The 1,153,433-nt window shown below is 38.3% G+C and overlaps 8 protein-coding genes and 4 pseudogenes across 12 annotated transcripts; 6 read left to right on the top strand and 6 right to left on the bottom strand.

The window, feature by feature from the left end:
* Positions 1-59,975: 59,975 nt before the first annotated feature.
* On the bottom strand, positions 59,976-61,463 carry LDOC1 (LDOC1 regulator of NFKB signaling). 2 transcript variants are annotated; one of them, XM_063721065.1, is made up of 2 exons: positions 61,120-61,418; positions 59,976-61,038 (listed from the first exon to the last, which is right to left on the bottom strand). In XM_063721065.1, exons 1-2 carry the CDS (start codon positions 61,246-61,248, stop codon positions 60,811-60,813), a joined length of 357 nt encoding a protein of 118 aa, XP_063577135.1. In that variant the 5' UTR covers positions 61,249-61,418; the 3' UTR covers positions 59,976-60,810. The 2 variants fall into 2 exon arrangements, with proteins under 2 accessions (XP_063577135.1, XP_003780677.2); XM_003780629.4 differs by having other exon boundaries at positions 59,976-61,463.
* A 68-nt stretch (positions 61,464-61,531) lies between these two features.
* On the top strand, positions 61,532-705,989 carry LOC112130972 (melanoma-associated antigen C3-like; annotated as a pseudogene).
* Positions 126,005-126,920, bottom strand: LOC100454059 (RNA-binding motif protein, X-linked 2-like; annotated as a pseudogene).
* On the top strand, positions 219,231-241,625 carry LOC134760885 (NADH dehydrogenase [ubiquinone] 1 beta subcomplex subunit 3-like; annotated as a pseudogene).
* On the bottom strand, positions 342,584-344,968 carry LOC134760884 (proline-rich protein 2-like). 2 transcript variants are annotated; one of them, XM_063721064.1, is made up of 2 exons: positions 344,559-344,968; positions 342,584-342,815 (listed from the first exon to the last, which is right to left on the bottom strand). In XM_063721064.1, the coding sequence occupies exons 1-2, from the start codon at positions 344,772-344,774 to the stop codon at positions 342,726-342,728; spliced, it is 306 nt and encodes a 101-aa protein (XP_063577134.1). In that variant the 5' UTR covers positions 344,775-344,968; the 3' UTR covers positions 342,584-342,725. The 2 variants fall into 2 exon arrangements, with proteins under 2 accessions (XP_063577134.1, XP_063577133.1); XM_063721063.1 differs by having other exon boundaries at positions 342,584-343,909.
* On the top strand, positions 433,414-435,771 carry LOC129053086 (calcium-binding protein P-like). 2 transcript variants are annotated; one of them, XM_054545154.2, is made up of 2 exons: positions 433,414-434,360; positions 435,009-435,771. In XM_054545154.2, exons 1-2 carry the CDS (start codon positions 434,290-434,292, stop codon positions 435,496-435,498), a joined length of 561 nt encoding a protein of 186 aa, XP_054401129.1. In that variant the 5' UTR covers positions 433,414-434,289; the 3' UTR covers positions 435,499-435,771. The 2 variants fall into 2 exon arrangements, with proteins under 2 accessions (XP_054401129.1, XP_054401130.1); XM_054545155.2 differs by having other exon boundaries at positions 433,454-434,360; positions 435,546-435,765.
* A 6,911-nt stretch (positions 705,990-712,900) lies between the features above and the next one.
* On the top strand, positions 712,901-715,556 carry LOC100936035 (melanoma-associated antigen C1). Its single transcript, XM_024240444.3, has 2 exons — positions 712,901-714,065; positions 714,108-715,556. The coding sequence occupies exons 1-2, from the start codon at positions 712,992-712,994 to the stop codon at positions 715,011-715,013; spliced, it is 1,980 nt and encodes a 659-aa protein (XP_024096212.2). The 5' UTR covers positions 712,901-712,991; the 3' UTR covers positions 715,014-715,556.
* A 17,994-nt stretch (positions 715,557-733,550) lies between these two features.
* LOC100455154 (melanoma-associated antigen C2-like) lies at positions 733,551-734,675 on the top strand. The gene has a single exon (XM_003780267.2). The coding sequence runs from the start codon at positions 733,551-733,553 to the stop codon at positions 734,673-734,675; it is 1,125 nt and encodes a 374-aa protein (XP_003780315.2).
* A 17,821-nt stretch (positions 734,676-752,496) lies between these two features.
* On the top strand, positions 752,497-758,426 carry LOC100451620 (melanoma-associated antigen C1-like). Its single transcript, XM_054544245.2, has 4 exons — positions 752,497-752,581; positions 753,324-753,421; positions 753,577-753,683; positions 754,017-758,426. The coding sequence occupies exons 3-4, from the start codon at positions 753,680-753,682 to the stop codon at positions 757,877-757,879; spliced, it is 3,867 nt and encodes a 1,288-aa protein (XP_054400220.1). The 5' UTR covers positions 752,497-752,581; positions 753,324-753,421; positions 753,577-753,679; the 3' UTR covers positions 757,880-758,426.
* Positions 758,427-1,023,758: 265,332 nt separating this feature from the next.
* On the bottom strand, positions 1,023,759-1,029,683 carry LOC100442935 (melanoma-associated antigen C1-like). Its single transcript, XM_054544246.2, has 4 exons — positions 1,029,599-1,029,683; positions 1,028,764-1,028,861; positions 1,028,502-1,028,608; positions 1,023,759-1,028,168 (listed from the first exon to the last, which is right to left on the bottom strand). The coding sequence occupies exons 3-4, from the start codon at positions 1,028,503-1,028,505 to the stop codon at positions 1,024,303-1,024,305; spliced, it is 3,870 nt and encodes a 1,289-aa protein (XP_054400221.1). The 5' UTR covers positions 1,028,506-1,028,608; positions 1,028,764-1,028,861; positions 1,029,599-1,029,683; the 3' UTR covers positions 1,023,759-1,024,302.
* A 12,279-nt stretch (positions 1,029,684-1,041,962) lies between these two features.
* On the bottom strand, positions 1,041,963-1,043,422 carry LOC103889119 (melanoma-associated antigen C2-like; annotated as a pseudogene).
* Positions 1,043,423-1,049,740: 6,318 nt separating this feature from the next.
* Positions 1,049,741-1,052,719, bottom strand: LOC100455887 (melanoma-associated antigen C2). 2 transcript variants are annotated; one of them, XM_003779745.4, is made up of 3 exons: positions 1,052,532-1,052,719; positions 1,051,784-1,051,877; positions 1,049,741-1,051,475 (listed from the first exon to the last, which is right to left on the bottom strand). In XM_003779745.4, the coding sequence occupies exon 3, from the start codon at positions 1,051,407-1,051,409 to the stop codon at positions 1,050,273-1,050,275; it is 1,137 nt and encodes a 378-aa protein (XP_003779793.1). In that variant the 5' UTR covers positions 1,051,410-1,051,475; positions 1,051,784-1,051,877; positions 1,052,532-1,052,719; the 3' UTR covers positions 1,049,741-1,050,272. The 2 variants fall into 2 exon arrangements, with proteins under 2 accessions (XP_003779793.1, XP_054400222.1); XM_054544247.1 differs by having other exon boundaries at positions 1,049,744-1,051,475; positions 1,052,614-1,052,711.
* Between the last annotated feature and the right edge of the window lie 100,714 nt (positions 1,052,720-1,153,433).

A 1,153,433-nucleotide genomic window follows, 5' to 3' on the forward strand; every position in this document is an offset into this window, starting at 1 on the left:
GTGCACAAAAACATATAATTCAAAAATGTTCATTGTAACATTTGTTAAACAGAAAAATTGGTGAAAAACATTTCTACATCAATAGAAAAATACTAAATTTAAAAATGATGTATCCATACTATGAAGTTATATGCAGGCAATTAAAATATTCACATAGATATGCATGGCAAATATAGAGGAAAAACAAAGATACAGAATTAGACAAGAAAATTAATTTACAAAAGTGCTTAATATCTCATTTATGTCAAAATATTTATGTAGGCCAAATGCAGCAGCTCATGCCTGCAATCCCAACACTTTGGGAGGCTGAGGCAGGAAGATTGCCTGAGTCCAGGAATTCGAGACCAGCCAGGGCAATATAGTGAGACCTTTTCTCTCCAAAAAAAAAAAAAAAAAAGAGCCAGGTGTGGTGACTCATGCCTGTAGTCCCAGCTACTCAGGAGGCTGAGGTGGGAGAATTGCTTGAGCCTGGGAGGTTGAGGCTGCAGAGAGCTGAGAGCATGCCACTGCACTCCAGCCTGGGCGACAGAGCAAGACCCTGTTTAAAAAATATATAATTATGTATTTTTAATATTTGCATATATGTATATGACTATATTATGAATCTTTGTGTATATATTTAAATGAATATAAAATTATCTGTAAGTGAGCATACCAATTGCAAGCTGTTTCCTTTGAGGACCAGTAATTCAGTTGAATTTTGGGAGAATAGAAGGTGGAGAGAATGGTAGAAATGCAAGTTTTTCTGTATATACATCTGCACTGCTTGAAATTTTTATAAGAAAATATTATTTTCATAATAAAAAGTTATATAATAATATATTCTATTTTTTTCTTGAGACAGAGTTTTGCTCTTGTTGCCCAGGCTGGAGCGCAATGGCGTGATCTCGGCTCACCGCAACCTCCACCTCCCAGGTTCAAGTGATTCTCCTCCCTCAGCCTCCTGAGTAACTGGGATTACAGGCATGTGCCACCATGCCCAGCTAATTTTGTATTTTTAGTAGAGACGGGGTTTCTCCATGTTGGTCAGGCTGGTCTCAAACTCCTGACCTCAGGTGTTCCACCTGCCTTGGCCTCCCAAAGTGCTGGGATTACAGGCATGAGCCACCACGCCCGGCCAATAATGTATTCTCTTAGGAACTGTCTAGCTGAGATAGGGTAACTTGTAATGGAGTTATCTTCCTGAAGGCAGAAACAACTGAAAACACTGGACTATACACACACACACACATATATATATATATAAATGTTTTTTAAGCGTTAGAAATTAGGTAGTGTGAGAAAATAATTCCTTACAGAGGGAAAACAAAGTGAACCCTTATGATTGTCCTGGCTTACTGTCTGAAAGGAACCTTCAGGCTACATCATAGAAAGGGAGAACTCAGGCCGGCCGCGGTGGCTCACACCTGTAATCCCATAGCACTTTGGGAGGCCGAGGTGGGGGGATCACAAGGTCAGGAGATTGAGACAATCCTGGCTAACATGGTGAAACCCCGTCTCCCCTAAAAATACAAAAATTAGCCAGGTGTGGTGGCACTCGCCTGTAGTCCCAGCTACTCAGAAGGCTGAGGCAGGAGAATTGCTGAACCCGGGAGACGGAGGTTGCAGTGAGCTGAGATCTCGCCACTGCACTCCAGCCCGGGTGACAGAGCAAGACTCCGTCTCAAAATAAATAAATAAGTAAATAAATAAAATAAAAAGAAAGGGAGAACCTAAATGGAATCCAGTGGCCTCCCTAAGTTGAGAAGACAGAGCTAGGAGTCCAAAAAGGGATATACAGCTACAATTTTCAGGGAAGAATACAAGAGAAAAGAAAGTTGCACAAAAAATAAGACAACTGCAGAGATTTGTTGAAGGTCCTTCTCAGCTTTAGTTGAGCATGAATCAGTGCATGAACATGAGGAAACTAACTGAAGCTGGAGAAACAACTACCTATAAACAGCAGAAAAAAACAATTCTTAGAGCTCAAACATTTCTTGTTCCCATAAGTCAGAGTGAAAAGCCTTGTATTTCACATGATATTAGGTAGGTTCCTCAGAGGGTATCGCCACAGTAGTGGAAGAAAAATAGTCCTAGATTAATAGCTAGTCTGGTTCTGTCTAATGAAGTTTACAAACAAGCTTTGAAAGAATCAATGCTTTTTTTTTTTTCCAAGTAAATTTAAAGCATCTCAGATTTAAGTGTGAAAGTAATATTAGGAGAAGAAAAACACCATCAAAAAGGTAAAATCCACATTGTCTGACATCAAATAAAAAGTTACCAATCATGCATGAAGGAAAGAAAATAAGAGCAGAAAAGCCATTCAATAGAAAGGGAACAGAAAATGGCACCTATAGAATGAGTAGACAAGAACATTAAAATGGCTACAGATGGCCGGGTGCAGTGGCTCATGCCTGTAATCCCAGCACTTTGGGAGGCCGAGGCGGGCAGATCACAAGATCAGGAGATCGAGACCATCCTGGCTAACACGGTGAAACCCCGTCTCTACTAAAAATACAAAACATTAGCCGGGTGTGGTGGCAGGTGCCTGTAGTCCCAGCTACTCGGGAGGCTGAGGCAGGAGAATCGCTTGAACCCGGGAGGGGGTTGCAGTGAGCCGAGATCGTGCCACTGCACTCCAGCCTGGGCAGCAAAGTGAGAGTCCATCTCAAAAAAAAAAAAAAAAAAAGCTACAGGTGTTCTAACTATATTATATATGTTCAATAAATAAGAGGAAAGGTTGAATATGTTAAGTAAACATATGAAAGATATAAAACATACCAAAATCAAACTTCTATGGATGTAAATTACAGGTCTGAAATGAAAAATAAGCTGGATGGGATATACAGCAGATTAGACACTGAGAAGAAAATACCGACACTACAGGTTGAATTTTGTTCCCCCAAATTAATATGTTGAAGTTTCAACCCCCAGTGCTGCAGAATGTCACATTATTTTAATACAAGGTTCTTGTAGATGTAATGAGCTAAGATGAAGTAATTAGGGCAAGACTTCATCCAATACTACTGGCCTTTTAATAAAAAGGGGAAATTTGGACATAGACCCACTGAGAATGTCACATAAAAACAAAGGCAGAGATTGGAATGATGCTTCTGAAAGCCAAGAAATGCCAGTGTCTGCCAGAAAATCACTGATCTATCTAGGCAAGAGACATGGTAGATTCTGAGAGGCCTCAGAAGAAACCGACCCTGTCAACACCTTGATAATAAACTTACAGCCTCCAGAGCTGTGAGCAAATACATGATGTATAAGCCACCTAGTTTGTGGTATTTTATTATGGCCACCTTAGCAAATTAAAGCTACCAGTAACATTGAAAACATTAGAAGAGTAATTTCCACATTAAATGCAAAGAGGAAACATTATTTGAAAACAAAGCTAGAATGCCTATATAATATGCTCCAGTAGATTTCAGAGGCAAGAATATCACACGCAAAACGAGGGACGTTGTAAACTGATAAAGGGAGAATTAACCAAGGAAATATAAGAATTTAAATATTTAATATTTAGGCATCCAAAATAACGGTGCTTCAAAATCAACATTGAAAAAAATAGTAAAACTTAAAGGAGAAATGGGCAAATTCACAATTATAGACAAATATGCCAACATTCTTCTTTTAATACATGATAAAAGATGCAGACAAAAAATCAGTAAAATATACAGACTGGAAAAACAATATCAAACGACTTAACTGACTTCGGTAGAACACGTGACACAATAACAGTAGAATACATAGTGTTTTCAAGTGCACACAGAACATTTACGAAGATAAACCAGATAGAGGATCATTAAACAAGCTGAATAAATGTAAAATGATTGAAGCCATACAAAGTACATTCTCTGACCACAATGGAATTGAACTAGGAATTAATATCAGAAAAAAATGTCTAGGAAGTTCCCAAGTAATTTAATACTAAACAGTATAGTTCTAGAGAGGATACGGATCAAGGAAAGAATAAGATACAATTAGAAAATATTTTGAACTAAATGAGAATGAAAAGACAAAGTACCAAAATTTGTGGGACTCAGATTTAAAAACATTTGGAGGTAAATTCATAGGACTAAAATTTCTACATCATAAAAGTTTAGTCTCGGCCGGGTATAGTGGCTCACACCTGTAATCCCATCACTTTGGGAGGCCGAGGCGGGTGGATCACTTGAGGTCGGCATTTCGAGACCAGCCTGGCCAACATGGTGAAACCCTGTCTCTACTAAAAATACAAAAACTAGCCGGGCATGGTGGTGCACGACTGTAATCCCAGCTACTCGGGAGGCTGGGGCAAGAGAATCGCTTGAACCTTGGAGGCAGAGGTTGCAGTGAGCGGAGATCGTGCCACTGCACTCCAGCCTGGGCAACAGAGTGAGACAAAAAAGACTGGTCTCATAACAATGGCCTTAGCTTCTATATTTAGAAAATAAGACAAAAGAGCAAATTAAATCCAAAATAAACAGAATAAAGAAAATAATAAAATTGAAGCAAAAATGAAAGAAATAGAAAACAAAAATATACTAAGGAAAATCAATGTAATGAAAAGGTAGTTCATTGAAATGATTAATACAACTGATAAACCTCTAGCCAGATCAATCTGGAAAAAACATACACATTAGGAATGATAGAGGTGCCATCACTAAAGTTCTACATCTATTAAGTGGATAACAATTGAATGTCATAAAAACCTTTATGCAAATAAATGCAACAACTGAAATGAATGACAAATACCTTGAAAAGACAAGCTACCAATGCTAACACAAAAATAAATAGATAACCCGAATACTATATCTAAAAACAGAAATTAAATTTTTAAATAAAACTTTCACACAAAGAAAATGTCTGGCCAGATGACCTTGCATAAGAATTCTAATGAATATCAAAAGAAGAAGTAATGCCAAATCTACACAAAATCTTCTAGAAAAGTAAAAGGAGAAAATGCTTTCTAATTCATTATACAAGCCCAACATTACCTTGATGCCAAAGCTAGACAAAGAAATTACAAGAAAATCACAAACTAATGTCCCCCATGAACAAATTCAAAAATTTCTAACCAATTTTTACTAAAATGAATAGTTTACAGAATAGATAACATATCCATAGCCAAGTGAGTTTTATGTAATGTTGTATTAACTTTAGAATAATAGTCAGTATCATTAACAATTAACAGACTATAAAAGAAAACATGATCATCTTAATAGACACAGAAAAAGCACTTGACAAAATCCAACATCCGTTCTTGATAAAACCTCTCTCTTAGCAAATTAGCATTAGAAAGGTAATTCTCCCATCTGATAAAAGGCATCTATAATAAACCTTCAACAGCAGACTTAATGATAAAAGGTTGAATGCTTTCCCAAGATAGGGAAAAAAACAAAGATATTAGTGCTGACTACTTGTCTTCAATGTTGTATTAGAGGTTCTAGCCAATGTAATAATGGAAGAAAAAGACATAAAATCTTTCCAGAATGAAAAAAGTAACACTGCTTATTAATAGACAACAATATCATCTAAATTTTAAAAAATGTTACAATCTACAAAAAATCTTCTAGAACTAATAAGTGAATTTATCAAGGTTGTGGAATCTAAGATCAGTATAAAAAATGATCTCTATCTGCTAGCAGTAAAAATTAGAAATTAAAATTTTAAAACAATGCCACTAACAAACAAAAATATAAAATATTTATTAATAAATTTGACAAAAACATGCAAGAACTGTAGAGCAGAAACAACAAAGTATTGTAAAGAGAAATTAAAGAAAACCTAAATAAATTGAAGCATATTACCATATATAATATGATAGGGGAAATATCATATATTCATATAGCATATGAATAGTGGAAAGGGGTAATAGGTCCATTTTGGGTTCAAAAGGGGCTTATTGAGGGTTTGATGGCTGTATATTGTTATAATTTCAAATCTTCTTCCAAGTTATTAATAGAATCCATGTAATCTCGATCAGAAATCTAGCAGGCTTAAGAAAAAAGACAAGCCTACTATAAAATGTACGTGGAAATACAAAGGAATGGGAATATCCATTAAAAATTTAAAAGTAAAAACAGAAATGAAGAACTAACATTACTAACATTAGCTGATTTATAGACTTGTTTTTAAAAAATGGTTATCAAGACAGACAGATATATCAATGGAATAGAATACTGAGTCCAGAAATTGACCCACACAAAAATGGTCTGTTGATTTTTGACAAAGGCCTATGTAACATTTGGTGGAAAAGGATAGTCATTTCAACAAATTGTGCTAGAAAAATTAGATATTCATATGTAAAATAATAATTATAATAAACTTCAATCCATACCTTACACCATATATAAAAATTTACTCAAGATGGAACTTAGATTTAGATGTAACATCTAAAACTATAACATTTCTAGAAGAAAATGTCAGACAACATCTTCATGAATCTGGATTTGGCATAGATTTCTTAAATACAACATAAAAGTTCCAAAATATGAAAGAAAAAGTCAGTAACTATCTTAGTCTATTTGTGCTGCTATACAAAATAATTTAGACTGAGTAGTTTATAAAGAAAATAAATTAACCTTTTATAACTCCAGAGGCTGGGAAGTCCAAGATCAAGATACCAGCAGGCTTTGTGTGTAGTGAGGGTTGCACACTTCGTCTAAGATATTACCTTGTTGCTGCATCTTCAAAGGGGAGAAATGTTGTATTCACATGTGGAAGAAAAGCAAAAAGGGCTTAAGTTAGTTCCTTCCTGCCCTTTTATAATGATCTGCCCTCATGACTCAATCACTTCCCAAAAGGCCTCACCTTTTAATACCACCACCATGGGGATGAAGTTTCAACATCTGAATTTTGGAAGGGACACATTCAAACCATAGCGTTCCACCACTGATGCCCCAAAATTCATGTTCTCCTCACATACAAATATATTAATTCCATCCTGAAAGTGTTAACTCATTCCAGCATCACCTTTAAAGTTTATATCCAAAGTCTCATCTAGAACATGCAAATATTATCTAAATCAGATATGGGTGATACTCAAGGTATGATTCATCCGGAGTCAAATTTGCCTCCAACTGTGAGCCTGTGAAATCAAACCAGTTATATGCCTCCAAAACACCATGGCGAGACAGTCATGGGATAGGCATTCCCATTCCAAGAGATAAAACTAGGCAAGAGGAAAGGGGTAATAGGTTGCTTTTGGGTTCAAGACAAAACAGGACAAACAACATTAAATCTTAAGGCCTGAGAATAATATTATTTGACTCCATGTCCCACTTTCCAGACACTCATGAGTGAAGGTTGATTCCCCAAGTCTCCAAAAAACTTTGCCCCTTTGGATTTGTTGGGTGCAGCCCATGCCACAGCTCTTAGGGTTTGATTTCATGTACCTGGAACTCTCCCAGGCTGGCATTGCAGGCTGGTGGCTGTGCAGGTCTGGGATCTTGGAGGTGGCCTTCCCCCAATAGCCCCAGTAAACACTGCCCTAGTTGGGGCTGTCTGCAGTATCCATGACCTCTCAGCTCCACTGGGCATTTCCCCAGTGGAGATCCGCTGTGGTAGCCCTGACCGCATGGCTCAACTGGGCATTGCCCTAGTCGGGGCACTGATGTGGTCAGGCTTCGTGTCCCCACCTAAATCTCATCTTGAATTGTAATCCCCATAATCCCCACACCCTGGTCAAGGGTGGGACCAGGTGGAAGTAATTGAATCACGGGGGCATTTGATAATGAGTGAGTTATCACGAGATCTGATGGTTTTATAAGGGGCTTGATGTGGTTTGGTTGTGTCCCCACCCAAATCTCATATTTAATTGTAGTTCCCATTATCTTCATGTGTCATAGGAGGGACCCAGTGAGCAGTAATTTAATCATGGGAGCGATTACCTCCATATTGTTCTTGTGATAGTGAGTGAGTTCCCACGAGATCTCTCGGTTTTATAAGGGGCTTTTCAAAACTCCTTTGCTTAGGACTTCTCCTTCCTGCTGCCATGTGAAAAAGGACGTGTTTGCTTCCGCTTCCATCATGATTGTAAGTTTCCTGATGCCTCCCCAGTCCTGTAGAACTGTGAATCAATTAAAACTCTTTCCTTTATAAATTACCCAGTCTCAGGTATGTCTTTATTAGCAGTGTGAGAATGGACTAATACAGGGCTCTTACCCCTTCACTCAGCACTTCTTCCTGCTGCTTTGTGAGAAAGTGCCTTGCTTCCTCTTTGCCTTCCTCCATGATTGTAAGATTCCTGAGACCTCCCCATCCATGCTGAACTGTGAGTCAATTAAACCTATTTCCTTTATAAATTACCCAATCTCAGGCGGTTCTTTATAGCAATATGAAAACAGACTAATGCAGACATTCTGCAGTGGCCCTGATCCTGCAGTAGTTCTCTGATTGGACCCCAAGTTTCTGAGGCATTCATTGAAATTTAGGAGGTCTCCATGCCTCCACAGCTCATTCGCTCTGCGTGACTGCAAAATTAGCACCACGTGAATGCTGTCAAGGTTTATAGCCTGTACCTTCCAGAGAAGCTGCCCTTGCTGCAACTAGGCCCACTTGAGCCACAGCTGAGACTGCTGCCGAGCACTGCATCGGAATAGGGGAAGCAGAGACTTGAGGTGGCCTTAGGCAGCAAACCCTGAGGATCTTCAGGCTTCCGGGAACCCTCCCTTGAAACCATTCTGCCCTCAAGCACCTAGCTCTCTCTGGCTGTCATGAGAGTGGTAACCTGGAAGATCTCTGAATTGCCTTCAGGGTCATTCCTCCATTGTTTTGATATAAGGAATCAGGCTTCTTCCTATCTATACTAATCTCCTCATCAAATGGTCACTTGGCCACACCCTTGGTTTTCTCTCCTAAACACAGGTTTTTATTCTTTACTAGGCGAGGTTGACAATTTTCCAAATCTTCACATTCTTCTTCCTTTTTGATTATAAATTCTATCTTTAATGTGTTTCTCTTTTGCATTTTACTATAAGCAGCTGGGCCACACCATAGAGCACCCTGAACAATTTGCTTAGATATTTCTTTCACCAAATATTCTAGTTCATCACTCTTAAATCCCGCCTTCCACAAAGCAGAACGTGGATACAATTCAGCCAAGTACTTTGCCACTTTGTAACAAGGATGGCTTCTTCTCTGTTTTCAGTAAGATATTCTTCATTTCCATCTGAGACCTCATCAGGATGGCCTTTACTGTCCATATTTTTATGAACATTCTGTTCATGACCACTTAGGTAATCTCTAAGACTGAGCCTTTCTCTACAGCTCTCCTCTTCTAAGCTCTCACCAGAATTGCCCTTAACATTCTGTCCATGGCAATCCAAGCTTTTTCTAGCCTTCACCTTAAAACTCTTCCAACCTCTACCCAGTTCCAAAGCCACATTCACATTTTTAGGTATTTGTTAGAGCAGCACACTCACTTGTCAATACCAATTTCTGTCTTAGTTTGTGCTGCTATGGAGTACCTTAGACTGAGTAATTTACAGTTCGGGAGGCCAGGAAGTTCAATATCAACACACAAGCAGGTTAGGTATCTGGTGAGTGCTGCTCTCTATTTCTAAGATGGCACCCTGTAACTGCTCTGCCAGAGGGGAAGAATGCTGTGTCCTCACCTGGCAGAAGAGCAGAACACTGGTCTTCTATGGCTTTTCCTTGAACATTTCAAGCTGCTTCATACAGCAAGGCTGTTGAACTTGGCTATCTCCTCTGCCCAGAACACTCTTCCTCCAGATATTTACTTAACGAATTCCTTATGTCATTCAAATGTCATCTCTGTGTGGAAGCACTGTTCACACCCATTCCTTATGCCAACTCTCTATTCTCTTTTCTTTTATTCACAGAACAAATTGAAATTGTATATTTGTTTGCTTCTGATTTGGAAGCTATGTGAAGGCAGAAACATTTGGTTAGTTTTATTCACTGCTAAATCACCCAGTGCCTAGAAGAGTACTTCACAAACGGGAATCTCTCATGAAACACTTGTTGAGTGACTGTGTGACTGCTTGTGGACTAACTTATACTAAAAGTGAAAATAAATAAAATATTAGCTCTTAAGGCAAAAAGATCTTCAGGCAAGGAGTGCCGAGTGAATCTGAGCACGGAGCTATTGCAGCCAACTAGAGAAAAGGAGAAACTTGGAAGCTTGGAAGTCATAGATAAGGAAATACCAAAGAAGAGTTTGAAGATTACAGATTAATCCAGTATCTTATGACTAGAAGAGAATGTGAATATTTGTCTTAAGAAGAGATGGTGAGTGGGAAAGTGATGTAATTAGATATGTTCCATGCATATCATAATTATTGTATGTAATTATTGGTATTAGTGCCTTGATTTACTCTTTGATAGGCCTAGGTTCTACCCTTTCCCCATCAGTTTTCTTCTGAGTTCCCAATTTACTGGGTAGTTGAACAGATAAAATCTGTTTATTTAACTTCATATTAATCTATTCCTATGTAATGTGTATATATATCGTGTGTATATATACATAATCTATATGTATACATTTCTACTAAGTTTATGTTCAATGTTAGCAGTATTTTCTTTTTCTCCAGTTCTTAATAAAGTAATTAATATTCTGAGGAAAATAGAGTTAAGATACTTATGTTAGGCTGGGCACGGTGGCTCACGCCTGTAACCCCAGCGCTTTGGGAGGCTGAGGTGAGCGGATCACGAGGTCAGGAGTTTGAGGCCAACCTGGCCAACATAGTGAAACCCCATCTCTACTAAAAAATACAAAAAAATTAGCTGGATGTGGTGGCGGGCACCTGTAATCCTAGCTACTCGTGAGGCTGAGGCAGAAGAATCGCTTCAACCCAGGAGGCGGAGGTTGCAGTGATCTGACATTGTGCCATTGCACTCCAGCCCAGGCGACAGTGCGAGACTCCTCAAAAAAAAAAAAAAAAAAAAAAAAAAACTTAGATTAACACGTTAAGTATTGTTAAGTTTTATCATTTCATTATCTCCTTAAAAAGTTTTTTTCCAGAAATCATGGGGACAAATAAATACAAATTATTTCACTTCTGCCATGGTGTATATTGCTGGCATTGATTGTATTCTTTTTTTTTTTTTTAAGATAGGGTCTCACTGTCACCCAGGCTGGAGTGCAGTGGCATGATCTGGGCTCACTGCTGCCTCCACCTTCCAGGCTCAAGCGATCCTCCCACCTCAGCCTCCTGTGTAGCTGGAACTACATACAGGTGCGCACCAAAATGCCCAGCAAATTTTTGTATTTTTGATAGAGATGGGCTGTTACCATGTTGCCCAGGCTGGCCTTGAACCCCTGAGCTCAAGCAATCTGCCTGCTTTGGCCTCTAAAAGTGCTGGGATTACAGGCATGAGCTACTGTGCCCGGCCAGTTATATTCTTTTACAAACAAATTATTGAGGAAAATTAAAAAAAAAACAAAAACAAAACAAAAATCCATATATATATTTTAAAGTTCTCCAATTTTTTTATTTTGAAGTTATTATATTTTAAATGATAAATGTACCCACAGACTTAGTGCAAAGAAAAAAAACATTAAATTTTCCCCTCAGTATAACATATTGAAAATATAAATAAACAATAAAGCACAAGGCGAAAACAAGCAGGAAAATAGCATTTAAAAATGCATATAAATAAATGTTATCTTTGCTGATATCTTCATTTATACCCATAAGCTACTACAAAATTATTTTTAAATCTACGTTGCCTTTAAAAAAGGAAACAATTCAGCCTATCTTTTAAAAATCTCCACAAATATATTTGCAAATAAGTTTGAAGATATTTCCCAGATGTTTTTCATGTGATGTTTTTTTCTTTCAGACACAGAAAGCAAATGAGCATTTTCACAGAAAACTTGTTTTTTAATAAATTGGTGGCTGATTGTGCAGGTGTGTGAATGAATTTTGAGAGGCTCCCAGCATTCCTGGGGGCTCATCCTTCAGAGGATAGATTATGGGGTAGAAGCATAGAGTTGGGGGTCTCTGACTCCCGTTTAAATGCCAAAAATGTGAAAGTACCTCTCTGTTTGCCTAGAGCCATCCATATAAGAACTTAGGCTATAAAAAAATCTAAAGGCCGGGTGTGGTGGCTCACGCTTGTAATCCCAACACTTACGGAGACTGAGGCGGGTGGATCACAAGGTCAGGAGTTTGAGATCAGTCTGGCCAACATGGTGAAACCCCGTCTCTACTAAAGATACAAAAAATTAGCTGGGTGTGGTGGCATGTGCCTATAATCCCAGCTTCTCAAGAGGCTGAGGCAGGAGAATTGCTTGAACCTGGGAGGTGGAGGTTGCAGTGAGCCTAGATCGTGCCATTGCACTCCAGCCTGGGTGATAGGGTGAGACTCCACCCCCCCAAAAAAAAAAAAGTCGAAAATGAGCCAAATGTTATTGCTATTTTTATATGACCCCAGCACTAAGTAATGCTCAGAATGTTTTGTCCTCTAAGTTTTAATAGGCAATGTTTCTTCTAGACAAATATCCAGAAATATTTTTTAAATAAAACTTGGGGAAAGGTTTACAAAGCACCCATACAAAGCCATTTTAATATTTTGGAAGAGAACAAGTTATATAATATTTATATTGAATTCAAGGTAATTTTTAAGTAATGAAGTGTCTTACCTCATTTTATTCCAGTCCCCTCATTTTACGGATTTTACAGAGAAGAGAAAAAACTTCTGGCAATTCATACTGCCAGATAATGAGAAAACTAATAGTGGAAACCGGGTCTCCTGCCCATGAACTCACCAAGCCCCATCCTTTGATCTTTTCACTATACCACTCAGTTTACTTTCGGATTCAAAGTAGAAAAATATAGTGGAAATATGTATAAGATAGTTTCTTGATTTTTTTAAACTAATTATTCCATTTAAGCCTAGGAAGAGAAGAAGCAGCATTTTATTTTATAGTCAATAAACTAAAACATACATTTTTCTTAACTAGAAAGGCAGAAACTAAGTTGACAAGTCCTGTGCACAGTATCATTTTCAAGCATATCTCTGATGAAAAAAAAAATTGAAAGGAACACAAACAACTGTTACATGAAGCGTATAACAAATTGGTAAATGCTTTTGATCCTTCGAGCAGGAAGGGACAATTGAGTAGATAACCACCACACAACTGTGGGAAAATACTCACTGCTCTTTATTCTGGGAAGCTACTTTCTGCACGCAAACACAAAAGGAAAGTAAAATAAATTAAGCAACTCATCCACTTATAGCTAAGCTGAAAACATGTAGCACATAGTTTGTAGATGACAGTGTGAAGTGTGAAGTCAAGCACTACCAGAAGAGAGCCAGCTAACTATATCAGGGGAGAGAAATGCGATGAGCAAGATGTCTTGCTGTGGGCTACAACTATACAACTGTGGGCTACAAACTATAATAGATTCAGTGAGGTCAAGTGCAGTTTTCCAGGTCCTGGAGTTGGCTTCAGAACTCAAATGTACAAGATGGGAAGTGGTGGCTTACCAGTAATACATTCAAATAAGACTTGGGGGTTTGAGTTGGCAGTTAATATAAATCAATTAGGGTTAAAAATCATATAATCTTAGGGACATATACACTGAAATATGATAACCGTAATAGGAGAAATTCTAGTTCCACTCCACTCAGTGCAGTCACAGGTAAATTACTTAATTTCCATGTGCCTCAATTTCCTTATTGTCCAAATGGGGATTCAGATGCCTCGCTCCTAGTCATGTTGTAAGGATTAAATTAATTAATACAGGTAAAGTGCTTGGCACACTACTTGATACTCAATAAAGGCTAGCTTCCATTATTATTATTATTATTATTATTATTGTTCAGCTTACTGTAAGACACTGAACTCAGTAATGCATTTTTTAAAAAGGGATAAACTAGTAAGTATTCAACAGAATGTGATCACAAAGTGACTGAAAAGCCCCTCAGAATCTCATCATATAAGGATAACTTATGGGAACCAGCATGTTTAACATGAAGAAAAGATGACTTCGATTATTATAGAAACTGTCACTACATATCAGAAAGGCTGTTTTGTGGACGAGGAGGCAGATTTGTTCTCTGAGGCTCAAGACAGAGGGTAGAAGCTACAAGGAAACAAGATCTGGTTTAATACAAGTAAGACTGTTATGATCAACAGAATTATCCACAGATGGAGTGGGCTGTCTCAGGAGGCTGACAGTTGAAGCATTAGTTGAATGTTTGGCTAAGATTTTGAAGATAGGGTTTACACATCAGATGGTTGGGTAGGACTAAATGACAGCTAAAATTCTGTTCTTTCCAGACATGAGTTCCTATAATTCTATAACCGTTCTCCAAGCACAGTTTGGTGGTCAAGCCAGTCTAGTAACATTGACCCTAAAATTTGTCTGGGGGAAGAAGCTTGCCATTATCACACAACTATTATCAGTTTACAGTATAACACTGTGACAATGGATAACCAGATTAACCACAGAGCCAAATACTTAAGACTGCAGAATATGGCAATCCACAGGGGAAGAAAAAGATCCCAAATGTAGGCAAAGCTGCCCAACCTCCTCCAAGGATCAGAGAAATGCACATTGTATTTTGGCTGGGAGCAGTGGCTCACACCTGTAATACCAGCACTTTGGGAGGCTGAGGTGGGCAGATCACCTGAGGTCAGGAGTTCGAGACCAGCCTGACCAACATGGAGAAACCCCGTCACTACTAAAAATACAAAATTAGTCGGGTGTGGTGGTGCATGCCTGTAATCCCAGCTACTCGGGGGGCTGAGGCAGGAGAATCACTTGAACCTGGGAGGTGGTGGTTGTGGTGAGTCAAGATGGCACCATTGCACTCCAGCCTGGGCAACAAGAGCGAGACTCCATCTCAAAAATAAATAAATAAATAAAATAAAATAATATTTTAATTGCTAATGTTTTCAAAGTTAGATGATATTAATGGCTGAAGAAGAGACTGTGCGTGGTGGCTCACTCCTGTACTCCCAGCACTTTGGGAGGCCGAGGTGGGTGGATCACCTGAGGTCAGGAGTTCAAGACCAGCCTGGCCAACATATTGAAATCCCGTCTCTACTAAAAATACAAAAATTAGCCGAGCGTGGTGTTGGATGCCTGTAATTCCAGCTACTCGGGAGGCTGACGCAGGAGAATCACTTGAACCCGGGAGGCAGAGGTTGCAGTGAGCCAAGGTCGTGCCATTGCACTCTAGCCTGGGTGACAGAGCAAGACGCCAGTCTCCAAAAAAAAAAAAAAAAAAAGGCTGAAGAAGATATGAAGAAAGAGAAACCGTCATGAATTGAATGTGGAAATATAAATTGGTATTCCTTGGTTTCTGTCTTGGAAGACTCACACAAAGCAATTATGGACAGGGCTTCCCATACTAACCTTGTTATAACGAACAACCTCAAACTATCCAGATATCTATCAATAAGTAAACAAAATGTAGTGGACTAATACCATAGACTAGCTCAGTTTTGCACCAACTTAATATTTGCACTGACTTGGAAGATCTGCAAGACTTATAGTTAAATGATAAAAGTAAGCTGCACAACAATGTGTGCATTATGTGACAATTTCGGTTAAAAATACAAGTAAAGACAGTGCAAACTAAATATTTCTATAGAAATATCTGTATTTATGTAAATGCATAGAAAAACTCCTAAAGGATACACACAACACTGTTGGGTATGGAAGAGGGTTTCCTCAGCAGTCAAAAGTACTTTAGTTTAATATGTAATGCTTGGAATTTTTAAAACAAGAACTTTCCACGTTTTACTTGTTTAATTAAAAATAAATATTTAAAGCAGACCGGACGTGGTGTCTCACGCCTGTAATTCCAGCACTTTGGGAGGCCAAGGCCGGCTGATCACAAGGTCAGGAGTTCAAGACCAGCCTGGCCAAGAGACCAGCCTGGCCAATATGGTGAAACCCTGTCTCTACTACAAATACAAAAATTTGCTGGGCGTGGTGGCAGGAGCCTGTAATCCCAGCTACTCCAGAGGTTGAGGCAGGAGAATTGCTTGAACCTGAGAGGCAGAGGTTGCAGTGAGCCAAAGATCACGCCATTGCACTCCAGCCTGGAGGACAGAAAGAGACTCTGAATCAAAAAATACATACATAAAATAAAATAAATACTTGAATTGAAAATGAGAGAAGGCTGGGCATGGTGGCTCACGCCTGTAATCCCAGCACTTTGGGAGGCCGAGGCAGGTGGATCATGAGGTCAAGAGTTCAAGAGCAGCCTGGCCAAGATGGTGAAACCCCATCTCTACTAAAAACACAAAAATTAGCCAGGCGTGGTGGCGGGCGCCTGTAATCCCAGCTACTCGGGAGGCTGAGGCAGAGAACTGCCTGAACCTGGGAGGTGGAGGTTGCGGTGAGCTGAGATCACACCACTGCAGTGCAGCCTGGGCGAGGCGACAGAGCAAGACTCCTCTCAAAAAAAAAAAAAAAAAAAGAGAGAAAACTAGAGCTGGTGATGACACTAGAGAGCATTAATCCAGCGACCTCATTTTACAAATGAAGAAAACAGAGGCTTAGCATTGCATTCAATTTGTTCAAAGTTCTACAGTTATTTAATGGTAGAGCTAGAACTAAAGAACAGTTGTGTAAGAAGAAAACATAGGCTTTGGATAAAGAAGCCTGGATCTGGGCCTTAACCATGCATTAGGTATATGGTTTTAAGAAGCACACAATCTCTGATTCTGTTTCCTCTTCTGTATAACTGAGGGTTGTTTATTCATGAATCATTTAGTTGCAAGGAACAGAAACCCAATTTAAACTAACCGCGGCAAAAGGGAAATATGTCACCTTAAAAAAGAAAAGTGGAAGAGACCTCAGGCACAACTACATCCAGGGAGGCAAATAATGTCTTCAAGATCACTTATATTCTGTCTAAATATCGCTATTCATGTGTTCATTTACGCTGTTCCATTGAAAAAACATGTGGTTCTTGTTAAACATTCTATCACAATACCTTGCACTCCCTTATGACTGGGGAGAAGATATATCCCCGCCAAAAAGGATTCTCATAGCAAAAGAATAGAGAAATAAATTGGATGGGTATAAACAAAACAATTCACTGCCTTAATCACCTCTTAGGACAAACAGAAGGAGCAAACAAGGAAACTTAAGAGATGGTAGTGCAATGGCCGGGCGCGGTGGCTCATGCCTGTAATCTCAGCACTTTTGGAGGCCGAGGCGGGCGGATCACAAGGTCAGGAGATCGAGACCATCCTGGCTAACACGGTGAAACTCCGTCTCTACTAAAAATACAAAAAAATTAGCCAGGCGTGGAGGCGGGCGCCTGTAGTCCCAGCTACTAGGGAGGCTGAGGAAGGGGAATGGCGTGAACCCGGGAGACAGAACTTGCAGTGAGCCGAGATTGCGCCACTGCACTCCAGCCTGGGCAACAGAGTGAGACTCCGTCTCAGAAAAAAAAAAAAAAAAAAAAAAAAAGAGATGGTAGTGCAAACACTATGTAACACAGTACCAACAAGATGATGTACTAAAGCAAGCTTCTAAACTCCTGTCGACACCAGTCACCTGTAATTTCCACTCTTCCATGTTGTAACTTTGTTGTCAAACTTTGGTGTAATAAATTATCATTACTGATGTGCTCTCTCTGATCCTCTTTCCCTCACAATCTTTGTGCATTATTTTCCCTACTTTGTCAATGCACCATGATGGCCATTGCATTTCTGTTAAAACAGTTAGGAAATGTTCACTACAAAATGTTCCTACTTCAAATATTTTAAATTTTTAGTGCCAGTTGCTATTAGTGTAACATATTGAAAATATTTTTAAAAATTAAAGGGAGCTCAAAAGACTGTAACTAGAGTGATAGGAAGTCCAAAGCCAACATGATAACTTTAATTCCTTAGCCTTATTTTCTATTTTCTGCAACTGCCCTCCCTTCCGAGTTGAAAATAACTTTCTAGTGCTTATCCAGTCTGTTAAAAATGACAATAACAGGAATAGTAGAAATGTGCAGAATCTGAAACCTTAAAAATCACTTATGCTTCATCAGCGCATTGATCTTCATAGCAAGATTCCATGAGTTAGTGAGGGAGGGTTTATTTTTCCTATTTCAAGAAGCGGAAATTGAGGTTCATATAGCTGAGTGACTTGGGTAAAGTAACGGGCGTAGTAAATGCAAGAGCCAGATCTTAGCTCCCAACCTAGATTTTTTTTCTATGACATCATCATATTGTTCAACAAACGTTTGAATGTCCATTATGCACAGAAAATTGAGAGACATAAATGGTATTGAATATATATGGATTTGCCATATATTCCTCGGAACCTAAGGAGCACAGTTTAAATGGCAGAATGTCCTGAAAAATTAACAGTAAAAGTTAAAAGCAGTTTATCCTGTTCACTAGAGCGTGCCTAGTGCCTAAAATACACCTAACACACAGTAGGTACTCAATGAATATATATATAAAGTATTTAAATAATTAATAAATGAGAAGCCATATAAAGATCAAAGTAACAATAAATATAAAATGTCATGGTGCCAAGTCTATAAGTGCTTGGGAGACTATCATTCCTCAAATTATTCCTTAAAAGAAACTATGCATACAACACTTAAACAGTACAGACTTAGGGTCCAACAGAATGCCATTTAAGATCTGTGGGACCTTGGGAAAGTTTTTTAATCTCTTGAATGTTGATTCATTCCTTTATTCAACAGACACTGTAACACACTGTCAGGGAATAATAATGATAATAGGCTCAATGTGTTGTTAGATGATAAAATGGAAGAAGATGTATAAAGTGATTAAGACATAGTAAGCACTCAATATGCAGTAGCTTTTATTTGTATTATTATATCTTCCAATATTCACTTTCCTGAGACACCCCAGACAAACAACTAAGGTGACAGAATGAGCTCACTATTATGTTCTCTCAATTCCAGAGCAATTAAAGAAAAACACACAATCAGAAACCAAGTGAAGGTTTGAAATTGGATCAAACAAACCAGTTTTACTGGTGTAGGATAGGGGATTTCTTGACCTGGCACCAGCCACTGTTACTAGAGGAGACAGAGTCGTCACAACAGAATGTCGTACGTAAAAGGAAGAAAACTTTTTTTCTGTTTTTGAAACGGAGTTTCGCTCTTTGTTGCCCAGGTTGGAGTGCAGTGGCAACCATCTCGGCTTGCTGCAACCTCTGCCTCCTGGGTTCAAGCAATTCTTTTGTCTCAGCCTCCCAAGTAGCTGGGATTACAGGCGCCCACCACCACGCTCAGCTAATTTTTGTATTTTTAGTAGAGATGGGGTTTCACCATGTTGGCCAGGCTGGTCTCGAACTCTCCTGACCTCAGGTGATCCACCCACCTCGGCCTCCCAAAGTGCTGGGATTACAGGCGTGAGCCACCACGCCCGGCTGGAAGAAAACACTTTTACAAGGAAAAGTTTGGCAGGAGATGGGAAAATTTAGCTTGAGGAAGAGGAGACTGGAGGGCAGGAGTGAGGAGAAATTGGCGAGGATGGAACAGATAATATGTGAGTTGTTTTCAAGGGCTGTTTAACAGGGAGAGAACCTAGAATTATTCGTGATTACCCCCAAGGAGGGCATTTCTGAGTGACAGACTCGTGAAGGAAAAGTTAGAAAAGAAATTATAAAAACCCAATAAATGGAATTCAAAAATTATAGTCTATATTGTCTTAATTTGGGGCAGCAGGTGAAGTGGAGGGAGGGGTGGTAATTCCTTTGAAAGCAACTTGAATAAGAAATAGCATAATGATGATATTTATGATGGCACTTCATAGCTTTCTTCATATTCACATATATCTTACCATTCAGCCTACAAAAAATGGTTACATTGTAAATATTATTTTACATTAAATGTAGTTGCTACACAAATATGTTTTTCTTAAGCAACCCATAACAAAAATTCAGTTACTTTCTTTCACGGCATCATTAACCCTTCACTTTCCCACCAGTAGAGCAGACAGGTAAAAGCTTTTTCTGTGCATTGCCAAATCTTATCTGAGCATCTCTGTCCCTAGCATTAAAGCACCTGTAGAAAATTAACAGCTTTGGAAAACTGTAGAGGAAACCAAATCTGAAGGATAAGTAAGATAAAGTCTTCTAACACTGGGGAACATGTCATAAACAAGCCACATCAATACTCCTCATTAATCAGTGAGAAAAGACAAATGCTACTTTAACATGCAGCAGCAGAGGTTGCTTTAAACATGGCTTTCAAATGTCTTTTATTTCCTAAAGATGTTTATGATATCAAAAAACATAAGCTATGTATCACATCCAATGAAAAGCTAAGAACAATTTATTACAAAAGGATTTTGGTGGTAAGAAAAATATGGGATTATTCACACTCTTGAGGTATTTTTGATAAAATTATTCTATTGGTATATAAAGTATATTAACCTTGATGATAGCAAATTTTGATGTGAAACCCAAGTAAGAGATCTGTAACTGTTCAGGACTCCAACTTGGAATCTTACATTAGACATCACTGTTTCAGATGTATTTCTCTATCTTGGGTATATTATTTAAAGGCAAACATTAGGTAGAATATTAAAACTTTCTGATAACAATGAAATGTCTTGAGATTATGACCTGAAATATTCTCAAGGCCATTTTATAGCTTCGTTCATCTCAAGGCATATTTGTTGAACTCAAAGGAAGTACTCAGGAAGTGCTTAGTACTAAATACCACATAGAAGTGAAGAATTTCGGTCGGGTGCAGTGGCTGACACCTGTAATCCCAGCAGTCTGGGAGGCCGAGGTGGGCCAATCACTTGAGGTCGGGAGTTCGAGACCAGCCTGACTGACATGGAAAAACCCCGCTCCACTAAAAATACAAAAATTAGCCGAGTGTGGTGGCGCATGCCTGTAATCCCAGCTACTCGGCAGGCTGAGGTAGGAGAATCACTTGAACCTGAGAGGCAGATGTTGTGGTGAACAGAGATCATGTCATTGCACTCCAGTCTGGGCAATAAGAGTGAAACTCTATCTCAAAAACAAAACAAAAAGAAGAAGTGAAGAATTTATGTGTCTAGATCCTGAGGAGTGCTAATATAATCTGAAATAAGCACAACATAGATAGGTTTGAGAACTATTGTACTATGATGAATTTCATAACAGAGGTACAACAAATTAAGTTCTGTCAAATGTTATATGAAGCTAAATTCAAATCACAAACCAATAATTGTGAAGAAAAGTTGTTGAAGATGCTGAGAATAAATATTTTGCTAAGAAATATATAATATCCAGTTAGAAAAGAAAACTCATATGCAGAGGTTTAATGGATGCATGAACACTTAAATTTTAACATTGACATCCAACTTACTTTGCAAAACAAAATGACTGATTTTCTTAAAATTACATCAACTATACAATTATTAGTTTTAGTATTTAAAAATACAAATTTCACACACTAACTGGAGTCTCTGCTGCATACATTTCAAGATATAAAATAGAGTCATTTTGCTTTCAGTCCTGGATCATTTGTCTAATGAGGATCATCATGAGACATAAGTGGTTGTCACATTACATGCACTACTGGGAAAATCGTTGGATAGTCCAGTCCAAAGACAGATATTCTATAACAGAGACCTAAGTTATTGTTATTGATAATTACCGGGAAAGAATATCATCATTTAAGCCTTATTTGATTTTCCTAGATATCACTCTATCACTCTAAGTTATCTCTCAATAACTTGTTATGCTCATTTCTGTTGAACCATGAGAAGCAGTTGAGCATAGCGTTTATGAGAATTGACTTTGGAATCAAACATCCCTAGGTTCCAACTCATACTCTGATATCTATCAGTTGTGTGACCTTTGTAAAAGTTACTTCCTTCTTAGAACCCGTATTTCCTCCCCAGCAAAATATGAACAAGGATAGCACCTGCCAAAAGAAGATTTTGAAAGGATTAAATGAGATAATAAAGGTAAAATGCTTAATGCAGTGTCTGATTCATGGAAACATTTAACAAATAGAAACTATATTTATAATTAATAACAAGTGATTTTGTATACTCTCTAAGCGAGAGAAGCTGAAACACTGAAAGATACAGCTTGCTCAAGTCTAGTTCCTATAGCTTATAAAGACATGGAATCACTAATTCCTATATGAACTTAGAGTTCCATTAGCATCACTTCAACCTAGAGGAAATCATGTAATGAGGGTGTTATTACATATTGGCCATTTTGTTCATTTCTCTGGGTATATAAGGAGAAAGAAGCCTAGGGTTATTACGTAGCAGGTAATGTCTATAGTTTACTACCAATCTCTCTTTCTCTTTCAATATACCTCTCTCCCTATGTGTGTGTGTATATATATATATATATATACATACACATACATATATTCTTAATTGATTATTATAAGTAAAACCTATCAAATGAAAATAAAAAATCTCTTAAACATACAGTTTAACATCAAATTTTATTCAGTAGGTTTAGATGCTATTATTTATAAAAGAAAAGTTCTTCACCCTGGCTTTAAGAAGAAATTAAAGGTCATAGAATTATACTTCTGTATACAAAATTCACAAACACACAACTAATAGCTACCCTATATACCAGGAACTATGCTAAGTGTTTTATACGCATTATCTTATTTAATTTTCACAGCTCAACTTGGTATATACCATGGACACATTTTGAAGAAGGAAATTGAAGCTCACAGAAGTGAAGGGACTTGCAAAAGATCCTATTGCTGTGAAGTGCTGGGGCCACAACTTGAAGAGAAGCTGTCTAGTTTTAAGGCCCAACTTTTAAAATTCTATATGAATAATGTTTCTCAAAGAATAAGATAATGAAAGATCAAGAACATCAAAATATATGCTGAGGAGTGAGAATGAGGTGGCAAGGAAACTTTTTTGTAAGGAAGTTTGGGACAAAATCCATGTGACCTTAGGTAAGGTGAAGAGTTTCTATATTTTTAAATTTATTTTTATTTTATTTTGAGACAGAGTCTCATTCACTCTGTCACCCAGGCTGGAGAGTAATGGCACAATCTTGGTTCACTGCAACCTCTGCCTCCTGGGTTCAAGCCATTCTCCTGCCTCAGCCTCCCAAGTAGCTGGGATTACAGGCACATGCCACCACGTCCAGATAATTTTTTGTATTTTTAGTAGAAATGGGGTTTCACCATGTTGGCCAGGCTGTTCTCGAACTCCTGATCTTAAGTGATCCTCCCGCCTTGGCCTCCCAAAGTGCTGGAATTACAGGCGTGAGCCACCTTGCCCGGCCTAAGGTGAAGAGTTTCTATATGCAATATCAAAAGCATGATCCATGAAAAATATTGATGTTAGATTTTATTAAAATTAAAAACTTTTGTTCACAAAAGATACTGCTAAGAAGGTGAAAGACATGCCACAGAGTGGAATAAAATATTTACAAAATACATATCTGATAAAAAACTTGTATCCAAGGAGATAAAGAATTTTGAAAACTCAACAATCACAAAGAAATCAACCTCCTTCAAACAATGGTCTAAATATCACAACAGCCAACCAAACAAAGAAGATTTACAGATAGAAAAGGACCACATGAGAAGAGGCTCAATATAATTTTTCACTTGGGAAATGCAAATTATAATGTGATACCACTACACAGCTAACTACTAGAATGCATAAAATCTGAAACACAATAGCAATTGCTGGTGAGGATGAGGCACAACAGGAACTTGCATTTATTGCCAGTGTGGATGCAAAATGGTAGAGTCACTTTGAAAGATAGTTTGGTAATCTCTTACAAAGCTAAACAAGATTCATCAGTTGTGCTCCTAAGTATTTACTCAATTAACTTGAAAATCTGTGTTCCCACAAAAGCATATATGTGAAGGTTTATTCATACTCACACAAAACTGGAAGTAACCAAGATGCCCTTTAATAGAGAAATGGATAAACAATACAATATTGTATAAATATTGTAACATTTATTACAATAAAATATTATTTGGTAATAAAAAGAAATGAGCTGTTTCCTTTCTGTGCCGATACCATTCACGCAAACATGGTGAATGTTCCTAAAACCCGCCGGACTTTCTGTAAGAAGTGTGGCAAACGCCAACCCCACAAAGTGACACAGTACAAGAAGTGCACCCGGCGGGGTGGCTCACGCCTGTAATCCCAGTACTTTGGAAGGCCGAGGCAGGTGGATCACGAGGTCAGGAGATTGAGACCATCCTGGCTAATAAAGTGAAACCCCATCTCTGCTAAAATACAAAAAAATTAGCCGGGCGTGGTGGTGGGCGCCTGTAGTCCCAGCTACTCGGGAGGCTGAGGCAGGAGAATGGCATGCACCCGGGAGACGGGGCTTGCAGTGAGCCGAGATCGCGCCACTGCACTCCAGCCTGGGTGACAGAGCAAGACTCCGCCTCAAAAAAAAAAAAAAATTAAATAAAAAAAAAAAAAAAAAAAGAAGGGCAAGTATTCTCTGCATGCCCAGGGAAAGCGATATTATGACAGGAAGCAGAATGGCTATGGTGCATGCCCAGGGAAAGCGGTGTTATGACAGGAAGCAGAGTGGCTATGGTGGGCAGACTAAGCCGATTTTCCGGAAAAAGGCTAAAACTACAAAGAAGATTGTGCTAAGGCTTGAGTGTGTGTTGAGCCCAACTGCAGATCTAAGAGAACACTGGCTATTAAAAGATGCAAGCAGTTTGAACTGGGAGGAGATAAGAGAAAGGGCCAACTGATCCAGTTCTAAGTGTCATCTTTTGTTCTATTATGAAGACAACAAAATCTGGAGTTTATGTTAAAAAATAAAATAAAATAAAATAAAATAAAATAAAATAAAATAAAAAGAAATGAGCTACCAAGCCATGAAGAGACACAGAGGAATCTGGAAAACTTAATACCTAGGTGATGGGTTGATCTGTGCAGCAAACCACCATGGCACACATTTACCTATGTAACAAACCTACACATCCTGCACATGTACCCCTGAACTTAAAATAAAAGTTGAAGAAAAAATAAAGTAATTAATTAAAAGATTGGGAAAAAAGGAAAGAAACTAGTCAGAAAGGCTACATACTATATGATTTAAATTATATGACATATTGGGAAAGGAAAAACTACAGGGGCAGTAAAAAGATCAATGGTTGCCAGTGGCTCAGTGGTGGGGAGGAAAAGGTTTAATGGCTAAAGCACAGGAGATTTTTTAGGGAGGTGAAACTATTGTGTATGATATTGTATTCATGAATAAGTGACGCTATGCATTTGTCATAAGCCACATAACTTTACAGCACAGAGAGTATAACTTAATGTATGCAAATTTTAAAAATAATTTATAAAGTTGGGGGATCCAAGAATGAAATTAAGACTGTGATGAAATCATCTTAACTGTATAACAAATGTATGAAACAATCTCACTTAAGGAGGTGGAGGGAAAAGGTGAGGACATAAGTAACTGTGGAAATGAGTGCATACTGTAAGACTAAAAGCAAAAGGAACTGTACATCAAAGTGCTTTACTTTAGTTGGTAAAGTTGTTTCCCATGGGGGTGTGGGTTAACAATTCTAAAACCACCAAGCATGTATACTGTAATTGAACAATTAGGTAAACAGATGGATGGTTGGGAGAGCAAAGTGTCTCATTCTTGAAGTGGGAGATTATGACAAGCAAGGGGAGAAGGCTAGAATGATCTACATAGTAATAGAGTTGAAGACATCAGTACAAAATCTTGTTTATCATACTAGATATAGACAGATGTATAAGCAGAGCTGGTGATGATAGATGATGGAGATAGATGATAGGGAGGGAGATAGATAGATAGATAGATAGATAGATAGATAGGAGATACATACACACATAAATCTGAGCATTCATGCATGTATCTCTGTGCTCTGTCAGCTGATAAATTTAGTGTTTCTATTTATTTGCTTGGTCCTTATAGACATGATGATCCTCAACTTGCCATAAAGTTAATTTAAACAATTATGAGATTCTGGAGCTTGCTTTGAACTTTCAGAGGTAGACAGTGGATACTACAGGTGCTGGTGGGAATGTAATTCTGCAAACCCTTTAAAAAGCAATTTGACAGTATACATCAAGAGGCTGAAAAGAAGAGTTTTCTCTGCTGGGAATCTATCCTAAAGGCTGAGTACATTTATTACAAAATAATTGGCTACTGTTTTTAAAAAGACATATAAAAGAAAAGAAAGAACTTCACGTAACAAGAAAGTGTTTAAATCCATTTAATGAAAACATATGCAGTTGTTAAAATGTTTATAAAGCATGTACAATGAATGTTAATTTAAAAAGCCCCACAAAATTGTATATAATACATCATTATAACTATGTAGGAAATACACATAACAAGAGGACTGGAAAGATATACAACAAGAATGTTTACAACAATTATCTTTATTTAACTGTACTTTCCAAAATAGTCTAGATTCAGTATGTTATGACTGATAGTGCTGGGCGCGGTGGCTCACGCCTGTAATCCCAGCACTTCGGGAGGCCGAGTCGGGCAGATCACCTGAGGTCAGGAGTTTGAGACCAGCCTGACCAACATGGAGAAACCCCGTTTCTACTAAAGATACAAAATTAGCTGGGTGTGGTGGTGCATGCCTGTAATCCCAGCTACTCGGGAGGCTGAGGCAGGAGAATTGCTTGAACCCGGGAGGTGGAGGTTGTGGTGAGCTGAGATCGTGCCATTGCACTCCAGCCTGGGCAACAAGAGCAAAACTCTCAAAAAAATAAAAAAATAGAAAAAAAAAAGACTGACATCTCAATAGACTGTCTAATTAACTGCCTTCCCCATGGGCCCCCGCCACAATAATGGCGAGCTCAAAAGCTTACCAGAAAATATTACCAAGGAAGAACCCAGTTATATTGCTGACTGCATAAAATTTTGATGGACAAACCACCACTGAGCTCCTTTTGGATCATAGGAATAATGTTGAGAACAACATTGGTTTGTTTGTTTAGTTGCCATTTACCCTTATTGTTCCTGAATCTCAACTGCTTTAACATTTTGTCAAGCAGGCTGACGGATTCTTTTGGTAAAGACACAATTGGCCCAGATAGATCCATACAGTTTATTACTTATACAGAGAGCAAAAGCAAGATCAGCATGGTGTCAGCTCCATGCATCACTTGACTTCCAGGACAACAAAAAAATCAAAGGGGCCAGATGAAAGACAACATGGGCAGTGGTTACTTTGTCACCGAGGTGTCTTCTCTAGATCAGCTAAGCCATTTTGTAGTTCACAGCTGTACCCTAAGGAGGAGGTAGTGAAGTAGAATGTCCCATGCCTCATTGGTATCAGGGAGGCAGATGAGAAGGATAAGAATCTGCCTTGTGGTAGCCTCCTGCAAGATAAGGAGGCAAATAACAAATGCGGAAGACAGCTCTTCCTAAGGCTGCCAATCCTGTCATGTGCTTGGGAGGATCACAGGGTATTTCACCAAGACACACAAACCTGCATTTGAGCCTTGCCTATACAGTTTATGTGGAGACGTGCAAGGTTGCCAGAGTACCAGCATGGAACTCCTACCCCTTTTCACTCTTAAAAGTGTCCTGCTTTAGACATGAAATTATATGGTCACCCTGTTTTAGCACCAACATCTAAAAAGGATAATCATCTACCTCCTTTCCACAATACACAGAACACAAAACCCTGCATACATAGGCCAACTTGTTTATAGGTGGGGAGTGAGAATAAATGAAGGAGTGCAAGCCCACCTCTAATATTTGTTAATGTGTTTTTTAGAACTTAAAAATGATGCTTAGCTTTACATAGAACAATAACTGGAAAAGATTGTGTAAGCAAACAATAAAAGACATATATTAATATACATTATAAAGCCACAATAAACAATGTGATATTGACAAAGAATTAAGTAGACAAATAACTGAAACAGAATGGAGAAATCAAGAAACAGCTATGGTTCTATTTGCACACAGGAATACATGATAAAATTTTCACAACAAATAGGTGGCAGAATGATGAATTACTAAATAAATGGTGTTGAAACCATTGGCAAAGTGTTTAGAAATAGAACGATTAGGTTTCCTGCCTCACACCAAATACAAAAATACATTCTAAGAAGATTAAAGAGATAAGCATATAAGGTAAAATGATGACAGAACTAGAAAATACAGCTCAGGTAAATACTTACTTATCTGATTATGCATGGTCTTGAAATGTACAAAACAAAAACAACATCATAAAGAAAAAATTATGTCAAAATGATAATAATGCCTACTTCGTAGCAGTTCTCTCAGCTGAGAGGACCGAGACTCAGAAAGGTTAACTTCCTTCGACCCTAGCACCATGGTACCACTTTGAGGTCTAGAAATGTGTCTCGAAGTGGACAGCATGTCCTAATTTTCCCATGAGAACAGAGATCACATCTTCTCCAGGAATCCCTAAGTATCAAAATCCATGCTTCTCCTACAACTCTGTAAGTGAGCTTAGTTAATGACTATAGGTGATAGAGGTCTTAATTAAAATTTGAGGAAGGTTTGATACATGCAAGATATATCCCATAGAGAATCTGTAGGAAAAATAAGCAATAAACTTATGTAATTTCTGTTGCTGTCTTGAAGATGTGTCATAACCTAAACTCAAAGCAGAAGGATTATTGCTAGTCTTGATCTCATGTTGTTTATCTCACTCATGTAGGTTACTTCTGCTAATGCCATTACTAATCACAGGGAGACAATTTGGCAGCAAATCTATTACCCAGGACATTCTAGGAGGAAAAGTTACTTTCATCAGGTTTAAATGTGTAATTTGATATCACTCTTTTGCAAAGAAAAACAACTGAATCTCAAGACAAAAACCGCTGGCCTTGAAGAAGTGACTAAACTAATTCAAGATGTTAAAACATTTTCTTCTAAGCACTTTAGGATAAATACGTAGAATATTATAATATTGCTTAACAAAAAGGCAGATTTATAAGTGCAGATGTCTCAAAACTACAATGTCAAACAGCTTTATAAGAAATGGGTACAAATATATGGTTTGATAGAAGAAATAAGACGTAGTGTTAGATCAGTAGGGTGACTATAGTTTACAATAATCTACTGTATATTTAAAAATTAGCTAGAATTGTACTGGTTCTAGTGTGAAGAAAAGACAAATATTTAAGGCAATGGATATCCTAAGTATAATGATTTGATCTTTACAAATTGTATAAAAGTATTAAATTATCACATGTATCCCCTAAAAGAACTCTTAGGTGTCCAGGTCCCTCTCACCAATATGGTTCTGCCTTCAAGACACTTGGAAATATGAAGTACAAGCAAGAAAGACCTTTAAAAACCAGCTGATATAACCTCTTTGTTTTGCATATAAGGAGACTAACTTTAAGGTTTTGAAACCAATAACAAGATAAACACAACATGACATCACTGGGCAAAGAACATGAAAAGAAAATTCCCCTCAAAATAAATAACAGTGGAAAATAAACATACAGATCTACAAAAAAACTAGTATCCAAGAAAATCTAATAAAACAATAGACAATAATTAGCCTGTATTGAACGTTTTCCTGTCTGCTAGGCACTAATTGCCAATTTAACCCTCACACTAACCTATGAAATAGGTACCATCGATGTCCACATTTTACATGAGCCTTGAGCCTTGCCTATATAGCCTATGAGGAGTCATGCGAGGTTGTCAGGGTGCCAGTACGGAACTGCTCCCTCACACATCTGTCTGAGATCATTTTACTCTCCTGGTTTGTACATTGAAGTTTACGGTCACACTAATATTAGCTTCAATGCCCTGACAGAATAATCAGCTACCTCTTTCCACAACCTATACAACATTATACACACAGGCAGACTTGGTTATAGGTGGTGAGTGAGAATGAATGGAAGAGAGCAAACTAAGGAGACAAAGACAAAGAGAGGTTAAGGAATTGCTTAGGGCCACAGGCCCAGTAAATAGGAAAAGCCAGGATTTGAGCCCAGGCAGCCTGACTTCAGAGCCAACTCTTTATCCACTAAGTTGAGCATGTTTCCATAATAATTTATCTTTCTAACACATTTAAAAATAGCTTAAAGATTTATAATAACCAGTATTGATAAAAGTGTGAGGAAATAGGTATCCTCATATACTGTTGGTGGGAATGTAACTGAGTAATGGTCATTTGGGAAATTTGAATCAAAATTTAAAATGCTTATATCCATGAACCTATAATTCAACTTTTAGGACTTTAAGTAGTAGAAATAAAGGTGAATGTGCAAATACATATGCAGAAGGATAATTAATACAGTATTGTTTTTAAAAGCAAATACGGATGCTTTAGCAGTGTTGCAAATGAAGTTTTTGGTGTCGCAAAAAAAGAATTAACGAGCGGAACAAATGATCTCTCAGCAAGGCGAGCTTTACTTTCTGCAGAAAGGGTGCTACTCAATAGCTGTCCAGCCATGAGAGCACACCAAACAAAGGAGACAGAGTTATTTATAACCTGACGTGTCTACCCTACTGCTGTGTTCAGTTTCCATTGGCTGGAATAGGACCTCACATTTTATACTTTACCCGATTGGCTATTCATTTAAAACCTTTTTAATTGGGAAAGGGGAACAGAACAAAGAAAGAAAAGGAAGTTGCCCAGGGATAGTTAAGGAAGCATCTCCAAATAAGGAATGGCATGCACTACGGGCTAGGGCTTTTCTAGTTCTGTCCAGGCATGCCACAGCAAGCTAGGATAACTGATTTAAAATATATATATATATATACACACTAATAGTGGATAACAATCTTATAGTAAGAAATTGTGACTTTTATAATCTTTGAAGCAGAACGTTCCCATTTCTCATAGTGGTAAGACAAATACCCAATAAGCTTCAAAATTAAGTTTTATTTTCTCATAAAATAATTGCATATATTGTGGAGGCAGGAGAGCCAAAGGTTGCTAAAATGGATCAAAGAGGAGTCAGGGGCTTTCTATTTTGCTCTATAAACTCAGAGTTGGCCAGGCACAGTGGCTCACGCTTGTAATCCCAGCACTTTGGGAGGCCAAGGTGGGCGGATCACGAGGTCAGGAGTTCAAGACCAACCTGGCTAACACAGTGAAACCCTGTCTCTACTAAAAACACAAAAATTAGCCAGGTGTGGTGGCGGGTGCCTGTAATCCCAGCTACTTGGGAGGCTGAGGCAGAAGAATCACTTGAACACGGGAGGTTGCAGTGAACTGAGATCACACCACTGCACTCCAGCTTGGGCAACAGAGCTAGACTTCATCTCAAAAAAAAACAAAAAACAAAAAAGCCACTCAGAGTTGACTTTAGTCTTCAGGTTATTGTCTCATGGACACAAGGGGGCTGACATAGTTTTAGACATCACATCCTTATAGAACTGCACCCAAAGGCACAGCAATAGTCAGCAGCCAGAGGAGTGAGAAATAGCTCCTTGTGAGCTTCTATCTACTAATTAAGGAGGGAACTTTTCCCTAGAAGCCACGCAGAAAACATTTCCTTACACATCTCTAGCTATAAGTGATACAACTGGCCACATGTCAAAAGAGGCTAGGGAGGACAAATATATTGGCTTTGCAACATCAATTATGAATTTGAAGGGTGTAGATGCACTCTGCCTCAAGAAAGATGGACAAGGAGAAATGTCTGTTTATTAGACAATTAACAATAGATGACACAGAAAAACGTAGAAAGTGATCTATATGTATATCACTAAATCACCAGGGAATTGGTTAAATTAATTACCATACTATAATTTACTATGCAGTCATTAAATCCATATGTAGATTTCTATTTATGGGGTTGGCATATTACTGAGTAGAAGGAATCTTAAAAATACATGTATAGTATTATTGTCACATTTACCTTAATGTACGTGTATAAAGAAAGAAATCTTGATAGATGGAATAGTAACAGCTAGAATTGTACTGGTTCTACATGAAGAAAAGACAAATATTTAACCCAATGATGAAATTATGGGCTGGGTGCTGTGGCTCATGCCTGTAATCCCAGCACTTTGGGAGGCGGAGGCCAGTGGATCATTTGAGGTCAGGCATTCGAGACCAGCTTGGCCAACATGGTGAAAACCCATCTCCATTAAAAATACAAAAATTATCCAGCACTTTGGGAGGCCAAGGTGGGCGGATCACAAGGTCAGGAGATCGAGACCATCCTGGCTAACATGGTGAAACCCCGTCTCTTCTAAAAATACAAAAAAATTAGCTGGGTGTGGTGGTGGGCACCTGTAGTCCCAGCTACTTGGGAGGCTGAGGCAGGAGAATGGCGTTGACCCGGGAGGCAGAGCTTGCAGTGAGCCAAGATTGTGCCACTGCACTCCAGCCTGGGCGACAGAGTGAGACTCTGTCTCAAAAAAAATAAATAAATAAATAAAAATAAAAATACAAAAATTAGCCAGGTGAGGTTGCGGGCACCTGTAATCCCAGCTACTCAGGAGGCTGAGGCAGGAGAATCGTTTGAACCTGGGAGGCAGAGGTTTTGCCCATTTGCATTCAAGGTTAATATTGATATATGTGTATTTGATCCTGACATCGTGTTATTAGCTGGTTGATTATGTGGTTGCTTTATAGTGTCAATGGTCTATGTACTTATATGTGTTTTTGTGAAGGCTAGTAATGGTATTTTCCTATTTGGCACTCTCTTAAGGACCTCTCTTAAAGCAGTTCTGTTGGTAATGAATTCCCTTAGCATTTGCTTGTCTAAAAAGGATCTTATTTTTCCTTTGCCTATAAAGCTTAGTTTGGCTGGATATGTAATTCTTGGTTGGAATTTATTTTCTTTAAGAATGCTGTATATAGGTCCTTAATCTCTTCTGGCTTGTAGGGTTTCTGCTGACAGGTCTGCTGTTGTCCTTATGGGGTTCCCTTTGTAGGTGACCTGCCCCTTCTCTCTAGCTGGCTTTAACATTTTTTTTCTTTCATTTCAGCCTTGGAGAATCTAATGACTATATGTCTTGGGGATGGTCATCTTGTATAGTATCTTGCAGGGGTTTTCTGTATTTCCTGAGTTTGAATGCTGGCCTCTCTAGCGCGGTTGGGGAAATTTTCATGGACAATATCCTGAAATAGATGTTCCAAGTTGCTTGCTCACTCTCCCTCTCTTTCAGAGATACCAAGAAGTCATAAACTTGGTCTCTTTACATAATCCCATATTTCTTGGAGGTTTTGTTCATTCTTTTTTCTTCATTTTTGTCTGGCTGACTTAATTTGGAGAATGTGTCTTTGAGTTCCGAGATTCTTTTCTCAGCTTGGTCTATTCTGCTGTTAATACTTGAAATTGTAATATCAAATTCTTGTAGTCAGTTTTTCAGCTCTATCAGGCCAGTTTGTTTTTTCTTAAAATGGCCACTTTGTCTTTCAGCTCCTGTATCATTTTTATTATATTCCTTAGATTCCTTGGATTGGGTTTTGACTTTCTCCTGAATGTCAGTGATATTCATTCCTCTCCATATTCTGAATTCCGTGTCTGTTATTTCAGCCATTTCAGCCTGGTTAAGAACCATTGCTGGCTGGGCATGGTGGCTCATGCCTGTAATCCCAGCACTTTTGGAGGCTGAGGTAGGCAGATTGCTTGAGCTCAGGGGTTCAAGACCAGCCTGGGCAACATGGTATAATCCTGTCTCTACAAAAAGTACAAAAATCATTTAGCCAGGCATGGTGGTGCATGCCTGTGTTCCCAGCTACTTGGAAGGCTGAGGTGGGAGGATCATTTGGGCCTGGGAGGTCGAGGCTGCAGTGAGCCATGATCGCACCACTGTGCTCCATACTAAGACGGGCGGATCACAAGGTCAGGAGATCGAGACCATCCTGGCTAACGCGGTGAAACCCCGTCTCTACTAAAAATACAAAAAAAAAAAAATCAGCTGGGCGTGGTGGCGGGCGCCTGTAGTCCCAGCTACTCGGGAGGCTGAGGCAGGAGAATGGCGTGAACCCAGGAGGCAGAGCTTGCAGTGAGCTGAGACCGCGCCACTGCACTCCAGCCTGGGCGACAGAGCGGGACTCCGTTTCAAAAAAAAAAAGAATCATTGCTGGGAAACTAGTGTGATCTTTTGGAAGTAAAAGGGTACTCTGGCTTTGTGAGTTGGCAGAGTTCTTGCACTGGTTCTTTTTCATCTGTGTGGGCTGATGCTCCTTTAGTCTTTGAAGCTGTTGTTCATTGGATGGGTTTTGTTGTTGTTGTTGTTGTTGTTGTTGTTTTTGCTTTTATCTTCTTTGATGCCCTTGGGGGTTTATTTGTGGCTTAAAGTGAGGTTAGTTGACTGACTTCATTTCTGGAAGATTTTAAGGGAGCTAAGGCTCAGCTCAGTACCCTGGGATGCGTGCTCTAACTCTGGGGAGAAGCTAGTACCATTCTCCCAGCTTTGTTTGCTGGCCCCTCAATGATAGCAACCTTCTGTGCTAGAGGGACCAAGGCATTCCCAGACTGCTGGCCACAACACTCTGATGGCAGGTTCTGGCCAAAGTGCTTTGTTGGGGCAGTGGCAGCAGGATCTGGGCTCGCTCTCACGTGCCAGCAGCTGCAGCAGCTTTCACTCTGTTTTGCATAGCTCCTGGGAATAACCATCTCAGTGATCTCTAAAATGTCCGTAACTTTGGAGTCTTCCATCATTATCTGGTCTATCATATCAGCACTTTGTATATTTATGAATTTGACTAATTCCTCAATGTTTTCTTCCTTTCCAATCTCTAAACTCTCTGCTTTTCTTTCTCCCTCTCAGCTGGCTCTTTCCCACAAGACTGTAAGCATGCTGAAGTAGCTCTCTCATTAAATCCACCAACCAACCAATCAAACGTAGGTGTTGGCCAACACCTACTGACCCAACACCCCTATCCAATTACTGTTGCATTTCTTCATTTCCATTCACACTGATATTCCTTGTCAAAAGAGTTGTCCTTTCTCTCTGTTGCAACTTTTTTGCCTTGCAGTCACTCTTCCTCCCACTCCAGCTCTGCTTCCAGCTTCACCACCATTGAATCAAATTATCTGACTTCTCTATGCCTACATGCAAGCAGTTAAACATTGCTGCAGAAATCTAATGACCAGTTCTACTAAATTCAATTTGAATTTCTAATGACAAATTGTAAGAAAAAACATGTCGAGGCAGCAATCCTACTATACTTCTCTTACTGACCTTTGTCCACTTTGTGGAACGACTGAATCATACCATCGACTTCTCTTTCAAACTTCTAAGAAAATAGAAGCCATCAGAGAATTTACACACCATTCTGACACCAAATTTGTATTTCTGTCTGCATTTTCAGCCATGTTGTCTATGTCTGCTGAGTCCAACTCCTTACCTTCTGCTTATATTTCCATATCCCCCAAATCTGCTTTTGATACTCACCACCTATAATGAAACTGCTTTTGTTAAGATCACAGAGAATTCCCTATTGTAAAATCAAATTAATTTTTTTTTCTTAACTTGTTAGATCTATCAGAAGTATTTGAAACACTTGCTGACTCTCCCTCTCTTGAAATACATTCCTCTGACTTCTGGATACCAGAAGAGACCTTTCCTGACTGCCGATTTGAAAGTAAGTTATCCTATTATTGTTTATTAAAGCAGCATGTCGATTCACTTCATGGCATTAACCATATGCTGTATTTATGTATATGTTTAATTATTGTCTGTTCACTGTTCCTCACTGGATGGTGCGCTCCTTCGCAAGATATAGAGTAGCTCAGTTGTCTATTGTAGCACATATCACAGTGTGACAAACAGTAGCAGCTTAAAATAACTTTTCTCAAATTTCAGTGATTCCATGCTGTTTAGTAAATGGTGAACAGACTATAAGAGTCAGCATTTAAAAAAAAAAAATAAGCATCCTGGTGATACTGATGCAGGTGTTTCACAGATTGCCCTTTGAGAAACTCAGGCAAAGGGGACTGAATTTTAAAAATTGAATACTTTTATAGTCATTCAAAATTTATTGTGGTTCTACAATATGCCAACCACTATGCTAGGTACTAAGCCAAAGAATCATTTGACAAGTCCTCATAAAAATTGAAAAAGGAAAGAAACCTCACTGATACAACAGGAAGGAAATATCCTAAATCTCACAAAGCACATAAGACAAAGGGATGAAGCAAACAATCTAGAAAGACAAAGAAATTGTTTCTAAGACTTTGGTTTTACTGGTAACATAATGCCTAGACAAAAAGAAAGAAGCTTTCATATTTATATTTTTTAACAGGTTTCATGGACTTTCCTTAGTAACAATTATGCTTTGGAAGGCTTTATTTGGACACTGGGCAATTATAATGGCATGTGTACTTCAAAACAAATGCTTTTAAGGATACAGAAAAATCATGTTAGTAATAAGCAGCTGGCAAAATATCCTGTTTCAGTGGGCAATATTTTAATGTCTCAACCTCCAGCAGCCCCCTCTTTCCTCACACATTTCACAGTACAGTTTTCACACATACAATATTCACTATCCTTTTTAGCTGGAAAAAACTCAAGAAACTCCAAAATTTTCACCAAAGTGGAAACTGTTCAAACCAGTGTGCTTTTAATATAAAAACTAAGACACATTCAGAAATATGATCACAGTCAGAAATAAGCAATTATAGGACTTGACTTCTATCTGTGGTTTCCAACATCCTCTTCCTTTGAATCCCAAATGTTTTTGAAAGTTTTTTTTTTTTTTATTTCTCAATAACTTACTCTTTCATCAAGTGCTATTGAAAGAAAAATCATGAAATTTTGAGCTCATACTATAATTTGGTGATTCATTCAACAAATACTATCATTAGCCCCAAATTTCTGTCAGGCCCTGTCTTAGGAGCTAGGCACACAATAGTGAACAAAACAGACAAAAATTCATGTCTTCATGAAGCTTGTATTCAGTGTGTGTGGTAAGTAGGTACAGTAAGTAAAGCACGATTTATGCTAGATGATGTTAAATGCTATAGGGGAAAGCAGGGAACTAGAGTCATGAGTGCTGCTAGGGGCATTCAGATTTTAAACAGGATAGCCAGGGAAGACCTAACTGTGCAGGTGATATTTGAGCACGATCCTGAAAGAGGTTAGGGAGAGAGACATGCAAATGTCTGGGCAAAGTTTACTCCAGGCAAAATGAAGCAAATGTAAGTATCTTCTGTTGGAAGCATGTGTGGTATGGTCAAGGAAAAGCAAAGAGGCCAATGGAGCTGAGTAGAATGAAGGGAAAGGAGAGTTGTGGCATAAGTTAAAGAGGTAGGTAGGAGCAAGATCACAAGGACCTTGTGAGATAGCTTTTATCCTGATAGAGAGAGGAATCACTGGAAAGCTTTGAGTAGAAACTTAACACAATCCTTTAAAAAGATTACTGTGGCTGCTATGTGGCTAATAGAGTGTAAACTGGCAAGTGTGGAGGCAGGGAATCAATTTAGGAAAATATTGCTATTATCCAGGCAAAGAATGGTGTCTCAGAGCAGAGTGGCATTAATGGAAATGATGAATAATGTATTGAAGGTCCAAAGGCTGATCCCTGGAGTAGTCCAAAGTTTAGAATTGCGGAAGTGAAGGAGGAAGTCATCAAAGGACGCTGAGGAGGAAAAACCAGTGAGGTATGAAGAAAACGAAGAAATTATAGTGCCTTAAAGCAAAATGAAGATATATCAAGGGAGAGGAAGCAATTAACTATATTAAATACTACTGATATGTCAAGTTACATGAAGACTGAGACTGGGCCTTAGGGTTAGCAACATGGAGGTCACCGGTAAGTATATTAGTTTTTAGGGCTGCCATAACACTATACCACAGACTGGGTGGCTTAAAAAAAATAAATTTGTTTGCTCACGCTTCTGGATGCTGAGAGTGTGAGGTCAAGATGTTGACAGGTTTGGGTCCTTCTGGGGCCTCTCTCCTTGGCTGGCAGACAAGCTGTTTTCTTACTGAGTCCACACATGTCCTTTCCCCTATGACTCTGCACCCTTGTGTCTCTGTGTGCCCAGCTTCTTACCTTATAAGGACACCAATCATATTGGATTAGAGCCCACCTTAATAGCCTCATTTTAACCTAACACTCCTCTAAAAAGCCTGTCTCCAAATACAGTCACTCTGAGGTACAAGGGATTAGGACTTCAACACAGGAAATTGGGGGGACACAATTCAACCCATAACAGTAACCTTTATAAAAGGTGGTAGGAAAAGTGGTAAGATTTAAAGCCTTTAATAAAAAAGGTGGAGAAAACTCAAAATCAACAAATGTAGACTATATTTTCGAGGACTTTTGCTGTAAAGAGGAGAGAGAAATGGGACAGCAGCCAGAGAAGAAAGTGAAATCAAGAGAGCTATTTGATTTGGTTCATTTTTTTTTTCAGATGGGAGAAATATCAGCAGGTTATGTTTATGAGAAAGACCCACTAGAAAAGGAAAATTTAATAATATGGGATAGGAAGAAGAAAATTATAGGAAGGCTATCTTGGTGCTGGTGAGTAGGGATGAGGTTAAGTTCAACTGCTTTAGCTAGAAGTATGTGTAGTTCACCGTTATTAACAGGAAAAATGCTGAATATATGGGCATAGAAACTGGTTGGTGAAAAGATATGGGGATAGTGGATGGAGGAAAATCTCTTTTGATTGTTTTTATTTTCTCATGTAAACAGGAAGCAAGGTGGAGTTAGTGGATATTTGAAAAGGGAGAAGGCATGGAATAGTTACTGAGAATGTTAATGGAATTGGCAAATATAGCACAATTGACAGGCAGCATTAAGGACTCACTTGAGGCTAGTGATATTGAGTTTAAAGTGAGACCAGTTAGAAGGACTGTATGATTTTCTTTGATCATGTTCAACTTAATTAGACTTAGGATTTTGTCAAATGGGTATAATTACCAAGAGAGAGAGCCAAGGGAGTTGAAGATAATACGAGAGAGTAATTTTAATGATGGACCATGGACTCTAAGCCCAGTGTGGAGGAAAGTGAGGATATATTTGGGTTGTGAAGGGGAAGAGACGTGAAAGAGAAAAGTTAGAAGAGTTATCAGATTGGAGGTCTCCACTGGGTAAAATAATTATCAGAGTACCAAAGGGAGTGAGTTAGTGGTCAAGTGGGATGTTTGAAATTGACGTTATGGAGGGATTGCAGTTATTGATAATGACAAGATAAGTTATGGCCATAGGAACAAGTGGTAAAGTTGATGAGGAAAATAACACTGAAGATGGGGTAAAGGAAATGAGAGCCCAGGGTGTTGAAAGGATCATCATACACTTGGATATTGATATCAACAATAATTGAAACATAAATGATATTTGTAAGAGCAATATTATGCCACAAAGTAAAACATCCTCAATAATTGAGAGGGAATAAAATGAAAGTCAGTAGATTACTGTAACAAGGAGTTTTATTAGTCAGGGTTCCCTGGAGAAACAGAGCAAATAGGGTGTGTGTGTGTGTGTGTGTGTGGAGAGAGAGCAATATATATAGAGAAAGAGATTATACAAAATTGACTCAAATGATTCTGGAAGCTAACAGGATCCAAAATCTGTAGGCAGCAAGCTGAAGACCCAGGAGAGTTGATGGTGTAGTTCCAGTCTGAGTCCGAAGGCCTGAGAACCACTTAGAGCCAATGGTGTAGTTCCCATCCAAAGGCCAGCACGCTTGAGATCCAGGAAGAGCTGATGTCTCAGTAGAAATTTGAAGGCAGGAAAAAGCCAACGTCCCAGTTTGAAGGCAGTCAGGCAGGAGGAATTCCCTCTTATTCAGGAGTCAGCCTTTTTCTTCTAGTCAGGTCTTCAGCTGATTGGATGAAGTTCACCCACATTAGAGAAGACAATCTGCTTTACTCAATCTACTGATTCAACTGTTAATCTCATACAAAAACACCCTCACAGAAACACACAGAACAGTGTTTGATCAATTATCTGGGCAACCCCTGGCCCAGTCAAGGTTACACATAAATTTTACCATCACAAGAGCTAATGGGAAGTATAATCTAAGGACCTAAGTTTCCAAGCTGAAAGGAGGAGGATAGGAGAATAGTCCTCCACTAGCAAGGAGGAACAAGGAGAACACTATGTTAACTCCAGGATCAATAGTAATTGCAGTGTGTCAGAGAAAGAAAAATCACCATTTAAAAAGCCTTTAGGCCAGATGCGGTGGCTCACGCCTACAGTCCCAGCACTTTGGGATGCCGAGGCGGGTGGATCACCTGAGGTCAGGAGTTCGAGGTCAGCCTGGCCAACATGGTGAAACTCTGTCTCTACTAAAAATACAACAACAACAAAAAAATAGCCAGGCATGGTGGCACGTGCCTGTAATCCCAGCTACTTGGGAAGCTGAGGCAGGAGAATCGCTTGAACCCGGAAGGCAGAGGTTGCAGTGATCCAAAATTGTGCCATTGCACTCCAGCCTGGGCAATAAGAGCAAAACTCCATCTGAAAAAAAACAAAAACAAAAACAAAAAAAACACAACCTTTAGTGGGAGCCACAGATTAGGGTAGAACCAGATTTAAGTTAAAATAAGGAGACAAAGGAAACATTAAGACAAGTTGTTGAAGATAAAGTAGGATTTTCTCGAATACCAACTCTGATTTCCAGAGGACAAAATATAAGGTTTACAAGAGTTGAGAGACAGGATTAAAACAAAGATATACAAGGCAAATATAAAGATGAGGAGACCTGGGATATTTGAGGATTAATCCTAATGGCCCTAAGTCAAAATAGTGATGGTATGACTCTAATCATCATTGTTCAGAAAGGAAGGGTAGTAGTTTTGTCTGAGAGCAGGTTTGTTTGGGTGTTACTCTGCTCTGCAAACTTTGTGTTTTTCCCCTTAATATGGGGGTTTCTTCTCTTAACATTTATTTTTTGCTATAGATCTTTTTTTACAATGAGATAAGAAAAACAGGCTCTGATTGACTGTTTAGGATACACTCATGTTTTATTCAATTAACTGTCATGCCACTGTTAGATATGAGTTCTAAATTTCTCTTCAAAGAATCAGTGTCAGTATGTTCAATTCTTTGCCTTCTACTTTTAAACTTAACTTCCTCATAAAGCAACCTTTTTTGATTACCTGCTCCACCCTGACTCATTCCAATCACCTGCTCCACCCTGACTCATTCTGATTACCTGCTCCACCCTGACTCATTCTGATTACCTGCTACACCCTGACTCATTCTGATTTCCTGCTCTGTCATAACCATTTTTCTGGCCAAACCACTCACCCCGTCACTCTCTTTAAATTAGCCAACTGGAATTAGTTTAGCCTGTGCAGTCTAACCTTAGCCAATAGGGGAATGACATGGCAGCAGGGGCCACGTGCATCAGGAATAAGAACCCCTTCCCATCCCTTGTGTGCTCTCACCAGGTGTGCTCTCACCATTGCTCCATCTATGTGGGTGCACCCTTCTTTTTTTTTTTGAGATGGAGTGTCATTCTGTTGCCCAGGCTGGAGTGCAGTGGCGTGATCTCAGCTCACTGCAAGCTCCACCTCCCGGGTTCATGCCATTCTCCTGCCTCAGCCTCCCAAGTAACTGAGACTACAGGCACCCGCCACCATGCTTGGCTAATTTTTTGTATTTTTAGTAGACAGGGTTTCACCATGTTAGCCAGGATGGTCTTGATCTCCTGACCTTGTGATCTGCCCGCCTTGGACTCCAAAAGTGCTGGGATTACAGGTGTGAGCCACCACACCCAGCTGAGGGCACACCCTTCTATAGAAGTAAATTGCCTTGCTGAGAAGAAAAAAAGAAAATTTTATATTTGAGTGCTATTTCTTTTGCAGCACCGAAACTTTATTTATAACACCACTTAGAATGCAAGTTCCTTGAAGACAGGGTCTACACTGTGAATATTCACTCTAAAACTAATTTATCCCATAGAATGTTTAAACTTTCTATTAAGGATTTCACGTTGGCTGGTTTGAGCCCACAGGAATAAGCCTGCTACGTTGCTCTGTGTACTCTTTGTCTGTTCAACTTTTCCTCAGACTTAACCATCTCCTCAGGCCTTTGAGAGAACTCCAACACTTCCATCTCCTCCAGGAAGCCATCACTGGGAGAAGGGGGCAAAGACCCTAGTCCAACTCAGTCTGACTATAGAAATGTGATGGTTAATATTAAGTGTCAACTTGACTGGATTGAAGGATGCAAAGTATTGTTCCTAGGTATGTCTGTGAAGGTGTTACCAGAGGACATTAACATTTGAGTCAGTGAACTGGGAGAGGTAGACCCACCCTCAATCTGGGTGGGCCCATCTAATCAGTTGCCAACACAGATAGGAAAAGAAGCAGGCAGAGGAATGTGGAAAGACTAGACTGGCTAAGTCTTCTGGCCTCCATCTTTCTCCTGTGCTGGATGCTTCCTGTCCTCGAACACTGGACTCCAAGTTCTTCAGCTTTTTGACTCTTGGACCTACACCAGTGGTTTGCCAGGGGCTTTTGGGCCTTTGACCACAGCCTGAAGGCTGCACTGTCGGCTTCCCTACTTTTGAGATTTTGGGACTTGAACTGGCTTCCTTGCTCCTCAGCTTGCAGACAACCTTTTGTGGGACTTCACCTTATGATCATGTGCGTCGATACTCCTTAATACACTCCCTGTCATATATACATCTATACTATTAGTCCTGTCCCTCTAGAGAACTCTGACTAATACAAATTCATTACGTACTGTAGTGGGCTGAATGGTAGCGACGCCAAAATGCATGTCTACATCATAACCTCCAGAACCTATGAATGTTGCTTTATTTGGAAAATAGGTATCTGCAGATGTAATTAAGTTAAGGATGTTGAGATGCGGAGATCATCTTGGATTATCCAGATGAACCCTAAATCCTATGACAAGTGTCCTTATAGGAGCGAGGCTGACATAAAAAAAGATGAGTTCATGTCCTTCGCAGGGACATGGACGAAGCTGGAAACCATCATTCTCAGCAAACTAACACAGGAACAGAAAACCAAACACCGCATGTTCTCACACATTAAGTGGGAACACAGTGAGAACACATGGACACAGGGAGGGTAACATCACACACTGGGGCCTGTCAGGGGGTGGAGGGTTAGGGGAGGGATAGCATTAGGAGAAATACCTAATGTAGATGACGGGTTGATTGGTGCAGCAAACCACCATGGCATGTGTATACCTATGTAACAAATCTGCATGTTCTGCACATGTATCCCAGAACTTAAAGTATAATTTAAAAAAAAAAGTGTGAGTTATCTCCTTTCGTTTTTCAGAGCGTAAGCTCTCACAAGGAAAAAGATTATTAAATCATATTCCTCTGTGGCAGAAAACCATAGAGAATTTGCCCTAAATAAATAATTTATGAGAATAAAAACCAGTTATTTTTATAGTAGCATTATTTTTAAGAGTGAAAAACTGGAAGCAATGTAAAACACTGACAGGGTGTGGTGGCTCACACCTGTATTCCCAGCACTTTGGAAGGCTGAGGTGGGAGGATAGCTTGAATCCAGGAGTTCAAGACCAGCCTGGGCAACATAGCAAGCCCCCACTGTACAAAACAAAATTTAAAAATTAGCTGGACCTGGTGATACACACTTGTAGTCCCAGCTACTCAGGAGGCTGAGGTGGGAGGATTGCTTGAGCCCAGGAGTTTGAGCCTGCAGTGAGCTATGATCACACCACTGCACTCCAGCCTGGGTGGCAGAGTAAGACCCTGCCTGTAAATAAATAAATAGAAAGAAATCAAACATAAGCAGTTAGAGACTGACTATTCAAATTAAGACATGAATTTGAGAAAATCATGTAGCTCTATTAAAACAACAAATAAAAAAAAGAGTGAGGCTGAGAGAGATTTGACAGGCAGAAGAGGAGGAGGCAACGTGATCACTGATGTAGAAATTGTAGTGATGCCGCCACAAGCCACTGGAATCTGGAAAAGGAAAAGAACAGACTCTCTCCTAGAACATCCAGAGGAGGGCAACTCTGCAGACTCGATTTTGGATTTCTGGACTCTAAAACTGTGAGAGAAAAAAATTTCTGCTGGTTAGAGTCACGCAGTTTGTGGTAATGTGTTACAGTAGCCACAGGAAACTAATAACGCATCCTTCAATTGTCACTCCTGTCTCATATATACTCATTCCTCTATTATATGATATAGTTATTTGATGTATATGATTATTCACATGAAAACATTTTGTTGGTGTCTTTGGAATCACATAGACTTGGGTTTGAATCCTGGCTTAGGCACTCATTAGTCATAAAATTTGGGCAGGTATTTATATCTCACTGAGCCTCAGTTTCCTGTTGAATAAGGATAATAATATTTTGAAAGGTTGTGATAAGGTTAGAGATAATGTGTATGGTGTACACAGCACGGAGCTTGGCATAAATGGGCATTCAGAAATGTCATTATGTTCTCCATGGAGAATATGTTATCATGTGCTCCATGGGACCACATTCGTGATAGCTAACATTAAAATGTCCAAATATTTAATCGATCACCATATCTACTTAAGTAAGTCCACCCCAGTCCTAGCACACAACTGTCCTTCCTGAAAACTGCTCCCATCTACACTTCCCTTTAGCAATATTTCTGAACAAAAGCAAGAACCAAGGGGTTCTAAATTCTAATCTTAACACTTAACACTAAGGGTGATCCTTGAGAGGGTGATCCTGCGTACTTCCAACCGTCTTTATTTATCTAAATTTCAGCCTCTACCAAAAGGCTTAATATGCCTCCTGAGATACGCAAACATCTATAAACAAATAGGAAAGTACAAATATTTCCATCCCTGATGTGAACTGTGTCATCATTCAGCCATCAAAGCAGTGGCACTAGACCTCTATTCAAATGATTACTTTTTGCAAAACTGAATAATTTACCCCAGGGATTTAAAATCTACTTCGGCATCGGCCAAACATTGTGCCAGCAAATCCAAAGCCAGATATTGTATATCTGCTTTTCAGAGACATCTCTACAAGAGAATCTCTCCTGTAGTGTATAGCCAGAGGTTCTTAGTGTCCCAAGAGATTGTACCAAAATGGATTTTGGAATATCGTTGGCCTCTTCAAGTGCCTCTGTAGGTATTTTTAAAGTATTGAATATAAATTATAATTAATAATGGCCTATCATTCAACAATTTTGAGGAGTTTATTTACATTCTATAGGCATTTTTCGTTTTTTTTTCTTTTTTATTCTTTTGAGATGGAGTCTCACTCTGTCACCCAGACTGGAGTGCAGTGGTGCTATCATGGCTCTCTGCAACCTCCACCTCCCGGGTTCAAGCGATTCTCCTGCCTCAGCCTCCCGAGTAGTTGGGATTACAGGTGCCCACCACCACGCCCGGCTAATTTTTGTATTTTTAGTCGAGATGGGGTTTCACCATGTTTGCCAGGCTGGTCTTGAACTCCTGACCTCAAGTGATCTGCTCGCCTTGGCCTCCCAAAGTGCTGGGATTACAGGCGTGAGCCACTGCGCCCGGCCTCTATAGGCATTTTTCAAGTTTCACTTAGTAATATCTCTACATAAGAGGATGTTGAGATATTATTCACTGAGATAACTACCATGAAGGGCAGGAGATTGTTCAGCATTATGTTAGCTTCAGGAACACATGTCCATGCAACTGTATCTCTCAGGGACAGGGCTCTGCTATTGATGTTATTAGAGAAAGGGCAAAGCAAGGCTCATAAAATATACACTCTCTTTCCTCATCTCTCTAACTCCTAAAAATATGTCCGCTGCCGTGCAAGTGATCAAAACATTTCCCTCAAGTCTTCTGAAATAATCCAGTTTAAATGCTAAAATAATATAAGGAAAGGGAAAGATAGAGTCTCATGTATGTACATGTGTCTTCAGGGCAAGGAGGCTGAGACATGGGAAGGCTTCACTGAGAAAGTAAACATTTGAGCAAGACCACCAGCATGCATAGAGTAGCATGTCACGCAAATGCTAGATTTCAATTTTCAATTGAAAATTTAGAAATTACCATCAACTATGTTTATATTTGCCATGTGCAGTTCTGAGAGCAGGAGTTTTGGAAATAACCAAAAAGTATTGAATATGAAATGCTTAAAAGACAAAAATACTCAAAATATTCTCTCAAGTTCCTTTGTCTCATTCATATGTATGACGGTAGCTACCATCCCAGAGGCAGTTACAACAAGCTCGCCACAGAGTGGAATGTTGCATTCGGAACTCTTTTCATTGCACCTTTAGAAATTTTAGACCTGAAAATATAGTCTGAGTGAATTTACAGAAACTACTTTAATTGTTCCATTGTTGGCTGATCAGTCAAGGGAAGAGTGAAATGCAGACAAAAAAGAAAAGGGTATGGAAATAAAAAGGTACAAAAGAAGAAAAATAACTTCAAAATAGTCAAACTACTGTGCTCATATAGACATGTCCTTGTGTTGACATTTTTTTTAAAACCCATTATCTTTCTCCAAAAGTACCTTTTAACCTCAAACTGAAATCAGTGATATTTCCTAATTTCCTTGGGCAGGAAGCATGGGTCCACCGTTTTCAATGATAATGATTTTTTTTTTTTCAAACATACTAAAATCTCCAGCACAGCCTAAAAATTTAATGTTATCATTGACAATAAAGTGATATGGAGAGCAGAAGCTGTGTACATTATTTAGTAAACTTAAGAAAAATTTCCATTCCCAGCTGTTCTTATTCACTACTTTTCTTTGATTAATTAAAAAAGGAAAAGATAGGGCTGGGAGCAGTGGCTCATGCCTGTAATCTCAGCAAGTTGGGAGGTCAAGGCAGGCGGATCACGAGGTCAGGAGTTGGAGCCCAGCCTGGCTAACGTGGTGAAACCCTGTCTCTACTAAAAATACAAAAATTAGCCAGGTGTGGTGGCGGATGCCTGTAATCCCAGCTACTTGAGAGGCTGAGGCAGAATTGCTTGAACCCGGGAGGAGGAGGTTGCAGTGAGCTGAGACTGCGCCACTGCACTCCATCCTGGGTAACAGGGCAAGACTCCGTCTGGGGGCGGGGGTGGGAAGGAAATGACAATACCTCATAAAGTACTTGAAACCCTACAAAAAGAGCTCTGCATTGTCTTTCTTTCACAGAAATGCCTACTTTCCTTCTTAGGGCATGTTTATGCCAGTTTCCTTCCTATCCATTAAGGTAATGATGCCTGAATTTTCTGATATCCTTCAGACTCTGAGTATCTCATGCAGCAACCTCTTCCACAATGTTTGTTTAAAACATTCATTTATTCATCTATACAACAAATATTTACTAGTGCCTACTAGGTGCTCAGCATTATTCTAGGTATTAGGCATATAATGGAGAATGAGGAAAGCAAGGACTCTGACCTTACGGAGCTTGGATTCTAATAGGACATCCCCCCCTGAAAAAAAGCTAATTAAATAAATGATTATTTAATACAAGCTCCAACGAATAAGTATAGCCTGTTGAGAGTTTATAACAGGTATCCTTTGGGAGCAGAGGTAGGGGGTAAGGGGGTGGGGCATTGGCCAGATAAGGCCACCATGGGAAAATTATATTTAAGATAAGATTAGAAGAATGTTGCAGTTAGCTAGGTAAAAAGAGGTGGGGCAAATTTTCCCAGGCAGAGAAAGAGAATGTGGAAGTCCTTATGGAAGGAAAAATTCTGGCAGTTCTGAAATTAATGAAAGCCAGTTAAATTACTATATTGCTGCTCATTAAGTGTGTGGCTTGGGAAGCCACTTTATTCTTCTGACCTCTGGTTTTCTTGTCCATAAAATGGGTACAATGATAGGTTTATGAGATTGAAGAGGAGGTCAAATTATATAATATCAAATTATTTATTGAATATTTTGTTAACTTATTAACTATTATCAAATATTAAGCACGGTTAACTATTACCAAACTTTTAGTAAAACATTTATGAAACTATTTATTAGTCTGAAATAGCACGTATTATTTTTCACTAGAGAATTCTGATGTACCAATTTTGTAAAGAGTATTTATTTCATAGGTTTTGTTTTGTTTTGTTTTTGTCGCTGCATTGCCCAGGCTGGAGTGCAGTGGTGCAATCTCAGCTCACTGCAACCTCTGTCTCCCGGGTTCAAGCAATTCTCCTGTCTCAGCTTCCCAAGCAGCTAGGACTACAGGCGTCTGCCACCATGCCTGGCTAATTTTTGTATTTTTAGTACAGATGGGGTTTCACCTTGTTGGTCAGGCTGGTCTCGAACTCCTAACCTCAGGTGATCCACCCGCCTCGGCCTCCCAAAGTGCTGGGATTACAGGCGTGAGCCACTGCCCCTGGCCTTCATAGAGATTTTAAATTGAAACTGGATATGGCTTAATCTCACTGCCACTCAAATTGTTCCAGAGCCTAATAAAAGAAAAACTTTCATTCTGCTAATGAAGGAAGGATAATATTGATCACAAACCTAATAAAATTATACAAACAAAAAACTACAGACCAATCTCATAAATATCGAAGAAAATTTTCAAATCATACTACGAAGCAGACTCCAATTGAACATTAAAAGTAAAAAGAAAGAAAGCCATTATTGCAAAATGAGATTTATTCTGGAATTACAGGGATGATATAATATTAGAAAATCTATTATTTGCCACTTAAATAAATCTAAAAAAAAAATCACAAGCTTTTTTACACAGATGCTGAAAACATGTTGTACAAAATTTAATGCCATAATGTAACATTATATATCACACACAAAATACACAAATATAAATGTATGTGTTTATAGATAAGTTGTTTGGGATTCTTTATGAACATTGTCAATAAGGAGACAAACAATGGAAATATTCCATCTATGTCCATTATAACTTCATAGTGAGAGAAAACAATTGGAGGCATAAGAATTAGTTTTTGCATATAATATATTTGGAAAACCAAAGACAATACATATCAAAATTAAATAACATTTAAAAATTAAGTTTTTGGCATGATTTAAAATTTTCACACAAAAATAATATTATACAGACATATACACACACACATAAATCAGTCAAAAGCTACTTAGGAATACAGTATCTAAAACCTATATAAGAAAACATTAAAACATTCCTGAGAGGCTCAAAAGTAAATTTGAACAATTAAAAGGGCATTTATTGTTCTTGGATAGCATATGTTAACTTCATAATAATGTCAATACTCCCCAAATTAATATACAAATTTAGGGCTATTTCAACAAATATAAGTTATTTTTTCTAATGTTAAACATGTGAATTATAACATTCATATAGAAAACAAAACATGTAAGAACCCGAGAAAGAATAACAATAAAAGGAAGACTAATGCTACCAGATATTAAAACATACTCTAAAGCTTCTATAGATTGTGAGGTAATGACATAAATAAGGTCTACAGAACATTTAACTGAATAGAAAGTACACAAATAAATACAAGGACTTATGGTAATTTATTATATATGATAATCATATCACATGGAAGATGTGATGAGTGTTTAACAAATGGCTTGGGACACCTCAATAGCCCTTTGGAAAAAAATTAATTGAATACTTGCTTCACACCATACCCCAGAATAAACTTCAAATAGAAGAGAGATATAAATGTTAAAAAACTGAGACCATAGAAGTACTGAAAGAAAACATTGGGGGCATTCCTTTATAACCTAGATGTGGAGAAAGTCTTCTAACTATAACTCAAAATCTAGAAGCAATAAAAGAGCACTGATAAATCTATCTGCATGAAAACAAAAAAAAACTTTTGCATTGCAACATATACATGTCATAAAGAGGATGAAACACAAATGGCAAACTGGGAGAAAATCTATGTGAGTTGTATCATAGACAAAAGACTAATTTTCCTGGTAAACAAAAGCTTTTAAATAATAATAAATAATATAAAAAACAAGATAAATGATCAAAAGACATTAACAGGTAATTCATGGAAAAAGAAACACAAATGGCCCTGAACATATGAAAAATACTTCACTCATAATAAGAGAAATGCAAAGTAATATTACACTGAGATATTTCAAAAAATCTATCAGATATACAGAAAATCAAAATAGCCCTTATCTTCGAAATTGCATAAGAAAACAGGCAGCCTTATCCATTTTTAGTGGATGTATAAAATGGTAAAACCACTATGGGAGGTATTTTTTAGCAATATCTGACAAATTACATATGTGTTTAGCCTTTGATCAAGGAAACATTCTTCTAAAAACTTATTGTAAATGTATACTTCCACAAATATAAAACAAAGTATGTCCAAATTTATTCATGGTGAAACTTATTCGTAATAACAAAATAATTTCCCATACACAGGAAAATTTTTAATAACTATGACAAATCCATGGAATTAACTATGCAGCTGCACAGAAATGTAGAAAACATCTATGAACTGACACAGTTACTTCTGAATTTACAGTTAAGTGACCAAAGCAGGTGCAAATTAATATGTGTGGAAAAGTTCCCAACTCATTCTAGGAGGGCAGTATTGCCCTCATACCAAAACCAGACAAAGACATCATAAAAAATATACATATAATTACTCCTTATGAATAGAGACAAAAATCCTCAATAAAAATACTAGCAAAAGAAATTTAGCAACATATAAAATGTATTATACAACATGAACAGGCATGATTTATTCTAGGAAGTCAAGATTGATTCAACATTTGAAAACCAGTCAATGTAATAACCCCATATTAGTAGAATATAAAACAGAAACCATATTATTATCTCGATAGACGCAGAAACAGCATTGGACAAAATCCAACAACCTTTCATGATTAAAAAAAAAGTACCCCATAAACTAGGAGTAGAGGGAATTTCCTCAACCAATAAAGAGCATCTATGAAAACTGCACAGCTAACCTCATACTTAATGATGGAAGAGTCCAAGTTTTAAAAATAGGCATTTCTCCAACAAAAGATACACAAATGTCCCATAAGCACATGACAAAATGCTCACCATCATTAAACATTAGTGAAATGTGAGTAAAAATCATGATATAACACTTCGCACCAACTAGGATGACTATAATAAAAACAGACAATAAAAGGTATTGCTGAGAAAGTGGAAACAGTGGAAAATCCATACACTACTGGTAAGAATGCAAATGGCACAGCTACTTTGGAAAACAATCTGGCAGTTCCTCAAAAAATTAAATAAAAAATTACATATGACTGAGCAATTCCATTCCTATAGATATACCCACTATAATTGAAAACAGGTGTTGAGACAAAAATTTATACAAGGATTGTCATGGCAGCAGTATTCATAATAGCCAAAAATTGGAAACAAACCAAATGTCCATCAAATGATGAACAGGTAATGAAGAGTTTATCCATACAATGGAAAATAATTCAGCCATGAAAAGGATTGAAGTTCTGATATATGCTGCAACATCAGTGAAGCTTGAAAACATGTTAAGGTGAAAGAAGTAAGTAACAAAAGAGCATGTATTGTATGATTCTATTTGTATAAAATGTCCAGAATAGGCAAACCCACAGAAACAGAAATTAGGTTAGTAGTTTCCAAGGACTAGAGAGAGTTATAGGGGCAGGGAGGGAGACGGAACAATGAGGAGTAACTAATGGGTAGTTTCTTTTTTGTATGATGACAAGTTCTGGAATCGGATAGTGGTGATGGTAGCACAACTTTGTGAACATACTAAAAATACTGAATTATACACATAAAAAGGTAAATTGTATGGTATGGGAATTATATCTAAATTTTTTTTTAAAAAAAGAGTAATCCAAGTATTTTTCCTCAAATCTCATACTGGTTCTTGACAGTACACCAGTGATGGTGAAAAATGAGGATGGAATCAGAGAATCACAGAGTTGGAAGGACAGCGCCAGGTACTCATTCTAAAGGCCTTAACGTTGTTAAAGGCAAGAAAGACCTGCAATGGTCTGCTAATGAAAATACTTCACATTACAAATGAGGAAATGAAGCCCCAAAGGAGATAAGTAATTTGCACAAGGCATTTTCAAAGGCAACATAAAATTGTAAACTGAGAACTGGACTCTTGGTAGGAATTCCTGGTCCAGTTTCTGTCATTTTCTATCACGAACAAGCCCCTGAGCATTGCTGAGTCTAAATATTGCAATGTGTAAAATATGAATACAATATTTCCTCACCAACTTGTTGTATCAAGTAAGAAAATGAATATGAAAATAAGTTACAAATGTCAAATGCTCTTCATGTTCATTAATATTTAATATCTATTTTTGTGAATGTCCCTCTGTATATTTTAATCTGTTGACCACCTTTTCTCCTATGACATTCCAAGTCCCCCAATATTAGTGTCTTTCTATCAGGACACTCAAGTCTATCATAAAAGTCAATCTTACATCCTTATTTTGCTAAGTAATATCTACTAAGGAAAAGAAGGATAGGGCTAACACTTACTATCAAACAAGATATTAGTTAGATTTTTTTCTTACATTATTCCTGAGATATAATCACTCCCATGATATAGGTGCAGAAGTTTAGAATCAGATAAATCAACTCAGTTGTCTCTGGTTTCCAGAGTGAGCCTATGGCAACACCAGGACAGGGATCAAAGTCCTTCTGATCGCCAAACCTGTTCTAATTGAACTCAGACTTTGTGCAAAGAACAATCCATTCTCAGCTCACAACGAACCAATCTTTCCATATATGCTTGTCTATCTCTTCTAAGGTCCATTTTCTGATGCTAATTTCAGCCCCCTCCACTTTTTATTCCAATGAATCACAAATTTATGTATCCCATATACATATTGATCAAGTCTACATATGTGGCTCGCCTTCTCCACGGATGACTAAAATCCTTCCACTTGTCCTCTTGCTACACAGGGCAATAAAAAGTTATTCCGAAAATTAATAGTAAAATTATTATCTTGTTTTTGAAAAATACACATACACACACACACACACACACACACAGAGCAGTGAAAAAGTACTCTAAGCCATTAATATTTTGTTATTTAGCTTTCAGTTTCTCCTATCCCCAAAGCTGAGTCTTATTCAGTCCCAATCATAAGTTAGCTTGACACTTTCCTGGAACATAGACTATCTCAGGTTATTCAGACATCAAAACTACTGAGCAGCAGGGGCTAGAACAGTAAGTACAGACTGTTGCCTCCGAAAATAATGTTAGAAATCTTCTAGGTACATCCAGGTATAATGAAAACAGGAGAGTACTATTGAAATGACCGTGATTTGTTAAAAAAGGAGGGAGAGTGTTCTCAGACCTAGCTCATCCCTGGCAAACAAGAAGTATGTCATGTAGAAGCCACCAGCATTGAGTTATTTCTGCCAGAAAAATTCTGTTGAGACAGGACTAAAAGAGGCTGCCTTATAATTATCCTTACTGCAGAAGAGTGACATTACTAGGAAGTAGATAAGATCCCAAAAGGTTTCCAGGAACAATGCCATAGAGGGAGAAGGACAGAAAAAAACAGCAAATAGCACTCCCTGGAAAAATATTGCCAAGAAACAGATGTGACCTATCATATGACCATCATATCATATCATATCACCATCAATTTTTTTTTTTTTTGAGACGGAGTCTTGCTCTGTTGCCCAAGCTGGAGAGTAGTGGCATGATCTCGGCTCACTGCAATCTCCACCTCCTGGGTGCAAGCAATTCTCCTGCCTCAGCCTCCCAAGTAGCTGGGATTACAGGCACCTGCCACCACGCCCGGCTAATTTTTTTGTATTTTTAATAGAGACGGGGTTGCACCATGTTGGCCAGGCTTGTCTTGAACCAATTTTTTAATATGAAGGAATCACAGCTAAACAACAAGACAACAAATCAGAGTTATGAGATTCAGGAATACGTAGAAGTCAGTAGAAGCTAAACATGACGCGGAAGCACTTGTCAAAGAAGTGGAAGAAAAACAAATAAAATTATCACAGAAATGAAAGCCAAATTGAAAGCAATGCAAAGATTGACAATGCTGAAAACATTGTAAAGGACATAGAGAACAAGATGGAGAAAAGTAAGCAGAATGAAATGGAAATGAAGAAAACATGTAAAAGTCTGGGAAATTTTAAAATGAGGACAGGTAAAGGAGAGTAAACATAAGTATATGTTAGCATATATTATATATACTCAAAAAATAAGGAAAGCTTTGCATAAATGAAATAAGCTTTGATTCTACATAACAAACAGTGACACTGGGTTTCAGAAAAAATGACAAAGAGTGAATAACATTGGGATATATTCTATTCAAATATAAAGAAAAATTCTCTGAGAACTAAGTAGAACTCTGAACAATATGAGTGGAAAATATTAGAGTGGCCTCAGACTTCTACAAAATAGCATTCAATGCTAACAAATAGCAGAGAAATAAGAAAGGGGGACCCACAAACTACACATAATGAAACTGTCATTCACCCTCAGAAACTCAGGGTATATAATCCCCAGTTTTTTTTTTTATTCCTAAGAAACAACTAAAAAGAACAGCAAAAAAATTACTAACATAAAGAGGTAAATTGAAAATATGGACAGAATAGTAATTATTTAACCCATTTATGTGCTATGTTAAAACAAATGGGAAGATTATGGTCACAGGAAAAATATGTAAATGTTATGATAACATAATGATGTCACTTATAAAGTTGATAAAGAGTATTAGTGTATTGAATTCCTCATCTTTCATGGCTAAATCAAAATTTATAATTCATATCTGAAAAATAATAGCAGTGTCTGGACTATTTAAAGGCATAAACACTAACAGAAATGATGCAAGCACTTAAACTGGGGAGCGCAGAGATGGGAGGAGAGTGGAAAAAAAGGAAAATATACTAAATATTTTCTCAACAGCCTGAACTATCATAAAGTAAATAGGCAAATGACAAACTGGGCATAAATATTTGCGACATATATCACAGGTCCCTAATAAATAAAGAGCTTCTAAAAAATTGAGAGAGTAACATTAACAACCCAAGAGAAAATTGGGCAAAGATATGAAAAGAATAAACCAAATCCAGAATATAGGAAATTTTATAGACAAATAACCAGGTTTCCTCGAAGAATACATTGCAGAGGAAAAAAAAAAGAGTGGGAGGAGCTGTTATTAATTAAAAGAAGGTTAAGAGATAGATAGACCAAATGTGTTGACATTTTAAGGAAAGTAATTCAAGCAAACAATTAAAAAGACATTTTTAAGACACTGGAGATATCAGACTCTGAATTGAATATTAAATATTAAGGAGACTGTTAATTTTAGTAGGTCTGTTAATGATATGGTGGATTATGTTTTTTAAGGCCTTATCTGTTAGAGAAACATACTGAAGTATTAAAGGGTGAATTGAAGTGATATCTGGGATTTGTTTCACAGTATGCCATAAAAATTGCAAGAAATTTAAGGGATAAATAAAGCAAAAATGTCGATAATTTTTTAATCCAGGAGATGAGTCTGTGGGGGTTCATCATAGTATTCTTTCTAACTTTGTATATGTTAAAATTTTTATTGTGTACATTCAAATAAGCAGTTTCTAAAAATCCTATATGGCAGTGTAATTATCTGTGTCTAGAGAACATATAAATCTGAAACATCACAATTACTTTTGTTACCATTGAAATATAAATCCCTTTACTTTCTTTTTACTGATGTTATTTGTTTTAAATCTGAAGCTTTAAAGTGGGGCATATAAAAACAGCCCCGGCAACAGTTTTATATCTTTAATTGACTGATTCTGAACTGACTGGTCCGTTCAATTACACCGACTGTATAGGAACTTTGGCTAAAACGTAAAAATTACATTATTGCAATTTTGCTGAGGAAATCCTTGGTCATTTAGAGAGGGGAGTGGAGGCGTGTAAATTTTGTGGCTAGAATAATAAGAAATATAATGTATTACTGACCATATGTCAGATACCAGCCTCTGAGGGGAAAAAGGGAGGTACAACAATGTTGCTATATCTACCTATTCTGAAACACCCTTTTCAGCACTTCTCCATTTTATATGGTTTGGTTCCGTGTCCCGACCCAAATCTCATGTTGAATTGTAACTCCAATGCTGGAGATGAGGCCTGGTGGGAGATGATTGGATCATGGGGGCAGTTTCTCATGAATGGCTTCATATCATCCCCCTTGGTACTGCATAATGAGTAAATTCTCAGGAGAGTTGGTTATTTAATAAGTGTGTAGCACCTACTCCCTCATTCTGTCTTCCTCCTGCTCCACCATGTAAGACATGCTGCTTCTCCTTAGCCTTCCTCCATGACTGGAAGTTTCCTGAGGCCTCCCCAGAAGTCATCATGCTTCCTGTACAGCCTGGGGAACCATGAGGCAATTAAACCTCTTTTCTCTGTAAATTACCCAGTCTCAAGTATTTCTTTGGAGATGGGATTAATACACCACTCCTCCTCCCAACTCATCCATGGGACAGTTTTTGCTCTATGAACAAACCTGGTATGGTGTTCATAATTTCTTCAAGCAAGCCATTCCTTCAATCTATCCCAGGGTTAAAAAAAAAAAAAAAAAAAAGACACTAGGCCGGGCGTGGTGGCTCACATCTGTAATCCCAGCACTTTGGGAGGCTGAGGTGGATGAATCATGAGGTCAGGAGTTCGAGACCAGCCTGGCCAACGTGGTGAAACCCCGTCTCTACCAAAAATACAAAAAATTAGCTGGGCGTAGTGGCGGTGCCTGTAATCCCAGCTACTTGGGAGGCTGAGGCAGGAGAATCGCTTGAATCCGGGAGGCAGAGGTTGCAGTGAGCCGAAATTGTGCCACTGCACTCCAGCCCGGGTGACAGAGTGAGACTCCCTCTCAAAAACAAAACAAAACAAAACAAAATAAAAAAAATAGAACATTCTGTGTACAATAGAACATTCGAAGACAAAGGAATACATTCTAACAGGCATTTTAGGCAAGAGAAAAAAATGCAAGGTAGATGATCAGATGTTCATGAAGGGAGATAGGGGGTTACCAGCACTGTCAAAGGACACCATTGTACCTGCCTTTAGAACTACGTGGGCTAAGACTGTAGGGAATATACTTGAGCTATTCAGTAATGCAAACTGCTGCCAGACACTAAACCCTGACTTAGCAAAATCCATATTTCAAAGCAAATAATAAATATTATTCATACGATTATCCCACCTTTACCATTAAGGAAAACATTCTCAGGACCTTTAATTAATACAGCTTTATTAGCTTTGCTTTACTCACTTTAAGAACCAAGAGGCCGGGTGTGGTGGCTCACACCTGTAATCCCAGCACTTTGGGAGGCCGAGGCGGGTGAATCACAAGGTCAGGAGCTCGAGGTCAGCCTGGTCAACATGGCAAAACCCCATCTCTACTAAAAATACAAAAATTAGCCAGACACTGTGGCGGGCATTTGTCATCCCAGCTACTCGGGAGGCTGAGGCAGGAGAATCGCTTGAACCCAGGAGACAGAGGTTGCAGTGAGCCGAGATTGTGCTACTGCACTCCAGCCTGGGTGACAGAGCGAGACTCCGTTTCAAAACAACAACAACAAAAACACAACAACAAAAAACAAAACAAAACAAACAAAAAAACAAGAAAAAAATTTAAGCGCATTTTTTATGCAAATATCCCACTAATTTCAACAAGACTTCTCCCTCTAATCTGCCTACTTGCAAATTACTGAGGTTTTAGCCATGCTTTAATAGCAGAAAATAATCAAATATACATGTGCATAAAGTACCTCTAGCTTTATATACCATTCTGCAGGATACAGCAACACGGACTTAATAGATGGCAGTGCTTATCTATTCAAATGAATAGAAGAGTCCAAAGATATACTGGTATATTTAATATGATTAAATGATTACGACCTTTAATATGACTAATTTCATTTCATTGATAGTATAATTTCAGCGTCCATTTCAAGTCTATTATGCCCAAAATGAGAATTCAGGGTCTGAAGTTCATATTTATTCAGCATTCCTACCTATTTTTAATAGTTTTGATCAAAGTGGCACTTTTATCCTTAGACATACTTCTACTTCTTCCTTCTTTTTTTGCCATGCTTTATGCCATTATCACGAATTCCTCCCTGGGTGGTGGAGCCCTTGCCAATATCTGCGCTTTTATTGCAGAATCTGCCCCCAAAGTAACCAGAATCCCTTTTCTGCATCTCACAGCATAACCTGTTTGTCCATGATGTAAGAAGGACATCACCTAACACACACACACACACACACACACACACAGAGCACACACATACAGGGTCACAGCAAGCTCATGTGCACATGCACACATACTCAGGAAATGTACACTTCAGATCACAGAAGCTCCCTGGCCTAGTTCTCCCAGATGCCATTCAGATGCTGCCTTGGCATGGCATCCTTACTGAACCTCCCTTCCTCCACAGAACACCTACTCATATGTCCTCAACTTCCACCCCAGAAAGGTCATTCCCAGATCTAATCACAGCCCAGATTCTCTTCCTGGCCCTTTCCTGTAACTAATCATCAAAGTTCTGACCCAGGGCACAGTAAAAGCAGCAGACTGGACTCGCTATGAAGGCAGAGATCACATTTTATTCAAAGATGTTTCTATAACTCCACTCAGCATAACTGGGCCATAATCAGTTTGGAATAAATGGTTTTTGGTCTCACTGGATCCTTTACCTTTTAGATCTTGCTCACTTTTCCACATTTATCCCCAATTCAAGGCCTTTCTAGTTAGGAAGAAAGTGTAATTATCTGGCCTCACACATATTATGTCTCAAACATAATCTCTCTCTTCCAAGAGTTTTTGTATATTTTCCAAGGAGACTGGGAGAAGTGATCAATGAATTCTAAATAACCAGGTGTCTCCTTGATTCAGATTTGGAGGCAGCAGTTCCCCGAAGAGCCCCAGATCTCATTTCCACCCAAGCCTTGGCCTCTTTGATTAAGTCATACCTAACCCTGTCCCCACCCTCCAGAAACAGCTATCCTAGGGGTGAGATATAACTCCTACCCTGAACTTTGCCTGTTCACCACGTAAAACAGCTTTGTTTCTTGCTTCATATAAGACTCCAAAAAGTAAATGGGGTCTTATGCTCTCATTTCCATTCTCCCTGAACCTGCTCTGCTCCTCTTCACGCTGACATTTTCCTACTAAAGCTAGGCTCAGAGTCAGAGACTTGCTTTCTGAGACTTCTGTTCCCAGGCCCAGGAGTAACAGCCCATGGTTTCCTGAGTGCTCACCATGTAGCAGGGAAAGTTCTAAATGCTTCATGGGTATGATCTCATTTAATCCACACCTATGAGGTGATTAATATGAAGACCCATATCTCATTTAATCAACACTGAGGTTTACCAGTACAAATACAATATCTTGCCTCAAAAGGCCTTAAACAGTACGGAAATGTGTTATCTAAATTAATTAAAGGTTATAAAGTCAAGTTGGCTGCAGACATGGTACAATGAGGACATCTGGACAGATATAAAAGAGAACTCTGAACTCCTCACATCCTCCTAAACCTTTCTAAGAGGTAGTCCTCTCAAATCCCCAACCAAGCTGCTCTGCATTAAACATTTCAATGACTTAACCTGGGGCAATGGCCTCACACAGGTATGCAGCTTCTTCTCAGCAGCCACCCCCTTCACTGCTCTGAACCCTCCAGGCCCAGAGATCTCAGCATAGCCCCCAGGTAGCAGTACAAGGTCTGATTTAAGAGATAACCAAGCATCTTGCTAATTTCCACAGGGAGGAATCGGGGACACATCTATGAGTGGGAATTCTAAGGATGTCTGTCCAAGGAGAATGAAATGTTTGTTGAGATCAGGCTATATCTTTATGGGTGCATTTGCCCAGGATCCGGGACTTCATGTTAGCTGGAGCCTGAAAGTGACATGTTGGCTATTTGGAGTTTGAAAGTGACAATGTACTATGTTGGCTATCTGGAGTCTGAACTCAACAGCTGCACATAGGCAATAAGGATTAAGGGGCAGAACTTCCCTGGCACAGGGTTAAGGAATCCAAAAGCTCAGAGAATTAGGAGCATTACATATATATGTCCAGGTTTACGCCTGTTGTTATGGTCTAATTATTAATACTGCTCTCTTTGCCGTCTGCTCAGCCAACCCTTAACCATGCCACCCTGGAGGACCCAGAGAACACACCCTTTGCCAGGGCTTTAAGAAATGCGTTGGTGAAGGGAGCATCAGAACCCTGACAAAGCCCTGAGGTAGCTGTCCCCAGCAGCCTGGAGATGACAGCGGGGAATACTAGGATTGCTTGTATTCCCTGATTTCCATGGGAATAATGGTAGTCAGAGTGACAGTGGTAGAGGCCAGTGATAGCACTTAACCATTAAAAGACAATCATTTCTTTTTTTAGTGCTTGATATTTATTGAAAATAATGCCAATGTTTTTTCCAGGTAGTATTGAGGAGCTAGGCTGAGTGCTTGTTTGTTTTGTTTTTAAGTACTATTTGTCCAAATGCACACATCTGTGGGACTGCTGCAATTTTGAAAGAAAAATGACAGCTGTGTAAAACCAGTGCATAGGAAAAAAGAAGTGTTAACAATTTGGCTGCCAGGCACACCGCGCCCCTGAAGCAATCTGGTGGGGCAGGGGAGGACACTTGGAGTAGGTAGAAAACTAACCAGGCTGAATGGCCCCTGCAGGGGTTGGTGTGCTGTCCAAATCAATGTCTGAAAAGGCATAGCCAACTCTGGCATTTTCCAGGTTGGTCCTGATCTCGAAAGGCGGTAGTCTGTAGGTGGGATGTGGTGAGTGGATGTGAAGTGGCAGCATAGTTCTCTGGGAAGATGTAAGCCTGGCAGCAGGGCAGGTGGCAGCAGCAGGGCTATGGGTGGTCTGCGCAGTTTGTAACAGGGGCCTGGCCAATAGCTGGGGTTCAGGACACAGTTCAGATTAGCAGGGGAGGGATCCCGGGGATGGCCAGGGTAGATGACACTTCCAAGCACTTCCGAGTGAGTGAGGCTCCAGCCCCGACCCCAGCAGCAGGTAACTGGAGCGCTATTCCTGGAACAAAGACAAGCACTACGGAGAAATGGAGAGAGAGAGCAGACGGGCGCGGGAAGGTAAGGGGACCGGAGGGCAAGGGGGAGAGCAGTGGCTCCTGGCGGGGTGAGGGCTGCGGGGAGGGGGTGGCGGCGTGCAGGGCCCTCCCCCCGAGGCCTGAGGGTCGAGGGCCTAATAATCCTCTTCTTCTTCGTCGTCGTCGTCTTCGTCGTCATCCCAGCCAAAGCACTGTTTCATCTCATCGAGGAAGGCCCGGTAATCACCTAGGATGGGGCTATCCATCTCGATGTAGGGCACCACCCACTCCTCGGCTTCCCCGGTGAGGAGGCTGATTAGGAATGCCACCTTCATGGCGTCGTTGCTGAATCGATTCTCGTTCACGAGCATGTAAGACGCCGTCTGCACGATAAACTCGGGGAGCCGGGAGCTCTCGCCATTAAACGTTTCGGGGAAGGGCACCGGGCAGCTCGGCGGACGTACCTGGCGCAGCAGGCTGGCCCTCTCGCACACCAGCAGCCGCAGCTGTTCCATGAGCTGGCTGTTCTCGATGCTCAGGGCGCGGTGCCGCATCAGGAGCGCGTGCAGCAGCAGCACCAACTCATCCACCATTGCGAACGGCCTGGAAGGACAGGACTCGGCTCGGTTCGGCTCGGCCAAGGTGCGCACGGAGGCCTCGCAGGAAGTGCGTGTCCACGGAGGCGCTCGGTGGCCAGGGGCGGGGGGCGGCAGGCGGTGCGCGCCGGGGTCCGGGAGGCTACGCAAGCTCCGCCCACGAGGCCATTCGGACGGACGGTGCGCCGGCGCGACGGGGGAGGGGCGTGGCCAGGCTGGGGGCCGCGGCGGCGTGGGGGCGTGGCCGGGATGGGAAGGGTGTAGACAAAGAGGGCGTGGCCAGGAAAGGGATGCGCTGGGTCGCTGAACCACCGGCTTGTGGTAGGTCTCTCGGCGGGCAGTTAAAGGCCGGGATAGGCTCCCCTAGCTCCCGGTTGTGGGGCCTGCGTTAGCAGAGGACCTGGCGAGCGCTGAGTCCGGTCTCAGAGAAGGTAAATTTGTTCAAACTGAAAGGATTAGCCACTCTTCTACCTAGGCAGCTTGCACAACTCAGTATTCCTTCGTGGGTCTGTGGCCACTAGATTCTCTTGGCGTGATGTTTTATTAACACATTTTCTTTCTTATTTAAATCTCACTCAGAGAAGTATTGACACTGCTGGCTGCCCTGTGGGAGTCGCACTTCCTTTTAGGATCATGAAGACCCTCAGGGGGTCCTGCCTTTCATGAAAAAGGTAGTATTTAAACAGTGACTTCTTTAGTAGGGAAATAATATGGTATACACACACACACACACACACACACAAAACCTAAGTAGCAAGATATAAAAAAGTTCTGCAAAATCAGCATCCAATAATTAATTGCAGGCATCCCACATATCTTTGATTCTCTATTTCTTGTCTTGCTATTAGTGCCGTTGGCCACTGGGTATTATTCTGTACTTAAAAATGAACTGTTAAGATGTTTGCGTTTTTAAATAATTTTGTTTTTCTACTTTGAATGGATCCCTGATTCTAGAGCCAACATGAATTGTTGGCTCTGCTTTCAAATATATTGCCAATTCAATCACATCTTGTCATTTCTACCACTGCCACCCTGATCCCTAGCCTTGCTTTCTCACCCAGACTGCTGCAACTAATCACTTAGCTTTTACTCTTTTCTTCCTATAGTATATTCTCCATAGAGTAGCCATGGGAATCCTTTAAAACGAAAATTAGGGCCGGGCGCCGTGGCTCACGCCTGTAATCCCAGCACTTTGGGAGGCCGAGGCGGGCAGATCACGAGGTCAGGAGATCGAGACCATCCTGGCTAACAGGGTGAAACCCTGTCTCTAATAAAAATACAAAAAATTAGCGGGACTTGGTGACATGTGCCTGTAGTCCCAGCTACCCAGGAGGCTGAGGCAGGGGAATCGCTTGAACCCGGGAGGCGGAGGTTGCAGTGAGCCGAGATAGCGCCACTGCACTCCAGCCTGGGCTACAGAGCGAAACTCCATCTCAAAAGAAAAAAAAAAAAGATCCCTTCACTCTCCTGCTGAAAATCCTCCAGTAGTTTCACCTGAGAATAAAGAGCAAAGTTGCAGCCAAGGCCTACAAGGCCCCTCCTTCTATCCTGTGCCTCTTCCCATTTTCTGCCGTGCTCTAATCACTGTCCTCCTTGCTGATTCTCACACCCATCAGGCAGTTCTGGCTACATAGCCTTTGCACCTTCTATTCCTTCTGCCTTGCAAGGCTGTCATGCCAGTTGGCTGCCTGACTCCTCCTACTGCTTTCAGAGAGAACTTTTCTGACCACCGGACCTATCAGAGCACCCTGTTCTCTGCCACCAATCTGTAACCCTTTACTCTGCTTCATTGATCTACATAACATTTATTGTGCTACCAGCCACCATGTCGTACGTATATATAGTACTTTGCTCATCATCTGCTTCTATTTTAGAATATATAAGTCAAAGAAACACTGCTTTTGCTATCTGGTCTATCCCTAATGCCTAGAAAAGTTCTGGCCCAGAGTACAGGCTTCATTAATGTTTGGCGAGTAAAATAATCTCAGAGTGAAGATGCTGAGATGAAAATTAGAAGTTGTGGCTGCAGAGTCAAAAAATACTCTTCAAATTGTTAAGTGTAAGGTTGGGCGTGGTGGCTTATGCCTGTAATCCCAGCACTTTGGGAAGCTGAGGGGGGCAGATCACCTGAGGTCAGGAGTTAAGACCAGGCTGACCAACATGGAGAAACCCTGTCTTTCCAAAAAATACAAAATTAGCCAGGTGTGGTGGTGGGCGCCTGTAATCCCAGTTACTTGGGAGGCTGAGGCAGGAGAATCACTTGAACCTGGGAGGCAGAGGTTGCGTGAGCTGAGATCATGCCATTGCGTTCCAGCCTGGGCAACAAGAGCAAAACACCGTCTCAAAAAGAAAAAAAAAGAAACAGAAAAAAAATTGTTCAGTGTATTTTATCTCTGACCATGAATCAGTCTCGATTGTGCAACAATGACTGATGTAATAAAACTGGCTGAATAGATTTTTAAAGAAATTCGATTCGGTCCTTTAGGATAGAATTGAATGATCATCCATGGAAGTAGGAGGCTGGGAAAGAGCAGAGAAACAGGGCCAGGCCCCAAGCAGGGACACGGGGAAGATCATGGAGAAAGGATGGGCAGTGAAAAAAGATAGGAGGAATGTGAGCTTTTGGCCTCTCCTGTGCTATGAGCTCCACCACCCGAGAAGTTGGCAGGCAGGGATCCACTCTCATTCTTAATTTTATCTTCAGCACCTGGCAGTGTTTACTAGCTGCTCCATAAATGTTCAGTGTAAGGATTGAGGGGAGGGATGGGAAATGTGGAAAGTAGGTCTCTGGCCATCATGCCCATTTACAGTTCAGAGTACAGGATGGGCCTGACTGGAACAGAGGTAGTGTCCAGCTTCACCTTTCATATCCAGGCCCTAATACAGGAAGAGTACTCAGGGTTCCACTCCTAGGAGCACACTTTCTTTCTTTTTCTTTTTTTTAGACAGAGTTTTGCTCTTGTTGCCCAGGCTGGAGTGCAATGGCACGATCTCGATTCACTGCAACCTCCGCCTCCCGGGTTCAAGCAATTCTCCTGCTTCAGCCTCCCGAGTGGCTGGGATTACAGGCATGCGCCACCACGCCCAGCTAATTTTATATTTTTAGTGGGGACGGGGTTTTTCCATGTTGGTCAGGCTGGTCTCAAACTCCCGACCTCAGGTGATCGCCCGCCTCGGCCTCCCAAAGTGCTGGGATTACAGGCGTGAGCCACCGCGCCCAGCCTAGAGCACACTTTCTGTAGCAGACACTGGGCCAGGTGATTGGCAGGGCTGTCACAATGACTCATACACAAGGACCAGACATGGGAATGGGCATTTTCGAGCCAGAGACCCAGGAGGTAAATACCTAAACCTAATAAAGCAATAGGTTGATGGTGCTATACCATCATGCCAACCTCTCTAACTCTAAAGCCCATGCCCTTGCTCTGAACGATTAATATGTACTGGACCCTTGTGACTTCAGTGGGCCCAGGCAGGTCTAGTGGGGAACCAGAGATGATTAGGCAGATGATGCCCTAATTTTCTTCCTACAACCCCACAGCATAGGGATTCAGGGAGGAAACCAGATGAGGCAACCACTAGTGTTCCCTCTGAGTGTGCTCTGAGACCCTGGAAGACAGGAAATGTCCTGCCCAAAACTGTGCCCAGAACTGAGCAGTGACTTTGGGAGGTGCTTCCCTGGTTGGAGAAAGGGAATGGAGACAAGCAGCTTAGCACTGACTCACAAGGGAAGCAATCAGGAGGAGGTATGTAGTGTCAGTTGATAGAACATGTAGAATCTTAATGCTCATTTTAACCAGCTTCCAGGTGCCTGTGAGGCTCTCCCACCAGTGCTAATGCATATCAGCACTACCTTCTCCATTCACCCTGCTCACAGCTGCATGTCGCCTTCCTTATTTTCTTTCCCCCTCTCGAGTGGCCCTTAAATGTTCCTTTACACTTACGTGAATATGCTGGGGGCAGACACAAGTACTCCCTGTGACAAGTACTCATAGGTACTTGGTAAAATTTATCAGGACAGCTCTGGCTTGGAACGCCCTAAGGGTGGCTTAGACTCCACTGTTTGGCAAGAGCACAAGCCCAAGGCACTCACTACCACCATCTTTCAGGCTCCAAAACCTGCCCTGGTACACACATCAAGCATCCAGACTGTAAAATTCTCTTGAAATGAACATGAAAATTTCCCGTGATTCTTGAGCCACCAGATGAGTGTGCACACATCGACTGGGTAAACTAACTCAGCACTCAAATATACAGCCAGGAACAGAAACAGCTTTGGAAAGAATATTTGTGAGAGGACTGGATGAATGCTGCCAAGAGCCAGATCTCTTTCCACATAGACTTCCCCATCCCCCTTCTTAGCCAGGTGCACCTGGGACTGCTTTTTACAGAAACCGCATTTGGAGGGCAATAGAGACCTCTGGCCCAGAGAGAGGAATGAAGAGGCACAACTTCCTCCCTCCTGTCTTTGCCCTCTCCAGCTTACTAAAGTGCTGGAAACATTTTTTACATGTTTATTAATGTACTAAATTAATGTATTCTTATAGTTGAAATACCTTAAATAATATTGATGTCTTAAAATAAAAAAGGAACATTCTTAAGACCTCTCCTCCTCACAAAATATCACTTAATAAGATTGTTGAAAATTCAAATTTTGCCCTCTGTTGTTCTCTCTCTCTAAGGAGACTCAACTCTTCAGTTTCTTTATTTTATTTTATTTTATTTTATTTATTTATTATTATTATACTTTAGGTTTTAGGGTACGTGTGCGCAATGTGCAGGTTAGTTACATATGTATACATGTGCCATGCTGGTGCACTGCACCCACTAACTCGTCATCTAGCATTAGGTATATCTCCCAGTGCTATCCCTCCCTCCTCCCCCCACCTCACAACAGTCCCCAGAGTGTGATGATCCCCTTCCTGTGTCCATGTGTTCTCATTGTTCAGTTCCCACCTATGAGTGAGAATATGCGGTGTTTGGTTTTTTGTTCTTGCGATAGTTTACTGAGAATGATGCTTTCCAGTTTCATCCATGTCCCTACAAAGGACATGAACTCATCATTTTTTATGGCTGCATAGTATTCCATGGTGTATATGTGCCACATTTTCTTAATCCAGTCTATCATTGTTGGACATTTGGGTTCCAAGTCTTTGCTATTGTGAATAATGCCGCAATAAACATACGTGTGCATGTGTCTTTATAGCAGCATGATTTATAGTCCTTTGGGTATATACCTAGTAATGGGATGGCTGGGTCAAATGGAATTTCTAGTTCTAGATCCCTGAGGAATCGCCACACTGACTTCCACAATGGTTGAACTAGTTTACAGTCCCACCAACAGTATAAAAGTGTTCCTATTTCTCCACATCCTCTCCAGCACCTGTTGTTTCCTGACTTTTTAATGATTGCCATTCTAACTGGTGTGAGATGGTATCTCATTGTGGTTTTGATTTGCATTTCTCTGATGGCCAGTGATGGTGAGCATTTTTTCATGTGTTTTTTGGCTGCATAAATGTCTTCTTTTGAGAAGTGTCTGTTCATGTCCTTTGCCCACTTTTTGATGGGGTTATTTTTTTCTTGTAAATTTGTTTGAGTTCATTTTAGATTCTGGATATTAGCCCTTTGTCAGATGAGTAGGTTGCAAAAATTTTCTCCCATTTTGTAGGTTGCCTGTTCACTCTGATGGTAGTTTCTTTTGCTGTGCAGAAGCTCTTTAGTTTAATTAGATCCCATTAGTCAATTTTGGCTTTTGTTGCCATTGCTTTTGGTGTTTTAGACATGAAGTCCTTGCCCATGCCTGTGTCCTGAATGGTGATGCCCAGGTTTTCTTCTAGGGTTTTTTTGGTTTTAGGTCTAACGTTTAAGTCTTTAATCCATCTTGAATTGATTTTTGTATAAGGTGTAAGGAAGGGATCCAGTTTCAGCTTTCTCCATATGGCTAGCCAGTTTTCCCAGCACCATTTATTAAATAGGGAATCCTTTCCCCATTTCTTGTTTTTCTCAGGTTTGTCAAAGATCAGATAGTTGTAGATATGCGGCGTTATTTCTGAGTACTCTGTTCTGTTCCATTGATCTATATCTGTGTTTTGGTACCAGTACCATGCTGTTTTGGTTACTGTAGCCTTGTAGTATAGTTTGAAGTCAGGTAGTGTGATGCCTCCAGCTTTGTTCTTTTGGCTTAGGATTGACTTGGCAATGCGGGCTCTTTTTTGGTTCCATATGAACTTTGAAGTAGTTTTTTCCAATTCTGTGAAGAAAGTCTTTGGTAGCTTGATGGGGATGGCATTGAATCTGTAAGTTACCTTGGGCAGTATGGCCATTTTCACGATATTGATTCTTCCTACCCATGAGCATGAAATGTTCTTCCATTTGTTTGTATCCTCTTTTATTTCCTTGAGCAGTGGTTTGTAGTTCTCCTTGAAGAGGTCCTTCACATCCCTTGTAAGTTGGATTCCTAGGTATTTTATTCTCTTTGAAGCAATTGTGAATGGGAGTTCACTCATGATTTGGCTCTCTGTTTGTCTGTTGTTGGTGTATAAGAATGCTTGTGATTTTTGTACATTGATTTTGTATCCTGAGACTTTGCTGAAGTTGCTTATCAGCATAAGGAGATTTTGGGCTGAGACGATGGGGTTTTCCAGATATACAATCATGTCAACTCTTCAGTTTCTTAGATGATATAGAAAAAGCGTGGTGCAAATAAACTCATAGTTCCAGATATAGAACTGGAAAATCAGCTTTCTATAACTGAAAGATTTTTATGAATTAATGTTTCATATTAAGTATTTTGTATTCTTCATGTATAGGCTTTTGTATTGCCATAATATAGAATTAATTGCCTGCAGTGTGCTGCAGTAGATGTTAGTTTTTCTCTTGCCTAGTTATTTTAATATAATTGGTCACATTGATTATATGAGTTTATACACGTGTTTTGTTTCTGCCATTTTTGTACATTTTAGAAAATATCTAGCATCATGTTGAATTTGTTCTTATCGATCTCCAGAAAGTGATCTGTTATCATCTGTGTTTGCCTGTTATGTTTTAACTGTTTAATAGCCTCTCTTTTAGATTGGCTAGTTACTTTGATCTACACTCAGTTTTTCATGAGGCAGAATGCATGTGGTGAATTGAAGGTAACCACAAATTATTTGCCATTCAGCAGAGAGGTAGAAACAATTTTCCCTGCCTCATTAATCTGGGGTGGCCCTGTGACTTGATTTGACAAGCACAATGTGATGCAGTGCCTTAACATTTATGAGACAAGGCCTTAAATAACTGAAGATTCTGCCTTTGCCACTTGGTACACTTCCTATTAAGAGCCACCCACCATATGTAAGAAGTCTAACTACCATGGGATCATTATAGTGTGAAGAAGCTGAATCTAGCCACGTAGAGAAAGACAGATCATGTGGAGGAGCAGCAAGACAGTAAACAAACATGAGACTGAAGCTCCTTTCTTGGACTTTCCAGCCTAGCAGAGCCACCACCTGAATGCAGCTGAGTGATTAACTCCAACTGACCATATATAAAGCAAAAAAACAAAACAAAACAAACAAACAAACAAAAAACCATCCAGCTGAGCCCTAACTGAATTTATGATCCACAGAACCAGGCATAAATAGAATGCCAGTTGCTGTAAGCCACAAAGTTTTGAGATAGTTTGTTACCAGGCAGTAGAGGACTTAAACATGGAGAAACTTAGGGTATGCTGCAGATAAAAGCAGGAGCCCCATATTAAAAAAACACAATTTCTGAATCTACTGCCCTGTTCCATGTTCTTAGATTTATATTTGTCTATTTGGCATCTGTTAATCACAAGGCCAAACTAATGGCCAAAGTTCTTTGCATCCTCCTTGCCATCCAGAGCCCATACTCTTAAACTACTTCCGTTATCTAGTTCTCAGGTATCAAGCCAATATTTTCCCTGCTCTAAATTAACCTGAAGCCGGGTATCAGACAACTAGGGATCGGCCCCATCCCCCTAAACCAGCTGGAATTATTCGAACTACCCCATTCTAAACCGTTTGGCCTGCCCTGCCTTGCTTTTCCCACAGATAGCCAGTGAAGACTATGGCTTCCACTCACTCCTTTCTGCCTCCTGGTGTTTACCCACGTGTCCCTGCATGATGTGGTGAGCCTCCTCCGACTTACACTGGGAAATGTAAGTAACAAAAATCTTTCAATTACATTGGCCTATCTATGTCATCACTCAGTCATCTCCATAAATTAAAATCCTGCAGGTACAATTGGGACACATGAAAAGTAATCCTCTCCTGTGAGGAACTCTGAAGCGTGTGCTTGTGCATGAGTGCCTGAGTGCCTCTCTGTCCTTGTGTGAGTGTCTGTAGTCAAGCAGACATAAGCATATTGCTGCCCTGTAACATCAAGGATGCTGCATGTAGGGAAAACTGGCAGTGTCATGGTATGACAAAGATAGAATCAAAAGCAGCCGTGTTTACTCCAGGGAATCTGTATGCCTATGTAAAAGCAGTGAAGCACATTCCAGGGAAACACTATGGAAAAAAAATAATTTTTGGAAAGAGGAGTTCTGTCTTCATACTGTTGCTTGCAACCTGTGTGGCTTGAGTAAGTCATTTATTCTTTTTTCTGAGCTTCTGTTTCCTTATCAATAAAGTGCATCCTACTAATATCTATATCATAAGGCTGCAGTGAATATCAAATCATAAAATAAAAAAGTATCTGGCAAACTACAAAAAACTTTTGTGCACAGATTACATGTTATTGTTCACTGGACAATTGAGATTTAGTAGCGTTGCAGTGACTCATGTTAACTGCATGTTAAGTTTAATAGGTAGGTAGTTCACGTCTCTTATGTGAACCGAGTATCCATGAGTTTACCCATGAAGTTTAAAAGTATAAAGTATACCTTTGAATAACTAGCTGGAAGAATAAAATAAGGTTATATCAGGATCTTGCTTTTTGTCAGTTCAAAGCATTCTGCTCTTATAAGTTTTTTAGGGAAAAAAAGGCATTTATTATTATAGTTCAAAGACCTACATGTTACATTTTCTTTTCTTTTTTCTTTTTTTTTGGCAGTTCACAGTACATTTACTGGGTAATTTCTAGTTAACAGTAGCAATGATGATCACCTTGAAAATCTTGTATTTTGTGGTGGTATTCTCTTACATAAGCCTCTTGCTTTGTTGAAAGCATAGATTCTTTTTTTTCTCTTTTTTTATATATATATTTTTTATTATACTTTAAGTTCTAGTGTACATGTGTACAACGTGCAGGTTTGTTACATATGTATACATGTGCCATGTTGGTGTGCTGTACCCATTAACTCGTCATTTACATTTTCTATTTTGTCCTATCAATCTGGAAAAAATCCATACTGCATCTGGGATATGGATACACAATCTCCTCTCAGAGTAAAGAGGCAATTATATCTCCAGAAACTTTGCATCACTGTAGACCATGGTGGTCTTCCTTGGAGAGGACAGCGGTTCCAGGGACATATGAAAAAGAGAAAACAGGGTTTCTCTCGGCCTTAGAAGTTTCTCTGGCCTGCCTTCACCTGAGCCAGCATCCTCTCCTCTCAGGTTCTCTGGGCTTTCCTGCTAGCCTCCTTCATGTCCCTTGGCATCTCCTAAACACTCAGTGATTATTTTTGTTTTTAATTTTTAATTTTTGTGGGTACATAGTAGATGTATTTTTTGTGGGGTACATGAGATATTTTGATACAGGCATACAATACGTAATAAACACATCAGGGCAAATGGGATACCTGTCGCCTCAAGAATTTATCATTTCTTTGTGTTACAAACATTCTAATTTTACTCTTTTAGTTGTTTTTAAATGTACAATAAATTATTATTGACTATAGTCACCGTGTGTGCTACCAAATACTATGTCTTATTTATTCTTTTTTTTTTGAAACGGAGTCTCAGTCTGTTGCTCAGGCTGGAGTGCAGTGGCAGGATCTCGGCTCACTGCAACCTCTGCCTCCCAGGTTCAAGCAATTCTCCTGCTTCAGCCACCTGAGTAGCTGGGATTACAGGCACCCACGACCACTCCCAGCTAATTTTTGTATTTTTAGTAGAGACGGAGTTTCCCATGTTGGCCAGGCTGGTCTCGAACTCCTGATCTCAAATGATCCGCCTGCTTCAGCCTCCCAAAGTGCTGAGATTACAGGCGTGAGCCACTGCGCCCAGCCTTGCTTATTCTTTCTATTTTCTAACTATATTTTTGGACTCATTAACCACCCCCACTTCCCCCCAGGCCCCCACTACCCTTCCCAGCCTCTGGTAACTATTACTCTACTCTCTATCTCCATGTGTTCAATTGTATTAATTTTTATTTCCCACAAACGAATCAAAACATGCAAAGTTTGTCTTTCTAGGACTGGCTTGTTTCGCTGAACATAATGTCCTCCAGTTCCGTGTATGTGTTTGCAAATGACAGGATCTCATTATTTTCTGTGGCTGAATAGTATTGCATTGTGTCCATGTACCACATTTTCTGTGTCCATTCATCTGTTGATGGACACTTACATTGCTTCCAAATCTTGGCTATTGTGAACAGTGATGCAACAAACACGAGATTGCAGATACCCATCAGTATGAGGAAATCAATACCCTGATTTGCTTTCTTTTGGTTATATTCCCAGCAGTGGGATTACTGGATCATATGGTGTCTCAACTTTTATTTTCTTGAGGAACCACTAAACTGTTCTCCTTAGTGGCTGACTAATTTACATTCCCACCAGCAGTGTAGAAGGGTTCCCTTTTCTCCACATCCTTGCCAGCATTTGGTATTTCCTGACTTTCAGATATAAGCCATTTAAACTGGTGTGAGATGATATCTCATTGTAGTTCATAATTGCATTTCTCTGATCAGTGATGTTGAGCACCTTTTCATATGCTTGTTTGCCATTTGTATGTATTCTTCTGAGAAATGTCTATTCAGATCTTATGCCCAATTTTTCGAAGGACTATTAGATTTTTTCCTATAGAGTTGTTTAAGCTCCTTACATATTGTGGTTATTAATCCCTTGTCAGATGGATTGTTTGCTAATATTCTTTCCCTTTCTGTTGGTTGTCTCTCCACTTTGTTGATTCATTTCTTTGTTGTACAGAACCTTTTTAACTTGATGTGATTCCATTTGTCCATGATTACCTTGGTTGCTTGTGTTTGTGGGATACTGCTCAAGGAATTTTTGCCCAGACCAATGTCCTAGAGATTTTCCCCAATGTTTCTTCTTTTTTTTTGAGGTGGAGTCTCACTCTGTTACCCAGGCTGGAGTGCAATGGCATGATCTCGGCTCACTGCAACCTCCACCTCCCAGATTCAAGTGATTCTCCTGCCTCAGCCTCCAGAGTAGCTGGGATTACAGGCACATGTTACCATGTCTGGCTAAGTTTTGTATTTTTAGTAGAGACGGAGGTTTCACCATATTGGCCAGGCTGGTCTTGAACTCCTGACCTCAGGCGATCCACCCACCTCGGCCTCCCAAAGTGCTGGGATTACAGGCATGAGCCACTGCGCCCGGGCTTCCTGAATGTTTTCTTTTAGTAACTTTATGGTTTGAGATCTTAGATTTAAGTCTTTAATCCATTTCGATTTGATTTTTGTATATGGCAAGAGATAGGGGTCTAGTTTCATTCTTTTGCATATGGATGGATATATAATTTTCCTGGCCCTATATATTGAACAGCGTGTCCTTTTTCCAGGATATGTACTTGGCATCTGTGTTGAAAATCAGTTGGGTGTAAATAAGTACATTTGTTTCTGTGTTCTTTATTCTGTTTCATTGGTCTTTGTATCTGCTTTTATACTAATACCATGTTTGTTTGGTTGCTATAACTCTGTAGTATAATTTGAAGTCATGTTCATGTGATTCCTGCAGTTTTCTTCTTTTGCTCACAGTGGCTTTGGATGTTCTGGGTCTTTTATGATTCCATATAAATTTTAGGATTATTTTTCCTATTTCTGTAAAGAATGTCATTGGTATTTTGATAGAGATTGCATTGAATCTATAGATTGCCTTGAGTAGTATGGACATTTCAACAGTATTGATTTTTCCAATCTCTGATCATAAAATATCTTTCCATTTTTTTGTGTCTTCATTTTCTTGTATTAATGTTTTATAGTTTTCATTGCAGAGATTGTTCACTTTGGTTAATTCCCAGGTATTTTGTTTTATATTTGGCTATTGTAAATGGGATTACTTTCTTGATTTCTTTTTCAGATTATTTGCTGTTGGCATATAGAAATGTTACTGATTTTTGTACATTGATTTTGTACCCTGCAACTTTACTGAGTTTGTTCAATTCTAATAGTTTTTTATGGAGTCTTTAGTTTTTTCCAAATATATAATCATCATTTGCAAGCAAGTATAATATGAATTCTTCCTTTCGAATTTGGATGCCCTTTATTTCTTTCTCTTGTCTAATTTCTCTAGCCAGGATTTCCAGTGCTATATTGAATAACAATGATGAAAGCGGGCATCCTTGTTGTATTCCAGATCTTAGACAAAAGGCTTTCAATATTTCCTTGTTCAGTATGACACTAGTTGTGAGTATGTTGCATATGACTTTTGTTCCTTCTATACCCAGTTTTTTTTAGGGTTTTTATCTTACAGGGATGTTGAATTTTATCACATGCTATTTCCACATCAGTGAAATGGTTGTAATTTTTGTCTTTCATACAGTTGATATTGTGTCCAGAATTGGTGGGATCTTGGTCTCACTGACTTCAAGAATGAAGCTGCGGACCCTCGCGGTGAGTGTTACAGCTCTTAAGGTGGCGCGTCTGGAGTTTGTTCCTTCTGATGTTCGGATGTGTTTGGAGTTTCTTCCTTCTGGTGGGTTCGTGGTCTCGCTGGCTCAGGTAGGAGTGAAGCTGCAGACCTTTGCGGTGAGTGTTACAGCTCATAAAGGCAGTGTGGACCCAAAGAGTGAGCAGCAGCAGGATTTATTGCAAACAGCGAAAGAACAAAGCTTCCACAGTGTAGAAGGGGACCCGAGTGGGTTGCCACTGCTGGCTGGGGCAGCCTGCTTTTATTCTCTTATCTGGCTCCACCCACATCCTGCTGATTGGTAGAGCCGAGTGGTCTGTTTTGACAGGATGCTGATTGGTGCGTTCACAATCCCTGAGCTAGACACAAAGGTTCTCCACGTCCCCACCAGATTAGCTAGATACAGAGTATCCGCACGGAGGTTCTCCAAGTCCCCACCAGAGTAGCTAGATACAGAGTGTTGACTGGTGCATTGGCAAACCCTGAGCTAGACACAGGGTGCTGATGGGTGTGTTTACAAACCTTGAGCTAGATACAGAGTGCCGATTGGTGTGTTTACAATCCTTTAGCTAGACATAAAGGTTCTCCAAGTTCCCACTAGACTCAGGAGCCCAGCTGGCTTCACCCAGTGGATCTGGCACTGGGGCTGCAGGTGGAACTGCCTGCCAGTCCCACGCCGTGCGCCCACACTCCTCAGCCCTTGGGTGGTCGATGGGACTGGGCGCTGTGGAGCAGGGGGCGGCGCTCGTTGGGGAGGCTCGGGCTGCACAGGAGCCCACGGAGGCAGGGGGAGGCTCAGGCATGGCGGGCTGCAGGTCCTGAGCCCTGCCCTGCGGGAAGGCAGCTAAGGCCTGGCGAAAAATTGAGCCCAGCGCCGGTGGGCCGGCACTGCTGGGGGACCCAGCAGCCCCTCCGCAGCCGCTGGCCCGGGGCTGCTCCGAGTGTGGGGTCCGCCGAGCCCACGCCCACCCGGAACTCGCGTTGGCCTGCAAGCACTGCGCGGAGCCCCAGTTCCTGCCTGCGCCTCTCCCTCCACACCTCCCCGCAAGCTGAGGGAGCTGGCTTTGGCCTTGGCCAGCCCAGAAAGGGGCTCCCGCAGTGCAGTGGCAGGCTGAGGGGCTCCTCAAGTGCCGCCAAAGTGTGAACCCAGGCAGAGGAGGTGCCGAGAGTGAGCAAGGGCTGTGAGGACTGCCAGCATGCTGTCACCTCTCAATATGATGTATCACAATAATTGACTTCTGTATATTGAACCATCCTTGCATCCAAGGGGTAAATCCCATATGGTAATGATGAATGATTTGTTTATTGTATTGTTGAATTTGGATTACTAGTATTTTGTTGAGAATTTTTGCATCAATGTTCATCAGGGTTGTGGGCCTGTAGTAGTCTTTTTTTGATCTGTGTTTGTCTGGTTTTGGTATCAGGGTTAGAGTTGCCTCATAGAATGAGTTAACAAGTATTCCCTTCTCCTCTGTCATTTGGAGTAGTTTGAGTGAGATTGATATGAGTTTTTCTTTAAACATTTGGTAAAATTCAGCAGTGAAGCCGTCGGGTCACAGGATTTTCTTTGCTGCGAGACTTTTACTTATGGTTTCAACTTCATTACTTGTTATTGGTCTATTCAGGTTTTGAATTTCTTCATGGTTCAATCTAAGTAGGTTGCATGTGTCTAGGAATTTATCCCTTTCTCCTAGGTTTTCCAATTTATTGGCATATAGTTGCTCAATGTAGTCTCTAATGATCCTGTGAATCTCTGTGGTATCAGTTGCAATGTCTCCTTTTTTTATCTCTGATTATTTTTTGGGTCTTCTCTCATTTTTTCTTGGTGTGACTAAAAGTTTGTCAATTTTATGTTTTCGAAAAATCGACTTTTCATTTTGTTTATCTTTTCTATTTTTGATTTTAAATTTTGTTTATTTCTGCTGTGATTTTCATTATTTCTTTTCTTCTACCAGCCTTGGGTTTGAGTTCCTCTTGCTTTTCTAGTTCTTTAAGATGCATTCTTAAGTTGCATATTTTGAAGTTTTTCTTTTTTGATGTAGGCACTTATAGTTCAAACTTCCTTCTTAGTACTGCTTTTGCTGTACCCCATAGGTTTTGATATGTTGTGTTTTCATTTTCATTTGTATCATGAAATATTTTAATTTTCTTTTAAATTTCCTTACTGTTTCACTTCTCATTTAGGAAAATATTGTTTAATTTCCATGTATTTGTGTAGATTCCAAATTTTCTCTTGTTACTGATTTCTAGTTTTATTCCATTGTGATCAAATAAGATACTTGATATTATTTCAATTTTTGAATGTTTTAAGACTAATTTGTGACCTAACCTACAGGCTATCCTTGAGGATAATCCATGAGCTGAGGAAAAGAGTGTGTTTTCTGCAACCATTGGATGAAATGTTCTGTAAATATCTGTTAGATCCATTTGGTCTGTAGTGCAGATTAGGTCTGATGTTTGTTTATTGATTTTCTGTCTGGATAATCTGTTCAATCCTGAAAAGGAGGTGTTGAAGTCCCCAGCTGTTATTGTATTGGGGTCTATCTCTCTCTTTAGCTCTAAGAATATTTGCTTTATATATTGAGGTGCTCCAGTGTTGCATGCATATACTTTTAAAATTATTATATCCTCTTTCTGAATTGACCGCTTTTTAATTAGATAACAAACTTCTTTATAGCCATAGTTTCTGTGTTAAAATCTATTTTTTCTGAGATAAGTATAGCTATTCCCACTCTTTTTTGGTTTCTGTTCACGTGGAATATCTTTTTCCACCTCTTTGTTTTGCATCTATGTATGTCTACGTGAAATGTCTTTTTTGTAGGCATTAGAGCTAATTTTTGTACTATTATTATTATTGTTTTTTTTTTTTAGTAGAGATGGGGTTTCACCATATTGACCAGGCTGGTCTTGAACTCCTGACCTTGTGATCTGCCCGCCTCGGCCTCCCAAAGTGCTGGGTGTGAGCCACCGCACCTGGCCGAGTTTTAAGTCTCCCAGAACCTTGTCTGCTTTAGTATTCCTGCTGTGTATTTTTAGTAGAGACAGGGTTTCTCCTTGTTGGTCAGGCTGGTCTCGAACTCCTGACCTCAGGTGATCCACCCATCTCAGCCTCCCAAAGTGCTGGGATTACAGATGTGAGCCACTGTGCCCGACCAATTTTGTCTTTTTAAAAATCCATTCTGTCACTCTGTTTCTTTGGTTTGTGGAGTTTATTTCATTTACATGCAATGTTATTATTGATAAGTAAGGACTTACTCCTGCCATTTTAAAATTTGTTTATCTAGTTGTTTTGTGGTCTTCTCTTCCTTCCTTCTTTTTTTTCCTCTCTTCCCTTTTGTGAAAGTAATTTTTTTTTCTGGCGGTATGTTTTAATTTCTTACTTTTAATTTTTTTGTGTGTGTATCTGATGTAGTTTGATTTGAGACTACCATGTGGTTTGCAATTAACATCTTTTAATCCATTATTTTAAACTGATAATAACTCTAATTGCAAAAACAAACAAACAATACTCAGTGATAATTTATCTCAATTCAGGAAATGGATTATTTGAAGAAAAATTCTCACTAAGTGGAGGTGTGAGCTGTATAAGGATAATTCCCAGCCTCTTTCTCAGATTTCATGCTGGTTCCTGCCAGTACATCACTGTTTGGAAAAAATGAGAATGGAATCACAGAAGTTTATTGTTGTGGGGGACAGTTTCAGTCATTTACTGTAAGAATTTCGTGTTTCTAAATGAGAAAAGGACCTGCAGAATGGCCCACCAATGAAAATAGATTAAATGAAAAAGCAAAGGTCCAGAGATGAACAACTTGTACAAGGCAAACATTAAGACATCATCTTCAAAGACAGCATGAAACTATAAAAAGAACACTGGACTTGGAGGTGATAAAACCTGGTGCAGATTCTACATATGACATTTTATATCATGGACAAAATTCCAGATTCTCTAAATCTCAATTTCCTTATTTTTCTTCATTTATAAAAAGTGAGTAAAAAATGCTTTCTCACAGAATTGATGTTTAATGTGTTTCAAATTAAAAAAAAATAGTATGACAGTAAGTTTTAAAGTGTAAATTGTTTTTGACACATTAAGTCTTATCCATTCTTTCTAAAGTTGTCTTGAAATCATTTCAAATTTATAAAATATCTCGTAAGAATTTTATGAATTCCTAGATATTCTAACCCCCAGGTGAGCCAATTGGTATCTGCTTTTTTTTTTTTTTTTGAGGTGGAGTCTCACTCTGTCACCCAGGCTGGAGTGCAGTGGTGCGATCTTGGCTCACTGCAAGCTCTGCCTCCTGGGTTCACGCCATTCTCCTGCCTCAGCCTCCAGAGTAGCTGGGACTACAGGTGCCTGCCACCATGCCCAGCTAAGTTTTTGTAGACGGGGTTTCATCGTGTTAGCCAGGATGGTGTTGATCTCCTGACCTCGTGATCTGCCTGCCTTGACCTCCCAAAGTGCTGGGATTACAGGCATGAGCCACCGTACCCAGCCGCAAATTGCTATCTTTTTACCAAGTTTGGCTTACTCTTGTTCTCTATGTCAGTATTTGTGTGTATATATGTGTATGTGCTTACATTATCCTTTTTCTGAACCATTTGAGAGTTGCAAACAGAAAGGCTCATTACCACTTGTTATTTCAGTGAGCATTTTCGAAAAACAAGTACACTATCCTACAAAACCACAGTCTATCAAAATCAAGGAGCTTAAAATTAATATAATGCTTCCACTTACCCCACTTTCCTTCAATTGTTCCCAAAATGAAATTTTTAGATCCAAGTACCAAGCCTGGAGCATGTATTATATTTAGTTATTGATATGGTTTGACTGTGTCCCCACCAAAATTTCATCTTGAGTTGTAGGTCACATAATCCCCACGTGTTATGGGAGGGACCTGGTGGGAGGTGATTGAAACAATGGGGTGGGTTTTTCCAATCCTGTTCTCATGATAGTGAATAAGTCTCATGAGATCTGATGGTTTTATAAAGGGCAGTTCCCCTGCAGATGCTCTCTGGCCTGCTGTCATGTAAGATGTGCCTTTGCTCCTCCTCCGCCTTCTGGCATGATTGTGAGGCCTCCCCAGCCATGTGGAACTGTGAGTCCATTAAACCTATTTTCCTTTACAAATTTCCTAGTCTCAGATATTTCTTCATAGCAGTATGAAAATGGACTAATACAGTAATTTGGTATGGATAGACTGGGGTACTGCTATTAAGATACCCAATAATGTGGAAGCAACTTTGGAAGTGGATAACAGGCAGAAGTTGGAACAGTTTAGAGGGCTCAGAAGACAGGAAAATGTAGGAAAGTTTGGAACTTCCTAGACACTTGAAGGGCTCAGAAGACAGGAAGATGTGGGAGTTTGGAACTTCCTAGAGACTTGTTGAATGGCTTTGACTAAAATGCTGCTAGTGCTGTGGACAATAAAGTCCAGGCTGAGGTGGTCTCAGATGGACATGAGGAACTTTTTGGTAACTGGAGCAAAGGTCACTGTTGCCATACAAAGAGACTGGTGGCATTTTGCCCCTGCTGTAGAGATCAGTAGAACTTTGAACTTGAGAGAGATGATTTAGGGTATCTGGCAGAAGAAATTTCTAAGCAGCAAAGCACTCAAGAGGAAGCAGAGTATAAAAGTTTGGAAAATTTGCAGCCCAACGATGCAATAGAAAAGAAAACCCCTTTTTCTGGGGAGAAATTAAAGCCAGCTGCAGAAATTTGCATAAGTAAGGAGGAGCCAAATGCTAATAGCCAAGACAATGGGGAAAATATCTCCAGGACATGTCAGAGACACAGCCCCTCCCATCACAGGCCCAGAGGCCTAGGAGTGAAAAATGGTTTCCTGGGCTAAATCTAGGGCCCCCCTGCTGTGTGCAGCCTAAGGACTTGGTGTCCTGTGCTCCAGCAACTCCAGCCGAGGGTAAAGGGGCCAAGGTACACCTCAGGCTGTGGCTTCAGAGAGTGCAAGCCCCAAGCCTTGGCAGCCTCCACATGGTGTTGAGCCTGCAGGTGCACAGAAGCCAAGAACTGAGGTTTGGGAACCTCCGCCAAGATTTCAGATGATGTATGGAAATGCCTGGATGTTCAGGCAAAAGTTTGCTCCAGGGGCAGGGCCCTTATGGAGGACCTCTGTTAGAGCAGTACAGAAGGGAAATCTGGGGTCGGAGCTCCCACTTAGAGTCCCCACTGGGGCACTCCCTAGTGAAGATGTGAGAAGAGAGCCACCATCCTTCAGACCCCAGAATGGTAGACCCACTTACAGCTTGCACTGTGTTTCTGGAAAAGCCAGAGACACTCAATGCCAGCCATGACAGCAGCCACTGGGGGGGGGGGGGCTGTACCCTGCAAAACCACAGAAGCAGAGCTCCCCAAGGGAGCCCACCTCTTGCATCAGTGTCACCTGGATGTGAGACATGATCAAAGGAGATGGAGATCGAGTCAAAGGAGATCATTTTGATTGATGGCCCCACTGGATTTTGGGCTTGTATGGAATCTGTAGTCCCTTTGGCCAATTTCTCTCATTCATAATGGGTGTATTTACTTGATGCCTATATCCCCATTGTATCTAGGAGGTAACTAACTTGCTTTTGATTTTACAGGCTCATAGGCGGAAGGGACTTGCCTTATCTCAGATGAGACTTTAGACTTGGGCTTTTGAGTTAATGCTGAAACGAGTTAAGACTTTGGGGGACTGTTGGGAAGGCATGATTGGTTTTGAAATATGAGGACATGAGATTTGGGAGGGGTCAGGGATGGAATGAAATTGTTTGGCTGTGTCCCCACCCAAATCTCGTCTTGAATTGTAGTTCCCATAATCCCTGTGTCATGGGAGGTAATTGTGTCATGGAGGCACGTTTTTTCTTGTGCTTTTCTTGTGATAGTGATTAAGTCTCATGAGATCTGATTATTTTATAAAGAGCAGTTCCCCTGCGCATGCAGTCTTGCCTGCTGCCATGTAAGACATGCCTTTTGCTCCTCCTTCACCTTCTGCCATGATTGTGAGGCCTCCCTAGCCATGTGGAACTGTAAGTTCATTAAACCTCTTTTTCTCTATAAATTACCCAATCTCAGGTATTTTTTCATAGCAATATGAAAATGGACTAATACAGTTATCATGTCTCTTCAGTCTCTACAGTCTGGATCCATTCTTCGGTCTTTTCCTTGCCGTGTCCTTGACAGTTTTGAAAAGTGCAGGCTAGTAACTAATAATTTCCTTCAATTCCTGGTATTTATTCATTATTAGATAAATATTATGCATTTTCTTTAGAAGTGTAGTGTTTTTCCAGCGAAACCCCGTCTCTACTAAAAATACAAAAAATAAGCCGGGTGTGGTGGCGGGCGCCTGTAATCCCAGCTACTTGGGAGGCTGAGGCAGGAGAATGGTGTGAACCTGGGAGGCAGAGGTTGCAGTGAGCCGAGATCGTGCCACTGCACTCTCCAGCCTGGGTGACAGAGCAAGTGTCTCAAAAAAAAAAAAAAAAAAAAAAGTGTAGTGTTTTTCTGAGTGCCTCATATCAGAAAGCACATGATTTCAATTTTTTCCATCACTGTTGGTGGTAACTTTTATCGCTTGTTTAAGGTGGTTTCTGCCAGATTTCTCCCCAAAGGTAAAATAATTATTTTGCACGTTTTAGGAAGTATTTAATAGTAATTACATTCTACTCTATAGGAATGTTTTCCATTCTCTTTTACATATCTATATATATATGTAAAATATATATACATATATATACATTTACATACAAAATATATATTAGTATGGACCTCTGGATTCCTATTTAATGCACTGGATTATAATCCATTACTATCATTATTCATGTCAAAACTTACATTTTCCAGATTTGCCCAGTTGAGACCCCTTTAAGCTAGATTATGTGTCTTATTGTCATGCTTATCTCATTCTTTGAGCACTTCTTTCTTTCCTTTACAATATGATATTCCTGGTTCATCTTGTACTCTTCTCGCCCCAGCCCTGGAATCAGCTATTTCTCCAAGGGATACTTATTAACTTCAGTAGCGATTGGTTTTCAGAAATAAACATCTCAAGGGTAGGAGTGCAAATTGTTATTGATACTGATTTCTCACTTTTGGAACAACCATTCAGCCATTTGGAAAAGAAAGTCAACCTCAAACCTTACCTTATTCCATGTACAAACATTAATCATAGACTTAACATAAAAGTCACAACTACAAAGTTTCTATCTTTTTTATATAAAAGAAAATAATTACAAATTGGATTTCATACAAAGAAAATTATTTTGCTCATCAAAAGACACTGGTAAAGGCCAGGTGCGGTTGCTCATGCCTGTAATCCCAGCACTTTGGGAGGCTGAGGTGGGTGGATCACCTGAGGTCAGGAGTTTGAGACCAGCCTGACCAATATGATGAAACCCTGTCTCTACTAAAAATACAAAAATTAGCCGAGTGTGGTGGCATGTGCCTGTAATCCCAGCTACTCAGGAGGCTGAGACAGGAGAATCGCTTGAACCCAGGAGGCAAAGGTTGCAGCGAGCCAAGATTGTGCCACTGCAATCCAGTCTGGCGACAGAGCAAAAAAATAAATAACAACAACAACAAAAACAAAAAAGCACTAGTGATCAGCAGAATAATATTACATGATTCTGTGTGTTTGCCCAGTTATTAATGTAGGATCAGGCTTTCCCTGTAGGGACTTTCCTAAGCCTTTTTCGCTCTGATACCCCATTTTCTGTAACATTTTAAATCCTGGATTCTCAATAGTTTCATTTGTAGGTCTCATATCCCATACTGTAAGTCTCAACCCCATAGGTTAACAGCTACAGTTGCAACATAAGGTTGAAAAGTACATGACTGTCCATCTAGTCTGAGACAGGGTAAAATCTCAGCACTCTGTTGAACACTTTGAGCTGTTCCCACTCTGACTAAGGATGTAGAAGTTAATTGCAAGGACCAGGATGGGGGCCCATTGTCTTTAGATGTTACTGACACATCAGCTCCTGTATCCATAAGCCCATAAAATGTCTTTCCTGTAATTTGCACTGTACAGGTAGGTCGATTAGAAGCTATGAGTTGGGATAGGTAAATTTCCCTCCTAGTTTTACTCCCAAATCCTTGATTCCGTTGTTTCTCCTTACATGGAGAAGGGTGTAACTTGCAAGGAATAAGCAATAGCTGAGCAGTATATTCTCCCGGTTCAAAAACCCAAAGATCTTGTGACATTACCACTACTTGAATTTCTCCTTCATAATCAGAATCAGTAACTCTTGGGACTATAGTAATGCCCTGTAAGTTAAGACAGCTTTTTGCCAAAATTAATCCCATATATCCTGTTGGCAAATGTCCCCAAATACCAGTTGGAATCTTGGTGGGTTTGTCCCCTCCAACTAACATAACCCGTTCTCTGACTGGGAGATCTAATCCTGAGCTTCCGGGTGTTCCTGGGGAGAGGGAATCAATGTGCCTCCGGGAACCCATCCCTGAGACAGGGCTGTGGCCTGGATTGGGAATGCCCTCATTGTTTGTGGGGCCTGGGTTCAGGCCCCCTTCTCGTTTCCCGACATGGGGGTGCCATTCTGATGAAATTTGGAATGGCATTGACTAGCCCAATGATTTCCTTTATTGCAATGAAGCCAAAGTCCTGGCGTTTTTTTCTGTTGGGGGTGGGGAACTGCATTATAAGATCCCTTCTGCCCAGAGGTCTGACGGCATTCTTTTTTGAAATGTCCAATTTTTCAACAATTACAACATTTTCTCATTTTAAGATTCACCCCTTGGCCCTTTTTAGATTTGTCCATTACTAAATCAGCCATTGCTTGAGTCATCATTGTAGAGTCATGAAGCTCAGTTCCCACATCTGGACAAGCTTTAAGAAAATTTCCCAAGTTTTTTGTACATCTCACAGGTGCCAGTGCACGTTTACAATCCGCGTTTGCATTCTCAAAAGCTAGAGTTAAGGTTAGTATTTCTGCAGCAGTGGTATGAGGAATCTGATGCTTCACTGCCTCTTGTAGTCTTGCAAGAAAATGTGCATAGGGCTCCTGCAATTCTTGCGTGATACGTAAAGATGATTTTACTGGGACCCCTTCCTCTGGAATTGTGGCCCAGGTGCGTTTAGCAGCCAAGGCACACTGCTTATAAGCAGCATCTGGGAGTGCCATTTGATGTTGCGGGTCTGAATAAGGGTGATTACCTAATAGCATATCCTCTGTAATGTCTCCGTGTCCAGCAGCACGATTCTGTCTAGCCTGGTCTGCGCACAGTTCTTGCCAATTTAAATTCCATGTCAGGTACACACTAGCAGGCAAACAAGTGTGAGCCAAATGCTTTACATCAAATGGTGGAAGACGCACGGTGCCAAATATAGATTCTAACAATCCTAAAGTGAATGGGCTTTGGACTCCATTATTCACTATACTAGCTTTCAATTCTTTCAGCAACTTAAACTCTAGTGTGGTGTGTTCAGGAATAAACTGCTGTGGATTATTTGGATCGGGCCTTATGGAAATGGGAAAAGTGCAAGGTCCTAAGGGCTCTCCAGCTATAGCAGCAGAGTGTAAAATTCTTTGTATTGGGGTCTCTATTTCTGCTACTGAAGGAGGCGGTACAGATGTTTCTGCTACGGGAGGGTGCGACACAGGCCAATGTTCATCCTCCCTCCCCTGTTTATTATTTTTAATTGGTACTGTGGGTGGGACAAAAGATTATTTTAAATTTTTAGACTCAGAACATGACTCCTGCTGTCTAGCAGAATAAGAAGGAGATAATGGCAGAAGAACAGTATGAACTAAACTCCAAGCAGAAAAAACACAAGGATCAACTTTAAGACATTTTTGATGAGCTCGTTTTAATCCTTCTCCTGCTTTGTCCCAATTTTCCACATCAAGAGTGCCTATCTGTGGAAACCATGGGTTATGCATGATAACCTCTTGCGGCATCTTAGTGTTTGAGAACTAACCTGAGCACCAGATTGTTTAAGTAAAACTTTAAGCAACTGCACATAATGTTGCTCCTCAATAGACAAATTCTGCCCCATGTTACCCTGATTAAGAAAACGTCCTGTTCCCAGTACCTCTTTAAGGCACTGACCTTATATCTGCTGCTGCCACACTCCTCCCTGGGTTTCTTGTTTGTCTTGTCAGTTTCACTTTCTCTCTTCCAGCAGACCTTCTTTGCTCACTGTCTGTGTTCAAGGCGCCACTTGTCGCTGACTGTTTCTATGGGAGTGAACGAAGGGGGACGAACGCAGAAATAGAGACAAAGACAAGAGGATCTGTTTTAAAAGAAGGGGTCAGGGGGCTCCTTGCTTCTAGTGAGCAAAGGCAGCCCTGAGCTTCTACAGCCCTTCATATTTATTAGGTAGAAAGAGCAGAGAGGATGAGGTAATGGTTGGTCAGCTGCTTGATTTATCACAGGTACACGTAATTGCTTTCTTTGTACAGCAGGCTTCAGATGTTCCTATAGATAATCACAAGGAACACTGTGCTTGAGGTGTGACTGTCCTCAGCACCCCTTCTGGCGGCAGATGCAGTTGTTAGTTTTCCAACATCCTGCTTTCATGAGAGCGGTTTGCTGTTTGCTCATATAGCCTCCAGTGGTATACTGAGTTGGTCATGACCCCCATTTTCTTGCCCTGTAACACAAAAGCAAAACTCTGTCTCAAAAAAAAAAAAAAAGATACCGCTAAGAAAATGAATGTACAAACCACTGAATATATAAACATATATACCCTCAAAGGAATACTACCTAGAACATATAAAAATTTTAGAATATATAAATATAAATGTTTATTAAGAATATATAAACATATAAATTACTCCTAAAATCAACAATTAAAGAAAAACATCTTTAGAAAATAATTGGACAGTTTCATACACAGGCTTAACATACTCTTACTATTTAGCAATTGCATTCCTTAGTATTTAATGAAGTGACTTGAAAACATATCCACATAAAAACCTGCACATGAATGGTTTTAGCAGCTTTATTTATAGTTGCCAAAACTTGAAAGCAACCAAGACATCCTTCAACAATGAATAAACTGTAGTACATCAAATGGAATATTATTCAGAAATAAAAGAAGTTAGCTGTCAAACCTTGAAAAAACAAGGTATATGTATTAATCCATTCTTGCATTGCTATAAAACAATACTTGAGGCTGGGTAATTTATAAAGAAAAGAGGATTAATTAGCTCATGGTTCTGCTGGCTATACAGGAAGTGTGGTGCCAGCATCTGCTTCTGGTGCAGCCTCAGGAAGCTTACAATCATGGTGGAAGGTGAAGGGGAGCCAGCATGTTTCATGGCAAGAGAGAGAGAGGTGGTCCCAGAAACTTTAACAATCAGGTCTCAGGTTAATTAAGAGTGACTATTCCTTTATAATCAAGTGGATGATATTAAACCCTTTATGAAGGATCTGCCTCATGATTGAGTCACCTCTCACTAGGTCCCAGCTCCAACACTGGGAATTACCTAACAACATGAGATTTGAAGGAGACAAAGTGACGTGGTTTGGATTTGTATCCCCACTGAAATCTCATGTCGAATTGTAATCCCTAGTGTTGGAGGAGTGGCCTGGTTGGAGGTGATTGAATCATGGGAATGGATTTTCCCCTTGTTGTTCTCATGATAGTGAGTGAATTCTCAGGAGATCTGGTTGCTTAAAAGTGTGTAGCATCTCCCCCTTCTCTCTCTCCTGCTCAGGCCACGTGAAGATGTGCCTGCTTCCCCTTCCCCTTGTGCCATGATTGAAAGTTTCCTGTGGCTGGCCGGGCACGGTGTCTCACGCCTGTAATCCCAGCACTTTGGGAGGCCGAGGCAGGTGGATCACGAGGTCAGGAGATCGAGACCATCCTGGCTAACACGGTGAAATCCCATCTCTACTAAAAATACAAATAATTAGCCGGGCATGGTGGCGGGCACCTGTAGTCCCAGCTACTCGGGAGGCTGAGGCAGGAGAATGGCATGAATCCAGGAGGCGGAGCTTGCAGTGAGCTGAGACTGTGCCACTGCACTCCAGCTTGGGTGACAGAGCGAGACTCCGTCTCAAAAAAAAAAAAAAAGTTTCCTGTGGCCTCCACAGCCATGCAAAACTGTGAGCCAATTATATCCCTTTTATTTATAAATTACCCTGTCTTAGGTATTTCTTTATAGCAGTGCAAGAATGGACTAAAACAGAAAAATGGTACCAGGAATTGGGGCATCGCTATAAAGATACTGAAAATGTGGAAGTAGGTTTGGAACTGGGTAATGAGCAGAGGTTGGAATAGATTGGAGGGTTCAGAAGAAGACAGGAAGATGAGGGAAAGTTTGGAACTTCCTGGAGACTTGTTCAATGGTTGTGACCAAAATGCTAATAGTGATATGAACAGTAAAGTCCAGTCTGAAGAGGCCTCAGGTAGAGATGAGGAACTTATTGGGAACGGAGTAAAGCTCACTGTTGCTATGCTTTAGCAAAGAGACTGGTAGCATTGTGCCCCTGCTATAGGGATCTGTGGAACTTTAAATTTGAGAGAGATGATTTAGGGTATCTGGGAGAAGAAATGTCTAAGTTGCAAAGCATTCAAGATGTAGTCTGGCTGCTTCCAAAAGCATATTCCCGTATGCATGAGCACACAGATGTTATGAAGTTGGAACTTATATTTAAAAGAGAAGCAGAGCATAAAAGTTTGGAAAATTTGCAGTCTAACCATGTGGTAGTCAAGAAAAACCCATTTCCTGAGGAGGTTTGCATAAGTAAAGAAGAGCTAAATGTTAATAGCCAAGACAATGGGAAAATGCCTCAAAGGCATTTCAGAGACCTTTGAGGCAGCCCCTCCCATCACATGCCTTGAGGCCTAGGGGAGAAAAATGGTTTTGTGGATCAGGCCTAGGGCCCTGCTGCCCTGTACAATGTTGGGACCCTTCTCCCTGTGTCCCAGCCACTTCAGCTCCAGCTGTGGATAAAAGGGCCGAGATACATCTCAGGCCACTGCTCCAGAGGGTGCAAGCCACAAGCCTTGGTGGCTTCCATGTGGTGTTAAGGCTGCAGGTACGCAGAGAGCAAGAGTTGAGTTTGGGAGCCTCTGCTTAGATTTCAGAGGATGTATGGAAATGCCTGGATGTCTAGGCAAAAGTCTGCTGCAGGGGTGGATCCCTCATGGGGAACCTCTACTAGGGCATGTGGAAGGGAAATGTGGGATTGGAGCACCCACAAATGTTCCCACCAGGGCACTGTCTAGTGGAGCTGTGAGAAGAGGGCCACCGTCCTCCAGACCCCAGAATGGCATCTCCAAAAATAGTTTTGCACTGTGCACCTGGAAAAGCCACAGGCACTCAGTGGCAGCCCAGGAAAGCAGCTGTTGGGGAAAAGCCCTGCAGAGCCACAGGGGTGGAGCTGCTGAAGGCTTGGGAGCCCACCCCTTATATCAGTGTGACCTGAATTTGGGACATGGAGTCAAAAAAGATTATTTTGGAACTTTAATGTTTAATGACTGCCCTGCTGGGTTTCAGACTTATGTGGGGGTTGTAGCCCCTGTCTTTTGGCCTGTTTCTCCCTTTTGGAAAAGGAGTATTTACCAAATGCCTGTATCGATGTTGTATCTTGGAAGTAACTAACTTGGTTTTGATTTTATGGGCTTGTAGGCAGAAGAGATTTGCCTTGTCTTAGATGAGACCGAACTGTGGACTTTTTGAGTTAATGCTGGAATGAGTTAAGATGTGGGGGACTATTGAGATGGATGATTGTATTTTGCAGTGTCAGAAGGACATGACATTTGGGAGGGGTCGGGGCGGAATGATATAGTTTGAATTTGTGTCACTGCCCAAATCTCAGGTTGAATTGTAATCCCCAGTGTTGGAGGAGGGACCTGGTGGGAGGTTATTGAATCATGGGGGTGGATTTCTCCCTTGCCGTTCTCATGATAGTGAGTTCTCATGTGATTTGGTTGTTTTAAATATACACCATCTCTCCCTTTGCTCTGTTCCTCCTGCTCTGGCCATGTAAGGTGAGCCTGTTTCCCTGTCACCTTCCACCATGATTGAAAGTTTCCTAATGTGTCCCTCATCTTTCTACCTATACAGTCTTTGGAAGCACGAGCCAATTAAACCTCTTTTCTTTATGAATTACCCAGTCTCTGGTATTTCGTTTTTTCTTTATCTTTTTTTTTTTTTTTTTTTGAGACAGAGTCTGGCTTTGTCTCCCAGGCTGGAGTACAGTGGTGTGATCTCAGCTCACTGCAGCCTCTGCCTCCCGGGATCAAGCAATTCTCCTGCCTCAGCCTCCTGAGTAGCTGGGACTACAGGTGCGTGCCACCACGCCCAGCTAATTTTTGTATTTTTAGTAGAGACGGGGTTTCACCATGTTGGTCAGGCTGGTCTTGAACTCCTGACCTCATGATCCACCCACTTCAGCCTCCCAAAGTGCTGGGATTACAGGTGTGAGCCACTGTGCCCAGCCTCTGGTATTTCTTTATAGCAGTGTGAGAATGGACTAATACTAAAAATATCCAAATCATATCATTCTGCCCCTGGTCCCCCAAATTTTGTGTTTGTCTCACATTGCAAAATACAATCATGCCTTTGCAATAGTCTCCCAAAGTCTTAACTTGTTCCAGTATTATTAACTCATAAGTTCCAAGTCCCAAGTCCATAGTCTCATGTGGAGAAGAGTTCCTTCCACCTGTGAGCCTATGAGATAAAAAGCATGTTACTTATTCCCAAGATATAATGGTGGTACAGACATTGGGTATACATTTTCATTTCAAACAGGAGAACTTAGCCAAAATACATGGGCTACAGGCCCCACACAAGTCTGAAACCAGCAGGGCAGTCATTAAACCTTAAAGCTTCAAAATAATCCCTGATTCCATGTCCCACATCCAGGGCACACCAGTGCAAGGAGTGGGCTCCCAAGACCTTGGGCAGCTCTGCCCTTGTCATTTTGCGGGGTGAAGCCTCTGTGGCTGCTGTCACAAGTTGGAGTTGAACACCTGTGGCTTTTCCAGATTCAGTTTGCCAGCTGCCCATGGCTCTATCATTCTAGAGTCCAGAGGGTGGCGGCCCCCTTCCCACAGCTCAACTGGACAATGCCTCATTGGAGACTCTGTGTTGGGGCTTCAACCCCACATTTCCCCTCAGTACTGACCTAGTAGAATTTCTCTGTGGGGCTATGCCCCTGTGGCAGGTTTCTGTCTGGGTACCCACTTTCCGATACATCCTCTGAACTATTGGTTGAAGCTGCCAAGCCTCCTTCATTTTTGCATCCTGTGCACCTGCAGGCTTAGTGTCGTGTGGAGGCCACCATGGCTTATGGTTTGTGCCCTCCAAAGCATCCCAAGCTGTACCTGGGACCTTTTGATCTGAGGCTGGAACTGGGGTTGCCTGTATGCAGGAAGCAGTGTCTTGAGGCTTCTTTGGGGCAGCAGGGTCCTGGGCCTGGCCCGTGAAACTATTCTTTCCTCCCAGAGCTCTGGGCCTGTGAGGGGAGAAACTGTCTTCAAAATTTTTGAAATGCCTTTGAGGCCTTTTTCCCCTTGTCTTGGCTATAAGTAGCTGGCTGGCTTTTAGTCATGCTAGTCTCCCTAGCACGTGGTTGCTCCACAGCCCTCTTGAATTCCTCTTTTGAAAATGCTCTTTCCTTTACCAAAATTGGCCAGGCTGCCCATTTCCAAATTTTTATACCCTGCTTCCCTTTTAAATCTAAGTTCCAAATTTATTTCTTTTCTCTCATATCTGATCACAGAGTGTTAAAAGCATCCAGGCCAAATCTTAGATGTTTTGCTGCTTAGAAATTTCTTCTGCCAGATACCATAAGTCATTACTCTTAAGTTCAAACTTTTAGAGATCCCTAGGACGTAAACACAATGCAGCAAAGCACTTTGCTAGAGTATAATATGGGTGACCTTTATTCCAGTTTCCAATAACTTCCTCATTTCCATCGGAGACCTCATTAGTCTGGACTTCACTGTTTGTATTCTTATCAGCATTTTTGTATGCAATCATTTAGTCTCTAAGAACTTCCAAACTTAACCTCATTTTCCTGTCTTCTAAGTCCTCCAAACTCTTCCAACCTCTGCCCATTAACCAGCTCCAAAGCTGTTTCCACATTTTTAGGTATTGTTATAACAATAGCCCATTCTTTGGTACCAATTTTTGGTATTAGTCCATTCTTACATTGCTATATAGAAATGCCTGAGACTGAGTAATCTATAAAGAAAAAAGGTTTAATTGGCTCATGGTTCTGCAGGCTGTAAAGAAGCATGACAGCATCTGCTTCTGGTGAGGGTTTCAGGAAGCTTACAATCACAGAAGAAGGCAAAGGGGAGCCAGTGTGTCACATAGTGAAAACAGCAGTAAGATAGAAGTAGGAAGTCTCATACTTTTTTAACAACCAGATATCATGTGAACTAACTGAGTGAGAATTCACTTATCACCAAGTGGATGGTGCTAAAGGATTAATGAGGAATCCACCCCTATTATCCAATACCTCTCACCAGGCCCCACCTCCAACACTGGGAATCACATTTCAAGATGAAATTTTGAGGGTGCAAACATCCAAACCATATTAACAGACATGTGCGCATATAGCTGAGTGAAAAGACACACATAGTGCTAAGTGAAAGAAGCTAATATGAGAAGACTACATACTGTATGATTCCAACTATATGACATTCTGGAAACAGTAAAAAGATCAGTGGTTTCCAGGTTTGGGGAGAGAGTGAAATGAATATGTGGTGGACAGACGATTTTTAGGTCAATTAAGCTATTCTTATTTTATTTATTTATTTTTTTTGAGACGGAGTTTCACTGTTGTTGCCCAGGCTGGAGTGCAATCATATGACCTTGGCTCACTGCAACCTCCGCGTCCCAGGTTCAAGTGATTCTCCTGTCTGAGCTTCCCAAGTAGCTGGGATTACAGGCACATGCCACCACGCCCGTCTAATTTTTGTATTTTTAGTAGAGATGAGGGTTAATCATATTGATCAGGCCAGTCTTGAACTCCTGACCTCAGGTGATCCACCCGCCTCCACCTCCCAAAGTGCTGAGATTACAGGTGTAAGCCACCACGCCCAGCTGAAACTATTTTTTACGATACTATAATGGTGGACATATGTTATTATATATTTTTCAGTAGCCACAGAATGTACAACAGAGAAAGTGAACCCTAATGTAAACTATAGATTTTAGTTAATAACAATGTATTGACATTGGCTCATCACTTGTAACAAATGTATTACACTAATGCAAGATGTTATTAATAGGAGAAACTGTGTGTGGGAGGGTATTGGGGTAAATGGGAAAAATCTACTTTTTGCCCAATTTTTCTGTAAACTTAAAACTTCTCTAAAAATGGTTTATTAATTATAAACAAAAGGCAAACAACCCAGGTTTTTCTAATGGGCAAAAGTCTTAAATAAACTAATTCACAAAAAAAGATATGAGAATGGCAAATAGATATATGAAAAGGTTCTTAACATCATTATTGTAAAGGAAATACAATAAATACCATTTTATACTAAAATTTGAATGGTTAAAAATTTTTAAATGCATAATTCCCTTAATGATATTGAAAATGCAAAATCACCGGAATTCTCACACACTGCTGGTAGGAATATAAAATGGTGCATCCACTTTGTAGAACTGTTTGGTAGTTTCTTTTTTTTTTTTCTGAGACAGAGTCTTACTCTGTCTCCCAGGCTGGAGTGCAGTGGCGTGATCTCGGCTCAGAGCAACCTCTGTCTCCCGGGTCCAAGCAATTCTCCTGCCTCAGCCTCCCGAGTAGCTGGGACTACAGGCATGTGCCACCACACTCGGCTAATTTTTGTGTTTTTAGTAGAGATGGGGTTTCACCATGTTGGTCAGGCTGGTCTCAAACTCCTGATTTCAAATGATCCGCCCACCTGGGCCTTCCAAAGTGCTGGGATTACAGGTAGTTTCTTAAACAGTTAAAGATACACCTACACCATGGCCCACTATCGGTTTCTAGAATAAAAACATGTTCACAAAAATTTTCTACTAGAATGTACATAAATCACTGGAAACAACTCAAATGTCCATCGACAGAAGAATGTTTAAAACGCATTGTAGCACATTCCTATAATCAATACCACTTAGAAAACTACTAATACACACAAGACAAAGATTAATCTCAAAAGCATTATTTTGAATGAAATACAGACACATAAGGGTAGCATACCTGTATGGTTCAATTTATATACAATCCAAGAACAGGGGAAACTGCTTCTTGGTTATAGAAATGAGAAGGGATATTGGCTGGGGCTGGGTGTACAAGGGAGACTGACTGCAAAGAGACACAGAAATTTGGGGGGTGATGATGTGTCCGGAATTGGTGGGTTCTTGGTCTCACTGACTTCAAGAATGAAGCCGCGGACCCTCGCGGTGAGTGTTATAGCTCTTAAGGTGGCGCGTCTGCAGTTTGTTCCTTCTGATGTTCGGATGTGTTTGGAGTTTCTTCCTTCTGGTGGGTTCATAGTCTCGCTGGCTCAGGAGTGAAGCTGCAGACCTTTGCAGTGAGTGTTACAGCTCTTAAGGCAGTGCGTCTAGAGTTGTTCGTTCCTCTCCGTGGGCTCGTCGTCTCTCTGGGTTCAGGAGTGAAGCTGCAGATCTTCCCACTGAGTGTTACAGCTCATAAAAGCAGCGTGGACCCAAAGAGTGAGCAGTAGCAAGATTTATTGCAAACAGCAAAAGAACAAAGCTTCCACAGTGTGGAAGGGGACTGGAGCGGGTTGCCACTGCTGGCTGGGGCAGCCTGCTTTTATTCTCTTATCTGGCCCCACCCACATCCTGCTGATTGGTAGAGCCGAGTGGCCTGTTTTGACAGGATGCTGATTGGTGCGTTCACAATCCCTGAGCTAGATACAAAGTTCTCCATGTCCCCATCAGATTAGTTAGATACAGAGTTTTGACACACAAGTTCTCCAAGGCCCCACCAGAGCAGCTAGATACAGAGTATGGATTGGTGCACTCACAAACCTTGAGCTAAACACAGGGTGCTGATTGGTGTGTTTACAAACCTTGAGCTAGATACAGAGTGCCGATTGGTGTATTTACAATCCCTGAGCTAGACATAAAGGTTCTCCAAGGCCCCACCAGAGCAGCTAGCTACAGAATGTCGATTGGTGCACTCACAAACCCTGAGCTAGACACAGGGTGCTGATTGGTGTGTTTACAGTCCCTGAGCTAGACATAAAGGTTCTCCAAGGCCCCACCAGAGCAGCTAGGTACAGAGTGTGGATTGGTGCACTCACAAACCTTGAGCTAGACACAGGGTGCTGATTGGTGTGTTTACAAACCTTGAGCTAGATATAGAGTGCCGATTGGTGTATTTACAATCCCTGAGCTAGACATAAAGGTTCGCCACTGCCCCACCAGAGCAGCTAGATACAGAGTGTCGATTGGTGCACTCACAAACCTTGAGCTAAACACAAGGTGCTGATTGGTGTGTTTACAAACCTTGAGCTAGATACAGAGTGCCGATTGGTGTGTTTACAATCCCTGAGCTCGATATAAAGACTCTCCACGTCCTCACCAGACTCAGGAGCCCGGCTGGCTTTACCTAGTGGATCCCGCACCGGGGCTGCAGGTGGCGCTGCCTGCCAGTCCCGCGCCGTGCGCTCGTACTCCTCAGCCCTCGGGTGGTCGATGGGACTGGGCGCCATGGAGCAGGGGGTGGCGCTCATCGGGGAGGCTCGGGCTGCACAGGAACCGACGGAGGTGGGGGAAGGCTCAGGCATGGTGGGCTGCAGTCCCGATGCCTGCCCTGCGGGAAGGCACCTAAGGCCCGGCGAGAAATCGAGCACAGGGCCGGTGGGCTGGCACTGCTGGGGGACCCAGTACACCCTCCGCAGCCGCTGGCCCGGGTGCTAAGTCTCTCATTGCCCCGGCCGGCAGGGCCGGCCGGCTGCTCCGAGTGCGGGGCCTGCCAAGCCCACGCCCACCCGGAGCTCCAGCTGGCCGGCAAGCGCCGCCCGCAACCCTGGTTCCCGCTCGCGCTTCTCCCTCCACACCTCCCTGTAAGCTGAGGGAGTGGGCTCCGGCCTTGGCCAGCCCAGAAAGGGACTCCCGCGGTGCAGCGGTGGGCTGAAGGGCTCCGCAAGTGCTGCCAAAGTGGTAGCCCAGGCAGAGGAGGCGCCCAGAGCGAGCGAGGGCTGTGAGGACTGCCAGCACGCTGTCACCTCTCAATGACAATGCTCTATATTTAACTATGGTGGTGGTTATATGGCTCTATACAATTGTTAAAACTAGTCAAACTGAACACATACTGTTTATGCTTCTAATTTATATAAATATACCGAAATTTAAAAAAAAAGACTGGAATATTAATTTAAAAGACCTCAAGAAAAGGAAAACTGATACAAAAATTCTAAACATAACAAAACTGTCATTCAAGTATGAAGACACAGAACGCTTTTTTACCAAGAGAGAGTAGCTTCCATTTACCTGAATGTGCCCTAGGAGAGATATAGCTAAATGTGAACTTTAGTAGCATCTTCAAAAATGACACGTGGGAAATATATTCTATTCGATTTTCCAAACTGCCAAAAGCATTGTATGTCTTTATACCAATATTTCAGTTTTCTGTCTTGAAATTGCTATTTGGAAGTCCGGTTCCCCAGTACCTCAGAATGTGACCTTATTTGGGGATAGAGTCTTTGCAGAGATAATTTGGTTAAAATGAATTCATTAGGGTACGATCTATTCTGACTGGTGTCCCTGTAAAAAGAGGAAATTTGGGTGCACACACCCAAAGGGAAAACAATGTGAAAATACAGGGAAAAGACTGCCATCTACAAGCTAAGGAGAGGGGCCTAGAACAGATCCTTCCCTAACAACCCCCAGAAGGAAGCAACCCTGCGAACACCTCGATCTTTTACTTCTAACCTCCAGAGCTGTTAAAAAAAATAAATTTCTGTTGTTTAAGCCACCCAGTCTGTGCTTCTTTGTTATAGCAGCCCTAAAAAACAAGCACATAATGGTTTAGTTAACTAATACCACTCCCACAAAACGTAGTTCAGATGTCAGGTACCAGTGTATACCCACTGGATATTCCATAAAGTACGTATTTTGCTGCTAACTCTTCAGTCCACATTTCACTATATAAATAACAGACATGCATCATAAATGGCCAATCACATCACTTTCTACAAAGACTGTCAGTAATTGGTCACTGCACATCTAATATTTAATGCATACGTAGCAAAGCATGTTAATTGTGTTGCCTCCTTTCCTTTCAGTGATAAAGCTATGTGACATTTTAGATAAATGGACAATAGAAAGATGGAATTGGACAAAGAATGAAAATGCAGGGAAGAAATAAATCAGCAAACAAAACACTGAACGTGAAATTGGAAAGTGGTTGTAATGGGAAGGATGAAGATGTCCCAAAGGAAGTAACACCGGCAAAAACTTTCACATTAAAGGAACTTTTGGGGAAATTTTACAAATTTAAATACAAAGGATAAAACACTGGAAGCAATCCATACTTAGAAAGGAATATGACAATTCACTAAAGCAAAGAAAGATGCTTACTTCATATCACAAATTACATGATTTATGTGCTAAGAAGCTGTTGTGATTTTCAAGAATCTCGAGGAAGCTCCCAATAGCTATCTCGTTCTGCCACAACAAAGCAGATATCTCTTAAGTGCTTACTAAGAAGCCCATGTGACTTTCACATCTGCCTGTGCACCTGTCTGCAACTACCCCAGAGTATAATAGACTGTTCTCTTCCACCTTCTAAATCTCATTCATGCAAGTGCCTCTTACTGGAAAACTGTAATCCAGAATCATTTCGGGGAGAGGATTCTGGGAAACTGTTCACTGACTTCTCTTCTGTGATACAAAAAGAGGATCTTAAAGCAGCTTGGTAGTTGTGATAGGCAGAAAAATTGCCTTCCAAAGATGTTCGATCCCTGCAACCTGTGAATATATTACTTTATATGCGAAAATAAACTTCACAGATGGTATTAAGTTTACTTTAAAAATAGAGAAAATATCCTGGATTATTCACATGATCCTAGTGTGATCACATGGGTCCTTACTGAAACTGGAAGAGGGAGACAGAAGACTGAGTCAGAGAGATGCAAGAAAATTCAAAGTGTGAGAGGGACTCCTACCCACCATTGCTGGTGTGAAAGATGGAGAAAAGGGGCCAGAAGCCAAGGCATGGAGGCAGCATCTACAAGCTAGATATCACCTTCATCTGACAGCCGAAAAGGAAACAGGAATGCTAGTCCTACAATTGCAACAACCTGAATGTACAATAAAACAATTCTCGACCAGGCACAGTGGCTCATGCTTGTAATCCCGGCACTTTGGGAGGTCGAAGCAGGCGGATCACCTGAGGTCGGGAGTTCGAGACCAGCCTGACCAACATGGAGAAACCCATCTCTACTAAAAATACAAAATTAGCTGGGTGTGGTGGTGCACGCCTGTAATCCCAGCTACTCAGGAGTCTGAGGCAGGAGAATTGCTCGAACCCGGGAGGCAGAGATTGTGGTGAGCCAAAATCTTGCCATTGCACTCCAGCCTGGGCAACAAGAGCAAAACTTCATCTCAAAACAAAACAAAACAAAACAAAAAAACCAATTCTCACTTAGAGCCTTTAGAAAGGAACAAAGCTCTACTGACTCCTTGATTTCTGCTTGGTGAGGAATTCATCTGACTTTTGCCCTAGAGAACTGAAGGATAATAAATTTATGTTGTTCAAGCCACTGAGTTTGTAGTAATTTGCTACTGCAGCAATGGGAAACTAATACGCTGGTCATGCTGAGTTCATAACAGGCCTCCAGAAATAACGAGGACATAAGTGGAAACTCAGTCAAAAAGTCTAGCAGTAAGGATTGAACCCATTGAAATGTAGGGCTACAATTAAAATAAATGTAGAGATTATGAGTATAAATTTTAAAAATATAAATTCTGTAAATTCTGATAATATAGAAATTAAGTAATTAAGGAAGAGAAGGACTAGAGGAAAATGGCTAGCTTTTTTATGGTATAAGTTCATCTTTCATAAATGAGATCAAACCATCGTTCTAACTAGATAAAATAATATAAAAACTCAGATACTTTTAACGATAAAGATAAGCATTGGAGAAATAAAATAATTAACCAAAATTTGGGTAGTAGAGAAGTAGAAGGGAAAGGTGGAGAAAGTGGAAATATACTAATTCCACCATTGTTCATTATAAGCAAAGAATACTATCTAAACGAAGAGAGGATTAAATGTGTTGTTTATAATTAAAGCAAAACTAGCAGATTAAAAATATAAACCTTCCCAAGCTTCAGAAGAAATACACAAAAAAGTAAAGAAAATATATTAAAGACATTTAAAACAGAAAACATAACATGAACTAACTTGACACACTAAGCCCATAAGTGCCTACCATTTAAATAAAATCAGCTAAAATCACTTTTTAAAGGATATGTTTTCAGATCTCATTACATAGCAAAACCCTTGTACTTAAAAATGACTCAGAAACCCTAACATTAAATGATGGAGAGAGTTAAACCATGCAAATGCAAACAAAAATAAATCAGGGTTCATAATTTTAAAATTGGACATGTTGAATTTATTGCAAAAAGCATTATAATAGAAAAAATAGTGAAACACTTTGTTGGTTTTTTTTTCTTCAACTTTTATTTTAAGTTCCCGGGGTACATGTGCAGGATATGCAGGTTTGTGACATAGGTAAATGTGTGCCATGGTGGTTTGCTGCGCAGATCAAACCGTCACCTAGGTGTTAAGCTCTGCATGCATTAGCTGTCCTTCCTGATGCTCTCCCTCTCTGTACCCTCCTGACAGCCCTCAGTGTGTGTTGTTCCCCAGCCATGTGTCCATGTGTTATCATTTAGCTCCCACTTTCCCACTTATAAGTGAGAACATGTGGTGTTTGGTTTTCTGTTCCTTCATTAGTTTGCTGAGGATAATAGCTTCCAGCTCCATCTGTGTCCCTGCAAAGGACATGAACTCATTCCTTTTTATGGCTGCATAGTATTCCATGGTGTATATGTACCATATTTTCTTTATCCATTCTATCATTGATGGGCATTTGGGTTGATTTCATGTCTTTGCTATTATGAATAGTGCTGCAATGAACATACACATGCATATATCTTTATAATAGAATGATTAATATTCCTTTGGTTATATGCCCAGTAATGGGATTGCTGGGTCAAATGGTATTTCTGCTTCTAGATCTTTAGGGAGTCTCCACACTGTCTTCCACGGTAGTTGAACTAATTTACATCCCCACCAACAGTGTAAAAGCCTTCTGTTTTCCTTGCAACCTTGCCAGCATCTGTTGTTTCTTGACTTTTTAATAATTGCCATTCTGACTGGCGTGAGATGATATCTCATTGTGGTTTTGATATGCATTTCTCTAATGATCATTGATGTTTTCTTTTGAGAAGTTTCTGTTCATGTCCTTTGCCCACTTTTTAATGTTTTTTTTTCTTGTAAATTTGTTTAAGCTTAGTGGAACACTTTGTAATGATAAAGGTTGCAATTCCCATCAGAGATCCAACAATTATGAAAATCCATGTGCTAAATAATATAGCATTAATTTTCATAAGGCAAGCATTTCAAGAGTAAAAAGAGAAGAATAAAATCATATTAGTAGTGAAGGGTCTTAATACATCTCTCTCAGTCCATAATAGATCCCAGAGGACAAAAAATCCCCACATAGATCTCAATATCCTAAATAGTAAAGTATATATAATTGACAGATATTGAACCAACCATATTAATGTCAGGAAAAGGACTAAATTTAAGGTTCTCGGATTCCCAGTATGCTGTTTTCTTGCTCCTGAAACTATGATTTTCATCTATATTAAATTATCTGCAAAAGAATGATGTCGGACTTATACCTCAGGCCATACACGAATAACTTGAAATAAAACAAAGGCCCTACAGCAATAGCTAAAACTATAAAACTCTTAAGAGAAAACATAGGTTTTAGTCTTCATGACTTTGGATTTGGTAATGGCTTCTTAGATGCGACACCAAACACACAAGTGACAAAAAAAATAGAAACACCGGACCTCATAAAACTTAAAAGCTTTAGTGCCTCAAAAGACACTATTAATAAATTAAATGGACATCCCAGAGAATGAGATAAACTGTTTTCAAACTGTATATCACATAAGTGACTAAAATGTAAAATATGTAAAGAACTCCTCTAGCTCATCATGAAAAAGAGAAAACACCCAAATAAAAAGTATGCAAAGGTCTTGAATAGACATTTTTCCAAAGCAGGTATACAGTTGATCAATAAGCACATGAAAAAAATGTTCCACATCGTCAATCATCAGGGAAATGCAAATCAAAACCACAATGAGGTACTACTGCATACCAATTGGTATGGCTATAATACTAATTTTTAAAAACAATAAAAAGTGTTGCTGAGAATGTGGAGAAATTGGAACCCTCAATCATTGCTGGTGGGAATGTAAAATGGTGCAGCTGCTAAAAAAAAGCCTGGCATTTTTCTCAAATGGTTAACCATAGAGTTACCATTTCATCCAGCAATTCTATTTCTGGGTATATACTTGTGAGAAATGAAGACATATGTCCACCCAGAAACATGAACATGATTATTTATAGTATCATGATTTATAACAGCAAAATTGAATCAACTCAAATGTCCATCCACTGATTCAATACATAAAATGAGATGCATCCGTGCAAATAAATATGATTCTGCAATGCAAAAGAATGAAGTATTGATACATACTACAATATGGATGAACCTTAAACAAAATGCTAAGTGCAAGAAGCCAGTCGCAAGGGAACACACGATTCCATTTACGTTAAATCTCTGGAATAAGCAAATTCACGGATGCAAAAATAGAGTAGAAATTGCTTAGCACTGGGGAATGGAGGAAATGGGCATGACTGCTAAAGGGCTAAAGGGAATGGAGTGCCTTTTTGGGTGAAAATGTTCTAAAATTGGTTGTGGCAATAGTTTTACAACCTTGTGAATATACTAAAAGTGTGCTAGATTATACACTTTTAAATGGCAAATTGTATGGCATGTAAGTAATCAAAATCAATATCATAAACACACACGTACACATATGTTTACACTGAGAAACAGCACCCATGTTTACACAGAGAAGATTAGTGTAGGGTTTTGCAGTGTGACAGTCCATGCACGTTGTCACTGATCTTCTGCCTCACCTTTTGATGTAGGTATTAGAGACAGACTTGTAACTCCTTCAGCTCCTGCGGTATCTTCAGCTTCATCTTCTCTGACTGTTGGGCCAGGTATGTGTTTAGCTTCCTGATGAAGGACATTGACTTCTCTTGCACTTCATCTGCATCATCAAAGTTGAAGGTTTAGAGGTCATGGGAAACTGATGTGGATTTCTGCTCATCTTTGGGAATTCTGGTTATCCCTTTTCTCCACCATTTTGCAGGCATCTTTCCTTCCTTACTGCCTGTCCTGCTATCTTCAGAGTAAACACAAGACTCAGAAGTAATGGGAAAATATAGATTTCTTTACCACTTCCTACAATAGCATATAATCAAATAATACCTATAATAAATGCTTTATTCTATATTACTTGTGGTAGTTCTGTTGCAATTGTGATACATGTCTGGTTCATAATGTTTCCAGATAGTCTCTTACATCTTATCAGCCTGAACAATATTATTGCCTGCATAGATTCCCCACATGGCAAATCTACATGCAGTTGTCCCAGACAATAAAAGCTGTCCCAGACAGCCTTTCCAACTTTTGTCTTCTGACAATATTGTCTCAAAACAACAGATTACACCTTAGCTACTCCCTTAAATCACATTTTGCCCCTCCCATCTTCTTCACATCAGTGTTATGCTTTATTGTGCTCCGTGATATAATTTGGAATTTGTAGCTATAGACAACATTTCTGTCTTTGCCAAGCAGTTAATTAAGGTGTTACTATAACCTCACTGCAAATGTAATCTAAAGGATTAAAGTATGACTCAAACTTACCTATCTCAAGATAGTCAGATAAGCTATATTTTGGGAAACTAACATTGAATGAGCTTCTACACTGTGCTTATCACATCCTCTCATTTACTACTAAAAACCTTGCATGATTAATATAGTTTTGTCTATTTTGCAAATGAAAAAACTGAGGCACAGAGATGTTACTGTGAAAACAGTGACGCTAATGTACGTAACTGTGAGTGGACTTGATTTGGTTTCTTCCTGTAGAAAGCATGTCAATGGGCTCTCCCATATGCTTTTTCGATTTCTCTCCCCTGCTCATCACACATTTTAACTCTGTCCCTGACTATACACTGGCCTTATTCTCATCAGCCGCAGATGTGGTTTTCCCACAAGACTGTAGAGTTTCTAGCAACAACTAGGCTTCATATGTTCCCAGCTGAACAACTCCAATAGAAAAATAACTTTCTTCTGAAAGGCTTCCAGGAGAGGACTCTGACAGGACATGCTTTAATTTTGTCTCCCTTGGACCAATCACTGTGACAAAAAGGATGTTGTATTTTGAATCACTCAGCCTAAATCAGGTCCATTCCCCTGTGGCAGAGGGCAGGAGGTGGGTAATTGGGAGGAGACACCATTTTAGGTGCCACCGTCATGACCACACGAAGTGGGCTTTCTCCAGCGGAGCAAAAATAAGGGAGGTGGGAGGGTACGCTGAGAACTTGTCTAGCTATAGTTAACAGAGTCACCTGCACCAGTTGACTCTTTTTTAGAGGTAAAATTTTAGATACAATTTGGGTAACATTCTCAAAATGATAAAGCTGTTCTACAATCGTTTGATCCCAGGATAGCAATATGAAAACACTATTATTTTATTGATTAAAAATATGTGCATTATCCAGAATCATTTTTGTACTCCGTTTGTCTTCTGCTCAGTCTTGTAAGATCTCTCACCTAGTAACTTTCTGTTTGAAAGGATAATTTTTTATATAAATTGCTTTTCATTAAAAAACACTAGACTGTGTCCTGCGGCAGAGTAAGGATGGGAGAATATCAATGTCCATACTTACAGATTCTCACACCAGTGAAAATCTGGCAATTTCTCTGCTACTTTTGGAAAGATTTATTTTGTCAGTCTTGTAGTGACTCTTAGAAATGATCAATGCAATCCTTAGATGTAGGAGAAAATGGAGAGATTACACTGGGGTTTAAGCTAATCTCCTTTGAGATGTGGTTTCTTCTTTCATTTAAGAGCTGTTATTTTGCTTGGTTTCAAAGTTGATAAGAAGTCATACTTTAGAGGAAGAAACAGTCAAAATAAAGCCAAAAGCACTCAGTTTCTCTGTTTTTGAGAGCCTAGTCTTTTTATGCTTTCAAAGACAATGTCCAATAAACTCTTGAGTTAGTTGACCCTATTTTGTGAGCAAAGTGAAACAAAATTTCAATGTTAAAAATTTAGCAGTAATTGTTCATATAACAAATTAAACTAGATATGTACATTATTTTCATAAAAAAAACTGCTTCAGTGCTTTTTAAAAAATAATATCATCCTGGCCTGGCACGGTGGCTCATGCCTGTAATCCCAGCACTTTGGGAGGCCGAGGCAGGTGGCTCACCTAAGGTCAGGAGTTCGAGACCAACGTGGCCAACATGGTGACTCCCTGTCTCTACTAAAATTACAAAAAGTTAGCCGGTTGTGGTGGCGAGCACCTGTAATCCCAGCTACTCAGGAGACTGAGGCAGGAGAATCGCTTAAACCCAGGAGGCAGAGGTTGCAGTGAGCCGAGATCATGCCATTGCACTCCAGCCTGGGCAACAAGAGTGAAACTCCATCTCGAAAAAAAAAAAAAAATCTTTATTTTAGATTCAGAGGGTACATGTGCAGGTTTATTATATGGGCATATTGCGTGATGCTAAGGTTTGGGATATGACTGATCCTGTCACCCAAGTGGTAAGCATAGTACTCATTGGATTGAAAAACAACCCCCCCGATTAGTCCCCAGTGTCTATCGTTGCCATCCTGTGTCCATAAATACCCAATGTCTAGCCTCTGCTTATAAGTGAGAACTTGTGGTATCTGATTTTCTGTTCCTGTGTTAATTCACTTAGGACAATGGCCTCCGGCTGCATCCATGTTGCTGCACATATAAGTACGTGTTTAGACAATAAATTCATTATAAAGAAAGAGAAAAAATATGACAGTTGTAGAAACTGATACTGATTTTTAAAATAACCGTAACTCTTGTCAGACTTTTGGAAGAAAGCACTGCAGAAAATGCATAAATTATCACATTCCAATAGCAAATTCCTAGGTTTGCAGAGAAAATAGAATGGATACTTAAAGGTAAAATTAAAGTCTGGATTACTGTTAACTTTTATTTAATCAACTAAGCTGCCTACCTCTGAAAATACAGTAGCACTCTATGGAAGCCCATTTTTGATAGACCTTTCAAGACAAAACCTGTGTGTTGCTACTGTTGTGATAAGACCTGCTATCTCATTTGAACACCTCAATGGCAAAAGGACCTTTATGATTTGACTAGAACATTAGTAAGAACTGAAAACAAAGTCACTGAAGTTAGCACTGAGTTTTGCCGGAGTTCTGATGAAGTGCTCTCAGATTATTGAAATGATTTGGAAACATCTTACCTCATTATCTCATGGATGCCTCTAGTTTCCTGGAAGGGACCTTGGAGGCCACTACTTCTAAGGCCTGGAGGTTGTAGACTTGTTCCATTGACAAAAGTAAAAGGTGAAAGCGTTGACAAAGAGTAAGGTGTTGTAGGCACTTGTGAGGAGATAACCACAGGACAAAGGGAAGGTGGTTGGAGGATGGTTTTGAGTTTTAGTGCTTTATGATCTTGCTACTAAGAACCAGGAAAAGTGTAGGTTTGCTTGATGCACTTGGAGCTGGGCCATCAACACTATGATCACCCTTGATCGAATTCAGCTGATTCAAGTTCTGTGTGAAAAGACCTTCTGAATGAAATGGGGATCTTTTCTGGGCAGGGTTCTTATTATGCATGGGGACCTTCTTACCATATCTTTATCTCTTCAGGTTAGAAAACTGCAGTTGAGAGATGACTATTTTTCTGATCCTCCCTTTCTTTTAGTTTGTTTTCATTTTGCTTTCCCTCTAGCCTAATTTTTCACAACTTGGCCAAAATTAACAAGAAGTTAGTTTTTTTCTCGTTGTTTGTTCTTTAGCCAGGAAGAAACTGGGGATAGCCTTTTCTTGAGATTAAGTATAAGAAACACAGAAGGGGCCGGGCATGGTGGCTCACACCTGTAATCCCAGCACATTGGGAGGCCGAGGTGGGCAGATCATCTGAGGTGGGGAGTTCGAGACCATCTGGGCCAACATGGCGAAACCCCGTCTCTACTAAAAATGCAAAAATTAGCTAGGCGTGGTGGCATGTGCCTGTAATCCCAGTTACCTCAGAGGCCGAGGCAGGAGAATTGCTTGAACCCGGGAGGCAGAGGTTTCAGTGAGCCGAGATTGCACCACTGCACTCCAGCCTGGGCGACAGAGTGAGACTCCGTCTCAAAAGAAAAAAAAAAAAAGAAAGTAGGAAATACTTCTATTTCATTTTCTATGTTGTGAAAACCTAATGTTGAGCTGGTCAAGTGGGAAATTTGTTTTCTGCTCCTTCACTCCTGAAAAATTTGATTTCAATTTCAAAACTGCTCCAAAGTGAAATGGCGCTCAGTAACCACATATTACTTCCTATCATGGGCTCATCAAAAACACAACTTTCTACTACTGATAACCATTCCCAAAAGAGAAAAGGTATGAAAAGTGTAAGATTTGCAGGTCAGTATGAGAAAAATGTCCAAGTGAGATTTTCATGAGATCTTCCTGTGCCAATGAAAATATCACCTGCAATTCAAGGAACATAACTGGCTCCGTGAGCTGAATCACTTTACCTGACTAAGTCTCACCTTTCTCAGCTACAAAATGAAGGAGTAGGTCCAGATCAGTGGTTCTCATCCTTGGCTACTGCGCATCATAACTTTCCAAGATGCTTTACGGTCACATTGAAGCTGGGCCCCAAGAACACTTTGTATGATATAGGGATCTCTCTTCCTTAAAGGTTTGACAGAACTTGACTAGAAAATTTCCTGGATATGTGCATATATGTTTATGTGTGTGTGTGTTTGCATATTTTCACAGGCAGATTTTTATCTACTGATTTAATATATTTACTGGTTATAGGTTTATTCAGGTTTTCAGTGTTTTTGTGACACACTTCTGAGAAGTTTTGCTAGGAAATTGTCCATCTTATACATGTTTAAGTGTATACTGGCAGAAAGTTGTTCATAATATTACTTTATACTTTTACAATTTTATAAGTGTATTTGCAGTTACGTTCATACTTTCACTTATAATATTGTTTATTTGGCTCTTTTGTTTACCCTTTTAATCTTTATTTCTAGAGTTTTTATCTATTTGACTTTTTTTAAAAAAACATACGTTTTGTATTATTGCTCCTATTATTTCTTTGTTTTTTCTTTACTTCGGTTTTTATATTTACATGCTCCTTTTCTACTTTATTTGCTTTTGTGCTACTATTCTTTGTTTTAGGTTTTTGTGTAGCACATTTGGCTCCCTCGTTTTAAGCTTTTCATCTCTTCTGATGTATGCAGTTGGGTCTAAACCTTTCCCTGTCATAACTGCTTTGGCTGTGTATCACAACTATTGATATGAAATGTTTTCATTGTCATTCATTTCAAAATATGATTTAATTTCTATTATGGCTTTCTCTTTGTTCCATAAGTTATTATAAATATATTTTAATCTTTCTAAGTAGTGAGGAATTCATTTTCTTTTAGCCTTTTATTTCTGTTATTTCATTTCATCTCAAACCATATGGATAGTCCATATGATATTGATTGGTATTTGTTAAGATTTTCTTTGTGGATTAAAATTTTTTTTTTAATTATACTTTAAGTTCTGGGATACATGTGCAGAACGTGCAGGTTGGTTACATAGGTATACAAGTGCCATGGTGGTTTGCTGCACCCATCAACCCGTCATCTACATTAGGTATTTCTCCTAATGCTATCCCTCCCCTAGCCCCCCCAGCTCTGGACAGGCCCCGGTGTGTGATGTTCCCCTTCCTGTGTCCATGTGTTCTCATTGTTCAGCTCCCACTTATGAGTGAGAACATGCGGTGTTTGGTTTTCTGTTCTTGTGTTTGCTGAGAATGATGGTTTCCAGCTTCATCCATGTCCTTGCAAAGGACATGAACTCATCCTTTTTTATGGCTGCATAGTATTCCATGGTGCTTATGTGCCACAAAAAATGTGGTTAATTTTTTAATAAAGCCCCATCGGTGCTTTGAAAAAAAGTTTATTATCTAATTGCTAGGTGTGAGATTCTATATGTCCATTAAATAAAGCTTGCTAATTTTGATACACAAATATTTTATAGTCTTTATATATATTACTGATTGATTCATTAGTTTCTGAGCAAGAGATATTAAAATCTCCCACCATGATCGTATATTTATGATTTTTCTCTTTATAATTCTAATATTTTTGGTGTCACATGTTTTGATGTTATGTGTTAGGTGCTTATAAATTCCCACATACATTTTAGCATTATCATATAACTAAAAATGCTCTTTTGTCTACATTCTGTTTTGCTTAATATTGATATTAATATACCCATGGCATATTAATCCTGATTTGTTTTCTTCCATTCCTTTGTCTTAAACTTCTCAAGGTCTTTGCATTTTAATCATCTCTCTTATAAACAACATATGGCTACATGTTTTATGTGCAATATAAGACCATTGATTTTAACTGACAATTAAGGACATTTACATTTATTGTGATGACAGATGTCTTTCAATATATTTCTACCATTTTCTTTTTGCATTTCTTTCTTTCTAGATTCTCTCTGCTTCCGTTTACCTCCCTCCTTTCTTGCATTCTATTTACTAATCTGCTCATCTTTGTTACATTTTCCTCCATTAGCATATAAAGAATACACTTCATTCATTTCTGTTTTCCTTTTTTTCACATTTTATCTCTAATGTTTTAGTCATCAACTTTGAGATTTTAAAGAAGTGACTTAAACTCTAAACTTTACCAGTGCCTCTACTCCCCTTTTGCACAATAAAGTTCTTAGATCACTTTTTACAGAGATCATCCTCTTCCATTCTTAGATGTCTAGTATTTTAATTCCATTTCATTTTATGCCCATCTAAAGTTAGGCTACAGTTATTGTTTTATGTAGCTCATGCTTAAATTACCCACGTATTTATCAGCTTCTTTTTCACCATTGCTTGTTACATCTCAGTCCTTCCTCTGAGTGTAATTTTTATTTTTATATAGTAGTTCCATTAACATTATAGCAAAATCTATAATCTGGTGACCTCTCAGTCTTTCTTTGTCTGAATGTATGTTCATTTTTACATTATAATCAGTCAGTTACAGATTGCTAGGTTTGCAGTTACTTTCTTCCATTGCCTGAAGTAATGATTTCATTGTCTTTTGGCTTCTTTTACTGCTTTTGAGAAACTTACACCCATGTAATGGTCTATCACTTCTTTGTAGGTAAACTTCTCCCTCCCTTGGTAGCTCTTAGGATTGTTCCCCAAATGGAGATATACCTAATGTTAAATGACGAGTTACTGGGTGCAGCACACCAACATGGCACATGTATACATATGTAACTAACCTGCACATTGTGCACATGTACCCTAAAACTTAAAGTATAATAATAAAAAAAAAGAAAGGATTGTTCCCCTGTTGTTGGTCTGCGGTTTCACTATTATATGTCTATGAGTAGTTTCAAGAAGCTGTGAATCATCTAGACTGGAGGCAGATTCTTTCAGGATGATTTCATGTTTGCCAATGTCCAGGGATAAAGGCAGTTTATTTCCAATTTTATGCCAATTTCTTGGCTTGAGGTTTCCTGCATCACACAGGTGGAGTGTAGTTTCATATCCACATGTGGTACAGACCTAGAGCTTTGAATTTTTAGAAGAGATATTTTGACGTTTTTTTCCTACCCAGAGACATGAAAACACAACATTTCTCACTTGTCACATCCCTGGATTGTTAGGAATCTTAATTTGTCATTTCTTTTATTCCCCCGTACCTCATCATTTAGCCAAAGATGCAGACCTTCAAGATTCCTGTCTTTAAGCCAGGATTTTACTTCAAATTATTTTCCTCCATAAGGCAAAGGCCTAATCTGTTCTCAGATGGATGTCAAAAGCTCCAATTCTTATATTTATTACTGATACCCACAACCCCTTATCATTCTTATCCCTATAATAGTTACAGCATTAATATTAACTCATATACTTCTTACTTAGCAGTTTTTTCTTAATTTCGGATGCCAGAAATTACGATCTCAACTATGTACATGAGAGAATTTTTTTTTACATCTAGTTCAGCATTAACTAGGTGTTCATTGCAAGGGTATTTTCAGTTCTCTTTATCTGCCATTTTGCTGCAGAAGACTAATTGTCTATTTTGGGTATCTGTCTTTCGAAGTAGACTCATGCTTCTCCAGGCTAAAACTGGAGTTAAGACTTCATGGAGTGTGGTAGTAGCAGCATTCTAGGCAATAAAAGAGAATGTTCAAAAGCATGGAATTAAACACCCTATGCTGTTTTCTGGGAACAGTCCAGTGTAGTTTATCTTTTGGTTATGTGAGGGTACGTAAAGGAAGCTATGACAAGTGCCAATGGTGATGGTCATTTCATGTCATCATAAAGAATTTAGTTTTATTTTCCAACAAAATTGAAGCCGTTGGAGAGTTTAAACAGTGGAATGTCATAATCAGATTTGTGTTCCAGGCCAATGGCTCCAATTGCTCAGGCTGATATGAGTATAAGTAAAAGTGGATGTGGGAAACCAATGAGACAACCACAAGAGTTCAGGAAAGAGTGCATTTTAATCAGGCTATTTTCAGGAACACAATTTCATCTCTAGGTTTCTGGAGACCAGAGAAGACACTTTATAGACGCATACACATATTTGTACACACATACCCCACCACCATCCCCAAACTTTAAATAAACTTGGTATGTTTCTGCAGTCAATAAGTGATTAATTATTGCTTAATTGACTCAGCAAGCCAGCTACTATTACATAGCCTCACCTGAGCTACAACATCAAGCTCTATGAATCATATTTATCTTCCAAATGTCATGAAAATAAAATGAAGTTTAAAATAAATAAAAGATAATGAAATTCGTGACCCTACCTAAGCCAGAAAAGCAACTGTGTGCTTATCTGTGGGAATGGTGATTGTTTCATTCTGGAGATGTCAGCTCAGCTGTGTAGCTTTTCTGGCACATTATATCACTAAACCAATTGCTTGTATGGTCAGTTAGCCCCTTCTATCAGTGACTTAACAAGGGTTCCAGCATTCTCCCTCCCATCAGTTTACTACAAGAACTAAAACAAAACAAAACAAAACAAAACAAAAAAAACCAAAGCAAAAACATCCTTCTTTACATAAAAACTCATTGTCTTCCCAAAGTTACCCACAATGAATGATTTCTGTAGGAGAGAGGCTCACTGTCAAGATCAGTCTGTTTTCTGAAACTCACTCCCATCTATCCTCTAGTGAATACCTTTCAGCGTACACTCAGGCTTACCTGTCTCAACCAATACCCTAGGTTGTCTGATGGCACAGAGATCTAGTGGTGTCTCACTCTTTTAAATTCTTCAAACAGCCACTGAAGACAAGTGGAGTCTACACTGTTTGGTTCACAAATCAAGAAAAAACATATATAAATATAGCCAGGTGGACACAACCTGTCATTTTCTTTCAAATATTCTGCACTTGTGGCCTGCCAAACATTTCAAGAGTATTTCTCTCCCTTATTTGGACAAGGTTCTTCTGCATAAATGAGCTGTGCTAAGAAGCCAATCCATAGAAATAAGAGATTGATAAGGGATTAAGAATGAGTAAGCAGGCTACTCATGACACTATCCATATGCTGTTTATTTAACTAAGAATAGTCTGATTTTTAAAAATTTTTAATTCTGTTGAGAAGAAAGATACTCTTTCCTTTTATCATCCTTATTTATCCCACTCATGATTTCTAAGGTTCATAAATAATTCATCTTTTTTTGATTTAGAATGATGACCTTATTGCTTTTAGATACGGATACTGTGTTAGGAACAGGAAGGTCTTCTTAAGAATACTGCACCAGTCCTGCTGAGCTGTGATTTTCCTGGAAGAAAGAACATGGCACACTCAGCTGGTAATGGCGACTGTGGAGAAAAGTCCAGTACCTGTGGATCAATCTGCGGCAGTCTCTGTTTTCAGTGGGAGCTGTGGCAATTGAAGTTGCAAATAAGATTGTGTTAAATTTTATTGAATAAGACATTGTTAATGCAATATTTAAATTAACTAATAAACCATAGATTTTATATACCACATTAAAATGGTGTAATACAGTGCATTTGATAAATTTTCATTATTGCAAAAAAATATGACAACATATTTACATTTCATAATTTATTTCTCCATGACATATGGGAATTCACAAACACTTAAAGTAATATATAGTACAGTCATTTAAAGATGGTATCATGCTTCTGACATGTTATGTAGACATTTAAAGAAATTTACATTTAATTTAACAAGTATGAATTGCTTATTTTTTATTTTTATTTTTTAGTTATGCTTTAAGTTCTGGGATACATGTGCAGAACATGCAGGTTTGTTACATACGTATACACCTGCCATGGTGGTTTGCTGCACCCATCAACCCGTCATCTACATTAGGTATTTCTCCTAATGCTATCTCCTAATGCTAGCTCCCAACCCCCAACAGGCCCTGGTGTGTGATGTTCCCCTCCCTTGTCCATGTGTTCTCATTGTTCAACTCCCATTGATGAGTGAGAACATGCAGTGTTTGGTTTTGTTCCTGTGTTAGTTTGCTGCAAATGATGGTTTCCAGCTTCATCCATGTCCCTGCAAAGGACATGAATTCATCCTTTTTTATGGCTGCATAGTATTCCATGGTGTATATGTGCCACATTTTCTTTCTCCAGCCTATCATTGATGGGAGTTTGGGTTCGTTCCAAGTCTTTGCTATTGTGAATAGTGCTGCAATAAACATACGTGTGCATGTGTCTTTATAGTAGAATGATTTATAGTCCTTTGGGTATATACCCAGTAATGGGATTGCTGAGTCAAATTATATTTCTGGTTCTAGATCCTTGAGGAATAGCCACACTGTCTTCCACAATGGTTAAACTAATTTACACTCCCACCAATAGTGTAAAAGTGTTCCTGTTTCTCCACATCCTCTCCAGCATCTGTTGTTTCCTGACTTTTTAACGATCGCCATTCTAACTGGCGTGAGAGGTTATCTCATTGTGGTTTTGATTTCCAATTCTCTAATGACCAGTGATGATGAGCTTTTTTTCATGTTTGTTGGCCGCGTAAATGTCTTCTTTTGAGAAGTGTCTGTTCATATCCTTTGCCCACTTTTTGATGGGGTTGTTTTTTTTTCTTGTAAATTTGTTTAAGTTCCTTGTAGATTCTGGATATTAGCCCTTTGTCAGTTGGATAGATTGCAAAAATTTTCATCCATTTTGTAGGTTGCCTGTTCACTCTGATGACAGTTTCTTTTGCTATGCAGAAGCTCCTTAGTTTAATTAGATCCCATTTGTCAATTTTGGCTTTTGTTCCCATTGCTTTTGGTGTTTTAGTCTTGAAGTTTTTGCCCATGCCTATGTCCTGAATGGTAATGCCTAGGTTTTCTTCTAGGGTTTTTATGATTTTAGGTCTTCCGTTTAAGTCTTTAATCCATCTTGAGTTAATTTTTGTATAAGGTGTAAGGAAGGGACCCAGTTTCAGTTTTCTGCATATGGCTAGCCAGTATTCCCAACACCATTTATTAAATAGGGAATCCTTTCCTCATTGCTTGTTTTTGTCAGGTTTGTCAAAGGTTGGATGGTTGTAGATGTGTGGCATTATTTCTGAGGCCTCTGTTCTGTTCCATTGGTCTACATATCTGTTTTGGTACCAGTACTATGCTATTTTGGTTACGGTAGTCTTGTAGTATAGTTTGAAGTCAGGTAGCATGATGCCTTCAGCTTTGTTCTTTTTGCTTAGGATTGTCTTGGCTATACGGGCTCTTTTTTGGTGCATATGAAATTCAAAGTAGTTTTTTCTAATTCTGTAAAGAAAGTCAATGGTAGCTTGATGGGGATAGCATTGCATCTATAAATTACTTTGGGCAGTATGGCCATTTTCTCAATATTGATTCTTCCTATCCATAAGCATGGAATGTTTTTCCATTTATTTATGTCCTCTTTATTTCCTTGAGCAGTGGTTTGTAGTTCTCCTTGAAGAGGTCCTTCACATCCCTTGTAAGTTGGATTCCTAGGTGTTTTATTCTCTTTGTAGCAATCGTGAATGGGAGTGCACTCATGATTTGGCTCTCTGTTTGTCTATTATTGGTGTATAGGAATGCTTGTGATTTTTGCACATTGATTTTGCATCCTGAGACTTTGCTGAAGTTGCCTATCAGCTTAAGGAGATTTTGGGCTGAGACGATGGGGTTTTCTAAATATACAATCATGTCATCTACAAATAGAGACAATTTGATTTCCTCTCTTCCTATTTGAATATGCTTTATTTCTTTCTCTTGCCTGATTGCCTTGGCCAGAACTTGCAATACTATGTTGAATAGGAGTGGAGAGAGAGGGCTTCCTTGTCTTGTGACAGTTTTCAAAGGGAATGCTTCCAGCTTTTGCCCATTTGGTATGTTATTGGCTTTAGATTTATCATAAATAGCTCTTATTATTTTGAGATACGTTCCATCAATACCTAGTTTATTGAGAGTTTTTATATCGAAGGGGTGTTGAATTTTATCAAGGGCCTTTTCTATATCTATTGTAGTAATCATTTGGTTTTTGTCATTGTTTCTGTTTATGTGGTGGATTACGTTTATTGATTTGCATATGTTGAACCAGCCTTGCATCCCAGAGATGAAGCCAACTTGCTCGTGATGGATAAGCTTTTTGATGTGCTGGTGGATTCAGTTTGCCAGTATTTCATTGAGGATTTTTGCATCAGTGTTCATCAGGAATGTTGGCCTAAAATTTTCTTTTTTTGCTGTGTCTCTACCAGGTTTTGGTATCAGGATGATGCTGCCCTTATAAAATGAGTTAGGGAGGATCCCCTCTTTTTCTGTTGTTTGGAATAGTTTCAGAAGGAATGGTACCAGCTCCTCTTTGTACCTCTGGTCGAATTCGGCTGTGAGTCCATCTGGTCCGTGGCTTTTTTTGCGTGGTAGACTATTAATTACTGCCTCAGTTTCAGAACTTTTTATTGGTTTATTCAGGATTTCGACTTCTTCCTTGTTTAGTTTTGGGAGGGTGTATGTGTCCAGGAATTTATCCATTTCTTCTAGATTTTCTAGTTTATTTTTGTAGAGATGTTTATAGTATTCTCTGATGGTAGTTTGTATTTCTGTGGGAACAGTGGTGATATCCCCTTTATCAGTTTTTTTTTTTTGTGTGTGTGTGTAACGGAGTCTTGCTCTGTCATCCAGGCTGGAGTGCAGTGGCGTAATCTTGGCTCACTGTAACCTCCACCTCCCAGGTTCAAGTGATTCTCCTGCCTCAGCCTCCCAAGTATCTGGGATTACAGGCACCTGCCAAGACGCCTGGCTAATTTTTGTGTTTTTAGTAGAGATGGGGTTTCACCATTTTGGCCAGGTTGGTCTCGAACTCCTGACCTCTGGTGTTCTGCCCACCTCGGCCTCCCAAAATGCTGGGATTACAGACATGAGCCACCGTGCCCAGCCCCCTTTATCATTTTTTTTTTTTATTGTGTCTATTTGATTCTTCTCTCTTTTCTTCTTTATTAGTCTGGCCAGCGGTCTATCTATTAATCTTTTCAAAAAACCAGATCCTGGATTCATTGATTTTTTTGAAGGGTTTTCATGTCTCTATCTCCTTCAGTTCTGCTCTGATCTTAGTTATTTCTTGTCTTCTGCTAGCTTTTGAATTCGTTTGCTCTTGCTTTTCTAGTTCTTTTAATTGTGATGTTAGGTGTCGATTTTAGATCTTTCCCGCTTTCTTCTGTGGGCATTTAGTGCTGTAAATTTCCCTCTAAACACCACTTTAGCTGTGTCCCAGAGATTCTGGTACGTTGTGTCTTTGTTCTCATTGGTTTCAAAGAACTTATTTATTTCTGCCTTAATTTCGTTACTTACCCAGTAGTCACTCAGGAGCAGGTTGTTCAGTTTCCATGTAGTTGTGTGGTTTTGAGTGAGTTTCTTAATCCTGAGTTCTAATTTGATTGCACTGTGGTCTGAGAGACTGTTTGTTATGATTTCCGTTCTTTTGCATTTGCTGAGGAGTGTTTTACTTCCAATTATGTGGTCAATTTTAGAATAAGTTCGATGTGGTGCTGAGAAGAATGTATATTCTGTTTATTTGGGTTGGAGAGTTCTGTAGATATCTCTTGGGTCCGCTTGGTCCAGAGCTGAGTTCAAGTCCTGAATATCCTTGTTAATTCTCTTCTCGTCGATCTGTCTAGTATTGACAATGGGGTCTTACAGTCTCCCACAGTTATTATGCGGGAGTCTAAGTCTCTTTGTAGGTCTCTAAGAACTTGCTTTATGAATCTGGGTGCTCCTGTATTGGGTGCATATATAGTTAGCTCTTCTTGTTGAATTGATCCCTTTACCATTATGTAATGCCCTTCTTTGTCTTTTTTGATCTTTGTTGGTTTAAAGTCTGTTTTATCAGAGACTAGGATTGTAACCCCTGCTTTTTTGTTGTTTGTTTTTTTGAGACGAAGCCTCACTCTGTCACCCAGGCTGCAGTGCGGTGGCACAATCTCGGCTCACTGCAACCTCTGCCTCCTGGGTTCAAGAGATTCTCCTGCCTCAGCCTCCCAAGTAGCTGGGATTATAGGCACCTGCTACCACCCTGGGCTAATTTTTGTATTTTTAGTACAGATGGGGTTTCACCATGTTGGCCAGGCTGGTTTCAAACTGCTGTCCTTAGGTGATTCCCACGCCTTGGCCTCCCAAAGTGCTGGGGTTACAGGTGTGAGCAACCTCGCCCGGCCAATCTTAAATTGTGTGTGTGTGTGTGTGTGTGTGTGTGTGCGCGCTCCACTGTGTGTGCGAATGGCCCTTTACTGCCATTAAGCCATTTCTTTTATTAATAATAATTTATTAATTAGTTCGGTTCTTAGACAGCAGCTTCCTTGGGCCGGAGTGCTATCCACATGGACTGAGAATGGAATATTGTCCCTACTTCTGAGCAGCTCTCAAGACATCAAAATAGAATGAATAGAAAAATGATTATAGTTGAGTATAATTAGAATCCTGAATTCGGCATGAAAATAAGTTAACATTTTGTTTAACTGGTCGATGATTGCTCAGTTTCTCTTCAATAACTGCATATTTTTATTTTCTGCCTCATAAAAATGCAAAAAGTAAAAATATAAATTACATTTAGCATCTAGATACCAACTATCACTAGGCTCCTTCCAGTTTACTGTCCTACAGAATTCCAGGCTTGAGAATCAGAGTATTTAATATAATTCCTACTTCATGACAGCAAGTTGCTTAGTGGAAGGAAGATTGGATTTGGAATGGGGCAATCCGGCCTAGCTTCCTGACCATTTATTGAGTCTCTATTTTTTTTTTTCTTTGAATGGATTGCCACTATCTTAGGTCTGAGTGTGAGCTCAGACTTAATTCACAAAGCATTTATTGAGTGCTTACTATTTACATGGATTTTTAATAGAAAATGATATCAAGAATGATGTTTCACCTGACACTCTGCTGCGGGATTATTTTATAAATGTAAAATGTGCTTTTCACAACGAAATGACCAGAATTTCCTCAAGAAAATGTTTAAATGCTGACTACCATGTAATCTGTGCCAAAAGGTCCACTGATAACACTAATATCAGTTACCAGTTAGCTGATAATTAAGGTGCTAACTGATTATTAGGGGGTTGGTTGATAATAGGTCAAGTTTTGAGTACTCCTAACACATTGGCATTGTGGAAGGGTGGAAAGTAGATGAAACAACATGCTACTGTCTACAACATACCACTCCACTACATTCTACTCTTGCATTCCCGGACCCATCTGTTCATTGTTTAGAAATGGAGAATGTGTGATTTTTCAGGGTTGAGGAATGATTGGACATAAGCCTTTTCCCTATTGGTTTCACACTGCAGCTGCCTTGGCATATTTCCTTTAAGGTCTATCAAAAAGGAAAAGGAAAAAAAACAAAGAAAGAAGAGATGCTAAACCTTTTCTTAGAAGAAACAGGACTGGCTGGAAAACAAAAACAAACAAACAACAAAATCACCCTGACAATTTATATTTTTTCATAGCTTTAATTCAAATCCATAAAGCATCACATTCCCCAGTACCAGTTACTGAGACAATTTAGTCAACGGGTTGACAGGGACATCTGTAAGGATGCCATCACAGCCAGCAAAGGAAGGTATTTTTGAAGCCAGCCGAATAACGAAATTAATTTTACACTGCTTCATCTAATGGTAAAACCAACATTTTAGCCATGCCTGAGCCATGTCTAACACAGTGTACTTTGGAGGGAGAGAGTAGACTAAGAGAGAGGAGCAGTGGGTCTCTTTCAACAATGATGGGAAATATCTGCTGTTTCAGAGCTCAAATTGTATTTACCTGAGAAAAGCCATCAAATATAAGCAGAGATAGCTTGTACTTCTTGTCTGTTTTTCCAAAGGGCAAGATAATACCTCAGAGTGAGGGGTGTCTTTATGTGTGCTGAGACTGAAGATACAATTTTTTACACTCAACAGTTGTTTATTTTCTGATGCTTCAGTCATTCTGGGACAGAAATCTTGGGAGCTTTAAATCTCACCCAGTCTTTCTAGGGGAATAAGAAAGCCATCACTCACTGTGGCTTTGTCAGCTTTGTTTAGCCCACCTCTTTGGAGTAAGCCAATAAAGGTTTCTGGTGAGGAATCTGAACTAGAAAAGGAAAAGGACTTATACTAAATACATAGCTGAGAAAGACTTCTAATTCTTCCAAGAAGAAGACAATGTCAACATTGACAATGTGTGGGTAAGGCAGTCTCCAGGACTCACAAGAACCCCTATTTACGGAGTTACCCATATATTCAGCAAACTGTACTAAATACTTATTTTTGGATGGTTCTGTGCTCAATCAATTCAAAGCATAAGTAAACATTAAACCATCCATGCCACATAGGAGCCCACAGTCAATAATTTAAAATACTAACAAATAAACAGATGGTTATAATAGTACAAAAAGGGTTCTGATAGAGTATTCACAGCTTGCTGTGAAAATACATTGAAGGGGCAATTAACAAAGACTCAGCTAGCTTGTGACGGGATATAGGGAAGGTTTTTGATATGGTCTGACTGTGTGTCCCCAGCCAAATCTCATCTCAAATTGTAATCCCCATGTGTCAAGGAAGGGACCTTGTGGGAAGTGATTGGATCATGGGGACATTTTCCCCCATGCTGTTCTCATGATAGTGAGTGAGTTCTCATGGAAGTTGGTGGCTTTAAAGTGTGGCGCTTCCACATTTGCTCTCTCTTTCTCTCTCCTGCCGCCATGTAAAACGAGTCTTGCTTCCCCTTTGCCTTCTACCATGATTCTAAGTTTCCTGAGGCCTCCCCAGCCAGGTGGATCTGTGAGTCATTAAACTTATATTATTTATAAATTACCTAGTCTCAGATAGTATCTTTATAGCAGTGTGAAAATGGATTAATACAGATTCCTAATATTTATGCCTTTTTATTTGTATTCAGGTGACTCCTTCTTGTTCTAGTATTAAGGCACGTCAATGACTTAACTAATTCATTTAGCAAATACTTATTTTTTATATTCGAGTCATGCAGAAGAAAGAAAAAAATGTATAGTCTCATGAGCAGAATCAGGCAATAAACAATATATATACGTAAAACAAATAGTATTTTAGAAGAGTCAAAGTGTTACAGAGAAAAAAAAAGCAGGGCAGGGCAATAGGGAGAATTAAATGGGCAGTGTCAGATGGAAAGAAAAGGTGGCATTTTTTTTGTTTGAGACAGAGTCTCACTCTGTCACCCAGGCCGGAGTGCAATGGCGTGGTCTTGGTTCACTGCAACCTCTGCCTCCTGGGTTCAAGCAATTCTCCTGCCTCAGCCTCCGTAGTAGCTGGGACTACGCCACCATGCCCAGCTATTTGTTTTTGTTTTGTTTTGTTTTGTTTTTTTGTATTTTCAGTAGAGATGGTGTTTCACCATGTTGGCCAGGCTGGTCTCAAACCCCTGACCTCAAGTGATCCACCCACCTCGGCATCCCAAAGTGCTGGGATTACAGGCATGAGCCACTGCGCCCTGCCAGGTGGCAAGTTTTAAATGCTATCACTCTGAGTGAGATCTCAAGCCAAAAATTACGTTTTAGCAGAGGAATGCCAAGATCTGATTTCTGTTTCAACAAGATCACCCTGGTTGATGTGTCAAGAACAGACCTATGAGGCCAAGTTTGTAAACAGGGAAACTCTTAGCACCCTGGTTGATATGTCAAGAACAGACTTCTGAGACCAGGTTTGTAAACAGGGAAACTCTTAAAATAATCAAGACGGGAGAATATGTGTCTTGGATCGAGTTTGTAGCAATGGGAGTGGGTGAGAAGTGGAGAGATTCTGTATATATGTTAAAGATATTACTCAGAGCATTTCTGGATGGTTTTAAGATTGAGAGGAGGGAGAAATCAAGGGTGACTCCAGAAATTTTGACTTGAGCAACTAGAAGGATGGAATTAACATTAACTCAGAACTTGAACAGAAAATTATGAGAAGAAGAAAAAATTGGGAATTCAGTTGGGTACTAATAGTATTGCGATACTTAGCCAAATGGAGATCTTGATTTGGCAATTAAATATGAGTCTGAAGTAGAGAGGATAGCTTAGAACGAGCGCAAAAATTGGGAAATCATCAGCTAATAGATTGTGAAGGCCTAAGGCTGCATGGCATCACCTAGAAAGTGAGTGTAGATTTTTAAAAGAGTTCGAAGACTAAGCCCTGTAGCATGACAACATTATGAGTCTGGGCAGATGAGAATGAACTAGGAAGGAAAACTGAGAAGGAGTGGTCAGTGGGGTAGAAGGAAAATTGGAAGTATAATGTCAGCAGCCAAATGAAGGAAGTTTTTGGGAAAAAGGGAGTCATCAACTATTTCAAATGCTGCTATATGTTAAATAAGATGAGGATGGAGGATTTGACACTGGATTTAACAGTGAGAAGATGATTCCTGGCATACATAAAAGTAGTTGTGGTGGAATGGTAGAGTCAAAAGCCTAATTGGAATGAGATCAAGAACAAATGGAAGGGGAAGAATAGAAGACAGTAAGTAGACAACTTTTGCAAACCAGTACTAGTATCCTCTGATAGACAAAGGCCTTCTTAAGCAAGCACCCATTCTTTCTTTGTACTTGCAAACAAAAGGAAATGGAGTCTTGACTTAGGAACTTTTTTTTTTTTTTTTTTGAGATGGAGTTTTGCTCTTGTTGCCCAGGCTGGAGTGCAATGGCGCGATCTCAGCTCACCACAACCTCCTCCTCTAGGTTAAAGCGATTCTCCTGTCTCAGCCCTCGAGTAGCTGGGATTACAAATATGCGCCACCACACCTGGCTAATTTTGTACTTTTAGTAGAGAGGGGGTTTTTCCATGTTGGTCAGGCTGCTCTCGACCTCCCAACCTCAGGCGATCCGCCCGCCTCGGCTTCCCAAAGTGCTGGGATTACAGGTGACTTGGGAACTTTTTTTTATAGGAGAGACAGAAGCAGGGAGAAGAAATTTGGAATGGAATTCAGCAGGAGGTTCTCAAATTCAGATGAGACACTGTGTTATTGGGATCTTTCAGTGTGCGAGGAACAGAGTTGTGTTCAGGTTGACTGAATTCAAGTTCAAAAGTGTTAATTGGAAAGATGCACAGACAAGTGGAGGACAGGAGAGAGTCTCCAAGAAGAAACCCAGTTTTACTCCTATCCCCTCACCAATATATGTTAATTGCTCCCTATTCTAGCAACTCTTACCACATTCCTGACTCAGCATTTCTATCTGTTTATCTGCTTCTTCTGTTCCATTTTGATTATTGCCCACTGACTTCTTTATAGTCTCCTCTCATGTCACAGCTTCTGAATAATCCTGGATTCTACTGCCTCATTCTCCTACTTCTTGTTTTGTCTCATTCTGTTTCTGCTCTTTTCTATATCTCCAAATTAAAATTCCCCAAGAGAGATGATTAGATTGCTTTAGTTCTTGTTCTCTATATAGCTGGCCCTAATCCCTGGTTAGTTGTGGTCAGCATATTGGACTCATGCGGTTCCTATTTACAAAGAGAAAATTGTGGGAATGGTGTCATGGGTATTGATAGACATTCAGAACTTTACAAACTCCTCCTGAATACATTTCTTGAGAGTAGAATAAGTTGAAAAGTATCATAAATACAAGCAAAAGATGGATAAAAATTACTTCAAATGTAGTTTTTTAAAACTTTTTTTTGAGAAGAAAAACATCTATAATACATCTTTGAATTATATACAGACAAGCATGAATGCTGAGGTAGATCATGTTCATGTATACTCTATACATAGGAATTTACCTCACCAGTATAAATGGATATAGGTGCATTTCACTACTTAGCCTCTCTGAGATACTAATCATACCTAATTCATGGGGAAGAAAGTGCCTAATTCAAAGACATAAATCCCCAGTGATGACATTTCAGTTATCAATGTAGGGCTTTTTTGTTACCATCTTCAAATGACATCTACTTACTCTATGCATGCAGATTCCAGAGATCTCAGAAAAGATTTAATTTGTCTTCTTAGTGACATTAGACCTTTAAAAATAGTGAGCAATTTTTGCTGGCAGTTCTATCACATGAATCCTTACTTTTCAGCACTTACAACCTCTATCAATTCACCCTGGATGTCTTGCTTATAAATGTTTCTAAGTTGTAGAGTACGGCTCCCAGCTGAATCATAAATTCTTCTAGGGCAAGTTCCACATCTTTAACTTCTTTTGTGTTTGCTTCTAGCATTTAGTAGTATTTAGTGGAGTTCTCTTCACACACACCATGAATGTTTTGTTTTGACTTCGTATGTCCACAATGACTTTCAGGCACACCTGCAAAAGGGAGTCTTTTATTGTAATGGAGAGTGGAGTTGCCGACAAATTCTTTATAGAAAATGAATTTTCCTTTAATTTAGGAATGTATATACAAAATCCAAGGAGACTTGGCTTAATTGGTTATCCACCATAACCATTAAGTCTATATTTTTCTGGATTGCTTTTTTTATATATAATTCTTACTCTACAGAAAACTAAAGTATGAGTTATCCTCCAACATGTAGAAAAACAAACAAAAAATCAGCCCAAATATGTGTTAAATGTCATTGAGTTGATTTGTTTTTCCCAGCTGCATGAGGATATTAGGGATGACATCACTGTGTATGCAATATATTTCAAATCCCTATTTGGAATGCAATGACAGTTCTATTGTTATAAAAGTATTATACTACTAAATAATTAACTAGGAAATTATGAAAAAACATAATGGAGAATAAAAGACAATTGCGTAAGCATTTATTCACAACAAAATAGTCTTTTATAGTTGATTATGTTTCTTTTTCTATGACTGAAGAACAAAATATCAATTATGGGCAGATGGCCATTAGCATAATCCATAATGCCAGAAGACAAAACAATGCTTTGTATCTATCACCTTTGATTGGTAGCATAATGTTTTATTAGAGTCTGTATAAATAACAATGAGTAACAGAATATGGGCTTTGACAAAGCAACAGTTTGCTCTTAAATAGCGGCATTTCTGTTTGGAAATAAAAGAAAGGAAGAAAATATTGTACAAATCCAAATTGTATCAAGATGATGGATTTCCTGATTTCCTCAAACTAAGGGCACACACTCGGTATACAGCAGTCCATTAAAATAAATAATTAACAATTCCATGAAAATCTTCTTTAACCAATAAAGCAGTTCAAATGTTTTAACATAAAATCAAATGGCCTAAGGGGTATATCCACAGCCTAAGTGTTTAAAGGAAAGTATAGTGTCAGACTTGTCTTAGATTTCACCTAATGGGCCTTTGACAGCCTTGACCGTGATTTCCTTAACCTCCGTCACCCCCTACTCTATTTCCACCAGGAGAAAAAGAAAACAAAAGTTACAGACAACAAAGCATTAGGGACCTCCATTCTCAATATTTAAGATGTTTCTGTGGCTTAGATTGGCTGACTCATAACTAAAAGTAAATTCAGGTGAACATCTTCCCTAAATAAAATCTCTGTAGGAAGAATAGACAAAGGGTATTAAAGATGACATTGAAAGTTCTTTAATTCCACTGGAGTACAAAAGTTACAATTACTTTTTTTTTTTTTTCAAACAAAAAAGTTGTAATGAAAAAGAAAAGACATTAACAATTTTTTTAAACAGGAGGGTTTGGGCGTGGAGCTGGTTGATCTTAAAAATCCTACTCCATTCATTCACATCAAGCTGTCCAAACCTAGTAACTGGAAAGGTCCCACGATGCTGGGCTCTAAACATCGAAAACAAAGACTAGAATTATAGAATTATCTGGTATTTTCCCTTTCCTGAAAATTCCATCTTCAACTGGGGTCTATGGACTCAAGAGCCATATTTATGAACCAAAATTCAGGACACATATTCTGGTACAGGACAATGGATGGTGTGAAAAATATCCAGGATATCTAGCTGTTGAAACTGCAGCCCTCCCAATGACTCTAATACTCAAGGGATTAAAAGCACAGCCCCAGAAGTTTTAGATACAAAAATAGTAACAACCCAACTAAATTTGACTGCATTAAAAAAAATAATTATTTCCAAATCTGCTGAGCAGCTGAACAGTCTTCAGTGATGCCTACTGTCACTGGGATTCGAAGACTCCCACTCCTGGGAGCGCCGGGCCCTTTTATGCCTATGGGATTTATCTCGGCTCCTACGTCTTCTTTAAAAAAAAAAAAAATCATTATACTTTAAGTTCTGAGGTACATGTGCAGAACGTGCGGGTTTGTTACATAGGTATACATGTGCCATGGTGGTTTGCTGCACCCATCAACCCGTCATCTACATTAGGTATTTCTCCTAATGCTATCCCTCCCTAGCCCCCTACTCCCTGACAGGCCCCAGTGTGTGATGTTCCCCTCCCTGTGTCCATGTGTTCTCATTGTTCAACTCCCACTTATGAGTGAGAACATGTGGTGCTTGGTTTTCTGTTCTTGTGTTAGTTTGCTGAGAATGATGGTTTCCAGCTTCATCCATGTCCTTGCAAAGGACATGAACTCATCCTTTTTTATGGCTGCATAGTATTCCATGGTGTATATGTGCCACATTTTCTTTATCCAATCTATCATTGATGGCCATTTGGGTTGGTTCCCCATCTTTGCTATTGTGAACAGTGCTGCAATAAACATATGTGTGCATGTGTCTTTATAGTAGAATGATTTATAGTCCTTTGGGTATATACCCAGTAATGGGATTGCTCGGTCAAATGGTATTTCTGGTTCTAGATCCTTGAGGAATTGCCACACTGTCTGCCACAATGGTTGAACTAATTTACACTCCCACCGACAGTGTAAAAGCATTCCTATTTCTCCACGTCATCTCCAGCATCTGTTGTTTCCTGACTTTTTAATGATCACCATTCAAACTGGCATGAGATGATATCTCATTGTGGTTTTGATTTGCATTTGTCTAATGACCAGTGATGATGAGCTTTTTTTCATATGTTTGTTGACTGCATAAATGTCTTCTTTTTAGAAGTGTCTGTTCATATCCTTCCCCCCACGTTTTGATGGGGTTTTTTTCTTGTAAATTTGCTTACTGAGTGGGCAAAAACTGGAAGCATTCCCTTTGAAAACCAGCACAAGACAAGGATGCCCTCTCTCACCACTCCTATTCAACATTGTATTGGAAGTTCTGGCCAGCGCAATCAGGCAAGAGAAAGAAATAAAGGTATTCAGATAGGAAGAGAGGAAGTCAAAGTGTCTCTGTTTGCAGATGACATGATTGTATATTTAGAAAACCCCATCGTCTCAGCCCAAAATCTCCTTAAGCTGATAAGCAACTTCAGCAAAGTCTCAGGATACAAAATCAATGTGCAAAAATCACAGGCATTCCTATACACCGATAATAGTCAAACAGAGAGCCAAACTATGAGTGAATTCCCATTAGCAATTGCTACAAAGAGAATAAAATACCTAGGAATACAAATTACAAGGGATGTGAAGGACCTTCTCAAGGAGAACTACAAACCACTGCTCAAGGAAATAAGAGAGGGTACAAACAAATGGAAAAATATTCCATGCTCATGGATAGGAAGAGTCAATATCGTGAAAATGGCCATACTGCCCAAAGTAATTTATAGATTCATTGCTATCCCCATAAAGCCACCATTGACTTCCTTTACAGAATTAGAAAAACTACTTTAAATTTCACATGGAACCAAAAAAGTGCCCGTATAGCCAAGACGATCCTAAGCAAAAAGAACAAAGCTGGAGGCATCATGCTACCTGACTTCAAACTATACTACAAGGCTACAGTAACCAAAATAGCATGGTACTGGTACCAAAACAGATATGTAGACCAATGGAACAGAACAGAGGCCTCAGAAATAATGCCACACACCTACAACCATCTGATCTTTGACAAACCTGATGAAAAAGAGCAATGGGGAAAAGATTCCCTATTTAATAAATGGTGTTGGGAAAACTGGCTAGCCATATGCAGAAAACTGAAACTGGATCCCTTCCTTACACCTTATACAAAAATTAACTCAAGATGGATTAAAGACTTAAACGTAAGACCTAAAATCATAAAGACCCTTGAAGAAAACCTAGGCAATACCATTCAGGACATAGGCCTCGGCAAAGACTTCTTGACTAAATCAGCAAAAGCAATGGGAACAAAAGCCAAAATTGACAAATGGGATCTAATTAAACTAAAGAGCTTCTGCACAGCAAAGGAAACTATCATCAGAGTGAACAGGCACCCTACAGAATGGGAGAAAATTTTTGCAGTCTATCCATCTGACAAAAGGCTAATATCCAGAATCTACGAAGAACTTACAGAAACTTGGCTCCTACTTTTACTTCTATGACTACGCCCTTCAGAACGCCCATTGTACTGGCTAGAATGTGTGTCTGAGCTCCGCCCTCTGTCCCTATTCCTGGTCTTTTCTTCTCTTGCCTCCCTCCTGCTTGAGGACTTGTGCTCATGCTTGGGTTTCTGTTTCTTCAGGTCCCTTTCTAGGTCCTCTGCTCCACCAGAGTAGGCAGTCCTGGCCTTGTGGAGCTTCGGCCCCTCCCTGGGCTCTGACTTCTGAGCTCTCTCTGAGTTCTTGCTGCTGTGCTTCTCAGGGCCAGGGTCATCCTTTTCTTTCACTGTCTTGCTTCTGGGTTACTAAAGAGGATGGTTGCTTTGCCTGTACCTCATGGTCAGTTTTCTCTTTTTCATTCTTTTTTTTTTTCCTTTTTGTCATTTTTGTGCTTTTTTGTTGGTTTTTCATTTTCAGAGCTCTCAGACAAACTTGGTGAGGGGGTACGAACCCCACAGCCCTTCTCCTGAAGCTCTTTGGTCATGTTATCCATTTTTTCTGAGTCCTTAGGAGTCCGATAGTTAGACACATGATCCACTCGGATAGTTCTTCCTTTGATCTTGATCCCATTAAAATTGTCAATGGCCAGAATTGTGCTCCTCTGGCCTTCATAGCAGAGGAAACAGAATCCTTTGGATTTCCCAGTCTTCTTGTCCCGCATGAGATTGATGTTAACAATCTCCCATATTGTGAGAACACACAGATGATGTCCCCTTCGGTCAGTTCATAAGGAAGCCCTCCCAGGAAGATCCAGGCACTGTCCTTGTACTCGGAAGGCCAGGACACCTTATCGGCCACCCCAAGCTGGACCTCTCGCTCGCTTAGCTAGTTGATCAGCTTCATCTTAAAGGGTTCATCTCTGCGGGCTCACACTCAACGTTCAGGTATCAGAACAATCACTTTTATAACCTGTATGAAATAGAGTAAAGCACCAGCAAACCTGCAAGGGGACAAGTTTTAACTGTAACTGTGTCAGTTAAGGAGATAACTGGTGGTTGGGAAAACCGAAAAGTATCTATGGGGTGAGGGGGCATAGGGACTCTAAGTAACAGGGGAGAGTCTTTTGGACAGAACTCAGCAGAAATTGTTCCTTTCTCCTACTTATATCCAACAGGGTAGCCATATTGCAAATATATTTTCCAGCAAATGTATTTTGCAGACAGCATTACCAGAGCCAGCTTGCACTGAAGAGAGTTGCAGTGCCAGCATTCCACAAATCTGTGAAGATAGCAACTAGAGTCATAGAAATATAAAGACAGGAGGTTGAGCAACTGCCATTATATGAAAAAACTCTTTGCAGTTAATATTTTGGAACTTAATAGGTAGACACTATAGACCAACTAAGGAGATCCCTCTCACTGTCTGGCAGCACTTCCCCTACAAATCTCTATATATTGCAATAAAAGCATTTATTCTGATCATAAGAATTATATGTGCTTATTACGGAAATTTGAAAAATACCTCAAAATATTAAAAAGGGGAACATTCTATCATCCAGTGATAATAGCTTGTGTACTGACATGTATTCACCCAGCCTTTTCTTCCACTGAGAATGATGTATATGGCTGTGTGTGTGTGTGTGTGTGTTTTAAAATCGATATCCCGTATTTCAAAAACAAATCTCTTTTTTCACTTAATACATGAGGAACATTTCCCATGTCATTAAATATTCTTCAAAATTTCATTGTTAATGACTGCATAGTGTTCAGGTTTTCTGTATAACTGTTAAGCATTAGTATATGAAATATTTTTCTCTCTCTGTAATTATTACTTGCAATAACTAATGCAATGAGATAGGAAAATTAAATATGTGGTATACATTATTATTTTTTTTTGAAAGGAAGTCTCGCTGTGTTGCCCAGGCTGGAGTGCAGTGGCACAATCTCAGCTCACTGGAACCTCTGCCTCCCAGGTTCAAGCGATTCTCCTGCCTCAGCCTCCCGAGTAGCTGGGATTACAGGCACCTGCCACCACACCCGGCTAATTTTTGTATTTTTTAGTAGAGACGGGGTTTCACCATGTTGGCCAGGCTGGTCTCAAACTCCTGTAATCCCAGCACTTTGGGAGGCCGAGGCAGGCAGTATGCATTTTTGAATGTGGGACAAAATTAATATTATTTGAGAATATTATTATTTTATACCTAGAAAAACACAAAGTAACCCAGTAAATTAGCTATCAGGGTGAAAAAATTTAGTAAGTTGGCTAGAAAAAAGATTAGTTTTGTTTTATATTGACAATATACAATTAGAATTTGAAATGGAAAGAAAAAGAAATCACACTTCCAATTTCCATAAAAACGATAAAATAAATATAAATAGTTTTTTTGTTTGTTTGTTTGTTTGTTTGTTTGTTTGTTTTGAGACAGTCTCGCTCTGTCGCCCAGGCTGGAGTGTAGTGGCACGATCTTGGCTCACTGCAACCTCCGCCTCCTGGGTTCAAGTGATTCTCCTGCCTCAGCCTCCCGAGTAGCTGGGACTACAGGTGTGTGCCACCATGCTCAGCTAATTTTTGTATTTTTAGTAGAGACGGGGTTTCACCATGTTGGCCAGGCTGATCTCAAACTCCTGACCTCAAGTGATCTGCCTGCCTCGGCCTCCCAAAGTGCTGGGATTACAGGCGTGAGCCACCACGCCTGGCCAAGAAATAAATTTTATAATGAAAAATTATAAAAGAACATATTGAAGCCATACCTGAATAAATGAACAGACATAGCATTGTCCTTGGAAGGAAGAAAATACTATAAAGATGTAATGTATTCCAAAATATAAATTAACTTTCTGTTGTTTGGATTGAATTTTCAAATATATAATATGTTTAATATGACATGAGATAAAATGAGACTATGTGGTTTTTATGAAAATCATATTTGAGGGCTCTGGGAGTCACCTCTAGGCATAAGGCAAGTGCCCTCCAGAACAGTTGACACTGAAGCACAAGACATCCATGTGAATGCCGATCTTTAATGAAATGTTGAAGGCCATAGATAGAAAAAGCACATGAGCAGCAAATCACAGAATTAGACATAATGAATTGCATATTTTGAATTGCAGTCAAGATGGTTTACCACTTGAATAGCAATCTAAGGTTAAAAAGCTATGATTTATTTATTTACTGATAGTTGACAATGCCAATTCTCAGCTATAGAATTAGTTAATATATTAATGTTTCAATCAAAATCCAAGTGGATTTTTTTGCAATATAACAAATAAATTTAAAGTTAGATGACAGAAGAAATGTACAAGAAGCGCCCAGATATTTTTTAAAAAGAATACTTTGAAGGGAATTGACCTATCAGATACCAAAGTACATTTTAAAGCCACTGTAATCAAAGGAGCATGCTATTGACAAAAGAATAGACAAATGAATTAGTGGAATAGAAAAGAGTCAAGAAATACTTCCAGGTATACAGAGGGATGAACTATATTGAAATGAATATATCAAAGAGGGAGGGAATGAAGGATTATTCAATGTAATTGGGTCCATTGAATACACACTTGGAAAAAATAAATTTAGGTTCTTATTTGTAAATATTTTGAATGATTATCTGAACTTAATATAAATGGAATCACATAGTTTAAAAAATGAAATGAGGTGAAATGGATATCATACAAGGAAATATAGGACAATATTTTGTAAATTCAGTCTGAGTATACATATCCTATCAGGATAAAAAGTCAAGAAGGGATAAAATATAAACTTAATCAATTTAATCATGTAAATCTTAAAATCTCTTAAACATCAAAAGGTTCTACAAATACACTAAAATGACAAAACCCAGGAGAATACATTCTTAAAATGTAAGACAGATAAAACGTTTACAGCTCTAATACACAACAAAATCCTTCAAATTGGTAATTAGTAATTGATGATACAAAATATGATTAATAAAATTTAAAATGGGCAAAGAATGTAAACACACTATTCACATAATTAAAATAATAATAATAATATGAGAATATGTGCAACCTCAATAATTGTCAAGGAAATAAAAATTGAATTATCAAAAGGATATAATATTTTGAAAATTATATGCAAAATTTAGAAGGTTAAGAAAGTGTGAGAATATCTACTTCTAGAAGAGAAACGAGACAACAGCAATATTGCACAGATATTTGGCAGGAATATAGATTTGCTGTAACCATTTGGGAAAGTAATTTGGCAATGAGTATGAACATTTTAAGAATGCATAAACTTTGATGCAGCTATTGCACTTGTAGGAATTTACCTCATTAGGTTAAATGGATATATGTGCATGGAGGCTCATTATAGCACCCCTCAGTGTCCTCGACATTGCAAAGCTCTTCATTGTCCGAAAACAATTGAAATCAGTTGTCTTTCTGAGCCAAGATAATTGACATTTAAATTTTTATCCAAAAAGCAGGCATCCAAATAATGCTATGAGACTTGCACATGAGAAAACCACTTTGACCAACACAGTTAATCCTTTTGTGAAATTTCTTAAAATACATGGAACTTCATAGAAACATTTTCTTAAAATCCCAACAGTTGACATGAGCATTAAGGGTAGACAAAAATATTGTTCAGTCTGTAGCATTGTTACTGCATACACTGCATGGTATAGTATGATCCTGATCTTCCACCAGCTTTCTTACTGCCCAGCTGACAAAGATATAAGATGAACTCAACTATGTTTAGTAATGCTTTCAGTAAGTTAATTTGGATAATTGGTCATATTACAGTGTCACTTGTACAAATTAAGTCTTCAATAAATATAATATATTTGAACAAATAAGCTAATATTCTTGATTGAGGGGAGTAATTTGAACATGGGAAGGGGAAAGATGTAAACCAGTCACCCAGGTATCTGTGGCATGTCTTAATTTCTAATTTTTTTCTCCAAATATTTTCAGTTCACACTTTGTGTCAGGCACCATTCATGTATTCAACAAATCTTTACTGAGCACCTACGATAAGCCAGGCACTATTTCAAGAACATAGGACACACAACAATGAATAATAGAGATGATGAAGTTTACACAGCATTGGGAATTCCCTAGCCTAGACCTTCTACTAAGAACATCTACTTAAAGGTTTTTTTCAGCCTATTTCAGAAAAACTAAAACCTCCCCATAGGGACTTCTTCAAAAGCTGCAACTTGTTTTCGATTTCTTCATTCAAGCCACACGTTTACTGAAATGCCTACTATTATGAGCCAGGCACTGCTCTAGGCATTGGAGAAACATCAGCAAACAAAAAAGACAAAGTCTTTGCCCTCAAGAAGATCGTGTTCTAGAAACAAACAAAATACAAAATAATTTTAGATATTGGTAAGTGTCATGAATAAAATACAGAGGGCTGTATGATAAAAGTAATTGGGAGGAAAAGGCTTTAAAAGCTAGGGTGATCTGGAAGGCCACTCTGTGGAAGTGACATATAAAACAAAACCGGAATGACCAGAGGGAGTCAGCCATGGAAAGATCAATATGTAGAGCTTTCCAGACAGAAAGAACAGCTCTTCCAGAAGAATAAACTTGAGATGTTCTAAGAACAGAGAAGAGCAAAGTGATCAAGGGTGGAAGTGATTGATAAGAGATGAGTTCAGAGAAGTGGCAGGAGACCAGAGAATTTTTGACCTTGTAGGCTAGGCTAAAGAGCGTAATTTTTATTCTGTATACAGTGGACAGTCACTAGAAGGTGTCGAATAGAGTAGTGATAAAAGAAGATTTACTTTCTTTTTGAAAACCCAATATTTATTTCTTCCAGCTTTATTGAGGTATAATTGGCAAATAAAAATTGTATAAATGTAAAGTATGAAACATGTTTTTATAAATGTATATATTGTGAAATGATTACCATAGTCAAGTTAATTAGCATGTCCACCACCTCACATAGTTAACTTTTTTTGTGGTGAGAAGATTTAAGATGTATTTTCTTAGCTAATTTTAAGTATACAATATAGTATTATTGATTTTAGTCACCATGATCTACATTAGATTTCCAGAACTGACTCATTCTGCATAACTGAAACTCTGTACCTTTTGACTAATATCTCCCTATTTCCCCCATATCCCAGCCCCTGGTAACCAGCATTGTCCTCTTTGCTTCTTTGAGTTCACCTTTTTAATAGAATCCACATATAAGTGAGATGATGCACTGTCTTTCTGTACCTTGCTTATTTCACTTAGCATAATGTCCTCCAGGTTCATTCATGTTGACTCTAATGATAAGATTTACTTATTTTTTAGGGCTAAATGGAGTGGAATATATATGGAGTGGAATATTATTCACTTATGTTTCTCCAGTGGCTACTGTGGGGCATATATCTATCTATATCTAGCATTGTGCTCTTTGCTTTTGCTTTTTTGCCTGTTTGCTTCTTTGGGTTTATATATATATATATACGTATATGTATATATATATAAAATGTATTGTATAAATGTAAGGTATGAAACATATATATATATATATATATATATATGCCACATTTTCTTTATCCATTCTTCCATGGATGGACATCTAGGTTGATTCTGTATCTTGGCTATTTTTAATAGTGATGCAATGTACATGAGTGTGCAGATATCTTTTTGACTTACTTATTTCAATTTCTTTGGACATATACCTAGAGTTAGGATTGCTGGATCACATGGTAGTTTTATTTTTAGCTTTTTGAGAAATTTTCATACTGTTTTCCATAATGGCTATACAAATCATTTCTACCAATAGTGTTCAAGGGTTCCCTCTTCTCCACATTCTCACTAACACTTGTTATCTTTTGTCTCTTTGATAGTAGCCATTCTAGTTTGTCTCTGCAGATGACATGACCTTATATAAGAAAACCCTAAAGACTCCACGTAAAAACTTTTAAAACTCATAAACAAATCTACTAATGTTGCAAGATACAAAATCAACATGCAAAATTCAGCTGCATTTCTATATACTAACAGCAAACTATTTGAAAAATAAATTAAGAAATCAATCTCACTTATAATAGCACCAAAAAATAAAATGCACAGGAATAAATTTAACCAGGAGGTGAACAATCTGTACATTGAAAACTATAAAACATTGATGAAAGAAATTGAAGAAGACACAAACAAATGGCTTGGAAGTGTGAATCCAGAAAATCTTAGACAGGTCTCAGTTAATTTAGAAAGTTTATTTTGCCAAGGTTGAGGACGAGCCCGTGACACAGCCTCAGGAAGTCCTGAGGACATGTGCCCAAAGTGGTCAGGGCACAGGTTGGTTTTATACATTTTAAGGAGACATGAGACATCAATCAATATATTAAGAAATACATTGGTTCAGTCTGGAAAGGTGGGACAACTTGAAGCAAAGGCAGGAAGACTCGAAGCCGGGGAGGGAGCTTCCAGGCCACAGATATAAGGGATACACAAATGGTTACATTCTTTTGAGTTTCTGTTTAGCCTCTCCAAGGGAGGCAATCAATTATGCATCTATATCAGTGAGCTGAGGGGTGACTTTGAGTAGAATAGGAGGCAGGTTGACCCTAAGCAGTTTCCAGCCTGAGTTTTCCTTAGTGATTTTGGGGGCCCAAGATATTTTCCTTTCACCGAAGAATTAATATTGTTGAAATATTCGTACTGTCCAAAGGGATCTACAGATTCAGCACAATCCCTATCCACATTCCAATGTCATTTTTCACAGATATAAAAGAGACAATACTAAGATTTATATTTTTATCACTTTGTCAGCTATTTAGAAAACTGACTATAGGGTAGTACTGGTAAAATCATAATTACATTATCCCAGATGCGAGATTATGATTGTTTGGACCAGAGTGGGAGCTGCAAAGAAGGTTTGAAGTGGCTAAGTCCTGGGTATATTTTGAAGGTAGAGTGTTTCAGTGGCCTTAAGACCACCTTCAAATTTGCAGATTTGCTACAAGGACTCACCTGACTCAATAGCAGATTATTTTAATGACTAAGATTTATTACAGCAAAGGATAAAGTGCAAAAGCAACAGGAACATATATGCATTGGGCATAGTACAGAGAGGCTGGACACAGTTTTCCAAGTCCTTCCCCATCTGGGGCCACACAGAGCATGCTTTATTTCTAGCAGCCAACTATAAGAGCTGTTGTGGGATAGATTGGACCAGGGAAGCCCATTTGAATCTTTGGGTCCAAGGCTTTTATTGAGAGTTGATTAGGAAGGCATACCATCCATAGCAACAGAAACATGAGAGTCCAACAATGGAACCAGGTGCACATGATCAATCTTGGTGTTTGTGCAAAGCAACCTGAGAAACTGATATGGAACAGTCCGTAGCTCCAGGTGAACACAATGAAACCCTTAATCACTGACATCAATTATATTCTAAGGGTCACATTTCCAAGGGCTGACCAAGGGGTCGATCATGATTCCAGATGTCCTTGGACATGCAAGGAGTAAGCAACCAGCTAAGAGGTCAAGTCATTGAGGATAAAAAATTGACTCTGGTTTTTGTAAGTTTTAGGTCACAGTAATCTTAAGAGTATCTCAGTTGAGTGGTGAGCATAACAGTCTGATATAAAATGTTGATGAGACAATGGAAGGTCAGGAATTAAAGTGAGTATACACAACTCTTTTAATGTATTTTCCTGTGAAGGGGAACCAAGAAATGAGGAGGTTTCTAGAGTATTTCAGATGTCAAGGAATTCTGTGGTCAGTTTTAAGATTAAAAATATCACAGCATATTTATATGCCTACCTAGTAATGATTCAAGAAAGAAGGAAATACATGGTAGGTACTTGTATTAGTCTGTTCTTGCACTGTCATAAAGAAATACCTAAGACTGGGTAATTTATAAAGAAAAGAGGTTTAATTGTGTCACAGTCCCACAGGCTGTACAGGAAACATCACTGTGGAGGCCTCAGGAAACTTACAATCATGGTGGAAGGCGACAGGGAGGCAGGAACATCTTACATGGCAGGAGCAGGGTTGGGGGTGCTGCCGCACACTTTTCAACAACCAGATCTCATGAGAACTCTAATCTAATCACAAGAACAGCAGCAAAAGGGGAAGTCCACCCCTATGGTCCAGTCACCTCCCACCAGGCCCCACCTCAAACACTGGGGATTACAATTCAACATGAGATTTGGGCAGGGAAAAAAATCTAAATCACTATCAGCCCTTGAAAGGAGAGAGGTAGGCCGGGCGCAGTGGCTCACGCCTGTAATCCCAGCACTCTGGGAGGCTGAGGCAGGCAGATCATGAGGTCAGGAGATCGAGACAATCCTGGCTAACATGGTGAAACCCCGTCTCTACTAAAAATCCAAAAATTAGCTGGACGTAGTGGCACGTGCCTGTAATCCCAGCTACTCGGGAGGCTGAGGCAGGAGAATCCCTTGAACCAGGGAGTCGGAGGTTGCTGTGAGCCGAGATCGCGCCATTGCACTCCAGCCTGGAGACAGAGTAAGACTCTGTCTCAAAAAAAAAAAAGGAGAGGTAAAGAGATACAGAACTCAAGCAGAGTTCCAGGCTTTTAATGGGAGGGGCTGTTGTGAAGGTCTCTGACATGCCCTGGAGACATTTTCCTCATCATCTTGGTGATTAGCATTTGGCTCCTTGTTACTTATGCAAATTTCTGCAGCTGGTATGAATTTCTCCCCAGAAAATGGGATTTTATTTTCTATCACATCGTCAGGCTGCAAATTTTCCAAATGTTTATGCACTGTCACCTCTTGAACGCTTTGGTGCTTAGAAATTTCTTCCACCAGATACTTTAAATCATCTCTCTTAAGTTCAGAGTTTCACAGATCTGCAGGGCAAGGGCGGAATGCCCCCAGTCTCTTCGATAAAGCATAGCATGAGTGATCTCTGCTCCGATTCCCAACAAGTTCATCATCTCCATCTGAGACCACCTCAGCCTGGACTTCATCTTCTATATCACTATCAGTATTTTGGTCAAAGCCATTCAACAAGTCTCTAGGAAGTTCCACCCTTTCCCACATATTCCTGTCTTCTGAGCTGTCCAAACTGTTCCAACCTCTGCCTGTTACCCAGTTCTAAAGTTGCATCCACATTTTCAGGTATCCTTATAGCAGCACCCTATTACCTTGGTGCCAATTTACTGTATTAGTCTATTCTCACACTGCTATGAAAAGCTGCCCGAGACTGGGTAATTTATAAAGAAAGGAAGTTTAATTTGTTCGCAGTTCTACGTGGCTGGGTAGGCATCAGGAAACTTACAATCATGGTGGAAGGCACCTCTTCACAGGGCAGCAGGAGAGAGAATGAGTGCAAGCAGGAGACATCCCAGATGCTTATAAAACCATCAGATCTCACGAGAACTTACTCTCATGAGGACAGCATGGGGGAAATTGCCATCATGATCCAATCACTTCCCACTGTGTCCCTTCCATGACACATGGGGATTATGGGAATGTACAGTTCAAGATGTCGTTCAGGTGGGGACACAGCCAAACTATATCACTTGTAAACATTCATATACATTTGTAAATACCTTCACACACTTATAAACACACACAGGATCACACTCTCATATCTCTTACACATGCTGAAAAACACATAGTAACACACACTCACACATTCAATCACACACATTTTCACAAGTCTCACACACTCATACATACACATTCCTATGCTCAAATACACTCACAAATTGTCTTACATGCTCTCTAACACTAAAACTCTTACACACTTTCACATTCACACAGTCACATTCTCACACATACATACTTTCAAACACACACTCCTACATATACTCATATAATCACATATACTCACACTTACACATAATCTCACACTGAAACAGCCACACATTCACACAGACACGAACTCACAGACATGAAAGACATATCAGTTGTCATTGTTGCCATGGCTATTCTAGCAGTGAGAATATTTAAATGAAAATACAAAAATCCTTTGGAGTTTATATTCTACTGGATAATGATAGCTAACTAAACAAATGATATAATATCAAGCAGTGATTCATGTTATGATGACAAGTTGACTAGGATAAAAGAATAAAGTGTGGGGGTGATATATTAAGTACAGCAGTCTGGGAGGTTTTCAGGACATTTGAGCAGAGACAGGCTGTGGTCATATTTGTGTTTGAAAAAGTAAATACGTACTATGGAAAAATAATTAGGTGATAATGGTGAAAACAATTTTCTGTTCAGGAGATGATGGTATCATGGAATAGAAATGATGCTGAGTTAGAATAGGTGGATAGCAGTGGAAGCGCTAAGAAAGAGTGGTATTCTAGATATATTTTGAACATAGAGGGAACAGAATTTGCTAACGAATTGGAAATGAGTCATGAGAGAAAGAGAGCACTTAAGGATGATTTCAAAGTTGTTGATTGGAGCAACTTGAAACATAGAGCTGCCATTTACTATAATAGAATGAAGGATACAAAGAATAGCCTGTTTGTCACTGGGGAAATGGGAATGCCGTGGAAATGGAGAGTTCGCGTTTGGACATTAGGTTAAGGTAGCTATTGGTCATTCAAGCAGAAAGATTAGAAACGAAGATTAGAATATGATAAGCATTAGTCTGGAGTTTAGGGCCAATGTTATTTATTAAGTATTCATTAATTCACTCAACCAATAATTACTGAGCACCTCTGCTCTTATAGGCTCTGGAGATTCAGAAATTTACAAGACCAAGTCCCTTTCCTCAGAGCTCACATTCTGGTAGGGGAAGACAGCCCATATACAAAGAAGTATATTGTAAAATATAAAGGTAGTGATCAGTGTTATGACAGGGAAAATGAAAATGTGCTTGACACAGTTATGTGGATTTAAATCCCGTAATGAATGCAAGGAGATACTGGTATTATTCCCAATTTACAGTTGGAGAAAGCAAGCCTCTCACGTGCCAACTAGTAAGTCAAGGCTTAATGAATAAATGAATCCATATTTTAACGTATCGAACTGCATAGGACTACCAAGGCTTCACTCCAAGGATGCTGGCATGGATCATTCTATTTTGTCCCCAAGCCACCATACCAAGTTACCCATCTGTTTTGATCCTGAAAAGTAGTCACTAAACAGTAAATGGGCAACAAAATACTGTGAACCCCCGAGGTCCCTAAACCTACATGAGGTTTGAAATACAGCAAAGGAAACCATGAACGGGAACATTGTAATAGCCCTTTAAATTTGAAAAGACTTTCAGTTTACAAAGCTTTTGCACTTATATACAAATTTTCCTGAATTACATAGACCAGAGTATAAAACATGGGTGTATTCACCATTCCATTGGTCTTTATAGTAGCAGCCTCTACAAATTGCCAACTAAGGATGGCCTCTTCTCCTGATCTGGAAGCCCTGCAAAGAATACCACTTTGCTCACTATACATGCCCACCTCTGGTGGCTCCACGTACATTTTCACAAGGGCTGCCATTTCCCTCAAAAATTATTGCTGAGATAAATGAACTGGAGCCCTCAAGGTGCAAATCTGCAGAGTTCTGTGACAAAATGGGGGTGATCATCTCTTTATCTTTTGGTATCATAATCAAAGCCCCAGAGCAAATCATCTTGGGTCTCAACATATTACAGGTTATTTAGTGAAATAGCTATGTCAGATATTTTGCTCACAATTCTCTATTTTCTTTGGACCCAGGCATAAGTCTGTTGGCAGTGGTGGGGGTAGAGCAACATCCTTTCCCTTGACATCATGTTCCTAAACAGAAGAACCTATGCTAGAGCAATACACACAGCCTTTCTCCACAGGAGGAGGCAAGTCTTCATTTAGTTCAATACATGCTACTTCTCTTTTTAGGATGAGCCTACAGTGAGGAAGCACATAGTCTTAGTTCCGCACACCACGAGTTTCTCAGGTGCAGGTCTTCATTGGAGGAGATGTACCACATTTGTTCAGTGGTGCTTATGACTAGGTAAGTCTAGCTAATTGTGGGATGTAGAATTAGGAGGGTCGCTTTTTCCTGCACAGCTGAAACATATTCTCCAAACCCAGCTGTTTTTAGTAATAAAGATGCTAGTGTTGATCTCCATCTGTCTGACTCGGTTAATTGCAAACTCAGGTGAAAAGAACAGTGCCATGTATTGGGCCCACCGAATCCCACGAAGTCTGTGGGGACTAGGCTAAAGAGAGTTTTCACTGACAGACTGTCCTCAAAACCATTCCCTAGATGCCACTGTATTTCTTTCACTTGCCTAAGGTTAGCAGTCTAGATCTCTTCCTTAGGGGAATTAAATTATAATGATATTTGCAACTTTGTGTTCAGTTCTTCATTTCTTCCCTCCTCCTTTCCTTCAACAAGTTTTTAGTGACGGCTTTTCTTTTCCAGGCACTGTCCTGACCTCTGACAATACAACAGTGAGCAAGACAGAAATAGCACCTCTTCTCATAAAGCTTACAGTCTAGTAGCCCAACAAACGTAATTGAAATGGTCACCTGAGTGTTATAGTGTATAATATAAACAAGTGCTATGAGGGTCTTGGACTCTGATACAGTCTGAGGGATCAAGGAAGGCTCTCTTGTGAAAATGATGCTTGAGCTGAGATCTAAAGAATGAGTTGAAATTAACTAGACAGAAAGATGGGGTGTGAGAAACAGTGTATTTTAAACAAGGGCAAAGGAATAAGCAAAGGCCCGATGGTAGTAAGGAGGGAGTATCAAAAGTTTGTATCCACCCATCACTTTCGTCCTCTCAACCATCCTTTCTACAATTTAGCTAGGATTCTCATTTTACAGATGAATATATTGAGGCACAAATGGTTACTAGCTGCATGACCTTGGATAAGTAGTAGAACTAAAATGTAAAGCCAACATTCAGTGCTTCTAAGGTAGTACTTCTCAATTGGAGGCTATCCCTCACACTCTACCCTCCCTAGGCACGTTTGGCAATATCTGGAGACATTTTTAGTTGGCACAAGTGGAGGGATGAACTATTGCCATCTAGTGGGTAGAGGCCAGGCCTGCTGTTAAGCTTTCCGCAGTGCACAGGACAGGGCTCCACATGAAATGATTATCTGGCCCGAAATATCTTTTTCTTCAGCTTTTGGGAATTTGTTTTCAATTTATTTCTTAATTTTTTATTCCAGCCACATATATGTTTATGTATGTGTATATGTATATTTGATATAATCATTTCAAAAATTTAAATAGTGCCAAAGTTGAGAAACCCCACACCAAGCTCCTAATCTTCCCACAATTCTGCCTCATTACCTGGAGGCCTCTCAGTCCGTAATGCAAATGGACTTCTGGCCCATCAGCTCCAATTAGCCATTTTTACTCAGTAGTGGAAATGGATTAGATTTAAGCAGGGACCTCTGCTACTTTGCAATTATCTCAATGATCTTCACCAGCTTTGTATTATCCCTTCGCCTCATAGATGAGGAAATAGAGGTTAAGTTACATGCCTTGGGTTTCAGAATCCAAAGTAACAGAGTAATTGAGTCCAGCTCTTCTAAAATTGATATTGTTTTCTCTTCATATCGTGGCCCTTTTGAGGATACATGCTTGCTCTCAGCCTTCTCAAGTACAACTGGCAAAGGCTGGAGATGCAGGTCTGGATCGGAGCTGCAGGAGTGCTATGAAGAGTTTGTCAAACTTAATGGCTGCATTATTTTTTTAGGAGCTTGAAAATCAGCCCAGTGTTATTCAGCTTGAATTCTTCTCTTGCTAGGCTCAAGGCACATCAGACACACAATCTGCTGTTTGTGTAGAAAATATGTCAGGAGAGAAAAAGATAGCACCCACATGCGAGCATCTGCTGGAAAAATTCATTTTACCATTAACCATACAATTGAGTGAGAAAAACATCTGTGCCTGCTATTGCAGATGTAATCATAAAACCCAAATGTAGCAATGAAACAAAGTGGAAGAGGGGCAGAGGATGAAGAAGTAGAGAAACACATGACTTTAGTGTCAGGAAGGGATGGCTCTGTGGCTCTGTTGCTGTACTGAATACTCTCACCTTCACCTTTCAAATATGACACCATCCTTAGGGAACAACAAAATTGTAAGCAGGCAAATTATGCATGAGACATAGCATCTTAAACTCAAACCAGCAAGGCAGCTCCGAGAGAGCTATAAACAAGGCAGAGGAATCCCAGAGACTGCAAATTAACAGCAAAAAAAAACATCTAAATATATGTTGGCAGCATTTCAGTATTAAGGCTGACTTAGAATTGTGGAACTGGAGAATACAGAAAATGTCAAAGCCCTCAGAGATCAACTAGTTTAATCCCCAGTTTTACTCATAAGGAAACCAAAGCCCAGAGAGGGATGTGACTGCCCAAGGTCACACAGCTAGTTAGTGGCAGATGATTCTAGACAGTTCCTGGGGAACACAGTTTGTCTTTCAGACTGATAAGAGGAAGAACTTTCACAAAAATTTTCAAGTAGCTGGGAGCATCAACCTGAGAGCATAATTGTATTACAGTGATATAAAGGTAGACTTTGATTCTGGAAGCCAAAAGCCAATGGTGATTACCCAGCTTTGTTCAACCTGCTGAGGTATAATTCTGTTGCTCAAGGTGGAATAGAAACACCTATGAGATCTCAGCAAATGACACTGTACATCTGCTTTGAAAACAAATCTCAAATGTAAATGTGGTTCTGCTTCAGTTGTGTTTCCAGTTTCAAAGTAGCATACAACTGTGATCTGAAAGTGGGAAGAAAGAAATCCGACTAGGTCCAAGGCACCCCATTTCACACTCTCATCGGTCAGTTTGCGTGGTCCAGTGAAGAAGCCTGCATCCACGGAACCAGGAAGACTAGCATTGGCTTCTGGTTCTGCCTAGGACTAGCTGTATGACTTTGGGACAACGGCCACTGGGCTTGAGCCCTCCATAGCCTTTTCATCATGGAAAAATGGAATAAGGAGAAGCAAAAGTAAAGGATAAAATGGAGAAATGTATGGTAAGAGATGGGGGTAAGAAACAGGGCTACCCTCTCTCCCTGCTCATGCCCTCAACTGACAGCATAACTAGCAGCATGTTATGGAGCCCAGACAATGTCACTTTTCAATTCAGTTGTGGTCACATCATTCCTTTTATTCTTTCGTGAAGTCTTGGTTCAAATCTTTTGTCAATTTGTACTGGTCATTTACTTGTTAATGAATTGTAAGCAGGATTTATAGGTTGAGGATACAAGTACTTTGATATAAGTGCTGTAAATAGTTTCTGCAGTCTAAGACTTCCTTTCCCATTTTCTTGACCGTATCTTTCAAATGGCAAACATTTTTAATTTTGACATCAAATGTATCTTTTCTGATGTTTGTGTTTATTGTGTTCTGTATACAAAACTTTTGCTTATCCTAAAGTCACAAATTTCTTTATTTTTTATTTTCTATTTTTTTTATTTTTGAGACGGAGGCTCTCTCTGTTGCCCAGGTTGGAGTGCAATGGTGTGATCTTCTTGACTCACTGCAACCTCCACCTCCCGGGTTCAAGCGATTCTCCTGCCTCAGCCTCCCAAGTAGCTGGGATTACAGGCACCCACCACCGCGCTTGGCTAATGTTTTGTATTTTTTAGTAGAGACTGGGTTTCGCCACGTGGGCCAGGCTGATTTCAAACTCCTGACCTCAGGTGATCCACCCACCTCGGCCTCCCAAAGTGCTGGGATTACAGGCATGAGGCACCGTGCCCAGCCACAAATATTTTCTTTTACACTTTCTTCTAGATGTTTCAGAGTTTGAGGTTTAACATTTAGGTCCATTTAGAAGCTATGCACATTTATTATCTATTTTGAGCTGATTTTTGTATATGACATAAGTTAAAAGTTAGTGTTGGCTTTTTTCCCGTGTGGGTATACAGTTGGTACAGCAGTATTGGTTGAAAAGGTCATTTTCCCCATTTAATTACTTTGGTACCTTTGATAAATTGATCATATATGTGTAACACTTTTGGCTTGTGGGCAGACCTAGACCTACACTTCAAAGACAATGCAAAGGAAGACACAAGTTTACAAACACATTTGCACTAATTCCAGGTCAGTGAAGCTCAACTCATGAGGTCTGACTGTCTAGGACATCACAGTTGTTCCCAGGGAAGAAGGAGGGTGAAATAACAAGAGACTACTTAGGATAGTTAATTATAACAGGCACACAAGATTGGGGCAATCCTCGTCTCTACTTTATAAGCATCACATTACTAATCCTTCTAAACAACCCTGTGAAATCGCAATTAATATGATCCCCATGCTTTAAAGTGAAGCATTGAGAGGTAACTTACTTATCTAAGGTCACATAGAGCTGGAGGACCTGGAGTCCGAAACTAGACTCTATGATGCCAGAGCTATGCTTTGAATCACTGTTTCTATTTATCTTTGTAGCTCCATTACTGTTATCTGCACAGTGCTCTGTAATGGTTCTCATCTAAAACAACCTACTACTATTCTCTTCCCTCCCAGCTGTTGAGGGCTAACTAATAAAAATATTTAATATTTGTTGAGCACTAAAGCTCATAGGCTTTTTACATACATTAGTTCATTCAGTTCTCACAACAGCTCCAAATAAGTTTTGTACTGTTATCATCTCCATTTTATTGATGCAGAAACTCGGTCTCAGATCCTTTAAGTAACTCGCTCTAGATCACACAGCTATTAAATGGCAGAGCCAGGATCTAAATCCAAAATTGCCTGCCACCAAATTCCCTGCTCTTAACTACTACAACATGCCACCTTTGAGACTTTTTTTTTTTTTAGATAGGAGTCTTATTCTGTCACCCAGGATGGAGTGCAGTGGCGCGATCTCGGCTCACTGCGACCTCCACCTCCCAAGTTCAAGCGATTCTCCTGTCTCAGCCTCCCAGGTAGCTGGGATTACAGGCGCTTGGCCACCACGCCTGGCTAATTTTTGTATTTTTGGTAGAGATGGGGTTTCGCCATGTTCCCAGTCTGGTCTCGAACTCCTGACCTGAGGTGATCCACCCACCCCAGCCTCCCAAAGTGCTGGGATTACAGGCGTGAGCCACCGCGCCTGGCTTCACCTTCTAGACTTTAAGGTAGATTATCCCTGCATGATTGCAGGGGGTGAGGTAAAGACACTGGTAAGTCACTAATGTGCCTTCACACCCCAGAACATTCCCTGGATCTATGTCTATGTTTATCACTTAAAGCTAGGGGTTGGGAAAATGAACAATTCAGAAGTTCCGACAGCTGACTTAGAATTTCCATGGAATTGCCTGTCTTCAGAAGATCAAAGGCTTCCGTATTATAAAGTTACACCACTTGCTCTCTTCTGCTTGGAACTTCAGGAAGAACAGTATATGCAAAATGATTCATTTTGATAAGCTGTTATGGATTAACCTAACAGCAAATAAATTATTCAATTATTCAGAATTATCCTAATAATACTTTTACGTTTAATCTTTGTGATCTTCAATATGGTTTCACCAGTGCTCTCTCATTTGGTTTTCACAACCTTGTACAATAAGCAGAGAAGATGCTATTATCCCCATCTGACTGATAAACTGAAAATTAAATGGAGGTAAGTGACTTGTCAGGTTTACAGAGCTAGTATGCAGTGGAGCTGAGATTGAGCCCCAGGTCTTTTGATGGCTCGCTAATAATTTTCAAATCAAAAGCCACTAATGTTACGATCATTGTGTCTTAATAGTTTGGGTTATTCAGATGCAGACTGTAACAACACCAAGATCTCAAAATATTTTCTTTAATAATTATTTTCCTAAATTATGAGCATCCTAGTATCACTGTCTGGACCACTGGGATAGAAACGGCTGCACCTATGACCTTTCAAGTGAAATCACTTTAGCAGGCTTTTAAGGCAGACTGGGCCAAAGGAAAAGATTACTGAAAGGAAGGAAGGAACATGTTACCTTGAAGAGTAATCAATTATGCGAATGGTTTCACTGCCTGTTATACCATGGATTATGCTTTCATTTTTCATATTAATGTTCTTTATGTTTTTCAATTAGTCACAGCAAATTACCTGTCCTTCGCCTTGGCAAGGGCAGCTCAGTGGGCCTCCGTGGAGTATTTTCCAAGTTTTGTCCGGTGAATTCTTGCTTTAATTCTCCTTAGGCATTAACATGCAATTTTTTTTCAAATGCACGGATGCGTTCCATTTGACACTATCTCACTCATGTAGGAAATTACCTATTAAATAAGGAGTTTGAGGAATCTGCCTTTTTTTATTTTGCAATGGTGCTTTATAAAAATAATTTTAACTTAAATATAAAAAAGAATTGAAACATTAAAGAAAATTAAGATTTATTCAATACTTCTTAGTCATTCTAACAGAGAGAGTTTATGGCATGAATCATATCAAAGAGCAAATTCTCCAAAATCCATTTCCCTCTGCCCAGCCCTGGCAAAGTGCCTGCCCCCCCCCATCCCCCGCACTCCATCCCATGGCCCCCATATTTCTCATTCCACGGTCCCCATGTTTCTCATCCCACAACACCTAACCAGCTGCATTTTAATGCTCTGTTTATAGTCAGTCCTTGCCCCCTTCCCCTAATAACACAGGAACAGTGTTCATCAGAAGTGAATCCTTAGATCTTGGCACACTACATGGCACAGAAGTAGGTGCTTAGGAAGTGATAGATGAATGAAGCCATTTGCCTTTGGAAAACACTAGTGCATCCATGTTAGCTATGGTCATATCTCACAAATTAGGACTTTTCTCAGGCTGTAATTTAAGCATTATGTTGCTTTCCCATAATCCTCTCTGGTAAGGGAAACCAAATAACTTCTCCGCCCTTGAGGACCCCACAGTCTAACAGAGCTCTGTCAAATGTTAACGTTTCTGAAGGCCTCGTGGTAGACTCCATTCCGAGTGCTTTGTCAGCAGTTGCCATATTCCCTTTTACTTTCATGTGTGGCATTGTCCTTAAGATTAGAAAGCTCTCTCAAACACTACAAGGATGGCGTCTCAGAGGACAAATACGTTGGTCCATGGGCTACTAATGTCTTTTTTTTATTATACTTTAAGTTTTAGGGTACATGTGTACAACGTGCAGGTTTGTTACATTATGTATACATGTGCCATGTTGGTGTGCTGCACCCATTAACTCTTCATTTAACACTAGGTATATCTCCTAATGCTATCCTTCCCCCCTCTCCCCACTCCACAACAGGCCCCAGTGTGTGATGTTCCCCTTCCTGTGTCCATGTGTTCTCATTGTTCAATTCCCACCTATGAGTGAGAACATGTGGTATTTGTTTTTTTGTCCTTGTGATAGTTTGCTGAGAATGATGGTTTCCAGCTTCCTCCATGTCCCTACAAACGACATGAACTCATCATTTTTTATGGCTGCATAGTATTCCGTGGTGTATATGTGCCACATTTTCTTAATCCAGTCGATCATTGTTGGACATTTGGGTTGGTTCCAAGTCTTTGCTATTGTGAATAGTGCCGCAATAAACATATGTGTGCATGTGTCTTTATAGCAGCATGTTTTATAATCCTTTGGGTATATACCCAGTAATGGGATGGCTGGGTCAAATGGTATTTCTAGTTCTAGATCCCTGAGGAATAGCCACAGTGACTTCCACAATAGTTGAACTAGTTTACAGTCCCACCAACGGTGTAAAAGTTTTCCTATTTCTCCACATCCTCTCCAGCAAATGTTGTTTCCTGACTTTTGAATGATTGCCATGCTAACTGGTGTGAGATGGTATCTCATTGTGGTTTTGATTTGCATTTCTCTGATGGCCAGTGATGATGAGCATTTTTTCATGTGTCTGTTGGCTGCATAAATGTCTTCTTTTGGGAAGTATCTGTTCATATACTTCATCCACTTTTTGATGGGGTTGTTTGTTTTTTTCTTGTAAATTTGTTTGAGTTCATTGTAGATTCTGGATATTAGCCCTTTGTCAGATGGGTAGATTGCAAAAATTTTCTCCCATTTTGTAGGTTGCCTGTTCACTCTGATGGTAGTTTCTTTTGCTGTGCAGAAGCTCTTTAGTTTAATTAGATCCCATTTGTCAATTTTGGCTTTTGTTGCCATTGCTTTTGGTGTTTTAGACATGAAGTCCTTGCCCATGCCTATGTCCTGAATGGTATTGCCTAGGTTTTCTTCTAGGGTTTTTATGGTTTTAGGTCTAACATTTAAGTCTTTAATCCATCTTGAATTAATTTTTGTGTAAGGTGTAAGGAAGGGATCCAATTTCAGCTTTCTACATATGGCTAGCCAGTTTTCCCAGCACCATTTATTAAATAGGGAATCCTTTCCCCATTTCTTGTTTTTGTCAGGTTTGTCAAAGATCAGATAGTTGTAGATATGTGGCATTATTTCTGAGGGCTCTGTTCTGTTCCATTGGTCTATATCTGTGTTTTGGTACCAGTACCATGCTGTTTTGGTTACTGTAGCCTTGTAGGATAGTTTGAAGTCAGGTAGCATGATGCCTCCAGCTTTGTTCTTTTGGCTTAGGATTGACTTGGCAATGTGGGCTCTTTTTTGGTTCCATATGAACTTTAAAGTAGTTTTTTCCAATTCTGTGAAGAAAGTCTTTGGTAGCTTCATGGGGATGGCATTGAATCTATAAATTACCTTGGGCAGTATGACCATTTTCACGATATTGATTCTTCCTACCCATGAGCATGGAATGTTCTTCCATTTGTTTGTATCCTCTTTTATTTCCTTGAGCAGTGGTTTGTAGTTCTCCTTGAAGAGGTCCTTCACATCCCTTGTAAGTTGGATTCCTAGGTATTTTATTCTCTTTGAAGCAATTGTGAATGGGAGTTCACTCATGATTTGGCTCTCTGTTTGTCTGTTATTGGTGTATAAGAATGCTTGTGATTTTTGCGCATTGATTTTGTATCCTGAGACTTTGCTGAAGTTGCCTATCAGCTTAAGGAGATTTTGGGCTGAGACCATGGGGTTTTCTAGATATACAATCATGTCATCTGCAAACAGGGACAATTTGACTTCCTCTTTTCCTAATTGAATACCCTTTATTTCCTTCTCCTGCCTGATTGCCCTGGCCAGAACTTCCAACACTACGTTGAATAGGAGTGGTGAGAGAGGGCATCCCTGTCTTGTGCCAGTTTTCAAAGGGAATGCTTCTAGTTTTTGCTCATTCAGTAGGATATTGGCTGTGGGTTTGTCATAGATAGCTCTTATTATTTTGAGATATGTTCCATCAATACCTAATTTATTGAGAGTTTTTAGCATGAAGGGTTGTTGAATTTTGTCAAAGGCCTTTTCTGCATCTATTGAGATAATCATGTGGTTTTTGTCTTTGGTTCTGTTTCTATGCTGGATTACATTTATTGATTTGCATATGTTGAGCCAGCCTTGCATCCCAGGGATGAAGCCCACTTGATCATGGTGGATAAGCTTTTTGATGTGCTGCTGGATTCGGTTTGCCAGTATTTTATTGAGGATTTTTGCATCAAGGTTCATCAGGGATATTGGTCTAAAATTCTCTTTTTTGTTGTTGTTGTGTCTCTGCCAGGCTTTGGTATCAGGATAATGCTGGCCTCATAAAATGAGCTGGGGAGGATTCCCTCTTTTTCCATTGATTGAGATAGTTTCAGAAGGAATGGTACCAGCTTATCCTTGTACCTCTGGTAGAATTCGGCTGTGAATCCGTCTGGTCCTGGACTTTTTTTGGTTGGTAGGCTATTAATTATTGCCTCAATTTCAGAGCCTGTTATTGGTCTATTCAGAGATTCAACTTCTTCCTGGTTTAGTCTTGGGAGGGTGTATGTGTCAAGGAATTTGTCCATTTCTTCTAGATTTTCTAGTTTATTTGCATAGAGGTGTTTATAGTATTCCCTGATGGTAGTTTATGTTTCTGTGGGATCAGTGGTGATATCCCCTTTATCATTTTTTATCGCGTCTATTTGATTCTTCTCTCTTTTCTTCTTTATTAATCTTGCTAACGGTCTATCAATTTTGTTGATCTTTTCAAAAAACCAGCTACTGGATTCATTGATTTTTTGAAGGGTTTTTTGTGTCTCTGTCTCCTTCAGTTCTGCTCTGATCTTAGTTATTTCTTGCCTTCTGCTAGCTTTTGAATGTGTTTGCTCTTGCTTCTCTAGTTCTTTCAATTGTGGTGTTAGGGTGTCCATTTTAGATCTTTCCTGTTTTCTCTTGTAGGCATTTAGTGCTATAAATTTCCCTCTACACACTGCTTTGAATGTGTCCTAGAGATTCTGGTATGTTTGTTTCTTTGTTTTCGTTGGTTTCAAAGAACATCTTTATTTCTGCCTTCATTTCGTTATGTACCCAGTAGTCATTCAGGAGCAGGTTGTTCAGTTTCCGTGTAGTTGAGTGGTTTTGAGTGAGTTTCTTAATCCTGAGTTCTAGTTTGATTGCACTGTGATCTGAGAGATAGTTTGTTATAATTTCTGTTCTTTTACATTTGCTGAGGAGTGCTTTATTTCCTCCTATGTGGTCAATTTTGGAATAGGTGTGGTGTGATGCTGAAAAGAATGTATATTCTGTTGATTTGGGGTGGAGAGTTCTGTAGATGTCTATTAGGTCCGCTTGGTGCAGAGCTGAGTTCAGTTCCTGGATATCCTTGTTAACTTTCTGTCTTGTTAATCTGTCTAATGTTTTCAGTGGGGTGTTAAAGTCTCCCATTATTATTGTGTGGGAGTCTAAGTCTCTTTGTTGGTCTCTAAGGACTTGCTTTATGAATCTGGGTGCTCCTGTATTGGGTGCATATATATTTAGGATAGTTAGCTCTTCTTGTTGAATTGATCGCTTTACCATTATGTAATGGCCTTCTTTGTCTCTTTTAATCTTTGTTGGCTTAAAGTCTGTTTTATCAGAGACTAGGATTGCAACCCTTGCCTTGTTTTGTTTTCCATTTGCTTGGTAGATCTTCCTCCATCCCTTTATTTTGAGCCTATGTGTGTCTCTGCACGTGAGATGGGTTTCCTGAATACAGCACACTGATGGGTCTTGACTCTTTATCCAATTTACCAGTCTGTGTCTTTTAATTGGAGCATTTAGCCCATTTACATTTAAGGTTAATATTGTTATGTGTGAATTTGATCCTGTCATTATGATGTTAGCTGGTTATTTTGCTCATTAGTTGATGTAGTTTCTTCCTAGCCTCGATGGTCTTTATAATTTGGCATGTTTTTGCAGTGGCTGGTACCGGTTGTTCCTGTCCATGTCTTTTGAAAAACATCTGAATATGGGAGAGAGTAGGCCTCTTTTTCCTCAAATATCTTAGTTTTATTTTATTATTGTTACTTTGTTGTTGTTGTTTGGAGGAGGAGCACTATGAAAACTTCAACTCACATTTATATTTCTGCTTTTCACCAAAGGACAATTTAAATGCTTTTACATTCAAATTCTTTTCCTAGTGTCATTTAATGACTTTGGGGAGGCAGAGAGAGAGAGCCTCTGAGGACTATCTGAGTCTCTGTAAAGAACTACAAGTTATTATTAAACCACTATCTGCAATGTGGTAATTCTTTTTTTCTAGTAATAATTATTTCAGTAAGTAGGGTGAGAGTTGTAAAAAGGTGTTATTATTACTTCAAACTTTAGGTTAACTTAGCCCTACAAATGACATAAAATATATTTGAAAACATCTCTAATTTTTGTACATCATGCAAATAAATGAATACAAAAAAATTTCATTGAGTCAATGTTTTCTTGATTGGGACACAGCTAAACTACAAAAGATCTGAAAAGCAGAGTATGAGATCTCTTTCCAGAGAAGGCTTTGTGTGATACTCACTATTGGTGGGGTAGCATCTAGAAGCCGTCAGAGGAATAGTAGATTGAAGACCTGTAAGAAGCTTGAGAGATTGCCTGATTTTCTTGGCTTTGGTACAATATATAATCCAGCAAGGATTAGTGGTTATTTGCCTTTTTCTGGAGCTTTCCAAGAAACTGATATGCCGCATAACCTTCAGTTACCATTCTGGCAATTTATTACAACAACAAGCATAAAGTTCCTTCCTATAACTGAACGCCTTTCTTGCTTTGATGTAAGTACAGTTCCTTGTATTGTGTATTTGCTACAAAGAGAATAACTAATCTCTATTCTCTTTTTAGAAATTTTTCATGCCTTTCAAAACCATGAATAAGATGACTCCGATCCTCATAATCTTCAGACTAAACAAAATCTAATTTATTTTATGCTCAGTCTCTTATTTTTCTTTCTTTAATTTTCTTTAAGGACTCAAACAGGAACAGCCCTAGAATCTACTTTCTCTGTTCCTAGTCCTCAGAACTACTGAAGACTGATACAAACTGAATCTTTCACCAGAAAGTCATTATGTCATATCCACAATTGCCTAGTAAAGTAAACAAAACAAAACAAAACAAAAACCAAAAAACGGGTATACAAAGAATCCTAAAGAGAGAAGGTGTGTGTGTGTGTGTGTGTGTGTGTGTGTGTGTTTCATTAAGGGTTAGAATTAAGTAGACATGCAAAGTTTGTGGCATTAACTCTAAAGTGAACAATTGAAAAATGGATGGTAAATTAAGGGCAACTAATTTAGAGATAACATTGATAATAAAAAAATTGGGTTTTCAAATTCCTAGAGAAAGGCAAATGACTATCAGTAAGAATTCCTACCAGCCAGAAGGTTCAATAGTATAAGGCAGATGTGAAAGAGTGGAGAAAAGGGAACAAGGTTCGTATTTTGTTAGATGTTGGCTAAGTCTCTTAACCTGTATTATCCTATGATAAACACCTCTTAGAGTGGCACCCCAACTTAAAATTCTTCTTTCTCTGAGAATGGCCTCAATATGCATAGGTGAATAGGCAACAAGTGGTCGTGTTTATAGTATGGGATCTTGGTCTCTTGGCCATGTTTGTTGATCCAGGGTTGGGCACAGGACCCAAACCAGGTAAATGAGATTCTCTGTCTCATGAATTTAAAATCTAGAACAAAAAGGCACAGTGCATTGTATGTGGTACAGTGTCAAGTCCCTATTTCATTCTGCCTTGCTCATCTAATGTGAGCTGTTTACATGTCTCTCATTAGATATTAATTTCCTTGAAGGCAGGATCTTTGTCATATATCTCTCTATAGGATAACAGAGAAAGTTTTTGACATTGATGTAAGTGTTCATTATCTTAATTACAGTGATGATCTCTTATGTGTATACATATGTCAAAAATCATCACCTTTTGTAATTTAAGCGTGTACGTAAGTTAAATCTCAATAAACTTGTACAAAGTTCTATGGAATCCCAGAAAAAATAGTAACAAATTATCCCAGCTGATATGAATATGAGTGAGATTTGTTTCAGATAAGAAAATTTTATGGTTTTGCAGTTAGCTTTGTGCTAACACATTATTGGGCTGTTTTTTAAGAAAGAAATACCATTGATTGTATCAATAGTGGAACACCTAACTCAGGGATGGTTAATCTCATTGAATAACAAGCTAGACCAATCAAATTCTTTCCAGCTAGAAACTGAATAAATAATAAGAAAATCTTCTTGTTGGTAGCTGTTTTAGTCTTCCTGGGTTGTTATTACAAAAAATACCATCAACTGTGTGTCTTATAAATAACAGAAATTTATTCCTCACAGTTTTGGAGGCTGGGAAGTCAAAGACCAACATGCTGGCAGATTTGGTGTCTGGTAAGGGCTCATTTCTCATTGAATGCACCTTCTCACTGCATCTTCACATGGTGGAAGGGGCAAACATGCTCTCTCAGTCCTCCTTTGTAAGGTCACTAATTCAATTCAGGAGGACTCTACTCTCGTGACTCAGTCACCTCCCAAAGGCCCCACCTCTCTCTTTTTTTTTTTGAGATGGAGTCTCGCTCTGTCTCCCAGGCTGGAGTGCAGTGGCGCAATCTTGGCTCACTGCAGCCTCCGCCTCCCGGGTTCACCCGATTCTCCTGCCTCAGCCTCCCAAGTAGCTGGGACTACAGGCATGTGCCACCATGCCCAGCTAATTTTTGTATTTTTAGTAGAGATGGGGTTTCACCATGTTGGCCAGGATGGTCTCGATCTCCTAACCTTGTGACTTGCCCACCTTGGCCTCCCAAGGCCCCACCTCTTAACGCCATCACCTTGGGATGCAGGTTTCAACATATGAATTCTGGAGGGACACAAGCATTCAGATTCTAGCAGTAGCAGAAGGAAATATTGGAAAGTGAAGAGAGAGAAGCCAAGATACTGTGAGAGAAAGTGCAGCATCACTAGTAACACCTTGGTATCCCAGAGAAACAGCACCAGAGCAGAGTTACTATGGCAAATTACAACAACTCCATGATTTAGGGTAACTTGAGTGAAACTGTCACTTTCTAATTAAAATTATTCCAACTTGGCTTATACTATTAAGATATCTGCATGGGTCCTGATGGATTCTGATTAGATTTCTCCATCTTGCCTTTCCCACTTCTTGCCAAATCTGAACATTTATTTAGCAACAGCAAACATACTGGAGGCTTGCAGAACCAAGGGAATCTGCCCTAAGAGACGCTGCACATCACTAGTTTCGAACAAGTTGTTTTAGATGATTTTTCAAATAGATGTTTTAAACTTACCTATTTGGATATGAAATGGTTTTGTTCCTATTTGGTGTGACGGAGGGAGGTTAAAGAGGATGTGTCAGATATTCTCTGTTTGCCCATCTAGATACATCCTCTACCTTTCTCTAGCTTGTTTTAATCTCTGGAAGACTGACTTATTGGGCAGCTGATCCAGGCCCTTATCCTCTGGCTCTTATTTGGGTTTCGTTATGGGGACCTCTGGCAAAATACTGGAGAGTCAGCAGTGGCTATTGTTGGGCAGTGGCTATATTTCTCTACCTAAAGCCACTAAGCCTGTGTGAAGGCCTGTCTTATTCAGCTCTCACTTCATTCCAGTAATGGTTGCCTCCCATTTTCCCTTTAGACCTAGGGGTGATAATGGTTTTCAAGGCTTCCACCATGGATAATTCTATCCTTATTGGTTACCTTGCCTTTATATAGTTCTTTTCCTAACCTCTCTTAATAAATACTCTTTTCAAATGTGCCATATATTTCTAGTGGGATCCTGACACAAGGGCTTAATCAATTTTAACTTCACTGTGTCACTGTTGGATACCTATAAACTTCTCTTTTTCCTTAACATTTCTTTTTCTTTTCTTTTTTTTTTTTTGAGACGGAGTCTTGCTCTGTCGCCCAGGCTGGAGTGCAGTGGCACGATCTCGGCTCACTGCAAGCTCGGCCTCCCAGTTTCACACCATTCTTCTGCCTCAGCCTCCCGAGTAGCTGGGACTACAGGCGCCTGCCACCACGCCCAGCTAATTTTTTGTATTTTTAGTAGAGACGGGGTTTCACCGTGTTAGCCAGGATTGTCTCGATCTCCTGACCTCGTGATCCACCCGGCTTGGCTCCCCAGAGTGCTGGGATTACAGGCGTGAGCCACCACGCCCGGCCTTTCCTTAAAATTTCTAAGTGACTGTAAGAGCCAACATGCACCTCCTATTCTAGACACAAGGATCCTACTTGCCTTTGTATCTTTCACTCCTAACATAGTGCCTGGCACAGAAATGGGGCTTAACAAAAGTGTGCTGAAATAATTTTGTAAATGAATAAATTAGTTTGAATTAATTTGCCCTCTGAAATTAATGCTTGCATAAAGGGTTTCTGATATTTTATATGAACCATTAGAATTTGTGACAAAAACCAACTGTGTATAACCTCAGTAGTAATTTAAAGAATGCAAATTAAGACAGCAATAATATATAACATTTTACACATATTAAATTAGCAAATTTAAACCAAAACAACAAATGCATACTTACATACTGCTGGTAGCAGTATAAATTGTCATAGCCCATTTGAAAAACAATATGGCAAAATATATCAAGAGTCATAAAAATGACCCAATAATTTCACTCTTGGGGATTTATCTTAAGGAAATAATTGAGAAGAAACAAAATGCCATGTGCACAAAGATGCTCAATGAAGCATTATTTGCAACAGCAACACTGGAAATAACCAAAAATGCCCAATAATGGAGAACTGGTTAAGCACATTTCTGTACATCAAACAGATGGAACCCTCTGCCTCTCATCCAAACATGCTTTCTGTAATCCCAGCACTTTGGGAGGCCGAGGCAGGCAGATCATGAGGTCAGGAGATCGAGACCATCCTGGCTAACATGGTGAAACCCCTTCTCTACTAAAAATGCAAAAAAATTAGCCCGGCGTGGTGGCGGGCACCTGTAGTCCCTGCTACTAGGGAGGCTGAGGCAGGAGAATGGTGTGAACCTGAGAGGCGGAGCTTGCAGTGAGCCGAGATCGCGCCACTGCACTCCAGCCTGGGTGACTGAGCAAGACTCCGTCTCAAAAAACAATAAATAAATAAAAATAAAAAAATAAAAAATAAAATAAAACATGCTTTGTCCAGTGGTGACCGCAAAAAAATCTTTCAGATATTAAAATAAATGGTGAAGAGCAAAAATCGAAAGAGGCTGTTACGGACTGAAATGTGCCCGTAACCCAAAATGCATGTGTTGAAATTCTAACCTCGAGTACCTTTTTAAAGACCTAATCTCTTAGGTCCTAAGAGTCTTTAAAAGGAGATTAGGTCTTTAAAAAGGTAATAAGGTAAAATGAGGTCTTAAGGGTGAGCCCTAATCCTATATGACTGGTGTCCTTCTAAGAAGAGGAGATGTAGGCACAGAGCGACACAAGACACACATACACTCAGAGGAATGAACATGTTAAGACACAGCAAGAAGGCAACCAGCTACAAGCCAAGGAGAAAACAACCCAAACCTGCCAACACCTTGCTCTCAGACTTGCAGCCTCTAGAACTGTGAGAACATAAATCTCTGTAGTGTTTTGTTATGGCAGCCCTAGCAAACCAATATAGAGGCAAATATCAAGATGGTGAATGCATTCTAACTATTTGTGTATGTGTATATATCCATGTATATATGCACACACACACAGCAATAAAGACAAAAAGTGAATATGCAAAACCAAAATGTGCTATTTAATTATGGTAGAGGGATATGGGTCATTCCTTTACCTTGTGAAGTATTTTGATAGCTATATTTCTCCAATTAAAAAAAAAGCCACAGGAGGGTGGAGCAAGATGGCTGAATAGAAAGTTCTACTGATCCCCCACTCCCCAGTAAGGACACCAAATTAAGAACCATCTACATAGAAAAAGACACCTTCACAAGAACGAAAAATCAAGTGATCACTCATAGTACCTTGTTTTAACTTAATATTGCTGGAAGAGGCACTGGAGAGATTGAATAAAGATTCCTGAATTGACATCGCCACCCCGCCTCCACCCACCCCCTAGCAGCAGCCACATGGTGCAGAGAACATCTCTGGGTACAGAGGAAGGGAGAACACAGCAATTGTGAGACATTAAACTCAGTGCTGTCCTGGTAGAGCAGAAATGAAAACCAGCTGACCCCCATACACAGAGGGAACATTAAATCCCCTGGCCAGAGGGGAATCATGGATCCCAGCGGTGAGAACTGAAGTCCTCACAAACCTCACTGCCACGGGCTACAGCACTGTGTTTCTCCAAGGAAACTTGAAAGGCAGTCTAGGCCAGGGGGTCAGTAACTCTTAGGCATGGCCCAGTGCTGAACAAGGCCCAGAGACAGTGGACTCGGGGAGGCACACAACATACTGAGACATCAGCTGGGGCAGCCACGGGAGTGCTAGCATCACCCCACCCCTAAAACACACTTCAAAAGAGACCCCATCCTTCCACTTGAGGAGAGCAAAGAGTGGGGAGGAATTTATCTTGCATCTTGGATACCAGCTCAGCCACAGCAAGATAGGGCACTGGTCAGAGTCGTGAGACCACTGTTCCGGGCCACAGCTTTTGGATCACATTTCTAGACACACCCTGGACCACAAGGGAACCCACTGCCTTGAACAAAAAGACCTAGTGTGGGCAGCATTCATCACCTGTTAACTGAAGAGACCTTGAGCCCTGAATAACCAGCAGCGATACCCAGGTACTATGTAGAGAGCCTTGAGTGAGACCCATGATTCATTTACCTCCACCTGGTCTCTCCCTTAACACATGGGGATCATGGGGATTATGGGGATTACAATTCAAGATGAGATTTGGGTGGGGACACAAAGCCTAACCACATCATTCTGCCCCTGGCACCTCCTACATCTAATGTCCCTTTCACATTTCAAAACCAATCATGCCTTTCCAACAGTCACTCAAAGTCTTAATTTATTCCAGCATTAACCCAAAAGTCCAAGTCCAAAGTCTCATCTGAGACAAGACAAGTCCCTTCCACATATGAGCCTGTAAAATTAAAAGCCAGGTAATTACTTCCTAGATACAGTGGGGGTACAGGCATTGGATAAATATACCTATTCCAAATTGAAGAAATTGGCCAAATTGAAGGTGCTAAAGGCCCCATGAAAGTAAGAACTCCAGAGAGGCAGTAAAATCTTAAAGCTCCAAAAGGATCTCCTTTGACTCCATGTCTCACATCCAGGTCACGCAGATACAAAAGGTAGGCTCACGTGGCCTCGGGCAGCTCTGGCCCTGTGGCTTTGCAGGGTACAGCCCCCGCTCCCACCTGCTTTGACTGGTTGGTGTTGAGTGTCTGTGGCTTTTCTGGGTGTATAGTGCAAGCTGTCTGTGGATCTACCACTCTGGGTTGTGAAGGATGGTGGCCCTCTTCTCACAGCTCCACTAGGCAGTGCCCCAGTGAGGACTCTGTGTGGGTGCTCTGACCCCACATTTCCCTTCCTCACTTCCCTAGCAGAGGTTCTCCATGAGGGCTCTGCTCCTGCAGCAAACTTCTGCCTGGCAGAATCCATGTTCTTAGATTAGAAGAATCAATATTGTTGAAATGTCACTACTACCCAAAGCAATCTACAGATAAAATGCAATCCCTATCAGAATACCAATGGCATTCTTCACAGAAATAGAAAAAAACAATCCTAAAATTTGTATGGAACCACAATAGACATAGAATAGCCAAAGCTATCCTGAGAAAAAAGAGTAAAACTGGAGGAATGACATTACCTGACTTCAAATTATACTACAGAGCTATAGTAATGAAAACAGCATGGTACTGGCATAAAAACAGACACATAGATCAATGGAACAGAATAAAGAACCCGGAAACAAATCCATACAACTGCAGTGAACTAATCTTCAACAAAGGTGCCAAGAACATACACTGGGGATAGGACAGTCTCTTCAATAAATGATGCTGGGAGAACTGGATATGAATATGCAAAAGAATGCAACTAGACCCCTGTCTCTTACTGTATACAAAAGTCAAATCACAATGGATTAAAGACTTAAATCTAAGACCTCAAACTATGAAACTACTGCAAGAAAACATTGGGGAAAAAATCTCCAGGACATTGGTCTGGGCAAACATTTCTTGAGCAGTACCCTACAAACACAGGCAACCAAAGCAAAAATGGACAAATGACATTACATTAAGTTAAAAACCTTCTACACTGCAAAGGATGCAACCAACAAAGTAAAGAAACAACCCACAGAATGGGAGAAAATATTTGCCAACTACTCATCTAACAAGGGATTAATAACCAGAATATATCAGGTGCTCAAACAACTCCATAGGAAAAAGTCTAATAATCTGATCAAAAAATGGGCAAAATATTTTAATAGACATTTCTCAAAAGAAGACGTTACAATAGCAAACAGGCATGTGAAAAGGTGTCAACTTCATTGATCATCAGAGAAATACAAACAAAAACTACAGTGAGATATCATCTCATCCTACATAGAATGGCTTATCCAAAAGACAGGCAATAATAAATGCTGGTGAGAATGTGGAGAAAAGGAAACCCTTCTGCACTGTTGGTAAGAATAGAAATTAGTACAACCAATAGGGAGAACAGTTTGGAGGTTCCTCAAAGAAACTAAAAATTGAACTACCATATGATCCAGTAATCCCAATTCTGCATATATACTCCAAAGAAAGAAAATCAGTGATACTGAAAAGATATCTTCACTCCTATGTGTGTTGCAACACTGTTCACAAGAGCCAAGATTTGGAAGCAATGTAAATGTGCATCAATAGATGAATGGTAAATAAAATGTGGTACATACACACAATGGAGTACTGTTCGACCATAAAAAAGAAAGATCCAGTCATTTGCTTCAACATGTATGGAACTTGAGATCATTATTTTAAGTGAAATAAGCCAGGCACAGAAAGACAAACATCACAAGTTCTCACTTATTGGTGGTATCTAAAAATCAAAACAGTTGAACTCATGGACACAGAGAGTAGGATGGTTACCAGAGGCTGGGAAGGGTAGTGGGGTTGGGGTGGAGGTGGAGATGGTTAATGGATACAAAAAATAGAAAGAATGAATAAGACCTAGTATTCAATAGCACAATAGGTTAGTACACTCCATAATAAATTAATTGTACATTTTTAAATAACTTAAAGGTTATAATTGGGTTATTTGTAACTCAAAGGATAGATGCTTGAGGGGATGGATACCCCATTCTCTGTGATGTGTTTCTTTCACCTTGCATGCCTGTATCCAAACATCTCATGTACCCCGTAAATATATGCACCTACTATATATCCACAGAAGTTTTAAAAATAAAAACAATTAAAAGCCACAGTGACAGTGTTTTAATGAAACACTGGTTCTATTAAGCCATTAATATTACTAAAATATTTCTCTAATTTGGAGAGAAAAAAACATGTTTTTAAGGTTGTATTGCAGCAGCATCTATGAGAAACAGACTTTGTGGCAGCAGACTACGTATGAACCTGTGAATAAATGCGTCCTAAATTCCCTCTCCCCTCTTCCACACTAGTTCAATAGACCTGTGTGCTGTACCTGGCATCTTTGTTGTCATGAGTGGTATAGTCAATTGTGAGTGTTGATGTAGTGAGTGACTAAAACAGTGAATTACCTTGGTGCGTTGTGGTTCTAATTTGATCTCCTGAGGAATGAATCTTTCGTGGCTGGAAACAGTTGAAAATTTCATGGTGTTAAACCACAGCTGTACAACAGGGCCTCTATCCCTGCTTAGCAACCCTGTTATCATCCATCCCTAGAGAACCCTGCCTGGCTTCCAGCTTCTTCCGACCTCTTCTCCCCACACCTGGGGCCACCAGCTCCTCTACCTACAAACGCAGCCTTTTAAACCAAATCTGACCTCAAGTAAGGGAAGGTAAACATTTCAGCCATGTACCTCATTGTGAGTACACCCATAACTTTTTGCCACAGCTGTCTCTCTTAAATGGATCTTTGTTTTCTTTGTGCCTGGAGCTATGTATTAATAATGTATGAAGTACTCCAACCCTCTCAGAGGTCCCTGTCTTGTTCTATCCAACACCTGGAAGCAGAGTCCGAACTCTGATCCTCAATCTAGAGTTTGTGATTCTGTTATCTGAAGCAATAGCATCCTATCTGCTGTCCCTGACTCTGGAATTTCCCCCACCCTAATCACTACCACCAAGTCCATCTGAGGACCACTTGAATCTGAAAAAAATTATGTGTTCTAAAAGTGCACATGCATGAGCTCCTTACCCTCTTCTCTGGAGGTAAGAGCCAAGAATCTGCATCTTACAAGCTTCCCATGTTTTTCTGAGAAACACTTAAGTTCAAAAACCATTGTTCTGGACAGCAGCTGGGCTCTTCCTAAAATTCCAATCTGACCACCTCACTTGCCTGCTTTAAAACTTCCAATTGCTCGTTACGTTTTGGTTTAATAAGTCCAAACTACTTAAAGCAGCTTGCATGGTCTTCCAGGACCTGGCTCCTATCTGCTTGTCCACCTTCATCTTTTACTGTTCCCTGTTGATCCAGTAATACCCAATTGCTGGTAGTTTTCTATACCTACTATACTGTCACAAGATTCCATGTTTCTGCCTGTTCCCTGTTTCCCTGGTGAATGCCTGTTCTTCAAAACTCTGCCCAAATGTCCTGTACCAACCCCGTAAAGCCTTTACGTACACAAATACACTCACACTAACACACACACACACACAAGCAACCACACAGTCCCCAGAGTTAATTGCTCTCTATGCTTGTTGTGTACCTAATTTTGTTATTGCATTTACCTCAGAAACACTGTATTTCTCTTATTTATTTATACATCTCCTCTACCCATCTCCATTCACTACTCCACCCTCTCATAGGCTGCAAGTTTTTCAAAGGCAGGGACCCTTAATAGTAATGACTTAATATCATTAACCTTGATAATTCCAGTTAATAATCTCCATACTCAGAGTGTCTCACATATAATAGGTGCTCTACAAATATTGACCAGAGCTCAGTTGCACTCCTTAAACCACCCAGATTCCAACCAAACTCTTCTGTGCACTGATCCATGGCAATCCTTCCCTATCCTACCTCCTGACTTCTATGCATGGTGCTTCATCTCCATAAAGTTCACTTACTCCACATGGCAAAATTAGATACATCTTCGAAGTCTTTCTCCCAGTGCACAACTTGTCTGTGTGTACCCCATCCCGACTGTTGTGATTAATATGCTGTGAGTTTAACTTCATAGTTAATTGAGGGCCAATAGTTACTCAACATCACATATTCTGGTCTTTACCTGAAACAGTGACTGCCACATAGTACGTGCTCAACATTTAGTTAATGTATTAATAACTGGCCATAGACATGATGTTCTTTTGCAAAGGCCATGAAATCTTATTTGATCAGCAACCTAAAAATGGTTTGTTTTATTCGGCAAAGGCTGCGAACAACATGTGACAGATTTCACCATATATGGCTTCCCACTGTCAGTTCTTGATCACATGGTTGAATGAAATCCATCATTTATTTTAGTATTTGATAATTCTGAAAAGAGTAATTCGCTTCAAGTCTTCATGATTCACAGGCCACCATTTAGGAAGCATAAATACTGTTTCAGATTTGAAAATTGATGACTTTAGATGTTTTCTTGTGAATATTAAACTTTAACTTGTTTCACACTGAAAAGTGTTTTGGAATAAAAGGAAAAGGGTGGGAAAGAAGTCAATTAACGTTTTCTTGATCTCCTTCAACATCCTGATTGTAACCCAACAATATAGGTATTTCTGTCCCAGTAGATGTGAAGACAATGCAGCTATGATATCTATTTCCACTTTAGAAATTTTTACAATGAGAACAAAAGGATATTAAGGATATTTCTCACTACCACTCAATAGTGGAAGAGCGAAGATTGAAATCCAAGTCTGACAGCCACCAAGACTATACATTTTCTACTAAACCAACTGCATCATGCGCCTTGGAGCTGATAATTTTTTTACTAGTGATAAGAACAATAATAAAAATCCATCGTGAGACAAAACTTTTGAATCAAAGAGATTGATATCTGAGCTTATATGTGTGTGAATTCAAGGTGGTACTTCTATGGTAAGATCCGGAGGATGACAGAGCTGACTAGGCAAAGGAGGATAGAGAGTGCATTATAGACAGTGAGAAAAGCATGCGAAAGTCCTTGCAGGCAGGAGAGAACATAGAATTTTAGTGGAACTAAAAGGGGAAACAAAAGGCAGACAAAGGTAGGAACTGGACAAATATTTGCATTCTTTGTCTTTGTCCTCTACCTCTGCATTGCTAAGCTACTCCAAGTTAGCACTGGGTCCAGCCACCTAAGGTGAAGAATATGCCTACACTCAGTTGCAAAGAAAACTGAGATAGCTGGTAAGATGAGCAAGAAAGTGGGTACATGCCACAGTTCATTTACCGTGGAAACTAACCCAACATGACAAAGAATTCCAGGCCCTTCATCTGTGAATCATCAAAACCATTCTGTGATTCCAGGGAACATCAAGGCTCTATCCCAGTATTTTCTAATAAAAGCTGCCCAGCTTCCTTCTTATCATGTCTATTTTTCTTTTTTTCTTTTGAGACAGAATCTTGCTCTGTTGCCCAGGCTGGTGTTCAATGGCGTGACCTTGGCTCACCGTAACCTCTGCCTCTGGGTTCAAGCAATTCTCCTGCCTCAGCCTCCTGAGTAGCTGAGACTACAGGCACATGCCACCACACCTGGCTGATTTTTGTATTTTTAGTAGAGATGGGATTTCACCATGTTGGCCAGGATGGTCTTGATCTCCTGACCTCATGATCCACCCACCTCGGTCGTCTATTTTTCAATCTACTCTGAGTATCCATCACCTGAACTAAACCTAGAAGGGTCAGCCCACTCAGTTCCTAGGTTAATAAACTCTTCTCTGTACATTCTGTATTTGGTCATGAATGGTGAAATGCAATCTCACAGGGCCACATTTAATATCAAATAGGCATAAATCACTGAATAATTATTGTTTTCTGGGCTCTGTGCCTTCAACAATAGGGGAGTCAACACAGTGCTGACCTGTGAGGATTACAGTATAAACTGAAATTGATCAAATTCTCAGGAGAATCATCAAGAAAGAATACATTTAGATATGTCAAAGTTGTAACTCAAGGCCCGACAACAGAATAAGCTTTGTAGCCTTTCAGGCCCATCAATTTTCAATTCTTATTCTTAAATAAATACTGTAAAATGATGATGTTAAATTTAACAATGATATGTGTAATCATTTTTCTTACAATTCAAAAGGAAAATTAATTTAAATATTGCTCCACTTGAAGTGCACAATTAGCAAAGTTTTGGAATGGTCCCAAGTGACAGTTTCAGTCTTAGCTCTTCAAATAAAAGCAGACATATTTTTAGACAGTAGAACTCACTGAGATGTAAGTGGTTTGCAGTTAAAGTAATTGCATATCTGGTAGTGGTAAGTGAATTACAGGAGTGACAAATGCTGGTACTTAAATAATTTGAGGCAAACAACGTCTCCCTTCTGCACAGAGTAGATTCAAATGAGAAGAAGTCAGTAAAACATCTGCCTCATTTATTCCGCTCTTGTCTACATGGCTGAGGCCTGGTTCCTGGTTTGAGCTGAAGCACGCAATATAGGCAACAATGCCCTCCAAAAACAATCAGTAAAACAGAAGTATGTCAAGACTGATTTCTAGCAGCAGCCAGCTTTGTTTTCTTAAAAGTCAAAAATATATATAATGAAAGTAGTGCTAAACATACAATATTTAACCTTGACAAAAAGAGTTTTTTCCTCATTTCAATGAAAAAGGATTCCAATGTTCAAGGAATGTAAAGAATGCTGCTATAAAATTCTCCCGTCTGCCCAGAATGCTTTTTATTTCCAACTTTCTATGTCAGCATCCTTTCTAGCCTTCAAGGTCAGCTCAAATTTCACCTTTTTCTTCAACTCCTGTCACAGTGAATTTTCCCTCCCCTTGCTTTCTATAACCCTGGGTTATTGTCTAGTGATTATCATCCTACATTCTATTAGCTACTCAAGGATTCATCTGTCTTCCCTAGTAAATTAGAAGGTCCTGAAAGACAGGGACCAGGATCCTTATCCCACCTCCAATATCTAAAATAGTTTCTGACACATAGCAGTATTTAATAGAGGCTTATTGAATTAGATGCCAGAATTTAAAATCTTCTTTAAGCCAATCATTCTGACATTTTTGCGGTAATAGTTTGAGACTTATTGTGTCAGCATGTGTATTGAAGAAACTATTTTTTAACAATTCGACTGACCCTATTAGTCAGAAACCAATCAGCCATGGTGCGACCATGCAGCAGTATAAACCTAGGGGTCTACCTTCCTGAGTCTCTGTCAATCATATTCTTCCAGAAGGTCCCCAGCTGTTATGTTTGACAGCTTCATAGTTGAAAAGGTTTGGGGATTGTTCTCCTGCCCATCTGGTAAACAGGACTTCTGTGTTAAAAGAAGGCAATCCATAACTTCCAAAGACTTTTCTAGGGGGAGGAGGGGAGTAAACAAGAAAAATTGCAAAAGAAAAATTCTGGTATTTTTCTGTTTTTTAAGTTTATAAATATCTATTTCTTATTTTTCTGTTTTTAAGCTTATAAATATCTATTTCTTTTTTCTTTTTTTTCTTTTTTTTGAGACGGAGTCTCGCTCTGTCGCCAGGCTGGAATGCAATGGCGCGATCTCGCCTTATTGCAACCTCCGCCTCCTGGGTTCAAGCGATTCTCCTGCCTCAGCCTCCCGAGTAGCTGGGACTACAAGTGTGCGCCACCACGGCCAGCTAATTTTTGTATTTTTAGTAGATACGGGTTTCACCACGTTGGCCAGGATGGGAAAATAATAGCCTAAATAGCATTAACCTGCCCTTGAGAATAAATTATGAACATAAATTTGTTTGATGTGTATTTTTAAATGATTACAGTCATTGCACTGGTTCCATTAAAATATGCATCCTGATTATTGATTAAATGCTTGTTTATGCATTTGGCTAAGCAAATAAATTATGTAGCTTCATCAGCAACATTGCAGCTGGATCTCTGAAATATGAAATTGGATCAGCGTAATATAACTTTTTGCTAATAAAATATGCAGAAAAGGTAACAAACTTTATACCCTGAGTATTAAACTTGGAGGCTCAATCAGCATAAAATCTGATCATGTAAGTACAGGGCAGGATCAGTGTAGGGTACCATGCAAGCCACAGATTGTGCAGCATGATCCTCAAATGACAACCCTTGTTACTCAATTTATCTGACACACTACAAAACTGAATCAAAAAGTAGAAATAGATACCTGTCCATATGACACTTATGGGTCTTTCAGAAGAGGAAGTTCTTTAAATCTTATTTCTCTCTTCCTGAGATTTTGCTTGGAAAAATACCTACACTTAGTGAAACTGGAAGAGTTGTATCTAAATACGTGTACAATTTAGCTAAAATTAGGCATCACTCAAAAAAAATTGCCTTACACCCTTTTTAAACTTTCTTTTGGATCAAGGGAGGTAGAAGCTTTTTACCTCTCCATCTACATAAATAATTGTTTGAAGGTCAGACAATCAAGAGGCTTTAGTCAAACAAAATATTATTAAATACGGTCATGTGTCACTTATCAACAGGGATATATTCTGAGAAATGCTTCATTAGGCAGTTTTGTCATTGTGTGAACATCATAGAGTGTATTTACACAAACCTACGTGGTGTAACCTACTACATAACTAGACTCTGTGGTACAGCCTATTGCTCCAGGCTACAAACCTGTACAGCATGTGACTGTACTGAACGCTGAAGGCAATTAGAACATAATGGTATGTATCTAAATAGAAAAGATACAGTAAAAATACAATATAGATGATTAAAAATGGTACCATTGTATAGGGAGGGTACTCATTATGAATGGTGCTCACAGGACTGGCAGTTGCTCTGGGTGAGTCAGTGAGTGAGGAGTGAATGAGTGTGAAGACCTAGGACATCACTGTACACTACTGTAGATTTTATGAACACTGTACACTTAGGCTACACTACATTTATTTAAAACCTTTTTTCTTCAATAATAAATTAGCTTACTGTAACTTTTTAACTTTATAAACTTAAATTTTTGACTGTTTTGTAATAAAACGTAGATTAAAACACGTGGTACAGCTGTACAAAAATATCTTTCTTCTGTCCTCATTTTATAGGTTTTATCTATTTTTAAAATTTTAATACATTTCTTTGCTTTTCACACCTTTTTCTTAAAATCTAAGACACAAAGACACATTAGCCTAGGTCTACATAGGGTCAGAATTATCAACATATCACTTGGTGACAGGAAGTTTTCAGCTCCATTATAATCTTATGGGACTACCATGGTAGATGTGGTCCATTGTTGACCAAAACATCATTATGCAGAGCATGACTGTACTTAATAATTTGATTATTTAATTTAAAGTTATGTGATGTAGTGAGGCCACTGTACCTTAATCCAGGTATTGGTCTTATTTATTCTCGAAGCATACTTCAGGATAAAGAAAGAAGACTTCTTTCTTTCTTCCATCAAAGATCCTACTTTGCCATCATCACTCTCTCCTTTACCTCTACCTTGTACATTACTGAGATATACAGTTGGATGAAAAGCTAAACCTTACCCCAGCCTGGGGAAATTTAGAAGTACAAATAAAATCCAAATATCTAACTCTTTCTTGAGGCTAGAAAATATTACAACATTTCTATCCTAAGATTTACATATTCCTTTTAAAGGTAACTCTCAAATATCCACATTTAAAAAATATTTTAAAAATCGCATCCTCTTTTAATATTAACAACTTCTTTTATCTTTACCCTTTCTATTTGTAAGTTAGGTTTGCTCCCAAATTCATAATAATCATTATGTATAGATGGGGTATTCAACTCTCACAAAATCAATGCCGAACACAAAGAGATAAAGCAATACTATTCATTCAGTGTCTTGTGATATGGTTTGTAAGGAATGCATATGTGATCATTTGCTTATAGCTTGTTAGTTTTAGGAATCTGTACCTATAATAGCAATATTGTTTTAACATCTTGGGGCAGAACCCCAATACATTTTATTTTGGATTCTTGTATTTAGTCATTTATCTATGTATGCTATGCTTTAGTCTTTTTCAGTTATTTTTTTCTTCCAAAATTGGATTTGCATGCATACATTTCAGCTGTTACTTGAATAATCCAGTCTCACAGAAATCAGTTGAAAGATGTAAGTGTAGATTTACTGTGCTACTCTCTACTCCTCTGCCTGGTTGGCCTGCCTCAGGGTGATGGTAGGCATGGAGAGCAATCCAAACGGCAGGCTGTCTAAATCATTGTGAACTGCATACAATGTATCGGGCCAGTGAGCATCTCTTTTTCCAATCCAGGCTTCCTAATGATAAGGGAGGGGGACAGGAAGTGCTGAGTAGAGTAGGGCAGGGTCTCTGGCGAGGGCTCCACCCTTGGGCCTGTGCCCACAGACCTAAATGAGAACAGTCACTCTTGTTTACATGCCCAAATGCTGCATTTTCCAAGACCACTCTGGTCTGTCATGCCTCCCATCCTGTGCCCATGAAAACCCAACACCCTAGCAGGCACAGACACGAGTGGCTGGACGTTGAGAGGAACAGAATAACACACCAACAGACACCAGCACACATCGCAGGCCATCAATGGTGGGATGACGTGGAACTTGGCTGGGGGAGGTTGGAGTAGAGTCTGGCTTCTGAGCGGCCCGACTCCAGGGGAAGACCACCTTCCCATGCTATCTCCTTTCTGGCTCCCCATACACCTCACTGAGAGCTACCTCCACCACTCAGAAAATCCTTGCACCCATCCTCCAAGCCCAGGTGTGACACTAGGGCAAGAACCCGGGATACAGAAAGCCCTCTGTCCTTGTAATAAGGCAGAGGGTCTAATTGAGCTGATTAATACAAGCCACCCAATTGAGCTGATTAACACAAGCCACCCGCAGACAGCAAAGCTAAAAGAGCACACTATAACACATGCTCACTGGTGCTTTGGGAGCTGTGAACACTTAACCTTTAGCACTGCTATGGGGTTGGAGCCCCAGAATGCTCCCCACAACCTGCTCATCTGCATGCTCCCCCTAGGGATTTGAGCAGTGGGGCACTGAAGAGGCGAACCACACCCCTGTTGCACGCCCTGCAAGTGGGATAAGGGAACTTCTTCCATTTCACTAGTCTCTGGGGTTTCTTTCCAAGTACTGTTGCCAGAGTAAACCAGGGACAGACACAACAGGGATTTCTAACTCCATTACTTTTAGCTAACACTGATTCCACCAAAATCAGAGAGAGGCGCAACAATGCAGTAAGTACCTGGAAGTCCTCTCAGGAATATAGGCTCAAGTTGACTCTTTTATACTTAAATTCCCTTTCATGACACTTTTTTTTCTTCAGCATGTACCTCTCCCAAACTCCTTTCCTCAAAGAGGAACTCAATAGAACATGTGTCACTCCAGCCCCAACTATTGTTTATTTTGTTTACATGTAGTTTTCTTATTTTGATGTTATTAACATAAAAAGGAAGATCTAGTGCTAAAACAACTGAGAATGAAATATGGGCTGTGCAGCTTTGACCAAGACCTACAACCTCATGTATTCAGATTCTTATTCTCCTCTTGACCATCAGCATTCTTGTCATTAGAAGAATGCAAGCCGTTCCTCAGCTCTGTTTACTCTGTATGTTTGTCTTTTTCCCCCGGAGGTCTCTGTGTTGCCTCAAGTTCCAGCTGACCTAAATAATTAGTCCTCAATTTACTAATTTCACTCCTTCTATTTCTATTAACTAATCCAAATGCTTTTCTTTCCTCCTAGTCCATACTTTTCCTTTCTGATCTATACTTTCCATCTAATATTAAGTCCGTGTACTGACTGAATGGAAAGAGCTCTGAATTAAGTCTTGTACATGTAATTTTAGTTTTTAATAAATGCAATTATAAAATAACAAAAGCAAACAAATATGATGATAATCTAAGACTAAAAAATATTTTGAAAGACAAAAATAAGATTGCTAATTTTTAAGTGGCGGTAATTAATAAAAACATACCTCAGAGACATTGTGAGTTCAGTTCCAGAAACTTTAATAAAATGAATGTGACAATAAAACAAGGCACACACATTTTTTGGTTTCCCAATGCATATTCGTTAATTTTCATACTGCTATGAAGAAATACCCAAGACTGGGTAATTTGTAAAGAAAAAAAGGTTTAATGGACTCACAGTTCCACATAACTGAGGAGGCCTCACAATCATGGAGGACGTGAAGGAGGAGCAAAGGCCCGTCTTACGTGGCAGCAGGCAAGAGAGTGTGTGCAGGGAAACTCTGGTTTTTAAAACCATCAGATCTTGTGAGACTTGTTCACTATCATGAGAGCAGCATAGAGAAAACCCGCCCACATGATTCAGTTACCTCCCACTGGTTCCCTCCCACTACACATGGGAATTATGGGAGCGACAATTCAAGATGAGATTTGAGTGGGGACACAACCAAACCATATCAACATAAAAGTTAGGTTTACACTATACTGTAGTCTATTAAATATGCAGTGGAATTTTATCTAAAACAAAACAATGTACATACGTTAATTTTAAAAATACTTTATTGATAAAAAATGCTAGCAATCATCTTAGTCTTCAGCCAGTCATAATTTTTTCCTGGTAAAAGATCTTGCCTTGATGTGGATGGCTACTGACTGATAAGAGTGATAGTTGCTGAAGGTTGGAACGGATGTGGCAATTTCTTAAAACAAGACAGCAACGAAGTTTGCCTCATCGATTGACTCTTCCTTTCACTAAAGATTTTCCTTTAGCATGTGATGCTGATTGATAGCGTGTTACCCACTGTAGAACTACTTTCAGATTTGGAGTCAAAAATCTCAAACCTTGTCACTGCTTTATCGATTAAGTTTATGAAATATTCTAAGTCCTCGATGGTCATTTCAACAATGTTTACCCAGCACCTTCACCAAAAGCAGATTTCATCATTTCATCTAAAGAAACCACTTTCTTTGCTCATCCACAAAAAGCAACTCTTCATCCATTAAAGTTTTATTGTAGCAATTCAGTCACATCTTCAGACTCTACTTCTAATTCTAGTTTTTTTTTTTTCTTTTTTTTTCCCACCACATCTGCAGTTACTTCCTACCCTGAAATCTTGAACTCTTCAAAGTCATTCATGAGGGCTGGAATCAACTTCTTCAAAACTCCTATTAATGTTTATATTTTGAACTTCTCCCATGAATCACAAATGCTCTTTTTTTTTTTTTTTTTTTTTGAGACAGAGTCTCGCACTGTCGCCTGGGCTGGAGTGCAATGGCGTGATCTCGGCTCACTGCAACCTCTGCCTCCCAGGTACAAGCGATTCTCCTGCCTCAACCTCCCGAGTAGCTGGGATTATAGGCATCCGCCATCATGCCTAGCTAATTTTTTTTATTTTTAGTAGAGACGCGGCTTCACTATGTTGGCCAGGCTGGTCTCAAACTCCTGACCTCGTGATCTGCCTGCCTCACTCTCCCAAAGTGCTGGGATTACAGGTGTGAGCCACCATGCCCAGCTTCACAAATGTTCTTAATGCCATGTAGAATGATGAAACCTAGTCAGAAGGTTTTCAACTTACTTTGTTTAGACCCATTTATCAGAGGAATCATTCTTTTAGCCTTATAAAATATATTTTTTAAATAATAAGACTCAAACTTCAAAATTATTCCATTATTCATGGGCTGCAGAATGAATGTTGTATTAGCAGGCATGAAAACAACATGAATCATATTGTAGATCTCCATCAGATCTTCTAGGTAACTAGGTGCATTGTCAATCAGCTGTAGTATTTTCAAAGGAATCTCTTTTTTTGAGCAGTAGGTCTCAACAGTGAGCTTAGAATATTTAGTAAACCATAGAATATTTAGTAAACCATGCTGTAAATAGATGGGCTATCTTTCAGGCTCTGTTGATCCACTTATAGAGTACTAGCAGAATAGATGTAGCATAATTCTTTAGGGACCTAGGATTTTTGAAATGGTAAATGAGCATTGCCTTTAACTTAGTCACCAGCTGTATTAGCCTCTAACAAGGGAGTCAGCCTATTCTTTGAGGCTTTGAAGCCAGGGATTGACTTCTCCTCTCTAGCTATGAAAGTCTTAGATGATACCTTCTTCTAACCGAATTAGATGTTTCATCTACATTGAAAATCTGTTTTGTAGTGTAGCCATCTTCATCAATGATCTTAGCTAGATCATCTGGATCACTTACTGGATCTTCTACATAGCCACTGGCCACTTTATTTTGTACTTTTATGTTATGGAGATGGCTTCTTTTCTTCAGTCTCAAAAACCAATTTATTCTAGTTTCAAACTTTTCTTCTGCAGCTTCTTCACCTCTATCAGCCTTTGTAGAAGTAAAGAGAGTTAGGGTCTTGCTCTGGATTAGGCTTTAGTCTGAAGGAATGTTGTAGCTGATTTCATTTTTTATTCAGATCATTAAAACTTTCTTCATATCAGCAATAACGCTACCCTTCTTTCTTTCTGGAGAAGCACTTTAAATTTCCTTCAATAACTTTTCCTCTGCATTCACCACTTGGCTGTTTAGTGCAAGAGCGCTAGCTTTTGGCCAATATCAGCTTTTGACATGCCTTCTTCCCTAAGCTTAATCATTTCTAGCTTTGATTTAAGTGAGAGATACACAACTCTTTCTCTCACTTGAACACTTAGAAACCATTGTAGGGTTATTAACTGGCTTAGGTTCAATACTGTTCTGTCTCAGGAAATAGGAAGGCCTAAGGAGAGGAACATAAATTCAGGGGACGGCTGAGCAGTGGAGCAGTCAGAGAACTCACATTTATTAACTTTGCCATCTTATTTGGGTACAGTTCTTGGTGCTCCAAAACAATTACAATAGTAACATTAAAGATCACTGACCACAAGTCACCATAGTAGATATAATAATAATGAAAAAATTGGAAATATTTTGAGAATTAACAACGTGTGTCACAGAGAAACAAAGCGAAGACATGCTGTTGGAAAAATGGTGCCAATAGACTTGCTTGATGCAAAGTTGCCACAAACCTTTAATTTGTAAGAAATGCAATATATGCAAAGCACAGTAAAGCAAAATGCAATAAAATGAGGTACGTCTGTACTTCTTGGAGATGCCCAAAAGACAATCAAATGATTTAAAGATTAACAAAAGACAAACAGGAACCTTTTCATATTTACCCTGAAATGTTTTTTCCAAATCTATTAAATATTTTCAAATATTAAATATACGTAGATCAGGCCAGGCACAGTGGCTCACACCTGTCATCCCAGCACTTTGGGAAGCTGAGCCAGTCAGATCACTTGAGCCCAGAAGTTTTAGACCAGCCTAGACAACATGGCGAAACTCTGTCTGTACAAAAAATATAAAAAAAATTAGCCAGGCATGGTGGTGCATGCCTATAGTCCACCTACTTGGGAGGCTGATGTGAGAGGGTCATATGAACCCAGGGAGGTTGAGGCGGCAGTGAGCCATGACCACGTCACTGCACTCCAGATTGGGCAGCAAAGTGAGACCTTGTCTCAAAAAAAAAAATATATATATATATATAATTTATATAAATAAATATGTATATTTATATTTATTATATATGAATATATATGGTCAAAGTAGTAATATTACAAACCAAATACCTAAATTACATGAAATAAAATGAGAAGCTAAATTTTAAAAAATAAAGCACAAAATCTCTTGAAAAATGTTATAAGGCCCTTCTAAAATAACTCTTGAAGAAAGAAAATCAAAATGCGAAATACATGCTATTTGGTACATAATGATAAAATGACTGCGTGCTAACTCATTTGAGCTGCCATCGAAGATATATTTAAAGAAAAATTTACAGCTTTAAATAATTTTATTATAAATACCAATTTTTTTTTCTTAAAACTTTCACTCATTATTCTACTCACAAAGCTAAAAATAAAATCAATACTAAAGAATCTAGAAATAGGCCGGGTGGCTCACGCGGTAGCTCATGCCTGTAATCCTAGCACTTTGGGAGGCCGAGGCAGGTGGATCGCGAGGTCAGGAGTTCAAGACCAGCCTGGCCAAGATGGTGAAACTGCGTCTCTACTAAAAATACAAAAAAAAAAAAAAAAAAAAAAAAGGTAGCCAGGCGTGGTGATGGGCACCTGTAATCCCAGCTACTCGGGAGGCTGAGACAGAGAATTCCTTGAACCTGGGGAGGTGGAGGTTGCAGTGAGCCGAGATTGCACCAGTGCACTCCAGCCTGGGGGACAGAGCGAGACTCCATCTCAAAAAAAAAAAAAAAAAAAAAAAAGACTTTAGAAATAAAAATTACACAGTTTAACACAAAAACAAAATCAAAGGCAGGAGGAAGGAGCCAATAATGATTAAAGTGAAGAACAGCAATTGGGATACAGAGATGAGCAGCAGAAAGTACGAAATCCAAGAACTGGTTATTTCAAAATACTAATAAAATGGACAAATATCTGCCAAGTTTAATCCATTCAGGATCAGCAATAACGTGGTTGGGGGACAGGCTATAGCCACCGTACCACATTATTTTGTAAAAATAGTAGTTATAATGTAATGTTAAATGGTACAAATTTCTCAAGGAAATAGATAAAATTTATTTAAAAATTATTAAAACTGGCTCAAAAAGTAGAAAATTTGCAATAAATGTGGAAAAATTGAAAAAATTATCAAAACCATCTCAATAAAAGCACCAGATCCCTGTTGTTTTACAATTTGTTTAAATCTTTAATAAATGTGTAATTTCCACAAACTTGGTGGCTTAAAACCACGGAAGTGGCCGGGCGCGGTACCTCATGCCTGTAATCCCAGTACTTTGGGAGGCCGAGGCAGGTGGTTCACCTGAGGTCAGGAGTTCGAGAGCAGTCTGGCCAACATGGTGAAACCCCATCTTTACTAAAAATACAAAAATTAGCTGGGTGTGGTGGCAGGTACCTGTAATCCCAGCTACTCAGGAGGCTGAGGCATGAGAATCGCTTGAACCCAGGAGGCAGAGGTTGCAGTGAGCCGAGATTGCACCACTGCACTCTAGCCTGGGTGACAAGAGTGAAACTCTGTCTCAAAAATAAATAAATAAATAAATAATTTCTATGCTGTTAAATTTTTCTAAAGCATATGAATAGATGTATGTTTTCTCTTCAAATTTGAGTAATTTATATTGTATAATGAATTAAAAGTCCTGGCTCTTGCATCAGGCATGGTTTTCAATAACCACTCCATAATTTATCAGTTGTGACCGCTTTCTTGTTTGTCTTTAACATTTTCCCTATATTGGCTCTTTACCTTTAATATATAAATACGCTCCCATCTCTGCTATCTGAAAATCCTTTCCTACGTTGATCCTAAATTTCCCTCAAGTCACTGTATGTACATTCTTGCTTCCTTTCACTCCCACCCCAATTTTTATCTGCCTAGATCACCACTGTCCAATAGAATTATAATGTGAGCCACTGTGTGAGCCACACAGGTACTTTAAAAATTTCTAGTAGCCACATTTTAAAAGTATGAAAAGAACAGATACAATTAAGGTTAAGATTAATAACATATTTTAGTACAGTGTAGCAAAAATATTATAATTTGAATAAGTTATCAATATAAAAATTTCAAGGAAAATATTACATATTATTTTTTACTAAGTTTTCAGAACGCACCGTGTCTTTTACAGCTCAATTAATATACAATTGCCACATTTTAAGTAGTCAGTAGCCACGTATGTCTAGTCACTATCATACTCAATAGCATAGTCCAAGGACATTACATAGTAACTATTTGGGATGGAAAACATTGATCATTTACATGCTAAATTCAATGAGTATTTTTAACTCTTACTAACTTGAACTTTCTAGAACAGTTAACTCAATTGATTGCTTCTATCTTAGAACTTTGTGTTCTAAAATACCATTCTTTTTTGGTTTCCCTCCTATCTTTCTACTGCTTCTTACTGTCTTTTCCCTTTTCCCAAACTTTACATTTTAGTTTTCCTTGGGGCTGTCTTTATCCAGAGGTCTAACACTGGTGGACCTCAGGCTGAAACCTGCTGAGGACTTCTCAAATCTACCTCTGTGCTTTAACACATTGCTATTCCAAGTGGGTGCCCAAGACAGAGAGCATCAGCATCACCTGAGAACTTTGTTAGAAATCCACAATCACAGGCTCCACACCACACCCACTGACTCAAAATCAGTTTTTTGACAAGATCTCCAGGCTACTTATATGCACTAAGAAGCACAGGGCATGGTGGTTCATGCCTGTAATCCTAGCACTTTGGGAGGCTGAGGCGGGCAGATCACCTGAGGTCAGAGGTTCGAGACCAGCCTGACCAATGTGGAGAAACCTCATCTCTACTAAAAATCCAAAATTAGCTGGGCTTGGTGGCGCATGCCTGTAATCCCAGCTACTCGGGAGGCTGAGGCAGGGGAATCGCTTGAACCCGGGAGGCAGAGGTTGCGGTGAGCCGAGATCACGCCATTGCACTCCAACCTGGGCAACAAGAGCGAAACTCCGTCTCAAAAAAAAAAAAAAAAAAAAAAAAAAGCACAGATCTCTAGAGCTATTCCATCTATCATACCATTTCCTATTATGTTTTCCTAACAATCACCTTGTTACTCTATAAAAGTTAGCTAAGGTTTTATTTCTTTTGTGAAACCTTTTTAAAGAGCTCCCCCTCAATTTTTCCAAAACATAGAGCTAAATATCCTCACTTCTCTTTACTCCCTTCACATTATGTATTTATTTTAGCATCTATTGCACTGCAGCTATTTTTCTACTTGTGTGTCTTTTGTAGTAGAAGATAATTGCCTTGAGAACAAGCATTTAGCTTAGTCATTTTAGGATTATTCATGTTCATATCTTCATATCACAGTTTCTTGCATATATTATGGGCTCAAAAATGCTTATTTAATAAAAAATGGAACTTAAGCAAATAACTTGCCCTCTCTGAGCTCCAGTACCTTTAATTGTAAAATAAATATATTAGTAACAGTTTCTTTAACCACAAGAGGTTGTTGTGAATAATAAATCAGACTAAATCCTAGCTCCTTGTTTCCCAAGGAAAACTATCTTAACAACATTAAGTAAACAAATCAAATCAATGTCAATAAAGATGTCAAAATACTTTCGTATTATTTAGTTTCCATAAGTATGCGCACATTCCAAGTCCCCTCAGTGACACCTGGTTATTACATCAAAATGCAACTCTGTTTAAATTCTGGAGTTACTTATTTCCACCCCTACATCAACCACCCACAAATCTTAAATTTCTGGACTGGAAATAAGTGTTTTGACTCATTAAATTCTTTCATCATTAAAGTGCCTGGTGATGAAAAGCAATCATGACCAGTAACCTTGGGTTGAGTTCCTTTCCCTAGCTGTTCTGCTACATCCTTTTCCGACTTAAAAAAGCCATCTTCAGTCTCAACGTTTTCAGAAATTTCAGAAAGAATTGTGTCCTATTTTTATCATCAGCTCTCCCTTGAACATTCAGAAAATGAGTAGTAAAAATTTCTCTCTGATTTTCTAGCACCTCAATTGTACTTTGAAATGCTCAGTTATCTCTTACAAATCTGTTTTGCACATTAATGACTTGCTTTATATTCTCCTTCTGAATCTAGAAATTGGCATCATTTTTCCTGAAGTTGTAACTTTACTTCATCCATATTTTGCAGTGGAATAATATCTATTTCATTTATCTATTCATCTTCCCTTGATGAGTTTGTATTGTATAGCTTCCCAGCTAGGAAGAAAGATAATGATCAGATAATGATCAGACTGAGCAGACTTTTTTTCCAACTTTTAAGTTCAGGAATACATGTGCAGGATGTGCAGGTTTGTTACATAGGTAAACGTGTGCCAATGTGGTTTACTGTACAAATTATCCCACCACGCAGGTATTAAGCCCAGCATCCATTAGCTGTTCTTCCTGATACTCTCCCTCCTGCCAACCCACACCTTCCGACCCACCACATGTGTTACTCCCTCATGTGTGCACGTGTTCTGATCATTCAGCTTCCACTTATAAGTGAGAACACACAGTATTTGGTTTTCTGCTCCTGTGTTAGTTTGCTAGGGATAATGGTCTCTAGCTCCATCCATGTCCCTGTAAAAAACATGGTCTTGTTCCTTTTTATGGCTGCATAGTATTCCATATGTACCACATTTTCTTTATCCAGTCTATCATTGATGAGCATTTGGGTTGATTCCATGCCTTTGCTATTGTAAATAGTGCTACAATGAACATACACATGTATCTTTATAACAGAATAATTTATATTCCTTTGGGTATATACCCAGAAATGGGATTGCTGGGTTGAATAGTATTTCTGCCTTTAAGTCTTTGAGGAATTGCCACACCATCTTCCACAATGGTTGAACTAATTTACACTCCCACCAACAGTGTATAAGTATTCCTTTTTCTCCACCACCTCGGCAGCATCTGTTGTCTCTTGACTCTTGACTTTTTAATAATAGCCATTCTGACTGGTGGGAGATGGTATCTCATTGTGGTTTTGATTTGCATTTTTCTAATGATCAGTTATGTTGAGATTGTTTACATATGCTTGTTGGCCGCATGTATGTCTTCTCTTGAGAAATGTCTGTTCATGTCCTTTGCCCACATTTAATGGGGTTTGGGTTTTTTTTTTTTTTTTTTTGTAAATTTGTTTACAGAAAAAATGGCCATACTGCCCAAAGCAATTTATAGATTCAATGCTATTCCCATTAAACTACTATTGACATTCTTCACACAATTTGAAGAAAAAAAACTATTTTAAAATTCACATGGAACCAAAAAAAGAGCCAAATAGCCAAGGAAATCCTAGCAAAAAGAACAAAGCTGGAGGCATCACATTTAATGGGGTTTGGGTTTTTTGTTTTTTTTTTTGTAAATTTGTTTAAGTTCCTTATAGATGTTGGATATTAGACCTTTGTCAGATGCATAGATTGCAAACATTTTCTCCCATTCTGTAGGTTGTCTGTTTACTCTGTTGATAGTTTCCTTTGCTGTGCAGAAGCTCTTTGGTTTAATTAGATCTCATTTTTCAATTTTTGCTTTTGTCAAAATTACTTTTGCTGTCTTTGTAATGAAATCTTTGCCCATTCCTATGTCCTGAATGGTACTGCTGAGGCTTTCTTCTAGGGATTTTATAGTTTGGGATTTTACATTTAAGTCTTTAATCCATCTTGAGTTAATTTTTGTATATGGTGTAAGGAAGCAGTCCAGCTTCAATTTTCTGCGTATGGATAACCAATTCCCCCAGCACCATTTATTAAATGGAAAATCCTTTCCCCATTGCTTGTTTTTGTCAGGTTTGTAGAAGATCAGGTGGTTGTAGGTGTGTGGTCTTACTTCCGGGTTCTCTATTCTGTTCCATTGGTCTATGTGTCTGTTCTTGTACCAGTACCATGCAGTTTTGATTACTGTAGCCCTATAGTACTATAATTTGAAATTAAGTAGCGTGATGCCTCCAGCTTTGTTCTTTTTGCTAGGATTTCCTTGGCTATTTGGGCTCTTTTTTTGGTTCCATGTGAATTTTAAAATAGTTTTTTTTCTTCAAATTGTGTGAAGAATGTCAATAGTAGTTTAATGGGAATAGCATTGAATCTATAAATTGCTTTGGGCAGTATGGCCATTTTTATATATTGATTCTTTCTATTCGTGAACATGGAATGTTTTTCCTTTTTTGTCATCTCTGATTTCTTTGGGCAGTGGTTTGTAGTTCTCCTTGAAGAGGTCTTTCACTTCCCTTGTAAGCTGTATTCCTAGGTATTTTATTCTTTTTGTGGTAATTGTGAATGGGAGTTCATTCGTGATTTGGCTGTCAGCTTGCCTGTTGTTGGTATATAGAAATGCTAGTGACTTTTGCACATTGATTTTGTATCCTGAGATTTTGCTGAAGTTGTTTGTCAGCTTAAGAAGCTTTTGGGCTGAGACGATGGGGTTTTCTAGATATGGGATCATGTCATCTTGGGCAGATATCTTGATCTCTAGAAGGGGTCACTCATGCTCGTCACCAGCATTACTAAAGCTTACCTGACACGTCTTTTGTCCAATGGCAATCTTGATATACATTCACATTTTTTTTTTCCTTTTTGAAGCGAGACTGTTAAGTACACAGAAAAAGCTCCTTTTCTTAAAATCTCTAATTCTTGTTTGATAACAGTAGCAAAAATATGCCATACTTCACTGACACAGCAACCGGGCTGACTGGCAATCTAGGAGAAGAATGAGCAGATGAAAAGATAGAAAAAATAGTCAGAAATAAAGTCATGTGATAGGATGTGACCTATTCTTTGGTTTTTACAGTCTAGACTTCAGTTATCTAGTCAGAGAGAAAAAGGCAAAGGCTTATTTTCATTTTTCATTAAAAATAATCTGGAAGTTTGTAAAAATTTTACAAATATTCAACACATTCACTTCAGTGAGAAAGAAAAGAAACAAAACTTAGAAGTTGAATCTTTATCCCCAAGTTCTGAGTAGTACTTGGTAAGGTTGGTTCTAAACTTTTTTTCTTTTACAATTATGCAAAGTCATGGTCAATTTTCAGCTCTGTAATTTATTAGCTATATGGGCATGGCCAGTTACTTCACTCCATGAACCTCAGTTTCCCCTTATGTGAAATAGAGAAAGCAAGCCTACCTTTAAAATTGTTTTGAGGATAAAATGGATGTCATTATACTTTCTAACCTGGGGAGCTATAAAGGTTTTATTAGTAATAGCAGGTCCTCATAAACAAGGTGGCCATTGAATAAGAAACTGACAGATGGGCCAAGTGGGCAAGGGGCAAGGTGAGGGGAAAACATCCAGGGACCATTCACACAATGCCAACTATTTGCCAGGCACCCTGCCATGCACTTTCCCATGTTACTTTCTCAAAGATGATGAGTGAAGGACTAGAGGTAGGAATTTACAAAGTGTCACTGAGTGAAGAAGATTAAAAGAATGAGGCAAGGAAGATAGGTTGGAGCCAACCAGCTGTGTTCACAAATACCAAGCTCAGCTTTTTGTGAGAATTGCTGTTGATGAAGGTAAATTTTCTTGCCAAGTGATGGGAAGAGGCAAAGGAAACAGTAGTATATATAGAATGCTCTTGCATTAGCACGGGGTTAAAGGAACCTGGAAATTCTTTAAAAAAAAAAAAAAAGACAGAACCTTGAATGTAAGATGAAATTAGTTTTAATTAGAAATAAAACCGTGTGTGTGTGTGTGTGTGTGTGTGTGTGTGTGTGTGTGTGTCGCATGGATTGCTTCTTAAAATTCATGTGGAAAAGTCATCATGTGTAGTTTACTTAGACTAGCACAGTTGGGCCTGACTACAAACTTTGCATCTATGCCAAGAGGATCCAGGCTGCACACCTAACCCAGCATTTTCCATTGCTCCTCATCTCTTTATGTCTGGTCCCCTAGTCTTGTTACATCAGTGATGAAAAAAATGGTTGTTCCTAAAAGGGACAGTCTCTGAATAGCATTTAGGGAAGGAATTGAGGTCTCTAAGTCTTCATAGCCAATATTTATTCATTTTTCAATGCTCCCACATAAAGCTGTGTTTATGGAGTTAAGAGTCATCACCTTTGCAGGTAGGCCATATTTGAAAAGCTCATCTGGAAATCCAAAGTCTTTGTACAGTCCTCAAATGAGCTTCTTGACAGGCTATGGGGACACAACAGAGCAAGGAGTCATACCTCAGTGGCAGACTTGGCCTAGCATGATTGAGAGTCTTTTAGATACAGTCAAGTAGCAGAAGCACAGCATTCCAATCAGCAAGATGATCAGCTGTCACATAGCTGCTTCCTCACACTGCCTCCAAAAATGTACCTAATAGATGGCTGGTTACACTATAGAGACTGGCACACCTGCCTCCATGAGCCGCATATAGAAACACATGCCACTGAATATGCAGAACCTCTAAGAGCCAGCTCCAGAGCCTAGTAGTTGTTTGTTTCATGTTAACTTGAAAGGGAGTTTCCAAGAATGAAATCCTGCATCCCATTAGTGCAAAGATGCTCCCTGGTGCTTCTCTTTATTAGCTTTGCATCCCAGTCCCCCAGCCAGATGTAGAGATGTTGGCACCAATAGTAGATAAATGTTCATGTACAAAGCAATGTACTATTGGCAGCCCAGATACCTCTCTGGAACCTGCTTTGCCTTGACCTTGGCAAAGTGAAATTGATTACTTGGCTTTTACATTATGAAGCTTTTATACATGTTTGCCACAGTTTTTCAAAAAGGTGGCAGTTGGTCTTTGCTTTACTGAAAGAACTGGAAAGTCTTTGCGTGGGAAACATCAGCCTTTATATTTTGGTACCTTGAAACTGGGAAATTGTTTCCCCAAAATTCTCTGTCCTGCCATTCAAGACATTGGCAAGGGTAGGCCTGAGGCAGAGAAGGAATATGGGAAAAACTCCTCCAAATAGCCCCTGCAACGATGAATGTAGGCCTTCACTTTGAAGGTTTAACATTGCCAGCTAAAGTCCTAGCCCAAGGAAATAAAAGTTCATGTTGATTTTTCAGATCATAAAACCAGCTAGAAAACCAAATTTAACAAAACATGCAGCATTGTCTATAGAAGAATACAAGTAACCATAGTGTCATGCTTTTTTTCCCCTTATTAAGGGAAATAAGAGAGCTATTTAGATGCTTAAATGAAGTGATGAAATGGATGAGTGAAGAAAAACATAATACACATTCTAAAAATACACAATCTTCTCAAATCAATTTTAAGGTACTACATATAACTGCTTTCCTCTCTGCATCACCCACTAATGATAATACATGAAAATCAGGCCTCTCATACCTCTATATCACTGGATGTGCCCCTCGAAGGTAAACATGAAATATCTTCCTAGAATATTACATTAACTTGAAGGTTTGAAGTGGAAAGACATTTTATATGGAATAAAAATGAATATATTGTGGGGTAAATTTTTTAAATCATGTATTTTTTAAGATAATGAGAAGTCTTCAAAAATTTCAGGGCTTGCATCTGCTGCTTCATGCCGTACCTAACTCCATCAGGAGTATACATTCACATTCCTCTGCCATTGGAAATTTTACCTGGAAGAATTTTCAAATCACTGTGATGAATCTAATTCCCTAGCTCCAAGAATTTTTCTGGGTTTTGAAGCCATAAAATTTTACAGTGTTTCAACTTATATCAGAATACTTTTGTAAAAAAGCCTTCTCTAAAATGTGATTCAAAACACTAAAGAATTTGGAGGCTAGAAGCAAAACCCACTGTAGGCAGGGAGGGCAGTTATTTAGTCATTATCTTAATTTTACAGATGATAAAGCAGGCTCAGAGATAGAAAATGGCTTGCCCAAGAGCACAGAGCTGGGACGCATAAGAACTATGACTCAAACCTGGATTATTTCAGGAAAAGTTTTGCCCCACAGCATGCTAATTTTCAGGAAATGGCACATGCGAAATGTGCTGTCTCATGGCAAGATCACAGCTAGTTAGGAACCTTTCAAATACCTCACTTTCATCTTCAAATGATACGTCATGATACTGTTTATGAGAATACACTGACCTGACAGTCACAGAGTATGTCTCTGAGCGAAAAATTTCCTCAAGGTTTCACGTTTTTGTTGGATAGTCAATAGAAAGGTAGGATAAGCCATGGAATACTATGCAGCCATAAAAAGGGATGAGTTCATGTCCTTTGCAGGGAAATGGATGAAGCTAGAAACCATCATTCTCAGCAAACTAACGCAAGAACAGAAAACCAAACACTGCATGTTCTCACTCATAAGTGGGAGCTGAACAATGAGAACACATGGACACAGGGAGGGGAACATCACACACCGGGGCCTGTCGGGGGGTGGGGGCAAGGGGAGGGATAGTATTAGGAGAAATACCTAATGTAGATGATGGGTTGATGGGTGCAGCAAACCACCATGGCACGTGTATACCTATGTAACAAACCTGCACATTCTGCACATGTATCCCAGAACTTTAATTAAAAAAAGAAAAAAAGAAAGATAGGGTAGCAAAGCAAATTCCTTAGCTCCAGTAGTTACAGTTTAACCTTCAGTTTACTCAGCTTTTGCCTCTAGTTTCTCATTAGAGAATAATAATTAAACAAGTCTCCAAAATAATCACAATTCATACCATAAATGGATAAATAATAATAATACTTGCCTTTAATTCTTAATGTAAAACAGGTTTTGTGCTAAGTGCTGACTAAGCCTGAGAAATTCAGAAAGGGCTTCCTGGAGAAGGTGACATTAGACTTATGTCTAAAAAGAAGTAAAAGGATTTTGACATATAAAAATGGAAAGAACATTCTAGGCCAAAGAAGTAACATATGCAAAGGAATGGAAGAATAAACAAGCATGGTGTACTGGGAGAAATTCAGTGTTGGAAAGGTAACCTGGGCCAGATTTTAAAAGGTTCTGCTTACTTGATAAGGCTTTTGGACTTCATCCTGAAGAAAACAGAGAATAATGGACGAATTTTATTCAGGATAGTGTCGTGTTCAGCTTTCTAATTCAGAAAAGCATTCCACAGGTGAGGTGGAAGGTGAAATGGAAGGGTAAGAGCATTTCGGAATAGGGGAGCAACTGGAGGCAGGAAACCAGGTTGAAGGTTACCACAAGAAAATTACTCACAATCAGTAATGATTATACAAATACTTACTATTTATTGAAGCCTAGTTATGTACCACATTCTGTTCTATGGAAATAGCAGTGAATAAACCATACCTACCTGAATCAAATCTCAGGATTGGGTTCCTGATAACAGATTTTTGAAAGCTTCCTGGGTAATTTTTGATACACAACTGGGTTTAGGAAGAGCTGGGCCAGTATAGTGCCTCCTAAATTTTACCAGTGAGCAGCAAATATTTCCTCATTTATCAAATCATTATTGAGCATCTATTATATAGCATTTAACAGAAAACAAGAAAAAAATGTAAGAAAAACAGACAATGTTCTTACATTCGTGGGAAGGGTTTCCTTAAAAGAAGAGAATATCTCATGGCATGGGACTGGCTAACGGGAGAAGCAGAGGGAGTTACTCTAGATCAGGTGGCTTATAATGGCTTTCAAGAGAAGGTAATGACTAAGAAGCAAGGGAAGGAAGGAATGATCAAATGGTGGTCATATATACAGTCATGCACTGCTTAATGGTGAGGATATGCTCTGAGAAATACATCACTGTGCGGTTTTTGTCATGGTGTGAATTTTTTTTTTTTTTTCTTTGAGACAGAGTTTTGCTCTGTCGCCCAGGCTGGAGTGCAATGACGCGACCTTGGCTCACTGCAACCTCTGCCTCCCGGGTTCTAGCGATTCTCCTGCCTCAGCCTCCCGAGTAGCCGGGACTACAGGCGCGTGCCACCACGCCCGGCTAATATTTTGTATTTTTAGTAGAGACTGGGTTTCCCCTTGTTAGCCAGGATGATCTCGATCTCCTGACCTTGTGATCTGCCCACCTCGGCCTCCCAAAGTGCTGGGATTACAGGCGTGAGCCACCGCACCCGGCCATGATGTGAATATTATAGTGTACTTACACAAACCTATAGCCTAGTACACACCTAGGCTATATGATATAGCCTATTGCTTCTAAGCTACAAGCCTGTACGGCATGTTGCTGTACTGAATACTGTAAGCAACTGTCACATGATGGTATTTGTGTATCTAAACATATCTAAATGTGTCCGTGGTGTGTTCTTGGTCTCACTAACTTCAAGAATGAAGCCGCGGACCCTCGCGGTGAGTGTTACAGCTCTTAAGGTGGCGCGTCTGCAGTTTGTTCCTTCTGATGTTCGGATGTGTTCGGAGTTTCTTCCTTCTGGTGGGTTCATAGTCTCGCTGGCTCAGGAGTGAAGCTGCAGACCTTTGTGGTGAGTGTTACAGCTCTTAAGGCAGTGCGTCTGGAGTTGTTCGTTCCTCGCGGTGGGCTCGTGGTCTCGCTGGGTTCAGGAGTGAAGCTGCAGATCTTCGCAGTGAGTGTTACAGCTCATAAAAGAAACGTGGACCCAAAGAGTGAGCAGGAGCAAGATTTATTGCAAAGAATGAAAGAACAAAGCTTCCACAGTGTGGAAGGGGACCTGAGTGGGTTGCCACTGCCGGCTCCGGTAGCCTGCTTTTATTCTCTTATCTGGCCCCACCCACATCCTGCTGATTGGTAGAGCCAAGCGGCCTGATTTGACAGGGCACTGATTGGTGCATTTACAATCCCTGAGCTAGATACAAAGTTTCTCTACGTCCCCATCAGATTAGTTAGATACAGAGTTTCCACACACAGGTTCTCCAAGGCCCCACCAGAGCAGCTAGATACAGAGTGTCGATTGGTGCATTCACAAACCTTGAGCTAAACACAGGGTGCTGATGGGTGTGTTTACAAATCTTGAGCTAGATACAGAGTGCCGATTGGTGTGTTTACAATCCTTGAGCTAGATACAGAGTGCCGATTGGTGTGTTTACAATCCCTGAGCTAGACATAAAGGTTCTCCAAGGCCCCACCAGAGCTGCTAGATACAGAGTGTGGATTGGTGCACTCACAAACCTTGAGCTAAATACAGAGTGCCGATTGGTGTGTTTACAATCCCTGAGCTAGATATAAAGACTCTCCACGTGCTCACCAGACTCAGGAGCCCAGCTGGCTTCACCTAGTGTATCCCGCACCAGGGCTGCAGGTGGAGCTGCCTGCCAGTCCCGCGCCCTGCGCTCGTACTCCTCAGCCCTTGGGTGGTCGATGGGACTGGGCGCCATGGAGCAGGGGGTGGTGCTCGTCAGGGAGGCTCCGGCTGCACAGGAACCCACGGAGGCGGGGGAAGGCTCAGGCATGGCGGGCTGCATTCCCGAGGCCTGCCCCGCGGGAAGGCAGCTAAGGCCTGGCGAGAAATCGAGGGCAGCGCCGGTGGGCTGGCACTGCTGGGAGACCCAGTACACCCTCCGCAGCCACTGGCCCGGGTGCTAAGTCCCTTATTGCCTGGGGCCGGCAGGGCCGGCCGGCTGCTCCGAGTGTGGGGCCCGCCAAGCTCACGACCACCCCGAACTCCAGCTGGCCCGCAAGCGCCGCTCGCAACCCCGGTTCCCGCTGGCGCCTCTCCCTCCACACCTCCCTGCAGGCTGAGGGAGTGGGCTCCGGCCTTGGCCAGCCCAGAAAGGGGCTCCCACGGTGCAGCGGTGGGCTGAAGGGCTCCTCAAGTGCTGCCAAAGTGGTAGCCCAGGCAGAGGAAGCGCCGAGAGCGAGCGAGGGCTGTGAGGACTGCCAGCACGCTGTCACCTCTCATAAACATAGAAGTGGTATAGTGAGAATGCACTATTAAGGATAAAACATGGTAAACCTGTATAAGGCACTTAAAATGAATAAAGCTTGCAGAACTGAAAGTTTCTCTGGGTGAGTCAGTGAGTGAGTGGTGAGTGAACGTGAAGGCCTAAGACGTTGCTATACATTCCTGTAGACTTTACAAACACTGTACACTTAGGCTACATTAAATATATTAAAAATATTTTTCTTCCTTCGATAATAAATTAACCTTAGCTTCCTGTAACATTTTACTTTTAAATTTTCTTTAACTTTTGATTCCTTTGTAATAACACTTAGCTTAAAACACAAACACATTGTACAGCTGTACAAAAATAGTATTCTTTTTTATAGCCTTTTACTTTAAGCTTTTCATTCTATTTTTATTTTTTCTTTTTAAACATTTTGTTAAAAAATAAAACGCAAACATACACATTAGCCTAAGCCTACAGAGGGTCAGGATCATCAGCATCACTGTCTTCTACCTCCACATCTTGTTCACTGGAACGTCTTCAGGGGAAATAACATACACGGAGCTGTCATCTCCTATGATAACAATTCCTTCTTCTGGACTACCTCCTGAAGGATCTGCCTGAGGCTGTTTTACAGTTAACTTTTCTTTTTTCTTTTCTTTTTTTTCTGAGACAGAGTTCTACTCTTGTTACCCAGGCTGGAGTGCAATGGTGCAATCTCGGCTCACCGCAACCTCCACCCCCTGGTTCAAGTGATTCTCCTGCCGCAGCCTCCTGAGTAGCTGGGATTACAGGCATGCACCACATGCCCGGCTAATTTTGTATTTTTAGTAGAGATGGGGTATCTCCATGTTGGTCAGGCTGGTCTTGAACTCCCGACCTCAGGTGATCCACCCACCTCAGCCTCCAAAGTTCTGGGATTATAGGCGTGAGCCGCCGCACCTGGCCCAGTTAACTTTTCTTTATGAGTGGAAGTATACTCTAAAATAACAATAAAATTATAGTATATTAGATACATAAACCAGTAACATATTCATTTATCATCATCACCAGATATTATGTACTCTACATAATGGCATGTGATGTACTTTTATAGGACTGGCAGCTCAGTAGGTTTGCTTACACCAGTGTCACAACAAAATGTGACTAATGTTTTGCACTACAATATTATGACAACTACGGCATTACTAACTGATAGGAATTTTCAGTTCTGTTTATTACCTTATAGAATCACCATTGTATTTATGGTCTGTCATTGACTAAAATGTCATTATGCAGTGCATAACTATATTAGTTGCTTGTAAGCATGTCTTCATGAGCTGGGAATATGTTATGTTTTATATGCATGCTTATTTATTTGCAAAAGGATGCTGCTTCTAAACTCAAACTTAATGTGTGACTTTACATTCAGACATTCAGGAGCACATAAACACACAAATGCACAAGTGCACATACACGTGTGTGCACACACACACTCATCTCATAGCATCTATTTAAGGCAGCCAAAATTGGACTGTTGTGGACATTATGAAATTTCCATTATAAGACAGTTTTAAGAATTAAAGCCAAGATTTCTGAAGAATATTCTTCTTTCAAATACCTAAAAAACTAATGCTGATTTTAGAACAGACTACTACTAATAAATTTCAGGAGGCCTATAGCCATGTCACAAAGTATGATAGAAGAGTCAGGTAATCATATTGTTATCAGTGGATGAAACACCTAAAATAATTTGCTATGCAAAAACTGTAATGATTTCTCAATTTAAGAATGAACAGCTAGTTTGTAGCTTCTTAAAGAAATATATATATACATATATATATTTTAAGTTGTTACATCATCCTGATTAATTGAGCCCTTTCTCATTAAATAATAACCTACTTTGTCTCTTTTAATTGTTTTTGATTTGAAGTATATCTAAGTCTAGCCACTCTTGCTTTCTTTTAGTTACCATTTGCATGGACTATCCTCTTCTATCCTTTTACTTTCAGTCTACCTGTTTCCTTCAGGCTAAAATGAATATATTATAGGAAGCATATAGATATTAAATATATATATTACATTAAATATATGTATATTTAAGTCGTTACATCCTCCTGATTAATTGTATATATATTTAATATGTATATATATGAAGTTGTTACATAAATATATATATATGCAGTCATCGTAGCACCTAAATATACAAAGCAAATACGAACGGACAAATGGAGGAATAAATAGCAACATGATAATAGTAGAGGACTTCAATATTCCACTATCAACAATGGACAGATCATCCAGACACAAAATTAATAAGGAAATACTTGAATTGAATTGTACTTTAGACCAAATGAACCTAAAAGATATATACAGAACTTTCCTTCTAACAACAGCAAAACATTCTTCTCTACTACACATGGAACTTTATTTAGGACAGACCATACGAGAGGCCACAAAACAACTCTTTTCAAATTTAGGAAGATTAAAATCATACGAAGTATTGTTTCCAACAAAAGTGATATGAAACTAGAAATCAATAACGAGAAATGTTTGAAAATTCACAAATAGGTGGAAATTAAATGACATGCTCCTGAATAGCCAGTGTCTCAAAGAAGAAATTAAAAGGGAAATTAAAAAATAACTTGAGACAAATGAAAATGAAAACACAACATGCCTAAACCTATGGGATGCAGCAAAAGCAGTTCTAAGAGGTAAGTTTATAGCAAAAAAATGCCTAGATTAAAAAAGAAGAAAGATCCCAAATGGTCTAATATTATACCTCAAGAAACTAGAAATAGAAGAACTAAACCCAAACCTAGCAGAGGGAAAAAAATAAAGATCAGAGTAGAAATAAATAAAATAAAGAATAATCATTTAAAAAGTCAAAACTAAGTTATTTTATGAAAAAAGATTATATATCATGGTCAAATAGGATTTATTCTTGGTATGCAAATTTGTTAAACATATGTAAATAAATCAATGTGATGCATTACATTAACAAACTGGGAGACAATCATATGATCATATTGATTAATGCAAAAGAAGCATTTGACAAAGTTCAACATAGTTTCTTAATAAAATCTCCTAGCACTCTATGTATAGAAGGAAAGTTCCTCAACATAATCAAGGACATTTATGGAAAACACACAGCTAACATTATAATCAATGAGGAGAAACTGGAAGTTTTCCATCTGAGATCTCCTACAGTGCAAGGATGTTCATTTTCACCACTTCTATTCAACATAGTACTGGAAGTTCTAGCCAGAGCAATTAGGCAAGAAAAAGAAATAAAAGTCTACAAATCAGAAACAAAGAGGTAAAACTATCTGTTTTTGCAGATTACATAATCCTTTATATAGATAATCCTAAAGATTCTGCCAAAAAACTGTTATGTATAATAAATGTATTCAGTACAGCTGCAGAATATAAAATCAATATACACAAATCTGTGGCATTTCTATACACAAACAACAATCCAGACGATCAGTTATCTCTAACATTGGACAATGGTGGGTAGCTTTCCAGATTGTTGTTAATTTAGAAAATAAGCAAAACATGTCTTGATAATACAAAACCTTGCCAGGAAGGTTTATGAGGGCAAGATAGCTGACTAAGCACAGCCAGGTGAAAAGGCTCTCACCGAGGCACTAAGACAATAGGTGTGCTTTTAACAGATCTTTAGAGGGAAGGCACCAAGAGTAGATGGAGGGAAGACACAGAAGCTGGACTGAAGGCAGAGAAAGCTGGGAACCCTGCATGGGGCTACTGAGCACTGGAACTCATTTTGAGGTCACAACAGCTCCGAGGAAATGAGTGAGTTAAACTGTCAGGGAGCAACCTGTTCTTGCCACGAGCCTCTGGAACCCTGGCAGGAGGAGTCCACTCGACCACCACGGACACTCCAGTTGGTAGGGAATGCTGCTCAGAGAAGTGGTAGGGGCAGTAAGCCAGGTGATGTGGATCCCCGAGAGTTTGATGTGGGAGCATCGGTAGTAGAGCACAGCCATGGACGGCCATCCCCCTAGGCTCAACTTGCTCCCATAGGAGACAAGTCCTATGGAAACTGTTGGAACTGATTATCTTGCCCATCATATGGGGCTGAACTGACCTTAGCACCCCTTGGTTGGCTGGCCTCTTCCAGAGCTCCAACCTGGCCAAACTTGCTTACAGGACAGTCTTGGGCACCCTGGAAGCCTGCACCTTAGCTTCTGCACTGGCAGACCATGCCTGACCAGTGGACAGCTCCAGTGAGGTGGCCCTATGGCCATGCACCAGCCCACCTGCTCCCTCCCCATACTGCAGCTTCCCAATATATGCAGAAGAGGATTTCAATAAAATTCAACACCCTTTCATGTTAGACTCTCAATAAACTAGGTATTGAAGGAACATACCTCAAAATACTAAGAGCTATCTAAGACAAACCCATAGCCAGCATCATAATGAATGGGCAAAAGCTGAGAGTATTTCCCTTGAAAATCGGCATAAGACAAGGATGCCCTCTCTCACCATTCCTATTCAACATAGTATTGGAAGTCCTGGCCAAGGCAATCAAGCAAGAGAAAGAAACAAAGGAAATCCAAATAAGAAGAGGAAGTCAAACTATTACTGTTTACAGACAACATGATCCTATATCTATAAAACTCCATAATCTCAGCCCAAAAGCTGCTGAAGCTGATAAGCAACTTCAGCAAAATATCAGGATACAAAATCAATGTGCAAAAATCACTAACATTTCTATACACCAAAAGCAGTCAAGTCAAGAGCCAAATCAGGAATGCAATACCATTCACAATTACCACAAAAGAATAAAATACCTAGGAATACAATTAACCAGGGAGGTGAAAGATATCTACAATGAGAACTACAAAGCACTGCCAAAGAAATCAGAGATGATACAAGCAAATGAAAAATCATTCTGTGTTTATGGTTAAAAAGAATCAATGTCATAAAAATGTCCATACTGCCTAAAGCAATCTATAAATTAATGCTATTTCTAATAACTATCACTGAAATTCTTCACAGAGCTAGATAAAACTATTTTGAAATTCATGTAGAATCAGAAAAGAGTCCAAATAGCCAAAGCAATCCTAACCAAAAAAGAACAAAGCTGGAGGCATCACACCTACCTGACTTTAAATTATACTGCAGAGCTGCAGTCACCAAAATAGCATGGTACTGGTACAAAAACAAACATGTAGACCAATGGAACAGAACAGAGAACTGAGAAAGAAGACCACACACCTACCACTATCTGATCTTTGACAAACCTGACAAAAACAAGCAATGGGGAAAGTATTCCCTGCTCAATAAATGATGCTGGGGATAACTGGCTAGCCATATGCAGAAGATTGAAACTGGACCCCTTCCTTATACCATATACAAAAATTAACCGAAGATGGATTAAAGACTTAAATGTAAAACTCAAAACTATACAAACCCTGAAAGACAACCCAGACAATACCATTCAGGACATAGAAATGGGTAAAGATTTCATGACAAAGACACCAAAAGCAATTGCAACAAAAGCAAAAATTGACAAATGGGATCTAATTAAACTAAAGAGCTTCTGCCCAGCAAAAAGGAACTATCAACACAGTAAACAGGCAACCTACAGAGTGGAATAAATTTTTTCCAAACTATGCATCTGACAAAGGTCTTATACCCAGCATCTATAAGGAACTTTATACAATTTACAGAAAAAAGCAAACAACCCCATTAAAAAGTGAACAAAGGACATGAACAGACACTTTGCAAAAGAAGACATACATGCAGCCAACAAGCATATGAAAAAAAGCTCAACATCACTGATCATTAGAGAAATGCAAATCAAAACCACAATGACATACCATCTCACACCAGTCAGAATGGCTACTATTAAAACTTTTAAAAATAAGAAGTGCTGGTGAGGTTGCAGAGAGAAAAGAAATGCTTATACACTGTTGGTGGGAGGGTAAATTAGTTCAAACCATTGTGAAAGGCAGTGTCGTGATTCCTCAAAGACCTAGAGGCAGAAATACCATTTGTCTCAGCAATCTCATTACTGAGTATATACCCAAAGGAATATAAATAATTCTGTTATAAAGATACATGCACGTGTATGTTCACTGCAGCACTATTCACAATAGCAAAGACATGGAATCAACCCAAATGCCCATCAATAAGAGACTGGATAAAGAAAATGTGGCACATATACACCATGGAATACTATGCAGCCATAAAAAGAACAAGATTAGGACTTTTGTGGGACTTTCATTCTTAGCAAATTAACACAGGAACAGAAAACCAAATATGACTTGTTCTCACTTATAAGTAGAAGCTAAATTATGAGAACACATGGACACATAGAGAGGAACAACACACACTGGACCTATTGGAGGGTGGAAGGTGGGAGGAGGGAGAAGGTCAGAAAAAAATAACTAATGGGTACTATGCTTAATATGTGGGTGATGAAATAATCTGTACTACAAACCCTCATAACACAATTTACCTATGTAACAAACTTGCACCTTTCCCTAAACTTAAAATAAAGGTAAAAAAAATTAAAATAAAATCTACCTGAAAAAAACTTTTACGAAAATCCCATTTACAATAGCATCATGAAAATAAAATATTTAAAAATAAATTTAACTAGGAAGGTAAAAGATCTGTATAGTTAAAACTATGAAACAATGATGAAAGAAATTGAAAGAGATACAAATAAATGGAAAAATATTCCTTGTTGATGAATCAAAATTAGCATTATTAAATGTGAATACTACTCAAAGCAATTTACAGATCCAATTTATTCCCTGCCAAAATTCCAATGTCATTTTTACAGAACTAGAAAAACAATTCCAAAATTCATATGGACCTATAAAAGAACCTGAATAGCCAAGATAATCTTGAGCAAAAAGAAGAAAGCCACAGTCATCACACTACTTGGCTTAAAACTAAATTACAAGGCTATAGTAATCAAAACAGCATAATACTGGCTTAAAACTGGACATGTTGTCCAATCAAACAGAAAAGAGCCCATAAATGAATCCTCACATTTATGGCCAATGGGATTTTTGACAAAGTTGACAAGAAAATACATTGGTAAAAGGACAATCTCTTCAAATAAGGGTGTTGGGAAAACTGGATATCCAAGTGCAGGAGACAAAAATTGGACCTTAACCCACAGCATGTTAAAAAAAAGTCAATTCAAAATGGATTAAAAACTTAAATGTAAGACAAGAAACTGTAAAACTCCTAGCAGAAACATAGGAAAAAAGCTACATGTCATTGGTCTGGGCAACTATTTATTTTATTTGACTCCTAAAATACAGGCAACTAATATAAAAACAGACAAATAGGATTGTATGAAGCTAAAAAGCTTCTGCGCAGTAAAGGAAAGAATCAACAGAATGAAAGAGACAATTGGGACAATTTCTCCCAATTAATAGAATTAGGAGGAAATATTTGCTAACCATATATCTGATAAGGGGTTAATATTCAAAATATACAAGGAACTCAAACATCTCATTAGCAAGGAAAGAAATAACCCAGTTAACAATGGGCAAAGCACCTAAATGGACATATCTCAAAAAAATACATTCAAATGGCCAACAGATATATTTTAAAATGCTCAATATCACTAATTATCAGGGGAATGCAAATTAAAACCACAATGAGTTGCCACCTCACACCTGTTAGAATAGCTATTATGAAAAAGATGAAAGGAAAAGTGTTGGTGAAGATGTGGAGAAAAGGGAATATTTGTATGTTGGTGGTGGGAATATAAAGTAGTATAGCCATCGTGGAAAACTTTGAAGGATCCTCAAAAAACTGAAAATACAGCTACCATATAATCCAGCAATTCCACTTCTGCACATATATCCAAATAATTTGAAATCAGTGTATCAAAGAAATATCTGCATTTTCATGTTCATTGCAGCATTATTCACAATAGCCAAGATATGGAACCAACTAAGTGCTCATTGACAGATGACTGAATAAAGAAACTGTAGTATATATACATAATGAAATACTATTCAGCCTTCAAAAAGAAGGAAATTTTGTCATTTGTGACAAAATGTATGAACCTGGAGGACACTATGCCAAGCTAAATAAACCGGACAAAGAAAGACAAATACCACATGATCTCATTTATGTATGGAATCTAAAACAATTTAAATCATAAAACTGGAGAGTAGAATGGTGGTTACCAGAGCCAAGGGGCTGGGATGAGTGGAAAGATGTTGATCAAAGGGTACAAAGTTTCACTTAGATAGGGGAATAAATTTTTTGAGATCTATTGAACAGCTGTGGTAACTGCAGTTAATAGTGAGTTGTATATTTCAAAATTGCTAAGAAAGTACATTTCAAATGTTCTCACTACAAAAAATATTTCAATAATTGCTACAAAAATAGGCTTTAAAGATGCTACAGGATGCAAAAGTATTTTATATTTATTCTCGAAGGATAATAAATATAAATACTCTGGTGCCCAAATGCAGTTAATTACATTGTATCTAGACATCTCAGTTTTATAAAGTACTTTCTCTTTTTGTGTTTGCTCCATTTGTTAATCACCAGGAAAAAGCACATGAATGTTGCCTAGGTGATAAAGTTTTTTTCAAATATGATAATTAATTATCACAAACATTCAGATTAATGATTGAACTTAATATTTGCATTGAAACAAAACTGATACATTGTAAGGCTTAGTTTTATTATGATAGAATAAGAACAACCACTTGAGCCTCTAAGAGTATTATTAATAATAGTCATTATGATAATAGCTAAAATTTATGGAGTGCCTGTTATAGTAAAAGACACTATACTAAATGCTTCATATGCATGATCATATTTTTTCTTCACTCTAAGCCTATGAGGCAGGTATCATTACCTATCTCCATTTTTCCAAAGGAAGAACTTAAGTTAAATATTTTATGCAAGATCATCCATCTACCAAGTGGGATTTGACTGCATGCTGTCTGATCCAAGCATTAAATGCTTACCTAGCATACGGTACCGCCTCCTCTACAGAGAAAACTGAGGTGACACCTTATGTCTCTCCAAGAACTCTGAATTTGGTAGGTTTTGAGAAATTCTGACATCAGTATTTCTGGCTCAAAGCAGAATGCAGTAATTTCCAGGAATTATTCCCTTTTCTACGCCTAACTGTTCTCCTGGAACAACAATGGAGATTCACACACACACACACACACACACACACACACACAGTGTAACACATTATTTCTGACTGGATAATACAGGAAGACTTATGGAGGAAGTGATATTTGGAGCTAGATTTTCAAGAATGGAAAGGACACCTACAGAAAAATATGAGGGAGAAAGTTACAGAAAGAGGGAACAAGAAATAAGACACGGAAATGAGACTATAGAAAAAAAAATTTCAGCTGGGCGCAGTGGCTCACGCCTGTAATCCCAGCACTTTGGGAGGCTGAGGCGGGCGGATCACGAGGTCAGGAGATCGAGACTATCCTGGCTAACGCGGTGAAACCCCGTCTCTACTAAAAATACAAAAAAATTAGCCGGGTGTGGTGGCGGGTGCCTGTAGTGCCAGCTACTTGGGAGGCTGAGGCAGGAGAATGGCGTGAACCTGGGAGGCGGAGCTTGCAGTGAGCCGAGATCGCACCACTGCACTCCAGCCTGGGCCATAGAACGAGACTCTGTCTCCAAAAAAAAAAAAAAAAAAAAAAATTAAGGAAATTTATTAACTCATTCAACAGATACCTATACTGAGAACTATACTGAGAATGTACCATATATTAGACATTCTTCTATGCCCGGAGGACAGAGCTGCAAACAAAATCTCCAAAGATCTGACATAATCTGACATGGAACTTGTACATTTAAATCAGAGGAAATATTCACCAAAAAGTAAAAAAAAAAAGGAAAACAGCAATCATAAATAATATGCAGATAATTAAAATAATAATCTGAGATAATTGAGATAGAGATGGAGAGGGTGCTACTTAGATTAGGCGAGAACAGAAAGCTCTCTGAAGACACTTACCAAGTTAGGGTAAAAAGTTCTCTCCTCTTGCACCCGGTATTTTTGTTTAATGAGGTCAAGTCTCATGCCCTCCAAAGCAGAAGTAAAGTGGTAAATGTGTGGAAGTTGGTGATAAATTTCTTGTCTTACACCCAGTGAGCTCCTGTTTTAGGTAATTGGTCCTGGGATGCATTAACCATATAGTAGATGAGATGGATTGATGTCCTTGGGGGTCTTCTAAACCAGGTGTGTTGGGGTTTTTTTGGGAGCAGTGCTGGCGGAGCCCATACAGTACCTTTAAGGAGCTCCCTTTATTATTCTGGCCATGTGATCCAAGTGCATCAGAACACAATCATACCACATGGTTGTACCAGTGCTGTAGACTAGGTTTTCTCTGAACCAGGAGTCACACTGCCTACTCAGTTCTCTCTTTGTCCTTCCTTCTAATCTTCAACTTGTTCTTGTCTTAGTGTCTTTGCCTTACGATTTCAACTTTACACCCTTTTTGTTTCACATGTGATCTAAGCGTTCCTTGTGATAGTACTCTGCTCTCCACTGTAGTTGAATAAAGTATCTGGGCTGTGACCCTCTAGACTTGAGCCATCCTCAAGTGTCCTCTTTCCCCTATATGCTGACTTCATGGGGATAGCTTTTCACCTGGCCTGTTTCAGCCTTGACACTTTGATGATAACGGTAGCAATGTAGCTATAACATTTGTTTACTGCGCACCTACTATGTGCCAGTCTTCTCAACAGCCCTGTGAGAGAAGTATTATTATTCCAATTTCATAGCTGAGGAAATCAGGCACAGACATTTGAATAACTGCTCAAAGATCACAGGACTTATTATAATTGAGGGAACGTGGCTTCAGATGGAAGTGGGCCTGAAGCCAAAGCCTGTGCTCCTAACCAATATTCAACATGAAAACCACTTGTTTTGGGGAAGAATAAATGTGAACAACCAAGGCTAACAATCCCCTGGGTGCTGGTTCTCTTAAATACTCAGCACTTTACCAAAAGAATTTCTAGTTACTTTTAAGAAATGCAATTCAAATACCAAATCAACAACAAAATCACATATGCATACACATTACACACACACAGGTATGTACTGAATGTTTTTAGTCCCCTCCCCCCAAAAAAAATGTTGACATTCTAATGCCCAATGTGACAGTATTAGAAGATGAGGGACTTGAGAGGTGATTAGGTTATGAGAGCAGAGCCTTCAGGAATTGCACTAGTGCCCTTATAAAAGAGGCCCCAGAGAGCTCTCTTGCCCTTTTCTACCATGTGAGGACAAAATGAGAAGATGGTTACTTATGAACAAGTAAAACGGCCCTCACTAAACACTGAATCTGTCTGCACCTTGATCTTGGGCTTCCCCACCTCCAGAACTTTAAGAAATAAATTTCTCTTGTTTATAAGCCACCTGGATTATGGTATTGTGTTATAGCTGCTGGAATGGACTAAGACACACACATACACACACAAACACACATACACACACATACACCCTTTCCTCTATTGTGAACAGGTAGTCTATCATTTTGGTGCTTTAAAAAAAAAGACTTATGCTGGAATTAGAGAGAAACATCATACTACCTCCTTTTGGAGGTAGTATGGCCTGGCCTTTAGAGACTATATATTACTTGTAATAGTCTTCATTAATAGCCCATCTGGCAGATAAGTAATCAAAGGTTATGAGGTCAACCCGATCATCATTGATAAGATTAAGAAAAACATGAAAAACTTTCAAAATACACACGTATTTTTAAAATATACGTTTCCTTTTTCTATTTAAAAAATGCTCTCATAGACCTGATATTCTAATTACAGAGTGATATATTGCACCCACACACTGTGTATTCAGTATCGTTTCAGTGCACTTTATAAGAATGTAAAATTATATCAGATGCTAAATGCCTGAAGCATGAGGTTCCTTGGGTTTCTATTATTAATTTTTGTGCTGAATTTCATATTTGGGTCTGGATTTCATATGAATAAATTATTCTCCAAATATGTAATTAAAAAAATTAATATTCAGTCTTTAATACCGACTAGAATCTAAGCCAAATTCATCTGTGAACAAGAATGTTTAGTAGTGATGCTATTTAAAACCCCAGAAGCTTCTAGTCAGCAAACATGTAAGTTATTCTGCTATAGCGTTATTTAGGATCAATGCCCCCAAAGCCAATTACTGCATTCTTTGCTGATGTCTTTCTTGGTATTATAGACAATGATAATACCTTCTGATTTAACTTTTTTCTTTACCCTTTGTTTCATGGAACTAATGTTCACAAAATACCTTTAGTCCCTGACAATCATATCCCTTAGTCATTTCCTATTGAGACTACTACACGTTTTACAGAATGGTATTCTACGTCTCTGCCCTGTTCAATTATTTTCATGATTGTAGCCTTTCTCTACCTGCTAGTCCATCCTCAATTCCATTTTTTTGTTTACATTGGATTATAATCGCCTCAAGAGTAGGGAACACTTTTTAAAAGTAATTGTATAGCATTTAGGAAAATAATTGTTTCCCAATAAATGCTGAATCAGTAGGTAAGGGATCTATTTTCTAGTCAAGCGAAGTCCATCTAATTTGGATAGAGAATAAGTGGTGAAAGATTAAGGCCATTTAGGGTCACACTGAAGAAGGTGTTACATACCAACTCAATAGGCAATATTGGAGTCAAAGTATTTTCTTGTTGTTTTTTTAAAGTCATAGGTGACTTGATCAATGTGGAGTTTCAAGATTAATCTCTCAGGATTGTAAGAAGAGACAAAAGATGGAATTACATTTTTTTTCTGCAGGTTATGCAAATAAACAGAATAAAAATTCCAAAGCACAGATTTAAAACAGTATCAGTGTATGTTTAGATAGTTTACTGTCTCACTATTTATAAAGGAGTCACTTTAACATGACACAACAATCTTAAATGCGTATGCGCTTAATAACAAAGCTTCAAATTGCATGAGGAAACAATTGCTAGAATTGAACAGAGACATCAATGAATTAACATTTTTCACTCATAGACCCCCACATTCCTCTCTCACTAATCAAATAAACAGAAAATAAGTAAGGTTATATAGAACATCAGAACAATGCTATCAACCAGCTTGACACAATGAGATTTATAGAACACCCCCAAACAACAGCAGAAGAATATACCTCTTTTTCACTGCACTGCATATAAAAATAATCCAATAAAAGAGACTATAATATGCACTATATACCAAACTATAACAATTTCAAAAAGAGATAGTAGGAAGCAGATTCTTGGAATATAATAGAATTAAACTAGAAATCGGTAAAAAAAAAAATCAGGAAAATATCCAAATATTTTGAAATTAAAAACATGCTCCACAATGCATAGATCAAAGAAGAAATCATGGGGGAAATTGAAAAATATTCGGAACAGAAAATAATGAAAATACAACATATCAAAATTTGTGGGATGTCTTTAAAGTAGTACTTAGAAGTTTATAGTATACTATTAAATGTTTACATTAGAGAAGAAGAAAGTGCTCAAATCAATGATAGAAGCTTCTACCTTAAGAAAAATGGGGAAAAAAGAGAAATTAAACCCAAATCATATATAATAAAGGATATTATAAAGGTAAGAGTGAAAATCAATGAAATTGAGAGCAGAAAATCAATACAGGAGATCAATGAAACCAAATCTGATTATTGGATGAAAATTAAATATTTATAAAGCTTTAAATATACTTACCAAGAAAGAGGTGACACAAATTTTACATATTGGGAATGAACAACCAGATATCACTACACAGCCTACAAATATTAAATAATAAAAAAGCTTTTGACAAAATTCAAACACAACTAATTTTCACTTTCAGCTTTATTAAGGTATAATTCAAAAATAAAAAGTTGTATATATTCAAGGTAAACAACATGATGTTTTGATATGCATATACATTGTGAAATGATTACCACAATTAAGGTTATGAATGTGTCCATCTCCTCACATAATTATTTTTGTGTAGAGTGTGGTAATAATACTTAAGCTCTACTCTCTTAGCAGATTTCAAGTCTACGTTAAGTGTAGTCACCATGCTGTACATTAGTCTCCAGAACTTAGCTTATAACTCACAAGTTCGTACCATTTGACCAGCATCTCTCCATTTTTCCCATATCCTAACCTATGATAATTACCCTCTACTCTCTGTTTCTATATATTTGACATTTTTAGATTATATATGTAAGTGAGATTATGCAGTGTTTGTCTTTCTGTCTCTGGATTATTTCACTTAGCATAATGTCCTCCAGGTTTGGTGTAAATGACAAAATTCTCTTCTTTTAAAAGGCTGAATAGTATTCCATTGTGTATATGTACCAAATTTTCTTCATCTGTTAATCCATTGATGGACTTTTAGGTTGATCCCATATTTTTGCTATTGTGAATAGTACTGCAATAAACATGAAAGTGCAGGTATCCCTTAGATGTATTGATTTCTTTTCTTTTGGGTGAATACCCAGGAGTAGGATTGTTGGATCAAATGGTAATTCTTTCAATATTTTAAAAAACCTCCATACTGTTTGCCAAAATGACCGCACCAATTACATTTCCACCAATAGTGTATAAGAGTTCCCTTTCTCCACATCTTCACCAATATCTGTTGTTTTTTTGTCTTTTTGGTAATAGCCATTCTAACTGGAGTAAGATGATATCTCATTGTGGTTTTCATTTGCATTTCCCTGGTGCTTAGTGATGTTGAGCATTTTTTCATATATTTGTTTGCCATTTGTATAAAAGAAAATCTGTTCAGATCCCTTGCCCATTTTTGAATCAGGTTATTTGTTTACTGTTAGTGAGTTGTAGAAGCATCTTATACATTTTGAATTTATACATTTTGAATATTAATATCTTATCAGATATATGGTTTGTAAGTGTTGTCTCTCATTCTGTGTTTTGTTTTATAGTTTTTTTTTTTTTGCTGTGCAGAAATTTTAGGTCTCCAGAATTTATTCATCTTATAACTGCAAGTTTGTACATTAGGTGTGCATAACTTATTTATTTTATAACTACATTTATTTGGATTTTCTCTCTTCTTTTCTTGGTTAATCTTGCCAATGGTCCATCGATTTTACTTATCTTTTTAAAGAACCAGCTTTTTGTTTCATTTATTTTTTTGTATTTTTTATGTGTTTCAATTTAATTTAGTTTTGCTCTGATCTTAGTTATTTCCTTTCTTCTGCTGGGTCTGGGTTTGGTTTGTTCTTGTTTCTCTAGTTCCTTGAGGTGTGACCTTAGAGTGTCAGTTTGTGCTCTTTCAGTCTTTTGATGTAGGCATCTAGGGCTATGAACTTTCCTCTTAGCACCACCTTTGCTCTATCCCAGCGGTTTTGATAGGTTGTGTCATTATTGTCATTCAGTTTGAAGAATTATTTTAATTTCCATCTTGATTTCGTTTTTGACCCAATGCTTATTCATGAGCAGGTTATTTAATTTCCATGTATTTGCATGGATTTGAAGGTGTCTTTTGGAGTTCATTCCAGTTTTACTCCACTGTGGTCTGAGAGAGTGCTTGATATAATTTCAGTTTTCTTAAATTTATTGAGGCTCATACAATGGCCTATGATATGGTCTATCTTGGAGAAAGTTCCATGGGCTGTTGAATAGAATGTGTATTCTGTGGTTGTTGGATTAAGTGTTCTTTATATATCTGTTAAGTCCATTTGTTCCAAGGTATAGTTTAAGTCCATTGTTTCTTTGTTGACTTTGTGTCTTGATGACCTGTCTAGTGCTGTCAGTGGTGTATTGAAGTCCCCCACTAATTTTTAATGGGCAAAAAATTTGGGCAAATACTTTAACAAATATTATATATGAACGGCAGTTAAACACAAGAAAAGATGCCAAACATCATTAGTCATTAGGGAAAAAAATTAAAACTACAATGAGATATCACTACACTCATGTGAGAATAATTACAAAATAAGAAAAAACATGAAGACACTAAGTGCTTACAAAGATATGCAGCATCTGGAACGCCTACACTTCTGGTGGGGATGTGAAACCCTCCCTAATGAAGCCAACATCACCCTAATACCAAAACCAAGGAAGGATATAACTAAGAAAGAAAACTACAGACCAATATCCTTGATGGACATGGATGCTAAAATCCTTAACAAAATACTGGCTAAGCAAAATCAACAACATATCCAAAAGATAATCCAACATAATCAAGTGGGTTTCATACCAGGGAAATAGTATCAAACACTTTTTTAAAAGCACTTTGTCAGTTTCTTAAATAGTTAGACCTGCACTTACCATATGACTTAAGAACCCCACTCCAAGGTATTTATCCGAATAAAATGAAAACCTATAGTCACACAAAGCCTGCATGCACAATTTTATATTGGCTTTATTCCTAACCACCAAAAACTAAAAAGAAACCAAATGTCCTTCATCTGATGAATGGGTAAACAGATGTGGTACACCCCTTACGATTGAATATTACTTGGTAATAAAAAGGAAGGAACTAAGGATATATCAAAAAATAACAATGAGTCTCAAAATAATTACTCTAAGTGAGGAAAGCCAGAAAAGAAGCATACACAGTGTATTGTTTGCTTTCTTGGCATTCTAGAAAAGGCAAATTATAAGAGATGATATCAGATCAGTATGTTACCTGAAGCTAGGGTTGATGATTGGGAATACAGAAAAAAGGCATGAAGAATCCTTATGGAATAATGGAAATGCTTTAAAATAGAATTTTGGTGATTGCTGTACAACTCTGGAATTTACTGAAAAATATTGTGTACTTACCATGGGTTAATTTTATGGCACACAAATAAATCTCAATACATTTGATTTTAAAAATAAAACATAAAAGGAGATATTTGTGTGCTCTCTCTCATATGTGTGTGATATATATCACACATAAATGTATGAATGCAAACAACCTCATAGCCACAGTCTTCCTATAAATCACTAAAAAATGACAAAATCCAATAGAAAACGGTCAAAAATGTTGAAAAGATAGCTCAAAAAAAGAAGATATCTGTATGGTCAATGAAAGACATGAACAAATGAAAAAATAAGCACATGAACAAATGCTGAACATGATTAGTCATGAGAGAAATAGAAACAAAATCACAATGAAATACCACTATACATATACCAGAATGGCTCAAGTTAAAACAAATGACTGTACAATGTGTTGAGAATGATGTAGAGCAACTGAAACCCTCATGCACTGCTAGTATGAATGCAAATTGATGCGACCATATTGGAAAACTCTTTGGCAGTATCTACCATATTAAATGTACTCATAGCCTATGCTGCAGCAATTTCACTCCAACATATATACTCAACATACATGTATACATATGTTTACTTCTGAGAAATGTTGATATTAGTGCTATTTGTAGTGGCATAAATGAGAAACAATCCAAACATTCATGAATAATAAAATGGCTGAATAAATTGTGGCATATTGATAAACAGCAAACTACACAACAGTGAAAATTAATGAACTACTGTTACAGGCAACAACATGGATGAATCTTCCAAACGTAAATTTAATGAAAAGAAATCAAATACTAAAAAGAACATACTGTATAACTCCATTTATGTCAAATTCAAAACCATTTAAAACTAATCAAAAAGAGAAGATAACTTCAGGATAGAAGGCGATAGTGCCTGGGATGGGGCAGCAGCAGGGGAACGTCTCAGGGTATAGTTAGTATTTTTTTTTTAATCTGAGTAGTAGTTGTAGAATAATTTTACTGTGGGATAAGCCGTCAAGCTGCACAATTATGATAAGTGTTCTTTTTTGTATGCATATCATTTTTTCGGTTAACCAATTTTACTTAAAACGAACATTAATTTAACAATTAAAACTATTATTTCCATCATTTCTCTTCCCAAGTAGCCCAATTTAATCATAAATATTTTTAGTAATTAGCCACAAGTGTTCTAAGCATTTTTCGAATGCTTAAGGCAATAATTTACGTGGACTTTTGTAACGTCAAAACACAAGATTTTCACAAGTTATTCCAACCCATTTTACTCACGTAAATTCAGCTTTTCCATTTTAAGAGAAACTTTATTTCAGCAAAGCAAGCTTCTAAGTCATCAATAGCCTGACTGATTCTTCCACTTGACGTTTTATAATAGCAACATTAAGTACTGTGACTAATCATGAAGAAATTCTTAGAATTGGCAGCAATAGTGCTTGGGCTGGAGTGCAGTTTACAATCTTGGAATCCTTTCTCGGATGTCTTCCAATTCCCTTCTGCTATCTCTGGCACAAATTTCCTCTGATAAATGGAACCAAGAAGCTCAAACAATAGCATGCTTTACTCTCAGATCAAAATGAAAGTCTGTTTGATTTCCCAACCATGGTCACTCAGAAAACTGGCCTCTGGCTGACCTTTGCATGCATATCTCGCTGGATGCAGAGGTGACATTCTGCTTTTCTATCTCCTCCCTTTATCCACCTAACTGGAAACAGCCATAAAGGTAATCTATCTTACATGGACTCAGCAAGGTAGAAACATATGGGAGCTCCTGGGGGATTTCTTTTTGTGCTTTTGCTGACATCTGTCCTCACCTTCCCTCTTCCCAAAGAAAGGTACAAGCCCATAAAAATAAATATACACATATTTTTGGTCATATCTGCACAATTTTTGTTTGTTTAATTAGGATACACTGTGTTTAGGATTTCAGCATGATACAGCAGAAAATGCTTGAGAACTTCACTTTGATTTTTAAAACATTGTTGAGTAAATATGTGACTGAATAAAAGTAGCTCTAGTCAACTGTAATACATAAAATGTCCCAAAGTCTTTCCTCAGAGTTCAACATTTGAAAATGGGAAATTTAAGTGATTTGTTGGGATTATAGAAGTTGTATGGTTAATGACAATGGCAGTTTGGGGAGCATGACTCATAAGTTATAAAATGCTTTGTTTATTATTAACTTTTTTTTTAAATTTCTGATGTTATGTGATCTTCCTTTAAGTGTTCATCTAATGCTTATAGGTGCTGAGGCATGGTTCTATGTGCTGGAAACACAGCAATAAATGATACAGACAATAATCTCTGACAGTATGGAGATTATCTTCTGCTGCATGTATAGACAACCAAATGCAGGCAATAAGAAATGAGTAAATAGTAAACATTAAAAGATTAGTATGTCAGATGAGAGATAAGTACTATGAAGAGAAAATAGGGCAAGAGTGTTAGGGAATGCCAAGGGGCCTATTTCAAATAATGGGGTCATGAAAATCATTACTGAAAAAGTGACTTCTGCACAAGACTTGATGGAAGCGAAAGAGGAAGCCATGGAGCTCTCTCAGTAGGAAGCTATCTAGTGGGAGAGCTTTGAGTCCAAGTGAGAAGTGAGCACAGAAGTCCTTAAGTGGAGCTCATGTGGCCTATTTGAGGAAAATCAAGGAAGCCAGTGAGGTTAGAAGAAAGGTGAATTCATTTCTAGGGCTGCTATAACAAAGTACCCCAAACTGGGTGGCTTGAAGCAACAAAAGTTTACCCTTTCACAGGTCTGAAGTCCAGAAATCCCAAATCAATTTGTTGGCAGGGCCATGCTCCCTGCAGAGGCTTTAGGGGAGAATCTGTACTTTGCCTCTTCTAGCTTTTGGTAACTGGCAGCTTTCCTTGCCTTGTCTTCTGCTTTCATCTTCACACCCCCACCTTTCCTTCATATGTCTCTCTCTAATCACAGGAAGTCTGTGATTATATGGGGCCCACATGAATAATCCAGAAGTGCCTCATCTCAAGATCCTTAACTTAATCAAATCCTTTGCCATATGAGGTGCCATTCACAGGTGTTAGGAATTTCACATGGATATCTTCCAGGGGGTCATTTTTTGCCCCACCACAAAAGGGAAAAAGTAGGCTGGGCATGGTGGCTCAAGCCTGTAATCCCAGCACTTTGGGAGGCTGAGGCGGGCGGATCACGAGGTCAGGAGATCGAGACCATCCTGGCTAATACAGTGAAACCCCGTCTCTACTAAAAATACAAAAAAAGCTGGGCATGGTGGCGGGCACCTGTAGTCCCAGCTACTCAGGAGGCTGAGGCAGGAGAATGGCGTGAACCTGGGAGGTGGAGCTTGCAGTGAGCCGAGATCATGCCACTGCACTCCAGCCTGGGCGACAGAACAAGATTCCATCTCAAAAAAAAAAAAAAAAAAAAAAAAAAGGGGAAAAAGTAAAAGAGGAGAGGTCAGAGATTCAGTCAGCTGGCAGTTCATGTATGGACCATAGGCTACCACATGGCCCTAGGTTATTTTTCTGAATAAAATGGGAAGTTTGGTGACACTCTCCAACTTACTCTACATTTCATACTGCTTAAGTAAACCCATTCAGTGGAATATCTGTAGAGTTGTGATCAAGGAAATTTTGATTCTTTCTTGGTTTTTTAAAGGCTCTCACTGATGCATTTTTTTCTATTTTATTTTATTTTAAGTTCTGGAATACATGTGCTGAACGTGCAGGTTTGTTACATAGGTATACATGTGCCATGGTGATTTGCTGCACCCATCAACCCATCAACTAGGTTTTAAGCCCTGCATGCATTAGGTATTTGTCCTAATGCTCTCCCTCCCCTTACCCCCCGCCCCCAACAGGCCCCAAAGTGTGTTCATCCTTCACACTGCAGCCTTAGTGATGTTTTAAAAATGAGAGACAACCCTGGCTATGGCTACTGAGCATGCCCAGCTCTTAAAAGTTTCCAAGGAAAACTCAGGGACACAGCAATTGTTATCAGGAAGGATAAGAGAGCCTGAAAAGAGCTCAAAAATAAAATGAAAATGAGGAAAAACTGGCAGTGTGGAGAGTGCCCATAATGTAGATAAAATCTGTTATGTCCATTTGGCCCCCACTCTACCACCACACCTCTGTCCACATTAATGTATCCTGAGCTAGGATTTATGCCTGATCAAAAAAATTCTTGTCAGCCAGGTTAAGAAGCTTAGGTTTTGCCCTAAGGGCAATGGGAAACCATGAAAGGATTTATAAATAAGAGTTAACGTGGCCTTGTTTTTGTTTCAGAGACATCATAAAGGCTGTAGTGTAGGGGTGCGTTGGAGAGAAGAGAGAATGTAAAGAAGGGTAAACAGTTTTGCAGTATTCCAAACAAGGGATCCGGAGAGCCTGCACTACACAGTGGCAGGTACTGCTGTGGGGCAAGGTGCAGAGGATGAAAGAAATCTTAATACTTATCACTGTCATAGCCAACAGCGTTGTAGGAAACAATACATAATAAAATACTGTTATATTACTTCATATATATTAAAGAAAATGGGTCATGTGGGTCAACCCATGTTTTTACATGTAAAATAATTATTCCTGACAAATAAGAACATTGATACATAGGGGGGCCCATATGTATGTCTCTAGGAAGAAAATTGTGCCATATGTACCAGCATGGACTAAGGCAGAAAAAGCTGTGTATCAGTAGGTAGATACATTTCAGGCTATGCTCACAATCTATCTCTCCTTAAGTGGCTGCTGCTGTTTTTGCTCTGACAATCAAGTCCAGATTCAAGGAAACATTTTTAATTGACTACAGTACATCATTGTTATCTCTGAACAAACCTAGAGGGGGAAAAATGACCATTGAAGTGAATGATAGGCTTGAGATAAGCAGGAAAAGTAGTATTCTCCCTAATTCATGGCTGAGAAGACTACATTAACATGTATTAAGTGCCTATTATGTTCCGGGTACTATGTGAAGTGCTTTCACACATTATAGCATTTCATTCTTACAATAACTCCAAAAGATATGTTTAATCATTCTCATTTCATAAACAAGGACACTGAGGGGCAGATAAGTTAGGAGACAAACACATCCAATAAGTGGCGGAGCTGGGACTTGAACCCTGGCTGGCATGTTGTCTTCATAACACCATTGGAATCTCCATTCAGGTAAAACAATACATCTGCTTCCCCAGGAGACATTTGGGCGCGTAATTCACTAGGTGGTTTTTGGTCAGACTCTTGGCTACCATTTCATCTCTGGACCTCGGGGAGTCAATATAAAAAGCTATGGAGGCTGCTGAGTAGAAGAGACAAGAAGCCAAGCTTGCTATCTCTCAGGCCAGAATTAAACCTTGGGCAGGGAGGCCTCAGTAATCACCCTGAAGGAATTTCACTTTTCTTCCTTTGAGACCTGGACACTGCATTGTCTCAGAGCCTTGCAGTAACTTCAAATAATCACTTCTGCAAATGCAATTTTCAGCATCAAAGAGTCTTAACACGCTTTAGAGACAAAGTGTCAAATTAGTTCTATGTAATGTCTCTAACGTTTATCAGATGAATGAATCCCGAGGAGTCTGTCATAATGAATACTATTTATTCCATGTTATAATGTTGCCAAGCACTTCCGTACTAGATGCAGTTTGGAATATAAGTATAAAGCTCTGTAGTGGCTTCAAAAAAGTAGTATATAAACAGTGGGGAACATAGACAAGATACAGACCTTGTAATAAACAGAAGTGATTTTGCAGGATCAGAAGGAATATTCTGTGTGTCAACAAGAACGAAGAAATTGATTCCACTGACGGCAGAGACTATGCTAAGGCTGGTGGCTTTCATATATATAGTATACATCAGACCTCCCACTGTTATATACACATTTTTCTCACACATAATAGAGACACATTGTTTTTCTGAGAGTTCCTGAGATTAAATAGTCAGGATTAAATTGAAAGTAATGTGGCCTTATCTCAGGAGTGAAAGCATCAGTATTTTTGTTGTGTTCACACATATCTGAGACAGGATGCAACTGCAAACCAGTTCAGGGAGCCCAGTCATTACTTTTCTCATGTCTTCTAATGTCACCAAAACAAAAAAAGAGTTGTACCTTTCCATTGTCTCCGTTCCCTTCTCAAGTGAAAAGAAGGTAGAGATAAAAGCACAGCTTCCTTCCCATTAGTACCAGCAACTGCACTTCTCTCTTTACAAATTTCCTTCTTAGAAATTCTAGTTATAAGTGCTTGAGCACCAAGTATTCTCACTGAAGGAAAAGCTGCAATTTTTACCAGAAGTGCAACCTTCCAGCTGACTTTAGTATAGTTGAGAGGCAACAGAAAAAAACAATATGCAAGATTACTCTATGCAGATCATCGCTGTTGGGAAATAATTACGTGTGATATGTCTTCTGTTTATGGGGAAGCTTTTTATATATGAACAATTTGAAAATTGGGAGAATCTACTTCTTGCCAGATAGGGAATATGAATATGGCAAGCTGAATAGGACCAGAGGTTTTAAAGGTTCCTACTTAGGGTTGCATTCCTAGTTCCTGAAAAACGGACTTTAAACCAATAAATATCAAAAAAGACAAAGAAGAACATTACATAGTGGTAAAGGGTTCAATTCAACAAAAAGATTTAACCATTTTAAATGTCTGTGCACCCACTACAGAAGCACACAGATTCATAAAGCAAATTCTTAGAGACCTTCAAAGAGACTTAGACTCACACACAATAATAGTGGGAGACTTTAACACCGCACTGTCAATATTAGACAGACCATCGAGACAGAAACTAACAAAGACATTCAGGACCTGAACTCAGCGCTGGATCAAGTGGACCTGATAGATATCTACAGGACTCTCCACCCAAACACAACAGAATATATATTTTTCTCATCACCACATGGCACTTTTTCTAAAACTGATCACATTATTGAAAGTTAAATACTCCTCAGCAAATGCAAAAGAATTGAAATCATAACAGTCTCTCGGATCACAGTGCAATCAAATTAGAACACAAGGTTAAGAAATTCATTCAAATCCACACAACTACATGGAAATTGAACAACCTGCTCCTGAATAACTTCTGGGTAAATAATAAAGGCAGAAATCAAGAAGTTCTTTGGAATTAGCGAGAACAAAGACACAATGTACCACAATCTTTGGGACACATAGCTGAAACAGTGTGAAAGAGGGAAATTTATATCATTAAATACCCTCATCAAAAAGCTAGAAAGATCTCAAGTTAAAAATTTAATGTCACAACTAAAAGAACTAGAGAACCAAGAGCGAACAAACCCAAGGCTAGCAGAATAAAAGAAATAACCAAGATCAGAGCTGAACTGAAGGAGATAGAGACACAAAAAGACACTTCAAAAAAATCATCAAATCCAAGAGCTGGTTTTTTGGGAAAAAAAAAAAAGAATTAATAAAATATATAGACCACTATCTAAGCTAATAAAGAAGAAAATAAGAGAAGATTCAAATAAACACAATCAGAAATGTTAAAGGAGATATCGCCACTGACCCCAAAGAAATACAAACAACCATCAGAGAATACTATAAACACTTCTATGTGCATAAACTGGAAAATCTAGAAAAAACGAATAAATTCCTAGACACATACACCCACCCAAGACTGAACCAGAAAGAAATTGAATCTCTGAATAGACCAATAATTTATTCTAAAATTGAGACATTAATAAATAGCCTACCAAATGAAAAAAAATCCCAGGACCAGACAGGTTCACAGCTGAATTCTACCAGAGATACAAAAAAGAGCTGGCACCATTCCTACTGAAACTATTCCAAAAAATCGAACAGAAGGAACTCCTCTCTAACTCATTTTATGGGGCCAGCAGAATCCTGATACCAAAACCTGGCAAAGATACAGCAAAAAAAAGAGAAAACTTCAGGCCAATATCCTTAATGAACATTGAAGCAAAACGAATCCAACAGAATATCAAAAGACCTATCCACCACAATCAAATAGGCTTCATCCCAGGGATGGAAATCAGATTCAACATATACAAATTAATAAATGTAATTCATCACATAAAAAGAACTAAAGACAAAAACCACATGGTTATCTCAATAGATGCAGAAGAAGAGGCCTTCGATAAAATTCAACACCCCTCCATGTTAAAAACTCTCAATAAATTAGGTATTGAAGGAACATACCTCAAATTAATAAGCCATATATGACAACCCACAGCCAATATCACACTGAATGGGCAAAACCTGGAAGCATTCCCTTTGAAAACCAGCACAAGACAAGTTTGTCCTCTCTCACCACTCCTATTCAACATAGTATTATAAGTTCTGGCCAGGAAAATCAGGAAAGAGAAAGAGATAAAGGATATTCAAATAGGAAGAAAGGAAGTCAAACTATCTTTGTTTGCAGATGACATGATCCTATATCTAGATAACCCCATTGTCTCAGCCCAAAAGCTTCTTAAGCTGATAGGCAATTTCAGGAAAGTCTCAGGATACAAAATCAATGTGCAAAAATTGCTAGCATTCCTATACACCAACAACAGGTAAGCCAAGAGCCAAATCACGAATGAACTCCTGTTCACAATTGGCAAAAATGAATAAAATACCTAGGAACACAGCTAACAAGGGAAGTGAAGGACCTCTTCAAGGAGAACTACAAGCCACTGCTCAAGAAAATCAGAGACGACACAAATGGAAAAACATTCCTTGTTCATGAATAGGAAGAATCAATATAATAAAAATGGCCATACTGCCCAAAGTAATTTATATATTCAATGCTATTCCCATTGAAGTACCATTGACATTCTTCACAGAATTAGAAAAAAAAACTATTTAAAAATTTTTATGAAACCAAAAAAAAGCCTGAATAGACAAGGTGATCCTAAGCAAAAACAACAAAGCTGGAGGCATCAGGCTACCCAACTTCAAACTATATTACAAGGCTACAGTAACCAAAACAGCATGGTATTGGTACAAGAACAGACACATAGACCAATGGAACAGAATAGAGAACCCAGAAATAAGACTGCACATGTACAACCATCTGATCTTTGACAAACCTGACAAAAACAAGGAATGGGGAAAAGACTCCTTGTTCAATAAATGGTGCTGGGAGAACTGGCTAGCCATATGCAAAAAATTGAAGCCAGACCCCTTCCTTACACCATATATAAAAATTACTCAAGATGGATTAAAGACTTAAACATAAAACCCAAAACTATAAAAACCCTAGAAGAAAACCTAGGCAATACCATTCAGGACATAGGCACAGGTAAAGATTTCATGATGAAGATACCAAAAGCAATTTCGACAAAAGCAAAAATTGACAAATGGGATCTAATTAAATTGAAGAGCTTTGGCACAGCAAAGGAAACTATCAACAGCATAAATAGACAACCTACACAATGGGAGAAAATGCTTGCAATCTCTCTGACAAAGGTCTAATATCCATCATCTATAAGGAACTTAAATTTACAAGAAAAAAATGAACAGCCCATCAAAGAGTGGGCCAAGGACATGAACAAACACTTCTCAATAGAAGACATGCATGTGGCCAACAGACATATGAAAAAAAGCTCAACATCACTGATCATTAGAGAAATGCAAGTGAAAACCACAGTGAGATATCATCTCACACCAGTCAGAATGGCTACTATTAAAAGTCAAAAAACAGCAGATGCTGGTGAGGTTGTGGATAAAACAGGAACACTTTTACACTGTTGGTGGGAGTGTAAATTAGTTCAACCATTGTGGAAGACAGTGTGTTGATTCCTCAAAGACCTAGAGGCAGAAAGACCATTTAACTCAGTAATCTCATTACTGGATATATACCCAAAGGAATATAAACTGTTCTACTATAAAGATACATGCACGTGTATGTTCATTGCAGCACTATTCACGATAGCAAAGACATGGAATCAACCTAGGTGCCTATCAACAGTGGACTGGATAAAAAAAAATGTGGTACTTATACATGATGAAATACTATGCAGCCATAAAAAGGCATGAGAAATTTTTAAAATTTAAAAAACTCATGTGAGAGGTACTAGGGGTTAACATGAAAAAAATCGGAGTGAATATAGGGCTTCAAATATGTAGATGCCAACATATCACACAAAAATAATAAACAGGATGAACCTGAGTCTATACAAATAATGTGATGAAAATGGCCTCATATGTAGCATCAACTTTTAGTAGAATGAGAAGCTACAGTAGAATTCATGATAAAAGATATTCTCTATACACTTGATATTTTTGTGGCACTCACCAGGAGAGCATTCGTGAAATGGTGAAATGAGAGAAGTGGTATCAATATGTACAGTTTCTAAGGGTGTGAAAAAATTCCTAATAATCAAATGCAAAAAAGATTTTAATAATGTGTAGATAATTCTTGTCTCCTCAAGCAAATCCAGCAGCACAATCCAGGATTGTGTCCTTGATCAGGGCCAGGAAGCTGGCCGTGTTTACCACTTGGGGCAGGGGCATTCATAGCCCTTGGTTTCGGAGCAGGAAAGGAGAAAGGAATGAAGAAACAGTTGAGCAGAGAGAGCTAAAAGTGCAGATGAATAAGTTGGTGGTGGCACACAGTTCTTCCAAGATGGAAAAAATTGTTTCCATTGCCTGTTCCTGGGATCTGAGGAGCCCCAGCTTTCAGTTGACTTAAATGCAGTTAAGGAGAAATTTGGCTTGAGGAACAATTAGGGAAAGCTCTTTACCTATACTTGGTATGTTTTTTTTTAAATAAGCTTAAAAAGGGGGAGAGAATAAAGAAAAGTACTGAATAACTATAATTTGTATGAATAATAGATAATGGGAAGATGGTTAAGTATAATTGATGTGATTTTTTCAAATATGGTAGATTTTTCTTCCACTTGCCTTTCTGAGTATAAGACTTTTTTCTTAAGTGGCCTGAAGCATCCATTTTCCTGGAAGGAGGTAAAGATTTGTTGTAGAAGGAACGAACCAAGAATATATCACATTGCTTTCGGCGCAGTGAGCCAGTATCTTTATAAACCAAACTGATAGTTTAAAATGGGAACTTTTAAGTTTCTTACTCTCCTTTTTTAACCTTTAGGACTCAGTTAACATTTTTGCAGTGTAGAAAATATTTCCTCATGAGTTGGAGTCTGGAAAATGTATATGACATAGGGGAAATAAGAGATAAAGAAGAGGTGTAAAGGACAAGGGCACAGCAGTCAGACTTGTGTCCCAACTAGGAAGAGGAACACTGAGCATAAAGAGGGTCTCTTGCCCTCACTTCCTTTTGCAGGGACATGAATAGAGCTGGAGGCCATTATCTTTAGCAAACTAACCCAGGAACAGAGAATCAAATACCATGTGTTCTCACTTATAAGTGGGAGCTGAATGATGAGAACACATGGACACATGAAGTGGAACAACACACACTGATGCCTGTCAGAGGGTGGGGGTTGGGAAGAGGGAGAGCATCAAGAAGAATGGCTAGTGGATGCTGCTGGGCTTAATACCTAGGTGATAGGATGATCAGTGCAGTAAACCACCATGGCACACATTTGTCTATATAACAAAACTTGCACATATTGCACATATAACCCTGAACTTAAAATAAAATTTGGAAATAATAAATAAATATAAATAAATAAATAAATAAAGGTCCCTACTTTGAATGACAGTGAGAATTGAATTTTCTTTTTAATACTAATAAAGCTCTTGTAGAGGGTACCAAGCTGGACACACTTGGTCAGCTCTATGGTGCTGAAAAGGAGGGAAAATTACTAGAGGCTCCCATTTTCTAACATCTTCTTGAATATGGCCTTACTGTCATAGCATCAAAGTAGCCTTATTTTCTTCCTCTGGAAACTGAACCCAACTCCTGACTTGCAGGACTCTTGAAGATTAGGTAAAATCATGATGCAACGTGCCTAGTGCTCTATAAATAGTGGCTGCTGTTATTATTATTGTTATTATTGTCATTATTATTAAGAGAAGAGGGTAAAAGTCACAGTACAACCAGAAACACTATTTGCCTCAGGGATGTTTCCATCGTAGCAAAACAGAAATGATACAATGTCAGAACTACTAAAAGAAGCCGGAAGATTAAAGACCAATTCTCAACATATTGATTGAGCAGCTGTGGGACTCTGACCTGCTGAAAACAGCATCCTCAGGCACCGCTGCACTGTGACAATGCAGGCTCACAAATGTTCCTCTATCATTTGAAAATCATCATATTATAAATGTAAGTTGATGGGCATGTTCATATCAGCATTTCTTTTATTTTCTGCATTATACATTAGCAGGTTTCTACCCAATTATTCTTTCTGTAATGGGGAACTTCACCTTCTTTCATGATGCTTTTGTTTTGCTACTTGACACATAAAGGCTTTTAGTGAAAGCAAAGTACAGTTTACAACATAGAACATTTCTAAATTACAGGTTGTGTGCAACTCAGGTCACTGTTTCAGAAAGACAAATTTCAGAACCAAAGAGAAAGAACAGAAAATAATAGCAGTTGGTGACACAGATGCCAAACAAACTGGAGGTGACATTTGGATCTCCGTTTTAATTCTGTATTCCTGAATAAATGATCTTTCTCACTAAATCTTTGTAACTTGGTACTCAGCTTTTATGCTGTGAGCTGTCTAGCATTCCTCAGATCACACCTCTATAGATTAGAACCTTGACAGACCTGCCTCCTTGCAGGAAAATGTGTCATTATCCCAGGGCACATATCAAAGATGGAAGGCACAGACTATTTTATCAAACACACTGTCCAATATTCTCTTCTGCTTATTTGCATGGCATCCTATGATTATCAGCAAACACCAAGGATACATCAGGCTTAGATAAGAAACTAAAGGTCTTGGTGTATTAGTTCGTTCTCACTCTGCTATGAAGAAATACTCAAGACTGGGTAATTTATAAAGGAAAGAGGTTTAATTGACTCACATTTCTGCCGGGCTGGGGAGGCCTCAAGAAACTTACAGTCATTGTGGAAGGGGAAGCAAGCACATCCTTCTTCACATGGTAGCAGCAAGGAGAAGTGTAGAGTGAAGCAGGGCAAAAGCCCCTTATAAAACCATCAGATCTCATCAGAACTCGGTCACTATCACAAGAACAGCATGGAGGTAACCACCCCCATGATTCAATTATCTCCCACTGGGTCTCTCCTACCACACGTGGGGATTATGGGAACTACAATTCAAGATGAGATTTCAGTGGGGACACAGCCAAACCATATTACTTGGTAACACAAGTTGTGTTTTTTTCTCTCTTTTCTGTTGCCCCTTGAGACCTGAAAAGAGAGGTGGCTTTGGTTGGTGAAAGGCTTCCAGGAAAGTCAAACTTCCTAAAACCTAAATCAGATTACATCAATGCCCCCCCATTTCCTGTCTACAGCTATCCATTGGCTTCTTATGGACCTAGAATAAAATCCACAGTCCTTGCAATGACTGCCACAGCCCCATTATAAACTGGCTGCTATTGATCTCTTAAAACTTATCTTTCTTCCTCCTGTTTCCGACTTTGCTCTTGCTCTACTGACCTTTTTTATATTTATTAAATAAGTTCAATCTCATTCCCACATTAAGACATTTGCAGTAGCTGAGCACTCTCTCTAGAAAGCTCCTCTCTGAGATCTTCACGTGGCTGGCTCCTTACATTCAGATCCAGCTCCAGCACCACTTTATCAGAGATTCCTTTCCTGACAAGAAATAAGATGCCCCTGTCAGGTACAACATTATCCCCTTCCCTTATTTTACTATCTGCCTAACATTAATTACTCTGTGATATTTATTTGTTTGTATGTTGGTCTCCTGCTTTCAGAATGTAAGCTTTGTGAGATCAACGGCTTCACCTGCCCTTTTTAGCACTGTATCTCTAGGGCCCAGAAGAGTGCCTGGCAAGCCCAGTGGATACTCAGTAGTGCTTGCCAGTTGGGAAAAAAGGTATGAGTTTTGGAACTATAACTTTAGATACCAGACGAGTGGGTTCTTTGTTAGAGCTAGAATACATCACAAAGGTATCAGAATAAATATACTTGTGTGGATTGAATGTGAGAAAAGAGGAAAAAAATATGACCGGATAAACACATGAAACCAGTTACTAAAGGGATAAAAGAACATTTCCAAAACATAAATAAATAAATAAGTAAAATAAAATTTAAAAAATTCATGTGAGAGGTACTAAGGGTTAACATGAAAAAAATCTGAGTGAATATAGGGCTTCAAATATGTAGATGCCAACATATTATACAAAGATAATAAACAGGATGAACCTGAGTCTATACAAATAATGTGATGAAAATGGCCTCATATGTAGCATCAACTTTTAGTAGAATGAGAAGCTACAGTAGAATTCATGATAAAAGGTATTCTCTATACACTTGATATTTTTGTGGCACTCACCAGGAGAGCATTCGTGAAATGGTGAAATGAGAGAAGTGGTATCAATATGTACAGTTTCCAAGGGTGTGAAAAAATTCCTAATAATCAAATGCAAAAAAGATTTTAATAATGTGTAGATAATTCTTCTCTCCCCAAACAAATCCAGCAGCACAATCCAGGAGTAATTGGTCCTTGATCAGGGCCAGGAAGCTGGCCGTGTTTACCACTTGGGGCAGGGGCATTCATAGCCCTTGGTTTCGGAGCAGGAAAGGAGAAAGGAATGAAGAAACAGTTGAGCAGAGAGAGCTAAAAGTGCAGATGAATAAGTTGGTGGTGGCACACAGTTCTTCCAAGATGGAAAAAATTGTTTCCATTGCCTGTTCCTGGGATCTGAGGAGCCCCAGCTTTCAGTTGACTTAAATGCAGTTAAGGAGAAATTTGGCTTGAGGAACAATTAGGGAAAGCTCTTTACCTATACTTGATATGTTTTTTTTTTAAATAAGCTTAAAAAGGGGGAGAGAATAAAGAAAAGTACTGAATAACTATAATTTGTATGAATAATAGATAATGGGAAGATGGTTAAGTATAATTGAGGTGATTTTTTAAAAATATGGTAGATTTTTCTTCCACTTGCCTTTCTGAGTATAAGACTTTTTTCTTAAGTGGCCTGAAGCATCCATTTTCCTGGAAGGAGGTAAAGATTTGTTTAGAAGGAATGAACGAAGAATATATCACATTGCTTTCGGCGCAGTGAGCCAGTATCTTTATAAACCAAACTGATAGTTTAAAATGGGAACTTTTAAGTTCCTTACTCTCCTTTTTTAACCTTTAGGACTCAGTTAACATTTTTGCAGTATAGAAAATATTTCCTGGATTAGCTGGAGTCTGGAAAATGTATATGACATAGGGGAAATAAGAGATAAAGAAGAGGTGTAAAGGACAAGGGCACAGCAGTCAGACTTGTGTCCCAACTAGGAAGAGGAACACTGAGCACAAAGAGGGTCTCTTGCCCTCACTTCCAGTGTGACACTCTAGTATGCATTCAATTAGGGGCTACCTGCATCAAAACACACCTGGCCATGCAGTGCGGTCAGGCAAATGGAGGCTCTGCGGTGTCTCCAAGCTTTCCTTGATTTGTATGTGGCATGCACACTGAAGGGGCCTGCCGTGGGAACCATTACGGTAGAACAAGTTAACCCCACCACGACGGAGGCAATAGAGGCACAAAGAGGACATGACAGAGACCTCAACACTATGCACCCAGGGAAAGCTGAGTAATATTTAGCCAACTGAACGTGCCAGGGAGGATTCTCAGGCTTTGAACAAGCCAAGAGAGATCAAGGTACAGGCTATAGGTAGCCTTCAACATAAATGCCAGCAGAGCAAGCAGCTGCCAGAGTTATCACCAAGGTGGACCAGAGATATCACCATGTGACAAGAGCAGAGGATTCTAATATTCTGCTCCTTGTATGAGGCACATGAAATCACAGTGTGCGTGCACACACACACACACACACACACGCACACACCATCTTACCCAGATAACATATATTTTTTTTTTTTGAGCCAGAGTCTAGCTCTGTCGCCCAGGCTGGAGTGCAGTGGCGTGATCTCAACTCACTGCAAGCTCCGCCTCCCAGGTTCACGCCATTCTCCTGCCTCAGCCTCCCGAGTAGCTGGGACTACAGGCGCCCACCACCACACCCAGCTAATTTTTTTGTGTGTGTTTTTAGTAGAGACGGGGTTTCACCGTGTTAGCCAGGATGGTCTCGATCTCCTGACCTCGTGATCCGCCCGCCTCGGCCTCCCAAAGTGCTGGGATTACAGGCATGAGCCACTGCGCCCGGCCCAGATATCATTTTTAAAATAAGCTGAAGTGGAGATGTGAAAGAATGAGAAATCTGAGATGATGAGATTTTTTTTTTCTTAAAGGGACTGGGCATTAGTTGAAAATAACTCTTTAAATTATTATATTTCAATGAGATTTAAGCAGAGAAGACTAAAACTTCTTTTCCCTACCAGAAAGTGGGGAGAGAGCTTTAGAGAAAGGCCAAGCTAGATACAGAGAAAATAAAAGAGTTGCATTTTCTCTGCACATGATTTGTTCTGTGAAATATTTTCATGATTCTGCTACATGAATTGATAGCTGGAGTTTAGGAAACACTGCAATAAGGTTTAGCACAGACCAGCTGGCAGATGCAGATGATGCCTTCCTGGCCCAGATTCCAAAGCTTACCCAGAAATTAAATATATTTCAGATAAAACCTTTCACTTTTCTGGAAAACAATTGGAAGTACAATTCAGCAAAGATCAGAATATCTGACAAGGTTTTGACTTGCTGTGCTAAGAAATTCGCCTCCAAAACAGATCTAGGTGCAGCTAGGGGACTTGCTACTATTCTGGACCTAATTCTGAACAAAATAGAGGGCTTGGGGAAATCCACAAACCATCAGAGAAAAACTCCATGTTCTCTCTGTCTCATTCAAGTCAAGAATAGAACACTAATACTAATAATTAATACATCCATGACCAGCGTTTCCCAAAGACAGTTTTATGAAATATAAGCCCTAAGAGATGCTCTTTGCGAAAAGAGTTCTGCAATCAAATATGAAAGTGAGGCCGGGTGCAGTGGCTCACACCTGTAATCCCAGCACTTTGGGAGCCCTAGGTGGGTGGATCACCTGAGGTCAGGAGTTTGAGACCAACGTAACCAACATGGTGAAACCCCATCTCTACTAAAAATACAAAATTAGCCAGGCGTGGTGGCACACACCTGTAATCCCAGCTACTTGGGAGGCTGAGGCAGAAGAATTGCTTGAACTCGGGAGGTGGAGGTTGTGGTGAGCTGAGATCACACCACTTCACTCCAGCCTGGGCAACAGAGTGAGACTCTGTCTCAACAACAACAACAAACCACACACACACACACACACACACACACACACACACACACACACACACACACAAAATATGAGAGTGAGACTCCTCATACTGTTTTCTCCTCTTGAAGATTCAAAATACACATGATGTACTTATGTGTACTGAAGACTCCAAGAACCTTACCTTCGTTTTTTTTCCTTACCTTCATTTAACCTGATGTTTCCTAACTTATTTAGCCTCAGAATATTTTTAAAGTATATAAATAGCCATTGACATACAATGGAATGAAGTGTATTAATGATACACTTTGGGAAGTGCCGTATTGTTTTGATTCATTTTATTTCTGACAGAAAAAAGATATGCGTATAATTTCATGGTTTTAGAATCAGGAAAAAAAGTGACTCAAGAAGTTTGATAAAGCAGTGGCATCACTAAGCGATGAATGATAAATAGGTTTTACCTCTGCCCTTCTCTATCAGCCACTTCCCAAACCACCCTAAACACATCTGCAGTCTTGGTAAAAGCACTGAGATTGAAAATGCCCTAGCAGTCCTCGACTTAAGCCCATGTTATAGCAATTCTGAAGCTACTATTGAACACGCCAATACTGTAATTATAAATAATCATAATAGCAGGGGTAAAGCAGAGGTATTAAAGAAAGCTGGTGTAGTTACAAAATTATCTCTCTGATGTTCTAAAATTAGAAGAGAGTATATTGAGCAAATGGCAGCCCTTATAAATATCAGGGCAGGCATTTTGTAACACAGTGCCTAGCATAAAGGACATCTCCAGTAAATATTAAATAAATGAATGACGGTGTAACGGCAAATACATTTGTTGTGGTATTTGCATAATAATGACACATATTAATGACACATAAGCATAATGACACATACTTTCAAAGGTCTAGGTCCCATTGAGAGCAAATAATCTGGATCATCCTGGATGGAAACTGGGTAAGTCTTTCTTTTTCTTTCTTTAGAGGTAGCAGAGAGACATGGCTTAACAGGAGACTGAGAGGGAAAGGTGAATCTTTGTTTTGTTTTGTTTTTGAGACAGAATTTTACTCTTGTTGCCCAGGCTGGAGTACAATGGCACCATCTCGGCTCACTGCAACCTCCGCCTCCCGGGTTCAAGCAGTTCTCCTGCCTCAGCCTCCCGAATAGCTGGGATTACAGGCATGCACCACCACGCCCGGCTAATTTTGTAGTTTTAGTAGAGACAGGGTTTCTCCATGTTGGTCAGGCTGGTCTTGAACTCCCAATCTCTGGTGATCCGCCCGCCTTGGCCTCCCAAAGTTCTGGGATTACAGGCATGAGCCACCACGCCCGGCCTGAAAGGTGAATCTTTTAGGAGTGGAAAGGAGAAAGGTGAGTTGGCAAAGTGGTTGAGACTTGTGCCCAAATCCCATGAAGCATCCTAGAGGTACTGGTGTATTGCAATGAGTATACCTGCCTGGATGACACCAAAGACCATGTTAAATGCTAAGGGTCCTTCAGATCATTCTGACTTAGAGGAACTATAGCACCAGTAGCACCACATACCTTTAAGAGCATTTAAGTTTTGGCATTTAAGTTTAGGCAACATCCTCAGCAGTGACTATGGAATGATGAACACAAAGGCCTCTAATCTACTGCCCTATGCTATTCAATCCTGGTACAACCAAATGAGGAGAAAGACATGAATAAAAATAGAGATTCAATAAACTATTCACCATATTTGACAAGTGGAGGTCTTGGAGCCACATTTGATTTGAGTTCAAAAAACAAAGAAACACAACAATTCCTGTACATTAGGTATTGTGGGAACAATTTACATTTGATCCTGAGCATTTATTCATAACTAATTTCAGATAAAGCATATTATTTGCTGTCTGGTGTATATACTTTAAGACCTCACATTGTATACTGGCAGCTTTAAAATCTTCACCAAATTTATATAAAACCCCACTGTTAAACTTGCCTCTTGAAGTGTTGATCTGGTTTATGTAGTCACCTATGACAGTATAAATATTGCCATTGTCATCCCATTCGGTTTGATAACTTTCTTTGAAAATTACACTAAATGTGACCTTGCTCTTCAAGTCTTAAAATTAATTTCAATTGAATGTAATCTGACTTGAAAAATTTGAGAGATGTTTGTATCTTGCTCAGAATCTTTCAGGCAAGGGATGAGGGTAGGGAGCAGAAATTTACTACCCATATTTAGTGGATAGTATCTGTACCCATATTTAGGAACCACTGATACAAGTTATCTGAAGAAACAACAGTTTTCTCTTTTAAGGGAGCATAATGCCTTCATGCAATTTGATATATATTATTGAATAATTCTATTCTACTTCTTAATTGTGCAGAAATACAGAGGTGACAGAGGATATACTTCTTTTACAATCTATTATTGCATCACAGGCCCTTCTCACAGCCTGAGTAGGGATTCTGGGTGAGGGCTCCAACTCTACATTTGTCTTCTGCACTACCCTAGCAGAGGTTCTCTATGAGGACCCCGCCCCTGCAGCAAACTTGTCCTGGGGCATCCAGATGTTTCCATATATCCCCTGAAATCTTGGTAGAAGTTTCCAAACCTCAATTCTTGACTTCTGTGCACCTGCAGGCTCAACACCACATGGAAGCTGTCAAGGTTTGGGACTTCCACTCCCTGAAGAAACAGCCTGAGCTGTACCTTGGCTCCTTTTAGTCTCAGCTAGAGCAGCTGGGACACAGGCCACCAAATCCCTAGACTGCACAAGGGAGAGAGACCCTGGGCCAGGCCCACAAAATGACTTCTTCCTCCTATACCTCTGGCCCTGTGATGGGAGAAGTTATGGCAAAGGTCCTGACATGCCCTGGAGACATTTTCCCCATTGTTTTGGGGATTACCGTTTGCCTCCTTGTTACTTATGCAAATTTCTGTAGCCTGTTCGAATTTCTCCTTAGGAAATGGGATTTTCTTTTCTATTGCATTGTCAGGCTGCAAATTTTCCTAAGTTTTATGCTCTGTTTCCCTTTTAAAACTGAATGCCTTTAACAGCACCCAAGTCACCTCTTGAATGCTTTGCTGCTTGGAAGTTTCATCTGCCAGATACCCTGAATTTTCTCTGTCAAGTTCAAAGTTCCAGAAATCACTAGGGCAGGGGCAAAATACCACCAGTCTTTTTGCTAAAACATAACAAGAGTCACCTTTGCTCCAGTTCCCAACAAGTTCCTCATCTCCATCTGAGACCACCTCAGCCTGGATTTCATTGTCCATATCATTATCAACATTTTGGTTAAAGCCATTCAACAAGTCTCCAGGGAGTTGCAAACTTTGCCACATTTTCCTGTCTTCTGAGCCCTACAAACTGTTCCAGCCTCTGCCTGTTACCTGGCTCCAAAGTCACTTCCATGTTTTCAGGTATCTTTTCAGCAATGTCCCACTCTTTTGGTACCAATTTACTGTATTCATCCATTTTCATACTGCTGATAAATACATACCCGAGACTGGGCAATTTATAAGAGATTTAATGGACATACAGTTCCACATAGCTGGGGAGGCCTCACAATCATGGTGGAAGGCAAGGAGGAGGAACTCACATCTTATGTGGATGGTGGCAAGCAAAAAGAGAGCTTGTGCAGGGAAACTCCTGTTTTTAAAACTATCAGATTTTGTGAGACTCATTCACTATCATGAGAACAGCGCAGGAAAGACCCATCCCCATAATTTAATCATCTCTCACCAAGTTCCTCTCATGACATGTGGGAATTCTGGGAGTTACAATTCAAGATGAGAATTGGGTGGGGACACAGCCAAATCGTATCACAGGTACTTTCAGACTGTGGCACAGAATGGAAGACAGGAAGCAAAACATAACAATCTTTGTCAGTTGGAAATACAGATGTTAAAGTTTGAAGAAGCAGATGCTTATGGAATTTATGGGAAATGGTTCAGGAGACAAGATTGTTGAGCTACAGAGAGAATGAATTTGAGAAATCTTCACAGAAGTTTTGCTGAGAATGTTGCTTAATACTAAAATGTGCATGTGTAAGCTGAAGCGTCATGATGCTGGATAAAGCAGTTATGGAGAGCTGTAAACTGAACTATTCCTATAGCATACAACAGGGCTGGAAGTCATTCAAATTCTAACCAGTCAAAGTGGAGATACTTTGTTGAAAAACTGGAGCATTCAGGCAACTTCTGGAAAATCACATTTTAGTAGAGGTGAAACTAGACTTAAAGTAAAGGATACTTTAGATCCACCCTAACAAGATTGATGTGAAAGTTATTTAACTCTCTGAAAAACTAAGTGCAACGTTTCTTAAAGATACACGGTGGGATTCTGATATTTAACAATATAAAATGTTCAGTATTCAATCAAATATTCTTAGCCATGCAAAGCAGTAAAAGAAGAAATACATAACCAGGAGAGGAATCAGCCAATGGAAATGTTCAGAAATGACAAAAATTACTGTATTAAAAACAGTGAATTTTAAATAATTATTATATATATGTTCAAATATTTGAAGGAACTCATGCACACCATGAAGAGATAAATGGGAGGTTTAAATTGGAAACAAAAAGAAGTTGTAGAGATGAAGAATACAGTATCTGAAACAAAATATTTACCAGATGGGCTTAAAAGCAGTTCAGTTACTGCAGAATAAAAGACGAAGATGCAACAATAGATAACTCTCCAAACTGCACTTGAGAAAGAAAAAGGACTTAGAAAATCAGAATCTTAGAAATCTGCAGGACAATATAAAGCAGGTTTAACATATGTGTAATCATATTAAATGCACTTAGAGAAGACAGAAAATATATTTGAAGTTGATTTACTTTTCTTAATTTCATGAAAACTATAAAACCATAGACCTACAAAGTTTAACAAACATAAAAGACTATAAACAATAACAGCAACAACAAAACACATCAAGATACGTTGTAACAAAATAGTTGAAAACCAATGATAGAGAAAAATTATAAAGCAGCCAAAGGGGGGAAAATAATAGCTTTCATACAAAGGAAAGATGGTAAAAATAAACATTCACTTCTCATCAGAAACTATGCAAGCCAGTAGATGATGTGACATCTATAAATTACTGATACAAAAGTGCAACCTAGAATTCATTATACAGAAAGAAAATCCTTTTAACAGCAAGACAAATAAGATATTTCAGACAGACAAAACTGAATTTATCCAGCAAATCTGTAATACTAAATATGTGAAAGAAAGTTCTTCAAGTGAGAACACAAGGATACCACAGAAAACCCTGGATCAACATAAAAAGATTAGAGCAACAGAAATAATAAGTATGTGCAAAGATATTCAGAATTCTTTCCTCATTGAAAAAAGTTAAAGTTAAATTTATTTTAAAAATAATTGACTATAGCAAGTAAAAATAATAATATATCTTGGGATTTAACATATGTAGATTTAAAATGCATGACAAAGAGAAGGGATTTGAGGAGATAACTGGAAGTACGCCATTGTGAGGATCTTACATAACACTATATCTATATATGGCATACATATATATATGCTATAGTGCTATATGACTTTAAGATAGATGGGCATAAGTTAAATGGGGTATGTTTTAAACTCTACAGCAACCACTGAAAACACTGAACAAAAAGTATACCTAAAAAGTTAATATTGGACATAAAATACAAGAAAAAGGCAAGAATAAAGGAAAGGATGAACAAAGAATAGTTGAAACAAGTAGAAAACACATACTAAGATGGTAGAATTAAACTTAACCCTATCAAAAATTACATTGAAAGTGAATTGTCTAAACACAAGTAAAAGGAAAACACTATTAGACTGCATATAAAAGCAAGACCCTACTGTGAGCTATCTACAAAAATCCTACTGTGATGTCCTTAAAAACCTGCCTCTTAAATCTCTGAGTGCAGTAAACATAATTGAACAAACTCCCCAGCTGCCATGTTGTAAAATTCATCATATTCATGCCACACTTTCCATGTGCTGTTCGCAGCCTATGACTGAATGCAGCAAAAATACTAAGTTAGGCCCAGTATTGTTAGACACATAAATCCTCTGATAGGCAATGTTGACTCGGGAACTGTCCATTGGCTTTGCAGAAATGGCCAATATCTGAATAAATATTAAAGAAATTGCCAATATGTGGAAAAATATAATATTTTTCTTCTCTTAAATTTTTAAAAAATATTTATCACTGTTGAAAGCAAAAAATAGTATGTAGTGGAGTTTTCAATGTATATAGATGCAGTAAATATGATGACTATAACTTAAAAGGGGGAAGGTAAATAAAAATATGTGGTTGAGGAAGGCCTGTGTTTCACTGGAGGCTGGTAAATGTTAAGTTGACTGTGAATGGTTAAGTATGTATATTCTAATCCCTTGAGCAAATACTAAAAATTAACAATAATATGAAGAGAGATAGCCAAGAGGTCAATAGATAAATTAAAATAGATATATATACATATACAAAAGGCCAAAGTGCCTCTTCTCCTGCAAATTATCACAACATCTCTACAGCAAGGGTACAGAACTGGATGTAGGATGAGATAAACCAATTGATAGAAGTAGCCTTCAAAAGATGGGTAATAAAAAACTATGCTGAGCTAAAGGAGTATGTTCTAACCTAATGCAAAGAATATAAGAACCTTGATAAAAGGTTAGAGGAGCTGGGCGTGGTGGCTCAAGCCTGTAATCCCAGCACTTTGGGAGGCCGACGGGGGCGGATCATGAGGTCAGGAGTTCAAGACCAGCCTGACCAACATGGCGAAACCCTGTCTCTACTAAAAATGCAAAAATTAGCCAGGCATGGTGGCACGCACCTGTAATCCCAGCTACTCAGGAGGCTGAGACAGGAGAATCGCTTGAACCTGGGAGGTGGAGGTTGCAGTGAGCCAAGATCGTGCCACTGCACTCCAGCCTGGGTGACACAGCAAGACTCTGTGTCAAAAAAAAAAAAAAAAAGTTTAGAGGATACCCTAACTAGAATAACCAGTTTAGAGAGGAACATAAATGACCTGATAGAGCTGAAAAACACAGCACAACAACTTCGTGAAGCATACACAAGTATAGATAGCCAAATCGACCAAGCAGAAGAAAGGGTATCAGAGGTTGAAGACCACCTTGCTGAAATAAGGCATAGAGACAAGACTAGAGTAAAAAAGAATGAAAAGGAATGAACAAAGCCTCCAGGAAATATGGGACTTTGTAAAAAGCCTGAACCTGCAATTGATTGGGGTACCTGAAGGAGATGAGGAGAAGAGAAACAAGCTGGAAAACACACTTCAGGATATTATCCAGGAGAACTTCCCCAGTCTAGCAAGACAGGCCAACATGCAAATTCAGGAAATACAGAGAACACCACTAAGGTACTCCATGAGAAGATCAACCCAAAGATATATAATCATCAGATTTTCCAAGGTTGAAATGAAGGAAAAAATGTTAATGGCAGCCAAAGAGAAAGGCCAGGTCACCTACAAAGGGAAGCCCATCAGACTAACAGCAGACCTCTCAGAAGAAACTCTACAAGCCAGAAGAGATCAGTGGCCAATATTCAACATTCTTAAAGAAAAAAAAATTTCAACCCAGAATTTCACATCCAGCCAAACTAAGCTTCATAAGCAAGAGGGAAATAAAATCCTTTCCAGACAAACAAATGCTGAGGGATTTCATTACCAGCAGGACTGCCTTGCAAGAGCTCCTGAAAGAAGCACTAAATATGGAAAGAAAATGCTGGTACCAGTTAGTGCAAAAACACACCAAAATGTGAAGACCAATGACACTATGAAGAAACTGCATCAACTAGTGTGCAAAATATCCAGATAACATCATGATGACAGGATCAAATTCACACATAATAATAATAACTTTAAATGTAAATGGGCTAAATGCCCTAATTAAAAGACATAGAATGGCAAGCTGGATAAAGAGTCAAGACCCATTGGTGTGCTGTATTCAGAAGACCCATCTCACGTGCAAAGACACACATAAGCTCAAAGTAAAGGGATGGAGGAAAATTTACAAAGCAAATGGAAAGCAAAAAAAAAAAAAAAAAAGGATTTGCAATCCTAGTCTCTGACAAAACAGACTTTAAACCAACAAAGATCAAAAAAGACAAAGAAAAGCGTTATATAATGGTAAAGGGAACAATTCAACAGGAAGAGCTAACCATTCTAAGTATATATGCACCCAATACAGGAACACCCAGATTCATAAAAAAAAGTTCCTAAAGACCTACAAAGAGGTTTAGACTCCCACACAATAATAGTGGGATACTTCAACACCCCACTGTAAATATTAGACAGATCAACGAGACAAAATTAACAAGGATATTCAGGACTTAAAGTCAGCTCTGCATCAAGTGGACCTAATAGAAATCCTCAGAACTCTCTACCCCAAATCAACAGAATATACATTCTTCTCAGTGCCACATGACACTTATTCTAAAATCAACCATATAATTGGAAGCCAAACATTCCTCAGCAAATGCAACAGAACTGAAATCATAGCAAACAGTCTCTCACACCGCAGTGCGATCAAATTAGAACTCAGGATTAGGAAACTCACTCAAAACCACAAAATTACATGGAAATTGAACAACCTGCTCCTGAATGACTACTGGATAAACAATGAAATTAAGGCAGAAATCAAGAAGTTCTTTGAAACCAATGAGAACAAAGAGACAATGTACCAGAATCTCTGGGACACACCTAAAGCAGTATTGAGAGGGAAATTTATAGCACTAAATGCCCTTATCAGAAATCTAGAAAGACCTCAAATTGACACCCTAACATCACAATTAAAAGAGCAGGAGAGGCAAGAGCAAACTAATCCAAATGCTAGCATAAGACAAGAAATTACTAAGATCACAGCAGAATTGAAGGAGATAGAGACACAAAAATCCCTCCAAAAAAATCAATCCAGGAGCTGTTTTTTTTTAAATGAACAAAATTGACAGCTAGTTAGACTAATAAAGAAGAAAAGAGATAAGAATCAAATAGACACAATAAGAGATGATAAAGGGGATATCACCACTGACCCCACAGAAATAGAAACTACCATCAGGGAATACTATAAACACCTCTATACCAACAAACTTGAAAATCTAGAAAAAATGGATCAATTACTGGATAAATACACCCTCCCAAGACTAAACCAAGAAGAAGTTGAATCCCTGAATAGACCAATAACGAGTGCTGAAATTGAGGCATTAATTTATAGCCTACCAATCAAAAAAAGCCCAGGACCAGATGGATTCACAGCCAAATTCTACCAGAAATACAAAGAGGAGCTGGTGCTATTCCTTCTGAAACTATTCCAAACAGTTGAAAAGGAGGGACTCCTCCCTAACTCATTTTATAAAGCCAGCATCATCCTGATACCAAAACCTGTCAGAGACACACAAAAAAAGTAAACTTCAGGCCAATATCCCTGATGAGCACTGATGCAAAAATCCTTACTAACGTACTGGCAAACCGAATCCAGCTGCACATCAAAAAATTTATCTACCACGATCAAGTCGGCATCATCCCTGGGATGCAAGGCTGGTTCAACATGTGCAAATCAATAAACATAATCCATCACATAAACAGAACCAAAGACAGAAACCACACTACTATCTCCATAGATACAGAAAAGGCATTTGATGAAATTCAACATCCCTTCATATTAAAAACTCTGAATAAACTAGGCATTGATGGAACATATCTCAAAATAAGAAGAGTTATTTATGATAAACCCACAGCCAATATCATATTGAATGGGCAAAAGCTGGAAGCATTCCCTTTGAAAACCTGTACAAGACAAGGATGCCCCCTCTCACCACTCCTATTCAACATAGTATTGGACATTCTGGCCAGGGCAAACAGGCAGGAGAAAGAAAGAAACGGTATTCAAATAGGAAGAGAGGAAATCAAATTGTCTCTGTTTAGAAAACCCCATCATCTCAGCCCCAAAACTCCTTAAGCTGATAGGTAACTTTAGCAAAGTCTCAGGATACAAAATCAATGTTCAAAAATCATTCCTTTACACCAACAATAGACAAGCAGAGAGCCGAATCATGAATGAATTCCCATTCACAACTGGTACGAAGACAATAAAATACCTAGGAATACAGCTAACAAGGAATGTAAAGGACCTCTTCAAGAAGCACTACAAGCCACTGCTCAAGGAAGTAAGAGAGGACTCAAACAAATTGAAAAACATTCCATCCTCATGGATAGGAAGAGTCAATATCGTGAAAATGGCCATACTGCCCAAAGTAATTTATAGATTCAGTACTATTCCCATCAAACTACCATTGACATTCTTCACAGAATGATAAAAGACTACTTTGCATTTCATATGGAATCAAAGAAGACCCTATATAGCCAAGACAATCCTAAGCAAAAAGAACAAAGCTGGAGGCATCACGCTACCTGACTTCAAACTGTACTACAAGGCTACAGTCACCAAAACAGCATAGTACTGGTAACAAAAGAGACATACAGACCAATGGAACAAACAGAGCCCTCAGAAATAATGCCACACATCTACAACCATCTGATCTTTGATAAACCTGACAAAAACAAGCAATAGGGAAAGGATATCCTATTCAATAAATGGTGCTAGGAAAACTGGTTAGCCATATGTGGAAAACTGAAACTGGACCCCCTTTTTATACCTTATACAAAAGTTAACTCAAGATGGATTAAAGGCTTAAATGTAAAACCCAAAACCATAAAAACCCTAGAAGAAAACCTAGGCAATAGACATTCAGGACATAGGCATGAGCAATGACTTCATGATGAAAATGCCAAAAGCAATTGCAACAAAATCCAAAACTGATGAGTGGGATCTAATTAAATGAAAGAGATTCTGCACAACAAAAGGAACTATCATCAGAGTAAACAGGCAAACTACAGAATGGGAGAAAATTTTTGCAGTCTACCCATCTGACAAAGACCTAATATTCAGGATTTACAAGGAACTTAGACATATTTACAAGAATAAAACAAACAACCCCATCAAAAAGTAGGCACAGGATATGTACAGACACTTCTCAAAAGAACACATTTACTCAGCCTACAAACATATGAAAAACAGCTCAACGTCACTGATCATTAGAAAAATGCAAATCAAAACCACAATGAGATAACATCTCACACCAGTCAAAATGGTGATTATTAAAAAGCCAAGAAACAATAGATGCTGGCAAGGCTGTGGAGAAATAAGAACACTTTAACACTGTTGGTGGGAATGTCATATTAGTTCAACCTTTGTGGAAGACAGTATGGTGATTCCTCAAGGATCTGGAACCAGAAACACCGTTTGACCCAGCAATGCCATTTCTGGGTATATACCCAAAGGAATATAAATCATTCTACTATGAAGACACATGCACACACGTATGTTTATTGCAGCACTGTTTACAATAGCAAAGTCATAGAGCCAACCCAAATGCCCATCAATGATAGACTGGATAAAGAAAATGTGGTACATATACATAATGGAATACTATGCAACCAGAAAAAGGAATGAGATCATGTCCTTTTCAGGAACATGGATGAAGCTGGAAGCCATCATTCTCAGCAAACTGACACGGGAACAGAAAACCAAATATCGCATGTTCTCACTCATCAGTGGGAGTTGAGCAATGAGAACACATGGCCACGGAGGGGGACCAACAAACACCAGGGTCTCTTAGAGGGTATGGGGCAAGGGGAGGGAACTTAGAGGATGAGTCAATGGGTGCAGCAAAGCACAATGGCACATATATCTGTATCTAACAAACCTACACGTTCTGCACATGTATCCTGGAACTTAAAGTAAAATTTTAAAAAGCCATTTTAATAAGTGTGCAGTAGTATCTTATTATAAGAGAACTAAACATTGCAACAAAGTATATTTTAAATAACTGAAATTCTGTTATTTTCAAAATATTTTTAAAAGACAGCTGTACTGACAAGAATATGTTCCTTATTCCCATAACACTCTTTGAGTTGGATACACCATGATATGGTTTCAGCTTTTCTTTAAGCTCACACTCTATTTGACTTATTTTCATTCCGTTCTTACTCTCTCAAGACCAGCATCGCTTCATAAATTCTTGCTGCAAGAGTTGCTTGCGGAAAAAATCTATGTAACTTCTTGAGAGTTTGTGTTCCTTTTACTCCAACATCAACTTCCCAGTACTGGAACACACTGTTAGCAGGATCTAAACCTACCAAGCCTATACCTTGATGATAATCAGTAGAAAAGGCCTGTTTTTCAGAATACCCACACCAACCCCAAAAGCCAGAAACATTTCAAACAATATGTCTTAGGGTGCACATTTGCCTTCATCCACATAAAAATATATGTTTTAGAAAAGTTTCTTTGTAATAACAATTTTCATTATGACAAAAGTAGGTGGGTAACAGATAATATGTCTTAGTATGTGAAGAACATTTAAAAGGACAGGAGATGTATAAATACTCTTGGAAATTTTCCTTCATTCAGAAAAGAAAATTATATTTAGACTACTCAAATAAACTGATTTTAAAACTGATGATTTTTTCCTAAGCAAAAATCAATAATGTATGGCTCATATGTTAATGAATCAATTTTCATTGCAGATCCTAAGTATAGTCCTGCAAATTCTCCTGGCTAAATCTCATCATAAGATAGTTGACTGATTGCATATTGCAGCAGCATAATGCTAGAGGAACTAATCTTGACTGATATTGTAGCTTTCTTAAAGGACGCTTTAAAAACAACTGGTCTCGAGATTATAAGTTCTTTCTAAAATTCAATTCAGGTCATTGTTCAGGGTAAAAGAATTAAGAAAGGTCACTGGATGCATTGATTGTGGTGGTCCCAATTTAGTTACACAGACAGGCTCATTCTTTGCCTAATTGTGTCATCCCAAATGAATAGCTAGATTTAATCAATTCTGATAACAAAGAAAAAAGTTATTCTCGGTAAATGGATTTTGCAAAGCAATAAAATCAGGTTTTATGTCTATCAATCCTAACCCAGAAATATTCAACAAAAAGCTTTATAAAATGAAAATTTCTAAAAATTATAGAAATATTTTACTTCCTTGTAGTATTTACTTTTTTCATCTTCTCTTTTTAATTTAAGGAAATCAAGGATTGCACAAAAGGTCAATTATATTACGGTATTTCTACTGAAGAAAAACCAATCTAAGTGTCATAATGGCAGGAAAATTATTTTTATAAATATTATGATTTTACCATATTTTTAATTACAGTACAAAATTCTTTTCTAAAGTAATTATATGATAGAGAACTAAGAGTAACATATAATTCAACAAGCTTCTCTTTATAAAAGAATATTAGGGGATTATTTTTGAGTGAATTGGCAGTTTAATATATTTGATTTTCTTTCCAAGTCTCACTGTGTGCATCTTTTGTACTGCAGCTGCAAAGTCTGTAGATTGATCTCATCAAATCTCACATGCAAATTACAGTTCTACCTCCACACACTTTGGGTTTAATAATGATAAAAATAGATGACAAATATGAAAGGGAACTAGTGCAAAATTCTTAGTATAGCAACAAGCTTAGCATGTTTCAGGAAAAATATGATGTAGCCCAAGGACAGTAGACAAGGAGTGGAAGATGAGATAAAAGTGGTGACCAGATGTCCAGATCCTACAGTGTATTGAAGGACATGGTAAGGAGTCTAGATTTTATTCTAAGGGTAATGAAAACACAAAGAAGTGTTTTGTGCAGGAGAATTACATGATCTGACTAACCTCTGAAAGGATCATCCTGTCTGCTTTGTGGCAAATCGGCCAAAAAAGGGCAAGGGAAGAAGCAGGTAGATCAATTCAGAAGCTATTGCAAGGGTTCAGGAGAGAGATGATTGTGATTGAAACTAGGTTTGTAGTACAGAACACAGTAAGAGGTTGAATTCAGGAAATATTTTGGAGGCAGAGCCTCTTGGATTTACTGATAGATTGGATGTGGGGATTGGGGGAGTTAGAAGAGATGAGGATACAACTAGGTATTTGAACTGAGAAGATGGGTGGATGACATTGTAAAGAAAAAGTCTGTGGAGGACCAGGTTGCCTATGGGGTAGGCATGGATTAAGAGTCCTGTTTACAAATTTTAGGATTGAGATGCTGATAGGTTTGGCTCTGTGTCCCCACCCAAATCTCATTTTGAATTATACTCCCATAATTCCCACATATTGTGGGAGGGACCCAGTGGGAGCTCATTTGAATTATGGGGGCAGTTTCCCCCATACTGTTCTTGTGTTAGTGAATAAGTCTCATGAGATCTGATAATTTTATCAGGGGTTTCTGCTTTTGCATCCCCCTCATTTTCCCTTGCCGTTGCCATGTAAGAAGTGCCTTTTGCCTCCTGTGATCATTCTGAGACCTCCTAGCCATGTGGAACTGTAAGTCCATTTAAACTTCTTTTTCTTCCCAGCTTCTGGTATGTCTTTATCAGCAGCATGAGAACGGACTAATACAGATGCCTACTGAACATTCAAGTAGAGATATTGATTAGGCAGTTTCATATATGTCTAAAACTGAAGAGAGCGATCTGCACTTGGGGCATGTGTAGAGCTATTGGAATACATTGAGATTGGTTAGGCAAGAATGTAGGTTGGTAGAGGGCCAGGGGTAGATTGCAGATACTCTAGTATTTAGAGATCTTGCAGAGAAGAAGCAAGCAGACAATGAAAGAAGCCTGAAACCATGTGCCCAGTAATATAAGAAATAAACAGATGAAAGTGGCATCTTGGAAGCCATTATAAATTAAAAATGTTTTAAGAAGAATGGAGTGGGCCTTCTAAAGGGGAGTTGAAAGATTTTAGATGAAAAGGCATCTTTGGAAAGTATTGCTTTTTTGTAAAAGGCAACTGAGAAATTTGGCTGTAGCTTGAGGGTGATATAAAGTAAAATACATTTTTTATTTTTGCTTCTAATAATAGAAAAGATACTTAGTTTTTTAAAAAGTGTTTGTCCTTCTATTTTTATTTCTGATGGAAATGACATAGTGGAAAGGGAAGAATGTTTGATACACAAGACAGAAGGAAACATTTATTGCAGGAGTGATTTCTTCAAAAGGGTGAGAGGATATGAAATCCAAAACGCAGTTGAGGGGTTGGTCTTAGATAGTTATAAAGTGCTACTTTCACAGTAGCAGGAAGAATTTAAAGGAGTTTTAATACAGATGCAGGGAGGTTGAGAGTTAATTTAAAGGAGTTTTGATACAGATGCAGAGAGGTTGAGAGTTTGGGATTTGGAAAGACGTCAAAATTTCTGATTTAGCTATGCAAGGGAAAAGAATTCAGGGGCATAAAAGATTATCGTAATCAGTTCTACAAATTCAAACATCCAGCTTAGACCTTGACTCAGACTTCCTAGTTATAAGTCATTGCTGCATATACTCTTGCACAAGTTATTATAACATTCAAAATATGTGTTCATGAAGCATGTGTTAGAGAAATTAAGTCAGTAAGTACTTGTTTTCATTTCACAATCTAATTTGCTGAAAGCAATTCCAAATTCTCTGGAAATTATTTTTATTGCAGTGGCTACAGAATGGTTTGTTTTAGAGAAAAAGGTCCCATAATCTTTGATAAAATTGAAGGTAGAATCAATGATATTTGATTCTGATTAATCTAGAGCTTAGTGGACTGTAAAACTCCCCAGCCATTTTCCTAAGCAACCTGGAAGGTCTTTATCTCCTTTAATCACATCCTAGGAAACCTGCCAACTGCATGTTTTAGAAATAAAAAGTTTATTCAGAGTTTTTCAGCTCACAATACAGTCAATTATTTTCAGTGTGCAGATACTATATGCTGACACAGTAGAAAGTTATTTTGGGAAGCAGCGTCTCCAATCTGTATTTTCAAGCATTGATTAGAGACTCTAAGAATAGAAACATGATGCAATGTGCTAGAAAACAAGAGAGCTAATTTATTCCAATCGGTCAATCACTAGCTCAAGTCCTACTATCCTCTATCCCCACACACAAAAAATAATTCTCTGTGTTGCAAGTTAAGATGACGTTTTCAGAATCCAGCACATCAGACCTCTTAGACATTATCTAGTTTAGCACCTTCTATGTATAAATAGGTAAACTGAGACTTCCATGAGGCTAGGGACTTACCAAAGTTTACCCAGCATATGCATGGTATAATCCAGACTTCCTGACTCCTTATGCTTCACTCTCTTCACCATACTTTTCAGCTTCTCTTTCTTATCTCTTTACTATAGCAAAGAATATTCTCCGAGCAGGGAAAGTGGTCAGGTTGACTCCTAGTATGACAGGTACTACAAGCTTCTAGAGCAGCTGCCCCAAAAACCATAACAAAACCCACTTTAAGGATAAAGAGCAATAACCAGAAACTCATAAGGAAGAAGAAGCAGGAAAGTAATATAAGGAGGGAAATAATGGGATAAAACGTCCTAAACTAAGGGTAGGAAAAAATCTAGCATGGGGAAAAATTAAGAAGAAAAACTCTGGCATGAGAAAAATGGAAGAGGGATCTGCAAATTGTTTGAGATAGAGGGGCAGAGAGGAAGATGAATTGTGCAGTGCTCTCTATCAGACTGATGAGGACAACCCAACCTAGCTGCCCTGACTCTTCCAAAGGCCACTGTATTTCATGCTTTTGATTTATCTTACCACTGACAGAGATAAACTTTCTACCTACCAACTCTTTTTCCTGTTCCCTACTTTTGCTGTAATCTTTTTGTTTGGGAACTCATGGCCTTAAAACTAAAGATTTCATTACAAGTATAAAGAAATCAGAGTTTATAAAGCGCTTACACATATATTATTACCTTTGGGTCTCACAATACATTTATGAGGTAGATACTATCTATGACTCTCCATTAAGGTATGTGGGTAGACAGAGAGAAGCTAGAAATTAGGAAGGGTCATTGAACTAAGTATTCTATGGAAACACACCAAATCAAGGAGGACTTTCCAAATGGGGCTAGGAGAAACTCAAGGCCACAAGCAGGAACAAACTAAATTAGATATCCAAGGGCCATGAACACAGTAGGAAGATAAGGAGGTGTAGACCAAGGAAATTGAGGTGCTGGGTCAAAGAATAAGGGTGAAAAGTGGATGAATCTAATTGATTCAGACATGTTGGTATCTGCAAACCTTCACAATGTTATAGAATGCCCCTTTAATGTAAACTCAGACTGCCACAATGTGGGGTAACATTTCAAGAGAGCCCCATGCTAGGGAATGACATCAGCAAGATGGCAGAATAGAAAAATCTTTGTCTCCATTGCTGCCACAGAAAGTTCAACTAGCAACTACCCACAGACCAGAACATCTTTTGAAAACTCCTCTACGTGAAAAGAATCCTAAGACATAGGTGTGGTTCAAAAACTGAATGAAATCCAAATTGGAGGGTAAAAAGGATGCCCTTATTCCAACCATGTCACCCCTCCCACTCCCTCAAGTTGACACACCACAAAGAGGATTTCCCTGGTCCCAAGGTTTCTACAGAAGGGAAAGGGAAGAAGAGACACTTGCAAGGATCACTCTGTTCTTACTGGATGGGGAATACTAGGGGAAACATTATGGTTAGACCACTGCATGTTAGATAGAAACAAAGAAAGGAAGCAGAGGTCATAGTGAACAGCATGCAGTTATTGGTGGTACCTCTGTGCTTCTGTCAGCTGTGGTGCCAGATCAGAAATACTAGCCAACATAGCACATATTTAAAGATGAGCTGGTTGCATCAAAAACATGGTGGAAAGTTCAATCTGGCTTGAATTTCTAGATAGCTAGTCTCCATGCCCAGCTTCAGATCCCACCTCAATGACCCTGCACAAGCGAGGAGAATCCCACCTTCACACATTTCAGAGAAGCAAAGTGATTAGACGGCTTGACCCAGGAAGTCAGGCAGTGGCTTCACTTAGCCAAAAGCTCATTCAGCGTCCCTGCCCAGGCAGGGAGACTCTCACTTCTGTGCATTTCATAGAAGTATAGGGAATATAACTGCTTGACCAGGAACGTCTAACAACTGTTTAACTCAACCAAAAGCCCACCCCACTGCTTCACCCTGAAGGGAGGCAATCTGAAACTGTGCATTTCTAAGGAGTATAGATTCCCATGCTGCCTATCCTGAGCAGCAACTCTACCCTAACCTCAAAGCCTAGCCAGAATTCCTGCCCAACCGCAGAGCCCAAGTAGTAAAATTACCCAGCCAAAGTATACGTGTTGTGACCAGCTTCAACAGAAGTCATCACTATACCCAGCCAGCAGCTCTGTCTGATAGTAGAGCCCAGCCAGTGTTCTCACCGATAGCACAGCCCAACAAGCAGCCCCACTCAAAATCAGAACAGCGGCAGCAGCTTAGCCAACTTTGGAACTTACAAGAAACTCTGCCTGTCCAAGGTTGTCAGCATCTGGTCATAACAGAAGCACAGGCTAGACTAAATAATGAAGGACTATCCCTTCAAAGAACACCTATAAAGTCCAGAAAAGATGTTGTCCCCTCGGATGTGCAGACAACAATGTAAGGACACAAAGATTACTAAAAAAAAAAAAATAGAGAAACATGACTCCTCCAAAAGAAAATTATAAAGTTTCGATAGAAAGCTTCAACAGCAGACTCTCTCAAGCAGTAGAAAGGACCACTGAACTAGAAGAGAGAACATTTGAAAGTATCCAGTCAAAGGAACACAAAGGCAAAAGAATAAAATATAATAAGGAAAGCCTACAGGAATTATGGAATATCATCAAGAGACCAAACATCACATAAGAGGAGCTGCAGAAGGAGAAGAAACACAAAAAGCAGAAGGAAGGAAATAAAGATCAGAGCAGAATTAAATGAAACAAAGTCTGGAAAAACAATATGAAAGATCAACAAAAGAAAAAGTTATTTTTTGAAAAGATAAACAAAAATGATAAACTTTTATCCTGATTACCTAAGAAAAAAGAGATGTCTCAAATAAAATCAGAAATGAAAGAGATGTTATAACTGATACCACAGAAATACAAAAGATTGTAACAGATTACTATGAACAGTTATATGCCAACAAATTTGAGAACCTAGAAGAAATAGATAAACTTATAGACATATACAACCTACCGAAACTGAATTATAAAAAAGTAGAAAATTTGAATAGGCCAATAACAAGTAAAGGTATTAAATCAGTAATAAAAGGTTTTCCATCAAAGTAAAGCTCAAGACCTGATGGCTTCACTGCTGAGTTATATCAGACATCTAAAAAAGAAATAATACCAATCCTTCTCAAACCTCTTCTAAAAATTTAAAGAGGAGGAAATATTTACAAACTCTTTTTGTCAAGGTCAGCATTACCCTGATACCAAAGCCAAACAAGGACATTATAAGAAAAAAAACTACAGGTCAATAACCTTGATGAATATAAATGCAAAAATTCTCAACAAAATACTATTATAGCAAACCAAATTCAACAACACACTAAAAGGGTCATCCACCATTATCAAGTGGGATTTAACCCTGGCATGCAAAGTTGTTTCAACATTTGCAGATCAGTACATGTGATCCATCACATTAACAGAACGAAGGACAAATTCATATGATCATCTCATTTGATGCAGAAAGAGCATTTGACTAAACTCAACATATTTTCATCATTACAAATGCTCACCAAATTAGGTGTAGAAGAAATGTACCTAAACAAAGGAAGACCACATAGAAGCCCACAGCTAATATTATGCTCAATGGTGAAAAATTGAAAGCCTTTCTTTTAAGATCTGAAACAAGACAAGAATGCTCACTCTGGCCACTTCATTCATCATAGTATTGGAAGTCCTTTCCAGGGCAATTTGGCAAAAGAAAGAAATAAAAGGCATTTAAAAAAGAAAGAAAGAAGTGAAATTGTCACTGCTTGCTGCTGATATAATTTTATATATAGAAAACTTTACAGACTCTACCAAAAAAACTGTTAGAACTAATAAACAAATACAATAATCCTGCAGAATACAAAATGAACACACAGAAATGAGTGGCATTTCTGTATGCTTAACAATAAACTATCCAGAAAAAGCAATGAATTGAACCCAGGTGGTGAAGGGCTTGTACACTGAAAACTACAACACACTGATGGAAGAAATTGAGTAAGATATGAATAAATGGAAAGATATCCCATGTTTATTGAGTGGAAAAAGAAATATTGTTAAAATGTTTATACTACCCCATCTACAGATGCAGTACAATCCGTATGAAAATTGCAATGTGATAAACAGAATTTAAAAAATTGTGTGATTTTCTAAATAGATGCAGAGAAAGTATTTGATAAAATCCAGCATCCCTCATGTTAAAAACCCTCAACAAAATTGGCATAGAAGAGACATACTTTGCCGGGCGTGGTGGCTCACGCCTGTAATCCTGGCACTTTGGGAGGCCGAGGTGAGTGGATCACCTGAGGTCAGGAGTTTGAGAACAGCCTGGACAACATGGCAAAACCCTGTCTCTACTAAAAATCCAAAAAAAATTAGCCGGGTGCGGTGGCCCGTGCCCGTAGTCCAGCTACTCGGGAGGCTGAGGCACCAGAATCACTTGAACCCAGGAGGCAGAGGTTGCAGTAAGCCGAGATCGCACCACTGCACTCCAGCCTGGGGTGACAGAGTGAGACTCCATCTCAAAAAAAAAAAAAAAAAATACTTCAAAGTAATAAAAGCCATCTATGATAAACTCACAGCTGACATCACTCTGAATGGGGAAACGTTGAAAGCATTCCCCCTGAGAACTGGAGCAACACAGGAATGCCCACGTTCACCACTTCTGTTCAACATAGTACTAGAAGTCTTAGCCAGAGCAATCAGAAAAGAGATAAAGGTAAAGGAAATCTAAATTGGAAAAGCGGAAGTCAAACTGTCACTGTTTGCCAATGATATGAACGTATATCTAGAAAATCCTGAGTTGAGTGTCCTGAGAGGTCAGATTGTTGTCAGACATGGACCGTGGACATGGACATGAACATGAAGAAAGTAAAATGGAACTTCCAGATTATAAACAATGGAAAATAGAAGGGACACCATTAGAAACTGTCCAGATGCTGGCTGCATAAGGGCTAAGGTATCCATGGGTCTGCAATGAAGCTTGGAGATACATGGGTGGCTTTGCAAACAATGTTTCCTTTGTTGGTGTCTTATTAAAAGCATTCACATGAGGATTTGCTGCATTTGTGGTAGCTGTAGGGGCTGAGTATTACCTGGAGTCCCAGAATTAAAATAAGAAGCATCACTGAAGATAATATATAGAAGTATGTTAGTTGGTTTTTAACTCTCCAAAATAAGAGTTATTTACTGTAGCCTACTCATTTGAGTTTGTCCCTTAAAACATGCTAGTAAGATTTCATAAAGTAAAAAAAAAGTAAAAAAAAGAAAATCCTAAAGATTCATCCAAAAAGCTCCTATATCCGATAAACAAATACAGTAAAGTCTCAGGTTACAAAATCAATGTACACAGATTGGTAGCACTGTTATATACCAACAACCAAGTTGAGAATCAAATCAAGAACTCAATCTCTTTTACAACAGCTGCAAAAAAATAATAAAATACTTAGAAATATACTTAACTAAGGAAGTGAAATATCTTACAAGGAAAACTAAAAAAACACTGCTGAAAGAAATCGTAGATCACACAAAATGGAAACACATCCCATGTTCGTGGATGGTTAGAATCAATATTGCAAAAATGACCATATTGCCCAAAGCAATCTACAGATTCAATGTAATGCCCATCAAAATACCATCAACATTTTTTACAGAACTAGAAAAAAATTCTAAAATTCATAGGGAACCAATAAAGAGCCTGCATAGCCAAAGCAAGACTAAGCAAGAAGAACAAATCTGGAGGCATCACATTACCTGACTTCAAACTATGCTACAAATCTATAGTTACCAAAGCAGCATGGTTCTGGTATAAAAACAGGCACATAGACCAGTGAAATAGAATAGGGAACCCAGAAATAAAGCCAAATCTAATACTTACAGCCAACTGATCTTCAACAAAGCAAACAAAAACATAAAGTGGGGAAAGGACACTGTATTCAATAAATGGTACTGGGAAAACTGGCAAGCCACATGTAGAAGATTGAAACTGGATCCTCATTTCTCATCTTATACAAAATTAACTCAAGATGGATTAAAGATTTAAATCTAGACCTGAATCCATAAAAATGCGAGAAGATAACATCAGAAAAACCCTTCTAGGCATTAGCTTAGGCAAAGATTTCATGACCAAGAACCCAAAAGCAAATGCAACAAAAATAAAAATAAATAAATGGGACCTAATTAAACTAAAAAGCCTTTGAACAGCAAAATAATAATAAATCAACAGAGTACAACAGACAACCCACAGAGTGGGAGAAAATCTTCACAATCTTTACATTTGACAAAGGACCAATATTCAGAATATACAAGGAACTCAAACAAATTAGCTAGAAATGAACCAATAATCCCATAAAAAATTGGGCAAAAGATGTGAATAGAACATTCTCAATAGAAGATACACAAACATATGAAAACAAACATAAGAAAAAATGCTCAACAACACTAATTATCAGGGAAATGCAAATTAAAACCACAATTAGATACTACCTTACTCCTGCAAGAATGGCCATAATTAAAAAGTCAAAAAATAATAGATATTGTAATGGATGTAGTGAAAAGGGAACACTTTTACACTGCTGGTGAGAATGTAAACTAATGCAACCACTATGGAAAGTAGTATGGAGATTTCTTAAAGAACCAATGTAGAACTACCATTTGATCCAGCAATCTCACCACTGGGTATCTACCCAAAGGTAAAGAAGTCATCATATGAAAAAGACACATGCACATTCATGTTTATAGCAGCCCAATTCCCAGATGCAAAAATATGGAGCCAACCTAAATGACCATCAACCAATGAGTGGATAAAGAAAATGTGGTACATATACACAATGAAATACTACTCAGCCATAAAAGGAATGAAATTATGGCCTTTGCACCAACTTGGATGGAGCTGGAGGCCATTATTCTAAGTGAAATAACTCAGGAATAGACAACCAAATATCATATGTTCTCACTTATAAGTGAGAGCTAAGCTAAGAGAATGCAAAGACATAAGAACAATTAATATAATGGACTTTGGGGACTTGGGGGGAAGGGTGGGAGGGGGTAAGGGATAAAAGACTACATATTGGATATAGTGTACACTGCTCGGGTGATGAGTGCACCAAACTGTTAGAAACCACCACTGAAGAACTTATCCATGTAACCAAAACCACTTGTACTGCTAAAACTATTGAAATAAAGACAAAAATACAATGTGATTTTTCACAGAAAAACAATCCTAAAATTTATATGGAACACAAAAATCAAATATCCAAAGCATCCATAAGCAAAAGAAAAAAGCTGAAGGTATCACATTACCTGATTTCAAACTACACTAAAAAGCTATGGTAATAAAAACAACAAGGTACTGGCAAAAGAAAAAAAAAACAGGCACATCAACCAATGTAACAGAAATGAACCCATGCATGTACATTCAACTGATTTTCAATAAAGGTGCCAAGAATACGCAATGCAAAAAGAACAGTCTGTTCCATAAGTGACATTGGGAAAATGAGATATTCATATGCAGAAGAATGAAATTAGATTTTTATTCAACACCATATACAAAAATCAACTCAAAATGGATTTAGGACTTAAACATAACACCAGAAACTATAAAACTACTTGAAAAATGTATAGGGGGAACAATACGTATTTGTCTAGGCAAAGGTTTTTTTGATTTGACCCCAAGAGTAAAGGCAAGAAAAGCAAAAATAGACAATAGGGATTACATCAAACCTAAAAGAAGCAAATAACAGTGTGCAGAGACAACATACTTACAGGTAGGGAGGAAATATATGCAAGCTATATACCTGGTAAAGAGTTAATATTCAAAATATACAAGGAATTCAAACAGCTCAATAGCAAGTAAACAAAATACCCAATTTAAAAATGGGCAAGGGACCTGAATAGACGTTTCTCTAAAGGAGACATACAAATGGCCAACAGATATGAGCAAAATGCTCAATATTGTTAATCATTTAAAAATCACATTAAAACCACAATGAGCCTTCACCTCATGTCTACCAGAATGGATATTATCAAAAAGTTGAAAGATAAAAAGTGTTGGTGAGAATGTAGAGAAAAGAAACCCTTGTACACTTTTGATGGGGGATATAAATTTGGACAGCTTTTCTGGAAAAATTCATGGAGATTCCTCAAAAAAGTAAAAATAGAAGTACCATATAATCCAGCAATCTCACTTTTGAGTATTGAATATTTGCCCAAAAGGTTTGAAAACATTTTGTTGGGGTGATATCTACACAACCATGTTCATTTCGGCACTATTCACAGTAATCAAATTATGGAATCAACCTAAGTGCCCATCAACAGGCTAATGGATAGAGATTATGTGGAATATATAGACAATTGAATATTATTTAGCCTTTAAAATAAGAAAAATCTGTCATTTGTGACAACATGAATAAACCTGGAGAACATTATGCTAAGTGAAATAAGCCAGGCACAAAAAGACAAATACTACCTGTTCTCACTTAATTGTAAAATCTAAAATAATTGAACTTATAGTAGCAGAGAGTAGAATAGTTGTTATAGAGGCTGGAGGGTGAGGGGAAAGGGAAGATAATGGCCAGAGGGTACAAAATCTCAGGCAGGAGAAATAGGTTTTTGGGATCTATTGCACAGGATGGTAAATATAGTTAATAATAGAGGATTGTACATTTTTAAAGTGATAAAAGAGTAAATTTCTAATGTTCCCACTACATAAATATGTTAACTATTTGAGGTGATGGATATGTTAACTAGTTAATTTAATTATTTCGCATTCTATTTATAAAGCAAAACATCACTTTGTACCCCATAAATAGATGCAATTATAAATTGTCATTTACAATAAGAAATTTAAAAGAAGACCATGCTAGACAGGATTTTTAATGTTAGTCCCATTTTAGACATGACAAAATGAGGTAACACACAGTAGCTAGATGGCAGATAAGAAGCCTAAAGCACATCTACATGTTTTCAGGGTTTTCAAAGTTTATCTCCTCTGAGAAGCAGTTCCCAATCCCCATAGCCACCCAATATAATACCAAACAGAGCACATTTGTGCACAACTCTCTTAGCTTACTTCTGGTTTATTCTTAGGGTTTCTATTTAGATTCAGAGTATATACATGCAGGTTTCTTTCCTGAGCATATTAGGTGATGGTGAGGTTTGGTATGCAGATTTTTCTGTCACCCAAGTACTGAGCATAGTAACCAACAGTTTTTCAATCCTTGCCCCTGTCCTCCCTCCTACCTCTAATAGTCCCCAGTGTCTATTGTTCCCATCTTCATGTCCATGAGTACCCAATGTTTAGCTCCCACTTGTAAGTGAGAGCATGAAGTATTCGGTTTTCTGTTTTTGTGTTAATTCACTTGTGATAATGGCCTCCAGCTGCATCATTGTTGCTGCAAAGGACATGATTTTATTATTTTTTATGGCTGCATAGTAATCCATGGTGTATTTGTGCCACATTTTCTTTATGCAATCCACCATTTTTGGGCACCTAAGTTGATTCCATGTCTTTGCAATGGTGAATAGTGCTACAATGAACATGTGAGTGCATGTGTCTTTTTGGTAGAATGATCTGTTTTCTTTTGGATATATACTCAGTAGTAAGATTCCTGGGTCAAGTGATAGTTCTAAGTTCTTTGAGAAATCTCTAAATTATTTTCTATAGTGGCTGAATTAATTTACATTCCCACAAATATTGTATAAGCATTCCCTTTCTCCACAGCCTCCACAGCATCTATTATTGTTTGACTTTTAAATAATAGCCATTCTGACTAGTGTAAGGTGATATCTTATTGACATTTTGATTTGCATTTCTCTGGTGATTGGTGGTGTGGAACATTTTTTCATATGTTTATTGGGTGCTTGTATGTCTTTTTCGAGGAGTGTCTGTTCATGTCCTTTGCTGGTTTTTTAATGGGGCTCTTTGTTTCTTGTTTGTTGAGTTGTTCCTCATAGATTCTGGGTATTAGGCCTTTGTTAGATGCATAGTTTGTGAATATTTTCTCCCATTCTGTAGGGTGTCAGCTTACTCTGTCGCTAGCTTCTTTTGCTGTACGGAAGCCCTTTACTTTAATTAGTTTCCACTTGTCAATTTATTATTTTGTTGCGATTGCCTTTGAGGACTTAGTCATAAATTCTTTCCCAAAGCCAATGTCCAGAATGGTGTTTCCTAGGTTTTCTTCTAGGGTTCTTATAGTTTGAGTTCGTACATTTAAATCTTTAATCCACCTTGAGTTAATTTTTTTATATGGTGACTGGTAGGGGTTCAGTTTTATTCTTCCGAATATGGCTAGCCAACTTTCCCAGCACCGTTTATTAAAAAAACTGTCCTTTCCCTATCCTTATTTTTGTTGACTTTGTTGAAGATAAAATGTCTAATGGCAGCTTGATTTCTGGTTTCTCTATTCTGTTCCATTGGTCTATTTTTGTCTGTTCTTCTTTGTTTTTATACCAGTAGTATGTTGTTTTGGTTATAGTAGGCTTACAGTATAGTTTGAAGTCGGGTAGTGAGTTGCCTCAGGCTTTGTCCTATTTGCTTAGGATTACCTTAGCTGTTCAGGCTGTTTTTCTGTCCCATATGAATTTTGAAACAGTTTTTCTAGTTCTGCAAATAATGACGTTGGTAGTTTGATAGGAATAGCATTGAATTGGTAGCTTTCTTTGGGCAGCATGGCCATTTTAACTATATTGATTCTTCCAGTCCATGAGCATGGAATTTTTTTTATTTGTTTGTGTAATTTATGATTTCTTTGAGCAGTGTTTGTAGTTCTTGTAGAGATCATTCTCCTCCTTGGTTAGATGTATTCATGTGTAATTTTTGTGGCTATTGTAAATGGGATTGCATTTTTGATGTGGCCCTTAGCTTAAACATTATAGATGTATAGAAATGCTACTGATTTTTACACATTGATTTCGTATCCTGAAACTTTACTGAAGTGGTTTATCAGCTCCGGGAGCCTTTTGCTGGAGTATTTAGGGTTTCCTAGGTATAGAATCTATATATTTCTATAGTATTTATTCACTCTCCATTGCCCCAAACTTGAGAATCAGTTTCTCTTTTGTCCACTTCTTAGTTTGTCAGTCATTCAGTGGAATCATTCATTAGTGGTAGGCATTGAGAATGCAAAAATAAATAAGATATGGGACATGCCCTATGTTATCTTCCTATCAGCTCCCTCCAGCCCTACTGACTTTTTGCTATATCTCCAACAGACAAAATGCCCATGTTCTTTAAAGTGTTTAAATTTTCTAATCCCTCTGTTTTGAATGCTGTATCACCTCACACCCATATCTACATTGCTTACTTTTTCATGTTTGCATAGAGTAAGTATGTCTTCAGATGAAATGCTGCAATGTCACCTTACTACTGAGGCCTTCCTCTACCTTCCTGTAGAAGCAGCACATGCCCTTCCTCTTCTTTATATTACATATAAAATTATATCTCCTTAGATATAGATACAAACATAGATGATATATCTACACACACATACTCCTTTGTATTAGTCTGTCTAACTTATAATGTGGTCATGAGGGCAGAAATTTTTGTGTCTTTTATTCGCTGTCTTTCCATCCCCAGGAACAGTATCTGAAAAGAGAACTCAATAAATATTTGCTGAGCAAAGTAATAATTACATTTCCCTGTCTATCTGTGCAGGTAGACTGTGAATTTCTCAAAACAGAAAGAGCATATCTGTCTTCACTATTATATCTACAGTGCTTTGGAGGGGACCTAAGACATTCTTGGTGCTCAGTTGAGATTGGTAGAGCAGAACTGGGCAATCTTTCATATTCCTCTATATCAAGCTGCAGTATAACCCTGAATTGTTTCTTCTGACAACCTCAAATTTACCCCTCCTCCTTCAACTCCCCACTGAGCCTCATTATTCTTATGGTGTTCATTATCCTTACCTAATAACTTTTCCAACACTAATCCAGAATGAATATAGTTTTATTCTCTGAGGACTTAGTTTACTGAGGGTCTTTTGTATCTGCCAAGTACTCTGCACTTCATGAGATATTTGTTGATTAAGTGACAAGAGAGGAGCAATAGCTTCATATATGTGAACATCAGCACACTAGTGTCTTGAAATGCTATTTGGAGCAATACAGTTTTAAACTAGAAAGACATAAAAAATACCTTCTAAATATAAAGCTAGCTAAATGAATTCCCAAATCAAGATTTTGCAAGTAATTACAGAATTGGATACATTCTGTATTTGAGTTAATAGACTTCCTTTTTTAGGGCATAACATCCTTAATATCCACATCATGCTTTCTGTGTGTTCTTTATGCACCCTAACACAGTTTGAATGCTCAATAAATAACAATCAAATTAAAGCCATGGCAACCCTAAAATTAGTAAGTCCAATAAAGTGGTGCTTGGCTCTTTCTCTTTCACAGGCAGGTGCCTGCCAAAAAGCTTGCGTAACAAATGCAATATAACCCGAGTCATTGGTATTTGGTCCATTTTCTTACAAGAAAAACATTTACAATCTCTAAATAGTGGAAGGAAGGATACACAGAAAAACAATAACAAAATTATTGGAGTTTTGCTTAAAATGACAAAATAATATATCAGAATTACAACAAGCCACTGACCTTTACATATTCTTGAAAACAGATTGCAGGAAACACCCTGGCTTAGGAGAGGACAAGAAGGACCATCAAATGGCTCCTTTTTACTGGTGACTTTCTCTTTCCTCATCGTCCTGTCTGCCACAGTAGCTGCCAGTATAATGGAACAATAAGATTTGGATAAGGACAAGCACCACTCTACCCATACCCTCCTTTGCTAATGAGTAGGTATTGTTGGCTAACAACAAAAGGGCATCATAGTTATGCCTTTGTGTTCTTGTGGTTTGCTATAAACCAATTTATAATTGCATACACACTCTAACATACACAGATAAACTTACTAATGTTTCATAATCTATTTCAAAGGTTGGATTTCACACTTCTCAACTGAGACTTCTGTGGTCCTTGTGAAGTCCTGAGAAGAGAGTGCACTTTAATAAAAATATGTTCCACATCACATGTTTTAAGTAATATTTTAATCCTCACAATGCCTCTCTGAGGTAAATGGATAATGATATCCTCATTGAAAATGACAAAATTAAGAATCAGATTGTCACATACACTGTGTTACCTAATCATCCGTTATTCAAGTAATGATTCAAAATCCAATAGATCTGACTTCAAAACCTGTAATCTTTCCAGAATAGCATGGTAACTTCAAGTACTATAAAACAGTATCTGAACTGAAGGTCCATTAAATGGTTGCAGTCATTGTCCTGATGTTCTATTTGAATAGAATAAAAGGACTACATCTGTTTGGGTATGAGACCCTTTATGTTTTCATACACATTATTCCATATAATTTCCCTGTCTGCTTAGTCACAAATGATGGGCCTAAGGAAATAAATGTGTTTACTGCCACTATCATCTCAGAATCAAGAGGATCACTTTATGAGAATGGAGTGGAAAGTCCTGTTCATGGACCTATATTTCCTCAATATTTTCCCACTCAGCCAGCTTCCCCAAACATCTGTTGCCTATTCTTTGAACAATTCACTAAATATCAGTAATAACAATATCACTGTGCATTATTACTGCTATATTAAGGATAAAACAACCAGACACTTGATAGAGTTAAGTAACTTATTCATGGTTACACAAGAGGAAGAGCCAAATATTAAATTTTAGTCTTCCAGCTCTGAGATCTGTGCTTTGCCATGACATATCTTTGTTTTGCTATTGATCTTCATGTAGGTGTATACATGTGCACACAGGCACACCTGCTTTGTTTCCTTAATTAGACTGTAAGCTATTAAAATATAGGGATTGTTTTTTATATTTATTTGTATGTTATATTATACCTTGTTAAATTGTACCTTGTACACGATAATCAAGAAATGGGAATATATCTTTACTGGTAGTACAGAAATGATTTAATGGAAATGTCAAATAAAAACTGATTTCAACTAATATATGGAAAAATGACAGAAGCTACTCAAAATAATACAAATATTTTCAACATACTCTGGTATTTAACGTAGTGATCAATACAAAACACCACCAAAAACATTTATTTTTGAGAAATCGGTGTGATAACATCAAAAATAAACTTATATAGAACTCTAACCATTTAGTCTTAAGCTATAGCTCAATATAACTAAAGCATGTTATATGTGAAAGAAGTATGTAGCCAAATAAACTGATGGCAGGGCCTTGGTTTGTGCAATACCTACATAAGATATCAAAAGAATATGTGCAAAATGACCTATTTTATTTTTCTATCCTATGCAATTGCTCCTTATTACTGCAAGGCAGAAGAATTTTTCATGATCTATCAATAATTTATTCTAATACATTTATATCATCATTTATTTTTTGAAATTTTATGCAAATCTATGTGTAATACTATAAAATTAATCCTAAGTAGGAAATAAGGAAATTGTTTAAGTATATGCCTAGGGAGGCAGGCTGAATGAGAAAATATTGAGATAATATAAGTCCCTGAGAGGACACGTTGAGTGATTCTCTATATTCTGTGATGATAGAGGCAGAAAACACATTTCCTTAGGTACGTCATTCATGAATGAACAGAATGAAATAAAATACTAGTAATTTAATTCTATCAGAAAATTTTTGCCCTTTAGGCAGTCTCAACATTACCATTTTTTTCTTAATCCTAACTAAAACATAAACCCAACTTTCATTGAGTAGGGAGCACAATACCAATTGCAATTCCTAAGACAGCTGCCATCATATGTTAATTTTCACTTTTACTTTAGGTTCAGGGATATATGTGCAGGGGTGTTACACAGGTAAATGGCATGTTGTAGGGGTTTGGTGTGTAGATTATTTCATCATCCAGGTAATCAGCATAGTACCCCATAGGTAGTTTTTTACCTTACCCTCTTCCCACCTTCCACTCCAAATTAGGTCTCAGTATCTGTTGTTGCCTTCTTTGTGTCCACATGTACTCAATGTTTGGCTCCCACTTCTTAGTGAAAACATGCAGTATTTGGTCGTCTTCTCCTGTGTTTATTTGCTTAAGATAAGGCCTCCAGCTCCATCCACGTTGCTGCAAAGGACATAATCTCATTATTTTCTCTGGCTGCATAGTATTCCATAGTGTATATGTACCACATTTTTTTTTTATCCAATCCACTGTTGATGGGCACCTAGGTTGATTCCATGTGCTTGCTATTGTGAATAGTGCTGCAAAGAACATTTATGTACATGTGCCTTTATAATAAAATGATTTATATTCCTTTGGGTATATACCCAGTAATGAGATTGCTGGGTCGAATGGTATTTCTGTCTTGAGGTCTTTGAGCAATAACCACACTGCTTTCCACAGTGGGTGGACTAATTTACATTTCCACTAACAGTGTATAAGTGTTACCTTTTCTCCTGAACCTCACCAGCACCTGTTATTTATTGGTTTTTTAATAATACCCATTATGGCTGGCGTGAGATGATATCTCATTGTGGTTTTGATTTGCATTTCTGTAATGATCACTGATGTTGAGTTTTATTTCATATGCTTGTTGGATGCATGAATGTCTTCTTTTGGAAAGTATCTGTTCATATCCTTTGCCCACTTTTTAATGGGGTTGCTTGTTTTTTGCTTGTAAATTGACTTAACATTCTGGATATTAGACTTTTGTCAGACACATAGTTTGCAAATGTTTTTCCCATACTGTAGTTGTCTGTTTACTCTGCTGATAGTTTTTTTATTCTGTGCAGAAGGTCTTTAGTTTAATTAGGTTCCATTTGTCAATTTTTGTTTTTGTTTCAATTGGCTTTGGCATCTTCGTTGTGAAATATTTGCCATGTCCAGAATGTTATTTCCAGGGTATTTTAGTTTTAGATTTTGCATATAAGTCTTTAATCCATCTTGAGTTGATTTTTATATATAGTGTAAGGAATAGGTTTAGTTTCAATCTTCTGCATATGGTTAGCCAGTTATCCCAGCATCATTTATTGAATAGGGTGTCCTTTCTGCACTGCCTGTTTTGGGTGACTTTATGGAAGATCAGCTGTGTATAGGTTAGGCGTGCAGAATTATTTCTGGGTTCTCTATTCTCTATTCTTGAGCACCTGGCTTTGTTATTTGACCTCTCAAGGTTATGAACCTTCTGCATCAAAGGGACCAAAGTGTTTTCGGACTGCTGGTTACAACACTCTGATGGGTGGCACCTGCTAAAGCACTTTTTCAGGCTGTGGTGGTGGTATCCATGCTCATTCACATGTGCCAGCAGTAGTGGCAGCACAGTGAGGTGCACATTTATTGAATGAGTTGGGGTGCTGGTGGGCACAGGGGTACCAGTCTCCTTGCAGATGTTTGCAGTGGTAGTGGTGGTAGCGGCGTAGCACAGGTTGTCCTATTACAGACACCAGCTTTCAGTTATTGAAGGAAATCAGCATGGGAGACGAGAATATTAATTTATTATTGTCAGTCATTAGATTTGTCAGACACAATTTTAGTATCAATGTGTTGCACTCTTGATCCCATGATTATTAAAAAGCCACTGAAATCCCAGCATTTTCCCTCTCTTTGCATCCACATCCCTGTGTTCTATGCCTCTCTCAGTCAAAATTAAAGCATTACTAAGTCACATAAATGTGACAGTCTCTTTAACCTCTAGTCCTTTGTACACACTGTTTCTGTGAAGAAATTCTTTCTGCCCAAATTTGTTCAAATTAATAAATTGACTTATTTTTGATACTTAGTTCTATGAATTTTAACACATGTATAGATACATGTAAAAATTACCACAATCAGGAGAGAAAACAGTTCCATCACTCCCAATACTTCTTAGCACCATCACTTTAGAGTCACACCTTCGCCACCCCTCTAACACCTAGAAAAACCACTGATGTAGTCTCTGTCACGTAGTCTTGCCTTTCCAAGAACGTTACAGAAATGGAATCAGACAATATCATATATTTTGAGACTGGCTTCTTCCACTTGGCATAATGGTTTGATATTAATGCCAACTAGCCAACTATTGTGGAATCAGTAGTTTAATTTCTTTTATTACTGTGTAGTATTTAATTGTATGAATATACCACAGTTTATTTATTGTTATCCATTGAAGGGCATTTGGATTGTTTCCACTTTGGTATATTGTGAATAAAACTGCTATGAACTTTCATATTCAAGAGTTTGTGTGAACATGAATGTGGCAGGCTGAATAACAGTCCCCAAAGGTATCTATGTTTTAATCCCCAGAACCACTAAATATGTTACCTCATATGGCAAAACATACTTTGCAGATGTGATTAAGTTCAAGACCTCGAGATGGGAAGATTATCCTGAATTATCCTGGTAGGCCCTAAGTCTAATCACAAGCATCCTTATAAGAGGGAAGCAGAGTAAAAATTGCCCCAGAAAGAAGAGGAGTAGGTAGTATGACCATGGAGGCGGATAGTGGAGTGATATTGCTAAAAACCAAGTAATGCCAGCAACCACCAAAAGCTGGAAGAATCGAAGAACAGATTCTCCAATGGAGCTTCTGGTGAAAGTAAAGCTCTACCAACACTTTGATTTCAACCTAGTGAAATTGATTTTACATTCCTATTATCCTCTGCAGAACTGTGAGAGAATATATTTCTGTTGTTTTAAGCCACTGAGTTTGTGTTAATTTGTTATAGCAGCCAAAAGAAACTAATTTAATAGGACTTCATTATTCCAGGTTAAATTGCACTCCTGGGAGTACAATTGCCAGGATGTGCAGTAAGTATGTGTTCAACTTTAAAAGAAACTGCAAAACTCTTTTCCAAATAACTGTAAAATTTTGCATTTCCATCAATAATGTATGAGAGGTCCAGTTCCTCAGCTTACTTTTAAGCGCTTGATGTTATAGGTATTTTTTATTTTATCCATTTTAATTAGCATGTAATGCTGTTTAATTGTGGCTTTAATTTGCATTTCACTAATGGCAAACAATTTTAAACATTTTTTCATGTGTCTATTTGCCATTCACATATCCTCTTTGGTGAAGTGTAAATTCTATTCTTTTGCCCATTTTCTAATTAGATTGCCTATTTTTTAACCGCTGAGTTTTGAGAGTTCTTTATGTACTCTAGATACCAGTCCTTTTTTGGGTATATGGTATGCCTGTCTTTACATTCTCTTAACAGGGTTTTTCACAGATTGAAGCTTTTTAAATTTTGATGAGGGACATATTAACACTTTTCTTTTATGGATCTTGTTTTCAATGTCATTTCTAAGCTTTTCATGAAACCCTCAGATACTAACAAAAATCTTACATTTTTCTTTTAAAGATTTTATCATTTGTCATTTTACATTTAGATCCATGATTCATCTATTTTAGGTTCATTTTTGAGTAAGATGTGAGATTTAAGTCAATGTTCGTTGTATGTCTATGATTGTCCAATTGTTGCAATATATTTGTTGAAAAGAGTATCCTACCTCCTTCAAATTGCCTTTGCAAGTTTGTCAGCTCTCAGTCAGTAGTACTTCGTAGGTGTATTGATGAACTCTGTTTTCTATTCCGTTGACCTACATGCCTATCCCTCCACCAATTCCACAGTCTTAATACTGATAACTGTAGCTATATAGAAAGTTTTAAAATTAGGTAGTGTGGTTCCTCCAACATTATTTTCCATATTTAAAATTGTTTTAGTTAATCTAGTTTATCTGCCTTTTCTTATACATTTTAAAATAAGCTTGTATTATATATATAAACAATTAATCCTGTTGTGTTTTTGTAGAAATTGCATTAATCATACAGATAAAGTTTGAAAAAGATTGACTGTTTTTATTATGTTGAGTCTTCCAATCCAAAGCCACATGATTTATTTCAATTTTCCTCGATATGTCCCAGCTGCATTTGGTGGTTTTCAGCATAAAGATCCTGTTTATGCCTCAGTAACAAAACCAGACAAAGATATTACAAGAAAGGTCAACTACAACATCTCCCATAAACATAGTTGCAGAAATCTTCAACAAAATACTACCAAATAAAACTCAACAATGTATAAAAAGAATTATATTACAACTGAGATTTATTTCAGCTATGCAAGGCTGGTTTAAGTTTCAAAAATCAATTAATGCAATCCATCACATCAACAGGCTGAACAAGAATATCATATGATCATATAAATGCAGAAAATGTACTTGACAAAATCCAACAAATATCCATGATAAGAAAAATCTCTCAGCAAACTAGGAATAGAGGGAAACTTCCTCAAATTTGATAAACGATATTTATAAACAATGTAGAACTAACACCATACTTCATAGTGAGAAACTGGATGCTTTCCCCATATAACCAGGGTCAAGGCAAGATCACTAACATGGATGTTTCATCTCATGTCTTCTATTCAACATCATACTGGAAGTCCTAGCTAATGCAAAAAGACAATAGAAAGAAATAAAAGATGTATGGTTTGGGAAGAAAAATATAAAGCCGCTTTTATTCTCAGATGACATGATTGTTTAAGAATAAAATCCAAAAGAATCAACAACAACAACAACAGCAAAAACTCCTGGAACTAATAACTGGCTATGAGAAGGTTGCAGAATACAAAGTTACTATTCGAAAGTCAATTACTGTCTTAATACTATCAATGAACATTGGGAATTTGAAATTAAATCACGATGGTCTTTACATTAGCACAAAAAATAAAATTTTAACAAATATACGTACAAAATTCTAACAAATATATAAATCTAACAAAATATTTATAAGATCTATACATAAGAAAAACAAAAATTCCTCCAACTGTTGAAGAAAAAAATCAAAGAAGTTCTAAATAAATGGAGAAATAGTCCATGTTGGCAGATAAAAAGACTCAATATCATTAAGACGTCAGATGTACCAAACGTGATATACAGATTCAATGCAATCCTAGTCAAAATCCCAGCAAGTTATTTTGTATGTCAACATACAAATTTTAAAGTTTATGTAGAATTCAAAAGACCTAGAATAGCCAAGGAGATATTAAAAGAGAATAACAAACTGGGAGGACTGAATTACCAGACTCTAATACATTATGAAGCTACAGAAATTATGACAGTGTGGTACTGGCAAACAAATAGACAAACAAATCAATGGAACAGAGAGTCGAGAAATGAACCCTCACAAAAATAATCAACTGATCTTTGACAAAAAAGCAAACATGATTCGATGGAAAAAGGATAGTATTTTCAAGAAATGGTACAGGAAGAAGTAGAAATTCATGTTCAAAAGGAAAATGAATGTTGACATAGACATCATACCTCTCACAAAAATTAACTCAAAATAAATCACACCCAAATGTAGAATGCAAAATATAAAACTGCTGGAAAATTACATGGGAGGAAGTCTAGATGACTTTGGGTTCACATATGACTTTTTAGATACAACTCCAAAAGCACAATTTGTGAAAGAAAACATTGATAAATTAACTTTATTAAAATAAAAATAATTGCTATTCTGCAAAAGACATTTAAAAAGAAGGAAAATACAAGCCAAACACTGGAAGAAAATCTTTGCAAAAGCACATATCTGTTAAAGAACTGGTATCCAAAACATACAAAAAACTCTTAAAGTTCAACAGTAAGAAAACAAACCACCTCATTAAGAAATGGGCAAAAGACCTGAACAGAAACCTTACCAAAGAAGATATATAAATAGAAAATAAGCACATGGAAAGATGTTCCACATCATATGTTATTAAGGAATTAAAAATTAAAACAGCAGTGCATATTACACTATAACTAATAGAATGGCCAAAATCCAAAGCATGGGAAGCACCAAATTCTGCCGAAGATGCACAGCAATGTGAATTTTCATTCTTTTCTGGTGGGAAGGCAAAATGGTCCAGCCAATTTGAAAGGCAGTCTGGCAATTTCTTACAAAGCTAAATATAGTCTTACCATATATTCCAGCAATTTTTCTTCTAGGTTTTTACCTAAATTTGTTAAAAACAAATTATGTTCACACAAAACCTTGCACACAGAGGTTTATAACAGCTTTATTCATATTGCCAAACATGGAAGCAGCCAAGATATCCTTCTGTATATGATAAATATTATAAAATATAGACGAACTGTGGTACATGTACACAATGAAAAATTATTCAGCAATAAAAAATTTCATGTACTCCATAAATATATAAACCTACTGTGTACTCATAAAAATTAAATATAAAAAATAAAGATAAATTTAGGGCAAAGTAAAAAATAAATATGCATGTATCAAAACATCACACTGTTTACCATTAATATGTACAAATATTATGTGTCAGTTAAAAGCAAAAAAACTTATAAAAAAGAAATTAGCTACATAGCTACAAAAAAAAAATGTAAGAATCTTACATGCATAATACTAAATGAAAGAAGCCAATCCGTAAAGGCTGCATATTATGTAATTCCAACTCTATGACATTCTGGAAAAAATGTATAACTATAGAGATTTTGTTCTATAGAACTACAAATAAGAACTATAATTCTTATAGAACTATAACGTTAGTAGTTTCCAGAGGCTTATACTTGAGGGAGGAAAGGATGAATATATGGGGCACAGGGGATTTTTAGGACAGGAAAATTATTTGGCATGATGCTATAATGGTGGATATGTAATATTATGTATTTGTCAAAACCCATAGAATGGGCAACACAAAGAATGAACTGTAATGTTAACTGTGAACGTTAATTAATAATCTTTTTGTATTCTTTCATCAATTGAAACAAATGTACAGTGGTAATGAAAGAGGAAAATGGGGGCATAAGGGGGAAATGTGTCAATTGCTATACATTTTGCTTACTCACTTTTCTGTAAACCTGAAACTTCACTAAAAAAGTCAATAACATTTTAAAAATATCTCATTTCTATATTATTAGATTTATCAATAAATATGTAATGTGGCTGAGTGATTATAAATTGAATTTTGTTTTAAATTGTAGTTTCCAATTATTTATTACCAGTATGTGGAATTATGATTGATTTTTGTGTGTTGATCTTATACTGCAAAACCTTAATTCATTTACTTTCTCTGCAAGGTTTTATATATACATATTTCTTGGGATTTTTCTATATAGACAGTTTGTGAGTAGAGACATTTATTTGTTCCTTTCCAATCTGTGTGCACATGCACACAGACACACTCTCACACACACATACACAATCAGTTCCAGCAGACCTTGAAGGAATGTTTCTATTTCATTAAGTAACAAAGATGAGAATGTTTGAAAGTTATCTGCATAATGAAGTTTTGTTACTGTGAATTCCTTTCATAGAGTATATTTTTAAATGACAATTATTGGCTACATGTAGAAAACAAAGTCATCTTTGGTGTATGTCTACAAAAAACCAAATACTTAAAACACATCCATCAAAGCACTTTGGAACTGTTAGATAAAAATAATTACTTTTTCACATATTCTGTAGATTTTCAGTGAGAGACTATTGAAACAATGAAAGCACAGCACTTGGTTAATGCATCTGAGGAAGAATTTTACTCAATAATTTTGAAATGCAATTAAAACATCATAATTGAGATTTTTTTTCATTTAATTGACAAGTAAAAATTAAATAAATGTATGTTAGCCATGATGCTTTTGAGGTATGTATATATTGTGGAATGACAAAATCAATCTATTTAGCATATGTAGCTGATTTATTTGTTAAAAAACATATTTGTACCTGTTTCCATCATTTACACCAAGGGAAGATTCAATAACTCATCACCTAATAATTCTCAAGATACTAACTGCACTACAAATTCTGCATCTGATTAGAGTTCCTGATAGACTTCAACTGAGAGAACGATCATGAGGAAAAAGAACCAAATAATCAGTATTTTTACGAGTAAAGCTACACTACCCAGTAACCTCTGATAGATTATTGATACAGTTTGGCTGTGTTCCCACCCAAATGTCATCTTGAATTTTAGCTCCCATAATCCCCATATGTCATGGGAGGGACCTGGTGGGAGGTAATTGAATCATGGGGCAGTTGTTCCATGCTGTTTTTGTGATAGTGAATAAGCCTCATGAGAGTTGATGATTTTATAAAAGCCAGTTCTCCGCATATACACTCTTGCTTGCCACCATGTAAGACGTGCCTTTGCTCCTCCTTTGCCTTCCATCATGATTTGAGGCCTCTCAGCCACGTGGAACTGTGAGTCCACTAAACCTCTTCTTCTTTACAAATTACCCAGTCTCAGATATGTCTTTATTAGCAGTGTGAGAATGGACTAATACAGTAAATTGGTACCAAGAGTGGGGTGCTGCTAAAAGAGTATCAGAAAATGTGGAAGTGACTTTGGAACTGGGCAACAGGCAGAGGTTAGAACAGGCTGGTGGGCTCAGAAGAAGACAGGAAAATGTGGGAAAGTTTGAAACTTCCTAGAGACTTGTCAAATTGCTTTGACCAAAATGCTGATAGTGATATGGATAATAAAGTCCAGGCTGAGGTGGTCTCAGATGGAGGTGAGGAACTTGTTGGGAACTGGACCAAAGGTGGCTCTTGTTATGCTTTAGCAAAGAAACTGGCAGCATTTTGCCCCTCCCCTAGAGATCTATGGAACTTTGAACTTGAGAGAGATTATTTAAGGTATCTGGTGGAAGAAATTTCTAAGCAGCAAAGCATTCAAGAGGAATCAGAGCATAAAAGTTTGGAAAATTTGCGGCCTGATGATGCAATAGAAAAGAAAAACCTATTTTCTGGGCAGAAATTCAAGCCTGCTGTAGAAATTTGCATAAGTAACAAGGAGCCAAATGTTAATCCCCAAGACAATGGGGAAAATATCTCCAGGGCATATCAGAGACCTTCAAGGCAGCCCCTCCCATCATTGGCCTGGAGGCCTAGGAGGGAAAAATGGTTTTGTGTGCTGGGCATAGGGCCCTCCTGCTCCATGCAGCCTCAGGATATGGTGCCCTGCATCCCAGCTGCTTCAGCTCCAGCAGTGGCTAAAAGGGGCCAAGGTATAGCTCAAGTTGTTGCTTCAGAGGGTGCAAGACCCAAGCCTTGGCAGCTTACACATGGCGTTGGGTCTGTGGATGCAAAGAAGTCAAGAATTGAGGTTTGGGGACCTCCACCTAGATTTCAGAGGATAAATGGAAATGCCTGGATGTTCAGGCAGAAGTTTGCTGCAGGAGTGGAGCCCTCATGGAGAACCTCTGCTAGGGCAGTGCAGAAGGGAAATGTGGGGTTGAAGCCCCCCACACAGAGTCCCCACTGAGGCACTGCCTAGTGAACCTGTGAGGAGAGGAACACCATCCTCCAGACTCCAGAATGGTAGATCCACTGACAGCTTGCACCGTGTGCCTGGAAAAGCCACAGACACTCAATGTCAGCCATGAAAGCCATTGGGAGGGGGGCTGTACCCTGCAAAGCCACAGGGGCAGAGTTACCCAAGGCTGTGTGAGCTCACTTCTTGTATCAGTGTGACCTGGATGTGAGACATGGAGTCAGTGGATATCATTTTGGAACTTTAGGGTTTAATGACTGCCCTATTGGACTTCAGACTTCCATAGGGCCTGTAATTTCTCCCATTTGGAATGGGAGCATTTATCCAATGCCTATACCCCCATTGTATCTAGAAAGTAACTCACTTGCTTTTGATTTTACAGGCTCATAGGTGGAAGAGACTTGCCTTGTCTCAGATGTCACTTTGGACTTGGACTTCTGGGTTAATGCTGGAATGAATTAAGACTTTGGGGGACTGTTGGGAAGACATGATTGTGTTTGAAATGTGAGGATATGATATTTGGGAGGGGCCAGGGGTGGAATGGTATGGTTTGGTTGTGTTCCCACTCAAATCTCACCTTGAATTGTAGCTCCCATAATCCCCACCTGTTATGGGAGGGACTTGGTGGGAGGTAATTTAATCATGGGAGCAAGTTTTCCCATGCTGTTCTCGTGGTAGTGAATAAGCCTCATGAGATGTGATGATTTTATAAAGGGCAGTTCCCCTGCTCGCTTGCCTGCTACCATGTAAGACGTGTGCTTGCTCCTCCTTGCTTTCTGCCATGATTGTGAGGCCTCTCCAGCCATGTGGAACTGTGAGTCCATTAAATCTTTTTTTTTCATAAATTACCCAGTCTTGAGTATGTCTTTATTAGCAACGTGAGAACAGACTGATACAATTGTCAATATGTAGAATTTTATCATTGTTTTGAAATAATTTTATGGAGTTATATTAGCATATTATATATTTCTCCTTTTTCAAGTTTACAATATATATTTTTTTTGGTAAATTTACCAAGTTTGGTAAAATTATCAAAGCCATCTCCATGAATCAGTATTAGAACATTTTCATCATTCAGTGTAAACCCTCATGCACATTTACTACTAATCTCTATTACCCACCACCATCACACCAGGTGTATTAGTCCATTTTCATGCTGCCAATAAAGACATACTTGAGACTGGGCAATTTACAAAAGAAAGAGGTTTAATGGATTTACAGTTCCAAGTGTCGGGAGAAGTCTCACAATCATGGCAGAAGACAAGGAGGAGCAAGTCACATCTTATATGGAGGGCAGCAAGCAAAGAGAGAGTGCTTGTGCAAGGAAACTCCCATTTTAAAAACCATCAGATCTCATGAGACTTATTCCCTATCACAAGAACCACACAGAAAAGACCCAACCCCATGATTCAGTTATCTCTGACCGGGTCCTTCCCATAACACATTGGAATTATGGGAGTCATGAGATGAAATTTGGGTGGGGACACAGAGCCAAACCATATCACCAGGCAACCTTTACCTACTTTCTATCTTTAAAGTTTTAGTTTGTTGGATATTTTATATAAATGGAATAATAAAATATATGGTCTCCAGTTTGGCTTTTTTCACTAAGCATAATGTTTTTATTTTATTTATTTATTTTTGACAAAGAATCTTGTTCTGCAACCTAGGCTTGAGTGCATTGGTGAGATCTTGGCTCACTGCAACCTCTGCTTCCCAGGATCAAGCAATCCTCCTGCCTCAGCCTCCCAGGTATCTGTGGCTACAGACATGGGCCATGACACCCAGCTAACTTTTTTGGTATTTTGGTAGAGATGGGGTTTTGCCATTTTGTTCAGGCTGGTCTCAAACTCTTGAACTCAAGGGATCCTTGTGCCTTAGCTTCTTAAAGTGCTGGGATTATACAGTGAGCCACTGCACCCCACCACGATAATGTTTTTGAGATGTGATAGCATGTCTTTCTTTTTATGGCTGAATATTCCATTGTAAATATGAACCATATTTTGTTTATTCATTCACAAATTGATGGGCTTTTGGATGGTTTCCATCTTTTGGTTATTACGAGTAATGCTACTTTGAACATTTGTGTATAAGTTTTTCTGTGGACATATATTTTCAATTTTCTTGGGTATATACTTAGGAGTGAAATTGCTGGATCATGTGGCAATTCTGTGTTTAACTTTTGAGAAACTAACAATCTGTATTCCAAAGCAACTGTACCATTTTACATTTCGACCAGGATTTTATTTATGTTCCAATTTCTCAACACACATTAATGTCTGTCATTTGATTAAAGCATTCTAATGGATGTGAAGGAGTATCTTATTGTGGTTTATTTTTGCATTCTGCTAATGACTACTGATGTTGAGGGTCCTTTTGTGTGCTTAGTAGTTATTTGAATATTTTCTTTGGTGAAGCATTTTTTTTTTTTTTGTGAGCAACATGGCTGTTTATTTCACCTGGGTGCAGGCGGATTGAGTCTGAAAAAGGAGTCAGCAAAGGGTGGTGGATCATCATTGGTTCTTATAGGTTTTGGGATAGGAAGTAGAGTTAAGAGCAATGTTTTGGGGGCAGGGGGTGGATCTCACAAACTACATTCCCAAGGGTGGGGAGAATTACAAAGAAACTTCTTAAGGGTGGGGGAGATTATAAAGAAACTTCTTAAGGGTGGGGGAGATTATAAAGTACATTGATCAGTTAGGGTGGGGCAGAAACAAATCACAATGGTGGAATGTCATCAGTTAAGGCTATTTTCACTTCTGTGGATCTTCAGTTGCTCCAGGCCATCTGGATGTATATGTGCAGATCACGGGGGATATGATGGCTTAGCTTGGGCTCAGAGGCCTGACATTCCTGTCTTCTTATATTAATAAGAAAAATAAAACAAAATAGTGGTGAAGTGTTGGGGTGGTGAAAATTTTGGGGGGTGGTATAGAGAGATAATGGGCGATGTTTCTTAGGGCTGCTTTGAGTGGGATTAGGGGCAGCGTGGGAACCTACAGTGGAAGAAATTCAACTGAAGAAAGATTTTGGGGTAAGGGGTGATATTGTGGGGTTGTTAGAAGGAGCATTTGTCATATAGAATTATTGGTGATGGCCTGGATGTGGTTTTGTGTGAATTGAGAAACTAAATGAAAGACACAAGGTCCAAATAAAAGAAGGAGAAAAATAGGTATTAAAGGACTAAGAATTGGGAGTACCCAGGACATCCAATTACAGAGTGTCCAAGGGGGTTCAGTGTAATTATTTGCTTGGTTGGCGAGTTTTTGGGCTGTATCCTTGAGTTTTTTTATGTTGTCATATACCAGGCCAGATTGATTTAGGTAAAAACAACACTCTTCATTTAAAAATATAGAGTTCCCCCCCCTTTATTTTTTTAGCAGTGAGTAAGTCAGGGCCTCTGCGATTTTGGAGGAAGGAGAAATGCAAAGCCAGCAACTGCTTGTTAAAGAAGGATTAGATACGGCTAGGAGAGAGTGAAATTGATAGTGTGGGGCAGATAGTTGGGGAGAGGTAGAGGGTGGCATAAGATGGTGAAGCATTTTAAAAAATATTTTGCCTATGTTTTGATTGGATTGTTTATTTGCAATTGAGGTGTAAGAGGTTTTTGTACATTCTAGATACAAATACCTTATCAGATACATGTTTATACATATTTTCCTTTCTATTTCTTGTCTTTTTTAATTAAATTTTTTATTTTGAGATAATTGTAGATTTACATGCAATTGTAAGAAATAATGCAGAGAGGTCCCATATACTCCAGTTTTCAAAATGGTAATATCGTGCAGAATTGTAATACAATATCACAACCGGGATATTGACATTGATATAGTCATATAAGAAAACACTTTCATCACCACAAAAATCCTTCATATAGTCCTTTTATAGCCACACCCATTTTTGTCCTGCCCCATCCCTCCTTAAGCCTTGGCAAACAATAACTTGTTAAGCTGTTGAATATTCCATATTTTCTTTCTCTAGTGGCACGTCCTAGTATTAAAAAGAAAAAGCAAACAAAAAAATTTTTGAATTAAAATTATTTCCAAGAAATCTGGAGCAAGAGAGTTCCCCTTTCAATATTACTATTGTGGCAAAAGTTTCTGAAACTCCCATCCAAATTTATTTTAAAATATGTTTATGAACTTAGGGTTTTTTTGTTTTGATTTTTTGTTGTTTTTCACAAACCAGATGCCACCATATGGCTTCAATGTGTTCTACTTCGGTATCAGAGACAAAGTGAAATGGCTGCCAGATTCCCCTAGAATCCTCATATTATAAAGGAAATGACTTGTGAAGCCGGGAGACTCAGTATTATGATAAGCCCTCCAAAATGCTTTAGATCTGAAATTCAGCATACCCAACAAAAACAAAAAAGAACATTAGATGGTGCCTGCACAACAAGGTGGCCATCCCACCCAAATGCCTCAAAGGGATGCAAGCTGATGGTGTTAAAAGCTATTTTTCTTCAGTGGTTTGATTCAATCTGAGTTCAATTTTAGAATCTCTTTTTCCTGAGTTGCTACAGGTATACCCTTCCATTAGTCAAAGAAGTTTCATTTGTAAATCTGACACCATGTATTTATATGAGACTGAATGCTAAACTTGGTTGAATTTCATCACTATAATTATCAAGTATAAAGATTCAGGCAATTGCAGCCTTAAATTCATTTACCTTGGCCTATTACCTATGCTCTTTTTCTTATATGCTCTTAACATCATCTTTTAAGAAAACGAAAGTGGCTATATTTATCACTCAGGATATGCTAGGTTATGCTGTAGGAATAGACAATCTTAAAATCTCAGTGACTTAATAAAGCAAAGGTTCATGTCTCATTCATGGAATGTCTGCTGCTAAATATGATATTGAAAAAAAGGTAAGCAAGCATATACCAGATTTCAAGATAATGCAAAATTTGATGGTATAATATTGCACAAGTCATATACATAGGATAAAACGTCTGAAAATATAATTTAGGATAATGGCTCCATTTAAGATGGATAGTGAGTACCTAGGGATTTACTACCTTTTATTCTTTATATGTTACATATACTTTTGTGCATGTATGAACTATTTCATGAAAACAGTTGTTCAAAATGGCACATTTTCAGTGATAAATTTGAATTTTTAAAACATTGTAGAAGTCCTATTTGAGAGTATTAAGTAATGACAGCTACAGCTAGTTTATAGGGCTTAATCAAAATAATAGTTTAACCCTGGCTATCCTGATTATATTTGTTTTCATAAATTCTATAGACAAAATTTACACTTTTGAATGACACAGAACAGGAAATATATGACTGTAATCAACAGCATGGACTGGAGGCAAAATGTCCTGGATTTGATTCAGGTTACATCAACTATAGATACCAATAATATAAATAAAACTGTAAAGATGCTTTAAGACTGAGAGGTGTGAGTTCTTGGTCCATTCTAAATTTGAACTGAAATATTATTCTATGATCATCGTTGGAAGAAATAATATAGCTCATTTGAGATGTGGTTCTATGTGGAACTGTTTAACCAACGATAATTACATAGGATTCCAGAGTCTGGAATCAACTCTGGCTTTTGTTTTTAATTCCCATGATAGTCTAGAATAGATGCTAAGTCATTATATGCATCCAAGGAGATTTAGTTTTATAGAGGAAGTTTAAAATCTCAGCTTAACGGTTGTTTGTGTATAGGAATGCTAGTGACTTTTGTACATTGATTTTGTATTCTAAGGCATCACTGAAGTTGTTTATTAGATCAAGGAGCTTTTGGGCCAAGACCGTGGGGTTTACTAGACACAGAATCATGTCATCTGCAAACAGATAGTTTGACTTCATCTATTCCTATTCAGATGCCCTTTATTTCTTTTTCTTGACTGATTGTTCTGGCGAGGACTTCCAATATTACATTGAATAGGAGTGGTAAGAGAGGGCATCCTTGTTTGTCTTGTTCTGGTTCTCAAGGGGAACGCTTCCAGCTTTTGCCATTCAGTATGATGTTGGCTGTGGATTTGCCATAGATGGCTCTTACTACTTTTGGGTATGTTCCTTCAACATTTCCTTTATTGAGACTTTTTAACATGAAGGGGTGTTGAATTTTATTAAAAGCCTTTTCTGCATCTATTGAGATGATTATTTGGTTTTTGCTTTTAGTTCTGTTTATGTGATGAATCACATCTATTGATTTGCATATGTTGAACTAACCTTGCATCCTAGATATAAAACTGGTTTGATTGTGATGGGTTAGCTTTTTGATGTGCTGCTGGATATTGTTTGCCAGTATTTTGCTGAGGATTTGTGCATTCATATCCATCAAGGATATGGCCTGAATTTTAGTTTTTTTATTGTGTCTCTGCCAGGTTTTCATATCAGAATGATGCTGACCTCACAGAATGAGTTAGGGAGGAGTCTCTCCTCCATTTTTTTTGGAATAATTTCAGTAGAAATGACACCAGGTCTTCTTTGTATATCTAGTAGAATCTGGCTGTGTCTCTCTCTAGTCCTGGGGTTTTTTCACTTGGTAGGCTATTTATTACTAACTCAATTTTCAAGCTTGTTTTTAGTCAGTTCAGGGATTCAATTTCTTCCTGGCTTAGTCTTTGGAGGGTGTATTTGTCCAGGGATTTATCTAGTTCTTTTAGATTTTTTAGTTTCTGTGCATGGAGGTTTTCATAATATTCTATAGTGGTTATTTGTATTTTTATGGGGTCAGTGTTAGTATTCCCTTTGTTATTTGTAATTTTATTTATTTGGATCTTCTTTGTCTTCTTCTTTATTATTCTAGCTAGCAGTCTATTTTATTAATTTTTTCAAAAAACCAACTGCTAAATTTGTTGATCTTTTGAATGGTTCTTCATGTCTCAATCTCCTTCAGTTCAGCTCTGATTTTGGTTATTTCTTGTCTTCTGCTAGGTTTAGGGTTGGTTTTCTATTGCTTCTCTTTTCCCTCTAGTTGTGATGTTAGGTTTCTAATTTGAGGTATTTCTAACTTTTTGATTTTGGCAAATAGTGTTATAATTTTTCCTCTTAACACTGTATTAGCTGTGTTCTAGGGATTCTGAAATATTGTATCTTTGTCCTCTTTAGCTTCAAAGAACTTTTTTATTTCTCCCTTAATTTCATTACTTACCCAGAAGTCATTCAGGAGCAGGTTATTCAATTTCCCGGGAATTGTATAATTTTGAGTGAATTTCTTAGTATTGATTTCTTATTTGATTGCACTGTGGTCTGAGAGAGTGGTTGTTATGTTTTCAGTTCTTTTGCATTTGCTGAGGACTGTTTTATATCTGAATATGTGGTCAATTTTAGAGTATGTGCCCTGTGCAGATGAGAAGAATGTATATTCTGTTGTTTTGGGGTGGAGAGTTCTGTAGATGTCTGTCCACTCCATTTGAGCTAGTGTTGAGTTCAGGTCCTGAATGTCTCTGTTAATTTTTTGCCTTGATGATCTGTCTAATATTGTCAGTAGAGTGTTTAAGTCTCCACTGTTTTATTAGGTGGGAGTCTAAGTCTCTTTGAAGGTCTCTAAGAGCTTATTTTATGAATCTGTATGCTCCTCTTTTGGGTGCCTATATATTGAGGATAGTTAGGTCTTGTTGAATTGAAGCCTTTATTATTATGTAATGCCTTTCTTTCTTTTTTTGATCTTTGATGGTTAAATGTCTATTTTGTCTGAAATTAGGTTTCCAACCTCTGCTTTTTTTTTTCCATTTGCTTGGCATATTTTTGTCCATCCCTTTATTTTGAGCATATGGGTGTTATTACACGTGAGATGGGTCTCTTGAAGACAGCATACCAATGGGGTTGTTTTTTTGTTTGTTTGTTTGTTTGATTCTTTTTAACCTATATTGCCACTCTGTGCCTTTTACTTGGAACATTTAGCTTGTTTACATTCAAGATTAGTATTGATATCTGTGGATTTGATCCTGTCAGCATGATATTAGCTGATTATTTTGCAGACTTGTTTGTGTGGTTGCTTTATGGTGTCACTCTGTGTACTTAAGTATATTTTTGGAATGGCTGGTAACAGTCCTTCCTTTCCATATTTAGTGCTCCCTTCAGGAGCTCTAGTGACAGATCTAGTGGGAACAAATTCACTCAGCGTTTGCTGGTCCAAAAAGGATCTTATTTCTTCTTTGCTTATGAAGCCTAGTTTGGCCAGATACAAAATTCTGGATTGGAGTTTCTTTTCTTTTAGAATGTTGAATATTGGCCCCAACCTTTTCTGATTTGTAGGCTTTCTGCTGCGAGGTCCACTGTTAGTTTCATGGGTTTCCCTTTGCTGGTGACCTGGCCTTTCTCTCTAGCTGCCTTTAACGTGTTTTGTTTCATTTTGACCTTGGAGAATCTGTGCAAGAACTCTGACAGTCTTCCTGGTCCCTGAGTGGCAGCTGTACCACTTGGCTGTGTCCAGGCAGCTACCTTTGAATCCTCAACTGAGTGTTCTTATTTTGTCGACAAAACTTGTATAGGTCTCAGGCCTATAGACTAATGCAGAGATTCTTGACTCCCTTATGATAATGGTTAAAAAAATAGAGAATGATTATGTACCTTGGGATAGTCTTCTTGTGAATATTTTTGTGGGGCTTCTCTGCATTTCCTGAATTTGAATGTTAGCCCCTCTAGCTAGAATGGGAAAATTCTCCTGGATGATATCCCAAAATATGTTTTCTAAATTGCTTTTATTCTCCCCATCTCTTTCAGGGACAGTAATGAGTCATAGATTTTGACTCTCTAAGTAATTCCATATTTCTCAGAGGTTTCATTCTTTCCTTTTCATTCTTTTTCCCTATTCTTCTTTCACAGTCTTTTTTTCAGAAATCCAGTATTTGAGCTCTGGGATTCTTTTTTCACTTGGTCTATTCTGCTATTAATACTTGCAATTGCATTATAAAATTCTTGTAGTCTGTTTTTCAGCTCTATCAGGTCAGTTACATTCTTTTCTATACTGGTTATTTTGTCTGTCAGTTCCTATATCATTTGTTGTGATTCGTGGCATCCTTGGATTGGGTTTCAATGTACTCCTGCATCTCAGTGATCTTTGTTCCTATCCATATTCTTAATTCTATTTCTGTCATTTCAACCATCTCAGTCCAGTTCAGAACACTTGCTGAAAAGGTAGCCCAATCGTTTGGAGGAAAGAAGGCACTCTGGGTTTTTGAGTTGTCGGAGGTCTGGCACTGGTTGTTTCTCATCTTTGTGGGCTGGTGTTCCTTCAGTCTTTGAAGTTACCGTCCTTTGGGAGGGCTTTGTTTTTTTTTCTTTTATCTTATTTGATGACCTTGAGGGTTTGATGGTGGTATAAGGTGATTTATTAGTCAGGGTTCTCTAGAGGGACAGAACTAATGGTATATATATATATAAAGGGGAGTTTATTAAATATTAACTCACACAATGAAGGTCCCGTAATAGGCCATTTGTAGTCTGAGGAGCAAGAAGAGCCAGTCTGAGTTCCAAAACTGAAGAACTTGGAGTCTGATGTTCGAGGGTAAGAAGCATCCACACCAGAGAAAGATGTAGGCTGGGAAGCTAAGCCATTCTCTCTTTTCACATTTTTCTGCCTGCTTATATTCTAGCCACACTGACAGCTGATTAGATTGTGCCCTCCCAGATTAAGGGTGGATCTACCTTTCCCAGCCCATTAACTCAAATGTTAATCTCCTTTGGCAACACCCTCACAGACACACCCAGGATCAATATTTTGTATCCTTCAATCCAATCAAGTTGACACTCGGTTTTAACTATCACAGGTGGGTTCAGTTAACTATCTTCATTTTGGGAAAATTTTAGGGGCCAAGTCTCAGTTCTCAACTTTTGTACTGCATGCTCCAACTCTGAGGGACTTGTTTCAGACCCCAGTGTTATTCTCTGGCTCCTTGAGGTTATCAACCCACTGCACTAGGGAACCAAAATGCTTTTGGACCAGTGGTCACTACACTCTGATGGTTGATGCCAGCCAAAGCGTTTCTTAGGGCAATGGTGGCGGGATCTTTTCTCATTTGCACATCCCAGCAGCAGTGGCAGTGACAGTATGAAGGGGTGCACGCAAGCAACAACATGGATGGGTGCATGCTAGCTGGCTCCAGCAGGGTGTTAGTGGGTGCCAGGGTGCCTATCTTCTTGTGGGCATTCACAGCAGTGGCAGAGGCAGCACAGCTGGTATAGGGGGAGTAGGAGGGGGGCCTGCTGGTGGTTGTGCATGCTGTCACACTTGTGGTGTTAGCACAGGGGCAGAGCGTTGGTGGGCACAGGTCTGTGTGCACCCTCTGGCTGCTCAGGGTTGCGGAGGGCTCGCTGTTCTGCATGCCTAGTTTCACTCCAGCAGCAGTGTTGGCACAGGGGCAGGGCACTGATGGGGGCAGGGCTAGCAGAATCTGTGCCTGCCAAAACTCTGAATGAAATGGTGATAAGGCAAGGGAGTGGGGGCAGAGTGCACTCCCACCAGCAGTAGAAGCAGGGCAGGGTGTGCACACAAAGGTTCACTGGCAGGGCAGGTGAGGCAAAATCCACTTACAGACACACGTGCTGACAGATGTGAAGGGCAGCCATAGGCCTGGGGGAAGCTACAGTGGCGGGAGGGAGTAGGCAGGATGGTGCATGGCCACGGGGGCTGCCCCACTGAAGCTCTCATCCATCAGACACAGTCCACTAGTGCAGGAGCTATGATGCGGTGTCTTGGGGCACCCAACGCTGCATTGCAAGCAAGTACAACCAGGATGGGGTCCTGAGAGAGGCCAGCAGACCAAGGAGTGCTCAGGTCGGACCAGCCCTATTGGATGGGCAAGATTGCCCTGCAGAGTTCAGGTCCGACAGCTCCCCTAAGGCTAAAGTCTCCTATGGGAGCAAGTGGAGGCTGAAAGAATGGGCATCCCTGGCTGTGCTCCACTACAGACACTCCCAAACCAAACCCTCTGGGCTCCGCATAAGCTGGTGTGCTCACCTTAGCACTTCTGTAAGAAGCTCTCCCCTGCCAACTCAAGTGTCCATGGTGGTCTAGGGATTTCCTCTGCCAGGATTCCAGAGGCCCAGGTTGCTCCTTGCCAGTTCAGCTCACTCATTTGTGCCATTCGGGACCGGGAATGGGTCCCAGGGTACAGTAGCCCCGTGCAGGGTTCCCAGCTTCCTCTCTCTTCAGCCCATTTTCTGTGCCTTCCCTCCATCCACCTCAGTGCCTTCCTTCTGAAGATCTGTTAGGAGTGCACCAGTCATCTTGATCCCTCAGTGGCAGCTATACCATCTGGCTGCATGTAGTCAGCTATCTTCGAATCTTCAACTGAGTCTTCTTATTTTGTTGATAAAACTTGTATAGGTCTCAGGCCTATGAATTGATGCAGATTTTCTTGACTCCTATGTAATAATGGTAAAAAATTAGACAATTAAAATTTTTTCCTCCCTCTTTTAATTATAGTGTTCTATTCAGTTATCACTGTTTTCTAACACTGTAATCCAGTAGTATGCTTAAACTAAAATTCTTAGTTATGTTTATATGTCCATTCAAAAATACTTTATGATCACCTGTTGGGTGGCTGGCACAAATACTTGTAGGATATATGAGTAAACAAAACAGATAAAATTCCTGCTTTCGTAAGGTTCAGTTTTGTTAGATCCCTACATGCTAACCATCCTGAACAATATAAGAAGGACATAATTATAAAGCCCTTTTCTATAATTTGAATGTATGTGTCTATCTAAATAACTTATGTGGCTATAATGGAATACCTGATACTGGGTAGTTTATAAAGAACATAAATGCATTTCTTACAGTTCTGGAGGCTGGTAAGTCCAAGATCAAGGCACAATTATCTAGCGTCCAGTAAGTGTTCAGTCCCTGCTTCCAAGACGTCACCTTGATAGTGTGTCCTCAGGAGGGGAAAAACTGTGTGTCCTCACACGGCAGAAGGCAGAAAGGCAAAAAAAGACAAACTCCCCTCGATCAAGCCCTTTTGCAACAGTATTTAATCCATTCATCGGAGCAGAGTTATCAAGACCTAAATACGTCCCCAAAGGCCCCACCTACCAAAACTGTTGCACTGGGGATTTAATTTCCAACATATAAATTTGGATGGGTACATTTAGACCATAGCAGTGTCCTTCCAAAATTTATATGTTGGAACTTTATACCCACTGTGATAATATTAAGAGGTGGAGCCATTGGGAAAGTGATTAAGTCATGAGTGTTCATGAATAGGATAAGTGATCTTATAAAATACGTGGAAAGGGGCACCCTAGTCCTTTTTTTCCCTTTTGTCCCTTCCACCATGTGAGGACACAGTGTTTATTCCCTCCAGAGGATTCAGCAACAAAGCACCATCCTGGAAACAGAGAGTGAGCCCTTACCAGACAATAAATCTGCTAATGCTTTGATCTTAGATTTCTCAATCTCTGTAACTGTGAGATATAAGTTTCTATTATTTATAAATTGCTTGGACTAAGTTATTTTGTTATAGCGCAGGAATGGACTGAGACATGTTTCAATAAAATTATTACAGTGAGAAAAAACATGGAAATTATTTATGATAAATTAACCTAAAGAAGCAGAATGGAAAATAACTTTATGTACTTAATAATGTAATGCATGTAATAATCAGATCTACCATTAGTGGAGCACACATAAATAAATAATAGCTATAATTTATTGAGGTCTCTAATAGCACCATGTACTTTATCTGATCGAATTCCTGTATCAAACATGTAATGTAATTACAATTATTACTGAAGCTCACTGGTTAAGGCAAGGATGAGAAGAGAAGAAGAGGGGAACTCTCTCTCCCAAAGGCACAGAGATAGTAAATGGCAAAGCCAGGACTCCAAACCTGATGCTTATCTTACCTCACTAAAACAATGTCAATCAAATACAAGGATGAATAATACATCAAAAGCATTTTCCACCTCCAGGAGCTCATGAGTCACCCAAAGTTGCAGACAACTAAAAACAATAACATTTACTATGCACTTACTGTCACCTCAATGCTGTGCTAAACCATTTAAAAATACTTTATTTCACTTAATCTTTACAATGAGACTATAAAATAAGTACTGTTAGTATCTCTGTTTTAAAGATGAGGAAACCAAGGGAAACTTGCCTAAGGTCACACAGCTAATAAGGAAGCTGCGACAAGGATTGAGACATACGAAAAACAACATTTTTTTGTACATTAAGGTAAACGGATTATTGTGAGATTCCTTTGGAAAACTGTATTTAATAACTTGCTTTCATCCTTTTTCCAGTAGAAAACACAGCAGATTATATTTTCATGAGTCATTTTCTACTTATGCTACTGAGAGATTTATTTGTTCCATAAACATTAGCTACCAGCCTCAATCCAGTGGTATGCAATATTGTGTAAATGCAGCTCTCCCACACCTGCAGAGGAGTGACCTCAGGGAGCAAACAGAGGTTGCCTCAGCAGTCTCTCTCTCTCTCTTTCTCTCTCTCTCTCTCTATTTCATAGACCTATGATCCTGTTCTCAGCCACACTTAGAGTAGCTCTTCTCCTGTGCTTTAATGAAAGCTTGCTCTGACACTGCTATTGATAAGGGGTATTTGATGTCACTTTGGAACAAGTGGACATGTGTATAATTATATATTTACTGGAAATTAATCCATCCTCTGGTCATGGAAGTTGGAAGAACATAAAAGCATGTAAGCAGCCTGAGATGGTTGACTCACAAGGAAATGACTAAGAGTCACCAAAATGCTATGACTTGGACACTTAAACTATCTAGCATGAGGATATACGCTCTTAGAGACTATAAAACTCCACTATGTATTTTATGAGCAGGATTGTGGAAGCTTCTAAATATGGCTACATTAGAAATATTTTAGGGAATGTAAAAAGTTGTCCTTTTAAATCATGATTATATAACAATTATTTAGAATGATTAAATTCTGATTTTCCTTGAAAAAATATAAAAGCTAAAATGTACACATCTTTGATGAGCTGTTACGTGGAGCAAATAGAAAAGGATAAAATAGAGCAGTTCAAAAGGACTTAGAAATAAAGAAACTAAACCAGAAAGAGTAAAATGGAATTTACTGAAACAGTGGCACAGTTAAAACTGGATGCCCTTTTTACTATAATGTATGTAGAAATACATTGTACAATGCCCCTCCCCAAATTCCAAACCAGAATCATAACTTGAAAGTCACTCTCAACAATAATTAAGACTCTATGGTTTAAACAATTAATTTGGGCAATGGTAGTTGAAATGGAAACATAATTCATCTGTTTGCTAAGTGTTATGCGTTTCCCTGAAAACTGAACCAAATTCTAGCTATCTACATTATAAAATGTAGAATGTTAGAGCTTAGAGAGCGTCATCTGAAATTTTCAGACTTTACATGAGGAAGCAGAGTTTTCACATAGGGGTTCACTGATTAGTCCTATGGCACACGATAAGTAAGCACAACTGGAGCTAGGACCCAGAACTCCAAGTCCAGCACTCTTCCTTTTATTAGCTATAATTTAGGTTTCTTTAGATTTTGTAAAATGGGATCAGAAAAGTATGTTCCTTGAAAACATTTTGAAGGAGGCTCAGTTTGGTCTTGGCTTCCCACAGCGTTTTCATTTTGTTCGCAAGCTCAGAAGTGCTGCACTCCACACAGTCCAATCCTTCTGGGCAATGTTGCATATTCCAGACCTTTGTCATTCCACTCCTTAAGGTTGCCACAGATTTTAATGAAAAAAAAAAAAATCTTCAATAGTGGAATTTCAGGCCTTAGAAAAGAGCTTGGAAAGGAAGTGAATGTATGTCCTCGAATCACAAATGGTTTCATGTACTAATCTTGTACTCCTGTGACATACCCATCTCTGACTACAATTTTTTTTCACAATTTTATCTTAGTGTTTTCCATAGAGAGTAATGCAAGCCCTCAATACAGAGTCCCAGATTAGCTCGCCAATGAACATTTGCAACAAGGCTATTTTGGACAACTTAATGACCCAATGGCTCAGTAATCAAATCAATTGCTCAGCACCTGAGCTTTAACTAGATAAAAATCTATAACTCTGACAAATCACTCATCTCACAGTCTTCTTTACAAAATAATAAGAAAAAAAGACCAGAGCATGAGCCACTATGAGATACCAGAAGAAACTCCCTTATAATTTAATATAATATGGAATCACTTTTTCTCTCTCATAAATGGATCAGTACACCTACGGATTCAGTTCTAGTCAAGCAACTACAACTGCACAAAGAAGCCTAAGACTTCTGTCTTTTCACATAAAATATAGCTTACTGAAAAAGCATTGCAGAATATGGATTAATCACACTGTTTGCTCCAGTAATAGTGTATGCCTATATTACGACTTTACAGAACAATAATTTTCTTTATCCCAAAAACCTAAAGAGAGAAAAATAGCTCATGTCACTAAAACATATTGCCATGAAGTATTTTTTTATCACATAAGTGAGTAGAACTCTTTCTGGTTTTTACAAGGCTGCCATTTAATGGTGTTTTTAAAAAATAATAATAATAAGTCATAGCCATGCAGGTATTCAATATTCAGTGTATTTTTTTCTACTGTGCATGATAATGGCCTTTCCTTAAAGCTCTTTGACAGGATTGGTCAATATAGGCCCTGAAACCAATAGAAACAGCTCACAGACAACGTTCTAATTAGCAAAGGAGTCTACGTGACCCTCAAAGTGTCCCTGTTTCTCTTGGCACAGCCTAAAAATCAATATGCATTTTCCTACAGAGACAGACAAATGCCATTAAAAAAAAAAACTCTTTTCTGTCTTTCTCTGAAAGTAACCTGAGCTTTGAGAATTGTTATTCTTACACTGAAAACTATCACCATTGTTTGCTTAGAGGTTCTGTGATACAGTGAACATATATAGGCCTGGAATCACACAGATCTAAGTAGAAATACTAGGTCCTCTACTGGCTAGCTGCATAATTTGGAGGCACGTCATTTTACCTCTGTAAGCTTCAGTTTTCTCTTCCCAACATAAAGTAGGTATGTGTAAATCAGTACAACTGATTTACTGAAGGGAGAACTCTTCTTCAGTTCCCATTCATGTTCTATATTTGGAGAGAGAAAATGAAATAATTCATCTTATATCAATTCTGAATGAGGCCCAAGTTTTTTATTTATTAATTAGCATTTGAGATGTCAACAGATGTGCTCTATATATGAGTGAAAAATAGCTCTCATAGTTTATCTTTTTGATGCTCTCCAACTGCCAGGCACAGTAGTCTCTAGAATATTGAACAAGTTAATGGAGATGCCGCAGTGATGCACTGTTGTAGTTAGGAGCAGAACATTAGACTCAGAGTTCTTTAAGTATTTAGTTGTAGGCATATATCCTCAATCCTAATGAAAAAGAATAAAATTTCTCAGTATCTCATTGCAACAGTTAATAGCATTAAATACCCCAAACCAACACTGTAAAGTTGAGGGAACAATGCGTCACATAAAAACAAGGGAATGTAATAATATTTTATTATCTGTAGCCCAACCAATATGCCTCTTTCCACTGTAATTAAACTTTTGGTTTGAATGAGTTTTTTTCTTTTGTAATAATTTAGTACATTTGCATGTGCATAATAAGTATAAAATTACAATTATTATCATGTAATGCATTTAATGTTCAGTCAGTCGTATTATCTTCTGGTCTAAAATCTTAATATCTATTGAATTGAGAGTCCTGAACACAGAGTCCCAGATTAGCTCACCAATGAACAGAAAAAAAACAGAGAAAAGGGGAGAAAGAGGATAAAGAGAAAGAGAAACCAAATGAAAGAGAGCAAAAAGGAGAGAGCAAGAGAGCACGAGAGCAAGAGTTGCTGTTCAGGACCATAACTGAAAGCTAACAGGATTTTTCATTACTATCCAGATGCGATCCAATTCCACCTATAATTTTATACTGAGAGAAAAAAGGATGCTTTACGTTCAATTAATTCTGAAGAATTTTTTATTGTTTATAATACTTTTATAATTTACTCTGTAAAGGTATTAAGTTGTGTCATTTTCCATTTGGTTTCTACACTCTATCTAATCAGCTTGCGATAACAAGAAGCATTATGAAGTGGCAATGCAATCTTGAATACATGGAAACAGACAGCACCACAAATCTTCTTGCCTATTACTTTCAGTGAAGTTAATAATCAAAAGTGCCTCTTATAAAAAGTACTGCATATTATAGCTTCAGAGACTTCAGAGAGCATCTCAGAAAATTGCTATGCATGACTGTTCATGAAGGTCAAAATAATTAATATAGCACAAAATATGTCTGTTCAGGGAAAGGGAAGTATTTTTGGTCTTGCAGAGGCCCATGAGTCCATAACCCAACATTATTTTAGGGTGATGAAACAAACACAATGAAAGATAGCTCAACAAAGGAAGGAACTGATCAATGCAATTATAAGAATGAATTAACATGGATCAGTTATTTCATATACATTATTTCAATGGTTTTCAACTGTACTAATTAGAATTTTCTTCAGCTGTTATTAAAAAATATAGTATAATAGTGGCTTAAAATTGATTTCTTTCACATAACGGTCCAGTTTGGTGGATCAGACTAGTATGGATATTCCACAATAAGGGGTCCAGGATCATAGTGTCTTATCAGCTCTCCCTTTCACGACATGGCTTTTCCATTCACGATCCAAAACGGCTGCTCCAGATTCCACACAACTTCTGCATTCCAGTCAGTAGCCAAAGGGACAAAAGATATAGAGTCCAGCTGGGTGCCGTGGCTCACACCTGTAATCCCAGCACTTTGGGAGGCCAAGGCCGGTAGATCACTTGAGGTCAGGAGTTCGAGAACAGCCTAGCCAACACGGTGAAACCCTGTCTCTACTAAAAATATACAAATTAGCCGGGCGTGGTGGTGGGTGCCTGTAATCCCAGCTACCGTGGAGGCTGAGGCAGGAGAATAGCTTGAACCCAGGAGGCGGAGTTTGTTGCAGTGATCTCAGATTGTGCCACTGAACTCCAGCCTGGGCAACAGAGCAAGGCTTCATCTCAAGAAAAAAAAGAAAAAAAATGTTTTAGAAAGCTTTTTCTTAATAAGCATTCCCAGATATTGCACATTTCACTTATGTTTACATTCCATTTGTCATAGTTTAGACACATGACCACTCATAGTGGTATGGGACGTAGGTAGGCTTTGGAATCACACAGACCTAAGTAGGAATCCTAAGTCCTCCATTAGCTAGCTGTATAATTTGGGGACAGGCCACAGAGTGAAATCATTAGGCAGCTCTGTGGCCAACTAAAAGTTATTTGATCACATAAGAAGATGAGAATGGGTATTGAAATCCAATCAGCGGGCTCTGTCACAACAAGTGGTCTGTGGAGCTCAAGTGATCAGACAGTTATAGAAAACAGACCACAAATTCACGTGTATACCAAATATTAACTAGAGATTGAACAAACAATTTATCTCCTAGATATACATACTGTTATATAATAAAATGTAAATGTATTTAGAAGTATTATTTAATTCTGGACAGCATTTTCATCATTGGATATTTTCCCAATCATTAGATAGTAACACATACCTACTTTATGTTGGGAAGAGAAAACTGAAGCTTAGAGAGATAAAAATGACCTGCCTCCAAATTATGCAGCTAGCTAGTAGAGGACCTAGTATTCCTACTTAGATCTGTGTGATTCCAAGCCTGTATATGTTCACTATATCACAGAATCTCTAAGCAAACAATGGTGGTAGTTTCTTGTGAAGCTTTCTACACAGATAGGGAAAAGCAAATAGCACTAAGCAAACTCACTTGTACACCATCCTCAATACTAAGCTAAGTAAAAAGATTTTGGGGTAAGATTTGTCACACTTTATCTAAGGAAATGGACAGAAAAAGGCAAGATAAATCAAGACGGGGAATATAGTTAGAGCAAGAACTCTTACTTTGACTATCAAGAGCTCTTAGCCAGAGGGTAAGACAAAGATTCACAGATATGGGCAAGGACTAATCTAGCAAGCAGCACTAGAGGACACTAATATAAAGACTATGGATGTTGATTCCCCACTTTAAGGCCCAATTTTATATTCCCTGCTCAAACTGAAGATCAAAATATCAGCATAATATACTGGAGAGAATTATGCTTTTCATTCAGACACACACAGTTTGGAATAGTCACTCTACTAGCTGTCTGACTCAAAGCCAGTACTGTTTACAATGTGTTCTATCCAATGTTACACATATGATACAACTAACACTTCCTAAGCAAAAACTATGTGCCAGCCACTGTGCTAACCTCTTTACAAGCATTGTCTTTTAAGCCTCAATTTGCTGAGAGCAAAATACTATTTTTAACCCCCTTTTAAAAGATGATGAAAATAAGTTTTGGAGATGTTGAGTGATTTTCCCAAGATCATGCAACTACTAAGTGGCAGAGAAAAAAAATAAATTTAAGGGCATTGTACTTCATAGCATTAAGTTTACTGCTCACCACAGAACACTTGATAAGGGGTGTGATGGATTCTCAGCTGTGTTTTAAGAAAAGCACATTTTTGGCAGCATGATTCCTTGATTAGAGATTGGGAGTCCAATTATAAGGCTGTTGCAATAGAATTATGGCAGTGGCAGTGGAGAAGAAGGGAAATGTACTGTAGTTGTTGCTGAAATTGCTGCTATAGAACCAGAGAGCTAATGCGACTCAGAAGGGCAAGGTAAAGAAAGGGATTTCTGGATTTGAAGAACTGGGAAATGGTGGTCATTAAGAACTGAAGTAACACCAAAAGGAGGATGATTGACCATCTTTGGTGTATGTGAAATGGATGGCAAGCAGAAGATGGGGAGGGAAGGGGGAAAGTATATTCCGTTTTAGACATGCTGAATTTGAGTTGTTGGTGTTGGGCATATATGTTTATTACATGCGCAGCTATTTTGCAGTTAATATAATAGGAAGATAAAAGATTATTTAAAAAAATTCAACTGTGAAAGTAAAACACCATGTAAAATTGAATTTATAATAGTAAATATAATTAAAGGTGGTTGAAAATTATAGCCTAGCCTATCTCAGAGAGTGATTGTAAAGATTTAAGTAGATAGATATGAAAATGTGCTGTAAACTACAACATGGTATGCAAATAGGAATAATTGGTATATGTTTATGAATGTTTAATAGACAAGTGGACACTGGGGGCAAGCTGCTAAAAGAACAAAATCAGTTTGAATGATAAAGATCTGAGAGTTGTTAGTATACAGGGACTCCAAGTGGTGAAATATATTTTATCTTTTAACCACCTTATTTGTATAACTTGAAAAGAGATCAAATCAGAACCAAGAACTATGAATTGGAGTATATTTGTATTACAAACTTCAAAGTGTAGCCACCCTTCTAAAGTCACACAGGGTAAGAAGCATCCCATTTACTGGGTCTGTTAGGAAGAAATTTATTTTTTGTCCTCCCACTACCTAGTGCCTCACATCACAGGAGTTACCTCATTTATGATGCTCTTTCTTTTGAAACCCTGGAAACGAGAACGAGCTAGATATATCCCATAAAATGGCTTTTGCAGATTTAAAAATAAAGATAGCATTTTGGCTAATTAATAAATCATTGTGAAAGAATTTCCAATGAAAAAAGTATATTTAAAACAGCTATGTGGGAAGAGTAATATATAGAAATGTTACTGTTCTGTAAGTACATATAATATAGTGCAGGAATATTACAGAGAAAATTATTACATGAGCAGAAGGAGTTAATATGCAATTGAAAGCATATCTAGTTACATAATTAAATGGGAAAAGTCATCATTATTTAAAAGCACATGGCATAGGCAAAATGAGTAGGGTCATTTTCATAATGTCTTTGTGGGTTATGAGCCAAACCTTCCCTAAGAATATGAAACAATGAAAATGAAAAATTACTCAGTCTCCTGAAGCTTCTCTCATATGTAACTGCCCAATTAGCCAGGGGTAATATCCAATTGTATCTAAACTACCTGTATCTTTGCACACTAAAATGAAGCATTTCAGAGAAGCATCTGCTTGCAGCATTGCAAAGACATTTCCTTTAGAGATTATGTATTTCAAACCTTACTTTACAGATAAGAAAACTGAGGATCAGAGAGAGGTGGCAACTTGTTCACGGTCACAGGAGAGGAGCAGATCTGAATCTGAAGTGCAGTGTTATTTTCAGTGTACCACACAGTCATATTTGTATTTTTTTAATCTTATATATTAGCTTTTCCTACCAAAACCTCTGAAATCTGAAATGGTGGTTCCCGAAACGTGTTCTGCAACAAAAGCCAATAAAGCTCAAATTTGTATGTCTTTCTGCTTTACCCTCCACCTATCCAGTAAGACGAAAGAGTAAAATTGAATTGAATTAAAATAATTAAAAGTTTAAAATTACAAGCAACTATGCCAGTTGAGGCAGCTCTATCATCTTTTGGTGCTTTGTTCTTGGTGCAATAGGGTACAAGAAACAGACTGTCACTCCAAGTAACCCAATGAATCCATAACTGGAATGTACAAAATTTAAATTTTTAGAGAGTATGGATGTTACATACCTCAATGGTATCTTATTTTTCAGGATTATTTCTCCTTTTGAAAACTTGTCTGACTGAGAATAGTGTTCAAAATTAGACTATTTTCCTAATTTTTAAAATATCTGAAAGAACATAGATGGGGAAAAAAATCTTTGATGTTTTTAAAGCCAGAGGATGACCTGATTATAATGGTCTACTAAAAAAATTTAAAAATGTGATAATTACAATTTTTTTTTTGAGATGGAGTTTCGCTCTTGTTGCCCAAGCTGGAGTGCAATGGTGCAATCTCGGCTCACCGCAACCTCCACCTCCCAGGTTCAAGCGATTCTCCTGCCTCAGCCTCCTGAGTAACTGAGATTACAGGCATGCACCACCACGCCTAGATAATTTTTTTTGTATTTTCAGTAGAGACGGGGTTTCCCCATGGTGGTCAGGCTGGTCTCGAATTCCTAACCTTGTGATCCGCCTGCCTCGGCTTCCCAAAGTGCTGGAATTACAGGCATGAGCCACCACGCCCAGACGATAATTACAATTCTTAAAAATACTGTTCTGTAATATGTACTTGAGAAAAATTGTTTGTGAAGTTCAACAGTCATATAAATCTTGAACACATTAAAAACTGATAGAAATACCTAGAACACAATTAATCAACTTGAGATCTTTGTTTTACAATGCCAATCATTTTGGATGCTTTTTACACAAAAATGACCAGTCACTTTAACTCTAAGTAGACATGGTGTTTAATATTTACCTCAGTAAAGAATCTGCTTGTTTACCTGTTTTCACAACCTAAAATGCAGATGTGTTTCAAAGAAATATCCATTAGAAAAAAAAGGATTTATGCTACAGAGTTTTCAGGGGTATGTACATGCTATAATTTGTTAAAAATGCAGACCAAAAGTGACTCATTTGCAGCCAAAATGAACCAACAGGAACCCAATTTACCTAACTCCTCAACACAGCTAATAAAGAAGAGAACAAAGTCTATTAAAGAAAGGCTTTCTGGCACTGGATATCTGGCAATGCAGGGCAGTGATGGAGAAAGAGAAAGAAAAATTGAAGTGAGTCCTACAATTACCCTAGCTTACTGCCTGAAGAGATTTTCTAATTTATGGCTCTGAGAGGGGGAACTTGGGCAGAGACCAACAATATCCCTGAGGTAAGGAGAAAGAGCTGGAAACCCAAGAAGTATAAGAAAACTAGAGTTCATAGGATAGAGTAGAAGAAGTTAAATTCCTGGTGAGTACAGTATAGAGCTTAAGTAACTAATCCCTTCCTTCACTCAATCTTTATTCGAAGGGCAGAGATAAAGAATACCTGCGCCGCAGTGACTCTCACTGCACCTTTCTCTTAGGGCGTGGATTCCATGCTTGGAGACACAAGCTGAAACAACGAGTAGCTACTACCCCACATAGTGCTAAATGTGGTCAGAGTTTTTCCAGGGGTAGCAGCAGTCCTCATAAAAAGAAAGCTCTGAGTAAGTCACAAAGAAGATAATTTTATTTGACACAGTGTGTATTCAAGGTTAAGAGCACTCTCAAAAACAACAACAACAAAAAAACATTATAATTAAAAGCAGCAAGTTTAAACTGTAGACAAGCTAATTCACCAGAGAGAACCAGGAAAAGAGACATCTACATAGAGCCCTACTGAGATGAAAATAAACCTCAAAAATTATCCCTGCCTAGGTATAATTGGATCAGACAGTGGAGCAATTTATGCCCCAGAGCACTGTCAAAACAATAAACAAGTAAAACAGTAAAAAAAAAAAAAATTAAAAAAGAAATAAGAATAATTAGCAGAGCCTAAAAGTGGGGTAGAATAGAATTGAAGCAGACAGGTTAAAAAAGAGATCAGAAACAGAAACCTTCTAAAACCACTGTCATTCCTGGTGACTATGTGCATGCCCAAGGTTGCACCTTCTGAGGAACAACACAAAAGGCTTCACACTGCAGGAGAAATTGACTTCACAAAAATTCACAAAAATACCATACTCAAGCAACAAAACAAATAAGCAAATGAAAACATAAATAAGTTCTAGTGTTGAAGAAGTGGAATCAGTGTACAGAATTCCCAAAAGAAATTATCTCTAATGTTCACTTTTCAGAAAAATGTTATGATATGTTGCAAAGAAACTGGAATAAGTCGCTCACACAGAAGAAAAGAAAAGTAGGCAACAGAAAATAACTAAGAGAAAGACAAAATGTTACAATTAACACTTCAAAGTAGCCATTATAAACGTGTTCCAAGAACTAATAGAAGCCATGTTTAAAGAGTTAAAAGAAGCTATGAGAAAAAAATCTCTTCAAAGAGAGAGAGATAGAAATTATTTTAAAAGAAGTAAATGAAAATTATGGAGTTAAAAATTACAATAATCAAAATAAAAAATATGTAATAGAGGGTTCAACAGTACCTTTGAACTGAAAGTAGAGAGAATCAGAAACTTGACTATAAATAGAGATTATACAATCTAAAGGACAAAGATAAAATAGAATGAAGAAAATAAATAGACCTAAAGTGAAATGTGGCACATTTTTAAGCACACCAACAGATATGTAGTGAGAGTACCAGAAGAAGAGGAAAAAGAAGGGAGAAGAAAATAAAAAGAATGGCTGAAAACTTCCTGAAGTTTTTGGGAAACATCAATCTTCACATCCAAGAAGCTCAACAAATTTTGAACAATAAGCTGAAAGAGATGCACACAGACCCATAGTAAAAATGTTCAATATATAAGACAGAAAAAAAATATTAAAATTGGCGAGAGAAAAGTGACTCATCATATACAAGGAAACTTCCATATAATTGACAGTTAACTTCTTATCAGAAACAATGAAAGTTAGAAGGCAGTGAGATAACATATTTAAAGTGATCAAAGAAAATAAAAATTTCAAGAATATCAAAGAAATCAACCAAGAATTCTATAGTCATCAGAAGTATTTTGGTTGGGCATAGTGGTCTGTAATTTCAACACTTTGGGAGTCCAAGGCAAGAGAATTATTTGAGGCTGGGAGTTCAAGACCAGCCTGGGCAACATAGCAAGAACCCACCTCTACGAGATTTGCTTGTTTAAAAGTATGTAGCACCTCTCTCTTTACTCTGTGTCTCTCCTGCCACCATGTGAAGAAGGTACTTTCTTCCCCTTCACCCTCCTGCCATGACCGTTAAGTTTCCTGAGGCATCCTCAGCCATGCTTTCTGTACAGCCTGCAGAACTGTGAGTCAATTAAACCTACTTTCTTCATATATTACCCAGTCTCAGGTAGTTCTTTATAAGAGTGTGAGAATGAAATACAGTGTGAACGTAAAAAATGGGGCAGCTGCTATAGGAAACAGTATGGAGTTTCCTTAAAACATTAAAAATAGAACTACTATATAATCCAACGATCCCACTTTTGAGTGCTTAACCAAAAGAATAGAAATCAGGATCTTGAGGAGACATTTGAACTTCCATGCTCATTTCAGCATTATTCACAATAACCAAGATCTGGAAACAAGCTAAATGTCCTTGGATCGATGAACAGATAAAGAAAATGTGGTATCTGTTTATCTATTTATCTATCTACACACACTATGGAATATTATTAAGCCTATAAAAGGAAGGAATTACTTCCATATGTGACAACATGGATGAACCTGGAGGACATTACCCTAAGTGAAATAAACCAACCAAAGAAGGACAAATACTTTATGATTCTGCTTGTATGAGGTATGTAAATAGTCAAACTCATGGAAGCAGAGAATACAATGGTTGTTATCAAGGGCTGGGGAGAGAGGTAAATGATGAATTGCTATTCAACACGTATAAAATTTTAGATATGCAAATGAATATGTTCTAGAGATCTATATACATCATTGTTCTTATACTTAACAATGCTTTACTATACATTTAGAAATTTGTTAAGAAGATAGGTCTCATGTATTTTTTATCACTGTAATTTTACAAGGATGTATGTGGTAAACCCCAGAGTAACTACTAAAAAAAAAAAAAAACCCAAATATAGTAAAAATATAATTAAATAAATTAAAATACTACAGTACAATATATTCACTTGATTCGAAAGACAGAGGAAAAGAATTAGAAGAACCAGAAAAACATAAGAAATATAGAAAATTAAAAGTAGGCTGGGCGCCTGTAATCCCTGCACTTTGGGAGGCCAAGGTGGGTGGATCACCTGAGGTCAGGAGTTCAAGACCAACCTGACCAACATAGTGAAACCCCGTCTCTACTAAAAATATAAAAAATTAGCCGGGTGTGGTGGCACATGCCTGTAGTCCCAGCTACTTGGTAGGTTGAGGCAGGAGAATTGCTTGAACCTGGGAGGCAGAGGTTGCAGTGAGCCGAAATTGCGCCATTACACCTGGGCCTGGGCAACAAGAGTAAAACTCCATCTCAAAAAGAAAAAAAAAAAAAAAGAAAGAAAGAAAGAAAGAAAAAAGAAAAAGAAAAAGTAAAATGATATCCACCATAAATTCAACTATATCAACAATAACATTGGATGTAGATTAACTTTATAATCTAATCCAATAGGCAAAGATGGTCAGACTGGATAAAAGAAATATAGAATATAAAACAATAAAGAGAATCAATTAAACCAAAAGTTGACTCTTTAAAAAAAAAAAAAATCTCACAAACCTACATCTAGACTAACCAAGAAAAAAGAGAAATAAAGACTGACAGGACTGAAATCAGAAGTATAACTTAGGACAAACCTTACAGAAATAAACAGATAAAAGAATACTATGAAAAATTGCACCCCAACACACTAGATAACCTAGAAGAAATGAGCAAATTGTCAGGAGAATAAAACTGCCAAAACTGACACAAGAAAAAATAGAAAATCTAAGTACACTTTTACAAAGTAAAGATATTGAATCTATAATCAAAAATCTAAGGAAAAGTCCAGAACCACAGTGCTTCACAACCAAACGTTTAAGGAAGTATTAACACTAATTCTTCTCAAAATTTTCTAAAAATAGAAGAGAAGACACTTCCTAACTCATTCTATAAGAACAATATTACCTGTATACCAAAACCAGATAAAGACATCATAGGAAAACAAAACTATAGGCCAGGCATGGTGGCTCATACCTGTAATCCCAGCACTTTGGGAGGCCGAGGTGGGTGGATCACCTGAGGTCAAAAGTTCAAGACCAGTCTGACCAACATGGTGAAACTCCGTCTCTACTAAAAATACAAAATTAGCTGGATGTGCTGGTCCATGCCTGTAATTCCAGCTATTTGGGACGCTTAGGTAGGAGAATTGCTTGAACCTGGGAGGTGAAGGTTTCACTGAGCCAAGATCATGCCGTTGCACTCCAGCCTGGGCAACAAGAGCAAAACTCTGTCTCAAAAAAAAAAAGGAAAATAAAATAAACAAAAAAACTATAGACCAATATCTGCTATGGATGTAGATGCAAAAATCTTCAACAAAATACTAGCAAATATTTCAGTAGCACATTTAGAAGATTATATATCATGGCCAAGAGGGATTTGTTTTAGGAATACTAAGGTGGGTCAACATGCAAAGATCAAGCTTTATAATATGCTACTTTAACACAAGGAAAAAAGCTCATGATTATCCCAATTGATGTACACAAAAATGTAACAAAATTCAACACTGCTTCATGATAAAAACAATTAACTAGGAATAAAATGGAAATGTTTCAACATGATAAATTACAGTTATGAAGAAAAGCCCCACATTAATATTATACTCAGTTGTGAAAGGCTGAATACTTTCCTCCTAACATCAGAAATAAGAAAAGCATGTCTACTTCTATTCAACCTTATATTGAAATTTCTAACCAGAATGATGAGGCAAGAAAAAGAAAGAAAATGCTTCTATCAGAATGGGAGAAATATAATTATTAATATCTCTATTCAGAAATGAGGTGATCTGATATAGAAAAAATCCTAAAGACTCTTTCAGTTGCCAGATGCAGTGGCTCAGGCCCATATTCCCATCATTTTGGGAGGCCAAGGCAGCAGGATGGCTTGAGGCCAGGAGTTTGAGGCTGTAGTGACCTATGATTATGCCACTGCACTCCAGCTTGGGTGGTGCAATGAGGGTCTGTCTCTAAAAAGAAAAAGAAATGAAATGAAGAAAGAAAAAGACTCTCTCAAGAAAATATTAGAGATAATAAAGCAATTCAGCAAAATTACAGGATACAAGATGAACATATAAAAATTAGTGCATTTTTATACACAAGAAACAGACAATCTGAAATGGAAATTTTAAAAAAACAAAAACAATAAATTATAAGAAAGTAACCAAAAATGTATAAGACTTGCATACTAAAAATTAAAAAACATGTCTGAGAGAAATTAAAGAAGACACAAATAAATGGAAACACATTCTTCATCGACAGACTGGAAGATTTAAGATTGTTAAAATGGTGATACTACCCAGGCATCTACAGAGCCAATGCGATCTCTATGAAAATTCCAACGGCCTTTGTTGCAGAAATGGAAAATCTGATCCTCAAAATTGTGTGCAATTTCAATGGTCTCTGAATAACCAAAACAATTTTTAAAAAGGAAATCAAAGTTGGATGATTCAACTTTCAAAGTTTACTACAAAGGAACATTAATCAAGATGAGGTGGGACTGGCATATGAAAAGACATATAAATCAATGGAATAGAACAGATGGTCCAGAATAAGCCCTCATATTTATTATTAATTTATCTTCAACAAGGGTTCCAAAATATTTCAATGCGAAACATATGATCTTTTGTACAAATCGTGCTAGGACAGTTGAGTTTTTATGTGACTAAAATAAAGTGGTTTACCTACCTCACACCGTATACAAACATTAACTCATAATCAAAAACCTAAATGTAACGCTAAAATTTTAAAATACTTAGAATAAAACAGGTGTCAAGATTTGTGACCTTAAATTGGGCAATATTTACTTAGATATGACACAAAAAAACACAAGCAACATAAATAAAATATAAATAAATTGGACTAATCTAAAGTTAAAACTTTTTAATCCAAAGGATATTATCAAGAGATTGAAAAAACAACCTACAAAATCAGAGTGCCTATTTCCAAATCATGTATCAGATGAAGGTCCAGTATTTATAATATACAAAGAACACTTAAAACTCTACAACAAAAAGAATAAAAGTAAATAAAAATAGGCAAGGAATTTGAATAGATAAGTCTCCAAAGAAGAAAAACAAATGGCCAGTAAGTACAAGAAAAGGTGCTCGACATTATTAGTTATTAGGGAAATGCAAATCAAAACCGTAATAAGATATCACTTCACATCCACTAGGATGTCTACATTATCAAAGATGTGGAGAAATTTGAACCCTTGCGCTTTGCTGGTATGAATATAAAGTAATGCAGCTGCTAGGAAAACAGTCTGATGGTTCCTTAAAATGTTAAACATAAAATGGTCATTCTATGTTTAGTTCCCTAGCAACCGTACTCCTAAGTGTGTATTTAAATGAATTGCTAGCAGATACTGAAACAAATAATTGTACATGAATGTTCATAGCAGCACTATTCACAATGGCCAAAAAGTGAAAAACTGCCCAAATGTTTTTCAGTGGATAAACTGATAAACGACATGTCATATATCCATACAATGGAACATCATTCAGCTATAAAAACGAAAAAAGTATTGTTACATTTTACAACATGGATGACACTCAACAACATGCCAAGTGAGAGAAGCCAGACACAAAACGTCACATATTATCTGATTTCATTATATGAAATATCCAGAAATGGCTAAGTCCAAAGAGACAGAAAGCATGTTAGTGGTTTCCAGGGCCTGTGGGAATTAATAATGAGAGTAACTTCGTAATGGGTACAAGATTTCCCTTTGGGGTAATGAAAATATTTTAGAAATAGAGGTGATGGTGGCACAGCATTGTGAATGTACTAACTGCTACTGAATTGTATATGTTAAAATGGTAAATTTTGTGTTATATGAATTTTACCTCCATAAAAATAAGTTACAGTAGGAAAACAAAACCGCATCTTTTGTACACTGGCATATGCAGCAGAAGTCTTTCTGTACAGTAGATACTTCTCCCTTTCTCCATGCCCCATGACCAATTCATTTCTAAACTCTGTCCATTTTTCCTTTGAAAACACTCTTGGTTCTTGTTTTCTCTGATTTACCACTTTACCATAGCCCTAGGTGAGGCCTCCATCATGTCACACCAAACAAGCACAGTGTCTTCTTCCCTGGTCCACTGCCACCCAGTCTGTCACCCCTCCAAGGCATCCTGTATCCTGCATGAGGTATCCTTGCTAAATAACTTATTCAATTCCTTTAGTCCATACTCCTCTGTCAAGAGCCTTCTATTGAACCCTGTTGCCTAGAATTACCTCACTTGTAAAACACAGCAATAATAATAATGAACCTCATAAGGTTGTTATGTGAATTAAATTAAATTATATACCTAGCCTATCTTCTGACACAGTTTGGCAATCAGTGAATGGTAGCTTTTTCTTCCTGAGGAAGAAGTCTAGTTAGAGGGTCTAAATGAGATGCTGAGTATTTTTCTGGAATCAATGTGAAGCTATTTAGAATTTATTTAGCTATTTAGAATTTATATCAGAATAGATTCAAGAAGGCAGACTTCCTGTATATTTTAGAATTTTGTCATAAAATCAGACCAAAATGGTGTACCTGAACAGAAGACTTAAGAAATAGCACCACAGGCCCGGGGCGGTAGCTCGTGCCTGTAATCCCAGCACTTTGGGAGGCCGAAGCAGGTGGATCACAAGGGCAGGAGTTCGAGACAAGCCTGACCAACATGGTGAAACCTCGTCTCTACTAAAAATACAAAAATTAGCCAGGTGTGGTGGCGCACGCCTGTAATCTCAGCTACTCAGGAGGCTAAGGCAGGAGAATCGCTTGAACCCGGAAGAGGGAGGTTGCAGTCAGTTGAGATCACGCCACTGCACTCCAGCCTGGGTGACAACTCAGCCTCCCAAGTAGCTGGGACTAAAGATGCTTGTCACTGTGCTCGACTAATTTTGGTTTTTAATTTTTTGTACAGACAGGGTCTCACTATGTTTCCCAGGCTGGTCTCAAACTACTGGGCTCAAGTAATCCTCCCACTTTGGCTTTCCAAAGTGCTGGGATTACAGGCATGAACCACTGCACCCAGCCTTACAATTGCCTCTTTAATAACATGGGCACCTGAATGTCTAAAATAGCCTCTCTGGGCTTCTTGTGATTAGTAGCACCAAAATGCCTTTAGACAAAAGTTCAAGAGTAGCACAACAGGCAATAGCATAGGGCATGTCAATACATCTGTTCTGGTCTTATAATGCCATCCTTAATTAGATGTTTCCCTTTCACTCTCTTTTCATATTTTTTTTTCGTCCTCTGCAACCCAGGTCCAGACCTGGTCACAGTCCACCTGCTCGCTTTATGTAACAGCAGCCCCTGCACCTCCACTCTCAGATTCTTATGCTTCACCAGGAAGCCCTCCAAAGGCTTGGTATTTTCTCATGGCCCGTTATGCATTTCCCTTCACCTAGAGATTCTTCACCCCACCCCCACTCACACACTCCCCTGCAACATCTCTGTTAATTACAGTCTTTCAAAGTCAAGTTCAAATCTCATCTCCTTAAAATCTTTTTTTAAATCCCATATTCTCTTTAAGAATGATGAGCTATCAGTAGCTGGCTTCTGTGTACACATAATCTACCTCGTTTCGTGATACAATCTTCATGTAAAAAATGGTGATCTCTGTCATACTATATCCTGAAAACTAAACTTTTATTTTGGCACTTACCACCTTCAGCCGTGTCTGTAAGGACAGGACCTAGCACAATTCCTTGAATATGGCAGGAGATTGATGTATGTTTTTTTGAAGAGTAATATTAAAGGTATAATTAAGATTATTCTTGAAAATATATTGTTCCTTTTAATAAATTCTTCTAGCCACGAGATAAAATTTCCACAAACATACAAAGGTGTCCGAATTCACTTCCTGAAAAGTCAAACAGTATCTGGGATCAGACAAGTTCACCTGCATCATGGTTTTTGCTTGATTAAACAAGATGGTGACAAAGTGGATAACATTTCCATCCACAGATTCCTTAAACTCAACTAAAATGAATGCAAAATTTTTGTAAAAATAATGCTGACATCTTATGCAATCAACTTTATCGGAGCAAAAGTTGTTCAGCAGAGATTTGAAATCAAGTAAGTACCACTCTAAGCCACTTTGAAAAAGCATTGACCATAATCAAGATGATCTTATCTGGAAAGAGTCATTCAAAAATAGCTTGTTGAATGAGGCATGGGCAAGATGTGGTGATGACCATCTTCTAATAAAAACAATTCCATTTCCACAGAAAAAGAAGAGCATTGCTTGTGAACAGAAAGGGCCTACTGGTCTTTGTGACTAGCTTTAGCACTTTAGGCCACTCCATAGATTATGCTTATTTTACTGCATATAGTAAGATGAGTATAGAAAGGTAATCACATTATACACAGCACACTCTAAAATCATTTATTTGAAAACATGGCTACACAATATTCCTAGAACTTCTACCAAACTACATATTAATCAAGATAATGTAAGTCAGTGACTCTCATTTTTTATGACCTTTTATAACCGTAAAAGTTACTGAGGACCCAAAAGACATTTTTTACTGGATTCTATCTACTGAACCTTACCACTTTTTAAAATAAAACTGAAACTTTTAAAAATATTACTTTACTGTAATCCCAGCACTTTGGGAGGCCGAGGCGGGTGGATCACAAGGTCAGGAGATCGAGACCATCCTGGCTAACATGGTGAAACCCTGCCTCTACTAAAAAATACAAAAAATTAGCTGGGCGTGGTGACGGGCACCTGTAGTCCCAGCTACTCGGGAGGCTGAGGCAGGAGAATGGCGTGAACCTGGGAGGCGGAGCTTGCAGTGAGCCGAGATCGCGCCACTGCACTCCAGCCTGGTCAACAGAGCGAGACTCCGCCTCAAAAAAAAAAAAAAAAATTACTTGTAAGTTCATTTTTAAAAGTGAAAAACTCATTACATGCTAACAATTTATTTTTATGAAAAGATGACATGTTTTCCAAAACAACAAATGAGTTAAAGGCTCACATTATTTTCATTTTTACAAATCTTTTAATATCTGACCTGATAAAACCCTGGCAAAGTGCCTAATTTGCTTCTGTGTTCAATCTGTTTTAACATGTTGTTTTGGTTGAAGTATATGGAGAAAATTTGGCCTCACATGTATATGTAATTAGAAAAGTGAGGAGCAGTTTAATAGCCTTTAAAAATAATTGCGTATGTTCATGGACACTGTACCAAAACTCGTCAGGGAGTGGTTTCTTAAAAGTTAGTTTGAATGTGGAATTTGAAAATATATCAGTAAAATATTAGTTTACAGTAAAATTCTTTGGTCTACTTTGCATCTTGAATGAATCTTTTACCCATGCATGATTTTGTAACATCATTCGACAGTCACTTTGAAACCATTAGTGCACAAGTTAAGCAGATCTTTATTACACAATATCAAAAACATCACATTTGTTCATATCACCATCAATCTTATCAGAAAAGTCTAAGTATTGGGTAGCTATTAAATTCAAGGCAAGGGATACAAGTTTTTCGAAATTTTAATATTTACTTGAAATTTCAAATTTTACAATGAGTAACAGATATCATCCGTTGTTTTCCTTGAAGTAACCAGCTCACTTTAACTTCAGAAAAAATGTTCTGCCAAATACCCAAGTCAAAAAAACCATAAATCCCAATAGTTTCTCTTTCAAGTAAAACGATCTCACAACTCAAACAATTGCAAAAGCACTTTTCCTTGAGACAACCATTGTCTTATGCCATGCAGAAAAAAGTGCTTTATGCATACTTCCCATTTCTTCACACAGAATATTAATCTCATAAAATTAATACTATTATAGTTTTACAAAGGATATTCTCAGGTGAAACTGGTAATTTTTTCTTTTCATTCTGAGTGTATGGTGTTAAAAAAAAAAGGACCAATAGTACAAGCAGGAAACATTGCCTTGATTTGTACCAAGCCACCAGCAGTTTTACCCACAACTGCTCTAGTACCGTCAGTGCAACCGTAAACACACTTGTTTCAGGATACAACCTGAGAGTCAAAAATATTATTCTATTTTAATATTTATCACCATTGTGTTTATTGCCCAGCATTCAAATGAAAGAAGATATACTTTGCTGAGTAGTCCATGCTCATACCAGATGAACATAAGCAAAACAGGAAGCCCAGTTACATCTGTAGATTTGTTCATTTGCAAGGCAAAAGTACACTTCTGAAGATAAGATGTTAACTCAGTCTTAATGTTTGCAGCTAAGTATTTAAGACAATGAGTTACTATGTGTTTGGAAAGTGGCAGCACCATTATTGTTTTTACTGACTTTTCATTGAGCAGGTATTAGGCAAAGTAAAATGTAAAAAATTGTGTGTACTTCTCCAGACAATAAAACACAATGAACTTCCCTATAAAATCCTTTAGTGGCTTTTCCATTTATGTTTTAAAAGTCTGTAATAAGCAATTTTTGACTTTTAAATAGTTTATCATGTCTATGTTAAAATATACAAAGCCTTATTTATTTTTAATTTTATGTTTATTGTATATATTTAAGGTGTACAATATAATGTTTTGATATACATATACATGGTGAAAAGATGACTACAGTCAAGCCAATTAGCATATCTGTCTTCTCACATAGTGTAACCTTTGTCTGAGAGTGCGTGTATGTAGCTGTGGTAAGAGCACCTAAAATGTAATCTCTTTTCAGATTTCCTAGACACAGTACAAAATTATTAACTATAGCCCTGGTGATATAAATTAGACCTTATCCATCATAAATGACTACAACATACTTCTTTATAAAAAGTTTAAATTATTGGTTTCAAAATCATGCCCCAACTTAGCAGACTCCATAATACTATTCAAAATGTTTTGCATATGAAAAACTAAGATAATTTATTGCCACATATAAGACTGAAGAAAATAAATTTTCATCATATATTTTGTCTTATTAGTTTTTCACAGTTTCTTTGGAGTAGATTATTCTCTTCCCTAAAACAGGCAATTATCTAGAATGTCAGCTTAATATTTTTTTCAGCATCTTTATGTGTACATATTACATTGTAAGCTGAGAAAGGAATTCTAGTCTTTCTTTTTAAGGCAAGAGTGTATCTTTAAATATAAGAAATTATAAATATATTTTGTTTTAGTAAAACATATGGTTTAAGTTATAAAGTAATAACTTTAGACAAAATTTAAAAAGTAACTTAAAAAATTGTTTAATATATTGCAAAAAAAACCCCAATAATATATATTCATTTCCGGTTGTGTTTCTCCTTAGGCCCAAGAGAAATGAAAATTTTTTAAAATTTAATTTAATGCACGATTCTGAAATTACAGAGATTAGAGCACGTATAACCCAAAGATATATAGTAATAGAAAAGAAGCATCAAGAACAAATGGAATTTATCTCTGAAGTGCATATTTACATCTTAAACATACTACATTCTAAAGTTCTAGAAAACAGAATACACAAGCACACATTCCAATAGCCTTAAGGGCAGTGATGTTATTACAGGTCCTGTAGCCTCTGGAGCATTCTCTGTAAACTCATGACAAAATTAATAGAAAAAGCAAAGACTATATTAGAATTTTGATGAAAATAATTGTTGTTTTGTGGGTCTTGTTAAAGGATCTTGGGGACCCCATACCAATGTTCTTTGGACACACTTTGTGATCTTCTGGCATAGGCAGTGAGTGTTTTAACAAAATGAAACTTTATTCATCATTAACATACAGTTCAAATTAAGTCAAGTCATCTTCTTCTGAAAATTTAAAGGGCCAGTCCTAAAATAGGCTTATGTCAATTCCATACACATTCCATTGGCCAGAGCCCAGTCATGTAACTGTAACCTAACTTAAAGGGAATCTAGAAAATGCAATGTTTCCCATGAATTTCTGGTGAACAATAAAAATACATGCAATAGAACATTCAACCATAAACTCCTTACGTACCAACTTTTCACAAGGAGCTGCCCAATAACCCACACTGGATTTTAAAGACCTTGAATTCTAAAACTATGTTTTATTCAATACTATACCTAGGATCCTTGGTACATAGTACAATGTGGGGTACAGATGGCTGAATAAAACATAGCAGGTAATGTGACTAAACAAAATCTCTACATCAAGAATACCATCATCTAAAAAAGAGAAACTGAAAGTTCTCATTTTCTATTTCTCGTTGATCACTATTGACAGTAATAGCTTATATTTATTAGGGAACAATACAATGTAAAATTTCCTGAAGTGTTTATGTAAAGTTATCATGACTATCATGTCATCAATATGTAACATCTCCTGAAATCTGTAATAGTCGACTATTATTGGGGCACAATATAGTAGCATCATTGGTGATTAGCTTCAAATTCAGCTCTTGACAGGTCAAGTTTTACAAAAAAGAAAAAAACAATATTTCACAGGCTTGATTAGTTGCCACTCCAGATTAAAAAAAATGACTTAAGTTCTTTATTTACAAGACACTTCTGCACAGAGTTGTACCCCAACTTTGATGTTTACTACTGTGTTCTGCCAAAACAGAATCCTGTGTTTCTAACTCCGTGAGGTCAAAAAATACATAATTATGAGAACTCCTACAATTCTGCTTTATCCTAAATAACGATGATTGATGATTAATGGGAAATATTGAATTCACATGCCCCACCAACTCCATAAGATGATAGTCCTTCTCTAGAATATTTCCAACCTGAATAAGGAGTTAGTCCCTCTTGGATAATAGGAACTATAATATGTGAAATTTGGGGTCTGAGATCCCAAATTTGAGATACTATGCTCTCCACTATATAAAGCAAGCCAGTATAAGGTAGAAAACGATAACCAGATGTAGAGAGAAAATCAAATGTCAGTCAGAACAAAACTTCTGCTGCCAGTTGTTCTGAAGCCTTGTTGCTACCATGGTTTAATTAATATGTACTTTTATTAGCTCTGAGAAATTCCCCTATTTTCTTTCAATGTAGTACATTTACAGCCTAAACTAATTCAAGTTGCTTCTTTGCCATCTATAAATCAAAAAGTTTTAATTAATATATCGGTTTTTTAAGTACAATTTTCAGTAATGGACTCAATAGAATCTATTCACTAAAGCAAATTGAACATTTATTAACTCAGATAAAAAAGGTCACATGAATACATTTGAAAGGCTTATAGGAGGTAAATCAGAATGAAGTGCTACCATTTGATATTTCTCTTATATTTTCTTATATTTAAGAAGAAGTTCTTAATTCTTCTTTAAAAATTATCTAAAGCTTAAATTTTAATGCATCTATTTCTCTCAAACTCCCTTGGAGAAATAGAGTGTGTTATTTGAGAGTAAAAACATAGGAGAACTTGAGGAGAACATTTAACAGCCTATTTCTCACATTTTGTTCAAAATGTTACCCATTTATATACCTTGTCAACTTTAAATAATCAAAAAGATCAGAATCCAGTTCTAAAGAGTTTATTCAATTGAAAACCTAGAAATGACCATTTGGTACACACAGACCCCAGAGAAAAGGGATCAGTTCTCCAAAATTAAAAGTTGAGTTCTTCCTTATATTGACAGAAAACAAAGAAATTTAATAAGACTGAAACACTTTCTGTAAAAGGCTGGTTTAAGAATTACAAAAAGTAACAGTTTGCTTTCTTCCCATAAGGCTTGTTTTCTTTTCATTACGGCTGGTTTTCATTTCCTTTCCAATTTAAAACAGTGTATTTAACATTTAATCCGAAGACAATGTGATAGTCATGAAGCCTTGTGTGAGAAAGATAAGAGGGAAGTTAATCTATAATGAAAATTAACTGAAGAGGGAAAGGGTCTTTCCTGGCATTCTTAAGTCATTTACAACATTTTACAAAACAATGCAGGTAAGGAAGAAGGTTTAATCTATAATCACAGAAAGAAAGGTGACAACTGTCTAGGTTATAGCTGCTTGTCACATGACTCAGGCCCCATAATCACATACCTTTAAGACTCAAAATAATTTAGAGTTGCAACACCTTAGGTTTTGAATTACTTGTTTTCAGAATCTTTTGAAAGTGTCTCTGTCAAATTCCCACTAAAATACTAAGGGAGACACAGAAGAGAAACTAAAAATAAACAATCATAAGAAACTGCACGCAATTATTTATTTATTTATTTAGAGACAGGGCCTCACTCTGTCTGTCGCCTAGGCTGGAGTGCAGTGGCACAATCATGGCTCACTACAGCCTCCACCTCCTGGGCTCAAGCAATCCTCCCACCTCAGCCTCCCAAGTAGCTTGGGACCACAGGTGTACACCACCATGCCAGGCTATTTTTAAAGTTACTTTGTAGAGATATGGTCTCACTATGTTGCTCAGGTTGGTTTTGAACTCCTGGGCTCAAGTGTTTCTCCCACCTCAGCCTCCCAAAGTGCTGGGATTGTAGGCATGAGCCACAATGCTTGCAACTCTTTTTTTAAAAAACTTTTTATTTCCATAGGTTTTTGGGGAACAAGAGGTATTTGGTTACATGAGTAAGTTCTTTAGTGGTGATTTGTGAGATTTTGGTGCACCCATCACCCGAGCCGTATGCACTGAACCCAATTTGTGGTCTTTTATCCCTCAGCCTCCTCCCCATACTTTCCCTAGTCCCCAAAGTCCATTGTATTATTCTTATGCCTTTGCATCCTCATAGCTTAGCTCCTACTTGTGAGTGTGAACATACGATGTTTACTTTTCCATTCCTGAGTTACTTCACTTAGAATAATAGCCTGCTATCCCATCCAGGTTGCTGTGAATGCCATTAATTCTTTCCTTTTTATGGCCGAGTAGTATTCTATCACATATATATACAGAACAGTTTCTTTTCCACTCGTTGATTGATGGGCTTTTGGGTTGGTTCCACATTTTTGCAATTGTGAATTGTGCTGCTATAAACATGCATGTGCAAATATCTTTTTTGTATAATGACTTCTTTTCCTCTGGGTAGATACACAGTAGTGGGATTGCTGGATCAAATGGTAGTTCTACTTTTAGTTCTTTAAGGAACCTCCACACTGTTTTTCATAGTGGTTGTACTAGTTTACATTTCTGCCAGCAGTGTAGAAGTGTTCCCTGTTCACCACATTCATGCCAACATCTAACTTTTAAAAAAAATTTTTCGATTATGGCCATTCTTGTGAGCATAAGATGGTGTCACATTGTGGTTTTGATTTGCATTTCCCTGATCATTAGTGATGTTGAGCATTTTTTCATATGTTCGTTGACCATTTGTATACCTTTTTTTGAGAATTGTCTATTCATGTCCTTAGCCCATTTTTTTGATTGGATTGTTTTTTTCTTGCAAATTTGTTTGAGTTTATTGTAGATTCTGGATGTTGGTCCTTTGTCTGATGTATAGATTGTGAAGATTTTCTCTCACTCTGTGGGCTATTTGCTCTGCTGACTGTTCCTTTTGCAATAGCTCTTTAGTTTAAGTCCCACCTATTTATCCTTGTTTTTGTTGCATTTGCTTTTGAGTTCTTGATCATAAAATCTTTGCCTAAGCCAATGTCTAGAAGGGTTTTTCTGATGTAATCTTCTAAAATTTTTATAGTTTCAGGTCTTAGATTAAAATCCTTGATCCATCTTGAGTTGATTTTTGTGTAAGGTGAGAGATGAGGATCCAGTTTCATTCTCCTATATGTGGCTAGCCAATTATCCCAGCACTATTTGTTGAATAGGGTGCCCTTTCCCCATTTTATGTTTTGATTTGTTTTGTCAAAGATCAGTTGACTGTAAGTATTTGGGTTTATTTCTGGGTTCTCTATTCTGTTCTGTTGGTGTACATGCCTATTGTTATAACAGTACCATGCTGTTTTGGTGGCTGTGGCCTTATAGTATAGTTTGAAATCAGGTAGTGTGATGCCTCCAGATTTGTTCTTTTTGCTTAGTCTTGCTTTGGCTATGTGGGCTCTTATTTTTGGTTCCATATGAATTTTGGGATTGTTTTTTCTAGTTCTGTGAAGAATGATTGTGGTGTTCTGATGGGAATTGCATTGCAATTCATAATAAGTTAATGCCAAATTACATAACCTTGATCTTGATGGATGCCCAATTCCTATCAAAAGCCTATTTTTCCCCTTTAAAAAAGTATTTATTTATCATAATTGGCAAATAAAAATTGTATGTTTATAGCGTAAAAAAAAAAATAAATAAGTACAAGGTCATTGCTTTTCAAAGAAAAAGCCCAGTTAGTGACTTATAGATGCTTTCCTCCTGAAATAAGACAACTCAGATGGTTGATGGCAAGAGAAAGTTGCTTCTGGCCTGTGTTTGGTAAACACTAGTTCTGAAGGGATTACTTCTTATTCCAAGGGAAACAAAATAGAGACTTATGAAAAACCATTGAAGAAAAGAAAAGAAATAATACTAATGACTCAGAGGAATATGCTACTGAATATTTTCTACTACAGGATCCAAAGAAAGTTTTAGATAATTATTTGGTAACTTTCATAAATGACAGGACAATATGTCCCCTGTGAAACACAAGAGAAGAAAATGCATTGAAAAATTTATATATGTGTGTGTATATGTGTGTGTGTATATATATATATATATGTATATCAGCAAAAATCAATTTGGAAGTTAATGAAAAATATAATTGGTTTGCAATAATAATAAAACTATAAAATGCTTACAGATACACAAGAAATGTGTAGGATATATATGAGGTGAACTACAAAACTTTATGGAAGAAAACAAAAGACATTCTGCAAAATTAGTGATATGCATCATGCTCCTGGATGGAAAGATTCAATATTGTAAATCTGTTTAATCCCTTTCACATTAATTTGTAAGTTTAAAGAAGTAGAACTTTTTGAAGTTTATTAGGCAGAACAAATGCCCAACATTTATATATAATTTTTAAAGTGATGTAACAGAGTTTAAGGAATTCAACTGGACATTAAAAATTTATTTTAATAGACATTTAAACAGTGTGACACTGCTGCAAGTTGAAGACACATATCAACAGTAGTGAACGTAGTATATATTTTTGCAGTTTGTAAAATTAGCATGCATTATTTCTGTGTGAGTAACAAAAAAATGGACATTATTAGTTTTAAATAATTGTTCATTCTCTCTCATCAAGAGATTCTTTTTCTTGGGCTCCATTCCATTACTATGGGGAGATACACACACACACACACACACACACACACACACACACACACACATATGAGGATGGATTTGTGTGTGTGTGTGTGTGTGTGTGTGCGTATAGGTATATATATATTCCCGTATAATTCATGGTTAGTCCTCCTTTATACCCATTTTCCTGGTATCATTATTAATAATGCCCCATTGGCCAGGTGCAGTGGCTCACGGCTGTAATCCCAACAGCTTTGGGAGGCTGAGGTGGGTGGATCATGAGGTCAAGAGATCGAGACCATCCTGGCCAACATGGTGAAACCTCATCTATACTAAAAATACAAAAATTAACTGGGCGTGGTGGTGCATGCCTGTAGTCCCAGCTACTTGGGAGTCTGAGACAGGAGAATCATTTGAACCCAGGAGGCGGAGGTTGCAGTGAGTCGAGATTACGCCACTGCGCTCTAGCCTGGCGGGAGAGCGAGATTCCATCTAAAAAAGCCCCATTATACTCCCCTATGCTTCCCAGCTTGCACAATGAAGTATATGGTTGATCACTCTATTTATAAAAGCACCGTCATCCATACTTCACATTTAGGCATCAGCATATTTTAAGGATGGTATTTCTCCAATATGGCTCCCTATTAGACAAACAATTAGCATATAAAGACCGCATTAACATTCAAATTAAGATTTATCTGCTACAAAATATATGATGTACCACTTCTGCAAACAATTGTAAAGCTATTTCTTTATTATTTTCTTTCATTTTTGTGGGTACTTTGCAGGCATATACATTTATGAGGTACATGAGTTGTTTTGATACAGACATGAAATGTGAAATAATCACATCTTGGTGAATGGGGTTTCCATCCCCTCAAGCATTTATCCTTTGAGTTACAAACAACCCGATTATACTCTTTTAGTTATTTTAAAATATACAATTAAGTTATTATTGGCTACAGTCACCATGTTGTGCTATCAAATACCTTTTAAACGCTGACAGGAGTAAAATTTCAATAGAAGACTGTGATACTGTGATAGTGTTTAAGAGGAGGACAAGTATAGGAGAAACATTTTAGATTTTCAAAGCTAGAGAGAAGGATAACTGAATCCAGGATAAAACAAGGTCTAACATATATAAAAGTAAATGCAATCTCATGATTATAAATGCTTTTCTGAGGCCTTGTGGGCCATGTTACGCTGCCTCATAGTTCCCTAAGGTGAACAGAAGTGATAAAGATCTCTTTGCAAGTTACTAATTGTTCCCATTCCAGAGTGGTAACCACAAATAAATCTATTTTTCAGTTGTATGCAATTATTTTCACCTTCACAGTAACCTTGATGCACTGCTGCCTCTGTTATATTTTAAATGCAGCAAACTATTATTTTAGCTGATTTCAGCTTTCACTGACACTTCAAAAGCTTGTGTGCCATTGCTATCGTTGGGAGTTTTACTAATGGAAAAGGTGATTAGGAAGAATAAAAGCATAATGATAAAATTACTCTTTTTCCCAAATCTCTTTCTTTAGTGTCCCTTTGCTACCCAACATTGGTTACCCTGATGCTAATTTAAAAACAACGAAAAGAAGGCTCTTATATAAAACTAAATTACAGAACATCTTTCAAAATCAGTACCTGTGATGAGTCAGACATCAGGTTAATAAAACTAATTTTTCCTAAGGGCTTTATAAAATTGAGGGTTATTATTTTCTTCCATCATTTTCATTTACCTGGCTAGAAACAACTCAAAATGCTCAAGGTCGGTAGCTAGTGGACTGCACTGTGTGAATGACTATGAAGTAATTATGAGAGCACCCTAGAGTATCCTATTATTTAACAAACAAAAGTAGAACATGCAACACTCCACATAAATACTGGTCCCTCTTCACTAAAGGGCTTTAGTTTGAGTCCCGTTGCTTCCTGTCAGTTCAGGATTATGGTCTGTGAAATAGAAAATCAGTTACTGAATTTCAACGTGCTAGCTACCTGCTGCTCTTGCCTGAGTGTTGGTTGCTACAGGAAGAAGGAAAGTGTGTTTGGTAATTCCTTTGTGTTTCTCCTTGAAGTTTTTCCATAGACTCTGGGGAGAGGAATACATATCAATACAGATTCTATTCAAACATATCTATTTTTACAAGTGACTTTTTGTGTAGTACTTTAAGTTAATCATACAGGTATATTTAAAGAATATAACAATAGCTTGCCATTCTACGGTTACTCTTCATCACCTTATAAATTTAGCACAACCCCCCACCAGCCTGATATTTAATAAACGTTCACATAAAAAATTGGCCAGGCACCGTGGCTCATGCCTGTAATCCTAGCACTTTGGGAGGCCGAGGCGGGTGGATCACAAGGTCAGGCGTTCGAAACCAGCCTGGCCAACACAGTGAAACCCCGTCTCTACTAAAAATACAAAAAATTAGCCAGGCATGGTGGCAAGCGCCTGTAATCCCAGCTACTTGGGAGGCTGAGGCAGGAGAATTGCTTGAACCCAGGAGGCGGAGGTTGCAGTGAGCCGAGATTGCGCCATTACACTCCAGCCTGGGCAACAAGAGCGAGACTCCGAATCAAAAAAAAATTAAAAAATTAACTATATACTCCCAGTTTATTACAACTGTCTACTCAAACTGAACACTTCATCCAAATAAAACTATCTGGAGGATTTCTGTAATGACACACTAAGACCCTACCAGATGGAAGTCACTTGCAGAAAATAATTATAAAATGTAAACCTAATATAAAAGCCAAATGCTTGGAGGTACTGGATTGTCAATGGAAGCAAAAGACTCTGGTAGGAGTACATACTCAGAAGAGGGAAGGTAGGTAGTTCCATGAAGAAGTTTCTGCATTGGTGGATTGTATCCTAGGATCGATTGCAGTTGATTGTGTGGTACGTAAAGTAGTGTGAATATAAAGAATATGATTAATGATAAGTGCCATAGTACATGCAAATGGCTATTCTTTTGGCTTCCTTTCCACTTTATTTTTTAGCAATATGTGTGACTATTTAAAGGTAAATGTATAATATTGCTTTGTAGTGTTATAATGTAAGTACATTTAATAGATATAACAACAACTGTAGAATAATAGAAGAAATGGGGCATATGATCCTAGACTGTTGCAAGGTTTGTACATTTTATGTGAAGTAATGTGATATTAACTGAAAATTAACTGTAAAAGTAAAGGATGTAGATTAGAATCTCTAGAGGAGAATTTTTAAAACTGCAAAGTATAGCTAAAAACTCAATAGGAAAAATAAAATACAATTCTGAAAATAAAGTAAAAAATCTTATTAAAAGGCAGGAAAAAAGTAACAGGGACAGTAAAACAAAATAAATAAATAAATAAAAGCAAATAGTTAAAAGGTAGACTGAAACCTACTGTTTTAATTTGCTAGGGCTGCCATAACAAAGTACCATGAACAAGATACCTTAAACAACAAAAATTTATTTTCTCACAATTCCAGAGTCTAAAAGTCTGAGATCAAAGAGTCAGCAGGATTGGTTTCTTCTGAGGTCTCTTTCCTTGGCTGGACGATGGTGGTCTCCTTCCTATGTCTTCGCATGGTCTTTCTTCTGTGTCTGTATCCTAATTTTCTCCTTTTTTTTTTTTTTTTTTTTGTAGACAGTCTTGCTCTGTCGCCCAGACTGGAGTGCAGTGGCACGATCTCGGCTCACTGCAACCTCCATCTCCGTGGTTCAAGCAGTTCTCCTGCCTTGGCCCCCCGAGTAGCTGGGATTACAGGCCTGTGCCACCACACCTGGCTTATTTTTGTATTTTTAGTGGAGACAGGGTTTTGTCACGTTAGCCAGGCTGGTCTCAAACTCCTGACCTCAGGTGATCCGCCCACCTCAGCCTCCCACAGTGCTGGGATTACAGGTGTGAGCCATCATGCCTGGCCTAATTTCCTCTTCTTAAAAGGACATCAGACATACTGCATTAGGACCCATCCTAATGAATTCATTTTATTTTAATTACCTTTTAAAGACCCTATCTGAAAATACATTCACATTCTGAGGTACTGTGGTTCAACATAGAAATTCTGAATAACACTATCAACCACAACAGCTCAATTGATATTTACAGAACACTGCACCTAACAATGGTAGAACAGCACATTCTTTTCAGTGGCATATGTTATATTAAGATCATATGTTCAGTGATAAAACAAGTCTAAATAATTTTAGAAAGATTTAAATAACACAGTCTTTTCTCTTACCACAAATAAATCACACTAGAAATCAATAATATAACCAGACAAACACTAAATACTGGTTAAATTGATAATGAGCAAAAGCAATACAAGAGACAAGAAATACCAAGGTGATTTAGGCACTATTTTGAAAGGAATAACCACAAAAAAAAATTGTTGGTATATATCTAAAGCAATACTTACAGGGAAATTATAGATTTGAATTATTATGTTAAGAATAGGAAAGATCTAATATAAGTGATTTGAATTTTCATCACAAAAGAATAAGCAAAAAATGAGTAAATCAAAGCCAAAGAAAAAAGTGGAAGGAGATAATAGAGGTAATAACAAAATAAATGAAGTATTAATCGGAAAAATAATAGAGAAAAAAATTGATGTCACTGTAGTCTGTTTCTTTGAAAATAATAATTTCGGTAAGTCTCTAACTAGATTGAAAAAGATAAAAAAAGGAAACATAAATTACCATTATCAGGTCCAAAAGAGTGTCCTATATTATTAAAAAGCTAATAAAAAATGCTGTGAATAATTTTATGCCAATGAAATTGAAAAATTAGATGAAATTGACAAATTTCTTAGAAAGCACTAATTATTAAAAATGATGCTAGACAGGCTGGGTGCAGTGGCTCACGCCTGTAATCCCAGCACTTTGGGAGGCTGAGGTGGGTGGATCACAAGGTCAGGAGTTCAAGACCAGCCTGGTCAAGATGGTGAAACTCCGTCTCTACTAAAAATATAAAAATTAGCTGGGTGTGGTGACGTGCGCCTGTAATCTCAGCTACCCAGGAGGCTAAGGCAGGAGAATGGCTTGAACCCAGGAGGTGGAGGTTGCAGTGAGTCGAGATCGCGCCACTGCACTCCAGCCTGGGCGACAGAGTGAGACTCTGTCTCAAAAAAAAAAAACAAAAAACAAAAGACCCTAGACAAAACAGTAAACTTGGCAAATCCTAAATCAATTAGAGAAATTAAATTCATATCTTTTAATGCTAAATAACTTTATTAGAAAGTTGATTAATTAGACAGAGAGAAATGGACAGTATTTTTACCAGTAAACAGAAGATACACATTGTATTACAATACTAGGGGGGATACATTAATAGCAAGGTGTAGGGCCCAACAAAGTCATTAATTTCATGAGAGCAGAAATTCAACAAATTATATATATATAAATTTTAAACTTTTATTTCCTTTCAGGGGTACATGTGCAGATTTGTTATGTAGGTAAATTGCATGTCACTGGGGTTTGATTATTTCATCACGCAGGTGATAAGCATAGTACCAATAGGTAGTTTTTCGATCCTCACCCTCCTTCCATCCTCTACCCTCAAGTAGGCCCCAGTATGTGTTGTTCCTCTCTATGTGTCCATGTGTACTCAATACTTAACTCTCACTTATAAGTGAACACATGCAGTATTTGGTCTTCTATTCCTGTGTTCATTTGCTTTGGATAATGACCTCCAGCTCCATCCATGTTGCTGAGAAGGACAGAATCTTGTTCTTTGTTATGGCTGCATAGTATTCCATGATATGTACCATATTTTCTTTATCCAGTCTACCGTTGATGGGCATTTAGGTGGATTCCATGTCTATGCTATTGTGACTATTACTGCGATGAACATACACATGCATGTCTCTTTGTGGTGGAAGAATTTATATTCTTTGGGTATTTACCCAATAATGACATTTTTGGGTTGAATGGTAGTTCTCTAAAGTTCTTTGAGAAACTGCCAAATCACCATCCACCGTGGCTGAAGTAATTTACATTCTCACCAGTAGTGTATAAGCGTACCCCTTTCTTTGGAAACTCACAAGCATCTGTTGTTTTGAACTTTTTAATAATAACCATTCTGACTGGTGTGAGATAGTTTTGATTTCCATTTATCCAATGATGAGTGAGGTTGAATTTTTTTTTTTATTTTTTTTCATTTGCTTGTTGGCTGCGTGTATGTTTTCTTTTGAGAAGTGTCTGTTCATGTCTTTTGCCTCCTTTTCAATGGGGTTGTTTTATTTTTTGCTTAAATATTTAAGTTCATTATAGATTCTGGAAATTAGACATTTGGCAGATGCAAAGGTTGCAAATAGTTTCTCCCATTCTGTAGGTTGTCTGTTCACTCGTTTGATAGTTTCTTTTGCTGTGCAGGAACTCTTTAGTTTAATTAGATTCCACTTGTCAATTTTTGCTTTTGTTGCAATTGCTTTTGGCATCTTTGTCATGAAACATTTTCCAAGGCCTATGTGTAGAATGGTATTTCCTAGATTTTCTAAAAGTGTTTTTATAGTTTTAGGTTTTACATTTGTTAAGGCAAACCAAATATGTCCTGAGAAGGATTCTGTACTTCTATATTTGAGTCCTTGTGGATGAACTTTAACCTTGTGGACAGTCAGACAAAATAGAAAACCTAACTTAATAGTATACACCTGTAACAATAGCTGAGTGTTGGCCAATCCCAGAGGCTATACTTCAACTACTTATAGGCTGATGAATGTTCAAACTGCGTTCAAATAAGGCAAAGGCCAAGCTGTAACCAATTTCGCTGTTTCTGTACCTCATTTCCGATTCCTGTACGTCACTTTACCTTTTTTGTCTATGTATTTGTTCTGACCACAAGGCACTCCTGGAGTCTCTGTGAATCTACTGTGATTTTGGGGGCTGCACGATTCGCGAATCCATCACTGCTCAATTAAATTCATTTAAATTTAATTTCGCTGAAGTTTTTATTTTAACACATTTAAACCTTTCATCCATGTTCAGTTGATTTTTGTATATGGCCTAAGGAAGGGATCCAGTTTCAATCTTCTGCATATGGCTAGCCAGCTCCCCTAACATCATTTATTGAATAGGGAGTCTTTTCCCCATTGCTTGTTTTTGTCAGTTTTGTCAAAGATCAGATGATTGTAGGTATGCGGCCTTATTTCTAGGCTGTCTATTCTGTTCTATATGTCTATGTGTCTGATTTTGTCCAAGTACCATGCTGTTTTGTTTACTGTATCCTGGTAATATAGTTTGCAGTCAGGTAATGTGATGCCTCTAGCTTTATTCTTTTTGTTTAGGGTTGCTTTGACTATTTGGGTTCTTTTTTGTTCCATAAAAAATTTTGAATAGGTTTTCCTAATTCTGTGAAGAATGTCATTGGTAGTTAGACAGGAATAACATTGAATCTTTAAACTGCTTTGTGCAGTGTGGCCATTTCCTTTACATGAACATGGAATGTTTTTCCATTTGTTTATGTTATCCATGATTTATTTTAGCAGTGTTTTATATTTCTCATAGAGATCTTCCACTTCCCTGGTTACCTGTATTCCTAGGTATTATATTCCTTTTGTGATTATTGTGAATGGAATTGCATTATTGATTGGCACTAAGCTTGGACATTGCTGATATATAGAAATAGTATTGGTTTTTATTCCAAGATGGAACCGCTCCAGTCTACAGCTCCCAGTGTGAGCGACGTGGAAGACGGGTGATTTCTGCATTTCCAGCTGAGCTTTGAAGAGAGCAGTGGTTCTCCCAGCATGGAGTTTGAGATCTCAGAACAGACAGACTGCCTCCTCAAGTGGGTCCCTGACCCCCGAGTAGCCTAACCGGGAGACACCTCCCAGTAGGAGCTGACTGACACCTTATACAGCCGGGTGCCCCTCTGAGGTGAAGCTTCCAGAGGAAGGATCGGGCAGCAACATTTGCTGTTCTGCAATATTTGTTGTTCTGCAGCCTCCGCCGGTGATACCCAGGCAAACATGGTCTGGAGTGGACCTCCAGCAAACTCCAACAGACCTGCAGCTGAGGGTCCTGACTGCTAGAAGGAAAACTAACAAATGGAAAGGAATAGCATCAACATCAACAAAAAGGACATCCACACCAAAACCCCATGTGTAGGTCACCATCATCAAAGACCAAAGTTAGATAAAACCACAAAGATGGGGAGAAACCAGAGCAGAAAAGCTGAAAATTCTAAAAACCAGAGCACCTCTTCTCCTCCAAAGGATCGCAACTCATCACCAGTAATGCAACAAAGCTGGATGGAGAATGACTTTGAAGAGTTGACAGAAGTAGGCTTCAGAAGATCAGTAATAACAAACTTCTCTGAGCTATAGGAGGATATTTGAACCCATCACAAGGAAGCTAAAAACCTTGAAAAAAGATTAGAAGAATGGCTAACTAGAATAGACAGCATAGAGAAGACCTTAAATGACCTGATGGAGCTGAAAACCATGGCACGAGAACTACATGACTCATGCACAAGCTTCAGTAGCTGATTCAATCAACTGGAAGAAAGGATATCAATGATTGAAGATCAAATGAATGAAATGAAGTGAGAAGAGAAGTTGAGAGAAAAAAAGAGTAAAAATAAATGAACAAAGCCTCCAAGAAATATGGGACTATGTGAAAAGACCAAATCTGCACTTGATTGGTGTACCTGAAAGTGACAGGGAGAATGAAACCAAGTTGGAGAACACTCTTCAGGATATTATCCAGGAGAACTTCCACACCCTAGCAAGGCAGACCAAAAATCAAATTCAGGAAATACAGAGAACACCACAAAGATACTCCTAGAGAAGAGCAACCCCAAGATACATAATTGTCAGATTCACCAAGGTTGAAATGAAGGAAAAGATGTTAAGGGCAGCAAGAGAGAAAGGTCAAGTTACCCACAAAGGGAAGCCCATCAGACTAACAGCATAAACAGCGGATCTCTTGGCAGAAACTCTACAAGCCAGAAGAGAGTGGGGGCTAATATTCCACATCCTTAAAGAAAAGAATTTTCAACCCAGAATTTCATATCCAGCCAAACAAAGCTTCATAAGTGAAGGAGAAATAAAATCCTTTACAGACAAGCAAATGCTGAGAGATTTTGTTACCACCAGGCCTGCCTTACAAGAGCTCCTGAAGGAAGCACTAAACTTGGAAAGGAACAACCAGTATCAGCCACTACAAAAACATGCCAAATTGTAAAGACCATCGGTGCTAGGAAGAAACTGCATCAACTAAAGAGCAAAATAACTAGCTAACATCATAATGATGGACCAAATTCACACATAACAATATTAACCTTAAATGTAAATGGGCTAAATGCTGCAATTCAAAGACACAGACTGGCAAATTGGATAAAGAGTCACGACCCGTCAGTGTGCTGTATTCAGGAGACCCATCCCACATGCAGAGACACACATAGGCTCAAAATAAAGGGATGGAGGAAGATCTACCAAGCAAATGGAAAACAAAAAAAAGTGGGGGTTGCAATCCTAGTTTCTGATAAAACAGACTTTAAACCAAGAAAGATCAAAAGAGACAAAGAAGGCCATTACATAATGGTAAAGGGATCAATTCAGCAAGAAGAGCTAACTATCCTAAATGTATATGCACCCAATACAGGAGCACCCAGATTCATAAAGCAAGTCCTTAGAGACCTACAAAGAGACTTAGACTCCCACACAATAATAATGGGTGACTTTAACACCCCACTGTCAACATTAGACAGATTAACGAGACAGAAAGTTAACAAGGATATCCAGGACTTGAACTCAGCTCTGCACCAAGCAGACCTAATAGACATCTACAGAACTCTCCACCCCAAATCAACAGAATATACGTTCTTCTCAGCACCACACCACACTTATTCCAAAATTGACCACATAGTTGGAAGTAAAGCGCTCAGTAAATGTAAAAGAAGAGAAATCATAACAAACTGTCTCTCAGACCACACTGCAATCAAATTAGAACTCAGGATTAAGAAACTCACTCAAAACCACTCAACTACATGGAAACTGAACAACCTACTCCTGAATGACTACTGGGTAAATAACAAAATGAAGGCAGAAATAAAGATGTTCTTTGAAACCAATGAGAACAAAGATACAGCATACCAGAATCTCTGGGACACATTTAAAGCAGTGTGTAGAGGGAAATTTAGAGCGCTAAATGCCCACAAAAGAGAGCAGGAAAGATCTAAAATTGGCACCCTAACATCACAATTAAAAGAACTAGAGAAGCAAGAACAAACACATTCAAAAGCTAGCAGAAGGCAAGAAATAACTAAGATCAGAGCAGAACTGAAGGAGACAGAAACACAAAAAACCCTTCAAAAAATCAGTGAATCCAGGAGCTGGTTTTTTGAAAGATCAACACAATTGATAGACTGCTAGCAAGACTAATAAAGAAGAAAAGAGAGAAGAATCAAATAGATGCAATAAAAAATGATAAAGGTGATATCACCACCGATCCCACAGAGATACAAACTACCATCAGATAATACTATAAACACCTCTATGCAAATAAATTAGAAAATCTAGAAGAAATGGATAAATTCCTCGACACATACACCCTACCAAGACTAAACCAGGAAGAAGCTGAATCCCTGAATAGACCAATAACAGGCTCTGAAATTGAGGCAATAATTAATAGCCTACCAACCAAAAAAAGTCCAGGACCAGATGGATTCACAACTGAATTCTACCAGAGGTACAAAGAGGAGCTGGTACCATTCCTTCTGAAACTATTTCAATCAATAGAAAAAGAGGGAATCCTCCCTAACTCATTTTATGAGGCCAGCATCATCCTGATACCAAAGCCTGGCAGAGACACAACAACAACAAAAAAAAGAATTTTAGACCAATATTCCTGAGGAACATAGATGCAAAAATCCTCAATAAAATACTGGCAAACAGAATCCAGCAGCACATCAAAAAGCTTATCCACTAAGATCAAGTGGGCTTCATCCCTGGGATGCAAGGCTGGTTAAACATATGCAAACCAATAATCATAATCCAGCATATAAACAGAACCAAAGACAAAAACCACATGATTATCTCAATAGACGCAGAAAAGGCCTTTGACAAAATTCAACAGCCCTTCAGGGTAAAAACTCTCAATAAACTAGGTATTGATGGGACGTATCTCAAAATAATAAGAGCTATTTATGACAAACCCACAGCCAATATCATACTAAATGGGCAAAAACTGGAAGCATTCCCTTTGAAAACTGGCACAAGATAGGGATGCCCTCTCTCACCATTCCTGTTCAACATAGTGCTGGAAGCTCTGGCCAGGGCAATCAGGCAGGAGAAGGAAATAAAGGGTATTCAATTAGGAAAAGAGGAAGTCAAATTGTTCCTGTTTGCAGATGACATGATTGTATATTTACAAAACCCCATCATCTCAGCCCAAAATCTCCTTAAGCTGATAAGCAACTTCAGCAAAGTCTCAGGATACAAAATCAATGTGCAAAAATCACAAGCATTCCTATACACCAATAACAGACAAACAGAGAGCCAAATCATGAGTGAACTCCCATTCACAATTGCTTCAAAGAGAATAAAACACCTAGGAATCCAACTTACAAGGGACGTGAAGGACCTCTTCAAGGAGAACTACAAACCACTGCTCAATGAAGTAAAAGAGGACACAAACAAATGGAAGAACATTTCATGCTCATGGATAGGAAGAATCAATATCGTGAAAATGGCCATACTGCTCCAAGGTAATTTATAGACTCAATGCCATCCCCATCAATCTACCAATGACTTTCTTCACAGAATTGGAAAAACCTACTTTAAAGTTCATATGGAACCAAAAAAGAGCCCGCATTGCTAAGACAATCCTAAGCAAAAGAACAAAGCTGGAGGCACCACGCTACCTGACTTCAAACTATACTACAGGGCTACAGTAACCAAAACAGCATGGTACTGGTACCAAAACAGAGATATAGACCAATGGAACAGAACAGAGCCCTCAGAAATAATACCACACATCTACAACCATCTGATATTTGACAAACCTGACAAAAACAAGAAATGGGGAAAGGATTCCCTATTTAATAAATGGTGCTGGGAAAACTGGCTAGCCATATGGAGAAAGCTGAAACTGGATCCCTTCCTTACACCTTATAGAAAAATTAATTCAAGATGGATTAAAGACTTAAATGTTAGACCTAAAACCATAAAAACCCTAGAAGAAAACCTAGGCAATACCATTCAGGACATAGGCATGGGCAAGGACTTCATGACTAAAACACCAAAAGCAATGGCAACAGAAGCCAAAATTGACAAATGGGATCTAATTAAACTAAAGAGCTTCTGCACAGCAAAAGAAACTACCATCAGAGTGAACAGGCAACCTACAGAATGGGTGAAAATTTTTGCAATCTACCGGTCTGACAAAGGGCTAATATCCAGAATCTACAAAGAACTGAAACAAATTTACAAGAAAAAAATCAAACAACCCCATCAAAAAGTGGGCCAAGGATGTGAAGACACTTCTCAAAAGAAGATATTTATGCATCCAACAGACACATGAAAAAAATGCTCATCATCACTGGCCATCAGAGAAATGCAAATCAAAACACAATGAGATACCATCTCACACCAGTTAGAATGGCAGTCATTAAAAAGTCAGGAAACAACAGGTGCTGGAGAGGATGTGGAGAAACAGGAACACTTTTACACTGTTGATGGGAGTGTAAACTAGTTCAACCATTGTGGAAGAGAGTTTGGCAATTCCTCAAGTATCTAGAACTAGAAATACCATTTGACCCAGCCGTCCCATTACTGGGTATATACCCAAAGGATTATAAATCATGCTGCTATAAAGACACATGCACACATATGTTTATTGCAGCACTATTCACAATAGCAAAGACTTGGAACCAACCCAAATGTCCATCAATGATAGACTGGATTAAGAAAATGTGGCGCATATACACTATGGAATACTATGCAGCCGTAAAAAAGGATGAGTTCATGTCCTTTGTAGGGACATGGATGAAATTGGAAACCATCATTCTCAGCAAACTATTGCAAGGACAGAAAACCAAACACAACGTGTTCTCACTCATATGTGGGAATTGAACAATGGGAACACTTGGACACAGGAAGGGGAACATCACACTCTGGGGCCTGTTGTGTGGTGGGGGGGAGCGGGGAGGGATAGCATTAGGAGAAATACCTAATGTAAATGACTAATTAATGGGTGCAGCACACCAACATGGCACATGGATACCTATGTAACAAACCTGCACGTTGTGCACATGTACCCTAGAACTTAAAGTATAATTTAAAAATAAATAAATAAATAAAAATAGGCAAAAGACATGAGCAGACATTTTTGAAAAGAAGACATACAAATGACCAACAAACATATAAAAAATGCTTAACATCAGTAATCACCAGAGAAATGCAAATTAAAACCACCATAAGACACCATCTCACACCAGTCAGAATGGCGATTATTAAAAAATGAAAAAACAACAGATGCTGGTGGGGATGGAGAGAAAATGGAACACATGTACACTGTTGGTGGGAATGTAAATTAATACAACTCCTATGGAAAACAGTGTGGAGATTTCATAAAGAACTAAAAGTAGAACCACTATTCAACCCTGCAATCCCACTCACTACCCCGCCACCCAAAAAAAAAAATCATTCTCCAAAAAGACGCATGCACCCCTGTGTTTATTTCAGCACTGTTCATACTATCAAAGTCATGGTATCAACCTAGGTGCCTGTCTACAGATAGCTGCATAAAAAATGTGGCACTTTGGGAGGCCGAGGCGGGCAGATCAGGAGGTCAGGAGATCGGGACCATGCTGGCTAACATGGTGAAACCCCGTCTCCACTAAGAATACAGAAAATTAGCCGGGCGTGGTGGCGGGGGCCTGTAATCCCAGCTACTCCGGAAGCTGAGGCAGGAGAATGGCGTGAACCCGGGAGGCGGAGCTTGCAGTGAGGCGAGATCGCGCCACTGCACTCCAGCCTGGGCAACAGAGCGAGATTCTCAAAAAAAAAAATAAATAAAATAAATAAAAAATAAAGTGGTACATGTACACCATGGAATACAATGTAGCCATAAAAATGAATAAAAGCATGTCTTTCACAGCAACATGGTTGGAGCTGGAGGCCACTATCATAAGTGAAATAACTCAGAGGCAGAAAATCAAATTCTGCATATTCCCAGTTACAAGTGGAATCTAAACAGTGTGTACGTGTGAACGTAAAGATAGAAGTAGTAGACACATGGAGACTCCAAAGGGAGCGAGGGAAAAGGATGGAGATTGAAAATTACCTAGTGGGTACAATGTTTCCTATTCAGGTGATAGGTACACTAGAAGCCCAAATCTCAACATTACACAATATATCCATGTAAGAAGCCTGCACATGTACCCCCTTAATCTATAAAAATAAAAAATTGCAGTGTACAAAATCAATACTCAAAAATCAGATGGGGAAATGGGGTATGACTGATTAATGGGTATACGGTTTCCTTTTGGGGTGATGAATATATTCTAGAACTAGACAGTGGTGATGGTTGCACAATATTGTGATATACTAAATATCACTAAATTTCACTTTTTAAGTTGGTTAAAAAGGTAAATTTTATGTTATGTGCATGCTACCAGGGTAAATAAAACCTATTCTTTCTGATCTTTATTGATAGATTTAAATACCAACTTGGACACTTGTTAACTGCGAGATCATAGGCAAGTTACTAGCCACTCTATGTCTCACTGTCCAAGACTACAAAATGGAGATTATACCAACCATGTAGGAATTTTCTAATGATTCCAAATAGTATATACGGATACAGTACTGACCTGAGCATTAACAGATACTCAGTACGTGGCAGTGCTGGTGGGGTATTGGTAATACTGATGGTTGTAATGGCATTTTATGACGTAATGTAATGGCATGGTACATCATGGTCTTTACTGGCAATTCTAAAGTCTAAAATTTAGCTTGGTCAACTAAAACAAAAACTAGTTAAGTAGCATCATACCTTTCTCGATTTCCTGTGCAGAAAGTTTTGCTTTTCTCAGTTTAACATGAGAGAAAGTTAAAATTCTGTGTATTCCCAAAAGACTGCATGAAAATGTGATTATGCATACATTATACGGTTTGTTATAGATGTCTGCTTTTTTAATTGAGAGAAATGTACTTCACAAACAGCAAAATCAGTGAATAAATTGGATATATGCCTTATAGGACTTTTACAAATTACAATTTTCAAGCTCTGAAAAATTATAAAATCAGACATCATGATCCATGATGGTCATGATCATTCCATGTGAGGCTGTTCACAATTAACTCTGGAGCTTTTTAAAAAAAAAACTTGAAGGCTTCACATGGACATCATTTGAGTATACATTTTTAGGTGTTTCAGTTTCTTGGAAGCATTGTTGAAATATCTGAGTGCCAACAATATGCCAGGCACTACAATATGCAACATATTGAAGATGTATCACTGGTCAAAAATAAACGTAATTCCCTATCCAAATGGAATGTACAATCCACTACACAAGACAGACATTAATAAAATTGCATCTAAACATGTATTACTACAGCACTGATAGATAATATGAAGAGGCAGTACTTCTTCCAGACAGGATTTTTATTAACAAGGGAGATCTAAAAGGCTTTCTTGGTAAAACAATTACTAAGATCAGTAATCAAAGAAGAGTAACCAATTCCAATAAGAGTACAAAATAATTGAAACTAAAGCTTAAGTTGTAACATCAGATTATATAGGTAATCCTATGCCTTTGAGAGTAGTAGAGACAAAACTAGAAATGAGAACCAAATGGAACTTCCAGAAGTGAAAGTGCAATATATGTAATAAAAGATACACTGGATGGCATTAATAATTGATTAGAAACTACAGGAAAAAAGATCAGTAAACTAGAAGGGATAGAAATAGAAACTATCGAAACCAAAACACAGAGGGGAAAAAAAAGACTGAAAAAATGAAATCATAATGAGTTGGGGGCATTATCAAGTCTTATAATACATGTATCTTTGGAGTCCAAGGGAAAAAGAAGAGATGGGAATACACACAAAAAAATATGTAAAGCAGGTGAAGAAACTTGGTTACATAATTTTACTCTCTGCTTCCTGCTAAAAATGTTAACAGTTTTGAAGTAATAAAACTGGTTTACTTGTGCAGAGAATGACTTGAAATGAATTTTCAAAGAGCAGCTAAAGATACCATTTGAATGTTGTATATATCACTAGAAAGTGAGTTGACTGCCGAAAGACCTAGTTTGATGTGGATAACATGCTTTTAACTATATAAGATCACATTTATTTGTTTAAATATCAGGAATATTGCTTATCTGTGAGGAAAGGAAGGCCTGGTTGAAGACGGGAGCTTTAAGGGGGTTAGTATTTACGGAATACCTATATTTTACAGAAAGTATCAAATTTAACCATCAGAACATCTCCATAAGTTAAGTCAGACCATTTTTATATTATAAATGGGGAACTGTGATCAAAGATTTAGCCCAAACGACTTAGAGTAAGTAGCAATGTTGAGATTCAAATCCATGTGTATCTGGCTAACATGTAAAAATAATGAGAAATTTACTGACCTAAAATTATGCTGGCATCAAGTCTATGTAATTGAGTATTTTTTCTTGTTACTCTTCACTTTGAGGGTATATCTCCAGGTTATGCCAACTGAAGCATTGTAAATCTGAAATTAATACTTCATCAGTGATTTTTTAACAAAAGGAAGGAACCCAAGAATATATTTTGCCTAATACTACATCTAGAATCTCTTTTATGTAGACTTTTTTCTTAAATAAAGACTCTCTTTTCAACCTCTGCCAACAAGAAAAGGCCAAGGATGGAACAAAAGAAGAGTCTTTCATAAAAACTTAATGGAAAAATAGCATACAGAACCAAGAGTGGCATTAATTCTTTTAAATATTTAACCGAGGAGACCTTTTCTCCTGACTTCTAAGAAAACAGTATAAGCAGTCTGCTAGACATAATCTCAGCATGCTTTATAAATGAAACGGGCTCAATTATTTTTTTCATTTGAGAAAATGAAGATAATATTATTTGCTGCCATTTCAAATTTTAGATCAGTAGTCGAAATTAGCAGCATGTCTCTCATGAATTTTATCCGCTAGTCATTATTATTTTTTCATGTAACCTATTTTTTTCTAACATCACCTTTGTTCAAGGTTGTTTAATTTCATTATTATATATTCAAAATTCATGTTGTTGTCCTAAACATTATCATTTTTCAAATTAATTCAAATTTAGACTAGATTTATAAACAAATTTACTTTCTGATTTCAATTTGTTTCAGAATTTATTTAGTCAACAAGATATTTTATTGTAATCTACCAACAGTAATAGGCATATGAATTGGCTAATTAAAATAACAATTTGGGAGCCACTGAAGGAAACTCAACTCCATCTGAACATGATAGCAGAAGTCACTTGGGCTACCAGTGCAATGTACCTTGCATTTCCAAACAGAAGAAAAGACTGTTAAATAATCACTGTTTATGATAGTAATGCCATAACAAGGTACAGACCCATCCTGAGAATGGGAGCAGGCCAGGGTGAAGGCTGATCTCAGAGCAGCCCCAACCCCATCCACAAACACCTCCATTAACCAATTATATAGTCCTGAAATTCTGCTATTGGAGGATGTCTTTAATTTAAGGCTTTGGAGCCTATTAAAACATTAACTCTGAGTGAAGTCATACTCTAAGCTTAATCTGCTGATGGTGTTCATCATATCCTATCCTGAGAGTAGGACTAGAGAAAGAGAAGTGGAAAAACTGTGAGTACAGTGAGATCCAGGCAAAAAGTAAGTGGAAGGCCAGAGATTCCAGAAACAAGCCTAATTTTCACTTTGAAAACAAACTAAAACAAAACCCTTTTAGAAAGTAAGCTAAGGCTTCGTAAGTATCAACATATGGAAGACAGGTCAGATTTAAAAGTCACAAAGGGAAGGTTGGTGGTTCAAAGACACTTTTGGCAAACAAGGATCAGTTATTTTTATAAAATACATTAAGAAACCTTCAATCTTTGAACATTTGCTGGGCCCTGTCAATAGGCCAGATACCTTGCAAGGTACTGGGCATATACAGAGATTGCTGGTTACCTCTCAATATTTCTTTTCTTCCTCCGTGGTCACAGAGCCCTAGTTGCAAGCTAGGTACATTACCACCCAAAGTTAAAACTACTGGCTGGCTTCTCAATTATTTTTTCATTTGAGAAAATGAAGATGACAATGTTATTTGCTGCCATTTCCCAGTCTGCCTTGCAGCAGGTGTGATTGAGTTCTACACAGAGAGATGCAAAGGAGCACACCGTATAAAATATCCTTGATGTTTGTTTGAAGGGGGTTGATTCAACTGTTTCTTGATTGGCCGCAACAAAACAGAGATGTTTCTGCAGCATCTTGGGTGACCTTGAAGATGAAAACCATGATGGCTTTGAAACATAGGAATATTGTTTTGAATATTGAATATAATTAATTTATAAGAATTATAATTAATGGATTATAATTCGATAATTAGTATTTCTATTAATTAATTAATGGCAATACTAATTGTATATGAACAAAAAGAAACATGGAAGGATCTTGAGAATAAATCCTTACATGTTAAGGCTCAAAGAAAAACCTTAAAAGAAGAATCAACTCATTGAGTCATCAGATGAGTTTCATTTTGTACCAAACCCACTTCTATGGGTTTGCCTTAAGGATGAGAGAGAAGGGGAGAGTAAACTGACACTGAGCACCTAAGCTTGGTGTATTAAGTATTGTGGTAGGCTCTTGATTTTTTAAAAAAGTGTTACCCCTAAAGGGCAAAGGAAAAAAGGCCAACTAGGAAGCTACTGAAATGATTCCTGCCCCAAACAACCAAGCAAAACAATAAAGCAACAAATGACAGTGGTAGTGAAGGATCTGTTTCAATTCAGTCTAACTTGGTGGTTAGTTGGATGTGTAAAGATGAAAAAAGGGGAAGCAAGGATAAGTGTAAGGTTTTACTTGGAAGATTGGCTGAGAATAGCTGGCAATATTAATTCTATATGAACTAAAAGAATTTGTGTGTATTGTGTAGGAGTTAGTGGATTTATAATTGAGCCAGTTGGGTTTATATCTGTGTGGTATCTGTTTGGAGGTATCTGGAGGTCAAGAGAGTTATCTTAAATTAAGATAAAGGCAGCCCAGGCACCGTGGCTCACGCCTGTAATCCCAGCACTTTGGGAAGCAGAGGCAGGCAGATCATGAGGTCAGGAGTTCAAGACCAGGCTGGTTAACATAGTGAAAACCCATCTCTACTAAAAATACAAAAATTAGCCGGACATGGTGGCGCACACCTATAGTCCAAGCTACTTGGGAGGCTGAGGCAGGAGAATCGCTTGAACCCGGAAGGGAGAGGTTGTGGTGAGCCGAGATTGCGCCATTGCACTCTAGCCTGGGCAACAGAATGAGACTCCATCTCAAAAAAACAAAATAAAAAATAAAAAATAAAAATAAGAAGAAAGAAAGAAAAGAAAAGAAGAGATAAAGGCTTTGGAGGCATTTACACATAATTAAAACCAAGGGAAAAGCTTAGATAATTTGTAGAAAATGTAATGAATAAGATGAAGACCCCAGGAAACAACATTTCAAAAATCAAACATGGGAAAGAATTCAGTGAAAGAAATTGAGGAACAACATACAATGATGTAAGAAGAGCACAGGAAAAGTGTAAAATCATGTAAAGCACAATAAGGGCATTTCAGGAAAGGGATGATCTATGGTGATATTTTAGAGAACACTATCAGCAAATTGAGGGGAGCAGAAGCCAGATTTAAATGTATTGAGGAATAAATGAAATTTAGGAAAATGGCATAACTAGAATCTTGACTGAGGAAAGAAAGAGAGGTGTAGGGGAGTTGCTAAAGGCAAGGTGTTGGGTCAAATAAACTTTTTGGTTTGTTTTTAAATATATTTTGTTTAAGCGGAGGGGGCGGGAACTACAGTATTTCAAAAGATGAGGACAACAGAGAAGTATAAGTTGAGTATATGGGAGGCAGTGAAGATAACTGATAATTTCCAGAGCAGCAAGAAAGGAATACAATTCAAAAGACAGGTTGAATGGCATATCCGGGACTGAAAGAAAAGAGAAAATCGTTGGTAAATGTGGATACAGAAAGCTTTTAAGTAGGAAGTCAGGAAATTCAAGAATTCTATTCCTGGTAAAATAGAATAGTAAGCCTGAGAACAATAAAGGAAACTACTTAGAAACTTAGTAGTAGTAGTAGTTTCTAAGAGGGATTGACTTGTCAACCTCAATTCTTCACCCTCCCCTGCAACTACACTTTGGCCACGCCATTGATGAGCAGAAAATGTACATTGTCTCCCTTAACTTGGGGCTTGGCCTTGTGAATTGCATTGGTCAATAGAATAGGGCATAAATAACAGTATGCCAGTTCTGATTCAATAACTTAAGAGGATTCACATGTTTCTGTTTGCCCTCCTATGCCTCTAACAATGACCATGAGAAGAAAATCCCTGCAATAGCTGTTCACTTTTCAATCTGAGCCCAAGAAAAACAGATCTGGAGATAAATATCCCCAGCTGCTGTACCACTGAAGCAGAGACATCAGCCAATTAACAGATTGATGAAAATAATAGACAACTATAAGCCGTAGAATTTGGAGGATTGTTACACATAATTATTGTGGCAATATTTAACTCACACAAGAGAACTGACCAAAGATAAGAAGATGCCTCTTATGTATCCCACATGAGATTGGGAAGAAGGAAGTTAGAAAAGAGAATTATAAGGAGGGGATTGAAGCTCAGAGAGCCCAAGAAACTTGCCCAAAGTTGTGGACAAGGAAATTATGAAACAATGACTGGAATTCAGGACTGTCTGATTCCAACTCCATGTTCTTTTTGCTGTGTCAATCTGTATGGTCTCAGAGGAGTCAAGCTGACATTTCTGAAGAGTTCTGAATGGAGATGAGCTCTGAGAAGTACAGAAGTCTCCAGGCACCAGGGACCAGAACTCATATTCTATGGCTGATCATGTATGAAGAAGTGCAATTTATATCACCCACTGGCTTTCTAGGGGAACTCTGTATTTCTCTTTGGGGCACATATTTTTTTTTAAATGTAGATAGTATGGGAACATCAGAGTTTGGAAATCAGACAGGTTTGGATTTGAATCCCAGATACGCAATTTACTTACTATGCATATTTCAGCAATTGACTTAAACCTGGATGCACTTCAGTTTTATCATCTATGAAATGGACAAAATTTACCTTGCTGGTTTGTTCGGGGGATGGCTAAGCTTAGGCATCTTTCCCATAGTAGGTGCTCAGTGTTAGCTCCTCCCTACTTCTTATCACAAGGGCACTGCTATCTACAAAATGAACCTTCATGCACAAAAATTAGAGAACAACAACAACAATAACAATAACAAAAGCTTCCTCTAGGTGTGAGTTTTGTTTCCCTTAAGAGTAACAAAATACTGTCTTTATTATAAACAAATATATATTGCACCCCTCTTTTTTTTCATCTTTCTTACTTCAAATTTATCTTTACCCTCTGTATTAGTTAGTTCTTGCACTGCTATAACAACATACCTGAGACAGGGTAGTGTATAATGAAAAGGGGTTTAATTGATGCACAGTTCTACAAGCGGTACACGAGGCATAGCTGGGGAGGCCTTAGGAAACTTACAATCATGGCAGAAGGTGAAGAGGAAGGAGGCATGTCTTCACATGGCCGGCAGGAAAATAAGAGGCAGGGGGAGGTGCTATACACTTTTACAACAACCAGATCTTGTGAGAACTCACTCACTATCACAAGGACAGCAAAAAGGAAGTCGGCTCCCGTGATTAAATCACCTTCTGCCTGGCCCCTCCTCCAACTCTGTGGATTACAGTTTGTCATGGGATTTGGGTGGCAACACAGAGCCAAACTATATCACCTTTCTAATTTCCTCTTGAATTCATGTGGCACCTCAACTACTACTCTGCAATATTTCTGCCAAGACTGGACAAAGGGCAACATGAGTGAGGTACTAGGGAAGAATCCCATTTCCTCTGCATCCTAAATCTTGCCATAATGTTAGCCTAAAGGTTGAATTCCAACAGCAGGGAAAGAAGGTGGAAAAGAATAATTTTTATTGTTCTCTTCCCTCCGCAATTTTCTTCCTTCAGTTCGGTAGCTGTCATGTCAAGGGTAGCGGTGGAAAAATAAATGGCTTCTCTCTGTGATCCGTGTTTTATAACATCTCTGTACTCCTCTTTCTTCCTCCCTTTTTACTAGATTTACAGAAGAAAAGCAAAGGTGACAGATTAGTACAGTGATTTGTGTGGCAAACATAAAAAAAATAATGGTTCCGTGTAGACTATAATAATAATAGTAATAGTAACAATAATGGCCAGCATTTTTCAGGCTTTTAGAATGTGTCAGGTATTATTCTAAGGCCCTTACACCCATTAACTCATTGAATCTTCACACACATTCTATTGAGTAGGCACTAGTGTTATTCCTATTTTATAGAAAAGAAAAAACGTCTCTGGCTATAACATTGGATTTATCTGTTTCTCCTTGTAACTCTATCAGTTTTGTTGAATCATGCATTTTGATGCTCTGTTTGTAGGTGCATACACATTAAGGATTGTGTCTTAGTCCATTCAGGCTGCTATAACAAAAGCATACATTGGATGGTTTATAAGCAGGCATTAATTTCATACTTCTGGAGACTGGGAAGTCCAAGATCAAGGTGCTGATAAAATTCAGTGTCCGGAGAGGGCCGTTTCCTGGTTTGTTGGCCCCTGACTTTCAGCTGTGTCCTCAAGTGGTGGAAGGGGAAAGGAATCTCACTGGGTCTTCTTATAAGGCTGCTAATCCCATTTATGAAGCCTCAGTCCTCCTGACCTAATCACCCATCAAAGGCCACACTTCCTAATACCCTCTTTTTGGGGATCAGGATTACAACATTTAAATTGTGTGTTGGGGGGAGGGTGGGGTAGGGACACAAACATTCAGACCATAGCAGATTGTTATGTCTTCTTGGATGACTGACTCTGTTATCATTATGTAATTATTTAATTTATCCATGATACCTTACCTTGCCCGGTGGTCTGCTCTGTCTGAAATTAATAGAGATAGTCCCACTTTCTTTTGATTAGTGGTAGCATGGCGTATCTTTATTTTTAGTTTTATTTTATTATTATTTTTATTTTTTGAGATGTAGTTTCACTCTTGTCGCCCAGGCTGGAGTGCAATGGTGCATTCTCTGCTCACTGCAACCTCTGCCTCCTGGGTTCAAGTGATTCTCCTGCCTCAGCCTCCCGAGTAGATGGGATTACAGGTGCCCACCACCATGCCCGGCTAATTTTTTTTTGTATTTTTAGTAGAGACAGGGTTTCACCATGTTGGCCAGACTGGTCTCGAACTCCTGACCTCAGATGATCTGCCTGCCTTGGCCTCCCAAAGTGCTGGGATTACAGGCATGAGCCACCGCACCTGGCTGGCATATCTTTCTATATCTGTTTATTTTTAACCTACAAGTGTCTTTATATTTAATGTGAGTTTCTTGTAAAAAGCATATGGCTGGGTTTTGTTTTTTGATACACTATGACAATATCTGTCTTTTAATTTCGATATTTAGACCATTGATGTTTAAGTGATTATTGATACAGGTGGGTAACATTGAACACATTTGCAACTGTTTTCTATTTGTTGCCCATGTTCTGTTTCTATTTTTGTCTCCCACACGTTTTCTGCCTTTTGTAGTTACAACTAAATATTAATGTGATTTCATTTTCTCTCCTTTATTAATATATCAGTCATATTCCTTCTTAATCTTTTCTTAGTGGTTTCCCTAAAGTTGCAATATATGTTTAAAACCAATCCAGGTCCACTTTCAGATAACACTATACCACTTCATGGGTAATGAGAGTAACTTAAAATAACAAAATAATCCGAATTCCTCCATCCTGTCCTTTGCAATATTGCTATCATTTATTTTACTTATACATAAGCATATAAATACAGAAGTATATATATTGAATACATTGTTGCTATTATTTTTTAAACAAACCATTATATGTTATATCAATTATAAATAAGAAAAATAAAAGCTTTTATTTTACTTTTACTTATTCATTCTCTAATTTCTTTATGTAGATCCAAGTGTCTAATCTATATTATTTTCCTTCTCTCTGAATAACTTTTAACATTTCTTTCAAAGCAAGTCTTCTGGCAATAAATTCTCTCAATTTTTGTTTGTTCAAGAAAGTCTTTATTTCTCCTTCACTTGTGAAGGATAATTTTATAGGATTCAAAATTCTAGGTTGGTGAAGTTGTTTTTCTACCAAAACTTTAAATATTTCACTCCACTCTTTTCTTGCTTGCCTGGTTTCTGAGAAGTCAAGTGTAATTCTTGTCTTTGATCCTATATAGATGTTTTTTGTTTCTTATGGCTTGTTTCAAGACTCTTTTCTTATCTTTGATTTTCTGCAGTTTGAAAATGGTATGCCTGGCTGGGCGTGGTGGCCGACGCCTATAATCCCAGCACTTTGGGAGGTCAAGGCAGGTGGATCACCTGAGGTCAAGAGTTTGAGACCAGCCTGGCCAACATGGTGAAACCTCATCTCTAGTAAAAATACAAAAATTAGCTGGGCATGGAGCGGGCACCTGTAATCCCAGCTACTCGGGAGGCTGAGGCAGGAGAATCGCTTGAACCCGAGAGGCAGAGTTTGCAGTGAGCTGAGATCGTGCCACTGCACTCCAGCCTGGGTGATAGACTGAGATTCTGTCTCAAAAAAAAAAAAAAAAAAAATGGTATGCCTATGTGTATCTTTGTTTTTTGGTTTTTTTTTTTGGCTTTTATCCTGCTTGGTTCTCGAAGCTTACTGGATATGTGGTTTGGTGTCTGACATTAATCTGGGGAAATTCTCAGTTATTATTCTGTCACACATTTCTTCTGTTCCTGTCTCTCTTTCTTTTCCTTCTGATATCCTCATTATGTGTATGTTATACCTCTCATAGTTGCCCCACAGTTCCTGGATATTCTGTTCTGGGGGTTTTCAGTATTTTTTTTTCTTTTTTCTTTTTAGTTTTGGAAGTGTCTATTCCATACCCTCAAGCTCAGAGATTCTTTCCTTAGCTGCATCCAGTCTACTAATGTGCCCATCACAGGCATTCTTCATTTCTGTTGCAGTGTCTTTGATGTCTAGCATTTCTTTTAAATGCTTTCTCGGAATTTCCATCTCTCTGCTTACATTATCTATCTGTTCTTGCATATTGTCTACTTTTTCCATTAAAGCTCTTAGTACAATAATACGTATTTTCAAAAAAATTCCTCGTCTGATAATGCCACCATTCCTGCTATATTTGAATTTTGTTCTGATGTTTGTTCAATCTCTTCAAACTGTATGTTTTGCCAGTAATGTCCTTGTAATATTTTATTGAAGGATGAACATAGTATACTGGGTGAGGGAAACTGCAATAAAGAGGCCCTGAATAATGTAGTGGTATGTGTTTGAAGGTGGCATGTGAAGTGTTCTATAGCTTTATGATTAGCTTTGTCTTTTTTTTTTTTTTTTTTGAGACGGAGTCTCACTCTGTCACCAGGCTGGAGTGCAATGGGGCAATCTCGGCTCACTGCAACCTCCGCCTCCTGGGTTCAAATGATTTTCCTGCCTCAGCCTCCCAAGTAGCTAGGAGTACAGGTGCACGCCACCATGCCTGGCTAATTTTTTGGTATTTTTGGTAGAGACAGGGTTTCACCACGTTAGCCAGGATGGTCTCGATCTCCTGACCTTGTGATCCACCCGCCTCGGCCTCCCAAAGTGCTGGGATTATAGGTGTGAGCCACCGCGCCGGGCGATTAGCTTTGTCTTTTGGTGAACCTGTGCTCCTAAACTGTGAACTTAGCCAGTACTTGTCAGCTTCTTCCCCCTTGGATAGGACGGAATGTTTCTAGTGGTGAGAGTTGAGCATCTCCCTTTCCTCACATGAAAGGCTAGAGGGAGCTGGAATTGGGTATTTTCCTTCCCACAAGTAGGTTCTGAAATAGTCCCAGCAGGTTAGACTCTTGTAAAATACTGTAGTTTCTCCCAAGGGCATGCCTTGTGAAGAAGAACAAAATGCTTTGGTGTATTTCAGAATGTTTATTTTTCTAAAGCATGAGGGGACTTTTCTGATGCTCATTATGAAGACCCAATAGAGCTCCAAAAGGTAAAAACTCACAAAGTGTAAGTGCAGCCATATAACTGAAGTTTTTAACTTTCAGAGTTGTCCACTCTGAGCCTCCAGCATTTCATCAATTACAGTTTACGTTTTCTTACTATGGCGTTGGTTCTTGTGGGGGTTTCTGCTCTAGGAAGCTGCGATTCCCTTTGTCTGCCTGTTTCTGTCTCCAATTTTGGGGGCAGCAATTTACTCTGTGACCTCACTTCTTTGATGAATCTAAAGCCTAAGAATAGTTGTTGATTTTCCCTTTTGTTCAGCTCTTTACATGTTGATAGGAAGGAGTAGCAACTTCCAAGCTTCTTACATGTTGGACCAGACACCAGAAGTGGTAGAAATTAAAATGAACAGAATAATATTAAGGACATATCCAAGGTTATACACCTAGGAAGTAATGAATCCAGACTCAAAACTAATGTCAGAGCCCACTGTCAACCACTGCCCTAAGCTGATCTCAGACCACTCTGCTATACTTAAGAAGCGTATATTGGTTATATGTGGGCTCTAGAGCTAGATTCTTTAGGTATGAATCCAGTTCCATCACTTTTATTAGTTGTATGACTTTTTGCCTAAGTCTGTTGTAGGGTTTAAGTGAGTTGGTTTCTGAAATGCACTTACAACAGTGGCTAGAAGTGAGAAAGCGCTTACTAAATGGTGGCAGCTTTTGGTACTGCATGGAAGAGCCAGCATTCTTATCCCTCCAATACATGAAAAATGCACAGGTGTGGTATGGTGAATTTGTAGCATCTCTTCTGGAAATTCGGGTGGAAGAGATTTCCAAAGCATCCGTTTTCTTGAAATGCTGCACCTTATATAGTTTCTTGCTCTTCAAAGTCTGGTACATTAAACCAACAACATTGGCGTCTCCTGGGAGCTAGTAAAAAAATGAAAATTCTCAAGTCCCATCCCAGACCATTTTAATCAGAATCTGCATTTTAACAAGATTCCCAGGTGATTAATTGGTGCATTTTAGTTTAAGACTCTGATATAGCATAGTGGTTAAGAGCACAGGCTTTGAATTCAGACTCATTTGCATCAGAAGCTAAGTTCTGTCAATTATAAGCTCTGTAATCTTTGAGCAGTTTTCTTAACTATCTGTGCCTAATTTCCTCAGCTATAAAATAGGAATAATAATAATACCTCTCTCACAGGGCTGTTGAGAAGATAGACACACAGTAGGTGCTCAGAAAACAAATGTTATAGCTACATTGCTACCGTTATCATCAAAGTGTCAAGGCTGAAACAGGCCAGGTGAAAAGCTATCCCCATGAAGTCAGCATATAGGGGAAAGAGGACACTTGAGGATGGCTCAAGTCTGGAGGGTCACAGCCCAGATACTTTATTCAACTACAGTGGAGAGCAGAGTATTATCACAAGGAACGCTTAGATCACATGTGAAACAAAAAGGGTGTAAAGTTGAAATCGTAAGGCAAAGACACTAGGACAAGAACAAGTTGAAGATTAGAAGGAAGGACAAAGAGAGAACTGAGTAGGAAGAGTGACTGCTGGTTCAGAGAGAAAACCTAGTCTACAGCACTGCTACAACCATGTGGTATGATTGTGTTCTGATGCACTTGGATCACATGGCCAGAATAATAAAGGGAGCTCCTTAAAGGTACTGTATGGGCTCCACCAGCACCGCTCCCCACCCCCCAAAAAAACACACACCTGGTTTAGAAGACCCCCAAGGACATCGATCCATCTCATCTACTGTATCCTTAATGCATCCCAGGAACAATTACCTGAAGCAGGGTTTCACTGGGTGCAAGAGGAGGAATTCATTCCCTATTTCCATACATTTACTCTTTCGTTGCTGCTTTGGAGTGCATGAGACTTGACCATCATTAAACAGAAACGCTTTTTTGAGTATGCAATCCAAGGAGCTATTTTTCCCCAACCTAGTGGGCTGAAAAATATTTATTCTTCCTGAAGGATGGAATGGTAGCCTCCATGGTTTAGCTTCTTGCAATAACACTCCCTAAGGGTTAATGTGCTATTAATATGGCAAAAAAGGAAGAAACCCATTTAAATAGCAGCTTATGCTTCTTTTGATTTCTCTCCTGCAAAAGCTGATTTACTGTGTGTTTCTTCCATCTGGCAGGAAGCTAATCTGAATATGAATCAATCCTTGCAAAAATAACTGCAGGAAATTTTAGACATTCATAACTTTCCAAAGTTTTTTTTTTCTTTAACAATAGCATTTTTGTCATTCTTGCAGTTGTGCAAAGTTTTTCAATTGAAATGAAGTATGACTATTTAAGGAATTCTGCCACCTCATCCTGAATGCCTCCTTTACTGTTATAGATTCACATTGCTCATCTTCTAGATATTTGCACATAAATGAGTAATTGCTGTTATCCCAAAAAGTTTTAATCATGAGAGGAAAACAGATTAATGTGATGTTCCCAACTAGATAAGCAAAATAACAAAAAAAGATAATTCTCAGATATCTAATTCTTCTTTCCTTCTAGTATATTTTGTAATAATGATGTTTTCTTCTAACACTGGTTGTACCAATTACTATTTCTGGGGCTGCTAAACAAAATGGGACAAGAAAAAGCTATCTTATAAATCTAGACTGGAGTCTTTAACAAGTAACTTGGCATTTTCAAAATCATTGCTTCTCAACCTTTGCCGCATTGTAGCATACCTTAAAAATAATGTTTGTACAGCATACTGAGGTAAATAGATGAGGCTGCTTGGGCGGGAAATGACTGGCCCAGGGACTCCAGCTGCCTCAGGTCCCATCAAACCACTCCAACGCTTGGGGAATAAATATTTCATTACACCCACAGCCATTTTCACCAAGCACACAAGCTCTGCTCATGATAACCCTGTTCCTCTGAACTTAGAATTGGTGAAGGAACGGGCCAGGTGTAGTGGCTCACACCTGTAATCCCAGCATTTTGGGAGGCGGGCAGATCACGAGGTCAGGATTTTGAGACCAGCCTGACCAACATGGTGAAACCCTGTTTCTACTAAAAATACAAAAATTAGCTGGGCGTGGTGGCACGTGCCTGTAATCTCAGCTACTCAGGAGGCTGAGGCAGGAGAATTGCTTGAACCCAGGAGGTGGAGGTTGTAGTGAGCCGAGATCGTGCCACTGTACTCCAGCCTGGGCAACAGAGTGAGACTCCGTCTCAAAAAAAAAAAAAAAAAAAAAGAATTGGTCAAGGAAAATGTTTATCATTAGAAAATTGAAGTCACATCATCCAGACTAATGGATGAGTGTCTTTGGCATAATTTCCAGACAAAGGCTATATGGCCAAGTCACTCCACTTTATACTGACTTGTCAAGTATGACTGGCTAGCCCAGCATTTTCCAAACTGTGTTTCGTAGAATGCTAGTATTCCATGAGACATTATTAGACACTAAAGAAATTTCCCTTCTGTAGTCAAATAATTTTGAGATTTGGTGGGTTAAACGTATTTCATTACTATAAGAGTTTCTGAACTCTTTCACATCCTAATGTGATCTGTGAATTTCCAAAAAAAATAAGATAGAGCTGATTGGCAACATATGGTTGTGCAAGTTGTGCACTGCACAACTCTAGAGGTAAATATTCACATTGTAGCCTATTATATGACACTCATTTATGTAGTGTACAACCTCTACATGGCAGGACTAGAATATAGCATGCAATATTTTCCATATATTTGACCATGGGACGTTGTCCAGAATACTTGTTAATGTCTACTAGAGCACATTTGGTTCTACGTGAACTCCACCGATGATCTGGTTCATTTTGCTACCTTTCCAGCATTCTATGTTCTAAGTAACTCGACTCCTTTTTCCCAAACAGATTGTGCTTTCTCTCACCCCTGTGAGGAAAGAACACGGTCTTTGATGTGACCCCAGCCTGAGTTCAATACCAGATCTGCCGCTTATTTACCAGCTCTGGGCCTTGGTGCTATCTGCAAAATAGAGATAGTATCATGCACATTACAGGGTGCTTGTGTGGATTAAATGAGCAAGCAAATGTAAAGTCCCAGTACAGACCCAGACACAGAGTAATACATGTTGATTATCCCTTATTTTAAATGCTTGGGACCAGAAGTGTTTCAATTTGTTGATTTTTTTGGATTTTGGAATATTTCCGTTATATTTACCAGTCAAGCATACCTAATGCAAATATCTGAAATCCAAAAAGCATTTTCTTTGAGCACCATGCTGATACTCAAAAAGTTTCAGATTTTGGAGTGTTACAGAGTTGGTGTGTTCAACCTGTATACAACAAATGTTCCTCTTCACCGTCAGTGCTTTTGCTAAAATTCCCACTGCCTGCAATGCCTTTCTGTGCTCAGTCTGTCCTTGAAGGAATATCTCATTTACAAAGCCTTCCTGATGCAGCTACTCCCTTCTTCAAACCTCTGTAGCACTTTGTAGTTCATTCAAAGGCATATTCTCTCACATTATTTCTGATAGAATAATTTTGACCAATTTCTCATCTCCCTTGCTTGAGTATGAAATCTTGAGGGCAGCAGCATTGTCTTGTTCACCTTTGATCCTCAACGGAACCTGGGATATCTTAGGTACTCAGTAGATGTTTGTATAATCTAGTGAAATAAAAATCATAAAGTAGCTGGCAGGTAGCCACAATATTTTTCACTGAAGAGGTGATGATAATAGCTCTTCTGGGCTGACTGGATGGACATTATAGTCTGGGCAAAAATTTGTCTACTGGTTTGCATAGACAGACACAGCAAATCATAAAGATACATTTTGCATAGCACAAAGAAGACACAGAGGTTTAAATTGCACGAATGTGCTGTATAATTAACATCTTCTATAGAATAAAGGCCTTGAAGCATAGAGTTGATGATTAATCTCATAACTGATTAAAAATTCAAAAATAAGGCAAATACTTTAGAACAGAGTCCCAGACTCAAAGATCGATATACATAAAATCCCTCTTCCTTAAGTTATCTTCAACTGCTAACCTATACTAAACACTAAGCTAAGCCTCTTTAGAAATTTCTATTAAGATGATGCATTTGCTTACATTACAATATGTACTGTTCTGAGTATATGTAGACAGCCCATTTTTACATCAATAAAATATGAATTATCTATACCCAGCATTATATTTTATTCAGGTTCTCATGCTAAAATATTTTTAAATGAGATATGTATGTCCAAAATAAGTTGCACATTAGCTTTTCAAGTAACAATTTTGTTATGAAGATTTAAGGTAAATGCAAACAATCTTGTAAAATGGGGCTACATTCATCAACAGGAATTAGATACTTTAGGAAGAAAATTTAAGATCAAGAACATCTTTTTAAATAATGTCAAAGGGACTTTTTACAAAAATTACCTAGTTAAGACAAACAGTTCTGTTTCTTAACAAGTGTTTTGGCCCTTGACACTTTATTTGAAGAGGAATTTATCAGAAAAGTACAAAATTATGATTGTTGAAGGTGTTGATAACTTCCATAACTGATTAATTTCTATAACAACATGATATCAAAATGCCCCCATACAATGTGTCAATAATAATAATGTATAAGCGTATAAATTGTTTTAATTTATAAATCCAGAGAGTTGCAGGCTTTATTCAATAATTTAACACTTACATTTGAAAATATATATACTGTGTGGACATAACCCTTAAAGCAAGCAAACAACTGATTATTAAGGTAGTGGTTTCAGGACAAATAAAGAAAGATGCTATGGTAATTGTTGCTGGTTTATTTATTTTATTTTATTTTTTTATTTTGAAATGGAGTTTCACTCTTGTTGCCCAGCCTGGAGTGCAACGGCATGATCTCAGCTCACTGCAACCTCTGCCTCCTGGGTTTAAGTGATTCTCTGGCTCAGCCTCCTGAGTAGCTGGGATTACAGGCGTGTGCCACCACGCCTGGCTAATTTTTATATTTTTAGGAGAGACGGGGTTTCACCATTTTGGCCAAGCTGGTCTTGAACTCCTGACCTCGTGATCCACCCGCCTTGGCCTCCAAAGTGCTGGGATTACAGGCGTGAGCCACCGCGCCCAGCCAGGACGGCCGTTATGAAAACCACCATTGACAAGGAAATTTTGGTTACTTCTGTAGCATACAACAATTTAACATAAAATGTATAATTAATAACATGCATGAGTTATTTCAGAATTATAAGAGTTTCCCATAATTTTGGAGCACATATCAATAACATTTCTATGAATACAGCCCAAAGAAAGTCAAACACCATTTTATATGTGATGATGCTTCTTGTATGATTTTTATACCAAATAAGACAAATATGTCTCTTTTGGACTTCAGAGGACTAATATCAAAAAATTAATGAGGAATCAAGTTAGAATTTGACTTTGGAAAGTTCGTCAAAGATAAAAAGTTTAAAATGCTTGATATCACGAAATAGGGTCATGGGTCATTGTAAAATAAGTCATTCATTTAACCAAAGCAGTAACTCAAAGATTTCAAAAAAAAAAAAAAGGTGAAAATCTTTATTCTTTGAGAGAGGAGGCTTAATATCCCAAACAATAAGCCCTAATAAAAACAGTATGCGGCAAATTAAATTTGTTTTTTGAAATTTTATAATAAAAGTTTAATCATCTTGACTATAAAATATAATTTCTATAAACCTTGTAAGCTTTATAATTTTGCATTAAGAAGTGAGTTAATGCTCCAGGAAAACCTTGTTAAACTGACACAGCAACCTAGATACTGGTTTTGCTTTAGTGTGCCTTTGATATTAATGGTTAATTCCTAGAGAAACTGAACTACTTTTCTCTTAATATCAGCCCTTACCATCTCATATGCCCACCTCTTCCACGATAGTCTTTGGGCCTTGAGGAGTTGAATAGTTTTCATTTCTGGCCCTGCATCTCAGGAACGCAGTTTACTTTGATTAGCATCTTCTACTGGGCCTGAACATAAGGCTATAATTGCTGTCATTGTTTAAGATATAGCAGAACTTGGTGTCCTTTTGAGACCCAGAAGTCAAAGCCCTGCAACTCAATGGCACAAGGACTTTAAAAGCACATACAGAAAGTTCCACAGATGTAATAACCTTAAGTAAAAAAATTTTTATGTTTTTTTTCTAAGCAATCCAGAAGTTTATAATAATGACATAGGAATTATTTCAATAAAATGTAAAATCTCTTAGGCCAGTTACCAATAAGCAAAGTAAAAGACCATCTGCAAGTGTACGGAATATTATCTTGGAAGAAAACACTTTTTTAGACCTTTAAGAAAAAATTTTTGGCCTGTCATAGTGGCTCATGCCTGTGATCGTAGCACTTTGGGAGGCTGAAGCAGGTGGATCACTTGAGGTCAGAAGTTCGAGACCAGCCTGGCCAACACGGTGAAACCCTGTCTCTACTACAAATACAAAAATTAGCTGGGCGTAGTGGCAGGAGAACTGCTTGAACCTGGAAGGGGGAGGTTGCAGTGAGTCAAGATTGTGCCACTGCACTCCAGCCTGGGTGACAGAGTGAGACCCCACCTCAAAAAAAAAAAAAAAAAAAGAAAGAAAAAAAAAACATTTTTAGCATCAGGCCACAACAAACAGAACACGAAAGAAAAAAAAAACTTATATGAGCTGAAAATGAGTTGAAAGAGAGAGTTATTATTTTGCCCCTTTTAAAAGGGGAGAGTAAACTGAAAATGGTGAGATGTGATGAAAGTTAAACTTTGAGTTTAAAAAATTAAAATCTTTTAATTTATTAAGAGTAAATCAATCCCTTAAGAAAATTTTATTGTTCCGATGAATTTTTTAGTGTTTTTTTATATCAGAACCTAAATCTGGAAAGACTATTATAAATAATTTCCCTTTAATTATAGACAACTTTATACAAATCATTTATGACAGCTTGGACTTTCTGTTTTATCCCTTCCTGTTTCTTTATTCCTCTGAGATATAGTTTTGCTCTGTCGCCCAGGCTAGAGTCGTGCAGTGGCGCCATCTCGGCTCCCTGCAACCTCCGCCTCCCACGTACAAGCAATTCTCCTGCCTCAGCCTCCGGAGTAGCTGGGACTAGAGGCACGTGCCACCACACCTGGCTAACTTTTGTATTTTAGTAGAGACACGGATTTGCCACGTTGGGTTAGCAATATTTTAAGCAAAACGTTAAACAGATTAGTTTCCTATTAGTTTGGTTTATGCAGTTAATTCCTGTCCTGCTTTTTATCAGAAACCTGCATTCAGAGCTTTATAGCTGATTATAAAACCACCCTTTGAAGAGGACTAAAACAAGACAACCATTGTTTATGGATGACAAAAAGTTTTAGGGTAGCCATAGTTAAAGACACAGTTGACGAAGATATCTGTTACCTCTGTGGCACACAATAATTTTAACAAAACAATTATAATGATTACTGATAATGTACACTAAGATATATTAGAATTATAGGAATCTATCATAACTTTGGAACACATACCAATAGCATATTTATACGACTATAGCCCAAAGAAAGCCAAATACCATTTTATATTTGACAATGCTTCCTGTATGATTTTATATCAGATAAGCCAAATTTTACCATTGTATTAGTGTGCTATTAATGTTAAACTCCCTTTTTAATAAAACCTTGTAGACGCATTTACCCAATTTTCATGTTTGACCATAAGGTAAGATTTTTATAGACCCTTTTTAACCGTTTATAATTTTTGTTAAAGAGCAGGTTAGTGCTTTAACAGAAACCCATTGTGCTTTTATTTTAATGCTCAATTTACAGAAAAACTGAATGATACCCCTTTAACTTTAGCCAGTATGTATACACACGAAATTTTCTTTACAATTAACCTTCCCAAACTTGCTTAAACCTTTAAAACAATTTTTTAACCTTTTAATGTAGGCAAAAATCCACATTCTTAAGCCTCCTTATAATCTTTTTACCAAAAGTATATTTTACTTTCCTTACACACCTTGCTCATAAACTATTTCTTCAGTAGTTTTAAATACATGTTACACTGCTAACTTTTAGCAACATTTACTTTTGATGAAAACCTTGGTAAGTTTGGGAATTTAATTACGTACTAGGTGTAGGGCCTAGGACCTAGACAGAAGTGCGGATAAGGTCTGGCTTATTCCAGCATTTAACTCCATGTGTCCTAGGTTTTATTTAGCTGCAAAGCAGGCAAGTTGTACAGCTAAGAGTTAGAGTGAAATTTTATACAGCATTCAGGAGGCCTAATTACTTTTAAATTGTACGACATTTCTTGCACAAATTCCCTTTTATAAAATTTTTCACGACTTTCACAGACAATTTCTGACATGCCTTAACTTTCTGACTTGTTGTAAAGTCATCCCTTTTTTTAAACAACAGTTAATTTACTTTAGGACAAAAATTTACCATATAAGATTCTTTCTTATACAAATTATCTTTTCCTTAATGTTAAAGATGATAACAGTTCTTTCCCAAAACAAATTTCCTTCATGTCTGTGGACTAGACTGCCTAAGGCCACAAGGTTAGAAGTTAGGATATTTTACTAAATAGTTTAAGATATAGCTATCTTCATTAAACCAATATGAGTGCTTTATTTCTTTAAAAAATTACACAGCAAAACTTGCTGTACCAGTAAGTTTTAAAGATTAAAGTTGTGAGAATTGAAAGGTCCCACAGCTTTTACTTTTTCCTTCAAAATATTTGATTTAACTGCTTTTTTTTGGCCAATTAATTAGAGTTCTTTTAACAGACATTGCACACATAAAACATATATAGCCACACAGACAATCAGAAGAAGATTTAGTAGTTATAAGATTTTTTTTCTGCTAATTTTCCAATTGGATTTTTGGCCTTTGGGTGAGGCCTTTTAAGAACAGGGCTAAGAAAACAGTTTCTAGGGCCTATTAAACTTAAGTACAGTTGGAAGACAAAGATAGATTTTTGAGAGGTACTTATTTATCTTGAAGTCTAGGGGTTTCATAAGGAAAACAGAGATTTTTCCCAAAACGGGATTTGTGGCACCTTTTTTGTTTTCCCAAGGAGTCCCAGGCCACCAGGAGTCATTTTAGGGTCTTTCATACATGCACCAAGAGTGGCAAGACAGAGTGGAGAAAAGTAACTCAGTTGACCAGGAAAAAACCTTTTCCAGGAAAACAAAATTTATGAAGAGAAAAACATAAACGCGGCTGGGCATGGTGGCTCACGCCTGTAATCCCAGCACTTTTGGAGGCCGAGGCGGGCGGATCTAGAGGTCAGGAGTTCCGAGACCAGCTGGGCCAACATAGTGAAACCCCGTCTCTACTGAAAATACAAAAATTAGCCGGGTGTGGAGGCACGTGCCTGTAGTCCCAGCTACTTGGCAGGCTGAGACAGGAGAATCGCTTGAACCCAGGAGACGGAGGTTGCAGTGAGCTGAGACCACGCCATTGCACTCCAGCCTGGGTTACAGAGTGAGACACCATGTCAAAAAACAAAACCAAACCAGACAATGAAACCCATAAAGCCTTTTTGAGTATACTTATAGCTTTGATTTGTGACAAATGAGACATAGAGAAAGGGACATGAACACGAGCAAGGCCTTCAGCCCCAGCCACTTCCTGGAGAGGGAGAATGGGTTAAACGGAGTAAAAACAATGGGTTAAAAGTTTCAGAGAAGGGAGAGACCTGAGGAGGGAGAGTTTTTATTAGGAAGAAAGATTTTATGAGAGGTGCAAGCGTGACACAGAGAGGGTGGGGATTGATGGTAGAAGTAGAAGAAAGCCTGAATATGGAGAACCTCATGCCATTGCCATTCCTGGTTATGAAGTTGTTAAGGTTCTTGAAAATGTTCAAGTTAAAGGTGCCATTTTCGGGCCATCGGCTGTCATTATCTAATGTGTATCGGGGCCAGGCCGTGTTACCATAAAAGACTAAACGCTTAAGCCAAGTTTGACGAGGTTGTGAAGGAGACAGTACAGTGGAGAGGGTGTAGAAATGTGGGATTGTTTGGCTTGCAAGTGGACTGGCGAGAAGAAGCCAAGGGTGTGTCTGTTTTTGTTCTAGGCATCCCCAGACAAAAGACAGAGACCCAGAGTCCTCTTTCTAAAGAGGACAGTCAAGCTGAGAAGAAACTGGACGTCCCCAAGATTTCCTCTAGCTTAGTCCCACCGGTCCTCTGAGGACTGGGATGGCAGACCTGAATTTTCCCGGGTCCTGCGAGAAAGCCAGGGGAGGGCAGATCTTACCAGTCAGCTGGACTAGTATCCAATGTTGGATGTTCCAGTTGGAATCGCCAAAGGGGCTCTTGGACTGCAGCCGCACGAGGAAGAGAGAGAGAGAGAAAGAGAGAGAGAGAGAAAAGGGAGGATGAGGGAAAAGTGAAGTGAGAGAAAAAGATGGGGTGGGTGGCCAGAGACCCATAGGATTCAGGAATTAACTCCGGATGAGCTGTCGTTGCCCACTGCTTCCTGGGTTGCAAGAGAGCCTCTGCCCCCAGCACCTGTCCCGGGTTTCAGCACCAAATGTAAGAGTTAAAGAAAGAAGAGAGAAACATGAAACACAGCTTTACAGTTAAAGACAGGTTTATTTTAGAAAAAACATGAGAGGGGATTCTGGTAGATTTTTGGTGAGGAGCTCTTTTTTTTTTTTTTTTTTTTTTACAGACTAAGAGTCTATATTGGTTTTAGGGTGAGGGGGCTTATCACAAGCTTGGAATGTTTCTGTGTGGGGAAGAAGTTTACGGTGGGGTTGGATAGTCTCTGGGTGGAGGGGAGGTTATCTTGGGGCTGGCATCTTCCTGGCCAGGGTGGGGTTATCTTGGGGCTAGCTTGTCTCTGGTCGGGGAGGAGTCTGGAATGTTTCTGGTTGGAGATGTTATTTGTGGTTTATGGTCATGCTGACCTTAGCCATTAGGCTGATGCCCTTTGGATCTTGGCAGTTTTTGATTAAGGTGAATTTTAAAATGACAGAGCTTGTTCAAGATGGCAATACTCCTGCTTTGTCAGTGATGTCCTAAGCCTCTAGCCCCTGATGCCTTGGTATCGTCACTGATTGCAAAAGCTATGCCATGCCTAATGTGCATTTTCAGGAAGGAACAATTAGCATGTTTCTGAGTTTGGAGACCTGGATTCTTGCAAGAGACTATGGGTTCCTATGATCCTATGGTCTCTTCCAGCTTTAATATTCTATGATAAACTGATGTCCAATGCTTTCTCTATTGCAAAAATCTGGCCAGACGTGGTGGCTCACACTGTAATCCCAGCACGTTGGGAGGGCGAGGCAGGTGGATCACACGGTCAGGAGATCAAGACTGTCCTGGCTAACATGGTGAAACCCCATCTCTACTAAAAATACACAAAATTACCCGGGCATGGTGGCACGCGCCTGTAGTCCCAGCTGCTCAGGAGGCTGAGACAGAAGAATTGCTTGAACCCGGGAGACAGAGGCTGCAGTGAGCCGAGATCACACCACTGTACTCCAGCCTGGATGTCAGAGCTAGACTCTGTTGCAACAACAACAAAAAAATGTGTGTGTGTGTGTCTGTGTGTGTGTGTATATATACATATGTCTGTGTGTGTGTGTGTGTTTATATATATAAAACTCGGTTCTGGTTGTTTGATGTCATGAATTTTCACATCCTATTATACTCACTAGTAATAGTTTGTAATTACCGAACACACATTATGTACTAGGCTCTGTGCTAAAAGCTTAAATATATTAATTAATTTGTTTTTCACAACAATCCTGAGAAGTAGGTGCTAGCATTTTTTCCATTTTTCATACGAAGAATCTAAGACTCAGAGGAGTTAAGAAACTTGACCTAGATCACCCAACTAGGAAGTAGCAGAATTCAGATTTGATCACCAAACTGCTTTCTACAATGGCTGAACTAAGTTACATTCCCATAAACAGTGTATAGGCGTTCTCTTGTCATTTCTTTCAAGGCAGCAGGTTTCTTTCTGGCCTAGGGTGTGTCTAGAAATGTTATCTAGGAGCTAGTGTCTGGAACAGGGGCTTCACAACCCCGACCAGTGCCCTGTCCCGCTGTAGTTGAGCTGGTATTCAAGATGCAAGAAAAAAAACGCTCCTCACTATTCCATCTCCTCAAGTGGAAGGAGGGGGTCTTTTATGGAGCCGCTAGCTGGGCAGTCTGGGGCTAGGGCAGGGGTGACACCAGCACTCACTTGGCTGCCCCAGCTGGTATCTCAGTAGGTCATGTGCACCCCTCCACATACCCGCCACAATCCACTGCCTCTGGGCCCAATTCTATGCTAGAACTCACCTACAAGTTACAGATCTTATGGCCTAGACTGCCTTTAAGGTTTTCTGCGAAACCTGGAACAGTTTAGCCTTTAGTGGCAAGGTTTGCAGAAACTCAAGTTCTGATTCCTGGGATGGATAATTGCCCTCTGGCTAGAGGTGGTTTAAATGCTCCCTTCCCAGATGGGAGTCAGCTAAGTTTGGTCTGGTTTTCCTTTCTCCTGTAAGAGACAGCACTGAGTTCAGTGACCCACAACTGCTCTGCTCTTGCTCTTCCAGCTTCCAGAGATGCTCTTTACACCACACGGCCACTGCCTAGGGTAGGGAAGGGGTGGGGTCAGCGATTCAAGACTGTTTATTCTAACTCTTCAGTGCCTCTTTTAGTGATACAACCAGGTACTATGAGAGTTTCCCTGATTTGGGGTTCTTATGGAGGTGTTTTCTACTATGTGGATAGTTGTTAAATTTGTGTCCTTGCGAGGGGGGCTGATCTGTGCAGCCTTCTATTCTGTTTTTCTTGCTCCGCCTCTCTCAGCTTAGTTTTGGTTTTTGTTTGTTTGTTTGTTTTTCCTCTGCAATGCCTAAGGCTAGAGAATGTGATCCCATATTACTATCCTAAATATGAAAAATTCTTTAATGTCACGTGCTGGATGGAAATATTAGTTTGCAATGAGAAATACCTTCAATTGTACATATCAAAGAGTAAGAAAAAAAGCATTGGGATTTTTTGGTTTTACCTTGTGGTCCGACAACTTGAAAGAATATTCTTTTATTCCAAAGATGGTATGTGGGGGATTTTGTTCTGGAAATCAGTGCTAGGTATTTAGGTATTTGGTTGGAGAAAAGAAAACTGATTTTTGTCTATTGATATTTAGTATATTTTACTTTTTCATGTTATCAATGACAATGTTATGACTTAGCAAACAACAGTTACAAATAACTAAAATTGTAATTGCTCCTGCATTTTTATTTAACTCCCTCGTGTATCCTGAGAAGACCTTCTTGTTTTACCTAATTATCTCTCCAACATCCCCTGAAATCTCAACAGGTAGACACTATGTGAAGGTCAATTCAAAGACAGAAACTAAAACCCCATCCACGGGTGACTCCATGCTGAATCCCTGTGGTGTCTTTTCCCGCTAACCGATGTGTATCTATCAAGCAGTTTTCTTGTTCACTATAAATATTATACTGTTTGACATTTTAAGAAACATTGTCATCAAAATCTATAGCCTTAATTAAATGATGAATTTCAGGAAATTATCATGCAAAATGGAAGGGTTATGAAGCCGATAATAGACACACTCTCCTAAAAATGATCTTACCACATCACGCCTAACCCTTCTCACCACCTTACAGTTCACATTCCATGGAAAGAGTGCCTCATACTTAAGAGTGTTTTACTTTCCTTTTCCCAAGTCATGGCGATTTTGATATTCACACTTTGCGGACATCAACACATTTCTAAAGCATCCTTATCTTGATTAAAGACTGTCGAGGTCATGAAAACAGTCACATAAATATTTCAGATGCATTGAAAATTTTGTTTTAGAATTGGCTTTTCAATCATTTCATTACAAGCAGTGCTTTCCTGCCGTTTACTTACTCCTACATCTACTATCTTCTTTTGTATTGTGCTTTGTGTTTTACAGAACATTTACTCTTTATAAAGCATATATTTCTAACCTAGGAAAATATCAAATGGAAAGGGGATGGGAATACCTTTGATATGTACATTCAGCAGAACTATGTGCTGCCGGGTACAGTTGCGTGAACATATACACATCTCCACTTCCTGTGAGATAAAATTTTAAGAAGAAAATTTTCTTTAGGAATCAGTCCTCCCCCAGGCCTTATTTACAATGTCTGGCTTACTGTCAACCTGTGGGTCTGTCCACCAACCCTACAGGACCTCAAATCCCTCCCTTCTCAAATGCCTACCTCTTCCCTTCCCTTCCCGCCCACCGTCAGAAAACAGGCAGAGATAGACACAGCCATCAGCTTCTCAAACTTCATTTTATTATTATCATAGCCGTTGGGGGTGAGGATTTGTCCAATTTCTCCATGTTTCACCACCGCTCCCCAGCTGCTCACGATCCTTCAGATTGTTATGGATCTTCTGCCTGCACTGATGGGTCTTCTTACTCCTTGGCAGGTGTTTCCACATCCACCTCCATCATCTCTTCGTATGTCTGCACTGGATTGATTGCGTTCTCTCGGTGGTTCTCCAGCTGAGTTGAATATATTTTCTTAACGTTCCTGTAGCGAACCTTTACTCTTATTTTTTTAAGAACCGGTTGGGGGGCTGAGTCCCTCTCTGGTTGGGGGGGCTGAGTCCCTCTCTGGTTGGGGGGGCTGAGTCCCTCTCTGGTTGGGGGGGCTGAGTCCCTCTGTGGTTGGGGGGGCTGAGTCCCTCTCTGGTTGGGGGGGCTGAGTCCCTCTGTGGTTGGGGGGGCTGAGTCCCTCTGTGGTTGGGGGGGCTGAGTCCCTCTGTGGTTGGGGGGCTGAGTCCCTCTGTGGTTGGGGGGCTGAGTCCCTCTGTGTTTGGGGGGGCTGAGTCCCTCTCTGGTTGGGGGGCTGAGTCCCTCTCTGGTTGGGGGGCTGAGTCCCCCTGTGGTTGGGGGGCTGAGTCCCTCTCTGGTTGGGGGGCTGAGTCCCCCTGTGGTTGGGGGGCTGAGTCCCTCTCTGTTTGGGGGGCTGAGTCCCTCTCTGGTTGGGGGGCTGAGTTCCCCTGTGGTTGGGGGGCTGAGTCCCTCTCTGGTTGGGGGGCTGAGTCCCTCTCTGGTTGGGGGGCTGAGTCCCTCTCTGGTTGGGGGGCTGAGTTCCCCTGTGGTTGGGGGGCTGAGTCCCTCTCTGGTTGGGGGGCTGAGTCCCTCTCTGGTTGGGGGGCTGAGGTCCCCTGTGGTTGGGGGGCTGAGTCCCTCTCTGGTTGGGGGGCTGAGTCCCCCTGTGGTTGGGGGGCTGAGTCCCTCTCTGGTTGGGGGGCTGAGTCCCTCTCTGGTTGGGGGGCTGAGTTCCCCTGTGGTTGGGGGGCTGAGTCCCTCTCTGGTTAGGGGGCTGAGTCCCTCTCTGGTTGGGGGGCTGAGTTCCCCTGTGGTTGGGGGGCTGAGTCCCTCTCTGGTTGGGGGGCTGAGTCCCTCTCTGGTTGGGGGGCTGAGTTCCCCTGTGGTTGGGGGGCTGAGTCCCTCTCTGGTTGGGGGGCTGAGGTCCCCTGTGGTTGGGGGGCTGAGGCCCTCTCTGGTTGGGGGGCTGAGTCCCTCTCTGGTTGGGGGGCTGAGTCCCTCTCTGGTTGGGGGGCTGAGTTCCCCTGTGGTGTCTCCTGCGTCTGCAAAGAAAACAGGGAGATGCCAGGAGGACATTATTTTGGGTGAACAGGATAGAGACTGGACAGCAAGGGGGGCTTCCTGAGAAGTAGGAATGCAGGTTGAGGAAGGGGTTTGATCCAGAGAAGAACAAGGTTGAATCACAGAGTAGGGATCTATGGGGAAGAAGAAGAGGAGCTATGGGTAGGGTCATCTGTTAGTCCAAACTGCACCATTTTGTAAGTTCTTTGCTATTTTGCAGACCTTGGTCAAAGTGAAACATCCCACGGGTGTTCAGGCCATTAGAAACATCCTGCCTAACCACCTGTCCACAAGGCGGACAAAGGCCCAAATAAAGAAACATCCCTATCATATCTTGCTTGGCAAAGTTCTAAGGAACACCACAATGATATTCCACCAGAAAAAGGGCCAAACCACCTGATCATAAGAACATCTTATCAATATCCTGCCGGGCAGCAAGCCATACTGCCCAGGCCCCTCCCACCCATACCTATAAGCACCCCAGCCTGTAAGCGGCGGTGGGCTCTGGCATTAAGCGGGTCCCCCACTTCCACAATTGTCTGCAATATTCCTGTGCTGCTGTTTGAGCCGCCCCCGCTGTGTGTGTCTGTCTTTCACCCTCGCCTTCGCTTCAAAACCTAACAATCTTACCTCCTCATTTTGGTAGTTCGTGTCACAGGGGCTCTTCCTCTTCTCCCCACTGGTGCTGGGATGTTCGTCATCCATAGTATGTACTATCTTTTTGTCTACAGTAGGCTTTTGTAGCTTTTGAATCTTCCCAGTGAGATGGCCCAAAGCCCTTGCACTTCCTATATATACCCTCCTGGTGACAAGGCAAAGCCACACCCTTGAGCTTTGTTTGGTCATACAGGCAGTGTCCCAGTCAATGGCAGCCCTAGGGTGGCTTGGACATCACAAAGCCCCACTGGTGACCACTCCCTGGGCTTGCGGGTGAGGGGTGACGGGGTGTAGAGCAAACCAAATGCTGTTGTTGTTTCAGCATCCCCTGAAGATGCATCCCAAAGCGATCTGCTGCCGCTCCTCATTTCTCCATGTTTAATGTTCACGGTTCACATGGAAGTCAGAGGATGATTCCTTCAAGCCCTTCCCCACAGCCATTCCTATTAAGTGATTCATTCTTTTGTCTTCCAGCCCTCACCACGACTTAGTATTTTCGATGTCTCACCTCAAATCCCCCAAGCTAGTGTGGCTACATTTATTTATTGGCAGAGATGTGAATTATCCCATTTCCCTCCTACAGTTCCTTTACATGCACCTTGAAGACCATTTACTTTTGGGCTACTGCCAGGCAAATTTCAACCCATGTTCTTTTTCCCAATGTCCATGTAGTTCTTTTAAGTTTCCTATTTCCAATCTGAAATAATGGCCTTCAGTCTGTCAAAACTTTAGTGAATAAACATTCTTTCCCGTGTATCCTAGTCTTGTTTCAAATCAGGGACGTATGTTCATAGTAAATGTAGTATCCCAACATGAATTCTACCAGTATGTGGGGTGGGGGAAGGAGTAAATATTCAAGTGCTGGAAGTTGTTCTGAGTATGTACCTGCAGGATACTACAATCTAAGACTAACATGAGGGTACAAGCTTCAAGTCTTGGTGGCTTCCACGTGGTATTAAGCCTGGAGATGCACCGAGGGTAAGAGTTGAGGCTTGGGAGGCTCTGCCTAGATTTCAGAAGATGTATGGAAATGCCTGGATGTTCAGGCAAAAGTATGCTGCAGGGTTGGATCCCTCATGAAGGACCTCTACTAGGGCAATGTAAAGGGGAAATCTGGGGTTGGAGCCCTGACACAGAATCTCCACTGGGTCACTGCCTAGTGGAGCTGTGAGAAAAGAGCCACTGTCCTCCAGCCTCCGGAATACTAGATCCACTGACGGCGTGCACTGTGAACCTGGAAAAGCCACAGGAACACAATGCCAGCCTGTGAAAGCAGTCATGGGGCTGTACCCGGCAAAGTCACAGGGGTGGAGCTGCCCAAAGCCTTGGGAGCCCACCTTTTGCATCAGTGTGTCCTAGATGTGAGACATGGAGTCAAATGAGATTATTTCAAAGGTTTAAGATTTAATGACTGCCCTTCTGGGTTTTGGACTTGCATGGGGCCTATAGCCCCTTTGTTTTGACAAATTTCTTCTTTTTGGAATGGGAGCATGTACCCAATGCCTTTATCCCCATCATATCTTGAAGGTAATTAACTTGCTTTTGATTTTACAGGCTCATAGGTGGAAGAGACTTGCCTTCTCTCAGATGAGACTTTGGACTTGGACTGTAGTCTTAATGCTGGAATGAGTTAAGACTTTGGGGGACTGTTGAGATGGGATGATTGTATTTTTCAATGTGAGAAAGACATGAGATTTGGGAGGGGCCAGGGGCAAAACAAGATGGTTTGATTCTGTCTCCCCATCCAAATCTCATGTCAAATTGTAATTTCTAGTGTTGGAGGAGGGGCCTGGTTGGAGGTGAGTGGATCATGGGGGTTGTATCTAATGGTTTAGCATCATCCCCCTAGTGCTGTCACATAGTAGAGTTCTCACAACTCTACTACGGTTGTTTGATCTGGTGTAGCACTTCCCCTTTGCTCTCTCTCTCTCTCTCTCTCTCTCTCCTGCTCCACCATGGTAAGATGTGCTTGCTTCCCCTTCACCTTCTACCGTGATTATAAGTTTCCTAAGGCCTCTCCAGCCATGCTTCCTGTATAGCCTGCTAAATTCTGAGTCAATTCAGCCTCTTTTCTTCATAAATTACCCAGTCTCAGGTATGTCTCTATAGCAAGAGAACAAACTAATACAATAACTTTATCAAAAAGAAAAAAACGTGTTTTCTCTGAGAAATCTACCATTAAAAAACTGAATGAAAAGCAACGAGCTGAAAGAAAATATTTGCCAATCTGACAGAAAACTTTTATCTGGCATATACATATAAAGACTTTTTAGAAATCAATTAAAACATTCAAACAGCAAATATGTGAACAGACATGAACAAAGAAGATATGTGGATGGCAAATGAACATATAAAAAGATGTCATTAAGAAAATGCAAATGAAATCCACGAAGTGATACCCCAACACTTCTGTTAAGATGGAAAAAGAACAGCAATAACAACAACCAGGAAACACCAGGTGCTGGCAAGGAGGCAGAACAACTGGGTTCCGCATGCATTGCTCGTGGGGATGCAAAATGGTACACCCTCTTGATAACAGTTTGGCAGTTTCTAGAAGTGAAGTTTACACTCACTCTATAGACCAGCAATCCTACCTCTATTATATTTACCCTTGGAATTTACCTAAGTGAATTATATTCACAAAATAACTGTTCATGAATGTTTAGTATTATCTTTATTCAAAATCACCATAAACTGTAAACAACATAAATGCCTTCAATTGGAGAACTGATAACCAGAATGTAGTACAGCTATATAATGGAATAATACCTAGCATTGAATAGTTTAAAAACTAGTAATACAAGCAAGTTGAATGATTGTCTAGAGAAATATGATGACTGAAAAAAAGACAATCTCAAAAGAACATGTATTGTAGGATTCCATTTCTATAACATTCTTAAAAAGTGAAAACTATAAGAAGGAGAACACATCCATGACTGCCAGGGGCTCGGGGTGTGCAGAGAGTTTAACAGTAAAGAGTTTCTCAAGACAACATGAGACAATGTGAGGGGGGTGATGGAACTGTTGTGTATCCAGATTGTGTTGTGGTTACATAAATCTAAACATGGGTTATAATTCATAAAACTGTACATGCATAAAAGTTAATTGTACAGTGTGTTAATTATAGATAATCACACAGGTAAGACTCAAGTTGAGGATCGCTCAGTATGTGAAAGAATGTGATGCTTCTTGAGGAAAGTCTACACAATATCTCACAGTCTAAGCTCCATGAGGGAAGGGACCATAGCTTAAAGCCATGTACCACTAGTAATGACTGTCATCCCTGGAGCAAAGTTGGTGTTTACTACATGTTTGTAGACTGAATAAATAAGTACTGAAGTCTGTTGTGGCCACTTTATTCCTTCTTTGCCTATTCTGAGACTTTTTAGGTAATATTATTTAATCTATCTCAAATATAGGGGCCAGAAACCAAATTGGAACAGATATAAATCACTTTAACATCTGAGGCAACAAAGTTTTCTATACATTTTTCCATTCCTAGCAAAAATATAAGTCCCTCTTAAAAGAAAAAATAAGTGAATAGATAGATCACTGTTTGGTAGATTGAGGCTAAGGAATCTATTAGACAACGCAAGAACAGGTGTTGAAGCGGCAGTTGAATCTCTAGAAGAGAGAGCTGATCTGTAGATTCAGATGTGTGGGTTTGGTGGCAATGGAGGTCAGCAAATAAATTAGAGGAACTGGTCAAATCTGAACAGTAACAATGACAAGTGGATCCAGGGCAAATGACTAGGAAACATAAACTTTTAAAATGATAGCAGAGACAGTAGAATCTCAGAGTTTGAAATAGAATTGACCTCAGAGAGAAACAGAAAACCAGGAGACAATGGTGTCACATAAACAAGGACAAAGTCGTGTCAAGAACACGGTAGTCACAGTGGCAATGACTGCAAAAATGTCTGTAGACGGAGAGAATGAGGACAAAAGAAGGTGTGATGTTCCCGGGGCCTGTCGGGGGGTGGGAGGCTAGGAGAGGGATAACATTAGGAGAAATACCTAATGTAGATGACAGGTTGATGGGTGCAGCAAACCACCATGGCACGTGTGTACCTATGTAACATAACTGCACGTTCTGCACATGTACCCCAGAACTTAAAGTATAATTAAAAAAAAAAGAAGGTGTGATGTTCACTGATTATCAGAAAAAGTTCCAACTATTAATTTTCTATTGTGTGCCTATTTTATTCAGGAAAGGTAATGTTCTTTAAATTAGAAAGAATAGAACAGACAGTTTAAGAAGGGAATTCCCAACCCAGATCAACAAAAAGGTAGCAGGAGATTATCTGACTATTTACTAAAAATGTAAGCCTTTGGGTCCAGCCTAATGAAATCCCCAGTGTGAAAAGACCTTACAGGTATGATTTCAGTCACTGTCAGTAATTTTTGACGTGGCTTGTAAAACTGGAGAGAGATGCTCACAGAATGAGGAGAGACGAAGGTTGCTTAGAATTTCAAGAAAAAGAAACAATTGAAGATGTATACAATAACACTGTTTGGCCCTGAATCCTGACAAGGTGTTTGGTAGCAGGAGAAGTCAGAGATCACTCCAGGTTTTAGGACCAGGTCACTTCTTGATGATGAGAATATTTTTTAAAATACAGAATCTAGACAACAATTTGGAAGGAAAGGTGAAGGGTGTCATTTTGGCATCTCAGGGTTGAGCTGAAGCTTGGCTGTGCAAATGTAAACGCTGGAGGCAAGAACTGCCACTCAGCTGGAGTTTCATACCGTGGGTGGTTGGCGGGGGGGTCCTGGGAGGGATGATATTTTATGTAATGGCATTTTTTAAATTTTTCAAAAGTAGTAAAAGGAGAATATCACTGGGCCAGGAACTGAACTTTGCACAGTGCTTAGCATGAGTAGTGGGAGAGAAAATGATGCTCAGGAGAGGCGATGGAGAACCAGAAACATGAAGTGTCAGGGCAAAGGTCAGAGCAGGAAGGAGTCCCGCGAGCATACCATCCTCTCGTACTCACCCACCCCTGACATTACACAAGTTATCTCCTCTGCCTGGGATACCCTTCTCCCACACTGCATCCCAATCACCAGGTTAACGTCTGTTCCTCCATACATCTGCAGCGTAGGTGTCATTATTTCCAGACAATCCTCCCTGGACCTCCTCCCTACCACTTCCTCACAAATTCATAATAATAGCCACTCCCGTGCTATTCATCTATTGTGTTTGTACAAGTGCACACAAGACCATAAATTGGCTTTGAGATAAGGATGTATATCAGGTCTCTCCGTGGCTTGGAAATGTCTGTCTTCTCACCTTGTGTCTTCACATCATCTTCCTTCTATGCATTTCTCTCTGGCCAAATTTAATTTTTTTTATTTTTATATATTTTTTTGAGACAGAGTCTCACTCTGTCACCCAGGCTGGAGTGCAGTGGCATGATCTCGGCTCACTGCAACCTCCGCCTCCCAGGTTCAAGAAATTCTCCTGCCTCAGCCTCCCGAGTAGCTGGGATTATAGGTGCCTGCCACCACACCCAGCTAATTTTTGTATTTTTAGTAGACACAGGGTTTCATCATGTTGGCCAGGCTGATCTCGAACTCCTGACCTCAGGTGATCTGCGCACCTCAGCCTCCCAAAGTGCAGTGATTACAGGCGTGAGACACTGTGCCCGGCCCCAGATTTCCATTTTCTATAAGGACACCCATCACATTGAATCTCATTTAACATGATTAACTCTGTAAAGCAGAGGTTTCCAACCTCCAGGCCATGGACCAGACCGGTTCGTGGCCGGTTAGAAACTAGGCCGCACAGCAGGAGGTGAGTGTTTGGTGAGCGAGCATTACCAGCGGCATTAGATTCTCACAGGAGCATGAAATCTATTGTGAACTGCACATGTGAGGAATCTAGACTGTGCTCTCTTTATGAGACTCCAAGTAACGCTTGATGATCTGAGGTGGAACAGTTTCCTCCTGAAACCATTTTCCCACCTGTCCGTGAAAATGTTGTCTCTCACGAAACCGGTCCCTGGTGTCAAAAAGGTTGGGAATCACTGCTGTAAAGAATGTATGTCTAAATAAAGACATATTTTGAGTTACCGGGAGTTAAAACTTCAACATAAGAATTTCAGCAGACACAGTTCAACTCCTAACACCGTCTAAACCAGGGCTGTGCAATCTTTCGGCTTCCCTCAACCACATTGGAAGAGGAATCGGCTTGGGCCACACAGAAAATACACTAACACTAATGACAGCTGAGGAGCTTTAAAACAATAATCAAAAGAAAACCTCATAATGTTTTAAGAAAGTTTACAAATTTGTGTTGGGCCACATTCAAAGCCGTCCTGGGCCACACGTGGCCCATGGGCTGCGGGTTGGACAAGGTTGGTCTAAACCTACCTTTATTGCCTACAAACATAGCAACAACAAGATATGCATGATGATGGTCTACACCCAGACCTGAAATCCTCTGCATTTTATGTGAAATAAAGATAGAGAACACTGGCATAGCCTCATCCATACACAGTGAGCAAACACAAAACCAAAGGAATCTTGGCACTGCAGCCTCTTCTGTAAATGCACGCATGCAATAGACTCATTCCTGACTTCATCCATTACTCAATTCACAGAGTTAGTCATTTACCAGTAGTGGAGAACCAGAAGAAATTCAGGGCAAGTGAAGACCTCAACTACTGCCTAATAGATAAGCTCACAGGAAGCCACAGCCAGGCATAAAAAGAGTAGAGTCAGCCGGGCGCAGTGGCTCATGCCTGTAATCCCAGCACTTTGGGAGGCCGAGGTGGGTGGATCACGAGCTCAGGAGTGTGAGACCAGCCTGACCAACCTGGTGAAACCCCGTCTCTATTAAAAATATAAAAATTAGCCGGGCGTGGTTGTGCGCACCTGTAATCCCAGCTACTCAGGAGGCTGAGGCAGGAGAATCACTTGAACCCGGGAGATGGAACTTGCAGTGAGCCGAGATCGCACCACTGCACTCCAGCCTGGGCGACAGAGTGAGACTCCGTCTCAAAAAAAAAAAAAAGAAAAAAAAGAAAGAGTAGAGTCAGGCTGATCTTGCGCAAGTCACTTCATGTCTTTAGCCCCAGTTTCTCATGAGTAAAACGGAGATGAGAATAACTACACTACCACGCTGAGCTGTTCTGAGGATTGAATAAGATGCGAAACAAAACTTTGCATCACGGTGCCTGAAATATGGTAAGCAGTCAATAAATGTTAAAAGTATGTAATCCATGGCCAGGTGGGAGGTAAACTTTCATCCTACAAGGTTCACTGAATTTACAAATGGTAACCAGATGGTCACCATTTACTTTATTTAGCATTCTCTGAAGACCAAAATGTTAGTCCACTTCCATTACAGATTTCTAATGTGTTAAAATAGTTTCGCACTGATGATTCCGAGTTTCGTAGGAGGCTTTCTTTGAGATCAGAAATAGAGAAGAGGTTATTCTAAACATACGTAGATGGTACAGACAAGGGTAATTGTTTCCATAGAAACAGGGGCCACGTGAAAATGCTCGGCAAACTTCCACTCCATCGCAGTAGCCTCGCCTCCTCCCACTCTTCTCCTCAGCCCAAGTTTTTTGCTTCACGGTTTTCAGAGACTGAAAAACCCAACAACGTATTTTGAATATGTACCACAAAAAACATATTTTAAAAGACAGGTGCTGCCATCCTAAGGTTTTAAATTGGTATCAATCATTTCTTCAGATTAATGGAGTTGTCAAAGTGTGAAATGTATGTGTGTGGTGGGAGGCAACATTAATGGGTTGTAATTCCAAATATCTGTTAAAAGAATCCTTGATTTCATTGAGGATAAGAAATAATAATCTCAGCACTTTGGGAGGCTGAGGCGGGCGGATCACGAGGTCAGGAGATCGAGACCATCCTGGCCAAAATGGTGAAACCCCATCTCTACTAAAAATACAAAAATTAGCTGGGCATGGTGGCACGCACCTGTAGCCCCAGCTACTCAGGATGCTGAGGCAGGAGAATTGCTTGAACCCGGGAGGTAGAGGTTGCAGTGCGCCGAGGTCGCGCCATTGCACTCCAGCCTGGCGACAGCGCGAGACTCTGCCTAAAAAAAAAAAAAAAAAAGAAAAGAAAAGAAACTCTCGTTTTAAGGTGAGAAAGTCTGGTAAGATAAACTGTAGAGCATTTTATTAAACTATAGAGTTCCATTGATTAGAGGAAGTACACTATCAAAACATTTACCTTGAGCCTTCCAGTACTAGAAATGTCTTTGCGAAAACAAACTTCCCCGTCGTCTGCTGCCACAACACAGGGATGCCCAGCAAATGGTGGATAAACTGAATAAAACTGAATTTGGTGAATCTCTTTACCAAAACTGAAACCTCAGAATCTTCGATCTCCTCCTCTCTCTGAAAAATGTAATGAGAGTCAGCCAATTCTGCCATTAAACTATCTTTGGAATCTTGCCAATCATTTTTGTTTTCATTGCTGCAGCCAGTGTTTCAGGCTCTTACAACTCACATTTGTCCTTGCAGTCATTTGGTACTACAGATAAAATGAAATCTGAACTTTCTGGCATGGCATTCCAAGGCTCTCTACATTTGGAGATTCAAGCTGTCTACCACTAGCCCCCTATGCCCTTGGCGGGGTGAAACTCCTGGAGCACAAGTTTATCTATAAGACAAAATGGCACATGTACCCCTGAACTTAATATAAAAGTGAAATAAATAAAACAGAGTTAACTACCCTAAAATCTACGCTTTAAAGTTTACACTTGACTGGTTTTGAGTTTGTTTACAGGGTGGTGCAATCATTACCACTATCTCACTTCAGGACATTTAGTCACCCCTAAAAGAAACCCTGTACCATTAGCAGTCACTCTCTGTCTCCTCTCCCCAGAACCTAGCAACCACTATTCTACTTTGTATCTCTATGTGTTTGTTTATAATGGACACTTTTATATAAAATAAATGATGCTATATATACATGCTCTTTTTGTGTCTGTCTTCTTTCAGTTACCATAATATTTTCAAATTTTGTTGATGTATCATGTGTCAATATTTCATTCCTTCTAATCACTGAATACTATTTCCTTGTATGAATATGCCATATTTTGTTTTTTCACTCGTATGTTCATGGTCGTGTAAATGATTCCCACTTTTTGGCTATTATGAGTAGTGCTCCCATATATACTCATGCACAAGTTTTTGTTTGCTCATATATTTTTTCTTCTTTTGGGTATATATCTAGGTAGAATTGCTGGTCATATGGTAACTCCATGTGTAACATTTTTAAGAACTATGAGACTTTGTTTATAAGTGGCTGTAATATTTTACATTCCCACCAGCAACATTTCCTTCATGTCTTCTCAAAGAATTACTATTGTCTGGTATTTGTTTGTTGGTTTGTTTGAATTTTTTAGCCATTCTCTCGGGTGTGAAATGATAATTCATGGTGGTTTGCATTCTAACACCTGTTATGGTGAGCATCATTTCATGTACTTATTGCCTATTTGGAGAAATGGCTATTCAAGTACTTTTCTTATTTTTTTTAAATGAGTTGTTTTCTCTACTGTCAAGTTGCAAAAGCTCTTTATATAATCTAGATAATAGGTCCTTATCAGATAAATTATTTGCAATTTTTTTCTTTTTCTATGGGCTGTCTTTTCACTTTTGTATAGTGTCCTTTGAACCACAAAATATCTTAATTTTGATGAAGTCCAATTTATCTACTTATTTCTTTGGTTGCTTATGCTTTATGTGTCATAATAAGTAAGCTTTGGTACAGTAGGTTACTCTCTCCTCCTGTTAACACTTTATTCAGTTGGCCTCTGTGTTAGTCCATTCTCACACTACTAGAAAGAAACAACCTAACCTTGGCTAATTTATAAAGAAAAGAGGTTTAATTGGCTCATAGTTCTGCAGGCTGTACAGGAAGCATGGCAGCATCTGCTTCCGGCAAGGCCTCAGGGAACTTTAACTCGTGGCAGGAGGCAAAGCAGGAGAAGTCATCTTACATGTCAGGAGCAGGACCAAGACAAAGCAAAAAGGGAGGTGCTGCACACTTTTTAACAACCAGATATCATGAGAACTCACTCACTATCACAAGAACAGCACTAAGGGAATGGTGCTAAACCTTCATGAGAATTCCACCCCCATGATCCAACCACCTCCCACCAGGTCCCACCTCCAACACTGGGGACTACAATTCACCTTGAGATTTGGGTGGGGATGCAGATCCAAACCATATCGGCCACCTAGGCACAATTTTCTGAGTTTTCTGCTTAAGTCACTGGTTCCCACGCAGTCTCTTTAGCTGGTTCTTCTCTTCCTTGTGTCTAGGTTCCTCTTTGCTTTATGTACATGCAGATACTCCCTGAATGAGTATTTCCAGTCTAATGGTGTTATGTACAATCTGTATACTAATAACATCTAAGTTTATATTTCCGGTTTAGACCTCGTTTCTGACCTCCAGAGAACATAATTGCCTACTCAGCATCTCCATTTGTATGTCTAACAATAATACCAAGTTTAACTGATCTCCTAACCAATACCACATTTTTCTTGAAATGGAAATCTCCTCATTTCAATAAGTGGACATCTCATTCATCAGGAAATCCTATAGGCATGCTTTCTAAAAATGTATTCAAAATAACCATTTTAACTGGTAAGTCAGAAAATGACATACACTGTGGTGCCAAACCTCAGTAGCTCCCCTATTGATCTTGGATTAAAAGCCAGTCACTGTAGTAACTTCCAAAGCCCTGCATTAACCAGTGTTCTTTTATCTCTCTGATTTCATCCCTAAAGTCTCTTCCTGGGTCACAGCGCTGTCGCCACACTGGCCTCCCTGATGTTCCTAGAACTGACCAGCCACTCTTCTATATTACGGCATTTTCACAGGATGTTCCTTAGGCCTGTTCTTCTGTGTTAGTTTCTATGATGCCTTTCTCACATCCTTCATATATTCTAGCAGATTCTTCAGAAAACACCTTCTCATTGAAGACCTTCTTGACCACTTTAGTTTTGCAACCAGTCCCCACACCAGAACTCCAGAACCCCTTTAACCTGGATGTGTATTTTTGCCCTCAGCCTTTATATTTTATCACTTCCCAACAGTACTTACATCTCTGCCCTCTCCCTGTACTTAGAATGCAAGTTCCATGATGATGAGTATTATTATTATTTCTTGCTTAATGATGACAGACTATTGACACCAATAAATATTTATTGAATGAGTACCAAGTGGCACTGTATAGCTAAATAATTAAAGCAATTGAACATCTGGTTTAAGAAGTGACCTGAGGATCACTGTAACAAAACTGAAAACTCAAGTGTTGCCAGGACAAATTTCATATTACCAAAAAAAGGAAAGTTAAAAACCTCACCTCTCTAGCATTTACCAAAATAAATTCCATATGGGTTAGAGAGTTGATGTATAAAATGCAAACCATAAAATCTCCCCCACTGATCTGGGGAGAAACCTATATTATCTTTTTTAAGCAAGAAAAACAAATTGCAGACCAGGTGCAGTGGCTCATGCCTGTAATCCCAGCACTTTGGGAGGCCAAGGTGGACAGAGTGCATGAGCCAAGGAATTTAAGACCAGCCTGGAAAACATGGCAAAACCACATCTCTACTACAAATACCAAAAAGTTAGTTAGGCGTGATGATATATGCACCTCTAGTCCCAGATACTCGGAGGCCTAGGTGGGAGGATCACTTGAGCCCAGGAAGTTAAGGCTGCAGTGAGTTATGGTCATGCCACTGCACTCCAGCCTGGATTATGGGAATCAGACCCTATCTCAAAAAAAAAAAAAATGCAGAAAACTGCTTTTGTATAATGAGCTCATATTTGCACAAACAAATACGGGGAAAAAAGCCTTCCATGTGCATATGGGAGTTAGTAGATGATTGTGTGAGCAAGGACAACAGTGTGGAGGGACGAGTTGGGGGTTTTTGTAATGGTTGAGTCAGGGTACGGGGATGGACTACAAACTTTCCTCTTTATATAGTTGAGCATTGTCTCAAATATTAGAATAAGCAAGTCGTATCTTTCAATAAACTTTTCATACAATTTTTTAAATTAAAGTGAACTTACCTCCTACCACTGACATGTCCTGTGACATTTCACAGTGTCTGCAAGTTTCAAGCTTGCTAAGCTGTAAATAAGGGAAAATTCATGCCATGATGACTGGTAATGACAATCATGACAATGACAATTACTAACATTTCCTGAGTTTTCACTGACATTTCAGGCAGCACACGAAGAGCTTTTATTTAATTCTACTCATTTAATCTGCCTAATGAACTAATGACAGGTCATATTATTACTTTTACCTCAAAAATCCATCAACACGATTAAATGAACAACACACGGAAGTACTCCTGTAAACTGAACAAAACTTAGAAATAGAAGCAATTACATTATTTTAATGCGCTGTCACACATCTAACAAAACAAATTATTTAATTAAAGTTAGTTTAGTTCTTGAGATCTTACATACCTGGCTCTCAGAATATGAACATTATGAACAACCCAATACATTAGCTAGACTTAACCACTACCGTAATATCACCATGTTGTCCAGTATGATAGCTATTAGTCACATATATCTATCAGCCCTTAAAATGTGCTTTGCCCAAATGAAGATGTGCTTCAGGTGTGAAATACACACCACCACTTGCTGGGCATTTGGTATGAAAAAATAAAGGGAAATATCTCATTAACATGTTTGTTACATTGATTACATGTTGAGATTATGCCATTTTCATGCATCTAACTAAATAAAACATATTACTAATATTTCCACATCTTTTTTATTTTTAAAATATGGCTACTAGAAAATTTAAAATTACATATGTCGCTAACATTGTGTTTCTTTTGGCTAGTGATGCTTTACAACTTGTTTCTAGTGAGCTTTCGTGTGGGTACTAGGGCATCACTAATGAGTTTGCATTCAAGGCCTGGCAAAATATTACCTGAGGGCCCACTTATCAGAATAAGGTTGAAAAAAACTTGGAGTAAAAGGATTGGTTGAAATGGTGGCATTGAACATAGGCTGTAAACTCAAAAGCAAGGAAACTGAAAAACTTTTCAGTTTCATGATCCATAGAGAGCTTTAATGAATGTGATGATCCAGTATTTCTTGGCTATGATATTGGAATACATCTAACACACATGTAACATTACCAATATAGAACATTCAATAACATCCATAGAAAATCTGTGAGTACTACTGGCAAGACATTTCTGAAAGTTTGGCAGAAAAATGAGCAATTTACATTTAGATCTATAGTTTTCTTGTATTCCAGCAGTTATCAACTATAATATATAAATATACAAATATAAAAACACCACTCAGAATAAATTTTTCATTAATATTTAAGAAACATATCGAGAAAAATGCCAAGGTTTACAAAAAAGATGTATTGAATACATAAGTGAGCATTTTCAATACCAGATACTAGATTCTGGTCAATATACTATAGAAGATATTGACTCAAGACTTCCAGAGATCGCCACACTGACTTCCACAATGATTGAACTAGTTTACAGTCCCACCAACAGTGTAAAAGTGTTCCTATTTCTCCACATCCTCTCCAGCACCTGTTGTTTCCTGACTTTTTAATGATCGCCATTCTAACTGGTGTGAGATGGTATCTCATTGTGGTTTTGATTTGCATTTCTCTGATGGCCAGTGATGATGAGCATTTTTTCACGTGTTTTTTGGCTGCATAAATGTCTTCTTTTGAGAAGTGTCTGTTCATATCCTTCGCCCACTTTCTGATGGGGTTGCGGCACATATACACCATGGAATACTATGCAGCCATAAAAAATGATGAGTTCATGTCCTTTGTAGGGACGTGGATGAAACTGGAAACCATCATTCTCAGCAAACTATCGCAAGGACAAAAAACCAAACACCGCATGTTCTCACTCATAGGTGAGAACTGAACAATGAGAACACATGGACACAGGAAGGGGAACATCACACACCAGGGACTGTTGTCGGGTGGGGGGAGGGGGGAGGGATAGCATTAGGAGATATACCTAATGTAAATGACGAGTTAATGGGTGCAGCACACCAACAGGGCACATGTATACATATGTAACAAACCTGCACGTTGTACACATGTACCCTAAAACTTAAAGTATAATAATAATACAATTAAAAAAAAAAAAGACTTCCAGAGATCATCGGAACAGAACTGCCATGACTCCAGTGCTCCTGTTACCAGTTACTCTTAAATTAAATGCTAGGTTTGGAGTCAGTATGTTTAAAACAATTATTGGATCAAACAATGTTAAAGGTCATCTGCAACCAATAAATTGGTGAGAAAATTTGTGAAATTAACCACAAAAGATAAGTAATGAGGGATACTTGCCAGACAAATTGTTGTAAAATGACGACAGTATTAAAAATGCCATCAGGCAGACTTCGGTATTGACGCAGATCAAAAGATGAGAACCAAGAGCTCTTATGACAAACTGCACCTTTGTAGATGAGTCTTGGGAAAAGCAGTTAATTCTTGCATCTCACCAAAATTCTCCTCCCCCAAAAAATCCAAAAACTTTCCTGGAAATAAAAATCCAAACAAATCCTGTGCCAGATTATGATTTGGGCATTAAAACAGGAAACATAAAAACCTCTCCCTAAAGGGATATCCTCTACCTCCTAAGCGATCAGAGTATGAAGTGCGTGTGGACCAAGGAAGAAATCGAGCCCCTGCCCATCTGTCTTCTGAGCTGCGGGGCAGGGGTCAGGAGTGAGGGAGGCTACCCAAGATCAGGTAGGCCTTAAAACTGGTTTTTCAGTGGGGCAGCCTTGGAGGGCTGGTCCAGGGAATGCCACTCGATTTCTGCTTATACATCTTTGCAGCATTTCACCGGTTAAGATGAACAAGTGATACTTTTGTAAGTAAAATATCAATACAAAACTGATCAAAAGAAATATTAACTCATGTGTGTGCTCTTACGAAGTCCCTCAATTTCTCTGTCTCAAAAGTTCCCATCTGTAACAATCAGATAATTCCTGTTCTTTGAATACAATAATGATTTACTGAGTGCTGTGTAGAGCCCTTATAAATAAATCTATAAAACGATAATGAGGAATATAACAAAACCTTGCACCAAAGGATATACCCACATATCTATCTGCATGGCAAGATACTGTACTGCAAAATGTTGGTTTTTATCTCGTTGGTGGTTTTTGGAAACTGCATTAGAAACCCCAAAGCCGTGACACTCTGGGGCACTGCTGTCCAAGAGAGATTTCTGCAATGACGGAAATGCTTTACATGCATATTGCCCATGTGACAGACACTGGCCACTTGTGGCTACTAAACACTTGAGATGGGACTAGATTGTATTTAATTTAAAACAAATCCAAATTTAAATGGTCACATGTGGTCAGTTCAGCTTTAGGCAATTCATTCATGAAATAAAGAGTAATGAGATATTTCTCATACTAGATACTGAAAGGGAATTATAAAACTACCAAATTAAAACTGTATGGTTTTTTTTTTTTTTTCTCAAGAATGAACAGAGTTGAAACAGGTACTGTACTAAGGTCAAATGCTGCTGGGAAAATTAGATATTTGTGAAAAAATTAAACTGTTAAATCAGCACTTCAAAATATACACTCAATAAAGCTTACACGAGTTATGAGTTGGAATTTTAAAATGTAATACAAGATAAATCTATGGATCTGGAAAACCCTGGAAAGACATATTTGGCATATTTTAAGTGAGAAAACATTAGAAAAATTAAAATGCATAGCATGCTGGCTGTTTTCAAAAAGGAAATAATTTCGAAAGGTTACCTGTATATTGACAGAGGGAACTCTGCCTGAGCTGAACGTGCAGAAGTGCAGGTAAACATGCCCTGCCCTCCAGAGTATAGTTGGAGCAGCGCAGTTGGCGGGGTGGCAGAATTAGGGGATGTGGGTGTGCATACGGACATATTTAAGTGGCTTTGTATCTATTTATCTTATCAGGGCTGCCAACAATGGATGCCTTAAGGGTAAGTGGGGGTGGGGGCGGGGGTGGAGAACGGGTTCCAGAGATCCTCTTTGTCTCTTGAAATATCTTTGCTTTCCTTCCTCCAGTCACTTGATCATGCATAACTCCTCTAATCAATACATTTTATTTCTAAAACTTCAAGGAAATGCTCATCTTTCATTTGGTCTACTACCCTTAACTTCGATTTTTCACATATTCAGGAAGAAAATGATATCTTCTAGTGAGAACAGTTGCAATAGTGAGGATTTATTGAGCATTTTGTCCAGGCCAGGTACTGAACTGTGGCCACGTGAAGATTCTCTCCTCAAATCTTCACAGCAGCCCATGTGGCAGATGTAATAATTGCTCCATCTCCCTTGCCAAGTAGTCACATAGGTCAAGCGTGAATCCACTGGAAAATACTCTGATAAACTGCAAATTAACCCTGCATGCTAAGAGGTTATGTTACAAAACATGATTCCAACTCTACAGCCCACATCTCCTGGTAGCACGTCGCTTTGCTATCTAATGTCCACATACTTTCCACTATGTGAGTGAGTGCAGGGAACTTCTCTAATTGCTATGATTTTAGCCCCTTGCAAGCACTATGGGTATTTGCTATAACCAAAATATCTCAGAGCATTTGGGGTTTCATTTAGGCAATTACCCCACCCCCCGGCCACGCACCACCAAAAAAAAAAAAAAAAAAAAAAAAAAAAAATGCTCTCTGACTCATGCTATATGGCCATGTGTATGAAGCGTATATGAGGATGTGGTGAGTGCTTTTTACAAAATCTTTTTTTAAATTGTTAAATGTATGGTATTCACTTGATTTATATCCTTAGAAATCCAAAGTTAATAAATTTAAAACTATGAAAACCACTAAAACAGTTTATTCTGGTGAGTATAAATAAATAAATAATCTATATCTATACCTATGTATACATGTCCTAAAGACAAGCAGTGATTTTAGAAAATGTGGTCAAGTCATTCTTGAAAAAGAACAAAAAAGCACAGGAATAAACAAACATATCAAGAATCATTCCACATGTATAGGGAGAAATCACAAATATTTCCTTAAGTCATAGGAAAAGAAAGTTGAATGAATATATATAAATACTCATATTACTGAAAGGGAACATTTGGTATTTGTAATGAGTTTTTGTTCCCCAAATTCAATGTATGTTTTATGGTAATTGCATTTAAAAAGTCCTTGCTAAGTTTCTTTATTACATGAATTTACAAAGTGATGTTAAATTCATCCAGGAGTACACCCAGGTACATATTATAATAAAATGTAAAAAAGTGAGACTAATGAAGGATACCAGGCACTAATTGGCATTTTATGGTCAGAATAATTAGCCCAGTGTGGTCCGGGCTCACACACTGACAGTCAGGTCCACCGAACTACGTTAATGAAGGAAATGCTGAGGAGGTGTCACAGCACAGTGTCAGTTTACACACCATGCAACCAGATGATACTGTAGAATAACTTAAACAATTTCATTTAGAAATTTATGAAACCACTAACACTTCGACATGTATTTCTACAAAGCAGCTTTAAGTTAGGGAAGAATGTTTCTCTTCAGTGTTCAAAGTACAAAAGCATTTAAGCAAGAGTTGCAGCCAAGGCCGGGCTCGGTGGCTCACGCCTGTAATCCCAGCACTTTGGGAGGCCCAGGAGGGCGGATCACGAGGTCAGGAGATCGCGACCATCCTGGCTAACACAGTGAAACCCCGTCTCTACTAAAAAAATACAAAAAAAATTAGCTGGGCATGGTGGCGGGCGCCTGTAGTCCCAGCTACTCAGGAGGCTGAGGCAGGAGAATGGCGTGAACCCAGGAGGTGGAGCTTGCAGTGAGCAGAGATCGAGCCACTGCACTCCAGCCTGGGCGACTGAGCGAGACTCTAACAAAAAAAAAAAAAAGAGTTGCAGCCAAGCCCTATGAGATGCAGATCTGTGTACAGTTATCTCTGCCCCCCGGGAGGATGGCACAGCACTAGGTGATTGATTATGCAGGGGCTTCCTCATCTCATCTTCCCAGCAAGCCTTTGATGCTGATGTAATTATTACAACTAGTTCACTGAGGTGCAGCACAGATCCGATGAGGAAACCAGGAAACCGTAAAGTCAGCACACACAGTTAAGGATAGTCGTCACGTTAACTCCATGTCTCGAAAAATGCATTTGCTGATGAGCACTAGACTTCCTATTTGGAATCTCCAGAACTATCAGGATGGGGGCTGTGAGTCAACCTGCTAACTAGCTGAGTTTAACCCTTGTGGTTATATTGCCAAGCAGTCTACCAAAACTATCCTAAGAGTGTGGCTTCCATGTGGCTGCCAGCACAAACCTGGGCAGCAAAATCATACGTAACTGGTTACCTGAAGGTCCAGATGACATCACAGAGCTAATGAGGTCACTGTCCAGGGAGGAAAGGTCCCCAAAGCAAGAGGCCTCCTTCTTCTAGATGAAAATGTCTAGCACTTAAAGAATACGATGTGCTTTTAAGGTTATACTGCATCAAATATACAGACGGCATTACCTGTTTGAGACCCTCAGGATACCACAGTAAATAAATAGAAAACGTTTTAATATAATGTTTACTAAAATATATAACATGTCTGACAAGAAGTAAATGTTATATGTTTGTTAAGTGCAATAAATATATAAGCTGTATAAAAAAATTAGTACTTGTAGACCAGCAAAAATCCATCAGAAAATAAAATGGAAAAAAACAAAGCAATTTGTGACAGTGATAAAATCAAAATGCCTAGAATGAACTATTCAGTGACATTTGTTAATGAATTATATATAAGAAAAAATTAAAATTTACTCTAGAATCTAAAAGAAGACTTGAGTAAATGGATATTTATTCCAGGAATTTTCCTAAAAGGAAAACCTAAAACTAGAAAGATGTTGACTTTTTAAAAATGTGTTTTTGAGTTGTAAAAGAATGTTTGTGTAGTCCCAGTGGAACTCTTTTGAGGGGAATCTGACAAGGAAATTTTAGGCCATCCACAAGACAAGTAAGAATAGCTGGGGAGGGGCAAGGAAGAAACACACCTCAATGAATCCACTGGAATTCCATGGCAATAACAATGAACCCCTTGCAGTCTTTGCCTAGGACTCAACACATGATGGAGCAGGAATAACTAAGGTAATTAATTTGGATATGTGAGGAACAATAATTTGTTAGAGCGTGTCTTTACCCAGACCCAAAAAGACTTTCAAAATGGATTACAGAATTAGATTTTTAAGACATGAAACCACAATCATCTACGGACACAAAATATTCTCTACGACTTACTATTCAATTAGACCAGCAAGTTGAAGAGGAATCCACATGAACTAGCCCCATTTCTGTAAATCCAATGACGACCAAGCCTTCTTCCAGGACGTTTGGGCCTTCATTTATGTTTCAGTATTCTCCTTGAAGAAGATGATTAGGGAAAGCCTTGTGTCAAGTATTAAAACTGTTCACCTCAGTAGAGTAGAAATGAAGCTCAGGTGGGTGAGGAGATTACAAATTTTTTCTTCATGCATCTTTGCTGCAAGATCTTTTTGTTTATGCATCTTTGATTCTATCCGCTGCAATTCAAATGTACTATTTTTCTAACTAACACATTTCAGTAGATACTTTTTGAATGATTGATAATATGGCAACTGAAGGCATGAGCTTCTCTAAGCCTCAAGTTCTAGGTTCTGCACAACAAAGATCCGACCTGCTCTTAGGAGTAACAGCAAAACATGCGTTCTCACTAAACATATCCCAACTCCATGTGCATAAGGCAGATAGAGCCCCCGCTGCTGTTTTGTCATTACTGTGACAGCAGTCCTGTGAAAACACAGTGTCATTATTTCAAGAAATGACACTTCAGAGAGGGCATTGAGCAAAATAGTGCAGCATAGACTTTGAAGCCAGAAGCCAGAATCCAGGACTAAATCCACTCCTTGCCCCCACTCATTTGCTCAGTGATATTAGGCAAGATGGCTGAATTCTCTGTAACTCAGTTTCTTCGTGTGTAAAATAAGTACAATAATATACCAACACCTCAGAGCACTGTTGTAGAAGCCTGGGTTGATGTATGTATGTATGGGATGAGGTATGTAAACCACTGAGAACAGTGTTAGGTGTGTGATTCACGTCATGAAGGGTGTGTTAATATCGTACTACCACATGGATTTGCTGGCAGGAGCAAATGAGGTAACATATTTGAAAAATTCTTATAAACTGTAAATCTACACATACTATTGCTGATATTGTCTGCTGAAGAAGGTATAAGGTGTGGTTTGTTTTTAATTACTTACTGTATCAAAAAAAAAATTAAGTCAAAACTTACTAACAGATTTCTATTCAACAACTTCTCATAATTCAGACCCTATTATCTGAATTTTTTTTCTTTTATTAATATTTATTTTTGAAGGAAGAACAACACTGGGATGAATATGAATTATAAACACTTTATTAAAAAACTGTGTACCTCTCTGTTATAACCTTTATATAGGAAATCCACTTGAATAGCCTGAACAAAGAGAACCTACAATTTTAGTCTGATACTTCTTTTTAGGCTTTTCAGTCACCAAATGGAGAAGTGATTGGACTAGGTCAAACAGAGCTTTAGTAAAGCTCTGCTACTCTACAAAATAGCTATATGTGTATCTTTGTATGTGTCAGTGTAGTTGTGTGTCTGGCAGTGTCACTTACTGGATTATTTCTTGCTCTGTCACCTGCACCCTTCGTCTGTTTTTTATACATTTATTTGACTACTAAACATTTTAACTGGAGGACTGTTAGCATCTGGTGGGACACAAGTATTTGAGGCACCGCAATTTAGAAAAGTCTCAGTCAATGTTTTAGTTTTTGTGTTTTTTTAACACAAAACTCAATATTCATCTCAATTAATAAGTCCATAATACAAAGATATTTTTAAAAACTAAATTCTTCCTTTTGATTCCACTTCCTTGAGTTAGTCAACGCTAAGAGTTTGATGTATGTCCTTCCACATTTTATTATATAAATACGTAAAATATGTTTTTAAAAACTTTAAATACATTAAATTTAACAGAGCTTAACTGAATAATAAAGAAGAAGAAAAACAATCTGGGAATGGGGCTGCCCCCAGAATCGGAACAGATTCAGAGAGACTCTGAGGTCGCCACATGTTTGGATAACAATTATGAACAGAAAAAGGGAAGTGACATACAGAAAAGAGAAATGAGGTACAGAAAAGAGAAATGAGGTACAGAAACAGTTGGATTGGTTACAGCCCAGGGTTTTGCCTCATTTGAGCAATGTTTGAATAGTTGACCACCTGTGAGTGCCTGCTGTATGGCTGCTGTTATTGGTTGAGACTCAGCAATTCTTACAGAAGCATTCGCCTAAGTTAGGTATTCAGTTTGTTTACATCGTAAGTTAGATTGAGGTTCATATGTAAGAACTCAAGTATGCAAGTACGTAGGCTTTTTCCGGCCAAATTTAGTTTTATTTAACACTTAAATATATACATATATATATATATGTATATAGGTTCCCATTGCCTTTTTAAAAAAAACATTGCTCTGCAACTTAAAACAAAAATCTGCTTTTTGTAAAATAAAACACAGAATCAGCAAACCACACAGAACAAAAGTATGACTTAGTACAGTGGTTGACAAATGTGCATCTGAATCACCTGGAGAGCTCGCTAAAAGGCCCATTGTTGGACACCATCTTGAGTTCTGATTCAGAAGCCTGGGATGGGGTCTGAAAATGTACATTTCTAACAATTTCTCAGGGAATGCAGATATTGTTTACCTGATACCACACTTAGAGAATCTCTAGCTTATTGGATTGATGTAAGATACACATCGTTTTAACCTTAATGCAGGAAAATAACTAGAACTTTCCAGCTATCCTGGAAGACCCTCCAAATGGCCCATTTCAATTAGAGCCCCTCCTTCTTTCCCAAAAAACCAGTATTCTGACTTCTATAATCATCACTTGCTATTTTTTTATTTTTATCTCGCAAGTGTGAATTCCTAGACACTTTGGATTAATCATGTCTACTTCTTCTTCAATTTAATATGTCTTTTAAATTCTTAAAAAGTGTTTATTAAAGAATTCTGGCCATTTGATCTCAGCTCACTACAACAACTGCCGCCTCCTGGGTTCAAGTGATTCTCCTGCCTCAGCCTCTCGCCTCCTGAGTAGCTGGGATTACAGGTGCCCACCAACACGCCCAGATAATTTTTGTATTTTTAGTAGAAACAGGGTTTCACCATGTTGGCCAGGCTGGTCTCGAACTCCTGACCTCAAGTGATCCTCCCACCTCGGCCTCCCAAAGTGCTGAGATTACAGGCGTGAGCCACCGAGCTGGCCCCAAGCCTTTCTTAGTACTAAGGTTACCTATGTGACACACTCCTGGAAATAAAATGAAGTCTTCCCCGGAGCTCTAAGAAAGAGTTGGCATCTTTGACAAAAGAGGTGACACTGCCACTGCCACCCACCCATACTTTTGAATGAAGCTATAAGTTATGGAGCTATGAATGTCATCTTATGACCATCAGGGAAAAGAGGCCTCTTGACACCCTAACATCGATACACTTCCCTACGTCCAGGCTTTCTATTTTGTGAGAAAAACTAACTGCTATTTGTTTAAGCAACTGTAAATAGTCTGTACTAACTGCAGCCTTAAAGAATTCATTACTTATAGACCCACATCTTCCACCATTGGCTTGTGTTCCCATCTCTCATTGAGGTTATGTCCTCAAGATTCCCAGTAATATTATTTGGTCCCCCAGATTTATCCCTAGTAAAGCCAATGTTACTAGATAAAGGAAAAATAGGTACTCATGGAGAATACACTAGGGTGCCAGAGAAAGAATACAGCTAATAATACCCTGTAAGAAGGAATACAAGTAAAACATAAGGGATGCAAAATAATCAACCGACATCAGCTCAATAATTGCCTTAAGTATAAGCTATACTCATGAACTTGCTAACAAATCTGCCTCTGAAACATGGTATGTGTGTGTCTCCCCCAGAATTCATATGTTGATACCTAATCCCCAGTGTGATGGTATTAAGAGTTGGACCCTTCGGGAGGTGATTAGGTCATGAGGACAAAGCCTTCATAAATGGGATTAGTGCTCTTATAAAAGAGGATCCAGTGAGATCCCTTTTCCCTTCTACCATATGAGGGCGCAGCAAGAGGGTGCTATCTATGAAATGGGCTCTCACAAGACACTGAATCTGCTGATGCCTTGAGCTTCCCAGTCTCCAGGACTGTGAGAAATAAATTGATGTTGTTTATAAGTCACTCAGTTTATGGTATTTTGTTACAGTGGCCTGAGCAAAGTAAAACACAACACTTTCTGCAAAAGCTGGCATGAGAGGGATATACTTCAGAATCGAGGTGCCAAAAACTCTCTGAATTGGGTAAACTGATCACAGAATGTATTTGCCTATTAGAATAAGGCTATTGACTGAGGTGGGAGGGTGTAGGTGTATGAAGGGTATGAGCAAAGGTCTAATTCTTGTGTTCCATAAGTGGGGTCATTGGTCACTGTGAATACTTTAAACATACTCATTTAACAATTCAGTTCTATTAATTCTATAGCCTAAGAGGAAAATCAGTTAAGCCAGAAAAACTAATCTCACTGTAATGAAGTACTGCATTTTCATTATCTTAACTGCTATATTTCACCAAAATGCTTAAAAGTGGAATAACAAGCATGTCTTGTGTTTTTTACTGTTCAATGGAATGTAAAAAAAAAAGATAATCAAGGTTATATTCAATGCCAACATCCTAGATGAAATAGTATCAATAAATTTTGAATGATTGACTGCATTTTCTTCGTTCCATTAATTACACTCTTCAGTGCAATTTTGGGCTCTTGGAAAAAAATGTATGCTTAGCAATACCAAAGAGACAAATGAAAATTTTTTGAAAGGATTATCAGTTTAGGGGTTTTTACCACAAAAACTAGTGAATTTTAGTGCCTACTTTTTCCAAATCATGGTATTAATAGTCAATTATTGAAGCATTGAAATAGCACACTTCTTAAAGATAGATTGTCTATTCCTATTCTACATAACAATATAACTATTTTGCTAAAATGACAATAATAGTATCATCTCTCAGCCTCACTTTTTCTAGCTTTTCAATGAATAGTATTTTTGCTACAATACGTGTATGAAGATTAATGATTAGGTTATGTTATAGTAGAAAACCACAGGTTTTAAAAGAGGAGAGACCTTAGTTCGAATATTGGCTCTCCTTACACAAGTCATTAAATCTCTCTGATTCTGATCTCTCACTTTTAAAATAGAGACACATTTTTTCTCTTGGATTAGCTTATGCATAAAATAAAATAATTAGATTAAGTATTAGCCATCATATTGCAAAATAGGGATGTACTATGGTTTGAACGTGTCCTCTAAAAACGTATGTTGGAAACTTAATCCCCATTGCATCAGTGTTGGGAGGTGAGGCCTAGTACAAGGCTATTAGGCCATGAGGGTTTTACCCCTCACGAATAGATTAATGCTGTTATCACAGAAGTGGGTTTGTTTTAAAAGGGCAAATTCAGTCCCCTTTTCTCTTCATTTCTGTCACCTTCTTTGCCCTTCAGCCATGAAATGATATAGCAAGAAGGCCCTCGAGAGATGCCAGCCCCTCAGTCATAGACTTCCCAGCCTCCAGAACCACATGACAATAAGTTTCTGTTAATTATAAATTACCCAGTCTTAGGTATTCTGTTATAGCAGCACAAAATTAAGTAAGACAGGATAGAGAGGGACATCTGGCTTCCGAGCAGGAACCCTCATAGCCCCAGCGACAAAAGAATTAAACATGGGTGATGTTGAGAAAGGCAAGAAGGTTTTTGTTCAGAAGTCTGCCCAGTGTCACACCATGGAAAAGGGAGGCAAAAGCGCAAGACTGGGCTAATCTGGGTGGTCTCTTCGGGCGGAAGACAGGTCAGGCCGTTGGATTGTCTTACACAGATGCCAATAAGAACAAAGCATCACCTGGGGAAAAGGATACACTGATGGAGTATTTGGAGAATCTCCAAAAGTACATTCCTGGAACAAAAATTATCTTTTCCAGCATTAAGAAGAAGACAGAAAGGGCAGAGTTGATAGCTTATCTCAAAAAAAGCTACTAATGAGTAATAATTGGTCACCTCCTTATTTATTACAAAACAGAAATGTCTCATGACTTTTCTATGTGCACCATAATTTAATAGATCTCACACACCAGAATTCATATCATCAATGACTGACAGAATATTTTTGCTGGGCAGTCCTGATTTAACTAAGACTGGGTTGTGGTTAAATGAATATGTTCAATGTTTTGAATTTTAATAGTAATTACAATTCACTAAATGCTATCGCTGTTTACTCCTTCTAAAGATATGACTGGACTTCATTAGTAATGTTCAACTTTTCACAAATATGGTGAATGCCATCTTAAAACTTATTGGAGATTGGTTTTATATTTAGAGTTATATAACTGGTTATATTAATATATTTAAATACTGGAGAAATTCCTTCATTGTCTCAAAACCACCTGTGCTTTGTGTTCATTTGCCTCTAAAAGGTACGGGCTAAAGATAAAGTAGCAACATCTACTTTATATTTTTGGCCTCAACTATACCAATCTAATTAGAATTCTCTGTAACTAAAATGGTTCATTTTACTTACTGAAAAGCATTTTAGTGAGGTTTATGTGTAATATCAAATAAAGATTATTTAACACTTCTCACATTTTATAGATGATCTATAACAGCAGATGCTTTTAAAATAGTAGCAAGTTAAACTTCATTCTTGAATTATTTACTATCTAAGTCAGACCAAGTTATAATTTAGGATTGTCTTTAAACAGCCATTCAGAAACATAAAGCTGTAGAACTGCTGTGTATTTGTGATTGAGAATGGTGCTTTTGCCAACTTAAAAGAGTTAAAGTAGAGGAGATACACACAAATTTAAGAATAATATGTGATCATAAGACTTAAAATAATTAAAAACAAAATCACAGACCAAAAAAAAAATGAAGTAAGACAGGGTGCACAGAATTTGGTGATATCTAAGGAAAAAAAAAAGAGACAAAACCTGGGAACTCTTGACATGAACATCAGATCATCTGGACATGATGTTTAGGAACACTCAGGGTTAGGATTAGCTAAGGATCACAGTAGGCAAAGGAACTCCAGGGTATAGAAAAAGAGAGAATAACCCACTTCTTCTCCACATCAACAGGTTGTATGAACCTGATACAATCTACTACCTGGAAGCAGGGCAGTTGAAATGAAAGGAGCCCAAATTTGGACTTAGAAATCATGCACCCCATATTAAGCATCATTGTTATGCCTTTAGCAATTTTGGTAACTTACTCCTTTTAATAGATATTAACAATTTCTAAATTGGCAAGAAGTGGCTTTTTCCTATCCCTGTAATTTCCTAAATCAAAACACCATCAAATTCTCTTTGGTTTCAAAAATGCTCCTAATTTTGCAGATGTATCTTTTGTTTAGTTAAAGTATTTCCCATTTTTCTAGTTAAGGTGACTGAGGAGCCTGAGAGTGAGCATTTTAAATGGTTATAGTGACTTGAAAAGAAGTTAGCAGATGTTTTCTGAACAAAAGCCTGAAAGGTCTAGAAAGGTGATCTCTGGATCTATGAGACTTTATCTAGGGGGTGAAGATAATAAGGAATGTTCCAAAAGAAAATTATTCCCTCAGTGCCCCTAGTGGTGATATTAGAGATTCTCTAAAAATATATCTTGAGCATTATGCTTTAGATTATCGTTGAAAAGGCTGTACCCTTCACATATTTTAGAGTCTATCTTTCTTCTCCTAACAAGTTAAAACTGGTTTATAAAAGACGTTCACACATTTTCATATTTAAGCATGATATTATTTAAATTTGTAATATTATACTATTGATAATATGATTTAGAAGCATAATTTAGTAAACATTGAATACTGAAGTCTAATGCAATGAAAAGTAAACAAGACTAAATTCATTTTAAATTCAATAGTTTCTCATAGATACAAATTCTGATTTGTAAAGACTAAAAATATGTTTCAAGTATTGTCTTCATACCCCTTCTTTCATTCCACCTTCCTGTCTCCAATCATTTTGGTCATTACTAAAGCTCTTGAGATATCATTAAAAAATAATCAAAGGATATTTAAATATTAGATATTACTCTTTCCCTTTCTGCAATAAGCAGTATTTGTGTTGAAAATATTCTTTAAATGTATTTAATTCAGAAAATCACACATACAAATCCTGGTAAGAGCCTGAAGAGTATTCAGCCCAAACAAATAATGCAATTATGTGCTCGACTGGTTACTCAAATTTTAAGACCTTGTTCATATGTAAAGAATTCGAATACTGGCAGTAATAATACAGACATGTTGTCACTTTATAAGCATATGACTTTGGTGTGTGTGTGAATGTACAATTTAGCCGTAGCAAAGATAGAATTTTGTTCAGGTATAAACTAGATGGCCTTTCAACAGGCTGTGTGGTACGCTTTAGGTTTCTTCACAATATTATAACTTGTTCTGGGCATAGGTTGATTGTACTTCTCTAACCACTTGAAGTTAGTTGTGACTTGCTTTGGCCTGTGCAATGTGAACAAAAGTGAAACACTTCATTTCTGGGCACCAATGGAAGTTTTGAGAGCCTTTACACTCAGTGTTTCTCTGTGCCACAGCATTCAGTAACATTCTAGAGGATGGCAATTTGAGCAGCCTGGGTTTTAGAGGGAGGATAACATTGGAGGAGAGCCCAGAGCAAATGCAAGCAACTGTGTTGGTTTAAGTCACTAAGATTTGGAGGTCATATGTTCCTGCAGCACACCCTAGTTCACCTGAATACCACAGGTTGTTTCTTGAGACTCTATAACTCCACATTATTTGGAGCTTTGTATTCAGAGTCTGAAATACAGTAAAAAAAAAAAAAAAAAATTACTGCTCAAAAAAAATTTGTCACTACCAGATAGCTGGGAAAACTATGTCAATCAATGCCTGTTAAATGAGCAAATCTCTGAATCCTATCTTTTAAGTCCTTGAAAATATCTAAGTCAGTTATCAATTTGTGTACCTTTCTCAACCTGACAGTATCCAGTGAGAGACTGGAAATAATTGTAGTTCAAGATTTTCTTTTTCAATTCTGTCTTTTGACTGAGATGATAGAAAACATAAATTTCTTTTATTCCACCACTGTTCAAGCCTTGAAATCAAAGGATTTCAAGTGTCTGGATTAAACTGTCAGCTTGTACAAGTTTGAGCTAAGAAAAGGAAAAGTGTTGTTCAGTGTCTAAAACATTGTAGTACTCTAAATATAGAGTCATGGTGATACTTGAAACTTGTGAGGGAGTGTGAAGAAAAGAAAATATAAACATAAATCACAAAATCTACTAGCAACATGAATGGACGAGTAATATTTGACAGAGGAGTAATCAAGATGGTGATAACCAGCCCTCATCAAATCAATAGTAGATGCATGAGAAGAATGTGAAATGCCTACATAATCATTTTCAGCAGTTTAGGGGTGCTAAATGATGGTAAGCAATGTGACAAGGCACTTTAAGTATTTGATATGGTTTGGCTGTGTCCCAACCCAAATCTCAACTTGAATTCTATCTCCCAGAATTCCCACGTGTTGTGGGAGGGACCCAGCGGGGAGGTAATTGAATCATGAGGGCCGGTATTTCCTGTGCTATTCTCGTGATAGTGAATAAGTCTCACTGTATCTGATGGGTTTATCAGGGGTTTCTGCTCTCACTTTTTTCTCATTTTTCTCTTGCTGCCATGTAAGAAGTGCCTTTCACCTCCCACCATGATCCTGAGGCCTCCCCAGCTATGTGAAATTGTAGGTCCAGTTAAACCTCTTTTTCTTCCCAGTCTGGGGTATGTCTTTATTAGCAGTGTGAAAACAAACTACTACAGTATTTAATAAAGACATAGAACAAGATCATGGTAATATATCTACCAGAGGGCAATATTGATACTTTCATATTAAAAATGACTACAGCAGCATTTCCCCCAAATAATTCTGCAAAATTCTTCTTTTGGAAGTTATTAATGGGTGCACCACAAAATTTATTCTATGTAATGTATTCTTACATTAAAGATTCATGGCACATATTTAATATGGTAAAGATTCCATGAAGGCCTGACATAATAAAACCTATTTAATTTAGTGTAATCTGGCATTTCCCAAACTTTTTTGAGAATGAAATACTATTTTGAGAGAAGGGAAGCAGCACTGTCTTTATTTTAGTGTGGGGACTTTTTTGTATCTTTTTTTTAATTGAGTCTTACATTTTTCCCTGTTGTCATTTTCTGATGCCCACCACACCCCATGTAACCTGTGTTAACAACCTTATATGTAGATATGTATATCACTCCATATTTGGTTGAAGGCTCATACAGTTCCACACATACGACATATAGATACAAGAGAGGTTTTATCCCCTGTTACTTGTTCCACAACATGAGATCATGTTTTACGTACCTTACTTTAATATGTTATTCACACAACAATACTCATAGAAATCCCCTCCAATTCAGGTGATATAAGTCTAATTGATACTTTTTAAATAACTGCGTAATATTCCATCCTGTGAATAAAACTGTGATTGTTTAAGCCACTCCCATATTTCCCATGGCAAGAAGCAGTATGTCCTCTGCCAAGATGCTCCATGTCTTCCCTAATTACCCCTTTTTCAATTATATGATTACTTTAGAATATTTGTCCATTCTTCACATTTTCTAGTATTCCTACCACCACAACCACAAGTGATCTTTGGAAGACATTTATTTCCTCCTTTCCCCATCCCCAGATTCTAGGTTTTGTGAAGATAGCTTAGTACTTATTCAAATTTTCTCTATATTAAGTTTATTCTGAGAGCCCTTATTTTCACTTTAACCCTTAAGGCATATGTTGTAAACTTTCTAACCTATTACATTAAGATAATGATAGAGATAGTGATAAAGATAGAGATAGAGATATACAGATAGAGATAGAGATAGAGACAGAGGTAGAGATGAATATAGATATCTATAAAATTTTGCTCACCACAGTTTTTCTCATCTTCCTTCCTTTTATCCCAAAGTTTCTCTTTTGGTTCCTTTAGTGTTTGGTTATTTTATTTTTTTCTCTCAAGTGTATTACTCATATGAGGTTCATGGATAATATAGTCTCTAAATTCCCAAACATTTCCAAATATCTGCTGTATCTTGACATATCACTGATATCTTGGCTGGAGGATAATCCCTGGGTTATGGTCAGGCTTACATCTAACATTTGAGGGCCCCAGAACAATGACAAAACTAGAGTTCAACACATCATATGCCTAAATATCTAAAAATTACACATACATATATCAGAATGTCAAATTGTATGCTGTCAACTAAAAAATAAACTAAAAGTTATAAACCAAGTTAATAAATCATTAAACATGTTATAGTATCCTACCTTGATAAGCATGCCTTTATAACAACTGACAATCTAGGTTCTAATCAATTATTTGGCTACAGTTCTGCATCAGAAAGTGGTAGTACCGAAAGGGCCAATTTCTGGCTCGTGACCATCGGCTCCAGGTGAGCACAGCCCCGTGACTCACTAAATTCATTGCTCTATGAGGAGGGGAATAGCCAGAAAACGGTCAGAGTGTTTCACTCTAGTAATCACGGGTTGGGGCAAGAAGCCCTTTTTCTTTGTTGTAAGAGTGATATTTGTTGTGGTGCTTTTTGTCAGTGGTCTGTAGATTCTATTCAAGAGCTTACAGCTTCAGTGTTGCAAATGAGAAATAAAATTCAAATTTGATATTTGTTTCCTTTCTAGGTAATTTATTATTTCTGCATTAATGTTTCTAGGAGTTTCTATTTATCCTTGGAAAGTTTAGCAAACAGCCCACATAACCTATTTTTGCATGGCCTAGAAGAAGGTGTATGATAAGTGGAATCATTGGCTTTGTGGTTTGTAAAGAGCTTCTAGTAAGAAATTACTTCCTTCCTGATGGGAGAGTAGATGGAGTACTTTCTGCCATTAACACAGGCTAAGTGAGGCCAAAGGGTAGCTTCAAAAGAATAATTCAGAGAGATCATGGTGCTTGCAAGAAAATGAGATGTCTCTCACTTCCCATGTGAGGCTGCAATTTCTCCCTGGTAATGCCATGAGACAGGAGGATATTGAGAGCTCTTGACGGCCCTTAAGACATTTGAGGCATAAAATAGCACAGAAATATATATCCTCTTGTGGTCTAGTTAGTTCTAAAGGTAGGAGTTCTGCTGAAATTGTCTATACCAGCAAGGCCAAAAGAGATTATAGAGAGCTATGCCTTGGAAGAATATGGGTAAAACCCTCTCAGTCTTAGTTTTATGGACTTGGAGGACTTATAAGAGAGCCTAAGCACAAAGGGTGGAAGGTGTAGGACTACACAGAGAGATGCTGTGCAAATAAGGTGCCTCCCTACCTGGAGAGACTAAAGGAAGACACAACTGCTCCTTCCTGTGATAGTCTTCAGTATTAGAAGGGGCCAAGATGAAGCAAAACAGTGCCTCAAGAAAGCCACACACTTCATATATGGGAAAACCACGCAGCAGAAGATGCTACCAAGTTGGACAAAATGGGATCACCAGCCACAGTAGGTGACCAATAAATGATGTAAGATGAACTCTGTGTACTATTTCCCTCTCCCTTCCCCAGCACAAAAGGAACTCCTTTAAGAAAAGAAAGAAAGTAAAATAATCTCAGAACAGTTGACTTTGACTCTTCCCCACCCTCTACCACTCATACTGGCCTCCAAACAGCCAGGTAAGAGCTCTAGTCTGCACTAGATCAGAAGATAGTATACATTTTTGAATTTTTTTACGCTCAATTTAACTAAATTTGATAGCTGAAAATAGCCAGAAAGTAATGAAATCTGCTAAAGATGTTGCTAAGGGACAGGATGGAAGATTGAGAGAGCATGGTTAAAAGTAGGAGATTTCTTAAAGAACTACAAGTAGAACTACCATTTGATTCAGCAATCCCTCTACTGGGTATCTATCCAAAAGAAAAGCCATTATATAAAAGAGACACCTGCACACGCATGTTTATAGCAGCACAATTCTTAATTGCAAAGATATGGAACCTAAGTGCCCATCGACCAACGAGTGAATAAAGAAAATGTGGTATATATGCACTATGTATATATATAAAACAGAAAAGTTATATATGTATATATATATATATATATATATATATATATATATATATATTGCAGCAACTTGGATGCAGCTGGAAGTCATTATTCCAAAGTGAAGTAACTCAGGAACACAAAACCAAATATCATATGTTCTCATTTATAAGTTGGAGTTAAACTATGAGGATGCAAAAGCATAAGAATGATATAGTGGACTTTGAGGACTCAAAGGAGAAGAATGGGTGGGGCAGTGATGGATAAAAGACAACATATTGGGTACAGTGTATACTTCTCCAGTTATGGGTGCACCAAAATCCCAGAAATCACCACTAAAGAACTTCCATGTAACCAAAAACCACTCGTACCCCAAAACTATTGAAATATAAAATCAAATAAAGAAGTGCTTGGAAAAATAAACGTTGCATCACGTTTATATTTCTTAGAGCATCTCCTACCATTGGCAAATACAGTGATGGTTCTACCTTGAAGCCTTTTTTGATGCAAGTAAAACATTGTGTCTTGAATTATCATTATTTAAGTATTCCTCTTATCCTTTATGAATGGAAGCCCTCTGCTGTCAACATGTATATTTGATTATATTTGTGTTTTCCATTGTGATTAACAGAGCATTAAAATAACAGCTATTCTCATATAAGGATATGGTGGAATGTGCAGATTTTTGAATCAGAAAGACCTGGGTTCAAATCCTGTTTTGCCATTTACTAGTTGTGCAGACTTGCCCAATTTATAAAATATAGCCTACATGTAATAAAAGTCTCATCGTTTTGTGAGGATTTAATAAGATACTATACTTTAAATGTTTAGTATGATGCTGGTCACACAGTGGGTACTTAGAAAACATTAACATCCTTTTGTCCCTTCCCTTCCCTGTGCTATTTACCTAGCTAAATTATTTGTTCTGGCATTCAGAGATAGGTTCACAATGAAGTACATGAAGCTTATCCCTCAGGGCCCCTCACTTTTCTGGGTCAGTTGAAATAATATTTTTAACCCTTATTTCTCATTTGGATGCCCAAATTGTATGAACTTTAGGCCCACTAAACCTGGATCAGCCTACTATGGCATTTAAAGTTTTTTCTTTGGTCAAAGCTTGATAACTCAGGAAAACTGGAAGAAGCTTCAGTAGAATATTAAGAGGAATAATATGCAAATTAAAAAGAAAATAACTGTCCATTAAACCAGTAATTTTTATTATTAATTAAAGCCTAAGTACTAGTGTAATTTAAAGTATTATAAATGCAAAGCAAACATACAAAGCACATCAGGTTTAAGTTGTAGTCCAATTAGACAGTGAAGCGATATCAGAACTGGAAGAACCCAAGAGATCATCTAGGCCAGGAAAATGAACTCTTCTGACTTTCTGCAAGAAGAGAAGAGAATTAGCTTCTAGACATATTAGGTTTATACAAGATTTGGAAATACATAACCTTGAAAAACCCCCTTTGCCTTCTCAGAGTCTCAGTTTTTCTATCAATAAAATGAGAAGATTGGACTAGATGATTATAAAGGGCTTTACAGTTCTGACATTATAAGTATAATTAACAAACAATATTATATGATTGTATGAATTAATCAACACCAATATACTTCATTATTTCATCCTATGACTTAAGCCAGTTTAGGAACTGATTATACTTCCTCCTCTCTACTCAAAAGTACGAGTGTCAGTAAACAGTGAAACAGACTAATTAAATAAAATAAAGGAGTAAAAGAAACAATGGGCATCAATGTCTACCAAGAGAAGAAGAATTAAATCAACCGTGGTTATTTTTCTAACAGATTTATTAATTACAAAGCTTAGTTTTCCCATTGTTTCTCAGTTAGACTAAACATCCTCAATTAAATGCTAGAATTCATTTTAACACAGTCACTTAATCTCCCACAATGATATTGTCTGTCACTGTGACTGAGCAACAGCTTCAAAACACAATTTTAATTTTTGGCTTCTGTGAATTGTAAAAGTTCAACGTACAGTGGTTTAACACACCATGAGATTCCACTCTAAATCTCTGGATGCCAAAATAAGCAGCCACCTGCTTCTTCTCTGATACACAGAAATTTAAGAACTTGGAAAATATTCACTATCTGAAGTCTCTCCTTTGAGTAGGCTGTATAAAACTATTTGAAAAGTTTTAAAAATTCATTTATGTAGACAGAAGGAGGGATACATAAATAGATATGTGATAAGTCAAGTATAATAACATTTTAATGTTAGAACCTAGGTGGTGGAAATATAGGTGTTGACTGTAAAATTTTTTCAACTTTGTTATATGTTTAAAATTTTTATAGTATAAAAATTTTGTATATCTCTTTGTATGCATATCTCTTCATACAAAGTTTGTAAACTTCAAATAACTTGAAAATCACTAAAAATCAAATCATCTGACAAGTAGTTACTCTGCACCTAATTTAGCCAGACATTGTTCTAGGTCCTGGAGATACAGTGATGAACAAGATAGACAAGGCTCCTTTTTCTGGGAGCTTAGTGGACTCTGATAGTGAATTTTAAAATGTATACAAATAAATAAGATCATTTCAGAGATAAATGTAGGAAGATTTTTTGTAAAAAACAACATAATATAATAGAATAACAGATAAGGGGGATGCAACTTTACAAAGTACTAAAGCTAAGACAAGGAGAGAGAAAAGCAAGGCTACTAAGATTTTTAGGGAACATAATTCCTAGAAAATCATATAGGAGGTGCAAATACCTAAGGTAGAAAGTAGCTTGGTATGTTGGAGAAACAGAAGGAAGGCCAGCATGGAAGAAAAAATACATATACATACACCTTTACATATACATATATGTGTATATATATATACACGCACATATACATATATATGCATGAAGAGAAAGGAGAAAGTGTGTGCGCCAGTGAGCATGAGAGAAAGGGTGCCCCCTACAGAATTTGCTCTGGATTTTACATAGGGGGTGAGGATGATACCCTATATTTTTGTTTAAGGAGATGGATGAATGTAATGCTAATTGTTGAAATGGGTAAAAATAGGAGAGGAGTTGTTATGAGGTGAGGCTGAAAGGGCAGGGATTCAATTCTCTTTCTGCCATGTTAAGTTTAAGAAAGCTCTCCAAATGGCATGTAGGTAGCTGAAAATATGTCTGGAACTTGAGAAGAATTCAAGCTAAAATATGAATTCACAGAATTGTAAAGATACAGATAGAATGTAGTCAAGGGACTGAAGAATGTGAGTACAGTTAGAGGTGGAAACCGGGCCAAGAATGAAGCCCTGAGCACTCCAACACTTAAAAATTGGGAAGAAGAGGCCAGGCGCAGTGGCTCACGCCTGTAATTCCAGCATTTTGAGAGGCCAAGGCGGGCAGATCACGAGGTCAGGAGATCGAGACCATCCTGACCAACATGATGAAACCCCATCTCTACTAAAAATACGAAAATTAGCCAGGCATGGTGGCATGAACCTGTAGTCCCAGCTATTCGGGAGGCTGAGGCAGGAGAATCTCTTGAACCCGGGAGGCGGAGGTCGCAGTAAGCTGAGATTGCGCCATTGCACTCCAGCCTGGTGACAGAGCAACACTCCGTCTCAAAAAAAAAAAAAAAAAAAAAAATTAGGAAGAAGAGGAAAGGCATATGCAGGATACTGACAAACAGTAGCCAATGAAGCAGGGGTGTGAGCTGGATAGGCTGGTGACACTAAAGCCCAGAAGAGAAGAGTGTTTCAGAGGGCTTAGCTCGCTTTGTTAACTATGCTTAGAGGTTGAATGAGTTGAGAATGGAGCATTAACCACTGGATTTAGCACCATGGAGGTTGTCAGTAACTTTGACCAGAGCAGTTTCTGTGGAATGGAGGGGACACAAGCCTAAATGAGCATGAATTTGAGATAACAGTTAATATGGAAGCAAATACAAACATGTTGAGTTTTCACGTGTAGGAAAGAGAGGATTTAGAAGCAAGGGATTAAGGAAAATTAATTTAAGAATCAGAGCTATTGAGACTTTTTTGCTGCTGAGAATAATTCTGCAGAGAATGAGACACTGATAATGCAGGAGAGAAAGGAGTTGGTTGAGAAACTGCAGTTCTGAAACAAGCAAGAAAGGATGGGATACAAGGTAAACATGCAGAAGAGAACCTTTAACAGGGATGATGGTGTTTCTTTCTTCTATTTTACTTGGACAGAAGATGGAGAATGGGTGTAGAGACAAGTTGTCTGTGCGATTAAGTGATGAGAAGATGCAGGAGTTCCTATCTGGATGTTTTTATTTACTCATATAATATTTAAAATAAATTTAATAGTTATGAAAGATCAAACTCCTAATGCTTATTAGGCACATGAGAAATGAAATGGTTATAGGGGTAAATTTCAGATATGCTAGATCCAGACTACATGAAATTTTATTTATGGAAAGTACTGTAGTGTCTATGCCTCTTTCCACTGGATGCTATTTTTGTAGATCAGATTCCAATCTAGATGTTATGTGCCCCACAAAAAAGAAGAGGAATATAACCTCCCTGCCACTCTCCCACCAACCGCTTCAGCAAGGAGAAATCACTAGCAGAGGGAGCATTCAAGAAGCAGAAATTTGCAGACCTATGCAAACAGAAAGATGAGCCATTTTCTGGAAAACAAGAAGGCATCTTGCTAATCCAATGTAGAGGAAAAAGAAATCTTAGAATCAATCGAGGAAGAGTTGTTATTTACAAATCTGTACTTTAAATAATTCCAGGCCTGGCACGTTGGCTTATGACTGTAATCCCAGCACTTTGGGAGGCCGAGGCGGGTGGATCACCTGAGATCAGGAGTTCCAGACCAGTCTGGCCAACATGGTGAAACCCCGTCTCTATGAAAAATACCAAAAAAAAAAAAAAAAATTAGCCAGGTGTCGTGGCAGGCACCTGTAATCCCAGCTACTCGGGAGGGTATAATATGTATACATATTATAAAACCATAGCTAGCACATCAAACTTGTGAATATACTGGTATTACTACCTAGAACAAAGCAAAAGTAAGTGGAAATGTTAGCAATGAGTTGATTCAAATGAAAACGTAAAGTAAATGATAACACACGTAGTTCAACAGGTATGGGAAAAGCCACGAAGATGATAAACAAATGCCAAATCTTTGGGGAAACCTTGGTTAAGAAAGTATGTCTTCAGGTAGTCTCTTTTGTAAGCTCTCTAATTTTTGAAGATATGAGCATGATACATAGAATAAGGCTATTCCATATCAATTTTGTCAAACCAAATCCTAGAAGATCATGGAACAGGACGCAAACTGGCAGACTGGTGGAAGGGAGAAGGCAGGAGAGAGAAGGGCAAGGAAGCGCAGAATCATGGGACTCTACTCAAGGTTTGGAATAAAGGTTGAGTGTACCTGGGAGACAAAAAAGGGGACCATGAGAAGTGATAGAGACTCCAGAAGACAGCTGTCTAGTCCCAGTGGAAAGGATAAAGCTGAGTACAGTGTACTTTCTATTACGCGCATAGTACACTTACCCAGGGTCCCTGAAACAACTGGTGTAGCTGAAATATGTCTTGCCCTGGGATGAATTCCTTCCAGGAAGACTTCACAGTCACTCATGATAAATGGATCCCCAGAGGTCCTACCTGACAGACCTTTCACATATGCTCATCTGTGTCTGAATCCTAGGCTAAACACAACATACACTGCCAAATGGAAGTGCTATAAAGAATCCACAAGTAATACAATTTAATGTAGCAAAACTATGCATACTTATTCTAAGAAAAGGAATTAATGGAGTGCCAAGGGCTTGAAGAGACTTAAGTGAAATAAACACCACATTGCACTGCTTTTTATTTATGTGCAAACTCTTTCTCTTAGGAGTTTATCTAAGGAAGATTTACGGAAACCAACGGACGAAAAATGAAAAATGGTAAAATGACAATAGTACAGTAAATACTGATGGAGATTATGAAAGCACGAATACACATTTGCAGGGTTATTTTAAAGATCGGTGAATTGCACTGAAATTGTAATTGAAACAAAAATGAAAACAAAAATATTAAATCCCATTTCCAACGCAGGTGTCACAGGATACTTTGATAAGTTTATTGAGTATTTTTAGTATTATATAGTGCTGTATGTTTGAACAGGTAATCATAATTCCATCAGTTACCTACTTTCTACCTGCAAACTTTTTTGCATCCAAACCATTCTTCCCCTGCTCCCTTCTAAGCACAATGCCTGTTTACCTTCCTGTGCTCTTAATCCCACCCGCTGTGAACTCTTCACAGTCTGTTCTTCATTAATTTCTCAATATCCTTAAGTCACTTGAATATCTCTAATTTTACTGATGCCTTTCTAACAACACTTAAACATGTTCAATTAAAAATAAACAATATTATTTGATCCTACATCACCCTACATCTACCACTCTGTCTTATGCCTACACTTCACAGAAAAAGTTATTTCAAACAAGTTTATAGAAACAAGGAGCAGAATGGTGGTTACCAAGGACTGGAGGAGAGGGGCGAGGTTCTGGGGAGACTTTGGTCAAAAGATACCAAATTTCAGTTAGACGTGGGAAGTAAGTTCCCAGAGATCCATTGCACAACATGGTGATTATAGTTAATAACAATGTACTGTATAATTGAAATTGCTAAGAGAATAGATTTCAAGTGCTCTCATCACAAAAAGTGATACGTATGTGAGGTAATGCATATGTTATTTGCTTGATTTAGATATTCCACAATGCGCATATATATATATATATATATATATATAAACATCATTTGTGCACCTTATCTTTTTTATTTGTCATTTAAAATAAATAAATAGGAAAAAATTCAAGAATTGTCTATATTTGCATTTTCCACTGTGAAAAACTTTGCAACTCCCTAGAATTAACAGATGACCTGTTTTTTTTTGGATAGACCTATTTATGTTTCCTGTCCCAGTGTTATTATTAATAGTGCCTTCTTTCACTCTCTAAAATGAAATGAGTTGGATAATAAAATTATATGGTCACCCTATATCTGTAACAACATGTTAAAAATATTTTTTGAAAAAGAAAATGTACAATTCTCATAGCAGCAAATAGCAGCATAAATACACACATACATACAGTACCTAGGAATAAGCAGTGTTAACCAGTTTTAGAGCCATTTTCAATATTCTACCAAGAAACATAAAGATGGCAAAAGCTACACTGTGACCAAGAATTAGACTATCTAAATATAGTGAGGAAGAAATTATTTGAATGAAATTGTAATGACAGTCCAAGTGGGATTTTTCAGAAAACTTTACATCATGATGCACATTCTTTTACAGAAGCAAATGCCAAATAAGTATTTGAAGAAAGAATAATCCTCAGAGGAAAAGTAGTGATAAGAAAAACTAAACTAAGTTATAAAGTTAAAATAATGGAAATCATATGATAAGTAGCGTGTGGCATGGAAAAAAATAAATTTACCAGGGGTGAAATAAAAAACATAAAAAAGTCTATTTTGACTTGACATTAAGGTATATATTAATATTATTGCCAACATATGAATTGACAGTAATACATATATATACAATAACACTTATAGTGTAATATACTGATAGTGAATGCACAAATATTTTGTATTGGTGGACATGTGTGATCAACAAAGATTGAAGACCTCTCTACTAGATAATTCAGAAAAAGATCTTGTCATATATAAAATATAATATATAATAAAGAAAATCGTAAAGTCCCGGAGAAGAAATAAATGAATGACACTGGTATAATTTCTTAGCAACTGAGGAAATTATGTATTCATCTTATTTCACGCAGCAAAATAAATTGCAGTTAGATGACAAAAAAATTAAAATCAATTAATCAGTAAAACCCTAGAAGATAAGAGAAATAAACTTTTTCAAGTATAAATGTGTGACACATTCTCAATTTCAAAGCAGAAAGAAATTTCCATTGTATTTTTTACTAATTCTATTCTTCAGAATTTCCAGATTTTTAAAATATTTTCTCTTTGTTGAAATTCTGGTTTTGTTCGTGTGTTATTTTCTGATTCCATTGAGTTGTTTGTGTTCCTCTGTAGCCTATTGAGCTTCCGTATAATAGTTATTTGAAATCTTTGCCAAGTAATTCATAGTTCGCAATTTCTTTTAGTCAGTTGTGGAAAATTATTGCGTTCATTTGACGGTTTCATATTTCCTTGATTTTTAGTATTCCTTGAAGTCTCAAGTTTTGGGGTTTTTGTTTGTTTGTTTGTTTTGTCACATTTGAAGAAATAATCATCTCATCCTTCAGTCTTCACTGACTGGTTTGGAAAGAAAAAGGCTTTCACCACTCAGCCAGATTAGGGGTTCTGGGGGTCTCAGGCCTTTTCCATGGGTGGACCCACTCTATTCTTCTTGTTCTCTCTTGGGAGCAGGGAAAGTTTTAGAATTGTATGCGCTCTCTCAATCCCAAAAAGCCAGACTGGATGCCGATAGCCTCCATTTCTTTTCCCTAGGGAAGTCCCCTAATGTGTTCAAAGTTAATACCGTCTCCCAATCCAGCCATATTGAATTGCCTGTTAAGAGCTCATGCACGATGAGAAACTAGAAATGAATCCATGTATTTATGCTCAACTGATCTTTCACAAAGATGCAAAGCCTTACAATGGGGAAAAGGTTATATTTTCAATAAATGTTGAAGTGAAAACTGGACATTCACATAAAAAAAAAAGAACCCTTATTTAACACTATTGTAAAAAATCAACACAAAATGGATTAAAGACTTAAACATAAGACCCCAAACTGTCAAACTATTAGAATAAAACCTAGAGAAAAAGCTTCTTGACTTTGGTCTGGGCAATAATTTTTTTAAATATGATCTCCAAATCATAGGCAACAAGAGTAAAAATAGACAAGTAGAACTACATCAAACTTTAAAACTTCTGTGTATCAAAGGAAACATTCAACAGAGTAAAGAGACAACCTGTGGAAGGGTACAAAGTTTCAGTTATACAGGATAAATACTTTCTGGAGGTCTAATGTATAGCATGGTGACTATAGTTAATAGTACAATATTGTACACTTGAAATTTGGTAAGATAGCATATCTTACATTTTCTCAGCACCAAAATAAACGGTAACTATGTGAAGTTGTGGATATGTTAGTTAGCTTGGTAATGGTAATTATTTCACTATAAATATATATATATATATATGTTTTTACAGTATTGGTATATATACATATATGAATACATCATGTTGTACACCATAAATGCATATAATATTTGCTTGTCAATTTACTTCATTAATGCTGAAAAAAAATAGAGAAGTATGGTATTCTCTTTAACAATGAAATTTCAGGCAGTGATTAAAAAGATGATTCACGGCCAGGTGCGAGGGCCCAGGCCTGTAATCCCAGCACTTTGGGAGACCAAGGTGGGTGGATCACTTGAGGCCAGGAGTTCGAGACCAGCCTGGCCAACACAGTGAAACCCCATCTCTACTAAAAATATAAAAAACATTAGCCTGGCGTGATGGTGGGCACCTGTAATCCCAGCTACTTGGGAGGCTGAGGAAGGAGAATCACTTGAACCCAGGAGGCGGAGGTTGCAGTGAGTCGAGATTGTGCCATTGCACTCCAGCCTGGGCAACAAGAGCAAAACTGCATCTCAAGAAAAAGATGATTCACAATGATTTTATAATCGCATGAGGAAATACTAATTTTAAACTGTTAAAAATAATCAAGGGTATAAAATTATGTATTCTCTGTGAACTCAACTACATAAATAGTTTTCCTCATAGGCACAATTCTCGACTAAGAAAATGCCATGCTGTGCTAAAAAGCTCATATTTCTATCTTTGCTGAGCAAATAACAAGTTTGGATAATTTTTTTTTCAGAACTTACTACTATATTTTGTATCAAGAACATTAAACATCAATATCCATTAGGAAAATGAAGCAGAACATAGAGTGTAGTATGAAGATACTTGTAGACAATATCCTACTTTAAATGATTTTGTTGGTAGTTTAAGCATGTAGCTTTGATATTTGTCTCAAATATTTATCTACATGTTCTAGTTGTATGATAGATATTAGTTTGGTATAGAGCTTAGTAGAAAGCCTTACCCTTAGTAAACGTTCAAAAAAAATCTGTTAATGGAGATTAAGGCACTAGAACTGTAAGTAGTAAAAGTCTTAAAACCAACACCAATATCTCAGATGCCACAGGAAAAAAAAAGTTATACTTTGAAACAATTTTGAAATTATTAACAATTTTAAATTATTTAAAATATGTTTTGAAAATGAGAACGCTGTTTTATAAAAGCCAAAAGCCAGACAAATGGTAGTCAAATTTATGGACCATTAAAGGGAAAAATATTACGTGATGGGTAAAAGATCCTCCTGAAATATGCCTTATTATTTATGTACTGCAGTGGACAGGAAGTTGCAGGCGAAGGGTAGCAACAAACATACAAAGCGCATTAGTTTATGTCCCTAAGTTTAAGGAGGGCAGTGGTCATGTGGCCAAATGCCATTAGAATTTGGCACAAAAGCCAGATAAGTAAATGAAATTCATCTGGCAGAGACAAAAATGGCACAGAATTTTTAGTGGAGAAAGGTTTTCTTGTTTACTATGCATTTTAGAAGAAACATAAATAAGTAGACCGAAAGAAATTGATAGCCTCAGACAAAATTTTATCAGCAGTGTTTATGAGGGTGAGTTATAGGAGATAAAGACTTAGTAGTCAGCATTTGGACCACAGAGCATAATACTAGTAAACAGAATCCTGCAAAGAACAGTGAGTGTGGTCTTCTATTTATAAATCACAGACTTCACTTCTCATTCCTTTTAAAATTTATGTTATCTTTGTTTTCTTTTGTACCTGCTTGATCTCAACCCATTGAAGATTACGAGGAGCAAAAGATATTACAGATGTTTATTCCATCTTCAATCATTGTTTGCATGTGTTATTATCAAAATAAATCTTTTTCTACTTTAATAACAAATTTAGACTCATCAATATCTGCAAATTACAGAAAGTAGTTTATTTTTACTTCCTTACATGCTAACTCACAGTGTGGTGAAAGCATATGAAACAACATGACTGTAAGATTTACAGAAGACCCTATATTTGAGTCAGCAAGCTGTGTAACACTGTATGACTTGATTAAAATCCTGAATCTCAGTTTCCTAGTTTGTAAAATGTCACATAAGAATTCTGAGACTAGTTGGTGGGAAGGATAAGATAAAATGTGGATGACACATTTTGTTAATGGTAAAGTACTATACAAAACATTTGCTGTTGTTGTGTGTAGGTCTCTTGTGATAAACAAGTGAAGCACTCTCTTATTGAAAAAAAGTATTTTTAATGGGCATTATGCTGATGGCAGCAAAATGGTGCCATCTTCATATGTCTTAAGAAACACATGGCCATCAGTTATAATCTGCATTTCCTTTGCCTTAGAATATTTTATAGTTTCCTGTTTAATAGATAATTATTCGTATTGTATATTTATCTAATCCATGGTTCTGCAAACATTTTCTGTAAAGCAAATACTTTAGGTTTTGTGGGACATACAGTTTGTCACAACCACTCAACTGGCAGCGACAGGCAATAAGCAAATTAATGGGTGTAGCTATGATACACAGTATCTTTATTCACAGAAATAGGTCACTAGCCAGATTTGGCCTATAGGCCTTAGCTAATTAACCATCACCTAATCTACTGATGTTAAGTCTTTAAAGAGATATGAAGATTACCATTGCCATGAAGATGTTGAGAGTATGGTTCCATTTGAAAATGCTTTGTTGCTCAACAACATATCCTATCCCATTATGCCAAGACTCCAGGAGAAGTTATAGTTACTTGGAAAGATTGATGACACTAAACGAACGCACAATGATGGCATATGTCTTCCTAGCAGGATACATTAATATTTTTTATAATTGTCTCAGGGTGCTTCAAGGACATCTCAAAAGGACATCAACAGACATAAACTGGAGCAACATGACAGAATAAAGAGCTCCACCAATTATCTCCCCCTCAAGGACACTAATTTAACAACTATCAACATACAAAAAAAGCACATTCATAAGAATGAAAAATCAGGTGAGCATTTACAGTATTTGGCTTTAACTTTGCATCACTCAAAGAGGCATAGAAGAGGTAGAAAAAAAGGTCTTGAATCACCAATGCCACCCTTTCCTCACTGCCCTGGCAGTGGCAGTGTGAGGCAGAGATGGTTTCTGTGTGCCAGGCAGAAAGAGCACAGAAATTGTGAGGCATTGGATTCAGTGCTGTCCTTCTAGAGAAGAAAGAAAAGAACTGGACCAAACTCAGCTGACTCCAACCCAGAGAGAGAGAATTTGAACCAGCCCTAGCCAGAGGAGAATGACAAATCCCAGCATTTGCAACTTGAGTTCCTACAGACTGTGCCACTGACGGCTGCAAAGGCTCTAAATAAACTTGAAAGGCAGACTAGGACATAAAGACTGCAACTCCTAGGAGAGTCCTAGTGCTGAACTGGACCCACAGACAGTGAGCTGGGGAGGCAAGTGACCTACTGAGACACCATTTGGGGTGGCTAAGGCAGTGCTGGCATCACCCCTCCTCCAATCCTGGGCTTCACAGCTCATGGCTTCAAAAGAGACCCCTTCTTTCCACTTGAAGAGAGCAGAGGGAAGAGTGGGGAGGACTTTGTCTTGCGTCTTGGATTTTAACTCAGCCACAGCAGGATAGGGCACTAGTCAGAGTTGTGAGGCCCCATTCCAGGCCCTAGCTACCAGATAACATTTCTAGACACACCCTGGGCCAGAAGGGAACCTGCTGCCTTGAAGGAAAGGGCCCAGCCCTGGCAGCATTCATTGCCTGCTAACTGAAGAGCCTTTGAGCCCTGAATAACCAGCAGAAATACCCAGGTACTACACCAAGGGTCCTGAGTGAGCCTCTGAGACTTGATGTCTTCAGCTGAGATTCAGCACAGCTGTGGTGCAAAACACCTTCTGCTAGAGAAAAGTATAAGGAAAAGTAAAGGGGACCTGGTGTTGCACCTTAGGTGCCAGAATGGCCATGTGGGAGCAGAGCACCAACCGGGTTCTTGGGGTTCTCAGTTCCAGGACTTGACTCTTCAATGGCCTTTCTGGACCTACCCTGGACCAGAGGGGATACCATTGCCCTGAATGGTGAGTTCCAGCCAGGCAGCATTCACCACAAGCTGACTAAAGAGCACATGGGCCTTATGGAAACATCAGTGATAGTCTGGCAGTATACCTCATGGCATGTGGTAGTGGTGGCTATAGGTTGAAGCTCCTCTGATGATCTGTTGCCTACAAGAAAGACAGTTTACTTATAAAGACACATAGATAGAAAATAAAGGAATGGAAAATAGATATTTCATGCCATTGGAAACCAAGAAAGAGGAGGAGTAGCTATACTTACATCAGACAACACAGGTTTCAAGAAAAAAACGATTAAAAGAGACAAGGTCATTATATAATGATAAAGGGGTCAAGTAAGGAGGAGGACATAAAAATTTTAAATATAAATGCACTCAACACTGAGCACCCAGATATATAAGGCAAATACCATTAGAGCTAAAGAGAGAGACACCCCGATACAACAATACCTGGAGACTTCAACATCCTACTTTTAGCATTGGGCAGGTCTTCCAGATAGAAAATCAAAAACAACAAAAGAGAAACAATGGACTTAATCTGCATTACAGACCAAATGGATTTAATAGATATTTACAGAACATTTTATCCAACTGCTGCAGACTACAGATTCTTTGCCCGAGCACATGGATCATTCTCAAGGATAGACCATATGGTAGGTCACAAAACAAGTCTTAAAACATTCAAAAATTGAAATAATATCCAGCATCTTCACTAACCACAATGGAATAAAACTAAAAATCAATAACAAGATAAGTTTTTGAACTATACAAATTTATTGAAATTAAACCATATGCTTATCAACAGTGGGCCAATGAAGAAACTCAGAAGAAATTTGAAAAAATTTCTTGAAATAAATGACAATGGAAACACAACATACCAAAACCTATGAGATACAGCTAAAGCAGTACTGAGGGAAGTTTATAGCTGTTAATGTATACATCAAAAACAATGGGAAACCTCAAATAAACAATCCAATGATGCATTTTAATGAACTAGTAAAGCAGAAGCAAACCAAATCCAAGATCTGCAGAAGAAAATAAACAATAAAGATCAGAGCAGAAATAAGTGAGATTGAAATGAAGAAAAGACTACAAAATTACGATGAAACAAAAAGTTGTGCATTTTTTTGAAAAGTTAAACACAATTGACAAACGTTTAGCCTAGCTAAGAAAAAAGAGGGAAAATACAAATAAATAAAATTAGAAATGAAAAAGCAGACATTGCAAATGATACTGCAGAAATTCAAAGGATATATGAATATGTTTGGAAATCTAGAAGAAATGGACAAATTCCCAGACACATGCAACCCACCAAGACTGAACCATAAGAAAATCCAAAATCTGACCAGACTGATAACAAATAACAAAGTTGAAGCTGAAATAAAAATTCTCCCAATAAAGAAAAGCCTGGGAAACCGTGGCTTCATTGTTGTACCAAACATTACAAAAAAAATTACTGCTACACCTAGTCAAACTATTCTGAAAAATAGAGGAAGTGGGAACAGTTCTATACTCATTCTATGAAGCCAGTATTACCCTGATACCAAAACCAAAGACACAACAATAAAAAAAAAAAACCTACAGGCCGATATCTCTGAAGAATATTGATGTAAGAATCCTCAACAAAACACTAGCAAATTGAATTCAACAATATATTAGAAAGATCATTTATCATGACCAAATGGCATGTATCCATTGCATGCAAGAGTAGTTCAACATACAAAAATCAATCAATGTGATTCATCATATCAACAGAATGTTCAAAAACCATATGATCATTTCAACTGATGCTGAAAAAGCATTTGATAACCTTGACCATCCCTTCATGATAAAACCCTAAAATAACTGGGGATAGAAGAAACATATCTCAATGTAATGAAAGCCATATATGACAGAACCATGGCTAGTATCATACTGAATGGGGATAAACTGAAAGCCTTTTTTTCTAAGAGCTGGAACATGACAAGAATTCCCACTTTCACCACTTTATTCAACATAGTTTATTCAACATAATACTGGAAGTCCTAGCTAGTGCATTCAGAAAAGCAAACAAATATAGGGCATCTAAATTATAATGGAAGAAGTAAAATTACCCTTGTTTGCAGAGGATATGATTTTGTATTTGGTAAAACCTAAAGATGCCTATAACTATTTCAACTGCTAAACAAATTTAGTAAAGTTGCAAGATACAAAATCAATATACAAATTTAGTAAAATTTCTATATGCCAACAGTGAACAATCTGAAAAAGAAATTTTTACAAATCCCATTTACAATAGCCACAAATAAAATCCAATACCTAGGAATTAACCAAATAAGTGAAAGATCTTTATAATAAAAAAGTATGAAACACTGGTGAAAGAAATTGAAGAGGACACCAAAAAAATTGAAAGGGATTCCATGTTCATAGATTGGAAGAAATAATATTGTTAAAATGTTCCTATTCCCCAAAGCAATCTACACATTCAATGCAATCCCTATCAAAATACCAATGACAATCTTCACAGAAAGAGAAAAAAGATCTTAAAACTTATATGGAACCACAAAGGACCCAGAATAGCCAAAGCTATCCTAAGCATAAAGAACAAAACTAGAGGAATCACATTACCTGACTTCAAATTATACTACAGAGCTATAGTAACCAAAACAGCATGGTACTGACAAAAATAGAAATAGTCCAATGGAACAGAATAGAAAACCCAGAAACAAATCCAAATGCCTACAGTTAACTCATTTTCAACAAAGGTGCCGAGAATGTACACCAGGAAAAAGACAGTCTCTTCAATAAATGTTGCTGGGAAAACTGAATATCCATAAGCAGAAGAATGAAACTAGACCTCTATCTCTTGTCAAATACAAAAAACAAATAAAAAATGGATTGAAAACTTAAATCTAAGACCTCAAACTATAAAATTACTACAAGAAGCCTGGGCATGGTGGCTCACACCTGTAATCCGAGCACTTTGGAAAGCCGAGGCAGGCAGATCACTTGAGGTAAGGAGTTTGAGACCAGTCTGACCAACATGGTGAAACCCTGTCTCTACCAAAAAATACAAAAGTTGGCAGGGTGTAGTGGCATGCTCTTGTAATCCCAGCTACTTGGGGGATTGAAGTGGGAGAATCACTTGAATCTGGGAGGCAGAGGTTGCAGTGAGCCGAGATCATGCCACTGCACTCCAACCTGGGCAGCAGAGTGAGACTCTGTCTCAAAAACAAAATTACTACATGAAAACTTGGAGGAAACTCTCCAGGACGTTGGAATAGACAAAAATATATTGAGCAATACTGCACAAGCACAGGCAACCAAAGCAAAAATGGACAAATGGGATCAAAACTTAAAAAGCTTCTGCACAGAAATGAAAACAATAAAAAATGTGAAGAGACAACCATAGGATGGGAGAAAATATTTGCAAACCACTGATCTAAGAAGGGATTAATAGGCAGATTATATAAGGAGCTCAAACAACTCTATAGGAAAATAAACAATCTGATCTAAAATGGGAAAAAGACATAAACTCACGTTTCTCAAAAGAAGACATATAAATGGCTAACAGGCTTATGAAAAGGTACCCAAAATCATGAGAGAAATGCAATTCAAAACTACAATGAGATATGATCTGACCCCAGTTAAAGTGGCTTATATTCAAAAGTCAGGAAATAAAAATACAGGAGAGGATGTGGAGAAAAGGGAACCCTCATACACTTTTGGTACACACTTTTTTCCCACACTTTTGGTGGGACTGGAAATTAGTACAACCACTATAGAGAACAGTTTGTAGCTTCTTCAACTCTAAAAATAGAGCTACCGTATGATCCAGCAATCCCACTGCTGGGTATATACCCAAAAGAATGGAAATCAGTACATCAAAAGATGTTTGCACTCCAATGTCTGTTGCAGCACTGTTCACAATAGCCAAGAATTGGAAGCAACCTAACTGTTTATCCATAGATGAATGGATAAAGAAAATACAGTAAATGTACATATACATAATGAAGTACTATCCAGCCATTAAAAAAAAAAAACTTGTCATTTGCAACCACATGGATGGAACTAGAGATCATTGTGTTAAGTGAAATAAGCCAGGCACAGAAAGACAAATATCACATGTTCTCACTTATTTGTGGGGTCTAAAAATCAAGACAATTGAATTGACAGACATAGAGAGTAGAAAGGTTGGTTACCAGAGGCAAGGGTATTGTGGGGCACTGAGAGGTAGGCAGAAATGGTTAACGGGTACAAACAAATGGTTAGAAAGAATGAATAAGACCTGCTATTTGAAAGCACAGAGTGACTATAGTCAATAATAATTTAATTGTATATTTAAAAATAAGTAAAAGAGTGTAATTGAATTATTTGTAACATAAAGGATAAATGCTTAAGAGGATGGAGTCTTCATTCTCCACGATGTGATTATTTCACATTGCATGCCTGTATCAAAACATCTCATGTACCCGCCTAAATATATACACCTGCTATGTACCCACAAAAGTTAAAAATAAATATAGGAAAGGAAAAATTTTTTAAAAGACAATATTCCTGAAATCTTCTTCTTTTTTTGTGTTTTTTTGCTATTCCTCTTCAACAGAGCTCTAAGTTCCTTCGAGTGGGAGCAAATTTCATACTCTTCTTTTATCTTTCTCTATGTTTAGCAAAATGTACCATAGGCACTTTATCTTGCTGATTAACTTATCTGTTAGAGACTATCTTTTATTCTAATGAAATGAGTCAACAGAAAGAAATCTCTGAAATCCTGGGCCTTACACCTCATCTCACACGTCATCTCAAATATCTTGAATTCCACATGAACAGGCAATCTGTCATTTTTCTCTGCATTTTGGAGAAGGTCAAAAGAGTATTGATAGAGTTATAACCATGTTAATTTGTCATTTTAGAATTTCACAAATAATTTCTTTTTTCAATGATGTTTTATTTACAATGTCTCACCCATATTATCATACGTTTTAAAAGAGTTGGGGTTGAGGAAACAATCTTAAAAGTTTCTCGAGGCTCATTTGTTATTTTCTTAGTAACCAAGATTGACCAGATGCAGATTCCAAGTTCCTTTTGTAGCTTCATATTTCACACCAGTTTAGAAAGAGCACAGAAAATACCAGCTATTTTAAAAAATGCTAATCAGGTTGTAAAACTTTTTTTATTATTATTTTTTTGAGACAGAGGCTGGGTCTGTCACCCAGGCTGGAGTGCAGTGGTGATATCTCAGCTCACTGCAACCTCCGCCTCTGGGGTTCATGCGATCTCCTGCCTCAGCCTACCAAGTAGTTGAGACTACAGGCATCACCACAATGCCCGACTAATTTTTGTATTTTGTTTTTTTTTTTTTAGCAGAGACGGGGTTTCGCCATGTTGGCCAGGCTGGTCTTGAACTCATGACCTCAGGTGATCCACCCATTTCGGCGTCCCAAAGTGCTAGGATTACAGGCATGAGCCACTGCGCCCAGCCTCAGGTTGTACAACTTTTGAACAATTAGCTTAAGCAACTTGATATTTACTGAGAAAAAAAAATATGTATTTTAAGAAACCGATTTTGGAAATATACTGTGGTAACATTTTACCCAAAGAAGACAATAATTTTTTCCCTGAAACATGTTCAATTTAATGACTTCTTGTTGCTAAAGAATGCTTCATCTTCACCTTGTAAAGACAAGGGAAAGAAAAGAAAAATCAAGAACGCTTTATCTGAAGTTTCTAGTATGAGTCATACTATTTAAGAGTGATTACAGAAAATCAGACCATAAACAATGCAAGTGATTATTAAATTGTTGATGGTGACACAAAGCTTGAAAGTAATTACCAATAAAAATATGTATGTTTGCTTCTAAAAAAATTGAAATTTGCGTAGGCCAAAAACAGAATAGAGAGGCAAATCACAACACTTATCTATGTATGTTGTGTATATATGTGTGTACATATGTCACACGTAGTACATGTATAGTATGTATGTACCTGTTATGTGTATGTACGCATGTATGTATAAACACATATATGGATGAATATAATGATAGAAATTTGAGTGAGATAAATTTCAACTCTTTAATTTAGTAAAACATAGTAATATTCAATTTTAGTGAAGATTTAGTGATATAGATAATTTTATATACTACTATTAGGGATAGAAAATGGTACAAACCTTCTGGAAAGTGTTTTGTACAGATGTACCATGAAATATGAGATGCAATTAACAGGAAATTTATTTAAATAAATATTTTAAGAGATTAAAATATTACACAGCACATTTAGTTTAAAAAGCAAATATTTATATGTATATATTCTTATATATCCTGCAGTTGTTTACTAATTGCTTTTTGTGCACAACAATAGTTAATATACTTAGAAAAATAATTTGAAATAACATACTTGCAAGTGTCAGTAGTGGTTATTGGATATATTGGTGATTTTTCTTCTTTGTATCTTTCTACATTTTCAAAATGTTATCTAATGAACATCTAGTTTAGGATGAAAATATATTGATTTTTTATTTCCTCAAAATTATGATAGTAAATCGTTTTCATATTACTTATTCTTAAATTATACACAGTCTAAGTAAACCATAGCAGGGTTTGGGACTACAAACATTTAAAATTTTATAGTAGTAAAATGTGTTTCACACAGGATCATTCAGAAAATAAATTTTTAGAATCCCTGAAGATTCCTCAGTAGAAGTTGCTCAGAAAATAATGTTTGCTTTGAATGGAGTAATACAATTACAAATTATCAAAAAAATTTTCTGCATACATATCAAAGCTCTATATAAACTCTATAAGAGCTTAAAGCTCTTATAGAGTAAACCTCTAAACTTCTTCAGGACTTAGTGAATCTGTTTTGCAAGGGTAAGCCACAAGGGGGCAGAAGAACAATATGGTTTACAATATCCCATCCTAGAACATGTTATACAGTTTAATTTTACCAATAACATAATTATTAACTATCAATACTCAAACTCTAACATCACAATGTATTCCTATGACCTTTTCAGATGTAATTAAAATGTTTTTCCTACACTATTGGTAAAAATGCGAAAACAATAAATGACACAATAGTGGAATAGACCATGTTGTATGCTTTTTCTAAGACTTTTGAGAGACACAGTTTCAATACGCCTGTATTTTTCTTGTAGTTTTGTTTTATTTTAATTATTTTTTCATTTAATAGACTTGGGGGATGGGTCCTTCACCAATGTACCTCAGATAGGTACCATGAAAGTAGATGAAATCATCTGGAATCATAGAAGCTCAGTATGTCTGACCTATGAGGCGGCTTTAGAGATCACCTGGTCTGAATTTCTCATGTTATCTATGGAGAAACTGAGGACCTGAAAATAACATGCACAAAAGCATATGACATATTAAGGCAGAGGCAGGAGTATAAGGCATATCTCTGGACAACTAGATCAATCAATGTGGTGATAATCAGAAAATGTTCACAGTTCGAAGAATCACATAGAAGGAGTAACAATTTTGGTCTCTCTCTGGGCCAGATCTCAGAGATTCAAATTTGTGATTCCGGTACTAGTGTCATATGAGGTCTAAGATGGAGAAAGGTAACATGCCAGCTCTGACAAAAATGTTTTTTTGATGCTTCAGAATCCCAATTTTCCAGGTGACCTACAGAAATCCATTTTGATCCTTCCAGAACCCATCTGAGAAGCAACATCTCTTTTAAGCTGATGTTGGGGCTTCTGCACTCTCATAATTCGGCAAGTGGGAGGGAGTGTTACAGCTCTTTTACTCCTGTGGTTTGGCAAGTTCCAAGTCCAAGTCCTTGTCTCAGGACCAAGAGTAATGAGATACACGGACACCAGACAGTGAGTAATGCAGAGTAGAATTTTATTGAGGGGCAGAAAGAAAGCTCTCAGAGTGAGAGGGGACCTAAAAGCGGGTTGCCAGCTGTGAGGCTGCAAGGCTGAGTCCAGGGTTTTTATGGGTTTAGAATGGGGAAATACATGCTGATTGGTTTATGGGTAGGCTTGGAAAAGGTACTATTCAGAAAGGTATGATAGTGTAAAGAACCAGCCAGGGGCTGAAGTGAAGGCTTGGCCTGGGACCAATCAGAGGCTAAGTGCACTGAACGTGAATGGAAGTTCTCACTCTGGTCCACGGGCTCTATCGAGAACTGGTAGTTTGGTGTTCAGACTGTCATTGGCTTGAAGGTCAAGTGTCACTGGGGACCCGACCATATCTGCCTAGGAATTTGTCTGCCTCCTATCACTATCACTAGGCTTGGGAAAAGAGTGACAATTTCCAATTAATTAATAACTGAGTCATGGAGGCCCACAGTGGTAAAGGACCTTAGGAATATTCCAGATCAAGATTTCATTAACCCCAGTTATAAAAGACTCAATAGGCTGTTAGCCAATTTGTTTTGAGAGAAGTATTGGATTTAGGGCAACAAGCTTAGCATGAATGCTAGCATTCAGTAACAATATCCATTCTGTCAACATTCTTTCACTCCTCAACTAAAAATAATTTTTTGCTGAGAATGTTTGTTGTGGACATGTAATGTGATTTTAAAGGGGTTTTCAATCATAAAGCATTTTGAAGAAAAACACTTAAATAGTCATTTAATACTCAACCTTTCATCTGCTGCTCCACCTTAACCCCAGTATATACTTTTCTAACTTGCAAATACAATTCATTGACTTTTGTTTGAGGCACAGGTTTCATGACAAACAAGAAAAGTGAGTTCATAATTAAAATATTGTTTTCTTAAGTCTTAAAATATTCTTAGCATCAGCTTGGAATGCTTCCTCTTCCTATACTCCCCTTTCCTATGCTAATCACTTGTCCACACGTCTACTATGGTCTGAATGTTTGTGTCCCCTCAAAATTCCTATGTTGAAATGCTAATCACCAAGGTGATAGTATTAGGAGGTGGGGCTTTGGGAGGTCATTAGGTCATGGAGATAGAGCCAGCATGAATGGAATTAGTGGCCTTATAAAAGGGGCCCCAGACAGATCCCTCACCCCTTCTACCATATGGATACAGCAAAAAGATGCCATCTTTGAACCAGAAAGTGGGCCCTCACCAGACATCAAACCTACTGGTGCCTTGATGTTGGACTTCTCAATCTTCAGAAATGTGAGAAATAAATTTCTGTTTATAAGCCACCCATTTACTGCATTTTGCCATAGCAGCCAGAATGGACTAAGACAACATCCAACTCCTGTTTTTTTTTTTTTTTTTTAAAATATGCAGGCCACCAATTCTCCTTACTCTCTTAGGAGTGCAAGAATAAAATCACCCCTTTCTGTCACATCCTAGTGATGATGCTGATGCCTGGCTGTGGATGTTATAGGTTCCATTTCTGTTCTTTTAGTGGTTGCACTAAATTTTTTTTCTTCCTTTTTGGTTATTTGTCCTAACTAATAAATAGGTGAAAGCTGGGCACAGTGGCTCACACCTGTAATCCCAGCACTTTGGGAGGCCCAGGCAGTGGGTCCCTTGAGCCCCAGAAGTTCGAGACCAGCCTGAGCAACATAGTGAGAGTTGTTTCCAGGTTTTGCAATTAGAAACAGTGAAACCTTGAGAATCCTTATACACATCTCCTTGTTCAAGAGATTGGGGTAATAATTAGAAAATGGCTTTGCTGGTTTGTAAGAGATAAGCACTTTTAATTTTTGAGATAATGGCAAACTGTTTTTCAAAGCGTTTGAACAAATTTAGTGTCCTATGTGCAGTAATAATGAGTTCAGGTTGCTCCATATCCAAAAGCTTATGGGTGCATAAAATGATGTTGTGCTTTCTATGTCTTGTTTAAGAGATAGTTTCTTACCCCAAAGACCTAATGTTATTACATTTATTTCTAACAGTTTAAAATGTTTTCAGTTCATATTTAAATATTTAATTTACCTGAATTTGATTTTTGTTTGTTTTTAGGAAGATATCTAATTTCGCTTATTAAATATGAATAAACATTTGTCCCATCAGTATTTATTGATGAGTCTTCCTTTCCCAGATTATTTGCATAGCCACCTCTGCCATAATTCAAGTTTCCAAATATGTGTGATTCTATCTGTCTTCTCCACAACAGTGGTCTATTTGACTCTTTCTGTACCAATACCCCACAGTATTTTCATTGCCATAGCTTCATGTAAATTTGTGAAACCTGGTAAGGCAATCCCTTCCTATACATTAGTGTCTACTTCAGTATCGTATTGGTTATTCTAGGACTTTTGATTTTCCATATACATTTTAGATTTAGCTTCTCAAGTTCCACAACATAATGTGGGGATTTTGACTGGAATTTCATTGTCTTTATAAATCAATTTGGGGAAGCTTTATTTCTTTATAATGCAGAGCCTTCTAATCCATGAATGTCGTATATCTCTCCAGTTCTTTAGGTTTCTCTAATATCTTTTAGTAAAATTATACCATTTTCTCTTTAAAGACCCTTTTGGGGTAAGATTTATTCTTGGATAATTTATAATTGTTGATGCTTTTATAACTGTATCATCTTTATTATGTTTTCTAATTCTGCAATGTTCGTGGGTAGAAGTATATTTTTTGTGTGTTGATTATGCATCCCACCACTTCGCAAAATTATCTTAAGCCTAGTAATTTATATGCATATATTTTGGATTTTGCGCATAAGTGATCATCTTATGGGAATAATGAGAGGCATCTTTCTATTCCTTATATATTTTTATTTTGCCTTAATGCACTGACTCAGATATTAAGTACTGTGTTGAAGAGAAGTAGTGGCAGTGAGAAACCTTTTGCCATTCCAGATTTCAAATGGAATGCCTTTATTATTTCATGATTAAGTATGCTACTTGCTGTGAATTTTTGTAGGTACCATTTTTCAGGCTAGTAAAGGTACCTTCTATTTCTACTTTGCTAAAGATGTTTTTCTCTTTTAAATAAAGTAGATGTGGAATTTTATCAAATTTTTTTTCTGCACCTATTGATGGTTATAATTTTTTTCAATAAGTAAACATGATAAGCTAATTGATTTTCTTGTGTAAAACCATCTTTAACATTCCTGAGGTAAACACTACTGGATTTTTTTGCTAATATTTTGCTAATGGTCATTGCATCTATGTTCAAGAGAATTTTGTCCTATAATGTTAATTATTATACTGTCCTTGCTAACTTTTGGTTTTAAAATGTTGTTAGTTTTATTAAATGAGTTGAGGATTTTATTCTACAATGACTTAGGGGTTTGTGAGATATTCAAACTTATTCCTTGGATCTTTGGGAGAAGTATTGATAAAACCAAGGCTTCTACACATGTGCAAGAGTTTATTTGTGATATTTGTCTAGGAGGCTTGTTGAGAATTAACTGCAATGAAAATATTTTTTATTTCTGGAAGTTCTGTTGATTTTTTTCCTATGTATGATCCATTTTTAGTAACATTTTGCTCTCTTCTTATATTTTAGGTTCATATATTTAGATCCTTATTTATTTTAAACATACCTATTTTGGAATTTTCATTTTATTTTCTGTTTTGGAAATATAAACTTGCTATCTCTCATGTCAGTGGACTCTCATGTTAAATTGTTTCATTGTGATTTTGGAAATTTGGATTGCGAGTTTATCCTCAGTTTTATCTTGTAAATGTTCAAGTTGATAGAATTTACCTCCAAAGATATCTTGTATTTGTTTTTACAAATAGAAGCTGGTAATCGTTTTTATATTACTTTCTCAGCTCAGGGTATCTATGTTTTGCAGATAGTCTCAGTTTAATCTGAAAGGCATTGAGGGTAGGCTTCAGGTTACACAAAGGAAGAAAGTCCCCACTCCCCTGCAAAGCTCACAGAGACTAACAAGCTTCTTTTTTCAGCTCTCCATGCCTTTGCCAGGCTCCTCTTTAGCTTCCTCTTTGTCTTTGGCTTCTAGGAGTGTCCCTTACTTTTTTCTAAGGTTAACCGTACCTTTAAAAATATTCTTGCTCAATTTATGTATGTTTTTAGCAGAAAGCTTATCAGGTCCCCTAATGTATATCTTTAGAAGACAATCAGTAAGACCTTCCTCAAAGTTATTCCTCAGGATTGACAAATTTGATAAGATAAATTCATGCTATATATCAGGAAAGACAAACATAAAAAGAAAAAAGAACACTCCTACCTGTTATTAATTTATGCCTTCCTCCCGCAAAAAACATACAGTATCTATTATTAATGCTAAGAATTCAAGAAAATGAGTCTAAGAGATGTTCAAAATTTCCAAAAGATAATTGTTATGTATAACTGTCCACATAAACACAAAGAAAGTAGGATGGTTCTACCTTCTTTTTAATCCTATTGGGACAAGCTCTTACTTCTCCAAACGTCTTCTGTTGCAATCGTTTGCATTTCATACACATCAAGTTGGAGATAGTTGGGGGAATCATAACATGAGACAGAAAAGATAATAAGAGGAGGTAGACATGTTTCTAAAAATAAGATTTAAAATTCTATAACAAGAAGCACAACAAATATTTCTAACACATCTTCTTTGCTGTTTCTAAAAGATCAGTGCCGAGTACTAATGGGTTCAGGACACACTACACTCTAAAATGTCACCTTGGCATTTGAGAAAACTGCAAAAGCAGAAAGCTCTCTGTCACCTTCTCCTCACCCTTCTCCCCTGAAGCAGGTTATAAAATGCTCAGGGACATAGATGAAGCTGGAAACCATCATTCTCAGCAAACTATCCCAAGGACAAAAAACCAAACAACGCATGTTCTCACTCATAGGTGGGAATTGAACAATGAGAACACATGGACACAGGAAGGGGAACATCACACACCGGGGACTGCTGTCGGGTGGGGGGAGGGGGGAGGGATAGCATTAGGAGATATACCTAATGCTAAATGACGAGTTAATGGGTGCAGCACACCAACATGGCACATGTATACATATGTAACTAACCTGCACATTGTGCACATGTACCCTAAAACTTAAAGTACAATAATAATAAAATTTAAAAAAATAAATAAAAAATAAAAAAATAAAATGCTCCTTTGAGAGGTGCTCTCCCTATAACTAGAAGAAAGGATCATCGTTATCTCTGAAGACATTGGATACAGAGACGAATCTTAAACAGCCCTTGCAAAGTTCCCCCCAGTTTATTACCTTTAGATCATACCCCGTTTACCCAATCATACGTCTCCACGCTGTCCACGCTTCCCTAAATGTAAGTATAAAAATATACGGGCTCCTCTGTTTCTTTAGGTTTTCATTTCTGAAGGCTCCTATGTCACATAAACTTTATATTAAATTATTTTTTATGCTTTTCTTCTGTTAATCTGTCTTTTGACATAAGATCTTCAGGCATAAACCTAGCATAGGTGAGGGAAATATTTATTTCCCCCCTACAATACTTACCATTGTCTTATAGTGTTCCTTAATTACTTCTTCTAGGTATCTACTCAATAGAGATTCACAGATCCTTTTCTTGTTCAGAAACAGTCCTTTTTTTTTTTTTTGCCTCAAGCAATACATAGTATTTTTCAGATACTTAGCAAACATGTTAGGTAATTCAAGTTAATGTTAGAATTCATTCTGGGACAATAGTTCCTAAAATATGGTGGTTGAGGCTGGAGAGCAGTTGTATTTTATTTCCCACTGGCATATACTTGAAATTTAAAATGACATTTTACAAACAATGACAACGTTTCCCCAGACATTGTATTTGTTTTATTGCTTTTTGGCAAAATTTAGTTTTCTGTAATTGTCACTGAGTCAATGAATACTGCACCCTCTTAAGATGATAAGTTCAGCATCTGTACTGTGAAAAGCCGGGGTGTGTAAAGCAAGACGGAAGCAAAGGCCATGTGAGGCATGTTGCGAATGGAACGGAAGTTGTATGACTGTGCCACAAGGCCAGGAATTGTGCTGTATGCTTTTACATATGTTTTATCTGTTGATTTCCAGAGAAAATGTATGAATCAAAAATTACTCGTTTCTAGATGATAAAAACAAGGCCAAAGTAATGTAAGTGACTTACCTCTCTTCATATTTTCACAAGCAGTGTGTTTTTTTCTGTCTCTGACTCAGAATACAGTTTTTTTTTTTCCTGTGACACTATAGTTATCCTCCATTCTAACAAACACAGGTCTCACAGTCATCCTCCATTCTAACAAGACATACAGTACTTTGTACCAAATATATGAAATTCAGCAATCAGGTATAATATGTGGGAAGGGATCGCGGTGGTTGGTGATGCTTATAGCACAAAATCCATATTTGAAGTCAGAGCCTAGTCCTGGCCCTCAGATAATTCAAGAAGATCCGTTAAGGTGGGTATTCCAGGATATTTTCTATCCACTGAACAAGGTATATTTACCACAATAAGTAGACCTCCTACATGTATTAATTTCCTAAAGTTGCTGTATTAAATTATCACAACTGGGCACTTAAAACAATAGAAATTTATTATTTCAAGTCCTGTAGGCTAGAAGTCTGAAATAAGGATTTAGGCAGGGCCACATTCCCTCTGAAGGCTCTAGAAACGACTCCTTTCTTGCCTCTTCCAGCTTCTGGTGGTTTCCAACAATTCTTGACATTCTTCGTCTTGGAGTCAAATCACTCTCTGCCTCCATCTTTGCATGACCTTCTTCTTTGTGTCTCTGCCAAAATTTCCATCTCCTTTCTCTTATAAAGATGCCAGTCATTAAATGTAGGGCCCACTTTAAATCCAGGATGATTTTAACACAAGATCCTTAACTAATTAGATTTTTACCTCAAGATTCTTTATTAATTACATTTCCAAAGACCCTATTTCCAAATAGGATTAAATTCTGAGGTTCTAGGTAGTAATGAATTTTGGGTGAACACTATTTAACCCACTACAATTATCAATAGAAGAACTGTAATATTATGTTAACCATATAAGTTCAACAGACTGTTATTTTTTACTATTATTACTGCCCCAAATATATCACCTTTATTTTGTATAGATGCATGTCTTTTTATTTTAGAGTACACACAGGAATTTTTATGCACATTGTACTCACTGAATTTTCATAACAACTCTATAAATATATAACATATAAATATAAATATGCATTATTGTTTCACATTGTGTCAATAAAGATCCAGAAACGTAGACAAGTAAAGACTTGCTAAAATATGCATATGTGGTAAATACAGGGAAAGAGACTTTGATTCAAGCAGGACACGAGAAAAGCAGGATTATTATGAATGGGAATGTATTGTATATGAGTGAGTTGTCTTCTCTCTTAGATTGCAAGCTGGTTGAGAGTGTGGGCATATTCTTAAAACTTTTATCTTCCACAATATTTAACCTACTTGTCATTTATTCATTAATCATATATTTATTGTTCTTGGCCATTAACAAACACTCGATTTACACGCTTGTTAATTAATTCTATATAAGCGTCTATAAACCTCATGTGTGTACCGTATAGCACAGAGTAGAACGTGCATTATTCAGTCATTCCATTTATATACTTATTTGTTTATTTATTTATTTTGGTGGGGTGGAATGAAATTTAATATTTTTCCTACTCTTTGCAAGTTTTCTCTTCACTTGATGGTCATTAAGATGATTTCCTGTAAGAACTGCCTCTGAAAATGAAAAATGACTCTATAGTTGATGGATGGAAACCGCAATATGGAACTAAAATGATAATACAGATATGCAAACTAAAACATTACATAGCCTGCAGTAGATTTTGACTGCTTATTTATGAAACCCTGCAAAGTGGGGTCTATAATGAAATTGCGGCTAGACCCTTAGCTGTAACATCTATCATGGAGGGCGATGGTATACGACTAAATGATAAGTTGTTAAGGTCAAGGTACAATCAGTATGTATACACTCGATATACAAATGTGTGACTTATGCACAGAAAAAGCAATAGATAAAAATATGATGGATTCAATCTTTTTTTTTCTCCCAATGGAGACCATCTTTAAGATAAATGGTATGGATAACTTTATAATAAGGTCACCCCTGATTTTATTTATTTAGTCTCAAAGGTAGCAGAAACAAATTACTTTTTTTAAAAGAAAACATTTGATTTTTTTTGTTTCAGCCATCACACATATGTCAATTTAGCATGTGGGGAAGTTTGATAACTCATGATTACCCACAATTACATTATAAATTATTCTTTTCACAATGTTTCTATGCATTCTTTCCCTTTTTACTGCACTCTCTTAGACCGTCATCAGTTCTTTTAAGATTAGTATTCTAAATTATCTTCTCTATATTTAATCCCCCTTGATCCACATTGCACTCCTAAATGCACACCTTGTGTGTATCATTCCTTTTTTTCCAATGTGGTAGCTTGCCTGTCTGATGGTAGAGCTTGGATAATGTGTTGTCCCAGGTAACACTCAAGCATTTAAATTGAAGTGTTCTATAGATAATGCATCCTCATTTGTTTTGTAACAAGACAGACATTGTAGGAATTTCAGAAAAGGCAGAAGAGATGTCCAGTGTTATGGGCGCTATTGAAAGGGAACTTAGGGAAAGTAAGTTTGTGTGCATGTAGACAGTGGCCTACATTACCAGATTTTTCTGTAGTCTAGAATATGTCAGCATGGTCCTTAGCCTCAGAGACATCCCATTTATATCTCAGTTCTGTCATTTATTTTCTGGGAGAATAAACAAGTTTCTTAATCTCTCTAAGCCTCAATTCCTTTGTATAAGATGGACACAATAATCCCAGCCTAACGGAGTTGTTGTGCGGTGTAAATAGGTAACTGAAACAACTCAAATGTCCATTGACAGATGAATGGATAAAGATAATGTGATATATATACACAATGGAATACTCTTCAGCCTAAGTCCCGTCATTTGTGACAACATGGATGAACCTGGAGGACATTATGCTAAGTGAAATAAGCCAAGTATGGAAGGACAAATATTTTATGATTCCATTTATATGCAGTATCTATAAGAGTGAAACTCATGGAAGCAGAGAGTATATTAGTAGTGGCCAGGGGATGTGGGGGTGGCAAATGGGGAGGGGGCTGTCAAAAGAGGGAAAACTCACTGTTTTCTCCACTCACATCACTCTTCTAAAATCACCTATAGGGGATTTTACTGACACCAACTAATTCTTCAATTCACAGCAAACATTGACTCAGTATCCTACAATTTAACTCAATTCTGATGCTAACTATTCAGAGTCAGTGCAGACCCCACCAGTTAAGGGCTCAGTTCCAAAAACTAACCCCATTTCAGATGCCAATGGCAAGTTAGATCATCTCATAATTCTCACTGAACAGCTATAAATCAGGTGCTCCCACTAATCTCTCCTCAGTTTCCAGAATTTGCTAGACTAGCTCACAAAACTCAGGAAAACATTTTCTTACATTTACTGGTTTATCATAAAGGATACAACTCTGGAACAGCCTAATTGAAGAGATGAATAGGGCAAGGTAGCGGGGTTGGATGTGGGAACACCGCCCTCCCATTACCTACATTCACCAACCCAGAAACTCTCCAAACCTCATATTTTAGGGATTTTTATGCAGGCTTCACAACATAGGCATAATTGATTTTTAACTCAATCTTCTGTACTCTCCCCTCCCTGGAGGATGGCGAATGGGCTGAAAATTCCATGTTCTAATCATGCCTTGATTTACCTGGAAGACAGCCTCTATCCAGGAGGCTACCAAGAATTGTCTCAGTAGAACAAAATATGCTTCTTTCATCAGGAAATCCAAGGGATTAGAAGCTCTATATCAGGAACCAGAGTCAAAGATCAAATATCAGAACAAAGATACTCCTAGCACCCCTATTACTCTACATAGACATTACATGGATTTTAGGAGTTCTGTGTCGGGAACCAAGGGCAGAGATAGAAATATATTTTTATTATGTCACATTGTTCAATTCGTATACCATTTCAGTTATTTTAGATGAATAGTTTCCAGAGATCTGCTGTAAAACATAGTGCCTATAGTTAACAATATGGTATTGTACCCTTCACATTTTGTTGAGAGTTTAAATCTCACTTTAAGTGTTCTTGCCTACCAAAAATAAAAACAAACACCAAAAAGGATACAGGAATCTTTGGGAGGTGTTAGATACAGCTATTACCTTGATCGTGGTGGCGGTTTCATGGGTATTTGCATATGCACAAACTCATCAGTACGTATTAAATATGTATAGCTCTTTATACATCAATTATACCTTACTAAAGCTGGTAAAAATAAAATGTAAAGTAAAATAGACAATCGGTTTACAAGCCACTTAAACTTGGGCATGAAAATGTCTCTGAACGTAAGTGGATTGATCTGGAAATTTCTGTTATCAATATCTACATTAATATATTATTATAAGTGATTAGATTTGTGTCCCTTCAGGTGGTAAAAATGCTTAAATATGATACTTACACAATTCAGAAAATACTTTCTGAGTACCCACCACAGGTTCATATAAAGCATTTAACAGAGGACCTTGCCCAAGGTCAGTGCTCAGGGGATGTTAGCTCTATGACCATGATTATTTTAAGGATACACAGCAGCTCTGCTTCCTTAAACACTGACATGTGGTTAAAATACCAAAGAGTCACTTTTTATTAGCAGGCCTCATGGAGCTCTCCTGTTTAACAGCTTCCTATGGGAATTAATGTGCTTCTGAGAAGTTGCTTACAAAAGAGAAGGACTTAATTTTAGAAGTTATTTTGTGGGAAGGTAGTTAATAGGACATCGAGGGAATACTATTTTCACTTTATGTAATCTATTATAAGTTTACACAGGTTATTGAGTCTTCAGAAATTTTTTGTTTGCACCAAATCCATGCCAAAGAGAAGCTGATGTTTTCTTAGTGATTTGAATGTTAATATATGACATATATCCATTACGTGTATCTCTTACTTTTCCAAGATTGGCACCTATTTTTAATAAGCCTTTAGACTAAAAGACATGAAGCTTTTAAAATGAACCTTCCCATATGGCCACGTGTTTCTAAACTGAAATTTAGAGAGAAAGACAGATAGAATGTTCTCCTTTTTTGTTTAAAACACCAATCTTCCTAAAAAGCACTGGAGCCTTCATCAAACCCTGTCTGTCAGAATAATGCATTTATTACATGCCAGAGAAATACTTGCTTGCTGTGGGTTTGGTGTCTTAGGTGTATGGTTTTGCCATTACCACCACTTAACAAAAGCATTTTGAAACTTTTAATTTTTTGAAATCCAGCAGTGCAATCCCCACTGCTCTTCATCTTGGTTTACAAGTACTAGCTTTCACTGTTAAAGTTCGTGGATTAGAGAATCAGCTGATTCCCTCTGCTACTGAGTCACCACCTAGGCGGCTTCTCTCTACCATCCCTGTGTGCTACACAGTTCAAACATGTAAATATGAGCTGAAGAACAATACAATCAGAAAAGGGAAACCATCTAACCAAAACCAAAAGGTATTTAATGTATTCCAAAATCATAATTAAGTAATTTCTGGATGAACTGCTCTTTAGGAATACTCATAGCAAACTTTTCAGGACAGTCTATCTGTCTGTCAATCTATATATCCACTTATTATCTATCTATTCATTGTCACTTAAATGCTCTAAAAAATAGGAACAGAGAAGAGTACAAGATTGTTGAAACTCAATTAAACTTAATTAGTAGGATGTCACTTTCCTTTAGCAAACTTAAGTGTTTAGATTATTCATTTTAGATGCCGGTGGAAAATCTGGGTCTCCCATACTTATGAGCAGCTATCAATTGGGAATTCCCGTGAACTCCTCCTTGGGTTTAATAATTTCCTAGAATGACTCAAAAAACTCAAGAAAACATTTGCTTACATTTACTGATTTATTATAGAGGATGCAACTCAGGAGCAGCCTCATGGAAAACATGGATAGGGCAAGGAACGGGCACGTAGTCAGAGAGCTTCCATGTCCTCTCCAGGCACATCACCATCCAAGTACCTTCATGTGTTCACCAATCCAGATGCTCTCCTAATCCCATATTTTAGAGAGTTTATGCTGCTTTCATGATGTAGGAACGATCAGTTTACATATATATGAACAATCAGTGTGTATATATATGTATATATATATGGAGAGAGAGAGAGAGACAGACAGAATCTGGCTCTGTCTCCCAGGCTGGAGTGAAACGGTGCCATTGTGTCATTGTGTCATACTGCAACCTCCGCTTCCCAGGCTCAAGTGATCCTCCTGAGTAGCTGAGTAGCTGGGACTACAGGAGTGAGCCATCACGCCTGGCTAATTTTTGTACTTTTTATAGAGATGAGGTTTCGCCATGTTGGCCAGATTGGTCTCAAACGCCTATGCTCAAGCGATCCGCCCGTCTCAGCCTCTGAAAGTGTTGGGATTACAGGCGTGAGCCACTGCAGTCAATTTTCAATTCCATCTCCTCTAACTCTCCCCTCCCTGGAGGATGTAGGAACAAGAGGTAGATGGAAGGAATGCTAAAACAGAAGCAAGGCAAAAGACTGCATACAAGATATCAACTAACCACATAAAATTTATTGAGTGCTTGGACTGTCTGAGAGATGGTCTCCCTTAGAATATCATTTCCTGATGTATTTTGGCTTATGACTTTCATAATAATATACAATCTTATGCACTCTCTTAGAAACTTTTTACATTTTTTCCCCCATGTTTTTGCGTAGTGTATGTTTAAAAGTTATTTTAAGCCAATATATTTATTGTACATCAACATGTTATTAAAATTATATAAAACCACTAATTTAATCACATATATACTATTCATAATATATATACATGAATGTAGATTGTATTTTACACTCTACAGGTATTATTTGTCTAAAAAATCATTAAAATTAGATTTTATATCGTATTTGATTTTGGTGCCAAATGTATGCCAAAATTCCTAGAACGGAAGCCAGTAGTTTCTTCTAATTCTGAAGTGTAATATGTAACTTTTCCCATTGATTGTGTCAAAATAGATTCAACAATATTAGATATCAGGTCAAACTATCCTATATATTTTTTTGCGTCTATTGAGATTATCCTCTGGTCTCCTATAGTCCATTAGCATAGCGAATTCCATCTATTACTGATTTCCTGTCCTTGAACATTCTTTGTATTTCTGTCATAAACTGTATTAGATAATGTTGTATTACTGTTCAATACTCTGTTGGATGTAGTTAAGCTAATGTTTTACTTAGGTTTCCATCATATCTTATACCGTCCTTGGACAATTCAAGGTTATCCTAGTCCCATAAATGAGTCAGAATTTATCTCATTTTCCGTTGTCTCTAAAACCTTGTACAAAAATAAATGATCTGTTTCTTAAAATTTAGTGGAACTTACGTGTAACCTCTATAGGCCTTGGACTTCGGCTTAAGACAATGGTTCCCAACAGAGAAGGTGGACAGTTTTGCCTCCCAAGGGACATTTGGCAGTGTCTGGTTGTCACAACTGGTGAGTGGGGTTGCTAGCAGGTGTGACCAGGAATGCTGTTCAACATCTACAAAGTATAGGATAGCCCCACCCCCACAAGGAAGTATCTAGCCCAAAATGTCAAATGGATAATGTTAGAGAAATCTTAGGTTAAAGGAAGAAGGAATACATTTGTTATTGTAATTTCAGTTTACTTATGGTTTTTGTCTACCTAAGATTTTTACTTCTTTTTTTGCCAATTTACTACTTACAATATTTTAATAATTTCATTATTTTTTCCAGTGTTTGACAGGTACTTGTTCTAAATATTCTCTAAGTATTTTTAATCTCACATATTTGTAGACAATTTACCATTTTCATTACAAATTGTATTTACATCTTACAACTTTTTTCTTCAATCAGTCTTGTAAGAGCTGTGTTTATCGATTTTGTACTTTCAAAAGATCAGGTTATAGCTTTGTTAATCATCTCTATTGTTTCAGGGTTTTACCTTTTTTTTTTTTTCTAGTGATTTCTACCATTATCTTATTTCCCTCCTTTCTTCTATTTAGGTTCATTGTATTCTCATTTTCCTATCCTCTTACGCAAATGTTTTTTCCTGTATGAATCCATTTGTTTGAAATTCTAGAAAGGTCAAAACTACAGTGATAGCAATTAGTGATTTTCAGGAGACAATGAATGGACAGAAGGTTTAGACTGCAAAAAGACATAAGGGAACTTTTTGTAGTGATGGAAATACTCCATATCATCTATGTGGTTACAGTTTTTGACTCTTCCGTTTTTATTGAAATTCATTAAGTTTTGCATTTAAACGTGGTGAACTTTATTATATGTAAATTATACTTCAAGAAAGCTGATTTAAAAATAGAGCAAAAGCCAGACTTTATGTGCCTCCTGCTGAAGAAACTCAAAACCATCCATACTCTTGCTAAACTGCTGTATATGAATATGATCCAGTCTCTGTATACAGCTATAAATTTGAAGGAAATATAGAGAGCAAGGGAGTATGCTAAACTATACCAAGAGCATGAAATAAGCAAGATACAGATTATGAGAAACTCTACAGGTCAAATGGCCAGAATTCTTTAATAAACACTTTTTAAGAATTTAAAAGACATATTAAATTGAAGAAGAAGTAGACATGATTAATCCAAAGTGTCTAGGAATTCACACTTGCGAGATAAAAATAAAAAAAATAGCAAGTGATGATTATAGAAGTCAGAATACTGGTTTTTTGGGAAAGAAGGAGGGGCTCTAATTGAAATGGGCCATTTGGAGGGTCTTCCAGGATAGCTGGAAAGTTCTAGTTATTTTCCTGCATTAAGGTTAAAACGATGTGTATCTTATATCAATCCAATAAGCTAGAGATTCTCAGAGTGTGGTATCAGGTAAACAACATCTGCATTCCCTGAGAAATTGTTAGAAATGTACGTTTTCAGACCCCATCCCAGGCTTCTGAATCAGAACTCAAGATGGTGTCCAACAATGGGCCTTTTAGCGAGCTCTCCAGGTGATTCAGATGCACATTTGTCAACCACTGTACTAAGTCATACTTTTGTTCTGTGTGGTTTGCTGATTCTGTTTTATTTTACAAAAAGCAGATTTTTGTTTTAAGTTGCAGAGCAATGTTTTTTTTAAAAAGGCAATGGGAACCTATATATATATATATATGTATATATTTAAGTGTTAAATAAAACTAAATTTGGCCGGAAAAAGCCTACGTACTTGCATACTTGAGTTCTTACATATGAACCTCAATCTAACTTACGATGTAAACAAACTGAATACCTAACTTAGGCGAATGCTTCTGTAAGAATTGCTGAGTCTCAACCAATAACAGCAGCCATACAGCAGGCACTCACAGGTGGTCAACTATTCAAACATTGCTCAAATGAGGCAAAACCCTGGGCTGTAACCAATCCAACTGTTTCTGTACCTCATTTCTCTTTTCTGTACCTCATTTCTCTTTTCTGTATGTCACTTCCCTTTTTCTGTTCATAATTGTTATCCAAACATGTGGCGACCTCAGAGTCTCTCTGAATCTGTTCCGATTCTGGGGGCAGCCCCATTCCCAGATTGTTTTTCTTCTTCTTTATTATTCAGTTAAGCTCTGTTAAATTTAATGTATTTAAAGTTTTTAAAAACATATTTTACGTATTTATATAATAAAATGTGGAAGGACATACATCAAACTCTTAGCGTTGACTAACTCAAGGAAGTGGAATCAAAAGGAAGAATTTAGTTTTTAAAAATATCTTTGTATTATGGACTTATTAATTGAGATGAATATTGAGTTTTGTGTTAAAAAACACAAAAACTAAAACATTGACTGAGACTTTTCTAAATTGCGGTGCCTCAAATACTTGTGTCCCACCAGATGCTAACAGTCCTCCAGTTAAAATGTTTAGTAGTCAAATAAATGTATAAAAAACAGACGAAGGGTGCAGGTGACAGAGCAAGAAATAATCCAGTAAGTGACACTGCCAGACACACAACTACACTGACACATACAAAGATACACATATAGCTATTTTGTAGAGTAGCAGAGCTTTACTAAAGCTCTGTTTGACCTAGTCCAATCACTTCTCCATTTGGTGACTGAAAAGCCTAAAAAGAAGTATCAGACTAAAATTGTAGGTTCTCTTTGTTCAGGCTATTCAAGTGGATTTCCTATATAAAGGTTATAACAGAGAGGTACACAGTTTTTTAATAAAGTGTTTATAATTCATATTCATCCCAGTGTTGTTCTTCCTTCAAAAATAAATATTAATAAAAGAAAAAAAATTCAGATAATAGGGTCTGAATTATGAGAAGTTGTTGAATAGAAATCTGTCAGTAAGTTTTGACTTAATTTTTGTTTTTTTGATACAGTAAGTAATTAAAAACAAACCACACCTTATACCTTCTTCAGCAGACAATATCAGCAATAGTATGTGTAGATTTACAGTTTATAAGAATTTTTCAAATATGTTACCTCATTTGCTCCTGCCAGCAAATCCGTGTGGTAGTACGATATTAACACACCCTTCATGACGTGAATCACACACCTAACACTGTTCTCAGGGGTTTACATACCTCATCCCATACATACATACATCAACCCATGCTTCTACAACAGTGCTCTGAGGTGTTGGTATATTATTGTACTTATTTTACACACGAAGAAACTGAGTTACAGAGAATTCAGCCATCTTGCCTAATATCACTGAGCAAATGAGTGGGGGCAAGGAGTGGACTTAGTCCTGGATTCTGGCTTCTGGCTTCAAAGTCTATGCTGCGCTATTTTGCTCAATGCCCTCTCTGAAGTGTCATTTCTTGAAATAATGACACTGTGTTTTCACAGGACTGCTGTCACAGTAATGACAAAACAGCAGCGGGGGCTCTATCTGCCTTATGCACATGGAGTTGGGATATGTTTAGTGAGAACGCATGTTTTGCTGTTACTCCTAAGAGCAGGTCGGATCTTTGTTGTGCAGAACCTAGAACTTGAGGCTTAGAGAAGCTCATGCCTTGAGTTGCCATATTATCAATCATTCAAAAAGTATCTACTGAAATGTGTTAGTTAGAAAAATAGTACATTTGAATTGCAGCGGATAGAATCAAAGATGCATAAACAAAAAGATCTTGCAGCAAAGATGCATAAAGAAAAAATTTGTAATCTCCTCACCCACCTGAGCTTCATTTCTACTCTACTGAGGTGAACAGTTTTAATACTTGACACAAGGCTTTCCCTAATCATCTTCTTCAAGGAGAATACTGAAACATAAATGAAGGCCCAAACGTCCTGGAAGAAGGCTTGGTCGTCATTGGATTTACAGAAATGGGGCTAGTTCATGTGGATTCCTCTTCAACTTGCTGGTCTAATTGAATAGTAAGTCGTGGAGAATATTTTGTGTCCGTAGATGATTGTGGTTTCATGTCTTAAAAATCTAATTCTGTAATCCATTTTGAAAGTCTTTTTGGGTCTGGGTAAAGACACGCTCTAACAAATTATTGTTCCTCACATATCCAAATTAATTACCTTAGTCATTCCTGCTCCATCATGTGTTGAGTCCTAGGCAAAGACTGCAAGGGGTTCATTGTTATTGCCATGGAATTCCAGTGGATTCATTAAGGTGTGTTTCTTCCTTGCCCCTCCCCAGCTATTCTTACTTGTCTTGTGGATGGCCTAAAATTTCCTTGTCAGATTCCCCTCAAAAGAGTTCCACTGGGACTACACAAACATTCTTTTACAACTCAAAAACACATTTTTAAAAAGTCAACATCTTTCTAGTTTTAGGTTTTCCTTTTAGGAAAATTCCTGGAATAAATATCCATTTACTCAAGTCTTCTTTTAGATTCTAGAGTAAATTTTAATTTTTTTCTTATATATAATTCATTAACAAATGTCACTGAATAGTTCATTCTAGGCATTTTGATTTTATCACTGTCACAAATTGCTTTGTTTTTTTCCATTTTATTTTCTGATGGATTTTTGCTGGTCTACAAGTACTAATTTTTTTATACAGCTTATGTATTTATTGCACTTAACAAACATATAACATTTACTTCTTGTCAGACATGTTATATATTTTAGTAAACATTATATTAAAACGTTTTCTATTTATTTACTGTGGTATCCTGAGGGTCTCAAACAGGTAATGCCGTCTGTATATTTGATGCAGTATAACTTTAAAAGCACATCGTATTCTTTAAGTGCTAGACATTTTCATCTAGAAGAAGGAGGCCTCTTGCTTTGGGGACCTTTCCTCCCTGGACAGTGACCTCATTAGCTCTGTGATGTCATCAGGACCTTCAGGTAACCAGTTACGTATGATTTTGCTGCCCAGGTTTGTGCTGGCAGCCACATGGAAGCCACACTCTTAGGATAGTTTTGGTAGACTGCTTGGCAATATAACCACAAGGGTTAAACTCAGCTAGTTAGCAGGTTGACTCACAGCCCCCATCCTGATAGTTCTGGAGATTCCAAATAGGAAGTCTAGTGCTCATCAGCAAATGCATTTTTCGAGACATGGAGTTAACGTGACAACTATCCTTAACTGTGTGTGCTGACTTTACGGTTTCCTGGTTTCCTCATTGGATCTGTGCTGCACCTCAGTGAATTAGTTGTAATAATTACATCAGCATCAAAGGCTTGCTGGGAAGATGAGATGAGGAAGCCCCTGCATAATCAATCACCTAGTGCTGTGCCATCCTCCAGGGGGGCAGAGATAACTGTACACAGATCTGCCTCTCATAGGGCTTGGCTGCAACTCTTTTTTTTTTTTTTTTTTTTTATTAGAGTCTCGCTCAGTCGCCCAGGCTGGAGTGCAGTGGCTCGATCTCTGCTCACTGCAAGCTCCACCTCCTGGGTTCACGCCATTCTCCTGCCTCAGCCTCCTGAGTAGCTGGGACTACAGGCGCCCGCCACCATGCCCAGCTAATTTTTTTTTGTATTTTTTTAGTAGAGACGGGGTTTCACTGTGTTAGCCAGGATGGTCGCGATCTCCTGACCTCGTGATCCGCCCTCCTGGGCCTCCCAAAGTGCTGGGATTACAGGCGTGAGCCACCGAGCCCGGCCTTGGCTGCAACTCTTGCTTAAATGCTTTTGTACTTTGAACACTGAAGAGAAACATTCTTCCCTAACTTAAAGCTGCTTTGTAGAAATACATGTCGAAGTGTTAGTGGTTTCATAAATTTCTAAATGAAATTGTTTAAGTTATTCTACAGTATCATCTGGTTGCATGGTGTGTAAACTGACACTGTGCTGTGACACCTCCTCAGCATTTCCTTCATTAACGTAGTTCGGCGGACCTGACTGTCAGTGTGTGAGCCCGGACCACACTGGGCTAATTATTCTGACCATAAAATGCCAATTAGTGCCTGGTATCCTTCATTAGTCTCACTTTTTTACATTTGATTATAATATGTACCTGGGTGTACTCCTGGATGAATTTAACATCACTTTGTAAATTCATGTAATAAAAAAACTTAGCAAGGACTTTTTAAATGCAATTACCATAAAACATACATTGAATTTGGGGAACAAAAACTCATTACAAATACCAACTGTTCCCTTTCAGTAATATGAGTATTTATATATATTCATTCAACTTTCTTTTCCTAGGACTTAAGGAAATATTTGTGATTTCTCCCTATACATGTGGAATGATTCTTGATATGTTTGTTTATTCCTGTGCATTTTTGTTCTTTTTCAAGAATGACTTGACCACATTTTCTAAAATCACTGCTTGTCTTTAGGACATGTATACATAGGTATAGATATAGATTATTTATTTATTTATACTCACCAGAATAAACTGTTTTAGTGGTTTTCATAGTTTTAATTTTATTAACTTTGGATTTCTAAGGATATAAATCAAGTGAATACCATACATTTAACAATTTAAAAAAAGATTTTGTAAAAAGCACTCACCACATCCTCATATACGCTTCATACACATGGCCATATAGCATGAGTCAGAGAGCATTTTTTTTTTTTTTTGGTGGTGCGGGGCCGGGGTGTGGGGTAATTGCCTAAATGAAACCCCAAATGCTCTGAGATATTTTGGTTATAGCAAATGCCCATAGTGCTTGCAAGGGGCTAAAATCATAGCAATTAGAGAAGTTCCCTGCACTCACTCACATAGTGGAAAGTATGTGGACATTAGATAGCAAAGCAACGTGCTACCAGGAGATGTGGGCTGTAGAGTTGGAATCATGTTTTGTAACATAACCTCTTAGCATGCAGGGTTAATTTGCAGTTTATCAGAGTATTTTCCAGTGGATTCACGCTTGACCTATGTGACTACTTGGCAAGGGAGATGGAGCAATTATTACATCTGCCACATGGGCTGCTGTGAAGATTTGAGGAGAGAATCTTCATGTGGCCACAGTTCAGTACCTGGCCTGGACAAAATGCTCAATAAATCCTCACTATTGCAACTGTTCTCACTAGAAGATATCATTTTCTTCCTGAATTCATGTGAAAAATCGAAGTTAAGGGTAGTAGACCAAATGAAAGATGAGCATTTCCTTGAAGTTTTAGAAATAAAATGTATTGATTAGAGGAGTTATGCATGATCAAGTGACTGGAGGAAGGAAAGCAAAGATATTTCAAGAGACAAAGAGGATCTCTGGAACCCGTTCTCCACCCCCGCCCCCACCCCCACTTACCCTTAAGGCATCCATTGTTGGCAGCCCTGATAAGATAAATAGATACAAAGCCACTTAAATATGTCCGTATGCACACCCACATCCCCTAATTCTGCCACCCCGCCAACTGCGCTGCTCCAACTGTACTCTGGAGGGCAGGGCATGTTTACCTGCACTTCTGCACGTTCAGCTCAGGCAGAGAGTTCCCTCTGTCAATATACAGGTAACCTTTCGAAATTATTTCCTTTTTGAAAACAGCCAGCATGCTATGCATTTTAATTTTTCTAATGTTTTCTCACTTAAAATATGCCAAATATGTCTTTCCAGGGTTTTCCAGATCCATAGATTTATCTTGTATTACATTTTAAAATTCCAACTCATAACTCGTGTAAGCTTTGAGTGTATATTTTGAAGTGCTGATTTAACAGTTTAATTTTTTCACAAATATCTAATTTTCCCAGCAGCATTTGACCTTAGTACAGTACCTGTTTCAACTCTGTTCATTCTTGAGAAAAAAAAAAAAAAAACCATACAGTTTTAATTTGGTAGTTTTATAATTCCCTTTCAGTATCTAGTATGAGAAATATCTCATTACTCTTTATTTCATGAATGAATTGCCTAAAGCTGAACTGACCACATGTGACCATTTAAATTTGGATTTGTTTTAAATTAAATACAATCTAGTCCCATCTCAAGTGTTTAGTAGCCACAAGTGGCCAGTGTCTGTCACATGGGCAATATGCATGTAAAGCATTTCCGTCATTGCAGAAATCTCTCTTGGACAGCAGTGCCCCAGAGTGTCACGGCTTTGGGGTTTTTAATGCAGTTTCCAAAAACCACCAACGAGATAAAAACCAACATTTTGCAGTACAGTATCTTGCCATGCAGATAGATATGTGGGTATATCCTTTGGTGCAAGGTTTTGTTATATTCCTCATTATCGTTTTATAGATTTATTTATAAGGGCTCTACACAGCACTCAGTAAATCATTATTGTATTCAAAGAACAGGAATTATCTGACTGTTACAGATGGGAACTTTTGAGACAGAGAAATTGAGGGACTTCGTAAGAGCACACACATGAGTTAATATTTCTTTTGATCAGTTTTGTATTGATATTTTACTTACAAAAGTATCACTTGTTCATCTTAACCGGTGAAATGCTGCAAAGATGTATAAGCAGAAATCGAGTGGCGTTCCCTGGACCAGCCCTCCAAGGCTGCCCCACTGAAAAACCAGTTTTAAGGCCTACCTGATCTTGGGTAGCCTCCCTCACTCCTGACCCCTGCCCCACAGCTCAGAAGACAGATGGGCAGGGGCTCGATTTCTTCCTTGGTCCACACGCACTTCATACTCTGATCGCTTAGGAGGTAGAGGATATCCCTTTAGGGAGAGGTTTTTATGTTTCCTGTTTTAATGCCCAAATCATAATCTGGCACAGGATTTGTTTGGATTTTTATTTCCAGGAAAGTTTTTGGATTTTTTGGGGGAGGAGAATTTTGGTGAGATGCAAGAATTAACTGCTTTTCCCAAGACTCATCTACAAAGGTGCAGTTTGTCATAAGAGCTCTTGGTTCTCATCTTTTGATCTGCGTCAATACCGAAGTCTGCCTGATGGCATTTTTAATACTGTCGTCATTTTACAACAATTTGTCTGGCAAGTATCCCTCATTACTTATCTTTTGCGGTTAATTTCACGAATTTTCTCACCAATTTATTGGTTGCAGATGACCTTTAACATTGTTTGATCCAATAATTGTTTTAAACATACTGACTCCAAACCTAGCATTTAATTTAAGAGTAACTGGTAACAGGAGCACTGGAGTCATGGCAGTTCTGTTCCGATGATCTCTGGAAGTCTTTTTTTTTTTTAATTGTATTATTATTATACTTTAAGTTTTAGGGTACATGTGTACAACGTGCAGGTTTGTTACATATGTATACATGTACCATGTTGGTGTGCTGCACCCATTAACTCGTCATTTAGCATTAGGTATATCTCCTCATGCCATCCCTCCCCCCTCCCCCCACCCCACAACAGTCCCTGGTGTGTGAAGTTCCCCTTCCTGTGTCCATGTGTTCTCATTGTTCAGTTCCCACCTATGAGTGAGAACATGTGGTGTTTGGTTTTTTGTCCTTGCGATAGTTTGCTGAGAATGATGGTTTCCAGTTTCATCCATGTCCCTACAAAGGACATGAACTCATCATTTTTTATGGCTGCATAGTATTCCATGGTGTATATGTGCCGCAACCCCATCAGAAAGTGGGCGAAGGATATGAACAGACACTTCTCAAAAGAAGACATTTATGCAGCCAAAAAACACGTGAAAAAATGCTCATCATCACTGGCCATCAGAGAAATGCAAATCAAAACCACAATGAGATACCATCTCACACCAGTTAGAATGGCGATCATTAAAAAGTCAGGAAAGAACAGGTGCTGGAGAGGATGTGGAGAAATAGGAACACTTTTACACTGTTGGTGGGACTGTAAACTAGTTCAATCATTGTGGAAGTCAGTGTGGCGATCTCTGGAAGTCTTGAGTCAATATCTTCTATAGTATATTGACCAGAATCTAGTATCTGGTATTGAAAATGCTCACTTATGTATTCAATACATCTTTTTTGTAAACCTTGGCATTTTTCTCGATATGTTTCTTGAAATATTAATGAAAAATTTATTCTGAGTGGTGTTTTTATATTTGTATATTTGTATATTATAGTTGATAACTGCTGGAATACAAGAAAACTATAGATCTAAATGTAAATTGCTCATTTTTCTGCCAAACTTTCAGAAATGTCTTGCCAGTAGTACTCACAGATTTTCTATGAATGTTATTGAATGTTCTATATTGGTAATGTTACATGTGTGTTAGATGTATTCCAATATCATAGCCAAGAAATACTGGATCATCACATTCATTAAAGCTCTCTATGGATCATGAAACTGAAAAGTTTTTCAGTTTCCTTGCTTTTGAGTTTACAGCCTATGTTCAATGCCACCATTTCAACCAATCCTTTTACTCCAAGTTTTTTTCAACCTTATTCTGATAAGTGGGCCCTCAGGTAATATTTTGCCAGGCCTTGAATGCAAACTCATTAGTGATGCCCTAGTACCCACACGAAAGCTCACTAGAAACAAGTTGTAAAGCATCACTAGCCAAAAGAAACACAATGTTAGCGACATATGTAATTTTAAATTTTCTAGTAGCCATATTTTAAAAATAAAAAAGATGTGGAAATATTAGTAATATGTTTTATTTAGTTAGATGCATGAAAATGGTATAATCTCAACATGTAATCAATGTAACAAACATGTTAATGAGATATTTCCCTTTATTTATTCATACCAAATGCCCAGCAAGTGGTGGTGTGTATTTCACACCTGAAGCACATCTTCATTTGGGCAAAGCACATTTTAAGGGCTGATAGATATATGTGACTAATAGCTATCATACTGGACAACATGGTGATATTACGGTAGTGGTTAAGTCTAGCTAATGTATTGGGTTGTTCATAATGTTCATATTCTGAGAGCCAGGTATGTAAGATCTCAAGAACTAAACTAACTTTAATTAAATAATTTGTTTTGTTAGATGTGTGACAGCGCATTAAAATAATGTAATTGCTTCTATTTCTAAGTTTTGTTCAGTTTACAGGAGTACTTCCGTGTGTTGTTCATTTAATCGTGTTGATGGATTTTTGAGGTAAAAGTAATAATATGACCTGTCATTAGTTCATTAGGCAGATTAAATGAGTAGAATTAAATAAAAGCTCTTCGTGTGCTGCCTGAAATGTCAGTGAAAACTCAGGAAATGTTAGTAATTGTCATTGTCATGATTGTCATTACCAGCCATCATGGCATGAATTTTCCCTTATTTACAGCTTAGGAAGCTTGAAACTTGCAGACATTGTGAAATGTCACAGGACATGTCAGTGGTAGGAGGTAAGTTCACTTTAATTTTAAAAAATTGTATGAAAAGTTTATTGAAAGATACGACTTGCTTATTCTAATATTTGAGACAATGCTCAACTATATAAAGAGGAAAGTTTGTAGTCCATCCCCGTACCCTGACTCAACCATTACAAAAACCCCCAACTCGTCCCTCCACACTGTTGTCCTTGCTCACACAATCATCTACTAACTCCCATATGCACATGGAAGGCTTTTTTCCCCGTATTTGTCTGTGCAAATATGAGCTCATTATACAAAAGCAGTTTTCTGCATTTTTTTTTTTTTTTTTGAGGTAGGGTCTGATTCCCATCATCCAGGCTGGAGTGCAGTGGCATGACCATAACTCACTGCAGCCTTAACTTCCTGGGCTCAAGTGATCCTCCCACCTAGGCCTCCGAGTATCTGGGACTAGAGGTGCATATATCATCACGCCTAACTAACTTTTTGGTATTTGTAGTAGAGATGTGGTTTTGCCATGTTTTCCAGGCTGGTCTTAAATTCCTTGGCTCATGCACTCTGTCCACCTTGGCCTCCCAAAGTGCTGGGATTACAGGCATGAGCCACTGCACCTGGTCTGCAATTTGTTTTTCTTGCTTAAAAAAGATAATATAGGTTTCTCCCCAGATCAGTGGGGGAGATTTTATGGTTTGCATTTTATACATCAACTCTCTAACCCATATGGAATTTATTTTGGTAAATGCTAGAGAGGTGAGGTTTTTAACTTTCCTTTTTTTGGTAATATGAAATTTGTCCTGGCAACACTTGAGTTTTCAGTTTTGTTACAGTGATCCTCAGGTCACTTCTTAAACCAGATGTTCAATTGCTTTAATTATTTAGCTATACAGTGCCACTTGGTACTCATTCAATAAATATTTATTGGTGTCAATAGTCTGTCATCATTAAGCAAGAAATAATAATAATACTCATCATCATGGAACTTGCATTCTAAGTACAGGGAGAGGGCAGAGATGTAAGTACTGTTGGGAAGTGATAAAATATAAAGGTTGAGGGCAAAAATACACATCCAGGTTAAAGGGGTTCTGGAGTTCTGGTGTGGGGACTGGTTGCAAAACTAAAGTGGTCAAGAAGGTCTTCAATGAGAAGGTGTTTTCTGAAGAAACTGCTAGAATATATGAAGGATGTGAGAAAGGCATCATAGAAACTAACACAGAAGAACAGGCCTAAGGAACATCCTGTGAGAATGCCGTAATATAGAAGAGTGGCTGGTCAGTTCTAGGAACATCAGGGAGGCCAGTGTGGCGACAGCGCTGTGACCCAGGAAGAGTCTTTAGGGATGAAATCAGAGAGATAAAAGAACACTGCTTAATGTAGGGCTTTGGAAGTTACTACAGTGACTGGCTTTTAATCCAAGATCAATAGGGGAGCTACTGAGGTTTGGCACCACAGTGTATGTCATTTTCTGACTTACCAGTTAAAATGGTTATTTTGAATACATTTTTAGAAAGCATGCCTATAGGATTTCCTGATGAATGAGATGTCCACTTATTGAAATGAGGAGATTTCCATTTCAAGAAAAATGTGGTATTGGTTAGGAGATCAGTTAAACTTGGTATTATTGTTAGACATACAAATGGAGATGCTGAGTAGGCAATTATGTTCTCTGGAGGTCAGAAAGGAGGTCTAAACCAGAAATATAAACTTAGATGTTATTAGTATACAGATTGTACATAACACCATTAGACTGGAAATACTCATTCAGGGAGTATCTGCATGTACATAAAGCAAAGAGGAACCTAGACACAAGGAAGAGAAGAACCAGCTAAAGAGACTGCATGGGAACCAGTGACTTAAGCAGAAAACTCAGAAAATTGTGCCTAGGTGGCCAATATGGTTTGGATCTGCATCCCCACCCAAATCTCAAGGTGAATTGTAGTCCCCAGTGTTGGAGGTGGGACCTGGTGGGAGGTGGTTGGATCATGGGGGTGGAATTCTCATGAAGGTTTAGCACCATTCCCTTAGTGCTGTTCTTGTGATAGTGAGTGAGTTCTCATGATATCTGGTTGTTAAAAAGTGTGCAGCACCTCCCTTTTTGCTTTGTCTTGGTCCTGCTCCTGACATGTAAGATGACTTCTCCTGCTTTGCCTCCTGCCACGAGTTAAAGTTCCCTGAGGCCTTGCCGGAAGCAGATGCTGCCATGCTTCCTGTACAGCCTGCAGAACTATGAGCCAATTAAACCTCTTTTCTTTATAAATTAGCCAAGGTTAGGTTGTTTCTTTCTAGTAGTGTGAGAATGGACTAATACAGAGGCCAACTGAATAAAGTGTTAACAGGAGGAGAGAGTAACCTACTGTACCAAAGCTTACTTATTATGACACATAAAGCATAAGCAACCAAAGAAATAAGTAGATAAATTGGACTTCATCAAAATTAAGATGTTTTGTGGTTCAAAGGACACTATACAAAAGTGAAAAGACAGCCCATAGAAAAAGAAAAAAAATTGCAAATAATTTATCTGATAAGGACCTATTATCTAGATTATATAAAGAGCTTTTGCAACTTGACAGTAGAGAAAACAACTCATTTAAAAAAAAATAAGAAAAGTACTTGAATAGCCATTTCTCCAAATAGGCAATAAGTACATGAAATGATGCTCACCATAACAGGTGTTAGAATGCAAACCACCATGAATTATCATTTCACACCCGAGAGAATGGCTAAAAAATGCAAACAAACCAACAAACAAATACCAGACAATAGTAATTCTTTGAGAAGACATGAAGGAAATGTTGCTGGTGGGAATGTAAAATATTACAGCCACTTATAAACAAAGTCTCATAGTTCTTAAAAATGTTACACATGGAGTTACCATATGACCAGCAATTCTACCTAGATATATACCCAAAAGAAGAAAAAATATATGAGCAAACAAAAACTTGTGCATGAGTATATATGGGAGCACTACTCATAATAGCCAAAAAGTGGGCATCATTTACACGACCATGAACATACGAGTGAAAAAACAAAATATGGCATATTCATACAAGGAAATAGTATTCAGTGATTAGAAGGAATGAAATATTGACACATGATACATCAACAAAATTTGAAAATATTATGGTAACTGAAAGAAGACAGACACAAAAAGCGCATGTATATATAGCATCATTTATTTTATATAAAAGTGTCCATTATAAACAAACACATAGAGATACAAAGGAGAATAGTGGTTGCTAGGTTCTAGGGGAGAGGAGACAGAGAGTGACTGCTAATGGTACAGGGTTTCTTTTAGGGGTGACTAAATGTCCTGAAGTGAGATAGTGGTAATGATTGCACCACCCTGTAAACAAACTCAAAACCAGTCAAGTGTAAACTTTAAAGCGTAGATTTTAGGGTAGTTAACTCTGTTTTATTTATTTCACTTTTATATTAAGTTCAGGGGTACATGTGCCATTTTGTCTTATAGATAAACTTGTGCTCCAGGAGTTTCACCCCGCCAAGGGCATAGGGGGCTAGTGGTAGACAGCTTGAATCTCCAAATGTAGAGAGCCTTGGAATGCCATGCCAGAAAGTTCAGATTTCATTTTATCTGTAGTACCAAATGACTGCAAGGACAAATGTGAGTTGTAAGAGCCTGAAACACTGGCTGCAGCAATGAAAACAAAAATGATTGGCAAGATTCCAAAGACAGTTTAATGGCAGAATTGGCTGACTCTCATTACATTTTTCAGAGAGAGGAAGAGATCGAAGATTCTGAGGTTTCAGTTTTGGTAAAGAGATTCACCAAATTCAGTTTTATTCAGTTTATCCACCATTTGCTGGGCATCCCTGTGTTGTGGCAGCAGACGACGGGGAAGTTTGTTTTCACAAAGACATTTCTAGTACTGGAAGGCTCAAGGTAAATGTTTTGATAGTGTACTTCCTCTAATCAATGTAACTCTATAGTTTAATAAAATGCTCTACAGTTTATCTTACCAGACTTTCTCACCTTAAAACGAGAGTTTCTTTTCTTTTCTTTTCTTTTTTTTTTTTTTTTTTTTAGACAGAGTCTCACGCTGTCGCCAGGCTGGAGTGCAATGGCGCGATCTCGGCGCACTGCAACCTCTACCTCCCGGGTTCAAGCAATTCTCCTGCCTCAGCATCCTGAGTAGCTGGGGCTACAGGTGCGTGCCACCATGCCCAGCTAATTTTTGTATTTTTAGTAGAGATGGGGTTTCACCATTTTGGCCAGGATGGTCTCGATCTCCTGACCTCGTGATCCGCCCGCCTCAGCCTCCCAAAGTGCTGAGATTATTATTTCTTATCCTCAATGAAATCAAGGATTCTTTTAACAGATATTTGGAATTACAACCCATTAATGTTGCCTCCCACCACACACATACATTTCACACTTTGACAACTCCATTAATCTGAAGAAATGATTGATACCAATTTAAAACCTTAGGATGGCAGTACCTGTCTTTTAAAATATGTTTTTTGTGGTACATATTCAAAATACGTTGTTGGGTTTTTCAGTCTCTGAAAACCGTGAAGCAAAAAACTTGGGCTGAGGAGAAGAGTGGGAGGAGGCGAGGCTACTGCGATGGAGTGGAAGTTTGCCGAGCATTTTCACGTGGCCCTTGTTTCTATGGAAACAATTACCCTTGTCTGTACCATCTACGTATGTTTAGAATAACCTCTTCTCTATTTCTGATCTCAAAGAAAGCCTCCTATGAAACTCGGAATCATCAGTGGGAAAGTATTTTAACACATTAGAAATCTGTAATGGAAGTGGACTAACATTTTGGTCTTCAGAGAATGCTAAATAAAGTAAATGGTGACCATCTGGTTACCATTTGTAAATTCAGTGAACCTTGTAGGATGAAAGTTTACCTCACACCTGGCCATGGATTACATACTTTTAACATTTATTGACTGCTTACCATATTTCAGGCACCGTGATGCAAAGTTTTGTTTCACATCTTATTCAATCCTCAGAACAGCTCAGCGTGGTAGTATAGTTATTCTCATCTCCGTTTTACTCATGAGAAACTGGGGCTAAAGACATGAAGTGACTTGCGCAAGATCAGCCTGACTCTACTCTTTCTTTTTTTTCTTTTTTTTTTTTTGAGACGGAGTCTCACTCTGTCGCCCAGGCTGGAGTGCAGTGGTGCGATCTCGGCTCACTGCAAGTTCCATCTCCCGGGTTCAAGTGATTCTCCTGCCTCGGCCTCCTGAGTAGCTGGGATTACAGGTGCGCACAACCACGCCCGGCTAATTTTTATATTTTTAATAGAGACGGGGTTTCACCATGTTGGTCAGGCTGGTCTCACACTCCTGAGCTCGTGATCCACCCACCTCGGCCTCCCAAAGTGCTGGGATTACAGGCATGAGCCACTGCGCCCAGCTGACTCTACTCTTTTTATGCCTGGCTGTGGCTTCCTGTGAGCTCATCTATTAGGCAGTAGTTGAGGTCTTCACTTACCCTGAATTTCTTCTGGTTCTCCACTACTGGTAAATGACTAACTCTGTGAATTGAGTAATGGATGAAGTCAGGAATGAGTCTATTGCATGCGTGCATTTACAGAAGAGGCTGCAGTGCCAAGATTCCTTTGGTTCTGTGTTTGCTCACTGTGTATGGATGAGGCTATGCCAGTGTTCTCTATCTTTATTTCACATAAAATGCAGAGGATTTCAGGTCTGGGTGTAGACCATCATCATGCATATCTTGTTGTTGCTATGTTTGTAGGCAATAAAGGTAGGTTTAGACCAACCTTGTCCAACCCGCAGCCCATGGGCCACGTGTGGCCCAGGACGGCTTTGAATGTGGCCCAACACAAATTTGTAAACGTTCTTAAAACATTATGAGGTTTTCTTTTGATTATTGTTTTAAAGCTCCTCAGCTGTCATTAGTGTTAGTGTATTTTCTGTGTGGCCCAAGCCGATTCCTCTTCCAATGTGGTTGAGGGAAGCCGAAAGATTGCACAGCCCTGGTTTAGACGGTGTTAGGAGTTGAACTGTGTCTGCTGAAATTCTTATGTTGAAGTTTTAACTCCCGGTAACTCAAAATATGTCTTTATTTAGACATACATTCCTTACAGCAGCGATTCCCAACCTTTTTGACACCAGGGACCGGTTTCGTGAGAGACAACATTTTCACGGACAGGTGGGAAAATGGTTTCAGGATGAAACTGTTCCACCTCAGATCATCAAGCGTTACTTGGAGTCTCATAAAGAGAGCACAGTCTAGATTCCTCACATGTGCAGTTCACAATAGATTTCATGCTCCTGTGAGAATCTAATGCCGCTGGTAATGCTCGCTCACCAAACACTCACCTCCTGCTGTACGGCCTAGTTTCTAACCGGCCACGAACCGGTCTGGTCCATGGCCTGGAGGTTGGAAACCTCTGCTTTACAGAGTTAATCATGTTAAATGAGATTCAATGTGATGGGTGTCCTTATAGAAAATGGAAATTTGGGGCCGGGCACAGTGTCTCGCGCCTGTAATCCCTGCACTTTGGGAGGCTGAGGTGCGCAGATCACCTGAGGTCAGGAGTTCGAGATCAGCCTGGCCAACATGATGAAACCCTGTGTCTACTAAAAATACAAAAATTAGCTGGGTGTGGTGGCAGGCACCTATAATCCCAGCTACTCGGGAGGCTGAGGCAGGAGAATTTCTTGAACCTGGGAGGCGGAGGTTGCAGTGAGCCGAGATCATGCCACTGCACTCCAGCCTGGGTGACAGAGTGAGACTCTGTCTCAAAAAAATATATAAAAATAAAAAAAATTAAATTTGGCCAGAGAGAAATGCATAGAAGGAAGATGATGTGGAGACACAAGGTGAGAAGACAGACATTTCCAAGCCACGGAGAGACCTGATATACATCCTTATCTCAAAGCCAATTTATAGTCTTGTGTGCACTTGTACAAACACAATAGATGAATAGCATGGGCGTGGCTATTATTATGAATTTGTGAGGAAGTGGTAGGGAGGAGGTCCAGGGAGGATTGTCTGGAAATAATGACACCTACGCTGCAGATGTATGGAGGAACAGACGTTAACCTGGTGACTGGGATGCAGTGTGGGAGAAGGGTATCCCAGGCAGAGGAGATAACTTGTGTAATGTCAGGGGTGGGTGAGTAAGAGAGGATAGTATGCTCGCGGGACTCCTTCCTGCTCTGACCTTTGCCCTGACACTTCATGTTTCTGGTTCTCCATCGCCTCTCCTGAGCATCATTTTCTCTCCCACTACTCATGCTAAGCACTGTGCAAAGTTCAGTTCCTGGCCCAGTGATATTCTCCTTTTACTACTTTTGAAAAATTTAAAAAATGCCATTACATAAAATATCATCCCTCCCAGGACCCCCCCCTACCCACCGTATGAAACTCCAGCTGAGTGGCAGTTCTTGCCTCCAGCGTTTACATTTGCACAGCCAAGCTTCAGCTCAACCCTGAGATGCCAAAATGACACCCTTCACCTTTCCTTCCAAATTGTTGTCTAGATTCTGTATTTTAAAAAATATTCTCATCATCAAGAAGTGACCTGGTCCTAAAACCTGGAGTGATCTCTGACTTCTCCTGCTACCAAACACCTTGTCAGGATTCAGGGCCAAACAGTGTTATTGTATACATCTTCAATTGTTTCTTTTTCTTGAAATTCTAAGCAACCTTCGTCTCTCCTCATTCTGTGAGCATCTCTCTCCAGTTTTACAAGCCACGTCAAAAATTACTGACAGTGACTGAAATTATACCTGTAAGGTCTTTTCACACTGGGGATTTCATTAGGCTGGACCCAAAGGCTTACATTTTTAGTAAATAGTCAGATAATCTCCTGCTACCTTTTTGTTGATCTGGGTTGGGAATTCCCTTCTTAAACTGTCTGTTCTATTCTTTCTAATTTAAAGAACATTACCTTTCCTGAATAAAATAGGCACACAGTAGAAAATTAATAGTTGGAACTTTTTCTGATAATCAGTGAACATCACACCTTCTTTTTTTTTAATTATACTTTAAGTTCTGGGGTACATGTGCAGAATGTGCAGTTATGTTACATAGGTACACACGTGCCATAGTGGTTTGCTGCACCCATCAACCTGTCATCTACATTAGGTATTTCTCCTAATGTTATCCCTCTCCTAGCCTCCCACCCCCCGACAGGCCCCGGGAACATCACACCTTCTTTTGTCCTCATTCTCTCCGTCTACAGACATTTTTGCAGTCATTGCCACTGTGACTACCGTGTTCTTGACACGACTTTGTTCTTGTTTATGTGACACCATTGTCTCCTGGTTTTCTGTTTCTCTCTGAGGTCAATTCTATTTCAAACTCTGAGATTCTACTGTCTCTGCTATCATTTTAAAAGTTTATGTTTCCTAGTCATTTGCCCTGGATCCACTTGTCATTGTTACTGTTCAGATTTGACCAGTTCCTCTAATTTATTTGCTGACCTCCATTGCCACCAAACCCACACATCTGAATCTACAGATCAGCTCTCTCTTCTAGAGATTCAACTGCCGCTTCAACACCTGTTCTTGGGTTGTCTAATAGATTCTTTAGCCTCAATCTACCAAACAGTGATCTATCTATTCACTTATTTTTTCTTTTAAGAGGGACTTATATTTTTGCTAGGAATGGAAAAATGTATAGAAAACTTTGTTGCCTGAGATGTTAAAGTGATTTATATCTGTTCCAATTTGGTTTCTGGCCCCTATATTTGAGATAGATTAAATAATATTACCTAAAAAGTCTCAGAATAGGCAAAGAAGGAATAAAGTGGCCACAACAGACTTCAGTACTTATTTATTCAGTCTACAAACATGTAGTAAACACCAACTTTGCTCCAGGGATGACAGTCATTACTAGTGGTACGTGGCTTTAAGCTATGGTCCCTTCCCTCATGGAGCTTAGACTGTGAGATATTGTGTAGACTTTCCTCAAGAAGCATCACATTCTTTCACATACTGAGCGATCCTCAACTTGAGTCTTACCTGTGTGATTATCTATAATTAACACACTGTACAATTAACTTTTATGCATGTACAGTTTTATGAATTATAACCCATGTTTAGGTTTATATAACCACAACACAATCTGAATACACAACAGTTCCATCACCCCCCTCACATTGTCTCATGTTGTCTTGAGAAACTCTTTACTGTTAAACTCTCTGCACACCCCGAGCCCCTGGCAGTCATGGATGTGTTCTCCTTCTTATAGTTTTCACTTTTTAAGAATGTTATAGAAATGGAATCCTACAATACATGTTCTTTTGAGATTGTCTTTTTTTCAGTCATCATATTTCTCTAGACAATCATTCAACTTGCTTGTATTAGTAGTTTTTAAACTATTCAATGCTAGGTATTATTCCATTATATAGCTGTACTACATTCTGGTTATCAGTTCTCCAATTGAAGGCATTTATGTTGTTTACAGTTTATGGTGATTTTGAATAAAGATAGTACTAAACATTCATGAACAGTTATTTTGTGAATATAATTCACTTAGGTAAATTCCAAGGGTAAATATAATAGAGGTAGGATTGCTGGTCTATAGAGTGAGTGTAAACTTCACTTCTAGAAACTGCCAAACTGTTATCAAGAGGGTATACCATTTTGCATCCCCACGAGCAATGCATGCGGAACCCAGTTGTTCTGCCTCCTTGCCAGCACCTGGTGTTTCCTGGTTGTTGTTATTGCTGTTCTTTTTCCATCTTAACAGAAGTGTTGGGGTATCACTTCATGGATTTCATTTGCATTTTCTTAATGACATCTTTTTATATGTTCATTTGCCATCCACATATCTTCTTTGTTCATGTCTGTTCACATATTTGCTGTTTGAATGTTTTAATTGATTTCTAAAAAGTCTTTATATGTATATGCCAGAAAAAAGTTTTCTGTCAGATTGGCAAATATTTTCTTTCAGCTCGTTGCTTTTCATTCAGTTTTTTAAGGGTAGATTTCTCAGAGAAAACACGTTTTTTTCTTTTTGATAAAGTTATTGTATTAGTTTGTTCTCTTGCTATAGAGACATACCTGAGACTGGGTAATTTATGAAGAAAAGAGGCTGAATTGACTCAGAATTTAGCAGGCTATACAGGAAGCATGGCTGGAGAGGCCTTAGGAAACTTATAATCACGGTAGAAGGTGAAGGGGAAGCAAGCACATCTTACCATGGTGGAGCAGGAGAGAGAGAGAGAGAGAGAGAGAGAGAGAGAGAGAGAGCAAAGGGGAAGTGCTACACCAGATCAAACAACCGTAGTAGAGTTGTGAGAACTCTACTATGTGACAGCACTAGGGGGATGATGCTAAACCATTAGATACAACCCCCATGATCCACTCACCTCCAACCAGGCCCCTCCTCCAACACTAGAAATTACAATTTGACATGAGATTTGGATGGGGAGACAGAATCAAACCATCTTGTTTTGCCCCCGGCCCCTCCCAAATCTCATGTCTTTCTCACATTGAAAAATACAATCATCCCATCTCAACAGTCCCCCAAAGTCTTAACTCATTCCAGCATTAAGACTAAAGTCCAAGTCCAAAGTCTCATCTGAGAGAAGGCAAGTCTCTTCCACCTATGAGCCTGTAAAATCAAAAGCAAGTTAATTACCTTCAAGATATGATGGGGATAAAGGCATTGGGTACATGCTCCCATTCCAAAAAGAAGAAATTTGTCAAAACAAAGGGGCTATAGGCCCCATGCAAGTCCAAAACCCAGAAGGGCAGTCATTAAATCTTAAACCTTTGAAATAATCTCATTTGACTCCATGTCTCACATCTAGGACACACTGATGCAAAAGGTGGGCTCCCAAGGCTTTGGGCAGCTCCACCCCTGTGACTTTGCCGGGTACAGCCCCATGACTGCTTTCACAGGCTGGCATTGTGTTCCTCTGGCTTTTCCAGGTTCACAGTGCACGCCGTCAGTGGATCTAGTATTCTGGAGGCTGGAGGACAGTGGCTCTTTTCTCACAGCTCCACTAGGCAGTGACCCAGTGGAGATTCTGTGTCAGGGCTCCAACCCCAGATTTCCCCTTCACATTGCCCTAGTAGAGGTCCTTCATGAGGGATCCAACCCTGCAGCATACTTCTGCCTGAACATCCAGGCATTTCCATACATCTTCTGAAATCTAGGCAGAGCCTCCCAAGCCTCAACTCTTACCCTCGGTGCATCTCCAGGCTTAATACCACGTGGAAGCCACCAAGGCTTGAAGCTTGTACCCTCATGTTAGTCTTAGATTGTAGTATCCTGCAGGTACATACTCAGAACAACTTCCAGCACTTGAATATTTACTCCTTCCCCCACCCCACATACTGGTAGAATTCATGTTGGGATACTACATTTACTATGAACATACGTCCCTGATTTGAAACAAGACTAGGATACACGGGAAAGAATGTTTATTCACTAAAGTTTTGACAGACTGAAGGCCATTATTTCAGACTGGAAATAGGAAACTTAAAAGAACTACATGGACATTGGGTAAAAGAACATGGGTTGAAATTTGCCTGGCAGTAGCCCAAAAGTAAATGGTCTTCAAGGTGCATGTAAAGGAACTGTAGGAGGGAAATGGGATAATTCACATCTCCGCCAATAAATAAATGTAGCCACACTAGCTTGGGGGATTTGAGGTGAGACATCGAAAATACTAAGTCGTGGTGAGGGCTGGAAGACAAAAGAATGAATCACTTAATAGGAATGAATGGCTGTGGGGAAGGGCTTGAAGGAATCATCCTCTGACTTCCATGTGAACCATGAACATTAAACATGGAGAAATGAGGAGCGGCAGCAGATCGCTTTGGGATGCATCTTCAGGGGATGCTGAAACAACAACAGCATTTGGTTTGCTCTACACCCCATCACCCCTCACCCGCAAGCCCAGGGAGTGGTCACCAGTGGGGCTTTGTGATGTCCAAGCCACCCTAGGGCTGCCATTGACTGGGACACTGCCTGTATGACCAAACAAAGCTCAAGGGTGTGGCTTTGCCTTGTCACCAGGAAAGTATATATAGGAAGTGCAAGGGCTTTGGGCCATCTCACTGGGAAGATTCAAAAGCTACAAAAGCCTACTGTAGACAAAAAGATAGTACATACTATGGATGACGAACATCCCAGCACCAGTGGGGAGAAGAGGAAGAGCCCTTGTGACACGAACTACCAAAATGAGGAGGTAAGATTGTTAGGTTTTGAAGCGAAGGCGAGGGTGAAAGACAGACACACACAGCGGGGGCGGCTCAAACAGCAGCACAGGAATATTGCAGACAATTGTGGCAGTGGGGGGCCCGCTTAATGCCAGAGCCCACCGCCGCTTACAGGCTGGGGTGCTTATAGGTATGGGTGGGAGGGGCCTGGGCAGTATGGCTTGCTGCCCGGCAGGATATTGATAAGATGTTCTTATGATCAGGTGGTTTGGCCCTTTTTCTGGTGGATATCCTTGTGGTGTTCCTTAGAACTTTGCCAAGCAAGATATGATAGGGATGTTTCTTTATTTGGGCCTTTGTCCGCCTTGTGGACAGGTGGTTAGGCAGGATGTTTCTAATGGCCTGAACACCCGTGGGATGTTTCACTTTGACCAAGGTCTGCAAAATAGCAAAGAACTTACAAAATGGTGCAGTTTGGACTAACAGATGACCCTACCCATGGCTCCTCTTCTTCTTCCCCATAGATCCCTACTCTGTGATTCAACCTTGTTCTTCTCTGGATCAAACCCCTTCCTCAACCTGCATTCCTACTTCTCATGAAGCCCCCCTTGCTGTCCAGTCTCTATCCTGTTCACCCAAAATAATGTCCTCCTGGCATCTCCCTGTTTTCTTTGCAGACACAGGAGACACCACAGGGGAACTCAGCCCCCCAACCAGAGAGGGACTCAGCCCCCCAACCACAGGGGAACTCAGCCCCCCAACCAGAGAGGGACTCAGCCCCCCAACCAGAGAGGGACTCAGCCCCCCAACCAGAGAGGGACTCAGCCCCCCAACCACAGGGGAACTCAGCCCCCCAACCAGAGAGGGACTCAGCCCCCCAACCAGAGAGGGACTCAGCCCCCCAACCAGAGAGTGACTCAGCCCCCCAACCACAGGGGAACTCAGCCCCCCAACCAGAGAGGGACTCAGCCCCCCAACCAGAGAGGGACTCAGCCCCCCAACCAGAGAGGGACTCAGCCCCCTAACCACAGGGGAACTCAGCCCCCCAACCAGAGAGGGACTCAGCCCCCCCCAACCAGAGAGGGACTCAGCCCCCCCAACCAGAGAGGGACTCAGCCCCCCAACCAGAGAGGGACTCAGCCCCCCAACCGGTTCTTAAAAAAATAAGAGTAAAGGTTCGCTACAGGAACGTTAAGAAAATATATTCAACTCAGCTGGAGAACCACCGAGAGAACGCAATCAATCCAGTGCAGCTATACGAAGAGATGATGGAGGTGGATGTGGAAACACCTGCCAAGGAGTAAGAAGACCCATCAGTGCAGGCAGAAGATCCATAACAATCTGAAGGATCGTGAGCAGCTGGGGAGCGGTGGTGAAACATGGAGAAATTGGACAAATCCTCACCCCCAACGGCTATGAAATAATAAAATGAAGTTTGAGAAGCTGATGGCTGTGTCTATCTCTGCCTGTTTTCTGACGGTGGGCGGGAAGGGAAGGGAAGAGGTAGGCATTTGAGAAGGGAGGGATATGAGGTCCTGTAGGGTTGGTGGACAGACCCACAGGTTGACAGTAAGCCAGACATTGTAAATAAGGCCTGGGGGAGGACTGATTCCTAAAGAAAATTTTCTTCTTAAAATTTTATCTCACAGGAAGTGGAGATGTGTATATGTTCACGCAACGGTACCCGGCAGCACATAGTTCTGCTGAATGTACATATCAAAGGTATTCCCATCCCCTTTCCATTTGATATTTTCCTAGGTTAGAAATATATGCTTTATAAAGAGTAAATGTTCTGTAAAACACAAAGCACAATACAAAAGAAGATAGTAGATGTAGGAGTAAGTAAACGGCAGGAAAGCATTGCTTGTAATGAAATGATTGAAAAGCCAATTCTAAAACAAAATTTTCAATGCATCTGAAATATTTATGTGACTGTTTTCATGACCTCGACAGTCTTTAATCAAGATAAGGATGCTATAGAAATGTGTTGATGTCCGCAAAGTGTGAATATCAAAATCGCCATGACTTGGGAAAAGGAAAGTAAAACACTCTTAAGTATGAGGCACTCTTTCCATGGAATGTGAACTGTAAGGTGGTGAGAAGGGTTAGGCGTGATGTGGTGAGATCATTTTTAGGAGAGTGTGTCTATTATCGGCTTCATAACCCTTCCATTTTGCATGATAATTTCCTGAAATTCATCATTTAATTAAGGCTATAGATTTTGATGACAATGTTTCTTAAAATGTCAAACAGTATAATATTTATAGTGAACAAGAAAACTGCTTGATAGATACACATCGGTTAGCGGGAAAAGACACCACAGGGATTCAGCATGGAGTCACCCGTGGATGGGGTTTTAGTTTCTGTCTTTGAATTGACCTTCACATAGTGTCTACCTGTTGAGATTTCAGGGGATGTTGGAGAGATAATTAGGTAAAACAAGAAGGTCTTCTCAGGATACACGAGGGAGTTAAATAAAAATGCAGGAGCAATTACAATTTTAGTTATTTGTAACTGTTGTTTGCTAAGTCATAACATTGTCATTGATAACATGAAAAAGTAAAATATACTAAATATCAATAGACAAAAATCAGTTTTCTTTTCTCCAACCAAATACCTAAATACCTAGCACTGATTTCCAGAACAAAATCCCCCACATACCATCTTTGGAATAAAAGAATATTCTTTCAAGTTGTCGGACCACAAGGTAAAACCAAAAAATCCCAATGCTTTTTTTCTTACTCTTTGATATGTACAATTGAAGGTATTTCTCATTGCAAACTAATATTTCCATCCAGCACGTGACATTAAAGAATTTTTCATATTTAGGATAGTAATATGGGATCACATTCTCTAGCCTTAGGCATTGCAGAGGAAAAACAAACAAACAAACAAAAACCAAAACTAAGCTGAGAGAGGCGGAGCAAGAAAAACAGAATAGAAGGCTGCACAGATCAGCCCCCTCACAAGGACACAAATTTAACAACTATCCACGCAGTAGAAAACACCTCCATAAGAACCCCAAATCAGGGAAACTCTCATAGTACCTGGTTGTATCACTAAAAGAGGCACTGAAGAGTTAGAATAAACAGTCTTGAATCGCTGACCCCACCCCTTCCCTACCCTAGGCAGTGGCCATGTGGTGTAAAGAGCATCTCTGGAAGCTGGAAGAGCAAGAGCAGAGCAGTTGTGGGTCACTGAACTCAGTGCTGTCTCTTACAGGAGAAAGGAAAACCAGACCAAACTTAGCTGACTCCCATCTGGGAAGGGAGCATTTAAACCACCTCTAGCCAGAGGGCAATTACCCATCCCAGGAATCGGAACTTGAGTTTCTGCAAACCTTGCCACTAAAGGCTAAACTGTTCCAGGTTTCGCAGAAAACCTTAAAGGCAGTCTAGGCCATAAGATCTGTAACTTGTAGGTGAGTTCTAGCATAGAATTGGGCCCAGAGGCAGTGGATTGTGGCGGGTATGTGGAGGGGTGCACATGACCTACTGAGATACCAGCTGGGGCAGCCAAGTGAGTGCTGGTGTCACCCCTGCCCTAGCCCCAGACTGCCCAGCTAGCGGCTCCATAAAAGACCCCCTCCTTCCACTTGAGGAGATGGAATAGTGAGGAGCGTTTTTTTTCTTGCATCTTGAATACCAGCTCAACTACAGCGGGACAGGGCACTGGTCGGGGTTGTGAAGCCCCGTTCCAGACACTAGCTCCTAGATGACATTTCTAGACACACCCTAGGCCAGAAAGTAACCTGCTGCCTTGAAAGAAATGACAAGAGAACACCTATACACTGTGTATGGGAATGTAACTTAGTTCAGCCATTGTAGAAAGCAGTTTGGTGATCAAATCTGAATTCTGCTACTTCCTAGTTGGGTGATCTAGGTCAAGTTTCTTAACTCTTCTGAGTCTTAGATTCTTCGTATGAAAAATGGAAAAAATGCTAGCACCTACTTCTCAGGATTGTTGTGAAAAACAAATTAATTAATATATTTAAGCTTTTAGCACAGAGCCTAGTACATAATGTGTGTTCGGTAATTACAAACTATTACTAGTGAGTATAATAGGATGTGAAAATTCATGACATCAAACAACCAGAACCGAGTTTTATATATATAAACACACACACACACAGACATATGTATATATACACACACACACAGACACACACACACACATTTTTTTGTTGTTGTTGCAACAGAGTCTAGCTCTGACACCCAGGCTGGAGTACAGTGGCGTGATCTCGGCTCACTGCAGCCTCTGTCTCCCGGGTTCAAGCAATTCTTCTGTCTCAGCCTCCTGAGCAGCTGGGACTACAGGCACGTGCCACCATGCCCGGGTAATTTTGTGTATTTTTAGTAGAGATGGGGTTTCACCATGTTAGCCAGGACAGTCTTGATCTCCTGACCGTGTGATCCACCTGCCTCGCCCTCCCAACGTGCTGGGATTACAGTGTGAGACACCACGTCCGGCCAGATTTTTGCAATAGAGAAAGCATTGGACATCATTTTATCATAGAATATTAAAGCTGGAAGAGACCATAGGATCATAGGAACCCATAGTCTCTTGCAAGAATCCAGGTCTCCAAACTCAGAAACATGCTAATTGTTCCTTCCTGAAAATGCACATTAGGCATGGCATAGCTTTTGCAATCAGTGACGATGCCAAGGCATCAGGGGCTAGAGGCTTAGGACATCACTGACAAAGCAGGAGTATTGCCATCTTGAACAAGCTCTGTCATTTTAAAATTCACCTTAATCAAAAACTGCCAAGATCCAAAGGGCATCAGCCTAATGGCTAAGGTCAGCATGACCATAAACCACAAATAACATCTCCAACCAGAAACATTCCAGACTCCTCCCCGACCAGAGACAAGCTAGCCCCAAGATAACCCCACCCTGGCCAGGAAGATGCCAGCCCCAAGATAACCTCCCCTCCACCCAGAGACATTCCAACCCCACCGTAAACTTCTTCCCCACACAGAAACATTCCAAGCTTGTGATAAGCCCCCTCACCCTAAAACCAATATAGACTCTTAGTCTGTAAAAAAAAAAAAAAAAAAAAAACAAGAGCTCCTCACCAAAATCTACCAGAATCCCCTCTCATGTTTTTTCTAAAATAAACCTGTCTTTAACTGTAAAGCTGTGTTTCATGTTTCTCTCCTCTTTCTTTAACTCTTACATTTGGTGCTGAAACCTGGGACAGGTGCTGGGGGCAGAGGCTCTCTTGCAACCCAGGAAGCAGTGGGCAACGACAGCTCATCTGGAGTTAATTCCTGAATCCTATGGGTCTCTGGCCACCCACCCCATCTTTTTCTCTCACTTCACTTTTCCCTCATCCTCCCTTTTCTCTCTCTCTCTCTTTCTCTCTCTCTCTCTTCCTCGTGTGGCTGCAGTCCAAGAGCCCCTTTGGCGATTCCAACTGGAACATCCAACATCGGACACTAGTCCAGCTGACTGGTAAGTTCTGCCCTCCCCTGGCTTTCTCGCAGTACCCGGGAAAAGTCAGGTCTGCCATCCCAGTCCTCAGAGGACCGGTGGGACTAAGCTAGAGGAAATCTTGGGGACGTCCAGTTTCTTCTCAGCTTGACTGTCCTCTTTAGAAAGAGGACTCTGGGTCTCTGTCTTTTGTCTGGGGATGCCTAGAACAAAAACAGACACACTCTTGGCTTCTTCTCGCCAGTCCACTTGCAAGCCAAACAATCCCACATTTCTACACCCTCTCCACTGTACTGTCTCCTTCACAACCTCGTCAAACTTGGCTTAAGCGTTTAGTCTTTTATGGTAACACGGCCTGGCCCCGATACACATTAGATAATGACAGCCGATGGCCCGAAAATGGCACCTTTAACTTGAACATTTTCAAGAACCTTAACAACTTCGTAACCAGGAATGGCAGTGGCAAGAGGTTCTCTATATTCAGGCTTTCTTCTACTTCTACCATCAATCCCCATCCTCTCTGTGTCACGCTTGCACCTCTCATAAAATCTTTCTTCCTAATAAAAACTCTCCCTCCTCAGGTCTCTCCCGCCTCTGAAACTTTTAACCCATTGTTTTTACTCCGTTTAACCCATTCTCCCTCTCCAGGAAGTGGCTGGGGCTGAAGGCCTTGCTCGTGTTCATGTCCCTTTCTCTATGTCTCATTTGTCACAAATCAAAGCTATAAGTATACTCAAAAAGGCTTTATGGGTTTTATTGTCTGGTTTGGTTTTGTTTTTTGACATGGTGTCTCACTCTGTAACCCAGGCTGGAGTGCAATGGCGTGGTCTCAGCTCACTGCAACCTCCGCCTCCTGGGTTCAAGCGATTCTCCTGTCTCAGCCTGCCAAGTAGCTGGGACTACAGGCGCGTGCCTCCACACCCGGCTAATTTTTGTATTTTCAGTAGAGATGAGGTTTCACTATGTTGGCCCAGCTGGTCTCGGAACTCCTGACCCCTAGATCTGCCCGCCTCGGCCTCCAAAAGTGCTGGGATTACAGGCGTGAGCCACCATGCCCAGCCGCGTTTATGTTTTTCTCTTCATAAATTTTGTTTTCCTGGAAAAGGTTTTTTTTCCTGGTCAACTGAATTACTTTTCTCCACTCTGTCTTGCCACTCTTGGTGCATGTATGAAAGACCCTAAAATGACTCCTGGTGGCCTGGGACTCCTTGGGAAAACAAAAAAGGTGCCACAAATCCCATTTTGGGAAAAATCTCTGTTTTCCTTATGAAACCCCTAGACTTCAAGATAAATAAGTACCTCTCAAAAATCTATCTTTGTCTTCCAACTGTACTTAAGTTTAATAGGCCCTAGAAACTGTTTTCTTAGCCCTGTTCTTAAAAGGCATCACCCAAAGGCCAAAAATCCAATTGGAAAATTAGCAGAAAAAAAATCTTATAACTACTAAATCTTCTTCTGATTGTTTGTGTGGCTATATATGTTTTATGTGTGCAATGTCTGTTAAAAGAACTCTAATTAATTGGCCAAAAAAAAAGCAGTTAAATCAAATATTTTGAAGGAAAAAGTAAAAGCTGTGGGACCTTTCAATTCTCACAACTTTAATCTTTAAAACTTACTGGTACAGCAAGTTTTGCTGTGTAATTTTTTAAAGAAATAAAGCATTCATATTGGTTTAATGAAGATAGCTGTATCTTAAACTATTTAGTAAAATATCCTAACTTCTAACCTTGTGGCCTTAGGCAGTCTAGTCCACAGACATGAAGGAAATTTGTTTTGGGAAAGAACTGTTATCATCTTTAACATTAAGGAAAAGATAATTTGTATAAGAAAGAATCTTATATGGTAAATTTTTGTCCTAAAGTAAATTAACTTTTTTTTAAAAAAAAGGGATGACTTTACAACAAGTCAGAAAGTTAAGGCATGTCAGAAATTGTCTGTGAAAGTCGTGAAAAATTTTATAAAAGGGAATTTGTGCAAGAAATATCGTACAATTTAAAAGTAATTAGGCCTCCTGAATGCTGTATAAAATTTCACTCTAACTCTTAGCTGTATAACTTGCCTGCTTTGCAGCTAAATAAAACCTAGGACACATGGAGTTAAATGCTGGAATAAGCCAGACCTTATCCGCACTTCTGTCTAGGTCCTAGGCCCTACACCTAGTACGTAATTAAATTCCCAAACTTACCAAGGTTTTCATCAAAAGTAAATGTCGCTAAAAGTTAGCAGTGTAACATGTATTTAAAACTACTGAAGAAATAGTTTATGAGCAAGGTGTGTAAGGAATGTAAAATATACTTTTGGTAAAAAGATTATAAGGAGGCTTAAGAATGTGGATTTTTGCCTACATTAAAAGGTTAAAAAATTGTTTTAAAGGTTTAAGCAAGTTTGGGAAGGTTAATTGTAAAGAAAATTTCGTGTGTATACATACTGGCTAACGTTAAAGGGGTATCATTCAGTTTTTCTGTAAATTGAGCATTAAAATAAAAGCACAATGGGTTTCTGTTAAAGCACTAACCTGCTCTTTAACAAAAATTATAAACGGTTAAAAAGGGTCTATAAAAATCTTACCTTATGGTCAAACATGAAAATTGGGTAAATGCGTCTGCAAGGTTTTATTAAAAATGGAGTTTAACATTAATAGCACACTAATACAATGGTAAAATTTGGCTTATCTGATATAAAATCATACAGGAAGCATTGTCAAATATAAAATGGTATTTGGGTTTCTTTGGGCTATAGTCGTATAAATATGCTATTGGTGTGTGTTCCAAAGTTATGACAGATTCCTATAATTCTAATATATCTTAGTGTACATTATCAGTAATCCTTATAATTGTTTTGTTAAAATTATTGTGTGCCACAGAGGTAACAGATATCTTCGTCAACTGTGTCTTTAACTATGGCTACCCTAAAACTTTTTGTCATCCATAAACAATGGTTGTCTTGTTTTAGTCCTCTTCAAAGGGTGGTTTTATAATCAGCTGTAAAGCTCTGAATGGAGGTTTCTGATAAAATGCAGGACAGGAATTAACTGCATAAACCAAACTAATAGGAAACTAATCTGTTTAACGTTTTGCTTAAAATATTGCTAACCCTTTGTTTTGCCTTTCAAAGTCAAAGAAACTTTTTTTAAGCGATTAACAGCTTTTAACTGTTAACTGTTAACTGCTAACTCCCATACGTATGGGAGTTAACTGTTAACTGCTAACTCCCATACGTATGGGAGTTAACTGTTCACTTTTAACTGTTTAACTTTTAACTTTTAACTGTTAACTCCCATAAACAAAATTTGGAGGATACTTGTTTCTCTCTCTACCTGATTTTCTCCAAAATTTGGAAACGATCTATGAGTATTCTTAAGTAATGGCAATATAGTTATTTGCATAAATGCAACAAGAATCTGTTTTCTTTTGTAACAGGACACAATTGGAAAAACTGGTTATTCTTACCAAGCCTTTAACTGGAATGGTGTGCTTTTCCTTCAAGGAATCAAGCTTTAACTTATAAAGCCAATAAAGCCCTTGAAAAACTGGCCTCATATTTTGTGTACACAGTCCCCGTACAGGGTTTGTAATCTGTGGTAAACAAAACATGTCACTTTCTAACAGGCCAGGAACCCTAAGTTATCTTGAAACATCAAGAGGAGAGGAGTTCACCCAACTCATAGGTATTTAATGGTACAAATCCATGGCTGGGCTTGGCTCTAAAAAGTATTATCTCACATTACTTCTACAAAACCAAATTCCATCAAAGCCAATTTAAAAGGCCTATGTAACAAATAATTATTCTTGCAGCACCGTATGCAGATAATTAAGCCAAGTAGAATAAAGCAAACCTACCATAATTTGTCTTTTAATAAAAATGGGAAAGTGGAGAGAGAAAATTATGTTTCCAAAACTATGACACACCTCTTGTTAAATTCTAGAGTTGCCTGATGTTTTTCAGTTATTATTTTCTACTGTTTCAATTAAATTCTAATTTTTCTGACTACAAGTCTTCAAAATAAGCTGTGCTTTCTTAAAGCCCTATCAACCGAAAACTAGATGTTTCAGTAGGCACTGCCTCTGAACCCCCTAACCCTCACAGGAGCAAATAAAGAAATAGGAAATCTTAAGCTAAAAATCATAACAAATAAATAAGCGAGAAAGAATTACTCGTCTTACTCAGTCTCACCCCTACGTCACCAAACACTTTTGTCATTCCTACCTCCCCTTTCAAGCTAAATATTACAACTTTTTAATGGAAATTATTTACTATGCCACCCTTGTGGAAATTGCTTTACTCACTCTACTGTTTGCAGTAAAACTATATACTGTAGCACCCTCAGGGTAAAATGTCAGACAAAAAAAATCTCAATTACTGTAGCATTTTGCTTAGTTATGATCCTCTTAGCAGGAATAACGGTTACTAACAGAAACTAACACATGGGCCTTTCCAAACATGTGCTTCTACCTCTCATTGGGTAAGGAATATTGTTTCTTTATCAACCACTCAGGCCTAGTAAAAAACGCTGCTAAAAAATCTTCAAGAAAAGGCTAAAAATCTAAGGGAGTACCAAAACCAGCAAATAAATTCTTGGTTTGGGAACAAAATCATAGCATGGGTCATCCTATTTCTGGGCCCTCTCTTAATAATATGCCTGAGACTAATTTTCTTAGCCTGCCTAATTAAGCTTTTTCAGAAAATTTTAACTAACAGGATCACGACCATTTCACAGACAACTACCCAAAAACATCTACAGACGGCATTGCTCCTACCGTCAACCCAAAGCCAAAAAACTCTCCGTCCCCTCGTCAGCAGGAAGTAGCCAAAAAGAACATGCTGCCCCTTGTCCCTTTTATAACTATAGGGTCTGGATTGACAAAGCAGGAGTATTGCCATCTTGAACAAGCACTGTCATTTTAAAATTCACCTTAATCAACAACTGCCTAAATCCAAAGGGCGTCAGCCTAATGGCTAAGGTCAGCATGACCATAAACCACAAATAATATCTCCAATCATAAATATTCCAAACTCCTCCACGACCAGAGACATGCTAGCCCCAAGATTTAAATGTGCTGTCTGGCCTTTGGAGCAAAAAGCAGACACTTTTTTTTTCATAGTTTAAGTTCTAGGGTACATGTGTACAACGTGCAGGTTTGTTACATATGTATACATGTGACATGTTGGTATGCTGCAGCCATTAACTCGTCATTTACATTAGGTATATCTCCTAATGCTGTCCCTCCCCCTGCCCCCAACCCCATGACAGGTCCCGGTGTGTGATGTTCCCCACCCTGTGTCCAAGTGTTCTCATTGTTCAATTCCCACCTATGAATGAGAACTTATGGTGTTTGGTTTTCTGTCCTTGTGATAGTTTGCTGAGAATGATGGTTTCCAGCTTCATCCATGTCCCTACAAAGGACGTGAACTCATCCTTTTTCATGGCTGCATAGTATTCCACGATGTATATGTGTCACATTTTCTTAATCCAGTCTATCATTGATGGACATTCGTGTTGGTTCCAAGTCGTTGCTATTGTGAATAGTGCCGCAATAAACATACGTGTGCACGTGTCTTTATAGCAGCATGATTTATAATCCTTTGGGTATATACCCAGTAATGGGATCACTGAGTCAAATGAAATATAACTGCGAGAAACTAGTTATATTTCTAGTTCTAGATCCTTGAGGAATCGCCACACTGTCTTCCACAATGGTTGAACTAGTTTACAGTCCCACCAACAGTGTAAAAGTGTTCCTATTTCTCCACATCCTTTCCAGCACCTGTTGTTTCCTGACTTTTGAATGATCGCCATTCTAACTGGTGTGAGATGGTATCTCATTGTGGTTTTGGTTTGCATTTCTCTGATGGCCAGTGATGAGCATTTTTTCATGTGTCAAAAAGCAGACACTTTTATAGGGTAAGGGAGAAATGAGCAACGGGAGGGGTCCTCCCTGCTACTGGGCAGTTATCTACTGGGTAGTTGTCCAAGTGGACATGCTTTTGGCATATCCTCTTGAGGTGAACCCCTGGAGGTGGGAGTTCCATGGGGACATGCTTTGATCTGCAAATAGGCTGTCAACTCTGGAGGAGAGATCCAGAGCACACAGATGAACTTGCCCTGCAGAGAATATCTGATGAAGGAGAGGTGAGAGTGTATTTTGCATTTCAAAAAGCACTAAGTAGGAAGTAAAGGGAAAGCGGAAAAGAGAAAAGAAAACCATTAAATTATCTCTTAGAAAAATGGGGGCACTTGGTTACAAAAAGAGTCAGAAAAAGTTCTTATTTCTTGTTTTTCTTATTGTCGACACTTTTATTTTACACGCAGAGCATCCACCATTTTCCCATAATTATTATTTTTTTGCTTATGAATGTTGTGCCCTGTATGAATTTTATATCGTACCTTGCAATTTAATTTGGTTTGGCTCTCTTTTGGCCCAAACCTAGACTATAATCATTCAGCACTAGTAGTATCCATACCTTCATCCTATAATCCTGATCTAACCTTCATGTTTTCCATTATTTAAGAATAAGAACAAGAACAAGATACAATATGTGCAATTAAATAAAGAAAACTATTTTCTTTGTTGTTGTTGTTCTAGCCAAAGGAGCCTGGGATTTTTAAATGATAGCAATTCAGATGACTTGTAGCTGCAAAGACTGACTCCAAACTTTTAACGTAAAAAAGTCTTTGAGGATATTTTTCTATCAAAACATCAGTGGATAAATTTCTGTGTATGAGTCCATAATACCACCTAACTCTTTGATATCATTTGAACAGACACTTGTACCATTCTCTCATAGGCAGACATTTGAAATGAGAATAAAACTTTAACTCAGTGGAGAAATTTCATTATTCAAATTCAAGGTGATTTGATGATGAGATCGAGATGTACAGCATATTAATTTGGTTTCATCACAAAGTTATATGAAAATCCAATGTTTCAACATTTTTCCATAAAAAAAAGTGTCACCAAGTATAATATTGATGTTACTGTTCCTTTTTAATCATAGAGGCGATTAATTAAAATACCAAATCTGAGTTTTCTTTTTGGGTTACAAATGAGTTTCTAAAAATGTCCCCTATGTTTATGAGAACATTTAAAAAACCATACATATTTGAGTATAAACTTCTTCAACAATATGTATTGAGTGTAAACTATGTGGTACTCATTATGCTAGACGATATTTATACAATGTTGAACAAAAACAGACATGGTTCTCATACTTCTTATAATTGTTAAAATAGATAGTAATTAGTCAATTACATAAGTATTTTATTATAATCTAAAATAAGTTTTATTAAGGCCAAGAACATGATTACATGGAACATATTATAAAGGACCCTAACCTAGACTAGGGAGAAAGGCTGTCCAGGGGAAATTTTCTGCAGGATCGTTACTTGAGCTGAGACCGAGAATATCAGTAGGCTTTAATTAGGCAAAGGGCATAGATGTATGAGAACATGCCAGAAGAAAGCAGTATGTATAATAACTGTATAGCAGGAGAGACTGATACTTTAAAGGCACTAAACTCAGGCTAGAGGGACTGGAGTGTAGAGGGTGAGGATGAGAATGCTGCTAGACATCGCTGGAAAAGTATGGGGAGGTCATACCATACAGAGCCTCGTAGGTCATGTCAAGAATTTTAATCCAGCACTGGGACTCAAGGATGGAAATTAGAGAGATATAGGTTTGAGCTTAAGAAGAAAAATGGTTTTCTAATGATCAGAGCTGTCTGAAACAGAAGCTTTATGGAAACACTGTACTCACTAATCACTACAAATACTCATGATAATCACCACTTTGGTGTTTAGATGCCTCCCCATTAAAAGGGGGTGGGAAGTTGAGCTAACTGACCTTTAAGGCTGTTTACAAATTGATTTATTAATGATATTGATAATCAGATATATCAGATTTATTATCATGTATTTTATAAACCTTATCTCTAGCAGCAAAAAAAAAAAAAAGAATTTTAGTTATTTGTTTATGAGAAATGAGACACTGATGACTTTTAAGCATGCAGTTTGGCATGCTCAATTTTGTGTTTTGAAACACTCTGGTTGCAGGAGGGTAAGTAGATTGAAGTATCCAGAGTAGAAGCAAGGAGATCAGTTAAGAGGTTATTTCAGGTGACTAAGGGAAAAATAATGGTAGCTTAGGTTAGACTTGTAACAATGGAGACGAAGGGAAAGACAGGTTAAAAAAATATCAAGGAGGGAACCTTGACAGACTTGATAATGGATTGGAAATGTGTGGCAAGAAAAAGTGTCAAGAATGACTGTGAGGTTTTTGAGTAGCACTACTTAATGGGAATGATACGGAGACATTAAAGACTTCTGGATAGGACACTTCTATTTTAAAAAAAGGACCAGAATTCATTTGGAAACAGAGGTTATAGTATAAGGAAACCAAGACCATTCCAAAGTTCTACAAATAATTTATAGTCCACATATCTGCTGTACGAAAGGACTAAAATGTTGCTATCTTGTAAATGTCATGCATTGCCAAGTGAATTCTTGTCTTGTAGGTTAAAATGGTTAATGATTATTAACCTATTTATTCATAAGTCACGTTGATTGCACTGTACAAAAAAACTTTTTTTTGAGATGGAGTTTCGCTTTTTTTGCCCAGGCTGGAGTGCAGTGGCGCGATATGGCTCACCACAAGCTCCGCCTCCCAGGTTCAAGTGATTCTTCTGCCTCAGCCTCCCGAGTAGCTGGGATTACAGGCATGTGCCACCACGCCCGGCAAATTTTGTGGTTTTAGTAGAGAAGGGGTTTCTCCATGTCGGTCAGGCTGGTCTTGAACTCCCGACCTCAGGTGATCTGCCCGCCTCGGCCTCCCAAAGTACTGGGATTACAGGCGTGAGCCACCGTGCCTGACCAAAAAACTTTTATATTTATCTCCTTTCCTCCATCTTCTTTCTTCTTTTGTTACATCTGTATCTTCCTTCATTTTCTTTCCTTTCTTCCTTCCTTCCATTTTTACTTCATTTTATCCTTCCTTCTTTCCTCTCTCTCTCTCTCCACATATTTATGGAACATTTATTAGGAATCATGCATTATGCCAGGCACTAGAGAAAATATGGCAAATCAAATGTATTTGTTGTCTTCATGAAGTTTAAAATCGATCAGGGTAGACATTTTAAAACAGACAGTAAGAAAGAATGAAGATTTGATTATATCTGTGATAAGTAGCATATGGAACCTTGTAGGTCTAATAAATAAGTAAAATAGATAGGATGCAATGAGAGCTATAACCAGCATGTTTGGTCACTTGGGTACAAAGAGAAGTTGGCTACCTATGTATTGAAATAGCCCATTTGCCTTTTGAACTGTGTTTCCTGAAGAAATAACAAAATGGATCATCATCTCCACAACAGGCCTTAACATGGGAAAAATATTTTGTACTATCATGTCAGCTCCTGTATTTTCTCTTTTCTGGAATGAGTAATTACAATTCTAGACAAAAGCTAGGATGCCTAAACTGTGCTCTGGAATTTACTGAGATGTATAATGTTTCATTGTCATAATCCCTAAATAATCACCTGCTGGAAATGGTCCTGTTTTAGAAAAAATATCTTAGTGTAATAGCATTGGGAGACTAGAATTGTCTCTTTGTTTTTGGTTATATTTTAAACCTTATAAGTTTATTATATTATGCATGTAAGCACTTAAAACTGTGATCTGTTATATTAAGTAAAGCCTTTTAGATCTTATTGCATCCATACCTGTGTATACAGTTGTTTTGCTTGAAAGAGGATAGCATAATTTGCCAGCTGACATGAACTTTATGTAGGAATGTTACCTTCTGATGTAAGTGGACAAATCTTAATTGAGAAACATGGAGTGATCAGAGAGGGCCACTCAACATGTCTCTGCATTTTGCGTTTACCATCATCTGCCCTTTTAAGTCCCATCTGTGTTCTGTGGGGCCCAAGCACTCGAGAAGGCCGAGGCATTGGCTTAGCCTCCTTCACCTGAATTGCATTCATTGCTAAGTTCTCTGTGCACACTGCTTCCAGATTGTGCACTCACATCTGGACACAGAGGAGATCTGGCGCCCTGAGTGGAGAGGACAAAAGACCCACTACTCCACGACAAGCTCTCCCATCACATTCCTGGTGACCTCACCTAGACTCAGGCTTAGGCACCAAGGGATTGGAGAGGTGGAGTCAGGCCTGTTTAGGACCTGTGGGCCACAGAAGCACAGGTAGTTGGGATTGTTGGGCTGAGGTTAGAAGGCAGGGACAGAATAAAAATATGACTGTCTGAAGAAGAGCCAAGTGGAAGCACTTCTAATATGTTTGTTCCAGGAAGGAAGAAGCTGTCTAAAATCTGCATAAATAGAGTGACCCAGTGCAGTCAATTAGAGGCCCCAATTGCAATCTCATCCCCAGCTCCACCCTGCTCCAGGTACCTTCTCTGGCCTTGACTGCATTTTTCATCCTGGCTCTGTGGGCCCCAGTGTAACCTGCTGCCCCCTCAGCCCCGGCCAAAAACTCAGCCCCAATTACTTCCTTAGCTTTAGCTCCCTCCTGGCTTTAACCTCCTCTTGTCCCTTATCTTTCAGCTCTGTTTCCCACTCTGCCTCATTGACCCCAACTACCTTCTCAGGCCTGGCCCATTAGTGTCCAGTGGCCCCAGGCCCACAGGTCCTGTAGGCCTCAGCCACCCCAAGTGGAGGGAAGGACCCAATAAGCATTTTTGAAGTCAAGGAGAGAAGACAAAAAAGAATTTCAATTTTTAACTTTTTTTGATTAACATACAATTTGTTTCTTTGAATGCAGTCTTCTGTGCAACTGGACCTTGAGGCCTGAAGCTGACCTTTATATGGGTTATATAGTTTTATGCCCCAAGGTGAGATGAAATCAGTTTCTTAGGGAAATACATTTTGTTCACTTTATGCTGTATACCTGCCTCATAGCCCAGAAACATTTCTCCCTTTCGTTAACACCGTTCTTGTAGCAATTTGAAGGGAATAAAATGGTGCCAGGAAAGTCTCTTTAATTAGATGTAGGGTAAGAAAAAAAAGTTTTAACTGGAAGAGCACTACTCCTGTGTTCCTCATCAGCCATGTTTTACTTGCAGCTCTTCATAAGTTGTGCAAGCGTAACTTAGTGAATTCCTGCTGTACGTTATGAATTGCGTTAAAGATTTTTTTAAAGCCTTGTTGAACTTTACATTTATGCATATAAAATCTTTCAAATGACAAGCCTCTGTTCTTTTTCCATAAACAGAAATAATTTTTTTGAAACTATCGAGTTTCTGAGAGATTAAAAACCCCATTAACTTTTCAGCAAATATACTCAGCTCTTCAAATTGCACTGAAATATTTGGCTGTGCAAATACAGATGCCACAGACAAAGCCAATTGAGATGGGAGCAAGGGTGCAAATAGCAATCATACTTCCCTAGGTATCCTGATGAGATTCTTGATTCAATACAGTCCGTGTTGTGCTGGGAACAGCTTGCATGTGGAATTCAAAGGTCCCAATATTGCACATTTTCATTCCCATTCTTTTCAAGAGGTGAAAGATTTCATGATTTTGCATTGCTTTATATGCTTTGTGTTCCTGTATTTGCATGGTGATGTTTAAGACAACATGGTATCTCCTGGAAGCTCCCAGTGGTCCTGCTGGCCAACACTGCAACGTATCCTGTGACAAGGCTGTTTTTCTAGGGACAGTTTCTCAGTCCACTTTCTCTGACTATCTGACCTATAAGGCCTGCAAGCCACATTTTCAAACCTCTTCCCCAGCTCAGTCAGTTAACAGACACTATTATTTGCCTTTTTAAATTCAGCCCTATATAGAATTACTACCAGTGATTTTATATTCCACCAAGTAACATTTTTATGTTACCAACCTAATCAGAAAATCCCAGTTCAATCAGACTTTCTCAGAGCAGAGCTACAAAATGTCCTCCTATTCTAGTTTTTAATCTCCACCTTGAGAGAAATATGCAGAAAGGGTCTATAGGCAGCAGTTAATCTGACAGTGATTTCTTTACATCAAAAAATAGTTTCTAAAATTATTTCTAAATTTAAAAGATTGACCTCAGGAAGAAAGCATGCAGCAGTCTTTGTAGATAGAATTTTGCATAAGGGACGGTGCCTCAGATCATGTTTTCCCTTTAGAAGGAAGGAAGGAAAGAAGGAAAGAAACTGACATGTATCAAACACTTACTACATATCAAATCATGTACTGGACGTTTTCACTGATCTTAATAAACTCAGCTCATTTGACTTTCATCACAACCCCTTGAGGTAGTTATTATGCCTCATTTTTACATGTAAAGACCCAGATTCGGAGAAGTTCAGTGACTTCCCTAAGTTCACACAGGTTTCAAGTTCTTTTTTGAATCGAGGCCTGCGTGATTACAAATCCTGTGCTCTTTCCACTACATAACACTGCCTCCTTATTTGGGGGCAGTTGCTTTCTTCCTTCTAGTTAACTTTATAGTTTAACTAAATGTCAGCCTTCCAGACTTATTTTGTTTCTTTCTCAGGTCATCATTATGCTTACTGTTCAACTGCTATCAACTTTCAGTAGAACAACAAGGACAGATTAAGGTCAAGTGCACCAGCATAAATCACCTGTCCTATTATTCTCTGTAGCTTGTCTTTTTTTTTGTCAGCACAAGAAACAACTCTCTAAATCAGGTTTATTATACTGCAAAAACTTTGTCTCCTCCTCAATTTCATGAAAACTTGTAAAGGAACTCTCAGAAGTGAGTCAATGAAACTGCAGGAGAAGATTCCCTCTTATCAAGTCATTTTTAAATAGCTGGGGCAGAATCATTAAATTGGAAAAACACAGAAACTTAAGTTCTTGGAACTGAAAGCCATTTTAGAGATCATTTCCAAGAAAGATGAAAAAGTTTCACCTTGACATGTTAACTCTGATAGTCTGGTAGCAGCTGCCTGGATTGTTGGGTTTAGGATTGTGAAGCTATCTGGATTCAGGGAAAAGGGTGCAGTGAACCATTGCGAGTATCTGCCTTAGTTGGAAGAGAAGCTAGTGGAAGCGTGTAACTTTTTTCAATGTATTTTAATCGCTATCAATGTTAAGATATACAAATTGGGACCCTAAGAGTGCATGCTTGAGGCCACTTGACCAACTTCTGAGATCTTATCAGGAAGCTGCTGATCACCAGTTTCAGGTATTTTCTATCTATCAGGAGACTGCCTTTCTCTGGCACTGGCTGTAACCAATTATTATTTTAGAGAGACAGTTAACAACTGCCTGACTATCATCTGATGATCGCTTGACGTTCCTGGTGTGTGGCCGGCGGGAGGAAGGTGGAGCCCTCTCCTGCCCTGTTCATGCCTGACTAGCTACCTACTATAACAACTGTATTAGTGTCTTGTGGCTGCTTTAACAAAGGATTATGAACTTTACAGCTTAAAACAACATAAATTTATTATCTTACCATTGTGGCTATCAGACGTTGAAAATGGATATCAACTGGCTAAATTCTGCAGAGAGTCTGCGGGGCTGTGTTCTTTTCTTGAGGCTCTAGGGGAAAATCTGTTCTGTTGCCCCTTTCCAGCTTCTAGAGGTTCCCACATTCCTTGACCGTAGCTCCCTTTCATATTTAAAGCAAGCAATGGCCAGTGTAGTCTTTCTTATGATGCCATCTCTCTAGTTCTGACTCATCTGTCTTTCTCCCCCTCATTTAAGGAAGGACCTTTGCAATTACATTGATCCCACCTGGATAAGCGGGGATAAACCCTTCATCTCAAGATCTTTAATCATATTTACAAAGTTCCTTTTACCATGTAAGGTAATATATTTGCAATTTCTGATAATTAAAGTTTAGAAATGTTTGGGCAGTCATTATTCTCTCTACATAGTCACTAAAAAGGGATTAATATAACATACTTATAAAGTCTCATATCTATTTTTTCAACATTGAAAAAAATGTGGCCAAGCACAGCTGGTTCAGAATAGATGTAAGATTTTAAGTAACTTACTATATGCATATGGAAACAAAATTAACTACACATTTAATTATTTTTAGTAAAAGATATTCCTTCAACAAAAACGCATGTATCATCTGTCTTAGCATTGCCATTAAGTATGATCATTCAGAGCTGGGAAAAAACACATTCCAACGACACTGGCAAAATCAGTTTCCACCTACTTACTTTAGGCATGTCATTGCACCAATGAACACATTAAATGTGATTAATTTCTTTGGACATGGAAGTTGAAATTGCTTTTCAGTAAGGCCTGAATAAACAGGAAAAAATTTGAATAAGACATTACCCTATTAATTTATCCTATCAAAGAAATAAATTGCATTTAACTTTATGTGTAAATGCTATAAAATTTAAGTTTATTTTGGCGAACTAATTGTATATTTTGGTTTACCTAATGTGTTATGATAAAGAAAAATGCTCAGTTTATATTATAATTTACTTTATTATACTGAATGTTCCTATTATATGGAAAATGCCTACCTCCTTATTATTATTTTTTGTCTCCTCTATATAACCAAAGGAACTTGGGCTCAGTAATGACTCCAGAGATAATAGAGCTTTCCCATGATGGCAGGACCAAAGCAAATATTAAGTCTGTGATTACTGATTGCCTGATTCACTGATTGATTCATTTTTTCAAGTTTTGTATTGGTTATTAACTAACTACTTAGCACTAGGTAAGAAAGGCAAAATGAAAGAGAGAAAAGACATAATCATATAATCCCGGTTTGCTTCTTTGTGAGGCTTGCAGTCCTCCAAGAAGAAAAATAATCAAAAATCACATTGAGTATAGTTGGGCTAATTTTAACAAGTGTAGTCATACCATCAAATACGGCGAGCCAACTATCATGACAAACATCACATCTATTTGACCATGAAAGCTGTTGCCTTCGCTTTTAACCGAAGGTAAATAATTTCACTAAAATATGCTAATGAATTGGTGGACCAAACAAATGGCACTACAGAAAAAAATCAGTCATTATGTGTTTCTAAACAATACAATGGAAAAGGATAAAGTGTTGATAGTTATATAAATATGACTCCAGAGCTCTCATAGTGTGCCCGCCTTATACCTTAGGGGCTGCTTTCAGAAACAAAAATGCCCTATGACTCTGGAGGGGCTAACTGAAACTGTGATTTCATTCAGAAAAGTTATTAGGCTTTCTGTTGCCACAGAAAGCTTACATGCCTTTGCTCAGTCCCTATTTCTGAAAAAAATCAGTGTAGTTCTGAATGGGTCTGTTCATGCCCCTTGTCAGTTTTACTCTATTTCAGTCTACTAAGCTAGCATGCTTTGGAGTTTTACCTTGTGGCCAATGTGATTTCAAAATAATTAGTTGGTTAAAAGGCAGAAAATTCCGTTGATGGGTATTAATTTACCAGTTTCACTGATTATTTTGTAGAGGTGGGGGCTTGCTATGTTGCCTAGGCTCAAACAATCTACCCAAAGTGCTGAGATTACAGGCATGAGCCACCATGCCTGGCCATAATTATAATTTTTTAAATGGAATTAAAAGGTATATCAATTGCAATGCATGGTCCTTATTTGGATTTTAATTCAAACAAACTGTAAAAATGAAAATTTATAACTTTGTGAGATAATCAGATATTTGAACTATGGCTGAATATTAGATGACATTCAAGAATTACTATTAATTTTTTAGGTGTGATAATGGTATTTTGGCTACATTTAAAAAAAAACTCTACCTATTAGAGATTTATACTAAAATTTTAATGGTTAAAATTATATAAAGTCTAGCATTTGCTTCAGAATAACTGAGTAGCAGGGTAAAACTAGAATGAGATATAAATGAAACAAAATTGGCCATAAACTGACAATTGTTAAAGCTGGATGGTCAGTATATTGTGTTTCATTAAGTCATTCTGTCAACTTTTGTGTATGTTTGAAATTCTCTATTAGAAATTAGTTTGAATACTAGTTTGGATAGTTTCCGTAGGGCATTTTCAATTTTATTTTTATACATCTTTTCTAGAAACACAGCCGCCACGTAAAGCAAAGTATACACATACCAAGTTCCATTGATTCTACCTCCTAAATCTTTTTTCTTAGCTCCATGTTTTCACTTAAAAAAAAATCAAGGTATTATTTATATATAATAATATTCATTCATTTTAAGGGTAGCATTTGATGAATTTGGTGATTGTATACAGTATGTAACCACAATCAAGATATAAAAGAGTTCCTTCATCCTAAAATCTTCCTCCTGCCCTTTGAAGGTGAGTTCCCCAGCCCCTACCCCCACCAACCACTGATATGCTTTCTGTCATTATAGTTTTGCGTTTTCTACAATTTTATATAAATAGAATCATACAGAACCAAAAAATTCATTTAAATTCATTGATAGATTGACCTGTTTTAGACTCAGGTGGATATACTGCTGCAATGGTATTGTTGCTATTCACATTTAGTAAAATCATGTGTTAGGGATAACTAAACAATGTATATTAAGTTATTATACTTTCTTTTCTTTTTTTTTTTTTTTTTTTTTGAGATGGAGTCTTTCTCTGTCACCCAGGCTGGAGTGCACGATCTCGGCTCACTGCAACCTCCGCCTCTGGGGTTCAAGTGATTCTCTTGCCTCAGCCTCCCGAGTAGCTGGGATTACAGACATGCGCCACCACGCCTGGCTAATTTTTGTATTTTTAGTACAGACAGGGTTTCACTATGTTGGCCAGGCTGGTATCGAACTCCTGACCTCAAGCGATCCACCTGCCTAGGCCTCCCAAAGTGCTGGGATTATAGGCGTGAGCCACTGCACCCAGCCAAATTATTATACTTTCTAAAGTGAAGTCAGGTATGTTTGAAAGGTCACCGACTATTTTAGTCTCACAAATACTGTATTCACCCTTTTTGAAGCCTTATGATAAGACACATACAATGTATTGCTAGATAATACTCTCTTATCTTGTGGGGGAGTTTTATCTACTTGTTCTACATTTCTTAAGTATCTTAGGTTAAGAGAAACGCTGGGTTCATAGTCATAGTACCACTAGTTCTTACTGGTAACTTACATTCATCAGTTCTGTGCCTTTCTGCTTGAAATTGCTTTCCTCTCATCCCTCTGCAGAATCCTAATTGAGAAAGAGAACAATCTCAGGGTTGTGTGCAGTAGTGTCCTGGTAAATGTTTAACAACTGGATCTCTGCAAAAGTAAAGCCCTGGTGTTAAGGGGTGAGCTGTGTACCATGCAAAATGTATATGTTGAAGTCCCAACCTCAGTACCTCAGAATTTGGAAATAAAGTCATGGCAGATGTAATTATTAAGTTAAAATGAGGTCATAAGGGGGTAGGGTGAGCCCTTAATCCAATATAACTGGTGTCCCTATAAAAAGAATGCCATATGAAAAGAAACAGACACATGTAGAGGAAAGATGATATGAAGAGACATACACAAACAACTCTCTGAGGCTGGTTCGAATCAGCAGATCACACCTAATCTGGGATGCCTATAAAAGCAGTCAACAGGTAGGTGGTCCTAGGGTAAAAAAAAAATGCCTATTACTGAAATAATGTTTATGCTTTTGTTCATGTTTCATTCTCTAAGCTGAAGCTGATGTAATTACATAAAGAAAAAATACAAGTAAATTAAAAAAACTGGAAGTTGACAATTTATGGCCTGTGATCTGCTTTTGCATGGCCATTGAGCTAACAACATTTATTTATTTATTTATTTTTAAATTTTGAATATTTCATTTTATTTTATTTTATTTTTTTTCTTTTATTATTATTATTATTATCATTATTATACTTTAGGTTTTATGGTACATGTGCGCAATGTGCAGGTAAGTTACATATGTATACATGTGCCATGCTGGTGCGCTGCACCCACCAACTCGTCATCTAGCATTAGGTATATCTCCCATTGCTATCCCTCCCTCCTCCCCCCACACCACAACAGTCCCCGAAGTATGATGTTCCCCTTCCTGTGTCCATGTGTTCTCACTGTTCAACTCCCACCTATGAGTGAGAATATGCGGTGTTTGGTTTTTTGTTCTTGCGATAGTTTACTGAGAATGATGATTTCCAGTTTCATCCATGTCCCTACAAAGGACGTGAACTCATCATTTTTTATGGCTGCATAGTATTCCATGGTGTATATGTGCCACATTTTCTTAATCCAGTCTATCACTGTTGGACATTTGGGTTGGTTCCAAGTCTTTGCTATTGTGAATAATGCTGCAATAAACATACGTGTGCATGTGTCTTTATAGCAGCATGATTTATAGTCCTTTGGGTATATACCCAGTAATGGGATGGCTGGGTCGAATGGAATTTGTAGTTCTAGATCCCTGAGGAATCACCACACTGACTTCCACAAGGGTTGAACTAGTTTACAGTCCCACCAACAGTGTAAAAGTGTTCCTATTTCTCCACATCCTCTCCAGCACCTGTTGTTTCCTGACTTTTTAATGATTGCCATTCTAACTGGTGTGAGATGGTATCTCATTGTGGTTTTGATTTGCATTTCTCTGATGGCCAGTGATGGTGAGCATTTTTTCATGTGTTTTTTGGCTGCATAAATGTCTTCTTTTGAGAAGTGTCTGCTCATGTCCTTTGCCCACTTTTTGATGGGGTTGTTTGTTTTTTTCTTGTAAATTTGTTGGAGTTCATTGTAGATTCTGGATATTAGCCCTTTGTCAGATGAGTAGGTTGCGAAAATTTTCTCCCATTTTGTAGGTTGCCTGTTCACTCTGATGGTAGTTTCCTTTGCTGTGCAGAAGCTCTTTAGTTTAATTAGATCCCATTTGTCAATTTTGGCTTTTGTTGCCATTGCTTTTGGTGTTTTAGACATGAAGTCCTTGCCCATGCCTATGTCCTGAATGGTAATGCCTAGGTTTTCTTCTAGGGTTTTTATGGTTTTAGGTCTAACATTTAAGTCTTTAATCCATCTTGAATTGATTTTTGTATAAGGTGTAAGGAAGGGATCCAGTTTCAGCTTTCTACATATGGCTAGCCAGTTTTCCCAGCACCATTTATTAAATAGGGAATCCTTTCCCCATTTCTTGTTTTTGTCAGGTTTGTCAAAGATCAGATACTTGTAGATATGTGGCATTATTTCTGAGGGCTCTGTTCTGTTCCATTGATCTATATCTCTGTTTTGGTACCAGTACCATGCTGTTTTGGTTACTGTAGCCTTGTAGTATAGTTTGAAGTCAGGACAGGGATGCCCTCTCTCGCCACTTCTATTCAACATAGTGTTGGAAGTTCTGGCCAGGGCAATTAGGCAGGAGAAGGAAATCAAGGGTATTCAATTAGGAAAAGAGGAAGTCAAATTGTCCTTGTTTGCAGATGACATGATAGTATATCTAGAAAACCCCATTGTCTCAGCCCAAAATCTCCTTAAGCTGATAAGCAACTTCAGCAAAGTCTCAGGATACAAAATCAATGTGCAAAAATCACAAGCATTCTTATACATCAATAACAGACAAACAGAGAGCCAAATCATGAGTGAACTCCCATTCACAATTGCTTCAAAGAGAATAAAATACCTAGGAATCCAACTTACAAGGGATGTGAAAGACCTCTTCAAGGAGAACTACAAACCACTGCTCAAGGAAATAAAAGAGGATACAAACAAATGGAAGAACATTCCATGCTCATGGGTAGGAAGAATCAATATCATGAAAATGGCCATTCTTCCCAAGGTAATTTACAGATTCAATGCCATCCCCATCAAGCTACCAATGACTTTCTTCACAGAATTGGAAAAAACTACTTTAAAGTTCATATGGAACCAAAAAAGAGCCCGCATCGCCAAGTCAATCCTAAGCCAAAAGAACAAAGCTGGAGGCATAACAACATTTATTAAACATAGTTTTAATGTGTGGTGAAGAAGAAAAAGACCAAAAAAGGGAGGAAGAATAGAAGGAGTAACAGAAACCCTATGGCTCACAAAGGCTAAACTACTGTCTGGTCCTTTGCAGAAAAAGTTTGCTGGCTCTCAAAGAGTAATTTGAAGTAGAGAATCTCCTGGTCAAGTTAATTCCGCTTTAGGGAAAGATATTTGGAAAAAATTTGGTAGGATGTGTGTCATTGACATGGAGACCACAACTGAAAGATCTAGTAAGTGTGCATTTTTAAGTAAAAGCTCTTAATTGTTGGACACTAATGTTTTTATATATATATATAAAAAGAACCATGTGAGGGATTTCAAAAGTGCGTCTTCATTTGTCTTGTAGAACTTAAATTTGACTTGTAGCTCTGCATTTGATTCATAGGGCCAAAGTTTGCAATCTTTAGTCTAGGCCCAAGAAAGAATGAAGATTAATCTGATCAACCCTTACAGAGGAGATTTGAAGGCTACATGGTTTGAAGAGCTCAAGAAGAAAGTAGTACCATCAAGAAAGGTTGGCACTCTCAGACTAGGAGAAAAGACAAGGAATAGTAAGTTCTGATGTCAGACATTTATATTGGCTTTACAAGCTGTGCCTCAAGGTGGCAGGGCTTTGTATGCCAATGACTGGAGGAGGTGGGACTGCTGTGGTTTGGAGAACATTGGTGGGGGAGCCACACCGCTGAGATCCTGAGAGTCATTATTGGGAAGGAGATCTCTACAGTCAACAGAAGCAACAGTTCCTAGAAATTATGGAGAATTATAATCTAACGGTGCTGCTGGACAGCAAAAAAAGCCATGATATTTATCAAGATCAGTTTCATTATCCAATAACCTCTCCTTTGTTGTCCCAAATTCTAATTTCTAAGGTTCCAGGTTCGATATTATTTAAAAATAACAAAGCAAAGAAAACATGAACAATATATCATGCCCTATGTATTTTGGGGCATTCTGTATCTGCTGTAGTAGAAATCAAGGAATGTAAATCAAGATATTATAGTTTTCATCTAAAATTTAGCAAAAGACAAAAAATGTATGAGATAGTAGTGTATAACATTTTGAGTCACCAGTTTTGGCTACAAATACCAATTCTGCTGCCTCCTACTTTTGTGTCCTTCAGCAAGCAATGTAACCTCTCTGAGCCTCAGTTTCCTTATTGGTAAAGTAAAACTAATAATCAAACCTACTTCATAGGGTTGTTAGGAGGATCAGTCAAAGCAATGCATGTAAAGTGCTTCGAACAGGGTCTGGGACATGGTAACAGCTTGTTGAATGCTAGCTCTAATGACATGATTACTAATTAATGTGAAGAAATTGTTCAGGATAGTGGCACGGTGGTAGGGCAAGATGAGGTGGCTCTGAGGAATCTGATAGACAAGCTGGCAGCATGGGAGTGACATTGGTATGGCCCAGCAATAGTATGGACAAAAGGCATTTCAGAGGAGACAAAGCCAAAAAGATAGTAAAGTGCATCTGATTCCATAAGCACAAGTGAGCCCAATGAATTAACACAGTAGGTGCAAGGAGTGAACAGAAATAATGCTACCAGACCACAGTGAATCTATAAAGAGATTTTCCTCTCAGGGACAATCTTTGTGACCTTCAGGCCATCCTGTTCTCAGAAGCAGCATCGTGCCATTTCTTCCGAGGATTAAAATTTTCACATTGGCCTGTCACTTGCTTACATCTTGACAAGACAATACACTTGACATATGCCATTCTCTGTGTAGAGACTTGCTGCTGGGCACAGCTTTCCCCCAGACAGCCTGTAATGTATGTTTTGCTTTTGCTAATGTTTCTGTTAAGTTGGTTTAAAACATCTAAAATTTCATAGCTAAAGCATAATGTTGGAGCTATATATGAAGACTGAGACTTTTATAGACAATTCTTTGCTACATTTCTGAATAAAGTTATAAGGTATAAAAACGTGTTTTATTCCACTAGAAAAATTTAAGCTTGATTACAAAAGTACATATGGTTATTTTTAAATTCAGTGAATGCATTTCTACTTTATAGAATGAAATGTGGAAGGCTTCATAGATTTTGTAAAAAGTCACACATCTGGGCCGGGCGCGGTGGCTCACGCCTGTAATCCCAGCACTTTGGGAGGCTGAGGGGGGCAGATCACGAGGTCAGGAGTTTGAGACCAGCCTGACCAACATGGTGAAAACCCGTCTCTACTAAAAATACAAAAATTAGCCGGGCGTGGTGGCGGGTGCCTGTAGTTACAGCTACTTGGGGGCTCAGGCAGGAGAATCTCTTGAACCCGGGAGGCAGAGTTTGCGGTGAGCTGACATCGCGCCATTGCACTCCAGCCTGGGCGATGGAGTGAAACTCTGTCTCAAAAAAAAAAAAAAAAAAAAAAAAAAGTAAAAGACTTCACAATAGTACAATCTTGAATCAGCTCGTAAGAGTTTTCACTTCTGATGTTAGCAACCATATTCATTAAATCACGTTTATTTCATTGACTTTTCAATGAACGATTTTCTTATAGGTAGCCAAAGAGTGCAGCAAAGGAACACTAGTGGCTTATTAAACCAAAGAAATAAAATCTAGTATTTGGTAGCCCAAAAGCATGGCTACAATAAATAATAATTTATTGTACAATTTAAAATGACCAAAAGAGTACAGTCAGAATGTTCGTAACACAAAAAAATGACAAGTGCTTGAGATGATGTCTACCCCATTGACCCTGATGTAATTATTACACATTGTATGCCTGTATCAAAATATCTCATGTATCCTGTAAATATATACACCTGCTATATACCCACAAAATTAAAAAGAAAAAAAAAGTGTATCTTCTAACTCAATGAGCATCAGTGACTTTTTTCTATCTACTAGTTACCTATAGAGAACAATGAGTTTAAAAATGCAGCCTTGGCCGGGCACCGTGGCTCACGCCTGTCATCTCAGCACTTTGGGAGGCCAAGGTGGGCGGATCACAAGGTCAGGAGTTCAAGACCAGCCTAACCAATATGGTGAAACCCCGTCTCTACTAAAAATACAAAAAAATTAGCCAGCCTGTAATCCCAGCACTTCGGGAGGCCAAGGTGGGCAGATCACAAGATCAGGAATTCAAGGCCAGCCTGACCAATATGGTGAAACTTCGTCTCTACTAAAAGTACAAAAAAATTAGCCAGGCATGGTGATGGGCGCCTGTAGTCCCAGCTACTCAGGAGGCTGAGGCAGGAGAATCGCTTGAACCCGGGAAGGGGAGGTTGCAGTGAGCTGATATCGCGCCACTGCACTCCAGCCTGGGTGACAGCGAGACTCCGTCTCAAAAAAACAAACAAACAAAAATGCAGCCTTTTGGTATACTTTACATTTCGGCAGCTGACAATATTTAAGCAGCAAAACATTGTTATTAGAAGCAATTTCCAGGAAAAGTTTTACATTTTAAATAAAATATTAACATATAAAGATTGGAAAGATCTTTTGTGGGCATTTGAAGATGTCGGATGTTGGCTCCAAACAGGGGAAAGTAATTTTTGATGAGTGCCAGTCACTGTATTGCTCTCAGCACATATTTTATTTACTTCTAATAATAATTATATGGGGCAGGCACCATTAATATCTCCATCTTATAGATGAGGAAAATGGGAACTTAATATGCCCATATGTTACCGATGGTAGATCCATAATTGTCTGGTTCCAAAGATCATTTTCTCAATAATTATCATCTATGGGTCACATTTAATTTCTTACTACTAACTTAGTCATTTGCTATGGATTGATTTTGAGACAGACAAACTGAATTGGTCTGAGGAATATAGTAAATGATGGTAGAATAATAATGGGTGATACTTAATTAGCATTTGCTGTGTTCTGGGTTACTGTGCTACACACTTTTTCTTTCTTGAGTCACTGAAATTCTGCTCCGCTATCCCCTGCTAGCACACAGGCTTTTCAAAGCAGCTTTATTGAGATATAATTAACATACCATAGGATGTATCCATTTGAAATGTATAATTAAATGTTGGTTAGTATTTCAGAGGTATGTGCAATCATCAAAACGGTCAATTTTAGAACATTTTTGTCACTTTATAAAGAAACCCTGTGCCCTTTAGCTATCACTCCCCATGCCACCAACTCCCATCCCCAGCCCTAAGCAATTCTTATAGTACTTTCTGTCTATTGATTTTCTGTTCTGGTTGTTTGATATAAATGAAATCATATAGTATGTGGTCTGTTGTGACTGGCTTATTTCACTTAAGATAATGTTTTCAAGGCTCATGCATGTTGTAGTATGTACCAGTACTTCATCCCTTTTGATGGTTAAGTAATATTCTGTTACATAGATTGTCAATTTTTTTATGCATTCATCAGTTGATGAGCATTTGGGTTGTTTTCACATTTTGGGTATCGTAAATATTGTTTCTATGACAATTTATGTAAAAGTTTTTTTGTGAAAATATTTTCAGTTTCTTGGATATATACCTAGGAGAGGAATCTCTGGACTATATGCTAATTTCATGTTTAACTTTTTTAGGAACTTCTGAACTATTTTCCAAAGCAGCTGCACCATTTTACGCTCCCACTATCCCTGTACGAGGGCTATTATTTCTCTACATCCTCATCAACACTTGTGAATATCTGACTTTTGGATTCTAGTCATCCTCCTGAGTGTGAGGTAATATCTTTGTGGTTTTGATTTGCAGTTCCGTGATGACTGATGATGTCAAGGATTTTCTAATGTGTTTGTTAGTCATTTGCATATCTTCCTTGGGAGAAATGCCTGTTTATATCCTTTGCCCATTTTAAACTGGGTTACTTATCTTTTCTTCATTGATTTGTATATGTACGTTATATATTTTGGATACAAATCCCTTAACAGGTATATAATTTAAAATTATCTTCTCTCATCTGTGGATTGTGGTGCTACGCTCTTTTTATGGATCCCTTAATCTTTACAATAGCCTCATAAGGAATTATCCACTCATCTCCAGCTTTTTAAATTTTTTTAGAAATGCAAAAGTAGACTGAGTGGGTAAGCACTTAACTCAAAATGTGACTAAGGGATTCCTGGGTTTGAGCTCATATCTCTGTTGGGGATTCAATGAATGCTTCCCGTCTCCTGCCATGATGCTCACATATGTTGTAAGCATTTGACCAAAAACAATTAAATCTTAGGAATGCATTCCCCTGACTGTGCGTAACTCCTAGACATTCCAGTGTATACACATTGAAAAACACACAAAAACAACACTTTGGCAATACTCCCCAAATTTATTCTCTGTGGACTGTGCTGATTTCTAGCAGGAAGGTGTAACCACAAAGCACATGAGGCAGGTTGAATTCGTATTCTGAGTCAGGATTTATAAGCATGGGGAACTGTTCTCTTAAAAGACAATAACAAAGATAAACCTTTTAATGGGAGCCAGATGCAGTCATGATTTTCATTAAATGTTTGCTAGTAACTACACTTATGTGAGAACATCTGCCCACTGATGAGCTCCCTGGAGTTATAGCAGGTGAATTTATGTAGGAAATACAACTTTAAGTACTGCTTCCTGAGGAGAGAAGTTAAATAAAAAACCTTACTTACCTTTCTTTCATTTTTTTTCCCATCTGCCATTTAGAAAGCCCAAGTAAATACATTCCTACATTGAGCTAATACGCTTCCCTTCAGCCTCTCTGCATCCCCAGCTTCAGCTTTGCAGGTGCCCAGTAAGTGTTGGTGTCTATATCTGGGCCCCGGACATACAGGCATGTTGGGTTGTTCAAGAATAATGCAGAGCTTCATATGCCTATAATAGCAACCCATGGCTGGTCTTTGTTATTCACACCCACATTCCTAAACATACACACTCCTCTCTTTTCAAATCTTCCCTCTCAAATGTTCTCAATAATTTATCTTTGGAAGGCTGGATCAGAAAGCAGAATACATGGTATTTAGAGAAAGGTTTTTTTATTGATGTTTTTGGATTCCTCCGAGCTCTAGGTCACTCTTAATTAAGCAGTCAACAGGCAGGTCTTTACTCACTTCCCAGACTGCCATACAAGGTACAGAAAAGAATAGTCTTAAGTATATCTCATATTCCGGATAAATACTCTGGACTGTAGCTTATCTGATTAGTGACCTTCTTCTGAGACCATCAGGATTAATTCCATCTTGTCTCATCACTTTTAAGTCACCTACCTGCAGATTATTCATTGCCTGGTCACTTATCCACATATTGTTATATATATGACAAAATTAAACCCAGCTCTCTCTCCATCACCATTAGCCCTTCTTTTCTGCCCTCTGTAGCTCATAGTCTGCCATTAAGAAACTCCCCAGTAGCTTCAAACTCTTCCCTTCCTCTAGTTATAACTGGAATGTAGCTGTCCTTTCATGTGAACACCAGTTTCCCTCACCTACGCCAGAGACTAGAGGTGGAGTAAGTGGCCACTTTGCTCCACTTACAAATCATTTCTGTTTCTTCTTCAAAATCCAGAGCTCATTTGAAGTATAGAAATTTTCAAGAGTAGACTGACTGATGTCACCTGAAATTCTTGACCGCATATCTCAAATGAGCAATCTTTCCATGTTATGTGTCCTTTTCTACTATTAAAATCGACTATTCAACACTTTATTCTCTTCTCAGTTCTTCAGAAACCCAGCCTCTCATGCCTGTCATTTTATGACCTTTCCTCTTCCTTCACTGAGAGAATAGAAGAATCAACAGAGATTTATTCCCTTATATCTTTACCACCAAATTCACCATCTTACCTGCATTTGTAACCGTGTCATAATCCTTTCCTTTTCTTCTGTACAATGTATAAAATAACCTGTTCTCGCATAAGGCCAGATCTTCTACTTTTAGTATAGGTCCCATCTACTAGTGCTCTGATACTCCTCTTGCATTATCAATATTTTTTTTTCTTCTGCAGTTATCCTCTTGCTCTTTACAATCATTGATTTCACTTAATCATTCACATCAGCATACAGGTATGCTCTAAATCGACCCTCTTAAAAATACACTCTCGGCTGGGCATGGTGGCTCATGCCTGTAATCCCAGCACTTTGGGAGGCTGAGGCAAGCGATCATGAGGTCAGGAGTTCGAGACCAGGCTGACCAACATGGTGAAACCCTGTCTCTACTAAAAATACAAAAATTAGCTGGGCGTTGGTGGTGCATGCCTGTAATCTCAGCTACTCAGGAGGCTGAGGCAGGAGAAACACTTGAACCTGGGAGGCGGAGGTTGCAGTGAGCTGAGATCATGCCGCTGTACTCCAGCCTGGCGACAGAGTGAGACTCTGTCTCAAACAAACAAACAAACAACCACACAAACCAAAAAAACCACTCTCGGGACACCAAATCAACGTCCAACTCCATGCTTTTTCCTTTTCTTAGCATCAAACCTCTCACTTCCTCACCTCATATTGTGTTCTTAATATACATCATTCAGGTTTACACTAAATATTTTCCATTCTTTTATTCTCCTTTTTTTTCAAGGTTACCAATAACTTCCATACTATCAAGTTCAATGGTCACTTGTGTTGCCCCATATTACCTGTGAGAAGTATTTCATGAAGCTGACTATTTTTTGTTCTTAAAACATCATTTGCCTTTGGCTGTTGTAATGCTCCACTCAACTGTTTTTTTCTGTTTTCAATTATTTTGGTTATATACCTAGGAGTATTATGTTGGGTCATATGGTAAGTTTATGTTTAACTTCTTGAGGAATTGCCAAACTGTTTTACATGGAGACTGCACCATTATACATTTCCTCCAGAAGTGTATGAGGGTTCCAGTTTATCCACATCCTCACCGATGCTTCTGATTTTCCATCTAAAAAATTATTTATATAGGCCAGGCGCAGTGGCTCACGCCTGTAATCCCAGCACTTTGGGAGGCCAAGGCGAGCGGATCACCTGAGGTCAGGAGTGCGGGACCAGCCTGGCCAACATGGTGAAACCCCATCTGTACTAAAAATAGAAAAAAAAATTAGCTGGGCGTGGTGGCATGCACCTGTAGTGCCAGCTACTTGCGAGGCCGAGGCAGGAGAATCACTTGAACCTGGGAGGTGGAGGTTGCAGTGAGCCGAGCTTGGGCTACTGCACTCCAGCCTGGGTGACAAAGCAAGACTCCGTCTCAAAAAAAAAAATAATAATAATTAATATAATTATCTTAGTAGGTGTGAAGTGGTTTCTTGTTGTGGTTTTGATTTGCATTTTCCCTAATGACTGATGATATTAAGCAGCTTTTCATGTATTTGTTGGTTATTTATACATCTTCCTTTGATAAATGTCAGCTTAAGTTCTTTACCTAACTTTTAATTGGGTGTTTTAGTTCTTTGTTTTTGAGTTGTAAGAATATTCTGCCTACTAGATCTTTGCCAAATACGTGATTTGCAAATATATTTCTCCTTTTCTTCAGGTTGCCTTTTCATTTTTTTGTATATTTTTTGCAGCAGATTTTTAAATTTGATATAGTCCAGTTTAATTTTGTTTGTTGCTTGTGCATTTGGTGGCAGATCTAAAAAATTACCTAACCAAGTTCTATGTGTTTCTGACCTAGTTCTATATGTTTCTATATGTAACTCTGACCAAATATTCAAACTCATTCACTCAACAGATATATTTGTGACCACTTACTACATACCAGTCCCTACTCTATGCGCTAGGAATAAAGTGATGATGGGACAGTTGTAGCAGATTGCTAGCTGATCACCAACACTCAAATAATCCTCTTCTTGGTAGATTCCATTTATCCATCTCTCTTGCAGTTAAATGTGGCTATGTGAGCTCTTGCCAATGAAATGTTAGTGGGAGTGATACATGTCCCTTTCAACCTGGCCTATAAATATTCCCATGCGCTTTCCTCAATGATCTTTTCTGCTTCCACAATTGGAATGGAGGTGGCAAAAAGTGTTATTTTGCAAATTACCCCAATAGGGTTGTGACAAGCATTGAATATGGATGTGGTTATAGCTATGGTTTAAATGTGTCTCCTCCAAAATTCAGATTTTGCCAATGTGATAGTATTAAGAGGCAGGGTCATTAAGAGGTGATTAGGGCATGAGGGCTCCTTGCTCATGAATAGGATCAGGGCCATTAAAAAGAGTCTTCATACAACTTTAGACTGGCTGTTCCTTCTACCACCTTCCATGTGAAGACACAGCGTTCCTCCCCACCAGAGGATGCAGTAAAAAGGTACCATCTTGGAAGCAGAGAGCAAGCCCTTACCAGACAACCAAACCTGCTGGCACCTTGATCTTGGACTTCTCAGCATCTGGAATTGTGAGAAATAAATTTCTGATTTTTCTAACTTATCCAGTCTCAGGTATGACAATTATTTAGCTTAATTTCAGCATATATTTAGTGGTCAACAAATGTTGGCTTCTGTAGTTATGATTACAGTCTTTAATGATCTGAGATAGGAAGAAGGTAAAAAGCCTCACATAATTCAGCAGATAGTGAAATTAGGTCTGCACTCCTGTAGACAGAGTAGCAGACTTGCTGATGGTAACAGCTTTGTCTTTCTGCACAGTTTCTCTGTTGATGAACCAAGATAATCCTAAGCTTTCTTAAAGAATATTTAAAGGACCATAATTTTGGTTATGCTAATGTAATGAAATGCAGCTTAAACCAAAAACAATATGAGAAGCTTGGTTACAGTGGTTTTGAAAATTCTAAATTTTGCTAGAACATTTTGCATTTACACAACACTTCTGTAAAATAGCTCTGTAATAGAATCTGACTCCATGTTTTACATTTGACGGCTAACAATTTTCAAGACCCACCACTTCCTCTTCCTCTTCTTACCTAGATCTGATAAGAAAGCCCAGGTGATTCCTTCTTTAGGGCTAGTGTGAAGGTCAAACCATGCAAGCCCTAGTCTGTGTGTGGGACACTCATACCAGCTTTACCCCCTAACCATCATAAAAGCCAAGCCAGTTTTTTTTTTTTTCCTCTCTGTTCTCTCAAGCATTCTTTTACCTGCTTGGAAATCTGTCCTGATCTCCTCAGAAAGCCTCATTATGTGAGTAATAAAATTTTCCATTCCCTTTTGGTGCATGTATCATCAGTTTTGACATCCAAACCAAATTTTTGGTGTGGAATCCATCCTGTCACATTGAATCTGTGAACAGGACTACCACCAGGGGTCTTTTTTCTCTTGCTTTAGCTTCCTAACTGGCACTGCTACCTGCTGGTGACATGCAGTTTGAGCTACTGCCTGCGGCCTGGCTTGTACTTTAAACTGTACTGCTTTGTGCAGCATTGGTAGAGTTCTACCAAGCCTGTGCTAAAGATTTCAACAACGTAAGTCAGCAGTTTAACTGATTGACATTTATTGACAGGAATATTGGATTGGAGCCCTTCTTAATGCAGCCCTGAATCTTGTGTTTCAGCCTGGATCTGTGAATTCAGATTGAATCATGTGTCTCAATTCCAATATAAGATATGGCTGAAACTAGGCTCAAGGATAAACTCTTTCGTTTTTACCATCAGTTGTTTCTAAACCAGGTGTTAGTATTCTTTCTATAGACAGTTCAGGAGAAAGACTGAGAGTCTCTTCAATATATAGGCCCATTGGGTGGTCACTCATATGGAGGGAGAGCAGTTACTATTTGAAATGCTGAGAACACACTCCAAAAAGCAGATAACTCACTAGGAGATTTAAAAATGCTTCTTGCGATACTGCTTAGGTCAGTGTCACAAAAAAGATTTTGATCATCAGAGTTTTAGGGAGAAACATCCATGACACCCTCGTGGAAAAAAACAAGGGATTCATTCAACCATTTTCATGGAGGAGTCACATAATCCTGATGATATTGACTTGATATGAGGTTCTCTGAAAGAAGAAACTTATATGAATAAGGTAGAGAGGAATGTCCATGAATTGTATGCAGTAATGACACACACACACACACACACACACACACACACACACACCCTGGGAAAGTTGCCTGGTAGAGGCAAGTGTTGGAGAAAAGTGAGATAACTCACATCTGTATTTAGACTTAAATATGGGCACATTGGCTCAGGATTTTCGATAAGACATACAAAATATCCAGTATTGGTGAAGGCTGGGAGACAACAGAATGAATGACTGATTGGGGTAGCCATGGGGAATGGCTTGGGGAAAACACCCTTCTAAGCCATGTGACACACCACAATTAAACTAGGAGAGATGAAGAAGGGTGGGAGGTCACTTTAGAATGACCCTTATTGGTGTTGAGGAAGCTCTCCTTTTTCTCTAACCAGACTGTTTAGACTCCCCTGTACCCTGTCCCTCCCCACATGGAATTGTCAGGAGTGGTGCTTTGTGATGTGTAAGCCATGAAATTGTCAGGAGTGGTGCTTTGTGATGTCTAAGCCACCCCAGGGCTACCATTGGCAGAGTAATTTCTTGCTGGCCAATCAGGCTGAAGAATGTGGAATCTCATTGTCCTGAGGAGTATATATAGAGAGAGATCAGGAGGCCTGGAGTAGGCTACTGTTGCTCTAGGGTGGCAGAGGTTAGGGAAAAATCAGGAGAGGCTGTAGGCTACTGTTCATCTAGGATGGCAGAGTTTAGTGAAGAAGAGGAAGACACTGTACGCTTCTGTTGTTCTAAGATAGAAGATGTTCCTGAAGAAATAAAAGAGGCTATAGCCTACTTTTGCTCTAAGATGGCGGAGATTAACAAGGAGCCAGAAGGGACTATAGGCCACCATTGCTACACTATCCCAAAGGATACCGAAGAAGTAGGAGAAGGTAGTTCAGACATGCCTGAACCATCCGCAAGCACAAGCCAAGAAAATCCCAGAATGAAAAGGAGAAAGAAAACTACTCGTGAAGCTAAAGAAGGTGAAACTGATGAGGTCAGATATCCCTAATTATGTGACTCTTCCTCCCCATTGATACCTAACCCAAGATTCCTACCTTGTCCTTATCTGGCACAAAATCTTTCCTCAACCTGTACTCATCATCACAAAATCTCCCTTTCCACACATTCCCTATCCACTTCTCCAAATTAATGTCTCTTTTGGCTCACTCTGTTTTTCTTCCAGTTGTTGAAGGCAGCAAAGAAGATAAGATCATTTGTTCAGCAGAATTCAGAAAGACGTAAAGCGGGGAAAAAGTCAACAGTATTAATTTTGTATTCCCACACTAATAAAAAAAGGGATGAAAATCAGCCAAATGAGGATGAAGACAGCCACAAGGAATCTCCCACCTAAAGTGATTGTGAGAGCTCATCAGAAGACCAAGACCTATCTCATCTCTAGGTTAACCTCTAGAAATGGTCTCCTGTGCAGAGAAACTACATATTGCACCAAGATTCTTGGATGTTGATGATTAAAATTCAACCAAAAGATTCTGAAAAGGTCTGTGTATCTCTGTGGTGTTTTCTAATAATGGAGAGGGAGGGAAAGAAGGGGAAGAGCATGTGTATGAGGAGGGAGGGAGTTGAGAACCTTCCAGGTTGTGAGACAGGCTGGCAGCCACAGTTAGCCAGACATTGGGATTAAGGACTAGATGGGGAACGAGCACTGAAGACAAATTTCCTGCTTAATAATTTATTCCACAGTAAAAGAGGAAAAGGAATTGGTGTTTCTGTGTGTGTGGGAGGGTGGCGGTGAGGGTGTAGATAGGGAGAGTTGTGATGTGTGTGGGGTGGTCGTATGCAATAATGAGTTTGATTCCGTTTTTGATGTTTGTCTGCCGCCAGATTTTAAGCTTCATCTCATTCCCTTCTCCTACCCCACATCTGATCAAGCTGATAAAAAAACAGCTGGAGAGTTACTGAATTTAAAATGGAAATGAACAGATACGCCCAGCCTCAACTATTTTAATTATTCCCTTGCCTAAAATCCCCATATCCATGGCATCAATTCTTTCCAAATATCCCCTACTGATCATGGACAATCTGACCTAATGAGTAATAAACTAAAATTAAGTCTTTGGTACTTGTAATCAGCTTGAAAAATGGGACCCTATGGCCTGCCTCACCCAGTTAAAATAAGTTAATAATTAACATCTTCCTCCGTTTTTTAAAAAAGCCCAATCTAAATTAAAATAGAATCTTCAATAATTGAAACCCATTATATAAGACCTATTTAGAGAATTAGACCTGTATAGATGATTACCCTCACTGCTTATGCATTTAACAGCCAAATTTGGATTGTTCTTAAGTCTGGAAAATATAAATGGTGCCTCAGTGTATATTACTGTAAGCTTAATGCCATGGTCCCGCTCATCAGGTCTTCATACCTAATATTATTCAAATTACTGACTCCATCCAATATGTAACTGGTAAATAATTTGCAGTAATAGCAAAGTATTTTGCTAAATGTCCTGTTCACTTCCTGTTTCAACAGCCTCTCACCTGCAGTGTACTTACCTTCACCTTCAAAGGGACACAATAGAACTCTACCAGGGTACTTGGTGGGGTAACTTTCCACTTCCGTCATCTCATATAATCTTCACAGGCAGAATATTAACTATATCTAGATTTTCCTAGATGCTCAGGTATGACATTACACTGATGACAACCTCTTCTGAGGAGTTTCCTATGAGCCACTTCTTCAGGACATAAAAATGTTAGCAAAAAAGATCACAGAAAGGAAATCAGCCATTGCCCTCACACATAGTACATAGCCACACTACATCAGTTAAATTTCTGAAAATTATTTGGTAATCTGAGGGCTGCTCCAATTCAACAGTGTCAAGAAAAAGCTTTTAGTCTCAGTACCCACATTTTTAAAACAAGTCTAATATCATTTAGACATTTTTGGATCCTGGAGGTAATAGATTCCCTACATACAAATTTATTTAAGTGTATTTGTTCTGTCACTTGTAAATTGGTCCATCTTGAATGAAGCCACCTGCAACAAAAGGCTCTGGAATTTGTCTAAATTGCTATGCAACAGGCACTTGTGTTAGGTCTCCCCAGAGACTTATTCACTGTAGAGATTTTAGCAACCTCATTTCATACTTACTGAAGTCACCAGACCAGCGATGATAGCCTTTAGTTGCCCATGGGCTTCTGATACAAGGAACTGCTCTGTTTGGCTTTATGCTATATGCCATTAGCGTGGCAACTGGTGGCAACCTACTGGGTTTTGACCAGAAATATAAGTTCTCTCAGGCCCTGTACCTGTGACCCTCAACATCTAGGTGTTCATCATGCCTGGGTCATGGAAGTAGCAACCAGTTAGCTCATAATGGCTAGTGAGACTTCCTCTCTACAGGATGGAGCCACACCTGATTTTTCTGTATATTCCCACCTACAGGAGATGGTAACTCCTCTGTCCTCAGTCCCTCACTAGATTCCACAGTTCTGTAAGACGACATTGCTCTTTCAGACTCCTTGGATAACCAGGGAGTCCCTTAGAATCAAGAGTGACTACCAAAGGATTATCATTCCCTATTATCAATGGCATTACCACCCTCACCCCTAATAGAGGTTGCTTGGGAACTGCTGCTTTTCATATCTTAACCAAGATTTCCCTGATAAAGCACAAAACCCAAGATTCAGTCGGCCAAACTTTAAACAATCATCTTAACACTGGATGTCCTGGCCATTAATTGACCTAATCTGAACATTTTTAGAGACGTTTGAGCTATTGTCAATGGTCTGACTATTTGGTCTGGTGTTGTGGGAAGTCAGGGACCCCAAATGGAGGGACCGGCTGAAGCCCTGGCAGAAGAACGTGAATTGTGAAGATTTCATGGACATTTATTAGTTCCCCAAATTAATACTTTTGTAATTTCTTATGCCTGTCTTTACTGCAGTCTCTAAACATAACTTGTAAAGATTTCATGGACACTTATCACTTCCCCAATCAATACCCTTGTGATTTCCTATGCCGTCTTTACTTTAATCTCTTAATCCTGTCAGCTGAGAAGGATGTATATCACCTCAGGACCCTGTAATAATTGCATTAACTGTGCAAATTGTACAGCATGTGTGTTTGAGCAATATGAAATGTGGGCACCTTGAACAAAGAACAGGATAACAGCAATTGTTCAGGGAATAAGAGAGATAACCTTAAAGTCTGACCGCTGGTGAGCTGGTTGAAACAGAGCCATATTTCTCTTCTTTCAAAAGCAAATGGGAGAAGTATCGCTGAATTCTTTTTCTTAGCATGGAACATCCCTGAGAGAGAGAATGCGTACCTGGGGGTGGGTCTCTGAACTGCCCCCCTGGGCGTGGTCATCTCTTTTGGTTGAGACTGCAGAGGTGAAATAGAGTCCAGTCTCCCGTAGTGCTCCCAGGCTTATTAGGAAGAGGAAATTCCCACCTAATAAATTTTGGTCCGACCGGTTGATCTCAAAACCCTGTCTCCTGATAAGATGTTATCAATGACAGTGGTGCCCGAAACTTCATTAGCAATTTTAATTTTGCCTCGGTCCTGTGGTCCTATCATCTCACTCTGCCTCCACTTGCCTTGTGATATTCTATTACCTTGTAAATTACTTGATGTCTGTGTCCCACACCTATTTGCACACTCCCTCCCCTTTTGAAACTCCCTAATAAAAACTTGCTGGTTTTTGCAGCTTGTTGGGCATCACGGAACCTACAGACAAGTGATGTCTCCCCCGGATGCCCAGCTTTAAAATTTCTCTCTTTTGTACTCTGTCCCTTTATTTCTCAAGCTGGCTGACGCTTAAGGAAACTAGAAAAGAACCTACGTGAATATCGGGGCAGATTACCCAGTAGTCTGGCCATTGAGAAAACAATTCTTTATCCAAGGTTGCCCCATTTGGGTTAAAGAACTCTTGAGTTATTTTGACTCATAGATGCCTCAAATGTAAATTAAGATTATGCATTTCTCTGTACATATGAAAACCTCAATACCATGTTCTTACCAAGGCACTCCTTTGTGTTTGGTGTTGTAGATTTTTGAGCTCCAGACATCATTGATAGTGACCAAGATACTCATTTCACTTCTTAAAATAAACAACATTCAGCTCTTGAATAAGGCAATAGAACTTTTACCTTCCTTGTTGATTTTAGGCAGGAGGCCTCATAGAATGTTATTTAAACTAGTTGAAAATAAATACAACATGGCAAATTTCAGTTGTCAGTCAAGCATCAGGGCTGAAGTTTCATACAGTCTTACTCTATTTTTGTTGTTTGACTCGTGTAAATAATAATCCTTATTGTACCCTCTTGGTGCATGTGTGGCACCATTAGTCTTGACTTTAAAACCAAATTTTGAGCGTTGGGTATAAATTCCACTTCTTCAGGATGACTACAAGAAGCTCATATACTGCACACACACTATATCTATATCTATATCTATATATATATATATACATATATATTTATGCATATTATGCATTCGTCTAATATATGTATTAACGGTCATATGAATATGACACTTTGTTGTACCAGTGTCTCAGGAAACAAATATTTTATGGAGTGCCTGATATGTGTCAGACCTGTTCTAGGTCCTGGGCTTACAGTTAAGAATGTATAGTCTATAGTTCTGCAGTTGTTTAATTTATATTTACGTGGGCAAAGGGAAGGTTGAGAATGGTGGTAGTGGGACAGAGGCCAACATTTTACTTAGGAGATGTGGGAAAATCTTCTCTGAGGAGTTGACTTTTGAATTCAGAACTAAACAATGAGATAGAATCTGCTGTGTGAAGACTTTCTAAACAACATCTTAGATATAAAGAAGATCAAGTAGCAATGTCATGAAGTAAGAATAAGAACAATGTGTTGAGGAGCAGCAAATAGGCAAGTATGCCTGGAGTAGAGTGAGAGGAGGAAGAATGGAAATAGACAACTGAGACTAGAGAGCTTGGCAAAGATAAAGACACATAGAGACTCGTAGTGTTAAGAACTGGGGTTTTATTTTACATGTAGTGGAAAGCCATTTTGGCTTTGATGCATGACAGTGATGTAGATTGATTTAATTTTTAGAAAGATCACTGGATGTTGCGGATTCGATAAGACCACAGATGTGACAGATTGTAGCAACAATGCATGTATAAGATAATATTGGGTAAGACTAGGCTTGTAGCAGGAAGAATATAACTTAGTATCTAACATAGCAGTTTAGAGGATAGGCTTTGAAGTTTTACCTCATTTTAAAGCATCACCACCTAAAGGCTATTTGTCCCTGAGCAAGTTCCTTAACCTCTGTAAGGATTAATTCCCTGATGTATAAAATGAGATGATAATGGTACGCCTCTGTGTCTTAGGGTCTCTCTGGAATTGAATGAAGTAATTTATGTAAAAAACCTGGTAATATATTAGACGCGTAATAGGCATTTGATAAAATGGCTACTGTTATTAACAATCATAATATAAATAAATACATAAATAAAAGCCAGCTAGTTCTTGCTTTTCTTTGCCAACTCTCCAAGTGCTAGCATGTCATGTATAAGCTGCTGTTAACTCATGATTACTGAGCCCTTATTTGTTTTTATTGAAGACACAATTATCTTTGGTCACCTGTGCTCAATAGCTAGGCATTCTGGTGCCCTTATGTATTAGTTCATTCTCACGCTGCTATGAAGAAATACCCAAGACTGGGTAATTTGTAAAGAAAAAAGTGTTAATTGACTCACAGCTCCACATGGCTGGGAAAGTCTCAGGAAATTTTCAATCATGGTGGAAGGGAAAGCAAACACATCCTTCTTCACAAGGCAACAAGAGAGAGGTACTCAGCAAAAGGGAAAAAAGTCCCTTATAAAACCATCAGATCTCCTGAGAACTCACTATCATGAGAACAGCATGAGGATAACTGACCCCATGATTCAATTACTTCCAAGCAAGTCCCTCCCACAACACGTGGGGATTATGGGAACTACAATTTAAAAAGAGATTTGGGTGGGGACACAGCCAATCCATATCACCTTAGATACTTCATAATAAGTGGTCATATATGGGTTATGATTAATTTATAAAATGAAGTTGTGGTAGTGGCTGATCTGTGACATTTTCTCTTTGTACCTGATGAATCATCATTTGAACATCTCTCCTCTCCAACCTCCTTCCACAGGCGTAAATGAGCAGCAACCCATATTTCTAACCTAACTGCAAACAAGTTGCTTAACTTGGCCAGATTTCTTTGGTGATTTTTTTTTCCGTTAAATGCATATTTGAGTGTTTCTTCATCCAGAAAACAATGTTTGCATTTTTCGAAGCCGGTTCTCATTTTATTACTTTCAAACCAGAACTTTCTCTAAATATCTTTGTCCCTTGGTGCTTTTAGTTGTTTCCCCCATGCTTTTATCCTGGACATCTGATACCTCATGAGATATGATGGTTTTATAAATGGGAGTTCCCCTGCATAAGATTTCTTGCCTGCCTCCACGTAAGATGTGATTTTGCTCCTCATTTGCCTTCTGCCACGATTGTGAGGCATCTCCAGCGATGTGGAACTGTGAGTCAATTAAACTCTTTCCTTTATAAATTACCCAGTCTTGGGTTTGTCTTTATTAGCAGCAAACTAATACAGCAATAGACTAATACAGCAAATTGGTACCGCAGAGAGTGGAGCACTGCTGTAAAGATATCCAAACATGTGGAAGCATCTTTGGAACTGGGTAACAGGCATAGGTTGGAACAGAGGTTTGGAGGTCTCAGGAGAGGACAGGAAAATATAGAGAACTTTGGAACTTCCTAGAGACTTGTTGAATGGCTTTGACCAAAAGGCAGATAGTGAGATAGACAATAAAGTCCAGGCTGAGGTGGTCTCAGATGGAGATGAGGAACTTGGGAACTGGAGTAAAGGTCATTCTTGCCATAGAAAGAGACTTATGGCATTTTGCCTCTGCCCTAGAGATCTGTGGAACTTTGAACTTGAGAGAGATAATTTAGGGTATCTGGCAGAAGAAATTTCTAAGCAGCAAAGTGTTCAAGAGGAAACAGAGCATAAAACTTTGAAAAGTTTGCAGCCTGATAATGCAATAGAAAAGAAAAACCTATTTTCTGGGGAGAACTTCAAGCCAGCTCCAAAAATTTGCATAAGTAAGGAGGAACCAAATACTAATTGTCAAGACAATGGGGAAAATGACTCCAGGGCATGTCAGAGACCTTCATTGCAGCCCCTTCCATCACAGGCCTGGAGGCCTAGAAGAGAAAAATGGTTTCTTGGGCCAGATCCAGGGACCCTCTGCTGTGTGTAGCCTCTTGACTTGGTGCCTGCTTCCTAGGCACTTCAGTCCAAGGTTAAAAGCGGCCAAGGTGCATCTCAGGCCATTGCTTCAGAGGATTCAAGTCCTAAGCCTTGGTAGCTTCCACATGATGTTGGTCCCGTGGGTATGTGGAAGACAAAAATTAAGATTTGGGAACCTCTTACTACTAGATTTCAGAGGATACATAGAAACACATGGCTGTCCAGGCAGAGGTGTGCTGCAGGGGTGGACCCCTCATGGAGAACCTCTGCTTGGCCTGTGTGGAAGGGAAATGTGGGGTCAGAGCCCCCACACAGAGTCCCCACTGGGGCACTGCCTAGTGGAGCTGTGGGAAGAGGGCCACTGTCCTCCAGATCCCAGAATGGTAGATCCACTGACAGCTTGCACCGTGCACCTAAAAAAGCTGCAGACACTCAATGCCAGCCTGTGAAAACAGCTGGGAGAGGGGCTGTACCCTGCAAAGCCACAGGGGCAGAGCTGCCCAAGGCCATGGGCATCCACTACTTGCATCAGCATGAACTGGATGTGATACATGGAGTCAAAGGAGATCATGTTAGAACTTTAAGGTTTAATGACTGCCCTGTTGGATTTTGGGCTTGCATGGGGCCTGTAGCCCCTTTGTTTTGGCCAATTTCTCCCATGTGGAATGGGCGTCTTTACCCAGTGCCTGTACCTGCATTGTGTCTCGGAAGTCACTAACTTGCTTTTGATTTTACAGGCTCATAGGCAGAAGGGTCTTACATTGTCTCAGATGAGACCTTGGCCTGTGGACTTTTGAGTTAATGCTGAAATGATTTAAGCCTTTGGGGGACTGTTGGGAAGGCGTGATTGGTTTTGAAATGTGAGGACATGAGATTTGGGAGGGGCTGGGGGCAGAATGATATGGTTGGCTGTGTCCCCACCCAAATCTCACCTTGAATTGTAATAATTCCCATGTCAAGGGTTGGGCCAGGTGGAGATAATTGAATCATGGTGGTGACTTCCGCCCTACTGTTCCCATGGTAGTGAATACATCTCAGGAGATCTGATGGTTTTATAAATGGGAGTTAACCTGCACAAGCTCTCTTGCCTGCTGCCACGTAAGATGTGACTTTGCTTCTCATTTGCCTTCTGTGATGATTGTGAGGCCTCCCCAGTCATGTGGAATTGTGAGTCCATTAAACCTCTTTCCTTTATAAATTACCCGGTCTCAGTTATGTCTTTATTAGTAGTATAAGAACAGACTAATACACTCTCTTTCCACATTATTGTCATTTAGAACTATAATTAACAAGCTGTAGGCCGGGCACGGTGGCTCACGCCTTTTATCCCAGCACTTTGGAAGGTGTGGTGGGCAGATCACAAGGTCAGGAGTTCGAGACCAGCCTGGCCAATATGGTGACACCCCATCTCTAATAAAAATACGAAAATTAGCTGGGCGTGGTGGCATGCACCTGTAGTTCCAGCTATTCGGGAGGCTGAGGCAGAAGAACTCTCTTGAATCCAGGAGGCGGAGGTTGCAGTGAGCCGAGACCATGCCACTGCACTCCAGCCTGGGCGACAGAGTGAGAGTCCATCTCAAACACACATACACACACACAAACAAACAAACAATAAACCAAGCTGTTTACTGCTCCTTACATGTCACTGATGAGCAAGTAAAATAGTGCTACGTGTTTTTCCTTCCTCTTTGAAGTAATTGCTTTCTCTTCCCCACCTACGTCTGATGAGTGATGAAAGCTTAATCATTCTTCAAGGCTAAGATCAAATGTTGCTCCCACTCTGATGTCTCCCCACCACCAACCCCAGCGGAGTTAGTGGCTCCTGTTGTCCTACTACTACTTGTATTAGAGCACTTACCATGTTGTGTTAAAATCATTGATTTACAACTTTGTCTCCCCCATTATAAAATATACACCAGAAAGAAGCATATTTCATTCATTTTTGTAATTGCATCCACCTTAATACACTTATCAGAACATCATGGTGGCTGCTCAATGTATGTTTGATGAATAAATGGAAGACAAAACAATCATCAATTTTATACATGTTAGGTTATTTTCTGAATCTGCTGTATAATGTTTTATTTAGAAATGTTGCTATGGTTTGAATGTGTCCCCAAAATTGCATGTATTGAAAATATAATCCTCAGATTCATATGTCAATAGGAGGTGAGGTATTTGGGAAGTAATTTGGATTAGATAAGTTCATCAGGATGGAGTCCCTATGATATGGGAATAGTAGCTTTATAGGAAGAGGTAGAGATAACCTGGGCTGACTCCAATGCTGTTGCCCTCTCACCATGTGATGCCATCTCTCATCTTATGACGTAGGAAGAAGGCCCTCACCAGATGCTAACACCATGCTCTTGGACTTCCCAGTTCCAGAAAAATGAGCTAAATAAACTTTTTTTTTTTTTTTTTTTTTTTGAGATGGATTCTTGCTCTGTCACCCAGGCTGTAGTGCAGTGGTGTGATTTTGGCTCATTGCAACCTCCGCCTGGGGTTCAAGCAATTTTTCTGCCTCAGTCTCCTGAGTAGCTGGGACTACAGGCTTCTGCCACAATGCCCAGCAATTTTTTTTTTTGTATTTTTGGTAGAGATGGGGTTTCACCATGTTAGCCAGGATGGTCTCAATCTCCTGACCTTGTGATCTGCCCACCTTGGTCTCCCAAAGTGTTGGGATTACAGGCGTGAGCCACCACGCCCAGCCATAAACTCCTATTGTTTTTAATTTAGCCGGTATGTAGTATTACATTTTAGTAAGATTAAATAGATTAAGACAAAGGTTAAAGCTTAAAATCATTTAAAAATTTTATTTAAAAAAAATTCAGGGTGGGGAGCAGTGGCTCACACCTGTAATCCCAGCATTGTGGCAGGCCGAGGCGAATGGATCACGAGATCAGGAGTTCAAGACCAACCTGACCAATATGGTGAAACCCCATCTCTACTAAAAATACAAAAATTACCTGGATGTGGTGGTGCATGCTTGTAGTCCCAACTACTTGGGAGGCTGAGGCAGGAGAATCGCTTGAACTCGGGAGGTGGAGGTTGCAGTGAACTGAGATCGCACCACTGCACTCCAGCCTGGGTGACAGAGCAAGCCTCTATCTCAAAAAAAAAAAAAAAAAAAAATTCAAGTTATAAGAAAGAAAGTTTACAAATACATAAAACACTGAAAACCAAAAATATCCAGCAATATGCACAATATTGGCAACTGTCATTTCATATATACATAGCTCTATACGTATAAACGCTCATGTGAATTTACGTAAGAGTTATGTATACACGTATATACATATATGTATATATTTAATGTTTAGAAAGACCATCTCTATAAAATTTTGCATTTCTTTACTCTCTCCTCCAATTGGATAACCAATGTTAAAAGGTGATTGTCCATTTTTCCATATCTTTGCCTATTTCATATAGTAATATAGCATATATACATATATATACACCTGTATAGAAGCACTATTTTACTCTTTAATGCATCTTGGTTATATAACTTAGAAACACTTCATAAAAATCTATCCACATTTTCTGGTATAGAATTATCATACTTTTAAGTGTAGTCATGTGAATGGGGATGGCTTAAATGCAACTTACTAAGCCATTTCTCTATTGCAGCATTCAGGTTGATTCCAGTTTTTGGCCTCTGCACTGTATTGGTCTTTTCTGGCTGCTGTAACACAATACCACAGAATGGGTTGTTCAAACAACAGAAATTTATTTCTCATTGTCTGGAGACCAGAAATCTGAGATTAGGGTGCCAGTATGATGAGTTCTGGTGATGATTTTTTTCCTAGTTATAGACAGTGGCCTTCTCATTGTGTCCTCACATGGAAGGGAGAGCAAGCTCTCTAGTGTCTGTTATAAGGGCACTAATTCTATCAGATAAAGCCCCCACCCTTATGAACTCATCTAATCTTAATTACTTCCTTAGAGGCCCCATCTCCAAATACAACCATGGAGGGTGTATTAGTTTTCATACTGCTATAAAGATACCACCTGAGACTACATAATTCATAAACTAAGGAGATTTAAGTGACTCACATTTCCTCATGGCTGTGGAGGCTTTAGGAAAATTACAATCATGGCAGAAGTGGAAACAGGCACATCTTACGTGGCGGCAGGCGAGAGAGCCAGAGAGCGAAGAAGGAACTTGCCAATAACTTACAAAACCATCAGATCTCATGAGAACTCACTCACAATCATGAGAACAGCATGGGTGAAACCGCCCCCATGATTTAATCATCTCTCACCAGCTTCCTCCCTCAACACCTGGGGATTACAATATGAGATGAGATTTGGGTGGAGACATAGAGACAAACCATTTCATTCTGCCACTGGCCCCTCCCAAATCTCATGTCTTGTCACATTTCAAAACAAATTATGCCTTTCCAACAGCCCCCCAAAGTCTTAACCCATTTCAACAGTAACTCAAAAGTCCACAGTCCAAACTCACATCTGAGACAAGGCAACTCCCTTCTACCTATGAGCCTGCAAAATCAAAAACAAGCTAGTTACTTTCAAGACACAAAGAGGGTAAAGCCATTGGATAAATGTTCTAATTGCAAATTGGAGAAATTGGCCAAAACAAAGTGGCTACAGTCCCCATGCAAGTCCAGAATCCAACAGGGCAGTCATTATATTTTAAAGCTCCGAAATGATCTCCTTTGACTCCATGTTTCACATCCAGGTCACTCTGGCACAAGAGGTGGTTTCCCATGATCTTGGGCAGCTCTGCCCCTGTGGCTTTGCAGGGTAGAGCCCCATTCTCAGCTGCTTTCACAGGCTAGCACTGAGTATCTGTGGCTTTTCCAGGTGCACAGTGTAAGCTGTCTGTGGATCTATCATTTTTGGATCTGGAGGATGGTAGCCACCTTCTTACATTCTAGTAGACAGTGCCTCAGTGAGGACTCTGTGTGGGGGCTCCAACCCCACATTTCCCTTCTGCACTGCCCTAGCAGAGCTTCTCCATGTGGGCTCCACCGCTGCAGCAAATTTCTGCCTGGACAATCAGGTATTTCCATAAATCCTCTGTAATCTAGGCAGAGGTCCCCAAACCTCAATTTTTGAGTTCTGTGCTCCCACAGACCCAACACCAACCACATGGAAGCCACCAAAGCTTGGGTCTTGCACCCTCTGAAACAACGGCCCAAGCTGTACCTTGACCCCTTTTAGCCAAGGCTGGAGCTGGAGCAGCTGGGACACAGGGCATCAAATCTTGATGCTGCACACAGCAGAGGGCCATGGGCCCGGCCCAGTGAAACAGTTTTTTCTTCTTGCCCTCTGGGCCTGTGATGGGAGGGGCTGCCAGGAAGATCTCTGAAATGCCATGGAGACATTTTCCCCATCGTCTTGGTGATTAACAATAGGCTTTTCATTACTTATGCAAATTTCTGCAACTGGCTTAAATTTCTCCCAGGAAAATGGGTTTTTCTTTTCTATTGCATTGTCAGGTTGCAAATAATCTAAACTTCTATGCTCTGCTTCCTCTTGAACACTTTGCCACTTAGAAATTTCTTCTGGCAGATACCATAAATCATCTCTGTCAAGTTAAAAGTTCCACAGATCTCCAGGGCAGGGGCAAAATGCTACCAGTCCCTTTGCTAAACATAGCAAGAGTGATTTTTACTCTAGTTCCCAATAAGTTTCTCATCTCCACCCGAGACCACCTCAGCCTGGACTTCACTGTTCACATCACTATCCACATTTTGGTCAAAACCATACAGAGTCTCTAGAAAGCTCCGAACTTTCTCACATCTTCCTGCCTTCTTCTGAGCCCTCCAAACTGTTCCAACCTCTGCCCATTACCCAGTTCCAAAGTCACTTTCACATTTTCAAGTATCTTTATAGCAGCGCCCCACTCTGTGCTATCAATTTACTGAATTAGTCCATTTTCACACTGCTATAAAGATATTCTCAAGACTGGGTAATTCATGAACAAAGGAATTTTAATCAACTCACAGTTCTGCATGTCTCGGGACACCTCGGGAAACTTACAATCATGGTGGAAGGGAAAGCAGGCACATCTTACATGGTGGCAGGTGAGAGAGCTAGCAAGCGAATGAGAAACTTGCCAAACACTTACAATACCATCGGATCTCGTGAGAATTCACTCAGTATCATGATAATAGCATGAGAGAAACCACCCCCATTATCCAAATCATCCCCCACCAGATTCCCCTCTCAACACCTGTGGATTACAATTCGAGATGGTATTTGGTTGGGGATACAGAGCCAAACCATATCAGGGGGATTAGGGCTTCCACATATGGATTTTGGGAAGACATAAATATATAGTCTGTACCTCTCATGTGCTGCATACTGAGTCATGTGCTGCATACCAATATTTCAGTCAATGATGCACTGCATATACTATGGTGTTTTCCTAAGATTATAATAGAGCTGAAAAGTTCCTTTTGCCTAGTAACATTGTAGCAAAATGCAATACTCATATGTTTGTGGTAATTCTGATATAAACAAACCTACTCTACTACCAGTAATATAAATGTGTAGCTCATACAATTATGTGTAGTAAATAATATTTGGTGATGACAACAAACAAATATGTTGCTGGTTGTATATTGTGAAAGGAAAATAAATCTTGGGACCCCAAAACCACTAAGCTAAAGAAAAAAGTTAAGCTGGGAACTGCTTAGGGCAAAACTGCCTCCCATTCGATTCAAAGTCATTTTTCTGCTCACTGAGATAAATGTGTATCTGATTGCCTCCTTTGGAAAGGCTAATCAGAAACTCAAAAGAATGCAACCATTTGTCTCATCTACCTGTGACCTGGAAGCCCCTTCCTTTGCTTTGAGTTGTCCCGCCTTTCTGGACTGAACCAATGTTCATCTTACATATATTGATGGATGTCTTGTGTTTCCCTAAAATGTATAAAACCAACTGTACCCCGACCACCTCGGGCACATGTCATCAGGACCTCCTGAGGCTGTGTCATGGGTGTGCATCCTTAACTTTGGCAAAATAAACTTCCTAATTGTCTGAGACCTGTTTCATATATTTGGGGTTCACAGTATTCACTATGCTATCCGTAATTTTCATCACTATTTTAGAATGTACTTCTTCTGGAATAATGTTAACTATAAAACAGTCTGAGGTCAGTCCTTCAGAAGGTATTCCAGAATAAGGCATTGTTATCATAAAAGATGACACCTCCATGCTTGTTATTGCCACTGAAAAACTTACAGTGGAACAAGTTGTGGAGGTGGACAACAGTGATATTGACAATCCTGACCCTGTGTAGCCCTAGGCAAATGTGTGTTTATGTCTTTAACGAAAAAGTTTAAAAAGTGCAATACATTTAAAAATAGAGGAAAGCTTATAGAATAAGGATATAAATAATTAAGATATGTTTGTACAGCTGTGTAATGTGTTTGTTTTTTAAGCTAAATGTGATTATGAAGGATTTAAAAAGTTGAAAGTGTATAAAGTAAAAAAGTTACAGCAAGATAAGGTTAATTTATTATTGAAGGAAGAAAACTGTTTTAATATATTTAGTGTAGTCTAAGTGTTCAATTTTTATAAAGTCTATAGTAGTTCACAGTAAGGCTTTCACATCCATTCACCACTCACTCACAGACTCACCCAGACTAATTTCCAGTCCTGTAAGCTCCATTCATGGTAAGTGCCCTATACAGGTGTGCCATATTTATCTTTTATACCATACATTTACTTTAAGTTTTCTATGTTTAGGTACACAAATACTTTCCATTGTCTTACAATTGCCTAAGTATTCAGTACAGTAAAAGGCTGTACACGTCGTAGCCTGGGAGAAATAGGCTGTACCATATGGCTTAGGTGTATAGTATGCTATACCATCTAGGTTTGTGTATGTACACTCTATGTTGTTTACACAATGATGAAAGCTGCCTAACAACACATTTCTCAAAACATATTCCCATAGTTAAGTGATGCATCATTGTATATGTACAGATTCCTACAAATCGAGATGAAAACAGAAACAGAAACTAGCTAATAAAAAATCATGCAAGTGTTTAATAACTTTAATAAGAAATGATTCAGAGGATAAGAATACAAATAACTAGTAAACACATAGAAAGGTTAATTGCATTTGTATCCTTGAAAATGCAAAGTTTTTCTTATTCATGTTTGTAAATATACAAATGATTCTCATGCAAGAAATACTAGTGGTAAATGACACTCCTGGCTTGTTTGGTGCCAGATACTACACTAAACACTTTATCTGAATTATTTCATGTTATCGTGAAACAGCATTTTGAGATACACATCCTTAACCCCAAGCTACAGATGGGGAATCTGAGAACCAGTGAGGTTAGGTAGGATGTACTGCTTAAAGTCATATAGGTTACAAATAGTAAATCTGAGCCAGAACCTGGATCTAGATCACACACTTCTGTGGCCTCTCATGAGTGACAGCAACAGCAAATACATTCAGTAGGTAGTAGACTCTGTTCTAAACACTTAATATGAATTAATGAATTTAATTCTACAACAGGCTTATTAGGTAGTTGATATATGACTATTATCTCCATTTTGCAGATGAGAAAATAGAGGCAGAGAGCGCATAAATAGCAGTCAGTAGAATCAAAATTTCAATCCTGGAAGACTGACTCTAAAGTCCACAGCCATAATCCACACTAAAATGCAAAAAGCTAAAACCTGCTGCTTGGGGAGATTCAGAGTCTGAAATAGAAGTTTATCTTTGACCTTTAAAAAAATATTTTTTCAGGCATAGGCACAGGCAAGTATGTTATTCTGCACTGTCACATATTAGGGTGTGTAATCATTGGGGGAAAACAACAGCTCTTATTGACAGGATTAAAAACAAATGATAAGTGATCCTACTGTAGGGAAATGCCAGAAACTGTTTTTTTTTTTCTTTTTTTTTTTGACGGAGTTTTGGTCTTTTTGCCCAGGCTGGAGTGCAGTGACGCGATCTCGGCTCACCGTACCCTCCGCCTCCCGGGTTCAAGCGATTCTCCTGCCTCAGCCTCCCTGAGCAGCTGGGATTACAGGCATGCACCACCACGCCTGGCTAATTTTGTATTTTTAGTAGAGACGGGGTTTCTCCATGTTGGTCAGGCTGGTCTCGAACTCCCAACCTCAGATAATCCACCCGCCTCGGCCTCCTAAAGTGCTGGGATTAAAGGCGCGAGCCACTGTGCCTGGCAACCAGCAACTGTTAATAAGAACTGCTTTTAATTTCCATTGAGTAAAACAAGAAAAAAGTGGAATTTCATCATTTTCATTTCAACTCAAATACATTCTCAGTGACTTCCCTGCAACTTTCTGCATTAACTCAGTGGTAGTAAATAGTTTGCCAGCTATTGATAAACGTTAATAAATTGTTCTACATCAAGAGCAACAAATGTTCCTCACCTGCATATTACACAGTGGTGGCAAAAGTGAAAAAATAAAACCATGTAATCCTTGTGCTGTCTAATCAGTTGAGAATGAAGTTAATTTGAGACCTTTTGGAATGAGAAGCCAGGTTTTTGCCAAACAGCAATCAAAAAAGCATTACCCTTTTGCTGCTGACAGGAAAGTTCAAAAATTCCATCATGTTCCAGTTTCTCAGCAGTTGATAAAGGTTAATAAAACAAGGTTTTAGGAGGGCAGTGTTTGTACATTTTTTATGCTCTTAAAGGACAGTTCTCATTAGCTCCACATGGCTCAGTTCTCATACTCTTTTCATATTTCAACTGGAGCGTGTCCCTACTTCCTGCTTTGCATGGACCAATAAACTGTGGATAGAGCTCCCAATTCTGATAGCTGAGAAGAGAGATGAAGCCCTTTAAGTAATCTTAGCCAGTGACAGTAAATGGTTAAGAGGAGATAAGATTTGCACTAAAGTCTCATGGGAAGAGAACGTCTGTTTTGTGGAATTATAAACGTTAAATTAGAATGGGCAATTGATTATTTTGTAGAATTCCCGAGGTAGTTGGGTAGCAAATTTTTTATGGGATTTTACAAATGGCAAGTAATTTCTTCCTGAATGAGGAAATGATATATCTCATATTTAACAATGTCTGTATGTTTCATTCTCTTACACCTCAGCAATTTGATATTTAAATGTGATTAACACTGTTGTTTCATTAAGTATTATATTAATTTTCAAATTATTTTGAGAATATGCTACATGGCAAAATACTATACCTTTAAGAAAATAAGTGCACTCTTCGCTTACAAAAAAATAAGAACTTCTTTGAGTGTACAAAAATAACTTATTTCTGAGTAATTATATTGTTTTCTAACTTAATTTCTCTGGACTTCAGTTTTTCATCTTCAGAATGAGAACATAGTGCATATATTTCTGGTTTCATAGGGAGGATTAGAGGAACTATTTCATATAAAGTTCTTATACTGTATAGTGCGTAATAAGCACTCAATAAATATTAACTGTTAGTACTGTCATTTTGGTATATTCATTATTATTAGGTAGTTTAGTAGCTTATTAGATAAGGTTTATGCAGGTAACAAAATACATATGGACCTCGGCAGCTCATTTGGAAACTATTTCTCATAATGTAGACAACATGAAGAAATATAAGCATGATTGTGTTTCTAACTGGCTGCATTATACCTGATTGTACTGTAATACAACTAGAGAGAGATTGATAATTGTATACCACAGGACACTAGCCCAAACCTTGTCTTGATTATGGTTATTTTCAGTGAGTTAGATAAAGCAGTTAAGTATTTGCTCATCAAATTCATGGATAAAGTTGTAAGGGAGAACAAATAGTTTTGGTGAGGGAATTAGAATCTAAAAACATATTGACAAGCTGGGATGATAGACAAAATACATCAGAATGAAATTTAGTAAAAATTGATATAAATCTACACCCTTCAGATCAAAAATCTAATACACATATTCATGTTTGGGGGCATCATTTCATAGCAGCACTTGTAGAAGACGGTTTAGTGTCAGTGGTAATCTCAGTGTGAATCACAGTATAATTTGTGTCATTTTCCAAAAGAATGAATGCTATCTTAGATTGCATAAATGAAGGTATAGTGACTAAAATGAGAGAGACACTTAACTTCACTTTGTCCAATAGTAATTAACAGTCTACTCAGTTTGGAGAGGTGTTAAAATGTTTAAAGTGAATAATAAGAAATGAAGACTATTCAGAGTAGAATGATTTTCCAAAATGATGGAAGGAACTGAGGCTATTTAACCTGGAGAGGGATGACTAAGGAGGGACGGGGCACCTGTTCTCTGAAGATCGGTGATGTGTGGGATTGTTGGACATTTAAAACATAAGAATAATGTTCTGCCATTCTGTTGTCTTCCACTCAGGGGGAAAACATAAAAAAACACAATCGTTAAGAGTCTTAAGTGTGAGTGCTGTAAAGGCAGAAAAACAAAGGGCTAGAAAATGATAGCAGTGAGAGAGTTGTTACTTTATTTTAGGTTACCAGAAAAGACCTTCTGAGGAGGTGAGTTTTGAGATAAGAACTGAAAGATGAGTAAATGAGATAAAGATATTCCAGGAAACAAGAATAACAAAAATGGTTTTATTGGTTTGTTTAAGGAATAAATTTATGCCAGTGTGGATGATGATTAGGAAGAGGAGGACAAAGTTGTTACACACAAACACACAATATAAAAAGTACATAATGTTTTATTTTATGTGAGTTCTTTTTATGGAAAACCCACAATATATTATATGTCTCCTAAATCTTGAGTAACAAACTATGTTAGTATATATGACTTTATTCTTGAACAACTTTCTGCATATTCTTCCACATTATGGATATATTATTTTATTATTGGATATATCATTTTATTATTCATAGCCCTTTGCAAATTTCTGTTTTTTTTGTTAAAATTTTCACCCATTTTCTCGTTTATTGAGTAGTCTATCATTTCCTTAATGATTTATTGAAGATTTTTATATGCTGGATAGTAATCCTTTGTCTGGTATATGCATTGAAAATATATTTTCCTAGTTAGTGATTTGTGTCTTCATTTTATTAAGTCTTTTCAAGAAAAGAAGTTCTTATATGCAATGTAGTAAAATTTATTATTGTTTTCTTTTAGCAATTGTTTTGAATGTATGGAAGGTGTGATTAGAGACAAGATCGTATAGGGAGAAAATATACAGAGAAAAGAGAGGGAAGCTAAGACCAGGTCTTGAAATCATGATTTACAGTCTCCATTTTGTGTTTCAGATGAAACATTTGAGAAAAGCCCAATTTATTTTCCTTCGAAGATAACTTGTGTTCCTGCTTAGATGATTGTAAATTTTTGTGCTTGTACCTCAAAAACAGTTTGCCAGTTTATGGCTAACCCTGGTTTTCTTTTCATTGACTTTTCTTATCACATGATGATACTTTTCAAAGTATTTATTCAGCTTTTCCACCAGTTCAGAGACAATGATGCCTTGGATTAGATAGCTTCAGTTCCATGACTTCTTGTTTCTTCTTCTGGACACTGCATACCTGGATCTGTCCATATCTACAATCCTCTCTCATCATTTTCATTTCTTCATTCTCTATCTCTACATTGTGATGAAGTTTCTTAAGCTTGTCATTCTCATTGCTAGCTTGACTGGTGATGTTTTTATTTGTCTCTTTATTGCTTCAAACAAAGGTTTTCATTTTGCCATTAAAATTTGATGTTGTTTTTAAATAGTTTTTGTTCATTTTTTCATTTAACCAACTGGAGGCTCCTTGTACTTCTCAGTGTTTTGACTTATCTTTACTTCTTATTTCATAGTCTTTTCAAAAAATTGTATTAATAAAGCAAAACTTTACCCTCTTACTTCTGCAAATAAGTAATGCCCTTGTATAAAATAAGTATATTAATGTCTCTTTAGTCTGTTTTCTGTTTTATCACCATAACTGTCACTCGTCGTAATTCCTAGTAATGGATGCAGACTAACTTCAAGCTAAACTACTAATTGTAGCTTTTATCATTAGCTAAGATGGTTTGAGTTTAATTTATGTTTCTTTAATGTTTATCAACATAGTTTTATACTATATACATAGAATCTGAATGTACTGTTTAATTTTTTGTTTCTTCCAACCCTCAAGAAACGGTAATATTATGTTATAGGGTAGAAGAAACTGAATTTAGGTATAGGAATATACCATTTTTCAAGGGATTATCTTAGTGCTAAATAGGTAGAGTGAGTGAGAAATCCACTATATTCAGACCCAGGCTGTTCAGATAAATCGCAAGGTGGAAGCCTCAGTGCTGTGGGTCAAACCCAGATGAATAATTACACTTTACAAATTAGATAATATTTTTCTCTAAAATATTAGGAAATTGTGGAGAAAACAGTAGTGTATATCTGCAAGATTAAGAATGGGAGACCACCTGATAAAGAGTCTAGACAATCAATAGTCCCTTTATGAAAAGACTTTGACTTCTCACAATTAATATAATAGCTGGGGCAAAAATTCTCAAATTATCATTCTTGGCACAGCATATAGTACGGTACTTTCACACGCACTCATTAAATCCTTTTTTGACAATAGTCATAATGATAGGGATGATCCAGACAAAATGAAATATCACCAAGTGACCAGTTAAAGACAGAAACAACCAATCAAATTCCACTAATATTGACTGAATACATACTGGGCTGCAAGCTCTGTGCTGAATGGGAGGGTGCAAGGCTTGGTGAGAACACATTTTTGCCCCCCGGGAAGATCTCATAAAAGACGTTCTTGGTGCCCTTCACTTTTACGTTTTCATGTTCATGCATGCTTTTTTTTTTTTTTTTTCAGGAGGGAACATTGAAAATCTGATGTAGCACAGAAAGAAATAAAATATATCTTTTACTTATAGCAGTGGTTAGCAAACCATAGCCTATGGGCCAAATCTGCTACCAGCTTTTGTCAATAAAGCTTTTTTTTAGCATGAAGATACGCCCATTAATTCATGTATTTTCCGTGGTTGCTTTTGTGCTATGATAGTGGAAATGAGTAGTTGGCACAGAGAGTATATGGCCCACAAAGCTAAAAAAAATTACTATCTGGCTTTTTACAAAAAAGTTTGGTGATCCCCTCAAAAAACTGTTAATCTACATTGGCTGATAGAATTCCATCCACCTTCAGTGGCCAGTATTCATATCTTGTTAAATTTTATGTGTATCTTCCAAAATCACTTTTATATCCCCTCTTTTATTATTCTCATTTGTGCCCATAAATAAGTTAGTTGAAATAAACACATTAATTGATTTAAATTATCACATGTCCACATTACTGGGTAAAATTGCCTGTATGTGCCAATGGAATATATCATTACCAAGAAGAGCATTGTTTTAGCATTGCCATTTATATTCTGACTCTGTCTCCTTTTACTTTGCCCGCTACCCCTGTGCTTTAGCTACACTGGCCTTTTCTTGGAACTTGAGAAGCATGATCATTTTGGATGTACATTTTGCAGTGTATATTTTGGGACTGTACACTTGCCCTTCTCTGTGCCTGGGATGCTTTTAATTCCCTTGTTTGTTCAACTCTCTCTTATGTTCAAATATTACTTTCACTGAAAGGCTTTCCTTGACCACCTAATCTATAATAGCCCTCTTCTTTCCCAGAACTCTCACTTTAAAACACTCAGTGACCCCTATTATTTGCTGATATTATATGGAATAATAATTTCTTGTGTCTCCCTACCAAAGTGTTGTCTCCATTAGAATAGAGACATTTTATTTGACTCGATGTTATATTCCCACGGCTGATAACAGTGCTAGGAATTTAGTAGGTACTCAACCAATATTTATAGAATGAATGAGTAATTGGATCTAAGAAATACATTAAAGAGACAGTATATCTAAGTGGTTAGGTAATTATAGCTGACATAAATTTAACTTCTAAGTGAACTTGAACAAGTTACTTTTCTGAACCTCAGTTTCCTCATTTGAAAAATTGGGATAATAACAGTACTTATCCTCTCAGAGTTTCTGTATGAATTAAAGACTATATGTAAAAGTTCAAACATATTGTATAGCATTATAAGTGCTTAAAGAAGAAAATTATTACCATTAATGTGGTAATTTTTGGCATTACCAAAATGCCAAGGATAATCACGAAAGCTTTAACACAGAAAGCTTAATGCTAGCTATTGGAAAATGCATTTTTTATCATAAATAAGATTATATTACGTCAGCCAATCTATGATCTTGCAAGTTAGTGTTGTCACAAATTGAATCCTTGGAAGTGGGAATATTAAGTTATTGTATTCAAAAATATTTATTGAGAGCCTAAACTCTGTGTTAGGTACTGTTGAGCAAATTTTTGACGATAATTTTCTCTGTGTATTTTTTTTTTTTTTGCAATCTCTTCTGATATGTTCACCAAAGAAAGCGATCCCTTAGCCAAGATCTTGGCAAGAACCAGTGTCAAGGGGATGTTCATCCAGTAATCCTGAAATGTTGGACACCCAAGAAGAGAATCAAGATGAAAATCTGTGCAGTTCTGTGAGATTTCTGTGGTACTTTGTTCTGCTTACACTTCAAAAGCATGCTAGACTTTCAACTTAGTATAGCATTGTTATTTCCACTGATGTATTTCCTGAGTATAGAGACCAACTCTCCCGATTTTCTCAGGACTAAAGGAGTTTCTGGGACAAGAAAATTATAGTTTTAAAAACATGACAGCCCCAGCAAACTGGGACAAGTTGGTCACACTATCCATGAGGATGTGTATGTATGCATATTTTTATGTATGCTAATTCATATCATAATTTACATAACATATTTATACTAGGAATCAGGTGGGTTAAATCCCATGATACACATATGTTTATACCCCAAAATCTATATAATTACCATCTATTTCTAAAAAACAGTCTAGAAACAAAAGTAACTATGAAATGCTATTTTAATATATTTTGGACCATATATCATCATACCATATTTAGGACCTCATTTGTTAAGGCTAACTACCTGAATATCTTGAGCAGCCAGAAATTTAGCCCATTTCTTGGGACTCATTATAGCAAGTATTCATTTCTCCCACCCTCTGTTCATGTCCCCAGTTATATGAACAGGAATTTTTTGTTAGAATAGAACAAATTCTTTATTTTTTCTATGTTACAGATAATGGAAAAGCTTGCATACATGGCCACTTTGGAGGATAGACACTTTTCCTCATTTAACAAAATAATGTAAATACATAAGACCATGCCATCATTTTTATTAATCAAAGCTGTTACCTTTTCTGAAAGAATTGTTCTATTTCCTTGAGCTCATTGTGATGAATCTTGAGTCTCCCCTCAAGAATTAAGCTGTGTTCTGGAAGATGAAAAGCAGCCCTCCCCAAAGTTATACCAAGACATATTGGAATATGCTTTTCTATTATATCTAGATATCTGGATGTAAAAATTAGACTGGGGATTTATTTTAAAAAGAGATACATTTCATACTTGGTATTTGAAAATACGCTAGCACAGCTCTTGGAAATAAACAGTAATCTAACAATTCTGGTATGATATCCTACTGCCCAATGTTGTTTCTTCTTTTTATTGGATTGGTGCAATTACTTTTGCACCAACATAATATATTTTGATTACACTTTTCTGCCACGCTTTTCTTGATGTGAGCGATGCCATTTGAGAATTGCAAGCTTCTTGAAGACAGATAACTAGTTTATGCTTGTGTTCCCAATGGTTAGCATAATGTCTGGTAAAGGAAGGTATTCAAGAAATGTTAGTTAAATCTGTAAAGAAGAAAATATAGGTTAAAATGATTCCCCAAGAATGTCTATATTTTATCCAGAAAATTTCAAATCCAACAGTAGCTATATAGATTTACATACACAAAGCATTGAACATCTCCAATGATCTTATTGAATCTCAAGATTTTACCAAGGCCAGTTTTAGTAGCTTTCTTTCTGGGTGATTTTGTCTGGTCAATATACAGAAATAATCATGATAATGAAAATGATAATGATAGGAATAATAATAGGAAGAGTAGTGACTTTTTGTCTTTGTGTATCAATTCATTCAACAAATTTGACCAAGTGCCTGCTACATGCCAAAGCCCTTTTGGTGCTGTGAGTAAAATGGTGAGTACGACAAAGTTCCTCCTCTCAAGGAGGTTACAGTCTTTAGCTTTCTTTTGAGCTCCATTTCCATCATCCTATGTGCCAAATGAATATTTATGCCTCAATGTTCCATAGTGATCTCAAACTCAAAATGTTTAAAACTGACTTCCTCTCCCTCTACCAAACCAAATCCTCCCGTATTTTTAACTTTAGAGTAAATCCCATGAGGGCAGGCATAATGTATATCTTACTCTTACTGTGTATAATTGGTGCCTCCTATGGAGTCTGACCTATAGAAGATTTTCAATAAATGTTTGTTCTGAGGCAACATCTTACCACCGCCCCCCTCACTGCCCAATAGAGACAAGTCCTGTGGCTTCTAAATTCTTATCATCTCCTCTCCACATCTAATATAGCAGCCTTCACAGACAATTATGTACCAAATTGTCCATGCATGCATTTATATTTACTCTTAAATTGGAAGCTCTTTGGGAATAAAAACTGTCTGAATTATCTGTCATTACCACAGATCCCTGAATATTGTAAAATAACAGTAAATGCTTATTGAGTTAAATAATGTTCAAAATACCTCAGTTCAAAAAACTTCAGTTTATGGCGACTGAGTATTTATTTTTAAGGAATTCTAGTGGCCTTAGTATTGATGATTCTGTAGTATCACTCTAGAGAAATAATAGCAATAATAATAATATCTATTATCTATGATGACACAGGCAAAGTGTCAAGCATAGTGTTAAGCGCTTTCCTTAACTACTATACAAAATATTCCCCGAATTTATTATAACATCCATTTTATAGATGAGAAGACTGAAACAAAGATAAGGCAAGTGACTTACTTAAGTTCATGCAAATGGGAATTAAATCGCCACTGGTTACCTGGTTACATAGTTCCATAATATTTTTTCATATATAATTTTTCACTGAAGAAGCACATTAATTCCTACACAGGTTAGTTAAACAAAAGATGTGTCCATTTGCATTCCAAAACATTCTTCCTGGCTATTCAGAGCCCCAAAGTTACGTAATAATGCACTGATCATCATTTTGGCAGGCAATTTCTGTAGTCTGTAAGGTGAATCAGAAATTCTTCTGGTGTTAATTTGAATTTCCCTTCAAATGTAAGCCACTGGAGATGAGCCATACTTTTGGTTGTGTGAAGTCAGAGTGCAGGCCACTGATAACCTAAGGCTGGGGAGGAGTCATTAGGCACCTCCTTATCACTGTAATACCTTTTTAGGAGGAATTTGGGATAGAGGGTTATTAAAAAATTCAGGAAAGGAAAAATATGGCATGCTTCTGTGATTGACTTTGACATGGATATTTGAGGGACTAAAAGGTCATTTTTATTTGAAATAAAAGTAAACATTTGTGTAATTAAGCAAGTTTTTCCACAGTAGAAGCTATGACAGCCTTTTGCTCAGCTTTGTGTGGTGAGAGGAAACCCTTATATTTTAACTGACTGAAAGGTGTCAGAGCATAAGTGCTTCTAACCATGCTTAGGCTCCTTTAAAATGTCCTCGTTTAAGGTCAATAAAGCAAAACTTTTATCTATTTTACTATGAAAACATTGCAGTTGGAAATCTCTAAATTCTTGCTGGAAATCTGAGTGTTTAATGCCTAAACAACAAAAGGACTTGGCATTTTAGATAATTACTTTGATAAAGAATGTACTTGCTTAGTGCACAGTTTCAGGTGGACATGGGAAAGCCATTGCAGTATACCTAATGACAACTGAAGATAAATGGCTCTGAGTTTACTGTCTTGAAACAGTGTTGTGCTGTGCTTTGATTAATGGTTTTATTTTGCATTGTCTTCTCCCACCGCTTACCATGTCCTAGCCACCAGAATACCACACTTTAGTGCCCTGCCCTGCTCCTTTATGCTTTAGCTATACGATACAGTTCTTCATTCCCTAGGTGTATTCCTGCCTCTTTTTGTTTCCTGAGGGTAGCATGCCTTCTTTCCCATCATTAATGCTTACTCATTCATCAAGACTCCATTCAAATGTCACCTCTTTTAGGAAATCTCCAATGGACACCCCCTAATTCCAAAGTGAGTTAAACCTCCTCTATATGCTTTATGGCATACATCTCAATTGCACTATGTATCACATTATGTTGCAATTGTTAATGGGTATGTCTTCCTAAAAGCGTTCTACAAGGGTAAGGACTAGTTTATGTGTGTATGTATGTATAAATGAACTAAATACTTTCCTTATTTTTTTTATGCTAGACCTTATTTTGGCAAGAATTTAACACAACTAAAAGGCTATACAACAAAATAACAAGAAATAGGTGAGATGAAGGTAGGAAATATGTTAATTAGGATGAAAATAGGGATGTGAATGAGGCAGATGAGGCCTGTGATTTTATTTTATCCATCTTCATATTTCTATAATGCTGCAAAGTGACTAGCATTTAGAAGACAGCTAGCATGCGTAATTTTAAATTCACTTATTTATTGAATTAATAATTAATTACTATTACCCTTGAATGTCACTCAGCCATATTTTACTAAAGCATTAAACCTTTTCCTGTTTATAGACTATTCAGTCACCAACCCCATGGCATGACCTGTCAAGCACTGCAATTTATCACTTTTATTTTTCCCAAAAGTTCTCCCCATTTATAGATGTGGAACCAGAGTCCTAAAGAGATTATATTATTTGATCAGGATCACACAACTCAAACTTTGGTGAAATCACCACTCAAGACCTCATCTGCAAAATGACAAAAATTAAAGGGAACTCAGCATTCATTTAGCCCAAGCTTTCACAATATATGACTCTCAAGTAATCCTGAGTGCAATTTATTAAAAGTCATTTCTTATTTTGACTCACTGTAATTCCCTGGTGTTCTTTATTTTCAGTCTCTTCATCATTGGGCTGATTCCTGTAGAAATTTCATGCATTATTAAATTATTTGATTTATCTTGCTTCCCATATTTGTGAGAGGCTCTGTGTCGTGTAACTGCTTGCTTGCAGCTATTAAATTGGTCTCTTCTGATACGGACTTGCCTTTGCAGTTGTGGTAAGAGGTGAGCCACGTGAGTCAAGTGCATGAGTGTCGGATGTCTACATTACAGGGGCACGTTACAGGAGCAAGTGTGCTGCTGTCCCTTACTGCCCTTCAGAGCATGATTATTTCATCTATGCCTGGAGAACGAGTGACTCTTTCCAAAGCCCAAGGAAGTTTGGTTGACATGAGAAAAGCAACAGTGGCTAGAGGGAAGAGCAAGGAGAAGAAAATAAGACAAACTTGAAGAGGTAGAAGGAAAGGACCACTGATACTGACAGACTGCTAAAGGCAGAACAGAGTCATTTGTTTGGATGTCATTTTGAAATCACAATTATCAAAACCACAAATGGAACACTGGAAGGAGACAAGCCTCTAGGGGTCCCATAACACATCCCTCAGGGTGTGAAAATTGAAGAGAAGACACATGAAAATGAATTTCTATGAGGTGATGACCAATTTCCTTATTTATATTTTATTCTCAGGAAGTAATCAGGACTGGTTAGGAATGCAGTCTTATAATGTTTTGGCCCAATCAGCATGTTTATCAGAGAACGTTTTTTAGAGTTCCCACAGTGTCGAAGTTTTTTTTTTTTTTTTTCCACAGAAAAATTGTTCGAGTAGTTGACAGAGTTTTGTTTGTGTAGCTTCTTTAAAGAGGGAAAGTGAATTTTAACCAGCCTCAGCATGAATCTTACAACAAGATATCTTCCCTAGTCTACAATTATAATCCTGGGCTAGCTTATTATTTGCTCAATGGCTTCTAAAATGCAATACTACATCGATTACAACTTGCATTTTAAAAATGAAGCAAAATCATTATGCTAAGTGAAATTAGCCAGTTACAGAAGAAGAAATACTGCATGATTCTACTTACATGAGAAATATAAAATAGTCACACTCATAGAAACAGATTGTGGAATGGTGGTTGCCAGAGGGTAGGGGAAGGGGAAAATGTGGAGGCTGCTAATCAATGGGTGTAAAGTTTCAGTTACTGAGGATGAATACGTTTAGAGATCCACTGTGCAACATTGTGCCTATAGTTGACAATTCTGTATTGTACACATACAAACTTGTTAGGAGGGTAGATCTCATGCTAATTTTTCTTATCACAAAGAAATTCTATTTACAAAGCAGTTTCCAAATTGATCTTATAGAATGCTTTAAAGTGCAAGTCATGTGTTAAAGCTCTTGGATATTTAATATTTCTAAACAAGATATCTCTAGGTAGAGTTGGGTGCCCTGGTTCGCAGTGAATTTAAGTGGTTTAATATTAAGTAACCAGAGATGTGTACTTAAAACGGAAGGATGCTTCACCTCATTACTCTGGTTGATTGATGGTAAATTTCATTCAAAGTAGGTAAATAAATTTTGAATAATAACCCTTAAAACAGGAAATATAAGATAAAGTATGCTGTCTTTTCTACATAGCTAAGTTCTGGTGATTTTATTTTAAAAAGAGAACTAATAGCTCTTGAGAGGGAAAGTATAAAGACTCACTTTACAGCGGTGATAAAGCATCCAAGATAATAAAAAAACGAGCAAGATTGTTAAGAGAAAGATAGATAACCCCCTAAATAAAAACCGGCTTTCTATAGACAATGTCAATGAATCAAATCTCGGTATACCTAATTATCTGGTCACCTTAATTTAGATAAAATTGTTTCTGAAAATAGGTGAATATACATAATATTTTTTAAATGATAAAGAAAAAAAGTATTTGTTTCCTTTCATAACGCAATGTCTGTGTAACTGGAAATTGTTCATCTAATTTACTAAAACAGGGAGTACTCAGTAGCTTTAGAATATTTTAAAAATTATCTTTTTTATATTAAAATTTAAGAAATTAGAGACTGAACAATTAAGCCGCACTTGTTAAAAAGTACATGGTTGTCCAAGTCACCATGTCAGCAATTAAAATGCCTTTCTGGCATTTAATGAACATGTAACAAGAGGCATTTACAACTGCTCATTATTTACCTATAGGATTTTAGTTTCCCCACATGATCCGGTAAGTTTATCATGTAGATACACATTTTGGGTCATTTTAAGCATAAAAGTGTGTTTGAAAGTTTCTAACAGTATCTGAGGAGCCATTAACAACTATTATGCAAATATGTATTAGGAACCTTTAAAAGTTTCTTCTTTTTTCTGCCATTTCATCTTGCTAATATAGTCTAATTAGGTCCAGCACATCTCCTAGATTAAGAGAGCAGTTATTCAGAATAGCAATTTTGCTTCTCTGGAATAACAGTTTTATAAGGTATCATAATGGTTTTCTTGGCTGAATCCCCAACTTGCAATGTTAGTGTGAAGATTCCATATTAATTAAATTTGCTTCTACATTCATTTTATTGAGCTGAATGTGAGACAGGATGCTCACCAGAAGTGATTTTATGTGTTTTTTATGTGATTTTTATAGTTTAAGTCTAGAGCCAATGTGTAGAAATCAAAATCCATGGGAGATTTCTTAGAGGGACTGCTTTGATTCAATCAATTCTGATTAACATGCATTTCATATGTGTCAATCACTGAATTAGGAGATCTGCCAGGCAGATATGCAGAAAGAGAATTAGCTACATACTCTGGTCTCAAGGAAGATGGCTTCAGAATTAGACTGTCTATATAGTATTGGTCTAAGGTGTTATCTATACAGTAATGATATAAGTTAGAACTGGACATGGGAGATACATTAGATCTATTTGTTAAATAGACTTAATAAACACTTTCTGAACAAATGAACAAATGTACTTCATATAATAGAGGAATATGCAAATGTATTGAGAAGTCAAAAAAAATAAGAGCTTGCATCTAACTTAGAGAGATTGTGACCTGAATTTTGTGGAAAGCTTATCTTCTTTAGTGTAATATTGAAACAACATGCAAAATAATAACAGCCATCTATGACAAACCCCCAGCCAACATCATACTGAATAGGCAAAAATGGAACCATTCCTCTTGGGAACTGGCACAAGAAAAGGATGCCCTCTCTCACCACTCCTATTATACGTAGTACTGGAAATCCTTGCCAGAGAAATCAATGCAAAGGAAGAAAAATAAAGGCATTCAAATAGGAAGATAAGAAGTCAAACTATCTCTCTTTAGTGGTGATAATGATTCTATACATAGAAACTCTAAAGACTCCACCAAAAGGCTCATGGAACTAATAAACAACTTCAGTAAAGCTTCAGAAAACAAAATCAATGTATAAAAATTAGTAGCATTTCTATACACCAATAATGTTCATGCTGAGAACCAAATCAAGAACACAATCCCATTTACAATAACCTGAAAAAAAAAGAAAAAAAAACACCTAGGAATTCATCTGACCAAAAAGGTGGATAGTTCTTCTACAAGGAGAACTACAAAACACTGCTGAAAGAAATGAGAGATGACATAAATGAAAGAAAAAAAATTCTATGCTCTTGGATTGGAAAAATCATTATTGTTAAAATGGCCACACAGCCTAAAGTAATTTACAGATTCAATGTTATCCCTATCAAAATAGCAACAATGTTTTTCATAGATGAGAAAAATCTATTCTAAAATACATATGTAACCACAAAAGAGCCCAAATAGCCAAAGAAATCCTAAGCAAAAAGAACAGAGTCAGAGGCATCACATTACATGACTTCAAACTATACTATAAGGCTACAGTAACAAAAACAGCATGGTACTGGTACAAAAAGAGACATATACACTAACAGAATAGGTTAGAGAAACCAGAAATAAAGCTATAAAGCTGCAAGCATCAGATCTTTGACAAAATTTATATATATATATATATATATATATATATATATATGTATACATATGCAATGAGGAAATGACTCCCTATTCAATAAATTGTGCTGAGATAAACTGGTGAGCAATATTCAGAAGAGTAAAACTGGATTCCTTTCTTATACACAAAACCTAACTAAAGATGAATTAAAGATTTAAATGTAAGACCTCAAACTATAAAAATTCTAGAAAACCTAGAAAATACCCTTCTCGACGTCATCTTTGGCAAATAATTTTTGGCTAGGTCCCCAAAAGCAATTGCAACAAAACCAAAAATGGACAAGAGGGACATAATTAAACTAATGAGCCTCTGTACAGCAAAATAAACTGTCAATAGCATAAACAAACACTATACATCTGAGAAGGGTCTAATATCCAAAAAGTAAAAAATAAAAAATCCAGTTAAAAATGGGCAACAGACATGAACAAACACTTCTTAAAGGAGACATACAAGTGGCCAATAAACATAAGAAAAAATGCTCAAGATCACTAAGCATTACAGAAATAGAAATCAAAATCACAATGAGATACCATCTCACACCAGTCAGAATGGCTGTTATTAAAAAATCAAAAGATAACAAATGCTGGCGAGGTTGTAGTAAAAAAGGGAACGCTTATGCAAAGTTGGTAGGAATACAAATTAGTTAAGTCACTGTGGAAAGCAGTTTTGTGATTTCTCGAAGTACTTAAAACAAAACTGCCATTCAACTCAGCAGGTTCATACACAGTATATACCCAAAAGAAACCAAATTGTTCTATCAAAAAGACACATGCACTGGCATGTTGATTGCAGCACTATTCACAATAGAAAAAGACATGGAATCAACCTAGGTGCCCACTAATGGTGGAGTGGATAAAGAAAATGTGGTACACATATACGATGGAATAATACACAGCCATAACAAAGAACAAAATCATATCATTTCCAGCAACATGGATGCAACTGAAGGCCATTATCTTAAGCAAATTAATGCAAGAACAGAAAACCAAATACCATGCATTCTATCTGATCAAGCATCTGATCTTTGAAAAAATCGATAAATATAAGCAAGGAGGAAATGACTTCCTATTCAATAAATGGTGTTGGGATAAACGGGTGATCCATATGCAGAAGAGTGAAACTGGACCCATCTAGTAGTGTCCACTGTCTATTCTTCCCATCTTTATGTCTATGTGTATACAACAGTGTGTATACATTGTAAACATCATATACACATAGACATAAAGTTGGGAACCATAGACAGTGGGGACTACTAGATGGGGAAAGGAGGGAGGGGGGCATAAGCTATAAAAACATCTGTTGGGTATTATGCTCACTACCTGGGTGACAGGCTCATTTGTACCCCAATCCTCAGCATCACACAATGTACCCATGTAAGTACACCGCTGCACGCACACCATTTTATCTATGGTAAAATGGTGCACACACACCATTTTATCTGTAATAAAAGTTGAAATTATAAAAAATAATTTAATATGACTCAATTCATTAACATTACTGATGTAAACTATAATTCTTTAAAGTCTTATACTCAACTTGACAGTTATTTTGAAATAAACATGTTCTTTGCTGTGGATGTAAATATTTAAGGGTATATGTCAGGAATTATGGAAAATTGAAAAGAAAAATAGCAAATATAATAAGAGTATGAGATCTTAAATAAACATCCGTTTCTGCCTGGGTCAGACCCACGGGGAACTAAAAGAATGATGTTTAAGGGTATGACTGTCTCAATAATACAGACCTCAAAGGCTACAATGTCATTCCAAACATCTTAGTTTTCATTAATAACAACACATCATAGTGACTTATCCGTGAACTTAGTTAAGCATCTTTTCAGTATCCATTACCTCTTAAAGTAATGTAGTTTTGTAAGGTGGAAAATTTCCTTCTTCTTTTGTATTTCTCTCTTCAAGGTTAATTTATGTGAAATGCTATTCATAATGCATGAATACATAGAAATATAGTGTGAATCACGCTATCTTTCCTAAGTAGCTGAAAAATTCGACCTCATTTTTATAGAAGTTATCATATTCATGTATTTGTTTTTTAATTCCAATTTATGAAGTTCTATGTACAAGGTACTGGAACGATATACTGGAGACACAAAGACAAGCAAGACAGATATGGTATCTGCCCCAGTGAAACTTATAGACCAATTACAAATAGATAAACATATAGATTGTTTTGAGAACAATGAAGGAAGGAAATAGTATTTGGTAATAGAGCCCATGGGGCAGGACAGTAGTTTAGATTAGTGGACAGAGAAGTGTTTTTCGAAGAGGTGAAACTTAAGCTGAGATCTCAAGTATGAGAAGGAGCTATTCACTCAAAAAGCAGACACAAGAATATGCCAGAGAAAAAGAAAGAATGGCCGGGCACGGTGGCTCACCCTTTAATCCCAGCCCTTTGGGAGGCCGAGGCGGGCGGATCACGAGGTCAAGAGATCGAGACCATCCTATCCAATATGGTGAAACCCCGTCTCTACAAAAAATACAAAAATTAGCTGGGCGTGGTGGTGCATGCCTGTAGTCCCAGCTACTCGGGAGGCTGAGGCAGGAGAATTGTCTGAGCCCGGGAGGCAGAGGTTGCAGTGAGCCAAGATCACGCCACTGCACTCCAGCCTGGTGACAGAGCGAGACTCCATCTCAAAAAACAAACAAAACAAAACAAAAAAGCATGTGCAAATCACTTATTGGTATGTTACAGGAGCAGATAAAAAGATCAATGTCAGGAAAAAAAGGGGATATTGGTATGGCGTGAGATGAAGTTTGAGAGAAATAGCCCACCTCATGCAGGTTGTTATAGTTCAGGACATAGAAGTGGAATGATAGTGAAAGCTTTTATGCAGAAGTGTGTAATGATATGATTTGATTCTTAAAATTATTCTGAACATTGTAAGGAGAATGAATTCAAGAGAATGAGTTGGAGAAGGAAGATGTTTTTAAATATAAAAATATATTTAAGTAGTTCCAGCAAGAAATGTGGAGGTGGCTTAGAGTATTGGTGGTAGAAATTTAAATGAAGGAATTGAAGAGATATTTTCAGGTATATCTGGTCGGGTAGCATTGTAATTATATGTTTACTTGTCTTTCTTCCCTTCCAGTCTGGCACCCATGTAGGGATAATCTATGTTATATTAACCACTGAATTTTCATTCCCATCTATGCATATTCAATGAAAAATATTTTTCCATAATTTGGAGTATCTGGTGCATGGAAGGCACTCATGAAATCTGCAAATAGATGAATAGGTTTGCTATCTATAGTGGAATTCCCCTCTTTGTGCCCTCAAATTACTTTTTTTCATACTTCAAGAGAGGTCTACTGGTTTTGATATAATACAATGTGGTGGACATGGCTACATCCTGTTTCTCCATCCCCCTTTAAGATCTTTCAGACTTCAATAACATATGTTCAGTATTTTTATCTTTCAGGTTGAAGACACACAGTCTTTTGATTCTTAGAAGGCACTTCTTTCTTTTCACTGATCATTTCTGTTGCCTTCCTCTGAATTTTCATCTCATTTATATCTTATTTGAGATGTGATAACACTATGCTCCTGGCATGCACTCACCACAATCCTGTATGTCAATTGGATGCTGCATTTTGGCTTATTCCAATGTATTTTCTAATAAAGCTTAATATTTTCTAGAACTTTTTGTTTCTAAGAAACAGGGCCCAAAGACATGTAAGTTTTCTTAGAGTAAAAATGTAATAGCTCATAGCTTGAAATAGAATAGTGAGAATTTTTTTCTTGCCCTTGTCAGTAATGAAACTTATCTATAATTTTGTTTCTTTTTGATGTAGCCTTATGTAATTTTCTTGCATTCTGTCCCTGGCAGTTTGGCATCTCACTGTCTCCAGAAGAGCTTAGTGTCAATTGCATTCTTTCCTTCAAATCACTTATAAAAACTGTCGGCTTAGGCTGAACCCTGGGAGATTTCTCCATTTGTACTTTCTGTCCAGAGCAATTTTCCCTTAGTCTTTCTTTCTTGTTTTATAAGGCAATTCTCTATTCTTGGCAAAAACAGCTTCTCAACTTCGTGGTAACTCCAGTTGAAGATTATGTAAAGGTACTTTGAAAATGAAAATAACATATCTGCTTGTTATATATTGTTCATATTATTAATTATTCACATTTATGAAGAACTCAATCATGTTAATCAGCTGAACGTAAAGCAAATTCCCTTTTCTTGAATATATTATGTCTTCTTGAATAAAGCAGTTAACTTACATATAGTGGGACGTCAATGTCACAGTAACTTGCCCCATATGCAGGTAAAATTTGTCATTCTTTAGCTTTAGAATCTCTATGAAAACTCTTCTTATAGATGCCAACTATCATCCTTTCTGCATTTTTAATGACTATTTACATTTTTTGACTATTTACATTTTTTACCACATTATGGCAAGCTCCACAATGCCACCCTTGCATTCATTTAAAATTTTTGATGCATTTATTTTAATTTATTAATTAAATCTTTAAGATACTATAATTTTATTATTATTATTATTTGAGACGGAGTCTCACTCTGTTGCCCAGGCTGGAGTATAGTGGCGTGATCTCAGCTCACTGCAACCTCCACTCCCGAGTTCAAGCGATTCTCTTGCCTCAGCCTCCTGAGTAGCTGGGAATACAGGAGACTACAACCATGCCCATCTAATTTTTGTAATTTTTGTATAGACGAGGTTTCACCATGTAGGCCAGGCTGTTCCTGAACTCCTGACCTCAGGGAATTCGCCCACCTCGGCCTCTCGCCCTGCTTTATTATTTATTTAAATCCTTTTCTGAAGCTATGTTCTCACTTATAAGGTGTCTTATTTGACCTTTTAATGATTACTTACACATTTATTTAATTAACATTTATTGAATGGCTGCTAAGGATTGGGAACCTAGCAGTGAACAACGTAGGTAGAAATGTCTGCCTTCATGGAGTTTACATTCTTTTAGAGTTGACAGACAATAAACAAGCAAAAAAATAAATAATAGATTGGGTGGCCATAAGTGCTATGAAACAAAAATAAAGCAGTTAAGAAGATAGAAGGTGGGTGGGATACTATTTAATACAGAGGGATTAGGAAAAGTTTTTCTAAAAATATAACATTTTAGCAGGCACCTGAATGATGGGAGGGCCTGAGTGATGTGAGGAAGTCAGGTAGTTATGTGGAGAAAAGGGAGTTGCAGGCAGAGGGAACAGCAAGTGCATAGTCTCTGATATAGGCATGTGCTTGCCTTGTTCAATGAACAGCAAGGAGTCTAATGCTACAGAAACAAAGTAAGTGAGTAGGAGAGTGGTAGGAAATGAGAACTAGGGATTTATCCAGAGTCCAGATGATGCAAGACCTTATAGACCACATTGAGGACTTTGAGTTTTATTCTTAGTAAGATAAGAAACCGTTTGATGGTTTTAAGCATGGGGGGAATCATAATGGCACTTGTTTAAAAATAAAAGTCTCATTACAGTGTGTATAGAATATATTGAGACGTGGGGCGGTGGAAGCCGAAAGACAAATTAGGCAGCTCTTAGAGTAGACAATTCAGATAAAAAACAATGATGACGTCAATGTGGGTGTCAGTGGAAGTCATCGAATTATGAATGTGTCTTGACAATGTGCCAGACTGCATATGCTGATGGACTAATTGTGTAGTGTAAGAGAAAGCTAAAAAATGATTCCGAGTTTTAAGCCTAGGCATTTGCAAGCATGGAGTTGAAGTTTAATGAGATAAGGAAGATGATGGGAAGAGCAGGGTATTGCTGGGGAGTTGCAAAAGGATCATGCTTGGATTATGTTAGAATTTAGAAGCCTATTAGACATCCAAATAGAGACTTATATCATCTCGATATACATGTCCAGATTTGGGAGAAAATTCTGGGCTAAAATTGTACATTTGCAAGTTGAAAGCTACTAGTATGCAGATGGTATTTAAAACTATGTGACTTGTTGAGATAGTCTAAAGAGTGAATATAAACAGAAAAGAGAAGAGGATTCCTTCTGGGATGAGTCCTGGGGCACCCAGTTGTTTTGAGGTTTATGAAAGAAACCAACAAGAGTCTTAGAAGGAGTTGCCAGTAAGGTAGGAGGAAAATCAACAGAGTAGTGGCCCAGAAGACAAATGATGGAAGTGTTTCAAGAAAGAGGGTGTCATCTGTGATGTGAAATGTGACTGGCAGTTGAATAAAATGAGGAAAGAAACTTGACCATTGGACATGGCAAGACGGAGGTTATGGTCTCCCTGAAAAAAACTGTTTAAAAATGGAATAATGAGATCCAAAGTCTAACTGGAGTAGACTAAAAAGGTAATTTGAAACCAAAAATATAGACAGCACTTTTGAAGGGATTTTTTCTAAAGAGGAACAGGTTGAATGAACGAATAGAGTAAAAGAAGAGTTGGAGTTGAATGCATGGGAATGAGGGACATTAATGATGAGCAATTAATAGAGAGAGTCAATGTGTTGGTACTCCCAATGTGGTCAAATAATTCTTTTAAAGGCACTAGAGGGAGTGACTTAGAAGAATACGAGGTGGCAGATAATGACATATAAAATTGATACTTTGGAGAAGGTAAAATTTTAAGTAATGACAACGTCTAAGAAATAGCCATAGGCACATATCACTAAGGTAACATGGATGACATTTGGATTGAAATTAGATCAGAGAAATCATATTCTTTGAGGAATTGTCTAAGATATGGGTGTTGAAGCCACTGAAAATCGTGACAGGCATAAAAATCATTTAGGGGACAAATCGTTCAATAAATGGTAAGAAGAATAGAGAAGTCTCCATGATTACAACAAGAATTGGAATTGGTGTGATTTGATGGCTTGTACTACACAGGAGCTGTGGATTTTGAAGTGAGAGATGAATGGTTTGCGAATGGCAATAGAAATAGGAAGACATCCACTCCAACCTCTGAGCCTACTGATATGAGGAGTGTAAGAAAGTAAACAACTTTCACTTACAGTGGTAATGGGGAATCAGGGTTCTGAAGGGTTATGTAAAATCAAGTTAGAGCGTATATGTAAGATAAACATTATGAAAGGAGATTTAGAATAAAGTAGATGTGGTTCATAATAGACAGTGAATTCCAAGGTATACAGTGAAAGATTCTTTGGGCTTAGAACACTGTGGAGATGGGGGATGAGCTGGGAGTCTTGGCCTGTTGTGGTGCAAGTTTCGGGATGTATTATAATCAGTAAGCATTTATATGTATTTGACAACATTTCATAAAGGCCTTTATTTAAGAAAAATTCAACTTTTATTTAGATATAATGGGTACACGTGCAGATTTGTTACATGGGTATATTGTGTGATGCTGAAGTTTGGGGTATAGATCCTCTCACCCAGGTAGTGAGGATAGTACTGAATAGTTAGTTTTTCAACCCATCCTGCCTCTCTCCCGCATCTAGTAGTCTGTGGTGTCTATTGTTTCCATCTTTATGTCTATGTGTATTGAATGTTTAGCTCCCAATTACAAGTGAGAACATGTGGTATTTGATTTTCTGTTCCTGCATTCATCTGCTTATGATTATGGCCTCCAGCTGCATCTATGTCAACGCAAAGAGGATGATTTTGTTGTTCCTTATTGCTGTGTAGCATTCTGTGGTGTATATGTACCACAGTTTCTTTATCCAATCCACCGTTGATGGGCGCCTAGGTTGATTCTATGTCTTTGCTGTTGCAAATAGTGCTGTGATGAAAAAACAAGTACATGTATCTTTTTTGTAGAATGATTTATTTTCTTTGAGTTATATACTCAGTAATGGAATTGCTGGATCAAATGATAGTTTTGTTATAAGTACTTTGAGAAATCTCCCAAACTACTTTCAATAGTGGATGAACTAATTTACATTCCCACCAACGGTGTATACGTGTTCTCTTTTCTCAGTAACTTAACCTGCATCTGTTGTTTTTTGACTTTTTAATAACAGCCATTCTAACTGGTGTGAGATATTTTGTTGTGGTTTTTATTTGCATTTCTCTGATGATTAGTGATGATGAACATTTTTTTCATATGTTTGTTGGCCACTTATACATATCTTCTGAGAAGTGTCTGTTCATGTCTTTTGCTCATTATTTAATGGGGTTATTTGTTTTGTGCTTATTGATTTGTTTAATTTCCTTGTAGATTTTGTATATTAGACCTATTAGTCCTTTATCCGATGCATAGCTTGACAATATATTCTCCCATTTTGTAGGTTTTCTGTTTACTCTATTGATAGTTTTGTTTGCTGTGCAGAAGCTTTTTAGTTTCATTAAGTCTCACTTATCAATTTTTGTTTTTGTTGCAATTGCTTTGGGGGACTTAGCCAGAAATTCTTTGCCAAAGCTAATGTTCCAGAAGGGTATTTCCTAGGTTTTCTTCTAGGACTTTTATAATTTGAAATAGTATGTTTAAATCTTTAATTCATGTTGAGTTAATTTTTGTATATGGTCAAAGGTAGGGGTCCAGTTTAATTCTTCTGCATATGGCTAGCCATGTATCTCAACACTGTTTTAAAATTAGATATTATGTCTTAAAATTGATGATGCCTTAGAATCAAGGAATATAGACATTACCATCAATAAAACAAGTTTGAAATGATTTAGATGAGAGGTCAGAAAACTATAGCCCAAAGTCTAAATGCAGCCTGATTCCTGCTTTTATAAATAATATTTTATTGGAATCTAGTCACATCTCTTAATTGGTATTATCTCTGACTGCCTTGCAGTGATATGACAGAGTTTATTAGTGTAATAGAATTTGTATGGCCTGCAAAGGTGAAAATATTTACTATCTGTCCCTTTGCAGAAAAAGTTTATCAAATTTTGATCCATTGAATTTTATTGGGGAAATATTGTTTTAATGTAAATTTATTTTATATACCCCTTCCAGGGACTCTAATTTAGTCAGCCTGGGGTATATCCTAGAACACTGTGCACTTCACAATTGCCCCAGGTAATTCTCATGCAGAATAACTAAGGAACAAACTTAAAGGTACTTTGCTATAGATCAAGCTTGCTCAAATTTTCTTGCTGCTAAGAATATTCTTGGGTGATTGACAAATCAGTCAGTTGTAGGCCTGGCAAGTGTACTTTGGTAAATATCCATGGGTGATTTTTATCTTCAGAAAAACTTAGGAAACTTTGGACTGGATACTCAGTTTAACCGGGAGCTATGCCTGCAATTCAAATAATCAGCACTCGATGATTGTATACCCTTTCTTTAAGCATTGTTAGGCACTGAACTATTTTCTAAGGGGAGTACCAGTCAATCATCCACTGTCAGTTCAAGAAGATAGCCCAGGCGGAGGTTGCATTGAGTTGAGATCGTGCCCTTGTACTCCAGCCTAGGTGGCAGAGACTCCATCTCAGGAAAAAAAAAAAAAAAAAAAAAAGAAAGAAAAATTTCCCAGATCTGTTAGACGCAAGTTTCACAAGGCCCAGCACAATGTGCAGAAAGACATCAACCTACAGCATATTCTGAGAAATTTTATAAGAAGGGTAAAGAGAAAATCCTGAAGTCTTTCAAGAAAGGAAAGAAAACAGAAATAGAAACTGAAATAGCATTGAGCTTCTTAACACCAACACCAGAAGCTAAAAGTGGAAAAAAACTTACCAAAATTCTGAGAGGAATTATAGAGCCAAATCAAATATGAAGAGAGAATAAAGACATGCAAAGACTGAAAAAAAAAAAGATAGCCCTTGCTCATCGCTTGATATTTTATTTTTTATATAACTCCATTTATTCATCCAGCATGCTCTACAGTTCCTGTCTTCTAAAGAGCTTATAGGTTAATGGGGAAAGAGGGCAGATATTAAATAAACAGTTACATGAAAACATCATTACAACTCATTGACAATATGAAGAAATACTAAAGGCTGCAATGAAAGATTATAAGGGAACCTGATTGGTTGGGAGTGAGAATTCAGGAAATACTTTTCTAAGGAAGTGATTTAAATGATTTTTGGTTAATTGGATACTGCATCTTGCTTCTGACCCTATCATATTGAATTACTAGTATAGATCTATTCCAGGGATCTTGATACTGGGCTCAGTTGTGAATAGATTGATAACTCTGGATCTATTATTGGTCTTTTTGTACTGATCAATGAAAATGTCACATATTCTTTGACTTATAGCTTCTCATATATCTTAGCTTTCTTCTTGTTAGGTTGAACCAATTGGTATGCAGATTGTAGATACAATTTTATACCTCTATAAATTTGGTTAGTAAGACTCCTTTCCCCCCAATCCATTGCTTTGATCCCTTCATAGGGATCAAACTTCCTGAATTCTCTCAGCAACTTTTCTAATCTCCTCAGTAAGCAACACAATTGTCAACCTGAGTATCTCAGTATCTGCTCCGTATTTCAGCTCTTCTCTTATCCTCTCTTGGCATTCAAGGACAGAACTTTTACTGAGCAATCCTCCAAATACAAATTTAACCACTCCACTACTGAATTTATGGAACCCAACATTAAAGAAATAATCCAAACAATTACTTTTAGCTCTTCTTTAAATATTACTACATAAAAAAGGAAAACCAAGACTTCTAACTATTATGAGAAAAAAATCAACAGACCAAATGTAAGGATCAAGTGTTTTCATTAGCGTGTTAACATACTTTAAAATTTCTAAAGGGTTTTACCACACATTTTCATTTGTGCCTGACAATTATCCTATATAGGAGAGGTGTTATTATCATTTTACTGATAATAAAACCAAGGCCCAGAGATGGGAATGTGTAGCCTGAGGTCAAAACCTCACCTAGTACAATCTGTTTCTATTTCTGATTATAATGACAAGGTAGCTCACTCAATTTTGTGGCTTGTCTTATCTTGTGTTCTCTTTTCTGGTCCCTGGGAGCCTGTTTATTTGCAGTTCAACAAGGCTCCTGAAATTTTGGTTTGCTTTTTCCAACTGTTCCTGCTGTTTGAGAGCTGGGACATCAAAGCTCTGCTTGAATCTTGACACTTTAGCCATGGAAACCTTTATAATTTTCACTTTTCTACTGGAACCTTAACTATACTGAAGTCCCTTTGTTTTTCAGTAGAGAAAGTACTGGAGCAAGAACCCCACGTGGTTCACGTGGTTTTACTGAAGATATCTTACACGCCCACAGGATGTGACCTGTGGGAGAAACTCTCTAGCCAACTAACAGCACATGCTGGATCACTGCCTCTTAAAAACCCCTCTCCTGCCCTGCCATCTGTAGCTATGGTTGTTGTAAGGATTACTCTGTGCGGAAGTTTCCATATAATTCAGAAAGCCAGCTTTTAAATCTAGGTTATCATTCGGAATTATTTCCATTATGACTATTTTTAAAAGAACAATGTAAGAACAGGATCGCATGCTTTTCAAATGTACAGAGTGGGATTTTCTTCCCAAGTGTAATCTGGGCACTACCAAAGACAGGGAACTGGGTCCTTCCTAATGTCTTATGTCTACCTCCCTGAACACTGAGGCAGAAAGGAATCTGGCCTCACCAGACTCTTTTTCATCCTCAATTCTACCATTTGCTTTTTATCTTTCAACAGTTTTCTCTGGTTCTCAAGCTGTCATCAAAAAGAAACTGCAATTGCTCAGGTGCTCTTTACAAATGTTTTCTGAAGTTCACTTTGGACCCAGATGTAAGATATCATACTCAGGCACATGTCTGCTCTTTGCCTGTGGGTAATCTGACTATATTTGAAAACATCTTTCCTTCAGCACTGGCCTTTGTACTTTAGTTCCCATTCACCACTTTATCCTCCCTATCACCTTCTGACCCCTCTTACCACGTACATAGCAATCGTTAAAATAGCAGTATTTAAACTTCCGATTCCATTGTCTTTAAGTGCTCAATATGGTTGAGAGTCAAAATGTCTGGATTTAAACCCTGGCTCCACTGCTTATGAGCAGGTTGCCATATCTCTCTGGATCTTAGTCTCCTCATCTGTAGAATGAGATAATTGAAAGCATCTACCAACTCTGAGTTGCAATGAGAATGAAAAATGATAAGGCATGCAAAGTGCGCGGAATAGGGTTGAGCAGGTAATAAGAATGCAATAAATGTGAGCTATATTATTATCATCCCAATGTATGTTTCTGTTAGATAGAGTCAAGCTTATTGATTTCACAGGGCTACCATGAAAACTAGATCATTTAGGCAGAATGCCTAGCACAGGGTCTGGCATAAAACAGACATTCAGTAAATAGTCCCATTCTGCACCAAGTCACTCCTCCTTTTCCATGCCTCCTTGCTTCATTTGAAGAGTCCTTTTCCTCATATATTTTTCCTTTTCTGTATTGAGTATTATCCTACAATTCTAAAACTAACTTTAAAGTGCTGGTTTTGAATTAAGTCCCCAAAAATGAAAAAAAAATGTAAAAAGGAAAATTGTCAAGTAGCAGCTGTGTCCTCAGGCAAAAAGACATTAGAGTGGTGACTCATTTTTAAGAAGTTTCTTTTAACTCCACAGTGAAGTGGACATTGTAATAGCCCTTACCTTCTGGCCATAAGATACTTGAGGACTGCCAGAAAAACTGAAAAACTGGCTGTTCTGCCTGAAGTCATTCTTTTTAATTGCATGAGGTCAAGTGTAAAGTGTAATCACTTTACTTCTGTTCAATTGGTGCCACTTTTCATTTTGCTCTTTCTAATAGTCTCACAGATTGCTGGGCCTGGGAGAGGATAGGAAATGCCATATTCTCCTACTTGAGTTCTAGTGTTTGAATGGCCTCTAGGTCACTCCTGCCAGGTGGTCATCCAGTCTCAGTTGATGTCTTTCAGGGTGAGGAAGCCCACAATATCCAGAGAGCTGCCTAGACCAGTTTGAGACAGACGTATCTGTGAGAAAACTTTTTCTTCGATGAGCCAACATCTGTCTTCACATCTTCTTTGCTAATGTCCTAACCTTGCCTCTTGAGGCCTTATAGAACTAGCGTCCTCTTTCTTGTGAAATAAGAGTCAATCTATTACTGGAAGGAAGTTCTCAGATCCCATCCTCCACAGATGTTTTTCTTTCTCCACCTGGCGACAATTCTAAGCTAATTAATATTTTTAAATTGAGGTAAGTATCCAGATAATGTGGACCCACTGATGCATTTGTTTTTGGTATTTACTATACCCTTAAAGAACTTTCAGATTTGGGAACCCATTGCATGTCTCCAGAAGCCACTCCATAATGTATTGTTTGAGGGAATCACAGTTGATGTTTGTCTTAGTTCGTTCAGGCGGTTATAACAAAATGCCATAAACCGGTGGCTTATAGTAAAACAGAAACGTATTTCTCCTAGTTCTGGAGTCTGGGAAGTTTCAAGAACAAGGTGACAGTGGAGTAGATGTCTGGTGAGCGCGCACTTTCTGTTTCATACATGGTGTCTTCTAGCTGTGTCCTCAGATGGTAGAAGGGGAAAGGCAGTTCTCTGGGTCTTCTTCTATAAGGGCACTTATCTCATTTATGAGGGCTCCACCTCCATGACCCAATCACCCCCTACAGACTTTACATCCTGATACCACCACATAAGTGATTAGTTTTTTAACATATAAATTTGTGAGGGGGTGGAATAAAAACAATCAGATCATAACAGTTTTAGAAAAATATAAGATCTGTGTACAAATGTTCATTCATTCATTCATCCATTCACTCCAAGTCGTAAATATTTGATATAATTTTTATGACATAAAAAGTATTTCAGCATATTTTACAATATTCTGTTCATATCAGCCCTCTCCCAACTGTATACTTAAATAATCCATGTTTAAAAAATGGGGGTAGAGGAGAAAATTATTTTAAAAGATGGAAATAACACTTTTGCCATTACAACTATCCTTCTTTGTCCTTTGAACCACACTCTCCCTGTTCCATCAATTTTCCTCTTCTTTGCCCTTCTGACTTTATGATTTTCATCATTTCCCATAGACATTGAAGGCTCCTGGCTCACAAGACAGCTTGATGCTTGGATCTTTTTTTCATATCCAGAATCAGTATGTCAGCTCGCACATACCTTGGCTTAGAGATTCATGTATCAACCACAGGAAAGTTGAAAAATCCTCCTAAGACAATGGAAAGGATCGTTGTCATTAATTTGCTTTATTCACTAGATAAGGAAATGTAATCTGCAAGGCAGGAGAGCTCTAACATTGCTTTGTGCACAAAAGCATAAAGTTGGAACTTTGCATATATCTGGAGTAGCCATAACTTTAAACCACTGGTGTTTAGGCGGGATATCCAGAATACTGATTCAATGAAAATTATTTGTCTACCCACTTCCCATTCCCTCCAGTCAAAGACCACCAGAAACACTTCTATGGTTGAACCACTTGGGTTTATTGCTCACAGAAGCAAGAAAGGAGAATGCACACGATGAGATGTCTTAGGAAGGTAAAAGAAAATACTTTATAGGATTTGAGTTTATATTAGGAGATTTGGGGGAAGGTTTAAGGAAGCAAGGCAGTGTCTGAAAGCAGGAGATATTTTATGACTGGGTATTTCAATAAGTCTTATGCAGAAGGAGGGGAAAATAGAGCAAGGTTAAAGTGGCAGTTGTTGAAGAAGAAGTGATCACTCACATTAGCCAGGATAGGTGGATATTTGGTCATTTTTTTCTGACTTGAACAATGTTTCCATTATGTACGGGTTTAGATGTGATTATGGAGTGGTCTTGTTTTTGTCTTGATCCATCATGGTAACAGAGTGGCCTTATTTGATGTTGATACTCTGTGAAATTGTTCATGTTCAACAGGAGAACACCAAGACCGTGCCATGAGCGACAGACCAGCTCCTAGCAACACCCAGGCCAAGCTGATGGGACCAGGTCAGCTCTCTGATGTCAGGGCTGCTCTTCTCCTTCTCACTGCTGGACAATTGTGGTGCGTCAGTGGAAGCATTGGAGAACAAAGCAGATGGCAATATATCCATTCTCATTGGGAGAAGGGGATACAAAAAAATTAATAAACTTAGTAAGTAAATTATATAGTGTATTAAAATGCTATGGGAAAGGATAAAAGATAATGGAACACTGCAAAAGGATAGGAAGTGGAGAATGTATAGGGGAGGAAAATTGCAGTTTTATATAGGGCAGTCAGGGCAGGCCTCATTGAGAAGGTGACATTTGAGTTAATGCTTGGAACGGAGGTGAGAAAGTGAGCCATGAGAATAGCTGAGGGCATTCTGGTCCAGATTCAGAAAAATCACCCTAATAATGAATATAGATGGCTGACAGTCATCTGCTTACTCTATAGGCAATTGAACCCATCCTTTGCTTCATGTCCAGTTCTTTGTTTTCCCATTGACCTCTCTGAGGCCTTTCTGCCCTTGAATAGAGAGAAAGGGGTTGAATAGAAGGCACAGACAAGCTGGGAGATGATTTCCTTTCCTTCAGAATTTCTGCTTTATAACATCGAGGCAATGAATAATCTTCTTACCCATCTTCCTCCCCAAAGCTGCTGACATCAGAGGTCTGTCCTTCATGGGAGGCCACTGCCCATTTGACTATTACTGTTACAAGATGATTCTTGCTGCATCTTCGCTCTAGCCAGGATTCTGCATTTTCTGTTCTTACGCAAGGTAAATGTTGTTCAAGTTCTATCCCTACCCATTAGAACTGCAATCAGAGACAGGACTCTGAGCTGTCGCCTATGGGATTTCTTCCATTGCTTCTGTTTCTTCAGAGCATATTTATGGCTATTAGACTTTTTTTTTTTTCTAGCAAAATCTCCGATTTCTCTTCAGTAAGCATTATCATCAATTGTCAAATTTTAAAGTGTATACACGAGCTGATAATTTATCTGTACTTTGATCAAGATCACAGCTTGTAAGTGGTATAACTAAGTGCGCTCAGGCTTCAAAGTTTCTTAGCAATGATCTTGCTTCTAGGTCCCAGTCCATTCTAACCTGGTAGCAATAGTGAACTAAAAAATTGTGCAACAAAAATGTTGAAGGTGAAAATAATTGACACTAAGTGACATAATATAGTACCCTTCTGTGATAAATTTAATAACACTAATTTAAATTTGTACATATCACTAAAATGAAAGTAATGGAATGGGAGTGCCTTATTGATAACCAACATGGCAGTATGAGAAAAGGTATACTCTATAAATTTCTGGTTTTTGAAATTGAATTTGTAGCTGAATAGTTAAGACGTCCATACAATAATAAATTTCAGTATTAAGACAATTCTTGATTTGATATGTTTAATAATCACAATGTGGGACCCATTTTTATTACTGAATTATAATAATTATAATAACTTACATTTATATGGGGCATTATGCCTTACTTTTATATTCACTTTCCCATTTGAGTCCCTTAATATCTCTGGAAGGTAGAGAATGTGTGGAGTTACTGTCTTCATTTTACTTTGAAGAAAGTAGGGCTCAAAGAAAATAGACTTGCAAATGTAATAAGAGCTGGATGCAGGGATGGAATCCAATTCTCCTTAATATGAATATATCTTTCAAATAAAGGTCAATAAGTTATTATTTGAATATTCTATCTGTTGCTTACTGCATATGTGACCTTGGACAAGTCCTATAATCTCTGAGTTTCCATTTCCTTGAGGTTAATGACAATACCTACCTCAATATATTATTTGATAATGAATATATAAACATGTATATCAATCTAGTATAATATCTGGAAAACTCTATGTGCTCAATAAGTGATAGCCCTGTTATTATTATGAGCAACAGTAAAATTTATAAAATTATTTGTTAATGTGTAAAACAGGAAGACTAGAATTTGACTCATAGGGTTGTTATCAGTATTAAATGAAATATTAAAAGCAAAGTATTCAGCATAGTATGTGTCACATATGCAGACAATCAATGGTAGCTTATATTGTAATTATTTTCAGTTGCATCTTAGGATTCACTTTTCCTAAGAGTGACTGAAATCTGGTCTCAAATTTAAGTAAAGATGAGGACTTATTGGCTCAAATAATTTAACAATGAAGGGATATATCTTGCTTCTGGTGTACCTAAATAAAGGCTATTAAATGATATCTTCAGAATCACTCCCACCACGTGCCCTGCTCCTCTTTGTTGACTCCATTATCAAGGAATTTCAAGGTAGCTTTCATCAGTTCCCACATCTACATACTCCAACATGTTTATCTGGTGGGAAAAAAACAAAAATGTTTATTCAAGCATTCCCATCTTAATGTCGCAAGATTCATGTGATTGTATCAGGTTAGGTTAGGTGCTCACCTCTGTATTAATCACTTTGGCCAGAGAAAAATGATGCACATATTGACATGCATCCTGAGTAACATGCAAATATCTAGTATGTCACCAGTAAGCTGTATACACTTATTCTCAAGGAGATAGTTCCTTGTTATTGATCTATGTAATTTGGTTCTTCCATTGTAGTTCCCATACCCACAGTTCACCTTCATCCATACAGTCTCTCATTTTTCTGTTGAGAGCACAGCAAAGTGGAATTTAGCACAAAGGAATTGAACAAAACTGTTACTTAACATACTAACAAGATCACACTATTCATTGTAAGTAGCATTTCTGTGACGCACCCTTACATTGTGTAATCATCTGTCTTGAACACCGAAAGAAGATGAAAGAATGATTCTTGCATTCAAGAGGATCCCAAGCTCATAACAGAGGAGACGGCTCTTTTAAACATATAGGCGAATGTGAGCAATAAGACAGAGCCATCCCGAAGTGCTCTGGAAATGCAGAAGATATTAATTCTGAATGAGACTGAACAAAGGCAAAAACTTGAGATGGTTAAAAATTTGATGAGAACAGTTGAGAAAACCGTTGGTTTAAGGCATTAACACTATAGTTTTCCAAAGTAGGCCTGGGTGTATGACGAGGAAGTTATTCTAGAGTCAGGGGGCACATAGTTTGTGGTGAATGAGTGTATGCTTTCTTTTTTTTTTTTCAAGACATTTTTTCCTTCCCTTTTCTGCCTCTTGATAAATGAAATCCCATTATGTTTGTAAATTTCCAGAGACAATTCCTCATTTGACCCCACCCCCAGGACCTACTCTCAGGATTCAAGTGGGTTATGTAGCAGCAGTCATTCATTCAGTCTGTCAGTTAGTGGACTCCTATTTGGTGTCAGTTGTGTGCCAGCCACATTAGGGAATAAAAATATAGCTAAGATATATTTTTGCCTGAAATTTAAGGTGTATACATTTTGCTTGAAGAGACAGATATGCTAACAACTTAAAAGTACAATTTGAGCAACGCGGTGCTGAGACTATGTGGAAAGTATTCAGAGACATCAGAAGGAAAAGTAACTAGTACTACCTGTTGCAAAGTGCAGGTGGATAGTTGGTTAGGAAGGTTTTCGCTGAGGAGAGAGCATTTCAACTGGATCTCTAAGCAGAAGAGGAAGTTTATGCAAATGAAGAGAGGCATGAAAAAAACACTTGGGAAGTACCTAAGGATTGGGCAGTAGCTTGGTTTGGCTGGTATGTGTGTAGCTTCAAGGGAGAAAGTGGCACGAGATAAGGCCGTAAAGGTGTGCAAGCACGAGGTCAGGAACAATCGTAGGGATTTGGTATTACCTCATAAGTGAAGGTAATGCAGGGGATCGGGGGAGGGAAACGAAGAGATTCAATCAGGGCTGTTGCATAATTGTTAAACTTAACTATCAAGCATAATTACAAGTTTCGGAATGGAAGGCTGTTTGTAACATTCTATCGAGGCCCTGTTTCAGAAAATTCTAATGAACCCAATGCAAAGAAAAATTAAATACAAAAAACAAGTCAATAATATTTCATTTTAAGAAAACAGATTTCCTTGAAATTGAGATCTCTTCTGGTACAATATAATATGGAATTCTATTTGTAACAAACCATCATTATATTTTCCCCAGAAGTATTTCCATTTGTCTCCACCAAGGGCTACTTGCTTGTTTGGGCCAAACGTGTAAATCTGACGACAGCTGACTACGTAGCTGAAGTGCATTGCTGGACATGTTCAATATTTGAAGAGAAACCCAAAGATGACACAGCTATGTTCTCATAATATACCAGAGTCTAACTTTAGCAGTAACTTTGGGATTCCTGTTGAAATATCATCACACAGGTGGAAGAAAACAACAAGTAAAAGGCCTTGTAATGCTTGAAGAAGTAAATCCTCTTAGATTAAATCCAAGAGCCCATCTTATTCTGAATTCTATGGCATGACAGAGAGTATTAGCAAATATCAGGTTTATATTAAAATTGTGATGACCTTGTGCTTTTTCTTTAGAAAGTTTACATAGATTAGTATTCTAAAAGTAGTTTTTAGACTTCCTTTTCTGAAGCTATTGAAAAGGCTAACAGAATGCTATATAAATCATTTAGTTTTTCTTACTGACTTTGCAGTTATAGCTTCTTAAGTGTTTACTTCTAACACAACCATAGTCCTCTTCCTTTTAGGCTTTCATAGCTGAGGGCAAAAATTCTGTTAACCAAAAACAAAACTCTGAAAAGTTGTTCAAAAGAAAAGGCATATGTTGACTTTCAAAACCGTCATTTGAAACAAAATGTGTAAATTTTTATGTTTGAATATAGATGTCTAGATAGGGCAATAAATTGTTTGCCATTATTTTCTTGCCATAAATTTATGAGACAGGCCGGGCGCGGTGGCTCACGTCTGTAATCCCAGCACTTTGGGAGGCTGAGTTGGGTGGATCACGAGGTCAGGAGATCGAGACCATCCTGGCTAACATGGTGAAACTCCGTCTCTACTAAAAATACAAAAAAATTAGCCGGGCGTGATGGCGGGCGCCTGTAGTCCCAACTACTTGGGAGGCTGAGGCAAGAGAATGGCCCGAACCCAGGAGGTGGAGCTTGCAGTGAGCCGAGATCGTGCCACTGCACTCCAGCCTGGGTGACAGAGCGAGACTCCGTCTCAAAAAAAAAAAAAAAAAAAAAAAAAATTATGAGACATGTCTTTACCCCCATGTTCTTAGCTTCAGGTCATCCCAGGAAAAAATAACAAACTGTTACAAAATGGGAGCCACTGTACTCAGTTCTTCTTCCTCAGATTGTGTAAGAACAAGCTAACTGAACTCAATTATTTATCGTTAATACAAAAGGCAGTACATGAACCTACTTTCCTTCTACTTTATACAGCACAGAAATGATTTCTCGTCTTGCAGTGATGACAAGAAATATATTTTTGGTCTCTGTAGTTGACATGCAAATGTACTCACTGTATCTCAAGTGAAAACTCATTAAAAGCCACTGGAATGCAATTGTGTTATCTCCCAGGAACACAGACAATAACATTCGTCATCACTCCCAATGCATTTCCATTTGCTAACACAGTGAAATCACCAACCTCACCTTCGTTCCCCTGAGGTTTCCATAGATAGTTTTCATATTTTATTCCAGTTGATCAGACAAAAGCTCTAGGTGTCTATTTATCACCAAGACATTTTTTAAATTTAAATTGCAAAATGCAGCCACACGATCACCTATACAACCATGGAAACTTCTGTTTCCTAATCTGTCGGGTAGGTCTGAGTTTGTAGATATTGCTAAAAATTTCCTACCAAGTGTTCGTAATTGTTGCTTAGATAATAAATATTAGGCTAAATTAGACACATAGGAGGGGCTAATACATAAGAAAAATGACATATATCATTTGAAAATATATACTTTTCTCTAATATTTTACTCATTTTGGGAAAATAATTCCTTTTGCAAAGAGATTTCCCATGCTCTTGGTTTTGTGGGTACTCTGCAATTGTGTGGATAATAGACAATTGGGCAAATCTTACCCAAGTTTACCTTTCCTGGCTTCCCTCTTTCTGCTTATGATCACTATCGAATCTTGAAGCTGGAAGGAATCGTGGTAGCTATTATTCATTTGGCAATTTTTTACAGGTTTATTGAATGTCTGTTGTGGATCAGGCTCTATTTTAGGCACTGAGGATTTACACATACCCTTGGGAAACCTCAGGGGGCAAATAAAACACAACTAAATGAGTGAGATAAAGTCAGACGGTAATGGTTGCTATAATGAAAACTGTTCGGGGAGATATTTAAATTAAGCTTTTGATCAGGAACTACTTCAATGAGGAGATGACATTTAATCTTGAGAAAGAGCTGGCCAAGTGAAGATTTATGAGGAGAGCATCCCAGATAGAGGAAACAGCAAGTGTATACAATGAGGTGCTCGACAATTTTTGATAAATGAGGAATTATCTTTAATTACCTTACAATTTTAAAGTATTTTCTTATTTAGTGTCCATCTATATTTTAACTGATATTTGCAATTTTCTATGAGGGTAATCATATTTTAGTAGAAAGGGATTTTTTGCCTTCAAGATATTAGCCCTTTGTTACTGGTATTGCAAATACTCTCCCATTTAGTTATTATTTATACCTTGACTAATTTTGCTCTTTTTTGAAATAAAGGTTATATGTTATATTTAATTCTATTAACCTTTTTTATGTTTGTTAACTTTCATTATATGCTTAGAAATAACCACTCTACCTAAAGATATTTGGTAGTTAAGTCACTAGTAATTATTTATGTTAACACTTCATCTTTAATGTTTTAAAGTATTTGATATATCTTTGCATTTATTTGAGTCGAGAAATCATTTTAGTTAACAAATTGTTAACTAGTAGTCACAAAGAAATTAAATAATTGACATTCTTGCTGCTTATTTTATTTTATTTTATTTTTTTACTTTTTTTTTTACAGGTTTTTTTTTTATTATTCTTTAAGTTCTAGGGTACATTTGCACAATGTGCAGGTTTGTTACATATGTATACATGTGCCATGTTGGTGTGCTGCACCCATTAACTCGTCATTTACATTAGTTATATCTCCTAATGCTATCCCTCCCCGCTCCCCCCACTCCACAACAGGCCCCGGTGTGTGATGTTCCCCTTCCTGTGTCCAAGTGTTCTCATTGTTCAATTCCCACCTATGAGTGAGAACACGCGGTGTTTGGTTTTTTGTCCTTGCGATAGTCTGCTGAGAATGATGGTTTCCAGCTTCATCCATATCCCTACAAAGGACATGAATTCATCAATTTTTATGGCTGCATAGTATTCCATGGTGTATATGTGCCACATTTTCTTAATCCAGTCTATCACTGATGGACATTTGGGTTGGTTCCAAGTCTTTGCTATTGTGACTAGTGCCACAATAAACATACGTGTGCATGTGTCTTTATAGCAGCATGATTTATAATCCTTTGGGTATATGCCCAGTAATGGGATGGTTGGGTCAAATGGTATTTCTAGTTCTAGATCCCTGAGGAATCACCACACTGTCTTCCACAATGGTTGAACTAGTTTACAGTCCCACCAACAGTGTGCAAATGTTCCTATTTCTCCACATCCTCTCCAGCACCTGTTGTTTCCTGACTTTTTAATGATCACCATTCTAACTGGTGTGAGATGGTATCTCATTGTGGTTTTGATTTGCATTTCTCTGATGGCCATTGATGATGAGCATTTTTTCACGTGTCTGTTGGCTGCATAAATGTCTTCTTTTGAGAAATGTCTGTTCACATCCTTCACCCACTTGTTGATGGGGTTGTTTTTTTCTTGTAAATTTGTTTGAGTTCACTGTAGATTCTGGATATTAGCCCTTTGTCAGATGAGTAGATTGCAAAAATTTTCTCCCATTTTATAGGTTGCCTGTTCACTCTGATGGTAGTTTCTTTTGCTGTGCAGAAGCTCTTGAGTTTAAGTAGATCCCATTTGTCAATTTTGGCTTTTGTTGCCATTGCTTTTGGTGTTTTAGGCATGAAGTCCTTGCCCATGCCTATGTCCTGAATGGTATTGCCTAGGTTTTCTTCTAGGGTTTTTATGGTTTTAGGTCTAACATTTAAGTCTTTAATCCATCTTGAATTAATTTTTGTATAAGGTGTAAGGAAGGGATCCAGTTTCAGCTTTCTCCATATGGCTAGCCAGTTTTCCCAGCACCATTTATTAAATAGGGAATCCTTTCCCCATTTCTTGTTTTTGTCAGGTTTGTCAAAGATCAGACAGTTTTAGATGTGTGGTGTTATTTCTGAGGGCTCTGTTCTGTTCCATTGGTCTATATCTCTGTTTTGGTACCTGTACCATGCTATATCTCTGTTTTGGTTACTGTAGCCTTGTAGTGTAATTTGAAGTCAGGTAGCATGATGCCTCCAGCTTTGTTCTTTTGGCTTAGGATTGACTTGGCAATGCGGGCTCTTTTTTGGTTCCATATGAACTTTAAAGTAGTTTTTTTCAATTCTGTGAAGAAAGTCTTTGGTAGCTTGATGGGGATGGCATTGAATCTATAAATTACCTTGAGCAGTATGGCCATTTTCACGATATTCATTCTTCCTATCCATGAGTATGGACTGTTCTTCCATTTGTTTGTGTCCTCTTTTATTTCCTTGAGCAGCGGTTTGTAGTTCTCCTTGAAGAGTTCCTTCACGTCCATTGTAAGTTGGATTCCTAGGTATTTTATTCTCTTTGAAGCAATTGTGAATGGGAGTTCACTCATGATTTGGCTCTCTGTTTGTCTGTTATTGGTGTATAAGAATGCTTATGATTTTTGCACATTGATATTGTATCCTGAGACTTTGCTGAAGTTACCTATCAGCTTAAGGAGATTTTGGGCTGAGACGATGGGATTTTCTAGATATACAATCATGTCATCTGCAAACAGGGACAATTTGACTTCCTCTTTTCCAAATTGAATACCCTTTATTTCTTTCTCCTGCCTAATTGCCCTGGCCAGAACTTCCAACAGGATGTTGAATAGGAGTGGTGAGAGAGGGCATCCCTGTCTTGTGCCAGTTTTCAAAGGGAATGCTTCCAGGTTTTGCCCATTCAGTATGATATTGGCTGTGGGTTTGTCATAAATAGCTCTTATTATTTTGAGATACGTCCCATCAGTACCTAATTTATTGAAAGTTTTTAGCATGAAGGGCTGTTGAATTTTGTCAAAGGCCTTTTCTGCATCTATTGAGATAATCATGTGGTTTTTGTCTTTGGTTCTGTTTATATGATGGCTTACGTTTATTGATTTGGGTATGTTGAAGCAGCCTTGCATCCCAGGGATGAAGCCCACTTGATCATGGTGGACAAGCTTTTTGATGTGCTGCTGGGTTCAGTTTGCCAGTATTTTACTGAGGATTTTTGCTTCGATGTTCATCAGGGTTATTGGTCTAAAATTCTGTTTTTTTGTGTGTGTGTCCCTGGCAGGCTTTGGTATCAGGATGATGCTGGCCTCATAAAATGAGTTAGGGAGGATTCCCTCTTTTTCTATTGACTGGAATATTTTCAGAAGGAATGGTACCAGCTCCTCTGTGTACCTCTGGTAGAATTCGGCTGTGAATCCATCTATTCCTGGACTTTTTTTGGTTGGTAAGCTATTAATTATTGCCCCAATTTCAGAGCCTGTTATTGGTCTATTCAGGGATTCAACTTCTTCCTGGTTTAGTCTTGGGAGGGTGTATGTGTCCAGGAATTTATCCATTTCTTCTAGATTTTCTAGTTCATTTGCGTAGAAGTGTTTATAGTATTCTCTGATGGTAGTTTGTATTTCTGTGGCATTGGTGGTGATATCCCCTTTATCATTTTTTATTGCGTCTATTTGATTCTTCTCTCTTTTCATCTTTATTAGTTTTGCTAGCGGTCTATCAATTGTGTTGATCTTTTCAAAAAACCAGCTCCTGGATTCATTGATTTTTTGAAGGGTTTTTTGTGTCTCTATCTCCTTCAGTTCTGCTCTGATCTTAGTTATTTCTTGCCTTCTGCTAGCTTTTGAATGTGTTTGCTCTTGCTTCTCTAGTTCTTTTAATTGTGATGTTAGGGTGTCAATTTTATATCTTTCCTGCTTTCTCTTGTAGGCATTTAGTGCTATAAATTTCCCTCTGCGCACTGCTTTGAATGTGTCTCGGACATTCTGGTATGTTGTGTCTTTGTTCTTGTTGGTTTAGCTACAAAGAAGCTTCTTAAATTTTAAAAAGCCCGCTCTATAATCTGATTGGTCAGTTTTGGTTCCATCATCAGTAAGTGGTTTCTCCGCGTTTAAGCCATTTAGGCGCCAGCTACTTTGGCGTTACTAATTTGTTCAGCATTAATATAATATGCTATCCACACACAAGATAAGATAGTAGCAAGTTTCAAGATGGGGTACATTACATGCCAATTTGATAGGACCGTGTTTATTTTAAATGCTGCCTTATCATATACTAAATTACATATTCTTGAGTCTAAATCCAGACTTTGTACTGTGTTCCTTTTAGCTATTGCTCTTTGCCAATACCAACTGTTTTGTTTTTTCTATCTTTATAATGGCATTGATGTTGGGACTGGTCTTCCCTCATTCATCTTTATCAAAAGTATCTTAGTATCACCTATTATTCCAGGTATATCTTTGAGTCCTTTTGCCAGTTTAGTTTTAAATAATATTTTGGTTGGAACAGAATAAAAATTATAATTACACTTACATAAAATATGCATTTTTACTTTGATTATTCCTAAATACATTTTGTTGTTGTTTACTGTAATAAATATGCCCACTTTTTACCATACTGAACCTCTAATTAGTTCTAAAAAGATAATAGAATGAATTTTCTCAGATTTTCTAGGTATATAAGAATGTAATCTACAGGTAATTACATATCTTATAAGGAATTACCCATTGTTATTACACGTATGTGTATATTCATTTGTTTATTTATTTATAGGAACTAGAGCTCATATATTTTAATATGGCTTCACCACTTACCAGCTGTGATACTTTACACCTCTTAACCTCAATTTTCTTTAAAACCGAGAGACAGTTACTTACCACACAAGGTGATTTTGACCATCAAAGGATCACATGAGTTCATTTAGACAACATGCTTAGAATAGTGCCTATCACATAATAAGCACTATAAAGGGTTTTTTGTTGCTGATGCCATTATTAATATTATTTTATTGGCTGCAACTTCAAAAGAAAGGATAAATAATAGTGGTGTAAGTAAACATCTTTATTTTGCTCTTTATCTTAGGGATGATACCCTTTAGAGGTTTCTTTTACATGTTTATTTCATCTATATTTTTACATTATGAAGTATTTAAACTTATAGAGATTTTGACATTTTGTAACTTAATTTATTGGTATGTGTATTAGTCTGTTCTCATGCTGCTAATAAAGACATACCCAAGACTGAGTTATTTATAAAGGAAATAGGTTTAATTGACTCCCAGTGCAGCATGGCTGCAGAGGCCCCAGGAAACTTAAAAATGATAACAGAAGAGGAAGCAAACACATCCTTCTTCACATGGCAGCAGGGAGAAAAATGAGTGTTGCGTTAGTCCATCTTCATGCTGCTGATAAAGACATACCTGAGACTGGGCTATTTTACTAAAAAAGAGGTTTATTGGACTTACAGTTCCACATGGCTGGGGAGGCCTCACAATCATGGCAGAGGGCAAGGAGGAGCAAATCACATCTTATGTGAATGGCGGCAGACAAAAAGAGAGCTTGTGCAGGGAAACTCGCCTTATAAAGCCTTCAAATCTCATGAGACTTATTCACTATCAAAAGAACAGCATGGGAAAGAGCCACCCCCATGATTCAATTACCCAATTACCTCCCACCAGGCGCCTCCCACAATATGTGGAAATTCAAGATGAGATTTGGGTGGGAACACAGCCAAACCATATCATTATGCCCCTGGCCCTTCCCAAATCTCATGTCTTCACATGTCAAAACCAATCATGCCTTCCCAACAGTCCCCCAGAGTCTTAACTCATTTCAACATGAATTCAAAGTCCACAGTGCAAAGTCTCATCTGAGACAAGGCAAGTCTCTTTCACCTATGAGCCTGTAAAATCAAAAGCAAGTTAGTGACTTCCTAGACACAATGGGGGTACAGGAATTGGGTAAATATAGCCATTCTAAAGGGGAGAAATTAGCCAAAACAAGGGGCTACAGGCCCCATGCAAGTCCAAAATCAAGCAGGGGAGTCACATATTAAAGCTCCAAAATGATCTCCTTTGACTCCATGTCTCACATCTGGGTCATGCTGATGCAAGAGATGGGTTCCCATGGTCTTGGGCAGCTCTACCCCTGTGGCTTTGCAGTGTACAGCCTCCCTCCGAGCTGCTTTCACAGGCTGCTGTTGGGTGTCTGTGGCTTTTCCAGGCACATGGTGCAAGCTGTCGGTGGATCTACCATTCTTGGGTCTGGAGGATGGTGCCCCTCCTGCTAAGGCTTAGAACTTGCACCCTCTGAAGCCACGGCCTGAGCTGCATCTTGACCCCTTTTAGTCATGGCTGGAGCAGCTGGGATGCAGGGCACCAAGTCCCTAGACTGCACACAGCACAGGGACCCTGGACCTGGCCCATGAAACCATGTTTTCCTTCTAGGCCTCCAGGTCTGTGTTGGGAGGGGCTGCTGTGAAGACCTCTGACATGTTCTGCAGACATTTTCCCCATTGTCTTGGGGATTAACATTCATTCAGCTCCTGGTTACTCATGCACATTTCTGCAACCGACTTGAATTACTCTTCAGAAAATGGGATTTTCTCTTCTATTGGATTGTCAGGCTAAAATTTTATGCTGTGCTTCCCTTATAAAACTGAATGCCTTTATCAGCACCCAAGTCACCTCTTGAATGTGTTGCTGCTTAGAAATGTCTTCTGCCAGATACCCTAAATCATCTCCCTCAAGTTCAAAGTTCCACAAATCTCTAGGTCAGGGGCAAAATGTCACCAGTCTCTTTGCTAAAACATAACAAGAGTCACTTTTGCTCCAGTTCCCAACAAGTTCCTCATCTCCATCTGAGACCACCTCAGCCTTGATTTCATTGTCCATATCATTATCAGCATTTTAGTAAAGCCATTCAAGAAGACTCTATGGAGTTCCAAACTTTCCCATATTTTCCTGTCTTCTTCTGAGCCCTCCAAACTGTTCCAACCTCTTCCTGTTACTCAGTTCCAAAGTCACTTCCACATTTTTGGGTATAATTTCAGCAATGCCTCTGGCACCAATTTACTGTATTCATTTGTTTTCATGCTACTGATAAAGACATATCTGAATCAGGGCAATTTTACAAAAGAAAGAGGCCTATTGGACTTACAGTTCCATGTGGCTGGAGAGGCCTCACAGTCATGGCGCAAGGCAAGGGAGAGTTCGTCACATCTTACATGAATGGTGGCAGGCAAAAAGAGAGCTTGTGCAGGGAAACTCTGCCTTATAAAGCCATCAGATCTCATGAGACTTATTCACTATTAAGAGAACAGCATGGGAAAAACCTGCCCTCATGATTTAATTACCTCTCACAGGGTACCTCCCACAGCATGTGGGAATTTAAGACGAGATTTGTGTGGGGACACAACCAAACCATATCAGTGTCCAGCAAAGGGGGAAGCCCCTTATAAAACCGCCAGATCTTGTGAGAACTAACTCACTATCATGAGAGCAATATAGGGGAATCTGTCCCCATAATTCAATTATCTCCACCTATTTTTTCCATGACACATGGGGATTATGGGAACTACAATTCAAGATCAGATTTGGGTGGGAACACAGCCAAACCATATTAGTATGTATCTCTAAAAAGCAACATTAAAAAAATAAACTGCAATACCATTAAGATAGCAAACAAAAGTAATATCTTCTAAGGCCAGGCACAGTGGCTCATGTGTGTAATCTCAACATTTGCAATACCAAGATGGGCAGATACCTTGATCCCAGGATTCTGAAATTGTGTGCTTGTTTACTCATGGTGTAATTTACTTTCTTCTGATATCTATTGTGTTTTCTATAAACTGGTAGTTCAATCTGAAGGCTTGATTGGATTACAGTTACAAATATTTTGTGAAAGAGCACCCTATACTACATTATGTGTCATTTCTGGACCTCTGGGAAGCAGATGTTGAGGCATAATTAGAAGTGCAGAAGACTTATTGGGAAAAATGCCTGAGAGGATAGAGGAGAAGGGGAACAAGAGTTTTTATGATCTGCACAAAAATTCTGAAGCCTTTAAAAATATATAAATTATTTAGGATTTGCACCCCATTCTCCTTCCTGTCTTCACCTGCTACGTCTTCCCCTCAGAAAACCTTAACTGCAAATTTGAATTTCTCTGCGTTTTTGAGTGGGCTCTGATCTTTGTCATTTCTAATACTTCCACATGCTATTGGTTCCTTTGCTTGGAATATTCTTTCCATCGTGGTCATTGTGAACTCTTAATTATACTATAAAGATAACTTAAATATCATCTCCTCTAGTAAACTCACCTTCACTTACCTGGAGACTGGTTGACTGATTCTTTCTCTAAATTTCTGTAAATCCTCATATGTATGTGTAGAACAGTGCTTATCTTATGTTTTTTCACGAATTATTTTGTGTTTGTTTCCTCATTTAACTGTGGGCTAGGACGACTGCAAATATGCTATTTCTTCTGTACATTATTCATGGTTAGTACAGAGCTTGATCAATATTAGCTGTTCAAAAGAATGAGTACATAATTCCTCAATGAAGTGGAGTTTCAAAGCCAGTTTCTCTACTCTCTTGCTCTCTGATTAAATATTCATCTTTCAAAGTATTACCCAAACTGCATTTTAGGGACAATAAAACACTTAGTTGTTATGCACAAGGGCTCTGAAGCCAAACACCTGGAGTTAAAATCGTCTCTAAACCACTTACTGTGTGACCCTAACCACCTTGGCCTTATTTTCTGCATCTGTGAAATAATAATTAGATTACCAATTTTGTATGGTTGCTTCAAGGATTAAATGAGATAATAGGTAAGCATTCAATAAACATTCGTGACCATTTCCAAAGATCACATCTCATATAAAATGTTTATATTTACTTACCCCTGCATCACATGCTCCAGCTGCATTAACATCGCTGTTACCAATAATTCTATTAGCTGGCCGGGCACGGTGGCTCATGCCTGTAATGCCAGCACTTTGGGAGGCCATGGCGGGCAGATCACGAGGTCAGGAGTTCAAGACCAGCCTGACCAACATGGTGAAACCCCGTCTCTACTAAAAAAACAAAAATTAGCTGGGGCATGGTGGCGCATGCTTGTAATCCCAGCTACTTGGGAGGCTGAGGCAGGAGAATCGCTTGAACCCAGGAGGCGGAGGTTGCAGTGACCTGAGATCATGCCACTGCATTCCAGCCTTGGCAACAGAGGGAGACTCCATCTCAGAAAGAAAACCAATCAATGAGCTTATAATTATTTATTATGTTCAATGCATACTTTAATTGATTGAGCACATATTTTGAATCAGGCACTGCTCTAGATGTTAGAGATGTGGCAGTGAACAAACATTAAATTTTTTTTTTCCTTCATGTGGCTTATATTCTGGGGAGAGGAGGCAGGCAATAAGCAAAAATAAATATGCTAAATATATACTATTTGAGATAGTATACATTGAAATGGAGGAAATAATGTAGAACGTGGGGGTTCAGGGAATGCTGAGAGGATGCTGTTTTAAATAGGGAGTTCAAGTAAAACCTCACTGAAAAGGTGATATTTGAGAAAAAACCGCGAGAAAATGAGGGAGCAAGTAATGTAGATATTTGAGGAAAAGCAGTTCAAAACAATAATGAACTGCTTTTCATTCAGAACAAAGGCTGAATTCTTGAAGCAAAAATGTGCTTGGCATATATAGAGAATCATGGGGCGGTCATATTGACCAAAGAAGAATAAGAAACAGGCACAATAATGGAGGCTAAAGTCACAGAGGTAGCAGGTTCCAAATGACATAAAGTGGTTTTTTTGTTGTTTTTTTTTTTTTTTTTTTTTTTGCTTTGAGCGAGCTGGAAAGCCATTGCCAGTTTTGAGTGAAGGAGTGATGTGATGAATTTTTAAAAGATCATTCTAGAAGCTGTGTGCAGAATAAACTATAGATTGATAAGGATGGCAGCAGAAATACCAAGTAGGAATCTATTCCAGTAATCCAGATGAGGGATAATGATGATTTGGTTGAGAGTTGTAATGTTAGAGATGGTGAGAACTGTGCCAGTTTGAAAAGTATTTTAAAAGAGCATACAGGATTTGCTGATGAATTGGATTTGGGGTAATAAAAGGAGAGGAGTTGGGCATAATAATAATAATAGCTAATGCATTTGCACTGAATACATATTCAACACTATTAAATTTTTAAATAAGTATTAGCTAATTTAGTTTTTAGAAACAATGAAGAAATAATTCCTGGAACGTATGAGTACTCAATATTTACTAATTGAGGCACAGAGAGGATAACTAGCGTAGCCCATGCCATGCAGCTAGTAAATAGTGGATCCAAGATTCAAACCGAGACAGTGCAGCTACAGAATTCATGATTTTAAGTACTGCATGATGGATGGATGCTTTGAAAGAATGTTAGGGCCAGGATCTGGGATCCATGAGAATAAAGGAGGCCAGTGTTTTTGTGAGCTCAGCAGCCAAGAGCAGGAGTGGTGCTAAGAGGCCCAGGGAGATACCTGCTACCCCAAACATTGACTCTTTTCCCTGTGCAGGATGTTAGAAGCCCCCCAAACTCCAATAGTGTTCTACAGAGAGATAGTCAATAGACCATTTCTTAATTAGCCATATTTTTTTAAAAATAGGCTTTCCATTTCATCCATACATAGGCATGTGCTTATTTTGCCTAAAAGTGTATAACACAATTTGTCAACCAAAATGAAATTAATGTGGAAATTTTGTTGTTTGCTGGAATGCCACATTGGGGAATTATTTCATAGTTTTGATGAGTGAGCAGATACTAATTGAGAGACATGGAGTGATCAGAGGAGGTCAGTCAACCTGTCTGTGTTTATCAGCAGCTGCTCCTTTATGTTTTATCCGTGTTCTGTGGGGCCAACCACTCAAGAAAGCTCAGGCCTTGGCTTAGCCTCTTCTCAGAAGCTCATAGGAGCTACAGCCATTGCTAAGTGCTTAGGTATGCTGTATCCATAGTGTACACTCACACCTGGACACAGAGCATGTCCTGGTGCCCTGTATGGGGAGGACAAAATACCCACTGTCTCACACAAAGCTCTCCTACAGTTATGTTTTCCCATCAGTGTAATTATCCAACTGGGAGTGATTTCCACCTCTCTGTTTCTGGGAACATTCGTCAATGTCTGGAGACGTTTTTGGTTGCTATAACTGGTGGGAAGTGAGTGCTGCTAACAGTGAGTGAAGGCCAGAGGTGCTTCTGAATATCCTGCAATGCACAGGAGAGTCTCTGTGCAAAGAATTATCAGGCTTAAAACGTTAATAGTGCTGAAGATGAAAACTCTGGTGTAGGATGAAGCCTTCCTTGTCTTAGTTTAGGTTGGGCAGTTGGGGTGGGACAGATCACCTCAGAGCTTATAGGACACACAGAAATCTGAATGGGAATAGTTGGGGCTATTGGAAAGAGGTTAAAGGCCAGGACAGTCAGAAGGTGATTGGTTGAAGAAGAACTCAGCAGAATCCATTTCCCTTGTCTTTTCCATTATTGCTAGGGAAAGAGAGGATGCCAAAATGTGAAGGAATAGTCACCTGGTGCAATAGTAGCCAATGAGAAAATGTTGCTGGTGAGAAAATGATTGCAACATAACTTAACAATTTTTTTTTTTTTAAATAAGAAGCCACAGATGTATAGCCATTATCTAGCTATCTTCTCTCCTGTTAGCTTCAAGCTCTCTAAACTCTTCCTTCCCGGAAAGAGGCAATTAATGGCACCTGCCTTAAAGTTTCTTTTTCTTTTGCTTCTTTCTCTCTGAGAAACAGGATTTTTTAAACTTGTCTCTTTTCCCTTTCTTCTCTACTAAAATCAAGTTGGTGCTATCTATGTTATAGTTTTAATGTTAAGTGAATATGAAAGTGTCTTATCACTTATACAGTCTTACATCTGTTGAGATCAGGGCATCAGTCATGTTCTTGTGGTGGTAGGAAAGTGAGGTGGCAGGACAAAACAAGTTGCAGATTTCTGATTAACCAGGAAGCTAAAATGCAGTCCACCGGGAAGTCCGTGCATAGGTGCCTGATCTGTCCTGGGAGGTGCGGTAAACCTAACTCTAAAAACACACTCATTTGGCCTCATGAAAAAAATAATGTTAAAAGCTTAATTTCACACAATGAGTATCTATTGGTGAAGAGGTCCGAGTCTTCCACAATATATAAAATGTATTAGAAATGGATGATTACCTAACAGAGACAGGGTTAATCATCTATGAAATGATTCTCCAAAATAATTCTGAAACAAACACACGCACACACACACACACACACACACACCACATACACATTTTGGGGGAGTAAACCCTTATGAAAGCTTATAAATTAAACTCTGCCAGTAATTTATATACCTACAGGAGTGGTTTTATCAGCTCACCTCTGGAAAGCATGTTGAATTTGCTATTTGTCACTAAAGGTAGGTTTTAACAGTATTGATTTAAGACTGCTGGTGACAAGGAAAGATAACTAGTGGTCCTATGACTTCGATGTCTAAAGGATTCAATGAGATGGTTATTAGGGAAGCAAAGTGAAGTTGGAGGACAAGCGAGGCTCCTGGCTTCTGGTGAATGAGGAAGTCAGAAGGCAGGCAGTCTGCTGAGAAATGTTCCTGCTTGTTCTGCCAGCCTGACCCGGGTGGCAGAACAAGCAGTGGCCATAAAGACAGTTGGCTAATCTAGGAAAAAAAGCAAAATAATTATGTGAATAAATAACGTTACACAGTTGGGGTTATGGGTTATTTCTCTCCCTCCATAATAGAAATGGGCAAACTATGGCCACTTAAAAGACCAGGGTACAGAGTGACGTCACCAAGATGGCTAACAAGAGTTACCTGGTGCCCATCTTCTCCTCTACAAAAAGGGACAAAAACAAATAACTATTTTTTGAGTACAGTGACCGAGGAAGCACTCTGGAGAGCACCAGGGGAGTGGTGAAAACCCCACAGAGCAATGAAATCCAGGACAGCACCATAGACAGGGGAATGAGGAAGCCTGCCTTTGCAACACTGTCTCCGCCATTGGGATCAGCTCAGAGTCAGGAGGAAATTAATCTTACAGTTAAAAGGTAAGCTAGAGATCCACAGTAGCCCTCATTTATGCCACAAACGTTAACAATCCTTGCTACAAGAGAGTCCCCCAGTCCTCACAGTCTCTGAATCCAGTTTGGAGAGTAGCTAAGAGTTTGTGTAGCTGCATTGCCTCAGAGTAGGAGCTCAACATGAGCACCCTCCGCACCAGCAACCTAAACTGCTATGACTCAGCACCATCTTAAAATGGACCCACTAATACAGTGCATCCTGCTCTGGGGACCAGTAGCAACGGACTCTCTTCATCTCTGAGGTCCCACCATCGTGCCAGCAGGTGCTTATGGTTGCCTGCAGCATCACGACCCCAGCTGCCCAGAGCCTAGGCCAGACTGAATGACTGAGACCCTGACATCCAAAACTGCATGGCTACCCCACGCCCTCAGGAAACAAGCAGACCTGCACAGCATGCCGGGAGCATGACAAAGCTGAAATGGTGTGTTATTTATTGAACATTGAAAGGTGGTTTCTGATGAAATAAAGAGTCGTTTCAATAATTCTGAGCATTTTTTTTTGCCACGTCTAACTGAAAAGCAACAATGCATTCAGTTTCTATGGAGTCCAGGATGTTTAAAATTTAAATTCAAATTTTATTATCAGTATAAATACATAATTTATAAGTGTATTGCTGATTAAAGTAAAACAGGCAAGGTATAAACAGGCCTTCCTGACAATCAGCCCTTTGTTACTGCTCAAAGTTCCCTGGGTTAATCACACTCTGAATCAAAATCAGATGCTACTATGTGAACTCAAAAGGAAGTGAAATAAAAATACAGTTTCCTGAAATAACTACCAGTAAGCATCACAGTAGAAACAGTCCAGGCTCTAAAATCAGAGAAACCTGGATTATAATACTATTCTCTGCATTTTAGCAATCTCGAGCAGAAAACCTCTTAGAGACTTACTTTTCTATTTGTAGTATAGGAATATTATCTTCTAATCCTTTAGTTTATTGTAAAGGATAAACAATGAGACAATATACGTAAAATGCCTAGCATATAACAGGTACATGCAAATAGTAGCTACTATATAAAATTTATTGATTTGCCTTATTCTCAACTAATTTATCTTCATGTAGAGTCTAATCTATAAATTTAAAATAAATTCCCACAGATTGTCTTTTCCTCTTGAGAATTTACGTTTTATTATTTTTACTATCACAATTAGTATTTCTTTTTTATTTTTAAAATTTATTTATTTTTATTATACTTTAAGTTCTAGGGTACATGTGCACAACATGCAGCTTTGTTACATATGTATACATGTGCCATGTTGGTGTGCTGCACCCATTAACTCATCATTTACATTAGGTATATCTCCTAATGCTATCCCTCCCCGCTCCCTCCACCCCACGACTGGCCCTGGTGTGTGATGTTCCCCTTCCTGTGTCCAAGTGTTCTCATTGTTCAATTCCCACCTATGAGTGAGAACATGCGGTGTTTGGTTTTTTTGTCCTTGCAATAGTCTGCTGAGAATGATGGTGTCCAGCTTCATCCATGTCCCTACAGAGGACATGAACTCATCCTTTTTTATGGCTGCATAGTACTACATGGTGTATGTGTGCCACATTTTCTTAATCCAGTCTATCATTGTTGGACATTTGGGTTCGTTCCAAGTCTTTGCTATTGTGAATAGTGCCACAGTAGTATTTTAATTGATCGGTTTATGATGATTTGGAGAATTGTCCAGAAACTAAACAATCCTGACATTTCAGAAAGAGTAGCTTTGTTGTGAGCTACTCATTCACAAAGGACATTGCATGAGACAAGAAGTGTTCATTGTTATTTCCAGCCTCATGTTTTCCTTTTAGTTCATTGTCTTTGTCTGGGCTACTATAACAGAATACCTGAGACGGGGTGATTTATAAAGAACAGAAATTTATTTCTCACAGGTCTGGAGGCTGGGAAATTCAAGATGAAGGCACCAACATCTGATGGGGGCCTTCTTGCTGTGTCCTCAATAGTGGAAGGCAGAAGGGCAAGAGAGTAAGAACTTCCTCTGTCAAGCCCCTTTAAAAGGGCACCTAATCCCATTCATGAGAGAAGAGCCCTCAAGGCCTAATTATATCTTAAAGGCGCCACCTCTTAAAACCATCACACTGGCAACACCAAAATTTTGGAAGGGACATACTTAAATCATAGCAGGTATTGAAACATAAATAGAGAAATGCAACTTACACTGTTGGGAAAAAGAAGACTACATGCTATATAATTGTATTTGTGTAAACTGTATAAACAGGTAAAGCTAATTTAATCTGTTAGAGTCAGGATAATTGTGACCCTAGGTAGAAAAGGCTGTGTGTGTGTGTGCACATTTATGTATGTATTGGGAGGGTTAGTGAGTGAAAACCTCTGGGGTGCATGAAGAGGACCAGTGATGGTGATATTTTATTCTTAATCGTGGTGCAAGTTTCATGGGGTTCATTCAATTTGTGAAAATTCAGCAAGATAAATCCTCCTAATGTGTTCGATTCTCTGTATATGTACTATATTAAATACAGACTTTTAAATACATGATCATGGCAAAAACATTATATTTATAATTACATATTTTTTAGAATAGTTGAAAAAAGAAAGAGAACTAAAAATTACCCAAAATTCTACCTCCAAATTATAGCCAGTGCTGACATTTTATTTTATTATTCTGCTATTATTACTCTTTTTAAACAAAACTAGAGTCATGGTACATGTGGATTGTATCCTACTTTTGATAATTTATATTATTTTTCATAAATTCTGAATGTCATGAAATATGTTTTGAAAATATGATTTATAATACCGATGTAGTATTGCATTATATGGATGTGCCATATCTTATTTTACTAGTCTTATCTGCATAGCATTTAAGTTGTTTTCTTGGTTTTGTGTTTTTTTTTTTTGAAACGGAGTCTGGATCTGTCACCCAGGCTGAAGTGCAGTGGTGCCATCTCGGCTCACTGCAACCTCCACCTCCTGGGTTCAAGCGATTCTCCCACCTCAGCCTCTCAAGTAGCTGGGATTACAAATGTGCACCACCATGCCCGACTATTTTTTGTATTTTTAGTAGAGACAGGGTTTCACCATGTTGGCCAGGCTGGTCTCAAACTCCTGACCTCAAGTGATCGGCCCCCCTCGGCATCCCAAAGTGCTGGGATTATAGCCGTGAGCCACCGCACATGGTTGTTTTCATGGTTTTTTTTGCTCATAAATAATGCTATTATCAACAATATTGTACATAAGTCGGTGTCTCTCTGAACATTTCCTTAAAATAAATTCTTATAAGTGAAATTACTGAGTCCAGAGGTATAAATACCTTAAGCTTTTGATAAATATTATCATTTTCCTCTCTTAAAAAATCCTGTGAACTTATACTCTTACCAGCAGTATTCAAAGGTACCAATTTCTCTGCACCATTATTATCACAAGATGATACAGTTAATATTTATCAATATTTTACTAGCTCTATCTTCTACCAAGTTCCTTTCCTCATGTATCTCTAGAAATCCCAAAGGAATCTGTCCATGTTTCACGCATCCAGCTTGTTCTCATTTTTTATCTCAACCAGTTGTCTGATTCTAGCTTGTTATCTGCTTACTGCCAGCTCCTAACTTGCTTCCATTGCTCAGCTGTCATTCTTCCCTTTACTGTTTTTCCACAAGTATAGAAAAAGGCCTTTTCTTCAGTTCTCTACAGTGTAAGATGAGGCTGTGTTGAAACAATTTAACCAGACTTTAACAAAGGCTTGGAGAAAACATTAAAGGTTCAAATTCCAGATATGTAAAATTGTGTTGTAGTTATAGATATTCTAATACCCCTAAGCCTCAAACCTTTCAATCAAAGTCACAGGAAGTTCTTAGGTTGATTCTGACACCTTGCAATTATATCTGTAATCTCTTACTATTATCCAGCCACCATTTTTCAGGGAGCAGTTCAACTCCTCTACAGAAGGATGACCTTGAACATGTGTCCTATAACAGGTAACCATGACTCCAGCTTGTATAGATTTATTGTATCTGTATGATGGCAGTGCAGTATTAAAAAAATCTAGGAATATTTCTGCATTTAGTGACATCACATTGAAATCAACCATGGTGGGAGTATTTACACTAGGGAAATTTAAAAATGCTTCAAATAAGGACTAGTTTATTGTTTTGCTTATCATCTACACTTAAAAATATGATGGAGAAAATGTTAACAATGCAGATTAAACCTAAAAGGGTGTCATGGCTGTAGGCATTGCATTGTGAATAGTAAAAAACTGAGAAAATATCCTTCCAGTATTTGAAAACTACTATCTGATTCAACGAAGAAGCTATTCCTGTCATTGATGAGCCAGTGATGTTCCAACATATATCTTTGTTGTTTCACTTTCATCTTACTCATTAAAACACACACAAATATCAACCAACATTTATGGAGAAACTAAACACATGGCCGGGCATGGTGGCTCACGCCTGTAAACCCAGCACTTTGGGAGGCCGAAGCAGGCAGATCATTTGAGTCCAGGAGTTCGAGACCAGCCTGGTCAACATGGTGAAACCCCATCTCTACTGAAAATACAAAAGTTAGCTGGGCTTGGTGGTGCATGCCTGTAATCCAATCCCAGCTTATTGGGAGGCTGAGGCAGAAGAATTGCTTGAACCAGGGAGGCACAGGTTGCAGTGAGCCAAGATCCCTCCACCACACTCCAGCCTGGGAGACAGAGTGAGGAGATTCCATCTCCAAAAATAAAAAATAAAAAAAAAGAAAGAAAAGAAAAGAAACTAAACACATTCATCAGCTGCAGCCATAGTTTGGTTATGGAAACAAGAGTTTGGCAAAATTCCATAAAAGCATTTTGTAAGAATCAATAGGTTCTTTGATATTTTCAAAAAAGTGTTGTATATTTGAGTAATATTTGTAAATTATATGCTAGTACTTCTTTAAAACAATAAACCTTAAATATAAATATGTGTGCATATGTATACTGGTGGGTGTCACACCACTCACACCCATATGCAGTATTTTTGTTTTAATATAAAACTGGCTGTTAAGCAATTGCACTATTGACACAGAACCTATGTGACAGTCTGGATTTTAATTATTGTGAGATAGGAAGGCATGGAGGGGGTTTTTAGGAGAGGAAATAACATAATTTAACTTATGATTTAACAGGATATAACGGGATCACTATAGCTTGCATGCTGAGGACAGACTGAGAGCACAATTGTAGACACAGGAAAACCTAGGAGGCTACTGGCAATATTCCAGGTCATAGACTATGGTGGCTGAAACCAGGATAGTATGAGTAGGGATAGCGAGAAGTTGTCAGCTCTTGCATATATTTTGAAGTTAGAATCCACAGGATTGTTGATGGATTAAATGTACATTTTGAAAGGAAAAGTGGAATTAAAAATTAGTCCAGGCCGGGCGCCATGACTCAAGTCTGTAATCCCAGCACTTTGGGAGGCCGATGTTGGTGCATCATGAGGTCAGGAGTTCAAGACCAGCCTGATCAACATAGTGAAACCCCGTCTCTACTAAAAATACAAAAAAGTAGCCGGGCATGGTGGTGCACACTTGTAGTCCCAGCTACTCGGGAGGCTGAGGCAGGAGAATCGCTTGAACCTCGGGGGCGGAGGTTGTGGTGAGCCGAGATCGCGCCACTGCACTCCAGCTTGGGCAACAGAGCGAGACTCCATTTCAAAAAAAAAAAAATAGTCCAAGGTTTTCAGCCTAAGCAACAGGAAATTTGGAATTACTATCCACTGTAGAAAAGACTAAGAGTAGATAGGGAAGACTAACAGACTAAATTTTGATTGATACTTCAGTTAAAATTGTGATTAATATTACATTAATCCTCAGATTAGAGGAGACTGTCAAAAACTCATTTTTGGATGTTTTAAGGTGCTTGTTAAACCTTTAAGTGGTGGTGTTGATTAGGCAGTTGGATATAAGAATGTGCATTTCAGTTTAGACTATAGACATAAATCTGGAAGTCATCAACAGATAAATGTCTAAAGTCATGTGACTGAATAAAATCAGCTTGTGAGTAAAACTAGACAGAAAAGCAAAATAATTCAAGTACTGGAACTGAAATATTCTAATGTTTAGGGGGCAGAGTATGAAGAAGAACTAGAAAAAGAGACTTGCAAGACTGCTCAAAAACGCGGGAAAACAAAATGAGTGTGATGTCTTAGAAGCCAGGTGAGAAGAGTATTTTAAGAAATCAGGAGTCATCAACTGTGTCATATCCTGCTGATGGCTCAAATAAGACGAAGACAGAAATAATCACTGCATCTAGCAATAGAAATATTATTTGGCAACCTGGGATAAGAGCAGTTTCAGTGGAGTGGTGTGGTAAAAAGCTTGTTTGGATAGTTCAACAGAAAACAAGAAGAGATACAATTCTGGCAAGGAATACAGACAGCTGTTTCAAGGAGTTTTTCTGTAAAGAGAAAAAGAAAATGGGGCATTTGTTGCAGGTTAAAATGAGGTACAGTTGGAGCTTTTTTGTAAGCACAATGAGAGCAATATTGAAATGTTTGTATACTAAAGGCAGTGATCTAGCAGAGAGGTGTTGTTTTTGGTCTGTTTTATGTTGCCATAATAAATTTCCATAGATTGGAAAATGTATAATAAAAATTTATTTGTGTTACAGTTCTGCAAGCTAGGAAGACCAAGACCATGGCCCTGGCATCTAGGCAGGGAGCTTCGTGCTGTGTCGTCTCCTGGTGAAAGGCAGAAAGGCAAGATAAGGTGAGGTTAAGCCACTCTCGCGATAACTGACTCCAGTAATAATGATATTAATTTATTCATAAAAGCAGAGCCCTCCTGACTCAATCACCTCTTATTACACCCCACCGCCCAACACTGTTGCACTGGGAACCAAGTTTTCCACGTATGAACTTTGGGAACACATTCAAATGATAGCAAGGAAGAATTTGATGATGCAGACGAGAAAGGGGATATTGCTTGAATGGGCAATAAGGGACAGAATCTAGTGTGTAAATGGCAGTGAGCTCTGTAGTTAGTCAGGATCATGGACAATTACACATAGCAACAAGAAAGAAGGTAGAATACATGGCCATAGTCACAGGTGGGTGTCCAGATGAAGAAGTAGGAGCTTTGGAAAATTCTGGCTGTTTCTATCTTTTGCAGAGGTTGAGCATGGGCAAAGAGCTTTTAAAAAATGGGAAAGAGAAAAGAAAGTATAATATGGCCCTCTAGGTGAGTGGAAAAGTATGTTCTAGGGAGATGATATGGTTTGGCTGTGTCCCCACCCAAAATCTCTTCTTGAATTGTAATCTCCATAATCCACATGGGTCAAGGGCCCGACCAGGTGGAGGTAATAGGATCATGGGGGAGGTTTCCCTCATACTGTTCTCATGACAGTGAGTGAGTCTCACAAGATCTGATGGTTTTATCAGTGTCTGGCATTTCCCCTATTTGTACTCATTCTCTGTCCTGCCTCCCTGTGAAGAGGTGCCTTCCACCATGATTATAAGTTTTCTGAGGCCTCCCCAGCCATGCGGAACTGTGAGTCAATTACATCTCTTTTCTTTATAAATTACCCTGTCTCAGGTACTTATTCATAGTAGTGTGCGAATGAAATAATACAGGAGATGGGATTGGATGTCTTTCACATAACTGAAATCTATATACTAAAAATTACATCCCAACTTTCCTTCACCTGCATTACTATTCAGTGCTAATTAGTATCTAAAATTCTTTGAGTGGGACACTAGGCTAAGCACTGTATCGTGATCTTATTTGGTCTTCACCATAACTCTTATTTGTTAGAGATAGCTGGTTTTCACATTTTATAGATGAGGAAATCGAAGCTGTGAGATATATATATATACACACACACATATATATGTATGTGTATATATATATGTATACACATATATATATACATTTACCAAACTATTAAGTGGCAGTACATTACTCAAATTCGGTCTATATTCAGGGTCATAGTCCTTAACTACATAGAGAGCCATATAGGACATTATCAGAACTCTAGATTTTACTCAGCATGAAATGTATATTTTATACTACAATGATATCTCAATTGCCCAAGTAAGAATTTGAGAAGTCACTCTGGTAGGCAGAAAAGTGGACCCTGCCTGCAGATATCTATGTCCTAATCCCTGTAATCTATGAATCTGTTACATTACATGGCAAAGAGGAATTAGGGTTACAGATGGAATTAATGTTGCTAATCAACAGATAGGAAAATTATCGGGGTATGACCAAAGTAATCAGAAGGGTTCTTAAAAGCGAAATAAGCGTGCAGAATAAAAGATAATTAAAGAGATGGCACTGTGAGAGGCCATGGTCTGACATTGCTGGCTTGAAGATGGAAAATGGGGCCATGGGCCAGGAAATGTGTGTGGCCTCTGGAAGTTGGAAAAGGCAAATAATCCAGATTTTCCCCTACAGTCTTCAAAAGGAATATAGCTCTGTGTACTTTGATTTTTGTCCAATGGGATCCATTAATACTTCTGACTCCCAGAATTGTATGATAATATGTTTTTGCTAGTTTAAGCCACTAAGTTTGTGGTAATTTGTTACAGCAACACTAGGAAACCGATAGTCATCGTTAACTTTTCTTTTGTACCTCTCCACCATTTCTATCAAAGTCATAATGAAAATTTGTGTGGGTTTTATCTTTAATTTTTGTTGGCTTATCACTCCCTCACTACCATGTTGTCTTAGAAAGGATTTAATGTTCTTACTGGGTTAATATCTTCAAAAAAGTTCATCTTTTCTAGCTTTATTTTCGTTTAATTCAGTACCTCATTTTCTCTCCACTGAATATTTGTGGTATTATCTTTGCTAGTTTTCTTGCCTTCTACACTTAAGCCTTGGTCCACATTTGTGCACAGTGATCCATCATTCTAAAATGCATGCAGTGACACAGGGGAGTATGTAGAACTAGAAGAGGGGGGCTTTAGCGAGAGCCACAAGCGTGAAGGAAGTTGGTTTTTTACCCCCTATTTCCATGTGAGATTTGTTTTATTTAGATCATTCATTATGCATTAACTTACTCTTGCGATTGCTTACAGACAGGATACTTTACTTTTAGAAACTACAACAAGTGCAAAGCACAGGAATGTAGATGCTCACCACAACTTACAGTTATGTGGGTGCTTCTCTGCTTCCTGTTCTCATCACGGGACATTACAGTGCAAGAGAGAGGACTTTTGACATTCCTAGTTAAGAAACCATTCATAAGCAGCAAAAAGAAAAACCATCAATCCAACTGATTCCTAAATCCTAATAATCTGCATTCAAATTGTTTATTTAGCATTATAGAATGAAGACTGAACTTGGAATCTTAAACATGGAAGGTGAATTCTACCTTTAAATCTTATTGCATATATGTCCTCAGTACAAGTCACTCCACCTGTCAAACCTGTTTCCTTATCTGGAAAAATGAAGGTAGAAAGGAAATTAACTTGGGTTGGGAGCTGCGCTACACACATATGTACATTGTCTCATCTAATCTCCAGAAAAAAGCAAAGAACCATTAGTGCACAGACTTGTCTTTTCACTCTTCTATCTAAAAAAGACAAAAATTTTTGTGAATTATAATAATAGAAGAGGCTGAAATATGAACTCTGAATAACTGTGGACCTTAGCTATAATTCTGGGAGGCAATATCCATTTCTCCCAAAGGACATCAGGAAACTTGGCATCCAGTAACTACTTTGTTGTTGATAAGATGTGTGACTTTAGACAAGCTATGTGCTCCCATTAGGGCTCACTTTCTGCACCCTTCTTAAAATGAGAGGATTGGATTATTCTACAAACCCTTCCCTTTGATATTCTATGCCAGGAATTGGCAACTATCTTCTACAAAGGGCCAGATAGTAAATATTTTAGGCTTTGCAGACCATAATGTCTCTGTCAAAACTACTCAACTCTATCTGTACAGAACAACGACAGCTGTAGATAATATGTAAATTAATTGGCATGACTACATTAGAGTAAAACTCTACTTACAAAACAGACTGTGGCCTGGATTTAGCCCAGAGAACTTAGTTTGATGAGCCCTGGTCTATGGAGCAATGAAGAATTTTGTGTGTGGCCAATTCCACTCTTCCTTTTTCTGTTTGGATCAATATAGTCAGAACTAATTTTGTTCATGCCTCGCCTAAAGGTGTCTCTCTGTTGAAGTGGAGTTTATTTATGTGCTTCAATCTTTTTTGTTTAAGTCAGAATTAAGCTGAGAATTTTGAGAAGTAAATAGACAGGTTTTTGGCTGTAGCTTATTAAGAACAGCATTGGCTATCTTAAGCATACATGAATGCTATCATGTTCTACATATGAACATGACAGAAATGAAGAAAACATTAATGAATAAAAGTTATATGATAGTTAAGAATTTGGATAGATTTAAGATCCTACTCTCACATATTTGTTCCAATTTTTATGTGTGATTACATTATCACAGCATCCTAGCCAGTATATTGACACCAATCAAAATACACATTGGATTGCATTTTAAGTTATCAAACATATTGCTTTTATGAAATGCACAGAGATCTTTAATGAGGCTTCTTAGCTATAAGAGAATGTTTCACAAAGGATGGGGAACAGAGGGGAATTAAGAATTTTCATGTATTTCTGCAGATGGTAGATGGACAAATGGCCTGTTAAAGGTATTTGATTAGGTTAAGCAACCATCACAAGAAAGTGACTTGGAAATCACTGTCAAAGCCAGCATTTGAACAATAATACAACTTTAGGTCTGTGTACTCTAAGTTTTTCTTTATGTATGGCTTGGCTAGTTCAACAATGGTAGCATTACTTTAGAACTTTCTTTCTTTTTTTTTTTTTTTTTTTTTTTTTGCTGTTGTTTAATTCAGCTAGCTCTTTGTGCTAAAGATGCATCTGATGGCAATGTGTATCACCAAAGGTTTTCATCAGAGCAAGAAGTACGTCTGAAGCTGGAGGAAGCTTTGGGCACATTGACAAATATCCCCAAAGCAAGACTGCAGTATGGGCTCTTAAATCAGCAAGTGTTTTGATATTTGCATGTTCTCTTTATTTTCTATTCTCATTGTTTCTTTCTGTTCCGCTATGCCTTCAACTTCACTTGCTCAGTGACTTCAGTCATAGAAAATATTCAGAGGGCATGGGCAGATGGTGAATTCACCAGGGAGTTTATGCAATTCTCTGATTCATTTCATCATTCTAGAATTATACAGAAATAAGCCCAGTATGAGCTTAAGCATATTCTGCCTTGAAGAATGAAAAAAAAAACACCGAAAATGATTAAAACATAAATTTAAGTAGTCTTCTATTTGCCCTGTAGAATATTTCTAATTAGATTTAATTGAATTCTGTCAGTTCCTCACCCCAATAGCTGCATTTTTCAGTTCTGGATAACATTTTTATCAGTGTTTGTTTTTTTTCTGATAATGACATTTTTCTCATGATTTTTTAATCTGATCAACGTTTCATGAATTTTATGAATAAATATGTATTTATTGTATGAGCTTCAACATTATTGTGCTTACTTTTGACATGATCCATTTTGTTATTGCAATCTGGTGCCGTGTAAAGAATCTGTCAATTCCACTGGTTCTCAATGAGATGCAGTTTTGTCCCATGTCACACATTTGGAAATGTTTGGAGACATTTGTGGCTGTCACAACCTGGGGCGAGAGGAGACAGGGAGAGATCCTAGTTGCATCTAATGGGTACATGTCAGGGATTTTGCCAATGGTCTTGCTATGCGCAGTCCAGACCCTCATCCCCAACAAGGAAAAAAAAAAATATCCAGCTCAAGTTACCAATAGTGTCCAGGTCTAAAAAATTCAGGTCTGGTCTAAAAGCATGTAAAAATGTACACAGATAATTCAAGCAATTCTGTATCATAGCACAAATCTTGAACATGCCATAAGTCCTTACAGTACATATGGGAAATTTTTACAGGAAAGTGCTAGAAGCTTTGTTTCTGATGGTATTCAATCTACTCTTACATTAAGAAAATTGCAAAGTAGAGAGTCTCACAATGCACCCAAATTCATATATTTTTCCTCGAGAAATGACCAGGAGGATTTGATTAAGAATATATATTTTTGTTTGTAGTAATCTTCATAGTTATATCTGCACAGAACATTTTTTTTTCTATTAATTGCTGTCAGTCATTCTATTCCATTTCTTTGCTACCCATACTTGAGTAATAGAGGAGCTGCCATGTTAATTCAATATAAGCTTTGACCCTGGAAATTTGGGGAAAGACATCGGGAATGAGAATCTACTCTCTCTTGCTTTCCCTATGGTTACTAAACCTATAATACACAATGTACCAGATATTTCTAAGGCCGTACTTTTGATTACATGAATTGAAGAAGCACTGAAGATCTAGAGGGAGACAGAGATAAACAAAAAGAGGAAGAAGTTGTGTAATAAGCTCTTCTGTGCATTATGAATGTATGTTCCACTCTGGCACATTTTCAAAAGTAGGAAATAAAAAATAAAGTTGCTTTGTGCATATTGGCAATGATAGACTGTTGTTTCTTTCTTTCTTTTCTTTCTTTTTTTTTTTTTTTTTTTTGAGACGGAGTTATTGCTCTTGTTGCCCAGGCTGGAATGCAATGGCGCCATCTTGGCTCACCACAACCTCTGCCTCCTGGGTTCTAGCAATTCTCCTGCCTCAGTCTCCTGGGTAGCTGGGATTACAGGCATGCACCACTACGCCCGGCTTATTTTTGTATTTTTTAGTAAAGATGGGGTTTCACCATGTTGGTCAGGCTGGTCTCGAACTCCCGACCTCAGGTGATCCGCCTGCCTCGGCCTCCCAAAGTGCTGGGATTACAGGTGTGAGCCGCTTTGCCCTGCCGACTGTTGTTTCTTTAAATGAGAAACACTGGAAATAGACTTTAATGAGAGAACATGAAGGTCAAGATTATTTTAGTCATACATTCATATATGTGCACACGAGTGCACACACACGCCTTTACACATATAAATCCATAATGTATATGTTATCTGCTACTTTGCTACTTTTACTCACGAATTTCTCGTAAACGCCTTTTTATTTCCACTTACGTCACTATTTTCATAACTGCTGAATGGTTCATGGCTTTACAGTTCTTTACTAAGCTATGCTTTTCTTGGTTGGAATTTAGGTGGTTTGTTACCAGAGGTTCCCTGATAAAACAATGCTGGAGTGATCATGCTTGTGCAAACTCTTTATGCATTTTTTGCTATCATCTTCAAAAATATTTCTGCAAGATCTGTTAAGCCAAATAATATTCAATTTAAACAGTTTTGAAGCACAATGCTAATTCCCCTTCTGGAAAGGCGGGCACAAGTTGCATTCCCACCAGTGCACAGATATGCCCACATCATACACCTTTCCTGACAGCGGGAGACCTCAGGCTCCTCCATCTTTGTTAATATTTTCTTAATTATCACTACGAAGGGTAAAAAAAAAACTTCATTTTCATCTAAATTTTTGATAAATAGTGAAGGTGAACATCTTTTCATTTTTACTAACAATTTTCAATTCTTATTTTGGCATTTTAAATTCTTAATTGGCTTTTCATATTTGTTGCTCAGTTTTAAAAAATGTTACTCATCTTTTTAGTTTTAATTTATACAAGCTCTTTGAATATTAAGAAAATTAATCTGTCAGATGTATTACACATATTTTTCCCAGATTGCCTTTTAACTCTCATTATGGTATTTTTTAGCTAAAAAGAAGCTTACATTTTTATGTCATCATATTTATCATTTTTTTAGAAGTTCTTGGTATGCTAGTTAGGTTTAGAAAGGCATGACCTACATCAAGATTATGAAAAGCATTCGTACATAACTCCTTCAACTATAATTTAATTTTTAACATTTAAATATTTGATCTATCTGGAATTGATTTGAGAGCTTTGGAGTGAGGTACTGTAATCAAGCTTAGTAACTAGTGGTTAGGCTATATAATAAGAAAGACTTGTATTAAGGTCTGAGCTCCATCACTTAATTGCCAAGCGACCTTGAAAAAAATCACTTAACCTTTTGGAGCCTGTTTTTTTTTTTTATCTGTGAAAAGGGGCAATCATAATCCCTAACTCACAGGTTTGTGATGAAAATAACAGTTCACAGAATTTAGAGCAAATGTTGGAACATATTAAGCATATTATTAATGTTAGCCGGACTTTGTCTTGTTATTATTACTATTCCAAGTAGGTAGACAGTTTTCCCCAAATGATTTATTGATTAGTCTACCTTTTACCCAAAGATTGAAAATGTTATCTTCAGTACATAATTACAATATATGATTAGATATATGTCTAAATGTCTAAACCCTCTAATCTGCTATATTGTTCTGCCTGTGCATCTGGGTAACATCTTTTCAATTACAATAGCATTTAGGGTAGTTTTTAATGTCTAGTGGGCAAGGTCCCTGCCATTACTCTACTTTACTTGGTCTTTGTATAGATATTCTTCCATATTATTTCCCTCCAGATACACTTTGGAACTATTGGGTTGAGATTCACACACACACAGAATCCCATTCAGTAATATTTTTAACTTGTTTTTTAAATGAAAGAATGATATTATAATTATATATTAATTTTGCTATCAGTTGCATTCATTTCTGATGTGTAAAAAAATGATGTTGTCTTTTCCAAAAACATTAGAGTACTCTCAAAATATTTTTTTTTGTTGTCTTTTGAGACGGAGTCTTGCTCTGTCGCCCAGGCTGGAGTGTTGTGGTGCGATCTTGGCTCACTGCAACCTCTGCCTCCCCAGTTCAAGCGATTCTCCTGCCTCAGCCTCCTGAGTAGCTGTGACTACAGCTAATTTTTTGTATTTTTTGTAGAGACGGGGTTTCACCGTGTTAGCCAGGATGGTCTCGATCTCCTGCCCTCGTGATCCGCCCGCCTCGGCCTCCCGAAGTGCTGGGATTACAGATGTGAGCCACCGCGCCCGGCCAAAAGAATTTTTAATAACAGTAAGCATCCTTCACTTGTTTCTGGAATTAATTTTGAACTTTCTTTATTTTTTATGATTAAATATGCTGTTTTTAGTTTGAGTCATATATTTAAGTTGTTAAGAAAGCACAATGCTAATTGCCCATCCAAAAAGCTAGAAAAATGTGCATTTGCAACAGTGTGCATAAATATGCCCACATTCCATGACATCCCTGACAGCGGATTTCCTTATGTTCTTTCCTTTTTGCTAATGTTTTTGTTATCAATTTGAAAGGTCAAATATCTCATTTTAATCTCTTTATAGACACAGGAAGAACTGATATCTTTAAATCACTGCCTTTTCTATGTTTCTCTACTTTGATTCAGGCCTTTTTCTTTTACTCTCTCCCAGTAAAGTTTTATATGGTAGCTTTCTTCATTTAGTACTCATGCATTGCTTATTTAATTTATTCCTTGTTTCTTTTTTTCATTTTACTTTTGACTGCTTGTGTGAATGGGCTTTTTCATTTCATTTTAGCTTTTTGTTGGTATGAAAGGAAGATGTTAGACATTATATATTAATTTTACAGTCACTTTCATATCAAACATGTAAAATTTTTCTACCCTTTTCTTTTTTTTTTCTTCTTTGAGACACACTCTTACTCTGTTGCCCAGGATGGAGTGCAGTGGCGTGATCTCAGCTCACTGCAACCTCTACCTCCCAGGTTCAAGGGATCCTTGTGCCTCAGCCTCCCAAGTAGCTGGGATTACAGGCACACATCACCATGCCCAACTAATTTTTGTATTTTTAGTAGAGATGAGATTTCACCGTGTTGGCCAGGCAGGTCTCGAGCCCCTGACCTCAGGTGATCCACCCACCTCGGCCTCCCAAAGTGCTGGGATTACAGGCATAGCCACTGTGCCTGGGCTTTTTCTTTTCTTTTCTAAATGTACTATGTAGCAATTGTTAAAAAATGTGTTTTTGTATATATTCAAGGTATAAAATGTGATGTTATAAGATACACATATACAGCATAAAATCTATCAATTTTAAAGCAATTTTATATAACTGTCAAAAGCCGCATCCTAATTTTGTTCATATATAAATTTTAAATTTTTCAATTATTTTTACAATTAAACATAAGGCTTTTAATTTGAATCATATGTTACACATTTTAAGAAAGCACTTATATTTAAATGAAGGTTTAACTTTATAAATTCCCTCATTGACATCTACCAGAACAACCATATTTCTTCCCTCCTTTGGCTTATTAATATGGTAAATTATATTTACGTAATTCTTTACAGGATTCCTGATTTTCAATGCTTTTCATTCTTAGAATGTCTCCCACTTCATCATTATATATTATTTTATTGATATACTGTTGGATTATGTTTACAAATATTTTGAAATACTTTATTTCAGACTTTTGCGTTAAGATATATTTTTCAGTAGATTTCTCTGCATTCATTATTGCCATTAGGTTCATTTGGGTATTAGTATTATGCTTCTTTAATGAAACAATTAGAAATGTTTTGTTGTCTTCCACACTCTGAAACAGTTTAAAATATGTAGCAATTATACTGGTTAAAGGAATGACCTCTCTAGCCAGAGAATGGGAGAGAGAGAGAGAGAGAGAGAGAGAGAGAGAGAGAGAGGGAGGCAAAGATTCAAAATCTGGATTTACCTACTCTTCTACCTACTCTTTGTTTTTACATTTATAAAATGGTTGTAATAATTGATACGATTTGGCTGTGTCTCCACCCAAATCTCATCTTGGATTGTCGCCCCCATAATTCCCATGTCTTGTGGGAGGGTCCTGGTGGGAGACAATTGAAACGTACAGGTTGTTTCCCCCATACTCTTCCTGTGGTAGTGTATAAGTCTCATGAGATCTGATGGTTTTATAAGGGGAAACCCCTTTCTCTTGGTTCTCATATTCTGTCTTGTCTGACACCATGTAAGACGTGTCTTTTGCCTTCTGCCATGATTGTGAGGTCTCCCCAGCCATGACTTAAGGGCTCTTAAGCCCAACTGACTTAGGGCTCTTTTTGGACAATGAAAATGTTCTATAACTGGATTCTTATGATGATTGCACAACTGCATAAATGAACTAAATATCATTAAATTGCGTAATTTATAATTCATAACCTTTATGGTATGTTAATTATACCTCAGTAAAGCTGTTAAAGTCAAGAAAGTATAGAAAACAGTTTATGCAAGTAATATTAAGAAATGATAGATTTGGTGATTTCATGTGAGAGAATGGGGAATGAAAACACTTTACCATAATACCCAAGGCTCTGGATTGAGTAACAGGGATTACAGTCTTGAAATTCACTGTATTGACGAACACAGGAGGAGAAACCAGATCCACGGGAGAAGATAAATTCGTGTTTAGCAGTTGAGTTGGAAGTGCTAGTGAGATTTTCAAGTGGATGTCTGTGAGGCAGTTCAGTATAAGAGTTGGAGATTAAGAAATTGGTCCAAATGGTAATTTGGATTTGGAACTTCTTTTCATTAGTATTAGTGTTTTTCACCCTTTCTAAATAAGTAACTCTTGCAATCTTCGTTAATCTACTTTGTCTACTATCTCATATTTTTACTGTTTATATTCAATATTCTATATTAAAAATGATTGGTGCTTGTAATATGTGTTTTTCAAACTACATATTCTCCCCTATCATGTACTTCTAGATACTTTGATAATTCCTCTATGGGCTTTTATTGAAACATTTCATCAATGGTAACTGAATCCATTGGAGTGGCTGAGTTTGCTCATAGCACAGTGAGAAGTGGCCATAGATCAAAAGGCTGAGAAATATAGAAATATTATTAATGAACTTATGAGAATAGTTTCAGAGGACTGGAAGGAACAGAATTCCAATTACAGTGGGAAGTTGTCTGTGAAGCAATTTTCAGCTAAGACAGGAAAGATATAGGTCAGTAGCTGGTGGGATTTGGAGAGAAGCAAAGGTTAAGATGAAAAATATGTTAGCATATTTATATGGAGATGTGACAGATCAATGACATAACTGGAGATAAAAAAGGGTGAATGTTTAAAAAGTTAATTCCCTTAGAAGATGAAAGATGAAAGGAATTCGGTGCATGCTTAAGAAAGGCAGTTTTTTCTATTATAACCTGAAGAAAAGATGAAAGAATAGCTGCCCATACGCAGATATTCATAGTTGTTCCTCTGTGTTCATATCCAATCTCCTCATTTTCTATTTGAAATTTTGGGAATATTGGCCCCATTATGTTGTAATTATTTATAACATATTACATTGTAATTATTTATAAACTATTTTGATCAGTTTTCAAGGGGAGGGGTGTGTGTGTGTGTGTGTGTGTGTGTACATATATTCCATAATCATCAATTGCTTTATGGGTCAGTACATTGTTTTCTACACAGTAACCCCTGACTTGTAGCTCTAAAAGAGTTGCCTCAAGACTCTGTTTAGGAAGCTGGGCCAGGAAAAACATGGTGATGCATTTAGTCATGTGGCTGTTCTTCTAGCCCTCCCTTCCCTGTAGAGAGCTGAGGTCAAGGAATACAAAGCAAGCGGGGTGTGCTATTTCTTATGATTTGCTTTTGCTTCCTGTCCCCAGCCTTCTAAGCTGAGACCTATCACTGGAAATATTAATAACTTCTTCCACTTACTTACTGAAGAAAATCAGTTATATATGGCATTCAAAACCTGCAGAGTCTGAATTGTTGTATCCACTCTCCTTTTGGTCTAACTGTATTGTTCTTGACCAGTAATATTATCTGGAGATTCTAGTATGTCCTTGTGACTTTTCCTGGTCTTCGTGGAGGTATATTTATTTTGTTTGTTTTGGTGGCTGTTAGAGAGGAAGCATTGTCGGTGTGCAATTATGCCACTTCCTTTCTCAGAAGTTCTAGAGAAGATTTTGAGGCCTTGATTAGTCTTTTTCAATTGCCCTGCTAACCAGTACACCATTCAGTCCCAAATAATGGGCAAGATTCAGCTTGGCAGAAATGACTTTGGGATAGTGTCAACTACATCTATGTAATGACACATTTAAATAAATTCATATTTGTGTGAGGGGTTTCTCATCAATAGAAATTTGGAAGCTAGGTCACTTAGTAAACCAATTAATTAACATTGTGTATATAAACCTTCTTTATAAGCTACTACTGTAAAGAATACAACCCATTAACGAAATACATAAAAGTTAGATTGTTTTAGTAAGAATAATTTCTTACACTTGTATAGTGGATAGTGTCCTGTTTAAAATGCTCTTTCTCTACTAGCTAAATGAGTTATTACAGGAAGAGTGGGCCGGGCGCAGTGACTCATGCCTGTAATCCCAGCACTTTGGGAGGCTGAGGTGGGTGGATCACCTGAGGTCAGGAGTTCAAGACCAGCCTGGGCTTGTCTCTAGTAATCCCCCGTCTCTAGTAAAAATACAAAAGAAAAAAAAATTAGCCAGGTGTCATGGCAGGCACCTGTAATCCCAGCTGCTTGGGAGGCTGAGGCATGAGAACCACTTGAACCCAAGAGGTGAGGATGCAGAGAGCTGAGATCGAGCCACTGCACTCCAGCCTGGGTGACAGAGCAAGACTCTGTCTCAAAAAATAATAATAATAATAATTCATAGAAAAGTGTTAACTAGGCCCTGTCAGAAGCACTTTTACATAAATTATCTAATTTAATTCTTTCACAATCTAGTGGAAGTTTCCATTATTATCCTAATATTAGAGAAAAGGGAACTGAAAGACTTAGGTGGCTGACATTTGCTCAAAGTCACACAATTAGTTCTCCAGGTTGGAAGCCAAGCCCTATTCCATAGAGCTCACAGCTTTAACCATGATAGCAGCGTGTCACCTCATGTGAGATCGACAGCAGCAGTGTAAGGTAAGCATGACATAGCATCCAGGTTCTCCACATGAGGAACCGAAAATTCAGAGAGGTTAGAAAATTGTCCAAAATAACCCCTTAGCAGAAAATATGATGCACCTGGGAATAAAACTCAGGTCTCAAGGCAAGTTCATTGTTCCATTTTATTACACTGCCTCTGTCTGTGCCCTGCCTTTGAGTTATCTAGAGACTGACACTGTGTTATGGAAGGTTATTTCCTAAGTAGGAAGACTGCAGCTACATAATGCCAGTACATCCCTCATAGGTCAATTGTGAGTTTTAAGTTAGATAGTGGCTATAAATGCCTCTCACATTCCTTACACCTAACACATATTCTACAATTTCCTTGCACATCCTAGTACTGACCATTTATCTTATTTTATTGACTCTCTGTTCTTTATTTTGATTCACTTTATTACAAAGTAACAACATCTCTTTTTACCTTCATATCTTTGACCTCATTCCTTAGTCAGTGCTACTTTCCTTAGCTTTCTGCTTTCACTGACTGCTAAGCTCAATTTACTGCATGAATTCTACCAGTTGGAAAAAGAAAAGCATGGAATAAAGCCCTAATGAAGAGATAAAGCTTGGGAGCCTGGAGGACATAAGACATCAATGACAGGAAGTCTGACGAGTTCCTATGAGTAACAATGAGCAGAGTTCAGAGCCAAGGTGAATGCTTAGCAGACCTATAACACTAATATGATAAATGATGTAATAAGAAAGTAATGATCATCTTTTCCAAATTAATACATCCTGCAAAGCACCTACATTATAAAGACAGCAATTCCATTCTTGAGGTTTATACCTGAAGCTTAGATGGGGTCTGTGATAGTCCATTTTAATTGCCAACTTGACTGGGCCACTGGGTGTCCATATATTTAGTTAAATATTATGCTGGTTTGTCTGTGAAGGTGTTTTTGGATGGATTTGGGAGGGTAGACTGAGTAAAGCAGATTGCCCTCCCTGATGTGGATGGGCATCATCCAATCAATTGAGGGCCTGAATAAAACAAAATGACAGAATAAGAGAATTGTTTCTCCACCTTACTGATTGGGCTGGGGCATCAGTCTTCTCCTGCCCTTGTACTGCGACTTACATAGTCAGCACTCCTGGTTCTCAGATCTTAAACATGGACTCGAATTTACACCATTGGTTCTCCTTGTTTTCTAGCTTGCAGAGAGCAGATTGTGAGACTTCTCACAATAAAATATGGAATTGACTCGTGATTTTGGAGGCTGATATATAAATATCTTATATTACATATATAAGAATACATATATATTACGTATATAAGAATCTTATATTATTATATATGTATTCTATTTGTTTTGTTTTTCTAGAGAACTCTGAATAATGCAGGGCCTAAGTTATTAGGATTTTAATCATTTGGGAACTATTATTGCAGATTGATTGTACTAGCCATGTATATAAAATGTCAGTTACAAATATATTTACTACTGGCCCACTTTTACATGCATTATCACATATAAACTTCATAACAAACCAGGAAAACAGCAAAGCTACTATAATCTCCATTTTAACATAAGGAAGAATCAAGGTTCAAAGAGTTCAAATAATTAGCTACAAATCACACACCATCAAGTGGTGGAAGACGATTTGACTCTGTTTGACTCCAAATTCCTTCTTTTTTCATTTTTCTACACTGTCTCACTAAAATGAAGCATAAAGGTTTGTTAATGAATAAATTAATAAATAATTGATAATACGAGTACTCAGAGTTTTTGGCTTCAGTGTTAGTGACTTTGTTGGATGTTCTTCTTATTTGTATGGTGCAAGATTTAGGGTGGAGCTACCTAAGCAGGTTTTGTTCTTATATTAAACATCTTCTCTCCACTGAACCTATTCTATACTCAGCACAAGGTCTAGAAAATCTGTGGTTTGTTGTGGTTGTGAGTCTTTTCGAGCAGCCTTGCAAATAGACAGATACCTTAAACAAAGCTACTGTTGTAGAGGCATTGCTTTCATTTCCTTTTTCATTTGTCTACACATTAGTCTCTAATTCTTCCAGCAGCAAGGATATTTTCCAAATAGTCTGTTAGTTTTTGCACTTTGCTGGAAATTTCAACTTCATGGGCTCCTTATGGGAACAGGCAGGAGATTATTTGGGTGTATAACTAGGAAGAACCGCTCATTATTATTTTCTTTCTCTCAAGTAAATTGCCAGAATTTCAATCCATTATTTTGTACCAAATTGTTTTTTTTTGGCATGGTCTCTGTTTGCTCTTTTTCCATCAAAATGTCTAGTAACTTGAGGAACAGTATCTTCTTGGTCTAAAAACAGTGTATGTCAACAATACTGGTGGAAGAAGGTTGTTTTTGGTGTGTGTGTGTGTGTGTGTGTGTGTGTGTGTGTGTGTGTGTATGCATTTATTTAGAAGAGATCCTTTTCATTTAACCACCGAGAGTCCTCTTGTGAACAAAGACGTGGACACAATCTCAATTTTATCCTTAGAGCACAGGCTCACTAAAAATACAGAGTTGGAGGGCCTCTCAACCCTTTGCTGGTTTCCTTTCTGGAAGTTTGAACACTTCAATGGTGTGGCCTATACTGGACCTATCATTATATACCTGGCACCTGGCAAAGATATTTGACAAGGTAGGTGCTCAGTAAGTGTTTCTAAAATAGATGAGTAAGTAACTGTAAAGGAATGAGTAAATGAATGGGTAAGTTAATAAATAAATGAATGAATACAGTATTAAAAATAGAAGCTGGAATGGCTGGAAAGCAGCAAGGGCCAGATTGGGCTAAGGATGTAACTCCTAAGGAGTCAGGAAAATGAACTCCTTTGATGTCTTCCAAGAGGATACTCAGAAGGTCTGATTTAGTTACTGTGAAAAAAAAAATTTCTATTTCTTATTCATATGGTGGATTAACTTCTCATGTTTACCATCCCTCTTCAAAAACATTGTTTAAATGGTTGTAAAGGAATAAAAATTGTGTAAATCCCAAGGATAAAGAAAATAAGATAAGTCACTGGCCCAAAAGAGATTTCAACATTCATTCATTTTTGAAACTATGACCAGAATGCCTTGCTATGCACCAGGTACTCTTCTCAATGCTGACAACAAATCAGTAAGCTGAACAGACAAAAATTCCTGCCATCATGTATCCAATGTTCTAGCGGCCAGAGCACATTTTCAAAAGAAGCCTGAAAGTGATGGAAGGATAGCGATTGATTTAGCAAAGTAGAGGAAGTTAAAAATGTCAACATGGGGCAGACATAAAAGGAGGTGAGACAATTTGCCACACGGACTCCAGGATAGATCAGGTCTTGAGGCATCAGATACTGCAGAAGACAGGTATGGAAAGCTGGAATTAAAACAGAGAGAGTTGTTGAAAGTCTGTTTATAGGTGATAGAGTTCCAGATCTCCCCCTGCTGCCCTCCACTTTCTGCTCCTCTCAGGTAACAGACTAAATGTTTTCTTTCTGAAAGTTGAACTTGTGAAGTTCTAGACTTTGAGACACCTAACATTGGCTGGCAGTGGCAAGATCCAGAGTGGATTAAAAAAAAAAAGGATGAAGTGAAGACGTGCATACTGAGATTCCTATGTGTCTATCAATTTCTTCTTCCCGGAACACTAGGTTATGGCACCCTGAGATGACATTGGTGGATTTTTCTATTGAGAAACTGACTGACCTCATAAAAATGATTTCCAGATACTGACATTCAGTGGTCCCTCAATAAGAAGAGTCAAACAGAGTTCTCAATGAGTATGTGTTTGATGTAATCTTTTTTTTTTTTTTTTTTGAGACGGAGTCTTGCTCTGTCACCCAGGCTGCAGTGCAGTGGCTCAATCTCAGCTCACTGCAACCTCCGCCTCTGGGGTTCAAGCAATTATCCTACCTCAGCCTCCCGAGCAGCTGGGACTACAGGCTTGCGCCACCAGGACCAGCTAATTTTCGTAATTTTAGTAGAGACAGGGTTTCACCATATTGGCCAGGCTGGTCTTGAACTCCTGACCTCATGATCCACCCACCTGGGCCTCCCAAAGTGCTGGAATTACAGGCATGAGCTACCACACTGAGCCTGATTTAATCTTAAATGTGAATAAGCAACCCTGAGATGATCAGACATTTCAGAAATCCCGAGACAGTGTAGGAAAAACATTGAAAGAGCAGACAGAGAATATAGGGAGATGGGAATTACCGAAGAGAGAGTAGTACAGAGATTAGGGACTCAGGACTTCAGATTGAAAAGATCCACCAAAAAACTAATGATCAGAGCTTGGTGTCTGTAAATTCAGATACATCGACTGGTAAGGAGTAGGGTCCATACATTGGAATGTTTTATATAGCCCCACAAATGATTTTAATGTATAGCTAGGAATGAAAAAAAACACCTGTTATAGCTATTAATGTGCACTTTTCCCTTTTTGTATTTAGGCTACTTGGGTGAGTACACACACTGACATGTAAATATTTTTTCTGGCATGGTGGAACATATGGAAAACCAAGGCCAGAAAGGTGGATCCTCTTTCTTTCAGTCTAGGATTCATATATTGCCTTTTTCTTTTTCTCATACTGTATAAAATATATAACAAACAATAAAAATGAAGTTTTCTATGATTGGCCTGTAAAATAGTTAAGAAATCTCTTTTGCCATAAGCTTGTATCTTTCCTCTTACAAAAGCTTTTATTAAAAAATTAAAACTTTTTTCTTAAACATTGCCTGTATCTTATGTAGGTTTCTTCATGGAATGTTGAAACTCAGAGGCCATGCCAAACCTGATTACAACTTAGAAGGCAAAATCCAATGCAGGGTAGGGGGAAGGAACTTTTAGATACCTGTTCTCAAGAGTTAGTTATATAAAATCAATGTAGACACTACAACCTCTGGAGCAAGTAGGGCAGCCTGACAAAGTAGAGAAAAGGTTGCTGGTACTATAGGCCTTCCAAATTTATCTTATGGCTTATTTTACTTAACCACTAATTTAAAGCTGTAGTGCTCTGACCAGAGATGGGGAAGGACAACTCTTATCATAGCTGTATGGTTTGCTTTGTCCATTATTTTTCTCTCTCCTGTGAACTGGGCGTGTTCTCTGGGTTGATGATAATAAAGTGTTACTAACTTGGAAATTAATTATGAGAATCTTCTATCATTGAAAGCATCCCCCCTCAGTAGAACGAGAATGAACTAGAAAAAAGGCAGGAAGTGCACCAGCAGAACCCAGTGCAAGTCATTCTCTGACCAGAGCTTTCACTGGTTGCCACCATAGATATGAGCTATTTACCCCGGTTCTCAGCTGAGCAACATTGTATCTTACCCAAACCCTACTTTACAATTGAGAATACTGAAATATATTAATAGAAAGTCATAAGACTTTCTGAATGGTAATCGTGGAACCAGAATTCAAAGCCAGTTCAGTTGTTCCCTACACATGTAGAAACATTTTCCTACATCATTTGCAGGTATAATTAAAGCATACTGGGAGTATAGGGAAAGGAGAACTTCAGTGTCACTAGAGGAGTCAGGGAAAGTTACTGAGAGGATGTAACGTTCGATGTGTGAAAATAACCAAGGTAGATAGAGAAGAGGAGAGCAAGAAAGACATTGCAGGTGGAGGGAAAAACCTGTTCAAAGTCACGATGTCTGGTGAAAGCCAAAGGTGATCTTAGAGATTATATAACTCTTTCACTTTACCCTTAGGAAAAAATAGAACCCTAGACTGTGCCAGGTACCAGGAATATAGAGATAATAATGTTCCTGTAATTAAAAGCACAGGTAGAGTGTGAAGATAATAATTTTATTTTTCCCACCAGTGTCTACTTTATGTGATGCTCACATCGGCCAGTAAGGTTAGTTCAGTTTCCAGAGTAAGGGTCATATCTCTGTTTCTTGTTATTCATATTGCCAGTGGTGCTAGAATCAGACACCAACTGCAGGTTCCTTCCAACTACAAGAGAAACATAGTTCAGAGTATAGAATACTGAGGGGAGAATCAGTATCTTCATATTTGTACCTTAAGATCAATTTTCCAAAATACAATGGTTGCTCACATTACATTTAAATTTTTTTTATTATACTTTAAGTTTTAGGGTACATGTACACAACGTGCAGGTTTGTTACATATGTAGGGACATGGATGAAGCTGAAAACCATCATTCTCAGCAAACATTTAGATTTTTATTGCCAATTCTTGAGGTCATTATTCACTAGTTCATTTCACTAATCCCCCTCCATTGAGCACCAGATAGTTGCACAGCATTGAGTCAAGTGTTGTGAGGCAGCAAAGATTAACTAGTTGAAGTTTATGCCCTACAGGAGATAAAGGTTTCACTGAGATAAATACGTATATATTACAAACGTAAAATATAGCACAGCATACATTTTCTTAGTGTAGTCTAAAGGAGGCCTCATGGTGTAAGGAAAAGAACATTAATTTCACACTAATATGGACCCAAGTGTGTGACCTAAATATTTTTTGACCTGGGACAATTTATTAAACTTCAAGTCCCAGTTTTTCCAACTGTAAAGTGGGAATGATGAAAACTCCTACCTCAATAGTTCATATGTGTGTGCATCTGTACGTGTACTGAGCAAATCAAATAATATACAAAGCAACGTGGAATATACTAGGACTTCAGTATATTTTTACTTAGTCTCTGGTCCCTGCCAAACCAACCCAACACCCTAAGTAGTTAACGTCTGAGAAGTCAGAAGAACATAAAATATTTGGTGGTATTGTACTTCTTTCATGAATCCAACTTTAAAAAGTACACGACAACACATACAGTTCTCTCAAAATTCAAAATAATGCCCTTACTAAAACAATTTGGAGTGGTGACTTACTATGTCCTTGCATACTGCTTCAGAGATTTGGCATATATTATCAAGAATAGCATTTTATTTAAAAAGCTCATCAAACTTCATCCTCAGCTATTAAGGATTTAGGAGTAGCAGATATATGGAAACTTTCACACTCTATTGAACGGGATTATACATTCTCCTCTAGCCCACATAACTCATATTTCCAGGCTCATTCTAAATTCTTCACTTTCTGATTAATGATGTGGATAGCACGGCTCCAGGTAGTGTTCCCTTATCTGACCATGCCACAGACTCACTTTCAATTGTCCTTCAGAAAGCATTAGGCAGCATTTTGGCAAAACTTCCTTTAGTAAAGAATATTGAAAAAGAAGTTTATACTTTGTGATTCTAAAGCTACATACAAAGTTCACACACACATATCCAAGGACTCTGGATTGCTCACACACACACACACACACACACACACACACATATATCACCTTAGACATGAGCTATAATCACTCTTATTATATAGTACTGCTATAAGGATGACTGATATATGCAAAGTATCTATTGTAAACCCTGACACATAGTAGATGCTCAACAAATATTAGCTGAAATGAATTTTTCCATTTAATCATGTGAAGATATTGCAATTCAATTTAAGTAACTTTCTCAAGATCATACAGATTTTAATAACAGTTTTATATATATGTGTGTGTGTGTGTCAGCAATCCAGATTCCTTATATATTTTATATATATTATATATAAAAAAATTATATATAATATATATACAATATATATTATATATAATATATATAATATATAATATATAATATATATAATATATATAATATATAATATATAATATATATATTATATATAAATATATTTTATATATAAAATATAAAATATAATATATATTTTATGTATAAAATATAAATTTTATACGTATAAAATATAAAAGGACTTTATATAAATATGTGTGTGTGTGTATAAATTAAGCTTATATGGGCTCTCTGTTAGTTAATATTGATTGACATCCATTTCTTTCTGGAGCACAGTATTATTAATTACAAAAATAAATTAACTGGCAAAGTTCTCATTAAGGATAAATGTGAACTTGGAAGACTGTATGGATAAATCGTTGCCTGCCTCATGCAGATTGAAAGAAACATTTAGACTCTGGAGGGAACAGTGAAAAAAGTGTATATTATAGAGTTATATGTTTTAATAACTTCACCTCATTCTATTAAGCCTCTAACCCCACTGGAATCATAAAAGGTTAATATTGAGATGAACCCTAAAGGCATAAATTAGGCTTTGCCATTACTTGCCGGGGGCTTAAGCTATGAGCCTTAAGCTATGTAATACTGGATCAGCAGGACTTCCTTTATTATTAAAGAAATGAAGATACACTGCGTTGAATGATATTATTGAAAATGCCTAAATTTTCTCATTATCCTACAAGTGCTTAAAATTGCTATTACAGATTTCTGTAGGCAAAATCCCAGGTCCCAGCAGACCCCTGCAGAATGTTATGGAGTATTAGTAGAGAATGTGTTTCAATTACCCACAAAAATATACTTAAGTAGCCATATTGGGTATTTTTAGGAGAAAATGAGATATTTTATTTTTATTCTACTATAGAGAAGGGTCAATCTGAAATGGTGTGGTGGAGTTACAGGCCATAAATCAAAACTGAGGCATCATCAAAAATGTTTTTCATTTATGAACTTTTTATGATATTAAAAAAGCACCAAGTTATCTATCATTTCTTGCTCCTTGGGTAGCTTCATTTTTCAATATTAGATATTACTACTTCACGTTTGCTATTCATCAAGTTTAAAAGTGACACTTGTCCATTAAAAATAGTTGGATATCCTTGGCAAAGACATGGCACTTTTGGAATGCCATATATATCATCAACTTCTTCTAAGAAGAAATCCCCAGGTTGTAAATAATGAAAGGGCAGCTCTATCATTGGTGTCTTTTGAGACAAAGTCTTTCTCTGTCACCCAGACTGGAGTGCAGTGGTGTGATCTCAGCTCACTGCAGCCTCTGCCTCCCGGGTTCAAGCAATTCTCCTGCCTCAGCCTCCCGAGTAGCTAGGATTACAGGCAAGTGCCATCACGCCTGGCTAATTTTTTTTTTTTTTTTTTTTGTATTTTTAGTAGAGACGGGGTTTCACCATGTTGGCCAGGATGGTCTCAAGCTCCTGACCTCGTGGTCCGCCGGCCTCGGCCTCCCAAAGTGCTGGGATTACAGGTGTGAGCCACCACACCCAGCTGGTGTCTCTTCTTATAAGGCTCATCATGAGGGCCCTATCCTTATGTCATCTAATCCTAATGACTTCCCAAGTGCTGTATCTCCAAATGCTATTACGTTGGGGGTTAGGGCTTCAACATAAGCATTTTGGGGGGACATAAACATTCAGTCCGTAAAATATGGGAAAAAATATATATATATGGTGAAATTTATGCTAAATGCTGATGAAAAAGTTTCAAATATTTCAAATAATTGTGAGATAAGAAATTACTTGTTATGTTTTATTCTAACTTTATATCCTCCTATAAAGATGAACAAAAATGTATTCTCCACATCTCAGTGATTTGTCTATGCTGTGCCATTATTTTTTCCTCTACTCAGACATTTTGGTCAGTCAGCCAGATTTGTGTCTATCAAAAATAGGTGCTGTGGTAGCAAGAGATTTAAACTGAGAGTCAGTGATATAGAGTGGCGAGTGTTAAATTTGGCACTAATTTGCTATGTAACCTTCACTTGCTCTTTCTTAGCCTTACTTTACTCACTAGAAAAAAAGTATGAACTGAATTATGGTAATTTAATGAATCACTTGAACGACCAAATGACTGGGTTTTCCTGAGACTGTCTTGGTTTTAGCCCCAAAGGTCCCACCTACCAGAAAACCTCTACCCTGGGATGTGAAAAGACCCAGTTTCTCTTTATCATTGGAGAGGGATGGGGAGGAAATGGGCGGCCTCCACAATAGGGGCTGAAAGTAATACTATTTTCAGTGTTAAATGGATAAGTCTCAGATTATTTGCCTTCTGTGTTTTCTGTTGTTCCCCCGGCCACCCCCACCACCCACCCTCCTGGCTTATTGCTAATGTTGCAACCCTGATCTGTGGTACATAGACTAGAGTGTGTGCAACTTACGTGTACTGTAATTGTGTTAACAGTTCAGTTTTTATTTTGCCTGATTGTTGTTCTTTGTATCAAGATATTGTTAGTTTAACTTTTTAACATTGTAAGTCATGTTACCATGTTTTGTGACAGTTCAGATAATGACAGAGCGACAACTGCAATAACAACACGGAACTTATCTGGATATCATTGAAAAAGAAGGTTAAATGACTGTGTGATTTTAATACTAACAGAAGGACTCAGATATGAGATAAAGGAAGTAAATAACCCAAACAGAATACTGTACAATATGCAGAAAATAATTTGGGATTAAACATAATGGAGAAGGGGATGTGAAAGCACATATGTAGAGTGAATTTCATAAGTCTTGGGTGACACAGGTGAGAAAAGTTTTTATCTCCCCAAAAGACACCAATGCTTAGTTGAAAACACTTGCCACTGAATTAACCTGGACATACCACATGAAAGTACATTCATTATCATATCATTCCTTTGATTGCTCTATAAATCTGAATAAACTTACATTTCCTGATTCAGAGGTTTCAACTAAAACGTCTGTATGAATGAAAAAAGGGATTTGATAATGGATGTGTTTGTTTCTTACACTGTAAAGCTGATTCTGTCCATTTTCTACCAACTATCATGCTTTCTACAGTGTATCAATTGATACTTTGAATCATGGCAACAAGTCTCTAGCTTTCAGGTGCTTTGATTTGAAATATGGAGTTTCAAACAGTCTTCTTATATGAAGATTTCAATAATGATATAGGAAACAGAAAACAAAAGATATAAATTAAATTTTGCTCATTTATCTGCATATTCAGCAGAGAGTACAAAGCTCAATTTTGGCACATTTCTTTCAATGTATACACTTCTTACCAAAGAAGATTAAAAGATCTTATCTAGTAAATGGCCTTGCCCACAGCACTTCTGAAAAAGGGTGTGATTTGCTTACTTGTGCCATTAAGGCTTTTGTAATTTTTGTAATTGAACGTTTTTGGTTTCCCAAAATATGCAGCAGCACTCGATGAATTTTTTTGTTTTGTTTTTGTTTTTGTTTTTTTTTGTGAGATGCAGTCTCGCTCTTTTGCCCAGGCTGGAGTGCAGTGGCGCAATCTCAGCTCACTGCAACCTCCACCTCCCAGGTTCAAGCGATCCTCCTGCCTCAGCCTCCGGAGTAGCTGGGAGTATAGGGGCATGCCACCACGCCCGGCTAATTTTTTTGTATTTTTAATAGAGATAGGATTTCACTGTGTTAGCCAGGATGGTCTCGATCTCCTGACCTCATGATCCACCTGCCTCAGCCTCCCAAAGTGCTGGGATTATAGTTGTGAGCCACCGCACCCGACCCTTAAATAGTTTTTGAGAGGATAGTTAGCATGATGCCATCATACTGGACTGACATCAGTAATCATTTTAATGTGGTCTTGATAAGAGCAGAGTTGCAAGTCAAAATAAATGTTATATTTGGCTGCATTCAGTTTTATTATTATATAAAAGAAAAGAAGGATGTCTTAAAGGCTGTAGGTAATTCAGACATTATGTAGTATTGGAAATGCAACAGTAATAGTAGAAACATCATACGACAGAAAAAAATGTCATATTTATTAAATACAGGTAACTTTAAATCATGTCCTATTCTTTTTAAAATCGTGTCGTGTTCTCTTTTTTAAGAGTCTTTTTTAGACTCAAGTGCTTTCAACTAAGCATTGGTGTCTTTTGGGGAGAGTTCTCTTTTCTAAGAGCCTTTCAAATGTCTCAACATATAAGATGTTAAAGGTAAGCAAAGTGATGGATATGTTAATTAGCTTGACTTAATCATTTCATATTGTATACATACATCAAAATATCACATTGTGCCCCATAAATGTATATAATTAGTATTTATTAATTAAAAATATTAACAAAAATAGTAAAGCTACATGAAAAAACAGAAAGACTATACAACAATATAGCCTACAATATTTAAATATTCAGTAGTGTTTAAAAAAGTTGAATTGCTATATCAGAAGACACAATAATACATTATAAAATATTATTATATTTTTCTCACACCCATAATTTTAATTTATATAAATTACTACTAATTGCCACTGTTAACTTGTTCGATTTTTAAGTATAAATTATAGGATTTATGTAACAGGAGTAAATACAGAATAATGTATAATTCCAAAAATCTATTCATTTTTCAAAGTTCAACTTAAAGTAATAACACATATAGGTATAACTGTTTATTATAGTTTATATTAGTATAGATTTTTGTCTGGTATGCTTGTGTCCCAGTTTTCTTCTCTGATAAGTTAGTCACTCACTCCATGTGCCACTCAGCTCTAATGTTCTGTCTGCATGATTGTAGATGGCATCCTTAGCAGTGTAAATAAGACAAGTAGCAAAGTTCCTCGAGTTCATGAGAATTAGTCAAGTGTTTTGGTAAGAAAACAGTCTAACCTACTTTTCACAGATGATTTTGAGATTGGCCAGAGTGAGTTCAAAAGAAAATATATGGTAACTTTATATTTCTAAGAATTCTCAGTACTTTAACATGATTACTTCATGTCTGGTACACATGCTCTCAGTTTGTCAACGAAAATCTCAGTGATTTTAGTTCTTATGGTAAGGGACTTTAGGGGTACATATGGAGTGGACTAGGGCAAGATGAACAAAGTGTCATAGCATTTGCTACTGTAGTCATTCCTCAGACATATGATGTGGAGAAAGGTCCCTTGTGGCCAATTGCATAGTTAGGAAGTAAGTGAGCTTTTTTCTTTAAGACGGAGTCTTGCCCTGTTGCCCAGGCTGGAGTGCATTGGGGTGATCTCGGTTCACTGCAACCTCCAACTCCCAGGTTCAAGCAATTCTCCTGCCTCAGCCTCCCGAGTAGCTGGAATTACAGGCACCCGCCACCACACCAGGCTAATTTTTTGTATCTTTAGTAGAGATGGGATTTCACCATGTTGGCCAGGCCTCGAACTCCTGACCTCGTGATCTCCCTGCCTTGGCCTCCCAAAGTGCTGGGATTACAGGCGTGAGCCACCGTGCCCGGCAGGAAGTAAGAGAGCTTTTCACACACCCACTCAGTGAAAATACTCTATTAAGAACAGTATTTTAGGTGACATTTTTTGGAAAGTGAGTATACTCAAAATTATATATACTTTAATCTAACTATTGTGTTGGCATAAGATATGAAATCAAATTAGTAGTGCCCTGGAGGTTAATGTGGTAGCAGAGGACTATCGAAAAGAATTTAGCTGAAGGGAATTTTGGGAAAAAGAAATAGAATACAAACAACTTTGGACGTGATGAAAATTTAGTCACAACTGCAAGCTATTAGATAACAACTATGACAAATTATTGGATTTTTATGTATTTCTTTTTTTCTCTCTTATTAATGAAAAACATGATTAACTTAATTACGTCTTCTCTATGTTATTGGCAATAATGAGAAGTGAAAACTTAAATATACATCACATGAAAATTAAAAACAGCTCAAAAATCCATACTCATAAATCCCACATATACCCTTTTTATGAGGTGCTACATGTAAGTCATAAAATTGTTTTTTAGTGATTAGCAACAATCATTTTCAATATACTTGAAAAATATTTAAAATCATGAGAGCACTACCAAACAAGAAACATTGTTTGAAAATAGAATTTTAAAATTAGAAAATGAAAGAAAAAAGAGTTTTATGGTTTTATTGCTTACCTTTCATTTGCTTTTTTATTATAGAAAAAAGAAAAAAAGTCAGAAAAGACATTCTAACAAAAAGAATGCAACTGATACCCATAATCCCATAAAACTCGGAGACTTCACCTATCGAGACCTCAAGATCTATTTTTCTAGATCCTTTTGTCTTGCTCTCACTCTCCTCACCCCCTTAACTGAGATTATGCCAAGAATGTTCATCTACAATCCATGTTTAACTTAATACAATATTTCACAAACATCTTTTATTTTTGAGCTTCATTATAAAATATATACATAAAAGACTGATGTGTATACTTTGCCAATATATATGATGCTCTCTGATTATTCCTTCTTAATGTTATTCCCTTCTCTCTCGTGTAACTACTATTCTGCATATTATGGTAATTACTCCCATGCCTGCCTTCATATTTTACCACCTATGTATGTATCTTTAAATGACATAATGTTTGATTTTTCCTGTATTTGACTTTTTATTATTGGAATCTTAAGTGTTTTTCTGCAGCTTGTGCTCATTATATTTTTGTCTCTGTGTTGATTACAAGTAGCCACATTTCATGTAGTTTTCATAACGTATGTAGTATTTAGTACTCCGTTGTAGGCATAAAACATTTTTTCGTTTTGTTTTGTTTTGTTTGTTTGTTTTTGAGACTGGGTCTCACTCTGTCACTCAGGCTGGAGCGCAGTGGCATGAACTGGGCTCACTGCAACCTACACCTCCCGGGTTCCAGCGATTCTCCTGCCTCAGTCTCCCTAGTAGCTGGGACTACAGGCTTGGGCCACCATGCCCGGCAAAGAAACATGGTTGTATTGTCCATGAATTTTTTGGTTAATTTTAGTGTTTTGATGGCACAAACAACGTTCCTGTATTTCTGTACATGGTTATGGCTGCTAGATAAAATACAAGATGTTTAGTTTAATTTGAATTTCAGATAAACAAATTTTTTTAGTAAAAGTATATTCCCAATATTGCATAGAACATACGTACACTATTTTTTATTATTCATATTAAATTTAAATTTAACTGAGAGTCATGTATTATTATTTGCTGAATCTGGCAACACTCTACATGGTACAAATTTTTAGGAAGTTAAGTAGGATATATACCGACGTGTGTAATTATTATGTCTTGGGAAATAAGTGTGTTCAATTTATTTCCAAATTGGTGATATTGATTTATATATCTATTTGTGGTTCTATTGGAATGTTCATCACTTAGTATCTTTCACTAATGTGTAGTATTGTCCGACTTTAGAACTTTACCAGTTTTATGAGTGTCAAATTTTATATCATTGTGGTTTGAATTTCAATTTCCCACATTACTAATGAAATTGAGTATCTTTTCAAATAACTGTGGACCATTTGTGTTTCTGCTCCTGTGAGATGCCCACTTATGTATTGTGCCTCCTTTTTCTATTGTGTTATCAGTTTCAGGGGTTAGAGGATTTCTTTATATGTTTTGGATACTAACCATTGTTGGTTTATATGTTGCATATATAGGCTCCCATTTTGTGGCTTATCTTTTGATATTAACACTAGTTTTTGTTCATCACATGTGTATAGACTGGCTTCCAGGATCTCCATTTAGTTCCATTGTTCCCATCATCTGTCACCGAGCCCAAAACACGTAATGTAACTATTGTAGCTCTATAAAAAAATACTGGAGTAACTTGTAGGGCATGTCTCCTAATTTTTTTGAGAATTGACTTAAGGTCTGGCAGATGGTCAGTTTATGTTAATATTTCCTATGCATTTAAAATGTACATTATTCAGTTGTTCAGTGCCATCATGTTATATTTAGATGTCCATTTGATTAATCATGCTATCTATGCTATTCAAATCTTCCAGATATTCACTGATACTTTTTTGCTTAACCTATCAACTATTTAGAGAGGTACGTTAAAATTTTCAAATATGCGGCTGGGTGCAGTGGCTCACGCCTGTAATGTTAGCACTCTGGGAGGCCGAGGTGGATGGATCACTTGAGGTCAGGAGTTTGAGACCAGCCTGGCCAACATGGTAAAACCCTGTCTCTACTAAAAATACAAAATATAAATTAGCTGGACATGGTGGCATGCCCTTGTAGTCCCAGCTACTCGGGAGGTTGAGGCAGGAGAATTGCTTGAACCCAGCAGGCCGAGGTTGCAGTGAGCCGAGATTGTGCCACTGCATTCCAGCCTGTACTGCACTCCAGCCTGGGCAACAGAGTGAGACTCCGTCTCAAAAAAGAAAAAAAAAAGTTCAAATATGATGGCTGGATTTGTTAGTTTCTTTTCCTTTGTAGTTTGGTCAAACTTTACTTTTAAACTATTTTCAAAACTATTTTTACTAGGTCCCATAAGGTTTAGAATTGCTTAATCTCCATAATGAATTAATACTTCTATAAATATATATTGGCCCTCTTTATCTATAGAAATAAATGTTGCCTAAAATCTATTTTGTCCGATACTAATGTAACTGTGCCAAATATCTTGTTTCACATTTATTTTGTATATCATTTTTATCATTTTACTAATATAGTTCTTGTGTCCTTATGTTTAAATATGACTTTTGTAAACAATGCACAAATATATTTTAAAAATATGATCTGAGAGTGAACAGCATAGTTGGTTTGTGATTTGTAGCATATGTATATACGTGCATATATACGTGCGTATATACGTGTATATATGTGCATATATACGTGCGTATATACGTATATATGTGCATATATATGTGCATATATAGGTGCATATACACGTGCATATATACGTGCATATACAGGTGCATACATAGGTGCATATATACATGCATATACAGGTGCATATATACGTGCATATACAGGCGCATATGCAGGAGCATGTACAGGTGCATATACAAGAGCATATATAGATGCATATATGCGTGCATATATACGTACATATATACGTGCATATATGCGTGCATATATGGGTACACATACGCGTGCATATATAGGTGCACATACACGTGCATATGTAGGTGCACATATGCGTGCATATATAGGTGCATATATGCGTGCATATACAGGTGCATATAGAGGTGCATATATACGTGCATATACAGGTGCACATACAGGAGCATATACAGGTGCACATATAGGAGCATATATAGGTGCACATACAGGACCATATACAGGTGCACACATAGGAGCATATATAGGTGCATATATAGGTGCATATATACGTGCATATATGCGTGCATATACAGGAGTATATACATGCGCATATATAGGCGCATATAAAGGAACATATATAGGTGCATATATGCGTGCATATATAGGTGAATATATGCGTCCATATGTAGGTGCATATAGGCGTGCATATACATGTGCACGTATACGTGCATATACACGTGCATGTACAGGTGCATATACAGGTGCATATACATGTGCATATATGCGTGCATATATGCGTGCATATATAGGTGCATATACAGGAGCATATACAGGCCCATATACAGGAGCATATACAGGAGCATATAGGTGCATATATACGTGCAAATATAGGTGTACATATACGTGCATATATAGGTGCATATATAGGCGCATATAGACGTGCATATATACGTGCATATGTAGGCGCATATAGACGTGCACATATAGGCGCATATATACGCGCATATATAGGCGCATGTGTAGTCGCATATATACGTGCACGTATAGGCGCATGTATAGGCGCATATATACGTGCACGTATAGGCGCATGTATAGGCGCACATATACGTGCACGTATAGGCGCATGTATATGTGCACATATAGGCGCAAGTATAGGCGCATGTATACGTGCACGTATAGGCGCGGGTATACGTGCACGGAGAGGCGCACGTATAGGCGCAGGTATACGTGCACGTATAGGCGCACGTATAGGCGCAGGTATACGTGCACGTATAGGCGCATGTATAGGCGCATGTATACGTGCACGTATAGGCGCATGTATACGTGCACGGAGAGGCGCATGTATAGGCGCATGTATATGTGCACGGAGAGGCGCATGTATACGTGCATGTATTGGTGCACGTATAGGCGCATGTATACATGCATGTATCGGTGCATGTGTACGTGCATGTATACGTGCATGTATCGGTGCATGTGTACGAGCATGTATACTTGCATGTATCGGTGCATGTGTACGAGCATGTATACTTGCATGTATCGGTGCATGTGTACGAGCATATATACTTGCGTGTATCGGTGCATGTGTGCGTGCATGTGTCGGTGCATGTATAGGTGCATGTATACGTGCATGTGTCGGTGCATGTGTAGGTGCATGTGTCGGTGCATGTATACGTGCATATATACGTGCATATATACGTATATTCTTTTTTCATTTTCTTTTTGACACATAATAAATATACATATTTACTGGGTACAGTATGATGTTTGATACATGTGTATATTGCATAATGATTAAATCAGGATAATTGGCATTTGATTTATTTCTATCATCTTATTTTGTATTTTCTGTTTGTCCCACTTTTATAGTTTTTTCTTCTTGCATACTTGATTACTTTTGGTTTGATCCTGTTTCTTTCCCTTGGTTTCATTTTTTGTTGTACTGTTCTGGAAGTTGTACATTCTGTTTTATTTATTTAGTAGTTAATTGAGGAAATTTAATATGTATTTAAACCTCAAAAATTCTAAAATTAATAATATCTTTCTCTTTCCTTAAGTTATATGAAAATATTAGAATGCTTGAACTCCAATCACAACATCCCAAATTATATACTTGTATTATTCAGTATTTTCAGTTCTGTTTTGATTTTCTGTGAAGATACAGTCTTCCATGTTAACAGAAAATAAATCCAAATATATTTTAATAAATATTTTTTCTCTTATATCATTTTAATCACGTAGTGTTCCATTAATTATTTTGACAAGTCAGCATTTGTCCAACTCACTTTTGTTGGACATTCAGATGGTTTCCAAACTTCACTATTACCAACAATAGTCTTGGTTGGCTGAAAATCACTTAAAAGTAAACCTAATAGCTCATAATAATAGTTAAATTCTGACATCAGTTTGACATCATCTATATGGAGCAGTACAAAATAGTTTATAGTTTAACATCATCTGTATGGAGCAGTACAAAAATAACTCAGGAAACTGAAACTCTAAAAATAAATAACTTGGTTAAGTTCAAAGAGCTATTAAGTGGTGAAAGTGCGCTTTGGACGCAGACAGTTTACATTTTGAGACATACAGCAAAAATGTGGAAATTGAACACACACACACACACACACACAACTTCCAAGTTCTATTTAAGGAATAAAAACTGATGTAAAGCTATTTTAAGACACACACACACACACACATGCTTGCGCGCACACACACACACACACAGAAATATCAATTAGCGACAAAATGTGTGAAGTAGAAACATTCATTTTTGACTGATTTTCTTGAGTCTTGACTAGCCAGGTGTTTTTCTTTTTACCAAACTTTTATCTCTGCAGGTTATTTTGGACAATTGGACAATTTGCTTTCAAATATCTTTTCTTACCAAGGCAACACCATTGAGCGACTACAATTCACATCGCCTAATTCTTAAGATTTCTAGTCTACAGACATATCTGCTGTAACCTTCAGGCCTCTCCAACAAAAGTATTTTCTCAATCACAAAACAGTTATTCATTATAAAGATGTGCACTTTACAAAAAAGAAATCTTTACTTTCTAGTTTCAATTGAAATAGAATTAAATGAACATGAAGATCTGTTATTCCACTATTCAGAAACATTCTTCTAGCATGACAATAAGAATACCCATAATATAATTTAATTGTAGATATGAAGCTAGAAATAAAAGTGCTTATTAAATATTGACTACTTTAAACTGTAGATGGAAAATTGATTGACTTAGAGAAAAAATATAGATTTTGAAATTTAAATTTACTAAAATTGGCACCATCTTATTGATTATTCTATTGGCTACCATTTAAGTATGATTTCAGGCTTTCATTAACAACAATTTAAACATATTTGAAAATAAGTATGCATTTTGTAAAATTAAAATATCTCCCACTCAACCTAAGGTGGAAGATACTTATAGCCAGAACACCAAAATATAAGGAGCATGAAAAAAGGATTTTTGCCTGTTTATTCATTACTACAATTGTAGTTTCTTGGACAGTACATGGCCCAGAGTATGCACTCAGTAAACATTTCTTGAATGAATACACAAGTGAATAATTATTGCTCAACATTCACTATTTGGTGCATATTAATTGTGTGTTATCAGTGAAAAAAGGACCCAAAGTGCTAGGCTCTACAGCAGCAGTTTTCAACAGGTGGGCTAGCTGCTCCAAGAATATATCTGGGGCAGGAGTTGTAGTTCGAGAAACTTCCCTTGATGATTCAGAATTAGAACCATGCTTTACAAGTTTTCCCAGTGTCATAAGGGCAAGTGAGTTATCATGTTTCTCTCAGAGTAGATTTAATTTTTTTTCTATTTAACAGTGACTCTCAAAGTCTTGAGTATGGCCTAGCATGTCTGATAGCATTTTCTCATTATGAATCATCTTTTGTCCTTTATTCAATAAAATAGGTCTGTCTTGTGCAGTAGCAGATGTGGCAAGGAATTGGTAGGCAGTTGTATAGGGTCAGCTGGGATGAAAGGAGATAGCAGACAGAATGTTAACACATGGTAGATACAATTACCAATATCGGAAGAGCCATTTTAAGTATTCCATTTGTGTGTTCACTGATTTGCAGATGTTCTCGAAAACATCCTGTCATTTCATTTTTAGAGTCTGAATCAAGAGACCATTCTAATCATTTTAAAAGCTTTTCATTATAAAAAGTTTGAAAAGAAGCTGTGTGTTATTAACAGCTATTGAATAGATACATTTTGAAAAAAATATAGTTTTGAATGGTTTTCCTTGCCCTTCTCATAGAAAACTTGGCAACATTGTGCATTGTTTCTCAAAGGGAAATGTAGATTTAAATCAATATAAGTGTGCCCCAATTTATGAAGTCCCTATTTATGCAAATGTGAATTTAAAAACTCAGTTGGTTTGTTAAATTTTCTGTCTAGAGACAATCTCTCTGTTCAGGAAAATACAGCAAGATCTAATAGAGATCATAGAACAAAGTTTTGCCTTTCTGTCTTGGTTTTGCCTTGTAAGATCAGACTATATCACTCTCGAACTCAATTTTCTTATTCGTAATATAAGACACAAAAAATTCTCTAACAAGCGTCAATGAAGTAGTTAAAGCCTGATCAAATTTTATTATAAATAATTGTTCCCAATGGCAGGCTTGCTATTACTACACCTTCTGAAGAGGTATTTAATATTTTAGATGCTGTGACCCCACCTTTAGATATTCTGGAGGTCTGTAGTTTTGTTAAATGTTTTGTTAAATAAGTTTTCTATGTGAATCTCATGGACCCTCTTTCCCAAAGGCCCAAATTTTGGAACCCCTGTTTTAAACACTTCTGAGAGCTGTTTAATTGACCACAGACATATATTGGTCAAATTTAAAAACAGACCTTTTGGCCAGGCATGGTGACTCACTCCTGTACTTTGGGAGGCCGAGGCGGGTGGATCACCTGAGGTCAAGAGTTTGAGACCAGCCTGGCCAAGATGGTGAAACCCTGTCTCTACTAAAAATACAAAAATTAGCCAGGCGCGGTGGTGGGCGCCTGTAATCCCAGCTACTTGGGAGGCTGAGGCAGGAGAATTGCTTGAACCCAGGAGGCGGACTTTGCAGTCAGCCAAGATCACACCACTGCACTCTAGTCTGGGCAACAGAGCAAGACTCCGTCTCAAAAATAAATAAGTAAATAAAATAAAAAAATAGACCTTTTATTGCACGCCTTTTCATGTAGCTGATTTGATTATTCTTTTAGATTCCTTTATATATAATACTGCCAATAGACTTATTGTTTAATAATTCTTTTTCCTTTTTTCTTCTTATTTCATATGTTCTAGTTTGGTTCACTTTTCAGATGTGGAATAACTGGATCAAAGGTTATGAATGTTGCCAGGCAGGTCGATACTAAGTACACGGGTACTAAGTACAAGGGAGGCATTTACCTTGGACAAAAGATTTTAATGATGTTTAAATGCAATATTTTAAAACAAAATTATAGCAAAAACCCATGATGAACAAAATCACATTTCCAATAAAGAGAGGCTCCAATTTCTTCGTTTTGCCTCAGGTTCCAATATGGCTGTGCACAGCACTGCTGCCAGCATCATTTGAATATTATCATTTCTGAAGACATTTACAAATTTGAAAGGTGGAAAATAGTTTCTTTATATCATTATTTGTCTCATATGTATTTATTTATACACATCTTTATACCACAATGCCACAATAAAGCATGGTGTCTTCCAAATCACATGTAATATTGCAAAATGATGTAAATTACAAGCAGGTGAGAAAAGACAGGCGATACTATTTTGTCTGTGTAATTCTTTGTGGACTTGTTTTATATTGTTCAAATCTAGATATTTGGTCCATGCCAGTCCATGATTATCACGTTCTTGGAGGATTGTTTTTTTGCTAGTGTGGAATCTGTCTGTGTTCACATTAATGCTTTCCCACTTTCAATTCTATTTTGCTGAATACTAATATTTCTTCGATTTATTTGTTAATAATTTACTTGATATTTTATTTTAAACATATTATTTTGTTTACATATGACCATAGTAGACAGTATATAGCAGGAATTATTATGGTTCTGATTTGAATACTTGCCTTTTAATAGGCATGCTTAATTTATTTCCTTGTCCTGAGATCACTGGTCTGTTTTCATGTGTGTTTGTATATACCATCTTCAGCATCACATCTGTTTTCCTCTCCTGTTTCATTTTGGATTGTGGAGCTTATTCCATGTACTTCCCTATTAGATTAAACTTCCATTTTCTAGTCTTTCTCTAATTTTCCTTACATTTTTACCATTTAAACAAAACTCTGAAATTACTGGGACAGCTGGATATCTACCTGTAAAATAATGAAGTGTGATCTCTATCTTAAGCCGCATGTAAAAATTAACTCAAAATGCATCGTAGACCTAAATGTAAGAGCTGAAAATGTTCTAAAAGTAGAAAGTTGTAATGGTTGCATAATTCTGTGAATACACTTAAAAACACTGAATTGTAAAGTTGAAAAGGGTGTGTTTTATGATATTTTATCTCAAAGCTTTTATTAAAAATCTAAAATTAGTATGTCTATCTTTCTAAGGCAGCTTGCTGTAATATCTTGATTTTCTTAGTTTAGATTTTCCTATTGCAATGCTATCTCTTTCATGAATCTGGATTTCCATTTGTGCTTTTTGATGGAGGGCTGTCCTGACTGGGAGGTGGCTGTTTTATTTTGTTTCAAATCATACATCTTCCTCCACATTTGGCAATTTCATGGTTACTTCTGCTACAGGTTTTCGATCTGGGGATTCAAAAGAGAGTCACGTGAGCAGCTTGGAACTCTTTATTTGTACAACACAATCCTAGTCACTATGTTTGTGTGCAATTCAGGCTGGGTCCTAATTTCGTAGCAGCGTCTCAGCTTCCTTCCTGTTCCACAGGCAGTTTTGGATGGACAGCTACGTTTTCTCTTAAACAGTCAGAGAGCACAATTCTAAGCCCTGGCTTCATGAAGGAAGCCTGGTTTTGCTATCCAACCACTTAAGGGATGAGGTCATTCTCTGTAACTGCAGGACATTAAGACTAGGGACTGTTGTGGGGTGGGGGGAGGGGGGAGGGATAGCATTGGGAGATATACCTAATGCTAGATGACGAGTTGGTGGGTGCAGCGCACCAGCATGGCACATGTATACATATGTAACTTACCTGCATATTGCGCACATGTACCATAAAACCTAAAGTATAATAATGATAATAATAATAATAATAATAAAAGAAAAAAAAAAAGAGACATATGTAAATCAAAAAAAAAAAAAAAAAAAAAAAAAAGACTAGACCCCTGCTGCTTGTTTCTGATTGCGATGTCTTTCACCTTTAGTTAGTGTTCTGCACTGTGTTTCCTCTTTCCCTGGACCGCAGATAGTCTGCCGTTCTATGTCAGTGCAGTAAGGCATTTTTAAATTTTTTTAAGAAAAGCACACATGTTCCCATGTTTTCAGTGAAGGAGGAAGTTTCAGTATAAGCTCAGTCATCCACCTTATGTGGGAAACTAATCAAGGTTAGAAGTATGGAGTTAGAATTGAGCTATTATAAAATACTAAGAAATAGTGGGCATGAGCTAAGATTATTACTTAAATGTGATTACTACTAGTGAAGCTGAACATTTCCCTATATTGTTGCTAATGTTTTATCTTTTATTTTAGTAAGTTAGGTTTTAATATTTTCTTCCCCATTTGTCTTTTTGAAACTTGCTCTTTTCCTCATCGGTTTTTTTTTTTTTTTTTTTTTTTGAGACGGAGTCTCGCTCTGTCGCCCGGCTGGAGTGCAGTGGCGCCATCTCTGCTCACCGCAAGCTCCGCCTCCCGGGTTCACGCCATTCTCCTGCCTCAGCCTCCCAAGTAGCTGGGACTACAGGCGCCCGCCACCATGCCCGGCTAATTTTTGTATTTTTAGTAGAGACGGGGTTTCATCGTGTTAGCCAGGATGGTCTCGATTTCTTGACCTCGTGATCTGCCTGCCTCGGCCTCCCAAAGTGCTGGGTTACAGGCGTGAGCCACTGCGCCCAGCCCCTCATCAGTTGTTATGACCTACAAATGTGGTTCACTTTATTCATATTTTGACATTTAATTTTAGTTTTTTAATAACGTTCAAGGTAGTTTAGTTATTATTCAATGAAATCTGTTAGCCTTCTTTGTAATTTCCCCTTTTAATAGTGATTCTTAAAAACACACACACACACACACACACACACACACACACGCTCTTGAAGAGATTAGCAAATGATCTTAGTGTATTTGTGATAGGTCAGGAAGCAAAGAAATGTTCAAGAGAGAACCAAGCTCTGAGTAGTTATGGCATTTAACAACTTTTTCTTTGCTAGAATGAATACTTTATTAAATCAAGTAATCCTCATTATGCAAATATACTTGTGATCAAATATAGTATTTATGATGGCCACAGTGAAAAAGAATATATTTCTTGAGGTTTCTTGAAGTCGCTATAGATTCTCGAGTTTGAATTTGACTGTCAATCATCAGAGTTTTTCTCTTATCATATTTCTATTTGCATACGGGAGAGAAACCACTATGGATGTACAAAGAATGAAATTTCACTGGCATGTTGCAAAAGTTGGTATTAACACAGATTGTAACTGAGAAACAAATTGCTGAGCATTTCTTCAGTGAGAATATATAATTTTCTTTCACCTTTTTTATTTTTCTTGCTTTACTCCTCAAAACAGACAAAAGCTCCTTATTGTATAGACTAGAAGGCAAATTATTTATCATTGATTTCAGAGTCAGTTACAATTTGGCTCCTAACCATTTTTCTCATATTATCCCTCTAAATGATAATAATAGTGCTAATATTAATAGTACATTTTGCTGATGATTTCTGATAAGGCGCCGTTAACTGTTTTAAGCCCATTATATACATTATCTAATTTAATCTTCACAACAACCTTCTTACTAGCTTTCATTTTTGAGATGTGCAATTTGAGGCTCAAAAAGGATAGGTAACTTGCCCAAGGCAAAATAGCCACTTTGAGTACAGAGATGGTGCATTAACTCCCGTATTATTTATAGCCAGGCTACACTGGCCTACATGTCATGACCTAAATATCTTAACATCAAATGTCCACGTATTTGCTTGTCTTTTTCTTAACCCCTGAATGCACTGACACTCCTCATCTACAAATCAAACTCTTCCTCAACTTTTTAAAAAACTTCAATCCTCTTTTAAAATGCTGAGAAATTCCATGCTACACCACTCCAACACAGATCATTCATGTAACTCATTTTCTCCAAAACCAAATGAAAATACAGCCACAAGCTTGACAGAGAATCTGAGTGGGACACAGCTGAGTATGGGTGTCAGAGGGATTTAGTGTTAACCCATGTTTTCTACAATAAATTGGGTTCAGGAATGCCAACTGTTTTCACTCTTCTCCTTAAAGGACTTTATGCTAACAATTCTGTTGCTTCTCATTGAATTTCCATGGCCTGTAGCCAATAGATAACTAAAAGTTATAAGTTAAGTAAGATATTAGTAAGCCTATTTTAATATACCCAATCCGTACTTGCATTGGTCTCTATAAAGTATGAATTAATCGTGTTGCTTGGATTGCCTTTTTCTAGATAGCTTAATCCAGGAACTTTCAAACAACATTTTGAAAAGTGGTTTTCTTAGATGAATATTGCTCTGTCATTAAGCCAATGTCCACCATTCCCTCATGTGCTATAATTTTGAGCCAAGAATGATCTTTCCTTTATGTAGAGAAATTAAAAAGAGAATGTTCCAGATATAGCATAATAAATGTCTGACTTTCTTCATACAAATGATGGTCAAAATACTCTGAAAAGGAAGAGTACAGTTACAATATCTTCATTAATTTTCCTCCTAAGACCTCTAAAATAACATTGACTAGAGACTTACTGAAAATCAAATTCTCAATTGACATAATATTCAGTTATTCGTTTACTCATTCTTGTCTTTATTCATTTAGAACAACATGTATGGGAAAATTTGGAAACTGATCCAACAAGCTCTACAGTATTGTAATTTCTATAAGACAGTGTACCATTTATAGATTAAGGCATATACGTCATGAGATAAGTCACAAGACGTATCTCCTATACAAATTTATAAAAATATGGTAAGAAGAAATAAAGGCCCTCCAACTGAGCCAAATATAATAGCTATTTCTATTTATGTATTATTTTATTTTTATTTACAAAAGAAGAGAGATACATACACATATGTGCAAGATAGAAGATATTTAATGGAAAGGAAACCTATTGAGAAATCACCAGCCTTTATTTCACAAAATAATAGAACAATATTAAGGAACATGCATATAGAATGTATGACTAGGTAGCACTAACTAGTTAAATATTTATATGGCCCAGAATTCTAAAAGTTTGTAGCAAGCTGTTTTTCTTAAAACTAATGTGTTATGATAATTTTAAGTTGGCATATAAAGGAAATCTGAAAAATTTTAAATACTCAAATGACTTAATACGTGCCTTGTGTTTTGTGCTGTGCTAAGCAGTGAAGAAGCTACGAGGGTATATAAAGCATGAAACTTGTCTTCAATGAGCTTACCATCTAATTTGGAAGGCTTCTAATGTGACTGTCCCAGATGACCCCCTTGTGAGATGCCCTTACTGGTCTCAGAAGGCCTCAGAGTTCTTTCCTTCAAAAGTAGTTGAAGTGAGGAGGTAGCTAAATTAATTTCTGCAAAAGGTTTCCATTAACTAGTTCTTTGGCTATATTAAAATGTTCATATTCTAATTTAATTTCAATTAGTTACTTCATAAACTTAGATTCCTTAAGGTCATACACAAAAAGAAAATTAACATTAGTTTTCACTCTCTCCATTAAAGCTTGTACAGAACCAATCTATATATAGTTCATAAAAATAAACACCACTTACACAATAAAATCAGGTTACATCCACTTCTGAATCTGACAAATAACAGTTCAGTAAAATATTAACATTTATAATTCTGACCTTTCATTGTAGTTTCCTCATTGTGGCGTGTGAGAAATATATAACTGTCTATCTTCTAATAAAATTTATCCAAATTCAGTAGCCAGTTAAGCCTCAGTAATTGGTCTATTTGATTATTTATTTTCTTGGTTTAAAAAAATTATAAAGGCTACACACTAAACCAATGCAAATAAGTTGTCAGCTAATTATCACATTTTATATAATATCATAACAGTAGAAGAAGGATCTACAGTGACTTATGAAGGGGAAAATAAAAGGGTCAAAGGAAAAGAATATGCCAGTGATTAGCTACTTCAGCCTTTTCAAAACGGCGTTCTTCAGATTTTATTTTATGGGGAGCTAAGGAGTGTTAATGTTAAAAAGAAAAAAAAAAGAAAGACAAGAAAAAAAGAAAAGAAAGGTCTTTTGTGGCAAAATAAGCTCATAACATTGTAGGACTTTTCTGAGACTTTACAATGTCAATATATATGGAAAAACTATAAATGAAAAATAAAGCATTTGACTGCAGGACCCCCTACCCATCCTCTTTTAAAGCAACTATTATCAAGTACTGTTAAGGGTGAGGTTGGCAATCTCATTCTGTAAAGGGCCAGATATGCCTGACAGGCCTTATGGTCTTTTTCTCAACTACTCAGCTCCATTGATGCAACACAAAAGCAGCCATAGACAATATGTAAAAGAATTAGTGTGACTGTGTTCCGACAAAACTTGATTTATAAACAATGAGATTTGAATCTTCTGTACTTTTCACATCACAATACTATTCATTTTTGACTTTTTTTAACCATTTAAATATGTAAAAAATTATTCCTGTCTCACAAAGCATACACAAAGAGAGAGTAGGCAGAATTTAACACATAGGTCACAGGCCGGCCAACTCTTGATCTAGAGGAAACAGGAACCACATTGTGCAGACCCTGACTCTTTTTCCAGAAACATGCATTCCATATTGGAAAAGACAACTGTATTACCTCTTCCTTGTTAAGGGAAAGTGGAGTGAGGGTGAGGTAAACTCGGATGTGGCCATGTGGTTTCCAGCCAGGTTACTCAAAACTGAAAAGACATCTTCCATTTTCAAATGATTTATTGCATGGGCTTTGGGGTGAGAAAAAATTGGATTTATATCCGGCTTTTACTACATACAAGGTATAAGTCTTCAAATAAATCACTTTACCAACCAGAACCTCTGCTTTCATTGCTAAGGAGTAGTACCTACAACACAAGGTTGTAGTGATAATTAAATAAGCATTGAACACAGTGCCTAGCACCACAGAGTGTTTCCCAAACAGTAGTGTCACCTTATTCTTAGTTTGTATTTATGCATATGGTTTGTCTACTGATTATTATTTTCATGTTGAGCAAGTTACATCTGCTGCTTATTATCAAGAGTGGAAGTCTGAGCACTTCTGCCCACTTCTTCTTGGTACTGGAGTCACTGAGGAAAGCACAAGGCAGTCAAGCACTGGCGCATAGAGAAGAAACAGAGAAAGATCAGCTTCAGTGGTGGGTGCCAGTCCCCCATGGCCAGTGGGTCCCTCTTGGCAGTTGACACAGGGCAATTGGCCTGCACACACCCCTCTTATGTCACAGCAGAAGGACTTTACCTCCTCCCCACTGGGGTTGGCCAGTTCAAAGGAGTGAACATTGAGTCTAAAACAGAAAAATATCCCCACACAAGGTGACAAGTTTAGGACAGGCTGTGAGGATTCTTTTATCTCTTGGTAAGGAAGTGCTCCTGGACCAAGGCCCATTTGTATGTGTCCAAGAGAAGATAGAAAGACTGCATGTATGGCCGGGCAAGGTGGTTCATGCCTGTAATCCGAGCACTTTGGGAGGCCGAGGCGGGTGGATCAGCTGAGGTCAGGAGTTCGAGACCAGCCTGAACAACGAGGTGAAACCCTGTCTCTACTAAAAATACAAAAACTAACCAGTCATGGTGGGAGGCACCTGTAGTCCCAGCTCCTTGGGAGGCTGAGATAGGAGAATTGCTCGAACCTACGAGGCAGAGGTTGCAGTGAGCTGAGATTGTACCACTGCATTCCAGCCTGGGCGATGGAGCGAGACTCCCTCTCAAAAAAAAAAAGAAAGAAAGACTGCATGCTTTTGACTGCCTTACTCAGGAATTCATATAGAGAGACACAGGTGTAGATATAGATATTTATTTATACATATCAGAGGTTTATTACAACTTTGTGTGTGTGTTTACATACAGTGAGTTTTCTTTTCACTGAATATAATAAATATAACAAATTTATTAAGAAGTGTCAGCTTAATGGAGAAAACATGAAATGGTTCTGTTTTTTGAAAAATCACTGCTTTTAATTTTTGGCTTACATCCATAAATGCTATCTAGGGTAAATTCCACCCTTTCTGTCACTTTCAATCCAATAGAGTTTGAAATTTCTTTTTTTTTTTTTTTATTATACTTTAAGTTTTAGGGTAGACGTGCACAACGTGCAGGTTAGTTACATATGTATACATGTGCCATGTTGGTGTGCTGCACCCATTAACTCGTCATTTAACATTACATATATCTCCTAATGCTATCCCTCCCCCCTCCCCTAATCTCTAATTCCATTCAAATGTAATTTCAACTTCTCTCTTTCTCGTATCTTTAGTTTGAGGTTACATATACCCCGAAGAAAGAGCAAAGAGTGGTCTGCTCTCTTACCTCACCCTTCATATCACCTTTAGGCAGGCTCAGGAATATCATCTCTCTCCCTGTTTTCTGAGTCTGACTTCTCTGGGGGGAAAAGCACAAGGAGGGACCAGTGCACCAGGATTCACTGTAGGTGGACAGAAAGCATCCCTGTTCTTGCTCTGGTTTAGTCTGTTTTCATCTACTGGTGGCCTATTCTAGTGTCACAGTCTTCTCACAGTTAACGTGTGTAGTTTCTTTGGATGTTCTTCAGTCTTATTTCAGCTCCATGGTCTTATAGGTGAGAGAGAGGGAGAGAGAGAGAAACAGAGAGAGAGAGAGAGAGAGACCCATATTTCCCTTTGACCCCTGTAAAAGTATATTGTCAGCAGTGTACCCACCAACTCTTTCTCTAGGTAGCACATCTTGTAAATTGGTGTCTGTCTGGGTCACCCAATGGAACCTGCTCCGTATCTATCCTCTTTGTTCTTTATATATAGCTATGAGAACTACTAAGGACCTGTCTGATGCTATCTTATCACTCCACATCCTTCCTCCCCTGACAATCTCTTGTCCTATTATTCTGCAGTCCTTTCTTGCCTGCCTTGTATTGGTTACTATTCTACCAATTTGTTAACCTTTGGAAGTTTTCAGAAATGTGGACGCTAGTTTTCATGTTCACATACATGTCAAGTTATATCAAGAATCTCCTTAGAGAATGGAAAATAGTAGAGACACTATAGAGAATAATATGAGGGTTCCTCAGAAGAACTAAAAATAGAACTACCATATGATCCAGAAATCCCACTGCTAGGTATATATGCAAAATAAATGAACTCAGTATATGTAGCCCAGGAGTTTGAGACCAGCCTGGGCAACATGGCAAAACACTGCCTCTACGAAAAGTACAAAAAAATTAGCCGGGCATCATGGCACGCACTTGTAGTCCTATCTACTCAGGAAGCTGAGGTGGGAGGATAACTTGAGTCTTGGAGGTAGAGGCTGCAGTGAGCCAAAATTGTATCACTACTTTAGCCTGGACAACACAGTGAGACCTTGTCACAAACCAAAAGTATATCTTCACTCCCATGTTTATTGCAGCACTATTCACAATAAGCCAAGATATGGAATTAACCTAAGTGCCCACAAATGGATGAATGGATAAAGAAAATGTGGTACAAACACAAAATTGAATATTATTCAGGCAGAAAAAGAAAATTCTGTCATTTTCAACAACATGGATGGAACTAGGGGACATTATGTTAAGTGAAATAAGGCAGACACAGGAAGACAAATATTGCATATTCTTACTCATATATTGAAGAGAAAAACATTGATCTCATGGAGATAGAGAATAGAATGATAATTATCAGAAGCTGGGAATGGTAGTGTGGAGGGGGAATTAAGAAGGGATGGCTAATGGGTACAAGCACACAGTTAGATAGAAGGAATCAGATGTAGTGTTTGGTAGCACAATGGAGTGACTAGATTTAATGATAATTTAGGCCAGGAATGGTGGCTCACACCTGTAATCCCAGCACTTTGGGAGGCCAAGGTGGGTGGATCACTTGAGCCCAGGAGTTCGAGACTGGCCTATGCAACATGGCAAAACCCTGTCTCTACAAAAAGTACAAAAAAATTAGCCAGGCATCATGGCATGCACCTGTAGTCCCATCTACTCAGGAAGCTGAGGTGGGAGGATAACTTGAGCCTTGGAGGTGGAGGCTGCAGTGAGCCAAGATTGCACTGCTGCACTTTACCTTGGACAACACGGGGAGACCTTGTCTCAAAGAAGAAACTCACAATAATTTATTGTATATTTGAAAATAACTAAAAGAGTGGAACTGGAATGTTCCTAACACAAAGATATGATAAATACTTTAGGTGATGGATACCCCAATTACCATGATTTGATCATTACACATTGTAGGCCTGTATCAAAATATCACATGTATTCCATAAATATGTACAACTATTATGTATATATAATAATTAAAAATTTAAAAATTAAAAAGGATCCTTTTAGAACGTTCATCTCACTTGTTTAGTAGCAGCAGATGGCCCTGAAGATTCTTCCGTTCCACAAACTTTCATCTGAGGAGAGAAGTGGCAGTCTTTCCTTCTAGCAGAGACTGCCAATCTTCATGATTAAGTTTCTTGTAGCCTCCCCTTGTCTAACTACCAGGAAAAGAGAAAGTAACTGCCCTTCCCAAACGTTGAAGAAGTGAAAGGAAAACATCTAAGCATAAATTCCACATTACTCGCAAGGTCAGTGACACTGTTGACTCTTTCCCCTTACCTGCTCCAGTCTTCTGTTAGAGGTGGTGAAGTGGTGGTGACGGGTAGGTAGGTGGTTGTTTTATAGGGCATAAGATGCTGATCTTCAGTGAGGCCTGAAAGTTGATATCTGATATCAATTGTTTGAAGCTATCTTTAGCCTGGACAGTAATTAGAGCCTCTTTATAAACATTTTGGATCCTAGTTGTTAATTTAAGGGCAAAAAGAAGCAGAGTTTTAGTAACATTTTATTTTTACTTGAGACTGTCCTTTCTGTTTAATTTGCTGTTCCTTTAATAATTTCTTGTGATGGATGCTTAGGCCTGATATGGCTTAAATTTCTCTGTAAGCATAGTTTTAATATTGTCTCATGTTTTGATGTATAGCATCTTTATTATTATGCAGTTCCAAATACATTCTAAATTCTATCATGATTTCTTCTTTAAATAATGTGTAATTTAAAAGTCCGTTACGTAAATCTCACACATTTGAGTATTTACTTATTTATTGCTTTATATCACTTTAAGCCAAGAGTATATTTTATATGATTTTCATTTCTTGAAAATTTGTTGAAAATTGATCTATGGAACAGCATGTGTACGGTTGTGGAAAATGCCTCTTGTTCACTTTAAAATAATATTTATTCTGACATTGTTGGGCACAGTGTTCCACACATGTCAATTACATCAAGAAGAATGTTTTCTGATAGTTATATCAGTTACTGAGAGGTGTTTAAAAATTTAATTATAATTATGTATTTGTCTATATGTTCTTTAGGTCATGTTTACTCTTTATATTTTAAGAATATGTCATTAGATGCATATACATTTAGAGTTAGTGTATGATAATTAATTTTCCTAAAGTCTATTTTCTTTTTATATAGCTACACTACCTTGATTTTGGCTAGTATTTGTATAATTTATTTTCCACATCATTTTACTTTAAAAGTTTCTCTAGCCATATGTTTAAAATATAACTTTTATGAGCACCACTTAGTTATAATTTTCTTTGTTCCTTATATCCTGTCTGATGACCTTAGTTTTTAGTTGAAATATTTATTGTGTTTATATTTAATGTAATTAATTATATATTTGGGATTACTCATTATTTGCTTTATACTTGCCTAAACTACAGATGGTTCCTGGCTTATAATGGTTTGGCTTACAATTTTTTTTTTTTACTTTATGTTTCTGCAAAAGTGATAATAAACATTTAGTATGCTCCTTGACTTATGATTGGGTTACATTCAGGTAAACCTATTGTTAAGTTGAAAAGATTATATATATATATACATATATATATGTAAGCTATTATTTAGCATATATATAGTATAAGTTTTCTAGTTGTTCTTAGATATCCTGATAAAGCAATCATAAGTTGAAAATGTCATTATATATATTTATAGCGTTTATTTAGCATAGTACAAGTTTTCTACTTGTTCTTAGAGTGATTAGTTACAAATCATTAGTTCACTATTATCAGGAGGGGAATTCTTTTAATAACTATCCTGTTTTAATTATATATATTTTTTAATGAAGCTAATTCCCCAACACTTACTGTTTTGAAATTTATTATCTAATTTCATGTATTTATTCTTCCACAAGAACTTTAGAAAAATTTTGTCAATTTATAAAATAGACTTGCATTGCACTTATGTATTTATTTGGAAGAGTTGACATTGTTTTATAGGATTTTATCAGGGTATAAACACGTGACTTGAAAATAATGATAATTTAATAACACTCTTTTTGATTTTTATGTCATGTCTTTTTATCTTCTTCATGACATTTTAAATAAAATTGTGGCTAATTTCTCAATTTTAACATGAAACTGACTAATGAATGGAATCTTTTTTAAAAGAACGCAATAAGCATGTATTTTTCTATTTCTCAGTTATGTTTTTAAATCAGAAATTAATGTGGGATTTTATCCATATCCTTCTATTTTTCTTTTCTTTTAACTAATATTTATTTTTTGTCTCCTAGATACCAGGCAGCCGTATATTGTAGGTATCACAATGAACAAAAGACAGTGAGACAATTTGTAAGCTTTAATGAAGCTTATAGTCTCTATCAGTCAGGGTCTTAGCAAAAAGCAGATGGCATACTCAAACGTTACTACTATTCCTAGGCCTAAAGGGACAAGGGGAGGAAAGACTTTCTGGAACCCGCAGTGAAAGTTCTATCTGTATGAAAGTTTTGACCACGGGAGCTATTAATAGATAGACAAATCAGCCCAGACAACTTGCAGCCTATAAAGGAAGGAAGCAAAGGAATTAGTACTTCATTCTCTCCATCCACCCTCAGATATCTTTCCAGTTTTTTCCTTTGGCCAAATCTAGTTGGAAGCCAGAGGGTAAAGAAGCCCAAGCAAGCCAGATTCCTGGAAAACAGTACAACATGGAAATAGAGAATTGATCTATAGCAAAAACTAAAGAATAAGTAGCACATAATATATGGAAACTGGCATTTAAGTAGGTGAGTTTTATATAGAGTGGTAAGTGATATGTTAGAGGAAGTTTTGCATGGCATTACAACTTTTAGAAGGGGCATCTCTGATTTGCTAATCTGTAGTATCTCTTGGACAGGTGTTGTCTACCTGTTCCACTCTAGTCAGATCAATATCTGCATCTGTACTCATATTCAGTAACTTTAAAAACCATTTTGTTATGCAAATTTTTGAATGCACACAAAAGTAAAGAGAACAGTAATTAGTTATGATCTATCCATCACATACATTCAACAACCATCATTACTTTGGAATCTTGAGCCTTCTATCACCCAACTACTCTTTTTAATTGTATTTGAGAGAGGTTCATAAAACATTACAGTGTTATGTTATTTTATCAGAAAATACTTAATTGTACATCTCTAACTGATATAATACTTTAAATAGATTTTACAGAACACCATGTCATTATCATACTTAATAACATTAACGCATTATCCTAAGAAAATTAATTAAATTCTTTAACACCATCTAATATCATCTATACTCAAATATCTCTCAGATCATGCAATTGATTGAGAGAGAAACCAGACCATTTGTCCTATAGACCATCCCAGATCCTGAATTTCACAGATTGTTTCCTCATGACCTCATTTAATGTATTCCTCTTTTTCTGATATTTCCCATAAAATTGTGTGTAGCTCTAGGGCCTTAACTGTATTTTGGTCCAATTTTAGGCAAGAATATTTAGTGAGTGGTGGTGTGTACTTTCCATTACATTACATTGGAGGCACACAATGTCTGATTGTCCTACTTCCAGTAATGCAAACTGTCATTGTGGGTTCAGATGATGCCAACCTGACCCTTCCATCGTCAAATTTCTCACCAACACTTCAACTAATGTTTTTAGAATTAATTGATTATTGTTGTCAAGGTACATTATGCCTTTAGGGGCTCCAAAATGGAGATTTTCTCATTTTATCACTCCTTTTGAATCTATCAATTCAATAAAGAATAACTTTCTCTCCTTAATTATTAGCTTATCTTAAAATACACTTCATCTAGAAAGGGAAAATGAATGCTTAAGTTTTCCACGTCTTCATCAGTTTTCAGAAAAATGGGTTGATGACTTAGCAACTTCCAATGGTATCTAATAAGTTTTTATTATTCTGAATTTATTTACTTTTATACATGTGATGTGTTTTTGACCAGTGAAGTTATTATTGCTCAAATTATGCCATTTTCTGACCAGTGGGAGTTCACTAAGTTATCATCTACATTAACATTTTACTTAACTTGAAATCGAGATCTCTCTTTGAATTATACTCACTCCCGACATCTATCCCTTTTAAAATACTATATGTTGCTACAAGACTTTGATGAAATATCACATGAACACCCTTGAATTCTCTAATCACTAACTATATATTGGATAGTGTTCAATATTCATTCTAACTTTTCAAGATACCATCAATTGACTCTGATTCAAGTCTACGTCAGACATGCCACTTAACTGAAATTTGATGTCCTATAGCTCTTCATACCTACAAATTCTGTCTATACTCATTGTTATGGAATTTGCAGTTCTCCATGATTTATCCTTAAACTTATTTCTATTACTACTTCACCCTACCTCATTGCTGCCCTATTTGTCTTTTTCAGCTTCTGAAAGGCAGCTCCATATTGAATACTTCCTGCAAGTCTAGGTTTGTGGAAGTTTCTGAGCTAATTTGGGAAAGGCTAAAGAGAGTTGAAATCAAAACAGTAAGAGATGTACTCGCATTTTTTTGTTAATTCATCTAACTCCCTTTGTTATGGCTTTAGGCTCACCAAAAGAGTACTGTGGTGATGGGTCTTCCTAGGTAGATCTTACTTTCAAAAAGAGACTGCTCTCACCAAAGTAATTTATGGCCTATTTCTCTTTCAGTTATATGGTTTTTTCGTTATAATTAAGTTCCTGGCATTTTCACTATAGGGAGCTTTCCATGCTATATCTTTTACACAGGGAAAGTCTGTAGAAAAAAAGATGCCTCATCTACAGTGCCTAGTTGTTATCATAGTCCTGTTTTTCACTGCAATTAATTATTCGTATTTCTGCTCAGTCTTGTGAGCCAGCACGATGTGAATCTACCCACTCTCTGAGTGCTGATAATTTAGATCACTGAGTCAAAAAGGCTGCAGAATAGATCTCAGGCCTTGGCATCATGACAATGAACGTATCTGTGTGAGACAGTCAACAGCCTTTCCCCTGGTGGCACAAGTCTTTCTGTTAGCCTGATCCTCATTTGTCTTATTTGAACTTCTACAGTCGCAACTTGCAAGGCGTCACAGATTAGATTATGCTTTGATCCAGTTGTTTTATTTTACAGATGAGAAAACTGAAGCCGTAAGAGGAAAGGACTTGTCTGAGATTACAAAGTCATGAAAAAGTCACAATTTATTCCAAGTCTCCTGTTACTCAGTTGAGCATTCTTTGCCTTGTTTGATGGGTCTAGATGGATTAAAAAAGCATTTTCCTATTATCATTTGGACTTCATAAATATTCACGGATTATAAAACTCTAGTGATGCCTGAGACCTTAGAGACCATTTAATCTATTGTATCTCAACAGGAATCTATGGACTAGATATATTAGAATGATCCCTGGAAATTTTCATTCTATGGTACTGGGATGAGGATAAAAAACTGTATTTTTTATAAAAATAAAAACTTCCCAGGTGATTCTGCACAGTAAGACTTGGAAACCCCTCCCATTTTATAATTTCTTACTTTTGCGGATAAATTAACAGGCCTAGGAAGGAGAAGAAATCTTTTCTTTATACATAATTTCTTGCTTGGGGTCTCGATCACAGCACAGTTGACTTTTGAGCAGTTATGTACAACTCCAGCGCTATGTACTAAAAGAGATTGAAGCTGTTCAGTTTGGAAGATCTATGTTAGGGAAACAGCACCTAGAGTAAATCCTGGAGCAGATTGTGAAGTCAGTCCCGAATGTCATTTGGGCACAAGTGTTTTTTGCTTCTATTGCTTAAAGAAATATGCATAACTTATGCTGTGGGACATATTCAAACAGGCAGAAAGCTACAATTAGAAGGAGGCAATAACACACATTGCTATCACTGAATTTAGAGAAATAATAATTGAAGTCATCATTAAAATCAAAGCTGGATGCATTTTGGAAGCATAATCAGGTTCTGAAGGGCCCCAGTGCAAATTATTCACATCTTTGGAGGTTGTTCTCAGCTACATACTACAATTAGGAATGTAGGGTGTACTTTAATACTCATGGGTAGTTCTGGTTCTGTGACACTAACCCATTTTAGAGGCTCATACGCCTATATCAGTTGTCTATGCCAGTACCTCCTCAGATGTGTATCTGTACATTATTTTTCTTAATGATACTGAACACTTTTATATGTGAGGCACAACCACAAAGCATTTTATAGTCAGATAAGGGAGTAAGACAACTTGTATAGGATTGAAATAAAACATAAGTTTACCTAGTAGTGTTTGTTCAGAGGCAAGAATGATCACATTCGATTTCTGGAAGATAATGAGAAACATTGATGGCATATGAGGTGGGCCTTGGAGAATGGGGTGGGTGGAGACAGACAAGAGAGAGACAGAAAGTGAGAGAGAGAGAGGAAAGCAAGAAAGGAGATAGAAAGAATGAATGAAAGCATTCATTCCAGGCTTCCAGGCACAGGGAACTGCATGAATAATGCTACAGATGAATGAGAGTACAAAATAGATCAGGATAACCCAGAGACTTATCCTTTGCAGACATTATTTGAAAGGACATTCCACCCTCTTAGTTTCCTTAAGAAGCTTTCAACTGAAAGCTCCTGTCTTCTGCACATTAATAAAGAGTAACGGTATTCATAGATCGGTGGTAAACAGAGAGCTGTAGTTGAACATCACCTGTAGACCAAATAGGGTACTAACAGAAACCTAGAACTCTGACAATTATGCTATAGTTATGTGGAAGGTGGGACAGTAGTGTTAAGGAAAAGGGAGTAAAGGATTTAGAAGCAGAAGGGTAAATTTTCAGCCTCTTCCTTGTTACTAATTAATCATATGACCTTGGGTTTTTACTCAATGTCTTTTGCACCTCGCTTTCTTTCTTTATAAAAATAGTATGAAAATGCCTCTTCTTTCTAGGTCTATGGATTGCTGTGAGGGTCAAATAAGATAAATGCAAAATTCGGTGTTATTATTAGAAGTAATAATAGTAAAATAGAATATTTCATATCATTTAAAGATTTTTTATAAATGCTGAGGAAGGGATTTTTTTTCATACTTTTTCAAAACATCAATTCTGTAGTGTTATAACTAATTTTATTAAATGAATCACTGGTACAAAGATCACATTCTGATTCATAAGTCCTTTCTGGATGACTTAGAAATATTTAACTATTAATATGAGTGTGAAAATCCAGCAGACTGAATCATTAAGGAGGAAAAAGAATCAGTTTTTATGCATCAGTCAGGTTTCAGTAGCTGACATTGTCTATCTACAGGAGCTGGACACAATGATTCTTGCATCTTTTGGATTCAAATGCATTCTTATTATCATTTTACCCCTGAAGCTAGGTTTGGAAAGACAACATTTGTTGCTTAAGACAACTTCAAAAACCCCCATTTCTAAGTTATCACGTTGGAAGGGTTGTCATGAGACCATCATGTTATTTTATTTGCCAAATATGTTATGAATACGTTTCGTTAGTAATGTGCTTTTAAATTTATGTTGTTGTTATTGTTTTTAGAGAAAGAAGATACTGTTCTCAATAAAATAAAGAACATGCTCAAATAACCAACTAATAAAGAGATGAAAATAGTCAATTAACATTGAGAAGCATGTTCACTCTCACTAGTAATCAAACAAATAAAATGTAAATCACTGAGCTATTGTTTCAAACTATCAAATTTGCAGACATTTAAAAGAAAAATAGCTGGACAAAGTCATAACCTCCTTTAAAAAGGGAATAGTTAAAAGAAGTATAGTAGAGTGATTAAAGTACGTTCTAAAGAATAGTTGGCAGTGAGGAAATAATCAATATAAATACATGAAAAATATCAGATATATAATTGGTGATCTGTAAGAAAATGAGGTGAAAAGTTAGTAGCATTTACTTCTGAATGGTTGTGCAACTTTTAGATTTTTAAAATCTCAGTTTCTGAATTTTCTGCAATGATTATTACTGTTATTATCAGTAAAAATGAGAAAACAGGCCGGGCGCAGTGGCTCACGCCTGTAATCCCAGCACTTTGGGAGGCCGAAGCAGGCGGATCACGAGGTCAGGAGATCGAGACCATCCTGGCTAACACAGTGAAACCCCGTCTCTACTAAAAATACAAAAAAAATTAGCCGGGCGTGGTGGCGTGTGCGTGTAGTCTCAGCTATTTGGGAGGCTGAGGCAGGAGAATGGCGTGAGCCCAGGAGGCGGAGCTTGCAGTGAGCCGAGATCGCGCCACTGCACTCCAGCCTGGGCGACAGGGCGAGACTCTGTCTCAAAAAAAAAAAAAAAAAGAGAAAACAAAAATATGTGTGTGTGCACTCATGCATGAATGCACACCTATAATCATCTTCTAGAGTTGCTTGTTCTCAGTTACAGCAAAAGTATAATCTACCACAAAAATGACAGCAGCATGCTTTATTGATTGCAGCTGTGCATATGGCCTATTTTTTCTTTTTTTTTGCAAACCTATACTTCTTGTTTGGTTTTCTGTATTATTGATATTTGATATTATAAATATAAGTATTATAGATATTTGCAGATTACATGTTTCCAGTTGCCCAGCCACAAATATCTATCAGTGGTGGTATATGCAGTATCTAGTACACTCACTTACAACATACATTTACGTAACAGAAAGGCTACTGTTTTTGTAATTTAAATACAGAGGGCTATTTTATTCTATGGGAGCAAGCAGAATTTAATTTAAACTGGCATTTTCTCTGTAGACCTTGGAGTAGAATTTTACCCAGGAATGCACTATTTTATTATTTTATAGTGAATAATATCTGTGACAAGCATGCATTATATTACTACTTGCTGAGTCATGAATACAACCAAGTAAATATCTCAAATATATAAATTTTAATGCAATTTTTATTTTTGAATTGATCTTGTGTCTTTGATAGAATCTACCTAAAAGGCTTAAAGTGCACATAACTGAGCAGTTTTCTTTCCTGTAATGATGCAAAGTACATGAATAGTCAGTAATCTGACTCAGCAGAGAGACAAGAGTTCATAGCCAAGAGATTTGTGCTTTGAGCTTTGGAAATAGCTCTTATTATGTATTTTTGATCTTGGGTGGGATATTAACTATGAGTCTCAGTGTCCTCATCCATAAAATGGTATTAATAGCAACTGCCTTTTTTGCTTTTCAGGTTTAGAGACTTGAAAAGTAAACAATAATACATGGAAGTTCTCTAACACCTTCTGTGCCCAGCTTGACCACATACTTAGCTTTTTGGTAATGAGCACAATTAAAGTGAACCAAGGGGGAACAAATCGCCGATTTAATTTGGGGCTAAAGTAATTGTCTTCACACTGTGTCATAGCCTAATTTAGTCCAAGCATTCTGTAAGTGTGTGTGTCTATTTAAGAGATTAGCTGAGGGTGGCTGATATTCAATGTCAGTTTATCTCAGCTGTGGGAAAACAATCCCTGTGTGTTACCCTATCTGTGCTTGTGAGTCAACAGTGAGATTTTGTATAAAGAATAGCACGTTTATGTTTACACGACTGAAAATATGTGAAGTTCATAAACATCTGAAATAATTCTTTCTTCCTGAAAGCTTTCCTGCTGTTCTGTCATTCTACTTTGTAACACTCAGTTTCACATCTACTTTGCTTGTTACACTGCAAACTCCATGGGGTCAAAGTGTATGTTAGTTTTGCATACTACTGAGTCTATTGTGTCCATTATAGTGCTTGACACATAGCAGATGCTCAACAATTATAGTAGTAATTACACACACACACACACACACACACACACATATATATATACATACATAATATATAAAAACAATTGACAGACTCATTAAGTCCCACCACCCACCTCCTAGTTCCTATCATAGTGTCAGGTACTTATTACGTGAACAATAAATAGTGACTCTATCTTCTTCATATTATTTAGGATGGGCCTCTAGGAGTTCATTAACTTATTGTTTTACAGTAAATCAAAATATTAATCCTTATATGACACTCAAATGCATGCATACAGTATTGTGCTTAAGTAGGATACTGTCCTCAATAATTTATGTATACATGCACCTACATTTTTTTTCCATGCATTGAAAATGACTAGTCCAGAGATGAATATGAAGGCAGTGGTAAAAGTTTTGGAGCAATACAATCTAACTTAGGGCTTGAGGCTCATTTGAATTCCCTAATTATCCTGATCTGGATCTTCAGGCTTGTACCTCTCCCCGAGGGTCTTGGTTATTTTTCCTAATAGACTCCCCAGTCTTTTTAATCAAACAAGTCTTCAACGTTAAATATAAATCTCATCATAATATCGAAGTTGCATTTATTCTAGTAAAAGTCTAAAGCTACTTCTACTAATTACTAACTTCAGGGAATAATTTGCCTAGACATCAGCAATGTGCTGGGCCTACATCTGAGCTACAATGTATTTACTTACCATAATTAGCGATTTTAAAAAAGAATTTTCCCACTTGGAGTAAAAGAACATCAAAAATAAATGGTATAATTCAGTGAAGTTTGTATAAAAAGAATGTATGTATGGTATTCATGACACCTTCTAAATTAGTGCAGTGGTACATTATATTTTATCTCTGATTTAACTGTTTTTATAAAATAGCAAGATTATAAAAATTCCCAGTTAACCTACATTAAAAACAGCATTAAAATCTGTAGTAGCTAAAGGACATATTATCAATAAATTCCACGATATGTGCTTACAATTTTTTTCCAAGTGTTAGATGATTGATACTTCATATTCTAATCTCTTTCAGACCTGACAATCTGGATGGTAAACTGTAATTAAATATCTCCAAACTTATGTTTGGTTTTATTTGCCTCAAATTATCATCTTGTGTATGTGTGTGTGTGAATGTGTGTGGATATGTGTGTGTAGCCGAGAGAGAGATAAAAAATAAAATATAAATAAATGAAACACACCTTGTGAAATAATAATTATGCTTTGGAAGATAGGGCTTGTTTCCCTCTTGGTATAGTCTCTTCATAATCTTATTTTTATTTTTAAATTTTTTTGTGGGGACATAGAAGGTGTATATATTTATGGGGTACATGAGATGTTTTGATACAGGCATGCCATGTGGAATAAGCCAATCATGAAGAATGGGCTATCCATCTCCTCCACATTTATCATTTGAGTTACAAAAAAATACAATTACACTCTTTGATTACTTTAAAATGTACAATTAAGTTATTATTGAACTGTAGTCATCTTGGTGTGCTATCAAATTGTAGGTCACAATCATTCTTTCTATGTTTTTTTTTAAACCATTAACTATCCCCACCTCCCTACCAGGCCCTCACTACCCTTCCCAGCCTCTGGTAACCATCCTTCTTATATGTCCATGAGTTCAATTGTTTTTATTTCTAGATCCCACAAATAAGTGAGAACATGCGACGTTTGTCTTTCTGTGCCTGGCTTATTTCACTTAACATAATGATCTCTAGTTCCATTATGCTGTTGGAAATCACTGGATCTCATTCTTTTGTATGGCTGAATAATACACCATTGTGTATACGTACCACATTTTCTCTCTCCATTTATCTGCTGATGGACGCTTAGGTTGCTTCCAAATCTTTTATTTTTCCAAAAAACTGAAAATTGAGCTACCATATGATCCAGTGATCTCACTGCTGGGAATATACACAAAAGAAAGGTGTTCAGTATATTGAAGAGATATCTGCACTCCCATGTTTTTTGCAGCACTATTTACAATAGCTAAGATTTGGAAGCAACCTAAGTGTCCATCAACAGATGAATGGATAAAGAAAATGTGATACACAGACACAGTGGAGTACTATTCAGCCATAAAAAAGAATGAGATCCAGTCATTTGCAACAACGTGGATGGAACCGTAGATCATTGAATTAAGTAAAATAAGCTAGGCAACAAACATAGGAGTGCAGATATATTTTTGATATACTGATTTCATTTCTTTTGGGTATATACCCAGCAGTGGGATTGCTGGATCACATGGTAGCTCAATTTTCGGTATTTTGAGGAACCTACAAACTGTTCTTCATAGTGGTTATACTAATTGACATTAGCACCAATATCGTATAAGGGTTTCCTTTTCTCCGCATCCTCACCAGCATTTTTTATTGCCTGTCTTTTGGATATAAGCTATTTTAGTTGGGGTCAGGTGATATTTCATTGTAGTTTTGATTTGCCTTTCTCTGATGATCAATGATGTTTATGCTATTTTCATTTGCCCATTTGCCATGTGTATGTCTTCTTCTGAGAAATGTCTCTTCAAAACTTTGGTCCATTATTTGATAGGATTATTAGCTTTTTTTTCCTATAGAGTTGTTTAAGCTCCTTACATATTCTGGTTATTAATCCCTTGTCAGATGAGTAGTTTGAGAATATTTTACATTTCCATTTTTTGGTGTCCTCTTCAATTTCATCAGTGTTTTATAGTTTTCACTATAGAGATTTTTCACTTTGTTGGCTAAGTTAATTCTTAGATATTTAATTTTATTTGTGGCTATTGTAAATGGGATTACTTTTTAAATTTCTTTTTCAGATTGCTTACTCTTGGCATATAGAAATGCTACTGATTTTTGTGTATTGATTTTGTATCCTGCAACTTTATTGGATTTTTTTTATTAGTGCTAATTGTTTTCTTGTAGTCTTTAGATTTTCCAAATAAAAGATCATATCATTTATACACAAGGATAATTTGACTTCTTCCTTTCCAACTTGGATACCCCTTATATCTTTCTGTTGTCTGATTGCTTTAGCTAGGACGTCCAGTACTATGTTAAATGAAAGTGGTGACAGTGGGCATCCTTGTTGTGTTCCAGGTCTTAGAGGAAAGACTTTCAGTTTTGTTCCTATTCAGTTGATACTAGCTGTGGGTCTGTCATATATGGCTTTTATTATGTTGAGGAATGTTCCTTCTATTTCCACTTTTTCAAAGGCTTTTATCATAATGGGATGTTGAATTTTCTCAAATGCTTTTTCAGCATCAATTGAAATGATCATATGGATTTTATCCTTTATTCTGTTGATATGATGGATCACATTGATCAATTTGCGTATGTTGAACCATCCTTGCATCTCAGGGATAAATCCCACCTTGTCACGGTGACTAATCGTTCTAATATATTGTTGAATTTGGTATGCCAGTACTTTGTTGAGGATTTTTGCATCAATATTCTTCAGAGATATTGGCCTGTAGTTTTCTGTTACTGATGTGCCTTTGTCCAGTTTTGGTATTAGGGTAATATGGGCCTCATAGAATGAGTTGGGAAGCATTCCCTTCTCCTCTGTTTTCTGTAATAGTTGGAGTAGGATTGGTATTATTTCTTCTTTAAGTGATTGGTAGAATTCAGTAGTGAAGTCATCAGGTCATGGGCTATTTTTTACTGGAATAATTTTTATTATGACTTTTATCTTGTTACTTGGTCTGTTTGGGTTTTGAATTTCTTCCTGGTTCAATCTTGGTAGGTTTCATGTATGTAGAAATTTGTCCATTTGTTCTTGATTTTCCAATTTAATGGCATATAGTTGCTCGCAGTAGTCACTAATGATCCTTTGAATTTCTGCAGTATCAATTTTAATGTTTTCTTTTCACTTCTGATTTTATTAACTTCATCACCCTACATTTTAACTTTTTGTTGTTTCTATTTGTATACTTTTGTACTATGTGTTAAAAAGTTGTTGTAATTATTATTTTGATTGGTTCATCATTTAATCTTTCTACTTAGAATAAGAGTAGTTATACATCACAATTACATTGTTATAATATTCTGGGTTATTCTGTGTGCTTACTATTACCAGTGAGTTTTGTACCTTCAAGTTATTATTTATTGGTGATTTAGTATCCTTTTCTTTCTGATTCAAGTACTTCCTCTAGTATTTCTTGTAGGACAGGTCTCTTATTGATTAAATTTCTCAGCTTTTGTATGCCTGAGAAAGTGCTTATTTCTCCTTCATGTTTGAAGGATATTTTTGTCCTTTGGCACTTTAAATATGTTTTACCCCTCTCTCCTAGCCTGTCGGATTTCAACTGAAAAGTCTGCTGCTACACCTATTGGAGCTCTATTGTATGTTATTTGTTTCTTTTTTCTTGCTGCTTTTAGGATCTTTTCTTTATCTTTGACCTTTGGGAGTTTGATTATTAAATGACTTGAGGTAGTCTTCTCTGGCTTAAGTCTGCCTGGTGATCTATAATCATTTTTTGAACTTGGATATTGATACCTATCTTTAGGTTTGGGAAGTTCTCTGTTATTATTACTTTAAATAAAGTTGCTACCCATATGTCTTTCCCTACCTCCTCTTTTAGGCCAATAACTCTTAGATTTGCCTTTTTGAGGCTATTTTCTAGATGCTATATGCATGCTTCATTGTTTTTTATTCTTTTGTTATTTTGTTTCCTCTGACTGTGTATTTTCAAATAGCCTGTCTTCAAACTCACTCATTCGTTCTTCTGCTTGATAGATTCTGCTAGTAAAGGAATCTTATGCATCTTTCAGTATGTCAGTTGCATTTTTTCAACTCCAAAATTTCTGCTTGATTCGGTATACTTATTTCAGTCTCTGTTAAATTCTTCTGATAGAATTCCAAATTCTGTGTGTTATCTTGAATTTCTTTGAGTTTCCTCAACATAGCTATTTTAAATTTTCTGTCTGAAATGTCACATATGTCAGTTTCTCCAGGATTGTTCCCTGGTGCCTCATTTAGTTCATTTGGTGAAGGCATGTTTTTCTGGATGGTGTTGATGCTAGTGGATGTTCTTCAGTGTCTTGGCATTGAAGAATTAGGTATTTATCGTAGTCTTCACTGGCTCAGCTTATTTGTAGCATCCTTCTTGGGAAGGCTTTCCTGATATTTGAAAGGACTTAGTTGTTGTGATCTAAGCTGTATATGCTTTAGGGGACATACCATGCTCATTAATGCTGTGACTTTTGCAGACTTCTAGAGATACTGCCTTAATGTCTTGGACAAGATCCAGGAGAATTCTCTGGATCATAAGGCAGAGACTCTCATTCTCCTCACTTATTTTCTCCGAAGCATATACAGTCTCTCTCTGTTCTGCACCTGCTAAAGCTTGGGATGGAGTGACATAAGCACCCCTGTTGCCACCACCACTATGACTGCACTGACTCAGACCTGATGCCAGCACAGCACTGGGTTTCACTTGAGGCCTGCTGGAACCACTCCCTGGCTTCTGCCTGTGTTTCCTCAAGGCCCTGGGGCTCTACAATTAGCAGGTTGAAAAGCCAGTTGGGCTTGTGTCCTTCCTTTCAGGGTAGCAAGGGCACCCAGGCCCTGGGTGGGTCCAGAAGTGCTGTCTGGGAGTCAGGTACTAGATTTAAAAACCTTGGAAGTCTACCTGACATTCTGCGGCATTGCGGTTGAGCTGGCACTTAAAGAGTGGGAAGATGCCATCCTCCCACTCTTTTTTCCCCTTTCCAAAGCCTGAGGAGCCTCACACCATAGCCACCGCCACCCGAGTCCAGAAGGAGTACTGCCAGACTACAGCAGATGTCACTTAAGGCCCATGGTTTTTTAAGTCAGCTTGTGGTGAATACTGCCTGGCCTGTTACTCATCCTTCAGGGCAGTGGGCTCCCCTCTGGACCAGGGCAGGTCCACAAATGCCATCCAAGGGTCAAGAGCCCACTTGGTGCTTTAACTCCCTCTGGCTGTGCTGGTATCTATGGTGCAAGAAAAAGTTGCCTTAACTATTCCCTGCTTTTCTCAAACAGAAGGAGTTTTGCTGCTAATAGGCTGAGTCTCTCCTGAAGCCAGCAATTTTGAGAGGCTCACAAAGGCCCTTGATGCAGTACCTGGGTATCACTATTCCTTATTCGGGGCCCAAAGTCTCTTCAGTTAGCAGATGATAAATGGTGCCAGTAATGGGTCCTTTTCTTTAAGGCAGCGAGTTCTCTTCTGGCCCAGGGTGTGTGTAGAAATGTCGCTTGGGAGCTAGGGCCTGGAACAGGCATCTCCTGACTGAACAGTGCCCTACCCTGCTGTGGCTTAGCATGTATCCTAGATGCATCTTTGTAATATTTTTTATCTATTATTTGGCAAAGACAACTAAACATACCCACTAGTGATCATTTCTGGTGAGATTAAAGTAATATATATTTTATAGAAATATATATTTTTATATATATTTATATATTTTATAGAAATATATATTTATATATATTTATATATTTTATAGAAATATATATTTATATATATTTATATATTTTATAGAAATATATATTTATATATATTTATATATTTTATAGAAATATATATTTATATATATTTATATATTTTATAGAAATATATATTATATATATATTTATATATAGAATATATATTTCTATAAAATATATATTCATATAGAATATATATTTCTATGAAATATATATTCATATAGAATATATATTTCTATGAAATATATATTCATATAGAATATATATTTCTATGAAATATATATTCATATAGAATTATATTTCTATGAAATATATATTCATATAGAATATATATTTCTATGAAATATATATTCATATAGAATTATATTTCTATGAAATATATATTCATATAGAATATATATTTCTATAATATATGGTGTTGATGCTAGTGGATGTTCTTCAGTGTCTTGGCATTGAAGAATTAGGTATTTATCATAGTCTCCTATAGGAGATATATTTCTATAAAATATATCTCCTATAGGAGATATATTTCTATAAAATATATATTCATATAGAATATATATTTCCATAAATATATATTCATATAGAATATATGTTTCCATAAATATATATTCATATAGAATATATGTTTCCATAAATATATATTCATATAGAATATATGTTTCCATAAATATATATTCATATAGAATATATGTTTCCATAAATATATGTTCATATAGAATATATGTTTCCATAAATATATGTTCATATAGAATATATATTTCCATAAAATATATATTCATATAGAATATATATTCTATAAAATATATATTCATATAGAATATATATTCTATAAAATATATATTCATATAGAATATATAACATTATATATAATATATAATACATTATATATAATATATTATATTATATATTATATAATTTATAACATTTTATATTATATATTATATATAATATATAACATTTTATATTATATATTATATATAATATATAACATTTTATATTATATATTATATATAATATATAACATTTTATATTATATATTATATATAATATATAACATTTTATATTATATATTACATATAATATATAACATTTTATATTATATATTATATATAACATTTTATATTATATATTATATTATATATTATATATAACATTTTATATTATATATTATATTATATATTATATAAAATATATAACATTTTATATTATATATTATATTATATATTATATAAAATATATAACATTTTATATTATATATTATATTTGTTATATATAATATATATAAATAATTCATATATATAAAATATATAATATATAACATATAATATATAATGTATAATATATAATATCTATTATATTACATGTTGTATATTATATAAATATATGATATATTATATGATATATTTTATATATCATATATTATATATGCTTATATATAAAACTTTAACATATATAATATATAACATAATATATAATATTATCTATAAATATTATAAATAATATGTTATATTTAATAATATATATAAAACTATATATTATATATAGATAGAAGTTTATTTTATATATAAAACTTTAAACTATATATATAATCTGTATATATCTATATATAACTATAATCTATATATCTATATATATAACTATAATCTATATATAATATATATAAAAAACTTTAATTTCACCAGAAATGGTACAGTAGTGGGTATGTTTAGTTGTCTTTGCCAAATAATAGGTATATATATAATATATATCTATATAATATCTATCTATAATAATAGATATATATAAATGTATGTATATACAAATATATGAATTCACATATATATGTACATATATAATATAATATAAAAATATATAACATAATAATATATATAATAGAAAAATATGTTATATATTAATATATAATATACAAATATAATATATATTCATATGTAATATAAAAATATATAATATATATTAATATATAATATATAAATATATAATATATAAATATATAATATATATTAATATATTGTTTATATATTTAATATATTATATATTATATGTATATATAATGTATTTATATATTATATATTATATGTATATATAATGTATTTATATAAATATATATTATATGTATATATGACATATTTTATATAAATATATTATATATAAATACTATATACATAATATATACATATTTTATAAAATCTATGATATATTTATATAATACATTATGTACATATAAAATATGTATATCTTATATATAATATATAAATAATATATAATACATAAATAATGTATTATATATAATATATAAATAATATATAATACATAAATAATATATTGTATATAATATATAAATAATATATAATATATAAATTATATATAATATATAAATAATATATATTATATATAAATTATATATTATATATTATATATAAATTATTATAATTATACATATATATAAATTATTATAATTATATATTATATATACATATATCTATATATAAAGACACTGGGCCTAGTGCCTTTGTTCATCTCAGTTATTGCTGGGTTAGTGAAAGTGATGCTAACATTCTCGACCCTTCCCACAGGAATGGCTGCAGAGTTCAGTGTTTAATTGCTTTGAAAATCATTGAAAATGAGTTTTCAGTTTGAATATTATGGCTTAAGTAGTAGATATATTTTTATATAAATATTTATATATATAAAGTTTTGTATATATAAGTTTATGTATATAAAATACTTTATATATATAAAACACTTGATTGCTTCGTTCTTTAACAACCACAAAAGTACCCCAGGACATCAAAATAGTTTTTTCCACAGTTTTGGGGAAAATGAGTAGTATACTTAAAGGGCTTTGCCAGCATCATGCTGCTAAATGTTTACCTGCATGGCAGTTAAATGGTCTCAGGTGAATTTACTTTTACCCTCTCCAGAAGCAGGACAATTGTAGGAATTTTCACTGCAAGCTTCACAATATGCAGCCCAATATCTCAGTGCAGCAGAACTGTCACTCTGGAGTGGGTCTGAAGAGCAGTCAAAGGAAAGTTAAATTGCTTTACCTTAGGCTTGTTCAGTTAACTTTGGAGAATATTTCCATATTTGTGTTTGAAATCACAACTTGTCCTCAGGATTCAATCCTGAGGAGAAAGTCATTCCCCAGTCTGTTTTTGCTGACAATATGCTGACTCGTGATAGCTTCATATCTGGACAGTATTTTCATCCCATGTGGCTGAATGGGAAAATATCAAGTTCAATATGGTAACTTTTAAACACAGAAAAATTCTGGAAAGAATTTTGCTTCTGACACTTGGATTCACTTAATCCATCATCCATTCACTCATTCATTTCCTTCAAAATACATTTGTTAATTACCAATTACGGTTCAGATTTTACACAAGATGTTGCAGATATGACAAAGAATACAAAAAATCCTGCCTTAGTGAGCTCAGAATCTAGTGAAGAAAATGAAATATAGATAATATTAATACAAAGTTATAACTACAGCAGCGTTTTTAAAAACACAACTTAAAAAAACAAACAGTTATCCGAAGCTGGATCTTCAAGGTTCTTCACAGAAAAGCAGAGTAAGGCCCACAGAGTTTTAAATTGCTTCCTTCCTGGAAGTGAAATCTCAGGGTTATGAACGTTTAAAGGAGGGATAGATTAGTCTACCTTGTGTGTTCAGGAGACGGACCGTCTATGAGGAGAAGGAATTACACAGATGAAAAAATAACGTCTCAGTGAAGAGAAGAGTAACAAAGGCTTAAAGGTGGGAAGATGATTTTATATATATATGTATATGTATATATATATATACATATATATAGAGAGAGATTATCTAGGGTTATAAACATATAATTATATATATGTATATATAGAGATTATCTAGAGATATAAACATATATAATTATATATGTATAGACAGAAAGATTATCTAGAGATGTAAACATATATAATTATATATATAGAGAGAAAGAGATAGATAATCTATCTAGACAAGTAAACCTATAACTATATATATAGAGAGATAATCTATCTAGAGATATAAACATATATAATTATATATAGAGAGAGAGATTATCTAGAGATATAAACATATATAATTATATATATAGAGAGAGATAAACTATCTAGAGATATAAACATATATAATTATATATAGAGAGATAATCTATCTAGAGATATAAACATATATAATTATATATATAGAGAGATAGATAATCTATCTAGAGATATAAACATATATAATTATATATAGAGAGAGAGATAATCTAGAGATATAAACATATATAATTTTATATATATAGAGATAGATAATCTATCTAGAGATATAAACATATATAATTATATATGTAGAGAGAGATAATCTATCTAGAGATATAAACATATATAATTTTATATATATAGAGAGAGATAATCTATCTAGAGATATAAACATAATTATATATATATATAGAGAGATAATCTAGAGATATAAACATATATAATTATATATAGAGAGAGATAATCTATCTAGAGATATAAACATATATAATTATATATATATAGAGAGAGAGAGAGAGAGAGAGAGAGAGAGAGATAGATAGATGATCAAGGCCGTGCTCTAAAACATGCTATGAATCTTCTTCCCTTAGTATGAGCAGTAAAGCATTACCATGGTGTTTTTTATAGATAAATGGGATACTTTTCAGAATGATTGTTATTTGCGTATTCCAAGTCACTATTACCACCAAAATGTGTAGAGCTGTTGAGGCCAAGATCCCAGGTTAAGACAAATAGCTCCATTTTGTCCTGCAGTCATACGTAGTGCCACTAACACTGCCCAAGAGCCTCAGCGGTCACTGGTCACAGAAAATCCCATGAAGAGATGGAGCCAACATTCTCCCTGATAAATAAAATTAACCCCCTTAATCATGTGGATGGGGTGAGTGGAGGGCAGTACCATACTCACATAAGGCTATCACATTTAATCCTAGGCTGTGATACCTGCCAGTGGTGACACTCTATAGGTCAATTTACTTATCTTTAGCCTTCTGCGGTGACAAAAAGGTTATAGCCATTTATTTAATTCAGCAGGAGATTGTTGAGTAAATGCATTGTCGATTGTCATTAGGATTTGTTCTTGCACATAAATGCACGCTGTACAAGGTTGCTTCTCCAAGCTACTTACGACAGAGTACAGTAAATTAAAATAGTTTTCTCTCCTATCTACTTTAAGCGTCATTACTTTTTGACTGTCCTTCATGGAATTATAGAACTTTTAATCAAGAAAATATTTTAGTACAATATTTTTCAAAATGCGGTTGGAGAGCACCTATCTCAGGCATCCTGTTATTATGATCTAGATTTTAGGGTCGTTGTCCGGTCTGACTGAATTAGTCTGTGAAGATGGGGCCCAGAAACCTACATATTGAATAAGCTTCCTGGGTGATCTTATGCAAATCAAAATTTGACAACATTACTTTCAATGATAGTTTAACTCCATCATTTCATAAACCAGTAATATGCACTTCAAAAAGGGGATGTGACTTGTCTAGGGTTACAAGGCAAATTACCCACTGACCTCAGACTTCCCCAAGCCTCTGAGATCTCAGTCCAGGGTTTTTTCTAGCAACACAGTGATTTCCTCCCATCATATGTCTGTTGTGCAAAATGTTCAGAAGAAATAATTTTAATGATCAATTATCAGTACGTGAACTCTCTAAATTATCAAGGACACTTTTTAAAGTGATTATTTAGAATATACCTATGGCAATAGTTTAACATTCCAGAGAACTGTTTGAGAATGTAGCCTCAACATGGAATCTTTGTACACAGAAAATATTAAGGAAATGTAACTGACAAAGTTTGTCATGTGGTCTCAATATAGACATGCCATTTGTGCCTAAACTTTGTACAGGTAAGATGGAGTTGTAGAAAATGATGCTGAGAAACCAAATACCATAAACTAACTAGCCTATTCATAAGACTGAGACTCTTACCCACTTTGTATGCTTTCTTCCTTATTATCACTGGGCCTGGTGCCTTTGTTCATCTGAGTTATAGGTGGGTTAGTGAAAGTGATGTGAACATTCTCGACCCTACCCACAGAAATGGCTGCAGAGTTCAGTGTTTAATTGCTTTGAAAATCAATGAAAATAACTTCTCATTTTGAGTATTATGGCTTAAGTAATAGCTATCAGTTGAAATGGGCAATTTTTTGAAAACCTGAATAACAGACTTTCTGCAGGCTCTAAAAAAAGTCAAGACCCAGTGGTTGAAAACTCTTAAAATGATTTTACTTCTGAACAAATGTAAACTTTGGGTACCAAAAAATTGGAGCTTTTATCCATGTTTACATGTAATGAAGTTTTCTGGAAAAAAATCACCTCATGGGTAGATTGTTTAATTTTTAAGAAAGTGTCTGTACAGACTAATAATTCCTGGCCAGGTGGCTTCAGTTTTAATTAAGACTTTTTTTTTTTCCTTAAAACGACAGAGGTTTTGAACCTGAGAAGAGTAGGCTTTTGTTGGTACTGCCAGTTTTTGTAACTCTGTCCATGTATTCTATAACTCATCTGATCTGATAAAGCACTCTCACAGCTTCCAAAAAGAATACACAGAGATTTTGGATGTATTGTTTTGTAAATTAAACTTTTGTATTTTAAATTCTTGGACTTCACCTTTGGCAATCTTTTAACTTTATATTCAGATGGGAGAGATGGAAAAAAAATCTCTTTGCCTCAATTGAAATATTCCCCACATGTGCTAATTATCTCAGGTGATAGTTGGAAAGGGGCTTCTGTAACCATTGAAAATTCTGACTAATGGGGCCAGGTTTTGTGGAGGGACTTCTAAGCAACATCTCTTTTGATAAAAACCTATCCCATTGGGGAGAAGTGGGGATTATTAATGGGTATAAAAATCCAGTTAGAATGAATAAAATCTAGTATTTAATAGTACAGCAGGGTCACTACCGTCAACAGTAATTTATTGTACATTTTAAAATAACTAAAATAATATAATTGGAATGTTTGTAATTCAAATAAGTGATAAACGCTTCAGGTGATAGATACCCCATATACCTTGATATGATCATTACACATTGTATGCATGTATCCGAATATCTCATGTACTCCATATAAATACATACACCTACTATGTACCCATAAAAATTAAAAATTAAAAAATTCCACTCCATTGTCTTTGATTTCCTGCTGTGTGTATTTTAGGGCCTCCTATTTTATGGGCTCTTACTCAGTTTCTAATTTCATATCATTAGTATAATCTAAAATGTGAGATAATCACCAAGTGCCTATGCCTTGATGATTACTCTCTTTATGTCACTTTCATTTTTGAAATAAAGTAGGTTCAAGCACAGCTACAGGCCCTTTTATTATTTGCAAAAAAATCACTATGTAGGATTCAATGATCTGTAAATTCTTTTCCCAATTCAACATCATGTGGTTAGGCCTAGGGCACATTTGAATCTATTTTATCTTTTTTTGGTATGTATTTGTAAAAGGGAGATAGCTAATATTTTGTTGTGTTAGAAAAGAACTGTGTCCCCACATTCTCAATTGAGGAGATAGTAGATTTCAAGTTAGAACATATTATAATAAAAAGACTATTGTAAAAGCCCTTTTTATAATAAGCACCACTAAATGTAATGCGTTAGGTGGTATATTGTATCTTTGTTTTTAATATCCGTATATGAACAGTGTGTAAAAAACATGTAAGTGTTCTCATTTGCAATCTCATTTTGATTACCACTTTATTTTTAAAAGAGAAGTTCAGAAATATAGGTAAAATCAAACCATACACCGTTACTATGGTTATCGTCTGTTTAATGGAAGCATTTGAAGAATATTTATCCTTGACATTTTCAAATGAAGCTCAGTGAATTGTGCACAGGGGAATACAAACGGATGCATTCATCCTTACTTGAGAAAAAGAATCTGGCTTTGTTAAACACTCTTAAAACTTTATATTCTCAGCCAGGCATTAAAATCTAGTTTTATGATTAAAAAATAACATCTACAGATATATTTTAGGCCTAAATATGAAATTCATCATCAAAACAAATTTAAGACATTAGAAATATGTCTAATGTTTTCATTTTTTCAAAAAGTAATGATAAATGAAGAAGTTAGATCATGAACTCTAGTGTTAGGTTAGAGTTTTAATTTGTTATGAAATATGAAGATTATTTGTCTCTTCCTCTACCACTTTCTTAATTAAGAAATCATATTAGAAGCATATAGGCAGTTTACCCTTTGCACAGTGCTCTAGGTTGTTGTATAGATAAGTTGAGGACACTGCCATTTTTCACTTTCCTTTATTAGCGTATCATCCTTTGGGTGCTTTCCAGTGTACCAGTGAATGACAAACACTGCTATATCCAGAGAGTGAGAAATTGAATACCTTGCAGGTTGTCAGACATCTAAGACAGAAGATCCCTGCAAGCAGTGAGGAGAGATTGGATATATTCTTTGGAATTATAGTCATGACAGGCAATAGGGATACCAGTGGCGACAACCTTTGTCTTCTTGTTAGTGAACTGAGTGTTCCTAATTCAACAATATAAAAACTCTAATGAGATGCATTCTGAGTTACTCTCCTTGTAGGTTTATTGCTTATGCAGGTGTATAAAATGTTGACAGATGAAACTACTCTGAGGAATCCAAACATATATTCTTTGAATGGGTTATATTAGTACCATAGCTTTCTATTAAAGAGCCCAGAAACTGCAATGTGGCAAAAAGTCACATGGAATAGATAACTTACTGAATGATGTTTCAAATGTTCTTTTAAAAAAACAAAAAAAGAGGGAAGAGAATGGAGGTTGTGATGTGATAAGAAGGCAAGGAAGAGCCGTAAGCAAACACCAACACCAGATAAATGATATGATTCAAAAACAAAGTGTTTAAAGACACTAGAGGTAACATTTTTCTTTTAAGCCACTGTTGCTTCTGCTGGTTGTATGGCTAATTGATATGGTTGATTGGTTTTAGCCAAGTTTATTAATGGGAAGTATTCTAAAATAGTTTTGCAGCCTTGAAGAACCAGTTAAACAAATAATTATTTTTAAGCTGTAAATTGAGATGTTACATTCTTTTGGCATTTAAGCATGCTACGTTTGGGCCATTAAAACAAAGCAAAATGATATTTTTTAAAGTTGGATTTATTGAGGTATAATTTACATCAAATGAAGTTCACCCTTTTAAGTTGTACAATTTTATGAGCTTTAAAATATGTGCAATCTACTTTTAGATAATTTACATCACACCAAAAAGTTCCTTCATGTCCCTTTATAGTCAATCCTCTCTTCCTATAGCCAGTCCCTGGCAGTCACTGGTCTTCATTCCTGTAAGTTTACTTTTTCCAGAATGTCATATCAATGAAATCTTACAATGTGTAGCTTTTTGTAAATGAAAGGTGTCCTTTGCTTAACATAATGCTTTTTAGAGTCATCCGTGTTGTTGCACACAACTGTTTTTTTTGGATATAATAATATATATTATTTTTAAATGAGTTTAAAACTACAATACAACTATAAAGAAATATCTGGCTCACGCCTGTAATCCTAGCACTTTGGGAGACCAAGGCGGGCAGATCACGAGGTCAGGAGTTCAAGACCAGCCTGGCCAATATGGTAAAACCCCATCTCTACTGCAAATACAAAAATTAGTTGGGCGTGGTGGTGCATGCCTGTAATCTCAGCTACTCGGGAGGCTGAGGCAGGGGAATCACTTGAACCCGGGAGGCAGAGGTTGCAGTGAGCCAAGATTGCGCCACTGCACTCCAGCCTGGGTGACAGAGCAAGACTCCATCTCAAAAAAAAAAAAAAAAAAGAAAAGAAATATAATTACTAATCCTTATGCAATGATAATCACCACTCACTGATTTTAAACACTTATGTTCAGGTTTCTCTTTATGCATATACTGTTTCTGATACACATGTACACACATACACATACACACATCATTCTTAAACCTTCTACTTTATCTATATATAATGTTATAGTTTTTCAGATAACATTGTATTAAATTGTTTCTCATGTCATTACTGTCTTTGTGAGCCTAATTTTAAGGCCTGCAAATGCCACATTGTATGTCAGTTATTTAGGCATTCTGATAGTTTTAGATATCTTGCAATTGTTTCCAATTTCTTACTATCGTAATGGAAGAGTAAACATCTACATTGTCTAGTTGAAATTTTAGTTGATTTAATTTGTTCTCATTTTCCAGTAGTGGCATTTAATGCTAGGTAAGAAACCTCGGGTACTACTTTGGCCATATTTCCCCTTTTTTGAAATAATTCTCCTATTATTATTTATTTCTATTACTTAAGATATTTTTTGTTTCTCCTTAAACCAGAGGTATTTAGAAGTACATGTGCATGTGTGTAACTACATATGTTGTGGAATTGTTTATCTGACCCTTAATTTTCAAATATATTGATTTCTACTGACTGCTTTTATGATGTTATTTTATAATTACATTTAATTGTAATCAGTAAGTATGGTCTATATGATGTTGGCTTTTTGAAATTGGTAGAGAGGTACTTATGGCTTAACACATGGTCACTTTTGGTCACTCACGTTTGTTTAAAACAAATCTGTAGACTCTAAGAGGACAAAATTATTGGTATCTCTATGTTTAATATTATAAATGAGTTATTCAGTTTTTCTGCATATTTCCTCATTACTTGATTTGTTGTTTTCTGAGAATGGTGCATTAAATTCCCCAATGATTATTGTTTTCTAATTTCTCATGTTATATTTCTATTAGCTTTTGCTATATTTATTTCAAACCGATGATGTCATGTGGATGAAGATTTATGATTCCCATCTTATTGGTGGATTTAAAATATTTAATTTGAAATAGTTTCTATAAATGATTTTACCTTGAATTTTCTTGCCTAAAATTAATATCACCACACTTGCTTTATTTGTGCTATAAAATAATAGCTTAATTTTAATTTCTGAATCCAATGTGTCTGTATATTTTAATAACAATTTAGTATTAAATTATTCTGATATTAATAGACTGAGACATAGTCTTTTCAACTTTTCTGTGTTTTCTTATGTTGATTTCAATTTACTTCATATTCCCCTTTCAAAGTATTTACTTAGTTTCATGTTTTCCATGAAATTTTTCATTTACCTTGAGGCTTGGACATTACATTTATATAATTCAAGTGTTGTCCTTAAACTTTAATACACACATTTAAATATATTTTTCTAAGATATATATTTAATCTGTATTTATTTCCTCTCTCTTTTTTTTAATAATAACAATTTTTATTTTTCATTTTTCTAGATTCAGGGGGTACAAGTGCCATTTTGTTGCAATGCTAATTTCCTCACATTTGGTGATACTTTATGGTGTGCTTAAACTTTGTGTTGAGAATCTCTAATAGCTTGTTTTTACATTCTTTCCCTTTTAACTACTACTGACCTCAAGTGATTATCGTGGATGGGCATGCTGTATTAGAGAGCTAATTTCTAGACTCCACCCTGTCCTTCTGGTTATTGCTAGTCTTCCTGCTTTTTAACTTATTTACCGTTCCATTCTCGGGCTGTACATCTTTGTTCCTTACTCCATGACCAAAAGGGAGAGAAGTAGCAAAGTAGAGAAAGAGCCACCTGTCTTGCTGCTTCCATTATGGTACCGTAAAAATTCACACTGTTAGTTCATTAGGAACCCCCTCCTCCACTTCACAATCTAGGACATCCCTATGGTCTTTCCTACTCCTTTTCTATCTTTTTAACAGATTATTCTCATTTTGAGCTGTGGTTTCCTTTTCAATTGAATCTTATCTGCCTTTAGTCCATCTGGTATTCCTCACTCCACAAAAGATGAAACTGAGACACAGAGAATTATCTATCTTATTCAATGTCACACAGATAGTGAGTGAGTGAGTGAGTGGCAGAACTGGGTTTTGAATCTAGGCAATCTGGCTCCAGAATCCAGATGACGAGTTGGTGGGTGCAGCACACCAGCATGGCACATGTATACATATGTAACTTACCTGCACGTTGCGCACATGTACCATAAAACCTAAAGTATAATAATAATAATAATAATAATAATAATAATAATAAAAGAAAAAAAAATTAAAAAAAAAAACAAACAAACAAAAAAAACAATTGAACCGTAGAGCCTTCCCTTTCTGCCTATAGCCCCTTTCCATTAAATCTGTCATTTTTTAAATGTGCTATTCCCTTAAAAAACAGTATTAATTTTCATTAAAATAAAGATAAAATCATAGTAATACAGCTAGAGATGAATACGTAATTCTTATCTCTCCAGGGTGTTACTATCTATTCATAGAAATATTTTTTGACTCATTGCTATTACTGTACATTTTTACCTTAGCTTTTTTTCCTTCTTATAAGCCATAATAAAGAAGAAAAGCCTCATTTTAATTAGTTGTGTATATAACAAGAGCAGCATATTTGGTCTTTTAGTGGTTTTAGAAATGAAAATAAAGTTGTTCCAATAAATATCTAATCCATTAACTATGAACAAAACTAAAGCCAAATGCATCCAAAGAAAGGAAAGGGATTGGTTTCTAAATGAAATATTTGTGGATAGTAAAGCATATATGTTCAATAAGTGTTAGATATTAAAAAAATTTAGTTTGATTCTCATGATCAATTTTTCTCCCACTGAATCTTCCTTTCACAGATATGTCAGAAGTGTTCATGGCTAAAGAGAGATGTTGGAAAGCAAATGAATCCTCATAGGTGTCTCACTTCAAAACTTTTAAAAATACCTGCAAAATCACCAAGAAGTTACTTTACTTTGGGCCTTTATTTCTATGTGCTTCCCATACAACTCAGGATACATCACCAGCTTCTCTTCTAAAACAGTAAGACACTGAAGGCTCATATTTTTCTTCTGTGCATTATGATCCAAGTGTGTTCATAAAACAAGATATAGTAAAGCCATTCTATAAAGTATTACAGTAAAATAAAAATGCCAATGTTGAACCTGATTTTCCCTGTAAGTCTCTGACCCCATTAGCTATATCCTTTCAACTCTTGAGCAGGGATTGCATTTTTGCTCAATGCTGTCACTATGGGAGATGCTCAAAAAATATTCTCCAATTATTGACATTTTATTGAGGGTTCCTCCTTGAGTATGACAGCCAATCCACACCTTCTAATATGAAGTGATTGGGAAGCCCAGAGATATTGACTAATTCTTATGATAAGGACACAGTTTTGCAGGAATCATATTCTAGTCCTTTTCTTGACAGTCTTGATGGAGGCAAGAGGGGTGATACTGGCCTGTAACTTACTGCCTTAACACTACCAGCCTTTTTTGTTGTGATTTTGACTACATTCAATTAAGTCATGTAACCACTTATTCTTCAGATTTTCTTTGTTCTCAAGTGGAACTATTATTTCAGGACTTAAAGGGCTTTTGGAGAGCTAGAAATTCAGAAGTCGAGCAGAATCCAATTGTCTTTAGGACTATTTCCTTAGCACAGTGAATTTTATATCTTCATTTTTAACAATACAAGAAAATTAAATTGATGGATAAGTTATAAATAATAGGAAACAGACTAAAATAAACATATAGAAGGACAAATCAACTATAGTCAAAATTTGGTTAAGCTGACCAAGGCTTTCTTTTATGCAAAATATTTGGAAAATTATCCTGTGAGATAGGATTAAAAGGTGAGCTCTTTGGTCAGTGGAGTTTAATTGTCTAGGTTAGGCTGAGTGTCTTTCTATTCAAATTTCAGGCCAAAGCAGAAAGTGCTATATTATGTAGGGGAAAAGCAGCAAGCGATTGGGCAAAGACTGTTATCCAGCTGATGATGATGCTCCTCAAACCTTGTGTTTTTAATGTGAACCTATCTTCCTATTTCAGATTAAATATGACTGTCTTCAGACTCCCGTTTCGTCAACTTTGTCTCATTTGTTTCCTCAAGGATAGCATTAGGAGAAATATCTAATGTAAATGATGAGTTGATGGGTGCAGCAAACCAACATGGCACATGTATACCTATGTATCGAACCTACACGTTGTGCACATGTACCCTAGAACTTAAAGTATATAGAAAAAAAATCCACTCCTAGGGGTAGATCTAGTTGTTTTGGACCATTGTCCATATACCCTAACCATGCCTCTTCTGATGTCTTCTCCTCAACCTACCTCTTTTTTTCTGGCTCTCCAAATATTCTTCAGGTCTTACTCACATCCTTCATTTTAGCCTAATATCTGTAGCTCTGACTTATGCATTGTTTTTTAATTCAGAGTAATTCGTCTCCACAAATTGAATTTTGAGTTTTGATCTCAAATCCTGCACACTGCTGAATCCATGTTACTTACCAATCTATCCTTACCCAATTGTTAGTCCTAGACATATGTATGCATTACCCAAGTTCTCCCTCTGCCACCCTTTTTCTTGCCGTATCTCATGTCTGTTTATAAACCTGCAGTGACTTCGGATAATTTTTTTTTTGTTATTCCTAATTCTTTTCACTTATGACAAATAATATTATTTCATAATAGATGAAAATAGCCCTTAAAATACTTACCTGCCTGAACGGTAATTAATTGATAATACACACCTTAAAGTATTTTAAAACATAAGAAGATGAGAATACGTAGGATGTTAAGATAATGACAAATCAAAAAGATTTTGATGTTTAAGTCATTTACATCGCTTTTCCTTTTTTATAGACATTATGGAACATATATTTGAAATATTTTTCTCCTATATATGATAATCAAAATGTTTTAAGTCTAGACTCATAATTTGCAAACACTCTAAGACCACTTATTCACTTAAGACTTGTTGGATAGTGCTTATTGTCATCTTCATTCTTTCTCTCTATGTAATGTTTAAATGTGCTTTATAATATTAAACAAGTCAAGGATTGTGTGCTTATTTTGCAATTTGTGAAATAGCTTTGTATAATTTTTTGGTGTCACAAGTGGGGGTCTGTAATAAGTAGATTTGAACTTTGCTTTTGTGTGGTATAATAACCTATAGCTTGAACCAAGTATCTAACAATTTCTCCAGTTTGTACAATAGAACAAATATTTTATAAATTCCGTTTAATAATTTCAGACTTGGAACAGATAAATCTGGGTTAAATAAACTAGTATGTAAACCCTGTTTTCTCTATTATAGAACTAAAATAACCTGAAACCCAAACTAAAATTTTACATACATTTTCACTTTAACCTTACAATTCCATCAAATAGACAAGACAGACATTCACATGAGTCTCAAATTAAGTGAATTATCCAAAGTCTCATTCTTTCTATATAATAATCTCAGTGACTTAAACCCAGGGTTTTATTTTAAACCTCCAGATCCATTGTTTATTATCATCGTTTTGTTTATTGTGTTTTTCGTTTGCCTACAACATCTATACCCTCATTATTATTATTTTAAGGTCTCTTGTAATAAAAGTTGAAAAATACTATCTGCCCATCATCAAGAGTAATACTTTAATACCAGTGTTCACAGAAATAATTAAGTACATGTTCACAAAATAAAACTTGAGTAAAGACCATTTCTTTCTTCTGTTTAGGGCATAATTAGAACAATATGGTTATGCTAAATTATAGCATCACAATTTTAATGTTTTATTGGCAAACAAGGAAGCATATTAATGTAAGTATTAGGGATTTTAAAAAATTATACTGAATTTAGCTGATGATATATAAGCTATGTCCACATCTAAAAACTATAGAATGTAGTCCCATTTATCTGGTTATGAATTTTCATGCCTGATTGGTCAAACTGCAGGAGTTAATCTTTATTGGGAAGACAGATGACACCAGTGTCCAAAGGGCCATATCAAAGAAATGACTTGAGACTAATTATTTCATGTGCCTTAACTATTTTGCTGCTTATAAGGCAAATGAGGTTTAGTGGGTGGATGTTACATATTACATCATATAAGCAGTCTTATAAATGAAATATGTTATTTAAATCAACTATTCATTATTATTTTTTGTTTTTTGAGACGGAGTTTGGCTCTTGTTGCCCAGGCTGGAGTACAATGGTGCGATCTCGGCTCATCGCAACCTCCACCTCCTAGATTCAAGCGATTCTCCTGCCTCCGCCTCCCCGGTAGCTGGGATTACAGGCATGTGCTACCACACCTGGCTCATTTTGTATTTTTAGTAGAGACAGCGTTTCTCCATGTTGGTCAGGCTGGTCTCGAACTCCTGACCTCAGGTGATCTGCCCGCCTCAGCCTCCCAAAGTGCTGGGAACACAGGCATGAGCCACTGCGCCCAGCCAATTACTCATTATTGAATCGTAAGTGAATGGTGAGTAGAAACTCTCTAAGAAACAACAGAATGCTCCCTAAGAGGGACAAATTGTCACTCATTTTCTAAACATGTATATGTAGAGATTTGGTTCACTTCTCTATATAATTTTTCTGACTTAGTTTTTCCTGAGGAAAAGGCAGATGATTTTATGAGAAATAACTGAAGACCATTTAGATCATAATTATGAATCCAAATGACACCATAAATATACAGAATGGAAAATGGTACATTGCTTTGGAGGAAACAAAGTTACAAGTACCTGTAATTCCTGCTTTTATGTAATTGTCCATTTTATGATACTACCCTATACTTATTATTAAGTCATATCATATTTTTGTAAGTCTGACAAGCTGAAGAATGGTCTCGTATAATTTAGCTGTTTTTGTCTTTTACAGTACTTGATTCTCAAGCCAATAAATATCTAGTTAAATTGCATGTTAAGCATATCATATTTTCCATTTTTCTTTTTTAATTAGTAAAATTTGTTTCTTTTTCTATATAAAGAATACATCTTTTTCTGTATACAAATATATTTTCCTACACACTTCCTAACTTTGGAGGCCACTGGTCTATGGGATAGACCATCCTCCTTTTTTTTTTTTTTTTTAATTATACTTTAAGTTTTAGGGTACATGTGCACAATGTGCAGGTTAGTTACAAATGTATACATGTGCCATGTTGGTGTGCTGCACCCAGTAACTCGTCATTTAACATTAGGTATATCTCCTCATGCTATCCCTCCCCGCTCCCCCCGCCCCACAACAGGCCCTGGTGTGTGATGTTCCCCTTCCTGTGTCCATGTGTTCTCATTGTTCAATTCCCACCTATGAGTGAGAACATGCGGTGTTTGGTTTTTTGTCCTTGCTATAGTTTTCTGAGAATGATGGTTTCCAGCTTCATCCATGTCCCTACAAAGGACATGAACTCATCATTTTTTATGGCTGCATAGTATTCCATGGTGTATATGTGCCACATTTTCTTAATCCAGTCTATGATTGTTGGACATTTGGGTTGGTTCCAAGTCTTTGCTCTTGTGAATAGTGTCGCAATAAACATACGTGTGCATGTGTCTTTATAGCAGCATGATTTATAATCCTTTGGGTATATACCCAGTAATGGGATGGCTGGGTCAAATGGTATTTCTAGATCTAGATCCCTGAGGAATGGCCACACTGACTTCCACAATGGTTGAACTAGTTTACACTCCCACCAACAGTGTGAAAGTGTTCCTATTTCTCCATATCCTCTCCAGCACCTGTTGTTTCCTGACTTTTTAATGATCGCCATTCTAACTGGTGTGAGATGGTATCTCATTGTGGTTTGTTTTGGATTTCTCTGATAACCAGTGATGATGAGCGTTTTTTCATGTGTCTTTTGGCTGCATAAATGTCTTCTTTTGAGAAGTGTCTGTTCATATCCTTTGCCCACTTTTAGATGGGGTTGTTTTTTTCTTGTAAATGTGTTGGAGTTCATTGTAGATTCTGGATATTAGCCCTTTGTCAGAAGAGTAGATTGCAAAAATTTTCTCCCATGCTGTAGGTTGCCTTTTCACTCTGATGGTAGTTTCTTTTGCTGTGCAGAAACTCTTTAGTTTAATTAGATCCCAGTTGTCAATTTTGGCTTTTGTTGCCATTGCTTTTGGTGTTTTAGACATGAAGTCCTTGCCCATGCCTATGTCCTGAATGGTATTGCCTAGGTTTTCTTCTAGGATTTTTATGGTTTCAGGTCTAACATTTAAGTCTTTAATTCATCTCGAATTAATTTTTGTGTAAGGTGTAAGGAAGGGATCCAGTTTCAGCTTTCTACATATGACTAGCCAGTTTTCCCAGGACCATTTATTAAATAGGGAATCGTTTCCCCATTTCTTGTTTTTGTCAGGTTTGTCAAAGATCAGATGGTTGTAGATATGTGGCATTATTTCTGAGGGCTCTGTTCTGTTCCATTGGTCTACATCTCTGTTTTGGTAACTGTACCATGCTGTTTTGGTTACTTTAGCCTTGTAGTATAGTTTGAAGTCAGGTAGCGTGATGCCTCCAGCTTTGTTCTTTTGGCTTAGGATTGACTTGGCCATGTGGGCTCTTTTTTGGTTCCATATGAACTTTAAAGTAGTTTTTTGCAATTCTGTGAAGAAAGTCATTGGTAGCTTGATGGGGATGGCATTGAATCTATAAATTACCTTGGGCAGTATGGCCATTTTCACGATATTGATTCTTCCTATTCATGAGCATGATACGTTCTTCCATTTGTTTGTATCCTCTTTTATTTCATTGAGCGGTGGTTTGTAGTTCTCCTTGAAGAGGTCCTTCACATCCCTTGTAAGTTGGATTCCTAGGTATTTTATTCTCTTTGAAGCAATTGTGAATGGGAGTTCACTCATGATTTGGCTCTCTGTCTGTTATTGGTGTATAAGAATGCTTGTGATTTTTGCACATTGATTTTGTATCCTGAGAATTTGCTGAAGTTGCTTATCAGCTTAAGGAGATTTTGGGCTGAGACGATGGGGTTTTCTAGATATACAATCATGTCATCTGCAAACAGGGACAATTTGACTTCCTCTTTTCCTAACTGAATACCCTTTATTTCCTTCTCCTACCTGATTGCCCTGGCCAGAACTTCCAACACTATATTGAATAGGAGTGGTGAGAGAGGGCATCCCTGTCTTGTGCTGGTTTTCAAAGGGAATGCTTCCAGTTTTTACCCATTCAGTAAGATATTGGCTGTGGGTTTGTTATAGATAGCTCTTATTATTTTGAGATACGTCCCATCAATACCTAATTTATGGAGAGTTTTTAGCATGAAGCGTTGTTGAATTTTGTCAAAGGCCTTTTCTGCATCTATTGAGTTAATCATATGGTTTTTTTTGTTGTTGGTTCTGTTTATATACTGGATTATGTTTATTGATTTGCATATGTTGAACCAGCCTTGCATCCCAGCTATGAAGCCCACTTGATCATGGTGGATAAGCTTTTTGATGTGTTGCTGGATTCGGTTTGCCAGTATTTTATGGAGGATATTTGCATCGATGTTCATCAGGGATATTGGTCTAAAATTCTCTTTTTTGGTTGTGTCTCTGCCTGGCTTTGGTATCAGGATGATGCTGGCCTCATAAAATGAGTTAGGGAGGATTCCCTCTTTTTCTATTGATTGGAATAGTTTCAGAAGGAATGGTACCAGCTCCTCCTTGTACCTCTGGTAGAATTTGGCTGTGAATCCATCTATTTCTGGACATTTTTTGGTTGGTAAGCTATTAATTATTGCCTCAATTTCAGAGCCTGTTATTGGTCTATTCAGAGATTCAACTTCTTCCTGGTTTAGTCTTGAGAGGGTGTATGTGTCCAGGAATTTATCCATTTCTTCCAGATTTTCTAGTTTATTTGCATAGAGGTGTTTATAGTATTCTCTGATGGTAGTTTGTATTTCTGTGGGATCAGTGGTGATATCCCCCTTATCGTTTTTTATTGCATCTATTTGATTCTTCTCTCTTTTCTTCTTTATTAGTCTTTGTAGCAGTCCATCAATTTTATTGATCTTTTCAAAAAACCAGCTCCTGGATTCATTGATTTTTTGGAGGTTTTTTTGTGTCTCTATCTCCTTCAGTTCTGCTTTGATCTTAGTTATTTCTTGCCTTCTGCTAGCTTTTGAATGTGTTTGCTCTTGCTTCTCTAGTTCTTTTAATTGTGATGTTAGGGTGTCAATTTTAGATCTTTCCTGATTTGTCTTGTGGGCATTTAGTGCTATAAATTTCCCTCCGCACACTGCTTTAAATGTGTCCCAGAGATTCTGGTATGCTGTGTCTTTGTTCTCATTGGTTTCAAAGAACATCTTTATTTCTGCCTTCATTTCGTTATGTACCCAGTAGTCATTCTGGAGCAGGTTGTTCAGTTTCCATGTAGTTGAGAGGTTTTGAGTGAGTTTCTTAATCCTGAGTTCTAGTTTGATTGCACTGTGGTCTGAGAGACAGTTTGTTATAATTTCTGTTCTTTTACATTTGCTGAGGAGTGCTTTACTTCCAACTATGTGATCAATTTTGGAATAGGTGTGGTGTGGTGCTGAGAAGAATGAATATTCTGTTGATTTGGGGTGGAGAGTTCTGTAGATGTCTATTAGGTCCGCTTGGTGCAGAGCTGAATTCAATTCCTGGATATCCTTGTTAACTTTCTGTCTCGTTGATCTGTCTAATGTTGACAGTGGTGTGTTAAAGTCTCCCATTATTATTGTGTGGTAGTCTAAGTCTCTTTGTAGGTCTCTAAGGACTTGCTTTATGAATCTGGGTGCTCCTGTATTGGGTGCATATATATTTAGGATAGTTAGCTCTTCTTGTTGAATTGATCCCTTTACCATTATGTAATGGCCTTCTTTGTCTCTTTTGATGTTTGTTGGTTTAAAGTCTGTTTTATCAGAGACTAGGATTGCAACCCCTGCCTTTTTTTGTTTTCCATTTGCTTGGTAGATCTTTCTCCATCCCTTTATTTTGAGCCTATATGTGTCTCTGCACATGAGATGGGTTTCCTGAATACAGCACACTGATGGGTCTTGAGTCTTTATCCAATTTGCCAGTCTGTGTCTTTGAATTGCAGCATTTAGCCCATTTACATTTAAGGTTAATATTGTTATGTGTGAATTTGATCCTGTCATTATGATGTTAGCTGGTTATTTTGCTCATTAGTTGATGCAGTTTCTTCCTAGCCTCGATGGTCTTTACAATTTGGCATGTTTTTGCAGTGGCTGGTACCGGTTTTTCCTTTCCATGTTTAGTGCTTCCTTCAGGAGCTCTTTTAGGGCAGGCCTGGTGGTGACAAAATCTCTCAGCATTTGCTTGTCTGTAAAGAATTTTATGTCTCCTTCACGTATGAAGCTTAGTTTGGCTGAAGATGAAATTCTGAGTGGAAAATTCTTTTCTTTAAGAATGTCGAATATTGGCCCCCACTCTCTTCTGGCTTGTAGAGTTTCTGCCGAGAGATCAGCTGTTAGTCTGATGGGCTTCCCTTTGTGGGTAAGCAGACCTTTCTCTCTGGCTGCCCTTAACATTTTTTCCTTCATTTCAACTTTAGTGAATCTGACAGTTATGTTTCTTGGAGTTGCTCTTCTTGAGGAGTATCTTTGTGGCATTCTCTGTATTTCCTGAATTTGAATGTTGGCCTGCCTTGCTAGATTGGGGAAGTTCTCCTGCATAATATCCTGCAGAGTGTTTTCCAACTTGGTTCCATTCTCCTCATCACTTTCAGGTACACCAATCAGACGTAGATTTGGTCTTTTCACATAGTCCCATATTTCTTGGAGGCTTTGTTCGTTTCCTTTTATTCTTTTTTCTCTAAACTTCTCTGCAGAAGATACTTTGACAATTTGAAATAGGCTAGCAGTTGTGAATAATCTCATTCTAAATGTTCAGTATAGTTTGTACCTAATTTAAACCTGTTAGAAACTATAAGCTGAATAATGTCATGAATTTTCTATTATTGTTATTCTTATATATAAGAATATAAAAATTAATATAAAAATTTATTGCAATATAGTCAATAATTTTAAGGTACATAAGTATATGTGTTTGTGTGTGCATGTGTGTATGTGCGTGTGTATATATAAAAACTGGTAAGATGTATTGAACAAGGTAAAAACAAGTGAAAGTAAATGGCTTCTCTGGGTATTACAGTAGGCAGGATTCTAAGACGGCCCCTAAGATTTCTGGCACCTCGTATATATGCGTTTTCTCCCAGTTATTCAGTTAAACACTAACTTGGGTGTTGTTATAAATAGATTTTGCAGCTGTAATTAAAGTCCCTAATCAGTTGACCTTAAGATAGAAACAAAATATGTGTGGGCCTTGCTTGATCAGATGAGACTTTAAATCTGGATCTAGAAGTCAGAGATAGAAGTCAGAGACTCAGTAGATGAATTCCACATAAAAGACGTCCATATTTCAAGCTTGGAGATGGAGGTAAAAATATAGGTGGCTTCTAGGAGCTGATAGTGGTCCCTAGTCACCCGCCAGCAAGAACACAGGGACTTCAGTCCTGCCACTACGGAATTCTGACAAAACCTGAGTGAATTTCAAAGAGAATCCAAAGCCACAAATAGGATTACAGCCCCAGAGCACACCTTGATTCTAGCCTTAGTGAGACCCTGAGCATAATACCCAACTAAGCCATGTTTGGACTCCTGACCCAGAGGAACTATGAGATAATAAATTTGTGTTCCTTTAAGCTAATAACTTTGTGTTAATTTGCTACACAGAAATAGAAACAGAAAGTTAGTTTGTTTTGAAATTATATTTTTGAGATGGGGTACCACTATATAGCCCATACTGGCCTCAAACTCCGAGGCTCAAGTGATCCTCCAGCCTCATATTAGCTTATATTTTATGTGCATATATTAACCCAAGTCCTCTCAAAAGAGCAGTGGCCATAATTGGTCTGGACTCCTGAGTAAAGATCAAAGTCTTTAGTGTTTGAGAACTCCTACGTTTCCCTCCAATTCGCTTTTTCAGTCTTACCTTCAACTATAAGCTATTATTCATCCTCTTCTCTGAGCATGCTCTTCTCTGCATATATTTTCCTATCAATGGTTTCACTGTATCCTCTACCTAGAAGTCCTTCCAACATTCATTAAGTATCTCCTAGTACAAATATTAACCGTCTTTCAAGATTTAATTCAAATGCCACATCTTTCATAAAACTGTCTTTAATCCATTGCATTTGTTATAAACTGTCCCTCTTTTGTACATGCAGAGATGTAGCCTAATCTTTTCAAGAGCTTTTCTTGTTTTTTATTGTATTCTATTTATATAGACATTTGCTCTTCTTTACAAGGATGAAGAGTCACTGTAGCACCTATACTGCCTTGTATATAGAAGGTGATTTAGTATTGGATTGATAGATGGATTGATGGATGGACAGATTAATGAGATAGTGAAATCTAAGAGTTGGCCTTTATCATTCTAATAATCCAGCTAGTCCACCTTCCCTCTGATTCTTTTCCTTTTTAGGTTACTTAGTATGTCACTAAGTAAACATTCTGACTCTTCTCTCACTAGCCCTGACTATCCCACTGCTTTTCTCTATTTTTCAGAAACCTATGAGCAGTAAACTTGAAAACACATTGCATGAGAAATTATAATAATCTCGTATTAACTGCTCTAATTTGGCCTGAGGAAATTACTTGATGTGTGGGGGATAACTGTATGCTTATTCAATCGGTCTCACTTAATTCTGAAAGAACTTTCAAAAATAAATATTTACCCCTTACTGATAGCTAGCTAGCTAGATAGGTATACATATATGTACTCTACACATTTTTAAATCCTTTTAATTCTTTTGTTTCTTAAATGTCTACATTATACAAAGTAAAAGTCAAAATCCTTGGTGACTAAGCGAACAAGAGAATAAAGTTATTACTCAGTGTACGGAGAAATATGTGTCATCTGGGCTTGAAGAAGCAATTAGAATAATTTGCTTCTAGTGTCATAATTTTGCTACAAACAAGGAAACAGATGAAAGTGCATGAACTTGAATAATGCTGTAAGTAATTTGTCAAGACAGTTATTATTATTACAAAGCCAGCAAGAGTAAGGGGAAATTTTATACTGACCAGAGTTATAATGGATAGTTTGTGAGGAACTCAAATGATAGCACTTGATATTGTTCACAATGGTGTAGTCATCACATATAACTGTTTATAGATCACCAATTGCTTCTAATAACTAAATTATGTGTATCAATACATTGATGATGTTTCAGTTAAGTGTGCCAGAATCCTTTGTGTGTGTGTTTTTAAAATTGTGCCTATTGAATGTTGCTTATGGTGATAACTGTATGTAAGGAAATTCTTCCTCTAAAAAAAAAAGTAATGTATTACATGCCTTTTCATGTTTTTCTAGTTCTCCCTTGGTAGATGCTCTGCCTTTCCTGTGCTTACTTTCATCCAAAATACCCATTGTTCACTTTTTTTCTATTTGATTCCTGGATATCTTTGTAAAGATGATAATAATGATTGTGAAAACTACCAATTATTCAACAGTTACTATGTGTGATGTAAATGATATGCATATAAGTGTGCATATGAGTGTGTGTGTGTATGCATACACATATACTTATTTAATCTCCCAAATAATGCTAAACAACAGGGTAGATAATAAATATTTTACAATTAGTGAATAATATAGCTGATAAAATCATAGGAAACACAAATTCTAGAAAAAATGGGAAAGAACAGAAAGTGGCAGAGAACTATTAAGAAAAGCCTAAAGAGTCTGAACCTTTGAAACTTTGAAAGATTTAATCATTTAAGCTATGAAACAGAGCTTCAAGTCAAAACCAAATCTGTCTAGTCCCCAGATTGTATATATTCACTCGGGGTACTAGAGTAATTGCCTCATCCACAGAAAAGTCAATGGCAACTCTTCACTCTCATGTCTTCAAACTTCATGTTTATTCTCTACCTATTTTCCTTATTTTCATTTCTCCTCCAATTGATTCTTTATGATGTAATCAGCTGTATTATTCACCAATTCAAAAATATTTATTGAGTGTCCACTTTGTGCCATGCAAAGAAATAAGTGGAAAATAAAAACAGACACAGCCGGTCACCATCATGGATCTTATAGTCTAGTAGGAGGAGACAGACAACAAATAAGTAAAACACATGGTATATCAGGTAATGATAAGGGCTATGGATACAAAACAGGGTAAGGAGGGAGACAGTGCATTGGAGCCAAGGCCTTGGCCAAAGAAGGCCTCAGTGATAACCTGAGACTATTCAGCAGATACCTGAAGGAAAAGTTAAGTGACATAAGCCCCATACAAGTGGATAGGAAATTTGTGCAGAACACTCACAGGTGAAGGTCCTGAAGCACATGCTCAATGGTCAGACTAGTAAACATATGCATGTACACGCTTCGCTTCCGGATTCACGAGTGCCTAATATAATAGTAATTCTCTCTATTTTTGACTGAGTGACAAGGGGCTCAACACGTTAAAGTTAGTTCTAGAGGTCATCCTCAGGTGCTGATGGGGCACCTGAATTCTGCTAGACTGTGTTGTTTTTGATTCATGAACTGAAGCACAAGCATCAATCCATAACTAAGTGGACTCGGAATAGTACCAGGCAGAGGTAGGAATTCCATGGGCTCCATTTGTCTTGTTGTTCTGGTCTTTTTTTGGTGTAGGTAGTAGAGAAGCCACCTTTCTAGTAATCGCAATTATTCTTTAACCAGACAAGATTATCCTGTGCAACTTTTAAAAAAGTATAATTTTTGTGGGTACGTAGTAAGTATATATATTTATGGAGTACATGAGATGTGTTGATACAGGCATGCAATGTGAAATAAGCACAGCATGGAGAATGGGATGTCCATCCCCTCAAACATTTGTCCTTTGAGTTACAAACAATCCAATTACATTATTTAAGTTAATTTAAAATATACAATTAAATTATTATCGACTATAGTCACCCTATTTTGTAATCAATAGTAGGTCTTATTCATTATTCCCATTTTTTGGTAAGCATTAACCATCCCTACCCTCCCCTGAATTCCCCACTGCTTTTCCCAGCCTAGGGTAACTATTTCCACTGTTACCTTGTTACCTAGGGTAACTAGGTAACAACTGAGTTCAGTTGTTTTGATTTTTAGATTACTACAAATAAGTGAGAACATGCGATGTTTGTCTTTCTGTGCCTGGCTTATTTCAATTAATGTAATAATCTCCAGTTCCATCTATGTCTTTGCAAATGACTGGATCTCATTATTTGTTATGGCTGAGTAGCACTCCATTGTGTACATGTACTACATTTTCTTTATCCATTCATCTGTTGGTGGATATTTAGGTTGCTTCCAAATCTTAGCTGTTGTGAACAGTGCTTCAACAAACATGGGAGTACAGATATCTCTTCAATATACTGATTTCTTTTTTGGGGGTATATACCCAGAAGTGGGATTGCTGGATCACACAGTAGCACAGGTTGTAATTTTTTGAGAAACTTCCAGATGGTTCTCCATAGTAGTTGTACTAATTTACATACCCGCCAAAAGTGTGCAAGGATTCCCTTTTCTCCACATCCTCGCCAGCATGATATTGCCTGTCTTTTGGATATAAGTCATTTTAACTGGGATGAGATAATCTTTAATTGCAGTTTTGGTTTCCATTTCTCTGATGATCAGTGATTTTGAGCACTTTTTCATATGCCTATTTTCCATGTGTATGTCTTATTTTGAGAAATGTCTGTTCAGATATTTGGTAGGATTTGAATAGGATTATTGGATTTGACAGGATTATTAGATTTTTTTCCTATAAAGTTGTTTAACCTCCTTATATATTCTGGTTATTAAACCCTTGTCAGATGGGTAGTTTGCAAATATTTTCTCCCATTCTGCTGTCTCTTCACTTTGTTGATTGTATCCATTGCTGTGCAGAAACTTTTTAACTTGATGTGATCCCGTATGTCCATTTTTGCTTTGGTTGCCTGTGCCTGTGTGGTATTACTCAAGAAATATTTGCCCAGACCATTGTCCTGGAGATTTTCCCCAAAGTTGTCTTGTTGTAGTTTCATAGCTTGAGGTCTTATATTAAAGCCCTTAATCCATTTTAATTTGACTTTTGAATATGGTGAGAATAGGGGTCCAGTTTCATTCTTCAGCGTAAGCATATCCAGTTTTCCCAGCACTATTTATTGAAGAGTCTGTCTTTTTTTCCAGTGTATGTTCTTGCCATCTTTGTCAAAAATGAGTTTATTATAGGTATGTGGATTTGTTTCTGTGTTCTTTATTGTGTTTCATTAATCTATGTGTCTGTTTTTATGTTAGTATCAGGCTGTTGTTGTTACTATAGCTCTGTAGCATAATTTAAAGTCAGGTAATATGATTCATCCAGTCATGTTATTTTTGCTTAGGATAGCTTTAGCTATTCTGGGTCTTTTGTTGTTCCATGCAAATTTTAGGATTATTTTTCTATTTCTGTGAAGAATATCATTGATATTTTGATAGGCATTGCATCGAATCTGTAGATTGCTTTGGGTGTAGACATTTTAACAATATTGACTCTTCCAATCCATAAACATGGAATACTTTTATATTTTTGGTGTCTTCTGCAATTTTTCATCAGTGTTTTATAGTTTTTATTATAGAGGTTTTTTACTTTGTTGGTTAATTCTTAGGTATTTAATTTTATTTGTGGCTACTGTAAATTGAATTACTTTTAAATTTCATTTTCAGATACTCGCTCTTGGCATATAGAAATGCTACTGATTTTTATATGTTGAGCTTGTGTTCTGCAACTTCATTGAATTTGTTTATCTGTTCTGATAGGTTTTTTCGGTGGTGTCTTTGGATTTTCCAAATATAAGAGTATATCATCTACACACAAGAATTACTTGACTTTATCCGTTCTAATTTGAATGTCCTTCATATATTTCTCTTGTCTGATTGCTCTAGCTAGGACTTCTAGTGCTATGTTGATTAACAGTGGTAAAAGTGGGCATCCTTGTTTTCCAGGTGTTAGAGGAAAGGCTTTCTGTTTTTCCCTGTTCAATATGATACTAGCTGTGGGTTTGCCATACATGGTTTTTATTATGTTGAAGTATGTTCCTTCTTTCCTCAGTTTTTTGAGGGTTTTTTTTTTTATCACAAAGATGTGTTGAATTTTATCAAATGCTTTTTCAGTATCATTTGAGATTATTATATAGTTTCTATCTTTCATTCTCTTGGTATGATGCATCGCATTGCTTGATTTGCATATGGTTAAGCATCCTTGCTTCCCAGGGATAAACCCCAGTGGGTCATGATAAATGATACTTTAAATATATTGTTGAATTTGGTATGTGAGCATTTATTTTTGGGGATTTTTGCATCAATATGGATCAGAGACATTGGCCTGTAGTTTTCTTTTATTGATGTGTCTTTGTCTGATTTTGGTATCAGGGTATTACTGGCTTTGTACAATGAGTTTGCAAACAATCTATACTCTATTTTGTGGAATTGATTAATATTTTGATTACTTCTCCTTTATGTGTTTGGTAGAATTAAGCAGTCAAGCCATCAGGTCCTGGGCTTTTCATTGTTGGGAGATGTTATATTACAGCTTCTATCTCTTGAATTTTACTGATTATTTCAGGTTTTTTATTTCTTCCTGGTTCAACCATGATATATTGTAGGTGTCTAGAAATTTGTCCATTTATTCTAGATTTTCCAATTTATTTGCATATAGTTGCTCATAGTAGCAACAAATTATCTTTTGAATTTGTGCAGTATCAGCTGTTGCAATGTCTTCTTTTTCATTTCTGATTTTATTTATATCTTCTCTCTTTTTCTTCGTGTGACTAAAGATTTGTCAGGTTTGTGTACCTTTTCAAAAAAACAACTTTTGTGTTTCATTTATCCTATTATTTTTTTAAATTTTATTTTTTAAAATTTCTGCTCTGATCTTTATTATTTTCTTCTACTAATTTTGGGTTTGTTTTGCTCTTGTTTTTCTAGTTCTTTACAATTCATCATTAGATTGTTTATTTGAGGATTTTCCTCTCATTTGATGTAGGAACTTATAGCTATAAACTTTCCTCTTATTACTGCATTTGCTGTATCTCATAGGTTTTGGTATGTTGTGCTTCCATTATTATTTTTTTTCTAAAAATTTGTCAATTTCCTTCTTTATTTTTTCATCCACTCAGTGGTCATTCAGGAGCATATTGTTTAATTTCCATGTGTCTGCATAGTTTCCAAAAATTCTCTTGTTATTAATTTCTAGTTTTATTCCATGTGGTCAGAGAAGGTGCTTGATATTATTTTAATTTTGTTATAGGTCTTAAGATTTACTTTGTGACTTAACACATAGTATATCCTTGAGTATAATCCATGCACTGAGGAAAAAAAATGTGTATTCTGCAGCCATTGAATGAAATGTTCTGCAAATAGCTATTAAATTCATTTGTCTATAGTATAGCTTAAATCTGATGTTTCTTGATTTTCTGTCTAGAAGACCTGTCCAGTGCTGAAAGTGAGGTATTGAAGTCTCCAGCTATTATTGTACTGGGGCCTATCTCTATCCTTAGCTCTAATAATATTTGCTTTATAAATAATATTTGCTTTATATATCTGTGGGCTCCAAAGTTGGATGCATATATATTTAAAATTGTTATATCCTCTTGCTAAAATTGACCAGTTTGTCATTATAGAGTGACGTTTTTGTCTCTTCTTATAGTTTTTGTCTTGAAATTTAATTTGTCTAATGTAAGTATAGCTACTTTTGTTCTTTTTTGGTTTCCAGTGGCATGAAATATCTTTTTTGAATATTTATTTTCAGACTATGTGTGTCTTTATAGGTGAAGCATGTTTCTTGTAGGCAACAAACAGATCATTGGGCTTTTTTTTTTTTTTTTTTTTTTTTGTTGATGGAGTCTTGCTCTGTCACCAGGCTGGAGTGCAGTGGCACAATCTCAGCTCACTGCAACCTCTGCCTCCTGCGTTCAAGCAATTCCCCTGCCTCAGCCTCCCTAGTAGCTGGGACTACAGGCGTGCTAATTTTTGTATTTTTACAAATACCCACCCAGCTAATTTTTGTATTTTTAGTAGAGACAGGGTTTCACCATGTTGGCCAGGATGGTCTCGATCTGTTGACTTCGTGATCCGCCCACCTCGTCCTCCCAAAGTGCTGGGATTACAGGCATGAGCCACTGTACCTGGCGGGCCTTGTTTTTAATCCACTCAGCCACTCTATACTTTTGATTTTAGACTTTAGTCCATTTACATTTAATTTTTATTATTCTTTACTTACGTTTTCAATATTTAATTTTTGTGGGCACAGAGTGGATGTACATATTTATGAGGTATGTGAGATGTTTTGATGCAGGCATGCAATATGAAATAAGTAAGGACATATTTCTGGCATTTTGTTATTTGTTTTCTGGTTGTTTTGTGGTCCTCTCATCCTTCTTTCTTCCCTTCTTTTCTTCTTTTAGTGAAGGTGGTTTTCTCTGATGGTATTTTTTTTTTATTTGGGGTTACCATTAAGCTTGCAAATACTATCTTATAACACACTATTTTACCTTGATAGCAACTTAACACTGTAGAAATAAATAAACAAGCAAAGAGAAAACTAACAAAAACTCTATGCATGTATACATATGTAACTAACCTGCACATGTTACCCTAAAACTTTCCCCCACTTTCTGACTTCTCGTTATTTCTTCTTATGTCTTATTGTACTATGTTTGAAAAGTTGTTACAGTTATTATTTTTTATTAGTTCTTCATTTAGTCTTTCTACTTACAATCGTAGTTTACACATCAGAATTACAGTGTTTTAATATGTGTTTTTGTACTTACTATTACCAGTGAGTTTTGTACCTTCACATGATACTTACTGCTCATTAATGTCCTTCTTTTTCTGATTGATGTACTCCCTTTAGTATTTCTTGTAGGACAGGTCTGGTGTTGATTTAATCTCTGTTTTTATTTATTTGGAAAGTGTTTATTCCTCCCTCATGTTTGAAGGATATTTTCAATGGATATCCTATTATAGCATAAAAAGTTTTTTCTTTCCTCAGTCATGCCATTTTCTCCAGGCCTGTAAGGTTTCACTGAACAATCTGCTGCTGGACATATTGGAGCTTCATTGTGTCATTTGTTTCTTTTCTCTTGCTGCTTTTAGGATCCTTTATTTATCGTTGATCTTTGGGAGTTTGATCATTAAATGCCTTGAGGTAGGCTTCTTTGGTTTAAATATGCCTGGGGTTCTATAACCTTCTTGTCCTTAGATATTGATATCTTTCTCTAGCTTTCAGAAATTCTCCGTTATTATCCCTTTGAATAAACTTTCTACCCCGTTTCTTTCTCTACCTCCTCTTGAGGCCAGTTATGCTTAGGTTTGCCCTTTTGAGGCTATTTTCTAGATCCTGTAGGCATGCTTCATTGTTTTTTATTCTTTTTTCTTTTGTCTCCTCTGACTGTGTATTTTCAAACAGCCTGTCTTCAAGCTCACTAATTCATTCTTCTGCTGGATAAATTCTGCTAGTAAGAGACCCTTACATGTCCTTCAGTATGCCAGTTGCATTTTTTCAGCTCCGTAATTTCTGTTTGATTCTTTATAATTGTTTCAATCTCTTTGCTAAATTTATCTGATATAATTCTAAATTCCTTCTGTGCATTATCACAAATTTATTTGAATTTCTTCAACATAGCTATTTTGAATTTTCTGTCTCAAAGTTCTCATGTGTCTGTTTCTCCAGGATTGTTCCCTGATGCCTTATTTAGCTCATTTTTTTGAGGTCATGTTTTTCTGGATGATGTTGATGCTAGTAGATGTTCTTCAGTGTCTTGGCATTGAAGAGTTAGGTATTTATTAAAGTCTTCACTGGCTGGGTTTATTTGTAGCTGTCCCTTTTTGAGAAGGCCTTCCAGATATTTAAAAGGACTTGGGTTTTGTGATCTAAGCTGTATCTGCTTCAGAGGACACACATGCCCATTAATGCTATGATTTTTGCAGACTTCTAGAGGTGCCACTGTAATGTCTTGGACAACATCCAATAGAATTCTCTGGATTATCAGGCAGAGACCCTGATTCTCTTCCCTTATTTTCTCTCAAACATACACAGTATTTTTTTTCTCTCTCTCTGTTCTGAGCCCCTTACAAGCACCCCTGTGGCCACAATTCTCCTGGTTGAGACCTGCAACCAGCATAGCACTGGGCCTCTTCTAAGGCCTACTTTTATCATTTCCTGGCTACTGCCTATGTTTGCTCAAGGCCCTGGGCCTCTACAATCAGCAGGTGACAAAGCTAGCCCGGCCTGTTTTCTTCCCTTCTGGAGAGTGAGTTCCCCCAGGCCCTGGGTAGGTCCAGAGGTGCTGTCTGGGAGTCAGGGAATAGAATCTGAAAACATTAAGTCTTCCTGGTGTTTTATTGTACAGCAGCTGAGCTGGCACTCAAACCATGAGATGCAATCCTTCTCACTCTTCCCTCCCCTTTCCAAAGGCAGAGGATCCCCAATCCTTAGCCACTGCCAACGCAAGCCATGGGGAGTACTACCAGACTACTTATGTTCCCTTAAGACCCAAGGGCTCTTATATTAGCTTGTGGTGAAGGATGCCTGGTCTGGAACTCACTCTTCAGGGAAATGGGTTTTCCTCTGGCCCAGGCAGCTCCAGAAATGCCATCCAAGAGACGAGTGCTGGAATTAGTGACCCTAAGAGCCTGCTTGTTGCTCTGCCTCACTCTGGCTGTGCTGGTACCTAAGGTATAAGACAAAGTCCCCTTTACTTTTCCTTCTGCTTTTCTCAAGCAGAAGGAGCTTTTCCCCACAGCCACCATAGCTGGGAATGTGTTGAACCTCACCTGAAGCCAGCAAGCTTCAGAGGCTCACCCAAAGCCCTCGATGTAGTATCTGGGTATAGGTGCTTGTTATTTGGGGCCCAAGAGCTCTTCAGTTAGCAGGTAAGGAATGCTGCCAAGACAGTCATTCTTTTCAAGGCAGTGTGTTCCCTTCTGGCCCTGGGAGTGTCTAGGAATGTGGTCTGGGACCTAGGGCCTGGAATGGGGGCCTCACGACACTGACTGGTGCCTTATTCTGTGGCTGAGCTGATATCCTACAGGCAAGACAAAGCCCCTCCCACTCTTTCCTACCCCCTCGTCAAGTGGAAGGAAGGGGTCGCTTTAGTAGCCATAAGCTTTGCAGCTTGGTGTTAAGGGAATGGTGATGCCAGCACTCCTTTAGCCACCACAGCTGGTTTATCAGTAGGCTGTATGTTCCTCAAGTCCACTGTCTCTGAGCCTAGTTAGCACTAGGACTCACCTAAGAGTTGTGGTCTTTAGGGCCTAGACTGCCTTTCAAGTTTACTCAGAAACTCAGAGCAGTTTAGGCCTCGATGGCAAGGTTTTCAGGAGCACAGTTTCCATCCACTAGGATCAGTGCCTTCACTCTGGCTAGGTCTGGTTTAAATGCCCTCTCCATGGGTGGGTGTTGCTGAGTTTGTTCAGGTTTTCCTTTTTGCTGTAACAAGAGAAAATTGAGTTCAGTATCTCACAATTGCTGTGCCATTCCTTCTACAGCTCCCAGAGACATTCTATACACCATGCCATCATTGCTGGGGTAGGTAAGGGGCAGTGTTAGAAATTCAAGACTGTTTTTTCTATCTCTTCAGTGCCACTCCATCTCAGGATTTTGATAGTGAAGGAAGGATCTTGTATGATGTGCCAAATAATTCATTAAGGTATTTAAGGTAGAAGTCAAGTAGGATTGGAAGTTTTCTGGTCCAAGTGACTGAGTGAATAGTGCATAGTGGTGTCAGGGGTTGCAGTTGTTTGGGTGAGTGTTGGTGATAGTGTTGGAAGTTGACATGGACTTGATGAATCCAGCTTTTGAGAACATAAGTTACTGTGCAATGTCTATATAAGGCATTCTACTTTGCTTCCCAGTCTAATACTTGATCTACTTTTTCCATTCATTGATTCAGCAAATATTTGAGTTTTAGCTATGTGCCAGGAAGTGTAATAAATGCTAGAGGTGAAGAAATAAGACAGAAAAGGTCCCACCTGTAGAGAGGTTATAAGCTAGTCTATTGGGGAAGATGAGCAATAAACATCATATGATTAATTGCAGTTTCGATAGGAGCTAAACATACAGGGATTTTTGAAAGCCTTTAAGAAGGCGATCTCATTCAATCCAGAAATATGATGGACCTACCTGAAGTGATATTTTGTTGTTCTCCAAGACACTCAGTTTTTTTTTTCCCCCACAATCCTGAAGCTCCTCCTTAGTTACAGCAGAATCTCACATATATTGACAGCCTCAATTCTCTAATCTGGAAAATGGGGATGATGACATTCCTCACATAATACTAAATGAAATTAATTTATGTACAAAACATAGCATGATGCTTGACAATATAGACCCTTTCTCTTCCTGTTCTCCTAGTCTGGTACTCGCAGCTGTCTATTTTTCAGCAACAGAGATCAGCAGATGTTAGCACACCTGTGGAAACTGGCATTTAAGATAGTACATCCTTGGAACATATCAACCAATCTAAATCTGCCTTACTCTCTCCTGTTTTTGACATTTCATCATCTCCATCATCATTATGATGAAGAGTGCTTTCAGATGACTTATTAGAGAAAATTATAAATCTAGATGAATGGTCCAAATCCTCATACTCTGCTTTATATATTTTTTTCATTCACATAGGCAACAGCATTACACAGCTTAGATTTTGCAAGATCCACATAGATGTTTTTCTTGCTGATTTTATATTTGGACTTGTTAGACAACATGTCTCAACTTTTAATTCAGGAAGAAAGGTCATCATACTTAAGACAAAAAGTTATAAATACAATGTAATTCACAGTTTTGGACTTTGCTATCTCAATTTGCTCCAAGTGGTTTAAAGCAAGCGCAAGGGCAAACTTGTATTTTCTCTGTTAAAAATTATAGGAAACCCAGTTCATCCAAAGCCTATTTCTTTTTCCTTGATATATACTCCATTATTTGCACGTTTCTTTTTAAGTGTTTCGTCTTTATCCTCTCTTTGTTTTAGAAAAAAGAATTTCCCTTGATATCCCACATTTGCAGTTTATCTTTTTTTTAAATAAATGAGACGGGAAAAACATAGATACACAAAGATATAATAGAGCATAGTGGGGGAAAAAGAGTAACGCTCTGAAGACAGGCTGCCTGGGTTCATATTCCTGTTAAGCTAGTAATCAACTATGATCTGGGCACACTTGAGGGATTATGTCTGAATCTTTCTATATATTGCTTTCCTCACTTATAAAATGATGATAGTAATAGAACCTACTGCAAAGAGCTAAATACCTCTATGCCTCATAAGAATTTCAAGGTAATAGTGGCCTTTATTCAGAGGAATGCAATGGTTATTCTCATTGTTATCAAAATTCTTTGAAAGGTAGGCACAATCAGCCTTCTGTACGCCATTCCTCATTTGTACATAAACCTGTAATGTCCTTGGATATTTTCAGGTGACAGCTCTCCAGGAAGCAGTTGTGTCACCTGAGCAATCATTATTCAACATCATACCCACATTTTGTTTTAATAATAGATAAGCAGTATGTATGTAGGAGGTAGAGGGGGCAACTTCTCTGAATCTATCTATCTATCTATCTATCTATCTATCTATCTATCTATCTATCTTTCATATAAATATGTATGTACTGATGAAGAATTAAAATAATCCTACACAAATTTGCGTTTATTCAATCTTAGAAAAAAGCAAATGCTTTTTTTCTCCAAGGCACTCATCAATAAATCCAGGAGCAAGTAGCATAGGTCTGGTTGTCAGGAATATATAAGATTGGGTTTTAAATTTCCTGAGGGGTATCCACTTAAGCTGCTGTGTGACTTATAAAGTTGATTTCTGTTTCAATTTCTACCCCTGCCACCACCTATATACCAAGTACCTGGAGAATTTGTTGGGATGACTACTCACCATGAATCAGAGTAGTCCAAAGTATGGACTTGGAGACAGAAAAGCATTCCTCTGTCACTTGCCAACTGTGTCACTCTGAACAAATGACTTAAATCTCTCAGGTCACTGATTTTCTTATATATAAAACTGAGATTAAAAATGTCTGTCTCTTAAGATTGAGATGAGCATTAAATGATATGGCTGTAAACTTCTTAGCACAGTGCTGACATGTAGTATAACACTCATTAAATGATAACCAGGCTTACTATTACATGTAACTGGATGCCAATCATTTAAAAATCAAACCTATAACTGTTCATCTAGCATGTAGTATTTAAACAGTGAGTTCTTTAGATATTGAAACCTTAATAAAAAAATTTACACAGAATATAGTACTCAAGGCTTGGTAAAAACACTTTTTTACTTAACTTCTGGTACTGATATACAATTTTTTTGTCTAAAAAGAAACTTGATTGTAAATAATGGATCATAGTCCTTACTACTACTGAATTGATTCATTTTATCTGGGAAATTTTGTAGTGCTAATAATGATAATGAAAATAGTGTTCAAAAGGGGAAATCTTATATAGATAGATTGAAATGAGATTTACAAAATAAAAATGGAGGAGCAAATTGGAAGAGAAAGTGCCTATAAGGCTGTTTTTCTGAATTAAAAAAAAAAGTCGAATGAAGCCACTTTTCCTGTCTTCTCTGTACCCTATTACCATTTTATGTAGAACTAGCAGCAACTGTGTAGTAAGGAAAATAATTGATGAATATGTGTTCAGTGAAAGCATACCGTTCATTCAACCACCCCCTAAGAAGACAAGAGTAGAAACCATCCACCAACAAGAGATCATTTTTTTCAAATAGCTTTCATTTGCTGGTAATCTTTTTATGAGATATTCTTGATCTAACATAGTCATAAACAAATTTTTCCTACTCTGTTTCTTTGCCTATTTTGAACTGTCATTGGTTAATATTGTTTGAAATTGTTTCCAATGAACTACGAGAGCAGCCAAAAAAATCTGCTGTCAGTTTAACATCATGGCAGTCCAAATTATTTCAAAAGCAGAAAAAATTTGCAAATAGTCTTTGAATTACTTTCTATACACCAGACAATATTTTGGATTCACTTTTCCTATATGAAGGTTTTCCGAGATTAAATTGACCAAATTAGTATCTACTGAAGGACTTGAGAAAATGATATGACAGCCCTGCAGGGAAAAAAAAAAGCTAAATAAAATATAGTCACTGCCTCTCAGACACCTTATACATCTCTCCAAAGTCATAATTCAAATTCAAGGTCTAGACATATGGCAAAGCTCAGTTTGTTCATAGAAGGCTTCAAAATGCAAAAACTCACAGGAGCTGATAAAATAAAGCTAAAGAGGAGAGTTATATGAATCTGAGAAGTTTTTAAAAGAAATAGATTACAGGATTGAAAAGCAAAAGTTCTGGTAATTTAGCAAATTAACACCTTCAGAAAATTTGATTGTAACATTTAGACTATTCTTTATACAGTCTATTATTAACAATTTCCTTTTAATTATATCTAAATTAGTCACACAAAAATGCTTTTATAGTTTCCCCTTTATGAGCCTTAACACAGCTTACACAGATGATTTACAATGTGCTTGAAATTGCTGACTTCTATACTACCTCTTTCTTAAATAACCAGTTATTTTAATCGAGGACAAAAATTTACTACGCAGTATCCCTCCTCATACAGCTTTGTTTTTTAATATACTTCCTTGAAAAAGAAATAAGAGAAATGTAAAGAATGTTATGGATAGAAAATTTATTATTTTTTGCAATTTTTTTCTACTCATTAGTCCCCTCATATTTTGAACCTCCCTTTTAATAACTTCTGAATTAGACAAAAACGTATTTTTTCCAATAAAGAATACATTTATTTGGCACATTTTATATAAACCTGGGAAGCAAGAAATCCCGAAGTGCCCACCAGATATTTGTGTATTTTTAGATGAGAACAATTTCACTATTTTAAGATTTTAAACCACACACAAAGCTCACTATTTAAGCACTTATTCCAGTCACATGTATTTAACTTTTTTACTTTCAACAGTTTTGTCTAAACCACCTCAAAGAACCAAGATATCATGCAAAGCTAGTCATCATTTAAAGCCATCTTAATCATTTTAAAGCCTATGAACATCAGTGATTTACCTAGGTACAAATCTTAAAGTTGAATTTTAGAAGACACAACATTCTCTTCAAACTAATAAGCTTAGACTAGTCTTATTTAATTTATGATTGCTCTTTTATTTATAATCCAATTTGATAGCATGCTAGACACAACACCCATCAAATACCTGTATATACACTTAAACAAACACATTAAATAAAACAACCTGCATAAGATAACTTGATTGATATAATTTAGAAAATTGGGACCCATTTACCTGACCAAATTTTATTTGCCCCAATAGATATGGAAGATAGGTAGAGGCAGGGAAGGGGATCCCATAGCAACAAACAAGCAAGGGAATGGGCCAACTGGGTTGCTTAAGGGGAGAGTCTAGAGTCCCCAAGCTGCTGGAGAGCTCACCCAGCAGTGGAAACACTGAAGAAAAATGTTCAAATGTACACTTGGCTGCCACTGTTGGAAGCTGTCTGTCAGGTCAGGGGTCCAAGACTTCTAGTAAATTACTTGAGCAAGGTAACTCTTTGGGGCTCATGGGAAAAGGTTATCTCTAGGATTGATGGGGAGCTTCTTTCTCTCTCTCACCAGGGACAGTTAGGACATTCTTATTGCTAATGGCCCTTTTGCTTATAGTAGGCACAGTAATTCTGGTCCAGTGGGTGACAAGTTGGGGCCTCTTGTCTGGGCATCCCAGACTCTAATCTTGTAACACTTTCTTTTAATGGGTAACCCAGAGGGGAATGGGGGCTTGAAGCATTTGCTAATAATTGCACTTTTTGGCTATTTTTTTTACCACCTTTTCCGTGTCCCTATTGTTGTAAACTTTAATGACTACTTTTAAGAGTTGGCTCAGAAGAGTTTGAGATCCCATTGCTGATTTTTGTAGCTTCCTCCAAATGTCAGGGACAAATTTACTAATAGAATGTATATGCAGGAGAACTTGCCCTTCTGGGGAGCCTGGGTATTCATTAATAAATTTCATGAGTTCCTCAACTAAATGACCCTGAAAAAGTGGGCTTTTCCTCTTTTCCCTGAGTTATTTCTCTAACCTTGTTATAATTTATGGGCTTAACCACATACTTTTTCCTCCACATTTTTTCCCACAGCAGAGAAAGCAGACAACAATATTTGTAAATCATGGTAAGTTAAATCAAAGGATATGGTCAACTTAACACATTTCTCTGAAAACTGGCCAAATTTTTCCTTATATAAATTCAAATTAGACATAGAAAATGGCACATGTACTCTAAATATTTCCTCATTTCCTTCAACTACCTCAAACAATGGGCATAAGTTTCACTTTAGGGGCTGATATAAGGCCCAAATCCTGGTGGTACTGGTTGGATAAGCCCTGTGTCAAGGTGGGGTATAGACTGAGGTTAGTCAAATAAGGGGGAAGGGAGCCTGATAACCTTGGGGTAGAATCTTTCATTAGAGAACTAGTGGGACACCCTCAGGTTTGTGGGACTGAAGAGACTCTGGGAAAGGCATAGGCCTTCTAGGGGGAACAGCTAGGGGGGGATCCCTTAGGTATGGCTTTCTGATGCTTGGAAGTAATGTAAGCCAGTAAAGAACCAGAAAAGTCTATACATAAGGGACCTCTTCTTTTCTTCTTTTTTACAGAATAAATCAAATTGTAAAGTACCATTATAATGTATAGAATCATGTTTAGGCCAAATCTGTTGGTTTTCTAATTTGCATTTAACCCTAACAGTGTTGCAATAGAAAACGAGTTTCTTTATCTTTGAGCTGAATTTGAATTTGCCCCAGTAGCCGAAAAGACATCCTAGTGGTCAGTCCTCTGGGATGCTCATCATTGTCCCATGACTAACAAGGATTTTTGCAAGATGTAGAAGTTTTTCTAGGTCTAGTAAGAGGGGAAGCAACTTGCCCCTTATTGCTTTTCCCTTTTAGACTTTCACTTCCTGAAGGGAAAGTTTAAATATAGGTATCAAGGTGTTACAAAAGCAAATTATTAGCTACAAATGGGCAGTATAATGTTGAGCCTAAATTCCACAGAGAGTGAGAATTAAGCAGAGAGGAGGGATAAACACATGGCGACTGTGGATGGGAGGAAGAAAAGGGGGTAAACAGTGTTGCCCAAGCAGAGACCTTAAAGGCCTTAACTTTCCAGAGAATCCCCCTCAGCAGCAGAGACACTTTAAAAAAATTTGTTCGCCCAGCCACTTGCCTACCTCTGTAGATGGTCATCCAGCAAGCCAGGGATCTGGAAACTTCCAGTCTCTTTGACCAAGAGGGGCTTGAGCAAGGTAGTTGTAAGATGGCACACAGGAAGGGGCTTGAAACTGGCTATTAGGAAAATAATAACTTCTAACTTCAGGGCAAAAAAAAAAAAGTGAGACCAATATTCCCCTAGGAGGAGGGGCTATAACTCACATTGTAGAAGGAATGTTAATGCTGAAAACGCCAGAGCATTGGGTGGGGGCCACCTATAATACCAATGAAGAAAACCTGGAGTACCCAAGTTTCAGCTAATGAGGGTCCCCTCACCAAATGCTGAAAATCCCAGGACACCCAGGAAGAAGCCAACACTTAACCCAACACTAAACTGAGGTCATAGAGCAATGTAACTCTGGCACCCCAGAGTCAACACAATGGAGGACCTCTCACAAACAAGCATCCTGCCTTAAACAATTGCCCAAATACAGTTAACAGAAATTCAGAAGCAAATATAAGACTGCAAACAAAACATACATTTTAGCACTGAAAATCAAATGACTGATGAAACAATAAAATGGTGTCAGAAGAGAAGGGACTAGTGGAAGAAGTGACAAGGATGTGCTTCAGGGCATTCAAACAATGGGGGACTTTTAACTGACCACTTAGCCAAAGGCTTTTATTTTATTCCCTAGTTCTCCTGATATTGGAGAGGGGTACACTGGACACTCACCCATCTGTAGGAGCCAAAATGGTGCTGATTGATCTTCCAGATGGAACTCGGGTGAAGATCCCTCTAGGTTTCCTCAGCTTTGGTGAGCTTGGCTGTCACATGGGGGGCAGGCACAAGGACCAGTAACCTACTGGCCTACTGGTCAGAGCAGTGAGTTTCACATGAGGCAGTGGCACTACAACCACTTGTCTGTCTGCTCAACTCTGACACCTGCCAGGGAAAATGATGGCTTTGAGAAGAGTCTTTGACTAGTGTTACAGCTCTGTTGTGTTAGCAGCTTTTTATTGTTACAGCCTCAGTGTTGTATCTCTTGCAGGCTAGATCACAGACTGCTTCACCATCTTTCTGCTCATCGTCTTTCTGCTTATCATCTTGCCAACTGTTGTCTCTCACCCTCTCACCATTCTCTTGCCATTCGTTTGCTGTCATGTAACTGCTGTCTCTCGTTTTCTCTCACCATTCTTTCCTTTCATTGGTCACCAGATGATGCAGGGCAAGGAAGCCCCACAATTGGGGCTTAGCCTGCGAGGATTCTTGGCTTCACTCAGGAAAGAATTCAAGGGCAAGCCGGTGGTGTTAGACAGTAACTTTTATTGAAGCAACAGTGTACAGCAGTAGCAGTGGGACTGCTCTTTGTGGAGCAGAGCCACACCGTAGGCAGTGTGCCCAGAATAGCAGCTCAGAGGCAGTTCTGCAGTTATGTTTATACCCATTTTAATTGTATGCCAACTAAGCGGTGGATTGTGCAGAAATTTCTAGAAAAAGTCTGGTAACTTCCAGGTTGTTGGGTTGTTGCCATAGAGAGAGGCAGTAACTTCTGGGTGTTGCCGTGGCAATGGTAAACTGACATGGCACACTGATGGGCATGTCTTACGGAAAAGTGATTCCACCCTATCCCTGTTTCAGCTAGTCCTCAATTTGGTTCGGTGTCCATGCCCCACCTCCGGAGTTGAGTCTTGTCTTCTAACTCAGATGAACTGTATTTATTGCTACAATCAACATCTTCTGTTTGTGCATGGAATCCCATTCTTTCTTCTTTATGTAAGAGATTTGCTATGAAAAATAACCCCCTTCTTCAGCATTATTATTTTCTCCCTCTCTACAATTCATCCATCTCAGTATAGAAACATGTAATTTCTTCCATCTTCAAACAATCTTCTCATGAACCTACATTCTCTTCCATGCATAACCCCATTTCTCTGCACTCTGTGTCCACTTCTTCCCCTTTCATTTTCCTTTGAAGTCACTCAACAACTCTCATACCCATCACCCATCAAATTTACTATTATCAATGACAGTGATCTTTACATTGCTGAATTAAATGGCTGATTTTTACTTCCCATCTTATTTGAGCTAGAAGGAGCATTTTGTAAAGTTTGCCACTGTCTATTCTTTAAAATGTCCTCTTTACTTGGCTTCCGGTATACTTCATCATCCTGGCTGGTTTTCCTCTTGTCCTGCTGGCTATTCCTCCATCTCCTTTTGGGCTCCTTCTTCTCTGCCTAGACTTTAAATGTTAGAGAAAGCCAACACTCAATCATTAGATATTTTCTCCATCTATATTCACTGCCTTGGTGATCTCATTCAGCCTCCCGGCTTTAACTATTGCCAATATACTGATGATTTTCTAATTTATAAATCTATTCTAGATGTAGCCCCTTAAATCTAGTCATCTATATTGAACTGCATGTTTGACATAACCACTTGGATGTCTGAAAGGTTTCTTATAATTCTGTAAGATAGCACCCCACCAATGCCTCTCCCATACAGCCACACACAGAACTACTCTTCCTCTATTTTTTCCCATTGCTTCCATTAACTGACTACAGTCAATACTATGTTAATTGTATATTTTAAAATCATTGACAGAGTGTAATGGGATAGTTTGTAACACGAAGGGTAAATGTTCGAGGGGATGGATACCCCACTCTCCATGATGTGATTATTTCACACTCCATGCCTGTGTCAGAACATCTCATGCACTCCATAAATATATACACCTACTATATACCCCAAAAAGTTAAAAGTAAATAAATGTAAAAATAAAATTAAAAATTAAAAAAAGAAACAATTATTAACTCAGTTGCTCTAACCAGAAGCTAGAATTGACTTTGATTATTCTTTTTCACTTACCTACTGTATCCAATTCATCAGTGATTCCTGTTGTTACTATCTTTAAAAGTTATCCAGGATGTCGTTATTGATTGTGATCTTTCATCACTGCCATCTCTATCTAAACCAGCTTCACCAATTGACTATAGTATGCAATATCCAGTACAAGTCTCCCTGCTTCTTTTCTTGCTACCATTTTTTTTTTAATTCAACCCAGGTGTCAGAGTTATCCTTTAAACCATAAGATCATTAATTTCTCTCTTATGTACCAAGTTCTCCAGTGGATAGCCATTACAACGAAATGAAATCCAAAACTCCCTATCATAGTTTACAAAGTTTTGCATTATCTGAATTCTGCCTAACTTTCCACTTTATTTCTTACCACTTTCTACTTTGATCTCTCTGCTCTAGCTACAGAGGTATTCTTTTGTCTCTTTGAACATGCCAAGCTTGTTTTTTATACTAGAGTCTTTGCACTTGCTGGTCCCATAGCCTGGATTTCTCTTCTTCTAGGAGTTTGTATCACGCTGCCTGAGTTTATTTTGGTCATTACTCAAATACCAACTTCCCAAAGAGAGTTTCTGTGACCATCATATCTGAAATAGCACCTTATTCATTCTCTACCCTTAGAGGCTACCTTATTTTCTTTATAGCTTTTACCATACCTCTCTACCCTTAAAGTCTACTTGGTTTTCTTCACAGCACTTACAATACCTGATATTATATCATATTTTATTGACTTTTAATTCACACTAGAATATAAGCTCCATAATAGCAGGATATTTTGTCTGTTGCTTTCACTGTCATATCTCCAGCACCTACAGTAAGGTACCAAATAAATAATTTTTGAGTTAATAAATGCATTTAGGAACCACTGGAATAAACCACTATCTCATTATCTTTATTTAATATGTTAAGTAGGAAGGAATGTTTACTATTTTAACATTTTCATTTTCATTAAGAGTTTAAGAAGATGTTCATGTCGTTATATCATTAAAGGCTCAAAATAAAATAATTTTAGTGGCTATATATAATTTCATGTATTTACTTAGCATTTGCCTATATAAGACATTTGTTTCCACATTTTCATAACTATGCTGTAAACATTTCTATACAAATCCTTTTTTTGAAGTTCATATTATCTCTTTAGAATTTTTCCTAAGAGGTAGAAATTTTTGATCAAAGTATAGAAAATTTAAGGTTTTTATTTTATATAAATATATGATTTCCAGCCAGTTATACCAATTTGCAAAGCAAATTCATTCATTTATTTACTTCAATAATATTTATTAAGTGAACAAAATAGATAAGACTTCTTGCTCTCTTGGAATCTTGAAGCTTAAATTCTAGTGATATATGGCAGATAATAAACTGTCCTAATAATAACAAGTCAGTGATGTATAGAATATGACAGAGGATGACAAACGCTATGCAAAAAAAAAAAAAAAAGAAGAAGGAAACTAGAGCAAGGTGGGAGGTTGCGACTGCTGCAGGTGGGCAAAATGTTCACGTAATAAAGGGAGTGTTCTGGTAGTTCTCATTTAGGAAATGAGGTCTGAGCTAAGGCTTAAAAGGTGAGGAAGATGTGTATGGTGCTAAGAATAAGAGCATAGTGTAGGTAGATGTGCCCATTCACTGCATCTTTGCCAGTATGGAGTCATTATCATTGTGATGTATGAATTTCTTCTGTTGAATTTATGCTAAAGTTTAAAATAAGCCAGAATATTCTAAAAGGTATGTAAAATTATGTATCTCACGGTACATCTCTAACTTCATCTGCTTTCAGACAGTCCTGCACTCACTCTCTTACCACACTGACCTTTTAATTATTTGAATGTGCTGGTGGTTTCTGGCTAATTTGGGACAGTCACACTTGTTACTTACTAGCTGGTATATTATTTCTCTCTCTCACTCACTCATTTTCTCTCACTCTGTGTCTTTCTCATACACACACACACACACACACACACACACACACACACACAAACTGCCTTATTACGTCCCAACTGAAAAATGTTCTCAGTTTGTGTGTTTTTTCTTCTGGGAAATTATCACGGAGACTCCTAACTTGGTCAGGTTCTATTATTGTTTACTATTACAGCACACTGTAGGGTTATTTGTGGTCTTGGTAGTGACGTAAATAATGATAAACAAAAGATAAAATACTGTAAAAGCCTTATTGATGTGATAGTAATACTTCTTAATATAACAACACAATTTTAAACCTTATTTTTATACAATGAATTGCATTGCCCAAGGATATATTGAAGTTTTAACCCTCAGTACCTGTGAATGTGATCTTACTGGAAAATAGGTTATTTGCACACATAATCAAGATGTCATTAGGGTGAGACCTAACCTAATATGACTTATGTCTGTATAAGAAGAGGAAAAGAGACACAGACACTGAGGCACACCAGGAGAATACCATGTGATGACAGAGGTAGAAATTGAAGTGATGAACCTATAAGGCAATAAAGTTTTCCAGCAACACCAGAAGCTGTGGAAATGACATGGAACATATTCTCCTTTAGAACCTCCAGAAGAAACCAACCCTGCCAACATCTAGATTTTGGATTTCTTGTCTCCAGAAATGTGAGATTAAACGTTTCTGTTGTTGGCTGGGCGTGGTGACTCACGCCTGTAATCCCAGCACCTTGGGAGGCCGAGGCGGGCAGATCACGAGATCAGGAGATCAGGACCATCCTGGCCAACATGGTGAAACCCAGTCTCTACTAAAATACAAAAAATTAGCCAAGCGGGGTGGTGCATACCTGTACCCCCAGCTACTCGGGAGGCTGAGGCAGCAGAATCGCTTGAACCCGGGAGGTGGAGATTGCAGTGAGCCGAGATCGCTCCACTGCATTCCAGTCTGGTGACAGAGCGAGACTCTGCCTTGAAAAAAAAAAAAGTTTCTGTTGTTTTAAGATAGCCAGCTTATGGTACTTTGTTATGGCAGGCCTAGAAATCTAACACATATATTTTAAATTTTATATATATATATATATATATATATATATATGTTCACATATTACATGTTTTGATAAAATGTTTTTTAATTTTATAAAATCACATTTATTATATTGTAAACTATACACATTTTCTTATGTTGTTCTTTGACATAATACAAATTACTTATGCAAACTTATGATAAACAGAGATTTATTTGGATCACATAGAACCAAATAAATAGAATGTGGGAAATCAAAGACTGAGGGGCCCACATCTGGCTAAAGTCATTTTACTTGCATTATAACGTGGTAGAAGGCAAGATGTGGGCATATGGGTGACAGAGCAAGAGATCATAATCAACATAAATCCATTTGTGAAAGTGGAGCCCTCATGATCTAAATGCCTCCCATTAGGTCCCACCTCCCAACACTGTTGCATTGGGCATTATTTTTCAACACATGCTTTTGGGAGGACACTTCTAAACTACAGAAACAATAAACATGGAAATAAATGATTTCAATGGTGATAGTTGCTATGAAAAAGATGACGAGTGAATAGCAGAGAGTAGTACTTTAAATAAGGTAATCAAATAAAGCCTCTCTGAGGGGGTGACCTTGAGGCAGAGATTTGAATCGTGAAATTATTTATTTCCACGTTTATTGTTTCTATAGTTTTAATGTGTTGTTTTAAGCCACTGAGTTTGTGGAAATTTTTATAACTGCAATAGGAAACAAATAGTTTCTTTATTTGTAAAATAAGCATCAGCAACCTTGTAGAATTGATGTGAGGTTTTAAAGGAAAATAATAAGTGATTTGAATGCATACAAAGGAGTTAGCAAGTAAAGGAATAATATGTGAGATATTCTCTGAAAGCGCAGAGAATATTCATGTGAGCATGATTCAGCCCCCCCACCCTATGCCTCCGTATGAGGCCCCGGGAGGAGCTAAATCTGATTCTCTTCTTCCCCATCCTCATCTCCAAGGCCTTTTAGTATCTGGCCCTGCTTTTCCCTCCATCCTTATCTCTATTTGATCCCCCACTCATTCTCTTCACTCCAACCATACTTTCCATCCAGGTTTTTTGTCTTTGCTGTTTATTCTCCTTGGAACTCCCCTATATCATTACAGAGCTGTCTTGTCATTTAAACCTCAACTGAAATGTTACCTCTTTTTGAAAGGACTTTAGCGATCACTCAGACCAAAGCAAACTTCACTGCAACTCTCTACCATATTTCCTTAATTTTGCTTTTTGTAGTGCCTAGAAGAAACTGAAATTTATCCAAATATATTGAACATTTATTTCTAGGTTTATTTTCTCTCTAACTTCTCCAGAATGTTAGTGAAATGAGGACACTGTTTTTCTCACTGTTACGTTTCAGAAACAGAAAGGCACATAATTATGTACTTAATAAATTTCTATTGCCTTCCTACATGACTAAAGACAGCACTGCTTTTAGAAATTTTGAGAAAGTGAGTTAATAATGTCCTTTTTGTTTAAGCCGGTTAGAGAGTTTTCTGCACTTGTGTCTTAACTAATTGAACTTTTCCCTCCTGAGTGTGTCTATTAATTCATCTATCTATCTATATGTCTATCTATCTATATATTAAAAATCAGATAAAAGAGCAAAGTATGAAAGACAAATTAACAATTATCTGAGCCTGTCACCGAGTTACTATTTTGTTGAATGTATTGTGTATAGATACAATACAATAAGATATTTTCTAATTTCTAATGCATTCATATAACTATATCAATGTCATATACTGTACTACTAATATAATCTATTTTTATGTATGATAATATGAATATACACTATTATACAAATGTTCTTTTATAATTATTTCAATCATTATGTAATAATGACATTCTAATTATCCAATACAAATCTATCTAGTATCTAAATATTTAATACCTAAATCTAATATCTAACACATAAATATCAAATATGACATTCTAATTATCTAATAGTGACATTCAACATTCTCTTGGGAATATTCTAATTATACTCTGTGATGTGGTATAATTTACTGTTTTTCATTTGATATTGTCATATAACAGTGTAATAGACAGTGACTTCATAGCAGAGGGTGTGTTTATTGTCGACAAAGAGTGGTCAGAGATGTTTTTCGAATTATGTGACTTTTAAGCTAGAACAGAATTGATAAGAAAGGAGTCTGACATAGGAAAATCTGGGGGAAGAGCCCTCCAGGAAGAGGAAATAGCTACTACAAGTGTCTTAAGGCAAGAAATAGGTTGGTATCTTCAGAGACTAAGGGGACGCTGATGTGGCTGCATTTCCTGCCTAGAAGAGGCAAGTTGATGCAAAGGAAGAAGTTATCGGACGTGAAGTCAGAGTTGCCTAAGCCATGGAAAGAAACTTGAATTTTTTCTAACTTCAGCGGACAGAGAGTTTTAAGCAACAGAGGTGATTGAATTGCTTTGCAGTTTTGAAGTATCACTTTGGCTTTACTGTGGAGACTTCATAACCACTTCACGTTACTTCTGTCCAGTTCACATCAGGTTTATTTCTAAGAGTTAAATGTAGTGTTACTGTTGTTGCTGTGTTGCTGCTGCTGTTTCTTTTATCAATGTGACTTTTTTCTCATTGTAGTTACTAAGTAGTTATTGTTTAACTACATGAAATTAGTTATTAAAATAATTTTTCATTTTACTCTGTTCTTTTATTGATGCTGGGACATCTTCAATTGGTATTTTTAGACTTCTGCAGGTATAATTTTATATTATCTGCAAATAATAATTATTTTTCCTTCTACTTTCTGACATCTGTGATTATTATTCTGTCCCTTGATTGAATGCACTCTCTGACACTTCCACAGGAACGTGAAGTACTAGTTCTCACAAACTTCCTTGCTTTGTTCCCTACTTAAAAGCAATACTCTTTGTCACAGACTGCTAGTTGTTCCATAAACCCTCCTTCAGTACTAGAACACTTGATGTTTAGCTGGGTGCATGAATGACCAGACTACATTTCCCAGCTTCTTTTGCAACTCCACTTGGCCATGTGACTGAGTTCTAATGAGTTGTGAGTTGAGATGTGCCATTTCCAAATTTTGCCTTTTAAAGAAATAGGTGTCTGTTCCCATTTTTGTTTATATCATCTGGTAAATTTCAGTCAAAAATTTTTACTTTCAACTTTTCTGAGCCACATTGCTTTGGAAGTTTTGTGTTTGTTTGTATAAATATAATGCTATTGGTTATTATCATTAATTTGTCTATGAGTCTTCTCATTAAGTGGGGCGCTGATTTGACTTACATATTTGTTCTCGTTCGTCATCACATTACGTTTTTTTCTCTGATCTTATTTAGCCTGTTTTGTTTCATTTCTTATCTGAAGAATACCAAAGATATCAACTAATTTTTATTCTGCTAAGTTTTTGTTTTATATTTTTAAAATGCACATTCAATTTAAAATTTTCAAATATCACTTTTAGAGCCACAAGAGTTTCTTTAAATTCTTCTCTATGAAATATTAATAGCCACATCTGATGCTTGAAATCTTCTTTGTATTTTCTCAGTGATTTATAAAACTCCCACAACCACTTTGCGAGACAGGAACACATTTTATCTTCAATTTGCAGGGCACAAAGCTGAAGTCGAGAAGAGTCAAACATTGAGACAGGGTCACATAAATATTTCTTGTTAAAGCTACATTCACAATAAGTTTTGGCTGATTCTTAAGGCCAAAATTACAATAAGTTAAAGTGAAGAAATAATTACTTCTTCCCAAATTCAGTCCCACAGTGAGTAAGCCTATTTCCAAAACAGTGAACCTAACGTTGGATCTGTTTTCATATATTTATGAAAATATGTTTTTATGAATTCATCTATATATTCATAAAATCTCTTCATTTCCTGTGTTGTTTTAATGTTTCCCAAGCCTATACTTTAAATTACTGACTAAATGTTTTATAGGGTTGATTATGTTCCTTATTGTTTCCTATTGATTTTAGAGTTATTTTTTAGTTTCTCCACTTGTTAAATAGCTGTGGTCACTTTTGTTCTTCAGCCACTACTGCAGAACCTGGCAACAAATGCTACTTAGCTAGCTGTCTTTGCTTGCTGTATTCCTGTTCTCTTCCCTTCTGTGTTATAGAGCATTTTACATATTGGTGCTATGCTGTTATTATTTGTTTTTCTTCTCATTTATTTTGAATTGGGGCCATGGATTGTCCCCACTGCCAAAAATAGATGAATACATTTTCCTTGATATCTCTGTTCTAGGAAAATCTTTGACTTAACCCTCTCTCTCCACTTTGAACAGTGGTTCTCAAACGTGGATGTGAAAAAGTACAGAGCATCAATCACCCCTCCAGACTTACTAAAGAAATCTTCCAGTTGCAGCTTCAGAATCTGTCTTTTTTAGCCCAACTTCCAAAACTGGTTTGCATATTTTTTTGGACCAATGCCTTGAAACATGCACTGAACAATTTGCACATATATTGTTTTTATTCTTTGTTCAGTCATTTAGCTGCTTTGTGGGAACAGGGGGCTTGGGGGACAGTGAAGAGATATCTGGGGCTGTGAGTAGTTGCAGTCAGGAAGTTTTTTTTCTTAGTTGTTGGTTTGTTTCTTAGTTGCTTAGTTTGATTTTTTGGCTCCTATGCACTGGCATCAGCAGCACCGTGTTGGGGGCATACTCTCCTCTGTTGGTGAAGAATGGCCTTTTTGTGTTTCAGTGGGGGGGGGGGGAGGGGGGAGGGATAGCATTAGGAGATATACCTAATGCTAAATGACGAGTTACTGGGTGCAGCACACCAGCATGGCACATGTATACATATGTAACTAACCTGTACATTGTGCACATGTACCCTAAAACTTAAAGTATAATAATAATAATAAAAAAACAAAGCGAGAAACTCATTTTCATAAAAAGTCCAGGGTTGTTGAGGTTTTTGTTTTGTTTGACTCTATGTATTTTTCTGTGCAGAAGGCTGTGGCTGTGATTTTCAAGAGATTGCTTCTACTTCTCTCCGACATTCTGTCTGGTTAGAAGGAAGATAAACTACAGGTTGGCAGGTAGTTAGGGAGGCAGTCACATAGGTTGTATGGCTTTGCATCTTGTCCAGCATTTAGTTTCTCAGGAATGCATATTTGCAGTGGAGAAACAAGCTCCACACAGTGCAGCCTACACTTCCTCCAGATCTGCTCAAGTCTAATTTCCTTGCTTCTTCAAATTGGAAGATCTGGACCAAGGTAGTGATAGGGGTTGTATATTGATTTTTGAGTCTTCTTTCAATCTGGGCCAAATTATACTGGATCTGGATCATACCTCAAGAATTATATTGATTAAGACTCAGTTTTGTTTCAAGTTTCAGCATTGATGAATCCTTTCTGTTCATTTTGGTTAGTCACAGGGTGAGAGGTTTTATAAGCCGACACTATTTCCGCTTGCTTTCCCATAGCTTATTCAGTATATTGAAAAATTTTCGGGAAACAACAGCAAAATCCTACATAATATTCCTTCTTGAATATCAAATTTCTGTTTTTGACTTTCCATTGGAATAAGTCAGGAATCTCTACATAAGACAATGCTTGAGGGTAAAAGATGAGTGAATGCGGAGATCTTTGTGAGATTGAGATGGCTGGCATCAGCTCTGAAGCCATGCGATCATTAATAGTAAGTTTCTGCTCTGCCATTTACAGATGCTGTAATCTGAATCGAACTTTCAATTTGTTCAAAATTCAGTTTTCTTTTAACTTTGTAAAATAAAAATAACCCTTGTTACTACATGTTGTGACATTTTTAACACAGATTAAGTGTGATAATATAAATCTGAAGTATTGAGCACTGCACCTGGCAGAGAATGAGCTCATTATAATATCAATCTCCTTATTCTTTCCCTTGTTTAACCATCAGTGGTGAGAAACAGCTGTTGATTTGCCAAAATATATGCATAATTTTATAAATGAAAACATCCAAAATCTCTTTGGGTGGCCTATTAAGGAATGAGCTACAGGGTTTTTCACCTTTATTACTATTGACAAGTTGAGACAGATAGTTCTTTGGGTTTTTTTGAGGGGGTGTCATCTTGCTGAATTTAGAATGATTATCAGCATTCCCAGTTTCTATTCAATAGATGCCGATAGCACTAAGAGCCACCCCAGTTGTGACAACCAAAAATATTTCCAGACTGCAAAATGTCTTCTTGGGATGGGGTGCAAAATCACCCCCAATTTGAGCACGACTGAGCTAGAGGAATGAAAAGGACATTGTGTTGGAAGAGGGTGGGGACTTAAACTTTGAAATGTTGTTCATAGCTTGGAAGAGGCTCACCTTAGCCGTTTCTCCCATTGCGTGAACTAGGCTTTTTGTGCCTAGGTGTTAGTGAATGGATGTCAGAGCAGAAGGTAGGAGACAGGAGAAGAGTTTTCTCTATTTAGAGGGAATGGAAAAGATGCAGGGCAGTGTCAGAAGGTTTCAGATCTCTCATGAGCAAATGCAAAACTTCTGTGTTCTCAAGACTGGAAACACATTTCTCAGCCAAGGGAAGAGGCTAATTGAGAGGAGTGATCGTGCCTCTTCTTCATTTTCTTAGTAAGCTCCTGAAGGTGGCAAGACTGCAGAAAAGCAATGCTTTTAATACCTCAGGGTCTTCTTAGTGCCTGAAATTGAACATGGAGGCATTGAGATGATTTCATTGTGCCTCAGAAGTTATTAAACTGGGTCAGGCAAGTCTGCACTCTGGCTCCCCATGTGCAGGTGCAAGCAGTGGCCCCAGTGGGGAATCCGAAGGCAGTTCCCTGGCTGGTGGGGTAATGTTCCAGGCAGGAACACAGCTGCCTCTGCTGCACAAAAAATCTGCCTGAAAAGTGGGAGACAGCAGGTTGCAGTAAGCCCCACTCAGCTCCCACACACTTGGCAAGTCAGTTTTCATACCCACAGTGTTCTGCTAGCAGCAGCTAACTGGGTTTCAAGTGGCCTGTGCTCAGTATTTAAAACTGTCCCAGGCCATAAGCTTTCCCTATGGACACAGAAACCATATCTTTCAGGCTGCATCCTTTCCAGTCCACCTGTGAAGCAGGGCTATGCAGCTCATGTGCCTTGTTGCCATAGCACACTTCTCACTTGCCCCTCGGTTCTGGCCAATCAGCTTTGTCCTTACTAAGGATTATATCACAAATCCCAGTTGGGCTCTTCTCTCAAACTGTGACTGCAGCCTGAGTTAGACTTCTGCAATGTCCCCTGTGAGGTGGGATCAGGAATGGCTTCCCTCCATTCTTGCTGGAATCTGGGAGTGCACGGAAAGCATGTCCCGATGCTGCTCCTTCTTATATATTCCTTACTTTTCACTGAATCACCTCTAGAGCTGAGTAGGTTTGAAGTCTTCCCTCATGACTTGTATTGCCTGGCTCCCCTGTGGGAGTATATGTCATGACAGCAATCTGTCCCTCTCTCATGCTCTGGGGACTAATGGTTTTCCATCTGTTTTATGACGTAGTTTGTTGCCTGCCACTTCATTCAAAGGGTCTGTGGTTTCTTTCAGTTCTTCTGTTAAGTTCTTATGTTGTTTCTTCGAATAAATTTTACAGCATGAATCTCTACATGCCATTTTGTCTTACTAAGTGGGATAAGTATGCTTATAATGCTTCCAATCTGCCATCTTGGAAAAAAAGAAAAAAAAAACTTTAAATATTTTGTGTGTAATGTGCTATGGAAGAGATCTTTTCACGTTGTATCTGTTTAGGAATTGATGGGCCTCCCGTATCTCAATGTCTAAGTGTCTTGCTTGACTTAGGGAGTGTCATCTATTATTTCAATAAATAGGTCTTTGAAAACATGTTTTCTCTCTTTGCCTTCTGGGCTATCAGTGATTTTTATATTTGGTCACTTTATGTTGTTAGATATATTCCAAAGGTTTATTTTATTATTTTCTTTTTTCTTTATTTTTGTCTGACAGTGTTATTTCAAAAAAAAAACTGTCTTCAAGCAAAATGTGATCTTAAAATAAGTCAGTTACGATTGAGTATATTGTTGAAGCTTTCATACGTATTTTTTAGTTTGTTCACTGCATTCTTTGGCTCCAGAATTTCTGTTCGTTCCTTTTTTTATGATATCTGTCTCTTTGGTAAAGACAGGGTGGCAGTGGCCTTGCTGCTGCCCTGCCACTGGGTGTTGGATGCCACCTTCAGTGATGGCAGTCTAGGCCAGTGGTTGAAAAACACATGTGCCACATATGCCTTATCCCCAGTGGTGCTCACACCTCAGCCCCAGGTGTGGTAGCCCATGAATGCTCATGTCTAAGCCCCAGGTTAGCAGCCAGCTCTTCTTTTGCATCTCAGCCTCAGTGTTGCTTGGCTCGAAGACAGTGTGCAGTCTGTTGGGGGTGAGGCTCTAAAATTCTATCTTGCCCAGCCTCGATGTTCATGTCTTTGCCTTGGTTGCAGTAGCCTGTGGTCACTCATGTCTGAATCTCCAGGGAAACATCAGATGTTTAGTTTGCACCTAGGCCTCAATGCCACTGGGCTCCAGGACAGTATGTAGTTCATCGGTAGTGAGGCTCTGCAGTGGTGCCTCATTTGTGCCTCAGTCCTAAAAGCAGCAGCCCATGCCTTGGTCCCACCTCTGCACCAGATGCTGTAGTCTGTAGTCACTGATGCCTGTGTCCCTGGAGCAGCAGTTTGTGCTTCTCTTGCACCTCAGCCCTGGGCTACTGGGCTCCAGGACAGTGCTCAGTCTGTTGAGGGCAGGGCTCTAAAATGGTACTTTGTTGTAGCTGCTTAAGTCTCAAGAAGTGTGAGGGACCCAGCAGGAGCATTCTCCCTGAAGCAGTGCCATCATACAATCTCCTGGCAGCTTTCTGTGTTAGTTTCAGGGCCCATGATGGTTGAAGGGATCTCCTGTGGCTGGGATTGTAGGAGTCTACAGTGAGAATGTAGGCCACTGAGGCTCTCTCACCTATCCTTTCTCTGTATTTTGGAGTCTCTCTCAGCTCACTGCTGATCCTGGATGAGCAGGCTGCCTTGATTTCCTCTCCATCTCTGCTTTAAGTATTGCCTATCACTTTTCTAATGGATTCCAGTGATTTCCTTTGAATTATATATTCAAAGTGTGATTATCAACTCACCGTTTGGTTCTTTTTAATGGAGAAAGTGAGTACAAAATGCCTCTACTCTGCCATATTCATGATTTCCAAGAAATAATTTTTAAAGGTTTTCAAATATTTTATGGAATTATAATGATTATGGGCATAAGAAGAATTATGGAGAAGAATGGAGCGAAATAAAAGCTTCATTCATTCTGCTGTCATATTTGATTATATCTTGAGGTCAAATTGATCTTTGCTATTGTCTTGATTGCCTGCTCTGGCTACAGCTAATCCTGGGCAGGCTTTGCAGCTCCTACCACTTCCAGGCCCACAGCTGCAATACCAAGCTTGCTCACCAAAACAAGTGTTTATTCATTATATCTTCAGTAGATTTTATTTTATAAATATGAATTGTTTATATGCATTTCTAATATGTCAAATGCTTTACTAGCTTTTTAATATCTTTATATCCATTTTCCCTGGATCATTAATTACTGTTCTTAATTCAGTGGTTCTTAACTGGAAGAGATTTTGCCACTTAGAGGATACTTGGCAATATCTAGAAATATTGTCGGTTGTCATAATTGGTGGCAGCAGGGAATGCTACTGGTATTTAATAAGCAGAGACAGAGATGCTTCTAAGCATCTTATTGGACAAAGGACAACCTCATACAAGAAACAATTATACTGCCTAAAATGTGATGGTGCTGACAGTGAGAAACCCTGAGTTTAACATAATGTGCTCAGAACTCAAAAAATGATCCACTTTCTCAAAAATTTGCTGCATTTTTTCTTCTGGTCAGAATGTGCACACTGGAAATTCTTCCTGAAGGATTTGTGTGAGGAGACCTATTCTATAGCTGTTAAATGATTGGCATGGAGGTTGATAGATGGAGGTGAAGTCAGCCAAAACTTAACTGATATTTAACAGCCAGAAAATACCCAACCTGGAAAGTATTCATTCATAGCATCACAAACCACTAAAGAAAAATGATATTTTACCTCTGAGAAAGTTAACAGCAAAAGCATAGTCTTTCTAATTAGTTTTTAGCTTGCAATCTAAATAAATGATAAGTAGAGAATATCAGGTCATAAAATATCATTTAATTTTAAGAAATATTTTCGTAAGACTATTGACATAAAAGTGATTTAAGAAAGAGAGTTACATTTAGCACAAGATTTTGCATTTTTCAAAAGTATATGATACTGGAAAAACATATAACTACATATTATTTTGAATTTGATCTATGTAGCAAACTTTGTCCAGGCCTCTTTAAGAACATTGCATAAATTTGGCATCATTACTAACATCTCCATGTTACGAAGATTTTCATAGAAGCAATATTTTCTTGTGTCTCTAAATGGGAGAGAGTGCCTCTCCCCACTAAATTACCATATTAAAGTGGACTGTTCAGCATTTATTTTCTTCAACCATTCTGTCTAAAATTCAGCCTGATGTATTAGCATGAGTCCTCCTGCAAAATTGGTCAATGGGTAGTTATGCTTTTGTGTGTTTTTCACATCAAAAAAAAACCCCACAAGAACAAAAACAAAACAAACACAAAAATGCTCAGTAAATATTTAATAAATAAATTGTTCTATTCAAGGGGATTGAGAATGGACCTTGCTCCATTGCTTATTTTTTTTTCTGTATTTTCAACATCTGCCTTTCTACTGGCTAATTAACTATAGTTTATAAATATGTTTAATATTAAATAAAAATTTAAGAAAGAGGGAGCATCAGGAACCACTTTAAAGGTGAATTGTAAAAAAATGTGATAATAACTTCACTCTGCTTTTCCTTCTCACTTGTTTTCTTCTCTCTTCTTTTCTTTCCACTTAAGCCTCACAAGAGTGAAGCTTCTTGTCTGTCTCTTCTTACTTACCAATCACTCTTTCTTCAACCTGGTGCTCTCTGACTCCTGTCTCTACCACTCAAATAAAGCTGTACTTTGCAAGACCATCAAAGACATTTTAATTATCAAATCCAAAGGCTCCTTTTGGGTCTTTCAGGTCTCCAAACAAATTGCATCTTCTTGAAGAGGAATTTCCTGACCACCTGAGTTAAATCGCATGACATTCTCAAACCTTTTGCCGTATTTTACATTCTTGATAGTCCCTAGTACTTGATCAAAAAGCTATCTGTAGTTATTATACCTATTAGCTGGGTGATGAAATAATCTGTACACCAAACCCCCATGACACAGAGTTTACCTATATAACAAACCTGCACATATATCCTTGAACCTAAAAGTCAAAAAATAAGAAATCAACTGTAGATATTTGTTTATGTGTTTATTTTCTTTCTGCCCCCACTAGTATAAGGGAAGGGACTCAGTCTCGTCCACCAGATCCTAAATAATACTTAGTAGACACATATTAAGCATTCAAGTAATATCTGTTTACTGACTGGGACTGATCAATTTGCCTCTTACATGACGTCTCTGGAACATTTGTCGATGAAGACCATTTGCTTCTAGATGCCCCTTCATGGCTTTTGAAATAGTACCCTTCCTTTTCAGTCTCTTTTGCTAACTTTCCAATATGATGTGATCTGTTTGAGAAAAGGGACTGCTATTAGCATATTTGCTGGCACATGAAGGACTCGCAAAACACTCATAAAACATCCTTCTATTTGGGCTTCAGTATGAAAGATCTTAACTGAACTGTGTGTTTAAAATGATGTGTTTTGAAAGAAGTATTATTTTTGGGCCACGAAGATGCCTAAATATTTCTAGTGTGATAATTGGGTATTGAGAAACTTGGAAGTGTATGAATATATAAATTGCTTAGTAGTATGAACTGTAGTGTTTTGGTACTTGGTTCATACAATTACTTGACTGAATGCTGTGCAGCTATTAAAATTATATTACAAATTATAATTATTAAGATAAACTTTATTTGTTATAAATTAACAAGGCATGACACAACATTATGCATAAAATATAAGTACAACTTTTTAAAATGTATGCAACAATGAAAACTAGCAAGAAATGAAACTTGCTAATTTTTTGTTTCAATGATTTTGTTGCATTGTTTCAATGAAACAATGAAAATTATAACAGAGACTGTAATAGCAGCTGAGTCATTTTATGGAATTCCAGATGTTTGTTCTTACTTTTTCAAATTCTCTGTAGCCTTTTAACTTTCATATATTTTAAAAACAATTCAAAGCTGAATACACTTTAAGCATCCTGTATAACTTGGAATGAACTTGTGATGAAATGTCAGAAGAGGTTAATGGTAGGTGTTGTCACGTTTGTTCAAGAAAAAGAGGTTAGTGGTAGTGGTGGCATCTTTGTTCAAGAAAGAAATACATCCCCTATTATTCATGGCCTTTGTGATTTTCTTTGTGTTTAATGTTTTCCACAAGTAGATTCTCCTCTCAAGGTATCGCACCCTGGAAATATAAATAAAGACTTAAATTACTCCCATGAAAGTGACTTCTAGCTGACACAATGAATCACTAGCAGACCTGGGAATGATACCTCTCAATTTACATTCTTAGACTTCATAAACATCCCTAAAACACTTCATCTCTCCTACATTGTTAGCTATATAATGAAGAGTTCTACATTTATTAGACTATAAGTCTTATGTTTTCCCTTTGATCGCTATCACTCTAGGTGGCAACAAAAGTCATTCTAACTTCACTTATAAGAGCCAGGTTTGTTTGACACACACATTGTGGAGTTCATTAAATTATTGCTTCTTCTCTGTCATTTATAATTTCGAGAATAAATCTATGTTCTTGAAATTTATTGCACCTGCATTTGCAGAGGCATAGAGAAATGTGGCAATTTATTCATAAAACGCTTTATCATGTAAATGAATGACGGCAAGTCTCTAGTTCACAAGATGGTTAGAGTAACAGAAAACACACAAATTCCAGCTTTATACATACAACAGTTTCAAGGCTATGTAGTTAGAAAAATATGATTGGAGGGTTGATCTGAGTTTAATGTATGAATTCACAGCCTCTGCAGGCTGTCCCTTACTCTACAGGAGTAAGGCCGTCAACCTGTGATATAGAAGCTACTAGGCTGGAGTACATTTTTTTGTCTCTGCGCACAAGAATGACTTGCTATCAGCTAATTTAGACAACCCACATACTCCCTCATTAGTGGCTAGCTACATATTTTTGTATTGTTTCTGACTTGAATAAGTTTATTGTGCATACATTGTCCAATTATAGCAACCTTGACCTGGAGAGTAAGCTCATCTTCTCTAAAGAATACCTGTGAGGGAAAAATAAACTTCCTTCAAACTATATATCACCCCAAGAAGAGAATGCTCCTCAAGCAGGTATACAACTCCAGAAGAAATATCAGACATTCTCTTAAGAAATTGAATGACTCAAGAGCAAAAACTTTGATACCATTTAGATGAATGCCAGCATAATCCCTACCCAGATAATCAAAGGCAAACCCCTCTGATTAGTAAGCCTTGCCCACATACCAAGAGTGCCCCCATAGGGTTTTTGATGTTAGTTTGTTTTCATTTTAACATTCAAAAGAGTATGTATAAGTGCAATGTAAACAAGCAGACAGACACCTTCAGAAGTCTTAAGAAATATAATATTACCATTAAATTAAAAAGCTTTCCATGTGCTCTCCTCAAGCACATCCCTTATCCGGGGATTGCCACCATGTTGAACTTTGTAGCATTCATTCCCTTTCTCTTCTCTTTGGAGTGTATAATGTTAATATCTCTCAACAATATATTTTGCAGTTGTCCCTGATTTTGAAGCTTGTACATATCATGTCATACTGTGTAAGTTATTCTGACTCTTTTCCGTCCGATATCATGTTTTTGAAATTCAATCCTTTGGATATATGCAATTATAGTTCACTTAGTTTTACTGATGTACAGCATTCAATTTTATGAATACACTAAAATCTATGTATTAATATTCTTTCAGTGGGCACTTACATTGCTTGGTGGCAAATTTTCAAACTTTCTATTGTCTGAATATGTCATTATTTCACCCTCACATTTGAAAAATACTTAAATTTGGCGTATGAGTTTAGCTTGGTGGGCTTAATCCCTTCTTATTCCCTTGCTGAAAAGTCAGCTCTCAGTGTAGTTGCAATATGTGAATTATCTTTTTCCTGTGAATTATTTTAATATCTTCTGTGTGCCTTTGGTATTCTGCTGTTTCACTGTTAGGTGTTTAGGTGTGCATTTGTTTTCATTTATTTCACTTAAAATTTGTTGGTCTTTCTCTATTTGAAGTTTAATGTCTTCAAAAATTGTGGAAAAACATCAATTATTATCTCTTTGACTATTTCCTTCACTCCTATTTCCTAGAGTCTATTGAGATTTTAATTACGTATATATGAGGCCTTCTCACTCAATACACCACATCTTTTAATTTATTTTTTATATTTTAATCTGTTTTTATTAGGCAGTATTCCAGATAATTTCTTCAGATTATTTTCCTTTCCAATTTAAAATATATGTATAGTATTTGCATTAACTAGAAATTTTTATTTAGAAGTAATAAAAACCAATGCCAACATTACCAAACATATGATTCAGCCTTCTAGGAAAGTTTTGGAAATACCGTCTAGTATAATTGAACATTTTTTTTCTCATTAGCTCACAAGACATTTTATTTCTCAAAAGTAATTGGTAATTTTTTTTAAGTGCTAACATTTTCAGCCATTCTAGGATATAGTATATGTTTACTGATACAATATTTTCTTCATTGATATTTCCTTTGCTAGTTCTTCTGCATCAGCATTTTGAGTAATATAAAAAGGTAGTCTGAGGCACTTTTTCACACTTGGTTTAATTTAGGTATGAATAATGTAAAGTGCTGATTTGTAGGAAATCTCAAAAATAATTTCCCAAGTTTTGCAGTTAGTGCCAAGGACATTTTGCAAATGTACTTATAATTTCGTTTACACACAAATAAAGAACTAAATTAAAAGAGAGGTAAAATGCTTATTTTCTTTGGAGCGCAGAACTTGTATACAGATATTGGTTGTGTACAACTCTGTTTATAGTGATAAATGAGAATAGTCTTTATGATGGTAGAAAAAAATTTCCACACATAACAGCAAAACTTTTTGTAAGGCTTTGGTAAGAAATATATGATAAATTATCTTTAAAGTCTTATATGCCAATATTAAGCTTTAAGTTTTGCCGAATAAAAGTCATAAATATCATCATTTCAGCTCCAGTCATATTTTTAACAAAGGGACTTATATGGTGACAAAACAGAAGTTATGCTTGAGGTGTAAATGTATTAAGTGAATATCTCTCTACTGACATTCAACTTCAATGAGCTAGCTAATCTTTAAATGCTAACAAATTTGCCAGTAGACACCTGACTCCCATTTATTTAATGTTTTATTATAGTTGTTATGTTATATGTTGTATTATTTTTGAGAAACTGATGGAATTAGTTACTATGCAAGAGTTACTTATTTTGTTGTGGTTGTATTAATTAAGCTCTTATGGGGGGAAAAAGCTCTGTAAAGTAGAATAGTTTAGTTGAAAAAGGATTTATGGGCAACTCTGTTTATGACCAAATCCTGGCACTTGCATTCATTAGCTGTATGACTAGGAATCTTTTCTGCACTTAAGTGCCCTCATTTGTAAAGTGGATATTATAATACATATGAATACATATGTGATAGAGGTATAGTGAAAGTAAGTTAAATAATACATTTTAAGCATCTAAAACAGGGTCTAACATCGTATATTGAAAATGTATTGTGTTTCAGTTGTGACACCAGATGCTAAGACATGGAGAGGACAGACAGCTCCTAGCACATAATAGGTAAGTTCATTTCCACCTATTTAGTGGTTCTTGGTCTTTATTCCATTTCAGATTCAGATCTGCACTGCTTACTCAATAGCCAGTTCCCAAGTATTTTTAAATTCTTGTTGCTTCCTCACCAGTATTTTTATTTTTATTTTTTTATTTATTTATTTTTATAAATGTGTTCCAGTTACTTTCCACTCCTTTTCCAACTGATGGGATAATGTACTTATGCATTCAGAAATCTACAGTTGCTTTCTATTACAATTGATTACACATCTAAACTTGCTGGCCTAAGAGGGGGAGTGGGTGATGAGATTTAACAACAGGCGAGTTGCTAAAATATACAAATCTCTATGACTGGCAGTACTGAGACTCCCACCTTTTCTAATAGTCTTGCCTCCTTAAGGGATCCTAACAGGACAATGAGATGAAAATATTTAGTAGTACAGACAAAGAAGCTACCTATGTTCTCAGAAGGCTTGTAATTCTCTCTTAACTCACAAACTCATTTTAATTATTTATTTTGCCTTCTCTTTCTCAATTCCCCCCAAGATGGTAACAAAACTAATTACATCTCATCATTTACTTTTATAGTATATTAACTCTACTCTGGTTCAACAATATCTCAACAACACAATATCTTCATTACCTAGAAGAGTAAGAATGTAACTATGTGCACCCAAGTTTTTGCACTGACTTTATATATAATTTGACAGTTGTCATTTAATGACCTCCATTGTTAAATTATGATAAACTACTGTTGTTACTAACTTTAGTTCTTCTGGAATAGGTCATATTACTATCATTTTATGGGAAGCTGTAGTTTACTTCCACTGGACAAATTCTTGAGTCTCATTTTTCTCATTCGTAAGATAATGATAATGGTACCTGATTCATTGGGCTTGCAGAATTAAGTACAATAAAATAAAAGCAATTACCCCAGTGCATTATTTACTATACACTAAATAGATGGTAATTTCACATGAATGAGAATATCTGAATAAAATCCCATTTACCTATATTATGTATTAGATGAACTTTAGAATCATAGAATTTAGAAATAGGGCAGTATGTTGGGAATTCTGTACTCTAGTGATTTCCAACTGTGTTGTAGGACACATTGGGTTTCTGAGGCTGTTGCATGAGAGGAGAACAAGCACTTGTTACCCTCTTTCACGTTATTCCACCAAAAGAGTTGTAGATTTCATTTACAACATAATTTCATTACCTTATAGAGCACTTATTGGGCAGATTTACCTCATTCAATTCATGATACACCACATAATCTGAAATAACCAACCATCCCAACATAGCACCTTCTGAAGATGTTTATAGGTCATTATGGATGGATTTCTTAATCACTGCCACAGTCCAGTCATAGTCATAGATATCAAATGCTTCAGAGAAGACTGAATATTCCAAAAGAAAGTATGTGTAATACTGATAAGTATGTTCTCCAAAACAATGAAGTTAAATTAGAAATCAACAAAGAAATAAATTTGTGAAATACACAAACAATTGAAAATTAAACTACACATTTCAAATAACCCATAGGCTAAAAAATGAATCATAGAGATAATTAGAAGAATGTCTTTAGCTGAATAAAAATAAAACCAAATATCAGAATTTATGGGGTCTGGCTAAAGCAGTGTTTAGAGGGAAATGTATAGCTATGATGCTTATATTAGAAAAGAAGAAAGATCTTAAGTAAATTAATCTCAACTTCTACCTTCAGAAATAGAAAAAGAAGAGCAAATTAAATCCAAAGCATGCAGAAAAAGTAAATATAAAGATTAAAGCAGAAATTAATAAAAGAAAAAACAAAGTAAATACAGAAAATCCATGCAGCTAAATGTTGATTCTTTGAAAATGAAAACCAAATTGACAGCCTTGTACGTAGCCTGAACAAGAAATTAGGAGAGTGGATATTGCATAGTCAGGATTATCCAGAGAAACAGGACCACCAACAGGATATGCGTGTGTGTATGTGTATGTATACATATGTGTGTGTAGTATGTAGTTATAAATATATATACACGCATCTATATGTATACATATGTATACACATACATATGTATCTAAAAAGGCAGCTATATAGAGAGATATTTGTTTTAATGAATGGTTCACTTATTATACTCAGAACTGGAATAAGACAAGGATACCTACTCTCACAACTCCTATTCAACATATTACTGAAAGTCTTAGCCAGAAGAGTCAGAAAGGAGAAAAAAAAAATAAAAGATGTACAAACAGAAAAATAAGAAGTCAATCTATCTATCTTCACTGACAATATGATTCTATAAATAGGAAACCCTGAAGACTCCACCAAAAGGCTCCTGGAACTAATAAACGACTTTAGTAAAGTTTCAGGATACAAAATCAATATACAAAAATCAGTAGCATTTCTATACACAAATAACATCCAGGCTGAGAGTCAAATGAAGAACACAATTTCATTTAAAATAGCCAAAAGAAAGTGAAATACTTAGAAATATATCTAAGCAAGTAGGTGAAAGATCTCTACAAGGAGAAGTACAAAGCATAGAGAAAAGAAATCAGTGACAACACAAATAAATGAAAAAAATTACTTGTTTATGGGTTGAAAGAATTAATATTGCTAAGATGGTCATACTGCCCAAAGCGATTTACAGATTCAATGTTATCCCTATCAAACTGCCAACGTAATTCTTTACAGAAGTAGAAGAAACTATTCTAAAATTCATATGGAATCCGAAAAGAGCCTGAATAGCCAAAGCAGTACTAAGCAAAGGACAAATACCTGAGGTGATGTATACCCCATTTACTTTGATGTTATTATTATGCATTGCATGTCTGTATCAAAATATCTCATGTACCCCATAAACATATACACCTAATATGTACCCACAAAATTAAAATAAATACATTTATAGAAAGAACAAAGTCAGAGGCCTCACATTACCCAGTTACAAACTATAGTATAAGGCTACAATAACCAAAAAAAACATGGTACTCGTATAAAAACAGACACACAGACCAATGTGTCTCTTACAGAAAAGAAAACTCAGAAATAAAGTCACACACCTCCAATCATCTGATATTTGATGGGGCCAACAAAAACAAGCAATGGGGAAAGGACCCCTTGTTCAATAAATAGTGCTAGGATACCTGGCTAGCCATATGCAGAAGAATGAAACTGAACCACTACCATTCATTAAATATATAGAAATTAACTCAAGATGAATTAAAAATTTAAATGGAAGACCTCAGACTATAAATATCCTAAGAGAAAACCTAGGAAACACTTTTTTTGACATTGACTTTGGCAAATAATTTATGGCTAAGTCCCCAAAAGCAACGGCAATAAAACCAAAAATTGACAAGTGGGACCTAATTAAATTAAAGAGCTAAACAGAGTAAACAGCCTACAGAATGGGACAATATATTTATAAACTATGCATCTAACAAAGATCTAATATCCAGAATCTATATGGAACTTAATAAGGAAAAATCAAATAACCCTATTAAAATTAGTAAAGGACATAAGCAGACACTTCTCAAAAGGAGACGTGAAAGTGGCCAACAAACACGAAAGATTGCTCAGCATCACAAATCATCAGAGAAATACAAATCAAAACCACAATGAGATACCACCTCACACCAGTCAGGATGGCTACTATTAAAAGGTCAAAAAATAACACATGCTGGCAATGCTGCAGAGAAAAAGGAATGCTTATACACCGTTGTTGGGTATGAACATTTCTTCAGCCACTGTGGAAAGCAGTTGGAGATTTATCAAAGAACTTAAAACAGAGCAATCCCATTACTTGATATATACCCAAAGGAATTAAATTATTCTGCCAAAAAGACACATGCACTCATATGTTCATCACAGTGCTATTCACAAAGACATGCAATCAACTTAGGTGCCCATCAATGGTTGACTGGATTTTTTTAAAATGTGGTACATATACATCATGGAATACTAAGCAGCTATAAAGATGATAATATCATATCCTTTATGGCAACATGAATGGAGCTGGAAGCCATTATGCTAAGCGAGTTAATGTAGAAACATTAAATACCACATGTTCTCACTTATAAGTGGGCGATAAACACTGTGCGCACATGGACATAAACGTGACCAATAGAAACAGCAGGCTACCAGATCAGGGAGGGAGGGAGGGACGCATGGGTAGGAAAACCACCTATTGGGTACTGTGCTCGCTACTTGGGTGATAGGATCTATACCCCAACCTCAGCACTGTGCAATATACCACGTAATAAGTCTGCACATGTACCCCTTATATGTAGAATAAAAGCTGAATTTTTTTTAAAAAGGTTCACTTGAATGTGGAGGTGTAAGTTCAAAATCTGCCGGATAGGCAAATAAGCTGGAGATGCAGGAAAATGTTATAGTCCAAGTTCAAAGACAATCAGCTGGCAAAATTCCTTCTTACTCAGAGGAAGTCAATGTTTATTCTATTAAGGCCCTTCCATGGTTAAACAATACTCACACACATTATGGAGGGTAATCTGTTTCACTCAAAGTTCACCAATTTAAGTATTAATCTCTTCCAAAAATCAACTTCACAAAAATATCCAGAATAATGTTTAACCAAATATCTGGGCAGTATGCCCCAGACAAATTGACATATAAAATCAACCATCACAGACAGATTACCAAAGCCAGTGCTGAAAAGAAGACATCACTATAGACTTTAAAGAAGCTAAAAAGATTATAAGAGAATACTATGAAAATTTTATGCCCAAAATTAGAACATTTAGATGAAATTGATTAATTCCCTAAAGACTCAAAATTGTTGAATCAGACTCAAGAAGAAATAGAAAATCTGAATATAACTACCACAAAAGATTGAATTTCTAATGAAAAAGCCACACACACACAAAGACCAAGCTCAGATTACTTCAGTAATAAATTTTACCAAGTTTTTTTTAAGAAAAATTAATATTAATTCACCACAAACTCATCCAACAAACAGAAGTAGGATTAGTGATTACAAATTAAGACTTGACATACTAACTAAAAACAGTTTTTTTTTGGTTCCAATCCATGTGATTCTTCAGTTTTCATTTTATTTCTCCATCACTTCCAATTTAACCATTGTCCCTGTGACAGTTGGCCTGTTGGATATTGGGGGTAGTCTCAGTCTGTCTAGATCACTGAAGCATCTTGGTCAACATGGTAGGTAAATTGATAATGAAAATGATTGTCTTTAGAGCTTGAATTCTTACTATGTGCTACACTCCTTGTTTGGCACTTTTAATGTATTATATTAAATATTATTATTTTAAGTACTATTAATTGCACCAGATTGTGAGGGCTGTGTTTCTGTTAATGCCAAGATTGAAATACAAGTTTGTCTTATGTGAGCTGTGCTTAATATTTAAAAAAATTAGGCTTATGTTCTTATTAATATTTTATTTATGTATCATAAAATTAATTATTAAAAGTATACAGTTCAGTGGTTTTGGGTATAATCACAAGATTGTTCAATTGTCACCACTATTTTGAGAACATTTTAATAACCTGAAAGGAAATTTTACACCTGTTAGCAACCACTCTCCATGTTTTCCTTGTCCCAGACTCTGACAATCACTAATCTATTTTGTAATCCCTATGAATTTGCCTATTGTGAACTATCTTAGGACCCTTCTTGGCAATGAATTGACCACAAATGTGTGAATTTATTTGTGAACTCTTCTATTCCATTGATCTGTATGTCTATACTTGTGTCAGTATCATACAGTTTTAATTACTGTAACATTGCAGTAAATTTCAAAATCAGAAAGTATGACAATTCCCTTTGTTCTTTTTTATTAAGATTGTCATGGGTATTCTGGGTCCCCTGCATTTCCATATGAAATTATGATCAGCTTATTCATTTCTGCAAAAATTGACAGTTTGAATTTTGGTAGGGCTTGCATTGTTTCTACAGATCAATGTGAGCAGTATTGCCATCTTAACAATATTAAGTCCTCCAATCCATGAACATAGAATGCCTTTCCACTTATTTAGGTCTTTTTTTTTCAAAGCAGTATTATAGTTTTCATTGTGTAAGCATTGTACTTCTTTACTTAAATTTAATCCTAAGTATTTATTTTACTGTTGCTATTGTAAATGGAATCATTATCTTAATTTCATTTTCAATTTTTTTACTAGTTCATAGAAATACAACTGAGTTTTTGTATATTGAGCTTGTATTCTGAAACCTTGCTGAGCTCATTTATTATATCTAATAGTATTTTTGTGTGTATGTGCGGATCCTTTAGGATTTTCTATATATCAAATCACGCGGTCTGCAATAGAGTTTTAATTCTTTCTTTCCAATTTGGATGCCTTTTCCTCCTTTTGCTTGCCGAATTGCACTAGGTTATACTTTCAGCTCTATGTTGAATAGAAATGGTCGTTGTCTTGTTTTTGATATTAGGAGAACAGATTTCAGTCTTTCATCTTTGAGTATCATGTTAGCTGCAGGGGTGTTTTATGCACTCTTTGTCAAGTTGAGGAAGTTTCTCTCTATTCCTAGTTTGTTGAGTTGTTTTCTTTTTTCAGTCATGAAAGGGTGTGTTAGATTTGGTGAAATTTCTTTCCACATCTATTAAGATGATTGTTCTTTATTCTATCTGTTTGGTGTATTACATCAATTTCTTTTTGAATGTTAAGCTAATCTTGATTTCCTGGGATATATCCGATTTGGTCTTGTCATATTACTATTTTTGTATTGCTAGATTTTGTTTGTTAGCATTTTTGAGGATTTTTGAATATATAGTCATATGAGATATTGGTCTGTAGTTTTCTTTTCTTGTAATTTTTAAAATCTGGTTTAGTATTATAGAATGAGACAGGTAGCACTTCATCTGTTTCTACTTTACAAACTGTTTTCTAAAAGATTCATGGTAATTCTGTTTTTAAATCTTTAGTGAAATTCACCAGTGAAGTCACTGGACCTGGGCTTTTCCTTGTGGGATTTCTTTAGGACTAAATAAATCTCTTTATTTATTACAGGTCTATTCAGATTTCTATGTTATTTGTAATTCTAAAGGCAACCCTTGCGATATGTGGCATGCTGACTACATCCTCCTTTTAAAAAGAGGGAAAGAAAGGTTAAATTTCTTGCCCAAGTCTTTGAAGGTAATAAGTGGCAAAGCTGGGTTTCTGGTCAATCGTGCTCCAAGGTGCATGTCAGTTTTTGAATCACACACACTTCCACAGACACTGATTAAAATTATGTATTCCCTTTGATATAGCCTTGGCACAGACTTATATGACACTAAAGCCTTTAGAGAAATGTGGGTGCTTTGAAGTAAATGTCTACTGGAAAACCAAACTCCGGGGAGTATTTTGGTGCAGATTGTGGACATCTTGTTAAAAGATTCAATTTGAGCCATTTTTATTTATCTCTCCTCCATCTGGAAGTAATATTTTGGTAATGTTTTTATTTGCATCTTATCTAATGATTTATTTTTACTTTATATGGAATGGACAAACTGAATTCCTCCTGCTAAAGAAAATTATATTTTTCTGCTAAATTTATTTCTCTTTCTGAGACACTTGTTTTTATAAGACAGATTTCTGGACTTTCACTATGAAGAATCCAGAGATTAGGTGGCACATAAGAAAAGTGTTACAAAAAAAAGAGAAAAGTAATTTTAAAAAATCATGCAGGGTAAGGCTTTGTGGGTGTTTTAAGGTGATGGTTTGAGAGGTAAGAGCTGAGGAAAGGCAAAGCGATGAGGAAAAGTGGTTATGATTAATTGAACCCCCTCTTATGTTTCCTGATAAATAAAAGTTAATGATTCTTTTTTTGCCAATAGACTAAGTGTATTTAGTTACAAGGCTAGTCCATGTTTGAACCATGAGGGTCCCAACTTATATTAGTATCACACTCTTATCCCACAATAAGGATGTATGTGACTTTGCTTTTGTACATGTGCCAACCTTATATAAAAGGTGATAGTGGACTTGAATCTAGTTTGCATGGGACTAGATTGATTTAATCACTCATTAAGTTGGCAGATTATTTTGAGCCAATTTTGTTCTAAGCCCTGTGATAGATTATGGGTGAATAAGATAGTCATGATCTCTGTATTTATGTAATTTATAGCCCAGGAAGGGAGATTGATATTTAATGGTTATTACATATGATAGATATTTAGTGGTTGCACACACACAGATGATTACAATTTATAGTATGTCCTATGAAGAGAAAGAAAAAGGAATTATGGGAGATAAGCATACTAGATGTAAGTTAAGTGGATGGGAGTGGTCAAGAAAACTACCTGTGAGGTAGTGATTTCAAGCTAAGACCTGAAATCTGAGTAGGAGTAACTAAGGTGATTGAAATGGTTTGGCTCTGTTTCCCCACCTAAATCTCATCTTGAATTGTATTCTCATAATTCCTACATGTTGTGGGAGGGACCCGGTAGGAGATAATTGAATCGTGGAGGCGGTACCCCCATACTGTTCTCATGATAATGAATAAGTCTCAGGAGATCTGACGGTTTGATCAGGGGTTTCTGCTTTTTCATCTTCCTCATTCTCTCTTTGCCTGCTGCCATCCATGTAAGATGGGACTTGCTCCTCCTTGCCTTCTTCCATGATTGTGAGGTTTCCCCAGCCACGTGGAACTGTAAGTCCAATTAAACCTTATCTTTTGTAAATTGTCCAGTCTTGAGTATGTCTTTATCAGCAGCCAGAAAACCGATTAATATGGTGATGAATGTTCCAGTCAAAAGATTCTGCATGTGGACAAGTCCAAAATTGGGAAAGAGTTGGTGTCTTTTGAGTAATTAAAGTCACCATGTAAAAATATACAACCGAAGAGGCAGGCAAGGGTGAGATCACACAGATAGTGTTAATAACTTTAAAAATATGTTATCTTGCGCTCACATGGGAGTTAGTCATAGGTACATTTGGGAACTAATTTCTTCATCGTTCCCTAACTAGAATTTTCAGACATTCAAGAGCAAAATATAAGTATTTCAGAAGATCAAGTTTAAGAACATCTAGATTTTGAGAGTGCTCACTCTCAGGAGCATATGTACAGATTTGCTAAGTGGTAAGACAGGTAACACTGAAAAATTCACATTGTGTAGTTGGCTGTCCACTAATCCAACAGTGTGCAACTGAGACTAGCTAGACAAGGTTATAGGTCTTTGGCTAGAAGGTATTTTATTTTTTCTGGATCAGTATGTTATCTACTGCTGTGCTCTGTGCATTTTCCTCTTTCAATTGGACATAATGTTCTCAGTTTCAAGATATAGATGGTGAGGTTCATGTAGATGGAGTGATCTTCTTATGGTTGATGGGAGGAGGGTTCAATACCTTATTAAAGCTCTTATATCTAGAAAATTAAAATCTCTTATATCTAGAAAATCCTGTTCAATCAATATTTTAAAACTACTAATCATTTATTCACTAAAACTAATAATGTATTAATAACTAATAGTCATTACTTTATTAATTTTTCCCAAAACATTATTCAATAAATTAGAAATACTTGGGAACTGAGACTATACTCAAGAACATCTAGACATTTTCATATATCTTTCACAGCTATAATATATATATATGATATAACATAATGTGTAGAAAGAATAAATGAAAAGCATGTTTTATTTTGGTGAAAGTTTGAAAAATCAATACCTAACTGAAAGCTAGAAAAATGCCCAGTTCCTAATATATTCTGCAACTCAGAATCTTAAGAGAGTTCCATTTTTAACCACGTGCAGGTTCAAAGTGTAAGTAGCAACATTAAACTTATGCTTTTCATTTCATGAACCGTGTATAAAACAGGTAGCTAAATTGAAAATAGTTAATTTTAGGTTTTATTGTATCATCTAACATCCATGCATGGCGAAAATAAGGCTTTGGAGTATTATCTTTCTATTCTCTTGTTTATGGATTACATATTTTTCAATAAGCATATTTGAAATAGAACTACAGGAGAAATTGAAAGAAACAAAAACAGTGCATCCAAGTTGGCAACTAGAACATCAATGGATGGCTTTTAAACTTCTAAGAAACCATCTGGAGCAATAACAGTATTGATCATTATTCATCATAGTACCCAAGAAAGGCTAAAGGTGTCCAGGTTGTGATATAGATGGACATCAGACCTAACCCTTGATCTAATATTTCTGAGACATGTACCCATCATCTTGTGAACATGTGGCTGGATGAATCCATCTTTGTTAGTTGGCTTTGGTTTTTCATAACTTAGAAAGCGAAAGACAAGCCTAAGTAATATGCACACCGTGATGCTAGACAATGGAGCACATCCTTGTAAGGGAGTTGCATTGCCTGAAGTAAGGTGACCGTGACCACATGTGAGGCGAATTTAGTGCTACGTCATTTAGGAGTCCTTCTTAAAACATCTCGAAGTTTTTCTACCAGAGCTTTAAAAAGTTTCCTAACAGAGGAAAATTTGCCGTATTTGCAAAAAAGGATGGCCCTTTTCTATACTTTAATTCTGGATCCACTGAATGCTACCAACTGAGAGAGTCGGCTTTTTAAAATATTTAATGATTACTTTTAACTGACACACAATTATACATATTTATTCAGTACAGTGTGATTTTCAATACATGTGTACAATGTGCAATAATCAAATAAAGGTATATATCCAAAAAAAACTATATCAATATGTTGAAAAAGATTCTCACGTTCATTGCAGCCTTATTCACAATAGCCAACACGTGGAATCAACCTAAGTGTTCATCAATAGGTGATTAGATAAAGAAAATGAGGTAGTGACACATAATGTTATACTATTCAGCCATAAAAAGAAGGAAGTTCTGTTATTCACAGCAACATGGATGAGCCTGGAGGACATTATGTTAAGTGAAATAAATCAGACACAGAAAGATAAATACTGCATGTTCTCACACATATGTGGAAGGGAGCAGTTTTAAAGCAAAAATTATACTACAATTTGGCTTTTATTACTGATATGTCTATGCCAGGGAGAGAGAAAGCAAGTAATTGCAAATGCAAACACCCTGACAAAGAGAGAACTTCAGTGGATCTGTCCAGCATCCCTGAACGTTTTGGATGAGAACTTCTTTGGAGAATTTCATGAGAGCCATGGACTCACTTGCCAGAAAAATTCATGCTGTAGAGGCAGCCATTAGTTTATTCAGTAAAATCTGCATGTAATTTCAGGGGATCATCGACCCTTTTATGTGCTTAAATAAGCCCTTGTTTCCAAGTTAAGAACTCTTGGACTAAATAATTATCACATTAGAATGTAATTGTGAAAAAGAAAACAGGCTTTCAGAACTTGGCATTGTTAAGGAAACTGGGCTCCAGAAATAGATCTGCTTATCTGTAAGTAGTGGCCCAAATCCACTGATTTTTGCCTACAGGTGCAAATTGATTAGCTAATCAAAGCTGCTTTTTTACTGTAGATTTCCTTTAGAATTCTTTTTATTATTATTATTCTTATACTTTAAGTTTTAGGGTACATGTGCACAATGTGCAGGTTAGTTACATATGTATACATGTGCCATGCTGGTGCACTGGACCCATTAACTCGTCATTTAACATTACGTATATCTCCTAATGCTATCCCTCCCCCCTCCCCCCACCCCACAACAGTCCCCAGAGTGTGATGTTCCCCTTCCTGTGTCCATGTGTTCTCATTGTTCAATTGCCATCTATGAGTGAGAACATGTGGTGTTTGGTTTTTTGTCCTTGCGAAAGTTTACTGAGAATGATGATTTCCAATTTCATCCATGTCCCTACAAAGGACATGAACTCATCATTTTTTATGGCTGCATAGTATTCCATGGTGTATATATACCACATTTTCTTAATCCAGTCTATCATTGTTGGACATTTGGGTTGGTTCCAAGTCTTTGCTATTGTGAGTAGTGCCGCAATAAACATACGTGTGCACGTGTCTTTATAGCAGCATGATTTATAGTCCTTTGGGTATATACCCAGTAATGGGATGGCTGGGTCAAATGGTATTTCTAGTTCTAGATCCCTGAGGAATCGCCACACTGACTTTCACAATGGTTGAACTAGTTTACAGTCCCACCAACAGGTGCTGGAGAGGATGTGGAGAAACAGAATTCTTTCCCAGCTTCCAGGATAACTGGGTCCCTTCAGTTCTCCACAAACCTCTTTATTTTCCACATTTTCACGTTAGGTTTCTGTAGCACCCTGTCATGTTTGGAATATAAACCAAACTCCCTCCATGTCCTAGTAGTGTCTGCTTCTTTTAGTTCTTGTCTGTTTCCCATATCCCCTGCTGTAACTCCCTCCTTCCTGCATGAAGCTTTAGTTATGGAAACGTTGCACAGCTTCTTGAACATGTCAGGCTTGTTCCTGCCTAAGAACTTGGATCCTTGCTGATCTTAATGCCTGGAATGTTCTTTCCTATACTCCAGATGACTCCACCCCACTTTACTCAAGTCTCTCCTCCAATGTTAACTACTCACAGTGCCTTTCCTTGACACCTGAAACAGGCACCACCCTCACTCCATGAATATTTTCCTCACCTTGGTTTTTCTTTATAATACTTATAACTCTCTGGTAACTATCTGGCTCATTGGCTAATTATATTGCACTCCAGTATAATATGCAATTCAAAAGAGTGAGAGGTATTAACTGCTGTATTTTGAGCACCTTGAACAGAGTCTATCACATCGTAGGTTCTTAATGTCTATATCTTGAAAAAATAAGTGTATGATGAATGAATACATGCATAGTAACTACTGTGATGGCCAATATTAATTTACATAAATTAATTTGAGGGAGGATACTAATTTCCCATTTAAGGTGATGGTTACACTTTATGTAAGTTATAACTTTATATACTTATAACTTATACATATAAGTTAGTCTGGATATTTCATTGGATTATTACTCAATAGAGAACAAAGAACAGTATCATTAAAGTTTGTTGTTACCAGAAAATGTCAGGATGCATGCAGCTTTTTTTGGTAAGATTAAATAATCCACATTTACAACTCAGATGGATTATCTGATGCTTCTTCAGCAAAGGAAGGGTCAAGTTTGTCTTAGGCTGAAAAATATTCATTTATGTAATTCGAAGTATCAGTTGTTTGCTCAAATCCACATGGAATTTAGTGATTTAAGGTCATGGGGAAGCTCATTTTGTTACACTTCTAATTTAAGTGAGGGAATTACCTTATATGGGTGCCTTTCTCATATAATCAACAATCCCTAAAACCTCGTTTCTTACAAGTAATCGATTTTGTTTTAGTTTTATGAATTTATTTTATTTACATATATAATTTTACATAAATGCATTATCTGTGCTCATATTCACATATTCATTTTTTAAAATTATTCTTTATGTTGTTTGATTTCCAATTCTCCCAACTTAGCATCTGCCTGGTAACCCAAATCAATAAATATGTGTGTATGTATTTGTGAGATACATACACACGCACGCACACACACACACACACACACACGCACGCACACACACACACACACACACACACACACACCATGGAAGCCCTTGTTAAAAACCTAATACATATTGTTGCATATTTATTTGTGCCCCCCACACATATATAAAACTATATATATAGTGTGTGTATGTTTGTGTGTGTGTGTGTGTATGTATATATATAACAACACACAACGTACATACATTCATTCATAAATAATGAGTGTGGCTGGGTTTTTTGGGGGGTTTATTTTTAAAAAATGAAATATCATCCTATACATTTTCCTGCATTTGTAGTTTCTCAGATTAGCCTACCTTGTGGAAATTCTTCCAGTCACCTTGTGTAACTCTAATTCATTATTTTAATAGCTATATAATATTCCATAGTATGGTATATTACAAGTCATATGACTACCCCCAAATGAATGACCATTCGCTTTGTTTCTGTCTTTTCTTTTTCAAATTAACTTCCAAGACATACTCGGGAATCCTAGAGCATTTTGTACCTATGAGACAGATTCCTCTGAATTAGTTTGCTAATAAGTGAGGGTTGTATCTTTCTATATTAATAAGTGTTATCAGATAGCTTTCCAAAAATATTTTAGTGAATTGTATATCTATTCTATTTGAAAGTTTCCTTTTGATTTGTATTTCCACCAAGAGCTGTCATTACTGATTATTTAATTGTTTGATGAGTGTAAAGTGATATCCATATTGCTTTAACTTGCATATCCCTGACTACTAATGAGTCTGAACATGCTTGCAGACTGTTTAGATTTACTTTTTTGTGAATACCCTATACATATCCGCTCACTACATTTTTATCTATTGAATTGGTTTTTATTAGTATCAGTAGGAGACCTTGGACATTACAGATATTAATCTTTTGTCTGTTATCTGTATTTTAAAAATATATATTCCAAAACACTTCTGATGCTACCAAAATGGCATAGCACCATTTATCTCATATCCTCCACCTTACAACTTAAAAACCCTGCACGTAACATTTCAAACAAACATCAAGTGACTCTAAAAGGTGGAGTAAAGAAGGTAAACTACAGAGGGATTTAGGACTTAAGGAACAACATGACAGTGAGCTTTGGGGGTTTTCTTATTGTCTCCCCTATATCCCAGATAGGGCACTGCAGACATTTCCAACCCAGAACTGTCAACAAAAAAGACAAAAATCTTCCAAGGAAAACCTATTGCCCAAAGTCAAAAGAGAAGGAACAGCTTGGCCTAATGACAGAAAAGCTTTTTGCAATACGTGTCCTATTCTAGCCAAACATGAAAAGACAAAGGCCAATAACCTCTTCCGCCCTTCCCTCCTACCACTTAGTTTTATCAGGGAGGACTGGGAATATGATCTCACATCCCCTGTATTGCTGAAATTGCTGGTATTCAGATTCCCTTGTCAGGGTAATGTTGTCAAGGCTTAGCAGGGAGTTAGCCTTCCATCTCTACCTGGCAGAAGCAGGCAACAATTTTCCCAAAGGATGGTGTAGATTAGCCTAGCAGAGAGCTGATCTTCCACCCCCCAGTTGGCAGAGGTAGGATGTGCTCTGATTCCCCTACCAGGGTAGTGTCAGCAGGATCCAAAGGCAAGCCAATCCAGTTCCATCACAGTGATGACACTAATCTAGACAGTTCAAAACAAGTATAGTTGGCACTTTCCTTCCCCTTGATTCAAATAAATGGAAGAGAGCTTATGTTTATAAACATAAAATGATACAGTTTGTGTGGAATAAAGTTTAATGGTTCCACAAAAAATTAAACATAAAATTGCCATGTGATCCAGTAATTCTACTTCTGAGTATATATCTAAAAGAAGTGAAAATGGCAACTCTAACAGATATGTGTACACTCACATACATAGCAACATTATTCCCCAAAGCAAAAATGTGGAAACAACCCAAATGTCTGCTGAAAGATGAGTGAATAAGCAAGATGTGGTACAGACAACCCATAGAATATTGTTCAGCCTTAAATATGAAGGAAATTCTGACACACTACAACATGAATGAACCTGGAAGACATTATGCTAAATTAAATAAACCAATCATAAAAGGACAAATACTTTATAATCCCACTTATGTCAGGTATCTAGCATAGACAAATTAAGGCAGACAGAAAGTAGAATGGCAAATGACAAGTTGTAGGAGTGGTGGTGGGGAATGTGGAGTTGTTTAATGGATATAGAGTGTCAGTTTGGAATGGCAAAGTAGCTCTGGAAATGGATGGTGGTGATGGTTGCATAACAATGTGAACGTACTTAATGCCATGGAACTGCATACTTAGAAATCATAACATTCGCAGCAACCTGGATTGAGTTGGAAACAATTTATAATAGTAAAATTGTTATTCTATATATTTTGCCATAATTAAAATGTCTTTATTTGTAAAAGTACAAAGTTAATTTTGAAATTTTATATTTAAAGAAAGAATGTATGGATGTGATCTGGCCAGATGGATTTGATGCCCTGGATAGATATGATGAGCAAAGATGTCTATAGATTTTGGTATGTCTAAGGCCATCCTAGGATGCTAGATACACTGAATTGAAAGGGTATTAAAGCCAGGCAGAGACACAACCAAAAAAGAGAATTTTAGACCAATATCCTTGATGAACATTGATGCAAAAATCCTCAATAAAATACTGGCAAACTGAATCCAGCAGCACATCAAAAAGCTTATTCACCATGATCAAGTGGGCTTCATCCCTGGGATGCAAGGCTGGTTCAATATACACAAATCAATAAATGTAATCCAGCATATAAACAGAACCAAAGACAAAAACCACATGATTATCTCAATAGACGCAGAAAAGGCCTTTGACAAAATTCAACAACCCTTCATGCTAAAAACTCTCAATAAATTAGGTATTGATGGGACGTGTCTCAAAATAATAAGAGCTATCTATGACAAACCCACAGCCAATATCATACTGAATGGGCAAAACCTGGAAGCATTCCCTTTGAAAACTGGCACAAGACAGGGATGCCCTCTCTCACCACTCCTATTCAACATAGTGTTGGAAGTTCTGGCTGGGGCAATTAGACAGGAGAAGGAAATGAAGGGTATTCAATTAGGAAAAGAGGAAGTCAAATTGTCCCTGTTTGCAGATAACATAATTGTATATCTAGAAAACCCCATTGTCTCAGCCCAAAATCTCCTTAAGCTGATAAGCAACTTCAGCAAAGTCTCAGGATACAAAATCAATGTACAAAAATCACAAGCATTCTTATACATCAATAACAGACAAACAGAGAGCCAAATCATGAGTGAACTCCCATTCACAATTGCTTCAAAGAGAATAAAGTACTTAGGAATCCAACTTACAAGGGATGTGAAGGACCTCTTCAAGGAGAACTACAAACCACTGATCAATGAAATAAAAGAGGATACAAACAAATGGAAGAACATTCCATGCTCATGGGTAGGAAGAATCAATATCATGAAAATGGCCATACTGCCCAAGGTAATTTATAGATTCAATGCCATCCCCATCAAGTTACCAATGACTTTCTTCACAGAACTGGAAAAAACTACCTTAAAGTTCATATGGAAGCAAAAAAGAGCCCACATCGCCAAGTCAATCCTAAGCCAAAAGAACAAAGCTGGAGGCATCACGCTACCTGACTTCAAACTATACTACAAGGCTACAGTAACCAAAACAGCATGGTACTGGTACCAAAACAGAGATATAGATCAATGGAACAGAACAGAGCCCTCAGAAATAACGCCACATATCTACAACTATCTGATCTTTGACAAACCTGAGAAAAACAAGCCATGGGGAAAGGATTCCCTATTTAATAAATGGTGCTGGGAAAACTGGCTAGCCATATGTAGAAAGCTGAAACTGGATCCCTTCCTTACACCTTATACAAAAATTAATTCAAGATGGATTAAAGACTAAACATTAGACCTAAAACCATAAAAACCCTAGAAGAAAACCTAGGCATCACCATTCAGGACATAGGCATGGGCAAAGACTTCATGTCAAAAACACCAAAAGCAATGGCAACAAAAGCCAAAATTGACAAATGGGATCTAATTAAACTAAAGAGCTCCTGCACAGCAAAAGAAACTACCATCAGAGTGAAAAGGCAACCTACAAAATGGGAGAAAATTTTCACAACCTACTCATCTGACAAAGGGCTAATATCCAGAATCTACAATGAAGTCAAACAAATTTTCAAGAAAAAAACAAACAACCCCATCAAAAAGTGGGCGAAGGATATGAACAGACATTTCTCAAAAGAAGACATTTATGCAGCCAAAAGACACATGAAAAAATGCTCATCATCACTGGCCATCAGAGAAATGCAAATCAAAACCACAATGAGATACCATCTCACACCAGTTAGAATGGCGATCATTAAAAAGTCAGGAAACAACAGGTGCTGGAGAGGATGTGGAGAAATAGGAACACTTTTATACTGTTGGTGGGACTGTCAACTAGTTCAACCATTGTGGAAGTCAGTGTGGCGATTCCTCAGGGATCTAGAACTAGAAATACCATTTGACCCAGCCATCCCATTACTGGGTATATACCCAAAGGACTATAAATCATGCTGCTATAAAGACACATGCACACGTATGTTTATTGTGGCACTATTCACAATAGCAAAGACTTGGAACCAACCCAAATGTCCAACAATGATAGACTGGATTAAGAAAATGTGGCACATATACACCGTGGAATACTATGCAGTCATAAAAAATGATGAGTTCATGTCCTTTGTAGGGACATGGATGAAATTGGAAATCATCATTCTCAGTAAACTATTGCAAGGACAAAAAACCAAACACCGCATGTTCTCACTCATAGACGGTAATTGAACAATGAGAACACATGGACACAGGAAGGGGAACATCACACTCTGGAGACTGTTGTGGGGTGGAGGGAGAGGGGAGGCATAGCATTAGGAGATATACCTCATGCTAAATGGCGAGTTAATGGGTGCAGCACACTAGCATGGCACATGTATACATATGTAACTAACCTGCACATTGTGCACATGTACCCTAAAACTTAAAGTATAATAATAATAAAAAATAAATAAAATAAAATAAAATTATGTCATTAAAATGAAGGTAAAAGATCTTTACAAGAAAAAAGATCTCTACAAAACATGTCGAAAATAATTGCAAAGGACCCAAAGAAATTGAAAGACATCCCATGCTTATGCACCAGAAGAATTAATATAATTAAAATAACCATACCTGCCAAATAAATCTACAGATTCAGTGCAATTTCTATCAAAATATCAATGCCATTTTTCACAGAATTAGAACAAAATATGAAAATTTGTATGGAACCCAAAAAGAGCCACAATAACCAAAGCAATCCTCAGCAAAAAGAGAAAAGCTGGAGGCATAACACTACCTGACTTCAAAATATTGTCTAAGCTATAGTAACCAAAACACCATGGCATTGATATAAAAAGTAGGCACAATGGAATGAAATGAAAAACCCAAAAACAAATCCATATATTTACAACCATCTGATCTTCAACAAAGCCATCAAGAGCATACATTGGGGAAAGGGCATCCTCTTCAATAATGGTGCTGGAATATGTGGATAACAAGATGCAGAAGAATGAAATTGGACTCCTACTTTTTACCATATACAAAAATCAACTTGAGATAAGACAACTCAAGATTTTACTTAAAGGTAAAACCTGAAAGTATAAAACTACTGGAAGAGAATAAGGAAAACTCTTCAGAACATTGGTCCAGGCAAAGATTGTATGGCTAAGATTTCAAAAGCAAATGCAACAAAAGCAAAAATAGGCAAATGGGACTACATTACACTAAAAAGTTTCTGCTCAGCGAAGGAACCAATAAACAAAGTGAAGAGACAACGTCTTGAAAGGAAGAAAATATATGCAAATGATTTATCCAACAAGGGACTACTATTGAGCATATATCAGGAACTCAAACAACTCAACAGTTTTTAAAAATCCCATTAAAAAGTAGACAAATGACAGGAATACACATTTCTCCAAAAAAGACATACTAATGGCCAACAATTATGGGAAAAATGCTTAATATCTCTAAGCATCAGGCAAATACAAATCAAAACCACAAGGAGATATTATCTTACCATAGGTAGAATGCCTATTATGAAAAGACAAAAAAAGTCAGATGCTGGTGAGGATGTGGGAAAAAGGAGACTCTTACACACTGTTGTGAGAATGTAAATCAGTACAAATGCAATGGAAAACAGTATTGACATTTCTCAGAAAAATGAAAAAAAAGAACTATCATATGATCCAGCAAGTCCACTACTGGCTATTTATCCAAAGGGAAAGGAATCAATATATCAAAGGAATACCTGCATATTCATGTTTATTGAAGCACCATTCACAACAGCAAAGATACAGATTCTACCCAGATGTCCACTGAGGGATGAAGGGATAAGGAAAATGTGGTATATATCCACAATGGAATATTATTCGGCCATAAAAAGAAAGAAGTTTTATTAGCAGCAACATGGATGGAACTCCAGGTCTTTATGTTAAATGACGTAAACCAGGCACAGAAAGACAAATATCACATGTTCTTACTCATATGTGTGAGATAAAGTGTTGATCACATGGAGATAAAAAGTGGAATGATGGATACCAGAGACTGGGGAGTGTGAGTGAATGGTTTCAGCAGGGGTTGGGGTGGTGAAGAGAGGTTGGTTAATGGGTACAAACATTCAGTTAGGTAGAATTAATAGTTTCTAATGTTGATTGCAGAGCATGGTGATTGTAGTAACAGCAAAGTATTATAATTTTCAAAATAGCTAGAAGAGAGAACATGAAATGCACCAGTACATAGAAATGATAAAAACTTGGGTCATAGATATCCCAAATACCCAGACTTGTTTATTACACATTCTATACACGTAACCAAATTTCACATGTACCCCATAAATACATACATATGTTTTTATAGCAAAAAAATTAAAAATGAATCTTAAAAATCTTGAAATTGCAGAATCTGAGTAATGGATATACGGGGTTTCACTACTACCTTGTCTATTTTGTTTATTTAAAAAAATTATTTATAAAGGCTTTTAAAGTGTGAAAAAATCCTATAGAGTATATCATACCAAATCTATGATATTCTAGAACAAGCAAAACTATAGAGGCAATGCAAGGATAAGTTGTTGTTGGAGGTTCGTTGGAAGGAGGAAGAGGGATGACTAGATGGGACACAGGGGCATTTTAGGATGGTGAAACGATTCTATGTGATACTGTAAGAGTGGATACAAGACATTATATATTTGTCAATATCTACAGAATGTAAAACAAAGAATGAACCCTAGCTAAATTGTAAATTTTAGTTAATAATAATATATTAACATACATTCATCAATTGCAGCACGTGTACCACATTACAAGATGTAAACAATATGGAAAACTGTGGGGAGGTTAGTGGATATGTGAGAACTCTGTATTTTCTTATCAATTTGTTTTGGTAAAACATAATAATATTCTAGAACACAAAGCCTATTAATTTTAAAATATGCAAGCTATTTGAAAATACACTTCAATAAAAAAGATATACAGATCACAAAATTATATGAAAAGATGCTCAGCATAATTTATCATTGGGGAAGTGCAAATGAAACCACAATAAGATTATACTACATACTAATTAGAGTGGCTAAAAAATCCTAAAATATCATATATAAGAGATAATGTGAAACAAAAGGAACTACTCTCACTTATTGCTGGTTGGAAAAAATATATAGCGCTCATTCAATGAAAGCATTGTATTATCTGATTTATGGACATTCCAAAAAAGGTAAAAAGATACGAAAAACAGATCACCATTACTAGGGACTTGGAGGAGGCTGTTAGTTGACTACAAAGGTGAGGCATAGGGGATTCAACCCAAATTGCTGTGCATGTCAATAGTTTATTCCTCCTTGTTGGTCTGTAGAATTCCACTGTGTGGATGCACCTCAATTTGTTTATCCATTCACTTACAGAAGGACATTTCATACTTTTCAGCTTTTGGAAGTATGAATAGAGCTACTATAAACATTCATGTATAGGTTTCTGGCCTGGTCATGGTGGCTCATGCTTATAATCCCAGTACTCTTGGAAGCTGAAGCAGGAGGATCTCTTGAGCCCAGGAGTTCAAGACCAGCCTAGGCAACATAGTGAGACCTCATCTCTACAAAAAAAAAAAAAAAAAAAAAGAAAATGAAAAAGATAATAAAAATTAATGTACAGGTTTTTGTGAGAACATAAGGTTTTCAAATTTATTTCACACAGTAATGGTATTTCTGAGTCATATGGTAAGTGTATGTTTATAATGAGATCATGTTCTTTGCAGGAACATGGATGGGGCTGTAGGCGATTATCCTTAGGAAACTAACGCAGGAACAGAAAACAAAATACTGCATGTTCTCACTTATAAGTAGGAGCTAAATTATGAGTACACATGGATGCACAGAGAAGAACAACACACACAGAAGCCTGTCGGAGGTGGGAGGGTGGGAGGAAGGAGAGGATCAGGAGAAATAACTAATGGGTACTAGGTTTAATACCTGGGTGATGAAATAATCTGTACAGCAAACTCCCAGGACACAAGTTTACCCATGTAACAAACCTGCACATGTACTCCTGAACTTAAAATAAATTTAAAAAAAAAAAGAAGTCTGGGGGAAATAAGAAATTTCCATATAGTGACTGCACAATTTTACATTCACACAGGAAACACAATAGTGTTCAAGATGCTCTTCATCCTTGCTAGCAGTTAGTAATGTCAGTGTATTTTTCAGCAGTCCTCAAAAATATGATGCATCTACCTTGATTTTAATTTGTTTTTCTGTAAAATCTAATGATGTAGGATAATTTTTCATGTGCGTATTTAACATTTGTATGTCAATTCTAGAAAAGTGTCTATTGATGTATTTTGCCCATTTTGAAAATGTTTTCTAATTTTTGGATTTTGAAAGCCCTTTCTGTATTCTGGATACAGGTGCTTTTTGGATATGTAATTTATAAATATTTTTTCCAACCTGTCGTTTGACTTTTTCTGCTCTCAACAGTGTCTTTCTCAAAACTGATTTTTAAAATTATTGACGATGTCTGATATATTGTTTCTTTTTGAATTTTGGTTTTATTTTTGAGGTGTCTTTTCCTAATTCCAGGTCATAAGATTTACCCTATGTTTTCTTATAAAATTTTATACTTTTTATTTTTATTTTTTATTATTATTATTATTATTATTATTATACTTTAGGTTTTATGGTACATGTGCGCAATGTGCAGGTAAGTTACATATGTATACATGTGCCATGCTGGTGCGCTGCACCCACCAACTCGTCATCTAGCATTAGAGCAGAAAAACTGGAAACTCTAAAAACCAGAGTACCTCTCCTCCATACTTTTTAATTTGACATTTTTTTTCTCTGATTGCTTTCACTCATCAAGGGAAATACACTAAAGAAGAATAGAGTAGATCTTCCATCACAGGTAGAGGCTGCCCCAGCCTAGCCCTGCCCCTGATATTTGACCTGAGTAGCCCCAGAAAAAGCCCAGATAAGGACTTTTCTGACTTTCATCTTGGGCATCTGAGGGAGGTGAGGCTTTTTCTGAGGGGTGGAACTTCAGATCAGCAAATGGATAGTCTTGTCCTCTACCCCACATACTTCAAGGTAAGGACTCTAAGGAAAGACTGAGGGGATCTCCTGCCACAGATATAGGAAGCTTTAGCCCTGCCCTCCCTGTACTATTAGCCCTGGGTGGCCCAAGGCAGGTTTCCCCAGTTGTGATGTCCATAGACTTCATTTTTGGGGCCTGAGGGAGGTAAGGCTTCCTCTCCTTAGACTCAAGTCAGCAGAGAGAGAAGTTCCAGCTCCAGCATGCATTAAGGTGAGAATGCAGAGAAAGGACAAAGGTAGCCTTCCTCTATAGATGGACTGAGCCTCAAAGAACCTTCCTCTTCGTGTGAATCCTGAGAGGTCCCATGCATGGGTATCAGGTAGCAACAACCCTCCCCATCCCCTGACATCCTCTTAGAGCATTTCATGGAGATGATATCCTTGGCCTGAGGAAGCCAGCCTCAAGTCAGCAGAAGGGCGGGGGTGAAGACCCTGATCAAGAGTAAATATGATTACCTTGAGAAATTGAGAAGTACACAGGGACCTCACAGAATCCAGTCCGTTTCCACTCTTAGCCCTGGGAAGAAAAGATTTTTAAAATTGAGGAAGTCTAATATATCATTTTCTTAAATGAATCATGATTTAGTTTCAGGTATTACATCTCTTTGCCTAAGTCCAGTTCAAAAGATTTCCTCCTATGTTTTCTCATAAGTTTTATAGCTTCTAATTTAATTATAATCCATGGAGCTATAATCCATGTTAACAAAATTTTTATATTAAGTGTGCTATTCAGGTAAATTTTATTTTATATTTTTGCATGTGGATGTCCAGTTGAACTCATAGCATTGATTAAAATACCACTTTACACACATTTAATTGGCAAAAAGTAGAAAAACAAACAATATCAAGTGCTGATGACAATGTGCAAAAACAAAAACACTCTTGTACTGCTAATAGAAATGCAAGCTAGGGCAACCTTTTTGGAAAGCAATCAAGCCTACAGCGCTTGTACTCTACAACTTTGTAATTTCCTTCCTGGATATAGGCCCACAGAAACTCATATAAATGCACAATGAAACATGTAAATGAATATTAATTGAGCATAATTTCAAAGAGTAAAAAGTAACCACTAGGGGATTTCATAAGTAAAATGCAGTATACACATAAAAAAGGAATTTATCCAGGTATCTGATAAATAAACCAAATCTACATGCTGTAATGAAAATGAAGCTCAAATAATCCTTACCTTCAAAATAAGAAACGAAGCAAGATTTCTGACCAAATACTACTTCTGTACATTTAACACACACACACAATAATATTACATACTTTCACATATGGGTAAATTAATATATGAATAGTTAAATAGACATTCATAAAACAAGCAAGAATGGGTGCCTTTGAGTGAAGGACAATAGCCAAGGGAGGTTAGATGAAGAAGAGAGAAAGTAATGAAATAAAATATAAACAAAAGAAAGGTTTTCAGAAAAAAAACCACCACTAACATTTCTCAATTCAGTTGTCTTGAGACATTTGTAAACACTGAATGGACCTCACTGGGGCCTTCCTCTGAATTATCTCTTCTGTTCCATTAAAAAAAAATCTATCCTTTAACCAATGCCATCCTTTCTTTGTTATTACTGTAGCCTTATAGTTGTAAGAATCAAAGAAAGAGGAAAGAAACAGGAAAGGTGGCTTGACAGCTAAAGACAGGTTTATTAACTTCACCTTCATACAATGGGCCCCAGTAAAACAGTGGGCCTTAATAAGCACATTCCTTTCCCTTCAGGTGCACTAAGAGAAGTTAAAAGCAGACTCAGGGAGTACGCCTGCAGCTGCAGGAAGATGTATGGGAACAGACCCAAAATTCTCCCTCCCAGATAAGCACAACAAAGAAACACAGAGGCAGTCCAAGTCTCTGATAAACTCTCCCGCCCTAAATCCTTAAAAACTCTTAGTCTGTAAAAGCAAAACAAAACAAACAAAAAAAAGTGTGCCTCTAACCTAACTCGCCCAAAAACCCCTCTCAGGTGTATTTTTCTAAAATAAAACTGGAAAGGCCTATGCATTATTTTTTGTTAGTAACTGTTACTGCTGCTATGAGGATAATAATTGAGCAAAATGTTACAGTAACTGAGATTTTCTGTCTACATTTTACCTTGAGGGTGTTATAGTATATAGTCCTACTGCAAATAGTAGAGTGAGTAAAGCAATTCCTGCAAGGGTGGCATAGTAAATAATTTTTATTAAAAATGTTTTTATATTTGGCTTAAAAGGAGAGGTAGAGGCCGGGCGTGGTGGCTCACGCCTGTAATTCCAGCACTTTGGGAGGCCAAGGAGGGCGGATCACGAGGTCAGGAGATCCAGACCATCCTGGCTAACATGGTGAAACCCCATCTCTACTAAAAATACAAAAAAATTAGCCAGGAGTGGTGGTGGGCGCCTGTAGTCCCAGCTACTCGGGAGGCTGAGGCAGCAGAATGGTGTGAACCCGGGAGGCGGAGCTTGCAGTGAGCCAAGATTGCGCCAGTGCACTCCAGCCTGGGTGACAGAGCGAGACTCCGTCTTCAAAAAAAAGGAGAGGTAGAAATGAAAAAAAGTATTTGGTGAGGTAGGGGTGAGACTGAGTAAAATGGGTAATTTTTACTCCATTACTTATTTTTTATGATTTTCAGGTTAAGATTTTTTATTTATTTACATTAATATTTAGGACTTTTTCTGGGCTGTTAGGGGTTGCTTTGTTAGCTTTTTAGGCTTTGATTTGAGTGTGATGTATCCAGGAGTTAATTTCTGCAACAGATATAATTTAAACTGTAGCAAATAATAAAAATTGAAAAACATTAGGCCAGACTAGAATTTAACAACAGGTGAGCTACAGTTTTTGAAACATAATTTTCCTTTTTCAGTTTCCCATTTTTATTAAAAGACAAATTATGGTAGGATTGGTTTGCTTTATTATACTTGGCTTAATTATTTATATACAGTGCAGCAAGAATTTGCTACTAGGCCTTTTAAATTGGCTTTGATGGAACTTTGTTTCATGGAAGGAATTTGAGATAAGACTTTTAAAAGCCAAGCCTAGCCATGGATTTGTACCATTAAATACCTATGAGTTGGGCAAATTTTTTTTCTTGAGGTTCTAAGATCACTTGGGATTCCTGGCCTGTTAGAAAGTGACATTCTTTACTTACCGTAGATTAGAAACTCTGTACAGGGACTGTGTACACAAAATATGAGGTCAATTTTTCAACGGTTTTATTGGCTATATAAGTTCTTGGATTTTTTTTAAAATTTTTATTTTATTGATTTATTTATTTATTTTTATTTTTTTTTTGAGACGGAGTCTCGCTCTTTCGCCCAGGCGGGAGTGCAGTGGTGCTATCTCGGCTCACTGCAAGCTCCGCCTCCTGGGTTCACGCCATTCTCCTGCCTCAGCCTCCCGAGTAGCTGGGACTACAGGTGCCCGCCACCGTGCCCGGCTAATTTTTTTTTGTATTTTTAGTAGAGATCGGGTTTCACCGTGTTAGCCAGGATGGTCTCGATATCCTGACCTCGTGATCCACCCACCTCAGCCTGCCAAAGTGCTGGGATTACAGGCATGAGCCACTGCGCCTGGCCAGTTCTTTGATTTTTTAAAGGAGAGCATACCTTGGTAAAATAACCAGGTTTTTTTTTTTTTAACTGTGTTCTGTTACAAAAGAAAACAGGTTCTTATTGTGCTTATGCAAACAACTATATTGTTGTAATGTAGGAATACTTATAACTAGTTTTTAAATTTTAGAGGAACTAGGCAGAAAGAAAAAGACACACTTTAAATTCACTTTACAGGAGTATACTTTGCTTAGTTGTTAAAGGCCGTAGCTAGCTTAAGACAAGTTTTCTTGACTTTGAAAAATAAAATAAGGATTAGCAGTGTTTTAAGCAAAAGGTAAAACTTGTTTCTGTTTTTTATTAGTTTAGTCCATTTTATTAACTTTTGTTTTGCTTGATATTTATAAACATTTTAGCTTTTCATGAGTTCTGTACATTTGTTGTTGTTGTTGTGAGAAACCTCCATTTGAGAGCACTTGTTAAGGTGGCACAGCTTGATTATAAATCATGTTTTGAAGAGAATCGAAAGAAAATAACGATCGTCTGTAAATAACAAAATGTCTAGTTTGGGTACAATTAGAAACACAATTGACAAATTTGGTTATTTCTGTGGTTTACAATAACCTAACATAACAACTTTAATTGTGATTAACAGCACATATTTGGACACGAGAACTTTAGACATACCATACAGTTTTGGAACATATATTAATATTATAATATTATTCCCTAAAATATAACCTATTAGACATCATTTTTGCAATTGTATGTACCTAAGCATGTTAAATAATTCTGTTTACCTCTTTTCCAGATGCTTCAGTGGCCCTGTGCAGTACCCAAAAGCCAGGGGTTAGGAAAGACGACCTTGACACTAAAGTTTGATTTTGGGAAGCGTATGAAATATGTTTAAAATTTAAAACACTTGATATTATAAAATAGAATTTTAGATTACCCTAAGTTGTTTTTTGTTAGTTTGTTTTGTTTTGCCAAAATGATGAGTTAAAAATTTGGAAAAGCAAAACCCATTTATTAGCCTTTTTATTACATGAAAATCCTGTTTAAGAGAGAAAGTTAAATTTTACCCTTGCGTTAGTTTGCTAGTAACGTTAACCCAAATTTTAATGACACCTTATAGACAATCCAGTTTGACCATGAAATGAGGTTTTTATATACCTGTTAAAACCCTTGACAAGTTTTGCTAAAGAGTAGATTGGCATTTTAAGAAAACTTTGTGGTGCTTTAATTTTAGTGTTTAATTTACAGAAAAAAAAACTCATATAATACCCTTTTGAGTTTAGTTAATATGTTTACACAGTTTTGTTTTTGCAAGATTAATTTTTACAATGTTTTTATAATTTGCTGAAACCATTCACTTTTATTTAATTTTAAGAATTTTTTTATTCTTAGGAAAAATGTATATTTTATGCCTTCTTATAATTTTTAACTAAAAACACTTTTTACTGTTTTTATACACCTTGCACCCAAATCCATGTTTAGTAGCTTTAATTACATGTTATAATGGTAACTTTTAGCAATTTTTAACTTTCATGTATAACCTGTTAAGTTTTTTAAATTATGTGCTAGATGCAGATGAAGTTGGACTTTTTCCAGCATAGTTAGGGGCATGTTTACTTCTATACCTGTCTGGCCTTACCAATTGTGACACAGGCAAGTTGACAGTTTTTAAAGGCTAAAGAAGCAGGTTACAACCTTAAAACATTTAGCAAACCTAATATCTGACCTGCATAATGTAGACCACATTTTTACACCTTGAAGACATTAGTATTTTACCAATAATTCCTAAGACTGTTTTTATTTTTAAATATTAAAGTTAGGTGAACTGAAAGGTACCACAACTTTTATTTTTGCCTTAAAGATATTTGATTTAAGCACTTATTTTTCTTAGGCCAATTAATTAAAGCTTGTTTTAAATAGACATTGCACACATAACACATATATGACCATACGGACAACAGAAGAAGATCTAGTAGTTATAAGATTTTTTATTTGGTAATTTCCCAATTGGATTATTCGCCTTCAGGTGAGGCCCTTTAAGAACAGAGCTAGGAATACAGTTTCCAGGGCCTAATAAACAAGCATAGATTGAAGACACAGACAGATTTTGAGAGGTACGTATTTACGTCTAATTCCAGGGATTCCAGAAGGAAAACAGAGATTTTTTCCAAAATGGGATTTGTGATGCCTTTTCTGTTTTCCCAAGGAGTCCCAGGCCACCAGAAGTCATTTTAGGGTTTCTTATGCATGCACCAAGAGTGTGGCAAGACAGAGTGGAGAAAAGTAATTCAGATGACTGAGGGAAGACCTTTTCCAGGAAAACAAGATTTATGAAGAGAAAAACATAAAAGTCTTTCGAATATAATTATAGCTTGGATATCCATTTTAATCAAGCTGAGCACTCTTTTTTAACAGGCGGAGGTTAGAATTATATAAATGTTATGCCAAGTTAAATTAAAGGATTAGGTTATGTGCAGGAATTCCCTGTGAAAAGGAGAGGGATTTTCAGAGAAAGAATCCAGATGCTGTTTGATTTGTGACAGATTAGACATGGAGAAAGGGACATGAACATGAGCAATGCCTTTAAATCTAGCCACTTCCCAGAGAGGGAGAATGGCAGAGGTTGTCTGACTAGCTGGAGTAGTTTTTGAACGGGTAACAGGTGGAGAAGTAGGAGGGGCAAGGTTAGGGGCTAAAGGCTTGGGGACAGGAGGGGCAATGTTAGGGGCTAAAGGCTTGGGGACAGGAGGGGCTGCTGGGGCAGAGGGTTTGCATGGGCAATGAGCAGGTGCAGGGGGTTGAGAATACAGAAGGGGTTCATCTGCAGGGTTGAAAGGAATTTTGAAGAAAGGGGTTTTAGAGGAAGGAGAGAACTGGGGAGGATTTTTATCAAGAAGAAGGATTTTATGAGGGGTGAAAGCTAGACATAAGGAGGGTAGGGATTTAAGGTAAAAAAAAAAAAAAAAAAAAAAGCCTGAAAATAGAGAACCTCTTGCCATTTGCCATTCCTCGTTATAAAGTTGGTAAGGTCCCTGATAGTATGAAAGTTAAAGGTTTCATTTTTGGGCCATTGGCTGTCATTATCTAATCTGTATTGGGGCCAAGCCATTTTACAGTAGAAAATTAAATGCTTTGGCTTTAGGGTCCCTGTAAACCAAGTTTGGTGAGGTTGCAAAGAAGACAGCCCAGAGGGAAGGACGTAGGAATGTGGGATAGTTTGTGACCCATGTGGGCTGGTGAGAGGAGGCTGAGGGTATCTGTTTTGTTCTAGGCATCCCCAGACAGAAGACAGAGACCCAGAATCCTCTTTCTGAAAGAGGACAGTTAATCTGAGAAGAAACTGCACATCCCTAAGATTTCTTCTAGCTTAGTCCCACTGGTCCTCTGAGGACCAGGATGGCAGCCCAGACTTTCTCAGGTACCAGGAGAAAGCCAGGAGAAGGCAAATTTTACCAGCTGGCTGAATTAGTGTCCGATGTTGGATGTTCCAGTTGGAATTGGTAAACGGCCTCCTAGACTGGAGCCACATGAGAAAGAGAGAGAGAGAGAGAGAGAGAGAGAGAGAGAGAGAGAGAGAGAGAAAGACAGAGGAAGAAGGAAGAGGGAGCAAGGGTTAGGGAGTGAAATATCCACTGCAGGTCGTTGGTGATGGAATCTTGAGACCTGAGGGTTTTGAGAGTCCACTGGGGAGTAGCCCCAGCCTGAGCCTCACAGTCCCCTTCAGGTTAATTGTCCTTCTCACGCAAATCACTTGAAAAGTGAAGTGAAAGAAAAGATGGGGTGGGTGGCTAGAGACCCTCAGGATCCAGGAGTTAACTCAGGATGAACTGCCATTGCCCACTGCTTCTTGGGTTGCAAGAGAGGCTTTGCCCCCAACACCCATCCCGGGTTTTGGCACCAAATGTAAGAATTAAAGAAAAAGGAAAGAAACACAAAAGGTGGCTTGACAGTCAAGGCACATTTATTTTAGGGAAAACAAACCTGAGAGGAGCTTCTGGCCGAGTTAGGTGAGAGGCACTCTTTCTTACAGACTAAGAGCTTTTAAGGATTTAGGGTGGGAGAGGTTATCAGAGGCTTGGACTGCTTTTGTGTTTCTTTTTTGTGCTTATCTGGGAGGGACAGTTTTGTATCTGTTCCCATACCTCTTCCTGCAGCTGCAGGTATACTCCCTGAGTCTGCTTTTAGCTTCCCAATCTTAGTGCACCTGAAGGGAAAGGAATGTGCTTATTAAGGCCCACTGTTTTACTGGGGCCCATTGTATGAAGGTGAAGTTTGGCAGTTACCTAAGATACTCCCACCTCCACCACCACCCCAACACCCATACCCAAGCTGTTTTATCTGTGTTTTACTGTCTGCTCTTTCTGGCTGCTTGTTGTTAAAAGAGAAGTGATTTCCTTGAAATGCATGAGGCTAGAAAGGGATCTGGAACTTAAAGTGGTGATGTTTGTCCCAGATGACAGTGCTCCTGCTCTGTCAATAGCAAATAACATAATTGGGTTATGTGATTCCTCCAACTTCATTATCTTTTAGAAAATTGTTTTAGAAACCTAACACAGTAGACACAAGGTCTGTATAAAGAAAACTATAAGACTCTAATGAATGGAATGAAGGGATATTCAATTTTCAAGGATAGAGAGACTCATTATTGTCAAGATGTCAATTCTAACTTGATCTATAGATATTGCCTAAAATCCCAATCAAAACCCTAGCAAGTTGTTTTGTGGATACCAACAAACTTATTTTAAGGACTAAAATATGTTTTATGTGGAAAGGCAAAAGACTAAGATTAGCCGACATAATATTAAAGAAGAAGACAGTGGGAAGACTAACACATCCCAACTTCAGGTCTTACTATAAAGTTACAATAATCAAGACAGTGTGATATTAAAGAAATAATAGACAAAAAAGTCAAAGAAATGCAATAGACATCCCAGAAATAGACCTATAGAAATATAGTCAATATAGTCAACCAACTTTTGACAAGGAATCAGAGGCATTTAAATTAAGAATAATCTTTTCAGCTAATTATACCAGAACAAATGGACATCCACATGGAGAAAATGAAGCTAGACACAGACCTTAAACTCTTCACAAAAGCTCACATAAATTCAATCACAGACCTAAATGTGAAAATAAAATTTAAAAAAACCTATGAAACACATAGAAGATACCACAAGGGAAAGCCTAAGTAACTATGGTTTGAGAAAACTTTTTAGATACAACCCAAAAAGGAACATCTGTGAAAGAAAAAATTGATAAGTTTGGCTTCATAAAAATGAAAAAATTCTGTTAAGAGAACAAAAAGGAAAAACGAGAAACGAGGATAAAGGTTTTGCAAAAAAAATCTGACTAAAGATATGTATCAAAAATATATTCAGAACCCTCAACTCAATAACAAGAAAGCAATCCAATAAAAATGGACAAAAGATCTGAATAGATACACACTACACCAAAGAATATATACACATTGCAAATAATAATGTAAAAAGATGATTAGCATCTTATGTCACTAGGGAATTACAAAGTAAAACAGGATACCACTACACATCTTTTAGAGTGGCTAAAATCAAAACGACTGAAAATTTCAAACACTCAACAGGAGGCTGAAGAACAGGTACTCTCAGTCATTGCTGATTTTAATTTGAAAAAAAAAATACAGTCACTCTAGAAACAGGATTGTATGATTCTATGCATTTTAAATCTGGAAATGGTAAAAAAAAATGTAGGTAAAGAAAACACACTAAACACACTATTGTTGCTGTGATTTGGGTAGCGGGTGGTAGTTGACTATCAAGGTGAAGCAAGAGAAATTTTAGGCTAAAAGAAGGGATCTCTATGACATTTTAGTGGTAGATGTAAGACTCTGTATTTGCTACAATAAATAAAAATGTTCATTATAGTGAACGCTGATCTATACAAAGTTTTAAAAATCAGCCATGCGTTGGGTTTTCAAAAGGATGCTTAGAAAAGAATGGATTTTACAGGATTAAATGTGAAAGGAGAGGCACCAGCAAAAAAGGGTTTGTCTTAGTGGAGGGACTTCGCGTGGGTTTTAGAGGTTGGGGTAACAAATGCTGCTGTTGGATTTGATAAAAATTGAGAGAAAGGGAGGCATCAAGTATATCAAAACATGTGCTACCTATAGCAAAAAAGTCACATTGAGCTATTATTTTTTAATAAGTTGTCAGCCCTGATGTGTATTTTATAACCTTTCTGAACCACACACAGATGCTCCTTCTTCCTTGAAATCAGGGAATGCCCTCCCCTCCCCCAAATCTGTGCACAAAACATCTATATTCATGGCAACTATGGTAAATCTTTGGTGACAGAGGCAGCATGTTCTTTGAAGGCTGAATCTAAGTGACAATAAGGAACTGAGGGTGAGTCATTTGGGGAATGTTTGGAAAATGGTTGTGTTCACTCCTTTAAAAGGTCCCTGACACTCCCCATTGATTCAATCCCAAGAACGTTAGTCCCTCTCTCTTCTGGACAGGAGGCTTATTTCCAATACCAGGAGGTAAAAGAATAGGTTGCCATTTTCTTTTTATCATCCATAAGAAATGCTCCCTTCCTGGGACCTCAGAAGAACAACTCCATGAGGATAATTCCCAAGGACATGGGACCAGAGCTGGAATTTACCCACCAGCTGCCTCCCAGTCTAGGAGAAGAGCTTCCTTGTCTGTGGGTTTCCACCTTGAGCGCTGAGGTTTGGTCCACCAATCCTGGCTATGATCAGAATCCCACTGCCCCTGGGACACTGAGCCAAAGCTGAAGAAGGAAGTCAGCTCATGAACGGCTGAGTTGATCCTGGCCATAGTCAATCAAGAGGGCCCCAACCCTCAGGGAAGTCTCTGGCAAAGCCACAAGTCAACCTTTTTTGGAATCTCAGGGTTCCTGAATCCTGCTGAGGGTCCTGTCAGGAGTAAGAACAGCTGAAAGGAAGTATGTGAATCTCCTATCTATGTGGAGAGGAAAATAAACCTCTATTCCCATCACATTTGGGCAAACTGGCACTGCCTCTAAGTCAGTAAAGTATTTGTGGACCTGGTCAGGTTTCTGTCATCAACACAACATCCCCCGTTCATGACTTTCTGGAGTAGAACTGCTCACATTATATTTCTTGGACCCCCAGAGTTCCAGAAGTCAGCAGGAGGACTGGCCAAGTAGGAGGGGGAATTAATGAAAAGTTGTCCCAGGTAGCCTTCCCCCAGCCACTATTGAGATTTCAAGTCCTGCTCTCAGGAAGCAAAGGTTCATGAAAGCAGTCAGGCCTTTTATGGCTGAGACAAGGGGGCAGAAGTAGCTGCTATTTCCTGTGCTCCTCTTTGACTCTTATCTTACTTCCCCCTGGTACTGAAGTGACCAAAGACCCCAGCCTTTTTCAGTGCTTTCAAATCCAGCCTTACTGATGCTCTAATTTACTCATACTGCGAACTTGCTTAAAGATAATTTATACAAAGACTGATTATTCTAAGTATGTCTGTGTATTTTTGAGGTTTTTTTATAATACACATATTTTAAGGTAGGTTTTGAATTTCCCTGTAATTGTTTTTTTCTGTTTAATATGAAAAAGGGTTCCACTTACATTAGGGTTTTTGTATGGATATTCTGTTGTTCCACTGACACTTATTTCAAGAAGACTGTCTCCTGCTCTAAAGCTGCAAGTTTTAAAAATCAGTTAAGCACATGTTTATACATGTTTTGTTGGTTTTGTTTTTCAGAACTCTCCATTCAGTTCCTTTGGTCTATCTGTCAATCTCTGCACCCAAATCTCAAACTCTTCATTATAGTAGCTTTGTAATTCTTACTATCTGGTAGACTAATGACTCTTTTTCAAGTGTATATTGACTATGCTTGTCCATTTGCATGTCTTTATATTTTAGAATCAGGTGATTCACACATGCCTTCATTTCCAAAGCCCTTTGGCAGTTTTGATTTAGGATTGCAATCAATCTGTAGATTCCTTTTTGGGAAGAATCAACATATTTAAAATATTCAGTCTTCATGCCCATGAATTTATTTTATTTTATGTTCAGGTAGGTCTTTGTTAATATGCCTGAACAGCATTTTAGTATTTTTGTCTGTAAAAATTTTTTGGGTAAGCTTTTTTAACAAAAAAATATTTTAACCAGCCATCAGCTGCCTCCCAGTCTTATTTGGTTAAAATGTTTATGGTTAAATTATTTTCCTAAGATATTTGATATTTTGGTACTATAGGTTAAAATTATATATTCTTTACTTTCATTTTCATACTCTTTCCCTGACAAAAAACGAAGTTGATATTCTTTTGAATATTGACCTTATACTAGCAAACTGATATACTATTATATATTGAATAAATTATCTTTAGTTGTTTTGGATTCTTTTCATGCACAGTCTAATCATCCATTAATCACAAACGCTTTGTTTCCAACTGGCCAATCCTCATTCCTTCATTTACTCCTCTTTAGATTACTACGCTTGCTACTACCGCTAGTATAAAAAGTAATAGAAATACTTGTAGCAGAAACTCTAGGTTAGGTCTCAAGTTCAGACTAGAGGCTTTCAACATTTCCTTAAAAGATATATCTCTTATAGGTTTTTCATGCATATCCTTTTATCTAGTTTGGTAACATTTTTCATATTTGATAAACTTTATGTTTAAATAATTTTAGATTTACAAGAAAATTATAACAATAGTAAGAAAGTTCTCACATGTTCCACACTCAATTCCTCCTGTTATTAACACCTTATCTTGGTAAGGTTTCCTAAAACTAATGAGCCAGTATTTATACATTGTTTTTAACAAACATTCTTTATTTATTATTGAACATACTTCAGTCACATTTTCTTACTTTTCACAAAATTCTATTTTCTATCCAAGGATCCCCTAAGGATACTCCATTACATTTAGTTATCATGTTCCTTAGATGCCCTTTGGCTGTACCGGTTGATTGAGACATTTCTCGATTTTGAAAACATTGACAGTTTTGACAGTTTCGTATGGTTAGGTATTTTGTAAAATTGACCTTGATTGGGATTTATGTGATTTTTTTTGTCGTGATTTGATGTAAGTTATGTTTCCTGGAAGGATGAACAGAGAGGTGAAGTGCCATTCTTATCATATCATACCGACAGCACATAGTACCAACATAATTTGTCACTGATGATGTTAACTTGATTACCATGGCATCATCGTGCTTTTTAGCTTTATTCAGGGTAAAGTTACATTATTTTTTGCCATATGTTATACTGTCATCATGAGAAGAACAGGGAGACCAGCCAGTAGTCACATGAGGCCTCTGAGAGATAACTGCAGACTCCCTGCCCACAAAGAGGAGGATCCACAGAATCCAGCTCCACTGCTGCTGTCAGCCCTGAGAGGCCCTGGGGCATGGTGGCCCACTGTGGTGTCCCCCTGACATCTTAGAGGGTAGAAAGAGGAGAAAGCTCTGCCTAGGTGAGTCTCACTTGAGATCATGAAAGGGGAAGGGACTCAGGCCCTTCCAAGCATCCCCAGGATGACACAGAGGAAGGACTGGTGAGACATCCCTCCCAAGAAACAGAAGGACACACAAATCCAGGCCCTGTTTTCACCCCTGAGAGGCCTTGGGCAGGGCCCTCAGTCAGAGGTGCTAGCGCTTTTCACTTCGTCTTGGGGGGCGTCTCATGGAAATGGGAACCTTGATCTGAACAACATAGTCTCTGGACAGCAGGGGAAGGGCTCCCAGGCCATGTCAGGATAATAACTGCAGGAAAACAGAGAGTCCTGTCCACCCCATTTCAGAAAAAGGACACCAGAGTCCTGTCTTGGGCCTGGGAGACCCCACCCCACTGTGGATGGATGTGATTCTCCCTCTCTTCTACCTTGCAGGTCTCAGGGATGGGAGGGGCCTATTTGGAGGTGAAAGACTCAGTTGCACAGAGGCAGGAAGGCCAGGCGGTTTCAGGAGTCCAGGCACAGCCTCTCAGGAAGGCAGGAAGGGAAAACCCATGACTGGTAGTGCCCCTCCCCTGTCCCTGTGCCTGCTGCCAGCTCTGGAGGAGCCCATCAGGGTCCCCAGATTTACAACTTTCTGACTTGCATTTTGGGAGTCAGCCAGAGGGGAAGTTTTCTCTGAGGAGGGCAGTTTCAGTTAAGCAGAGAGAGGAACCCCAGGACTGGCCACTCAACGAGAAGAGAACTCTGTGGAAGGACAGTGACCTTCCAACATGGAGGGGAGGCGCAGGCTGCACCCTTCCCCTTCCTGCTGTCAGCCCTGGAAAAAGGATGTGGGGGGAGAAAGCGGGGGGGTGGGCAGGGAAATATGGACGAGGGGCTTGAAGTGAGCAGGAAAAGGTGGAGGGATACCGAGAGGTAGGCAGGAAGGGGTGGAAAGGGTCGGGGAGGTAGGCAGGAAGGGGCGGAGAAGGGCCGGAAGGTGGTCAGAATAGTGTGGGAAGGAGGTAGAGAGGTGAGCAGTGGTTCCTCCATAGAGAGGAGACCTAGCCCCACTGGGAGTCTGAAGTATTTGAGGCATTTTGTGAGAAGGCTCAATTGAGATCAGCAGAGAGAAGACTCTTAGAACTGGCCAATCCTCAAGGTAAGGGCCCTAAGGGAGAACTGAGGGACCTCCCACCACAGAAAGAAGAAGCTCTTGCCTGCCCTCTACCTGCTGTGAGATTGTAGGTCGCAGACAGGAAGAGGGCAACCGAGGGCTGAGGGACACGTCCTCATGACAGAAGAAGGGAGGAGGTGCCAGCTCTCTAGGGAATAAATAGGAAGACTTTGAGGAGGACAAGGGGAAACGCCACCTCAGAGGACAGACTCCCAGAGATTCCCACCATGCTCCTCCATATCAGCCCTCGTAGAGCTCCCCAGTCAGCTCAGGCTGAGCCGCAGCCCTCTCATTGCTGGGTGAGGGGTGGAGGGGAGGGGGAAGCCTTGGTCTGGGGGGTTCCATGACAAGTCAGTAGGGAGAGTTGCCTCCAGTTGGCAGAGGGAAGATTCCCAGGCCCTGCTGGTGATAAGAGTGAGGACTGAGGGGTCACATGTGCATCAGAACAGACGTGAGGCCACCCCGACTGCCCCCGTGGTAGAGTGCTGGGAGGTGGCTGCCACCTCACTACCTCCCGCTGCTCTCAGGGATGTCGAGTTTGCCCTGAGTTTTGGCCAGAAGAGTGGTAGGGACATCGCCCTGTCTGAGAAAAGGTGAGGATGCTAATTAAATTCTGATGGGACCATGCAGTCCAGAACTGTGGGGCTCTGGGAGTCTGGCCAGCCCCAGCTGTCGGCCTTGGGAGGCCCGAGACTCTGCTTGCAGTCTTTAGCCTGAGGGGCTCCCTCACTTCCTCTTGCAGGTGCTCCAGGAACCAGGAGTTGAAGACCTGGGTCTGAGGCACACTTCCTAAAGTCAGCACAGCAGAGGAGGCCCAGGCAGTGCCAGGAGTCAAGGTGAGTGCACACCCTGACTGTGTACCAAGGGCCCTACCCCCACAAACAGAGGAGACCCCAAAGCACCCGGCCCTACCCACCTACTGTCAGTCCCGGAGACTGTGGTTCTGCCTGGCATCTGTGCCCCGAGGTGCTTTCTCACATCCTTATACAGGTTCTGAGGGAGCAAACCTCTTAGGAAGATAGGCGACCAGTGAGGCCCTAGAGGACCACCTTAAGAGAAGAAGAGCTGTAAGCCAGCCTTTGTCAGAACCATCATAGGTGAGTTTCTCAGCTGAAGCCACTCACACTGTCACTCTCTTCCTCAGGCCTGTGGGATCCCATCATCCCCATCCCTGCTCACACATTTACCTGCTGCTCCTGAACAACAGGCCTCATGCCTCTCTTTCCAAACCCTCCACTCCTCAGCTTTGAGGAAGACTTCCAGAACCCGAGTGTGATAGAGGACTTGGTAGATGCACAGGATTCCATAGATGAGGAAGAGGAGGATGCCTCCTCCACTTCCTCTTCCTCTTTCCACTTTTTTATTCCCCTCCTCCTCTTCCTTGTCCTCATTCTCACCCTTGTCCTCATCTTTACCCTCTACTCTGATTCTGGGTGTTCCAGAAGATAAGGATATGCCTGCTGCTGGGATGCCACCTCTTCCCCAGAGTCCTCCTGAGATTCCTCCCCAGGGTCCTCCCAAGATCTCTCCCCAGGGTCCTCCGCAGAGTCCTCCCCAGAGTCCTCTAAACTCCTGCTCATCCCCTCTTTTGTGGACCCGATTGGATGAGGAGTCCGGCAGTGAAGAGGAGGATACAGCTACTTGGCATGCCTTGCCAGAAAGTGAATCCTTGCCCAGGTATGCCCTGGATGAAAAGGTGGCTGAGTTGCTGCAGTTTCTTCTCCTCAAATACCAAACAAAAGAGCCTGTCACAAAGGCAGAGATGCTGATGACTGTCATCAAGAAGTATAAGGACTATTTTCCCATGGTCTTCGGGAAAGCCCATGAGTTCATATAGCTAATTTTTGGCATTGCCCTGACTGATATGGGCCCCGACAACAAACCTGTTTCTTTGAAGACCATTAGACCTCATCTACGAGGGAAGCCTGATTGATGACCAGGGTATGCCCCAGAACTGTCTCCTGATTCTTATTCTCAGTATGATCTTCATAAAGAGCAGCTGTGCCCCCGAGGAGGTCATCTGGGAAGTGTTGAGTGCAATAGGGGTGTGTGCTGGGAAGGAGCACTTTATATATGGGAATCCCAGAAAGCTGCTCACTATACATTGGGTGCAGAGAAAGTGCCTGGAGTACTGGGAGGTGCCCAACAGTGCTCCTCCACGTTATGAATTTTTGTGGAGTCCAAGAGCCCATTCAGAGGCCAGCAAGAGAAAAGTCTTAGAGTTTTTATCCAAGCTATCCAGTATCATCCCTAGTTCCTTTCCATCCTGGTACATGGATGCTTTGAAAGATATGGAAGACAGAGCCCAGGCCATAATTGACACCACAGATGATGCTACTGCTATGGCCAGTGCAAGCCCCAGTGTCATGTCCACCAACTTCTGTCCTGAGTGATGTCTAAAGCAGATTCCCCCTCTGTGTTTGAAGAGGGCAGACGAGGTTCTAGGCAGTGGAGGTCCAGAGTGGAGCCAGAGGGACCACAGTGTTTTTTGTTTCTGTTTCATATGAGTGACTTAAGAGTTTAACATTTTTTTGTGGGAGGTATATTTTACAAATGCTTCTCCTTCCAATTGGTTTAATTCACTTCAGAATCTTAGTTTATGAATATTATTCACACTTGTATTGCTGTTTGTCTGATTTAAGAGAAAAAGTTTGATATTTCATTTAAAAAGGGAAAATCTGTCTTATTTTATGAACTGAAACAGTATAATGTGGTGTTCGGATAAGAATTTTCTTTAAAATTTGAAATAACTCTGCAATTAAATGGTGGAACAGAATAAAGTATGGTTGATATTTGCATATCCTTATCATGTTACTCTGTCGTTCTCCCAAATTAAGGATATATACCTGGCTTTGCTTGGCTTATTCGAGAAAGTAGCAGAAATTAAACCTTAATAAATAAAAGCTTCAGTGACTATTTGCTAAACATTCTTTGAGCAGTTTCTTGTGGACCATGCTTAGTAGTGGGGATACTATGAAAACCAAGACTTATCTCTACCCATAAAATGTTAGAGTCTAAGTTCAGAAGCTGTATCAGGAACATGGTAAGATACTCTCTACAATCATAAAAACGAGTTTAAAAAGGAGTGGGGAGGTGAAACTCCAGATGGAGCCTTCAAGTAAAAAGGCCCAGAGCTAAGGCAGTTTTGCCCTTCGGGAAACTTCAGGTGCTTCTGTGGGAGCTGATGGTTATGAAGCTGGTTGGTGGCAGGGCCCAGACTCTCAGAAGGTGATAGAAAAACCTGGAATAGAAAACTGCTCTGAGCAGTTCCTTCTGGTGTAGGATGAGGAAGAGAGGAGTCTCCACATGCGGAATTAATAGAAGGTGTCTTGCGGCTCTCTAACTGGTGAGCTTGAATACAGTGCAAGAACTAGGTGATTGATACCCATCACCTGCAAGGGTTTCCTGAGACATAGGGTGATAATCCCTTGAAGTGTTGCTCAGAAGCCTCTAGGCTGGCACTTACTTGCCTGGCCTGGGAGAACCAGAGCCTACTCCATTGAAAGACATTTAATTAGGTTATTTCAATTGTAATGTGGGCAACTGTAAGCAAGGGCTAGATTTTTACTGGAGGATAAATAAAAATAGTGGTTTGGAAGGATGAGCAAAAGGGAAGGTGTAAAGGAGTTGGTGTTTGACTCAAATTCTAGCATCTTTGAGTTGCATTCCAGCTGAAGATGCCTTGCCTTTTCCAAATTATACAATATACCCTTTCAGAAAAAAATGTACTTTTATTTATGAAGCCAAAGTTTTGGTTAAGCTGGTATTCCATGATGCATTCACCTACGTATTCTCTGAGATGTTATGGATAGCAAAACTAAGAGCTGAATATTTCACAAAAGACAGTAACCTTTGGTGTGGTAATCATTGATAACAATTGCCATTTATTAAAATTCCAACATATGCCAGGCACTCTGGCAGGTGTTTTACTCACGTTACATACATTCCAGCAATTCTACAAGACAGGGCTTATCAAACTCATTTTGCAGATGAAGAACCCGAGGCTCATAATGCTTGATAAATTCCCAAGACCATGTAGCTAGAATGTGACAAGATTTTTGACTTGAGCCCTGGTCTGAATTCATTTAGGCCCACACTGTCCCCACTCCTCCCAGCCTGAGGAAGGCCTTTGCCTATGAAGTCACTTCTTTTCACACTTCTTAATGTCTCTGAGGTGAAATAAAGATGAACTGTGTGGCTAAGGTATTAAGTTAGGCCACAAGAGGGAAGGTCAAATGGGAATAAAATACACTTTGGGGAACATTATTGGCTTTCTTTACCTAAGGTCCTCTTGTTCTGAGCCTTAGGTTTCTTTAGAGCTGAATGTCCAGGTGCTGACAGATTTGTCCATCTCCAACAATTTTTCCCATTACAGCTCCCCCCAGCTCCTTTCGATCTCCCCTATGTGGTCTCTTGTGCAACTCTGGAACCTGGCCTGCTGACTAACTTCTCATTACGGTCTCACCCTCTGAAGTATGAGGACTGAGGAGTCACATGTGCACCAGAATAGATGTGAGACTAGCCCCTATTTCTCCTGGTGTAGGGTGCTTGGAGGTGGCTGCTCAACTCTCAGCGCAAGAACCTAGAAGCACCTGGCCTTCCCCTGAGATAGACCATTCCTACTGCCTGCAGAAGTTCCCTGACTCATCCATCCCTCCCCCAGGTTCCTCTGTGATAATGGCCTTTCGATGTGACTATTCGCTTTGGATGGTGACATTTCCATACCTAGGCTGGGCATCTTCAACACACTCTCAACGTATTACCAAACAGGCTGCAGAGTAAAATCTGATTTGCCAGATAATACATGGGTTTTAGGGATGTAATCCTAAGGTCAGATATAGCCTATTTGAAAGCTTCCTAATATTTGATACTTGTAGTATGATTTTAATGAGATGCATTATTTGAAACAGGGCACTGAAAACAGATGAACAAGCTTTTGTAGATGATCAAATGCCAATCTTTCCTTCATAAACTTTGTAGATGAGGAAAGGCTATAGACATCACTTTGTAAATGATCCACAAGAAGGTGAATTTCTTAAAAAAACAAAACAATAACAAAATCTTGAAGACTGCCTAGGAGGTGACAAGGATACTTTGGGGGACATGTCGGTTTTGATGAGAAATAAACAGTAGTTAAACATCCTTCCACTGTCTCTTGTCTGTGTACCTGCCCCACAAGAAAATCGTGGCTTGCAGTGAGCCACAGGCACGTGTATAGCTGTTCAGGAATGTTCCGTCATATGGAGGGTAGCAGAGGCTCACAAGGTATATTATTTACCATACACGAAAAATATGAGAGAATTCCCAGCCTAAAGAAATTACATAGGTTGTTAAAAAGGACAGTGCCAAGTGCTGTTGAGGGAATAATGTAGACCCTCCCTGCCAAGACTTACAGAATTGTTTTAAAACTGGATGTAATCCTGAATTTGAAACCACCAGTCACCTTGTAGGTGCAAGAAAAAGTTGGAAGATTTCAAGGCTATGCGGACATTCCCAGAAACAATTCCAAGACATGAAGGCACTTACTGTCATCAATTATAATAGTTGCTTTTCATTTAGCACCGTAATAACATATGGGAGAGACTACAAGTGCCCATCTACATCTTGTCTAGCTCGCCTTCCTGGCTGGTTCATTTGTAGTTAGACAGAAGCCAGTGTATCATTCTCATGCTTTCATTTCTGTTCAGCACTAAACATCTGTTGTGACATGGAGCTACAAGGTGACAGCAGCTTGGATTCCTGGCTGAGGTGAAAGCCAGGACCCGCTGTGGATTAGTTTCTTATACCATAACAGAATACCACAGACTGGGTGACTTAAACAATACAAATGAATTTTCTCCCATTTCTGGAGGCTAAATATCTAAGATCAAGATGTGGGCCAGTTTGATTTCTTTCTCACTGAATTCTTACATGGGTTTTCCTTGGTCTGTGTGTCTGTATCTTAATCTGCTCTTTTATGAGGACACCTGTCATACTGAATATTAGCCTAACCTTAAGACCTCATTTTACCTTAATTACCTCTTTAAAGTTTCTATCTTCAAATACAGTCACATTCTGGGATACTGGGTTTTAAGACGGATATATGAATTTTGGGGGAGATTCAAAATTCAGCCCATTATACCCTGCCAACTAAATTCAGAATTTATGTACAAAAAAGTAAACTTGTGTTGAGTCATGTAAAAATTAAGGATTTTTTGTTGTTGTTCCAAGAGCTTACTGTTACTTTATCTGCCTCCTGGACTGCTCCTCATCCTTTTCTTAGACTTATTTCAATACTTTCCTTACAAATAAATACTGCATATATGGTTGTTGCAAAAACTTAAAAAAAGAGGTAGAAATCACAATTCTCCCTTTTGGAAAGTTCCTCCAAAATTCAGCCCCCTACTCAGAAGTTTCCACAATTAACCGTGTGGTGTTTAAATTTAAAAGCTGATTTAGAATTTTGAGAAGATCGATGTGGTTTTTAAAGTAAAATTTATACATATATGAGCTTACATATGTGTTTATAACTACACATGGGTAATAATATACATATAGGTCTGCCACTTCCCTTTCCACTATTATAGATTCAATTGCATCCCCACTAAAATCTTATGTTGAAATTAACATGTGGCATTATTTGGAGACGGGATTATCTCAGAGGCAAAGAAGTTAAAATGTGGTTATTAAAGAAGAGCTGGTACTATTCTTACGTAAACATCCTTTGTTTATTAATAAACATACTTTATTCACATTTATTTCCTTGTCACGAAAATCTATTTTCTGTCCCAAGATACCCTGAGGATACTCCATTACACTTGTTCATCATGTCTCTTTAAATGCCCTTTGGCTGTGCCAGTTCACTGAGACTTCTCGTGATTTTGAAAACATTGACAGTTTGGAGGTGTATGGTCAGGTATTTTGTAAAATAGCCTTTGATTGGGAATTAAGTGATTATTTTTTATGATTTGATATAGGTTACGTTTTCTCAGAAGATGAACAGAGAAGTGAAGTGCCATTCTTATCATATCATACCGACGGCACATAATACCAACACAATTTGTCACTGATGATGTTACTTTGATCACCATGGTGACGTCAGTTTTCTTCAGGGTAAAGTCACATTATTTTTTTCCCTGTGTCATACTGTCATCTTGGGAAGGATAGGAAGACCCAGGACCAGCCAGTAGTCAGATGAGGCCTCTGATGGAAAACTGCAGAAACCTCCTGCCCACAAAGAAGAGGATCCACAGAAACCAGCTCCCCACCTGTTGTCATCCCTGGGAGGCCCAGGGGCATGTTGACCAACAGTGCTGTCCCCTGACATCTTAGGGTGTAGAAAGAGGAGAAGGCTGTGCTTAGGTGAGTCTCACTTCAGATCATGAGAGCGGAAGATCAGGAGGTGGGCCTTCTGGGCACCCCCGGGCTGATACAGAGGACGGACTGGTGAGCTACCCCACCACGGACACAGGAGGACCCCCAAAAACCAGCCCGTTTTCACTCCTAGGAGGCCTTGGGCAGGGCCATTAGGGAGAGATGCTAGCGTGCTCCAGTCCCTCTTGGGGAGGATTCATGGAAATGGGAACCTTGATCTGAAAAATAGTCTCTGGAAAGAAGAGGGAGGGAGTGGAGGCCGTGTCAGGAATAGTAGGTTGAGGAAGACTGAGGGTCCTTCCCACGCCATTTCAGACAGAGGGCAGTGGAGCCCTACCTGGAGTCTGGGAGGCCATACCCCACTGTGGATGGATGTGATTCTACCTCTCTTGCACCTTGCAGGTCTCAAGGATGGGAGGGGCTTATTCGGAGGTGAAAGACTCAGACGCACAGAGGCAGGGAGCCTAGGCAATTTCAGGAGTCCAGGCACAGCCTCTCAGGAAGGCAGGAAGGGATCACCCATGACTGGTAGTGCCCCCTGTCCTGTTCCTGTGCCTGCTGCCAACTCTGGAGGAGCCCATCAGGGTCCCCAGATTTACAACTTTCTGACTTCCATTTTGGGAGTCAGCCAGAGGGGAGATTTTCTCTGAGGAGGGCAGCTTCAGTTAAACAGAGGGAGTAGCCCCAGGGCTGGCCACTCAACAAGAAGAGAACTCTGTCGAAGGACAGTGACCTCCGAATACGGGGGGAGGTGCAGGCTGCACCCTGCCACTCCCTGCTATCAGCCCTGGAAAAAGGTGGGGTGTGAGTGTCAAGGACTCGGGAGGTGGGAGGGAAGAAGTCAGCAGGGCTTAGGGAGTGAGCAGAAAGGTTTGGAGCACATCTTGGAGGTAGGAAGGAAGGGATGGAAAGGAGGCTGACAAGTGCGAGGGGGCTTCCTCCTCTGAAAGGAGGCCCCGCCCCACGCTATCCGGGTTGTCAGCCCTGATCAACCCTGGCAGGGTTCCCGGATGTGCTTTGCTGGATGTGCTTTCCCGGCGGCCATCTTGGGAGTCTGAAAGACCTGAGGTATTTTGTGACGAGGATCGTCTCAGATCAGCGGAGGGAAGAGACTTAGACCTATCCAGTCTTCAAGGTGAGGGCCCCGAGGGAGAAGTGAGGGACCCAACACCACAAAGGGAAGCAGCCCTGGCCTGCCCTATCCCTGCGGTGGCACTTGTAGGTCACGGAAACGAAGATGGTAGCCGAGAGCTGAGGGACGCGTCCTCACGGCAGAAGAAGGGAGGAGATGCCGGCCCTCTAGGGAATAAATAGGAAGGCATTGAGGAGGACCGGGGGAACCCCCACCTCAGAGGACAGATTCCCGGAGATTCCCACCATGCTCCTCAAATCAGCCCCCATAGAGCTCCCCAGGCGGCTGAGGCTGAGCGGCCGCCCTCTCATTGCTGGGTGAGGGGTGTAGGGGAGGGGAAGGGGGAGGCCTTGTTCTGGGGTTCCCATGGCAAGTCAGCACGGGAAGCTGTCTCCAGTTGGCAGAGGGAAGATTCCCAGGCCCTGCTAGGAACAAGAGTGAGGACTGAGGGGTCACATGTCGTCAGAACAGACGTGAGGCCACAGGGACCGCCCCCGTGGTAGAGTGCTGGGAAGTGGCTGCCACCTCACTACCTCCCACTGCTGTCAGGGATGTGGAGTTTGCCTGAGGTTTTTCCTCAGGCTAGCAGAGTGGTGGGGGCCTGGCCCTGTCTGAGAAAATGTGACAATGCTAATTGAATTCTGAGGGGGCCACGAACCTCAGAATTGTGGGAGTCTGGGAGTCTGGCCAGCCCCAGCTGCCGTCTTAGCTGGAGGGGCTCCCTCCCTTCCTCTTGCAGGTGCTCCAGGAAGCAGGAGTTGAAGACCTGGGTGTGAGGGACACATACATCCTAAAAGTACCACAGCAGAGGAGGCCCAGGTAGTGCCAGGAGTCAAGGTGAGTGCACGGCCTGACTGTGTACCAAGGGCCCTACCCCCAGAAACAGGGCAGACCTGGCAGCACCCGGCCTGTAGCCACCCACTGTCATTCCTGGTGCCTCAGGCTCTGCCTGCCAGCTGTGCCCTGAGGTGCTTTCTCATGTCCTCCTACAGGTTCCCAGGAGACAAACCCCCTAGGAAGACAGGCGACCTGTGAGGCCCTAGAGCACCACCTTAAGAGAAGAAGAGCTGTAAGCCGGCCTTTGTCAGAGCCATCATGGGTGAGTTTCTCAGCTTAGGCCACTGGCACTGTCTCTCTGTCCCTCAGTCCTGTGGGATCCCATCATACCCATTCGTGTTCACACGTTTACCTGCTGCTCCTGAACAATATTCATCATGCCTCTCTTTCTAAACCTTCCATGCCCCAGCTTTGAGCAAGGCTTCCAGAAGGCAATTTTCATACTGGAGTTGGTAGATGCAGAGGATCCCCCAGATGAGGAAGAGGAGGAAGCTTCCTCCATTTTCTCTTCCTCTTTCCACTTTTTATTCCCCTCCTCCTCTTCCTGTTCTTCTTTCTCATCCTCATCCTCTTCTCTGATTCTGTGTTCTCCAGGGGACAAGGAGATGCCTGCTGCTGCGATGCCAAGTCTTCTCCAGACTTCTGCTGAGAGTCCTCAGAATCATTCTGAGGGGGAGGACTCCCAGTCTCCTCTCCAGAGTCCTCAGAGTCGTCCTGAAGGGGAGGACTCCCCAGATCATCTCCAGAGACCTCCTGAGGGGAAGGACTCCCAGTCTCCTCTCCAGATTCCTCAGAGTTCTCCTGAGGGCGACGACATCCAGTCTCCTCTCCAGAATCCTCAGAGTCCTCCTGAGTGGGAGGACTCCCTGTCTCCTCACTACTTTCCTCAGAGCCCTCCTGAGGGGGAGGACTCCCTGTCTCCTCACTACTTTCCTCAGAGTCCTTCTCAGGGGGAGGACTCCATGTCTCCTCACTACTTTCCTCAGAGCCCTCCTGAGTGGGAGGATTCCCTGTCTCCTCACTACTTTCCTCAGAGCCCTCCTCAGGGGGAAGACTCCCTGTCTCCTCACTACTTTCCTCTGAGTCCTCCTCTGGGGGAGGACTCCCTGTCTCCTCACTACTTTTCTCAGAGCCCTCCTGAGTGGGAGGACTCCATGTCTCCTCACTACTTTCCTCTGAGCCCTCCTGAGGTGGAGGACTCCATGTCTCCTCACTACTTTCCTCAGAGCCCTCCTGAGGGGGAGGACTCCATGTCTCCTCACTACTTTCCTCAGAGTCCTCCTGAGTGGGAGGACTTCCTCGCTCCTCTCCAGATTCATCTATGTCCTCCTCAGGGGGAGGACTTCCAGTCTTCTCTCCAGAGTCCTGTGAGTTTCTGCTCCTCCTCCACTTCATTGACTGTTCCCCAGAGTTTCCCTGAGAGTCCTGAGAGTCCTCCTGACGGGCCTGCTCTGTCTTCTCTCCAGAGACCTGTTGGCTCCTTCTGCTCCTACACTTTAGCAAGTCTTCTCCAAAGTTCCCATGAGAATCCTCAGAGTCCTCCTGAGGGGCCTGCCCCGTCTCCTCTCCAGAGTCCTGTGAGCTCCTTCCCCTCCTCCACTTCATCGAGTCTTTCCCAGAGTTCTCCTGTGAGCTCCTTCCCCTCCTACACTTCATCGAGTCTTTCCCAGAGCTCTCCTGTGAGCTCCTTCCCCTCTTCCACTACATCGAGTCTCTCCCAGAGTTCCCCTGAGAGTCCTCAGAGTTCTCTCCAGAGTCCTGTGAGCTCCTTCTTCTCCTCTTCTTCATTGAGCCCATTCAGTGAAGAGTCCAGCAGCCCAGTAGATGAAGATACAAGTACCTCAGACACCTTGCTAGAGAGTGATTCCTTGACAGACAGTGAGTCCTTGATAGAGAGCGAGCCCTTGTTCACTTATACACTGGATGAAAAGGTGGACGAGTTGGTGCGGTTTCTTCTCCTCAAATATCAAGCGAAGCAGCCTATCACAAAGGCAGAGATGCTGACGAATGTCATCAGCAGGTACACGGGCTACTTTCCTGTGATCTTCAGGAAAGCCCATGAGCTCATAGAGATTCTTTTTGGCATTTCCCTGAGAGAAGTGGACCCTGACGACTCCTATGTCTTTGTAAACACATTAGACCTCACCTCTGAGGGGAGTCTGAGTGATGAGCAGGGCATGCCCCAGAACCCCCTCCTGATTCTTATTCTGAGTATCATCTTCATGAAGGGCACCTGTGCCTCTGAGGAGGTCATCTGGGATGTGCTGAGTGGAATAGGGGTGCGTGCTGGGAGGGAGCACTTTGTCTTTGGGGAGCCCAGGGAGCTCCTCACTAAAGTTTGGGTGCAGGAACATTACCTAGAGTACCAGGAGGTGCCCAACACTTCTCCTCCATGTTACGAATTCCTGTGGGGTCCAAGAGCTCATTCAGAAATCATTAAGAGGAAAGTATTAGAGTTTTTGGCCATGCTAAACAATACTGTCCCTGTTACCTTTCCATCCTCGTACAAGGATGCTTTGAAAGATGTGGAAGAGAGAGCGCAGGCCATAATTGACACCACAGATGATTCTACTGCCACAGAAAGTGCAAGCTCCAGCGTCATGTCCCCCAGCTTCTCTTCTGAGTGAAGTCTAGGGCAGATTCTTCCCTCTGAGTTTGAAGAGGGCAGTCGAGTTTCTACGTGGTGGAGGGCTCGGTTGAGGCTGGAGAGAACACAGTGCTATTTGCATCATTTCTGTTCCATATGGGTAGTTAAGGGGTTCAACTGTTTACTTTTGGGTATTTTTCAAATGTTTTTCCTGTTAATAGCAGGTTTAAATAGCTTCAGAATCCTAGTTTATGAACATTAGTCACACATGTATTGCTGTTTATCTGGTTTAAGAGTAACAGTTTGATATTTTGTAAAAACAAAAACACACCCAAACACACCACATTGGGAAAACCTTCTGCCTCATTTTGTAATGTGTCACAGGTTAATGTGGTATTGCTGTAGGAATTTTCTTGAAACTGTGAAGGAACTCTGCAGTTAAATAGTGGAACAAAGTAAAGGATTGTTAGTATTTGCATTTCCTCAGGTCCTTTAGTCTGTTGTTCTTGAAAACTAAAGATACATACCTGGTTTGCTTGGCTTATGTAAGAAAGTAGCAGAAAGTAAATTGTAATAAATAAAAGTGTCAGTGACTCATTTATGTGATGAACATTATATCAGCATTTGCTCATAGAAATTACTGTTAGTAGTGAAGTTACTATTAAAAGCAAGACTCATCCCTAACCCTAAAATGGTAGAGTGTATGTCCAGAAGCCATATCAGGAATGTGGTAAGATTTTCTCTACAATCTAAAGAATAAGTTTAAAAAGGAGTGGGGAGGTGAGACTCCAGATGGAGCCTTTGATTAAAAAGGCCCTGAGCTAAGGCAGTTTTGGACTTTGGGCAACTGCAGGTGCTTCTGTGGGAGCTGATTGTTATGAAGCTGGGTGGCAGCAGGGCCCAGACTCTCAGAAGGTGAGAGAAAAGCCTGGAAAGGAAAACCACTTGAGCAGTTCCCTCTAGGTGAAGGATGAAGCGGAGAGGAGTCTCCACATGGGGAAGTAATGGAAGGTGTTCTGTGGCTCTGTAACTGGTGAGCTTGAACACAGTGCAAGGACTAGGTGATTGATACCCATCATCTGCAAGTTTTCCTGAGAAATGTGGTGATAATTCCTTGATGTGGTGCTCAGAAGCCTCTAGGCTGGCACTCATTTGCCAGGCTTGGGAGAGCCCAAGCCCATTCCAGTGACAGGACTTTTAGTTGGGTTCTTTTGAATGTAATGTGGACAAGTCTAAGCAAGGTCTTGTGGAGCTTAAATAAAACTAGTGGTTTGGATAGATGATCAGTGGGGAAAGTGAAAAGGAGTTGGTCCTTAACATAAAATCTACAATCTTTGAGTTGCATTCAGTTGTGGAAGCCTCTCCTTTCTTGAATGATACAATATATCCTTTTAGAAAGAAAATGTCCTGAGGTATATTTATGAAGCCAAACTTTTGCTTCAGTTCATATTCCTTGACATATTCAGCTAGGTGTTCTATGAGACGTTTTGGATAACGAAAACAAGAGCTGAACTTTTCTCAAAAGACAGTGGTAGACTTTGGGGTTATAATCATATTGATGACAACTGCCATTTATTAAAATTCCAAGGTATGCCAAGCTGTGTGCCAGGTGTTTTGCTCACAGTACACACATTCCAGCCACTCTACAGAACAGGGATTATCAAACCCATTTTACAGACGAAGAAGCTGAGGTTTGTAGCTCATAACAAATTCCCCAAGATCACATGATGATCACATGATTAGAAAGTGACTGGGCTGGGACTGGAGTTCTGAATTCATCTAGACCCACGCTGTCCCCACTCCTCTCAGCCTGAGCATAGCCTTCTTCCTGTAAAGTCACTTCTCTTCACACTTCCTGATGTCTTTCAGGCAACATACAGAAGAAACCTGTGACAAAGCATTTAGATGGGCCTAGAGAAGAAAGGTGACAATGAGAATCAATACCTTTCAGGGATCGTTTTGGGCTTTCTTTACCTAAATTCTTTCTTTACCTAAATTCTTCCTGTTATGAGCCCTAGGTTTCTAGAGAGCTGACTGTCTGGGTGCCAGTACTTCTGTCTAGCCCCAGGGCTTTCCCACCTAACAGCGCCCTCCATTTGATCTCCCCTGGGCGCTCTCCTGTGCAACTCTGGAACCTGGCCTGCTGAGTGACTTCTCACTGTGGTCTCGCACTCTGAAGCCTGTGCCCAGCCCTTAGTGCAAGAGCCCAGAGACATCTGCCCTTCCCCTGACATAGACCACTGTTTGTCCCTGGAGAAGTTCCCTGACTGATCCATCCCTCCCGCTGGCTCCTCTGTGATAACGACTCTCGATGTGAATATCCACTTTGGATAGTGACATTTCCAAACCTACGCTGGGCATCTTCAACACACTCTCCACATATTTCCAAATAGGCCGCAGAGTAAAATCTGATTTGTCACATAACATATGGGTTTTAGGGATATAATCGTAAGGTCAGATACAGCCTATTTGAAATCTTCCTAATATTTGATACTTGTAATATGATTTTAATGAGATGCATTATTTGAAACAAGGCACTGAACACAAACAGAGATGAATAAGTTTGTGTAGATGATCAAATGCCAATCTTTCTTTCATAAACTTTGTGAGGAAAGGCTATAGACATCGCTTTCTAAATGATCTACAGGAAGGTGAATTTCTAAAAAAAACAGTAACAAAATCTTGAAGACTGCCTAGGAGGTGACAAGGGTATTTTGGGGGACATGCCATCTCTGATGAGAAATAATAATTAAACATCCTTCTACTGTCTCTTGTCTGTGTACCTGCCCCACAGGAAAATCGTGGCTTTCAGTGAGCCACAGGCACGTGTATAGCTGTTCAGGAATGTTCTGTCATATGGAGGGTAGCAGAGACTCACGGGGTAGGTTATTTTACACACACCAAAAATATGAGAGAATTCTCAGCCTAAAGAAATTATATAGGTTATTAAAAAGGACAGTGCCAAGTGCTGTGGAGGGAATAATGTAGACCCTCCCTGCCAAGACTTACAGAATTATTTTAAAATTGGGAGTAATCCTGAATTTGAAACCACCAGTCACCTCGTAGGTGCAAGAAAAAGTTGGAAGATTTCAAGGCTATGCGGGCATTCCCAGAAACAATTCCAAGACATGAAGAGAATTACTGTCCTCAAGTATAATAGTTTTCTTTGAGCAGCGTAATAACATATGGGAGAGACTACAAGTGCCCATCTACATCTTGTCTAGCTCGCCTTCCTGGCTGGTTCATTTGTAGTTAGACAGAAGCCAGTGCATCATTCCCATGCTTTCTTTTCTGTTCAGCACTTAACATCTGTTGTGACGTGGAGGGGCAAGGTGAAAGCAGCTTGGATTCTTGGCTGAGGTGAAAGTGAGGGCCCGCTGTGGATTAGTTTATTATGCCATGACAGAATACCACAGACTGGGTGACTTAAACAATAGAATTGTATTTTCTCCCATTTCTGGAGGCTAAATATGTAAGATCAAGATTTGGTCAGTTTGATTTCTGCCCTGGCCTCCCCATGCCTTGCTGATGACCACTTTCTCACTGAATTCTTACATGGATGTTCTTTGGTCTGTGTGTCTGTATCTTAATCTGCTCTTTTATGAGAACACCAGTCATATTGAATATGATCCTAATCATAAGACCTCATTTTACCTTAATTGCCTCTTCAAAGGGTGTGTCTCCAAATACAGTGATATTCTGCAGTACTGGGGGTTGAGACTTGGATATATGAACTTGGAAAGAGGGGCGCAATTCAGCCCATAATACCCTGCCAACTTAAATCAGAATTTATGTGCACAAAAATAAACTCATGTTAAGCTATTTAACTTTCAGGGAATTTTTTCTCTTCCATCAGCTTACTGTTACTTAATGTGACTACTGGAGTGCTCCCCTTCCTTTTCTTAGGGTTTCAGTATTTGACTTAAAAATAAATAGTGCATGTATTTTTGTTGCAAAATATTCTAAAAATACATAGAAGTTGCATTGCTTTCTTTACAAAGTTCCTGCCTGCAAAACTCAGTCTCCTACTCAGAAGTTTCCACCAGTAACAATGTGGCCGTGCAAATTTTAAATATGATTTTCAATTTCAGGCTTTCATAAAGATAGATGTGCTATTTTATATATACACATATATGTACATATACACACATGTGTAATTACATAATGATATACATATAGATCTGCCACTTACCTTTGCCACTATCATAGGTTCAATTTCCTCTTCTGCAAAATTCTGCATTGAAATTAAAATGTGGCATTGATTTCGAGATAGGATTAATTCAGAGGCAATCAAGGTAAAATGAGGTTATTAATGCTGGCCTTATTGGAAGTCAGTATTAAAAGGGGATATTTGGACATAGAGATGTCAGTAGAGAGATGGCAATGTGAGTAGACATGGAAGGAAGACAGCTAGGTACAAGGCAATGAGAGAGGCCTGGAAAGCATCCCGCAATCACAGCTTCATAAGGAATCAAACTTGTGTACACCTTGCTCTTGGGCTACCAGATTCCAAAACTGTGAGACAATGAAATTCTGCTGTTTTGTCATCCAGGTTGTGGTGCTTTGCTATTGCAACCCTAACATACCATGATACTCACTTATTAAAATGTACCCAGTATCTTTCCATGACAGCACATATAGATCTGCCTTACCTTGAGGACTTCTCCAAAGAATGCCAATTTATTTCTGTGCAATAACACTAGCATCCACAATGTTGAGTGAGTCCTGATGTAAACTGTGGCCTTTACTTAATAAATAGGTATCAATACAGATCCATCAGTTGTAACAGACTTGCTATAATAATACAAATTGTAAATAATAGGAGACACTGTGTGTGTGTGTGTGTGTGTGTGTGTGTGTGTGTGTATGCATGAGGCAGGGCAGGGAGGGTGGTGTAGATACGTGGGAACTATAATTTTGATGAAGTTTTCTCTCTGTATTTTTGGATTATCAATGCTCTAAAAATAAAGCCTATTAGTTTTTTAAAACATGCAAATAATTTGAACAAACACTTTATCAAAGAGGATATACATACTGGAAAGAGGCATGCAATGTCATTTGTCATTGGGGAGATGCAAACAAAAACCAAAGTAGATTCCAATACACACTTATTACAATGGCTAAAATCCAACAGTCTAACATATCCAATGTAAGAGAGGATATGGAACAACAGGAATTCTCATTCCTTGCTAGTTGTGATGAAAACTGATACAGCTGCACTTTTAAATCAGTATTTTATGCACCTCCTCTTATGACATGGTGAAAGCTAAAAGTATAGGAACTGAAAGAAGAACATAGTTGCCAGGGGCTTTGCAGAAGTGCAGTGACTGACCTCAAATGGGATGCACAGGAGAATTTTAGGTTGATCAAACTGGTCATTACGATACTCGGGTGGTACATATGGGCCTCCATGCATTTGTCGAAATACGTACAACTTCACATAATAGTTACATTTGATGTGTGTTTTTGAAATTTTTTTTGAACTTATCTGACATTCAGCGATAGAAGTGCAGGTTTGTTACACAGGTAAACTTGCGTCATGGGGGTTTCTTGTATAGATTATTTCATCACCTATCTATTAAGCCCAGCACCCATTTGTTATTTTTCCTGATCCTCTCCCTCCTCCCACCCTCCACCCTCCACCCTCTGAAAGGCCCCAGTGTGTGTTGTTCCCCTCTACGTGTCCATGTGATTTCATCTCTAGCTCCCACTTATAAGTGAGAACACGTAGTATTTCGTTTTCTGTTACTGTGTTAATTTGCTTAGAATAATGGCCTCTAGCTCTGTCCATGCCATGGATTGGGATTTTTTTTTAAGTAGCAGCGATAAAGAAGACTTTAACCTAGTCTAGGTGAGAGAGAATGTTAACATCATGCACAGCAGTAGTAACGGAGATTGAAAAAGTGGAAGGATTTGGAATGGATTTTAGTGGTTGAAGGAACAAAAGTTGTTGGATTGGATTTGGGATAAGATAAAGGGAGAAATCAAGCACAAAAGTAAAAATTGTGCCCCTTTGATGGTAACAAATATCAAATGAAGCCATACTTTGTTTTTTCAATTTTTTGACAGCCTTCATGTGTATTTTGTAATCACTCTGACACATGCACAAACGTTTCTTATTCCTTGAAATCTGGGAATGCCGTCCCCTCCTTCAACCTGGTGCCCCACAATTCTACATTCATGGCACCTATGGTAAACCTCCACTGGCAGTGGCAGCATGTTCAGTGAAGGCTGAATCTAAGTGAGAAATAGGAACTGAAGGTGAGTCATTTGGGGCATGTTTGGAGAAGGGTTGTGTTTACTCCTTTAAAAGGCCCCTGACACTCCCCACTGATTCAATTCCAAGAACATTAGTCCCTCTCTCTTCTGGAATGGACACTTATTTCCAATACCATGAGGTAAAAGGATAGGCTGCCATTTTCTTTTTACCATCCATAAGAAATGCTCCCTTCTTGGGACCTCAGAAGAAAAGCTCCATGAGGATAATTCCCAATGACATGTGGGCCAGAGCTGGAATTTACCCACCAGCTGCCTCCCGGTCTGGGAGAAGAGCTTTCTTGTCTGTGGGTTTCCACCTTGAGCTCTGAGGTTTGATGATCCACCAATCCTGGCTATGAGCAGAGGCCAACTGCCCCTGCGACACGGAGACAAAGCTAAGGAAGGAAGTCAGCTCATAAACAGCTGAGTTGATCCTGACCATAGTGGGTGGAGAAAACCCCAATTCTCGGGGTAATCTCTGGCAAAGCCACAAATCAACCTTTTTTGAAATCTCAGGGCTCATGAGTCCTTCTGAGGGTCCTGTCAGGAATAAGAGCAGCTGAAAAGAAGTATGTGGATCTCTTATCCATGTGGAGAGGGAGATAGCCCTCTACTCGTATCATATGAGCAACCTGACATTGCCACTAAGTTAGTAAAGTGTTTGTGGATCTGGTCAGGGTGTCTGTCATCAACACAACAGCCCTCTGTCAGGACTTTCTGGAATAGAACTGTTCTGGCCATATTTCTTGAATCACCAGAGTTCCAGAGGTCAGCAGGAGGATGGCTCAAGTAAGAGGGGGATAAATCCATCATTGTCCCAGGTAGCCTTCCCCCAGCTACTATTGAGATCTGAGTTCTACTCTCAAAAAGCAAAGGCTTATGAAAGAAGCTAGGCCTTCTATGGGTGAGACAAGGGGAAGAGAGGAGGTGCCATTTCCTCTGTTCCTCTTTGACTCATATCATCTCGCTCCTCTTGTTACTGAAGTGACCATTGACCTCAGTCTTTCAGTTCTTTCAACTCCAGCCTTACACAATCTATACAAAGACTTGTTTATTATTCTGTGCATTTCTGTGTTTTCGAAGTTTTTATAATGAACATTTTAAAAGTAGGTTTTGAATTTCCCTGTAATTGAATTTTTGTATAATATGAAAAAGGGTTCCACTTACATTAAGGTTTTTTATATGGATATTTAGTTGTTCCACTGATACTTATTTCAACAAGACAGTCTCCAGTTCTAAAGCGGCAACACATTTTAATCAATTAAGCTTGCTTTTATACATGTTTTGTTGGTTTTGTTTTTCACGACTTTCCATTCAGTTCCATTGGTCTATCTGTTAATCCGTGCACCCAGACCTCCAACGCTTCATACAATAGCTCCTTTGTAATTCTTACTATCTGTTGGATGAATTGCACTCTCTCAAGAGTGCATTGACTATGCTTGGCTGTTTGCATGTCTTTACATTTTAGAATCAGGTGATTCATAGATGCCTTCATGTGCAAAGGCATTCGGTTGTTTTGATTTGGGATTACAATTATTCTATCGATTCCGTTTTAAGGAAGACTATTGAAACTTCATTCCCATGAATTTATTTTCTGTTCCTGTCGGTCTTCATTAATATTTTCAAATAACATGTTAATGGTTTTTCTGTAACGTTTTAATTTTGTTGGTCAGTTTTTTTAAGGTACTTAATGTTTGGAATGATAGGTTAGAGGTTATATTTTCTTTATTTTCATATTCATTGTTGCTGCAAGAAAACAAAGTTTATTTTTCCTATGTTGATTTTATACTTAGGAAACTTATATATTTTCATCTATTGACAAGCTGGGCCATTCTGCTCTTGCTGGTGTTATGCCCACTTGAGCATAGACTCTGCTGCTTCTGCCCCAGTGAAGCACTTCAGACAGCAACTCCCATCAGAGTGTTGTTGTCAGGGGGCAAGGAACACCTCGGTGTCTCTAGCAGAGCAGTTGCTTTACATCACAGCGACAGAGAACAATGATATGGGCCTCGTACCAGTCCCCAAACGTTGAGCATACAGCCCAAGAGTACTGACCTGAGCTTTTGCTCCTAACATCTAGGAATGAAGCCTCTTGACAGAACCCACCACCGTCAAACACTCAAGGGCATCAATGAGTATAAAAGACTAAAAAACCCATTCAAGGTCTAGTAACTTCAAATAGCAAAGGAACATCAGCCCACGCAGATAAGAAAGAACCAGCACAAGAACTCTAGCAACTCCAAAAACCAGAGCATCTTCTTCCCTCCTCACTACCACACTAGTTCTCCAGCAATGGTTTTAAAGCAGGGTGAAATGGCTATAATGAGAGACAGAGAGTTTAGAATCTGGATAGAGACACAGATCATTGAGATTCAGGAGAAAGTCAAAACCAAATCCAAGGAACCTAAGGAATCCAATAAAATGACAGAAAGGCTGAAAGATGAAATCGCCATTTTAAGAAGGAACCAAGCAGAACAGATAAGGCTGAAAAACTTACTGAAGGAATCTCATAATACAAGTAAAAGTAGGAACAACAGAATTAACCCAGCAGAGGAAAAATCTTTGAGGCTGAAAACTAGTTCTCTGAATCAACTCAGTCAGAAAAAAGTTATATAGAAAAAAGAATATAAAAGAATGCCTCAAACCTCCAAGAAATTTGAGATTATGTAGTGAGACCAATCCTGCAACCTATTGGCCTCGCTAAAAGACAGGGAGAAAGACCAAGCAACTTGGAAAACAAATTTGAGGGTATCATTCACAAAAATTACTCCACCCTTGTTGGATGGTCAACATTCAAATTCAGGAAATCCAGAGAATCCCTGTGAGATACTATACAAGACAACCATCCCCAAGTCACATAGTCATCATATTCTCCAATGTCAAGATGAAAGAAAAAATATTAAAGGCAGCTAGAGAGAAATAACAGGTCACCAACAAAAGGAACGTCATCAGAGTGGTCATCAGGGTGGATAAATGCCAGGTGATATTTATCCTGGTAAAGATCAACACTACTCTCTGAGTAAATAATCCTTTACATAGTACTTGCATATGTTTATGGGTTACACGAGGTACTTTGATATAGGCTTCCTATGTGAAATAATCACATCAGGGTAAATGGGTGATCCATCAGCATAGACATTTATCCTTTGTGTTTCAAACAATCCAATTACACTCTTTCAGTTATTTCAAAAAGTATAATTAAATCATTTTGACTATGGTCACCCTGTTGTGATCTCAAATACTAGGTCTTATTGATTCTCTCTAACAGTTTTTTGTAAACATTAGCCATCCTCACTTCTCCCTCACCCCCTGTACATTTCTCAGCCTCAGGTAACCATCCTTCTACACTCTATGTCCACGAATTCCATTGTTTTGATTTGTAGCTTCCACATATAAGCGAGAACATGTGAAGTTTGTCTTTCTGTGCCTGGCTTATTTCACTTATCATAATGACCTCCAGTGCCATCCATGTTGATGCAAATGACAGGGTCTCATTACTTTTATGGCTGAATAGTACTCCAATGTGTATATGTAAATACAATTTCTTTATCCAGTCATCTGCTGATGGACACTTTGATTGCTTCCTAATCTTGGCTATTGTTAATCGTGCTGCAGTGAACATGGTTGTGCAGGTATCACTTCAGTGTACTGATTTCCTTCATTTTGGGTAAATACCAAGGAGTGGGATTACTGGATAGTATGGTAGTTTTGTTTTCATTTTTGGAAGAGTCTCCAAGCTGTTCTCCATGGTGGTTTTAGCAATGTGCATTCCCACCAACAGTATAAACAAACTGTGATACACCTATACAATGGATTACTATGCAGCCATAAGAAGAAAAGGCCTATCAGCCATGGAAAGACAGGGATGAACATAAAAAGCATGTTGCTAAGGGAAAGAAGTTAATCTGACACCATGGTTATAAATTACTCCTATTTCAGTTATCCAAGCTATGGTGTCCTTTTTATGTTAAGATTCCTGGCCAGGCGCAGTGGCTCATGCCTGTAATCCCAGCACTTTGGGAGGCTGAGGCAGGCAGATCACCAGAGGTCAGGAGTTCAAGACCAGCCTGTTCAATATGGTGAAACCCCATCTCTACTAAAAATACAAAACAAAAAAAAATTAGCCAGTTGTGGTGGCACGCGCCTGTAATCGCGGCTACTCCTGAGGCTGAGGCACAAGAATCGCTTGAACCCGGGAGGTGGAGGTTGTAGTGAGCCAAGATCACGCCATTACGCTCCAACCTGGGCGATAGAGCGAGACTCCATCTCAAAATATAAATAAATAAAAATAAATACATAAATAAAAAGTAAAAAGATTCCTGCATGACAAGTTTGGATTGATCCAATAACGTCAATTATATTTGATACAATCTCATTCTTACATTGACTTTTTTGTTTGTGCACGTCCCTGATCAAAACACATAGGTTGTAACCTAATCCCCAATATTTGGCATTTTCGTTATGGCAAACCAAACTGACCACCACACTCCTCTACATTCTCTGACTCTCCTTCCAGTACTCTCACTAGAAATTGGGCTTCTAGTACAGTCCACTATGCCATCCACCTACTTTGTATGGGTCTGCCTCCCTGGCTAAATAGTGAGAGCATATAAAGAGAAAAATAACAGAGAAGTCTTCTCCCGTACTTTTTTGAACAAAGGTCTTCTTGACAGAGGGAAGGATGTTCCTCACTCAGATTTTTAGATGCCTGAGCAGCTGGTGCTGGTGCTCTCATTGGACGATTACACCTTCAGGAATGGGGTTGGCTTGCCTAGAGGCCAACCTTGAAGAAGAAAGGAATTTCTCATGTTCTCTTTGTCTTTTAGGAATCTCCTATCCTATTTCTTCAAACACAAAGGTTTTTCTAGAAAAAATGAAAACATTAATTGCCTTAGAACACTTTCTGTCTCTGTATCATGTGCAATTCTTCAATTCTGTATGCCTTTAAGTCCAGGCTGGAAGACAGAGAAGGAAAAAAAGTAAAGGAAACTAACCACCCTATCAAAAAACTACTTTGAATTCTAGTTTCCTCACCTAATTATCCTGCTTCTATTTACTACTTTTACATAAAGTTTTTGCTTTAGAATAGTTTTAGATTCACAGAAAATTTACAAAATAATAACTTCAAGATCAAGACGTTGGCTGGTTTGATTTTTTCTCTGGCCTCCCTGTGGCTTGCAGACGGCCACTTTCTCACTGAATTCTTCCATGGTTGTTCTTTGGTCTGTGTGTCTGTATCTTAATCTGCACTTCTTATGAGGATACCTGTTATACTGAATATGAACCTAAACTTAAGACCTCATTTTACCTTAATTACCTCTTCAAAGTTTCTGTCTTCAAATACAGTCACATTCTGGGATACTGGGTTTTAAGACTTGGATATATGAATTTTGGGGGTGAGTCACAATTCAGCCCATAACACCCTGCCAACTAAAATCAGAATTTATGTGCCAAAAAATAAACTTGCCGTGTTAAGTCACATAAATTTCAAGGATTTTTTTTCTTGGTGTTCCATGAGCTTACTGATACTTTATCTTCCTACTGGACTGCTTCTCATGCTTTTCTTAGGCCTATTTCACTACTTTCCATACAAATAAATACTGCATATATTTCTGATGCAAAATTTAAAAAATAGGTAGAAATCACAATTCTCCCCTTTAGAAAGTTCCTCCAAAACTCAGCCCCCTATTCAGAAGTTTCCACAATTAACCTTGTAGTGTTTAAATTTAAAAGCTGATTTAGAATTTTGAGAAAGATAGATGTGGTTTTTTAATATAATTTATACATATATGAGCATGTGTGTGTGTTTATAACTACACATGGGTAATAATATACATATAGGTCTGCCACTTCCCTTTCCACTATTCTAGGTTCAGTTGCATCCCCGCTAAAATCTTATGTTGAAATTTACATGTGGCATTATTTGGAGACAGGATTACCTCAGAGGCAAATAAGTTAAAATGTGGTTATTAAAGAAGAGCTGGTACTATTCCAACTGAAATCATTCCAAAAAAAATTGAAAAGGAGGAACGTCTCCCTAACTCATTCTATGAGGCCAACACCATCCTCATACCAAAACCTGGCAGAGACAAAAAAAAAAAAAAAAAAGGAAACATCAGGCCAATATCCTTAACAAACAGTGATGCAAAAATGCTCATCAAAATGCTGGCAAATCATATCCAGCAGCACATCGAAAAGCTTATCCACCAGTATCAAGTAGGCTTGATTTCTGGGATGCAAGGTTGGTTCAACATATGCAAATCAACAAATGTGATTCATCAAATAAACAGAAATAAAGATAAAGACCACATGATTTTCTCAATTGATGCAAAAAAAGCTTTTGATAAAATTCAACATTTTTTCTTATTAAATACTCTCAATAAGTTAGGTGCTGAGGGAACATACCTCAAAATAATAAGAGCCATATATGACAAACTCACAGCCAATATTATACTGAATGACAAAAGCTGGAAGTATTCCTCTTGAAAATTAGCAAAAAACAAGGATGCCCTCTCTCACCACTCTTATTCAACACAGTATTGGGAGTTCTGGCCAGGGCACTTAGGCAAGAGAAATAAATAAAGTGTATTCAAATAGGAAGAGAGGAAGTCAAACTATCTTTGTTTGCAGATGACAAGATCATATATCTAGAAAACCCCATTGTCTCAGGTCAAAAGCTTCTTAAGCTGATAAGCAACTTCAGCAAAGTCTCAGGATACAAAATCAACGTACAGAAATCACTAACATTCATATACACCAACAACAGGCAAGCTGAGAGCCAAATCATGAATGGACTTTCATTCCCAATTGCCACAAAAGGAACAATATAACTAGGAATACAACTAACAAAGGAAGTGAAATATCTCTATAAGGAGAAAGACAAATCCCTGCTCAAACAAATCAGGGATGACACAAGCAAATGGAAAAACATTCCATCCTAATGGATAGGAAGAATCAGTATCGTGAAAATGGCCATACTGCCCAAAGCAATTTATAGATTCAGTGCTATTCCCACTAAACTTTCACTGACATTCTTCACACAACTAGAAACAAAAATCTATTTTGAAATTCATATGTAACCAAAAAAGAGCCCAAATAGCCAAGGCAATCCTAAGCAAAAAGAATAAAGCTGGAGGCATCATGCTACCTCACTTCAAACTACACTACAAGGCTACAGTAACCAAACAGCATGGTACTGGTACAAGAACTGACACATAGACCAATGGAGAATAATAGAGAACCCAGAAATAAGACTGCACACCTAAAACCATCTGATCTTTGACAAACATGACAAAAACAAGCAATTGGTAAAGAACTCCCTATTTAATAAATGGTGATGGAAGAACTGGCTAGCCTTAAGCAGAAAATTGAAACTACAGCCCTTCCTTACACCATATACAAAAATAACTCAAGGTGGATTAAAGACTTAAATGTAAAACCCAAAACCATAAAAACCTTAGAAAAAACCTAGGCAATACCATTCAAGACATAGACATGGGAGAAAATTTCATGACAAAGGTGCTAAAAATAGTTGCAACAAAAGCAAGCATTGACAAACAGGATGTGTTTAAAGTAAAGAACTTCTGCAGAGCAAGAGAAACTATCAACAGATTAAACAGACAACCTACAGAATGGGAGAAAATTTTTGCAATCTGTGTATCTGATGAAGATCTATATGCAGCATCTATAAAGAATTTAAACAAATTTAAGTGAAAAAAAAACCCATTAAAAGATGGGCAAAGGACACACACAGACACTTTCCAAAAGAAGACATACATGCTGCCAACAAGCATATGAAAAAAAGCTTAACATCACTAATCACTAGAGAAATGCCAAACAAAAGTACAGTGAGACACCACCTCACACCAGACAGAATGGCTATTACTAAAATGTCAAAAAATAAAAGATTGTGGTGAGGTTGTGGAGAAAAAGGAATATTTTTACTCTGTTGGTGGGAGTGTCTATTAGTTGAACCGTTGTGGAAAATAGTCTGTCAAATTCTCAAAGACGTAGAGACTGAAATAGCATTCACCCTAGCCAGCAAACCAATTACTGGGTATACATTTAAAGGAATATAAGTGGTTCTATTATTAAGACATACGCAAGTGTATGTTCAGTGAGGCACTATTCACAATAGCAAAGACACAGAATCGACCTAAATGCCCATCAATGATAGACTGGATAAAGAAAACGTGGTATATATACACCATGGAATACTATGCAGCCATAAAAAGGAAGGAGATCAGGTATTCTGCAGGAAAATAGATGAAGCTGGAAGCATTATCCTTGGCAAACTAACAGAGGAACAGAAAACCAAATGTCAAATGTTCTCACTTATAAGTGGGAGCTAAATGTTGTGAACACGAGGACACATAGAGGGGAATAATGCACACTAAGGCCTACCAGAGGGCAGAGGGTGGGAAGAGGGAGAGGGTCAGGAAAAAATAACTAACTGATATTGGCTTAATACCTGGGTGATGAAATAATATGTACAACAAACCTTCATGACACACATTTACATACGTAAAAAGCCTGCACATCCTGCACATGTATCATGAACTTAAACTAATAGTTAAAAAAATGTGGTTATTAATGCCGGCCCTAATCCAATATGATGGGAATCATCATAAAAAGGGGAAATTTGGACACGGTGCTATGAGTAGAGTGTTGACAATGTGAACATACCTGGAGTGAAGACAGCCATCTACAAGGCAAGGAGAGAGCCTGGAAAACATCCTGCCCTCACAGCCCTCAGCAGGAAACAACCTTGTATACACCTTGCTCTTGGACTACCAGATTCCAAAACTGTGAGAAAGTCACAAAACTCTGGAAATCCAATCATGAGAAAAAAAGAAAACCAAATATAAAATGGGCAAGATAATCTGAAAAGATAGGCCAGCAAAGAATATATAGGAATGGAAAATAAGCACATAACACTGTCAAATGTCCTATGTCATTATAGATACGCAAATTAAAACAACTAGGAGATAGCCCTCTACCCCCAGGAGAATGGCTGACATCCAAAACACTGCAACATCAAATGTTGACATGCATGTTGAGCAACAGGAACTTTCAGTGGTTGTTAGTGGGATGGACCTGAAGGAATCCTGAAAGCCTATTGCTAAGTGAAAGAAGAAAATTCTAAAAAGGCTACATAATGTACAATTTCAATCATATCATATTCTGGAACAGGCAACGATGAATACACTAAAAGTATTACTGGTTTCCGGGTGCTGATGGTTGGGGTTGGTGTACGGGGGATTGATAATTAGGTAGAACACACAGGAGATCTAAGATGGTGAAACAATTCTGTGTAATACTGTAATGATGCATACTTGCCATTACACCCTTATCAAAATCTATTGTATCCTCAGCGTTAAGAGAGAGTCCTGACATAAACCGTGGACTTAATAATGAGGTAATACAGTTCCATCAGTTGCAGCAAACATGTCATAATAATACAAAATATAAATAAAAAGAGACACTTTGTGTGTGTGTACAGCAAGCAGGGCAGGGCGGTGGTGTAGATATAAGAACTCTAAATTTGATGAAGTTTTCTCTTTTTATTTTTGGATTAGCAATGCTCTCAAAATGAAGTTTATTCATCTACAAAAAGATGCAAATGATTTGAATAGACACTTTACCAAAGAGGCTATACCAATGGGGGGAAAAAAGCATATAAAAAGATGACAAATTTCATATGTCATTAGGAAGATGCAAACAAAAACCAAAGAAGATTCCAATACATGCTTATGAGAATGGCTAAAACCTGAAAATCTAAAATACTAAATGTAAGAGAGGATATAGAATAACAGAAATTCTCATTCCTTGCTAGTTGTGATAAATAAAAGAGTACAGGCACACTGTTAAGTCAGTATCTTATGAACCTAGTCATATGACAAATTGGAAGAGTTAAAACTACAGGAACTGAAAACAGAAGAGAGTTGCTAGGAGCTTTGTGGAGTGCAGTGATTGACTTCAAACAGGATGCAGAGGAGAATTTTAGGCAGGTGGAACCGGTCAGTATGATACTTGGTTGGTAGATATGGGACTCCATGCATTTTCCAAAATACATATAACTTCAAATTCTAGTTAAATCTGATGTGTGTATTTAAAACGATAATCACATATTGGTTTTTAAAAGGATCACGGGCTGCTGAAAAGACAATGGTTTTTTCAGGAACAAGGATAGGAAAAGACACAACAATTTAACATAGGCTATGGGAGCGATGATGTTAACTTCACACTCAGCAGTAAAGTGGAAAATTTTGGAATGGATTTTAGCGGCTGAAGGAACAAGTGTTGCTCTCTGGACAGGAGAGGGAGGGAGTGGAGGCCCCGTAAGAACTAATACCTTGAGGAAGACTGAGGGGCCTTCCTACTCCATTTCAGACAGGGGCAGTGGAGCCCTGCGTTGGGCATGGGAGGTCTTATACCACTGTGGATGGATGTGGTTCTCCCTCTCTTTCACCTTGCAGGTCTCAGGGATGGGAGGGGCTTATTCGGAGGTGAAAGACTCAGATGCACAGGGTCAGGCATCCCAGGCAGTATCAGGAGTCCAGGCACAGCCTCTCAGGAAGGCAGGAAGAGAACACCCATGACTGATAGTGCCCCCTGTCCTGTCCCCGTGCCTGCTGCCAGCTCTGGAGGAGCCCATCATGGTCCCCAAATGTACAATTTTCTGACTTCCATTTTGGGAGTCAGCTGGAGGGGAGGTTTTCTCTGAGGAGAGTAGCTTCACATAAGCAGAGGGAGAAGCTCCAGGACTGGCCAATAATCAAGAAGAGAACCATATGGAAGGACGATGACCTCCCACCAGGGAGGGGAGGCCCAGGCTGCGAAGAGACACTCCCTGCTGTCAGCCCTGGAAAAAGGGGCGGGAGGAGGGTGTCAGGGACTGGGGAGGTGGGAGAGAAGAGGTCAGCAAGGCTTAGAGAGTGAGCAGGAAGGGGTGGAGGGCGACCAGGAAGTGGTCAGGAAAGGGTGGAAGGAGACTGACACGTGGGGGTTGGCTCCTCTGCAGAGTGGAGGCCCCGCCACACGTTGCCCCTGCTGTCAGCTCTGGTCAACCCCAGCAGGGTTCCTGGATGTGCTTTCCCGACTTGCATTTTGTTGAGTCCGAAGGACCTGAGGCACTTTGTGAGGAGGCCTGTCTCAGTTCAGCGGAGAGAAGTCTTAGACCTGGCCAATCCTCAAGGTAAGGGCCCTGAGGAAGAACTGAGGGACCTCCCACCACAGAGAGAAGAAACCGTGGCGGGTGCTGCCCCTGCCGTGGGACTTGTAGGTCCCAGAGAGGAAGATGGCTGCTGGGGGCTGAGGGGTCCTCACGATAGAAGAAGGGAGGAGGTACCGGCCCTCTAGGGAATAAATAGGAAGACTTGGAGGAAGACTCGGGGAACCCCCACCTCAGAGGACAGATTCCTGGAGATTCCCACCCTGCTCATCATATTAGCCCTCTTAGAGCTCCCCAGTCAGCTCAGGCTGAGCCGCAGCCCTCTCATTTCTGGGTGAGGGGTAGAAGGGAGGGGGGAGGCCTTGGTCTGGGGGTCCCACGGTAAGTCAGCAGAGGAGCTGCCTCCAGTTGGCAGTTGGCAGAGGCTGCCACCGCACCACCTCCCACTGCTCTCAGGGATGTGGAGTTTGTTCTGAGGTTTTGCCTCAGACCAGCAGAGTGGTGGGGGTCTGGCCCTGTCTAAGAAGCTGTGAGGTTGCTAATTAAATTCTGAGGGAGCCATGCAGCCCAGAACTATGGAGCTCTGTGAGTCTGGCCAGCCCCAGCTGTCAGCCCTGGGAGACCCAAGGCTCTGCTTGCAGTCTTTAGCCTGAGGGGCTCCCTCACTTCCTCTTGCAGGTGCTCCAGGAACCAGGATGTGAAGACCTGGGTCTGAGTTGCACTTCCTGAAGTCAGCACAGCAGGGGAGGCCCAGGAAGTGCCAGGAGTCAAGGTGAGTGCACACCCTGACTTTGTTACAAAGGCTCTACCCCCACAGACAGAGGAGACTCCTCAGCACCCAGCCGTAACCACCTACTGTCATTCCTGGTGCCTCAGGCTCTGCCTTTCAGCTGTGCCCTGAGGGGATTTCTCACATCCTCTTACAGGTGCCCAGGGGACAATCTCTCTAGGAAGACAGGTGACCTGTGAGGCCCTAGAGCACCACCTTAAGAGAAGAGGAGCTGTAAGTCGGCCTTTGGCAGAGCCATCATGGGTGAGTTTATCAGCTGAGGCCACTCACAGTGTCACTTTCTTCCACAGGCCTGTTGGATCCCATCATCCGTATCCCTGTTGATATGTTTACCTGCTGCTCCTGAAGAAGTCGTTATGCCTCTTTTTCCAAGCGTTCCATTCCCCAACTTTGCGGAAGACTCCCAGTACCCAGTTGTGATAGAGGATTGGATAGATGCACAGGATCCCACAGATGAGGAAGAGGAGGAAGCCTCCATTTCCTCTTCTACTTTCTACTTAGTATTTTCCTCCTCTTCCTCCTCCTCATCCTCTTCTCTGATTCTTGGTGGCCCTGAGGAGGAGGAGGTGCACTCTGCTTGGATGTCAAGTCTTCTCCAGAGCACTCCCAAGAGTCCTCCACAGGGTCCTTCCCAATGTCCTCCCCAGAATCCTCTGAGCTCCTGCTCTTCCTCTGTTTCATGGAGCCCAATGAATGAAGAGTCCAGCAGCCAAAAAGAGGAGGATGCAAGTACCTGTCCTGGCCTGCCAGACAGTGAGTTCTTTTTCACATATACACTAGATGAAAAGGTGGCCGAGTTAGTGGAGTTCCTGCTCCTCAAATATCAAACAAAGGGGCCTATAACAGAGTCAGAGATGCTGACGATTGTCATTACCAAGTACAAAGACTACTTTCCTGTGATATTCGAGAAAGCCTTTGAGTTCATAGAGCTTCTTTTTGGCCTTTCCCTGATAGAAGTGGGCCCTGACCATTTCTATGTGTTTGCAAACCCAGTAGACCTCGCCGATGAGGGTAGTGACGACACGGGCAGGCCTGAGAACTGCCTCCTGATTCTTATTCTGAGTGTGATCTTCATAAAGGGCAGCCGTGCCCCTGAGGAGGTCATCTGGGAAGTGCTGAAGGCAATAGGGGTGTATGCTGGGAGGGAGCACTTCGTCTATGGGGAGCCCAGGGAGCTCCTCATTAAAGTTTGGGTGCAGGGACGTTACCTGGAGTATCGGGAGGTGCCCAACAGTTCTCCTCCACGTTATGAATTCCTGTGGGGTCCAAGAGCCCATTCAGAAAGCACCAAGCAGAAAGTACTAGAGTTTTTGGCCAAGCTCTACAATAGTATCCCTATTTCCTTTCCATCCTGGTACAAGGATGCTTTGAAAGATGTGGAAGAGAGAGCCCAGGCCATAATTTCCACCACAGATGATACCACTGCCATGCCCAGTGCAAGCTTCAGTTTCATGTCCAGCAACTTCTCCTGTCCTGAATGAAGTCTAGGGTAGTTTCTTCCCTTTATGTTTGAAGAAGGCAGTTGGGGTCCTACACAGTGAAGGGCCCAGGTGGGGCTGGAGAGAAAACAGCGTTCTCTGCATTTCTGTTTCATGTGGGTGGTTTATAGATTTACCTGTTTTTCTTTTGGTTATTTTCAAATGCTTTTATTTTAATAGCAGGTTTAATTGGTTTCAGAATCTTAGTTTATTAATATTACTTACACACGTATTGCCATTTATCTGACTTAAAAGTAAGAATTTTATATTTTGTTAAAAATAATGGGAAAACCTCTTATTTTGTGATCTGTAACAGGATAGTGTGGTATTATAATAGGAATTTTCTTTAAAATGTGAAAGTACTCAGCAGTTCAATAGTTGAACAAAATAAAGGATGGCTAATATTTGCATCTCCTCATACCCTATATTCTCTTGTCCTTAAAAATTAAATATATACCCCTTCCTTGGCTTGGCATATTCAAAAAAGTAGCAGAAATTAACTCTGAATACAAGAAAGCCTCACTGACTCCTTTATTTGCTGAACATTATTTAAGCATATGCTTTTGGAAGGCACTCTTCATAGTGGGGATAGTGTGAAAAGCATGACTTATCCCTACCCATAAAACAGGAGGTTCTTGGAGCAGAAGCCATATCAAGAAGGTGGTAAGGTGCTCTTTACAATTTAAAGAACAACTTAAAAAAGGACTGGGGAGGTTAGACTCCAATGTGAGCCTTCCAGTATAAAGGCCCTGAGCTAAGGCAGCTTGGGGCTTTGGAAAACTGCAGTTGCTTCTGTGGCAGCTGATTGTTATGAAGCTGGGTGTTGGCAGCAACCAGACTCTCAGAAGGTGAGAGAAAAACGTGGAATGGAAAACTGCTCTGAGCAGTTGCTTCTGGGTGGAGGATGAGGCAGAGAGGAGTCTCCACATAGGGAAGTGATGGAAGGTATCCTGCAGCTCTCTAACTGGTGAGCTTGAACACAGTGCAAGAACTAGGCGATTGATACCCATCATCTGCAAGGGTTTCCTGAGAAATAGAATGATAATCCCTTGAAGTGCTTCCCAGAACACTCTAGGCTAGCACTCACTTGCCTGGCCTAGGAGAGCCAGAGCCCACTTCATAGAAAGGACATTTAATTAGGTTATTTTGAACGTAAGTTGGCCAACTCTAAGAAAGGGCTATTTTTAGTGGAGGACAAATAAAAGTAGTGGTTTGGATGGACGAGCATTGGGGAAGGTGAAAAGGAGTTGGTCCTTGACTCAAATTCTAGGATCACTGAGTTGCATTCCACCTGGGGAATTCTCCCCTTACCCAAATTATACAATATATCATTTCAGAAAGAAAATGTGCTGAGTTTTATTTGTGAAGCTGAATTTTTGGTTGACTTGGTACTCCATGACATATTCAACTACATATGCTGACATGTTTTGGATAACAAAAACAGCTGAATTTTCACAAAAGACAGTGGTAGCCTTTGGGGTTATAATCATATTGATAATAACTGCCATTTGTTAAGTTTCCAATATATGTCAGGCATTGTTTTAGGTGTTTTACTCACATTACATACATTCCAGCAATTCTACAAGGCAGGGCTTATAAAACCCCTTTTACAGATGAAGAACCTGAGGCTCATAGTGCTTGATAAATTCCACAAGATCACATTGCTTGAGAGTGACAGGGCTGGGACTTGAGCCTTGCTCTGAATTCATCTAGAGTCGTACTGTCCCCACTATTCCCAGCCTGAGGAAGGTTCATATCTCTTGTTTAATTCCCCAATATCACATTGGTAGAAAGTGACTCGGACTTGAGCCCTGCCCTGAATTTTATCTAGGCCCACACTGTCCCCACTTCTCCCAGCCCGAGGACAGCCTTTAATCTAAGTCACTTCTCTTCATGCTTCTTAATGTCTCTCAAGTAACACAAAGATGAACCCTGTGGCCAAAGTTGTAAGTTAGGCCTAAAGAATGAAGGTGATAATGAGAATAAAGTGCAATTCAGGGATCATTATTGGCTTTCTTTACCTAAAGTCCTCCTGTTCTAAGCCCAAGGTTTCTTGAGAACTGACTATGTCCAGGTGCTGGCAGTTTTGTCCAGCCCCAGTACTTTCCTACATTACAGCACTGTCCTTTTGATCTTCCCTGTATGTTCTCTTGTCCAGGGGACTAGCTTGTCACTAGTGTCTCTCCCTCTGAATGCTGTGCCCTGCTCCCAATGCAAAAGCCCTGAATCACCTGCCCTTCCCCTGAGATAGACCATTCTTACACCGTGTAGAAGTTCCCTGAGTCACCCATCCCTCCCCCTGAGTCCTCTGTGATAACAGCCCTTCGATGTGACTATTCACTTTGGATAGTGACATTTCAATACCTACCCTGGGCATCTTCAACACACTGTCAATGTATTTCCACATAGACCGGTGAGTAGAGTCTGATTTGCCACATAATATACTGGTTTTAGAGATGTAATTCTAAAGTCAGAGATAGGGTATTTGAAAGAATCCTAATATGTGATATTTGTGGTAGGATTTTAATAAGAGGCATTATTTGAAACAGTGCACTGAACCCAAACATAGTTGAATGAGCTTTCATAGGTGATCAAAAACCAACGTTTCCTTCTCAATCTTTGTAGCTGAAGAAAGACTATAAAATCACTTTGTAAATGATCTACTGGAAGCTGAATTTAAAAAAAAATAATAATAATAACAAAATCACGAAGACTGCCTAGGAGGTGACAAGGGTTCCATGGCAGAGATGCTAGCTCTAATGAGAAAAACCAACAATGGTTAACCATCTTTCCTCTCTCTCTTGTCTGTATATCTGCCTCGCAGGAAAATCCTGGTTTGCAGTATGCCACAGGCACATGTACAGCCGATCAGAAATGTTTAGTCATGTGGAGGGAAGCAGAGGCTCTCAGAGTAGGATATTTGTCATACACCAAAATGAAGGAGAAAATTCTCAGCCTAAAGAAATCATATAGGTTATAAAAAGGACAGTGCAGAAAAGTGCTATTGAGGGAATAAGGTTGACCCTCCCTGCCAAGACTTAAGGAATTGTTTTAAAGCTAGATGTAATCCTGTGTTTCAAATTGCCAGTCACCTCATAAGAATAAGAATAAGTTGGAAGATTTCAAGGCAATGCTAGCATTCCTATAAACTATTCCAATAAAATAAAAGACTTACTGTCATGAATTATAAAAGCTGCTTTTAATTAAGCACCATAATGGCTTATGGGAGAGATTACAAGTACCCATCGCTTTTTTGTCTACCTTGTCTTCCTGAGTGGTTCATTTGTAGTTAGACAGAAGCCAGTGCATCATTCCAATGCTTTCATGTCTGTTTAAGACTTAACATCTGTTGTGATGTGGAGCTCTGGGGTAAAATCAGCTTGGATTCCTGGGTGACACGAGAGCCAGGACCCACTGTGTATTAGTTTATTATACCATAACAACATACCACAGACTGGGTGACTTAAAAATGGAAATGTATTTCTTCACATTTCTGGAAGCTGGATTATCCAAGATCAATATGTTGGCCAGTTTGATTTCTTCTGTGGCTTCTCCTTGGCTTGCAGATGACAACCTTCTCACTGAATTCTTATGTGGTTGTCCCTTGGTCCTTGTGTCTGTGTCCTAATCTCCTCTTCTTATAAGGACACCAGTCATACTGAATCAGGTCCTACTTATAAGACCTTACTGTATCTTAATTGCCTCTTCAAAGGCTCTATCTTCAAATACAGTAACATTCTGAGGTACTGGGGGTTATGACTTGGAGAAATGAATTTGGGGAGAGAGCTGCAATTCAGCCCATAGCACCATGTCAACTCAGGTTAGAATTTATGTGCACAAAAATAAACTTGGGTTAAGCCATTTTAATTTCAGCAGTTTTTTTGTTCCATCAGCTCACTGTTACTTTATCTGACTACTACACTACTCCTCTTCCTTTTCTTGGACTTACTTTAATAATTTTTCTTCCAAATAAATACTTCATATATTCTTGTTGCAAAAATTTCTAAAAGTACATAGAAATCACATTTCTTTCCTTTAGAAAGTTTCTCCAAAATTCAGCCCCCATTCAGAAGTTTCCACAATTAACAATGTGGCATGTAAATTTTAAAAGATTATTTTAGGCTTTTAGAAATACAGATGTGCTAATATATATATGCATATATTATATATAATAGCACACATGTATATGCTGTGTGTATATCTATACATGTATACATATAAAACTATACATGTGTAATAATATGCATATAGATCTGCTGCTTGCCTTTGCTACTATTATAGGTTCAATTTCATCTTCTCCCAAATTCTACATTGAAATTAAAATGTGACATTATTTACAGATAGGATTATTTCAGATGCAATCAAGTTAAAATGAGGTTATTAACGCTGGCCCTAATCAAATATGATGGGAGTCATTATAAAAAGGGGAAATTTAGACACAGAGATGAGTAGAGGGATGACAATGAGCACGCATGGAATGAAGACAGCCCATGCCTCTACAAGGCAAGGAGAGAGGCGTGGAAGACATCCTTCCCTCACAGCCCTCAGAAGGAATCAACCTTGCGAATGCCTTGCTCTTTGACTACCAGACTCCCAAACTATGAGACAATAAATTTTTGTTGTTTGTGTCATCCCGGTTGTGGTACTTTGCTATGGCAGTCCTAATAAACCAATATAATCACTTATTAAAATGGATCTAACCAGGCGCGGTGGCTCACGCCTGTAATCCAAGCACTTTGGGAGGCCGAGGTGGGTGGAACTCCTCACCTGAGGTCAGGAGTTCGAGACCAGCCTGGCCAACGTGCTGAAACCTTGTCTCTACTAAAAATACAAAAATTAGCTGGGCGTGGTGGCTTACACTTGTAATCCCAGCTACTCAGGAGGCTGAGGCAGGAGAATTGCCTGAACCCGGGAAGCAGAAGTTGCAGTGAGCCGAGATCGTGCCACTGCACTCCAGCCTGAGCGACAAGAGTGAAACTGCTGGAAAAAAAAAAAAAAAAAAAAAAAAAAAAGGGATCTAAGATCTTTCCATGACAGCACATATAGATCTATCTCACTATTGGTACTACTTCCTAGAATTCCATTTTATTTCTGTGCAATAACCAGTTGAACAATTTTCCTCCTGATGAACACATACGTGTTTCTCTTTTGTGGCTATAATTAAAATAAATAAATTCAACATATTTGAGCATAAATTCTGGGACAAATGCCTATAGTTCCTTATAAGGAATGCACATTCATGTGGAAACTGAGTCAGTGTGAACAGAGTATGAATATCTTATACTTTATAATGTTGGTGGCTTTTTCCCCAAAATGTTTAACCAGTTAATTTCCCCCATATATTTGTCTATGGGGAAACTATTCATTTATTCACAAACATATTTTATCAGTTTTAAATATTGGTCAAACTTATGGGTGCAAACCCTAGGTGACTTGGTTTTGGTGATGAATTTTTTATATGCAACACCAACGTTTTGGTCAAACTTATAGATACAAATCCTAGGTGACCTTGGGTTTTAGGATGACTTTCTCAGATGCAACACCAAAAGCACCAACCATTTGAGAAACAAGAGATAAATTGGACTTCATGACAATTAAAAATTTCTACTCTGAAATGACACTGCTAAGATAATGAAAAGACAAGCCAGAAACTTGGATGTTTTGTGAAACACATATTTGATAAAATATATGTATTCAAATATGCACAAAACTCTGAAAACCCAACCATCAGAAAATAGAAAACCCAATTTAAAGTGGGCAAAAAAAAAATCGGAACAGGCACCCCACCAAAAAACAAATATATAGGAATGGAAAATAAGCATATATAATAAAACTGTTCAATGTCATATAGCATTAGAGAATTGCAAATTAAAGCACCTAGGAGATAGCACTCTACACCCAGGAAAATGGCTGAAATCCCAAACACTGCAATGTCAAATGTTGACACATATGTTGAGCAACAGGAACTTTCAGGCATTGTTTAAGTGGGAAAGACCTGGAGGAATCATGTAAGCATATTGCTAAGAGAAAGAAGAAAATCTAAAAAGGCTACATAATGTATGATTACAATCATACAATATTCTGGAACAGGTAACTACGAATACACTAACAATAGTAGTGGTTTCCAGGGGCTTAGTGGTTGGGGTTGGGGCACAGGGGATTAATAAATAGGTGAAGTACACACAGGAGATCTAGGATGGCGAAACAATTCTTTGTGATACTGTGATGAATACTTGCCATTATACACTTCAAACCTCTTAGCATCTCCAGAGTTAGGGAGTCCTGATGTGAGCTGTTGACTTTACTTAATAATGAGGTATCAATACAGGTCCATCAGTTGTAGCAAACATGCCATAATAATACAAAATATAAATCATAGGAGACACTGTGTGTGTGTGTGTGTGTGTGTGTGTGTGTGTGTGTGTGTGTGTGTGTGTGTGAAGTGGGCAGGGCAGGAAGAGTGGTGTACATATGTAGGAACTCTGTAATTTTAATGAAATTTTCTTTTTTTTTTTTTGCAGTCAGAGTGCAAAACATTATTAGGTGGATTTGGAAGGTCAAAGATCCAAAACCAACATAGTTTGGATTTTAAGCACAAAAACTCTATTTTCTGTAACAAAGCACAGTTTCTTATTTCAAAAAATCCAGTCTTTTTTTTTTTTTCTTGGTAAGATGATTCTTTTATTTCTTTTTTTTATTATACTTTAAGTTTTAGGGTACATGTGCACAATGTGCAGGTTAGTTACATATGTACACATGTGCCATGTTGGTGTGCTACACTCATTAACTCGTCATTTAACATTAGGTATTTCTCCTAATGCTATCACTCCCCCTCCCCCCACCCCACAACAGGCCCTGGTGTGTGATGTTCCCCTTCCTGTGTCCATGTGTTTTCACTGTTCAGTTCCCACCTATGAGTGAGAACATGTGGTGTTTGGTTTTTTGTCCTTGCGACAGTTTGCTGAGAATGATGGTTTCCAGCTTCATCCATGTCCCTACAAAGGACATGAACTCTTCCTTTCTTATGGCTGCATAGTATTCCAAGGTGTATATGTGCCACATTTTCTTAATCCAGTCTATCATTGTTGGACATTTGGGTTGGTTCCAAGTCTTTGCTATTGTAAATAGTGCCGCAATAAACATATGTGTGCGTGTGTCTTTATAGCAGCATGATTTATAATCCTTTGGGTATATACCCAGTAATGGGATGGCTGGGTCAAATGGTATTTCTAGATCCCTGAGGAATCGCCACACTGACTTCCACAATGGTTGAACTAGTTTACAGTCCCACCAACAGTGTAAATGTGTTCCTATTTCTCCACATCCTCTCCAGCACCTGTTGTTTCCTGACTTTTTAATGATTGCCATTCTAACTGGTGTGAGATGGTACCTCATTGTGGTTTTGATTTGCATTTCTCTGATGGCCAGTGATGATGAGCATTTTTTCATGTGTCTTTTGGCTGCATAAATGTCTTCTTTTGAGAAGTGTCTGTTCATATCCTTCACCCACTTGTTGATGGGGTTGTTTTTTTCTTGTAAATTTGTTTGAGTTCATTGTAGATTCTGGATATTAGCCCTTTGTCAGATGAGTAGATTGCAAAAGTTTTCTCCCGTTCTGTAGGTTGCCTGTTCACTCTGATGGTAGTTTCTTTTGCTGAAATTTTCTCTTTATATTTTTGGATTAACAGTGCTCTAAAAATGAAGTCTATTAGTTTTTTAAAATATGCACTTCATTTGAACAGATACTTTAGCAAAGAGGATATACCATTCAGAAAGAGGAATATAAAAAGATAGCCAACATAATTTGTTATTAGGAAGATACACACAAAAACTAAAGAAGATTCCAATACATGCTTATTAGAATGGCTAAAATTCGAGAATCTAAAATACCAAATATGAGCGGATATGGAACAACAGGAATTCTCGTTCCCTGCTATTTGTGATGAAAAATGATACAGCTAGGTTTATAAGTCAGTATTTTATGAGCCTATTCATAATGACAAATTTGGAAAGTTAAAACCATAGGAACTGAAAACAGAACAAAGTTGCTAGGGACTTTGGAGAAGTGCAGTGTTTGACCTCAAATGGAATGCACAGTGGAATTTTAGGGTGATCGAACTCGTCATTATAATACTTGAATGGTAGATATGGACCTCCATGTATTTGCCTAAATAAATAAAGCTTTACATAGCAGTTAAACTTGATGTATGTATTTAAAATGTTTACTTAACTTTTATCTTAAATTCAGAGATGCAAGTGTCGGTTTGTTACATATGTTGACTTGTGTCATAGGGATGTTTGTACAGATTATTTCATCACCCAGCTATTAAGCCTCGTCCCCATTCATTATTTTTCGTGATCTTCTCCGTCCGCCAACCCTCCACCCCCATCAAAGGCCCGAGTGTGTGTTGTTCCCTTTTATGTGTTCATGGTGTTTTCATCATTTAGCTCCTAGTTATAAGTAAGTACATGCGGTATTTGGTTTTCTGTTCCTGTGTTTGCTAAGGATAATGGCCTCCAGCTCCATCTATGTCATGGATTGGATTTTCAAAAGGATCATAGCCTGCTGAAAAGACAGTGGATTTTACAGGGACAATGATAGAAAAAGTAGCAACAACAAAGGTGCCTTTAACCTAGCCTAAGTGAAAGATAATATTAACTTCACACACAGCAGTAGTAATGGAGAATGAAAAAGTGGAAGGATTTGAAATGGATTTTAGCAGTTGAAGGAACAAAGTTGCTGTTGGTTTTGATTTGGGATAAGATAAAGGTAGGCATCAAGCACAACAGGAAAAACTGTGCTATCTTTGATGTTAACAAAAATCAAACTGAGCCATACTTTGTTCTTTCAATTTTTTGTCAGCCTTCATGTGTATTTTGTAACCTGTCAGAAACACGCACAAATGTTTCTTCTTCTTTGAAATCTGAGAATGCCCTCCCTTCCTGCAACCCTGTGCCCAACAATTCCATATTCATGGCAACTATGGTACACCTTCACTGGCAGAAGCAGCATGTTCACTGAAGGCTGAATCTAAAGTGAGAGTAAGGGACTGAAGGTGAGTCATTTGGGGGATGTTTAGAGAATGGTTGTGTTCACTCATTTCAAATGTCCCTGACACTCCCCACTGATGCCATCACAAGAACCTTAGTGCCTCTCGCTTCTGGACAGGAGACTTACTTCCAATATCAGTAGGTAAAATGATAGATTGCCATTTTCTTTTCACCTTCCATAAGAAGTGCTCCTTTCTTGGGACCTCAGAAGAACAACTCCATGTGGATAATTTCCAAGGACATGGGGCCCAGAGCTGGAACTCAGCCTACCAGCTGCCTCCCAGTCTGGAAGATCTTCCTTCTCTGTGGGTTTCCACCTTGAGCACTGAGGTTTCATACACCAATCCTGGCTGTGAGCAGAGGCCAACTGCCCTTGGGACCTTGAGCCAAAGCTGAGGAAGGAAATCAGCTCATGAACAGCTGGGTTGTAGAATTTCCGGAAGATATGGAAGGTGAATAAAGCATGTGGCACAGTGTCTGACATGCACTGGAATTTAATAAATGGCAGTTGCTATCAAATATGATTATAACCCCAAAGGCTACCACTACCTTTTTTGAAAACTTCAGCTCTTCTTTTTATTATGCAAAAATCTGGGAAAATATGTAGCTGAATACATCACGGAATAAGAACTCAACCAATAATTCAGCTTCACAAATACTACTCAGTACATTGTCTTTCTCAAGGGATATATTGTATAATTTGTGTAAGGCCAGATGTCTGCCGCTGGAATGCAACTTTGAGTCAGGGACAAACTCCTTTTCACCATCCCCATTGCTCGTCCATCCAAACCACTAGTTTTAGTTATGCCTCACTAAAAATCTGGCACTTGCTTAGAGTTGCCCACATTACACTCAAAATAACCTAACTAAAATTCCTGTCAATGGAATGGGCTTGGGCTCTCCCAGGCCTGGCAAATGAGTGCCAGCCTAGAGGCTTCTGAGCACCACATCAAGGAATCATCACCACATTTCTCAGGAAAACTTGCAGATGATGAGTATCAGTCACCTAGTCCTTGCACTGTGTTCAAGCTCACCAGTTAGAGAGCCACAGGACACCTTCCATTACTTCCCCATGTGGAGACTCCTCTCCGCTTCATCCTCCACCCAGAGGGAACTACACAAGTAGTTTTCCATTCCAGGCTTTTCTCTCACCTTCTGAGTGTCTGGGCCCTGCCACCACCCAGCTTCATGACAATCAGCCCCCACAGAATCACCTGCAGTTTCCTGAAGCCCCAAACTGCCTTAGCTCCGGGCCTTTTTACTTGAAGGCCCCATCTAAAGTCTCACATCCCCACTGTTGAAACTCATTCTTTAGATCATAGAGAAGATCTTACCCTTCCTGATATGGCTTCTGAACCTGGACTTTACCGTGTTATGGGTAGGAATAAACCTTTTTTTGATAGTGTCCCCACTAAGAACAGTGCTTTCCGCAAGCAAATGCTGAAATAACGTTCAGCAAGTGAAGGAGTCAGTGGTGCTTTTATTTATTAGAGATTTAAATTCAGCCGGGCACCGTGGCTCACGCCTGTAATCCCAGCACTTTGGGAGGCCGAGACGGGCAGATCACGAGGTCAGGAGATCGGGACCATCCTGGCTAACACAGTGAAACCCTGTCTCTACTAAAAATACAAAAAAATTAGCCAGGCGTGGTGGCGGGCACGTGTAATCCCAGCTACTCGGGAGGCTGAGACAGGAGCATCACTTGAACCTGGGAGGCAGAGGTTGCAGTGAACCAAAATGGCGCCACTGCACTCCAGCCTGGGCGATAAGAATGACACTGTCTCCCCACCCCACCCCCAAAAAAATGACAGTGCAGAAAACTGCTATTGAGGAAAAAAGGTGGAGCCCTCCCTGCCAAGAGTTAATAACTGTCTTAAAACTAGATGTAATACTGTATTTGAAATCGCAGTTTCCTGATAGGATCTGAAAATAGTTGGGAGATTTCACGGCAATGTTTGCCTTCCCAGAAACTATTCCAAGAAATTAAGGGACTTATTGTCATAAATGTTCATAGTTGCTTATAATTGAGCAATGTAATGGTTTATGGGAAAGACTACAAGTGCCCATTTCTATCTTGTCTACCTCTCTTTCCTGGGTGGCATATTTGCAGTTAGGGAGAAGCCAGTGAAACAATCCCATGCTTTCTTTTCACTTCAGCTGTTACCATATGTTGCGATGTGGAGCTCAAAGCTGAAAGCAGCTTCGATTCCTGGATCACGCGAGAGCCGAGACTCATCGTGTATTTGTTTATTATCCCATAATAAAATACCACAGACTGGGTGGCTTAAACAACAGAAATTTATTGTCTAACATTTCCGGAGGCAGAAAATCCAAGATCAAGATATTGGCTGATTTGATGTATCCTGTGGCTTTGGTCTATGGCTTGTAAATGGCTCTGCCTTCTGACTGAATTCTCACATGGTTGGTACTTGGTATGTGTGTCTGTGTCCTAATTTCCACTTCTTATAAAGACATTAGTTATATTGAATAAGCTCCTACACATATGACCTTATTGTACCTTAATCGCCTCTTCAAAAGTTCTATCTCCAAATACAGTGACATTCTGCAGTACTAGGGTTTAAGACCTTGGCTATATGAATTTGGGGGAGGGGCACAATTCAGCCCATAACACCCCACCAACTCGAATCAGAATTGATGTGCATAAAAATAACCTTGTTGTGTAAAGCCATTTACATTTCAGGAATATTTTTCTGTTCCATCAGCTTGCTGTTACTTTATCTGACTTCGGCACTGCTCCTCTTTCTGTTCTTAGGCTTACTTCAATATTTTACTTAAAAGAAAATAGTGCATGTGTTCTTGTTGCAAACACTTCTAAAAATTCATATCAATCACAATTTTCCCCTTTACAAAGTTTCTCTAAAATTCAGCCAACTACTCAGAAGTTACTGCAATTAACGATGTGGTTTGTAAAAATTAAAAGCTAATTTCAGGCTTTTATACACATAGATGTGCATATATATATATATACATATATATATACACACACACATATACATCTATACATGGGATATGATGCATATATAGATCTGCCACTTGCCTTTACCACTATTCTAAGTTTATCTGCCTCCTCCCCAAAATCCTATGTTAACCTCAAAATGTGGCATTATTTGGACACAGAATCATTTTAGAGGCAGTCAAGTTAACAAGAGGTTATTAATATGGGCCTTAATCTGATATGGCTGAAGTCCTTATAAAAGGGGGAAATTTGGACACAGAGATACGTATAGAGATATGAAAATGTGAACAGACGTGGGGTGAAGACAGTCATCTACAAAGCAAGGAAAGAGGCCTGGAAAACATTCTTTCTTCATAGCCTCAGAAGGAACCAACCTTGCATATACCTTGCTCTTGGACGGTCAGAATCCAAAATGGTGAGACAGTAAATTTCTGTTTATATCACCCAGCTTGTAGTAGTGTGCTAGGGCGTCCTAACAAACCAAAATCCTTGCTTATTACAATGGATGCAGAAGCTTTCCATGAAAACACATATAGATTTATGTTACTTTTGTAATAACTCCCTAGAATTCTAATTTATTTCTGTGAAATAACAAATTGAACAAATCTTCTGATGAACATGTATTCATTTCTCCTTTGTGGCTGTAATTAATAGAACTACAATCAACAACTTTGAACATAAATTCTTGGGCAAATTCATGTCATTTCTTATACGAAAGTCATATGAATGTGGAAACTGAGTCAAAATAAACAGAGCATGAATATTTTCTATTTTTAACGTGTTGCTGACTTATTTCCCAAAGTGCGTCAGCACTTAATTTTCCCCAAAATAAATGTATATGAATACCTTATATTTTCACACACATACTTTATCAATCTTTTGAATTTTGGTCAAACTTATGAGCGCAATCTTTAGGTGACCTTGGGTTTGGTCACCTGACTATTTTAGATGCAACACCGAAAGTACCAACCATCTATGAAAAAAGAGATACATTGAATTTCATTAACATTAACATTAACAAATTCTATTCTGCCAAACACATCGCAAAGAGAATGAAAAACAGGTCAGAGACAGGGATGAAAGATCTGTGAAACCAGTATCTGACAAAAGACACACATTAAAATATACACTAAACTCTTAAGATCCAACTGTAAGAAAACAAAAAGTCTGATTTAAAATGGGCAAAAAAAAAAAAAATCTGAACAGGCACCTCACCAGAGAATATATGTGAATGACAAGTAAGCGTAAGAGAAGATTTTTAACATTACATGTCATTAAGAAATTGCAAATTAAGGCTGGGCGCGGTAGCTTGCGCCTGTAATCCCGGCACTTTGGGAGGCCGAGGTGGGTGGATCATGAGGTCAGGAGATCGAGACCATCCTGGCTAACATGATGAAACCCCATCTCTACTAAAAATACAAAAAATTAGCTGGGCGTGGTGGCACATGCCTGTGGTCCCAGCTACTCGGGAGGCTGAGGCAGGAGAATCACTTGAACCCAGGAGGCGGGGGTTGCAGTGAGCTGAGATCGCACCATTGCACTCCAGCCTGGGCAACAGAGTGAGACACCATCTCAAAAAAAAAAAAAAAGAGAAAAAAGAAAGAAATTGTAAATTTGAACAACCAAGGTATAGCACTAGATACTCACGAGAATGGCTGAAATCCATAGCACTGAAACAACAAGTTTTGACAAGTATGTGGAGCAGCAGGAACTTTCAGTCATTGTTAGTGGAGTGGTATAGACATAGAGGAATCTTGAAAGCATATTGCTAAGTGAAAAGAGAAAATATAAAAATGGTGCATAATTGATGATTCCAACCATATTCTGGAACAGGTAACTGTGGATACAATGAAAAGTTCTGTGGTTTTGGGGCCTCAGAGGGTGTAGGAGTTGGAGGGGGATAGATGAATAGGTGAAGCACACAGGAGATTTGGGATGAGGAAACAATTTTGTATGTTACTGTAAGGGTGAATACTTACCATTATACATTTGCCAAAACCAACAGCATGTGCAACACTAAAACTGAGTCTTGATGTAAACTGTGGACTTTAATTAATGATATAGTAATACAGGTCAATCGATCTGATTAAATGTGCAACATTATGACAAAATGTAAATAATAGGAGCTGCTGTGTGTGTGTGTGCAATTGTAGCAAATGTGCAACATTATTACAAAACGTAAATAATGAGAGTTGCTGTGTGTGTGTGTGTGTGTGTGTGGGCGCACACAGGGGGTGGGGGAGTGGAGATATGTGGGAACTATGTGTTCCTTAAGTTTGCTCTCTGAATTTTCTGATCAGGAATACTCTAAAAACATCTATTAGTTTTAAAAAGATGCCAAGTATTTGAACAGACACTTCACAAAAGAGAATATACCAAATGCTAACAGGCATTTGAAAAGATGATCAACATCATCTGCCATTAGGGAAATGCAAATGAAAACCAGAAAATATTCCACTGCACACTTATTAGAATGACTCAAATCGCAAAATCTTAAAATACCAAATGTAAGAGAGGATATGGAGCAACAGGGATTCTCATTCCTTGCTGGTTAAAATGAAAAATGATACACCAACTCTTTTAGAAGAGAATATCGTATGAACCTATTCATACGACATTCTGGGAAAGTCACAACTCTAGGAACTATTAATAAAAACAGAGCATAGCTTCTAGCGGCTTGGGAGGAGTGTAGAGATTGACTTTACAGGGGAATTTTAGGCTGATGGAACTGGTCAGTATGATACTTGGGTGGTAGATACAGGACTCTATGCATTTGTTACAATGCATCTAACTTTACATAATAGTTAAATCTGATGTGTGTAATCTTAGAAAATTAACCATGGTTTGGAATTTTTCAAAAATAATGGCCTGCTGAAAAGACAATGGATTTTACAGGGATAAAGAAAAACAATAAAGGAAGCAACCATAAGGAAACTGTTGCCATCGTCTAGGGGAGATATGACGTTAGATTCACCCAAAGCCGTAGTAATGGAGGTTGACTTAAGTAGATGGAGTTGGAATGAACTTTAGTAGTTGAGGGAACAGAAGATGCTGTTGTATTGGATGGGGGTTACGATAAAGAAATGGAGGCATCCAGCACACACACACAAAATCTTGCCACCTTTGTTATTACCAAAAATGAAATTAAGCCAAGATTTAGTTCTTACAGTTTATTGTTAGAATTCATGTATGTTTTATAACCTCTCTGATACACACATAAATGTTACTTCTTCCTTAATATCTGGGAATGCCCTCCCCTCCCCCAACCCTGTGATCAACAAATCTACATTCATGGCAACTATGGTAAACCTTCACTGGCAGAGGCCGCATGTTCACTGAAGGCTAAAACTAAAGTGAGGAAAAGGAACTGAAGATGAGTCATTTGGGGCATGTTCGGAGAAGGGTTGTGTTCACGCCTTTTAAAAGCTCTCTGACACCGACCCACTGATTCAATCCCAAGATCATTAGTCCCTCTCTCTTTAGTATGAGAGTTTAAAAATTATGTATTCTTTACTTTTATTTTCCTACTCTTTCCCTGACAGAAAACAAAGTTGATATTCTATTGAATTCTTACATTATACTAGAAAACTCATATACTAGTATATATTGAGTAAATTATCTTTAGTTCTTTTAGATTCTTTTCATGCTCAGTCGAATCATCCATTCATCACAAAAGTTTGGTTTCCAACTGGCCAATCCTCATTCCTTTCATTTATTCCTCTTTGCATTACAACATTTGCTACTACCTCTAGTATTAAGAGTAATAGAAATACTTGTAGCAGAAACTCTAGGTGAAGTCCCAAGTTCAAACTTCTAGTTTCAATAATTAAAATATTTAAAAGGCATATCTGCTATAGGTTTTGCATATATATCTTTTATCTAGTTTGGTAACATTTTTTCATATTTGATAAACTTTATTTTAGAATAATTTTGAATTTAAAAGAAAATTGTGACAATGTTTAAGAACATTCTTATATGCCCCATACTCTATTCCTTCTGTTACTAACATCTTAAGTTGGTAAGGTTTCCTAAAACTAATGAACCAATGTTGATACGCAAACATCCTTTGTTTATTAACAAACATACTTTATTCACATTTATTTCCTTGTCATGAAAATCTATTTTCTGTCCTATGATACCTTGAGGATACTCCATTACATTTATTCATCATGTCTCTTTAAATGCCCTTTGACTGTGCCAGTTCACTGAGACTTCTCTTGATTTTGAAAACATTGACAGTTTGGAGGTGTATGGTCAGGTATTTTGTAAAACAGCCTTTGATTGGGAATTACATGATTTTTTTATTTATGATTTGATGTAGGTTATGTTTTCTCAGAAGATGAACAGAGAAGTGAAGTGCCATTCTTATCATGTCATACAGATGGCACATAGTACCAACACAATTTGTCACTGATGATGTTACTTTGATCACTATGGTGACCTAGTGTTTGTCAGTTTTCTTCAGGGTAAAATCACATTATTTTTTTCCCTGTGTCATACTGTCATCTTGGGAAGGATAGGAAGACCCAGGACCAGCCAGTAGTCAGATGAGGCCTCTGAGGGAAAACTGCAGAAACCTCCTGCCCACAAAGAAGAGGATCCACAGAAACCAGCTCCCATCCCTGGGAGGCCCAGGGGCATGTTGACCCACAGTGCTGTCCCCTGATATCTTAGGGTGTAGAAAGAGGAGAAGGCTGTGCTTAGGTGAGTCTCACTTCAGATCATGAGAGCGGAAGATCAGGAGGGGGGCCTTCTAGGCATCCCCAGGCTGATACAGAGGACAGACTAGTGAGCTACCCCACCATGGACACAGGAGGACCCCCAAAAACCAGCCCGTTTTCACTCCTAGGAGGCCTTGGGCAGGGCCATTAGGGAGAGATGCTAGCGTGCTCCAGTCCCTCTTGGAGGGTTCATGGAAATGGGAACCTTGATCTGAAAAACAGTCCCTGGAGAGAAGAGCGAGGGAGTGGAGGCCGTGTCAGGAATAACAGGTTGAGGAAGACTGAGGGTCCCACCCATGCCATTTCAGATGGCGGGCAGTGGAGCCCTACCTGGAGTCTGGGAGGCCATACCCCACTGTGGATGGATGTGATTCTACCTCTCTTGCACCTTGCAGGTCTCAAGGATGGGAGGGGCTTATTCGGAGGTGAAAGACTCAGATGCAGAGAGGCAGGGAGCCTAGGCAGTTTCAGGAGTCCAGGCACAGCCTCTCAGGAAGGCAGGAAGTGAACACCCATGACTGGTAGCGCCCCCCGTCCTGTTCCTGTGCTTGCTGCCAGCTCTGGAGGAGCCCATCAGGGTCCCCAGATTTACAACTTTCTGACTTCCATTTTGGGAGTCAGCCAGAGGGGAGATTTTCTCTGAGGAGGGCAGCTTCAGTTAAACAGAGGGAGTAGCCCCAGGGCTGGCCACTCAACAAGAAGAGAACTCTGTCGAAGGACAGCGACCTGCGAACACGGGGGTAGGCACAGGCTGCACCCTGCCACTCCCTGCTATCAGCCCTGGAGAAAGGTGGAGTGTGAGTGTCAAGGACTGGGGAGGTGGGAGGGAAGAGGTCAGCAGGGCTTAGGGAGTGAGCAGAAAGGTTTGGAGCACATCCTGGAGGTGGGAAGGAAGGGATGGAAAGGAGGCTGACAAGTGGGGCGGAGGGGGGGGGGAGGGGAGGGCGGGGGGGGCGGGGCTTCCGCCTCTGAGAGGAGGCCCCGCCCCACGCTATCCGAGCTGTCAGCCCTGATCAACCCTGGCAGGGTTCCCGGATGTGCTTTGCCGGATGTGCTTTCCCGGCGGCCATCTTGGGAGTCTGAAGGACCTGAGGCGTTTTGTGACGAGGATCGTCTCAGATCAGCGGAGGGAAGAGACTTAGACCTATCCAGTCTTCAAGGTGAGGGCCCCGAGGGAGAAGTGAGGGACCCCCTCACCACAGAGAGAAGCGGCCCTGGCCTGCCCTATCCCTGCGGTGGCACTTGTAGGTCGCGGAAACGAAGATGGTAGCCGAGGGCTGAGGGACGGGTCCTCACGGCAGAAGAAGGGAGGAGATGCCGGCCCTCTAGGGGATAAATAGGAAGGCATTGAGGAGGACCAGGGGAACCCCCACCTCAGAGGACAGATTCCCGGAGATTCCCACCCTGCTCCTCAAATCAGCCCCCATAGAGCTCACCAGGCGGCTGAGGCTGAGCGGCCGGCCGCCCTCTCATTGCTGGGTGAGGGGTGTAGGGGAGGGGAAGGGGGAGGCCTTGTTCTGGGGGTCCCATGGGGAGTCAGCACAGGGAGCTGCCTCCAGTTGGCAGAGGGAAGATTCCCAGGCCCTGCTGGGAACAAGAGTGAGGACTGAGGGGTCACATGTGTGTCAGAACAGACATGAGGCCACAGGGACCGCCCCCGTGGTAGAGTGCTGGGAGGTGGCTGCCACCTCATTACCTCCCACTGCTCTCAGGGATGTGGAATTTGCCTGAGGTTTTTCCTTAGGCCAGCAGAGTGGTGGGGGCCTGGCCCTGTCTGAGAAAATGTGACAATGCTAATTGAATTCTGAGGGGGCCACGAACCTCAGAATTGTGGGAGTCTGGGAGTCTGGCCAGCCCCAGCTGCCGTCTTAGCTGGAGGGGCTCCCTCCCTTCCTCTTGCAGGTGCTCCAGGAAGCAGGAGTTGAAGACCTGGGTGTGAGGGACACATACACCCTAAAAGCACCACAGCAGAGGAGGCCCAGGCAGTGCCAGGAGTCAAGGTGAGTGCACGGCCTGACTGTGTACCAAGGGCCCTACCCCCAGAAACGAGGCAGACCTGGCAGCACCCAGCCTGTAGCCACCCACTGTCATTCCTGGTGCCTTAGGCTCTGCCTGCCAGCTGTGCCCTGAGGTGCTTTCTCACGTCCTCCTACAGGTTCCCAGGAGACAAACCCCCTAGGAAGACAGGCGACCTGTGAGGCCCTAGAGCACCACCTTAAGAGAAGAAGAGCTGTAAGCCGGCCTTTGTCAGAGCCATCATGGGTGAGTTTCTCAGCTGAGGCCACTGGCACTGTCCCTCTCTCCCTCAGTCCTGTGGGATCCCATCATAACCCATTCATGTACACACATTTACCTGCTGCTCCTGAACAATACTCATCATGCCTCTCTTTCTCAACCTTCTATGCCCCAGCTTTGAGCAAGGCTTCCAGAAGGCAATTTTCATACTGGAGTTGGTAGATGCAGAGGATCCCCTAGATGAGGAAGAGGAGGAAGCTTCCTCCATTTTCTCTTCCTCTTTCCACTTTTTATTCCCCTCCTCCTCCTCCTGTTCTTCTTTCTCATCCTCATCCTCTTCTCTGATTCTGCGTTCTCCAGGGGACAAGGAGATGCCTGCTGCTGGGATGCCGAGCCTTCTCCAGAGTTCCGCTGAGAGTCCTCAGAGTCGTCCTGAGGTGGGGGACTCCCAGTCTCCTCTCCAGAGACCTCCTGAGGGGAAGGACTCCCAGTCTCCTCTCCAGATTCCCCAGAGTTCTCCTGAGGGCGACGACACCCAGTCTCCTCTCCAGAGTCCTCAGAGTCGTACTGAGGGGGAGGACTCACCGGATCCTCTCCAGAGACCTCTTGAGGGGAAGGACTCCCAGTCTCCTCTCCAGATTCCCCAGAGTTCTGAGAACGACGACACCCAGTCTCCTCTCCAGAATCCTCAGTGTCCTTCTGAGGGGGAGGACTCCCTGTCTCCTCTGGAGATTTCTCAGAGCCCTCCTGAGGGTGAGGATGCCCAGTCTCCTCTCCAGAATCCCACGAGTTCCTTCTTCTCCTCCGATTTATTGAGTATTTTCCAGAGTTCCCCTGAGAGTACTCAAAGTCCTTTTGAGGGTTTTCCCCAGTCTCCTCTCCAGATTCCTGTGAGCGCCTCCTTCTCCTCCACTTTATTGAGTATTTTCCAGAGTTCCCCTGATAGTACTCAAAGTACTTTTGAGGGTTTTCCCCAGTCTCCTCTCCAGATTCCTGTGAGCCCCTCCATCTCCTCCACTTTATTGAGTCTTTTCCACAGTTCCCCTGAGAGAACTCAGAGTACTTTTGAGGGTTTTCCCCAGTCTCCTCTCCAGATTCCCGTGAGCCCCTCCTTCTCCTCCACTTTATTGAGTATTTTCCAGAGTTCCCCTGACAGTACTCAAAGTACTTTTGAGGGTTTTCCCCAGTCTCCTCTCCAGATTCCTGTGAGCCCCTCCTTCTCCTCCACTTTATTGAGTCTTTTCCACAGTTCCCCTGAGAGAACTCAGAGTACTTTTGAGGGTTTTCCCCAGTCTCCTCTCCAGATTCCTGTGAGCCCCTCCATCTCCTCCACTTTATTGAGTATTTTCCAGAGTTCCCCTGAGAGAACTCAGAGTACTTTTGAGGGTTTTCCCCAGTCTCCTCTCCAGATTCCTGTGAGCCCCTCCTTCTCCTCCACTTTATTGAGTCTTTTCCACAGTTCCCCTGAGAGAACTCAGAGTACTTTTGAGGGTTTTCCCCAGTCTCCTCTCCAGATTCCTGTGAGCCCCTCCATCTCCTCCACTTTATTGAGTCTTTTCCAGAGTTCCCCTGAGAGAACTCAGAGTACTTTTGAGGGTTTTCCCCAGTCTCCTCTCCAGATTCCTGTGAGCCCCTCCTTCTCCTCCACTTTTTTGAGTATTTTCCAGAGTTCTCCTGAGAGTACTCAGAGTACTTTTGAGGGTTTTCCCGAGTCTCCTCTCCAGATTCCTGTGAGCGCCTCCTTCTCCTCCACTTTATTGAGTATTTTCCAGAGTTCGCCTGACAGTACTCAGAGTACTTTTGAGGGTTTTCCCCAGTCTCCTCTCCAGATTCCTGTGAGCCCCTCCATCTCCTTCACTTTATTGAGTCTTTTCCAGAGTTCCCCTGAGAGAACTCAGAGTACTTTTGAGGGTTTTCCCCCGTCTCCTCTCCAGATTCCTGTGAGCCCCTCCATCTCCTCCACTTCATTGAGTATTTTCCAGAGTTCCCCTGAGAGAACTCAGAGTACTTTTGAGGGTTTTCCCCAGTCTCCTCTCCAGATTCCTCAGAGTCCTCCTGAGGGGGAGAACACCCATTCTCCTCTCCAGATCGCTCAGAGTATTCCTGAGTGGGAGGACTCCCTGTCTCCTCACTACTTTCCTCAGAGCCCTCCTGAGGGGGAGGACTCCCTGCCTCCTCACTACTTTCCTCAGAGCCCTCCTCAGGGGGAAGACTCCCTGTCTCCTCACTACATTCCTCAGAGCCCTCCTCAGGGGGAGGACTCCCTGTCTCCTCACTACTTTCCTCAGAGCCCTCCTCAGGGGGAGGACTCCCTGTCTCCTCACTACTTTCCTCAGAACCCTCCTGAGGGGGAGGACTCCCTGTCTCCTCACTACATTCCTCAGAGCCCTCCTGAGGGGGAGGACTCCCTGTCTCCTCACTACATTCCTCAGAGCCCTCCTCAGGGGGAAGACTCCCTGTCTCCTCACTACATTCCTCAGAGCCCTCCTCAGGGGGAGGACTCCCTGTCTCCTCACTACTTTCCTCAGAGCCCTCCTCAGGGGGAGGACTCCCTGTCTCCTCACTACTTTCCTCAGAACCCTCCTGAGGGGGAGGACTCCCTGTCTCCTCACTACATTCCTCAGAGCCCTCCTCAGGGGGAGGACTCCCTGTCTCCTCACTACATTCCTCAGAGCCCTCCTCAGGGGGAAGACTCCCTGTCTCCTCACTACATTCCTCAGAGCCCTCCTCAGGGGGAGGACTCCCTGTCTCCTCACTACTTTCCTCAGAGCCCTCCTGAGGGGGAGGACTCCCTGTCTCCTCACTACTTTCCTCAGAACCCTCCTGAGGGGGAGGACTCCCTGTCTCCTCACTACATTCCTCAGAGCCCTCCTGAGGGGGAGGACTCCCTGTCTCCTCACTACATTCCTCAGAGCCCTCCTCAGGGGGAAGACTCCCTGTCTCCTCACTACTTTCCTCAGAGCCCTCCTGAGGGGGAGGACTCCCTGTCTCCTCACTACATTCCTCAGAGCCCTCCTCAGGGGGAAGACTCCCTGTCTCCTCACTACTTTCCTCAGAGCCCTCCTGAGGGGGAGGACTCCCTGTCTCCTCACTACTTTCCTGAGAGTCCTCCTGAGGGGGAGGACTTCCAGTCTTCTCTCCAGAGTCCTGTGAGTATCTGCTCCTCCTCCACTTCATTGAGTCTTCCCCAGAGTTTCCCTGAGAGTCCTCAGAGTCCTCCTGAGGGGCCTGCTCAGTCTCCTCTCCAGAGACCTGTCAGCTCCTTCTTCTCCTACACTTTAGCAAGTCTTCTCCAAAGTTCCTATGAGAGTCCTCAGAGTCCTCCTGAGGGGCCTGCCCCATCTCCTCTCCAGAGTCCTGTGAGCTCCTTCTCCTCCTCTGCTTCATTGAGCCCATTCAGTGAACAGTCCAGCAACCCAGTAGATGAAGATACAAGTACCTCAGACACTTTGCTAGAGAGTGATTCCTTGACAGAGAGTGAGTCCTTGATAGAGAGCGAGCCCTTGTTCACTCACACACTGGATGAAAAGGTGGACGAGTTGGTGCAGTTTCTTTCCCTCAAATATCAAGCGAAGCAGCCTGTCACAAAGGCAGAGATGCTGACGAATGTCATCAGCAGGTACACGGGCTACTTTCCTGTGATCTTCAGGAAAGCCCGTGAGTACATGGAGATTCTTTTTGGCATTTCCCTGAGAGAAGTGGACCCTGACGACTCCTATGTCTTTGTAAACACATTAGACCTCACCTCTGAGGGGAGTCTGAGTGATGAGCAGGGCATGCCCCAGAACCCCCTCCTGATTTTTGTTCTTAGTATCATCTTCATGAAGGGCACTTGTGCCTCTGAGGAGGTCATCTGGTATGTGCTGAATGGAATGGGGGTGCATGCTGGGAGGGAGCACTTTGTCTTTGGGGAGCCCAGGGAGCTCCTCACTAAAGTTTGGGTGCAGGAACATTACCTAGAGTACCAGGAGGTGCCCAACACTTCTCCTCCATGTTACGAATTCCTGTGGGGTCCAAGAGCTCATTCAGAAATCATTAAGAGGAAAGTAGTAGAGTTTTTGGCCATGCTAAATAATACTGTCCCTGTTAGCTTTCCATCCTCATACAAGGATGCTTTGAAAGATGCAGAGAAGAGAGCCCAGGCCATAATTGACACCACAGATGATTTGACTGCCACAGAAAGTGCAAGCTCCAGCGTCATGTCCCCCAGCTTCTCTTCTTAGTGAAGTCTAGGGCAGATTCTTCCCTCTGAGTTTGAAGAGGGCAGTCGAGTTTCTACGTGGTGGAGGGCTCGGTTGAGGCTGGAGAGAACACAGTGCTATTTGCATCATTTCTGTTCCATATGGGTAGTTAAGGGGTTCAACTGTTTTACTTTTGGGTATTTTTCAAATGTTTTTCCTGTTAGTAACAGGTTTAAATAACTTCAGAATCCTAGTCGCACATGTATTGCTGTTTATCTGGTTTAAGAGTAACAGTTTGATATTTTGTAAAAACAAAAACACACCCAAACACACCACGTTGGGAAAACCTTCTGCCTCATTTTGTGATGTGTCACAGGTTAATGTGGTATTGCTGTAGGAATTTTCTTGAAACTGTGAAGGAACTCTGCAGTTAAATAGTGGAACAAAGTAAAGGATTGTTAATATTTGCATTTCCTCAGGTCCTTTAGTCTGTTGTTCTTGAAAACTAAAGATACATACCTGGTTTGCTTGGCTTATGTAAGAAAGTAGCAGAAAGTAAATTGTAATAAATAAAAGTATCAGTGACTCATTTATGTGGTGAACATTATATCAGCATTTGCTCATAGAAATTACTGTTAGTAGTGAAGTTACTATTAAAAGCAAGACTCATCCCTAACCCTAAAACGGTAGAGTGTACGTCCAGAAGCCATATCAGGAATGTGTAAGATTTTCTCTACAATCTAAAGAATAAGTTTAAAAAGGAGTGGGGAGGTGAGACTCCAGATGGAGCCTTTGATTAAAAAGGCCCTGAGCTAAGGCAGTTTTGGGCTTTGGGCAACTGCAGGTGCTTCTGTGGGAGCTGATTGTTATGAAGCTGGGTGGCGGCAGGGCCCAGACTCTCAGAAGGTGAGAGAAAAGCCTGGAAAGGAAAACCACTTGAGCAGTTCCCTCTGGGTGGAGGATGAAGCGGAGAGGAGTCTCCACATGGGGAAGTAATGGAAGGTGTTCTGTGGCTCTGTAACTGGTGAGCTTGAACACAGTGCAAGGACTAGGTGATTAATACCCATCATCTGCAAGGTTTCCTGAGAATTTTGGTTATAATTCCTCATATGGTGCTCAGAAGCCTCTAGGCTGGCACTCATTTGCCAGGCCTGGGAGAGCCCAAGCCCATTCCAGTGACAGGACTTTTAGTTGGGTTCTTTTGAATGTAATGTGGACAAGTCTAAGCAAGGTGTAGATTTCTCGTGGATCTTAAATAAAACTAGTGGTTTGGATGGATGATCAGTGGGGAAAGTGAAAAGGAGTTGGTCCTTAACTTAAAATCTACAATCTTTGAGTTGCATTCAGTTGTGGAAGCCTCTCCTTTCTTGAATGATACAATATATCCTTTTAGAAAGAAAATGTCCTGAGGTATATTTATAAAGCCAAACTTTTGGTTCAGTTCATAGTCCTTGACATATTCAGCTAGATGTTCTATGAGACGTTTTGGATAACGAAAACAAGAGCTGAATTTTTCTGAAAAGACAGTAGTAGACTTTGGGGTTATAATCATATTGATGACAACTGCCATTTATTAAAATTCCAAGGTATGCCAAGCCGTGTGCCAGGTATTTTGCTCACAGTACACACACTCCAGCAATTCTACAGAACAGGGATTATCAAACCCATTTTACAGATGAAGAAGCTGAGGTTTATAGTTCATGACAAATTCCCCAAGATCACATGATGATCACATGATTAGAAAGTGACTGGGCTGGGACTTGAGTTCTGAATTCATCTAGACCCACACTGTCCCCACTCCTCTCAGCCTGAGCATAGCCTTCTTCCTGTAAAGTCACTTCTCTTCACACTTCCTGATGTCTTTCAGGCAACATACAGAAGAAACCTGTGACAAAGCATTTAGATAGGCCTAGAGAAGAAAGGTGACAATGAGAATCAATACCTTTCAGGGATCGTGTTGGGCTTTCTTTACCTAAATTCTTTCTTTACCTAAATTCTTCCTGTTATGAGCCCTAGGTTTCTTGAGAGCTGACTCCGTCTGGGTGCCAGTACTTTTGCCTAGCCCCAGGGCTTTCCCACCTAACAGCGCCCTCCATTTGATCTCCCGTGGGCGCTCTCCTGTGCAACTCTGGAACCTGGCCTGCTGAGTAACTTCTCACTGTGGTCTCGCACTCTGAAGCCTGTGCCCAGCCCTCAGTGCAAGAGCCCAGAGACATCTGCCCTTCCCCTGACATAGACCACTGTTTGTCCCTGGAGAAGTTCCCTGGCTGATCCATCCCTCCCGCTGGCTCCTCTGTGATAACGGCCCTCGATGTGAATATCCACTCTGGATACTGACATTTCCCTACCTATGCTGGCCATCTTCAACACACTCTCCACATATTTCCAAATAGGCCGCAGAGTAAAATCTGATTTGTCACATAACATATGGGTTTAGGGATGTAATCCTAAGGTCAGATACAGCCTATTTGAAATCTTCGTAATATTTGATACTTGTAGTATGATTTTAATGAGATGCATTATCTGAAACAGGGCACTGAACACAAACAGAGATGAATAAGTTTGTGTAGATGATCAAATGCCAATCTTTCCTTCATAAACTTTGTAGATGAGGAAAGGCTATAGACATCACTTTCTAAATGATCTACAGGAAGGTGAATTTCTAAAAAAAGAAAACAAAATCTTGAAAACTGCCTAGGAGGTGACAAGGGTACTTTGGGGGACATGCCATATCTGACGAGAAATAAACAATAATTAAACATCCTTCCACTGTCTCTTGTCTGTGTACCTGCCCCACAGGAAAATCGTGGCTTGCAGTGAGCCACAGGCACGTGTATAGCTGTTCAGGAATGTTCTGTCATATGGAGGGTAGCACAGGCTCACAGGGTAGGTTATTTTTCACACACCAAAAATATGAGAGAATTCTCAGCCTAAAGAAATTATATAGGTTATTAAAAGGACAGTGCCAAGTGATATTGAGGGATTAAGGTTGACCCTCCCTGCTAAGACTTACAGAATTGTTTTAAAACTGGATGTAATCCTGAATTTGAAACCACCAGTCACCTCGTAGGTGCAAGAAAAAGTTGGAAGATTTCCAGGCTATGCGGACATTCCCAGAAACAATTCCAAGACAAGAAGAGAATTACTGTCCTCAAGTATAATATTTGCTTTTCACTGAGCACCGTAATAACATATGGGAGAGACTACAAGTGCCCATCTCCATCTTGTCTAGCTCGCCTTCCTGGCTGGTTCATTTGTAGTTAGACAGAAGCCAGTGCATCATTCCCATGCTTTCGTTTCTGTTCAGCACTTAACATCTGTTGTGATGTGGAGAGGCAAGGTGAAAGCAGCTTGGATTGTTGGCTGAGGGGAAAGTGAGGGCCTGCTGTGGATTAGTTTCTTATGCCATAACAGAATACTACAGACTGGGTGACTTAAACAATAGAATTGTATTTTCTCCCATTTCTGGAGGCTAAATATCTAAGATCAAGATTTGGTCAGTTTGATTTCTGCCCTGGCCTCCCCATGCCTTGCTGATGACCACTTTCACACTGAATTCTTACATGGATGTTCTTTGGCCTGTGTGTCTGTATCTTAATCTGCTCTTTTATGAGAACACCAGTCATATTGAATATGATCCTAATCATAAGACCTCATTTTACCTTAGCTGCCTTTTCAAAGGTTCTGTCTCCAAATACAGTGATATTCTGCGGTACTGGGGGTTGAGACTTGGATATATGAACTCGGAAAGAGTGGCGCAATTCAGCCCATAACACCCTGCCAACTTAAATCAGAATTTATGTGCACAAAAATAAACTCGTGTTAAGCCATTTAACTTTCAGGGAGTTTTTTCTCCTCCATCAGGTTACTGTTAATGTGACTACTGGGGTGCTCCTCTTCCTTTTCTTAGGGTCATTTCAATATTTGACTTAAAAGTAAATAGTGCATGTATTTTTGTTGCAAAAATTCTAAAAATACATAGACATTGCATTGCTTTCTTCACAAAGTTCCTCCAAAACTCAGCCTCCTACTCAGAAGTTTCCACAAGTAACAATGTGGCCATGTAAATTTTAAAATATGATTTTCAATTTCAGGCTTTCATAAAGATAGATGTGCTATTTTATATATACACATATATGTACATACACACACACGTGTAACGATATAATGATGTACATATAGATCTGCCACTTACCTCTGCCACTATAATAGGTTCAATTGCCTCTTCCACAAACTTCTACACTGAAATAAAAATGTGGCATTGATTTCGAGATAGGATTATTTCAAAGGCAATCAAGGTAAAATGAGGTTATTAATGCTGGCCTTATTGGAAGTCAGTATTAAAAGGGGATATTTGGACATAGAGATATGAGTATGGAGATGACAATGTGCGTAGACATGGAGGGAAGACAGCTAGGTACAAGGCAATGAGAGAGGCCTGGAAAGCATCCCACAATCACAGCCTCATAAGCAATCAATCTTGTGTACACCTTGCTCTTGGGCTACCAGATTCCAAAACTGTGAGACAATGAAATTCTGTTGTTTTGTCAACCAGGTTGTGGTACTCTGCTATTGCAACCCTAACATGCCATGATACTCACTTATTAAAATGTACCCAGCATCTTTCCATGTCAGCACATAGAGATCTGCCTTACTTTGGGGACTTTTCTCGAGAATGCCAGTTTATTTCTGTGCATTAACAAACTGAACCAACCTCCTCCTGATGAACACATATTTGCTTTTTCTTTGTGGCTAAAATTAGTATAAATATAATCAATATATTTGAGCATAAATTCTGGGACAAATGCATAAAATTCCTTATAAGGAATACATATCAATGTAGAAGTTGTGCAGAAGTGAACAGGGTATGAATAATTTTATACTTTTTCAAATGTTGCTGACTTTTTCCACCAAAGGTCTCACTAATTAGTTTCCCTACACATTTGTTTATGTGGAAATGATTCATTTGTTGACAAACATATTTTATCAGAATTTTAAACCTTATTGAAACTTATGGGTGAAAATCCTAGGGGAGTTTGGTTTTGGTAATGACATTTTCAGATGCATCACCAAAATTTTGGTCGAACTTATAGGTGCAAACCCTAGTTGACCTTAAGTTTGGTGGTGACTTTTTCAGATGCAACACCAAAAGTGCCAACATCTAAGAAAAGAGATATAAATTGGACTTCATTAAAATGAACAACTTCTACTCTAAAAGACTGCTAAGAGAAAAGACAAGCCAGAGACTGGGATAAATGTTTTGTGAAACACATATCTGATAAAAGATGTATATTGAAATATGCACAAAACGCTGAAACCCAATCATAAGAAAATAGAAAGCCATTTTTCATGTGTTTTTTGGCTGCATAAATGTCTTCTTTTGAGAAGTGTCTGTTCATATCCTTTGCCCACTTTTTGATGGGGTTGTTTGTTTTTTTCTTGTAAGTTTGTTTGAGTTCATTATAGATTCTGGATATTAGCCCTTTGTCAGCTGAGTAGGTTGCGAAAATTTTCTCCCATTTTGTAGGTTGCCTGTTCACTCTGATGGTAGTTTCTTTTGCTGTGCAGAAGCTCTTTAGTTTAATTAGATCCCATTTGTCAATTTTGGCTTTTGTTGCCATTGCTTTTGGTGTTTTAGACATGAAGTCCTTGCCCATGCCTATGTCCTGAATAGTATTGCCTAGGTTTTCTTCTAGGGTTTTTATGGTTTTCGGTCTAGGGACATGGATGAAACTGGAAATCATCATTCTCAGCAAACTGTCGCAAGGACAAAAAACCAAACACCGCATGTTCTCACTCATAGGTGGGAATTGAACAACGAGAACACATGGACACAGGAAGGGGAACACCACACTCTGGAGACTGTTGTGGGGTGGGGGGAGGGGGGAGGGATAGCATTAGGAGATATACCTAATGCTAAATGACGAGTTAATAGGTGCAGCACACCAGCATGGCACATGTATACATATGTAACAAGCCTGCACATTGTGCACATGTACCCTAAAACTTAAAGTATAATAATAATAATTAAAAAAAAAAGAAAATAGAAAGCCTAATTGAAAATGGCCAAAAATTCTAAACAGGTACCCCACCAAAGGTATATATGAATAGAAAGTAATTGGATACAACTGTCCAATTTGTGATATGGTTTGGTTCTGTGTCCCCACCGAAATTTGAACTCAAATTTTAATCCCCACATGTCGAGGGAGGGAGATGATTGGATCATGGGGGCAGTTTCACCCATGCTGTTCCCATTGTAGTGAGTGAGTTCTCACGAGATCTGATTGTTTTGTACATGTTTCGAAGTTCCTCCTTCGTGCTTCTTCCTCCTGCTGCCTTGAGAAAAAGGTACCTGCTTCCACTTCGCATTCCACCATGATCATAAGTCTCCTGAAGCCTCCCCCAGCCGTGTGGAACTGGGAGTCAACTAAACCTCTTTGTTTTATAAATTATTCAGTCTCAGGCATTTTTTATTTTATTTTATTATTATTATACTTTAAGTTTTAGGGTACATGTGCACAATGTGCAGGTTAGTTACATATGTACACATGTGCCATGCTGGTGTGCTGCACCCATTAACTCGTCATTTAGCATTAGGTATATCTCCTAATGCTATCCCTCCCCCCTCCCCCCACCCCACAACAGTCCCCAGAGTGTGATGTTCCCCTTCCTGTGTCCATGTGTTCTCATTGTTCAATTCCCACCTATGAATGAGAACATGTGGTGTTTGGTTTTTTGTCCTTGCAACAGTTTACTGAGAATGATGATTTCCAATTTCATCCATGTCCCTACAAAGGACATGAACTCATCATTTTTTATGGCTGCATAGTATTCCATGGTGTATATGTGCCACATTTTCTTAATCCAGTCTATCATTGTTGGACATTTGGGTTGGTTCCAAGTCTTTGCTCTTGTGAATAGTGCCGCAGTAAACATACCTGTGCATGTGTCTTTATAGCAGCATGATTTATAGCAGTCCTTGCCCATGCCTACGTCCTGAATGGTAATGCCTAGGTTTTCTTCTAGGGTTTTTATGGTTTTAGGCCTACCATTTAAGTCTTTAATCCATCTTGAATTAATTTTTGTATAAGGTGTAAGGAAGGGATCCAGTTTCAGCTTTCTACATATGGCTAGCCAGTTTTCCCAGCACCATTTATTAAATAGGGAATCCTTTCCCCATGGCTTGTTTTTCTCAGGTGTGTCAAAGATCAGATAGTTGTAGATATGCGGCATTATTTCTGAGCGTTCTGTTCTGTTCCATTGGTCTATATCTCTGTTTTGGTGCCAGTACCATGCTGTTTTGGTTACTGTAGCTTTGTAGGATAGTTTGAAGTCAGGTAGCGTGATGCCTCCAGCTTTGTTCTTTTGGCTTAGGATTGACTTGGCAATGCGGGCTCTTTTTTGGTTCCATATGAATTTTAAAGTAGTTTTTTCCAGTTCTGTGAAGAAAGTCATTGGTAGCTTGATGGGGATGGCATTGAATCTATAAATTACCTTGGGCAGTATGGCCATTTTCACGATATTGATTCTTCCTACCCATGAGCATGGAATGTTCTTCTATTTGTTTGTATCCTCTTTTATTCCATTGAGCAGTGGTTTGTAGTTCTCCTTGAAGAGGTCCTTCACGTCCCTTGTAAGTTGGATTCCTAGGTACTTTATTCTCTTTGAAGCAATTGTGAATGGGAGTTCACTCGTGATTTGGCTCTCTGTTTGTCTGTTATTGGTGTATAAGAATGCTTGTGATTTTTGCACATTGATTTTGTATCCTGAGACTTTGCTGAAGTTGCTTATCAGCTTAAGGAGATTTTGGGCTGAGATAATGGGGTTTTCTAGATATACAATCATGTCATCTGCAAACAGGGACAATTTGACTTCCTCTTTTCCTAATTGAATACCCTTTATTTCCTTCTTCTGTCTAATTGCCCCAGCCAGAACTTCCAACACTATGTTGAATAGCAGTGGTGAGAGAGAGCATCCCTGTCTTGTGCCAGTTTTCAAAGGGAATGCTTCCAGTTTTTGCCCATTCAGTATGATATTGGCTGTGGGTTTGTCATAGATAGCTCTTATTATTTTGAGACACGTCCCATCAATACCAAATTTATTGAGAGTTTTTAGCATGAAGGGTTGTTGAATTTTGTCAAAGGCCTTTTCTGCATCTATTGAGATAATCATGTGGTTTTTGTCTTTGGTTCTGTTTATATGCTGGATTACATTTATTGATTTGCGTATATTGAACCAGCCTTGCATCCCAGGGATAAAGCCCACTTGATCATGGTGGATAAGCTTTTTGATGTGCTGTTGGATTCGGTTTGCCAGTATTTTATTGAGGATATTTGCATCAATGTTCATCAAGGATATTGGTCTAAAATTCTCTTTTTTGTTTGTGTCTCTGCCCGACTTTGGTATCAGGATGATGTCAGTCTCAGGCATTTCTTTGTAGCCATGTGGAAACAGAATAATACAATGACATATGTCATTAAAGAATCGCAAATTGAAACAACTAGGGTATAACACTACAGACCCAGAAGAGTGGCTGAAACCCAAAACACTGAACCAACAAATGTTCACATGTGTGTTGAGCAACAGGAACTTTCAATCATTGTTAATAGGACAGACCTGAAGGAATCGTGAAAGCCTATTGCTAAGTGAAAGAAGAAAATATAAAAAGGCGACATAATATATGATTCCGGTCATACGATATTCTGGAACAGGCAAGATGAATACACTAAAAATATTAGTGGTTTCCGAGGGCTGAGGGGTTGGAGTTGAGGAATGGAGGATTGATCAATAGGTGGAGTACACAGGAGATTTAGGTTGGTGAAACAATTCTGTATGATGCTGTAATGATGAATACTTGCCATTGCACACTTATCAAAAACCATAGCATCCACAATGTTGATGAGTCCTGATGTAAACTGTGGAATTTACTTACTAAATAGGTATCAATACAGATCCATCAGTTGTAGCAAACATGCTATAATAATACAAATTGTAAATAATAGGAGACACTGTGTGTGTGTTCGTGTGTGTGTGGGTGGGTGTGTGTGCGTGTGAGGCAGAGCAGGGAGGGTGGTGTAGATCTGTGGGAACTCTGTAATTTTGACGAAGTTTTCTCTCTGTATTTTTGGATTAGCAATGCTCTAAAAATGAGGCCTATTTTTTTTAAAAAAACATGTAAATAATTTGAACAAACACTTTATCAAAGAGGATATACATATTAGAAAAAGGCATGTAATGTCATTTGTCATTAGGGATATGCAAACAAAAACCAAAGAAGTTTGCAATACACACTTATTACAATGGCTAAAATCCAACAGTCTAAAATACCCAGTGTAAGAGAGGATATGGAACAACAGGAATTCTCATTCCTTGCTAGTTGTGATGAAAACTGATACAGCTGCACTTTTAAATCAGTATTTTATGCACCTCCTCTTATGACATGGTGAAAGCTAAAAGTATAGGAACTGAAAGAAGAACATAGTTGCCAGGGGCTTTGCAGAAGTACAGGGACTGACCTCAAATGGGATGCACAGGAGAATTTTAAGTTGATCAAACTGGCATTACGATACTCGGGTGGTACATATGGGACGCCATGCATTTGCCAAAATACGTACAACTTCACATAATAGTTACATTTGATATGTGTTTTTGAAAAAAAATTTTAACTTTTACTTTCAGAGATAGAAGTGCAGGTGTGTTACATAGGTAAATTGTGTCATGGGGGTTTCTTGTACAGATTATTTCACCACCCATCTATTAAGCCTAGTACCCATTTGTTATTTTTCCTGATCCTCTCCCTCCTCCCACTCTCCACCCTCTGAAAGGCCCCAGTGTGTGTTGCTCCCTTCTATGTGTCCGTGTGTTCTCCTCTCTAGCTCCCACTTACAAGTGAGAACATGTAGTATTTGGTTTCCTGTTACTGTGTTAGTTCACTTAGAATAATGGCGTCTAGCTCCATCCATGCCACGGATTGGGATTTTTTTTAAGTAGCAACAATAAAGAAGACTTTAACTTAGTCTAGGTGAGAGAGAATGTTAACATCACATACAGCAGTAGTAACGGAGATTGAAAAAGTGGAAGGATTTGGAATGGATTTTAGAGGTGGAAGGAAAAAAAGTTGCTGTTGGATTGGATTTGGGATAAGATGAAGGGAGAAATCAAGCTCAAGCACAAAAGTAAAAATTGTGCCACCTTTGATGCGAACGGATATCAAATGAAGACATACTTCGTTTTTTCAATTTTTTGACAGCCTTCATGTGTATTTTGTAATCACTCTCACACATGCACAAACGTTTCTTATTCCTTGAAATCTGGGAATGTCGTCCCCTCCTTCAACCTGGTGCCCCACAATTCTACATTCATGGCACCTATGGTAAACCTCCACTGGCAGTGGCAGCATGTTCAGTGAAGGCTGAATCTAAGTGAGAAATAGGAACTGAAGGTGAGTCATTTGGGGCATGTTTGGAGATGGGTTGTGTTCACTCCTTTAAAAGGTCCCTGACACTGACTCACTGATTCAATCCCAAGAACATTAGTACCTCTCTATTCTGGACAGGAGACTTATTTCCAATACCAGGAGGTAAAAGGATAGGCTGCCATTTTCTTTTTACCATCCATAAGAAATACTCCCTTCTTGGGACCTCAGAAGAAAAGCTCCATGAGGATAATTCCCAATGACATGTGGGCCAGAGCTGGAATTTACCCACCAGCTGCCTCCTGGTCTGGAAGAAGAGCTTTCTTGTCTGTGGGTTTCCACCTTGAGTGCTGAGGTTTGATGATCCACCAATCTTGGCTATGAGCAGAGGCCAACTGCCCCTGGGACATGGAGACAAAGCTAAGGAAGGAAGTCAGTTCATGAACAGCTGAGTTGATCCTGACCATAGTGGGTGCAGAGAGCCCCAATCCTCAGGGTAATCTCTGGCAAAGCCACAATCAACTGTTTTTGGAATTTCAGGGCTCATGAATCCTTCTGAGGGTCCTGCCAGGAGTAAGAATAGCTGAAAAGATGTATGTGGAGCTCTTATCCATGTGGAGAGGGACATGGGCCTCTGCTCCTATAATGTGAGTAACATGGCACTGCCACTAAGTTAGTAAAGTGTTTGTGGACCTGGTCAGGGTGTCTGTCATCAACACAACAGCCCTCCATCATGATGTTCTGGAATAGAACTGTTAGGTTATATTCCTTGAATCACCAGGGTTCCAGAGGTCAGCAGGTGGACGGGTCAAATAAGAGGGGGAATAAATCCATCATTGTCCCAGGTAGCCTTCCCCCAGCTACTACTGAGATCTAAGTTCTACTCTCAAAAAGAAAAGGCTTATGAAAGCAGCTAGGCCTTCTATGGGTGAGACAAGGGGGAGAGAGAAGGTGCCATTTCCTCTGTTCCTCTTTGACTCAGATCATCTCGCTCCTCTTGTTATTAAAGTGACCATTGACCCGAGTCTTTCAGTTCTTTCACCTCCAGCCGTACTGATGCTCTAATTTACTCATACTGCCATCTCACTAAAAGATAATCTATACAAAGACTTATTTATTATTCTGTGCATTTCTGTGTTTATGAAGTTTTTATAATAAACATCTTTAGAGTAGATTTTGAATTTCCCTATAATTGTATTTTTTGTGTAATATGAAAAAGGGTTCCACTTACACTAAAATTTTTTATATGGATATTCAGTTGTTCCACTGATATTATTTCAACAAGACAGTCTCCTGCTCTAAAGCTGCAACATTTTTTAATCAATTAAGCTTGCATTTATACATGTTTTGTTGCTTTTGTTTTTCAGGACTTTCCATTCAGTTTCATTGGTCTATCTGTTAATCCCTGCACCCAAACCTCAAACTCTTCATTATAATAGCTTCTTTGTAATTCTTACTATCTGTTGGATGAACTGCTCTTTTTCAAAAGTGTATTGACTATGCTTGGCTATTTGCATGTCTTTATATTTTAGAATAAGGTGATTCATACATGCCTTCATGTCCAAAGGCATTTTGTTGTTCTGATTTCACTCCAGGCTAATCACTTTTAACTTCATTTCTGGTATTCCACACACACTGGGGTGGGGAGTGTGTCCCCCAAGATGTCAGGCAACCTCGCTGCTATGACTTTGCTGGGTTCAGCCCACATGGATGCTCTTACAGGTTGGAGTTGCCCATTGGTGTCTGCAGCTGTTCTGTGTGCATGTTGCAGGCTGTCAGTGGCTCTACAGTTTGATGAGAATGTAAATTAGTCCAGCCACTGTGGAAAGTAGTCTGGAGATTTCTCAAAGAACTCAAAACAGAGCTACCAGTCGACCCAGTAATTCCATTAGTAGATATATACCTAAAGGAAAATAAATCATCTTCCTTTGAATAAATTGCCAGAATCTTTGTGGTGATGGAACTATTCTGTACCCTGACTCTATCAATGTTAATATCCTGCTTGTGACATTGTATTATGGTTTTGCAACATGTTACTAGTAAATACAGTTAGATATGCTCAATCTCTATAGTTTGTTTATAAATTTAATGATATTTAGTTGCAGAGTCTTCTGTATCTATCTTTTGATTATCATCCTGGGTTTGTAGTCTTATTATTAAGAGTTCATCCTCCCTTTGATTCTACATATGGTGTCCTCGGCTTTCTTCTAAGAATCTATTAGTACAGCTGTAATTCATTTGGGAGAATGACTTAATATATGAATGTGATTTGTTTTTCCACATAGATATCAAGTAGAACAAGTCCCTTTTATTGAAGTAGTAATCTTCTACTCTTTACTATCCTTTTTATGTTACCCTTTCGTTAGCTGATCTTGAGCATTCATTTTTTCAAATAATCATTTAAACCATCTCCTCTTATTGAAATTTTTTATTTGGCTTATCAGTTGATTGCTGAATGTCAAATGATTAACCTCAAAGATATGAATACTACTTTGTAACATGTTAGGCCTATTTTTCAAGTTTAATTCTCCCATCAAAAAAGAAAACTTAAAGAAAAAGAATGTTTTTGCTGACATGACATTCCATATTCAACTAATATGGATTAGTTAATCAATTTTCTGATGTCAAAATGCACGTTCTCAATCTTTTCTTGTTTTTTCCTCTACTGAAAACTGGAAAAGCTCGTCATTATCAACTCAAATCCAGACTGTGTTCTAGCATTGAAAATTTTATCATCGAGCTGTGCCAAACTTGTCAGTTAGACCTTTCAGAGTCTCAGCAGTAATTCTTGCTTTTACAACCCCTTTCTTTACCATTCCTGGTGCTCACCTACTCCCTCTTAAGCAATCCGATCGTGAACAGAGCTTTTGGCGCATCCCTACTCACAACTTGGCCCACCTTGAGGCCAGATTCCTTGTCAATTTCCATCAGGCCAAGATCCTCAATGGTTGGAAGTTTGTATTTTCTATCATTTATCTCCAACCCTGTACAGTGTTCTTCATGAAACAGACATTTGATGAATGAACTATTCTATTGTCAAAAATTTTCTTTTGAGTTGAAAAGAAAATATGACTGTATATACTCCCTCATTTTGCTGATTGAGAAACAAAGACCAGAGTGATGGTCTGAACGTTTAAGTTTGCTCAGATGCACAGGACCTAAATTAAAATCCAATTCTGCTGGACTGCCAGTGCAATGTACTTTAGAGGACTTCAGGCCGCTATTATCCTTCAGTGTTCTGCTAAATCACCCTCCGTCTCTTTCTCTTCTACCCTCTTTGCTCTATAATCATATGCCTTTTTTAGATTTTAAATTTTTATTTTTATTTCTATTTTTTGTAGGTGCATATAGGTGTATACATTAATGGATTACATCAGATATTTTGATATAGGCATGTCATGCATAATAATCACATCAAGATAAACAAGGTAACCATCACCTCAAGCATCTATCCTTTGTATTACAAACAATTCAATTCTTGAATTTCTTTTTTTCTAGGCTTTATCTTTAGTTTTCTTACATTTGTATATATTTTAAATTCTCTATGGACTTTCTCCCGTGCCATATCCTCTTATCAATTATTGTAACCTTTAACATTTTTGTATAATTCTTTCCAAAGCATATTTAAAAGCAGGTACATATTCTCTCCATGGCTGTGCTTTAAGATAATGATATTGGAGATGAAATCCTCTTAGCTGAGAAAAGGAAAGACTGGTGATATGACATTCCATCAAAAAAATTGCAAACAAATTTTTCTTTTAAAATATTCAATTTTTAAAATAATTTGATTACCGTACTTCCTAAGTGTGGAAAAATTGTCTCCTGGACCCATTTTTCTCAGAAGGAAATGAATTGCAATCAATATTTGAGATATTTCAGGCCTGAGAACTATGGCTCCTATTTGGGAAACAGGAGCCTGGGTTGGAGAAATTAAATCATTGAGCTATTTAGTTTCCTTACAATGCTTCTAAACCATCTAAGTTTTAAAAACTTCTTTCAAGGTATCTGCTTTTCCGCTATTCAAGTATAATTAGGGTTGATTGAATGCCAGAAATTAAAGGAGCTGTAACTTTTCTGTAATTCTCAAAAGTGTTACAAGAATTAGAAGGTGAAGCCATCCCTTGGTTGGCAACAACACACTTATAGATGATCTAAAAGAGACGAATGAGTGGACTGCTTTAAATTAAATGAAAATACTTAAATACCTGTGTGGCTATCATCAAAATAAATATGGCAATTTTACTCAGTAGTGCTAATCACAGAGGTTTCATTAGTTAAAAAAAAAACAAAAACAAAAAGACAAACAAAGATTTCATTGGTGACCTGGATATACATGTTTTTCAGCATGCCGTATTTATATCCACAGATAATTTTTCCTCAAAAAGAAAAGCTTGCTTTGCTATACGTGCATTTTTTACATATGAATGTTGACTTCGGCTTCAGAGAATGTAGCTTTTTGACAGTAGCCTCTTCATAAATGTCCATGGTAGCAATAGCATTTACTGAAGAGACTTTAGGATTTATAGGACAGCCCTACAAGATCTGTTTTCATGTGCCTTCTGTGATGACGTTTCAGTGCTCTTTTGCTAGATTAATGGTCATATCGCCTCGTGAACATATTGATTTTGTATTATTTTATGAATTATTTTGCATTCCCTTATGCCATATCGTTTTGACTCTTTTTTAACCTCGTTTTCTTCAATGGAGTTCTTCAAATGATGTGACATATGGCTCAACCAAAATGCCAAAAAAATTAAAAATCAAATTATGTGGATATTAAGCATTTTGTGGTGAAACAAGACTTACTGCAATTCCTCATCTATGAGCTTCGTATGTGTCAATTCATCACTATAGCAGTCTTGTCAGTTTTTACCTTGGTAAATAATTATTTCCACATCTAGTCTTCTAGGGGGCTTGGCAGGGTATCTTGCCAGCTGGTCCACATTAATGAATATACAAACTGCTTATGAACTGTGGCTATGCTGCATTTTTGGCTGAGTGATATCACACTTATATGCAGAGTGATTATACTGTTCGAAGCTCCATTTTCACATGAAGGCATTTTCTTCACACTTTGTAGAAAACCGTTTTTAGTTTGTCAGGAAAGGCTAGCAGATTGCCAGCCTAACAAGTGAGGAAGGGATGGTTATTTGTTTATGTCTGGGGCCACACTAATATTAAATAGATGGCTTGTCAGAATCATCATCTTTGGGTTATTTTACAGCTTGTGACTAATATTTATGGGCATGCAACAATCAGAATATCATGACCAGATGCCAGTAAGGAAGCCATTATATTTCTTTCCTTGGGAAAATTGTTTCTGTGTCTACACATCCAGTAAGGTCATGTTGATATGGTTTGGCTCTGTCCCTACCCACATCTCACCTTGAATTGTAAAAATCTCCACACGTCAAGGGTGGGACCAGGCGGAAATAATCGAATCATGGTGGTGGTTTTCCCCGTACTGTTCTCCTGGTAGTGAATAAGTCTCACTAGATCTGTTGGTTTTGTAAATGGGAGTCCCTTTGCTCTTCATTCATTTTCCACCATGATTGTGAGGCCTCCCAAGCCATATGGAACTGTGAGTCCATTAAACTTCTTTCCTTTATAAATTACCCAGCCTCAGGTATATGTTTATTAGCAGCATGAAAACGAACTAATACACGTCAAAACAAAAATCAGTGTTGTTATTCTCCACAACCCTATGTATCACCTAAGTATGGCTTCTTTTGATATTAATAGAAAGCTCTTTTATAGAAAAGGTATGAACATATGACTACATAACGCTGTGATGCTTTAATGTGTATGCATGCAAACACATACATACATTTGTGTTTATTTTCAAAGGAAGAAATGGGCTCCAGTTATGTACATTTGTTTTTAAAATGTACATCTGATTGTATGATTTCTTGAGTGGGTATCTCATAAACATCCATTAAAAAACCGAAAAGCCACAGTGATCTTACCTTTTGTGAAGACAACATAACCATGAGATTTCTTGCTATCTAGACAAATGCTGTTACCATCTCATTTCTGTGTCAGTTTTATGTAGGCAAGGCATACAAACACACACTAACAATTGTCTCTAGCAGATGCTGGCACTTCATTCATATCACCTTTCATTTGAATTTTTAAAAAATAAGGCTGACTGTACTGCTTATGCATAATACATTAGAGCCTTCTGAAGAGTTACAATACAGGTATGCATTCTTACTTCTCTGTCTGAGAGTGTTCTCTGATCATCCTGGACAGGGGCAGACTGGAAGTGCTGTGTCAGTATCATCCCAGGAGTTACCCTCAACAAATGAGGAACAGAAATCATTGAATAAATATCCCAGCTTCCTCATTTCTTGGTAGAATAATTCTGAGACATGATCCACACAGCCCCTCAGAGGATGGCCGACAGGATGGAGTCCCATTTGCCCACAGTGGTAACCTCATCATCAACATAGATTTTATTGACTCTCCTCCCTTCCCTTTCTCCTTTCCTCATTGTCTCCAGTGCTTTCTGTGATGACTGCCCAAATAAGCAACTTACAGTGAAATCTCTGCCTCAGAGTTGACTTTTGTAGGACCCCAAATTAAGACATTGACTTTAGCCAATAAAATAATGAAGACAAACACCTAGTGAAAAATTCTTATTCTAGTTCCCTAAGGTGTAGTATTTTCATTTTATTGCTTTCACCAATGTTAGCTAAATAATGCTCCTTTCATTTGAGTAATTAAAAAATAAAGCTGACTGTACTGCTTGTGCATAATCATTTGCTAATCTCTTTTTGGAAATTTATCCTATTAATTTTATTTAAGCCACCGTCTCTATGCAGATAACTCCCAAGTTTACAGTTCCATTAAATCTTCTCTTATTTTCCATTCTCCACTTGTCCTTGGTCTATGTTTACTGGGATCATGTTTTTGACTGAAAAATCAAACATTTCTAAGGTTTAATTATTCATCCCTTTTCCCTTTCTCCAAACTAGCTATCCTTTCTAACTCACCAGCAGTTCCTTACCTCCAATCTTCTATCATCTGCTGTCAACTCTACTTTATCTGTTCTATCCAGTCAACAATCAAGTGCATATCACTTCATAATACCATGCATGACTGTCTTTATATTTTCCTGTTTGCTCACTTAGTTCCAGCTTAGGTTCAGACTATGATAATAACTTCATAACTGGTTTTTTCTGCCAATTTCCTGGCCCAAATCCTTCTTATTTACCAATATGATTTCATCTTCCTAAAACTCTGCCCACTGCATATGGAATGAAGTCCAGACTTCTTAGAAAGACATTCAAATGCCTCCAGAAACTAAATTGTCTGCTTGAGTTCCCAGTATTTTCCCACTTGAACACTGCATTCTAGCCAGCAAGATTTATTCACTCTATCCTTGATACATGTGATACTTTCCATCTTTAATAATTTCCTGTAACTTTGTGGTCTGATGGCTGTTTTTTCATATCTGAATCTTTGTCTAATTCTAACAAAGACTCCTAGAAGTTTATTTCTAGAAAATTCCAATCACTTCATTTACAAGTGGGTAAAACCAGGCCTGGAGAAGTGGTGTTATTTGCTTAAAGACATGGATATTAAGTAACAGATGCAAGAGAGAGTAGAACAAAGTTTTCAAGGGAGTATTGTATTAATTATTCCAAGCCATCTCCTCCTGACTTGCCAGGGCAATGATTTTCCATGTGATTTGTGTTACAATTAATAGTATGCCTCAAGCTCACTATTGCTTTAATTATTTGAAATGTAGACCAAAACTATTATTTCAATTTAATATAATTTTCTCCCAAGGTTGATTCAAAACTCTTGAAGAACAGGGACCATATATTTTACTTCTTTATAGAGTTCAAATAATGGTAATGAGGTAATGATTATGGAATTCTAACAATATTTTTTAGTATATATTATGTGTCAGACACTGTGATAAAGTCATTTTATATACAATTCCATTTAAGTTTCATAATAACTTTATGTGGCAATACCATTATCATTGCCTTTGCATATAAACCAATGAATCACAAAGAAGTTAAATAACTTCAAGTTCACAAAGCTAGTAATTATCATGGACAGCCTTTAACATTATGCTTGTATAAATAAAATTCCTGAAATATTTCTTTAACTTGCAAAAACAATTCGATAATTTGGAATTTTTGGCTATCGAATAATCATAGTTTCTTCACTGCTTCTCATTTTGTTCACAATGTAAAATTTAACGTGTGCACTACATTTACAACTTTACTTTGACAATTCTATAACCCTTGGTTTAGCGTGTAATCACAATTCTCCAACAAAACCAACATGAAAGAGATAGTTCTCACCAAGGATGACCTACCAAGGTCACGTTTACCGAAGTCACTGCTTCTGGAAATCAAGAGAATATGGTGCTCTGAGGTGGACAATGGATTTTTTTCTGCTTATGGGAATGTTTCTCTATTTTTTTAATCTTGTGGATATATAGTAGATGTGTATATTTCTCGGTTACATGAAATATTTTGATGCAGGCATGCAATGTGTAAAAGTCATATCGGGGCAAATGGAGTATCCATCACCTCAAGCATTTATCCTTTGTGTTTCAAACAATCCAGTTATACCCCTTTAGTTATTTTAAAATGCACAACTAAATCATTTTTTACTATAGTCACCCTGTTGTACTAGCAAATACCAGGTCCAATTCATCAATCTAACTATACTTCTGTACCCATTAACCATGCCCACTCCCGCTGTCCCCATTACCCTTTCCAGCCTCTGGTAATCATTCTTCTACTCTCTATCTGCATGAGATCAATTGTTTTAATTTTTAGCTTCCACAGATTAGTGAGAACATGTGATTTTTTTTTTTCTGTGTTTGGCTTATTTCACTTAACATAATGACCTCCAGTTCCATCCACGTTGTTGCAAATGACAGGATCTCATTCATTTTTATGGGTGAATAGCACTCCATTGTGTATATATGCCACATTGTCTTTATCTATTCATTTGGTTGATGGACACTTAGATGGCTTCCAAATCTTGGCTGTTGTGAACAGTGCTGCAAAAAACATGGGAGTGCAGCTATTTCTTTGATGTACTGATTTTCTTTCTTTTGGGAATATACCTAGAAGTGGTATTGCTGGATCCTATGATAGCTCTATTTTCAGTTTTGGGGGAAACTCCAAATTTGTCTTCACAGTGGTTGTACTAATTTACATTCCCACCAACAGCGTACAAGGGCTCTCTTTTTGTCCACATTCTTGCCAGCTTTTGCTGTTGCCTGTCTTTTGGTTACAAGCCATTTTAACTGCAGGGACATGATATCTAATTGTAGATTTGATTTGTATTTCTATGATGATCAGTGTTTTTGAGCACCTAGTCATATACCTGTTTGCCATTTGTATGTCTTCTTTCGAGAAATGTCTATTCAAATCTTCTGCCCATTTTTTACTGAATTATTAGATTTTTTCCTGTAGAGTTGTTTGAGCTCCTTATATATTCTGGTTATCAATCCCTTGTCAGATATGTAGTTTGCAAATGTTTTCTCCCATTCTGTGGATTGTCTCTTTGGTGACTGGTTCCTATGCTGTGCAGAACCTTTTTAACTTGATGAGATCCCATTTGTCCATTTTTGCTTTGGTTACCTGGGCAGGTGGGGTATTATACAAAAAGTCTTTGCCCAGCCAAACGTCCTGGAGAGTTTCTCACAATGTTTTCTTTGAGTCGTTTCATAGTTTCAGGTCTTAGATTTAAGTATTTAATCCATTTGTATTTCACTTTTATATGTGGCAAGAGATAGGGCTCTAACTTCATTCTTCTGCACATGAATATCCAGTTTTCCCAGCATAATTTATTGAGGACACTGCCCTTTCCCCAGTGTATGTTCTTGGAATCATTGTTAAAAATGAGTTCACTGTAGGTGCGTGGATTTGTTTCTGGGCTCTTTATTCTGTTCCATTGATCTTTGTGTCTCTTTTTATGCCAGAACCATATCATTTTGGTTATTATACTATAGCTCTGTAGCATAATTGGAAGTCAGGTAATGTGATTCCTCTAGATTTGTTCTTTCTGGGATAGCTTTGGCTATTCTGAATCTCGTGGGATTTCATATCAATTTTATGATACTTTTTTTCTATTTCTTTGAAGAATGTCATTGCTATTTTGAAAGACAGTGCATTGAATCTGTAGATTGCTTTGGGTAGTATGGACATTTCAACAATATTTATTCTTTCAGTCCTTGAATATGGAATACCTTTCCATTTTTGTGTCCTCTTTGATTCCTTTCATCAGTGTTTTATAGTTTTCATTTTTCAGGTCTTTTACTTCTTTGGCTAATTCCTAGGTATTTAATTTTATGTGTGGCTATTGTAAATGGGATTACTTTTTTTCACATTGTTCACTGTTGGCATATAGAAATGCTACTGAATTTTGTATGCTGATTTTGTATCCTGCAACTTTACAGAATTTATTAGTTCTAGTAGTTTTTAATGGAGTCTTCAGGGTTTTTTTTTCAAATGTAAGATGATACCATCCTCAAAGAAGGATAATTTCACTTCTTTCTTTTCAGCTTGGATGTCATTTATTTCTTTATCTTGTCTGATTGCTCTAGATAGGTCTTCCAGTACTATGTTGAATAACAGTGGTGAAAATGGACAACCTTTCATTCCAGATCTTAGAGGAAAGGCTTTCAGTTTTCCCTCCACTCAATATGATACAAGCGATAGAAGCCGTGGGTCTGTAGCATGTGGCTTTTATTATGCTGAGGTATGTCCCTACTATAGCAAGCTTTTTGAGGGTTTTCTTCAACAAGTGATGTTGAATTTTATGAAATGTTTTTTCAGCATCAATTGAAATGATCGTATGTTTTTTTTTTCCTTCATTCTGTGATTTGATGTATCACATTGATTGATTTACATATGTAAAACCACCCTTGAATCCCTGGGATAAATCCCACTTTGTTGTGATGAATGATCTTTTTATTGTGTTGTTGAATTTGGTTTTCTAGTATTTTGTTGAGGATTTTTGGATCAATATTCATCAGTTATATTTGCCTATACTTTTCTTTTTTCGATGTGTCTTTTTCTGTTTTTCATATCATGTTAATACTAGCCTTGTAGACTGAGTTTGGAGGTGTTTGCTCCTTCTTTAGTTTTCTGAATAGTGTGAATATGATTGGTATTAGTTCTGCTTTAAATGTTTGGTACAAGTCAGCAGTGAATCTCTTGAGTTCCAATATTTTCTTTGTGGTGGGACTTTTTATTAAAGCTTCAATCTCATTACTTGTTATTTGTTTTTTCTGGTTTTAGATTTCTTCATGGTTCAATCTTCCTAGGTTGTACATGTCTAGAAAGGTGTCCATTTCTTCTAGATTTTTCAATTTATTGGCATATAGTTTCTCACACCAGCCACTAATAATCTTTTAAATTTCTGAAGTATTAGTTTTAATGTTTTCTTTTTCATCTCTGGTTTTATTTATTTGGAGCTCTCTTGTTTTTTTCTTAGTCTGGCTAAAGTTTGTCAATTTTGTTCATCTTTTCAAAAAATGTCTTTTTGTTTTATTGATCTTTTGTATTTTGTTGTTTCAATTTCACTTATCTCTGCTCTAGTTTTTATTATTCATTTTCTTCTACTAATTTTAGGTTTTTGATTGATTTTGATTGTCTTAATTATTTTAGATGCATCATTCGATTATATATTTGAAGTTTTTCTTTTTCTGATATAGGCACGTATACCTGTAAACTTCCCTCTTAGTACTGCTTTTGCTGTATCTCATAGGTTTTGGTATGTTGTGTTTCCATTACCACTTGTTTCAAGGATTTTTTACAATTTCCTTTTTAATTTTTTAATTGACCTTCTGGCCATTCAGGAACATATTGTTTAATTTCCATGTATTTGTATATTTTCCAAAATTATTCTTCTTGTTGATTTGTAGTTTTAATCCATTTGTGGTCACAGAAGATGCTTGATATTGTTTTAATTTTTTGAATGTTTTAAGACATTTTTGGGACCTCATATACAGTTTATCCTTGAGAATGATCCATGTACTGAGGAAAAGAATGTGTATTCTGTAGCTGTTGGAAAAAAACGTTCTGTAAATATCTATTAGGTCCATTTGTTCTATAGTGCAGAATAAGTTCCATGTTTCTTTGTTTATTTTCTGTCTGGAAGATCTGTCCCGTGCTGAAAGTGGGGTGTTGAAGTATCCAACTATTATTGTATTAGGGCCTATCTCTCTCTTTAGCTGTAATATTATTTCCTTTATATGTCTGGGTGCTTCAGTGTTGGGTGAATGCATACATACTTATATATAGTTGTTATATCATTTTGAGGAATTGACCCCTTTATCATTATAGGGTGACTTTGTCTTTCCTTATAGTTTTTGTCTTGAAATCTGCTGTATCTGATGTAAGTATAGTTACTCCTGCTCTTTTTTGGTTTCCATTGGCACGGAACATCTTTTTTCATTCCTTTATTTTTAGCCTATGTGTGTCTTTATAGGTGAAGTGTGTTTCTTATAGGCAATAGACCATTACATCATGTTTTATCATCCATTCAGCCACTGTATGTCGGTTCATTGGAGAGTTTATTTACATTCAATGTTATTGTATTATTGATCAGTAAGGACTTACTCATGCCTTTTTGTTATGTGTTTTCTGGTTGTTTTTGGTATTCTCTTTCTTTTTTCCTTTCTTCCTGACTTCATTTTAGTGAAGGTGATTTTCTCTGGTGATACAATTTAGTTTCTTGCTTTGGATTTTTTGTATATCCATTATGTTTTTTTTAAATTTGAGGTTACCATGAGGCTTGCAAATACTATCTTATAACCCATTATTTTAAGCTTTTAACAAGTCAACACTACTCTCATAAACAAATGAAAAGAAAACTAATACAAATTGTACATCTTAACTTTAACTTCTCGCTTTTTAACTTTCTGTGATTTCTGTTTATATCTCATTTTACGTGTATGTCTAGAAAAGTTATTATAATTACTATTTTTGATTGGTTAATCTTTCTATTTAAGACAAGAGTAGTTTACATATCATAGTTACAGTTTTATTGTATTCTGTGTTTGTTCTGTGTACTTACTGAAAGCAGTGCATTTTGTACCTTCAGATAATTTCTTATTGCTCATTAATTTCCTTTTCTCTCTGATTGAAGTACTCCCTTTAACATTTCTTGTAGGGCCTGTCTGGTGTTGATGAGACCCTTCAGCTTTTGTTTGTCTGGGAAAGTCTTCATTTCTCCTTCATATTCGAAGATTATTTTTTGCTGGATATACTATTCTAGGATAAAAGTTTTTTTCCTTCAGCAATTTAAATATGTCATGCCACCCTCTTCTGCCCTGTAAAGTTTCCACTGAAAAGTCTGCTGCTGGACATATTGGAGCTTCATTGTGGGTTACATGTTTCCTTTTTCCTGCTATTTTTTAGGATCCTTTTTTTTTTTATCCTTTGGCAATTTGATTATTTAATGTCTTGAGGTAGCCTTTAGGTTAAATCCACTGGGTTTTCTGTATCCTTCTTGTCCTTGGATATTAATATCTTTCTCTAGGTTTGAGGAGTTGTTATTATCCCTTTGAGGAAACTTTATACTCCTATCTCTTTCTCTACTTCCTCTTTAAGGCCAGTATCTCGTAGATTTTCCTGTTTGAGGCTGTTTTCTTTATCTTGCATGTGTGCCTCATTCTTTTTTGTTCCTTTTTGCCTCTTCTGACTGTGTATTTTTAAATAGCTTGCCTTCAAGCTCACTAATTCTTTCTTCTGCTTGATCAAATATGTTATAAAGAGACTCTGATGCATTCTTCAGTATGTCAGTTGCATTTTTCAAGTTCAAAATTTCAGCTTGATTCTTTTAAATTGTTTCAATCTCTGTTAAATTTATCCGATAGAATTCTAAATTCCTTCTCTGTGTTATCTTGAATTTCTTTGAGCTTCTTCAACTCAGCTATTTTGAATTCTCAGTCTGAAAGGCATATCTCTATTTTTCCTTGGTTGTTCTCTGGGGCCTTATTTAGTTAATTTGGTTAGGTCATGTTTTTCTGGATGGTGTTGATATCTGCAGATGTTTGTTGCTGCCTAGACATTAAAAAGTAAGGTATTTATTGTTATCTTTGTAGTCTGAGCTTATTCATATCCATCTTTCTTGGGAAAGTTTTCCAGGCGTTCGAAATAACCTAGGTGTTGTGATCTAAGCAATGTCTTCATTGGGGGACACCCCAATTATGGTAAAGCTGTGGTTCTTGCAGACCCATACAGGTACCATCTTAGTGGTCTTGTTTGAGATCCAGAAGAATTTTTTGGATTATAAGGCAGAGGATCTTGTTCATTTCCCTTACTTTCTCCAAGACAAATGGAGTCTCTTTCTCTGTGCTGAGCCGCTTGATGTTGTGGGTAGGGAAGGTCTTTGACACAAGCATCCCTGTGGCCACTGAGAACGCACTGGGTGAGACCTGAAGCCAGCAGAGCACTGGGTCTCACTCAGCGTTCACTGTAATCATTGCCTGGCTACCATTTGTGTTCACTGAAGGCCCTAAGGCTGTAAAATCAGCAGGCAGGGAAGCCAGACAGGTTATTCTTCTTCCTTCCAGTGAGACAAGCTCTCCTAGGCCCCAGGTGGTTCCAGAGATGCTGTTCTGGAGCTAAAAACTGAAGTTAGTAACCTTAGATTTCTACCTGGTGTTGTATTGCCCAGTGGTTGAGCTGGCACTCAAACCGTGAGACACAGTCCTGCATATTCTTCCTTTCCCTTCCACATGCAAAGGAGTCTCACCTCATGTCTGGCACCACCACAGGCCTGTGGGGAGTACTGCTAGGCCTCTATCAATGTTCACTTTAGGCCCAAGGGCTTTTTAATCAGCTTTTGGTGAATGCTGCTTGTGGTGAATGCTGCCTGGCCTGGTCTCACCCTTCAGGGCAGTGGGGTCTCCACCTGCAGGCAGATCCAGAAATGTCATCCAAGATTCAAGGCCTGGAATTGGGGACCCTAAGGGCCCACTTGATGCTCTATACTCCTGTGGCCAAGCTCATACCTAAGGTGCAAGACAAAGTTTCCTTCACTTTTCTCTCCTCTTTTTTCAAGCAAAAGGAGCCTCGCCTTGTAACCACGAGAGCTGGGAATGTGCTGGGTCTCACCTGATTCCAGTAAGTCTCAGAGTGCCAAGTCCCATGGCGTACTGCTTGGTTATTACTGCTGGTTATTCAAGGCCCAGGGGCTCTTTATTCAGCCAGTAATGGGTCCTGCCAGGACTGTGTCCTTCACTTCAAGGCTGTAGATTCCCTTCTGGCCCAGGATGTGTCTTGAAATGTCATTCAGGAGCTAGGGCCTGGAATAGGGGCCTCATGACTCTGCCCAGTACACTATCCTACAGTGGTGGAGTTGGTATCCAAGATGCATGACAAAGTCTTCTCTCCTCTTCCTTCTCCTCTCCTCAAGCAGAAGAAAGGTGTCTCTTTCGACCCGTGAGACGTGCAGTGTGGTGCTGTGGTAGAGGTTGCACAAGCCTTCCCTTAGCTACCCCAGCTGATGTCTCAGTAAGTCGTGTGCCCAGCCACCCAGTCCACTGGCTCTGAGCCCAGCTCTACACTTGGGCTCACGGAGGAGTTGCAGTCCTTGTGGCCTAGACTGCCCTTCAAGTTTATTTAGGGACCCAGGGCACTCAAGCCTGAGGTTGCGAGGCTTGCTGGAGCTCAAGTTCCTACTGCTGGGATCGGTAATTTCCCTCTGGCTTGGGCTGATCCATATGCTCTCTCCCTGGGTAGGGATCAGTTATGTACATCACAATTCTGCTTTCTGCTGTGACAGGACAGCACTGAGTTCATTGAAAAAAATCTCACAATTGCTGTTTTCTCCCTTCCCAAGTGCACAGATTTTCCTCACCTTGCAGCCACTGTAAAGTATGGGGGAGGGGTGGTGTCCACAGTTCAAGATGTCTTTCCTCTTTTTCCCAGTGCTTCTTTCAGTATTACGAAGTTAAAACCAAGTTATATGAATGCTTACCTGATTTTTGTTTTTTATAAATGTGCTTTTTTTGTGTGTAGATAGTTGTTAAATTTGGTGTTGCATCTATTCTGCCTTTTTGCTCTGCTCCCAACAGTATTTTTTTTTTGCATTAATGGTGAAAGCCATGCATCATGTAAGATGATAGTTATGAAATGAGTATGTCTCCATTAAGATGCTGTAGTGGAGTATCATTAGTTCAATAGCTTTAAGAACTCTATGTTGCTTGGAAGATTGGAAGAATTCTTCTGAAAGAAATATCATGTTGCTTCCTAAACTTTCACAAGCCATACTTTCATGCGTTGTAAATTCTAGATAAAAAGTTTAGGATATCAGTGAATATCCACTCTAGTAAAGTTCAAAATATATGCCTAAATTGTTCAGTTAAAAACACAGTGCCCAAACTAGTTGAATGACCTAAATTAGTAGTTTTTAACTCTGATTGCACATTAAAATAAACTTTTTAGCTTTAAAGTAAATCCCATGTACGGATGTCTCACCAAGTCTGACAAATCATAATATCTTGGTAGGGGACCACAGGACTGATATTTTTTAGAAACTCAGTCGTTTGTTGTGCAGTGAGAGTTTAGAACTACTGACCTAAAACAATATTCTGTGCTTAGTTAGAATATTTTCATTATAGCATCTTTAAAAAAAGATTTTGCATATGTGTGTGTATATTGTAGTAATGCATTGATTTTCTGTACACATTAGGCAATGTTTTACCCGACGATTTTATGTTTCTTGACCTTTTTTTAACTGTAAACTCTTCAAAATTCCTGTTCTGCTTTTCCGAGCTTAATTAATAGGTAGCTATTGACATCCTACAGCAGACCTAACACAATTGTTTTATCCTGGTAGGTAGCAAACATCTGAAGCCCTAATTTTGCATGCTAAAAAAGCTAACAATTATTGAGTATCTTAGTATGTTGCAGGCCTTGTTCAAAACACTTTTCCTGTATTAAAATATCGACCACAGGTAACCATCTAATAAGATTTTTACAGATGAAAAAATTGTGACTCAGAGAAATTAAGTACCTTTTAAAGTCATATAGTTAGCCAATTGAAGAAAAGGTATCAGAAGTTAGGAAAACAGACAAAAGAATCCATAATATTAATTGCGACCATGTACTTCTCTTTAATGCATTTTTTTTTTTTTTTTATAAATTAACATCATTGTTGGAAGACCAGAGAATGAAAGAAATTAGTTACATTCCTAAGACTTGACTATCTGTACTGGCAGGGATAGAATTCCTAAGATTCTTGGAGAAACATTTAGATACATTTAAAACTTCTTGGAGTGTCAGAAAACTCAAAAAGAGCAGTTAGGCATGTAAATTTCACATGCTTGTTACCTAGGATTTGCCTTAAGCATAGGAACCAGTGGCAAACTACTTGGGCAAATCATTCTGTTTCTGAAAGTGGCACTAAAAGATATGAGTTTGCCGTTTCCTTCCCTTATGGGATCTTAAATTAAGCTACTCTATAAAATCTGTTGGAGAGCTTTGAGAAATGCTGATATCCAGGGATCATCTTCCATAGATGTTGATTCAGTTGGTCTGGGATTAGGGCACAGGCATAGGCATTATTTTTGAAGCTCCCACAGGTGATTCTAACATTTGGCCAGAGTTGCCACACACTGGTATAATTCATCAACCTGAAAAAATAAGACATGCACATTAGTATTCCTAAATTCTCTTAACAGTCTTGTGCTGCTTCAAAGCATGAATGATCTTTAGGTCAATTGTATTTATGTTGATTTTGATAACTTATACTTCCTCAGCTTGTTACATTTTATGGAGCTCATATTCACTATTACATAACATTTATATAACCATGACGGTGATAGAGACAGGAAGACAGCCAAAGATCCCCAGTAAAACTCCACCTTCAATCCTAAAACAGCCTGAAGGCTGAAAAACTGGACTGCTGGTTCCCGATGAAGCCTGTCCTTTCCCAACTGATTATTTCTGAATAATGCCCACCTGCACACTGGGAGGAAAGGGTGGAGCCTCAGGAAGTTCCTACCATTTGCAGGGTGTAGGAGCCTGGCCTCTCCTGTTCCTGTGTGATGACCTGAGAATCAATCTGTGAGGCAGGAAACCTGCTAGCAGGACTCTCGCTTTGCTGAGTTAATTTTTCTTTTTTCCTTTCCACCCAATAAATTCCATTTTCCTCACCCTTCTATGTATCCGCAAGCCTAATCATTCCTGGTTGTGTGACAAGAGGCCAGTTTTAGCTGAACTAAGGAGAACATTCTGCAACATTTTTGGCATCCAGATATGGGGCTTGAGGAAAGGTGAGTAACATACAAAGAAAAAATCTTTTTTCCTTTCGCTTCTAAGCCTTTTTGTGCTCAGATATCTTGGGAGAGTGGAGGAAATTATGCCTTCCCCCATGTCACTCCTGGGGGTCGGGAATGTCGGCCTTCTCCTTTTCCTTCTCTTTTCAGGGTGCACGGGTGAACCGATGGCTCCCCATCTCCCCTAAGTTTCTCTCCCTGTTAGAGGAATCCATTGGCATAAGAATAAGAGATTAGGCCGAGCGTGGTGGCTCACACCTGAAATCCCAGCACTTTGGGAGGCCGAGGTGGGTGGATCAGGAGGTCAGGAGTTCGAGACCAGCCTGGCCAATATGGTGAAACACTGTCTGTACTAGAAAAAAATACAAAAATTAGCCGGGCATCGTGGCATGCGCCTGTAGTCCTAGCTACTGGAGAGGCTGAGGCAGGAGAATAGCTGGAACCTGGGAGGCGGAGGTTGCAGTGAGCCGAGATGGCGCCACTGCACTCCAGCCTGGGTGACAGAGTGAGACTCCCTCTCAAAAAAAAAAAAAAAAAAAAAAAAAGAACAAGAGGTTCTTCCCCCAGGCATCTTTCCAACCCTGAACTTTGACTTGTTTTTCTTTACCCTGTCAGAAGTTAACTTTTATGTGACACTTTTTCTTTTTAGAAAAAGTTTTACTAGGCCAGGACCCCAACTATCACTGTTTATATTCTCTGTAAAGTTTTAATTTCAAAAAAGGATTTGTCAGGTTGGTCTTAAGCTGTAGCCAATTTGGTGTGCTCTGCATGACTTTCTGTAAGGTCAGTAGCAAACTTTGCTGCAGGCTTCCATCTTGTTTTACATCCTCAGGAGAGTGACCTGTAACCACGTGGCAATGTTTTGTTTAGCCTCCACCATTTTATAGTAACAGCCAGGTTCAAACCTGACTTAGGGAATGAGTACTTTTGGATTGATATCTGTGTGATGTTTTCTACTTGCTGATTCTCTTCCCCTCCATGAACAACTTCTAGTCTTTTTCTTAAATCTTCCTTTCTCTGGGTTACCTTTAAAGGTTCTAAATTTTGTAAGAACTGCTTAGCCCCTTTGAAAATACCTCATATACTTGTGGTTAAAGCATAACCTTAATTGAGGCATGTTGGTTTCACCTGTGAAGTGACCTTCAGTAGCGTTTGAAAGCCAGAAATATTGGCTGCTTGTTGCGGCTGAAGTTGGATAATAAGGGAGTTAAAAGGGTTTTCTTAGAGAGTGCTCAGCTTAATTTAAAGTGAATATCCAACTTATAGATATATTGAAAAAGCCTTTATGTTTTTCTTGGATCTTGTTTTGCTGGAAAAAATGTGTTTTGTTTTTTTTTTTAGTCAACTGAACTATTTTTCTCTATTTTGCCTTGCTACTTTTAAGGCATGCATGAGATGGGAGAGAACTCTGTTTCCCTCATTAAACCCCAGGAATTAAAAGTGGATGAATCCCTCTCAAAAACCTGTTTTTGCCTCCTACCTATGGCTGTTTATTAGGCTTTAGAAGCTGCATGTTCTCCTAGCTCTGTCTCTTAAAGGGCTCCACCCAGAGGCCAATAATCCAAGTAGGAGAATGGCAAATTGAAGATCTTATGTCTGCTGGATTTTCTTCTGCCTGTGTAGTTATATTTTATGTTGTGTGTGTGATGTCTATAAAAAAAAGAGTTTTAATTGGCACAAAGGAAGACAAGCACTTGGATCAAATATTTTGTAAAGGGAAGATAAAAGCTGTGGTACCTTTTAGTTCATGTGACTTTAATCTTTGAGAAATAAAAACAGCCTTAAAGATTTTGGTAGAATGCAGAGATCATCAAAATGTAAATAGGTGAACTAAATTATGCAGGACTGATACTAGTTTTGCTAAAGATTTTAAGGTTACAAAGTGACTTTTTGGTTTTTTGAGAACCTTTCAACTTGCCGGCTTCACAATTGGTAAGGCCTGGGGACATATGGAATTAACCACACCCTTAATCATGCTGGAAGGAGTCAAACCTTGGCTGCACCTAGCACATAATTAAAACAACTTACCAGATTTTACATTAAAGTTAAAATTGCTAGGAGTTACCATTGTAACATGTAATTTAAACTACTGGAAATAGATTTAGCTGCAAGGTGTGTAAGAACAGTATGATGTGTTTTTAGTAAAAAATTATAAGAAGGTGCAGAAATAGGGTTCTTGCCTAAGGTTAAAGGATTGTTTTGAATTAGGTAAAGCTGGAGTTTTAAACAAGTGATGGAAGGATTGTTAAAATTATTCTTGCAAAAGAAATTCTGTTTGTGAATATATTGACTAAATTCAAAAGGGTATTATATGGTTTCTCCATAAATTTAGCATTGAAATAAAAGCACAACAAAGTACTCTTAAGGCATTAATCTGCTCTTTAGCAAAATTTGTAAAAGATTATAAAAGATTTTTGCTTTTTTAAATTTCAAAGTCATCATTTTGGCAAACTAAATAACATGATAATCTGGAATTCTATTTCAAAACATCAAGTGTTTTAAACATCTAACATATTTAACAGGATTCCCAAATTCAAACTTCAATTTCAAAATTGTCTTGCCTGACACCTTGCTTTTGGATGCTACAGAGGGCCACTGGAATATCCAAAAAAGCAGTAAACAGGGTTATTTGATAAGTTTAGTTACATGAGATTGCCAACATAGTGTTTAATCTTCTTTAGGTTATATTTTGGTGAATAATACTAATATATGTTCCAAAACTGTTCTAAAATTCTAATGTTTAAAGTATATGCTATCATAATTAAGGTTGTGATGTGAAGTTATTGTAAACCACAGAGATAACCAAACTTCTTTGTCAATTTTGTTTCTAGCTGTAACTACCCTGGACATTTTGTTATCCACAGACAATTGATATCTTGTTTTAATCCTTTTCAAAAGATGATTTATAATAAACTATAGGACTCTGATAGGTGCTCTCAAATACAGGTTTCTGATAACTTTGGAGATTGACATTGGAATAAAGGAAAATATACAGGACTTGTGAAGAGCTAAAATCTTCATGAATATCAAGCAAAACAAGAGTTAACTAAATGGACTGAACTCAGAAAACTGAAGCAATCTTTTTGACTTTTGCATGGAATATTGCGGATCCTTGTTTTGTTTTTCAGAGTCAGAGAAACTTATTTTGAACTATTTACAGCTTTTCATAATTGAGTAAGGTATACTCCTGTGATGAAAATTTGGAGCATATTTGTCTCTCTCTCTCTCTCTCTCTCTCTTTGCCTAGCTTCTCCAGAATTTGGAAACTAGTTGTGAGCATTCTGAACTTATGGCAATATAGTTGTTTGCATCAGTGCATAAGAATCCATTTCCTTTTGCAACAGGACTCAATTGTAGTAATTGGTTGTTTTACTGAGGCTTTGACTAGAAGGGTGTGCTTCCCTTTAAGGAGTCAAGCTCAACTTGCAGAGCTGATAAAAGCCCCTTGGGAAAACTGGCCTCATACCCTTGTCTATGCAGTTACTGTACTGGGTTCCTGACCTGTGGTAAGTAAAGAATGTCACTTTCTGACAGGCCCAGGAGCTCCAAGTTTATCTTTGGATCTTAATAGGAGAGGATTACCCAACTCAGAGGTATTTGAGGATACAAACCCATTGCTGGGCTGGGCTTTAAAAAGTTTTGTCTGAGATTCCTTGTGGAACAGAATTCCATCAAAGCCAATCCAAAAGGCCTATGTAGAAATAATTATTCTTGCTGTACTTTATGCAAATAATTAGGCCAAGTATAAGACTAAAGTCTATTTTGTAAATAACTCAGTCCTATCACTATTTGTTTTTTAACAAAAATGAGGACTGGAGAGAGAGAAATTATATTCAAAACTTATCATACATCTGTCATTAAATTCTACACTCAGTTATTTTTAGGCTTTTGCCTACATTTTAAACTAACTCTGCTTGTTCCAGTGAACAAACCAGCAGTCTCCAGATGCAGCTCAAAAAAGAACAAAAGGGATGGGTGATGTAAAAATCTGGATCAATATTCTACTTCTGAGCAATTTTTCTGCAAATCCTGCCAGGTGATGGGAATAAATAGAATGCCCATCAAACAGAGGTTTCCTTTTTGGGAAAGTAGGACCAAGTGAGCTAACCAAAGCCAAGCCCCATGCATCTAAATCTTAGCAAGCATAACTATAGCCACCAGTTAGTTGTCTGGGCATGTCGTAAGATATCCTTTTTTCCCCCTTGTTGTTGGAGGACTCAATTCCACAGCTTCACCTTAGCATTTGGCTTATAATAAGCAGTCCATGTAACCACCCTGAGACACATTTTTGTCCCAAACTCAATTCCAAGCTTCAGTTCAAAGCTCTAGTAAAGAAAATGGGATCTGAGGGATCCAGAGACAGATAATAATGGAAGTTAAAAGGCGCAGAACAGGGAAGCATGACTGAATCCTGACCATTAAGCCAAGCTTCCCATTTCATGGATAAAGGTCATGCTAATATCTGTGGCATAATTCCCAAGGTCTATGGAATTCAAAGGATACTGACAGCAGGTGAGATAGGGCATATGTGGATAAGAGTGGGTACTGCTACCCTCTAGGCCCCCCTGTTAATATGGGTGAAAGCCACTTTGACACCCATGGATGCACCCTGTTGTGGTCTCTGGGACTTGGGAATACAAGGACGAAGGAAAGAAACAGGAATACTTTGCTTTTCTTCCCTCACATACACTGTGAGGCTGTGCATTGTTAAAATTTTGGAATTTATTTAGGTAATGTTTACTCAAATACGTATGATTATCATAATGAAAACAAGTTTTCAGAAACAGCAGTGAAGACAACCTGTTCAGTAACAATTTGGATTTACTCTGCAAAAAAAATTAGTGGTTTTCTTCTTTATTTCTTTGTTTCTGCATGTTGCACATATTAAAAGTACTAGGCAATTGTTGTTATTTCCCTGTACACTATTAAACCTGCTCATTAGGTATGGGTGCACTGGGTAACCAAGGGTGATGGCTAGGTTTAATAGTGTGATTTATTAAACATTTCATATTTACCTAGTTTATGAGCTAGAGGCAATCCAAATTAAAATCGATGAAGATAAAATTAAATGATAAAGAATCAATGAAGGTATTTACAACAAAAATGAGGTATTTACAAATGTTATTCATAGATGTTAATCAAATGCCATTATTTTATTGTTAGTGGATCTGAAATATATTTCATAGTCATTGTGTTTTCAAGCCATGCTTTCTTCTGTGTCCTGACTCTTCGAATCTGAAATGAGGAGATTCAGGAAGGGGAATTTGAATCTGTTTGTATTTTCTTCTCTTGACTTAAAATATAGGGGAAGAAAGTGGTTGGCCCTGGCCATGTCTGCTTCATTCTGTCATTTGTATTCCTCTAGAGTCCCTAAACGAGAGTCACTCCTAGGGTCTGGATTAGACCTTATTTTTGCCTTCTAAATACCAGGAAGCCATTGCTCATTTCTGGTGGTGAAATATGCTCTTCATTTATTTATTTTCCCTAGTTGTGGAGTAGATTTATTCTTACTATCTTTCTAGCTCATGGTGACCTATGGCATGCTATGTAAGATGATTGGCTGGAAACTTGCTAGAGGGGTCTCAAAAGCATGGGTTCTGGAGTCAGGAAGCCTTGTGTCAAATCCTGGGTAACTTTGGTCAGATCACTTAACCTCTCTGTGCCTGCGTTTCCTTATCTGTAAAACAACTCTAACAGTCACATACCTCTCACAGGATTGTAGTAAGAATTAAATAACCTAGTACATGAAAAGCACTTATAATTGTGCCTACATCATGGTAATTACAAGTATATCATTTTTATGATAATAATACAGGAATACATTCAATGACCTTGTCTTCCTCATCTCTGTCTTCCAAACCATTACCACATCGTGAAAAACTGTGTTTCAAACTCTAGGTGGCAATGCATTAGTGATTTGAGAGATCAGTTTTTTGGCATGTGGCTTATATTATTTTTTCAGTTGAAATAGAATAGAAAAATACCAAAGCTCATCACACATAGGACAAATATCATTCCGTGACACGTTTGGTTCAACTCTGTGTGTGTGTGTATATGTGTGTGTGTGTATGTGTGTGTGTGTGTGTGTGTGCACGCGCGTGCTAACTCACAATTTGAAATGGATTTTATGCCATGTGCACATTTTATCTGTCTCACTAAACCAGAGGAAAAGGAAAAACTTCAATGGAGTCTACAGCCATTTACCCAGTCCCAACATGCCCAAGGTGTATGTCACTCTAGTTGATACATGCGACTCGATAGAGGAAAAAAAGCCTACCTCCAAAGTCTGTGATATGTATTCCTGGTAGCTCTTCAGGGAAGAGGGGCAGAGGAGGCTGACGTAAGTTCCATGCACTTTTGAGAATCACTGCACTAGACTATAAACGCCTTAAGATCCAGCACTCATCTTTGTACTTTTTATAGTGCCCTCCATGTTTGAGATGTGTAACACATATTTATCTAATAAATTGCCATGATTTACACAGAGTTCTGTTTAAAGAATACTGATGGTGCTTAAAGAGCAAATGCATTTATTAAACAACTACTCTTGGGGGCAAGATGTGTTTTGCAATATGATCCAAAGGAAAGAGTTGTCAAATTTGGACATGAGTGAATATTTGATGGGAAGACTTTCTTTCTAAGGATGCTATTGTAATGAACGTTAGCAGCTCTCCTTTGCTAGATATGACAGTCTAATGATATGACATTGCTAGAGTCAGCAATCTGTCTGCCTGCTCTCTTGGTTGGATGTAAACACAGTTGTATTTTGCATAAAGCAACTTGTATAAAACAAGAGATAAGTATACAAGAATCTTTATAATTTACAGGAGGCTTTACAAAAACCTTATTGTAAAATAAAACAACTTGGTGTATTGTGGATATCTTTTGACAAATTTCTCAGAATTTCCCTCTACTCACCAGAAAATTTCCTCCATGTCTCATCACAATTTGAATATAAATGAATTCAAATTCACAAGCATCACACAACATTAACTGCTTCATATTCTTTCCTGAATAACGCACAGCCTTCCATCCAAGCCCCTCCAAGGCATATCTTCGACTTTCCCGAAAGATGCGTTAGTTTTTCATAGATATGATACTATAAGGATCTTCCCATCAAGTTGCTCTGATTGATGTAGAATATTCCAAAAGCCACTTGAGAGCAGTACCTCATCCTTGCCTCTGCTACCAGCACCTTCATGAGAATGTGGTGATTTGTGGCTAGGGTGGAACCCTGGGTGCTTCCAAAGTGGCAAACCCTATGTGTAATCAAGCACTGCTGGATTACTGCAGTTTCTCCTGCACTGGAGCCATGTCATCCTCCACAAGAAATGCAGAGGTTGTCCCTCTTTCCAAACGGGTCATACTATCAGATGTGAGGTTTCATGCAGGGCTGCTTTTATGCTTTTGTGCATAAATCTTTTGCCAAAAGACTTCCTTGAACTTTTGTCTGAAGCTTCTTCCTCCTTATGTGTCAAGCAGGAGTCCATGAGGCTGGCGAGGCCGCTGATTTGTATTAGCCACCACAGGAATGATACCTGGGTGTCAGAAGCTTTGTAAGAGCCTACAAAAATGCTTGACATCTGAATCTTTAAAAAAACTTCAAAAACACAAAAAATGATATACTTTGGATATTTGTACCATCCAAATCTCATGTTGAAATGTAATCCTAAGTGATGGAGGTGGGTCCCGGTGGGTGGTGTTTAGATCATGAGGGTGGATCCCTCATGATCAATCATGAAGGTTCCAGAGACCCTTACTAGAAGTAGATTCTGGAGCAATGCTTGTACAGCCCGTAGAACTGTAAGGCAATTAAATCTCTTTTCTTTGTGAATAACCCAGTCTCAGATATTTCTTTACAGTAATGCAAGAATGGCCTAATGCAAAAATCATACTAAAAATAAAAATTAATTTACAAAATGTAACCTCATAAAAGTATGGATTCCAGCTCAGACTATCTGGCCAGTGCTACAAAAGAGCTTGTTTTTCTCATCGATAAAACAAAGATAAAGTAAATGCTAGCTCATAAGGTTGTTATGAAAAAGAAGTATGTTAACAAAAAGTTCTTAGAAGTGTGCATGACACATGGTATTTGTCTAATAAATGTTACCTGCTAGTATACCTTTTCATCAGTAGAAAACAACCTTTAAAGTTGTTATTGTGACTTCGCAAGAATTCCTGATTATAGAACACAAGTGTAGAATTATAGCCACTTTAAAATGAATGACTTACTTTCATTAAAATAATTTAAAAATCTATATTGCAAAATTTTTAATGCAAAATGTGAGTGTCTTTAACATATTTGACATGATATAGGTAGTGTAGGACCAACGAAAGTGTGCACATCACCCACTCTCTTAACAAATGGTGATGTTATGGCCTGTGGAGAGGGGCATCGAGAATACATCCAGGAAGGTGTATTTTTTGTCATTCACCTTTCCTTGATTTAGACATAATAATGAACTCTTGGTCTAGATCATACTTTCTAAGAAGAGAAAAAAGGTTGCCTTCTTTCACTAAAATATCTCCAATTCAAATTCTGTTTAAGTGGCTAAAGTTCCAAAGTTCAGGATTTCAGAGAACTCTAAAAATCATTGGTTATGTCCTAGATCGCTATTCTCCCAAAGAGTTTTGAAAGGTGAAAAGGTAAATCTCTAATGGAATACCTATCAAACTCCAAGAGAAAATGAATAAAATGGAGAACAAAGTTGAAAAAAATGAAGATGAAAATGAAGAACTAATGGGGAGAACCATCTGTGCTTTTACAGCCTTTACATGCCATTACTTTAATGATAACATATGACATGTCAGTCATAGTTTTCAGAGCACCTTCTCACTTGCAGTCACTGGGTGATCACCACTCTTTTTGAAGGTGAAAATAATACAATACTAAAACCAAACATTCTTAAGTGATTATAATGAAGCAGATACTATTCTAAGCACATTAAGCTCATGGCATCCCTATTAGGCGGTTCATATTATTAGAAAAACTGCAGATGAAGGGACTTAGGTGTATGGCTCAAGTCAGCAGTGATGGAACTGCCACCTATACTCAGGTCACCTGACTGCATATCCAGGGTTCCTTCTTCCAGAATGCACCAACTTGAAATGTTTAGAAAGTAACCAGCCAGTTAGGGTGATTTTGTTGTAATGATACTAAATTTATTCTGCTGTTACGTAATACAGGATTAGGGAAGTCAGTGAGTCCAACCCCTGCCTCCAGGCAGGACCAACTAGAAATAATTCCTGACATATGCAAAACCCATCTTCCTTTTAAAGACATCAAGAGGAAGTGGTCTCATGACTTCCCATAGTAACACCCAGGATATAAAGAAGAGTTTGTATAGCTCTAGCACTATTGCACATTCTTAGGGAATGAGAAAAATCTCATTAAAATTTCATTTCACACCACTGAGAAATGCAAAGATGACTCTAACTTAATTCAAAATTTTAAATAAATATCAAGACTTCTGAGATAGCTAAAGCTCAGAAAAGCTTGCATAATTTTGTTTTGCGATTAACAGAGATGAGGAGCAGTGTGGTCTTTCAACAGAAGCACCCCAGTCAAATTTATAAGTAATAAAGTTAATTCACTACTTGAAACTACAGAATGTGTGTTTACCTTAGGGTAGTAATCTACAAACTACACACCATGAGCCAAATATAGCCAATGACCTGTTTTTGTCTGGCACACAAGCAAAGATGATTTTTATATTTTCGGTGTCTAAAAAACCCAGATCATATGTCATGTGAAAATCATAGAGAACTCAAATGTCATTGTCCGTAAATACAGTTTTTTGGGAATGCAGCCATTCCATTCTATTATGTATTGTGTATTGTGACTTTCATGGTATAAGGGCAGAGTTGAGTTGTAGTAACAGATACCTTATGTCCTAAAAAGCCCAAAATATTTACTATCTAGCCTTTTACATAAAAAGTTTGTTAATCCCTGGTAGTGAGGCAAATGAAAACAAGTATCTTTTTTCTTTTACCCACTTCCCTTCATTCAGGTGAAGAATGGTATGAAACATTTGCAATCAGGATGCTAGTAAGCATCTGTAAGACCTCACTGGGCCTTGAGGATGAACCCTGATCTGGTTTCATTTACATGAGGGCAGTCATGGTCCCAGACTAGTTCCTGTCTATATTAATACTTTACAGTCTACAGCTAGGAGTCCTTTGGAATTGCTTGACAGAGATTAGAGGAAAAACACATGACCTCAAATGTCCCCTTAGTGCTTTTGGAAGATTGGAATACAGCAGTCCCCATTTATCCATGAGGGATATGTTCCAAGAACCCAAGCAGATGCCTGAAAGCGTGGATGGTACCAAATCATATATATGCTGTTTTATTCTATACATGCACACCTATGATAAAGTTTAATTTATAAATTAGACACAGAGATTAAAAACAATAATTAAAAATAAAGTAGAACAATTAGAACATTATGTCAACGTCACTACTCTTGCACTTTAAGGCCATTATTAAGAAAATAAAGGTTATGTGGGCCAGGCGCGGTGGCACATGCCTGTAATCCCAGCACTTTGGGAGGCCGACACAGGTGGATCACGAGGTCAAGAGACTGAGACCATACTGGCCAACATGGTGAAACCCTGCCTCTACCAAAAATACAAAAATTAGCTGGGCATGGTGGCGGGCGCCTGTAATCCCAGCTACTTGGGAGGCTGAGGCAGGAGAATCGCTTGAACTCGGGAGGCAGAGAGGTTGCAGTGAGCTGAGATCACGCCACTGCACTCCAGCCTGGCGACAGAATGAGACTCCGTCTCAAAAAAAAAAACAAAAAAAACAAAAAAAAAAACAACAAAAAAACGGTTATATGAACACAAGCACTGCAGTACCACTATAGTCAATCTGATAACCAAGGTGGCTACTAGGTGACTAATTAGCAGGTAATGTGTATGCTTGAATATGCTGGACAAAGGGATGATTCAGATCTGGGCAGGAAGGAGTGGCATGGCACAAGATTTTATCATGCTACTCAGAGCAGCATGTAATTTAAAATCTATTAATTGTTTATTTCTGAAATTCTGCATTTAGTATTTTCATACGACAGTTTATCTCTGGTAGCTGAACTGTACAAAGTGAAACCATGGATAAGAGGAGGCTACTCTATATAAGTAATACATAAATATGCATATTTAAGTTTATTTTTCTCACTTTAATAGTTGTATATATGGAATCTGCTTTCGGTATTTTTAAAACATTTATTTTAATTGACAAAAATTTTATGTGTTTATTGTATATAACATGTTTTGAAATATATATACATTGTAAAATGGCTAAATTTAGCTAAATAGCGTAGGCATTACCTCACATAATTATCATTTCTTGTGAGAACACTTAAAATATATACTCAATTTTCAAAAAATACAATACATTGGCTGGGCGTGGTGGCTCATGCCTATAATCCCAGCACTTTGGGAGGCTGAGGTGGGTGGATCACCTGAGGTCAGGAGTTCGAGACGGGGCTGGCCAACATGGCAAAACCTCGTCTCTTCTAAAAATACAAAAGAAAATTAGCTGGGCGTGGTGGCATGCACCTGTAATCTACTTTGGAGGCTGGGGCAGGAGAATTGCTTGAACTTGGGAGGCGGAATTTGCAGTGAGCCAATATCGCACCATTGCACTCCAGCCTGGGCAACAGAGCAAGGCTGTGTCTCAAAAACAAACAAACAAAGATCAAAAATGATACATCAAGTATAGTCACTGTATTATACAATAGATCGTTTAAACTTATTCTTCCTAAGTGAAATTTGATATCCTTTATCAGGTATCTCTCCATGCCCAACCCACAGCCCTGATAACCACCGTTGTACTCTCTGCTTCTATGAGTTCAGCATTTGAAATTACAAATATAAGTGAGATTATAAGGTATTGGTGCTTCTGTGCCTAGCTCATTTCACTAAATATAATGCTGTCCAGGTTCATCCATGTTGTTGTACATGACAGGATTTTCTTCTTTTTTTTAAGGCAAAAGAGTATTTCATTGTGTATCTATACCACATTGTCTTTCATTCATCCATTGATGGATACTTAGATTGATTCCATGTCTTGGCTTTTGTGAAGAATGCTGCAGGAATATGGAAGACAGTTATCTCTTTGATATCATGATTTCATTAATTAATTGATATAATTGATTTCATTCATATAATTGATTTCATTTCCTTTGGATATATATACCCAGTAGTGGGATTACTGGATCATCTGTTTACAGTTTTTTGAGGAACCTCCATACTGTTTTCCATAATGGCTATAATAATTTACACTCCTGCCAACAGCATTGATTCCCTTTTATCCACATGCTTATCAACACTTGTTATCTTTTGTCTTTTTCATACTAGCCATTAGTTTACATTTCCCTAATGATTAGTGACATTGAACACGTTTTTATATCCCTGTTGGCCATTTGTACGTCTTCCGTTGAGAAATGTCTATTCAGGTCCTTAGCCCATTTTTTAATGTGGTGATTGGTTTTCTTTTTATAAAGTTGTACAAGTTCCTTATATTGTGGGATATTAACCCCTGATAAGATATACAGGTTCCAAATATTTTCTCTCATTCTGGAGGTAGTATCTTCACTCTCTTGATTGTTTCATTTGCTGCAAAGAAGCTTTTTAGTTTGATGAAATCCCATTTGTCTATTTATGTTTTGTTGCCCGTGCTTTTGGGGCCATATCCAAAAACTCACTGTCCAGACCAATGTTATGGAGATTTTCCCTTATGTATTCTTCTTGTAGTTTTATAGTTTCAGTTCTTACATTTAAGTGTTTGATTTATTTTGAGTTAATTTTTGTATATGGTGTGACATAAGGGTCTAATTTCATTCTTCTGTATACATGGATATCTAGTTTTCTCAACACCATTTTTTGAAAAAACTGTTCCTTCTCCATTGTGTATTCTTGGCACCTTTGTCAAAAATAAATTGACAGTAAGCTGGGCATGGTGGATCATGCCTGTAATCCCAGCACTTTGGGAGGCTGAGGCGGGTGGATCACCTGAGGTCAGGTGTTCGAGACCAGCTTGACCACCATGGTGAAACCCCATTTCCACTAAAAGTACAAAACTAGCCAGGTGTGGTGGTGCATGCCTGTAATCCCGGCTACCTAGGAGGCTGAAGCAGGCGAATCACTTGAACTCAGGAGGAGGAGGTTGCAGTGAGCTGAGATCACGCCATTGCACTCCAGCCTGGGCAAAAACTCCATCTCAATAAATAAATAAATAAATAAATAAATAAATAATAAAATAAATAAATTGCCAGTAAATGTACAGATTCGTTTCTAGGTTCTCTATTCTATTTCATTGATGTATGTCTCTTTTTTATGTCAGTAATACCTTGCTGGTACTACTATACTTTACTATATTTTATAGTATATTTTGAAGTCAGGTACTTTGAGGCCTCCAGCTTCATTGTTTTGCCCAAGATTGCTTTGGTTATTCTGAGTCTTTTGTGGTTCCATAAGGTTTTTAGGATTTTTTTTCTTTTTTAACTTATGTGAAAAAATGTCAGTGGAATTTTGATAGGGATAGCATGGAATCTGTAGATCACTTTGGGTAGTATGGACATTTTAACAATATTAAATCTTCTAATCCATGAGCATGGGATATCTTTCCATTTATTTCTATATTCTTTAATTTTTTCAACAATGTTTTTTAGTTTTCAGTATATAAGATTGTCACCTTTTTTGTTAAATTTATTCTTAAATATTCTATTTTTTTGCAGCTATTGGAAATGGGATTTTTTTCTTCATTTCTATCGTTATCAATGATAATTAATTGTTAGTATTAGAAATGCTATGGGTTTTTATATGTTGATTTTGCATTCTGCAACTTTATTGGATTTATTTGTTCTAACAGCTTTTTGGTGGAGTCTTTAGGATTTTCTACATATAAGATCATGCCATCTGCAAACACGAACAGTTTAACTGCTTCCTTTCCAATTTGGATGGCTTTTATTTATTTTTCTTGTCTGATTTCTATAGATCAGACTTCTAGTACTATGTTGAGTGCAAGTGGTAAGTGTGGACCTCCTTGTCTTTTTCCTGATCTTAGAGAAGAAGCTTTTAGGTTTCCTCCATTAAGGATGATATAAACTGTGGACTTGTCATATATGGCCTTTTTTTTGTTTGAGGTACGTTCTTTCTATACCTAATTTGTTGAGACTTTCTCTCATAGAAATATATTGAACCTTGTCAGATGATCTTTCCACATTTATTGAGGTGATATTTATTTTGTTCTTCATTCTGTTAATGTGGTGTATCACTTTTATAGATTTGTGCATGTTGAACCATGCTTGCATCCCTTGGTTAAATCCCACTTGATCACAGATAATGATATTTTTTATGTTGTTGAATTCAGTTTTCTGACATTTTGTTGAGAATTTTTGATTCCATGTTCATCAGACATATTAATCTGTCATTTTCTTTTGTTGTAGTACTCTTGTCTGGTTTTATTATCAGAGTAATGTAGGCCTCATAAATTGAGTTTGCAAGCTTTCTCTCCCTTCAATTTTTGAAAGGCTTTGAAGAGAATTGGTATTAGTTCTTTTTTACATGTTTGGTAGAATTCATCAGTAAAATCACCACTTCTTGGTCTTTTTTTTTTTAGAGTCTTTTTTTTCCTGTTTGTTCAGTCTCCTTACTTGCTATTATTCTGTTAAGTTTTATATTTCTCCATGATCCCCTCTTGATAAGTTGTAAGTTGTATCTAGAAATGTATCTATTTCTTCAGTGTTATCTCATTTGTTGGCATATAGTTGTTAATGGTAGTCGGCTATGATCCTTTTTTAATTTTGTAGTATCAGTTGTAATGTCTTTTCTTTCATTTTTGATTTTATTTATTTGAGTTTTTTTTTGTTGATTAGTCTAAGGTTTGTCAATTTTGTTTATCTTTTCAAAAAACAACACGTTGATCTTTTTTATTGTTTTTCTAGTCTTTCATTTATTTCTGCTCTGATTTTTAATATTCTTTAGTTCTACACACTTTAGGCTATGCTTGCTCTTCTTTTTCTAGTTCCTTGAGGTGTAAAATTGGTCTATTTATTTCAAGTATTTCTCTTTTTTATGTAAATGTGTATTGCTATGAACTTCTCTGTTGGAACTGCTTTTGCTAAATCTTACACATTTTGGTATTTTGGGTATCTATTTTTATTTGAAATTTCTCTTCGAATTTCTTCTTTAACCTATTAGTTGTTCAGGAGCATGTTGTTTAACATTCATGCATTTGTAAATTTTCTGAAATTCATTGTCACTGATTTCTACTTTTATACTATTGTTGGTTGGAAAAGGTATTTGTTATGATTTGCTAAGATCTTTAAGTCTTAGGTTTGTTAAGGCCCGTTTTGTCTCCTAACATGATTTATCTGGAAGAATGATCCATGTGCACTTGAGACTAATGTGTATGCCATTGTTAGGTGGAATGTTCTTTATATTTTTGTAGTTTCCTTTTAATCTAAAGTCTGAGGTTTCCTTATTGATTTTCTGTATGGACAATTTATGAATAGCTGAAAGGGGGGTATAAAATCTCCTACTATTGTGACATTACAGCCTCTCTTCAGATGTATTAAAATTTACTTTATATATTCAGGTGCTCTGCTCTTGGCTGCATATATATTTATAATTGTTATAATTTTTTTGATAATTTGACTTCTTTTTCAATATATAATGACCTTGTCTCTTTTTACAGGTTTTTACTTAAAATGTATTTTATCTGATATGACTACCACTGGTTTCCATTTGCATGAAATATATTTTCCCATTCCTTCACTTTCAGTCTAGTGTGTCCTTAAAGGTAAAGCGAGTCTCTTGTAAGCAGTATATTGTTTTGTCTACTTTCTTATCCATTCAGACCCTCTATGTCTTTTGATTCATGAATTCACTCCATTTACATTTAAGGTAATTATTGACAGGTAAGGACTTATACCCGTTTTGTTTTGTAGAGCCTTTGTTTGTTTTTCCTTCTCTTGCTGTCTTCTTTTGTAATTAAATAATTTTCTTTAGTGGTATGCTTTGATATCTTGCTTTTTATCCTTTGTGGATCTACAAAAGGTTTTTGCTTTGTGGTTACCATGAGGCTTACATAAAACATCTTATAGTTAAAACAGGCTATTCTGTTTTAAGCTGATAACATATTATGTTTAATCTCATTTTTAAAAACTTATTTGCTTTACCTTACCCCTTACAAATTTTATGTTTTCAATATCACAATTTGCATCTTTTTATTTTGTGTATGTGTCTTAAAAATTAATACAGCTATTATTATTTTAATAGTTTTGTCTTTTAACCTTCAAGCAAAAGATGTAAATGGTTTGCACAACACCATTACAGCCTTAGTTTTCTGAATTTGACTGTGTACTTTTATGAATGAGTTTAATATTTTCATGTGTTTTTGTGATACTAATCTGCATAGTTTTCTTTCAGCTTGAAGAACTACCTTTTACATTTTTTATAAGACAGGTCTGTTGGTGATAAACTCCCTCAGCTTTTGTTTAAGGAAGTCTTTATCTCTTCATTTCTGAAGAACAGATTTTTTTCAGGTAAAGTATTCTTAGTTGGCAGATTATTTTCCTTCAGCACTTTGAAGTATGTTGTTTATATATCATCTTTGGGCTGAGCCTCCTGACCCATTGCAGAGCCAGCCCAGTCAACATAGACTCAGGCTTAAAGACTGCACCAGGGTAGGCCAGGATGGCCCCTGTAGTTCTGGGCTCTGGATAGGAAAGAAAAATATAATCTCACTCTCCCCTTACATGTAAGGTTTCTGCTGAGAAATCTGCTGCTACCCTTATTGCAACTCTCTTATGTGTCACTTGCTCCTTTTCTTTTGCAGCTTTCGGGATCCTTTCTTTGTCTTTGAGTAGTTTGGTTATAATACGTCTTGATATAATCTTGTTTGGATTGAATCTGAATAGAGACACTTGATATTCCTGTACCTGGATATACCTTTTCTCATCTTTGGAGAATTTTCTGCTATTTTTTAAAGTTTTGTTCTACCCCTTTGTTTTTTTGTTTTTCTTCATCAACTCCTAAAATCAATCATTCGGTGTTTTGGTGCTGTCCCATAAATCCTGTAAACTTTCTTCATTCTTTTTTTTTTTTCTCCTCTGACTATATACTTACAAATAACTTGTCTTTGATTTTACATATTCTTTCCTTTGCTTGATTAATTCTGCTTTTGATGCATTCTACTGTATTTTTCATTTCATTAATTGTTTCAACTCTAGGATTTCTGTTGAGTTTTCTTCTAAGTTCAATCTGTCTGATAAATTTATTTTGTTGGCCATTTATTATTTTACCGATTTCATTGAATTATTTCTCTCTTTTCAAAGTTTAATGAACTTCCTTAAACCAATTATTGTGAATTATTTGTTAGGCAGTTCATATATCTCCATTAATTTAGTGGGACATCTACTGGGTGATTACTCTATTTTTTGGTGGTGTTATGAGTTCTTGGTTTTCTTGTTTCTTATTGCCTTATGTTGATATCTGCACATTTGAAGAGGTAAGGACTTATTTTAATCTTTGCAGACTGACTGCCTGGGAAAGTCCTTCACCAATCAGCTCATTCAGAGAGTTTTGGCAAGATACCTGTTGTGATCTGTAGGCAGATTTGCTGTTGGACTTCTTGGACAAGCTGGCCTGGTGTCTGGGTCAGCCTATGAATGGGCCTAGCACCTAGGTACACATGGTTGAGCCTAGAGTTTGAATCCTCTGGGGTGGATCTGATGATTAGATTCATGGCAGCAGGCCAAGAGCCTGTATCCATGGTAAAGCCTGAGGTGTGGGTCTACAGGTGTCGACTTTGTGCTGGGGTAAGCATTGAGACTGAGTCTGCCATGGTAAGCCAGGCACTAGGATGAACTTTGTTCCTGGGCTGGGTCTGAAGCCTGGGTGCTTGGAAAGTGGCCTGGCCCTGGGGAAGGACTATGTCCTCTGTCCATGGAGACATATTTAGAGCCTGGGTCTACAGGGGTGGTTATGGAGTGTCAGTCCATGGAGTTCTGCTTGGCACTGGGGTCCATTGGGGTGGGTCTGGATCTTCGTTCTGCTGAAACAGGCCTTGACCCTAAATCCACTGGAGTCCGAAACTACTGGGACTGACCTGGAGACTGGAGTTGGCCTAGTGCTGGGACAGGAATGCAACCTTAGTCTTTGGGGGCTAGTCTGGAGCCTGGGATCTTGGGTGCTGGCCTGATGCCTGGAGCAACAGGGTCTGGCCTGGAACCTGGTATGGTGGAAACAAGCCTAGAGTATGAGTCTGCAGGTACTCTCCTGAAGGGTTACTGTATGGGTGCTGGCCTGTAGGTTATGCCTGTGAATATTGGCCCAGGTACTGGGGCCATAGGAATCAGCCTGGAACCTTCGTCCCTAACAGTGGTCTTGGAGCCTGGGTTCTTGGGATGAGCACAGCACTGGGGTCCACTGGGATGGACCTAGACCAATTGTCTGGTAGAGCGTGGGACCACAGGAGCTGGCCGAGAGGGTAGAGCTGCAGGGCCCAGGCTGGTACCTGGTAGGCCTGGAGTCTGCGTCCACGGGTGTCGTCCTCATGCCTGACCTGGGCTGTGGAATGCCTGAAGCCTGAGATTGTATACACCAACCTGATTCTTGACTCGTCTGGAACGTTGAAGTCTTGGACCCTGGGGCCACAGGAACTGCCCCAGCACTTTGGTGGACCTAAAACCTGGGGATGTGTGGCAAGTCTGTTTCTGAGAGTGGTGCAGGTCCCAGGGATACTGTAACCAGCCTGGGACTGGCACAGGCCTGGAGCCTAAGTCTCTGTGGTCTGGCCTGGCTCTAGGATGGCTCAAGAGGCTGAGTCCACAGTTACCAGTCTGGAGACTTGAACTCTGGGGGCCTGTTCAGTGCTGAGTTTTATTAGAATGGGTCCGATGTTGGGGACGAGGACAAAGTCCATTGTTCACTTCCCTCTACTTATTCTAAGCAGAGGGTATTGCTATCCATGCTGTGCGACCTGGGGTTGTGGAGGGGTGATGCAAGTAATATGAAACTTTCCTACCCTCTTCAACGTGTCTTCTTATTTCTGTGCTACTTCTAGGTACTGCAATCTCTCACTTCATTTGCTTAGCTCTTGTCCAGGTATATTTGCGTGTGCATAGTTGTTCAAATGGATGTTTCTGCAGTGGGAGGAGATGGGTCCTGGAAAGTTTTATTCTACCATCTTGCTGATGTTCAGACCATTCCTCTAGTTATTTGTGTCATTGAGATCTGCATTTCTCTTTGGGTAATAGCAGTAACAGGTCTAAACCAAATTGACATTAATTTTGAGTAATAGAGTTTCCTATTTTTTAAATTTATTAATTTCCTAAACCTGCGTGGCTGCAAGCATGTGTGTCATCTCTATTAATTGCCAAGCTCAGTGTGGTCTTCAGAATATAGGAATAGATAAAGACACAGTCCCTGTCTTCAAGAAGCTCATAGTCCGAGGTGTAGGGGGGGTGGGGCAGAGAGACATTTATGTTTTTTTACCTTTTATGTATGAATTGCCTTGTTAAACTTCCTCATACAGCTTAATGAGACCAGAGAAGAGGGAACAATTACATCTCCCCGGGGAATAGCATTGGAGCTGGGTCTTTGTGTATTAATAGAAATTTATAGGGAAGACAGAGAGTGAGGGGAGGTGAAGGAATCCAGAAATTTGTAATGGCATTAAAAAATGTATAGGCATGTGAAGGGGCCTGGACGAACCTAGAAATGGCCTGAGCTAGTGTTCACTGTGTGCATATCTGAAGGTGGAAAAAGTGGGAGAAAATTGCGAAAGTGGAAAGGATATGAGACTCAAAAGAGAAAAATTATTAAGGCCAGGCTATAGAAGGCCTTGAGTGCCACCAGGATGAAGAGTTTAGACTTTAGGCTTTATTACTTTATCATTGCATTAATGAAAATAATAATAATTTAAAAAAGAACCTCAAGAGATTTTAAGCCAGGCATGAAGTAATTCAATGTTAGAAGCTGGCTTAATAGTTCAGAATAATAACACTGGCAGTTTGAACTGCATTCTACTTTGGTGGTTATATCCATTTGTGGTTTTTTTTTCACTAGTTTTTATACTGCTACAGCAAACAACTTCAAAATCTAAGTGGCTTACAACAGCCAGAAAAACCACATTTCTTATTATCAGTACATGTTTTCCACGACTGGCTTTGACTTTTCTTTGTGTGCCTTCATTTTGTTTTGGGAGCCAGGCTAAAGGAACAGCCCCTACCTGGGCCATCCTAGGCTGATGTGAGATGGCAAAGGGAGTGATGACAGAACCAAGCAATAGCTTTTAAAATTTCTCTTTGAAAAATGGCATGTATCATCTCCACTTATTATTATTATTATTTTACTGGCAAAATCATGTCACAGGACTTAGACAAACTGGAGGGCATAGTGCAGTCATCTCACAGAGAGGGAAACAAATATTAGAAACAAACATTAGAAGGAATAGTAATGTAATCCATTGGAATAGTAAGGTGCAACCTTACCACCTAGGTTTATATCCCAGGTCTGCTACTTCCTAGCTATGTAGACTCTGGCAATTTACTTAACCTTTCTGTAAGTGTTATTTACTATTAGAATAATCTTAATGAAAACATGGAAGTGAATATTCATATATATGCTTGTAACATTTGCCTTTTAAAATTGTCCTCTAACCTTATCTTTACAAAGCCTTCCCAGGTCCTGGATCCCTTATACCTCTGTAAAATTTTGGACCTACACAAGGCTATGCTCACCTATGTCTCAAAATACCAAATACAACTCAGATTTACCCTTGTAGTTTCTACTCTACCTAACAGAGCACTTTGCTTTGAGGAGGCCCTCAACAACATCTATTCTAATGAATGGAATTCGATTTGCTGAGGCTCTGTGGGAAGCTGCCAATAGCAGTGATTTGGAAATTGCATTCAAATGGTCCTTAGATTGGCAAAGTGAGTGAATAAAAGGGTTTAGGACATTGTGGTTGAAATAACTCTTTTAGGACACTAATATCACCAATTGACATTTATACGGGGCTTATATGTGGCAGGCATTTTACATGCACTATCTCATTTAATATTCACATTTTTTCCCAGGAAGATGTTTCATCATCTTTATATTGTAGGCAAGGAAATGGAGGTACAAAGATTCTAGGAAACTTTCCTAAGGTTATACAATAAGGAAGCAGCAGAAGTAGGGTTGAAATCATGACAGCCTACTTTCTGAGCCTATAACCTGAACTGTTGTATGATCCTATTCCTGCAGCAGTAGCCATCACCAACTCAATATTAAAACCAGAAGGGCCTTTCAAAGAGATAGCTCTAGTCCAGGAGTTTCCAAGCTGTGTTTCATACAACTTTAGGTTCCATGGAGGAATAGCCTTTGATTACAAGTTTCTGGATACTTAGGGTTATTGCTGTAATTGGAAGCTATGATTTCAAATTGTTGTAAGATCAAAAGACTTTTACTATTCTCTTTGGCCCAGATTATAATATATAAATATTACAAATTTCAGTTTACAAAATAAATTAATATATACCTGCATTTTTTTTAACATCAGAGAGCTACATAGAGTTTATTTGGGGAAAGCAAATGTTATCCTGAAGAAGAAGTTAGAGCCACTGATCAATTCCAACTTTTTTTCCTAGACAGTTAAATAAATTGAAGGCTCAGCAACAGGGGAAGAAACATTACAACCAGACTTTCATATTAGGATTCTTGACTCTGTCCCAGTTGTTTCTGCTGTATCTTGCTGCTTCAGATAGTAAAATGCTACATTGAATCGTATGCAACATGCTACAGCAAGAAATAACCAATTCAACTCACTGTTCCTTTTTGTGTATTCCCAAACCCTGAGAGATCCATTTTCATAAAATTTGATTGATCTGTTTAGATTGCCTTTATCGTACTCTAAGATTTGTTTTTTTTTCTTATTATTAATAATATTTTAATAGCTACCCCTAGGCTGCAGTGGATTCTTCAGTTTTATATTGCACAATATATATGGCTTTTCAATAATTTATTCTTTAATGTTTATAAAAAGTGCATATGTGTTAAAAATTAGTGAAGAATAAATAATATTCTAACAGCAAGACTATTTAGATCTAACTATCCACCAAGGAATAAGACTGTCAAAAACTGTATTAAATGTCTTGTTTAGAGCAACATTTTAAATAGTTTTGTTTGATAATTCTTTTAAAGAAGTGGGTTACGTGTTCTAAAAAATTCTAGATTAATTCTCCATTGTGACAGCATGCTGCCTAATAAAAAGGATCTTTTACATTATAACAAGACTGAGGCAGGGAGAGAAGATAGGTAGAAGATCTCTACTTACTACTCAATTTTTCTGTAAGCCAAAACTTCTCTAAAAATAAAGTCTATTAATAATAACTTTAAAAGACCCTGAGGATCAGCACAATATATCTGTGGCTTCCAAAAATAATTATTTACTTCATTGAGAAGGAATAAGATACTCATTAGATTGGCAAAAAGCTTATAGTAGGATAATACCACAAGGCGATAAACATATTAGTCAGAATGAGCTATGCAATGCTACAGTAACAAGCATCCTCAGAATCTCTGATTTAAAACAAGGCTCAGAAAACTTTTTCTGCAAAGGGACAAATAGTAAATATTTCAAACTTATCTCAACTACTCAACTCTTCCTAGACAATACATAAATAAATAGACATGGCTGTGGGCTCTGTTTCTATAAAACTTCATAAAAATATGCAGTGGGCCAGATTTGACCAATAAGCTGTAGTTTACCAAACCATGATATAAAACGTTGATGATTTATTTATGGCTCATACCTAATGTTTATTGCAAGTCAACTAGAGGCTTTATTCTATGTCATCATCATTGAGCCCTAATGTGATGAAGTCAGTACATGGATCATTAAAGTTCACTGAGGCAGAGGCAAAGAGAAAACATGGTGAATTCCTCACTGGCTCTTAAGGCTTGGCTCACATTTCATTGCCTAAAACAATTTGTATGTCTATGACTAACTTCAAAAGGGATGGCAGAGGGCAATGCCTCCATGAGTGTAGAAGACAGAGATCTAGAAATAGCTGGTGAACAATAATTACTACAACCAAGAGAATGTGGGGAAATGTGAATTCCGATACCCTGGTGGTGAGAATGTAACTTGAAAAACCACTATGGGGAGTAATTTACCACATTGAGCAAAATTAAATATATCCTACACACCAAAATTTCCACTCTTCATTGAGCAACCTACAGAATCTCTTATATAAGTGTTCTAAAAAATACATACAAAGATGTTCATTACAGCATAGTTTATAATAGAAAAAAATGAACACAACTTCAATGTCTTTCAATATTGGAAAAAATAAATTATGATATTTTTCATAAAAGGAAATCATACATAGCAGTCCAATGAATAATATATATCTCAATTAAAATGAATTACAGTGTCAAATATATTTAGATAAATTTATTTGGGGTAGAAAAGGAAAATTGCAAAATAATACATACACAATGATTTTACTTGTGTAAATGATTAAAAACTATGTTGTTTGTAGAGAAATAATATAAAGAAATGAGCACATACTAACATAAAGACAATGCTTGTCCCTGAGGAGATGTGGGGATTAATGTATTGTAGTGTTTTATTTCAATTAAAGCATCTGGAGAAGTTATGGCAAAATGTTAATATCCATTAAATCTGGATGGCAGGTAACATAGGTTTCTGTTATGCCCTTCTTATACTTATTTGTATGGTCAACATCTTTTTAAATTAAAAAGATTAAAAAATTGGCCAGGTGCGGTGGCTCATGCCTGTAATCCCAGCACTTTGGGAGGCTGAGGTGGGCAGATCACGAGATCAGGACTTCGAGACCAGCCTGGCCAACATAGTGAAACCTTATCTCTATTAAAAATACAAAAATTAACCAGGTGTGGTAGCACGTGCCTGTGATCCCAGCTATTCGGGAAGCTGAGGCAGGAGAATTGCTTGAACCTAAGAGGCGGAGGTTGCAGTGAGCCGAGACCACACCATTGCACTCCAACTTGGGTGACAGAGTGAGACTCCATCTCAAAAAAAAAAAAAAAAAAAAAAAAGATAAATTACTACAGCTAGAGTGTGACTAAGCTACTACTACATGGTGATAGTAAACACTAAACACTACTACTACATGGTGATAGTAAATGACACAGGAAAGTAGGCTGGGCTGAGAACAAGACAATGAATTGGCTTCTGATAGCATAACAGGTACAAAAAATGAGCGATGAAAAAAGAATAAACCAACGTTACTTGCTGTACGGTCTGAAAGCAAAATTTTCAGGACTCAGCTTTCTGATTTATGGAGAGTTAATTGTGAATAAAACCCTCAAAATTAAAGTTCAACTTTTCATGCCCATATACTATCTATCTTTCTGTCTGTCTATCTATCTATATCTATCTATCTCAAGCAAAAATATGAGATTGCAGGATATAGTGGAAAGGAGTTTTTGAACTGACCCTGGTTCTGTTATTTACTAGCTCTTTGACATAAAGCAGATTACCTTTGCTGAATCTGTTTCCTTATCTATAAAATGTGAGGGAAAATCCCTGTCTTATCTGTTCCTTGGGGCTGTTATAAAGATCAAATGATATAGGTATGGTGGTATTATTTGAATCTCTAAAGTGCTAAACAAATAAATGGCAGCCCCAAATGTTGAGAAAGATCAAATGGCATAGGTATGGTGGTATTATTTGAATCTCTAAAGTGCTAAACAAATAAATGGCAGCCCTAAATGTTGAGAAATATCAAAAATTATTTAACTTGCTAGTTTTCTCTGTTATATGGGACTGTGTCTTTCTTGTTGCTCTATTGTCTGACTACCTTGTGGAATGAACCATTGTGCCAGGTGTTTTTAGGACCTGGTTGATTTAGACCCTTCTTTAGATGTTTCTTGTCTCCAATTTTCAGGAGCTTGCAGAACTATCAGAGTTTATATTCTAAAAATAACATCTTTGGCTTTGGTAGATTTTGCTAATGGAGTTCTGGAACTGTCATTCAGTATAAAATGTGTATAGCAAAACATGTTTACTCACAATAAGTAAATATTTTGGAGGACAGGGCTATTTAGGTGATCTGGTTAGACCAGATCATTCACCTAAACTACTGTTTTTCTTATTTTGTATGGTATAAGATGGCACATAAAGCAGTTGATAGAGAAAAGATATAAGGATATTTTTAGGGACACTTTTTTTAGATCTTTCCCAAGCTGGTTAGTTTTTCCTTTCAACACTGACCTCACTGTTATTTTGGCATACCCTTGGCTAAGTATCTGAAAAATGATAGCTTTTAAATATATTGCTTTTCATTTCCTGTTCTATGTTTCAGAGACACAAAATAACTTACATGCTTGAGATACAAACTATTTTTTGGTAGACTTTATTTACTTGGTTTGGGCATTGCTAAGTAAGGGCTGAATTTTTATATGTCCTGAGATAGATTGTTCTGGTCCATCTCCACTATATATGACATTAGCATGACTATACTAATGTCATGCTATAAAACAGCAAACTCTTAGCCAGCTCTCCCATTACCCCCATGCACATCTCAGCTCTTTCACCACCTAAAAGCCAGAAATTCACACCATCTCTTTTTCAAGGCTACATTAAAGCATCTATGAGTTCCTAATCATCTGTCAACTTTACCTCTTTTCTCATCTCAAACCTTCAATTTCCACTTTTTTTCTAATTATTAACAACAAATATATTTGTGCACAGTATTCCTTAGGTTACTGCAGCATCTATGCTCATTCATTAATGTGCAGCTCAAATGTCATTTCTGATGTAAAGCCTTTCCCACCAGTAGAACCAGGAGATTTTCTTCTCTTATTCATTCTGACATACAAGTTTGAGTGTGTTCTAATTAAATATTTTACATAAAGTTTTCTTGCACCTCACATGTTAGACTATGGGAACTTTTAGGGTAGGGATTGTCTTATTCTGCTTTGAATCATTGGTACCTTTCACAGTACTCAAATATAAGTTATTTGTATTGTAATTCCCTTTATCCATCAAGATCCTTATGAGAAGCAAAAACTTAAAAGTTATGACCCAAGTAAGTATTTACTATCAGTCCTGTGAGGAAGAAAATGGAGTTTATATCTCCAAAAACATTTAGGTTGGTTTTAATTTTCAGAGAGAAGAAAAATTTCCTTTCAGAATTTTTGCCAGATCAGTGAAGAGCTAATTCTATTCTAGGAGAAGGTATTTGCAAGTGTTATCTTTTTTAAAACTAAAGTCCAAAACTTAATCAAGTTTTCTTAGATTTTACTGAATGCCCTTTTTCAGTTTCAGAGTCTCATCAAGGATAGTACACTGCCATTAGTCATCTTGTCTCCTTAGGCTTCTCTTGCCTGTGACAGTCTCAGATATTCCTTGTTTTAGATGACCTTGACAATTTTGAAAAGTACTGGTCAGGTGTTTTCTAGAATCTCCCTTAATTTGGATTTTTCTTATGTTTTCTACATGAGTTAGACTGGGGTTATGGGTTATTGGGAGGAAGACCACAGAGATAAAGTGCCATTTTCATGACGTCATATCAAGGGTACGTTATCAGCATGACTTATAACTGTTGGTGTTGATCTTCACCAATTGAGTGAGGAAGTATTTGGCAGTTTTCTCCACTGTAAACTCACTCTCATATTCCCTCTTTCCATACTATCCTCTTTGGAAGGAAGTCACCTTGGACAGCCTGCACTTAAAGAGTGGTGAATCATTCTCTCTTTACCTGAGGGTAGAGTATTTGCATAAATGGTTTGAAATTCTTCTACAAAGGAGATTTGTCTTTTTTCTTCCATTTATTTATTCAAATAGTTATTTGTATCATTATGAACTCATGGATATTTAATTTACACTTTGCATTATCATTCAATACTACTTTTTTTTTTCTTGCTCAAATTGTTTCAGTTTTGGCCATTGGCATCTCTTTGAATTGACTCCAATGTGTCTTTGATATGCCCCCTTCACTGCATTTTTTGTTTGTTTTGATTTATTTTGTTTAGCATGTCCTTACTGTCAAACCCTGCAAGATATTCCAGGCTTATCTTGTATATTTCCTAGCCCAGTCCTAAAATGAGCTATTTTCCAAGGAGCCCTGATGCCCTTTATTGGAGAATAGTATGGCACTATCTCCAATAGTATGCCACTTCAGAAACAGTGGCATGATGATAATAGTGGAAAGCTTATGTGAAACAATTTGTGCTTAGATGAATTCTGATAAGTATATGCCACACAGTGTGACACTGGATAAGAATTGAGATTCTCATACAGCTCGCCTGTAACACAAATAGCATAAAGAGATTCCTGCAGGTTCTAAAAGACTTTCTAGTTTCCCATTTTTTCATTCTTACGCTAGTTGTTTTGAATCCTTCACATTTGCAATGAAGCCACAGACAATTAAACTTTGAGATAAAATATGACAGAAAATGGTACTAACCTTATAAACAGACTACTTAGCAAAACTATCTCCCAAATAATAGTAATTATATGGTTTGCCATTTGCGTGGTGAGTATACTTACGTTGACTAAATAACTCTGTGGCAATTATGATGCCAATTTTAGTTTTTAGATGTTGTAGCATTGTGCAAATTTTAGCTGAAAGGCAAAAATGATTATTTGAGCAATCTATTGCTCCATCTAGTATTTATAGTGCAATTAAAATGTTCACTGCTGCACTTATCAAAAGTAGCATAAATCTTATAAGATATTAATATATATGCTTTAAATAAATGTTACTGCTAATTATTATAACATGACCTTTTCTATAAAGGTACACATTGGGACATAAAACATACGAAGGACAAATGATTCCAAGACATTTTAGGGACACTTTTTTTTTCTTTTTTTTTTTGTCAAAATTCTCTCTGACCGGTAAGGATTTCCTTCCAGCAATGTTATAAAGCAATATGATAATCAACAAATGAAGGTTAAGTACTCTTCCCACTTTCTTATGCTTAAAATAAAATTAGCCAGATGACCTTTTCACAGTTACATGAAATTACTATATTTTTATCTTTAGCCTAAAAATATACAGCCAAAAGGAAAACAAATACTGTACTCTGTTTAATCAGATGTTGAACCAGTCCCCCAGTGCTATTTATTTTCCATCGTTTCTTTCAGCCTTTGTCATTTCTCATTAGTACAGTTGCAGAGAAATCTCGAGTGCTTTTTTGACCTCACATATGCTTTATTTTCCAATAAGGAAAGCCAATGGACCTTCTGTCTGGAACCTTTAACATATTGTCTGAAGCATTTCCTAAAATAAATATGTCAACCAAGTAGCAAAATAAATTCCAGTAATGTACGGTATCTCATCTCCTGCAAACTCACCCTGCAGACAGTGCTGCCAATCCTTTGCAGGAAGTGGGGTTAGAGTGGAGGAGTGCTTGACTTTCAGGAAACATTCTATGCAAAAGCAATTGGATCAGGGTCACCTACAAGAAAGTATGGTGATCATTTTCTAATACTTATAACCAGGAGTTAGAACATGTGACAATGGATCAGGCCACTAAAAATGATCATGTTACTTGATATGGTTTGGCTCTATGTCCCCACCAAAATATCATCTCTAATTTTGTAACAATCCCCACACGTTGTGGGAGGGACCTGGTGGGAGGTAATTGAAACATGGGGTCAGGTTTTTCCCATGCTGTTCTTGTGATAGTGAATAAGTCCCATAAGATCTGATGGTTTTATAAAGGGGGTTCCTCTGCACATGCTCTCTTGCCTTCTGCCATGTAAGATGTGCCATTATCCTCCTTGATTTCTGCCATGATTGTAAGGCCTCCCAGCCATGTGGTACTGTGAATCCATTAAACCTCTTTCCTTTATAAATTTTCCAGTATTGAGTATGTCTTTTGTATTAGTCTATTCTCACACTGCTAATAAAGACATATCCGAGACTGGGTAATTTATAAAGGAAGGAGGTTTAATAGACTCACAGTTCCATAGGGCTGGGGAGGCCTCAGAGTTATGGAAGAAGACAAAGGAAGAGCAAAGGGACATCATACATGGTGGCAGGCAAGACATTGTGTGCAGGGGAACTCCCCTTTATAAAACAATCAGATCTTGTGAGACTTATTCACTATCATGAGAACAGCAGTGGAAAAACCTGCCCCCGTGATTAAGGTACCTCCTACTGGGTCCCTCCCACAACACGTGGGGATTATTGTAATAATCAGATGAGTCGAAGTCTCATCTGAGACAAGGCAAGTCCCTTCCACCTATGAGCATGGAAAATCAAAAGTAAGTTAGTTACTTCCCAGATACAATAGGGGTACAGGCATTGGGTAAATACAGCCATTCCAAATGGGAAAAATTGGCCAAAACAAAGGGGCTACAGGCCCCATGAAAGTTTGAAATCCAGTGGGGCAGTCAAATCTTAAAGCTCCAAAATGATCTCCTTTGACTCCATGTCTCACATCCAGGTCGAATGGATGCAAGATGTGGGTTCCCACGGTCTTAGGCAGATCCACCCCTATGGTTTTGCAGGGTACAGCACCCGCTCCCGGCTGCTTCAAGGCTAGCATTGAGTGTCTGTAGCTTTTCAATGTGCACAGTGCAAGCTGTCGGTGGATCTGTCATTCTTGGGGCTGGAGGATGGTGACTCTCTTCTCACAGCTCCACTAGGCAGTGCCCTAGTGAGGGCTCTGTGTGGGAGCTTGCTTCCCACATTTCCCTTACACACTGCCCTAACAGAGGTTCTCTATGAGGGCACTGCCCCTGCAGCAAACTTCTGCCTGGAAGTCCAGGCATTTCCATACATCCTCTGAAATCTTGGCAGAGGTTCTCAAACTTCAGTTATTGACTTCTGTGCACCCACAGGCCCAACACTACATGTAAGGTCCCAAGGCCTGGGGCTTGCACCCTCTGAAGCAACAGCCTGAGCTGTACATTGACCCGTTTTAGCCACAGCTGGAGCTGAAACAGCTGGGATAGAGGGCATCGTGTTTGGAGGCTGCAAAGAGCCTGGGCCCCCTGGGCTCTGCCCAGGAAACCATTTTTTCCTCCTAGGCCTCCAGGCCATGATGGGAGGAGCTGCGATGAAGACCTCTGACATGCCCTGGACATATTTTTCTCATTGTCTTGGTGATTAGCATTTGGCTTCCTGTTACTTATGCAAATTCCTGCAGCCTGCTCTAGTTTCTACCTAGGTAATGGGTTTTACTTTTCTAATGCATCATCAGGCTACAAATTTTTCACACTTTTGTGCTCTGCCACCTCTTGAATGCTTTGCCACTCAGAAATTTATTCTGCCAGATACCCCAAATCACCTCTCTCAGTTCAAATTTTCACAGATCTTTAGGGCAGGGGTAAAACGCCACCAGTCTCTTTGCATAAAAAGAGTGACCTTTACTCTAGTTCCCAATAATTTCCTTATCTGCATCTGAGAGCACCTTAGCCTGGATTTTATTGTTCCATATCACTATCAGCATTTTGGTCAAAGCCATTCAAAAAGTCTCTAGGAAGTTTCAAACTTTCCCACATCTTCCTGTCTTCCAAACCCTCCAAGTCTCTAGGAGTTCCAAACTTTGCCACATTTTCCTATACTCTTCTGAGCCCGCCAAACTGTTCTAACCTCTGCCTGTTACCCAGTTCCAAAGTTGCTTCCACATTTTCAGGTATCTGTACAGCAGCACCCCACTCTACTGGTACCAATTTACTGTATTAGTCTCTTCTCGTGCTGCTAATAAAGACATACCTAAGACTGGGTAATTTATAAAGGGAAGAGGTTTAATAGACTCACAGTTCCACATGGCCAAGGGACCTCACAATCATGGGGGAAGGTGAGTGAAGAGCAAAGTCACTTCTTACATGGCAGCAGGCAAGAGAGCATGTGCAGGGAAGCTCTCCTTTATAAAACCATCAGATCTCATGAGACTTATTCACTACCAAGAGAACAGCACAAAAAAGACCCACCTCCATAATTCAATTACCTCCCACCGGGTTCCTCCCATGACATGTGGCAATTATTGGAGCTGCAATTCAGGAGGAGATTTGGGTGGGGACACAGCCAAACCATATCATCTTTATTAGCAGTGTGAGAACAGATTAATGTAGTAAATTGGTACCAGGTAGTGAGGTGCTCATTTAAAGATCCCTGAAAATGTGGAAGCAACTTTGGAACTGGGTAATAGGCCAAGATTGGAACAGTTCAGAGGGCTTAGAAGAAGACAGGAAAATGTGGGAAGGTTTGGAACTTCCTAGAGACTTGTTGAATGTCTTTGACCAAAATGCTGATAGTGACATGGACAATAAAGTCCAGGCTGTGGTGGTCTCAGATGGAGATGAGGAACTTGTTGGAAACTGGAGCAAACGTGACTTTTTATGCTTTAGTGAAGAGACTGGTGGCATTTTGCCCCTGCCCTAGAGACCTATGGAACTTTGAACTTGAATGAGATGATTTAGGGTATCTGGAAGAAGAAATTCCTAAGCAGCAAAGCATTCAAGAGGAAGTAGAGCATAAAGTTTGGAAAATTTACAGCCTGATGATGCAATAGAAAAGAAAAAGCCATTTCCTTAGGAGAAATTCAAGCCTGCTGCAGAAATTTGTGCAAGTAATAAGGAACTGAATGTTAATCACCAAGACAATGGGGAAAATGTTTTCAAAGAATGTCAGAGACATTCATTGCAGCCTCTTCCATCACAGGCCCAGAGGACTATGAGGGAAAAATGGTTTCGTGGGCCAGGCTCAGGGCCTCACTGATATATGCAGCCTCTGAATGTGGTGCCCTGCATCCCAGCTTCTTCAGCTTTCACTATGGCTAACAGGGGTTAACGTATACCTCAGGCCATTGCTTCAGTATATGCAAGCCCCAAGCCTTGGCATCTTACATGTGGTGTTGGGCCTGTGGGTACACAGAAGTCAAGAATTGAGGTTTGAGAACCTCCGCCTGGATTTCAGAGGATGTATGGAAATGCCTGTATCTCCAGGCAGAAGTTTCCTGCAGGGGCAGTGCCTTCATGGAGAACCTCTACTACGGCAGTGTGGAAGGGGAGTATGGGGTGCGAGCCTCCACACAGAGTTTCCAATTGGGCACTGCCTACAGGAGTTGTGAGAAAAGAGCCACCATCCTCCAGACCCCAGAATGATAGATCCACTGATAACTTGCATCATGCACCTGGAAAACTGCAGACACTCAACGCTAGCCTTGAAACAGCCGGGAAGGCAGCTGTACCCTGCAGGTCAAAGGAGTAGATCTGCCCAAGCCTATGGAAACCCATCTCTTGCATTAGTGTGACCTGGATGTGAGAAATGGAGTTAAAGGAAATCATTCTGGAACTTTAAGTTTTAATGACTGCCCTATTAGATTTTGCACTTGCATGGGGCCTATAGCCCCTTCCTTTTGGCTAATTTCTCCCATTTGGAACAGCTGTATTTACCCAATGCCTGTACACCCATTGTATCTAAGAGGTAAGTAACTTGCCTTTGATTTTACAGGCTCATAGGCAGAAGGGTCTTGCCTTGTCTCAGATGAGACTTTGGACTGTGGACTTTGGGGGTTAATGCTGAAATGAGTTAAGACTTTGAGGGACTGTTGGGAAGGCATGATTAGTTTTGAAATGTGAGGACATGAGAGTTGGGACTGGCCAGGGGTGGAATGGTGTGATTTGGCTCTGTGTTCCCACCTAAATCTCACCTCTAATTGTAATAATCTCCATGTGTTGTGGGAGGGACCCAGTGAGAGGTAATTGAATCATGGAGGTGGATTTTTCCCGTGCTGTTCTCGTTAAAGTGAATAAGTCTCACAAGACCTGATGGTTTTATAAAGGGGAGTTCCCCTCACATGCTTCTCCTGTCTGCTGCCATGTAAGATGTACCTTTCTCCTCCTTGCCTTCCACAATAATTGGGAGGCCTCCCAAGCCATGTGGAACTGAGTCAATTAAAACTCTTTCCTTTATAAATTACCCAATTCTAGGTATGTGTTTAATAGCAGCATGAGAACAGACTAATACATTACTCAAGCAGAGGCAGGGTGTCAGAGTGTTGAGGATGTAATTTCAGCACAGGGTATGAATGTGATCTGTATAAACACTATCAATTGTCATGTGTGTGTGTTCATCTTTAGAATGCTAGTAAATTACAGATATTGAAAATCTGGCTTTAGAAATGAGCTCTTGGTAGATCTAAATTTTACCACTTCTTGAATATGATAATTTAAGCCACATTACTATGTTAAGAAAGACTTCACCAGATCACTGTTCTTTTACCTAAATGTGTATGTGTGTGGTGTCTTGAACAAAATGAACAAAATACATAAGATACTCTGTCCATTTATTTTGTACCTAACAACCTTAGTAATTAAATGCAAGTCAACTGCTTTAAGTCAATTATTTAACCCTTTTGCCAATTCTATTAAAGGAATGCTGATTGAGCCTATACTATGTGCTTCAACTTCTCCTGAATTGTGTAGAAATCAGATACAATATGATCTACACATTTGAGAGTCTGCAATTTAGTTAATATTGAATATATATGTCCATAAAAATACCATATGGGATATGACTTACTGCTAACTTCTTCCACATATGTTTGAAAATATGAAGATTTCACAGTGGAATGACATAGCCATTATGTTATCATACAATAGATAATTTTATAGGAAGGGTAATACCTGATGACAAAAAAAGTTGTTTCTCAAAATAATAGTTTTTAGAAGCTTGTGCAGATGGATATTAGCATGGCATTTAGGGGGAAACTAGGTCAAAGTGGGATCATTGGAAAGATAATTATTTAAGCAGTTGGGCCATGGAGGGTTCCTATTTGAAGTTTTAGTCAGTGAAGAGGCACTGCATTTTTTTTTTTTTTTTTTAGATGGAGTCTCACTCTGTTGCCCAGGCTGGAGTGCAGTGGCACAATCTCGGCTCACTGCAACCAACCTCTACACTCTGGTTTCAAGTGATTCTCCTGCCTCAGCCTCCCCCTGCGTAGCTGAGATTACAGGTGTCCACCACCCCGTCTGGCTAATTTTTGTATTTTTAGTAGATATGCGGTTTCACCATGTTGGCCAGGCTAGTTTTGAACCCCTGACCTCGAGTGATCTGCCCACCTCGGCCTCTGTGCCTGGCAGGAGCCGCTGAAATGTTTGAAAGTCAGTAAGTATAGTTTATTGTTTGCTTCTCAGCCATACAGTCTGGGTACAAATCCTGACTCGTTCACTAGCTTTGTGACTCTGCAAATTGTTTAATTTTTCTGAACCTCAGATGTGCCTTTAGAATGAAAATATAATAGTTATTACTTCACTGGACTGTGTGAAAATCAATGGAAATAACACATATTTATCATTTACCATGCTGTCTGGGATGGATTAAATGCTCAATAATCGGTAGCTGTTGTTATTATTAATAACATGAGCCTAGCAGTTAGAAGAAGAATTTCAGAGCAGCGTAACTAAAGGATGCAAAGTTACTTTCAGGATTAGTGTAGTGATCCAAACTCTATTAATGTACAATAAAATATAAACGTGAAATAGGTTAAGCCTATTGATTATCAAAACCTATTGCAAATGCTTTTTTGTAGGGAGAATAGAGCAAAGCTGTGCTTTCAGTACAACTCATAGGTTATTTTTGGATTTAAATAATTTTTGTATAATGTTCTGGATTACTATAATGTAAATTGTGTGCTGTTTTAGGGGATAAAAGTGCATATTGAATATCAGCTCATAAAAATGTTATTCAGACCTGTCTCATAAAACTATGAAATCTTTAGAGCCGGGGATTTGTACAGCACCAAGGACAAGGCCACTGAGAGGAATGCAAAGATACATGTGGGCAGGGAACTGCCATAGTGACAATTTTCCCAGACCCTAACATGGTGTCTGACTCAAAGTAAGTACTCCATTAATGTTTCTTTGTGGTAGTGCCTTACTTTTATTTTCTAAAGGAATCCATGCATATTGTTGAGATAACAAAGTAGTACCAACAGACATAACACCATATAGCAGTCCCTTGTCACAGCCCACTTCAATCTAAGCCACATACCTCAGAGACTTTTGACTCTTTCTTCTGGTATTTACTTCTAGTTTTTGTAAAGAATAAGCATGTGCTGATATTTATGGAATTATCAATCATTATTTTTATTTTATTTTATTTTTTATATTTTTAATTTTGGTGGGTACATGGTAGGTGTATATATTTACAGGATACATGAGATGTTTTGATACTACTGGCAAGAATGTGGACAAAAGGGAACCTTTGTACACTGTTGATAGGAATATAAATTATTTTTTATTTTTACATAAACTGACAATTTAAAATTTTGTATATATGGGGTACAAAGCAATGTTATGATTTATGAATACAATATGAAATAAGCCAAGCTAATTAGCATATCCAATACATCAAATCTTTTTTTTGTGATGAGAACGTTTGAAATGTACTCTCTTAGCTTGAAATGCACAATACACTGTTATGAACTGTATTCACCACATTATGCAATAGATCCTAAAAACCTTAATTCCTTTGGTCTGAGGCTTTGCAACTTTTGATCAATATCTCCCCATTCTCCCCACTCCCCAGCCTCTGTAACCAGCATTATATTCTCTGCTTCTACTGGTTTCATTGTTTTAGATTCTACATATAAATGAGATAATGTAGTAATTGTCTCTCTGTGCCTGGTTTATTTCATTTAGCATAATGTTCTTGAATTCCATCCATGTTGTCACAAATGACAGAATTTTCTTCATTTGTAAGGCTGAATAGTACTCTATTGTGTATATGTACCACATGTTCTTTATCCATTCTTTTGTTGAAAGACACTTAGGTTGATTTCAGTTCTTCACCATTTGAGTGGTGCTGCAATGAATATTTCAGAATGTGCAGACATCTCTTACACAAATTAATCTTTCTGGTAAATACCCAAACACAGGATTGCTAGATCATATGAAAATTATATTATTAAATTTTAAAAACCTCTTCGCTGTTTCTCTAGTGACTGTACTAATTTACATTCTTACCATCTGTTTACAAGGGTTCAATTATTGGCATAATCTACAATTCTTTATGTTACAACCTCCACTCCTCACCTTTATCTTCCCAAAATACTTATATCAAAATTTTTGGTTAAAGTAGCAGTGAATTATTACATTTTTACCATGTAAATATTACTCACTGCTGAACTATGAAGTGTACAATTATTTTATTCCTTTTCATGTAGCATTTTGTGTTGTCTGGTACGGAATATGCCTGATTTTTTTTTACTAGCTTAATTTTCCATGTACCTTTACCTAATTTTCCAAAATCCCAAACATTTCTGTAGCATTCTGCTCAAAATTGTATTCAAATTCTTGAATAGTTTGTCACTCTATCAGTTCTTCTTTTCTACTTTTTAGGAATTCTTCCTCACAACTCAAGCTCACCATCTCTTGGGCTTCAGTCTGTATTAGTTGCTCCCTAAACCTGCAACCAAACTGTCATTCTGACACTTCCCTTCACCATCACCTGGGACTTCTCTCATCTCACTCTTAGGTTGGATGGCCTCTTTCCTAGATCTCATGTGTTCCTGTTGCCTAGTTTATTATCTTGTTAGGGTTAAGCCATATGCTTAGTGGAAGTGGGGAGGGTGAATTTCTAGAGATTTTGCAGCTCTAAAAATCTCTTAATTTATAGGTTGACTGAGCATGAAATTCTGCTTCAGGGTCTTTCTCCCCACTTCCAGCTTTCAGTAGTACAGTTGCAAGTTCTGATGATGTTCAGATTTCTGGTTCTTATTACATTTTTTGACTATCTATCCCATCCCTAGAAGGCTTTAAAAATATTTTTCATTTTGGCTGTGTGGTAGGCTGAATAATGCTCTCTAAAAGTTGCCCACATCCTAATTCCTGAATCATGTAACTGTTATCATATCATATTAAATATATGATAAAAGGGACTTGCAGATGTGATTTAATTAAGGATATTGAGATGGGGAGATTATTCTAGATTATCTAGGAGGGTCCATTATAATCACAAGGATCCTTATAAGAGGTAATTAGAGGGATTTTTAATTTAGCTTAATTTCTTTTTTATTTTTCATTTTTATAGAGATAGGGTCTTACTATTTTGTCCAGGCTTATCTTGATGATTTTGAACTCCTGGCCTGAAGTGATTCTCCCACCTTGGCCTCCCAAAGTGCTGGGATTCCAGTTTTGAGCTGCCACACCCAGTCAAAGAGCTTCGCCTAGAGAAATAGGATATATGATTACAGAAGCAAGAAGTTGGAGTTAAGGAAGAAAAGGGTCGTGAGGGAAGGAATGCAAACGGCATCCAGAAGCTAGAAAAGCCACGGAAACAAATTTTCTCTGAGAGCCTCCAGAAGGTACAAGTCCTGCCAATATCTTGAAGTTAGCCCAGTGTAACTGATTTCAATTGCTTCCCAGCAGAGATATGAGAGAATAATTTTTTTTTTTTGTTTTACGCCGTCAGGTTTGTGACACTTTGTTCCAATTAAAGTAGGAAACTAATAGAAGTGGTGATCTAAAATTCCTCAATGTGCCTATCTATAAGCCTTTTGAATTTATTAAATTGGTCACTTTCAATCTGAAAAGGCGAGCCCTTCAGTTCTAGGAAATACTCTCAATTATATGTTTGACAATTTCCACTCCTCTGTTTTCTTTCACCTCTCTAGTCTTATTAGGAAGATATTGTGGCTCACAAATTGATCCTTTAATTTTTTAATCTTTTCTTTCCTGTTACCCAGGCTTATATTTTTACCCTACTTTTTGGCAAAAAATTTGAACTTTATTGTCTTATATTTCGAAGAAATTTTCAATTTATATATATAATATATATTAAATAAATAATATAATAATAAATTAAATAATATATATTAAATACACACATTGACATACATGCAAATACACAGAAGCACATACATTCCTAAGAGTTATTTCTTGTTCTCTGATCACTTTTTATATCATCCTGTTCTAGTTTCATGAATGATTTATACAATATCTTCTCCTCTTTCTTCGAGAATAGCATTAATAGATTGCTTTTTTTACCTTTGAAATATTCTGTTTTGAAATCCTTTTCTGTGTCTCTTTCATGTGAGATAATTTCATTTAATTTTATAGTTAAAAATAATTATTAAAACATGAATTGGGAGTTCTGTGGGCATGGGCAAGCTTTGTCGAATAGTGTTTTTCATTCTAGGATGATCGTGTGTGAACTTTGCTCTTTATTTAAAGGGTACCCCCAAGTCAGTATGTATAGTAATCCTGTCCAAGGGAAGGGTGTGTGAGTTGAAGAGTAAAACAGGATGTGTGAGGAGTTTAACTCTGCTGTACACAAAATTTCATACAATTCTCCTACTTTCAGCCCTGTTCCTTATATCACCTTCTGCTATAGCTGTTGCCACGAAATCTGAGCTTCTTGGGGTTCTGCAGTCAAATTGACTGACTTCTTGCTGCTGCTCCTTCTTGTCTGCAGATATTTCAATTTCAGCTCCCTGGCCTTTACTAAATCATTGACCACTCTGCTACCAATCTTTAAAATGCAGTGACATCTTTATCTGTTGTCTCCTTTACCATGTTCTTTGTCTTTGTGGATTTGTACCATTTCCATTTGTGTGTACTATAACTTTAGTGAGATTTCAAGGAGTAGAAACAAACACAAGAGCTCAGTCTGCTATGACTAAATGAATGTTGTACAATGAATATTTGATGAGTGAATGAATAGCATACCAATAAATGGTGACATGATTGAATATTATGAAGATATACAGTTGATAATTGACTATGGTTCATATGTCCTTCATGCATATTAAGTTTTTATTTCTTAAACAGTAGAAGACAGTTAATGGTATCAAGGAAACATTATGTAATTGTAAATTGTCCCTCCAGAGAAAATTTCAGTCACACACATTTGCTGGTGAAGCAAAGTTAATAAAATATATTTATTACTCTTACTTTTTATTCAAATAGAAACCTTAGAAGGTAGATATTAGTAACCCCATTTTAGAGACAAGTAAACAGAATCCAAGAGTTAGAGCAATCTGTTAAATGTTACATGTTAAGGCAGGGGCAGGTCTAGACATTGAAACAAAGTATTCTTTCTGACTCTTGGCTAATTATTTTTTCCTCTCATTACACCCTGAGACCCCTCAGAAGAACAGATCTGGCTGCAACTGCTTTATCTGCATGATAGTTAGCATTCCCCAAAAGAAATAAGAAATGTATTAATAAGCCAGAATAGTGTAAAGATTGGAGACAATTTTATTAATTTGAAGGAAAAGTTTAATGATTTTTCAGTTTTATCTAATACGAATTGGCTGACAATTATAATTTTTATTAAAATATTAATATATTTGCAATTATGCTTTGCCACACTGCTTCATCTATTCTTATAACAATTAATATTAAAAGACATTCCCCTTCAAAAGGAAAGTATAAATGTTGTACTGCAATTGCCACATTATTCTGTGATTAAAATGAAATGTGTATTCAGGCAAAATCATACAATATTTAGTGGTTCCAATAAAAGCTATTTGGATCAAACTAGTTAGTAATATGCTATTTAAGCATCTTTTCTCTATATATTTTTCATGGATTTTCTCCTGGTTATTAATATCATTTGAGAACTATTATTTTAATTTCATCATATGATAATATACGGCTTTAAAATAGAAAGTGATGTGGCATGCTCTGAATATTAGGCTTACTTCATTTGCATAATGAGCTGAGTGTCCCAAGGCTGGTAACTATAGTCATTTACTTATCTTGCTACTCAAAACTTTCTAGACAAATATGATAGAGGTGCAGAAGGGAGAGAAAATTATGATATGAAAGCACAATAGGGTACATTCTTTGGGATCTGAGAAATGTTGGTAGTTATTAAAAGATGTCTCCTAGAGTCATGGAACAAAGCAAAAATGTAGTTTTAGCATGTAAGAAAGAGGATGAAGTTGAATTAATATCACTATAGCTTAATCAATTTTTTAATTTATAAACTTCTTTATTCCTGCTGTGACTTACTTCAGTCATTGGCTTATTTTATTCACTCATTCATTTAACAAATATTTCTTGAGCATTTGTTATGTGCTAGGCAGCATAATAGGAATTGGGGATATGGTGCTGTAAAATGGACATGGACTCTGTCCTCATGAATATCACATTATAGTAGGAAGACTCATGAGAAACAAGTAAATTATTTAAAAATATAAACTCAGAGGATGTTAAACTCTATGATAGTAATAAATCAGAGTAAGACAATATAGTGTACTACCGGGGGGAGGAGCTATTAGGATGATCTGGGAAGATATATGAGGCAATGAATGACATTTGAGCAGAACTGAATGACGAGAAGTTATCAATCATGTGAAAATCTTGGAGAAGAGCTGTCCGTGAAGGAAGACTGTGTACAAAGGCCCTAAGGTAGGAATGAACTTGTTATGTATGGAGAACAGCAAGAAAGCCGTGGTAGCTAGAGTGGAGTGAGTGAGGGGTACAGTAGGAGATGATGTCAGATTAGGGAGTCAGGGACCAGACTGTATGGAGACTTGTTGGTCATAGTTAGGGCTTGGAATTTTCTTCTGTGGTGTTAGAGGACTTTGAGCAAAGAAATGGATTGCTATGACTTTTTGGAATGGTAATTTTGATATCTGTATTAAGAGAGGAAAATATAAGTATGGAGATAAGTTAGATAGCTTCTGTAGTACTCCAAGTAAGAGATGAAGATGGTTCAGACCAGGGTAATAGTGATGCACGTGGTGAGAAAAGGGAAGATTAGTAATAAAGTTGAAGGTAGAACTGACAAAATCTCCTATTATTTGTTTGCTTTAGGATTTGGGGGCACACGGGAAAGGAGGCAGTATGTGATGATTAAGAACGCAGTAAATAAAACTAATTTATTTTCTATGTTTAATCTAGTTGCTGGGTGAGTATTTGAAAGAAGTGTAGAAAACTTATTTGTACTTTATCAAGTCATTAAATAGGGCTCTCAATCTTACAGATAAGATAAAGATATGCAATCTGAGTGCTTATACAATTGGCTACTTACTGGAAAATAACTGGAAAGTTACTGGAACATAACTGATAGAAAATACAATGACACCATGGGGCAAGGTTTTTAGTAGCATGATGTAGGACATTGATCTTGGTTTGGTTGTGGTTAATGACGTTATCAATGACTTGAATGAAGATACAGAAATAACGTTGCTGGCTTTTATGGGTGACAGGTAAAGCGGGATTACACTAGAAGACAAAATCTATGGTTTTTCTTTTGATTAAGAGTTTTATACTGAATTATGTAGTTACATGTAGCTATGCTTTCCTTTATACATTCTTGGTCTTCTGTGTTGTGTTTAAAAAGTTCATCAGTAGGCCGGGAGCGGTGGCTCACACCTGTAATCCCAGCACTTTGGGAGGCCGAGGCGGGCAGATCACGAGGTCAGGAGATCGAGACCATCCTGGCTAACATGGTGAAACCCCATCTCTACTAAAAATACATAAAAATTAGCCAGGCATGGTGGCGGGTGCCTGTAGTCCCAGCTACTTGGGAGGCTGAGGCAGGAGAATGGTATGAACCCGGGAGGTGAAGCTTGCAGTGAGCCGAGATCACGCCACTGCACTCCAGCCTGGGTGACAGAGCGAGACTCCGTCTCAAAAAAAAAATTAAATAAAAATAAATAAATAAATAAAAAGTTCGCAAGTATTTTAAAACCACACATTGTTTTCTAGCATTTTATTAGTTGTATGCTAGTATAAGTAGTGAGGTAAGAATTCGTTTTATTTTCTTCTTAAATTATTAGTCACTTCTACCAATACCACTTATTAAGAAATTCCTTTCCCTCTCTAATTTAAAAGGCCACTTTCAACATAATCTAAATTCCTATATATATAGTGAATCAGGTTACATATATGTCTCAATGATTTATGCTGCTCTGTTGCTCTGCCTGTTCTTGTGTGTGCACTCATTATTTTAAATTTTTATTTGTATATCACAATTTTATTTTTTTCTATTTTTAATTTTTATTTTTTATTTCAGTAGGTTTTTGGGGAACAGGTGGTGTTTGGTTACATGAACACATTCTTTAGTGGTGATTCCCGAGATTTTGGTGAACCCATCACTCTAGCAGTATACACTCTACCCAATGTTGAGTCTTATCTCTCATCCTGCTCCCACCCTTTCCCCCGAGTCCCCCAAGTCCATTGTATCATTCTTATGCCTTTGCATCCTCATAGCTTAGCTCCCACATATAAGAGAGTACAATTTTTTTTTTTTCCAATTCCTGAGTTACTTTACTTAGAATAATAGCCTCCAATTCCATCCAGGAATGCTGTGAAAGCCATTACATTGTTCCTTTTTATGGTTGAGTAGCATTCGATGGTATATACATATACCACACATTCTTTATCTACTTGTTGATTGATGGGAATTTGGGCTGGTTCCATATTTTTGCAATTGTGAATTGTGCTGCTATAAACATGCATGTGCAAGTATATTTTTTGTATACTGGCTTATTTTCCTCTGGATAAATACCCAGTAGTGGGATTGCTGGATCAAATGGTAGATCTACTTTTAGTTGTTTAAGGAATCTCCACACTGTTTTCCATAGTAGTTGTATTAGCTTACATTCCCACCAGCAGTATAAAAGTGTTCTTTTTTTTTTTTTTCTCCACAACCACACCAACATCTATTATTTTTTGATCTTTTGATTATGGCTATTCTTGCAGGAGTAAGGTGGTATCACATTGTGGTTTTGATTTGCATTTCCCTGATAATTAGTGATGTTGAACATTTTTTATATGTTTGTTTGCCATTTTTTAAATCTTGTTTTGAGAATTGTCTATTCACGTCCTTTGCTCACTTTTTGATGAGATTGTTTTTTTCTTGCTGATTTGTTTGGGTTCCTTGTAGATTCTGAATATTAGTACTTTGTCAGATGCATAGTTTGCAAAGATTTTCTCCCACTATGTGGGTTGTCTGTTAACTCTGCTGATTATATCTTTTACTGTGCAGAAGCTTTTTAGTTTAATTAAGTCTCATCTATTTATCTTTGTTTTTGCTGCATTTGCTTTTGGGTCCTTGGTCATGAAGTCTTTGGCTAAGCCAATGTCTAGTAGGGTTTTTCCAATGTTATCTTCTAGAATTTTTTGGTTTCAGGTGTTAGATTTAAGTCTTTGATCCATCTTGAGTTGATTTTTTGATAAGGTGAGAGATGAGGATCCAGTTTCATTCTTCTGCATATGGCTTGCCAATTACCCCAGCACCATTTGTTGAATAGGGTGTCCTTTCCTCCACTTTATGTTTTTGTTTGCTTTGTGGAAGATGAGTTGGCTATAAGTATTTGGCTTTATTTCTTAGTTCTCTATGCTGTTCCATTGGTCTGTGTGCCTGTTTTTATACCAGTACCATGCTATTTTGGTGACTATAGACTTATAGCATAGTTTGAAGTCAGGTAATGTGATGCCTCCAGATTTGTTCTTTTTCTTAGTTTTGTTTTGGCTATGTAGGCTGTTTTTTGGTTCCATATGAATTCTAGGATTGTTTGTTTCTAGTTCTGTGAAGAATAATTGTGGTATTTTTATGGGAATTATGTGGAATTTGTAGATTGCTTTTGGCAGTATAGTCATTTTCACAGTATTGATTCTATCCACCCATGAGCATGGGATGTGTTTTCATTTGATTGTGTACTCTATGATTTTGTCAGCAGTGGTTTGTGGTTTTCTTTGTAGACGTCTTTCACCTCCTTGATTAGGTATATTCCTAAGTTTGTTTGTTTGTTTATTTAGCAACTATTGTAAAAGGAGTTGTGTTCCTTATTTTATTCTCAGGTTGCTTGCTGTTGTTGTATAACAGTGCTACTGATTTTTGCACGTTAATTTTGTATCCTGAAACTTTACTGAATTCATTTATCAGTTCTATGAGCTTTTTGGATGAGTCTTTAGGGTTTTCTAGGTATAAGATCTTATCATCAGTGAACAGCAACAGTTTGACTTCCTCTTTACCTCATGTGGATGTACTTTATTTTGTTCCTTTGTCTGATTGCTCTGGCTAGAACTTCCAGTACTATACTGAATAGAAGTGGTGAAAGTGGGCATCCTTGTCTTGTTTCAGTTCTCAGGGGAAATGCTTTCAACTTTTCTATTCAATATAATGTTGACTGTGTGTTTGTCATAGACGGCTTTTACTACCTTAAGGTATGTCCATTTTACGCCTATTTTGCTGAGGGTTTTAATTATAAATCAATGCTGGATTTTGTCAAATGCTTTTTCTGCATCTATTGAGATAATTATGTGATTTTTGTTTTTCATTCTCTTCATGTGGTGTATTACAATTATTGACTGGCATGTGTTAAATGATCCCTGCATCCCTGGTATGAAACCCACTTGATCATGGTGGATTATCTTTTTGATATGCTGTTGGATTTGGTTAGCTAGTATTTTGTCGAGGATTTTTGCATCTATGTTCATCAGGGATATTGGTCTGTAGTTTTGTTTGTTATGTCCTTTCCTGGTTTTGGTGTTAGGGTGGTACTGGCTTCATAGAATAATTTAGGAAGGATTCCCTTTTTCTCTATCTTGTGGGAAAGCATCAATAGGATTGGTAACAATACCTCCTTGAATATCTGACAATTCAGCTGTGAATCCCTCTGCTCCTGGTTTGTTGGCAAATTTTTATTGCAATTTCAATGTTGCTGCTTCTTACTGGTCTATTCGAAGTTTCTATTTCTTCCTGGATTACTCTAGAAGAGTTTTATCTTTCCAGGAATTTATCAATCTCCTCTAAGTTTTCTGGTTCGTATGCATAAAGGTGTTCATAGTAGCCTTGAATGATCTTTGTATTTCTATGGTATCAGTTGTAGTGTCTATCTCCCATTTTGTTTTTAATTGAGCTTATTTTGATCTCTCTTCTTTTCTTGGTTAATCTCACTAATGACCTATCAATTTTGTTTATCGTTTCAAAGAACCCGCAATTTTTCCTTTATCTTTTTTATTATTATTTTTTGTTTGTTTCAATTTCATTTAATTCTGCCCTGATCTTTGTTATTTCTTTTCTTCTGTTGGGTTTGGGTTTGATTTGTTCTTGTTTCTCTAGTTCCTCGAGGTGTGACTGTAGATTTTCCATTTGTGTTCTTTTAGACTTTTCGATGTAGGCATTCGATGCTATGAACTTTCCTCTTAGCACTCCTTTTGCTATATCCTAGAGGTTTTGATAGGTTATGTCACTATTATTGTTCAGTTCAAAACATTTTTTCAATTCTATATTGATTTCATTGCTGACCCCATGATCATTCAGGAGCAAATTATTTAATTTTCATGTATTTGCCTGGTTTTGAGATTTCCTTTTGGAGTTTATTTCCAATTTTATTACACTGTAGTCTGAGATAGTACTTGATATAATTTCAATTTTCTTAAATTTATTTAGACTTGTTTTGTGGCCTATCATATGGTCTATCTTGGAGAATGAGCCATGTGCTTATGATTAGAATGTATATTCTGCAGTTGTGTAGAATGTTCTGTAAGTATCTGTTAAATCCATTTGTTCTAGAGTATAGTTTAAGTCCATTGTTTGTTTACTTTCTGCCTTGATGATCTGTCTTTCTGCCTTGATGATCTGTCTAGTGCTGCCAATGGAATATTGAAGTTTCCCACTATTATTGTGTTGCTGTCAATTAGAAATTGTTCTATAAATTTGGGAGTTCCAGTGTTAGGTGCATATTTATTTAGGATTGTGATATTTTCCCATTGGACTTGTCTTTTATCATTAGATAATGTCTCTGTTTGTCATTTTCAACTGTTGTTGCTTTAATGTCTGTTTTGTTTGATATAAGAATAGCTACTCTTTCTTGATTTTGGAATACTTTTTTCTGCCCCTTTACCTTAAGTTTACGTGAGTCCTTATGTGTTCAGCGAGTCTCTTGCAGACAGCAGATACTTGGTTGAGGAATTCTTATCCATTCTGTCACTCTGTATCTTTCAAGTTGCGCATTTAGACCATTTACAGTCAATGCTAGTATTGAGAATTCAGGTACCGTTATATGCATTGCGCTAGTTGTTTCCTGAATACCTTTTTTTAAAAATTATGTCATGTTTTTATGGGTCCTGTGAGATTTATACTTTAAGGAGGTTTTATTTTGGTGTATTTTGAGAATTTGTTTCAAGATTTAGAGCTCCTTTTAACAGTTCTTGTAGTGCTGGCTAGGTAGTGGTGAATTCTCTTTTCTTTTCTTTTTTTTTTTTTTTTTTTTTTTTTGACAGTTTCACTCTTCTTGTCCAAGCTGGAGTACAATGGCATGATCTCAGCTCACTGCAACCTCTGCCTCCCGGATTCAGGTGATTCTTCTGCCTCAGCCTCCTGAGTAGCTGGGGTTACAGGCATGTGCCACCATGCCTGGCTAATTTTTTTGTATTTTTAGTAGAGACAGGATTTCACCATGTTGGTCAGGCTGGTCTCGAACTCCTGATTTCAGGTGATCCACCCACCACTGCCTCCCAAAGTGCTGGAATTACAGGCATAAGCCACTGTGACCGGCCCATGACTGTATCTTCCCTTCATTTATGAAGCTTAGTTTATTCTGGATACAAAATTCTTTGCTGATGATTGTTTTGTTTAAGGAGGCTAAAGATAGGACCCCAATAAACACTAGCTTGTAATGTTTCTGCTTAGAAATCTGCTATTAATCTTATAGATTTTCCTTTACAGGTTACCTGATACGTTTGCCTCACAGCTCTTAAGATTCTTTCTTCATCTTGACTTTAGATAACCTGATGACTATGTGCCTAAGCAATGATCTTTCTGTGATGAATTTCCCAGGTGTTCTTTGAGCTTCTTATATATGGATGTCTAGATCTCTAGAAAGGCCAGGAAAGTATTTCTCAATTATTCCCTCAAATATGCTCTCCAAACTTTTAGATTTCTTTTCTTCCTTGGGAACACCAATTGTTCTTGGGTTTGGTCATTTAACATAATCCCAAACTTCTTGGAGGCTTTGTTCATTTTTTTTTATTCTTTTTTCTTTGTTGTTGTCATATTGGGTTAATTTGAAAGCCTTTTCTTTGAGCTCTCAAGTTATTTCTTCTACTTGTACAATTCTATTGTGGAGATTTTCCAGTATATTTTGCATTTCTCTAAGTGTGTCCTTCATTTCCAGAATTTGTGATTGTTTTTTATTTATGGTATCTATTCTTCTGGAGATTTTTCTGTCCATAACCTCTATCTTTTAAATTTCTTTAAGTTGGTATTCACCTTTCTCTTGTGCCTCTTTAAGTAGCTTAATAATCCACCTTCTGAATTATGATTATTATTTTTTTGGCAATGCAGAGACTTCTTGGTTTGGATCCATTGCTTGTGAACTTGTGTGATCCTTTGGTTGTGTAAAATAACCTTCTTTTGTCATATTAACAGAATTGTTTTTCTGGTTCCTTCTTATTTGGGTAGACTATGTCAAAGGGAAGATCTAGGACTCAAGGGCTGCTGTTCAGATTCTTTTGTCCCACAGGGTGCCCCCTTGATGTGGTACTCTCCCCATCCCCCTAGGGATGTAGCTTTCTGAGGGCCGAACTGCAGTGATTATTTATCTTGTGGGTCTAGCCTCCCAGTGAAGCTACAGGGCTCTGGGCTGGTACTGGGGAGTATCTGCAAAGAGTCCTATGATGTGTTCCATCTTCAGGTCTCTAAGCATGGACACCAGCACCTGCTCTAGTGGAAGTAGTGGGGAGTGCAGTGGACTCTGTGAGGGCCTTTGGGTGTAGTTTTGTTTAGTGTGCTGGTTTTGTGTTGGTTGGTCTCCAGCCAGGAGGTGGTACTTTCAAGCAAGCATCAGCTGTGGTAGCATAGGGAGGATATAAGCTTGCCCTAGGGTCTCCTGTATAAGTATTTGGGTTTCTCAGGCAGTGGGCAAGGCTGTAGAGCTCCCAAGAGATTATGTTCTTTGTGTTTGGTTACCAGGGTGGGTAGAGAAAGACTATCACGTGGAGGCAGGTTTCCGTATGTCTGTTCTCAGGCTCTTTTTGGGTGGGGCTTGCTGCGGCTGCTGTAGGGGAGGGGTCGTGGTTCTCAGGAGTTATGTTCTGAGGGGGATTATGGATGCTTCTGCTGCATTATACAGGTCACAAGGGAAGTGGGATAAAGCCAGCAGTGACAGGCCTCACCCAGCTCCCACGCAGCCTGAATAGCTGGTCTCACTGCCACTGTGCTCGCTCCTCCAACAGCACCAAGTTTATTTCCAGGCAGCTGCTAAGCAGGGCTGAGAATTTGCCCTAGTCTCCAAGCCTCCCTGCTGAGAAGCAAGCATGGCTTTCAGGTTTCATGCCTCCCTTTTTGCTGTGGTTTCTGTACTCATATCTGTACCCTCTATTCACCCTCTACTCAGGATTCTGTCTAGGAAACTTTGTGTTCAGTCAAAACTGTTACAAAGTTGAGCTGCAAGTTTCTTTCTCCCTCTGGTCTTCCTCCAATTCCACTGGCAGGCCTCCCCAGGGACCCCTATGAGACAAGTCAGGAATGGCTTCCCTGGGGATGGAGAGTGTCCACAGAGCTCTTTCCACTGCTTCCTCTACCCTTATATTTCGCTCAGGTCTCTAAATTCATCTCAGCTCCAGGTAAGGTCAAATCCTTCTCCCATGATCTAAACCTTCAGGCTTTGCAGTGAAGATGTGTGTTCGAGATAGACTTTCCCCCTTTCAAACTTGGGCATTCGTGGTTTTTTGGCTGTCTCATGGAGCCTGCAGTGGGAAGCCACTTCCTTGAAAGGATCTGTGGATTCTCTCGACTTTCCTGCTATGTTCCTGCAGTAGTTCTTGGAACAAAAGTTTACGGTGTGAGTCTATACAGCCCATAAAGAGACTTAAACATTCTAAGGAATTTGACAGTTTGGAATCGGTGACAGATTAGAAGCCAGGGAGTGACACAATCAGACCTCTGTGTAGAAAGATTATTCCTGGTTGAGGCAGGCGGATTACAAAGTCAAGAGATCAAGACCATCCTGGCCAACATGGTGAAACCCTGTCTCTACTAAAAATACAAAAATTAGCTGGGCATGGTGGCACGTGCCTGCAGTCTCAGCTACTTGGGAGGCTGAGGCAGGAGAATCACTTGAACCCAGGAGGTGGAGGTTGCAGTGAGCCGAGATCACACCACTGCACTCTGGCCTGGCAACAGAGCGAGACTCCTTCTCAAAAAAAAAAAAAAGAAAAAGATTATTCCTGTGGCAAAGTAAAGGATTGAGATTGGCTGAATAATGAAAAAATTGCAGAATAAAAGTGCTGCCAGTGTGTGTGCATGTGTGTGTGTTCCATTTTAAAAAATTCTTATTAGGAAACAAATATTTTATGTATGTAATCATTAAGTGACTTTGGACATTTTGATTTCTGTCTTTGCCCATAGAATTATAATTATCTCTTCAGAAGATAGTGCTTTTTTCACATTAGAAAGACTTTTTAAAAATGAGCTAACTTGATGACCCGTAAAAGTAAGAACAAGATCATGTCCTTTGCAGGGACATGGCTGGAGTTGGAGGCCATTATCCTTAGCAAACTAACACAGGAACAGGAAACCAAATACCTCATGTTTTCACTTATACATGGGAGCTAAATGATGAGGACGCATGGACACATAGAAGGAAACAACATACACTGGGGCCTATTGGAGGGTCGGAGGAACGAGATGATCAGAAAAGTAACTAATGAGTAATAGGCTTAATACCTGGGTGACAAAATAATGTGTACAACAAACTCCCAAGACACAAGTTTACCTATATAACAAACCTGCACATGTACCCATGAACTTGAAATAAAAGTTAAAAAAAGTAGGTTCTTTGGCAAAGTAGAATATACTCTCTCTCTCTCTCTCTCTTTTTTTTTTTGGTTCAGAATTGCCTTTTGCTCAATGTGTCAGGAAAATCCTTCTGGGACTTTTATAGCATGGTGGGCTATCACCTCAATAGTGCTCTGAAGGAAAACTGCTTGAACAGAAAATTTGAAATGCCTTTCAAAAGGGGATGGCTTTTCATAACTAAATGTCACATCAAACTGGTTTTTTATCTTCATATTCCCAAGGTAGCACTGTCGAAAATATTTTTTTTTCTAAGTCTCTATCTGGAAAGCAAAAACACAATTATCAGTTAGGATAGGAGCTGTAAATTACATATTGAAAATCTCTCAGAATTTGAGTTTTATTTCAGAGGAAATTTATAATATCTGGCTTTATTGACATTTCAACAATGCGTATTTTAGTTTCATGGCTACAGTATTTAACTAAAATATTTTATTCTAATACCTCAGAAAATAGCATTAACACTTTAGTTTTAAAAATAAGATTTTTTTTAATGAACAAATAATAATGGTATATACTTATGAGGTATAATATGACATTTTTATCTATGTATACATTGAAGAGTCAACCAAGCTAATAATCTGTCCGTTAATCACGCCAACTGATCTCTTTTTGTGATGAAAATATTTAAAATATGTTATTCTAGCAATTTTGAAATATACATTTTTATTAACCATGGTCTCTCCCACTGAGTGTGAGCTAAACTTATTGACTCATTTCTAACAAAATATAGCAGAAGTTATGGTATGTTACTTCTGAGGCTAAGTTATTAAAATATTGTGACTTCTGACTTAGTTGATTTATCTCCATGTGGTGCAATAGATTTACCTCACTCCTCCAGTCAAACTGAGAGTTTGTACTCTTGATTAACAGCTTCTCTTTCCCCAGCCCTCTCCGTTCCCCACTCCTCAGCAACTGGTAATCACTTTTCTAGACTCTGTTTCAATAAGATCAGCATTTTTAGGTTCTACATATGAGATCATTGATATGGTTTGGCTCTGTGTTCCCACCCAAATCTCATCTCAAATTGTAATCCCCACATGTTGAGGGAGGGACCTGGTGGGAGGTGATTGGATCATGGGGACAGTTTCCCCCATGCTGTTCTCCTGATAGTGAGTGATTTCTCACGAGGTATGATGGTTTAAAAGTGTGGTACTTCCCTCCTCTTGCTCTCCTGCTGCCGTGTAAGATGTGTCTTGCTTCCTCTTAGCCTTCTGACATGACTGTAATTTTCCTGAACACCCCCCACCCCAGAGCCATGCAGAAATATACTTCAATTAAATGTCTTTCCTTTATAAATTACCCAGTATCAGGTAGTTCTTTATAGCAGTGTGAAAATAGACTAATACATAAAATTGGTACTGGAGTTTGGGGCACTGCTCTAAAGACACCTGAAAATATGGAGGCAACTTTGGAACTGGGTAACGGGCAGAGGTCGGAACAGTTTGGAGGGTTCAGAAGAACACAGGGAGATGTGGGAAGGTTTGGAACTTCCCAGAGACTTATTAGATGGTTTTGACCAAAATGATAATAGTGAAATGGCCAATGACATCCAGGCTGAGGTGGTCTCAGATGGAGATGAGGAACTTATTGGGCACTGCGGTAAAGGTCACACTTGCTATGTTTTAGCAAAGAGACTGGCAGCATTTTGCCTCTGCCTTGAAGATCTGTGGAACTTTGAACTTGAGAGAGATGATTTAGGGTATCTGGCAGAAGAAATTTCTTTTTCTTTTTAAATTTTAAGTTCTGGAATACATGCATAGAATGTGCAGGTTTGTTACATAGGTATATATGTACCATAGTGGTTTGCTGCAACTATCAACCCATCATCTAGGTTTTAAGCCCCACATGCCTTAGGTATTTGTCCTATTGCTCTCCCTCCCCTTGCCCCGTACCCCCCGACAGGCCCCAGTGTGTGATGTCCCCTTCCCTGTGTCCATGTGTTCTCATTGTTTTACTCCCACTTACGAGTGGGAACATGTGGTGTTTGGTTTTCTGTTCCTGTGTTAGTTTGCTAAGAATGATAGCTTCCAGCTTCATCCATGTCCCTGCAAAGGACATGAACTCATTCTTTTTTATGGCTGCATAGTATTCCATGGTGTATATGTGCCACAGTTTCTTTATCCTGGCTATCACTGATGGGCATTTGGGTTAGTTCCAAGTCTTTGCTATTGTAAATAGTGCTTCAATAAACATACATGTGCATATGTCTTTATAGTAGAATGATTTATAATCTTTTGGGTATATACCCAGTAATGGGATTGCTGGGTCAAATGGTAATTCTAATTCTAGATACTTGAGGAATTGCTACACTGTCTTCCAAAATGGTTGAACTAATTTACATTCCCACCAACAGTGTAAAAGCGTTCTTATTCTCCTCAGCCTCGCCAGCATCTGTTGTTTCCTGACTTTTTAATAATTGCCATTCTAACTGGAGTGAGATGGTATTTCATTGTGGTTTTAATTTGCATTTCTGTAATGACCAGTGATAATGAGTTTTTTTTCATATGTTTTTTGGCTGCATAAATGTCTTCTTTTGAGAAGTTTCTGTTCATATCCTTTGCCCACTTTTGGATGGAGTTGTTTGGTTTTTTTCTTGTAAACTTGTTTAAAAGTTCCTTGTAGATTCTGGATATTAGACCTTTGTCAAATGGGTAGATTGCAAAAAAAAAATTCTCTCATTCTGTAGGTTGCCTTTTCACTCTGATGATAGTTTCTTTTGCTGTGCAGAAGCTCTCTAGTTTAATTAGATCCTTGTCAATTTTGGCTTTTGTTGCCTTTGCTTTTGGTGTTTTACTCATGAAGTCTTTTCCCATGCCTGTGTTCTGAATGGTATTGTCTAGGTTTTGTTCTAGGGTTTTTATGGTTTGGGGTTTTACATTTAAGTCTTTAATCCATCGTGAGTTAATTTTTGTATAAGGTGTAAGGAAGGGGTCCAGTTTCAGTTTTCTGCATATGGCTAGCCAGTTTTCCCAGCACCATTTATTAAATAGGTAAGCAGCAAATTGTTTAAGATTTCATCTGGCTTTCTCTGAATGTGTACAGTCATATGAATTCACAAAGAGATGGTGTGAAACTGAGACTTATGTTTAAAAGCAGAGCAGAGCATAAAAGTTGGGAAAATTTGCAGCCTGACCATGTGATAGAAAAGAAAATCCCATTTTTCTGGGGAGAAATTCAAGCCAGCTGAAAAAATTTGCATAAATCAAGAGAAGCCGAATGTTAATAGCCAAGACAATGCGGAAAGTGTCTCCCAGGCATTTCAGAGGTCTTCACAGCAGCCCCTCCCATCACAAGCCCAGAGGCCTAGGTGGAAAAAATGTTTTCCTCAGCTGGGTGCCTCACTGCTCTGTGCAGTCTTGGGACATGGTGCTCTGTGTCCCAGTCACTCCAGCTACAGCCATGGCTTATAGGGGGCTAAGGTACAGCTCAGGCCTTTGCTTCAGATGCAAGCCCCAAGCCTTGGTGGGGGGTTGTATCTTGGAAGTAGCTAACTTGTTTTTTATTTTACAGGCTCATAGGCAGCAAGGACTTCCCTTGTCTCAGATGAGAATTTGGACTTGTACTTTCGAATTAATGAACAAGTTAAGACTTTAAGGGACTGCTGAGAAGGCATGATCAGTTTGAAATGTGCAAAGGACATGAGATTTGGGAGAGGTCAGGGGCAGAATAATATGGTTTGGTTCTGTGTATCCACCCAAATCTCTTGAATTGTAATCCCCAAGTGTTGGGGGAGGGGCCTGGTGTGAGGTGATTGGATCATTGGAGCAGTTTCCCCCATGGTATCCTCATGAGAGTAAGTTCTCATGAGATCTGATGGTTTAAAAGTGTGACACATTCTCCATCTCACTCTCTGTCTCCTGCCACCACATAAGACATGCCTTGCTTCCCCTTAGCCTTCTGACATAATTGCAAGTTTCCTGAGGCCTCCCCAGCCATGTAGAACTGTGAGTCAATTAAACCTCTTTAGTTTATAAATTACCCAGTCTCAGGTAGCTCTATATAGCAGTATGAAAGTGGACTAATACAATTGCATACTGTACCTGGCTTATTTCACTTAGCATAATGTCCTCCAGTTTCATCCATGTCATTGTAAATGACAAACTTTTTCTCTATTATTAATCCTGAATAGTACTCCATTGTATAAATATACCACATGTTCTTCATCCATTCATCCATTCATCCATTGATGGACAATTAGGTTGATTCCATAACTTGGCTATTGTGAAAAATGCTGAAATAAATATGACATAAACATGAAATAAAAATGCACACATCTCTTCAGCATATTGACTGTAATTCCTTTGGATATATACCCTGAAGTGGGATTGCTCCATGATATGGTAATTCTATTTTGAATTTTTTGAGGAATGTCCATACCATTTTCCAAAGTGTCTGTGCTATTTTACATTCCCACTAACAGTGTACAAGGGTTCCCTTTTCTCCACATCCTCACAAACACTTGTTATTACTTTTTATCATAGCCATTCTAACAGTTGTGAGGTGATATCTCATGATTTTAATTTTCATTTCTCTGATGACTAGTGATGTTGAGCATTTTTTCACATATCTGTTGATCATTTCTATCTCTTCTTTTGAGAAATGTCTGCTCAAATAGTTTGCCAATTTTCTAACTGGTTTTTGTTTTCTTGCCGTTGTGTTGAGTTCCTTATGTATTTTAGATATTACCTCTTTCTCAGATGTGTAATCTGCATATATTTTCTCCCAGTCCATGAGTTTTCTCTTCACTTTGTTAATTGTTTACTTTGTTGTATAGAGCTTTTTGGTTTGATACAATTCCCTTTGTCTATTTTTGCTTTTCTTTCCTGTGCTTTTGGGGTCTTATCCAAAAAATCCTTGCTCAGTCCAATGTCATAAAGAATTTTCCCTGGTTTCTTCTAGTAGCTTTACAGTTTCAGGTGGTATATAAATTTTTTTTTAAATTTTGTAAAGATTTTGTTTTGAAAATTACTAATATACAGCCTCCAAGATGTATCTCCAATGACGCCATCCTCCTAGCATTAATTTTCATGTGTTATAATCTCCTGTTGTATGTGGGCTGGACTTACTGTTTCACTTCTAACATAAAATACGGTATACATTATGGTATATCGCTTCTGAGATTAAGTTATTTAAATACTATGACTTCTGACGTAGTTGATTTATCTCATTGCCTTGGATCAGTCACCCTCAGGGAAGCCAGTTGCCCTGTTGTGATTTAGCCCTGCAGAAAGGTTTATAGTTTCAAACAATTAAGTACTGCCAACAATCACATGAGTGAGCTTAGAAATATCTTACCTCTTTCCCTGATCAAACATTCAGCTAAGACTCCCAATCCCAGCTAACAGCTTGACTGCAACCCCACGGAATACTTGAATCATAAGCACCCAGTTGTTGCCAGATTTTTGGGCCACAGAAACTTTTAAGATGTTTGTTTACTCAACCTGTTAAATTTTGGAATGATTTGTTACATAGCAGCAGACAATTAAAACATTGATCTTAAGATGGTTGTCAATTATTTTACTTTCATTTTCTTAAACTGCCATTTTCTCTGCATCACATATAGAGAGAGTGGGACACACTGGTTCATACTTAAATTTGATTGTGAAAGATATTAAATAATATTTAGAAAATCTTCATTACAACATTGTAATAAATAATAAATAAAATCACATTTTAATAAGAAAATAACAGTAAAATAGCATTGACAGAAACTCAAAAATATCTTTTTCTCTACCATATTTCTGTGACAAAGGCAAATCTATTCATGAATCATATTCTTGCCCTCTCCTTGTCTCATGTGAAAGGGAATGTTAGTGCTCACTGATAACCACCTTCACTTTTACATTTTTAAGTCTCCTTTGCAATTAGATTGGCCATGTGCCTGGTTCTGGCCATTAGAGTGTGAGTGGAAGTTATAAATGTCACATACAGGCCAAAGTTGATGGGACTGGTGTGGCTTTTCCACATACTGCCACAACCTCCCACTGGCTATTTGATGCCAGGGAAACCACAAGCCCCAGGATAGAAGCAGCTTGAGCTCCTACGTAACTGCTTATCAGAAAACTTGCTAGCTTGCAATTAACTGGTCTGAGAGCAGATCATATTTGTTAGCAACATTGCCTCTCCTATCTTGACTAATCCACCCCTGTCCCATCCTTCACTCCAATCTCTTAAGTATAAAGGGTCTTTTGGTATTCTAGCAAAGAAATTGTCTAAGCATTTGTTGCAACTGATAAGGGCAATATGCTTGAGCTATTAAATTGTGGCCAGTAAAGAAAACCTAGAATTACCTGGAGTTATTTTCTTAAGAGTGGAAGGTCTAAAATAGGAAAGAAGGCAGAGAAGACACAAAGGAGAAAAACAGATGTAGATTGCTTGGTTGGTTGCTTGCTTTGGTTTAGTTAGGATTATTTGCTTTTCTTGTGCAAAACAAAAGGAGAATAGTGAACATTAAACATTGATTAGTGATACTCAGGACAGTTGTGTGAAGATTTTTAGAACATAGTTCTGAATGCTATGCAACATAATTCCCTGTCACTTCTTTTAGGGCTTCAGTTAATATTCTCTTTGTTTTCCAATATTCCTTTAGATAGCAAAGTAATATAGCTTTTGAATTAGAAAGTAATTTGGTTACACTATTACTGCTTTATTGATGACCCACTGTGATTCAAAGATAATGCTAGGAGCTGCATAATCAAAACTAAACAAGACAGATGTAGTTTTTGAAACAGACATGCCCTTATCCTCTAGAAGTTTACAGTCTAGAGGAAGACAAAAATTAAATAATTACAGTAAAATGTGATAAGTACTATGATAAGTGAAGAAGATACTAAGGAAACATAAAGGTTAGGCTGGCAGGCAAGACTTCTAAGGGGAAATGACAGGTAAGCTGGAACCAGAAATGTATGTAGGAGCTTTCCAGGCAAAGCGTGAAGGGAGTAGAGTAGACGGCTCAGGGGAAATGTTTGTGCCTGGTGCAGGAGCTCTTCATGGAACAATTATTTTAGTTTCTTCCTGCAGACTATCCATAGAGCTCAGACTAGAGTCCATGGAGCCAGGATAAGACATCAATGTAGATTTTTATGCTATCCTTTTTGGGAACTTGTCCCTCTTCAAAATTTCCAGGCAAATATATCTTCAGAAAGCCCTCTTGAGTGTATATAATTCAACTGACTCATTCAAAGAGACACCAAATAATACCTACCCTACCACCTCCTGAGACATTTTTAAATTCCCATAGTGGGCTAAATGTAGCTTCAAACTGGTACTATCCCACACATGAAGTATTTGTTCATAACATACCCTGTAATCGGAATACATGTAAATCAAGAGGATGATATGCTTAAGTCAAGAGAAGCTGAATGTTAATAGCTAAGACAATGGGGAAAGTGTCTCCAGGGCATTTCAGAGATCTTCACGGCAGCCACTCCCATCACAGGCCAGGAGGCCTAGGAGGAAAAAAATAGTTTCCTGGGCTGGGCCCAGGGCCCTGATAGTTTGATATTAAACCGTCACAATAGAGTTGATAGTTTAATATTTTATTATATCAATATATTCTGATTTATTTAACCATTCTTCTGTTTGGATACCTTTAAATTGTTCCTGAAATTTCCCAATTACAGTCAATATTTTAATGAATGCCTTCAGACATCTATTTTGTGTAACTTTATTTTCTCACACAAAGCCCTAGTAATGAAATTACTAGATTGCTCAAACTTCAAGGCCCTGTGGAAGGAGTATGACTAAGATTGTTGTACAATTTCTCCTTGGCCAGAATACCTCACTTATCTGAGCATTTATTTCACTATCTGTAAAACGGGAAGAAAAGTAGAACTTATCTCATAGGGTTATATCAAAATTGAGTTAATGTGGGTAAAGTAGTGTTTTCTAACACTACTGCAAAAAGAATGCTGTTTAGATGGCCGGAATGCAAGCTAGAAATCAGTGGTAGAGTTAATTGCAGTTGTCCAGATGACAGATAATGGTAGGTTGGGCTCACATCCTAGTGGTGAGAATAGTGAGAAATTTATGGACTCAAGAAATATCTCATTTGTAGAATTGAGAATGTTTGTTCATGAGTTAACATGCAGGGAGTGGTGGGAAAAGAAGAGTCAGGATGACTAAGGATTTTGGACAGATCAATGGAAAGGATGCAATTGCCAAATTCTGAAGTAGGAAAGATTGAGAAAGGAGCAGATTTGAAGGGAAAATCAGGAACTTGGTTTGAATATTTTATGTTTGAGATACCTATTGGATGTTCAAGCAGAGGTGTTAACTAGGCTATTGGGTATACTAGCTTGGTGTTTAGGAGAACAAATGGCAAGATTATAAATGTGGGAGTCTTTCAACTATAGATTATTCTTAAAGCCATGCAATTGGACAAGATCACCAAAGGAGCAAGTGTAGATAAAAAAGCAAAGAGGTCCAGGGAGTGAGCTCTGGGCCCTTCAAACACTTATTGTGCAGGGATATGAGGAGAAACCAGCAAAGGACACTGAGGAGGAACTGGTGAGATAGGAAAAGAGCCAGGTAAATTTAGTGTCACAGAAACCTTGGAAAGCAAATGAACATCTCACTTTGAGGCTTGACTATGAATGCCTTGGAGGAGGTTGTAGGCTCTCAAGATAGGGGAAGTCATTGACACTGATAGGTGGTTTTTGGAAGTATGGACTCTAAAGTCAGCAGAATTGGATTTGAATCCAGGCTCTGCCAGTCACCAGATTATTATTAATACCTTAAGCAAGACACTAAACATCTGTCTACTTCATTTTTTCTCATGCAGTTAAGCAGACATAGTGAAGAACTACATTCTTCAAAACACAGAATGTAGTTTTGAAGATTGGTGACATAATTCATGCAGAGCAGAGCACTTGCTATAACACAAGATGCAGAGTAAGCACTTAAGAAACATTGACACTTGCCATTTTACTAACAGTCATTGTTATTATCAGTATAATCCCTTTTATTATGCAGCTGAATAAAATTATTTGTGAACAAATGATTAGTGAATAGTGAACAAAATCATTTGTTACATTTTAAACATAGTGCCTGGTTATCAAGAAACAGTTTATGTGTATGTGCACAAGCACACATGTATGTACTCTTGTAAAATTCTTGAGGTAATTTCTGGGTCAGTAGTAATTATGTAATAATTACGGTTATAGCTGACAATACAATCATGTGTTATCCATGATTCTAATCAACTAATATGTAAAAACAGATTAATAGGCTTAATTACTCTTAGGAACTCATTACTGCCCCTTTTCATAGATAAAGAAACTAAAGCAAAGAGAAGTTAAATTTCTTGCCCAATTTTGTATTGCTAGCAAGACTTAAATCCCACCTTCTGGCTCTAGCACCATACTCTTACCCCCTACATTGTAGTATCCCTCAATAGTAATGTCAGTGTTCATAACAAGCTATAAATATCCAAAAAACCAATGGGTAAACTTTCAGAAATGGGAGGTGGTTGTGACTATGGCAGGCAGCTTGCTCATCATGGTAACAGTGTCTTTGGGGACCATCTCTGTGTTTTCCCGCCCAGTAAATTCTCTCTTCTTGATATGTGTTGACCATTAACACAAGCCCGTGCTGAGATCTCAGACCTTGTAAGAAATGAATCTTTGTCTTAACATGAAAAGTAGTGCTCTGCTCATTGCTTCTATTCTTTATTCAATTTTTCAGTGAGATTTGTTTTCTTGCTTACTACAGATCCCAGATTTCCAACCATCTGCTTGTATTTTTACAGTAAGTCACCTAACGGTCTCCAGAAACAATAAGACATGTTTCATCAACTCCTGCCTGAAATCTTCAGAGTAAGTGATGTCTTGTCTTTTATTCATTGTTTCATATTTTGAATTTCTTTTAATGTTTTGATTGTAGTGTGCTGAGCCATGTTTTACTGAATTAGTATTATTTCACTGATATAATTTATGCTCTGTTTCGTATGTGTCCAGAAAAAGATGGATATTTTTTCTGTGCTCATAATAAACCTTTTTACGAAGTAAAAGTACACATTTTGAGTCTTTGCAGTACACTTTTCCAAATCAGAAGAAAAATAAATCCTCAGACCTTCATTATATGTGTACAACTCTTCAGAAACAGTTCATAATGAATAATCCAAAAAAGTTGCCAGTTATGTCCTTTGTTTCTCTATTATATTGGAATAATAATGAGGTCATGGCAAATTAGAAGGAAGTGAATAACTATTCAAAGATGTATTGAAGAAGAAACTATATTTAACATATACTAAATATACACTACCTTCTGCCCTTTGAAATATTGGATAATTTAGGTCACATCTAAACACCTTTATTGAAATTTCTTTTATAATCCATATCTTAAACCTATGTCATGGTTTTCTATTTCCTAAACAAGACAAAACACAGTACAACAAAATCCTTATTGTTTCACTGACAGTTTGCAATGACTTTATATTTACAGCTACTGAGAGTTGTATACAAAATATTCTTTGATGCATACCACAGTCTGTGGTTGTGGAAAGAACTCAAGAGTAGAAGGAGAGACAGTTGGGTTTTGATTCTGACTTTTCCTCTAACTGAGTGGGTACTTGAGGCAACTGCCTTTGCTTCCCACGGCCTTCTCATCTGGAAAAGGAAGCAAAAATTAAACTAAATTAGTGGCTTTTAAATTGTTGTTTGATAGTGCGGCCTCTTTTAAACAGTGGATACTTACATTATAAATAACTAAAATTGAAGTCCCTATGGTAATAGAATGATGAAAGGAAAGAATCATGGGAATTACAGGAATCCGTTTTAGGAGTAGAAATCAAATTCTACTTTTTATATGAGGTAGATGAAGCCAGAAAGTATAGTGCAAAGGCTCTGGATTTTACCAATTTTGTTTGGTTTGGAATATTCTCTGTACCAGTGCCATTTTGTCCCAACAAGGAATCTGGAGTGGGGCTGGGTTGACTGATGCATTTGAGATTACACCATCAGGGAAAGAGGTGACATTTGAGCTAAGACGGAAATGACTAGGAGTCACTCAGTGGATTTCTGAGGGGAGAACCTTCCAGGCAGAGATCCAGCACTTATACCCAGATCCAAGGATGTGAATAACTGTGTTATGTTTCATGAAGAGCAAGAAAGTCTGTGTAGCTGGAAGAGAGTAACCAAGTTAGAGAAGGGTGAGCGATGAGATGGGATAGGTGACAACATACTGGATCTCATAGCAGCTTATAGTCTACTTTCAGGCTTTTGTGATTTATTCTAAGTTTACCTATAAGTCATTTGAGGGTTTTAGACACAGAACTACTTTGAGCTTATTGCCTTTTTTAAAAGGTCACTCTGAACTGAGCATGAATGTATGCCTGTAGTCCCAGCTACTCAGTAGGCTGATGTGGGAGGGTTGCTTCAGCCCAGGAGTTCAAGGGTGAGCCTGGGCAACATAAAGAGACCTTGTCTCTTAAAAACAACAACAAAAAAATCCCTCTTCCTGCTATAAAAAGAATAGACTTCTGGCCAGGCGCAGTGGCTCATGTCTGTAATCCCAGCACTCTGGGGGGCCGAGGCGGGCAGATCACCTCAGGTTGGGAGTTCAAGACCAGTCTGACCAACATGGAGAAACCCCGTCTCTACTAAAAATACAAAATTAGTCAGGCATGGTGACACATACCTGTAATCCCAGCTACTAGGGAGGCTGAGGCAGGAGAATCACTTGAACCCAGGAGGCGGAGGTTGTGGTGAGCCGAGATCGCGCCATTGCAACAAGAGCGAAACTTCGTCTCTTAAAAAAAAAAAAAAAAAAAAAGAATAGACTGCTTCAGGGTGGGGGTAGGGGACAATAGAAACAAGGAGACCAGTTAAAAAGGCTACTGCCATGGTCCTGATAGTCAGGAGGTAATTTTTCCATCCGCGATTCCTGCATACCTTATTTCTTATGGGCTGGCAGAGGCAGTGAACACACGTGGAATAAGTTGAGAGTTGCCCTCTCTGCATCTCTGGAAGAAATGTGACTATCATTACTGATAAGCTACTCCTTTGGTAACTGAAGGCCTGCAAGGAGCTGTTTCTTAGTCCAATCACAGCCGTGTCCTACTTTGCATTATCATATCAACACCTAATTCAGGCCAGTGAAAGCAGAATGGAAAAAATAAACCAAAAAGAAACCTGTCACCGTGTACAACCCTACTCAAACCACCTAACTATCCTGAATCACACTCTCTAACTACCCTATCTCCTGTCATATTTATTATGTTAATTCAAAGGCAGCTCAGGAACATCTCTGTTGATTTGCTTTTGTTAACTTGGCTTGATCTTGCTGTGAGTATCCCTGAACTCTCTGTAAAGGTTACTCGTTCCTAAATGTGTGCTCCTCCTAGAAAAAGGTCGCAACCAGACCGTGCTCAAGCCTTAGCACTTTTAGAGCACAACAGAGAGGCAGGTCCCAGTGAATGCTACACAGGCTTCCCTTGGCCTAATGGAGGGAGTTCCCCGACCCCTTGCACTTCCTGGGTGAGGTGACGCCCCACCCTGCTTCTGCTCGCCCTCCGTGAGCCGCACCCACTGTCTAACCAGTCCCAATGAGATGAACCTGGTACCTCAGTTAATGCAGAAACCACCCACCTTCTGCCTTGATCTCACTGGGAGCTGCAGACCAGAGCTGTTCCTATTTGGCCATCTTGCCCAGGAATCCCATGAAATCTTTATTTAGATGATATGCGATGACATCATTTGGCTTTCATTTGGCAAGAAGGCATCAACAAAGCATCAATTCTGCCTTGTTCCTCTGCTCTACTATTTGGGCTATTACAGTTAAAGTTGGTGCCAATGACATAATGACCACAAACCCACACAGGAGGGCTGACATAATATGGCCATACCTAGGTATAAGATCATATAGGTAATAAGTAGTAGAGTATAATTACATGGCATGCTTAAATTATTTATTCATAGATAACCATAGAAATAAACACACACACACACAATCTTATAGCACATTTTGGGACCCATTAGAATAAAATGTGAGAGTGTAATTTTATAAATCTGATATTATATGGTTGACAATTATGCCTGTAAGACATAGTGTTATTAACTTTCATCCTTGCAGAATTTCATAGAATTTCAGGTCTGTGACACTTTAGGAAATCAGAGTGTTACGGTAGAATTGCTTAACAAAATAACATTGTAAGCACTGTACGTTATTTGTTATGTTCAAGCACTGTGATAATGGTCCATATTTTGGAGTGCTAGTCTTGGCCTCAGTCCTGATTGTCACATTAAACAAATGAACTTCTGGAGCTTCAGTATTTCTTTTCTGTGAAATAAGGACCTTAAACTCTTTTCTGCCATACTTGCAGAGAGAATATAGAGGCCAGTTGAAACAGTAGATGTGAAACGGCTTTGCAAGTCATAAAGGACTGTGTACATGTGAGGCCTCATTATTTATTTACCTTATTGATAAAATTTTTCTTGGAAATAGAAACAAACAACAACAAAAAAGGTTTCAATCTTGGTTTTGCCAGTTATCCAACATCTGAGATGATCAACAAGAGGACTGGAGTTTACTCAGTACTAATATTTAGCATCACCTTCTTCAAAGGGTAAGTAAACTTTACACTGGAATGAAGTTTATTTTGTTTCTATCCACTTGAGTTTGCTAAAATATACACAGGAGAATTTGCCAAATGGCCACCTAGCCCTGAGGTTTTAAGTTTTGCTCTGAAAGGCTCTTATAACCATATTGACTTTGAAATAACAAATGAGAGAAGGTAACAAGGAAAAGGATAAATAATTCTCTAGCCACCATTATCAACATTGCTTTATTAAAAACTTTTAATATCCCTATATTTGAGAGGTTTTGTGTGTTAGTGAAGTCTGCTCAGTCCAAATGATTCGGGCTGGTATCCACATATATTAATTTTTCCCAGAAGCATTTCAGAAATTTAATTAAGCTGGCAGGTTGTGTCCCCTTCATGATATTTCTTGAATATAATTCCATTTGCAAAAGTTAAAGGCAAGTTGAAAATTATCTTGACACAATACAATGAATCAAAATATTTTTGTCTAAATGCTAGTTTTTAACGTACCTAATAAAAATGGTTGTACTCCTACTCATTTCCTAAAATACTCCATACTCTCTGTGTCTCTTCCTAGAACTTCCACAAATTAATACATTGACTTGAATAGTTCCCTTCTTCACATTACCACCCTCCAATCTTTATATAGCAAAATTATCCTTATTCTCTACATTAAGGTAGATATACCCTCTTTCAATTAGCTTTCAACAGCACTTCTGATTTTACCCAATGAGTGGTTATGTATTCCTTCATGTGTTTCTTTCTATTCATATATTTGTTTATTTTTCTCCATCCATGGGTGAATGTAAAATACAAAGTATTATTCATCCTTGTATCCAGCATGTCTAGCACTGCATCCTGGTGTTTAGAAAGTATGCGATGTATAAGTAATTAAAATACATGTATTACAATGTCTAGAGATGATCTTAAAACTATGGCTTGGAAAATAATTATGTATCCCCTGAAAAGCAAGAAGGAAATAAGAAAGGCCCGTAATCTTAATCTCCTCTGGCCTTTACTAGCACTATAAAACATCTATTCTTGATCATTGTTTACATAGCCCCATTACAACTGAGACCATTGTCTATCTTGGTTTATCTTAATTCAGAGCAAGACTATAAACTTTCCAAACATATGAGAAAAAAATATGACAAGCACAATCATAATTTAGCCTCTGGTAAGTAGCTTTGTGTCTGGAATCTAGTCCAGAAACTTGCTTTTCTCCATGAACTTTATATGTTGGTGGGTGATACATATATTTGTGACTTTCACCGAAGCACAGACAATTTGAGTTGAGAGTCGTGATGTTTAAAGAGTCTATCCCCTTCCCTTCTTATTTGTGTAAATTACGTTCCCATAGAAAATAATTTTCCAGATAACACCATGTGAGTTACAGTGGGATCTCTAATCAGAGCCCCAATTTCCTGACTGAGTCCAGTGAGCTTTCTATTTTGCTACAGATTTTCCATTCCCACAATATTTTCAGAAAATGAACTAGAAAAGCTAATCTGGATTTTATTCTGTTTTGATTACCACCTCTAGGCTGATGATTCCCAACTTTACATTTCCAGGACTGGTTTTTCCTCATAGCTGTGGACCTATGTATCTAGTACTCTCTCAATATCCTTTCTTTTCCTCAAATTTAACATATCCTTTTTTAAATCTAAGATTTCCCCCACCTTTAACCCTGATCCTCTCCCACCGTTTCTCATCTTTGTAAATGATACCTATATCTATCCATTGACTCAATCCAGAAAACTGAGTCATCTTTTGCCATCCTTCTCATTCAATCTTAACATTAAATCTGTTATCATATTATCACAATTTTACCTCTTAAATATTTCTTAAATCTATCTACTGTTCTCTATCTTCTATTATTTCTGCACTATTACAAGCTACTCTTACAGTCTATTACAATAGTTTTTTAATCCATTGTCATGCTTCTAATTTGGTTCTTCAGTGATCAATTTTCTTCGCTACAGCCAGAGCAATCTTCCAAAATAAATATATCACACTACACATCCTCCCCAAACCCCTTCAGTAGAATCTCATTCTCTTAAGATAAAGATTGAAAGTCTTCGTGTAGCCTGGAAGCTATTTGTTACCTTCCTGCTTCCATCCTTGCAACATGCCCCTTCTGTTTCTCTAAGCTTCAGTTATACTAAAAACTCAGGTTCTTGACTGTACTTTGGCACACGCGGTTACATCTGTCTAGAACTTTCTTCTTTTCACCTAGCTCCCATTTCTAAAAACTCAGGTTCTTGACTGTACTTTGGCACATGTGGTTACATCTGTCTAGAACTTTCTTCTTTTCACCTAGCTCCCATTTCTAAAAACTCAGGTTCTTGACTGTACTTTGGCACATGTGGTTACGTCTGTCTAGAACTTTCTTCTTTTCACCTAGCTCCCATTTCCCATTTCAGTCTTTCCATAATTAATACCTACTCACTCTTTAGATATAATTCAAGTAGTTTCCAGGGAAGACTTCTCTCATCCCAATCTAGGTCAAGTTCTCGAGTTACAAACACTTATTATTTTTTTTTTCTTTCAGAGAACTTACGTTGGTTTAAAATTATCCATTTATAAATGTAATTTTTTGTTTCACTTGATTAAATACAAGCTCTATGAAAAGAGTAGTATGGTTTATTTTATTTTACCACTATTTGAATCACTAGTCCTTAACACAGTGCATGGTACGTAGCCTGTGTTCTATAAATGTATTTTGAGTAAATGAATGTTTCAAAAAGAGTTATACTGCCAGCCTCCTGTTCTTGCTTTAGGAAGATAATTCAGGACTAGGTATGAGTGGGAAAAGTGTAGTATATTGGTTAACAGCAAGGCTTCTGGTGTCAAATATATCTGAATCCTAGTCCAAGCTCTACTAGTTTACTACCCCTGTGATCTTAAATATTTTGAGTCTCAGTATTCTCACATATAAAATAAGAATAGCAATACTAACCTCGCAGAGTTATTGCGAGGATTAAATGACATAATGCACCATTTTGGGTTGAATTCTTTCCTCCTAAAAATGTTTATGTTGATGTCCTAACCCCCAAAACCTCAGATCATGACTGTATTTGGAGATACTGTCTTTACAGAGATAATCACGTTAAAATGAGGTCTTTAGTGTGGGCCCTAATCCAGTACAACTGGTGCCCTTATAAAAAGTGTAAATTTGGACACAGATATGCATAGAGGGAAGATGACATAAGGAGACACATGTTGAAGAGGACCATCTACAAGCCAAGGAGAACTAGAACAGATCCTTTTCTCTCAGCCCTCAGAAGAACTCTACCCTGCTGATACCTTGATCTTGGAAATGCAGCCACTAGTTAAGGAGACAATAAATTTTTGTTGTTGGAGCCATCCAATTTGTGGAAGTTTGTTACAGAAAGTTCTAGTAAACTAATACATGTATGTTAAGCTTATGGTATGGTGTTGGCAAATGGGTCCAGTTGGTTTGAAAGTGATCTTTACAGTGAAGTCTTTCCTGACCTTCCTTCTTAGAGATGCAATCTCATATTCTGTCAGTCCGCCACCTCCTTCCCTGCTTTATTTTTCTTCATTGCATTTATCAACATCTATGTACAATCTCTTTTACTTCTTTTTTGTTTGTTTTAGCTCCCTCAATGTAATCTCCATGAGGCAGATATTTGTGTCTGTTTCATTCGTTGTCTCATAGAAAAGGATGCCTTGGCACATAGTAGGCATTTGATAAATATACATTAAGTAATTGATAGCTATCACTGCTGTTGTTGCTGTTAAAAATAAATTGTCTTCCACTACCCCATCCCTAAATACATACATTTTATTCATTCAGCCTTCCAAGTACCAGTCACTTGGCCAGGCGCTAGGCACACAGAGATAAATAGATACAGTATCTCTTTACAAGGGGATTAATTTCAGTAAATGGAGAAAGATACATAAACAAATAAATGTTCCAAAGATGTTTCTGTGCCTTTAAAAGAGTCTGTCCAAGGTAGAAGGGTGGCATATTAACCCTTGAGGATCCTTCAAAAAGTGAGTGGTTGTCTTCTGACACTCACGACTTCATGCTCTATTTATTTTATTTTAAACTGTCCACAAACTAGATTAATATATTTTAAGTTCCCACATTGAAGGGATCCTTGTTGCCTCTACACTGCTTTCAGAGTTATGTTTCTAGTCTTACAAGTGTTCATAGTATTCTCTTCTCTACCACTAGCTTTTGGTTTGCACAGAGGAAGCTATAGTGAAAAGTCAGTCACAGAAAATAGCAATAATTATATTTTTGTATACATGAATATAGACCTTAATCACATAGGAGAGTACTATTATACAGCCCAAACAATAATAGATTGAGCTTCAGAGGGTTCTGGGTCAGAATCTTTGCTTCTCTACTTCCTAGCTGTGCCACTAAGTCCCAATTTTCTAATCTATAAAGTATAGTTATAATATCTGCCCAATTACTTTCATGGTAGTTGTTTTTATTGGGGGTCTACAGAATGTTAGAGCTGATAAAGAAGTCAACTAGCCATACTCCTCATTTTGCAAATAAGGAAATTGAGATTCAGAGTGATGAAACATATTTACCCTGGATGTACAGCTAATGAGTTTGGAATTTAGTCACACATTTCTTCAAACACTCCAATGACTGTCCATACTCTGCTAACAATTCAAATGGCAATAAGAAGCAGGTTTAGATATTTTTTAAAATCCTATCTAAGACTGAGTTGAAAGTGCCTCTTGGTAACTGGTAAGAAAACCACAAAACAGTAAATCTGCCTTTTTTAGTCTACAATGATTGAATGTTTATACTGAGCCAAGTTTTGAAAGGTTTAATTTGGTTTCATGCCAATAACATGACTTACAAATGCTAAAATTAATCCCCAAATTTACAGATTGGATAGATCAAAACAAGGGATTTTTTTTTAAAAAAGTCTTTGTCCCTTATTGCTCATATTTAAATGACAAATTCCCTTGTATCCCAAAGGAGGATTTAGCTGAAAGAAAGGTATTCCCTATTCGTAACAGGGAATATGTTCTATTCATAAAACAATGTTTGAAATTGAATTAAAATAATTTAATTACACTATATAATTACCTTCCACAATCTTTACAGTCAAGAGGCCCATGGGATCTGGCTATTTGTAGAGAAGTTTAATCCTATTTTACTTTAGTATTCATTAAACAATGGTAATTTCTTCCTAATTCCCCTCTGACACATATTATGCTTCTGAAGAAGAAAAGACCTTAAACAGAGTCCTTTCTTTAAACAGAGCTGCTGAGTATGTCACATTATTCAGGCAAGGACTCACTGAACAACCAAAACAGTAGTTTCAAACAGATGACACTGTGTTTCAAGAACAAAAAAAAATGTTAAATAAACTATTGGTGCATGAAATAACCTACCAATGGGAAATCTCAGTGAGCTGCAAATGCATGCCTAACTGAGATTTCAACATTATTTCCAAGTTCAGCAATCAGTTGAAAAGCCCTTTATGCAAATCTATGCCCAGCTAAAGGAAAGAAAAGTAGAGGTGACTATTTGAGAGATGCATATTCGGTTTTGAAAAACATAGTTCACAATTTCAAAACCTCTTAGTATCCAACAGATTCACATGAGTAGTAATGTTTTTTCTTTTAGAGCTATTGCCCCTAGCCACTGAAACTGTACTTTGGTTAGGTGCCTAATCTAGCTCCTTCTTTAGCTACAAAACCTAGATAGACCAGGTCAGAGGAAATCTGAAAGAGAACATTCCAGGAAGATGACAGCCATAATAGTGTGTGTGTGTTCGTTGTGTCTGTGAACAAGGAATCGTTTCACAAGGCAGAGTAACTTGGACACAAATATTTGAAACTCACAAACAAAATCTATAATAAAATTAGGTGAAAGGACTTACCATGAAACTCAAAATAAGAGTGGGTGGGAAGAGCCATCTCGTGAAGAACCATTTGATAAGGCAAACTCTGCAGGAGTAAGCAGAAAAATGTCCCTGATCACCAAAGGGTAGTCATTGCAGTGCTGAACTCAGTAAACTAATTAATACTGACCAGGAGCTACATTGGCTCCAGTTCATAGGTGAGAGTGCAAAGGGACCACAGAAAGATCTTATTGTGCTAGAGTGATATAAGCCCTATGAAATCTCAAAAATAAGCAATCAATATGTTCATTAACAACAATGATAACAAAAAGCTACACACTGAGAAGGAACTTCTGGAAGTAGAATCCAAATTGAAAAGGACAGAGATTATAGTGACAAAGAAAACAGTATATCCAATCCAAGAGGGAAAGAGGAACAGAGTCAGCAGTTATCAGAAAGGATGGGTTTACATCTAATGTTTTTCTATTTGTTTTACATATATCTTATACCTGTTCATTCTCATTCCAGTACTGCCTTATTTCATATTTAATGTATTTTTTGCAGTATGCCATTTTTATTCTCTTCTCATTCCTTGGTGCATAATTTTAGATACTTTATTTGTGGTTACCTTGGAGATTAATGTTAACATTCTAAGTTGATAATGACATAACTGGCATTGATATTAGCTTAGCTTCAATAGCTACAAAATATACTTTCATACACCTCAATCCTCCCTTTCCCTTATATTGTGGTTGTCGCAATTTACATCATTACATATTGTGTACCCACTGACATGGATTTATAATTATTCGTATGCATTGTGTTTTAAATCGCTTGGGGAATACAAAGAGTTATGAACCAAAAAATACGATAGTATTGGCTTTTATATTTACCCATTAGTTACCTTTTGCTACAGTTTTACATTTTTTCCTATAACTTCACATTTCTGTCTAGTGTAGGCTAAAAAACACTCCTTTTAGCATTTCTTATAGGGCAGCTCTACTAGCAATTACCTTCCTCATCTTTTGTTTATCTGGGAATGCCTTCGTTTCTCCATTTTTGAAGGACAGTTTTGTGGAACAAAGAATTCCTGGTTCAGAGGTTCATTGTTTTTTCTTTTTCAGCACTTTAAAAATGTCCTTTTCATTGTTCAATTCCCACCTATGAGTGAGAACATGCGGTGTTTGGTTTTTTTGTCCTTGTGATAGTTTGCTGAGAATGATGGTTTCCAGTTTTATCCATGTCCCTACAAAGGACATTAACTCATCATTTTTTATGGCTGCATAGTATTCCATGGTGTATATGTGCCACATTTTCTTAATCCAGTCTATCATTGTTGGACATTTGGGTTTTGTGCACATGTACCCTAAAACTTAAAGTATATAAAAAAAATGTCCTTTTACTGCCTTCTGGTCTCCATTGTTTCCAATAAGAAATCTGCTGTTAATATTATTGAGGATGGTTTGTAAGTGGTAAGTTGCTTCTCTCTTACAGATGTCAAGATCTTTTTTGAGCATAGCCTTTGACAATTTTTAAAGTAATTTTTTAATTTTGGGGGGGTACATAGTAGGTATATATATTTATGGGGTACATGAGATGTTTTGATATAGGCATGCAATGCATGATAATCACATTATGGAAAATGGGGTATCCATCCCCTCAAGCGTTTCTCAAGCATTTATCATTGATGTTACAAATAATCCAATTATATTCTTTTAGTTATTTTAGAATGTACATTTAAAATATTATTGACTATGGACACCCTGTTGTGTTATCAAATACTAGGCCCTATTCATTCCTTCTAACTATTTTTTGTACCCATCAACCATTCCCGCCTCCCCGCCAAACCCCTTTGATTATAATGTGTCTTGTTGTAGATCTCATAATGTTTATCCTTCTTGGAGTTCATTAAGTTTCTTGAGTGTGTGGCCTTTTATAAAATTTTGCAATTTTCTCACCAAAATATTTTTAAATATTCTTTCTTCTTCTATTTGTCTCTCCTTTCCTACCTGGATTCCTATTGTGCATGTGAGAGTGTGCTTGATGATGTACCAAAGGTCTTTCAGCCTTTGTTTATTTCTCTTTATTCATTTATTTTTAATGTCTGTGCCTCAGACTGAACAAAGTCAAATGTGGAATCACATATTTCACTGTTTCTTTATTCTCCATACTCAAATCTGTTGTTGAAACCTTCCAGTGATTTTCCACTCCAGTTATAGAACTTTTAAGCTCCAGAATATATTTTGATTTATTTGTATAATTTATATCTTATTAATATTCTCTGTTTACTCATACAGCATTTGCCTAGTGGTTTCCTTTAGCTCTTTGTACATAGTTTAGTTTAGCTAATTCAGCATATTTAAGACAGCTGATTTTAAATATTTGCCACATAAGTCAAATGGGTGTGCTTCCTCAAGAACAGTTTCTATTCATTCTTCTGCAAATGGGCCACACTTTCTTGCATCTTAGTAGGCTTCATAAAGATTTGTTGAAAAGCAAGAATTTTTAATATTATAATGTTGTATGTGTGTAAATCAGATCCTCCCTCTATTTATTTATTTATTGCTTTTTGTAGACTGTAGCTGACTGTTTAGAAATATTCTAAAATGTCTTCGTGAAGTCTGCATTTTTTATTAAACATGATTTCCAAAGTCTCTGTTCCTTTGTCTTAAATTCAACTAGTATTTTGACAGAGATTTCACTGAATACCTGAAAGGAAAGATAAACACGTACGCACGCACACACACCAAAACAGATGAAAGGCTGTACAGATTGGCTCTGTGTAGGGGCAACCTCTCAGGACATTCACAACTTTGCTACAGCCTTCCCTTCTTTGAATCCAGCCTAGAAATCAGCCAGAGGTGAAAGCCTAGAGTCTTCTCAGGTTTATTGTGACAGTGCTTCCTGTGCTGGATGTGAGCATGGCTTTCTCAAATTCCTGGCTTACGTGGGTGTTTTTCAGTGCCCCAATATCTGCAAAAACATTATCTCCACAGATTTTCCTCCCAGGCTTTTGGTGCTCAGGAATAGTTTTTAACCAAGGCAGCTGCAGATTGTTCATTTCCCTCACAGTATTTTTGAGAAATGACCACTGATTTTCTGCCCTGAAGGAGGTCTTAATTTGGCAGAACAAATTAGTCTGGAAGGAGAGGAGAGACAAAGAAGAGAAGAAAGAATGTTTAAAAAGATAATCGTGAGAAACTTCAAGATAATGACTTAGCTGAGCAGAAGGACAGAGCAAGGCAAAATTAAAACGCTAAAAATATTTCCCACTGTTTTAAAAGTGGCTTTTTAAATTGATTCAGCATATGCTTGGTTGGTCTAAATCTCTGATTATTTTCCAAAGTTGTGACAAAGTTGATTCTGAGGGTTTTTATTTAATTTTCTAATGCTTTTGTAATGGGATGGCCCCTTCGAGTTGCCTACTCCACCTTTTTCTTCATCTTTCCATTTTTTCTTTTAAGAAAAAAAGACCATCACTTAAACATGAGCAACAGAAATTTAGTATGGTAGAATCACATACGATGCTATTTATAAGAAAAAAAGAGAATAGTGAGCAGAATAATGTCCCTGTGGATAATGAAGGCACACTAAGAAGGCATGCTCACAAAACAGATAAAGTATAAGCAATTTTCAAAAAAAAATCTGTAGAAAATATTTTTAAAACAACATAAGGTAGAATTTTAAAAAGCAAATATAACATATTTAAGAAAGGAAAATTAGTAAAAGCTATCATAACTCAAAGTAATTCAAAATGAAAAAGAAAAATATACTAGAATTGAATAATTAACTGGAAATAATAGAAAAGAAGTCATAAAAATCCTTTAAGAAAAAGAAAATATGAAAATGAGGATTTTTTTCTTTTAAAAGCAAGATAAAAACATTTTCAAGAAACAGTGATACATATAGACAATAATAACATATTTTATGTATAAGATTCTTCCACATCTCCACAACAAATGGAGAAAATTAATATAAATCAAGGTAAACTAACAAATTTTAAATCGAGAGATTTTATATAATAAATTAAGATTTGAAATTATTATTGAAAAGACACATAGTTTACATAGGAAAATCAACTGAAAGTGGTCAGGAACATAATACACTCTAGTAAAAATGAGAAGACATTAAGAGGAAATAAAATAATCAGATATCCAGGTAGCAAGATCTCTAGTAAGAACAAGAAAATTGAACGGTCATCAAACTTCTCAACAGTAATTGTTTATAACAGACAGTAAGAAAGTAATATATTTAGTATACTTGAGAAAAGAAAATATAACCTGGGCACTTTGTACCCAACCAAACTGATCTTCAATGAAAAAGGCCAAAGTAAACATTTTATGGCCATGGAAGAAATCATAGAATATTGTTTCCGTGAGCCCTTAAAGAACCTATTAGAGAAAAGCTTTAACAAACAAAATAAATGGAAAGGCATTGAGATGAAAACAAGAAATTTGTCTTTGGAATTATGTAAATGGTTTACATAATTAATAAATAATTAACATTTTTAAAGTTTTTTAATCAAGGTATAATTTACATATATTCAAATGCAGAGACTGTAAGTGTATAGCTAGATAAATTTGGGGAACACTTGCATTTGAATAATAATCACCCACATCAATATATAAAACCTTTATTTTTCTTCCATCTTTTAGGTTCAGGGGGTTCATGTATGGGTTTGTGTAAATTGCATGTCACGGGTGTTTGGTGTACAGATTATTTTGTCACCCGGGTGATAACCATAGTACCTGATAGGCCATTTTTCAAACCTCATTTTCCTCCCACTCTCCACCCTCAAGTAGGCCTGGTGTCTATTTTACCCTTCTTTGTGTCCATATGTATTCAGTGTTTTCTTCCAACTTAAAAGTGAGAATATGTAGTATTTGGTTTTCTTCTCCTACATTAATTCACTTAGAATAATGGTCTCCAGCTCCATCCATGTTGCTGCAAAAGACATGAGCTCATTCTCTTGTATGGCTGCATAGTATTTCATGGTGTATCCGTATCAAGTTTTCATTATCCAATCTACCGTTGATGGAGGTTTCTGTTGATTCCATGTCTTTGCTCTTGTGAATAGTGCTGCAATGAACATGCATGTGCATGTGTCTTTATGGTAGAATAATCAATATTTCTTTGGGTATGTACCCAGTAATTGGATTGTTGGGCTGGATAGTAGTTCTGTCTTAAATTCTGTAAGAAATCTCCAAACTGATTTCCACAGGGGCTGAACTAGTTTACATTCCCACCGTCAGTGTCTGTGTTCCCTTTCTCCCACAACCTTGCCCACAACAGTTATTTTTGGCTTTTTAGTAATAGCCCTTCTGAATAGTGTGAGATGGTAGCTCATTGTCGTTTTAACTTGCATTAGTCTAATGATTAGTGATGTTAGATTTTTTTCACATGCTTGATGACTGCATGCATGTCTCCATTTGAGAAGTGTCTATTCATGTCCTGTGCTCATTTTTTAATGGGGTTGTTTTTTGCTTATTAATTTAAGATTCTTATAGATTCTGGATATTAGATCTTTGTCAGATGCAGTTTCCAAATATTTTCTTCCATTCTGTAGACTGTCTGTTTACTCTGTTGATAGTTTTTTTGTTTGTTTGTTTGTTTTGTTTTGTTTTGCTGTGGAGACACTCTTAAATTTAATTAGGTACCACTTGTCAATTTTTGTTTTTGTTGCCATTGCTTTTGGTGTCTTTGTCATGAAATCTTTGCAGGGCCTATGTCCAGAATAGCATGTCCTAGGTTTTCTTCTAAGGTTTTTATAGTATTAGGTTTTACATTTAAGTCTTTAATGCATCTTGAGTTAATTTTTGTATATGTTGAAAGGAAGTGATCCAGTTTCAATCTTCTGTACATGGCTAGTCAGTTATTCTAGTGCCATTTATTCAATAGGAAGTCTTTTCCGGATTGCTTGTTTTTGTTAACTATGTTGAATATCAAATGTTTGTAGGTGTGTGGCTTTACTTCTGGGTTCTTCAACCTATTCCCTTGGTCTATGTGTCTGCTTTTGTGCCAGTACCATGTAGTTTTGGTTATTGCAGCATTGTACTGTAGTTTGAAATCAGGTAATTTGATGCCTTCAGCTCTGTTCTTTTTGCTTAAGTTTGCTTTGACTATTAAGCCACTTTTATGGTTCCATATGAATTTTAGCATAGTTTTTAATTTTTTTATTACCATACTTTAATTTCTGGGATATATATGCAGAACATGCAGATTTGTTACATAGATATACATGTGCCATGGTGGCTTGCTGCACCCATCAACCCGTCATGTAGGTTTTAAGCTCCACATGCATTAGGTATTTGTCCTAATGCTATCCCTCCCCTTCCCCCCGACTCCCCGACAGACCCTGGTGTATGATGTTCCCCTCCTTGTGTCCATGTGTCCTCATTGTTCAACTCCCACTTAGGAGTGAGAACATGAGGTGTTTGGGATAGTATTTTGCTAATTTTGTGAAAAGTGTCATTAGTAGTTTTATAGAAACCGCAGTATGGCCATTTTAACAATCTTGATTCTTCCTATCCATGAGCATAAAATATTTTTTCCATTTATGTCATCTCTGATATCTTTCATCAGTATTTTGTAATTCTCATTGTACAGATCTTTTACCTCTCTTATTAGCTGTATTCCTAGGTATTTCATTCCATGTGTGTGTGCCTGTTGTGAATATTGTGATTGGGATTGCATTATGATTTTTCTCTCACCTTGTACATTATTCATGTATAGAAATGCAACTGATTTTTGTACATTGATTTTGTATCCAGAAACATTACCAAAGTTGTATATCAGATCTAGGAGCTTTCAGGCAGAAACCATGGGGTTTTCAAGATATAAATAAACATTTTCAGTGAAGAGAGAGAGTTTGACGACTTCTTCTCCTATTTAGATGCCTTTTATTTCATTCTCTTGCCTGATTGCTCTGGCTAGGACTTCCAGTACTATGTTGAGTATGAGTCGTAAGAGTGGTCATCCTTGTCTCGTTCCAGTTCTTAACAGAAATGCCTCCAGCTTTCGCTAATTCAGTATGATATTGGCTGTGGGTTTGTCATAGATGGCTCCTATTGTTTTGAGGTATTCCTTTAATACCTATTTTGTTGAGGGTTCTTATCATGAAGAGATGTTAAATTTTTTCAAAACCTTTTCTGCATCTACTGATATCATGTGGTTTTTGTTGTTAGTTCTGTTCACATGATGAATCACATGTATTGATTTCTGTATGTTGAACCAATCTTGAATAATGATCAAGTAGGAATAAAGCCTACTCGATCATGGTGGATTAGCTTTTTGATGTGCTGCTGGATTCAGTTTGCTAGTATTTTGTTGCTACGTTCATCATATGCAATATCTATGTTGCATCTATGCTCATTTTTTTGCATCTATGTTCATCAAGGATATTGGCCTGAAGTTTTCTTTCTTGTGTCTCTGCCAGGTTTTGTTATAAGAATGATGATGCCCTCATAGAATGAGTTAGGCAAGAGTCTCTCCTTCTCAATTTTTTGAAATAGCTTCACTAGGATTAGTGCCAACTTTTCTTTATATGTCTGGTAGAATTTGGCTGTGAATCCATCTGGGCCAGGGCTTTTTCTTTTTGGTAAGCATTTTATTACTGATTCAAATTCAGAACACATTATTGAACTATTCAGGGTTTCATTTCTTCCATGTTCAATCTTGGGAGGTTGTATATTTTCAGGAATTTATCCATTTATTCTAGGTATTCTAGTTTGTGTGCATAGAGATGTTTGTAACAGTATCTGAGGGATTTTGTATTTCTGTGGAGTTGGTGGTAATGTCCCCTTTGCCATTTATGATTGTAGTTATTTGTATTTTCTCTTTTTCTTTAGTAATCTAACTAGTGATCTATCAATCTCATTTATTATTTCAAAGACCAACTGAGGCTCACCTATGCTTTCATTCTCAAAGCAATTGGTGGGGGGTGCTGTGGGCAAATGCATGCCAGCAAAGAAGTGGTGATAGGCTGCAGTGAGGGTAGGCTGTGGGTGATTTGGTGCACATTGGACAGAGCCTGTCTGTTGGAGCCCTCCAATGGTGATATGCTTGGGCTTTGTATCCCCACCCAAATCTCATCTATGGTCTCATTGGAACCCCCATAATCTTCATAATCTCCACATGTCAAGCAAGAGAAAAGGTGAAGGTAATTGAATCACGTGGGCAGTTTCCCCCATGCCGTTCTCATGATAGTGAGTGAATTCACGAGATCTGATGGTTTCATAAGTGTCCAGCAATTCCCCTGAATGCAGTTCTTCCTGCTGCCTTCTGAAGAAGGTGCCTTTCTTTCTCTTCACCATCTACCATGATTATAAGTTTCCTAAGGCCTCCCGAGCCATGCTGAACTGTGAGTCAATTAAACCTGTTTCCTTTATGAATTACCTAGTCTTTGGTAGTATCTTTATAGCAGTGTGTAAACAGACTAATACAGTAAATTGGTACCACAGAGTGGGGTACTGCTATATTGATACTTGCAAATGTGGAAGCGACTTTGGAACTGGGTAACAAGCAGAGGTTGGAACAGTTTGGAGGGCTCAGAAGAAGACAGGAAGATGTGAGAAAGTTTGGAACTTCCTAGAGACTTGTTGAATGGTTTTGACCAAAATGCTGATAATGATCTGGACAACAAAGTCTGGGCTGAGGTGGTCTCAGATGGAAATGAGGAACTTGCCAGAAACTGGAGGTTCCTCCCCTTTCAGTCCAAGGCCAGCATCTTTCCTCCATCCACTCTCAATACCCTCCTTCTGATGTTCTGCTTGGAGTGTGCCAGTCTTCTTGATGGTCTGGTCTCTCAGTGGGAGGTGTTCTTTTTGCTGCATCTAGTCAGCCAACTTGGTTCTTTTCTTAGAAACTTTCTAATGCTACAGAAATGTATTTCTTTCTTTTTACGGTTAACCACTGTCCCCAGAAAGAGCTACTGTTATATTCATTGCCATAAATTAGATGCATCTTTTCTTGAACTTTAATAAAATCATGGCATATGTATGTCATTATTTTGTTTCCTTTGCTTAGAGTAAAATTTTGTGATTCATTCATGTATGATTACCTTGTTATTTTATTGCTGAGTGGTATTCAATTCCATGAACGCACCAGATGGACATTTGGGCTGTTTTCAGTTTGGGGCTATTATGAGTAATACTGCCATAAATATTTCTGCACAGGTCTCTAGAACTATATCGGCATTCACTTCTCCTGGGAGGAGAGCTGCTGTCATAATGTCAGATATAGCTTTAACTTCATTTGAAATTACTAAACATTTTTTTCCAATATGGATACACTGTTTTCCAGTCCTAGTAGCAATGTATGAAAGTTTCACTTATTCCATATCTTTGCCAAAATCTTCTGTTTTTATTAATTTTAATGTGTGTCATTCCAGTGTGGGTATAGTGATATCTTTTTGTGGTTCAACTTACATTTTCCTAAATTAATATAATCTTAAATATTTGTTCGTAAACTTATGGGCTATTCTTGTATATTATTTTTTAAAGTGTTCAAACTTTTTTCCATTTTTGTTATTATTAATTTTCGAGAATTTTTTAAACATTCATACACTGTCAGGTGTAGGAATTTCAAATATTTTGCCTAGTTTATGATTTACCTTTTTCTTTCTTTTTTTTTTTTTTTTGAGATGGAGTCTCATCCTGTTGCCCAGGCCAGAGTGCACTGGCAAGACCTTGGCTCACTGCAACCTCTGCCTCCTGGGCTCAAGCAATCTTTCTGCCTCAGCCACCCAAATAGCTGTGATTACAGGCATGCACCACCACACCCAGCTAATTATTGTATGTTTAGTAGAGACGGGGTTTCATCATGTTGGCCAGGCTGGTCTCAAACTTCTGACCTCAAGGGATCCACCTGCCTTGGCTTCCCAAAGTGCTAGAATTACAGCTTTTTTTTTCTTAATGCCATCCTTCTATAAGCAGGGATTTTTTTTACTGTGTCCAATTAATTTCTTTTGATATTATTTTCAGCATAATGCCATTTGTGTCCTAATAAAGATTTGCTAATCATAATATCAAATATGTATTTTCTTCTAACAACTTTATTTTAACTTTTACATGTAAGTTTGTAATCCATCTTAAATTAAGTTTTCTATAAGGTGTAAGGTAGGTGCTGTTGTTGATTCATTTAGTTTTTTAGCATTAATATCCAGTTCATCCAGCACCATTTGTTGAAAACACTTTCCTCTTCCCATTTAATTTTATTAGGACTATTGTTGGAAATCAATTGACTGTGTATGTGTGGGTCTATTTCAAGAATGTCTATTCTCTTCTTTAATCTATTTGTTTATCCTTACGCCAATGCTACATTGTCTATATTATTATGCCTTTAAAATATATACTGAAGATGGATGGATGAAGTCCTCTAACTTTCTTCTTCCTTGTCAAAATGGGTTTGGCTGTTCTAGGCCCTTGAATTTTAATTTGAATTTTAAAGTGAGTTTGTTAATCTCTGTAAAAATGCCTGCCTGGGCTTTGGCTGGGATTACATTGACGCTACAGATTAATTTGGGAAGAATAGAAATCTTAAGAAGACTGTCTTCCAATCCACATGTATTTTATATACAGCTAATTTTCCGAGTAACATTTATAATCTTGTATGTGGAGTTCTGCCACATTTTTCCTTAATTTTATTTCTTATTTTTATTTTTCAGTTATTGCTCATATATAATTATTTCTAATATATTGATATTGTTATAAATGTACTTTTTAAGATTTCATTTCCTAATATCTTATTGACTATTTATAAAAAAGCAATTTTTGGCTGGGCACGGTGGCTCACACCTGTAATCCCAGCACTTTGGGAGGCCGAGGTGGGCGGATCACGAGGTCAGGAGATCGAGACCATGGTGAAACCCCGTCTCTACTAAAAAAAGAATACAAAAAATTAGCCAGGCGCAGTGGCGGGCGCCTGTAGTCCCAGCTACTCAGGAGGCTGAGGCAGGAGAATGACATGAACCCGGGAGGTGGAGCTTGCAGTGAGCCAAGATCATGCCACTGCACTCCAGCCTGGGCGACAGAGCGAGACTCTGTCTCAAAAAAAAAAAAAAAAAAAGGAATTTTTATATTGACCTTGTATCAAGTGAGCATGCAAAAGTTTATTAGTCTAGTATTTTGTTTGTAGATATCTTTAAATTTTCTATGTATACAGTCATTTCTTCTGTAATTAACGACAGTGTTAATTAACCCTGTTCCATCCCTATGTCATCTATCTCTTTTTCTTGCTTTTTAAGCCATCCAATAAAATGCTAAAGTTGGGAAATTAGACATTCTTGTCCTATTTCTGATATTATAAGAAATCATTAAATAAGTTATCATTGTCAAGTAAGCTGAACATTTTTATAGATATATTTTATCAAATTTAGGAAGTTAACGTTTATTCTAAGTTTACTGAGAATTTTATCACAAAGAAGTGTTCAATTTCATAACAATCTTTTTCTGCATCTATTAAAATAATCATATGGCTTTTCTCCTTTATTCTGTTCATCTGGTCAATTAATTCATTTTCAAATATATATATATATATATATATATTTTTTTTTTTTTTTTTTTTTTTTTTTGAGATGGAGTCTCACCCTTTCGCCCAGGCTGGAGTGCAGTGGTGCGATCTCGGCTCACTGCAAGCTCCGCCTTCTGGGTTCACGCCATTCTCCTGCCTCAGCCTCCCTAGTAGCTGGGACTACAGGCGCCCACCACCATGCCCGGCTTATTTTTTGTATTTTTAGTAGAGACGGGGTTTCACCATGTTAGCCAGGATGGTCTTGATCTCCTGACGTTGTGATCTGCCCACCTCAGCCTCCCAAAGTGCTGGGATTACAGGCGTGAGCAACTGCGCCCAGCCTCATTTTCAAATATTAAGCAAACTTCTCATTCCTGGGATCATCCTACTTGGTCATAATTTATTGTCCTTTTAGTAGATTGCTGCATTCAATTATCTAACATTTTAAATGGATGTTTGTGGCTATCTTAATGTGATGAATTTATTTTTAATTTTCTTTTCTTAATTGGATGGTGTAAAACTTATTTGGTTACTGTTAGAAACTTAAGATAAAAGAAACATTTTGGAGATAAGTGGGAAAATTGAAAACTGACTGAATGTCTGATGATATTAAAAATCAAATATTTTTACACTTTCATTTCTTCTTGTGTTAATCACATTGTGGTTCAGCCTTTAAAAACAGCCATTTTTTTCTGAAGTGTTTTGATTATTCTAGTTCCTTTACCTTTCTGTATATATTTCAGAATCAGCTTGTCTGTATCTACAAAAAAGTCCTATTGGGACTTTGAGATTGTGTTAAACTATAATCAATTTTGGGACATTGACATCTTAACTACATTAAGTGTTACAATGTTTGAGCACAGAATTTCTCTCCCAGTGCTAGTGATGACGGGGAGAAACTGGATCATTCATACATTGCTGACAGAAAGGCAAAATGATCCAGTGATTCTAGAAAAAAAATCAGCTTCTTAAAAAGGTAAACACACAATTACTGAATGACTGGACAATCCCAAAAATGTGAACAAATGTTTAGAACAGTTCTATTCATAACTGCCAAAACTGGAAAAAACATCTCATTTCCATCAACTGTTGAATGGATCAACTGACTAGTACATCTATTAGTGGAAGTCTAACCACTCAGCAATAAAAGGGAACAGGCAATTGATATATACAACTAGTTGGATAAACCTGAAAATATTATTCTAAGTGAAAGAAACCAGTTTCAAAAGGATATATACTGTATGATTTTGTTTATATGCCATTCTGGAAAAGGCAAGACTGTAGGGAATGGAAGAGATTAGCAATCTCCAGAGATAACTGCAAAGAACCCACATAAGGGAAATTTTATGGTATTGCATAAATAAGTCAATTATATAGTATTTAGCACATAATGCAAAAAAAATGCTTTTTTATTTTTTAACATAAAAAGTTTGGGCATGTTTCAAGTAACCTTGATACTTTGTCCATACAAGAAGGGAGTGTCATAACAACTTGATATTGCAGGCCAACAGCTCCCCTTTGTTTTAATTTATGTGTAAGATTCATGGAAGCAGTCCTTTCCTAAATTATTCAAGTACTTTGCCTTCTGACACAATGTCCAAGGATTATTAGCCCTCCGCACAGATCTTGTGAAAAAAAGTAGCATCCAGCAGTCTAGGAGTTGGCCCTTTAGGAAGACAAACTAATCTAAACCATAAAATAAGAAAAGCTCTGATTCTAGAAGAAAGACATGGAAAAACAAAAGAACACATTATTAAGAAAGAGCAGCAGGTAGAGTACTATTTTTCAAAACATAAATTATGTTAATGTTTTTCTCAAACTCTCCCATGGTTTCCCATTGCATTTAATAAAAAATTTAAATACCTTTATCATGTCTATAAAATTCAACTCGCTATGTTCCCCTTTTACCTCACTGACTTTACCTTGGGAGCTTTTGCTCCTTTTTCACTACACTTAGGTCATCTTGATTGCTTCATTTATTAAACACCTCGAGCTCTTTGTTAACTTTCAGTTTCAGGTCAAATATTACTTATTCAAAGATTTTCTTTGATTGTCTAATTTTGTGTCCTCCCTCCCATTGTTCATGATCTTATCACCGATTTACTTCTTTCATAACATTTTCTCACAGTCTGTAATTACCAATTTTTGTATTCTTTATCCTCCAGTAGCTAGTGGTCATTGCCTTTTTTCCACTCCACCCCACTTCCTTTAAAAATGATGATGTTTCTTCTGGGTAGCAAAATAAGATGTATCTATTATCACAGTGTGTTGGGTGAGTCAGTAGTCCTTGAATATGGATTTAAAATTTACTGTAGAAAAGGCCACATAAGTCATTTCATTCCTGACTTCTACTTTTGTGGTTAGCTTGCTTTAGAGCAGTGGAGCATAGTTATGTGAATAGTAGTAAAAATTCACCTGTTTTACATACCCTGCCACATCACAACCTACTTTACATTCACAGTAATTATTGATAGATCAGAACTTACTATTGACATTTTGTTATTTTTTGTTTTGTAAATCTCTTGTTCCTTTCTCTTTTATTTTTCTACAATTTCACATGCATTATTTCACTTACCCTTCATAATAACTCTGTGAGATAGGCTCTGTTATTAGCCCATTTAACAGATGAAGAAACAATGAAATTATTCAAGATCATATTACAACTAGAAAATAGCAAGTTGAAGATTCAACCTAGGGCTCTCTGTGTGCCTGTGAAGCTTAAACTTCTTTTTTTACTTTTATGTATTTCATCTAAAAACAATCAAAGAAATAAAACCAAACAAACAAAGAAAACTTAAACACAAAAAGAGAAGCCCACAGGAAATTCATAAAAGGAAATAAAGTAAAAAGAAAACTACAATAGTAACCACAATTCATAATTTTTTGATTTTTCACAATAATTCTCTAGCCCCTGATCTGTGCATGATGTGGTGGTATGTACTAAAGATGTCACACCAGGGAAAATCAAGAATTAAGGTGTCTATTCACATAGGCTAGAATTTTTTTCCAAGTCACCCTGAGTGTATGATATTCAGGGGCATGTACAGTGAAGGGAATAGAGCAATTTGAGAAGGCTTAATATGGAGGACTTTTAGATTTGTGTGCAGATATAAATATGCATATTGGGAATGGCTTTAAACTCAGCTGATGGATTCTTTGCTCCTCAAAGTTTTAAATTTTTAACCAGCCATTACCTTTGAGATAGTATTGAGAGGTGACAGCGTGCTGGCAGTCCTCACAGCCCTTGCTCGCTCTCGGCGCCTCCTCTGCCTGGGCTACCATTTTGGTGGCACTTGAGGAGCCCTTCTGCCCGCCGCTGCACTGTGGGAGCCCCTTTCTGGGCTGGCCAAGGCCGGAGCCCACTCCCTCAGCTTGCAGGGAGGTGTGGAAGGAGAGGCGCAAGCGGGAACCGGGGTTGTGTGCGGCGCTTGCGGACCAGCTGGAGTTCCGGGTGGGCGTGAGCTTGGCGGGCCCAGACTCGGAGCAGCCAGCCGGCCCTGCCGGCCCTGGGCAATGAGGGACTTAGCACCCGGGCCAGCGGCTGCGGAGGGTGTACTGGGTCCCCCAGCAGTGCCAGCCCACCGGCGCTGCTCTCGATTTCTCGCCGGGCCTTAGCTGCCTTCCGGCGGGGCAGGCCTCGGGACTGCAGCCCGCTATGCCTGAGCCTTCCCCCTCCTCCGTGGGTTCCTGTGCAGCCGGAGCCTCCCCAACGAGCGCCGCCCCCTGCTCCACGGTGCCCAGTCCCATCGACCACCCAAGGGCTGAGGAGTGCGAGCGCATGGCGTGGGACTGGCAGGCAGCTCCACCTGCAGCCCCGGTGCGGGACCCACTAGGTGAAGCCAGCTGGGCTCCTGAGTCTGGTGAGGACGTGGAGAGTCTTTATACCTAGCTCAGGGATTGTAAACACACCAATCGGCACTCTGTATTTAGCTCAAGGTTTGTGAGTGCACCAATCGACACTCTGTAGCTAGCTGCTCTGGTGGGGCCTTGGAGAATCTGTATATCTAGCTCAGGGATTGTAAACACACCAATCGGCACTCTGTATCTAGCTCAGGGATTGTAAACACACCAATCAGCACCCTGTATTTAGCTCAAGGTTTGTGAGTGCACCAATCGACACTCTGTATCTAGCTGCTCTGGTGGGGCCTTGGAGAACCTTTATGTCTAGCTCAGGGATTGTAAGCACACCAATCGGCACTCTGTACCTAGCTCAAGGATTGTAAACACACCAATCGGCACTCTGTATCTAGCTCAAGGTTTGTAAACACACCAATCAGCACCCTCTGTTTAGCTCAAGGTTTGTGAACGCACCACTCAACACTCTGTATCTAGCTGTTCTGGTGGGGCCTTGGAGAACCTTTATGTCTAGCTCAGGGATTGTAAACACACCAATCGGCACTCTGTATCTAGCTCAGGGATTGTAAACACACCAATCAGCACTCTGTATTTAGCTCAAGGTTTGTGAATGCACCAATCGACACTCTGTATCTAGCTGCTCTGGTGGGGCCTTGGAGAACCTGCATGCGGAAACTCTGTATCTAACTAACCTGATGGGGATGTAGAGAACCTTTGTATCTAGCTCAGGGATTGTAAACGCACCAATCAGCGCCCTGTCAAAACAGGCCACTGGGCTCTACCAATCAGCAGGATGTGGGTGGGGCCAGATGAGAGGATAAAAGCAGGCTACCCCAGCCAGCATTGGCAACCCGCTCAGGTCCCCTTCCACAGTGTGGAAGGTTTGTTCTTTCGCTCTTCGCAATAAATCTTGCTACTGCTCACTCTTTGGGTGCACGCTGCTTTTATGAGCTGTAACACTCACCGTGAAGATCTGCAGCTTCACTCCTGAATCCAGCGAGACCACGAGCCCACCGGGAGGAACGAACAACTCCAGACGCCCTGCCTTAAGAGCTGTAACACTCACCGCGGAGCTCTGCAGCTTCACTCCTGAGCCAGCGAGACTACGAACCCAGCAGAAGGAAGAAACTGAACACATCTGAACATCAGAAGGAACAAACTCCAGATGCGCCACCTTAAGAGTTGTAACACTCACCGCGAGTGTCCGCGGCTTCATTTTTGAAGTCAGTGAGACCAAGAACCCACCAATTCTGGACACAGTATGTTGGTGGGAGAGGAACAATTGATTTTCACCCCCATATCTTTTTAGGAAATCCTCTTCGAAAGATATCTACTAACGAAGCACCTATTGTTGACATATACCTAGAAAACTCAAACTTGGGCAGTTAGGAAAATTATTTTTAATTTTTACAATATGGATGACACACGTGCATGTGCACACACACAGACACACAACCACATTAAGCTTTGTAAAAATCAATGTTGCATTTGCATTGAGTGTATGAATACAGGATGTTCTGAATTTTTAATTCTCCTGATCGTATTGCACATCCATACTTTGGAAATCATTCTTTGGTCTGCTCACTTTAAGAATAAACTGAGCATTGATTTTTTTGTTGTGTTGATTTCCCTGTGCATTTAAATTTCTATTTGTGAGGTGTATAAGTAATTGAGATATCATCTTATTGGGCATTGTAATTGTCTGTCTACAAACATTTATTTCACATGTGTTACTGGCAACATTGTTACTATGATATTGATAAAACATGGGAGGAAGCTAAAATTATGAGTTTACTAAATGTCTTCATTTCCAGGTTTAGGCAATCTGGGGTAGGTTTAACGTTGTGTGTAAGACGGTCTACACAATGGCAAATAAATGTAGTTTCGTGAAATTGCTCTGTAAGGACAATTGCTTCATTTCTTTTCTATGTCATTTTCTGAAGATGGAAGTACCCGAATTTGGCTCTCAGTTACTCTGATTCTCACTTGGATATAGTATTATTATGTAACTTTCTAGCTTTCTTCAAATAATTAGTTTTAATCTTCCAACTGTAAATTTGGGAATACTTGTTAAATTTGGACCCAGAGACCTGGCCTAAACCTGTCCTTTGACCCAGTGCTGGGGGCCTCAGCCTCTGTGAATACAGAAGAACTAATAAAGCAATGTTTCTCCAACCTTGATAAGCCCTAGTTCATTCAAGGGACATGATGTAGTGCTGCACATAGAGATGGACCGCTAAGACAGTGACTTGTACTGACAGTGCTGAGGATCTGTCCCGTAGCTGACGTATTAGAATGGAGAGGGGGTATACTTATTAGGAAGTCCCAAGAACACAGGTACCCTTTTATATCATTAAAGGAAACGTGAATTGCTACATATATTTTTTTTTTAGAAAGAATCTGGCAGTTTCTGTTAAAAGGTAAAAATGCACATAATTTTTGACTTAGCATTTTCACTGTTGCATATCTGTCACACAAACATAAGAAAAATGTTATGTATGTTGTCTGTGTTCTTTGCAATGGCCCAAACTCACACAGAACAACAGCAACAACAACAACAAACAAAACAACTGCCAAAGACTTAAAATTAGGAAAAATTGATATGATACTATGTAGGTATTTTTAAAATGAGCTAAATCTGCAGCTGTCAACTAAAAGGGCTCTCTGTGAAGCATGATTTAGTGCAAACTCAGTGAATAAAAAGGAAAGGAGGCTGGGCGCGGGGGCTCACGCCTCTAATTCCAGCACTTTGGGAGCCCGAGGCAGATGGATCATGAGGTCAGGTGTTCAAGACCAGCCTGGCTAAGATGGTGAAACCCCGTCTCTACTAAAAATACAAAAATTAGCCAGGTGTGATGGTGAGTGCCTGTAATCCCAGCTATTCGAGAGGCTGAAGCAGGGAATTACTTGCCTGGGAGGCAGAGGTTGCAGTGAGCCGATATTGTGCCGTCGCGCTCCAGCCTGGGCGACAGAGCGAGACTCCATCTCAAAAAGAAAAAAAAAAGAAAAGAGTGTACAGTACACACGTAGATAGATAGATTGATAGGCAAATAAAAATCTATCTATATCTGTATACAATCATTTAAAAAGTTTTTTTGTTTTTTTTTTTTTTTTGAGATGGAGTCTCGCTCTGTCGCCCAGGCTGGAGTGCAGTGGCATGATCTCGGCCCACTGCAAGCTCTGCTTCCCAGGTTCACACCATTCTCTCACCTCAGCCTCCCGAGTAGCTGGGACTACAGGCGCCCCCCACCGTGCCCGGCTAATTTTTTGTATTTTTAGTAGAGATGGGAGTTCACTGTGTTAGCCAGGATGGTCTCGATCTCCTGACCTCATGATCCACCTATCTCAGCCTCCCAAAGTGCTGGTATTACAGGCGTGAGCCACCACACCCGGCTAAAAAAATATTTATAGTGATACAGAAGGAGATTGGGTTTTTTTCTTTATATATCTGTGAATTTTTTTAACTTGATAGGCTAAGCTTATATTAATTTGAAATTTAAAAGTAAATTAAAAGGGATAGCAGCCTCCATAGTATTCTGCACTACCTCCTTTACTATGCCCCACGTGCTGTATCAGAACGTGTTTGGAAAAGACTCCAAATGTTTAGAAGGCTATTCATAAAAGAATATAGTATTTATCAATCGTACTACTGAAAACAAGTTTACAGATTATTTCATGAAGTCCTCTTAATATCCAGATGAGGATGTAGAGTTTCCTTTTTGCTCTAACAGTCTCTATGATTTTAGAGGCATTCTCTCTCAAATTCACTCTCAATGTTCCTATCTATGATGGCAGTCTTCCAATAGTATATATCTGGCCCAATCATTTCACCTGAATTTCAGACTACTTTAAAAGCTCACTCATGTTACCTAGAACTCCGCGAAAGAGTTTTCTACCTCCTCACCACTTCTTTCTTGAAACCTCTACCATCAGATTTTTTTCTTCACAATGCACTGAAATTATTCTTGTCATGGTCATCAAGGACTTTTGTCTTTATATCCAATAATCAGTTCTCATACCCCATTTTGCTTGAACAATGCTCTGTCCTGCTCAGATTGTCATTAATCACTTATTAACAGTCTTGGTTTATCAGATTGACTGTGGTGGGCTCACAGTGTTTTTATTCAAGTAACTTATATTTTACTTAATAATAGATGGTCCCAAAGCACAAAAGTAGTAATGTAATATTTTTGACTGTGATTGACTGCTGGTAACTGAAACTTTGGAAAGTGGAACTGAGGATAAGGGAAAACTACTGTATGTCTTCAGTCAAATCACTTCTCATCATGTTTATTACCATTATATTTTAGTCAAAACTATATGATCTCCAGTCCACAATCATAGAATGTGTTTCCATGTTTGTGTGTGTGTGTGTGTGTGTCTCTTCAATTTTTTCATCAGTGTTTTATAGCTCATATTGTAGAAATCTTTCACCTCCTTAGCTAGACTTATTACTAGTTATTGTTTTAGATGTTGGAAATGTGATTACTTTCTTGATTTCTTTTTCAGCTAGTTTACGATTGTTATATAGAAATGCTACTGATTTTTGTATGTTTATTTTGTATCCTGCAACTTTACTGAATTAATTTATCAGTTCTAACAATATTTTTGGTAGAGATTTTAGATTTTTTATATATAAGATCATATTCCTCTGTTGATGGACCTTAAGTTACTTCCAAATCTTTGCTATTGTGAATAGTGCTACAACAAACATGAAAGTGCAGATACGTATTCAAAGAACTGTTTTCCGTTCTTTGAAGTACACACCTAGCAATGGGATTTCTTGATCATATGGTAGTTCTATTTTTAGTTTTTTGAGGAACCTCCAAACTGTTCTCCATAGTGGTTGTACTAACTTACATTCCTACCAAGAGTCTACAAGGGTTCCCTTTTCTCCACATCCTCACCAGCATTTATTGCCTATCTTTTGGCTAAAAGCCATTTTAAATGGGGTGATAATATCTCATTATGGTTTTGCTTGGCATTTCTCTGGTAATAAATGATGCTGAGGACCTTTTCATATACCTGTTTGCCATGTGTTTGTCTTCTTTAGAGAAATGTCTATTCAGAAATTTTGCCTATTTTTAAATTGAATTATTATATTTTTGTAGTTGTTTAAATGCCATATATATTCTGGTTATTAAACTCTTGTCAGATGGAGAATTTGCAAATATATTCCCCCATTCTATGAGTCGTCTCTTCACTTTGTTTCCTTTGCTTTGCCAGAGCTTCTTAATTTCACGTAATCCCATTTGTCCATTTGTGCTTTGCTTGCCTGTGATTGCAGGGTTTTACTGAAGAAATCTTTGGCCAGTACAATGTGCTGGAGTGTTTCCCCACGTTTTTTGGCATTTTCATACTTTTAGGTCATCTATTTAAGTATCTAAATTGCTTTGATTTTTGTTTATGTTGAATGATAGGGTACTAGTTTCATTCTTCTGCATATGCATATCTTGTTTTCTCAGCACAATTTGCTAAAAAGACTGTCCTTTTCACAGTGTGTGTTCTTGGTATCTTTGTCAAAAATGGGTTCACTGCAGATGTATGTACTTATTATTTTTGTTTAGTTTATCATTTTATTTTTCTGCTTAAAATATGAGTGGTTTATACACCACAATTACACTATTATACTATTCTGTGTTTTTCTGCATCTTACTGTTACCAGTGAGTGTTATATCTTCAGATTGTTTCTTATTGCTCATTGTATTAGTCTGTTCTCACACATCTAAGAAAGACATACCCAATACTGAGTAATTTATAAAGGAAAGGGTTTAATTGACTCACAGTTCCACATCGCTGGGGAGGCCTCACGATCATGGTGGAAGGCAAAGAGGAGAAAAGCACGTCTTATATGGCAGCAGGCAAGAGACCATGTGCAGGAGAACTCCCCTTTATAAAACCATCAGATCTTGTGAGACTTATTCACTACCACAAGAACAGTATGTGGGAAACTGCCCCCACGATTCAATTACTGCTACCTGGCCCCGCCTTTGACACATGGGAATTATTGCAATTCAAGGTGAGATTTGGGTATGGTCACAGCCAAACCATAACACTCAATGTCCATTTATTTCAGACTATAAATTTCCTTTAGCATTTCTTTTAATATGGGTCTCATGGTGATAAAATAACTCAGCATTTGTTTGTCTGGGAAATACTTTATTTCTCCTTCATATTTGAAGGATATTTTCACCAGATATACTCTTCTGGGTTATAAGTTTTTTTTTTCTTCAGCACTTTAAATATGTTGATACAGTTTGGATCTGTGTCTGCACCCAAATCTCATGTCAAATTGTAAACCCCAATGTGGTCTGATGGGAGGTGATTGGATCACAGGGACAGTTTCTAATGGTTTAGCCCCATCCCCTACTGCTGTTCTCATAATAGAGTTCTCATGAGATCTGGTTGTTTATAAGTGTGTAGCACCTCCCCACTCTCCGTCTTTCTCCTGCATGTGTGATAAGTGCTGGCTCCTCCTTCACCTTCTACCATGATTGTAAGTTTCCTGAGGCCTCCCCAGAAGCAAAGCAGATGATCCTGCTTCCTGTACAGACTGCTGAACTGTGAACCAATTAAACCTCTTGTCTTTATTAATTATCCAGTCTCAGGTATTTTTTATAGTAGTATCAGGATGGACTAACACAGAAAATTCATACCAAGGAGAGGGACATTATTATAAAGATACCTGAAAATGTGGAAGCAACTTTGCAATTTTGTAGCAGGCAGAAGTTGGAAAAGCTTAGAGGAATCAGAGGAATACAGGAACATAAAGGAGAATTTGGAACTTCCTAGAGACTTGTTGAATAGTGACCAAAATACTGATAGTGATATAGACAATGAAGTCCATGCTGAGGAGGTCTCAGATGAAAATGAGAAACTTATTAAAAACTGGAGTGAAGGTCACTTTTGCTATGCTTCAGCAAAGAGACTGGTAGCATTGTGCCCCTGCTCTAGGGATCTGTGGGACTTTTACCTTGAGAGTGATAATTTAGGGTTTCTGGTGGAAGACGTTTCTAAGCAGCAGAGTGTTCAAGATGTAGCCTGGTTGCTTATAACAACCTATGCTTATATAAGTGAGCAAAGACATTACCAGAAACTGGAACTTATATTGAAAATGGAAGCAGAGTGTAGAAGTTTGGAAAATTTGTAGCCTGGCCATGTATTCGAAAAGAAAAGCTCATTTTTATATGAAGAATTTAGGCTGGTTGAGAAATTCGCATAAGTAAAAAAGCCAAATACCTATAGCCAAGATAATGGGGAGGCCTAGAAGGCTTTTTAGAGAACTTTGTAGCAGCCCCTCCCATTGCACGCCTGGAGGCCTAAAAGGGTAGAATGGTTTTGTGGGCCAGGCCCAGGGCCCTGCTGTCCTATGCATCCTCGGGACACCGCTCCCTGCATTCCATCCACTGTAGCTCTAGCCAGGGCTCAAAAGCGCCCAGGTATAGCTCAGGCTGCTGCTTCAGACAATGCAAGCCCTAAGTCTTGGAGGCTTCCATGTGGTGTTAAGTCTGGGTGTGCCAAATTCAAGAGTTGAGGCTTGGAAGCCTAGATTTTAGAGGATGTATGGAAAAGCATGGATGTCCATACAGATGCCTGCTTCAGGGATGTCCAGTTAGATGCCTACTTCAGAGAACCTCTACTAGGGCAGTGCGAAGGGAAAATGTGAAGAACCCCTGCATAGAGTCCCCACTGGGGCACTGCCTAGTGAAGCTACGAGAAGAGGGCCACTGTCCTCCAGAAATTGAAATGGTAGAGCCACCAATAGCTTGCACCTGGAAAAGCTGTAGGCACTCAATGCCAGCCAATGAAACAGCCATGGGGGAAGTACCCTACAAGTCCTCACGGTGAAGCTTCCGAAGGCCTTGGGAAATCACTGTGGCCTGAATGTGAGACATGGAATCAAAGAAAATTATTTTGGAGCTTTGAGATGTAATTATTGTCCTGCTTCATTTTGGACTTGAACGCGGCCTGTAGCCCCTTTATTTTGGCCAACTACTTCCTTTTGTAATGAGAGTATTTACCCAATGCCTGTATGCCTGTATTAGTCTGTTCTCATGCTGCTAATGAAGACATACCCGAGACTGAGTAATTTACAAAGAAAAGAGGTTAAATTGACTCACAATTTTGCATGGTTGGGGAGGTCTCAGGAAACTTATAATGATTGCAGAAGGGGAAGCAAGCACATCTTTCTTCATATCATGACAGCAGGGAAAAAATTATGCCAAGCAAATGGGGGAGCCATTTATAAAACCAACAGATCTCATGAAAACTAACTCACTGTCATGAGAACAGGGTGGGAGAAACCTCCCCCCGTGATTCAATTATCTTGACCTTGTCTCTCCCGTGACACATAGGAATTATGGGAGCTACAGTTCAAAATGAGATTTGGGTAGGGACACAGCCAAATCTTATTATTCTGCCTTGGGCCCCTCCCAAATCTCATGTCCTCACCATTTAAAACACAATCATGCCCTTCCAACAGTCCCAAGAAGTCTTATCTCATTCCAGCATTAACTAAAAAGTCCAAGTCCGAAGTCTCATCTGAGACAGGACAAGTCCCTTTTGTTTATGATCCTGTAAAGTCAAAAGCAAGTTAGTTACTTCCTAGATACAACGAGGGTACAAGCTTTGGGTAAATACAACTGTCCCAAATAGGAGAAATTGTCCAAAACAAAGGGGCTGCAGGCCCCCTGCAGGTCCAAAATCCAGTAGAGCAGTCATTAAACCTTAAAGTTTCAAAATGATCTCCTTTGACTCCATGTCTCAAATCCAAGTAACTCTGATGCAAGAGGTGAGCTCTCATGGCCCTGGGAAGCTTCACCCCTGTGGATTTGCATGCTACAGTCCCCGTCCTGTCTACTTTTCTGGGCTGGCATTCAGTGTCTGTAGTTTTTCCAGGTGCACAGTGCAAGCTGTCTGTGGATCTACCATACTGGAGTTTGGAGGACGATGGCCCTCTTCTCACAGCTCCACGAGGCAGTACCCCAGTGGGAACTTTGTGTAGGGGCTCACACCTCAATTTCCCTTCTGCACTGCCCTAGCAAAGGATCTTCATGAGGGCTCTGCCCCTGCATCAAACTCTTGCTTGGACATCCAGGCATTTCCATACATCCTCTGAAATCTAGGTGGAGGAACTCCAACCTCAGTTCTTGAATTCTGTGTACCTGCATGGCCAGATTCATGTGTAAGCCACCTTCTGGCTTGGGACTTGGGGCTTGCACCCACTGAAGCAATGGGCTGAGCTGTATCTTGGCCCCTTTTAACCATAGCTGGAGCTGAAGCAGCTGGGAAGCAGAATACCATGTCCCCAGGCTGCATAGAGCAGGGGTCCCCTTGGCCCGACCCACAAAACCGTATTTTTCCTTCTAGGCCTCTAGGCCTCTGATGGAAGGGGCTGCCGTGAAGGCCTCCAACATGTCTTGGAGACATTTTCCCCATTGTCTTGGTGATTAACATTCATCTCCTCGTTAATAATGCAAATTTCTGCAGCTGGCTTGAATTTCTCTCCAGAAAATTGGGTTTTCATTTTTATCACATTGTTAGGTCGCAAAGTTTCCAAACTTTTATGCTCTGCTTCCTCTTGGATGCTTTGCTGCTTAGAAATTTCTTCTGCCAGATACCCTAAATTATCTCTCTCAAGTTCAAAGTTCCACAGATCTCTAGGGCAAGGGGAAAATTCCATCAATCTCTTCGGTAACACATAACAAGAGTCACCTTTGCTCCAGTTCCCAACAAGTTTCTCATCTCTATGTGAGACCACCTCAGCCAGGACTTTATTTTCCATACCTCTATCAACATTTTGGTGAAAGCAATTCAAAAAGTCTCTAGGAAGTCCCAAACTATCCCACATTTTCCTGTCTTCTTCTGAGCCTTCCAAAACCTTCCAACCTCATCCTGTTACCCAGTTCCAAAGTTGCTTCCACATTTTCAGATATCTTTCCAACAGAACTTCACTACCTGGTACCAATTTACTGTATTAGTCAAATCTCACGCTGCTAATGAAGACACATCTGACACTGGGTAATTTGAAAAGAGGTTTAATTGACTCACAGTTCTGCATGGCTGGGGATGCTTCAGGAAACTTACAGTTATGTCAGAAGTGGAGGCAAACATGTCCTTCTTCACTTGGCAGCAGGAGAGAGAAAAATGAGTGCCCAGTGAAGGCAGAAGCCCCCAATAAGCTATCAGATCTCTTGAGAACTAACTCACTGTCACAAGAACAGGATGGGGGAAACCACCCCCATCATTCAATTATTTCTACCTGGTCCCTGCCAAGACACATGGGGATTATGGGAACTACAATTCAAGATGAGATTTGGGTAGAGACACAGCCAAGCCATATCAACCCACATTATATCTTGGAAGTAACTAACTTGTTTTTGATTTTACAGGTTCATGCGTAGAAAGGACTTTGCTTGTCTCAGATGAGACTTTGGACTGTGGACTTTTGAGCTAATGCTTTACTAACTTAAGACTTTGGAGGGTTGTTGGGAAGGCATGATTGTCCTTTGAAATGTGAGAAAGACATGAGATTTGGGAGGAGCTGGGGCAAAGTAATATGGTTTTGATCTGTGTCCCTGCCCAATCTTCTATCAAATTGTAATCCTCAGTGTTGGAGGTGGGGCCTGGTGGGAGGTGATTGGGTCACTGGGGTGGTTTCTAATGGTTTAGCACCATCCCTCTAGTGCTGTTCTCACGACAGAGTTCTGACAAAATCTAGTTGTTTAAAAGTGTGTAGCACCTCGGCCGGGTGCAGTGGCTCATGCCTGTAATCCCAGCACTTTAGGAGGCTGAGGCGGGCAGATCACGAGCTCAGGAAATTGAGACCATCTGGGCTAACATGGTGAAACCCTGTCTCTGCTAAAAAAAAATACAAAAAATTAGCCAGGCATGGTGGCAGGCACCTGTAATCCCAGCTACTCGGGAGGCTGAGGCAGGAGAATGGCATGAACCCGGGAGGCGAAGCTTGCAGTGAGCCGAGATTGTGCCACTGCACTCCAGCCTGGACAGCAGAGTGAGGCTCCATCTCAAAAAGAAAAAAAAAAAAAAAAAGTGTGTGGCACCTCATCCCTCACTCTCCTGCTCTGGCAATGTGAGAAGAGAATTGCTGGCTTCCCCTTCACCTTCTGCCATGATTGTAAGACTTCGGAGGCCTTTCCAGAAGCCAAGCAGATGTCAGCATCATGCTTCCTGTACAGTTGTATAGCCTGCAGAACCATGAGCCAATTAAGCCTCTTTTTGTATAAACTACCCAGTCTCAGGTATTTCTTTATAGCAGTGTGAGAATGAACTTATTCATATGTCATGCCACTCTATCATGGCCTGTAAGATTTCCAATAAAAACTCTACTTCCAGACATATTGGAGCTCCATTGTATTTGATTTCTTTCATATATCTTGCTACTTTTAGGATCATTTTTCTATCCTTGATCTTCGTGAGTTTGATCGTTAAATGCCTTGAAGTAGTCTTCTTTGGGTTAAATCTGTTTGGTGTTCTATAGCCTTCTTACACTTGAATATTGATATCTTTCTCTAGGTTTATGACGTTCTCTATTATTCACCCTTTGAATACTCTCTATGCTTACTTCTCTCCCCACCTTCACTTCAAGGCCAATAACTCTTAGATTTGCCCTTTTGAAGCTGTTTTCTAGATCGTGTAGTTGTACTTTGTTGTTTTCTATTCTTATTCTTTTGTCTCCACTGACTGTGTATTTTCAAATAGCCTGTCTTTGAGCTTACTACTTCTTTCTTCCCTTCATCAATTCTGTTAAGAGACTTTGATGTATTATTAAGTATGTAAATTACATTTTTCTTTTCCTTTTTTTTTTTTCAGGCAGGGTCTCACTTTGTTACCCAAGCTGTAGTGCTATGGCACGATCTTGGCTGACTGCAGCCTCAACCTTCCAGATTCAAGTGATCCTCCCACCTCAGACCTCTAAGTAGCTGGCATTACAGGCACCCACCACCACGCCTGGCTAATTTTTGTATTTTTTGTGGAGACTGGGTTTCTCCATGTTGGCCAGGCTGCTCTCAAACTTGAGCTCAAGCAATCCACCAGTCTCAGCCTCTCAAAGTGTTGTGATTACAGACATGACTCACTGCACCCAGATTAATTACGTTTTTCAACTCAAGAATTTCTGGAAAATTTCTGTTTTAGTCTCTTTGTTAAATGTATCTGATAGGATTCTCAATTCTTTCACTGTGTTGTCTTGAATTATATTGTTTCCTCAAAATAGCTATTTTGAATCCTATGTCTGAAAGGTCAGATAACTCTGTCTCTCCAGGACTGGTTGCTAGTGACATATATAGTTTATTTTGTGAAGTCATGCTTTCCTGGATGGTCTTGATGATTACGGATGTTCAGTGGTGTCTGGACATTTAAGAGTTAGGTATTCACTGTAGTCTTCACAGTCTAGGCTTCCTTCTTTGGAAGGTTTTCCAGGTATTCAAAGGGACTTGGGTGTTGTGAGCTAAGTTTCTGGTCACTGCTGGCATATCTGCATTAAGGGGCACCCCAAACCTAGTAATGTTGTAGCTTTTGCAGACCTGTAAATGTACTGCCTTAGTAGTATTGGATAAAATCTGGAAGAATTTTCTGGATTAGCAGGCAAGGACTCTTGTTCTCTCCCATTACTTTCTCCAAAACAAATGAGTCTCTCTCCTCTCTCTTCTCTCTTCTTTCTTCTTCTCTTCTCTCCTCTCTTCTTCTCTTCTCTTCTTTTCTCTTCTCTTCTCTTCCCTTTCCCTCTCCCTCTCCCTCTCCCTCCCCCTCTTCATCTCTCTCTCCCTCTTGAGCTGTTTGGAGCTTGGGGAGGAATGATACAAATACCTCTGTGGGTACCACTACTAGGACTGTGCTGAATCAGGCCAGAAGACAGCAGAGTAATGGATCTTGCCCAAGGCCCACTATAACCACAAGTTGGCTACCACTTTTGTTTGCTCAAAGAACTCAGGGTCTACAATCAGCATGTGGTAAATCCATCCAGGATTGTGTCCTTCCCTTCAGGGCAGAAAGCTTCCACAGGCCCAGGCAAGTCCAGAGGTACCATGGGGAATCCAGGGCCTGCAGTCAGAAACCTTAGGTATCTACCTGGTACTTTATTTCGGTGTGTGAGAATTGGGATCCAAACCATAAGACAAAGTCCTTCCACTCTTCCCACCCCTTTCAACAGGCAGAGGAGTCTCTCCCCATGTCCACTATCACACAGGCCCATGGGGCATACTGCTAGGCTACCACTGATGTTCACTTAAGGCCCAAAGGCACTTCTCTCGAATTGTGGTAAATTCTGCCAGGCCTGGGACTCTCCCTTCAGGGCAGTGGCCTTCTCTCTGGCCCAGGACAGGTCCAGAAATGCCATCCAAAATCCAAGGCCTGGAATCAGGGACCCAGTATTCTGCATGGGCTCTACCCCACTATGGCTGAGCTGGAACCTCAGCTGCCTGACAAAGTTCCCTTTCTGCTCCCCACTGCTTATTTCACATAGGGGAGTCCTTCCTCATAGCCACCTCATCTGTGATTATGCCTAGTCATACTTGAAGTCAGCATGTCTCAGAGTCTCATCCAAGGCATATGGCAGACTACCTGCATATCACTGCTAATTATTCCAGGTCCCAAGAACTCTTTAGTTAACAGGTGATGGATCCTGCCAGGTCTGAGTCCTTTCTTTAAAGGCCAAAGTTTCCTTTCTGGCCCAGGGTGTGTCTAGAAATGTTGTCTAGTAGGTAAGACTTGGAATAGGAGCCTCATGACTCCAGCTGGTGCCCTGTCTTACTGCAGTTGAACTGATATCCAAGTTGCAAGACAAAGTACTCTTTACTCTGCCCTCCCCTCTCCTCAAGTGGAAGGAAGGGGTCACTTGTTTTCCTGCAAGCTGAACTGCCTGGGGCTGGGGAAGGACTGGCACAAGCACTCCCGTGGCCACCCCAAGTAATATCTCACTAGGTTGTATGCCCTCCATGTCTACTGGGTCTGAGCCAAGAACACCAGCAGAACTTGCCTAGGAGTTGCTGTCCTTATGGTCTAGACTGCCTTTCAAGTTTACTTAGGACCCCAGAGCACTTTAGCCCGTTGTGGCAATGCTAGACAAAACTCACATTTGTACCACTGGTATAAAAGATTCCCCTCTGGTGAGCGCTGACCTAAATGCTCCTACTGGGGGTGTTCACTGTGCTGTTTTCGAGTGTTGCCTTCCACTATGATAGGGTAGCACTGAGTTCCAACACAAAGTCCTACAGTCACTGCATTCTCCCTACCGTAAGTACACCAGTTCTCCACACCACATGGTTGCTGACAGGAGATGTAAAGAGGAGTTGCAAAAGCAATTGAAGACTGTCTTTCCTACACTTTTCAGTGCTGATTTTAGTGATATGAAGTTTAAACCAAGTACTGTGATTGCTCACCTATTTTTTGGTTCTTATAAAGGTGATTTCTGTGTGTGTGTGTGTGTGTGTGTGTGTGTATGTGTGTAGATGGTTATTTAATCTGGTGTTCCTATGGGGAAGAGGATACATGGAGGCGTCTCTATTTAGCCATCTTGCTCTGGCTCCTCTCCTTTTTCTAACAATTTGCTTCAGTTTATTTTTCCATAGAACTTATAATCATCTGAGATATTTATCTTTTTTTGTACACCCTTCCAACTAGAATATGAGTACTATGGGGGCAGAAATTTTGTTTATTGCTGAGTGTCTAGCTTTTTCAGTGTCTAGCACATATTAAGCATTCATGAAATTATACAAACAAAAGATGGTGGAGGCTTTCATAGATTCTAATTTGCACTTTTCAATAACTCTTTTGTGTCAGCTAAAGAAGTTTTAAGTGTTAGTTATTTTATAATTTGCAATATTTTTAAACTTATAATATCTCAGCAAACACAGTGTTTTTTTAAATCTGAAACATGAAGGTAATAAATAAAATGGCTCTTATGCAATCATTTACATTTTAAGAAGATAAATATTTCAAAAGGCCAAGATAATTCTTATAAAAGTATGGGCCTGGATTGAAAAGCTGGTGTTACTCCTCAGTGAATTATATCTTTTCCACAGTTATACAAGTGTCCAAGTTGAAAAGAGCCATTATTATCGGCCACTCAAAAATTCTAGTTTTTATTTATCAGCAATTTTTAGACCTTGGTGCACAAAAGAACTCACCTGGGAAACTAAAAAAATAAAAGATCCTTGTGCTCATGTCTAAATCCAGACCGTTAAGTCATAATCTGTAGGATGAAGTCTAGGCATTAGTATTTTCAAAAAAATAAGTTAATTTAAATTTACACACACTGCACAGATAACTTAAAAAGCAAGAGAATTATTACTCTATGATTACATCTTCATTTTTTATGTTTCTGTATCACTGATGTTTATTGTTTATTCCAGCCTAACAGTAGCAACACTTGGCTTAAAAAAGTATCAAATGCACATTACACATGGTGATCTACAAGACATAAAGAAACCTGAGTTAAAGATAGAGTCTTCAAAGAATTATGAACGTGAGTGATGTATTTATTAGTGGTTAAAACAGCATTTACCAATCACAGCATGTGTAAGTGCTGCCTGTACCTACTTTTATTCTGGGCATGAGCTAGTGGCATTTATTTTTTTTTCAATCACTATTATTGTTATAGCACTTTTTATTTATCTGTAATTGACAAATAATAATTGTGTTTATTTATGGGGTACAATTTGATGTTTTGATCTATGTATACATTTGTAGAGTCAATCAAGCTAAGTGATATAGTTGTGCTGTGTCCCCAACCAAATCTCATCTTGAATTTTAACTCCCACAATTACAATGTGTCATGGGAGGGACCAAGCGGGAGGTAGTTGAATCATGGGGGTTGGGTCTTTCTCCTTCTCTTCTCATGATAGTGAATAAGTCTCATGAGATCTGATGGTTTTATAAAGAGGAGCTCCCCCACACAAACTCTCTGTCTGCCACCATCCATGTAAGATGTAACTTGCTCCTCCTTCCTTGTCTTCCACCATAATTGTGAGGCCTCCCCATCTATGTGGAACTGTAAGCCCATTAAACCTCTTTTTTTTTGGTAAGTTTCCCAGTCTCAGGTATGTCTTTATTAGCAGCATGAAAACAGACTAATACACTAAGTAAGATACCTTTCACCTCAGTAACATCATTTTTTTATGGTGAGAATATCAAAAATCTATTATTGGCCAGGTGTGGTGGCCCATGCCTATAATCCTAGCACTTTGGGAGGCCAAGACAGGTAGATCACTTGAGGTCAGGAGTTTGAGACCAGCCTGGCTGACATGGTAAAACCCCGTCTCTACTAAAAATAATAATATAAAAAAATAGCTGGGCATGGTGGTGCATGCCTGTATTCCCAGCTGCTTGGGTGGCTGAGGCAGCAGAATTGCTTGAACCTGGCATGTGGAGGTTGCAGTGAGCTGAGATTACACCACTGCACTCCAGCCAGAGTGATGGAGTGAGACACTGTCTCAAAAAAACAATTCTATTATTTTAGCAATTTTGAAATATCTGATACCTTATTATTAACTGTGATTATCATGCAGTGCAATAGATCAGTACAACTTATGACTCCAGTCTAACTGAAACCTTCTATCTTTTAATCAACATCTGCCATTTTCCCATCCCTTTGCTTCCCACTAGCCTCTGGGACACCTTTCTCTTATCTGTTTTTATGAGATAAACATTTTTACATTCACATATAAATGACATTATGGAGCATTTGTCTTTCTGCACCTGGCTTACTTCACTTACCATGTCTTCCAGTTCCAACCATGTTATTATGAATGACGTATTTTCTCCTTTTGTAAGGCTAGATTGTATTCCATTGAGAATGTACATATCACTTTTTAAAAAACATTCACCTATTGATGGGCACTTTGGATGATTCCATATCTTGGCTATTATGAATAGTGCTGCAATAATTATGAGAATGCAGATATCTCTTTGGCATACCAATTTCAATTCCTTTGGATATATACCCTGAAGTAGGATTGCTATTTCATATTGTAATTCTATTTTTAGTTTATTTGGCAAAATATCATGCTTTTTCCAAGTGGCTGGACTAATTTACTTTCCCACCAACACTGTGCAAAGATTCCCTTTTCTCCACATCCACATAAACGCTTATTATTTTTATTTTAGATAATAGCCATTCCAACAGGTGTTAGGTAATATCTCACTGTGGTTTTGATTTGAATTTTCCTGATGATTATTGATGTTGGGCATTTTTTTCATGTATCTCTTGGCTATTTTTATCTTTTCTTTTGAGAAATGTCTGTTCAGATCCTTTGCCTGTTTTTTAATTGGGTTATTTGTTTTCTTGCTATTGAATTGTGTTTTTTTCTATTCCTATGAAAAATGATATAGGAAATTTGATAGAGATTGCATTGAATCTGTAGATAGCTTTGGGTAGTACAGACATCTTAACAATATTATTTTTTTCAGTCCAAGAACATGGGATATTTTTCCATTTATTTGTGTCTTCTTCAATTTCTTTCATCAATGTTTTATAGTTTTTTATTGTACAGGTCTTTTACCAGTTTACATTTACTTCTGAGTATTTTATTTCTTTAGATGTTGTTGTAAATTAATTGTTTCCTTAATTGTACCTACTTAGTTTTTCAGTACTTTAGCATGGTAGAATCATGCACTATACATCAAAAGTAAGGTGCAAATTTAATGTAGAAAAGTTAAATTGAAAAACCACTCTTTACAGATATCAGCTGTATAAATTATATTTTACAGACTACTTCAACTATATTTCCTTTTTTTCTGTGTGTCTTGGTAAATAATCAGCACAAAAGGGAAAGCTGAACTCTTTATGTTCTATATTTTATCTTTTTCTAGGAATTTTCTACTCATTTATAATCCAAATGCATAGATACATTTCAATTATAAGACTCATTAAATAACAGATATATATGCTAATTAGTCATAAACCAACCTAAAGTAGTTTTAATATTATCTACCCAAACATATACATATATATACACACACATGCATACTGGTTTGGGGTAATATGAATTTAATCAAGCAGTTCTTATACACTATTACTAAAACAGTTTCTAACTACATTTTTTTTAATTCAACTGATATCTTCATAATAAATGAGTGGCTGAACTTATATTTTCCAATGTATTCATTTGTATAGATACAGTCTCAATTTTACTTTAGGAATAGTTTTTGTGGTCAGTTCTTCCTTTCTGCAAGTCAAACCTGTGTAAGTTGGTTATTTTTGCCCTCTCTTCTAGTTTTTCTGGCTGTCCATTCAGTTCCTTGTCTAGAGCTTTACACAGGGTATATGCTGAATAAATGCCTGTTGACTCATAGTCAATGACTCAGTCTTTATTGCAGAGTTTGAGGAATAATACAGCATATTGGCTAACATCCCAGTCTGATCTTTGCTTAGGAATCTGGACTGCTTTATTTTGCAGACACATTGGCTCTGTATTTCTGTATAGTCTTCTTGGCAGAATAATTGCCTTGAACATTAGTTGAGACCTGAGGCATTAGAATCAGAGTCTTGAGTTTGAACACCTGCTCTGACTCTTATAGTTGTATGAAATATGTCGACATGCTGTGCCTCAGTTTTTATATCTGTAAACTATCAATGAAAATAAATAATGGTACCTCTCCCTGTGGGATTTTCTATGAGGATTAAATGAAGCAATGCAGATCAAGTACAACTTACAGCAGTAGTGGTATTATCATTATTATTATATCCTGAATCAAAACTATCATTCCATCCATGTGTCAACTCAGGTTTTGAGTGCTCTCCAAGTGCTCAGCACTGGAATTTATTCTAAATGTATTTATAAAGAACCAAAAAGGTCAAATAAGATGAGTGAGGGAGTCAAATTGAACTGTATAAAATAGGAATTGTAGTCTGTTTTCAGACTTGTATTTCTTTCTTTTTTTAAATTTTACTTTAAGATCTGGGATACATGTGCAGAACGTGCAGGTTTGTTACATAGGTATACATGTGCCATGGTGGTTTGCTGCACCCATCAACCCGTCATCTAGGTTTTAAGACCCACATGCATTAGGGATTTGTCCTAATGCTCTCCCTCCCCTTGTCCCCCACCCCCCGACAGGCTTGTATTTCAATGGCAGAAAGAAAAAGGAGTTTGGCCTGATGCTTGGGTTTCCATAATAGCACTTTATTTATTATTCACATTTGGGTCTCTGATGGACAAAGAATATTTATTCTGGACATACCTCTTCCAAACTTCAGAACATGAGTAGGGAGTATCTTGATAAAATCATTTGTAGAAAAATCTAATTAATTTGTGAAATTCAAGTTCAGGCTCATCTTGAAAGTCAGTTCCCTCCCCAAACTTTGGATGACTGTCATAGAAACAAAGCTACCTTTTTTCATTTTGTGAAGCATATATTTTTATATCTTACTTACAAGGAATAACTACCCTATGTGGCTGGTTTGTGTATTTCAGTATTTTGTGTTTGATGTGGAATGTTCTTGACGGGAAGTTGAAAGAACAGTCCAAAGCTGTTTGGTTCTTCCTAGCTCTGTAACTAATGTCTCAGTGATGCTGGACAAGTCACTTCAACTTTCTTGGGCTCAGTTTTCTCATCTATCAAGACGCTGATATTGCAGTCTCTCTTTTTCAAAGAGCTGTTAAGGGAGTTGATTAAATATGGAACCTGCTTTTGCCAGTGTCTATGTAGCACTTTTATTTTCCCTGATTCTAAACCTAGGTGAGTTTCGTTAGTTGGTTGGCTCCTAGTGATTATGGGGGACATGATAATGTGTGCACATAGGGGAGTATTGCACTCTGTTATAAAGCCACAAACTGCACCTTTCCCCATCTGTTAAATGTGTGCCTTCAATCACAAAAGCTAAGGAGGATCAGCTGAGAGAGCCCAGATGATTTGGCATTGTGTAGTGGAAAGAGCAAAGGCTTCTAAAGTCATATGATAGCTTTGTCATAATTGGCTGTTGGATTCTAGGTGTCTTAGTTTGTTTTCTGCTGCTGTAACAGACTACCTGAAACTAGGTAATTTATATGGAAAAGGAGTTTACTTAGCTTATGGTTCTGGAGGCTGGGAAGTCTTAAGGGCAGGGCACTGGAATCTTGTGAAGGCCTTCTTGCTTACATGGCAGAAGGCATCAGACGGCAAAAGGGTAAGAAAATGCGTATGAGCTCAGGCCTTTCTCTCACTTCTTGTAGGGCCACCAGGCTTAGCATGATGGATCCACCCTGATGATCATAGCTAATCTTAATTATCTTCAAATGGTCCCATCTTTAATCAACATATGAATTTGGTAATTAAGTTTTTAACACATAAAATTTGGAAGACACATTTAAATTACAGCAATGGGCAAGTTGCTAAATGCTATGCTCCTTATTAATTTCATCTGCAAAATGAAGACAAAAGTACCCATAATGCAGGGTTGTTTTTGGATGAAAATCTGATTAATTTTGTGAAGAACCTTGTGGAGATCCCTCTGGCATCTCGGGATGCTTAACAAGTTTATGTTTCTACCTGCCCCACATTTAATGCTATCTACCACCCTTTTAATGGTGTATATCAGATTTTTCATTGCTACTAGTGTGGATAGTTGTTGGTGGTACCACCTATCATCTAGTTATGTAACACAAATTCTATTTAGAAGGAAATTGTTTCTTAGTAATCTACAAGATAGCCTGCTTTCTTTGTTCTCTTCTGCAGGAAGACATGGATAAAGAGTTATTTGCCATCTTTGGTAATTTTGCCCATTCTGCTTTATGAGATCAACCCCACCACTTTTCAGCAGTAATCTCATTGTTATTGCAGTCAACTTACAATTATCACAGCTAATGCAAGAGAATATTAGCATATATGACACAATTAATGAAATAGTCTGTTTAGGGCTTTCTTCACTTCTACTCTACTAACCAAATTCCAGAGGGCTCACTAATGATGACAGACTCAGGGAATAAAACTAATATCTATAAGAAGAAGGGACTGTAGGTATCAAATTCTGATATTTTCCTCTTGGCCTGATTGATATAACTCTCTAAGGGACTTTTTCTCTGTAATTATCCTAGAAGCCTGTGGAAAGTAATTCAACCTTTTTTTTTTTTATTAATTCTTATTCCAAAAGTATTTAAAGATCATGCTGGTGAAATGAGAGAAATAGAAGTCAATGAACATCATGGGCTGTGTTGAAAAGGAAGTGAAGTAACCCATAAAATGACAAGTGGACAGGGGAACAAGCAAACAATCATTAAAAGGCTGGTTTCCCTAAGATCAACAATTGAGTCAATAAAAGAGCTGAAACCTGTATTAGTTCATTCTTACACTTCTATAAAAAACTACCCATGACTGGGTAATTTATGAAGAAAAGAGGTGTAAGTGATGCACGATTCCACAGGCTGTACAGGAAGCATGGCTGGAAGGCTTCAAGAAACTTACAATTATGGTAGAAGGCAAAAAGGAAGCAAGTACATATTCACATTGTGACAGGAGAGAGAATGAGCAAATGGGGAAGTGCTACACACGTTTAAAGAACCAGATCTCATGAGAACTCACTTGTTATCAGAAGAACAGCAAGGGGAAATCTGTCCCCAGGATCCAGTTACCTCCCACCAGGTCCCTTGGCAAACATTGGGAATTACAATTTGACATATTTGGGTGGAGACACAGAGCCAAATGATATCATTCAACCTCTAGCCCCTCCCAAATCTCATATCCTTCTCACATTTAAGAACACAATCATGCCTTCTTATATGGTTTGGTTGTGTCCCTGCCCAAATCTCATCTTGAATTGTAGTTGCCATAATCCGCACATGTGATGGGAGGGACCTGGTGGGAGGTAAGTAAATCATGGGGATGACGGTTTTATAAGGTTTTATAAGAGCCCCCTTTGCTCACTCTCATTCTCTCTCTTGCTGCCCTATGAAGAGGTACCTTCTGCCATGACTGTACATTTCCTGAGGCCTTCCCTGCCATGTGGAGCTGTGAGTCAATTAAACCTCTTTTCTTTATCAACTACCCAGTCTTGGATATTTCTTCATAGCAGTGTGAAAATGGACTAATATAGTAAACTGGTAGCAGATAGTGGAGTACTGCTGTAAAAATTCCTGAAAATGTGGAAGTGATTGTGGAACTGGGTAACAGGCAAAGGTTGGAACGGTTTGGAGGGCTCAGAAGCAGACAGGAAGATTTGGGTACTTTTGGAAGTTCCTTGTCTTTGGGAACATTTGGAACTTCCTAGAGACTTGTTGAATGGCTTTGACAAAAATGCTGAAAGTAATATGGACAATAAAATCCAGGTTGAGGTGGTCTCAGATGGAGATGAGGAACTTTTTGGGGACTGGAATAAAGGTGACTCTTGCTATGTTTTAGCAAAGAGACTGGTGGCATTTTGACCCTGTCCTAGAGTTCTGTGGAACTTTGTATTTGAGGGAGATGATTTAGGTGTCTGGTGGAAGAAATTTCCAAGCACCAAAGTGCTCAAGAGGTGACTTGAATGGCTGCAGAAATTTGCATAAGTAATGAGGAACCAAATGTTAATCACCAAGACAATGGGGAAAATGTCTCCAGGACATGTCAGAGATTTTTACGGTATCACAGGCCAGGATGCCTATGAGGAAAACATGATTTTGTGGGCCAATCCCAGAGCCTTGCTGCTTTATGCAGTCTCAGGACTTGGTGCTATGTGTCCCAGTCATGGCTAAAAGAGGCCAACGTAGAGCTCAGGTCATTTCTTCAGAGGGTGCAAGCCCCAAGCCTTGGTGACTTCCATGTGGTGTGGCATTTTCATACATCCTCTGAAATCTAGGCAGATGCTCCCAAACCTCAACCCTTGCCTTCTGTGCACTGGTAGGTCCACCATGCGGAAGCCGCCAAGGCTTCGGACTTGCACCCTCTGAAGTAACAGTTTGAGCCGTATCTTGGCCCTTTTTGCTGTGGTTGGAGCTGAACTTGGAGCAGCTGGAATGCAGGGCATCATGTCCTGAGGCTGCACAGAGCAGCAGGACACTGGCCCTGGCCAATGAAACCATTTTTCTCTTATAAACCTCTGGGACTGTGATGGGAGGGGTTGCCACGAATGTTTCTGAAATACCCTGGAGGCATTGTCCCCATTGTCTTGGTGATTAACATTTGGCTCTTGGTTACTTATGCAAATTTCTGCAGTGTTAAATTTCTCCCCAGAGAATATGTTTTTCTTTTCTACCACATGGTCAAGCTGCGAATTTTTCAAACTTTTATGCTTTGCTTCTCTTTTCAATATAAGTTTTAGTTTCAGGTAATTTTTAATGCAAATGAGCATAAAGGCGTTTAGAAACAGCCAGGCCACAACTTGAACGCTTTGCTGCTTAGAAATTTTTTCCTCCAGATACCAGAAATTATCTCTCTGAAGTTCAAAGTTGCAGATACCTAGCACAGGGGAACGATGCCACCATTCTCTTTGCTAAAGCATAGCAAGAGTGACTTTTACTCCATTTCCCAATAAGTTCCTCATCTCCATCTAAGACCACCTGAACCTGGACTTCAATGTCCATATCACTATCAGCATTTTGGTCACAACCATTCAACAAGTCTTTAGGAAGTTCCAAACTCCCTCATTTTCCTGTCTTCTGATTCCTCCAAAATGTTACAACCTCTGCCTGTTACCCAGTTCCAAAGTCACTTCCACATTTTCAGGTATCTGTATAGTAATGCCCCACTTTTCTGGTACCAATTTTCTGTTTTAATTTGTTCTCACTTTGTTATAAAGAACTATCTGAGACTGAGTAATTTATGAAGAAAAGAGACTTAATTGACTCACAGTTCTTCAGGCTATACAGAAAGCATGGCTGGGAGGCCCCAGGAAACTTACAATCATGGTAGTGTTATAAATAATGTTTCGGTGCCACAAAACAAATAGCACTCAAATATAAAATTTTCTTTTTAATTCTCAGCAAGGCAAGTTACTTCTATAGAAGGGTACGCCCTTACAGATGGAGCAATGGTGAGTGCACACTTGGACAAGGGATGGGAAGGGGTTCTTATCCCTGATGCATGTGGCCCTTGCTGCTGTGTCTTTCCCCTATTGGCTAGGGTTAGACAGCACAGGCTAAACTGATTCTGATTGGCTTATTTAAAGAGATTGACGGGGTGAGTGGTTTGGCGGGAAAAATGGTTATGACATAGCAGGTAATCGGAATGAGTCAGGGTGGAGCAGGTGATTGAAATGAGTCAGGGTGGAGCAGGTAATCAGAATGAGTCAGGGTGGAGCAGGTAATCAGAATGAGTCAGGGTGGAGCAGGTAATCAGAATGAGTCAGGGTGGAGCAAGTGATTGAAATGAGTCAGGGTGGAGCAGGTAATCGAAAAAGGTTGCTTTATGAGGAAGTTAAGTTTAAAAGTAGAATGCAAATAATTGAGCATACTGACATATTGATTCTTTGAAAAGAAATTTAGAACTCATATCTAACAGTAGAAGGTGAAGGGGAAGCAAACACATCTTCACATGGTGATGGAAGATAGAGAGCAAAGTGCTAAGTCCTCCACACTTTGAAGAACCAGATCTCATGGGAACTCACTCACTTATCACAAGAACAGCAAGGGTGAAATTTGCCCCCATGATCCAATCACCTCCTACCAGGTCCCTCCCCCAACATTGGGAATTACAATTGGACATGAGATTTGGGTGGGGACACAGAGTCAAATTATATCACACTAGACTCCAGGTTCAGACTCTTGTCTTTATGCCGGTATTCTTACAGAGTCATTGTACAATAGGGGTAACCATGTAGGCTTTGTAAATATCTGACAAACCTAGGGAAAATTCTTTTTCTCCAATTCTGTACTGTGTGACCTTTGGCAAGTTGCTTAAGCACCCTGATGGTTAGCTTTCATATCCACAAAATGGACACTGTTTAATTGAACAATGTATTAAAAGTACCTGAATAAAAACACTTTTACAAGCCTTAAAGGAAATGCAGGATAAGGTGGTCACGTAACTCTCATACAGCTGCATTGCCGTGGTCACCATACTCTAGCAAGTCTACAGATCTGACAGTCTGGCATCAAAATACTTGTATGTCTTAGAAGCCACATTACATTTAAGTCAAAAAAGAGATGTTCCATATGTCAGGTATAATAGACTCAAAACACCATACAATACCACCAGTGTGTGAATTGACCTAAGGCATGGCTGTTATTAAACACTGTTAGCTGTCTAAAGACTCTTACAAGGCCTGTTAATGGGCAGTTTTTGATTTTTCAAAAAATAATGTGTTCAGGAGTACAAGCTATAAAAAAGCAAAGGACTCTAATTTTCCAGTGTGCCCTCTTCTAATCAAGCTGGTTTTCCCTTGTCTCTGTATCGAAATGACAAGCACATGTCTTTCCCAGATATCTGGCACCTCTTGTGATTTTTTTCTTCATGTCAAAATGACAGACTCTTAATTAGTAGGGCTACTTAATCCTTTCTTGCAGCAATGCATCGTGACAGTTTTATCCTCATATCATTCTTCCCAAGCTATTATTTAGTGTTCAGTCGGCAATGAGAATGCAGGACTATGCTCAAGAGTTTTTACATTATGGCTTTGCGGTTTTTTTCAATCAGTTAGACACATATGATTCATTGGTCTCCAAGACCTATGATACGTTTTGTATATTTTTAAAGATTAGTATTATCTCTATCAGGACCATTCTGGCTGTGCATAGGGTCTATCCTTTTAAATCCAGTCCCCTTGGGATACCAAATGAGAGCCCATACAGGGATGAAAAGTGTAATTTAATTGTAGGTGTGCAGTGAAGCAGGGTGAAGAGTGTTCACAATAACCCCAGCTGCCAGGCAGCGAAACGTGTGGATGCATTTCTTGGTAAGCATTTACATTATTGACATTTCTAAGGCTGCCTTCAAGAATCCATCCTCTGAAGCTGCTTACTTGATTAAAATGAACTCAGCTTATTCTAATATGTCCTTTACTATATGTGGGAAAAGCAGTTTCTTTTTGACTTGCTGTCAAGCACCCCTTACTAATCTGATATTTGGAGATTTACTTCAATTAAATAAATTTGCTTTCCAAGAGATAAAACAGCAGATCTAAGCATTTTCAATGGACTTTGACTTAAAGAACTATTCATCTGTGCATTGCTTTATCCATTTTATTTTTATATTTTAAAATAAGATTTCAAAGATAAAAATCCCTAAGGATCCAAGTGCAATCGCTATAGCATTGAACTCTTTCAAACACTCACCAGCGATGTGAGCCAAATGTCCCAACAGAGCAGTCAGTGGCTTCACTCTGTGGGTCAGCTAGGAGTAGGTCTCTGTGTAAGGTAAATTACTTATCTAACCATCACCTTTTTCAAATTGTGTTAATTCTAAATGCCAGAATCAAAGGATATGAGTAGGTGAAAGGCTCATGTATGTTTTGTCATTTTTTTCCACAGTAACTTTCTATTGGTTGACATTCCCATAAGTGACATATAAAAGTGCCCTTCTTATCTCCCCCTTGCCAACAAAAAGGGTTTTTTTTTTTTTTTAAATTTTTGCTAATTTGATCAATGAAAAATGATATATTGCTTTTATGTTCAATTCCTTTTATGATTACTGAGGACTGAACATTTTTCCATCCATAATAGCAATTCTTATTTCTTGTTCTGTGAATTGTCTATTAGTTTCCATTGTACTTCTACATGTTTTGCTCAAGTGCAGCTATACTTATTCCTGATCTAAGAAGCAGAAACTGTCACCATTATTCCTTCTTGGGACTCAACCAAATCAAATTTAAAATTCACAAAGAAAAACAATATAGGCAGGACCTCCAGTCCCCAGTTCCCCAGAGTCTCAGTCAAGAATCAGTTCTTCTTCATGGCTGTGCAGATTTTGAGAATGTGCATGCTCTCGTTCTCAGTCCTTTAGCATATGCAAAAGCACTTAAACAGATCTGTTAATAACTTGCCTGCTTCTTAAGGGGTGTTCAAGAAAGGGCCATTCGTTTATTTTCTTTTTGAGTGGCTCAAATGCACTGAAAGTAGTACACATTTGAATGCAGGTCACTTAAAAACAGACAAAGCCTAGAGTAATTTTTTTGCAAATGGCCTCATGTGGAGAAGAAAAGAAAAATGAACCAGCTGGATTGGTCGCAAGTTTTTAAGAAGGAATATTTCCCATTTAAAATTGTATTTCTCAGTGAATCAAAATTAGGAAATATGAACAAGCCAATCATGAACGTGAGAGGTGACAGCGTGCTGGCAGTCCTCACAGCCCTCGCTTGCTCTCAGTGCCTCCTCTGCCTAGGCTACCACTTTGGCGGCACTTGAGGAGCCCTTCAGCCCACCGCTGCACTGTGGGAGCCCCTTTCTGGGCTGGCCAAGGCCGGAGCCCACTCCCTCAGCTTGCAGGGAGGTGTGGAGGGAGAGGCGCAAGCGGAACCGGGGGTGTGTGCGGCACTTGCGGACCAGCTGGAGTTCCAGGTGGGCGTGAGCTTGGCGGGCCCGTACTTGGAGCAGCTGGCCGGCCCTGCCGGGCCTGGGCAATGAGGGACTTAGCACCCGGGCCAGCGGCTGCGGAGGGTGTAGTGGGTCCCCCAGCAGTGCCAGCCCACTGGCGCTGCACTCGATTTCTCGCTGGGCCTTAGCTGCCTTCCCACAGGGCAGGCCTCAGGACTGCAGCCCGCCATGTCTGAGCCTTCCCCCACCTCCATGGGTTCCTGTGCAGCCCCAGCCTCCCCGACGAGTGCCGCCCCCTGCTCCACGGTGCCCAGTCCCATCGACCACCCAAGGGCTGAGGAGTGCAAGCCCATGGCGCCGGACTGGCAGGCAGCTCCACCTGCAGCCCCGGTGCGGGATCCACCAGGTGAAGCCAGCTGGGCTCCTGAGTCTGGTGAGGACGTGGAGAGTCTTTATATCTAGCCCAGGGATTGTAAACACACCAATCGGCACTCTGTATCTAGCTCAAGGTTTGTAAACACACCAATCAGCACCCTGTGTTTAGCTCAAGGTTTGTGAGTGCACCACTCCACACTCTAGCTGCTCTGGTGGGGCCTTGGAGAACCTTTATGTCTAGCTCAGGGATTGTAAACACACCAATTGGCACTCTATATCTAGCTCAAGGTTTGTAAACACACCAATCAACACCCTGTGTCTAGCTCAAGGTTTGTGAGTGCACCAATCGACACTCTGTAGCTAGCTGCTCTGGTGGGGCCTTGGAGAACCTTTATGTCTAGCTCAGGGATCGTAAATACACCAATCGGCACTCTGTATCAAGCTCAAGGTTTGTAAACACACCAATCAGCACCCCGTGTTTAGCTCAAGGTTTGTGAGTGCACCAATCGATATTCTGTATCTAGCTGTTCTTTTGCTGCTTCAAAGTCTATGATATGTCATTAATAATTTGTTCCTTATTTCGTTTCGTTATAATAATTATTAAATCACATGGTACATGCCAGACTCCAAAGAACTACTAGAATGGCTAAGATACATTTCTGGATTCCCTCTCTATTCTTATTTGCCAGCGTATTCTATACTATCTCTAATTGATAACAAAGAGTCCTAGATCTTTCCACTGATTTATATGCTATAATTTTAGAGAGACAATTATGCAATTTGCCATCTGTCAAGCCATAGACAACGGAAACAAAGTACACACGTTAGGAGTTCTCTCTATATTTGCTAAATTAATGAAATAAAGGAAGAGGGGAAAAATAAGTGAATAGTATTTTTTGTTACCAGGAAACAAAAAGGAAGTATTGGCTTGTTCTTAATGTGGTTCAGTGTCTTTCACAGCTTGTAATTTTCCCTTACCTCTGAGTCCCATCTCCATTTCATCCTCTGCAAATGATTAAAATCCATCTCTTCTTAAAAAGATACAGATGTTGTTGTCATAGAATTTTTAGAAAGGGGTAAACGTTACTTTACTTCTAGTTATAAGTACATTCAAGCTTTTCTCCTCACTGTGGCCTTTACATTCTTTTCCTGGTGGTGTTGAAGTTTTCAGGTGGTTAAACAATGTGTTCTCTTCAACAGGAAGTTTTGCCTGGCCTGACTTTGCCTCCATATAATGTGTGAATGGTATGATATTTGTTACATCAATTGATTTTGAAAGGTTTACCTTATGGGGTTGTGGCCTTCTTTTAAGAGCTTCTCATGCCGGAATAGAAAGCCAGCAGGAATTCGGTGGTGCTAGCTAAAGCAACATCACACATTTTATCGAAAGATAACATGGACACAAAATGGGAAACAACACTCTGTGGCCTACTGGAGGTTGGAGGCTGGTAGGAGGGAGAGGATGAGGAAAAATAACTAATGGGTACTAGGCTTAATACCTGGGTGATGAAATAATCTATTCAACAAACCCCCATGATACAAGTTTACCTATGTAACACACCTGTACGTGTACCCCTGAACTTATAAGTTTAAAAAAAAGAATTAGTAACATGCATGAGCAGGAACTGTATCTCTTGACAGAATTCTTTGTGTCTTGCCTTTAAAAACCATGAAAAAATGTTAACTTGCCAGACTCTACAATATACTGCTGGAAAGCCATGTTTTAATAGTACATGTTTAACCTTTCCCTATCAGGAGAAATCTACCCCATCCTTACTACTCTTTCTCCCACAGAAGCAAAAAAAAAAAAACAAAAAAAAAAAAACCAAAAAAAACCCAAAAACAGCAATGAGAGAAATGGCTGAAAAGTTTTAAGGTTTTTATCCAAGGGTCATAATCTAACTTGCACTTTTAAATTTTACATGCATTTTAATTTTTATTTTTTGAATAAAAAAGTTATAAGAAAGAGCAGAGAGATCTTATAAACTCTTCACCTAGCGTCCTATAAAGTTAGCATCACCTACAATTATAGTACAGCAATTAAAAAAAAACAGAAAATTAACCTCAATAGCAATTCTATTAACTGTTATACAGATCTTATTTAAATTTCACCAATTGCACTACTAAGGCCTTTTTAAGGTTGTTTTGTACTAGTATCTCAGATTGCATTTTATTTTGATGTTCCCTTTAGCATTCTTCATTCTATAAGAGTTCCCCAGAGTTACTTTGTTTTTTTGTGATCTTGGCATTTTCAAGAGCACTGGCCCATTGTTTTGTAGCATAGTACTCACTTTGCATTTGTCTAATGTGTTTTCATGATTCTAGTGAGCTTTTGCATTTTTAATAAAAATATTACAAAATGATGTTGCACCCATATCGGTACATAATATCAGCAGGTACATGATGTTAATCCATCTTGGTACTGGTGATGTTAACCTGTATCATTTGATTACAGTGGTGTCTGCCAAGTTTCTCTATTGTGGAGTTATTATTTTTCCTTGGTAATTTGATTTACATTTTTAAGAGTTTTCTGGATTTAACCTAGAGAATGGATTGGTGAAAAGCAAGATATGAGTTAGGCAAAATAGAGAAGAGACTGTTAAATTAGATCACATAAGAGCTAATGTGACTCAAACTAGATAGTCATAAAAAAGAAATAAATATTTGCTATATATTGGAAAAAAGTCAATAAAATTGGTGATGAATTGAATATGGTTGGGTGACAAAATATGAGATATAAGGAAGAACTCCAAGGTTTCTGCCTTGTAGAATGGGGTGAAGGGTAGTGATATACTTTGGGATGAGAAACATTGGATGAGTTCTGTCAGTCAGTTATTTTAAGAGGAAATATGGATAATGAGTTGGAGAAATACAAGAGTGGAAGGAAAGAAACTAGTTAGGAAGCTATTGCATTAGTTTAGATTACCAGTGATGGTTTCTTTAGATTAGAAGGGATGACAAAATGGAGAAAACTATCTCCCTGATGTGGGAGATGATTTAAGAATTATAATCAATAGGTGTTAAGCCTTAATTGATTAAGGGGATTTGCTGAGCAAGAGAGTTGACAAAGGGTAACTTCTAGGTTTCTTGCTTAGCACAACTGGATGAATTGTGGTTCCATTTATTCAGATGGGAAGCCATGATGGGAAATTAGGTTTAGAATGGTAGTTATTTACCCATTCACTACTAATAGTACAAAACAATTGGCCAGTGCTCTTGAAAATGCCAAGATCACAAAAAACAAAATAGCTCTGAGGAACTCTTATAGAATGCAGAATACTAAAGGGAACAGCAAAATAAAATGCAATGTGAGATCCCAGACCAAAACAACCTAAAAAAGGCCTTAGTAGTGCAATTGGTGATATTTAAATAAGATCTGTATAACAGTTAATAGTATTGCTCTTGAGGTTAATTTTCTGGTATTTTTTATTGCTGTACTATAATTGTATGTGATGTTAACTTTATGAGACGCTGGGTGAAGAGTTTATAAGAACTCTCTGTTCTTTTTTTATAACTCTTTTATTCAAAAAATAAAAATTAAAATGCATGTGAAATTTAAAAGTGCAAGTTAGATTATGACCATTGGATAAAAACTTTTCAGCCATTTCCTATTGCTGTTTTTTTTTTGTCTAAAAAAATAAATTCACTCTTTAGTATAAGAGTAGTATGCATAACCTGTTGTAAATGTGTGCACACAAAAACAGCAAAGGAAAAATAAAAATAATTCTCCTCATTCTTCCCCTTTCCCCCAACCTGCTCATATCTTTTATTTTTCTTTTAAAATAAAAACAGAAAATCTAAACTTGTTCTACTGATCCCTATATAATCTGGTCTCTGACTCTTTGTCTAATCTTATCTGATGATAGCACACTCCCCCTTACTAACCACACTTGAGGCAAACAGGCACCTTTCTGTTTTTCAACCGATCTCCTTATTACCTTGGGACCTTTGTTCTTGCTATTTCCTCATACTAGACTGTCCACAGTCCTGTATTTCAATGGCTACCTCTATCTACTTGGACTCCTTATGCACCCTGTGCAACAACCTATTCTCCTCATAGAAGCCAATATAATCTATTAAAAATATTAATTGGATCAGATGTTTCTTCTACTTAAAACTTTTTCATAGGTTACTACTGTACTTAAAGTTTAAACTCTTTACCATAACCTACAGGTACCATATATTCTGATCCCTCCCTATCTCTCCAGCCTCATCCCAAGCCACTGTCTCAGCCTAGCATTATCTCCTCCCTGCCGACTCCACTTTATCTGGATAGCTTTTATTCATCTTTCAATTATAAGACTTGATATCATTTTCTGAGAATGCTTTTCTCATAGTCTTCTTCCCATATCTGGGGAGATGCTTTTTTTTTTTTTTGAGACAGAGTCTCGCTCTGTCGTCCAGGCTGGAGCGCAGTGGCGCAATCTCGGCTCATTGCAACCTCTGCCACCCGGGTTCAAGCGATTCTCCTGCCTCAGCCTCCTGAGTAGCTGGCACTACAGGTGTGTGCCACCACGCCTGGCTCATTTTCGTATTTTTAGTAGAGGTGGGGTTTCACTGTGTTGGCCAGGCTGGTCTTGAACTCCTGACCTCAGGTGATCGACCCGGCTCGGCTTCCCAGAGTGCTAGGATTACAGGCGTGAGCCATCACGTCCTGCCACGCTTCTTATGTTTACTCCCATAGCTGCTTATATTTCCTCATCATAGCACATATCAAATTCTAATGTCATGTTGTGTGGTGTTTATAACATATGCAGAAGTAACGTCTATAACAATAATAGCACAAAGACTAGAACAAATGAAATTATACTGTGCTATTATATATTATAAGGTTCTTATAACTATATGTGGAATAGTATAATATCACTTGACAGTAGTTTGTGATAGGTTAAAGATGTACACCAAAGGATTTCCAGCTTCTGTTATGAGAACTAGAGAGCTGGATGGAAGGAGCATCACTCCTAAATTTACAATGAAAAAGAGACAAGTTTACTTTAAATTGATATTCAAACAGAGAGAGCCGAGGTTGCAGAGCAACCACCCTACTCAAAACCTGAGGATAGAAGGTGACTTCAGCGTCTGTAGTCATGAACTCTTTCACAACTGGGGTAGATCTAATCAGATAGTGGGAAGAAGAATTCAGGGAGAATGTCTGTCAAATTAATGAAGGCCAAGATCAGATTGGTGGGGGAGTGTGAATTCTCTAAGAGGGTCAGAAAAATTGATGGAGTTCAAATCCACTTATAGCCTCTTTTACCAGCAACCGCACTGGTCCAAACAGAAAAGACTGGAAAGAGATCTGAAGAAATGGCTATTGTGTTGCAGACTTGGGACACAAAAAAGGTAGTTCAGTTCCACAGGGGAAAAACTGCCCCCAGATGCTTTTCTCTTCTCTCAACAGTAGAACAAAAGCCTTAATCTGCGGGGAAAGACAAAAAGCACTGCTTTCATTGGGGCATTACTGAAAACTCCCTATATTTGTGGGAAGGCAACAAAGAAAAGAAACCCCTAAATATATCAAAAATCATATCCAATATAAATGTTCTAAACAGTCCAATTGAAAAGCAGAGACTGTCAGACTGGATGTAAAAGCAAGACTTGACTATACGCTTCTTATAAGAAACACACTTTATGTATAAAGACATTAATTAATTACCAAACACTAAAGAATAAATATTAATTCATCACAATCTCTTCCAGAAAACTGCAGAAGAGGAAACAATTCCCAACTCCTTCTATAAGGCCTTTATTACCTTAATATCAACCCAATCAAAGATATTACAAGAAAAGCAAACTACATGCCAATGCAATTGCCATAATTCTAACAACTAAAATCAGAATACGTATGAAAAAGACACTATCAAGTACAGTTTATTCCTGAAATACAAGATTAGTTTAATATTTGAAAACCAATGAACTTGCCATATTAACAAACTAAAAGGGAGAAAACTTAGGTCATATCAATATATGTGGCTAAAATCCATTTGACAAAGTCCAATAATGTCTTTGTGCGGTTCCTTTGAATATAGTCTGTCTTCATAAACCACATCAACAGTGCATCTCCATGAGTTTTAGTATGTATTCATTTTGAAAGTAGTGAAAATTTAAATGAATCAATGTGAATGTAAAATCCTTCTGGGTGTTGGCACTATTTTTACCAAGATTTTAAACTTGTCTGAACCACATTAAATTTGATAGTATCTTTTTTTCTAAAATAACTTGCTTCTATAAGGTTTTTCCAAAGCATTATATTCAGTTACTATAGAAACAACCCCTTTTCATAAAGCTAATATAATTGATTAATTTACATACAGTAATTACAATAGGAACAGATGAAACAGGTTTTGGATCAAACACAACTGACCCTTGGCAACACACAAATGAATAGTGGTGAGCTGAAGTATATGGGCAAAGTAGAGAATAGTCTGTTAGATGCACAAGTGTGTATGTGCTGTGGTTATCAACCAAAAATGGAAAGATTTTATGGCAGGAAAGAGAAATATCAGTTAATCTAAAAGTTAAATAGCCAGAACAGAATATCTACATTGTTTTAGGTATTGTACTTTTATCATCAATTTTTAAAAATTACTTGTGTGTTTTTCTTCTGGTTTTTTATGATTTCCTTTCACACCTTTTTTTCTTATGTCTCATTCCTTCTTTAGGAGTTCACTTTTCTTTATGTTAGAGTAAAACTGTTTCTTTTTATTTTTGTTTAATTTTGTACATTTTACTAGTTAGAGTTGCTTGGTCTTGTATATCTGCTGAAATATTCTTCATTATATCTTCATTCTTGAATGACAGATTAGCTGAATATAGAATTATATTTTGCGAGATATTTCCCTGCAGCATTTTGAAGGCATGTTTCTGTCTTCTGACATACCGCCGTGAATGAGAAGTCTGCTGTCAGTCTGAGTGATGTTTCTTTGGAGCTAATCTCTTTTGATACTCTGCCTGTTTTTAAAATTTTCCATGTGGATTTATTCTGCCATCTTGAAAATAAGTCTAGATTTTTTTGTGTGTGCTGAAAGTTATAAGCAAGTAGAAAAATAATAATAAACAAATTCACTGCTGAGATGTAACTGCTGTTAACATCTTGCCAACATTTTTTATGCTTTTTATATTGTATCATAGGATCATACTGTGCACACAATTGTATCTTATATTTTTTAGATGGTATCATAACATAAGGACTTTTAATGTTATTACTATTTTTTGTAAATACTATGTTAATACTCAGTAGTATTCTGTCATATGATATACTTTAATACATGTAACCTTTTTTCTATGTTTAGTATTCTCTTGTTTCTTGACTTTTTAATTTTATCAGTAATGTTTTAATAGTCAATTTTGCCTGTAAGTTATTCGTTTTATCTCTAATTATTATTACTTTTTATTTCAATAGGTTTTGAGGTACGGGTGGTTATTGATTACGTGGGTGAGTTCTTAATGATTAATTCTGAGATTTTAGTGCACTCATCACCTGAGCAGTGTACATTCTACCCAATATATAGTCTTTTGTCCTTCACTCCCCTCTCACTCTTCCCCTCTCAGTCCCCGGAGTCCATTATATCACTCTGTATGTCTTTGCATCCTCATAGCTTAGTTCCCACTTAAAAGTGAGAACATACAATTTTTGGTTTTCCATTCCTGATTTACTTCATTTAGAATAATGGCTTCCAGCTCCTTCCAAGTTGCTGCAAAAGACATTATTTCATTCCTTTTTATGGCTGAGTAGCTTTCCATGGTATATATATACCACATTTTATTTATCTGCCCATTGGTCTATGGGCACTTATGTTGGTTCCATTATCTTTGTAATTATGAATTGTGCTGCTGTAAACAAGCACGTGCATGTGTCTTTTTTATATAATGACTTCTTTTACTTTGGATAGACACCCATTAGTGGGATTGCTGGATCAAATGGTAGATCTACTTTTAGTTCTTTAAGGAATCTCTGTATCGTTTTCCATAGTGGTTGTGCTAGTTTACATTCCTACCAGCAGTGCATAAGTGTTCCCTTTTCACCACATCCACTCCAACATCTTTTTTTTTTTTTTTTTTGACTTTTTATTTATGGCCATTCTTGTTAGGAGTAAGGTGGTATTTAATTGTTTTTTGTTTTTTTATTTTTGAGACAGAGTCTTGCTCCGTCACCCAGGATGGAGTGCAGTGGCACGATCTCAGCTCACTGCAACCCCCGTCTCCCGGGTTCAAGCAATTCTCCTGCCTTGGCCTCCTGAGTAGCTGGGATGATAGGCGTGCACCGCTACGCCCAGCTTATTTTTGTATTTTTAGCAGAGATGGGGTTTCACCTGGCTGGTCTCAAACTCTTGACCTCAGGTGATCCACCTGCCTCGGCCTCCCAAAGTGCTGGGATTACAAATGTGAGCCACTGCACCCAGGCTCATTGTGGTTTTAATTTGCATTTCCCTGATGATTAGTGATATTGAGCATTTGTTTCATGCGTTTGTTGGTTGTTTGTATATCTTTGATAAAAGAAAAACTTTAGCCCAATTAAATTTTTTAGAAGTTTAATTGAGAAAAGAACAATTCCCAATTTGGGCAGCCTCCCAAGTCATAGTAGGCTCAGAGACTCCAGCACAGCCACCTGCTGGAATAAGGTTTATGGACATAAAAAGGAAAGTGGCATACAGAAAATGGAAGTGAGCTACAGAAACAGCTGAATTGGTTACAGCTTGGCATTTGCCTTGTTTGAATGTGGTTTAAATAGTTGGCCACCTTTGATTGGCCAAAACTCGGGGATTGGCACAAGAGTAGGCTACAGTTTGTTTGCAAATCTATTTAGGTTATAGTTCATGAGAAGTGCACAGCAAAATTTTTAGGCCAAAGTTAAGATATGTGGGGAGGCAGCTTTATGCTAAACTTGACTTTAACAATTTCTCCCTTTTGGTCATCCTCTAAATTTTGAGAAATTGGCCCAAACTGTAGTCATTGATGTCACTATCATCATGGTAAGTGTACTTATTTGGTCTTGAAGCCCATGGAGAAATAGCAGAACACTGGGTTTTGTAAGGTGGGAACAAGGACTTCATTTTAATTTTTTGTCAGAGTTAGAGTAGGAGGTACCTTCCTTATGCTGGAATATCCTGTCTACAGGAGAAAAACAAAACTCTGTGTGTTCTAGGATCTATGTGTTCTCTTAAAGTCTTAGTTTGATTGTCACATTTAATATAAGTGAGTCCATTTTGGTTTTGTGTGGTCTGATGGGGCCTAGTGCATAAGCTCAGTTCAAAACAATGGCTTCCCATAATTTTCTTTAAAAATTTCCCCCTTTGGACAGGTTCTAGCTTAGGGGAGAGCGTGACCAAAACAGAGGGCCTTAGTGCCACTCTCAGTTACCATCATTTTGAACTTCCAGTCTCAGCACATCATTCGTAGGTTATGGTGACCTCATGGTCATATATTTCTTTCAGCTCTTGTTATTCCAGTTGAAGAGAGACCATTTGACATTCTAGATATGGCGTATTAAGAAACTGAAACTTTTTGAAAGAATATAGCATACCAGGGTGACTATTATTATGACTATCAGGAGGATAATATCAAGAGTTTGGAGTATGCTTCTTAGCCAGTGTCCACATAAACCAAACCAACTAAAATCAAATTGATCAATGAATGAGTTAGATAGAGTCTACTTGCTATAACTAAGCAGTTTCTTCATTAATATTCTATAACTGAATTTCTGTAATAACCAATGTAATGTATTTCTCCATGGGCAACAAGGAGTGCCGGCAGCTGCATAGACACTTCTCTGTTTAACCAGTAAGTAATCTAGAGAGACTTTGTTATTTAATGTAACTTTCATAACAGAATTTAAAATCTGTCATGTAACCTTAGCCTTTACAGTAGAATCTGCTGTAAAGCCTATCATGAGTGATACATTCCTAATTGTCTCATTTACTTCAACCCAAGGAAAAAGTACCTAGCAAATGATGCTCTTCTAGAATAGTGAAGACGTCCTGGCAATGTTCTCTTTAACCATGATGTGGGTTAAGAGGAGTGGACTAATGTTCTGCTTCTGACTGATTATCAGATACAATATGTACCATTATAATTTCTCACCTACACTGTGCCTTCATCTTCCATCTATCAAGGTATGTTTTCCATGTGTAAGGTTGGCTGCAAAATTATTCACAAATAAAATTATACCCCATTAATGCACACAACAGACCCCCTTTTCTTTTTTTATTATTATTATACTTTAAGTTCTAGGGTACATATGCACAACGTGCAGGTTTGTTACATATGTATACATGCGCCATGTTGGTGTGCTGCACCCATTAACTCATCATTTACATTAGGTATATCTCCTAATGCTATTCCTCCCCCCTCCGCCCACCCCACGACAGGCCCCAGTGTGTGATGTTCCCCACCCTGTGTCCAAGTGTTCTCATTGTTCAATTCTCACCTATGAGTGAGAACATGCGGTGTTTGGTTTTTTGTCCTTGCGATAGTTTGCTGAGAATTATGGTTTCCAGCTTCATCCATGTCCCTAGAAAGGACATGAACTCATCCCTTTTTTATGGCTGCATAGTATTCCATGGTGTATATGTGCCATATTTTCTTAATCCAGTCTATCATTGATGGACATTTGGGTTGGTTCCAAGTCTTTGCTATTGTGAATAGTGCCGCAATAAACATACATGTGCATGTGTCTTTATAGCAGCATGATTTATAATCCTTTGGGTATATACCCAGTAATGGGATGACTGAACAGACCCCCTTTTCATTTCTATTGTTCACACATGCATAAGCAAGAGGAAAAAATGAAAGATAAGAGTCTCATGATAGTAGAGAAGTCTTGTTCTGTGATCTTGGGAAAAAGACGTCCACCTCCTAGATGCCATCTTCATCTGGAGAGAAACTTCCCTGGTTAGGTTAACCTTAAGGTTTCCAATGGATGTACAGTTCCAAGAGTGTGGAGGGACCCTTCTGAGTTGTGAGACTATGAGCCTAAGGTTCAAGGTCCTGAAGTTTTCCAGCAGTGTGGATGGCAAGGGCAGTCTTTCTTGAATGTTCTTAGAAGATCCAGCCTTTGGGTTCTAGAATGTGAAGGGGTTGATTGTCCTCAATCAGTGAACCATGAAAATTTTTCTTTGCTGGAGTAAATACAGTGTGGCATAATGAGCTACTGTTATAACAGCCCTCTTGCATGAGAAAACTTTTATACAACCAGAAAAAACCCATTCATTTAAAATGACAATGGAACAGAATCTCTCTATAAATATTTACATAGCCCATCAGGTATTGGAATGTACTACCTGATTGTGGATAGGAGTTTTGATTGTCTGCTCAGGAATATGGTTTTGACAAACCAAACATTGGTCATAAAATATTTTAGCAATTTAGAAGTAACTATATATATATACACACACACACACACATACACACACACATATATACATATACATACACACACATATACTCATATACATATGTTTAATTTAGATCATTTTATCTTCTCCATGATGAGTCATGGAATGGAGAACTTTTAATAAAAAGTTTTGGGGACTCAGAAAGGACAAGGCAACCATCAGGGTTCTACATGAGTCCACGCTTAACATTGGATTTATGTCCTCTTGAATACCAGTTGTTACTCCAATTTAGGTACATAGCACTGATAACTGATAGGTTATCATTAGGTAATTTGATTTAAAGCATGAAGTTCATTCAAACTGTATATTTAAACAATTTTAGTACTGACTGATTTACCATGAAAATATGGCAGACTATTTCCTTGGAATTCAATTAATGTTTCTATTGCTTGGGTTAGCTGTTTTATTAACCAGTAAGTCTTTTCATGAAAGTTCCAGGAATTCTTATCCAGTCCAAATTATGTGATTTCTGAAGTTATCAAAAACTTGTATTCAAAAGTGTTTCTCAGGATCCTTTCCATCTTTTCACGAACCTTAAAGACACCATATTCTAGGATTCTAGGCAAGAACCATCTGGTCAAAGTTAGGCATGGAAAGGCGAAAGACATCTGGTCGACCTTAGGCATGGGAAAGGGAGAGCCATTTGGTCAACCATAAGCATAGGAGGGCAAGAGACATCTGGGAGACCTTAGACATGGCAAAGGGAGAGCCATCAGCTCAATCTCAGGCATAGAAAGAGGAGAGCCATCTGGTCAATCTTAGGCATGGGAAGGCAAGAAACATCTGGTAGACCTTAGACAAGGCAAAGAGAGAGCCATCAGCTCAATCTCAGGCATGGGAAGGGGAGAGCCGTCTGATGAACCTTAGGCATGGGAAGGAAAGAGACATCTGGTAGACCTTAGACATGGCAAAGGTAGAGCCATCAGCTCAATCTCAGATGTGGAAAGAGGAGAGCCGTCTGGTGAACCTCAGGGATGGGAAGGCAAGAGACATCTGGTAGACCTTAGACATGGCAAGGAGGGAGCCATCAGCTCAATCTCAGGCATGGGAAGGGGAGAGCCTTCTGGTTAACCTTAGGCATGGGAAGGCAAGAGATATCTGGAAGAACTTAGACATGGCACAGGTAGAGTCATCTCATCAACCTTTGGCATGGGAAGGCGAGAGACATCTGGTCCACCTTAGACATTGCAAGGGTACAGCCACCTGGTCGACCTCAGGCATGGGAAGGCGAGAGACATATGGTAGATCTTTCATGTGAGAAGGCCTGAGCTAACTGGTCGACCTTACATATGGGAAGGTGAGAGACATCCTGGTAGACTGAGTCAAGGCAAGGTGAGAGACATCTGGTCGACCTTAGATATTGCAAGGAGATAACCACCTGGTTGACCTCAGGCATGGGAAGGCGAGAGACATATGGCCGAGCTCAGGCATGGGAAGGTGAGAGACATATGGTAAATCTTTGACATGAGAAGGCCTGAGCTATCTGGTCGACCTTAGATATGGGAAAGTGAGAGACATCTGGTAGACCTAAGTTAAGGGATAGGCGAGAGACATCTGGTCGACCTTAAATATTGCAAGGGGACAGCCACCTGGTTGAACTCTGGCATGGGAAGGTGAGAGACAAGAGGACCACCTTAGACATTGCAAGGGGACAGCCACCTGGTCGTCCTCAGGCATAGGAAGGCGAGAGACATCTGGTCCACCTTAGACATTGCAAGGAGACAGCCACCTGGTCGACCTCAGGTATGGGAAGGCGAGAGACATCTTGTCCACCTTAGACACTGCAAGGGTACAGCCACCTGGTTGACCTCAGGCATGGGAAGGCGAGAGACATCTGGTACACCTTAGACATTGCAAGGGGACAGCCACCTGGTCTACCTCATGCAGGGGATAGTGAGAGACCTATGGTCGACCTCAGTCATGGAAAGGCGAGAGACATCTGGTCCACCTTAGACATTGCAAGGGGACAGCCACCTGGTCGACCTCAGGCATAGGAAGGTGAGAGATATCTGGTTGACATTAGACATTGAAGGGGACAGCCACCTGGTCTACCTCAGGTGTGGGAAGGCAAGAGACATCTGGTCGACCTTAGACATTGCAAGGGGATAGCCACCTGGTCGACCTCAGGTATGAGTCAGCAAGAGACATATGGTAGATCTTTCATGTGAAAAGGCCTGAGCCATCTGGTTGACCTCAGATATGGGAAGGTGAGAGAAATCTGGTAGACCTTAGTCAAGGGAAGATGAGAGACATCTGGTCAACCTTAGACATTGCAAGGGGTCAGCCACCTGGTCGACCTCAGACATGGGAAGGCAAGAGACATCTGGTCCACCTTAGACATTGAAAGGGAACAGCCACCTGGTCGACCTCAGGCATGGGGAGTCGAGAGACATATGGCTGAGCTCAGGCATGGGAAGGCGAGAGACATATGGTAGATCTTTGACGTGAGAAGGCCTGAGCTATCTGGTCGACCTTAGATATGGGCAGGTGAGAGACATCTGGTAGACCTTAGTCAAAGGAAGGCGAGAGATATCTGGTCAACCTTAGACATTGCAAGGTGACAGCCACCTGGTTGACCTCAGGTGAGGGAAGACGAGAAACATCAATTTACCAGTTGGGCAGCTTTCTGAGCCAAAGTCGTCTTAGAGACTCCAGCACAGCTACATGGAGGAAGAACATTTATAGACAGAAAAAGGAAAGTGAGGTATAAAACTAGAACTGAAGTACAGAAACAGCTGGATTGGTTATAGCTCAGTGTTTGCCTTATTTGAATATGATTTGAATATGTGGCCACCTTCAGCCAAAACTCAGTGACTGGCACAAGAGTAGGCTACAGTCTGTTTATAACTCTATTTAGGTATAGTTTACGATGTATAGAGAAACCTTTAGGCCAAACAAAAAATGTGTAAGGAGGAAGCTTTAGGCTAAACTTGATTTAAATCTTCTTTTGAGGAATGTCTATTCACATCCTTTGGCCGCTTTTTGATGGGAATATTTGTTTTTTTTTCTTGCTGATTTGAGTTCCTTGTAGATTCTGGATACTAGTCATTTTTTTGGATGCATAATTTGCAAATATTTTCTCCTGCTCTGTGGGTAGTCTGTTTATTCTGATGATTATTTATTTTGTTATGCAGAAGCTTTTTGGTTTAATGAGGTCCCATTTATTTATTTTTGTTTTTGTTGCCTTTGCTTTTGGAGTCTTAGTCATGAATTCTTTGCCTAGGCCAATGTTCACGAGAGATTTTCCAATATTATCTTCGGAGATTTTTATGGTTTAAGGTCTTAGATTTAAGTCTTTGATCCACCTTGAGTTGATTTTTATGTACAGTAAGAGACGGAGATTCAGTTTTATTCTTCTACATGTGACATGTGGCTAGCCAGTTTTCCTAGCAGCATTTAATGAATCGGGTGTCCTTTCTCCAATTTATGTTTTTTTAGGCTTTGTTGAAGATCAGTTGGCAATATGTATTTGGGTATATTTCTGGGTTCTCTATTCTGTTCCATTCGTCTAAGTGCCTATTTTTATAGCACTGCAATGCTGCTTTGGTAACTATACCCTTGTAGTACAATTTGAAGTTTGATAATGTGATTCCTCCAGATTTGTTCTTTTTGCTTAGTATTGCTTAGGCTTTATAGGCTTTTGTGGTTTTATATAAATTTTAGATTTTTTAAAAAACAAGGATGGTATTTTGATAGGAATTTCATAAAATCTGTAGATTGCTTTTGGCCGTATGGTCATTTTCACAATATTGATTCTTCCCATCCATGAGCATGGGATGTATTTCCGTTTGTTTCTGTCATCCATGTTTACTTTCAATAGTGTTTTGTAGTTTTCCTTGTAGATATCTTTCACCTCCTTGGTTAAGCATTTTCCTAGATATTTTTATTTTTCTGCAGCTGTTGTAAAAGGGATGGAATTATTGATTTGATTGATTGCCCATTTGGTTGTTGTTGGTGTATATATAGCAGTGCTACTGATCTGTGTACATTGAATTTGTAGCCTAAGACTTCACTGAATTTGTTTATCAGATCTAGGAGCCTTTTGGATGAGTCTTCATGGTTTTCTAGGTATACGAATGTATCATCAGCAAACAGCAACAGTTTGACTTTCTCTTTTCCAATTCGGATGCCCTTTATTTCTTTCTCTTGCCTGATTTCTCTGACTAGGACTTCCAGTACTATGTTGATTAGTAGGGACATGGATGAAGCTGGAAACTATCATTCTCAGCAAACTATTGCAAGGACAAAAAAACCAAACACAGCATGTTCTCACTCATAGGTGGGAATTGAACAATGAGAACACTTGGACACAGGAAGGGGAACATCACACACCGGGGCCTGTTGTGGGGAGCGGGGAGGGGGGAGGGATAGCATTAGGAGATATACCTAATGTAAATGACGAGTTAATGGGTGCAGCACACCAACATGGTGCATGTATACATATGTAACAAACCTGCACGTTGTGCATATGTACCCTAGAACTTAAAGTATAATAAAAAATGTAAAAAAAAAAAAAAAAGACATGGTAAAAATGAGAATTCTTGACTTGTTCCAGGTCTCAGGGGGAATGCTTTCAATTTTTCCGCATTCAGAATAATGTTGACTATGGGTTTGTCATACATGCCTTTTATTACTTTGAAGTAAATAGTTTCTATGCCTATTTTGTTGAAGTATTTTATCATAACAAGATTCTGGATTTTATCAACTTTTTTTTCCTGCATTTATTAAGAGGATCATATGGTTTTTGTCTTTAATTTTGTTTTTGTGATGTATTACATTTACTAACTTGCATATGTTAACCCATCTCTGCATCCCTGGGATGATGAGACCCACTTAATCATGATGTACTATTTTTTGAGGTGTTCTTTGATTCAGTTTATGTCCTTTCCTGGTTTTGGTATTAGAGTGATACTGGCTTTATAGAATACTTTAGGGAGAATTGTTTCTTTTTCTTTCTTTTGAAATAGTGTCTGTAGAATTGGTACCGATTCTTCTTTGAATACCTGGTAAAATTCAGCTGTGAACACATCTGGTCCTGGCCTTTTTTTGTTGACTATTTTTATTTTATTATTACTGATTCCATCTTGCTGCTTGTTATTGGTCTATTCAGGGTCTCTATTTCTTCCTGATGTAATCTATGTGGGTCATACATTTCCAGGACTTTATCCATTTCCTCTAGATTTTCTAGTCCATGCACGTAAAGGTGTTCCTACTAGCCTTGAAAAATATTTTGTATTTCTGTAGTATTTGCTGTAATATCCTCAGTTTTATTTTTAATTGAGCGTATTTGGATCTTTTCTCTTATTTTCTTGGTTAGTCTCACAAATGGTCTATCAATTTTATCTTTTAAAAAACACCTTTTTGTTTAATTTGCTTTTGTATTTTTTTGTTTCAAATTCATTTACTTCTGCTCTGATCTTTGTTATTTCTTTTCTTCTGCTCGTTTTGGGTTTAGTTTGTTCTTGTTTCTCTAGTTGCTTGAGGTATGACATTAGGTTGTCAACTTGTGTTCCTTCAAACTTTTTGATGTATGCATTTCATGCTATGAACATTCCTCTTAGCACTGCTTCTGCTGTATCCCAGAGGTTTTGATAACTTTTGCCACTATTATCATTCCTTTCAAATAATTTTTAAATTTCTATCCTGATTTCATTATTAACCCCAAGTCATTCAAGAGCAGATTATTTAATTTCCATGTATTTGTATAATTTTGAGGGTTCCTTTTTTTTGATTTCCAGTTTTATTCCTCTGTGGTCTGAGAAGATACTTAATATATTTTTAATTTTCTTAAATGTATTGAGATTTGTTTTGTGGCCTATCATATGGTCTATCTTGGAGAATGTTCCATGTGCTGATGAATAGAATGTGTATTCTGCAGTTGTTGGAAAGAGTGTTCTGTAAATATTTGTTAAGTCCTCTTGTTCTAGGGTATAGGTTAAGTCCATTGTATCTTTGTTGACTTTCTGTCTTGATGATCTATCTAGTGCTGTCAGTGGAGTATTGCAATCCCCTGCTGTTATTGTGTTACTGTCTATCTCATTTCTTAGGTCTAGTAGTAATTGTTTTATATATCTGGGAGTTCCCAGTGTTAGGTGCACATTAATTTAAGACTGTAATATCTTATTGGACTGATCCTTTATGATTATACAATGTCCTTTGTCTTTTTTACTGTTGTTGATTTAACATATTTTTTGTCTGATATAAGAATAGCTACTCTTTATTGTTTTTGGTTTTTAATTGCATGGCACATCTTTTTCTACCTATTTACATTGAGTTTATATGAATCCTTAAGTGTTAGGTGAGTCTCTTGAAGACAGCAGATATTTGGTTGGTGGTTTTTTACCCATTTTGCCATTCTGTATCTTTTTAAGTGGAGCACATAGGCCAGCTTTACCTGTAATTATTTCTCTTGCACAGGTTCCCAGAATGGATCAAGTCTACATTAAATAGTGTGAATGTTTTTAATATTCTTGATATATAGTGTTATATTGCTTCCTGTAATGATTTTACCTGTTTATCATGTCACCTGTTATGGAAACCTGTATGTTAATTGGTCTTACTATCATCTTCAAAATAATTCGTGCTATTTTTGTTATCAAAATTTTATTTTCATTTGAATTTCTTTATTGTAAATAAAGTACAGTACTTTTTTTAGTAATTATTAGGTCTGAATCTACAACTATGAGCTCTTCTTGGGATAGCGTACTGGACACGTCATATTTCAAATGTCATTAAAGAGACCTGTTACTTAAGCTCTGACTGATCATTTTTCTCTTTCCTGTTTTTCTGTACTTTGGTGTATTTCTAAAGAGATTTGACATCTTTGATTTGGCCAAATACTCACAATTCTTTAAAATTCTTAATGCTTCTTTCAGAAAGCTGTCCTAAATTTTGAGGAATTAGTGAAAATAGTTGCATGCCCTTTCCAAGTATAGACTGTCATATTTACATATACTTCATTACTTCTTGAACTTGGGAAACCACTGGTCATTGCATATTTTTTATTAAAATTTGGAAGGCATGTGGAATGTACATAACCAAAGTTTCCTTAACATCCAGGATTTAATTTATCTTGCTTTATTCATTTAAAATGTTATGTAAGGACCTTGCCAATGTTTAAGTGGATCAACTATTGTCATCAGTTGGGCTAGTTTCTATTTGTATTATTCCTATCATGCATTCTTTTATAATTCTCTACAAAAGACCAATCTTTTAAAAATAGGTATATAAGATTATTTTTAGTAACAGTAGGAATGACAAATGAGTTTCATCTATTGTGAAAACTTCAATCAATTGATAGTAGATGCCAAGTGCCCAGGATTGAGGAGAATTCTGAGGCTTCTTCAAAGCTTACTAGAAAAGATAGCCATGATTTATTAGTGACACCTATTACAATTGGATGTGTGTATGTGTGTGTGTGTGTGTGTAAGACAGAAGTTATGTACTTTCCATTCCTGAATGATAATTAACCTAGAATTTTTTAAATGGTAACATCCCTTAAAATATACTAATTATAATTATTGTCAGATTATATACTAAAAAGACTAGCATATTGTACCTTTCCTATTGCATGGAACTTAAAATATGCTTAATAAATTTTGACTACATATGTGTAACTTAAACTCACAAAAATATGCCCTGCATATATTTTAAAAGCCCTGTGTAATAGCTGATATAATTCTGCATACTGGGATATACGATTTTAAGTGAGTTAATAAACATGAGCAAATGAAATCATTGATATTTTTGTGATTCCATATTATTTTATAATTACAAGATAAAACTACTTTAAATAACACTTGAATCCCTAAGGATACTTAAACTACTCAATTGAGTGTGCTAAGCTTATAGTAAGTCAAAGTTGCTACTCCTTTAGTGTAATGTATTAGAAAAAAATTAATTTTAAATAATGTTTTCCAAATACTTAGTTTATGTTCAGAACTACAGTTTTCCAGTTTTTGTCTTGTTTTTAAACAAGGGTAAAGTAAGACAGAATTGTTGTTTGATGTCAATATGAAGAACATACACATGTTTTAAAGAGGATATTGGTAGTAGAGCAGGAAAAAAGGGAGTGAACAAGGTGGATTAGAGAAATAAAGCCTATCTGAGAAATAAGATTTTTGAGTTTACTGTAGAAACATAGTCAGCTTAGATGACTAAGGAGGCAGTGTAATGAAAGTCAATGGAGATGTCAGTAACTGAATACATATGAAATAATTATAATGTGGAAATTATAATTATTTTAAGCAGTATTTTCATGAAGAAATAATAAAGCAGTAAGAGCTAAACACTCATTGTTTAGAGTGGGCTGTAAATTTCAATAATAGGGTATTTTCCCTATAAGCATTAAGAAGCTTTAAAATGAATAAGGTAGAATGTGAAGATAATTTTGTTGATTTCTGGCCATTTGATGCTTAGTAAATCTCACAAAAGCGCTACTTGTTTGTGGCATGCACGTAGGTGACTCATTTTTTAAAAATATTTAAGACTTTGGGAAAAGTAATGTATTTAGCATTAAGGTTAAGAGTAAGACTTCTGGGTTCAGATTTTGCCTCTGCCATTTAATAGTTCTGCGACCTTGGACAAGTTATTTAACTGCTCTTTACTTCAATTTTCTCATCTGTAAATTAAGGATGTACACATGTTTTAAGGAATAAGTAAGTTCTTATTTAGAAGTCACTGTAGGGGAGACAGAACTTTTCTTCTACCCTCTGAGGGTTTGATAATTGAGTCTTTGAAATAAACGGACAGTAGACATATTAGCAGGACAAAAGATCACAAATTTATTACATGCATGGGGGCATCAAAGAAAAAGAAAAGTGAATACCCCAAAACCCAGTGAGATATAGAAGCTTATATGCCTTCTTCATAAGGGAAAGTAAATGATTTGGAGGAAAGATAAGGGGGTCCTTAGAAGAATAGGTGGCAGCCCATCTAGGAGTGGTGTAGACATTCATTTTCCCCGACTTTAATCCAAGTGAATTCTTCCTGGAGAAAGGAATCATGAAAATTGCATTCATTTTGTAGAATCTGTCTATAGGCAGATAAGGGAAATTCAGAAAAATCTCCTCCATGCATTTGCTGTTTCCTGACTGCCCTCAGTTTGATATTCAAAGTTGTATATTTTGGGGTGGCATTTCCTGAACTCTTTCATCATTTAGAATAGTGACTGACATGTGACAATTCATCTATAAATAATAGCAAACCCTTCATACACACTCTCATATGGTTAGTCCTTGTAAATAATAGCATCACCTCCACACACCACCACCATCCCTATATGCTTAATCTCTGTTGTCAAAGAGGAAAAAATTACTTCCTTCCACCCTCCTTGATTCTTTGGCTGGGCTACAGGAGCAAGAACATATTTAAATGCTTGCATCCACATGGGAGTTACATAAAGCATAAGACTCAAAGAAGAGCCAGATGATTAAAACTTACATAATAACATCCTGAGCTACAGAAAGGAATAGGTGATTGGGACTTCTGAGGTTGTGGTAGCCACAAGTTATGGGAGGTTAAGGGGAGAAATGTATGGTGCATAAAGATTATCATGTTATGAAGTTTAAAAAAAAGTCTCTTAGGTAATAAAAGTTGTCTTGCAGCAGTCCTCTTCCTGATACAGATACTTTTGCTAATGTAGATTTCTTTTATACATGCAAATTTTCTTTACAAAAGGGTAGCTTTTCAGAGTTACTCCGGTGTCTGTAGTTTCTCAGAATAACTAGCTAAAAATATTCCAAAGAACTCTATTTTGGTGTGGTATATTCTGGTCTTCTGGAGTCATATTTTGAGGTGGTGTTTTCTGAGCCCTGGCACTGGAGAAATCTCATTCTAACATGTCAGTAAATATTGGGGGTTAGCAGGAGTGGCACAGTAATATGAGCAAATAAGATTTTCTCTGACATAGTTATTATTATATACATTTGAAAGCTAAGAAAACAAAGACTGAGAGACGTAAGTAATTTTCCCCATTCACACAGCCTGAAAATAGCAGAGGCAGTTTTTGAAACCATATGCAACACCCAAGCTCAAGCTTCACACACACAGCGGTGCTTTCTGCCCCTCCAGTACCTTTTGGTTCAAGAGAGGCCAACTGTTCCTAAAACCGTTCCTATCCATGATGCAAGTAACACTGCTGAGTGCTATCTGGAGAAAAGATAAATAAACTGGAGATTAGTGGAAGTATATTTTCAGCTTTTTCCTCTTCCTCAACTGCTTCCTGTTCCTTGCCCTGCAATTGCTAAAATACTCAGAATGCCTTTCCTAGCCTCATCATAGCTGCTAACAGTTTTCCTTTAGTAATGAGATGCCCCCCAAGGAGTCTTCCCTTCCTGAGGTGCTGACTTATAATTATATTCCTGTATCCTGCTCGCTGCTGCCATCAGTGTGTACAAGTGCTGTTATTGTCTCTCTAGGAGTAGCAGTAGTAGTAGCAGCAACAGCAGCTCAAACCTAAGCAGTGTCCAATTAACAAGTCTCTTTTCACTTGTTCAAATGGCCCCTGTTTTAGCATTCAGTCTCACTTGTCTCTTCATGAAAGTGCTGATGACCGTAAAGAAGTTGCATTTCAAATACATACACTGGATAAGTTGTGGAAAGACACCACAGGCCCTGGAGTGTGATGTTCCCCTTCCTGTTGTGGGGGGAGGAGGGAGGCATAGCATTAGGAGATATACCTAATGCTAAATGACGAGTTAATGGGTGCAGCACACCAACATGGCACATGTATACATATGTAACAAACCTGCACGTTGTGCACATGTACCCTAAAACTTAAAGTATGATAATAATAAAATTTAAAGAAAAGAAAAAGAAAAAGAAATACAAATATCAATATTGGTAAAAAAATAAATAAATAAATACATAAATAAAAATAAATGAAATAAATAAAATGCCCAGTCAGATGTAAGTGATCTTTATCATTTAAAGAATGAAGTAGAAAAATAATTTCCGATTTAGAGAAGGAGAATGTGTGGGTAAGAAACTAGAATCCTAGGTTGGAGTTCTGAATTTGTCATGTACTCGGTGTGTGATAAAAGCCAGTCACCCGCTCCTTTCTCCTAACCTAAAATAGCTTCTCTTAATGTAATTAGGTTTCTTGCAATGAAAAATGGGAATCAATCCCAATGTCTTCCTTAATATCCTGAAAACATTTTTGTAAGGAGCAAACAGATGAATTGTAAGGAATTATACACATGCACAGTGTGATATGTAGTTGGGCTATAACTATTTTCCAAGAGTGTTTTGAAAATAGGAGAATAGTTTTCTTCTTAGTACTAGCCCATGGGCTGTTTTCTTCTAAAAATTATGAGTCAGGACTGTATCTTGAAATCCTAAATAGAACTTGGGTAAGAAACAGACAACTCAGAGGAATATGAATAACATTAATTCTCAATAAGTACTTGCTTTTTCTCCAAAGATGGCTAATGGTATATTATTACTATTCAAAAGTCTCCTGGGAGAAAAATGCATAGATGTTTCTCTGGGTAATTAAAATGAGAGTTGCCAAGTAAAGGGGATAACAGAAAGGTAAAGGTAATTCAAAACAAAGCTATTGGAGTGCCTGAGTAGGCAGAAATGTAAGGTAACAGAGGAACCACTTTTACAATAGGCAAAATGTGATTCTGGCTGGCATTCTGTTATGTTAATCATGCATCTCTGCCACACCAGGATCATTGTCCTTTAAAAATATCCTTTGGAGTATGCTTTGCTTTCTCTAAGCCATCGTGGAAATCATACACGCTTTTACTATTAATACATGTTTTTCTTACTGACAATAGGAGTCAAAAATGCTAGCATATACAAGGCAAATTTTCTCAATGATAATGTGAGTATAGAGCAGATTCTTCTTTTTCATTTTGTCAAAGCACATCTGCATGACACACACCCACACGTGTGTGTGAACACACACACACGACAAAACATATCCATACCATTGGCAATAATAACAGAGGCCAGAAGTCCTGCCATATTAGAAGCATATTCACTTTTTAATTCAGCTCTTCTCCAATCATTTACATCTTTTTTTTAGGTTAGTTCAGTTGTTTCGAATTGAATTGACTTCAATTCAAATTCAGAATTGAAATATGAGGAAAATCTGACTTGTTCTAGACTTGAGCTGCCATATACTTCTAGGTTACCACCTAATTCCTTCTGGACCTTTTTACTATTCTTAGGCTTAAATTCTGTGACACAGTCAACTACAAAAGATATTTATTGGAAAAGACTTTCCAATGATCAATGACGCATGTCCATTAAGTATCACAATTTTTTTACCTAAGAGCAATCAAAAACAATTAAACTTGATTTTAATGGACTTTTTAATGTGGTGAATATTCTTTACTCAATACCTGCTATCTGTCTAAGCAAAAGAACAACATTTTAATAACGTTGTATTTCTGAGTAAACAGAATCATAAGAATATGCTGTAAAATATTATTGGAATGAAAAGCTTTAATCTCAAGATTATAGTTCAGACTTAAAAAAATAATTCTTATTTCATGTATGTCATTCAAAGATAAAATCTTCTCCAATAAAATTATCAGATGTTTCAATTTGAATTTTAGGTGGAAATATAAAGCCCCATGTACAATACTAAAAACAAAATAAAGTAAAAAAAAAAAAAAAAAAAGCTATGGTGGTTCCACTGTCTATGGTCTTGTAGAAGCAAGCTGACTTCATTTCCCTTTCTCTCCTGCAAAACCAAATACGAATTCACTCTGCCAAGATTACCACCAACAATATCCTGGAAATAAAATATGAGATGAGACAGTTTTCAAGGCTGTAAATGTAAATTTGAGTTAATATTAGAAACTATATATGTAGCATGAATAGGACAATGGAAAAATATGAAAATGTAGATAATTATTAAAAGGTATTAAACTTTCTATAAAACCAGGAAGATGACAATTTAAAAATGAATGATTTTTAAATGACTGAAAAATATCTTTCAAGCAATTGCCACAGTACATGTACTGTGGAAATACTATCAACATTCCTATGCAAGTCGGGAATAAGACAAAAACACATACCAGGACTAAACTTATTAGGCATTACTCTGAAAATTAAAGCTAACATAAGATACCAGACATCTGGAGACAATATTATTATTAATTGAAGATCATTTGAATATTTACCAAAACAAAATACAACAAAACCAAAGCAAGGTAATTCATTGATAAAGTATGAGAAATCAGAAATAAGACTTCCACTAAGGCAGCAATTCCCAAAGTGTGGTCCCCAGACCAGCAGGGTCAACATCACCTGAGCGTTGTTAGAATACCAATTTTCATTTTAACTGGGGTGAGATGATAGCTCATTGTAGTTTTGATTTGCATTTCTCTGATGATCAGTGATGTTGAGCACATTTTCGTATGCCTGTTTGCAACGTGTATGTCTTGAACTTATGGACATAAAGAGTAGAAGGATGGTTACCAGAGGCTGGGAAGGGTAGTGGGGTATTGTGGGGGAGGTGTGGATAGTTAATGGGTACAAAAAATATAAAGGATGAATAAGATCTACTACTTGATAGCACAATAGGGTGACTGTAATAAAGAATAATGTAATTATATGTTTTAAAATAACTTAAAGAATGTAATTGGATCATTTGTAACTCAAAGGATAAATGCTTGAGGGAATGGATACCCCATTCTCCATAATGTTCTTATTTTACACTGCATCCCTGTATCAAAATATCTCCTGTACCTCCATTAATATATATGTGATTACTTAGTATGTACCCACAAGCAATTTAAAAAAAAATCTTAAAAAATTTTAAAAAGAATACCAATGTTCAGAATCTACCCCAGGTCTGTTGAATCAGAGACTCTGGGGCTGAGGCCCAGAAAGCCATGACTTAAGAAGCCCCATCATGTGATTAGGGCTCATGTTAATAATTCCAGAACCACTGATCTAAAGCAATAGATATAAAAAATGAGGAAAGCCTTCTCTGTTTCCTCAAAATAATCAGTGAAAAATATAATGGAAAATATCTCATTCTCAATGATGTAGTATTGCCAGATTTAACCAAAAGGAAAAAAGTCATTCAGGCAACCCAATTAAATTTGAATTTCAGAAAATCAATGCATAATTTCAGAAAAACAACTCTACCAATAAAATCAAAATGTAAAATTCCAAGAGTAAACATAATAAGGAATGTGTAGAGCATATATGAAAAAAAAACTATAAATTTTACTAGAGGAAAGAACAACAAAAAAGACAACACAGTTTTTGAGCACTTACTGTATGCTAGATGCTGTTCAAACTACTTCAAACTGCATTTCAAACTACATGTATTAACTCATTTAATCCTTTCAGCAATACTGCGAGGTGGGTACAACTTAATATTTGAGGGAATTTAGTCACAGAGTATTTAAATATCATAGCAAGCTCACATAGATACAAAATAAATCTTGTATTAATAAAGATGTATTATAGCCTTAGATTATAAGACTCAATATTGTAAAGAGATCCATTCTTCCCAAATACATTTATAAATTTAACATGACTCCAGTGAAAAATCAAAATGGAATTTCTGTAACTTGACAAAAATGTTAAGGTTCATCTAAACAAATAAATGTATTAGACCAGCCAGGACATGTTTGAGAAATAATAAATGCAAAACTTCTGTATCATATTAATAACTAAAGTAAATTGTGATAGTGAGACTTCATAAGAATACAGATACCTATCAATGGAAGAGGATACTATAGAATAGAAAAAACAGGAAGAAATACACCAGAAGGTTAGCAGTAGTTTTATATGGTGAGGATTTGTGTAATTTAAATTATTTTCCATTGCACTTTCCTGGTTTTCAGTTTTTTAATGAATATTTTGTATTTTTGTATCTTATAGTTTTAGGGAAGAAAAAATGTTTTACCCTAAAGAAAGCAAAACCAGGCCAGGCGCGGTGGCTCATGCCCGAAATCTCAGCATTCTGGGAGGCCGAGGCAGGAGGATCTTATTTTTCAAATCAAATGGCCTTGATTTTTTATGTTTTTTCAGGGTCTCTAGGAAGGCCTGGAGTAGAGTGATCCTGATTTTAACCGACTTCTCTGTCTGGGTGTATTACTGGAATCTCAAACTCTCAATAAGTCCAACATATATATCTTGAGCTTTTACTAAATGAGCCAGTATTTGTGCAAAACATGTAACAAACATATATTTTTCTCACTTAAATTATCCATCAATGTTGCGAGGTATTTACTCTGTATTAGTCCATTCTTGCATTGCTATGAAGACATATCTGAGACTGGGTAATTTATAAAGAAAAGGAATTTAATTGGCTCACGGTTCTACAAGTTGCACAGGAAGCACGGTGGCATCTGCTTCTGAGGAGGTCTCAGGGAGCTTTTACTCATGGCAGAAGGCAAAGGCGGAGCCAACACTTCACATGCAAAAAGAAGCAGGAAGAGAGGGTGGAGGTGCTACATATTTTTAAACAACCAGATCTCGTGATATCTCATTCACTATCATAAGAATATCACCAAGGCGATGGTGGTAAACCATTCAGAAGAAACCACCTCCATGATTCAATCATCTCCCACCAGGACCCGCCTCCAATATTGGAGATTATAATCTGACGTGAGATTTGGGCGGGGACACAGATCCAAACCATATCATGCTCTAATTAGACACTTAAAGATCAAAAACAAACAAACAAATGAAAAGCAGGGGCTCAAGATGCTTAAATAATTTGCCTAAGTTGTGAATGGCAAAATTGGGATTCAGACCCAATCAGGTCCTCAGTGTGATTCCATTCTGCTATCAAAATTGTTCTCTCTCATCTCTGGACCTGCTTCTGTTGATGTATTCTCTCTCTTGACAGATGATACCAATGTTCAGCCTGACCACCAAGTCAGTCTAAACTGCAGTCACCCTCAATTCCTTCTCCCCCCTCCATCTCATCCTCCAAATGCAGTCACTAGATCTTGTTAAGTCTATCGAGATTTTCCAAATTTCTACTCTGCTTACTTCTCTGTTACTTCCATTACTTTTGCTTCTGAATTTAATCATTTCTCTGCCCTTGTCTAGACTGTCTAGATTTCTACGTGGTCTTTCTCCCCTACTTTTCATTCTCCACACTGAACCCGATATATAAATCTCACTTTTCCACTTCATGATCAAAACCCTTCAATAGATTCCCATTACCTAGGGAATTTAAATTCACTAGCCTGGCACCGAAGACCCTTTGTTGTCTAGCCCCTATCAACCTATCTTAGTCTTTTTGGTCTGCTACAACAAAGTACCATAAACTGGGCAGCATATAAAGAACAGAAATGTATGTATTATCTGAAAGTCGAAAAGTCCAAGCTCAAAGCACCTTAGATTTGGTTTCTGAGAATCCACTTTCTAGCTCTGAGATAACATCTTGTAGGGGTGTCCTCACATGATAGAAGAAGTGACAGTTCTCTTTGGGGCCTTATTGTATAAGGTCACTAAGCCCATTCATGAAAGCTCCCCCTTCATGACATAATCAGCCCCAAAGATTCCATCTTCTAATACCATTGCCTTGGGTTAGGATTTCAGCATATGAATAGGGGAGAGCACAAACATCAGACCAAAGTATAGCCTCTGCAACCCCAAGAGGCCCTACTCTCCCATGTGCGACATGGACTTCAGCCATACCTTTTCATTTGCAGATCCTTAAATGAACACACCAGATTGTCACTCCTTTTCCATTTACACTTGCAGGAGTATTTCAAACACACATATTTTTGACGTCCTTCTGTATTAGTTCATTTTCCCACTTTCACACTGCTAATAAAGACATACCCGAGGTTGAGTAATTTATAAAGGAAAAAGGTGTAACTGAATCACAATTCAGCATGGCTGGAGAGGCCTCACAATCATGTTGGAAGATGAAGGAAGAGCAGAGGGATGTCTTACATGGCAGCCAGCAAAAAGAAAATGAGAACCAAGTGAAAGAGGTTCCCCTTGTAAAACTATCAGATCTTGTGAGACTTATTCATTACCATGAGAACAGCATAGGGGAAGCCACCCTCATGATTCAATTACCTCCCACTGGGTCCCTCGTACAACATGTGGATATTGTGGGAGCTATAATTCAAGATGAGATTTGGTTGGGGACACAGCCAAACCATATCACCTTCCCTGCCCTGTCTTCTTGGAAAATCCTTTTTCATTCTTTAAGAGTTAACTCCAATAATAACTTCTTGGAAATTGCTCTAACCTCCTCAGACAAAATAAGACCCACCCTCTCATGTGTTTGCACAATAGCCGCCAGTTTTTTTTTTTTCCTTGCAGAGTATAGTGAAAAGAGAATAGGCTTTCCATCATCTACTCTCTTTCAAATCACAGGAGTAGGGCCTGCATCCAGAAATTGTTGTTTACTAACTGTACCATCTTGGGCAAATTATCTCTACATGGGATGTAATGAGACTTCTTAAAAGCAATTTGACCAAAATGTTGATTCATTGGCTTCTCCACTTTAAGACTAAAAATGAAATCATTCTTGACTGAATAGGTAGAAAGTTATTTATGTTAGAAGTTTTTTGTTTGTTTATTTTCCAGAGGAGATAGCTGCATTTCTATTAAATTTTCAAGACACTCATCATTCCTGAATCCTTTCTATTTAGCCATTCACATTCCTACCTGTTTTTTTGTTTACAAATGTTTTCTTCTATTTAACAAAATGGATTTACAATCATATTTCTCATAGATTTGTTGCTTTGAAACACTTTAATTAGTAATTGTTATTTACCAGACACAAAAAAAGACAGCAATAAGGGCCATAAAATCAAAGAGAAGTACATTTCTCAGGAAGTCTAATGGAGGGAGACTCCAAATTTTTAATCCAATGGATGCTAGTGGAATATTAATGAGCCTAGAGGGTTGTGTTAATATTGATCTAGTCCCATAACTCAATTTCCCATCCCACCTCATGGCTTATAAAAATTCAAGACACATAGTAGTTCTCAATTATTCTCTTGGAGATTTTCTTCCAATAACCAAAGCTATCCCCAGGTCAGAGAAGGATTGCTTCAAGAGATATTTCCCTTAATTCGCCAAAGGTAGAGATTCTGGGGACAAGTGAGTCAGTGTCTATCTCCACATCATACCTATGACTTCTGTTTTATGTACCAGGGTTTCTCATTAAATTTCATAATTGAAGCATACTGATTTTTCCTTTTAGAATACATTTGGTAAGATAGTGTCTCCATCTAAAGGTGGGAGTTTCAAAAACACATCAAATGTTTTCTTATATTTACTAGCTCTGTAATCTCATAAGCATGTGGCAGTATCTCAAGTTGAGACAAGATTATTTCCTCTGTGTTCAGACATTTATGGAAAAGGAATAGCATAGTGGTAGAGAACATAAATTTTAGAGTCACTAAGACTTCTATTCAAATTTTAGCTCTGTAGCTATAATGCCCAAGAGTTCAGTTTACTTCTCTGAAATTCATCACACAAAAATCTTCAAAGTATCGGCCAGGTGTGGTTGCTAACGCCTATAATCCCAGCACTTTGGGAGGCCAAGGTGGGTGGATCACCTGAGGTCGGGAGTTCAAGACCAGCCTGACCAACATGGAGAAACCCCGTCTCTACTAAAAACACAAAATTAGCCGGGTGTGGTGGCACATGCCTGTAATCTCAGCTACTTGGGAGGCTGAGGCAGGAGAATCGCTTGAACCCGGGAGGTGGAGGTTGCGGTGAGCTGAGATCACATCATTGCACTCCAGCCTGGGCAACAAGAGCAAAACTCCGTCTCGAAAAAAAAATCTTTAAAGTATCCACCTACTTCATATTATATTCAATGAGGGTTATGTTATTGCACTCAATGCATGGCTTCATAATAATGACAGTAGCTAATATTTATTGGGGGTTACTATTATGACCTAATGTTTGGAAAACACTGGCCTAACTATTCCATGAGAAGTTAGAAATAAGAAAGGAACAGAAATCCCATCGGGAGTGTGTTGCTGAGCAAGGTTGTTCAGGAGACACATGGCATAAATGCTGCTTGTCTGAGATACAATTTCAGAGTGAGATATTTTAGGATTGTGGGAAAGAATATGGGATAGCCTCAGTTTTATAGGTAAGGGCTGACTGAAGCTGCTGAAAGGTAAGGCCAAAATATGAAAGGAGATTAAGCCCTGCCCTGTGCCATTGCTCCTTGGATTGTGCACCTCTGTTGAGACTTCCCTGAAAGTTAAGTAAACCAGTGTCATGGTAGGCAACATTAAGTAACTGATTCCTTTAGAAAAGTGAATTCCAGCTGTCTAGTAGCAGGGGTTAGGGAGAGAGTGATTGGCAATCAAGGTCAGAAAAAGGAGTAAGTTGAAATCCAGTCCCTTAGGTGAATTCCTGCATATGTACAGAGAACAGAAAGAAAAAGAAAAACCCAAAAACAAAAGCTAATATCCTCAGGATAATTGGGCATGGGTGAGACAGAAGGATGAGCACATATCTGATGGAAAATCATTTGGCCGCAGATTCTCTTCTGAAACATCCTGTGAAGTAAGTACTGAAGGCATTGGATCAAATTCTTTCAAGTGTGTACATAGCATGAGGCTGCTGCTGGCTGTGCTGTTTACAGAGTAAACCAAGAAGAAAGTAGCCAACCCCAGGCCTCTGCCTAGTGCATTTGAAATGTCTAGTAATATATGAGGCTTGGAGAGGATGTTTGACAGCTAGTGCTCATTGTTTTAGAAGGGACTCACTCTTTCTTGGGTGGTAGGCAGATCTATTAACTTGGAAGGAATATTCCAATGATGTCCTTTAGTTCAGGCTGCTGCTGTAAGGGTTGAAGATCAGGTAGATAAGTTACACAGAAGCCAACTTCAGATTTCATTTTGGTAGCTGGACTTCCCTCTGCTAGATGGAGATATCCCCTAGGAAGAATGAATGACAGGCAATGAAAAGAAGATGCCTAAAGAAAATGTGAGCATTCACGTTGGAAAGAGAGTTCAATATATTGCTAGAAAGTCTTACATAGAGAGAGGGGAATGTATTGAGATTGTAGATTCACAAATAAACACACCAGATGTCTTTCTGCATTTCAGATATTAAGCTTGAAACCTCATATAACAATAAAGGTCACGATTTCTGTTTTAAACAAGTATACCACCTACAACTAATCTGAGCTATTAAAAAGCAAGCTAGAAAAGAGTGGCAGAGAAACACTTCCTCTAGACTTTGTCTTTTGACCAGATTCACAACCATGTAGAGGCAGATGGAACGGTAAACAATGTCTAGTCTCATTTTACACACAGGTGACATGGGGTTTAAGTGAGCACAGCACAGCAGTTATGAGCATGGGCCCAGGAGCCTCATGCAAATCCCAGGTCCAAACCTCACAAACTGTGTGAGCTTGGGAATGCCCTATGAGTTTCCCGATCTTTGTCTCTCAGGTGGGTCAAATGAGCTAGAGTCTGATGCAGTGCCTGACAAGCAAAGGTGGCAGGTGCCTGTCGACAGGGATCTAGCTGTCAGTCTTTGTTTCCTCAGCGAAGCGCTGCATTCTGGAGTTCCCAAGTCTGTGTTCTTTCCTCTCCCCGAACGTCCAGGAACCACAAGCAACTCCCCAGCTTCCTTCCTGAGGCCAGGTTGAGGCACTGCTGCCTATGCCACAGTCAGCAAGTGACCAGGGAGCAGTGCTGGATGGCCTCTGCATGGGAGAATAACCTCGCCCGGCACTGGAATGCAGGGCTCGAATGAGCCACAGTGGAGCACTTAAGTATAAAAGGAGAGGCAGGTGAGTCTTGGCAATCTGAGGCAGAAACTATGCCTAGAGGGGAGTTAGTTGTCCAAGTCCCATGAGAGAAAAGTGACAATGTGCCAGGTGATAGCATGGCAAGGTAACAGTGGGGAGGATAGAGGGAGGGCAGCAGTGTATTGGGGTACAGGATGTGGTGGGTGCATGGAGAAGTGAGGTTTCAATCCACTCCGCTTCAACCACACTGGACTCCTTACTGTCCCTGGATCATGCCGGGCTCAGTCTCTAATTAGGGCCTTTGCACTGGCTGCTTCTTCATCCTGGGATCATTCTTCCCTATACATCCATGGCACTGAGCCTCTTTCAAGTCAAATGCCACCTTTTCATTGAGGCCTATACGGGCCACCCTTTTTGTTTTGTTTTGTTTCTTTTTTTTTTTATTTTACTTTAAGTTCTGGGATACATGTACAGAATGTGCAGGTTTGTTTTCATACACATATAACATACACACATGCATGTGTATATACCAAAGCAGAATATGTCATCGTAAACTTTGATATTCCATTGTTAGTAATGTTAATTGTGTCACAAGAATGACATACTCCAATAATTTAGAACCACTGCCATTCTCTAGTGCACAGAGAAACAAATTAAGCATGCATCTCTATTCTCTAGAAGCTCGTAGTCCACCGAGGGAAACACAGACATTAATATTAAAGCCAATGCAAGCAAGAATGTACTCAGTGCTACACTAGACCTACAAACAGAGCCTTGTGAAAAAAGAATAGATGAATCCTCACTTTAAACATCTGGAAAGACTTATTGGAGGAGGTAAGATTTTAACTAGGACTTGGTAAATGTGTAGGAACTTGAAAGGTAGATAGATGATGTTATCAACTTCTTTGTATGCCTGTCTTGCTTTCCAGATTGGACAAAAGGCATATCTGAATTTCAAGGTCATGGAAACATTTTTCATTGAGGGAACACTGGACTAAAGTTTCGGACAGGAGTGATTCAGAGGTACTGAAATTAGAATGATCAAGTTTCCTTATATATTTTTTACTTTTTTTTCTTTGTTGTTGTTGTTTGTTTTGCTCACTTTCCCTTAGAATTGGACAGGAGCCAGGGATTCTGAGTGGAAGCACTTTCTAGGAATCAAAATTGCACAGGTGGTTGGCTTTTTATTCGTCATGAACCTCCTGGTGTTTGAAGCTAACAAATGGGTGCAGGAGCACAAGAAACCTCCCAGGAGTTTATATACATGAGTTTATGTCTAAAGATATTGTACCTTAGATTCTCTGTAAGTAACAATAAATGAATGTAATATGGTAGAATCAAATAGAAAAAACATGCTGCCCAGTCACCCTGTTTGATGAAAGCTTTGGAAGACCTAAAGATATTTCTGTGACTAGATTACATTATGGGTCAAAGAAATATAACTCTAAGATTCTACCTATCACTATAACTGTCTATGACTAATTATATCCATAACTATTTATAATTTTATATATATATCCATGAGGAAATACACCCATTGTCAATAATAATTAGTCAAATCTATAGCTAATCAAAACCTCAATTCTTGACTTCTGTGTACTCACAGGCTCAACACCACGTGGAAGCTGCCAAGGCTTGTGGCTTCCACCCTCTGAAGCAGCAGCCCAAGCTGTACCTTGGCACATTTTAGTCATGGCTGGAGTGGCTGAGACACAGGGCACAAAGTCCATAGGCTGTACACAGCATGGGGACCCTGAGCTCGGCCCACGAAACCACTTTTTCCTCCCAAGTCTCCAGGCCTGTGATGGAAGGGGCTGCCATGAAACCTCTGACATGCCCTGGAGATCTTTTCCCCATTGTCCTGAGGATTAACATTTAGCTCCTTTTTACTTATGCAAATTTCTGCAGCCAGCTTGGATTTCGCCTCAGAAAATGGGATTTTCTTTTTTATTGCAATATCAGGCTGCAAATTTTCTGAACTTTTATGCTCTGCTTCCCTTATAAAATTGAATGCCTTAACAGCACCAAAGTCACCTCTTGAATGTTTTGCTGCTTAGAAATTTCTTCTGCCAGATATCATAAATCATCTCTCTCAAGTTCAAAGTTGCACACATCTCTAGGGCAGGGGCAAAATGCCACAGTGTCTTTGCTAAAACATAACAAGAGTCACCTTTGCTCCAGTTCCCAACAAGTTCCTCATCTCCATCTGAAACCAACTCAACCTGGACTTTATTGTCCATATCACTATCAGCATTTTGGGCAAAGCCATTCAACAAGTCTCTAGGAAGTTCCAAACTTTCCTACATTTTCCTGTCTTCTTCTGAGCCCTCCAAACTGTTCCAACCTCTGCCTGTTATCCAGTTCCAAAGTTGCTTCCACATTTTCAGGTATGTTTTCAGCAGCCCCCGACTCTACTGGTACCAATTTAGTGTATTTGTCCTTATTCACACTGCTGATAAAGACATACTTGAGACCGAGTAATTTATACAAGGTTTAATGGACTTCCAGTTTCATGTGGCTTGGGAGGCCTCACAATCGTGGTGGAAGGCAAGGAGAAGCATCTTATGTGGATGACAGCAGGCAAAGAGAGAGCTTGTGCAGGAGACTCCCATTTTTAAAACCATCAGATCTCGTGAGACCCATTCGCTATCACAAGAACAGCATGGGAAAGACCAGCCCCCATGATTCAGTCATTTCCCACTGGGTCCCTCCCACAACACATGAGAATTATGTGATCTACAAGATGAGATTTAGGTGGGGACACAGAGCCAAACCACATCATTGAGCCTCTGTGACATGTAGCAGCCCTACAGGGAAATGCCAACAAAATTAGTTTTAAAAAGGTTTGTCCAGGAAGCACACATGGGAGCTGGTCACTTTGCTCTTTCAGCCCTCCTAGAGGTGCTTAGACCTCTGGAGAGAGACACTGAGACAGGTAAGAGGGCAGAAATGACTAACAGGTAACACACTGTGGAGTCCCACAACCAGCACCCACTTCAACCCACAAAAAGCCTAGGCCACAGCTCAGTTCCTCCTTTTAAGAAAGGAAACTGGGAAACAAATAATCTATGAATGAGGAGAAAACAAGGAGAATGTTCCCCTTTTGGGCACCCTGTTGCTTTTATAGTTCTACTTGCTAGAATTTGTGTTAGATGGAAATAATGATCTTTGTGCACATTTACACCAAGAAAAAAGAGTCCTAAAGTCGACCCACAAACTATAGAGTTCCTAAGTTCTCTTTTTCTCTATTTTCTTTTCTGCCTGCTTTAAAGCTGCTGTTGGCTTTCTCCTTAGATACAATCCACTATTTGCATCCCACCATTTCTTCCTGTTACTACTTTGCAAATCAATGAGTTTGTATTAATATCTCATGACTAGAGTTCTGAAGTAAAAGCTATAGGATCTTTGGTTGTATGAGTATGTATGTATGTGTTTATGTATACATACATGTATTTCATTGCGTTTTGGCCAGAAGGTACAAATTTGGCTTAAAGAGTTGTCTTGGTCAGTTTTCACACTGCTGTAAAGAACTTCACTGAAACTGGATAATTTATAAAGGAAAGAGGTTTAATTGACTCACAGTTCCCTATGGCTGGGGTGGCCTCAGGAAAATTACAATCATGGTGGAAGGTGAAAAGGAAACAGGCACCTTCTTCACAAGGTGGCAGGAGAGAGAAGTGAGAGTGTGGGAAGAAAATACTGCCACTTTTAAAACCATCATATCTCATGATAACTCACTATCATGAGAATAGCATGGGGGAATCTGCCCCCATAATCCAATCATCTCCCTCCAGATCTCTCCCTAGACAAAGAGAATTATGGGTATTATAATTCAAAGTGAGATTTGGGTGGAGACACAAGGCCTAACCATATTGTTCCATTCCTAGCCCCTCCCAAATCTCATGTCCTCACATTTCAAAACTTATCATGCCTTCCCAACAGCCCCTCAAAGTCTTAACTCATTCCAGCATTAACTTAAAAGTCCAAGTCCAAAATCTCTTCTGAGACAAGTTTCTTCCACCTATGATCCTGTAAAATAAAATTAAAAAAAAAAACAGTAAGTTACATCCAAGAAACAAAGAGGGTACAGGCATTGGGTAAATGTTTCCATTCCAAATGGGAGAAATTTGTCAAAACAAAGGGGCCACAGACCTCAAGGAAGTCCGAAATCCAACAGGGCAGTCATTAAATCTTAAAGCTCCAAAATAATCTTCTTTGACTCCATGTCTTACATATAGGGCATGCTAATGCAAGGGGTAGACTTGCACAGCCTTGAGCAGCTCTGTCTCTGTGGCTGTGCATGGTACAGCCTCCATCCCTGGCTGCTTTCATGGCTGGTGTTGAGTGTCTGCAGCTTTTCCTAGCATACAGTGCAAATATCAGTGGATCTACCATTTTGGGGTCTGGAAGAGGGTTGCCCTTTTCTCACAGCTCTACTAGGCAATGCCGCTGTGGAGACTCTGTGTGGGGTCTCTAACCTCACATTTCTCTTCTGCACCACCCTAGAAGAGGTTCTCCATGAGAGCTCTGCCTCCGCAGTAGACTTCTGCCTGGAGATCCAGGTGTGTCCACATATCCTCTGATACCTAGGAGGTTCTCAAACCTCAATTCTTGTCTTCTGTGCACCCACAGGCTCAACACTACATGGAGGCCACCAAGGCTTGGAGTTTGCACCCTCTGAAGCAATTGACCCAGCTGTACTTTGGCACCTTTTAGCCACAGCTGGAGCTGGAGGGGCTAGGATGCAGGACACCAAGTCATGAGGCTGCACAGAGCAGGGGGGCCCTGGGCTTGACTCATAAAACCATTTTTTTCCTCCTAGGCCTCAGTGCCTGTGGTAGGAGTGGCTGCTGCCAAGACCTCTGACATGCCCTGGAGACATTTTCCCCCATTGTCTTGACAATTTACATTTGGCTCCTGGTTACTCATGCAAATTTCTGCAGCAGGCTTACGTTTCTCCCTAGAAAATAGGTTTTTCTTTTCTATCACATAATCAGGCTGCAAACTTTTCAAACTTTTATGCTCTGCTTCCTTTTCGAACATAAGTCCCAATTTCGGATCATGTCTCTCAAGTTCTAAGTTCCATAGGTCTCTAGGGCAAGGGCAAAATGCCATCAGTCTCTTTGCTAAAGCACAACAAGAGTGACCTTTGCTTCGGTTCTCAAGAAATTCCTCATCTCGGTCTGAGACTACCCCAGCCTGGACTTTATTGTCCACATCATTATCAGCATTTTAGTCAAAACCATTCAAGAAGTTTATAGGACGTTCCAAACTTTCCCACATCTTCCTATCTTCTTTTGAGCCCTCCAAACTGTTTCATCCTCTGACTGTTATCCAGTTCCAATGTAACTTCCACATTTTCAAGTTATCTTTGTAGCAGTACCCCACTCTCTGCAGTACTAATTTACTTTATTAGTCAATTTTCACACCGCTATAAAGAACTTCCCTGAGACTGGGTAGTTTATGAAGGAAAGAGGTTTAATTGACTCACAGTTCCATATGGCTGAGGAGGCCCCAGAAAACTTACAATCATGGTGAAAGGCAAAGAGAAAGCAGGCACCTTCTTCACAAGGTGGCAGGAGAGAGAAGTGAGAGTACAGGAAAAAACTGCCCCTTTTGAAACCACTGGATCTCTTGAGAATTCATTCAGTATCATGAGAACAGCATGGGGGAAACCATCCCCATGATCCAATAACTTTTCTCCCTCAGCACATCAGGACTACAGTTCCCTTCCTTGACATGTGGGTATTACAATTCTATGTGAGATTTGGGTGGGGACACAGGGCCAAACCATATCAAGAGTACTCATAAATTAAATAATAAACCCAAATGCTCTTCAAGTTCATGTGATTTAAGTAAAAGTTTTAATAAGCTAGCTTTAAAATTATTGGTAAAGTAATACTAGAAATGTCACAAGAATTTTCAGTATACATTTTTGTTTGCATTTATTGATCAAGCAATTTCATACTTATTCCTGCCAAACACTACATGTGTCAAAATTTGGCATAAGGGATACAAAACTATAGACCAAGCCCAAAACAGAAGGATCTTTGCTTGTGTAATTTTTGATAAGACATTAATATTGGTTTAATGAAAATAGTTAAACATTGAATTATTCTGTAAAACAACCATATATTTAACCTTAAGGTTGCTACATAGGTAAACACCTGAAATTCACAGGTTATAAAATGGCTGACAATGAAGTAACTGTAACCACCCAATGAGTTCACCTTGCCCACTGCCTAGAAAGGGCTGATTTATCAAGACAGGGGAATTACAATAGAGAAGAGTAATTCATGCAGAGCCACTGTGCAGTACACCTGAGTTTTATTATTACTAAAATCAGTATCCTCGAGAATTTGGGGATCAGAGTTTTTATGGACACTTTAGTGCGCAGGAGGGGCCAGTGAATCAGGAGTTCTGATTGATTAGGTCAGAGAGGAAATCATAGAAAGTAGAAACCATCCTCCTACACTGATTCGAGACCAGATGAGCCAGATCATTGATCTGGGAGGTGCCAGTAGGTCAATGGAGTGCAGAATCTGTAAAATATCTCAAGAACTGATCTTACATTTTAGAATAGTGATATTATCCCCAAGAACAGTTTGGGGAGATTTAGAATCTCACAGCCTTCAGAGGCATGACTCCTAAACCATGATTTCTAATCTTGTGGCTTTAGGCAGTCTAGTCTCCAGGCAGGAAGAGGGTTTGTTTTTGGAAAGGACAGTTATCATCTTTGTTTTAAAGCAAAACTATAAACTAAGTTCCTCCCAAAGTTAGTTTGACCTATGCCCAGAAATAAAAGGACAGCCTCGTGGTTAGAAGCAAGATAGAGTCCGTTAGGTCAAATTTATTTCACTGTCTCAGTTTCACATGGCATTTTCATAACATAAATAATGACTATTATAGTTTTCATAAACAATCTAAGTAAGCTATTAAAATAATTCAGTAAATGTAATGGGATAAATACTTGTAGACAAACGTCCTAATTTAGAATCTAAAGTGATATTAAGTTAAATAATGGATATTTCATTACTTGGATATTTTCCAATAAAATATATTGTAGAAAAACATTGTTCTAAAAGAATGTGTGTCCTTTTTAAAAGGTGAATAACTCTTGTCTAATTCAAAGCTTATTTAAAGGTTATGTATAAAACAAGGTAAAAGGAACCAAGAAATAAGAGAGATATAGAGAAAATTATGGAAATAAAGAAGTATTTTTGGTAAGAAAGCTTACAGAAAAATAATTTTATGTGAGAAAGAATCTCGTATGGTAAATTTTGTCCTAGAAGAAAATTGACTGGTTGTTTAAGAAAGAGAGATGTTCAGGACAAACCAAAAAATCCAAGTATGTCATGAATGATCTGTATAAGTCATAATAAGAACATTTATTAAAAATACTTTTATATCATTGAATTTCTAGAATTAAAGGAAAATTATAATGGTCTTTCTAGAGATTGGGTTTGATTAAAAAACTTATGCACTAAAGAATTGGTTCAAACTATGAAATTTTCTAAGATGTTGCTTTAATCTTAATAAATTAAAAGACAATGTAATTTTTTTAATGCAAAGTTCAACTTTTATTAAGTCTCACTATTTTCAACTTTCTCTCCCATTTTAAAAGGCCTGAAATAAAAACTCTATTTTTTAACTCATTTTCAGCTCCTGGAATTTTTTTCCTTTCAGGTTCTAACTGTTGTGGCCTAATGCTAAAAAACAAACAAACAAAAAAATTATATCCTAAAAGTTTAAAGAAAATGTTTCCTTCCAACATAATATTCTCTATAGGTAACAGCAGTAACATTGCAGAAGGTCTTTTCTTTTGCCTTTTGGTAACTGGCCTAATAAACAGATCTTATACTCTATCAAAATAATTGCTATGTTATTACTAAGTTTGACTTGCTTAGAAATAACTGAAGTAAAAAATACATAAGTTTATTACATCCATGTAACTTTCTGATTGTGCTTTTAAAGTCTTTGTGCCATTAAGTTACAGGGCTTTGACTCCTGAGTCTAAAAAGTACATTACGTCCTGCTAAATCTTAAACTGGCAGCAGTTAAAGCCTCATCTTCAGACCCAGTAGAAGATGCCAATCAAAATAAACTGCATTCATGAGACACAGGGCCAGAAATTAAAGCTATTCAACTCCTGAAAGCCCAGGGACTATCATGGAAGAGGTGGGTTCATGAGATTGTAAGGGCCAATTTTGAGAAATAAAATAAGTTCAGTTTCTCTATAAATTAACCATTAATGTTGAAGGCACACTGATGCAAGACAACCATATGGACTTCAGAGTAATATGGCCTATGTCAATTTTCCAGGATTGTTCTTTCTTTGTTTTTGTTTTTCTCCCTTCCTCCCCTTATTTTCTCTTTATAGGACGTGAGACTTCACACCCTGCTAAAAATGAGCTTTCCTAATAATGTGGGGCCTACCTGTCAAGGAAAAAAAACATCTTAGCCATGAGAGATCAGATGAAACCTGAGAGCAGAGACACATTTTATTCTAAAATGCTTTCTCTGATATATTTTAAAAAGAAAAGAGGGGAAATGTGAAAGGAAAATAAATCTTGGGACCCCAAAGTCACTAAGGCAAAGGGAAAAATCAAGCTTGGAGCTGCTTAAGGCAAACCTGCCTCTGATTCTATTCCTAAAAAAGATAGCTACTAATTTTTTTTTTTTTAAAGGCTACATACCACCCTCACAGGGAATTTCCATGTGTACAAAGGACAGACAGAACTCAAAGTCATCCCTCTGCTCACTGAGATAAATTCATACCTGGTTGTCTCCTTTGGAAAAGCTAATCAAAAACTCAAAGGGATGCAACCATTTGTCTCTTACCTACCGATGGCCAGAAAGCCCCCTCACCGTTTTGAGTTGTCCCACCTTTCCAGAAGGAATCAATGTATATCTTACATATATTTGATTGTTGATGTCTCATGTCTGCCTCAAATGTATGACACGAAGTTGTGTCCTGACCACCTCGGGCACATGTCATTAGTACCTCCTGAGGCTGTGTCACAAGCACACATCCTTAACATTAGCAAAATAAACTTCCTAAATTGACTGAGACCTGTCTCAGATATTTGGGGTTCACAGTTCCCTCCTCCATCTTCAACGCCAACAATGGTGAGCTGAATCCCTCTCATGACGCCATCTCTCAGATTCTCTTTCTTTCCTTTTAGGGACCTATGGAACTACATGGGGTCTACTAGATAATACAGGATAATTTCCTCATCTCTTATGATTCTTAAATTAATCGCATCTGCAATTCCTCTTCTGATATGTAAGGTAACATTCACAGGCTTTGGGGATTAGGGCATGGAAATATTTGGGTGGACATTATTCTGAGTACCACAGGTTCTTATTACCTTACAGATGAAAAACTGGGGCTCAAAGAAGTTTAGCAATTTGCCCAAGTGGTAAATATTGAGGCTTCAATTCAATCCTAGTCTGGCCTCTAGAGATGCTATAGTAATCAGTTCAAGGTGAGGGTACAATGAGAGAACCATAATTCTGCCCACTGATTCTCATTCTCCCTCTGTTCCTGATTCTCTTTGCAACCATTAATAGTTATTTAAGTTTCCATTAGATTTTATGGTATCTCACCATTACAACTGAATGTGAATTTCACTCTAGCAGGACTTGAAGGATTTTGGCAAGCACAGAATGGTTCCTGAGGAATATTTTCAATTCCAAGCAGGTCTAGACAGGTACAAAACACCTGTGCCTGTTTGGGGGATTCAGAATAGATTGCCAACTTCACAAATATCTAAAAGACTAGGAAAAGAAAAACAGGAACATAGGCTCTGGCTCTGAGTTTGCTGAAGTTCTCAGATAACATTATCAGCTTTCTTGGTCTTGGACAGTACACAAAGACCCATGTCAGAGCATGAAAGCAGAGGACAGAAGTCTAGAAAACCCTTATCTAATGCAGTATTTTTAAAAATATGTATTATTCTTTACATGTATCTCTCTACTTAGTATTCTTCAGAGTCTTTTCACCAGCCAGGTTACAAACTCTTGAGTGTCTTCTGGAATTAAAATATCTGTGTATTTTAGAGCAATAAAGGAAAAACTGAACATCCATATCTGGAAACATAATATTTGCTTAATGAAGGTTAGTCTTTCTCTCAGTCTCTGGACAGTCTTCTTTGTGTCTCAACAGTTGCATTTCCTGGAGGTCAGTCATCATTATAAATTCAAAGTGACTTTTATAAAAACTCAATTAAGAACAAACTCAGAAATTAATGCACATGTAATTCATGTATTTACTTGAACGCAAGTAGCATAACAATGACTAGTGATGTATAACTCCAGAGAGTCCAGTACTACATAGTTGTTAGCAATTTATACAGTTGAACAAATGTAAGTAGAAATTAATCATACACTATTTATGCTGATAATCTATCCCAGGCCTCCTTTCCCACCTTTACTATAGGGCTTAAGATGTGCAGCCTCTCAAATCCGAAGACATTTAAATGATTTAACTGAATACCTATTTAAGCCCACAGTAGAAATAAACCTATTTAACCCTAAAAACTGGTGGAGGAACTATAGTAACTATAGTTAACATATGTGTTATGGACTACCTGCATATTGAAGCATATGCTTTCAAAATAATTATCTATAAAACAAATCTGATTTTTTCATTGGTTCTCATGATAATATCAGTGTAGTGTTCTCTGGGGAAATGAACCAACTGGTGAATGATTTCTTTGGTTTTGTTTTATTTGATGAAGAAGGCATGGTCCCAATCTAATTCTTTATTTCTTATTTGCGATGTTTTTAGAATTGGCAATATTGCACTAAAAATTGCAACACTACACTAAAAAACATAGTATATGCATCCTTCGGCATCTTCTCTTGCCCCTTTCTGTAGGAAAGGGACTAAAATTTGTATCAGTCATTGTTGATTCTTTTATTAGCATGGGAGGAAGAAGAGATTGAAATAATTGATTGAATAAATGATTGGCTAAAATCAAGTACAGTATGTGGATTTCAGCTAACTGGTTTTTTGCCTCATTTAAATACTCTCTGCAAGATAACCTAATACCTCCCATATAGAAGAATTGCTTGTGTAAAATTGAAAACCATATGGAAAAATCATTGATTTATGTGTGTTTTATTATGTAATGTTTTCGTCTAACTATAAAATAAAACAAAATATATGGGAGAAAGCTTGACACATAAAATTTCTTTTGAACATAAAAGCAGGAAATATCAAGAATATTCCCCTAATATAAAGGCTTTCTGCTTTTGCTTTTTATCTTAGTATAATGATGGAATAAATTGCAGCTAGAGAAGTGAAGATGAAAGTGAACTAACCCATAAGCGAGTTGTAACATCAGAAGGACTGTTGCAGATTACCATGCCCCCTACAGTGTGCCAAAGGAAAATGCAGTGCCTGGATAAGTGTCCTGCATATATTCATATGTCAATTTCTCAATAATGATTTCCCCAGATTTTAATACTGGTGTAGAATAAAAATTCCTTTTGTTTTTTTTATTCAAATAGAGTCGTGAAATATTGGAAGTCACAATTAGCATGCAGGATAAGTTGATAGCTAAAATAATCATAGTCTTTTAGTTTAAATTCTTCCATTTGAAAAAGTATTTAGCCCTGAATCATAAACACTTTTAAAGATATAGAGAAATAGGACTGTTGTGGGGTGAGGGGAGGGGGGAGGGATAGCATCAGGAGATATACCTAATGCTAAATGACGAGTTAATGGGTGCAGCACACCAACATGGCACATGTATACATATGTAACAAACCTGCACGTTGTGCACATGTACCCTAAAACTTAAAGTATAATAATAATAATGATAATAATAATAATAATAATAAAAAGAGAAATAGAAGCCAAGGTCTCCTCACACTTTCCCATTATATAATGCAGCTATCTTTTAAATTTGCTTTCTTCTTAACTAGAAGGTCTAGTATGGCATTCAATTTGAGAAGTAATTGGCTTTCTTTTCCTAAGCTTTTTACAAAGGAAAACCTGTGAACAATGGAGTTTCCTAAAGATGGAGTTAGTGAGTGTTCAACACATGTTTTTTGATAAGTGAATGCACTAGTTTAGGCTCTGGGATAAAAACTAAGTACACAAATGGATATACTAGCATAGTTTTCATTTTTAAGGAATGTATATGATAGTGGGGAGAGAAGGCACATAAGACATAAGCAGATAACTGTAATTTCTCATGTTTCAATAAAGACACAAGGTAGACGTCTGCAGCACAGAGGAGAAGTACTTTTTTTTTTTTTTTTTTTTTTTTTTCTGGAGACGGAGTGTCGCTGTATTTCCCAGGCTGGAGTGCAGTGGTTTGATCTCGGCTCACTGCAACCTCTGCCTCTCGGGTTCCGGTTCTCCTGCCTCAGCCTCCCAAGTAGCTGGGAGTACAGGCATGCCCCACCACGCCCGGATAATTTTTGTATTTGTAGTAGAGATGGGGTTTCACCATATCGGCCAGGCTTGTTTCAAACTCCTGACTTCAAGTGACCCACCCACCTAAGCCTGGCAGAGTGCTGGGATTAGGAGCGTGAGCCACCGCGCATGGTTGAGAAGTACTTATTCTTGATTTAAACTGAAAAATGAGTGGTTTCTAATGAAATTAAAGTAGGTAACATTGTTAAAGTATGTTAGAAATTTGATATTTTCTTTCAAAGTATCTAGTTGTAAATAGTCTTTCTTCTGGTAAAAGTTGAGTTTAAGAGTCGTAAAATCAAACTAAGGATATGAATTATATTACTATTGCTCTTAGTTGACTTCTAAGTAGTATCTATATCAAGCTAAACAGGTATAACAAGTGTATATTGTTGTTGTTGTTGTTTGATATGTGTATAGCTTTGATTTGTTTTTGTGAGCACTGTTGACCCCAACTCATTCAAGTATCCAATCACGGTGATTTTATTAATATACTAATATATGCTTATTAATATACTCACTGGTGAGCTGACTCATATAACTTTCCAGCCAGAAAACAGAGTGACTTGCTTTTTTTACACTATATTCTTTTTACTGTCTTCGGTTTTCTGTTCATATCCTTTGATTCACATCTTACCATCCTGGTAACTCATGAGACACTCATCATTATCCAGGAAGGGATATTCTACTTCCTCTCTCCAAAATGCTCAAAGTTTGAGTGTCCCAGAGGTTAGTTCTTTATTCACTTCTTTTTGCTTTCTACACTGACAACCTAGGTGATTTCAGATTCATAGATTTAACTGTTCTGTATATGCTACTGCCTTTCAAATTTGACATATCTTTTGAACACGTATTCCTATGTGCAGTTTCCTACTTGACATTTCCTCTTGTCGAAAAATGAACTCTGAGTTATTTCCCCCAGTACTGTTTCTTCACCTTAATAAATGGTATCACGATTCACCCAGTTTCTCAGGACAAATGTGTTGCCATCCTTTATTACTTTGCTCAGCACCACCACCACTATCCAGTGCATCAGCAAATTTTGTTGGCTCTAACATCAAAATATATTCCAAAGTGTCTTATGTTATTCAAGATTATAAACTTATTGTAAATGTATCATTTCTATAACCATTTCTACTGCCTGCTCACTAGTAGGAGCAACCATCCTATTTTCCCTTGACTATTGTAATAATCCACACCGAATACTTCATTCATGTTAGTTCAGTCTTTGGAGTCAAGGAGTTGTAAGTCTGATAATTTTAATTGTGAAATGAGTGTTCAAGATGGAACGGAGGCCAAGAAAATTGGAAGTGAGAAGGTCAAGTAGCTAAGAGTCCAGGGTGTAGTAGTGTCATATATATGGATTTTGAAATAGCCAAATTGATGATAATCATATGATTAGAGAGCAACACAGAGAATAAGGTGCTGAAATCTAGAACATGAAACGAATGAGCGGGAAAACCCTTGGTCCCTTGTATTTGCACTTGCTCTACTTCCCTCATAACTCTCATAATGCTATACTTGTTCATGGGTTCTTTGCCTTTCAGATTTAGCTCTTTGTTAATGGCCTCACTCCCTGCATTGTTTTCAGTTCAAATTCCTGAGAACAAGGAGCAGATCAGCTCTGCCTATTCATGTTTAGGTGGTCATTTTTTCAGCGTGTGGTAGTGAAACAGCAGAGATAAGGTGGGCAGTATGGGGAAGTCGTTTTATAAATTCCTAGCATACATGTACTGTCATCTTAACTGAAGAAAACAAAAAACCTGATAATGTATATAATTATATATATATAATATACGCATATATACACACACAAACTATATACAATTTTTCTTTATCAAATGTGTGCCCCAAAATGCTTAAAATAAAAAGAGAGAAAAGGAAACTGAGTATATACATGACTTTACTTGGTGCTTGATGCATCCTAGATATTAAAATGTGCTTTGATTCCTACTTTCATTCAATCACTGAATGTTTATTAAGCAGTCACTCCCTACTGGGTATTTGTATTTGATGAGTAGTGAGTCCATGTAAGGATAATTAGGAATTCTGTGGCTCTGGGACCGAAACCTTACTTGCTTTCTCAACTCAGGCAAAGATAACTAGATCCTCACTCATTAAGAAGCATCAGCAATGCTATATAAATGATTCCTCTTACTGCACTTGCCCTTAATATAAAGTAAAAGGATGGATAGCACACTGACTTCATTGGAAATTAGAAAGATTAATTAAGTCAGGAAGCAGTGCTTTGAAGATGAGAGTGAATCCTGAGTGTTAAAGTGCTGGATAAGTATCCAGCAGTTGCAGGGACGATGCAGTCTGCAGTACTGTGCCAGGAATTGAAGGCACACCATAATGCTTTAGAATTACAAAAGGCATTTGCTGAAAATTCAACTGAGACAATGAACAGCATGGTAGCCTTGGGTTTCTGATAAAGTATCATTCTATTTTCAAGTATATGGTATCCAACAGAAAATACAAACATACGTATTAAGGATAACATGGGATTTAAGTGGACAAGATGAATAAAGTGTAAAACCCCATCATGGTGTATATCCTAATGTTCAGAACACGGGTGAGGAAAAAGACCTATATTGCATCACCTGATTTGAGTGATACAAACTAGAACAAAGGAGTTTGGAGGCAGAGTTGAATGCACATCAAAGATGCTCCCCAGATCTGAGAAATTTGATAAGATAAAGGTTGAAAAATGGAGAACATTGATTTGGAAAGGTGCCATAAATATTTCTTGCGTGATTGCAAGGGGTGGGAAAATAAATGGAGGAATGATACATGATTGTACGTTGTTTGCTCATTTATTTTTTTGATTGCCTACTTTTTAAAATTTATCCTAAGTGTTATCGCTTGAATTGTGCCTCCCTCTGGCTAAATAAATAAATAAATAAATAAAATAAAAAAATGTTGAAGTTCCAACCCTCAGTAGAATTTCACCTAAAGTTACCTTTGAATGTCACCATATTTGCAATTGAAATTTCCCAGATGATTTAGTTGTGATTAGGTCATTAGGGAAGACTCTAATCTGATATGACTGGTGCCCTTGTATAAAAGGGAAAATTTGGACACAGAGACACACCCACAAAAGAAGAATATCATGTGAACATGAAGGCAGAAATCAACGTGATGCCTAATTATGTCAAAGATCACAGGCAACCATCAGAAGCTGGGAAAGAGGCATGGAACAGATTCCCCCTCACAGCCCTCAGAAGCGAACCAACCCTGCCAACACTTTGCCCTCCAGCATCTACCCTTCAGAACTGTGAGACAACACATGTCTGTTGTTTTAAGCCACTCAGTTTGTGGTACTTTGTTAGGGCAGCCCTACAAAATGAGGACGTCTAGGATAGTGAAATATCCAATTAAATATACATATATACATTTTATTTTTCACTCAAATGAGTCTGTGCTCACTGGCTGCATGTAGGAAAACTTTCTGTAAAAGATGAAAATTTTAGGCTTTGGTCTTAGGCACAAGTATTGAACTCTGCTGTTATAGTGCAAGAATAGTCAGGTAGTAAGTAAAGAATTGGCATGACTGTGTTCCAACAAAATAATATTTATGGACACTGAAATTGGAATTGTATGTAATCTTCAAGTGTCATGAATATTATACTTCTTTCGTTTTTCTTAACAAATGAGGGATGTAAAAACCATTTTTAGCTTGTGGACAGATTTGGCCTGTAAGCAATAGTTTGCTAACCTTTACTGTAATAGGAAGAAGATAGATTTTTGAGTCAATGCACCTGGTACTATCCCTTTCTTGCTGTGTAATTTCTGACATGTTACTTCACTGAGTTTGGTTTCCATCCTTGGAAAAACAGAGATAATTATGGTTTACATATACATAATGGAATATTATTCAGCCATAAAAAATGAAATCCTGTCATTTGCAACAACATGGATGGAGCAGGAAAGCATTATGTTAAGTAAAATAAGCCAGGGAAAGAAAGACAAATATCACAAGTACTTAACCATATATGAGAGATTAAAAATAGATCTCATCGAGATAGAAGGTAGAGTGATAGTTACCAGAGGCTGGAAAGGGTAGTGTGGAGAGGGAATATGAGGGGATGGTTAATGGGTACAAAAATACAGTTAGATAGAAGGAATAAGATCTAATTTTGATAGCTCAATAGAGCAACTATAGTTTACAATAATTTACTGCATTTTCAAAATAACTAGTGAAGTAAAAATGGTTGCTCTTAACATAAAAGAATTATAAATGCTTGAGATGATGGGTATCCCAATTACCCTGATTTGATCATTACACATTGTATGCTCATATCAAAACTTCACAAGTAGTCCATAAATACGTACCAGTATTATATAGCCACAAAAAATAAGTACATAAATAAATTAAATAAATAAATAAATTCACTTTTAGCAGGACTGGCTTATAAGCACATTATCTTCTATTTTTTTTATTTTTGTGGGTGTATAGTAGGTGCATATATTTATGGGTTACATGAGATATTTTGATACAGGCATGCAATGTGAAATAAGCACATCATGGAGAATGGGGTAACCATCCCCTCGAGCATTTATTCTTTGAATTTTTAAAAAATCCAATTGCACTCTTTAAATTATTTAAAAATATACAATTAAGCTGTTATTGACTATAGTAACCCTATTGTGCTATCAAACAGTAAGTCTTATTTGTGGGATCTTAAAATCAGAACAATTAAACCCATGAACATAGATAGTAGAAGAATCATTACCAGAATCTGGGAAGGGTAGTGGGAGTCTGGGAGAAGTTAGGAATGGTTAATGGGCACATTATCTGAGTAATCACACAGGACCCTGCATTTAGAAGGGTTCAGCATTTGATTTAATACTCTACTGTCATTATCTTGAAATTCTTAATAATTTTGAACAGGTCCCGTATTTTCATTTCATATTGAACCCCGTGAATTACGTACACAACTCTGGCTCCTAGCATAAAGTAGAGGCCCTAAAAGAATAGCAATTGTTGTGACTATGTGTTGTAGTGTGTAATTAAGTGTAGATGAATAAAAAGGTAATTTTTATCCTCAGTTAAAGAACCATGACTTCACTGATGGACAATAAGAATATACTCTCATAGGACAAAAGCACTGATTACTAGCAAGATAGACATCCTTGGAACAGATGAGCATACTGGCCTGGGAAGTAAAGACACAGCGCTCTAATTCTGTAACATGACAAATTAGGGACCAAGAGGAAATGCTCCAGAGACAGCCAATTTATGTGGGGGACCTAACTGTTCTCTTACAATGAAGGTTTGAGCTATGAAATCACTTTGAGAATGTGCTGACTTTGCAGGAGTATGTGCACAGAATGTTAAACAACTCCTTGCAGTTGGGTCTTGCAGCAATCTTTATTTTGAGCGGTGACATCAGAGCATTTATCCAAACACTTGTTTAAATAGAAATGCAAAAAGAGGTGCATTGCAGTGGCTGCTGAGCAGTGTAAATCTCACACTGGGAGTGAAATCTGGGGCGCTGAGGATGTCTTGCCAACACAGCACAGAGTCTGACCTACTATCAGTTTTTTTGCTCACTGTATGCCACCAAATGGGAAAACTCAGAGCTCCAGATGAATTGCGTGCTCACCAACATTTCACTTTTCAGAACTACTGGTCACGTGGTGGCCAGCAGTATGAGATTTATAAACAAACAAGCCATGTCATTTTTTCCTATGTATATGAAAGAATACTCTTATTGGTGAGAAATTTCCCTTTGACAGTCTTCCAGCATGTTTGTGTCTATGCCAAACAGTATCGCAAAATATTTTGGCTGATAGAAGAGCTCCAATCCCAGGTTCATAGGATAAACCCAGCTCTCTCCAGCTACTGTGAACTTCAGGTATGGCTTTAATTGTGAGAGTGTATTTTGCCAGTGTTATATACCCACTCTAGGGAGTGATTTCAGCCATTGGATAAATTAATCTTCAGAATTAGTTAAGTAAACAAATAATTATGAAATACATTATATTATTTACTAAGCAGTTTATATGTATACAGTAATGACAATAACACACAGACCTTACAACAGTATGAGACTGATATAAACAACACTCCTCCCTTACTAAAGTATTGGTGAAGCCCTGGCTTACTTAGGTGTGAAGCCTGTTGATGTTAATATTGAACAGTTTGATTTCCTTTGTCATTTAGGTGGTTAGACTGGTTCTGAGCCACTTCTCCATTTCTTGCTAATTCCTATTAGGCTGGTCATCTCCCTGTATCAGCAGATATTCAAGGATAAGTAAACCAAACCTTACATCTTTGTGTTTTTAGACAAGAAATTTTGTAAGAAATACAAGCAACATTAGCCAGCATGTTCAGGAATCTCTGCTCTGCCGTGCTTCTCCTTTGGCCTCCTGTGATTGTGCATTGAGCCAGTTGGCTGTTCATTAGCACCTTCAATATGCACTGCGCAGGGCTGGAGAGAAAAGGTAAAGATCAAATTAGTCAATTTGGCTTCTTATTAGTAGCTTTGACAAAAGACTTGGTGGAGAAAGGTTTACAACTAATCGCTAAAATGAGAGGAAATCAACCATGCTATTCCTACCCCTGATTCCTGAGTGAGCAGAAGGTTGGATGATTTTTCTCTTTGCTAAATGGTGTCCTGAGGGTTTGAATGCTTGTAAAAATGCCTGCCTTTATATTGTTTCTACAGTGGGAAACTCATCAGTTGTCTGGGATCAAATGGTTTTGCTAATTAATCTTTTTTTTTTTTTTTTTTAGCAATTTAAAGGAGCACAAATTTATTATTTTATAGTTCTGTAGGTCAGAAGTCTGATACAAATCTCACTGGGATGGTATCGCAGCATAGGCAGGGCTATGTTTATTTCTGGAGTATCTAGGGGAAAATCTGTTTCCTTGCCTTTTCTAGTTTCTAGAGGCTCCCAGCATTCCTTGCTTTGTGGCTCCCCTTCTTCCATCTTCAAAGCCAGCAATATCACATCTCTCTGACCCTTCTTCTGTTTTCACATATGTCTGACTGCAGCCAGGAAAAGTTGTCACCTTTTAAGGACTCATATGATTAGACTGGGATCTTAAAAAAACAAAATATATTTTGCTAATTCACCCTACCACTTAAATGACTTTTTTTTTGTTTCTGTTTTTGGTTTTGTTTTGTCTTTTTTACATGAAAGAGGCATATCTTTTGGGAGTAAGGTGAGGCAGAATATAACCAAGTAAAAAATGGAGTAAATACAGTAATTTTAGATAGAGCTAGAGAGAAAATAAGGCAGGATGAGGAGTCAAGGACTGAGTGTGGTCATGACGTTGTTTCAGATAAGGTGGTCTGAGAAGGCCTCTGAGAGGTAACATTTGATCAGAGACCTGAATGATGAGGGTAAACCTTGGGAAGTTCTGGTACAAGTGCCTTCCAAACAGAGGAATGGTAAAAGCTCTGAGGCAGGAAAGCATTTTGGTTGCATAAGAAGCGGCAATTAGTCTGGTGAAATTGAAACAGTGAACAAGGTGAAAGAGTAGTAAGAGACCAAATTAGAGGCACAGACAAAGATCTGATAATATAGAGTCCTGAAGGTTCTGCTAAGGAGTTTGGATTTGATTCTAAGTGCAGATGGGAGCCATTGTCTAGTGTTAAGCAGGAAACTGGCATGGTCTGATTTATGGTTTAAAAAGATCATCCCATCTGCTGTATTGGGAACGGATACCAGAGAAGGTAAGAGTTAAAACCAAGAGTTAAAAGAGGTTGTTGAAATAAACAGATGAGACATAATGTGTGAGACTTGGAATAGGATGATTGTAGCAGAGATGATGACAAATGTCAGGATTTTAGAACAAATTTTAGGGCAGATTTGCTAATGGATTAGATTCGGGGAGGGGACAGGATTGAGGAGAAAAGAGAGGTCAAGGGTATAACACTTTGGTTAAAGGCCTGAGCGCTGTGTGGCCTTGGACAAGTAACTTAATGTCTCTGAACTTGTTTATTCATCTGTAAAGTGAGAATTACAATGGCTACTTTCCAGAGTCATTATTGCATTTATATATTCAACTACTATTAATTGGCCTCTTACACGCCAAACATTTTGCTGTTGCTTTACATTTTTTTTTAATCCTGAGTTGATTCTCACAAGGCTTCTAGAAGGTTATTATAGGGCATTATTTCCATCTTGCATATGGAACTGATATTCGGAGTTGTAAGGTTCGATATCACATGGCAAGTAAACAGCAGATGCAAGACATAAATCCAGATCTTTGCTTCAAAGCTTATGATCTATCTGGCTAAGTGTTACTCAGATGAGTGATGATGGACTTACTCTTGGAGATATCACTCTATCTTAAGGACCTGCCTTATTACAACCGGAGACTCTAGTAAGAAGTAAAACTCTCCAACCTTTAAAGAAAGCAACGGGATCAGAGTTTCTCATCTAATTTCCTGAACTCCTTTAAAGAGATGGAATGGGAAAAGGGCATTCAGTTAAACTTTGCCCAGGGATTCCCCCAGCTTGTCTTTTTTTTCTAGTTTAATTATATACTGAATGTTACTAAACAGATGGAATCCCACAAGCAGTTTAGCTTGAAAAAGCAGAATGCCTAAAATGAGCTAACCCGAAGAACCCACCGATGAGGGTCACTATTGCATTGTCAGGATAGTATAAATACTGTAAAAAGTGGTTTTTAAGATAGAGGAACAACGAACATCCCCAGAGTCAAATGATGCTTAAAATGAAGATGATATCCTTTTTAATACAGAGGCTTCTCTATGTGTAAACATTGACAAGGAGTTTAAAGGAAATAAGAAGTAAGAATGTGGAAATTCCCAATCAACAAAGTTGATCTTTGTTTAACAGAGAAGAAACTGAGATTTTAGCATTTTAGGTTGCCCAGCAATTCCTCCAATGGAAGTCTTCTGGAATCAAAGATCTCTTACTCCTTTACCAAATGTTTCCAGCATCTAGGAGACAAAGAGAAACGCTGCTCATTTCTGTCAAAACCTGGTGCTACATAACTATTCTGAAAGCTTTTAAATGACCTCAAGCTTCTCTCCATCTCCAGACCAGCATTCAAACCATCCTAGGAAAAGAGTCTTTTCCCTTTTTCCCAACATCACCCATTGTCAGAGATTTCTCTGGGTATTATGACCCTTTGCCTCCCATACACATTTTCACTTGCATAAATACCTGCACCCTGTAATTACTTTCTTCTGTGCTGTGCACTAGTGTGGTGTAAGACATAGCCAAGAGCATCCCATAGGTTGTTAATAGGCGTATGGGTCATTGGTCCTGGGTATCAGCTTCTTATTTTTTTTTTTGTTAGCAAGAGACTACAGATTGTCTGATTCAACTGCTTGACTCAGTTTTAGAAAAATAAAAGACAAGAAAAAGTGAATGGATGCTTTTCCTTAGAGTAACAACCCAAGAACCAGTGTTGAAGCTGCCTTCGTGGAGATATTAAATCTATAACATTTGTTGCAGGTAGCGATTTGTGGGTTTTTTTTTTTTTGGTATTCTTTTCGGGCAATAAACTTGGCAAAATGAAGTCAAGTAATCAAGTCAGGGCAGAAATATCATTATGACAGAAGGTTCAACAAGATTGTCTAGTTATTACATTGTTTTTTCCTTCTAAAAATGTAATACTGTAGTTTAAAAGTTCACTTAGCTATAATTTGGAGTTGTGTTAAAGAAACATTTCATATTCAAGTTAAATCAGTATTGAATTTTAACTAAAAGACCACAAAATTTGGTAAAATACAGCATCAAAAGTCTTGGCTAATGAAAAAAGTTAATATAAAGAAAATTTATGAAATAGATGGGTTATGTAACATTCTACAAAGTATTAATTCTGATGGTTGCTGAACATAAAATTTGCATTTCATATAAACTTATAAATGCTTTCTGACATGGTAGATATATATTTTATCGGGGGCAGGGAAAGAGGATACACCCTTTGGGAAAGAACTATACAAAGATTTTTATGTGACTATATAGTTTGAGAATGAGTTTCTGAGTAATTCCAGTTTTTGCTCATAAAGAACCTTGGCATTTGTATTGTTGCTCAAGTTTGATGTGGCTTCTCCACAGGAACTTTCTAGATCTATGACAGTAACAGACCAGAGCAGTGAGAATATCCAAGGGCTTTGCCATGCCACTGACCTCACTGAGTCTATTATGGAACCTGAGATCTCGATTCAGCATCCCTCAAAGTATATTGGAAAAAACTGAGGCTCAGAGAAAAATAAATCCAGGGCCCCTCTCTATCCCTAACTTCAACCCTCTATATATTGAACAATTCAGTCTTTCCTGGCCAGGTCTAGTAGACAGAAAATAATTGGTCAATAGCATTTGCATTGTTCTAGGAAGTGGAAGGAGAAATAAACTAGTAGTGATGTGAGATGGCAAGAGTGGAGAAGAGAGGTATTTTTAAAAATAAGTGGGCAAGGTAGTACATAATTTGTTTTAAAAACATTTCTGATTATTATATATATGAAGAACAAATGTCTTCTCAAGAAGGCAGTATTGAATTGAACAGTGAGAACCCATGGACACAGGAAGGGAAACATCACACACTGGGGCCTGTTGTGGGGTGGGGGGAGTGGGGAGGGATAGCGTTAGGAGATATACCTAATGCTAAATGACGAGTTAATGGGTGCAGCACACCAACATGGCACATGTATACATATGTAACAAACCTGCACATTGTGCACATGTGCCCTAAAACTTAGAGTATAATAAAATTCCAACTGAATACCTTACAAGGTCAAAGAATGACTAAACAAACTTCAGAACCTCAAAAGAGTCTGAATCAACAAGGACATCTATTTAAAGTTGCAGAATTATCAACCAGCTACTATAATGCACATTAGATAGCAAATTCTGAAAATTTAGCCCACCTTCCCCCAAAATGAAGCCCATTGGTGACTGAGAAATCATAAAATAAGATTTACTGGTCATTTCAGATATTGCTTTATTTTTCCTAAATAATACCACAGTCTTGAATAAATGCAGACCATCAACTTTTTAAAAAAAATTATGAATTAGCCCTCACTTACAAAAGACTACCTCAATTCTGTAAAGCGCCTTTTTGCTATATTTTTTTACTCTTTTGTTACTCTCAGAAACTCTATAACATGAAGAGACTACGGAACTTAAATGACATTTCACAAAATAAAAAATACAAATGGTAAACATACATAAACAGCATTTTATTCTTAAGTATTCAAGGAAAGAAAACTAAAATAAAACATAATAATAGTAAAGTAAGAGTTTGCATCAGCAAATTAACAAAAATAAAGTGATATTAACTGAGACTCCTGCAGTTAATGCAGAATTGGGTCACTCTGATTTTACTGGTGGACAGGGAAAGAGGATACACCCTTTGGGAAAGTAATCTGCTAATATATCAAGAACTGTGCAAAGATTTTTATTTGACCCATAAATTCTGATCCTGGAAATCTGTCACAAAGAAATAATGCCACTAAAGGAACAAATATATTCTAAGGCAATGATAATCAAAGGCAACTTTGACCCCAGGATATATTTGGCAATATCTGGAGATGTTTTTGTTTGTTACAACTGTGAGGGTGCTACGGGCATCTGGTGGATAGAGGCCAGGAATGTTGCCAAACATCTTACACCTATAGGAAACCCCCCACATAAAATAATTATCAATAGGGCTGAAACTGGAAACCCTGATTCTAAAGTGCTGATTGCAGAAAGTGTGTGTAATTAGGGACACAATTAGGGACACACTGGAAACAACTTAGACGTCCATTACTCCAAAAAGCAGATCGATGTTTGGAGAAGTCAAATTATATCTATCTATTTGATATACTATTTGTGTAGACATTTTAAATGTTAGAGTGCTTTAAATAAAAAATTTAAAAAATACAACAAAAAGTAGAACCAAAAAAATACTAGTGCCATTTGGAAGGAATATGAGTGGATTGGATATGGATAAATGAGTGGCTATGGAGTCAGTAACACAAGTTTATTGCCATATTTTAGATTTGTTGAAAAAGAATCAGTCCTTTCTTCAGATAATATCATAGCGTCAGGGTCATCTTCTTGCCTAACTCCTCTCCAGCTAATATGTCTAGTTTGAAAAAAGTACTGATCAAGTAAAAAGACAACGTACCAAATTGAGGAAAACACCCTAAGAATTTTTATGGATTTTGCTGACATGAAATTTATTCTCTTCGATTGCAAACTGAAAGACACTCATCTCATTCAGTCTGTTCAAGAATGAATTAGTAATAACATCCTCAGCAGAATTTAGGACAATCAACTTCTTATCATCCAAGTCTGTATTTCTAGATAGTACTAGGTCAGAAAGAAAGACAAGAAAAGATGTGCAACATAATTTGGAGTGACATTTGTATGGTAAAGGAAACTAAAGATGCCCAAACCAAAACTACTTAGAAGTTTATGTGTGTGTGTGTGTGGTGTGTGTGTGTGTGTGTTTGGTGTGTGTGTGTGTTTGGAGGAGGTGATGTCAAGTGAAATTAGGCCAATAGTCTGCTTTTCTATATTCTTAAATGGGGGTATGGACCTTGCAAAAAATGTACTGTGGTGGACAAAATATTTTACCAAAAGATGTCTAACTTTGTAATTTCTGAAACCTGGAATACATTGTTACATGGCAAGGAAGAATTAAAATTGTACATAGAATTGAGGCTGCTAATCAGTTGATTGCTAATGTAATCACAAGAGTTTTTATATGTGAAAAAGGGAGACAGGAGAGTCAGAGTCTGAGGAGGAGATGTGATGATGAAAGTAGAGGTCAGAGTGGTATAATTTCTGGCTCTGAAGATGGGAAGGGACCATGAGCCAAGGAATGCTGGCAACTTCTAGGAGCTAGGAAAGGCAAGAAAATGGATGATCTAGAATCTCCAGAAAGAACACACTCCACCAATGCCTAATATTAGAACAGTGAGACCTCTGTTGTGCTTCTGATGCCCATAACTATAAGATAATATATCTTTCTTGCTTTAAACCACCAAGTTTTTGGTGAATTGCTATCGAAGCAACAGAAAACTAACACAATTACCTCTTTGTAACTATGTATGCATTATACCTGTCCATGTATGTGTCTGTTGGGGGAGCACATGGGTGCAGTGTTACCTTATTTTTCTTATAGTGGCCTTGCTCTGGAAAAATGTTACTGTTTCAAGTAATTTTTTTTGTCCAGTGATTGATTGTGTGCTTGCCTGGAGATAACTATTCCTCTGGCTTCTGTCACATGAAGAATGCAAGATAAAGCAAGAAAATAAGAAATAACTTTTTGAAGTTCTTGTTATTAAAAGAATGACTTCTCTAATACTTAGTCAAAGTGAAGGAAATACTTATGTTTTGTAATAAAGAATGAAAAAATAAAACAGTACAGTGTAATGGGAAAAAATACAGATTTTGCTGTCAGACATATTTGAGTTCAAATCCTGGCATGGATATTTTGAGTAATCAAGGGCAAGTTACTTCACCTTTCTAGTTCAAAATCACATTGTTTCTTATTGGAAAAATGGAATGACCCATCCACTGCAAATCTTGCTGTGGGTTGAATATGTTTAATGTTTATATTATATAAAATGGTATTCTTCCAAAAATTAGAAATTAACAGTAAGATACCTTGCACGCAGTCTTGAAGAGCAGTCAGAGTGAAGTGTCTAAAAATCAAATTTGGCCTCTTTACATTAAATTTGACCCCCCTTACATTGAAGCTTTCAGTAGCTTTCTATCACCTACAGAAGCAGTTTTAAAATGTTTTGGTTTTATGACCTTTTTAAAATTTGTTTTATGACCTCCTAATAAGTATTAAGGACAAAAACCATATTATAAATTAAAAGAAAAGTAACAATAATAAACCCACTGACAGTTAAAATACTTTACTAAAAATAACTATGTTTTTCAAAACAAAAAATGAAGAAAAGTGAGATTGTTTTATATTTTTCTAACTAATTTATTTAATATCTGGCTTCATAGAGGAAAACTGGTTTCTCATATCTAATTCTGCATTCAGTTTCTTGCAATATATCATTTGGGTTGAATTACGTAAAAAATTAGCCTCCCACATATACGTAGTTGGAAAATAGCCTCTTCATATCATTTTGGTTATTATTCTTGGATACTATGGTAAAACTACACAAGAAGTTATTTCTTAAGGACTGGCAATAATGTGGTATTTGATGTCATATTAATGAACTTTTTGTACTTTGTTACATTAAAGTCCCTTGGCCTGTCTTATACTTTGAATGGATATTACCCATGCATAATTTGGTCACATCAACCACTGGACATTTTGAAAATATTGGCTCACTAAGATATATAGGTCTTTCAAATGTTGACACATTTCATTATAAACATCAAACATTCACATATTTTAATATCATCACCAATCTCAGCAGAAAATATTTAAGTATTAAGAAGCCGTCAAGCTCACTATAGTAGATAGAAGTTTTCCAAATTTTTAATTTTCACTGAAAGCTTACATTTTATCATTGACAACAAACACTGTCATTTGTAGTCATTGAAGTGATAGGCTCACTTCATTTATTTTTGAGAAAATATCTACCAAACGCCCAGTCTGAATAGCCAGTTTGCTTGTCAGTCATTCTTTAAAGCAAAAACAGTGTTTCATGAAAAATGCATCTAGTTCAGCTCACAATTCTAAAAATCATACCAGTGCTTTTCCTAGAGTCAACCATCATACTTCCGTCTGCAGCAGAAGTGATCAATGTATGCTTTCTAGTTCATCACACAGAATGTTAAAAACACATGTGCTCAAGGTTGAAATTTAATAGAATGAATAGTTTTCACTGCTTTATTAAGAGCATTCCCATGTGAAACTTTTTTTTTTTTTTTAACTGTGAGTACCTAACAGTGAAGAATACAGGATTACTAGCATGTTCTACAGTACACATTTGCACTTTGGTGCTAGTGGTTTTTCTTTTGTTTTGGTTTTTGTTGTTGTTGTTGTTGTTGTTTTGAGATGGTGTCTTGCTTTGTCGCCCAGGCTGGAGTGCAGTGGTCTGATCTCGGCTCACTGCAACCTCCACCTCCCAGGTTCAAACAGTTCTCCTGCCTCAGCCTCCCAAGTAGCTGAGATTACAGGCATGCACCACCATGCCCTGCTAATTTTTATATATTTAGTAGAGATGGGGTTTCACCATGTTGACCAAGCTGGTTTCGAACTCCTGGCCTCAAGGGATGTGCCCGCTTCAGCCTCCCAAAGTGTTGGGATTACAGGCGTGAGCCAACATGCCTGGCCCTGGTGCTAGTCTTGATTTTTATGAATATGGCAAGAGTTTTACCCATCATTGCTGTTGAATCACCAGTGAAAGTGTCAGCAGAGTGAAAAAGACAAATAGTGTATGTGTATTAATTGGAAAATAGTTCTGCCTTTGCAGACTCCCTGAAAGTGTCATGAGTACCCATAGGTGTCTGAGGAACACACTTTGAGAAATAATATCCTACTAGATAAATTATAAGTTCCTAAGAAGGACATGCACAGCCTTACATATGTGGCTTCTACTTTTATTTCCAGCCTTATTTCTCATCGCTCATTGCCTCATGGCACTTCATGGACCAATAATCCTGAAATGCATCTAGTCCAGAATAGACTATGCTCATTCATGTGTTTCTGCATTCTGATGCTTTTCAGACCATTTGGTGCACAGTAATACATAATGCCATTCCCCTTGTCTTTTGTACTCCTCTCGCCATCCTTTGAGATGTAACCCATAAGTTAATGCCTTCACAGTCTTTTCTAAATTCTCCCCACTTAGAGCCTTCCTTCTCTGTGCTCTTTAATACTTTCTGAACATCCCCATCACTCATACTTCTATTACAATAGTCTTCTTACACTTCATTCTCCCTCTTTTTATACAAAATTATGCTCTTCTTTAGGGTAGAAACTCTGCATTATTTGCAGGCGGATAGTTGTAACCCCAATTCTGTTGTCTACGTAGGTTTGCAAATACATTGCTATTTGAATGAATACAGTAATTAATGTAAACCTGTTCAAACAGGTGCTGGTGAGGCTGTGGCCAAATGGGAAGGCATATACACTGTTGATGGGAATGTAAATTAGTTAAGCCACTGTGGAAAGCAGTTTAGAGATTTCTCAAAGAACTTAAAACAGTACTACAATTCAACCCAGCAATCCCGTTACTGGATATATATCCAAAAGAAAATAGATCATTCTAGTAAAAAGACACATGCACTCATATGCTCATCACAACACTATTCACAATAACAAAGATGTGGAATCAACCTAAGTACAAATCAACAGTGGACTGGATAAAAAAAAGTGATACATATATACCATGGAATACTATGCAGCAATAAGCAAGAATGAGATCATGTCCTTTACGGGGACGTGGATGGAGCTGGAGGCCATTATCCTAAGCAAACTAATGCAGAGACAGAAAACCAAATACCGCATGTTCTCACTTATAAGTGGGAGCTAAACAATGAGAAATCATGGATGCTAAGAGGGAAAAGACAGACACTGGGCCCTACTTAATGGTAAAGGGTGGGAGGACGGAGAGGATCAGAAAAAATGCCTGTCAAATACTGTGCTTATTACCTGGGTAATAATTTCTGTACCAGGTCTCCATGACATGCAGTTCACCTGTATAACAAACCTGCGCATATACCCCTGAACCTAAAATAAAAGTTTAGAAAAGCATATTCCACAAGACAAGCCTGGGGAAAAATAAACATCCCAAGAAAACATGTTTAGTTTAAATTTCACCACCTTCACCACAAACAGATTTTCAGTTTAGTACAATATTCAACTAAATAACAAAATGCTAGTTGCTTTATTCAATATCTATTCAGCAAAATTATCAAATGTACACTTCTTTTCCTACTCTATGCCTCTTGCTGAAGAAGATGAAAGTCACTGAATATATACAATGATAATTATGTATTTTTATGATTGAAAGCAAACTGGATTTGAAGTCATTTTTTTAATCCTGTGTGTTCCATTTAATAACTATGTAACCTTGAATAAATTATTTATTCTCCCTGAGCCTCAGTTTTTATAGGTGTGAAATGGAGATAATAGTTCTTGCTTAAAATAAGTTATATTAATCACATGAGAAAATTTAAGTAAACACACCTATTACAGTGCTCAGTACACAATAAGAGTGCCATCAACATTTATTTGAACAAAGAGTACACGGTTTTTATCTTTGAGGTTACTACAAGGTAATTTTAGCATCATGTATATGAGCAATTCTCATTTGAGGATAAAAGAATTAGATGCAAAATAACCAAGAAGTAACATGGTTTAGGAACTCAACTTAAATATATTGTATATTGCAAAGATGCTAATCAAAGTTTAACATTCTCACCACACACAAACATAACAAGTTGGTGAGGTGATGGATATGTTAGTTACGTTTATTAGATCTTTTTTCAATGTATACATAGATCAAAACATCACATTGTACTGGATAAATATACACAATGATTATTTGTCAATAAAAAATAATTACTAAAAGTACACTGAAGAAAAATCGGAAAAATTAAGAAGTAGGGTCATTAGGGCGCTATAATTCCCTGCTACTCAAAATGTGGTCCATGTGATACCAGCATTTATATCACTTAGGAGCTTGTACAGAATTCTGAGACCCACCCTACCCCTTCTGAATCAGAATCTGCATTTTAACTAGATCTCTAGGTCAGTCCTTTGCACATTAAAATTTAAGAAGTACTTTTTTTTTTTCCATGGAAACACACACACATATACATATATGCGTGTATACATAGAGATATCCATCTGTGTTTATGTATGAAACATTTTAAGCAGGTGTACATTAAACAAGGCTTGCACCCAAAATACTGGATTCATCTCTGGTTAAGAAAATTTCAAATTTTGTGGGTTTTTTTATATGCTTTGTACATTAAACTTAAGATTTCCTATGATAGACTTATTGTGCTATATAACACTGTATTTCAAAGTACAGCATGAAATCTTTCCATTTTGACCCAAAAGATATCAGCATTATATGGCCATTGATAAGAATAGAGAGCCTTTGTGAAAGAGAAAAAAAAAAAAAAAGAAGTACTTTTTTTAGAGAGACAAGTGTCACGTCATTAAGAGTTCCTACAAAATAATTAACTCTGGATAAATATGTAGGGCCACTACTTTTCTTGTTCTGAGGGCTCACTTAAAACGTTGACAGCTTTCTGAGTGCTATCCTTGGTGTTGATTTCACCTTACATTGAACCTAAAAACTCAAATTATGTTATTTGCTGTCTCAGTCCTTTTGGGCGGCTATACAAATTGGTAGCTTACGAACAACAAAAGTCTATTTCTCACAGTTCTGGAGTCTAAGTTCAAGATCAAGGCATTGGCAGATTCTGTATCTGGTGATGGTATATTTTCTGTTTTACTGATGGTACCTTCTTACTGGGTCCTCATATGATAGATGGAGGCAAATAAGTTTCCTCGGTCTCTTTTAAATGGCAGTAATTCAATTCATGAAGGCTCTGCCCTCATGATCTAATCACTACCCAAAGGATCTTCTAAAAGCATCACATTAGGGAGTTAAGATTTCAACAGATAAAATGTAGGAGGACACAAATGTTCAGGCCACCGCACTTGCCTGGATGAAGCTAACAACCAGACAGGTTTCCTTGTGAAACAAGAAAGTGAGCTTTGAAGTTTGGGTGCTAAATGAAATACACATGTCACATTTCAGTCTCTTGTCAACCTTAGCAGAGAGACCAGTGAAGGAGAATTCTTCCTTGTGCTGGCATAATAGACTTGAATTTCAATGTTTGATTAGGGATTTCATCTGTTGAAATATTTTCTGAATATTTAATTAACACAAATGAGCGTTTACCAAGTTAAGCCTAGTATATGAATGCCCGTATATAACGGGAAAGATAGACACAGGAGATGAATTTAACAGAAGTTATTTCTCAGTGAGATAAGTTGTAAAAACCAGCTGTATTCTTTATCATTAGATGGTATGGAGAATCACAGTGATTCTCAAGCATTATTGTGTATATGAATAATTTAAAAAGCATAATGAAATCCAGAGTCTTGGGCCTCAACCCTAGAAGTTCTGATTCAGTAGGACTAAACTAAGAGAATGATTAGTTTATCAAGTTCTCCAGTTGATGGCCTGTAGGTCATACTTTAAGAAATGCTGAAATCTAACCAGGTCAGAATATTGAATTGGAACACCTGGGAAATGGAAGAGGTATTAGTAATTATCTGAATATTTAGTATGTACTGGGTGTATTAGTAACATGGTGGTGTTTTACTTTCACATTTTTATTCTGTAAGGGAGCTGTTATCCCCATTCTACAGATTGGAAACAAGGTCACATATCTGGGAATGGTGGAACCAAGATATGCTCCTAAGTCTGTCCGACTCCACAGCTGATGCTCTTCTCACCATGATACAATGTTGACCCTTAACCTATCGTATCCTGGTTTGAATCCTAACTGTCACAATTTATTTTTGTAGCCATGGACAAGGTACTTCCGTTTTTTGAGTTTCAGTTTTCTTTTCTGAAAAATAGGGACAGTAAAAGCAGCTCTGTCAATTTCATAAGACTGTTGTGACAATCACACACAGTCATGGATGTGAAAATATTTTGAGTTTTTCAACTTTTATTTCTGCAAAATGCATATCTTGATCTTGGTTGTTCATTCAGGGGCCCAACCTAGTTCAAAATGTAAGATAAGTGTGAAAATATTTTATGTGGTTTTGTTATTGTTGCTTGCTTATATCTGATGACAAATCAATGCATAATTTTTGTAGAAATTTTAGAAAATATATACAATTAGAATGAATCAAAATATCATTCTTTCCCTTCAGTCAACATAATTTTCTCTCCAAGTTATTTTTCCTCTGTGTTGGCAGAAAATCCCATCATTTATGGATCCAATTCCTACTCCCAGGATAATACCAGGATTTAAAGAGCTGCCAAGAAAAGGTTATGGAAGATTAGCTTCTCACCTCTCCTCTGACCTATTATGGTAATAGACGTTGTTCTACACGTGGGGTCTTGCCACCTTCACACAACTCCTTTATAAGAGGTGTTCAGGTCCCTCCTACCTTGGGACTCATAGGTCTGTCTTTCCCAGACTGAAGAGATCTCTCCCCTCCCTTTCTCTACTTTCAAAGGCATATTTCTTTCGCTTTTTTAATGACTCCATTTATGTAAACCTACTCATGACTCTTCAGTGGGTTTAAGCTTCTATAAACAATAGAACATGTCTATAACTATAAGCTGCTTTGGTACTGGATCCTACGAAAAGTGCTTGAGGCAAGGAATTACAAAGGATTGAACCACCTGCTTGAATTGTGGGGAAAAGAAAAACAAACACTATGCAGCCATAAAAAAGGATGAGTTCATGTCCTTTGTAGGGACATGGATGAAGCTGGAAACCATCATTCTAAGCAAACTATCACAAGGACAGAAAACCAAACACCACATGTTCTCACTCATAGGTGGGAACTGAACAATGAGAACACTTGGACACAGGGTGGGGAACATCACACACCAGGGCCTGTTGTGGGGTGGGGGTAGTGGGGAGGGATAGCATTAGGAGAAATATCTAATGCAAATGACCAGTTAATGGGTGCAGCACACCAACATGGTACATGTATACATATGTAACAAACCTGCACGTTGTGCACATGTACCCTAGAACTTAAAGTATAACAATAAAAAAAATTGAGTATTAAAAAATAAAACTGTTTCAGCATAAGGAGTTATATGGGAGGATCTAAAAGTGATCTTGAAAGAGGGACACTAAAGGTAATTAATGTTACAGGAAATAGGTGGTTGAGGACAGGATAGAAATCAGTAGGATTCATTGAAACGGGATGTGAAATACAGATAACTGGTTAAAGAACCAAAATAAAAAAGAGTGAGGACTTCTGGATGTTGAAAAAGAAAAAAAGAAAAACAAAGAGTAATGCTCGCATACGTATATTTTTTTAAAAATCCTACCATATGTAACAACACATAAACTTTCTGGGGAAAAAGTACCTCTAATCCGTCATTCAGGAAAAAACAGTACTGTCATTTTGGCACTTTTTTTTCCTCTACATTCTTGTATTTGACTTTTGTACTTTAGTCTTACATTGAGTTTTGTATCTTTGTTTTCAGTTAATATAATGCAGAAATTGTTTGCCCATGTCAAAAAACTAGAGAAATTTTAGGTCATATCAAAATGTGTACAATTATAAAAGTGTTGTGATAAGTAACTTCATATGCAATCACTTGTATGCATTTTGACCAGTTTTCTTAAGAAGTAAACCTTGCAGTGGAAATACAGGACTGAAAGGTACAGAGATGTAAGATATGATGATTCCATTCATTCATTCAACAAAGTCTTGAGTGTCTATTATATGCCAGGCACTGCCTATTGTTATTTATTCCCAAGCTAGAGGAGAAATTTGGCCCCTTTGAATATATCTATTTGGCAAAATTAGATGTAGCTTCAGAATTCAGGTGATAAAAATGTCAGGACCAGCTGGTCCCACTGATCATGCTCCCCCTTAATGAGGAGAATGCTAGGGTTAAACATTTTCAATCTGGATTAAATGAATTTTGATACCCTTTTGGTTTTGTCAAAGTCCCAGAGACACCAAATTTTCACGGTTCATTAGCCGAGTTCAAGCATTTGCAAGATGACTGACTGTGTAAGGAGGGATTGGGATCAGGGCAAGCTTTATAAGTGTGTGACTGGTATAGTTGCACAGAGTTTTGCACTTAAAAGGGCTCTGCACTTGGTTTAATTCTTTGCTACCACCATTTTGAAACTGATAATAATTTTCAAACAAATAATTTTAACATTTTTATTTTGCACTAGGTTCTGCACAGTAAGGTATTACTGCCATAAAAATGACACACATGTTGGGTAGACTGAACAATCATTATGACTAATTTTGATATTTTATAGTACTGTCTGTTTGCTATAGGGCCCTTCAAATGGATCAGTCCCCTTGGCACAATATCCCCATCAGGAATTCTGTAAAGATCAGCCATAGGCAGAAATAACCTTATGTCAGTGACATTTTCCCAGATTATCCACTCTCCTGTTATGATTTACTCTGCTTTGCTTTTTCCCCCCTTGATCTCTGATCTCTGATCCCTGTCTTGTGCCAGATTCCCAACTGCTCTCCAAGTACCTGTTATCAGGCTCCATTTGAGCAAGCTTTGGGACTCAGCAGTGTTTGTTACATGTAATGTGAAAATTCTTTCTGGACCTAATTACATGCAGTTGCAGGTAAAACGCATTCACATATACCCCCTACCTTGAATTCGGCTAAATCCAAGAGAAAGATATTAGTTAGTTAGGGGGCATGGATGCAGAAAGAGTTATATTGATTTAGTTTGGAAATGGCTATCTTGAAGTTATTTTCTCCAGGAAACCTTCCCTGATTCTCCAACAATAAATTGGCTGCTTCTTCTATGTGGCCCCATAGCACTTTATACTCACCCCTATATAACACTAACCAGATTACAGTGTGAGCACATGCTTAGTTAACAATGTCTGACATTGCAATATAAGCTACTTGGGGGCAGGCACCATGTCTTATTTGCTTATGTAACCCCCAAATATAGCTATAGTGTCTGGCACATAGTATTTACTCAAAAAATATTTATCAAATGAATTAATAGGTGAATAAATTAATAACATAATTATTTGATTTTTTAATTGGTAGGTTTTATTTTTAGAGCAGTTTTAGGTTTACAGAATGAACCTACCCACCGTTTCTCCTATTATGAACATGTTGTTTTAGTATGCTCTATTTATCACAATTAATGAACAATATTGATATATTATTGTTAACTAAAGTCCCTGGTTTACATTAAGTTTCACTGTTTGTGTGGTATATCAGTGGGTTTTGACAAGTATATAGTGACATGAATCCACGTCTACAATATCATACAGAATAGTTTCACTAAAAATCCACTGTGTTCCATCTATTCATCCATACCTCCCACCCCTCAATCCAGTCTTAGCCTGAACTCCTGACAATAACAGATCTTTCTACTATCTCCGTAGTCTTGCCTTTTTCAGAATGTCAGACAGATGCCCCTCAAATTACAATGGGCTTCATGCAGATGAGCTTCTCTGGATGTAACAGCATCATAAATCAAGGAGCATACTTAAAGCATGTTGCTTTTGCACCATCTTTTTAAAACATTGTGTTTATAATTGACACATAATAATTGTACATGTTTATGGTATACACTGTGATGTTTCAATACATATATACATTATATAACAATTAAATCAGAGTAAATAGCTCATCCATCGCCTTAGTTACCATTTCTTTGTAGTGAGAACATTCAAAAGCCTCTCTTTTAGTTGTTTTGAAATATAAAATACAATATTAACTATAGTCACCCTACTGTGCAATAGAACACCAGAACTTACTTTTCCCATCTATGATTAATTTTGTACCAGTTGATACACCTCTTCCCATCTCCCATCCCCTCCTCTCTCCAACCTCTAGTAACCACTATTTCTCTACTTCAACTTCATCAAATTCCACATACAAATAACATCATGCAGTATTTGTCTTTCTGTGTCTGGCTTATTTTACTTAACAGTTTGTCCTCCTGATTCATCCATGTTGCTGAAAATGACAGGAATTCATTCTTTTTAGAGGATAAATAATATTTCATTGTATATATATAACCACATATTCTTTATCTATTTATCCATGGATATTTAAGTTGATTTCATATCTTGGCTACTCTGAATAGTGCTTCAATAAAAATGAGAGTGCAGATAACTCTTCAACATATTGATTTCAATTCCTTTGGATATATACCCAGTAGTGGAATTGCTGAATCATCCAGTTGTTCTATTTCTAATTTTTTGAGGACCCTCCACTCTGTTTTCCAAAGTCAAAAAATTATAAGTCAAGTCATCATAAGTTGCGGACCACTTGCAGTTGCAATTATATGGTATACAGCCTTTTGAGATTGGGTTATGTCCCTTAGAAATATGCTTTTTGCAGTTCTCTATGTGTCATCGTGCCTTCGTAGCTCATTTCTTGTTATCACTGAATAATATTCCATTGCATGAATATGCCACAGTATGTTTATTCATTCACCTTTTGAAGGACAACTTCATTGCTTCCAAGTATGAGCAATTATGAATAAAGATGTTACAAGCATTCATGTGCAGGCATGTGCATGGGCATAAGCTTTCAGCTCATTTGAATAAATACAAAGAGATGTGATTGCTGGGAAAGAGGTACATGGAGGAGAGTGTGGAACTCATCTTGATGACATTGCTGCACCCCTGAATCCAGCCGTTTTTGTGTATGCAGCCAGAAGCACTCCTGGACATTTCAGTACTATCAAGCTACGAATCCCCCTTTTTAACCTAGGACATTTAAAGTGAGTTGTCTGCCATCTCATATTGAGGAGTTGTAATTAATGCACTAATACTCCTTTATTGATTATCAAATGAGCTATATTTTTCCTGATGTTATATTTTTATCCTATACCTGTGTGATCACAGAGCTAAAGGCAGAACTACCATAGACCCAGCAATCCCATTACTGAGTATATACCCAGAGGAATATAAATCATTCTACCATAAAGACACATGAACATAAATGTTCATTGCAGTAGTATTCACAATAGCAAAGACATGAAATCAACTTAAATGTCCTTTAACAATAGATTGGATAAAGAAAATGTACACATATACCGTGGAATATGATATATCCATAAAGAAGAATGAGATCATGTATTTAGCAGGAACTAGGATGAAGCTGGAGGCCATTACTAGCAAACTTACGCAGGGACAGAAAACCAAATATCTCATGTTCTCAGTTATAAGTGGGATCTAAATGATAAGAACTTATGAACACAAGGAAGGAAACAACAGACACTGGGGTCTACTTGAGGAGGGATGGTGGGAGGAGAGGGAAAAGTAGAAAGCATAACTATTGAGTACTGAGCTTAATACCTGGGTGATGAAATAATATGTACAACAACCCCCCTTGACACGTGTTTACCTACATAACAAACCTTCACATGTACCCCCAAACCTAAAATAAAAGTTTTTTTTTTAATTCCAAATGTTGGATAAAGTTTTCTCAAGAAGCATAAGTGACTTTTCACCTTTTTTTCCCTCTAAATACCTATGTAGGAAAGCTACATAATTTACCTGAGTGTCAATTTCTTAGTATTTATCCTACAAAATTATTGCATCAGATAATCTATAATAGATGTGTATTCTTCCTCTCATACACACACATCCAGTTTTCTGAAAATCCCCTTTTCAATGATACAAACTTTAATTCCATTTCAGAGAGAATCTGCTTGATCTCTTGATATTACTGTTTACCTTCTTCTCAAATTACACTCTTCCCTTGGCATCTGTAACTTATTCTCAGGCTTTCTTCTTACTTTTCTGGTGCTCTTTTTAAATGTCATGTGAAGACTCCTTCTGAAGATGATGAGGTTACATCTTAGACTTGGCTTACTTTCAGATTTCTGAATTGAGGAATAACAATTCTAATAGTAAACACTCAGCTGTGTGCTACTGTGTTCGATACAAAATAGCCTTTGGGGTACACACTTATAGCCCTTCGCTGTGATTACATTTTTCTTCAGCTTCTTTGTTGAGAGTAGGATGGTGAGGAGGCAGGCAAGATGATGTGCTCTGTTAGGTTTCTTTACCTGCTTTAGCTCCAGCATTTATGGCACCCCTTGCTTGTGATCCATCTAAATAAAGATTGCCCATCAGGCTTTTGTGTATATGAGCTCTCATGAAAATAATCTAGGCTTTGTTTATAGATTAACAACACAACATATGAGTGGCGATTACAGCCAGCAGAATAGATAAGATCAGCTAGAGACTGTGTAAAGGGAATTGAGCATCATATTGAGGCCAAGACTATAGTAAATACTGTGTGTGCAGCAAAGGACCCCTCAGAAGAGTACTTCTTTCCCCTGAATTGCAAAACAATTTGCCAAAAAGAAGATAATTGAAAGAGAATATCACCACTGATAGAGTTGAAAGAATTATAGCAGTGGGAACAATTGCCCAGGGTGCAGGCAATATGGGATATATTGTTTGTAGACAATTTGAAACTGATAAAGTTGACTCAGAATTGGTCTGTTTTTTACTATCACTATCCACTGGCAATTCTAAACAAAGTCAGTGATAAAATACTCTCCTGGAAAAATGTTTTGGTCTTAGTTCTAAACAGTTGCTGCAGAATGTAGTTATGTTTAATATTGTATATGTAAACTTCATTTGTATTACCTATTCCTTAATCAACATTGTGTTCTATGGGAACATTATTTTAAAGTACTCTTAGTCATACAGTTGTCCTCTGATATAGCTATATGCATTCATTTCATGAATAAGTAACAATTTGATGGTTCAAGCCCTTTCAGATCATTCCTGTATCCAACACTTGTAGTACAACATATATGTAGGCATAAACAGTAGATTGGAAACAATGATGACCTAGCAATTGTGGAGACAGGATTGAGTTCAAGTTTTTATTTTAGCACAAAAATGAGCTATTACTATATTTTATAGTCAGTAATAATTGTTATCTACATATTTAACCATTTGATTTGTATATTGTTTCTCACATCCTGCTCTTTTCTCTGGTTAAAATACATCCTTTCTTCTGTTCTTTGGTAGTTTTGTGGTTGCCTCCACACAGTCTCCTGGGAACCACATGTCCAGAAATGGGCCTGATAATGGTAACTCAGTGGTCCTTCCCTGCAGCAATATTGAAGATGACACAAATTCATTCCCTCAGCCTGTGGCTTGCCCTAGTTCCTGGTAGTGCAGCTGCTTGCATCCTTTAGCCATTGAGATACACACTCACAGCCCTTGGCTGTGATCATGCTTTTATTCAGCTTCTTTGTTGAAGGTAGGGTGGTGAGGAGGCAGGCAAGATGGTGATTTTGCATATTTCTTTGCCAGGAGCCTAACAGGCTGCATGTTATGTTCCATTTCTGGTTTATGGAGATGTGTATCTTGGTTTTCGAGAGTGAATGCTTTAAAAAAAAAATCCATCATTGTTATGTTGGGAGCCAAGTGGGGATTTTACTGAATGTACCATACAGAACCATCTTGGCTGGAAGCTATAGTTAGGATCTTGAGGCTCTTTCAAACAGATCGATGCAATCAGAAAATTTGTTACCAAGCAATATATTCACTTATAACAAGAACCTTTATAATTTCAGAAATGCTTTCAGGAATTGAAAAATATCTTATTGAAACTTGTTTTTCATAAAACTAAAGGACTAGTACTTGATATATCATTACTGGGAGTGCTGTGAAATATGATTTCCTTCAAAATTTCCCAAAGACATTACTTTATTAAAACCACTTATTTTTTAAACTACAACTCTAACTCCTAAGGATTCACAGATATTGTGTTCACCATACTCAGCATGTAGCTGAAAAGAACATAATTGGGGAAATATACACAGTCCTTGACAAATCATAATTTGAGAGTTTGTTTGCTTCCAGTTGCCAGAGTACTGTGGAATCCTGTGGTGGATTTAAGTTTTATAAGTTTGTTTTCTTTTGTTCTTGAAATTTTAATAAGATGTAACACTTGAGTATACACAGCCCTTGCCATTTGAACACCATGCACTCCTAGAGACTCTAGGAGAGTGAAACGCCCCACTATGGACTCTGAATAACATAAGTCATGATAGTAAAACTATAATATTACATAAAAGCAAAGCCATGATAAGCCTTCATAACTTTTAAGATAGAAAAGCTTGTCCAAGTCGGAGATGCATAACAATATAACTGCAGTTTCAGCCTTACTTTGAATTCTGACTGCTATCTTGGGAAAGTCAACCCCTTTGACCCACATGGTAAAAGAAGGATAGTGACAGTCACTTCACAGGTTTAGGATGAGAACTGCAGGATATGAGTGATGGTCCATGCAACAATGGACAATTACGCTGAGAGCAACATTGGTGCCAAGAGAGATTTTGGTGATCAGCACTTACCTCCCATAAGCAGGAGAGCATCAAAAAATAGTTAGGAAACAAATGAAACTAGCTAAACTCATTATTTCATTAATGAGTAAAGTATGCCTCAAAGGCTTCACAATGCTAGTTATTGCCAGACCCAGAACTCATTTCTAGGTTTCTTTTCTTTTTTTAAAGATGGGGTCTGGGCTTGGCGCAGTGGCTCATGCCTGTAATCCCAACACCTTGGGAGGCTGAGGCGGGTGGATCAGTTGAGGTCAAGAGCTCGATTCCAGCCTGGGCAATATGGAGAAACCCCATCTCTACCAAAAATACAAAAAAAAAAAAAAATAGCCAGGCATGATAGTGCATACCTGCAGTCCCAGCTACTAGGAAGGCTGAGTCAAGAGGCTCTCTTGCGCCCGGGAGACGGAGGTTGTAGTGAGCCGAGATCACACTACTGCATTCCAGCCTGGGCAACAGAGCGAGACTCCATCTGAAAAAAAAAAAAAAAGAAAAAAGATGGGGTCTGGCTCTGTCATTCAGGCAGGAGTGCAGTGGCATGATCACAGTACAGCCTCGAACTCCTGGACTCAGTTGATCCTCTCACCTCTGCCTCCCAAGTAGAAGTAGCTGGTACTATAGACACCATGCATGGCTTTTTGTTTTTTAAAGCCAGTGAGTTAGATACACAACAAGTGAGCATGTTTGTGGTTCGTGCTTTAGGCAGCTAATGAATATGAGATTCTGAGCTTTGTATCATATATATATATATATTTGATAAATATATATATCTGATATATATATTTGATAAATATATTTGATATATATATTTGATAAATATATTTGATATATATATTTGATAAATATATTTGATATATATTTGATAAATATATATATTTGATAAATATATATGATAAATATATATATGATAAATATATATGATAAATATATATGATAAATATATATATTTGATAAATATATATGATATATATGATAAATATATATGATATATATATTTGATAAATATATATCTATTTGATAAATATATTTGATAAATATATATATATTTGATAAATATATATATTTGATAAATATATATTTGATAAATATAAATATATATATTTGATAAATACATATTTGATAAATACATATTTGATAAATAAATATATATTTGATATATATTTGATAAATAAATATATATATTTGATAAATATATACATTTGATAAATAAATATATATATTTGATAAATATATACATTTGATAAATATATATATATAAAACAATTATATTTCTCATTTGTTCAATGCTGACTGTTAGAAAATCTATTTTGTTTTCCTAAAAGTAAAGACAGAGGGTTGGGGATGAAGTACCTTTATTAGTAAGTATCATGAACATAATCTCATAATGACTACTTACTAATTTACAGTATAAATAGAATAGGGCTACCCTTGAATTCTAGCTTCTGATGTGTGTTAGGTAACTTCATGACATTTGTATAGTTAAATGAGCGTAATATTGAAACAAATAACAGACCAGCTTAGTGCAGCTGTCCTGCAGGTGAGCCTGTGCCATGGGATGCCACTTCTCTTTCCATGGTTTATAGATCATGTCTCTAGTCAGCCTGCATGCACAGAGTGGACTCAGTGAAAGAAATGCAGCAAAGAAGCCTAATGGGCTACTCCTGGTCCCAGTCTCAACTACTGTTCCTCATAGAGTTTTCATAGTCTCCATCAATTTTTGTGGCTCTCCAAATTCAGGTAATTAGCGGGATGTAATTTTCCTTTTGGTGATTGGGATATAATCTACCTATGCTTGAGATTATATCCTTATCTTCTCCCTTCTTGGGCCTTGTTTCATCAACTATCAAAAACATCTTCATTCTTTCTTTCTCCACTGGATCTTAACTCACATTCTAAAAATTTCTTAAGTCTGGTTTCTGAAAATCAGACTCTAAACTAGGGAATGTTGGAACAGTGACTTATTAAAGGATATTCTTTAGTGAACACCTGCAAGTGAGGAAATGAAGCAAGATAAAAAGTAGTGGAACCCAGCAAATATGTAGACTTAGCAAAAATCTCCACGCCATTTCACATTCCCACCAACAGGGTACAAGGGTTTCACTTCCTCCATATTTTGCCTAACACTAGTTTGATATATATATATGTATCAAGGAGATATATATATATCTCTCTCTCAAGGAGATATATATATATATCTCTCAAGGAGATATATATATATATATCTCTCAAGGAGATATATATATATATCTCTCTCAAGGAGATATATATATATCTATCTCTCAAGGAGATATATATATATCTATCTCTCAAGGAGATATATATATATATCTCTCTCTCAAGGAGATATATATATATATCTCTCTCAAGGAGATATATATATATCTCTCTCTCAAGGAGATATATATATATATATATATCAAGGAGAGATATATATATATATATATCAAGGAGAGATATATATATATCTATCAAGGAGATATATATATATATATCTATCAAGGAGATATATATATAGATATCTATCAAGGAGAGATATATATAGATATCTATCAAGGAGATACATCTATACATATATCAAGGAGATATATCTATATATATATCAAGGAGATATATATATCATACACACGTATATAATATATATACATATTTTATATATAGATAGGTAGATAGCTATTCTAAACAGTATGAAGTGATATCTCACTATAGTGTTGATTTGTACTTCTCTGATAATTAATCATGTTGAGCATATTTTTATATGTTTGTTGGACATTTGTATGTCTTCTTTGGAGAAATACCTGTTCAAGTCCTTTGCCCATTGTTTAATTGGGTTGTTTGGTTTTTGGCTATTGAATTGTAGGAGTTCCTTATCTTTTTTGAAAGTTAGCCTAGTTTGGGAAAAATTCTCAAACCATGATTTCCTCTGCTCTGACACCACAACCATCATTAACACAGAAGAATTCTGTGACCAAATGTTGGGGAGAGTTAAGTTTTACCTACCACCAAGTGAGCAATTAATTTTGTAGACAACACCAACTGGGTGTCCTCCAGTTCAATTCTGACGCTATCTACCTGGAAATAGTTTCCCATCCCACAAGTTGAGGGCTCAGTTCCCAAGACTGCCCTTTCTAGGACCCTGGTCACATGTCCAGGCCTCCAGAACTAACCCACAGGCTTCAAGTTGGGTTTCCCATGATCCCTGCTTTCGGTTCAATTAATTTGATGGAGCAGCTCACAGAACTCAGGAAAATACTTATTTACATTTACTGGCTTAATACAAAGGATATTAACAAAGGATAGAGATGAAAAGATGAGTAGGGTGAGATGTGAGGGAAGGGGCATGTAGCTTCTATGCCCTCCTTGAGTGTACCACACTCCAGGCACCTCTGCCTGCGCAGCTATCTAGAAGCTCCTGAACCTGTTCGTTTTGATTTTTATAGAGGTGTCATTACGTGAGCATGATTAAAAACTGTGTAGAAATATGACTGGACAAAAGGGCATTATGCTAAGACTGATTTGGGAAACACAGCAAGGCATGTCTTTTAAGAGTCTTCTTGGTTTGTCTGTACAGCATTCCTGCCTCCAAAGTATGGGCAGAACCCTCTGAAATGAGGGTTTTTTGACTCATGATCACATTAGAGTCCTGCTTTTCGAAAGGTAAAAGGACAGGAGAGGGTCAGAGAGACATATTCTATTTCCTGATGTGTGCTTCTAGTGCTTAAAGTGCCCCAACATTATGACAAAATACTGTAACAAGGTCTGTGGCAGTTACAAGGCAGGAACCATGGATAAAAACCAATCTGTCTTTGGTTCTGTTTATATGCTGGATTACGTTTATTGATTTGTATGTGTTGAACCAGCCTTGCATCCCAGGGATGAAGCCCACTTGATCACGGTGGATAAGCTTTTTGATGTGCTGCTGGATTCCATTTACCAATATTTTATTGAGGATTTTTGCATCGATGTTCATCAGGGATATTGGTCTAAAATTCTCTTTTTTTGTTGTGTCTCTGCCAGGCTTTGGTATCAGGATGATGCTGGCATCATAAAATGAGTTAGGGAGGATTCCCTCTTTTTCTATTGATTGGAATAGTTTCAGAAGGAATGGTATCAGCTCCTCCTTGTACCTTTGGTAGAATTCGGCTGTGAATCCATCTGGTCCTGGACCTTTTTTGGTTGGTAAGCTATTAATTATTGCCTCAATTTCAGAGCCTGTTATTGGTCTATTCAGAGATTCAACTTCTTCCTGGTTTAGTCTTGGGAGCGTATATGTGTTGAGGAATTTATCCATTTCTTCTAGATTTTCTAATTTATTTGCATAGAGGTGTTTATAGTATTCTCTGATGGTAGTTTGTATTTCTGTGGGATCAGTGGTGATATCCCCTTTATCATTTTTTATTGTGTCTATTTGATTCTTCTCTCTTTTCTTCTTTATTAGTCTTGCTAGCAGTCTATCAATTTTGTTGATCTTTTCAAAAATCCAGCTCCTGGATTCATTGATTTTTTGAAGGGTTTTTTGTGTCTCTATCTCCTTCAGTTCTGCTTTGATCTTAGTTATTTCTTGCCTTCTGCTAGCTTTTGAATGTGTTTGCTCTTGCTTCTTTAGTTCTTCTAATTGTGATGTTAGGGTGTCAATTTTAGATCTTTCCTGCTTTGTCTTGTGGGCATTTAGTGCTATAAATTTCCCTCCACATACTGCTTTAAAATGTGTCCCAGAGATTCTGGTATGTTGTGTCTTTGTTCTCGTTGGTTTCAAAGAACATCTTTATTTCTGCCTTCATTTCGTTATGTACCCAGTAGTCATTCAGGAGCAGGTTGTTCTGTTTCCATGTAGTTGAGTGGTTTTGAGTGAGTTTCTTAATCCTGAGTTCTAGTTTGATTGCACTGTGATCTGAGAGACAGTTTGCTGTAATTTCTGTTCTTTTACATTTGCTGAGGAGTGTTTTACTTCCAACTATGTGGTCAATTTTGGAATAGGTGCAGTGTGGTGCTGAGAAGAATGTATATTCTGTTGATTTGGGGTAGAGAGTTCTGTAGATGTCTATTAGGTCCGCTTGGTGCAGAGCTGCGTTCAATTCCTGGATATCCTTGTTAACTTTCTGTCTCATTGATCTGTCTAATATTGACAGTGGGGTGTTAAAGTCTCCCGTTATTATTGTGTGGGAGTCTAGGTTTCTTTGTAGGTCTCTAAGGACTTGCTTTATGAATCTGGGTGCTCCTGTACTGGGTGCATATATATTTAGGATAGTTAGCTCTTCTTGTTGAATTGATCCCTTTACCATTATGTAATGGCCTTCTTTGTCTCTTTTGATGTTTGTTGGTTTAAAGTCTGTTTTATCAGAGACTAGGATTGCAACCCCTGCCTTTTTTTGTTTTCCATTTGCTTGGTAGATCGTCCTCCATCCCTTTATTTTGAACCTATGTGTGTCTCTGCATATGAGATGAGTTTCCTGAATACAGCACACTGATGGGTCTTGACTCTTGATCCAATTTGCCTGTCTGTGTCTTTTAATTGGAGTATTTAGCCCATTTACATTTAAGGTTAATATTGTTATGTGTGAATTTGATCCTGTCATTATGATGTTAGCTGGTTATTTTGCTCGTTAGTTGACGCAGTTTCTTCCTAGCATCAATGGTCTTTACAATTTGGCATGTTTTTGCAGTGGCTGGTACCGGTTTTTCCTTTCCATGTTTAGTGCTTCCTTCAGGAGCTCTTGTAGGGCAGACCTGGTGGTGACAAAATCTATCAGCATTTGCTTGTCTGTAAAGTATTTTATTTCTCCTTCACTTATGAAGCTTAGTTTGGCTGGATATGAAATTCTGGGTTGAAAATTCTTTTCTTTAAGAATGCTGAATATTGGCCCCCACTCTCTTCTGGCTTGTAGAGTTTCTGCCGAGAGATCAGCTGTTAGTCTGATGGGCTTCCCTTTGTGGGTAACCCAACCTTTCTCTCTGGCTGCCCTTAACATTTTTTCCTTCATTTCAACTTTGGTGAATCTGAAACCACATGATTATCTCAATAGATGCAGAAAAGGCCTTCAACAAAATTCAATAGCCCTTCATGCTGAAAACTCTCAATAAATTAGGTATTGATGGGACGTATCTCAAAGTAATAAGAGCTCTTTATGACAAACCCACAGCCAATATCATACTGAATGGGCAAAAACTGGAAGCATTCCCTTTGAAAACTGGCACAAGACAGGGATGCCCTCTTTCACCACTCCTATTCAACATAGTGTTGGAAGTTCTGGCCAGGGCAATCAGGCAAGAGAAATAAATAAAGGGTATTCAATTAGGAAAAGAGGAAGTCAAATTGTCCCTGTTTGCAGATGATATGATTGTATATCTAGAAAAACCCATCGTCTCAGCCCAAAATCTCCTTAAGCTGATAAGCAACTTCAGAAAAGTCTCAGGATACAAAATCAATTTGCAAAAATCACAAGCATTCTTATACACCAATAACAGGCAAACAGAGAGCCAAATCATGAGTGAACTCCCATTCACAATTGCTTCAAAGAGAATAAAATACCTAGGAATCCAACTTACAAGGGATGTGAAGGACCTCTTCAAGGAGAACTACAAACCACTGCTCAAAGAAATAAAAGAGGACACAAACAAATGGAAGAACATTCCATACTCGCAGATAGGAAGAATCAATATCGTGAAAATGGCCATACTGCCCAAGGTAATTTATAGATTCAATGCCATCCCCATCAAGCTACCTATGACTTTCTTCACAGAATTGTAAAAAACTACTTTAAAGTGCATATGGAACCAAAAAAGAGCCTGCATTGCCAAGTCAATCCTAAGCCAAAAGAACAAAGCTGGAAGCATCACGCTACCTGACTTCAAACTACTGCAAGGCTACAGTAACCAAAACAGCATGATACTGGTACCAAAACAGAGATATAGACCAATGGAACAGAACAGAGCCCTCAGAAATAATACCCCACATCTACAACCATCTGATCTTTGACAAACCTGAGAAAAACAAGAAATGGGAAAAGAATTCCCTATTTAACAAATAGTGCTGGGAAAACTGGCTAGCCATATGTAGAAAGCTGAAACTGGATCCCTTCCTTACACCTTATACAAAAATTAATTCAAGATGGATTAAAGACTTAAATGTTAGACCTAAAACCATAAAAACCCTAGAAGAAAACCTAGGCAATACCATTCAGGACATAGGCATGGGCAAGGACTTCATGTCTAAAACACCAAAAGAGATGGCAACAAAAGCCAAAATTGACAAATGGGATCTAATTAAACTAAAGAGCTTCTGCACAGCAAAAGAAACTACCATCAGAGTGAACAGGCAACCTACAGAATGGGAGAAAATTTTTGCCATCTAATCATCTGACAAAGGGCTAATATCCAGAATCTCCAGAGAACTCAAACAAATTTACAAGAAAAAAACAACCCCATCAACAAGTGGTCAAAGGATATGAACAGACACTTCTCAAAAGAAGACATTTATGCAGCCAAAAGACACATGAAAAAATGCTCATCATCACTGGCCATCAAATAAATGCAAATCAAATCCACAATGAGATATCATCTCACACCAGTTAGAATGGTGATCATTAAAAAGTCAGGAAACAACAGGTGCTGGAGAGGATGTGGAGAAATAGGAACACTTTTACACTGTTGGTGGGACTGTAAACTAGTTCAACAATTGTGGAAGACAGTGCGGCGATTCCTCAGGGATCTAGAACTAGAAATACCATTTGACCCAGCCATCCCATTACTAGGTATATACCCAAAGGACTATAAAATCATGCTGCTATAAAGACACATGCACACGTATGTTTACTGCAGCACTATTCATAGTAGCAAAGACTTGGAACCAAGCCAGTGTCCAACAATGATAGACTGGATTAAGAAAATGTGGCACATATACACCATGGAATACTACGCAGCCATAAAAAAGGATGAGTTCATGTCATTTGTAGGGACATGGATGAAGCTGGAAACCATCATTCTCAGCAAACTATTGCAAGGACAAAAAACCAAACACCACATGTCCTCACTCATAGGTGGGAATTGAACAATGAGAACACTTGGACACAGGAAGGGGAACATCACACACTGGGGCGTCTCGTGGGGTGGGGGTAGGGGGTAGGGATAGCATTAGGAGATATACCTAATGTAAATGATGAGTTAATGGGTGCAGCACACCAACATGGCACATGTATACATATATAACAAACCTGCACGTTGTGCACATGTACCCTAGAACTTAAAGTATTTTTTTATATATATATAAAATATGTATATATATATGTAAAAAGATAGTCATATCCAAAGGACTTGGGCAGATCGACACCTTGAATTATCAGTTAACTTTGTATTTGAGGTCTAGCAGTGTTCACACAAGGCATGGTATGGTAGCTTGGGGCTAAGGCTTGGATTGAAAGGGAGGTTAATTGTGTTGAGCTGGATTACTTTGTTACATTCCATGCAGCAGTGCTGTAGGAAGGGCTGGCTGATGGGGAATACCTGACAGTGCCTTCTGAAGCTCTCAGAAGGAAAATAGTTATTAAATGTCTGTGGCCTCTATTACCTTGGGACTTGATCCTTCATCTATCCGAGCCAAGTCCCCTTCTTGCTGAGAACAAAGTGAGGAGAGGGGGATTCACTAAGTTGCACTGAGTATGTGATTTCTTGGCCTGTTCTTAGCAGGGATAAATCTGCCCTGGTAGCCCCCCATCATGAAAAGGAGTCAGACAAAAAGTGCTCCTGTGTTCTGGCTGCTACAGGAGCAGGGCTGTGATCTGCTTAGAAGAAATTCTCCTGCATCCCTGGTGCTCTGAGAAATAAATTCTTGGTGCTTCTGCATAACAGGAAAAAAAAAAAACAAACCAATCTGTATATATAAGCATAATACCACAAACTCCTTATCTCATATATGATTTAAAAATATTTTCTTCCATTCTTTAGGTTGCCTTTTTTGTTGCTGATTGTTTGCTGTGTGGAATATTTTTGTTTTATGTAGTCCCACTTGTCTATTTTTGCCTTTGTTGCCTTTGCTTTTGGGGTCATACCAAAGAAATTATTGCCAGCCAATGACAAGAAGCTTTTTTCCCTATCTTTTCTGCTAGGAGTTTCACATTTTCAGGTTATACATTTAAGTCTTTAATCTATTTTTAGTTTACTTTTTTATTGTTTTTGATAAAGGTTTGGTTTTATTATTTTGCATGTGTATGTCTAGTTTTCAAAACCGTTTTTTATAAAAACAATCTTTTCTCCACTGCATGTTCTTGACACTCTTGTGTAAGATCAGTTGACTGTATATGTGTGAATTTACTTCTGAGCTCTCTATTTTCCATCAGATTTATGTTTTTCTTATGCCAGTACCATACTATTTTAATTATTGCAGCTTTGTAGGATGGTTTGAAGTTAGAAAATGTGATGTTTTGAGCTTTATTCTTTTTTCTTAAGATTCCTTTGGCTACTCTGGGTCTTTTGTGATCCTATGTGAATTTTAGGATTGTGGGGTTTTTTCTCTCTAAATAATGTCAGTGGAAATTTGATGGGAGTAGCATTGAATCTGTAGGTTGCATTTGGTAATATGGACCTTTTTAACATTATTAAGTATTTGAATCCATGAACACAAAGTACCTTTCCATTTATTTGTGTCTCATTCAATTTCTTTTATCAATGTTTTGCAGTTTTCAGTGTACAAGTCTTTCACTTCTTCAGTAACTTCATTTCTAAATATTGTTTCTATGCTATTATAAGTGAAATTGTTTTTTAGTGTTCTTTTTGATGGTTTGTTATTTGTGTTTAGAAATGTAATTGATTTTGTATGTTGATTTTGTATTTTGCCACTTTGCTGTATTAGTTTATTAGTTTAACAGATTTTTTGTGGGGTCTTTAAGGTTTTCTACATGTGAGATCATGTCATCTGCAAACACAGATTATTTTACTTCTTTTCATTTTCTAATTTGTATTCCTTTTATCTATTCTCACCTGATTGCTCTGGCTAAGATTTATAGACTATATTGCATAGAAGTGGTAATAGTAGACATCCTCGTCTAATTTCTCAAAAAATTAAAATAGAACTACCATGTGGTCCAGCAGTTCAACTTATGGCTATATTTCCAAAAGAGTTGAAATCAAGATCTTGAAGAGATATCTGCGCTTTCATATTCATAATAGCCAAGAAGTGGAAGTATCCCAAATATCCATCAATAGAAAAATACATTTTTAAATGTGGAATATACATACGATGGAACTCAGCCTTTAAAAAGAAGGAAACTTTGCCATTTGTAGCTACTTAGATGAACCTGGAAAATATTATTCTAAGTAAAATAAGCCAGTCATAGAAAGATACTGCATGATTCCCCTTATATAATTATCTATAATAGTCAAACTCATATACAGAACATATACAGTGTGGTTGCCCGGGGATAGAGGGAGAATTGGGAAAATGAGGAGGTGTTGTTCAATGGGCATAATGCTTTAGTTTTGTTAAATAAGTTCTAGTGATCTACTATAAGACCAAGTGCCTGCAGTTACCGATATAATATTGTATACTTCAAAATTTATTAAGAGCATGGAGCTCATGTTAACTGTTCTTACTACCAAACACACACACACACACACACACACACACACACACACACACACACACATACACACAACCAAAGGAATACAAAGAAACTTTGGGAGGTTTGCATATGTCTATTACATTGATCATGATGATGGTACCACTGATGTTTGACCATATCCAAACTCATCAGATTATACACGTTAAGTATGTGTCGTTTTTTGTATATCAATTATACTTCAATAAAGCTGTTTTACAAAAAGTCTAGTCTAGATGCTTCATGAGCAAAATATCTGGAGCATAAACACTACCTTTGTGTTATCCTCACTTGAAGTAAGTGAGCCAGCCTTTTCTATCCTTCTATCATTCAGCCATTAGTTATGGACCACCGCACTAGGTGATGTACATTTCCAGGCAAGGTGGCTCTGATCATTTTCAGCAGCTAGAAGAATAAATCCACTCACTGAATAAATGGGTTTTGGGAAGCATGACATCACAATGTCTACTACCGTCCATCCCTTCTGCCACTCAGGCCTTTTTGCTTCTTAATATTAAGTTCACTACATTTGAGCATACATTCTCTAGCACAATTCCTGGTATTTATGTATTTATTTAATAAATTTAAGGTACATATTTAATATGTATCTCCTTTCCCACCACTGATTCTAGATTTTCCTTAACTTCAACTATCACTTATGCTGGTCTAGGTGGCTTTCCTGATGGGATGACTTTGACCCTAATCTCTGAGAGGTCTGAAGCCCAGTGTCCATTCCCTTATTAGATCTGTGGTTACTGCACTTTCCCATTCATAGTTAAGGCAGAGCATAGAAATACCAAGAGATGCCACAATAGATCACCTGAATGCCAAACATACTCTTTGCTGCCCACATTATATAGCAACACTCTTACCTCCTCATGATGATCAGGATTAATTACTACTGCCAGTATAATAACTATTTTAGATATCTGTTGGTATACTTGCAGAAGAAGCCCAAAGTAACCAGGCAGTGGCTGTAAGCTTTATATGCAGCAGGAGTCTTACTGTTTCTACTGCGGAAGTGATCCCACTGTGAGAACCAGAATCTCTACACCCACAAAGCGTAAAATTGAGGAGACTGGTAAAACAAATCCCCCAAGTTCATAATTGGGAGTAATGGTGAAGACAGCTACTCTTAATTCCACCCCTTTCTTCCTGCACCTATGTATACTATCTATTGAAGACACAGAACCATATCTTGTCCGTAGATTTAAAGAATAAAACATATCCTGCAGAATAATGCCCATGAGTAAGGGGTCTCATTCCCACAATGATGCCTCAGCAACATCTTTAGAAGGTCATTTGCCACTGTATTAGTCTGTCAGTTCCTGAGTAGTGCATTATATTATAAAACTAGTGGATCTGAGGATCACGTGCCTACTGCCACACCTCCTTTGCCGTAAAGTGGGCCCCTTCATCCGAGGCAATGTTATGCAGGTTCTCACAGTGAGAAATCAGACCCACTGCGAGGCTTCAGATAACAGTTTGGGTCAAGGGTCTGTGATCAGAAAATGTAAACCCATACCCAGAAAATTATATATATATATATATATATATATATATATATATATATATAAAATTATAAAAATAATTACATATATATGTGTGTATATATGTATATGTGTGTATATATGTATATATACATGTATGTGTGTGTGTGTATATATATATATATATATGAGAGAATATATTGCTTCACTTTTCAAGTAGAAAGTTCTTCAATGTGATTCAACTTGCCACAGACTAGCTGTTCATATCCTCAAAAGTTAGTGCCATATTAGGGCATTGACATCTCTCTTTGTTGTCAGCATTTTCGTGGTAGCTGAGGAAAAAAGCTTGACTATCAGTCATTTGCTAGGTTATCTGTCCAGTGGATATTTAGTTCTTCTAATGGAACAGATGCTGTTTAGGTGGACTAATGTTAAAAAAAAAAGACCTTTACACTTTGTATCCACTCACATAATTCCATCACATATTCAGTCTTGCACCTTGCTCCGTCTGGGCTACTGCCGAACCAACTAAGTCACTTAGTGGGGCTCATATATTTATCGAAACCTACCCCTATATCATGCCACATCTCTCTCCAAATAAAGTGAGTTACCAGATGCACTGACAAAAACTTTTCTAATTGGGAGGATTTCCCATTACCACTTTATTTCAAGGTAAGCCTGAGAAAGAATACAAATAGCAGCAGTCCATTTTCAGTTTGCACCAATGTCCCATATCTGACATCTTTTTTTTTCCACCTGGACACAAGGACACTCCAAAAAGACAATAGGTGTAGTCTGAATGAGAGGCATCAATCTCTGAGCATGATCTGAGTGAGACCCTACTGTGGTTGGGTATTAGATATCTGTTTGCTCAGCTTATTTGTATCCTTTGCTGTGCACCATCCCATTTCTTCTTATTAGAGATTGTGACTGGACCTGGTAGACTTTATGAAATCCAGGAATGGAATTATCTAGTTTATGATTGGTAGTTGTGGCCACAGGGTCACTTGACTTCCCTTGCTCAAGTGCTTCAATATAGTAAAGCAACGTGATGTTCTGTGGAATAGCCAGATGTGTCCAGATATTTTTGGACTCTATTATATTGCAAAGAGCCAGAGAGCTAACGTATCTCTGGAATGCTTCATATTTTACTTCGTGATGAATATGAAACATAATATATTTGCCACACCAATACCTATGTTCACAAACCTAAGACCGTTAATAGGCTTTAGTGAAGATACCACAGATGGCACAATCATTGTAATTAGGGCTGCTACTTGATTAATTTTGCATTAGTCCACTGTCATAAGTCATTATCTGGATTTTTTCAGGAACCAAAAAGGAGATAAATTATGATCAGGACAAGCACCTCTGTTCCCTCCACATCTCTGAACATGATACTAATCTGTTATTTTGCTCAGGATGCAACGTGTATGTGTGTGTGTGTGTGTGTGTAAAGCTGACATACATAGAAATTTACTTTTTTGTACAGTTCTATGAGTTTTAACACATGTACAGATCTGTGTAACCATGACCACAATCTGTATATAGAACACTCACACCACCCCCAAAAATCCTTCGTGTTGCTTTTTTTTTTTTTAGGCAAAGTTTTACTCTGCTGCCCAGGCTGGAGTGCAGTGGTGTGATCTCAGCTTATTGCAACCTCCGCTTCCTGGGTTCAAGAGATCCTCCTACCTCAGCCTCCTGAGTAGCTGGGATTACAGGCATGCGCCACCATGCCCAGCTAATTTTTGTATTTTTAGTAAAGATGGGGTTTCTTCATGTTGGCCAGGTTGGTCTCAAACTCCTGACTTCAGGTGATCCACTCACCTCGGTCTCCCAAAGTGCTTGGATTACAGACGTGAGCTACTGCACCCGGCCTTGTGTTGCTTTTAATCGTCACTCCCTACCCATAACCACAATCCACAATCATCGATCTGTTTTCTGTCACAATAGTTTATCTTTTAGAGAATGTTATATAAATGTAATCATATACCACATAATATTTTGAAAGCTGGTTTCTTTCACTCCATCATGTCTTTGAGATTCATCCAAGTTGCATGTATCAATTATTCACTCATTTTTATTGCTAACAAGTACTCTATGGTATAGATTACCATAGTTTGTTTATCCATGAACTTATTGAAATATATCTGGGTTGTCTTTAGTTTTGGTAATTACGAATGCAACTGCTATAAACAGTTTGTGTACAGTTTTTTTGTGTGGGTATATATACATTTTACTTTTCCAGGATAAATTTCCAGGAATGGAATCATTGGCTCATATTGTAAGTGTGTGTTTACCATTATAAGAAACAGCCAGATGTTTTCCAGATTAGCTGTACCATAGCATTACCACCAGTATGAGGGTTCTAGTTGATTTGCATTATTGCCAATACTTAACATTATTAGTATATGTATATATCACCATATATATATATATATATATATATATACACACACACATATATATACACACATATATATACATATATATATATATAACCATTCTAATAAGTGTGTAAAAGTATTTCACCATGGTTGTAATTTTTATTTTCCTAATAGGCAATTATGTTGAACATCATTTCATGTACTTATTTATTACTCATATATCTTTTCTGAACTGTCTATTAAATATTGTGATTGTTTTTAAGTTAGGTTGGTTGTTTTCTTACTATTGAATTTTGAAAGTTCTTCATATGTTCTAGACACAAGTTCTTTGTTGAATTTGCAAATATTTTCTCACAGTCTATACCTTGTATTTTCCTTCTCTTAGCTGTGTTTTCATATAACAAATTTTAAAATGTAGATTAAATCTTTTAAATCATATTTTTATTCTATGAATTATGATTTTGGTGTCTATCTGTTTTCCTAAACCCAGATCATGAAACCTGCTTTTCTCTACAAGTTAAATACTTTTATATTTTACTTTTAAATTTATCATCCACTTTGAGTTAACTTGTACATAAACTATCATGATGTTTAAATGGAGTTATTTGTTTTTATTTACCCTAAAGATGTCCAATTGTTCCAACACTATATTGAAAAGACTATTTCTACTAAATTACCTTCACATCATTGTTAAAATCAATTGTTCGCCTTTGAATAGATCTATTTCTGAACTCTATTCTGTTCTATTTATGATGACCATCAACTCCATAATGCAGTGATTACTGTGGCTTTACAGTAACTCTTATAATGAAGTAGTGTAACTTCTCCAACTTATTCTTCTCTTTAAAAGTTACTTTGGTGGTTTATTTGTATTTTCACATAAAATTTAGATAAAGCTTGTCCATAGATGCAAAACATTGGGCTAGGATTTTGATTGGAATTATAAGTCTGTTCATCAATTTGTGGGGAATTGATTTTTTTTTAACTATCTTGAGTGTCCAATCCATTACCACGGTATGTCTCTCCATTTATTTGTCTTCCTTAACTTCTCACCACAGTGTTTTTGGAGTTTTTTCCCTTGATATCATGTTTTATTATCTTTATACTTAAGTATTTCAGTATTTTAAAGCTGTTATGAATGGCATTGCTTTTTAAAAGTATCAGTTTCCAATTGTTCATCACTACTATTTAATTTAAGATTGACGATGTTGTGTTGACCTTACATCTCATGGCATTAATAAACTCACTTATTAATCCAAAGAGATTTTCTATAGATTCCTTGGAATTTTTATGTAGGTAAATATGTTATCTACAAATCTAGAACAATTTTATTTACCTTTTCTTCAATACGCTTCCTTTTTATTTATTTGTCATTATATTGCACTAGATAAGATTTCCAGTATGATGTTGAATAGGAGTTGTAAGAATGGATATCTCTGCCAGTTTTCAATCCAAGGGGGAAAATATTCAGTTTTTATGTTTCCTGTAGGAATTTTGTACATTTTAAAAATATTTTGAAACCATTTTCTTCTATTCCTAGTTTGTTGAAAGTTTTTTTTGTCATTAATGAAAGTTGAGTTTTGTCAAATACATTTTATATAAAGTTTTATGATGATGTGTTTTCCTTTTATAAACTATAATTAATGTGGATTGCACTGATTGATTTTCAAATGTATGTCAGCCTTGCATTGCTGTATTAAACTTTCTTGTCCTAGTGTTTTATTCTTTACATATACTGAAGTATGGTTTTGCTGACTTGTTTTTAAGGATTTTGCATCTGTGTACAAAAGCCATACTACACTGTAGGTTTTTTTGTATTACCTTTGTCTGGTTTTGTTATCAGAGTAATGCTGGACTCATATAACTTGGAAGGTGCTCCCTTTTCTGTTTTGTTTTTTTCTTTGGAATTTATATAGCAGAATTGATGTTATTTGTTTTTTGAATGTTTTGTGGAATTCCTCAGGGTGACTATTAAAGCTGTGTGATTTGTTTTTTGAGAGGTTTTGAGCTATCGCTTTGAGCAAAATGCTAATAGTGATATGGACAATGAAGTCCAGGCTGAGGTGTTTTTAGACGGAGATGAGGAACTTCTTGGGAACTGGAGCAAAGACCACTTCCTTAGAGATCTGTGGAACTTTGAACTTGAGAGAGATGATCTGAAATTGGAAATTATGTTTAAAATGGAAGCAGAGTAAAAGGTTTGGAAAATTTGCAGCCTGACCATATGGTAGAAGAGACAAATCCATTTTCTGGAGAGGAATTCAAGCTGGCTGCAGAAATTGGCATAAGTAACAAGGAGCCAAATGTAAATTTCTAATACGATTGGAAAAATCTCTCCAGGGCATGTCAGAGACCTTCATGGAAGCCAGTCCCATTACAGACCTGGAGGCCTAGGAGGGAAAAATGGTTTCTTGAGTCAGGCCCAGGGCCCTGCTGTTGCTCAGTGCAGCATTGGGACTTGGTGTTCTTTATCCCAGCCATGGCTAAAAGAAGCCAAGGTACCGCTCCGGCCATTGTTTCAGAGGGTGCAAGGCCCAAAGTTTGGTGGCTTCCATGTGGAAGCATTTTATGTTTTCAACGTTTTGGGTTTTAGCTACTCAAATAGATATGTAATGGTACCTCAATGTTGTTTTAATTTTTAATTCCCTAATGACATATGATGTTTATCATTTTACAAGTCTGTGCCAAAGATAAAGACTGCAAGAAAATATTTACAAATCAAATATGCAACAAAGGACCTGTATGCGGAATACATGAAGGATTTTTTTTTAAATTCAAAAATCAGAAAACAACAGCTCAATTTTTAAAATAGGCAAAATACATCAACACATAACTCACTAAAGTTGACATATGGATGTTAAATAAACATGGTAATTTTTCTTCTACATCATTAGCCATTAGAGAAATGCAAATTAAATGCATGATTCAAACAGGAAAAAATGATACATTGAACTTACTCAATATAAAGAAACCATTGTCTCCCCGGGGCTTACAGAAGAAACAGGCTGAATATTATGTGGTTCCCTGTGTACTACAGTGAGATGTACCCTCAGGTGTCTTAAATGTATTCGTATTTACTCCAGCCAAGATGTACATCCCCTCCCTTCTACTGACCTGAGGATGGCACCCTTGGGCTAAGGCCACCATCTCCCTGACACTTCAGAAAAGGAAGCCAGAAGGAAGGAAAGGGTTGTGCTGCTTGACATTCATGCACTGGGGCCTCTCAGGGCAGACGATAAGGCCACATTTCTGTGAGGTTTTGCATGTCTGTTATGAGAGGTCCTTCTACCTTTCTTCTGGATCCTCACTGAAAGAGGCACTGGAAAAGGGTAGAAAAGACAATCTTGAATTCCTTATGCTATGCCACCCTCATGCCCTAACACTAGCTGCTTGGTGAAGAGAAAATCTGTGTCCTTAACAGAGGGAGAGCACAGGGATTATGAGACCTTGAATTGAACTCAGTGCTGCTGTGTCAGAGAACAAAGGAAATTTTGTTCAAACTCAGCAAGTGCCCTCCCATGGAGGGAACATTCAAACCAGTTCTAGCCAGAGGAAAATCACTCATCCTAGTGGTCATTAACGTGAGTTCTGTCAAGCGTCGCCACCACAAACCAAAGTGCTCTGGGGCTCTAAATGAACTTGAAAGGCAGTCTAGGCCAGAAGGACTACAATTTCCAGGTGAGTCTGAGTAATTGACTAGACTCAGTGCCAGCGGACATGGAAAGCATTTGACCCACTGAGACACGAGCTGGGGCATCTAAAGAAGTGCTTGTACCACCCCTCCCCCAAACTCAGGCTGCATAGCTCACAGAGCCAAAAGATACCCCTTCCTTCCTCCTGAGGAGAGGAGAGGGAAGAATAAAGAGGACGTTGTCTTGTATCATGGATACTAGCTAAGTCACAGTAAGGTAGGGCATTATTCAGAGTCACGAGGCTCCCTTTTCAGGCCCTAGCTCCCAGAAGACACTTCTAGACACACTGTGGGACAGAAGGGAACCCACTGCCTTGAATAGAAGGACTCTTTCCTAGCAAGACCCATTACCTGCTGACTAAGGAGCACTTGGGCCCTGAATAACCAGCAGCAATTTCTGGGTAGTGTGCCATGGGCCCTGGGTGAGACTTTGAGACTTGCTAGCTTCATGTGAGACTCAACACATTCCTAGATATGATGGGTACAGGGAGAGACACTTTCTGCTTGAGACTTTGTCCTGTATCTTAGGTACCAGCTCAGCTACAGGAGAGTACAGCACCAAGCAGGCTCTTAAGGTCACCAATTCCAGGCTTTGGCTGTTGAACAGAATTTCTGGACCTGCCGTCAGCCATAGGGGAGCCCAATGCCCTGAAGGGCCATGGGCCCTTAGGCCATGTAGCATTCAACACAATCTGACTGTAGAGTCCTTGGGCCTTAAGGGAACTTTGGCAGTAGCCTGGCAGTACTCCTAGAGGGCCAGTGGTGGTGGTGGCCATGCATTGAGGCTTCTCAGCCTGTGAAAATGGAAGGAAAGACTGGGAAAGATTTCCTCTTGTGGTTTGAGTGCCAGTCCAGACAGTGTACAATAGAACACCAGGTAGAATTCTAAAGTTTTTGATTCCATTCCCTGACTCCGGAAAGCACTTTTGGATCTGCCTGTGGCTGGGGAACTTGCTGCCCTGAAAAAAAGGACATAAGCCTGGCTGGCTTTGGCACCTGCTGATTGTGGAGACTTAGAGATTTAAGCAAACATAGGCAGTGGCCAGGTAGTGGTTACTGTGGGTGTTGTGTAAGACCCATGCTGTGCAGGCTTCAAGTCTGATCAAGTACCATTTCAGTAGTGATGGCCACAGGGGTGTTTGTGCCACCTTTCCCTCAGTTCCAGGAGGCTCAGAATAGAGACAGAAAGACACTTTGGTTGTTTAGGATATTGTAAGGAAGAAAAACAAGAGTCTGTGCCTAGTAATCCAGAGAATTATTCCAGATCTTCTTCAAGGCAATACTTCTATGAGTCTGCAAGAACCACAGAGTTACTGGGCTTGAGGTGTCCCCTAATGCAGATATGGCCTAGATCGTAATACTCAAGTCCTTTTGAATACCTGAAATCTTTAACAAGAAGGATGAGTACAAAGAAGCCCAGACTACAAAGACTACAATAAATATCTAACTATTCAGTGTCCAGACACTGACAAACATCCACAAGAATCGAGACCACATAGGAAAACATGACCTCACCAAATGAACTACATGAGGCACCAGGGCCAAATCCTGAGATATATGACCTCTTTGACAGACAATTCAAAATAGCTGTTCTAAGGAAACAAAATAAATCAAGATAACACAGAGAAGAAATTCAGAATCCTATCAGATAAATAAATTTAACGAAGAGACTGAATTAAAAAGAATAAAGTAGAAATATGGGAGTTGAAAAATGCAATTGACATACTGAAGAATGTATCTGAGTCTTTTAATAGCAGAATTAAGCAGAAGAATTCGTGAGCTTGAAGACACACTATGTAAAAATACATAGTCAGAGGAGACAAAAGTAAAAATATTTTTAAAAGTGAAGCACACATACAATATGTACAAAATAACCACAAAAGGGCAAATCTAAGAGTTATTGGCCTTAAGGCAGGGGAGGGGTTGTGGGGGGTGGGCTATAACGTTTATTCAAAGAGACCATAACAGAGAACTTTCCAAACCCAGAGAAACATATCAATATCCAAGTACAAGAAGCATTTAGAACAACAAGCAGATTTAACCCAAAGAAGACTACATTAAGGAGTTTAATAATCAAACTACCAAAGGCCAAGGACAAAGAACGAATTCTAAAAGCAGCAAGAGAAAAGAGGCAAATAACATACAATTGCACTTCAACATGACTGGCAGCCGACTTTTCAGTAGAAACCTTGCAGGCCAGGAGAGAGCGGCATGACATATTTAAAGGGCCAAAGAAAAGAACTTTTACCCTAGAGTAGTATATTCAGGATCAAAAAATTCATCAGACATGAAGGGCAAATAAAGACTGTCCCAGACAAATATTAATGTAACCTGAGGGATTTGATCAACACAAGACCTGTCCTATAAGGAATGCTAAAGGGAACAGTACCTCAATCAGAATAAAAATGATGTTAATCAGCAATAAAACATCATTAGGAGGTAGAAAACTCACAAGCAGTAGTAAGTACACAGAAAAACACAGGATACTATAACATTGTAACTGTGTACACTAATTTGATCTTAAGTAGAAAGATTGAACAATAAACCAATCATAAATACTAACTACAATAAATTTTCAAGATAGTAAAACATGATATAAGCACAGATAATAAAAAGTTTAAAAAGCAGGGGGATAAAGTTATAGTGTAGAGTTTTATTAGCTTTCTATTTGCTCTTTAGATTTTTAATGTAAACTGTGTTGTTATCAGTTTCAAGTAATGGATTCTAATATGGTATTCACAAGCCTCACAGTAACCTTGAATCTGAAAACATACAACAGATACACAAAAATGAAAAGCGATAAATTAAATCATATCACCAGAGATAATTATCTTCACAGAAACAAAAACAGGATGGAAAAAAGAAGGAAGTGAAGGCTACACAAAAATTCAGAAAACTTACAACAAAATGACAGAAATTTGTTCTTTTTTTTTTTTCTTTTATTATTATTATTATTATTATTATTATACTTTAGGTTTTATGGTACATGTGCCCAATGTGCAGGTAAGTTACATATGTATACATGTGCCATGCTGGTGCACTGCACCCACCAACTCGTCATCTAGCATTAGGTATATCTCCCAATGCTATCCCTCCCCCCTCCCCCCAACCCACAACAGTCCCCGAAGTGTGATGTTCCCCTTCCTGTGTCCATGTGTTCTCATTGTTCGATTCCCACCTATGAGTGAGAATATGCGGTGTTTGGTTTTTTGTTCTTGCGATAGTTTACTGAGAATGATGATTTCCAATTTCATCCATGTCCCTACAAAGGACATGAACTCATCATTTTTTATGGCTGCATAGTATTCCATGGTGTATATGTGCCACATTTTCTTAATCCAGTCTATCATTGTTGGACATTTGGGTGGGTCCCAAGTCTTTGCTATTGTGAATAATGCGGCAATAAACATACATGTGCATGTGTCTTTATAGCAGCATGATTTATAGTCCTTTGGGTATATACCCAGTAATGGGATGGCTGGGTCGAATGGAATTTCTAGTTCTAGATCCCTGAGGAATCGCCACACTGACTTCCACAAGGGTTGAACTAGTTTACAGTCCCACCAACAGTGTAAAAGTGTTCCTATTTCTCCACATCCTCTCCAGCACCTGTTGTTTCCTGACTTTTTAATGATCGCCATTCTAACTGGTGTGAGATGGTATCTCATTGTGGTTTTGATTTGCATTTCTCTGATGGCCAGTGATGGTGAGCATTTTTTCATGTGTTTTTTGGCTGCATAAATGTCTTCTTTTGAGAAGTGTCTGTTCATGTCCTTTGCCCACTTTTTGATGGGGTTGTTTGTTTTTGTCTTGTAAATTTGTTGGAGTTCATTGTAGATTCTGGATATTAGCCCTTTGTCAGATGAGTAGGTTGCGAAAATTTTCTCCCATTTTGTAGGTTGCCTGTTCACTCTGATGGTAGTTTCCTTTGCTGTGCAGAAGCTCTTTAGTTTAATTAGATCCCATTTGTCAATTTTGGCTTTTGTTGCCATTGCTTTTGGTGTTTTAGACATGAAGTCCTTGCCCATGCCTATGTCCTGAATGGTATTGCCTAGGTTTTCTTCTAGGGTTTTTATGGTTTTAGGTCTAACATTTAAGTCTTTAATCCATCTTGAATTGATTTTTGTATAAGGTGTAAGGAAGGGATCCAGTTTCAGCTTTCTACATATGGCTAGCCAGTTTTCCCAGCACCATTTATTAAATAGGGAATCCTTTCCCCATTTCTTGTTTTTCTCAGGTTTGTCAAAGATCAGATGGTTGTAGATATGTGGCATTATTTCTGACGGCTCTGTTCTGTTCCATTGATCTATATCTCTGTTTTGATACCAGTACCATGCTGTTTTGGTTACTGTAGCCTTGTAGTATAGTTTGAAGTCAGGTAGCGTGATGCCTCCAGCTTTGTTCTTTTGGCTTAGGATTGACTTGGCGATGCGGGCTCTTTTTTGGTTCCATATGAACTTTAAAGTAGTTTTTTTCCAATTCTGTGAAGAAAGTCATTGGTAGCTTGATGGGGATGGCATTGAATCTGTAAATTACCTTGGGAAGGATGGCCATTTTCATGATATTGATTCTTCCTACCCATGAGCATGGAATGTTCTTCCATTTGTTTGTATCCTCTTTTATTTCCTTGAGCAGTGGTTTGTAGTTCTCCTTGAAGAGGTCTTTCACATCCCTTGTAAGTTGGATTCCTAGGTATTTTATTCTCTTTGAAGCAATTGTGAATGGGAGTTCACTCATGATTTGGCTCTCTGTTTGTCTGTTATTGATGTATAAGAATGCTTGTGATTTTTGCACATTGATTTTGTATCCTGAGACTTTGCTGAAGTTGCTTATCAGCTTAAGGAGATTTTGGGCTGAACAATAATAACATTGAATGTAAGTGGACTAAACTCTCCAATTATAAGATATAGAGTGACTGAATGGATTAAAAAAAAAAAAAAAAAACAAGACCCAGAGATCTGTTGCCTACAAAAAAAACCACACTTCACCTATAAAGACACACAGAGACTGAAAATAAAGGGATGGAAAAAGTTACTCCATGCTAAAGAAATAAAAAAGAGCAGGAGTAGCTACATTTATATCAGACAAAATAGATTTTAGGAGGAAAAGTATGATAAGAGACAAACAAGTTCAATATAGGATGATAAAAGAGTCAATTCTGAAAGAGAATCTACCTGTTGTCAATATATATGTATCCAACACTGGACCACCTAGTTATATAAAGGAAATGTTATTAAAGCTAAGAAAGAGATAGACCCCAATACAACAATAGCTGAAGAATTCAACACCCCAAGTTCAGCATTGAACAGATCTTCCAGACAGAAAATCAACAAAGAACCATGAGATTTAATCTGCCCTATAGGCAAACTAGGCCTAATAGGTATTTACAGAACATTGCATCCCACAGCTGCACAATACACATTGTTCTCAGGAATAGACCTTATGGTAGGTCACAAAGGAATCTCAAAACATTTAACGAAATAATATCAAGCATCTTCTCTGACCTCAATGGAATAAAACTAGAAATAAATAACAAGAGGAATTTTAGAAATTATACAAACACATGGTATATGCTTTTGAATGATCAGTGAATCAATAAAGACAATAACAAGGAAATTTTAAAATGCCTTGAAACAATGATAATGGAAACTCAACATACTAAAACCGATGGGATACAGTGAAAGCAATAATAAGAGGCCATATGTTTTGACTCTGCGTCCTCACCAAAATCTCATGTTGAATTTTAATCCCCAGTGGTTGGAAGACGGGCTTGGTAGGATGTAGTCGAATCATGGGAGTGGACTTTCCCCTTGCTGTTCTCATGACAGTGTGTGAGTTTTCATTAGATCTCGTTGTTTAAAAGTGTGCAGCACTTTTCCCTTAACCCTCTCTTCCTCCTCCAGCCATGTAGGACATGTATGCTCCCCTTTCACCTTCCTCCATGATTGTAAGTTTCCTGAGGTCTTCTGAGCCGTGCTTCCTCCACAGCCCACAAAACCATAAGTCAATTAAACCTCTTTTCTTTATAAATTATCCAGTCTCAGGTAGTTCTTTATAGCAATGCAAGAATGAACTAATACAAGAGGAAGATTATATCTATAAGTGTCTACAACAATAAAAGAAGAAAAATTCCAAAAAAGAACCTAATTATCCATCTTAGGTAACTACAAAAGAACAAACTAAGCCCCAAGTTAGTAGAAGAAAAGAAATAATAAAAATCAAAGTAGAGATAAATTGAAATATCAAAAACAATACAGAAGATCAATTAAACAAAAAGTTGGTCTTCTTGAAAGATAAACAAAATTGACAAATCTTTACCCAGACTAACTAAGAAAAATATAGAGAAGACCCAAATAAACTTGAGATGAAAAAGAAGACATTACATCCAATAGCACTGAAATTCAAAGAATCGTTAGTGGCTACTATAAGCAATTACATACCAATAAATAAGAACATCTAGAGGAAATGGCTAAATTCCCAGACATAAAAGGCTTCCAAGTTTGAACCATGAAGAAATTCAAAACTTGAAAAGAACGATATTGAATCTGTGACAACAACAAAAAAACTCCCAGTAAAGAAAAGCCCAGGACCTGGTGGCTTCACCAATATATTTTACCAAACACAAGAAGAAGAAATAATATCAAACATACTCAATGAATTCTGAAAAGCAGAGGAGAAGGGAATGCTTCCAAACTCTATTGGGCCAGTATTATCTCGATACCAAAACCAGACAAAAACACATTTAAAAAAAGACAACTGCAGGCCAATACCACTGATGAATATTGATGTAAAAATCCTCAATGAAATGGAAGAAAACCAAATTTAACAACACATTAAAAAATCATTCTTCATGAACAAGTGGAATTTATCCCAGGGATGCAAGAATGGTTCAACATATGCAAATCAATATATGTGATACATCATGTCAACAGAATGAAGGACAAAAACCATATGATCATATCAATTGATGCTGAAAAAGAATTTGATGAAATTCAGCACCATTTCTTAATAAAATCCCTGAAAAACTGGGTATAGAAGGAACATGCTTCAACATAATAAAAGCTATATATGAAAGACCCACAGCTAGTATCATACTGAATGGCGAAAAACTAGAAGTCCTTCCTCTAAGATCTGGAACACGACATGGATGCCCACTTCAACCACTGTTATTCAACATAGTATTGGAATTCCCAGGTAGAGCGATCAGAAAAGATAAAGAAATAAAAGGCATCCAAATTGGAAAGGAAGAAAATATATCCTTGTTTGCAGATGATATAATGTAATATTTGGAAACACCTAAGACTCAACCAAAATATAGAACTGATTTTAAAAATTCAGTAAATTTGCATGATACAATATCAACATACAAAAATCAGTAGCTTTTCTATATGCCAGTCATGAATCATCTGAAAAAGAAATTAAGAAATTAATCCCATTTATGATAGTTAAAAATGAAATAAAATACCTAGAAATTAACATAAAGAAGTGAAAGAGCTCTAGAAGGAAAACTATAAAACACTGATAAAATAAATTGAAGACACAAAAATGGAAAGATAGTCTATGTTTATAGATTGGAATAATCAATATTTTTAAAATATCCATACTACCTGAAGCAATCTACAGTTTCAGTGTAATCGTTTTCAAAATACCAATGATATTCTCCACAGAATTAAAAAAGAAAAATCCTAAAATTTCTATGGAACAACAAAAAATCCAGAGAAGCAAAAGCTATTCTAAGCAAAAAGAACAAAACTGAAGGAATCACATTACCTGACTTCAAATTATACTACAGAGCTATAGTAATGAAATGGCATGGTACTGGCTTGAAAACAGACACACAGACCAGTGGAACAGAACACAGAAACACAAAAATAAATCCATACATCGACAGTGACCTCATTTTTTACAAAGGTGCCAAGAATATAAACTGGGGAAAGGAAAGACTTAATTTATAAGTGCTAGAAAAACTGGTATCCATATAAAGAAGAATGAAACTAGACCACTAACTCTTGCTATATACAAAAATCAAATCAAAATTGACTAAAGACTTAAACTGAAGACCTCAACCTATGAAACTTGTAAAAAAAAAAAATGGGAAAATCTGCAAGATATTGGAATTTCCAAGGATTTCTTCAGTAATACTCCACAAGCACAGGCAGCAAAAGCAAAAACAGACAAATTGGATTGCATCATCCTAAAAAGGTTTTACATAGCAAAGGAAACAATCAACAAAGTAAAGAGGCAACCCACAGAATGGGAGAGCATATTTGCAAACTACTCATCTGACAAGGGAGTAACAACCAGAATATATAAGAAGATCAAACAACTCTGTAGGATAAAATCTAATAATCAAATTGAGAAATGGAGAAAAGATCTGAATAGACATTTGTCAGAAAAAGACAGGTAAATGCAAACAGGTACATGAAATGGGGCTCAGTACCCTTGATCATCAGAAAAACACAAATCCAAACTCCAATGAGATACCATCTTACACCAGTAAAAATGGCTTTTATCAAAAGGTCAGGCAGTAACAAATGCTGGCAAAGATGTGAACCCTCCTACATTGTTGGTGAGAATGTACATTAGTAAAACCACTATGAACAGTTTGAAGGTTCTCCAAAAATAAAAATAGAGCTACCATACTCTCCCACTTCTAGGTATGTACCCATAATAGAGGAATTCAGTACACTGAAGACATATCTGCACAGCAATGTTTGCTGCAGCACTATTCACAATAGCCAAGATTTGGAAGCAACCTAAGTGTCCATCAGCAATGAATGGATAAAGAAATTGTGGTACATATACACAATGGAGCACTATTAAGCCAAAAAAAATAATGAGATCCTGTCATTGGCAATGACACAGATGGAAGTGGAGGTCATTATGCTCTGTGAAATCAGCGAGGCACAGAAAGACAAACTTCACATGTTCTCACTTATTTGTTGGAGCTAAAATTTAAAATAATTGAATTGATGGTGATAGAGTGTAGAAGGATGGTTACCAGACACTGGGAAGGGTAGGAGGGGGTCAGGGGAGAAGTGAGGATGGTTAATGGTTACAAAAAGTAGTTAGAGGGAATCAATAAGACCTACTATTTGCTATCACGACAGGGTGACTATAGTCAAAATTATTTAATTATACATTTTAAAATAACTAAAAGAGTATTACTGGATTGTCTGTAACACAAATGGTAAATGCATGTGCTGATGGATAACCCATATACCCTGATGTGATTATTACACACAGCAAGCCTATATCAAAATATCTTCTGTAATCCATAAACATATGTACTCACAAAAATTAAAAATAATAAAAACAAAACAAAAAAATAAAAAACAAGAGAACGGGAAAGGAGAAATAGCCAAAACTACAATTATCCAGGAAATTATCAACACCGCTTTCTGAGTAAATGATCAGAAAATTAGAAAATGTGTAAGAATATGGAAGGAACTGAAAAAGAATATTAATCAAATTGATCTTGAAATTTATAAGACACTCCAACAGCAGAGTATATACTATTTCCAAGTGTACATGGCATATTCATCAAGATAGACTACAAAATAACACTTAAAAATTTTAAATAATTAAAATTATATAAAATAGGTTCTCTATCCGTAATAGACTTAGACAAAAGAAAACAAAGTCCAAGATAATTGGAGATTAAACAGTATATTTTACTAAACCATGTTGCAAAAGAATTATTGAGGAAAATAAGGAAATATTTTCAACAGAATGAAAATGAAACTAGCATAGCAGAGCTTGTGAGATTTAGCTAAACCAGCGCTTACAGGGAAATTTATGACATTATATGCTTCTGTCAGAAAAAATGAGTGAACTCAAATCAATAATCTAAGCGTTCATGTAAGGAACTATTAAAAGAACAGTAAATTGAACCCAAGGCAAGAAGAGTGATGAGAATAATGAAATCAAAATTAGAAAACAATGGTGTTCAATGGAAACAAAACTGCTCTTTGAAAAAATCCGAGAAGCTGAAATGTCAGATGTTAATCCGAAACTAAAACAAAACAATATTGTGAGTAGTAATGGTGTGGGACACAGCTAAAAGTATAGGAAATTGTATAGACATAGAAAGCAATATATCACAGTTATTTTCAGAAAGGGCAAAAATGACAAGTTCTTGGCAGTGCTGGAAAGCCAGACGACAAAACTGAGATTCAGTGCATTGGGTATAATAGGGTCAATAAAGATAGATTACTGTATAGAAACATGAGGAAGTCCATGTATGAGGAAGGCCCTTCTGGAAGCTGTGACCATGGGAAGCCTAGAGTACAGTGGTTGGATGTCAGGGCCCAACACCCTGAGGGCATGAGGAAGAAAGAAAGCTCAGTGGACAGGACTCTGGGATTACATTCTTTACTTCAAGTGTGCTGCTCTATCTTCCTTATATTGAAAAATTGGATTTCTTTCCAAGGATTCAATTGAAATACGAGATGCCATATCTAAAATTTTTGCAACCACTGTCTACCACTTAGATATAGGATACATCATGGAAATTTGCCCTCTGAGTACCTAGGCCCAAGATTGCCTCCAACACCTTGCTCTGTTTGCTATGCAAAATTTGAGATACTGAAGAGCTGTTAGCTGCCTAAAAAAAAACACACTAGGATGGAAGAGATAAGTATCTGGGCATTGGTGCTTATAAGTTCAGTTTTGGAGAGCCTGAAAAGTACTGAGATAGCAGATGTGGAATTAAAAACTCATGCTATATAACTTTATAATGTGAGCAACAACTACTGCAAGCATGGAGATTATATATATATATATATATAATCTCCATGGCTATTGTTCACTCACAAAGCTCCAGCCTCCATGAAAGAGGTCTACTACAGAGGGGAAAACATCCCAGTCTCTAGCAGGCAGTGAGATGGTGCCGGGGATGGGACACCCACAAGGGTGTCCTAGACCACTAGAGTAGTCAGGAGACGTAGCTAACCTAGAATAATGCCAGGGATCCACCCATACTCATCCTGATAGGACACAGGATGACTTTAAGGCAGTGTCGGGTGCCATATATATATGAGTTTTATATATATACGTGAGTTTTTCTGTCTTTATATGTTACATACATGATACATATAAAAAGACAGGGAAAATTTATCTAATTTGTAGAACTCTAGGGGAGCATTCCATTCCTTTCAAGTCTTACTGGGATGTATTATTGTTTTATGATTTTGCTCGCAAAATCACAAAATTATTATGTTTGCAGGAGAGGAGATTGCATCCCACAGCATGTATACTTCAATCTACACAACACTTGCTACAGGCTAGCTTAAACTTCAGCTCAGGACCCTCTTCTGATATCAGCCCCATGTTTCCTATTGCCCATTGAGCAGCTTTACCTAGACAACTAGCATAACTTCATTATCTATGTGGCCCACAGTGACCTCATTTACCATACCCTTCCTCATCTATACCCTAATGCAAGTTGCTACCAACTTTTCTTCCTTTATTCTCAATCTCAGCTAGAAGAAACAGCTTCTACCTAGTCAGCAATCTTCAGAACTCATAGCCATCACACACTACTGCACGATTTCACAGTTCCTAATTTCCTAAAATTCTCACCATCTCCTTACCACTTTGTCCCACCCACAGCTTGAATTACATGTCTTGTCATTTTTCTTTGTTTTGTCTTCTTGGTGTCTTTACTCTGAATGTATTTAAAAATTGATGAAAGAAAGAAAGAGGGAATGAAAGAAGGAAGGATGGAAGGAAAGAAGAAAGGAAAAAAGGAAGGAAGGAAGGGAGGGAGGGAGGGAGGAAGGAAGGAAGGAATCAAATTAGCAGAAGATCACATGTGTTGATTCAAAATGTGAAATCTGAGCTCTACCTGGGTCTTTCGCTTCCAGAGAAGAAACCCGCAGTGCCACAACTGCTCATGTAACTTAAGAATTCCCAAGAGAAACTAGCACTGAGCATGTCATTATGGATTTCTCATCTTAAAGCCCAAACATTATCTTGGCTATGGGGATGCTCTCAACAGCATGACACATGATGCATCCTGCTTTGCACTCCACACATACCCATTAGTTTAACAAGAAAATGTGTGCCATCTTCATAGGTTTCCCATCTACCCTGCACACGTCTGCATCTTGGGCCAATCCTCTATCTCAGACAATATCTGGTGGCAACGTAGGCCAGCAGTGATAGCCACAGGACACCCACCCTCAATCCAGGGTGCCAGTAGCCCAGATTCCAAGGGAAGCACTCTGAACTGAGGACATCATTTGGGCTATTTTCCAGGCACGTCCATCCCCAACCCTTAATCTACAAAGTCACTGAGATAATTAGTCCCAGGGTATTCCCAATTAAATCTGCCCTTGTTGCAGCTGCACAGTGCCCTCCACTGACCCTCCGTGTCCCCGCCTCTTCGCTTACTGGTCATCAGTAACCAACCCCACTCACTCACAAAGCCCCAGCCTCCATGAAAGAGGTCTACTACAGAGGGGAAAACATCCCAGTCTCTAGCAGGAGTGAGATGGTGCCGGGACTGGGACACCCACAAGGGTGTCCTAGACCACTACAATAGTCAGGAGATGTAGCTAACCTAGAATAATGCCAGGGATCCAGCCATGCTCATCCTGGTAGGACATAGGGTGACTTTAAGGCAGTGTCGGGTGTCTTACACACCACTGGTCCCCTCCTTCAGTAGACCTGCCTACCCAGACCACGCTGAAGCTTACAGCTTGTAACAAAGATTCAGAGATTCCCCAAGTCTGTTCACATAAGCTTTCCTACAATATGTTGCATTATCCCTCCCACCCACTCAACACCCAGATCACAAAACTCCCAAAGAAGGAACTGCAGGTTCCCAAAGCCGCAGACTGCCTAGGCTCAAGGCATTTATATGTGGCTCCTCCCATCTGGAGTTTTATCTCCTTACTTCTTCTTTTTACTTGTTCTTTAGGCATTAAAAGGCAATTCATCATCTTCCTTACTGCTGCTCCTAGACTGTACCAGTCTGTGTGTAGGGTCTTGTTTATCCTGAGATGCCCACTACTAACACAGGACCCTAAACAGCAAGTGCACCATTCACGTTTAGGGAATTAAGGATGCAGTGAGCATGGGCTTTCATGTTTTGAGATTTATTAACATTTATCCTACTTTCTTGAGAAACCCAAGCAAATCCATATTTAAATATTTAATTTTCCAGAAGAATGGACCTAAATGGATAGATGAACCCAAGACTGAACCATCCTTTACATTTTTCCTCTGTTATTAAATCCTTATGTTTTACTACTGGGATCTTTCACATTTCCAAGGAAATTGCTATTCCGATGCTGGGGAATGTTGTACTAGATCACAATGAAAGAGGACAGGTTTCCCAATTTGTTTTGCAAAATATCAAAGCTATTGTTCTTGAACTTCAAAATATCAATAAACGTTTGGCCAATATAATTTCATAAACTTAGATTCTAAAGCTAATAAATCTTCTATTAAAAGGAACAGCATTTCAAAATACCAAAAGGAAAACAAAGATAAAGTTCCATTTCCACCATACAGAGGAGAAACACAACTTGTTGCACACTGTGTATTTACCAGGTTGACCCTCGCCCTCCCCTACTTAGAACCTTGACTGCCCTCTTCAAACAGAGTCGAGAATCAGCAGAAGCTGCTGACCAACGCTGTGCAATGATTATGACAACAGTACTGTCCATGGGTCCAATCCTGGCCCAGACTCTCTCTTCCTCATCTCTCAAAAACTCATCATGTTGGCCTGAGGACAAGAGGTCAGTCCCTTTGACTTTGGCTAAAAATTCTAGAACTTTCATCCTGCTGGTTTCAGCCTGGGCTCTTGGACCACACAGAAATTCATAGCATGGAGGATCACTGCTAGGTACCTATCAGTATTTTAGGTAATTTGCTTGCACCCAATCTATGGTGATGAGCTTTCTGGGCTCCCCATAGAGGAAATGCTCCTTTCCAGCATACATGCCCAGCATATTCTGGAAATCCTAGATGTCTTCCCCAGAGGCACCATTACCCTCTATGAATATCACACCCAGGACAATGATCAGGAGGCCATTTTTCAGCATGCTCTGGCTGTCAGCCAGCATCTCATCATAGGTGAGGTCCAGCGAGTTAACAAGGACATAGGAGTGGCTGATGCGGTCCACTTCCTTCATGTCAATGCCAGAGACCACCTCCAAGCACTTGGAGGCTCCCCTGAAGGGCAGTGAGAAATCAGTTCTTGTATCTTTTGACAACCTTGAACATTTCCACTTTTGTGATGGGCTCCTTAAATAGATACTTGAGAATCAGGAAATATACTAAATGAATCACCTTCACTTCTAGCCGGTCTCTGGACAAGGATTCCATGTCCGTTGAGAACTATAAGGTGCTTGAAGTCTGCTCCTCTTCTTGGATGCTGGAGTCTTCATCAGGTGTGCTCCACGAAGTAGAGGAGGAGGAGCAGGAGCTTGGAGGACTCTAGAGAGGAATCTGGGGAGGGCTCTGGGGAGGACTTGGCATCCCAGAAGTAGCTACATCCTCCTCCTTTGGAGATCCAACAATCAGTGGAGAGGAGGAGGAGGAGGGGGTAGAAGAGGAGAAGGGAAAGGAGAAGTAAAAAAAGGAAGAGGAAAGGGAGAAGGCTTCCTCCTCCTCATCATCAGTGGGAACCTATGCATCCACCAAGTCCTTCCTATATCTCAATTGGGTGCTGAAAGTCTTGCTCAAAAGTGAGGCATGAACACTGGAAAACAAACCATGATTACTCTTATCAGGAGCAGCAGGTAGAGGTGTGAGCAGGAGTGTGAGTGTTGGGTTCCTACAGGCCTGGGAGAGAGGTGGACAGTTTGAATGGCCTCAGCTGAGAAATTTACTCATTCTGACTCTGACAAAGGTTGACTTACAGATCTTCTCTTACAGTGATGCTCTATGGCCTCACAGGTCTCCTGTCTTGTTAGAGGATCTGTCTCCTAGTAGGAGGACGTGAGAAAGTGCCTCAGGGTGCAGCTGGCAGGCAAAGCCTGAGGCTCCAGGGCTGACAGTGGGTGGGTGGGGCAAACACTGTGGGGCCTCCTCTGTTTTGGGGGTAGTGTCTTGGTATACTGTCAGGGTGTTATGTCACCTTCACTTTTGGCACTGCCTGGGCCTCCTTTGCTATATGACCTTAGGACATTGCTTCAGACCAAGGACTCACCCCCATTTACTGGAACCCCTGTGGGAGAAACTTAGCCCTGTCCCCCGCCAGGCTGAGGACTACAAACACAATGACTGTGTTGTAGGGTTGGAGGTACCCTATTGCCAAGATCTCTATTTCCCTGATATGTCAGTGGGCCACCATAAACTAAGACCTTTCAGAGATGAGAGCAGGTGTGAAGCTGGATTCTTTGGGGCTTCCTCTATGCGGGTTAGGTGTCTCCGCAGTTCTCCCTGAGTCCTCATCTGATGACTGGCACATCATGGGCTCCTGTCTCTATCCAAAGAGGACAGTGTGACAGAAGATTAAAAGAACTAATATACCATGGACAAGCCTGACAAACAACCTTAGTAAGGTGATAGTGGTAAGTCACATTGATACTATGCACTGCAAGATATGACATGATGAGAATGGCACTTCACCTTTGTGGCTTTCCTCCTGAAAAAACATAACCCACATCGAATCATTAGAAAAATATCAAACAAATTCCAAGTTGGGGCCATCTATAAAGTACACAGTTATAGTAGGGAGTCAGGCAGACATAAGCAGGGCAGGAGAGTCACCCACTGTTAGGGACAAACTGCCCCAGGAAGCCTCTTGGTGCTACCCACCGCTCCCCACTCTGCAACTCCTCTCCATGCTGCCCCAAGCCTCTTCTAAGCCCTTATCTAGGCGCCGTGGTGAAGCCAGCAGACTTTACTTATCAGGCCTGGCTGCTATAAAGCAAACCCCAATTAGAAACGATCCAACCGCACAGGGGGAGGTTGTGGGAAGCATAAACAAACTTTACACCCTCTGGTACCATAAACGTCACAAGGTGATTTGTGGCAGAATTAACCAGCAAACAACCCTGGGATGCGGCCATACCAAAGAACTCCCTCAAACTCCCTCCCCAATATAAACCCCTCATTCTGTAAGCTGGTTGCTGCTGCCTCCTTTGTCTGTGGTAAAGCAGCCGGCAGGTTTAATAAAAGCTTGCCTGAACTTGGGTATTGCTCTCTCTCTCTTGTCCTTACTCTGGGCTGACCTTACACCCACCACCCACCAGGAATGTCTGGAAACCATCAGGTGATGGTCAGGCAGTTGTTAACTGCATCTCTAAAATAATTGGTCGCAGCCAGTGCCAGGGGAAGGCAGTCCTCCAACAGATAGAGAACATCTGAAACTGGTGATTAGCAGCTTCCCGATAAGACCCTAAGTCAAATGGTCAAACCATGCACTTGATCTCTCAAGTTGCCCACCTGCCCTCTTCCAAGTGTAATTTACTTCTCCTTTCATTCCTGCTCTGAAGCTTTTTAATAAACATCCACTCCTTCTCTAAAACATGCCTCAGTCTTTCCTTCTGCCTTATGCCCCTCAGTCAAATTATTTCTTCTGAGGAGGAAAGAATTGAGGTTGCTGCAGACCTGTACAGATTCACCACGAGGTAACAACATGATCAGTACTCCTCAAACATATGAAAGTCAACAAAATCGAGAGAAGTCTCAGCAGCTAGCACAGCTAAGGGGAGTCTAAAGATACATGATCACTAAAAGTAATGGGGTAATCTCAGGGGATAAAAAAATAACACAGGGTGAAAAGTAAGGAAATCTGCATAAAGTATGGATATTTGTTAATCATGTATCAATATTTGCTCATTAATTAATACGACTGTATCATACTAAGGTAAGATATTATTAATAGGAAAAACTGAGTGTGGGACATCATCACTATCATTGCAGTCTTCTGATAATCCTAAAACAATCCTAAAATGATGTGGAAGTTAAAGTAACTCCATCTTGGAAGCTAATCTGCCATGTTGACTTCTACTCAACCCAGGCCTTGGGGAATGCCTCTGAGATTTCAAATTTATCTATTGTTTATTTTGCTGTACTTACCAAAAATTGTGCCCTTAGAGCAAATCGACCTTGATAAACTCCTACTTACTGTAAACCATAGCGTTGGCCTTAGGTAAATTCCCAGCCATTCTCCCAGAAGTACATGTGCCCCTCCCCTATGTTATATAGCCACTAGGTCTGGGAGGTTATTGTTCAGAGACATACCTGTCTTATGGCTGCCCAAGACCATGCTTCTGTCCATGAGTTCCCCCAATAAAACCAAACTAAAATGACAAGCTGGACTTGTCTCCTCCTTTCTTGTATTTTTTTTTTTTTGGCTTTCTCTACATTTGGGGGTTGTCTTACATATATTGCCCTTTCATAGAACAAATGAGGTTTATGAAACTTAAAAATGTTGGCAAACTCCGTAAAGGATATGTATGAAATACCTACCACAAGCATCATGCATATTGAGGGAAAGTTGAAAGCTTCTACTTTGACCTTGGGGACTAAACTAGGGTTCTTGCTAATCATCATTTCTATTCTATGTAATAGAATGTAACAGAGATAGTAGCCAGTGCAGTAATGTAAAGCAGAAGAAATAAAAATGATAGCAGTCAGAAAGCAAGACACAAACCTTTCAATACTAATAGATGATTAGACTGTGTATGAAAAACACTCGAAAGAACTAACAATAAGCTTTTTACTTTTCTAAAGGAAATATAAATTTACCATGTCTTTATGACAGACATTTATGACAGAAATGTCTTTTTTTCATTTCCAACTTTTATGTGAGGTTCAGGGTGTACATGTTTGGGTTTATTATATAGGTAAATTGCATGTCAGGGGGGCTTAGCATACAGATTATTTTGTCACCCAAGTAATAAGCATAGTATCTGGCAAATAGTTTTTAAATCCTCACCCTCTTCCTACCCTCCATCCTTAAGTAGGCTCTGGATTCTATTGTTCCCTTTTTTTGTGTCTACGTGTACTCAATCTTTAGCTCCCAATTATAAGTGAGAACATAAGGTATCAGTTTTCTGTTTCCGCCTCACTTTGTTTAGGATAATAAGCTCCGGCTCCATCCATGTAGCTGCAAAGGACAAAATGGCATTTGGGGTTTGTCTTTCATATACAGCCCTGTATCATTCTCTTTTAGGGCTGCCTATTATTCCATGGTGTAGATATACCACATTTTTTATGCAGTCCACTGTTCATGGGCATTTAGCTTAATTTCATGTCTTTCCTACTGTGAATAGTGCGCAATGAGCATACTGTGCATCTGTCTTTATAGTAGAATGATGTATATTCCTCTGGGGTTATACCAATAATGGGATTGCTGGGTCAAATGGTAGCCCTGTTTTAAGTTCTTTGAGAAAGCTCCAAACTCCTTTCCACAGTGCCTAACTAGTTTACATTCCCACCAGCAGTGCTTCAGCATTCCCTTTTCACCACAATCTTCCCAGCATCTGTTATTTTTTGACTTTTCAATAACAGCCATTCTCACTGGTTTGAGATGGTATCTCATTGTGGTTTTGATTTGCATTTCTCTGATGATTAGTGATGTTGAGGCTTTTTTTATATGCTTGTTGGCCATGTGTATGTATTCTTTACAGAAGTATCTGTTCACGTCCTTTGCCTGATTTTTAATGGGGTTGTTTGTTTTTTTGTTCATTAAAGTTCCTTACATATTCTTTATATTAAAACTTTATTGAATGAATCCTTTGCAAATATTTACTTCCATTCTGCAAGTTGTCTGTTTATTCTGTTGATAGTTTCTTTGTCTGTGCCGAAGCTCTTTAGTTTAATTAGGTACCATTCGTCAGTATTTTATTTTCTGTTTCTGTGTTAGTTTGCTGAGGATAATGGCTTCCTCTTTCAACCAAGTCCCTGCAAGGACACAATCTCATTCTTTTTATGGCTGCATAGTATTTCATGGTGTAAATGTACCATATTTTCTTTATCCAGTTGATCATTGGTGGGCATTTAGGTTGATTCCATTTCTTTTCTATTGTGAATAGTGCTGCAATGAACACACACATGCATGTGTCTTTATAACAGAATGATCTGTATTCCTTCGGGTATATACCCAGTAGTGGGATTGCTGGGTCAGTCGAATGGTATTTCTGTCCCCAGGTCTTTGAGAAATTGCCACATTGTCTTCCACAATGACTGAACTAATTTACACTCCCACGAACAGTATAAAAGCATTCATTTTTCTTCACGACCTTGCCAGAATCCCTTATTTTTTGACTTTTTCTTAATAGCCATTCTGACTGGTGTGAGGTGGTATCTCAATGTGGTTTTGATTTGTATTTCTGTAATGATCAGTGATGTTGAGCTTTTTTTCTTTTTTTTTTTTTTTTTTTCTCACAGAACCTTTTTTAAAAAAACCGGAAACAAAAATCAGAAATTGGTAACATTTTCCAAAAGACCCACCTATTGGCATGCCATTTTCCACATAAACATACACAACACAGACATAACACAGAGAGTTTGGCTAGAACCTGGAACACCAGATGTCCAGGGTGATGGCCACGTCCCCCAGAAACCCCTCTTGTACTTCTCCCTCCCTTGTAGGTCACTGATCCGTGGATCCATGAGGATAGACATGAACCAGAGTCCCATTAAAATATATGGGACAGAAGAGAGACAAGGAAAATTTTTATCTTTTTAAAGATCTTTGACTTGATTTTCCTAAGGCTTTTTCTCATTTGCTTTTGTTCTTAGCTAGGTTTTTTTATTTTTTTGTTTTGTTTTGTTTCGTTTTTCATTCTCGGCAGTCTGGGATAATAGGGAGGTCATTAGATTAGAAGTCAAGAAGTTAATTCTCAACCATGAGCTACTCATGTGACCATGGACAAGTCAGTCCCTCATGTTTGCAATTTTCTCATCTGCCAAATGAGGTGCAGGACAATCCAATGGGAAGTGTGTTGACCTAAATTAGAAAACAAGTGGTATCCTTTTCTAGTCATCCATCGAGTAGGGTACAGGGCAGTGCTTTAGGGCAACAGTCCCCAACCTTTTTGGCACCAGGATCCAGTTTTATGGAAGACAGTTTTTCCACGGATGGTGGGAGATGATTTCAGGATGAAACTGTTCCACCTCAGATCATTGGGCATTAGATTCTCATAAGGAGCATGCAACCTAGATCCCTCACTTGCACAGTTCACATTAAGGTTCATGCTCCTATGAGAATCTAATGCTGCCACTGATCTGACAGGAGGCAGAGCTCAGGCAGTAATACTCACTCACCTCCTGCTGTGCAGCCTGGTTCCCAACAGGCCATAAACTGGGTCTGTGGCCCCAGGGGTTGGGGGACCCTGCTTTAGGGCACAGGCTGTGAGCCAGACTGTCAAAGTTGGAATCCTGTCTCTACCACTTACTGGCTAAACCAGGACCTTGGACAAGGTCCCTCACTTTTCTGAGCTGAGTTTCCTCATCTGCTTAACGGGAATTTAATAGTAACTACCTTTTTTTTTTTTTTTTTATCTTTTTATTATTATTATTATTATTATACTTTAGGTTTTATGGTACATGTGCGCAATGTGCAGGTAAGTTACATATGTATACATGTGCCATGCTAGTGCGCTGCCATCAGAGTGAACAGGCAACCTACAGAATGGGAGAAAATTTTCGCAACCTACTCATCTGACAAAGGGCTAATATCCAGAATCTACAATGAACTCAAACAAATTTACAAGAAAAAAACAAACAACCCCATCAAAAAGTGGGCGAAGGACATGAACAGACACTTCTCAAAAGAAGACATTTATGCAGCCAAAAAACACATGAAAAAATGCTCACCATCACTGGCCATCAGAGAAATGCAAATCAAAACCACAATGAGATACCATCTAACACCAGTTAGAATGGCAATCATTAAAAAGTCAGGAAACAACAGGTGCTGGAGAGGATGTGGAGAAATAGGAACACTTTTACACTGTTGGTGGGATTGTAAACTAGTTCAACCCTTGTGGAAGTCAGTGTGGCGATTCCTCAGGGATCTAGAACTAGAAATTCCATTCGACCCAGCCATCCCATTACTGGGTATATACCCAAAGGACTATAAATCATGCTGCTATAAAGACACATGCACACGTATGTTTATTGCCGCATTATTCACAATAGCAAAGACTTGGAACCAACCCAAATGTCCAACAATGATAGACTGGATTAAGAAAATGTGGCACATATACACCATGGAATACTATGCAGCCATAAAAAAGGATGAGTTCATGTCCTTTGTAGGGACATGGATGAAATTGGAAATCATCATTCTCAGTAAACTATCGCAAGAACAAAAAACCAAACACCGCATATTCTCACTCATAGGTGGGAATTGAACAATGAGAACACATGGACACAGGAAGGGGAACATCACACTTCGGGGACTGTTGTGGGGTGGGGGGAGGGGGGAGGGATAGCATTGAGAGATATACCTAATGCTAGATGACGAGTTGATGTTGAGCTTTTTTTCATATGTTTGTTGGCTACATGAATGTCTTCTTTTGAGAAGTGTCTGTTCGTGACCTTTGCCCATTTTTTAATGGTTTTTTATCTTGTAAATTTGCTTAAGTTCCTTGTAGATTCTGGATATTAGACCTTTGTTGGATGGATAGATTGCAAAAATATTCTCCCATTCTGTAGGTTGCCTGTACACTCTGTTGGTAGTTTCTTTTGCTGTGCAGGAGTGCTTCAGTTTAATTAGATTCCATTTGTCAACTTTTGCTTTTGTTGCAATTGCTTTTGGCATTTTCATCATGAAATCTTTGCATATGCCTGTGTCCTGAATAGTACTGCCTAGATATTTTTTCAAAGGTTTTATAGTTTTGTGTTTTAGTCTTTAATCCATCTTGAGTTGATTTTTGTATATGATGTAAGGAAGGGGTCCAGTTTCAATTTTCTGCATATGGTTTGCCAGTTCTCCCAGCACAATTTCTCAAATAGGGAAACCTTTTAGAATTGCTTATCTTTGTCAGATTTGTCAAACATCACATGGTCGTATGTATGCAGCCTTATTTCAGAGTTCTCTATTTTGTTCCATTGGTCTATGTGTCTGTTTTGGTTGTTGTTGTTGTTCTTTTTATCAGTATTACGCTGTCGGGGTTACTATAGCTTTGTAGTATAGTTTGAGTGTGATTCCTCCAGCTTTGTTCTTTTTGCTTAGGATTGTCTGGGCTATTCAGGTTCTTTTTTGGTTCCATATAAATTTTGAAATACTGATTTCTAATTCTGTGAAGAATGTCAGTGGTAGTTTAATGGGAATAGCATTGAATTTATAAATTGCTTTGGGCAGTATGGCCATTTTCACAATATTGATTCTCTCTATCCATGAGCATTGAATGATTTTCCATTTGATTGTGATATTTCTGATTTCTTTGAGCAGTGGTTTGTAGTTCTTCTTGAAGAGGTCCTTCACTCCTCTTGATAGCTGTATTCCTAGGTATTTTATTCTTTTCGTTTCAATTGTGAATGGTATTTGATTCACGATTTGGCTCTCAGTTTGCCTGTTCTTGGTGTATAGGAATGCTAGAAATGTTTGCACATTGATTCTGTATCCTAAGAATTTGTCCAAGTTGCTTATCAGCTTAAGAAGTTTTTGGCCTGAGACAATGGGGTTTTCTAGATATAGGATCACATCATGTCATCTTCAAACAAAGATAGTTTGACTTCCTCTCTTCCTATTTGAGTACCTTTATGTATTTATCTTGACTGATTGCCCTGGCCAGAACTTCCAATAGGATGTTGAATAGGAGTGGTGAGAGAGGATATCTTTGTCTTTTGCTGGTTTTCAAGGGGAATGCTTCCACCTTTTGTCCATTCATTATGATATTGGCTGTGGGTTTTTCATGTATGACTTTTATTATTTTGAGGTATGTTCCTTCAATACCTAGTTTGCTAAGAGTATTTAACATGAAGGGATATTGAATTTTATTGAAGGCCTCTTCTGTATATATACAGACAATCATGTGGTTTTAATCTTTACTTCTATATATGTGATGAATCACATTTATTGATTTGCATGTATTGAGCCAACGTTGCATCTTGGGGATGAAGCCTACTTGATCGTGGTGGATAAGCGTTTTGATGTGTTGCTGGATTTGGTTTGCCAGTATTTTGATGAGGATTTTTGCATTGATGTTCATCAAGGATGTTGGCCTGAAGTTTTCTTTTTTTGTTGTCTCTCCACCAGGTTTTGGTGTTAGAATGATGCTGGTCTCATAGAATGAGTTAGGGAGTAATCCCTCCTTCTCAATTTTTTTTGGAATAGTTTCAGTAGGAGTGGTACCAGCTCATCCTTCTACCTCTGGTAGAATTCAGCTGTGAGTCCATCTGGTCCTGGGCTTTTTTCAGTTGGTAGGCTATTTATTACAGTCTCAATTTCAGAACTCATTATTGATCTTTTCAGGGATTCAATTTCTTCTTGGTTCAGTCTTGGGAGGGTGTATGTGGTCAGGAATGCATCCATTTCATCTAGATTTTCTAGTTTATGTGCATAGAGGTGTTTATAATATTCTCTGATTTATCTGATAGTTGTTTGTATTTCTTTGGGGTCAGCGGTGATGTCCCCCTAATCATTTCTGATTGTGTTCCTTTTAATCTTCTCTCATTTCTTTTTTATTAGTCTAGATAATGATTCATCTATTTTATTAATTTTTTCAAAAAATCAGCTCCTAGATTTGTTGATTTTTAAGGGGTTTTTATGTCTCTATCTCCTTCACTTCAGCTCTGATCTTGGTTATTTCTTGTCTTCTGCTAGATTTGGGGTTTGTTTTCTGTTGGTTCTCTAGTTCTTTTTGTTGTGACGTTAGATTGTCAACTTAAGATCTTTCCAGCTGTTTGACATGGGCATTTAGTGCTATAAATTTCCCTGTTAACACGGCTTTCGCTGTATCCCAGAGATTCTGGTATGTTGTGTCTTTGTTTTCATTAGTTTCAAATAACTTCTTAAGGGGGTGGAGCCAAGATGACCTAATAGAGGCAGCACTGCTCTGTGACTCCCATCAAGAAGGACAAAAACTGTGAATGAACTCTGCATCTTCAGTTGAGGTACCAAAGTTCTCTTACTGGGACTGAATAGGTGGTCGGCACAACCATGGAGAGTGAGCAATAACAGGGTGGAGCAAGACCCCACCCAGGAGGCTGCAAGCTGCAAAGGGAACTCCTTCAACCAGCCAAGGGAGAAGGTGAGGGATTGTGTTTCCCCTCCCTGAAAACCAGGCTTTTCCCACAGATCCTTGCAACCTGCAGACCAGGAGGTCCCCTCCTGAGCCTACGCTACCAGAGTCTTGAGTTACAAGCACAAAGTTGTGGAGAATCACCGCGGATGCTTGGGTATGCGGCAGCTTTGAGCAGGCACTGAGATGGAGGAGTATTTGCGTTCTCTGGCTCTGGGAACTCCCCTGAGGCAAGAGATCCATCCTCTCTCTTTGGGAGGGGGCTGAAGCCCTGGAGCCAAGCAGCCTCGCTCCCAGCAGACTCCACAAGCTAAATCCCACTGGCTTGGAACCCCCACCAGCCAGCGCATCCGGCTAGAAACTGCCTAAGAAGACCAAGTTCTTGGGGTGGAAGAGGCAGACACCACCACTGCGGCTCCAGTCAGCCGCTTTCCCTTGCCGTGGGTGCCAGCAAGACAGGGAGGTCCAGACTGAGAGCAGCTCCCTACAGCGCAGCACAGCAGGTGGACCAGTTCGTGTTCAGACTGCTTCTTTAAGCGGACCCGGATACATTCCTCCTCACAGGGCAGCCTCTCTGTGGGACTTTCCGCATCCCTAGCCAGGGGTTTTGGACAGAACACTGATAACCCTGAGAGGAATCCCTGGGAGGAGGAGCAGCTGTGTTATCGTGTATCAGTGATCTTAGTCTTTTCTGCCTGCTAGCTCTGGAGAGTCAGGGAAGACCAGATGAGGGGGATTCTCTGCAGCGCAGCACATCCTATTTCTGGAAATAGGCACGGGCATAGATTTCATGATAAAATCACCAAAAGCAATGACGACAAAAGCAAAAATTGACAAATGGAATCTAATTAAACTAAAGAGCTTCTGCACAGCAAAATAAACTACCATCAGCATGAACAGGCTACCTGCAGAATGAAAGAAAAATTTTGTAATCTAGCCATCCAACAAAGGTTTAATACCCAAAATCTACAAGAAACTTAAATTTACAAGAAAAAAAAAGCTCTTAAAAAGTGGGCAAAGAACATGAGCAGACACTGCTCAAAAGAAGACATTAATGCAGCCAACAAACTTATGAAAAAAAGCTCATCACTGATCGTTAGAGAAACGCAAATCAAAACCACAATGAGATACTATCTCAGGCCAGTCAGAACAGCCATTATTAAAAAGTCAAGAATGCTGGAGAGTCAAGAATGCGGAGAAATAGGAATGCTTCTACATTGTCGGTGGGAATGTAAATTAGTTCAACCATTGTGGAAAACAGTGTGGCAATTCCTCAAAGATCTAGAACCAGAAATACCATTTGGCCTAGCATTACTGGGTATATGCCCAAATGAATATAAATTATTCTGTTACAAAGATACATGCACACATATGTTCACTGCAGCACTATTCACAATAAGAAAGACATGAAATCAACCCAAATGCTCATCAATGATAGACTGAATAAAGAAAATGTGGTACATATACACCATAGAATACTATGCAACCATAAAAAGAAATGACATATTGTCCTTTGCAGAGACTTGGATGAAGCTGGAAGCCGTTATCCTCAGCAAACTAACGAAAAGAACAGAAAACCGAACACCACATGTTCTCAGTTATAAGTGGGAGCCGAACAACGAGAATACATGGATACTGGGAGAAGAACAATACACACTGGGGTGTGTCAGAGGGTTGGGGTGGGAGAAGGAAGAGCATCAGGAATAATAGCTAACGGATGCTGGGCTTAATATCTAGGTGATAGGATTATCTGTACAGCTAATCACTATGGCACATGTTTAACTATGTAACAAACCTGCACATCCTACACATGTACCCCTGAACTTAAAATAAAAGTTGGAAGTAAAAAAAATGCTGAATATAGGTCCCCAATCTCTTCTGGCTTGTAGAGTTTCTGCTGATAGGTTTACCCTGATGGGGTTACCTTTGTTGGTGACCTGCCCCTTCTCTCTAGCTGCCTTTAATATTTTTTCCTTCATGTTTACCTTGGAGGATCTGATGACTGTGTAACTTGGAGATGGTTGTTCTGTACAGTATCTCTCAGGGGTTCTCTGGATTTTCTGAATTTGAATGTCTACCAGTCCAGCAAGGTTAGAGAAATTTTTGTGAATTACATCCTCAAATATGTTTTCCAAGTTGCTTGTTCTTTCTCTATTTCAGGGATGCCAATAAGTTGCAGTATAGGTCTCATTACATAATCTCAAATTTCTTGGAGATTTTGTTCATTATTTTTTATTCTTTTTTCTATATCTTTTTCTGACTGAGTTGATTCAGATAACTGGTTTTCAAGCTCAGAGATTCTTTCACCTGCTGGGCCTATTCTGTTGTTAATACTTTCAGTTGTATTATAAAATTATTTCGGTGAGTTTTTTAGCCTTATCAGTTCTGTTTGGTTTCTTCTCAAAATGGTGATTTCATCTTTCAGCTTTTCTAACATTTTATTGGATTCCTTAGATTATTTGGATTAGGTTTTGACTTTCTCCTGAATCTCAACGATCTGTGTCGCTATCCAGATTCTGAATTCTATGTCTGTCTTTGTAGCCATTTCACCCTGGTTAAGAACCACTTCTGGAGAATTAGTGTGGTAGTGTGGAAAAAAAGAAGATGCTCTGGTTTTTGGAGATGCTAGAGTTCTTGTGCTGCTCCTTTCTCATTTGTGTGGACAGATGTTCCTTCATTAGTTGAAGTTGCTGTACTTTGGATGTTTTTTTTTTTTCTTTTCTATTCCTTGATGCCCTTGAGGGTTTGTTGTATAAGGTGGGTTTAGTCAACTGGCTTCATTTCTGGAAGATTTTAGAAGGCAAAAGCTCAGGTTAATACTCCTGGTCTGCATGCTCTAACTGGGGACTGGTACCAGGCCCACATCTTTGTTCTCTGTCCCCTTGAGTTTAGGCAACTGCTATGCTAGAAATGCTGAGGTGCTCCTTGTCCACCGGCAACAACACTCTGATGGCAGTTGCTGGCTAAAGTGTTTCAGTGGGGCAGTGGCAGCAGCGTCTATACTCAAATGGGCATACAACCAACAACAGTGGCATGGCTAAGATTATCAATAGATGAAAACATATGTTTCCTATGTATAAAATCAATATACAAAAAAATGAACTCCATTTCCTTGCAGCAACAATGAATATGAAAATGAAAGTAAATATAACTTATAAACTATTATACCAAATATCAAGTACCTCAAAAAACTTAACCAAAATAAAAATTACAGAAAAAAAACATTAAAATGTTATTTTAAAATACTAATGAAGATTTGCATGACCATAAAATAAAATAAATTCGCGGCCATGAAGTTTCAATACTTCTCCCAAAAAAGGAATCCACAGATTGATTGCAATCCCAAATCAAAACAACCAAAGGGCTTTAGACATAAATGCATGTATTAATCACCTGATTCTAAAATATGAAGGCATTCAGAGGACCACGCATAGTCAATACACTATTGAAAAAGAGCAATAAGTCTACCAGATATTAGGAATTACAAAGAAACTATTGCAATTAAGAGTTTGAGATTTAGGTGCAGGGACTGACAGACCAATGGAACTGAATGGAGAGTCCTGAAAAATGAAACCAACAAAACATGTATAAACGCACACTTAACTGATAAAAAAAAAAAAGTGCAGCTCTAGAGCAAGAGACAGTCTTGTTGAAATAAGTGTCATTGGAACACCTGAATATCCATATAAAAACTCTAATGTAAGTGGAGCCCTTTTTCACGCTATACACAAAAGGCAATTACAGACAAATTCAAAACCTACTTTAAAAATGTTTACTTTTTTGTTTGTTTTTGTTTTGTTTTGTAATTTTATTTATTTTTATAAATTTTAAATGTTGTGAAATAGTCTAGTTTAGAAAATGTACACTTTCCCATGTTGATAATGGCTGTATTTTTGCCCTAGGTTTTGTGAGAGAGAACGAGAGAATGTGTGTGTGTGTGTGTGTGTGTGTGTGTGTGTGTGTGTGTGTGTGTGTGTGAGAGAGAGAGAGAGAGAGAGAGAAAGAGAGAGAGAGATGAAATACTTGGTGTTTCCTAGTCCTTTTTATCAAGTACAATTTATTCACTGAGAAAATTTTCAGAGTTTTTCAGTGGAAAACAATTATACAACTGTTTGCTTGCTTTTAAAATAACTGGAGTTATTTTAAAAATATAGCTGACCATGGGGTAAAAAAACTGAACAAATAAGCAGAAAATCCAAGCAATACCAAGTGAGTGCTCTCATGCCCATAAAAACAAGTATTTCAACATGGCCTGGTGGGGTGGGCAGAACATCTGATGAAATTAAAGAATCATCAGTTTTGTGAGGGTGTTTATAACTTTTCCTTCTTGTTCTTTATGAAAACTTGAGATTTTGTAGTATTTCTTAATAGGTAAAGTTGTGGCTCATGTTTCATAGTTTACATAGGTAACCTTATCAACATTTCACAGTTAGAATTTTCATATTATAGGCATATTTCATTTTTTTTGCACTTTGCTTTATCACACCTCACAGATATTGTGTGCTTTTTTTTTTTTTTTTTTGAGATGGAGTCTTGCTCTGTCACCCAGGCTGGAGTGCAGTGGAGTGATCTCGACTCACTGTAACCTCCGCCTCCCAGGTTAAAGTGATTCTGCTGTCTCAGCTTCCTATTAAAAAAATCAAATATACACAAACATACATGAAAAAACAAATAAGACTTTGTATAGATGAGCTTTTAGTGAGTCAGCAGTATGAGTAAATTAGAGCATCAGTAAGGCTAGAGGTGAAAGAACTGAAACAGGCTGGGGTCATTGGTCACACCACTAACAGAAGGAAACAAGATGATATGAGTCAAAGAGGAAGAGATGAAATGGCAGCTCCTTCTGCCCCCTTGTCCCAGCCACAGAAGGCTTTGCTACTTTAATGAGCCTTTGCTTTCTGAGAGCAGGATTTGGAAATCAATAGTGGCTGGGGAAATGCTACCTGGGATAATGATATATTAATTCCCCCTCCTATTTGACCCATCCTCCTGCTTACCTCTGGAACTCTGGGGATCTAAGAAATGTAACTTTAGCAGTTCTATTCCAGAAAGTCATGACAGAGGGATATTGTGTTGATGACAGACACCCTGACCAGGTCCACAAACATTTTCCTGACATAATGGCTGTGCCAGGTTGCCCACATAATAGGAGTAGAGGCCTATCTGCCTCTCCACATGGATAAGAGCTCCACATACTTCCGTTCAGCTGTTCTTACTCCTGACAGAGCCCTCAGAAGGATTGAGGGGCCCTGAGATTCCAAAAGAGGTTGACATGTGGCTTTGCCAGAGATTTCACTGAGGGTTGGGCTTCTCTCCATCCACTATGGCCAGGATCAACTCAGCCGTTCATGAGCTGATTTCCTACCTCAGCTTTGGCTCAAGGTCCCAAGGGCAGTTGGCCTCTACTCACAGCCAGGATTGGTGTATCAAACCAAACATGAAAAATGGCTTTCTGTTTTCTTATGATTGGGTTTCAGCGTTTTGTGCATATTTCAATATACATCTTTTATCAGATATGTGTTTCACAAAACATTTATCCCAGTCTCTGGCTTGTCTTTTCTCTTAGCAGTCTTTTAGAGTAGAAGTTGTTCATTTTAATGGAGTCCAATTTATATCTCTTTTCTTAGATGTTGGCACTTTTGGTGTTGCATCTGAAAAAGTCACCACCAAACTTAAGGTCAACTAGGGTTTGCACCTATAAGTTTGACCAAAATTTTGGTGATGCATCTGAAAATGTCATTACCAAAACCAAACTCCCCTAGGATTTTCACCCATAAGTTTCAATAAGGTTTAAAATTCTGATAAAATATGTTTGTCAACAAATGAATCATTTCCACATAAACAAATGTGTAGGGAAACTAATTAGTGAGACCTTTGGTGGAAAAAGTCAGCAACATTTGAAAAAGTATAAAATTATTCATACCCTGTTCACTTCTGCACAACTTCTACATTGATATGTATTCCTTATAAGGAATTTTATGCATTTGTCCCAGAATTTATGCTCAAATATATTGATTATATTTATACTAATTTTAGCCACAAAGAAAAAGCAAATATGTGTTCATCAGGAGGCGGTTGGTTCAGTTTGTTAATGCACAGAAATAAACTGGCATTCTCGAGAAAAGTCCCCAAAGTAAGGCAGATCTCTATGTGCTGACATGGAAAGATGCTGGATACATTTTAATAAGTGAGTATCATGGCATGTTAGGGTTGCAATAGCAGAGTACCACAACCTGGTTGACAAAACAACAGAATTTCATTGTCTCACAGTTTTGGAATCTGGTAGCCCAAGAGCAAGGTGTACACAAGATTGATTGCTTATGAGGCTGTGATTGTGGGATGCTTTCCAGGCCTCTCTCATTGCCTTGTACCTAGCTGTCTTCCCTCCATGTCTACGCACATTGTCATCTCCATACTCATATCTCTATGTCCAAATATCCCCTTTTAATACTGACTTCCAATAAGGCCAGCATTAATAACCTCATTTTACCTTGATTGCCTTTGAAATAATCCTATCTCGAAATCAATGCCACATTTTTATTTCAGTGTAGAAGTTTGTGGAAGAGGCAATTGAACCTATTATAGTGGCAGAGGTAAGTGGCAGATCTATATGTACATCATTATATCGTTACACATGTGTGTGTGTATGTACATATATGTGTATATATAAAATAGCACATCTATCTTTATGAAAGCCTGAAATTGAAAATCATATTTTAAAATTTACATGGCCACATTGTTACTTGTGGAAACTTCTGAGTAGGAGGCTGAGTTTTGGAGGAACTTTGTGAAGAAAGCAATGCAATGTCTATGTATTTTTAGAATTTTTGCAACAAAAATACATGCACTATTTACTTTTAAGTCAAATATTGAAATGACCCTAAGAAAAGGAAGAGGAGCACCCCAGTAGTCACATTAACAGTAACCTGATGGAGGAGAAAAAACTCCCTGAAAGTTAAATGGCTTAACACGAGTTTATTTTTGTGCACATAAATTCTGATTTAAGTTGGCAGGGTGTTATGGGCTGAATTGCGCCCCTCTTTCCGAGTTCATATATCCAAGTCTCAACCCCCAGTACCGCAGAATATCACTGTATTTGGAGACAGAACCTTTGAAAAGGCAGCTAAGGTAAAATGAGGTCTTATGATTAGGATCATATTCAATATGACTGGTGTTCTCATAAAAGAGCAGATTAAGATACAGACACACAGGCCAAAGAACATCCATGTAAGAATTCAGTGAGAAAGTGGTCATCAGCAAGGCATGGGGAGGCCAGGGCAGAAATCAAACTGACCAAATCTTGATCTTAGATATTTAGCCTCCAGAAATGGGAGAAAATACAATTCTATTGTTTAAGTCACCCAGTCTGTAGTATTCTGTTATGGCATAAGAAACTAATCCACAGCAGGCCCTCACTTTCCCCTCAGCCAACAATCCAAGCTGCTTTCACCTTGCCTCTCCACATCACAACAGATGTTAAGTGCTGAACAGAAACGAAAGCATGGGAATGATGCACTGGCTTCTGTCTAACTACACATGAACCAGCCAGGAAGGCGAGCTAGACAAGATGGAGATGGGCACTTGTAGTCTCTCCCATATGTTATTACGGTGCTCAGTGAAAAGCAAATATTATACTTGAGGACAGTAATTCTCTTCTTGTCTTGGAATTGTTTCTGGGAATGTCCGCATAGCCTGGAAATCTTCCAACTTTTTCTTGCACCTACGAGGTGACTGGTGGTTTCAAATTCAGGATTACATCCAGTTTTAAAACAATTCTGTAAGTCTTAGCAGGGAGGGTCAACCTTAATCCCTCAATATCACTTGGCACTGTCCTTTTAATAACCTATATAATTTCTTTAGGCTGAGAATTCTCTCATATTTTTGGTGTGTGAAAAATAACCTACCCTGTGAGCCTGTGCTACCCTCCATATGACAGAACATTCCTGAACAGCTATACACGTGCCTGTGGCTCACTGCAAGCCACGATTTTCCTGTGGGGCAGGTACACAGACAAGAGACAGTGGAAGGATGTTTAATTATTGTTTATTTCTCGTCAGATATGGCATGTCCCCCAAAGTACCCTTGTCACCTCCTAGGCAGTTTTCAAGATTTTGTTTTCTTTTTTTAGAAATTCACCTTCCTGTAGATCATTTAGAAAGTGATGTCTATAGCCTTTCCTCATCTACAAAGTTTATGAAGGAAAGATTGGCATTTGATCATCTACACAAACTTATTCATCTCTGTTTGTGTTCAGTGCCCTGTTTCAGATAATGCATCTCATTAAAATCATACTACAAGTATCAAATATTACGAAGATTTCAAATAGGCTGTATCTGACCTTAGGATTACATCCCTAAACCCATATGTTATGTGACAAATCAGATTTTACTTTGCGGCCTATTTGGAAATATGTGGAGAGTGTGTTGAAGATGCCCAGCATAGGTAGGGAAATGTCACTATCCAGAGTGGATATTCACATCGAGGGCCGTTATCACAGAGGAGCCAGCGGGAGGGATGGATCAGCCAGGGAACTTCTCCAGGGACAAACAGTGGTCTATGTCAGGGGAAGGGCAGATGTCTCTGGGCTCTTGCACTGAGGGCTGGGCACAGGCTTCAGAGTGCGAGACCACAGTGAGAAGTTACTCAGCAGGCCAGGTTCCAGAGTTGCACAGGAGAGCGCCCACGGGAGATCAAATGGAGGGCGCTGTTAGGTGGGAAAGCCCTGGGGCTAGGCAAAAGTACTGGCACCCAGACGGAGTCAGCTCTCAAGAAACCTAGGGCTCATAACAGGAAGAATTTAGGTAAAGAAAGAATTTAGGTAAAGAAAGCCCAACACGATCCCTGAAAGGTATTGATTCTCATTGTCACCTTTCTTCTCTAGGCCTATCTAAATGCTTTGTCACAGGTTTCTTCTGTATGTTGCCTGAAAGACATCAGGAAGTGTGAAGAGAAGTGACTTTACAGGAAGAAGGCTATGCTCAGGCTGAGAGGAGTGGGGACAGTGTGGGTCTAGATGAATTCAGAACTCAAGTCCCAGCCCAGTCACTTTCTAATCATGTGATCATCATGTGATCTTGGGGAATTTGTCATGAACTATAAACCTCAGCTTCTTCATCTGTAAAATGGGTTTGATAATCCCTGTTCTGTAGAACTGCTGGAGTGTGTGTACTGTGAGCAAAATACCTGGCACACGGCTTGGCATACCTTGGAATTTTAATAAATGGCAGTTGTCATCAATATGATTATAACCCCAAAGTCTACTACTGTCTTTTCAGAAAAATTCAGCTCTTGTTTTCGTTATCCAAAACGTCTCATAGAACATCTAGCTGAATATGTCAAGGACTATGAACTGAACCAAAAGTTTGGCTTCATAAATATACCTCAGGACATTTTCTTTCTAAAAGGATATATTGTATCATTCAAGAAAGGAGAGGCTTCCACAACTGAATGCAACTCAAAGATTGTAGATTTTAAGTTAAGGACCAACTCCTTTTCACTTTCCCCACTGATCATCCATCCAAACCACTAGTTTTATTTAAGATCCACGAGAAATCTACACCTTGCTTAGACTTGTCCACATTACATTCAAAAGAACCCAACTAAAAGTCCTGTCACTGGAATGGGCTTGGGCTCTCCCAGGCCTGGCAAATGAGTGCCAGCCTAGAGGCTTCTGAGCACCATATGAGGAATTATAACCAAAATTCTCAGGAAACCTTGCAGATGATGGGTATTAATCACCTAGTCCTTGCACTGTGTTCAAGCTCACCAGTTACAGAGCCACAGAACACCTTCCATTACTTCCCCATGTGGAGACTCCTCTCCGCTTCATCCTCCACCCAGAGGGAACTGCTCAAGTGGTTTTCCTTTCCAGGCTTTTCTCTCACCTTCTGAGAGTCTGGGCCCTGCCGCCACCCAGCTTCATAACAATCAGCTCCCACAGAAGCACCTGCAGTTGCCCAAAGCCCAAAACTGCCTTAGCTCAGGGCCTTTTTAATCAAAGGCTCCATCTGGAGTCTCACCTCCCCACTCCTTTTTAAACTTATTCTTTAGATTGTAGAGAAAATCTTACACATTCCTGATATGGCTTCTGGACGTACACTCTACCGTTTTAGGGTTAGGGATGAGTCTTGCTTTTAATAGTAACTTCACTACTAACAGTAATTTCTATGAGCAAATGCTGATATAATGTTCACCACATAAATGAGTCACTGATACTTTTATTTATTACAATTTACTTTCTGCTACTTTCTTACATAAGCCAAGCAAACCAGGTATGTATCTTTAGTTTTCAAGAACAACAGACTAAAGGACCTGAGGAAATGCAAATATTAACAATCCTTTACTTTGTTCCACTATTTAACTGCAGAGTTCCTTCACAGTTTCAAGAAAATTCCTACAGCAATACCACATTAACCTGTGACACATCACAAAATGAGGCAGAAGGTTTTCCCAACGTGGTGTGTTTGGGTGTGTTTTTGTTTTTACAAAATATCAAACTGTTACTCTTAAACCAGATAAACAGCAATACATGTGCGACTAGGATTCTGAAGTTATTTAAACCTGTTACTAACAGGAAAAACATTTGAAAAATACCCAAAAGTAAAACAGTTGAACCCCTTAACTACCCATATGGAACAGAAATGATGCAAATAGCACTGTGTTCTCTCCAGCCTCAACCGAGCCCTCCACCACGTAGAAACTCGACTGCCCTCTTCAAACTCAGAGGGAAGAATCTGCCCTAGACTTCACTCAGAAGAGAAGCTGGGGGACATGACGCTGGAGCTTGCACTTTCTGTGGCAGTCGAATCATCTGTGGTGTCAATTATGGCCTGGGCTCTCTTCTCTGCATCTTTCAAAGCATCCTTGTATGAGGATGGAAAGCTAACAGGGACAGTATTATTTAGCATGGCCAAAAACTCTACTACTTTCCTCTTAATGATTTCTGAATGAGCTCTTGGACCCCACAGGAATTCGTAACATGGAGGAGAAGTGTTGGGCACCTCCTGGTACTCTAGGTAATGTTCCTGCACCCAAACTTTAGTGAGGAGCTCCCTGGGCTCCCCAAAGACAAAGTGCTCCCTCCCAGCATACACCCCCATTCCATTCAGCACATACCAGATGACCTCCTCAGAGGCACAAGTGCCCTTCATGAAGATGATACTAAGAACAAAAATCAGGAGGGGGTTCTGGGGCATGCCCTGCTCATCACTCAGACTCCCCTCAGAGGTGAGGTCTAATGTGTTTACAAAGACATAGGAGTCGTCAGGGTCCACTTCTCTCAGGGAAATGCCAAAAAGAATCTCCATGTACTCACGGGCTTTCCTGAAGATCACAGGAAAGTAGCCCGTGTACCTGCTGATGACATTCGTCAGCATCTCTGCCTTTGTGACAGGCTGCTTCGCTTGATATTTGAGGGAAAGAAACTGCACCAACTCGTCCACCTTTTCATCCAGTGTGTGAGTGAACAAGGGCTCGCTCTCTATCAAGGACTCGCTCTCTGTCAAGGAATCACTCTCTAGCAAAGTGTCTGAGGTACTTGTATCTTCATCTACTGGGTTGCTGGACTGTTCACTGAATGGGCTCAATGAAGCAGAGGAGGAGAAGGAGCTCACAGGACTCTGGAGAGGAGATGGGGCAGGCCCCTCAGGAGGACTCTGAGGACTCTCATAGGAACTTTGGAGAAGACTTGCTAAAGTGTAGGAGAAGAAGGAGCTGACAGGTCTCTGGAGAGGAGACTGAGCAGGCCCCTCAGGAGGACTCTGAGGACTCTCAGGGAAACTCTGGGGAAGACTCAATGAAGTGGAGGAGGAGCAGATACTCACAGGACTCTGGAGAGAAGACTGGAAGTCCTCCCCCTCAGAAGGACTCTCAGGAAAGTAGTGAGGAGACAGGGAGTCCTCCCCCTCAGGAGGGCTCTGAGGAAAGTAGTGAGGAGACAGGGAGTCTTCCCCCTGAGGAGGGCTCTGAGGAATGTAGTGAGGAGACAGGGAGTCCTCCCCCTCAGGAGGGCTCTGAGGAAAGTAGTGAGGAGACAGGGAGTCTTCCCCCTGAGGAGGGCTCTGAGGAATGTAGTGAGGAGACAGGGAGTCCTCCCCCTCAGGAGGGCTCTGAGGAATGTAGTGAGGAGACAGGGAGTCCTCCCCCTCAGGAGGGTTCTGAGGAAAGTAGTGAGGAGACAGGGAGTCCTCCCCCTGAGGAGGGCTCTGAGGAAAGTAGTGAGGAGACAGGGAGTCCTCCCCCTCAGGAGGGCTCTGAGGAATGTAGTGAGGAGACAGGGAGTCTTCCCCCTGAGGAGGGCTCTGAGGAATGTAGTGAGGAGACAGGGAGTCCTCCCCCTCAGGAGGGCTCTGAGGAATGTAGTGAGGAGACAGGGAGTCCTCCCCCTCAGGAGGGTTCTGAGGAAAGTAGTGAGGAGACAGGGAGTCCTCCCCCTGAGGAGGGCTCTGAGGAAAGTAGTGAGGAGACAGGGAGTCCTCCCCCTGAGGAGGGCTCTGAGGAATGTAGTGAGGAGACAGGGAGTCTTCCCCCTGAGGAGGGCTCTGAGGAATGTAGTGAGGAGACAGGGAGTCCTCCCCCTCAGGAGGGCTCTGAGGAATGTAGTGAGGAGACAGGGCGTCCTCCCCCTCAGGAGGGTTCTGAGGAAAGTAGTGAGGAGACAGGGAGTCCTCCCCCTGAGGAGGGCTCTGAGGAAAGTAGTGAGGAGACAGGGAGTCCTCCCCCTGAGGAGGGCTCTGAGGAATGTAGTGAGGAGACAGGGAGTCTTCCCCCTGAGGAGGGCTCTGAGGAAAGTAGTGAGGAGGCAGGGAGTCCTCCCCCTCAGGAGGGCTCTGAGGAAAGTAGTGAGGAGACAGGGAGTCCTCCCACTCAGGAATACTCTGAGCGATCTGGAGAGGAGAATGGGTGTTCTCCCCCTCAGGAGGACTCTGAGGAATCTGGAGAGGAGACTGGGGAAAACCCTCAAAAGTACTCTGAGTTCTCTCAGGGGAACTCTGGAAAATACTCAATAAAGTGGAGGAGATGGAGGGGCTCACAGGAATCTGGAGAGGAGATGGGGGAAAACCCTCAAAAGTACTCTGAGTTCTCTCAGGGGAACTCTGGAAAAGACTCAATAAAGTGAAGGAGATGGAGGGGCTCACAGGAATCTGGAGAGGAGACTGGGGAAAACCCTCAAAAGTACTCTGAGTACTGTCAGGCGAACTCTGGAAAATACTCAATAAAGTGGAGGAGAAGGAGGCGCTCACAGGAATCTGGAGAGGAGACTCGGGAAAACCCTCAAAAGTACTCTGAGTACTCTCAGGAGAACTCTGGAAAATACTCAAAAAAGTGGAGGAGAAGGAGGGGCTCACAGGAATCTGGAGAGGAGACTGGGGAAAACCCTCAAAAGTACTCTGAGTTCTCTCAGGGGAACTCTGGAAAAGACTCAATAAAGTGGAGGAGATGGAGGGGCTCACAGGAATCTGGAGAGGAGACTGGGGAAAACCCTCAAAAGTACTCTGAGTTCTCTCAGGGGAACTGTGGAAAAGACTCAATAAAGTGGAGGAGAAGGAGGGGCTCACAGGAATCTGGAGAGGAGACTGGGGAAAACCCTCAAAAGTACTCTGAGTTCTCTCAGGGGAACTCTGGAAAATACTCAATAAAGTGGAGGAGATGGAGGGGCTCACAGGAATCTGGAGAGGAGACTGGGGAAAACCCTCAAAAGTACTCTGAGTTCTCTCAGGGGAACTGTGGAAAAGACTCAATAAAGTGGAGGAGAAGGAGGGGCTCACAGGAATCTGGAGAGGAGACTGGGGAAAACCCTCAAAAGTACTTTGAGTACTGTCAGGGGAACTCTGGAAAATACTCAATAAAGTGGAGGAGAAGGAGGGGCTCACGGGAATCTGGAGAGGAGACTGGGGAAAACCCTCAAAAGTACTCTGAGTTCTCTCAGGGGAACTGTGGAAAAGACTCAATAAAGTGGAGGAGATGGAGGGGCTCACAGGAATCTGGAGAGGAGACTGGGGAAAACCCTCAAAAGTACTTTGAGTACTATCAGGGGAACTCTGGAAAATACTCAATAAAGTGGAGGAGAAGGAGGCGCTCACAGGAATCTGGAGAGGAGACTGGGGAAAACCCTCAAAAGGACTTTGAGTACTCTCAGGGGAACTCTGGAAAATACTCAATAAATCGGAGGAGAAGAAGGAACTCGTGGGATTCTGGAGAGGAGACTGGGCATCCTCACCCTCAGGAGGGCTCTGAGAAATCTCCAGAGGAGACAGGGAGTCCTCCCCCTCAGAAGGACACTGAGGATTCTGGAGAGGAGACTGGGTGTCGTCGTTCTCAGAACTCTGGGGAATCTGGAGAGGAGACTGGGAGTCCTTCCCCTCAAGAGGTCTCTGGAGAGGATCCGGTGAGTCCTCCCCCTCAGTACGACTCTGAGGACTCTGGAGAGGAGACTGGGTGTCGTCGCCCTCAGGAGAACTCTGGGGAATCTGGAGAGGAGACTGGGAGTCCTTCCCCTCAGGAGGTCTCTGGAGAGGAGACTGGGAGTCCCCCACCTCAGGACGACTCTGAGGACTCTCAGCGGAACTCTGGAGAAGGCTCGGCATCCCAGCAGCAGGCATCTCCTTGTCCCCTGGAGAACGCAGAATCAGAGAAGAGGATGAGGATGAGAAAGAAGAACAGGAGGAGGAGGAGGGGAATAAAAAGTGGAAAGAGGAAGAGAAAATGGAGGAAGCTTCCTCCTCTTCCTCATCTAGGGGATCCTCTGCATCTACCAACTCCAGTATGAAAATTGCCTTCTGGAAGCCTTGCTCAAAGCTGGGGCATAGAAGGTTGAGAAAGAGAGGCATGATGAGTATTGTTCAGGAGCAGCAGGTAAATGTGTGTACATGAATGGGTTATGATGGGATCCCACAGGACTGAGGGAGAGAGGGACAGTGCCAGTGGCCTCAGCTGAGAAACTCACCCATGATGGCTCTGACAAAGGCCGGCTTACAGCTCTTCTTCTCTTAAGGTGGTGCTCTAGGGCCTCACAGGTCGCCTGTCTTCCTAGGGGGTTTGTCTCCTGGGAACCTGTAGGAGGACGTGAGAAAGCACCTCAGGGCACAGCTGGCAGGCAGAGCCTAAGGCACCAGGAATGACAGTGGGTGGCTACAGGCTGGGTGCTGCCAGGTCTGCCTCGTTTCTGGGGGTAGGGCCCTTGGTACACAGTCAGGCCGTGCACTCACCTTGACTCCTGGCACTGCCTGGGCCTCCTCTGCTGTGGTGCTTTTAGGGTGTATGTGTCCCTCACACCCAGGTCTTCAACTCCTGCTTCCTGGAGCACCTGCAAGAGGAAGGGAGGGAGCCCCTCCAGCTAAGACGGCAGCTGGGGCTGGCCAGACTCCCAGACTCCCACAATTCTGAGGTTCGTGGCCCCCTCAGAATTCAATTAGCATTGTCACATTTTCTCAGACAGGGCCAGGCCCCCACCACTCTGCTGGCCTAAGGAAAAACCTCAGGCAAATTCCACATCCCTGAGAGCAGTGGGAGGTAATGAGGTGGCAGCCACCTCCCAGCACTCTACCACGGGGGCGGTCCCTGTGGCCTCATGTCTGTTCTGACACACATGTGACCCCTCAGTCCTCACTCTTGTTCCCAGCAGGGCCTGGGAATCTTCCCTCTGCCAACTGGAGGCAGCTCCCTGTGCTGACTCCCCATGGGACCCCCAGAACAAGGCCTCCCCCTTCCCCTCCCCTACACCCCTCACCCAGCAATGAGAGGGCGGCCGCTCAGCCTCAGCCGCCTGGTGAGCTCTATGGGGGCTGATTTGAGGAGCAGGGTGGGAATCTCCGGGAATCTGTCCTCTGAGGTGGGGGTTCCCCTGGTCCTCCTCAATGCCTTCCTATTTATCCTCTAGAGGGCCAGCATCTCCTCCCTTCTTCTGCCGTGAGGACCCGTCCCTCAGCCCTCGGCTACCATCTTCGTTTCCGCAACCTACAAGTGCCACCGCAGGGATAGGGCAGGCCAGGACCGCTTCTCTCTGTGGTGGGGGGTCCCTCACTTCTCCCTCGGGGCCCTCACCTTGAAGACTGGATAAGTCTAAGTCTCTTCCGTCTGCTGACCTGAAACGACCCTTGTCACAAAACGCCTCAGGTCCTTCAGACTCCCAAGATGGCCGCCGGGAAAGCACATCCGGCAAAGCACATCCGGGAACCCTGCCAGGGTTGATCAGGGCTGACAGCTTGGATAGCGTGGGGCGGGGCCTCCTCTCAGAGGCAGAAGCCCCGCCCCCCCGCCCCCCCCCCACCCCGCCCCACTTGTCAGCCTCCTTTCCATCCCTTCCTTCCCACCGCCAGGATGTGCTCCAAACCTTTCTGCTCACTCCCTAAGCCCTGCTGACCTCTTCCCTCCCACCTCCCCAGTCCTTGACACTCACACTCCACCTTTTTCCAGGGCTGATAGCAGGGAGTGGCAGGGTGCAGCCTGCGCCTACCCCCGTGTTCGGAGGTCACTGTCCTTCCATAGAGTTCTCTTCTTGTTGAGTGGCCAGCCCTGGGGCTACTCCCTCTGTTTAACTGAAGCTGCCCTCCTCAGAAAAAATCTCCCCTCTGGCTGACTCCCAAAATGGAAGTCAGAAACTTGTAAATCTGGGGACCCTGATGGGCTCCTCCAGAGCTGGCAGCAAGCACAGGAACAGGACGGGGGGCGCTACCAGTCATGGGTGTTCCCTTCCTGCCTTCCTGAGAGGCTGTGCCTGGACTCCTGAAATTGCCTAGGCTCCCTGCCTCTCTGCATCTGAGTCTTTCACCTCCGAATAAGCCCCTCCCATCCTTGAGACCTGCAAGGTGCAAGAGAGGTAGAATCACATCCATCCACAGTGGGGTATGGCCTCCCAGACTCCAGGTAGGGCTCCACTGCCCTCCGTCTGAAATGGCATGGGTGGGACCCTCAGTCTTCCTCAACCTGTTATTCCTGACACGGCCTCCACTCCCTCGCTCTTCTCTCCAGGGACTGTTTTTCAGATCAAGGTTGCCATTTCCATGAACCCTCCAAGAGGGACTGAAGCACGCTAGCATCTCTCCCTAATGGCCCTGCCCAAGGCCTCCTAGGAGTGAAAACGGGCTGGTTTTTGGGGGTCCTCCTGTGTCCGTGGTGGGGTAGCTCACCAGTCCGTCCTCTGTATCAGCCTGGGGATGCCTAGAAGGCCCCCCTCCTGATCTTCCGCTCTCATGATCTGAAGTGAGACTCACCTAAGCACAGCCTTCTCCTCTTTCTACACCCTAAGATATCAGGGGACAGCACTGTGGGTCAACATGCCCCTGGGCCTCCCAGGGATGGGAGCTGGTTTCTGTTGGTCCTCTTCTTTGTGGGCAGGAGGTTTCTGCAGTTTTCCCTCAGAGGCCTCATCTGACTACTGGCTGGTCCTGGGTCTTCCTATCCTTCCCGAGATGACAGTATGACACAGGGAAAAAAATAATGTGATTTTACCCTGAAGAAAACTGACAAACACTAGGTCACCATGGTGATCAAAGTAACATCATCAGTGACAAATTGTGTTGGTACTATGTGCCATCTGTATGACGTGATAAGAATGGCACTTCACTTCTCTGTTCATCTTCCGAGAAAACATAACCTACATCAAATCATAAAAAAAAAATCATGTAATTCCCAATCAAAGGCTATTTTACAAAATACCTGACCATACACCTCCAAACTGTCAATGTTTTCAAAATCAAGAGAAGTCTCAGTGAACTGGCACAGCCAAAGGGCATTTAAAGAGACATGATGAATAAATGTAATGGAGTATCCTCAAGGTATCATAGGACAGAAAATAGATTTTCATGACAAGGAAATAAATGTGAATAAAGTATGTTTGTTAATAAACAAAGGATGTTTGCGTATCAATGTTGGTTCATTAGTTTTAGGAAACCTTACCAACTTAAGATGTTAGTAACAGAAGGAATAGAGTATGGGGCATATAAGAATGTTCTTAAACATTGTCACAATTTTCTTTTAAATTCAAAATTATTCTAAAATAAAGTTTATCAAATATGAAAAAATGTTACCAAACTAGATAAAAGATATATATGCAAAACCTATAGCAGATATGCCTTTTAAATATTTTAATTATTGAAACTAGAAGTTTGAACTTGGGACTTCACCTAGAGTTTCTGCTACAAGTATTTCTATTACTCTTTATACTAGAGGTAGTAGCAAATGTTGTAATGCAAAGAGGAATAAATGAAAGGAATGAGGATTGGCCAGTTGGAAACCAAACTTTTGTGATGAATGGATGATTCGACTGAGCATGAAAAGAATCTAAAAGAACTAAAGATAATTTACTCAATATATACTAGTATATGAGTTTTCTAGTATAATGTAAGAATTCAATAGAATATCAACTTTGTTTTCTGTCAGGGAAAGAGTAGGAAAATAAAAGTAAAGAATACATAATTTTTAAACTCTCATACTAAAATATCAAGTATCTAAGAAAAATACTTAACCAAAAATAGTAACTTTACAGACTAAAATATTAAAATGTTGTTGAGACATATTAATGAAGGCTCACATAAATATAAAATAAAAAATTCATAGGCATGAAGATTAAATATTTTAAATATGTTAGTTCTTCCAAAAAAAAAAAATCAAAATATAGATTAATTGCAATCCCAAATCAAAAGAAGCAAATGGTTTTGGACACGTGTGAGTCGCCTGATCCTAAATATAAAGACATGTGAATGGTCAAGCATAGTCAATACAGTCTTGAAAAAGAGTAATTAGTCTACCCAGTAGTAAGAATTACAAAGAAGCTAATGTAATGAAGAGTTTGAGATTTGGGTGCAGGGGTTGGTCGATAGACCAATGAAACTGAATGGACAGTCCTGAAAAACAAAAGCAACTAAACCTGTGCAAATGTGTTCTTAACTGATTAAAAAAAAAAAACATTCACAGCTTCAGAGCATGGAACAGTCTTGTTGAAACAGATGTCAGTGGAAGAGCTGAGTATGCATATGAAAACCCTAATTTAAGTGGAACCCTTCTGCACACCATACACAAAACTCTTACTAGGAGATTCAAAGCCTACTTTAACAATACTGTACTACAAAAAAAAAAAAAAAAAAAAAAAAAAAACTTCAAATATGCACGGACATATATAGAATAATAAATAAGCCTTTGTTTAGATTATTTTTAGGGAGTCGGTAGTAAAAATAGATTAGAGCATCAGTAAGGATAGAGGTGAAAGGACTGAAAGAGGCTGGGGACGTTGGTCATGTCAATAACAGAAGGAAGCAAGATAATTAAATCAAAGCGGAAGGGAGGAAATGGCAGAACTTTCTGCCCCCTTATCTCAGCCTATAGAAGGCCTTGCTACTTTCATGAGCCTTTTGCTTTCTCAGAGTAGGACTTAGAACTCAACAATGGCTAGAGGAAAGCTACCTGGGACAATGATGGATTTATTTCCCTTCCTATTAGACCAGTCCTTCTGCTGACCTCTGGAACTCTGGGGATCTAAGAAATATAACATAAGCAGTACTATTCCAGAAAGTCATGAACAGGGGATGTTGTGTTGATGACAGAAACCTGACCAGGTCCACAAACACTTTATCGACTTAGAGTCAGCGCCAGGTTGCCCAAATGTGATTGGAGTAGAGGCCTATCACCCTCTCCATATGGATTGGAGATCCACATGAAAGGAATTTCAGCTGCTCTTACTTCTGACAGGACCCTCAGAAGGATTCAGGAGCCCTGAGATTCCAAAAGAGGTTGACGTGTGGCTTTGCCAGAGATTTCACTGAGGGTTGGGGTTCTGTCCATCCGCTATGGCCAGGATCAACTCAGCCGTTCATGAGCTGACTTCGTTCTTCAGCTCTGGCTCAGTGTCCCAGGGGCAGTGGGCCTCTGCTCATAGCCAGGATTGGTGGATCAAACCTCAACACTCAAGGTGGAAACCCACAGACAAGGAAGCTCTTCTCCCAGACATGGAGGTAGCTGGTGGGTAAATTGCAGCTCTGGCCCCCATGTCCTTGGGAATTATCCTCGTGGAGTTGTTCTTCTGAGGTCCCAAGAAGGTAGCACTTCTTACGGAAGGTGAAAAGAAAATGGGAACCTATCCTTTTACCTCCTGTTTATTGGGAGGAATTCTTCCGTCCAGAAGAGAGAGGGACTAATGATCTTGGGATTGAATCAGTGGGTCAGTGTCAGAGAGCTTTTAAAAGGAGTGAACACAACCCTTCTCCGAACATGCCCCAAATGACTCATCTTCAGTTCCTTTTCCTCACTTTAGTTTTAGCCTTCAGTGAACATGCGGCCTCTGCCAGTGAAGGTTTACCATAGTTGCCATGAATGTAGATTTGTTGATCACAGGGTTGGGGGAGGGGAGGGCATTCCCAGATATTAAGGAAGAAGTAACATTTATGTGTGTATCAGAGAGGTTATAAAACATACATGAATTCTAACAATAAACTGTAAGAACTAAATCTTGGCTTAATTTCATTTTTGGTAATAACAAAGGTGGCAAGATTTTGTGTGTGTGTGCTGGATGCCTCCATTTCTTTATCATAACCCCCATCCAATACAACAGCATCTTCTGTTCCCTCAACTACTAAAGTTCATTCCAACTCCATCTACTTAAGTCAACCTCCATTACTATGGCTTTGGGTGAATCTAACGTCATATCTCCCCTAGACGATGGCAACAGTTTCCTTATGGTTGCTTCCTTTATTGTTTTTCTTTATCCCTGTAAAATCCATTGTCTTTTCAGCAGGCCATTATTTTTTAAAAATTCCAAACCATGGTTAATTTTCTAAGATTACACACATCAGATTTAACTATTATGTAAAGTTAGATGCATTGTAACAAATGCATAGAGTCCTGTATCTACCACCCAAGTATCATACTGACCAGTTCCATCAGCCTAAAATTCCCCTGTGAAGTCAAGCTCTACACTCCTCCCAAGCCGCTAGAAGCTATGCTCTGTTTTTATTAATAGTTCCTAGAGTTGTGACTTTCCCAGAATGTCGTATGAATAGGTTCATACGATATTCTCTTCTAAAAGAGTTGGTGTATCATTTTTCATTTTAACCAGCAAGGAATGAGATTCCCTGTTGCCCCATATCCTCTCTTACATTTGGTATTTTAGGATTTTGGGATTTGAGTCATTCTAATAAGTGTGCAGTGGAATATTTTCTGGTTTTCATTTGCATTTCCCTAATGGCAGATGATGTTGATCATCTTTTCAAATGCCTGTTAGCATTTGGTATATTCTCTTTTGTGAAGTGTCTGTTCAAATACTTGGCATCTTTTTAAAACTAATAGATGTTTTTAGAGTATTCCTGATCAGAAAATTCAGAGAGCAAACTTAAGGAACACATAGTTCCCACATATCTCCACTCCCCCACCCCCTGTGTACGCCCACACACACACAAACACACACACACACAGAAACTCTCATTATTTACATTTTGTAATAATGTTGCACATTTGCTACAATTGCACACACACACACACACACAGCAGCTCCTATTATTTACATTTTGTCATAATGTTGCACATTTGATCAGATCGATTGACCTGTATTACTATATCATTAATTAAAGTCCACAGTTTACATCAAGACTCAGTTTTAGTGTTGCACATGCTGTTGGTTTTGGCAAATGTATAATGGTAAGTATTCACCCTTACAGTAACATACGAAATTGTTTCCTCATCCCAAATCTCCTGTGTGCTTCACCTATTCATCTATCCCCCTCCAACTCCTACACCCTCTGAGGCCCCAAAACCACAGAACTTTTCATTGTATCCACAGTTACCTGTTCCAGAATATGGTTGGAATCATCAATTATGCACCATTTTTATATTTTGTCTTTTCACTTAGCAATATGCTTTCAAGATTCCTCTATGTCTATACCACTCCACTAACAATGACTGAAAGTTCCTGCTGCTCCACCTACTTGTCAAAACTTGTTGTTTCAGTGCTATGGATTTCAGCCATTCTCGTGAGTATCTAGTGCTATACCTTGGTTGTTCAAATTTACAATTTCTTTCTTTCTTTCTCTTTTTTTTTTTTTTTTTTTTGAGATGGTGTCTCACTCTGTTGCCCAGGCTGGAGTGCAGTGGTGCGATCTCAGCTCACTGCCACCCCCGCCTCCTGGGTTCAAGTGATTCTCCTGCCTCAGCCTCCCGAGTAGCTGGGACCACAGGCATGTGCCACCACGCCCAGCTAATTTTTTGTATTTTTAGTAGAGACGGGGTTTCATCATGTTAGCCAGGATGGTCTCGATCTCCTGACCTCATGATCCACCCACCTCGGCCTCCCAAAGTGCCGGGATTACAGGTGCAAGCTACCGCGCCCAGCCTTAATTTGCAATTTCTTAATGACATGTAATGTTAAAAATCTTCTCTTATGCTTACTTGTCATTCATATATATTCTCTGGTGAGGTGCCTGTTCAGATTTTTTTTTTTTTGCCCATTTTAAATCAGACTTTTTGTTTTAACAGTTGGATCTTAAGAGTTTAGTGTATATTTTAATGTGTGTCTTTTGTCAGATACTGGTTTCACAGATCTTTCATCCCTGTCTCTGACTTGTTTTTCATTCCCTTTGCGATGTGTTTGGCAGAATAGAATTTGTTAATGTTAATGAAATTCAATGTATCTCTTTTTTCATAGATGGTTGGTACTTTTGGTGTTGCATCTAAAATAGTTAGGTGACCAAACCCAAGGTCACCTAAAGATTGCACTCATAAGTTTGACCAAAATTCAAAAGATTGATAAAGTATGTGTGTGAAAATATAAGGTATTCATATACATTTATTTTGGGGAAAATTAAGTGCTGACGCACTTTGGGAAATAAGTCAGCAACATGTTAAAAATAGAAAATATTCATGCTCTGTTTATTTTGACTCAGTTTCCACATTCATATGACTTTCGTATAAGAAATGACATGAATTTGCCCAAGAATTTATGTTCAAAGTTGTTGATTGTAGTTCTATTAATTACAGCCACAAAGGAGAAATGAATACATGTTCATCAGGAGAAGATTTGTTCAATTTGTTATTTCACAGAAATAAATTAGAATTCTAGGGAGTTATTACAAAAGTAACATAAATCTATATGTGTTTTCATGGAAAGCTTCTGCATCCATTGTAATAAGCAAGGATTTTGGTTTGTTAGGACGCCCTAGCACACTACTACAAGCTGGGTGATATAAACAGAAATTTACTGTCTCACCATTTTGGATTCTGACCGTCCAAGAGCAAGGTATATGCAAGGTTGGTTCCTTCTGAGGCTATGAAGAAACAATGTTTTCCAGGTCTCTTTCCTTGCTTTGTAGATGGCTGTCTTCACCCCATGTCTGTTCACATTTTCATATCTCTATACGTATCTTTGTGTCCAAATTTCCCCCTTTTATAAGGACTTCAGCCATATCAGATTAAGGCCCATATTAATAACCTCTTGTTAACTTGACTGCCTCTAAAATGATTCTGTGTCCAAATAATGCCACATTTTGAGGTTAACATAGGATTTTGGGGAGGAGGCAGATAAACTTAGAATAGTGGTAAAGGCAAGTGGCAGATCTATATATGCATCATATCCCATGTATAGATGTATATGTGTGTGTGTGTGTATATATATATATATATATATATGCACATCTATGTGTATAAAAGCCTGAAATCAGCTTTTAATTTTTACAAACCACATCGTTAATTGCGGTAACTTCTGAGTAGTTGGCTGAATTTTAGAGAAACTTTGTAAAGGGGAAAATTGTGATTGATATGAATTTTTAGAAGTGTTTGCAACAAGAACCCATGCACTATTTTCCTTTAAGTAAAATATTGATGTAAGCCTAAGAACAGAAAGAGGAGCAGTGCCGAAGTCAGATAAAGTAACAGCAAGCTGATGAAACAGAAAAATATTCCTGAAATGTAAATGGCTTTACACAACAAGGTTATTTTTATGCACATCAATTCTGATTCGAGTTGGTGGGGTGTTATGGGCTGAATTGTGCCCGTCCCCCAAATTCATATATCCAAGGTCTTAAACCCTAGTACTGCAGAATGTCACTGTATTTGGAGATAGAACTTTTGAAGAGGCAATTAAGGTACAATAAGGTCATATGTGTAGGAGCTTATTCAATATAACTAATGTCTTTATAAGAAGTGGAAATTAGGACACAGACACACATACCAAGTACCAACCATGTGAGAATTCAGTCAGAAGGCAGAGCCATTCACAAGCCATAGACCAAAGCCACAGGATACATCAAATCAGCCAATATCTTGATCTTGGATTTTCTGCCTCCGGAAATGTTAGACAATAAATTTCTGTTGTTTAAGCCACCCAGTCTGTGGCATTTTATTATGGGATAATAAACAAATACACGATGAGTCTCGGCTCTCGCGTGATCCAGGAATCGAAGCTGCTTTCAGCTTTGAGCTCCACATCACAACATATGGTAACAGCTGAAGTGAAAAGAAAGCATGGGATTGTTTCACTGGCTTCTCCCTAACTGCAAATATGCCACCCAGGAAAGAGAGGTAGACAAGATAGAAATGGGCACTTGTAGTCTTTCCCATAAACCATTACATTGCTCAATTATAAGCAACTATGAACATTTATGACAATAAGTCCCTTAATTTCTTGGAATAGTTTCTGGGAAGGCAAACATTGCCGTGAAATCTCCCAACTATTTTCAGATCCTATCAGGAAACTGCGATTTCAAATACAGTATTACATCTAGTTTTAAGACAGTTATTAACTCTTGGCAGGGAGGGCTCCACCTTTTTTCCTCAATAGCAGTTTTCTGCACTGTCATTTTTTTGGGGGTGGAGTGGGGAGACAGTGTCATTCTTATCGCCCAGGCTGGAGTGCAGTGGCGCCATTTTGGTTCACTGCAACCTCTGCCTCCCAGGTTCAAGTGATGCTCCTGTCTCAGCCTCCCGAGTAGCTGGGATTACACGTGCCCGCCACCACGCCTGGCTAATTTTTTTGTATTTTTAGTAGAGACAGGGTTTCACCGTGTTAGCCAGGATGATCTCGATCTCCTGACCTCAGGAGATGCAACCCGCCTCGGCCTCCCAAAGTGCTTGGATTATAGGCGTGAGCCACCATGCCCGGCCTGCACTGTGGTTTTAATAACCTATAAAATCTCTTTAGGCTGAGAATTTTCTCATTCTTTTGATGTATGTCAAATATCTTACCCTGTGAACCTCTGCTACCTTCCAATGACTGACCATTCCTACAGTTGTACAGGTGCGTGTGACACACTGCAAACCAGGATTTCCCTATGGTGCAGCTACACAGACAAGAGACAGGGGAAGGATAGTTCACTACTCCTTTCTTTTTACATCAGAGCTTGCATGTCCGCCAAGGAACCCTTGTTCACATCATGGGTGGACTTCAGAATTTTGTGGTAGTTTTATTTTTAAGAAATTTGGCTTCTTGTAGTTGTTTATTTACAAAATGATTTCTATAGTCTCTTCTCATCTACAGAGTTTATGGGGAAGCTTTGATTTTGGATCACGTATGAAAATTCATTCATCTGTGTATGTGTTCAGTGGCCTGTTTTGAATAATACATCTTTTTAAAATCCTACTCCTAATATCAAATATCAGGATGATTCCATCCCTAAAACCAGTATATTGTGTGGCAAATAAGATTCTACTAACGAGCTTATTTGGAAATGCTTTGAGAGTGTGTTGAAGATGCGCATGAAACGTATTGAAACATCACTGTCCAAAATGCACATTTACATTAAAGAGCTGTTGTTATCACAGAGGATCCAGGGTGAGGGATGGAACACTCAGGGAATGTCTGCAGAGAGTAGGGATGGCCTATGGCAGGGGAAGGGCAGGTGACTCCAGGCTACAGCCTTGGGAGCAGGCCACAGCCTTCACAAGAAGAAGCCTTAGTGACAAGCTGATCAGCAGGCCGGGTTCCAGAATTAGACAAGGGAGCACGCAGAGAAGGTCCAAAGGAGGGTCCTGTAATGTGAGAAAGAGCTGGGACTGAACACAACTGCTGACACCTGGATAGAGTCAGCTCTCAAGAAACCTAGGCCTCACCACAGGAGGACTTCAAGTAAAGAAAGGCCACAACAAGTCCTGAATTGTATTTCATTCTCAGTGTCACCTTCCTTCTTTAGGCTTAACCTAATATCTTCACCACAGGGTCATCTTTAGGTCACTTCAAAGATATTGAGAAGTGTGAAGAGAAATGACATACCAGGCAGAAGGCCTCCCTCAGGCTGGGGGGCAGTGGGAACAGTGTGGGCCTAGATGAATTCATACTAGGGATCAAGTACCAGCCCCGTCACATTCTAGCCATGTGATCCTGGGGAAATTATCAAGCACTATAAGCCTCAGGTTCTCCATGTGTAAAATGGGTTGGATAAGTCCTGTCTTGTAGAATTTCCAGAAGATATGGAAGGTGAATAAAGCATGTGGCACAGTGTTTGACATGCACTGGAATTTAATAAATGGCAGTTGCTATCAAATATGATTATAACCCCAAAGGCTACCACTACCTTTTTTGAAAACTTCAGCTCTTCTTTTTATTATGCAAAAATCTGGGAAAATATGTAGCTGAATACATCACGGAATAAGAACTCAACCAATAATTCAGCTTCACAAATACTACTCAGTACATTGTCTTTCTCAAAGTATATATTGTATAATTTGTGTAAGGCCAGATGTCTGCTGCTGGAATGCAACTTTGAGTCAAGGACAAACTCCTTTTCACCATCCCCATTGCTCGTCCATCCAAACCACTAGTTTTAGTTATGCCTCACTAAAAATCTAGCACTTGCTTAGAGTTGCCCACATTACACTCAAAATAACCTAACTAAAATTCCTGTCAATGGAATGGGCTTGGGCTCTCCCAGGCCTGGCAAATGAGTGCCAGCCTAGAGGCTTCTGAGCACCACATCAAGGAATCATCACCACATTTCTCAGGAAAACTTGCAGATGATGAGTATCAGTCACCTAGTCCTTGCACTGTGTTCAAGCTCACCAGTTAGAGAGCCACAGGACACCTTCCATTACTTCCCCATGTGGAGACTCCTCTCCGCTTCATCCTCCACCCAGAGGGAACTACACAAGTAGTTTTCCATTCCAGGCTTTTCTCTCACCTTCTGAGTGTCTGGGCCCTGCCACCACCCAGCTTCATGACAATCAGCCCCCACAGAATCACCTGCAGTTTCCTGAAGCCCCAAACTGCCTTAGCTCAGGGCCTTTTTACTTGAAGGCCCCATCTAAAGTCTCACATCCCCACTGTTGAAACTCATTCTTTAGATCATAGAGAATATCTTACCCTTCCTGATATGGCTTCTGAACCTGGACTTTACCGTGTTATGGGTAGGAATAAACCTTTTTTTGATAGTATCCCCACTAAGAACAGTGCTTTCCGCAAGCAAATGCTGAAATAACGTTCAGCAAGTAGAGGAGTCAGTGGTGCTTTTATTTATTAGAGATTTAAATTCGGCCGGGTGCCGTGGCTCACGCCTGTAATCCCAGCACTTTGGGAGGCCGAGACGGGCAGATCACGAGGTCAGGAGATCGAGACCATCCTGGCTAACACGGTGAAACCCCGTCTCTATTAAAAATACAAAAAAAATTAGCCAGGCGTGTTGGCGGGCGCCTGTAGTCCCAGCTACTCTGGAGGCTACTCTGGAGGCTGAGGCAGGAGAATGGTGTGAACCTGGGAGGCGGAGCTTGCAGTGGGCCGAGATCGCGCCACTGCACTCCAGCCTGGGCGACAGAGCCAGACTCCATCTCAAAAAAAAAAAAAAAAAAAAAATTAAATTCTGCTACTTTCTTGAATAAGCCAAACAAACCCAGATATATAGCTTTAATTGTCAAGAACAACACAATAAGGAGGATGAGGAATGTCAAAAATTAACAATCCTTTATTTTGTTCCATGATTTAAATACCGAGTTCTTTCACATTTCAAAGAAAATTCCAATCCAATCCCAACACCACATTCTACTGTTCTAGATCATAAGACAGAAAGTTTCCATTTTTTTCCTTACAAACCATGAAATCCTTACTCTTAAACCAGAAAAACAGCAGTACATGTGTGACGATTTTCATGAACTAAGATTCTGAAGTGAATTAAGCCAACCTAAAGGGGAAGCATTTGAAAAATACTGCCTCCCCGCCCACACACACAAAATGTTAAATTCTAAGTCACTCATATGAAACAGGAACACAAAGAACACTGTGGTCCCTCCAGCTCCACTCTCGCCCTCCCCTGCCTAGAACCTTGACTGCCTTCTTCAAACACAGAGGGGGAATCTGCCTCAGACTTGACTCAGGACAGAAGTTGGTGGACATGATAGTGGGCTTGTATGGGCCATGGCAGTAGCCTCATCTGTGGTGTCAATTACGGCCTGGGCTCTGCCTTCCACATCTTTCAAACCATCCATGTACCAGGATGGAAAGGAACTAGCAATGGTACTGTCTAGCTTGCCTAAACACTCTAGGACTTTCGTCTTGCTGATTTCTGAATGGGCTCTTAGACCTCACAATAATTCATAATGTGGAGGAGCGTTGTAGGGCACCTCCTGGTACTCCAGGTACTTTCTCTGCACCCAATCTATAGTGAGGAGCTCCCTGGGCTTCCCATAAATGAAGGCCTCCCTCCCAGGATACACCCGTATCGAATTCAGCACTTCCCAAATGAACTTCTCAGAGGTGCAGCTGCCCTTTATGAAGACCACACTCAGAATAAGAATTAGGAGGTGGTTCTTGGACATTCCCTGGCCATCACTCAGCCTCCCCGGGTCGCAGAGTTCTACTGTGTTTTCAAAGACATAGGAGTGGTTGTTGGTGTCCATCTCAGTCAGGGCAATGCCAAACATTAGTTCCATGAACTCATGAGCTTTCCCAAAGATAGGAAAGCAGTCCTTATACTTCTTGATGACAGTCATCAGCATCTCAGCCTTTGTGACAGGCTCCTTTATTTGATATTTGAGAAGAAGAAACTGCACCAACTCAGGCACCTTTTCATCCAGTGCATATGTGAGCAAGGATTCACTGTCTGACAAGGCATGCCATATAGCTGCATCCTCCACTTTTTGCCTGCTGGACTCCTCATCCAATGGGCCTCACAAAGATGAGAAAGAGCAGGAGCTCAGAGGTCTCTGGGGAGGATCACGAAGAGGAATCCTTGGAGCACTCTGGGGAAGAATTGGAAACCTAGCAGCAGGCATGTCCTCGTCCTCTGGAGCATCCAGAATCAGAGTAGAGAATGAGGAGGAGGAGGAGGAGGAAGAGCAGGAGGGGAATAAAAAGTGGAAAGAGGGAGAGGAAATGGAGGAGGCTTCCTCCTCCTCCTCTTCTGTGGAATCCTGTGCATCTATGAAGATCTGTATCAGAATTGGGGTCTGGAAGTCTTGCTCAAAGTTGAGGCGGGGAAGTCTTGGGAAGAGAGGCGTGACGACTCTTGTTCAGAAGTAGCATCCTTTGAGCAGGGATGGGGAGGATGGGATCCCAGAGGCATGAGGGAGGGAGGGACAGTATGAGTGGCCTCAGCTGAGAAACTCACCCATGATGGCTCTGACAAAGGCCAACTTACAGCTTTTCTTCTCTTAAGGTGGTGCTCTAGGGCCTCACAGGTGTCCGTCTTCATAAGGGGTTTGTTCCCTAGGAACCTGTGGGAGGATGTGAGAGAGCACCTTGGGGCACAGATGGCAGGCAGAGCCCCAGACTCGGAAACTGGGAGTAGGTGGGTAGTGCCGGGTGCTTCGTGGTGGGAGGTCACTGTCCTTCCACAGAGTTCTCTTCTCGTTGAATGGCCAGCCCTGGGGTTCCTCCCTCTGCTTAACTGAAGCTGCCATCCTCTGAGAAATCTTCCCCTCTGGCTGACTCCTAAAATGGAAGTCAGAAAGTTGTACATCTGGCATCCCTGATGTCCTCCAGAGCTGGCCGCAGGCACAGGGACAGGGGAGGGGCCCTACCATCCATGGGCATTCCCTTCCAACCTTCCTAGGGGCTGCGCCTAGACTCCTGAAACTGCCTGGGCTGCCTGCCTCTGGCCATCTGAGTCTTTCACCTCTGAATAAGCCCCTCCCATCCCTGAGACCTGCAAGGTGGAAGAGAGGGAGAATCGCATCCATTCACAGTGGGATTGGGCCTCCCAGGGCCTGTACTCCCTCCCTCTTCTGTCCAGACAGCAACCTTTCTTCTAAAATCCATTCCAAATCCTTCCACTTTACTGCTGTGTGTGAAGTTAATGTCAGCTCTCACCTAGCCTATGTCAAAGGCTTCCTTATTGTTGCTTCTTTTCTTATTCTTGTCCCAGAAAAACCCATCATCTGTTCAGCAGCCCGGGATCCTTTTAAAAATCCAATTCGTGATTTTTTTTTTTTAGTATACACACATCAGATTTAACTATGATGTGAAGTTATATGTGTTTTGGCAAATGCATTGAGTCCTACATCTACCTCCCAAGTATCATACTGACCAGTTCCATCACCCTCAAAGTCCCATGTGCATCCGGTTTGAGGTCAGTCACTACATTTATCCACAGCTCCTAGTAACTATGCGCTCTTTTCAGTTCACATTGTTTTAACCTTCACAATTTGTCATATGAATAAGTCCATAAAATATGAGTTTAAAAGTGTGGCTGTATCATTTTTCATCACAACAAGCAAGGAGTGAGAATTCCCGTTGTTCCATATCCTCTCCTACATTTGGCATTTTAGATTGTCAGATTGCAGTCATTCAAATAAGTGTGCATTCCAATTTTTTTTGTTTTTTTGTTTGCATCTCCCTAATGACAAATGACGTTATATGTCTCTTTGCAATGGGTGTATCCTCTTGGGTAAAATGTCTGTTCAAATCATTTGCATCTTTTAAAAAATGAATAGACTTCATTTTTACAGGATTGTTAATCCAAAAATACAAAGAGAAAACCTCCTCAAAAGTACAGAGAATTCCTACGTATCTACACCATCCTCCTGCCCTGCCCCATGTGCGTGCATGCGTGCGCGCACACACACATGCACGCAGTGTCTCCTATTATTTACATTTTGTATTATTATGGCATGTTTGTTACAGTTGATTTGACATCCACTGATGCCTCATTATTAAGTAAAGTCCACAGTTTACATCAGGACTCACTCAACATTGGGGATGCTATACGTTTTGATACGTGTGTAATGGCAAGTATTCATGATTCCAGTATCATACAGAATTGTTTCACCATCCTAAATATCCTGTGTAACCCCACCTATTTATCAATCCCCCATGTCCCACCCCCAACCTATCAGCCCATGGAAACTACTGATATTTTTAGTGTATTCATAGTTGCCCATTCAACAATATTGTATGACTGGAATCATACATTACGTCGCCTTTTTAGCTATTCTTCTTTCACTTAGCAATATGCATTCACGATTCCTGCAGGTCTGTCTCACTAACAGTGCCTGAAAGTTCCTGTTGCTCAACAGGCATGTCAACATTTGATGTTTCAGTGTTTGGGAATTCAGCCATTCTCCTGGGTGTAGAGTGCTATCTCCTAGGTGCTTTAATTTGCAATTCTCTAATGCCATATGACATTGAACAGTTTTCTTATACATGCTTATTTTCCATTCTTATATAGTTATTCTTTGGTGGGGTGCCTGTTCAGATTATTTTTGCCCATTTTAAATTGGGTTTCTGTTTTCTTATGATTGGGTTTTCAGAGTTTTGTGCATATTAAAATACATATCTTTTATCAGATATATGTATCACAGAATACTTATCCCTTTCTCTTGCTTGTCTTTTCATTATCTTAGCAGTATCTTTTCACAGTGGAAGTATTTAATTTTATTAGAGTCCATTTTTTCTCTTTATCTTAGATTGCTGGTATTTTTAGTGTTTCATCTGAAAAAATTCCTCATCACACCCAAGGTCACCTAGTGTTTGCACCCATAAGTTTGACCAACATTTAAAATTGTGATAAAATGCTTGTAAAAATGGATGATTTCCCCGTGGACAAATGTATGAGGAAATTAACTGGTGAAACATTTTGGGAAAAAGCCCTCAACATTATAAAAAATACAAAATATTCATACTCTGTTCACACTCACTCAGTTTCCACATTAATATGCATTCCTTATAAGTAATTATATGCATTTATCCCAGAATTTGTGCTTAAATATGCTGATTGTATTTACTATAGCCACAAAAGAGAAACACATGTGTGTTCATGAGGAGGAGATTTGTTCAGTGTGTTAACGCAAGAAATAAATCGGAATTCTAAGGAGTAGCTCCAAAAGTAAGATAGATGTATATGTGCTGTGAGGCAAAGATTTTGGATCCATTTGAATAAGTGAGTATATTGGTTTGTTAGGCCTGCCATAGCAAAGTACCTCAACCTGGATGACATAAACAGCAGAGATTTATTGTCTCATAGTTTTGGAGTCTGATAGTCAAAGAGCAAGGCGTTCGCAAGGTTGGTTCCTGCTGAGGGCTGTGAGGGAAGGATGTTTTTCGGGCCTCTCTCCTTGCCTTGTAGATGCCTCTGAAATAATCCTCTCTCCAAATAATGCCACATTTTAATATAAACGGAATTTAACCTATGATACTGCAAAGGTAACTCACATATCTATATGTATATCATTACCCATGTATAGTTATATTTATAGATGTGTGTGTGTTTCTGTGTGTGTGTTTCTGTATTACCACATCTATCTGTGTGTGTGTTTCTGTATTACCACATCTGTGTGTGTGTTTCTGTATTACCACATCTATCATTTAAAATCTTGAAATCAGCTTCTAAAATTTACACACCACATTGTTAATTGTGGGAACTTCTGAGTAAGAGCTGAATCTCGGAGAAACTTTACAAAGGGAAGAAATGTGGTTTCTGTGTATGTTTAGAATTTTTTGCAACAATAATATATGCAGTATTTATTTGTGAGAAAAGCATTAAAGTAAGCCTAAGAAAAGGAAGAGTAGCAGTGTAGTAGTCAGATAAAGTAACAGTAAGCTGATGAAATGAAAAAATTTCCTGAAATTTACATGGCTTAACACGTTTAAATTCCGATTTTAGTTGACAGCGTGTTATGGGCTGAGTTCCACCTCTCCCTCCAAAGGCATATATCCAAGTCTTAACCCCCAGTACCTCAGAATGTCACTGTATTTGGAGACAGAGCCTTTGAAGAGGTACTTAAGTTAAAATGAGGTCTTATTATTAGGGTCTTATTCAATATTACCGGTAGGTGTCCTCATAAGAAGAGGAGATTAGGATACAGACACACAGACCAAGGGACAACCATGGAAAAATTCAGTGAGAAACTGGCCATCTGCAAGTCAAGGAGAGGCCACAGAAGAAATCAACCGGCAAAAATCTTGTTCTTGGATTTTTAGCCTCCAGAAATGTGAGAAAATACATGAGTATTGTTTAAGTCACCCAGTCTGTGGTATGTTGTTATGGTATAATAAACTAATACACAGTGAGTCTTGGCTCTCACATTACCCAGGTATCCTAGCTGCTTTCAACTTGTAGCTTTACATCATAACAGATGTTAACTGCTGAAAAGAAACAAAAGCATTGGAATGATACACTGGCTTCTGTCTAATTGCAAATGAACCAACCAGGAAGACAAGTTAGACAAGAAGGAGATTGGCAATTGTAATGTCTCACATAAGCCATTATGGTGCGCAATTAAAAGCACCTATTATAATTTATGACAGTAAGTCTTTTAATTTCTTGGAATTGTTTATGAGAAAGCCAGCATTGCCTTGAAATCTTCCCGTTTTTATTGCACCTACTAGGTGATTGGCGGTTTCAAAGAAAGCATTACAACAATAGGTTTTAAAACAATTCTGTAAGTCTTGGCAAGGAGGGTCAACTTTATTCTCTCAGCACTTTACTGCACCGTCCTTTTTATAACAAATATAATTTCTTTAGGCTGAGAATCTTCTCATGCCTTTCGGTGTATATCCTACCCTGAGAGCCTCTGCTACCCTTCATATAACCGAACATTCTTGAACAACTGCACATGTGCCTGTGGCGCACTGCAAACCAGGATTTTCCTGTGTGGCAGGTATGCAAAGGACAATGGAAAGATGGTCAACCCTTGTTTTCTTTGCTCATCAGAGCTAGCCAAGGAACCCTTGTCACCTCCTAGGCAGTATTCAGCTTTTTGTTATTTTTCTATTTTTCAGAAATTCAACTCCTTGTCATTTATTTACAAAGTGATTCCCATAGTCTCATCTCATAAACCAAGTTTATGCAGGAAGCTTTGGTTTCTGACCACTTAGTATAGCTCATTCATCTGTGTATCTCTTCAGTGGCCTGTTTCAAACAATGTTACTACAAATATCATATATTAAAATCCTAATACAAATATCAAATATTAGGATGATCTCAAAAACTCTCTTACCCTAGGATTACATGCCTAGAATCAGTATATTATGTGGCAAATCAGATTCTACTCACCACCCTATGTGGGACTATTTTGAGAGTGTGTTGAAGATGCCCAGGATAGATATGGAATTGTCACTATCCAAACTGAAAATTTACATCAAATTGCTTTTATCACACAGGAGCCGGCGGGGAGGGATGGATCAATCAGTCAGGGAACTTCTGCACGGATGAGGAGGCGTCTATGTCAGGGGAAGGACTGCGATTCTGGGCTGCTACAGTGGAAGCGGGGCACAGCCTTCACAGAGAGATTGCAGGGACGAGCTGGTCAGCAGGACAGGTTCCAGAGTTGCTCAAGACAGCACACAGGAGAGATCAAAAGGAGGGTGCTGTAAAGTGGGAAAGTGCTGAGTCTGGACAGAACTGCTGGCACCTGGACAGAGTCAGCTCTCAAGAAACCTAGGGCTCAGAATAGGAGCAGGTAAACTAAGCCCACAGTGATCCCCAGATTGTATTTATTCTCATTGTCACCATTCTTCTCCCAGCCTACCTGAATACCTTGGACACATGGTTCATCTTTATGTCATCTGAGAGATGACAGCAAGTGTGCAGAGAAGTAGCTTAAAACGCAAAGGCCTTCCTCAGGCTGGGAAGAGAGGGACAGTATGAGTCAAGATGAATTCAGAGCAAGGCTCAAGTGCCAGCACTGTCATCACTTTCTAGCCATGTGATCTTACTGAATTTATCAAGGACTATGAGCCTCAGGTTCTTCATCTGTAAAAGGAGTTTTATAAGCCCTGCCTTGTAGAATTGCTGGATGTTTATAATGTGAGTAAAACACCTGGCACAGTGCCAAGCATATACTGGAATTTTAACAAATGGCAGTTGTTATCAATATGATTATAATCTCAAGGGTACCACTGTCTTTTACGAAAAATTTCACTCTTGTTTCATGATCCAAAACATCTCAGAGCGTATTTAGCTGAATGCGTCGTGGAGTACCAACTCAACCAAAAATCTGCCTTCATAAATAAAACTCAGTACATTTTCTTTCTAAAATGATATATTGTATAACTTGGGTAAGTAGAGAATTACCCAAGTGGAATGCAACTCAATGATCCCGGAATTTGAGTCAAGGACCAACTCCTTTTCACCTTCCCCAGTGCTCATCGATCCAAAGCACTACTTTTATGTATCCTCCACTAAAAATCTAGCCCTTGCTTGGAGTTGCCCACATTAGATTCAAAATAACCTATTTCACTGGCCTTTCCATGGAGTAGGCTCTGGCTCTCCCACGCCAGGTAAGTGAGTGCCAGCCTAGAGGCTTCTGGGCACCACTTCAAGGAATTATCACCACATTTCTCAGGAAACTCTTGCAGATGATGGGTATCAATCACCTAGTCCTTGCACTGTGTTCAAGCTCACCAGTTACAGAGCCACAGGACACCTTCCATGACTTCCCCATGTGAAGATTCCTCTCTGCTTCATCCTCCACCCAGAAGCAACTGCTCAGAGCAATTTTCCATTCCAGGCTCTTCCCTCACCCTCTGAGAGTCTGGTCCCTGCCACCACCCAGCTTCATAACTACCAGCTCCCAGAGAAGCAACTGCAGTTTTCCAAAGCCCCAAGCTGCCTTATCTCAAGACCTTTATACTTGAAGGCTTGCATCTGGAGTCTCACCTCCCCAGCCCCTTTTTAACTTGTTCTTTAGATTGTAGAGAATATCTTACCACCTTCTTAATACGGCGTCTGCTCCTAGACTCTACTGTTTTATGGGTAGAGATAAGTCATGCTTTTATTAGTATCCCCAATACTAACAGTGACTTCCACAAGCAAATACTAAAAGAATGTTCAGCAAATAAAGGAGTCAGTGGGGCTTTCTTTTATTAAGATTTAATTTCTGCTACTTTCTTCAACAAGCTAAGCAAAGCCAAGCATATATCTTTAATTTTCAAGAACAAAAGAATAAGCAGGACAAGGAAATGAAACTACTGACCACCCTTCAATTTTGTTCCACTATTTAACTGCTGAGTTACTGCACATTGTAAAAAAAAAAAAAAATGCCTATTACAATACCACACTACCCTGTTACATATCACAAAATAAGGAAGAAGGTATTTCCAGTTTTTTAACAAAAAAAATATCAAACTGTTACTCTTAAACCAGATAAACAGCAATACATGTGCGACTAATATTCATAAGTTAACACTCTGAAGCTAACTACCTGCTATTCAAAGGAAAAGCATTTAGAAAGTACTGAAAAACAGGTAAATCTCTACATCACCCGTATGGAACAGAAATGCAAAGAACACTACGTTCCTTGAGCCCCACCTGGCCCTCCACTACCTAGAACCTAAACTGCCCTGTTCAAACACAAAGGGAAGAAACTATCCTAGACTTCACTCAGAAAAGGAGACGTTGCTGGACATGACACTGAGGCTTTCACTGGCCATGACAGTGGCATCATCTGCGGTATCAATTATGGCCTGGACTCTCTCTTCCACATCTTTCAAAGCATCCTTGTACCAGGATGGAAAGGAACTAGGGACAGTGTTGTTCAGCTTGGCTAAAAACTCTAGTACTTTCCTCTTGATGCTTTCTGAATGGGCTCTTGGACCCCACAGGAATTCATAATATGGAGGAGAACTGTGGGGTACCTCCCGATACTCCAGGTAATGTCCCTGCACCCAAACTTTAGTGAGGAGCTCCCTAGGCTCCCCATAGACGAAGTGCTCCCTCCCAGCATATACCCCTACTGCATTCAGCACTTCCCAGATGACCTCCTCAGAGGCACAGTTGCCCTTTATGAAGATCACACTCAGAATAATAATCAGGAGGCTGTTCTCGGGCCTGCCCTCATCATCACTACCCTCATCGGTGAGGCCTACTGTGTTTGCAAACACACAGAAGTGGTCAGGGCCCACTTCTATCAGGGCAAGGCCAAAAAGAAGCTCCATGAACTCACGGGCTCTCTTGAGTATCACAGGAAAGTAATCTTTGTACTTGATGACAATCATCAGCATCTCTGCCTCTGTTACAGGCTCCTCTGCTTCGTATCTGAGGAGCAGGAATTCCACTAACTCTGCCACCTTTTCATCTAGTGCATATGTGAAAGAGGACTCACTGTCTGGCAGGCCCTGACAGGTGCTTGTATCCTCCCCTTTCTGGCTGCTGGACTCTTCACTGAACGAGCTCCATGAAAAAGAAGAGCAGCCGGAGCTCAGAGGACTCTGGGAAGGACCCTGTGGAGGACCCTGTGGAGGACTCTGTGGAGGACTACTGGGAATGCTCTCGGCAAGACTTGGTATCAAACCAGAGGGCACCTCCTCCTCCTCAGGACCACCAAGAATCAGAGAAGAGGACGGGGAGAAAGAAGAGGGAGAAAATACTAAGTAGAAAGTGGAAGAGGAAATGGAGGAGGTTTCCTCCTCTTCCTCATCTGTGGGATCCTGTGCATCTAACCAGTCTTCTAACTCAACTGAGGTCGGGGAGTTGTTGTCAGCGTTGCGGAATGGAACGCCTGGAACGGGAGGCATAACGACTTCTTCAGGAGCAGCAGGTAAATGTATCAACAGGGATATGGATGATGAGATCCAACAGGCCTGTGGAAGAGAGTGACAGTGTGAGTGGCCTCAGCTGAGAAACTCATCCATGATGGCTCTGACAAAGGCCACCTTACAGCTCTTCTTCTCTTAATGTGGTGCTCTAGGGCCTCATAGGTCTCCTGTCTTCCTAGGGAGTTTGTCTGCTGGGAACCTGTAGGAGGATGTGGGAACACAACTCAGGGCACAGCTGGCAGGCAGAGCCTGAGACCCCAGGAGTGACAGTAGGTGGGTAGAGCCGGGTGCTGTGGGGTCTCCTCTGTTTGTGGGGGTAGGGCCCTTGGTACACAGCCAGGGTGTGCGCTCACCTTGACTCCTGGCACTGCCTGGGCCTCCTCTGCTGTGCTGACTTTAGGATGTGTGCCTCACACCCAGTTCGTCACCACCTGGTTCCTGGAGCACCTGCAAGAGGAAGTGAGGGAGTCCCTCAGGCTAAAGACTGCAAGTAGAGTCTTGGGCCTGCCAGGGCTGACAGCTGGGGCTGGCCAGAATCCCAGAGCCTCATAGTTCTGGACTGCATGGCCCCCTCAGAATTTAATTAGCAACTTCACGGCTTCTCAGAGAGGGCCGAGCCCCCACCACTCTGCTGGCCTAAGGCAAAACCTCAGAGCAACCTCCACATCCCTGAGAGCAGCGGGAGTTAGGGCGATGGCAGCCACCTCCCAGCACTCTACCATGGGGGCAGTCGGGGTAGCCTCACGTCCGTTCTGATGCACATGTGACTCCTCAGTCTTCAGTCTTATCCCCAGCAGGGCCTGGGAATCTTCCCTCTGCCAACCAGAGGCAGCTCCCCGTGCTGACTTGCCATGGGACCCTCAGACCAAGGCCTCCACCTCCCCTACGCCCCTCACCCAGAAATGAGATGGCTGCCACCCCACCTGAGCTGTCTGGGGAGCTCTACGAGGGCTGATTCTTGAGGAGCAGGGTGGGAATCTCTGGGAATCTGTCCTCTGAGGTGGGGGTTCCCCCAGCCCTCCTCAATGTCTTCCTATTTATTCCCTAGAGGGCCGGCACCTCCGCCCTTCTTCTGGGGCCATTTCCCTGTCTGGGGCCTACCAGTCACACGGCAGCGCAGTGCAGGCCGGGGTTTCTTCTTTCTATGGTGGGAGGTCCCTCAGTTCTTCCTCAGGGCCCTCACCTTGAGGACTGGCCAGGTCTAAGACTCTTCCCCTCGCTGACTTGATTCGAGCCTCCTCACAGATGCCTCTGACCCGCTAGATTCCCAAGATGGCCGTCGGGGAAGCACATCCGGGAACCCTGCCGTGGTTGTCAGGGCTGACGGCAGCGTCAACGTGGGGCGGGGCCTCCTCTCTGAGGAGGAATCACCCCCCACCTCTCCGCTTTTTTTCCGTCCCTTCCTTCCCACCTCCCAGCTGCCCTCCAACCCTTCCTGCTCACTCCCTAAGCCTTGCGGACCTCTTCACTCCCACCTCCCCAGTCCTTGACACCCCACCCTCCTTTTTCCAGGGGTGTCAGCAGGGAGTGGCTTGGTGCAGTCTGCGCCTCCCCTCCGTGTTGGGAGGTCACCGTTCTTCCACATCTCTCTTGTTTTTTGGCCAGTTCTGGGACTTCTCTCCCTGCTTAACTGAAGCTGCCCTCCTCAGAGACAACCTCCCCTTCTGCTGACTCCCAAAATGGAAGTCAGAAAATTGTACATCTGGAGACCCTGATGGGGTCTTCCAGAGCTGGCAGCAGGCACAGGGACAGGGGAGGGGCACTACCAGTCATGGGTATTCCCTTGCAGCCTTCCTGAGAGGCTGTGCCTGGACTCCAGATACTGCCTGGGATGCCTGACCCTGTGCATCTAAGTCTTTCACCTCCGAATAAGCCCCTCCCATCCCTGAGACCTGCAAGGTGAAAGAGAGGTAGAATCACATCCATCCACAGTGGGATAGGGCCTCCTAGCCCTAAGGCAGGCCTCCACTGCCCTCTGAAATGGGGTGGGAATGCCTCTCTGTCTTTCTCAAGGTATTACTTCTAAAAGAGCCTATACTCCTTCCTTCTCTCGTCCAGACAGCAACATTTGTTCCTTCAACCTCTAAATTCCATTCCAAGTTTTTCCACTTTACTGCTGTGAGTGAAGTTAATATCATCTCTCCCATAGCCTGTGTTAAAGGCTTCCTTATTGTTGCTTCTTTTCCTATTTTAGTCCCTGAAAAAAACCACTGTCTTTTCAGCAACCCGTGACCCTTTAGAAAACCAATACGTGATTAAAGTTTTAAATACACACATCAGATTTAACTAGAATGTGAAGTTATATGTATTTTGGAAAATGCATGGACTCCCATATCTACCAACCAAGTATCATACTGACCAGTTCCATCTGCCTAAAATTCTCCTGTGCATCCCTTTTGAGGTCAATCACCGCACTTCTACAAAGTTCCTAGCAACTGTCTTCTGTCTTCAGTTCCTATAGTTTTAACTTTTCCCATTTGTCATATGATTAGCTTCATAAAATACTGACTTGAAAGTGTGCCTGTGCTATTTTTTATCACAACTAGCAAGGAATGAGAATTTCTGTTATTCTATATCCTCTCTTACATTTAGTATTTTAGATTTTCAGGTTTTAGCCATTCTCATAAGCATGTATTGGAATCTTCTTTGGTTTTTGTTTGCCTCTTCTTAATGACATATGACATTGGTCATCTTTTTATATGCTTTTTTTCCGTTTGCTATATTCCCTTTTGTAAAGTGTCTATTCAAATCATTTGCATCGTTTTATAGATGAATAAAGTTCATTTTTAGAGCATTGCTAATTCAAAAATACAAAGAGAAAGCTTCATCAGAATTAGAGTTCCTACATATCTACACCACCCGCCCTGTCCTGCTTGCTGCACACACACACAAAGTCTATCTTTTTATTTACATTTTGTATTATTATGACATGTTTGGTACAACTGATGAAACTGTATTGATACCTCATTCTTAAGTCCATGGTTTACATCAGGACTCACTCTTAACGCTGGGGATACTATAAATTTTGATAAGGGTGTAATGGCAAATATTCGTCATTGTATTGTCCCACAGAATTGTCTCACCATATTAGAGCTCCTGTGTGTTCCACCTAATTAATCAATCCCCCTTGCCCCAACCCCAGCCCTCAGCCCCTGGAAACCAGTAATATTTTTAGTGTATTCATCGTTGCCTGTTCCAGAATGTGGTATGCTAGGAAGCCTTTTTAGATTTTCTTCTTTCATTCAGCAATATGCTTTCATGATTCCTCCAGGTCTATCCCACTAACAACGACTGAAAGTTCCTGTTGGTCAACATGCATGTCAACATTTGATGTTTCAGTGTTTTAGATGTCAGCCATTCTCCTGGGTGTAGAGCGCTATACACCCAGAATCGGGGAGGGGGGCCTCCTCTCTGCAGAGGATCCACCCTTACCTCTCCACCTCTTTCCACCCTTTCCTACCCTCCTCTCCACCTCCATCCACTTTTTCTTGCCCACCTCCCTACTCCATTCCACCCATTACTGTTCACCTTCCGCCCCCTTCTACCGGTTCATGTCCATCTCCCCACTCCCTCCCACCCTTTCCTACCCACCTCCCTACCCATTCCACCCATTATGGCTCACCTCTTCACCCCCTTCCACCCATTCCTGCCCACTTCCCCAACCCCTTCCACTTCTTCCTATCCACCTCCACGTGGCTGGCCCACTTCTTCCTTCCCACTTCCCTGCTTCCTTCCAGCCCTTCCTGCTTACCTTATGGTCCCCTCCACCTTTTCTTTGTCACGCCCCAGCCCACCTCTTTCTTCCCACCTCTCTGCTCTCTCCTGGTCACCTCCTTTCTCCAGGTGTTACAGCAGGTTGTGACTGGGTGTGGTCTGGGCCTCCCCTCCATGTTGGGAGGTCACTGTCCTTCCACAGAATTCTCTTCTTGTTGAGTGGCCAGTCCTGGGGCTCCTCTCTCCACTTAACTGAAACTGCCCTCCTCAGAGAAAACTTCCCCTCCGGCAGACTCCCAAAATGGAAGTTAGAAAGTTGTACATCTGGGGACCCTGATGGGGTCCTCCAGACCTGGCAGCAGGCATGGGGGCTGGGGAGGGGTACTACCAGCCATGGGCATTCCCTTCCAGCCTTCCTGACAGGCTGTGCCTGGACTCCTGAAACTCCCTGGGCTCCCTGCCCCTGTGCATCTGAGTCTTTCACCTCCGAATAAGCCCCTCCCATCCCTGAGACCAGCAAGGTAGAAGAAAGGGAGAATCACATCCATCCACAATGGGATGGGGCCTCCAAAGCCCATGGCAGGGCTCCGGTGCCCTGTGTCTGAAGTGGCATGGACAAGACTCTGTCTTCCTGCAATTATTATTCCTGACGGGGCCTCAGAGTCCCTTCCCTTGCTGTCCAGAGACTATGATCTTCAGATCAAGGTTCCCATTTCCCATGAGACCCCAAGCCAAGAGGAAGTGAAGAGCCCTAGCATCCCTGCCTAAGGGCCCTGCCCAAGGCCTCTCAGGGGTGAGAACAGAGGCTCGTTTTGTGTGTCCTTCTGTTTCTTGGAAGGGATGTCTCACCAGTCCTTCCTCTGTGTCATCCTGGGGATGGCTGGAAGAGCCTGAGTCCCTTCCCCTCTCATGATCTGAAGTGAGACTCACTTGAGCACAGACCTCTCCTCTTTCTACCCTCTAAGAAGTCAGGGGACACCACAGTGGGCCACCATGCCCCAGGGCCTCCCATGGCTGACAGCAGGAGGGAAGCTGGATTCTGTGGATCCTCCTCTTTGTGGGCAGGGAGTCTCTGCAGTTCTCCCTCAGAGGCCTCATTTGACTACTGGTTGGTCCTGGGTCTCCCTGTCCTTCCCAGGATGGCAGTATGACACAGGGGAAAAATCATGTGACTTTACTCTGAAGAAAGCTGAACAAACACTACGTTGCTGTGGTGATCAAATTAACATCATCAGTGACAAATTGTGTTTGTCCTATGTATGGTGGGTAGGATGTGGAATACTTGGGAAGTTTTTGCACTATCTTAATAATTTTTCCATACATCTAAAATTAACCTAAAATAAAAGGGGTTTTTTTAATGTGATAATGTTAGCAAACCAGGTAAAATTTTATATAACTCTTGATAGTAAATATTATACTTACCTGGGAAAATTTGAAACTTCTGCTTTGAGATTAGTAACCAAACTAGAATCCTGCTATCACAAATTTCTATTCAATTGTCTAATAAAGGTAGTAGCCAGTGAAGTAATATATAGCAGATATAAAAGCAGTAAGGATGTTAATGTAGAAAATAGTGTTTCCATGAGTAACAGATTATTAGACTGTTTATGGAAAAAAAATCAGAATTAAAGATAAGCACCCTAATCTATAAATCAGTACATGTGCTTGTCAGATAAAAGATCACTATACAAAAATGATTCTTGCTTTTTTTACAGGAGCAAAGAGTATGAAAAAAATGGTAAACAAAATGTAACTTGTAACATATCATACCAAAATATCAATTAAAATAAATTTACCAATAAAATTTAACAACTTCACAGAAAATAATAAGTGTAGCATTTAGATTAATTGATGAACCCCTACATAAATTTAGGGTTTTTTTAATTTTAATTTTTAATTTGGGGGTACATTATAGGCGTATATTTTTATGGGTTACATGAGACATTTTGATACAGGCATGAAATAGGTAATAATTACCACGGGGTAAATGAGGTATACATTACATCAATTATGTATCCGTTGTGTTACAAACAATCCAATTATACTCTTTTATTTACTTTAAATGTTCAATTAAATTATTTTTTCACTACTATCACCTCATTGCACTGGCAATTACTAGGTCTTACCCATTGTTTCTATTTTTTTCTACCCATTAACCCTCCCGACTTTCTCCCCACCCTCACTACCCTTCCCATCCTCTGATAACCATCCCTCTACACTCTATCTCCTTGAATTCAATCGTGTTGATTTTTAGCTCCCACAAATAATGAGAATATACAGTTTGTCTTTTTGTGCCTGACTTATTTCATTGAACATAACGACCTATAGTTTTGTTCATGTGCTGCAAATAACTGTACCTCTTTCCCTTTTATGGCCAAATATTACTCCATTGTGTATATGTACTGTAGTGAACAGTGCTGCCATAAACATGGGAATGCAGATATCTCTTCAATATACTGATTTCCTTTCTTTTCTGTATATAGCAAGCAATGGGATTGCTGAATCATACGATAGCTCTATTTTTAGTTTTTTGGAGGAACCTCCAAACTGTTCTCCATAGCAGCTGTACTAATTTACATTCCCACCAACAGTATGCAAGTGTTCCCTTTTGTCCACATCCTCACTAGCATTTGTTACTGATACCAAAGCCGGGCAGGGAAGTGCTGGGTAGAGGAGGGCATGGTCTTTGGCCAGGGCTCTACTCCTGGGCCTGTGCCCAGAGGACAGTCATGTCTTTTTTCCTGCCCAAATGTTGCATTTCCCAAGACCACCCTGGCCTGCCATGCTCCCATCCTGTGCCTATAAAAACCCCAGGACCCTAGCAGGCAGACACACAAGCGGCTGGACATGGAGAGAAACACATCTGCAGAAGAAGACACAAGTGGCTGGACATTGAGAGGACATCGAGGGGAGCATGCCAGCCGAAGAGCACATGACACACACGGGCCCGCCAGCAAGCTATGGACCAGGAGAATGAGGTGGAGTTTGGTTGGGGCAGTCAGAGGAGAGCCCAGGCTGCCGAGTGGCCTGACTCCAGGGGAAAACCAGCTCCCTTCTGGCTCCTCCATCTGCTGAGAGCTACTTCCACTCAATAAAACCTTGCACTCATTCTCCAAGCCCTCATGTAATCCGATTCTTCCAGTACACCAAGGCAAGAACCCCGGGTTACAGAAAGCCCCCATCCTTGCAATGAGGCAGGAGTCTAATAGAGCTATCATAAGCCACCTATGGATAGCTAAACTAAAAAGAACCCTGTAACACATGTCCACTGGGACTTCAGCTATAAACATTCACCCCTAGACACTGCCGTGGGGTTGGAGCCACACAGACTGACAGTCTGTATGCTCTCCTAGAGGTTTGAGCAGCGGGGCACTTAAGAAATGAGCGACGCCCTCATCGCTTGCTCTGCAATGGGGATAAGGAAACTTTACCCGTTTCATTATTGCTGGACTTTTGGATAAAAACTGTTATAACTGGGATGAGAAATCTCATTGTAGTTTTTATTTGCAATTCTCTAATCAGTGATGTTGAGCACCTTCTGATACACCTGTTTGCCATTTGTATGCCTTCTTTTGAGAAATGTCTATTCAGATGTTTTGCCCATTTTTAATCAGATTATTAGATTTTTCCTATAGATTTTTTCCTATGCCATTATTATATAGTTATATATCCTTGCGTATTCTAATTACCAATCCCTTGTCAGATAGGTAATTAGCAAATATATTCTCCAATTCTGTGGGATGCATCTTCACTTTGTTTACTGTTTGCTGTGGAGAATATTTCCAACTTGTTGTGATCCTATTTGTCCATTTTTGCTTTGCTTGCCTGTGCTTGTGGGGTGTTACTGAAACAATCTTTGCCCAGTCACATGTTCTGGAGAGTTTCTCCAAAGTTTTCTTTTAGTAGTTTCATAGTTTGAGGTCTTATATTTAAGTGGTTACTTCATTTTGATTTGATTTTTGTATATAACAAGAGATAGTAGTACATGGTTTCATTCTTCTGCTTACAAACATGCAGTTTTCTCAGCACCATTTATTGAAGAATTGATGAACCCCTACATAAATTTAGGGTTTTTCTAATTTTAATTTTTAATTTGGGGGTACATTATAGGTGTATATTTTTATGGGTTACATGAGATATTTTGATACAGGCATGAAATAGGTAATAATTACCACAGGGTAAATGGGATATACATTACATCAATTATGTATCTGTTGTGTTACAAACAATCCAATTATACTCTTTTATTTACTTTAAATGTTCAATTAAATTATTTTTTCACTACTATCCACCTAGGAATTAATTTAACCAAACAATTGAAAGATCTCTATAATGAAAACTATGAAACATTGATGCAGGAAATTGAAAAAGACAAGCAAGAAGTGAAAAAATATTTCATGTTCATGGATTTCAAGAATCAATATTGTTAAAATGTTCATACTACCCAAATCAATCTACATATTTAATGCAATTCCTATAAAACTACCTATGACATTCTTCACAAAAATAGTAAAAACAACCCTAAAATGTATATGGAACCACAAAAGACACGGAATAGCCAAAGACATCCTAAGCAAAAAGAACAAAACTAGAGGAATCACATTACCTGACTTTAAGTTATACTACAGAGTTATAGTAACCAAAATAGCATGGTACAGACATAAAAGCAGACAAAAATAGATGAGTAGAACAGAATGGAAAACCCAGATATAAATCCATGCATCTATAGTGAATTCATTTTTGACACAGGTGTCAAGAGTATACATTAGGAAAAGGAGAATGGTGTATCCATTTTTTTTGCTTCAAGTTAACATGAGGCTTGCAAATACTATCTTATAACCCGTTATTTTAAACTGATAACAACACTGTTTGCATAGACAAACCAACAAACAAGCAAAAAGGAAACAAATAAAAACTGTACACCTTAGCTTTATCCCCTTGCTTTTTAACTTTTTGTTTGTTCTATTTACATTTTATTTTACTGTCTGTGTCTTGAAAATTTGTCGTTGCTATTATTCTTGATTGGCTCATCATTTAGTCTTTCTACTTAGAATAAGAGTAGTTTACACACCAGTTACAGTGTAATACTATTCTGTGTTTTTATGTGTACTTACTATTACTAGTAAGTTATGTACCTTCAGGTGATTACTTGTAGCTCATTCACATTCTTTTCTTTCTGATTGAAGTACTACGCCCTTTAGCATTTCTTGTAGGACAGGTCTGGTGTTGAAGAAATCCCTCAGCTTTTCTTTGTTTGGTAAAGGCTTTATTTCTTCTTCATGTTTGAAGGATATTTTCACCGTGTGTCCTATTCTAAGGTAAAAGTTTGTTTGTTTTCTTCAGAACTTTAATATGTTTTGCCACTTTTTCCTGGCCTGTAAGATTTCCACGGACAAGACTGCCATCAAACACATTAGAGCTCTGAGATATGCTATTTGTTTATTTTCTCCTGCTGCTTTTAGGATCCTTTTATTTTCCTTGACCTTTGGGTGTTTGATTATTAAATGCACTGAGGTAGTGTATTCTTTGGGTTAAATATGCTTTGTGTTCTATAACTTTCTTGTACTTGGATAGTCACATCTTTCTCTAGGTTTTGGATGTTCTCTGTTACTATCTCTTTGAATACTTTTTCTACCCTTATCTCTTTCTTTTACCTCTTCTTTATTGCTAGTAACTCTTAGGTTTGCCCTTTTTGTGGCTATTTTCTGGACTTCATAGGTGTACTTCATTGTTTTTTATTCATTTTTGTTTTCTCCTCTAACTGTATTTTCAAATAGCCTTTCTTTAAGCTCACCAATTCTTTCTTCTGCTTGATCAATTCTGCTTATAAAAAACGATGCCTTATTCAGTATGTCAGTTGTGTTATTCAACTCCAGAATTTCTGATTAATTGTTTTGAATTATTTCAATTGCTTCGTTAAATGTATGTGATATAATTCTGAATTTCTTCTTATTATTATATTAAATTTCTTTGAGTTTTCTCGGAACTGCTATTTTGAATTCTCTGTCTGAAAGATCACATTTCTCTGTTTCTCTAGGATTGGTCCCTGGGTGTCTCATTTAGTTTATTTGCTGAGGTCATGTTTTCCTAGATGGTTGTGATGCTTATGGATGTTCATCTGTGTCTGGGCACTGAAGAGTTAGATATTTATTACAGTCTTTGCAGTCTAGGCTTGTCTGTATCCATCATTCCTGGGAAGGCTTTACAGATATTTGAAAGAACTGGGGTTTTGTGATCTAAGCCCTATCTGCATTAGGTGCACCCCAAGGCCAGTAATGCTGGGGTTTTTGCAGACTCTTAGGGGTATCATCTTTCTCCCAACCAAATGAAGTCTCTCTGTGTGGAGCTGCCTGGAGCTGGGGGTGGGTGACAAAGCTCCCCTCTGGCCACCATCACTAGGACTGTGCTGGGTCTGATCTGAAGCTAGCACAGCACTGGGTCTTGCCCAAGGCCCACTCTAACCACACCAGGCTATTGCCTATATTTTCTCAAAGCCCTGTAGTCTACAATCAGCAGGTAGCAAAGCCAGCCAGACTTGTGTCCTTCCCTTTAAGGTGGTGAGTTCCCACAGGACCAGGGCAGGTCCAGACGTGCTATCTGGGATCCAGGAACTAAAATCAAATACCTTAGAAATCTTCCGGGTGTTTTATTGTACTGCAGTTGAACTGGCACTCAAACCATGAGACACTGCCTTTTCCACTCTTCCATACCTTTTTCGTAGGCAAGGGAGCCTCACCTCATGGCCACTACCCCCACTGCCAGGCTACCACTGATATTCCCTGAAGGCCCAAGGGCTCTGCTGTCAGCTTGCAGTGAATGCTGCCTGGCCTGATACTCACTCTTCAGGGAAGTGGGCTTCCTTCTGGCTCAGGGCCTGTCTAGAAATGCTGTTCAAGAGCCAAAGCTTGGAATTGGAGACCGTAAGTCTCCTGTTTAGTGTTCCTGTTTGGTTTTAGAGCTCCTGTTTGGTGCTCTACCTCTTTTTGGCCAAGATGATACCACAGGTATAATACAAAGATCCCTTTACTTTTCCCTCTGCTTTTCTCAAGCAGAAGCATTCTCTCCTCGTAGCCTCCACAGCTGTGGATGTGCTGAGTCTCACCTGAAGCTGGCAAGTCTCAGAGTCTCACTCAAGGCCTATGGTGTACTACCTGGGTAATGCTGCTAGTCATTCAGGACCCAAGGGCCCTTTACTCAGCAGGTGGTGGATCCTCCAAGGACTGGATCCTTTCCTTCGCTGGTTTCCTCTGGACCAGGGTTTGTCTTGAAATGTCATTTGGGAACTTGGGCCTGGAATGGGGGCCTCATGACTCTGCCCAATTCCCTATTCTACTATGTCTGAAATAGTATCCAAGATGCATGACAAAGTCCTATTTGGTCTTCCCTCTACTCTCCTCAAGTGGAAGGACGGGATCTCTTTTGGGACCACAAGCTGTGCAGCATGGGTTTGAGGGAGGAGTGGAGCAAGCACTCCTTTAGCCACCCTAGCTGATGTCTCAATAGCTTGCATTCCCCCTAATTCCACTGGCTCTTGTCCCAATTCAGCCATAGGACTCCCCTAGGAGTTGTAGTCGCTGTGGCTTGGACTGCCTTTCAAGTTTATTTACAGCCCCAGAGCACTTTAGCCTATGGTGGCAAGGCTTGCTGGAACTCAAGTTCCAGCTGTTGGGATGGCCATTCCCTTCTGGAAAGGGCTGGTTTAAATATTTTCTCTGTGTGCACGCATCAGTGGAGTTCAGCCTAGTTTTGCTTTCTGCTATGACAGGACAGCACTGAATTCAATGCATTGTCTCACATTTGTTGTGCTCACCCTCTCCCAAGCACTCAGATTCTCCCCACGCCACACAGCCACTGCCTAGAGATGTGGGAGCAGTGATGTAGGTAATCCAATACTCTTTCCTACCTTCCTCAATGCCTCTTTCAGCAATACAAAGTTAAAAGCCGGTACTGTGAGTGCTCAGCTGATTTTTGGTTCTTATGAAGGTATTTTTTTGTGCAGATAGTTGTTAAATTGGTATCCTTGCAGGGGAGATGGTTATTGGAGCCTTCTCCTCCATCATTTAACTCTACTCTTCTCCCCTACAATAATTTAAAACTATATATGTTAATAGATATTAAAATTCCCTATTGATATGGTTTGAATCTGTGTCTTCACCCAAATCTCATGTCAACGTGTAATCCCCAATGTTGGAGGTGGAGCCTGGTCAGAGGTGATTGGATCATGGGGGCAGATTTCTCATAAATGGTTTAGTATCATCTTCTTGGTACTGTTCTCAAAATAGTGAGCTGGAACTCAGTCTGGTCATTTAAAAGCATGTAGAACCTCACTTCTCTCTCTTTTCCTCCTGTCTGGCCATGTGATGTGTCTTCTTCACCTTCAACTTCCACCATGATTGTAAGTTTCCTGAGGCCTCTGTAGAAGTCAAACAGATGCCAGCATCATGCTTGCTGTACAGCCTGCAGAACTGTGAGCCAATTAAACCTTATTTCTTTAAAGTTATCCAGTCCCAGATATTTATTTGTAGCAATGTGAGAACAGCCTAACACATATATTGTAAATATGTTAGTTCTCCTGATAATTTATCTACAGTTTGATTGCAATGCCAATTTTAAGGAACCAAACTTTGTGTGCAAATGTGTGTGTAAACTTAATATGATGATCCTAAAATTTAAAGTTATGCCTATGGTGGAGCATAGCCAAGACACTCTTGAGAAAATAGAATCTAAAAGCAGCAACTTTACCAGAGAGTAAGGATTACTAAAAAGTTATAATAATGGGATTTTGCGGTTTAGGCACAGGCGTTGAGAAACAGACCACTGGAAACTAATAAGGAGTCACCCAAAACACTTTCTTATGTACCTATACTAGATTGTGACAATAACGTGTTTCTCATACAAAATTTGAAACCTACATAAAATTATATACAAAAGCAAAGTGGACTTTCTTATATTCTATCATGAAGAAAGCCAGTAGTGTGTTCTCACTTATAAATAGGAGTTAAACAATGTGTACCCATGGATGCAGTGTGTAGTATAACAGGCAATCGAGACTTAGAAGGGGGACAGAGCGGGAGAAGATGGATAATGTGAAATTACTTAATGGGTACAATGTACCTTATTCGGGTGATGACTACCCTAAATGCCTTTATTTCACCACTATTAAATCTATGCATGTAACAAAATTGCATTAGTACCTCATAAATTTATACAAATGAAATAAAAGGAAGTCACCATTATGGGCTAATTAGGGGATCAATAATGCTGCATGAGGAAGGATTGGAATCATCTGGGGCACTGATTCCAATCAGTCAAGTCAGTAACAGAAGGAGTGGAGATGATGTATGGGGGAGGAAGAGGGGAAACGGCAGCTCCTCTTGACCTTATTCTCATACGTAGATGGCCTTACTACCTTTATGAATCTTCATTTTCAAAGAGCAAAAGCAAAAACTTAGTGCTGATTTGGGATCAAAGCAACCTGGGCCAATGATATGAGGCCAATGACCTCCCAGACTACCAGTTGGGATGATGATCTTTGGAGCTCTGGGGATCCAAGAAATATAACATGGACAGTACTATTCCAGGAAAGCATGACAGGGTAACATTGTTCTGACTACGGACACCTTGAACAGGCCCAAGAACACTTTCCTGACTAGGAAGTGGTGACAGATTGCCCTCAGGTGATGGAAGTAGAGGCCTACCTCCTTCCCCGTTTTGGCTAGGGAGAGTCCAGTGATGGTAGGGTGAACTCCTCTTTTTCCAGCACAACACCAGCCAGAAATCTGTCTTGGAATTGGAGAGTAGAAAATACAAAAAAATTCTCACAGTAATCTATGAAAAAGTTAATCATGGCTTAATTTATTTCTATTAATATGAAAGGTGGCAAGATTTTTATTGATGACCTTTATTCCTCTCCTTTCCTTTACTTCCATCCAATCCATCAACAGATTCTGTTCCATTAACCTCTAAAATCCATTCCAAATCTATCCAGTTCAGTCAATTTTCATTACCACTGCTGTGATGAAGCTACCATCATCTCTCAAATAAACTGTAGCAATAACTTCCTTACTGGTGCCTCTTTTTTCCAGATTTACCCTTATAAAACCCATTCTGCTCAAAGGAGTCAGGGATCCATTTAAAAATGTAATCCCTGGTTGATTTTTTAAAAATTGCATACATGAAAGTTTACTGTAACATGCACCATGACAGTTGTATGTATTTTAATAAATGTATAGATTCCTATTATCTACCACCCAAGAATCATACAAAACATTTCCATCAGCCTAAAATTCCCCAGTGTGTCCCCTTTGTAGTAAAATATTATACCCTCCTCACTCCTTAACCCTGTGGTTTTTGGTGTACTTATAGTTGTACTTTTTCCAGAATATGGTATAAACAGAATCATACAATACTATCTTCCAAGAGACTATATGATTTTTTTATTACAACCAACAAGGAATGAAAGTTCCTGAATCACTATATCAAAGGAACACCTACACTCCATGTTTATTGCAACACTATTCACAATAGCCAAGATGTGGAATCAGTCCAAGTGTCCATCAATGAATAAATGGATAAAGAAAATGTGGTACAGATACACAATGAAATACTATTCATGCATAGAAAAAAAATAAAATCCTGTCTTTTGCAGCAACATGGTTGAAACTGAAGGTTATTATGTTAAATGAAATAAGCCAAGCACAGAAAGATAAAGTTCTCATTCATGTGTGGGAGCTAAAAATGTTTATCTCATGGAGATAGAGAATAGAATGACAGTTAATAGAGGTTCAGAATTGTCACGGCAAGGGGGCTGAGATTGAAGAGAGGTTAGTTAGTGGGTCCAAACCTACAGTTAGATAGAAGGAATCAGTTCTAGTGTTCAATAGCACAGTAGGGTGACTATATTTAAAAACAATGTATTGTAGTTTTAAAAATAGCTAGAAGAGAGAACTTAAAATATACCAACACATAAACATGATAAATTGGGTAATGTGAGCTCTGTAATTTTGTTCTTTTTCTTCAATATTATGTTGGTTATTCTAACTGTTTGCTTTTTCATGTAAACTCTAGAGTATTTTGATGTCTAAAAAATAACTTCCTGGAATTTTGATTGGAATTTCATTGAATCTATGAATAAATTTGGGAGCCGATGACATACTAACGACATTGGGACTTCTAATTCATGAAAATGGAATAGCTCATCATTTTTAAAAATCTCTTTTCAGTGGTTTTTTATCAGTGTATTTTTTTTTTGTTTCCCACATAATAATATCATAATTTGGACAGAATATAAGAGTTTCCATTTTTTCCACATAGTCAGATGCATGTGTTTTTCTTTGATAATAGACATTCATTGTTGTTTTGAATTGAATTTCCCTGATAACTAGTGATGTTGAGTGTTTTTTCATATTTTTTTCATATACCATTGGCCATTTGTATGTATTCTTTCAAGAAATATTTACTCGGATTCTTTACCTATTTTTCAATTGTATTATTTGGTTTGTTGCTTTTGAAATGTGTGGGTATTTTGTGTATACTCTTTATTAATCCCCTGTCAAATGGATAGTTTGAAAATATTTTCTCCCATTTTGAAGGTTGTCTCTTCACTCTGTTGATTATTTTCTTTGCTATGTAGAAGGGTTTTAGTTTGGTGTAATTCCATTTGTCTGTTTTTGTCCTTGTTGTCTGTGCTTCTGCAGTCTTATCCATAAAAGCTTTGCCAAGACATTTTTCCTGAAGCATTTCTTCTCTGCTTTCTTGTAGTAGTTTTCTAGTTTGAATCTTACATTTAAGTCTTTAATCCAGTTTGAGTTGATTTTTATATATGGTGAGAGATAGGTTGTGTAGTTTCATTTTTCTTCATATATATATTCAGTTTTCCAAGCACAAGTTATTGAAGAGGATGTCTTTTCCCTAATGAATTTCTTGGTGCCTTTGCCAAAAACCATTCGGGTGTAAACAAGTATATTCTCTTATTTCTTCTATGGGTTTTGTTTTAGACAGTTTTTACTTCTATTTTACTATTGATGGAGAGTTTTGCTGTGTATAAATTTCTAGGCTTGTGTTTTCTTTTTCTTTCAACACTTCAAATATTACATTTTACTCTATTCTTGCTTGCATGATTTCTGACAAAATGTCCTCTGTAGTTCTTATCCCTGTGTCACTATAAGCAAAGTTCTCTCTCTCTCTCTCTCTCTCTCTCTCTCTCATTCCTCTTCTGGGATTTTTTTTTCCTTTTGTTTTTCTTTGATTTTCTATGAAAAGAGTCCAAATAGAAGGCTGTTGCTGTAGTCCAGGAGTGAGAAAGCATGGGCCTGAACTGGAATAACATTAGAGAAAAAGAGAAGGAGGCAGAAGTGGCAAAATATATCACCACTGCTGGTATCTGACGAGGAGAACAGAAAGAAAGCTCTCAAATCATGTTAAAACTTGGACCTGGGAAAATTATCAACCTGTCAGAATCATGAAAGTTTCACCATAAAATAGGTCTTCACTGAAGGCCTGTGTTATTCAGGAAAAAGATGGCTTCAGTTTGAGACACAATGTCTGGGATGCATGGCAGGTCATCTGCAATCTCTATTGCTATGTCCTCTCTCTGGAAACTGAACCTACAATGTAGAGTAATATGGTTACAGACATGGGACCTTTACTCAAAATACACCAGTTTGAATCCTAGCTCAACAGTTTACCAGCTCTGTGATCTTGGGCAAGTCAGCCAGTCTCTCTGTGCCTCAGTTTCTGTATCTCTAAAACTAAGAAAATAATTGTATATATTTCATATGGCTGTTGTGAGGATTAGATGTGTATGCACACACACATTTATGCAAACATGTATAAATGCATCTCTAAAAATTAATATATATACATGTATAACTACATTTATATATTATACATAAAAATGTATATTTAATGTGATATATATTTATTATCTTTATATGTAACTATGTATAACATATGCTATATATTAAATTTTTATATATACATGCATACATACATGCAGCATTGTATTCTCACACAAAACCTCAGAGAGTTCCATGTTTATAGGATGTGGTACTATATTCATAAGTTATATATTAATATAATGTATATATATATTTAAACAGGATCTAGGATATTTTGAGTTTTTGCTTTTATTCATTATTATTGTCTCACACAGCTTCAACTACACTGTTTCTATTTTGAGATTCATAAGTAGGACAGGGAGAAAGAAAACCTGTCGTTGAATAGGAGGGAAAGAATATTAAGGAAGGGGAAGGAACCAGCTGAGAAGAGCAGTACAAAATAATGCAGACAATCCCAGGCAAGTGAAGAGACAGTGAACGATGTTGAACTTGGAAGTTATAAAGTTTTCAGAGACTTCAGTAGAGCAGTATAAGTAGAGTAATGCGGATAGATAGAAGTCACATTTCAAAAGGGTCAGGAGGAGGTCTGCATCAGAAAATTAGTGAAAAGAAAGCACAGTTTGTCTTTTCATGGATTTTATCCTGAGAGTGTGGATTAATCCAAGGAAATTTTTTAGCATTTTGAAAAATAGATGGTTGAGTATTATTTTAAGAAGAGCCAAAGGGCCGGGCGCTGTGGCTCATGTCTGTAATCCCAGCACTTTGGGAGGCCGAGGCGGGTGGATCATGAGGTCAGGAGATCGAGACCATCCTGGCTAACATGGTGAAACCCTGTCTCTACTAAAAAATACAAAAAATTAGCTGGGCATGGTGGCGGGCGCCTGTAGTCCCAGTTACTCGGGAGGCTGAGGCAGGAGAATGGCGTGAACCCAGGAGGCGGAGCTTGCAGTGAGCCGAGATCGCACCACTGCACTCCAGCCTGGGCGACGGAAAGAGACTCCGTCTCAAAAAAAAAAAAAAAAAAAAAAAGAAGAGCCAAGGAATCTGATGACATAAGAAGAATGGTAGAAAAGGAGAGCAGAAAGAGAAGGGAAAGGGGTGAAAATCACATGGAGGACTTAAACTTGCAAAGTGAAGTAAGAGGGGCCCAGAGCTTCTTAACTAGAATCTGAGAGTGAGGTGGACTAGGACTTCAGAAGAATGACGGAGATTTGGCAACTGCAACTGAGGAAAGAAGAGAAATACTCAAAGATATCAAATTAAAGACTAGTTAAGAGACAGAACGGTGGTCTAAACTGTTTAAGCACAAACACCAAAATGACCCATGGGAATGGAATGCATCTTCTTGAAAACAGTGCTTTGGGCAAGTATCATTTTAATGCCCAGTTTTTCATATATTGGTTTGACAAGGTCACATTGCTTTCTGTTTTTAAAATATACTGGTGAAAGTCATAGAATATCAGTTATAAGCAAGCAGACTACTAGGGTTTACTCTTTCTAGCTGAAGGCCATGTATCATCCTAGTGAAAAGGATAACTCTAGAGCATGAGTTTTTATCCTGGGATCTGTGGATGGAATTCAAAGAGGTCCTTAACTGGGGTGAGGAAAAGGGCATACATCTTTGTTTTATTAACATTTACTTGAAGTTCAGCATTTCCTTCCAATATGAATATAGGCAACTAAGCAGTCATATTAGCAAATGTATGATTTTTGTCTCCAATAGAAATTATAGGCATTTTCATATAGCTGTACTGGTATTACAGATATCTCAAAATATTATTCACTTTCATTGTTACTTTGGAAGTTTAGTAGTTATTAGATCTGTCCCTAGATCTTGTTATTTAAAACATTACTAAAGAAGCACATGTTACTATATCCTACATTTATTTTTAAATAACTAAAATAAAATATAAATATTATTTTTCCTTTGGAATCTGATGTATTTTATTTTATATACTTACAAGTATTATTCTTAGAAGGGTTCATAGGCTATACCAGATCTTCACAGTTAAGAAAAGGGCAAGAAGCACTGAATCTACTGTTCATAGAGACCTGGCTGGCAATCCTGACTTCCTATTCCTAAGTGTGTAAAGTTAGGGAAGTTATTTAATCTCTTTTTATCTCATTTTCCTCATATTTTCAAGAGATGAAATTGTCATAAATGTACTTCTTCTCAGATTTGTTCCTAAGCTTACATAGCAGTCTGTATATTGTGTCTCTCACATAGAAAATACTCAAGGGTGGCTGCTTTTTTTTCTTTATTACTTATCCCATGGGTGTACAATCTCTTTCTTTGCTCCTCTGAGCCACATTGTGTCTTGGGCCACACATGTAATACACTAACATTAACGATAGCTGATGAGCTAAAAAATAAACCGCAAAAAATCTCATAATGTTTTAAGAAAGCTTACAAATTTTTGTTGGGCCACATTCAAAGCTGTCCTGGGCCTCATACATCCCAGCTGGGTAAGCTTGACTTATGCTATACGAGTGGTTCTCAAATGTTGTTTCACAGACCACTAGCTGGCTTCGGGCTTATGTGGGGGGTCCATTTAACCTGTGGGTTAGTCTCTTGCAGTCCTAAATTCCTGAATCAGAATATGATTTTAAAGTTGTTACTTACCCTTCCTCAAAGCCATGGTGGTGGCTAAATTTCCTCTTTTTCAAAAGGGTCTGAGGAGCATTGCTTTATTATCACTTCTACGGAGATGGTAGACGGTCTAACATTGCACACAGTTCAGCTCAGTGATGCAGTGATTTCATTTTTTTACGTCTCAATTATATGTATAGATTATATATATATATATTCATATAGAGTTATATGTCCAAATATTGTATTTCAGTGACCTTCTGTGTGTGTATATATACATATACATATATACATACCTATATGTACATATATACATACCTATATATGTATAAACATATATACTCACTCTATGCATTACTCACTCCAAAATTTCTATTCTATTCTTTATCTTTTATTTAAAATTTTTTTAAGACAGGTACTTAACCACTAAAATAGTTTGAAATTATTATTATTACAGTCTCTGGAGTCATACTGCTTGAAACAACCAAATCTTTCTTGACGTTCTGGTATTACCCAATGGCTACTGGCATCTGAGTCTCAGATTCTGTCTTTATCTTTGAAATGAATCAGGGGAAGAAATAAGAAAACTTTCCTCCTACCTATCCTGTCTCATGCTTTCTTCTGTAGTGTAAGTACTCTCACTAACTTTATTGCAGCATCTCACTTCTCCCACCGCAAACACAAGTTCAACACAGTGTCCAGTTTCTTAGAGGAGTTTCTCATGCTTTATTGTTTTGATTTTGCTGTACATATACACACACACATGCACACGTGTGTGTATATATACAGATATGTATACATACACACATGCATATATATATGTATATATACACACATAATAAATTTCTCCCTTCTACAGTTCTCCAGGGTTGATTTTAGGCGCAGAAGACCACAGCTTGAACTTGATTATCATCTTGGCAGCTACAGGTAAGGTACTAAATTTATAAAGAATTTAAGGTTCATTGATATTGTGATAATATTCTGTTCCCAATCAATATATAGCCTTAGTGATTGCCTTGAGGATGATAATTGAAATGTAAATTTATAATAATCTAGTTGGATTAATACCAACTTAACTGCAATAGTATGCAAAATTTTTACCCCTGCAAGCTTTATTTCATCTCCTCCTTCATGAATTTATTGACATACAAATTGTATCTTCATGTACAGTGTACACATCAATACAGATTTATATTTATTGCTTTATCAAGCTGTCTTTTAATCACATAAGGAATTTTAAAAGTTGCAAACAAAATCTACATTTATACTGTATTCTATATTTACCTGTGTTGTTACCTTTACTGGTGGTCTTGGTTTCTTCATGCGGATTTAATTTACTGTATAGCGCCATTACATTTCATCCTGATGGACTCACTTTAATATTCCTTGTTTGACATATTTGCTAGCAACAAATTCTCTCAGTTTAAAAAAAAAATATTTGGGAGTATTTTCATTTCTACTTCAATTTTGGAGGATACTATGTTGGATATAGTATTCTTAGCTGATGGCTGTTTTCTTTCAGCATTTTGAACAAGTCATCCCAGTGCCTTTAGACATCTTTGGTTTCCAAATGAAAATCAGCTGTTAATAATGTTGAAGCCTCCTTTTATGTCCTGAGTTGTTTATTTGCATGTTATCTGTTTGTCCTTTTACATTATGTTAATGAAATTTCTAGGTGTGGATCTTTTAGGGATTATCTCACTTGTAGTTTTTTGAGCCTCTTTAATGTGAAGATTGATTGTTTTAACTAAATTTTCAGTGTTTTGGGCCTTTTTTAAAAATACTCTGTTAATTTATCTTTCTTCTTGTGCAACTCCCAGTGTTATGCTGCATGATTGTAACTCACTGATCTCTGAGGTTCTGTTTATTTTCTTCACTCTGTTTTCCTTCTCTCCCTCAAACTTTACAATCTCAATTTTTCCATGGTCAAGTTCACAGGCTTTCTTCTGCTGTTTCTTTTTTCTGAGAGCCTTATGTGAATTTATTTTAATTATTTTGTTTTTCAACTCCAGAATGTCTGATTTTTTTTCTTAAATAGTTTCTATCTCTTTTTTAATGTTTTCTATTTCATGAGTTATTTCTGTCATACTTTCCTTTGGGTCTTTAGGGATGGTTTTATTTACTTCTTTGCATATAGTTTAAATAGCTGGTTCAAAATCATTGTCTAGAACGTCCAACATCTGGGTTTCCTCAGCAACCATTTCTATAGATTTTTAAACTTTTTTCTTATGTATTGGCCATACTCTCTGGTTTCTTTTTGTGTCTCATAATTTTTGTTGAAAATGTAGCATTTTAAGTAATAAGATGTCATGAATTTGACAACAAGATTCTACTTTCTCTCCAAGATTTTTGTTGTTGTTTCTTTATTGCCATTTCTGAATTAATTTTGTAAGGTTTATATTCTTTGTTATGTGTAGGTATTGAAGTTTCTGCTCGGTTAGCTTAGTGATCACCCAATAATTGAAAACAGGTGTTTAAAATGCCTGCAACCAACAAGTCCCCAGTCTTTGATGAGGTACTCAGCATGCATATTTGGCTGGGACTTCTCCACTTAGGTAGTTTACAATTCTGCTTTAGCCTTGGATTCCTGCTTGTACTCAGAGACTCATAGTAATAAGATGTGAGAGTTTAGGGTCTTCTTAAGTGTCTTCTGAGCATGCACACATACACCTATGTATATGTATGGCCTTCTAGATCCCCATAAATACGTTAGTGTTTATCAGACTCCAGTGGACATCTTATTCCCCAGCTATTTCTTTAAACTTTTTGTTTATTGTTTGGCCTAAATTATTTTTCACTGCCTTAGGTCACTGTGGAGTTAAACAATCACCCATAGAGGTTTCAGACAAATGCCCTCAGGGAAAGAACTTTTTCCACTGTGTGAGATCTGATCTCACTGGGAGTGAGATCTTTCAGGGAATCACCACATAGTTCAATTAATGACAAACCTCTGGGAATGGATCTTTAAAGTAGCTTCAACCCTGTTCTTTCCCCTCCCACTAGCTTCCAAGCTGCTGGTTTTCACTATGATTTCAGGCTATTGATATTTATTTTACTACGAAGCTGGAGGAGAGGGGTTGAAATAGGACAAGTTACAATGCTGTTATAAATAAAGTTTCGGTACCACAAAAGAAATAGCACTTGAATATGAAATTTTCTTTTTTTCTTCTCAGCAAGGCAATTTACTTCTATAGAATGGTGCGCCCTCACAGACGGAGCAATGCTGAGCACACACCTGGGCAAGGGAGGGGAAGGGGTTCTTATTCCTGATGCACATGGCCCCTGCTGCTGTGTTGTTCCCTTATTGGCTAGGGTTAGACCGCACAGGCTACACTGATTCTGATTGGCTAATTTAAAGGCAGCGATGGGGTGAGTGGTTTGGTGGGAAAAATGGTTATTGCAGAGCAGGAAATCAGAATAAGTCAGGGTGGAGAATGAGTCAGGGTGGAGCAGGTGATCGAAAAAGATTGCTTTACAAGGAATTTAAGTTTAAAAGTAGAAGGCAAACAATTGAGCATAGGGACATATTGATTCTTTGATGGGAAATTTAGAACTCATATCTATCAATACCATTAAACTCATCTTCTTACTTAGATTCAATCACATTCATTTAATAAACACTCCCTGGATTTTTCCAATCCTTTGGTTAATCTATGGAGTTCTGAAAATGTCAATTCTGACCATTTATGTTAGTGTTCTCTTTGCTTTTATTAATGAGAGTGTTATTGGAAAGGGACCCTGATCCAGACCCCAAGAGATGGTTCTTGGACCTTGTGCAAAAATGAATTCAGGTCAAGTCCATAGAGTAAAGTAAAAGCAAGTTTATTAAGAAAGCAAATAAATAAAAACATGGCTACTCCATAGGCTGAGTAGCAAAATGGGCTGATCAACTAAGAATACTTAAAGTTATTTATTGATTATATGCTAAACAAGGGGTGGATTATTCATGAGTTTTTTGGGAAAGAGGTGGGCAATTCCCAGAACTGAGGGCTCCTCCCCTTTTTAGACCATACGCAATAACTTTCTGACGTTGGCATGGCATTTGTAAACTGTCTTAGCACTGGTGGAAGTGTCTTTTAGCATGCAAATGCATTATAACTCACTTATAATGAGCAGCGAGGATGACCAGAGGTCACTTTCACTGCCATCTCGGTTTTGGTGGGTTTTGGCTGGCTTCTTTATTGCATTCTGTTTTATTGGCAAGTTCTTTGCGACCTGTATCTTGCACTTGTCAGGCCTCTGAGCTCAAGCTAAGCCATCACTTAGTATTTAGTGGCTCCTGGTTTTACCTCAAATCATCACCCTTAAGTCTCTCTCGAAGTGGATAGAAGATCTTCAGTGGCAAGCACCCCCTACCCCTTCTCTCTGTGTCCCTACCCACCCCTTCTCCACTTTCCTGGGGGGCAAACACCTCCCACCCCTTCTCCACTTTCCTGCGGGGCAAGCACCCCCCACCCCTTCTCTCCGTGTCTCTACTCTCTCTTTTCTCTCCGCTTTCCTGGGGGGGCAAGCACCCCCCACCCTTTCTCTCTATGTCTCTACCCTTCTCTTTAAACTTGCCTCCTTCACTATGGGCAACCTTCCACCCCCATTCCCCCTTCTACCTTAGCCTGTATTCTCAAGAACTTAAAACCTCTTCAACTCTCGCCTGACCTAAAACTTAAATGCCTTATTTTCTTCTGCAATACCGCTTGGCCCCAATACCAACTCGACAGTAGTTCCAAGTAGCCAGAAAACGGCACTTTCAATTTTTCCATCCTACAAGATCTAAATAATTCTTGCCATAAAATGGGCAAATGGTCTGAGGTACCTGATGTCCAGGCATTGCTTTACACATCGGTCCCTCTGTAGTCTCAGTCCCCAATGCAACTCGTCCCAGATCTTCCTTCTTTCCCTCCCTCCTGTTCCCTCAGTCCCAACCCCAAGCGTCGCTGAGTCTTTCCTCTCGTCTTCCTTTTCTACAGACCCATCTGACCTCTCCCCTCCTCCCCAGGCTGCTCATCGCCAGGCCGTGCTAGGTCTCAATTCTTCCTCAGCCTCCGCTCCCCCACCCTATAATCCTTTTATCACCTCCCCTCTACACACCCGGTCCAGCTTACAGTTTCGTTCTGCGACTAGCCGTCCCCCACCTGCCCAGCAATTTCCTCTTAAAAAGGTGGCTGGAGCTAAAGCCATAGTCAAGGTTAATGCTCCTTTTTCTTTATCCGACCTCTCCCAAATCAGTTAGCATTTAGGCTCTTTTTCATCAAATATAAAAACCCAGCCCAGTTCATGGCCCACTTGGCAGCAACCCTGAGACGTTTTACAGCCCTAGACCCTGAAAGGTCAGAAGGCCGTCTTATTCTCAATATGCATTTTATTTTATTACCCAACCTGCTCCTGACATTAAATAAAGCTCCAAAAATTAAATTCCGGCCCTCAAACCCCACAACAGGACTTAATTAACCTCGCCTTCAAGGTGTACAATAATACAGTAGAGGCAGCCAAGTAGCAATGTATTTCTGAGTTGCAATTCCTTGCTCCACTGTGAGACAATCCCCAGCCACATCTCCAGCACACAAGAACTCCAAACGCCTGAACCACAGCTACCAGGGGTTCCTCCAGAACCTCCTCCCCCAGGAGCTTGCTACAAGTGCCAGAAATCTGGCCACTGGGCTAAGGAATGCCCGCAGCCTGGGCTTCCTCCTAAGCCATGTCCCATCTGTGCAGGAACCCACTGAAAATTGGACTGTTCAACTCACCTGGCAGCCACTCCCAGAGCCCCTGGAACTCTGGCCCAAGGCTCTCTGACTGACTCCTTCCCAGATCTTCTCGGCTTAGTGGCTGAAGACTGATGCTGCCCGATAACCTCAGAAGCCTCCTGGACCATCACAGATGCTTTTGGTAACTCTTACAGTAGAAAGTAAGTCCGTCCTCTTCTTAATCAATACAGAGGCTACCCACTCCACATTACCTTCTTTTCAAGGGCCTGTTTCCCTTGCCTCCATAACTATTGTGGGTATTGACGGCCAGGCTGCTAAACCTCTTAAAACTCCCCAACTCTGGTGCCAACTTGGCACTCCTTTTTAGTTATCCCCACCTGCCCAGTTCCCTCTTCTGGTCGAGACATTTTAACTAAATTATCTGCTTGCCTGACTATTCCTGGAGTACAGCCACATCTCATTGCCACCCTTCTTCCCAACCCAAAGCCTCCTTCATGTCTTCCTCTCATATCCCCCCACCTTAATCCACAAGTATAGGATACCTCTACTCCCTCCTTGGCGACAAATGATGCACCCCTTACCATCCCATTAAAACCTAATCACCGTTACCCCGCTCAATGCCAATATCCCATCCCACAGCACGCTTTAAAAGGATTAAAGCCTGTTATCACTTGCCTGTTACAGCATGGCCTTTTAAAGCCTATAAACTCTCCTTACAATTGCCCCATTTTACCTGTCCAAAAACCAGACAAGCCTTACAGGTTAGTTCAGGATCTGTGCCTTATCAACCAAATTGTCTTGCCTATCCACCCTGTGGTGCCAATATACTCTCCTATCCTCAATACCTCCCTCCACAAGCCATTATTCTGTTCTGGATCTCAAACATGCTTTCTTTACTATTCCTTTGCACCCTTCATCCTAGCCTCTCTTTGCTTTCGCTTGGACTGACCCTGGCACCCATCAGGCTCAGCAAATTACCTGGGCTTTACTGCCGCAAGGCTTCGTGGACAGCCCCCATTACTTCAGTCAAGCCCAAATTTCTTCCTCATTCATTACCTAACTCAACATAATTCTTCATGAAAACACACATGCTTTCCCTGCTGATCGTGTCCTGCTAATCTCGCAAACCCCAACCCCTTCTACAAAACAACAACTCCTTTCCTTCCTGGGCATGGTTGGATACTTTCGCCTTTAGATACCTGGTTTTGCCATCCTAACAAAACCATTATATAAACTCACAAAACCAAACCTAGCTGACCCCATAGATCCTAAATCCTTTTTCCACTCCTCTTTCTGTTCCTTAAAAACATCCCTAGAAGCTGCCTCCACACTAGCTCTCCCTTACTCATCCCAACCGTTTTCATCACACATAGCCAAAGTGCAGGGCTGTGTGGTCGGAGTTCTTACACAAGAGCCAGGACCACACCCTGTTGCCTTTCTGTCCAAACAACTTGACCTCACTGTTTTAGCCTAGCCCTCATGTCTGCATGCAGTGGCTGCTGCTGCCCTAATACTTTTAGAGGCCCTCAAAATCACAAACTCTGCTCAACTCACTCTCTACAGTTCTCATAACTCCCAAAATCTATTTTCTTCCTCACACCTGACACATATACTTTCTGCTCCCTGGCTCCTTCAGCTATACTCACTCTTTGTTGAGTCTCCCACAGTTACCATTGTTCCTGGCCTGGACATCAATCTGGCCTCCCACATTATTCCGGATACCACACCTGACCCCCATGACTGCATCTCTCTGATCCACCTGACATTCACTCCATTTCCCCATGTTTCCTTCTTTCCTGTACCTCACCCTGATCACACTTGGTTTATTGATGGCAGTTCCACTAGGCCTAATTGCCACTCACCAGCAAAGGCGGGCTATGCTATAGTATCTTCCACACCTATCATTGAGGCTACTGCTCTGCCCCCCTCCACTACCTCTCAACAAGCCGAACTCATTGCCTTAACTTGAGCCCTCACTCTTGCAAAGGGACTACCCATCAATATTTATACTGACTCTAAATATGCCTTCCATATCCTGCACCACCATGATGTTATATAGGCAGAAAGAGGTTTCCTCACTATGCAAGGGTCCTTCATCATTAATGCCTCTTTAATAAAAACTCTTCTCAAGGCCGCTTTACTTCCAAAGGAAGCTGGAGTCATTCACTGCAAGGGCCATCAAAAGGCATCAGATCCCATCGCTCAGGGCAACGCTTATGCTGATAAGGTAGCTAAAAAGCAGCTAGCATTTCAACTTCTGTCCCTCATGGCCAGTTTTTCTCCTTCTCATTGGTCACTCCCACCTACTCTCCCACTGAAACTTCCACCTATCAATCTCTTCCCACACAAGGCAAATGGTTCTTGGACCAAGGAAAATATCTCCTTCCAGCCTCACAGGCCCATTCTATTCCATCATCATTTCATAGCCTCTTCCATGTAGGTTACAAGCTGCTAGCCCGCCTCTTAGAACCTCTCATTTCCTTTCCATTGTGGAAATCTGTCCTCAAGAAAATCACTTCTCAGTGTTCCATCTGCTATTCTATTACTCCTCAAGAATTTCTCAGGCCCCCTCCCTTCCCTACACATCAAGCACGGGGATTTACCCCTGCCCAAGACTGGCAAGTTGACTTTACTCACATGCCTCGAGTCAGGAAACTAAAATACCTCTTGGTCTGGGTAGACACTTTCACTGGGTGGGTAGAGGCCTTTCCCACAGGGTCTGAGAAGGCCACTGCAGTCATTTCTTTCCTTCTGTCAGACATAATTCCTTGCTTTGGCCTCCCCACCTCTATACAGTCTGATAGCAGACTGGCCTTTATTAGTCAAATCACCCAAGCAGTTTCTCAGGCTCTTGATATTCAGTGAAACCTTTATATCCCTTACCATCCTCAATCTTCAGAAAGGTAGAATGGACTAATGGTCTTTTAAGAACACACCTCACCAAGCTCAGCCACCAACTTAAAAAGGACTGGACAATACTTTTACCATTTGCCCTTCTCAGAATTTGAGCCTGTCCTTGGAATGCTACAGGGTACAGCCCATTTAAGCTCCTGTGTAGATGCTTGTTTTTGTTAGGCCCCAGTCTCATTCCAGACACCAGACCAACTTGGACTGTGCCCCCAAAAATTTGTCATCCCTACTATCTTCTGTCTAGTCATACTCCTATACACTATTCTCAACTACTCATAAATGCCCTAATCTTGTTTACACTGCCTGTTTACACTGTTTCTCCAAGCCATCACAGCTGATATCTCCTGGCGCTATCCCGAAACTGCCACTCTTAACTCCTTCTTAAAGTAAATAAATAATCTTTGCTGGCAGGGCTATGCTGAACCTCCTTAGGCACTCTCTAATTGGATGTCCTGGGTCCTCCCAATTCTTAGTCCTTTAATACCTGTTTTTCTCCTTGTCTTATTCTGTTCTTTTTTCAATTCATACAAAACCGTATCCAGGCCATCACCAATAATTCTATACGACAAAAATGTTTCTTCTGACAACCTCACGATATCATCCTTTACCACAAAATCTTCCTTCAGCTTAATCTCTCCCACTCTAGGTTCCCGTGCCGCCCCTAATCCTGCTCGAAGCAGCCCTAAGAAACATCGCCCATTATCTCTCCATACCACCGCCCAAAAATTTTCGCTGCCCCAACATTTCAACATTATTTTATGTTATTTTTCTTATTAATATAAGAAGACAGGAATGTCAGGCCTCTGAGCCCAGGCTAAGCCATCATATCCCCTGTGACCTGCACCTATACATCCACATGACTTGAAGCAACTGAAGATCCACAAAAGAAGTGAAAATAGCCTTAACTGATGACATTCCACCATTGTAATTTGTTTCTGCCCCAACCTAACTGATCAATGTACTTTGTAATCTCCCCCACCCTTAAGAAGGTTCTTTGTAATTCTCCCCACCCTTGAGAATGTACTTTGTGAAATCCACCCCCTGCCGGCAAAACATTGCTCCTAACTCCACCGCCTATCTCAAAACCTATAAGAACTAATGATAATCCCACCACGCTTGCTGACTCTCTTTTTGGACTCAGCCCGCCTGCACCCAGGTGAAATAAACAGCTTTATTGCTCACACAAAGCCTGTTTGGTGGTCTCTTCACATGGACACGTGAGACAGTACTGACCTCCTGTCTCATCCTGTGATGTAGAATGCCTAACCTCCTGGGAATGCAGCCCAGTAGGTCTCAGCCTTATTTTATCCAGCCCCTATTCAAGATGGAGACACTCTATTTTGAATGCCTCTGACAAGAGGATTTCCAGAGTTGCTTTTGTCACCATTTTTACCCACAAGTCTGTCTATTTCAGTTTTTGAAAAATAAAAAATAATCACTTTCTTTGATACCCTTCATTGAAGTCATTTTTTCCTTATAATTTTACATAAGGTTTTAATTTGGCCACAATTTTTATTTGTACTTTGTGAAACTAAAACACTTCAGAGCAAAGCAACTCCCTGCGAGGTAACAGGAGCCAGGCTTCTCTGAGTGCAGAGTAGAAAAAATGGCCAGAATATATTTCCAATAGACCTCTGAGCAGCCACAAAGAGATAGAAGAATATCTAGCTAAGCAGTACTTGACACCCTGGCTTTCACAGATTCTAAGCGTGCTATTCCCTCTACCACTGTCCTTTGAAATGCTAATTAGCAGATTAACCACCTTTCACAGATCTTTAAGTACTTTTTCTCCTTAATTTAAAGGTCTTTGTTCTGTGAGATCTAAAACTAAGTCCATGACAGACTCAAAAAATTGTGACTTCCTCTTGTTGCTTTTGGGATGCATTTGTTCATTTAAAGGTTGGGGCAGATGTCTGCCTAGAGTTTAAAACAGTTGTAGCCACTTCCTCTGAAAAAGTTTGCTAGCCTCTCAAGACTTTTGTTCACTTTCGCCTCTCCAACACATGCTTGCATTGCACTGGGTTATACTCTGTACCTTTCACTACCATTTAAAAATTATCGTTTTACTTTTCAGTATTCCGTGGTAGACCATACATTTTTCCAGGTCAGTGGTTATATTTGGTTTTATCAATGCCCTGAGTATAGTATAAAGTCAGTAAATGACTCTTGATTTACTCCTTCATTGATTAGTTGACTTAAAAAATAGATTTGTGAAAGACATAACCATAATTTTGATATTATATTGACAAAACTCTTCTGACTCCCAGAAATAAAATTCAATTAAAATAATGTCTGATTGGCAATTCTGCTTTGCTTTAGCTGTTATTTAAAAATTTCAAAACTAGAAGTGTTGGAATTTGAAGCAAGGCAATGAGAAAATATAAAACACTTAGAAAGAACATAATTGATAGTTTAATTTGAAACAAAGCTAAACTTTTATTTTTTATGAGACAGAGGAAGACATACACAAAGAAGAGAGAGAGAAAGAAACCAGCAGAAGAGGAAAGAGAGATAACAAATAGATTCCAAATTTAGAGGGGATAGAAATGAAAAGAGAAATAGAAGAGAAACAAAAATGGCTGTAACTACTTTACTTTAATTTTTAATATTTATTGGTTAGTCATCATTTTAAATTGATTGATGTCTTTCAAAAGTATTTCTATTAACAGTTTAATCTTAAATGTGACAGAATTAGTTAAAACGTACATGGTATAGCTATTGACAAAAGTGTCTTTAAAATCTGGGAAAGATGATAAATAGGGTGTGATATTAAGACATCCTGAGTACAAGACAAATGTTCCCATGTCTCTTAGCTGTGTCACATCAAATGGTATGTACTTTTAAAAATATCATTTTTTTATTCTTAATTTATTCTGAAACTTAAAAGAGGAATTCCTGACTCTAAAACAACAGAGAAAAAGCTATATTCTTCCTCAAGCCTAGTTTTATTGTACTGCTTGTGTGAACTCTTAGTCCATTTGGCTCTGGAAGTTGAACACATTCCTACTGATATTTACATGAAAGCTCTTAAATTCTAAGAAATTGATTGAGGAAGGGGGGACTGTGTAAACAATGATACTGTTACATGGCAGAATAGGTATTATGAAATGCATTTGCCAAACTGAAATAGTATGAGTTTAACAAAGCTAATAGTTACTTCTGAGATCCAAACTGCATGTATGTACCCATGTGTACACACTTTTATGGATGTATTGGCAGGGGGTGTGAAACAGAGCTTCTAAAGTAGGCATCAAAGAAGGCAGAAACAAATATAATTTATAATTTAATTTGCCTGACTTTAAGTTCCTTACCCTTTTGTGCAAAAGGTGAGACAAATACAGAAATGACAATATTAACTGTGCCAGAATATAATGTGAATCAAGATAAACTATAAAGGACAATGTAAGATCAGAACAGACAAGAGTATAGCATCTCCATGGGGACAGAGAGAAAGTTTAATAAAAGACAGGAATTAGCACTTGGAGTTAGGTAGCATGAAGTGGCCCCATCACAGCATTGTTATTACTTTCTCTAGCAAAGTGCATCAGCCCCAGGTGCTATACTACAGTAAAATGTTTCTTATGTTTGGAACTATTTTTTCTAAAAAGCTGATGTAGGAAATTGCCTGTTAACCTCCTCATAGGTTTCTGTAAAATATTGAGTAGATGTAGATAGGAATAGCTTTGCAACTCCTCTTTGCCACCTGCAATATAAGGATCTGAGCCCATTTGACTATAAAACTCCCAAGTACACTTCCTTTCTGTTGTAGCACTTATAAATGAATGACACAGAGGTTTCCCCCAGGTAATTCTGTTTCTCCAAAATGGCTTGGTTGACATGTTATTCTTCCCTCCTTCTCCTCAGAGTTCTTGTGAATTTCTCAACTAGAAGACAGGGACTCTTTATGCAGTTAAATCTGAATACTTATTAGACACTTGGGAGGGGCAATGAAAGAGCTTTTGGGAAACTGGTAATATTTTATGTCCTGATTCGTTTTCTCATTGTATGAGTATGCTTAGCTTGTGAAAAAATCACTGAGTTTTTCACTTATATGCATATCTTACTGTGCTTTCTGTTGCTTGTCACAGAATACCTGAAACTGGGTGATATGGTTTGGCTCTGTGTCCCTACTCAAATCTCACCTTAAATTGTATTAATCCTCATGTGTCATAGGAGGGACCCAGTGAGAGGTAATTGAATCATGGGGGCAGGTTTTTCCCATGCTGTTCTTGTGATAGTGAATAAGTTTCATGAGATGTGATGGTTTTATAAGGGGGAGTTCCCCTGTATACACTCTCTTGCCTGCCACCATGTAAGACGTGACTTTGCTCCTCCTTTGCCTTCCACCATGATTGGGAGGCCTCCCCAACCATGTGGAATTGTGAGTCAATTAAACCTCTTTCCTTTACAAATTACCCAGTCTTGGGTATATCTTTATTAGCAGTGTGAGGACAGACTAATACAGTAAATGGTTATCAGGAATGGGGTGCTGCTGTAAAGATACCCAAAAATGTGGACATGACTTTGGAACTAGGTAGCAAGCAGAGGTGGAAGAGATTTGAGGGCTCAGAAGAAGACAGAAAAATGTGGGAAAGTTTGGAACGTCCTAGAGAGTTGGAGGGTTCAGAATACAGGAAGATGTGGGAAAGTTTGGAACTTCCTAGAGATCTGTGGAACTTTGAACTTGAGAGAGATAATTTAGGGTGTCTTGTGGAAGAAGTTTCTAATCTATAAAGCATTCAACAGGTAGCAGTGCATAAAAGTTTGAAAAATGTGCAGCCTGATGATGCTATAAAAAAGAAAAACCCATTTTCCAGGGAGAAATTAAAGCCTGCTGCAGAAATTTGCATAAGTAACGAGGAGCCAAATTTTAATTGCAAGACAACGGGAAAAATGTCTTCAGGGCATGTCAGAGGTCTTTGCAGCAAGCCCTCCCATCAGAGGCCTGGAGGCTTAGGAGGGAAAAATAGTTTTGTGGGCATGTCCCAGGGCCCCCCTGCTCTATGCAGCCTCAGGACTTGGTGCCCTGCCTCTTAGCTGCTTCAACTCCAGCTATGGCTAAAAGGGGCCAAGGTACAGTTCAGGCCATTGCTTTAGAGGGTGCAAGACCCAAGCCTTGGCAGCTTCCATTTGGTGTTGAGCCTGTGGGTGCACAGAAATCAAGAACTGATGTTTGGGAACTTCTGCCTAGATTTCGGAGGATTTATGGAAATGCCTGAATGTCCAGGCAGAAGTTGGCTGCAGGGGCAGGGCCCTCATAGAGAACCTCTGCTAGGGCAGAGCAGAAGGGAAATTTGGGGTGTGAGCCCCCACACAGAATCACCACTGAGGTACTGTCCAGTGGAGCTGTGAGAAGAAGGCCACTGTCCTCCAGATCCTGGAATGGTAGATCCACCGACAGCTTGAACTGTGCACCCGGCAAAGCCGCAGACACTCAACACCAACCTGTGAAAGCAACTGGGAGGGGCACTTTACCCTGCGAAGCCAAAGGAGCAGAGCTACACAAGGCTGTGGGAACCCACCTCTTGCATTAGGGTGACCTGGATATGAGACATGGAGTCAAAGAAGATCATTTTGGAACTTTAAGGTTTAATGAATGCCCTATTGGATTTTGGACTTGTGTGAAGAAATTGTTTTGGCCAATTTGGAAAGGGTATATTTACCCAATGCCTGTACCCCCATTGTATCTGGGAAGTAACTCACTTGCTTATGATTTTACAGGCTTATAGGTGGAAGGGACTTGCTTTGTGTCAGATAAGACTCTGGACTGTGAAGTTTTGAGTTACTGCTGAAATGAGTTCAGACTTTGGGGGACTCTTGGGAAGGCATGATGATGTTTTGAAATGTGAAAGGGACATGAGATTTGGGAGGGGCTAGGGTGGAATGATATGGTTTGGCTCTGTGTCCCCACCCAAATCTCACCTTGAATTGTAATAACCCCCACGTGTGTGGGAGGGACTTGGTGGGAGGTATTTGAATCACAGGGGTGCATTTTTTTTCAGCTGTTCTCATGATGGTGAATAAGTTTCACAAGATCTGATGTTTATAAAGGGGAGTTCCTCTGCACACACTCTCTTACCTGCCACCATGTAAGATGTGACTTTGCCCCTTATTTGCCTTCCGCCATGATTGTGAGGCTTCCCTACCCACACGGAACTGTGAGTCCATTAAGCCTCTTTTCTTTATAGATTACCCAGTCTCAGGCATGTCTTTATTAGCAGTGTGAGGACAGACTAATACACTGGGTAATTTATAAAGGAAAGGAATTTACTTTCTATAGTTTTGGAGACGGAGATGTCCATAGTTAAGGGGCTGAAGCTGGTGAAGGCCTTCTTGCTGGTGGGGACTCTCTGCAGAGTCTTAATGCAGTGTAGGCCATCACATGATGAAGAGGCTAAACATACTAGTTCAGGTTTTTCTCCCTCTTCTTACAAAGCCACTGGTCTCACTCCCATGATAACCCATCAATGCATTAACCCATTAACCCATTAATCCATGAATTAATTTATCTATTTATAAGAGCAGAGCTGTCAAGACTCAATTACCTCTTAAATGCCCTGCCTCTCAATACTGCCACACTGGGGATTAAGTTTCAGCAAGAGTTTTGATAGGAGACCAATACTTAAACCATAGCAGTACACTCTTCTATCTATAAATTATATTTCACCAAAAAGTTGAAAAGAAAAATTTATTAATAAGAAAACACAAGATAAAATGTTATAAATATTTTAATTATAAAAATATAATTATGTTAATTCAGCCTTACTTCAGCGGTTGCTATATGAAGTTGTCAAGCCTATGTTTCCATTCTGCCAAAATTTAGATACAGAGTGTCCATTCGTGAATAAACAATGGCTAAATCCTTGGGGAACCTGTACAATGGGGCTTTTTGATTCCTTGTCATGCTCTTGAGAAGATTCACACAGAACACACGCTGTGTGGAGTTTGCTGCTAATGATGACTAGTTGTCTCTGCATTCTACAGACACACTGCCCCCAACTCCCAGGCCTTACAGGCCCATACACACACTTATTTCTGTCAACTATTCCAAAAAGTTGAAAAAAATGTTTCCTTTACCCTCTTACTCCATCTTGTCCCAACCTTTTCCTAGATGCCCTCCACTTGATCCTTTATTGAAATCTAGATTTTTACTTTTAGATCTACCAGAGTTCTTGTGTCTCCACCAAAGCAATTTGCTGGTGGCTCATCTCATGATAGAGAACTGTGGTGTTTTTCTACTCTCCATTGTAGCATTAAGTTAGAAAGGAGATTTTGTATAGATTTGTGACATTTTGCTTTCAGTGCACATAGGTCTAACTTCTTTGAAGCACTCCCTGCAACTCTCTTCATCCTTTTATTTTTGAGAAATCAGCATCTTCAGAGATGAAGTTTGATTACCCCACAGGTAGCTGAATATTTCATAATCCAATGCCCTTATGAATATTTCTTTTATTATTTTTTTCATAGATAAGTATCAGTCTACATTAAACTTGGGAAGCAAATCATCCTTAAAGCAGCTATACAAATGAAAACAAAATTTTGGTTCACCTTGCACTTTCCAAAAGTTATATATTCTTTTTGTTCTCCAATTTATACTTTGCATTGGAACTGCTGCCCTTCTTCCCCTGAAGTACAGCGACTAACACACAGTAGGCCCTCAACAAATGCCCGTTAAGAGTATGAAAGTTTTTCTCCTATGCTTCTGATTTTGAATTCACTTTCTTTATTCCAAATGATGCTGAAAAACAAGAAAACTAAATAACCTTATCAATGTGCTGAGAAGTGATCAAAATGAAGATAATGGAGAATATCATACTTTTATTTTTGGAAATCCCTGGGTAAAGAGCTTGAATTCAGGGAGGGATAGAAGGGAGAGTCACAAAGAACGTCTTGGTCCAACCAGTTTTCATCTCTACTGTTGCTGGTTTGCCTTGAGTTTTGGTGACTAGACTAGTAAATATAAAGATACCCCTTTCTGCATGACATTCATATGTGCCTTCATTTCAACATCATTAATATTTTATCACACAATATATTTATTTAAATGTGTAATTTTGGAAGCATTGCTGTATTTTGAACTATAAGTTTAATTGTCCTGGGAACATATATTCCCTGAAAAATAGGTTTGCACAATCTAATGAATGTTATGGAACAAAAAGGTTCTTTTGAGGAGAAACATATGAGCTGATATCCTTGTATTCAGACAAAATGCTTTCCAGTGCTTTGCAAATAATTTACTACTTTGCTTCAATCCTTATACTTTTTAACTTCTCTGTGGCATTTGGCACTATGACCACCTTTTTCTTGCCGGCTACCTTTCTATAGTTTCCAAAATACTTCATTCTCCTATACCTCCTTCTACATCTCTGATAGTGTCTTCTCAGGATTCATCCATGACTTCTCTAGTCCTCAAAACGTGAGCATTTCCTAAAGTTCTGTCTTTGCATTTTCTTTCTTTCTTTTCCTTTTTTTTTTGAGACGGAGTTTCCGCTTGTCACCCAGGCTGGAGTGCAGTGCTCTGATCCCGGCTTACTGCAACCTCCGCCTCCAGGTTCAAGCGATTCTCCTGCCTCAACGTCACAAGTAGCTGGGATTACAGGTGCCCACCACCACACCCAGCTAATTTTTGTATTTTTGGTAGAGGCAGGGTTTCACCATGTTGGCCAGGCTGGTCTCGAATTCCTGACTTTGGGTGATCCGCCCACCTCAGCCTCCCAAAGTGCTGGGATTACAGGCATGAGCCACCTCGGCCAGCCTGCATTTTCTTTCTTATCCCTATGGGCATGTACCTGTTTATCACATGAGAGCAAGTATAGGTTTTATGTAAATGTCCCTCAAATCCATCTCTAGAGTAATTTCCTTGACAAAGCAAAGTGAGTATAGTTGTGAATGAAGAGTGAGATTATTTGAGCTTAAGGTTAGAGAAATAAAGCCGTTTCAGGTGTTAAAGGCTCATGAGCTATAATTTGCTGACCCCTTAAATAAGGGAGTGACCAATAATTAGTTGGTAGAATAACAAGGAGACTTAAAAGGTGATATAGTTGAATGCCATGAGCCTTCAACAAGCAATGGATTTTATATGACCATGGTTGAATACTAGTCTAGAAGTAGGATAAAGACACTTCTTGACCTTGAATTAGTTGGGGTATAGAAAACATAAGCATAATTTATTTTGAGAGGGCTTTAAGAAAAGTGATGAATACCCAGTATCAGTAAAGACAGGAGAGAATATCTAATAAAGAGGTTGAAGATGAGATTGTAAACCACAGAAGGGAGGTATGGATGGCAAGGTCAAGATTTCACTGAAGTCTTCTAAAGCCAATACCAATTCTATTTTCATTACCTTAGAGCTGGAAAACAACTTCTCGTTAATTAAATGCTTTCAGTGCTTTGAAAGGTATGCATTCTTCTCATATTGCATCCTGAATATAATTCAAAGTCAGGTAAGTTCTGTCCCTGTTTTGATTTTTTTTAGTACCTTTGCAAGACTCTTTATATCAAGGCTCACACAAGAGAAATTTGATTGTCAACATTTGTTTATGTACATATGTATATGCATTACCATACTGCATTCGCTGGATATTGGTCAATTTGAAATGTGTTTCATAATAATTATATAATTTATAATACAGCATTATTTTAAAATGCATTAGAATTAATCTTTGAGTTCTATTGCATTCACTATGGTAACCATAAGGAAACCTGGCTTTAAACTTTTGGTAAGTTCCACAATGATTTATTATGCAAAATTACAGCAGGGCAAATTTTAGCTATAAAACATGACCTTTTTAGTGTCCTATTTCCTGAAACCTGGCCCAAAGTTATTTGATTTTCAACAGTTATTCAATATCATAAATTGTTGCTGTTCCCTTCAAATTGAAATGTATTGAGCACTGTTATTTTATTGTAGAGCAAAACAATAGCAAGCCAAATTGAATACAAACACGAACACATGCACAAACACACAAGCAGGGACATTTGTACAACATATGCTCAGGGAATATCCTCCCAAGAAGAAAATCTCTGGCAAAGCTCTTATTTAATTTCCTTGTCTTTTGGATACATGATTTAAGATATTTTCTCCATCATATTCAATTCTGATAAGATACTTCTCTTATCTCATATGGCCATTTTTATCCCATAAGATGAATTTTCGTTCACTGCATTATGTCCACCACCCAGTGGATTTTGTAATGATCTGTTTGTTTTATATCATTAATATTAGTATCTACACAGTTTCAGTACTTTTTAATGTGCTAGGCACTGTGTTATCTTCTTTACACGTACTAATATATTCCTCACAACAGTTCCATGAATTACTTTAATTTTGTGGGTGCAGAAACTAAGGCTCAGAGACAGCACATGGCCAGAAAATGCTGGGAACAGATTCTGAACTACAGTTTGCCTCACTTCAAAGCAAATGTTCTTTCTACAACACTGAAACCCCAGTGAAGTTTGTAAAATGTTAAGCAATGCATTCTTCTTTTAGAATTATGATAAGGAAGCCGTGAGAAGTGAAATTGTTACATAGCAAAATATTTAGAATAAGGAAAAATACAAATAAGGGAAAAGAAGAAAATAAATATTACTTGTAATTCCATTCCACCAAAATAATTACCTTTACTAATGTAGTGTTTATTGTTTCAGATGCTTTTTTTTATATGTCATAATACGATATTTTAAAATAAAATGGTTATTTTATTGATGTAGCCTGTGTTTTTCTCCCCATTAGTAACTTGTGAATATTTCTCAGTGTCAGTAAGTTTATGTTTGTCAGGTTAGATTTCAAAAAAAGCACATCTCTTCATTGTCTAAAAATTGTGTCAGTTTTTCACCAATTCTTCATTGTTGGATATATTCGTCACATAAAATATTTTTAAAAATTTGTATTATTAAAATGATATGATCAAAATCTTAGTACGTTATAGGTCTTTATATACCCCTAAGTATTATCTTGTGATTACAGGAATGATTATTTATTATTCATTGGGATTCAACAATTTTGAATTGAGAGCCTTTGTGCTACCTGGTATGACACTAGAAGACAGAATAGGAGACCCTGAAAAAGAGCACACTTACTTATATACAGAAACTTGATATAAGACAGAAGTGACATTACATACAACTGGATAGAATTGCTGAAAAAATTAGTTAGCATATAGAAAAGTAAAATTAAAGTTTTCCTTAATACAATAACACAAAAATACCTTCCTAGTGGATTAAAGTTGTGTTTGGTAGTAAAGAAGAATCCATTAAATAAAAACCTAAAAAACACAAACCATAGCAGACAATATTGATAATTATGACTATAATGACATTTAAACCTTCTGTGTATCGAAAAAAAATTGAAAGTTAAATGTAAGCAAGGCTTTGTAAAAAAGCCCAATGAGAGTGACATCAGCAAGGTCGTGGAATAGGACTTTTCAGTGCTTGTCCTCTTGCAGAAATATCAATGTAAAAAACAATTGGCCGGGCGCGGTGGCTCACGCCTGTAATCCCAGCACTTTGGGAGGCTGAGGCGGGTGGATCACGAGGTCAAGAGATCAAGACCATCCTGGCCAACATGGTGAAACCCCGTCTCTACTAAAAATACAAAAATAAGCTGGATGTGGTAGCGTGTGTCTGTACTCCCAGCTACTTGGGAGGCTGAGGCAGGAGAATCACTTCAACCCGTGAGGTGGAGGTTGCAATAACAACATGACATTCATATCTGCACCTTCATTTCAACATCATTAATATTTTATCACACAATTTATTTATTTAAAAGTGTAATTTCAGAAGCATTGCTGTATTTCGAACTATAAGTTTATTGTCCTAGGAACATATATTCCCTGAAAAATAGGTTTGCACAAATAAGAACAAATGAGAAAAGACACATCGAAGAGGGTAGGAAGGACCATTTCACATTATCCACCTCACTCTTCACCCATTCCAGGCAGTGAAATATGGAGAGAGATACCCTTTTATTGGGAGGAGAGGGATATGAGCACAGGACATTGCCTTGGACCCCAACACTAGGTTTCCTCAGTAAAACCCAGAGCCTAGTGTGACCTTACAGGCCCTGACTCTAGGATGATACTCACAGACTGAACTTCTAGGCCTTCCCTAATACCAGGCCAACACCTCAAACCCAGGCTCCAGGATGACCTCACAGCCTCAGGTTTCAGGCTCACCCCAGAGGTCCCAGACTCAAGATCAGCCCCAGCATCAAGCCAGCACCCATGAACACAGGCTTTAGGAAATCCCCATCAACAGAATAGTCCCCTTAGCTTTAGACTCTAGACCAGTTCCTGCAGACTCAGGATTCAGGTTCACCCCACCACCAGGTCTATCACAGCTCTAGAGTGAATTCCACAGACTCTGGTTCTAGTTATGTCCAAGGTTTCAGGTCTACTCCACTGCCAGACCATCCCCAGTGATTTCAGACCCCAGAGGGACCCCAGCACATCTGGGCCCTGCAGACCCGACCACTATGCCTAACCCAGCACCAGTATGGCTCCTGCAGCCCCACACTCCAGGCGGGGAGCTGCAGAACCAGATTCCAGGCCCTTCCTAGTGCCAAGCCAACACTCTGGACATCCCAGGTCTGGGCTAGCCCCTGCTGACTCAGAACACAGTCTGCTCCATTGTCATGCTCACATGCATAGTTCCAAGCTGAAGTTCATCTTATCACCAGGCCAACCCCTATAGCCTCAGGTGCCAGTCTGGTACCTTGAGACCCAACCTTTAGGCTGGCCTCTGTAGCCCCAGATTCCAGGCCAGCATTCAGGGACCCCACCATTAGGCCCATCTCAGTACCAGGACAGCACCCTCAGACCACAGCTCAAGGCCATCCCCTGTGGCCTCATGCACCAGACCAGCAACAACAGAACCAGCCCTCAGGCCAACCCCCTATGGACAGAGGATTCAGCCCACTTAGTGCCAGGCCAGCCCATGAGGCCCAACGCACCAGGAGACCCAGGGTCCAGGTACGTACCAGAAGACCAAAGGTCCAGGCTCATTCCTCTAGACCCCAGGACCAAACTGACCCCCAAGGACCAGGCTCCAGGGTTTCTCCTGAGGACCCACTTTCCAGTGCTACCCCTATTGCTGTATGACACAGGCCTGCTCCCATAGACCCAACCTCTAGGTCAACCCTCCAACCAAGTTGACCCTCATGACCCCAGGCTCTAAGCCAGCCTTAATACACCTAGCTTACAGGCCAACACCCACACACCCAGCCTCCAGGCCTGCCCCTGTGGAACTAGGCTCCAAGCTAGCCCCTACAGCCCTAGGCACCAGGACAGCATCCATAGACCCTGGTTCCACGTGCCTCTGTGGATCCAGGGACCAGGCCTACCCCAGCACCAGGCTGGCTCCAGAATTCTGGCCAGTTCCTGCCGCCCTAGGTCTCATGGACCCATAATCCAACCCTGATTCAGCAGATTCAGGGTCCAGACCCATCCCAGTAGATGGGCCTAAGCTGGTGCCCATAGACCCAGGACCCATAACTGCTTATCTGCTAACCTAGGCACCAGGCCAGCCTGCTTAAAGACTCCAGCACCAACCTGCTATGTGGACCTACATACACTTAAAGAAGAAATACCAACCTTTCTCCAAGTCTTTCAAAAAAAATGGAATAGGAAGAAATACTTTCAAACTTTTACAAGGGCAGTAATACCTGACATCAAAGCCACACAAGGACACTACAAGAAAATAAAATTATAGGACAATATCACAGATGAACACAGATGTAAAAATCTTCAAGAAAATATAGGCAAACCAAATATCTCAGCACATTAACAGGATCATTCACCCTGATAAAGTGGAACTTATCCGTGGGATGCCAGGATGTTTTAGCACACACAAATCTATAAATATGATACACTAAATTAACAGAAGGAAGGACTAAAACCGTACAATGAACTCAATATAGAAAAAGCATCTAACAAAATTCAACATTCCATTATAATAAAAACTGTCAACAAATTAGGAATAGAAGTAATGGATTTTAACACAATAAAGGCCATTCGTGACAAGCTCACAGCTAACATCACATCCAACAGTAAAACACTGAAAGCTTTTTGTTTTTTCTCCAATCAGGATCAAGACAAGAATGCACACTCTCACATGTATGTTCTTTTTTGTTTGTGTTGTGGCCATTGAAATCGCAGTTCTCTGGAGGCTTATCCTGACTTAGGAGCAGTGTGAGGTAGAGACACTGCAAAACTGGAACAATCAGGCTAGGTGAAGCAATTCTTAAATTGGATTCAGCTGAGAACATGATTCAATTTGAGAACTCATACACAGCACTGTATGTCTTGCCCTGTGTAATTAGGCAAAAGAACAAAATTAAAGGCACCTGTGTCGGAAAGGAAAATATAAATTGTCTCTGTTGGCAGACATGAGATTATATATAGAAAACCTTACTCTACCAAAAAAAAAAAAAAAAAAAAAAAACACTTGTTAGAAATAATGAACAAATTCTGTAACGTTTCAGTATACAAAATTAACATGCAAAAACCAGTAGCATTTCTATACACTAACAATGGAATATCCAAAAGAGACATCCACAAAACAGCATCATTTACAAGAGCAACAGAAAAGATACATCGAAATACATTTAAAGAAGGAGATAAACAATATGCATATTGAAAACTATAAAACATTGATGAAAGAAATTGAATAAGCAAAAATAAATAGAATGATATTCTTTACTCATGAATTGAAATAATGTCGTTAAAATCTCCACTGTGCCCAAAGCAGTCCACAGGTTTAATGCAATTCCTATCAAAATCCCAATGACATTTTTTTCACAGAGATAGAAAGAATAATCTTAAAGTTTGTGTGGAACCACAAAAATACCTGACTAGCCAAAGCAGTCTTGAACAAAAAGAATAAAGCTGGAGACATCACAGTACTTGATTGTATCATATACTACAAAGATACAGTAATCAAAACAGCATGATTCTGGTTTAAAAAGAGACACAGAAAACAATGAAATAGAATAGAGAGCCCAGATATAAATTCACACACTTATAGTATATTAATTTTCAACAAGGATTGCAAGAATACACAATGGGGAAAGAATAATCTTTTAAATAAATAATGTTAGGGAAATAGTTTATCCACATACAAAATAATGATGTTAGACCCTTGTATCACACCACATACAAAAATCAACTCAAAATGGATTAATGACTTAAATATAAGACCTGAAAATGTAAAATTATAATACTATAAAAGTGCATAGGGGAAAAGGGTCTGTGACATGGTCTTAGCAATGATATTTTGGGTATGATACCAAAAGCACATGCAACGATAGCAGAAATAAACAAAGAGGACTACATCAAACTAAAAACTTCTGTATAGCAAAGAAAACAATCGCCAAGATGAAAAGACATTCTGCAAAATGTGAAAAAGATATTTGCAAACCATATATCTGATAAAAGGTTAGTATCCAAAATATGAAAGAAACACAAAATTCAATAGCAAAAAAAAATAAAAATTTAAAATGGGCAAAAACATGAATAGACATTTTTCCAAAGAAGAGATACAAATGGTCCAACATGTATGTGAAAAGGTGCTCAACATCACTAATCATGAGGAAAATGCAACTCAAAACCACAATGCACTATTAATTCAAACCTGTTGGGATGACTATTATGAAAAACTAAAAAGATAACAAATGTTGGTGAGGATATGAGGGAAGGAACATGCTTATACACTGTTGGTGGGAATGTAAATTGTACAACTACTATGGAAAATGGTGGTTCCTCAAAAAAGTTAAAAAGAGAACTACCATATCTAGTAATACCACTACAGGGTGTACATATATATATAAAGAAAGTAAAACTAGTACGTCAGAGAACTAGCTGCATTCTCATGTTCATGACAATATTATTCCCAATAGCTAAAATATGGAAACAAACAAAACACCCACTGTGTGTGTGTGTGTGTGTGTGTGTGTGTGTGTGTGTGTATACTGTGATATTATTCAGACACAAAAATAAAATAATCCTGCCATTTCTGACAAAGCTGAGTCTGAAAACATTATGTTAAGTGAATTAAAACAGATGCAGAAAGACAAATTCTTAATGATCTCACTTGTATGTGAAATCTAAAAATGTCAAACTCAGAAACGGTAGAATGATGGCTATCAATTGATTGATGGGTGGGGTAAAGGGGCAGCTGTTGTTCAAAGGGTATAAACTTTAAGTTGTAAGATGAATAGGTTATAGAGATCTAACATAGAACATGCAGCATAGAAACTATATTTAATAACATATTTTAGACATTCATTTGCTAAGGGAGTGGATCTCAAGTGTTGTCACCACAAAACGAAACTGGTAACTGTGTGAAATTATTGACATGTCAATAATTAAATACACACTTAACTGGCAATTCTACTCTGAGATATTTATCCAAAAAGGAAAAAGATTGAAAAGTTATTTTTGATGGTTGCCTAGTATTCCATGGTGAGACCAAGATACACGAAAACTGATGTTCTTACAAAGATGTGTTCTCAACAGTTCATAGCAGCATTTAAAAAATATTAATAGTTCTAAACTTGAAACAACTCAAATATCTATCAGTGAACAGATAAATTGTGATATAAGTAGAATACTGCTAAGCAATAAAAAGTAACAAACCTTTGAAATATCTAATAAAATGAATGAATCTCAAAAGCATTGTCCAGAGTGAAAAAAGCCAGACATAAAAGTCTACAAAGTATTTGATTCCATGTATAATAAATTTTGGAAAGGCAAAAATATAGTAATAGAAAGTAGATTCGTTTTACCATAAGACAAGGGGATTGATTGAAAGGGGAGGAAGAAATTTTTTAGGGTGATGAAAATGTTCTCTATCTTGATTGTGGTGATGTTTACACGACTATAGGCATTTGTCAAACAGATCCAATTATACACTTAAAATTGGTGAATGTTACTATACATAGATTATACCTCATAAAAGCTTATATAAAGAAAAACATTTTCACAACTATTTTTAAAAATTTTTCATTTTAGCTCCAGGTAAAATATATGCACACTCTTTACCTGGATACAATGGTGATGCTGTGGTTTGGGGTGTAAATGATCCTATCACCCAGTTACTGAGTAGAGTACCCAATAGTTGGTTTGTCAACCATTGCCCACTTCCTCCTCCTTCTTAGTGTTGTCCCTGGTTTTTATTATTGCCATTTGTATGTAGATGAGTACCCAGTGTTTAGCTCCCACTTATAAGTGGGAACATGTGATATTTAGTGTTCTGTTCCTGTGTTAATTCACTTAAGATAATGGCTTCCAGCTGCATCCATATTGCTGCAAGCACATGATTTCATTCTTTTTAAGTGGTTGTGTAGTATTCCATGGTATTTATGTATCACATTTTCTATATCCAATCCACAGTTGATGGGGACCTAGGTTGATTCCATATCTTTGCTATTACGAATAGTGCTGCAATAAACATGTGAGTGAATGTGTGGTTTTAGTAGAAAGATGTGTTTTCTTTTGGATATGTAACCAGTAATAGGATTGTACTGTTTCATTCTCGTCTGGAGACTTTGGCACTTTTAATTTTTGTAATTGTTTTTGCGCAAGAAGGATATTTTCTTTGCTTTCTTTCCCTATGATGTTATTTTTCCCATTTCCTTTCTCTCTCTTCCCCACCCCAACATCTGTGGGAGTGTTTGTGATTGCAGAGAATGCTGGGTAGGGCCTTTTGGCTTTGCTTCTGTAGCCCTATGTACTTCTTTCAACAGGTCTTATATTGGGCTATGCAGTTCCGTCTACAATCTAGTAAATGGTATTTAGAGGAAAGATCCTGCCGTGGCCAACATGGCTGCGTATATAATTGCTCTCTGTTTACTGGCAGCAGCTCTTTGTTGCTTCAGTCAGTGGGCTGATGTGTGGAATGCACAGGGAGCTGAGCTCCCTGTTCTGTGCTCAGGGTGGGCAGGGGACATGAAGTGCTGGTCCAGACTGGGCAGGTTCACCTATCGGTCCCCTGGTGGTAGGCAGAAGCCCCATCACTGAGGAAGAATTCAGCATGTGGCCACTAAGCACCTAGAGGCATGCCTAGGCATGGAGCTGGGAAATCTACTCAGTCCCATGTTCTCTGCACAGGCATGGTGGGTGGCCAGAACTCCTAATCCAGGAGAGAGGGTGCTCCAGATTCTTGGAGATCTGCCTGGGCATGGAGAGGAGAGGGTCCTCCTACATGACGATCTATGTCCAGAAAGGGTGAGGCAACTCAGGCTGCTGCTTTAGGCAAGCAGATGCTCTGAATGCCTAGAGATCTGCCAGGGTGTGTTCCAGAGAGGGCCCCCTACACCAGGATCTCTGCACAGGAAAGGTGGAACGGCTCAGGCTACTGAGGCAGGTAAGCTGGTGCTTCCAATGCCTGGAGATCTGCTGGGGCTTGGAGCAGAGAGGCCCCCCTGTGCACCACAATCTACGTACAGGAAGGGTGGAGCGGCTCAGGTTGCTGACAACAGATGAGTGGATACTCAGAATGCCTGATGATATGTCTGGGTGTGAAGCAGAGATGGCCTCCCTGCACCAATATCTCTGCACAGGAGGGGTAGGGTGATTCTGGCTGATGGAACCGGCAAGCAGGTTCTCTGAATGTCTGGAGATCTGCCTGTGTGTGGAGTGCAGAGGGCACCTCTGCACTCAGAGCTCTGTAATGGAAGTGTAGGGCAGCTCACGCTGCTGATCTGGGCCAGCTCAAGATCTGAATGTCTGGAGATCTGCCTGGATGTGGAGCAGAGAGCGCTTTGCTGCACCATAGTATATGTCCAGAATGGGTGAGGCAGCTCAGGTTTCTGAACCATACGAGTGGGTGCTCCAAATGCCTAGAGATCTGCCTAGGCGTGAAGCAGAAAGGACTTCCCCAAACCAGGATCTCTGCACAGAATGGGTGGGGCAGGACAGGCTGCTTATCCAGGTGAGGAAGTGCTTGAATGCCTGGAGATCTGGCTGGGCATGGAGCAGAGAGAGCCCTGTTGTACTCTGCAGGAAGGGTGGGGTAGCTCAGGCTGCTGAACCAGGTGAATGGGTGCTCTGAATGCCTAGAGATCTGCCTGGGAATGGAGCAGAGAGGACCCCTCTGCACCACATTCTCAGGGGAGCAGGCTGGGGTACCCAGCAATGGCACATGCATATCAGTTTCAGGTCATCAAGCTGGTCCTGGCTGCAAGTCTCACCACCTTGGAGAAACTGTAGCTGTAGAAGCTCTCCTCCTGCCCCAGGCTTGTGACAGCGAAGAGCACAATTATAGCACCTAATGTTAAGACACTTTCTGCAGTTCTGGCTGTGGAAGCTCCCACCCCACTCCAGAGCCAGCACTCCAATTTCTGGCCTGACACTAAAATGCCTGCATGGCCACACTGCTGGGTCACCTAACAATGGCTGACTTTGTATGTGACCAGATTTAAATGATGTCCTGTTCTCAGCTCTGGGCCTGGATAATGTTTGCAGCTTTTCCTGGTGTCTTTCCCTCATAGTATCTCCAAGCCTTTCTCGAAGTTAACTCCAGGGCCTGGGAGAAACAAAGTGTTCTTTAGAGTGGGTTGCTTGAATCTCCATTGGAAAAGTGAGTCACAGAGGGCAGTTCTCTGCCCTGCTCATGTACTGGGCCCTCACTCACTTTTATCAGCTAGATGCTGTCATGGGGGCTGCTTGCCAGCATTCTCCTCCCCAGGACCTGGGATGTCCTTCATGATTCTAATGGATTCCCATTTTCCTTCTTGAATTAAAGCTCACAGAATTAGTCTTTATGTACTGTGTTTCTATTTCCAAGTGGTGGAAGCATGCTAAAATCCTGTAATCTACCACCTTGGAAAAAAAATCACAATTTTTCTGAAGTGAGGTTTGGCACTATCTCTGATTTTCACAGTGTTGGCTTTGTTCTCAGGTACATTCTCTCCACCTTTTTGTAAACATGCTTCTAGGCTTACGAAGTCCTATGACCCTTGATCTGAGTTCACCAAAACAATTCCCTAGTTCAAATTGTGTTATATGCCCTTTCCTGAACCAATCACTGTGGATAGGGAAATGAGGCAATTCTGTTGTTAGGACTGAGTCATATGTACACTTCTGAAAATATGGTTCCTCATATACACACGGAAAAGGCACTAGTGTGATGTTACCATTGGAAAATGAAAGGAATTCTTGGTAGACCAAAGTAATAGCTGTAAAAACTATGAGGTCATTGTTAGCTTGCAGCTGAAAAAAATTGCACAAAATATTTTTCCTGGGGACAATCATTTTACTTCATTATTTTGCAGAATTATTCTATGAATACTTTCTACTTTGTCATATACAGTGTTAAAAGGGTGTGTACTCAATGGTTGAGAATTAATAAAAGTAACTTTTTAGTGTTTCTTCAAGGACATAAGTGAAACTGGCAATTTATTTTCTGTGAGTATGGTGGTGAATGATACGAAGATAATACAGATGATTGCTACCCTCTTGGTTCACGTTAAGTCTCCAACAGTTTTCCCCACTATTGCTTTTGCACCATCATTGGAAGTGTCCACATAATGAACAAGCAAAATAATGTCTGTATACAATTATAAAAATAGTTTTGACCTCATGAACTCCTGAAAGTGTCTCAGAAACTCCCAAGGGTCCAATGATGACACTTTGGGAACCACTGATCTATGTGATTCAATAGTATTTACACTGAATTAATTTTCCAAATTTTTATACATTTTGTACTTTCAGCTAACATTTGAAGAAATGTGTATTAGGACAATATACATTTCAAAGATATGAAATGTTTTATGGTGTAACACAAAATCTGAAATATAGATATTTTACTCTTGATAGGAAGTGAAGGAAAACAAGATTAGGATTTGCTGTACAATTCTAGTGCCAAATCTAAGTTTTTATTGAAAAGTACAGGTGTGTCTATTTTATTGGTAGATGTGTGATATGGCTTGGCTCTGTGTCCCCACCCAAATCTCACCTTGAATTGTAATAATCCCCACGTGTCATGGGAAGGACCTGGTGGGAAGTAATTGAATCATAGGGGTGGGTTTTTCCATGCTGTTCTCGTGATAGTGAATAAGTCTCATGAGATCTGATGGTTTTATAAAGGGGAGTTTCCCTGCACATGTTCTCTTGCCTGCCACCACGTAAGACGTGCCTTTGCTTCCCCTTTGCCTTCTGCCGTGGTGTGAGGTCTCTCCAGCCATGTGGAACTGTGAGTTCATTAAGGCTCTTTATCTTTATAAATTACCCAGTCTTCGATATGTCTTTATTAGGAGCGTGAGAACAGACTAATACAATGTGCTACATAAAAGCTGTGTGCATATCAAGCTGTTCATGAAATATAATCCCATTTTGAATGTGCTAGAGTTCACTAAGAGAAACCAAAGTGAATTATTTTAAAAGGAGAGGTATTTTATATTATAATAATTACAACAGCCATTTTGGTAACTGTTGCACTTTGGGAGCTTCAAAAGGATTAATTTTTTTGTTAACCTTATTCCTTTTAAATAATTTTCCTGTGATGTCATATTTATACACAGGCCCAGTGGAAGTACAGGTTGATCATTAGCAAAAACAAAATGGCCTCCTCAATATTTATTATGAATAAAAATGTTTCATTAGTTGGTATCAAGAGATATAACATAGGTATTTGGGTTTGGGGCTCTTTGTGGATAATCATAAGATCAAGAAACACTGGGCCTATATTCCCATATAGAAACCATAAATTGATGGCTACCCATTTTGTATAGGCATTTACTCTCCAGTTTACTTCCATGCCAATTAGTCCTTATTCTTTTGCATCTCTCTCAATTCATTCATTTATGTTAACTACAAGGGGCTTGTATGCATTTGAGCATAGAACCTGTGTTATGTAAATTGTATCCTTGTGTACATTGAAGATATCATCTCTTATATGATAAAAAGTATCTTTGTCTAGGAATCATGAAACCTGAACTCTTGTTTGCACTTCCCCATCAATTCGCCGTAAATTGACATCTATCAAGTGAAAGGTTTAGGCCATAACTATTTGCTTTTTAAGGGTTTTTTTTTTTCTTTTTTTTTTGAGACAGAATCTCACTCTGTCACTCAGGTTCAAGTGCAGTGGCGTGATCTTGGCAAACTGCAACCTACACCACCTGGGTTCAAGCGATTCTCATGTCTCAGCCTCCCAAGTAGCTGGGATTGCAGGCATACACCACCACACTCAGCTAATTTTATGTATTTTTAGTAGAGACGGGGTTTTACCATGTTGGCCAGGTTGATCTTGAACTCCTGACCTCAGGTGATCCGCCTGCCTTGGCCTCCCAAAGGGCTGAGATTACAGGTGTGAGCCACCGCACCCAGCCCTAAGGGCTTTTTAAACTAGTGTGTTTCTATATTTTTTTAATTTTTAATTTTTGTGGATGCGTATTAGGTGTATATATGTATGGGATACCTGAAACGTTTTGATACAAACATGCAATGCGTAATAACCACATCATGGAGAATGGGGTATCCATCCCCTCAAACATTTATCTTTTGTGTGAATGTTTCTATTTCTTTGCTTTATAATTGTCCTAGAATCACAACACATGGTCAGACATGTTTTGTTTTTAGTATTGAATGTTAATAATTACACACTGCCCAAAGCTCACAATGACATTTTATTGTCTCCTTTGGAAACCAAGGCAACGGTGATCTCAACTTCATAAATTCTTTAGCAAATGACACATCAAATCCAAATGTTCTGATTGACCGTATTACATTAGAGTGTAAACATATCTGAGCTTTATTTAAGAGTGATATAATATTTGCTATTATTTAATTAAATGTTCTTCATAATCTCTTACTCTATACTGCCAATATAGATTAAACACTTGATTGCTAAAAAAGAAAAATAAAACAAAGAAAAATGATCAGACTCTATGAAAAGAAAGTTAAAATAATTTTGGCAGTCTTCCCATCAACCTAATGGGATCAATATGTCTTCTGGATGCTCTACATAACATCTGATCTTTCTTTCCTTGATGGTTAACTCAGTGTTCCTCTGTTTTCAGAACAGAGATATTATAATTTTAGTATCATTTTTAAAAAATCTCAAGAATACCCTTTCTTACTCTGTCCATTGTTTCTACCTTTCTTCCTTTTTTCCTTCTCAGTCGCTTACTTATCTAACATCAATGCTATCCAACATGGTGGGGGTTCACAGTAATACAGCGTGATAAATGAAATAATTGAGGTAAGGGCCAGGTACAGCGGTAGAATAAGGAGGAAGTGATGACATTCACTTGAGCAAGTCAAAAACATTTCTACCAAATAGGAGATATTAAGGAGTTATTTGAATGATAAGGAAATTTTTTCTAGGAAGGTAAATGGGGACAGGGCATTCCAATCAGAGATGGAGCCAATAAGTAAAGCATGCTGGCATCTAATAACATGGCATATTTAAAAAATATTAGGTTGGTGCAAAAGTAATCACATTTTTTTCCATTAAAAAATGGGATTTTTCGCCATTATCACGAAATTTAGTATTTCTGAGCCATGGATTTGTGTTAAGAGATGAGGCAAGGGCAGGTTACAGAGTGTAGAAGCCCTTGCATGGTATATTAAAGAAACAGTAAGCATTTTTAGGCAGGGAAACTACACGGTTAAACTCATGTTTTGGAAAAGATCATGCTGGCATCAGTGTTAAAGATAACATGGAGGGTGAAAGACTTACTCTCATCTCTCTATTTCTTTTATCTTCAGCCACAGAATGATAAAACTAGGTGCATTTGAGGGGTTTATTTTCTCTCAGATGGTTAGTGGACTCTTCAGACACAAAGGATAGTTCTAACAAGAGATTAAGCCCAAACACTTCAGACTTGCCTGCCAGATCTTACTTTTACAAGTGCTAACTCTTCAGTCTCTACCTAGCCCTTGGGCCACCCACTTCTCCAAATCCTTGGCTCTTTTGCCATTCCATCCACATTGCTCAAATTTTGGATTAAGTTTATTTAGTGGTAGTTTTCAGCTTGATTCAAACAATTTTATTAGGAGGAGTAAAATTTTATGGTGACTCTGGATCATTTGTTGGGAATAAAATGACACGTTGCTCTTGCTAAGCCTTAGGTACAGCTTTCAAATAATACTTGTTTTCCCAAGCTGTTTTACCTGCATTTGGCACCACTCAACATTGAGCATTGTGTTACTCCCACAGACCTTGTAATCTAATGCAACTAAAGAAAAACAATTTTTCAAAAGTTCTGCTGTTGGAAGACTCACACACAGTGTTGGCATTTGGGTTTGACAAGATGACATTTAGATTTATTTATCTAAGCCCCAAACACATAATATCTCTGGTATGATTAAGTATTTTGGCTTAATAAACATGTTTAAAATCTGATCTAAGAAAAGCTAATCATACTACTTCTAAATGTCTTAAATATCATCATGATCCTTTTTGTCACTAACGATAACACAAAAATTATGGGTAGGTTGGCATTTATTAAAGGATAGCAATATCATTAAGATCAAAGCCTTTGGAGTCAGAGAGGTCTGAATTAAGTGTTAAGTCAATTGCTTCTACTAACTAGCCTTGTGACATTGACTAAGTTACTTGACCTCACTGAACTTCAGTTACTTTATCTGAAGAGTGAAATTAACAATATTGCTTCTATGTGGAGGAGTGAGTATTCAATGAGATCAAGCACATGGAGTGCCTGGCAAACAATATTCTTTATAATTCATATTATTGTAGATGAAATTTAACATCACCTTGTTGAGACTTGATATTTCTGTTTAGAAATAAGATGGAAGGTGTATCAAGGAATGGATTTTCCTTCCTTCCTAAACCAACCAAAAAATCAGAAATATTTATTAGACAATGTTTTCAAGACATTAGACATCAGACAATGAAAGATGTGGATCAATCGAAGATGAAGAATGCACAAAGTGAGTCCTACAGTTATCCCATCTGCCTGCTTTGTGAGAGTTTCCGGTCTGTAATGCAGAGAGGAGAGATTCAGGAAAAAAAAAAAAAATTAAAACAGGTTTTAATCATGAAGTTGAATAGATTGTGTTGAGAGTCTAGTGAAACCAACATAGCTGGAATTCACAGGACAGAGTAACAGAGAGGGAAGAGCTGCACAGAGAGAGATAGCTCAAAAGATCTGCAGAGGATTTCCCTCAAGTATACAGGAGAGTACTAATCAGAGCACGCATATAACAAAACTAGCACAGGCCCAGGAGAAAAAAGAAGAAAAAAAATCCCCCTCCCCCGCAAATCAGAAAAGATAAGAGAATCACTGACTAACACACATAGCGCCAGAAATAGTGCCTATTCCAAACAGCCAGGCTGAAAATCCTCATAATTTATGTAGCATTGAGTTGTTTACACAAAAGGATCTTGCTTTAGTAATAGGAATAATAAGCCATGACTGAATACGGTTCTAGTTCCAGCTAGCAAATCCTAAAAGCAAGATATGAAAGGATTAAGTTGTTTCCAGGCAACTTTACTGTATCCCAGAGCAACGCTTAACAATATTTATGCCCAGGCCGTGGTGCATGCCTGTAATCCCAGCACTTTGTGAGCCCAAGGTGGTAAGCTCTCTTGAGCTCAGGAATTTGAGACCAGCATAGGCAATATGGCAAAACCCTGTATCTACAAAAAATACAAAATTTAGCTGGGCATGGTAGTACCTGCCTGTAGTCCCAGCTACCAGGGAGGCTGAAGTCGGAGCATCACTTGAGCCCTGGAGATCAAGACTAAGATCGTGCCACTGCACTTCCACCTGAGTGACACAGTGAAACTCTGTGTCAATAAATAAATAAAATCTATAAGAATATGAAAAATATCAGCGCCTGAAAAGATAAAATTCACAACATCTAGCATTCAATAGAAAATTATAACACGTGAAAAGAAGCAAGACAATATGAACAATTATGAGAAAGAAATTTTATCAATCAAAATCAATTCAGAATGAACATAGAGTTAAAAGTAAGCAGAAAATAAGATACTTATTATAACTGTATCTCGTATGTCTAAAAGTTAAGTAGAGACATGGATGATTAAAAATATCCTCAAATTAAACTTAGATTAAAAATTGCAATATGTGAGATGAAAATACATTGGATTAATAGTAGATTACATATTGCAGAAGAAAAGATTAGTGTACTTGAAGTCATAGCAAGAGAAACTGCGCAAAACTAAACAAAAGAGAGAAAAAGAGTAAAAACACTGAACAGAGAAGCAGTAAACAGTGGAACACATTTAGGCAGCCTAATACATGTATCTATTATACATATCTGCATTATATGCATATAGTACATATTTCCACTGCCTCTGGACCTGAGTTCACAGGTGTTCATCTTTCTCCCTTAGATGCTTGTCATTGGTTGTTCCAAAAATGTCCTAGGCTCTGGTAGTTTCCTGATCACTTTAGCCATGTTGATGCCAACAGCAGTCTACCCTAAGACTTTTGCCCTCACTCTATATATTCTCTTTAGGTCAATGAAGAGCTACATCCTTCAGCTTTTTTGGTCAGTGTGGTTCTCTCTCATCCAATGGTAGCCCTGGAGTCGCTTAGATAATGGAAAGCATCACTTTTGACAACATCATGGAAAAGGGGTGGGAAGCCAAGATTTCTTGGTTAAATAAAGGAGGTTTTTAATGATCACCACTTAAAGATCCTTCCGCACCTGATCTGACACCTCTTCTCACTTCCCCAGATTCAATTCTAGAGGTACACATGTCAGGGAGAGGGTGTTTCCTCCAAGTCATTTTCCCTGGCGACTCCAATCATGGTTCATTGTGTTGTCTCTCACACTTCACCATTATCTAGCGTTTTGGACATTTTACCAAAAATTCCTTCAGGTTGATATAGTCACAGTTAAGTCTCATTACAGATGCAAGTCATTGCACTTCCCTCTGACAAAATTTTTTTTTATGCATCTTTCATTTCTTGGATACTACCAGGTAACCTTCCATTTCTACCCCCTTTGTCCAGTGTTCATTTAGATCCTCTTGGTTTTCTGTTTTCAGTCTGTTAAAAGTGATACTATTGATAGAAGCAACAATATAGATGAAACTCAGAATAATTACACTTAGTGAAAGAAGTCAGACAATTGCGTATGTTGCATGACTCCATTTATATAAAATTTTAGAAAGTGCAAAGTAAGCTGTGGTTTCTGAAAGCTGCTCAGTGGTTGCCTGGATTTCAGAGGGTTTGGAAGGGGTGAGGAAGGAGAAATTGCAAAGAGGCATGAAAAAAATTTAGTTATAATGAATATGTTCACTATGTTGATTGTGGTGATGGTTTCACAGATGTATGCCTATATTAAAATTTATCACATTGAATACTTTAAGCCTGTTCCATTTATTGTATGTCAAGTACACTTCAATAAAGCTGTCAAAAAGTAAACAGGCAATATAATTAGCACCCCTTACACAGAACAATTCTCAGGAACCTTTTAAAATATTTTAATCAGTATGTTAGTGAAGATTAATAAACAAAAACTTAAGAAAACTTAAACATTTTCTCTAAAATTGTAAAGCCTTCTTTTAAATTCCCCTTAATTTGATTAATCTGAGTTTTAAAATTATTACTGTTATTTTTGCCTGTCTTCATTTTCCTAAAAAAGAGAAATTCTTCTACGGCAATAAAGTAGTTTGTTATTCAGGTAAAATCCACACTACATTGAGGCTTAAATTTCTAATTCCCTACTCTCTAGTCAGACATTGCATATTATTGTTTGATCTTAGAAAAGAAAAATGAAGTGAGCATTTAAAAAAGCTGAAAAATAATTACAGTAAATTAAGTAAAATCTATAACCATTGGAGCCAAATACTATGTTACATACACACGAAATCTATCATGCCACTTGGATTTCTAAGGCTGTTTTTCTTTAATTCATTTATTACATTGACTTACCTTATGTTTATTGAATGTTTCCTATGACCTAAGCACTCTGACCAACATCAAATGACCTAAATTAAAATTTCAGCTTTACATTATGGTAGGCAGAATGAAACCTCCCAAAGCTGTTCATATCCCAGTCCCCAGAACATGTGAATATGTTGCCTCACACGGCAGAAAGGACTTTGCAGATGAGATTAAGTAAGGTTAGGGAATTTGAGACGGAGAGATTATCCTGGATTATCCAAGTGGGACCAATCTAATAATATGGATCTTTAAAAACAGAGAACCTTTCTCGGCCATGGTGAGAGAGATGTAATTACAGAATAATGGTCAGAGAAATGGAATGGCTTTCCTTCCACAAACTTCTGTTAAGCTTGGAAGCTTCTGTTCTGGTAAGAGAAGGCATTGCATCTTAATTTATCTACTTTCACTAAAATTAGCTTGCAGAAGAGAAGCCATTGAATCATAATTTATCTTCTTTTAGCTAAACATCTCTCTCTCTTCCTGTCTCTCTTTTTCTCCTCTCTCTCTCTCTCGTGTGTGTGTAAACACTTAAAATGAGATCTATCCTCTTCACAAATTTTTAAGGAATGTGGACAACTTCTAGATACAACCTTAAGGGAAACATGAACACTGTATTATTATTGATTACTTTTGATATTAATGTGGTCAGGAATCTATTGCTGGTTGTGTCCTAATTCCCTAAGTATAATGAGAGTTAAGCAGAACTGTGATTCAAACAGTGAATCGACATTTCAAAATTAACTTTGTGACAAAAAACCTGAAGGTCATCTCTTGAATCCTCTTCTTCCTCATCAATGAGCACACCTCCAGTGGTTTCACTTCTTCAAACTTCTGTCCTTGCTTTTTACATTTCTCTTCTTTAGCGAAAATTGTGTGTGTATTTGTGTTTTGTGTGTGTGTGTGTGTGTGTGTTAAGAATACTTAACATGAGGTCCATCCTCTTAAATTTTTAAGTAAACAATACCTATTGTTACCTATAGGCAGTGTGTTGTACAGCAGATCTCTGGAACTTACTCATCTTGTACAAATGTAACTTTACACACATTAAAAAACTCCCCACATCTGTATCCTCCCATGTCCTAGTAACCAGTATTCTATTGTCTACTACTATACCTTTGACTATTCTAGATGCTTCCTATAAGAGGAATCAGGTGGTATTTGTCCTTTTGTGAGTGATATTTCACTTAGCAAATGTCTTTCAAGTCCATCCTTGTTGCCCATTGACAGAAGAATGAATAAAGAAAACAATTTCTGTCCCTTTTAAGGGCTCACAACACTAAAGAATTTACATGAAAGGGCCGTGATTGATTGAGCAATCTAGGGGGCATGTGACAGGGGCTGCATGCATCTGTAATCAGAGTGAAACAGAACAGAACGAGAAGTTTCACAATGTCCATACAATGTCTGGAGCTGTGGATAACATGGTATAAACATTCAATGAAATATTATGCAGCCTTTAAAAAGAAGGGAATCCTGCCATTTGGCTAAAATTCTGCAGGTAAATTTATTTCTGTCTTTCCTGAGCACAAGCCAAAGATAAATAGGATTCTGTTGCAATGAATGAAACTTAGGGTAAATGTTGCAAATAACTGTGGAATTTTGAAAAGGATCACAATAAAAAATGGTTTACTCTTGATAGACTTGGAAGATATAGATGCTCGATTGAAGTTTGGATAAAGGCACTACCAAAGACTCTAGCTAGTCTTTTAAATATAGAGTTATATCATTACAGGTATGACTGAAGTAAACTGAACTGTGACATTTGGCTATCACTAATTGCAACGTTTTATTGAAATGATAATACAAGGTAATAGGTTCAGGAATACTTGAGATCGCATTGACATTTCATTAAATAATTAACCAGTGGGTGTCACAGTATAGTGAAGAAAACATGGTTCAGGGCCAGAATTTTGGTTCAAATTCCAACAGCATTGATTAATTGTATTTATAAATCACTTAAACTTTCTGAGACTCAGAGTCTTCATCAGTAAATGGCTATAATTCTAGATCTCAACAAGATCTTTTGTGTTTTTGTAGATGCAAAAATTAACAAATATAGAAGTAACATGAAAATGGTAATGTACTATATGCCTCAGATTTTATAGTATTTTTGTATTATTTTCATATTAAAAGCATCCTTACAAAGTAATTACTTTTTATCCCATTTAGTATAGTTGGAAAAGACTCAAAATGTAATTGATCACTCAGTCTATGAATGTCAGAATTATGCTTTTAACCCAGAATTTATTGTTCCAAATTCTGGGCATGCAAACGTTCTTACATAAGCCACTGTTTATATTATTGTTTTTGATTTGTTTGTTGAAATCAGGTTAGCAAAGAAAGAAATATGGAAAAGGCATTAAATAGGCTTATTACTAGAGTTTGATCTCTCTCTTCAAACAAAACAGACTAAAAAAATATTTAGGGTCAGTCTTAGGAACCTTGAAAACTTCCAAATATGAGTAGAATTCATATATACAGACTCAGCATTGAAATTAACTTAACATTTCGAAGATTTCATATTCCTATTACTTGCAACTAACTTTGGATGGGGCCAATTTTGAGTCATTCATTCCTAATTGAAGCAGTTTAATTTTATATGCCTACTTATCAGAAAATATGTTAAGGAAACCCTAGTGGTATGATGAAGTAGAGTGCCTTTCACAGTCTTCTTCAATATCAATATGCAATTGCATATTGAGGACATTTATGATGACACAGTGTTATCAGATTCTGGAGTCATATATTAGACTCCAATTAAATGTCAGTGACAAACAAACTTGGTCTTGAGATAATTAAATTATTTTTATACCAACTTTTGAAAATAAATTTAAAAAACACCTGGTACTTGGCATTTGCACATTGGTGGGTTTTAGGAAACCCTTGAGCAATTTGACCTTCTCAAACTGGAAATGTAGAGATGAAAAATGATCCTTATATAAAAATTAGAAACTTAGAAAAAAATCCAGAAATTAAACTTGAGGAAAACTGAAAAGTAAACTATTTGGACAACCTTCCATTATTTTAAAAATAATAAATCTAGATTAAGTAAATGAATAATGATCATGCTCCAAATCAGATGTTTTAGAAGTATGTAAGTAGCCGATTTAGCAATTAATCTAGATTTTTCCCCACATTAAGAAAACATATTCATCATTTTAACCATTTACAGTTGACTTTTACTCCAGCAAAATGAATCAGTAGATCAATAATTAGTCCCTGCTTTTATGACTTGAACATTATTAGGCTTAACTCAGTTGTCTAGGAGACTTTATTCTACAAAGAACTTGGTTAGGAAGGTTGTAATTGTTGCACTACTATTCAAATTTGAGATGTTTCCAAAAAGAATGCTTTCTTTTCATTTTAGAAGAACCACAGTGATGGAAATGTAACATTTATTTCTTTTAAATGGTAATTCATCCCTTATAGAGGAGGACGTTTTAAAGAGTAAAAATATGTTATTATCTGCATAAGAGTTTGCATTAGAGTTACCAGAAAGGCATTTTCTTGGTGCAAATCATTCTAATAAGTAACATGAAGGGTGGTAATAGTGAAAACTGAGACTTTTCTCCCTTACCCACTGCAAAGTTCCCACCTTAATAGGCATATATATATATATATATATATACACACACACACACACACACAGAGATATATATATATATATCTGCAGTAGTGGATTATTTACTTTTCAGTGAAATCTGATGGCATTCAGATTTTCTAAGGGCATTATACACTACCTATCAAATATTATTAATGTTATTTATCCTAAAGGTAACATTAAAATGTCCTGGAAGCAAACAGAGAATGCAAAATACAGTCCGCTTCTCACTTTCTCCCCCTTACAAAACTATTTCAAGCAATTTTTGCATAGCTGAAATTTAATGCTTATCACACATCCATATACAAAAATGCAGAGATGAAATTGAAATGGGGTATTTGTCCTACTATGCTGAGAGCTCAGAAATTATTCTTGTTGAATTTCAGTTTTGTCTTTCCAGCAAAACAGTTAACATTTGTTTAAATGAGATTTGTATTTTTCTCTCTTCTGTGTGTGTGTATGTTGGGCCACATGGTGAAACACACATTCGGAAAATTACATTTTATTTTCACATAAGTAAAATCATATCTTGCCATATAGGGAATGTAAAAATTTTGTGAATAAAGAGCTCATAAAATAACACAAATTATGGAGTCGTATCTGAATATGATTGCAGCACTTACACTTGATTTTATGTGAAGTTGAAATTATGACATAAACAATCTCCTAAATACATATTATATATTTTATTAACATAAAAAACCCTTTTAATAGAACTGCTTTCTACTTCAGGAGCATGTTTTTCACAGCGGGATTCTTTTCTTAGGCTTAAATCTAATCGTTGTTTACTGCAAAGTGTCCATTTCTAAATGTGCTTGAATCGTTAAGCTTCAGCAGTGTTTGCTAGTTCATAAATGAAGGTGATGTATCTGCAATTACTTTTCTTACTGTTGGCAGCAAAATTCTCTATGACTTCCTGGATTATGTTATCATAAAGTTCCAGTGCTGTAAGAGAAACGGACAAGTGGAGGCAAATGGGCTTCGTAATATTAAACTAATTGTCATCAGGTGTCAAAGACTGGAGTTATTTATAGGTACCTTGATTCATAGCTCACCAAGATTTTATCTTTTTGTTGTTGTTGTTGTTGTTGTTGCTGTTGTTCTGGCTGATAACAGATAACTAGATTTAAGTTTCCAGAATCAAAGTTTATGATTATGCTAGGAGGTACCAGCCTTGGGAAAAATGTCTTAGTATCCTGTAGATGAGGAGATGGAAATAGGGATTGGAGGCCAATAAACTGAAAGAAAAAAGTATGTTAATAATTTCAAAGAAGAAATCGCATTATTTTATGGATCACACCGTGATGCTTATGTGTATGTATCCTGTACAGAGAACTACAGAAATACCTCAGGAATATGGCAGGTTCAGTTGCAGATCATATTAATAAAGCAAACCTTACAATAAAGGAAGTCACACACATTTTTTTGTTTTCTGCTGCATGTAAATGTTATCTTTACACTATACTATAATCTGTTAGTTGTGCACTCGCATTATGTCTACAAAAAATATATGCACCTTAATTTAAAAATACTTTATTGCTAAAAAATGCAAACTGTCATCTGAGCTTTCAGCAAGTCATAGTATTTTTTCTGGTGGAGGGTCTTGCCTCGATGTTGACGGCTGCTGACTTATCAGAGTGGCGGTTGCTGAAAGTTGGGGTGACTGTGGCAATTTCTTAAAATAGCACAACAATGAAGTTTACCTCATCAATTGACTCTTCCTTTTATGAAAGATTTCTCTGTTGATAGTGAGAGAAGAGAGAAAGAGACAACCCCGCCCCATGCGCTATATGGTTTTATACTCAGTACCTGTTTTAAGAAGAAACAAGGAAGCGAAACCAAAGGCATGCAGCCCAGTGCCAGGCACCAGACCCAAAACCAGGCCTGGGCCTGCCTGACCTTAGCCTGATAGTTAAAATTCAACCCATGACCTAGCAACCGATGTTATCCATAGATTCGAGACATTGTATGCACATTGTGAAACTTCTCGTTCTGTTCTGTTTCACTCTGATTACTGGTGCATGCAGCCCCTGTCACATGCCCCCTAGATTGCTCAATCAATCACGGCCCTTTCATGTAAATTCTTTAGTATTGTGAGCCCTTAAAAGGGACAGAAATTGTGCACTTAACAAGCTCGGATTTTAAGACACTAGTCTGCCGATGCTTCCAGCTGATTAAAAGCTACTTTCTTCACTATCTTGGTGTCTGTGGGGTTTTGTCCATGGCTAGTCCTGCTACATTTCTTGGTTCCCTGACCGGGAAACGAGGTAACTGACGGACAGCCGAGGCAGCCCCTTAGGCAGCTTAGGTCTGCCCTGTGGAGCATCCCTGCGGGGGACTCTGGCCTGCCTGAGCGACACGATCCAAAGAGCGCTCCTGGGTAGGCAATTGCCCCAGTAGAATGCCTCGCCAGAGCAGCGCGTGGCAGGCCCCCGTGGAGGATCAATGCAGTGGCTGAACACCGGGAAGGAACTGGCACTTGGAGTCCGGACATCTGAAACTTGGTAAGACTAGTCTTTGAAACTTGCCCACTCCATTTGAGTGGAAGCGTGGCCTGATCACCCATGGCGTGCCTGTATCGGCACTTTTGTTCTGGTTTTGACTTGACTTGAATTGCTTGATAGTTTGGTTTTGGTTTTGACTTGGCTTGAATTTCTTGGTACTCTGATTTTGGTTTGGTGTAAACGATAAAGGTGTGTGTGTGCCCTCTTTACCCATTCTTTGTTTTGTGGTGAGTGTGTGGTGTGAGCGTGATATTTTGTCTTGAGAAAATATGGGCCAGGGGCAAAGTAAGCCCACTCCATTAGGAACTATGTTAAAGAATTTCAAGAAAGTATTCAAAGGAGACTATGGAGTCACTATGACTCCAGGAAAACTAAGAACTTTGTGTGAAATAGATTGGCCAGAATTAGAGGTAGATTGGCCATCAGAAGGAAGCCTGGACAGGTCTCTTGTTTCAAAGGTATGGCACAAAGTAATAGGCAAGCCAGGACACCCAGATCAGTTTCCATATATAGATTCCTGGTTACAGATAGTTTTAGATCCCCCACAGTGGTTAAAGGGACAGGCAGCAGCAGTACTAGTAGCAAAGGGACAGTTAGTTAAGGAAGGTTCTCGCTCCACCCGCCAAGGGAAGCCAGCCCCTAAAGTTCTGTCTGACCTGGAGCCCGAAGACTCGTGGCAGGAGATGGCACCGACAGTGCCCCCCCTTACCAAGCGGAGAGGCCCCCTACTCATGAGCCCACAGCCCCTAGACCACCCAGAGCAGACAAGAAAGAAAGCGAAGCTGCAGGAGAAACTCCTCCCTTGGCGGCCCATTTACAGCCCAAGACTGGAATCCAAATGCCCCTGAGAGAGCAGCGATATACTGGGGTAGGTGAGGATGGACATGTGGTGGAAAGGTGTGCCTTGGGTATATCACCCTTTCACCTCTGCTGACCTCCTCAATTGGAAAAATAATACTCCATCTTACACTGAAAAGCCTCAAGCTCTGACTGACTTGCTCCAAACTATTATACAGACTCATAATCCTACTTGGGCTGATTGCTACCAGCTACTCATGTACTTCTTTAACACAGACGAAAGGTGAAGGGTGCTCCAGGTGGCAACTAAATGGCTAGAGGAGCACGTCCCAGCCGATTACCAAAATCCCCAGGAATACATAAGAATTCAGCTGCCAGGAACGGATCCTCAGTAGGATCCGAATGAAGGACCAGATATGGAGAGGTTAAGATGATACTGGAAGGCATTAATTGAAGGGCTGAAAAAAAGGGGCTCAAAAGACCACCAATGTAAATAAAGTTTCTGAAGTCATCCAAGGAAAGGAGGAAAGCCCAGCCTAATTCTATGGAAGACTGTGTGAAGCCTATCATATGTACGCTCCTTTCGATCTGGAGAGTCCTGAAAATCAGCGTATGATTAACATGGCCTTAGTTAGTCAAAGCGCGGAAGGTATCCAGAGGAAATTGCAAAAACAGGTTAGTTTTGCAGGGATGAATACCTCGCAGTTACTGGAGATAGCAGATCAAGTATTTGTAAATAGAGATGCAACAAGCCGCTGAGAAAGCCGTAAGGAAGGCGAACGCCAGGCCAGGCAGAACGCTGATTTGCTGGCTGCAGCAATTAGAGGAATCCCCCGCAAAGGTCAGGGAAAGGGGGGTTCCTGGAGGAATGCCCAGTCTAATCGCTCATGTCTGCAGCATAACCAGTGTGCCTACTGTAAAGAAATAGGACATTGGAAAGATAAGTGTCCCCAACTAAAGGAGAAGCAAGGTAGGTAATGCGGAACAAAAGACCACGGATAAAGACGAAGGGACTTTGTTCAATCTGGCCGAAGGGCTACTACACTGAAGGGGACCGGGCTCAAACACCCCCAAGGAGCCCACGGTCAGGATGACAATGGGGGCAAGGACATTAAGTTTTTGGTCGATACCGGTGCCAAACACTCAGTAGTAACCACCCCGGTGGACTCCTTATCTAAGAAAACCATTGATATAATTTGAGCAACGGAAGTCTCTGCCAAGCAGATTTTCTGCCTACCACGCACCTGCTTGGTGGGAGGACATAAAGTGACTCATCAATTTCTGTATATGCCTGACTGCCCCTTGCCTTTGTTAGGGAGGGACTTGCTTAGTAAGCTGAGAGCCACCATTTCCTTTACAAAACAGGACTCTTTACAGCTGAAGTTACCGGGAACAGGAGTTATCATGGCCCTTATAGTCCCCCGAGAAGAATGGAGACTTTTTCTAACCGAGCCATGTCAGGAGATAAAACCGGCTCTAGCTAAGTGATGGCCCTGAGTATGGGTGGAGGACAATCCTCCAGGGCTGGCGATCAATCAAGCCCCCGTACTCATAGAAGTTAAGCCTGGGGGCCAGCCAATTAGACGAAAGCAGTATCCGGTTCCCAGAGAAGCTCTTGAAGGAATACAGGTTCATCTTAAACGCTTGAAAGCTTTTGGAATTATAGTTCCTTGCCAGTCTCCATGGAACACCCCCTCCTACCTGTCCCCAAGCCAGGGACCAAGGACTATTGACCCGTACAGGACTTACACTTGGTTAACCAAGCTACGGTGACTGCATCCAACAGTTCCTAACCCTTACACACTGTTAGGATTGCTGCCGGCTGAGGACAGCTGGTTCACTTGTCTGGAATTAAAGGATGACTTCTTTAGCATCAGACTAGCTCTTGAGAGCCAAAAGCTGTTTGCCTTTCAGTAGGAAGATCTGGGGTCAGGTGTCACTACTCAGTACACTTGGACTCGGCTTCCCCAGGGGTTTAAAAATTCCCCCATCATCTTTGGGGAGGTGTTGGCTCAAGACCTCCAGAAGTTTCCTGCTAAAGACCTAGGCTGTGTCTTGCTCCAGTACGTGGACGATCTTCTGCTAGGACACTCCATGGCAGACAGGTGTGCAAAAGGGATGGATGCCCTGCTTCGACATCTGGAGGACTGTAGGTATAAGGTGTCCAAGAAGAAAGCTCAGATCTGCAGACAGTAGGTACGCTACCTGGGATTCACTATTCGGAAAGGGGAGCGCAGCCTGGGGTCAGAAAGAAAGCAGGTCATCTGCAGCTTACCGGAAGCTAAAACCAAAAGGGAAGTAAGGGAATTTCTAGGAGCTGTGGAGTTTTGCAGATTATGGATTCCAAACTTTGTGGTGCTAGCCAAATCGTTGTACGGAGTTACAAAGCGGGGTGACCGAGAGCCTTTGGAATGGGGACCTCTGCAACAGCAAGCCTATTACAAGTTAAAGGAGAAACTTATGTCAGCCTCAGCCTTAGGACTACCAGATTTGACAAAGCCCTTTACACTCTATGCGTCAGAAAGAGAAAAAATGACAGTCGGAGTTTTAACCCAAACTGTGGGGCCCTGGCCAAGACCAGTGGCCTATCTCTCAAAACAGCTAGACGGAGTTTCAAAAGGCTGGCTTCCATATCTGAGAGCCCTGGCAGCTACAGCCCTGTTAGCACAAGATGCGGACATGCTAATCCTTGAGCAAAACTTAAGTATAAAGGCACTCCATGCGGTGGTGGTAACTTTAATGAATACCAAAGGACACCATTGGCTAACAAATGCTAGATTAACCAAGTACCAAAGCTTGCTATGTGGAAACCCCCGCATAACCATTGAAGTCTGTAACACTCTGAATCCTGCCACCTTACTCCCAGTATCAGACATTCCTGTCAAACATGACTGTGTGGAAGTGTTGGACTCAGTCTATTCTAGCAGACTCGATCTTCGAGACCAGCCGTGGGCATCAGTGGACTGGGAGTTATACATGGGTGGGAGCAGCTTCATCAATCCGCGAGGAGAAAGATGCGCAAGATATGTGGTGGTAACTTTGGATGATATCATTGAAGCCAAACCATTGCCTCAGGGCACTTCAGGCCAGAAGGCAGAACTCATTGCTTTAACTCGGGCTCTAGAACTCAGTGAAGGTAAGACTGTAAACATTTATACTGACTCTCGATATGCCTTTCTAACCCTTCAAGTACATGGAGCATTATATAAAGAAAAAGGCCTGTTAAATTCTGGGGGAAAGGATATAAAATATCAACAAGAAATTCTGCAATTATTAGAGGCAGTATGGAAACCCCAAAAGGTGGCAGTCATGCATTGCAGGGGACACCAGCGAGCTTCCACCTCGGCGAGCCAAGGAAACTCCTGAGCAGACACAGAGGCATGAAAAGCAGCATCTACTCATTACCGGTCATCAGTCACAGCCCCCCTACTCCCTCAAACACCTGATCTGGTCCCTACTTATTCTAAAGAGGAAAAATACTTTCTTCAGGGAGAGGGAGGACAAACAATAAAAGAAAGATGGATCAAGTTACCAGATGGGAGAATAGCTGTGCCACAGCTGCTGGGAGCCACAGTCGTGCTGGCTGTACATGAAACTACCCATGTAGGCCAGGAGTCACTTGAAAAGCTGTTAAGCCGGTACTTCTACATCTCACACTTGCCAGCTCTTGCTAAAACAGTAGCGCAGTGATGTGTTACCTGTCGACAGCACAATGCAAAGCAAGGCCCCTCTGTTCCTCCCGGCATACAAGCCTATGGAGCAGCTCCCTTTGAAGATCTTCAAGTGGACTTCACAGAGATGCCCAAATGCAGAGGTAACAAGTATTTACTGGTTCTAGTGTGTACTTACTTTAGGTGGGTAGAGGCTTATCCATCATGAACTGAAAAACCTCATGAAGTAACCCGTGTGCTTCTTGGAGATCTCATCCCTAGTTTTGGACTGCCTCTATGGATTGCCTCAGATAATGGGTTGGCATTTGTGGCTGACTTAGTACAGAGGACGGCAAAGGTATTGAGAATCACTTGGAAGCTACATGCCACCTACCGACCTCAGAGTTCCGGAAAAGTGGAGCGAATGAATCGGACTATCAAAAATAGTTTAAAGAAAGTATGTCAAGAGACAGAATTAAAATGGATACAGGCCCTTCCTGTGGTATTGTTTAAAATTAGGTGCACCCCCTCTAAGAAAACAGGATACTCCTCTTATGAAATATTATATCGTAGGCCTCCTCCTATACTTCGAGGACTTCCAGGTACTCCCCAAGATTTGGGTGGAATTGAATTACAGCGACAGCTACAGGCCTTAGGGAAAATGACCCAGACAATCTCAACTTGGGTAAATGAGAGGTGCCCAGTCAGCTTATTCTCCCCAGTTCACCCTTTTTCTCCAGGTGACCGTGTGTGGATCAAGGACTGGAACTTAGCTCCCTTATGGCCACTATGGAAGGGACCCCAGACCGTTATCCTGAGCACTCCCACGGCTGTGAAGGTAGAAGGAATTCTGGCCTGGATTCACCACAGCCGCGTAAACCCGCAGCCACTGGAACCTGGGAGGCCAAACCAAGCCTAGACAATCCCTGCAAAGTAACCCTGAGGAGGACGAGAAGCCCTGCTCCAGTCACACCCGGAAGCTAACTGGTCTACGCAACGCATGAGGAAAATCGTCGTGGGACTTACTTTCCTTATAACACGGACTTGTGTGGTAAAAGCTTCCACTGCTTCTTCCTACACAGAGGACTGCTTTCAGTGCATACATCAGGTCACTGAGGTAGGACAACAAGTTAAGACAATCTTTTTGTTCTATAGTTATTATGAATGCTTAGGAATTCCAAAAGGAACATGTTTGTATAATAACATTCAGTACAAAGTCTGTGATCCAGGAAGTGACCAGCCCGATGTGTGCTATGACCCCTCTGAACCTCCCATTTCCACAGTTTTTGAAATAAGATTAAGTACTGAAGACTGGTGGGGACTCATAAATGATACAAATAAAGTATTAGCTAGAACAGAAGAAAAAGGGGTGCTCAAATGCATAATCTTAAAATTTGATGCTTGTGCTGTCATTAATAGCAATAAGTTAGGAGCAGGATGTGGCTCTTTTAATTGGGAAAAAAAGCTACATGACCAAAAATAAGTACATCTGTCATGAATTAAGATTGTGCAGAAAAGAATGTGGGTACTGGTCTTGTGTCATTTGGGCTACTTGGAAAAAAGATGAAAAAGATCCTGTTTGGCTCCAAAAAGGGAAAGGAAACCCCCTGCATGAGTGGAAGCTGCAACACTTTAGAATCAGTAATCACAAACCCCTCGGACCCAAAATGGAAAAAAGGAGACTACGTATCTCTAGGCATTGATGGAAAAGGACTAGACCCTAAGGTAAACATTTTAATAAAAGGAGAAATCTGAAAACGCTCTGCAGTGCCAGTATTTCAGACTTGCTATGATGAACTAAATGTGCCAGTGCCTGACATTCCAGGAAAAACTAGAAATTTGTTTTTGCAATTAGCTGAGCATGTAGCCCAGTCTCTAAAAGTCACTTCATGTTTTGTTTGTGGAGGAAATGTAACAAGAGATCAATGGCCATGGAAAGCCTGAGAATTAGTCCCTACAGACCCAGTTCCTGATGAATTCCCGGCCCAAAAGACCCACCCTGACAATTTCTGGGTTCTAAAAGCCTCAATTATTGTACAATATTGCATAGCTAGAGAAGGAAAAGAATTCACTCATCCTGTAGGACGGCTTAGTTGTCTTGGACGACAACTGTATAATGGTACCACAAAAACAGTTACATGGTGGAGTTCCAATTACACAGAAAGAAATCCATTCAGTAAATTTCCAAAATTGCAGACTGTTTAGGCCCACCCGGAATTCCACTGGGACTGGACTGCCCCCACCAGGTTATACTGGATATGTGGACATAGAGCCTATGCTAAGCTACCTGATCAGTGGACTGGTAGTTGTGTAATTGGCACTATTAAACCATTTTTATTCCTACTGCCCATAAAAACAGGTGAACTCCTAGGATTCCCTGTCTATGCTTCCCGCGAAAAATGAAGCATAGCCATAGGTAACCAGAAAGATGATGAATGGCCCCCTGAAAGAATTATACAATACTATGGGCCCGCCACTTGGGCACAAGATGGCTCATGGGGATATCGGACCCCCATCTACATGCTCAACTGAATCGTATGGTTGCAAGCTGTTTTAGAAATTATTACTAATAAAACTGGTCAAGCCTTGACTGTTCTTGCCCGGCAAGAGACTCAGATGAGGAATGCTATCTACCAAAATAGACTAGCTCTCAACTACTTGCTAGCAGCTGAAGGAGGAGTTTGTGGAAAATTTAACCTTACTAATTGCTGTCTACACATAGATGATCAAGGGAAAGTAGTTGAAGACATAGTTAAACATATAACAAAACTGGCACATGTACCCGTGCAAGTGTGGCATGGATTTGATCCTGAGGCCATGTTTGGAAATTGGTTCCCAGCAATAGGAGGATTTAAAACTCTTATAATCAGAGTTATAATAGTAATAGGAACCTGCTTACTACTCCCTTGTTTGCTACCTGTACTTCTTCAAATGATAAGAAGCTTCATTGCTTATCTTAGTTCACCAGAATGCTTCAGCATAAGTGTATTATATGAATCACTATCAATCTGTTGCACAGGAAGACATAAGTAGTGAAAATGAAAGTGAGAACTCCCACTGATAAAATGAGTGAGAGTCTCAAAGGTGGGAAATGAGAGAAGAGAGAAAGAGACTCTCCCTCCCATATTGTTCTATATTGTTTTATACTCGGTACCTGTTTTAAGAAGTAACAAGGAAGTGAAACCAAAGGCAGGCAGCCCAGTGCCAGGCACCAGACCCAAAACCAGACCCAAAACCAGACCCAAAACCAGGCCTGGGCCTGCCTGACCTTAGCCTGATAGTTAAAATTCAACCCATGACCTAGCAACCGATGTTATCCATAGATTCCAGGCATTGTATGGACATTGAGAAACTCCTCATCCTGTTCTGTTTCACTCTGATTACTGATGCATGCAACCCCTGTCACATACCCCCTAGATTGCTCAATCAATCACAGCCCTTTCATGTAAAATCTTTAGTGTTGTGAGCCCTTAAAAGGGACAGAAATTGTGCACTCAACAAGCTCAGATTTTAAGATGCTAGTCTGCTGATGCTTCCAGCTGATTAAAAGCTACTTCCTTCACTATCTCGGTGTCTGTGGGGTTTTGTCCATGGCTCGTCCTGCTACAATAGCATTTTACCCACAGTAGAACTTCTTTCAAAATTAGCATCAATTCTCACAAACCATGCCACTGCCTAATTAACTATGTTTACGTAATATTCTAAAAACTTTGTTGTCATTTCAAAAGAGTTCACAGCATCTTCACCAGTAGATTTCATCTCAAGGAACCACTTCTTATTTTTTATTTTTTTATTTTTTGCTCATTTATAAGAAGCAACTCCTTATCCATTCAAGTTTTATCCTGTGATTACAGCAATTCAATCACATCTTCAGGCTCCGCTTCCAACTCTAGTTTTCTTGCTGCTTCCATCACATCTGCAATTACTTCCTACATTAAAGTCTTAAACCGTCGAAGTCATCCGTGAAAGTTGGCAATAACTTCTATCAAATTCCTATTAATATTGACATTTTGTCATTCTCCTATGAATTATGAATGTTCTTAATGATATCTAGAATGGTGTATCATTTCTCAAAGGTTTTCAATTTACTCTGTCCAAATCCATCAGAGGAGTCACTATCTATGGCAGCTATAACCTTAAGAATTTATTTCCTAAATATTAAACCTTGAAAGTCAAAATTACTCCTTGATCTGTGGGCTGCAGAATAAATCTTTTGTTAGCAGGCATAAAAACAAAATTAATCTCCTTGTATAGCTCCATCAGAGCTCTTGGGTGATGAGGTGCATTATCAATGAGCAGCAATACTCTAAAAGGAATTCATTTTTTGAGCAGTAGTTCTCAACAGTGGGCCTAAAATATTGAGTACACCATGCTCTAATCAGATGTGCTGTAATCCAGGCTTTGTGTTCCATTTATAGAGCACAGCGAGAGGAGATTTAGCATCATTCTTAAGTTTCCTAGGATTTTCAGAATGGTAAATGAGCAATGACTTCAATTTAAAGTCACTGGATCTATTAGCCCCTTACAAGAGAGTCAGCCCATCCTTTGAGGCTTTAAAGCCAGGCCCTGTCTTCTCTTCTCTAACTATGAAAGTCCTAGATGTCATCTTCTTCTATGAAAGGCTGTTTCACTGACATTAAAAATCCATTGTTTAATGTAACCATCTTCATCAATTATCTGAGCTAAATTTTCTGGATAACTTGCTGCACCTTCTATATCAGCACTTGCTGTTTCACCTTGCATGATTATGTTATGGAGATGGCTTCTTTCTTTAAACCTCATGAAACCAACCTCTGCTATCTTCAAACTTTTCTTCTGTAGCTTCCTCACTTCTCTCAGCCTTCATAGAAATGAAGAGAGTTAGGGTCTTGCTTTGGATTTGGCTTTGCCTTAAGGGAATATTCTGGCTGCTTTTTGATCTATCCAGACCACTGAAAGTTTCTTCATATCAGCAACAAGGCTGTTTCACTTTCTCATCATTCATGTGTTCACTGGAGTAGCACTTTGAATTCCCTTCAAAAACTTTTTCTTCGCATTCCCCACTTTGCTGACTATTTGGTGCAAGGGGCTTAGATATTGTCCTATCATGGCTTTTGACATACCTTCCTGCCTTCCTCTGTATGCCTAATAACTTCTAGCTTTTGAATTAAAGTGAGAGATATGTGACTCTTTGTTTCAGTCGAACAATGAGAGGCCATTATAGGGTTATTATTTGGCCTAAATTCAATATTGTTTTGTCTTAGGGAATACGGAGTACCGAAGAGTGGGAGAGAGACAGAAGAATTACCAGTCAGTGGAGCAGTCAGAACACACACAACATTTGCCATCTTTTATGGGCACAGTTTGTGGCACGCCAAAACAATTACAAGAGTAACATCACTGATTACTGATATCAGATCACTGTAACCAATATAATAATAATTTAAAGTTTTGAAATATTGTCAGAATTGCTAAAATGTGACACAGAGACATAACAGAAACACATGCTGTGGAAAAAACGCATAGATAGACTTGCTCAAAACAGGGTTGCCACAAATCTTCAATTTGTGAAAGATGCAATATCTGTAAAGCCCAATAAAATGAAGTACAATACATTGAAGTATACTTGTACATTGTGTGGGTTCTTTGTTTGTTTGCTTTTATTTCTCTTAAGGGATAAATTTGACAAATGCTGTTGGGCTTACACACATATTACATAATATGTAAGATAGTACTCTATTAAATTAAAATTTTGAGCTAATGAAGCTTTAGAACAACATTAAGAACATGCTTGTTTGTAAAGGAATGTGGTTCTGAACAGGTGTCATGCTCTGTAGACAGAAAACCAAACTCCAAAACAATACACTTGCCATGAAAGAAACATGATTTCCCAGCTTGTAGCATCAGAATTTAAATTAGTATTTTGTATATTCCAGAGAAAATAACTAAGGACCACAAGTTACCATATCAAAGTCAGCATACAAAGGTGTATGTTGTTAGGGTGATTTTTTTTTTTTTTTGAGACGGAGTCTTGCTCTGTTGCCCAGGCTGGAGTGCAGTGGCGCAATCTCAGCTCACTGTAAGCTCCGCCTCCCAGGTTCACGCCATTCTCCTGCCTCAGCCTCTGGAGTAGCTGGGACTTCAGGCACCTGCCACCACACCCAGCTAATTTTTTTGTATTTTTAGTAGAGACGGGGTTTCACTGTGTTATCCAGGATGGTCTCGATCTCCTGACCTCATGATCCGCCTGTCTTGGCCTCCCAAAGTGCTGGGATTATAGGCGTGAGCCACCGCGCCCGGCCGTTAGGGTGATTTTTAATTAGTTTTAGTACTTACTCTGAGAACATTTTCAAAATACATCATTTTAAAGTGCATCTTATATAGGCAGCAACTTGATTTATATATTCCTGTGGTCACCTTTCCATGTGCTGTCTGAATTTTATTATATGCATTTGAAGAATTGAGGAAGTAAAGGGCCAGAGACTTGGTAACATTGAGTATTGCCCTGAACTTGCACTTTCCACGTGTTGACTCATTTTCACAACAACTCTATGTGGTAGGTAAGTACTACTATTATCCCATTTTACAGATGAAGTAAGCTAGGGTAACAAGGCCATTACGTATCCTGCCCAAGATCATATTACAAGGAAGTATCAGAGTAAGAATTTAATGAGGAAATTTGTCTCCACAGTCTGCATGCTTAAACATGTTAAATAATCATGATAGGGCAGATGGCATTTAACATGACATATTCAACGAAGAGTTTTCTTAGAAGGGCAATATAGTTACCATGGTTTTTCAAATGTCAACCGTGTTCAGCATGTGCATAGGTGCTATAGGGACATGTGACAAAAGTGCAAGCAATAGTACCAACTCTCATGGAACTTTGCAGGGATGATAGTATGATATCCTAAGGTAAACAGCTTTCAGGTCATGACTCTATGAGGTCTATTCATTTCATAAACAGTGCTTTTTGTGGTAATTTTTAGTTTATTTTGTTATATGGTGGTTATCTTTTAAAATAATTATTTGTTTCCTCACTGGTTCATAAGCTCATTGAGTGTGGGAACCAGGCTGTTTTCATCTTTGAATCCTCAAAGACTACCACAATATCTTGCAAACAGTGGAGGTCAATAAATGTTGTTTATGTGAGACAGAGGACATTTAGGAGACTTTTGTCTCCCTGCCTTTCCGTGTTGGTCCATGCATGGTTCTCATTTAAATAGGCTTCTGATCATCAGAAGACAAAGGAAAAGTTGGAAAATCAATATTTGGTTTATAAAAATATTCAATTGAGTTCAATGCCATAGATAATGATTTAACATCAGTTTTGTGCCCACATCTCAGGTCACAGTATGAAGACAACTTATAAACTGCTAGGTCATATGCAATGAGAAAGGGATTTATCAAAAGTGACTGTATTAAAGACCACATCCTGGTTTTCATTAGTTTTTTTACAGTTGGATAAACAATCCAATTGTGAAGGCAAGTAGACCCTCCCACTTGCCAGCTTCGTCCACACTTAGTCTTTAGGTCTATATGACTGAATTTGGGTTGTGTAGCAACATTCTTCCTACCACAGTTTGGTGGAATAAGACTGTGCATAAATCCTCTTCCAGAAGTGGGATCAGTGCCTCCATTGGTGCACTGTTGGTACAGTTCCCTTTATTGCCCTTCGGTCCCTGTGTACCTTGATCTGGACCCAAATACATACCACTATGGCACAATGATCCTGGAAAAAGGAGTGAACTTGAATCCAGGGTTCAAACTTTTGGACTGTCCAGCCCAACTACATTACCAAGCTAATTGCTTACATGTATCTTCAGATTCAAGTTCTCCATAGTGAAATAATTTTAGGCCAAGCCCTGGCTCCCTCTCCTTCTCTACAATGTGTCTGACAGTCAGTATGCAGACTTCAAACCGTCATCAAAATACTTCACTTTGTGAGTTATAAAATGTGATTAAAATACTGCTCCACCCGTAGGACGTATTCAATCTAATAAGTAACTAAGATAGCTTATAGAAAGTGATTTCTTCATTCACTGGTTTATTCCAAAAATACATACTAAGAACTTGGAAAAGAAAATGCTGTTGCAGCCCACATAGAAGACATTTGCTATGAGTGTCAGGGAATCATTTTCTTCAGAAGATCAGACCGCCATATGTGTGAAAGAAAGAGGAGAGGTATGCTTGTCCTGAAATGTCATCACAGAGATCTGAACACAAACACCAAAGGCTTCAGGGTAGAGAAAAGCTATATTGTAGCACATGGTGAAATTGATCCACTTTCAATGTGACAAGCTGTGTGCAAATGGCCGTATCTTCCTAGGATAAAGGAAAGTCCTGTTAATGAGCACTGTATATTTAGGTGTAAATAAAGGTCCAAATCTGTGTTCTTCCTGATGTATCTTATTGGCATGTTGAACACCTTTCAAAAAATCATTGCTATATGTTACTTCAATTCACAGACGGCTTCATTGGCACCACACGATTAAATATCAAATCATTTTTAGTGTGTTTTAAAAATAGATGAGTCAGATACACTTCGTATATTCAAATATCTAATGGTGGCAATAAAAAAACTTCCCAAGCAACTGGCTGTTTTTGAAGGTTTTAGCAACCATTTGAGTTCTGAAATATGTGAAATATACTTCCTTACACAATATTTCAATATTTTCCAATTTTGACTCATGGTATTCACTTGATATTTTTGCTGAAACAGTCCCTCAGTATATAATGAAGATTGTAAAGAAATGTAGCGGAAATAGAGATTAAGTTGCCAGAACATTAAAACATTTATAGTGCTGGGTTACCAGAGAATATTTTCTGCAACACTGTACAACTCCATCGTACAACTTAGAGGGAAGAATATACCTTGAACTTCCGGCCATAATTTTATGCTGTAGTTCTCATTGAAGAGGAAGCTGAGGCCAAGAGACATCAAGTGCATTGCTCGAGGTCACAAAGCTAGATAGCAGCAGAATAGAGACTAGAACTCAGGCCATCATTTTTAAGGCTGCTTCTCTCTCACTTTAGTATAAAGTGGGCTTGTATTAGAGCACATTGGGGATTTATTCATGAGGATATTATTGTAAGGTAGCTTCGCTTCATGAGGTAAATTTGGAAAATGGTTTTAAAGTCTAATGAATTTAGAAGAGATTGTGTGTGAGTGTGTGTGTGTGTGTGAGTGTGTGTGTGTGTGTGTGTGTGATAGTGTGTGTGTGTGTTTGATGGGAATGCATTTCCTGAATGATTGCCTGTATAATAATAGAACTAATTTATAATGAGGCTTCTACGTGGAGTTACCTGTAGGTCCATTTTGGATTTTTTAGATATTTAGATCCTGGACACTTAAATTTGGAAGTAGTCTTGGGTCAGTGGTTCCTAATTTTTTAGGGTGTTAAGGATCTCTTTGAGTACTAGAGAAAAATATTCTGTAAATGAAAATATATAGGCTCACAAAATTACATATACTATTTCCAGGGGTTTCTGGAGCCACAGTAACTCAGGACGCACTTCTTCCACTATCTCCAACCAAATCTCATTTGATAAATGAGTGTGTGGGAGTGAGGTTAGATGCTGCCTTGCAAGTTGTTTCTTCTAACTCCTGCCCTTTGTGTAGAGAAATATAGATGTAAACAGAGAGAAGGAGAAGGAGAGACTTCCAAAGTCCACACAGCCCTACCCCTTATTTTTGGATTTAGAGTACTATTCTTTCCATTAAACCAATTCATTGCAATAGTTTTGTCCTTTTAAACGATGTATGAGGAAAATGGTATCATATTTGATTATATATATTAGGTCATTTTTTTAACTGCAAAGCACTGGGACACTAATTTTTATTCACAACTGTTCTAGGCATAAATTACAGAAAGGTTTTGTATATTAAATGCATGTTATTAAAAGCTTATGTTATTAAAAGACCAAGGTTAGAACTTCACATAGATCCTATTTGTAATGTGAAATTGTTTATACACTACTCACTGCTGCACAGGTAATCATGAGCTGAAATACCAACATTATGAGATAACTTTCTACCTCAGAACTTCATTCCTGCTAAGATTGTATAAAATGATTGGAAGTGGTTTTGGTCTTTAAGTCTCAAGTGTTTAGCTTGACAATTATAAAATTAGTGTATTTTTTAGACAGATGACATACTCAGTTACATAATTGTCACAATTATCCAAATTACTTCCCATCAGTGCAGCAAAATGCGTGCATTTTGAAATCCATCATTTGGCTTATTGATGTTGTGCACAGTTGCCCCTCACATCCTTTTGAAGAACAGTTTTGCAAAGGCTTTTCTTCATCATGAAAATCAGCAAATCATCAGTACCACCTGATTGGGGGAGAGATGAAAGAAACTGTTTCACTACAGCACTAAAGAGCTAGGCTCTCCAAATGCATTGTCCTTGAACAAGACCTCCTAGTTTAATGGGCTTCTTGTCTATCCACACGGAAACAAGAGACAGGGTAAAGAATTAAGAATGTTTATCTGAGATGGGCCAGTGCTAGGAAGCAACATAGAGATTGGAAATATGCTCTTAGTGAAGCCCTGAATGTCAGTTGATCGGTCTGCAGCCATGAGAGACTAGGTACACCTGCCTTTCTGATCATCATTCTTCATTGGTGTGATGAAAGCTTAAAGTAGAAATGCTATTGATTTTAACATTTATATTCACATTCTTTCCCTGTCATAGGCAGAAAAACCCTTTGATTTTGCTCTGAGCAGCAAATAACTGTTGCAACAGAGACCTATGTAGGCTGCAACTTCCACTCTTATCACATATTATAGAGTTCCATTTATTTAATCATATTAATGGAATCTTATCAATTCACCTTCCAGCTTACAAACCTGTTTGCTCTCTCTTGCTACGCTGTCTCTTACAGAATTAGGTGCAATTTCCTTGGCTTGGCAAACAGGAGATTTCCTAATCTGACTTCCTCTCCAAATTCACCCTCACCTGTCCCCTTACATAGAACCTACATTCCAGCTCACTGAGCTATCTAAAGGGTGACCTGTCATGCCAGGCTTTTGATTCCTTTCCTTTTATTTTGCTGTTTTATGTGTTAGAATTTTCATCTCATCCTTTCGTATGCAATTTTTTTTCTCCAAGACTCTGAATTTTATTCAAGTATTTCCTAACATGTCCCCTTCCCCATGACAGAGTTAATTGATCTGCTTTCTGTGCTCCTCGGCACTTAGAGGGCTTCTGGTATGGCATGCACCAAGTGTTAGTGAAGTTTATCTGTTTATGGGTGTTTTTGCCACTAGATCCAATGTCAGCGAATGTATTTTATCTTTGTCTTGTGTATCTATGCCACCATATTCATAGTAAAAATGTTAAGCTCCCATTCCTATAGTTCCCACCTCCACAGGGAGCATAAACAAATTGGTGACTTTGTGCTCATTAAAGTAACTAAAATATTTACTTTCAGCTCTGATGCAAACCATATATTTAGCCATTTATTTCTACACCATTAAAAAAGTAATAGTAGAATAATTATTGTATGATGAGTCGTCTAAAATGACTTGATTATTAGCTTTTACAACTCCACTTGCTGTGTGATTTTTTATTATCTTAAGTTGATCATCCAAGTAACATGTGATCTTTTAAAAATAGAGATGCCTCAATCCCATCCCCAAGAGATTAGATTTCAATTGACCTGGTGGGAGCAGACATCAATATTTCTAAAACGTTTCCCAAAATATTGATATATGCAGCCAGGGTCAAGAATCACTGGCCTAGAAGCCGGAATTGACAGTTGAAATAATGCCAACTGTCTCTACTTGTTCTCCATTGGAAAGGATTACAGCCATTGTTTCTTGAGCATATTTTCTTGTACTGAGCACTTGTATACCTTGCATACTTTCACACACATTTTGCATACATTACATTACATATGTTATTATTACATTTATTGCTATTCCTTAGGTGGCATTTGGTAGATGAGCTAGCCTTGGCAGCAGGTATTGGTAACAGTACTTAGTGTTGAACTTGAACATGTAGAAATGATTTCTAATGATACATCTGGCTGGGCATGGCTACAAAACAATAGAGTCTAACCCAAGAATCCAAAATAAGTTTTATCTCAGTAATTGCCTGGAGAGCTCAGTTGTCAATCCTCATTAAATTATAAGAGGGCGGCCAGGTGCGGTGGCTCACTCCTGTAATCCCAGCACTTTGGGAGGCTGAGGCAGGTGGATCACCAGGTCAGGAGTTCGAGACCAGCCTGACCAACATGGTGAAACCCCATCTCTACTAAAAATACAAAAATTAGCTGGGCGTGGTTGCGTGCGCCTGTAATCCCAGCTACTCAGGAGGCTGAGGCAGGAGAATTGCTTGAACCTCAGAGGTGGAGGTTGCAGTGAACCGAGATGGAGCCACTGCACTCCAGCCTGGGTGACAGAGGGAGACTCTGTCTCAATTAAAAAACAAAACAACAACAACAACAAAACTGTAAGAGGGCTCAATAAGAAAGAGTACTGTGGTACTGTGGTTATCTAGGCATATTGTCATACTACTGGGTTGGGGGGTAAATAGATGCATATGTATAGATGATAAAGCTTTTTCTCCAGATATTTGTTTTTTTGGAAGTCTCTTTGCAATTCTGAGGATGGAAAATGATTCATTTGTTCCTGGCATAAAACAGAGATGATTCAAGGACCTGTGGTGAAGTTTTGAATATCTCTTGCCATTTAGTGTCATGATTGCAAGATATTTGTCTCTTATTCCTCAGAAAGGCTGAGAACTGATATTGCCATCACATCTGTTCACTTCTCCCACTGAAAATTGGTATGGTGGTACTGATGAAGTAATTGAAACTACCAGAACTTGGGAATGCCTTGGACAGAGGTAAGAACTTGCCAGCCAATGAAAATATTATAAGACCTCTTTGTCCCTAGCAGAGAGCACATACTTCCCTTCTTTTGCTGCCTACAAAAAAGGAAAACTGATCTATAAAATGAAATTGGATCTGTGTACCTTTGAGATCCATTTCTACTTGATTTATGCCCTCTGTTCAGACTGGAATATGGTAAGATATACATTGTTCAGGTATTCTAATAAATTTCCCTTCTCATCAATTCAGACTAGTCCTACTTCTGGGACAACATATTTTCTTAAAGGGCATCTAACTGTAATCCTTCATTGCATATTGAAAACTACAAACCTAGGGTTTGTTAGCATTTTTCCAACCTTTGCAATACCTCTCAGAAGGGCAACATAAAAAATGACATATGTCCCTTTGGTTGCAGAACATTATGAATTGCAAGTTGTAACACTAATTTAGACGTAGATGTTGGAGTGAAACTTGTAATGATGCGACATTAAGTATATGCATTTTCTTTATTACACATCTAAATTCAGAAATATTAAAATGTAAAAAAGATATATACTTAGAATCAAAGAAATATGGAAGTACCATCATCTTGCCTTTGTATAGAATGTTAGAGTTTACCAGGTTTTTCACAATTTTCATCTCATGGAATCTTTAAAAAGAAATCTGGGGAGTTAGGCCCAGAAAGAAAAACAAAAAACGAAATCCAGACAAAACATGACTATACCAATGGGATTGAGGGAAAGGGATGAAGAAAAAAGGCATCTTGGAACAAATGACTACTGATGTTTTCTTCACTTGGGCTTTTCTCCTTCAATCTGTCCCTGTCATTGGTTGTAAAGTTGCACGTTGATGAAGGAAGCCAGAAACACCTGAATGATTCTACTGAGAATCCTTCCAGAGGAATTTATTGGCACATATGAGCTCCAGAGCCTCTTGTTCTAGTGAATGTCAGGATGATTAAATACGGAAATAAAAATGGCATTTTGTTTTTTAGAAAGGTTATTACACTGTATTTTTTCTGTTTTCTTTATAAATAGATGGAAAAGGCAATCATGATTAGCCAAGTAGTGATATTATGAAGATATGGTGGATATTCTTTACAGAGTAGTAAATTTTCATTAAAATGGTGTTTTGCTTTTAGCATCAGTTCAATGATGTCGGAGTTAAATAGAGTGAGTTAAATAGAGAAAAATATTTAATATTTTAGGCAATGTAATAATACATGCATTTTTCAGTGCAGACTAATCATCTCTAATATTTTAAGTCCTCCCTGCCATAGAATAAAATTAAAAGAAATATATTCAATATATCTGATTCTTAACATAGTTTTAAAGTATTGATATCTGCATGCAATTATCAATAATTTTCTGTTTTAAGAAATTCTAATTCTCATGTATTTTTACAAGCCAAATGAAGGAGGTGCTTGCATCCTTCCTCCAAAGTATAATGTCATATAGGGTTTACCTGTATGTCAAAGTATAATGAAATATAAGGGTTACCTTTATGTCATTATACTTTGGAGGAGGGATGCAAGCACCTCTTAGCTTCAAGACTGGATCTCTACATTAGTCAAATATACCAGGTAATAATAGCTTCACTCTTACCTAAATGTGATTCAGAGGATAAATCTTTCAGTCTACGAGTCACATTTTCCCTTATCAGTGGTTAGTTTTAGAAAAATAAGTTTTGCTGTTATTGATATTGTTACAATTGTTTTATTTTTATTTTGTTTCATTCATTACTTAGCTTTGTATTCCTAGCCCTTAAGAATAATACTAAGTCAGGCACATTTCGTTAGATTTGTCTCATATAGCAAAGCTTGTGCTCTTTTATGTAGAAGAAAACCATTTGTTATTACATAGACAGCTACAACAGAGACAAATTAAAAATTAAATTCATGACTCCATTCTCATTTACTGAAGGTCCTTGTGTTAGTTTGAATTGCTGGAAGAAAATACAAAAGACTGGGAGGCTTAAATAACAGATATTTACTTCTCACAGTTCTGGAGGCTGGGAAGTCCAAGGTCGAGGTGTTGGCTGATTCATTTCCTAGTGAAGGCCCTCTTCCTGGCTTGTTGATAGTAGCCTTGCCACAGCAAACTCATATGGTGAAGAGAGAGCAAGCTCTCGTGTTCTTCTTGTAAAGGCACTAATTTAATCATGATTTTCCTACCCTCATAGCAATATCTAAACCTGATTATCTCCCAATGACTTCATCTCAAAATATCATCACATTGGGTATTAGGGCTTCAGCATTTAAATTTTGCAAGGACATAATTCAACCCATAGCAGCTTCTAAGCAAAATATCTGCTGTCCAGGAGATCCAACCCAATTTTGTGTAATTCAATGTTCTTCCACCAGGGACTCAAACTAGACTTCTCTATCTTCTTGATTTTCTTTCATCAATACACTGTGGTTGTATCCAAAGGATCATTAACATAGGATTGTGGGCAGAAAATGCATACAGAAATCATGACTTCTTTTTCTTTCTTACTGTTAGTTAACAGAAAAAAAGTTTAAAAATTAATTGTCAGCTAGCTTTTGAGTCAATGCTTTCATGAATAATAATTCCCTTGCTGTCATAGAAAATCAGATACTATCTGCAAAAGTCACTGTGTATTATCGATTCCTGTGTATTAAATTACTTCAAAACTCAGTGGCTTATAACAACAAGCTATTATGTCTTACTTTCTGAGAGTTAGGAATCTGAGAGTGGCTTACTTCAGAGCCTCTGGCTCAAGGTCTTTCATGAGATTACAATCAAGCTGTATACTGGGATGTAGTCTCATCTAAAGTTTTAATGGGGGAAGGAAGATTCACTTCCAAACTCACTCATGTGGTTTTGGCAGACCTTGGTCCCTCACATGTGGATCTCTTCAAAAGATTGCCTCATGGCATAGCAGCTGGCTTCCCACAAGGCAACTGATGCAAGACAAAGTGAGAGAGAGTATCCAAAGTATAAATTTCAGTCTTTTTATAACCAAATTTCAGGAATGACATTTCATCACTTCTGTATTCTAATTGTTATAAGTGAGTTAGATCCAGACCACACTTAAGAGGGTGGAAAGATTGTTTTCAGTGGTGGATAACACCAAAATAACAATAGGTGTGGCATAATAATAGGTGTCAGGGATAATTGGAGGCCTCCTTAGTGTTGGCCTAGCATGCATTCCTTTTAGTCAAGTATGTGTTTAATGTATATGCCTATTTTGAATATCACAGTGTCTGACTACTTCGTTTGAATATCCCTTGGCTCTTATATATGTGAAAAATATTAATAGGGATTCTTGTCATTTATATAAAATTTCAATAATATAAACAGAAAACACTTAAAATTTAGACTGAATGTGGGGGATGCATTTCTGGTGAAATAAGAACATTTGAAAATTGATTTCTCTATATAAGCAATGAGGACTGGCAAAATATGTCAAAATCAACTTTTTCAGATCTCTGAAAATTAACCGTAGTCTTGCAATAGTCTGAGGAACATTTATTTAAAAGAAATCATGTGTCATGGTAAGGGCAGTATGCTTTATGAAATTTTAACTTTTCCTAGCCCCATCTTCATTTCTCTATCTACAGCCTTGAAAACCAATGGTCTCACAATTATGGAAGCTGTGAAAATGAGAAGTCTATCATCCACTGGAAGTGGAAGAATCTTCACAGAAGACTGCCATAATTTGACCTGTTATTTCCTTGATAAACTCCATTTTTAGGGCTTATCTTTATTTGACCTTATTCATAACTTGTTTTGTGCAAATAGCCCTATTCCTAGAGTGTTTATTGAAACCAAGCAATGAAAATTGTACAAAATGGCAGCTCTCTAAGGTGGCTATATCAGTTGGGAAGAGCAAAAGGCTGAAAAAGAAAACTCAATAGGAAAAACAAAAATGAAATGTCCATAGGGGGCTATAAAAAAACTCCAATGTATTCCTGAGAATCTAGAAGACCATAAGCATGTGTAAAATGTGTGCATTTCAAAGGATGTGTGCATCCCGAAGGATGATTTTATATCTGAGAAAGACTGAGAAGGTCTCTCACCCCTGGCTGACCTTGAGTTTCTAAGCAAACAGGAAATGGAGACTAAGACAGAGTTATTTTTCAACTGGATAAGTGCTGAAAGTATGTTCCAAAATGCAAATAGAACCCCTCAGCAAATACTAAAAGATACTTTGTTTTCAGACCTTCAGGGAATCTCTGTTCAATCATTAGCTGACCACTAAGTTACCTAAGAAGCGGCTTCAATGGCCGCACGTGACGAAGAATGCAAATTTTACAGAATTAGTTCAGAAAAATTACCAAACACGCAGTGATTACAAGAAGTGAAAAAAGCAGTAAACTCTGTTGGGGAAGAGGAAGGAGATGGAAAAACCTGACTTCTGGAGTTGTTATTTATATTATTTAAAATAGAACTTAAAGTATAATAAAAAAATCTAGTTTTTGACAAAGCATTATGAGACATATAAACAAACAAGGAAGCATAACTCATACACAAGAAAAAAAGCAGTGAATAAAAATGAATCCTGAGGATTCCCAGATGTTATACTTATCAGATAAAGACTTCAAATCACTTGTGATCATTAATTTTACATGTTGACTTGACTGGATTAAGGTATATCTAGATAGCTGGTAAAGCATTATTTCTGGGTTTGTCTGTGAGGCTGTTCCAGGGGAGAATGGTGTGTGTGAGTCAGTGAACTGAGTGGGGAAGATCTATTCTCAAGGTGAACAGGGACCATCCAATCAGCTAGGGGTTGGGATAAGACAAAAAGGCAGAGGGAAGGAAAATTCTCACTCTCTTTTCTGGAGACAACAACTTTTTTTCTCCTACTCTTGATCATCAGAACTCCAGGTTCTCTGGCTTTTGGACTTCTGGACTTGCACCAGCAGCCCGTGGGTTCTCAGGCCTTGTACCTTGGACTGAGAGTTACACCATTGGCTTTCCTGGTTCTGAGGATTTTGGACTTCGACTGAACCATGCTACCAGCATGTCTGGGTCTTCTGCTTGCAGATGGCCTATTGTGGGTCTTCTCAGCCTTCATAAATGCATGAACCAATTTCTTCAAGAGATCTTCTCTCCATATATATATACACACATATATATATATATATGGAGAACCCTGACTAATACATTGCCTATTTTACCTATTATCTATTTTTAAAATGGTCAAAGAACTAAAAGAAACCATATCTTTTAAAAACTACTAAAAATGAACTGAGAAGACATAAAAAATAAGAATGGTCTTATAAAACGAAGACATTGAATTAATAACCAAAAATCTTCCCATGAAGAAAAGATCAAGCACAAATGGCTTCCCTGATGAATTTCCCAAACATTTAAACAAGACTTTGATTTTTAGATCCCACAAATAAGTGAGAACATGCAATGTTTGTCTTTCTGTACCTGGCTTATTTCACCTAACATAATGATCTCCAGTTCAATCCATGTTTTCCATAGAAAAAGATATTTAAGTTAAATAAATAAATAAAACAATGAAGACTTAAGACCAAGCCTTTCAAAAACAATTCTTTTAAACTCACTCTAATAGTCTAGTGTTACCCTGATACCAAAGCCGAAGATATCACAGAAAAAGAAAACAACAAACCAATATCTCTTATAAATATAAATGTAAAAAATCTCAGTACAATAGTAGAAATGTGATTCCAGTAACATATAAAAAGGATTATATATCTGCAATAACCAAGTGGTATATATCCCAGGATGCAAGTTTGGTTCAACATATGAAAATCAATCAATGTAATATACCATATTAATAGAATAACAGAATTAAAAATGAGTATCTTTATAGCACACATAAAACACATTTGAAACAATCCAAAACCTTTCATGATAGAAATATTCAACAAACTAGGACTAGAAGGTCACTGCAACAATCTAAAAAAAGGCCATCCATAAAAAATCCAGTTAACATCATAGCAGTGAAATTTTGAAGGATTTATCACCATGATCATAAAGAAGACACAGATATCCACTCTCACCACTTCTATTCAGCATTTCACTGGAATCCAGCATAAATTTTTGTGATCTCGGAATAGGCAATAGTTTCATAGCTATGTACCAAAAATACAAATAACCAGAGAAAAAAATTGATGAATTGAACTTCCTCAAAATTTAAAAATGTTGTGTATCAAAACACACTATCAAGAAAGTGAAAAGGCGAATCCTCAGAAGGTAAGGAAGTGTCTGCAAATTTCATATCTGATAAAGGATTAGTGTCCAAAATATATAAAGAACTCTTACAAGTCAACAGCTGAAAAACAAAAATCCCACTTAAAAGTGGGCAAAAGAGTTGAATAGATATTTCTACAGAGAAGCTATACAAATGGCCAATAAACATACAAAAATATGCTCAACATCATTAGTCATTATGAAAATGTAAATTAAAGCCACAATGAGATAGCACTTCAGATCCGCTAGGATGGTTAATATTTTTTTAAAAAGAGAGGGACAATAACAAGAGTTGGTGAGGATGTGGATAAACTGGGACAATCATACGCTGCTGATGGGAATGTAAAATTATGTAGTCTCTGTGGAAAACAATTTGGTATCCTCAGAAATTAACCCTAGAGTCACCATATGACCCAGCAATTACATGTCTAGGTATATACCCAAGATAACTGAAGGCTTATGTCTACAGAAAAAATTGTACGTGACTATTCATAGAATCATTATTCATAACAGCCAGAAAGTGAGAACCACCAAAATGTTCATCAATTGTTTAATAAACGTATGTTGTATATTCATACATTATGAATACATATGTATGAATATATGTATGTGTATTCATACATCCATTTATGGCTGAACATTATTCAGCCATAAATATGAGGGAAGTACTGATACGTACTATATAGAAGAACTGAAAATATTTTTTCTATTTGAAAGAAACCAGACATGAAGCAAGATACAAAGAAAAGCATATACTGTACGATTGATATGTAATGTCCAGAACAGGTAAGTCCATTGATATGAAAAGTAGATTAGTAGTTACCAGGGGATGGATGAGGAGAAAATAGGAGTTTCTTTCGGAGCAATGAAAATATTCGTAATTATATAGTGGTGGTGTTTGCACAACTCTGTGAATATGCTAAAACTCACTAAATTGTGCAACCTAAAAGTGAATTTTATGGTTTGTTGATTATAACCCAATAAAGTTGTCATGAAAGATGGGTAAAAATTATTATGAATTCAATTGTAAATCTAGTACAGACTCTGAAAGGACATTTATTTTATTTATTTTGTTGTTGTCGTTGAGACGGAGTCTCTCTCTGTTGCCCAGGCTGGAGTGCAGTGGCACTATCTTGGCTCACTGCAACCTCTGCCTCCTGGGTTCAAGCGATTCTCCTGTTTCAGCCCCCCAAGTAGCTGAGATGACAGGCACGTGCCACCACGCTTGGGTAATTTTTAAAAATATTTTTAGTAGAGACGGGGTTTCACCATGTTGGTCAGGCTGGTCTTGAACTCCTGACCTCAAATGATCAGCCTCTCAAAATGCTGGGATTATAGGCATGGGCCACGGCCCCCAGCCAGGACATTTATTTTTGTGTAAAACTGTGCATGGGTAGTATAGTTGCTGGTCCCTGGATAATTCCAGTAACTTATTTATACATATACATAAAGCGCTTTATTGGAGATTCAGAGGCATAGTCTGGTTTACATTTAACTTCTAAAGGGTAAATTACTGGGTCTTAATTTCTCTTCTGAAAAACTGGTAGGAACCAGCTTTCCATGTCCTTCCTGCTTCTGTTGGGAGAATGTGTATATATATATACGCATATACATATATATACACACATATATATATATACTGGTGTCTAAATAAGATGCAGGTATGAAAGTAGCAAAGTTCATATTTCTTGAAAATTTTATTCAGTTTCTGAGACTAGTCATTGCTGGTTCTTCTTTGGAATTTTTTTCTCATTAGGTATAAGACAATCAAACACAAACCAACGGGTTCTGCAATGTTGGACATCACTATCAGTTGCATGTTTTTGCAAACACAGCTGAGCCCTTAAGCTTGGATATCACAGTGTTATATTTTTTTATTCCTTTTCTCAGTGTTCACTAATTTTGTCCAACACACCTTATTTTAGTCCAAGCTGTAGTTGACAAACATGCTCTTTTTTTACGTCACGCAGGTACAATATAGGAGAATATAAAAGGGAACCATGTTCTCTTTCAGAAGAAGCGTGATCCAACCTGCCAAAATTTCATTTAATTGATATAAATCCAAGAGTTGGTCAGATGTGTTTACTATAAACCTTCTCTGGAGTTTACAAAAATTTCCAGCTGAATAGAATTTGACACTTTAATAAAAGGAAGTGTGGCATTATGCTGCAGTTAGCATGCCTGACTAGAAACAGTCCAACGTGCTGGGAAGATTATGAAGCTTTCCCTCGTGCCCTTTAACTTGAATCCAGTAATCAAAAGATTGATTTAGTTCTCAAACTTAATTTGCAGTTCTAATTTTATTATTTTTCCAAGCCAGCTAGATCTTATTAATCTATTGGATCAGCTGCAGCTGTGTCCCTGCTTGCATTATGGGATGTACCCCCCATGCCTTAGTTATTCCTAACCATAACAAGAGAAAGGAACAACAACAACAAAACAAGTTCAGAGTCATTGCTTTTCTTTGAATCAAATCACGTTTCTGACTCCAGGAACTAGAATAATCTTTCTCTTTCAGATAGAAGGATGTAGAGTTTAAGGATTAGGGAAATTTCAATAAATAAGAAATTTCTCTTCATGAGTTTAGGGGAAAAATATCTAGGGCTATTCATCTAACGCACACCAGAGTACAAAGGCAAAACACAAAAAATAATATTGAAACTCATAACAGGGATCATTGACCTGGAGTAAACATCACTTAAAAACAAGCATCTTAACCTTTTTTCCTAAGCAAATGCAGAGGTACTTCCATTTTCTATATATGTTATGGTACATCAGAAAACCCTCTTATTTGACTGCTGACATGCACTGCTAAACTAACAGCCATTTATTGTAAAGCCAAGCTATCCAATTTTTCTCAGATGGTATGAAAGAGCTATTTTAAAATAAACTAGATGTTGGGAAAGAAGTTTAACTGTGCTTGTAGGACCCAGTAGTCCACTAAATACCTCTTTATTCCTCTTGAGCTATGGGATCAGGGAGTGCGGATGCAGGCTGTACTGGCCCTTCAAAATAAAAGGCCAATCGTCTATAGGAAGCAAGGAGGGACTTGAGAAGAGGGACAAAACACCGTGAGCATCTGAATTTCTGTTTTATGGGCATGCTGGGACTGGAAAGCTGCCAGCTGACCTTGTCTCCCCACATCTCTTTTTTCTTTTGTCATCTGCCTCACTGCTCATTCATCTCTCTTTGTTTCTTCTATTATATTTGGTGTTTCTACATTCCAGTGTGTTTTAAGATACTCTATGTTTCATGGTGTGTCTGGTTTCTATACTTCTTCTTTAGATTGATTAAAAATTCAGTATAGAAAGGTACTTAGTCTCACTCTTAAAAATATTCTGAGAGTATTCAGAGAATACAAGATAATAAAACAGATCTATCCAATCTCTCTCTGCGGCTCTTTCTGTTTCTCTCTCTCTCTCTCTCGCACACACAAATTTAAAAACAACAACAAAAACAAAAAACAGAAAATACCCTTTACCTGTTCAGCATGAAACAATTGTCAAAAAATGGTGTTGAGTTGTACCTTCAGAATCTAGGCCCTTACTATGTGTCACGGGGCATCATTTACACAGCCAAATGTCAGCCATAAATGTGAGCATAGTATCGCTCTGTGCTCTCACCCACATTCTGCTCTCGAGTCCCAGCGAAGCATGTACTGCAAAGAGCACGATTTGTTAAATGCTCCCCAAAATACCATTTGGGGATGGGGATTTTTTCACTGGAATTCCATTAATCTCCCAGCTCCACTCCCCTACACCATGAATTTGTTTGCCTTATTCAGTACTATTCCTTCAGATCTTGAATAGGCCTCTTTGCTTTGGGGGTTGGGGGATACTGATAAAATTCCTGTGTGTTTCTGCTGATGGCCCTTTCTGTTTTCCAGGCCTATGTTGTTTCTGACAGGCCTCCAGCACCCAAAGAGAAAGGCAATGTGAGTTCGCTGAGAAAACTCCTCCTGGCATTCTCTCTTGAGCACAGCCAAGCATCTGGTGCCCGCTTTCAATAGCGAGAAGCCTGGAGAGCTGCCCAAGCCTATTCCCAGGTGGGGTTGAAAGAGATCCCAATTTCTGCAGATAGCGCCCATAAACTAGATTATAAACCAATGCAACATACTATAAGTGCCTCACAACTACAGGCTTAAACCAAGGCATCAAAATGGGAATGAAGGGCTATCACATTTCATGATTACAAAACAAATACACTTAGCTAGGCATGAGGTACTTAGTTTTATCCTATGTGAAAGGAAATGAGGGGGTTTTTCCAACAGCAGAGAGAGCAACAGTGCTGCACCGAGTAGTTTTTCTGGGGAGCTGAGAAACACTCTTCCACTTAACTCTCCTCCTCCTCCCTGCCCTTGCTCCTCTGCATGACCTGGGAGTCTCATTCATAGACTTTGAGTGAAGCGTGAAGTGGAGAGGAGGGGGACGAAAATCATTGCCATACTCTCAAAATCTCTTGCCAAAATATTCATTTTTAGTAAATATTTTTATTAACATAGTTACTATGATTAAGTATTACTATGTGGAAGGCAAAGAGAAATAGAGAGAAAATACTTCGTTCTCAGAGGTTGTATCAGGAAAAGAGAGAAGCATGGTATAGGCCAGTCTGGGTGGTAAACATATCATGGCATAACACAAGGTGGCAAAGTCTTGGCCCAAGTTGATAGAACACCTGAAGCCAACACATGTGGAAAGAGATGAAGGAGTGTGACTGACCTTCCTAATGATCTATATAATTATGTCAGACAGGCAGCAAAATGAGTGAGGCACTGAAATGCTGTGGCAAATATCTTCTGTATTAGCAGATGGCATTCAAAGTTGGAAGCAAAGACAAGGGTATATGAAACTTCAGTTCAAAGGGAAAAGTAGAGGTAACCTCAAAGCTTGTGACAAAAAAATTAGGTTTGTGGGCATACGATTAGTCATTCATTATATACATTTGTCAAGTGATGGCGGGAGGGAGGGAGGTGGAAGTGGCAAACATATGGCCATCAAGGAGCTAGCTAATACAAGCTGAGATGTGTGTGTGTGCGTGCGTGTGTGTGTGTGTATATGTGTGTGTGTGGGGCCGAGGGGCGGCACACGCCACTTTTGCGTCCCTGGCCATTTTCTACTTTGCATTAACAGAATGGCCTCAGCATCAGCAGATTGATTTTTGAGTCCTTGCTCAGCTGTGGAGGCTGCAAAAGCTAATCCCTTGTCTCTAACTGTGGTTTGATATATGTCTGACTATAGATGAAGGTGTTGTGAGGGGACGGATCATTTGAACGTTAATTACATTATGATGATGAATAAACAATGGTTACTTAAAGTGCAGAGGTATTACAGGAGAAACTACATTTGAAAATTTGCCATATTAAAAACAATCTCAATGATTGAGTTTCAAATAAGTTATTTTGTTCTTCATTTGAATTACTCTAAGGACACAGTTATATGGCAAAAAATTTCCTTGTAGGTTTACAAATAGTTGAGCATTAATTTCCAGCAATCTGGCTTCTCCTAGCATGCTCTTTTTACTGTTCACACCTTCGGAAGGGAAGATTTGATATGCTATTTAGCCTTAACTATCTGATGATTGTTGTCCCATGAGGTCAGATGAATACAGCTCCAGAATCCTGATAGGAGTGTTGCTTTCCACATCAGCAGAGGGTAGAAGTGCTGTAGAAATGATGTGCTCACAGTGTACAGAAGCAGAGAGACTACTTGGTTTGCGATTGGACATCACCTAGGTAAAGAAAGCTTGATTTGCAATGCACATCGTAAATATGATAGATGAACTAGTGTGAGTTGAATCACTAAAAATAAAATAGCCATGACTTGTTGATACTGAGGTTGGCATGAATGTACTATTAACCTCTGATTTTTATTTTATTTAAAAATTTTTTTTCTTTTTAATTTTTGTGAGTACATAGTAGGTGTATATGTTTATGCGGTATATGAGATGTTTTGATGCAGGGACGCAATGCGTAAAAATCACATCATGTAAAATGGGGTATCTATCCCCTCAAGGATTTATCCTTTGTGTTACAGATGATCCAATTATACCCTTTTGGTTATTTTAAAAAGTGCAATTAAATACTGACTGGTTTTTAGAACAGATTTCATAGGACATCCAGAAACTTGGAAGAATTGCCCTTAGGCCTTGCTTATTATATTAGGCAAGAAATTTCAAATGTGTAATATTGTTTAAGTCTCTTAGAATTGGACAGAAGAGAAAACACAGATAATAAATAAATTTAGAGAAATTTAATATTTGCAAATACAAAAAGAAAGGGAAACAAGAGTAACCACAGAGTAAAATTTTCTTCCATGAAATTAGTGATAACAAGTTAAAAAAAATGCTAAAATCCACCAACAGTAAAGTTGCATTGAAAATTATACACCAATGCACTATTAGGGGCAGACACTGGCACTATATATAGGGAAAGATGTATGACAGTATGTTGCAGAATGCTGTAGATGTAAATACTCAGCAAGTTGAGTATTCTCTTTCTGTTAGGTATATTAAAGACCAAACTTTTGATAGATAAATTTGTCCTCTGTGGCATCAACTTCAGAAAATTGTGACTCTACCCTAAGCAATCCTCAAGCCTGTCACCTGACGTTAGGGATTTGGTTTCTGTACGATATTTTTCAGACATTTGTTCTGAGAAGACACGCCATAGGCTTTCCTGTACTTGCAAAACAGTTAGCACATGGTTTTAGATAGTAAAACCTCAATGCATATTTTACAATTAAATTTAAACACTCAGTTTCTATTACCTCATAGGGTAAAAATGTGTGAGTTCGTGTCTGTGTTTGTGTGTGTGTCTGTGTGTTATAAATCACTGGTCAACAGTTCCTGGCAAATAATAAATATTTGTTCATTCATTCATTCATTCAAAAATGTGTAACAGATGACAGATACTGTTCTAGGCACTATGATACAGCAGCAAAGCTTCAATTCTAGTGAGTAGAAATGGACAATAAACATGAAAAGTGATTATGTAATGTGTTTGAAGGTAATAATTTATGTAGACAAAACATAGAACAGAATAAGAGGGACTAGAATTGCTTGTGGTAGTTTTTAAACTTAAACAGGATGATTAAGTCTTGGGCCATGGAAAAAGTAACATTTGAATAAAGACTTAACTGATATGAGGGATAGAGCTATGTGGATAAGTAGGACAGGCATGTTCTGGGTATGAGAAAAGGCAAAAGCTCTGAGGCAGAAGTGTGGTTCAGAGGTTTGAATAACTGCGCGGAGATAAGTGAGGCTGTAGTAGAGTGAGAGAAGAACAAATCTAGGTAGTAAGAAATTCGGTTAAAGAGGTAATAGAAGGACAGATCAATAGGATATTATCGGCCTTATTGTTGGTCATACTGTGGGACAAATGGGAAGCCATTGCGGAGGCTTCAATAAATGAATGACATCATCTGACTGACATTTTAATAGGATCATTCCAACTGCTCTATTGAGAATGTACTCCAGAAGGGCAAAAGTGAAGGCAAGGAGATCGGTGGGTGGCAATTGACGTAATCCAGTTGACAGGTGCCATGGCTTATACCAAAATAGCGGCAGTAGAGGTAGTGAGAAAAAGCTTCTGAATACAGAACTAACAGAAAAATCACTAAATAAGCCATGGGTTAGCCACAAACTTATAATATCAAATAAATACTAAATATGTAAGTCAAAGTCTACAGTATTCTCAAATTACAAATTATACTAATATCAACATATCATAATTTTTTTCATGAAAATTTTCTTCCCAAACATGTTTGACATTGTCCAAGAGTTACTGCATATGCAGAAAAAAAGTGGAGAACAGCCTAGCTTGGCTAAGCTGTGGATGCTAAGGGGCCAGATGGATTCATTCACTGTTTGAGAGTCTATACACTATTCTATAGTGAAGAATATCTATATAACCCATGATTTTGAAAGAATTTTGTCCTGACATTTAGGATTGTCTTGATCCTTTGTAAAAATGTATCCAGTTTGGAGCTCTGTGGATGAAGAGATTTGTGGAACATGGAAAGGATTCAGAGGACTGTTACCAAGATGATTTAATCATTAGAAAATCAGCGCTATAAAGAAAGGTTAATAGAACTGAGACTGTTCAGCTTGGAAAATAGAAAGAAAGCCAAGAGGGAATTTAATAATGGTCTTTAAGTGTATAAAGAGCTATATTACACAGATAATGCTCAACAGCTGGTCTCAATCTTCTCTTAGGACAGAACAAGGAGAATGGAGTATAAATTGCATCAGGAGAGATTTAGGAAAAATACTAGAAATAATTTTCTGACAAAAAAAAATACTGTTAAAAATTGAGCTAGGTTGCCAGTCCAGAGTACATCTGACAGTGTTTCTGGAATTCTCAGCAATTGATTCATTAATGTCAGTTCAATATACATTTCCTGAGAACAAAGTAGTTACTATGTGTTAAGATATTTTCTATGGAATGACCATGTTGCAATTCGTCTATTGGCCTAGAAGGAAAATGTGTACAATTTGGCTTATACAACTACTGAGTTATAAATTCAGAAACTAGAAAGCAGAAACCTAAGGTGGCATGATGCAAGAACAGTTAACTTTGATGTGCAGGTTATTGGTGTAATCTGGTAGAGGGGGAAGAAAGATGTAGAATGAAGAATAAGGGTCTAAAGGAAGGGGTGAAGGTAGGCTTTGCGAGGTACCTGGATAAAATTGAACCATGATATTCATTTTACTCAAGGACAAAGGCAGTGTGACAGGTATCCTTGCCCCTTTGCTTCACGGAAGTAGGGTGGGACAGTGGCGGAGAAGCTTGTACTGCACCAGCCAGCCCCATGAATGGAAAGGGATGCAAGCAATCAAGAGACAGGAATCCAAGATTCCTTTGTCCCTAGTCAAATTGAATTTCTAAACATGATATTTATGGTCTTTATTTCTCCCACTGTAACTTTTTTGTTTTGGGGGAGGGATAGGGTTTTGACCAATTTTTTTCTCAGTTACTTTTTTTTTTTTTTTTTTAGCTGCAGTGGGATTGAGAAAAGGGGTTAATTGAAAAAGAGAGTTTCTGTGGTTTCCATTTGAGGTCAAAGTCTGAAGCCAACATGTGATATTGATACCAACTCAATTCATTTCATATAACTTTAACTCATTTCATCTTTATTATGATGTAGTGAAAGAAATACGTGTTCTTCTGAGTTTATATCCAGCCTCCTTAACAGCTGTGAGACCTTAAATAAGTTTCGTAATCACTCTGAGCTTTAAATTTTTTCGTCTTTAGAGTGGAGACAGTAATTACCTCAAGGAGTTTCTGTGAGAATTAAAATGCTTAACAAAGTACTTATCACCCAGTAGGTACTCATCATATGCTAATTCCCAACACCTATTACACATAACAAGCCCTCAATTATGAAATGACATCATTTTATGTTCTTTATTTGATGAGCACCTTAAACCTTTTTTACTTCAGTCCAAACCTCTCCACTTAGTTACCTTAACTCTTATTCATATGGTAAGACATCTGGGTTGCTCTCCTTAAGATATTCTCAAATGTATTAATATCTTCCTTAGGAAATGGGCTGCTGAGGATGGAAGACACATTCCTAAATATAATCCCATCTGTACAGAGTATTATGACCTTATTATGCCTTCCTTGATGTGGAAAACATATTAATACATCCTGAAATTGTATTGCTTTCTTGGCAGGCACACTCTACTTTTGACACAAATAGTGAGAGATTTTTAGAACCTAGGTTTTCCTCGGAGATGCTCTAAATCTAGCTCTGTTGGAAGGTAATGCACTGGAGCAAATGATCACATGTCAGTGTTTTGAGACCAATAAATCTGTGTTTCTCAAAGGCTGGGCAATTATGAATGAATACATTTTATGTCCAAAGTATCTAATTGAATTTATAACATATAATGTAGTATAACATAAAATATTCCTGTGAGTTGGCCTACCTGTCATACTACTATATCAACTCTCTTTATTGCTAAACTTTATGGAAAAGCTACTTCTGTTTTCAGCTTTCAATTCCTTACTGATTATCTTCTCATCCTAAAACAATCTGGCTTTCCCCTGAAACTGCTTTCCCAAAGGCCATCAAGGACTTAATGGTCCAACCCATTAGTTTCTTCTCAATTACTTTCTCTCTAATTACTCTGTGGCATTTGGCATTATTGACCATTAGTATCAGTGCCAATTTAATCTGAAAAAACAAACAGAAAGCACATGAATATTGAATGCAAAACACGAATGTACAGAATTGTTTTCATGGATAAAAGAAGAACTGGGAAGTCAAAGAGTGGACAGTAAGATAAGCCAAAGTTAGCAACATCAGAAGTCACAACAGCCCAAGGCCAGAGGACAAAGGGAAGTGGCAGGGCTATCAAATCCCAAGAGATAAAATTACCCGGCTAAAACTAGAATTAAAGGGAGAACTAAAGCCACAGAGGAGATGCAATTGCTACTTGAGATCTTATTTGAAACAAAGAGAGTAATACTCTGGTTTCTGCTCACTTCGTACTCTCCAGTGTTCTGTCAGTGCCTCTTATTAGCTGAACCCAGACGGATGTCAGCTATCAATGGAACCTGGGAAACAGATTTCAGAAGTTACTCCCTCAGCATTTGCCATATGGAACAGAGCAGGAGAAAGGAGAAAGGAGAAAGGAGAAATGTGAGGAATGAATATGAAGGCGAACAGGCCCTGTAATGGCATAGTACTTTTGTCATTCAGCATTCATTCTCATACTTCTAACTACATACAACATCTTTACACTTCTACTTATTATAAGGCAAATATCTGTTATATAAACAATGATCACATCATCCACTCAAACAAGAAAGACAAAAGGACTCATCAGTCATTGTATTCATCCCAATTCCAGAATCTTTAGATAATACAAAGTTTATTCCATCAGATTCAAATATCACTCCTCATAGTTACGTGACATATGGACTAATTTGTAAAGCTGTGCACCTCTCACTCTCCTTATACAAAATATAGTACGGGTACCCTAATTTGTTTAACTATTCACAAAGGCCATAGTTGATATTTAACATTTTATTGAAGAGAAATAACTCTGCCCTGTTACCCAAACCAGAAAACTGCAAGGAATTCCAGAATCCTTTTCTTTCTTTCCCCTCATTCAGCCTATCATAATTCCTGCCAAACTCACCATTTTACCATCTCTCAAATCTTCCACTACCACTTTGTTAATTCAGGCTTTCATTGTATCCCATTTGGATACATGAAATAGTTTGCTAATTTGTCTCCCTGCCTTCACTGTTTCCCCTGGGTAATTAAAACTCCACACTTCCATTTAAACCAGCAGAAACACACATCTGATCATGTCATTTCCATTGTTCCTGTATCAATATAAAATTCAGGCTCCTTAACATGACTGCCAAGGTCCTTCACCATCTGTCCTTCACCAAGGTCCTTCACCATATGGTCCTTTACCATATGTAATCTACATATCCAGGTTCATCTTTTTCATTCCTAGACACATTTCTTTACTCCATGGAAATTAGATTATACAGGGCTCCTGAATGTGTTATAAATTTTTTAATCTTTAAGCCTTTAATAATTCTATTTTCTTTACCTGCAATATATGCCTACCCTCCTTACCTGTGAGAATTAAATTCACTCTTTAAAATTTTGTTCAATATCACATCTTTTGTGAAGCCTCCTTTGATTGTCTACATTCCTATCCACCATCAGCTGTAATTACACCTTCCTTTATATGCCTTATACACTTAGTATATATTTTAATACATCACAGATTGCATGCTGTAACTTTCTGTTTTCTTATTGGTCTCTTCAACTAGAGTAACTTTGCTTCAGTAACTGCTAGAACATTTGGGACAAGGTTGGTGCCTTAGTTTGCTTTGTGTTGCTATAACAAAATACACAAGGCTTGGTAATGTATAAAGAATAAAAAGTTTATTTTATTCATGCTTCTGCTGGCTAGAAAGTTCAAAGGCATGGCCCTGGCTTCTGGTGAGAGCTTTTGTGCCGCATCATAACAGTATGGAAAGGTCAAAGGGGAAGCAGGCACATGTGAAGAGGCAAAAATTAAGAGGCACCCCGGCTTTATAACAACCCACTCTCATGGGAACTAATTCAGTTTTGCTAGAGCGAGAATTCACTACTGCAAGAATAACACCAAGCCGTTCATGTGGGATCTGCTCCCACGACCCAAACACCTCTCACTAGGTCCACCTCCCAGCGTTACCATATTGGAGAACAGACTTCAACATGAGGTTTTGTGGGTATAAACTATATCCAAACTATTGCATTCTAATTCTAGTCCCCCCAAACTCAAGTCCTTCTCACATAGAAAATACAATTCTTCCATCACAATAGTCCTAAAAGTCTTAACCTGTTCCAGCTCCAATTCAAAAGTCCCAAGTCTAAAACCTTGCTGAGACTCAAGGCTGACTTATTCCAGCTATGAGCCTGTAAAATCAAAAGCAGCTTACTTACTTCCAAGATACAATGGTGGGACAGATATTTGCTAAACATTCCTATTCCAAAGAGAGAAACTGACCACAATAAAGAAATCATAGTCCTCATGCAAGTCCTAAACCCAGCAGGGCAGATACTAAATCTTAAAGCTCTAGAATAATCTCCTTTGACTCTATGTTCTACTTCCTGAACACACTGATGTGAGGGGTGAGCTGCCAAGACCTGAGGTAGCCCCTCTGCCATGGCTTTGCTTCATGCTGCCAACATGGCTACTCTCATGGATTAAAGTCAAACGCCTGCAACTTTTACAGGCTGATGTTACAGGCTGCCAGTGGCTCTACCATTCTGGGGTCCCTGTGGTGGCTTCTTCTCTGTAGCTCCCACAGACATTATCCTGAGGATATTCTGTGGCAGCTCTGACCTCACATTCCTGCTTAGCATTGCCCTAGTAGAGGCTCTCTGCAGTGGCTCTGCTCCTCTGACAAATCTCTGCCTGGGCCTGCATGCTTTTCTGTACATTATCTGAAATCGCAGTAGAGGAAGTCACACCTCAATAGCTCTTGCATTGTGTGGGCTTGCAGACTTAACACCACATGGAAGCTGCCTTACTGTCTGTGCTATCCAGAGCAACAGCCAAGCTGTACCTGGGGCCATTTGTGCCATGGCTGCTTTAGCTGGAGAGGTGAGGATGGGGGAGCAGCATCCAAAGATGGGCAGGGCAGCAGCACCCTGGGCCTGTTCCCCAAAATCAATGTGTTGCCCTAGGCCTCTGGGCCTGCGATGGATTGGGCAACCTTGAAGATCTTTGAAATGCCTTCAGGGCCTTTTTTCCATTTTTCTAACAATTATCACCTGGCTCGCTCTTCTCTTTTGCTAATCTCTTTAGCAAGCAATCCCTAGGCCACACCTTTAGATTTCTCTCCTGAAAACACTGATTCTCTACCACACAGCCAGGCTGTGAATTTTTCAAACTTTTGTGCTCTGCTTTCCTTTTAATTATAAATTCTGCTGTTAGCTCATTTCTTTCCTGCCGTGACTGAGCATAAGCTAGTCAATGCAATCATGCCACTTCTTGATCATTTTCCTGCTCAGAAATTTCTTCCAGCAGGTATCCCAGTTGATCCCTCTTGAGTTCAGCCTTTCTCAATATCCTAGGGATGGACACAATGCAATCATGTTCTTTGCAACTGTATAACAAGGGTGATCTTTGTTCCAGTTTCAAAATAAATACCCCTTACTTTTGTCCACATTTCTACCAGCAGTTTGGTCAAAACCAATTAAGCAATCTCTTCCAAACTTTTGCTGGTGTTTTTGCCTTTTTCCGAGTCCTCACCAGAGCTCTTAATATTCCATTCACTGCAATGTGATCTCTTTGTAGCCTGTTCCTCCAAACTTTCGTAACCTCTGTCCATTACCCAGTGCCAAAGCTGAATCCACATTTTCAGGTATCTTTATAGAACACCTAACTCCAAAAGTTCCAATTTTCTGTCAGAGTCCATTTTGTGTTGATATAACAGAATACCTGAGACTGGGTAATTTTTTTTTTTAAAGGTTTATTTAACTAGTGGTTTTGCGGGCTTGGTAGTTAAAGGCCTTGGCTTCTAGTGAGGACATTCTTGCTGCATCATAACATGATAGAGAAGGTCAAAGGGGAAATGGACGTGTGCAAAGAGACAAAACCTGAGGGGCATCCTGGCTTTACAACAACCCACTCTCAAAGGAGCTAATCCAGTCTTGCCAGAATGAGAACTCACTCACTACCATGAGAAGGGCACCAAGCCATTCATGAGGGATTTGCCCCCATGACCCAAACATCTCCAACTGGGTCTCAACACAAGCACTGCCACTTTGTGAATACTATTTTAACATGAGTTTTGGTAGGAACAAATTCAAACCATAGCAAACATATGCTAAATAGAGGTCTATATGGATGAATACATGAACTAATTAATCATACACTTGATGGATGAGGACAAAATCTCTTAATGTTGGCTTCACATTTTATTGTATTAACAATTCTATGTTTAAACTAAAATTATGCCTGAAGAATATACTGTGATGGAAGTCCACTCCCTTAACCCTGGAACTCAATTTTTCTGATTTCCTCTAGAGAAAATATGCTAGAATGAACTGTGATAGAGGTTTATGGGTTAGAGTAAAAAGCCTCGAAAGGTTGATGTCAGGGAGATAATATGAATTACTGGAAAGAGCACCTGGCCTGTCGTTTGACAAAACTGTGTTCGTTTTCTGGCTCTCCTCCTTAATTGCTATTGTACCTTGATCAAGTCTTAATTTTCGAGTTTTTTGCATCAAGTCTCAGAGATTTTATATGAAGATTAAAGGGGGGCAGCAAGGCAGCATATGTGGAAATCCTACATAAATGAGTAAATACTACTATACAACAATAAGTGACTGTATTAGTCTGTTCTCACGCTGCTAATAAAGACATACCTGACACTGGGGTATTTATAAAGGAAACAGGTTTAATTGACTCATAGTTCCACATGGCTGGGGAGGCCTCACAATCATGGCAGAAGGCGAGTGAGGAGCAAAGTCACATCTTACATGGTTACATGGCTGCAGGCAAGAGAGCTTGTGCAGGAGAACTACCATTTATAAAACCATCAGATCTCATGAGACTTATTCACTACTACAAGAACAGTATGGGGGAAACTGCCCCCATGATTCAATTATCTCCACATGTCAGGACCCTTGATATGTGGGGGTTATTACAATTCAAGGTGAGATTTGGGTGGGGACACATCCAAACCCTATCAGTGAGGTAGGGTAATTAAATCATTAAATGTTTAGCATTTAGAGTCACACAGTCCTGGGTTTCTGTCTTAAATCTATTTCTTCTAACTTGTGTGAATTTTGCCAAGTCATATAACTTCCCTGAGCTTCAATTTCCTCATAATATATGTTACTTGAGCATTGAGTGGTACCTACTTTCCAAGATGGTAGCTGTGATTAAAGCTCAACACAAATGCAAATTACATAAGAAAATGCAAAGTGATTAAGTAAAATCTCAATTATAATGCTATTAATAGCCAACAATTATTGTTGTTGTTATTATTATTATTATTATTATTATTTTTTGAGACAGAGTCTTGCTCTGCCGCCCAGGATGGAGTGCAGTGGTGTGATTTCGGCTCACTGCAACCTTTGCCTCCCAGGTTCAAACGATTCTCCTGCCTCAGCCGGCCGAGTAGCTGGGATTACAGGCATGGGCCACCATGCCCGGCTAATTTTTTTGTATTTTTAGTAGAGATGGGGTTTCACCATGTTGGCCAGGCTGGTCTCCAACTCCTGACCTAAGGGGATCTGCCCACCTCGGCCTCCCAAAGTTCTGAGATTACAGGCTTGAGCCACCGCGCCTGGCCTGTTGTTATTATTATAACTCACAACTCATGATCAGAGTATCAAATCACACCAGTGAAGAGATATACCAACATGGAAACTGTCACAAAGATTAGTAATTTCCAGTTGTCTGGGGAAATTGCCCAAGACTTATATTTCCAGTTATCTTCATATAGTTTGGCACTATGATGCTCTGAAATACCATATAAAGCACATAGTGTATTTCTATTGTAGCACAGTGAATGCTACACCATGGTGTTTGCTAGGAAAGCATTTAAGAATGCAATCATGGATAAGCACTGGCTTAAGGCTATCACATGGGGTGAGAGTCAAAGCTCTTCCTAATGTAATAATGAATAGGTGATTTATTCTAGTCAGATCAGTATTTGTAAAAGTTGATTATGACAGAATACCATTCTTAATGCTACAGCCAAGGTAAATTCCCCATTTCATTCCAATTCTATGTAATGTAAAAATGACTTGAGCCGTCATTATTAAATTTCATTATCTGAAAAAGAAAGAAAGAAAATTAACAAGGCTTTCCTCAATTTTTGCGTGCTTTTTAAAAGTTAAGCTGTACTGATTAGCATCTGAATTTCTAATTGCTTTCCACAGTAAGTATCATATGGTCTACTTGCAGAACTGCCTAGTAGAGACATGCACTAAGACACTTTTTTTTTATATTATATGAGAACAATTTTAGTTTTCACAGTGTCTTTAAGCCCAGAAACTCTATATCTTTAATATCAATAGGAGATCATGCTAATAACATTGTAAAATAGTGTTCTTTATATTATGTCTCTGAGGACATTTTAGAGGTTATTTTGTTTGATTCTAAAGATTTCCTGGAAGAGACCTCAGATATTACCACTCTTAACCAGAAAGAGCATAGAGAAATCTGGGCATCAGACAGGGTGAGTAGCAGGCTTAAGAGGATAGCACCAAGATTTCTTAACTATGAAGTAATCTAATACATATATAATCTAATCTAATAGATTAGTT

The sequence above is a fragment of the Pongo abelii genome, chromosome X, assembly GCF_028885655.2.
Source record: "Pongo abelii isolate AG06213 chromosome X, NHGRI_mPonAbe1-v2.0_pri, whole genome shotgun sequence".
Taxonomy (NCBI): Eukaryota; Metazoa; Chordata; class Mammalia; order Primates; family Hominidae; genus Pongo; species Pongo abelii.

What these genes read in the sequence shown, in the direction of transcription:
- LDOC1 (XM_003780629.4), bottom strand. Translation starts at nt 61,248, where the DNA reads ATGGTGGATGAGTTGGTGCTGCTGCTGCACGCGCTCCTGATGCGGCAC.
- LOC134760884 (XM_063721063.1), bottom strand. Translation starts at nt 344,629, where the DNA reads ATGACGAACATCCCAGCACCAGTGGGGAGAAGAGGAAGAGCCCCTGTG. An exon ending in CGAACTACCAAAATGAGGAG is followed by an intron (nt 343,910 to 344,558) that starts GTAAGATTGTTA and finishes TTTTCTTTGCAG; the next exon opens with ACGCAGGAGACACCACAGGG.
- LOC129053086 (XM_054545154.2), top strand. Translation starts at nt 434,290, where the DNA reads ATGACGAACATCCCAGCACCAGTGGGGAGAAGAGGAAGAGCCCTTGTG. An exon ending in CGAACTACCAAAATGAGGAG is followed by an intron (nt 434,361 to 435,008) that starts GTAAGATTGTTA and finishes TTTTCTTTGCAG; the next exon opens with ACACAGGAGACACCACAGGG.
- LOC100936035 (XM_024240444.3), top strand. Translation starts at nt 712,992, where the DNA reads ATGCCTGCTGCTGCGATGCCAAGTCTTCTCCAGACTTCTGCTGAGAGT. An exon ending in GTCTTTCCCAGAGCTCTCCT is followed by an intron (nt 714,066 to 714,107) that starts GTGAGCTCCTTC and finishes AGTCTCTCCCAG; the next exon opens with AGTTCCCCTGAGAGTCCTCA.
- LOC100455154 (XM_003780267.2), top strand. Translation starts at nt 733,551, where the DNA reads ATGCCTCTTTTTCCAAGCGTTCCATTCCCCAACTTTGCGGAAGACTCC.
- LOC100455887 (XM_003779745.4), bottom strand. Translation starts at nt 1,051,409, where the DNA reads ATGCCTCCCGTTCCAGGCGTTCCATTCCGCAACGCTGACAACAACTCC.